The 1,153,433-nt window shown below is 45.7% G+C and overlaps 2 protein-coding genes across 8 annotated transcripts; both read left to right on the forward strand.

The window, feature by feature from the left end:
• Nucleotides 1-151,507: 151,507 nt before the first annotated feature.
• TTLL6 (tubulin tyrosine ligase like 6) lies at nucleotides 151,508-744,059 on the forward strand. 7 transcript variants are annotated; one of them, XM_069634591.1, is made up of 16 exons: nucleotides 151,508-151,705; nucleotides 234,239-234,436; nucleotides 255,037-255,077; nucleotides 260,467-260,585; nucleotides 260,674-260,804; nucleotides 303,079-303,235; nucleotides 390,126-390,269; nucleotides 393,341-393,426; nucleotides 426,312-426,537; nucleotides 469,487-469,668; nucleotides 470,782-470,970; nucleotides 490,405-490,630; nucleotides 491,513-491,830; nucleotides 534,051-534,453; nucleotides 535,357-535,555; nucleotides 743,720-744,059. In XM_069634591.1, the coding sequence occupies exons 1-16, from the start codon at nucleotides 151,560-151,562 to the stop codon at nucleotides 743,754-743,756; spliced, it is 2,802 nt and encodes a 933-aa protein (XP_069490692.1). In that variant the 5' UTR covers nucleotides 151,508-151,559; the 3' UTR covers nucleotides 743,757-744,059. The 7 variants fall into 7 exon arrangements, with proteins under 7 accessions (XP_069490692.1, XP_069490694.1, XP_069490695.1 ...); XM_069634593.1 differs by lacking the exon at nucleotides 743,720-744,059 and adding an exon at nucleotides 559,494-560,066; XM_069634594.1 differs by lacking the exon at nucleotides 743,720-744,059 and adding an exon at nucleotides 558,427-559,483.
• A 171,595-nt stretch (nucleotides 744,060-915,654) lies between these two features.
• HOXB13 (homeobox B13) lies at nucleotides 915,655-985,687 on the forward strand. Its single transcript, XM_069634598.1, has 2 exons — nucleotides 915,655-916,440; nucleotides 984,676-985,687. The coding sequence occupies exons 1-2, from the start codon at nucleotides 915,672-915,674 to the stop codon at nucleotides 984,927-984,929; spliced, it is 1,023 nt and encodes a 340-aa protein (XP_069490699.1). The 5' UTR covers nucleotides 915,655-915,671; the 3' UTR covers nucleotides 984,930-985,687.
• The last annotated feature ends 167,746 nt before the right edge of the window (nucleotides 985,688-1,153,433 follow it).

Here is a 1,153,433-nt window from a genome sequence, read left to right on the forward strand (position 1 = left end):
GTGCAGCATGTCAATCCTGGCCGCTCTTAGGTGCCCAGTCCTGAATGATTTTGGCTGGCTGATCATAAGTGCCAATGGCAGGGTGTTGCTCCTGGCTACTCGTAAGAGGCTCATGTCAGAGAGTCACTGCTGGCTGCTTATATGTGCTAGCTAGGGGCCTGAATAGGTGCAGACTGCTAAGAGGTGCCAACTATAAGGCATGCCAATGCTAGCTTATCATAGGTGCCCACTGTGGGTGAGCTGCTGCTGGCTGCTCAAAGATGCCCAGTGCAGCATGCCTCTGATGGATGCTCATGGGTGCCCTGTGCAGCGTGCCACTGCTGGCCACTTATAGATGCCCAGTGCAGCATGCCTCTGATGGATGCTCATGGGTGCCCTGTGCAGCGTGCCACTGCTGGCCACTCATAGATGCCCAGTGCAGGTGAGTGGCTGCTGGGTGCTAATAGGTGCACAGTGCAGCACATGCTGTTGATGACTGCTCATAGTTGCCCTGTTTAGCGTGTTACTGCTGGCTGCTCACATGTGCCTCGCGCCCCATGCCAGAGAGTCGGTGCTAGCTGCCCATAGGTGCTGGGGTGGTGAGAATGTGCTAGATGTCAATAGGTGCCATCTGTTAAGCCCGCTCCTGTTGGATAACCATAGCTGCCCATTGCAGGCGAGCTGCACCTGGCTGCTTCTAGGTATACTTCTCTCAGGTGACCTGTGCATCATGTGACTGATGGCAGCTTATAGGTGAGATGTATCATTGCTGGCTGCTCATAGGATGCCAGTGCAGCATGTGACTGATGGCTGCTCATAGGTGAGATGTATCATTGCTGGCTGCTCATAGGATGCCAGTGCAGCATGTGACTGATGGCAGCTTATAGGTGAGATGTATCATTGCTGGCTGCTCATAGGATGCCAGTGCAGCATGTGACTGATGGCAGCTTATAGGTGAGATGTATCATTGCTGGCTGCTCATAGGATACCAGTGCAGCATGTGACTGATGGCAGCTTATAGGTGAGATGTATCATTGCTGGCTGCTCATAGGAGCCCTGTGGATCGTGTCACTGCGGGTTGCTTATAGGTGACCGGCGAAGTGTGTCACTGCTGGCTTCTTATAGGTGCAATGTATCACTGATGGTTGTGGGTAGATGCCCAATGCATTGTTTCACTGCTGGCTGCTTATAGGTGCCCAATGCTGCGTGACATTGCTAGCTATCGGTGCAGTGCACCACTGCTGGCTGCTAATAGGTCCTCGGTGCAGGCGAGTGGCTGCTGACTGCTCGTAGGTGCTCAGTGCATCGCACCGTTAATTCTTGCTCATAGGTGTCCTGTGCAGTGTGTTGCTGTTCGTCGCTCATAGCTGGTCTGTGCCAGAGAGTCCTTGTTGGCTGCTCAGAGACTCAGCTGTGCATCATGTCACTGCTGGTTATCATAGGTGCTCAGGGCAGGCAAGTCGCTAGCCTGTGCATCAAATGCAATAAATAAATAAGTAAGTAAGCAAATAAATAAATAAATAAATAAATAAATAAATAAATAAATATAACCATTCTCCAAGTACATCTTCCATGCAACCTATAATCTTGTAAGTCTTTTGTATAACCATTAAGTTTGGAAGTAATCATGTAACCTACACTGTGATACTTCAGGGTCTAGGCGTATAATCACATGCAATACATAAATAAATAAATAATGTCGCTGCTGTCTGCTTACAGGTGCCCAGTAGAGCTTCTCCCTGCTGGCTGCTTATAGGCTCAGCCTGTCATTGCTGGCTGCTGATAGGTGCAGCGTGTCACTCCTTGCTGCTAATAGCCTATAGGTGCAGTGTGCCACTACCGACTCGCTCATAAATAAGCGGTTGCCAAAGCTTTGCAGTTGTAAATCTGTGCTGGTGTTGCATCCTTCTCATTTCCATCACAATATGACTGCTGAGACTCCAGGCCTGCAGAGTGCCCCAGGCAGATGAGGCCCGCATGGGGGGCAAAGAGACGAAGCAGAGCTGCTGGAGCTTTTGGTCCAGTAGCATCCATCTGCTGAGGAAGTCGCGTTCTACACGGACATCTGGTTCCTCCGGCCCAGGGACTGCGTGGAGAGGTGGAGGGGCGAAGGCAGGGGGCGGGGCGCGGTGATGTGTGGCCAGAGAAAATGATAAAAGAGTTTCCAACGCCGCACCGCCACCCTCTGATCCCCGCTCCATGTTGTAGCTGCATTCCTGTTCCAAACATTCGCAATATAAAAAGAGTGAATCGTAGCTTTGTGCAGAGGACAGTGTTAGTAAATAACACATTGATGCTTTTGACAAGGACGGCGCAGAAGAAGGGTAATGGGAGAATATGGGAAGGCCTTCCGGCGCGAGGGGATTATGCGTGGTTCTGTCATTTCAGTGGGGGCTGTTGATGTGTTGTTTTTTAAGGGTGGGCTGTTATTTCAAGTGGGCCCTGTGTTTTCAATGGAGCTGAATCATTTCAAGGGATGCTGTCATTTCAAGGCGTTGGTGTCGTTCCAAGGTGTGTGCGTGTGTGTTTCATGAAAGGCTTTGTTATTTCAAGGGGTGCTGTCATTTCAGGGGGGGTACTGCCATGTCAATGGGGTGCTGTCATTTCAATATGGTGATGCAGCCAGTGGTGGGAGTGGAAAAAAAGGAACTAGTAGTACATTATCTACATCCCAAAAGGAGAGAGTGGGATGTATGAGTAGTCAGTAATGCAAGGCGGACAACTGTTTGAAGATCTTTCAAAATGTGCCATTTTATTTTTAAAAGAAAATGTATCAAAATGCCTCACTTTCCCTGCTCTGTTGAGGAATTCCTTGCCTGCTCTAAAAGCTAAGTGAACACACTAATACTCTAACACAGGATAACTGGCCCTCACACTAAACAACAAACCCATCCATAAAAGGTATGGCAATTCAACAGAACATAAACAATAGGCACATTTCCTAAATGACCTTCTGAAGTCCTGCGTGATTTCCCTTCCGGAGGATTTTAAGTCACTTCATCACAATGCTCAACCGTGGAAAGGAAATGTCTTAATTATGTCCTTAAAGATGTAAAGTGAAAGCAAAAGTTCATCAACAAACAGTTCCAACTGTAACAATCTCCTGTTTTTACCAAAAATTCCAATAGAAAGAAAACCTCCCTTTTGATGAAGTTTTCCACTTTTCACTTCAAGAAAATAGCCCCAATGGTAATCCTGGCCATGATGCTTTGTCACTTCCACAAGGAGATGTGCCACGGTTCAAAAGAAAATGAAATATCCTTACTGGCAATGGTACACAGTTCTTGATTAACAGAATTCCTTGAAATATGGTTTCTACAGCCAAAATGGTATATTTGTCAGGATGACCTCTTAATTATTACCAACACACTGTGGGTAATAATAAGCAGCGCTCAGATACCTGAGGGTTCGTAGCGCTATATAAATGCCAAATTATTATCATTTATTATTATTAATAGTGCTACTTCTACTTCAACAACTACATTTCTTCTTATTTTACTGTGAGAACAGGCACTTTTGTCCCACAGTAGTTCACCTTGGTTTCAACGGCTGCAATATATAATCTACTGACAACCCCATGTGCATCGAGAGTTTCAATACTTTGAACTACTGCCACAACTTCAATGACTTTTAGACAGACTTTGAAAAGATAACTTTGACAATACTTCAACCGCTTCAGGTAGGCTAGGCACTCTTCTTTCAAACTGTTTTCTTCAAAGGGACAGCCTCTTAGCCTCTCTTGTCTTACTGACAATAATGGGAACCTGGGTTTGCCTTCAAGACCCCCTTCTCTCTGGCCCCCACATTCTTGGGGCATTACAGGGTAAGGCTACTTCAAAATTGTTCTTCACAAGCAGCCAATTCCCCTTTCCAAACTCTACCTGCGCCTTTCTGCCAGAATTCTGCCCAACAATTACCCAGAAGCCTTGGTGCCACTCTCTTAGCCTGAGATAACAGTTGTATACTTGTTGGTTTATGCCAATAAACTGTTAATAACTTCAAAGTACTGCTGGATTGTTTTAAACTCTGAGAAAGGTTCAGCTTCACAATTAATATGGGGCACCTCTTGGCTTTCAGCAATGCTTGTTCTCTTCTTCAGTCTTTTGTACTCTTGTGAATGAAAAGTTTGTCACTTCACTGGCTCCCAGTTGCTAACCGGATCATCTTTAAATCTATATGTATGGTGCACTGTGCCTTTTATGGCGTGGGAGCGGAGTACCTTCAGGACAAATTTATCCACTATGTTCCGACCGTCTGTTAAGATCCCATTCTGTGCTTCTTGTAGCAGTCCCTCGCTACCGTCTCTCAAGCCTTTTCTGTGGCTGGAATTACCTTCCTCTTGCCCTTCAGGGTACTGCGGATCATCTCACCTTCCGCAGACTACTGAAAACCACTCTGTTTTAGTATGGCTCTGACTCTGTAATGTTAAACTGTTATTTACTCACTCCACAGTGCCAAGATGCCCTTGAGCGTACGTGCGCTTTATCAAGTTTCTATAACATAACATAACATCCCTGACAGAAATATCACAAGACTGTAGTCATCGACATCTTTGATACAACTGTGCATGCAAATTAAGCAAGATACTATCTGACACACATCTCTTCAGAACATGTTTATTAGTGTTATCTAAAGCACATTTACAACACAATTAAAAGTATAGTTTAAACATATTTTGATTGGCAAAAACATTTGAACTGTGTAGGGTACTTTACATTGTCAATAGGTAAACATGCAATTTTGCTACATGAATGGTACAGAAAGTTAATCTATGACAGTCGACAGTTTAATATTAATTTTAAATGATTGTATCTTTTAATGAATACTTTTATTTGTAAATTACAGTAATTGAGCAAAACAGGGCGTAGGAAAGAATTTAGCTCATTCTCCTGCATGGCCCATGCAACGTCAGCGACCGCCAGACCGCCAGTAACAGGAAAGAAAACAAATGTTGTCTCAGAGTGTACCAATGATTCTAATGTAGCAGAGTGGCGGGCTGACTGGCTGCTGGCACTATATATTTGCCTGTCAAATCAAGTGATGTAGGACTAAGGGAGGGCCAGTGCATCAATAGTGACATTTTAGGTGACGGTTTTGTAGTCCACTAACAGATGATTACAAGTGTACACTATTTTCTTCCTACTCAAATCTGTCCCATTGCAAGGGTGCCACTTTTTCAAATAGTGTGATTAAGTACCCACTGAAATAAGAACTCCAGTTTTTGCAGTTAAATCATAGGGGGATTAAATAATTATCCAGATCACACACTTTGACTAACAGTGAAGTAGGGATGTTAACCCACTGTGCAAATTAGACCACATGCTTTCCAAGCTATAATTGGTACAAATATTTAGGTAACAGATTTCAAGGCCCACAATCATCCGGTCTTATAGAGTTTACTTACAAAATACACAAATTGCACAGTAAAGCCACATGACAACATGTAAATCCTTATAGCAACATGTTAAGCCAAAAGAATATCATTGTGACTTTAATTTTCACATGCTAAATGGTAAACTCTAAGTCCCGGAATGCAAGATAATGCAAAGCTGAATAATCTATTTAACCCGCTGTACTTTCATGGATTTAAGACATGCAATAAAAGAGGTTGTTTAATAAACTCTGATAGAAATGAAAATTATTTGTTACAAAGAACATTTGATTTGTGACTTAAAACAACTTTATTTTTCATGTCTTGCTAGTAGACATCATGGATATCAACAAATCTTTAAATTAGTGCTTTGCGTTGCTCACTTTAACTATCATAGTTAAAGGTAAATGGTGCTTTGCAAGGTCTTACAGTTGGAAATGTGCCCTCAGGCATATGAAAGGCTACACCACTGATAAAAGAAATGTCTTTGCAGGTCATTAAGATTCTCAGGCTGCAAAGCCATGGATGGGTGCTGTGTGTGTGTGTCTCTGCTAGGCCGTGACTTGGCAAACTGGCAGTTCTTGAATGTCTGATCCAGGCAGATTCTATATTTGGCTCTAGAGAAAGTAAAAGCATCCAGGACGCTTTTCTTGATCCTTTGAACTAAAGGTACTCTCTGTAAAAAAAAGTGAACAAACTGGTGGTAGGAGTGTGTTGTTGCCAAGGACCGGCTCATGGACTTACGGTCGGCAACGCCGTACATTAAATAACACATGACACGCAGATGTGGGACAGCAACCTCTCTCTTTATTTCTAATTAGCTAATGCCCTTCCTGCAGGAAACACCCCTGACGTATTTCCTGCCAGGCAACAATAAACATGAACAGGGGCTTCAGAGCCCATGAACACTAGAACGCTACATCTGCCCCCCACATAAACCACAACCTGTATTTATTCATTCTATTTCTTCAATCCACCTCGAGGGTCGACGCTTGGACGGGCTTCGACCAGGTGGCTGCTCTGTTACCTCATAATCGCTGTGTCAGAAATGTCCACATAAGCATTCTTGCAGTCGGAACAGCTGTCCGATGGATCACCCTTCGCTGAGGTCTTCTTCTGATGATATCTCTGCAGTATAAGGTTGACCAACCTTCTGAAAGAAAGACGAGTTCCGGGTGATAGAGGGAGCACCAGTCCCTGCTGAGAGCATTGGCTCTTTGATGTCCGTCACTTGCAGTCGCTTGGGATGGAACTCGGGCATGCCCTTCTAGGTCTGTTTCTGACATATCAGCACTGCACCACCTACGTGGATATCATGCTCTCTTGCTCTTCTCCTTGCATAGTTTTTCATTTTCTGTTTGCTGAGGCTTGTCTGATTCATGGGCATGTCTTGTCCTATCTTCCTCCGGAGCCATGCCTGGGACATGAGGCAAGCACGTGTGAATCGTGTGATTGAACATGAGCCCTGAGGGACATACCCCTGTGGTGCTGTGTGGGGTGTTCCTGTAATCCCTCAGTAGCACACAGGTAGCTTGCACGAAAGACCCTTTGGTGATGGTACATACCTGTAATGTGAGTTTGATGTTAGCCATGAAACGTTATACCATTCCATTGGCCTTGAGCCTTAGCAGTGTGATAATCCTATGCTGAAAACTCAAATGCTCAGCGAACATGTTAAATTCCTGTCTGCTGAAAGGGGGACCATTGTCTGTCTTTACCACCGAGGGGACACCATAATCCACGAAGGTCTTGTGGAGTGCGGGAATGATGGCATGTGCACTCGTGGAAGATACCAAATCAACTTCAGGGTATCGGACCGTCTCACCAATGGCCACCAGTACATATTTCCCATTTGCCAGGGGCCCAAACAGGTCAACTGCCACCTTGTCTTATACACCCAACAGCATGGGGGTAATCTGTAATGGTTGAGGTAACATGAAGGATGCCACATCCTTGCACACCATGCAGTCTTTCAGCGCTGCCTGAATGTTGGAGTCCATTTTGGCAAAACCACACCATGGTCCTTGTTTGCCGCTTCGTTGATACAATGCCACTGTGACCCCGTGTGCGAGGTCTATGATGCGGTCTTGCAAAGAGAGTGGAATGACAATCCTGTTTTCTTTTAGAATTAGCCCTTGCGCCGACGTGAACAGTACATCCTTCATGAGTGTGAACGTTTGCATCATCTTCTGCTGGTCGTCATTTATCACTTCCTCTTCGCTCACTATGGTGTGCCATCCTCCAGCGAGAATCTTCTCCTTTTAGCAGAGACAACAACTCATCTATCTCTGTTTCCTGAACAATTTCTTGAATTATCAAGGCTGTGGGAAGCACCTTGTTCACTAGGTAATTAACATACCGGTCTGCCTTGAGGGTCTGTGCCTCCACGTCAGCCGGACGTGGAAACCGGGAGTGGAACTCAGCAGGGTTGTTCTCTTTTCCAGGCTCGTGGAAAATGTCGAAAGAATATTTCTGGAGACGGAAGACCCACGAGCGATTCTGGGAGGCATCTTGGCGTTAGGTTTGCTGTAGATTGTGGTGAGGGCCTGATGGTCTGCTATGATGGTAAATCTCTTTCCATATAGGAACAGGTGATAATGCTCACAGGCCCACAACACAGCCAAGCTTTCTTTTTCTGGCTGTGAGTATACACGCTCGGCATTGGACAGGCTCCTGCTAAGTGTAGGAGACGATGCGCCTTGGCGAGTTGGATCCTTTCTTGTGCTGTGCCAATATGGCCTTGAGGCCCACAGGACTTGGTCCACCGTGACTTCTGTTTCTAGTTCTGGGTCATAGAATGACATGCAGGCCGCCAAAGAGATGCAAGCCTTAATTTCCTGGAATGCGGCCTCACACTCTCTGGACCACAAGAACCTCTGTCCCTTCGCTGTAAGGAGGCGCAAAGGTGTGGTGATGGAAGCTCAATCCTTGATGTACCCTTTACAATAGCTGGCCCTCCCTAAAAAGGACCGGACAGCTGAGATGGAGGATGGTGTGGGAGTGCCGACCAGCACCTGCACGTTTAGTGGATACGGTTGCAAACTGTTGCACGATAAAAGGTGGGCTTACTAAACTTGCACTTGTTGAGGTTGAAAGTCAAATACACTTGTTGCAGTGCCATGCAGACATTGCGTAGGGTGTCATCATGAGCTTCTTGCGTGGCCCCAATTATCAAAATGTCATAGCTGTAGTTTAAGCACTGGGGAATGGGCTTGATGACCTGGTGAATCTCCTTTTGAAACATTTTGGTGTCTGAGGACACACCGAGGCTTAGCCGATTGTACTTGAACAGTGCTACGTGTGCCATGAAGGTGGTTATGTATCTACTATCCGGGTGTAACTCCAGCTGATGATAGCCTTTGTTTAAGTCTAATTTGGAAAACACCCTGGTGTCATGCAGAAAGTGCATCATATCAGTCACGCGAGGTGAGAGGTGCCTTTCTCTTTCTATTGCTTGATTTGGCATTCTCATGTCCATGCATAAGAATATCTTGTCACTGTGTTATCTTTTAGGCACTGGTACGATGGGGGAAACCCACAGTGTCTGACCTTTTACGTGCTCTATAATGTCTTGGTCGAGTAGGGATTGTAGCTCCTGTTCAACTTGTACTTGAATGTCGAGGGGAATCCCTCTATAGTGTTGAGCTGTCAGCTTTATGTGTTTATCAATGTGCAATTTGATCTGCTTCCCTTTTAGTTTCCCCAGCCCTTGGAAGAGTGATGGGATGGGAATATATGCACTACCATGTCTTTTTTGCGCTGGAGGTATATGCCGACATGATCCGGTACTTGATGTGCACCAGAACCATCTTGACCGCCAACTTGAAGCTCAGTATGCTGCCTCCAGGCACGTTACCTTTTATTACATACATTTTTACTGTTTCAGCTTTGTCCTTGTAGCAACATGTGCACTCAAACATTCTTTTGCAGTATAGTGGCTTTTGTGAACCATATGCATAAATGCCAATGGCTGAGCATTACAAATTAACATGGCACTTCTATGAGGCCTGTGCTGTCTCACTCATGATATTCACGGTAGCGCCTGTGTCAATGAGAAACTCCTGGGTGCTGCCGTTTATCTGCCGGAGTTAACCTCAGGCTGAATTCTGCTGCTGTTCTGGTTCCGATGGCATGTACATATCCTCTCTTTCTGTAATCACTGGATGACGAATCGGACCCGGACTGATCTCTCAGTGACAACTCGATCTAATGCACGTTGTTTCTTGTAGGCTTTTATTTCGGTTCTTCAGGCGAACCAGATCTGTGCCATTCATAGCGTCGCCCAGTGGTGTACTTTGGACTTCGAGGCAATGCCTTTCCGGAGAGCTCCCCCTGCTGCAACGGGGCGAGAGCCTCCAGGGTGTGGATTTTTGCCCATCGAAAGCCCTTCCGGAGTATCTTCTCTCCGATTTGTGTGGTCCATATTTGGACACTTTGCACATGGACCTGAAATGACTTTTTCCCCACAGGCATCACATCGATTTCCCATGGCCAGGCATAGCCCTTCATGAGGGAAGTCGTAGCCACACATGTAGCATTTCAGTGCGTCTTTCGTGCGTGTTTTCTCTGACACCTGTATTTGACATAAGGGGGCAGAGGTCGCGTGAGAGATGCTGACCTTCCCCATGGAAGGTCCAAGCTTATAAATAGCCATGTCAGCTCTGGCCAACATGAGAATGTCTTCTAGGGATCGCCGCTTCTACAGTAACTTCTTGCAAAAATCAGGGGACTACTTGTAGCCAGCAATGACCTGGGACCGGAGGCCGGAGGGCCTCACCATTGGAATAATTATCGTTGTCGCAGTATTTTACTCTCCCTCTCAGTCTCCTGATGAATAGATCCAGAGTTTCGCCCTTGTCCTGCGTAGTAGTATGGAAAACATGTCTCTCATAGTCAATATGATATGGGGCGAAATAGGCATCAATGACATCTGTGTAGGAGACAGTGGTTTGGGGAGGCAGTTCATACACTGTGTGTCTCACCGTGGGCCCCAGCGAGTGCACCAGAAGTCCCCTCAAACTTCTTAGTTCTCGCACCCCCAGGGCATCTACGTAGAAATACAACAACCAACAAGCCCATCTGCTCATCAGACTACTCGTATCCCTGATATTGAAAAGGGGTACCCCTTGCAACTGAACACTCTCTTGCCTCGGTTCAGGTTGTATGGGAGTGACGGGCCCGAAAGGGGAGGGAGGGGCCGGCGTGGAAGCAGAGGGCTCTTCAGTCGACATCCTACAGGTGGCTCCTCACCTGGTTCCCTTTGTAGGTCCTCTCTTCAGTAGCCACCTTCACTGGTCCTTCACTTGAGAGTCTGAGCTGCATGGAAATATCCTGTGCTGTACACACTGTGGGGCAAGGCCTGGTCACCTCACCCTAGAAACTATGTACGGGCGGGAGTGACAGACTTTGAGATGTAAGCCACACTGTTGTGCAGGGCCTGCAGGGATAGCGGGCGTGCGTGCAGCAGATCACCTTGTTTTTATAGGTGGTGGGGCATGTGTTAGTGTAGCAGCCTTTCTGACATCCACTGCTACACGTGAGTACCAGGAGCACTGCATGTGCTGTCCCTGGTGTAGCCAGAGCATTCGGAGGGGTGCCGGAGAGATGCTCTTCTGGAGGGGATGCACTCGGCCGTAACCGGTGAAGCAAGGCGTGCCTGAGGGGGGTCTCCGTGTTGCAACACACAGCGGATGTGATTATCCAATACTGTGGGAGACGGAGTCACGATTAGGAGTGCTTTAACATGCACAGGGCCGTAATGCTCCTTGTTGCCAAGGTCCGGCTCACGGACTTACAGTCGGCAACAATGTGCATTAAATAAAACATGGCACGCAGATGTGGGACAGCAACCTCTCTCTTTATTTCTAATTCTATACTACCTTTCCTGGAGGAAACACCCCTGACGTGTTTCCTGCCAGTCAACAATAAACATGAAAAGGGGCGTCAGAGCCTGTTGCGTACTATTACGCTGTTGGCCACATGCATGAGCCAGAACGAGGCTCACGCATGCGCAGTGTTAATAAACACGGCCCGTGCGGCAGTTCGCGCCGGGGACCTAAACCATCCACACGTCTCCGGCGTAGCTCTCTGGATGTATGCGGAGCGAGTGTGTGTGTGATTGCGTGGGCCCCCCCAACAACCCACGATACTCAACACTGGCGACGGGGACGGCGCGGGAGCCATCCTCCGCTCCGGCAACTTTCCAGGAGAAGAACGTTGACTCGCGTTCACACAAGTCCACGCGTATGGCCGGCGGCCATCTTGGTCAACACATGAAAGGCAGTGGTAGCGGCCCGTGAGGGTGCTCGTGCGCCACTTGCACTTTTGCTTTGCCCAGCAACAATTTTTGGAAATCCCACAGCCCTTAAATTTACAGGGCTGTGGCACAAGTGATCAGGAGGAGAAAAGGGTGCAGGAGGAGCACCACATCACAAAGGGGACTCAGCACACCAGCCCAGCAGCCACAGAAGGTGTCCAGCAAGTACCGGTGAGTGCTATTCACCAAGATGGGGGAAGAGGATGACCAAGATGGTGCAACTGCCCCCATCCCACGCAGGATGAACAGCGCGCTAAGCCCCATGCCTGAATTTGATACCACAGGCCCTCCATCTAAGCTGTGTCCAAAATGGCTCCTGTGGGTGAAACAGCTAGAAATGTTTTTCACGGCCGCGGGGGTCACGGAAGATGCAGAGAAGATCGCCATTATGGTATACTCAGCAGGGGTGGAAGTACACAAGATTTATGACTCGCTGACCATCCCTGTGGCCACCTACGTTGCAGTGAAACAAGCACTCAGGGATTACTTCCTCCCCATGGCAAACGTAGACTTTGACAGGTTTGTCATGGGCGCGGAGAAGCAGCGAGATGATGAATCGTTGGACAAGTTCTGTGCGCGACTCCGACACCTAGCAAGCTCCTGTAGATGGAGTAACGAAGAAGAGATGGTTCGTAACCAGTTGCTGCAAGGGTGCAGCTCCGTAAAACTGCGGAGGCAGGTGTTGAGAGAACCTGGGCTAACCCTACAACAAATCCTAGACATGGGGAGAGCGTATGAACTGGCTGATGCCAGGGGGGCGAAGATGGATGCAGCTACTCATGCAAAGAAGGAGGAAGAAGCTTTTGCAGTCGGTCGCTATGCACCAGGGAAGGCAAGATGGGCGCCAAGAGGTGGAGACCCACCCACAGGTCACAGCAATGCTCCATCATGCCAATACTGCAGATATGACCTGCCATATGCAGGCGAGTGCCCCGCCAAATCAAGAACCTGCGGCAGGTGTGGCACTCTGGGACACTATGCGAGAGTGTGCAGGGCAACGACACCAGTCGCAGCGTCAAGAGGTCCGGAAAGAGTTGGCCGAGGCACCTCTAGGAGGATAAGGGGTGTGTCGTCCATTGAACAGGGCATCAAAGATTTGAACATCGCAGAAGAAGAGGAAGAAGAGGCCGAAATCTTCTTCACCTCCAGTATCGCGAAAGGCCCAGGGAAACGGCGTCAGCCCACGTGCACAGTGAACATTGGGGAAACACCCACGCCGGTCCTGATAGTTGGCAGAGTTCACGGCACTGGAGCGTCCGTCTGTGTGCTAGCGACCGAACATTACAACGCGTTGCCTGGCCCACCAGGGTTGGCAGAGTCCAGGGCACGCATATATGCTTTTGGTGGACACACTCCGCTCCCCATCCAGGGGGTGTTCGTAGCACCAGTGACTCATGGACAGACCAGAATCAAAGCAAGATTCTTCGTCACAAGTGTGAGCCCACACTCACTCCTAAGTTGCGCCGCTGCTGAAGCGCTAAACATTGTCCACTTCTCATTTGCGGTGTACTGTGCCGACCTGGAAAACCTACTGCAACGGTTCCAGACAATCTTCAATGGCATAGGAAAACTGAAAGCTGATCCAATACGCCTCCACATAGACGAGTCAGTGAGACCAACAGCTCTCAAACACCGCCGCATCCCGTTCCATCTGAGAGCACAGGTGGAGAAGGAGTTGCAGTCCCTCATTGACCGAGACATCATCGAAAGGGTGGAAGGCCCCACCCCTTGGGTCTCCCCAATCGTAGTAGCCCCGAAGCCTAAACAGCCAGGCGCGGTGTGCATCCGCGTGGACATGAGGCTACCCAACATAGCCATCAAGAGGGAACGCCACATCACGCCCACCTTAGATGATATCGTCGGGGAACTCCAGGGAGCAAAAATATTCTCAAAACTGGACCTACGATCTGGATATCACCAGCTAGAGTTACACCCCGAGTCCAGGTACATTACGACCTTCACGACTCATGAAGGGTTATGTCAATACAAGCGGCTGAGTTTTGGAGTCTCGTCCGCGGCGGAAGTCTTTCAAAATGCCATCAGGGGGGCTCTGTCAGGACTCAAGGGAGTGATCAACATGTCCGACGACATCCTGGTCTTTGCCTGGTCGGAGGCAGAACATCTGAAGAGCCTAGAGAACGTCCTGGAAAGGCTGCGCACTCTAGGTCTAACACTAGACATAGAAAAGTGCGAGTTTCTGAAAGACAGGTTGGAGTTCTTTGGTTTCGTTTTCCATGCTGGAGGGATTTCCCCTGATCCAGAGAAGGTGAAGGACATCCGTGAAGCCGCTCCACCAACATCTCCAGCGGAGATTAGAAGCTTCCTGGGGATGGTGAACTATTGCGGTCGCTTCATCCGTGACCTAGCCTCGCTATCGGAGCCCTTAAGAGCGCTCACCAGGAATGACGTTACATGGAACTGGAGTGGAAAAGAGCAGCGGGCGTTCGATGACATTAAGAGCGTCCTATCAGGGCAAGAGACTATGGCTTATTTCAACTCGGACCGGGAGTCTGAAATTGTGGTCGACCCCAGCCCCGTGGGCCTGGGAGCAGTTCGGAGCAGTTCTTATGCAGGCGGACAATCAAGGAACCATGAGGCCCATCGCTTATGCCAGCAAAGCCCTCACCGAGACAGAGAGGAGATACTCTCAGATCGAGCGGGAGGCCTTGGCCATACTGTGGGGGTGCAAACACTTCCGCATTTACATTCTGGGGAAACCGGTTGTCGTGGTGACGGATCAAAGGCCCCTAATCCCAATTCTATCAGGGACCTCGTCCAAACCACCACCTCGCATTGAACGATGATTGCTCTCGCTAATGGAGTACGGGGTCAAACTACTGTACCGCCCAGGAACACTCAACCCGGAAGACTATCTGTCCCGCCACCCAGGCTCGGGGAGGCTCAGAGACTCCATTGAAGTGGCCGATTGCGTAGAGGCCGTACACCTGGCGGTCGGATCTGCGCTGCCCATTGCCCTAGCCTGCCAGGTAATTGCAGAGGAATCCAACAAGGACGAAACGTTCACCAAAATCAGGCAGGCGATAGCGAGTGGGGAGTGGCGTGAGGTCCTGCAAGACAACTCCAGGAGGGTCATCGGGGCTCAAAAGGACCTACAAGCCCTCTGGAAGGCGCGGCACGAGTTGACGATGGCGGATGACGGCCTCCTGCTGAGGGGTCACCAGATTGTGATCCCGAGAACATTAGTTGACAAAGTCCTACATCTGGCCCATAATGGCCACCAGGGGATGGCCAAGATGAAAGCTCGCTTGAGATTAAAGGTCTGGTTCCCGGAGCTGGAAAGCAGAGTGGAGGAGTTTGTGAAGAACTGCATTCCCTGCCAAGCTGCGAGTCCGCTGGAAAGAGGGCCGCCGATCCAAGCCATGGTAAGGAGCGACCAGCCATGGGGGACGGTACATGCCGATTTTGGGTCCACAGGCCGGGAATGTACTTTCTGGTGGTGACCGATCAGTGGTCACGATACCCCGAAGTTGAGCTAGTCGAGTCCACTGCCAGCGAACACACCATCATGGGGTTGGAGAAAATGTTTGCCACGCATGGGTTTCCAAGGGAGTTGTGCTCGGACAACGGTGCCCCGTTCAAAGGGCAGCAGTTTGCAACCTACTGTGAAGAAAGAGGGATAAAACATCATAAGGTCACACCCCTCTGGCCAAGAGCAAATGGGGAGGTAGAGCGATTTATGCAAACGCTCAACAAGGTGTTCCGCATATCAATGAATGGAGGCGAAGATCTAAGACGTAACCTGTTCGAATTTCTCCGAGAGTACCGCTCGACCCCGCATCAGTCCACTGGGGTCACCCCGGCGGAGGCGCTCTTCAAACGGGTGCCAAGGGGATTGTTACCAGAAATCGAAGGTCGACATCCGGGAGAGATCAATAACGAGCAGGTGCAAGCGGAGAGAGCCACTCAGAATGAAAGAGAGACCACCAGGAGGAGGCTCCCAGAGAAAGACATTGCCGTGGGTGACACCGTGCTAGTGCGAAACAGAAGCCCGGAAGGAAAGTTGTCACTACCATATGAGACGCAGCCACTCGGGGTGACGCACATCAAAGGGTCTATGGTCACCGCCGCCAATGCACGAGGGACTGTCACCAGGAACGTGTCCTTCTTCAAGCGCATAGGAACTGCGAGTACGGATGAGACAGTCACACCCGACCCGGAGCAGAATGCCGAGCCAACACTGAGACACAATGAACCGCCCGAGACTCCAGGGATGCCCGATGTACCTCAGGATGAAGCACGCAGGTACCCGAGCCGGGCGGGGCGCAGGCCGCCGCAGAGGTTCCAAGACTTTCTTATGGACCCTGCTTCGTAATCAGTGGTACACTAACAGTTTAAGTTGTATTTGAGCACTGTTAATTCTATGTTTGTTCATGTTTTCTGTTTCGGGGGGAAAAGGAGGGATGTTGCGTACTAATACGCTGTTGGGCGCATCCGTGAGCCAGAACGAGGCTCATGCATGCGCAGTGTTAATAAACACGGCCCGTGCGGCAGTTCGCGCCGGGGACCTAAACCAGCCACACGTCTCTGGCGTAGCTCTCTGGATATATGCGGAGCGTGTGTGTGTGTGATTGCGTGGGCCCCCCAACGCCCCACGATACTCAACAGAGCCCATGAACACTAGAACACTAAACAGCGTACTAATGATTTATATTACACTTCCATCTCTGGGTGCAGCAGAGTTTGTGGCTTGGGTGAGGCCGTCATGAAATGGGACAGTGTGGATCAGTGAGAGTGCCAGGGAAGAGGAGGGGAGTAGCACGGGATGCCAATTAATACCCCCAGTGGCAGCAAAGTGTCTAGTCTGGGCCTGACTGTCATGGTGGGTTGGGAAGGGTAGATAGCATGGCTGTCCGGCTAGGCAGGTAGGTGGTGGAGGACTTTAGAGGACATATTATTACACTCACTGATAGCAGTGTCCCTGGGCTGGGTCTGCTTGTGGGAAGGGTGCAGTGGGTAGAGGATTTTTCAGGCAATTGCGATTGTAGTGGTGGAGTGAGGAAACAGAACAAATACTATACAGTGCAAAACAATAATGCTTCATGGGCATGACTAAGAATACAAATATTGCCAAAGCTGAAATTAATGGAGCTCGGTTGAACATTGGTTACACACCAAAGTATTTGATTTTGTTGTATTCCATCTACACTTTGAGTTCGGTCTCAGCCTGAGGTCCAGTTGTATGCTATGTTATTTAATGTTGCGTGGGATTTGTAAAGCTCACCTCTGCCATTTACACAACTTTGTGTCTTGCATGGCTCTAAGCGTTTGGGTCCCTTCAGAGGTTGATGTGTAAAAACAAGCTCGGGGTACTCTGGCCTTGGGAAAGGGTGAATATGTGTGTAGTGTAAGGTGGTGAGGCAGGATGTGGGCTTCATGGCCATTTTGTAGTTGTTTTATACAGTGTCCTCATGCGTAGACAAAGCCTTAACAATGAGATAGCTGCTAGTATGGGAGACATATATTTCTCAATGACAGTCAGCAATCACCTAGATGTTGACCTCTGATATAGGGGTGTCATAAGTACAATGCACAGCTATTTCCTTTCCCAATTCCTTATTCTAGTCTTTAAACCTGTCCATCGACTTACCCCCTCCCATAACCGGCTCCTCCTGCCCACTCACCCCAACTGAATGGATCCTTTGTTTCGCCTCCCCACCCACGCCTCTTGTCCCGTCCCCACTTAGCCTGAGGAATGCAAGACTAGGCTCTCGCCTTCCCCACAAGAAGACTCCACCTAAGCTTGTGATGCAACAGGACACTAACATGCCCATCAATGCACAGACCATTAGCCACCTCATTGGAGCCCCTAATTCCATCAAAAACACACCTTCACCTGCACCGTCCACCCCACCACCAGAAGTTCCAGTCCTAGCTACTCCAACCATCAAAGGTGCCCTTATCAATGCGCGCTCCCTATTAGCCCATGCTCTTGACATTACTGACATCATCTCCTCTAACCAACTAAACTTCCTTGCCGGTCTTGGGAGGATAGCTCATGGGCAACGTGCTCGCCTTGGAAACATGATGATACGGAGCAACACAGGTTTGAGCCCCAGGTCCGCACTTAGAAACCTCTGGGAATTAAGTGAGTTATAAATAACCTATCATATTATATCCTATCATAACAGAAACCTGGTTAGTCCCGGCTGCAGGACCCACCCTTTCTCTAGACCTCCCAGAGAACTACACGATTATCAGAGAAGACCAAGCTACAGGCAAAGGTGGCGGTGTGGCTTTCATAGCTAAATCTTATCTTGCCCTTAGAGAATTCGCTAGTGCATGCCTACCATCAGCTGAACTGCTGTCGGTTAAACTTCCTCTCTCAGCCACCCGTACCTTACTACTTCATCTTATCTACCAGCCCCCCCGGCCCTACCTCCACCTTTGAGGAAGACATCACCTTCCTCCTGACCCGAAATACCAAACCTGGCTCACAAATCATCTTCTTGGGAGACCTGAACCTAGGCCTTCACGACCCCAATGATGTGAATGCCACCATCCTAGAAAATACTATCACACAACTAGGCTTTCAACTCTGCATTAATGAACCCACCCACAATAAAAGCAGAATCTTGGATTGGCTGGCAGACCTCAAATGCACCACTACAATCCTCAACAATGAGCCTTGTGCTTGGTCTGACCACCACTGCATCACCTTCACCATTCAGGAAAGTGCCCTCCCCAAACACTGTCCAGGAACATGCGCAACATAACTCTAGACAACCTACTACCCTTAATTCAGCCCATTGCCAACTTGCCACACTGACAAGGACCCATCCCCGTTGGTTGAAATGTAAAACAATACCCTAGAACAAGCTCTGAATGAAATAGCACTGTTAAAATTAAGAAGAAAGGCTAAGCCCTCAGCCCACTTAAATAAATGGTTCACTGCTGATTTAAAATCACTCCTCAATGCCAAAAGATCCTCCAAAACCATCTAGAGAAAAACACCCTCAATCCCAATAAGGAAAAATTCACCACTGCCGCTTCTACCTACAAAGCAGCCATTATCAACACCAAAAGAGAGATCTACAATGTAAGAATTCAGAACGCTAAATCTGGCACAAAAGAACTTTTCACAATACTAAGGGAACTGGAGTCTCCCGTGCCACCTACAGAAACCTGCACTAAAGATGCAGCCTGGTGTGCTAACATCCAGAAGGCTCTCTCAGACAAAATAGCATTACTACAAGGCAAAATCGAGCCGAAAAAGAACAACCTAGCTTTGAGTGCTAACACACATAAACTACCTGACCTTCAATCCCCCACCTGCCACCCTTTCCACTTCTCACCAGTCACAGTCAAAGAGGTGGAAAACATCATCATGAGGCTAAAACCCTCAAAATGAAAATGCCAAGGAGACACCTGCCGCTATCATAAAGGGTGGAGCCAAAGAACTAGCCCCCTTCATCACTGCATTGATTAATTCCTCCTTCAAAAGCTGCTCAGTCCCAAACAATCTTAAAGAGGCTTGGGTTATGCCACTCCTCAAAAATCCCAACCTAGACCCAAATATACAAACCAATTATAGAGCCATAACAACAGTCCCCTTTCTCGTAAAAATATTAGATAGAGCAGCCTATCTCCAAATTCAGAAACACCTCGAGGACAATAACCTTCTTGGCCTATGACAGTCCGGTTTCAGACCAAGACACGGCACTGAAACCGCACTCTTGAATTTCAAAAGGATTCTTTGTAACATTGCCATCATCTCTTGTCATGCTGATTATTATTTAAGAAGTTCGGCCCAGTTAATTTTCAATTTTGCGAGCAAAATAACCATGAATATTTAGCTAAGCTCCACTTAAAAACCATGACAGGTCAACCTTAGGGCACTGTCACACACAAATCCAAATATCTAAATACTCAAATCCACTCATGTGGCAATTTGGTATTTCCCAATTTGGGATCCCATAGACAAAACACTATTGTCAGGCTAACACGATAACCAATCTAAGAAGGCCACCCTACGTGTGTCTATGATGTCATCACGTTTACGCACTAAGGCAATCTTCTTCAATGTAAATCAAGACTGCCACAATAGACAATTCTTCAAATGAAGCCAATGTATGCATTCAATACATGCTAAAGAACCAGAAACTGTATGAAACTAATACAGGTCTTTAGATAAGGTTCTCTTTCACCTGAAACAGCCTGGGCACATGCTACAAGACCTTTAACATTGATGGGAATATCATCAAAGTTGCCAGTGAGGTCAAAATGCTGGGTGTCTACCTAAACTCTACTCTCTCCCTCAAAAAACAAGTCAGCACCACAGCCTCAGCCACGGCATATACCAACAAACTGATAAATGCCTGCAAACACTACTTATTAACCAATAGTTGCCTCACGCTAGTGACGGCCCTGATTCTCTCGAAGTTGGACTACTGTAACACCCTATTGCAAGGCACTTCAGCACGGAACCTAAACAGATTACAAGTTCTGCAGAACAACACCCTTAGCTCGTCCCTGAATATCCCTCGCTCCAATCATATCTCAGCCATCAGACGGGACACACACTGGCTACCAGTGCGTGACAGAATCATACTACGTACGTTAGTCATCACACATAAATGCCTTGCATACACAGCCCTGAAATACTTGTCTGACAAATTCACTAGGTACCATTCCGACAGACCCACGAGATCCTACTACCTCAACCGCCTCAACATCCCGAAGTACAAAATGAAAACGGCACAAGGGTCCAGTTTCCCTGTGTTAGCTGCCAAGTTTTGGAAATCCCTCCCCCAGCCATCAGAGCCAAACCCTCCTTCTGGACGTTTAGATCCAAAGTGAAAGCCTGGCTCTTCTCACAGCTCTTGCAACACCGCCACTCCAGACTCCACAAACACTTTTCAGCCTCCCTAGTGATTTCTCGATCCCGCCACTATTACTTCTGGCCTAACCCAAGCAGGGCTCACCTTTCATCCTACTTGATAAAATACATTGACTGTTAGTTCCACGCCCTACAGATAATAGAGGACACTGTAACATTACTGTATCTTTATGTAACCTTTACTTGGGTCTCTTGATCAATCTGTAACCTGGTCAACAAGCCATGTCTCCTGTTTTTTTTATTGTATGTACCTGTAACAATTATGTAAGCTCAAGCACCCAGATACCTCTGGGTTTGGTGCGCTCTACAAATAATAAACAAAACTAAACTAAACTAAACTAATGATAACATTGGAATGGGCAAGGATTTCAAACATAGGATTTTTCTGAAGGGAGGTGCTAAGCCCATCGCACACAGAGTGAGAAGCATCCCACTGGGAACAGGAGATGCCCTACAAAAGGACTTGATGAAATTATGTGAACAAAAAATTATTGAGCCCGTCGAGTGTTCAGAGTAACTATCCCCAATAGTAATAGTATGCAAACCGGACAATTCCATAAGGATGTGTGTCGACATTAGATATCTTAATGACAATATTTGGATTGATAGACATCCACTACCAAAATATAGGAGAGATGCTGACAACCATGAAGCCTGCCAAATACTCTACTACACTCGTTCTGTCGTCGGCATACCATTGAGTGGTCCTGGATGATAACTCAAGACATTTAACATTGTTTGTTACTCCGTTGGTAGCTTTTAGGTATAGGGGCATGCCTTTCGGCCTGGCATCGGCTGCAGCAGTTTTTCAGAGACTGATGCAACAGCTATTCAGGGGCCTTGAGGGCTTATATTATTTCCAGGACGATATGCTGATTGCAACAATGACGGAAGAGGAACACAATTTCAAATTGTTAGGAGTTCTTCAAGTTATAAAGCCGAACAGTCTCACTCTTAAGATTGACAAGTGCAAGGTAATATTGAGAGAAGTAACATATTTGGGGCATATTATTAATTCTGAAGGGATCAGTCCAAAGAGATATCTGGTGGAAACGATATCGAACATGCCTGCTCCCTTAAATAAAGATCAATTACGTAGTTTTCCAGGACTAGCAGAGTACTATTCAAAATTGTACCACATTTCACAGACAAAACACAGCACATGAGAGAGCTCATGTAAAAGTCAACAAGGTTTGTGTGGTCGGAAGCATGCCAGGAAGAACTAGAAACTGTCAGGAAGAGCATAAACAGGGTACCAACACTAAGAATGTTTAACAGTACAGCCCGTAACATAATATCAGTTGATGCCAGCAATATTGGGTTGGGTGGTGTTTTGGAACAACTCCAAGAAAGCGGTACAGTACCAATTGCGTTTGCTTCATGTGTTCTGAAGGGAGCAGAACTAAACTACTCAACCATAGAAAAGGAAGCCTTTGGAGTGAGATGGATTCCCAAACACTTTAGAGGCATAATATGGTGTCTCCCATAATCCTCAAAACTGACCACAGGCCATTGATACATGTCTTGAATTCCAAGAATCCACACTTAGTGTCTCCTAGGATTCACAGATGGATTCTTGACGTGATGCAGTTGAATGTGAAGATCGTATACACGCCTGGTAAATCTAATATCGTGGCAGATTGTTTCTCTAGACTGCCTTGGCACAATGGGGAACAGAAAGAAAATTGTGTTGATGAGAAGATATGTGATGCATTATTGCACATATTGAACCTGATATAACGAAAGAAGAGTGGACCAAAGCGACTGCAGAGGATATGGACCAAGGGTTATTGCTCCAGGCAGTACAGGAAGGATGGAAAAAATGTTGACCATACTCTGAAATAATTTGCACAAATAAGAACGAGATTGCAGAGGATGCTATGTGTGTTCAGGGGCGATCACATAATTCCACCTATTGCATTAAGGGAAAGAATTATGGACCTGGCACATGAAGGTAATTTTGGAAGGAATCTTACGAAAAGGAGAGTGAGGGATTGTTATTGGTGGCCAGGGATGTGGAATGAAATTGAGGAGTTGGTAAAGAATTGCCGGGCATGTGCAGTGAGTGACAATAGCCAAAAAATGATTGTTACACCATTACAACCTGTTGATGTTCCACAGCCCCTTTTGAGATATTGGATGCCCAAAAGATATATATAGTGGTGTTGTTGGAATACACCTCAAAGTGGGTTGAATGGGGAATAATGGAGGGCACAAATATGACAGGAAAAATTGTGAGATTTCGGGAAGATGTATTTAGTAGGGAAGGAGATCCCCAAGAAATAATGTCTGACAATGGGGCTCAATTCATGTCAGAAGAGATGCAAGCATGTCTAAAAGATAGGAAGGTTTGGCTTTTTGTACAGCTGGACTCGTTAATCAACCAAAATATCCTGTTCCAATGTTCAAGTTGTAAAGAATGAAATTGACCAGGTTATGGTTATGGTAAGTCCATGTAGAAAAAAAATGTCACAGTTCTCTGGAGTGCAACGGTATAAAGCCTAACCCGTTAAATGGTAGCTCATCAAAAACGAAAGAACTCCAGGACTCTGCGCCAGTAAATCACACTTGATTGAACTTTTATTCCGTGCATGTGCCCTTTAATGATAACATGTGTTTCGGCTCAGCAGAGCCTTTTTCAAATCTGGGCTATTATTCACAAATGAAATAGCAACTTGTAATAAAGGTGTACTATTTACACAAAGTAAAAGACGAGTGTCACATTGTCCATGTCAACATCCCCAATATCCAAAGTTTTGAATCATTAAGAAATAATATTCATGACATTCGAAACCATATAGTATTATCAATCAACATGTCATGCATTTGCAAGTATATTGACAGAAAATAAGGGTTGGAATTGGGGAGGATTAAATGGGAATTGAAAAGATGCATTCATAGTCAATTCATCATATAGGGAGGGAGAAAGTTGGAGGGCAGGATAAAACAAAAGAAAAACAAGAAAAAAAGAGAGAAATATCCCGTTAGCAAGTATTGACACCATCTTGTCAGTGCATAGCATCATGTAAATTATTACTAATTCGGTACTGGGTGACTTACCCAATAAGAAATTGCGTCTTTTCACTCATTTGTGTTAGTTGTATTTAATTGTTTCCTGTGAACGACACATTGACATTTGCCCCTATTATTGCCTGTGCTGCCATTTAGTAATGAGTTTCCTTGCACTATCAGGTTAGTATGTTTCCCAATTACTTGTGCTTAATACCAACCTGTATTTTACATACACAAAAACCGGTTGATTCTATTACATTACAGTGTGAATACATATTACATATTATTGAGATCTATGGTTGTGTATTAATTAGAATAGGCATCAATCCGTAATTTCTAGGCTTCATTTGTGCCAAAAGTGTGGATTATTCATAAAGACATGTTTCAATTATATATTAACTCTCTGTTATTAGTACCTGCGCTTACCGTAATGGCAAAAAATCACTCGCGTCGGCTGGACTCCATTCCGAAATGTAACCGCAGCCATTTTGGAACTCTTTGTTTAAAAGGGTTTCCATGGCAAAGCGGCATCGTTGTAAGCTGACTGCACCCATTCCTTGCACATCAGATCAGCTTACTAGGTAACTTTAGAGTGTTCGTATTGGATGATCATACTTATTGTTGTGTAATAATCAGTAATTGAGAAACTCGCTCATAATTGCGTGTATGTAAAATAAAGATGAAATGGCTAGTTACACTTGCAGTCATGGTAACCGCCACCATTTTATGGCCCAATGTTGTACCGTTGCTATAGCAACGTAACGTGAAAATTACATTAGATAAAATGCAGTGTTTGTTAATTTTGCTGCATATTACATATAGGGTCGATCCTCATTCTTCATGTATTTTCAGCATTGTTCCAAACAAGCCCCCATTAATTGAAATGAGTAGTTTGGGTAAAAAGAATCAAGTGCAATATTATACCTATTAATGGTCTATTCTAATTAGACTGTTGAATCCAATCGATTCTTGTATCTACTTGAATGCTAGGCATCTCATATATGGATTGTAAAGTTACCTTCTGAAAACCCCCCTTATAAAGGGTAATAGTCAAATGGTGCAAGCAAGTGATTCAGAAACTAAAAAGCATGTGTAAATTATTAGTGCCTGGATTCCCCTATAGTAATCAGAGAAGTCTTTTTAAGGTGTATCATCCTACAGTTAAGAAATGAATGTTTGTTGCAGCAAATTAAATGTTGCTTAGAAGAAATATAGAAATATGTAAATAACTAAACAACACATTTTTACTAAATATCATTCTATCAAATATATTGTTGCATTTGAACGGTGCACCTACAGGAACAATGCCATCTCATTATCGGTATTAAGGCCTGTTACTGTTGAGTTTAGGTAACAGATGAGTCTTGCCTCCGCCTGGCGTAAGGCTTTGGTCCTGTCACTGTCCCTTTTGGACAAGGTCACCTGTTGGAGGCCAATAAATTTGATTTTTGATTTCTCATCCTTTTGATGGATATTCTGCCAATGAAGAGCCAATGGTAAAGTAGGGTCTTGGCTCCCTATCTTAGTCATGTGGTCAAAGATCCTTGTTCTGAGCTCGCTTTTTGTGCTACTGATGTAAACTTTCTGACATACACAGAGAATACCATAAACAACATACTTCGTCTTACAGTTAATTCCTTGTTTGATCTTGATAACTTTCCCACTAATATCCTTAAATTCTTTTGTTCCTTCAATTGCAAATTTACACATGGAACAAAATCCAAATTTTCTGAAACCAGTATCCTTTGTACTTAACCATGTGATTCGCTTGGTTTCCTTGATATCTGGAAGTAATGATGGGCTAATTAGTGTCCTTAGGGTATCTGCTCTTTTATAAATCATTGAAGGTTTTTCACCTATAAACTTCGTTACATGTTCATCTAATTTAAGTAGATGCCAATGCTTTTGTAATGCTTTTTTAATCCTGCTGTGATCCATATTGAATTAAGTTATGAACTTGACTTCCATTAATTTTTCATCTCATATGTTTTTTCCCTCTTCCTTCTTTTGTAGGGTGTCCATCTGTTTCAAATGCTTCGTTTTCTCGAATGAGGCATTGGATGCCCAAAAGATATATATAGTGGTGTTGTTGGAATACACCTCAAAGTGGGTTGAATGGGGAATAATGGAGGGCACAAATATGACAGGAAAAATTGTGAGATTTCTGGAAGAAGTATTTAGTAGCGAAGGAGATCCCCAAGAAATAATATCCGACAATGGGGCTCAATTCAGGTCAGAAGAGATGCAAGCATGTCTAAAAGATAATGCAATTCAACACAAAGTCACCTCACTTTACCATCCCATGGCCAATGGATTGATGGAGCATATGAATGGGTTTGTAAAGAGTATAATACAACTGGCCGTGGCCAACTTGTTACCATGGAGAGATACACTAAGGGAGGCATTAAATGCGTATAGAATGACTCCACATTCTACAACGGAGGTAGAACCATTCACTATGATGAGAGGGAGAGTAGCGTCTAACAGGCTGAGGCCACCATGGATGCCATCAAAGGGCAATAGGAGAATAGACATTGATGATATCGTAAGGAGGGTGAAGGAGAAACAAAGGAAGCACAAAGAGTACTATGATCTTAACAAACATGCGAAGAAAAGTGAATTTAAGGAAGGGGATTGGATATATGTAAGGGAACCTATGACGATTTTGAAAGGTCTATGTACATTCAGAGAACCACATAGGGTGATGAAAGCATTGGAGAAATCGGTGATTCTGGAGGATGGAAAAAGATGGTCATGCGATGATCTGGTGCTTGCTGGAAATTTTAAGGGGCAGAGTGAGTTGCCACATGTTGGTGAAGGGCAGGAGAGGAGTTGAGATCAAGGACTGTCCACATATACTGCAATGGAGAGGTGTAGTGATCGTATTCCTTTCAAAAACATGTTGTAAAGGAATAGAAGAATAATGGCAAATGTCAAGAGTGTCTATGTTTTTCATTAACCCCTCACCAATTTCTTAGCCAAATAGACTTCACCGAGAAACAAGGGATATGCTTGGGAACTGCACATCCTCCAGGCTTTGTTCAACCCCTGTGAAGGACTCTGGTTATCACAAACTGTATCCTTTTATGATACATTGCCATCCCGTTTTGGTTTGTGTATCCCCACCCTGGGTTGTTTTCCCTGTTTTTCCTTTTTCCCCTTTCCCTGTCCTACCATGGAGGGAAGATGTATGATGTATTCCTAACGCCGTTCTCGAACGATGCTGGTTCAAGAGCGACGTCAGGAGTTGAGAAGTTTTCATCACTGGGTGCACACCCACCTGGAGGCTCTCTTAATAAATAGTGTTTATACACCATTTCGGAAGCCTCTTTATTTGAGCACACACCACAACAATGTCACTGTTCGAGGCCCTTCCCAGTCCACCCACGGTTTAGTTTTTCATGCAGGTCACCTTGCTACCGCCTTTGTGAAGCGCCCAGTAATGCTTCTGTTTTCAGCACATTGCAAAGCGCATTCTATTTGTAGATTTGGGATGCGCTTTGAAATGTGCTGAAATGCATCATCTTTTCACAACTACACACAGCATGGGGACGCTCATCTGAATGTGTGCATCTGTTAGCGTATGCGCATTCAGCTGCTCTGTGTGAAGTCTCCACAACTTTTTGGGAGCAAGTGAAGGGGTGCGCTGGCACATTCCCATCACTTATGGCAAAACAGTTTGCAGAACGGGGCCTGCCAGCAAGTCTCTACTTCTTGAGATCAAATGGCTAAGTTGGTGACTGTGGTTTCAGGTGGCCTGGCATCTACCTCTGATCCTCATCTTGATCATCATCTTGTGTAAACGGAGGCAAATCACCTTATCACCAGAGGTCCCTTTACAGACACAATTGGGAGCACTTTATACATTCTTTAAATACCAAAATATGGATATAATAGACAAATACACTGCATCTAATAACATCGGAGATGTTGCATGTGCTCTCTGGTAGGCGTGCATGTGGCAGATGCTTAGTGCCAATATCCGCCACGATGCATTTATAGTAAACACCCTAGTTCTGCATACTTATCAAGTATAAAGGAAGCAGTGTTTCCATGAGAGTGCCGAGAGACAAATGCCTTTCTGGGGTACAGTATAGAAATGGCCATTGTTACAATTATTTATAGAGAAACACTTCAGGCGAATAAACAGTGAGTGCGGATTTATTTGAATAGCATACATTGCAAAATGAATCACTTCTACAAACTGGCAACTTTGCAAGGTTAGACGAGTTAGAAACTATCCGCCAGTTCGTTAAGTGGGAAACTGGGATTTGAGACCAGTTAGCACTTGACCAGATCTTCTCCCAGCTCTAGTTTCAGAGCAAGTTATCGTTATTTGTGAACATTTTGCTTTCAGTAACCAAACAAATACTTTACTTTATAGCGATGACTTGTCAAATACACAAATCACATGATAAACCAACATGGCTTTATAAATATATATCTTTGCTAAATGGATGTTATATGTAAGTTGCACTAATAAGCATTGGTGAAATTCAGTGAAAAAACGTTGTTAAATGTACATGATGATTGCAGCATAAAATCTAAAAGCCATAGAAATGTGCCAGTTATGGTGAGTGTTGCCATCATAACTCATGCCCACACTATGCACCGCTCATACACACACCAACATGCCATCACAAATGGCATCCTCAATGACATCACCAAGCTGTCAGAAAATGCTTACTAGAGTTTGTTTAGCATATTGCAGCCAACGCATTGAGGGTGACAATTAGGCCTTTTATGAACCAGGCCATTGTTGACAAACTACCTATAGTTAGACTGTCTACTGAATTTCTGTCGAGAAAATAGCAACCTTAAAGTACATGACCATAGACAATAGCTACACACAGAGCATAGAAGTAGAGCAGGCCTTTATATGATGCACTCAGTAGTAGAATTATACATCCATACATCAAGCACCAGGCTCATGTGGTGCATCGAAAAACCGATGCCCATACATGTAACATCTGCTAAGCGGTGAAATGAAATCAATAAAATGACCTGAGCAGAAGCCATTGTTTTGGCCAGATTTATTGTGTTCCCTATTTTCATAGTTTTCTTAGCGCCACCGTGTACATATAACCTCTCTGGTGATGTCATAAGAGATGTCATGAGTGATGTCATCAAAGAAGCCATTTGTGATGTCATCTGTGATTTCATGTGTGGGTATGAGCAGTGCATGGTGGGGCAGGAGCATTGGTTACATAGCTTGCTATAACTGGTGCATTTCTGTGGTTTTTAGATTTTGAGCTGCAACGATAACTTTTAAGAATGTTTTTTCATTGAATTTGCAGGGTTTTATAGGGGAAACTGAACCATAATGTCCCTTTAAAAGGCTTTTTAAAATTAATTTCCTGGCTTTTTATTTGAGCAGCTTAACCGTAACGTCCCCTTAACAAAGTCTTTTCACGGCTTTTATTACTGAAGTCATTTCATAATGTTCCATCACTGTATGTAAATGATTAAAAAGTCCTCTTTTAACCTACATCACATAACTCAATTGTACATTTAACAAAGATATGGTTTGCAGTGCACAGTTCTGTGGGTCATTCTGAGCAGTGCATGGTGGATTTGCATGTTATGGCTGAAATGCCTGGGGTATGGGATTCAGCCATGCCCCAAGTCCTGGCAAGCTGCCCACAATAGTCTGAAGGCCCGGCATGCACCAGGCCCGCTGGCTACAATATGCCGGCATAGTGTTACCTACTTCTTGGTCATTCTTAAACAAACCATTGTACAGGTAGACACCAAATTTGGGACCAGACTGCTGCTTCTTAAAAATATTTGGCATAAATCCGTCCAGTAGGTCACATATTCCGCAATAGAAGTAAATGAACTTTTTAAAATGTTGGGCCTTCCCCATATTTTTTATAAGTGGTGCAACATGGACAGTGGGCACCGGAGAAGATATAGCCAAACAAACCCTTTGCACTTCAGTGAAACAACATTAGTTAGGACAGAGCTAAGGTGATCTGATTCATCGCAACAAAACCCACGAAATTCAGTGGGTGCTGGAAGTGACAACACTATTGACTCTGAATCCCGCCCCTCCCTCCCTGTTGCTCACAGCAGGAATAACAATGAGATCAAATATTACATCATGGGAGACATTTTTTGGGGGAGGAGGGCAATCTCCCAAAGACCCTATTGCTTTCGAGGAGCCACTCATAATGCCTTGGCCAAGCCAGTCCTCGAGGTCTGAACCATCACCAACACATCAGTTCAAATGGGCAGTTTAATGCTGGAATCCTTATTCTTCCCAAAAATATAGAGAAACCCTCCAAGGTTATGATAAGGCACTCCCTTCCCAAATGAAAGAGCCTGCATCCCTTTCTAAGCGGATGGGTGTCTGTTGATCCCCAAATAAAGGTCGACAGTCCAACTAATTGACATAAACTGATCAACATAGTGAACTGGTCGACATTAACCAAAAACAAAAGAAACGTGGTTAATGCTCGCCACCTAGTGGTCGAATTCTAGAATAGGTGGACAAACAAGGAGGCCTTTAATCGTGGCTGCAGCAGGCAGCAAGTATAGGCGCAATACTGCAAACATGGTTAATGGAGTTACACATAGATTTCGGATAAACCCTGAACCCCTGTATTGAAAAAGAAACCCAAAATGGAGAACACGTTTTCAAATTACACACACTGCTTGTTTTATTTGAGTTCAAGGTGTATCTGTAAACGCACACAGGAGAGTAGGCGATATCAGCTTGTATTGTTAATAAGATACACAGTGAATGAACTGTAGTTTTAACAGTGTGAAAGGCCGGTCAGGGTGGAGGTGTCCACCATTTTACAATGTCTATCTGTTGCCAGAGCCCATGGGAAAATGACAATCAGTTGCATCTGTCTATAAGCTGGATTTCGATCTGTAGACCCAGTAACTTTCCAAACAGTCCCGCAGCTTCAGCGAAGGAAAAAGTGTCTATGCCCTTGAGGGAGAAACTTTCACTGAACTATACACTATGCAATGCTGCAGGCCAGCATCTTTCCAAACAGGCATCATATAAAAGTGAAACCGCATATACAGAAACTTCGTCTAGGCCGGAAATACAATGTATTAGGTTTCGCGTGTTCACAGACTATTAAGTAAACAGAAGAGTAGGAAAGGCGCGCCGAGTCTGCTTATAATGCCAAATTCACATGCTGGGAAAGCGGTAGCCCAAGATGGCGGCCAGGCAAGTTAAAGTCTTGGTCTGACCTCCTAAAACGAAAGCAGACACGGGTACACTCAGGGAAGCCAGCCAATCCCAGCCCTCACCTAAAAACCCTGCACAGTTGCAGACCTTCGATGAAAAGCAGGCTCGGGGGAACATAGAACTGGGTGCAGTTGCAAGCAACCCCAGTTACTGAGGATGGATGGCAGGAGCAGGCGATTGTGTTTGGAGAAGGCTGGAGTGTGCTGGGGAGGAGAGAAGATGGAGAGATGGTGAAGACTGGAGATTGGCGATCATCGGAAAGGGGAGGCAGCGAGATCTGGACAGTAGGCAACACGAGATAGGAGGATGCTGATCTACAGAGGAGAGTGAGAACGAGAAGGTGGTTTTAATGATAGAAGGGGTGGAGGCGAGGATGTAGTGGTTGAGGAGATGGTAGTAAAAAAGTTGGAGGAGAGCGCAAACAGAATGGGCCAATGTTGTAAAGCGAAGGTGGTAGTGACAAACCCAGCACAAAGTGGTAGAGAAAGGGTGGTGGCAAGCATGGCCTGAGGTTGTACAAGTGCGTTCAGAAGTGGTGGAAAGGAGGTGGTGGCATAACGATGGCCCCAGGTGGTAAAGACAGGGTGGTTACATTAAGAGGAGTCCAAGGTGGTAAAAGATAGGTGGTGGCCAGGAAAGCAACCCGAAGTGGTAGAAAGAGGTGATGGCCATAAAGGCGGGCCAGGCTCACAGTGAGGAGAGCCTGAGAGATAAGGGGGAAGTTGCAGAAACAAGGAAGGCAGTGACCGGGAAGACAAAGGAGGATATATAAGGAAATTATGTGGTGTCAGTCTAGAAAAATGGATACCTCTCATATGTGACCGCAAACGTATTCTGATGGCCGTGGGCCAACCGTCTCATGCACGATATGACAGAATATAGGTTTCCAAGTTTGCCCATGAACGGCCATTTTGATGTAACAAGAATCGCCATTTTGTTTTCTAACCATTGCTCATTGCTTTCTGTTCTTATTGCTTCGCAGTACATTTTCTGCTTACACTGCTCGACTGTAAAACATTGTTGTCTGCACGTGAAAGGACAAGGCCGCAGGGCCGCGAGGATAACAAGAGTTCATTGAAACACAACATAGGCAGCGCCAGGAAGAATGCCCGGCTCCCTCCCGAATGTAGCCTTTAAGCAGGGCTGCAGGGCATTTAATCATTTCGCAGCTGCCAGCCAGTCTCGTTATATGGTAGAATATGTTAGAATAAAGCAGCTAAAGGCTTGAATTATGCTCTTCTTATGGCCCCCCTTTGCTGAGCCCCGTTGGAGCATGTCGGCTCCCAGGACACGAATAGCACCTCATAGATAGCAAGGTCTGGAATGCAACTCTCCCCCCGTATGTTGCTCGCTTCCAAGAACAGAAGCGCTGTGTTCTGATCAACAACTGAAAGATGCCTACGCACTCACAAATTGCAAATTGTTACTAGAATAGATATTTGAAGGTGTCATAGCTGTCGAAAGTGTCCATCATCACACCAAGTTCAAAGAAACCCAATAAAGGGGGGTGTTAAACATGTCATAGCTGATTGTTTGATATGCATTTTGTATATATGTAACTGATGTACGTAATTCACTCTCTTGCGTCCCTCAAGGTCTAGAGATACACGTCGCGGGGCGTGAGACCGAGTTGGCCAACTGAGACTTTTGCTTTGCAATAAACCCTAGCTTTGGGAATACAACCTTGTGTCTGGCGTATCTATTGTGTGTGATGACTCGCCTTGTTTCCATAGACGTAAGGGACCCCTAGGGGCCCCTTTCAAGATGGCGCACGAATAGGGACCCTCCCCCACTTGTTCCATCGCATACGTTGTAATTGAGTAAGGCGGAGCACGGTGATGATGGGACGATCGAGCCGGGATCAAGAGGTGTTCGGGGCGCCCTGTAGAAGTGATGAGAGACTCCTTTGCAGATCTGCACACATCTGATCCCTGATCGACGTGCCTGGCTAGAGAACAAGGAGGCGAGGGTCCCGAAACGAGGCGGAAGCCAAGAAACGCAGACACAACGTCATTTGGTGCGTCAGTATACAGACGACTTGATTTATCAGGTGAGTCATTCCCCGATTCAAAGTAATCCTGATATTGGTTGAGAGTTGACTTTGCTAAATCAAATGCCCTAGGTAAGGTTGACTAACCAGGGGGGAAGGCTGAAACATGCCTGGGGTATTGTCCACCCTAGCAGGGTTTTTCCACTGTGGTAGACAATCTTTGGAAGATGGCCAAATTGTACCAGCTGGGGGAACGCCGGCGTATGAGATGTATGTGAAGTATGGAGTGGGTGCGATAATATTCTGCGAGACTTGGCATAGGCAAACCAGAAAGCAACAAGACCATCAGTGGCCGATTAATGGTAGTTTTGAGATAGCAAGAATAGATAACTTGCAAAGGGTGTTGATAAGAAAGAAAGCGTGTCCTGCAGCATTTAATATCGTTAAGGACTGGAGAAGGGAAGCAATGCTCCGATTTAGAAGTAGAGCGAAGCATGCGCGGAGGCATAAATCAAAAGGTGAAGTAGCGGAAGAGAAAGAAGAGGAGGAGTGGACTGAGAGTCTAAGAAGGGCAGGTAGGCGTGACAAGTTGAATATAGAAAAAATATACCCACAACGAGAATTACACATAGCAGATGAATTGATAGAAAACATATTGACCCATACAAAACAAGGCCCAAGATCAGAAGTGAGGCCAGACACGTCGGTAACTAGTGCCCAAACCCGACCCGTAGCCCAAGCTCTCCCTCCAGTAGCTCAAGCCCTCCCACAGACTGCGCACGTAACACTTTCTATTAGCCAACCAGGCCCACAACAGACACTCCCTGTTCCCATTGTCCCATCCGCACCTCCCGCCTCAGACACAGACTCGGTACTGTCTGTTCCTCCCGGGGTTGAAATTGAAACCACGGGGGTGAGAGGCGGGACTGAACAACGGGGATGCACGAGGGTAACTCGCAGTGCGATCAGCAAAGAAAGGAAGGTGGAATTGCAGCAACAGGCAGAGATGTATATAGACGGGAATGATGGGACGGCAGCATTGGCTTCGATGTATGACTTCGGAAGAAGCAACGAAAGACAGGTAGTGCTGGAATGCATGGGTGAATATTTGGTGGAGAAATGGAAACAGTTAATTTGGAAATTACCACCGCAGCATTTGTTAGATTTGAATGCATTAGCACGCTGTAGGGAGAGGGATGAAGAAGTGAGAGAACATGTACATGGACTTTTTGAACTTAAAGATGAATTAGATAATGATTATGCCGAAATGTTTACTACACCTGGGAACAGGAGTAGGGATATCGGGATACATCGGAAGGGAATGCAGGGGTCACATAATGAACGGCAGCAGTTATCATCACCGGGGCAGAAGGAAATGGTGGACGAATTATCATTGTTAAGACAGATGGGGGCAGACTTGAAAGCATACCTATTGAAAACGCGGGTACTACTGCAGCAAATAGTAGGACATAATAGAGGGAGAGGGAACGCACAAGGAAGGAGTAATTCAAATATGCATGGGGGAACGGTGGGACCAAATCAGTGTGCGTATTGTAAGGAGGAAGGACACTGGCGAGCGCAATGTCCGGATCTGCAGAACAGAAATGGGTCAGGTCAGAGGAGACAGCATAGAGGACACAAAGGAGCGAATGGACCAAATAGGAATAGTATGCAGCAGCACCACAATAATGGAGGTAATCAAAACCAAGCCCAAAACCGAAGTGCCCCTAACCAGAGTCAGGGACAGCAAAACCAACAGTGTGATATGGAAACCAGAGTGGGGGAAATAGAGGGAAGAGTGGGAACGTTTTCGATGCACAGCCAAACACGTATTACAGTAACAGCAATGATTACACATCGGACGATGTGTTTTTTCCCCAATAGGACAGCCCAGGACTGGGGTCAGAACCAGTGTCTATTCCCGTGAATCAGAGAGGACCCTACATAGAAATGAGAGTCAGAAATGAGGAGCACCGCTTTCTAGTAGATACAGGAGCGCAAAGGTGTTCGATAGACCACCACTTGGTTCTGGATATACCACTGTCAGGGCAAAAGAATGTTTCCGTAGGGTTCGTAGGTACACCAGTCATAAACCCAGTGTCCCAACCAGTCCCAGTTACTATAGGACCATTCACTGAACATTGTCCTTTCCTTTTAACAGAAAATTGTGGGGAGAACTTGTTGGGATTAAATTTGTTGAAAAAATTAGGTTCCGTTATACATTGCATGGCAGATGGGGTGTTCCTAACGATTTGGCCACAAGATGCCCCTGTGACAGAATTCATGTCTGAAACTTTACCAGGAGAACTAAGTAAAGTGCCAACCTGTATATGGGCAATGCATGACAACGATGTAGGATGCTTGAAAATAGAGCCAGTAAAGATAATTTTGAAAGAAGGTGTTACCCTACCGCGAATTCCCCAATACAAAATTTAGGCTGAAGGTGAGAATTGTTACAGATTTGGTGAAATTAGGGGTGATTGAAGAAATTACAGGCAGTACATGCAACAGCCCGATTCTTCCAGTATATAAAAAGGAGGCAATGAAGGACCATACCGTTTTATAATTGATTTGCGCGCATTAAACAAAGTAGTAGATCCACAATTTCCTTTAGTGCCAGATGTCACTACAATATTGACAACGATACCTGTTTCAGCAGAATATTTTAGTGTAGTTGATCTAAAAAATGCGTTCTTCAGCATTTCAGTGGACAAAGACAGCAGATATTTGTTTGCGTTCACATTAGGAGGACGATCATTTACATTCACGCGGATTCCGCAAGGTTACACGGAAAGTCTGAGTATTTACAGTAGAGCATTAAAAGAGCAGCTAGACATGCTAGACTTACCAGTGGGTTGCGTACTCTTGCAATACATAGACAATCTATTATTAGCTGCTGACACAGAGGAGATTTGTAAAGAAATCACTGTATTACTACTGTCACACCTAGCGGCACATGGCCATAAAGCTAGTTTGAAGAAATTTCAATATAATCGAAAGGAGGTGGCCTATTTCGGCTACCTACTTTCGAAAGAAGGGAGAAGGCTAGCGCCAGAACGCATAGAAAGTATTTCTTGTATGCCTATTCCAAAGACACAGAAAGGAGTCAGAGCCATAATAGGCATGGCTTCATATTGCCGACAATGGATTGGTAATTTTGTGTTAATTGTGAAACCAATGGTGAATTTGACTAGAAAGGATGTGGCTATGCCTTTACAGTGGGATGAGGAATGTCAGAAAGCATTTGATCAATCAAAAACTGCATTATGTTAGGCTCCAGTTTTGGGCACGCCGAATTATGAGAAGGTTTTTAGACTATTTGTGTGTGAAAGTGAAGGATGTGCATTGGCGGTTTTCACACAGGAACAAGGTGGAAGAAATAGGCCATGTGGCTATTTTTCTTCTGCGCTGGACCCTGTAGCGCGCGCACTACCACAATGTTTGCGATCTGTCGTGGCGGCTGCCGCATCAGTGAAACAAACGGAAGGGATGGTATTGGGGCATACTTTAATTCTGATGATGCCACATGCCATAGACGTTCTATTAAATAGGACACAGACGCAACACCTCACCTCTGCTAGATTGACAAGATATGAGATTATCTTGTTCGTGCCCCATATCCAAATTATGAGGTGTAGCGCTTTGAATCCTGCAGAATTAATGCCACTACCCATAAAAGAAATTGGGGAGAATGAATCACCCCCCCACGATTGTTTAATGGTCACTGAGGAAGAAACCAAGGGGAGAGTTGATTTAAGTGATACCCCACAGAGAGAGCCAGATGGAGAGTTATTTTGTGACGGCTCATGTTTTAAATTACCTGACGGCACGACAACTGCTGCGTACGCTATCACTACCCTAGAGAGCGTTGTAGAAAGCAAAAGAATCCCCTACAATTCGGCACAAGCCGCAAAGATAATAGGATTAACCAGAGCCTGCGAGATTTCTGAAAATTTGAATGTGAATATATATACTGATAGTATGCTTTTGGGGTGGTTCATAACTTTGGTCGACTCTGGGCTGAGAGAGGGTTTTTGACATCACATGGTGCCAGAATTCAACATGGCCCTTTGATTGTACGATTGCTGTTTGCACTCACGCTTTGAAAACGAATAGCAATAGTGAAATGCGAGGCACACAAAAAGGTAACATGCAAAGTAGGAGAGGGAAACGCGTTTGCAGACAGAAATGCGAAACAAACTGCCACTGATTTAAATACCAAAATGATGACGGTTCAGACTGAGGAAGTACCCTGTATGATAGAAAATGGAGTTGCCACTGTCAAAGAGATGCAGGCCGAAGCTATGGCCGATGAAATACAAGGGTGGGCAGAGGGCTCTGCTGAGTTAGATCTGGAAGGTTGTTGGGTGGACAAGGGAACAAGAAATTGGATGTTGCCAAATTCATATGTGACTGCAATGGTCACCATGGCCCACAGCCCTACCCACATCTGTGCGAAAAAGATAATACAGCACCTATCCACAGTATGGCAGAATGTAAACATAAAGAAGAATGCAGAGAGGTTGGTGCAGAACTGTATCACGTGTTTACAGCACAATGTAGGAAAGGGAACAGTGACTCCAATAGGCAGTTTTGGCCCGCCCTCTATGCCTTTTGAGGTGATCCATTTTGATTTCATAGAGATGGAGGGATGCCAAAATTTGAAATATGTCCTAATGGTGATTTGTGCATTCAGTAAGTGGGTGGAGGCATATCCCTTAAAGGACTGCATAGCAATGAGCACAGCAAAAGTAATGCTTAAAGAATATTTTTCCCGTTTTGGCTTGCCGCGTGTCTTATGGTCAGATAATGGCCCGCATTTTGTGGGTGCAGTGGTGTTACAGATATGTGCGGGTCTTCAGATCGATAAGAGATTCCATAGTTCAAGGCATCCGAGTTTGGCCGGTCTTGTGGAGAGGCACAACGGGATTCTCAAGTCAAAGATCAGTAAAATATGTGCGGGAAGCAAGTTGAGTTGGGTGGATGCATTACCAATAGCGCTATTATGCATGCATACGTCTGTACAGGCTAAAACCGGGCTCCCCCGTACGAAATCGTAATGGGGAGGCCGGCAAATGTTTGGTGCGCACCTCAGCCAAAACGACTTAGAGAGGTAGACCATCCTGTGCTTAGTACTTATTGTGGCCTTTTAATGCAGAAATTGTGTTTGATTCATCAGCAGGTGCCGGAGGCATTACCAGTGAGATACACCGGTCCGGGGCACGCGCTGGAGCCAGGAGACTGGGTGCTGCTTAAAATTTTTGAAAGAAAGTCATCGTTAGCACCCAGGTGGCGCGTCCCCTATCAAGTACTCTTGGCAACGCAGACGGCGATACGGGTGGATGGACGGAAGTCGTGGATCCATGCCACCCATGCCAAAAAGGTGCCAACTTCAATGAAAGACTTGCCTGACCCAGACGACCGGAAAGAGGCAGCGGTCCCAGAAACAGAAGAAACTGTTGCCAGTAAGCAGCCACCAAATCTGCCCAAACGAGAAGTGAAACTCGAAACAAAGCCTGAGATGACTGCCAAAAAAAATAAAAAAGGGGAAGGGCAAGGAGAGCCCCAACGTTGCCCAGCAGAATCGACATCACTTTTGGCCGACACGAAATCTGCCTTGCAAATACCAGCAGAAACGAAACGTGTACCCCTTTGGCGCCCACCAGCACTTGCCACCACGCCAAAGACCGAATCTGCATCACTGGCGCGGCGCACACCAGCACCTGCAGTAGCACCACATGCTGACTTTGAGCCTGAATCTGGAAGTACACCGGCACTGTTCACGGATCACACGATACCAGGAGTAAGGCGATACAATTTGCAGCCTCGAAAGACAAAGTGATCCACAGTTCTTTGGCGTTTATATCAACCTCTGGTTCTGCTCATGGACGGAGAAGGAACTAGAGGTGTAGAGGAGAGAAGCGTGAGAATTGTGCAAGTCGGACAATTCAAGACTCGCGGCTCCTCAGTGCGATCATAAAAGTACATGTGTCTGGAACCAGAGCGGACAAGCTGGGCGCACATGGTACTAAGGCAATAAGATAATTGATCAAAAGTCCTCTGAGCAGTATGAGAAAGGACAAGTGATCTTGCCAAAAAAATAAATAAGCAAATTCAGGCTATAAAGGACTGGCAGAACTGAACTGTGACAATTCTGTTGAACTTATTGACATCAGAGCAAGCGCAACGAAGAGAGATATCCACGACGAACTGTAATAAGAAAGAAGAAGGATGATGAGAAACCAGAAAATTGTAAAAAAAAGAATTGTATGCTGGCACTGACAATAATTATGTGCTTTATGAGCGTGGTAGCACCGATAGCGACAGCCCTAATATTATGGTATGTGGAATCGATACACCCATTAGAAATGTTTTTACCAATAGTTAATATATCCACTACTGAAAGCCCGGTTCAGGTGGTTACTTATACCCTGCCTCAATGGAAGAAAGACACAGGGAAGGTTTTGGGAATAACACCTTGTTATTAATTATGAATATGACACATGCAATTCTGAAGAAAACAAATTGCTGGGTATGTGCCCATTTACCACAGCATGCTGGGAAAGGAATAGGTTGGTATGTACAGCCATTACCATTAAGTTCTGCACGTAGTGCATCTTTAAGTGCAATGTTCTATGGGAAATGGAATCAGAGTAGTACGGGTCAATCAGACAGAACCAACATGAATGAGTTTGAGGAAATAATAGTGAAACCTGTGGGTTGTTCCATATTCCATAAAGCACAAGTAATGGCCCCAGAGCCCACGAGGAAAAGTACGCGAAAGATAACACGACAAAATAGACAAGATAGATTGTCCCCACCAGAAAAAACATCTGTAATGACCTTTCGTGTAAGAACAGATGGGGACAAAGATGCAATCCCCCCATCTTACACAGTGAATTATAGCCCAAGAACTGTCCCTTTTTGTCTAAAAAAGAAAGGCTCCTTTTCAGTCGGAACATATACTGTATGCATGAATACAGTGGTATTGAAATGGGAAATATAACCAGTATATGTGGGAGATCCAGTTTATTTTACATGTTGAGAGAAAGCATATCCTTGGTTGCCCAGAATCTGGGGAGGTACATGTTACCTAGTTCTACTGTTCCCATGAGTATTCCTCTTAGAAACAGCAGACATGGCCAGACTATCCAAAGCTAGAGTCAAAAGAACTAGCGAGGGTGTTTTGATAGCGACTGACGTAGCAAAATCATTCATTCCATTCTTAGGGCAGATAGTGAACTCCTATAATATAAGGCAGCTGTCCAGAATACTAAAAAATACCATAAACATAACGACAGATATACTATTTAACATGACGTTGGAAGAAAGAGGAATCAGGTTAATGACGCTGCAAAATAGAATGGCTCTCGGTGTGATCCTGGTTGATCGTGGGGGAATTTTCAAAATAGTGGGATCAGCGTGTTGTGTATAAGTAGATGACTATTCCCCTACGATCTTTGAAGCAATAAAGAAAATGCATGTCCTAAGTTCCGAACTCCCTACTGGAGAAGGAAGCTGGGGAATAGGGTCTTGGTTTTGGGGAATACTGCGTTCTTGGGGATAGAAGTTGATTTCAATGTTGGTAGTGGTGTTTGGAATATTCATAACGTGCTGTTGTTGCATACACTGCCTACCAATAGTTTGCGCTGAGGTAACTGAGGGATGTACGAAGGGATGTATGCATATGATGACAAGAAAAAAACAAACTCATGGTCGAGCTGAGCAAGACACAAATGAGATGAAAACAGTAAAAGAGTTGATGGCTATAGATATTGATGAAGATGATGTTGTTTACGATAGCATGCAAAATTCAGACATAAGTACTTCAGACTTATCATCATTAAAGGAGCTTACAATAAATAGATGAGACGTTTGGCATACGGCCAAAGGAGGGTTTGTCAGTCTAGAAAAATGGATACCTCTCATATGTGACCGCAAACGTATTATGATGGCTGTGGGCCAACCGTCTCATGCCCGATATGACAGAATATAGGTTTCCGAGTTTGCCCATGAACGGCCATTTTGATGTAACAAGAATTGCCATTTTGTTTTCTAACCATTGCTCATTGCTTTCTGTTCTTATTGCTTCGCAGTACATTTTCGGCTTACACTGCTCGACTGTAAAACATTGTTGTCTGCACGTGAAAGGACAAGGCCGCAGGGCCGCGAGGATAACAAGAGTTTGTTGAAACACAACGTAGGCAGCGCCAGGAAGAATGCCTGGCTCCCTCCCGAATGTAGCCTTGAAGCAGAGCTGCAGGGCATTTAATCATTTCCCAGCTGCCAGCCAGTCTCGTTATATGGTAGAATATGTTAGAATAAAGCAGCTAAAGGCTTGAATTATGCTCTTCTTACGGCCCCTCTTTGCTGAGCCCCGTTAGAGCGTGTCGGCTCCCAGGACACGAATAGCACCTCATAGATAGCAAGGTCTGGAATGCAACTCTCCCCCCCGTATGTTGCTCGCTTCCAAGAACAGAAGCGCTGTGTTCTGATCAACAACTGAAAGATGCCTCCGCACTCACAAATTGCAAATTGTTACTAGAATAGACATTTGAAGGTGTCATAGCTGTCGAAAGTGTCCATCACACCAAGTTCAAAGAAACCCAATAAAGGGGGGTGTTAAACATGTCGTAGCTGATTGTTTGATATGCATTTTGTATATATGTAACTGATGTACGTAATTCACTCTCTTGCGTCCCTCGAGGTCTAGAGATACACGTTGTGGGGCGTGAGACCGAGTTGGCCAACTGAGACTTTTGCTTTGCAATAAACCATAGCTTTGGGAATAAAACCTCGTGTCTGGCATATCTATCGTGTGTGGTGACTCGCCTTGTTTCCATAGACGTAAAGGACCCCTACGGGTCCCTTTCAGTGGGAGAAGTGACATGTCAGGATGAGGCGGCAGATAAGGAAACTGAGGCGGAAGTGCATTCTTATGCCAATGAGAAGGGGAAGAGGAGGCAGTGGGCCTTAAAGTTAAGAGGCCAGGCAGTAATTGCGGAGCTGCTCAGTGAAGCGAGGGTCAGTTACAGCGGAAAGCTTCTGGGGGCCAGGTGCAGCCCGGGGGAGTGGGTGAAGGTTCCATCTGAGGTCAGGGATCTTACAGGTATTTCAGAGAGGAGGTAGGAAGGACCTGGTCTCCCGGGTAAGAATATCAGAAATAGATCCTTTTTGCCTCTCCCCTGGAGACCTGAAGCATGGACAGGACCTCAGAGATTGGATTAGCGGGGGTGTATGATAGGCTGGACCTCAGAGATTGGATTAGCGGGGGTGTATGGTACTCTGCAAAGCACACACCTAGGCTGGACCTCAGAGGTTGGATTAGCGGGGGTGCATGCTACTCTGCAAAGCACACACCTAGGCTGGACCTCAGAGGTTGGATTAGCGGGGGTTCATGCTACTCTGCAAAGCACACACCTAGGCTGGACCTCAGAGGTTGGATTAGCGGGGTGTATGGTACTCTGCAAAGCACACCTAGGCTGGACCTCAGGGGTTGGATTAGCAGGGGTGTATGGTACTCTGCAAAGGACACACCTAGGCTGGACCTCATAGATTGGATTAGCAGGGTGTATGGTACTCTGCAAAGCACACACCTAGCTGGACCTCAGAGGTTGGATTAGCGGGGTGTATGGTACTCTGCAAAGCACACCTAGGCTGGACCTCAGGGGTTGGATTAGCGGGGGTGTATGGTACTCTGCAAAGGACACACCTAGGCTGGACCTCAGAGATTGGATTAGCAGGGTGTATGGTACTCTGCAAAGCACAAACCTAGCTGGACCTCAGAGATTGGATTAGCGGGGGTGCATGCTACTCTGCAAAGCACACATCCAGGCTGGACCTCAGAGGTTGGATTAACGGGGTGCATGGTACTTTGGAAAGCACAAACCTAGGCTGAACCTCAGAGATTGGATTGGCGGTGGTGTATGGTACTCTGCAAAGCACACACCTAGGCTGGACCTCAGAGATTGGATTACCAGGGTGTATGGTACTCTGCAAATCACACACCTAGCTGGACCTCAGAGATTGGATTAGCAGGGGTGCATGCTACTCTGCAAAGCACACACCTAGGCTGGACCTCAGAGGTTGGATTAGCGGGGTGCATGGTACTTTGCAAAGCACATATCTAGGCTGGACCTCAGAGGTTGAATTAGCGGGGGTGTATGGTACTCTGCAAAGCACACACCTAGGCTGGACCTCAGAGATTGGATTGGCGGTGGTGTATGGTACTCTGCAAAGCACACACCTAGGCTGGACATCAAAGATTGGATTGGCGGGGGTGTATGGTACTCTGCAAAGCACACACCTACGCTGGACCTCAGAGATTGGATTGGCGGTGGTGTATGGTACTCTGCAAAGCACACCTAGGCTGGACCTCAGAGGTTTGATTAGCGGGGTGCATGCTACTCTGCAAAGTACACACCTAGGCAGGACCTCAGAGATTGGATGGGCGGTGGTGTATGGTACTCTACAAAGCACACATCTAGGCTGGATCTCAGAGATTGGATTGGTGGTGGTGTATGGTACTCTGCAAAACACACACCTAGGCTGGGCCTCAGAGGTTGGATTAGCGGGGTGCATGCTACTCTGCAAAGCACACACCTACGCTGGACCTCAGAGATTGGATTGGCGGAGGTGTATGGTACTCTGCAAAGCACACCTAGGCTGGACCTCAGAGGTTTGATTAGCGGGGGTGCAGGCTACTCTGCAAAGTACACACCTAGGCTGGACCTCAGAGATTGGATTGGCGGTGGTGTATGGTACTCTGCAAAGCACACACCTAGGCTGGACCTCAGAGATTGGATTGGCGGTGGTGTATGCTACTCTGCAAAGCACACACCTAGGCTGGACCTCAGAGATTGGATTAGCGGGCTGCATGGTCCTCCTCAAAGCACACACCTATGTTGGACCTCAGAGATTGGATTAGTGGGGGTGCATGGTACTCTGGAAAGCACCCACCTAGGCTGGACCTCAGAGATTGGATTGGCGGTGGTGTATGGTACTCTGCAAAGCACACACCTAGGCTGGACCTCAGAGATTGGATTTGTGGTGGGTTATGGTACTCTGGAAAGCACACAACTAGCCTGAGCTGAGCAGGTGAAATTGTCTGGTCGCCTTTGAGCCTGCAACATCACAGAGGGGCGAGGTAACACCTCTCGAACCTTTGGAACCAAACCTATAGAGACTGGCACTGTTGAGGCAGAGGCACCAATGCCTAATTACTGATGCCGAGAGTGGCAAAGACTACAAGGGACATTGGGAGAAGACCACCCTATTTTTGTTATTTTGGTGGCGAAGAGACCCCTGGTTCCCCAGTTTGTACTTGCTTCCCTGATAAAGGATTACACTTGGTCTGTGTGCACATCTTGATCCCAGGTGCCCACTATGTGACAAAACAAATTAAGCAAAAGGAGGCAGATGATAACTTTAGGTTCTGTTGCTTTATGTTCCCTTTCTCGAATGGGAGAAGCATGCGCCACAATGCAGAATGATTTCAGCCTAAACAATCTTCTGTGCGTCGTACCACTGGGTTTTAAAAACAGCGCCACACAACACAAGGACCTGTTTGATAAGATTGTTGCTTAAACGCAAGTAGGCGATGGTTTTTAATGATGTGAAGAACACTTTAGTTTTCTAAATAAACAAATACGTTCGTTTAAAGAATGCGGTTACTTTGTGTTCAGGTCTACTGTTGATTTGAAAAAAAGGAACAGACCTGTGTGGGGGAGTTCAGATGCATCTTTAGCTGCTATAATCACTGAAACATTCGCTCTATTGGGAGAACTTGCCATGGACAATGTTCATATTTTGGGCCATTCTCTCTCTCTCTCTCTCTCTCTCTCTGTCTTTCTCTCTCTCTCTTTCTCTCTCTCTCTGATGCACACACACACTCTCCCCCCTCTCGCACACACTCTCCCCCTCTCTCACCCCCTCTCTCTCGCACATGCACACTCTCCCCCCTCTCGCACACACACTCTCTCTCTCTCTCTCCCTCTCTCTCTCTCCCTCTCTCGCACACACAAACTCTCCCTCTCTACCCTCTCTCTCGCACACACACACACTCTCTCCCCCTCTCTCTCACGCACACACACTCCCTCCTCTCTCTCGCACACACTCTCTCTCTCACACATGCACACTCTCTCTCTCACACACCCCTCTCCCCCTCTCTCCCTCTCTCGCACACACTCTCTCTCTCCCTCTCTCGCACACACTCTCTCTCTCCCTCTCGCACACACACACTCCCCCCTCTCTCTCTCCCTCTCTCTCTCTCTCCCTCTCTCGCACACACACACTCCCCCCCTCTCTCCCTCTCTCTCCCACACACACACTCTCTCCCCCTCTCTCTCACGCACACACCCCCCTCTCCCCCTCCATCTCTCCCTCTCCCTCTCTCGCACACACACACTCTCCCCCTCTCTCCGTCTCTCCCTCTCTCACACACTCTCTCTCTCCCTCTCGCACACACACACTCTCCCCCCTCTCTCTCTCCCTCTCTCTCTCTCTCCCTCTCTCGTACACACACTCTCTCCCCCTCTCTCACTCTCTCTCTCTCTCTCACACACACATGCTCTCCCCCTCTCTCCCTCTCTCTCACGCACACACACACACCCACACCCCTTCTTCTCTCTCTCTCTCTCTCTCTTTCTCCCTCTCCCTCTGAAGGAGCTGCTACATTGTCTGTTTCAGAGAGAAGAGTGTGAGATCTCGTCCCGTGCCAGTCTTTTTCTGTGGCAGTGCTGCTGAACGCAGAGTTTCAGAACTTGGCTCCCATCTCACACTGCCTGGGACGCATTCAGAGACCAGATCATTTTTGAAATCAGTAGAGTGCAAAAGGTAGTGAAACGGGCAGTCACATATGTGTTACACCTGTCTTAACACAACTTGTTTCCAATCTGAGGCATTTTCCAGTGTTATGGAGGCGAAGTGGGGGCACAGAATAGATATCCCATTTCCCTCTTTCATTCCGGTTCCACTTTCAAAAAGCACATGCTTTTACGCCAGCATGACTTCGTATGCTGGTATTAATACCAATGGCTTCCTAGGGAATCTGGCTGCGTTTAGCCCCTGCAGTAAAACCTCCGGGAGGCATGGGAGGCAGTCACACTTTTAAGACTCTTTTGTGCTTCATACTGTGAATGGCAAATTGCACAGAATACCAATGCATATGTTCATATAGGCCCATCTGTCACTCCGTGGCACACTGATTACTATCGCGCTGTAGCACGTTAGCAGCCCTCTTGAAATGGGCTTGTTTTCTCTCTCTGTTGCTCACGCCATCCTCGTCCGGTTGCTCTAACTCCCACACCACGCACCAACCGGAGCAGGTGGCAGTGGGCCAGACAACCACGGGCCCTTTATTCCATACACTGTACCCCAGTGTCCCAGTGTAGCAGTATGCACGGTTGAGAATTGGACACCTAGAAATCCCAATGCTCAGTCGATACCAGAGCGCAGTTGCATGACAGAACTTTTCAGACTTGGCCACAGATGGCTGCAGAGTGCTCATGTTGACCAAGTAAACAGAACAGCAGCAACAATCTGCCCACCTGCATTATTTTTAGTTTTGGTCATTAGGCCAAGCTTAAACGCCACCTATAATCTGAAACTAATCCGTTGGAGGACAGATAGGAGAGAGACGGGATGTGAGGAGGAACACACAGCTTGTGGTTGCTGTTTGGTTATCTACCATCCATTGGCTGCCGCTATCCATGCTAATCTTTATGACTATTCCCACCCACTACCTACATCTCTCTCCTCAAAGCACAGCTTGTGGGATGTCTCTGAGCTAGCTCTAGCATGCAGTAACATCAAACTGTGTGCTGCATATGGCCCATCAGAGTTATTTCAAAGGCGTCTTCTGAAAGTGGTCTTAATTGCAAATGTTTGTCTGGAGGATTATCAGGAATGTTACACAGTGCAGGATGCTTTGTGCCCAAAAGCATGGAGACTGCAAACCAATCTGAGAGAACCATCCCAGTTCAGGGAGACTAAGGGGGGGGTAATTCATGGAATAAATTTGGCCCAAAATGTGTGGCGCAAGCGTGAAAAAGCTAGCGCACTCGTGCGATTCATGGAAGGCCCTGCGTGTGTTTTTCCCGGGATGTGCGCCAAATATGTGCTTACCTTACATGTCACTGCGACTTTCCAAACGCGTGCGTGACAGGAACGGGGAAAGCGCACAACTTCTCGCACACACACCTAAAAAGGGGGCGGAACAGGGAATGGAGAACAACGTGTGAAAATGTAGGCGTTACGTGGGAAGTACCGCTGGGAAACACACGCAACGCCAACACGCTAGTGAACAACACGTATTCATGGAATCGAATAGGGAAAACCTGCACACGTCAAGACACACGCACACGCACAAATACGCCCGCCACACGAAAGCAGGCGGAAGCACCCCTGTGCAGCATAAAAGTGCGCGCAAACAAGCATATACAGCTACAATGAATGTCCCATTCCTCGCAGCAGTAATCGTGGGACACCGCAGGAGGAGGAGACTAGCCAGGCCCTGCATTTTTTTTGCCCAGGACCAGCCTTTTTGGTATGCCTGATGACCAGGTCTTTGGCAGGTATAGGTTTCTACCTCATATCCTAGAGCTGGTCACTGAGTGGGAGGATTAACTCACATCACCCACCCTGTGCTCCCAAGCATTGAGCCCCTTGGAGAAGGTGCTCAATGTACTGTATTTTTTTACCACTGGGTCATTTCAGCAGACAACTGCCATAGTGGGGGGCATCTCACAGCCCACGCAGTCACGTTGCCTACACCAGGTGTTGGCAATCATCACTGCGCGCCCCTCAGTCCGCAGGCGCATATACATGCCCAGAACATCTGCAGAAAGGCAGGCCATGGCCCAGGACTTCTACAGGGTGGCACACTTCCCCAAAGTGCTCGGTACCATAGATTGGACCCATGTGGCCCTATGTCCACCTAGGGCCACTGAGAACATCTACCGCAACTGCAAGCACTGGCATTCCATCAACGTGCAGGTTGTGTGCGATGCCAAGGGAATCATCACCTCTGTCTATGCAAACTATCCAGGGTCCACCCATGACAGTTTCATATACAGAATGTCCGCCCTGAGCCGGGCCCTGGAAGCTAGGAAGCATGGCGACACATGGCTCATAGGTGAGTACAAGTGCCTGTGCACATGCATGCATGTCACACACAGACAAATACACATGGTAACTAATGACAACCATTATCACCTTACTAGGGGACAGTGCCTACCCTCTGAGCACCTACATGATGACACCAATACGGAACCCCACCACACCACCCCAGGTAAGATACAACGCAGCCCATATTGCAACCAGGGCCATAGTGGAGAGCACATTCGGAGTGCTCAAGTCACGCTTCTGCTCCCTTGACCGCTCTGGCGGACAGCTACTATATGCACCCCCAATAGTGTGCAGGATCATTGTGGCAGCATGTGCCCTGCACAACGTTGCAACACGGTGGGACGTACCGGTGGACATGGTGGTGCCCCCACATCCCCAACCACACGCACGGCCGCTGTGCATGGGAGGGGAAAGGGCATGCGGCGAGGTAGCCCGTACCCAGCTTGTGGCCACATTTTTCACCTAAACTCCAACCCCTGCGGAGTGCACACAGGCCTGGCACATACCAGGTGACAATCGATGATGAGAAAGGGACAGTTAGCTGTCACAACCTTACCACCCTGAGAATGTGTCCACGGAAGTGCCACATTGTGTGCATCCCTAGCTACTTAAGCACAACCAATCCCATGTGACCAAAAGGAACACATGCAAGGTGCATATCCCCCCCTGTAAAACAGGGCATGAAAGTACTTGTATGCCACCCAAACCCGCCCAACCCCCATGACTCCCATCTGCCACACCATACCATGCTATGCAATGGCAAAACATCAAACCATATGCACAACACATGACACAATAGTCATGAAGTGCCACATGAGAAATGTAAATAGGCACCAGACAATTACACCTGACATGGAATCCGGAGAAATGACTGACCAAAACCTCACACCCTGAAAACGGTGGTACAAATGCATGCCACCGGTGGTGCAAGCAACAAAGGTCAGAATACCTGTTGCCATGCACATTGGACAATAGCAAGTTGGCATTACAAACACCATGTGCTACGTGTGTGTCCCCTGCAACACACCGCTCACCGGACAGCACAGTGAGTGTGCATTACATTGGGGAAACTCCTTGAGCATCATGAAAAATAAGTACAATCAACCAAATAGTACCTTGTCATGCATGTACACGATCAATGAATCGGAAGTGAACATGGATTGTAGGGACAAGGCATGCCTGAGAAGGCAATCTGCGGGCATGTGTGGGCATGGTTTCACCGTAGTTGGTGTGGGGGGGGGGGTGTTGCCTAAGTGTTTGTGTCAGTAGGGACATGCATCGAATACATCCATGTGAAATGAAGTGAGCCTCAGTGTCCTGTATACAGCACATGTGAACATTGTACTCAAGAATCCCCCTGTGTGTTAAACCACACCAATCCCCATGACACCTCAAAATAAAACCCAACATAGGATCAGCCATTGACCAGCAGACCATATCGTGTACAGAGTACCCTAGATCGATAATGGCAGACAGTGAGCAATCACTGATTAATTGAAAATCCTTATAGGGCCTACATACAAAGTGCATCAAAGCACCTCAAGGAGGGAGGGAACAAGGGAGAATAACAGTACATTCCTACAAGTCCTTCAAACAGTCCAGAATGTGAAAATGAACTATCAAATCAAAGTACATAGTGCAAGTGCTTGGAATAATAAGGGAGAGTCTAGGGAGGGAATGTGGGAAAACAAAACTAGCATCATCATTGCTATGCCTGACAGCAATAGTTGCAGTGTAGGAGTCACATAAGGAGGGGGGTGAGGGAAGAGGAGGGAAGAGGTGAGGAGAGTAACAAAACAAGTGACAAACTATGAAAGGTCGATGAAGAATAAAGATAGTGCTGGGGAGGGGGAGAAGAAACACAGAAGGGAAAGGGGGAACAGATGACCTGTAATCAGTGGTGGAGGGACTGATGATAAACGTAAGTGCCAAAATAAAACTCAAAAAGGTGAAGGTAGGGGTGGATGGACGGAGGCAGAGGGGGAAGTGTCTGCAAAGAACAAGCGGCTACATATCACCATGCCTGACGGAAATTGGGGTAGTGCCGGAAAAAGACAGACAGAGGACAAGGAGGAGGGGAAAGGGTAGTGGAGAGGGAGAGGGAGGAGAGAAGGGAGGAGGGGGCCAAGGTGTAAAGGCAGGAAGAGGGGGAAAGAAAGCACACACAGGGGGCAGAGGGAAAGAAGACAGTGCTTAAGGGGAGGGGGTGTGATGGTGAAGGTGCAGAGACAGATGGAGACTGGCAGGGGGCAGGTGGAGACTGGCGGGGGGCAAGGGAGACAGGGGAGACTGGCAGGGGGCAGGTGGAGACAGGCGGGGGCAGGGGAGACAGGGGGACAATCAAGGGACCCAGAAGGGTGGTGGACAGGGGTGGACAGGGGTAGACAGGGCCTCCATTATGGGCCTTTGGCAGTGGTGGCAGACTCCAGCCACCTGGTTGGCCGGATTGTCACAAGGGCCAAGTGCAACCAATGGGAGGGGGAGCAGGCCCAGGCCACAAACATGACAGTCAAGTCAAAAGCAATGCAGCTATATTTCCAATGGCACAACAAATCACCAGGCAGGGCTGCAAGATGGCCAAAGCAGGGGAAGCAAGGAAATGGGGGTAGTTGAAACGCATGGTGACAAGGATAACTCAGCATGCAGTGTTCATGTGGCATATCAAAATCACTGTAGGCCAAGTGTCCCAATGCAACATTGTCAGCACAAGGACTCCTCCCACCATCAGTGTGTGTTACACAGCCAAAGGGTGTATGGTACTGCCTACAGCAGGAAGTGCATGAACATAGACAGTCAATTCATAAAAAAATCATAAGCAACATGATGAAATGCACAGTCAACAGAATACTCACCAAAATGAAGTGCAGACATGCATTGGAGAAGCCATCCGGAATACCCTCTAGGGGTGTACACACAAGTAGGACTGCAGGCTGGCCACAGATATGATGGAAGCCCAATGCCCCTGTGTGAGATGCTGTCACACCGAGCCATCCTTGCGAGCCCATGGAAAGGGGAAGCAGGAGTAGCATATGTGTCAGGACCCCAAGCAAAACACATACACAAGACAAGCCTGAATGGGCCCTGCTAGAGCACACAGTGGATGCCTTCAAATGCCACAAAGCACCACACTGTCACATGAATGCACAATAGACAACATGTTTTTTAAAAAACATTACTTGCAGGAAAATAAATAAATAATAAAAAATGGCCACATATCACCCGGGGTTTGGGGGGCTCCCAGGAGGGGGGAGGTACAGGGTGCACCTCAACACCCACATGTGTAGATGTTGAGATTTAAAAGAAAATACCTCACTGGGCTCAGCGCCTGCATGGCCCGACCTATGTGGGAGATAGGTTGTTCGTCGTGACCCTCTGGATGGAAATCAGAAGGTGGACGCGGCACAGTTACCTCACCACGCCTATCCGCGGCTTGCCCCTCAGCGGCAGCAAGCATGCGGGTCTGGAAGACGGTCCTGCATGGCAATGACCTGTAGGTCTGCATGCATTACCTCACGTGTCACACGTGCTTCCTCCTGCAAGGACTCACGTGTAAGATGGAGTTCAGCCTCCATGGCCTCACATGACATACAGAGTACCTCCCGGCTTGCATGGAGTTCAGCTGAGATGGTTCTTTCAAGCCGCTCCATCCTGTCTTCTGGCCGCCTACTCTCGTCCATCATGAGAGCACCCAGAGTAGATCGGAGGGTTTGGTGTTCGACCCTAAGGGCCTCACAGTGTGCCTTTGCCTGAGCAGAAATAGCTTGATGCAGAGCCACCATTTCAGCCCGGGGCGCCCTGTCAGAGGCCGCCATGCCCAGCCTGAGTGAGCAGCACATGGACCACGTAGCCTGCTGCTGGAGCTGCACTTGCCTTTCAGGGGGGAGGATGGAACGGAGCCACACTTTCCATACCTTAAGCCATCATCTCAACTGCTGCCCCCTGTTGCTGTGCTATGGCAATAATTGACCCCGGTAGCGCACGGCCACCGCGTTGCCAGACACGACACATGCCGGGCCCAAGGGGCCGTGGTCCTTGCTGGGTTGGTGCCACCCGCGGCTGCAGGACTGCATCCCTCCATCGACCTGATGCCCCAGGAACCTGGCCAACTGGTTTTGAGTGTGACCGTGCACCCGTAACCACCACAGACGGACATTTTAACCCCGCCTGGCCCCCTACTGCAGGTGTCGCGGACAGAAGATCATCCAACACAGGATCACTTACCGGCGACAACATGTCATGATGCAGATCCAGCTCAACATAGTGATCAGAGGATACATCAAAGCCTGACTCAGAGTCCGCTCTGGACAAGATGGCCTGGAGCACCAGTGGGTTCTTGTGGGCTACCACCCCACGACCACCACTGGTGCCTGGATCGTCATGTGAACGGATCACTGTGTCTGGGATGACATCTTCATCCTCTGCCTCCAGTGCTTCATCACCTGCAACATAAACAAAAGAAACAAGAACACGCATGTCAGTAGCACATACCACACACATACAGATCACAACATTGACAGCCAACACATGAAGCAGACATGTCACACGCAACTCGAAGCCCAACATGCATCCAGTGGCATTGCAATGCAAGGGTATCCCGAATGCAGAAAAGGATGTGTGCAAAATTTGAAGCCAACACATGTTTTGCATGTTGCCCATCACCTGCATCACACACAACCTCTAGCAGGCACATATCCAAGGCAGAAATGAGAGATGGCAACAAAGAGATGGCACGTAGCATAAGCATGTGGGAACACACAAATAGCCACAGCTGGCAATCACACCAAACACACCATGACACATGTAACATGCATGTTCACGTGCAGCACTCAACAACCATTGACTATGCAGAGTACATGTGTCACAGGAGGCACCTACGCTACTGAGTTTCGATACAGTGAAAGGAGGGACATGGGTACATACATGGCAGGTCACTATCACACAGCAGCATTGTGTTGGCATGTTGAAGGGCTGAACTTGGCACAGGAGTGGGTGTGTGCGGTGCAGTGCATGTGTACCCCCTCAACTTCCAACATCAACACATATGTAGTGATGTCAATCTCCAAATGTGACGGCAGTGTAAGGGCAATTGCAGCTATCATGTGCAAATGGCATGCACCATGTAGCATGGCTACCGTGAAACACCCACCCTCTGGGCAATAGCAGGGAGGCACTGCATGGCAATGAAAGGTTCCCCACAGAACTGTGCATTGGCATACAGTGTTGGCATGTGTCTATTGCATGTCGTCAGTCAAATGTCACTACAGCCGATGAGAAGTGGACATGATGCAGGATAGATGAGGAACCATCAATAGTACACCCATGCATGCAGAAGACACAACACCAGTTGAAAAGAGGCAGTGGGCCTGTAACAGGGGGAGCCATGTGCATGACACAGATGTGGACACCCTAAAGTCGTGCGTGATGACACACAGACCCACAGTGAGCATGAAATGGCTGTCCAAATAACATGACACTTGGATCATCCTGGAGACATACTACAATGAGCAGGCGGTCAAGGACACCTAGGGGCATACATGGAATGCACATGGAACATGAATGTGCACACATGTGCACGGGGAGCCACTGCCATCAGCACAGTCAGAGTGAGACACACTGCACCAAGGACAAAGGATGTATATGACATGATATGCCATCTCATCAAGATTGCCCTCGTACACAAGTGGCTCAGAGTGCAACCAAGCAAAGGGAGGGGAACAAGGGAGAAAAGCAAATGAAAACAACGATCCTACTGGGCACAGTGACATTGTAAACACGCAAGTGCATGGAGAAGGGATAAAGGGTTGAAGACCCTGGAAGGGGGAGTAGTGGAACGTGCCAAACAGAGGAGACCAAAGAATGAAAATGAAGTCCATGATAGAATAGGCATTCAAAAGGGGGTAGTGCAGCCAGTAAGTGGCAAGTGCAAGATCATTTGGATAGGGCAAATCTGATGAGTGCAGAAGAAGAGTGGGGCACTGTTTGGGTACACGTACAGGACCCATTGCAATGGGAGGCCTGGAGGCAGTGCAGCAGGGGGGCAGGGTGAGCAGGTACCTGGGCCTGAAGGACAGAGGGTGTCCAGGTGCACAGTGCCAAGAGAGGAAACTGTTCAGCTGGGGAGAAGAGGGACTAATGCAGGAGCAAATAGGAAGGTCTTGAGGTGCTTCCGGAAGCAGAGATGTTTCTCCTCAAGTTTCAATGTGGCAGGTAGGCTGTTCCAAAGGGAGGTCCCAGCCGTAGACACAGATCTGCCCCCAGCTTTTTTCTTCAATAAACGACTGACCCGGAGGGAGTGTGAGGTAGAGGAGCAAAGGACTTGAGAGGGGAGGTATTGGCAGAGGGATAGTTGAAGGTATTTTGGACCCAGGCCCCAGAAATCCTTGTGCACAATGCAGAGGGTCTGACATTTTATCCTTGCATCCACTGGTAGCCAATGAAGGGATTTCAGAGCTGGAAAGATAGGATCCCATAGCTTGAGACCAAGGACAGGTCTTGCAGTCCTGTACTGGATTAGTGGTAGAGGGCGGAGTGTGGAGGCAGGTAGAATTTTGAAAGAGCCTGTCACAGTAGTCCAACCTTGAGACAACCAGAGCTTGAGAGACTGTGAGCTTGTAGGTGAATGAGAGGAAAGGCACAGTACCCCTGAGGAGGTTAAGCAAGAAGTTAATATATCTCAAGAAACGTCAGAAATGTGTGCGGAAAAGGAATGTGTGGAGTCAAAGGTGACCCCGAGGTTGTTGGCCTTGCAGGTGGGGGTAGGACGAGGGCCAAGGGGGGCTGGCCAGAGAGTGAGGGGAAAGGATGGTGAAGGTGTACCGATGAGGAGGATGTCAGTCTTGCTGGCATTTAGACAGAGAACATTGGCAGTACACCAATTTCAAATGTCAATGAGGCAATCAGAAATGAGGGAGGGAGAAGGGGTGGGCAAGGGCATCCTGGAAATGAGTTGAGTGACATCAGCATAGCACTGGAAGTTGTAGCAGAAAATTAAAATGCAGTAGAAGAGAGGTGCCAGATGCTGTTTGGAAATCCAGGCCGAGAGGTCAGACTCCTGGTGAACACCACAGGTAGAGAGGGAGATTGATGAAAGGAAGGACCCAAGTTGTAGCTGGGAGGGTCACACACGCCAAACTCACATGTCATTGAGTAACACGCATCAATGCTCTGCAGCAATCTCCTCATGCTGAGTGAGTTCATCCTCCTCTGGTGGTGGCCCACCACCAGTCACCAGAGACATGGAATAATTGGAGGCACGCTTTTGTTAGGCACTGCGTCAGAGGTCATTCTAACGCTTGGAGCAGTCCTGAGCCGTGAGCACCTGGAATCCCATGGATATCACACCATCTGCAACATGCTGCTAGTGGACCCAACGCTGGTGATACGTTGTATGGCACTGTGGGCCCACAAGCATATTGCGTTGGTGTGCTGACACGTAGTCCACAAGGAAGTCCAGTTCCTGCTTGCCGAAAGGCTTCTTCCTCGCCGTGTCTGGGGTCTCAGCGTCTTGCGCAGGAGTACGCTTCCTCCTTTTGGGCAGTGGTACTGACCCTGAGTGGGCAATGTGGTCCTGATCAGTGGGGCCAGTGGCACTGGTGGACTGGACCAAGGCAGTAGGTGTTGGAATGAGGACGGAAGGTCTGGCTTGGGTCTGACTCACTGCCGGAGTGTTGTTGGCTGCATCTACCCATGTAGTTACCACCAACCGGCTGCATGGGGCAGCAGATGTCATAACTGCTACACTGGACACACGTGACCCGCACCTTCGGACAAGATTGAAATCGTCCTGGGAGTTCTCGTTACGCAACGCAACATGCGCTGCCCAACCCAGAGCCCGGGTGGTGGTCCCCACAGCTGCACCTGCAGCTACCACCACCGGTGGGCCCGTGACAGCAGATGTAAGTTGCTGTTAGGTCATATGGGAACCAGGTTGTGATGCAACAGCTGCATCTGAAGGAGCCACAGGGGGTGGTAGCATGTGCACCAGCACATGGCCGGGCATCCTGCCCCAGTGGGACACCCCTGCCTCTTCCCCCTCTGTAGCCACCCTGGTCATCCTGGACTCCCTGTCCCACCTGGTCTCTACGCCCACGTGCCCGACCACGCCCAGCCCTGGGAGGACGCTCAACTTTGCCGCCCTTAGCCTTTGGTGGCCTCCAAACCATGGCACTGATGGTAAATAGCCGGTGGGAGGTGCACTCAACAATTGTCCTGGGCAATTGGGTTGAAGGGGGCAGGGTACTGGATGGAATAGGTACCCCTGTGCTCCTGCAAGGCTGTCTGTGACCCCTGGGGAAAAATGAGGGGTCACGCAATGCTCAGCCCCCCCCCCCCCCCCAAAAAAAGAAAATAGTACAATTTCAAAAGAAAAACGTGCACGCAACCCCGGTAGCCCACGTGCCAGCAGTACGGTGTGGCACCCAGGGACCCAAAAAACACGTACGCGTGGAACACACGGGCTACTATGACCTCAAAAACGGTACGCAATGCACAGGGGGAACCACAGTGGGAAAAATAGCGTGCGCGACTCACCGCCTGTCTTGCGTGGAAAAGAAGAAAAAAACACACGCGCTTGTGCGCATAGGCAACACCCCGCCAAAAGAAGAGGTACGAGCTTCAAACGCTGTGAAGTAATCACGTGTGAATCCAGAAGAGTAAACACACGCGTCGGTCTCGACGAAGAGCACGTACAGTGGACTGCTGGCCCGCGCTCACCTTTAACCCGTGCTGAAGGCAATGCCCGCGCATGTAATGTTACTGGCGCGCTTACACGCTAAGGCCCTTTCCTCGAATTACACGCATTCACATGCGGACGTGCTGTTTTTGCACGTGCGGATTCACTATGCACCCGCACGAGGGAAACGCATCACGTCACTTATGCGCTTATGCGCTAAGGCCCTTTCCTCGAATTACACATTGACGTGCTGTTTTTTCACGTGTCAATTCACTCTGCATCAAGCTGGCCACGCACCAACACATGGAAGACTATGCTCCTGCCCAGAAGGCCATTTTCCTGTCCCCCCCAGAGCCCCGGGGAGCCTGCTACAAGCCATCTGCTACTGCCTGCTTGCCTGCCTGCTGCCAACAGTGCCCTGCCATTTGGTGCCTGCACATCAGCCATCTGCTGGGGTCCAGTTGCTGTGACCACCCCTGCTGGAACAGAAGACTCCCAACTGGTGTTCCATCGCTCCACAGCCCAGCCCCAGGACCCAGTTGCCCACACCTGCCTCGGGGGTTGCCATGTCCGACGCAACACCATCCAGCACCAGTGGCAACCCCCCAGCAGAGAGGCAGAGGGCTGCCAGCTTTCGTGCAAATGAAGTTGCCATCCTGGTGGAGCAAGTCCTGGGGCATTATGATGCCCTCTTCACACCATCCCGCGCCGACAAGGAAGGACGGAAGAGGATCTGGACGGACATAGTGTGTGCCATCAACGCGGAGGGGATGGCAGCCCCCGACATCAAACACGTCCAGAAGCACTGGGAGGACTACACCCAGCAGATGAGGGTCCTGGAGCGCATTCGCCCACTGCTTCACCACCAGATCCTCAGGATGCAGCCCCGTCTGGAGTCGAGCGGTAAGTGCCCATGCATTCCCGTTTTAAAACAGTGCATGTTGCAGTGTGGTGGTAGTTAGCTACTTGGCTGTATGTGTGACATGGGTCATGTATGGATGTGTCTGTGCAGGGACATGATGGTGCTGCATGTGAGTCCAGTCAGGCGTGACCCACATGGATGGTGTATGTGTTACAATGCATCAAGCGGAGCAGCATGCAGAATGCACACATGTATGCATGCCTTTGTCTGTACTTGGACATGTTTGGGGTGTGAGAGATGGGTGCTGCTGTCAAGGACATGCATGGTGTACATGTCTGTGTTTCTGAGTAGTGTGTGAGTGACTGGTAAACGCCATGGATGCATGACACATGTCTGTGACGATGTGTTGATTCACTGATACAGCCTAGTCATCCGTGTATCCACTGTGTCTGGGGGTCTATGGGGCCAGATGCATGACCCTCTGGTGATGTGTGTGCATGTGTTCAGCATGTCCCATGATGCATGTGAGTTTCAACCCACCATTGGATGTTTCTACGGTGCCTTGGACATGGATGCAAATGTTTGTTGCATGTGCCATACCTGTTCCTGCATCTGTGTTGCCTGCACTGACCCATGTGTTGTGGAGGGACATGATGGAAGTTATGTTAGACACTGCCACTCATGTGCTATTGCTTTGTGTCTAGAGGACTTTTGAACAGTACCCTGATGCTTGTGTTCAATATCTCCCTTTACACAGCGGCGAGTGAAGAAAAGGGCAGAGACAGCGCTGTGGAGGAAAGCGGCAGGGATGCCTCCACCGGCCTGCGACGCAAGGCCCAGTTACCCTCCCAGGAAATTCTATCATCCGGGAGCAAGGAGACTGGTGCCGCGTCCACCACGACGGCTGCAGCGGAAAGGGTGGGTGAGCCCCCACAGGGGCTGGCGATGGCGAAAGAGGGTGCAGAGCCATCCAGGTTGGTGGTGTGAGGAGGAGGAGGCCGCTTCAGTGCTGCACATGGGGCCTAGTGGGGGTGGTACCACTGGTGCAAGTGGTGCAGTCCAGGGGCAGTGGCAGGAGGCAGCACAGGGTGCTGCGGAGGGGCCTGTGCATGTCACTGTCCCTGACACTGTGACTGCATCACCATGCACCAGCAGGGATGCCCCGTCCCAGGCCCGTCCGCAGGTAGGGGGGAGGTCCAATGCATCTGGCACTCCTCTACCTGCGGACGTGGGGACACGTGACAGGATTGAGCCCGTCCTGATTGTTGTCGCGTTGCGCACACGTGTGTGCCAGCGTGGCCCAGTTGGGAGGGCTCATGCTCGAGGGTTTCCTCCATGTGTCGCTCTGTCTTGCGGCCCTCTCCTCCTCTGTGCACACTGTACGCCAGTCGTTCTCCGTGCCGTCTTCCCGCCCAGATGCCACCAGGGCCCACTGTGGACCTGCCCCAACCAACGCAGCCAGGCTGATGGAGATCCCATCCCTGCCACAGTCGGGAGTCGGAGCTCCAGCACAGGTGGTCACCCCAGCAACTGGACCCCTGGCAACGGACGATGTGCAGGCACATACAAGCAGGGCACCTGCACGACGCCCCCGGGTGTTGCCATCTACCCGGAAGCAGTTGTGGTGGCAGTGACATGCAGCAGAAAGGCAGCGGCAGGCTCGGCATAGGAGGCATGTAGCCTCGGGGCCCTCTACATCATCGGGGCAGGCATCGGCCGGCGGGCAGCTGGATTGGGAGTGTCTTCCATGTGGCAGCGGTTGGGCCAGCGAATAGGTGCGGAGCGACAGCGGGTGGAGAGGGCATGGCTCACAATGGTCAGAGCGGAGAACTCCATGCACGGCTTTGAGGCGGGTTGAGTGCCTCGAGGCAACTCGCAGGGAGTTGGAGGAGGCCCTGGCTGCATCCCTGCGAGACCTCGAGGCCAGGGATCCGGCCCGCCACCGGAACATCGACATGGAGTTCAATGATGCCCTGGCCCGGGACATCAATAAGTGAGCCGTCGGACTAGCCCGCCGCCTTTGTATATAGTTATTTAGGTTTAGGTTTCTTTTGGTTTTTATTATTATTTGGAGTTCACAGACTTTGCTCCACTTTTTGTATATTGTTGTATTTTAGGCAGGGTTTTAGGTAGGTTTCCTTTTTTTTGGGATAATGGCCCTTCAGACTTTCGTTTTCAATATTTCGGACATGTACATACTTTATTTTTTTGATATTCACATGGGGCAATGTTTTTGTTATGCTTTTCATTTTAGGATTTATTTCTATGGACTTTGGGGATGGACCACTTTTATTTTTTCATGTTTTGGATTTTTATTTTCCTTGGATTTCACTTTCTTTTTCATATTGCAATCATTATTTCTTCATTTGCATGTGTGATTTTCATTTTGTCATTTGTTTTTATATTTAATACATTTCATTATTCTTCATTCTTGTTGTGGTCTACTATGATTTCTTTTGGGCATGTCTCCATGAGCATTGGCTCAGTCATGTGTTGCCACTGTGTGGCTCTGTAGGACATTTGTTGATGGGCAAGCTGGTTCTTTTCAGACTGTCATGGAATGGGTAATTTAGTAGGGAGTGGGTGCAGTGGATAGTTGTGTGTTTGTACTGGAGGGTGGGGGGGTGGGATTTGGGTTGGCATTAGGGCGTTGGGTCTGTATAGTTATGACGTGGTGGTTGGGGGAACATGAGTCGGGGCCTGCTGGCAGGTGCCCATCAATGGGGGGTGGGCGGGCATGAGTCGGGGCCTGCTGGCTGGTGTCTGTCAAAGGGGGGTGGGTGGGGGGGAAATGAGTCGGGGCCTGCTGGCAGGTGCCCGTCAATTGGGGGTGGGTGGGAGGACATGAGTCGGGGCCTGCTGGCAGGTGCCTGTCAATGGGGGGCTGGGGGGGGATGAGTCGGGGCCTGCTGGCAGGTGCCCGTCAATTGGGGGTGGGTGGGGGGTACATGAGTTGGGGCCTGCTGGCAGGTGCTCGTCAATGGGGGGTGGGTGGAGGGGTACATGATTCAGGGCCTGCTGGCAGGTGCCCATCAATGGGAGGGTAGGGGGACATGAGTCGGGGCTCCCAAGTGCATGGCGCCATGTGGCCTGCCTGCAGGGCATGGGGAGGGTGGATGGGCTGCCTACGGGGCATGGAGAGGGTGGATGGGCTGGCTGCGGGGCATGGGGAGGGTGGATGGGCTGCTTGCGGGACATGGGGAGGGTGGATGGGCTGCCCGCATGGCATGGGGAAGGGTGTAGGGTGGACCCCTGTGGCGTGGTCTGGCTGCAGGGGGTGCATGTGACTTCTCACCACACTGCTGTATGAATCTGGGGGTACAGGAGTGAGAATTACAGGCAATTGGGCTGGCGTGAGTGGGGTACGCATAATCCGAGGGGTGTGCAGGGAGTTTTACACGCAATTTTGCTGGCGCGAGCGGGGTACGCGTATTCCAGGGGTGCGCGGGGAGTTTTACACGCGATTTCGCTGGCGTGAGCGGGTACGCATAATCCGAGGGGTGTGTGGGGAGTTTTACATGTGATTTCGCTGGTGCGAGCTGGGTACGTGTATTCCAGGTGTGTGCGGGAGTTTTACACGCGATTTCGCTGGTGCGAGCAGGGTACACGTATTCCAGGGGCGCGCAGGGAGTTTGAGATGCGATTTCTCTGGCACGAGAGGGATCCGTGGGGAGTTTTAGACGCGATTTTGCTGGCGCGAGCGGGGTACGTATAATCCGAGCGGTGCGCTGGGAGTTTTACATGCGATTTCACTGGCACGAGCGGGGTACGCATATTCCAGTGGTGCACGGAGAGTTTTACATGCGATTTCGCTGGCGCGAGTGGGGTACGCATAATCTGAGGGATGCGCAGGGAGTTTTGAACGCGATTTCGCTGGCACGAGCGGGGTACGGGTAATCCGAGGTGTGCGTGGGGAGTTTTACACGATTTCGCTGGCGCGAGCAGGGTACACGTATTCCGACGGGTGCGCAGGGAGTTTTACATGTGATTTTGGTGGCGCGTGAGGGCTGAGTGGTGTTTTTAGCGTGTTTTCATGGTTGGGGCGCTGTATGCTGGTCCACTGGACTTTACGCCATGTAGGGATTTGTGCAATGTTTTTGGCACACGGGCGGGGTTGGGGGCGTAACTGGCGCTGCTGCAGGGTCGCAGTGCCACTCTGCGCCACGGCTGGTTATGGATGTAAGTATCCATGAATACGCTGTGTGTGAAAATGGGTTTTGGCGCACGCGGCTGGCACACATTGGCGCACACTCCCTTTCTGCGCTGCCTGCGTGCGCTGCTTCTGCGCTAAATTCTATGAATTACCCCCTTAAAGTTTGCAAGTGCATCTGGGTTCGAGAGAGGGATGCGACGAGGTTTGCTTAAAGTAAACAGATTTCTAATTTAAACGTGTTTAATGCGTTACTTGTGTAATAAAAATGTCTTAACCAATCGTACCTTCAGCCACTCGATTTGTAATTAATGCTCTCAGTTTTAAAGTATTCATTTTGTCAACATTTCCGTCTGTATTTATCCATTTTAATATTTCAGTTATTTTATCTGTATCCACATTTTTATTTGCTCTGTAAATAAATGATTTGCAACTAGTGCTTTTATTCATTTATTTAAATGAGAAAGGTAATGCTGTGATGCCTGTAATGCGAAGCTCGTGGAGGTGGGGGTCTTGCACATCAAGCCATTTTCACCTTCAAAACAAACAGCTGCTCATTATGGTTACTTAGTAAACAATTTTAAAAGCTATAAATCGCAGTTTTTTTTCGCCCCTCCATTTGTGATACTTGCAAAGCTTTTGGCCTCCAAGGCGTAGCTGAAAATCTGAAAAGCTAGTCAAGGAACATGAATGTCTGCCTGTTACATTTTTTACAAATAAATACTGACACGAATCAGAGGGATTTCTCTCTGTACTTAGGTGTCAAAATCAGTAAAAACGCAATCTAGGAGCCTTGTATATATAAATAGTAAGTGTATCCTCACATGTGTTCCTTATTCTAAATTCCTGTTACAAAACAGCATTGGCAAGGCTAATCATTTTGGCTTGTGTATATGGAAATGGAGCAGCATTTGCCAGCCACTGCTGTCATATGCCCAAATATTCACACCTTGTTCCATCAGTTGACATCTCATGCCTACAAAAAAGCCAACACTGTTGCATTTGCCAATGCTTGTATTTCGTTTCAGTTACCTCTTGAAGGGCATCATGTTTGCTTGAACCCCTTCCCTCCATGACAGAATGCACACCTGATGGAGTTAACCCTTTTCTCTTCATGGCAGAGCAGAGCTGGGGCAGGAGAAGGGAGCGCTGCCCCTGATGCCATTAGCTCATGGTCACTCTAGAGGGACGGTAACAGGAGAGGAGATCTCTCTGCAGATTAGACCATCGCCTGGAACACCATGGCTATATCCAGCACATCAGTCAGGTCGGGTGACCTCACCAAGAGTCACTTGAAACCAGGGTGCAGAGTGACAGCAAAGACCCAGGACGGAACACGACCTGTTGAATATTAAACACCTTCAAATTAGGAATCTGATTACTTTAAACAAACCTCATCGCATCACTCTCTCGAACCCAGAGGTGCACTTGGGAACTTTCAGTGTGTTGCGCCTTTTGCTGAGAGTTTTCGAATGTGTCATCAAAACACCCCCAGTATCCCCGAACTGGGAGGTTTCTCTCAGATTAGTTTGCAATCTTGCTGCTTTTGGCCACAAAACCTCCTGCACTTGGTAGCATTGCTGATAACCCTCCAAACAAACCCATCCAACGTGTTTCCATAAATAGCCTTACAGAGTCCATGTGATGCTAAAAACGTGACATTACATCTGGAAAAAGATAAACACTCCCCCTGTTTTTACCTAGCAACATTTTGTTTTCAATGTGTACTGTCACGTGACCAGGCCCTGCCACTCAGTTGCTCCGCCCACCACCAGTTCTCGCACCTTCCGAGCCTCTACTTAAGGACTCTAGGCCAGCTGTTGAGAGTGAAAAAGGACAGAGCCCCTTTAAGAGGGAAGTTCAAGACTATGGGAGGGAGTGGGAAGCCGGAGGAAAGGGAGGGGGCAAAGGAAGAGGGAATCAGTAATGATACGGAGGAATAAAGGGAAGGTTGGAGTGCACAATGGCTCCTGTGCAGTCATTTGGTGTTTGTGAAGCATCCCCCTGAAGGGGGTTAACAACTGGCGACGAGGCGAAACGAATGCCAGCAGTGCAACAAAGAAAACGCCCTGCAATAAGGAACACTGCAGCTGGAGCGCGGTGAGAGCGCAGCAGGGAACAGATGACTCCAGCCGGAGGAGGAGTGCTGCGCAAGTGGGCCAGAGCAGTAATGGAGGGATGTTATGGCCAGCAGTGAAGGACTCAGCAGCGTGGCACACTGAGGGTCACGCTGCAACTGACAGAGCGGAGCACGGAAGGAAGTGCCAGCAGTATGTGCCTCCCTGCAGAGGACCAAGGGCACCCAGTTAAATACTGCCAACAGCCCCAAAAGAGTAAAGCTGGGCCTGAGCCGCCGCTGTTCAACCCAAGGATATGAGTAACCATGCCACAGGCCAACCAACTGCCCATGACCTCCCAGAAAGCCAGGAGCAACAATCAAGGCCCAACTACCACGCAGAGCACCACAACACGCCCTGCACCATGATTGACCAAGCACAATCAGATGCCAAAGCAGGCGCGCAAGCCCTAGCAAACCTGGGCCCCACATCACATGCCGCCGCCATGAGAACGCCCGACCCATTCGCCTTGAACCCGCATCATGACCAAGGAACAAGATGGGAAGAATGGGTCGAAGAGTTTGAAGACTTTCTAGGTGCAATCGGGAAACAAGACCCGCCAAACAAACTCAGCATATTTAAGAACCTGGTAGGAAAAGAGGTAAAGGACATCATCAAGACAATTCCAGCAATAGACAAAACCATGCACCAACGCCTCCTCAATGCAGTTAACGACAAGCTGATAGTAGGCTCCAACAAAGACTACGAACGCCTTGCATTTAACCAACACAGGCAGCGTCCGCAGAAATCCATTGAAGAGTTGGTCTTACGTCTCCAGCAGAAGATAGAGGACTGCGACTTTGCCAACTTCAATGATGAAGAAGCTATAAGACTGAGGATCATAGAAGGGTGCACCTCGTCAATGCTCAGAAAACACCTTCTCAAAAAGCCCCTACCCCTAGCGAAAATACTCAGTCTGGCAAAAACATACGAGAGAGTTGACACACAGGCAGCCGCCATTGAAAGGAAAGTTGAACAGGACGCCATTGCGGCCCTCACGGAAGGGCAACCGCAATACTCTAAGACCACTCGACCCTGGATAAGGCGGAAACTTAGAAGACACCGGCAACAAAGCCCAAGCAAAGAGCAATACTACGGGCGAGGGTGGAAACACACACACAGACAATCATACCCAGCCTTTGGAAGAACATGCTGGCGCTGTGGCCCGGAAGGTCACCTTCAGGCAATGTGCAGAACAGGACCACCCACAAGCTCGGTATGCCAACCCACACCACCAGCCCAGGCAAGATACCTGAGTCGACCGAGGGCACGGTTAGACATCAGGAAAGACATCAAGGCCATGAACACCAGCCCACCCAGACGTCACAGGCATGCACACCCCCTCTACCCTGAGTTAAACCACCCAAAAAGGGACGGACTGGCACTTGGCACACAAACCTCACCCGTTCTGCGGCAGGACTATGAGCCTCGCAACCACCCTGTACCCTTTGAGACATCATACGGGGGCGGGGGGGAATGTGGAAGCCACAGGAAACATCGGTACAAAGCAACTGTACCAGACAAGGGCGGAAGACCACCTCCTAGACAAACCCCAAGACCATGCCGTCCAATGGAGGACAGCACAGACAGTGCAGCCAAAAGGACAGTCACAACGCGACCCAACCCAAGGAGACCGCAGAGTGCCGACACCATCCGCATGATACCGAGTCCCACCATAGGGCACAGCTGTCTCAGACGCCGGACAGCACTACAACACGCACTTGTCAGCATTCACTATAGGTCATTCGAAGCAACCCACAAGAAGGACCACGTGCCTGAGCAAGATGCCGGAGAGGCAAGCAAAGCCAAAGGACAGACGAACCGTGCAGATCCCATCCTAGCGACAAGGGACAAAGAACAAGTGACAACCACGACAAGGAACTACGGCAAAATGACACCAAAGGACTCCCTCCTCCACGAGTTATACTTTGAAGAGCATGAACCAACAAAAGGGGAAGCGATCAAGAGGGAGGAAAAAGAGAGAGCAGAGACTTATGAAACACTGCAACGAGAGAGCGCGGAGGAGACTCACGAGCAACCGAGCAGTCCCCATCGAGCCACAAAGAGACCCCAACGGCTCATCGAGAAAATGTAACCCAGGAAGTCTCATGTTAAGCAAGGGGGAGGTGTTGTGAGTGAAAAAGGACAGAGCCCCTTTAAGAGGAAAGTTCAAGACTATGGGAGGGAGCGGGAAGCGGGAGGAAAGGGAGGGGCAAAGGAAGAGGGAAGTCAGTAATGATACAGAGGATAAGGGGAAGGTTGGAGTGCACAATGGCTCCTCTGCAGTCCTTTGGTGTGCGTGAAGCAACCCCATGAAGGGGGGTAGCACCAGCTCCAAATAGACAGCTTTGAGTAGGCTGCTGGTCACGTGACCAAGACCTGCCACTCAGTGGCTCCACCCACCACCTATTTAATCAGTCCTCCTTAGGTGTCCTCATCGCAAGCATCGTCAGCAAAGGCTGGGCGAAGACAAGGACCTCACCTGTTTGTGCGTGTTCGGGCCTGATATGACCAAGGGCTGCCCCGCTAAAGTGAATTTGACCTACAAACTAATCGCTACTACTGCTACTCAACAAGACATCACAATGTGTCTCCTCCTTCCACAGCCAAATGCCACATTCACTAGGGTTCTAATGGCCAAGTGCCCTGGGCAGCCCCGGCAAGCTACCCTAACGAACCTCATCAATATTGACCTTGCCCCATCCAACACCCATGGACTATATGCAAACGCCCTCTCATGTTTATCAATGCTCACTCAGCAGTCACTCAAACTGCAGAGATTGCTGACCTCATCTCTTACAATAACCTTGATGCCATGTCCATCACTGAAACATGGGTTTTCCCCATCCTCCTCACATGCTTTTGATGTCCTCCTATCCCAAGTCTACTGCATCCAACATGCCGATTGGCCAGGAAGGGCAGACGGCGGAGTAGCAATCATCCACAGGAGCGATTGGCCATGCTCCATTATCCCCTCTCCCAGAAAAGGCTCATTAGAATCACTCACCTGCAGGTTCCCTCCATCGCACAAGGAATCCATCACTTTCTGCCTCGTCTACAGACCACTTCACAGGAGTGACTCTTTCATTGTAGACATCTCCAACTTACTCTCTTCTTCCAAATTAGCACATTCTAGTAATGTCTTTCTTGGTGATTTCAACGTCACTGAGTACCAGGCTGACAGGCAGACTGAAAGCACGCTTTTTGCACTGACCGATTCCATGGACCTTAAGGAAATTGTGCTCTCCCTCATGCACAACAAAGGCAACACCCTAGACTTAGTCTTTACATCATCCCATGCATCACCTGTGCAGACCCTGTCCCACTTGACTGGTCTGACCACGCCACCATTCCATTATCAGTCACCCAATCGACTACGGCTCACAAAGGTCAGGCTAAATGCCCCCTCACTCAACGCTGCTCATTCAAAACCTTCCCGGTCAATGAGCTTGGAAGCAAACTTTGCAGACTTCCCCACCACAGGGAATGCTTCACGTCTCTTGGAATAATTTAGCAACTCTGCTAAGTAACTGGTAGACACTCATGCCCTCATAAAATCCAGCCAGCCAAAGACCAAACCATCCACCACATGGTACTCCCCTGAGCTAGCCTCCAACAAATGCCAATCAGCGCGCTACAGAAATGGTGGCGCAAAAAATATAACTCGGGAGACCTCACCAACCTCAAATCTCTCTGCGCAAACAGTAGGATTCTGATTACTGAGGCTAAAGCTGCTTATCACTCCACCACCATTGCGGCAGCCTCCAACAAAAGCGAAGCCCTCTTTAAAGTAGTAAAGCATTGTACCAACCCCTCACTCGACTCCAATGTTCGAGCAACTCAGGAAAAATACAATGTAATCAGCCCATCAAACAAACCACACATCATGCACACTGACCCTCTGGATTGAATTATCTCCTCTGTTTCCCCCGGATCTCCTAAAAATGATTTCCTTCCTCAAACCTACTTCTTACTCTGACAATATAATTCTGGCCTCCATCATTGAAGAATTGATGGGCCGATCACTCAATGCTCTCCTCAGCATCATCAATGCCTCCCCCGCAGAAGGACCATTCCCGAACACCCTAAAAACTGGTCTCATGCAACCTCTTTTGAAAAAGCCAGCCCTATATCCAGACGACCTAGCCAACTACCGGCCAATTATGAACCTCCCGTTTATTGGCAAAAGCTTGGAAAAAATCGTTGCTAGACAGCTACTCGCCAGAATCGAACAACTCCACCTCCTAAATTAATCAGGGTTTTGCCCAAAGTGTAGCATCGAGACAGCCACCATGCAGGTGGTGGATGATGCCCTCCAAATCATAGATAAGGGTGACTCATGCCTCCTAGTCCTCCTTTACCCCATGGCTGCATTCGACACCGTCAACCACTGCATCCTTCTCTCCCTCCTTGCTGACAGGATGGGATTCTCTGGCACTGTCCTGAATTGGTTTATCTCCTACCTCCCTGGCAGATACCAGGCTATTCAAATGAACTTGCTGCATTCTGACCGACTCCAGGTCTCCTGCGGAGACCCCCAAGGTTCCATCTTCTCACCAAATTTTGCGGACGACACACAGTTGTACATGAGAGTAAATAGCATGTAAAAAGCATTTTATTATTATTATTATTATTATTATTATTATTATTATTATTATTATTATTATTATTCATGCAGCAATTCATTAGTCATCGCGATTACCTAGCCATCATCCAGACCTGGGTGTTGACTGCCTACCTCAAACTCAACTTATCCAAGACTGAATTTATCCTCATTGGTCCGTCTGCTACAAAACAATCTGTCCAACAATAGCTCAATGAAATGCGCCTAGAAGGATTTGATCCACAACTCTCAGTATCAGCAAAATACTTAGGCTTTACCATTGACAGAAGCCTGTCCTTCCAGAACCACATGGCCAAGAAGGCCCAAATAGCCTAGCTCAGAATCTCTACCCTTCAAAAAATAAAACCCTACATCCTACCGCAAGACTTCCGGACCGGGTTGCAGGTACTTATGATCTTGCACATCGATGGGGGAAATGCTCTCCTGACAGGGCTCCCAGCTGCTCACTTGGCTCTCGTAAAAGCAGTCCACCACGCTGCAGCACGTCTTATAACAGGAGCATGGAAATTTGTCTGAATTATCCCCTTCCTACGCAAACTACATTGGCTTCCACTCTAAGCCAGGATACTGTTCAACACTGCATGTATCACCTGCAAAGCAGTCATGAGTAGCACACCAGCTAACTGGCGGGTTGGCTCCACATATCTGGTGGGACATGCTCCTTGTGCAGCATATTGACCAACCGGCTTGAATCACAACTCATTTGCAAAGAAAGGACCCGAAAACAATCCTTCTCTTGTCTTGCATCCACCCTCTGTATTTTATTTATTTAATTTTTTTTATAACGCACCTAATACCGTACCTGAGTTCGGTTTCTAAGCATGGATCCGGGATTTGAACCTCTGTTGCTCTGCATGGTCTTGCTTCCAAGACCAGTACGTTGCCCCTGTGCTATCCTCCATTCTGGGACTCAAACCCAGTGTTGGCTCGGAAGGCTCCCACAATTCTACAATTTTTACAAATCTCTAAAAACATGGCTCTTTCACCAACAACTGACCAAGGACTAATTCCAATGGACGCACACACCAATGCACAGACCTCACAGTACTGTGCTACTGTTAAAAGATGGGTGCCCAAATGGGGGCTGCCTACACTCTGTACAGCGCTCTGCTGTTCTCGAGCTTTAAACAATACAAATTAAATAAAAATAATATACTTCTGCTAAAAGGTGTAATTTAGGAACAAAAAGCAAATAGGCTTTCTGTTGCTGAGCAACAATAGCAGGGCTGGGTTCCTACAGCAATTAGCGCTGGGATACCGCCCAACTTGGCATATAGCCCTATGTGTTTACAATAGGCAACCCCTGCAGGGAGGCCCCATTCAGAAGGTATGAGAATGTGTCCATCTGTGAAAGGTACAGTGAGCAGAAAGCGTGTGCTGCAAACTCTCATCTCAGAACAGGTTATCATGCCATGTTCTTTCTGGAGAGGAGTGCCTGCTACCTTTTTTGAGGTATGAGAATGTGGTTTGCAGGAGACAGAACATCTATTCTCGTCGCAGCTTCAAGGGAGACCTGCAGCTTTAATCAGGAACCACAGAGAGGTCCATTAACTAATGAGGCCCTTTGATCCACAACAGACAGGAAAAAGGTTGGCACTCAGTATTACATGTTTTCACCCCATTACCTTTTCTGTTGCATAGCACTCTAGTTATGACCTCATGCATACAGGAGATTGTTGGTGGGGACCCCAGGATTGGTTCATTATGGTAGGCTTAGCCTACACAAATCGCTGTGGCCCATTCGGCTTTGAAAGAGGGCTGAGCCCCTCTTTTGGGCAGATCTTCTGAAGACTTCATCAGAAGCAGAAGGAAGAGCACAGCATTGGCTGAAGGTACAGTCTGCCTTACATCTTCCGCCAGTGAAAGAAGGCCAGGATTTCCAAGAGGGAAGCAGATCCCTCCCATAAACATCTCCCAGGGAACAGAGGACCCTCCAAGCAGCTTCAGAACTGGTACTCCACAGGCGCACAGCGTGCCCTGCTAGGCTCTGCAGCAGGCTTCCTAGGTGGGAAGTTTCAGAGAGTATGTGAACCAAACTAAGGAAGTGCCAGAGAGTCTCAGAACCAAACAGCAGCTGCCTACAACAGTCTCCTCAGCTTTGGGCCGTCCGCCTTAAAGGATGACACAAGGCCAGTGAAGAAGCTAGGAGAAGTGCATTGACAAGCATCTTCCGACATCTGCCTTAAAGGACATTTTTGAGCCAGTCAAGCCCCTCGAGCTGCAACTGACTGCACCACTGACTGTTGTTACGCTGCCGTCGCTCATGCCGTTTGAGACGCCTCGACCAGTGCTTCAGACCCGCTGACCGAAACTGAGAAGATTCCTGACCCTGAGCCGCTGTGTAGGCCAGCCTGCAGCCATCTGTCCAGCCTTGCTCGCCGAAACTGCCTGCCACCTGATACCCGCAGCTGTCTCCCATCTTGAACTCTGTTACAGAAGCTGCAAAGCACCCTGAAACCGCCTATACACTGTCTAGCACCAATCACTTCTATAAGCACAAGGTACATTATGGTTTTGTCCCCCTGGTCCTTCTCTGAAGGCCCGTAATGACATTTTATGACCAATTCCTCCCTTTGTGTTGAAGGAAGTATCCTTGAACTATTGAGATGTATTACTTTACCAACTACCCTCTTGTCAGTATCCAGAGTGCATCTCTTTTCCTTCTTTGAAACTGTTTGTCCTCTGGATTCCATTACAGGGTGGGTTGTATTTTGTAGTGTGCTAGAACTGTCTGTTGTGATAATTATAAAGTAGATATTTGTATACAACCTTTACTGGCCAGTCTCTTTTATCGTTGGGTAATAATTGTATTTTTGCTGTGTTGCAACCAAACAACGATCCACAACCTTGTGGAGATAAGTCTGGCGTTCCGCCCACCCTACCAAAATTGGACAAGGAGATGTATAATTTGCTTGTTTTTCCAATATGTTTGTATCCTTTCTGGGAGGTGTGGGGCTGATTTATGGTTTAGAAACCTATCTTCATACCGGAAGTGTATTCGTCACAATAACTCCCGGTATTCTTACAGCTGGGGCATTAAGGATCTCATTTGTTCCCCATTATAACAGCACATTGCTTAAAGAAAAAATGTACTTCTTTAAATTGACAAGGAAGATGAAATTAAAAGTCTTTGATTCGATTGAATCTAGGGAGAACAGGCAATCTGCCTGAATTCCTAGAAATGAAACCTAAAAGTACTTTTATGACACCCACCCAGAATTCAGTGTTGGAGACATTTCAAAAAATCGTCTTAAACTAAAAAAACAGAAATTTCAAAAACTGACACAGTCAAACTTTACCCACAGGGAAAAACAGGCGCTGGACAGATTATGGAAAACCCCAGATTTTATTATCAAACCTGTCGACAAAGATGGTGCCCTAGTGATCTGGGATACCATCAAATACAAATCTTAAGTCGAGAAACAACTTGCCGACCAGGACACATATTTGGAAATATTCAATGATCCAACCGAGCAGGTACGCAACATCATCAAGAAGACACTTGATGAGGCTGAAACAGATGAACTAATAACTCACAAAACTAAGGCATTTCTAACCAATCTATATCCCTCAATGCCAGTAATCTACATTTTGCCTAAAATACACAAAAATGCGATTGAACCACCCAGGCGTCTTATTATAACTGCCAGAAACAGCCTACTGGAACCCCTGGCTCAATACATTTACAGAGTGATACAACCACTCACACAGACATCTACCTCCTACATCAAGGATACTAATTATTCCTTGCAGACATTAGATAAAGTGGATTTTCCGGAGAAAACAGACACAATCTTCACAATGGATGTAGTATCCATCGTATACACCAACATCACACACCATGCAGGTTTGGAGGCTATGGAGTGGCTGCTACTAAACACCAAGGAACGCATAAGAGGACATTGCAAATTGATATTGAAAATACTCACAATTGTGCTTATTAATAACTTCTTCATGTTCGAGGATCGATACTTCTTCCAGATATCTGCTACGTCAAGGGGGGTAGCAATGGCCCCCAACTATGCGAATACCTACATGTCTTACTTAGAAGAAACCCAGGTACTGCACAGTCAAAGATGGAAGAAACATGTGAAATGTTTTGTGAGATATATAGATGATCTATTTGGTTCATGGAGTGGCACCATTGATGAGCTATAGGAATTCTTTCAATTTATGGATACACTGGCCCCAAGGATCAGGACATCCATCACATTTTTTGATGTATTAGTCTATTTGAAAACAAACAAACTTGAAACAACAGTCTTCTTAAAACCAACTGATAGAAACAGCCTTTTACTGGCAACACGTTTCCACCTGAAAAGAACTATAGAGAGTATCCCCTTAAGTCAATTCCTCAGGTACAGACGTATTATATCAGAAGATCAAGAATACACAACCAAAGCTGCAGAACCTACTGAGAAATCTTTGGAACAGAGTTATAACAAGGAATCAGTACACGGACAAGCAACCAAAGTAATGAACATATATTGATCTGAAGCACGGAAACCACGAGTCAAAACCACAAAGAGTGACCTGGTGTACGTAACCACCCATTCGCAACAGAGCAATCAGATCAAAAAAATAATTAAAAATAATTGGAACATGCTCTGATTGGATCCCACACTAGCGAAACTATTTCCCAATCCACCACTATTTGCATATAGTAAAAGCAGGTCACTATGTGACCACCTCATTAAAGCAGACCTTGGACACAAAAGAACAAAGAAAATAAATTACAGTGGAAACGTGCCATGTAACAACTGCAATTGTTGGCATAATGTAATTAGAGGTAACACCATTAATCATCCATACAAAGGGCACAACATTCCATTACTACACACATCAACATGTGGCACGACAAACGTAATCTGTGGAATTAAATGCCCATGCAGATTGTATTACGTGGGACTCACAACAAGAAAAGCTAAATCACGGTGGTGTGAACACAAGTTTAATATCAGACTATCATCTGAGAAGTCGCATGTAGCACAACATTTCAACCAACAAAGACACACAGTCACACAGATTCAGGGAATAATTTTAGAACATTTCAATTTACCCAGGAGAGGGGGTATCCTCAATATACACATGCAACAAGGAGAAACCCACTGGATTGAACAATTAGACCCGATGCACCCACAAGGGATGAACTTAGACTTGGACCTGAATTGCTATCTATAACCCCCATCCCATACTGAACCTTAACCATGTGATCTCCATGAATCAATGCAATAATTGACATATGAGAGAATGAAAATCTACCACATCCCCCACTGGGTGCAACATCTCCCTGTCCAGCACATCATTCAATCAAGAAAAGCCTCCGAGATAGAGAGAGCAACAAATGTACATCATTTGGCCAGCCATTGCCCAAATAAATATGGACAAAAATGTGTATTGTATATGAACGAGAAGCGTTTCAGGCACAATGCACCAAAGGATTTTGCATACATTTGAAACACAGATAATATCGAGAATTGGATTTTAATAAGAGTTGATGCAGCCACACTCCACTAAATCATGAGAATAACCAATGTCTTAGATTCTCCTGAGTCTGCACAGAAAAGCACAGGCCAAGATGACACTCATTGTATTCACTCATTCTGCCAGATAGCCATAACTACAAGCATGCAGGCATGGTCACTGCCTAGCAGTGCACAGCCGCGATTGAACGCGAGGAAAGAGAGCATGCGAATGCCGGAGTAGCTCCAGACCCTAGGTAAGCCTCACACAATCCAATCTATGAACGAATGCAGTAACTGGAGAAATACTTTAACACACGCATAACGTGCTGCGATACCTGACAAATGCTTACATTGTAAAGCTTTTCCTAGGAAGAGTAGCGTCCGATCGGAATATCTCCTGCACGCCCAAGCCTCAAAACAAATCCTGCTCGTACTCTGTGGCATCCTTGACAACCACCAGTAGTTGGTGAGTACAACATCACCACTGGCTATCAGAATACCCTTAATGCGCACAGTAGGTGCAATACAGTGAACTCAGACCTAAAACAACTACCACACTGCGACTTGATTACCTCTAAGTGATGCTGCCCACGAACGAAACCCCCATCCTTGTCCACAGACACGATTTGCTGAATCACCTGAAACAAAAGCATTCAAACTGGAGATATTCTAACAGGAAGATGGCAAATCTAACACCCAACTATTGCACCAATGAAATTGGAAAATAGGTGAGTTCATGTCACCTACAGTAAGGTTAATGAGACATACTGTGAAGTTTTCATCTTCTCGTTCTCCATGTGGGACCCAGCGCTGATTCTAGCAACTGATCCCACAGGAGAACAACCTAGATGTCCTATTTCAAAACGTATCGTTTTTAAATTTCAACGACAGAAACAGTGATTGGACTGCTGAACGTGTATGAAGCACACCACAAGTTGTGGTAACACGCACCCCAAGGTCAGTGACAGAGAATGACTGATCCATTGATTTTAAACATTTAGCATCTTGAAAATGAAGTGTTCCACATAACACTGATACACTACTATCTTTACTTCTAGAACCCAACTACTTTGGCAGATATCCTTACCTGACGAAGGGCACATTGGCCCGAAACGCATAGTAAATGAATAGGAGACGACTGCCAGAGACATTACATCTCTTCAAGAACTTTAAGACTCGTTCCTATTGAGATATCTGATCTTTCCAAGAACCAATGAATCTAATAGTTTTGACTTCAGGAAATGTTGTTACTGAATGTTTACTTTATTTATAACTTGTGAAGCTTATTTATTTTTCACGCCAAGCAAATAACAAGCTTTTGATCTGTAATATTTGTTACTTAACTTCTATAATGTGAGATGTACGATATTCCTTGCCAATTTAATTTTCTTTCCGCACAAATCAGTAAAAAAGCCTTTTTCCGTTTTGGAACTTGACTAATTTATGTTTTGATGAGAACTGACAATTGTATTGTTGAATGTGTGCCCTGAGTCTTGCCCTCCGATGCTCACGGTGGACCATTTCCCTATACTGTTCTATGATCTTGCAGCCAAGATCTGACTGGGGGCACCAAAAATATCTTTTGAAAAAAACCTATATTATTCAAATTTAGCTATTGAATCATCAAGAACATTGAGTGCATCTCTACCCTCTATCCAATGCATTATCATTATTAACCTGCGGGGTTGGGTAAAAGCAGGTGAAATAGGAGAGCACAGATTCAAAATCATTGGAAAATGATCATCAGCAAAATCAGTCAGTGGTGCTGGGACACAAGTTCATCTTCTGATCCAGTATAAGAGCCTCAACCTGATGAGGCACAGTTGGCGGGGTCCTGGTGCTTAGAGGGAACATTGCAGGAAGAGTGACCAGACTTTCAAGACGCCAACAACATAAAATAGGACTACCCTTCACACCTCATAGAGCCGCCCTCTTCAACACACCGACTTAACCCCCTTCCTCTCCCCCATCTCCTCCAACCCACACTTTCCAGCACCGCTCCCTTAAATAAATAATACATAATGCAAATTGTGCAGTTTTAGCTTTTAAATAATAATTCTTTAATGTGATATAGGTTGAAAATAAATTCAAACTTTACACATATTACAAATTGCATATATAAAATCAAATCATGAAATCATGAGTAAAACAGTAAATCATCAACAGATATTTAAAAAAAACAACAATAAGAGGGAATTAAACATTTTCCCATTGCAATATATGTGGAATATTTCTTTTCACATGATTCTAAGCCATTTAGCAGCACAAATAATACATGGTCATTTTAACACGAAACCGCTTGAGTCATTGGACAAAATAAATGAGGGGAATGAGTAATTCAGGGCCTCTTCCTAAGCCAAATGATCTAATCGGTCTTGCCTTCCCCAATACTGAGGCAATTCAAATCAGAGTGCCAGGGCTGATTCAATTTGCTGCCAGACGTTAAACAAAGCAATGAATAAGTGCATGTTGCGAGTGTTAGTGCAATAAAGCCATAAAGTGGTTTCACAAATGCTTAGGGGATCATGCACAAATTCACCCAGATAGTACACAATTGTCTCCTTTAAAGTCTGGCATTCCATTAGAAGGTGTCTGGCTGTCTCTAGACATTCAGAAGATTTACATAGACGGCATACTCGTTCTTTAATTGGGATATTCTCCCTAGGACCCACATTATACAGGGTTGACAATTGTTCCAAACGAAACAGAATAATAAAACGCCTAAGTCTTCTAGTGGACAGAGGTAGAGATAGGGTTGAGGTTTCATGAAATCATATAATCTATATTTCACAAACTGGTAGCTCTTAAGGCTGCTCAGATGAGAAGGATTTTCCAACCAATCCCAGAGGTCCACTTTTTTTCCGAGTGCATTTAGTACTTCCTGGGTAATAGTTACCCCTCTGTGAGTCCAACCAATATCTAAAAAGAATTTTGTCATGGTTTTCTGTAAGGGTGAGGTGGTATGTTTTTTGATCACCTCCTGGTGGATCACAGTCAATAGGGGATTAGCAAAGCCACCAATCATCTTAAGGTAAAACCCTGCTCTCCTTTTTAATACCATTGCTTTCAGATATGGCAGGCCCAATTCGAGTCTAATCAGGGCCATCGGGACACCCGGGGATAACCCCAGTATTCGTCGCCAGAACTTGCCCTCCATCACTTGTAACCATGACAGATCAAATGAGAGCAAAGACTCAAGGCCATAGATGATCATGGGGGCAAGTACTTGAATGTATAAATGGCGGGTCCCCCAGAGGGTGAAACCCCCTGCTTATTAGTAAAGGAAGAGATTAATGCGGTGACTTGCATTGCCCTAGTAATGCGTCCCTGTCTACACAGCGGGTAATCGCCAAGGGGCTCTATTTCAATTCCTAAATAAGGATAAGATGGAGCATAAAGTATGTGGTTTTTATGTACCATCAATTTCACTCGGGATGCTCTTTTCCTAGTAAATCTAAGCACCTGTGTCTTCTCTAGATTAATTGTCAATCCATTTACCCTGGCATAGTCCCATAGAGTAGATGCAGAACGCCTAAGTCCCCCTATGGTATTATCAAAAACAACCAAATCGTCCGCATATGCGAGTACAGCACAGGGAGCTTCACCGATTTTTGGAGGGCAGTTGTCGGCCTCTGCTAACACTTCAGGGATATCGTACACGTACAGATTGTAAATAAGGGGTGCTGTGACACAGCCCTGCTTTACCCCCCTATTCTGGGTCACCTTTCTCGTCATGTTGCCTTCATGATTTAATCTGAGGCAAACAGAAGTGTTTTGGTGTAAAAGCTTCAGGTAATATAAGAGGCCTGACGGGCATCCCAATTTTTCAAGCTTATTCCATAGTCTGGCTCGAGGGATGGAATCAAAGGCAGCCTTAAAATCAATATAAAGGGCATAGAGCGGGGGCTGCCCCTTACTAAGTGCCCGTGTTCGCAGGATATCCAATAGGTTATGCGAGGTGGAAAAGTCCCGCCTGAAGCCACATTGGAATTTGCTGAGTATTTTATTATTTTCTGCCCATTTCTGCATCTCACTAAGAAGTAATGATGCAAAAAGTTTGCCTGTATTATCCAGCAAGGATAGAAGCTTATAGTTGTTGGGGTCAGTCCGGCTACCCTTTTTAAAGACTGGGATAAGAATGGCTGTTTGCCAGGTTCTGGGGATAATCCCCTGTGCTAAGATCTTATTAAAAAGTAGAGAAAACAAGTCTGCCCAGAATACTGGGTGATTCTTGATCACTACGTTAGCCAGCCCGTTAGGGCCGGGGGCTCTAGAAGACTTGAGGGCAATTATTTTATTCAAAATTGCCTCCACTGAAACGTCAAAAGGCAGATGTATAGGGGCCTTCTGTGCAAGACTGTTTACAGATTCCTCCTCCCCTGAGTTACGGCCCAATAGGAATTGTACCCAAGCCTCCTCACCGATGGGGTTGACTAAAGAGCATTTGACCTTGTCTCTGTTCTCATTCAGGAGTAACCAAATACTGCAAGAGTTTCTAGAGCAGATTGTCTGTATAAGCCTTTGGTGCCTGTTTTTCCTCTCGGCTGCCTTTATGCTCTTTATACTAGCTCTATATCTATTTTTGGCCTTTCTTACTTTCTCGCAGTAAAGGGCTCCAAGTGAGTACATAGACTTCAGGCCTCGAATCTCAGATCTTAACCCTCTCTTGGCATCCCTGATTTCTCTATTAAAGGGGAGTATAGTGCCCCCCGTTTTAACCATGTGTCCCTTTTTAACCGTAGCGTGATGGCCAGAGAATCTTAATATCCAATCTTCTATGTCATTCACCGACATATGATTGAAGTCACAGAAGTCAACAAAAGCATCAGGTTTAAGCGCTTCCGTGGCCGTTCTTATGTTCTTCTCGGACCACACAATTCTTGATCCTGTGGGATTGCTTTGGATGTTACCAATATTCAATATATGGGGGTGCGGGGAAGGGAAGCAAAGTGTGAAAAGCAGCAACGCATGGTTGCTCCACTTATTGGGTGTAACTCTCATATCGACCACTCTAGTCAACATCTCGGGGGACATGAATATATAGTCCAGGGTACTAAACGAGAATCCATTGGACCAAGTGTGTTTCCCAGGTCGATCTCCCAATGTGCGGCCATTTATCATCGTAAGATCCCAGGAATGAAACAATTGCAACCATCCTAACCCTTCGGTCTCTCTCTTTCCGTGTGTCATCAGGCATCTTGCATTTAGATCGGGATTGAAAGATATTGATACCTCATCAGTCATATGACAATTAAAGTCCCCCATAACTGCCACGGCTACATTGCCGTGTCTTGATGACCAAGATGACAGTAAATCCTGCATTGCCTCTTGTAGCTTGTCTCTTGCTACCGCTCCTGAGGGGTTATAAAGGTGAATAAGAAGAAACCTCCCTAGGCCACTTTCATCATGGTATTCCACCTCTACCGCTATAAGATTTACCTCAGCTTTACACTGGATCTTTCTAGACGTCACCGTGTTAACTAACCACGTGAGTAATTCTCCATATGGGCGGCCCTTATTACCCCGGTTAGCAAGTGATTGGTGTATGACAAAACCATCTAGCAGCAGAGGATCCAGTGACCACGTTTCTTGGAGACAAATGCAGCTGTGTTGTGACAATAAAGCTACCGAACCCTCCGACCTCAGGAGGTGTGCGAAACCTCGGCAGTTCCATCTGACTAGTGAAAAGCTTCAGTGGTTCTGTATCAGTTGTGGCAGAGATTTCAACAACGACTTAAGTACCTACTGTATTTCAACCAGGAGACGATTAGCCCTTCCCCCAGACTTAAGCTCATTTACCGCCGGGACTGATGTGTCCATGACCTCAGGTTCAGCACAAGGATCTTTCTCCTGCGGGTCCACGTCAATGTCAATATCTACTGCTCTCAGTTCTTCTTTATATTTTCTAATCAATTGGGTTGTAGATAAAAAAAGTACAGTGTACAGCAGAGACGTGGGAATTAGGGCCCTTCAGAGGTTCAATGAACAAGAAGTCCTCAGATTTTAAGATGCGAATAAGAGGTATATGGTAAAGTCTGGCTAATAATTCTGAACGCGCCAGCCAAGGGTTTTTTCCACTGGGATATAGATTCTTAATAAAACAGATGCGGTTCATGTTGTTATCCTTAGCAATGCTCTTCTGTTCAGGAGATGTATGCTCCTGTGGTTCTTCCGCCGCCAATATCCCGGGGGGATATACTGGATGTGTTGTCATACTGGATTCAAGATCTAGCTCAGAATCCATGAATGAGACTTCAATTGGAGCCTCACAAATAGACTTCTCTTCGAGCACCAGCCAGTCTGTAAGTGGTCCTTTTGTCGTTGCCGCCCGTGCAGCTGCTCTCGCCAGTCTTTTCCTGGCTTTTATAGGACATTTTGGAGGCACAGGCCTGGGTTCTGCTGTGGGCAATGGAACACTCATTGTGGGTGACCTATTTTTGAGTGCTTTCTTTGCCGCTCTACGTTGTTTCCGTGAATGGAAGGCCTTCGAGCTTAGATCTGGCTCTTGATCATCTGCCTCTAAGGATGCTTCTTCAGATTGAATAATCCCATTTGGCTCAGCACACTCCACAGCCACCTCTGCCCTAATTTCCAGCTCTTCGCCCTCCTCAACAATGAGAAGGGCGTCGGATAAATTTACTTCTGTTTCTTCCCAGAAGGGATTCTTCAGATCTAAAGCCATAGAGATGGAGTTGGTGTTTGCCAGGATACGTCCTGACATTTGCAAAAGTATCTTAAGCGCGAATTGAAGGGCGGCCACGGAAGATTGTAGCTCAGCTAGCTCAGTTGCACTTGCGTATGTGCCGATGTTAACCTCCCCCTCATTTTCTGGAACATACTCCATCGATGCCATTGCAAGATTCGGGGAAGCAGATAAACGACCACTGCTTCCTTCCACATTATATTCCCCCGAGGTGGTAACCCTGCTGTTTTCTTTCAGTGGCGTTATACTGTTGGATATCATCTGTGGTGGTTGTGTAGACATCCCTCTCTGTATAGTTAAGCAGAGATCCAAGAGGGAGTTGTTGTCTATGTCATTGAAATTAGTGGCGTTTAGAGAGATGTCCCCACTTTGCCCCGTAGCTGCAGTTTCTTCAATTATGGTGGAATTTGTTTCAGGGGGAGGGTTCACAGGAAAGAACTCTGTGATCGCCCCTTGTGCTACAGGTTTGGCATATTGATCTTTCTTCTTCAATTTCCCCCCCTTCTTGTTGGTCTCCTTATGCTCCTTAACAGGTTGAGACTTGGCTTTCCGGAGATTATAAATTGAATGGGGGCTCTTTTCCCCCGCTGCATATTTGCAATGTAACTCACTTTAGGAAAAGAGAATGTGTTTGTCCAGATAGTGTGAAGCTATCAGTGCAACTATAATAGAGGGTATTAATGTCAGTAGGGAGAGAATGTTATTTCCTTCTGCCACCTGGGGGATTTAAGATATTATCCCACAGTCTCCAGCACCCCCTAAGAGGCTCTTCTCACCAGACCGCCCCACTCCTGCACTCCAAGTGCCAAGGCTCTGTCAGCCGGGATCAAAGGCAGAGAGCCAACAGTCTCCGGGACGGGCTTTCTGGCTCCACTTCACCCCAAGCTCTATTCAGGAGCAATACTCGGGAGCTACGCAGTCTATAGTGCTGCAGGGACCACCTCCTGCTCAATAAACCAGGCCCAGGGGTGTTCCGCTCAACCACCCGACCCAACTTTGGGGCCCTTCAGCCAGGGCACTCACACCCCCTACTGCTCCCTGCTCGCCCCTTCCTCCTATAGGCAGATGGGGAAGCAGGCCGCCAAACACTATATCTGCGTTCCTAAATGTCAAGCCGCACCTCGCCTTCTGAGGCCGCTTGCGACCACAGTGATCCAGACACCCCGCCTTTATGACCGCCTAAATGGCCACTGCTGTGCACTGCCCACGCAGCTAGGTCAAGGGGGAATGGACCAACCACCCCCTCACCATGTAAGGTAAAGCTCCAACACTCCCCGAGCTGACCCAGAGCACGACCCAGAGCACTCCGAGCACACGAGCTCAAGCTCACCACAGCCGGCGACTCCTTTAGTAGCAGGCACAGCACACACAGTGGGAGCGCCCTCCGCTCTCGTGGGGGCAGGGCACAATCTTACCCTGATTATTGCTCCAATGGCCGTGGCCCGCTTCTGCGCCAGTCGTGCTCCCTCCCCTGTTGGCTTCGGGCTATGGGCTAAACTGGACTGGGCTGGGTTGGGCTGCGCCCGCGTCCAAGTAGCCAGCTGCAGCCAACGGGTCCGCTTCAGCCGCTAACGTCCCGGAACAGCCGCCGCCCGCAGCACACTCTCTCAGGGAGAGCGAGAAAACGTGGTTAGAGGAAAGAACCTCTGAACGTCGGATAGCGTAACTCAAGCCACACCTCTCACTCTCTCATCTCGGTTCTTGGTTCTCTGCAGAGGCCAGTTCCGAGTCACGTCAACGTCAATCAGTGCCTTTAGCTTTTAAATGGTGTTTATCTTTACTTATTTATTTATTGTGTTACGGTTTATATCAAACCTTTCACATGATTAATCTAAAAGAAAATGACAATTATTTTTTAAAAGCAAAGAAAAAGATATAAAATAGTTATTTGGTACAAAGCGAAGTAGAAAAACTCACCTTACATTAGACAATAAAAACACATCTGATTAATTAATGTACCATCTCAATTATCCTACATTTCATCAGAGACATATTGTATAAAAGAGAACCATACCATCCAAAGCACTGTAAATATTAAAAATAGTCTCATAATTGAATTTCGTAGAACTAGGAACACAGTCCATTTTGGCCAAAATAAGTGCCTAGAGTGCAAGGTCAGAATCTAAAGTGCATAGTGTAACAAATAGCAGCTATTTCCTTGGCACAGGACGAAGAGGACATAAAGTGCACTGCACATACAAAAGACAAACGATACCTAATCAATATACACATTTAAAACAACACTCTCATAATTGGATTTCTTAATACTAAAAACGCAGTCAGTTTTACCCAAGTGCTTAGTAAATACATCCAGTGCAACATCAGAATCAAATGTGCATAATATGTCTTATAGCAGCTAATTCTTCAACAGAATGGAAGCCTTACAATAGGGAGGCAGTAGTCAGACATAAGAATATAGAGATACCGAGTACTAGCTTTCAGTAAAAAATGAATTGAATGAACATATCTCATTGCAGCTATGGAGGGCGTATCCCCAGGGTTTGTTAACCAACAGCGTCACATTTGGTCCCACAAAGAGGTTCCTGTCTTTGGCATATACCTTTTTTGAATTGTCCACCCTTGAAGTGACAAAAATTGTCAATTAATATGACTTTTTGAAGGTCTCTAAAATTAGGACATTCTAATGATATTCTAGCAATACAGTGCTTGCCACTTACTAGAATTTGAACATGGTGCCTTAATATAATGTGCAATAAGTTCATTTGTGTTTATGTGTAGTCCATGTTTTTCACCATAGGTTTTGTGGTATGAATTGTAGATATGTATGAGTTTAGTACGAATGGAGTGATTGGTGAATTGTATGGGTCTGGTTGTGTTGCTTATTGTTTTGAGTAATTGTTTCGACAATCATGTATTAACCTTTTTCATGAATTGTATTTTATGACTTCAATGTTCTACTATACATTAGGAGTTTTTAGAATTCTTATGATACACTTTATTAAATGAAATAAATATTTTCTATCAAATTTAGGACGTGAATTGAATTTTTTCATCTCCTGTTTTATGATGTAGTTTGCACTTGCCCAGTGGTATTGTTTGGTTAGTGCTTCATTTAGGGTTTAGTTTTGTCCTGTTACCTAAACAAGATCTAATACCTTGGTCTCTTAGTTTCTCTCTATATATATATATATGTTCTTTTCAAGCACGACCGAATGTATATTTTGGCTTGGTGTCCCTCATTGTTTGTTGGCGTTTTTGGCATATACCTGAACATAATACAAACCAGGCCCTACATTCGATCATTAGATGTTTCAATGTCTCAACACCAGCCCCACAGAAGCAACATAATCTCTCCTAACTCAGAGTTTCTACACTTGCTCCAGCACATCATTGGTCGATACAAATTCAATGTCATTCTTAAGCGAGCACTTCTGCATCGCTTAGAAAAATGTTTCTGTAGGTATTGCTGTAAGGTGTTATATGATGTAACATCAAACTCAAAATGATGATACACCTTGTGACCAGTCGGCAGAGCTCTGTTAGCAATCCAACCTTGTTCTGAGATTTATTTCTTCACCATGTGAGGATGATGTACTAACTCAGTATCAGTAAACTCGACTTTAGTAAGTATTACTAGACAATCGCCAACCCATTCATTAAGTAACTTAAATGATCGACTGGTCCACAAGCAATTAAGCATGACAAAAATGTATGTTCTGGCGGCTCTTATATTGATCTTAATGATATGATATGTTATTTATAACACGCTTAATACCCAGAGGTTTCTAAGCGCGGACCCAGGGATCGAAGCTATGTTGCTCTGTGTCTTCCAAGGCGAGCACGTTGCCGCTGAGCTATCCTCTCGAGACAATAACTGTAGTCATCGGCATTCAATTCGTGCATGCAGGGAAATTAACCCAAATGCATGGTAAATTGCAGCCAGTTGAGTACCCAATGGAAGACCTAAGACCCTCTTCCAAATTCTTGATTCAAGCCTTACCCAATTTCAACCTTCAACAAGTGTCTCAGCGCCGTGGATAATTCCTAGCACTATTTTCTGATTATACATTGTTATTACCAGTCTCAGTGAGAATTGACCATATCTCTTGTCTATTAGTCGCAGCTGGGCTGCTGCACTTGCAGTGGTAGATTTTATCAGTGCATTGCAAGGGTCGGGACCCCGTCACAAAATCAGACGCATGTTTGGTTTTCAATTGACCAATTGAGGGGATTTCTTCTCATCTTTCTTTTCGAGGGATTCATTATCAAGTTTTTTGATTTAGGAATGTTAAGCTCTAAGTCTATGTGCCTCATTACGAGTCCGGCGGTAACCCTGCCGGTGCAACCGGCGGGTTGCTGCCGGACTCGTGATATTTTACTGGCACGTGACTTCCCGATGCCACCGGGAGATTACAACTCTGGCGGCCCGGGAAGTCAGTCGCCAGTAAAATGTAAGTCCACATTCCCATAGAGTCCCATAAGACTCTATGGGAGTGGGGACTCGGAAGCGCTGGCACCGTTGGTAACGGTGCTAGCGCTTTCGTGAGGAGTCTGCCTAGTGTGGCCGCTGCGCCTGGCAGGGTCAGACCTGTCGGGTACAGCGGCCACGGCAGGCAGACTCAGAGTTTGCCAATCTGGAAACAAGGGTGCCGTGAGCTTACCGATACCCTTGTTTCCGGACCGGCAAACTCATAATGAGGCCATACGTCTTCAAAGTATTTATTGACTGCCTCCATCGAACGCTGCAGCCCAATCGGCATGTAATCGATGAGTGCCAAATCATCAGCGTACAGCAGGTAATGTATCTTTTGAATTCCCAATCTTGGAGGGTTCACTCTCACACCCTTTAAGCTTTCACCGATATCAGATATATACATATTGAATAGAAACAGGGCTATTACTCATCCATGGTGCCGGCCCCACTTACTAATTACCCAATCTAATAAATCTCCACGCTGGTCCAACTTAATCTGCATCCTCGTGCCTGAGTGGAGTGCCCCAAAAATGGCAAGCAACCAGGAGGACAACCTTGTGAACTCATTTACACCCAGAGTGTAGTTCTATTAACACAGGCAAGAAGCATTACTTCTATCCCAAAAAGTGAATTAAAGCTGTCCCTTTGCCCAATGCCTGCCTAGCTAGAAGATGCAATTCAAGGCAGTTAAGTGAGATATTAGTTCCTCTTTTGAACCCCGACCGATTGGGATCTAGACACTGCCCTTTCTTTGCCCAGTTATTAAGGCTCCTCAGAACAAATGCTGAGAACATTTGATTGGATGCATTCAGGAGTGATATAGGCCGATAATTAGGTGTATTTGACCGATCCCCAGATTTAAAAATCACCACTACTGTAGCATCCATCCACGATGGCGGAAAAGCACAGTATCTCACAATGTTATTAAACAGGTCGACCAGGACCTTTGCCCAGAGTGACGGATCCAATTTTAGGGTCATATTTGAGAGGCCATCCGTGCATTCAATGTTTTTGCCTTTAAAATTGCACAATGGATATCAGGAAAATCAATGTCAAGGATGTTCCAAGGTGATACCTCCTTATATGATACAGCAGTTATTAATTGGTTATCAGAATTCTTAATACTCAAATAAAGGCTTTGAAAGTAGCACTCCCAAACAGACCCCACGATTGGTTGAGTTTGCATAGCGCACTGTTGATCAATGGACTTCAACTGCAGCATAAAGCGCGACCCATCATTGGATTGAAGGCAATTCAACATTGACTCTACATCATATAACGATGACCCTTAACCTAATTACTGTATGCTTGTTTCAGTTGTTTTACTATTCTAATACCTATCCGACCCTGCCTCATAAGCTAGTCGTATCTTACACCTAAGTTCTCTTTTTTGTTCTAAGATCATAACGTTAGATCTGTGAAGATGATTTGCCCATGCTATTGCCCTTATTGAGTTTCCTAGATGGGACTAGTCCTCTCAACAGATTGTGCCGCAAAGGTACGAAGTCAAAAGGCTGTGACTCAGTGAACATTCCCTCATCGTGCCATTCATTTATTTTAAAGGCACATCGACGGGTGCCAAATAATTACGTGATCTTTCCCCCTTGTTTCTAAGTATAGAATATTTGTATTTGTTTTATTTGTAGAGCGCACCTGGCCCCAAGGCATCTGGGAGCATATCTTTTGTTACATATGGGCAAAGGTACAAATTACAAGTATTTACATAATAGTATGCACAGGAAGTAAACAGTCTGAATAAATAGTAGGCAGGAAAGTAAACGGTAGTACATAACGGAAGCAACTGGACAAGGGGGTAAGAAAGCAAGATTTTAGAAAGAGCAGATAGAAGGACCAAAGGTAAGTGATCTGTAGTGTGGTACAGAGTAGATGTGGAGTGTACAGTTTAAACATCTTGGGTTGCCAGCCATATCTTGGCTTTGTGCTTAAAAGAGTGGAAGGATGGATCATTCCTGATAGGATTGGGCAGGACGTTCCAAAGTTTAGCGGCGAGGACAGGGAAGCTTACCCCGCCAGCTTTTGGAAGTTTGTATCTTGGTACGTTGAGGCTGTGAGATTGGGCAGATCTCAATGGGCGTGTGGAAGAGTGATGGACAAAGCGGTTTACCAGGTAAATGGGGGCCTGATTATTCACACATTTATGTGTGAGAGCGAGCGTTGTGAGTGATATTCTATGGCTGCCTGGTAACCAATGAAGGCTTTGCCTGGTGTCTGAGATGTGTGAAGATCTAGGGAAGTTGAGGGCAGCCCTAATAGCATTATTTTGAGTAACCTGGAGTTTGTTTAGGTTGCGTTGACTAGTCCCTTGGTACAGAGCATTTCAGTAATCTAATTCAGACATGACCAATGTACTGGCGAGGGTGATGCAGTTTATGTGGTAAGGAAAGGGCGACAGGCTGAAATCAGTTTGCAGGTGTATGCTGAGGCGGCAATGACAGCATTGGTTTGTCTATTGAGCGAGAGTGTAGAATCAAGATAGATTCCGAGGGTTTTGGTATTATTCGAGACCTGGATGGTGTTACCATCAAAGTTAAAGGTTTTGAAAGCCGGGTCCAGTCTGTTAAGACAGTTTTGTGAGCCAAAGATGAGGAGCTCCGTCTTGTCATCATTGAGACAAAGCTCATGTTGGGCCATCCAAGCCTGTATGACTTGATATACCTCATTCAAAGCCTTGGTGTCTCTAGTGTGGTCACCCGTAATGGGAATGAGTATCTGTGTGTCATCAGCATAGTTGGTGTATGTGACACCCAGATAGTCAAGTATGTCGAAAAGAGGTTTAGTGAACACATTATAGAGTGTGGGTGAAACACAAGATCCTTGGGGGACCCCACATAGGACTGGTGATGGTTCGGCCGAGGCGGATGGGGAGAAGACCCTTATGGACTTATTGTTCAGGAACGATCTGATCCAAGTTGTGGCTTTGTCTGAGAAATGAGCAGCAGTTGTGAGATGCTGGCAGAGAATGTGGTGGTTGACCAGGTCAAAAGCTGCTAATAAATCGAGAAGAGGTAGCAGGGCTAGTTTACCCTTATCTTTGAAGTCCTCAATTTGTGTCTTAAGGTCGATAGGTGCAGTCTCAGTTCCGTGCTTAGGGCGGAAACAAGATTGTCTAAGGCCAAAGAGATTATTAGACTCGAGGTAGTCCTGTATCTGCAGTTAAGCCGCACGATCTAGGATTTTGAGTAGGAAGGGGACGGTAGTGATGGGCCTATAGTTAGTGGGTACGCTTGCGTCCAAGGTAGGATTTTTTAAAAGGGGAATCATCCACGCGTCCTTAAGGTTGTCAGGGACAGTACCAATATTGAAAGAAGAATTAATAAAGGCTGTGATGAAGGGGGCAAGTTTGTGAGCAGCTTCCTTGATAATAGAAGTGGGGCATGTACCACCCTGACAATTAGAAGGTTTAAGCTTACTGATGATACTTTCAACTTCTGAGATGGTAATAGGTGAGCTGTTGAATGGTGCATGAGTGTGAACCAACGGGGAGGTTGTAGGATTCTGTAGTGTGTTGTTTTGAAGGCAATTTTTTTTGTTATTAATTTTTAACTGAAGCATGGCTATCTTATCAAAGAGTGCTTTTTGGATGTTGGTATACTAGGCGCTGTCTTTGCTGCAGGTGTCAGGAGGGGAGGAGGGTGATTCTAGCTTCTTCAAGATTTTGAATAGCTCCTTAGTGTTGGATTTAGCTTGTGTAATGCGTGTGTTGTAGATCTATTTTTTAGCTTGGAAGATAGCTTCCTTGTAGTTGAGAGTAGCCACAATGAGGATGTCTTTGTTGGATTGGCAAGGGAGACTTTTCCACCAGGTTTCAGCAGTTCATTTTTCTTTGCGTAACGCTCTCAGTTGTGGGGTGAACCATGAGTTGAGGTGCGCTCGCTGTTTAGGTTTCCTGAGTTTAGTGGTGGCTATAGTATTTATGGTTTCGAGCATGGTGCAGTTGTTGGTATCCACAAGGGTGGTAGGGTCGGTACATGAATGTGCGATTTTGTTAAGTGTGGGCAGAATGCTGGGGAGAAGTTTGTCGCGTGTGATGTCCTTTTTGTTTCTAGTAGATATGGCAGGTGCGATGTCTTGTTTAGTAAGCATGTCAGAGGCTGGCATGTTAAATGTGATAGTGTGGTGGTCAGACCACGCGCATGTTGTGTTCAGTTCTATATTGATGTTGCAGTTAAGGTCGGCTACCCAGTCGAGTGTTCGGCCTTTATTGTGGGTAGGCTCGCATACGCGGTGTGTGAAGCCTAGGTTAGAAAGAGTACTAGCAATTTCCAGTGCAGGATGGTTGTTAGGGTCGAGGAGTCCAAGGTTAAGGTCGCCAAGCAAAATGATTTGGGAGTTGGGCTTAGTCTTCTCTAGTAGGATGGTTGTAAGATCTTCAGAGAAGGTATTGAGGTGGCCTGGAGGTCTGTATACAAGGTGCAGAGTAGCAGACTTGTTAGGAGAGATAGCAAGTTTCACAGATAATAACTCAGCCGAAGGGACTTGTACAGTAGATGTGATTCTAATGTTGATGCTGTCTTTATGTATGAAGGCGACGCTGCCGCCTTTGGACTGGCCTTAATTGCGGTCGCATCTGATAATGGAATAACCATTAGGTATAGCGAGGGAAAGGAGCGGGCCGGATGCAGCATGAAGCCAAGTCTCAGTGATGGCGATGAAGTCTAGGTCGTGGGTGGTAATAAGATCAGCGATGTCGAGTGTGTGAGCTGGGAGGGACCTGGCATTAATGAGAGCACCCTTGTTCTATATTTCTTTAAGAGTATATTTTATGACTGGCGGTGGAGTGGGAGTAGATGGTAGAGGAGCTTTCGTTGTTTGGTGAGAATTGCACTTGTGGCGAGGTGTGTGTTGAAGTCTAGACCTAAGTCTAGAGTTTCTGATGAGAAGAGTGCAAGGTCGGTTGGGTGTGGGTTTGGAGGCAAATGCTGTAACCAGAGGGCAGGAGAGTTGAGGTACGGATTGGAAGCTAGGTCAGATGAGATGAGTGGAGTGTTGGGTGTGAGTTTGGGCGTGAGAGGTGAAGGTGGCCTGGGGATAGTAGTATATTAATTCCATTATTGTCGTTTTTAGTGTCCAGGGCCATTGTAGGTATTACTTGACAGTGGTCACTGCCGTCCTCAGATGCAACAACCAGATATTTGCCCTTGGAAACCAAGTCGTTAGAGACAAATATGTAATCTAAAGTTGACTCTGCAACCAAACTAAACCAAGTACATTTTGCAGGAATTTCACCGGTTTGCTTACCATTTAAAAGTTGTATGTCCCACTCATACAAAGTACTTCTAGCCTCCTTTATATCATAATAATCTTCGTCAAGGCACTCACTATTAAAATCCCCCAGCCGTATAACGCCCATGCCTGGTACAGATGGATATTTCTCGAGAATGTCTAAAATACAATCCAAAAAGTACACCAGGTTAGTAGTTAGAGGGTTAAAATAAATGTTCAAGACGATGCATGCTCTGTGCACATAGTAAATAGTATCGCACCAGTCTAATTTAACACCCAAAATATCACCTCTACCTGTGTCCAAATTTGTCATATTAATATCACTAGTCGACGGTAGTGCACATAACAGGCCCCGTAGGGGCGCCCTCTAATACTCCTACATGCTGATTAAAAACAGATCTCAACCCCATCCATAACTGTGATATCAATAAGCCATGTCTCTTGAAGGCATATTATATCAGCTATTGACCATAAATGATCATTTGAAGAAAGATGCTTGAAGCCATGCGTACTCCATGAAGCCACCGTTATTTGCTGATTTCACTTACTCCCTGGCATGATGTTCCCCTGTTCATGTAGTGCGTTCAAAATATGTGCCCAGTCATAATACACTGTTCCTTTTTCTGGTAGGTCTTTTACACAATTTTACCCTCCAAACATTCCTGGTTTTACCGTAACCGCTAAGGGCTCTCGTGGAATGGGCTGATTATTGCTGATTATTTTTGCTAGAAAGGGAAGCTATTATTGGTGTTGAGATCGTAGAAGCCACACAATCATTATTTGAATAGCCTAGTTGTTTCAAGCATGAGCATTCTTGTAGGACTGTATTCTTTACCAGCTCAGAGTAGAAACCAAGTGTCACTAGATCCACTCTGCTGTTATCAATACAATCTATCTGAGCTAAACCCTTAGATGTTTAACCGCGGCAATACCCCACACAAAGTGGGCACATATCGCCTATTCAGTGGAAGGGCACATCTTACTGCGGATACAAGTTTCAAAGTAACACAAGTCAGAACCACCCTCTGCATGTTCTGAGCCCAGACTCTGTACCCATACGGGCAGATGACCTAGCAATGGAAGTCTGCATTGATCCATCCTCTTAGTATCTTGTGGCACAAGTACCTTCACGGAGTCTTTTCATGGTCTGCTTAACTTACTGGTTCATTTCTTTCTTTTTTCTTCCAATGATAGGAAAAGCGGAAAGACGTTATCTGCTGCACAGATTTGGTGACTGGGCGGTATCAGTGATAAGGATGAAGGGCCCATAGACGAACCCCATGGCCCTTCTACTACCGGGGCTTTCTCAATCTCAAGTGCCTTACGATCTTCTTCTATGCGCTTTAAGAAAGAGTCCAGTTCCTCCTGTTTCCCATCAGAATGGCTAGAAATGAAGGTCGAATTCACAGAACTGTTAGGACTTGGCTCATGAGAGGTTTTAAAAAACTTAATGAATCCATTAACAACATTTGTTATTATCATTGATGCACTTGGATGTTGGGCACTTCCCTCTTGCTGGGACATGAGCCGGAGCTGTCTGAGCTGGGGGCAGGATTTTCCTTTACTATTTCCTGGTGTTATTTTTCCCATCTTTACCTTTGTCAATGACATTCCCGAGCTCTCCTGTGCATTGTTCTCCGCCGCAGAGTCTACTACATATTTATATGAGCAGAGGAATGTTCGTGAGCCCTTTTTCCCTTGTTGTGGAATGTGCTTAACACTCTTTGGTTGCCTTTCCCTTTTCTGACATTGAAAAATTATAGGCTCTGAGTCTTCTTCCTCTTGGAGAGGCTCCTCTTTAGAGCTACCTTTCTCGAGAGTAACCGAAGACGTAGAACCCTCATTACCCTGGTCGACCCCTGTATTTAAATGGTCGATGTAAGGGCTACATTATGTTTAAAACCTTCCAAAGTACTAGTTGTATAATCAGACATTAACATAGTCTTGCTTCCATTACCAGTTACCAGAAGTTTGGCTTTGGCTGCACTACTTTGACAGGGTCCTACAGGGCCAATTTGATCTTCACTGACCTCTTTAGCATGTAATCCTCCACTTGCCATGACAGAGCCCTCTAGGAAGTTCATTTGGGCACATAACCCCCGAAGTGCTGATCGAATTTCCCTTCATTCGTACCGGACACGGCCATGGCCTTTATCCATTGAGTTGAGGATCCTCGATAATACAGGGAATGAAAAAGCGTCTGTGATCTGCTCCACTTGTATCATTTCCGGTTGATTATGTACAGGATTCCCTGGTGATGCACCAACCTGCTCCCCCAGTGGATGCGTGGCGGGTGAAGACTCCTCTATAGGTATTGAGTTGGTAATTCGCTGTCACTTTGCAAAGAAAATGGGTATGATATGATATGATATTTATAACGCACTTAATACTCAGAGGTTTGTAAGTGCAACCAGGGGATCGAACCTGTGTTGCTCTGTCTCCTCTCGTTTCCAAGGCGAGCACGTTGCCGCTGAGCTATCCTCCCGAGACGATTGAGGATTCAACTGACGATTTAAGTGTAGTTCTGTACAGGGAAACTGCTCCTATCCCATGATGGATTGCAGGACACACAGGGCCCCAGGGATAAGCAACGACCGGCGCCAGCAGGGGAGTTGCTAGGTCTGGAAAAGACCCGGGGCTAAGCTGATGTCGGAACTGTTTGGACTGGGGGCTAGCTAGTCTTTTGGCTGTAGCTCCTGAGATTCTATCCGGGGCTACAACCAAAAGATCAGGGGCTATAGCCCCCTTAGCCCCCCCCCCTAGCAACGCCCCTGGGCGCCAGTATCGAAACATCTGAAATGAAGTCAATGTTCTGCCAGGACAATACGTGCTCTGCATCTATGTGCTCCATTGAGCATGATGGGCCTGAGACCTTACCATCCACTGCACAGTTGTAATTAGGAAAAGCACCCAATGAGGCTTCTATGTTAGGGGTGATGCCTGTCGCAGTTTTTAAGATTTGCTCTCAAGCCCTTGCACAGGCAGCGCGGGTGGAATCTGGTGATAATCATTACTTCCTCCAAACCCTACCACACCTGTGCCATAGTTATTTTTTCCAAAGAAGGTGTTTTTAAATGCCCAGATTCGGCCGACAAATTCTGTATTATGTGAGGTTTGTTTATAGCCATTTTCTTGTTAACGGGAATAGAGGACTCCATTCATTTTCTATTGCTCCTTAGGCCGCATACCATGTGAAAGCAGCAGTGGCAGAGTCAGCATTCAATGTTCAGGAAAAATAAGCCCCAGCTGTTAATCCTATTTGGTACGTACCCTTAGAATAGGTTTACCTCCTTAGAGTACCCTTTGCCGTCTGCCTTCGGCTGCCAGACTGCAGTGGCTCTCACTCTGCCTCACTCCGCTGAGTCACCGCACGTGAGCGCTGCGCGCTCCGTTCTCCCAATTAAAGGAGTTGCCGGCAGGCAGGGGAGATGATTGCAGCCCAAGCGAGAAGGCAGTAGCAATCCCCCCCAGAGTAGTAGATCAATGAATCAGGGTCCACAAGGCAACCTCCAATATCAGTAACAGTTTCTCTTTGTTTCACTTTGCTCTGTAGTCAATTAATAAAACCAATGTAGCCACATAAAGGTCACCTTCACTGCCAGGCTGCAATAGCTCTCACTCTGCTGAGTCACTGCTTGCAATGTTGGGCTATACCAGAAGATATTGCCCAGAATCCTCATATCATGATTGGCTGTGAGGATCCGAGCATTCCACTATGGGTGCTGACTCCAGCAGACCTCAGTGAATTCAGATCCGACGGAGTGCCTGGTGTTCTTGCAATTTGAAGGAGGTGCGAAGCAAAGGTCTGAACATGATAACATACATCTCTTGTTCCCATACCGATTTTGCCAGACGAGCGCCCATTTAGATGGATTTGCCCATGACAATCTCTCAAATCACCTTTCTGCACATGGAAACGGTCCACCCAAGACTCTTTCGCAAATGATCACTCTACTGGAGCCACTGCATAGTTGCTGTTCATTGTTGAGCTGCCATTGTGAGTTTCTGAACCCTAGTGTCCAGGTGTATTTTGTACACTGTAACGGTAAACCAGAGGACCGAGGTTCGTGCTACACAGTCACGTTCAGCAGAGTGTCCAGGCCCAACAAACCCTCCCTCGGTAATGACAGAGGACTCATCCAAGGGCAAATTAGAACTGTCCTTTATTTTCCATAACAGACTGGGGTCATACAGGAAAACATCCCCAGCAATCACAGCTCCTGGCCCGTGTCAGAGGATTTTGTTACCAATTTGCGTCATAACTTTTGACTTCTCCTCAAAAACCTAAGAGCCCACTCTATTGGGTGGCTGGCGTGGTAATACCTATAGAAGGCACCTATATCAGTCAGCTAAATGGCCCTTCCATGTCAGGTGGTCTTGCCTGAGACTTCCCCAAAAACAATCTATTACATTGTTGCAAGGTCGCAGGACTACCAGTGGCCCTTGCCAATTACCCTCCACCCTAGTATTTGTGCTCCCTGATTGGCTGGAGCGGGTCTCCTCGGGCCTGGGACCTCGCTCTGTTCTCAGTGCTCTGTGTACCTTCTCAAGGTGATGAGAAAGACTGTGCGTGTGACTGTGTATGTTGCCACTGTTATATCCACCTAGCCTGAGAGAGTGCCTGCGGATTGTAATGGTTGTTGGGCAAAACATGTATCACTTCTTGTCTGCTTCGCTGAGAAAAGCTCCTCTTCCCACCACAGGTAAATGGCTATTGTTCAGCTCAGGCCGCGTCACGTGTGTGAGGACTGCAAAACTGAGCTTTTGGTCTGCAATTAGTGAAGATTTATTTTGCTATTTTGCAAGTGGTTCTGTGCTCCTGGAGTCAGGAATGTTCCATCCACTTTTGTCCGTGGGTGCAAGCACTGGCCCTTCGCCTTGTGCTGCAGAGTCTGCATGTCTCCGTTCCTTATTCTGAGGCCTGTGGCTTTGTGCACATTTTGCTATAGTTATTCTATGGTTCCTGTATGTCTATATATGTATATTGTATTGTTTTCTCTCGAAGTTAGTAGTATTCGGCTCTTACAGGTTCATCATACGTACTGAAGCCCCCTATGGTTAGTTGCAATAAGCAGGTGCAAGCTTGTTTTGTGGGACTCTTGCTCTCTTGTGTTTCTGCGTTTGGCTAGTGAAAGAAAATAAGAAAGACTTCTGACAGTGTGCACCAGGGGCGCCGAGTACGCGGGGGCTCTGGGGCCCGGGCACCCCCTGGCAGAATGAAGTCGGGGCTGAGCCCCCCCCCCTCCGGGCCAGAGAGAAGAGACGCAGTATGGATGGCCCTTTGTTCCATCCATACCGTGTCTCTCTCTGGCGGCCCGGGTAAAAGCCGGGTAAAAAACGATGTTTAAAAATTGAGGGACGGATGCAAAGCAAGAGGCTCTTGTTTTGCATCTGTCCCTCCATTTCTAAAAATCGTTTTGGGTTGGGTGTATTTGTACATCTGTACACCCCTCTTTGCAAGAGGGGTGCACAGATATAGAGGTGCACCCAACTCAAAACGATTTTTAGAAATGGAGGCACAGATGCAAAGCAAGACTGTCTCTCAATTTCTAAACATCGTTTTGGGTTGGGTGTATTTGTACATCTGTGCAAGAGGGGTGCACAGATGTAGAGGTACACCCAACCCAAAACGATTTTTAGAAATGGAGACATAGATGCAAAGCAAGTCTGTCCCTCCATTTCTAAAAATCTTTTTGGGTTGGGTGTATTTGTACAAGATTTTTAGAAATGGAGGAACAGATGCAAAGTAAGTCTGTCCCACAATTTCTAAAATTCCCTTTGGGTTTGGTGTATTTGTACATCTATGCACCCCTCTTAACAAGAGGAGTGCCCAGATCTAGAGGTACACCCAACCCAAAACGATTTTTAGAAATGGAGGCACAGATGCAAAGCAAGTCTGTCCCTCAATTTCTAAAAAGCGTTTTGGGTTGGATGTATTTGTACATCTGTGCACCCCTATTGGCAACAGGGCTTCTATAATTGTAATACTATGCTTTTGTTGAGGCAGTGCTAGTTCATCTTACTGGGGCTGCTATACTTTTGATGGGACAACATCAGCACTTCTCAGTTGAGCTGCTACACTCTTATTGACAAGGCCCCAGCACTCCTCTATTTAAATTTGAATTGGTTATTTATTATGCACTTAATACCCAGAGGTTTCTAAGCGCAGACCGAGGGATTGAACCTGTGTTGCGCGCACCGAGGGATCAAACCTGTGTTGCTCCATGTCGTCTTGCTTCCAAGGTGAGCACGTTGCCCCGGAGCTATCCTCCCGAAACTCTGAAGATCTGAAGTACTTTTAATGATAGAGAACCAGAACTATTGAGCAAGTCTGAAATCATCTTCATCATCATCAGAATAACTCAACACTGTTGTGCTTATACAAGAGCTAATATATTTAAAGGGATGGAATTACTCAGAATGTAGCAGCACTATTCAATAACCCAAAGTGCTTAAGCATAGTTAACGTGAAAATACTACACTTCTCACCGTTGGGACAGTACTGCCACTTCTCACAGAGGCTTCTACACCTTTTATGGGGCAGCACTGACCCAGCCTACTGGACAGCTTCACTTTTAATGGCACTTCTCAATGGGGCTGCTATACTTCAATAGGAAATTACCAACACTACCCCGCATGGAATTGCATACTCTTGATGCCACCAAAGCAGCACTTGCACCCACCACAGCTGCTTTATTTTTAATGGCACAGTGCGGGTACTTCTCAGCCACTCTGTTTTACATTTAAACAGACCAAATTGTAATTTCTCAGCACGACTGCAACACTATACCATTGTGTTCTGTATGTTGAGTGCTTCTTCACCACCAATGTGGGTTAATGGCTCTCTCCCAGTGTCTAATAGTGGATCTTGGCAACAGGCATGTCTGGAGCTGCCTGCTGTGCATAAGCTGCCGCTCAGAATGTTGGAAGCCGTGATGGGGCAAGGGATAGAAGGCTCGAGCCTGTAGGATAGCAGAATCAGCAGGGTCTAAAAACCTGCTCACTCATTCTGGATTGAGGGGCCATGGGGCAAAATGAGCCTGATCCCACATACAGGGGGTCGTTACCCCTTTATCTCTCCTTAATGAAAGAATGAGCTCTCTCAGACACAAGTTATCACCCCTACACACACAATGAATTAATATGTTATGGATCTATAGATCGAGAAAACTGGAGTGAGAATTCAGAGTGTTTTAACAGAAATATAATTGTCTTCCGAGATGGTAGACTGACTCCATTAATATACATGGGGTCACTAAGATGACCAAGAGTGAAACTGAACGTTCAGTTGTGAGATTACCAGCAACGGGTATACTATGCTCCAAGGAGTGAGGTGCCCACTCAATATATCACACTGTTTAAAGGTGTGAGACCCATCCTGAATGCTTGCCCAAAGAGCCTTGGCCAGAATTTCACACTGAAGAAGTGAGCATGCAATCCGGGGTCTGCAGCCCACACAATGCATGGGATTCCCATGCACCCACTTGCGAGATTTGCACCAAATTAGTGAGATTGTGCTTCAAGGTAGGAGGCACACGCACAGTCTTTGCTCTGAGGTTTGACACTCACAGGATGGGATGGCATTTCGTTCTCCCATCCTAGTTGTGTTGCTCTGCCTTTTGAGGGCTACTACAACCTGGATTATTATAGAGGGGTGGAGTAGGGGCAGTGTTGGCCTACTGGAATGCAACTGGAAGGTTTAAACCTCCTTCTTACTTGACTTTAGTATATGCAGTAAATGCTAGCCAAGGTTTCCCCTGTTCAGCGCTCTCCCCCACCCCCCTTCAACAAGTTGGTGACAACGTGCAAATGCGGTCATATAACCGCTGGTGATGTCACTTCCTATATTTGGGCACCCCCCGGGAATTTCATAAGTCGGCTCCCCTGGTGTGTACATGTATCTGTACTCTATCTATAGGACTGTGTATGCATGTTCTTCATGTGTGCACGTGTGTGTCTGTGTAACTTTGTGCAGGGAGTGGAGTTTGCTTCATGGCTAACGTTGCTGTGTCGTGGTATCGCTAATGATGTCAGCACAGCTGGATATTTATAAGAGTGGTCTACCTGGTCCAGTGATGAGGCACCTGTGTCCGCGAAGATGTCAGCTGGATAAGGTTTGAACAGTTGTCTAAGAGAATATCTGCTCGCACATGTATGATGTACTGGCCCTCCTGGGGGCTGGCCAAACAGTGACTGGCATCTCTCGTTTCTCAGTCGTCGGGCTGTCGTGCATTTAGGGGTCACAGGGGCCATTCCAGGAACCCTCTCTTCAACACAAATGCCCCTCCATTCGCCGATGGACTGGAGGGCCAATATTAATAGCCTCTAACCTCCCCTTACTAACACTATCATCATAATCGCCCACCCCTGACACACCATATTGTCACAAACTATGCTGCAGACACCAATCTATACCCCCAACTGACTACAAACAGCAACACACTATATGTCAACATATATACCTTGGCCTCGTCCAATGCATCCTAGCAACAAGGACATGCAAGGTTTTCCTCTGGATACAATGGCCTCCATGCCCTCAATCCAGACCACCTAGAAGCAAACCAGTACACAGTACACAGTGCCCAGGTACGTCTGAACTGCACACATCAACACAAGCAAAGCTACCTTTCATTCTCCCTCTTCTCTCAATCTAATCCCATAACCACTCCCTCTTTCAGATTTGCCAGAGCACCTGGAGACCATGCAAATAGCAATGGTGTGTGGCATAAATCCCAGTAACATAACATAGCACAATATGACATATGATCTGACCTTCAAACTGCTGCATATGCAGTTCCCTGTCTCTGTGACAATCAGAACTACTCCGAAAAGCGTACAAGTAGCTCCACTAGAGATAAATGCCTGTGAGATGCTGTGGACAGACCCAATTTGTTGGACTAAAAGGTATAAATCCAGTTTCCTAGAACAGTTGGGAAAGAAATACAAAATATTTCAAACATCCGACACACAGATCTCAGAGAATCTGAGGAACTGGGTGCCACTGTCTCCAGAAAACAAAGTTGGTGAGTCCTCCAGAAGACTTCCATACAAAAGTACCAGCTGCTGTTATCGCTCATATCGAGGGAGGTATTCTATGCTAGCCATAATCCTCAAATCCACACCCACCCTATCACACTGCTGCTGCTCCTGGGCCTATCCTATGAGAAAGAACATGTGACATTGTTCCCTGCTCTCCCAACCCCTTCCATTGGCTCCAGCTGGACATACAAGTCATCTTCAAAGTCACACGCCTGCCTTACATGTCCTTAAATCTGCAGTAATTTCCCTCCCGCCACCTTCCCTTTCTCTATGGCAGGCTGTGGGACCAGGAGGTGGTCTATGAAGCCCTTCCCCTGACAGAGGGACAGTGCTAGAGGTGAGTGTCTGGATCTGCAGTGTCTGTCTCAGCCTTTGTCTGGTAGATGGACCTAGTTGGCACTTTGTGTCTGAAGGGTTGAGACCGGGAACTACTCTGGAAGCCCAAGGGAGATTTGAGGCAGTCCCCATGTGATGTTATGTGGGATTAATAAAGTACACTCCTGCCATATCGTGACCTTCTGGTGCTTGGGGTGGTCTTGAGGGATCACTGGCAAACTGGACTATGTCAAGGATGTCATGTTATGGGTCTGAAGGTTTGGTGAAGTGAGTGTGATATGTGCGTAATTATAAGCAGTTTTTATATAGGACATAATTTACCATTTACATGGCTGCTTGGTGCCATCAGTGGTCTATGTGGGCGAGACAGAGGTATTTCAATTTGGGCTGACCTCATGAAGGGTGCATGGGGAAGTAGTGCCACCTTGCACATAGCCTTTAAAGAGGATATCGAGTTTGGGTAATTGGCACAGGTTGGTCAGGCTTTGGGAATTCCCTTGACTCTTGCTGTCAGTGTTGGTGTGTGTTTGTTTGTTTGTGTTCTAAGCAGTGGGCTCAGTTATCTATAGGACCTCCCCATCTCTTACCTGCCTGGGGTGCTCCTTGACATGGTATGGGTGTCTGTGAGATCCCTGACCGATGCTGTCAGAAGTGATGGCTGGTGCCCAGGACTGTGGCAGGCAGGCATAGTCGACGTTGCTCTGGTAGGTGGGCTGTGTAGTTTCTCTTAAACTTTTTTTCAGCCCAGTGAGAGTACACGCTCTACAAGAGTGAGACGATCCTATCTGGCGACAATATTAGAAGCAGTGGATTGACATAAGATGAAAGGGTGAGTGGAACACATCCATACGACCTACCGGTTAGGGAGTGAAGTAATCAGATTAGGCCCCCGCCCTGATGACACACCTCTATAGCCTTGTAAAGGGGACAGACATTGTTTAAGCACTGTTAATCCCCGGCCTGTTCAAGATGTAGATAAGCGTTTTCCTGACTGTTAATGGTTGTTTTTTTAAGCTTTGAGTTATGACTGCTATTACTGAACAATAGTTGTCTTATGAGCCTAGTAGTAAAATAGGTTACTAATAAGCCTATTCCGTGTTCTTGCCCTTCGACAGATGGTGATTTCCTTCCAGATAGATGGACGACAAGGGTACCATAAATCCTTAAAGAGAAGATACAACTAGAACCTCAACGCGAACTGTTGATACAACATTGTTTTTAGTAATCTTTGTCTGTGCATAGGTTATTACGTTGACGGAGATGTTGTGCATGTCTCTTTAACCCTTGACTAAAGCCCCTGAAGAATTTCCGAGCATTAATTACATTTACATTCAAACGGAAAGAAACATGTCGGGCACTAGTTGTGTGTATGGAATGAGATGGTGACAGTGACTGAAGAAAAGAGTGAATGGAATGAGATTGAGTGAGGTGCTAAGTGAGGTATGGCCTGGTGTGATAAGTAACACAGCACAATACACTTGAACGGTTAAGAATTCCAATTAATTGATTTACCAATGGAAAGGGGTTAAGCTTGTGCATTTACTTTTGTTAATGTTTTGATCAGACTCTCAATACAGGAGACCAAATAAGCACTTTAATAATACACAGATGGTGTGTTTTAATATGTGTGTGTAAATGAACAATAACATATGTATATTGTTTTTACAAATCCGCGTTTAAACAGTGTTCTTTCTCATGCCCATGAATGTATGTGGTACGAGAATAGAGTCCACCCAGAGAAGGTAGCAATGATGAGCACCAGCTTTATTATTGCAAAGTGTTAGGGGTTAATCCCTTTATGTTGAGGGCATGCTGGTGTTACATACCCATCTATCTCTCCTCTTTGTTTAAATGGGCTGTGCAGTCATGGCAGGTGGATCGGGTAATAGAAGGCCCATACCATGTACCTGTCTGAGCCCCCAAACGCGATTCCTCGTAGGCTCCCGGATTCCCCAGGGTGTGCCACTATTAGGGGCTATGAGGAGCGAGGCAGTAATAGTAAAAACAGGAAGCATTTGTAAAACCTCCTGCTTTGATTGCCCATCCAATTACAAGGTGAGTTTCACAGGTAGTTGTTGATTTAAAAAAAAACAGCATTTCACGACACTGCATATGCAGGCAACAGTGCACACGGATTCTCATACAAACTAGCAGGCAGTGTTCACCTGTTAATTAAGAGGTTGAAGACATCCTGAAAATATGTCGACATGTTTAGTTTAGGTAAAGGGTTTTGGTAATTGCTTGCATGGGATGCAAAATTGTGCCAAGGCCAATGTGAGTGGACAGAAAGATGAGGTATACAAAAGCTTCTTGAAAAACAAGCAGCCATTAACATAGGACACTAATAGGCAGTCACATATTGGAGTCACACTGGTATTCCATAAACCATTCATAAAAAACAGTCTGGCATACAAGTAACAAAATCAGATCGATAAAGCAGCAACTAAAACTAATGTCTGGCGGGTGACACCCAACGAGGCCCAGGTGCACATAAGCACATGCAAAAGTGCGGGAAACGTGAGAGCCCAAGAAGCACTTGATGGAGGGAAATGTTTAGGGCTGGTCCTACCAAGAGGCAAATGCAGCAGCTGATGGTGGTCTTTCAGGGAGCCGTGGAATGCCGGAGGGAGGATGAGAGAGCTAGGTGGCCCAGAGAAGGAGGGCGAGGTGGTCTCCTGCCCCCAGGACAACACCATCTCTCTGGCAGATCAGCAACGAGCAAACACTGATTTCCTACAGGCTGGCCACAGAGACCATCTCCCCCATTCTCCGGTGCATTCCGGGTGACTTCCGTATTCCCTCTTCAAAAGCTGCTGTCAGTCCTGCACTCCTGTCCACCTGGGACATTTCAACACACCGCGGAGAGGATGAGCCAGCCAACATGTTCTGTGGTGCTCATCCAGGTGGGTGCGTTCACTCTGCCCCACGTCCTTCAACACATCTCCTTTATCACAAGACATCAGGACCTCAGTCACCCTCAGGCCATTTTCTCTGCTACTGCTGGCTTTCCTAGTGTGCAAGGGGCACTGGACTGCTTGCACAAATTCCTGGATCCCGATACAAGGGAGGATCTGTTCAGGAACTGGATACAACAAGATACCATGAATGTGCAGATGACATGTGATGCCTCCCCATGCAACCTGCACTGCTTTGTCAGCCTACCCGGAATGACACAATGACGTCCATCAGATCAACACACGACAATGACTTCAATCGATTGATTCAAGACTCACTCCTGAGGTACCCCACATTCATGGGCTCCCCCAGCCAGGCACCAACATGGCTGCTAGGTATGTAACAGGAGCAATTCCTTTTGAATAAGACTTCCCTCCCCACGTAAAGGAGCCTGGGCTGCCCTGTCACTTCATATGTAAGGTGTTCATTATATCGACACAGAGACATGCAGTAACCTGGTAACCGTAACCCTACACTCACCCTTTGCTTTGCTACACACTGTTCCATCTTCCTATATCTACACTGTGATAAATACAGGCGCCTGACCTAGTCCCAATGTATGGAGGAGGGTCTGTGGCCCAGAAAAGCTAACATACTAGGGAAGAGGGCACAAGTGCCAGAGCCGTGTGCTACCTGGAGGTTGCACAGGGTGGAAGTGACAAAGCCCTCACTTACAGTCCATGCCCCCTCTCCAGCTTGAGTGGCTCGGACTCTGAAGATCTAGATGATGGTGTGTCCTTCCCAAAGACTTATTGCCCATGTACATATGTGGGCAGTGACTAAATCCTAGTCAGATCTCTATAATGGCAGCTCATCTGAATGTATGGATGAAACAGGAAGACCCAGCCCGAGACATCCTCCCCGCAGGGTCCTATATGTCAGTGGGAATTCTTTTGGAGGTTCCATCTTAAAGACGAAAAGATACCCTGCTGAGATAGCACTAGCCCTGCAGGTTCTCATTTCGTGCAGAAGGAACCTCACAGAGAGATGGCCAACAGATACAAAGACAAACAGCAAGCATAAGAGACTTTCAATGTGCAATTTAGCCCCTCTGGATCTCATATGCTAGCAGGGATTGTCATTGACAATCACCAGGCTCACAGGAAAGTCCACAGCCCAAGCAAATCCAGAGTTTCTGAATACTGCACTGCAAAAGAGAAGGTTGCCAGAGCCTCCAACGCTGCTACGGTGCAGTGAGTCAACAAAACAGAGCTGAATGGTCAGGGTGGGACTTCTGCCTGGATCCAAGATGGCAACGTTAAGCTGTGGAACTGCGGCAGCTGGGGCAGATGATCAAGGTAGTATACCGAGACTATCCAAACGCAACACAGAGAAGAGTCAACTATTGGACCATTGAAATCAAATATACTCCAACATTTTAGAGCAATTGAAAATGCTGATGTGAGCTATCTCTTAACACTTCACTTTTCTGAAGAGCATAATAGGGGTACCAAGAGTATGATATGTTTGGGACTTGCTCACATCCCGAAAAATTCTAGAGGAGGTAATAGACAGTTGAGTTTGCATCAGCTGGAAGCCAAATTAATTATCAGATTTGAAACTTTAAGACCTAAGGGTCTGAATGGGGAGGAAGAACTGTTTATTTTCCTTCATTGATCTGTATTGACAATCTATAGTCGTTTTTTTACTGTTAGTTGCTGTTTATATTTGGCTTTGATAGAGAAGCCTATTTTATATCTTTATTTAATAATTGCCAGATCAATATGAGAATTTGATAGTTTCTGTGTCCAGAGAATCTGAAAATGTTGGTATTGTATTTGAATTCTCAATAGGAATGCATAAATTACTTCTGCTTCAGCCAATCCAGATCTGATTCTGCTCTTTCTATCACTTACTCTCACTCTCTCTCTTTCTCATTCTCTCTCTATATGTATATCTATCTGTATATATATATATATATATATATATATTGTCAATTCTACCTTCAGGTAGCCAAGTCGAGCTGCACTCTCCATAAAGCCATGCTTGCCCAATTTCCACCAAACAGCAAACGAAGGGGGGGGGGGGAAATAAAGCTCCACACCAACCGTTTTCCGTTTTGTTAATTTTCTTCTTTAATTGATCCACACGGGAAAGAAATATTTAAAAATCATGGAAATCCATTTTAGAAAATAGAGTGTATGACCCCAGTGTGGGTCCTCCCAAGTGCAACACTCGAGGCGTGACGCGTTTCGCGGCCAACTCGCCGCTTTTTCACAACAAAAAACCTCTCCACCATACACCACTTTAAAACATGAGACTGGGAGGAGGAGAGAGGGAAAGGAGGGGGTGGGCAGGCAGGCAACATAGAAATCAAAGAAGGCCCCATTTAGTGATCTGCATTACGTACCAAAACCATGGCAGACATCTTTGCCTAGTGAGTTTGCCTAACAGGCATACAATCATGCGAATGAGCATTTTGTTCCTAGAGGTAGATTTAAAGTGCATTGTGCGTTAGCAGCTAAGATGAAATGAAATATCTGTGTCCTGAATGACATTCATTCAATCCATTGACTCTGATTGCCTCTTTGTCTTTTACGTCAAACATATATTGATCATACTGGGCAAAAAGAGAGAAAGAAAAAAGGGTATGGAGTATTCACCGCCCAAGTTTTTTACTTTTTTTCTTTCCGATTTTAAAGTGACTAGTGCATAATTAAAAACATCTATAACTACCTTAGTGGGATATAAATGAATATCTAAAACCCCGAAACATGGATCTCTGTAGCTCACCCTTAATCTGTTAGGTCTTATAGTCACTATAATAGTAGTGTCCGAGATCTAATCATATTATAATATTAGATCTCTGCTAGGTCACTTGTTTATCTATTTATTTAATGAAGTACTTAGTGCAAGGGAAATCCCAATTCCAGCATAATAATTGAAATCGAGATAACATACTGGATATATCTAACCGTAAATGGAAGATTATCCCCAAATACACAACAACATTAGTAAATCGATATCCAGTTTGCAGACTATATTTTTCTAGTTAAATCTACTTCCCAATTAGCCTCTCCTTGCTCTTCTTCTCCCCTTCTCTACTCCCCCATTACCATATGTATAGAAAAAATAGTGCAGAGCAACAAATGTGCTCCAAAGCAAACACACCATTACCGACACCATAAGAAATTATTTAAAATACAGAAACTTTAAAACCAACTATTAGATCTCGTATATCGTTACGGAGCACTTATTCATTATTTGGGAATCATGAAGGGAATATAAATACTAATTTTGCATAGCATAAGGTAAGCAGAATGAACATATAGTTGCTTTCTCAATGTAGATGTGCAAAAAAAGGGGGGGGGACAGAAACATTCCTTTAGCTGCCCAGAAAGGTGTATAACTCTTCATCGATGTTATGCCCGTTGGGCTGTTTACTTTCAAAATCTAGTATACACCTTGTTTCTTTTTGTCTCAATTGCTTCTCCCTGTCACCTCCCCGGGGGCCCAATTCTATTTTATATACCCCAAAGAATTTGAAACTGTCTATTTCTTTGTTGTGACATTCATAGAAATGTTTAGCCATGGGATAGTTCACATCGTTGTGTGTGATGGCTCGCACATGTTGTTGTATTCGAATCTTTAACTTGCATTTTGTGCTGCCGATGTAGTATTTATGGCATGCACAGGTGAGGGCATAGACTACATAGTCTGTTTCACAGGTGATCCGTTGTTTGATCTCTGTTTTGTGTCCTGTCACTGGATGTTTAAAAGTGTCGCCATCAATTGCAAATTTGCATATATTACAGCGTGTGCATTTATGAAAGCCTTTCTTTTTCACTGTTAACCAGTTTCCTTCTGTCTTTTCTTCTTCCTTGGCCATAAAACTGGGGACCAGCATATCTTTAAAAGACCTATTTCTTCTGAAAGTGACTTCGGGATGGGGTTTGAGGCTTTTGGCCAGATCTGGGTCAGTTAGCAAAATGCTCCAATGTTTCTGCAAAATGTGTTTGATATTTTTTGACTGGTTGTCAAAAGTAAGAATGCATCGGGTGCTCTTTTCTCCTTCTAATCGATCTTTGTTCTTATTTCCAGCTAATAAGATGTGTCTCTCAATTATTCTGGCTTTCAGGAAGGCTCTCTCAATGACTTTTTTGGGGTACATCTGCCTTTTGAAACCTGCTGCCGTCAATTTACTTTCTCTATCGTAAGACTCCAAAGTGGTGTTATTTCTTCTGAGTCTCACAAATTCTCCATAGGGCACACTCCAGATCACATGTTTAGGATGTCCACTATGTGCGTGTAGAGGAGTATTTGAGCCAGTCTTCTTTCGATGCAGCTCACAAGTTATTTTCTCATTCACAATTCTGATATTAACGTCCAGAAAGGTGATTAGTGTCCGGCTGTGAGTTTCCGTAAATCTTAAGTTTTTTTTGTTTTGGTTCAATTCCTTTACGTACTCTAACCAGCCCTTTGCAGTGCCTCTCCAGATAACAAACAGGTCATCGATGTATCTTAACCATAAAACCACATTTTGCGTATGTACCTGATTCCCATCTGACCAAGCCTCAAGTTCTTCCCACGACCCCATCATAAGGTTTGCATATGAAGGCGCGAAAGTTGTTCCCATCGCCGTTCCTTGCATCTGCTTGAAATATTCATTGTTGAAGAGGAAGACGTTGTTTGTAAGGCATAGATTGATCATTTGCATCACCATCTCATTGTGTTTCAGGAAATTCAAAGATTTAGTGTTCAAATAGTGTAGGCATGCTGTTTTCCCATCCTCATGTCCTATCGACGTGTAGAGGGAAACGACGTCCATCGTGGCCATTAAATAATCTTTTTCCCAGGGAATATTTTCTATTTTGCACAGGAAATCAGTAGTGTCTTTTACGTATGAAGGGAGTGTGCACACAAAAGGGAACAATACCTCGTCAATGTATTTCGATATGTTTTCCAATGCTGAGCCTATTAGGCACACGATTGGTCTCCCTGGGGGTTGTTGCAGATTCTTATGAACTTTGGGTAAAAAATATATAGTTGGGGTTATAGCTTTACTGATGTAAAGAAATTTATATGTTTCTTCCGATATAATACCCATTTCTTCATATTTCTTTAGGAAGGATTTCACTGTTTGTTCTAATGCTGGCATAGGATTATCCTTTAGTTTCGTGTAGCACTTGGTGTCGTTGAGCTGTTTATACGCCTCTTTAATGTATTCTGTTTTTTTCTGCAAAACAATATTGTGTCCCTTATCTGAGGGTTTTATAATGCAGTTCTTCAACTCCTGCAGTTCTTTTAATGCTTTTCTTTCATTTCTTGTGAGGTTATCTTTGAATTTCACATTTTTAGTTTTTCGACGTAAACTTTTTAAGTCTTCTATAACTAGATTCTGAAATACACCAATAGTGCTAGCTACGTTTATCGTGGGATTAAATTTGGATTTCGATTTCAGATTACTTTTTGCCATCCAATCAGTTCTGATCCCTATCTCTGCAAGATCAGTCGATAAGTTTTCTTCTTCCATGTCCATTCCTTTCTCTAGTTCCATAAGATCGGTAAGTATGTCCATTTCCTTAATCGTAATCTCTGTTTTTCCTGTCTGTGCTTCCTTTTTCTTTTGTTGCCACATATTGTTGGCAAAGAATTTCCTGAGGCGGATCTTTCTTATGAAATGGTCCAGATCTATCCTAGTGTCCACATAATCATTATTAGCAGAAGGACAGTAGTTTAGTCCCAAACTCAGAACTTTTTGTTGAGTTGTTGTTAAGATGTGATCAGACAAATTTATTATTTTAAAACTACCATCCTCCTGCATATCAGCCTCGCTCAGTTGCCAGAGCGCAGCGATCTGCCCGAAGTATTGTTCTGGGAATTTCCTGCTCCGTTTTCCCCTCCTCGTTTTTTTCGGGCGCCTCTTCCTCTGCCACGATTCGCACTTCCACCTCTTTTTTGTTTGTTCTTTTTGCCATCTTGGCGTAGCAAACGCATTTCTTCTAAAAAATTTTTTTTTTTCTGCGCACTTGTGGTTCTTCTGTGTCGCTCCCTGTTATGTCAGACTCTGACATTGAAAGGGATTCGCTTGCACTTGTTGGTATAGTTTCGGTGGTTATCGGTGCTGCTCTGGAAGATGTTAATCTCATCTGATCAAACCTTCTTGCAAAGGTATATACTCTGCCCATTTCATAATCTTCCTTGTCTCTTAAAAACTTTCTTTGTTTTCTTTGTTTTATTTCTTCCTCATACTCAAGCAAGTTTCTTTCCATTGATTCTTTCAATTTCTTCCCATCACCGGTTTCTGTAATCAATTTTAATTTTTCTTCCACTTTTATTATTTTTTCCAGTAGCTTCTCACGATCACTGCCTGCATACTTTATAAGTAATAGAAGGAAGGTTTTTGAACATTGGTTGGTGGCCCCACTCCATTCTTCTAACATCAGTGGGTCCTGTTCTTCGAAGGATGGAATTGTTAAAATCCTCAGTCCTCTTGGTATTCGCCCAACTTCTACATAATTTTTTAGGGAGTGCTCCTCCCACCATTTGCTAACCTCCTTACGTTGTAATTTTTCAAGTTCTTTAAGCAGGCCTATCTCGCTGTCATTTTTAGGTATTGCTTCTGTGGGTATATCTTTTTTTCTGGTCGATTTTAAAGTTTCATTGAAAAGTGTAAGGGCCTGTGCCCGCCGTGTTGCTTCTCTCTGCTCTTGGGAGTTTGCCATGTTTTTCAGGTGTCCCTTTGAGAGTAGTCACGAGTTCAATACACTCCAAATACTTTGCCCGTGTGGAAATGTGTGGTTTTTCCCTTGTTTTTGCTGATTTAGAAGTGGAGGGCTTTTTAATTATGGAACTTGTGAGAAGAGTTTAAATCCACTTCTCAAGTCGTGTTCTTTTCCCGAATAGAAATATATATAGAGAGAGAGAGAGAGAGAGAGAGAGAGAGAGAGAGAGAGAGAGAGAGAGAGAGAGAGAGAGAGAGAGAGAGAGAGAGGAGTAAGAGACAGAAAGAGCAGAAGCAGACCTGGATTGGCAGAAGCAGAAGTAGGGAGTGGATTTAATTTCTAGGTTCTAGCTGATTGTCACTGGTGAGTTCCAGACAGAGGGAAACAGACTAACTGAGGGAGAACCACTATCTTGAAATGTGGTGCCCTGTCCGGTGCCTTTCAAAAGAAAGTCAAATTGACAAGTTCCTGTGACTTTACAAATGAACCTCCTTGTAGAATCTAAATAGATAGCCGGGAATATGTACCTGTGCTGATTAAAAATGAATCATAATATTTCTTGGTGATTGCAGCAGCAACAATCTGTCGGGATCCACAATCCTTCAAAGCTTTAAACATCATAGACTCACACTGGAATTACTAGATACTTATACCCTGCAAACAGGTTACTCTAAAATAAAAGTCTAAAATAAGATTATCTCTGCATAGTCCCTAAAGAAGTTGGGGTGGGACTTGTGGAGAACTGTAGGTTAAGCCAGGATCTTCTTTAATGTACCTCAGAGAAACTAGACATCATTTTAAACCTAACTGTTTCATTTGTTTTCCGGCTCAAAGTCTCATAGAACTAGAGATGATCAGACGCTTTATTGACTTATGCAGTGTCACAAATGGCTCAAGTAATGCCCTTACTCTCAAAGCTTGTTCAACGCTTTTTATTAAAAGATTACTCAGGGCCCTAGGGCCATCTCTCACTCTCTCATATAGGAAGCACTGATCCTACATAGCCCAGCATCCCTATGCTGCAGGCTAGTATATACAGAATATTGACCCTTACTGTCTAAGTTCTCACTTATGCTAAAGGTGAAAACCAAAATTCCAAATGCATTATCCGTCTAACCTTCCTTCCTAGAGTGACCCTAGACTATCCAGTGGACTGGTGACTAAAATGGTATAATGGGCTGTGCCTTTCTGACACTTTACCCAATTTGGTATTCTTCCTATCACACCTGCCTACTCTTCCTCGTCTCACTTTCTGATGTTTCCCTCATACTAATCCCCTCCTTCCAACTCCACCGTCTACTCTTCCTCCTCTGTCCCCTCAATGTCTCTCACTCCTTCTAAATCTTGCCCCCACTCTTTGATGTTACTACGCCCTCCACTACACTACTGCTTCCTCCTTCACAGTACTACTCTCTCCTTCCTGCTACTACTCCCTCCTCTATGCTACTTATCTTTCCTCTACACTAATACTCCCTCCATCACACTACTATTCCACCCCACCTTCTACTCAGACACAAATTCACTACCTATACTTCCTCTCCGGATAACATTCGCCAGTCTTACATGCACACTCTCAACAAAGTACCAGTTGCACTCACTAACCGCATTCTCACCTGCTCCACAAATCTCCTCCAAACTCCACTCAAACCTTCTTCCTCCAGCTCGTCACTTGGTCTGCCGCCTCCTCTTTTTCTGACCTCACTCGAACAACCCACAACTTCCTGCTTCTCAGGATTCTTTGAAATCCCCCGCATCCCCCAATTGGTCTGCTGTCCCAGGCCAATCTGGCCCTATTTTACCCGTTAGGGAGGTGTTATAAACAGTAAGGTTTTCATACAGAGCACTAAGCTTGCCCCCTTTCTCTGCACAGGGCCGCCTTGGAACAACAATTACAGTTCTGTTTGTACAGTGTCCAAGTCAGGTGTTTCTGGCCTAGCTGCCCCTAGGGGAAGTCCAGTCTCTGTTTGGGATGGTTTTGTTTTATGTCTCTGGTAGTTTAGGGGAGCCTCACAGTGCTCATTACAGGGTGGGCCGAGGCTGGTGTGTGGTGTCCAGCATTGGCAACAGCCATGTAGGAGCTCCAGCTCGTTTTTCTGTTGCTTCCTTTCCCACAGCGTTGTCTGTACACTGCTCATGAAGGATTTCGGATGTGTGATCAGGGCCTCTGACTCTCTTACTCTAGCTCTCTCGCCCTCCAGAGGAGCTTTCAGATGGGTTTGCTTGGGGCACTGATGATTCTCTGTTATGTGGGTCATCGTATCCTGCACCCCATGACAATGACAGCTTGAGAGCATTTCTAGGATTCGCTGAATTGTATTCAATGTTTGTAGAGAGGTTTGCCACTTTGAGTGCTCCGTTGAGGGATTTAATGAAGAAGAATGTGGCTTTCATATGGACTAAGTCTCAAGATGAAGCTTTTAAGAGAATAAAGGAGGGTGTTCTCCATGCTGCGACACTTCAGATTTTTGACCCATGTAAAAAAAAACTGTGTTGACCACTGATGCTAGTGAAGTAGGATTGGGTGCTATAAAAAAGAAAAATACTTAAAACAAAAAGGTATTAAGGGAGTGTCGGAAAAGCAGATGATCCTGAATCGAACAAAGTGATTCAAGAATAGAGTTCCAAAGAAAGGCTGCTGTGACAGAGAAAGCACGGCCCCCAGTATGGGAACGTCTGAAGCGAGGAGAATAAATGCGCATTGCAGCCACAGAGCGCAAAGGGAGAGAAGGCACATAAGGACCGAATTTGTTTCGGAAAAACTCTGGACCCATGCCATAAAACGCCTGATGGACACACATAAAGCCTTAAACTTCACCTGTTGTAATACGGGCAGACAATGAAGAGACACGAAAACCGGGGAAATAGACGTTTGAAGCGGGGTGCCAGTAGCAACCCTAGCTGCAGAATTCAGAAGGATCTGAAGCCTTTGAACTAGGCAGGCAGGCTGTCCCAGATACAGAGAGTTGCAGTAATCAAGGGAACTGGACACCATAGAGGAAAACACAAAAGGACACAGATGTGGCGGCAGGTACAGGAGTACTTTGCGAAGAATACGGAGCTTAAGGTGAACCATCTGGTGTACCAAGCTCACTTGAGCCTCAAGAGAATGTGAGTCAGAAAGCTTAACTCCCAGATTCCTGACAACTGAGGTGGGTTTAGGTAGTGGACCCAGAACTGCAGGCTAGTAAGCAGAGGACCAAGGATTGGCCGAGGCAACAGGGCCACCCACCAGAACGTCACTTTAATTGCCATTCAGGTGAAGACAGTTGTCCCTCGTCCACGTGTGCACAGAAAATAAACAAGACAGTGCTCAGCAGTGGCTTGAAGTGAAATATCAAGACGAACAAAAATGTGTGCATCATCCGCATAGGAATAGCACTGAAAACCAAAAGAGTGAATCAACTTAACAAGAGGTTGGATTTACACATTAAAAAGAAGAGGAGAGAGAGCCAAGCCTTGGGGAACACCACAGGTGATGGGAACCGAAGAAGTGTAGGGGGTAAGAAACAGAGACTGAGAGCAATCAGTTATGAAAGATTGAAACGAGTAAGCAACGGGGCGGAGATACCCGCCAAGGACAGCCGACCAAGAAGGATGGAATGATTGATGATGTCGAAAGCCAATGAAAGATCTAATAAAATCAGGGCCCCGTCACCACCCTGGTCAATGAGACAGGTCAGGTCGTCCAAGTCGGATACCAACACTGACTCGGTCCCCTGACCAGGCTGGAAGCCGGCCTGAAAGGCATCTAGAAAGCCAGAGTCCTTACGAAAAGAGCGGAACAGAGGGGTGACTAAAGATTCAAGCAGCTTCATGAGAAAAGGAGGAAGAGAAATAGGGCAATAGTTAAGAAGGAGAAGAGGGTCCAGAGAGGGTTTCTTAAGAAGGGGAATCTCCAGAGTGTGTTTGAGTGATGATGGGATGAAACTGCCTGAGAACAACACATTTATTGTAGAAGACACAAGAAGTCCTATAGAAGGAATAATGTCTTTAAGAATGGAGAGAGGAATAGAATCAGAGGGAGATGCAAATTTCAAAGCAGTAGTGGCGTGGATGATATCCTGCATGTTGAACGATGGAAAGGAGGACATGGAAGAGGAATGATGAGATGAACCAGGGATAACAACAGATGAAGAAGACTGAGAATCAGAGATCTTCCGTTGGACATAAACGATCTTCTTGTGAAAGAACGAAGACAAGGAATCACAGAAGGATTGAAAGGGAAGAACAGAACTATAGGAGAGGACAGAGAATGAAAAAGTTTAAACAATTCCTTCTTCCTGATAAAGAGAGGTCACCCTGAGAAGAGCCAGTCGTGTAGACGGGCAATAAGAGATGCCCCACTTTTGCTCAGCCTGCCTTCGAAGGAGACTGAGATTTGCAAGGTCAGAGGAAAACCAAGGCTCCGAGGGGCGTCTGCAGAGCCTAGATTTTTTGAGTGGGGTTAGGAGGTCCGCTGTGGATGTAAAAAAAGATGACAGCAGAGAAAGATCAACTAATTCAGTAGGAGCACAAGCTCTAACTATGTTGGTAGAAATATCAGTGTGATTAATAATGCGCCAGTTCCTATAGGAGGGGGGAGGAAGGGAGGAGGGCGTGAGGAGTGGAGGAATCCTAAAAGCAAATGGAACGACAAAATGATCTGTCCAAATGTACCAGGGGGGAGAGGCGAAAATAAGATCCAAGTGATTAGATCCAAAGTGTTAGAATGTAGTGTGTGCTTGTTATATATTCAAACAAATGGGAGACCCACACATTTGAGATTCAGGATAATTTTAGTTTAATTTCTGAATTTTGGTGATGATACATATAATATATCAATTGTTAGCATAATAACAGACAGACAGACAGTTGTACATTTGATATGTAGGTGTACCACTAGGTACCACCCTTAAGAGTGTGGAGCGTGCAAGCCTTCTGATGGTGCAAGATCTCTTGGATGCACAGTTAACAAGGGTTTACAACACAAGAGTGAATGCAGTCCAGGACCTCAGTTGGAGATCAAGTCTGCAAGGGGTGGAGTTGTGTCATTTGATCCATGACACAACTCCACCCCTTGCATACTTGTACACACCTGTTGTTGTGTTTATTTCCCTATGACAATACCCATGGACCAACTGAGGTCCTGGGATGCATTCCCATCCTGATTTTTTGTTTGAATATACGTTCACCCTCCTGGGCATATCAGGACCTAGTCAGGCGCCCTGTATTATTACCTGTGTGTGCTTGTTGTTCTGTGGAACCAATAAACTGGGGCTCTTCTTGGCTGCATGGGCCACCCAATTAAATATCTTTTAGAGGTGTGAAAAGATGACAGCAATCTGGATTCCATGCACAGGCATACGTAGGGAGAACTAGAAGGTATCCACTGAGACTGCTTTAGTCAAACCTCCACACTGCTGAACTTACTGATTGCTCTTGTTCTTCTATAGCCAGGAATTGGAAGCATTTTGAAGATATATCTATTGTAATTTGGTGAATGTGTGTCTGAGAGATGCTCCAGTAATCATTGTTTGATCTCCAGAAACACACACATTTATGGGAACCCTTGATCATTTCCTCGGGGGTCTGACCAAGCACAGATTCATTATTATTTGGGTAAGGGTGCTGCTGTTTCTAAACCTCCCCGGATCTCTAGTATTTCTTTGTTCTATCTACTTAGCCACTTCCCTTATTTCTTGTTATATTAATGCACTATTTTTGAGTGTGTGGCTCGGTACCTTTTGTGCATTTTAGCTCACTGCTTATCTTCTCCATGTCACTGCCGGTTCTTTTCCTTTTGTCTTCTCTTTCTGTGTGTCTTATTTATTTTTGTATTTATGTTGATAGAGTCATTTTAACACAGGATTATATATTTGTGTACATGGGGTATAGTTTAAGTACATCCCTTTTGAGTACAATTTTTTGGGGGGGTGTATTTAATATTTATGTATAGGCCTTCTTCTTCACGTTATTTATTGCTTTTGTTACTTTTCTCTTTTTGGAACTGGCTGCAATTTTTAGTTGCATATGTTTTCTTTGTATTATTGTATAACTATTGTGTCATTATGTGCTATTTTTTTATTTGCATCTATTAACATCTGTACTTATGTATTTTTTTACTTTTCACTTTGTCAATTTGATTGTGTAGTTTTTATCACAATAATACAAATATGTTTTGGTAAATAAATAAGACATTTACTGGGATCCCATATGCACAATTGCCATGCTTATGATACCATGTGTTTGTATTGTGTCGCCATGACCATATAGTATTGAATCCTGCAGGAGATATTGGAAAGCCACTCTTTCCATGGCTGCTTTCTCCTCTGCGAGTGCTCGGAACCCAACAAGACGAAAACTACAACCAGGCAGATATTCTGAGCCGTGCCTTGAGGGAGCCAGCATTTGGGAACCTGGATGCCTGGTTCGGGGGCCTCCATCATCTGGGCGGTGCGCCGCAGTACAGACCAGATAGGAAAGGCAGTGGAGCAGATGGAGTGTCCATGTAGAGAGAGGGAAAATAAGAAGCCTTTTCTAGTGAAGGTGTGTTCTGATGAGTACCAGAATTAGTGGAAACACGTTTCTACGTCGGCCTGCAGATGTGCTCTGGCAGTCTTTCAATTACCAGTCCAGAAATGGCAGGTAGCATTTTTTGAAGTGCCCATTACAAATCCCAGCAAAATCATTTGGAAATGTCAAGCCAGCTTTCAGAACTGACAAAGCCACGAATCAGCTGTGTAAAAGGGGGAATGTGTGGAACCACAACGAGAGTAAGAGAATCAGGAGTAAGGAAGTGGAAAACACCCTACGGGATCCATCCATGCATGGCCTCCCCATGAAGGAGCATTCACAGGTATAAGCTGTAGGAGATGCCGGTCTGGTGGACCAGCACGATGTCCCCACACTGCAGAGTCAACTCCACTTACATAGGCCGAATGCCGGAGGTGCGTGGGTATGATGTTACACCACAGGGCATCCAAGGGCATAGATGGGCAGTGGAACCCAGAGTACAAATAAGTCATGGAACACATGAAAAGTATAGATGAAAATATACAACATAAAGAAGACACACACAGCCTTTATGCAAACATAAGAGCTACTGTAATACTTGTAGACCTCCCAAAACTTGGCACATCTCAATTAAGTCAGCGGTCCTCCCATAAAATAATCGGCTTGTGGACCTGTAACACTGGGCAATAGTAAACACGAAAGGTCCACAGGAGAGGGTACATTTAAGAACTTGGTAAGTGATGAGTAAATCTAGATGATTTGATGCAGTGACATGTAATGGGAGTATGTTTTGCATTTCCCGACTCAGGATCGAATTCCCTATATAGTTTGACTGACCCCTTTAAAGGTCGTTTTTTAAATAACTCTGCCTCCTTGTTAGTTATGCACATTTCAGACTTCCCCAAATCACACCTTGAAGGTATACATCTCCATTGGTATACTCAGGGAATAGGGAGGGGTACCTTTGGCCCTTTAAAATGTCATTTTATAGTTATATGAGCTGTTTCTGTTATGTTGTGATACCTTACTTAGATTTGAATGTGCATTTTAAGCTTCACCAAGTCTCACTTTGACTGTGCGAAAGCAACAGAAAGTGATAGGTCGCCTACCCCTACCTATAGACCCTGAGTGACAACAAGGTTAAGTCCAAGGAAACCTCATGTAATTTTGAGGTTATAGAAAACACTGTTTTTCCTGTTATTTTTATCTTTTCACTATGGTTTATGACCTTCTTGTAAGGCCTGGTACACTCGCACTAGCAAGACTGTAAGTGATTAGCACAGTTTGTTTTTATATTGGCTTAGGTGTTGTTTTTTATACTAATGTTTTTTATAAATCTTGTGAATAATAAATTGAAAATTGTACAATAACTTAAATATGTGAATGAGGGTTGTGTGTTTTCTATAACCTCAAAATTACATGAGGTTTCCTTGGACTTAACCTTGTTGTCACTCAGGGTCTATAGGTAGGGGAAGGGCGACCTATCACTTTCTGTTGCTTTCGTATTAGTCTCCCTTAGATAGTGCCGCCCCCTCGATAACAAAAAATTTGGGAGTACCCATTCTTATAATACTGATTTTGGACAACCCTTTGGTTGTTGGGTTCAGTTATTTTATGCAAACCAACTGAGGTTGCTAATAACTATCGAGGTCTAGTAAAGTATAGACCTATATATAGATTCCATTTCTATTAATCAAAATGGACAATATGAATTTAGTGTCTTTTTCAGATGAGGTATACCTCAAATTAATGGGGATGCCCTCACTGTTGGGTAACAACATTTCAGCACCCAAAGAAATTATACAGTCTAATGAGGCAGAGATTCTGCTTCAGAAGAAGAAGAAATTAGTCAGGACGGAAAGTCATGGCCAATTGATGCTAGCCTATTTGAAAGCTGGAGTTATACCAGAGGGTTTGCAAATTAAGAATATTCCGAGAGTATTTACGTACAACAATAAGTTCAAAGGAAAATTTAGCGGGGTTAGTAACAAATGCTCCCGCGACCTTTTGATTCTCATCATCGAGACCTCTGCTGAGGAAGTTAAACTTCAACAAGATGAGATTGCGTCTTTGGAACAAAAAATTAAACAGGACAATATTTTGAAAAATCTAAAAGATGTGCTAGCCAAAATAGACGAAGAAATAGTTACCTTTAACAAAACTATCATCGAGAAAAAACTTTGGAAACTAAAGAAAGATGTAGAACAGTATAAAGAAACACGGACTTATCCCTACCTGGTAGAATCATACTATGATGACCTTAACAAACAAGCCCAGTATAGAAATGCCACTTTCAAGAAGAGATCGTATGTGAATTTTTCTAATTCATCAAACAGTTCAATCAGCAGTGACTCGTCAGCAGGTACTTCTACGGGGGGTAACACTTCAAATAGGCCCGCACAACAGCCCCAACAACAATTCTTTCAAGGACGGGGCAATCGAGGCCACAACAAACATCAGGGGCCCCCCAGAATGCAAACGAGGAACTGGCAAGGCCCTCCTCTCAATTGGTAGTCCCAATCTATAATCTAAGCAAACATCAACTATCCCTGGAAGAAGAGAGCTTGTTATTGAAAGGATTATCTTTTGTCCCCACTACGAGGGCACGCAGTTTTGAAACAGAAATTGAACTCCAGAAGTTCTTTCGATCTATTAGACTAAAGTATTTTTTCAGGAACTCGGTTGCAAAAGATAAAAACTTAAGCACTACAGGCCTCAAACCACCTTCAAAATTTGTACCACTGAATGCAATGGTCAGTCCATCTATTATAGCATTTGAGAATCGTATTATTGCAGAAACAAAAACTCTGCTGTCTACGAATAATAATGACAAAGATAACCTATCAAGGAAAGAAAGAGAAGCCCTCGCAAAACTTAAAGCAAACAGCTCCTTTATAATTAAACCTGCAGATAAGGGAGGGGGCATAGTGCTCTGGGATAAACAAGATTATGATACAGAAGTTGCTAGACATCTTAACGACCCCCTAGCATACCGACAACTACCCCTTGATCCAACGAATAGATTAAGAGATGAGATACAAAGTTTGATGAAATACGCCTTAGATGAGGGCTGGATTGACGAGGACGAACAGTCGTTCCTGATTAATCAAAATCCCACCATACCGGCTTTCTACATCTTGCCAAAAGTACACAAAAATTCACTCAAACCTCCAGGTCGTCCCATTGTAGCAGCAATTAATTCCATTCTTGAACCCCTCTCGATGTATGCAGATTGGTTTTTGCGACCTTTTGTGCACAAGATGCAATCATACATAAAAGACACTACAAGCATGATAAAAATCATTGCAGACATTCAAGTTACTCGAGATGACATACTGGTCACCCTAGATGTGGTGGCTCTTTACTCGAGCATACCCCAACAAGATTGTCTTATAGTAATGCAAAAATATCTGGATTTACGTACAACTACTTTGACAAAAGTTCCTACAGCTTTTATATTAGAATGCATACGCCTGGCACTTAGAGAAAACTATTTCCTGTATGAAACTACTTTCTATAATCAGCTACAAGGGACCAGTATGGGTGCTACTTTTGCGCCCGACCTTGCAAGTCTATACATGGATGATTTTGAAACCAAATTCATCTACAACTGTAGTAACCCGTTTAAATCCAACATCATTGCATGGTACAGATACATTGACGATGTGTTCATGCTATGGCGAGGCACTGTATCATCCCTGATAGAATTCCATGCCTGGCTCAACCTTCAAAATCAGTACATTCAGCTTACAGTCGAACACAACAACTTGAAAGTCTCCTTCTTAGATCTTGAGATTATTAAGACAGATGAAGGGCAACTAGAAACTGTCCTCTATAGAAAACCGACGGATAGAAACACACTTCTGAAATATTCTAGTTTCCACCCCAATAGTCTAAAAGAGGGCCTTCCGTTTGGGCAATTTCTGCGTATCCGCAGAAATTGCTCACAAATATCAGATTATAAAACGCATGGACAAGCTCTCAAAACTAGATTGAGAGAACGAGGCTATCCAAAACAAACTATTCAAAGAGCCTACAAGAGAGCTCAACACATGAATAGGGAAAATTGTCTTAACCCAGTGCAGAAAACCACACTAAACAAAATTACTTGTGTAAGCACTTACAGCCCCATAAGTGCACGTTTGAGAAAAACCATTCTGAAACACTGGGATATGTTAAAAACAGAAGATTTCAACCCAGTCAAACCTCGTTTTGCTTTTAAAAGACAAAAAAATCTGAAAGACAGCCTGGTACATACTCACCCAGGCGTAAAAATATCACAACCTACTCAGAACACATTATGGGGTCTCTCCCCAGTTACAGGACATTTTAAGTGTGGCAAATGCTCAGTTTGCCCACAAACAAAGAACATGAAGAATATCACCTTAGGCACTCGAGTCATTTCATTACGTGAATTTACTAATTGCGCCACTACTTGGGCAGTTTATGTCATTCTCTGCCCCTGCAATCTAGCATACATTGGAAAAACAAAAAGGCAAGTTAGACAGCGCATTTGCGAACATAAGTCATGTATAAAAAACCGAATAGATAATAAACCGTTGGTGGCACACTATGTGCAAAAACAGCATAAACCAACAGAGATGCTGTGGTGCGTCTTACAAACTGTGAAACAAGCAATAAGAGGTGGCGACCGCAATCTAACTCTGATCAAGTGCGAGCAACGCTGGATTTATGAAACCAACTCTGTAAAAAATGGCTTAAATATTGCTGTTGAATGGAACAAATTTCTGTAAATTTTGAAAATAACATACAACATACGGACGTTTAGGTCCTTGTTACAGTTTGCTTCATTTGCTCAGCATGCATTGAACATGAACATAATAAGTGGGTTGGTCTAATTGACAATCTTATTCTTGCCGTTGAGGTAAGGAATGCATTTGTTTGTCATGACGCTGTTTTGTTGCCATTAATACATAAACTAGCGGTGTGCACCACTTTCCCAGTACGCACCCAACAGGGGTACTTTTCTTGACCAACATTAAAGTCGGCTATAGGTGTTTTGACTGACGAAAATTGAAGAATGTTCACAAACTGTCACTGTTGTCCTTTTTTGTAACATTGCGTGATAATATACAATGTACGGCCTTTAAGGCTAGGTCTGTTTTCATTACTTGGCATCCATTATGTTATGAGTAATATAAGTGGATATGCCGATCCGGTGATTAGTTCTATGCCTTCATCTTGTATAAAATAATTGCTCGACATTATGTCGTTTCTACTACATTGCGTGATAATATACAATGTACGGCCTTTAAGGCCAGGTTTGTTTTTATTACTTGGCATCCATTATGTTATGAATAATATAAGTGGATCTGCCGATCCGGTGATTAGATCTATGCCTTCATTTTGTATAAAATAATTGCTTGATATTATGTCGTTTCTACTACATTTTGTTGTTTTTAACACATAGTTAAAACGTATGTACTATATTCCCCAACATGCACCATACAGGTGCACTTCGCCAGATCATCATTAAAAATCGACCGGGTGTGCGGCGACTCACTATATTTTGTGAAGGTTCGCAGATTGTCCGTGCTACCTTTGTCCTCTTTAATACAAAATATCAGATTTCTTGTAAAAACGTCGAATGCAACAGTTGAAATGCACACTACCGCGGTGCATATACTCACGTGATATTTCTCACGTGCCTCTGACGTTCCCTTTAAAGTACGGACTTAGCCGATACTTTGTGCTATGAGACGTATCAACAACATCTTAAACTAGAACTTACCGACTATGGCTCGTGTAAGAGGTGAGTTTAGATCTATTTAGTTTGAGGGCACTGTTAGCATTATGTCGCTGTATTCACTTGCCAAACGCGATCGGTGTAAACACGGACGTGAGAAGTCAAATGTTTCTGAGGTTTATAATTACACCGGTTTATTTAAATATACAAGACTGCGTTAGCACCTTTGGTGCATGATGCACAGATACACATGTGGCACATTTAGGTTTTCGATATGTCACACCCTAGCAAGCCCTAATTGCTCATGCTATATTTTTACAGCCAGAGTGTTATATCAACACACGGAGGAATACTGCTAATCGAGTGAAGTGAAGTCCTTCTAGCCTGTTAGCTTATCAAGATCACATCATGAAAGGTAACTTTTATAAATTACTGGCACCTTTTAATTAATATATAACAAACGATGAAGAGTCAATATAGGCATCTAATTGATTACTGTTCGTGTGTCTTACAGACTCCCTATTTGACGTGAAAGGGATGGTATTCCTGTAGGAACCCATTTGAATATATTTGAATCCACCGATATTTACCACCAGACCCCAAGAAATTGAGCCTCCTGCAGGTTAGTCCAAGGTATTGCAGCTTTTACATCGGCAATCCACACCCACTTGTAAGGAAATTTTTACAAACAACCCCTTATGTACTCCCTTTTTTTATATATCCCAATTTAGATGTCTAACTAATGGGAAAGTATTCAATACGAAAAAACCAATTTGTTCTTGTCCTGAAGACGGCCATTATCTACATCACGACCAACGGCACCAGAGAGAGTCCCGTATGAGTCACAAGGCCGAAACATATGTCGACGTGTTAAGAGGAACGTGTGTATTAGCCGATTCCTACCTCTCATATTAAATAATTTATAATAGGATAGCTGGTGCATATCATATACCCCTGTGCTACCCTATATCGATGCAAGTTATCTGAAACTGAGTGATCAATAAATTAAACACACAATATTAGATCATTCACTCAGTGCATAAACCTTTGAGGTATACATCAGTAGTTGGGAGACTACAATATATGTTGACTCTCCCCTGCAAGTACACATGTACACTTGAACAGTAAGATATACTGTTTTTCCTGTTATTTTTATCTTTTCACTATGGTTTATGACCTTCTTGTAAGGCCTGGTACACTCGCACTAGCAAGACTGTAAGTGATTAGCACAGTTTGTTTTTATATTGGCTTAGGTGTTGTTTTTTATACTAATGTTTTTTATAAATCTTGTGAATAATAAATTGAAAATTGTACAATAACTTAAATATGTGAATGAGGGTTGTGTGTTTTCTATAACCTCAAAATTACATGAGGTTTCCTTGGACTTAACCTTGTTGTCACTCAGGGTCTATAGGTAGGGGTAGGCGACCTATCACTTTCTGTTGCTTTCGTATTAGTCTCCCTTAGATAGTGCCGCCCCCTCGATAACAAAAAATTTGGGAGTACCCATTCTTATAATACTCACTTTGACTGTGGCCTTCCTCCTCAGAATACTTACTGATAATGTGGGGCTACCTTTGGGACCCTTACACATCATTGTGTAGAGCTGTAGGCACTACTTGCCCTGTTTCCTGTATTGTGTTATGTTGCTTAGTTTTTAATGTCACTTTTCCGGAGGCCTTCCTCCTGTACTGGGCTGAAAGTGAGAGATGACTTTCGGCCCTCTAATATGCCATTTTATAGAGTTGTATGCGCTGTTCATGATATGTTGCCCAACTTCCAATGACGTTTTTGAACTTAATAGAATCCCACTTGTAAGGTAGCCATCCTCATCTGAACACTGACATAGAGGGGTTCCTATTGGACCTCTAAAATGTCAGCTCACAGGATTTTATATGCTCATATTATTTTATGTTATGGTACCCAGCTTTTATATTGCGCCAATAAACCATTTATGAGACTCATAATAACCATGCTTCTCAGGCATACAAGGCACCCCTATTTCTGGCCTCAACAGACAGCTGCTACTTCACTTTCTCACTGTGCCACAGTCAGACCCCGCCTCTCTCTTTCTCTATCCATCAGCTAGTTAGCACACAGTGTGCAATAAGGATCTGGAAATCTGGGAATTAGCAAATGGGTGGAGTAGGAAGTCGGGAGACTTCCCTCATTACAATAAGAAAAGTGCTGAGGATAATGGAATGCATCAATGTTTATTTAGTAAATAGAAAGGGCTGCGGGCAACATGAACATGCTGGCTCTCCTCCCACTTTCCTTCACATGTTGGTTGGCTGCCTAAAACATCACTTTAACTTGCTCAGGTACTGTGCTAAATGAGCCAGCTTGACGTTTTGCCCACAAGGCGATCAGGGCAGAGGCGAGGGTCACTTGTCTTTCCTCCCCGAAGTGTACCCCAATGTCTCAAAAAATCCTCAAACCTCTCACATAGCCACGAGGCTCATAATTTAAATCCCCCGTCAACCTCGCCTGTGTTCAGAATGATGCTGAAGCCATGAAGGGAGGCTGATTTCACGAGGAGCAGGTCAGATAAAAGGTGGAGTGTGGATTCGTCGAAGTGCCCTACGTAGCTGGGTGCACCATTAGTTGGCCTAAAGAGGTTTGCACCGCTTTTTCCGTTAAGGGGTTTCCAGCTCAAGCCAGAGGTAGCTTCCAGACTTCTATTATTTGTTGGCAGGAGAGAGTAGAGAGAAGTTTAAACCAACCCCCCACCCCTTTCCTCCTCACAACACCAACCACATATACACCCATATCTCAATGCAACATTTGCCTTCAAGTCAAGCTGAAGAGTCAACCCTATTCATTTCCAGGTGGGTGTTATGTCCTGTGCTTAAGGAGAACAATTGGGAGGCCAACTTCACTGATAAGGTGAGTATGTCTAACTGTTGAATTATCTTGAGACCAGCCAATTACAGAGTGCACTGGGCTTGTCTGCAGGTTGGCCTATTGCACCCCTGCCTGTGGAATCCAGACCCTAGACTGCAGAGGAAAAAGGAGCCAGGGAATATTATAGGAAGCGGAATGAGGGTTCATTTGCACATATCAAGGGAAAAGAGGGCACAAATGTTGAAGTCATGTGTGGTTGCTTGGGAGCATGTGATGCAATGTTATAAGGTGTTTATGTTGCATCAATCACCACTGTAGTGGTCTTGCAGCACTGATAATTTGCCTGAGAAACTGGCATTTTGAGTCCCTACCTGGGGAAACCAGACCTTAATCTGGAAGAAGAAGAAAGACGTATTTGGATGGCAGATGTGCTTTCAGCATTCGCTTTATTGTAAATCTAGCAATCACGCCCCCACGAGGGGTTGTACATGGCCGTAACGGCCTGCCAGTCCGAGCCAATGCAGGGCCGAGTGAAGTGAGGGCCTTGGCAAGGGCTGCAAGCTCTTACCAGCCTGTATGCCCCCCCAGCGGGGGTGTCATTGCTATTCGAACCCCAGGGTTTGTGCGGACCCAATCTCCCAAGAGGAAAAAAGAAAGATGGTCCCCACCACAGGAAAGTCCCTTTTCCATTTCTATGACGGCGCCCGCGAGCGGGAGAAGTGCCGGGACCAGAGCACAAATCTCTGGTCCAGCAGGTAAATGGGGAGGAAAAGGGGTGGGGAAAGGGTATGTTTTGTTTTGAGAAATGAGGGGAGATGCGTAGGTGGGGAAAGCAACAGGGAGAGGCTCCTTGTTGCCTCCCCACATTCATAACATTAAAAACAATGTTTTAAAACAAAAAGAAGATGGCGCCACCCGGTGAAGGGTCTCGGTTGCTGTAAACAGTGGGTGGTACATTGTGTATTCTCGTCCGCTGTTCCAGCAACCTGATTGGCTGAGCCCCCCTTCCCCAGGTGCGAATGAAGGAAACCTTGTATATATGACATATGTTGAGATGCACACATTCAAATATTATGTGAATTAGTGTGAGTCAAGTATAGTGGAGTTTGAATTGGACATCTTGTAGCTTGGGTCAGACTGGGGCAAGAATAGTAAGCAAACTTTGGGGGACTTTTTTTGGACCTCACTCTTCAACCTCCGCGACTAATAATAAGATACCAGCTTTTCTGTGTCGCAATGATGCGTGCAGAAAACGAAGACACAGAGTTCCCCTACTTCGTTTGTCAAAGCTGAGAGAAAAGGGGATTCTGCACACATCTATTACTGCGCCACACATAGATTTTGCTTTTTTCCCATATTTTATTAGTGGCCCATAGTGATAACACGTGTTTCGGCACCCTTAACGTGCCTTTTTCAAATCTGGGCAATAGGTACAAGTTTCTGTATTCACGCAAAATTATACACAACATATTGTAAAAGTAAATATAATCATATTGGTCATCATATGTATTACATTTTGTTTCCCCATATAGAACATAAAATAAATCATTTTTCAACATTTGGGGCAATCAAAGACACACAATGAAAAGAAATAAACTATAAAGGAATTCACGTAATGTAAAATGTTATTACATACCATCATGGCGGCCAGTTGTGTTGTTGATATATGAGCAGAGGAAAGGTAGGGGTGAGAAGACATTGTGGTAAAAAGAAAAAGAAACAGAACAAAAAGCTTGTGAGGGTGAAGTTAGGACAACTATAAATAATTAACAATTTTATTTGTAAGATGTCTTCAAAAAAGCATACCTATCTTTTGCTATTCAAAATGTCTCTATTAACGTATCCGATTGAGTGAAAAGAGTCCCATCAGACTCGTAACATAGCCGGTGCTTGTAATGGTAAAGAATAGTTAAGGATGCGTTAGTTTCTCTGTATATACTCCCAGTCTAATTAGTGACATATCTGACAACTTAGATGCATTTGTTGTAAAGAAAAATCTGCTTATTTACTCTCTTTTTTCTCTTTCTTTTCTCTTTGAAATACAGATTTTTGTAATCACTGTGAAGTGGTAAGCTTTAACCCGCTCTCCTTTACATGGAGTTAAAGATTGCATTATTCTACTGCTGTTCTCGTTCATACTTAGTTTTCCGTATTACGTAAAACCATATGGGTTTTTGCAATCATTGCGTAGTGGTTAGCTTTAACACGTTTTCCTTTAAAAGGAGTTAAATTGCATTATCTTAATGTTCTTTTTATTTTAACTTAATTTTCCGTATTGCGAATAGCAACAGTGGGAGAAATGAAACCGCCCATTCTTCGTGCGGATCTAAACCTAATTGGAAGTGCAAATGGGTGGTCTTGCACTGTCTGCTAGGGCTTACCTACAAATTCATGTCTCCTGAATCACGCGTCGTGTCCCTTCTGAGAGGGTCAGACTGGGACAAGAATAGTCCCATGCAAATAAAAAAAAAGTGGGTCACATTATTCGTGATTTTTTACAAGAAACTTTTTGAGCAGTATCTGGGGTGGCAATTTGTGTGACTATTTGTGGGAACTTGTGCATTTTAAAATGCTTTGGCCAGTACCATTGTTTACAACTACCAGCTGCAAAATGTGCTAAGTAAAGAGGCCCACATTGCCCTGGAAAAGTGGCCCACTCTGACCTGTGAGGCCAGCCCTTCTTGTATTGCCCTATATACCAATCTGATTCTGAGCCCGATCGCTGGCTGCTGATGTTCCTGCTCTCACCTCTTGCGAAGCCAATGCCCACAATGCTGAGCATGTGTAGGACAAAGAGGGCCTTCTCTTCCTGAGGTCTCAGGACAAGAAGTGGGGCACTTCCGCTTCCTGTGGCTGCACTCTCCTTGTGGTGCTCAGCCACAAGAGAGCAGACATGGTGCTTGAGGTCGTATGATATCAGACACATCATTCTAAAAGCACGTATATTCTTTATGATATGATATGATTGGTTATTTATAACGCGCTTAAGGCCAAGTACAGGAAGGAAGCATTATACATCACCTTCATCGACTTCCGTATGGCTTTTGATGCAGTACCTCGCGAGTTGCTGTATATGAAACTGATGAGTAATGGTTGCCCATGGTCAATTCTAAAATGGGTGATTGAATTTCACACGAGCACCACTATTCGGATCAGATTGGATACCACCGGTCTCCTTTCTGATCCGATTAACACTGCTTGCGGGTTGAAGCAAGGATGCCTTTTAGCGTCCGCTTTTTTCAACTTTTTTAACGCAGACATCAAATCCCGATTTGCATTAACAGTGACGGACTCTCCAAAAATAGATGGCATCCCGATTCAACACCTGTTATATGCAGATTACATGGTTTTACTCTCCAAAACCCCCAATGGTCTTCGTGCCCTATTCAAATCCTTGGAAAACTATTGCTTAGAAAATTATATTTCAATAAATGTTGCGAAAACCAAGGTGATTCAACTTGGCACTCACAGGCAGAGATCTAAAACTCATCAATGGCCATTGCAATTAACAAACTTGGATTCAGTACCCTCATATGTCTACTTGGGAACCTTAATAACCCAGCAAGCGAGTTCAGCGGATATGACAATTATATAAAGCAAAAAGCGATCATGACACTGTCTCAGGCTCGATTGATCAAGGCCGAGTACTGCAAATTTTCATTAAAGCCCATTATAATTTATTATAAGCAAAAGTTTGTACCTGTGGTCACATATGGTAGTGAAGCTTTTAAAATAAAAACCTATGAATATTGGTCTGCTTTGGGAGGTCATTTTTGGAAACGTGTGTTAAATTTACCAATATCGATACCCATAGCCATTTTGAGGCACGAGTTAGGTTTATTGTCGCTATATGCAATCTACAAATGGAAACTTTGTTCCTTATATAGGAAATGTTTAATGGCAATCGACAGAAACTCTGAGGGGTTAATGTACATTGTGGCAAATTACTTGTTGAAATCAAAAGATAATTTCCCTACAATGTGGCGAATGAAGGCGCAGGGAATCCTCATACAATTGAATTTTTCTGATCTCTCTCTGATCAAAATTCCTAATGCGGCCAAAAAGCAATTATGGAAACTTGACTGGATTAAGACTAGGAATGCCTGCACCTCGTATCAGACATTCACGGACAAGCCATTCAACTTGAAGCGTTATTATATGGTGGAGCCTTATTTAATGTTGTTTCCAAATTCTCGTCAACGAGATGATTTCCTGTGCTTTCGTTTGAACATATGGCCTACCCACGAAGTATTATGCAGAAGAAAAATCTTACCACCAAAAGCATTGCCTTGTCGATACTGTCAATCCACTCCTGAAACGTTGAGACACTTATGTGCAGAATGTGTAATATTACTTCCATAGAGGATCTTGTTTTTTAAGCCTTTATTTGAGCGATCATACATTGAGTCTACTACAGAATTATGGAACTTGCTATTTCACACTGTAAGGAAAACTGTTAGATATGCTATTTTGAACTTCTTGTATGGTTTAAAAATGAAAAAGCTAGGGAAAAACTGAGCTAATCAATCTAACTTTCATGTTTTTATACATATCTCTTAAACATATCAATTTGTAACAAACAATTGTGTATGTATAAATGTTGTATTTTATCAGAATATTTTTGCTAATATTGTAATGTTGAAAAAATCAAGATTTTCTTTTATCTTGATTAAAACAACAATAAATAAATAATAATAACACACTTAATACCGAGAGGTTTCTAAGCACGGACCCAGGGATCGAACCCGTGTTGCTGCATGTCGTCTTGCTTTCAAGGTGAGCACGTTGCCCCTGAGCTACCCTCCCACGACTTCATGAGATGGCAGGTGACAAGTTATCCCCAGAAGTTAAGGTGTCCATTCGGTAAGAACCCATAGTGATGGGTCTTGGCAGTTGGCTAGTGTTGGGGAAAGAGTAGCTGCATTAATTCACACTGTCTTCGAAATTATAGGTTGTCATGGTTTCTTACAGCAGGAAACATTGTATGTCAATGTTTTCTTTAAAAGGTATTGCCTAGTTGTTGTGGTCGCTGTGACTAAAGATACGTGTACCATTCGAAGTCAATATAAAAATAACGTCGTTATTTTAGTCTCTGCTACCACTAACCCAATAAAACATCCCTCAAACCATATTCTCGGAGCTGCAGCTTCTATTATTAATGCTGCCAGGTCTAATACTGCCTACAAACAAAAATGTAGCAAAAACATTCAGAGTTACAGGACAAAAAGAAAATAGAAGGATACAGCCGAGTATAGTACCGTGACGAGGAAGAGTGGGACTAGGCGTAATGAAGATTACCGGTAAGTGATCATAACATTACCTCAGCGTCCCTCTTCCTCACCCCAGTATGTACCTATGAGGAGTACTGAACCAAAAGAAGTGTAAGGGTCCAAGGGAGCAAACGAAACAACACCCAAGAGACAGGCACAGGAGCACCACCAAGGCACCCCCAACCCAGGGAAAACCACCACCCGACCCCAACTAGGAGCTAGCAAACAGGGTTAAAGACAGGATTGTCGCCCAAGAAGCGGCCCAGCCAGGCAAGTGTGGAGGAAACTGAGAATGGCCGCCCAGAAGGCCACCACACACCCGGCCGACCGACCCCAGCACAGCTGAGGACCCGGCACCCCAGAGGCCAGGGAAGCTGCAGAGGGAACATCCCAAGCCAGAAGAGTCTGTACACTGAGCCAAGGAATGGGGAAAGGCACAGTAGGCAAAAATCGAGGACCATAAAGTAGGACCAACAAAAACGGGAGAGCCTGAGAACAGGGGAATGCAGAGCAGAGCCCCGACACCCCCCCAATGCACCCAAGAACCCCATAACAAAGTGCACTAAAACAACCGGACACGAATGGCTCAAGGAAGCGGAAGAAAGCCAGGGCCACCACGAGAAGGCCCGCCAACTCCAGCATCCACAGGAGAATGCTGACCCAAACAGGAGGAACAAAGAGCAGTCTAAAAGGCTGCCCATAGGCAACCCAGAAGCAGCCCCCAGTCGATAGACCTCATGTCAACAAATTACCCCACCAGGAGGCAGGCTGACCAACACAAAACACAGACTGCAGAAAGGCAAGCCAAAGCGCAGCCTGGCTGTGGCACACGGGCATGCCCCCACCGGTGCGGCGCAGAGGGTGCGAACCGTCAGAGCCCAAAGGGGAGGGTGAACCAACCCTGCAGCGCCAGAAGGGAACCACACCAAGCTGCGAACAAGGGAAAACGAGACCCAGGAGAGGAAGCCAGGAGGACCCACCAGAAGGCCGCACCTCTACAGACCCCCAAAGTCATCAGGTTGACAACACCAGCTTGCAGGGACCAGGGCAACTCTTGCCAGGCCAAAACAGCACCCCGGCCTGCACACCCCCAGAGGAACCAACCCCAGGAGCAACCATAGACAAGAGGCCCAGGGACCCTGAGCACCCTAACCAGGAAACCAGGACCCGTACCCACCCCTGAACGCAGACCACAGCCACGGTGGAGCAAAGGACCAAACCATCACGTCCCAACCCCAGAGGAGGGAAGAGAACCACAAGGTGTCCGGAAACTCAGCGAAGGATCCCTGATGAGGAGCAGCCAAGCCAAAACCTCCCGCCAGAGGAAGGAGCACCAGGCCATGCGCCCCTTCCAGCAGAAACACAAGTGCCCAAGAGTAGGGACGCCGGAAGACCTCAGAGAAGACCGCCAAGAGACAAGATGCCACAGCCAGGGGAGGACACCCGGCACCAGGCCAGAGCAACACCAAGCCCCAAGACCTGGGCAGGGCCAGAGAACAGGAAAGCAATTCCTAGAGGTCCCAAAGGACCAGACAAGAGGGAACAGGACGGCACCCCCAAAGAGCACCACAAACATCAGGGGCCAAGAAATGTTAACACCAGACCCCCAAAAAGGCAGAGGAGCCACCAATAGCCAAACCCTGAGGCACCCCCGGAGTCCATAGACCGCCATGGAGAACCAGGAACCAGACACCTCTAGCCCCAAAGGAAGGAGGAAGAGATACATGGGAACAACAAAAAGCCACCATACTGCCGGTCTCTGGGTCTAGACGCAGATGGCACAGGGCCAGCAGGGTGTCCAGTCAATTGGTCGAAAAAAAACTGGTTGACTGCAATTTGGTCGACGCAATTTGGTCGAAAACCAAATGGTCGAATTTTTTTTTTTATTTATATATTTATTTTTCGGGTTTTCGTTTAGTAAAAAAAGGGGTTTTTAGAGAAAAAAAGGGGGTTGGGGGGGGGACCCCCCCAAAAAAATAAAAAAAAGGGTTAAAATAATTTTTAAAAAAATTTCGACCATTTGGTTTTCGACCAAATTGGTTCGACCATTTGTCTGGTCGACCAATTTTTTTCGACCAAATGTCTGGCAACCGGCCAGCAGGGGAAGAAGCCAGTCCGTCCCCCGACAAGCATGCACGAGCACACAGAGTCCCTGGCAAACACAGCCCAGATGCAGGAGAAGAGACACCAGCAAAGCCGGAGGCACAGGAAACACTCTGAGGGCTGAACGCAACCCAAAGGGAGGACCCTGAACCGAAATATCCAATCCCCACAGCTAACCAGAGAAGCGGACCGGGGAGGGGGAACAGCGTCACATGGGGAAACAAACAACCCGGAGCACCAGAAACGCCAACCAAAACCCCCAACTGAACCAGAGGGAGAATACAACGTAGAGCCACAAACTGGCAAACCCAAGAGAAGGAAACACCAACTCTGCCTGCAGATGCAAACAGGGACCCGACCAAGGGCCAAGAAGAGATAGCCACAGCAGGGAGACCAGGGAATCAACAGTCACCACGCAAACCAAAGGTCCCTGCAGCGAGCACCATCCAGAAAAGCAAATACAGCTCTGAGTCACCAAAACAGGATAAGAAAGACAACAGACGAGCCAGAGGGCCAGGCAACGAAGCACAACCCAGTTACAGACCCCACCAAAGAGACCCCAGCAGGGAGGGCCAGGGGAACTGGACACCCCAAAGCAATCAACATCTAGTGCCAAGGTTTTAGGGGTGGACCTTTAGGGCTCAGCCCCAACCCCAAGACAGAGTCAGGCAACAAGAACATAGGAACAGGCAGACATCCGTAGCAACAAACAGAAGCCGGAATACACAAACAAATGCAGTGTGTACGAGCCAGGCGAGCCAGGAGAGCTGCAACTCTTGAACAGTAATAATACACTGCGTACATAGCGCCAGACACACACAGGACTCAGAGCACCGAAACAACAGAAGACACTAACAGCCCATAGTTTGGCACTCAATACATCGACCTCGGAAGGAAGAAAGGCCGAGGCGACCCCACTGTGATCTGAATCCGGCACAACAGGCTGTTCACAGGGGCGAGCATGCAGTCCCGGCCATCCAGAATGGTACATTGATACACACGAGCCTGGAGATCTCAGAAGCAGGGCAGGACATGCAGCCAAAGTCAGGAACCACAAGGAGGCAAAAGGCGGTAAGGCCAGGCACCAAGACTGTCAAACTTGCACAGACCTCCACACAGACCACACAAAAGGGGTATATGCAAAGCACCACCAAAACAACCAGCAGCAAAGAGACAGCAGAATGGGTTGCCAGAAGCAGGAGCGCACCAGCCATAAGCCCCAACACTGGGCAAGACTAGAGAAAAGACCAAGTCTAGAGGAACACCTGCCATTAAGCCCCACACAACCAACCAACAGCAGAACCGCAAAAGCACCACAGGAGGGAAGAGGTATGCTCTACGGACAGTGGAAAGACAGAAGAAAGTGTTTTAATCATATTCCTCCAAGTGCACTCAACACATTGGAGTATATCCAAGCCAATGAGTGAACACCTACCTGCCACCTCGCCACTGGTGAGCCCATGCTCTAACCATACAGGCAGAAGGTCTCTGTAAGGACCTAGGGGATTACAAGACAAACACGGGGCCGGCTACAAACGAACCCGCAGTGGCGGATGCAAACAACACTGGGGTTTGGTGGGGCAGCGATAAGCAATCAGGCTCATACACAGCATTAAAGGAATTGCTGGCTGCCAAGGACTGGACTTGCAGCAGCCTGCTGCAGGCGGGAGCAGCGACCGGCGGGAGTGGTGAGGTGCGGGCTGACAGCGGCTTCCTAATTGAAAACCGCCACGGGCCGAAAGCCACGCCAAGTTGTAGCAGGCTGGCTGAAATGCTGCATTCTGCCTGTGAACTAGGCACGGAAAAACAAATGGACAAAGGGCTCCCTACAAATAGTGGCAACAGATGGAACACAAGAATAAAAACAATTGGGACAAATACCACTTATTTAAGTTATGGGGTACCAAACAGTGGGACGCAGGTTGAAGGCATTGGGGAAAAAAGCAGGAGGCCATCTTCCCAGGCTTCCTCTCAGGAAAAAATTGGCGGGGCTTGGGAGGGGTTTTATAACCTGTATGATCAAAATAATGCTGATTGGCCCATTAACACTTGCCTATATAAACAAGTAGTGAAGAAAGGACTGACAGATCATTCTCGCTTCTGTTGCAGAGCCAGGCAGGCGTGGAGACAGGAGCTGCGGGAAGCCTGTGGGCTTACGAGGACTAGAAGGTGGAGAAACCAGCTCAGTCCTTACTACATCCCCAGGACCAACAACAGGAGAGAATCCAGAGAAAGCTAGAGGAAAAACGGAAGAAGAATTCTGTTAGACTCTCAACTTATAACTTGGACATTTATCCTTCTACTTTTAATTTTATTTAAGTCAATAAAGAATGAATTTCTTTTGAAAATCCAGCCTGCCTGCCTCTTTGTCACAGAGGTTTGGTGTCAGAAGTGGCATTCCAAACACGCAATCGAAGCAATAATTAAGGCATTAGCAGACGGACAGCAACAGCTGCAGTAACTCGTCCGGGTCCATAGTCACCAAGCACAAGCGGATCGGCAAACGTTACATCAAGCCTTACAGTTGCAAGCGGCAACACAAGATGCGCTAAAACAAGTTACTGAAGCGGTGGCTGCATCCAGAGGACCAACACTGGCTCCTACCAACGTGCTACAGAAGTTTCAACAGGGAGACGACCCAGGATACTTCTTCACAAACTTTGAACGGGTAGCCCAGAATTCACAGTGGCCGGTAGAGAAATGGGGTCACTTTATAGCTCCCTTGCTGACAGGCTCTATGCAAGGAGCCTACAAGGCAGCTAACCCAAATGGGGATACCACCTATGCAGACATTAAGAGAACCATTCTGGAAAGGATGGAGGTTGATGAAGAGGCGTATCACCAAAAACTCATAGAGACACGATTGCGCAATGGCGAGACCCCAAGGCAGCTATATTATAGAGTACATGATTTAACCGACAAGTGGATAAAACTCTCTTCCTGTACTGTTCAGGGGATACTGGAGAAGGTAAAACTGGAACAATTTGTGGAAGCCCTCCCTATAACGATGCAATAGTGGGTCAGGTAACCCCCAGGCCACCCCTAAATGAAACCATCGACATCGCTACCGCTTTCCAAAAGGCCGGAGGAGCACAAACAACTTTGTTGGAAGTGTCCAAGACCACACCCTCTCGAGCTACGGCCCCTATAGACTCCAAACCCCAGCGCACTGACAAAGGGGTTGCATGGCCCATCACCAACAGACAGCCCCAGTGCTTTGACTGCGGGGAATGGGGGCATATTGCCAGATTCTGCCCTAGAAAACAGAAATCGGAACCAATGGAAATCGGATATACGCAGAACCAGGAGTTCCGAAGAAGATGAGAGCCATACCTGGTGGATGTCCGTGTCAATGGAATTCCAAGGTAATGTCTTCTCAACAGTGGAAGCAAACAGACTGCCGTCAGACCAGAAGTAAGTGTATCGGGAACATAGGGGGCTAACATGATTCCAGTGAAATGTGTGCATGGGGACACTAAAGCGTACCCATCTAAGCAGGTCACCCTAGAAGCTAATGGGGTAGGCACACATATGGAGGTAGGCGTATGCCACAGATATTGATAGGAACAGATATACCCACCTTCCAAGAATGTGTTACGGACACAGACTGGCTAACAGCCCCTTATGCACATACTAAGATAGTAGGTGACAAAAACAGGGCACCAAGGAAGAGTTGGAGGGAAGTACGGAATGAAAAAAGAAATGGATGGAACGATTCAGTGGACTTGTGGACTGGATACCAGAGAACAAAAGGGTGTCATTTAGAAGCGAAAAACTAATAGACCCAACCTTGAGAAATCTAAGGGAACAAGCAGTAGATGGAACAAAAAGCGACAAGGAATACCCCAGGTTTATGTTCCTGAGAAGCCTTCTATATAGAATTAGCAAGGACCTGAATGATCAGGAGGTGGAACAACTGTCGGTGCCGGCCAGTTTCAGACCTGCCATAATCAAACTTGCGCATGACGACAGGACAGGGAGAGAAAACCCTAGATAAAATCCTGAAGAGATTTTACTGGCCAGGGGTCCATCGGGAAGTGGCTAAATGCTGCGAGGAATGCGCCACTTGCCAGAAGTCGAGCCCAATAAAACCACCTAGAGCACCACTAAACCCCATGCCTCTAATAAAAGAACCATTTTTCAGGATTGGAATGGATATAGTAGGGCCATTGGAACCCAGTAGCCACGGACACCAGTATCTACTGGTAGTGGTGGACTATGCAACAAGATATCCAGAGGCTTTTCCCATGAGAGGGATCAGTGCGGTACAAATATGCAATCAGTTGGTTCTCTTCTTTGCAAGAGTAGGAATTCCGTCAGAAATTGTGACAGATCAAAGCCGGGATTTTGTTTCAGGAGTAATGCGCAGGGTCTGCCAGCAGTTAAACATCAAACAGATATGCACTTCTATTTATCATCCCCAGACAGATGGATTAGTTGAGCACTACAACAAGACCATCAAACAGATGCTTAACAAAGTTCCGGCTCCTACAGGGAAGGACTGGGACAGGGTAGTACCATAGGTGCTCATAGTCCTAAGAGACACCCCGCAATCATCAACAGGCTTTTCACCTTTCGACCTATTGTTTGGCAACAGAGCTAGAACAGTCTTGGACATAGCCAAAGATGAATGGGAAGAACAAGAAGAGATAACAAACCTAACTGATTATATGATAGAGCTATGAACCAGTCTCTCTAAACTGTGAGAATTGGCTAGAGACAATCTAGGCAGATCACAAAGGGCGCAAGAAATGTTCTATAACAGGAAAACCAGAGTATGCACTTTCAAGGTTGGGAACAAAGTTTTGGTGTTGTTACCCCCAGTCAAAACAAGATGTTGGCCCAATGGAGAGGTCCATACAAGATAACGGAGGTTATAGGACTAGTAAATTACATGGTGGAACAACTAGACAGGAGAGAGAAAAACCAAAATGACCACATAAATCTACTTAAAGAGTGGAAAGACCCCAATGACCATCCCAAAACAATCACCATAGGCATGGTAGAAGAGCAGGAAACAGCATTCAGTACCATCCAGTGGGGCATTCAGCTCAAGCCGGAAGAAAAGAAGGAACTGGAAGATCATCTGCTTCCCCTGAGAAATGTGTTCTCTTTCTATCAGGGAAGGACTTCCTTGATAGAACAGAAAATAGAAACAGAACCAGGACAAATAGTAAGAATACGACCATACCGCCTTCCAGAGTCCAAACGGACAGCCGTGCAGGCAGAAGTAGAGGAAATGCTAAGGCTAGGAATAATAGAACCCTCGTGTAGCCACTGGTCCTCTCCTATCGTCCTTGTCCCAAAACCAGATGGTAGTACCAGGTTTTGTATGGACTATCGGAAGTTAAATTCAATCTGTGCATACCAAGCATACCCCATGCCACGCATAGATGAACTCCTCGAACAATTGAGCTCAGCTAGGTTTATCAGCACCATTGACCTGACAAAAGGATACTGGCAGATTCCCCTGAGACCAGAAGATAAAATAAAGACAGCTTTCTCTACTCCTTCTGGTTTATATAATTTTAAGGTATTACTGTTTGGATTGCATGGGGCCCCGGCTACCTTTCAATCATTGATGAATCAAATACTAACGCCACACCTTCATTATAGTTCAGCCTATCTAGATGATATAATAGTGTACAGCAACTCTTGGATGGAACACTTGGAACATCTAAAGAAAGTAATTTATTTATTTATTAGTATTTTTAAAGTGCACAACAGCCCGTGGGTATTGTGGCACTGTTACAGAGGTGAACAAGCTTGCTGGTTACATTGGAGAGGAGGATGGTTACATGGAAATGTACATTTATAGAGCAAATTAGAGAGACACAGTAATTGAGATAAGGAACATCTTGAGGTATGAGGTGAGGTGGAAGGGTGTATGTGGAAGAAAGGAGTTAGGTAAATAAGGTAGTTTTAAGTGATTTGCTAAAGGCAAGCAGGGTTGGTTCTGCTCTGAGAGTGTTAGGAAGGGTGTTCCAGAGCTTGGGTGCAATGTGGGGGAAGCCAATGCTGCCGGCTTTGGCTCTTCTGATGGCGGGTATGCAGAGTTGGTTCGTGTCATGGCTTCTTTTGGGGCGGTCTGAGGAGTTCTTGACTATGGTTTTGGATGAGTATGTAGGTGCGGCGAGGTTGATGCATTTATGAGTAATAGTGAGGATTTTGAAATTGATTCTTTCCCTAACTGGGAGCTAGTGTGCATTTCGTCTTGCTTGGGATACATGGTAATTTTGAGGAATGTGCAGGGCAGCTCGGAGTGCATTCTTTTTCACTATTTGGAGTTTGCTTAGGTTTTTGGTTGGGGTGCCTGCTAAGAGGGCGTTACAGTAGTCTAGCCTCACTCCTATGGTGGCCCTAGCGATGGAGAGGCTGTTTTGGGAGGTTAGGAATGGTTTTATGGCATAGATGAGTTTAGTGGTGAGCATGGAAGCGGAGGAGATGGCGCTGACCTGTTTCGTCATTGAGAGTGTGGAGTCTAAATAGACTCCTAGAGTCTTTACAGATGCGGAAACTGGTATGTTCGTGTTGTCAATGGGGAAGGTGGAGTATTCAGGCCGAGTTTAGCTAGAATTTCCTTGGGGGCTAGGATGATGATCTCGGTTTTGTCACCGTTTAGGCAGAGGCCATTGGTGGCCATCCATGATTGAATGGTAGCATACATTTGGAGGAGGGCTTCTGTGTCTTGGGAGTAGTCCCCGGTGAGAGAGAGGAGGACTTGGGTGTCGTCGGCATAGTTGGTGTATGCTATGCCGAGTGCATCCAACAAGTCAAAGAGCAGTTTGGTAAACAGATTATAAAGAGTGGGTGCAATGCAGGATCCCTGAGGGATTCTGCAGTTGATGGTCTCAGGGGCAGCGTTGGCCAGGTCTGAGTACACTTTCATGGCCCTTCCTTTTAGAAAGGAAGTAATCCAGGTGGAGGCCTTGTGCGAAAAGTGTGCTGCATTAGAAAGGTGGGAGGTGAGGATGTTGTGGTCAACCAGATCAAACGCGGCGGAGAGATAGAGGAGGAGCAGTATTGTGGGTTTGCCATTGTCCATTATTTTGGTGATTTGGTTCTTTAAGTCAAAAGGGCGGTTTCTGTGCCCTGACTCTTGTGGAAGCCTGATTGTCTTTTGCCAAGGATGGCATTAGTTTCCATAAATTGTTGGATCTGATTATGGGCGGCTTTGTCTAAGATTTTAAGGAGGAAAGGGACATTAGTGATAGGGCAGTAATTATTGGGTGATGAGGGGTCAAGGGAGGACTTTTTTAGTAGTGGACGAACCTAGGTCTCTTTTAGGCTTTGTGGTACGATGCCTGTTGAGAATGAGGAGTTAATGAATACAGTAATGATTGGAACCAGTGACTCTGCGCAGTCTTTGATGATGTTAGGAGGGCATATGTCCCCTTTGCATGTGGAGGGTTTGATTTTTTTTAGAAGGTCAGTGACTTCCATCTCCATGACATCTCTAAAAGTGAAGAGGGGTGTTTGAAGGAGAATATTGTGCGGGAGGAGTGTGGGGGGGTGTCTTTATTGGGGAGGGCCTTGCGCTGAGATGCTATTTTGTCTTGGAGTGTTTTAACTTTGGTGAGGAGGGCAGTCTGAATGCTGGAGCACCAGGCTTCGTCCTTAACGATTTCATCTGGGCTGGAAATAGGTGAGGTGAGCTCTTTGAGATGGAGAAGATTTTTCTGGATTTGGAGCTGGCGTTAGAGATTCTTTGATTATAAGATTCTGATTTGGCTTTAAAGATGGCTTTTTTATAGGTGGAAGAGATCTGTATGAATTCGCTGAGGGAGGATTGGTGAGGATTGGTTGGGCACAGATTGCCACTAGGTGAGGGCTTTACGTTTCTTAGTGCGGAGGGCCAATAGTTCTTCTGAGAACCAAGAGTTGGAGTGCATAGATTTCTTTTCTTATTTTTCTTCTAGAGGTGCTATGGCTTCAATGGCTTGGGTGAGGACATGGGCATAGGTGTTGGCAAGAGAGGTGGGGTCATTGCTGAATGCAGGTTTCAGTTCAGGGATATTGAGAAAAGGGGCAAGGTTGGTTTTGGTGAGTTTTTTAGAACTTCTAACTTTAGCTGTTGGGGCATGAGTGAGGGTCTTGTGGGTGGCAGAGGTGGGAATAGAGAATTGTATATAGTGGTGATCAGCAAAGGGAGGGCTAAGATGTCGGTGACGGAAGATGAGCAGTTATGGTTGGTGATCCAGTCAATGGTCCTGCCTTTACAGTGAGTGGAGAATGAGATTTTATGTTTGAACTCTAGGTGGGTGAGTTCTTTGGCCAGGGATGCGGCTGCTTTATCCTTAGGGTCGAGTAGACCTAAGTTTAGGTCACCGAGTAAGATGGATTTGGTTGGGCTCTTGAGGTTGTTGCCTATGATTTGCAGGAGTTGCTTTTGGTAGTCGTGGTGAGAACCTGGTGGCCTGTAAGTGATTATGAGGTTTATGGTACAATTGGGAGAGAGTGCGAGTTTGGCTGTGAGGAGGTCAGCATTGTTTTCCTATTGATGGTTGCCAGTTCTAATGGAGAGGGTGTTTTTGTGGATAATGGCTACGCCTCCGCCTTTAGCGGTTTTGCGGTCCTGCCTCAGGGTGATGTATCCTGGCGGGAGGGAGATGGCGGGGCTGGAGGCTTCATGGAGCCAGGTTTCGGTTATGGCTAGTAAGTCCAATTTGTTGGAGGTGATAAGGTTATTGATTTCAATGGCATGTGCGAGGGTGGAACGGGCGTTGATGAGAGCGCATTTGAGGTCATAGTGAGCGGGTGTCAGCGGAAGTTGTTTGTGGGTGCTGGAGGTGGCGGTGCAGGGGCTATTGAGAGTGTGTGGAGGTGAACGGTATGGGTTGGGAGTGGAGTGTTGGAGAGATGGGTGTGTGAGTTGTAGGGAGCGGTGTGTGTAAGTGCGTGGTGTGGTTGTGCGGGAGCTAAGTCTGTTGTTCCTGAAGTGTGTGGTAGGTGGGGTGCTGCAGTGGGTACTGTGAAGCTTGCTGCGAGTTCTGAGGTGCCAGAGCCTATGTTGGAGGTGTGCTTGACAGTCAGTTTGGTGTTGGGGAAATAGCTGTTGGATTGGTGTTTAGTGAGATAGGGGTCAAGTGGAGGGGAGTGGTTAGTTGGTGTGGGGGGCATGCTGCTGGTAGCCCAGAAGGTGAGTGTGATGATAAAGAGGGAGGAGCCGATGAGGTTGGGTGGGGTGCACTGGTGAGGTGGTGCTGTGGTGTGGGTTCTACTGAAATACATTTGTGCAAAAAACAATACAATACAGGTACAGTATAGTGTTTAAGGCAGGTAGTCTATCTAGACATATCAAATAACATTGCAGTTAATGGTTAGTGCTAGAGGGCTCAGATATTGTTAGCAATGGGATCTAAGTATTAAGGGTCAGATGTAGAATCCAGAATGCTTTAGCGCTAATAATGGAGAGGCTAAATAGGTTGACAGGGTTAGTGGCATAGTAAACAAACAGTGTGTGTACAAGAGTCTGTTACCAGTGCATAGTATTGTCAGATACATAAACATTAGGCATACAGCATTAATACAATGCGCAAGTTATAAACGTGTGCTCTTTTGCACGTTTTTGGGCACAGATAGGGCACTAACAAGAAGGTGTGTAGGCAGGTAGAAAGGAAGTGAGTCTCAATGGCGTGGGGGTGACCTTGCCGTACGTCTTCTAGTATGCTAATACATGTGACAGTTAGTGGTAGTGTTTCATAGGAACTTCCTCGAGGGGATGGCAGTCAGATGGTAGACTCACCTCAGTTATTCGGAGTGTTGCTGGTGATGTAGACAGCCTGCAGGCACCTAGCGCCTGTAGCGCTCTGTCAGCTCGGTCAGCATAGAGGCCTTCTTTCAGGCCTTACTTCATTGGCCGGCTGAATAGCATGCCCGCTATTGGAGGAATGCACTAGGCAAACGAGGTAGCCAATCCAGGCTGCTGGAGGACAGGCACATGGCACGGACTGGGTCAGGCGAGGGGTGAGCTCAGGGCAGCGGCCATCTTGGGACCGGTTTCCTTGTGTTATTTCCACTGATTTAGAGTAGGGAAATGCAGCAAAGCACGCAATCTTGTGCGCGGTGGTACCTAGTGATACACAGTTGGCACATGGATGCAGGACCACAGCAGATGCAGCGAGGATCGCATAATAACATCCTTAAAGATAGCCGAATTTAACATAAACCCCAAGAAGACCATACTGGCAGCTAAACAAACGAGATACCTTCGCTACTTAGTAGGGAATGGGGTTATTAAACCCCAAGTGGACAAAATAGAGGTAATTGTAAAGTTACCTATGCCAAGCAACAAGAAACAAATAAGAGCTTTTCTGGGATTCGTCGGATACTATTGTAAATTAATTCCGCTCTTTTCAACGATTGCAAGCCCTTTGACAAAAGCTCTCAAATCATCTTATACAGGAGATGTACTCCAGGACGAAAAAGCCTTGAACGCCTTTGTTGAATTGAAAAGAATTATATCGGCGCATCCAGTTCTACGATGTCCTGACTTTGGTGCACAGTTTTATTTACAAACCGATGCCTCAGGATCAGGTTTGGGGGCTGTAATCTCGCAAGGTAGTGAGACAGAATTACAACCCGTGCCTTTCATCAGTCGTAAGTTATTACCACACGAAGTTGGCTACTCTACCATCCAAAAAGAATGTTTAGCAATTAAATGGGTGATTGAAACACTCCGGTACTACTTGGCCGGACGTCAGTTCACTGTTTTCACAGATCATGCCCCACTTCAATGGCTGTCTACACATAAAGATTCTAATCAAAGGGTCCTGAGGTGGTTCCTCACCTTACAAGAGCTTTGTTTCCAAACCATCCATAAACCTGCGTCCTTTCAAGTTATTCCGACTATCTATCCAGAAGTGTTGATCGACCCGACCGGCTCGATGCTTTGGGGGGTATGTGTAAGGACCTAGGGGATTACAACCACAGGGCCGGCTACAAACGAACCTGCAGTGGCGGATGCAAACAACACTGGGGTCTGGTGGGGCCGCGATAAGCAATCAAGCTCATACACAGCATTAAAGGAATCGCTGGCCGCCAAGGACTGGACTTGTAGCAGTCTGCTGCAGATGGGAGCAGCAACCGGCGAGAGTCGCGAGGTGCAGGCTGACAGCGGCTTCCTAATTGAAAACCGCTGCAGGCCGAAAGCCACGCCAAGTTGTAGCGGGCTGGCCGAAATGCTGCATTTTGCCTGTGAACTAGGCACGGAAAAACAAATGGACAAAGGGCTCCCTACAAATAGTGCAACAGAGGGAACACAAGAATAAAAACAATTGGGACAAATACCACTTACTTAAGTTATGGGCTACCAAAAGGTGGGACGCATATTGAAGGCATTGGGGGAAAAAGAAGGAGGCCATCTTCCCAGGCTTTGTCTCAGGAAAAAATTGGCGGGGCTTGGGCGGGGTTTTATAACCTGTACGATCAAAAGAATGCTGATTGGCCCATTAACACTTGCCTATATAAAGAAGTAGTGAAGAAAGGACTGACAGATCATTCTCGCTTCTGTTGCAGAGCCAGGCAGATGTGGAGACAGGAGCTGCGGGAAGCCTGTGGGCTTACGAGGACTAGAAGGTGGAGAAACCAGATTAGTCCTTACTACATCCCCAGGACCAACAACACGAGAGAATCCAGAGAAAGCTAGAGGAAAAACGGAAGAAAATTTTGTTAGACTCTCAATTTATAATGTGGACATTTATCCTTCGACCTTTAATTTTATTTAAGTCAATAAAGACTGAATTTCTTTTGAAAATCCAGCCTGCCTGCCTCTTTGTCACAGTCTCCCTTATTTAGAAGAAATGGAAGAGAAACCATCAGTGCCACAGAACGTCCCCCTCCCCCTGAGGAAAAACGGGAAAGGCCAGCAGCCAAGTAGGCCCACCGACACCACGGCCTGCACCACCTGCCGACCACAAGAGATGCGGGCGTCACACCAACAGAGGCCCTGCCCCTAACCAGGCACGGCCAACACCGCAGGGACCTGCAGCCGGCAAATGAGATGAAGGGGAGGACCATTAAAATGTCAATGTGCCTCACACTGCCATTCTACTAGTACCTCTAACCACCATTGACCAATGCCTGAGAGGTGCCTCGAAGTCAAGACCTTACAGGTGGTAGATCCATGCTCTACCAGATGAGCTATTGGGATCCTTCAAGCATAGGCCAGAACTGCAAACAAACCAGCCTCACCAAGGACCAGCAAGCCCAGTAGGACCCACAAAGGTGGCGAGGGGCACACCAACCCCCATCCAGCCCCCCTCAAGAATCAGCACACGGCTGTACCACAGACTGCGGAGAAGCGATAGAGGTGAGAGGCACAACGAGGGCCCTGCCCCAACCAGGCAGAGCCGACAGTAGGAAAGCAGTGGAGAGGACATACCAACCCCCTGCTCTCGCTATCCGGAGCCATGGCTGTAGCAGCAGGCCGTGGGAAACGGTGAGGGCCGACCCCACCTCCTTGTACCCAAAAGCTGCAGGGATCAATGACCTGAGGAGCACAACCCGCCCGCCTTGCCGCAGGCACTGGAGGAGCAGCAGGGGCGAGAGGCCCAACGAGGGCAGGCCGACCACAGGAAATGGGGAACACCACCCTGCCGAAACCCAGCCATGAACATCCTGCCGCCCAAGAACCTACAAGCCGCGCAGCAGGACCACGGGCGTGGATCAAGGCTCAACCAGACCACATGGCCAACAGGGAGACCAGGAAGCACCACCTCACCAGGTGACCGCCACCGCCACACCGGAGACAACTCCCAGGAGGGCACTCCAAGATGCTGCCCCGAGCCCCACTCCAAGAAAAGTCAGTCCCCTGTCGGAGACAGAAGAAAAAGAACTGTGGATTGTGGATAAGTGGGAGGTTTATACCTCCAAAGAAGTAAAGAAAAAAAAAGTTCCTGTATGGGAGGCGGAGTCTCATAGGTGAGTACTGGGACGAGGAAGAGGGATATGGATGTAATCTGTTTTATGTGCAGATCTCTGATGTCCTTGTGGATGGGTCCACATTCTAAAAACATTGGCATACAAAATAATATGTTTCCTTAGATTCTTATACTTGTAGTTGTTTGTGTAGTGTCTGTGACGGCAGCCGACATGTGTCCTTTGACAAGCAGTCTTGTGTACGTGTATGCACATATGGTTTGTCAATATGAGACCAGCTCCTGTGCTAAAATGAGGAGTCCCGATTGATCGGCAACAGACATGTTGCATGTTTAATTACAACTCACCATTACTGCGTTCGGGTTTTACCACATTGGTAATGAACTGTTACTAATCGAGTGAGACCCGGGGCAACCAATTAATTGATCCTCTAGCATACATGCCAACCTTCCTGATTTAGGCGGGAGACTTCCGATTTTTTCATTAAAAACAGTGCTATTGTTTACTGTCTCCCACCTAAAATAACTATATCCACAATGTAAACCTATGTGAAAAATGCATTCTCCCGATTTCTCTGCTGAAATCTCCCTCTCAGGGGCTCCTGAATGTTGGCATGTCTGCTCTAGACATACATTGCAATTGGGCCCTAACTTCTGGTGACAAAGATCAATAGAGATGCCCTGGAAGAGTCTCCACAGACCACAACTTCCCTTCCTGGTGTAGCAGAGCATGACTTCTTTTGAGCCTGTTCAGGGATTCCAGGCACATGGGACCCATAGCGCTCAACTCACCCGCTTTTGGTGGATGTCACCCGCCTTGCAAGCAACTGAATCACCAGCCAAATACCTCATATGCCCATTCACTTCTATGGGCTTGCATCGCCAAAAAGAAAATCGGGTGTTTTTACCCACCTTGGTGACACAAAAAGTTGAGACATAGCTCTCAACCATCTCTGTCGCAAAGGTGGGTGAAATCACCCGATTTTGTTTTTGGCGGGTGAGACGCCCATTGGAATGAATGGGCGTCCATGAGGCTTGGCGGGTGAGTCAGACCTTTACAAGGCAGGTGACACTCGCCAAAAGCGTGTGAGTTGAGAGCTATGTGGAGAGCTATGGGGACCCCATTCAAATGTTATATCTTACTTTCAGAATGTGTGCTTAGCAAACACATACATACAAGTATTTGCATTTTTGTGGAACTTAAAATTGTCTCCACTTCATCTATAATATGCAGCATACCACCCTAATTTTCCACCTCTACAAAATGATCCCCAACACTGCATTATTAATAGTACCAGAATGCAAATAATAAATCCATGGATGTATAGCTCTCAACTCACACACTTTGGGCGGGTGTCACCCGCCTTGTAAACAGCTGACTCACCTGCCTGCCAAGCCGCCTGCAAGCCCATTCGTTTAAATGGGCCTCTCACCCACCAAAAATAAAATCGGGTGTGTTCACCCGCCTTTGTGACACAAATGGTTGAGAGCTATGTGGATGAGCCATGGGTAGGACAATTTGAAGGTCTGCAAGCGGCCTCTGTGGTTTCACGTGTCCCGGGAAGGTGGGTCACGTGATACACTACAGCCGGATGTAAAAATAAAGGTATCACCGGAACTGGCGTGGTAACGCCAGTCCGGGTTTATGCACCTACTAACGCGGTTGTGTGTTTGATTGCAGCGCCGCCCCCGCGCACCGCGACACCAGCTAAACCCCTGCGCGAGGGCCTCGCTCCACATCTGTCCCGCCTGCCGATGCCGGCAAGCCTACATCACACTGGCGACGAGGCGGTAAGTGGATTGCAAGCCCCCGACAACAACGGAGGTCTTCGCACCCACGGACCCGCGCTTACACAATCGCGGAGCCGGCAAGATAACGACGCTGGCCCCGCCCACCATCGGAGTTAACCTCCAGCAACGGCGAAGAGTGACCACGCAGGCCTACCCTGCCAAGACGCCGCACGTGGGACCACGCACTGCACACTCACCAGGCCCAACCACCACCACACGGTAAGCGGCAACTCAGCGCCGTAACGCCGCACAACACAACATGTCCGACCCGATGTCCAGCCCATCAGAGACCAGCGCCAGGTCCACGTCGAGGAGGAGCCTCACCGAGGAACGCCCGGACCCCTCGCTAACCACGTTCATGCCGCCGTTCGACCCGTTCACCAACGGAGCGGCCATCAGATGGGAATTATGGATACAACAGTTCGAGATGCACCTCGACGCGAGAGACATCACTACGCCCAAAAAAATGCGCACCTTCCTCCTCCTCAACATAGGATCTGCCGCCCTGCGCCTATTCAACGCCACGCCAAACAGAGGTAGTGATGCCAACTACGCTGCAGCAAAAGCTGCCCTTTCCAACATGTTCAAACCAGACCTCAACCCCGATTACGAGCGGTTCCACTTCTGCCTAGCAAGACAACGAGAGAAAGAGACAGTGGACAAGTTTCACGCTCGCCTTCGCGAAATGGCCGTGGGCTGCGAATTTCCAGACGAGGAATTCGCCATCCGCCTACAAATCATCAATGGTATCTCATCTGAGAAGCTGAGGAGGGCGATACTATCAGAGAAGAATGTACGGCTATCACGCATCCTTGAGATGGCAAGACTCCGCGAACAAACAGAGGACCAAGTAGCAGTAATGGAAGCAGCCATTCAGAGGCTTCCGCTAGACAACCCGGGACCAACAGAAGATGTAGCAGCCGTCTCCCGACGCCAGGACACCCGCCCGAAACAGAACCCGAGAATGCAACCACCACAAAAGCGTGACCAATCGTGCAAGTGGTGCGGAGGCCCATGGCATAAAGGGGATTCCTGCCCGGCGTGGGGGTCAACATGCAGAAAATGCAACCGCCTGAATCATTACGCCGCAGTCTGCCTTAATCCTCCAAACAAGAACGACCGTGACGCAGACCTGCGGCCATCACAAGAACCACGTAGGAGATTCGCGCCCAAGGAAACCCGCCAACCAACGCGGAGAGGGAAAGCGAGGGCAGTAGACGAATCACAAAGATCCCTAACCACGAGCGAAAGCGAAGAAAGTGACACCGACTCATCCCCCGAGAGGCAAAGCAAAGAAAGGAGAAAGAAAGGAAAAAGGCGAATACACCGAGTGCACCTAATATCAGCAGTGGACCCACGGAAATCACGACAGAAGAGGAGACCAACATGCACCATCCTCTCCAATGGAGACCCACTGAAAGTCATCATCGATACCGGTGCCACAGTAAATGTCATGCCTGTGACAGCATTCAACAGTCTCAACCCCAGACCAGAGCTCCTCAAGAGGAAAGTCAGGCTATACGCCTATGGATCAAAGAAACCCCTGCCGGTGCGAGGATCGTTCAAATCCAACTTCACTCACAGTAACGCCAGCTGCCGAGCCCGAATATACGTGGTAGACGCCGGGTGTGAAACCCTCCTAAGCTGCAAAACAGCAGAAAAGTTGGAACTGATACATTTCGCATTCAGCACGCAACACGATGAACTACACGACCTCTTGGGGCGACACAAAAAGCTGTTCCAAGGCATCGGGCGCCTAAAAGGGAGAACGGTCAAACTACACATAGACCCCACCATCGAACCCAAAGCAGTACGGCACAGGCGGATCCCATTCCACCTGAGAGAGGCCGTAGAAAAGGAGCTAATCAAACTTGAAAACGCAGGGATCATCGAGAAGACGCCTGGACCAACCCCGGGGGTTTCGCCGATGGTAGTAGCCCAGAAGCCAAAACAACCAGGCGCAGTAAGGATATGTATTATTATGCGGCTCCCCAACATAGCTATCGGCCGTGAGCGCCATGTCACTCCCACCATTGACGAGCTCATTGTAGATCTCACAGGAGCGACGATCTTCAGCAAGCTCGACCTCCGGTCAGGCTATCATCAGCTAAAATTATCGAAAGAATCCAGATACATCACATCATTTTCGTCCCATCTTGGCCTGATGCGATACAAGAGACTCAACTTCGGGATATCTTCGGCGGCGGAAGTATTCCAGCATGAGATCCGGAAAGTCATCACGGGTCTCGAGGGAACCACTAACATCAGTGACGACATCCTTGTATATGCATCGAACAAAGACGTCCACCACCAACGCTTAGCAGCAGTCCTAAAGAGACTCGAGGATGCCGGACTGACCCTCAATGCAGACAAATGCGAATTCAACAAAAAGGAACTCTGTTTCTTCGGATACATTTTCAGTGCAGCAGGAGTGTCCCCAGACCCATCGAAAGTACAAGACATAAAAGGATTTGAACCACCAAAATCAGCCTCAGAAGTGAGAAGTTTTATGGGAATGGCCACCTACTGTGCACGGTTCATCCCTGATCTTGCAAGCATCGCCAACCCACTCAGGGATCTAACCAAGAAAGATCGAAAGTGGGAGTGGACGGAGGTTCACCAACAGGCCTTTCAACAGATAAAAGACTCCCTGTCCGCATCCACCACTATGGCGTTTTTCAACGTAGACCGACAGACCGAACTTCTTGTCGACGCCAGCCCGGTTGGCCTAGGGGCCGTGCTGACCCAAACAGATAAAGATGGCACGATATTTCCAATCGCGTTTGCCAGCAGGGCCCTCACCAAACCGGAACTAAACTATGCACATATCGAAAAAGAAGCCCTGGCCACTTCTGTAAAGTCTACCTGTTAGGGAAACAGGCGAAAGTCTTCACCGACCACAAGCCCCTGGTCCCGATATTCCGAGGCTCCGCCCCACACCCACCCGCCCGCATTGAAAAGTGGATGTTGCAGCTGCAACCCTACAACATTGAAATAGAATACCGCCCAGGATCGAATAATCCGGCGGACTACCTGTCCCGCCATCCACGGCCAGCCACTGACAAAGAACAGCGCCACGCAACAGAAACGGACGAACATGTCTGCCACGTGATAGCATGCGCCCGACCACGAGCACTGACACTGCAGGAAGTGGTACAAGAAACAGCAGAAGACACAGTCCTGAAGCATACAGCCGCAGCCATTCAGTCAGGCAACTGGAAAACTTACCTCATGTCAATGTCTCACCGTACAACCACTGCCCAAGCCAAACTCAGGGCCCTGTTCTGCATCAGACACGAACTATCTGTAGCCCCTGAAGGGGTAATACTGAAAGGACACAGGATAATATTACCAGAATCCCTCGAAGCCAGAGCGCTCAAGCTGGCCCACAGTGGACACCAAGGGATTGTCAAGTCGACCGCCTACCTAAAGTCCCGAATGTGGATGCCAAATATGCACCAGAGGATTACGGAACTCGTAGAATCTTGCACTGCATGCCAAGCATCACGGAGACCAGCAAACCCCGAACCACTCAGCTGCGCCCCCCGAAGCACAAAACAATGGGAAGCCGTCAGTATGGACCACTGCACCATCGCTGGTGAAGGATACCTGCTAGTAGTTATAGATGAATTTAGCAGGTACCCGGAAGTGGAGCATGTGGCCTCGACAAACACAGAAACCACCATCCTCACATTGGAGAAAATATTCGCAATTCATGGCATTCCCAAGAAAATTAAAAGTGACAATGGCCCATCGTTTGCCAGTCAAGAACTAAGGGAATTTTTCAAAGAGGTCAACGTCAAACACCAACGCATCACCCCAAGATGGCCTCAGGTAAACGGTGACGCGGAGCGCTTCATGGGATCACTGAACAAGATCATCAGGATCGCCAAGGAACAAGGACACCCCTGGCTGAAGGCTGTGTATCAATTTCTGAGGACACATCGACAAACCCCACACTCTGCCACAGGGATCAGTCCGGCGGCCCTCATGTTTGGTGTTCCCATCCAGGCAGAGCTACCGACACACCCAGACTGGACAGCGCCAGACCCGGACATCATCGAGATGGAAGCAAGACGGGAAAGACACAACGAGCGAGAAAGCATTGCTCGACGAGCACACCACAGAGAAATAAACCCAGGGGACACGGTCCTCGTCAGGAACTGGGCAACACCGAAGAAAATGTCCCTCAATTTCGAAGCACGCCCGTGGACTGTCACGACCACCAACCACAGCATGATTACGGCAACCCGCGGTAAAGAGACGGTAACCAGAAACGTCTCCCACTTCAGGAAAGTGCCTCATGAAATGTGGGAAGAGCAACGGTCACCCCAGAGGGGTGAAGTATTACACTTGCCCCAAACACCCACGCCACCGCAGACCACAGAAATGCCGGAAGAGGCAAATGGTGAAGTGGAGGCCGCCACGGAAGACGCGCCACGAGAAAGAAGCACCCGATACAGTCTGAGAGAAAAACCCAGACCGTCTTCCCGCCTTCAAGGGTACGTGGTAGACGAAATATGCCAAGGAAGACGGCAGCAGAGACAGAGACAGTCACCTATTCGGAAGTAAGACTCATTGTAAAATGTCATGTTAATACGTGGGAATTTTGCCTCCAACTTGGGGAGGAATGTGGTGTCACGTGTCCCGGGAAGCTGGGTCACGTGACACACTACAGCCGGATGTAAAAATAAAGGTATCACCGGAACTGGCGTGGTAACGCCAGTCCGGGTTTACGCACCTACTAACGCGGTTGTGTGTTTGATTGCTGCGCCGCCCCCGCGCACCGCGACACCAGCTAAACCCCCGCGCGAGGGCCTCGCTCCACATCTGTCCCGCCTGCCGATGCCGGCAGGCCTACATCACAGCCTCTAGTGCTGTAATTCCACTAATTTTATTTCTTCACCAGGAACCTCTTAAAGATTCCTTCTTTTGTTAACAAAATAAATTTTAAAAAGTTACACAGACGGCTCAACCAGACATGTAATATGTAGTGGTATAAAGAGTTTGAAATATATAAATCGTGCGTTGATGTGGTTATATTCTAATCCTTTAAACAGACGAATGATTGGGGTATTGTTGGGCAGGTGCAGGAGGTAAATTAGTGATATTAAACAGACGATGTGAACCTGGTGGCTTTGGTGGAGCCCTGGGGGTATAATGATGAGGGGTAGTGGGTACATGACTTTCATTGTTGTTCAAGGCGCTCATAATAGTGTTTCTTTTATATCCATGCTGCAAGCTCAGTCCCTCTTTTGTTTTACATACTGCTGCCTCGCACTGCGTCCCTCCGTTGTTATAGCAGCTGCAATCCGAATCCCATCAATCTGATTACAGCAACCAGGTCCCAATGCACCCAATCAATGTACTCAAATTTAGGAGAAGGCGGTATCCAGTTATTTGTCACAGCCAATGGGAGGGGAAGCTCCCATTCCTGGACGGGACAAGCTTGTGTGAAAGTTCAGCGAGTTGTGCGTGGGCAGCTTGGCGAAGAAGGTGAGCGGAACCGGACAGGTGAGAGGGTAAAACCTGCGGCCGCGAGGGAAACCCCAGGGTAAGGAGACCTCCGAAGTGAGCACTATGGGTTCTAAAACCGAAAAAAACAAGATTGCGTGCTGTCGCTATAGCAACCAACCGTCACTTCCGGTCTCAAAAGCGTTTCCGCATTCTTGTAGTCGCCCCGCCTACTAGCCGTCACGCCCATTGAACGTCATTCATGCCACGCATACTATACCATTGTAAACCTCTGCAGCCACGGGAAATGCATATTTTATTTTTGAATTTTTAAAAAACTTTAGGCGTTTCCCACTGATTGTATGCATTACATACGCAAACGTCTATTTCTTCACACATATCAAGAAGCCCAAATCTCAGACTGGTCTCTCGCATGTTATTCGTTTAACTAAATCAACCTTCTACCACATTAGTTAGGAAGTGTGTAAATAAAGTACTCTTCAAATACAGGTTGTGAAGTGTGTAAATAAAGCAATAATAATCCACGGATGATGGAGTCTACAAAGTGCAGTACTCATGTGTAGCACACGCGATACAGTCTGTAGATGAAGTAATGCCTCAGAGTTCACTGAGTCGTCGCGTATGAGCTATTCATTTTATAATTAAACCAGTGATGTTGCGTAGATTGTACAGTAAATCACTGCACCCACTAAACATGCACACACGCACTGTGAATTCGGTTACTCGATACCCGCAAGCTGTTCGCTCGCTGTAAAAAAAAAAATAATAATATTTTTTTTAAAAAAGCACATATTGCCCTCAAATGAGACACTCTGTTAATCACAGGACTCCCCTACTATATATTCTGCCATCTATAAATAAAGGAATTGGCCACCCACTAGTTGCATAGAAGATTAATCATGCGTAATGGATGACCTTCAGCAAACCATTGTTTTAATTGCATGGGTCAAGGCCAGCTCTGTTGTGAGTTTTCACACACTCCTCCCTGAGGCTAGGAGATCCTCTCTGAGCCCAGGCCCTGAGGTGGAAGGGCCCTGATCTTTCCTGAGTTGATCGCTGCTTCCATCATTCCCACTCAGGCCTATTCCTCCTTTGAATGCCTGGTCTGCAGGCTCTCTATCCCAGCCTCTCTCTGACCTTGGCCACCATCTACAGTCCACCTGGTCCACCCTCTTCCTCCACCTCTCGCTTCTCCTTCTTGAGGATTTCAACATCCACCTGGACTCTCCAGACCTCTCCTCTGGGCTTTTCCGCAACCTATGCGACTCACTTTCCCTCTCCATTTTACCCTCTGGTCCGACACATTCAGCCAGACACACCTTGGATGTTCTCATCTCTTCAGGCATCCTCCTCTCTAATCTTCTTAATACTCCTCTCTCCTGGACTGACCACTTCCTTCTTTCTTCTCACTTGAAGCTTCCTGTCCCCTTGGCAAAGCCCCACCCAGCACTGCCATCTTACTTTGGGGTCATTCGACCTATGAAGCGAGTGTCAGAGTCTGTCTTTGCCTGAACTTTCTCTCCCCCATCTGCTCCTGCGGCTGACCCCCACTCTGACACAGCCCTTTCCAACCTTTGCCTTTCTATCTCTAACGCTGTGGATATCCTTCCCTGAAGCCTGCCACCAAGTGCAACTCTTGGTACGACTCTGAACTGGCCACTCTGAAACACAAGTGCAGAGTAGCTGAGCGGAAGTGGGCGGCATCAGTTACACCCTCTGACAAACTGGCCTCCGGCTTCTTTAAGAAGAGGGTCCATATTCAAGCCTGCATTTCTCTGGCCTCTAACAACACAGACCAACTTTTAAAAGTCTGCAAGGAGCTGGCCAATCCTACTTTAGTTTCTACCTCTTCTACACCCACCCAACCCCTCTGCACTGCACTGGCTTCTCATCTCACCACTAAAACCTAGGACATCCTGTCCGCACTTCCCTCTTCTTCTCATCTCTCTCCCTCTAGATCTCTCAGGCCCTCCTTGGCCACCATCTCCCTCTCCCCTGTAACACCTGATGATGTTTCTAGACAAGTCTGTTCTATGAAAGTGTCATCCAAACAGGTGACCCCCTGCTACTTCAGGACATTAAGGACAACATTGTTTCTCTCGCTCTAGCTTTGGCCGATTTCTGTAATCACTCCTTGGCCACAGGTTCTATGCCCTCTTTTCGCAAGCACTCACTTGTGCTCCCTGTACTAAACAAGCCTTCTGCTGACCCCTCCATTCCAGCAGATCTTCTGCCGGTCCCTCCATTCCAGCAGACTATCACCCGATCTCTATCACCTCTTTCATGGGCAAACTCCTGGAGAATTTGGCTATCTTCCAGTTAACCCTCCACACTGAATCTGTTGGTTGTCTCGATGACCATCAGTCTGACTTCAGAGCAGTCAGAGGCACAGAAACTGCTCTCCTGAACACCTGTGAAGATCTGCTCTCTAACCTTGGCTCCAGATCTCCCTCTGTCCTCATTCTCCTTGACCTTTCCACGCCATTCTGATTAGTCATCTCCGCAAGACCCTGGGCATCACCGATCAGGCCCTGACATGGCTGACCTACTTCCTCTTGGACCAACCCTCTGAGGTTCAGCTTGGTCCTTTCTCTCTACCATCTCTCTCTCCACATGTGGTGTTCCCTAGGGCTCTATCCTCTCACCCTGGCCCTTCAATATCTATCTGGCCCCTTTGGCCCTCCTGATGTCTACCTTTTCCTCTAGCTTTCAGTGTAATGTGGATGACACACATCTCTCTTTCAGGCTACCCTCGGCCTCCTCCTCCTCGCTCATCCCTGACTGTAAATCTGCTACTCAGGGAGGGGGCACCTCTAACGGTCTCTGCCTTAATGCCAGTAAGACTGAGATCCTTCTCCATTGGACCCCTACTCTTGCTTTTCCTCTTTCACTCTGGCCGCCTTCCTTGGGCCCTCTCCCCTCACCCTCTTGTGGGGCAAAAAAGCTTGGGGTCATCTACAACTCCACTCTCTCCTTCTCTCCCCACATCACAGACCATGCCAAGAAGGCCCGTTTCCAGCTGCACCTTCTCAGAGGTATTCTCCCTTTTCTCACCTTACCCCAGAAGCTCAATGTCTCCTGAGCTCTAGTTCTCTCTAGGCTGGACTACTGCAACAGCCTCTTTCTCAATCTGCCTAACTCTACTCTATGCCCTCTTCAACTAATCCAAAACAGAACCCCAAGACTTGTCCTTGCCCTCAAGCCCAGGGACCACATCTCTCCGGCCCTGAAATCCCTCCACTGGCTACCTGTGGCTGCAAGGATCAAGTTCAAGACCTTCTGCATGGTCCTCAAGGCTTTCTGGGGCTGTGGCCCTCACTATCGTCAACTCTGTCTTTGTAAATACCTTCCTTCTGGAGTAACTTTCTGCGGGTCCGTCGTTTCTCCAACAGAGTGTGGCCTCCTTGCCTCTCTCTGCCTGGAGCCGGATCTCCTTAAGTTTCAGAAGCTCCTCAACACCTTCCTTTTCTCCTCCTCTCTCTCCCTTTCCCCTGCTAACCTACCCTTGCTCCTTTCTCCATCTGCTGACTGGCTACTTGGTGTCCTCTTAGTCTTACAGGGCACCAGGCCCCTCCACCCCCGACCAGTCCCCCTGCACTTGCTGCTTAGCCCACATTTCACTGCCGCCTGGCTTACCTTGCACTACCTGGGTGGGTTGCTACCTGTAGTCCCAGCCTTCCTTGCACTTAACTCGGAGCCCTGCTGCTATGGTTACACTTCCCCCTGTACCCTCTCCCCTGTACTTCTTGCTCCGCACTTGCATGATCTAAATGACATTAGGCCTAGTAAGATTGTTAATCTTGTCTTCCCTTTGCTCCCCCTCCCTTGCTGGGTTGTGCCTTGAAACACTTGTGTATAGGCGCATAATAAATAACCAATCAATCCAGTATTACGTTGTATAATGTGACTCATCTAGGCCCATGTTTCAAATTGGAAAAGCGAAACACCAAGTACGCTCACAGCATAAGAAGGCTATTGAATAAAAGAACTGGATGGACCACTTAACGACATTGCACCCCTGGGAATTATATACTTTGATAAATACAGGAAAGATTGCTCACCGGCAGGGTCGGACTGGGCCATAAATGGTACCAACCAAAAAGTGGCCATCAGTTGCAAATGGCTATTCATTCCTTTCATGACATTGTTTGAATAGTATTCAATGGGGAGTTTTTTGATCAAATGTGATGCAAATTTAGCATTTTCTTTTTATTAAGAATATTTATTCAGCAACACTGGCCAAAACAACCAGCCGCATAGTGAAGTAACTCATCAAACGGACCCACATTGACCAAAAAAACTGGGCCACACCACCAGACCTGCATTTTCCGTTTCTTGTTCGGCCATGGGCCTATTGCCCTATTGGCCAGTCCGAGGCTGCCCACCGGTGGAATTTGTAATGCCTGCAACTCTGCACTGCACGGCGACCTACCTAAGTTTAAACCACCTAAATATATCTATCTATATTTCTGTCTTCCTATCGCGTCCTCCTTATTTCTATCTCTTCCTCGTTATATCTATCTTTCGATCTCTTCCTCTTTGTCTGTCTATTTGTTTCCCTCTCTCTTGCCCTCTGTATGTGTGAACAAATACACAGGACCTGATTCACAAAGTGTTTTCCAATGAGATTTTCCCCATTGAAAACACTTTGTAAATCAGAGTCTCTCTCTCTCCCCACCTCCCCCATCAGCCCCATACCTAGATGCACGACTTTAGAAAGCAACTGAGCTGAACATTTAGATCCCAAAAAAGCAGAGCTGATCATTTTATTCCAGATTGTAGATGGGCATCATGGGCTCTGACTTGAGGACCGTCGCGATGTTATACACATTCTGCAAATACCGACTCCTCTTCCATCCATTTGACTGAACGAGTGTATAAAAAAGACTAGGACGCATGATTACCACAGTTAGGCAACGGGCACGCATGTCAGTTACCGGGCTACGGAGCTAAGCGCACGCTCGGTGGCGATGGAAATTCGGGTCTCGGATGACGGCGGACTGTCCTGCTTATCTCTCCAGAGAACGGGGTTTTGGTTTCACGTCAGACCCATATATCGCTCATCGCCTGATCGGGTGTCCCCGCCGAGCTGCCCGCCCTCATCCTATTGCATTGCACCGCCTTCAAGAAGGCTCGTGTCCATGGATCGTTCTGCGACGTCAACTCGCTGTGAACAGCGCCTCCCTTACCCCCAATTAATAGTACAATGCGGACTGAGAGATAAAAGAGGCTGTGAGCTAGTCCTGGAATTCAGATCCCTGCAGCAGGCGTATTAAGCCGCCAAGCTATCTCAGTAGCCAGTGACTGAAGGCGGGACAGGGGCATCCACAGCGTCCCCCTCCCATTCCACAACAGGATGCCCCATCACCTCTCCAGGGACCCGAGTCCAGCATGGGCTCCCAAGACACAGCCAATTACCGCTGGCACCTGAGGCTGCTGGCGTTCTGGGGAGAGGGAACCCCCCGCAGAAGGATGGAACCCCCAGAAGCCAGGGGCTGGAGAACGAGGCGGCACTGCCGTCTTTTCCTCAGAGCCAGGTACTTTTCTGGGTACATAAATCAGCGGGCGCAGCAGTGTATCCTCCTCCCACGTGTCAATATGCCATTACGCGTAAAACATCGCTGCTGAGAAGTGCAGACCCTCTGCAAAGCGCGGATCCCTTGCACTGTAGTGCCCAGAGAAGTACTGGCACAGGTGCATTGACTGTGTAGCAGCGTCGGTGAGAAGTGCTGGTATAGGTGCAGTAAATGCTGGGAATGGCTGGTACTGGTCTATCCAAACAATAGCAGCCCAGCTGAGAAGGGCTCGTGTGGTATAGGTACATTACATGTATAGCTGCCCTTCTGAGGAGTGCTGATATAGGTGCAGTAAATGCATACCCCCTCTGAGAATGGCTGGTACTGTGTACCAAGCAATAGCAACCCAGCTGAGAAGGGCTCGTGTGGTATAGGTACATTACATGTATAGCTGCCCTTCCACGGAGTGCTGGCGCAGTAAATGCATGCCCCCTCTGAGAATGGCTGGTACTGTGTACCAAGCAATAGCAGCCCAGCTGAGAAGGGCTCGTGTGGTATAGATACATTACATGTATAGCTGCCTTCTGAGGAGTGCTGATATAGGCGCAGTAAATGCATGCCCCCTCTGAGAGTCGCTGGTACTGTGTACCAAGCAATAGCAGCCCCGCTGAGAAGGGCTCGTGTGGTATAGGTACATTACATGTATAGCTGCCCTTCTGAGGAGTGCTGATATAGGCGCAGTAAATGCATGCCCCCTCTGAGATGCCCCCTCTGAGAGTCGCTGGTACTGTGTACCAAGCAATAGCAGCCTCGCTGAGAAGGGCTCGTGTGGTATAGGTACATTACATGTATAGCTGCCTTCTGAGGAGTGCTGATATAGGTGCGGTAAATGCATGCCCCCTCCGAGAATGGCTGGTACTGTGTACCAAGCAATAGCAGCCTCGCTGAGAAGGGCTCGTGTGGTATAGGTACATTACATGTATAGCTGCCCTTCTGAGGAGTGCTGATATAGGTGCGGTAAATGCATGCCCCCTCTGAGAATGGCTGGTACTGTGTACCAAGCAATAGCAGCCTCGCTGAGAAGGGCTCGTGTGGTATAGGTACATTACATGTATAGCTGCCTTCTGAGGAGTGCTGATATAGGTGCAGTAAATGCATGCCCCCTCCGAGAATGGCTGGTACTGTGTACCAAGCAATAGCAGCCTCGCTGAGAAGGGCTCGTATGGTACAGGTACAGGTACATCACATGTATAGCTGCCCTTCTGAGCAGGGCTGGCACGAGTGCATTACATGCATAGAAGAAGCCTCTGCCAGCAGTGCTGTCACTGGTCTATTGAATGTATAGCATTCGCAGCCCCCAAGTGAAACGCTGCGGTTGCCTCATTAAAAGTGCACGCCCCCCAGAGAAGAGCTTGCATTGCCCAATGCAATAATAATATGTTTTTTTATGGTATGGTGTGATAATGGTAAAATATTTGCGTTTGTTCACCCCAAAGAGGCAATTTGGCACTAAAGCGACCTGCACCCCAAAAATAGGGTATTGTATTTGAAAAGATCATGGGGCAAACAAGCCTTTAGACAATGGGCCTCATTACACGTTGTGCGGTAAGGGAATACCGGTAATGAATTACCGGTACCGGTAATTTACCAAGCCAATCACGACCTGGACCCACCGCTATTAGCAGACCTGGTTAATAACGGTGCCACTAATAGCGGCAAGTCCGCGTGCGCGCGACCCCCATGCCGGAATTACCGCCATGGCGCTAATACCAGGGCATCACAAGCCATGCGGACATGGCATTAGCAGCATGGAAAACACCTAAAATCCCCTTACCGGCATAGCGCAAATAACGGCATCGAAAAGCACCCGTTAAGAGACCTGAGCAGTGTACCCATCTGCCACAGGTGGACACAATCAGCACAGGTGTATGCAATGGAGACAGGCAGCACAAAAGAGCACACCACACCCCTTCCCACACCAAGATGGTCCCAATAGCAGCAGCATGACATGATGGGCTGGAGTACATGATAGCAGTGCAGCACCAACAACAACAGCCAGCACCAGAGGTGAGCCGTAACAGGTACCCATTCCTCACACCAAACAGGCGATGGCCGCTATCCACTGAGGAGGTGGCTCCGAACCCCTGTACGGAAACCCACAGAACCATCACGAAGAGGACAACAATATTGCACATCCTTCCGATGACAGTGCTCCGCTGCCTAAGCGGCCTGGGTGTGGCACTCCTGTACGGCCGTGTCAAAGTGGCAAAGACAACCATGGCATGTGTAGAGCATCACAAAATGTGCATATGATGGAATGTGCCTATGCCACTTGAAATTGACATGCAACCACCATAAGAGTATGATGTGGCTGGGGATGAGTGCGGGTGGAATGCCCCGGCAGGACATGAAAGAGGCAGTGCCAAGGAGGCACACGATGTGCATCAGCATCTGATTCTGGAATCTCATCATGCACCAAGGTGAAATAGCATGGACGTAGATGGGAATTGTTGCCCTGGTGCATGTTTCGAGGCCCACAAAGGACCCTGTCCACAATGAATGACACATACCCAATAATGGAGACCACGCTTGGGTTTCAAACTCAGAACAGTGTATATTGAACATAATGTGATACAAAGTGCATTACCCCAACTCCACAAATACACCCTTACCCCCCCTCCCCCCTCAACACACCCAAATACACCCTTACCCCCCTCCCCCCTCAACACACCCAAATACACCCTTACATCCCTCCCCCCTCAACACTCCCGTGTGAGTCTCATGGCGTGAATGTGTCCATCGCCACATGTGGCACCCGAATCTTGTTGGCCCTATTTGCCAGTGCCTGCATCGTCATCTGGTGGTTGTGAAGCCGTGCGCCGCAGGTTCCGCATAGACAGGCGTAGGGGACTAGTATGACGTGAACTCCCAGACGAGGAGGGGCCTGGTTCTTCCTGGGCCGTGAGTGGGCACCGACGCTCAATAGCGTCTGCTATGCGGTTCATGGCGCAGTTGGGCCATTTCACTGCAGATTCGGTTGGTGCATGCCTCCATGCCCTCCCTTGTCTGCTGTGCAAGTGTAGCAATGTCCTCCCTCAGGCGGGCTATCTCTGCCGCCTCACCGATGATGCCCAACAAGGCTGAAACACGTGTATTGGGTTGCTGATGGTACTCTTGTTCAGAGAGGAATTGCCATAGCATTTCGGTGCTGGACTGCCCTTGTGGGTGGGACAAAGACTGATATGCAAATGGATATTTCCCATCTGTGAAGGTACAGTGAGCAAAAAGCAATGGCTGCGAACTCTCAATGTGGTTAATAACCACTGAACAGGTTATCATGCCTTGTTCTTTCGAGAGAGGGGCGCCTGCTACCTTTTTTGTATCTCTGCCACATGTTGCCCTACTAGGCCACTCATCTCAGTCTGCTTCTGAAAGATGGACGAGAGGCCATGTCGCATGGTGGGTGCTGGTGGGATGGCTGATGCACCTGGACCCATTGCACTTGCATCAGGAGAGGATATCTGGGGGCTCCATGGCCCTTCAGGGGTGGGTGATTCTCCATGACTACCCGGACCTGAAGAGTACCTCGGGCTTGTTGGTCTGGGGCTCTGGCTATCAGCATCAATGGCAGGTGTTTCCTCCTCATCTGAAGGTGGGGCAGTGGCTGCTGCCTCACCCATTGAGCTGGTGGCAGCAGAGTGCATTCCCTCGATGCTGCTCACCTGCTGGGAGACACACTTCCGTGGGTGCCACGACGGGAGCAGGCATGGCCTGTGGATGCATGCAACTGGTGTTCCGGCTGCCTTTGTCCCTGTGGTCATGGTCACTCGTCCTGGCTGCCCTTGCGGATGTGGCGGTGTCCCCTGTGGCATCCCTCCTGGCTTTTTTGCTGGATGTGGGAGCAGGTGTGGAAGTGCGGGCCTCCTCAGTGTCAGTGTGTGATCCTGTAAGGGTGAGAAATGTTGACAACCATCAGTCATGGGTCGACCTGCCTTGAGCTAAATGAATACGTCATGCCGTTCTATGCATTTAGGACTCTTTAGTGTGGATGCAGGTAATGGGGATGTTGGGTGGGTCATGCATGAATGGCTCTGTGATGTACGGGTATGTAGTGATGCATGCATGTCTGTTTGTGGCTGGATCCACGGCATTCTCATGGACACATGATTGGGGGGGAACATCACACTTCACTGTGCATTGTTTGATGCATACACTCACCTCCATCGGACGAAATGGCCACGCCATGCTCCATTTGTCCAACTCCCTCGATGGATTCCACCCCGATAGTTGATGCACACGTCTCCTCCCACTTAGTGAGCTTGATTGGCGATTCACTGCCTTCTCCTGTGCCCGTAGCCAGGTTGCGGTTAACAGATAGAATGTTCCGCACACGGAGCCGGAGGTCATCCCACCTCTTTCGGCAGTCTTTGACTGTGCGGGTTGTGGTGCCTACCGCGCTGACCTTGTGGGCTACCTCTTCCCAGATGGCCTTCTTCTTCACAATGGTCTCCCGAAGCATGTCGTTATTGAAGACCACCTGAGCATTGTCTGCTAGTGTCTGCGTGAGCATAAGGAGCTCCTCCTTGCTAAATTTCTCCTTGCGTTGCCGCTCAGACGATTTTTTAACGGCCTTGGGCAGCTTAACGGTGTCCTTGGTGTATTTTCCAACGTGGTTCCTGGTAAGGTGTCCTGGATAAGGAGGGTGGCAATGGATTGTGTTTTTAAAGATGGCTGCCGTGCTCTTTCCCGTTCCGGTGCGATGACGCTATTTCCGGTTCCGCAAAATTACGGTGACCGCTAATGGCGGTCACCGCTATTTGCGAAGACCGCTATTTGCATGTGGCGGCAGGTCGGAAGTGCTAACAGCGCTTTCGACGATGCCGTCAAGGGACTTTTTGGGGACTTTTGCGGCATGGCGTTAGGCTCGTGCCCGCGATCTTGTAATGGCACGCAATTTGCGGCCTCTTGCGAGGGCGGACACGCTAATTACGCCATGCCGGTAATTGGCGATTTTTACCGCCTACCGTGTAATGAGGCCCAATGACCCCCAAAGCTAGTGGAATGGGTAGGTTATCAGTTTATGTTGCATTGCTAGATAATGAATAGGAAGAGGCAACAGCACGCCACTCTGCGTCGCTCCTGACTCTAGGGATTTCAGTGATGGGTATTCCTATCCAATGGCATGTTATTCCATATATCCTCTCTGGAACTCGGCCCTGCGGGGATTCAAGCTTCCCAAGCTGCCAGCCCATGTTCTAGGCCACAGCTGGTTATCCACTGGGCTTGTGTGACAGACCTGATAACATGCGTAGCCTGCATTGAAGGGCTGGTATTGTCCCATTATAGTAGACCGGAAGATGTTGTGAATGCCGTGGGTCACTAATGTCAAGTATAGAAGGCCCGCCGGGGAGTGGAGTGCAAACAATGCCCATTAAAGTATAGGGCGATGCTCCAAGGTTCTTATACTGCCCTTCACAAGTATAGCAGTCCTGTCGAGGAGTGTTCTTACCATACCCTTAACACGATGGGAGCTCTGCTGTCCTGTACAAGCATAGAAGTCCTGCTGAGGGGTGTTTATACTTTTAATTAAAAGTATAACTGCACTACAGAGGAGTGATCGTACTGTGTTTATTAAAAGTATAGCAGTTGTGCAGAGGGGTGCTCATAGTGTTCAATAAACGTTTATCAGCCCTTGTTCATGCGATCTGGTTAAAGGTAGAGCAGTCATGCTCACTGCTGGCACAGCCTTATCAAAAGTATGACAGCCTCCTGGGAAGTTCTGGTTATTCCTACTAAAAGTATGGCAGCCCTGCTCGGGCGTTCTGGTGCATCCAATTAATGTATAGCATCCCCGCAGCGGAGGTTGGATGCTTCCAATTACATCCAAAGCAGCCCTACTGAGGAGGTCGGATACTTCTATCTAAAAGTATAGCAGCCCTGGTGAGGCGCTCTGGTACTTCCAATTACAAGTACTGCCGACGTACTGAAGAGGCCAGGAGCTTTCTATCTAAAAGTATAGCTGCCCCGGTAAGGCATTCTGGTACTTCCAATTACTAGTATGGCAGCCCTACTCCGGAGGCCGCATCCTTCCATTTAAAGGTGTAGCAGCCCTACTGAGGAGGCCTGCTACTGTCATTTAATGGTACAGGAGCCCTACTGAGGCGTTCTAGTACTTCCAATTAAAGTATAGTAGCTCCTCTGAGGAGTTTGGGTACTTCTATTTAACAGTATAGCCGCTCTGGCAAGGCGTTCTGGTACTTCAAAGTACAGCAGCCCTACTGATGAGGCCAGCTATTTCCATTGAAAGGTTTAGCAGCCTACCGAGGAGGCTGACTACTTCCATTTAAATGTGCAACAGCCCCGCTGAGGCGTTCTAGTACTTCCAATTAAAGTACAGAAGCCCTACTGAAGAGGTCTAGTACTTCTATCTAAAAGTATAGCGGCTTTGTCTAGGCGTTCTGGTACTTCCAACTACAAGTACAGCAGCATTGCTGAGGCATTCTGGAACATCAAATTACTATTACAGCAGCATTTCTGAGGAGTGCCAGCACTGTCTTACTGAATGAATAGAAGCCCATCTCATTACATGTATTGCAATGTTGTGGCAGTCATACATTTGATGAACTATAGAAGTGCAGGCCCTGAGAGCATGGCAGGTCCTGAGATTGCGTGTAGCATGTGAAGGACTTTATAATATTCAAAGGACGCTGGTTTGATTAAGTTACGTTTATTATATCATATCAGGGTGTGTTTTAAGCCGTTCCTCCATCAACAAATGCCCTAAAACTCTACCTTGCTGTTACACCTGCCTCTTCTAGTCTGCATAAGACTTCATGCACTCTTTCATCATGTTCCTCCTCCTTCTTTGCCCCCACAAGGATGTCATCTTGGAAACATTTTACACCGGGTACTCCTCTCACAAGTTCTCAATCACCCAATCGAAATGGCATAATTTAGTATTGATGCACGCCTATTGGAGTGATGAATGCTGTTAAAGCTTGTGATGCTGGGGGCAAATCTACCTGATGAAATCCAAAGTGCTATACCATCCTGCCACATTTACTTTAGGTAATGGATATCAATCCACCCATATATTCTTATTAAGGTCTCTCAAATATCCATACATAATCGTATACTTCCATCAGGATGCTGAGTAACAACAATTGGGTATTACCATTCACTGCTCTCAATCGACTCAATTATTCCATCCTGATATAGACCTTGCAGTTCCTCTCTCACTTTTTCCCTTACCCCCAAAGGCACCAGTCTGACTTTGTGTGCACACATAGTACTGCCCCTGACCTCAGCATTTTCTTTGAGCTTCCATTTCCCTTTCTCAATAAATCTCTAAATTTCAATCCTACTTCTTGAGCAAGCTTGTCAGATTTATTCTCCTTTAACACGCTCACCTGTTCCTTCTTCCCTGGGTGCAACTCCATTCCTAGTCTACCAAGGTGCTGCCAGGTAAGGAGACAATCCCCCTTCGTTGCTACATACATTTTCCCTTTTATGCTCTTTCTACCATATGTGATGGTACAAACCAAACCAAATCACTTCGATTCATCCCCAACTGTATGACTGTAACCGTATATCACTTTCATGTACTGCATGCATTTTCCCAGACCAAATCAATTGGTATTCCTTCTCTGGTATTATCGTGTATGGCGATCCCGAGCATGCCAACATTTTCACTGCCCCAGCTAGTTTGATTTCTACCCCTGGTGATACAAAATCCTCCACATTCCTACAATGTTCACCAATTTGTTACACCACCCATTTTTCTCCTCACCCACATATTTCACACTTTATGCATTTCCTCCTGGTTTATTTGTCCTGCATAGCATGGCAAAAGGCCTCGTTTTCCCACATTTCCTACATGTTACCCTCATGGCAGGGCATTCCTTTGCATTCATGACATGCTTTTCAAACCCACACCTAGTGCATTGTCCCTTCTTTGGCTCTTGTGGTGTCTGAACCCCCCCCCCCCTCCACTTTCCTTCTTTTTTTTTTTTTTTTTTTTTTTACAACATATACTTTCCCCTCCTCATTTTCCACTTCATGTTCGTTCTTTCCCTTACACACTATCTGTATATTTTCATTCCCAACTTTGGCATTCACTACCTTCAAACATTTACTGGTTAATTCCATTCCCTTTGCTATTGTCACTTGCAGCAAAAGATTGCTAGCCTGCCATAAGCGTTCTTGAATCTTTGGATTAGATGTGTGCATCATTAACTGGTCACGCATGTTTTCGCCCTCTCCTATTAAATTCACACAATGCCAACAACCCCCTTAAATCTGCTATAAACACATCCAACAGATTCGTGAACGATTTGCTTCCTCGTGAAAAATGTGTACCTTTCTAGTACCACATTTGTCTATTTGAAAAATTGTGCATACTTTTTTTCATAGCTTTATAATACAACCTCCCTCCTTCACCTCTTCTATCCTCCCCTCCTTCCATCCTCCTTTCCTTCAGCACCCTCATCTACATCGGGTAACTTCTCTATAATTCTCACTGCCTCAGCACCCCAACAACACATAAGAGTTGAACATTCCCACTCATCAGACAAACTTTCTCCCTCTGAGGCTGCAAAATAAAATTCTTACTAGATCCTTCCAATCCTCCCACGGTACTGGAGGTTCTCCTGCGGTTGCTAAAAATGTCGTCAAGGGTGTGTTTTTTAACAATACACGGCAATCTAGTCCTCAATTTCCTGCTCTGCTGTGATGTTCCATGTTGCATTACTGCTTCCAGTCACACAGTCCATTTTTGCTCAGTTGTCTTTTGTGGTTTGCTTCTTGTGCACAGTTTGTTCCTGCTTTGTAGATCTCCACCACCCGACCGTACACAATATTAGCCTCGTTCATTGATAGCCTCTGCACACTGTCTTAGTGCTGCTGTCTGATGTGTCTGCATGACTCCAATATGTTTGCTACAACACAGCTGTAATTTCCGTTGTGATTTCTGATTTACTCTCCAACAGTTGTATTGTATTGTTTTCATCATTTTTATATAGCGCCCTTTCCCCATTTTTATGGCCTCAATGCGCTTTGTCGTTGAAACACCCTCTGTGACCACAGTCCATGTGTAGTAGGCTCTAAGAATCTAAGTTAAAAGATGTATGTGTGCATTTTGCCATGTTAGGACTTAGGTGGGCTGTCTAGGCTTCAGTAAGCAGCCCAGAGGTCAGGAACGTGGATGGGTGCTGTTGGGGGTTTTCGGATAGAGAGCTAGTGCTGAAGATTCAATGTGTGCCCAGCTAGACCGACATTTTTTTCAGTAGCTTGTCGCTGTATACTAATGGCAGAGGTGTTGAGATACATCGGAGTTTTCAGTGCGGATGGCTATGTGAGCTGCTAGAATGGAATAGCATAGCCATAGCTGCATTCTAGGGTGCATGGATGGTTGGCCGTTCCTGGGCCCTGTTTCCACAGACGTGATGTAAGGTATATGTACCGTACACTTGGATGGAGTTCGACTACAATGCTTTTGCTATTTGTGGTCTCCCTTGAACGAGAGTCTGAGCAGTGGGGGAGGGCCCCGGAGGGACTGGGGCAGTAGGGAGAGGATGATCGTTTGTCACAGTGTGCCACTGTGAATGCTGCCAGCATCCATTTGGTATAGGTGGATAGGAGTGTTGTTGTGTTTGAGTCAGCATTTCTGTGTGCCTATCGACAGTTCAGAGTGAGAGAGGGTCTCAGGAGGAGGGAGGTAAAACCCAGGGTTTGAGGGCCTTTCTGAATGCCAGGTGATTGTCAATATTGCGAATGTGTAGGGGTAGAGAGTTCCAGATGATCAGCACTTGGACGAAGAAAGAGGATCCACCTGGTCTGGAGGAGTTATAATGTGGGAAAACTAGGCGAAATGCTCTGAGAGTTCTTGAGGGGTGGTAGCAAGTGACTTTTTCTTGAAGGAATTCCACGGCCGGTGTTGTGGATGGCCCGTGGGTGATGCACATGACTTTAAAAAGGTAGTGTGTCGGCCAATAGGGAGCCAATGGAGGACCCTTAGTGTGGGGAGATGTGTTTTCTGGGAGGTAGGTTAATGAGCAGGCGGCTGCAGCGTTTTTAATTATTTCCAGTGACTTTAGCTGAACCGCTGGTGCGCCTAGGTAAAGGAAGTTTGCGTAGTCTAAGCGGGAGATGATGATGATGGAGATGATGGCAGAGAAACAGTGAGGATAGGTGAGGTAAGGGAAGATACGCCTGAGGATGTGTAGATTGAAGAAACAGGTTCTGGATACAGAGTTGATGTGTTGGTAGAGGGATAAATCTGTGTTCAGTGTGCATCCAAGGTTTTTCACTGAGATGGAGATTGCCATTGGGGGGTCTAGGCATTGCAGCCAGGGATTAGGTTGGGGGAGGAGCGCAGTTTTCCTGCATATTAGGATTTCAGTTTTCCCTGGAATGTGGATGAGGCGGTTCGCCATTATCCAGTAGTCAATATCAGAGAGGCATGATGACAGATCTGGATGGTTGGAACTTGCCAATTTAGGGATTTTAAGGATGATCTGGATGTCGTCTGCATAGTTGTAGCAGGTAAAATTTTGGGAGAGGATGAGTGCGGGGAGGGAGTTTAGATAGATGTTGAAGAGCAGGGGAGATGGGGATGGTCCTTGTGTGACCCCTTTTGTTACTGGTCGTGAGGTGGAGGTGAACGGGTGGAGGAGCATGATTTGTGAGCGATTAGAGATGAAAGAGGAGATACAAAAGAGGGCAGTGTCTTTGATTCCTAATGAATGTAGCCTGTCTAGGAGGGTGGTGTGATCAATGGTATAGAAGGCAGCAGAAATGTCAAGTAGAATGAGTGCAGCGCAGCCTTCTGCATCCACTGTTGTTTTTAGGTCGTCCCAGACGGACACAAGGGAGGATTCTGTTCCTCCAGAGCGGTCTGAAGCCAGATTGCATAAGGTCCAGGAGGTTGTTGGCTTCAGTGAAAAGGCCAAGCTGCTTGTATGCTGTGCAGTCCATGTGTTTTGCTATGAAGCGGGTGTTGGAGATGGCCCGGGAGTTCTGGGGGAGGAGAGGGTTGAGTGTAGGTATTTTGAGGAGGGGTTTAATGTAGGAGGTTTTTGGGGCTTCCAGGAAGGTTTCCGATGTTAGGGAGTGGTTAAGGGTTGAGCACAAGTTGAGGCTAGGATATCTTTGAGGGTCGGCGTGCAGGGGTCCTCAGGGGAGCCTTATGGGCGGCTTTGTACTCAGAGTGAGAGGAATTCCTGGTGTGAGATTGGAGAGAAAGAGGTGAAGGCTTGTATCGAAGGGGGTTTCAACGAAGGTCAGGCTGTGGGTGGGTAGGGCTACAGGGGCATGTGTTCCAATTTAGAGATGATGGCAGAGTGTCTATCTATAGCGACATTGTGGAAGTGTTCTGATAAGGTGTCACATAGGGATTGGGAGTGATCGGTGGAGGGGGGTTAGAGCAGGCTTGGGGAGTTGAATTCAGAAATGATTCTATGCAGGTCTTTGCTCGGGTTACGAGAGTTTAAGATTCTGTTCCCATAGAATGCTTTCTTGGCTTTTCTGATTTCCAATCTATATGCTCTGATTAGTCTTGCAAGGGCAGTTTTGTTCTGGAACGTGGGGATGGTTCTCCAGGTCCGTTTCAGACAGTGCTTGAGGTTTTTTAATGATTTGAGGTTGGTGGTGTACCACCTGGTTGTGGGTCTTGATCTTTGCATGGTCTGTTTTGTTGGGGTGTGGGGTGTAAGGACGCTCAAGAGTCAGAGGTCGAAGAGTTTGATGAGGGGTGGCCCTTCCTGGAGGGAGAGAGTTGGGAGGCGAGGAGGGAGTTGGCTAGATCTGGGGTGAAAACAACTTTTTTCCATATTGGAGTGAGAGGTGTGGAGGTTGGTCGTGGCCTTGGGTGTGGGCCGCAGTGGTCAGTGGTACGTAGAAGATTGCTGAGTGATCTGTCCATGATAGGGGGTGTGGAGGCAATGTGGATATTTTTGTAGTGCTTAAGATTGCACCGAGAGTCTGACTTCCAGTGTCGGTGGGTGTGGAGATGCGTTGTCAGGTTAAAGGCATCTTGGTTGTCTGCAAGAGATCGATTCATAGGGTTTCAGGGTGAGTCAAACCAGATGTTGAAATCTCCTCGGATGGTAAGTGTTGGATGTAGGTTGAGGTTGGTGTTCAGAGCATCGCAGAGCGTGTCTACAAAGTTTTTGTTGTAGCCACGGGTCTGTAGATGAGTAGGAAGCTGTGTGAGACAGAGGGTGAGAATTGGAGTTTTACCAGAAGGGATTCATAGTCTGTGGTGTTGGCTGAGGTGTCCTTAATTATTAGAGGGGATTAATGTTTGTGTAGTATCACAAGCCCTCCATCCTTTCGCGATCTGTTCCGAACAGTAAGGTTGTAACCGGGTGGGAAGGCCTTGTGCGCAATGGGCTCGTTATCATCAGCAAACATAGAAACTAAGTCTCTGTGATGAAAAGGATGTCTGGATTTTCTTCTGGGATGAGGTTAAAGATTTTGAATTTTTTTTGGAGACTGACCTGGCATTGATGAGGGCACAAGAGAGTTGCTGGGGTATGCTTTCCAGTGCTGGATGGGTCAGGCTGTGAATGGTAGGAGGAGCGGGAGTGGAGGAGGGGTGCAGTGTTCAGGGGTTAGGGGAGGGTATTACCAGGGGAGGGCATTAGAGGAAAGGGGTAGGTCGGGGTGGGTAGGGGCAAAGGGGTGGACGGGGTGGGTGTTGGGAGGAGACGTGGGGGGTGGAGGTGGACCAGGGGGTATGGGCAAAGAGGGGAATTGGGCTAGTACCGGGTTTGGTGCCACCAGTGAGGTTTTGGCCTATAGTAAGGTGGCAGGGTTTGGGATCTGGGTTGGAGAATGTGTGATGCTAGGAGGGGCCTGAGGAGGCCTTGGTCTGGCCCTTTCCTTGACCTTCAGGTTGCCCATGGGGCGTGGGTGAGAGTAGGGGGGGCTGTGGAGGTTGGGGTTTTGGCCAGGGCTGCTCTTGCTGTGCTAAGAGAAGGGAAGTGCGAGTTGAGAACGGGGGTGCTATGTTGTGGTGGGGGAGATTCAAGCAGAGTGTGCAGGTGAGTAGCTAGCGTGCGGGTGGGTGGGAGGTGGTAAGGTTATTTTACCTGGGCTGTTCGGTATGTTCCTGTATTCAGCTCCCACTCACCATCGTGCCACTCTTGATTGAGTGGAGCAAGATCTACGTGGGGGGTGTAGCAGGTGGGGAATAGGGGGGTTGAACAGGCGATGAGTAGGCACGTATACCTTGGTGTTTTGGAGGGTGGGTGCGGGGCTGCAAGAAGAGGTGTGTGGGTGGGATGAAGGGTTGTGTGTTGGGAATGGCCGGGTTAGGATGTAGTGGGTCCTGTCAAGCTTACTGGTGAGCCAGCGTGCAGCTCTGATTTGCCCAGTGTGTGGCATGGTGTCTAACCTGTGGGAAGGATACATAAAATTATGTGGCTGAGTAGAGGGGGCACGTCCAACTGGGGTACAAAGTAGATGTGTACTCACCTGGCCATGGGGCACCTGGTCAGGGAGAGGAGCATTTAAGGTGGGGGCAGTAGGAGCTGATCTTGGGACATCTGTGTAGAGGAAAAGATAACTGTCTTCCCCCTAGTCCCCGTCCCCTTGCCACCATTATATTGGGATGACAGACGAAGGGTCATGATGTGGGACCCATGCCTGAATCCCTGCAATGATTCTGTACTCCGAGACCCCTGGCCGGCCCATAGAGCCGAAGTTTGCTCAGAAGTACTTTAAGACGAGATAGCTGCACCTTTGAGATGGATGGGGGTGCAGATTTATTACTCCAACACCAATCAATAAGGACAACTCAATGGTTTGGCAAAGGGAGTCCGTTTAATGACAAGTACAAAAAACGGGAAGCCATGGATATCAGCAGTGATGCGATCGTCCTTCTCGCTTCAACTCCAACAAACTTCATACAAGTTGTAACATTTATATTCAAAACCCGTCATAATTGATGTGTAACACTCAAAAGTTAACATGAAATTCTATTGGTTAGGAAAAGGTAACTTTACTATAGGTACTATATCTGTATATCGTAACGGAGTGAGGGGATTGGGTAAACACTGTCAGGTGGGCGTCTAAGCCCTTCCTTCAAAAATGACTACTGTAGACGTCACTAAAAGTACAAACGTCTCATTGGTTCTACTAACAATAGGATCCTAGATTATTTGGTCCATTGTGATTGGGTTGGCACCAACCCCATGCATACTTTTCCACTTCACTTAACAGCATGCAGAATGGTCAGCCATGTGCGGGGTGCCCCTTAGTTACCCGGCCTTCCTCCTATTTTGGTTATAATCAATCATCACTTTAGTAGCCATGTGCCAATTAGTTCACTGTGGCTGGCCTCGAAACTGCATCTTCTGTCTGGAAAAGGTCTGTTATCTCTGACTGGGCGGGTGCCAAGCATAGGTGTGAACCCTTGCTACTTCTTGCTCGGCTGGTCATGTGCTTCCAACACCGTGAATTTTGTCTCGTTTCTCTCAATTTGTGCATCTTGACCTTTCAGAGGCAGGATATTCTGTTCTTAGTTTCAATTAAATGTAGCTACTGTTCACCTCGTCTATTGGTATGACCTTGGCTTCCGTGGCACAAGTTGCTTCTGCCGAGTTTTGCTTCACCCGTCTCTTCTCGTTTTGCTAAATATGAATCTCTGCTCATTTGGCCTTCACTAACATGGGTTGATTCTGCTTCATTTGCAAAGTAGAAATATACTTATAATAAAGTACCTCGTTTGAGGTAGATTTTTGGATAATGGCGCTTGCAGCACTACTCTTCTACTTAGCATAGCAAGCCGCACTATTTCCTTAACTTTCTTGCAGTTCCAAGCATATTTACAGGTGTAAACTGGTCGACTGTCTTCGTATTTCTTACAGCTTAGTTTTCTTATATTTGGACATCATTCCTTTGTTTTAAGTTCACAATATTCTTACTCATGGCCTTTCGTCTCTTTGTGTCAATCTCGGGTCGTCATTTCTTCTATCTGTGAGTCTGTCCGGGTCCTCGCGACGCCACCATTCGTCTTCCATTAAGACCTTTTTGGTTTCTTCCGGGACAGTACTTAGGCAATCTTCATTTCGTTTAATTTGCTGGTAAGGTTTCCTTAATGGATACCTTACTGTCCATGGTTTTCTGGGTATCTGTACTTCAATAGGCGTTGCTCTTCTGATAGTCACTGGGCAGAGCCCCACTGCGGCTCTCTGCTGGTTTATTTGCTCATCATACGTCACATATTTTGGTGTGAACGTTCCTGGTACTCCAAAATGGGCGACTGGAGTGCAGGTTTTATTTGGGACCTCCTCTACACTCCCCCCTCTGGGCGATTCATCGACCACTTTCATCTCCGTCTTTGGAGTCATCTTACTTTGTTCTTCTGTATTCATCTTCACTCCATCATCTGGGTTCATTCCCTCTTCGTCCTCTGGATCTGTACATGATGGTTTGAAGAAGTGTCTCTTTGGAGTCCAGATTTTTACTACTCCTTTCAGGCTTCCTGCTGTCCTTGCATGCTCGTCTTTATTCCATGTCATCAATTGACATTGTCCATTTGGGCTGCAGTAAGCCCATCTTCCCACATAATTTCTGTGCTACCTGGGATAGAGAAACTTTGTTCCTTCTGGTGCGTGAATGCTGGTCTTCACAAAGTCTCTTATTTCTTCATCAGTTAGGTCTTTGGGCTTCCATCCTTGCTTGACATCAATCATGATCTTCATCCCTATGGCTTTTTTCGCAGTCTTCTGGCACTGAGAGATTATTATCTTGATAACACAAAATCCTAGTAATATCATCACTAGCAGGGCTCCCAAGAACTTGTATGTGTCTGCCATCCACTGTGGAACCCATAAAAACAGTGATCCAAACCAGCTATCATCATCAACTTCGTCAGTTTCATCGATCATCTGGTTCTGCAGATTTGTCAGCATACTTATGGCTTCTGTTAAAGTTCCATTTTCCTCATCGTGAGAAGGTATGAATGTGCAACATGATTCTCCTATTTTTGCACAAACTCCTCCATCCATAGCTGTGATCATGTCAAGGACATATCTGTTCTGGAGAGTCATCATACGGATGGCTCGTAGCTCTTCCTTGATTGCATTGAATCCTTTTATGGTCGTGTTGATGGTCTGCAGTAACTCCCATTGATTATCTGTAACCATTTAGTATTTTCTCCAACTTGGATTCTCGGCACGAAAATCGTTGTGAACACTGATGAGGTGAGGCGGAACAGCCTGTGTTCATATGGGATTGCATGAAAGGATTCTTCTGATTTAGCAGAGAAGTAATTCTCTCTCTTCATTTGAGTTAGTAGTTCCACAGATCTCTTCTTCCTCAGGTGAGCATCTGCTTTCGGGAAACTGTCAATATTCAGGTCACTTTTAGGGATCACTAATGCTGGAACGTGGACATTCACTATTGTGCATATACCTCCCCAGTCTCTTGGCAGTCTGATGTATGCTTTCGATCCACATGCCCAATAATGATTCGTAATATGGGCAGACCCATGAACCATTTCTGGAGTGTCAAAAACTCGTCCACAGTTTGATTCTCTCCCATTTTTCTTGTGCCATTATTCCTGAAGCAGAATTTTGGGCTTTCCAGTGGCACTATCTGCAAGGGTCCTCCTCTGTCTTCGACCCATGTCAAAAGTTTTGCAAGCTTTGGCCATAATGGCTTGCATCCATTCTGTACGATGTCGATGGTACCTTGGTAACAAGTGACTATCCAGGCTCTACAGATTACTACTCCTTTCGCCCATCTGTCTGGTGAAAGCACTGTTCCCCAAATCTGCATTTGGCCTCTGTTCTTCCAACTTCGAGCCTCGTCTGGAGTTTTTCCTTGGACATTTAGTTTTGGGTTCACTCCCATCTTATTTCTGCTCCCTTAACTCCAGGCTTCTTGTACCGGATGACATGGTTCCTAGTATGAGCTCTGTTTCTTGTCTTAATGTCTTCAACATAATCATCTTTGTCGGGATAAGCGGTTTCAGTTGCCCATATTAGGCAAGCATCACTTCCCATGAACTGGCCTCTAGTTTTGCACATGGCTACATGTGAAAGACAGTGGGCTGTCTGTACATCGATTTCCACAGCTACGAAGATCTTGGACTTCCCCATGCTGTATGGTAGGAGTGCACAAACAAAGCATTCCCCTTCTGAACTTCGTCTTCCAACTTCTTTCATGTGCTGGTACCAAATGTTGTTTCCCAGATGTGCTGTGCTATCCAGGTAGTCGTTTAGTTCGTTGTCATCTCCGTGTATGCTTCTCTTGATTCTTAGTGTTTTCCTGTAATTGGCTATAACTACATCCCTGAATGCATCTGTATGGCTCCTTCTTGCTGGAGGATTCTCAGGTATCCCGGTCCATGGTGCAGGCTTCCTCATCTGCGCCATTTGAGTAGAGCAAATTCTGGCAGTACTTTCCTGGTCCTCATACACCTCTTTCTTTCTGGCTATGCATTTTCGTATCCATACTGACATTGGTCCGGTGTATGGTCGTACTGTGGAACTTGTACTTGTCCCTTTCGTTGGGACATATGTTTGTTACTGCTGTCTCTGGTTGCTTATTCTTCAGCTCCTCTAGTCTTTTCCTTTCTCTGGCTAATGACGGCCATACTGTGTCTACTATTAGTTGTGCTTGTGAGATCGTCTTTGAGTTTGTCTTTGTCTCCACCAGCGTTGTCTCAGGGTATCATTATCATTTCTGTTGGTTTCTTCTCCGATTCCTCTTGTCTTTCCACAATGTCTGTTGTGGTGTTTCTTATAATATGCAGTCTTTTCTTCTCTAATGCTTTGGATTGTGGTTCTGCAGTCATAGACACTATGCCTGTTGCATGTGCATTCAGTGTTTGCATGCGTGTGGTTGTCAATAATCTTTCATCATTCATTCCTTGCCGACCCTGTCTCCGGCTTTTCTTTTTGTTTGTTACCACAAGTGTCTGTGTGTGTCATTGCTAATCACATCCATTTCAAGCTCATTCATTCCACCACTAGATCTTCTAGGGACCGGAATGACTATATAAGGTCTGGGTGCCTTTGTGGGTTTCATGCGTGCATCATTAGGTGGGTGCACTGGAATTGGAACGCTTTGTGCACCAATAAAAAATGCAGTTCTGATCGTTCATGACAGTAAAACAATGATGAATATGATACACAAATACATTATGCCCCTGTAGGTCAGGCGGCAGCATTTACTTCTAGAGAAACTTTGACTTCTTTCCTCCTGCGGGAGGACAAGAGTGCTACTCTGGATCCCCATCTCGATCATTCGCCAAATGTCTACCTTTTACTATACTTCTTCAAACAATATTGTCATTCGGATTCTGTGTTTAAGAAGTTCAGGTGTCCCACAAGTGTCCCCCCTCTTGCGAGCAGGGAATTGTCTCTTATCTCAGGATACAGTTCCTTTGCTAAACTATGGGAAAAATCAAATAAACTAACACTTCGGCAAGTCCTTTTACTGTGCATGTTCAAAGTAGGTCAGCTCCCAGTCCACGCCTCGGATTTGCTTCAGTCCCGAAGACATGTTGTATCCTGGTCAGTATGAAGAATAGAGACAAAATAAGAACAAATGGAATAATGTGAAACCCTTGACACTGCTTCCTCGATTTGTCCCTCGGCGGAAAGCTTTTAGAATCTCCTCAGATAGTTCTGTTGATGGTTAGAGAGTTCTACTTGCAGTACGATTCCATGCAAGAGCATGCCCATCTGTGCAACATTAGCTGGATCTCTGATGAATGTGAGGACGTCAACATCGATCGGTCTCCCCACTAGCTCTGGAAAGTCAGTGACTAGACAAAAGAGGACGTTGTGGGCCAACCTGCTGTCTTCTGGTGACGGGGACATCCGTCCTGTCTTGCTATGTTTCAGGATTGTATGCTTTCTCTTTAATGTAAACAATGTCTGCACTGTCCGTTCGCGTGGAGTGCAACTAAGATCACAATTTTATTTAGGAGTTGGCTTAGAAGTTTTGTATTTGCTGGATCGCGAAGGAACGTGAGTGTGTCTGTCGTTCTTCCGACAAGATTTGGACAGTCTTCGATTTACGAAAGAACAATGTATTGACAAGCTCATTTACTTCCTTCTCTGCTTGGGACATTTGGCTTCTCCTCGCTGTATTCAGGAAGTAGGAGGAATTGTTCGGCAATTACAGTAAGCAATCTTCTTATTGTCTTTTCGTTTTCAGGATCTTGAAGAAAGCCAGTGACACTGGTGAGCCCCCCCACCAATGACGGGTATGATCTTAGCACTAGATTAAAGTATGTCACCACATCTTTGGTGATGTCGCTAGTGCGAGACACCATAAATGATTCCGAATAGAGTCTCGGTGTGAAATGAGTCTGAATACTGTATTTTCTTCCAATGTATGTGTCCTCGATCAAAATTTGGCATATTCTTTTTTTTTTAAATTTTTTTTTAATCAAGGCTTTAAGTGTGCCTCAGTCCAAGGTTCAAAGTCAACAGACTATGTTGTGGCTTATACGTGCAATTTTCTTCTTCACCCTGCAACTAGACTAGGATGCACAGAGTGTCTGTTTTTATGTCCTTATCCCCTTTTTTGCTTAGAGGAAGTGTCCAATTTAAGCCACAATTTACAAAACATTCTTTATCTTTGTCTCGCTGGTCATGCGTCCTTCTTCCTCGTCATGGATCTCGTCTTCACGGGCTGTGCTTCTTCCCCGTTGCTCGTAGACTCCTCTCATTGGGGTGCAGGCAGGGGGCCTTCTCTGATGTAGGGTTTGATATCGCTCAGAAAAATCCAAGCTCTCCTGCCTTATAGTTTTACTGCGGACGGAGTGCAGTCCTCCACTGTGAAGGGACCGTTAAATTTTGGCTCATCCCACTTTTTCCTCGTATGGTTCCTTACAAGGAAGGTGTCTCCAGGGAAAACGGATGGTACACAAAGTCCTTCAGCTGTGTCGGTAGTAGTATCTCCTTCTGTGTTCCATGCTGCCCTGCACCCCTTTCGTCATCGCTGCGGCTGGTCTGAAATTACAGTAAGGCAAGATGTCATGTAATTCAGGTAATTTTGCATTTCAGACCCTAACATTTCTCCTGTTGACTGGGCATCACATCTAGCTCTATCCCGGGGTGTCAGGAGTATGCATTCTTCTTCCTGTGGCTAATGCACAAACATAGGAAAATGCTTATGTAATGTTTTTCTGGTTATGCCCCAGTGCTGTGTAATTTCTCTCCCACTTCTTTGTGGTTACGTACCTCATTATTAATGTTTCAAACATTAATTAAATACGATACTATGCAGCCAATATTTAGGCTCCTGGCTGTCTTTGGTTTGTCCTTGACTTTAGATACTTGGCAATGTTCGATTGTTATATCCGTCTCCAATCATGTCTGCATAGACTGCTTTTCTATCCTGTGTGATCTGTAATTTTGTGTATATTGTTTTTCGAAAAAAAATGTCAAATTATTTATTTTCTATTGATTTATTCTATTTATCTTGGCTCATCCCACTTTTTCCTCATATGGTTCTTTTTATAAGGATGGTGTCTCCAGGGAAAACCGGATGGTACACAAAGTCCTTCAGCTGTGTCGGTAGTAGTATCTCCTTCTGTGTTCTGTGCTGCCCTGCACCCCTTTCGTCGTCGCTGCAGCTGGTCTGAAATTACAGTAAGGCAAGATGTCATGCAATTCAGGTAATTTTGCATTCTTCTTCCTGTGGCTATCTCGTGTGGCGTAAGATGATGGTCGGAACCGGGTTGGTTCCTAAGTGCATACAGTGCCAAAGGAAGGCAGTGCAACCATCCCTTTCTTAGAGTAAGCTTCAACTTGGCTATCCTTTCCTTTAATAAGCCCTTGAGCTTCTCACAGCTTCTGTTACCTTGCGGATGATACGCCGACAAGAACTTGTGCTTTATACCAAGCAGCAAGCTAATCTGTTCGAATGTCTCGTTTACAAAGTGAGCTCTGTTATCTGATCTCATGACCTCGCACACCCCCACCTGGGGAACACTTCTCTCACAAAAAATGTGGCCGCACAGGTAGAGTCTGGGTGTGTACATGGACCTGCTTCTATCCATCTAGAGAATGGACACACTACAACAATTAAATACCTGTACCTGTTACATACTTGAATCATGTTGACGTAATCGACATGTAAGTGCTGAAAAGGCCCATTTGGCCTGGGGATGACTCCTCTCATTACTTTTAATGTGTGCCCAGCTGTGAATTGTTGGCAGATTATAGAGTTTACTATAAAAAAATGCAACGTGCTCGGTTAAATTCGGTATGAACCAGTCTTCTGCGAGTGTTGTTGCTAAATTCTCTTTTGTCATGTGTGCCGGATAATGTAACTGCTCCAGCGCTATTTTTAATAGGGCTACAGGCATCACTGGTTTACCAGTGCTGTCTTGTCGCCACAAGCTGTCAGAGGGGTTTAAAGAACACCCTTGTCGTTTCCACAGATTCTTCTCTTCCTGTGGTGCCTCCCCTTGGAGTTCCATCAACTGTGTTTGCCCAAGATTGTTATAGCCTTCAGGTGTCGTTCCTGCAACCCTCAATTTCTCATTGGTATGGATGACTTCCAATTCCATGACCGGCTCACTTTTGGATGCCATACACTTGGCTTCCGTGTCTGCTGCTTGATTTCTGCGTGAGATCAAATCTGTCCCTCTCGTGTGGGCGGCACATTTCACGACTGCTATGCCCACTGGGAGCTGTAGTGCCTTAATCAGCCTGTCCAATAAGGCTGCGTGCTGCAGTGGCGTGCCGTCTGCATGGAAGTAGCACCTCCTTTTCCAGCGCGCTAGGCCTGCTTGCACTGTCAACGTCACATAGGCGGAGTCACTGTTCATCGTTACTTCCTGATCTGCATGATTCTCAATAGCGAGTCTCAACGCCAATAATTCTGCAGCCTGTGCTGAATAATGAGATGGTATCCGCACACTAATAAGTACTCGGAATTCTCCATTTGCTGTGTGCTTCATCACAGCAACGCCTGTATATCTTTGCCCATCATTTTGATCGATTCTCGAAGAACCATCAATAAAGAGAATTTCTCCTTCTGCCCAGGCATTTTCTTTCACTCTGGGAATTTCATCATAGAATCTTCATAGTTTGCAAAGTCTTGTATTGGCTCTCCCTCAGTGACTGGCTCTGCTATAACCATAGCTGGGTTCACTATCTTACATCGGACTACCTTAATCGATGGATTTGATATGATCACTGCAGAAGCTCTCTGAGATGTCAATGTGCCCTTTGGTTTCTCTAGAATGGCAAAAATCAAGTGCTCGACGTACAACGTCATTGAGCAACCCATTACAATGGCTGTAGCCTTCTCTATGGCGAACGCTGCAGCAGCTAAACTTTGTTTGCACAGGAAATGACCTCTCATTACTGGGTCTAAATTTCCACTATAGTATGCCAGGGGCTTTAACCCCAATGTGGTTCTCTTTGTGAGCACTACCGTCATAACGCTGCCATTCGTGTGTGAAAACGGGTAAAATTCCTGTACATAATTGGGAATCCATAGAACTGGTGCTATGCAAATAGCTCTTTTGAGTTTAGCAAATCTTTCCTCCATGGCCTCAGACCATTCAATCTTTTCTTTCGTCACTTGGGCCTTCTTTAGGGCCTGAAGTAAAGGCTTAGTGTAAGAGCTATAGTCGAAGACCCATGCTCTGACATAGTTGCACATGCCTAAAAAGCTCTGCATCTGTTTTATCGTGTGTGGCTTAGCTGTGTTCAGTATGGTCACTTTGGCCACTTTGGGGTCACTCTCTTTCCCTCATGTGAGATCAACTGGCCTATGTACAGCACTTCTTGTTGACAATATTGTAGCTTTTCCTTGTCAACCTTATATCCCTTCTCAGCCAGTATAGTAAATAGCGGAACAGAATCGTGCCTGCATTGCTCTTTTGTCGTGCTGCAAATTAAGATGTCATCCACATATTTCAGGACAACACTTTTTTTAATGCAATATTGCTTAAGTCCATCTGCAGGACTCTATTAAAAATAGAGGGAGACTCACAGTAGCCCTGGGGTAGCCTTGTGCTTTTCAGACGCATCTGTCTGAACATGAATGACATCAGATCTTGTGAGTCCCGGTGCAAAGGGATTGAGAAAAATGCATTTTTCAAATCAATTACCGTGAAATATTTTGCCTCAACAAGTATATTACATAGGATTGTAGCTGAGTTAGGAACTAAAGGGAACTCGGCCTCAACAATATCATTTATTGGCCTCAGATCTTGAATTAGCCTCCAAGACCCTCCCTTTGATTTTTTTGATCAGATAAACCGCAGTATTGCATGACAACTCTGATGTCACTAACATGCTTTGCTCCATGATAGCCGAAATTGTCTTAAAAATCCCCTCATCGGCCTTTCTGGACATGGGATATTGTTGGGCTTTTGGTAGAATTGCTCCTGGTTTCAGTTTAATTTTCACTTCTCCAACCCCTTTCAAGAGGCCTACGTCATAGGGTCTTGTAGTCCATACTGAGACAGGCACATGGGCCATGTCGTCATCAATATATTCAGGACGGTTTTGTGCCAACATCATTCTTTGAGGCACTTCTCTTTTGATCATTTTCACCCAAAAGGTGAGACTCACATCCACCATTGACTCTCCCATATCTGCTTGTTCTTCAAACAGGTTGCCATCGGTGACGTTAGTCAATGGATATCCTTCTTCAATGGCGATTACTGCGCACCATAGTCGGCCTTCATCGTCATAACCACCAATCAAGGCCATTCTCCCTCGTACTGCAACTGTGTGTATCATCAAGGGAAATACTTGTCCCTCCTCCTCGTGCACTGGTATTCTTGGTCTAAATAGGAACTCATCTGGGGTTCTCATGATTCTGTTTGCAAGGCCTGGCAGCCCTGCTATTAGTATGCGCATACCATATGCAAATATTTCTGGCTCTAATGGTATAGCCCTCATAGCTGTCTGTCCTGCGTATGCTCTGATCATTTCGCATACATTTGAATAGTGCATTCCTGAGTTGAACATACTATGCCCTCATCCGTGAATGAGATTGTCATGTTTAACTTTGTCATTAAATCTTGACCCAAAATGTTTACTGGGGTCTGACTTGAATATAATAAAGGCACATTCATTTCACATTCTCCTATAGAGACTGGAAGTGCATTTGTGAAGGGAACACGACTTGTTGCTCCTGTGAAACTCTGACTATTTATGGCCTCGTCGGACAAGGAAAACTTGCCTTCACGTATGCACGAGCGTGTTGCACCCGTGTCAACTAAGAAGGAATATTCTTTATTCCCTATAACGACATCCACCCTAGGTTCCCGGTGAGGGTCTGGTGTCACTAATAGGATACAACACATCAGGGTTCCCAGTGAGCTGTCCTAGTCCATATACAATTTTGACCCACTGTGTGCTGGTGGATTTCCCCCATTCCTATTGTTATTTCCCATTCCAAGGTTCATGGTCTGTCCTGTGCTCACTGCCTGTGATAGTTGCATCTGTGCCTGTTGGGATTGCCCTTGTGGATAACTCCCCATATTCTGAGGTTGCCCGCCTTGTTGCACTCCTGGCGCTTGTTGTCGCATCGTGTGATTCTGTGCAACACCTTGTTGTATGAGTGCAGGTGGATTCACCTTACCTGCTCCTGTCCCTTGGCCATTCTGAACCATGCCTTGGTTTCTGCATGTGCGCGCTAAATGCCCCGTCATTTCACATAACCAACATACTGGTGGTGGTCGAACCATTTGCCCATTTGACATATCTTGATTACCATGTTGCATATTTTGAAAGCCTCCTTGATTATTTTGGAAACCTCCCTGATTGCTCTGCCATCCTCTTCCTCTAAATCCTCTTCCCGTGGCGAAAAACCCAGTATTGCTCTGATTATTCTGCTGTGGATTAGTCACCTGTTGCATGCTCGATTCATCTGTGCTAGTTATCATGGCTCTCTCGAGCATATTTTGTCTATTTTTTTCTGTACCAATTTCGCTTCCTCACCCTTTCATGCAGCTTCCTTTTTGCGATTATTTTCTTGCAGTAATCTGCAATGGTGTGCGATGGTAAACTGTATTTCTGACCAAGGTTTGGGTTCGATTCCTACCAATTTCTTGAGCTGTTTCTGTACCGGTTCTGGCAGCCCTTGGCACAATATATGGTAGAATACAGGTATAGATTTCCCCCAAGATTCATGAGTTTCGAGTAACCATGCGTCTTGGAAATGCTGAATATAAAGCAACAAATTCTTGGACTCCTTCATTTTTCGTGTAATTATAGCTCCCATATCGGAAGTTTCTGGGTAAAGCACTCGTAGTGCTTTTCATACTACGGTTCTGCAGTTGTTAAATGGAGCTCCGTCATGTGCAGTGTTGATTTTGGTCAAACCCGGGTAACCTGCCCGTGTGCACACATCATCTGCTCTCTCACCAAGTATGGCGATTAGGAGACCCTTGATATCCCCTATAGCTAACGTGTTCCCTCATGTCATTTTTTCTAACTCGTGTATCCACTTTCCGCCTCCTGATGTCAGCATTGGAAGCTTTTTAAAAAAAATGTTCTCGATCCATGTGTGGCCATGGAATATATTGTGGTCTTGTTCCCCCTTTTTCGAGTAACGGAAATTGGGATGTATAGCTCTCTCTTCCCTCGTGGTTCTTCTATCTATGGCAGTGGTAATGTTCCCGCATCGCCGCCTGCCTGGCAGTGTCATGGTTCGCCGGCCGTGCAAGCTATGGGGAAGGTGGAGGAAATGGAGAAAGGACTAATGCTCCCTTCCGTAACGCTATGCGCGTTCTAGTCTTCCCAGCCTTAAATACCCAGAAGTCGCTAACATGCTTGCGTTGCAACTTCCAGTGTTTCGGGAAGCGACTTTCAATGCTCCGGTTTGTTTGTTCCTGCACTCCGCTCTCAGGCGGATTATTCTCTTTGTTTTTTCCCGTTTTCTGCTTTGCCAACTCCCCAACTCCCCTCCTCCCATTTGCTTTTTGTCCCTCGAAGCGCTCCTTTGGCTGTGTGCTCTCTCCTTCCTGCTTGCTCCTTTCTCTGCTCTGTGCGTGGAGTTCTACAGCCGCAGTATTCTGCCCGTTCTCGGATGGGATATCCTTCTATGCTGCTTTGGCCTTACCTTCATACTCACCGGATTCCATCGCTGCTATTAAGATCAGTATCTGGACACCCTCATTGGAATTACAGCATCTCCAACCTCACAGCATTGCGTGCTGGGATTCGAAGCCCTCACCCGGATCATCTATTTGACAACCTGCCAGGGTTTTTCAGCAAGGCTTTTCCTTGGTTTGGGGTGGGCTCCCTGGGGTCCCCGCTGCCAGGCAAATAGCCTTATTGGCAAAGTGGCCTCCGCTGGAGCTCATCCTCAGCTCTCCAAACAGAAGGGAAAGATAGGCAGGAAGAAGCCCAGCGATTCCTGGAGACAGAGAAGAAAAGAGATTTCATCGGACGACTCCTCGGAATTCCATACAGACAATCCATCCGACTTCCATACAGACTCAGGTGAGGAGAGGGTTGGGGAACTAAACACTACTTTGCAAACAGAATCTGAGAGATTGCAACACCAAAAGGAAATGGCCACCTTGGAACAATACCAAGAAATGGTAAACACCATACAGGCTTTAACAGCTGAGGTTCAGTCACTAAGAGCTGATAATACTGCTCGAAGGCAACAGGTTGGACAACCTGCTCCGCAGCGGGATAACAACCGAGGGGAATTACCACCCATCTTGCTGTCATGTGGAAAATAAGATGGCAATCCGAAGAAGATGAAAGTATTCCTGGATTCCTGTACGGTACATTTTGCCTTTCGGCCCAAAACCTCTGACCTGGACAGAACTAAGGTGGGGTTCTTGATTTCCAACTTGATTGGAAACGCTCTGGCATGGGCCACCCCTCTGGTGACGAGTTCTGACCTAGTCCTCACCAATTGTTACTTTTGTTCAAAGATTCCAGGAAAGGTTTTAAAGACCAGAAGTTTTGTATTCCACCTTTGAGGATCTGTTAGACATCCGACAAGGTTCATCAGACGTCCAGACATACGTCACAGGGTTCCAAAGAATAGCCTCAGAAGCAGGATGGCCCGAGACTGCTCAACAGGCCATATTCCGAAGAGGGCTCCATGAAGATATTAAAGATGAGCTGGCGAGAGTAGCCAGACCAACTTCCTTCCAAGACTTGGTATCGTTGGTTCTACAAATTGAGTTCCGCATGGCTGAAAGGAAGGCAGAAAAGAAGAGGCCTAGCACCTACATACCAGTTCCAAACCCTCCTTCAGTACCTGAAAGAGAACAAGTGGAAGAACCAATGCAAATGGGAACAACCAGAAGTCCTCTCTGTCACGACCCTCGCCCAAAACCCCCTCTGGCAAACCCATTGGCCAGGTGGAGTCAGGACTCGGGCCTCTAGAGCCTGGCATCCTCTTCAAAAGCCCTCATGGGGCCAGTCCTGGTGCCTATGGCGCCAGGCTCATACACCATGAACAACAATGTGCTTGGGAACTACTTTATTGTATTGTCAGCCAACATGGAGGCATCCACATAGCTTGGTTCCCTAAGAGCCAAGCTATGCGGTCTAGTGTTTTGGGTGTGGCAGGCCTGGAACTACTTTCCCTGGTATTACTTTACCTGGGCTACATAAACCACACCCTGACTGCAGAACATGCTTCGTGTTACTTTGCACCTTGCAACGTGACGCTCACCGTGTCTAGCTATTCCCTCGAACCTCGGAGAAGCAGAACCTGCAAAGAGACAAAAGGAACATCATTAGCAGCAGCATCTTACCTGCAGTCTTCATCTTTAAACACTCGCAGCTACTGAGAACTCCTTCGAATCTGCACGCCTCCCGGACAGAACGACCTGAAAGAGGAAGATAGAGGCAACATTAAAGAAAGCTTTAGAGACATTTACAAATTACGAACTGCTCAAACGGCTTACCTGGCTGGTCGCCTCTCGGCTGGCACCACTCCGGACATTCCACTCGCTCTGAAGAACACTGCGACCTACAAGGAAGGAAAACACAGGTTAGCAAAGGCAAGACTTCGCAGTGCTGCGCATAGCGCTTACTTACCGCATCATAGCGCTCTTAATGCGCCATCATTTACCAGCAGGGCTCAACCAAGCCAGTCCACCGCACTGAAGCTCTGCATACCTAAGCGAGAAAAAACAGACATTTTAAACAAGAAAGGCATGCAGGATAGCAACAAAACTGAAGAACAGCAATAAGACCTACCTGAACAATATCAAACGGGCCGGCGTCAGTGAAGTAACTGGACCGCACTTGCCCATGAAAGACAACATGCCCCTGCAAAGAAGGCAGGACGGAGAGCACGCCTAATTCTACCACAAGGCAGAACCTTCCCCGCAGACCACATAAGGGCAAATCTGAGAAGCATACCAGCGAGTAACCCAGCTGGGTGGCGTCCCTGTGGATACCAGGTGAGCATAACACTCTCTCAACCAGCAAACGCAAGAGACGGAAGGACCTTGGTCTATGTCTGTATGGTGGTTTGAACATCCATCTGCTACGTGACTGTCCTGAAGTCCCTCCCAGAAGACAGGGAAACGAAAGACCCCAACCTTTAACAGGGTAAGGGAAGGGGTGAGCATCGTAAATCCCTGTTGCCTAGCACAGCCTTCAGTCCTAGACAATTGCAGTTTAATGGGTTTTCAAGATCCAGATAGAATGGAATTGTGGAAATTCAGTGGAGTGTCTAGCCATGTTGGATTGTGGAGCAGCTGGCAATTTTGTGGATGACAAGTGGGCCAGAGAACAACAAATTCCTAGACGCCCTAAGATACAATCTATACCGGTGGAAGGGGTAGATGGAACACTGCTGACTTCAGGTCTCATTAACCATGAAACACAGGAAGTAAGGATCAAGATGGCTAACCACCAGGAATACCTCACCTTTGATTTTATCAGGGCGGCGCATTTTCCAGTGATATTGGGAATACCCTGGCTAAGAAATCACAATCCCAACATTGATTGGAGTATGAACACAATAGACTTCAGATCTCAGTTTTGCAGTCAGCACGGTTTGGTCCCGGAGATTTCACCAGTTGTACAGGTAACACTGCATCCTTCACGCAGTGTCAACATGGTACCTGTTCCATATCAAGAGATCATGGATGTGTTCACGGACACCCAACCTCGTAATTTGCCACCCCATCGCAAAGAAGATTATAGGATAGACCTGATTCCTGATGCTGTTATCCCATTTGGAAGATTGTTTCCGTTGTCTCTACCCAAAAAGGAGGCCCTGAGGGAGTACCTCGCCATCAACCTAGAGAACGGTCTCATTAGGGAATCCTCTTCGTCAGCAGGGGCCCCGCTCTTTTTCATTTCCAAGAAAGGAACAACTGAACTACGACCCTGTATTGATTACAGAAGTCTAACTAGTCTAACAGTACGAGACAGATCTCCAATGCCATTGATCAAGGACATTATCGAAGCTGTCCAGGGGGCCTGAGTTTTCACTAAACTGGACCTGAGAGGGGCCTACCACCTCCTAAGGGGACGAGTGCAAAACAGCGTTCCGAACCCCTCCTGGGACATTACGAATACAGAGTTATGCCTTTTGGATTAGTCAATGCACCTGCACAGTTTCAGCGATTTATGGGCAATGTTTTTGCAGACATGCTTTCTCCTCAGTCGTTGTTTACTTGGACGACATCCTCATATATTTTACCACTTTAGCCGAACATCGCATTCAGGTCACGGAAGTCTTATATCGATTGAGAAGAAACAGTCTGTTATCCAAACCTGAAAAATGTGTCTTTGAAGCATCCACAGATTTTATTGTGGACTTGCCGGTTTCTTGTGAACACACCGCCATAATGGTCACAGTCGACTCTTTCAGTAAACTGGCTCATTTCTCTCCTCTAAAAGGACTCCCTAAGGCCAGTGTTACAGCAGAGGTCTTCTTGAGAGCCGTGGTTAAGCTTCATGGACTCGCCAACAACATAGTTTCTGACAGAGGCACACAATGTACGTCTAAGTTTTGGACTATTCTTTGTAAAACATTAGGAATCCGGAGATCCCTATCTTCTGGGTTCCACCTGGAGAGCAATGGGAAGACAGAGCGCTTAAACGCCACTCTGGAGCAGTATATCCGATGCTTTTGCAATCAGGTACAAAGCGACTGGGTCCATCTTCTACCCATGGCCAAATTCTCGTACAATAATACAAGACACACTTCCATAGGTATGAGTCCGTTCAAATGCACCTATGGTTACCACCCAAAGCATATTCCACTTTCCGGCTTATCTTCTACAAATATGCCTTTAGCGGATCATCTACTAGATGAATTACAAAGGCTTCACCGAGAATCGCACTCCAAACTCGAGAAGGCTCGACAGGACTGCAAAAGATGGCCAGACCAGAAACGGGGCCTTAGTCCTTAGTGGAAAGTAGGAACCAGGGTTTGGCTGTCTACTAAATTCCTACCAAGATGGGTTCATCCAGGGAAGTTTGCACCCGGTTTCTGGGACCCTTTCATATTTCAGCCAAGATCAATCCAGTGGCCTATAGATTGGAACTCCCTTTAAGCCTCAAGAGGATCCATCCAGTCTTTCATACCTCACTCCTAAAATCTTATATAAAAGCCTCTCATTCCCGAAAGACAAGAAAACCACCTTCAAAAACAACAGATACTCCTGAGGAATATTAATTATCCAATATTCTTGATTCCCGATACAAGAAAGGAGTGCTACAATACTTGGGGCCTCATTACGACCCAGGCGGAGGAACATGGTGCTATTAGCACCATGGTCCATGCCGGTGTCCGCCATGGCGGAATGGGGAATTACCACCCCATTCCGAGGTTGGCGGGGCGGTAATTCCCCATGCCGCCATGGCCCTTCCCCATTCCGATTTTGCCCCATAGGGCTCAATGGGAATGGGGAAGGCGCTAAGTACGGTGCCGCAAATTGCGGCACCGTACGTAGCACCAAGGTCCCTTTGCGGGTCCCTACTTTAACGGCTGGTAAAACCAGCCGTTAAGGTCGGGTCCCCGCAAAGGGACCTCGTAATTAGGCGCTAAAAGGTTAACGGCGCTGCAGCCTTTTACGGCGCCGTTAACACATTAGCGCCTGGGTCGTAATGAGGCCCTTGGTCTTTTGGAAAGGATATCCAGTGACAGAATGCACTTGGGAACCTGTTAAGAACATCATGGCTCCTCGTTTGCTGCAGAAGTTTCACCGCCTCTATCCAGGAAAGCCGGGGGGAAGACTCCTGAGAAGGGGTCATACTGTCGTGGTTCGCCAGCCGTGGAAGCTATGGGGAAGGTGGAGGAAATGGAGAAAGGACTAATGCTCCCTTCCTTAACGCTATGCGCGTACTAGTCTTCCCAGCCTTAAATACCCGGAAGTCGCTAAAGCGCTTGCGTTGCAACTTCCAGTGTTTCGGGAAGCGACTTCCAACGCTCCGGTTTGTTTGTTCCTGCACTCCGCTCTCAGGCGGATTATTCTCTTTGTTTTTTCCCGCTTTCTGCTTTGCCAACTCCACTCCTCCCGTTTGCTTTTTGTCCCTCGCAGCGCTCCTTCAGCTGTGTGCTCTCTGCTTCCTGCTTGCTCCTTTCTCTGCTCTGTGCACGGAGTTCTACAGCCTCAGTCTTCTGCCCGTTCTCAAATGGGATATCCTTCTTTGCTGCTTTGGCCTTACCTTCATACTCAACGGATTCCATCGCTGCTATTAAGATCAGTATCTGGACACCCTCATTGCAATTACCGCATCTCCAACCTCACAGCATTGCATGCTGGGTTTCGAAGTCCTCATCCGGATCATCTCTTTGACAACCTGCCAAGGTTTTTCGGCAAGGCTTTTCCCTGGTTTGGGGTGGGCTCCCTGGGGTGCCAGCTGCCAGGCAAATAGCCTTATTGGCAAAGTGGCCTCCGGTGGAGCTCATCCTCAGCTCTCCAAACAGAAGGGAAAGATAAGCAGCAAGAAGCCCAGTGATTCCTGGAGACAGAGAAGAAAAGAGATTTCATCGGACGACTCCTCGGAATTCCATACAGACGATCCATCCGACTTCCATACAGACTCAGGTGAGGAGTGGGTTGGGGAGCTAAACACTACAGTGCAAACAGAATCTGAGAGGCAGTGACCTAAGTCTGTCTACATAGGGGACCTACGTCTGTCTACATAGGGCGGTGGAGACACCCCCCCTCTGACCATGAGATACTTCTTCATGTCGCTCTGACTGCGTGGTTATTTCTGATTCTCTTGGTGCAGACTCGCTAGTGTCTGACCATCTTATTCCTTTCTCTCTTGGGAGTCGTCTTTCGCTCCGTCTCTCTTCTTCATTTTCCTCGCGTTCCTCCCTCTCTGTGTCGGACATTGTCTGTCCCCAATTCGTGCAACTTCTTGTGTCCTCTTGGTTCCTACTTATTTCAAATCTGTCCAGGGATAGTTCCCTATTCCCATTACTTCGGGAAACATCCTCAGTGTAGTAAAGTTGAGTGTTCATCAGGTGCTCGTCTTCCCCCTCCCCTTTGGGTGTTTGCTCTAGCCCCATTTCATCATATATTCTCTCGATCATTTCTCCAATGCTTCTGGTGTCGAAGTCATCTTCCATATTTGCCCTAGACGTGCCTGGTACTGAATCGTACGCAGGAAATAATTCTTCGATGTCTTCTCAATCTACTACTGAAGCAGGGTTTTTAACCTCTCTCCCCAGATATTCAAGATCGCGTACTCTGTCTTCGCTTACGTTCTACATTGTCATTGAATTTTTCGAGCTTCCCCGCCTCTTCTCTGGCCTCATCTTCTTCCCTTTTCTTTTCATTTCTACATTCATCTGCCCTTCGGATTTCCTCATCCCTTCGTCTCGTTATTCTCTTCTCTCGTATTCTTTGCTCTTCCTCTGACCTTTGCTGCTTCTGTCTGTCTTGATCGCTGGCTACTCTCTGTTTGCGATTGAGCTGTCTTTCTTGCTCTTTGCGATATAGCTGTTCTTGCCTTTTGTCTGTCTTTCTTTCTTATTCTTTCGTCTCTCAATTCCTTCTCTTTCGCCTTTCTCTGTACCTCGTCCAGCCTCTCTTTTTTTGTTTCGCATCATCAATGCCTTTGCCATCGAGTTTCAATAGAATTTGCCCTCCCCTCCATTCATTTTTTGCGAATGCTATCTCATCAATTCTATCTTTGTTTCCCTTCCATCTTTTTCCTTCTTTCTCCTTGTCGAGAGATGCACTTGTCTGTGCCTGATCCATTCTTTCATCATCACGTCTGTCATTATCCCTTGGGATCGTGGAGGTGATATCCTTATCTTTCCCTTGATTTTCGTCACTACTTTGCGTAGGTGACTCATATGCCGGGTTGCTATACCCTGTGGCTGCCTTTAGTTCTCTCAGCGGGTATAACCCCTCGTCTTTACTTTCTTCAACCTTTGTTTCGGATGGGGCGGATGATGCAGTAGGCGTCTCACCCCCCCTCTGAGCATATATTAAGTATCCAATCGATTGGCGTCTCCTCTCCCTTTTCTTGTTCATGCATCTTCCAAATCTCTAAAATTTGCCCATGTATGTGGCATGCAAATATGTCGTCATGTGTTGCAAAACAGCTTTAGATAAGAACCTGCCCTGTGGCCATGGCATAAACATTTTGTGGGTGGTTCCTTTAACCCACTCTGTACTATATTTCTTCAGTTTGGATGCATGTTTCGGCAACTGTTTGCATAGGTGTGTTAATGGAGTTGTCTTCCATGCTTAAATCTGTTCCCTTTCTCCTTATATAACACTTGTCAAAGCTTTACGTGACTTAAACAGTTCCAACAATATGAGCGATCACCAAACACTGCAAGCTCCAATCCCGATTTTTATCACAAAATTTTATATCTTCTATTTTACTCAAAAAAATCAATTCGCATGCGATATTATCTCGGCTATTCAATCGCGTAAAATTGAAATCAGTTTTCTCAAGGAAAATTGTTCGACTTGTGACGTCAGAACAAACAACATGTAAGACAGACTTTTAACAGACTAGACGAACACCAGCTGGTCACAGGTATCTCTGCCTCCAATCATTACCCCTTCATGGAGTTTAAATGTATCCCTTTCACGTCGTCTTTAATCGCCGTGGTAGTCTATTTGTTCCGCTTTAGTTGGGCCTATGGTTACATGTTTTTTCTAGCCGCTTGTATTAAAAGCGTAGGAATAAGGCGAATCCTCTCACTTCTCGGGTGTCTTCCCCGGTAACCTCTCTCTTCTCGGGTGTCCTCCCCGGTATCTTCTCTCTATTTGCTTAATTATTCTCGAGTCATTATTCCCTTCCCCTTGGATATATACATTCTTCTCTACTTCTAACTATTTTTTGTTTTCCCACCTCCCTCCATTACCTTTTCCCTTTACTTGTTCTAGAGCATCTACTTTTGCCAAAACACTCTATCTTTTTCACTCAACGTCTGCATGTTTCCTCTCTGGACCCTCGGGATCACCGCCTCCGTCACCGCCTTCTTCAGCTTTTCTCCCGCTCAGCTGCCCGTAGGAATGGGAAGGGTTTTACGTGGGGAAACACAGGCCACTTTAGACCTTTTCCTGCAGGGTTTGTTTTCTTACACTACCACTGTCTACGGGGAGCTTCACGGTCTACTCGGCCGAATGGCAAAGGGCTTGTGATATTGCCGAGGACCTAGAGTTACTTTATGTCGACGGTCAATGGGTGTCTTATTCTAATCAATAATCTATAATCGGTAACAATCAATCTCTGCTACCAAGTGTACTCCCAGACTCCTAGAGCCGAGGTTTGCTCAGAAGCACTTTAAGAAGAGATAGCTGCACCCTTGAGATGGATGGGGGTGCATATGTATTACTCAAACACCAATCAATAGGGACAACTCAATGGTTTGGCAAATGGAGTCCGTTTAATAACAAGTACAAAAAACGGGGAGCCATGGATATCAGCAGTGATGCAATCGTCCTTCTCGCTACAACTCCAACGAACTTCATACAAGTTGTAACATTTATACTCAAAACTCATCATAATTGACGTGTAACACTTAAAAGATAACATGCAATTGTATTGGTTAGGAAAAGGTAACTTTACTATAGGTGCTATATCTGTATATGGTAACGGAGTGAGGGGATTGGGTAAACCCTGTCAGGTAGGCGTCTTAGCCCTTCCTTCAAAAATGACTACTGTAGACGTCACTAAAAGTACGACGTCTCATTGGTTCTACTAACTATATGACCCTAGATTATTTGGTCCATTGTGATTGGGTTGGCACCAACCCCATGCATACCTTTCCACTTCGCTTAGCAGCACGCAGAATGGTCGGCCAGGTGCGGGGTGCCCCTTAGTTACTTGGCCTTTCTCCGATTATGGTTACAATCAATCATCACTTTAGTAGCCATGTGTCAATTAGTTCACTGTGGTTGGCCTCGAAACTGCATCTGGAAAGGTTCTGTCATCTCTGCCTGGGCAGGTGCCAAGCGTATGTGTGAACCCTTGCTCGGCTGGTCACGTGCTTCCCACACCGTGAATTTGTCTCGTTTCTCTCAATTTGTGTATTTGATTCTTATTTAGCCCGCCACCTGCCTACGTCTTCTTATCTCGACCTTTCAGAGGCAGGATATTCTGTTCTTAGTTTCAATTAAATGTAGCTACTGTTCGCCTCGTCTATTGGTATGACCTTGGCTTCCCTGGTACGAGTTGCTTCTGCTGAGTTTCGATTCAGCCGCCTCTTCTCGTTTTGCTAAATATGAATCTCTGCTCATTTGGCCTTTAGTAACCTGGGTTGATTCTGCTTCGTTTGCAAAGTGGAAATATACTTATAATAAAGTACTTCATTTGAGGTAGATTTATGTATAATGGCTGCACTACTCTTCTACTTAGCATAGCAAGCCGCATTGTTTCCTTAGCCCTCTTGTGATTCCAAGCATATTTACAGGTGTAAACTGGTCGACTGTCTTCATATTGCTTACAGCTTAATTTTCTTATATTTGGACACCATTCCTTTTTTTTAAGTTCAAGATATTCTTACTCATGGCGTTTCGTCTCTTTGTGTCATTCTCGGGTCGTCATTTCTTCTATCTGTGTGTCTGTCCGGGTCCTCGTGACGTCACCATTCATCTTCCATTAAGCCCTTTTTGGTTTCTTCCGAGACAGTACTTGGGCAATCTTCATTTCGTTTAATTTGCTTGTAGGGTTTCCTTAATGGATACCTTACTGTCCATGGTTTTCTGGGTATTGGTACTTCAATAGGCGTTGCTCTTCTGATAGGCACTGGGCAGAACCCCACTGCGGCTCTCTGCTTGTTTATTTGCTCATCATACATCACATATTTTGGTGTGAAAGTTCCTGGTACTCCAAAATGGACGACTGGAGTGCAGGTTTTATTTGGGACCTCCTCTACAATTCTATACCTCGTCGAGTATATGAGAGATGACATGCATTTAGACAACCCTTTTGAGTGCACGCTCAGGCTGACATAGTGGAGGAAAGTTATCAAGAATGATGCACTTTGCTGAGCTGTCCTAATGCAGCCATGAACAGAATGGATTTGCGTTAAAACAAAGTTCGACGACAGGAAAAGAATATCATAAAGAAGATATAAGAACCTACGCTGAAACAACGTGAAAATACTTAAGAATTATGATGTAACTGAGGCACTAAGGGAAATATACTCCATGATGCAGTACTCCTGAACACGAAGAAGAATGAAGTGACAGTGGCTCACTGGTCAATAACTGTAAATACGCCATAGCGAAAGGTAGAAAGAATACATAGAAGATTGCTTATAAGAGATATATTCAACTTTTAGGATGACCATTCGAACAAGATGGACGACAGCTCATGTCAATCTACCCAGCTACCTCAAAATACAAGCCCATGATCCTGTAGTAAAAAAACAATGAAGAAGCAGTTTTCATTGCAAAATAAAGTAGTACATTGGCTTGGAACCAACGATGATATTTTGAGGGATGGAGCAAAAGCATAAAGGGAGTCTATGAGCAGACCATGTGCAAGGATATATTTCCCAAAGATTAGGACGAGCAAGAACACTTACTGATGCCAAATATTGGACAATTTAAAGAGCATGAAGTTAATATGGGATAGAGTGAGCAAGTCTCTAAAGGCCAAGAGGAGCAACTGCACCCAGCATAATTAAATCAAATTGTATTAAATGCACCGTCGAGATGAACAATTTCATGGTCTTGTAACACGTGATGAAGAGCCTGCAAACCAGGCCTATTCATTAAGTCTGAAGCTAAGATAATGGTGTACCTACACTCCCTTGAATGTCGCGAGACAATGCAGCCTGGCAAGCTCTGTCTGCAAACAGAAGACACTTGCATGGGGTCTACCAATGAGAGAGGGTAGACTAATTGGGAAAACAAGGGAAAAGCTGACGTATCTTCAAGCATCTGGGTTTCGTTTCCATATACGTGCTGCTAGCAAGCCGAATGTCCAATGTTGGATTTGGGTTGCCAACAAATTAGAATAGCCTGCCATGCACTTTTACATACAATGTTGCAAAGTATTATTCTGTTGCCATATTCTCTTCTATGACGAGTGCCTTAACACCACGTGTATAGAAGTAGCTCAGGGTGTTCTAACTCGATGGGTCAGACTTGATGGTCGTGCAGTTATGTAATGCCTCTGTCCCCAAGTACCGCTCGAGCAGGAAAAAATAACTGCCCTAGCAATCCTTGAGGCCACAGGTGTGGAGTGTCGTCGTCAGCCTGGTACCGGGAACGCCGGAAGGACCCCTGAGTGCTGTAAGGCAAAGGGCTATAATCAAGGAAACACCCAAAAGGCAACTGGCAGAGGGAGCAAACAAGATACAGTGACACCAGCTTACCTAAAGGATGGTAGCATAGGTAGGAGACCTACACAAACAGCAGGGGAAACCAACAGCAGGCTGGGATGATGTAGTTGGCACTCCGGAAAAACCTGGGTGAAGCAAGAACTTGATTCTGTGGAAAAACTTGAAGCAATCCGAGGTTGCAGAAACAGAGGGGCAATCCAGAGCCAAGTCCAGTATTCAAACAGAGGTCAAGATGATCCGGGAGGTCAGAGAGCATGCCAAAGTCCAAGGGTAATCCAAAAGCAAGTCCAAGTAAAACGTTCCAAGGTCGAGGTAAGGATAGTAACAAGATGCAGTAAGTAACGCCTGGCAGTCCTCCAGAGAAGTAGCTGGGAAGCGACGTGTTGTGTTTGCCGGCTTCTTTTGAAGCGGCGAGCGGAGTCACGTGACACATTACGCGACCGCTCGCACGCGTTACACGGAGCACAACGCGGCCAGCGATTGGTGCTGCCGGCGCTTCCTGGTATGCTGGCGTCGCCGGGTGTGGAGGTGGCGCCATGGCAACCGCCACCGCGGAAAAGGGCGAAAAGAGGCGGGTCTGCCCACCATGGTATCCCGCCTGCCGTGCCTCCCCTGCTGATGTGGGTGGAAAACATGATGGCGAGAAGCGCCAGGTAGGGGAGACGAGTGTGAGGGAGAGAGTGGGAGCGGGGGTGAGTGCGAGGGTGTGACACGGTGTGTCTCGCAGACAAGAGACCGTCAATGAGGGACTAAGACGCGTATTTTCTATATGTAGACATGATGCCCTAATCCAATCCCACCCCTCAACTTGTTTTGCAGCTTGCAAAGTAGGATTACATCAAAGATGACGCATCTAGTATTATATAAATTAAGTATAATCAAAAAGACATTGTGATCCTGCATGAATCAACTTGATGAGTGTTTATTCACTCTGCTTTACTTCTTTGAGATTAAAGCAGTATTTTATCATCTCCTTTGAGTCTATCCGGTTATTTGGTCTGATGTATTTTATTGGTAATTCCATCTAGCAAACAGATGCTTCAAGGTGCTAGAGCACATTTGGTAGCAGTGCGGATGGTTCAGGTCTAATTGACCTAGAGCCCAGATCTAGAACCCAGACCTAGATTCCCGGACGCTCGATGACTCCCACCATAAGCCAGACGAGCGCAGAGTTTCTTGCAGTGAGCAGTGCGCAAAAGTATCACATAATCAACATCTGGTCGACATGCCCCACTTTGAAGAAATTCCTGTTTCGGTCTCCGGAGGTGCCCCACGGAGAACAGACAAACTGGTTGATTGTGGGAGAGTTGATGCCGGGGGACCCGAGTTGAGTACCAGACGTAAGTAGACCATCGCAGTTGGTAAAAACATATGGGCAGAGGGATTCTAATTGTTATGTTGTAAATAAAAGAGACATAAAGAGTAACTGGATTTTGGGGGATTATTAAAGGAAGAGATATAAGAATAACTTGAATTCACAGGCTCAAGAAAGACGGAAAGTCTACACACAATAGTTCCATACCAGAGCATTAAGGATTCCTAAGGGCAGAGCCTATTGGAAGAGCGTTTATCAAACTCCCAGAGGGGGTAATAAAAGGAGAGGAGAATACATCCACTAGGGCAGTAGGGAAGTACGTACATAAAGGGGAATATATATGTATACTTACGTGATCAAGCGGTTGGAATACCGCAAAACATGTCATTTTACCAGGTTTATTTTTCTCCAAGGCACATCTATTAATAAAGAAATGTTGTGTTGCCTGGACCTACAGTGATGACTTTTTATTGCTGAACGGACACTGGATCTCTCAGCTGCTGTGAGGATATATATAGGAAGTGCACATATGTAAAGGGTATAATATGATTGTATAAGAGATAAAATGTTTAAAATAAACAAATAAAGAATAGCGCAAATAAAGAAACAATTTTTTCCCTATCCTTTTTGACAAAGGATCAATGTCGATCAAAAAGCTAGAATTAGACGAAACCAAAATGAAAGTAAAAAAGACAGTTTGGAGATACTAAAAAACAAAGACTGACAAAAATAATTAACAGAAAGTGTGAACTAAGGAGCTGGAAAAATAGTGTCAAATAGATTTTGTTTTCAAAAAATCATAAGCAAAGGTAGGGAAAATATCCTGATCTGGAAGACGAGTGGCGATTGATGGTTCCTACTCAAATATATTGAAACAATATATTTAATTGATTTGGAAGTAAGAGAAAAATTAGAGTAAGTATGAGCGTGTGAACTGGCTTGTTGTAATGGAAGAAACGCCTCTAGCACACCTATGCAGGACATTGCCAAGATATACAGCCACGATTATGCAGTACCATTTCCGAATGGCTTAAGTGCACGACCAATAAGCCATTTATGCCCTGACCTCCAGGAGGCTCATTGTCAAATATGGTATTACGTAACCTGACAACACATTTACATGCTACCCATAAGGGAAAAAAGTCAAAGAAAAGATTACCAGTACTAGAACTTTGGAAAATGTACCAGAATGAGAAAGAAGCACCTAGTCTATAGGGAGTGGATGCTTAGTCAGCATAAAGGAGAAGACGTAACACAGGGCTTGCAAAATCTAGCCCACTCGCATTAGCAAGGAGCTTTTTTGAAGGTTGAGTTCCATTTGCATGTGGTGAGTATGGAGATGTTTGAAACTTCTTTTTGACATTTCCTGGAAACAAATGTTGTTTGCAGTAAATGGCAACTAAAGGTTTCACTATGCATGGCTAGCCTTTGGGAGGCAGCATTGCACTGTATATGAAGTATACCTTTGGTGACAAGCAACATTTTATAGAAACCAGAGGTAAATATTTTGTCACCTGTTACCATGGAGCAAGTGAATATCTCTTAGGTTGCATATGTAAATTAAGGAACTCACCTTGCAGGTCTACTGTGATTCTTAAGAATTTGCAAGGCCTGCGTAATGCCTTCAGCTCCTCTTTCCCCTACCGAGAAACAAGACTTGGAGGATGAAGAGAAGGGATTTTACCCTCTAAAGGAACTGAAAGCAGCAGCAGTGTATGTTAATCTACCATACAAACCTCCTTCCTATATTAGTGAAGAGACGGAGGGAGAGAGCAAAAGCAGAGGATGTAAATATATACAGACACCTGCTGAAAGTAAACAGTGTGAGAAGAAAAAGGATAGACAGAACAAACAAATAGAGGGAGAGGCAGAGAAACAAAGAAGAATAACAAATATAGCTAAGGGTATGACAATAATACAGAAAAAATGATGGTAGGACAAATATTGCTAAAACTAGATGACAAAGGTATTGGTGGAGTTCGAGAAAGAGAGGAAAGGGAAGAGCAAGAAAGGGAAAGAGAAGGAAGAAGAGAGGGTCTACAAACAAGAAAGAGACCAGGAATATAAGTGAAGGGAAGAACAAAGAAAATATTAGGCAAAAAGGTAGAAGGAGAGGCTCGAAGAAGAGAAATGAGAAGAAATAGAAGCTCAAAGATTGAAAGCACATAGGTTATAAAGAAGGCGAGAGGAAGAGGAATTACGGAGAAGGGAGGAAGAAATGAACAGAAGTCCTCCAGATAAGGTGCGTACAATGCCTTTTTATGCATGAAAATCTTGTAAATACGACAGCTTTATTACTTTCCTGTGTACATTTACACACATGTTTAGAGCAGAGGGCAGTGCAAAGGTCAGGTTACTTGATTAAAGGAATGGTTTATTTCCATTCAGGTTCTTCTGTGTTGATGCTCATGGAGCAAACAGAAGCACTGTGCATATTTATTTCCGTAGCATTTTAGGATTGTATAATCAATAAGATGGAAAACTAAGTTGCGATTGAGAATTAACATTTTGTAACAAATTATGCTTTTCTTTCCAGTGAAAGCAGACCAGTATTTTACAATTGTATTTTTCAGAGTTCCTGTGCTGTGTGCATAATCATGCTGAGGCAGATAATTTTTACACTTATAATTTAATTTACACTCTAATTATAAAAACAGTGTGTAAAATGATGACTATGCACTGTCTAGTTTAAATCCATTTAACATTGCAGTCAATGAGGTCCATTACTATAAATGGTCAGTGGCAGCAGAGTCTTTGCTCATGAATGAGCGATTGTTATTACACCAATCACAGGTGTTCTAGCCTCTCAAATCTTCAAGACTACAATTAAAACATCCAAAGCCTGACTCTCCAGGAAGTGAAAACGCTGTTCAAAAACAAACAAATACAAGTTACATTTGTAATTGAAAATAAAAAATAACACCTGTCCCTGTGATAATCCAGATAGGTATTTAACTTTATATAGCGCTTCATACATCATTCGTCCAACATCTAGGCACTGGGATTATTATACCTCCGTCGATACTCAGTTAACCGACCTCTGAAGGATGTTAGCCAATAAGATAGCTCAGCCGGTTGAGCACTCATTGCTGCAATCTGTGAGTGATCTGTAGGTTTCATGTTCGAAGCCTGGCAAGGCCAACTCAGCCTTTCATCCTTTCGAGTTCGATAAAGGAGTACCGACTTCGGTTTGGTGATAATTGGGATAAATATGTTCTATGTACAGCGCTTTGCCAAAAGCGCTATATAATGAACCGTTTGACCAGAATTTAGCATGGAGTCCTTGCCTCCCTGCACTTTTGTATCATAACATTGGCATACCATTAGGTAGTAATAGCTCCAGGAAATGAGGACTTTCGTTAAACATCAAAAGACAATTCAGGTATCGAACCTCAAAACACACAATACAATTCATGTTTGCTTTACCATGTAATTAGCTAAGTTTTTGTGTTTTCAACATTATACAGGAGAGAGCAAATGGCCAGATCGTAGAGAAATAATGTTAGGTGTATTGTGTCACAATGCAGAAAGCTGCCACATAATAATGATTTCTATACAGTTTTTGCACATGTCAGCTGGATGTCACATCCATTTTACTCTCTTGCAAAGGAGAAAAGTCCTATTTACTCTCTTAAAATCACATTTACTCTCAAAGTTTAAAAATAGGGAGTAAAGTACTCCCATCTCAAAATCTTATCTGGAGCATTGGAAGTAGGGGATTGAAAGATGATGAGATTGAATATTTATGCCGTAGAAGCATGATGCCCAAAGAAACGCAAGAGCGAACCGAAGAAGAGAGAGGGTCGCAACCTTTCAGTTGAGGGTGGCGAGGACCATTATATATGCCAACATGGAGAGAAGGAGATACAGAGGCCATAAGGAAACTATATCGACAAATGAGGGATAAGGAAGGGTATAGAACTGAGGACAAACAAGGAGCATCCTTTAGAGGAACAGGAGGAAGCTTTGATGACATCCGAGCAGACAATCATAGAACTATATCCTTCAGTGGGTTAGATCTTGAGGACGCGGAAGAGGACAATAGTCATACGATTTGGGGCATAATAATGTCAGATGAACAAAAGAAACAAAATAGGAAGACATGAGAAGAAGGTGCATATGGATTTTCGAGCGTAGATAAAGTGGTAAAATGGTTAGATCTAGGGGACCCTATAAGAAAAACACCAGAACTAATACCATATACTGAACAATCACAAGTATGACCACACAGTGCAGAGGATGCGTCCCCGCCTAATGTAAGCAGACTAAGGGCATTGCCAGGGAGAAAATAAGCAGGCAATGATAATGCTGCCTGGAAGTCAAGGAGTGTGGGTTGGGTATGACAAAGGATCAGGGTTTTACAGTTCCCACTATTAGGGAAAGGAGGGGGTCGAACACAATATATACCATGGCCTCAGATGGATAAGTATTATTTGAAATGCACACTGCTGAGTTTAACTTCTGTTGCAGGAAAATGGACTAAGGAATTGGAGAAAAGGATGTTGGGAACCACGGTAGCTATAGGTGATATAAAAGGCCTATTATCAGCTATCCTAAGTGAAAGATCTGATGACATTTGGAAAAGAGCAGGGTATCCAAAAGTAACTGCACAAAACACAGTGCACAATGGAGCGCTATTTAATAACTGTAGAGCAGACCTATGGCGAGTACTTGGAGAGTACAATATCCAGATACATCGGATATTGGGGCGATAATGACTAGGAAGATGAGGGAGGATGGAGATCCCATTGCTTTTATTCATGATATTCAGGATACATGGAGTCTGGAGACGTACGAACCATGGGATAACACTGTAGCGTTATTTTACCACATATTATGTCAGGGACTGCCAGTACAGAGGCAGTTAAAGAAACGGGTGGGAATGGAAGAAAAACCATGGCTGGAGATACAATTGGCAATCATGCATTATTGCAGAATGCTAAAAGAGAAAGACGAGAAGAAAGTTGAGGGTCGAAAGCAAGAAGAGGCGAAGTTGGTGCAGAAAAAATTATCAAAGTTCGCAATAGAGGGAGCAGTGTTGACAAGTAATGAGGGAAGCATGGCACAAATAGTACAGTTCCCACAGCAAAATAACATAGCCAATGTCCAAGATTACAATGGGTATAATTATATGTTAAGAGGCAGAGGGAATGGGCCTCGAGGAGGACGACGAGGAGGATTTCAAAACCCTCAATGAAGGGGAGGATTTAATGGCAGACAGCCCTTTACATGTTGGAATTATGGAAAAATAGGACATGTGGCTAGAGTATGCAGAAGTAGAGGAGGCATGCAACAACAGAATTGGCAATCCCCAAAAGGGTGAAAGGATATGCTCCACAATATAATACAGATTCACAAGGACATTACGCCCAAGATCACATGCAAAATCATGCATATGCGCCACAACCATAGCAGTTTCAGCAAGGGCCAATACAGACACAACTGCCACAACCGCAGCAATTCCAACAAGCACCAATGCATATTCATTCATTACACCGGCAGCAACAGCAAACACCTATGAAAATGCAACAGGCACCCACTCAACAAATACAATAATCCCAATGCAACAGACTTGCGCATCATAGTGGCAGATGGACACGGGAGCTACACAAATAGCAAAACCCAAATTAGGTAGTGTTACTGTAGTAGGAGGGAATCCTTTCACAGGCACGGGGACGAATTTATACCCACAATAGGATAGACCACAGGATGACCTGATGTGTTCAGTACTATCTGTAACACCAGACCCCCAAGAGGAACCACGGGTCAAGGTGATGAGAGGAGGCAAGACATTCTCATTTCTTGTAGACACTGGAGTGACTCGTCCATGTGTCCATGAGGGAAAACTTTCAATTTCAGGCATTGCCTTGAATGCTCAGGGATTTACTGGGGTGACGAGTTTGGTTCCATTTACAGATGAATTACCCATTTCTATAGGGGAACACAACATGGCCATGCCCATGCCCTTGCTATATTCTAAACAGACACTGGTGTACATACTAAGACTTGATTTAATGAAAAAACATAACATGATGATATCTTTTACTGACAAATGCATAGTGTGTTCAACCTTGGGGATTCATTATATAAATGTGAGGGAATGTATATATTATCCTTTGCAAGAAAGAAAGCCTTAAGGGGAGTCCCTGTAGATGTAGAGGTGTTCTTGTATGGAGTGAACTTTGTATTATCATGGTTACCTAAATTGGCAGGTAAAATAATGATGCCTGATACATTTTTGTTCAGGCCATAAATTCCCATAGATGATGAGGAAGGTCAGGTTATTCCTTTGAAATTAGAAGCATCAGTGGTAAGAGAAGAAAGGGTGATGCTTCATGGGACAGATGATGAGGGAAGAGGATGGAGAACAGTGATGGCCCTGAAAGAAGGATATAGACTGACAGATTTCACAGATGAGGAACTATTTAGGGATGACTATTCAGATGATGAATTAGTATTCTTTAAAATTCGTACTTATTGGATTAAAGTTGAGAGCATAGAGGTACCACAGAGAATGGCGTTGGTAAAAACAAAACCATAGGTTTTTCAGGAAGACATGGAAAAGGTGCCAACTATCTTATGGACCACACGTCCATATGACGTCGGCCGATTGAAAGGAGTAGGAGCAGTGAAAATTAAGCTTAAACCGGGAGCTATTTTGCCACATGCAATACAGTACCCAATGTCCAGTGAAGCGAATGAGGAGATATTCAAAACTATATCCGCCCTAATGAGACAAGGCATTATCAGATTCTCCCTGCAACACAGGCGTGTACCCTGTCAAAAAATCAAAGGGGGGGTCGTGGAGATTTATCCAGGACCTTTGCCCTCTAAACCTTATAGTCAAAGCAGAGTTTCCTTTAGTTCCAAACCCTGCAACAATATTGTGCAATATCCAATCAACAGCCAGGTATTACTGTTGTCGATTTTGAAAAATGCATTTTTCTCAATTCCCTTACACGAAAACTCACAGGATTTTACTTCCATTTCATATAGAATTATTCACCTGAAACATACTCGTTTGCCTCAGGGGTACTGTGAGTCCCCTTCTATTTTTAATAGAGCCCTTCAGATGGACTTACGAAATGTTAAGCTCAAGAGCACCGTGATTCAATACGTGGATGACATTGTAGTGTGTAGTGAGACAGAAGAAAAATATATCGAAGACTCTGCCAAACATATGACGATACTTGCAGAAAAAGGTTATAAAGTAGACAAAGAAAAATTACAGTATTGTCAAGAAGAAGTATTATTGATAGGACAGTTAATCTCACATAAAGGGAAAAGAGTGACGCCTGAAAGAGCATAAGCTGTTATGAGAACCATACAGTAAAACACGGTCGGACAAATGCAGCAATTTTTAGGTCTATGCAATTATTGCCGGGCCTGGGTTTTGACTACAGTACATATATTTGACCATTTTTAAAAGCACTTAAAGAGGCACAGGTGGGTAAAACTAAAATAGTGTGGACAGAAAACATGACTGAAGGATTAAATGAATTAAAAACGCGATTAGTACAGCTCCTGTATTAGGAATTCCAAATTATATTGAAGAATTTTCCTTATTTTGCCATTCAAATACAGAAGTCATGACAGCAGTCTTTACACAAAAGACGATCTTAGGACATATTCATAAACCATTAGCTTATTACAGTGTGATTCCAGACCCGGTTCTGAAAGGATACTATCCTTGTGAGCCATCTTTGGCGGCTGCTGCATTTGCCATAGAAAAGGCTTCAAGTATAACTATGGGATGTTCCATAACTATTTGTAGAGCATACATTATTTGCAATTCTATTGAAACCTAAAAGTACGTTGATCAGTCAAAGAGCATTTGGCATCGGGGTATGAAGTAGTTATCTCAAACCCTGCAAATTAAAATTGTAAGGTGTAGTATAGTGAATCCAGCAACATTCATAGATGAACCAGTGGGAGAAGATGATGATGTGCATGATTGTGTTACATATACCGAATGTTAAAATGATATTCCCCATGTTAGAGAGAATGCTCAAGGAAGAGGGGGAAGTGTTTTTCATTGATTGTTCATCTAAAATTTATCAACAAACTGGGTGAGTCATTCGGGATCAGCTGTAGTAAGGGTCACCGGAGAGGACACCTTCGAAGTATTAATGAACAGACAAATTACCATCAACCTATTCAGCACAGACTGTAGAATTAGCCATGCTTAATGATGCACTACAGAAATTTGAGGATGAGGAAGTGACGGTGTACTCCGACTCCGCCTATGTGATGTCAGCAGTACACACAGGCCTAGCACGTTGGAAGAGGTGGGGCTTCCTCCGCTCAGATGGCACTCCAGTGCAACATGCAGGGCTATTAGACAAACTCATTGAAGCCTTAAGCTTTCCAGCAACCATAGCCACAATATTTTGACATGCTCAGACTTGCGGGAAGGAAGCCGCAGACTTAGAGGCCAAACGTGCTGCATATTCTTGAACCATGTGGGGTGATAAGCTAAAAGATTTAACGACGATGCATGTTAGTTAACAAAGGATTTAATATGCCATCCATTGTACAGTTAATTGAGATACAAGGACAAGCATCTCAAGAAGAAAGGGAGCTATGGAAAAAGCAAGGGTGTTCTGTATCCCCCCACTGAGGCAATTTGGAGACAGGACAGTACAGGAAAGCCAATTATGCCTCTAGCATTATTGAGAGTAGCATTGGAGCAGCTCCAATATCCAGCGCATGTGACTCCAGAGAGTCTAGCTGTTACAACAGCAGAAGACTGGTTCATACTGAACATCAGTGAGCATGTGGCACAGTTCATTGTAAACTGTATTGCGTGCCAGAAATGTACGGCAGGGCACACCCTGCGAACGGTGAGAGGAGTAATCCCCAGACCTAATGGCTCATTCCAACATTTGCACATAGGATATGTGGCTATGTTGCAAAAATGTAATGGCTATCAATACTTGATAGTTCTAGTTTGTCCTTTTTCCAGATGGATTGAAGCAGGTACGTGAGGTATTTCCAATATGGGGGTGTGTGCGAAGTTTTGCGATCACAAAATGCTGTCCTTTCTCGGAATGAACTCTTTGAAAATATAGTCTCACTTTTAGGCATCAAGCATAAGTTTGCTTCAGCCTATAACGCCCAGGCCAAGGGGATATGTGAGAAATTAAATGGACTTCTGAAGGAAAGAATAGCTAAGCTTAAAATGACATTGAAGAGGGATGGCTGCACTGCCTACCCCTTGCATTATATGAACTACAAAATCAACCTGGTTCAAATCACCATTTAACGCCTCATGAGCTGGTGACTGGACGCCCAATGAGAACTCTTCTCACCCCCCCATCCCCCAACAAGGGCAAATAGAGGTGCCCACAGTGTAGTGAGGGCAGTAGGCGATGAGATGCATGATTATTTGAAAACGATGACTCAAAGTATTTATTTTATTTCTCAACAGATCAAGCATCAACAGGAGGGGTCAAATGTAAACAAAGGAGTCAATTTGCCTATCACTTTGGAAAACCCATTAAATGCATTACCAGTATATATACGGGACCAGGTGCTAGTAAGCAAGTTTGTGCGTACATCAAGTATCCCTCGATTTGAAGGCCCACATGAAGTGGAGGACATAAGCCTTACTGCTGTTAAACTGAAGGGAAGAAGGGCTTGGGTCCACCTGCACGACATCAAACCCATAAAAAACATAAAAGTGAAGCAACATTCACCTCTCCTGCACCCACCCACAGTGAAGCAATTATCCCCAGCAAAGCAAGTGCCCACAGTGAAGCAAGAAAAAAGCAGCAAAGAATGACCACGTGATTGATGGCCAAGAACCAGGATAAAGAAAGCAAAACATTTTTAGATTAGGATTGACTTATGGACTCATACATTTGCAGTAATCATGGAACATTTTCCCCAGAATAGGATTCCAAGAACAATGTGAAACGTTCAAGCTTGAGTATCTTCAAATTGTTATCTATGACACCTGTTACCACATTGGTATACGCATTCTTAGTTATCCTTGTATCTTACATTTCTGAAACATATCCATTATCGCATTTGTGAAAATCCCAAACCATAATTGGCTTGTTTGGAGAGCGATCATTGAAACAATACTCCAATTTGTCATATAGAACTGATTAAAAAGGAGGTGATACATTTGTAAATTCATACCATGGAGAAGCTTCAACAGATTAGAGATTTATTTCCTCATAATAAATTGATAGGCTTTCATGTAATGTTAGCAGTAATCTCCATCAGTATCATGATCTGTGTTTTCTTCCTTATTACAATTGCATGTAAAAGTGTTATAAAAGATGACTGAATAATGATACAGAAACACATACTATTGCCTTTGCCTGAAGATACAATGGCCAGATTTCATAATATAACAATGCACCTGTTTCAACATAAAAGAGAGAGTGCGGAGGATCATGTTACTATAAACTCTTACTTAGATAATGCAGTACTCTTAAAGAATAACCTATGGTACCAGCACATGAAAAAAGTGGAAGTTCCACCCAACAGCCAGTCAGGGGGAAGGGACAGAGTCAGGGCTTCCCGGGACTTCGGGAAAAGTAAAGTAACAGGCGATAGAAAGCAAGAGGCAACAGGGGCCATCTTGTTTCTTATCAGGAATCTACTGATTCCAATGACGGGGCCTGGGCATCCCAAAATGGAGGACACTCAGGGCACCTGTCACTTCAGCAGAGAGCTGCCACCAGCCCTTACCCTGCACTGTGGGCCACCCACAGGTTACCAAAAACATACACTAGGAGTACACGGTCGTACTCCCTCCCATGGGTGCCATAAAGGTATCCCAAGGATCTGTTCATCAAACCAAATACAGGAAGAGCCACACCGCCAGGAGTCCCACATGAACTCCTGCGTGGAAAACAAGTCAGAACACATGATAAAAAGCAATAAAGGACAAGGATTTAGAGGCCCTGTCCCTCTGATGCATTTCCAGCATGTGCCTAAAACGGGGTACCAGAGTAGAGAGTAAAAGCAGTAGCACCTAGATTTGGGACACATAAGAAAGCGGGAGAAACGCCTAAATGGGAGTGCAACAGTAGAAAGTAAAATGCCTTAGCACCTAGGTATGAGACACCCGGACAGCGGGAGAAACTCCCAAGTGGAGATACAACAGTAGACAGTAAAATGAAGTTGCACCTAGATTTGGGACACCTGGATAGAGGAAGGGACGCCTAAATGGGGATACAGCAGTAGACAATAAAATGCACTCTAGGTTCAGGAAAACTGGATGGTGGGATAAAAGCCCAAACTGGGATACAACAGTAGACCGTAAAATGCAGTAGCACCTAGGTTTGGGACACCTGGATAGCGGGAGAAACTCCCAAGTTGGTATACAACAGTAAACCATAAAAGCAGTAGCACCTAGGTTTGGGACACCTAGATAGCGGCAGTATGGGCCAAGTGGGGAAACAATAGTAAAATGGAGTGGCACTTAGATTTGGGACAGCTGGATTGAGGGAGAGATGCCCAAATGGGGATAGAACAATGTAGGCAGTAACTACAAGGTTTGGGATACCAGGACAGAGGGTTAAGTGCCTTTGCTGCGAGTTCATCAGTGGACGATTTGCCTAGATGTTTGATGTTGCTATCTGACCCAATCTGTCTGAATGCGAGATATAGCTGACTAACACAATCTGCCTAGACCCGAGATATGGCTGACTAACAATATCTACCAAGATGTGAGATATGATTGACTAACACAATCTAACAAGATGTGAGATATGTCTGACTAACACAATCTACCAAGATGCGAGATGTGGCTGACTAACACAATCTACCCAGGTACAAGATATGGCTGACTAACACAATCTAGCAAGACGTAAGATATGGTTGAACGCAATCTACCAAGATGTGAGATATGGCTGACTAGCACAAACTACCTAAATGCGCAATATGGCTGGCTAACACAATCTACCTAGATGTGCGATATGGCTGGCTAACACAATCTACCTAAATGCGCGATATGGCTGGCTAACACAATCTACCTAGATGTGCAATATGGCTGGCTAACACAATCTACCTAGTTGCACGATATGGCTGGCTAACACAATCTATCAAGATGTGAGCTATGGCTAAGCGACAAGGTTGGCATAGGTGTTGGATATGGCTAATATAAGAATATGCAATAAACTACAGGCTTTTAGATAATATGATAATTGGATAATAAGATGAGTCAGATAGTCTAATAGGGAGCAGTAACTGCTGGTCCCCCTGTCCAGACCTCGCCTACCTTGTCAGTCGCTGCTGGTTGATGACTGCAGGCCTCGCAGGCTAACACGGGCCAACACAGTCCGGAGCTGCTTCTTCAGGAGCTGTCCTTTGCCTCAGGTCCTTAGCTGCAGGGGGCTGCAACAGGCAGAAGCTGTCCTGGGAGGATGTGTGTAAAGGTCCTCTGTGTCCAGTCGGGTCTTGGGAGGGCAGGCCGGGGCAGACGGAGAGGTGAACACGGAAGTGGGCGCAGGTCAGGGGAATAATTCCTTTAAAATCTTGGCAGGGGCACACAGGGACTGTAGGCCCACATACAGCACTAACATCAAATCCAAAAAGGCCAAAAGACGGTGGTCGGCTGTAACGAGGGGCTATACCCCTTGCAACACAATGCTACAGAGTAGTAGCCAATCAGGTCTTGGGAGGGCGGGCTGGGGTCGGAGGGAGTGGTGAACACGGAAGTGGGAGCAGGTCAGGGGAATGAGCCACGCTGGAGCACAATAATTCTTTTAAAATCTTGATGGGGGCACACAGGGATGCAGGCTCACATACAGCACTCCCCTCGAATTCAAAAAGGCCAACACATTTGCAACCACTCAATAACACTTTTCCTCATGTGCTAGCAAGCATCCAGATGGTGTACATTTATTTCTAAGTGCTTTTATAGGACAGTTGCCTTGAATCAGTTTGGCCGCTGCTTCTGCCCACTTTGGTGCAATATGCTTTTCTGCCACCTGGCTCTAATATGGCCACTGGCCCCTGCACTTCATGACGTAACACCTAGGTGTAGCGATGCAATCAACAACACCTACGCTCTCACTCTGTACTATATACTGTCTTCGGCATGGTTCTTAGGGCTCCTTTGTTGCAGTCTCAGCTTCTCATGCTGCCATATGCCTGCTTTCAGGATGACCTACACTACTTGCCGTTTCAGCCTCTGCCATCTCCCCTTCTGTCGATTTACCACTGCAGGCTCACTGCTGATGCCTGCTGCCTGGCGTCACTTCTCTGCTATCTCCCCTTCTGTCGATTTTACCCACTGCGGGCTCACTGCTAATGTCTACCGCCTAGAGTCACTCCTCCATCGTTTCCTCCACCTTGTTGCCAATCTTGTAATAATTCAAAGACACTCCATTGATTAAGGTGTTTTTTTTATAATTATTGTTTATGGTTTACAAAGAAACCTTTACAACATAAAAGACCAATTTGGGCAAATTCATGGAATACAATGATCATACTAGAATTAAGACAACACATTTGAACACCAAGATTAAAATCACAATATCACACATTACATCAAATTATTAATCTTAACCAAAATGGTAAAACCTACCATTCTAAAAAGCCGATAGTCATACTAGGATCATAGCAGCAGAGTCCTACAGAACATCAAGTTAATACAGACACCTACCAACCGGTGTTCATTGTGTATATTAGATGTTCTCTTAGTGTAGTAACTTCCCCATAACTAAAAGTAGACTTGCTATCAACAATCCCTAAACGTTTTGGGAATACTACTCAACTACTGACAGACATTCCTATTCACAGTTTAAACAAATCCCTGTCCCAAAATAAATACATTACATCTAATAACGCTTCAGTGGTCGTTTACTATACCAATCCGAACATGATTTCTCTTTATATGATCTTATTGGATTCATTTAAGGCAACGAAGAAAGACCCATCTGTTACTACTGGTCCAGGGCCGAGTGAAGGTCTAGGGATTTAATAAAGGATGCTACCGGCAGACCTTCAGAAACATTCTGGATAGTAATACATCTGGACCAGATATAGTTAGCATCCCTTCTTGTCCTCCACTTTACAAAATTCTCCATATGTGTCAGTCTCCTTGTCTGGAGCGCTGGGCAATACAGTAACAAATGCTAGATTGTTTTGGTTTCTCTGATCTTCTCTCATTAACGGCACCAGGGGTTCACCACATCTACTACCTTCCGCCTAAAGAGAACCTCTCTCGTTGGCAAAATGTTCCAACGTAATTTAAGCAGTAAGCTACGGTAATATCTATTTGGAAACTGAGTCAATAAAAATTAGGCAGACCCACACTGTTTATGGTCCCACTTCAGGTGGTTAAGTGACGGATAACTATGAAGATTCTCTGTTGTTATAATCCAATCTCCTTCATAGAACAGAAGTTAACTTTGCCAGGGTTGGCAATCGGGGTGAGTCTATCCGTACCCAGGTCTGACAGCAACCTGTTGCAGATATCTCGAAATATAATCGGATATCTGCAAGGGGAATTCCCCACTGAACCAATGGGTATGAGCCCATCCCGATCTGCAAATAGTGTATTTTTTAAAGGTGTAAGCGTATTTCTAAATAATGTCATCATTCGCCATTCAACCCGAACGGGTAACGAGGATAGCCCAAACTCAAACCTAATTATTGCCATAGGAATATTATGAGGGACCCTAAGGGTCTTCCTCAACACCCTACCCTCCAAAGTTTCCCAAAAATGTAACAGTTCCTTATAATGAAGCTCCATTCCGTATATCATTTTGGATTCTATCTTTCCCTTATAGAATGTGTAGGCAGCTTTAATAGAGAAACAACCACATTTTTGATCAAGTATCATCAACTGATTAGTTAACAGAACAATTTCTATAGGGGCTCTACCCATACTCCATCCAAGTTTTTTCTTTCTCTTACCTCTTGAGAATACCAAAACACGTGTCTTTCTAGGATTTACAGTAAGTCCATTCATGGCAGCATATTCCGCAAATGTATCAATCTCTGCAGCCCCACCCTAGTACGATCTAGGAGCAAAAAATCATCAGCTCCCAACTGCGACATACAAGGCTGACCACCAATTTACAACTGTCATATATGCGTGTGATGACATTCCACAAGCAATAGACTGTCACCATGCTCAGGGTTAAGATACCACAGTCTTTTCACATGCAATAATTTACACTGACAGAGTTAGGGAGACAGTTCCCAGCATAAGCAAGTTAAAAAGAAGGAAAATGCGGGACTGCCTTGTAACTCCCCACTGGAGCGCATTGGGTAGAATTGGGTATCTTGCCCCCTTTGAGGAGGGCCGCTGTGGGAGTGGGTGATCTGGAGAGCGGTTGCTCTGGGCCTTACAGCGGAGTCTCCCTTTAGTCACCGTTTTCCCAGGGAGTGCTAGGTGTGAAACTCCATCAAAGCCAATGGCGCCATTAAGACTGGCCCACAATTAGACTGCAGCACGACTGTGTGAGACCTCCAGCCAGTGTGTGAGAATGGTGACGTCTACAGGATTCTGGGAAATACTAAGACATTCTACTACTCATGTTTAAACAAACAGCAAGACCCCTATGTACAGAGGCGGAATAGCTTATGGTAATCATTCTGAAATGCCGGTGGGGCTGTAGCAGATTAAGTAGCAATTATGGCTTTGCATCACGTGGCACATGACTGCCTCTCGTAGGCAAGGCATGGTATCACAATTATTGACCCTGCCACAATAGATACAATTTATAGAACCTTTATTGATAATGTTGGGGTTGGAGAAACTCCTATTCTGCCCTATAACTAAGATGGAAGTAGTCTTGACCATCAAACGATACACAAAACCATCCTAGTGTCCTATCGTCTGTCAAATCAAAATGGCCTATACTAACAAAAACCTAATCCCTGCCCTATCTCTTGTACAAAAAGTGTAAAAAAGGAGAACATTTATGCAAAAGGAAAAGCCAGTGTTCAAATGATGTGGCTGAACCAGTTCTCCTCCCCGTGTTAGGCCTCACGAGGTAACAGGATCCCTGTAGACAGGATGACACACTCTGGCTCAGTTTCCAACACAGTGCACAGTTCACAGCCATGGATCAAGGCCCGCCTGGCTGGCCTTCCACGTTTAAAGTTCCTTTCTTTAAGTTTCAAAATAATGTTTCAACCAAAACATTCACAAAGGTCCCAATCTGCCGGGCTCAGACCTCTCACGATATAGTTTACACAAAGTTGCAAGGGGGCTCCCTTCCCCAAGCGTAATACACTTTGGGTCTCCCTCAATTGGGCTCCAACCACTTTCGGATTTAGAAATCTTTCGAATGTGTGTGGCTTTTGGTTACAGACCGCTGCAGGACCACTTTGACTCAACGTTCTATTTACTTTCACTCTTGCTGTTTGTTCGCCTTTTTGCTTTAAACAATGCACCTTTCACAGAGACTTCTGAATGGGCTACTTCCTTTCACCGGACCACTCTGTTACTTAGTATCGCTTATCTTGCAGCTGTACTTCATTTTAAGGTTCATTCACTGGTCTGCCTTTCTTCATGTTTCATCCACATGCATGCAGCCTTCACTTGTGATATGATGTTGCTACATTCACGTTCACACACACCGGTCTCTCAGGTCGCTTGCCAACTCACCGGCTGTGTGCGCTTCTTTCTTGTTTGGCGCTTTCCAATTTTCGAGTCAAGGTTAGTACCACAGCTTGATCTCGCGGGAGGGTCTCTGGCGTCATTGAAACACAATGCAATCTTCACTTGTGGGATCTGGCCTTCTCCACATGTCTTTCGTGGCCTGTCGGAGGCAACAACCTCCAGTAGAGAAGCCTGGGGGTTTTTAGCCCCGCTGCTCTCATTCCTTAGTCGGTTGCTCTGCTCTAGTAGGCGTGCCTTCGTCCCAGAAGTTCTGCTCGTTCTCATGTTCCGCCTTGCTCAGAGTGTGTCTTTAGGTGTTGCCTTTTATTCATGTGGGAAGAGCTAATTGGTATTGGGTGTATGCATTTAGGATAAAGTACCTTTCATGAGCCTTGGAAAGTAAGAAGCCGAAGACCAGGAACGAAGGCTGATCAAACCTGCACAGTGTGTCAGAGGTACCCAGGGCTCTCCTGCATCGATAATCCAGGCGTGAAGGAGCGATTGCCGAAGTGCTACTGTCCTTGACTCCTACAACAAAGCAGCGTCAGAAAAGACAGCATATCCGGTGAGTCGGAGAGACTGATGCCAAACCAGCTTGTGTTTTGAACCAAGGTTATATGCAGCAACTTTGTATAAAGAGAACAGTGTGTAAGGTGTTGGCGAGAAGCAACGCAAATATAATTGAAATCAACAGGAGTAATTGAACTTTGGGACGCCAAGCAAAGATACCACACACAGAGTGGTCCAGCGCCATATGGGTGCTCATTCGAAAGTCTTTGTCAGTTTTCCAACTGATGGTGAGTGTGAGGAAAACGAATATTGAGATCGAAGTGGTCATGCAACGGGTCAAGCTAAACCCTGTGAAAATTCAAAAGTCTTCGATAGTTTAATGTACATCGCAATTGGTCCATGCCGGCTGAGGGAGACTAATTGAGCGGGATCTGAACCAGGCTGAGGGGATCCGGGGTGAACCATGGGTCACCCGAGAAAGAATTCTGTGACATTGGTGTGAAAGGGATCTGAGCCCAGAAGAGGGGGATCCAGTCTGGAACTTTTGAGTTAAAAAGGATCTGAGCCCGACTTGAACACAGGTGAAAGGAAAAGAACGTTTACTTATTGTTTTTGTACAGCAGGCCCTCTGAGTTAAGAGACTTGCAAGAAGTAAAGAGACTTGGACACAGAAGCACCTGAACTGTGGAAATTGAACTGTATCCTCGTGCCGCAGAAGCCAGAGTGTGTGCTTTGCTCAAGTGACCCGCCTTGCACCGTGCTGAAACGTGGGGAAGGGAGGCCAATGGTCCGAGCACCCTGACCTATCATTTTGCGAACACTTCTTTCTTTTTCATGGACATTACCCCCACATTATTTGTAAATTAGTGGTATGGTTTGACAATAGTTTTTTTCTTAGTATAGGCCCTTTTATTTTGACAAGACTCCACTAGGACTGCATTATTATTATTTGATGGCCGTAGCTTGCTCCCATCTGTAGATTTAGGTTTAGATAGGCGTTAATCATACCCTTGTAAAAGTTCAAAAACACCCTTGAACTGTGGTCACTTGTGTCTGTCTTACTATTTCCACCATGCGTTGCTTACAGTGTGTGCAGGTACAAAACCATGCATTTGAAGCAATTATTTGCTTTTACGATGAATACCTATTATAAGAAAAGATAGTGTGCCTAATCTGGCTCTGCATTTTGTTCTTGCCTAACTCCTGGTCCTGGATCTAGTCAATCTTTGCTGTGGTGTTTCTTCTTCTTCTGGTTCTTGTCCTTGCAGCAAATCGTCTTCGTGCTGGCAGGAAGAGGTTTCACCTCTGGAGGGTTTGACATCTCCCATGTGATTCTTTCCGACGTGTTTCACAGCTCTGTCTGTAGCCTGCTCTATAGAGAAAGGTCTCTCAAATCTAGGTTTGATCCAAGGCCTAACAAATGTTCGCAAATATACAGCATCTCCTGGATAAAGTAGTGGTTGCTTCAATAATTCAGAGTTGGTTTGTTGTCTTCCTCAACCTTCTTTGACCTCTCCTGCCATGAATGCAGCTGTCGAGAGATAAAAGGGGCAGTGGCCATCATCGAAGCAAGGCTTTCATGCATTTCATTTCCTGAAACAACAGCAGAACTATGGGCATCTGTCAGTGCTCCAGTTGGAGGAGCAAGTGAGAGTAGCATTGCAGCATCCTGTCCCATGGGGGTTAGATGGTGGTTGGACCAAGGTTGGTTGCGTAATGCGACAAGTGCGGGTAGGCAATGGATCCATCCCTTTTTTAATGTTGCTTTAATTTGAGCTATCTTTTCTTTAGCAGGCCATTGAGGCGCTCACATTTTCCATTCATATGCGGGTTATAAGTGCAGGAAAGCCTATGCTTGATCCCCAGTAGAGCTGTAATGTGCTCAAAAGTCTAATTTACAAAATGAGGTCCATTGTCGGACCGCAGGAGCTCGCACACCCCCCATCGTGGGAACACCTCTCTAACGAGGAATTTGGCTGCCCTGACAGCATCAGGGTATGAACATGGACCAGCTTTGATCCATCAGGAAAAAGGGCATACAACTACTATCATGTAGCGGTAACCTTGGCAGACCTGAATCACGTCCACATAATCGACGTGGAGGTGTTGGAAAGGCCCAATTGGGCGGGAAATTGCTCCTCGCACTACTTGCAACATATGACCTGCATTGCACTTTTTGCAAACAGTACAGTTTTCCATGAATGCGGATATATGCTCTGCCATATTTGGACATAAACACTCTTCCCCAATATGTGCAGCAAGTACGTCCCTACTTAAATGAGTGGGATGATGCAATTGCTTGAGTGTAACTTGCAACAATGCTACTGGAATCACTAGCTCGGCTTTGCTCTCCTGTCGCCATAATGCGTTTGTAGGGGATATGGAACAACCCCTCTTTACCCATATTTCCTTTTCTTCCAATGGTGCCTTCCCCTGAAATTCCATTATCTGTGTGGCTGGTAGTAAACTATACCCTTCTTTCAATATCATATTGTGCACACATATACGTGTGCTGGATGCAGTGTCAAAATCATTTATTTCTGTGAAATATGCTGGTTGCTTTGCTTCTGCAGTTTTGCTGCCATGAGAGAGTAAGTCTTTCCCCTTCATGTGTGCTTGGCACTTCACGACTGCTATGGCTGACGGGAGTTGTAGTGAGTCTGCCCAAAAGGGGCACATGCTACACTGGTGTGCCGTCAGCACGTTGGAAGCCCCTCCTCTGCCACTGTGACAGTCGAGTGTATACTGTAGATGTCTCATAAGGCTGAATCGGAATACACTGTAATCTCCCTGTCTTTACGTGCTTCTAATGCCATTATGAGAGCCACTAATTCTGCTGCCTGCGTCGGAAAATGTGATGGCAATCTCACGCTTGCCACTAGTTCAACAGTCCTGGCTGATTCCGTCTTTACTACTGCTGTCCCAGTGTGTCTCTCTCCCGTTGCCTGGTCTATTGTTGATGAGCCGTCAATGAAAAGTACTTCCCCCTCCGTCGAGGGCATTCTCCCCCACTTTAGGAATGTCGTCATAATGCTCCATGTATGTAGTACAATCGTGCACATAGTCTCCCTCCTCCACTGGTTTAGCTATGAATGTCGCTGAGTTCACAATTCTACATCTCACTAGTTTTATTGCCGGATTCGAAATGATTACTTTGTATCCGGATGCTCTTTGGGTAGTCAGTGTGTTTTTGGGCTTTTGGAGGATCGCAAAGAGGGCATGCTCCACGTAAAGCGTGATACTGCACCCCTTTGTGATACTGCAAATGCAGCAACAGCCAAGGCTTGTTCCCAAGGGTAGTGTCCTCTTATGACAGGGTCTAAACGTCCACTATAGTAAGCCATTGGTTTGTGCCCTAAGGTTGTCTTCTGTGTGAGTACCGTAGTCCTCACTACTCCTTTGGATTATGCGAACCAATAACATTTGTTATTGCAGTTGGGGATCCCTAGCACTGCAGCTTTGACTCCTCAAATGCCTCTTTAAGGCCCTACGGGCCCCTGTTCTAAATAATAGTGGGCTGACCTCTCTTTTGTGATACCATTTTGTGTGTCCATAACAGGTCTCTGTCCCCTTCTGTGCCGCACGAAGCCTGCTTAATAGGGCCTGGTGTATGTGCTGTAATCGAATACCCAGGTGGCGAGAAATGTGATCGCCTCTTTGCTCACTGACTGAAGGTTAAGGAAAACAAAAATCTATTTATGTAATTGAATGCCAGTCGGGGAAATAACTGTTGAGCCATCATGGATTAATAAAGAATTTAAAGAATACTACCAAAGGTTATACACATGTGAAAAGAAGAAGGGGAAAGAGCAATTGAAAGATGACATGAGCAGCTGCAACCTTAAAAAGATTGATGACGAGTCAAGATTGAACCTTACAAAGAATCTAGATATTGAAGAGCTTAAAAAAGCAACATGCCAACTAAATACAGGAAAATGTCCAGGGCCTGATGGATTGCCAGCTGAATTATACAAGGTTTTGCCAGATGAAGTGTTTGCTTTGCTGTTGTCGATGTATGAAGACTCTTTGAAGAGAAGCATGCTCACGCAATTGTCTCATTGTTTTAAAACCAGGAACATTGAATATTTGTATTTGTATTTATTGTGTTTATATAGCGCTTTAATCCAAAGCGCTTTACATTATAACAACAAAATACATAGAAATTTATAACAGTAGAAGCAATTTACAATCATGAATCAAACCAATAAAACAGTAAGTAGAGCAATTAATCGGTGAGGGAAGAGGGAAGGGGTGAGGAAGGGAAGGAGGAGGGAAACAGAAAGGGTATAAAGGTGTAGATGCAAGGAGGGGAAGGGGAAGGGGGCAGGTAGGGAGAGGTACATAGGGAAGATGTGAGGTAAGGAAAAAGAATGAGAGGTGGGAAAGGTATCAGGGCGGGGAAGGAGAGATTTCAGGGAAGCACGGAAGGAGGAAAAGGTAGGTATAGAGCAGATTGAGATAGGTAGGGCGTTCCAGTGCAAGGGGGCTAGGAGCTGAAAGGAGCGGAAACGGGAGGAGGCACATGGGGAAGGAGGGACAGTGAGAAGGAAGAGATCAGCAGACCAAAGGGAGCGGGAAGGAGTGTAGAAAGAGAGGAGAGAGGAGAGATCAGGGGGAGCAAGATCATGGAGGGATTTAAAGACTAGACAGGGAAATGAAATTTAAGTTGGGAGTGAAAGGGAGCATATGAGCGGATACAGGCCCATACGTCTTATCAACACAGACAATAAAATATTTGCCAAAGCCATCGCGATGATACTTGAAAAATTACTACCAGAAATAATCAGACAAGAACAGGCAGGTTTTGTAAAAGGACGACATGCTTCAGAAAACATGCGCAGATTGATTTTGACACCATTAGAAAGCAAGTGTTTGGATAGTGAAGTTGCAGTAATCTCATTGGATGCAGAAAAGGCGTTTGACTGCATTGACTGGGACTATTTGATGGCCACATTAGAAAACACAGGAGTAGGAGAATATCTACTAGAATGGATCAAGCTACTGTATTCCAAACCTACAGCGAGTAGATCAACTAATGGTTTTTGTGGGACCTTGACTTGCTATTGTGGCCACTGGTTGCTGAATGAGTGCTGGAGGGGTCTGCTTCCTACTAAGGGGTCCTGGTCACCAATGACATGCATGTCCTGCTCCTTGGATTGCATCCGAGCCCTGGGTGTCCCCATCGGTTCCAATGCTGAACGCTTCCCCAATTAGTTCCCCTTCAGCGGCTCTCACCTAAATCTGGTGTGGTGCCCCTCAAATTATGGTGTAAAACAATCACCACTTGACCGGGGTCCTCATTACCATGGGGATGGCCGTACCCAACTATGTTCAGCAAGTGATACTCCCTGACCCCAGGAATGTGCAATTAACAAATTAATGCATGACCCCTCAAGCTTGCGGTGGACCTCCAGGCCTGCTTCTAAGCCCCTCAAGTTTTACCCCCTTCCAGCGCTCGTTTGCTATTATGGGGTCCCTTTTAATATGTACAGTTAACCAGTCCATTGTTGCGACTTGGTGGATTGGGAGGCTGCTCCTTCCAATTGTGACGGAGCTGTTCCTGACCCATTACCGGGCGCTGTCCGGGACTGTCCCCCCCACCCCCTCATGCTCCTCTATCATCATAACATCCCTTCAATATGGGCTGTTCAATCCATACATCGTCCTGACCCAGTTGGTTGAGAAACTATTTATCCTGTTCTTGTATAAATTGTCTCATTATTATGTGACCGTGCCTTGCCCACCCCGGAGGGACTTTCTTTCCCCGGGTGGCCCCTGATATCATCACTGGGCACCAGGTTTATCCTAAAATTGCCTCCCAGTTCGGAGCATCGCCGCCAGGCTGTTTCACAGGCCCCCCAGGCGTTGATGCCATTGCTTTGGATTTGGTTGTTTGGTTATGGGGTTATCATTCCTCTGTTTGGGGGAGGGATATGGGAGGAGGATGGGGTTATTTGCTGAAAAAGGCTTGGTATTCGCAGAGAAGGCAGAGTACAGGGCACCATGGACCCGATGGAATTACAGATCGAACTACACTGTGCACCGACCATGGGGGGCACACTTGCACTCACCCGTAACCTCCTATGACTACCCCGGGTTCTTAAGTGAGGACACCTTGACATTCATGAGCTGGAATGTGTGGGGTCTGGGAAACTATGAGAAAATGAGGCTACTACAGCTCCAGGCCGAACGCCATGGGACTAAAGTCCTGTTCTTACAAGAGACACACGCATGCACTGAGTATTGTGAAAGGTTTACTAAAACATGGGGCCCTCAAAGGTATTATATTACCTACTCTAGCCAGAGCCGTGGGGTTATGACCCTAATTCACAGGAGCCTCAGGTTCAACCCCATAGCCACGCTGATCGACCTCCAGGGCAGATATGTTGTACTCCATGGTATCCTGCAAAATAAGGAGGTGGTTCTGTTAAATATTAACGGTCCCAACATCGACAATCCCGAGTTCTATTTACACCTCACGGCTCTCCTCGATAGTTTCCCGGTGTTACCAATTCTCTGGGGAGGTGATTTTAACACAATATTCGATGTAGACCTTGACAGATCCGGGTCCAGACCCCGTCAACTTTCCAAAGCTGCCTACACTACACTTTCCTCTCTCCCCGCCTGGCCCTGGTGGATGCATGGAAGCTCCTATACCCCAATTCCCGCTCCTACTCCTTTTACTCCTCGGTACACGACTCCTATTCCCGGATTGACAGATGGCTAGTGTCTGATATACTCATAAGGAATATATCTGGCTTAACGATCCTACCCAGAACCCTCTCTGACCACTCACCGGTGACTGTCACCCTGTGTTGGGGCCCAGACCGCGGCTGAACCAGACACTAGAGAATGAAACCACACTCCCTCCTTGACCCAGCCTTCAGCTCTGAGTTGGAGTCGGCAATCGAGGAGTTCCTCGAGATTAACACCAACACTGTGTCGTCGCAGGCTACCCTTTGGGAGTCCTTCAAAGCCTATATCAGAGGCATCGCCCTTTCCAAGGAAAACGGCATCCTCAAAACTATTCGAAGGGAAATTGCCGAAAGCGAGTCTACGCTGTCCACATTGGAAGCCCAATGCACGCTACACCAAACCCCTGAAATACTTGCGTTAATCGGTACGGAGCTGGATACCTTCAACTCGCTTGCGGACCGTGAATTGAGGTTCTTGGACAGCCCGGGACTCGCGAGGAAATACGGCGAGGGCGAGCGCCCAAGCCGTCTCCTGGCTAGACTTCTCCGCCGAGAGTTTGGCGCTCCACCCATCCCCGTAATTGAAAGGCCTCATGGAACCCTGGCCACCCCACCCCAAGATATCAATTCCGAATTTCTCTCCTTCTATGAAACCTATATGCCCAAGCGGACAGCGTCACGTTATCGAAAATTGACGCCTACCTGGATAAGCTCCCCCTCTCGATCCTTTCCCCCGAAACCATCGGATCCCTCGAGAATCCATTCACCCCTGAGGAGTTCTCGGAAGCTATAGATTCCCTCTCTTCAGGTAAATCCCCAGGATCAGACGGTATCTCCGTCGAGTTTTCCAAACACTTCAAATCGCTCCTGCTCCCTCGCTTAGTTGCTTTTGGGAGGAGTCGGTGGAAGTAGGTCAGTTCCCCCCCTCGCTCTGTGAAGCCATCATAACCGTCCTGCTAAAACCTGGTAAACCCCCCACTCAATGTGGCTCCTACCGTCCACTCTCACTTATCAACTGCGATGTCAAGATCTATGCCAAATTACTTGCCTTACAACTTGCACCTTACATGCCACACATCGTTCACCCTGACCAGGCGGGATTCATCCCGGGACGCTCCACCTCCTTGAACCTGAGGCGCCTCTTTAACATTATAAGCAGGGTGAGCCCAGATGTCCACGCAGTAGCTGCGACACTTGACATGCAAAAAGCCTTTGACTCGGTTTCGTGGAAGTATCTTTGGCGGGTGCTTGACAAATGTAAATTCGGCCCCACCTTTGTCTCCTGGGTCAGGTTGCTCTATTCCAACCCTGTAGCCAGAGTCCGCACTGAGGACCGTTGTTCCCCCCTTTTTTAAATAGCTAGAGGTATGAGGCAGGGCTGTCCCTTCTCTCCTTTAATCTTCGCGGTGGCAATGGAGCCATTTGCTGACATGCTTTGCCAATGTCATGCACATAGGGCCTGCGTACCACCGGTTCCTCGGATATAGTCTCCCTGTATGCGGATGACGCCCTCCTCTTTATCCACTCCCCTTAAGCTAATTTGGACCCAATTTTGGAAGATGTTGTCCTCTTTGGTCGAATCTCTGGTCTCAAAGTGAACTGTACTAAATCCACTCTGTTTCCGCTCACTGCCAGTACACTCCCCCCCCCCCCCCTCCTGATACCCTGGGATTCACATGGGCCCAATCTGTCTTCACTTATCTAGGCATAGTAGTGTCACGTCATCCGTAACGGGTCTTTGAAGAGAATTACCAAAAATACCTCACAAACCTTACGGTAAAGATACGGGGCTGGAACAAACTTCCGATCTCATTGGCAGGCAGGATAGGGATACTGAAGATGGTAGTACTGCCCCAACTCTTGTATAGATTTGCCAATGTTCCACAGTGGCCGGTTGGCGAGTTCTTCCAAGCGTTGACTTGTACCCTTAATACCCTACTCTGGCACCCGGGCGCGGTCTGCCTTAAGCTCAAGACCCTGGCTGCCCCGATGGAGATTGGCGGCTTCGGGGCGCCTGACTTCCTCAAGTACTAGTTGGCGACACAACTCTAATACACCACATATTGGTTTAACATATCGGACCCCCCACCTCATGTCAGGCTTGAAAGGTTAACAATCAGTGACCGGGACATCCGCTCTCTGGTGATCACACCCATGCCAAGGGTACCAGACTCACTTGACCCGGTGACATGCACATCATTGGCTTTTTCCAAAACGTGGCAACTATTGGGTATCACCCATCCTTTCCATGGTAATCTACTGCTGTGGAATTTTCTCCCAGAGGTCCCGCAAGTTCCTCCCTCTGTTGTCCGCCGGTGGGCTGGGGCAGGATATGAACTACTCTGTGACATATTTGAGCAGGGTAACTTCATAGAGTGGCCTGACCTTCCGCTATCCTTGAGGCAGAAACCTTCCGTTTGGCTGCAATACTCATCCCTCTGGAAACTCCTTAAACATAAATACCCGAGCTTTCCGGCACTGCCACCTGATGAGGCTGCAATCACTGAACTGTCCTCACCCTCCCCCTCCCCCATGAGGGGCAAAATCTCCAGGCCGTACACCTTGGTGCAGACCGGGTCGCCCCTCGCACTCTCCAAATGAAAACATACTTGGGAGGTCGACCTCGGTCTGGAAATGACAGATGAACGCTGGGCCCATATGTGCGCACGCATCCATGGAGTTTCCTTCAACTCTCGATTTAAATGGATCCAATTCAAGCTACTCCACAGGTACCATTACACCCCGACCAGGCTGCACCGTATCTCGAACGACTTCTCCCCGAGGTGCCCCAGATGTGGCTGCGACGACACTGGCTATATCCACATGATCTGGTCCTGACTCCGCCTCACTCAATTCTGGAGCGCAGTATGCTCTACCATGTCGGCTATCCTCGAACACCCTATCACCCCATCCCCAAAGAGGTCTCTTTTCCACGACTTTCCAGAGCTCCACCGGGATTCCAGGAAACTGACTGGCCTCTGCATGCTACTTGCAGTGCGTTCTATCCTACTTTGCTGGCTCTGGCCTACCACTCCTACTCACGCACAGTGGCTCAAGGTAGTTACATGGGCTTCTGACACCGAGGAATCCTGGGCGAAACAACACCCCACCCACTCCAGACCTAGAGATATTTGGTTAAAGTTTTGCTCATTTATGTCTCCCTCTGATGCCGCCTCGGACCCTGCATCCCCAGCCCTCTCCTCTCGCTCCTGCCCAGGTAGTTCCTGAATTGTCTTCCACTTAGCCCTGCACCCACCTTGTATGTATCCCCCATGTGTATAAATTGATTTTTGTGCCCGCTCTATACATCTGTAATGCCTGCTTTGCTTTGATTGTACATGCTCTGTATGTTACTCACCTATACCTGTGCTACCAAGCTGAATAAATAAAAGTAAAAAAAAACAATGGTTTTTGTTCAGAAAGATTAGGTAGAGGGACACGTCAAGGGTGTCCTTGGTCCCGTTGCTTTTTGCTCTCACTATGGAACCTCTGGCTGCAAAGATCAAGGGAGATGAGTTGGTTCGGGAAGTCCAATTTGGTGAAGCCTGTCAAAAATGATGGCTATACACGGATGACATGTTGCTGGTGATTCAAGAAATAAGAGAATCAGTTAAAGCACTGATGAACCGAATCAACGAATTTCATGAGTATTCTGGATATAAAATAAACTGGTCCAAATCAGAAGCAATGCCTGCATCAAAGACGTGTACTGCCCTTTTCTGCTAACACTGTCTTTTCGTCACTACTCTTCTGATTTGCTACAGATCAAAATGTTGTCTACGTACTGAATAATGGCACTATCCAAATGTATATTTCCCAGATCCATCTGAAGGACCCTATTTAAGATGGAGGGTGATTCACAGTGAACATATGGTAATCTTGTGTGTTTCCACTTTCGGTTTCTATACAGAAAGGAGGTTAAGTTCTGTGACTCTTCGTGGAGGGGTATAGAGAAGACAGCGTTATTCAAATCTATTACCGTGAAATGGGTAGCTTCCGGTGGAATGCTACATAGAATTGTTGCTGGATTTGGAACTAACACAAATTCTGCCTCAACAATTTGGTTCAAAGGATGTAAATCCTGAATAAAATGCCACAATTTCCCCTTCGCCTTCTTCACCCGGTACACAGCGGCATTACACTGTGACTCAGAAGGGACTAAAATGCCTTGCTTCACTAGCGGGCGGTCATCTCATGAATGCCTTTGTCTGCTTCCCTGGATAGAGGGTATTGTCTTGCCCTCAGTAAAATAGCCCGTGGAATGAGCTTTATTTTGACAGCTCACGCTCCCTTTAATAGGTCCACATCATACGGACTACTAGTCCATAGAACACTGGGTACTGTAAGGAAGGCATGGTATCAACAGTAAGACGGACACAAGTGACCACAGTTCAAGGGTGTTTATTGAACTTCAAAAAGGGGTTGAAAAACGCCTGTCTAATCCTAAATCTAAAAATGGGAGCAAGCTACGACCATCAAATGATAATAACGCAGTCCTAGTGGTGTCTTGTCAAAATAAAAGGGCCTATACTAATAAACCTATTGCCAATCATTATCTCTAAATACAAATAGTGTGGGAAACAATGGGGGTCATTACTAGTTTGGAGGTAGCCATGGTGCTATTAGCGCCATGGCTGCCTCCAAACTTGTGTCCGGGTTCTTTGAATGGGGACTTACCGGGTCATTCCAACCTTTGAGGACCGGGTAAATCCCCATTCAAAATACCCATCCCCATTCGAGCCCCCATAGTGCTCAATGGGAATGGGGAGGGAGCTAATAACGGGCCCGTTATTAGCTCCGTAGGGACCTCGTAATGCGGCGGTCATTAGGAGTGCGGCGTTAAGGGATTAACGGCACAGTCATCCTTACCGGCACTGTTAACCCCTTACCGCTGCACTCGTAATGACCCCCAATGTTATGTAAAAGAAAGAAGTGTTCAAGAAATGATATGTCAGGATGTTCAGGCCGTTGACCTCCCTTCCCCACGTTTTCAGAAAGGGTAAAGCGGCACACTCGAGCTTGGCACAGTCTCTGGCTTCTTCAGCATGGGGGTGCAGTTCAAACATTAGCATCAGGGCCTTCTGTGCCCAAGTCTCTTTGCCTATAAAAGTCTCTTCTTTCAAAGGACCTGATGCAACAAACAAACAATAAGTTCCTTTCCTCTTAGGATTTTACATGTATTAAAATCCTTAGGTGATTCCTTATTCACTTCGCCTTTTAACACAATGCTTGTAGGATTTCCATCCATCCAATTTCTCAGGTGATTCACGGTTCACCCCGGATCTCCCTCAGCCAGGCTCAGATTCATTACTCAACACAATGTTCAATCCGTCTCCCTCCACCGGGCTCGGACCAATTTTTATTCACTTTCACACAAACTTGTTTTAAACCCAAAGTTTTCATTTGATCTCCCTCTTTCGTGGCTCGGACCAACTTCATATACCTTGTCATCAACTTTCTTTACTGTATCAACATCAAAGACTTTCGATTGTGCACAGGATTTTGCTTGACCTGTTGCAGGACCACTTCGATTCACAATACTTTTGCTACTCTTTCGCTTTTGCCCCCTCTCAGCTGGATACCTTACAGAGACCTTCGGATGAGCATGCATGCTGTGCCGGACCACTCTGTCAAAGGTATTGTATCTTGGTTTCAAAGTTCAATCACTCATCTGTTGTTCCATTTTACTTGTGTTGGTTATCACATGTGTTTCATACACCGTTCGCTTCAGCGCTCACCATACAATGTTGCCGCTTGCAACCTTGGCTTCAATACAGACCTGTCTGGTATCAACCTCTCCAACTCACCGTTGTGCTAATTTCACTTGTGCTGCTTTGTTGTGGCAGCCAAGGACAGTACCACAGCAGCAGGTGATTCTCCCTGCCTTGATTATGGACGCAGGAGGGCCCCGAGTACCTCCGACACACAATGCAGGATTCTTCAGCTTGGTTTCCTGGTCTTACGCTTTCTATTCTCGGGTTTCATGAAAGTAATGGTTCCTTGTTGAAAAGGTCATGGGCACTTCCCTCTTCTTGATCCCCTTCTGTTTCTCCGTCTTTCTCCTCATGTTAAACTGCCATCTTGGAACTGCTGTTTCCTCACGTGCTTTTCCTTGCTCACAGTGTGCTCCCGTGCTCTGCCTTTTATCCATGTGGGGCAGTGTAATGGAAGTCAGGTGTGCATGATGATCAGTAATTTCCTGACCCTGCCTGACCGTTGTATTAGGACATGTTAGGTGTACGGCTGGGGTGATAGTCCGTTTTCTCTCATAGTGAGCTGTCCGTGAGAAAGTGTTTGTGCTGTGAAAGGTGGGTGGAGGTGTTGAGTTCCTAAGTATCCTACCTGGTAGGATGGGGTAAAGGTGTTACAGGAAGGGGATACCGCTTCTCACCATGCAGTGCCCCACTCCTCGAAGACCCCTCAACCAGGTGATCCTCCTGCACTGGTCCACCTCCTGCACTGGTCCACCCCCTGCACTGGTCCACCCCCAGGAACTGGATCCAAAAGCGATGGCTGTTTCCTGGCCGCCGGAATGACAGATCCCAGGGGACTAGTGTGTGAAACACCTTCAGGTTTCTCACAGTACACGCGCCAGGTGTTCCTCGAGAAATAACGGTGGTCCCTTTTTCAACAAAATCATTCTCTGTAGCACTTTCTGTAGTGTATTCTCACCCAATAGGTAATGCTCATGGAAAACACTGCCTTGTGATCTGAACGATAATTTTCAAACAATTCCTCATCCTTCAAATCAGTCGTTCTGTACCCCTCACCTACTGTGAATACTGGCCTCCATTCCCATTGTGTGTCGTCAGTCCAGTGTAATACAACTCTTTCGCCCCTTACTATGACTGCCTCCAATTCTATTGGTAACACCTGTCCTTCCTTTTCGTCTAAGGGAACCTCTGTTCTAAACAAAAACTCATTGGGTATACTTAGCAGCTTGCCTTGTATCCCTCGAAGCCATGCTATTAGCACTTCCACTCCATACTGAAATAGCTCGGAGTTTGCTGGTGCCCCCCTCTCTACGTTCTGCCCGCAATATGCTTGAATAAGTTTCCTCATGTTCATGTAGTGAATTCCTAGAGTCCAACACACTATACCCTGGTCCGTGAATGAGATGGTCATATTGAGTCAGCTCATCATGTCTCTACCCATTATGTTTACTGGTGTCTGTCAGGAATATTACAATGGCATCGTCAGGTCATGTTCTCCTATGGAAATCAGAGGTTCGTCCGCAAAAGGAACCAAATCTGAAGCCGCAGAGAATCCCTGCACATTCATGGCAATGCCTGACATTGGGTATCTCCCTTCCCTAATACAGGATTGAGTAACCCCCATATCTACAAGAAAAGAGAAAGTCTTGTTGCCTATTCTCACCCCTATATGTGGTTTTGCATTTGTGTCGGGTGTAATGGATAGGACTGAACACATCAGGTTCATCTGTGGGCTGTCCTATTGTGGATATAATGTCATCCCTTTCCCGGTGAAAAGGTTGCTCCCCACTACAGTCACTCCCTCCCCCAGCTTCCATACATGAGTTTTCATTGTGAAGTCTGTGTGTTGTGGCTACAGCGTTCTGCTGCACCAGTGCTTGTTGTGCTGGTTGGGGTTGCTGCACATGTCCCTGTTCTTGCGGTGCATTTGTCATGGGTTGGTATTGCTGCATTGGCATGCTCTATGCTTGCACTGATTCTGGTGTGTATGCCTTCTGCATGCGTGTGATCTTGGGCATAATAGTCAACTTGTTCTGTCTTGTCATTCCCCCATTCTGTTGCATTCTCTGGCTGCATATTTGTGATATGTAACCTATCCTTCCGCATAGCCAGCATTGTATTGGATCCCCCCTTGGTCTCAGCTGTCCCCCATTAAATCCGTCTCCACCCTGTTGCATCGAATGTCCAAACCCTCTTCCCTGGGGCACTCGTCCTTGTGCCCTTGGCCAGTGGTTTGCGTTGCCACTTCCTACAAAGCCTCCTCCTACTCACTGTGATTTTGCACATTCTGGGCAACTATTCCCTCTCCACTTGTCAACATCGCCCCTTCCATTGTGTACTTTGATAGCTTCTTCTGCATTAACTTCACCTCTTCCAGCTTTCTCTCCTCACACTTCTTTCTTGCATTCTACTGCATTAACCTACAATAGTGCACTATAGTTAGCTCTATCTCTGTCCATGGTTTAGCCTCCACGCTTACTAACTTCAGCTTCTTCTGTACCTGCTCTGGCAGCCCTTGACATAATATGTGATAAAATAATCCCACTGTTCTATCCTGTGATTCTCTGGGTTTGAGACGCCAACGCTCTTGTATCTCCTGATTGTATTGAAGTGGGTCCTCATCCTCACGCATTTTGCGTGCCTTAATCATGCTAGTGTCCAATGTGTCTGGACATTGTTCTCTTACAGCTTGCCATATGGCTGCTCAACATTTATTGCAAGGTGCGCCATCATGTGCCGTGTTCTCTGCTGTCACTCCAGAATATCCTGCCCTTTTGCAAACATCTGCTACCTCCCCAACCTGTCCTATTCCTCTTTCTCTTCTCTGTACTTCCTCCATTATCTCTGCCCACTCTTTACCTTCTTCCTCCTTGTTGTTACATTTCAGAGCTTCCTCTCCTGTGTGACCTTGGTTGCTTGAAGTTTTCTTGTCTAATTTGAGCAATAGCTGTCCACCTACCCATTCATTTGTCAGGACTATCGCCTCATGATCCCCACTATGTCTGTCCGTCCCTCATCGTCTCTTCTCAGTTTCGCTTGCAAGATTACACGCCCTATGTTTGCCACTGATAGCGTCTGCTTTTTTATTCACTGGCTTTGTGCCGCTAAGTGTGTCTTTGCTGCTATATGCGGGTGGTGCAAAAATGGGGTTGGTATATCCTGCCACAGCTTTCAATTCCCTTATGGGGTAAAATCCCTGACCTTCTACTGTTGGGTCTGTGTCTGCAGTGTGAGGAGTGGAGCCATCGGTGATACGCCTCCCCCATCGCGTTCGCTCAACATCCATTGCTTTTGGGACGGGTTCCCTTCCTCGTCCTGAAACATTTTCCATAGCTCTAATTTAGCCTAACAGTTACTTAATTTCTTTCCCTTATAGGCTGCATGTAAATACGTGGTCATGTGTTGCTGCACATATTTGGAAAAGCTACCATCCTTGGGCCATGGCTTTACCATTTTGCCATCGGTATCGCGAGTCCATTCCGCTCTATACTTGCTTATTTTGTCTTGATACCGCGGGAGGGACTTGCACAAATGATGAATGGGTGTATCTCTCATGGTGACACGTTACCTTTTAATCAACAATATTTACTTGACCTAAAATCTGGATTTCCCACACCTTTAAATACCTTTATTAATTCACAGTTCGCATAATCATCAACACTTTTCTATAACATTTTTAAAAACCATAACAATCCAAATAATCATTCCATCAGCCTCTCTGGCTCACCACCATCAACTAGAGCATGCTCCACCCTTAAGGCCAAATCGGAACGGCCCTCATGTGCTCTTTGAGCACAGTGCAAATGGCATAACACTTTTCACCAATTCAACAACAGTTCACCAAACCGAGAAGCACCTCAAGTCCTATTCAACAACCTCACATTTGTGTGTGACGCCACAAACCCTCAAAGAAACCCCTAATACTTCAAAATATGCTCCGACCTTTCACAATACAAACACAAGAACAAACATAACATAACGCACAGCCATCTTCCTGCCTCACCAAAACACAGGGTATGCCAAAGAATCTTGTGGTCCTTCTTCTATACCGCTGCATCTAGGAATACATCTCAATGAGATAAATTAAGAAACCACCTTCCGTGACCTAAGTTAGCGCCTCTTGCTAATACCTAGACAAAGGGAACCATACATAATATCTTCCATGAACTGAGCTGACCTGCCTAGAGCATAGGTATCCTTTTTATACGTGTTTTAATATTTTTCATCCATAAACCAAGCGAACGCCCACATCACAGGTAACCTTTTTATAGTATTTTTCTATTTTTCATCCATAGACTAAGCTGACCACCTGAACTGACTGCCTAAAAACACGTAACCATCACAAAAACACAAAACGACAGCACTAAACAAACTTTCCCCTCCCAATATTTGCGGTATAGTTGATTCTATACTGTGAGAAACCTGAAGGTACTCTCACATCCGCCCCCCAGGGATCTTCTGGTCTGGTGGCCAGTGAAGGGCCATCACTTTTGGATCCCAATCCAGGGGCAGACCAATGAGGGAGAATCACCTTGGCAGAGGTGTATAAAGGGAGAGAAACCAAGCAAGCAGGAGAAGGAGAACTGGCGTGGTGAAACGAGACCAGGAGGGCCGAACTCTGGCAACAATCCCAGAGGACCGGCAGGATCTGGAGCAAGCGAGTTGCGTGGTGGGTGCAGGACCAGGAGATTTCGAATTGGAAGGTGAGCAGCTGGAGCTGCCAAACAGTTGAGAAGCAGAGGGGATGCGGCCCGCATCCAATGCAAGATGCTATAAGGATGCTGGCGTGTGAAGATACTAGCCCGGCGAGTAAGTGGAGCACAGGTGTTCTACTTCCCTGCTACAGAAAAGGTGAGCAAGAGCAGCGGGAACCGCCATTGGGTAGACTCACAGAGCCGGTGAGTGCCAGAGGACAAGTGAAAACCGGAACGCTCCCAGGGGACCCCAGGCAAGTAACGGTCCATGAATGCAAGTGAATACGAACTGTATTGAATACTGAACTGAATGGAAAGTGCTTTTAGAATAAGATCACTTCATAATGGATACCGAATGAACATTTGAAGTCGAACCGACATACTGAATGTCAGACTGTACGAAAACAGCACTGTGAGCAGAACTCGAGTATATGGGAAATTGAACAGTCACTTGAGTATTCCAATAACCAATGTGAGAAAGAACCCCAAGTCTATGGCAAGGCAAAAGACTGATGCAGGAGAGTGCTACACTAACCAAACAGCATACAAGTGTGTGAAGTTGGAAGCCTGAAGCAGAAGAGCCTGTGAGGGGGCCGAACAAGGTTAAGTTGAACCTATGATTGCGCAACCTGTAATGGGTGGACCGTTGTTATGGACTTGATGGTCGTGCAGAGTATGAATACCTCCGTCCCCAAGTACCACACAGACAACACCAGAAACACTGCCTGTGCGGTCTTTGAGGCCACAGGTGTGGTAGTCCGTCGGGCCTGGATTCAGGAACAGCCAGAAGAACCCCTTGAACGCTGTAAGGCAATGGATTATGAGGTTATGCACAGAGCAGGAAGAATAAACACAAGAACACAGGTAACTTGACACTGCTTACCTATGTGTACTGAAAGGTTGCCCAGAGACGTGAGGAAGGACTGGACCCCAGGGCAGGAGATGTATGAGGTCAGGAGTATAGACAGGTAAACACCTAGCGTGGGGCCTGAGGCCAGGTTCCAAAATAATGAGACGTGATCCGTACAGTATCCAGGGACGATACCGTGGTCAGTCAACAAGAGGACCAAAGTTCGAACAGTAGAAGGGTGAGGCAGAGGAATCCGTGGAACAAAGCGTAGTCAGGCAACAGGAGGTCCAAAGTTTCGAACAGTAGAAGGTTGAGGCAAAGCAGTCCGTGGGGCAAAGCGTAGTCAGGCAACAGGAGGTCCAAAGTTCGAACAGTAGAAGGGTGAGGCAAAGCAATCCGTGGAACAAAGCGTGGTCGAGGAAACAATCCGTAAATCAAACCGAAGAACTAAGCGTCACGTGATCCAGGAGGAAAACAGCTGTGAAGCAACGCTCCTTGTTTCCGGAAGCCTTTAACCAATGTCAGAAGTCACGTGATACGTGACACGGAAGCGTTGCTGCGTGATGGAAAATCACGTGATCCGTGACGCGCGGGTCTCCGTGGGCAGCGCGAGGCGCTATGACGAGACGGAATCCTCCAGCTCAGCTGCCAAGAACGGGAGGGGCGATAGACGCCCGTTCTGCCATGCTGTAATCTACCATGATGGGCGAAGGGATGCAAGGGAGTACGTGAGCTAGGGTGCGTGTGTGGGGTAGTGGGAGGGACGGAGGCCGAGGGCGGGCAAAGAGCACCTGTAGGAGATGCACTCGGTGCGGGAGACGTGACAACCGTGTGGTCTGACAACTGTGCCTAGACCAAGGAGTTCCCTACTGAGAAAATCAGACATCACAAATCAAGCCAAGAAGAAGTATAGGGCACGTGGTTGCGCAACCTATGATGGGTGGACCGTGTGGTCTGACAACTGCACATTGACCAGGGAGCCCTAAATGAGGACATGCAAAAGACATTGGGCCTCATCACGACTTGGGCGTTACCGCCGACGGTATTACCGCCGGCGGTATTAGCCCTACCGCCGAACTCCCCGGCACTAATAGCGCCGGATCACGAGTTCGGCGGTAATGTTAATCCCCATTCCCCATTGAGCCCATTCGGGAATGCCCCAATCCCAATTGGGCTCAATGGGGAATTTTCGCGCTCTTACGGCCGGCGGATTTCCCGCTGGCGGTAATAGTGTGAATTTTCAGCAGATTTCCCCCCAGCTCAGAGCTGGGGCGAAATCTGCCGAAGCCCTGATTTGGCAGATCCTTAAATCCGGCAGTAATAGCGCAACCGCCTAATTCAAGGGTTAGCGCCAAAGTCGTGATGAGGCCCATTGTGAGCAAGCGACCGAGAACTGTAAAATGAATGGTAAAGCAATCTAGAAGGCGGGTCAAGTGGACCTATTGTTTTCTTAGGATGAACATTGAGCAAGTGAAAGCAGTATAAAGAGGTTGCTTAAGCAAAGGTAAAGCAATCATAGGGCAATGTTTACTGTCTTTATTATCAATCAAAATGACAGGGATTGCAATTGAATAGCATAACGATTGCAAAGCTCTCATCGTACAAACATGTCACACCGTTTTAACTTTAAATGACATCACAAACCAAGTTGCATCCCATAAAATCCACCGGGGAAGGGAATTAGTCAGTTCAGGAAAACCATATATGTAATTCATAGGGATTAGTATAACCATTGGATAGCCATATCTGGTGGCTTCTCCTAGGAGCACCTCTAAATGTTACAAATACAAAGTGGCAGGTCAGCAGGAAAGTAATTGGCCACCGCAACAGCGTGCCTTAACGTGAAAGGTGGCTAAGGATTGGACAGAACAGGTCTTCACAGCCTTGGCAGCCTAGACAGCTACCAGGCTGAGTGAAACTATTCAAGGCAATGGGAACGATCACAAAGGTGCTGTGTGTGCCCAATAAGTTGCCATCTCTGATCACCTAGGTCTTGAAAAAGAACTTTCAGCTTTGAACCTTTATAGTAATTGTATCTTCCCTCCTCTGGTTTGATGGGAACAGCTTTCCTCCATCTACCTCAAATTAATAGGCTTTGTCCTGTTCTTTCAGTTCACGTGTGTAGAGACCACAAAAATGGCTCTCTCCTGTCTGTAATTATGAGGATTTCAGCTTGTATTCTCGCAGGTGCTTTATTGCCTTGGTAAACTGGAAACTTTCCATCTTTGCTTGTCCTTGGTGAGGCTCTGCACAGTGGCTGCTCTGCACAGTGGCTGCACTGGAAGCTTTGTCTGTCTGACCCTCTCTGTATTCTAAGGTTTGCCTTGCATTCCCCATTCACTTCAATGCACCTATGGCTTCTATCTTTGTTCTTATGGCTGTCCATATTAGTCGCAAATTAAGTATGAGCAAGCTATGTATATGTAGTCTTAGGCATCTTGCTGTTTCTGCGCAGCTGAAGATTTACTGGTGTAAGTGTGTCGGTCCTCTAAATACTATGGGCCATAAGCATTTGTTCTGTGTCTATCAGCAATAAACTAAAGCGTTCGTGTAGCTTCCTGCATGGATGTCTATCTGCTTCATGTCTAACGCATCTATGTCGTGATGTCAGTGATGACATCGTCAACATCATCAGCTCCGTCGAGTCTATAGTCAGTCAACTTGCTCGATCAATGACAACTGCATCTCTTCCATGTAATCAATAGGGTATGGTTTGAATGGCTGCCTGAGCGAGTAATGTTTCTCGTATCTGCGATACATCAATGATAGTGATGAAGAGCCTAGGAGTGATGTGCATCTTTCATTTCCCTGTCTTCAGCCTGCGAGTTGGGTGTGGGTCACAAGGGCCAGACTTGGGTCCCCTCTTCGGGTACCTGGGCTTTGGGGCTCTTGGTTGAACGATATTGAGCCCATTTATCTGGAAAGGGAGAATAGCTGGGTGGCTGATGGTACGTTTTTTTAATTATTTTTTCAGGATGAAAGCCCCGGGCTTGCTGCTAGATCTACCAGGCAGCCTCGAGACCAAACACCTAACTCTATCAGAAGTACCGGAGCCCAGCGTTCCTCCAGAACCACCGCCTGAGACCCCTGGGCCCAGCGCAACGGAGTCTTGCGAAAGCCCCCGCACCCTGGATGCAAACATACCCCGGAGGAAGAAGAGAAGGAAGAGAAGGTTAGTTGTGCTACCGTCCCATCTCCCCAAAACCTGTCCTCTCTCCTGACCCCAGAGAGCAGGGTAGGGCATTGGTTGCTAAAATCGGGAAATACCAAATTAGTGCCATGCTGATGTTATGTTATTGAGATTTATATCATGCTCCGCTGCCATTTACATATTCTCCAAGCACTCTGGTGGTTCTGATAGAAAGTGGGGTGCGTGGGGTTAGTGGAGATAGATGGGAAAATGCAAGATGGCTTTGCTGCTGTGTGAATGCCTGCAGACTGGAAGCACCCTGAGGTCTGCATGGGGTCGGTGTCTAGGTGTTCTGTGTCAAGATCATAGAGTATGGAAAGCCAGCACGTATTAACCGATGGGAGAAGATACATGAGGCTCCCATTAAAGAGATTTCACTATTAACTCTACGTGGAGCACCATCATAGGATGAAAGGTCCTTGTTAGATATTTAATAATAGAATTCACCCGCAGTCCTTAACCAGCAGATTTAACCCATGGTAAGAAATATGTCACAGGATGGTCTCACCCTTCAGAGCCACCTCTCAGCCCAGATTGGGAAAATTCCCTAAATAGATACATTTCAGGGGATCGTGTAACCCACACAGGCAATGCTGTGATTGGGCACAGCCCTTCCAGGGCCAGCCGTTTGCCGCGGCGCCTTGGGCACAGGTCTCTTTTAGGTGCGCTCTGTTGCCTTTGGCCAGCTGGATGCAGGGACCTGCGCACCTCGATATACATGCGGGATACAGCAACCTATTTGGTCATGGAGCTTTCACTCACAGTACAACTCCATGTACTGAGCGTTTAGTGTTTGCTTACACATACTGCATTTTTCGGTGCTTTGGTTGACAATATATTTAAGCAAACATTGATATCACGGTACAGAAGTCCCTGCACCCCGTTGGCCGTGCCCATCAGGACGTTTTTAAAAGGGACCTGCTCCCAAGGTACTTTACCGAAACGTCCGGCACCGAAAGTGCTGTGTTGGAATGTCCGGTTTTGACCCTTACAGAGACCCTGTGGTCTGTACTAAGAGATTTCACCCCGACAAAACACTTTCCACAGCCACTCGCAACCTTTTATCTGAGTGCGTTACTCTCTGAAAAACTAGGACATGGGCACCACCCTTTTAAATGAATAATAAACTCGAGAATGTTTTTATAATATATGGTGTAATGGTCCTAACCACTATCCACACTACACTTATGTGGAACATAGAGTAAAACTAACAGAAAATCCATCAGTTTTGGTCGCACACATTCGCAAATCAATGCTGACATTTTCTGATGTTCATTCATTAAGATTCAAATTCAACATTGTGGTTCTGAGCTACTTCTTTCTTTGCTGCTCTCTTCTGCTCAGATTGCACCATCCAATCAACACAGAGGCAGATGAGCACCAATGCATTTCGGACCCTGTGTCCTTCGACAGGGATGGCTCTGTGTCAGTGGTTCGTGACTCATAGTATCTTTCTTAATCAGACCAAAAAGTCAGTTTACCAGTCTGTGCAACAGCAAATGTGCTACTCTGCTTCAGAGAAGAGCAGCACGTATTTTCAAACTGTTGCTGATACACCATGCGAACAGTACACTGTTGTTAATGTTTGCATGGTGTCTCCGCGACTGTTTCAAGACACATTAAAGGACAGAAGCAGGCAGATTCACGGTATATTCCAAAACCTGTAGCAAATGTTTGGTGCAATGTATGCATGGACTGGGTTCCTCCATCGAATATATTGAAGTTCTTCGGCTTGAAACAGCTTTAGCTAATGGAGTTCTATGCCATGGAAGATATGGAGGAGTGTATGTACCACTGAACCGTGTGAAAGGAAGATTTACGTATTGTGCTGCAGATAATCTGGACTTCCTTGAGAACACACATGATGGAAAGGGAACCCTTTATGCAACTTTGATGAATTATTATCAATAATGTAATGACAAGGATGAATCACAGACCATAGCATTGTACAATTCAAGCATGCTGAATTGTTCCCTTCAGAAACTACCCTGCTTCATGACCGACTATATCCTACAATGGCTCAAAACCCCTGAAGCCAAAGTGAACACTTTTTAAATAATTCTGATGTTAACAGAAGTGCTAAGGATTTCAAATCCTTAAGAGGAATAGGTTTGCTATGTTTTCTTTGCAAAACCTGAAGTATAGCCAGTGCCTTAAGTGGCAGGGGAAAATGAGCTGGGGCTCATCAGGGGGGCGTAGTATAATGGTGGGGTGTCACCTGCTGGCTCGTTAGGCCACACCCCCGTGACAAGCCCTGGCTTAATGGGCTACAGGCACCCCCGCCAGGCATCTTTTTGTAGAGATCAGCACCCTCTTCCCCCTGGGTGAGAGGGTGCTGATCTCTGCATCTATTAACTAAAGGGATGCCTCGTGGCGGACAGCGCCACATATTTTCAGACTTAATCTTGGCGCTGCCTGCCCCTCTCCAGGCATTCCTTTAGCTAAGAGATGCAGTGATCACCCTCAGATGATAGCTGCATCTCTTAGCTAAAAGGATGCCTGGCGAGGGGCAGCAGCACCATTAAGGCTAAAAAGGTGAGAACGTGGAAAGCTGAGGCATTTTTTCCTAACGCCTGAAGCTACTGTGAATGAGCGGGAGCTTCAGGCTTTAGAAAAAAAGGTCTTGGCTGCCTCCGGCCTCAACTTTTTTTTAATAATGGGGGCACCAGCCCACTGGCTTCTCTTGGTTAAAGGGATGCCTCGCAGGTGCCGGCGCCACCATTATGAAGAAAATTCCCTTTTTTCTAAAGCCTAAAGCTCTTGCACATGAGCGAAAGTGTCACTCCCTTCCTCCTCACCATGATCTTCTGTGGAGCTATCAGGGATGTCTGTCTTCTTCTTTCTAGGGGCCACCTTGTGTTCTCCTGTCTTCTTTCTTGTCTTCTTTTCGTGCAAATAAGGACGAGCTCCGTTGGAGGCCACATTGTCTCGGTGTCACAACACCAGATCACAGGGTATCCCGGGAGCCAGTCCTCAAACAGGGAAAAAGCCTCCGGCTGAAAAAACCCTGATAGATCTTGTCTAGTAGGAGGTGGCTGAATGTGAAGTCTTGGGAGTAATCCTTGTGGCAGAAGGTAGTTGTTGAAGGCGAAATCCCGAAAGATGGCGCACAGGATCCCCCACCCGAAAAAATGGAACCAAATGAGAAAGGTGAGGGGCTGAGAAGGTAGGTTTAAAGAGAGGATACTGAGGTGAAGAGTACTGAACAATCGATGCAAAGGACAGTGGAAAGCACAAGGATACAGGACGAAGAGGATGGGCATGACTACGTTGCAAAGAAAAACAACACTAAAAGGTAAGCGCAACCAAACAGGGAAGAGAGAGCGGGGGAGGCCCCGAAACGGAAAGTAGCAGGAGGTCGGGATGAGAACCGGTAACAGAGGAAAACGGGAGAGCGAGAGAACACGAGAGGACAGAGAACCAGGAGTTTGAGAGAGCGAGCGGAGGGAGGAGCAAGGACAAAGTGCGGGCAAAGAGATGTCTGCAAAGACAGAAGTCACGGAGTCATGACAAAAGAGAGAGGAGCGTAAGCTCAAAGAACGAAGCAGCTAGCATTGGGGAATCCGGGTAAGATCGTAGGTGCAACGCACCGAGCCGCAGCACGGAAGACAGTATAAGGATGCAGCGGCCATCTTTGATTCAACAACTAGACCGCTCAAGGAGAACGGTAAGAAATGTAGTGGAAAGTTCAATGGAGCTTCCACAAATGCCACAACTTCCATACGGGGCGCATGACAGTATGCCCCCTATTCTTGGGGGGCCCCAGGGTTTGCCTGGATGGGGTCTATGAAACTTCCTGACAAGCAATGGAGCATGGATATGGCATAGTGGTTCCCATGTACGTTCAGCCTTCGTGTAACCCTTCCAATTAACAAGATATTGGAGACTCCCGTGGTGGTAACGTGAATCTGCCAAATGTGAGACTTCATACTCCTCTGGTTCAGTAGGAATTGAGAACTTGGGGTTGGTATTCTTCCGGTGTTAGGAGTCTGGTCCGTAAGCATTGAGCAACAAGGAATGAAAAAAATGGGGTGAACCCTGCTTAAATGTGAAGGGAGCTTGAGTTAAAAAGCCACAGGGTTGATCTTCCGTACAATACGAAATGGTCCAATGAACCTCGGAGCAAATTTTCCAGTATGGATCCACCGGGGTAGATACTTCGTGGCCAACCAAACCTTAGAGCCTTCCTTCCATGGTGGGTTGGATTGTCTCTTCTTATCTGCCCAGACCTTATAGTTCTTACGGCTAGCCGTCAATGTATCGCAAGCCTGTTTATGGGTTTCCCTGAGGGACTGGGTAAATTGTTCGATTGAAGGTAACTTGGAAGTATCGGACATGTCTAAAGGTAGATGACTAGGATTATACCCATAGGTGCAGTAGAAAGGGCTCATCCGGATAGCTGAATGAGAGGTGTTATTATAGGCAAACTCAGCCATCGGGAGGAAAGTACTTCAGTCTTCCTGTCTTTGACTACAGAAACATTGTAGATATTGTTCAAGAGTGTAATTTACTCTCTCGGTCTGTCCATTGCTTTGTGGATGATTGCCTGAAGAGAGTGCGCGTTGAATACCCAGCTGCTTACAAAGAGATGACCAGAACATGGAGGTAAATTGCGATCCTCTGTCAGACACTATGGGTTCCGGGAGCCCATGTAACCGGATGATATCCCTAAGGAAAACTCTTGCAGTTTTTGGTGCAGAAGGTATCCCTTTCAAGGGGACAAAATGCGCCAGTTTGCTCCATGAGTCCACTGTGATCATTATGGCTGTCTTCCCTTGTGAGGGTGGAAGCTCTACAATATAGTCCATAGATATGTGGACCCAAGGTTGTCTTGGTACAGCCTCTTGTTAGAGAAGACTTATGGGCTTTGAGTTTTGGTATTTACTGGTGGCACAAGTGGGACATGTAGAACCAAAGGTCTTAACATTGCGGGCACAGTTCGGCCCCCAGAAATGATGAGATAAAAACTCCAGGGTTGCCTTTTGTCCCTTGTGTCCAGTCAGAGGACTGCTGTGACTCCATAATAGGGCTATGTCCTGATGATTCTTGTTGGGAAGATACAAGGCGTGTTGCTTGAAGAGAATTCCGTCTCTCTCCTCCAACTGAGTCCTAGGTACTTGAGAGGGAATACCTTGTGCAAGGCTACATTTCACTTCCTTGAGAAAGGTGTTGGCCACAGGCTGGAAGTCTTTGCCAGTCAACAACAATTCAGGTTCCAAGGGGACTCCGGATTCCATTCCTTGACTGTGGGACAAAGCATCGGCTAGAACGTTATCCTTCTCTGGTATATAGGTGACTACGAAGTCGAACTGCGAGGAAAAAATACCCTCATCGGGCATGTCTGGCGTTCCTGCACTCCATTTGCTGAAGGACCATTAAGTTACTATGGTCAGTACGCACTGTGAACCGATGCAAAGCTCCTTGCAAGATATTGCCGCCATTCCTCACATGCTTGCTTGATGGCAAGTAACTCTCTCGCAATCATGGAATAGTTCAGTTCGCTAGGTGAGAGGGTACGCGACAAATATGCCACTGGGTGTTCCCGACCATCAATGTCATTTTGTAATAGAGCCGCTCCAATCGCTCCTCCCGAAGCATCTGCCTCTACAATAAAGGGACAATTCTGGTTGGGTTGCATCAATATCGGAGCCGAAGTGAAGGCTTGTTTGAGTGCATGGAAGGCCTGGTCAGCTTCTTGAGACTAGACAAACGGCACCCCCTTCTTTAGTAAATCCGTTATGGGAAGAACAAGGTTAGAGAACCCGGAGATAAACTGTCTATAAAAATTAGCAAGGCCCAAAAAGCGTTGCTTGGGTGCGGGCCAATGAAGCATGGCCTTGATCTTACCAGAGTCCATACGGATACCATCTACTGAAAGAATAAAGCCCGGATAGGAAACTGAAGAAGAGTCGAATATGCACTTTTCGGGCTTGGCGTACAGCTGATTCTGTAAGAGTCTTTCAAGAACTTTATAAACGTGTTGACGGTGGTCAGAAGGTGACGAAGAGAAAACCAAGATATCGTCCAGGTAAACCACCACTGTAGAAAATAGCAAGTCAGCAAATGGCTTGTCGATGAAACGCTGGAACACAGCAGGCTCGTTCATCCGACCGAAGGGCATTACCCTGTACTCGAAGTGTCCTAGGGGTGTACGAAAAGCTGTCTTCCATTCATCACCGGACCTGATCCTGAGCAGATGGTATGCGCACCTCAGATCCAGCTTGGTGAACATAGTTGCCCCTTGAACAGCCTGAAGTACTTCCTTTATCAGGGGCATTGGGTACCGGTCTTTGATGGTCAGCCGGTTCAGCCCTTGATACAGGGTCTCAGCTCTGATGACCCCTTCTTTGGGATAAAAAACAGTGAGGCCGCTGCAGGGGATTTGGATTCTTGTATAAGACTATGTTGAAAATTGCTATCCAGGTACTTCTTGAGAGCATTGCGCTCAGGCAGTGAGAGAGGAAACATTCTGCCGAACGGAATGGAGGCGTCTGGTATCGTCTCCATAGCACAGTCTTCTTTCCTGAGGAGTGAGGAGGAAGGGTATGAGGTTGTCGGTCCAAAAATACTTCTAGGTAGTCCTGGTAGTGTGGAGGTATCAATTGCACTGTAGTGGCGGATAAAGGACTCCCTGGGTTAGACAATGGAAGAGTATCCGAATGGTGCAGGCATTTTTTCAAGCAGAAGGGGGATTGGAACCTTATAGTATTGGCTGGTCAGTCTATGGTGGGATTATGTCGGCGCAGCCAGGGTATCCCCAGAATGACGAGGAAGTGGGCTGCCCTGATGAGGTCAAATACTACTTCCTCCTGGTGTTGGAATAGATTGACCTGAAGGGGTTCTGTCTCATACTGTAAGGGACCAGAAGACAAGGGGGTCCCGTCCACCCCTTCTACTGGGACTGACTGGGTCTTTTTACAGATGGGTAAGCCGTTTTCTTCTGCCCATTGTATGTCAATGAAATTGCCGGCTGCACCGCAATCCAGCATGGCAATAGCGTTCCAAGTAACGGAAGAACCAGCCACCAGAAGCACTTGAAATACCACCAATCGTGTGTCTTCCTTTGACGTGACCGGCAGAGTATTGATGCAGGGATTCTGTGACTTTTCCCCGGACCTTTCCCTGTTCAGGATCATTAGCATTCGTCTTCCTCAGGACAGGACAAAATGGTTGTGGCTTCCAAACAATCGGGTTGCACGCGAGGGCCGTTGGAACAAACCACACGCAGACTCGTACATGGTCCTGTATTCCGGTGCTTGCGACTGAACGAGCGAGCGCCCCGCGGCATAGAGGCACTTTTCTACCGTGAACAAGTCGGCAGCTATCTAGCTGGTGGAAGCAAGATTGAATTATTCTCTTCTATGAAGTGAATTTCACTCCATCAAGACATCATAATACCCCATCACTTAGGGGTCCACTCTTTCCTGTGTTGGCACCCAGGAGGAATTGGGATTTTCTCAATTTCCAAAAGTGAAGAACTGGATAAAGAAGGAACGCAAGGACCATACATATACATATAAGAAGAATCTGGTCATGGAAGGACACAAGGACTAACTTTAAGACGCCTTTCCGTTGACCATATAAATCTATTGCTGTTCCTTTATTTCACAACCATTTTCATCCTGTCCTGAGGAAGACGACTGCTAAGCCATCCCTCTCTCTTTTTTCTGAAAGGAGACGGATGCCTTAGACAATTTCTGAGGTCGTCGAAACTACCCAATCGTGACACCAGTGTGACACATGAGAATGGTGGAAGTCGCACTAGGTGCCGGTGGTTGACTGTTTAGGTCGAAATGGTGACAAGCGTTGCAGGTGGCACCCCTTACATATCTTGCACTGCAAGCTTGTCCATCAAGTTATATAAATAAATGTTGGTCACTTTAGAATATGATACTGGAGAGGTGTCCTAATTTTGTAATTTTTTTTTTACCCAAATTTCTCTTATTTTCTATTCTTAATTGTTGGAATAGTTGCAGCTAGATTCAGAATTCATTTTTGGACTGTGCATGCATTTCGAGATTGGGGACAGTATTAGGACTGCCCCTTTTCAAATTGCTCTGATCCTCCCCGGTAGATTGGTCTTCCCTTTCCTTTCCCCCTGGGGGGCTATTGCACATTGCACTTTGTATTCATCCTGCATTGCAGGGAGCCTAAGTGGTTGTCATGCACTTTATCTGTATATATTCTATATTGATTGTCTGTTTTATGCTGTTTTATGATGGATTCAGTACCATATGTTATGTGATTTGATATGTAAACAATAAAGATGAATTGATTTTATTATCCTTGACCTGGCCTATCCCCTCATTTGGGCTCCCATACGATGGTTACTTATTTTGCTTGAGTGTCTTAGCAATTTGTCCCGCGTTACGCACATCTACTTGTCTATTTGCTCTAGTTACTCCCCAGGGTTTATCCTTGTTCAAATATCTGTACAGACACAGGGCATGGCAGTAAAACCAGAGCAAGCAGCATCACACACACATCATTACAATGCTAAAAAGCAGTAAACGAGGAGGATTTTGCAATTAACACATTTTAATTTGGACTTTAACAGATTGTAAACATAATAGATCTGAAATTGTCACCATTGCAACCAAGGGTGTATAGGGAGAGTGTTACAAAACAAGGCATAAAAAAGGCATAAAGCCATTTGCGCCTTGCTATACCGCTCTGTTAATGTGAGAATGGTTGTGCAGGTGGAGTGGAAGACAGAAGGGAAATCCTTTACTGCCTTGTACTTTTCACTCTGCCTAGAAAAGCTCTCCGTTTCATGCCAGCATAAGATTTTCATGCGGGCGTAAAACAATGGAATCCCACGAAATCCACCTGCAATTAGCACCTTCCGAAACAGTCAGAATCCATAGGCACCAATTGTAAATGCTGTCTGCAAAGCATAATTTGCTACGGCATTTAATTTGTTTTTTACAGAACCGATAGTAAAATGGATGATTAACGGCAATGTCACCTGTGTGTATTCTTTTCTTTGTTTTGTTATTTTTTTTATTTTATTCACACCTTCACTGTGGTGATGAGTTTCAAGGAGGGTTTGTAGACTTAAATTGTATCCTGCTCTGCTGGCACCAGTGTTCTCCAATGCTCTGTCCCGCAAGTGCTGTGTCACGTCTCAGTGGGTCTGCCCGTGTTGAAACAACATCTTCATGGAAGTTGTGACCCCCCTCCCCGGCCAAGTTGCCCGGTGAGCCTCTCATGCCATGCCATGGTCTCAATGGTAAACAAAGTTTCAGACATACTCGGAGGCTATACACACCATGGAATTCTCTGCTGATCGACAATCTTCCCTTGCTTCATAAAGCCTTGGCCTTGGGCATAGAGGGTCAAAGAATCTTTCCACTAATTGAGCCACCCAAACAGCCGGCCTGGAACCAGGTTTGCTGACATATTCCTTGAAGCAGAGGCACACTTGCATCAGCAAAGTAACAAATATTGTTTTCGAACACCGGAAATTCTATACAAGACTGCAAGCTTCTTCAGAATCCATTCATTATTTTGTTACTGCATTGAAAGAACTGGCAAGTACATGTGGGAATATGGCAGATCAGTTAATTCAGAGACCAATTCTTTGGGCATTTCTATGGAGGTGGTTCTGTGGTGAGCAAGGACCCCACCCTTGAGCAGGCAATGACCATTGCAAAGACCGTCACACTTTCCATTCACTTAATGAAGGAAATCAAACGCACACAAGTCAAGGAAGAAGTTTGCACGGTGCACCAGTGCTGAACCAACCATAACAAAGTTCATCCACTGATGAAAGTCAATGCAGACGTTTCACAAATACCAGCCGTGGGGCGACAGCAGATGAGAGTTTCTGATGTGGCACTCGAAGCCACTCAGCAAATGATTGAACATGCCCAGTCACAGACAATGAGTGCATGGAATACAAGAAAATGGGATGCTAAACGCATGTGTGCAACTCCTGACACCGCCTGACTATATCAGCTTTACCGGACGATTCAGACACGGAAGAGCCAGTTAAACAAATGGCTCAACAAGTATTCTGCTTTAATGATAGCTCAAACCCACGTTAAAAAACCCTCTCTACAAAGTCACCATCCATGGTGTTGCAACAAGAATTCTTGCGGATTCGTGATCCGACTACACCATTTTACTGCAAGACCAATACTTTTCATTGTTTCCCAGGCACAAAGAAAGCTACGTGTACCTGATCTATCACCAGGTGCCTAAGCTGGACACAAAATCAAACTCCTGGCTTACAGATGACACACTCTCCTATTCAAAGACAGGCCCTCGTAATGGGCTACATGTCAGTCAAGGGCACAGCAGTAGTAGATGGAGCCTTCTAGAAATCAAGCTACATCCATGCTCAGAGGAACAATTGTCCTCCATCCATCCATCCATCCAGGGTCAGTAAAGGACACCCTCACTCAGTACACCAATGTTATTTGAAAATCCACTGGAACTCTCAAACAGTATGCCTGCAAGGTAATTTTATGCAACAATGCTGTTCCAGTTAAACACAAGGTGTGTCCTGTACCACACATAGTGCATGCTGATAGCAAATTATTACTAAAAGACCTATAAAACAGCATGATTGAGCCGATTGAGATCACGGAATGGTTGACCCTATTCTCACAAGGAAGCAAGATGGCAACGGCTTCGCCTATACGTGGACCTAGGCAGCCTAACTAATAATATAGTTACTGACATGCATCCCTTTCCTAACATCACAGAACTGCTTTTGCAAGTACACAAGGCAAAGGTTTTCTCAAAGTTAGATCGCAAGTGTGTATATCACCAGGCCCACCTGTACCCAGAATCGAAAACATACACATTCATCACTCCTGAAGGCACATCCATTACATGAGGATGCCTTTCAGGTTTTTGTTGGCAGCAGTAGTCTTTCAAAGGTTCATTATTCATCCTCCCAACATACCGAACATCACATTCTGCCAGGATGACATTCTAGAGTACGGCCTGTCAAATGTTAGGCAAAGTGCGGTAGAAAATGGAAGTCAGTGGACATACTCTGCAGAAATAAAAGATACACATTTGAACAACTGGAGGTGGAATACCTTGCATGCACTTGGATACACCATTTCAGCATCAGGTATCCACCCAAAGATTTCACTTGTAGACCCCATTGCCAAAGTACCCTTTCTTTGTGAAGAAACGAGTGAAGGAACAACACTCGTTCATGGGCCTAATCAAGTATTGCGTGAAATTTGTTGAGGCATTCCCTTCCAAAATGGAAACCATTTGCGTTCTACTCAGAATAAAGTTCCGTACAAATGGTCTGACAAATGCCAGGTGAAGAAATCAAGAAGAACATCCTCAAAGCTTCGACCCTGGGTCCATACCAGCCAGAAAAAGCCACCATGATTATGGTTGACATTGTGGGGTGAATTTAAACTCCCCAAACAGAATCCTTTCTACATGATTAGCAAGATTTTAAACACTGAAACAAAAACGGCCTGGCCTTTGTTTTTGTTTTTCAAGCAACATTAAAGAGCCATGTAGAAAGGGGCCTATCTGTCATTACCAATGGATAAGCAGCATTTTAATTTACAAAGGAAGGAGGAATGAAAGATCCCTGTCACATGGAAAACAGTATTTTTAAACATTGACAAAAAAGGGTTGCACAGGTGTGTGCAAATAAAAGCAGTTGAAAAGTTTAAAAAAAATATCACTGCTCACAGAAAAATGTCAGGAAAACAAAACATGATGTGCGGGTTGACAAAAAGCAATGTATAGTATGTTTCACCTACAAAACTCCAGTGACATTTGGAAGAGCCACTTTGCCTTCATGGAAAATGTCAGCCCCAGGCAAACCCTTTTGCTGGCTGTGGGAAAAATTTCACAAGGACATTTCCCATTCCCAGCCTGGATGTCATATCTCCCATCTAATGACCATCTGCAGTAAAATGTCCTGGTAAAGGTGTCAAAATTCAGTGTTCTCCAGACCGGGTGGCTCTGAAAGCATTGACTTGAAGAAAAGTTACCCTTGGCTGGAGCATGACTAATATGTGTTAAAATGGGGGCACCCACTTAATCTTCCAACACAAAGGAGACAATAAAAAAAAAACTCTGGGTACAGGCTGACCCAGTGAAAACAAATGGCAAGAAGGAGGAGGAGGGCGATTTGTCCCACATGAACATTCCCCATTAATTTAAAAGGACTAAAAGGATCATTTAGGCCTTTTTCTCAGCCATCATAAGGTAGATGGATTTCATCTATGTATCATTTTTTAATGTAATTTCCAGGTGATTTTGGGGATATAAAATGTATCTACCTGTGACTCTGGAAACTGCAATGGCCAGTTAGACTAGGTTTCTGGCTGCTTTGAACCTGTTCCAAATGTGAGAGTTGGTGAGCGGGTGGAAAATTAAATTAGGGATATACTTAATAATTAACATATTCATAACTGTTGTGCTTTTTATGGAAACTGCAGAAATGCGCAACAATGCCGGGCTAAATGGTACAGATTTGGTGGTCGGTTTATCTCATTCTCCGTGATTAGTTGAATCAGAAAATATGTTTAGTATGGCAGTTGCTAGTAAAATTATGTAGTTGTGCTACATAACTAGGTTTTGCCAAAAAGGTGAAAGGAGAACAAGGGCGATTACAAATGGGAATTGCCATATGTTGCTCCAGACCCCTAAACCAATCCTGACTTGGAGGCTGGGTTTGGGAGGAGAGAGAAAGGTAACTGTCCAATCCTAGTGGCAGGAAATATTGTAGGGTACTTCCCCAAGATTGTAAAGTTGGTGGTGTCATTGCTGCTATATAAGGGGGACTGCAGTAAGACAGACAAAAAAAGACCAGACAGAGAAGAGACAGACGATCAGGAAGACTGCTGAAACTTACCATCTGACAGCTGTAAGGAGACACCAGAGGAGATTGCTGAGAGTGTATCTGGGTGGAGCTGTCTATCTCTAGGAAGGTCTGAAAGCTGACTGGGTCCTATGGTGGAGAGCGGGAGGCCATCTTTGAGAGCAGAGTGACCTGACCCCTGCCCTATCTTTCCAGAGTGTCCTGAGATGCAGCTGGCTTTACTGAACCTTAAACAGAGGCTTGCTATGTAAGTAGAATTGAGCCCTGAGAACCCAAAAGGTGGGGAGCCTGCTCGCCTTGAATCCTTTCCCTTTACAGTGTGGGGGTGGGGGCATAACTGTGTAGATCCTTAGCCTATTTAACCTAAAATATACATTTAATTATTTCCCCATTTGGCAGAACACTATGGGTTGAATTTGGTTAAAATTCAAAATTAACAAAGCTCACTTCCCAGTGTGTGCTGAAAACTATAGCCAATACATTAATTTGGTTATCCTTGTCATCCAGCTGACCCCTACTTCTTTAAGCAAGAGGGGTGTCTTTGTTCTTAAATCAGTCCAACCTTTTTATCCAGCTTCCCCAACACAGGCCTTTCAGTAAGGGGGGGTCTGAAATCCAAAATCCCCCAAAGCATTCCAATGTTTCCGTCTGACTTCCCAACATAGATCAAAGAAAGGGGGGAGGGGCTGAAAAACAAACAGATAAATTACCCTGCATTTATTGTAAACCAAAAGTGGGGGCGGAATCATCATCATTACCAATCTTGAAATCCTACTGCTAGCCTTTTGAGCCTGCAGGACAATCCGAATCTCACAACATTACATGATAAGTGCCTTTGTTATTGAGCAGTGTAATTATTTTGTGAAGTGACATTTCCAGAAAGTGAAGAATTGTGATTGTGTTCTTTTTAAATCACTTTTGTGATTTATTTATGCTGAGAAGGTGATTGTGTTGTGCCACGGATAAAGTGGTGTTTGCCATTTTCGTGCTAATTTCTATTACTTTTAATTTAAATAAATAGCAATATATTTCCCGTACAATGGCCTGGTTCTCGGCTCATTGTTAGCTCAGGGGAGAGGGATCCAAGGGGCATGATATGTGTCTGAGATAGGGCTAAAAAACTTTTAAACAGTTTGTTGTATAAATACTTGAGTGGGGAGGGAAGGAACTCCCCGTGTTGAGGGTGGCTTCTCAATAAGGTGTTAGAACATCATTATTGCCTTTGCATCCAGGGCATTGTCAGACTCTGAAAGTAATTACTCAGTGATACACTGAGAAATGGTGGCACGTGCATGGGCAACTGAACATTTCAGGAATTACATCCAGGGAAGGTAATTCACATTTCGTACTGATCACAAACTGCTACTCTATATCCTCGCCCCTGTATGTACCACAACGGTTCTATCATGCTTGGCACGATTAGTAACTAAATTACAGAAATTCATGTTCAACATAGAGTACGCCCCAAGTTAGCAAAACAAACCAGCAGACTGCCTATCGCGATTGCCCTTGCAGCCCACAAGTGGAAGATGCAGTTGACGCCATATTTGCCTGCGTGTCAGGACAGACGTGGAGAAGCACACAGGAAGACCACATGTTACAGCTCATCAAGTCGTACATCTGGCAATGGCCATCAGAAAATAACCTTTCTCAAGTCTTGCGACGGTTCAGCCAGTTTGTATCCAACATTACTGAAAAGATGATATCCTATGTCGGGATGACAAACTAATTCCCCAGCGGCACTATTCAACATGTTGCTCTTGTTAGCCCACAAGGTGCGCTTACACATCACATTATCCAAGTGCTTCATGCGTGAGCATTATTAGTGGTGGGGATGCAGACTTGTGACTGCCATATTACGGCTTGCGGAGATGAAGATTCAAGCATACTCCACCAATGACATCAGTGGATTGGTCTGGAATTTCATGGGAAAGGTGGGTATCAATATCATCAGTCCCCATGACTACATGCCTCCACACCAACAATATTAATTTTTCTCCATGGACTCCATGGACTACACCTCCAGATGGATGAAAGCAAATTTCCTGCACGTTGTAACCACTGCCACCACTATAGACATTATGACCACAGTGTTTCACTGGGAAGGATGTCCGAATGCTCTTGTCTCCAATAACGGAGTTCAGTTTACATCAAAAGACATGGCGGATTTACTAGAGAAGAATGGAATGAAACATCACAAAGCTGCTCTGTATCACCCTAGGGAAAACAAGCCAGAGCAGGAAATTCAAAGCTGCTCAAAGTGTGCTATCAGATCAGAGACTGAACACCAATTCCACCACATGCATCGCTCTATTTGAACTAATGAGAGGAAGTCAATCCTGCCTGGACGCAGACCACAGCCAACAGCATAGTACAAAACAGATCAGCTGATCAACGACACATTCTTAGCACTTAAGGGAAACAAAGAGAAATCTTTCACAAAGCAAACACAACAGTAAAAAGAAACATTAGTGTGGGAGACCAGGTGAAGATCTAATTCCCACCAAAAGAAAATTACAAATCTACGAAGAACAGTGCTCCTACCAAAGTCAATGATGCACTCAACGACCTAGTGACAGAAGGAAGGAAGGTGGGCAACATGTGCAGAGTTGCTCAATGCCAAAAGGCGGTCGCCATGAACAACCAGAACCGCACTGACGGGAAGCATGGGACAGCACCATAGCCCTCACAGGAAGATATTCCCAGCAAACCAAGTGACTAAAAGGAAGGCCAAGAACATCAAGCCAACAGAAAAGAGCAGACCTATGAGCGTATCACCTGCACACGATAGAATCAGGAGAAAGACCCCTAGCACAAGACATTCCTCTCATCCAAGAGAAAGAAGGTGAAGCCATCCAGTGAGGAGGAAGATCATATCAGTGAGGTTCGACCAATAGGAACTGTTGTAACCCAGCGAACCACCCACTAAAGGCCCAACACAAAAGGCTGGAGCCTGCCCGTGCCTGCCCAGGACTGTCCGGGCCTAGGGCCAGAAATGCTGCCCTCTTCATAACAGACCTCCTGCTACAGAATCGACGCATCCGGTCACACAGACTCCTTCACACGGTATGAGGCTCACGCTAGTCCAGCCTGCCCGCTACATCTACTGGCTTAATGGATATTTGCCCTATTGTCCATCGACATCCCAAAGCCACTGCTAATATAGCTGTACCCGTACATTCATGATATCCAAGATTACCTTATAGAAGCTCTCATTTTACCTGTTCTGTCATGCCCTCCATAGCACGCAGTGCGCCCTCACGCCCAGGCCGCTTCCCCAGCACGCACCTGCTACTCGGACTATTCTAGTGAGACTATCAAACCTCTATGAACTTACCGTGCCGCCGCTTAAACGATAATTGCAGCACCCACCTTCATGTACTATTGCTCACTTACTTGCGCCAGTAGCACTGTATCAGCTTTGTGTGCTCGCTAGCCCATGCAGACTGTTGGCACCTTTGATTTTGCCAGTTACTGCACCAGTCGCACTGTACCAGCTGTGTGTGCTCACTAGCCCATGCAGACTGTTAGTACCACCTGTTTATAACTCCACTCATTTGTACTCCTCAGCGGACTTACCTTAAACCTTCGACTATGCTAAGCCTCTTACTAGTTATCATGTTCCCATTTTGCATTATGCCAAACAACATTCCCTGCACCGGAGGTACCCTCCTCAAATTCCACAATGGCCTAGTTCGACCAGCCTGCCAATGCCACCACCCCATCTCTTGCCCTACCCCCTTTCTACCTTCCATACCCGCATTTCCCTACCCACCTCAACAAGTCCTCATGTCACCCAACATAGGCACTACCAACCGTGAGCTCACTCACACTCAGTTTACCTCCCCTCCACCCTCCCCCAAAGAGATCTCTTATAAATCCAAACCCATCTCAGGTCTCGCCAGAAGAAACAGACTTGGATCCCGGAGCTACACGCTAACACAACCCCTTCCCCACCCAGCCTCCCACCCACCACAACCAATAGCCACCAACACATATGTTCCACCAGAGCCCCCCTAAACAAACCCAGAACACCAAAACCTCTCTAACAATACCTAGCCCAGATATCTCCCCGCCCACCCCTCTGCCAAATCTGAACTGCGCACTCATCAATGCCCGTTCACTTGGCGCTCACGCCATTGAAATCCACGACCTCATCATTGACCAGCAACTTGACATTATAGTAGTCACAGAAACTTGGCTACACCCTGCTGCAGGCCCTCTGCTAGCACTCGCCATCCGCCCTGGCTTCAACATTCTCAGGGCCGACAGGACCCATACCCAAGGAGGCGGAGTCGCATTGATAGCCAAATCTACCCTTCAAATCAGAACATGCCCCATTGAAATTACGCAAGGATACAAACTCCTTCTAGCCAAATACACCTCCAACCCCACATCCAACTTTCCGGTTGTTTACAGAGCCCCAAACAATAACTCACACCGAGATGTAGACATCCCTCTACTTCTCGCCCCCCTCATCAAGCCTAACACCAAATGCATTATACTCTGTGACTTAAACATTGGTTTCAACAAGAGCTTTTCTCCCGCCACATTAGAGCTTTTCCCTGCGGGGAGGGACGGGGACCCCGCCGGGCGTGGGGACCTTTGTAGGACCCAAGGCCGGGTTGCAGCAGCCCCCCCCCATGTAAGACATGAGCTTTGTTCAACTAGTCAACACCCCCACCCATGATAAAGGTAGAATATTGGATTGGATCCTATCACTCAATTCACAAATATCTATCGTCTCGGTCCTACCCATAGACTGGTCTGACCACCACATTATTAGCTTCTCCCTAAATGTTAGTACCCAAGACCCCACAGGTATGAACAAACCCAAAACCAGAAATATAAAAAAATTCTCAGCTGAAAACCTATCCTCTGCCTTACAAGCATCGCTAGCGGCCACTAACCCCGACAGCAACGATCCTGCCGACCTGGCTGAGTGCTAAAGAAAATGCCTCGCAAACACCATTGACTCGCTAGCTCCCGTCATCACTAAATCCCGCAGAACAGACAAACGCACTAGCTTCTGGTTCAACGAGGAGCTAGTTTCCTTAAGACACACCAAAAGAGCGCTCAAATATGCCCACAAAAAAATCAACACCCCTGATTCAGCCAAGGCCATTAAAATCGCTACCAAAACCTACAAAACTGCCATAATAACCAACAAAGCAAATGCCTTCAACCAAAGAATCACCAATGCCTCCTCCAATTCGAAGGAATTATTCTCCATACTCGGAGAACTAGAGAACCCATGCCAAACCACACCCCCCGCCAATGCCCGCAAAACCTGGTGCCCCATAATCAAAGATGCACCAGCTTCCAACTACAAAACAAAATTGCGGCAAATAAACAATGTCTAGCAGGCAAAAAACCCGCCACCCTCGAGGACACTCCATCTACCAAGCCCATGAAACCCTTCTACTTCACCCCCATCACCCAAAAAGAGGTACTAGACACCATAACCAAATTAAAAGCGTCCAATTGCAAAGAAGATCACTTCCCGCCACAGTTGATTTAACTCTGCGCACTCACATTAACCTCTCTCATCACTAACTTTGTCAATGCCTCCTTTAAATCCAACACAGTCCCCATCAGCATCAAAAAGGCCTGGGTAACTCCTCTACTAAAAAAGCCAACACTTGACCAATCCACTCCCACTAACTACCGCCCCATAACAACGGTCCCCTTCCTTTTGAAAATAATAGACAAAATAGCATACACCCAAATCCAAAACCACCTTGAACATAACCAATTATTGGGCGACAGACAGTCAGGCTTTCGAGCCAATCACAGCACTGAAACAGCTCTCCTCGATTTGAAAATACAAATGGACGCTAACAGAGACGCAGGCAAACTCTGCCTCTTAATGCTCCTAGACCTCTCTGCCACGTTCGACCTCGTCTACCACGACAAACTCTGTGTCACCCTCTCGCCACTAGTTGGGTCAAATCCTTTCTAGCAGACAGGACCTCAAGAGTATCCATTGGCAAAGCTTCTGCTGACCCTATTCCAGTCCCTATAGGCGTCCCCCAAGGATCCTGCCTCTCCCCCACCCTCTATAATGCCTATACTAAGTTGCTATTCGCAGCCCTGGATGCCATGGGTGCCATTTACACCAACTTTGCTGATGGCACCCAGATCCTTATCCCCCTATCAGGCAACCATGAAAAAGACACCTCACTCATCAACCAAATATATGCTCTCATCCAAAACTGGATGGCCCACAATAGTCTGTCTAAACGACGAGAAAACTGAGCTGCTAATAATTGGATCTGCCCCCAGATTAAAATCCCTTCAGCCTATTTATGCCTCCTTCACCATTGATGGCACCACGATCCCAGTTCTCAAACAGGTAAAAATGCTAGGTGTGCACCTAGATGCCAGCTTATCCATGACCAAACAAGTTAACGCCCTCTCCTCAGCCACCTCATACACCACCGAGCTCATCTCATTAAGCCGTAAATTCCTCACACCTAAAAACTGCATCACACTTGCAAGAGCCCTTGTACTCTCGAAGTTGGACTATTGTAATGTACTCCTACTAGGTACTTCCAGTGCTAATCTGACCAAAATCCAACTCATGCAGAATAATGCTCTCCGAGCAGCAATGGGAATAAAAAAGAACAAGCACATCTCGACCATCAGGAAAAATAACCATTGGCTTCCAATCAAGGCAGGAATTATTTTCAAAACCTTATGTATCACACACAAATTCATTGCCAATAAATCTCCTAAATATCTCAACAATATTGTTACATACAAAGCACCCTCCAGACAGCTCAGATCCAGCAACAGCCTCCTCCTTGCCATCCCCAGATTCATAAGCTCAAGAGCATGGGGCAGCAGCTTCAAAGTTCTAGCCCCAAATAACTGGAATGCTCTCCCAACAAACATCAAACAAGAAGAGTCTCACCAACTATTCAAAAAATCATTGAAAACTTGGTTATTCAACCAATACTAACCACCCAAACCCCAGAGGACATTCCACATTCCAGACTTCATCTCATCTTCCTCTGGCTCTTACCTCCGGGCGCATCTGCCCACAATTGTCAAGTATGTAATTTTGAACTGCCTGTAACTAAGCATTGTCTCACAACTGTAAGAATATAAGCTTGTTCTGCCTGTAACTACACCGTGATACCTCAGGGTCTGGGTGTATAACAAATGTAATAAATAAATAAATAAACAAACGAAAAGGAGGTGATGTAGTAGTCTTTAAACTAGTGTGGTGATCTGCATGCTTTCGTCACTGTGACTTCCTGGCACAAACTCCGGGGCAGCAGGAGGATTCACAGGACAGGCAGAGATGAAGCACCGGAGGTGAACAGCGCTCTCAGCACCCCCTCCTCACTGGGTGTTGGTAATCTAAAGTCAATTCCACGACAGAAAGTTCTCCATGTGATCTTTTATTCACATCTCCACATCATGCTAATTACCGGGAGTAGTGTAGGACTTAGCATTTAACCATTAGCCCCTAAAGATCATTTTGGGAGAATGTACCACTCTGATAAAGTAAAACAGCCCCTGTCAGTTGCGAAATCTCCCAATTTCACAATAATGTCGTGTGTTGATCGAGCTGAAATTGTAGCTTTTTTGCAGGTGTTTTATAAAAGCAGGGAGCCCACCTCTCTTTCTCGAGATCTGGGATCCAAAACACCGCTGTGCAAAGAGTTCCTCCCTGTCTCTGATGACACCTCTGACCCAATACAATCCTGGAACTGGGCTGTGTCGGCTTCTAACGCTTTCTTTTCTTTTTCTTTTGCAGAAGATTAGTGATAAATCTCTCCGGCTGCAAGTACGAGAGCGGTAAGTAGAGCAGCCATCTTGGTTCATATTCTGAGAGTGACAAAGGTTCTTCACCCACCATATTCTGACAGTAGTTCTCTGACATGCTAAGAGCTTTCTTTCCTTTGGGGTTGCATGCGCCCCAAAACAGTGTCCGAGGCCTAAGCACTCCCTCACACTTACACATGCATGGGTGCGCTGGTGGTTGGCACTCCAGTGCAGTATTCTGGCCTAGTAGTCTCTTCTCTGTGCATTTCATTGTTTTCTACAAATGACAAAGGAGTCTCTTTTAGATCAGTTCTCAGCACTCAGGAAAATGTTTTCTGATTAAGTTCTCTGTAGATTCGTTCAGGGATAGCCTGATTACTACCCTGGCCCGTAGGGGGTGCTGTTGGGTTCGGAGAATGTATGGGTTCGGCCTAGTCCTTTTTATGCAAGGGGGTGCCTAGATTGAGTGAGAGGGGAAAGGCTCTTTGAAGAGGAGGTTTTCCAAGATTTTCTTGTAAACAGGTAACTCAAGACCATCTTGTGACGTTTCAAGGAGAGCCTTTTCACCCTGAACCCATTTCCCTTCAGCGTTTCTTCCACATGTATTTTACAAATTGTCCTGGAGTTACTGCACCAGAGGCTTCATTCTCGGGTGTAGCGAGGAGACCGTTCACGCAGATATTCAGGAACTTTGCCGTATAGGCTTTGTATATGGTGCACTGACTTGATGGTTCCCCATGGATGGTTATTTCTCCTGACAGTGCCCGAGCCATGGATAATATCCTGACTGTTGTCCAGGGCATAATTCCCACCTGATGGCTGTGTTCTTACGCTACACTGCCCCAGAGACTGGTCTTCTACTGGTAGCACCCTAGGACTGGGTGATCTCCCGTTACGAGCCCTAGGGCTACACATTCGCCTGATTTAAGCCCCTAGGGTAGACTTTCATGCCATTGTGCCCAGTGTGCAGGTCGTTCCTATAGTGCCCCAGGACTAGGTGTTTTTCAGCTGTGCCTCATGGTTGGGATTTCTTATTATTATGCCACAGGGCTAGGCGTTCTCCTGATTGTGACCCACGGCTGGGTGTTCTCATTGTGTCCCCATGGCTGGGCGTTCTACTGATTGTGCCTCATGGCTAAGTATTTTCCAGATTGTGGTTTATGGCTGCCTGTAGTGCCCCAGGGCTAACTGTTCTCTCCGTAGTGTCCCAGGACTGCGTTTTCTCCTGATTGGGACCCAGGACTCAGTGTGCTTCTCATGGTGCCCCATGGTTGGGTGTTCTCTTAACAGTGACCAAGGGTTACGTGCTTTCCTGATAGTATCACACAGCCAGGTGTTCTTCTAATTCCATGACCAGGTCTTCTCCCGATAGTGCCCTAGGACTGAGTGTACTACCACTGGGCTGGGTGTTCTTCTTGTAGTGCCCTAGGGCTGAGTCTACTACCACTGGCCTGGGTGTTTTTCTCTTAGTGCCCTATAGCTGTGTGTACTACCACTGGGCTGGGTGTTCTTCTCGTAGTGCCCTTGGGCTGGGTGTACTACCACTGGGCTGGGTGTTCTTCACGTAGTGCCCTAGGACTGAGTGTTCTACCACTGGGCTGGGTGTTCTTCTCGTAGTGCCCTGGGGCTGAGTGTACTACCACTGGTCTGGGTGTTCTTCTCCTAGTGCCCTTGGGCTGACTGTAGTACCATGGAGCTGGGTGTTCTTCTCGTAGTGCCCTTGGGCTGGGTGTACTACCACTGGGATGGGTGTTCTTCACGTAGTGCCCTAGGACTGAGTGTACTACCACTGGTCTGAGTGTTCTTCTCCTAGTGCCCTTGGGCTGACTGTAGTACCATGGAGCTGGGTGTTCTTCTCGTAGTGCCCTTGGGCTGAGTGTACTACCACTGGGCTCAGTGTTCTTCTCATAATGCCCTTGGGCTGAGTGTAGTACCATGGGGCTGGGTGTTCTTCTCGTAGTACCCTTGGGCTCAGTGTACTACCACTGCGCTGGGTGTTCGTTTCGTAATGCCCTAGGGCTGAGTGTACTACCACTGGGCTGGGTGTTCTTCTCGTAGTGCCCTAGGGCTGAGTGTACTACCGCTGGGCTCGATGTTCTTCTCATAGTGCCCTTGGGCTGAGTGTAGTACCATGGGGCTGGGTGTTCTTCTCGTAGTGCCCTTGGGCTGAGTGTACTACCACTGGGCTCAGTGTTCTTCTCCTAGTGCCCTTGGGCTGAGTGTAGTACCATGGGGCTGGGTGTTCTTCTCGTAGTGCCTTTGGGCTGGGTGTACTACCACTGGGCTGGGTGTTCTTCACGTAGTGCCCTAGGACTGAGTGTACTACCACTGGGCTGGGTGTTCTTCTCGTAGTGCCCTAGGGCTGAGTGTACTACCACTGGGCTCGATGTTCTTCTCATAGTGCCCTTGGGCTGAGTGTAGTACCATGGGGCTGGGTGTTCTTCTCGTAGTGCCCTAGGTCTGAGTGTACTACCACTGGGCTGGGTGTTCTTCTCGTAGTGCCCTGGGGCTGGGTGTACTACCACTGGGCTGGGTGTTCTTCTCGTAGTGCCCTGGGACTGAGTGTACTACCACTGGGCTGGGTGTTCTTCTCCTAGTGCCCTAGGACTGAGTGTACTACCACTGGGCTGGGTGTTCTTCTCCTAGTGCCCTGGGGCTGAGTATACTACCACTGGGCTGGGTGTTCTTCTTGTAGTGCCCTTGGGCTCAGTATACTACCACTGGGCTGGGTGTTCTTCTCCTAGTGCCCTTGGACTGAATATACTGCCACTGGGCTGGGCGTTCTTCTCGTAGTGCCTTTGGGCAGAGTGTACTGCCACTGGGCTGGTTTTTCTTCTGGTAGTGCCCCAGGGCTAACTGTTCTCTCCGTAGTGTCCCAGGACTGCGTTTTCTCCTGATTGGGACCCAGGACTCAGTGTGCTTCTCATGGTGCCCCATGGTTGGGTGTTCTCTTAACAGTGACCAAGGGTTATGTGCTTTCCTGATAGTATCACACAGCCAGGTGTTCTTCTAATTCCATGACCAGGTCTTCTCCCGATAGTGCCCTAGGACTGAGTGTACTACCACTGGGCTGGGTGTTCTTCTTGTAGTGCCCTAGGGCTGAGTCTACTACCACTGGCCTGGGTGTTTTTCTCTTAGTGCCCTATAGCTGTGTGTACTACCACTGGGCTGGGTGTTCTTCTCGTAGTGCCCTTGGGCTGGGTGTACTACCACTGGGCTGGGTGTTCTTCACGTAGTGCCCTAGGACTGAGTGTTCTACCACTGGGCTGGGTGTTCTTCTCGTAGTGCCCTGGGGCTGAGTGTACTACCACTGGTCTGGGTGTTCTTCTCCTAGTGCCCTTGGGCTGACTGTAGTACCATGGAGCTGGGTGTTCTTCTCGTAGTGCCCTTGGGCTGGGTGTACTACCACTGGGATGGGTGTTCTTCACGTAGTGCCCTAGGACTGAGTGTACGACCACTGGTCTGAGTGTTCTTCTCCTAGTGCCCTTGGGCTGACTGTAGTACCATGGAGCTGGGTGTTCTTCTCGTAGTGCCCTTGGGCTGAGTGTACTACCACTGGGCTCAGTGTTCTTCTCATAGTGCCCTTGGGCTGAGTGTAGTACCATGGGGCTGGGTGTTCTTCTCGTAGTACCCTTGGGCTCAGTGTACTACCACTGCGCTGGGTGTTCGTTTCGTAATGCCCTAGGGCTGAGTGTACTACCACTGGGCTGGGTGTTCTTCTCGTAGTGCCCTAGGGCTGAGTGTACTACCGCTGGGCTCGATGTTCTTCTCATAGTGCCCTTGGGCTGAGTGTAGTACCATGGGGCTGGGTGTTCTTCTCGTAGTGCCCTTGGGCTGAGTGTACTACCACTGGGCTCAGTGTTCTTCTCATAGTGCCCTTGGGCTGAGTGTAGTACCATGGGGCTGGGTGTTCTTCTCGTAGTGCCTTTGGGCTGGGTGTACTACCACTGGGCTGGGTGTTCTTCACGTAGTGCCCTAGGACTGAGTGTACTACCACTGGGCTGGGTGTTCTTCTCGTAGTGCCCTAGGGCTGAGTGTACTACCACTGGGCTCGATGTTCTTCTCATAGTGCCCTTGGGCTGAGTGTAGTACCATGGGGCTGGGTGTTCTTCTCGTAGTGCCCTAGGTCTGAGTGTACTACCACTGGGCTGGGTGTTCTTCTCGTAGTGCCCTGGGGCTGGGTGTACTACCACTGGGCTGGGTGTTCTTCTCGTAGTGCCCTGGGACTGAGTGTACTACCACTGGGCTGGGTGTTCTTCTCCTAGTGCCCTAGGACTGAGTGTACTACCACTGGGCTGGGTGTTCTTCTCCTAGTGCCCTGGGGCTGAGTATACTACCACTGGGCTGGGTGTTCTTCTTGTAGTGCCCTTGGGCTCAGTATACTACCACTGGGCTGGGTGTTCTTCTCCTAGTGCCCTTGGACTGAATATACTGCCACTGGGCTGGGCGTTCTTCTCGTAGTGCCTTTGGGCAGAGTGTACTGCCACTGGGCTGGTTTTTCTTCTGGTAGTGCCCTTGGGCTGAGTGTACTACCACTGGGCTGGGTGTTCTTCTCGTATTGCCCTTGGAGTCAATGTACTACCACTGGATTGGGTGTTCTTCTTGTAGTACCCTAGAGCTAGGTGTTCTCATGATAGTTCCATACATCTTTGCATTTTTTAAATAGTGAGTCTTTTCTAAATCCCCTAATTGTGTCCCAGTGCTGGTTGTTCTCGGTCCGATAGTGTCGCTTTGCCTAAGCTCCTGTTATGCAGTCTCCTGATGGAAACTCAGAGCTGGGTTGGTGTTCTCATTGTACCACTGGTGTTATCCTGACAGTGCCCACGGTTGGGTGGTACTCTGAGAGTGCCCCATGGCTGAGTCTTTTCAGTGATAAAGTCCAAGCTGTGCATGGTTTTGTAACCAAATGAACTCTATGCATATGTGGTAAATTAGTCACATAGGGATGCTGTGCGTGAAATATATACTGCCAAGTTATGCCTAGGAAGAGAGAGTCGGGGCGGCCATCTTGGGGACTGCCAGCCTCACAGTGAAGCAGTTGATAAAGACTGAAGATGCTTGTGCACTCTTGGCTCTGCTTACTTAGTCCAACCAGAGTATAGCATGTAAAGTCTGAGCTTTCTCATTTTGGTAAATCTATCTTAACTTTGGTGTTTACTTTCCAAAGTGGAAACACGTTTTTATCAAAATACAATTTTGGAAGCAGGAAGCATAGATACCCAAAACAAACATGAAAAGAATACAATTAATTTTCCCAAGAAATTGAGTATTTCATTTTTTGGGATTTTGTTTCTTTTCGGCCAAACAAGGGATAAATAGTGCCCCTGAAGATTTCAATTGAATATGTGGAAAATGTTAGTGGACGAGCGGCTAGAAGTCAAATCATTGAAAACGTATGATCTGCTCTGTTCCCATAATGCAGTGCGTCGTGCAGCTCGACGCTATGGCCTGCGGGAGTCATATGACCCCAGTGAGTGGACCCTGTTCTGGACAGACTGTTCGGTGTCCCTGGACCGTGCCCTGGAAATGAAAGGCTATCAGGTATGCCCCCTCTATGTGACATGTCTCTAAACATGGCCGTGTTTGTTTAATATGTTGCTCACTTGTCCCTGAACCATTTAATTTCCAGAAAATTAACCATTTCCCGGGGATGAGTGAGATTTGCCGGAAGGACACACTGGCCCGGAATATGAGCCGGATGCAGAAGCTCTACCCTAAGGAATTCCAGCTGCTGCCGAGGACCTGGTGTCTGCCAGCAGAGTGAGTATTCTCCCTTCCATCCTAAACACAAACACACAGGGCCCTGAACTTCACCTTCATTTTACCCACTTGATGAGTTACATTCCTTATCACCTCATGCCCTACCCAATTTTCATCACCTCCCATCTAGCCCGTCATGGCCTCCTGCCATGCCCATCTTCGTCACCTACTGCCTGCCTTATCACAATCATTTCGTTCTATATCCATTTTAGCCACTTTCTCTTCTTGTTGACTTCATACTCGCATGCCTGCCTCTTTTTATCCCCTTTTATCTTCTACATAGCTCCTGGTTTTCAGCCCCTGCTTGTCTAATGGCCACCAGCTCATACCTTGCCCATCTTCTCAAGGCCACCTTATCTTTATCGCCACATGTTTACCTCCTCTTTATTACCTCATACCTTCTTATCTTCTTCCACTACTGCATACCCAACCTTCATCACATCCTATGCACCTCACTGCCATCACCGAACACCCTACCCATCTTTATCACACCTGTATACCTTATCTTCATTAACTCCTGCCTACTTCACCTGATCCACCTCTTGCATACTTTTATCTTAAATGTGAAGTAAGTACCTTTTCATTATCATCCCATCTGCATCGGTGTATGCCCCCCCCACAACTGTGTCACTTCCTGTTTACTTCATCATGTCTTGTCCTACTTGATCCACATCATATCCTGCCTTCTTCTTCATTACTTCATCATTCCCCCATATGTTCTTTGCCCTTCATTGCCCACATTACCTTTACCTGTCATATCATATTGTCCACTGTTTCTCCTGCCACACCCTCATCACCTCCTCCCACTACCTTATCACATGTGGTGCCACGCCATGGTTTTGTATTGCCTTGTGTGGGAAAGTGCCTGGGGAGGGTAGGAGTAGGACATGGGTTAGATAGTTATCCTGCTCTTGATTTGTTCCCATAATGTCCTAGTCACAGGTTTCCAAACAGGAAAAACAGTAAGGCTCACTAAAGTACTCTTTCTGGTCACCTGTGGGACAAACTCAATAGTCCTCAACTCTGCCAGAATTTCAGTCAAGCAGTTCAAATTGCATTGAAGTAAATAGTTAAAAGCTGGATGATCAGTCAAAAAGTATTACAAATATAATATGCAATTCATTAACTACCACCAAAAATTACTAAAATCAAACGGAGAAAAATGAACATAAGTATACTAACAGCCATTCAATATCCATGTGGACAGAGAAGCACCAAAAAGCACTTTCTCTCGAAAACAATAAGAGATATTCATTTTTTAAAAAGTGTCTGGAGAGGTTTAAGTGCCGATTGGAGGGTCTCAGTTTGCATGACCTCCTGCCATACCTCCTGTTCATCACTACTAGCTACTAGTCTTTTGAAGGAGAACCCAGGCTGACTGAACCAGAGAGAACTCAGTACAGTTGAATTACGGTACGATGGGCCTCATTCCGAGTGTGCCGGTATCCTGGCAGTAGAGCCACCAGGATACCGGCTCCTGGTACTTACCTTTACTGGATTATGAGTGCTGGCGATCCGGTGTAAATCTACATTCATGGAGTCCTGAAGGACTCCATGAGTGGATTTTCTGTCATTCTGGTGGTGGTAACGAGGGCTTTTCTGGCCCGTATGTCAGAACCACTGAATACTTGAGATGGAGCGAGTTGCCTCGTAGTGTAGACGAAGAAGTCTTCCAAATAATGTACCTCTCTGATTGTTAGAATTCACAACCAGAATGGTCTATTAATGGAAAGACAGGAGACCGATGACATGGGCGTCGTGGAACTGGATACAAGGTAGGCAGGAGTACACACCACTGGCGTCGTGGAACTGGACACAAGGTAGGCTGAAGTACACACCCCCAGCTGAAGACAAGGCAATAGTCAATATCGTATAACCAGGAAACACAAAGTACCCAATAAAGTAATAAGCAGCCAAGTTAATTCACAGAGAGGGGAACCAGGAATTAGGAATTGGCTAAGGCAGAAACATGAAAGAGTCAAATTAGCAGAATAACAGTCTTACCGTATTGGACTCCTGTCCGACGGCCAAAACGAAGTTCAAGAGCAACTGACATGCGTGGCAAGTTCCTTGATGGCAAAACGTACACCCAGAAGTCTCTAGTCCGTGTACTTAGTCTCCAGGCATTGTGCAAAGTTCCGTGAAGCAAGGAGAGCAAGGTAAGGTAGACGAAATCAGAAGACAATCCTATGAGTTTTCCAGGTCAGGCAACGTGCAGGCGGTAAGGTACTTTTTTTTTTAAAACTCTTTTTTATTAATGGTCACGTATAGGCCGTCACATCACAGCACAATTGTTTAACAGTTACATCAGGGGTAGAATATCCATTACATTTCACATAGCAATATTATGAAGACAAGTCAGCATCGGCACTCATGTTACATAGATAGGATCTGAACGGGCCCCAAATGTCCTTGGGCCTGCATGCCGAGGGGCGGGTTAAAACAAACTGTTCCTCTGACTCGTTGACATGTGTCAGTTCTTGAAGGAACTGGTTTAGGGTGGGCGGGAGAGAACTTTTCCATTTCTGTAAAATACATTTTTTGGCAATAGCACATGCAATGTTAAATAATCTTCTAATTTTCTCTGGTTGCTTGCCAATGTCCCCAAACAAGTATTTCTGAGGAGTCAAATCGGGGGGAACCTCAATGAATTCTTCCAGGAGCTCAGCCACCTCCCTCCAGAATCCCCTCAGTACCGGGCAGTCCCAGTACATGTGAAAGGATCCAGCCTGGGGAGCATTACATTTGGGACAGGCGTCAGAGGCATCCGGTGCAAACCTTGCGATTCTGGCCGGCGTATAATGTAGCCTGTTCAGGATGTTAAATTGAATCACCCTTAGACCAGCATTAAGTGAAACCTTCTTGGATAACGCACAATAGTTGGTCCATTTCTTTTCTTCACTGGTCCCTTGCAAATCCGCTTCCCACTGCTCCTTTATCCGATTTAATGTGGGGGTATGAGCTTGCACGGCTGTGTACAACCTAGCAATCCCCAGGCCATTTTTAGATGTTACCAATTGCACACATGGATGGGGTGGGGGCTCATCCGGGAAGAGAGGCCACCTCTTTTGGAATGCAGACCTCATTCGGTAGTATTGCAATGTTTTCAGGGGCCCACCCCCCAGTGCCCTCAGCAAGAGACCCCGGTCCGCAAAAACACCATTCACAAACATGTCACCCAGTTTCATTTCCCTGTTAGGGTCCCAGGACTCCTGTATGTTAGTATCATGCGTGGGGGGTATGCCCGGGAAGTCCCAAAGCGGCACCTCTGGGTTGTAGGGGACCTCCACTCCCAGCCTCTCAAATATCGCCATCCATGCCCTGACTGTGCAGCTAACCGGATTATATGCACACGTGTCTTTATACTTTGGATCGAAAATAACTGACTGTATATTCGTGGGATGTGTGGTGTGTTCCTCTATCCATGCATGGGGTGTATTGTTCTCGTCATTATACCAATATTTTGCAAATTGGGCTTGGGAGACGTAATAATAAAGTTCGAAATCGGGGGCCGCCAACCCTCCAGAGGCATAGGGCTCCGCCATCCTCTCCCAGCTAATCCTAGCAGTCTTACAGTTCCAGAGAAATGTTACCACCATGGATCTAAGCCTGGAGAAGAAGGCCCTACCCGGCCATATAGGAATATTAACAAATAGGTATAAAAGTTTAGGGAGGACAACCATTTTAAGAATGGCAACACGGCTGGCTAATGAAGTTGGGAGCCGCCCCCCAGATCTGAAGCTTGGAGCCTATTGCCTGTAGGGATTCCTTGTGGTTATCTGCATAGAGTGTGAGCTTGTCCCTGGAGACCAGTATTCCCAGGTATCTAATGTGGTCTGCGGACCACTTGAGTCCCACTGTGTCTGTAGGGCATTGGGTGGCAGGTGTTAGGGGGAATATTTCTGATTTCGACATATTTATGGTGTACCCGGAATAGTCTGCAAACCCCTGGATCTCGGTCATGACGGGTGCTATATTAACCTCAGGTTCCCTGACATATAGTAGTGTGTCATCCGCGTAAAGCAAAATCAGCTGGGTGGAGCCCTTCATAGTGATCCCTTTGTCTGAGTGTCTAAGACAGACTGCGGCCGCCATAGGTTCAATGGTCAGTGCAAATAGTAGGGGCGAGAAAGGGCATGCTTGTCTGGTCCCCCTTTCTAGGAGGAACATCTCGGAGATGGTCTTATTGGTCAGGACCCGGGCTCCAGGTTCCGTATATAGGAGTTTTACGTATCGTATAAAGGTGGGACAAGCACCGAAAGGAGATAGACCCACGATACCGAGTCAAACGCTTTTTCAGCGTCAAGGGATATGGCCACCGCGCTCCTCGCGGGGTCTATCTGCGCCATGATACCAAAGAGTCGTCTGAGGTTTAGGGCTGTAGATCGAGTAGGGACAAACCCATTTTGATCGGGGTGGACTAGGGTCGGGACTGCCGGCAGAAGGCGATTCGCCAGGACCTTTGCAAAGATTTTAGCGTCTGTGTTTGAGTGATAAGGGCCTGTAGGACGAAACGTCCTGTGGTGGTCGCCTGGGCTTGTGGAGTACCACTATTATGGCCTCTCTCATAGTTGGGGGCAATCTGCCGGATTCGAGCGCTTCCTCCCACACCCGTAGTAGTATCGGCACAAGTTCCTCACGGAACTCCTTGTAAAATTCGGCGCCTAACCCATCTGACCCCGGTGCCCTGCCTGTTGATAGATCCTTGATTGCTTCCCCAATTTCTTCCATAGTTACCGGCTGGTCCATTGCCAGTCGCACCTCGTCCGGGAGCCTAGGGAGGGAGAGGGCCTCAAGATAGGTCCTGATTTCTGCGGATGTTTTCTTATCTTGGTTAGAGTATAACCTCTTGTAAAATTCCATAAATTCCCCATTAATGTCTTTATCCCCAAGGAGAACCCTCCCCTGTTGCGTGCGTATGCTTGTGATCTGTGTGGGTTGTTTATCGTGTTTGATTAGGTTGGAGAGCGCCCTGCCAGCCTTGTTGCCCTCCCCGTACCTGCGTGCCCTGATCGGGGCCGCAACATATCGGACCTCTCTCAAAGCAAGCTTGTTAAATTCCTGGAGATTTGTGTGTATATCGGCTAGTACTTTCTTGTCTTGCGTGTTTGAATATGTTTTCTCAAGTGCATCTAACTTCCCTTCAACTGACGATAGTTCGGTCCTAACAGCCCTTAACATACCCGTAGTTCTAGACATCAGCAGACCCCTCATCCAGACCTTGAATGACTCCCATACCATCGAGAGTCTGTCGACCGATCCGATGTTATTGGACAGAAACTCCGAAATTTCAACATGAAGTGACTCCACCACCCCGGGGTCACATAACATTCCACCAGACATTCTCCACCTCCTGAAGGGACTCGGGGTGTTCCGGAATAGTAGTTCCAACAATACTGGGGAGTGATCGGAGAGGGTGCGGGGTAGGATTTCACATCGCTCAACAGAGGGGATCATAGGCGTGGATACCAACCAGTAATCAATCCTGGACTCGGAATCATGTACCGAAGAATAAAACGTGTATCTTCTACTGCCCGGGTGAATCTCCCTCCACGCATCAACCAGTGAGAGCTGTGCAATGACATGTCTGAGGTTCGATGCTGTCCTGCTTGGGGGTCTCATCACCGTAGAGGATCTATCAAGAACCGGATCAATGGTCAGGTTGAAGTCCCCCCCCACAAGACACCCGAGACATCCAGTGCTATAACCATCTGATATATATCCAGGTAGAAGGCCGGGTCATCAATGTTGCGACCATATGTATTAACCAGGAGAAGCAGTTGGTTAGCCACCTCCCCCCCAGACCATGACAAATCTCCCCTGGGGATCGACCCTGTGCCCACCAACCCGGAACCCAAGGCTTGGGTGAATAAGGGTGAGAACCCCTCTGGACTGGGTAGAGTAGTCCGTGTGGTACCTCTGGGGACCCCACCCAGGCAGGATGTGAGAGTTACCTGTCCCCACTGCATGGGTTTCCTGCAGCATCAGTATTTGCGGATTATGCCTGGAGACGTAGTTGGATATCTTCCTAACCTTGACTGGATTGTTCAATCCCCTCACATTCCACGTCAGCAGCTTGACCTGCAGCCCGTCCCCGGGGACCCGAGATGCCACATTAGCCATTTCCAAATCTGACAGGTGCATAGTGTTCGTGCCATGTAGACAGTGCCAGCCCAGCCGCGACCAAAATTTTACTTTTCCACCAACAGGCCGTCCCCCTCCATCCTCCTTTCAGAGGTAGCTCCGGAAGGCAGCCAAAACTTTCAACAAAATGTCTCCTTGAGACCATCCAACAACTGAACATAACTTCCCCTCCACCCTGTCCCACCCGTCCCCCCTCATCATCACCCCCAACTTGACGATGTAGCCCATCCAACTTATGGAACATTCCACGGGTGGCCATGTTGCTTCACATGGCCGCCGATCAGGTCCAACAGCTCCACCAACCAAAGTGCCTGGTGTACCTTAATCAGTTATTCATATGGGCCCCGGGCCCACGCCGGGTCGACATGCAAGTGCTTCACATTCCACGGGTCTGGGCCTGTTATTTTGTGCTGGTCTGCCCCCTCTGGGAGGAAGGGGTATGGAAGTTTCAATATAATGCATGGCCTCCGCTGGGGACTCGAAGAAATGGGCCCTGCCCGCATGTTGAAGCCTCATTTTTGCCGGGAACATTAAAGCGTATGGGATCTGGCGCTCTCTTAGGAGCTTCTTGACTGGCTCATAGGACCTTCTGCTCGCTTGTACTCCAGAGGAGAAATCAGGATAGAAATGTATGCGACTTTCCTCATAGTAGAGGGTTCCCGCCTCTCTTGCTTTCCGTAGGATTGTGTCTCTGTCTCTATAGTTTAGAAGCCGAGCGATTATGGTGCATGGTGGCGCGCCTGGTTTAGGTGCAGGGGCCAGCGTACGATGTGCTCGTTCCACCAAAAATTGTTCAGAGAAGGCCTCTGGCCCAAACAGGGTTTTAAGCAGTGTCTCAAGGTGTGTCTCCATTTGGGCCTTTCCAAAAGATTCCGCTACGCCCACCACACAAATATTATTGCGCCTAGAGCGCGATTCTAGGTCCTCGCACTTGCTCTGTAGCTTTGTCATACATTCCTTAATTTGGGTGATATCGCGGCTATGGTGCGCGATAACGTCTTCATTAGTGCTGATACGGGTTTCAGTTTCCGTTATGCGTAGGCTTTCCTTCTCCACTCTAGCCTTTAAGGAGCCGATGGTGGAGACTGTCATCCAGCTTTGTGTTTATCGAGCAGAACCCGTTTTGAACTATAGCTGTTAGGTTGTCCAAATTCTCACTGGATTCAGCAGCGGGGATCTCGGTGTCGGCCGAGTGGGCGTCGGCCGATGCGGCCTGTCTCTGACCCCCCCGTGTAGGCATCCATGGGGCCCTTCCTTGGCTTCCCCGGAGTCTTGGTGCCCTTAGCCGGCCTCTGTGGTTCCCCCATGAGTAATGGCGTTCCAGGTGGCGCAGCACACCGTATTCCAGTTATCAGCAGGGGTTTGGTTTTCCGTCCGCTTGGAGACTTGAGCACGCCGCCTCAACAAGGGTGGCTGCGGGTCCGATTTAGTTGCTGCCCGGTCAACCCCGTGGCATCCCGTGGGGCCCCCTCTCCGCCCAGCCTCGCCTCCTTACCGGTCGTCCGTGTGGGTATTACTACTGCGATTCACTTTGGGTGCCTCGTCCTGCAGCGCCCTGTAGGATTTGTAAAGAGTTCTACGGGGGCTGAGCATCCGCGGAACCACCACCGGGGCCGGGTCGGGCTTTGAGCAGATACGGGCCAGAGAGTCTTCCACACCGCAGCAGCCCAGAAGCCGTATCGTGTCGCCAGAAGAGTGTCAGGGCAGAGCCGGGACAAAGCTCCTCCCCTCTTGGGCCCAGCCGTTCCGGCCGCGCCGCGGCTCTGTAGTAGACTGCTCTGGAGCTCGCCTCCGGATACCTGTCACTCCGTGCGCCGGTCAATCTGAATCGTGCCGTAACTTCGGCGACCCCGGGCCTCAGGATTTCGTCTGTTCAACCACGGGCGGCCGGGCAAGCACCCCAGCCCGTCCGAGCGAAACAGGCAACGCTGGATGGATAAACTAGCTCAGGATTTCTCGGTGGAGCGGGAGCTCTTAGATCAGGCGGCCATTTCCATCGTGCGCAACAGCGCCCCCCCCCCCCAGGCGGCAAGGTACTTAAACGTGTCCAAAGATAAACCCAAAATCGGTCCGTGATCAGGCAGGAGGCAGGCAACGAAGAGTTGAGTCGAAATCCAAAGGCAAAACAGCAGCGGTCCGTGGTCAGGCAGGGTGCAGGCGACAAAAGGCAGAATCAGAATCCAGATAAGCAAAACTATTAGTGGTCCGTGGTCCATTCGAGGAAGACAAGAAGAAAAGTTTACAAAAAACCAAACAGCAAGGTTCGTAACGCCACCGAAGGTTGTTCAGAAGCGCCGGCAACTTCAGGGGGAAGAGCTTAAGAAAGATGAATCATGTGACTGCATTGCGTGCTGCCGTCAGCGCAGGGCGGGCCAACCTGCGGTGTAGAGGACGCCAGCGTTGCCAAGCGACCTTCCAGGCGGCAGGCTGTGTTCCAGGTAAGCAGAAAGTTTTATGGATGCGGCCCGCATCCTTGTGCAAAAGCATGCGATTACGGGCGTGCCTACACTTGTATTTCGCTACTGCCCGCACCTTCCCTGCTACTTTACCAGGACGGCAGGGAAACCTGACAGTATCCTCCCTCAAAGAGGCCTTCACCCTGCGGGCAGACCAGAACCGGGACAGGAGATCAGGGGCATGTATGTTACTTGCAGGTTCCCAAGTACGATCTTCCGGACCATAACCCCTCCAGTCCACCAAATAAAACCGTCTGCCCTTACGTATCCGTGTCCCCAGAATAGCGCTCACTTCATATTCATCAGAACCGTGAACTCTAATCGGAGGCGGGCGAGATGGAAGTCTAGCAGAAGGATGGCAGGGTTTCACTAGCGAAACATGAAAGACTGGATGGATCCTCCAGGCTGACGGAAGTTCCAGTCGTACGGCCACTGGATTTATCACCTCTATAATTCGATATGGCCCCACAAATCGTGGCAGCAACGCTCTGCGACCTGGTATTCGCAGATTGCGTGTGGACAGTCAAACCTTCATTCCCTTCTCATATAGAGGTGCCGGAGATCTATGCACGTCCGCAGACTCCTTCACCTTCCATTGGACTTGAAGCAGGTGTTGCTTAACCATCCTGCGTGTTCCAAATAAGTCTCTCACACAAGCAAGCGCCGCAGGAGTATCCAGTGGTGGGTCGAAGTGAATTGGAAGGGAACGTGGATTCATGCCATACATGGCATAGAACGGGGAAACACCCGTTGCAGTATGCAACGAATCGTTGTACGCATACTTTGGGAAGGCCAAAAGAGAAACCCAAGTGTTCTGCCGCTGATTGATGAGACAACGTAGATATTGTTCCATAGTGGCGTTCAGACGTTCGGTCTGCCCATCCGTCTGTGGGTGATAGGCGCTGGAATATCTGGCGTCTATACCCAGGGCAGAAGTGAGTGCTTGCCAGAAAAGGGAGGTAAACTGCAAACTATGGTCCGTAATAATGATCTGAGGAAGACCAAAACATCTGAACACCTTTTCCAAAAACATGCCAGCCAAGTCAGGAGCAGTGGGAATACCCCGACAAGGAATGAACAATGCCATTTTCGTAAAATAATCTATGACAACCCAGATAGTGTCATATCCTTCCACCAGGGGTAATTCCACAACAAAGTCCATGGAAATCATTGTCCAGGGTAACTCGGGTACGGGCATGAGTCTTAGCAATCCCACGGGCTTGCCATGCGGATTCTTACACTGGGCGCAAACCACGCAGGTTGCCAAATGGTCTTTGACATCCTTCTCCATACAGGGCCACCAACACCAACGTTTCAAGAGATCCAGAGTCTTCCGGATTCCTGGGTGGGCGGCAACAGAAGAGTCGTGGCACCATTGCATTGCTTGAAGTCTCGTAGAATTATCGGTTAGGTAGATTTTCCCTTGTTTATAGGGTAGAGATTGCACTACCTCTAAACCAAGAGTGGTGATCTGAGTGGGAGACGTTCTGACCCAATCACGTATCGTCTCCTTGAAAGAAGGTTGGAGAGTACACCCACAAACCACTTGATTAGGCAAAAGCAGAACCCCATCCATGCTATTGGGTCCGGGATTTCCATGGTTACGAGAGAGTGCATCAGCTTTAGAATGGAGAGCCCCGGGGCGATAGGTGATCACAAAGTTGAACATAGAGAAGAACTCATGCCATCGGGCATGACGTGCTGTGGTACATTTGATGGATTGAAGTGCAAGCAGGTTCCTGTGGTCAGTGAATACTTGGACAGGCTCCGGGGTACCCAGCAGGTGATGTCTCCATACCATGAAGGCATCTCTCACTGCCAATAAGTCACGTTCTGTGATCGTATAATTTCTTTCGTATGATGTGAGCTTTCTGGAATGATAAGCAACAGGGTGGAGGTTGCTAGTCTCCAGGCATTGTTGGGATAATATAGCCCCAAGGGCCATATTAGATGCATCCGCCTCCACAATGTATGGCCGCGTCGGATCAGGGTGTCAGGGTGTTGGAGTATCGGGGCCGAAGTGAAAGCGATTTTAAGGGTCTCAAAAGCATTCTGAGCGTCCTCATTCCACCGAAATGCCCTCTTAGAACTGGTCAAAGCAGTAAGGGGGGAGTCGATGGCTGAGAAGTCCTTGATAAAACACTGGTAGAAATTAGAGAACCCTAAAAAGGATTGTAGTTCTTTCAAATTCAGATGGATCGGCCATTGCAATACTGCAGATACTTTGGAAGGACTCATTTGCACCCCACGATCGGTGATCCTGTAGCCCAGGAATGCAACCTCATAAACGTGAAACGTACATTTTTCCAACTTGGCAAACAAATGATTTTCCCTCAAGCGTTGTAATACACTCGTTGCATGGGTAACATGGGTTGCAAGATCAGGAGAGTAGATAATAATGTCATCTAGATAGACCACTAGGAACTGGTCCAACATGGCGTGGAACACCTCATTGATGAAATACTGGAAGGTTGCTGGTGCATTGCACAGCCCAAAAGGCATCACACAGTATTCGAAGAGACCATATTTCGTTTTAAATGCGGTCTTCCATTCGTCTCCCTTGCGTATTCTTACCAGATTGTACGCCCCCCGCAAATCTAATTTGGTGAATACGACAGAGGTGCCAAGTTGGTCCAACACGATTGAGATCAGAGGCAGTGGATATTGGTTCCTGATGGTAACAGCGTTCAATGCCCGATAGTCAATGCAAGGGCGTAGGTCCCCCTCTCTCTTGGGAACAAAGAACAATGGAGATGCTGCGGGGGATTTTGATGGGCGGATGAAGCCAGTTTTTAATGACTTATCAATGTACTCTTTTAGTATTAAATCTTCTTTAGGGGTTAAAGAGTAGATACGCCCTGATGGTATTTTTGCCCCAGGTACTAATTCTATAGGGCAATCGTAGCATCTATGAGGTGGCAGTATATCGGCTCCCCCTACATCAAACACATCCTTGTACCCTTGATATTCATGTGGCAAAACCACGTTGACAACCGCCCCCACAATGGGAGCTGAGTCAAGCAAGGCATAACTGGGATTCGATGAATCCAGGCTGGCCTCCAAGCAATTAATTTCACAATGATCAGAAAGGAACATAACCTCCCCTGTTTGCCAATCAACGACAGGATTGTGTAACTGCAACCAGGGTAGTCCCAGGATGCACCTGAACTGCGGAGCAGCAATGAGATCAAAGGTAATCTCCTCCTTATGTCCACAACCTGTGGTCATAACCAAAGTGGCAGTGCACTCTGTTACAGGACTTGAAACCAGCGAGGACCCATCAACCGCATTAACAGTTTCTGGACAAGACTTGGGTACAATAGGTAATCCTAACTCTCAAGCATAGGTTCCATCCACGTAGTTCCCAGTGGCTCCTGAGTCTAGGACGACCGACACTTCTCTTAAACCAATCTTTTCCGAGGCTAGGGTAACAGACAAACGATATGGAACGGACATCTTGGATCCCATAGTGGAAACGCCCGGCAGCTGGACCCCTTCTACTGCCGAGCTTTGGCGTTTCCCTGTTTCTTAGCCGGTTTCTTAGTACAAGTACGCAAAAGATGGTCTGAGGCCCCGCAATAGAAACACAACCCATTCTTTCTTCTGTGTTCTCTTGTCTCAGCGGACAGGGGACCTCGTACAACACCTATCTGCATAGGTTCAGAAGATCCTGAGGTTTGTATGGGAGAAGTGACGGCAGTAGGAGGGATTGTTCGTCTTTCCCCTTTCCTTTCCGCACGTCTGGAATCAATCTGTAAGACTATATCAAGGAGTTCAGGAAAGGTATTCGGAAGTATCGGAACAGTAGCCAAGGTGTCTTTCAAGGATTCAGATAGACCTTTGTAAAATAATGAAGCCTTTTTGTCCTCAGGCCATCCAGTCTCTGCCACAAGCTGGTTGAATTTGGCCAAGTATGCAAGAAGGGATAGGTCCCCTTGTTTGAGTCCGAGCAACTCCAAATCAGTTGCCTGGGTCGCATAACGTGTATCAAACACCCGGCTCATCGCCTCTATTAAGGCGTCGCAATTATAGAGCAAATGGCTGCCATCCTCTAACAAGGGGTTGGCCCAAGCGGCCGCAGTACCTCCTAAATGGGACAGTAAAAAGGCAGCCTTTGTTGTAGAGTCTGGGAAGGAAGCAGGCCTACAAAGAAAATGTAGCCTTCATTGATTCAAAAAGGTCTGATATGTCTTAGGATCCCCATTGAATCGTTCTGGGGGGGCCAAGGGAAACTGGGCAGTCATGTACACCGGTCCTGTACCGGATACTGCCGGTCCTAAGCCCGACCCAGATGCCATGTCAGGGGGTGGTACCTGTACGCCAGGAGGTTGAAGGCCCACTTGTAGCTCATCAATCCGTCGTTGTGTGGCGGAATGAGCAGCCGTCATGTCATTACGTAGATCGGCCACTAATTGAAATATAGCAGCTAAGGTCTCGTTCGCTTCCATAATGTATAAGGCTTCTGAATCTGTCAGAACCACTGAATACTTGAGATGGAGCGAGTTGCCTCGTAGTGTAGACGAAGAAGTCTTCCAAATAATGTACCTGTCTGATTGTTAGAATTCACAACCAGAATGGTCTATTAATGGAAAGACAGGAGACCGATGACACGGGCGTCGTGGAACTGAATACAAGGTAGGCAGGAGTACACAACACTGGCGTTGTGGAACTGGACACAAGGTAGGCTGAAGTACATACCCCCAGCTGAAGACAAGGCAATAGTCAATATCGTATAACCAGGAAACACAAAGTACCCAATAAAGTAAGAAGCAGCCAAGTGAATTCACAGAGAGGGGAACCAGGAATTAGGAATTGGCTAAGGCAGAAACATGAAAGAGTCAAATTAGCAGAATAACAGTCTTACCGTATGGGACTCCTGTCCGACGGCCCAAACGAAGTTCAAGAGCAACTGACATGCGTGGCAAGTTCCTTGATGGCAAAACGTACACCCAGAAGTCTCTAGTCCGTGTACTTAGTCTCCAGGCATTGTGCAAAGTTCCGTGAAGCAAGGAGAGCAAGGTAAGGTAGACAAAATCAGAAGACAATCCTATGAGTTTTCTAGGTCAGGCAACGTGCAGGCGGCAAGGTACTTAAACGTGTCCAAAGATAAACCCAAAATTGGTCTGTGATCAGGCAGGAGGCAGGCAACGAAGAGTTGAGTCGAAATCCAAAGGCAAAACGGCAGCGGTCCGTGGTCAGGCAGGGTGCAGGCGACAAAAGGCAGAATCAGAATCCAGATAAGCAAAACTATTAGCGGTCTGTGGTCAATTCGAGGAAGGCAAGAAGAAAAGTTTACAAAAAACCAAACAGCAAGGTTCGTAACGCCACCGAAGGTTGTTCAGAAGCGCCGGCAACTTCAGGGGGAAGAGCTTAAGAAAGATGAATCATGTGACTGCATTGCGTGCTGCCATCAGCGCAGGGCGGGCCAACCTGCGGTGTAGAGGACGCCAGCGTTGCCAAGCAACCTTCCAAGCCCCAGGCTGTGTTCCAGGTAAGCAGAAAGTTTTATGGATGCGGCCCGCATCCTTGTGCAAAAGCATGCGATTACGGGCGTGCCTACACTTGTATTTCGCTACTGCCCGCACCTTCCCTGCTACTTTACCAGGACGGCAGGGAAACCTGACACCGTAGGGTGCCTGGCTCAACTCCGGCATTTAGCTGGAGGTAACCCAGGTGCCCAACCAGCAATCCCGCAGTCGGGTGGTCCGGTAAAGTGGCGGTATCCACGGATACCAGCACTTCTTTTACCGCACCTTGTGGCTCTCCATTTGGCATGCAATGAAACTCTCTGGCAGTCTTTTATAGATGAATACAGAGGTACTTCCACTTCCAATGTACTTCCATGGCTAAGTGGTCCATAACTGAAAAGACAGTCAGACATTCCCAAAGATGGTTTACGGAAGAAATGAGTGAAGCCATGACATTATCTAGACTCCGAGGCTACGCACCAGCCACAGGGATGACTGTCTGCAACTTAGCACAGTAATATTGTGTGTACACACACAGTACTGAGTTACTGTCTGCGCCTCCACACTCTTGCCTGTTAATGTTACCCTAATCCTGCTCTACAGCACTCTACTGCTTCCGAACTAGGTTTGCGCTATATGAATATAATAAAAGCCAAACACAAAAGAAATGCTCCAATGGTGTTGTGCAAAGCAGAGGATAACATAGCACTAGTGAATTTTGATAAACAGTAGAAAGCCCTAATTCCGATTGGAAAAAGAGCATACTTTCAAAATTGCATAGTCAATGTTAGCCCCTCTCAAAAAGAAACCTTTGATATATTTTGATACAAGGGAACTGCGCAATCCAAATTCAATTAAGAATTTAGCTTCTCCCTCTCAAGGCCTTTGTGAGGACATTGACGCAGTTGCTACTCAAAATGTACCAAGAGATTGACTCAAAGCATTGGAAACGGGGACCAGCAGATGTTCAAGATTCTCTGGAGGGAAGAGGTCTATCTAATTTGCTAGATAAGTAATTGCCTATGCACAGTTTGTCTATGCTCTCTACTGAACAGTTTTCACAGAGTGTTAAATGTAGCAAATGTTCTGGATCTCCGACTGTCTGTCCACCTCATATCTTTAAAGACGTTGCTTCTGGCTATCAAGTAGTGGACATCTTTGTAAACCTCGCTTATGGGATTCTTCAAGAGACAAACTAATCGAGTTTTGAAATAATTCCCTCACAAGAAGGAGAGCCCCCGATGCCTTCAAGATGTCCTATGCCATTCCTCTTTTGGAGGAGCTTCAGACAGAACTGTAAAAACTTTATGCCTAGATCCAACCTATCCTTTCAGGCTAAATTGCTGAAAACCACTGTGATACAACAACTTAGGCACTTTGTTGATACAAACAATCTATTAGCTAATCAAGTGAGACAGCAGGCATAGCATGGAACATTGTTGTTAGTATCGGCCATTCTAGATTACCACAAACTTGAGTTTATAGTGTCAAATTTTCCACAAACATTTTCGAGCAAATGACCAGATGCTCCATTTGTGCCAAAAAAAAGATGCACAACATTCTCAAAGAGCATTTGAATGTGTGCATCAGAGAAGCACACATTCAAATGCCCTTTCTCAATGTGCACATTCAAATGCCCTCTCTCACCTTCTTTGAGCATTTGAGCAACTTGGGACATTTCTGCATATTCTAAAGTGCATTAAGCATTCAGAAATGGGATGCTCTTTAAAATGCAACATAACCCAGTGCCCGTTTGGAACACAGGGGGGTGTGCAGTGCATTACACAATCACGCCTGACCCGGTCATGCAACAGGGACCAAAAAGATTTTTCCTTTATTGACATTTCACAATGACCGGTGCTTCAAGGGTCTTTCACTGTGAAATCTGCTACTAGCACCCACATTGTGCCTACTGGGAGCCTGTAATCCATTAGTGTTGGGAGGACACTCCCGATACTAAGGTATGTAATGGAGTTGACCCGCACATCATTCATGCTGCATCACAGTCCCCTGGGAATGCACAGTTGACCTTTGAGAATAAGGAGAACAGTGTATTTTCAAAAATGGGGCATCCAAACACAGCGCATCCTGAACCCTATTTGTAGATGCCCTGTTTCTTTTTTTAATTGTGCCCATAGTTTCCAGGTTATTTCACTACCTCTTTTTTTATGCCAACCAACGTTTCTCTATGGCATGGTGTCCCGCAGAGATACTCGGTTGCCATCATTGTTACTGTGTCTATCTCTTTGTTACTCTCCCTAGGTCATTAGTTTGGTGTCACTGTGTATAATTATTATGCAGATGATACCCAACCACTGTTTACAATCTTGCCCAAACTGGTGAGCCGTATGCCTAATTTCATACAACTAGCTGTTCCCGGCGTACCATATGCCGTTCTAGCGAAATCTTAAAGGTCAATATCGGTCGGTAATTCATAGGGTCTCTTCTGTCCGCCTTCTTAAATATCAGAATTCCCAGAGATCCTTTCCAGGAAGGGGGCCTAGGTCCCTGTGACTTATTAATGGTCATTGAAAAGGCTAAAAGTATCAGATGGAATAAGAGGTATGCATGGTATAAGAACCTCTATATCATGCCTTTGTTTGATCTATTGGAGGACTTGAATATCCATTTTACTAATAACGCTGATGATACTCAGCTTCTGCTGAGTTTGGACGGAAACTATGAACAGGACTCTGTGAAATTAAATTATGTTTTTAAAACTGTAACACAGTGGATAATGGAGCACTGGATGTGTCTGCATGATGCTAAATCAGAGTTATTGCTATTCAGCTCATCCAAACTAGATCAAAGATACACCAAATGTATGCTTGATGGATTTGTGATCAAAACTGAGTCTAAAGTCAAAACTCTGGGCACAGTTCTGGATTGTAGTGTTAGCACAGATGCATAGGTGTATAACATCACCCATAGCACATAATATCACCTGAAACTCCTTAGAATAATGAGGCCACTGAACTCTGAGAAAAAGTATGAAACACTGGCTAGGGCTACCATTCTTTCAAGAATGGAATACTGTAATGCCCTATTGGGAGATGTGTCTAAAAAGAATCTGCACGCCCTTCAAGTGGTTCAAAAGAATGCAGTGTGCATTATTAAACAAGTACCTTGAGGTCAACATATTATTTCTCATCGAAGAAATCTTCACTGGCTTCCTGTTAAAGCCAGAATCCAATTTAAAATAGCGGTCCTTACTCATAAAGCCATATATGGCACTGCTCCAGAACATCTAAATAAAAGAATCACCATTTACCAACCAGTTAAGACATTGCGCTCAAGCAGCATTATGCTGGTAAACTGTCCATGATCCAAACGAATGAAAGCTAATGGGAAAGCATTCCCGCATATTGCACCCTCCCTTTGGAATACCCTTCCAATAAACCTACATTTGGACAACAACCTGCTTCATTTCGAAAGGGATTGAAAACAACACCTGTTTGATTAACTTTTTAACATACCCTTAAATTGACATACCACTTTAGGCTATGTGTAATGTAGGGGAGGCATGGTATCACAAGTATGACAGACACAAGGGCTGCAAGTTTTAAAAACCTTTATTTAAATATTTGGATGGGGTTGGAAAACTCTATCCAGCCCTATATCTAAGATGGGAGTAGTCTCGACCATCAAATCAATGAACACACAGGGAGTATAATAAATCATGCGCATAGTCAGTCTTTAGTCAAATTAAAGTGGCCGATCTAATGCCTGCCCTTCCTGTAAGATAATAAGTTGTGTGCAGAGTCTTTGTGAGTCTTGTGCTGCTGCTGAGTGCTAAGAAGCAGTCTTTTCAGTTGCAGTAGCTGTGAGCTTTGCAGAAGGAGGAGCCGAGTCACCAAAGTCTCTGCCAAGTGAAGAGCATATGCAGAGTCGTGCCCAGAGTCTTTGTGAATCTTTGGGAATCGACGGAAACATGGTGTCCTGGAGGCACTGCCACAAGAGCTCCTCAGATTGCATCGTTGACCGGAACAACAGAAAAAAAAGAACATTTGGATTGACTGAGACGGGCAGCAGTGCTGAGTAACTTTGAAATATACCAAAAGTATAGTTTATGACTCAGTGCCTTCTAACTCTGCGTAGGAGTGTAACCATGAGTGAGTTGTGACTGTCTCTACTGTGAAGTGTATACACAGTGCTGCTGTGGGTGATAAAAGGAAAACAAGTTTGGCCTGAGAAGTCTCTCCAAGCATAGTAAGCAATCACTTGACAAGCAGATGCTTGAGATGGATACAGGGACACTTCTCCCCAACGGCCAATGTTCAGGTTGCTGAAACAGAGTTCTCGTACTCCTCCCCCTTGGAGCTGGCAACTGGCTAATTACCGAATAACACAGGTAACAGTTACTCACCCGGGAGGAGGTCTCCCCCTGGAAATGGAGACGAGGACTCAGATTCTAGCTCTGAAAGCGAGCAAAGCACGACAGAACAGAGAAAACAAAGGGCGCATAAACAATGTGGACACTTCTCTCCCTCATTCTACTCAGAATCAGCGGAGGATGAGCAAGAGGGGGACTCAAGCACCTCTTATGCATCTACCTCATTTCCAGCTTCTAGACAAAGCTCTTACTGTCCATCTACGCACCAAACACCATTGAATGACGTGCAAGCACGTATTGCATTATTCTCAATTAGTCAGGTGATTTCTACACTGCTACGGCTTTATGATGAAATTAAAGCCGAAATATGTTCAAACTCAACTTCTTCAAGTCTGATTCTAACCAAATTGGATGGCATAATGGCAAAAGTTCGGCAGATATACAGCTGCCCCTACCATGTTTGAATACCCCATTGGTGGTCTCAGATCTATCTCAAGCAGTGGCCATTATAGAACAAGAAGCCAGTGCCCAAGCTAAAGCTTTAAACAAGTCAAATGAAGACCATATACACAGCTGTATCTCAGGAAACTGGGTAGATCAGAGCAACAAGGAGGGTGTCTCTGAGAACTTGGGGCAGGTCTGTATAAGACTACAAGAAGAACTGCCACCGGACTTGGGGGGAAAAAAACTTGTAATCGGAGGAAAAAGAAAATGAAACAGGGAAAGGGAAAGCAAGCTGTATGCTCAGGTGAAGCCGAGAATCCCTCCAGGAACCGCACTATACCTGCATTGCTTGCACTCCATAAGAACAGGAGTACCAGCAAGTGACCACCATCGAATCAGAAGAGGAAGCAACAGATCTAGACAACTTGGCTACTACTAGCAAATCAGACTTTAATTGATGCTCAACAGCAGAAAGACTGCCGCTTCCGGCTCACCCTTCACAACTTGTTCCCATTATGAAAACTATGTCTACTCAATTTAACGGTTTACAGAATACCGAAAGTCCATCTTCTAACAGTAAAAACTGGGAACATTTTCCAACGGGTCCACTGAGGCAAGTAAAGGTTACTCCTTCAACAGTAAAATCCACTCAGACGGACAAAGAACACAAACCTCAAGAGGTAGAATTAAACACCAATGGTATGGGCCAGCATCATGATGATCCTCTAAAGAGAGCCCACTACCTTCTAATAAGGATGAACTATTTGGGGCGAAATCCAGAGGCTTTGAGAGGACTGATACCTCTGACTTCTTGGGGTGAGAAGGAAAACAACACCATTCCAGGCAATGCCCATTGGTCTGCCTAGTCAGGCCATGAGTGAGCGCCCGGAAGAGAGGAGGGTGATTTTGAACCTTCCCTCGTCGGAGTGATTTCCGTAAGATGGTTTGAAAAATGCAGAAAAACCAATGGTAGGACCTCGGTGAGACTCGATTGCCATAAATGGGGCTCAGATCATTTATGACAAACTTTACAGGACGAGGACCGAGGACCGAGGAGATGAATCCCCCTGGTAATAAATGGTCTCGACATGCGCTCTGAGTATTGAAGGGTGCCAAAGGCAGTGACGGCATGGTGACCAAAAACGTGGAACCTTGAAGAACTCCCAACCACTCCACTAACAGGCTGCAATCAGAGTGGAAAATGGAACACAACCAATGCAAGATAAAAATGGAGCCTGTTACCATTTACATCTGGAAGGTAACCTGTTTAGAGAGAGAGGTCTGGTCCTAAATCGCTCTGCAGTACTGTCCTTGTTCTCGGAAAGCCTCCGTCTGAGTATGATCTCGACTAGAGATATTAACAGTGCAGAGTTCCAGGAAGGTGGTAGAACCGACAAAGTGGTGCTGGGATTGGACTCAAGAGTGGTGTACGATCTTATCCTGAGGGAGGCTCAAGTACTGCGCCAGATTGGCTTCAACATTACCACACCTGACACAGAGTATGACCACCAAAACTGGGAAGATAATAAGCAAAATAAAAAGCACATGCCCCGGGCCCAAAATTATTCATCACAAATTGCTTGCTCTTTTGCAACTGGTCAAGGAGGCAGCTCAACCTTTGTTTGTCGAGGAGCGGAGGCAAGAGGAAGAAATCGAGAAGATTGGTCATGGGTTGCTGCAGCTCTAAATCTTCTTTGAGATGTCGACCAGTTTGAGCCTCGGCTCTAGCTCCTCCCTCACTCAATTTAGCCTCATGGAATTCTAGAGGTCACTCTAATCTATTCACAAGCGTAGAAATAGGCCAAATGCTGCGAAGGTCGGAAATTATATGCCTGCAAGAGACTTGGCTGACAGAATTCCCTGCAACGGATGGGTATACCGTAGCCAACAATTGGCAATAAAGGCCCGAGGGGGAGACCAAAGGTGGGGCCTACTAACAAAGATTAAAAATGATTGTCATATAAAGCTTGTAAGGGGTTTAGAAACCATAACAGGAATACAGGCAACGGAGTGGGAAGGCACAAACAGGGGTGATGATTTGTCACTTTTTGTTTGAAACATCTATTGGCATGAGGGAGGGAGTTAAATAGACATGTTTCAGGCAACCCTCATTGATCTCATCATTAATTGGAGGGCAAACAACAGAGAAGGTCACGTAATTGTGCTTGGCGATTTTAATGCAGAATGTTGCTGAGGAAGAAAGAGATTCTTTAGTGTCCTTATCGTTGGGGGCACTGTCTGTATGTGCTGCTGTTGGTACACCAGAGAATGGCACTAAATGGAAAAACTGCCCCAATAATGTGGGTCTTTATTTTCAAAATGGCTCTAATGAATCTGAAGAAGGCCATTATATCACCTGGAACTGTGGTAGACGTCAATCAGCCTTGGACTCCATATATCTAGACCAGTATTTGTTGACTATAGCTAGTGATTGTGAAATAATTCACACACGCTGTAGTGACCACTGTTTGCTGTGAGTTGCATTTAAGGACCTGCACAAAATCGAAACATTCCACTATAGTGAAGATCTTGAGCTGAAATGGTGCAACAACAGAATAGTGTGGAATCAACATAGAATAGACGAGGGCAATAATGCTATCAGAGGGATTGTTCAAAAGTCAAGTTACAAATGGAAGTTACAAACCTTTACTTGTAATAACTTCCCCGACTTCGTGTGTGATACTATCAGTATTGTTGTGGGTAATGACAATTAGTAAAGGGAAAGGGAAAAATCACGCCTGTAACAAATCTCACACGTATGACGAGAAAGTTGGCACAAAAAAAAGTGAGATGAGACAAGCCATTTGGAAAATAAAGAGAGCAGGGGCCACGAACCTTGATCCAGTTATTAGTATTAGGAAGGGTAAACAAAAATACAGAAACTGGATAAGAAATCATCGTGCTCATCTGGTACAAGTTGCCTCAGAGGCAATGCTGAGGTACCTACAAAGGAAGGACTCCTGCTCATTCTGGGCAAGAATGAATGGCCAAAAACGGGGATTTGGGGAAAATTAAATTAATTCAGTATCTGAGGGAGACTGGGTAGCCCATGTTAGTCATCTGTGTGGTGCTTTGGAGTCTGAAACTAATCTACTAAGACCCAACATAGTGGAACAGAGTGATTTGGCGGGGGTCCATGGATTATTTTTAAATGGAAGATGTTTTAGAAGTCATCAATAAAGCCAGTAACTTGAGGGCACCAGGGCCTAATAAAACGTCAAATAAGCTATTTAAAGGCTCACCCCTGAAATGAGCTTGAATTCTGAAGATCTTGTTCGATGACATCATGAGGAGGGGTCTTTTTCCCCCAACCTGGAGTACTGCTTATAATTCCAATTTTCAAAAAGGGCAACAGAAGCATACCAACAAATTACCGCCCAATCTCAATTTTGGATTCGAACAGTAGCATTTTTGCAAACCTACTATTAAAACACCTAAAAATCCAGGAGAGCAATTGCTCTTTGATTCCACCTCCCCAAATGGGTTTTCATAAATCTCATAGCACCAATTTAATGGGTTTCTTTTAAGCAGACTACAGGATCTTGTGAACCGGGGAAAGTATCCCATCATTCATGTTGTGGTGCTAGACCTCTGAAACGCCTTTGACACGGTTGTAAGAACGAACCTTTGGGAGAAGCTATCAAATTGGGGTTTGCCAGTGGTGTTGTTAAACCTGATAAAAAAAGCTGCATGAGGGCTCGAATGTTACGAGTAAGTTTGAATCAGGAAGGTTCCCTAACAGAAAAGATTGATACTGTGAATGGCTTATGTCAGGAATGCATTTTGGCACCCTGGCTTTTCAACTTAATACAGCAGAAGTTGGAAAAAAGCTTGAAGCAGTTTCATTGGCACCACCGAAAATAGGGAACTTGGCAGTTTGCTGGATGGCATACGCCGATGATTTTATCTTAATAGATTGCCCCCAAATTGGCTTGCGGAGGCTCTTGCAGACATTAAAGGAATTCGTCAGAGACAACAATTTAATTGTTAATTTTAAAAAAACAGACATCATGTCTCTGGAATGTTCAATCAACGGTACAGCACTGAATCAAGTTTCCTCACTTGTACATCTTGGTTTTCCCGTCACGTGTTCTCCAGATAGATAACATCTTAAGAAGCATTTGAGAGCAAAAGTAGACTTTTATATTCCTAAGATGAGACGCATTAAGAGTAAATATTGCAGATTCTCATTAGTACCTGTCATCCATTTCTAGAAGGGTAAAATTAGTCCTAAATTACGTACTGGGTGAGGTGACAAGCCCTGTTGTTAGTTGGTGCTGGCAGTTCGTGGCTATCCACCTTCTGTACGGTTTGTCTTAGCATCAGTTATGCGTGAGTAAGTAGAGAATGTAGACACATCAGTCAATGGTTGTTTCTGTACATGTTTTTTAATGTACTCAAAAAGACATGACATGTAACGTCGACGGAGCTTCAGAGTTTCTTCTCTGTGATAGGCTATCCAGCTTGCAGTAGGCACCCTAACAGGGTGGCCCTTGGACCTCCATACCGTTCTTCTGGCATCCATGTCACCCTAATTGTGTCGGCCTTAATAAAGACTACGGTCGAAACGCACGTCGGCTCCCTGTTTCACCCACATGGCAATTTTTGCCAGAACTTGTCATGTGTTTTTGAGTACATTAAAAAACATGCACAGAAACAACCATTGACTGATGTGTCTACATTCTCTACTTACTCACGCATAATTGATGCTAACACAAACCGTACAGAAAGTGGATAGCCACAAACTGCCAGCGCCAACTAACAACAAGGCTTGTCACCTCACCCAGTACGTAAACTTCTGGGAACCCTGGAGTTTGGTTCTCTGACTAACCATGTGCCAGGCTGCAGGCAATAATTTAATTTGAAACCAACAACGGTGCGCAAGGGACCGGTTTTTCACAACCAAAAACTCCAACCCTCCTGAAAACGCATAGTCCTAAATTACTCTATGGGATCAAACTCCTGGACGATTGGGCACTTGAGTACCTTGCAACCTTAGAAGGTGTAATTTTGCAGAAGGCCATAGGTACTTACAATTCAGTCCCTGTAGCGGCCATCCGGCATGAATTTGGCCTCGCTTGTTAGGCAGAAACCTGTGCAGTTCCCTTTGGGAACACTGCAAAAGATTTAGGACTACAGGTATTGGCAGTAAACCCACTTGGTGGCAGTCTGCACCACACTGATTCACTGTTGGTAGCTGTGGCTGAGCAGTCAGACTTCCCTCAAGAAGAGTTAGGCAGTATGTAAAGTATACACAATAGGCACTCAGATCCAATAGCACAAGCAAACACGGACAAGAGCTTTGGTATATAATTATTTAAAAAGACACACTTATAGAAACACTCCAGCACTAATATTGTAAACCACTTCAAAAACACTATTACTATTACGATGTACTCCACAAATTCCCGATCAGACAAGTCTTAGTTAAAACCACTTATTTCCAGACAGAGGTGAGCGCTTAACTAAAGATGGCACTCTGATAAGTTAACGAATTGGGAGGGAAAAGGCAGAGATTTTGGAAAGCACACAACGCACAGACTTTAGAACGTTTAGAGCAGGGCAAGCAAGGCAGAGTCTATCGGTGGGCCAAAGTCCAAAGGCCGGGCCCGCTCTTAGAGAGAGTTGGCACAAATGTGTTCAGGATCACACGGTTTAGACAGAGTCGGAAAGTCTTGCAAATAGTGTTCGAAAGAAAGAAGTGAACTTTAGAAAAGATTAGTTAGGGTGTCCCAGGCTAACCAGGATCGAAAGCCGAGGACTAAAACTACCTCTTACAATCGGTTGCAAGGGAAGCCGGGCGGAACACAGTACCTTAAGTGGAAAGGATCCTCCAGCGGGGGCAGATGTTCCTGGCAGTGGGTGCAAGTCGCAGCGTCGTCTCGAGGAAGAGGAGGTCTCGACGAAGAGGAGAGATGAAGGTCGTTGCACTACCAGGGATGAGGCCAGCCGTGGAGTTACCCAGCCACAGGGTACAACCCTTTGTTCGCGGTTGCGGTAAAACCGTGGTATTCCGGCTACCAAAGTGCTTGCCACAGGTAGGGCGGCCACGAGAGGTTCCAGGAAGTGAAAAAGGAAGACAAACTGGTTATCCCCACCAGTCAAAGGAAGAAGACTCTCCGGATTGGAGATCTCCTCTGTCGTTGGGAGTGAAGAGTCGGTTCAGCAGGGCTCTACCGGTGGTGTCGTCGTTGCCGGTCGGCTCAGCAGCTCCCTCGTTGGATTCTTAGGTCCTGTGGCGACTTCTGAAGAACCAGTCCCAAAGACCCTGCTTTTATGCAGCAAACCCCCATTTATTCAGCCTAGCTGTCACTCAAACATGCTAAGTGGTGAGCGGGGCGGCTCACCACTTGGGCCAATCACACCAGAGTGCGACATGAGTTGGCAAGGCAACTCAGTCCAGGGTGCCTAAACCCCCTCCCACACCCCCTGTGGTACCCAGACAGAATGGCACCACTTTGGAGGGCTTCTGTGTAGAAGCCCGCCAAAAGTGGAACAAAGGGCTCAACTTTGGGTTGGAGTCACAGAAGCAAACACATACGCCATTTTAGAACCGAGTTTCGGCAAAAACTACCAACCGGAGAATTATTATTAAATAAATAAACCAGCGGTATGTTCGAGGCTATGGTAAAAAGTATTAGCCTCGAACAATGGGAAAATCCCATAGAGAAATATTCGCGGTCGAATATAACAAGTAGTTTCCACTGCCACCAGCCAAAACTCGATCAGGGGGGACGGAGACGTGCCCCCTCGAACAACAGACCCCGGGGCAATCAAATTGCCCCGACCAGTACGTCCACAATAAAATGGTTTGTACTGGTTCTGTTCAGAATTTAAGACTAGTAAAGTCAATGGTGACTTTACATGCCCTGGGAGACAGTAGTCAGTCCCAGGGTATGGAGTCTATGTTTGGGGGCCACGATGACACCCCTGTGTTACGGCACGGAGGGTGCTGTGTAACACATATCACAAAAACACATGAAGCCCTATGGAGTAAAAGACCCCATAGCCCATTAAACACATCTAGAGTCAAAGTAACACACTCAAATCATGTCCAAGAGTGAGGGTAAAAGAGTCTCACTCTTGGCAGGAGAAAAAAAAATAAACCCAAGAAATCCAGCACAGCTGCTGGGGGACTCACTAAGTTAGGAAATTCAGCCTAAACAGAGAATTCTCCCTAACATCGCTTCATTAAAAGCTTGTGGCCAATGGCGAATTCTGTCCCTTTACGGGAAGTTCCTTGAGCCCCTAGCCAACACTATGTATCATGCAATTACAGAAGACAGGAGCTGTGCCCACTCTTAACGATTTCACTAAACGTTTGTGAAACTATACTGAAACAAATAAATCTCACAGGGGAGGACTTGGTCAGGGACCCAGTCAGGACCAAAACAAACTGTTGAACTGTGATTGGTGCAACAACATGGAAAAAAATGCACGAGTATGTATCCCTAGGGCAGCTAAGGGAAGACCACAAAAGTAGAGGCATGCCGGCACTCTATGTATTGAAGTTCCCTAGTAATAAAATTAGCTATGACTTTATTAGATTTCGATGGAATCTACTATTGACTAAAGAGGTCATGGCCAGAAGGAACATTGTCAAACTAGAAAATGCTCAATGTAGAGTTTAGAAAGAACATTGTCAAACTAGAAAATGCTGAATGTAGAGTTTAGTGGAAACATTTGGAGCACTTGGTAGTTGAATGCCCGAATTTGAGATCTTTGAGGTATCTGCACTTCAAGAAGTTTTTTAATGCCCATAGGAATATAGAGTGTGACTATTTTTGGAGAAAATGTATTTCTGGTCAACAGTTGACCCTAGTAGTCACAATTGTGCACTTCTTGTACAGCCTGAATCTAAGTGAAGGATGAGAAACAATATAATGGGATTACATATTGAGTTAGTCCTTTACGGTGCCCACCCTCTCTCCACACATTCGTATTGATTTTATATGTATTATCCTTTTTTATTTTTCCTTTTTTTTCCAAAAGTATTAGCATTGATAAAATGTATGTTAGATTTTACTGTTCTTTTGTTTCAAGGGAAATAACATGTGATTGTGGTTTTATTAACTGTATGCTTTGATACTTTGAACAATTGATTTTTAATTACATTGTTCTCTTTTTTCATATTTTTAAGGTTGAATTCATTTTTAACCAATTAACAAATATAAAAACAATAAATGTGAAGAGGGAAATGTAAATGCACAAAAGGAAAAATCATTGTTCAAATTATATGTCAGTTTGGCTGAGCAATGTCTCTTCCCCACGTTTAACCTCACAGGGTAAGGTGGCCCACTTAGGCTGCGTGACACACTCTGGCTCTAGACACTCAAGATGCAGTTCAGATCGTAGATCAGGGCCCACCTTGCCTTCTATGATGAAGCTACTTGGTTTCAGTTCAATTCACTGTTCAACACAAGTGTCCCTCGGCCAGGCTCACACCTCTCAAATTACAGTTCAGGGGTTTCCCTTCCCTATTCCCCAAGTACAAATACAGTCTCAAATCAGCACAGGTCTCGCTTATTCGGGCTCAGACCTTTCAATCACAATGCTGGGGGTGTGGGGAGGTTCCCTTCCCCAAGCTTTATTCACATTCCAGGTCTCCCTCAGTTGGGCTTGAACCTTTCCCTAATGTCGTAGACTTCCGATTGTGTGAGGATTTTTCACAGACCTCCGCAGGACCACTTTGACTTTCAACTTGGTTACACTTTGCTCTTCTACCCCAATGACTCTTGGGTCTTGTAGTTTCACTCACAAAAGTTCAACAAAATCCTTTTTCATCTAGGTTTCCCTCTGCCGGGCTCGAACCTAGTAATCAAACGTATTTCAAAACGACAGTTTTAAAGTTCAGCATTACTTTGCTTTCTTAGCTGTTTTCTCCCACTGTAAGTCCCAGAATGCCATTGCTCTTGGGCACTTCTCTTTTCTGGCTTTTTAAATCTTGCTGTTTCCCCAAACTACAAGTCCCAGAATGCAGTCCCTCTTTCATTAAACGTAAGCCTCGTTCTCCCGTAACAGCCCCACCCTCGCTTACCGGGTTCCTCTCTTCCTCTGGTCATGAGACTCACCCGGATAGCGCAGCACTGGTGGGCAACTCCCTAGGATTTCTGGGTTCAGGTCAGGGTCTCACCACCTGCCCCTCAAGCACCTGGGCTTCCCTTCACATGCCTATGGGTGTTAGGGAGAATTCTCAAAAATGTGCTAATTCCTTCCACCTTAGAGACCCCCAGCAATTTTGCTGGATTTTGAGGACTTGATTTTTTTAACCTGGAGAGATTTTTTAACCCCTTTTGCCACTCTCTCATGTATTTTAATGTGGATTTTACTTCTGTGTTTCTTTTGGTTGTGGAGTCTGACAAACTCTATATGCATAATATTTTACATTGTGTCACACAGCACCTTCAGTGCAGTGACACAGGGAAGTCTTACAGATTTCCCAAAGGTTTAACTACCTTCTCTGGGATAAACTACTGTTTCCCAGAGCAGTAAAGTGAAATTGACTTTACTTACCATTGTAACTTGCTAGACCCAGCACACACTATTTTACAATAGAGTGATGGAGGGGTTACTTAGTATTCCCTTTGTCTAGCTTCTAATGTAACATTTTTTATGTTACCCTTTTCTCATTGAATGGCTGGTGGCAGTGGTTTCGTTTAAACTACTATGGCTTGCATTTACCGCGGGCTGTGTTCACAGCTGCTGTAAAGCAACCGCGGGAGCCATCTTTGTCACAATGGCGCCTGGTCTTCTTTTGTCACCATTTCTTTGTGGAAAGGAGCTTCTTGAGGTTTTCTCTGCGCGCCAAACCAGGTTTGGTCTCTTTGTACATTTCGCCTTTGGCAGGATTCAGGAATGAAGCCCGCCTCTGGCTCCAGAGTGTCTGGGGTAGGCAGGAAATGAGGGAGGTGCCCGAAACTCCATGTGCTTAGTCTCCTAGGAGACCCAAATGCACTCTGTGATGATTGGCCGGCTGACTGTCCGGCAAGGACAGCCAACCTTCTGGGTGATTGACAGCTAGGCTCGAATGAATAGGAGAGAACTGAATAAAAGGCAAGTTTTTTGGATTGGAAGGCAGAGTCGACCACTGGACAAAGGAACCAAAGAAGAACTTGAAGGGGACGCCAACTGCAAATCCTGGACTGTTGGTTTGCCTGGTGAAGTCCTGCTGTAGTGCCGAAACGCTGAGTTCGCATCGACAGAGAAGCCCCTGCAAGAACGACTTCTCCCTTTGGTTGGTGGGACCAATAAACTCCAAAGTAAGCCACCTGGACATCCATCTCATAACTGGTTGAATTTCCACAGAGTTGGTTCTGGAAACCGTATAGCCAGAGAGTGTAACACCAGATTGTCTGCGTTGCTTTTAAGCTGGCATGGATCTTTTGGAAGATCCTCCGGACTCCCAAGAAGCAAGACCGACGAAGCCTGAGCCCCCTCAACAGAATTCAGGACCCCAGAACCATCTCGACAGCCAGGAACTGCAGTGTTGCTATTTGCGGTAGACGTGAGGAGTTGAGACACTGAACAGCCACTGAAAGTGAAGTTTGCCGGTTGCACGTTTTGACCGTCCCAGTGCATTGCAGGAGTCCCCCCAAAGTCCTCCCTCTTGTCCCCACGAACAGTGAGATCTGCAGAGCTGCACAGGAACAGAAGTCATCAGATGCATCTTTTCTTCATTTCTAAGGTACTGTAAAACAAGTCTGAGAGAACTTACCTCTTACTGTAGAGTTGCTTGAAACTTCTACAACTCACAAGTCTTATCAGCTTGTGGCCCTTCATTTGATTCTTCTTTTCATCAAAGACTCCTAAGAACTTGAGCAAAGACTTTTACGTTTACTTACCAGAAGTGCTTCATCCTATACAAGACTTTTGCCTATTGACTTTGGCTTAGCCTATTGAATTGTATGACCCTTCTTGAAGGATCCAAAAGTACTTGCCTGCTTAAGAATATTTGTGGTCTCTTGTGTTCTAATAACCTTTTGCCTTTTACCAGTTCCTAAAAGTATTCTAAATGCTAGCAGTAAGATATTAATGTCCCCAGCACCCTTGTCATAGAAGTCACCTGTGGATGTAGGTTGTGTCTGTGGGCCATCCCAAAAGGGTCTTTACTGATTTAGAAACTAAGAGTGTACAGTATTGAAGTGTATTTGTGTGTTACTATTCTATTGCTCCCTTCTGAAGAAGGCTTTATAACTGACTGATAAATAATAATTTATGCAAGAAACCTTGAGTGTAAGAGTTTATTTGAATACCTGTAACTGTGAATCTTTGTGTACCTCCACTACAGCTCACATTTACCCCTCTTGAGATCAGCCTGGCTGCTCAAAATGCTACCAAAACTGTGTACTACAAGCTTATACCAAAGGTTGGGTTGCCTATACCTGTAGTCAGAGTTGTGTGTAGTGGTCCTAGACAAACAAAGGAAAACAAGTATTGCAGTGGACACAGTTAGGGACTTGTCCCTCTGTTCTCCTCTGGAGACTCTCCACAGCTTCCTCTGCTCCTTCCTGTTTCGCGGCTCTCCAGGTCCTCTCTGCAGTTCCAGCTCACTCAAAATGCTGTTTCTAACTGCTGCCTTTATACTCCAAGCCAGAGTTAAGTTAAGTCAGGCGTTTCTGCTTGTGCTTAATTGCCTGACTCTGCCTGAATTTATTAGTGGGACGAAATGGAGACTGCACATAGGAACTCATGGTACATTGGTTCCTCTGGGTAATCGTTCCTCCTCTATGTTGTTTCTTCCTCGTCTCAGTACTTAGACAAGCAAGTGAGAAATAGAGATTGTGGGAGTTGTGTCTTATAGGGATAATAGGGAAGTCTGGTATATTACTGTCAGGGAAAGTAGGACACTGTTCTGCAAAGGCTGTGGGAGAGCAGGGTGATGGATATTGGGAAAGAGGAAGAGAATACTGCATCTCACCCTTGGGCATCCTCTTTCGACTCCCCAAGGATCCCCTACTCAGGCGATCCTCCCGCACTTGTCCACTGCCGGGGTATGGATCCAAAGGTGATGGCCGTGCCCTGGCCACCTGAGCAGAGGATCCAATAGAAGAAAATGTGAGGATGTTGTCAGGTTTCTCACAGTAATCTGTATTGTTTTGTGTGATTTTGGTATTTTCATAGCCTGATGCCTGCCAGGCTTTCGGTGTTTAATAAAACCATATAAATGAATTAAAAAACAGTGTCTAAGTTCTATCGATCACACAGACCTCCATGATGTGTCTTTGTAGATCTGTAATTGTTAACCTTGTTCCATTGCAGTGTCCTTGTGATGGCATAAGATTGCGCAGTAGCATAATTACAGCACCTACTTCCGGTTTTAGCTCCCGAGGAGGCATTCGTCCTACAGCATTTCACTCTTTAGAGACTGAAATGCTGAGCTGGTAATTAACTGTTCATTAACACTAGAACTGCCTTGCCCTGTGTGAGGAGAAGTGGGGGTGGAAAGACGTAACTTCCATATGTTTGCGATAGTGGAAGGTGAAGGTGACTGCATAGAACCATGCTCATTCTGTTTGTTGAAATGGTAGCTGTTGTTGAAGTGGGTGCACTTTAACATTTGGACAGCAGAGGGCAACCTAACACTGATAAATTGCATCAGCTGATTACAGAACCATGCCTAAGCATTATATATATATAATAGTCCATAGGCGCCCCTCTTCGAGAACAAACCCAGCCCATTGACCTGTTCTTTGGGAAGGTACCCACTCGAGAGTCCGCAGCCACACTTAAGCTAACTGTACCTTTCACAGATGGTAAATGACCATTTGCATATCAATCTTTGTCCCACCCACATGGGTAGTCCAGCACCGAAATGCTATGGCAATTCCCTTCTGAGCAAGAGTACCAACAGCAACCCCATACACAGGTTTCAGCCTTGTTGGCCTCATCAGTGAGGTGGGGCTGTGCCTCTCTGAGCATAGTCAGCAAGGGGTCCACGTCTGGATGACCCTAAGAAACCTAGCGTGACTAAACCTAAGTCCCTTAAACAATGAAAAAAATGTGGCTACAGACTCTAGAGTCAGAACTCCAAGAGCAGCAGTGTAGCTAAGTACTCAACACTGCCAGACAAACAACCAAGGTGTCCACATCAGCACGGCTTGTTCACATTGTTCAAAATGTGTATATATATATATATATATATATATATATATACACATTTTGGCAATAGAGGCATGGATGAACCTCCACCTCTCCACCTTCTCAAAATCAACCCAGCAAATATGGTGATTGTCCCATACCAATTATAAAAGAACTGGGAGCTATTCTGGCTGCTCAACCTCTTCTGATTCTGCAAATTGATGCACTAGCGCATACGATGCACTGATTTTGACGGCTACAAAACTTGGTTGCCCATACTTTATTTCATATTAAACGATTTCCACATATCACCCTTCCCTTACATACATTACAATGGCTCCCAGTGGCAGACAGAGTGAAGTTTACAGCTTCCCTGATTGCACACACAGTTTTTTCTAGACCAGTCCATATTCCTGCAGAGAGAAATTACAACACTATTCTCTCGCCAGCTCAGGTCAATATCTACCCATTAAACTCCTAGATATGCTTGTGCAAGACAGGTAGTTGTGCCTTTTCCATTGTAATCATCAAAATGTGAAACAAGCCCCTTCTATGGTTATGGGCAACTGAAGACCACTACGGCTTCCGAAAGAAGCTAAACATTCATCACTCTACAATCTTCCCAAGACTAATCTCTGTTTTCCATGCTGCTCAGATATTAGCACTAGGAGGCCACCTAAATGGTGACAGCTTTGCTCAATAAAAACCATGTAAGGTTTCTCTTTTCGCTATACACCTCCCGCCTAGTCCCAATAATCTCTTCCTTTGGTGTCTCTAACCACTTCTATGCTGATGACACCCAACTCTTTCTCTCCTTCTCTTCCTTCACTCCTGACCTCCACCTTAAACTCTCTTCCTGTCTGACTGCTATCACATCCTGGATGTCCTCCCACTTTCTGACTCTATACACTGATAAAACCAAAGTTCTATTCCTTCCTGCCAACACTCTACCACTCTCCTCCCCCCTCTCCCCTCCTTTCATCCTTTTCCCCCCTCCCACCTCCCCATCACCACCTCTGCCCGCAACCTTGGCCTCCACTTTGACTCAAACCTCTCCTTCACTCACCATCTCTCTCTTACCTCCCGTGCTTGTCGCTTTTTTCTCAATAACATTCGTAAAATCTGATCTTTCCTTACCTTTTATGCCACCAAACTCTTAATATCTTCTCTAATTTTTTCACGACTCTTCTACTGCTCATCTCTCCTCTTTGGCCTCCCTGCTTCACATCTAGCCCCCCTCAAATCCATCTACCATTGTGCCATTTGTTCTCTCTATCTTCTCTCTCCTCACGATTCTATCTCTTCTTTGCGCTCCTCACTAGGATGGCTCTCATTCCACTCCCAACTCAAATTCAACTTCCTCTGTCTCGTCTTTAAATCTCTCCACGACCTTGCCCCTCCCTACCTTTCCTCCCTCCTCTCATTCTACTCAACCTCTCTCCCACTCCATTCTGCTGATCACTTCCTACTCACTGTTTCACCTGCTCCCTGCGCACCATCCCGCTTCCGCTCCTTCCAGCTCCTTGCCCCACTCCACTGAAATCCTCTCCCTCTCCCTATCCGCTCTATCACTTCATACTCATCCTTCCGCACCTCTTTAAAATCCCACCTACTCCAATCTCCTACCTGACAGTTCTCTACCATTTCCTTCACCCGTTCTATCCTACTTCTGTTTTATTCTAAAGACCATGGCAAATTGTTCTATATATTGTTCTCTGTTATTTGATTAATGACTTGTTTAACTTGCTACTTATGTATTACTTGCTCTCATGTAAAGCGTGTTGGCTTAAAGCGCTATATAAAATTCAATAAATACAAATAACATACTTTTTTTTTTTTTTTATTTATTGACACAGTTGAAAAAATCAACTTTTCAAAAAAAAGAAAAACGGAAAATAAGCAAAAAGTGTAAAACACAAGATTAACTACATATTCACATCTATAATAATATCACAATTTTGTTTTAACACATTTAAAATGACACTCTAAAAAGTATATATAGATACTCAAACATACTAAAACATACTATTATAATAAATAAAGATAAGAAGTATTGTATACTCAGTTCAGGTCAGAGTCACAGATATTTTCCTTCAGCTTTAAAGCCTTCATGTAATTTAAAATTGCTATTCTCACCGTAGTTAGCTGCGTGTTGTAAATTCTATCCCAAAACAGTTCAGTAGATAGATATGTATAAGTACAAAAGTGTTTTCTAAAGTGTTCAATTCTCATGTTCAGTAACACAGGACACTCCGCGACTAGATGATATATAGTTTCAGATACATTAGGAGTTTTGCAAAATCTACAAACGTCCTCTTCCTTAGATATAAGGTTCCACTTAGCCAAAATATTTCTTGTATGCCAGCAATTCATTCTGAATCTTAAGAAGGAAAGTCTAGCTTTAGAATTAGGGAACTTCAACAAGTAACTCTCAGTTGTTCTGATTTTTTTAACAATTATCCTATGGGTAAATGCATGTTTGGTCTTTTGGCACTGTTCATAAGTATTAATCCAATCCCATGTTATGATCTTCTGTTTCGCTCTGCATGGGTTAGATATCAGCATTTCCTTAGAGACCTCTGTTATTAATAAAAATTGCTCCACTTGCAAACGCCATTTGGCCATTACTTTGTGCTCGCTTTTTTCCATATAAATAGACAGAACATGCAAAAGAGAGTTGTCTTTCGGAGTCATTAGACATTTACGATATAGACTACATAGTTTCCACATATACATGCAGTAAAGAGAAGATAATCCTAGTTCATATCTCAGCAGGCATATCTGTAAAGATTTAGGAATATTCATGATCTTTTTCCAAAATTTGCCTTCCATTTTTGACCATGCCAGTTCATTTCTCCACGATCTAGTTTCGGCACCGTAAAGAATTGTCGGTACTACTTTCTGGCAATAGAACAAAATGATGGGTTTCATGGAGAAAGAACAGTATTTATATTTAATAATGGAAGCCTGGGAGATTGAAGTATTAACTTTGTTTTTCAGTTCCTCCCAGTAGGGGAAATCAGCCTTATGTGTGTTAACATTTAGCCCTAGATATTTATACTGCGTCACATTCTCTAATGGCGCCGCCATTAGTGACCACGAGAACCGCACTGCACTGGAGGTTCTATTGGGTACATTTTTCAAAGTTTTAGTTTTTGACACATTTATGACCAGATCATTTCGTTTAACATATTCTCCCAATTGTTCGAGTAGCTTCTGTAGTCCACAGGATGTTTTGGAGAGTAAGACCAGGTCATCTGCATAAAACATCCAAGGGACAGCACATTTCCCTAGCCGTGGAGCATCTGACAAAATCTTTCTAAAATCCTGCACCACATCTGCTATAAAGAAATTAAACAAGGTCGAAGCTAATAGACATCCCTGTTTTAATCCCTTGTGCGTACTGATTGCTTTCGACAGAGAGCCATCCATATTCAAACGGATTTGTACTGAGGTTTGTGAATGAAATTGGATTATCCAATGAATTAAGTATTCTGGGCATGCATTCTTAGCTAGCTTGTTAAATAATAATTTTCTTGAGACAGAGTCGAAAGCAGTTTCAAAGTCAATGAAAGCCATAAAGACCGCTTGGTTAAGCTGAAGTTCGTGCTGTTTAATTGCATCTAACACTTTTAGATTTACAGAAGTGCCAAGGCCAGCCACAAACCCCGTCTGGAACGGATCTCTTATTCTCTCCTGCTGTGACCATTTGTTAAAGTCCCTCAAAATCAAACGGGCAAAAATTTTTCCAGGTGCATCAAGGAGAGCAATTGGTCTGTAATTCTTGGGGTTGAGCCTGTCTCCTTTTTTATAGATGGGTACAATAATAGATTTTTGCCAGGAGGCAGGAATTCTTCTGCTGATAATTACCTGTTCAAAAATCGCACCCAAAATAACAGCCCACGCCTCTGGATTTCCCTTTAGCATAATATTGGAGAGACCATCAGGACCAGGGGCCCTAGATGTACTCAGTTTCTTAATAAACATTTCAATATCTATGGTGTCATATTCTAGGTCGTATTTCCCAGTATAATCCATCTGATACATCCGGGCAGGGATATGCGTTTCGGCATACAGAGAGGTGTAATATTGAGCCCAAACCTCTTCAGGGACTAGGTTGATTTGTCTTATGGATTGTGTGTCCCCATGGGAGGTTTTAATCAGTCCCCATATTAATGCAGAGTTCTTGGATGCTATGGAATGTAACATAGTATGAGCATCCTGCAAAATCATCTTTGCTTTCCGCTGTTTGATCCAGTTCCTATATCTGTTTTTGCATTTGGATATCATAAGAACCTTATTAGAGGCATTTTGCTGAGTAATATATCGTATCTCTCTTCTAAGGGCTGTTTTCCTGGACCTTATTTCCTCATCATATGCATGCGTATGGGATTTCTGAGCATTGACATTACAATGAGCAGATTTTTTAAAATTCTGGAGTATGCTCACATAGTCCCCTTGTATATACTGCAAGTCAGGGTTTGTAATATCTTTCGGATATGAAATCGCTTGCAGTAATTTGCTAAGATTCGATGCAGTCCACTTAAAGCGGTTGCCATTGGTAGAGACTCCTAAATTTGGCATATATTTCCTACCAGATTCCAGAATATTCTTGACTGGTAGGCACCAGGACAGATGGAGCAAGTTGTGATCACTTTTAGTTTGGTGCAGCACTTCAAAATATGTAACTGTGGAAAAGAGTTCACAGTTGGTATATATATAATCAATGGTTGATGTAGCATTACCTTGTTGCCATGTGGCTTTTGGTGGTACATCACCCTCGACTGAGCCATTTATCATATTAAGACCTCTTTCTGTCATCATTGAACTCCATTTTTCTTTAGTTTCTCGTAATTTTCCCCCTTTCAAGCACACACAGTCCATATTCAGGTCACCTGCAACAATTATGAATTTCACCAGAGGATCTCTGTCAATCATATTCAGGCAGTTATTTAAGTCCCTAAAAAAACGGTTGTCAGAGATCTCTAAATGGTTCCAATACAAGTTAATACAGGCAATAATATGGTCTTTGTTGGAGATTCGAACCATCTGGGTATAGCTATTTGGTGCGGCCCATGCTTCGATCTTCCACCCATGATCTAATCTTACGGCTGCGAGAAGGCCCGCCTTGGGACGACCTCTCGGAAGTTTAATTGCAGGTTCCAAAATCACCTGATGGTTCTCCCAAGCCGGGGAAGAAGTTAACCAAACCTCTTGAAGCATTACAATGTCATACATACCAAAGATAGATGTTGAAGATGAACTGAGATGTGCATGACCTCTTGTATTCCAAGAGGCCAATTGGACATTCATTCTAGCCCCATTACAAGGCAGCTAGCATTCATTCAGCCTTTCATTCAAAGCAGCAGTCATTACCATTCGTGATTGGTTTCCACCTGTTGTAAAACATTTTATCATTAAAGGGTCAGCTGATTTGCTACTACATCATATGGTTCCATTTATACCGTTAGTTGAACTTGAGGGGAATATATTAGCTACATTTACGGGAATAGTATTGGTCACTGCCAATGTAGCCGAAGGATTGTGCAATGCGAACCCTAGATGGAAGATATCATCCCTTGCCTGCCAGATCGTGTGTTTGACTATGTCTGAGGTCATCCATATTTTCACAATTGCACTATCTTGATCATCTATGAATTCTATCTGAGCCATATCCTCAGATTTAATTCCTTGTAAAATTGGGATAGTGCGCAAAATGTTGAGCACAGATGACCGATTTAAGTCATACATGCCATACTCCCCACCTCTACATTGTAAGATTAAGCTTACATGAGTTTGATTATTGCATTTATCATGTCTGGTCCTCGGCATCATTTTTGTGGTCTTTTGGTTCTGTGCCGGCATCACGTTCTCATGTGATGTTTTTTTGGACTGGAGAGAAGTTGATCCCTGCACTAACAGATTCTGCCTATCCGTCTGATTAAAACCAGTTTCAAAGGATTTATTCATTGTGGCCCTTGGAAGGTCAGAGGGGCGGGAGAAAAATACTCCCATCGACTTCATGATCTCCTCGCGTCTCTCATCTAAGGTTAGAAATGAGTATTTCGGTACCTGGTTGTCAGGAAAACTCATCTGTTCTTTCATCAAAGGTGGCTGCCCTATAGTGATAGGATTTGAAAAATCCTCTCTCAAATCCTGTTTAGTAATTTCGGACACTAGATTATCAAGAGGCTCATGTATTGGAACAGTATTATTAGAATTACAAAAGCTTGCCGCTGTTAGCTTAATGGGGTGTTGAGTAACTTTGTTCCTCTTAATGGCAGTATACTTCCGAACAATAGCTGCACTTTTCTCTTGACAACTTTTATCAGGTAAAGAGATATTCTTAATAAACTGTTGAGAGTTATTATTTTTTTGCGTCTTTGAAATCTGTTGATTCTTTGTTTTTTTTAGAACAGATTGGGGATTATTTATATGTTTTTTCCCTTTTTTAGTAACACTGAATATATTGTAGGTCTCTGTGCCTATAGCGGGACAGAAAGTAGGTTTATCAGTTTGAACACCTGACATCTTCCCTGATAATTTTATTTCCTCATCTTTCCCCACTCTGAGGTCAATTGTCTCAATTATACTCGTGTCCTGGCCCACACAGTTAGAGCTTGCTTTCTTAATTCTCTTTTCACTCAAGTTGCTCATACTATCTTCTTGGAGCAAAGGCACTGGTTCGGTCATTCTTAATACTTCTTCCGCTAGACTTACTGACGTGCTAACAGATCTAGAAATAATGTTTGCATTTTCATTAATAGGACAGGCAACAGGCAAGCTGACCGCATTTTTGCTTTCTAGCAGCTCTTTTAGTAGAAAGTTTTGATCTAACAGTCTCGCATCTAGGGTTTCATATAGCTTAGCCAAGGTGAACAGAGCTGTATTCATTGCTTGCAAAGCGATTTCGCTGGATGAGGAAAGAGGGGTTTTTTGTAAATTTGGAGATACTGCCTTAGAGGAGATGGCACGCCGAGGGGAGTGTTGCGTAAAGGAAATTGATAAAATAGAGGATTCTTGGGAACATTCTGGAAACATCACGGGGGATTGAGATAAATGATCAACATCATCTTCAACACATGGTTGAATTATGGCGTCAATAGTGGATGAATCAACTGTCGCTATAAGCGCATCATCAGACTCTACCATTACTTCTGGTGGATAACTATCCGGGGATTTGACATCCATAGGAAGGGTGTCGATAGGATGTACAAGAATGTCCGCTGAGGTCTTTTTGTTGGCTGACAACGCAAAAATCCCCAGCAGATTCTCTTCTGAAAAGGCAGCCAAAAGGGAGTCAGAGGGAGTACAAAGATCTATAGCTCCTGCATTTGCATTACTTTTTTCATCACTTGTGTGACCTTCAGGTACACTCTTGTTACTGATTTCACATTCGGATCCCTTTTCATTCATTCTTTCATCACTTGCTAAAGCTTCAGATATGCCCTTGTTGCTATTTTCACAATTAGATCCCTTTTCATTCATTCTTTCATTACTTGCTAAAGCTTCAGATACACCCTTGTTGCTATTTTCACAATCAGTACCCTCTATGTATGTGGCCGGGGAGGAGATAGGTGTACACAAATTTACCACAGCAACCTTTTCACTTAGCTTCTCGCTGCAGGCATGGACTTCAGAGCTATCCGCACAAAATTTTCTGATATCGCTAGTGTGGGATAAGGAGCGACCCCGCACCATTATGCGCGGATAGGAGCCATTCACAATACGTTTTGGGGTAGTTTGAAAATCATAAGGTTTATCCACAAGGGACACAATTTTAGGCATGTTAGATTTTAGCGTGTACACTTTAGCCATTGACTTAGTCTAGGGTCGATCAGTTAGTACTTCGAAACAAGCACCACAGTATGCGCCCCACACACACAGCTCTGTTCAAAGGGGCCAATTCCTGAAATACAAACAGGGCAGGCTACAATGCTCACCGCTCACCGCCCACAGACAACAGCCAACAGTACTTCCTCGTACTTCACGAGTGCGCGCGCGGGTGCGCAGGGCACTCGCTATTTGTAAGTACAAGGGGGTGGAGTTAAGGGAGGATCCTGAGATTTTAGGCAAATCCCACGGGAGCTGTAAGGGGAGAAAGGCACAAAAGGGGAGATGACACAGTCAGGATATAGCTAATCCAGCACCACCCCCCTGCCCTATGTTAATAAAGTTACTTTGAAGTCCAGGTCAGGCAACTTCCGTGTTGCAGCAAAAGACTTCCTCCTGCCGAAAATGGTTCGGATTTTCAAGTGTAGAAACTTGCCACGAAGCACACAGCAGATAGGGAATGGTGTGCAGACAGCCAACAGTACTTCCTCGTACGTAAATAACATACTGGAACTTAAGAGAGTCAGAGCATCGGGTACAAACTTCACTGAGAAAGGGACCCTTGTGGGAAACAATGCATGCTGGAACTTGGAGGAAGAATTCCAAGAGAACACTGAGAGAGTGAACCAAAAGAGAACAATTGACTGCAGGAACTTGAAGTTAAAAGTTTCTAAAATATCATGGGTAAGCGACTCCACATTGGAGCTGCCATACAAAAGTGATAATAGTATGGGCTACTTTGAGAAAATGCCTTTAGGTTGGAGCTGCCTGAAGAAAGGGACACTAGTGTGGGGCTGCTTTGATAAAGTGACTCTAGGTTGGAGCTGCCTTTGCGAAAGTGATTCTAGTTTGGAACTGCTTTAAGAAAGTGGTAGAACAAGTGTTTGGGCACTAGGTTTTTAGAATGCACTTGCGCTTCACTCGTTAGTTTGTTGATATTTTGTTAGGGTTTGCAAGCTGCGAGGTCACGGTTTGTGGAGGTGTTGCCCACACCTCTTGTCAGTATTGCGGTTTGTTTGTACCTGGATACCTTGCACTTTGTTAAATAATTTGTAGTCTTTATAACCTTGTTGATAGTGTCATAGGTATATTTGTTTGTGCTCAGTGGTGGTCAGACGACGCGTGTTTCGGCCTCTGCAGGTCTTTATCAAGGGTGAATTGGTTATATTTTGGAACAATTAGTGCAATATTGTGATACATTGTGAATGTGACAAGTGTACATATTGAGCAACATATTTGTAAATATACATTTGTACAGGTGAAAATTGCATTTAATTTACAATGTTGCCATGGTTTACATGTCACATACAGCCATGAGGGAGGCAGGAAAGGAGGGTTTACTGTTAGTATGAACTGCTTGTTCATTCTTAATTATTAATAGTAGAAAATATTAAGATTGGATGAGTTGTTTCACCTGACACGGTAGGCTTTACCTAGAGTGCAGATTCCATGGGTGCCGGTTGGCAGGTGTGTGGTTGATATTTGCAGTCCTGTTGGATTGATTTCAGCCTGGATGGGCTTAGGTCTGGGGAGAGAAGTGGGTTGGAATTAGCTGCTGAGTGGTGCCAGGCCCCGTGTTGGTGGGCTCAAGTAAGTTGATATTGATGTGCTGTGTGGCTGATTAGATCATAGGGAGCAGTGGAGTGAGGTCGCCTGGTGGTTGGTGCATGGGGTGACCATGGTGGTGGCCGCCTAGGTGTGTGGGTTGGTGGTGGTCAGGATTGCATAAAGTGCCTGTTTCTACTGGCTGTGTTTAAGAGATTGAGGTGGCTACTCCATTTGGGGTGTGAGCTTGGGTGTTTGAGCTAATGCCCTTTTTACTAAAGACTATATGCTTGTCATTAAAACACTTTTTTTTTTTATAGTTAAGGCATTTTTGGTTAAAGGATTTGGGTTTCCGTATATTTCTCTATAACCTGTGAAACGTTCTCGTAATCTGCAATGGAATTATTTATGTGGCTATGGAACCCGTGGAGAAGAGGTGAGGAGTTTTTGGTCAGCCTCCGTTTTTCCGTTTTAAGTTTTATCGGTCTGTTGAGCCTGGATTGTCCTCTGTGGTCATGTCCAGATGGAAAGTGTGGTGGGGTCTGGTTGCCCTGGTTTTAAGTCAATATGGGCCAAAGGGGCCCGTACTTAGGAGGCACTCAGTTATGTAATTAGTAGTAATTGTGAAAGATTTTGTTTTTAAACCGTAACACAATAAATAAATATAAATAATTAAAAGACTAATAGAATATTTAAAAGGATAATAGGGCCAGTAGCATCACGTTACCTTTCAACTTAAGGCGATTTGTTATATGATTTTTATACAACCACCTTTATTGAAAGTCAGGTTTAAGATGCCGGCCACTAAACAAAACACCCCAGGCATTTTTATTTTAAAGGGATAGTCAGATTGGCATTTCATGGGCGCTCTAAGCAACAATGTAAGAGTAACAATTTCTTGCTCTTTGCCAGTACTAGCCAACTTCAAATGCTCCTCTCAATATTGACCCCATACTGACCCCTTTCCCCCTTAGCTATGGTGACCTTCAGGCATACAGCAGGAGCCGGAAGCACAAAACCTACATCTGTAAGCCTGACACAGGGTGCCAGGGCCGGGGGATCTTCATCACGAGGTCGGTGAAGGACATCAGGCCTGAAGAGGACATGATCTGCCAGCTGTACATATCTAAGGTCAGTGCCTATGGCTACACGCACCCACTCTCCTAGGTGGTCCAGAGCCTAAGAATCGGCGTCAGTTGCTTAGCAATCCCTTCTCGTTTGGCAGAACTAAATATACCTACTTTAGGAGGTGCTTTTTCCATAATCCCTTATTCTGCTTTACTGTTGGTTTTTATGGTATGCTTGTCTATTGCCTTTACTGTTATGCCATGGTTAAAACGACCACAGTTTTAAAAAATGTGGTTGACTGTTTATGGCAAGGCAAATATATATATATATATATATATATATATATATATATATAGTTGAAGTGCAGTTAAGATTTTTTTGCAACAAAATGCTTGCAATTCAGCAAATGTGGTAAGTCATGACTGGCTTAACTCGGCACGTTCCTGTTGATGTCCCCCAAAATGCTATGTCCCCCATAATGCCATTTGGTATATCATTGTGAATCCATTCTCTTATAATATGTATGTGCTCGTGGTTTTTGCAACAGGAATGCGCAGAGTTCAGCCGGTCATGACTTCCCAGAACTGCTGAATTTCATGGGTTTTGTCGTCAATTTAATTAAAGTGTAACTAAAGTTTTTTCAGTGAATTTCAAGTGTTTTGTTATACCATATTTATTTTATGTACCACTAGCCATGGCCTTCGGCTGTATCTACTGTATATGTTCCCTCAATATGTTTCTTTTAAACCCTTCAGCCGTGCTCACTATATTTTAAAACACTACAGGGCAACTAGCCAAAGACTTGGTCCGTGTCACCTTTCCACACCCCACCTCACTGTAGCTGTCAAAAACCTTTTGTCTTAATGCTCTTCTTGAAAAAAACATTTTAAAAATGTTTTCCCCATAACCGCTGTTCTAATAACAATGTGCTATAAATAGCTGCGGTTACATGGAGGGGTCTGATATTGTGGTTATCCGGGGAAAACAATTACAAAATATTTTTCTGCCCTCCCAGTTACTCACCAGGAGTCCCTCTTCTCCTGGCATGCCCCCCCTCCCACTTCCCTAAACTCACGTTTCCCTCCCTAGCCTTCTCCCATGCCCCCCTGAAACCTTGTTGCTCTGTGTGATGCACTTTCATTCCCAATCTCCTTTTCTTTTGTGGCTGCGGTTATTCTGGGGAATAACCACGGCTACGAGAAAAAGTTCATACTCTTAACTTGTTCCCTAGCCCCCCTCCAACTCTCCAATTTCACATGATGTCCTCTCCCCCGTGACACCTCTAGCTTAATGACATTGCATAATTTTTCCTCCTCCAAAGGGCATTTTTTTGCCTTTTAGTTGTCAGCTGGCCGCGGGTATAAGCACGGTTATCTCTCATATCAAACAAAAAAATGGCAGCTGTTTAATTTCAGAAAAGCGTCTCTGTTGCAAAGCACCATGGGAAATATCACTATAATTTTGGGAGAAGGGGGCATCCCCTTCTCTGTAAAATATTTTCAAAACTACTAGATGCAATAACCCCAGATCCATCCTCACATCCCCCCCTGGAAATAGAGTCAACGCTTTATGCCCAAGTTGTTTCAGACCTGGTCCAATTCTGTTCAGGGGTCTTGGCTGTGCGCTGTGCGCTGTGCGCATCGGATCTTTCCCAAAATGTTCAGTCTGGGGGTGTGGAAATAAAATGTCTGCAACATTTCAGCAAAATTCATCATACGAGTCAAATATTATTAGCAATTCATTTTTCAGGTTTCCTATGGAACTTGATACTCAACTATAATATATATAGGCGAGTACTGAGTACCATAGGAAATCAAAAAATGAATTGCTAATAACTTTTGACTTGGATGATGGATTTGGCTGAAAATTTGCAGACAATTGTGTTTGTGCGGGCCATCCGAGACTGGAAATTGTGGTAAAGATCCGTTAAAATGTTTTAAATGTTATTAAGAAAAGAATAAAAGCCCTTTCGGCCTAGTGCCCATTCATTCCAACATAGACAAAAAGGTCCATTTTGGGAAGCCCCACAGCGAAAATAGCTGGACGGATTTGGACCAAGTTTGACACAACCTGGGCACAGAGTGTTGAATCGCAATCCTTTTGTTGTTTGGGGTTATTCTGCCCAGTTGTTTTTTTAATATTTGATGTAAAAGGGGGTGCACCCTTCTCCCAAAAATGTGAGCTATCTCCCATAGTGTATTGCAGCAGAGTAGTTTTTCAGGAATAAAAAAGGGGCCGTCTTTTTTCTTTCCAATGAGAGAGCTAGCCACGGCTATAACAGCGAATACTGGAAAACAAAAAGCAGAAAAATTGCGTTTGGAGGTGGAAAAACAGTGAAATAGATGTGGAGGGAGAGGGCACCATGTGAAATGTGTGAGTTGGAGGGCTGCCAGGGACCAAGTTAAGCGCACCAGCGATTTCCCATAGCCGCAATAACACAGAAAGATAACCGCGTGTACAGAAGGAAAGCGAGCAGGAATGAAAGTGCGTCACACAGAAACGAGTGCTGGGAGGGAATGGGAGAGAGCTGGGGAGATGAGGAGGCCTTGAGGGGAGTGGGGAGAGCAGACACAGTTGAGGGGGCACATTGTGAGTGCCTAGGATGGCAGAAAAGCATTTATTTTTCTTGTTGTTTTCCCAATTACTGCGAGGAATGTATTAACTACAAATAACCACGGCTATCTGCAGTACAAAGTTATCTTACCTGCGGTTGTGAGAAAAAAGTTGTAAAAACATATTTTTACAGCGAGGTAGGGGGTGACAAATCACTAGCCATGGCATGACCTGGTAGTGTTTTAAACAATAGAGTGGGCATGGGTGAAGGTCAACCGTGTTCACAGCCATGGCCACTAGCCATGGCCAAAGTCCATGGCTAGCGGCTTGCTAATGATGTAAAATATACAGTGGGCCGAAGGCTATGGCTAGTGGCCTGGTAATGTTGCCAAAAAGGACATGGCCTGGTAATTTTGTAAAATATACATTGGACACGGCCGAAGGCCAGGGCCAGTGGCACGGAAAACAACGATGGTATACAAAATCCTTGAAATTCAATGAAAAACTTTAGTTGAAGTTTAGTTAAGGTGCCCAATTTTATCCAATTTTATCACAACAAAATCCCTGAAATTCAGCACATTTGGGAAGTCATGACCAGCTAAACTCCTTGCGTTCCCATTGCAAAGCCCATGAGCGCGTACATATTATAAGAGAAGGGTGTCACAATGACATACAAAATGCCATTATGCGGGACATCAACTGGAGTGTGCTGAGTTAAGCTGGTCATGACTTCCCAAATGTGCTGAATATCAGGGGTTTTGGTCATTTGGGCACCTTAACTAAGTTTTTCAGTGAATATATAGGAAATCGAAAAAATTAATCACCAATAACTTTTGACTTGTGTGACGGATTTGGCAGAAAATTTGCAGATAATTGTGTATGTGTCAGGCACCCCAGACAGGAAGGTTTGGGGAAGATTCTTTATAATGCCACTTAGCACTTTTATAACCCTTTCCCTTTGTCTTTTCCCCTCCTTCCCTCCACCTTTTCTGGTAGCGTAATTATTGTAATTTACACATTGATAAGTATTTACTTTTATGCCTATTAACTGGCCGACGGAGATGTGTTGGAATGATGGATGGGATTTTTGAGTGGTCACAGGGACTCGACAGCTGACCATCACCTAGAATCCCTAGACCATGTTTTGTCAGTTGAAATGTGGGTCTGTTATAAGGCACTGGCTAAAACCATAAGTAGTCACATTGTTGAGAGTATTATCTCTATGCGTCAGACTAGCACTTTGCACCTTAATTTATATGCAGCCAGTGCCAACTTGGAGATACAGGCTGACAATGCACTATGTAGGACTAGGGTTGATTTTTGCTACAAGATAATATGAGGTGTAGACTCATATGTGGGTCTATTGCAGTTAATCATAATTAATTATGGTATGCCATGCGGCCGAGATTTTTCTCTGATGGTGAGTACTCTGGCAGTCCTTTGTTCTAATTTGGAATTTGCATTTTGTATTTTAAAACACATGCTGCTATTGGACTACCATTTAAGGCCGATGCTCGCCGCACTATGCACCTTGCACTTTTGATACTGCATGCTGTTAAACTGACGTCCGTCCGATTATGCACTGGAGTCATTGGGTCATAATTTTGCGATTGTGGTTTGCAGTTTGCAAGACATTAGTCTTGTAAGCAAGGCTTGGGATCTTGGACGTGGCCCGTTATACATTACATCTGAAATGTATCTTTGATGCTGTTACTATGCTTTGTATTTTTCTGACTGGACATTGCACCTTGTACTTTAGCTAACGTGACGTATATAGGAATTTGTTATTTGCACTTGCACATCACACTTTGGTATGAAGAATGTTGCAACTGCAATTTGATTTCCGATGCTGATATCATGCTTTTTATTTTGCTGGTTGCATATTGTACTTTGCACCTTAGCTAATGCGATGCATATAGGAATTTGCTATCTGCACTAGCACATTGCACTTTGGTATGACAAATGTTCAGGCAGTTTTGCCATTTGCACAAGCATAGGACCAGGCTTTGATTCTTAACATCTTCCAGTGCGATGAATATAGGATTTTGCTATTTGCCCTCGCACATTGCACTTTGGTATGATGAATGTTCAGGCGGTTTTGCTATTTGCACAAGCATAGGACCAGGCTTTGATTTTAAATATCTTCCATTTACATAGTCAACTTTGGAATTTACAGCTAGTAGCAGCATACTACATCTTACTGCTACTTGTATACCTCACCATGGACCCATGAACATATGCATAATTTTATACCATGTTTACGAATAATCTGTACTGTGAATAAATTAACTGTTACTGGATGTATTACAATGAGTATGGATTACAATTTTTCTATTTAGATGAAGGGACTGAAAAACGTTTTTATACCAGTTCAGAATAGCCAATTTAGGCCTGTGCTGTGTATGTAGCAAACGTTGCATCAATCCATGCAAGGACATACAGTCCAAAATGGCCGACGTAATTTCGAATTCAACACGAGAAGCAGAACACGATGCAATCTAAATCCACCACAAATGATGGACTAAGCATTACACATTTATATCTGTCTATGGTTGTTACTCTAGTTGTCGAGTCTCCTAGTCATGTGCATACATGCCAACATTCTGTGACCAAAAATCTGTAGGAATCTTAAAGTTTCAAAAATAGTCAGTCGAGGAGGTAATGATAGGAATAGGGCGCGTCAGCAGCCCATTGTCATTGAATGAGCCCGCCGCCGCGGGTGCATTCAATGACAATGAGGCGCCTGCCACGCCTTCTGCCATCACGCCAGCTCGGGGGAGCCCTTGAAAGACTCACCAGAGTTGACGTGGTGGGGGGGCTAATGACGCCTTTTGTGAAAGGCACTCGCGGCGGAGGGGCGCCTTTAGCCCACCGCAGTGGACGCCTTTTACATCAAAGGCCTGCATGCTGCGCCTTCTCCCGCTACGGCAGCTCGGGGAAGTCCTTGAAAGACTCCCCCGAGCTGGCGTGGTGGGGGGCTAATGGCGCCTTTGACCAAAAGGCACCCGCGGTGGAGGGGCGCTTTTAGCCCACCGCCGTGGGTGCCTTTGACATTAAAAGCCTGCATGCTGCGCCTTCTCCCGCTACGCCAGCTCGGGGGAAGTCCTTGAAAGACTCCCCGAGCTGGCGTGGTGGGGGGCTAATGGCGCCTTTTGCCAAAGGCACCCGCGGGGGAAGGGCGCTTTTAGCCCACCGCCGTGGGTGCCTTTGACATTAACAGCCTGCATGCCGCGCCTTCTCCCGCTACACCAGCTCGGGGAAGTCCTTGAAAGACTCCCCGAGTTGGCGTGGTGGGGGGCTAATGGCGCCTTTTGCCAAAGGCACCCGCGGCGGAAGGGCGCTTTTAGCCCACCGCCGTGGGTGCCTTTGACATTAAAAGCCTGCATGCTGCGCCTTCTCCCGCTACGGCAGCTCGGGGAAGTCCTTGAAAGACTCCCCCGAGCTGGCGTGGTGGGGGGCTAATGGCGCCTTTGACCAAAAGGCACCCGCGGTGGAGGGGCGCTTTTAGCCCACCGCCGTGGGTGCCTTTGACATTAAAAGCCTGCATGCTGCGCCTTCTCCCGCTACGCCAGCTCGGGGGAAGTCCTTGAAAGACTCCCCGAGCTGGCGTGGTGGGGGGCTAATGGCGCCTTTTGCCAAAGGCACCCGCGGGGGAAGGGCGCTTTTAGCCCACCGCCGTGGGTGCCTTTGACATTAACAGCCTGCATGCCGCGCCTTCTCCCGCTACACCAGCTCGGGGAAGTCCTTGAAAGACTCCCCGAGTTGGCGTGGTGGGGGGCTAATGGCGCCTTTTGCCAAAGGCACCCGCGGCGGAAGGGCGCTTTTAGCCCACCGCCGTGGGTGCCTTTGACATTAAAAGCCTGCATGCCGCGCCTTCTCCCGCTACGCCAGCTCGGGGAAGTCCTTGAAAGACTCCCCGAGTTGGCGTGGTGGGGGGCTAATGGCGCCTTTTGCCAAAGGCACCCGCGGCGGAAGGGCGCTTTTAGCCCACCGCCGTGGGTGCCTTTGACATTAAAAGCCTGCATGCCTGGCATTCTCCCGGTACGCCAGCTCGGGGGAGCCCTTGAAAGACTCCCCGAGCTGGTATGGGCAAAAAAAAAAAATGTAAAAAAAAAAAAAATTTTTTTTTTTTTTTTTTTTTTTTTACAAAAAAAAATCGGTATTTGATGTCAAAAAATCGGTAGGCGGTAGGACTGCTTAAAAAGCGGTATCCTACCGCCTAAATCGGTAGGGTTGGCAAGTATGCATGTGACACACAATACTTCCTTATTTGAATGTGTCTTCTCCAGGGATTGGGTAATATGAACAAGCAACAGGTACGTTGCGAAACACGTCATTGTAGTGATGCTGCCACTCCTTGGCTATACTTTGGGGTCCGAAGATTTTTAGAAATAAAGATAGGTTTACTTTGTGACCCGTACTCTGGCTGATCTATGTGCCTGCAAGACTTGCGGGAGTGCAACTCAATCGGCGGTGATGCTCACTGGTTTTATATATATATACATATATATATATTAACTGAAAAAACTTTGTTAAAGGGACGTTATGGTTAAGTTGCACTAATAAAAACCTATGACATTCAATGAAAAAAACATTGTTAAAGGGATGTTATGGTTACAAGTAAAAACGAAAAGCCTCAGAAATTCACCAGTTATGGTAAGCTAAGCAACCATAACTCGTGCCACCACCGTGCTCTAATACTAACACCCAGGACATCAAAGATGACATCACAAATGCCATTGATTACATCACTGATGACATCACATATCTGGGCCACTTGTTTTTGTTCACTGACATATCTAGGCCAGGTGGTTTTGTTCACTGACAGTCAGAATATAAAAATTCAAAAGGTGCTATATATCTAGACGTTAACCTTGTCGTACTTTCCTTAGGGTTTGGTCTCAGCTCATGGTGCACATATACATGGGGCAATAAGCAGGCCTCAAACACACAATTCATTTGTATGCATCAAGATGAACTTTAATGTTATTAACATTTTCTTGTGATGCTGTTTCTTTCTTCCTTACTTTAGTTTCCCTGTATGTGCCTGTGATTTGTATGCATTGTGGGTCTTCATATGTATTGTTTGTACTAGCACACGGGTGTAGTAAGTATTGAGTTGTTAGCTATTTATTACATGTTTTAACATTACTCAAAACTCTGATAAGGTAGCATTTATTATTTTAATATCCAAAAATTACAAGATTAAAACTATTGTACTTCTATTGTGCGTACTGCAGCCATTGCCTATGTTTATGTATCATTAGGTTCCTGTATTAACAACTACACTCCAATACAATGTTTTGTTTAGATTAGCAGCTCATGATAGGTCTCCCAGTCACCCCTGACATCTTGTTACCAACATTATAAACACAACCCCTGTAGGGACTTTTTATCAAAATTAATTTCACATGTGATGTCATCACTGACATTTGTGATGTCATCTTTGATGTCCTGGGTGTTAGTCTTAACAGTGCACTGTGTTGGCATGATTTATGGTTGCTTAGCTTACCATAACCAGTGAATTTCTGAGGTTTTTCGGTTTAACTTTTTCTTAACAGAACGTCCCCTGAGTGCAACGTTATACTCGGTCACGGACTACCTGGACAGTACTGCTACGGGACCAACTCCATGCGCCACCACACCAAATCCAACCACTGCAATGCTCTCAGAAAGTTTGTTCCTTACTTAGCAAGCAGTAGGCTGTCTTGCTCCACCTCATCTTCGTCAGCCAATACTGTAACCACACAGCCAACTATTGTGGGACACAAAATCCCACCAGCTACCTTGCAAGCAATAAAAGAGGCTTGCTTTTGAAGACAACGGTCCTCTGAATATACTGCAGCACACCACTCTGAAGGGGGGAGCAATTTCAAAGTGCTTTTGAAGCTGTAATCAAGGAGCATGTGAAACACTGCCCCCTATCTTAGATGTCCACCTGCCCCTCCATATTAGTGCTTGGTACCCTTTTCCCCCTCATTTCCCTCCCCACCTTACGATCTAACCTGTAATGCAAAAAGAATAAAAATAAAACAACAAAAAAAAGGTTTCTTTAGGAACCACCTTGCAAAGTTAAAAAATAGAACTAAAAAAAATGTTACACACTCCATCTACTTTACATTTCTCAGTAAAGTACACAGACTCAATATGATTTTCCAACATTTCGAGCAGCATTTTGTGTTATGCTAATGGGAATAATGTGGCGTTCACTAGTTCCAGGGACTGGAACGGGGGATAACGGCCCGGCAGCCCAAGTTATCAGCACCATCGAAGCGAGGGCGGATAATGAGGGCTCCGGAGCATTATCCCCCTGTTCCAGCCCCTGCAATGGGGGATGAAGGCCATTAGCACACGGGGTTGCCAATAAAAAAAAAAAAAATTTCTGCCTACACCGGTGCGCGCGTGGTGTCTCGCTCTAGGAAGGAAAATCCTTTCCCAAGATGGCCACCATGGAAAGGGAAGGCAGGGCTCCATACAGAGCTCCTCTTCCCTTTCCATGACGGTCTGCAGAAGGCGAAGAGAGAACCCCATCACCATATTACCACAAGCACATTTTCTTTTCCCTTCTAAACCTATCCCAATTTCGAAAAACTTGACCACATAGCCTGTCCCTGGTGGACATGTCCACTTGTACCCGATTGGTCGTCCCTCGTGGTCATGGCCAGTAGCCAAATTGTCCGTGTCATGACCTTATGCCATGACCCAGACAATCTGGCCACTGCCCATGGCCAGAGGCTATACCTCAGCCACCAAAGGTATATCACTATTTCTTGTACCTACATTATGACACTTGTCAAAAAATAAAGCATGGACACATTTGCATTACCATGCTTTCAGGTCCTTAATGATGCTCCTTACTCGAGTTTGTTGGAAATCCGCCCATGTTTTATTTTTTCAAAAGTGTCAAAATGTACATAGATACAATAGTCATATAACTTAGCCCCCACTTGACAAAATCCATTCAGACTTTGCACAAACATACAAAGTTGGGTCTATATTTTTTTAAACTTAGTTTTGGTTTAGTAAATCAAACCTTACACTATATGCACATTATTTACATTACATTTGAACCAACGCAATACATAAAAAGAAGTGCTTTACATTTCTTGTGAGGGAGATGGTTCCCCCCGTATCCAGTAGAGAAAAAGAATTACAGATACAGTAAGTAAACAATTAAAATTCTCAAAGTAAAATGTTTTACATATCAAATTGATCCTTCCTTTCCAACCGACTGTGGTGATGGGCATACCTCTACAGGGTACCACAGACATCAACATATATTTCTCCAGCATTGGATCTTTCATGGATTCACAAGCTTAGAATATTCCCCGTCGTCAGACTTGGAAACCTCGGTACACTTATAAAGCCGTTTCCCATAGGAAAAACATCCGACACTTCTGTGTCCTATCTACGTCGTTTTAGGGGCCGCTTACGCATGCCCCAATAGGACGTAGCGGTATAAATGCCCCGCCCCCGCGGCTCCCTTCAGATTTCAACTGTCGCCGAAGTAGTTGGATCACCTTGCGTAGTCTACTATTTTGTCAAGGTTGTGTCGTTGAGCTTCGTCCTGATGTCTGGAAAAGATCTGTTCCGCCCGTGCGCTGTGTGCGGGTTGAAGAAAGTGTATGAGGGGGACAGACATATGGATTGCATATATTGTCGACACCCTCACCATTCGGCAGACAAGTGCGACATTTGTAAAGGCTTTTCCCAAAAGACTATTAAAGACCAAAGTCGGCGGTTAGTGGCATGGTTAAGCGATAGAGTGGGGGCATACCTGCCTTCGGAGGTAGACTCCATGCGCAGCGTGGCCTCAGCATCAAAATCCTCAGGGGCCCCGCACAGCTCGACATCGGCGGAACCCCCGGTGAAGAAACCACGGCCGGCGGAGAAAGGGTCGTCGGGAAGCCATTCTGCAAAGGAGTCATTGTCGAAGAAAACCTTGTCATCATCATCTTCGTCGAAGAAGGAGAGAAAGGAAAGGTCGGAATCCTCCCCAGGCGATCACCATAGATCAGTCTCGAGTCGAGAATCGGAGAAACGCAGGTCAAGTTCAGAAAAGGCAGGAACGCCCCAGGGACCTACGCTACCGCTACCGTCGTCGACGGCAGGGCAGTCGTCGACCCCTTCTCTACCATTGACACAGTTGGTCTCATCTATTCTTGGGCCGCAGGTGGTGACGACGACGACAACGGGCCCGGCTTTAGCCTCGTCGACAGAGATTCCGCAGGAGGCCTGGTGACCAGAAGTGTTCGACCCGGTTTTACCGGAGTCCTTGCTGCAGCAAGAGGCGGCCTTGTCGGTGTCCTCGGGAGATGAGTGTGAGAGGGTAGCTAGCCCTGCAAAACTCGGGTTACGAGGAATTGGCAAGCCTCTCTCCGGGCTAACCAGCATTCCAGTGTCTACCCCTCTTCTTAATCCGCATTTGATCTTATCGCTGGAGGTTCTATCCACGTTACAGACCTTATTGAAAACATTGGACGAGAGACTACCTCAAGCAACTCCGGCCAAATCGACCATCGATGAACCGGGCCCATCCCGTCGGCCAACTCCGACAGTGCCTACGACGGTACCAGCAAGTGAGGACCTCGCAGGTGCATGCCAGGAGGAGGGAGAACTGCTAGATTCGGACTCGGACAGAAAGACCCTGTTGGATGTTTCATTATCCCCCTCCAGGGATCCAACCTGGGAGTCAGAGGCTGAATTAGAAGCCCCAAGGAGCCCAGCTCAGCTCTCTCCCCCGGACGACATTGGGTCATTTCACGCCATGATGAGCAAAGCGTGTACAGAATTCGGATTGGCCCAGGAGGAAGAGAAAAAAGGACTGTTTTCTTTTCGACCACATGGGAAAGAGGAGGAGGTCGGTGTTCTCAGTACCCATTCTGGATCATGTGTGGCAGGAGGGTTTACAGACAATGTGTCACCCTTTCTCGGAACCCGCAATAAAAGGTCGGCTGGAGAAGAAATTTAAGGCCCCAGAATCCACCCACAAGTGTCTGTCCTCCCAACCAACCCCTGACTCGGTGGTGCCAGCGGCGGCGGCGAGAAAAGCGAGGGCCCAGCACAAATGCATGACCCCCCCTGGAAAACGAGGCCAGAAGACAATATGCCTTTGGCAAGAAGGTGTTGTCGGTAGGAGCAACTACAGTGAAGGTGGCCAACTCTCTGGCTATAGTAGCCAGATATGACAGAGAAATGTGGCACCGGCTGGCACCTATGCTGGAGCATCTTCCGGAAGAGCATAGGAAGGCGGCAATGTTACTCGTCCGGGAAGGTGAGGAGGCCTCAAATCATGCTATAAACATCGCTGTAGACCTCGCGGAATCGGGGTTTAAACAAGTGAACAACGGGGTGGGTCTACGAAGGCAAGCGTGGCTTAAATGCACCAACTTTAGACCAGAGGTGCAATACAAGGTGCTGGATATGCCTTTTGAGGGAGACCTTCTGTTCGGCGAAAAGGTGGATGAGGCCCTGAAAGGCATGAAGGAGGACTCTGACACGGCGCGTTCCTTGGGTGCCCTCCAGAGTGGACGGAGTTTTCGGTTCTTTTCGTCCCTTTAGGTGAGCATCGGGGAACTCCTGATTCTCGGCGTCGAGAGACAGATCTTTCAATAGGCCGGCGTACTCCTCCCAGGGGTACAGACGGGCTTCTCAGGCGGCAAAACGACACCGGGACCACCAGACCTCCAGGAAGAGAACAGGTTACTCGTCGTCGACGAGAGATAAGCAGAGCAAAGACCAACAATGACAGGTGTTGGAACGTTCTGGGAGGCAGGGTATCGCACTGCGTCGACGAATGGGAGCAAATAACAACACAGTAAGGTATGGACATTCCCTGCAATTCAAAAGCAACCCTCTGCATGTTCCACCAGCGTTTTTAGCTCAACCCCATCTGAGCGTGTTGCAGCAGGAAGTAGCACTTATGCTACAAAAAGGAGCTATAGAATTGGTTCCGGCATCGCAGAGGAGTCAAGGGGTTTATTCACGATACTTGGCGGTAAAAAAGCCAAACGGAAAATGGCGTCCCATTCTAGACCTGCGCAATCTCAACAAGACGTTGAAAAGCCTAAAATTCAAGATGCTCACGCTCCAGGAAGTGATCCGGTCAGTTCAAGAAGGGGATTTTCTGGCGTCTCTGGACCTGCAGGACGCGTACTTCCACATACCAATGCGTCGACGACACAGAAAGTTCCTAAGGTTTGTGGTAGGACGGACTCACTAACAGTTCACAGTGCTTCCTTTTGGGCTAAAATCCTCTCCCAGAACGTTCACGAAATGTTTGGCTTCAGTGGCAGCCTGGATGAGAAGGCAAGGCCATCACGTGTACCCGTATCTCGACGACTGGTTGGTGAGGGGGTCCTTCCCTATGTCAACTCGCACAGGTTTGCAGGCCACCATGCAACTTTTACGGCAGCTGGGGTTTGCAGTAAACTTCGAGAAATCTTTGTTGACGCCGTCGAGAAGCTTAGTGTTCCTGGGCGCACAGTTCGAAACCCAGTCAGGGTTAGTGAAGCCATCCATCGACAGAATCACCAAACTCAATCGGTAAGCAAGTCGGTGGAGGATCAATACCACAGTATCAGTGAGAAGATATGCATCGATTCTGGGCGCTATGGCGTCTTGCATTCCTCTGGTGAGCAACTGCCGCCTGTTCATGAGGCCAGTTTAAGAGTTCCTGGTGGACCGGTGGACGCAGGCCCAAGGGCTCTGGTCAGACAAGCTGACCGTCGACGGCGACGAGCTCCTGCTGGCTTTTCAATGGTGGCAGTGCTTTCAGAACCTACCCAGAGGGGTACCCTTACAGGAGCCAGAGTTTCGGCTGACCATAGTGACGGACGCGTCCCTGACGGGTTGGGGAGCACACATGGGCACTCTCCAAACGCAAGGTCGATGGTCCCGGAGGGAGTCACTCCTGCACTTCAACGTTCTGGAGCTGAGGGCAGTGCGCTGGGCCTTGAAGTCTTTCCTACCACACATCAAAGGGTCAGAAGTGAGAATATTGACAGACAACACGACAGCAATGTTTTACTTAAGGAAGCTAAGGGGGCACGTGGTTCAGAACCCTTTCCATCGAGGCTCAGAAGGTGTGGCATTGGGCTCTGAAGCACGATATATCCATCGTAGCTCACCATCTCCCTGGGGTAAGGAACAAGCAAGCGGACTCCCTCAGCAGGAAAATTGACCAAATACATGAATGGGAGATAGACAGCGTTCAGTTATCGAAGGTCTTCGAGAAGTGGGGGCAACCTCCGCTGGATCTCTTCGCAACGGAGGTGTACAAGAAGTGCGAGCTGTACGCCAGCAGGTGGCCACAGGAAGGTTCTCTGGGGGAAGCGTTCTCCTTTCCGTGGACCGACAAGTTTCTCTACGCCTTCCCCCCGTTCCCTCTTATACGGAGAACCCTGCAGTGGATACGCAGGTACAGGTGTCGAGTCATCCTAGTGGCCCCGTATTGGCCAAGGCAGCCGTGGTTTTCTGACCTGCTTCAACTGTCAATAGTGCAACCGATAACATTTCCGAAGGTCCCGAACCTCCTGTCCCGGGACAAAGGGACAGTGTGTCATCACAATCCGGACAGTCTCAATCTCACGGCTTGGCTCCTGACTTTTTGGAAGTTGGTGCCCTGAGAATTTCGTCGGATTGTCGGAGAATCCTGCAGACAGCACGGGCCCCTTCCACCAACAAGTCGTATGCATGTAAGTGGCGAAGGTTCTGTGCATGGTGTCGAAGTCAGCCGGGAGTGCAACCTCTAAGGGTAACTCCGGAGCAACTTCTACCATATCTGCTACACTTGGCGAAGAGCGGATTGTCTTTTTCATCAATAAAGGTACTAGGTTCACGAGGAAGAGGCAGTCGTCTCCCTTGTTTAATGACAGGCTGGTTAAACACTTCATGAGGGATCTGTTCCGTACATTCCCGCCGATTAAACGCTTTCCACCAACGTGGAGTCTTAATGTGGTGCTAGCAGGGTTAATGAAAGCCCCCTTTGAACCGATGGCTACCTCGTCGATGAAGTTCTTATCGTGGAAGTTGGCTTTTCTAATAGCTATTACGTCAGCTAGGCGGCTCTCAGAATTACAAGCATTGGTCGTAGATCCGCCGTACCTAAGGTTCTTTAAGGACAAAGTGGTGCTGTCGACTAATCCTCGTTTCATCCCAAAGGTTCCTACTGCTTATCATAAACACTCAATTGTCCTGCCTACCTTTTTCGCGACCCCCTCATCGGCTGCGGAGAAAGCCCTCCATACCTTGGACGTGAAGAGAGCTCTAATTTTATCTTCATCAGACTCAGCAACTCAGATCTACGCACCAGCTCTTCATTCCATATGGTCCGTCGACGAGGGGAAAGGCAATTTCAAAACAAGGACTGGCTCGATGGGTCTCATCGACGATTGCCTTTTGTCATTCCAAGGCGGGAAAACCGCTACAAGGGCGTCTGAGAGCTCATTCCACAAGATCAACTTCGTCTTCGACGGCGTTGTGGGCAGGAATTCCGCTGACGAACATTTGCCCGGCGGCGGCATGGTCGGTGCCTCACACATTTACCCGCCATTACTGCCTCGAACGGCAGCATGCGGACGATGTACAGATGGGAAGGGCACTCTTGCGCCAACTGTTTCAATAAGGTAAGCCCTATTCGGGAAGGGTCTTTACTTATTTTATGCAGATATATTGATATATGTATGTACATTTATATATTTATATGTTTGCAGTTATATGTACTTGTATAGGCATGTATAGGTAGATATATACCTGGATGCATATGTTGGTTATATGTATATATATGTATGCTTAGGAAGGTGTTGGATTGCATTCACACTGCCTTTTTTCAGGATTACTGTTATACAATCTATTCTAAGCATGTGAATCCATGAAAGATCCAATGCTGGAGAAGGGAGTTTCTTACCTGTAACTCCATTTCTCCAGCATTGGTATCTTTCATGGATTCACATGCGCCCGCCGGCCTCCCCGGAATGCAATGTATGTACATAAATATGTTTTACCCCATTCTACTTTGGAGGGGTTAAAATCTGAAGGGAGCCGCGGGGGCGGGGCATTTATACCGCTACGTCCTATTGGGGCATGTGTAAGCGGCCCCTAAAACGACATAGATAGGACACAGAAGTGTCATAAGTTTTTCCTATGGGAAATGGCTTTATAAGTGTACCGAGGGTTCCCAGTCTGACGACGGGGAATATTCTAAGCATGTGAATCCATGAAAGATACCAATGCTGGAGAAATGGAGTTACAGGTAAGAAACTATTCCCATATGCTGTACCAAGTTGCCTATTGGCATATATATATATATATATATATATATATATATATATATATATATATATATATATATATATTGATATCTGTGGTACCCTGTAGAGGTATGCCCATCACCACAGTCCATTCATTCTCCACACCAAACTCAAAATCGCATCACAAAATGCAGAGAAAGAATGGATGTCATGTCATCGGTTATGTCATTTTTAATGTCCTCGGTGTTAATCTTAGTAGTGCACAGGGGTGGCACGAGTTATGGTTGCTTAGCATACCATAACTGGTGAATTTCAAAGGTTTTTCGATTTTACTTGTGAGCATAACGTGCCTTTTAACAAAGTTTTTTCAGTGAATTTCAAAGGTATTTACTAGTGTACCCTTAATCTGCGACAAGTTCCTTATATTATACTCCCGCCTGTGAGACACCAGACAGTGTTTCACCTACTAGTCCCCGGGGATCTGTAATCCAGATGACCAGGACACGGCCATCGCTTTTGGATCCAGTTCCTGGGGGTGGACCGGTGCTGGGGGGATCACCTGGGTGAGGGGTCTTCAGGGAGTGGGACACTGAATGGTGAGACGCAGTATCCTCTTCCGTGTAACACCTTTACCCCATCCTACCTGGTAGGATATTTTGGCACTTTACTCCCACCCCATTTTTACAGCACAAACACTTTCTCACTGGCAGGACCTGTAAGGGAAAACAGACTAACACCCGAGCCGTATACCTGACGTGTCCCAATACAATGGTCCGGCAAGGTCAGGCAATTACTGACCATCACTCACACCTGACTTCCATTACACTTCGCCACATGGATAAAAGGCGGAGCATTAGAAGATACTCTGACCGATGCAAAGCACATGAAGACGCAGCAGTTGCAAAATGGCAGTTTAACATGATGAGAGACGGCAAAACAGAAGGGGATTTCAAGGAGGGAAGTTCCCTTGACCTTTTTGACAAGAAACCATTGCTTTCATGGGTCCTTGAGATTGGAAAATATAAGACCAGGAAAACAGGCTGAAGAATCCTGCATTGTGTCTCAGAGATACCCGGGGCCTGCCCGCATCAAGAATCAAGGCAGGGTGAATTACCAACCACCATGGTTCTGTCCTTGGCTCCAACAACACAGCTGCTTCAGTGAAAACAACACAGCCAGTGAGTTGGGAGACTGATACAAGACCGGTCTGTGTTTAAGCCAAGGTTGCAAGCAGCAACATTGTATGGCGGGCACTGGAACAAACATTGTTAAAACACATATGATATGGTATTTATAACGCGCCTGTACACAAGTGTTTCTAGGAGCGACAAGACAAGGAGGGGGAAACGGATGAAGGACAAAACAACGATCTTACTAGGCCTTGTGTCATTCAGATCACGCAAGTGCAGGGAAGGAGAAGGGGAGAAGTGCAAAGGGGGTAAGGGGATGGAGAAGTGCAAGTAATCAAAAGTGCAGCCAACAGGTGGCTCATATGTGCATGGAGAGGGGGCTGTAGGGTTACAGATACAGAGCACAAGTGCTGGGGGAGCCAAGAGGCAGTACAAGGTGCAACTGGACCGGTAGGAACCTGGGCCCAGGGCCATAGGGTGGCAAGGTTACCAGTGAATGGAACAGACGGGTAATCAGCAGGGGAGAGGAAGAGAGAAAGCCGAAGCGAAGAGGAAGGTCTTGAGTTGCTTCCGGAACCATAGATGGTTCTGCTCAAGTTTGAGCAAGTTTGAGAGAGGCAGGGATGCTGTTCCAGAGGGAGGCCCCAGCCGAAGAAAGATATCTGCCCCCAACTCTCTGCGTGGAAAAGCGACTGACCCTCAGAGAGTCAGAGGTGGATGAGCGCAGAGCTCGAGAAGGGAGATACTTAGGAAGAGAGTTGGAGGTAGTGCGGTCCCAGGCCCCAGAAGCCTTGTGGACAATGCAGAGGGCCTTGAACTTGATCCTTGCCGCCACTGGGAGCCAATGAAGAAATGTAATTGCTGCAGAGATATGATCCCTGTATTTGAGGCCAAGGACAAGTCTCACAGTCCTGTTCTGGATAAGGTGTAGAGGGCGGTGAGTAGAGGCAGGAAGATTTAGAAAGGGGCTGTTGCAGTAGTCCAGGCTTGAGAGGACCAGAGCTCTGGAGACAGTGAGCTTCTGGGGGGAGGTGAGGAAAGGAAGAATACCTCCTAAGAGGTGCAACTGATAGTTTGACTTCTTAGAGACTTCACAGATGTCTTAGAGACTTCACAGATGTGCATTTTCTTCACTCGTACCCTCATGGAAGCTAAGGGAGACTCATTGTCGTGCCAGGAGAGGGAGGCCTGCTGAGATCACCAGCCAGCATCAGAGTAAAGGTAACCCCTTGGGGCTACACGCAGCACTCCCGCGCTCTTAAGGTCCTGTTTGCAGATTTTTTTATTGTGCCTGGAAGCTGCCTCAGCGCTCTACACATTTTGGCATCAAGTTGTGCCTTTCATTATGTCAGCAGAAAGTAACCAGTTCTCTACGTATTTGTGAACATTTTACATCTGCAGTATGCTTTTTGTGACACGTCGCCATTGCAAAATGGCTGCTTCATTTCTATGCACAGGAGTGCCCCCACCCTATTTCCTTGTTGTTGCAGCTCCAACTGCAATGATTGGCCACCTTTGACCTTAAATTCGGCCCAATAGGGAGCCGGCAGGCGGACGCCGGCCCCCCACCAAAGGCCCACACTCTGTCCCTGTAACGTCCTACAGACATTCTTCACTCGTACCCTCATGGAAGCTGAGGGAGACTCATTGTTGTGCCTGGAGAGGGAGGCCTGCAGAGATCACCTGGCAGCTTTGGAATAAAGGTAACCCCTTGGGGCTACATGCGGCACTCCCGCGCTCTGATAGTCCTATTTTTAGATTTTTCTGATTGTGCCTGGAAGCTGCCTGAGCGCTCTACACATTTTGGCATCAAGTTGTGCCTTTCATTATGTCAGCAGAATGTAAGCAGTTCTTTACGTATTTGTGAAAATGTACACCTGCAGTACGCTCTTTTTGTGACCTGTCGCCATTGCAAAATGGGCGCTTCATTTCTATGCACAGGAGTGTCCCATCCTACATCCTTGTTGTTGCAGCTCCAACTGCAGTGATTGGCCACCTTTGACCTTCAATTCGGCCCAATAAGGAGCCGGCAGGCCAACGCCGGCCCCCCACCAAAGGCCCACACTCAAGGCCCTGTTTGCACCTGTTCGCATTGGGACGTGGAGCCTTAGTACAAGGAGCTCCGTAGCCCAGGCAAGTGCCTCCGTAGGCACAGATCAAGCCTGCACACCTATACCGCGTGCGCATCATACTGTCCTCCAGGCCCAAAATCCATGACCTTCCTAGAGGCTTGCCAGTGATCTCAATGTTGCACGCAAACCACACAGCTACAACTAAGTCTGCAGCCTTGAACAACCAAAAATCGATTACGGTCAAAACCACTTCAATGCTGCCCGAACGTAAGCATATTACTGCCTTGCTAGTGAACACTTGTCACACGTGCTCAACTCTGGCGCAAGCCTTGTCCTCACATCTGACCACCTTGCAAAGCATCTAGCATCTAGTTTAACACAAGGGTTTCATATTTAGCTATCACTTATTAATCTCATCACGGGGCATCCAACCTATGGTGTTATATCCATCATCCTACTACTAATGCTATTGTGCTTCATGTTGCCTATTGTGCTGTATCCAGTACCTCACTGCAATTTGTAGTATCATATTTAGTCTACTGCCCTGCATCTAGCATCCTACTACAAATGTTATTTTGTTACATGCTGCAACCAGCACCCTATTGTAGCTGCTATTGTTTTACATGTTGCCTATTGTGCTGCATCCAGCATCCTATTGTAGCTGCTATTGTGCTGTATCCAGTACCTTACTGCAATTTTTACTGTGTCATATTTAGTCTATTGTACGCCATTCAGCATCCTACTGCAATTGCTACTGTGTTACATGCTGCCTATTGTGCTGTTTCTTGTACCTTACTGCAATTTACTAGTGTGTCACATTTAGCCCATTGCATTACATCTAACCTACTGTGTTACATCTAGCCTATGGTGTTGTATCCAACACTTGCGAGTTCCCACCTACTTCTGCACTGCAAGCTCCCAGACGACCCTAGAGCTCTTACTCGTGCCACCTGCTCACTTCTTACATGGCCACCCTACGGAGAGTAAAGCTTACTATGGCTACCCTCTTACCCCTGTTTCATACTATATCACCAACAAGGTTCCTACCACCCCTTCTGTCTGACTTCCCATGGCCTGGCTTGATCTCAGCACCAGCCAACAATGACCATTGTCCCATCACCCCCGCTGAATGGATCTTTATTTTTGCATCCCCTCCCATGCCACTGGTCCCGTGTCCACTGAGCCTGAGGAATGCTAAATTGGGCTCTTGTTTCCTCTGTAATAAGACCACAATTAGGCCTCATATTCCACCTGCCTCTATCAGTCCGATCAATATCCGGCCCACAATCCCTCTCACTTTGCCTACCAACTCTAACAAAAACCCCTGCTCACCAGTAACCATAACCCTGGTACTTGGAGCATCAGACCTAGACACACTAGCTATCAAAGGAGCTCTTATCAACGCACAATCCCTTTTAGCCCACACCCTCGACATTGCTGACTTCATCTCCACTAATCAATTAGACTTCCTTGACATAACAGAAACATGGTTACACCCCGCGGCAAGACCAACCATGTCCTTCGCCCTCCCAGATAACTATATGATCATCAGAACAGATAGAAGCACTGGCAAAGACGGGGGAGTGGCTTCCATAGCCAAATCGCACTTGGGCCTTAGAGAATTCTCCAAAGCTAGCTTCCCTTCAGCGGATCTTCTCTAGGTCAAACTCCGCTCTCAGCCACCCGCACCCTTTTACTTCATCTCATTTACTGGCCCCTTGGTTCGAATTCCTCCTTTGAGGAAGACATCACCTTCCTCCTGACCCAAAACACTAAACCTGGCTCTGAAATCATATTGCTGGGAGATCTCGACTTAGGCCTTCATGACCTAAATGATTCTAACGCCACAATCATAGAAAACTCAGTCACACAACTTTGCTTCAAACACTGCATTAATGAGCCTACACGCAACAAGGGCAGAACACTGGATTGGTTGGCAGACCTAAATTGTTCTACCACAATCTTTAGCAATGTGCCTTGTGCCTGGTCAGACCACCATTGCATCACTTTTATTAAACACGCGAGTGTCTGCCTCGAGACCAGCACAACCATCGCCAGCACAACCATCGCCCCACAAACCTTGTCCAGAAACAATCGCAACATAACATTAGACAATGCATTACCCCTACTACAGCCTATTATTGATCCATCAAACATTTCAGATCAGGATCCATCCTCACTGCTAGACCTATACAACTGCACCATAGAGCAAGCCTTAAATAAAATTGCCCCACTCAAATTAAGAAAGGCTAAACCTTCAGCCCATTTAAATAAATGGTTCACTGCTGACCTGAAAACCCTCTGTAACGATTAAAGATCCTCCGAAGCCACTTGGAGAAAAACACCTTCAACCCCCAATAAGGAAAAGTTCACTACTGCCACTACTACTTATAAAGCAGCTATTCTGAATACCAAAAGAGAGATCTACAACATCATAATTCAAAACGCAAAATCTGGCCCGAAAGAGCTCTTTATTATACTAAGGGAGCTAGAGTACTTATCTACAAATACAAAAACACTTGGAGGACAGTAACCTTTTGGGCCTGCGTCAATCCGGTTTCAGACCTAGGCACGGCACTGAAACTGCCCTCATGGATCTAAAAATCCAAATGGATGAAGCCAAAGACAAAGGCAATCTGGCCATCCTCCTACTGCTGGATCTCTCAGCAGCGTTTGATCTCGTTGACCATCAGATCCTTACCAAATATATGACCACAGCTGCTTCGTTCTTTCCGAACGCCGCTAGCTGGATCCAATCCTTTCTTTCTAACAGAACAACAAGGGTCTTTGCACCTACAGCGTCTGCTGATCCAGTACCTATCTATTGTGGCGTCCCACAAGGTTTTTGTGTTTCACCCATGCTTTACAACATTTTCACAAAGCTCCTCTTTGATAGTCTTGATAGCTTGGGTGTCACCTACACAAATTATGCAGATGACACCCAAGTCCTCATTACTCTCACTGGGTGCTATGACAAAGACTCCAAAATGCTAAATGAAATCTACCTAAATATTCAGGCATGGATGGCTGCCCACAGCATCTGTCTAAACGATGACCAGACAGAGCTTCTGATCATTGGATCTCAAGCTCGTCTAAGTAGACTTGACACACAATCCTAATCGTTTAACATCGATGGGAACATCATTAACGTTGCCAATGAAGTCAAAACTTTAGACATCTATTTAGACTCCACTCTTTCCCTCAAAAAACAGGTCAATACTACAGCGTCAACTACAGCATACACTAACAAATTGATAAATGCCTGCAAACCTTACCTGTCTACCAATAGCTGCCTTAGGCTTGCCAGGGCATTGATTTTCTCTAAGTTGGACTACTGTAATTCCTAGGCTCTACCCAACGTAACCTGAATAAATTACAAGTTCTTCAGAACAATGGTCTTAGATCAGCACTAAATATCCAACGTTCTAACCACATTTCTGCCATTTGACGGGATACACACTGGCTCCCAGCGGATGATCCTTCGGATTTAAAGGGTCTGTTCTCACCTGGCTATCCTCTTACCTCTCCTCCCGCTCTTTTAATGTTTCCTAGGAGGCCGCACCTCTTCTATCCAGCCTCTGGAATATGGAGTACCCCAAGGCTCGGTGCTTGGCCCTTTCCTATTCTCACTCTACACCTCCCTTATTGCCCCTGTTATCCTCATTTGGCATCTCTCACCATTTCTATGCTGACGACACGCAGCTCTTTCTTTCCTTCTCTTCCTTCTCTCCCGACCTCCACCTTAAACTCTCTTCCTTTCTTACTGCCATTAAAAACTGGATGTCTTCTCCCTTTCTTTCTCTTAACACTGATAAAACTGAAGTACTTTTTTTCCCCTCCAACTCCCTTCCCCCTCCCTTTCCTCCCCCCTTTCATTCATTTTCCTCCTTCCAAACTTCCTTTCTCCGCCCACGCTCGCAACTTAGGCATTCACTTTGACTCCTCTCTCATGTTTTCCCATCATATCTCTCACCTCTCGTGCCTGTCACTACCACCTCTTCAATATTCGCAAAGTCCGCCCCTCTCTTACTTTCCATGCTACTAAACTTTGAATCTCCTCCCTTATCTTCTCTCGCCTCTTTTACTGCTCCTCCTTACTCTTTGGTCTACATGCTTCTCATCTTGCCCCCCTCAAATCTATCTACCATTCTGCCATCCGCACCCTCTGTCTCCTCACCTCCCGTGACTCCATCTCTGCTTCCCTTTCCTCCCTTGGCTGGCTTCCCTTTCGCTCCCAACTTAAATTTCATTTTCTCTGCTTAGTCTTCCAATCTCTACATGGTCTAACTCCTCCTTATCTTGCTTCCCTTCTCTCTTTCTACACTCCCTCTCGCTCCCTTTGCTCAGCTGACCACTTCCTTCTCACTGTCCCTCCATCCTCTTGTGCCTCCTCCCGTTTCCGCTCCTTCCAACTCCTAGCCCCCCTGCACTGGAACTCCCTACCTCCCTCAATCCGTTCTATTCCTTCCTTTTCCTCATTCCGCACATCCCTTAAATCTCTCCTTCTCCATTCCCCTCCTTGAAACCCCTCCCCCCTTCTCTCTCCTCTCCCCCACGCTCCCCCTCCTTCCCCATGATCACCTCCCTCCACTTCCCCCTTCTCCCCATTCTCTCCCATTTATCCCTTCCATTTTCCTCCCCCTCCTCCCACCTTTCCCTCCCTCTTCCTCCCAGTCCTATTGCACTACTCTCCCTCTTCCCTTCTGTCTAATTGCTTTACATGCTGTTTTGTTGGTCTGATTCAAAATTGTAATTTGCTTCTACTGTTACTGTTAAATTGTTATTGTTATATGTATACTGTTGTTAAAATGTGTAGCGCTTTGGTGTAAAGCGCTATATAAACTTAATAAATACAAATACAAATGATAGAATTTCACTGCACACACAAGTCATCGCGCATAAATGCTTGTCAAACACAGTGCCTAAATAGTTGGCTGACAAATTCATCAGGAACCAACCTTCAGACCCAAAAGATCCTTCTACTCACACTATCTCAACATCCCGAAGTACAAACTGAAAACTGCAGGTGGTTCAAGTTTCCCTTTGCTAGCTGCAAAGTGATGGAATTCCACCCCTCAACCATCAGGGCGGAACCTTCTTTTTGGACCTTTAGATCCAAAGTGAAAACTTGGCTTCTCGCCCAGCGACATTAAACTTTATTCCTACAGCATCCACCACTTATACTCGACACCTACTGTTCCCCTGTTATGCTGATCTTATTACTTTTATTTATTTGGCCGGTGTTAGGTAGGGCTTGGGTACCTAACTCTGGTTCTGGCCCTAATACTGTGGTTTCACCCTCTATGTATGGCTGTTTATCTATTTTGTAATCATTGTTGTCTTTACGTATCTTCGGTCTAAGGCCAATTGTGATTTATCTCCTGAGCTGCTGCAGCCTCGCTGTATTTAATCCTGAAGTTGGCACATTGACCACTTGTCAACTGTCTGTATCTGTATGTACGTGTAACAATTACCTATGCTCAAGCACCTAAATACCTTAGGGTTAGGTGCGCTCTACAAATAATAAACTAAACTAAGGAGAATGGTTCTTAGCCTCACAGGTAGGAGGAGGAAGAGGACCCAGAGTGGGCAGCAAGAGAGAGATAGGAAAGGAGGGAGCTGGTGTTCCGATGAGGAGGATCTCCGTCTTAATGGCATTAAGGCAGAGATCATTGGCGGCACACCACTCTTGAATTGCTGACACAGTCTGGAATGAGAGAAGGAGTAGAGGCGGCCGAGGGTAGCCTGAAAGAGAGCTGGGTGTCATCTGTATAACACTGAAAGTTGGAGCAGAGAGCAGCGATGCGGTGGGTAAGACCGAAAAAACTCAGAAATTCACCAGTTATGGTAAACTAAGCAACCATAACTTGCGCCACCGCCGTGCACTGCTAAAACTTTCACCCAGGACATCAAAGATGACATCACAAATGTAGAGAACGTAAATATACGTCGATATGTGATTAAAGGAAACAGCGTGATGAGAGAAAGGATAGGCAAGATAGTAGACAGATGGAGATAGAGGAAGAGGCAAGGAAGCAAATAGAAATAAAAGATACTGTTAAGGGAATAACAATAGTACAGAATAACTGGATGGGAGGAAAAATATTACTTAAGCTGGATGATAAGGGCATTGATGGGGTTTGAGAAAGAGAAGAGTGGGAAAAGAAAGAAAAGGAAGAAGAGAGCATATTAAGAGAAAGAAAGAGAATGCAAGAGAAAGGAAGAACGTAGAAGGTACGAGGCAAGGAAAGAAAAAGAGAGACTAGAAGAGAAGAGACAAGAGGAGGCAGAAGAACAAAGAATGAAAGTACATAGTTTGCAAAAAAGAAGAGAGGAACATGAATTGAGGGAGATGAGGAGAAGGAAAGAAGAAATTAACAGAAGTAGGGAAATAAAAGATGATGAGATAGTGCCGATCGAAGCACAAGAGTAATTTTAGGAAGAGAGAGGGTCACAACAGCCCCATAGGGAGCAGAAGGGAATACCAAGAATACCAACATGGGCTGATGAGCGAGATACAGAAGACATGGGGCAAAGAATTGGGGATTTATATAGGCAAATGAGGGATAAAGAATGGTATAAAACCTAAGAGAACATAGAAGTATCTCTATCAAAGAAAACTGAAGGAAGGTCAGATAAAACGTCATAACAGATGAGCACAGAACACTGTCTTTAAGTAGACTAGATCTTGATGATGTGGAAAAGGATAACAGTCATTCCAGGTGGGGCCTAAGGGAGGGCGCATGCAGTTTTGCTTTGCAGATTCACTTCCCTATTCACTCCGCGAACAGGCCTCCGATTGGTCCAGAGGGTGGCATGATGTCCACGGACATCAGATGCGTCCGCTGATTGGGTGGTGAAAAGTGTGAGGTGGTGTTGGCGGTGTTGTTTGTTTCCTCATTACTGAAGTTTCCCTGTATGTGTCTCAAATTTGTATGCATTGTGGATCTTCATATGTATTGTTTATAGTAACACAAGTATGTAGTAAGTCTTGAATTATTAGCTGTTTAATCCATGTTCATCATTACTTAAAGCTCTCATAAGGTACCATTCATTAGTTTACTATCCAAAATTACCAGTTTAAAAATATTGTACTTCTATAGTGCTTGCTGCAGCCATTTCCTCTGTGCATCTATAATTAGGTTCCTGTATTAACAACAACACTCCAATACCATGTTTTGTTCAGCTGAGTAAATTGTTTAATATATTAAGTAGTTCATAACAGGTCTTCCGATCACCCCTGACATCTTGTTATAAACATTATAAAGTCTTAGCAATGTACAGTGGTGGGGTGAGTTATGGTTGCCTAGCTTGCCTGGGGGTTTTCGGTTTTACTTTTAACCATACCATCCCTCTAACAAAGTTTTTTCTTTGAATTTCATAGGTTTCTATTAGTGCAACTTAACCATAACATTCCTTTTACAAAGTTTTTTCAGTGAATATATATATATATTTATATATACATATATATATTTTAAAAGCCCCGTTATGAGTCAGCGGACACTACGACTGTCCAGGGTGTCCGCACTCAAAATGGAGGTGCCCCTGGACCGGCGAGATGTACGGACATGTCTGCTTTTGCATGATTCACTATTAATTAGTCTGCGGATACCACTCCTGTTCTATGGACACCCAGCACATGTGCCCTGCGATTCTCACCCGATGGGTGGCCGCGGACGGCCAGCCAGACCGTGGACGTCTGCAGACATAATCATGTATCACACCTATGCAGCGTGACGGGTGTGTCCACAAACGGTGTTCGTGACCGCAGACAGTTTAAAACTGCATTTTCCGACAATCTAGGGTGTTTCAAGCGGAAAGGTTACCCTTGTACAGCTCCCAGACCCATTCTTGAATGATCTGGCAACTTTTTACAACTTTTCAAGGTGTATTTGCGACTCGGTAGTCTGCAGACAGTGGCGCAGTCCGCGGACAGTTCCTCTAAAGGGACCCACCCATTACCTTTCTTCATTCTCAATCTGGCTATCTAGGAGAGAGCACCTGCTTTGCTGCATTGCTGCTTTGCAAATCTGTATAGACATCATGGCATCTGCTATGGCCACTTTTGCTCCCCAACCACCCCCATCACCACCATCACCACCTCAACAACCTGGAGGGCCTGGACAGACAGAGGAACAGGCGCAGAGATAGAGATGAGGATCAAGAGGAAGAAGAGGATAAGGGGGAGGAAGTCCCTATCACCAGTACTCAGAGTGAGTCCTACGTGTGTCAATTTTTTACTACCGTTGGAAATGTCCAAAAGGCTCATGCAAGCAAGGTTCGATGCACTGAGTGCAAAGTTGTACTCGGTCACAGGAAACTTGGCTTGTATTCCTATGGTTACAACTTCCATGAGGCACCACACCAAATCTAACCCTTTGACTGCTCTGAGAAAAGCGATACCTTTCTCAGGTAAGAGTAGGTTGGCATCCTCCACCCCATAATCTTCATCTGCTCCTGTTACCACCAATGATACTCCTTTGGAACAGAGGATCCCAGCAGCGGGTTCACAGGCCATACAGAATGCTGTTACCCCTTACCTTTCGAGGGTACAGTGCTATGTTTGTACTGTGAATCATCAATCTGTAGTGGGGGAGCAGTTTTGGAGTGCTTTCGAGGCTGCGGTCACGCAACACGAGAAACACTGCCCCCCCACCTTAAATGTAAGGCCCGGCCAACATCTTCCTCTGTCCACCTGCCCCTTTGTCCATGTGGTTGTTGCCCCTTGCCTCCCTTCCCCCCCTACCTGGCCTCTCCTGCAAAATGAAAGCCAAACAAATTACAAAACAAAAAAACACAAAAAAAAGGTTCCTTTAGGAGCCGCCTTTCACCGTAAAAAAATAGAAGTAAGAAAAAAAGTCACAGGCCCCTGTGCAGTCTGCATAGTCCGTGGACAGCACAGTAGTCCACGGATATCTAAATAATTCCAGGCTTTGGGTGGGAGAATTGAAATCATTTTAATTTGTTTTGTGTTTAAAAATGGTGCCTCTTAAAAGAACCTTTTTGTGTTTTTATTGGCTTTTTATTTTTTGTTTAATTTTTGATTTTACAAACTCTACTAAGAAACATTTTACTGAATTAAAATATTTCTTCTCAATTTCACAAAAACTGCTTCAAAGCATTTTGATATCACATTTTATGTTCTTATTATGAAACAATGTCATGCCAACATCTCGCAAAAAAGCGCACACAGCTTTATTAACATTGTTCCTCGCTTTTTCCATTTGCAGACCAAATAAACTCGAGTGCATCCACATCTGTCTCTGGGCAATGCATGAAAAAATAATATTTGAATTAGGGAACATTTCCTTCAACTTTCCCAATGTCTCCTTCATTGCAGACTGCAATGAAATTGCTGTCACGTACCCCACACTGTTCCCTCCACAATGAACAATAATAATGTCTGGTTGTTTCAATTCTCCAGCATGGAGTCTGGCATGGATTCACATGCTCATGAAAATTCCCCATCGTCAGGCTGGGAATCCTCGGTAAAGAAAAAATCAGTATCAGTTTCGTTTCTGATCTGTCTTTCTTAGTAGTAACCAATCACTGATCTCTGGGTCATACTGCCCCCAGCCAATGACTGCCCCCTCCCTAAACCCTGCCTCTGGCAGCCATCCTCAGATTTTTACCGCACGCTCAAGTGTTGGGAGTCCTCGTGTTTAGCTCTCGGTTTAATCGAGCTTCAAGCTCCACCGTTTCTACTTCCGATAACGGGGACCCGTTTCAGAATTCTTCTACGCCCCTCAAGGGTGAAGTTTTCATCGAGTTTACACTTCTTGGAGGGTTCCGGAAGATCTGCGGCCTACCTCAACGGACATGGCCCAGGGCAAAGGGAGCTCGACGCCCGGATCCAAGCTGTTCAGGAACTGCCCTGGATGCGGATTACATAACGTTTTCAAGGAGGACGAGCATTCGCAATGTCTCTACTGCCTCCATGGGGACAAGACGCACGTGGAGAAGGACTGTGCGTTCTGCAAGAACCTTTCGGAACGGACCAAACAAGATCGTCGTTCACTCCTCGCCACCTGGCTGGAGAAGGGCACAGCAAGTGAGAAGGTGAAGAAGAAGTCTGAGCGGGCTTCTAAGTCCTTTGAGGACGCCCCGGCGACGGGGGCCCAACAGAAGGCCAAGCACTGTGAGTCCGCGGGCTCTGGGAGCGCCGAAAGGTAGGGCTCTTCGGTTGCCAAGCAGGGCGACTTCCCCAGCACGTTCGACCACAAGCCAGCGCTCTGGTTCGGGGAAGAGGAAGTCCGAGAACCTGGGTAGGCCGCTGGAGCGGACCCGGTCGATCTCGAAGGGGGAGCGAGGCGTTGACCCTCCCCCAAGGCGAAGGCCCAGGACGCACCTAGGGTGGTGAGGGCCTTGATCCACCCGGCTAAGGCCTCTACCGAAGTGGTCTCTGCGACCCTGGTGGAGCCGGCTGAGACTACACCAATGGAAACGGCCTCTGGGCCCAGAGTATCTCTGCTGCCGCGGAGGGAATCCTCTTTCCAGCCCATCGCTAAGACCCCCGTGAAGCCCCCGGCTGAAAAAGAGGGGGGGGCGGTGGCCGTTACAGACTCGGAATCAGCCTCTGAGGAGGAACTGGTGGAGACCGAGAGGGGCCTCAACGAAAGGTCCATAGGCCTCAACGAGAGGTTCATAAACTTCAACGAGAGGTTCGAGAAGGTTCGATCCCAGGGGACAGTCCCTGCGAACGTGATCGAAGATAGCGACGAGGACGACGAACAGGACCCAGTGGAGTGGCCATCCCGTCTGTCGCAGCCATTGCCCGAGCCCCAGGATAGCTCGGCGGCCATTTTCTTGGCAATCCAATCCTTATGTACCGAGATAAGGACGAGATTACCACGCACCCAGACGGAGGAGCCAGAACCAGGCCCATCGGGAAGCCCTCCGAACAAGCGGAGGAGAGTCCACCCCGCTCTGCCCTTCGTGCCTGTGAGACCGGTGGACCCCTCATCCCCCTCGCCTGGAGAGGATACGGCGACGGATACGGCGACGGGGACGGACGATGACGGCGGCGATGACACAGCAGACATCCCGTCATCACCCCCCCCGCGGGCGTCCCCAGCCGACGAGGTTGGCTCTTTCCACGCCATGATAACCAGGGCATCCGAGCTCTTCCAGCTCTGCCCTGAAGAACAGAAAAAGGAGGGGTTTCTGTACCGAGAGGCTAAGAGGAAGACGGTCCTCGCGGTGCCTTTGCTCGACGACATCTGGGACGAGGGGCTTGCTGTCCTCAAGAACCCCGCCACGACACCCACCAAGAGGGACAGGTACGAGAAGAAGTACCAAGTCCCTGATGCCTCCCCCTTGTGCCTCAGGGCCCAGCCCGCGCCGGACTCGGTCATCTCGGCAGCGGCTAACAAGAAGGCAGCGGGCGCGGTGGCTTCAACTTCCACTTCGCCGCCGGACAGCGAGGGTAAGAAGTTGGACTCTATGGGACGATGAGTCATCTCGTCGGCGGCGACGACGATTAAGGCGGCCAATGCCTTAGCGATCGTGGCCCGCTACGACACTGAGCTCTGGTTCAAGATAGCTCCCCTGCTAGATTTCCTGCCTGATGACAAAAGGGCAGAGGCCCTAGAAATTCTGCAGGAGGGCGAGGTGGCGTCGGATCACACCATTACGGTGGCAACGGACATTGCCGATACTGGATTTCGCCAACTGGGCAACGGAGTTTGCCTCCGACGACGAGGATGGCTCAAGGCGACAGACTTTCGCCAGGACGTCCAGACCAGAGCGTTGGACATGCCGTTCGACGGCAACAACCTCTTTGGTAAGGCGGTGGATGAGTCTCTACAGGCCATCAAGACCGACTCGGAGACGGCCCGGGCCCTTGGGGTGCTTCAGCAGTGACGGCCCTTTCGGAGCACTGGAGGCAGACAGGGTGCCTCCAAAGGATCCAGCGGTGGTTCCTCCACCTACCGCCAGGCGGCCTGCTCCTCTTCCCAGGAGGCCTACAGAGGTCCCGGCAAGCAAGGGGGTTCCCGCCATCGTCGCCAAGGCGGCAAGGCCGCTTCCAAGCAAGACTGACCCGGCCGGGTGGTTGGGCCCCCACCGAAGCACCCCAATGGGAGGACGACTGACGAAGTTCATCAGGGTGTGGGAGTCCATCTCCTCCGATCGTTAGGTGTTGGACACCCTGGCCAACGGGCACTCGCTGGAATTCCTAAAGAAGTGCCCTTGCATTCCTCCCGTGGGCAGGAAGGAGAATCACGTCCCTCAACTGCTTTTGGAGGTAAAGGCGATGATCAAGAAAGGTGCCATCGAGCTCGTCCCCAGGAGGCTCCGGGGCTCCGGAGTATACTCGAGGTACTTCCTCGTCAGAAAGAAGACAGGTGGTTGGCGCCCCATCCTGGACCTGCGTCAGTTAAACAAATACATCAAGGCCCAGAAGTTTTGGATGGTCTCCCTCCAGCACGTGCTGGGACAGCTGGAGGAAGGCGACTTCCTATCGTCGCTGGACTTGGAGGATGCTTACTTCCACATCCCCATTCTAAAAGGACACCGAAGGTTTCTCAGATTCGTAGTCCAAGGGCGACACTACCAATTCAAGGCCCTGCCATTCGGATTGAAGTCGGCGCCCAGGGTATTTAGCAAGTGCCTAGCACCAGTGGCGGCGTGGCTGGGCTTGTGGGGGATCCATGTTTACCCCTACCTGGACGATTGGCTCATCCGTGCAAGGACCAGAGAACTCGCCGTCGAACACACAGCGAAGACCGTCCAACTGCTCACGGATCTGGGATTCTCCATCAACTACTCGAAATCCCACCTGGTTCCGTCGCAGGTCGCACCGTTTCTGGGAGCCAAGCTCGATACAGTGGTGCGATTGGCTTCTCCGTCGGAGGAGAGGACGAAGGCCATCTTGGGCAAGGTACAGCGCCTGCTGGCCACGGACGTGGCCAGGGTGAGATCCATCAAGTCCCTGCTCGGAATGATGTCCCCATGCATCTACCTGGTGCGCCTGTGCAGGCTACGGATGCATCCTCTACAAGAGTTCCTCGACGCCCGTTGGATACAAGCGACGGGCAGCTTCGAAGACAGGATCCCGCTCAACGAGGCTTTCCGCCAAGCGATTTGATGGTGGGGCACCCGCGCGCATCTCGCTGCGGGCAAGGACTTTCAGACCCTGGCACATCAGGAGACGGTGACGACGGACGCCTCCCTGGAGGGATGGGGAGCGCACACCGGAGATCTCCACGCAAGAAGCCTTTATCTCCCGGAGGAGAGGTCACTCCACATCAACATCCTGGAGCTCCGAGCCGTGTTGTGGGCCCTCAAGTCGTTCCTTCCGTCCCTCAAGGGCAAGGTGGTGAGGGTCTTCACCGACAACACCACCACGATGTTCTACATCCGGAAGCAGGGAAGCACCAGATCCCCAGCTCTATCCAAGGAGGCCCAGGGTCTGTGGCAATGGGCCGTCGCCCAGGGGATGTTTCTGGTGCCCTTCCATCTGGCAGGATTAAAGAACACCATCGCCGACTCACCCAGCAGGGAGCTGCGCTCGTGCCACGAGTGGGAGCTGCATCAGGATCAAGCGGATCGACTCTTCCAACGATGGGGCAAACCCCAGATTGACCTGTTCGCGACGGCGACGAACTCTAAGTGCCAGAGGTTCACCAGCAGGTTTCCCCAGCCGAGGAGCATGGGCGATGCTTTCTCGTTCCCCTGGGACGGCCTGTTCCTGTATGCGTTCCCTCTGTTGCCGTTGCTGCTGCGACTCATCAACCAACTCAAGAGGTCCCGGTGCAGGGTGATCCTAGTCGCACCGGCGTGGCCGAGGCAGATCTGGTTCCCGGACCTTCTGGACTTGTCAGCGTCCCCCCCAGTCAAACTATCGACGGACGCAGATCTTCTCTCCAGAGAAGGAGGCGCAATCCTCCATCACGACCCCGGGTCGCTGAACTTGCAGGCCTGGCTCCTGCGGCACTAGAGTTTGGAGAGTACGATATCCCAGCGGACGGCAAGGAGGTGCTTGCAAAGGCCAAGGCGTCCTCAACTCTCAAGTGCTATGGACACAAATGGAAGAGGTTCTCTGTCTGGTGCCGTGCACAGAAGATTAACCCTCTGCGAATTACGGCCCCTCAAGTGCTGCCGTACCTGCTGTCGCTGGCCAAGGCAGGGCTGTCCCATGCCTCCATCAAAATACATCTAGTGGCGATCTCCCGCTACACCAGAACTACGGGATGATCATCTCTGTGGTCTCATCGCCTGGAGAAGGAGTTTATGAAGGACTGTTCCGTTCATTCCCGCCAGTGAAGGCTCTGGCCCCGGTGTGGGAGCTCAACGTGGTGCTGACCAGGCTCATGGGGGTGCCTTTCGAGCCTCTGCATTCAGCACCGTTGAAGTTCCTGTTGTGGAAAACAGCATTTCTTGTGGCCATCACCTCCGCACGACGAGTGGGAGAGATCCAGGCCCTATCCTGCAAGCCTCCATACTTGACTTTTCACGAGACGAGGGTGGTGCTGAGGACGCACCGCCGGTTCATGCCCAAGGTGCCGTCGGACTTCCATCTCATTGAGCCCTTGGTGTTACCAGTTTTCTTCCCGTCGCCTTTGTCGCCTCCTGAGAGGACTTTGCACTCGCTGGATGTAGCTAGAGCGCTGAAGTTCTACGTGGACCACACAAAGAGTTTTCGGAAGACATCAGAACTGTTTGTCAACTTTGGACCTGTGAACCAAGGGAAGGCCCTCTTGAAGGCTTCCATTTCCAGATGGCTCTCCGGCTGCATCATGTACTGTCACCGGTTGGCAAACCGACCGTTGCCCGGCTGTCCGAGAGCCCATTCGACCAGAGCGATGGCTGGTACCACAGTGTTCTTGTCTGGTGTACCCCTGCTGGACATCTGCAGGGCTGCAACGTGGAGGTCGACGCACACCTTCACGAGATTCTACTGCGTCGACCGGGATTCCAGGGAGGAGTCCAGAGTCGGCCAAGCAGTGCTGCACAACCTGTTCGCCTTAAGGTGGGCCTGGTGAGGAGGTATGAGATGCTTAATGTTGAGTTGCTGTAATGCTTAATGTTGAGCCTTGCCACTTCCCGTGGTTGTGCATGTGTGTACTGCTATGTATTCTTATATTCATGAGCATGTGAATCCATGCCAGACCCCATGCTGGAGAAGGAACAAGTTACTTACCTGTAACTGTTGTTCTCCAGCATGGGTCTGGCATGGATTCACATGCGAACCCTCGCTCCTTCCCCTCTGCAGCTCTTCACTTGGTCCTACTGCCACTTTACGTGCTACCAAATCTGAGGATTGCTGCCAGGGGAGAGGCTTAGGGAGAGGGAAGTCATTGGCTGAGGGCATTATGACCCAGATACCAGTGATTGGTTACTGCTAAGAAAGACAGATCAGAAACGAAACTGATACTGTTTTTTTCTTTACTGAGGATTCCCAGCCTGACGGCGGGGAATATTCATGAGCATGTGAATCCATGCCAGACCCATGCTGGAGAACAACAGTTACAGGTAAGTAACTTGTTCCTTCCGAAATATATAGGCTACTTACCCTACAATAAGCTTCTCAATAAGCATATTCTCTTTTTTACCCACTCTAGCAAATGCCATGCATTGTAACATTCATTACCTGCTCACATGAAGCAGCAAACAAATAGAATGCTCTGGATTTCAAAATGTTTTTTTTTACAAGCATTTTGATGAAAGTAAAAAAAATGCATATATGCATTTAGAGCACCACTGTGTCACTTTTTCATAAAAGAAAGGAAAAGCAGACAAAATCGATTTGTAGACCATTTTTAAGTGGCACTAAGTGTGTGCCAGTTTAATATGTTGGAAATACATGCAAACATCCCAACATCACCCATTCCAATATATAGGTGCCTATTTTGACTTCATTTTTTTCTTTGCATTGTCTCACTTCCAATTCCAATTTTCCCATTGTAAAACTCAAACTACAGGTCCCAAAATGCAAATAAAAGAACAGGACTGAACTTGAAGATTCAAAACTGTCACATGTATATCAAATAAATGTATAAAATGCAGTGCTTTTCAAAATATTATTTTTAGAAGCATTTGGATGAAGGTTAAACAATGCATATCTGGATTTATAGCAGCACTGTGTCACTGTTTCATAAAAGAAATTAAAAGCAGATTAAATAGATTTGTACACCATTTTTAATTGGCACTCAGTGTGTGCCAGTTTAATATATTGACATTACATGTATACTTCCTCATATAACCCACTCCAATCTTTAGCTGATTATGCATTCTGAATTCTTTTTCAACATTCTGGGAATTGTACTCCAACTTTTATAATGCGAAAAGTCAAACTACAAGTCCCAGAATGCAAGCAAAAAAGTACGACTACATAAACACCTACAGATTATAATGCATCATGTTTGCAAGTATGCATATACTCCTAACATATTAAACGTCTGCACACAAACTGCCATTAAAAGTGTACTACAAACCTTTTCCATCAACTGTTCTTCTCTTTTACAAAACGTTACACACAGAGCTTCTATAAATACACAAATGCATTTTTCTACTTTTCTGAAAATGCTCCTAAAAATATACATTTTTAAACGTCCAGCAATTTCATTAACTATTTTTCCCAACATCTCCTCCTACCTTCATAATGAACAACCTTGCTTACTAAAACTACTTCACCATTACCACATATCCTCACTAACTTTCTTTTACAGTTACAGGAAAGCAGCACGTTCCCGAAGACCAGAACTGAAAGATGAATACCCTTCACATCCTACAAAGTAAGTACATTAAAGTACCAGGTATATGTATGTAATTACAACAGCACAGTTCCACTATATATTACCCCAGACTACTCTTTTTTCGAACCAACATTTCTTTCACTCTAACTCATTATACTACGCCATTCACACTCTTCCCATCTTAACACCACCATTGCAACACCACTGTTTTCCTGAAAACAGCACAATGTCCGTGCTGATTCAATCACACCACCACTCCCGTACTCACTAACTCAATGCCATCACACCTCTACAGACTCTTACGCGCACAAACTTACCAACCACAACTCATATGCCACCTCACAATCAAACAGTGCTGTATTAAACTCCCCAATCACACCCACAAAGCCCTTCACAATACATGCATATACATTGCACAACTTTCACACGCAAACATTCTCTTTTCACAACAGACACAACAAAATGCCTACAAAAAAGCAACTCCGTGGATAAGAAAGGAAACATTGAGCAGATAAGAATAAAACTAAACCATATAGTCATCCACCTCTAAAACAATTTATAGAAAACATTAAAACAAAAGTTAGTAATCTCAGTGAACAAAACTAAACCAGCCATGACTAAAAAAAGTTGAGGCCCCTCTCGCAAAAACTAGAAGTAAAAAAATATGTACAAATAAAAGCAGAACTACTAACGAACTTACCACTGCATCTACCAGTGTTAACATGATCACGGTAAAGCAATCCAAAAAATGTATGTTACAAAAAATGTTCCACCGTAGAGTTCTTCACAAACATATAAAAACAGCTGAAAAGTCACGATCTACCATTAAAAACGACCACATGAGACTAATCCTCAAAGCTCTAATTGACAGCGGTTTTCTACTAAAGAGAACATTGTTTATATTGATTTTAAAGAGAATGGAACCACTAACTAAATTAAGCAATACATTACAAAAATTACTTCTAAACATGCGCAGTGTCAATATAGAGACCTTTTCAAACTTCTGTGATGGTAAATTGATTCACACAAGCAGCACAGGACCAAATTTTAATGAAGAAGCTCATAAACAAGAACAACAAAAAACAATTGCCATGGACAATAATAGTTAAGGGTAGGAAATGGTAGAAGACACCATTATGGCAAAAGAAACCCTTATAGAAAAAACATCCCAAACAAACTTTCAACCAAATGCTCCTTTCACTCAAACAAACCATCCAGTGTTACAAATGGACATTCAGCTCAATGTGTAATGTATGCCAACAATCCTTTAAATTGTCACAACAATTCCTCAATCGCTATTTGAAACTAATAGACAAAAATAGAATGAAAACTTCACAAAGGATGGACTCCTGTTCAGTGCACAGCCACACTGGTCTGTGGGGACATTCATTAGCCTACATTGTGGGAACTGCTTGCAAAAGCACCTTCCACCACATGAAAATGTTAGCACCACACCATTCTTCTATACATAATCTTGTGCATAGACTATACTATGCAAAACGTCCTGCTCTAAAAATGCAATATTTAAATAACATTCTCCTACATGGAGCAGCCAAAGAACTGCTTCAAGAAATAGAGCACATCCAAAGTAAATACTTTGGAACTAAAGTTGACTTAGAAACTTCTGTAACTTCAGAAAACATTACCGAAAACCTCCTAAACACCAACGTCCTATCGGAGACATACAAAAAAGAAACAGCTAAGTTTCAAAACAAATCTGCTGAAATACCAGACCCAGTATGTGTCTGATGTTGCAGAACGTTTTATAAAAACAGCACAAAAATAGTAGATATAGCCTGCAAAATAGAGGACAATGAGGAATCCCAATGGTTCCAATTAGCTTTATATCTAACAGCCGAAACTAAATACAAAATAACTGACCCCTCAATAGTTTGCACGTACTGCAACACAAAGCTTGACAACAACTTGACAATGCCATCACTTGCTATCACTAATATTCCCACTTCCAAAAGCTCTCCCAACAACTTAACTTGTATGGGGGCGATATAATCCAAACAGCACATCCTTTTCAAGCTATAATATGCCTTCAACCGAAATCAGCCAAATTACCTCCATCCGAGTTACTAAAGGGCATCCGTGGCAAAGTAGTATGTTTGCCATTAGATTTCAAAGAAAACGTAGAACCTTTAGGCGTACAGAGACCAATAGATCAATGTATGTACCAACAAAAGACAAAAGAATTTGGCAACAACTAGTCGACTTAAACAAAGTTAGACAAGTCTTACAATATCTAAAAGAAAATAATGAATACTACAAAGATATAAACATAGAGGAAAACTTAAGAAGAACCATCCAAATAATTCAAGACTCACCAGCAACTGGCCAATTTGAACGTGTACATCCTGTATACAATTCACCCACTACATTCCAAAGACACCATTGATGATGCATTAGAAACATATGAAATGCATCAAGCCAAAAAATCCCCAATGAGCATACGGGAAAAAAGTGTTGAAGCACGTTCTTTTCCTCTACTCTTTCCTACCGGAAAAGGAGAAACATATGATGAAAGGTCCACGGAAATTAGTGCATCAGAATATCGCTCTTTAAGAATGTATTCTGAAGATCCCAGATTCAGACAAAATGTCAAAAACATTTTCCACCTCCTCTTCGAAAGTGAACTAGCAACTCTATGTTATGGAGATGCAGACACATTTAAAACAGGCTCTAACTTTTTAAACATATCTGCTACCCAACTACTTCAAAAAATAAAAGACAAAAATTACGTTTTGCAGTCAACTATCACAAATCTCTTGGAAAACATGCATGGTACAAAAGAATGCTGGTTCCGATGTCACGCTGATGTACGTTGTATGTTAAGGAACAGAGGCCCAACCACATGGTTTGTTACTTTAAGTTGTGCAGCGTACACATGGGATGACTTGCATAACTTGTTACGCACTGCAAACCAAAATAAAGACGGAATAGATACAAAAACACCAGAAGAACTCTGTTCTCTTGACCCTGTCAATGTATCAAGGCACTTTCAGCATTGCCATTCTGCACTTTATCTGCAATAAAACTACCCCTGCACTCAGAGAAGTGCAATACTTCTTTTGGAGACAGGAATATCAATCCAGAGGAGCACCAAACACCCACATTCTTTTGTGGATAAACAATGCTCCTAAATTTGCCCATTATAGTGACACCACTGTTTTACAGTTTATTGGAAAATACAGATAGTATCATCATCATCATCAGTGAGCAACATACACAAATCCTACGCTTCCAAAAACAGAAGTGTGGCAAATACTGCTGACGTAGATATAAAAACAAAGGCAAATACTATACCAAATGTCGCTTTGGCTGCCTTAGATCAGTTTGCACAAAAGGACAAGTAAATAGCGTGATGGCTTCTGTTAGACACAGCGTAAAAGGCGAATCCCCTAAAAATACATACAACATTAAGAGGGATGAAGCATCCAAGTACATCAATGATTACAATTCAATCATTGCCTCCTTGTGGGCATACAATACACTGCAGACAAGTCCACTGCAGTTGCAAGATATACCACAGCCTATCACCAAAGCTGTGCAAAACAGAGCTAAAAGACCTCTGGGATGACCGATCTGACAAAACACTATCACAAAAATTGTACGGCTTTGGTATAAACATGCTTTCTCATAGAGAATGCAGGTGCTACGAAGCTGCAGACCGTTTAACAGCTACAGCCTTATATGGCAAATTTGAACACATTGTCTGGCTGAACCTTGGACCAGCTTCATCCTGAAAAAAGAGTACTAAAATCCTACTAAGCAGTAGAAAACCTAGCCACAAATGATCCCAACAGCCTGGACATTTTAAAAAACAATTTAATTGAGACATACTACCCAAACAGAAGTACTGCTTTGGAAAACATGTGTCTGTACGACATTGCCCAAAACTACACCTACAAAAACAATGTAACACCAAATGAGACAACTGGCAAATATTCAGTCTCAACTTGTGAAGGAAGCTTAGTGAAAGTCACGAAACCCAGTCTAATCATATAAAGTTTTCATTTAAATCTCCACAACATAGAGAACTGTATTACATGGCCTTAATCTGACTTGTTAAACCTTGGAGAAAAGAAGAAGAATTATTAGGTGAATATAACTCATTTGAAGCTGCATTCAAAGCAAATGAAAGCAGTATAACAAATGACAATTTCAAACAATAGCCAACAAGAGGAAGAAATTGAAGCTCAACTAGACAAAGGCACTCCTGAGGGCAGTCACCCTTCCCTTACAGGAAGCCAAGAACCACTTGGACAACCACTCATTCTAAATGAAGCAGAATGGCCATGACTGAGGTAAAAAATACCATGTATCAATATAAACAATCTGAAGAAGACTTGTCCATGCTCGAATCACAGCTAAATGATGAACAACTCACCATTTATCTAGAAGTCACTCAAGAAATTGAACATGGTTTTAAACATGAAATGAACACTTGTAGCTGTAAACATTATAAACCTCTGCTCCTGTATATAAGTGGTGAAGCTGGTTCTGGTAAAACATTCTTAATTAAAATAATCAGCAACTTTCTACAAAACGTAACAAACACCTTTCAGCTGTAGTAACAGCCCCCATAGGTTTACCTGCCTACAACATAGAAGGTGTAACGTTACACTGACTACTGCCCCTACCCGTAGAATACTAATACAAATTAAAATACTACAAATTATCAGCAGAAGCTGCTACTTGTATGGGAGGCACAATATCACAAGTATGACACTGACACAAGAGGTACAATTTCAAAACCTTTATTCAATCTTCAGGGTTTGGAAAAACTCCTGCTTTGCCATATAGCTATGATGGGAGTAGTCTCTACAATCTAATAATAAAGAAAACATAGTCCTAGTCAGTCTCTGTCAAATCAAAATGGCTTATACTAACAAATGCCCCATCTCTTATACAAAAAGTGTGAAAAGGGAAATGTGTATGCAAAGGAAGATCAGTGTTATAATATAAAGGATCAAAATGGCTGAGTCAGCTCTCCTGTCCACGTTGGAGAGCACAGAGTAAGGAGGCCCCCATAGACAGGATAACACACTCTGGCTCAGGTTCTCAAAAAAAAGGCAGTTCAAATCTTGGATTGAGGCTTGCTTGGCCTGCCACATTAAAGCCTCTGATTTCAGCTTTCAAAAGTTCTTTCACAATCCAACAAAAGTTCACGTAGGTCTCCCTTGGACCATTCAAAGCAAAAAGTTCACATAGGTCTCCCTCGGTCGTGCTCTGACCTTTTTAACCAAAACACTTGCAGGAGTTCCCTTCCCCAAGCTTAATTCATATTCTTTAGGGGTTCCCTTCCCCCTAATCTATCACACTTCCAGTCTCCCTCCATCGGGCTCTGACCTTTTCCTGATGTCGAAGACTTTTGAATATGCTAGGTTTTTCCTATAGACCTCCGCAGGACCACTTCAACTTTCAATTATGTTCAGACTCTTGTGTTATTTGCCCCAATGTCTCTTGGTTTGGGTAGTTCAGTATCATAAGCACAAAAAGTTCAACATTCACCTTTTCACTTCCCCTTTTGCCTGGGTTAATCTCGACCATTACGCGTTTTAGAGTTCCTCCACTTTGTTGCTTTATAACAAAACCTTTCACCTTTCCCTGAGACTTTCGATTAGGCTGCTTCCTTTCGCTGGACCACTCAGTTACTCTGTATCACTGGCTTCACAGTTATCGGTAATTTAAAGTTCACACAGGTCTGCCTTCCTTCATGTCTCATCCACCTGCCTGCAGCCTTCAATTGTAAGATATACTGTTGAAACTTCAATCTTTCCTTAACACACACCAACCTTTCATGTCGCTCGCCAACTCACAAGCTGTGTGTATTGCTTTCTTGTCAGGGCGGTTTTAATTCGCGAGTTAAGGTTAAGACTACTGACTTGGCCTGGCCTCCCCAACTCTGTCGTTCACCCGGGAGGGTCGCTGGCGCCCTTGAAACACAATGCAGTCTTCTTGTCTGGCATTTGGCCTTCTCTGCGTATCTTTCATGGCTCTTCGGAGGCAACAACCTCCTGCAGGGATCTCCTGGGTTTCTCTATCCTTTGTCCTCCTCCCTCTGTCGGTCGCTCTGCTCAGGAGTTTCACCTTCGCCCAAAGGTTTTGCTCCTTCTCGTGTTCCACCTTGCTCAGAGAGTGTCTCAATGTTCCGTCTTTTATCCATGTGGGGAGAGCTAATCGGTATTGTAACGAAGGCATGGTTATCAGAATCACGACAGACACGAGGAGTATAATCCAAGCGTGTTTATTAAACAGTAAAAGGGTGAGAAAAGCCTAAATCTAAGATGGGCGCAAGCTACAACCATCAAAGTAAAGAAAAACGCGGTCCTTGTTGTCCAGGAGTTCCCCCCCCTTCCCACCGGAGTCTGATCTTTGCTGGATTTCTTGGTCGATGCCTTCTTGCGGACGGATCGGGTCTTGAATAAGGCTGCACAAGTCTCTTCCGACTCCAGCGTGCGTTCAAAGTTCCGGGATGCAATGATCCAGGAATCCAGGAATTTAAGAAAGTGCACTACACAGCACACGAGTCCAGGAAGTAAGAAAGAAAGGAGAGGGACTAGGAATGGAGTTAGTAGGGACAGAATCAGGGAAACAATACCACGAGCTGCGGAGCACATGTCTGGACGCTACTTCGCAATAGCAGTGAGACGCGCGGGCGTGGTCTATTAGTAGAACACGCTACGTCCAACGTGTAGAGTGAGGAAGGTGTTTCAGGCTGGACGGCCATGTTGGGAGTACCAGGGAGTGTAAGCCCCATTGAGACAAGGACCAGGAAGTCAAAAAGGGGCGCGTTCTGTAGGTCATGACAGCATGCCTCCTCCGAAGACCCGTTCCTCCAGGTTTGTCCGGGTGTATGAGGTGAAATTTTCTGAGCAGTCGAGGGGTCTTGAGATTAGAAAGTGGTTCCCAGGTTCTTTCACTAGGAGGATATCGCTTCCATTCAACCAGGTATTGAAGCTGACCCCGTTTATACCTGGATTCGCATATTCAGGACACTTCATATTCCAGTTGGTTGTCGACCAGCAGAGAAGGGATCTACATGATTTCCGGGAGGATTGGATGTAGGGTTTTAATAAGGATGTGTGAAAAACTGAGTGAATTTTCTTCCAGGAGTCTGGTAGTTTGATCCGGTATGAGACTGGATTTATAATTTCCTTGATGGGAAATGGACCATAGTACCGAGGGACCAATTTCTTTGGCCGTAGATGTCGGGGTAGTAATTTCGAGGACAACTAGACTTGATCACCAATTGCATAAGAAGGCCCTGGTCTTCTTTTGGAATCCGCATACCTCTTAGTCTGTGTTCTGGCCTTCTCTAAGTTTTCTTTGGCCTCCTGGTGTACGTTGATGAGGGATTCGATCCAGTAGTCGACAGTAGGTACCGGTGTGGGATGAGGGAGAACAGAGGGTAGAACCGATGGATGGAAACCTTGGCTACAATAAAAGGGACTGGTCTTAAGTGCTGAATGATCGGAATTGTTGTAGGCGAATTCAGCCACGGGTATCGGGAGCGACCAGTCATCCTGAACCTTGGTGGCGAAACATCAAAGATACTGTTCCAGGGTCTGATTAGCACGTTCTGTGGCCCCGTTGGTTTGGGGATGATAACCTGATGAGAGGGCGCGTTGGATTCCTAAAATGCGACAGAGATGTTTCCAGAATTGTGAGACGTATTGAGGTCCTCGATCAGATATGATCTTGGAAGGAAGTCCATGTAGACGGAATATGTGTTCCAGAAAGATTCCAGCAAGTTCGGACGAGGATGGTAGCTTACACAGGGGTGTAAAATGAGCCATATGAGTGAACAAATCAATGCTAACCATGATGGTCGTGTATCCTCGGGAAGCTGGTAATTCCACAATGAAGTCTGTAGCAATGAATTCCCATGGCCTTGTTGGCAGTGTAGGTTGCAGTAGAAGACCCGCCAGTCTCTTGTTATCATGTTTATTTTGACTACAGATAGCACAAGCTTGGATGTACTGCTGTACGTCGGTCTTCATTCCAGGCCACCAAAACTGTCTTTGTATGAGGCGGAGGGTGTTGGTTATGCCACGATGTCCGGAGTGAAGGGTATCATGACAGAGGTTTATTATTCTTTGTTATAATTTCTGTGTGGGAATGACCAGTGCCTTGTCCTTGAATAAATATCCTTCCTTGACTCTTAGATTCCATTGATTCTTCCTAGAAATATCCTTCCACAGATCAGAGGATTGGGTTTGCACTCGAATTACTTCCAGGAGATTGACTGCTTGAGCTACAAAGATCGTGTGGAGAAACATCTTAGGGTAGGCCCTATCTTCAGTAGTTACATAGTCAGGACGTCGAGATAAGGCGTCAGCAATCAGGTTTTGTGATCCGGGAACATGAGTGATGTGGAACTGGTACTGGGCAAAGAAGTAGGCCCAACGCGCCTGACGACTGTTCCTACACTCCAATGACTGTAGAATTTGAAGATTCTGATGGGTCGTGCGGACCTGAACTGGATGTCTAGCACCCAGAAGTAGATGTCGCCATTCAGTGAAGGCTTGGCGGATGGCTAACAGTTCCTTTTCCAGGACGGAGTAGTGTGTCTCACTGGGAGTCAGGGTTTGTGAAAGGTAAGCAATGGGGTGTTCCAATTTATCCTCAAATTCCTGCTTCAACACCGCTCCTATGGCGTAGTTAGAGGCATCCGTTTCCACTAGGAATGGTCGATTTGTGTCGGGTTGAGCTAAGATGGGGGCTTGTGTGAACTCTGCCGTTAAACGTTGGAATGCCTTATCTTGCGGTGTAGACCAGATAAATGGGGTGTCTTTCTTCAAGAGAGCAACGATCGGCTGAACGATCTCGGAAAAAGGTGGATATGAACTTCCGGTAGAAATTGGCAAGCCCCAGGAAGGATTGAACTTGTTTCACGGACGTGGGAGCGGGCCATGCCAGTATGGCCTTTACCTTTGAAGGGTCCATGCCAATTCCTTCTGAATGAATCCTAGGTAGTGAACAGAAGTAACGTGAAACAAGCATTTTTCGGGTTTGGCTAAAAGTTTGTGTTGACAGAGTCGTTGTAATACTGCCTTTACATGTTCTTCATGCTTTCGAAGGTCCTTGGAAAAGATCAATATGTCGTCCAGATAGACAATGACGAAGAGGAATAACATGTTAGAGAACACCCTATCCATGAAACGTTGAAAAACTGCGGGGGCATTAGCTAGTCCAAAGGGCATGACTAGATATTCATAGTGACCAAAGGGTGTTCTAAAGGCTGTTTTCCATTCGTCTCTTTCCTGGACACGGATCAAATGGTAGGCACCCCGGAGATCCAACTTCGTGAATATTACGGCGCCTCTCACAGCTTCCAGGATATCCGAGATCAAGGGCAATGGGTACCGGTCTTTGAGGGTGCATTGATTTAAGCCACGATAGTCGAGGCAAGGTCTGAGTTCCTTGGTGTCCTTCTTGGGAACAAAGAACAACGAAGCACCCGCTGGAGATTTAGAAGGTTTTATGGTGCCATTTTCAAGGTTGGTATCCAGGTATTCCCGGAGGGCCTTTTTCTCAGGTTCGGAAAGGATGAACATTCTGCCGAAGGGAATCACTGCTGAGGGATCTGTATCTATGGCGCAGTCTTCAGGTCTGTGAGGGGGTAAGGCCTGGACTAAGGCAGTTGAAAATACATCAGCATATCCCTGATAGGCCTCAGGGACATGTATGATATTGGAAACCATGAGTGGTGTTGGCTGGTCTCTTGGTGGTTCTTTAGGGGGTGTCAAGGAGGGATCCAGGAAGAGACAGTGAGACATACAAAACTCTGAGCCTAGGAATAGTGATCCTGCTGTCCACTTGATGTATAGATTGTGCTTCTGTAACCAGGGCATACCCAATACCATGGGGTAATGAGCTGACTTAATGATGTCGAATCTAATCCGCTCTTGGTGATGGTTTATAGAAAGCTGGATCTCTTTAGTCTGCAGGCTTATGGCCCTGAAGTGAGGGGTCTTCCGTCAATTGCTTCCACCGGCTGCATGGTGCTTCGTGTCTCGTATGGAATATGATGACTAACAACCCAATCTTGATCAATGAAAATTCCCATAGCTCCGCAGTCTACCAAGGCCAAAATGGAATAGGTCTTATTCTTGGAGGGCGATAGGCAGGCCTGCAGTATCACCAAATTGTTTTGTCCAGGAGAGTTCAAGGATGGAATTGATGTGGAGCAAACATCTCTCTCCCAAAGCTCTGCTCCATCTAGGATCGGGAGCTGGCATTTCCCGAACGCCGAGGAGGGGCTAGAGGACACTCCCTAACCAAGTGTTTATCTGAGGCACAATACATGCACAACCCCATATGAATCCTTCTCATCCTTTCTTGCGGGGATATAGGTCCACGGAAAGGCTCCTATCTGCATGGGTTCTGGTTCATTGACTGAGCCTGGGTTTGTGTCCGTCTTGGTGGTACTCTCAAAGGACACTTTCGGAGGATTTCCTCTGGATTTCTTCTTCTCTGCCTTTCTTTCCTGGATTCGAAAGTCTATTTGCATGGCAAGGTCCATTAGTGCCTGGAATGAGTTTGGGCGAGCCACTCTGGCCAACTCATCCTTAATCTCCTCATTCAGTCCTCTCCTGAAAAGGGTAAAACTCGCCCCAGGGGACCAATCAGCTTCCTTGGCTAATTGCTTGAATCGGGTTACAAAGGTGAGCATATCCTGGGATCCCTCCTGAAAGTCTAACAGGCGTTCCTGGGCACTATAGACCTGCTCTGGACGCTCAAACATGGTTTTAAGGGCCTGTATGAACCCATCATAGTCATCTAGGAGAGCATCGCCGGAATTAAGGAGGGGCGTAGCCCAAGTTAATGTATTTCCTGAAATGTGAGAAATTATGAAACCCACTTTAGCCCTGGGTGTCAAAGTAGTAGGGCTTAAAAGTAAAGTGGACCAAACAGTAATCCAGGAATCCACGAAGGGTTTTTGCCAACCCATTGTATTTGTCTACTATGCCGCCCAGCAACACACTTTTTGTGGCAGACTCACAGGATAGAACCAATTGTTTGAGAGCGGCGTTTTCCGCCTTCAGATTCTGTACCTCGGTTGATAGTTCTTGCATGCCGCGCATCAGGTCCTGAACGGCCGCTTCCATGTCCATATCGAGTTCGGTCGGGTGGCGTCTCAAACTGTCAAGGAGTTCCCCCCCTTCTCACCTGAGTCTGATCTTTGCTGGATTTTTTGGTCGATGCCTTCTTGCGGACGGATCGGGTCTTGAATAAGGCTGCACGAGTCTCTTCCGACTCCAGCGTGCATTCAAAGTTCCGGGATGCAATGATCCAGGAATCCGGGAATTTAAGAAAGTGCACTACACAGGACACGAGTCCAGGAAGTAAGAAAGAAAGGAGAGGGGCTAGGAATGGAGTTAGTAGGGACAGAATCAGGGAAACAATACCGCAAGCTATGCAGCACACGTCTGGTCGCTACTTCGCAATAGCATTGAGATGCGCGGAGCCGCGGGGGGGTGGTCTATTAGTAGAACACGCTACGTCCAACGTGTAGAGCGAGGAAGGTGTTTCAGGCTGGACGGCCATGTTGGGAGTACCAGGGAGTGTAAGCCCCGTTGAGAAAAGGACCAGGAAGTCCAAAATGGGCACGTTCTGTAGGTCATGACACTAGTGGTGTTGGGTCAAAACAAAATGGCCTATACTAATAAATCTATTGCCAAATCTTTACTCTATATAACAAGAGGGTGTGGGACAATGATATGTAAAACAAAAGAGTGTAGTGCAAACTGAAATGTCCAAAAGGGTTTCGATAGTTCAGGGCTGCTGAACTAGTGGACTCCCTTCCCCACCTTACATCACGGGACAAGGCAGAACAATGGCATGACTGTGAGCACCCCTTGAGTCTATAGGCATCAGGAAGCAGTTTCTTCAGAAAAGGCAGGATCGCTCGAATCAATGAATTTTGCTTGGCATCACAAGACCTTTCCCACACTTTCACCATGCGAGATTCCCCTCTTCCCCGGCTTCCTCGTGATACCCCTTTGTTGGGTTCACCTTCATCTTTACACCACTGTTCATTCACTTTAACAAAATACAGGATTCACTTTCCCTTGCTTTCACATGGTATCCCTCCCTCGGCTTCATTGTAGCCTTCAAATCACAGTTCAGTTAACTTATTAGTTCTACTAACTTGTAACACTCGAGAACTCTTAATGTCTTTTTAAACAAATATTTGGTGTGGCATCCCTCAGTCGGGTTCACATTTGCCTATCATCTTTATCACAATGCAGGATTCGCTCCCCTTTCTCTCTTGACATCCCTCCATCAGGTTCACACTTGCCTTTACAATATAGATCACTTAGCTTTACTTTACAACTGTTCACTTCGTTTCCCACTTGTCAAAGACTTTCGATTGTACGAGGACTTTGCTTGCACCTTTGTATGATCACTTTGACTTTCTGTTACTTTGGTTGGCCTCTTCTAAGGCCTTCTGATATTTGCAGTCTTTCCAATGATCTTACTTTTAATCCAACAATTTCACTCTGGGTCAGAGCCTTTCGAGAAGGTAATATTCTATTACTGGACAACTCTGTTATTCTTAACATATTTCAATCTTAAACATATTCTCAATGTTGCAGGCTTCCCTCACGGTTTTCTATGACTCGTGCAGCTTCTGCATTCATCACTCTGGTTACAATGTATTTTCGCTTACGGTTTCACGAAACCCTGCAAGCCTCATCAAACGCTTTGGCATCTTTCACTCGATAACTCCAGCTGGTCTCACAGTTCACTCACCAGTAGCGCTCGATACCATTCATCCAGTGTTTCATTGAAGCCAAGGCTATCGGCACAGCATGGCTCACCTCCTTCCTACTCCGTCGTTCACCTGAAGGAGGGCTCGCCTTCAGCAGGTGTATTAGCGGGGAGGTTTCCTTTGAAAAGTCTGCGTGACCTTCACTCTGAAGCTGGCTGGACCACGGCCCTTCTCTCGCCTCTTGGCTCCTTCTGCTCTGCCACCATGGACACTCCAATTTCATGGGATCTCTTCTCCTGCCGCTCTGCTGGTTCTGGTTGCCTTGTTTGCCTCTCTCACCTTGCTCGCCATCACTCACGGGTGCTCTCATGCTATGCCTTTTATCCCAGTATGGAAAGAGAACAGGATTCAGGTGCGAGTCATCAAGATTAAGTGCCTGACTCTGCCTGACCCTGATTTTGGGACACGTCAAGCGGACTGGTGGTGTGTGAGTCTGGCTTTCTCTGAAACGCTTTGTCGTTACAGCAGTGTGTGTGTGGGATGGGGGAGTAAGGTTCCTAGATAGTATATAGAAGGAGGGTGCTCTACAGGGAAATTGGTGTAGGAACACCGCATCTCTCCTCTGGCTGCCCCACTCCCGAGGGTCCCCCATCCAGGTGTTCCTGCCGCACCGGTCTACCCCCAGGGTCTAGATCCAATAGCGATGGCTATGCCCCGGCCACCTGGATGACAGATCCCAAGGGACTAGTCGGTGAGACACTCTTTGGTTTCTCACAGTATCAGATGTATGTGATTAAAGTCAAGTGCCTAGCTTTGCCTGACCCGATTAGCAGGATATGTCCACTGAGATATGTAAGGGATAGCCTCTTTACTCTGTCGCCCTCTTCCTCGGCCCAGTGTTTGTGCAAAAGGGGGGAGTTGGAACATTGGAGAATCCTATAAAATAGGATGGCCCATGGGTACAGAAAAGGGGGAATTCTGTGTCCCTCCATCGGTTGTCTCACCCCACTCCGTGAAGACCTCTCACCCAGGTGATCCTCCCGCACTGGTCCACCCCCAGGGTCTGGGGCCAAAGATGATGGCAGTACCCTGGCCACCTCAGAGAGAGATTCCAGGGACTAGTAGGTGAGACACCCTTTGGTTTCTCACATACTGAAGTACACATAATTCTGAAACAAATGAAAGTGCTCCTGATAAATGAAGTAAGCATGGTTTCCAACCTCATGTTGGCTTTAATTCATCTCAGAATGCAAGAAGTCCTAAAAACCAACTACGAAGAACTGTTTGGAGGAAAACATGTTATTGTTTTCGAAGACCTCCTACAGTTAACACCAGTAAAAGGTGAACCTATTTTCAAAACATTAGGACACAAACGATGCTGCAATACACTTGGCAGCATTGGAAATATAAATCTCTGGCAACATTTTCACCACAGAGAACTAACACAAAACATATGTCAGTCTGCAGATCCACCTATGCTAACATTTTAAAAATCATTAGAACTGGTCTCCTTACTAAAGATGCAAAATCCTTAATAGTAGACTAATCCATGAGTTATATAGACGAAACGCTTCTGCTCCTGATTTCATGGAACAATTAACTCAACAAAATCTATGCCAACCCTTGTAACCTGTAGTCAATTCAACGCGACAATGTTGAAAACATAAATGCAACCCATACTGCATATCAGCCCCACAGACAAACTAGAAGTGCACGGCATGACACTTCCTATGTGTCAACAAGCAACAGCACAACTAAATAGCTTAGAAAAATGTATCTCCAAAAACAGCTGGATTGGAGAAAATATTGACTTTGTGTCTAAACTGCAGAGTAATCCTAAAAAGTAACCTTGACGTAGAACAAAGTTTAGTCAATGGAGCAATTGGTTCAAAGCATATTCGCATGGCAACAACAACATTCAGTTTATCAACATCCACTTTGATAAACTTGAAGAAGTTAAAATACATTGGCCGGACAAAAGCACATTTCCTTCTTTTCAAAGACATGTACGTACGTAGAGAGCAATTTTCTCCATCTCTTGGATATGCTGTCACTATTCACAAATCACAAGGTCTATCCCTAGAGCAAGCATTGGTTGACATTGGCATCTCAGTCGTTAAAGAAGGTGTGCGTTACGTAGCACTTTTCACGTCTGCATACACTCAGTGCTCTATTCCTAGTTAACTTTGATGCAAACAAAGTCAACACAGACTTTCTTTGCATCCTGGAATACAACAGCCTACGGGCACTATACACCCCCCATTTAGATATGTACTGTGTTCCTCAAAAAAGAAACCTTTAAAAAGATAACTAATACAAACAGAATCTATAACAGTTCTCCCAACAATACCGCTAAAGAAACAACAACCAACTCATTCTGCATAAAAAATACAACCACAAAACTGTCTAGTACAAAGTCAACTGCACGTCCATCAGAAAACAGCCACAGATGTCTCTTCTCCATAAGAATCTGCAGGCCCATCACACGATCCACAAACAGAACTCTCGGGTCCATTTAAATTCAGCAACGCAACTGGAGTAAATTGTTATGCTAACGTAACAATGAATCTTCTCTTTCAATTGCCACCAATTGTTCACATTTACTTGAACAGCTCGGACCAGTTGTGTTTGCAAATGCTCGTCCTTCATAGAAGTGCCACAAATAATCCTTACAACACTTACAGGCAATAATTGCACTACTGTGCAGGAATTGTAACATTTACCATAAACACACATGAAGATCCACAATAATTCCTAATGTACTTACTACAAGTACTGGAAACCTTAAACATCCCTATAAATGAAATCTTCCAAATTTCATACACTTGGAAACATACATGCACTCTCTGCAACCATGTTTCAGAAGAGCTCATCCCTAATGAACGATTTGTATATGTATCCATACACAATTCCGAATCAATTGCATTTCACCAGTTTCTGCAGAATTCAAATCATGGCATATTATGCCCTTTTTACAATTCAGACAATCGTTCCACCATACAAAGGAACTCACATAGCCAATATGTCATACTAATGCTTCTAAGGTACAATGTAGATGGTACCAAAAATAACGGTAAGCTTACAGGCTTCACACACGGCCAAACATCTCTTCGAAAGAAAACCTTCACAACAATCGGTATAATATACCACACTGGTGCCCCAACCACTTCAAGGCACTACACTGCATATGTCAAAGAAATAAGTGGTTGGTTTGAATGTAACAATACCTCAGGTACCCCTAAACATAGGTAACCAGCAAATTTAACAAATGTCTACTTAATATTCCTTCAATCCAAATTTGGTTACTAAACTATAGCACAATTAGTTAGAATACACCACAACAGGTATCTAACTACTTAAAAAATACCCTCCATTGCAAAACACTTAAAATACACCATCACAATTCTTACACGACAAAACATCTTGTAAACTCTAATGCAGTTAAAATATGCTAACAGGTATCTAACTATTTCAAGTATTCCCTTGATCACAACATGCTTCAAAAAAACATACTATGACACTTACACTCACATAATTGTAATTCTTTTTAAAATCCAGCATGGATTTTTTTTTCCAATGACCCAATGATTATTTAATGTCAATACAACAGAAGTTTGTCAAAAAAGTAAATGTATATGTAAAATTGTATACAATTAAAGCTTTTAAACTATCCTGCTTAACAAACTATACTGTCCTTTTCCCCCCAGAAGCTGAACCAGAGATTCCAGCTTCATAACACTTTGGAACTAAGTAACCATACCAAGTATAATCAAATACATGTTCTATAAGCACTATCCTCAATTGTAGTACAATCCTAACTACCACATACAGTTCAATTATATCATTATACCATATTATAAACAATTTATACTCCCACTACATTACCTATAATTACTATATACATATTACTACTGCAGTGATTCTGCCCATACTCCTACTACATTACCTATAATTACTATACACATATTACTACTGTGGTGGTTCTGGCCAGTGGCCAGATTCTGGGGTGGGGGGCATGGTCGTACCAGAATCTGGCCACTACCACCAGAATACAGTTAACTATATCACAATTACGTACCATACACCATCAACTAGAACACTCACCCTGACCCCCCTGCAATCGAAATGATGTCCGTGGACACCGAAATCGACCACAGACTCAGAGGCATCTGCAGACTCTTTTTTCCACCTATAGAAACAGCTCCATGTCATCTTTATTCCACTCCCCTGCCCTTTCCAAACCCTCTTTCACCCACCAAATAACTCAAAATGTGTTTCACAAGCCATCCATTCACTGCGCTGTCCGCAAACTACTGCAGTGTCCACGGACTACAATGACACCTGCTCAACCCTTTTTCCACCTACAAAAATAACTCCCTATCATCTTTTTTACACTCCCCCACCCTTCACAGACCCTCTTTCCACCACCTAATAGCCCAATATGTGTTTTACAGATGCTTCCACACTGCAATGTGCGCGGTCAGTCACACTGTCCGTGAATACAACATGGCTGGCATTTCAGAAAATGACGCAACTCACATTTTTTATTGACCAATCTGTGGGCGCTTCCGATGCCTGTGGAAATTGCGCTGTCCTCTGGGCCAATCGGAGGCCCGTCCACGGACCGAACAGGGAAGTGAGTCAACGGACCAAACCCAAATGTCACTATTTTCTTTTTAGCTACTTTTTGGCTGTTTTTAAAAAAACGACTGGACGGATTTACACCACATTTATGGAAGCACACTTTTGGGACCAAGCCGCTGCTCCTGGCGCAAATTTGGTGAAAATCCATCCAGCGGTTTGGTCTGTCGGTGTGAGCATTTTTTTTCCTGCTTTTGTCTATGGGAAAAAACACATTTTGGGACCCAGGTTAGAACTTTGACCCCCTACACAAAACCTCACCAAACTTTACAGAATTAATCTGACGGGGCCATATACTTTTTTTGCAAGGTTTTGTGAGGATTCGTCCAGGGGGGCAAAGGTATAAGCTGCCCAACAGGTGCTCTCCGTATGGGTTGACCATAACTACACGCCGCTACCGCAGGCCATGTAATATATATATATATATATATATATAAATATATATATATATACGTGCCATTCACTGTACTGTCGCTACTGTGGGATGGTGCCACAGATTAGCGACAATGTGCCATGAGCTTTTTAAGTTTGGTGAATAGGGAACGGGCAATGCAAAGAAAGATTGCATAATGTACAGTACTCTGGACCCAGGCATGCCGGCTTATTAGGCACTATGTTGCACAAAACAGGTTCTTACCTCACAATTTACATGCAAAACACGTGCAATACCAAACATTTAACATTCAAATAAATTAGGCATCTTGGTTAAGCATATATATATATATATATATGTTGATATCTGTGGCACCACGTAGAGGTATCCCCATCACCACAGTTTATTCATTCTCCACACCAAACAAAGCAAATTACAAAATGCATAGAGTCCATGGAAATCTTACCATTTGACACAGAGGACTGCGGAAAATGCAGCCCAGGGTCAGGAAAGAGTATCTGGGTTGAGTTTTAGAAAGAGGCTCAAGGGGTGGGGGCAAAGGAGTGTAGGGAGTGGGGGGATGCTGGGAGCAGGGAAAGAATACAAGTAATATGAAAGAGAGATGGGTGCGCCTGATACACATTTTAAACACTAGCTTTGAAACTGTGGCTAAACAGGGCTTTTCTATTTGCCATAACAGATATATAGATATGCCATTCACAGCGCAGAAAGGAAACTGTGGGACAGAAAACGTGCAAAAACATATGAATACAAATGCATGCAGACTTTCAATACACTTGAAAATGGTTTAAGTAGACATTGTGGCTTCATGAGTCACTATCCCGAATAACAACTTCCCATTCTTTGCATCCATAGAGAAACAGAGTTCAAAACAGATAGACGTGTTTTTTCCTATACAATTTTCTATGGCTCTTTACTGACACTTGACTGATTAAACCCCATCTGCTTCTCTAGTGCAGTGTTATGTTGTTGGATCTATTCCTGCCCAAGCCCTACCAGCTCTTTAGAAACCCTGCCCCATAAGCTTCCTAGAGGCAGGTTAATGCTCCTGTTCCATGCCAAACATGTTTCTCCCCGTCCCCACCCAGATGTAGAGAAGCACACTCAATACGACAGTATCCTTTTCACACCAGCCTTCACACGCCAAAGGGCAAAATCATGACTAATGGTTCACCTTATTTATTGGCCTTCTGGGAGGACAATACTGGAAATGTGACCAACAGCCTGAATAATTTTCTAAGTAAAAGTGTCCAACAAATGACTTGCTGCATTTCCTGTCCCAATCTTAAAGGTAGGTGGACAACGGGGTTAGTGGAGATGGATACGCAAATGACTATGTCTAAAACCACACAGCTTCAGTAGGTTTGCACACTGCTATGACTGACACTACACCATTACCTCTTGCCTGCTTGCATGCCGTTTTTAGTGCCCGACTTAAATCTTTGGTACTGGAATACGTGGGAGGTGTAAGGGAGGCATGGTATCACAAGTAGACACTGACACAAGAGTTGCAAGTTTTAAAACCTTTATTGTTAAATTAAGGGGGTTGGTAAAACTCCTCTCTGGCACTATAATTAAGAAGGGAATTAATCTTGACCATCAAATAATAAAGAAACAGTCCTAGTCAGTCTTAGTTAAACAATAAAGGCCTATACAAACAAAAACCTAATGCATGCCCTCACTCTAATACAAACTAATGTGACATAGGGATATGTATCTAAAAAAGGAAAATCAGCAGTGAGATGAAATGTCAGAATGGTAATATAAATCAGTATTAATTATCGTCCCCGACATTATATAGCACAGGGGTAGATGGAACACTTGATGGATGAACACATTTTGGCTTGCGACCACAGTTAGGCAGTTTTCTCTGCCCCCAGAGCTTTCTTGGCCGTTCAAATCAGAGTCACAATTACACAGATTTAACCTCTCGGGTTCCCATTACCAAAGTCCAGGTCACCCTCCAAGCATCTACCCAGTTTCAACAAAAAGTTTCTAAGTATTGTATTTGGTCGCTGTTCACTATAGGTTCCCCTCAATCGGGCACAAATATTTTCACTTTGGTGGGGTTCCCTTCCCCAAGCTTTCTTCACATTCCACAAATGGGCTTCCCTCAATCAGGTTCGAGCCACCTTTCGTGTTGTGACTTCGCTGTCGAAGACTTTCGAAACTGGGAGGATTTTTGCTCTCACCTCCACATGACCACTTCGACCCTCCTTTCTTGCTTTACTTCCACTTTACACATTTTCCTTCAGTTCCAATGCCTCTTGGAAAATGTACTTGCTACGTATGACTTGCTTTCATATCAATTGCTCCTAGATCAAGACTTTCAAACCTTTCTTTCATGCTGTTTTGTAGTTACTTTCTTTCTCTCACTTCCCGCTGTTTCTGCAGCTTAAAAACATTTCACAGAGACTTTGGATAGGGCAATCTCACTTCGCCGGACCACTCTGCTATTATGTATTTCGTATTCACAGTTCTTAACAATGGATTCGCAACTTATCGTCGCTCGCGTAACCTTCATCCCTCGGATACTGTCGCAAGCATTTCAATTAAACACAGACCGGGCTTTCTCTGCTTCCTTCAACTCACCGGTCATGTTGAGATGCTTTCCGTCGTTCACACCTTTGATGTAGGAGTCAAGGTTGTCAACACGGCCGCTTCTGCACCTCCCCAATTCTGCCGATCATGCGGGAGGGTGGCTGGTAACCTTGTAGCACTCGGAAGGCTCTTTCTCCCTTCCAGCTGGGCTGTTGTGCACAATCCTCACTGACTTTCAGAAATAACGATCTCTCGCCAGGGGGATTAAGGGGGTCTCTCTGGCTTTCTACCACTTCGGTTCAACCCCTCGGTTTGTTGCTCTCCATCACCTGGTTCACCATCATCCTGGAGGAACCGCTCCTTCTCGTGCACCGACTTGCTCAAAGTGGGTCTCAGTGTTCCACCTTTTTAACCCTGTGGGGAGAGTTAATAGGTATTAGGTGTGTGTGATTAAAGTCATGTGTCTGACCTGCCTGATTTCGTTAGAGGGACATGTCCAGTGTATTGCATGGGTGGCAATAACTTCAACCTTAGACCTCCTCTTCCTCGGCTCAGTGTTTGTGTAGGAAAAGGGGGGGATTTGGGAAGTTCGAATAACCTAAAAAATAGGATTGGATAGAGGTATTGGGAAAGGGGGATACTGCTTCTCGCGCCATTGGTTGTATCTCTCCCCCACACCCTGAGGACCCCTCACCCAGGTGATCCTTGCACACTTGTCCACCCGCAGGGTCTGGATCCAAAGGTGATAGCTGTGCCCTGGCCACCTGTCTAAGGGATCCCTGGGGTCTGGGCAGTGATGCACCCTCTGGTTTTTAACATACCCTACCCCTATGCAATGTGGACAGATTTGTTTTGCAAGGGACCCAGGAGGAAGTCAACGTTCCCTTGGTATTTACCCTTTTGATGTTCCATCTCGAAACAGTATAGTTGCAAGTCCAAGAACCATTGCATGACTCGAAGGTTAGATTCTTTCCACCTACAGTTAGAAGTGCACCCAATCACATTTAGAAGTCACGCCCGAGAGCCTCTCTGTGAAAGTCGAACTTAGAATCGTCTCCCACCTGCATTTAGAAGTGAACCCAATTGCACACCAATCATGAGCGCACCAACTCCACCAATGCCCGTCAGAAACGACTCCCATGAACCTCCTCCACTCTCCGATCTGCCCTCCCTAGCCCCCCGCTCCCAAGACAACCCACCCTCCTCCACAATCCCTGCCAGCACCCTCTCCAAACACCAAGCCAGGGGGGCACGATGGCGTGCCACCCACCCCAAGACCACTCATCTCCTGAACCCCACCGCCGACCCGCCAGCACTGCCCAAGCCCGCTCTCCCCACTACCACACCCCACCCTGCAACCATCCACCCCCCGCCTCGCCATCATACACCTGCCACCTTCCCCATCCGACTGCACCCTTTCCCCTCCCTAAAAACTGCGCGCCTAGCCCTAGCGAGAACCGAAGCCGCCTCTCTCTCCCCCTCTGACCCACCTACCCTCTCTCTCACGCCAATCGCAGCAAAGAAACTAAAGAGGAAGCGTTCCTGGTCCCCCTCTACTTCTCTGCTCTCCTCGCCCCCCTTGTCTCGACCCACCACCTCTCTCCCACAATCCCCCCTCTCCCCCGTGGCCTCGCCCTTCCTGAAACCCCTCGCCCTCGATTTCACCACAACCGAAACTCCCAACCGTCCTCCCCCCATCCTCAAATCCCCCACCCCAATCCCGATCATCCCATCACACACATCCACCCAACCCCGCACGAAGCCTGCAAAGCTCTCGGCTCGCCCACTCTTCCCTAGCACCACCAACCCTACCCCTCTCCCGCTACTCTCTCCCCCTCCGCCCCATCCCGCTCCAGCACCAAAACCAACCTTCCCTGCCGATGTGAACTGTATCCTATTTAACGCCCGCTCTGTAGCAAAAAACAGACATTGCATCTTTGACCTCCTCACCTCTGTCAAACCTGACCTAGTTTTCATCACTGAAACCTGGTTCTCTGATGACTTCAGCCCAATCGCAAATGAAGCCCTTCCGCCCGACTACTGCCTCATCCCACTGAACCGTCCGTCCAGAGGAGGGGGGGTAGCATTTGTCTTTAAATCTCTCTTCCGCGCCTCAATCATGGACAACCAACCCTCCATTCCATCCTGCGAATCTCTCCTCGTTAAACTATCCCTCTCCCCGTCGCTCTCACTCACCTTCCTAATAATCTACAGGCCCCCTGGCTACGATAGACATTTCGCAAACAACCTTTGCGACTCTATTGCCACCCTCCAAATAAACCATCCCAACCTCATCCTTCTCGGAGACTTTAACATATGGCTCGACATCCCCACCAATCCTATGACACACGCCCTAATCGACGGTCTAGATGCAATTAATCTCCAACCCCACATAAATGGACCGACTCATTTTAAAGGACACACTCTCGATGCCATCTTTAGCTCCGACACCCAGATTCAGTTAAAGCCCCCAACTCCTATCATCTGGTCCGATCACTTCATTCTCTCGTTTGCCATCCCCGCACCTGGCCCCCTTCCCGTATCTGCATCTGAACCTCCGATCCTACGCAAATGCTGGAAAAAACTAATAATCACCCCTGACCTAGCCGAGGCACTCCTCCAGTCCCCACCACCCACCTGCCACCCTAAAAAACAACTAACACCTGAAGCCTTTGACTCATGGCTCAACGCATCTCTGATGCGACTCACCCCTACATGCAAACCATCAACCCGCCGTGGCCCGTTCCCCAGATGGTTCACTCCTGAGCTGAAGACCAGTAAACGACACTACAAATACCTAGAACGCAATTGGCAAAATGAGAAAACCCACGAAAGCAGGACCACCTTGGCCCGTCACTTGTACCGGTACAAGGCTGAAATCCGGAAAGCTAAAAAAGGCCACTACAACACCCGAATCCTAAACTGCAAAAACCCAAGCAAAGAACTCCACAAAATCATCTCCGAATTCACCAATCCAACTTGTAATACAACCGTCCCGACCCCGTCACAATCACTGTGTGACTCACTCTCCCTCCACTTTTACACCACAGCTATTGAAAGGACAAAAACTCTAAACACCAAACTGGCTCTCTTACATCCTATTGACAATCCTCCACCCGTACCGGCCAGCCCATCAACTACAACCTCAACTCAACCAACATTCGAATCCTTTAGTCCAATATCACCAGAACAATTTCTCAAACTTCTATCTGCCCGCAAACCAGCTGGATCCCCTCTGGACCCCTGCCCAGCCACAACCCTTAAAGAAATCTTTGCCTCCACCTGCGCAGGTGAACACGCAAGATCTATCATAAATGCCTCCCTTTTCTCCGGTATTTTTCCCGAAGCATTCAAAATGGTACACATCAAACCTCTAATTAAAAAACCCTCGCTCGACCCTCTCGAGCCCAAAAACTACCGCCCAGTCTCAAACACCAGATTCCTCGCCAAACTCATTGACCGAACTGCCTACTCCCAACTAAACGCCTTTGTTGAAGCCAACAATCTCCTTGACCCCGCCCAATCGGGTTTCAGAACACGTCACGGAACTGAAACCACCTTAACCACGATCTGGGACGACCTTAAAATGACAGCAGACTCCGCGGGATGTGCCGCTCTAATCCTTCTTGACCTATCCGCTGCCTTTGACACGATCAATCACTCGATACTCCTAGACCGCCTCCACTCGCTAGGAATTCGTGGAACCGCTCTTAAATGGATAGCCTCATTCCTCAAAGACAGGCACCAAATAACGACACTCTCCAGCTTTACCTCCCAAGCCCGACCAGTCAACACGGGAGTCCCTCAAGGAGCATGTCTATCCGCCCTCCTATTCAATCTCTACCTGATCACCCTCCCACCAATAATTCGTTCACACAACATCCTATGTTACAACTACGCCGACGACACTCAACTAATTCTAAAATTCCTGAACTCGAAACCCAACTCCCAACCCGACCTGGCATCCTGCCTCGTAAACATAGAGCGCTGGATGACCCAAAGCCACCTCTTGTTAAACCCCTCCAAAACAGAAATCATGGTTTGCGGCAACTCCGACCTTCTTCTGCACCCACTACCCTGGCCACCCGCCATGGGCAACTCACCTACACCCTCCAAAACAGTAAAAAATCTTGGATGCACCCTAGACTCCGACCTAACACTCTCGCGCCAAGTCAACAATGTCTCAAAGTCCTGCCACCATCACCTTAAAAACCTAAGGCGCGTCTTTCCATACCTCTCATTTCCCAACAGAGTCTCCGCTGTCCAATCAATCGTTATATCCAGACTGGACTACGGAAACCCCCTTTACCTCGGAATCCATACCTACCAACTGAATAAACTCCAAAGAGCACAAAACGCAGCGGCCAAATTACTACTTGCGCTCAGTCCAAGAGACCACATATCCCCAGCCCTTAAAACACTGCACTGGCTTCCTGTAGCCCGTAGGGTAGCTTTCAAAACCTTATGCCTCTCGCATCGAGCACTGCATAAAACTGGACCGCAATATCTTCAAGACAAACTAATACCTTATCATCCCACTCGCACCCTAAGATCAAGCTCAGCCGGCCTCCTAGTAATTCCCAAGACAAACTCAGTCAGGCTAGGCGGATCATCATTCTCTGCCCTGGCTCCAACCCTGTGGAACTCACTCCCACCCCACATCCGCTTAACTGAAGACTTAACGTCCTTCCGCAAACTACTGAAAACCTGGCTCTTCCCATAAAACCAATCCAGCATCATCACAATAATACCGACCCATCAAACTACCTGAAGCGAGAATGACAGCTAAATAAACTCGAATGTAAACTAGAAAGACAAGCAGGCTTAAACGAGTAAAGTAGATCAAAACAATGAAACAGAAAATACGAATAAATCATTGAGAAACTCAGGAAATCTGAACTGATCAAAACGACATAATGAATGAGAAGGGAATACAGTGAATGACATAAATGAAACAGTTAGAATGGATGAAGCGTACAGAACAGACAATTACACTAAACGGAAGCATGTGGATGTGACTGGAGAGCAGATGAGTTGTGGAAAGCGGTTGCGTGTGGAAAGCGGTTGAGTGTGGAAAGCGGTTGAGTGTGGAAAGCGGTTGAGTGGAAAGCGGTTGAGTGTGGAAAGCGGTTGAGTGTGGAGAGCGGGTGTGTGTGGAGAGCGGATGAGTGTGGAGAGTGGATGAGTGTGGAGAGCGGATGAGTGTGGAGAGCGGATGAGAGTGGAGAGCGGATGAGAGTGGAGAGCGGATGAGAGTGGAGAGCGGAGGAAAGTGGATGAGAGCGGATGAGAACGGATGAGAGCTGATGAGAGCGAGAGCGTAGTGCAGATAAGAGCAAGAGCGTAGTGCAGATGAGAGCAAGAGCGTAGTGCAGATGAGAGCGAGAGCGTAATACGGATGAGTGTGGAAAGCGGGTGAGTGTAGAGAGCGGGCGAGTGTGGTGAGTGTGGTTGAGCGGGTGAGTGCGGTTGAGCGGGTGAGTGTGAAGAGAGGATGAGCGTGGAGAGCGGATGAGCGTGGAGAGCGGATGAGTGTGGGGAGCGGATGAGTGTGGGGAGCGGATGAGTGTGGGGAGTGCGGAGAGTGCATGAGTGCGGAGAGTGCATGAGTGTGGAGAGCGCATGAGTGTGTGTGAGCGGATGAGTTGTGGGGAGCAGATGAGCGCGGTTGAGCGCGGAGTACGGTTGAGTGCAGAAAACGGTTGAGTGTATAGAGCGGCTTAGTATGAGGAACCGAAAAGAGCGGAGGACTGTGTAGAGCGGAGGACTGTGTAGAGCGGAGAACTCTAGAGAGCGTAGGACTGTGGAGAGCGGAGGACTATGGAGAGCGGATAAGTATGGAGATCGGGTGAGAGCGGAGATCGGGTGAGAGCGGAGATCGGGTGAGAGTGGAGATCGGGTGAGTGTGCGGAGAGCGGTTTGAGAGTGGAGAGCGGATGACTTTAATGTCAGGCTTTCTCAAATCTGATGTTGTCCCCGGAAGCTGCTGAACCCCCGCAGTCCCCTTTGGATGCTAACCTCTTAACTGGTATCAAACAGTTCAGTTGAGAGCACCCCCAAGGGAAAGGGGGAAAATGGGACAAAATAATAAACTTCAGGTTTTGCTCAGCTTCTTTTTCTGTCAACCTGTTGGTGAAAATAACAACAAATTCACTTTAGTCACTAACCTTTGAATTCCTTGGCTCTGATTTCTCTTTATAAATTTAAGTAAATAAACACGCCACCATACCTGATTATCCTCTGTGAATAACGTAGAGGACATGTGTGAATTCTACTGAAGAAAACATAAAAATAGAGTCTCAGATGCTCTTACTAATTTCTTCAATTCGGTTTTGAAAAACTGCTAATCCCTCTCAGTTTAAATGAGTTAATCTTCAAGCAGTTCAAATGTCTTTTACCCAAACAACCCGCTGGAAATATTATACATGTAGTTTGTATTGGTTTCTAGCTTCAACACAAATTCCAAGAATGACACTCTGGCTATTCAATTTAAAATGGTTTGTTTCCTGAATATATAAAAGTGTTCATTAATTGGATCTTTTGCTTGCAAAGAAGATCGCTCATAAAAGAAGCGTTCCTTTAACCAGAATATGCGCATGCGTGAAGATATTGTTTACTCCTTCTAAAATGGAAGCGCACATGAACAAGGAATTGAGTTCAAAAATGAAACTGGCATGGGCGCATGCGTAAAGGAATAGTATTCCACTCTTCTTAATATGAATTGTTCAAACATGAAAGAAGAAATTCCTCAGTTCCGGACACTAATCCTTGAAGAGGCAGCCCAGTGATGATCACGCGCCAGGTTAAAATGTTAGTAAATTAAACATAACGCCTCGGAGTCGCGTGGCTACCACACTGTCACTTGCGCAGACAGTGTAAGATTTCTAACGCTAGTCCGACGCTAAGAAAAGCACTGTTACCGTCAAATGGTACAATACTCAATAATCTTTTATACGGCCGAAAAAACACACGACGCTAAAATAATAAACAGACCTCCACACTCCAACTTGCCAGGTGCAAAAAATGTGACGCAGTTCAATAAATTTAAATACAGTTCTAAAAGTTCAAAAATAAATTCTTGAAAGAACGAAATGAACTACTATTTAAACAAAAACTAAGAAAAACAGGAACAAGTTAATTAATGGTATTAATATTTAACTCCTGCTTGAAAATCAAAAAATTCCATAAAAGATAATGAATTCACTTAGCTTGCTTCTTTCTTTCACCGGAACGTTTTCTAAGTTTCTTCTTAATTCTCCAACACTTTCCTGGTCCAAATAACTAATTTTAGGCACAAGGGCCTAACTAAAGTTTTCTAAATCTTAAGAGCTTCAAACATAAGACCTTCCAGCTGGGCTTCTGACAATGAAAGGCGGTTTAGAATGTTCCAACAATGCCTTTCTTTTACTTCTGACCAATCACTGATCCTTTTGGAATTCTCCATTTTGACTTGGGAAGCTTTCCACACTCTGCACAGAAAGTTAAGGCCCAAACCATACTTTATGTTAATCATATCCTCATTCCACCACATTCATCCAAATCCCACGAAACCTGACAGTACCCCCCCCTTAATGCCCTGTCCCAGGGCCAACTTTAGAAGGATACTTTCTATGAAATTTTGCGACTAATTGTGGTGCATGCACATTCACCTCATCCTCCCATGTACGTTCCTCAGGTCCGAAACCTTCCCAGTCTATTAAATATTGTAGTTTCCCTCTTAACCTCCTGGAATCTACAATTCTTTTCACCACAAACTCTTCAGATGAATTCTCTAACTGAACTGGTGAAGGTGGATGTACAACTCTAGTCCCCTGAATCACAGGTTTTAATAGACTAATGTGAAAGGTGGGGATGTATTTTCAAGGAAGTAGGTAGTTTTAACCGTACTGACACTGGATTGATCACCTTTTCTACTTTAAATGGACCTACAAAACGTGGAGTAAATTTGTTTTTGCCCTTAATTCTCAAATGTCTCGTCGAAAGCCAAACCAAGTCACCAACCTCATATTTAGGACCCAACCTCCTTTTTTGATCTGCAAATCTTTTGTACTTCTGTTTACTATCGAAAAGTACCCTTTTTGCTCTTTCCAAATTCTTTCTCATAGTTTTTAATCGAACCTCAACTCCAGGATTCTCTGACTCTTCAGTAATTTCAAAACTTAAAAACCGTGGGTGAAAACCTCTTCCAAGGTAAAACGGAGACATGTTAGTTGAATCTTTAGCACAATTATTATAAGCAAATTCGGCAAGCCAAATCAAATCCACCCATTCTTCCCCTGCCTGTAGATAACACCTCAAATACTTCTCCAGTTCTTGATTTACCCTTTCTACTTGTCCATTGGTCTCAGGATGATAACCTGATGATAAACTGACTTCCACACCCAAATCCTTACAAAAAACCCTCCAAAATCTAGAAATAAATTGAGGACCTCTATCTGAGATAATTTGATTAGGAAGACCATGCAGTCTAACTATTTCTCGCAAAAAGACTTTGGCCAAACTGTCTGCTGTAACCTCTCCCTCCATTGGAACAAAGTGAGCCTCTTTTGACAAGAGGTCCACCACAACTAGAATAGATGTACAACCCTTGTCACAAGGAAGATCTGTAATGAAGTCCAGGGAGATTGTAAGCCAAGGACGAGGCGGAATAGGCAACGGCTCCAACAACCCGACTGGTTTTCCGGTTTGATTCTTCATTTGAGCGCAAATAGCACAGGTTTGTACAAAATTTAAGATGTCCTGACGCATTTTTTCCCACCAGAAGCTCCTCCTGACCAATTCTAGCGTCTTTCTAAAACCTGGGTGTCCGGACAGCATAGATTCATGACAGTCTCTTATTACTCTCTCTCTCAATTCCAAAATAGGTAAGTAAAGTTTATTTTCAAAAAACAGCAATCCTTTCTCAATTTTTCGAACCGGATCCTTTCGCACCCATTCCTCCATTTGTGCAATTGACATGGACTTTCGAACTTCTTCCTCAACATCCTCAATTTTCTGTATTCCGGCAGAAATAAAACAGCATGGATCGATAATGGATATCATCTCCTTTTCTGATTCCATCTCACTTCCAGGAAATTGACGTGATAAAGCATCAGCCTTTCCATTAAGCCTACCTGGCTTAAATGTCACTACAAAATCGTAATCAGCAAAGAACAATGACCATCTTAACTGCCTTGGTGTGAGAGTCTTGGCTGATTTCAAAAAAAGCAGATTTCTATGGTCTGTTAACACAGTCACTGTATGTCTTGCTCCTTTTAAAAAATGCCTCCACTCTTCAAAAGCAAACTTGATTGCCAATAATTCTCGATCTGAGATCGTATAATTTTGTTCTGCCATAGAAAATTTTTTAGAATAGTAAGCCACTGGATGAAGTTGTACTGTCTCTCGATGTCTCTGAGAAAGAACAGCCCCCATGGCAAGATTCGATGCATCCGCTTCTACATAAAAAGGCTGAGATGGATCTGGATGAATTAAAATAGGAGCTGAACTGAACCTTTTCTTTAATTCTTGAAATGCCTCCTCTGCCTCTGTCGACCACACAAATTTGGCACCTTTCTTTAAGAGTTTTGTTATGGGAGTAATCAACCGAGAAAATCCTTCAATAAATCTTCTGTAAAAATTTGCAAAACCTAAAAAGCTTTGAATTTCTTTTACTTTCGTTGGTGTTGACCAATCCGTGATGGCTTGAACTTTGTTCGGATTCATCTCCAATCCCTTGGGAGAAACAATGTATCCTAAAAATTCCACAGAATTAGTATGAAACTGGGATTTTTCTAATTTAGCAAACAAATGATTCTCTCTGAGTCTTTGTAGAACCTTTCCCACATGAATTTTATGAGACTCTAAATCCTGAGAATAAATCAAAATATCATCAATATATACTACTACGAATATATCTAAAAAATCTCTTAAAATTTCATCCATAAAGAATTGAAAGGCAGCTGGTGCATTGCATAAACCGAAAGGCATCACCAAGTACTCATAAAGCCCAAATCGGGTTTTGAATGCCGTTTTCCACTCATCACCTTCCTGGACTCTCACCAGATGATAGGCACCACGTAAATCTAGTTTGGAAAAAATTGTGGCTCCCTGGACCTGATTCAAGATTTCCGAAATTAGAGGGAGAGGATACTTGTTTTTGATTGTAATCCTATTCACAGCTCTATAATCAATGCATGTTCTGAGAGACCCATCTGGCTTTGGTACAAAAAATAATGGAGATGCGGCTGGAGATTGAGAATGACGAATAAAACCCTTAGCCAAATTTTCTGCGAGGTACTCTTTAAGATAATCATTCTCCTTTTCAGTTAATGCATACACTCGACTACTTGGTAAAACCGCCCCGGGCTCCAAATCAATTTTACAGTCAAAACTCCTATGTGGAGGTAATTCTCCTGCCTCCTTTTCATCAAACACCTCCTTGTACCCTTGATAACACTCCGGAAGATGTCCTAACACCGCTCCTATATTGTGTCCTGTAATACCTGCATCAGTCAGAAAAAAGGAAACCAAACCTTGTGTTTCTTCCCTCCCAGGATTACCTTTCAAAAGGCAATTTTCTAAACAGAAACTAGACTGTAATTCTACCACTCGCTTACTCCAATCAATTTGAGGATTATGCAAGGTTAGCCATGGCATGCCTAAAATTATTTTCAAAATTGGTGTATCAATTAAATCAAATGAGATTTCTTCTCTATGACCTCCAAGTAATTCCATAACCAAGACACTAGTTTCATGAGTTATAGGACCTGATGAAAGAGAAGTTCCATCTACAGCCCGAACCTGTTCCACAACTTCCTTCCTCACAAGTGGTATTCCCAATGCCTTAGCTACTCCCCAATCCATAAAGTTCCCGGTGGCTCCTGAATCAATCACTACCGGTCCATACCCTTTCCTTTCCTCCTTCAAATACAAGGATACATTTACAGTTATGTGTGGAACCGCTGACTGAACTGTATTTGCAACCTGCTGTCCTTTTCCTCCGGCTGATGAAAATTTTTTGGGTGTAAAGGGACAATTTCCTAAAAAATGACCACCCCTACCACAATATAAACACAAATTATTCTCACGCCTCCTAGTCTTTTCCTCCTTTGATAAAGGACCTTTTATTCTAATTTGTTGATCATTTACCCTTGGTTTCACTTCTTTACTACCCACCTCAAGCCTTGAACGATCTCCTCTAATGACTGACCTCACCGCCCCCTGAGTACAGCGACGCCTTTCTGCTTTCCTTTCACTTATACGATAGTCCAACTGAACTACTAAATCAATCAATTCCTCACAAGAAGAAGGGTGTTGGACTACACTGGACAAGGCATCCTTCAACTCCTCCTTGAGGCCTCTATAAAAAAGAGAAAACCTCTTCTCTGCTGGCCACTGGGATTCTAAAACCAAAGACCTAAACTGTGTGATATATGTGACCAAGTCTCTGTTTCCTTGACGCAAATCTAATAATTCCCCATCAACTTCTAAGGACATTTGTCTTTTATCAAACATTTTCTTAAATTCTTCCATAAAAAGAGAAACATTTTTTAAAGATAAACTCTTCTGCCTGACCAATAAACCTGCCCAAGCAGAAGCCTCTCCAGATAAATAAGACATCATAAAAGTAACTCTGGAAGCATCAGAAGGAAATAGTTCGGCCTACTAAGAAAGTGCAACTCACATTGGGTTACAAATGTCTGAAATTTACTTGAATCTCCATAGTAACGCTCTGGAGCTGCCAAAGGTACTGGCATAACTAATGCCCTAAAACCTCCCTCTGCCCCATCACCTCTACCCACACCTCTCTCCTCACCAGCCCTTACCAACTCCGGGGGGAATTCTTCTCTCCCAATTCCCTGCGTCTGTGCCATCTTTTCACATAACTCATCTACTCGTTGTCCTAATTTTTTATTCTCTTGATATGCCACCTTTAATTCCTCCTGTAATTCCCTCACTAAAACACTTAACGCTTCCATTGAGAACTCGGGGTTCATGACAGCTTAGGAGGACTATTTTTTCGGGCCTTTCATACTGTCAGGCTTTCTCAAATCTGATGTTGTCCCCGGAAGCTGCTGAACCCCCACAGTCCCCTTTGGATGCTAACCTCTTAACTGGTATCAAACAGTTCAGTTGAGAGACCCCCAAGGGAAAGGGGGAAAATGGGACAAAATAATAAACTTCAGGTTTTGCTCAGCTTCTTTTTCTGTCAACCTGTTGGTGAAAATAACAACAAATTCACTTTAGTCACTAACCTTTGAATTCCTTGGCTCTGACTTCTCTTTATAAATTTAAGTAAATAAACACGCCACCATACCTGATTATCCTCTGTGAATAACGTAGAGGACGTGTGTGAATTCTACTGAAGAAAACATAAAAATAGAGTCTCAGATGCTCTTACTAATTTCTTCAATTCGGTTTTGAAAAACTGCTAATCCCTCTCAGTTTAAATGAGTTAATCTTCAAGCAGTTCAAATGTCTTTTACCCAAACAACCCGCTGGAAATATTATACATGTAGTTTGTATTGGTTTCTAGCTTCAACACAAATTCCAAGAATGACACTCTGGCTATTCAATTTAAAATTGTTTGTTTCCTGAATATATAAAAGTGTTCATTAATTGGATCTTTTGCTTGCAAAGAAGATCGCTCATAAAAGAAGCGTTCCTTTAACCAGAATATGCGCATGCGTGAAGATATTGTTTACTCCTTCTAAAATGGAAGCGCACATGAACAAGGAATTGAGTTCAAAAATGAAACTGGCATGGGCGCATGCGTAAAGGAATAGTATTCCACTCTTCTTAATATGAATTGTTCAAACATGAAAGAAGAAATTCCTCAGTTCCGGACACTAATCCTTGAAGAGGCAGCCCAGTGATGATCACGCGCCAGGTTAAAATGTTAGTAAATTAAACATAACGCCTCGGAGTCGCGTGGCTACCACACTGTCACTTGCGCAGACAGTGTAAGATTTCTAACGCTAGTCCGACGCTAAGAAAAGCACTGTTACCGTCAAATGGTACAATACTCAATAATCTTTTATACGGCCGAAAAAACACACAACGCTAAAATAATAAACAGACCTCCACACTCCAACTTGCCAGGTGCAAAAAATGTGACGCAGTTCAATAAATTTAAATACAGTTCTAGAAGTTCAAAAATAAATTCTTGAAAGAACGAAATGAACTACTATTTAAACAAAAACTAAGAAAAACAGGAACAAGTTAATTAATGGTATTAATATTTAACTCCTGCTTGAAAATCAAAAAATTCCATAAAAGATAATGAATTCACTTAGCTTGCTTCTTTCTTTCACCGGAACGTTTTCTAAGTTTCTTCTTAATTTTCCAACACTTTCCTGGTCCAAATAACTAATTTTAGGCACAAGGGCCTAACTAAAGTTTTCTAAATCTTAAGAGCTTCAAACATAAGACCTTCCAGCTAGGCTTCTGCCAATGAAAGGCGGTTTAGAATGATCCAACAATGCCTTTCTTTTACTTCTGACCAATCACTGATCCTTTTGGAATTCTCCATTTTGACTTGGGAAGCTTTCCACACTCTGCACAGAAAGTTAAGGCCCAAACCATACTTTATGTTAATCATATCCTCATTCCACCACATTCATCCAAATCCCACGAAACCTGACACTTTGAGAGCGGATGATTTTGAGAGCGGATGAGTGTGGGGAACGCATGAGTGTGGGGAGCGCATGAGTGTGGGGAGCGCACGACTGATTATGGACTGAACGAGTGTCCTACCTCGACCAGTATGTAGACTGGACGAGTGGATAAACTACACAAGCATATAGTCTCGACAAGTGTCTAGACCTGACGAAGTGTGCGGTCTGGACGAGGGTGCGGTCTGGACGAGGGTGCGAACCAAACGTAGGGTGCGGACTGGACGAATGTGTGGAGCGGTCGAGTATGAGGAACGGACGATTATGTGCAACGGACGATACTTAACATGCCTTGGAATGAAGGAAACTCTTGAAAACATACATCACGCCACACCCCACGCTTACTCTCTCCCTTACACCACCACTCATCTAGAACACAGAGATACTATGACACCATTCGGTATAACTGTTCTCATATCTACATCTCCCGCTTACTCCACATCACTCTAAGTAAACATTGCTGGTTTCTCACCACCCAGCCAGGCGTTCTTCTCAGGCCTAACGCAGCCACACTCGTTCCGGATAAAGCCGACCAGAGCGAACACATACTCCTGATCTCTCAACCACCACACCTACAGCTAAGAAGCAGCTACCACTTGTTTTCGCACCAGCTGCACACATACATGGTGCGCACACGCACTTTTTGACTCCCCCCTACTCTCTCTACTGACCTGAACTTCGGTTCCCAAGGGCGTTCAACCTACCAGCGCCTTCAGACCATACCAATGGTATATAAGGCGCTATATAAATGCAAAATAACATAACATATCCAAACTGTGAATGATCAGTAATAAGGGTAAATTCCCTTCCCAATAGGTAGTACCTGAGATGGAGGATCATCCATTTGATGGCAAGGGCTTCTAGTTCTAACATAGAGTAGTTGTTCTCTCTGGGAAATAGTTTGTGACTGGTAAATATAGGATGTTCTAAGCCATCATGTATTTGAGATAGTACGGCTCCTAACAGTCAAGGAGGCATCAGTCTGTAAAGCAAACTCTTTTGAGAAGTCTAGCACTTTCAATATGGGGTTCTAACATAATGTTTGTTTGAGGTTTTTATAACAAACATCATCCTCATCGGTCCAACACATTTTCTGGGGTTCTGCATTTCCTAATTTATCTTTCAACTGTTTTGTCTGAAAATGTTGGGATAAACCTGCGATAATACCCAATCAATCCCAAGAATGCTCTAAGATCTCTGTTGGTCTTGGGTTTGGGGCATCTAGGACGGCTTTCACTTTTTCTTGCTGAGGGTGTACACTATGATTCCCCAAGAAGAAGCCCAGATACCTTACGGCTGATTGAGACAATTTACACTTCCTGGGGATGGCAGTCAATCTGTTCTCTCGGAGAGCTCTCATAATAGTGTAAAGATGGGAAAGGTGGCCCCCCCACATTTTGTTATAGATAACTAGATGGTCAATGTAGGCCCCACAGAAATCGGAATAGGGTTGTAGTATTCTGTCCTTAAGTCATTGAAAAGTCATGGGGGCCTCATGCAGACCAAAAGGGAGAACTTTAAATTGGAGTAGCCCTATTGGTGTTGAGAAGGCTGTTTTTTCTTATCAGGTCCATGTACAGGGACCTGCAATACCCTTTAGTTAAATCTAGAATTGACAAGAACACTGCATTTCCTATTTTATCAGGTCATCGATGCATGGCATAGGATATGCTTGAAAGGCGGAGATGGCGTTGACTTGCCTAAAATCTATGCAAAATCTCCAAGATTGGTCTGGTTTGGTTACCAACATGATGGGGGAAGACCATGAGCTTGAAGAGGGTTTTATATTATTAGCCTTCAGCATATTCTCAGCCTCCTCAATTACTATTTTCTTTTGCGCCTCTGGGAGTCTGTATGGTTTTAGTTGAACCACTTTCACTTTTGGGGTTCGGATCTAATGATACGTTCTATGTATTGTTACGCTCACCTGGTATCCACAGGGACGCTACCCAGCCGGGTTAATCGCTGGTATGCTTCTCAGTTTTGCCCTGATGTGGTCTGCGGGGAAGGTTCTGCCTGAAAATACAGGAGGACTGTGTTCAAGACTGACCGACTGGGATAAGTATCCTCCCTCCACCCCCGTATGATTTCAGTCCCTCTGGCGCCCTCTTCTCACCTTGTGGTAGAATTAGGCGTGCTCTCCGTCCTGCCTTCTTTGCAGGGGCGCGTTGTCTTTCATGGGCGATTGTGGTCCAGTTACTTCACTGACGCCGGCCCGTTTGATATTGTTCAGGTAGGTCTTATTGCTGTTCTTTAGTTTTGTTGCTATCCTGCATGCCTTTCTTTGTTTAAAATGTCTCTTTTTTCTCCCTTAGGTATGCGGAGCTTCAGCGCGGTGAACTGGCTAAGTTGAGCCCCGCTGGTGAATGATGGCGCATTAAGAGCGCTATGATGCGGTGAGTAAGCGCTATGCGTAGCGCTGCAAAGTCTTGCCTTTGCTAACCTGTGTTTTCCTTACTTGTAGGTTGCGGTGTTCTTCAGCACGAGTGGAATGTCTGGAGTGGTGCCAGCCGAGAGGCGACCAGCCAGGTAAGCCTTTTGAGCAGTTTGTAATTTGTTAATGTCTCTACTGCTTTCTTTAATGTTGCCTCTATCTTCCTCTTTCAGGTCGTTCTGTCCGGGAGGCGTGCAGATTCGACAAAGCTGTTCTCAGTAGGTGCGAGTGTTTAAAGATGAAGACTGCAGGTAAGATGCTGCTACTAATGATGTTCCTTTGGTCTCCTTGCAGGTTCTGCTTCTCCGAGGTTCGAGGGAATAGCTGGACACGGTGAGCGTCACGTTGCAAGCTGCAAAGTAACGCGAATCGTGTTGTCTTGCTCGGGTGTGGTTTAAATAGCCCCAACAAAATAGTCCAGGTAAAGTAGTCCCTAGGCTACCACACCCAAAACACTAGACAGCATAGCTTGGTTCTTAGGAACCAAGCTATGTGGATGCCTCCATGTTGGCTGAGAATACAATAAAGTAGTTCCCAAGCACATTGTTTTTCATGGTGTATGAGCCTGGCGTAGGCGCCAGGACTGGCCCCATGAGGGCTTTTGAAGAGGATGCCAGGCTCTAGAGGCCCGAGTCCTGACTCCACCTGGCCAATGGGTTTGCCAGAGGGGGTTTTGGGCGAGGGTCGTGACATGTATTCTCCCTGGCGTTTCACTAAATACGTCGGGGAAAGCTGTAACAAGGTCATTTTAATTTTTTTTGTCTTTAGGTAGTTCTTAGGGAATGAGTTACCACTCTCCTGGGGTACCAAACAGGATAACATGGAAGAGTTACAGGCAGAAGGGTTCTCATTCTTTCAGGAGATTTACATGGTAGAGGTGGATCTTTTGTCTTCTATCAGGTTGGGCTACCCTGTAAGTAAATGTTCCAGTTTGCTCCAGTATTTCATAGGGCCCGTGTCATTTTGAAATCAGCTCCTTTTCAGAGGTAGGTAAAAGACCAGATCTTTCTGACCTACTGAAAACGATCTAAGAATTACCTTTTTATCATAGGCAAGCTTCTGTTGTTTTTGAGCTTTTTGCATATGAGTATGAACTAGAGTTCTGACTAGATTCATGTTTTCTTGTGACCGACCGGGTAGCTGTCTGTGAAAGAGGTGTGGGGCTTCTTCCCTTTCTTCCCCGCTTTCTCTTAGCATATCTAAGACATCGCTTGGTTCTCTACCATATGATAATTCAAAGGGGGAGAATCCAGAAGATGCTTGAGGGGTCTTTCTCACCGCAAAGAGGCCCCATGGGACCATGCAGTCCCGTCTTTTCCATCCTCATCTACTAATTTTCATAGAATCATCTTGAGGGTCTTATTTAATATTTCTACCAATCCGTCGGTTTGGGGATGGTAAACCAAGGTCCTTAAGGTTGTAATATGTAGCAATTCCTTTATTTCACCCGTAAACGTACTCATGAAATTTGTCCCCTGGTCAGTTGGAATTTCTTTGTGAAATCCAACCATAGAAAAAACGGTAGCAAATGCTTTAAGATTTGCTGGGTGGTGTTATTTCTCATGGGGAAAGGCTTCTGGTGGCATAATCAACTATCACAAGAAAATATATGTTGCCCAACTTAGAAGTCTCTAATGGTCCAATAATATCCATCCCTATTCAGGAGAAGGGAACTTCAATTATCGGTAGTGGATTTAAAGGGGCAGGTGGAAGAACATGCAAGCTGGTCCTTTGATATATTTCACATGTCTGAACAAAGGTTTTAAAATCAGCATGTATCCCTGGCCAATAGAATTTTTCACTAATGTGAGCTTGGATTTTAGATTGTCCTAAGTGTCCCCCTGTCAAGTGAGATTGTGCAATAGTGTGTTATGCAATTTCCAACACAATTTTCCCATGGGCTCTGGATATCACTAATTGGGTTTTACTTATGCCTTCCCTGAGGTTTCTGTTCAATATATAGTAGTCCCCATTTCAGGAGGAAAAGGGGATTCATTTTTTCTCAGCCTTCTCCTTCAGGCATTATTTACAAGAAAGCCTCTGCCAGCACTGGGTCGTTTTGTTGGGCGAAGGTTAAGTCTGGAAGGATGGTGGGTTCATCTTCCACTCTGGCTCCGATTTCAAGTTTTTCATCGGCCTTCCCAAAACCTAAGTTACCTCTTTGTGTCCTCAGGCTCTATCTCTTCCTCAAAATAGGGAAATAAAGGTTTCTCAAGAATTCCCTATGCAATCTTGTCCCCAGGACATATTTCGAAAGGAGTTCCTCTACGATTTTTCAAGAGTACTTTTATATCGCCCTGAAAGTCTGGGTCTATAACTCCTGCAAGTACATCCAGACCCAATTTCTAGGCTAAACCAGATTTTGCTGACAGCCTAATGTAACAACCAGGGGTGTGGGGGTATTAGAACTAAGTCAGTGGGAATCATTCCTCTTTTTCCTGGCGGGATGGTAGCATCTCTGCTGCTGCATATATCAAAGCTGATAGATTTTTTTGTGGCGGTAGTGGTGTCTGAGTCTTGGTTACTGAGTTTCTGAATTTGTAGGGTTCCTCAACTTGTTTCAATTGAGTCGTATCCCACCACTGACACCATATATAAGGGAGGTATTGTAGCACAAGTAGACACTAACACAAGAGTTGCAAGTTTCTCAAAACCTTTATTGTTAAATTTAATTCATAGGGGTTGGAAAAACTTCTGTCTGGCCCCATCACTAAGATGGGAATAATCTTGACTATCAAATAATAAAGAAACAGTCCTAGTCAGTCTTAGTCAAACAATAAAGGCCTATACTAACAAAAACCTAATGCTGCCCTCTCTCTAATACAAACTAATGTGACATAGGGATATTTATCTAAAAAAAGGAAAATCAGTGGTGAAATGAAACATCAGAATGGCAATATAAATTAGTATTAATTCTCTTCCCCGACATTATATAGCAGAGGGGTAGATGGAACACTTGATGGATGAACACAAATTGGCTTGCGAACACAGTTAGACGGCTTGCTCTGCCCTCCCCAGAGCCTTCTTGGCTGTTCAAGTCTGAGTCACAATTTCACGGGTTTAACCTCTCGGGTTCCCATCACCCAAGTCCAGGTCTCCCTTCAAGCTTCTACACAGTTTCAACAAAAGGTTTCTAAGAATTGCATTTGGTCGCAGTTCACTATAGGTTCCCCCTCAGTCAGGTTCAGACCTTTTCTCTTTGGTGGGGTTCCCTTCCCCAAGCTTTCTTCACATTCCACACATGGGCTTCCCTCCATCGGGTTTGAGCCACCTTTCGTGTTTTGACTTTGCTGTCGAAGATTTTTGAAACTGGGAGGATTTTTGCTCTCACCTCCACATGGCCACTTTGACCCTCCTTTCTTTCTTTACTTCCACTTTACATATTTTTCCTCAGTTCCAATGCATTGTTGTAAAATGTACTTGCTACGTATGGCTTGCTTTCATGTCAATTGCTCCTAGATCAAATCTTTCAAACCTTTCTTTCATGCGGTTTTGTAGTTACTTTCTTTCTCTCGCTTCCCGCTGCCTCTACAGTTTTAAAACATTTCAATGAGACTTTCAATTGGGCAATCTCACTTAGCCAGACCACTCTGCTACTTTGTATTTCGTATTTACAGTTCTTAACAATGAATTCACTTTCACATTTCATTGGTGTTTGTGTAACCTTCATTCCTCGGATACTGTCACAAGCATTTCAATTAAACACATTCTGGGATTTTTTGCTTCCTTCAACTGACCGGTCTTGTTAAGATGCTTTCCGTCTTTTGTGTCTTTGATGTAGGAGTTAAGGTTGTTACCACTGCCACTTCTGCACCTCCCCAACTCTGCCGTTCACCCAGGAGGGTGGCTGGTAATCTTGTAGCACTCGGAAGACTCTTTCTCCCTTCCAGCTGAGCTTTTGTGCGCAATCCTCGCAGTCTTTCAGAAAAAACGATTTTCGCTGGGGGTCTCTGGTTTCCTGCCACTTCGGTTCAATCACTCGATTAGTCGCTCTCCTTCACCTGGTTCGCCATCTCCGTGGAGGAACTGCTCCTTCTCGTGCACCACCTTGCTTAAAGTGTGTCTCAGTGTTCCACCTTTTAACCATGTGGGGAGAGTTAATAGGTATTAGGTGTGCGTGATTAAAGTCAAGTGCCAGACCCTGCCTGATCTCGTTAGAGGGACATGTCCAGTGTATTGCATGGGTGGTAATCCTTCCTTGGCTCAGTGTTTGTGTAGGAAGGGGGGGTCTGGGAAGTTGGAATATCCTAATAAATAGGGATATTGGGAAAGTGGGGATACTGCATCTTGCCATCATGTGTCTCTCCCCAAACCCTGAGGACCGCTCACCTAGGTGATCCTCCTGCACTTGTCCACCCCCAGGGTCTGGATTCAAAGGCGATGCCTGTGCCCTGGCCACCTGAGTAAGGGATCCCCGGGGTCCGGGCAGTGAAACACCCTCTGGTTTTTCACAGAGGGGACTTCTGAAGTGCAAAGCTCCTTGTGAAGGAAAACAGTCAGAAGGAGACGCGAACAATAAGAAATTCCAGAGGTGAATCGTGAATCCTTAGGCTGCCCTGCTATTCCAAAAGCCTCATTATCTTCCTATGCCTGATGAAGTAATTTGAACATTAGGAAATCTGGCAACTAAAAGACTTTGTTAGCCTAAGGTATCAGCTGTAGTCTTTTTTGGAGAAACACTTTTTATATTCCCATTGGTAACACGATACAAGAAAAGTGAACTTATTACACGGCCCGCGGTCGTTATGGTTAAGTTGCTAAACTCATAGGAAGAGCACTTTTTCTAAGACTCATATCTTCGCTCCCCCTGGAGGAATCCTCACCAAACTCTATATGGCCGGCTCTGAATTTTCTCGCCAAGTTGCGTGAGGTTTTGTGCAGGAGGGAAAAGTTATAGGGGATCCCAAAAAAAGTTTTTTTCCATAGACTGAATGGGCAAAAACTTTGCGCATGGCTACAGCCCAAACGACTGGACGGATTTGCACCAAATTTGCAGCAGGTGCGGGGGCTTGGATCAGAAAGCGTGCTTTCGTGTGTTTGCTGGGAATCGGACCAGTACTTTTTTTGCAAAGGACTGAAATGTACATCCCAAAATATTTGTGATATCTGGGTCCACTCCACAGACCCATTTCCCTGTTCGCTCCGCGGACTGAAGTCGCATTGGCCTGCGGTACGCCATGCTGTCGGCGAACATTGGACACGGCCGGTGGTTGGCTGGAGGGAAGCGTGCTATGCGTCAAAGGTTTTGGGACACGCCGCCATGGTGTATCGGAGGATAACCTTGTGGTGTGTGTGCCAAGCCCCTAATGCATTGTGTTCATGGCTGGGCCTCTTGTATGTTACTGTGTGGCCACTAAAAGTACTTATATTTGCCTCCCCTCCGGCGTCCCTTTTAGCTGTTCGCTGCGCGGTAAAAAATGTGAATGCACTGCAGTGCAGGGTGACGTGTTGTGCGTGCATAGTTTTCCATAATGCCGGCATGTTTCCGAGGGCAGTGCAGTGGCGAACAGTCCTGGAAAACGTAGTTTACGGCATCTGGTGGTGGGAAGAAGGGATGGAAAGGGTGGGGAGTGAGAAGTGCTACAAGTGATACATCTCATTAGAGGAGGACAGTGGTGTGCCAGCAGTATCCATGCATACTATGCCAATTTGCGGTTATCTCACCAGGGAACAATCTTGTGTGGTCATTGCAGGCAGCCTTGATTATGGCATGCCAGCTGCAGCGGCGATGTCTTCCTGTGATGAGTGGTGGCAGTTACATTTGCAGAAGGGGAGTGCATTCCACAAGACATGCACATTTACAGATAGGGTGTACTATGGTGTGCTGTGTGTGGTAAGTCTGTAGCCCCTTTAATGCATGGGTGCAGCTCTTGCACAGAAAAGTATGTCCAATGGTTGAAAATGTATGTCGACTGGTTGAAGGTCAGTTGCACATTGTTGCTTTGTGTGTGTGGTTTGGCTGCATTGCACACATTGTTGGTTGCGTGAGTGTGGTGATTGGTAGAACATCGTACAGTTGTCAGTGTATGGGTGGAGATGCTGCAGTGACCTATCGTGTACTGTGGCCACTGGGTGCACTAATGCAATAGTGTAAATATGGAAGAGGTTACGGTGCAAATGGTTTTTACATGTGCTTGTGTAGTGTGCATTGTGCGGATTAGTAAGTGTTGAAGTGAACTTTGCAGTACTGCTTGTATGCACGTAGTACAGTGTGGAGATCAGGACCAATGTTGCAACGATTGTACTGTTTGGTTGGCATTATTACAATGGTTTCTGATTGGAAGTGGGTAGTGGTGCCAAGTCCTGTGGTATGTTTGTGTATTTCGGTAAGTGGAGGAGATTGTATAGTTTGTAGAGCAGCAGAAGTGAGCTGCTATGTGTACAATACCATACGGTGCACATCATTGCCCCTGTTGCAAAATAGGGAGCCACATGTCACCATTTGCGTTTGCTATGGCTAGGCCCTTAGAAGAACCTTGCTTTAGGAAGTGCTGTAAGATATGGCAGCATGAAAGGATGTGTTCAGCGGCACACATGTATAACATGGCCAATGCACACAGCCTCCTGCATACCGTTCACCACACCTGCATCCAATAGCTTAGGCCTTCATCACAGCCACTACAACATAATGCAGCCATGCAGTTGTCACTCTGCATGCATTTGAAGTTGGTGACTTTTACATAATGGTTGTGGAGGACATTGTACACTTGGTAGACCCGCGGTAGAGAGCTGCTATGTCTAAATTAGCCAGTCGTGTACTGTGTCTGCTGGGTGCACTAATGGACTAGTGTAAATATAGAAGAGGTTAAAGGGCCTGGAAACCATAGTTTACAGCACCTGGTGGTGGGAAAAGGGATGGAAAGGGTGGGGGGAGTGAGAAGTGCTGCAAGTGATAGATCACATTAGAAGAAGACGGTGGTGTGCCAGCGGTATCCGTGCATAGTACGCCAATTTGCAATTATCTCAACAGGCAAAAATCTTGTGTGGTCATTGCAGGCAGCCTTCGTTAAGACATGCCAGCTGCAGCAGCAATGTCTTTCTGTGATGAATGGTGGCAGGCACATTTGCAGAAGGGGAGTGCATTCCACAAGACATGCACATTTACAGATAGGGTGTACTATGGTGTGCTGTGTGTGGTAAGTCTGTAGCCCCTTTATTGCATGGCTGCAGCCCTTGCACAGAAAAGTATGTCCACTGGTTGAAAAGATAAGTCCACTGGTTGAAAGTCGGTGCCTCATTGTCGCTTTTAGTGCGTGGTTTGGCTGCACTGCACACATTGTTGGTTGCATGGGTGTGGTGATTGGTAAAAGATTGTACAGTTGTCGGTGTATGGGTTGAGATGCTGCAGTGGCCAGTCATGTACTGTGTCCACTGGGTGCACTAATGGAATAATGTAAAAATGGAAGAGGTTACGGTGCAACTGGATCTTACATGTGCTTGCGTAGTGTACATTGTGCGAATTAGTAAATGTTGCAGTGCACTATGCAGTACTGCTTGTGTGCATGTAGTACAGTGTGGAGAGCAGGACCAATGTTGTGACGATTGTGTTGTTTGGTTGGCATTAATACAATGTTTTCTGAATGGAAGTGGGTAGCGGTTCGGAACCCTGTGGTGTGTTTGTGCATTACGGTAAGTGGAACATGTGTGCATGCATTCCTGCTTTAGGGTGCAGAGGTTGGATAGAAGTTCTGGTGCCTATGTTGCCTTTCTGATTGGTGGCACATGCCTACCTGTTCGCCTGCATGGCTTTGTTATGTTGTGGTGGGTGTGGGCAAGGCCTAAACTGTTGGGTGCTAGGCCTTCATGACAGCCACCACAATGTAATGCAGTCATGCACTTGTCAGTCTGCATGCAATGGTTGTGGAGGACATTATAGACTTGGTAGAGGAGCAGAAGTGAGCTGCTATGCGTACATTAGGATACAGTGCACATCATTGCCCCTGTTGCACATTGGGGAGCCACATGTCACCATTTGCATTTGCTATGGTTAGGCCCTTAGAAGGCCCTTGCTTTAGCAAGTGCTGTAAAATATGGCATCATGAAAGGACATGCTCAGCAGCACATATGTAAAACATGGCCAATGCACAAAGCCTCCTAAATACCGTTCACCACACCTGCACACAACAGCCTAGGCCTTTATAACAGCCACCACAACCTATTGCAGCCATGCAGTTGTCACTCTGCATGCATTTGAAGTTGGCGACATTTACACAATGGTTGTGGAGGACATTGTGCACTTGGTCGACGAGCGAAAGAGCTGCTTTGTGTAAATTAGCAGATGGTGTACATCATTGCCCCTGTTGCACAATAAGGCGCAACATGCCACCATGTGCATGTCATATGGTTTGCCCCTTATTAGCCCCTTGCTTTATGGAGTGCTTTAAGATATTGCAGCATGAAAGGAATTATTCAGCAGCACACATGTAACCTATGGCTGATATACAAGGCCTCCTACATACCGTTCAGCACATCCAACGGACCATAATGCAGCCATCGATGCAAATATGTGCACAGGGTGAAAGCTGGCAGGCTCAATTGAAGATGGGGAGTGCAGTGCACATGACATGAGCATTTAAACATAGCGTATAGGATGGTGTCTGCATGCATTTTAAGTTGGTGACTTTTACACAGTGGTTGTGGTGGACATTGTAGACTTGGTACAGCAGCAGAAGTGAGCTGGTATGCATACATTAGGATATGGTGTACATAACTGCCCCTGTTGAACAATAGGGAGCCTCATGCCACCATGTGCATTTCCTATGGTTTGGCTGTTATAATCCCCTTGTTTTTGGGAGTGATGTAAGATATTGCAGCATGAAAGGCCATGCTCAGCAGCACACATGTAAACTATGGCTAACGTACACAGGCTCCTACATTCCGTTCAACACACCCAACGCACCGTTATGCAGCCATGGCTGCAAATATGTGCCCAGGGTGAAAGCTTGCAGGCTCAATTGCAGATGGGGAGTGCAGTGCACATGACATGAGCATTTACCCATAGCCTGTACTATGGTGTGTTTTCTGTGGGGAGGGCCTAGTGCCTTGCATGCACGGCTGGAGTGGAAAGTGAAAATAGTCCTCCTCCTTTACTGTGCTGCGGCCCTCCTGGTACTTGGGGAAGCGTAAGTGCCACATTCTGTGTTTCTCAACATGCTGGCCAATGGAAATGGGAGTATGGCCTTTGTCCAATCAGGTGCTCAGGGTGTATGTCACAGGCAAGAGCACCAATAGGGAGAAGGACTCCGTCTGCTCCACTGCGGTGTGGCCCTCGCGGTACTTGGGGAAAGGCACATGCCACATTCTGCGCTTCTCATCATGGTGGCCAATGGAAATGGGACTGTGGCGAATGTCCAATCAGGTGCGCAGGGAGTGCGCCACAGGAAAGTGCGGCAATCATTTCTTCCATTAGTTCGTGTAGTGGGCTGGCAAACATGGCAAGACGCACAGTTTTCGTTGTGGGTGATGCCTTTGTGGAAGATCTGTTTGTGTATGCCCTGTAAGAAGGCTTTTGTGGCAATTTCGGTTTGGAGGGAGTGGACACTTTGTGGTGCAATGTCGAAGCGTGCTGTTTCGGCAGAGTGCTTGTAGAATGGCGACGCATGGCCTCTTCGGCAACTAGTCTTCTTTTTGGGTTCCATGCCTTGTTCCCGTGTGTACCGTCAACTGAAGAAGATGCAGCACATTTTTCCCACTGCCAAGGTTTTTTTCTCATGTATACCCCAGAGAATAGTGTGGAAGTATTCCAATGATTCCTGTTGCCAGCCAGAGGTCAGAAGGGGTCTCGTCAACAGAAGCATGTGTGACTTCTTGAGTGCTGCTGGGATGTTTTCCTGTTTGAATGAGAACATTGGTACTCGATATATAAACATTTTCAAAGTAAATGGCATGTCTTTGTCGAACAGTGGCAATGACATTTTGTTTCACAATCTACAGGCTGCACTGAAGACCCTATTGTAAGAATGTGAGCTGACGTTGACAACACAAAATTACTTATAAAAGACGCAAAAAAAGGTGTTTCTATGGAAGCACCTTTAAACAAAAAAAAAAGGCTCTTCTAAGAGCCGCCACTTCTAACGACATCCCCTGTCCTGGTTATTCCACCACTACCACGCGCGCATAGCATGAAAAGTCAGCGAATATCGTGATAGTTGCAGGGTGGCACGTGTTAGATACGCTCCTTTTGCAGATGACGGACATAGAAACTGGCCTGTAGAGGCTACGGGATTGGTCAATAAGGTGTGTACGCACAGACTGTGGTACACAGTGTATTTGTCGACAGAAATGCCGAGGGTGTGGTTATGGCTTTGTGTTTCATGAGCCATAGCGTGCAGGTTTTAGGGGAGTTCGAAATACATTGACTGAAAGTGAATGGAAAACACTGTGCAGTGGCGGCTCATTTTGGAATCTATGATGTGGATGTGTAGTGCTATGGAGTACCTACAATGAAGTGACTGATTTTGGTTTGTCTGTGTGACACTTTGGTGACACGCAATGAAGCCGATATTATTGTTGCTCATTGTGGAGGGAAAATTGCACAGCATATTACACGTGTTTCAGTGCCGTTTGCGATGAAGGAGGCACTTGCTCAGGTCATGCGTTTGTTTCCGATCGCTTGCATAACTTTCTATCGCGTTATGCAGACATTGATGTGATTGTGTCATTTTTTATTTGGTACGCAAATCGAGAAAGCGCGGTACAATGTGAAGAAGTGTATTTGTGCCTTTGTACGACATGTGCCAATGGTATACTTCGCACATGGGAATATGACGTTTCACAGCACAAACAGTTTTCCCCAGCTATAACGTTCATCTTACTATGCCTGCCATCCCAATTTCTGCACACCCCACCCAAATTGCCTTGGTGCTCTTCTTGAAAGTAGTGAAAATATTTTGTAGTAAGTGTTGCACACTGACACTCTTCAAAACGCTGTGCAACATGTAAAGAAACCTCATTCTACAGCGACCCCCTTTCCAACTGATTCAACTACAGTGTTTTGCACAGTGCCAAGCCTCCCACCCTGCATCCGTTCCTTGGCAATCCTATTGTTCATCTCTAAAAGGTGCTTTCTTTATTTCCCTTTTTTCCTTTCCCAGTTCATTTCCATTTATTATGGTCGTCTGACACACGCCACAGAAGGAACGGCAGGAAAGGCCCGGTACAGAAGGGGCAGCACCTGCATGGATACCATAGGGGACATGCCGAGAGACGGAATTATTGGGTGGCCCTCACCTACATAGGCACCAGTCATTGTCATGCTCCCGGAAGGACCCTTCCCACGCACTTCCAAGTACCTTCCCTCTGTAGAGTAGCGCGTTGCAGTACATGCACAATACAATGCTCTTTGCCGGGTAAGGGTATGTAGCACGGCATATGGTCTGCAAGGATGTTTTAGAGCTCTGCTGCCCTACAGGAGTGCCCCTCTTGTTGCCCGCAGCAGATGTGGCAAATGCTGTACATGAAATTACCCTACGTAATTGTTGGAAGGGCGGGAGACTGACTACTGGTCCCTTGTGCTTTCATTTCAGTTGTCGTTACATGCAGTACAAACACTTCATGCTACGCCACTAGTCTTAGGAGTAGCATTTACGGAGATGCATACATTCTGGAATACAGGAATGTTTACAACAACGCGAAACACAGCTTCATTACGTGGAGCAGGAAGCCATTTATTTTGTGCGACCCATGCAGCTACAGTACTTTTCTAACCACCACTAACATTGTTTGCCCTCTGCACATTCTGCTGTTTGCTTACTTGCCTTTACATGCACTAGTATGTGCGTGACCGAGCCGCACCAGCCATTTTGCAGACTCACTAAAAACTGTCCCACCTGCAGTTACATGTTTTCTTCAACTGTACGACCTGCAGGCGACCTCTTGACACTTTCTGTCACACTGCTCAGTGCACACACGATGTGTCTGTTTCACGGGTCATGGAAAGGCAAGCAGCACATCAATCAAATTAATGCGACATTTACCACGCCCACGTTACACAGCAGGTTGCTGCTCCTTGTTTACCAGTGGGTGTCATACAGTCAGGCGTGCTTTAGCCACACATTGGTAGGTTTGCAGAGCCACCCATGTAGTCGGCAGGAGCACTTGAAATTTGGTAACCTAACGTATGAATCCGTAGGGCTGCAACAGGGCCGGTGTTACCAGCACACAGTGGATGACCTATGCATGGGTATAGGTGTGGAACGGATACATGTGCACTTCCACAACTATTTAACAGTGCATTAGAAGATGCGGACATGCAGCCACTAATGGAGTCCTACGGATCCTTGCAGTGTGATTGCACATACGCCGACCAGGTGCAGTCTCCCTAGGAAACGTCTATATTGCTCATTTGTAGTCATCTCAGCCAGTACTGTGTGGCACAGATTCGCCATGCAATGTTAACACAAAAATAGAAACGACTCAAACACTCACCAACATTTTCCATGTACATCTGTAATTGCGAAGATACACCAACACTATTTGGAAAAGGAAGGGGTAGCGCAAATGGATACATACACCAGACAATTTGGCCTTTCCACACTTTATTATCAGGGCAGCCAAGGAATCTGTAATAAACTGTTGTCAACGGGGCATTATGCTTACATTGTAGTACCAAACAGCTATTATCTTTACAGAAAACACTATGCTAAAGCAACGTTATGGTTAAGGTGCAGCAACGTTATGGTTAAGGTGCCCTACTAAAAACCTATGAAACTCAATAACAAAAACATTGTTAAAGGAATGTTATGGTTAAGTTGCACTAGTAAAAGCCTATGCAATTCAATTGACAAACGTTGTTACAGGGACGTTATGGTTACAGGTAAAACCGGGGAAAAAACAAAATTCACCAGTTATGGTAAGCTAAGCAACCATAAGTCGTGCTACCAGTGTGCACTGCAAGGACTAACAACCATGTCATCAAAGATGCCATCACAAATCTCCTTGATGACATCACTGATGACATCACATGTGTGGCTGCCCCTTTTTTGTTTACTGACATGAGTAGGCCAGGTGCTTTTCTTCACTAACAGTCAGGAAGTAATAATTCAAAAGGTTCTATCTTTGTGTACGGCACCCTTCTCATATGTTCTTGCACTACTTTCCTCAGGGTTCACTCACATCATATGATACATATAGGGGAATAAGAAAGCGTAAAACACAGCAATCATTTCTGTGCATGAAGGTAATCAGTTATGTTATGAACACTTTCTGGTAATACTGCTCCTTGTTTGCTTACTGTAATTTCCCTGTATATGCTCATGTTTGTATGCATTGTGGTGTCTTTGTTTTCTGTGCAGTAGTGCAATTATGTAGTTATTAAGGCAATGGTAGCTACCTCTTACATGTTTCACAGTACCCGAAACTCTAAACTGAAAGTATTCATAATTTCACTATGTTACATGGGAAGATTTTCAAGATTACACTTCTATGGGGCATGGTGCAGATAATGGCTAAGTGTCCACATGAGTTGGTTCATGTACTGCAAGGAAGTCTGTAATACAATGCTGTGTATAGCAATGCATTGCACAATGAACTACTTATCTCATGATAGTTCTTCCAATGATCTTTGATAGTTTTCTGCCACCATTACAATAACAATCCCTTGTGGAGGCTTTCCATGAAAACTAAATGCACATGTGATGTCATCAATGATGTCATCAATGAGATTTGTGATGGCATCTTTGTCATGGGTGTTAGTCCTTGCAGTGCACACTGGTGGCGCAAGTCATGGTTGCTAAGCTTACCAAAACTGGCAAATTCTGGTTTTTTTTTCGGTTTTACCTATAACCACAATGTCCCTGTAACAACGTTTGTCATTTGAATTGCATAGGTTTTTACTAGTGCAACTTAACCATAAAATCCCTTTAACAATGTTTTTGTTCGTATATATATATATATATATATATATATATATATATATATACACGCACATATGTGTGTGTGTATGTTCTTTGTAGGGGTGGGGAGGGGTAGTGAGGTGGGAAGGAGAGCTATGGGTTGGGAAGTCCATAACAGAAAATCAAAAAGTGGGTCTACCATGTTGGCAACAAATTTAAAATGATCAAACTTCGATCATTTTAAACAAGTAGACATGCTTTTACCCTGTTTTTAGGGAGGTGTGAGCACTTTGATTTGTCTAGCTCCAGGGGGAATGGCAGACATTTTGCCACCAGGTGAGGTCCACAATGATCTTCTGATTGCCTAGGATCTTTCTAGTTTGATCCATCGATCCCAAGATTTAAAGAAAACATTCAGGAGCAATCTGAAACAAGATGGGTGACTCCACTATTTACATGATGCACCCCTTTACAAAAAATGGATTAAAAAAAGATTGATTAAAAAACACCATATCTGACTTGGAATATGTATAGGTAATGGCTGTCGTCCTTTTCATCAAATTTGATGTTATATGTGCCTAATTTCGGTAATTCTGAGGCCTGTGCCATGATCAGCGAGACTATTCTACTAGGACACTCCTTCTGGCTAGGAGAGTTGGGTGCCTTTGTTTTCACTGTGGATTTTTTATTACGAACCTTTTGGTCTTTCCTTTCTGGGTCTCTTCTGCTTTTTATATGAGCTAGGAAACATGGTGAAACCGATTGGGTCTTCAGCTAATCCAATCACCCCTTAAATCAACGTGGCCAGAAGTTTGATTTTACCACCATTTTGCTATTCGCTAACTAAAATTACTTTCCATCTGAGTTTTTGCTACTTAAGATGTTCTAGGAACAAGTTTCAAAAACCGGTGCCAATTTGGCCGTCCGAGCAGTGGGTGATGTGGGCATACCCTGTGAAATAGTAAGGAAGACTGAGCCTCAAAATAACAGCACATGTATGATGGTGATCTCCCCTTCCTTGCAGCCATTCATCATCGACGGGTTTAAGTTTGACCTGAGGGTATATGTTCTGGTGACATCGTGCGACCCGCTCCGGATCTTCGTGTACAATGAGGGCTTGGCCCGCTTCGCCACCACGTGCTACTCGGACCCCTCACAAAGCAACCTGGTGAGTGAAGGGCCTGCCTCAGTCAGGCCGACAGGAGAGCTGAATTCATTCTGCATGCTGGGTTTGGGGGTTTATGATTATATGTGTAGTTCTTAACTGGTTAAGTGCTAAGGGTGTGGCTATCCCCATTCTCTGCATTCACTATTGGTTGCTAAGGATGTGACAGACTGCATTGTGGCGTCACATGCTAATTAAGCGACCGACCACTACAGTAGGAACTCTGCCTGGTGACGTGAGATCACAGATTGCGTCCAAGTAACTGGACAAAACCCAGTGCGGGTGGTGAATCAAGGGTAGGCGATGCCGTCCTGGGCTGGGGGCTCATCGAGGGTAAAGCACCGGAGACAAATTAAACCCGAGTCAGGTGGGCGTGCGCATGCGCACAGTCAGCCCCGTGCGCACAAAGATCCTTACCATCAGTAGGCTAATAGCAGTCGGTGCCTGTCATGGATCTGTCCCCAAAACTGGCCCTCTTCTCAGTCTCGGCACTTCTCGCAGTTCCAACTCTGCTCCTCCAACCAGCACTCCCATCCCTCAGCAGAAATGGTCTGTATTGACAGAGAGAGAGGGGCGAGCTCAGGGACGGGGAATAGGAGGCGGGCTCGAGAGAGACCAGAGATGAAAAGAGGAGACAGAGTTAGGGAGAGGGCGATACGCTGTGAGAGTGCGAGAGATATAGAGAGGGAGGGAGTAACACAGAGAAAGAAAGGCGCAGAGAGGAGTAGATGGATACAGGGGGGGAGGGGGGTAGAGAGAGAGTGAGAGTATATGAGGAAGTCCCATTTTTAGTTTAGGCTATTAGGTGGCAAGCTCCACCTATAAGCCTAAACTATTGCACTAGGGCACAGGTAGGGGAGAGGTGACATGTGAGGACTTCCGGGAGAAGAACAAGGAAGAGGACAGGAATCAGAGTGAAAGGGTTCTTATGCCGGCAGGTTTTTCTTCGATTCGCTTTTTTTAACAAACATTTGTAATTGAAAAAACGAATTGGGAAAAATGTTTTTTATATTTGGGGTTACCTCAGTCCCTCTTTCCTATTATTTAACCCCTATTCCTAACCCACTACCACTTTAATGCCCTAAACAACCCCCCCCTGTATTTTTCTATGAGTTTTTTTATTAATATTTTTTTTTAAAACATCGCAAAAAAATCTGCCAGCTAAATGACTGTACACCAGTGAAAGTAGCGGAGGAGCTGGAGGAAACAATATCAGAGGAGATGAAGGAAAACAACTATTTGAGAAAGAGACAGGAGGCAGTTAGTCTGCGAGATGGAGGAGAAAACTAAGAGGACAGATGAAGAGGGCCTGAATGTTGCGGAATGCTGAGAAGACAGAAGGAGCAAGTAAGAGAGAGGGGAAAGAGACAGGGTGGTCAGGAGAAGGATGAGGTGCCTAAAACCTGAGGCAGACAGAGACTGAACATGTCAATTCCCAGGCCTGAGAAGGCTGGTCCCCAGCACCAAAACCTGGCGAGTTGGAGCACTATCCACGGGTCCCACAGACCCAAAGCGAAGAAACCCGCTACCCTGACATGTGCAACTGAGAACGCGCAACAGTAGAAGTCAAGCGAAAAGTGGCAGGGGCGCGTATAACCCCAGAAAATGGGAGTGTCAAAGGGGAGAGAGGGGTGGACTGACTGATCAGTGACTATGGTCCTTAACCAAGCTGGCATTGCACCCTACTATTTTCATTAAACTTTCAGGCAGTCTATCCTAAAGCCTCGGCCAGATTGTGTTTTAAAATAAACATTTTGGGCTTCATTATCAGTATGCCGGTCTGGAAAAAGGTGCGGGTAACAATGTGTACCGGCACCTTTTCCGGACCGGCGTACTCTGAGTCTGCCGGTAGTGGCAGTGAAGTCCGGCAGGCCTGACCTGCCGGTAGTTCAGGCGCCTACCAGGAGATAATTCACTGACGCACCAGAACTGTTAACAATGGTGCCGGTGCTTCAGTGGTTCCCATGGGAATGGGAATTTACCGTTCCTCAACTGCCTGTAATACCGCAGTGATACCAGGATATCAGGCGGTGGAAACGACAAGCCGAGGTTGCCGGTAAGCCGCTGGCAACCTCGTGATGACCCCCCCTTGTTCCATTTTGAGCTTTACGTTGTCTGTTGATCCCACGACCAGAAAGACACCTGCAGAGACACAGAAGGTGAGAGAGAGCGTGTGGGAAACGGGGACAGGGGAAAGAGAGAGAGAGAGAGAGAGAGAGAGAGATAGAAAGAGAGGCAGAGAAATAGTGACATGGATCCTGGAGTGGGGAGAGCAAATCGTGCCATTCCTTCCTTTGCAGGGATGGAGTGCCATGTCAGTGCTGGGCTGGCCACAGAGAGGCAGTGCCATACTTGTGCCCTGCAGGCAGCACATGCTGGTGTATAACCTTTCAAGGTCATGTGCTCTAACTGTATCAGTGGTCAAACTGTAACTGTAAGTAGTGGAACTATGTACCCCTTGCCCTGCACCCCTCCAACTCCCCCTGCACCCCCCTCCCCTCACGGGCTCCCCACAGACCCCGTTCTCAAACCCCCCACAATTCAAACAACATACCTTCCTTTCACAAAAACACAAGGAACGAAAATGCATTTACATGCCCACCATTAGTTGGTCATTGTGCCCCACAGCATGTAGCTTTAAGCAACCCCCCCCCTTCCAATCACCCACCATTCCCACCTCTTAAGGGACACTCCTAGGGTTATAGCCACACACTCCCGCCCATTACCTGTACAGACACTGTGTCTGCAGCAATCCATGATTAATTGCAGAAGGCACAGATCACTGCGAGCAGGGCTTTGTGACTGCTCGGCAATGAGCTCTATCTCCCAGGCAGGACTAAGAGTAAACCAGCACCTCACCTGCAAGATAGGGCAGCATGGCGTGACACTAGTGTGTTACCAGCACAGCCCAGGTTCAAATCCCCAGTAGGGGAAAAGTTAAATACATAAATAAATGTGTCCTGCACTGCCATCCTGGAGCGGTGCTCAGGGTCGAATGAAGTAAGGGAATGATGACTGATTTCCCCAAAATGTAAGGGAACGCCCACTTTGACCTTCGTATACTTCTCTCCTAGAATGACGTCTGCATGCATCTGACCAACTATTCCATCAACAAGCACAGCGAGAACTTCATCCGGGATGACGACTCAGGAAGTAAAAGGTATTATTGGCAGAGCGTCTCTCTTTGCAATGTGTAGTGTAAGTGCATGCCTTCGGTGGGCTGTACATGTGCTGAGGAAACCGTATGTACAGTTACGGCATAGACCCGTCCATGCTGTGTGGTGCTTGCTGAAGTTTGCATGGAAAGGTGTGTGCTAAGGTGTGTGTGCACACCAGCAGAGGTGCATGAGCTGTGTTTGTGTGTGCACTGGAAATGGGCAGGTGGATAGACTGTCATTTCTGTTGGTAAGGCATGAATGTGCTGGTAAATTGTGTGTATGGTAATGTGTACATGAAAGGGATAACGTGTGTGTGTTCTGGTTGAGATGCATGTCAGGTTTATGGTATTCCTGCTGGGTACTTTGGTGGATGTGTTGGTAATCCTGAATATAGGTGATAGAGAATACGGGTTCTAAAAGAGTTGAATGGTCTGGGTCACGTGGCTAGATGAGATATATTTGTTGCATATAGTTCACACACATTTAGAAAAATGGCGACCGTGGTCGTTTTATAGTTAAGGTGAACTCTACTATCTATTGATATTCCGAAAATAATTCTATTGCCAGTAACGTTTGCCTCGTTTTCCAAAGATGTGTGTTGGCTAGGTGTTCCAGTGACTGGAGAGTTTGGTCGACATTTATACAATAACTTAAAAGTTATGAAGCATAACAAAATGAGTGTTTTTTTACTTTCTGCATTGGTTTTCCCACAGCGAAAATGTGTATTAATTGAACAGGTGCACGCCCCGGCTCGCTGCACGGTTTTGATTCAAATTTGTGTCAGGAGTGGCACAAAGCAATGCAGCGTTGCCTTTTCTTAGTTTGGTGGAAATCCGCCCATGCCGTTTTGTTAGGTGAGGCTGCCCCAGTACCAAAATGTATAATATTTCTCCCATGGTGCGTTGCAGCAAGAGAGGCATTTCAGAAATGAAGAGCAGCCAGGCGAATGGGACATCACAACACACAGAAAAGGGCATTAGAAGGGGCTGAAGGGGATGTTTTCCTTCAGGGTGGATGTGGGCGGGTGAAGGAAGCATCAGCAATTTGGACATTTTAGACTTTTTGGCGTGCCAGTAAACACTATTTCTAACCATTGTTTTTTTGTTGTTGAGAAAAGAGACTTTTTCACGCGAATTTGATTTACTTTCTGAAGTGTCACAGAAGAAGATCCTGGTTAAAATGATGTCGGATGGGGGGCTTTGGGTAGTTTGCTTTCAGGGTGCACGTGCGAAGTGTAAATTCAAGTTTGAGTTTGTGGGGTGGTTGGGATAATATTTTTGAATGCAGTTTCGTCTTCTTGCAAGTAGGAATGACATACTCGCGAGAATCGCATGTGCAAGAATTGTGCTGTTTCCAATAGTGATGTCTCACGAGAGGTATCCTTGTGATAACCAGAAAAAGTATTATGTTCTCATGGGAAAAACTCACAGGAAAAATCTTGCAAGAACAGGGGGTGGGGCAGGGGCGACACAAAAACATCCTTGTCAAATGATCTGCTAAAACATACCCAATATCGTGCGCACGCTCATCTCGGCCTCTCATTATCGCAACGTGTGCAGTAGGCCAGGGACCCATAATTGGAAAATTCCATGGTGCGTAGCTTAGTAACATTCTGAGAATATTAAATATGAAATTTGTGCTAATTGGAAAAAAATATGTGAGCTCTGCAGGTGGTGTGAGATGTAGCATAACAAAACCATTTAAACCCAGTGACAAACTTTAATTAAGAGAGAGTTCATCTGAATCCATTCAATGCAACAAAATCCTTGCACATCAGTGAAAAAGTTGAAGTAATGTCACTGATGACATCACAAGTGACAGCACACATGCCATCTTCAATTACATCACTGGAAACTAGAGCACACTGTTTACAACACATATGACATCACGCATGATATCAGAGTAAAGCATTCTCTTGGTATTGTCACGTACCTGTATGTGCTCGGAACCTTGCTGGTGCAAGAAGTTCTGGATCAGTCTCCTGTGGTTCAAAAATGACCCGCCAGAGACCGGATAGGCTCCTCGGTTGCCACGCTGCTGCCAGAAAAGGGAATACCCAGAAGCGAAAAGCCCCTGTTGGAGTGTTGTCATCTGAGGTTTTACGAATCGCATCTAAGTAGTTGGAAGATAGGAGCTCAGGATCCAAGTAGTTGGAAATATAGGAAGATGGATCTTGAAGAAACTAAGACCAACAGAAGGACCTAGGGGAAAGAACATATTGATAGACAATTGGGGAGGAAAACAGGAAAGAAACATCTGCACAGGCACTAGGAACTGATAGTTTGTTGCAACTCAAGGACATTGGCAATTGCTCTCATGATGCTGTTAATTGGTTTAGAACCTTTCTTCAAAACAGAATGTCAAAAGTTGTCTGGGGAGAAGCTCGTTCCAAACCAGAGCGTTTGGGATATTGAGTGCCACATGGCGCATGCATATCACCGGCCCTTTTTAACATATATTGCCACCCATTATGCGACCTTCTGACTAAACTGGGAGTGCGTTTCTCTAACTATGCTGATGACACCCAGCTAGTCATTGAGTTAAGTGGCGATCATGATAGCGATGCCGAGAGACTCTCTGATCTACATATCCATTCAAAACTGGATGATAAGAAATGGCATGTGCTTGAATGCTGCAAAGACAGAGCTTTTGATTTTTGGATTGTCACAAGCGCATCTAAAACTAGACAGCAAATACTCTGCATTTCTTATTGATAACCATTGTATTGCTCCAGTTGCTAAAGTGAAAACCTTGGGGTAGTTATTGAGGCATCCTTGAGCTCAGATGCTCATGTGCAAAATGTCACCAGTAAAACCCAATACTACCTGAGACTACTCCGACTGAAAGCAACTGAGGACGGTTTTGTTTGTCGAAGTAAACTCATGCTAGGTTCCTACTTTGAGTACAAAAAGGGGGGGTGTACTGACTGTAGAAGTCTGAGCCGACTGCAACTTGTTAATTGCAGTATAAGTTTAAAGACCAATAACTATCTTTTGGTGTCTTAATTTGTATACTACCTAGGATAGCAGTACATGAAAAAAATCGTAATAATCCACATGTACTAGATCATTAGTTTATAGGGGAACAGCTTTTATTAAGTGGCTGTCCTCATTCCTTTAAACATTCTGTGAAGGAGTTGTAAGTACAATATACAGGGGTGTAAACATTTCACCCAAATCACACCATAATACAAACAAATATAAGTGGAAAACATGTAACAAAGAATCAAGCCAATTGGTACATGAACATACTGTGTGTGATTGCTGGTACAAAAAATGGACAGAAATATAAAGGCATCATGTTGCTACTTGTACATTCTGTTTTTTCTTATTGTTGACCAATTTTACCCAACAGGTTTAAAACAGGTTTACCCAATGAAACATAAAATTGGAGTAACCTAAATATTCCTCAAAAAATGAAGACCTTGGATGGGTCTAACATAGCCAGGCTAAAGGGTGACCAAAAAGTAGTTGATCGAAAGGTTCCTACTTTGACACTGTTCTGTCCTTTACTTTTCTTGCTCCCTGATATCTGCAGGCTCCGGCGCACTACAAATAAGTAAATAAATAAACGTGTCTGTTCTGCATGCTGGTATCCTTTTATTCGTCCTTCGGTTTGTCAGACGCCGGATGGTCATCGGCGTCTTGCTGATGACATCATCACACACGCTGTGTGGTACTGCGCCTGCGTCATCCATCTTGGGAAGGTCTTCTCCGTCATGTTGTGGCAGTCATCTTGGAGAATACAGCCCGAGTAAAATGATGCTGAGATTGGTAGATGGGATGTCGGCGGTGTGTGTGCCTTCGGGACTAGCCTGCAAACACTGGAGATGTGACACTTGGTGTATTTCAAGGCATATGACAAACATATTCTATAGGTGTATGTGCAGTGCATTCTAACGGAGATGTAATATACCTGCAGACACTCTAGGGGTACATTGCTCAGGCCCAGTGGCTATTTTGAGTGTCCTGGTGGGGCACGCAGAAAGGGGGCCACTGATGACATCGTAGATGGCATGACTGAGGACACTACATTGAAATTCATGGGAAACCACCTGCAAGAGTAAAGAAATCGATGTGTTCTAGTTTTCAGTGTTGTCATTGGTGATGCCATCTGTGATGTCATCAGTATGCTCTAGGGCTGTGCAAGAGAGGACCCTCTGAGTTAAAAAGGCATATGTTCCATCCCAGGCAGAATTTTAAGGATTTTCTTGTGTTATCCAAACCCCTTAAGATGACTTGAACTACATTTTGTTCACTGAATTTTTATTTTTTGGGGGAAAAGAGACTTTCACGAGAATTGGATTTACTTAAACAATGTAACTTAACTCTCTCTTAACTAAAGATTTGTCATATATATGTATGTTTATATTTACATAATTTATATTTCTTTGGATTTGTTTGTATCTCGCTCTCGCTCGCTCTACATACATATATATACATATATTCAGTGAACAAACTTTAGTTAAAGTGACGTTAAGGTGCCGATTTAATGCCAAAAAACCCCTGAAATTTGGCAGGTTCTGGAAGGTACGCCACTTTAACTATGAGGACCGCATTGCCCAGCCCGTAAGCACCCTCATGACGTCACAAATGACATCACTGATGATATCAAATATGACATCACTTATGGCGTCATGAACCCAACATAAACAGATTTTTCATGTCTGTTGCAAGATGAAGCGTCATCAGACCCAGCATGGTATCTCCAATGCTGCCTGACTAAAGGAGACGAAGAAACAATGTTGTGCTCCGGAGTGACCATGATGTTTTTAGTGATTGTAATTCTACCTCCAGTCATGTTGCTATGACTGGGACAACCTGTGGAACTTCTAAAATGGAGCGGAGCAATTTGCCCTCCACACTTTCCAACCAGATTGAGTGGGTGGTTGACATTGCCTCCGAACCATACAACAAACCAGGGATGATATTCGTACAGTAGATTGTAATTAGGCCTTCAACATTATACCTGCCCTTACTGGCAATACATTTCTTAATTATGTTCCACTTCTTCATGACCCGTGGAATAATGTGTTCTCCATAAAAGTTATGGCCCGGTCGGGAAGTAATGGGATAGTCCAAATAGATGTATACCCAGTGTTGCTTCAGCCAGCCTCCAAGAAAAGGCAGGCGGTTTGCTCCTTGACCTCACTCCCATTATCAGAATCTTAGACTTTGCTGCATTTAGTTTCATGTTATTAGCGATTGTAATGTAATTTAAGGCATTCATTGAATCTGAAGCCCAGTGGGAGTGAGGTCAAGGAGTACCATGTCATTGCGTAGCCAAGCCATATTCAAGTTCCCTGCCCAGCTTGGGTGGATTATTCGGACAGCAAACAAGCGCCTTGTCCATGCCTGAGACATATATGTTAAAAAGCAGGGGTGCCAAAACGCACCCCTGCTTTAGGCCCTGGTTAGTTGCAATGGGGCGAGTAATATCGCCAGCCTGGCTCATCCTGACAGTGACTGTCGTTTCAGAGTGAAGTAACCCGATAAAATAGAGCAATCGATGGTCCAGGCCCCAACCCTCCAGCTTACTCCACCAGATTTTTCTAGAAACACAATCGAAAGCTTTAGAGTAGTCAATAAAGCACAGGTATAGTTTACAGTCTGACCTTCTATATACTTCCTCTGCCACACAATGCAAGGCACACACATTGTGTGTCATGCTATGGCCACTCCTGAATCCTGTCTGATATTTTGCAAGGTACATTTTCTCCTCAGCACAATATTTTAATTTCGTTAGCAAGAGAGACGAGAAGATCTTTGCACTCGAGTCCAACCTTGCCAGTAAGCGATAGTTAGACAGGTCGTTCCTGTCCCCTTGTCCGGTCCTGCATCTTGGTCCGCAGAAGCTGTTGAGTCCCACAGTCCCCCAAAGCTGTGCAGTCAACTACTGAATGGAACAGCAGATGTCTTAACAACTCCATTTCTTGTTCACTACCCGGAAATTGTCTTGACAAGGCATCTGCCTTTTCATTCAACTTCCCTGGTCTGAATGTCACAATAAAATCAAAATCCGCAAAAAACAAGGACCAGCGCAACTGTCTGGGAGTCAAAGTTTTTGCTGATTCCAAGAACAGAAGGTTCCGATAATCTGTAAGAACAGTGACTGTATGTCTGGCACCCATTAAATAGTGTCTCCACTCTACAAATGCTGCCTTTATAGCCAATAACTCCTGACCCATTATGGTATAATTACCTTCAGCCTCAGAAAATGTCTTTGAAAAATAAGCCACCGGATGTAATTGCCCAGTAATCTCATGTCGCTGAGATAGAATTGCTCCCATGGCCAGATTAGAGGCGCCAGCTTCCACAAAAAATGCCTTGGACGGATCCGGATGCATCAAAATAGGACCTCAGATAAACTTTTTCTTCAATTCCTGAAAAGCCTTCTCCGCTTCTTCGCTCCAACTACATTTCACCCCTTTCTTTAGCAGCTTGGTGATTGGCGGGATTATCTGAGAGAAACCCTAGATAAATCTCCTATAAAAGTAGGCAAAACCCAGGAAACTTTGAACCTTCTTCACTCGAGTTGGTGTTGGCCAATCCTTAACTGTCTGCACTTTCTTGTCGTCCATCTCCAGACCTGAAGGAGAGATTACAAACCCGAGAAATTCTATTTTAGTATGAAACTGGCTTTTCTCAAGCTTAGCAAAAAGATGGTTCTCCCTCAACTTGTCCAAAACCAATCTCGCATGCCTCTGGTATTGTTTCTCGTCAGGGGAAAATATCAAAATATCATCAATATAAACAATTACAAAGATATCAAGAAATTCCCTGAGAATATCGTTAATAAAGAATTGAAAAGCTGCCGGAGCGTTACACAACCCAAAAGGCATAACTTGATACTCATACAACCCAAATCGTGTCTTGAAAGCTGTCTACCATTCATCTCCTTGTCTCACCCTGACGAGATGGTGAGCTCCCCATAGGTCTAATTTAGAAAATATTTCGGCCCCTTGAATATGATCTAACATTTCGGAAATTAGAGGCAGGGGGTATCTATACTTAACAGTAACCTCAACTTTCCATCTTTCTTGGGAACAAAAAATAATGGAGATGCAGCAGGAGATTGGGAATGCCTGATGAAACCCTTCGCTAGATTTTCCTCTAGATACTATGTCAAATACTCATTCTCCTTCTCAGAGCATATACTCTGCTGCTAGGTAACAACGCTCCATCCTCCAAATCAATCTTGCAGTCATAGGACCTGTGTTGTGGTAACTCTCCAGCTTCCTTCTCATCAAATACATCTTCAAAATCTGAATAACACTCAGGCAGAATTCCCATAACGGCTCCAATAGAATGACTCACTCCACCACCACTAGCTAAGGACAACGTTCTTAACCTGTCTTCACTTTCCACAATATCAGCACCTACAAAATTTAGACGATGCTCCTTACACAATTCTGAACTAAACTCCTCAACCCTTCTTCCCCAACTATTACTGGGTTGTGTGAAGTCAACCAGGACATTCCCAAGGTAATCTTTAACTGAGGGGCATCAATAAGTTGAAAAGCAATTTCCTCCCCATGATCCTCTTTAATGACCAAATGTAAAGGAACAGTATCGTGTAATTGGACCTGACGTCAAATAGGACCAATGAACTGCCCTAACCTGTTCCAAAATCTCTTCCTTCACCAAAGGAATCTTTAATGACTTAGCCAACCCCTTATCCATGAGATTACCTGTTGCCCCAGAATCAATCATGGCTGGACCAGAACCCTTCAAAATCCACTCATAAAACAAGGATACATTGATGGTAATGTGCGGCATGGCAGCTTGAAGAGTGTTTGCGGCTACTTGTGGACTGGTACCAAATGGACGAGGTCTCTCGGGGGTATAAGAACAATTACTCAAAAAATGCCCACTCCTTCCGCAATATAAACATATGTTATTTTGCCTTCTCCTCACCTTCTCTTCCTTTGTCAACGGACTCCTCTTACTAACTCCTGAAACAACTGACTTGCTTCTTTCCTCCATACTAGTCAATTCCTTAACCTTTTCCACATGCTGACCCAACCTTACGTCACCTAAACCCCTCCATCTCTCACTCCTTCTCTCACTTAATCTAAAATCCACCTGCATGACCAAATCAATAAGAGCATCACAGGAGATAGGTCTATCAACTATAGTGGCCAGAGCATCCTTTAGACCATCCCTAAAACCTCTATAGAAAAGTGTAGCTCTTTTATCCTCTGGCCATCTACTCTCCAACACCAAAGATTTGAACTGGGTGATATAACTAGTCAAGTCTCTATTCCCTTGTCTAAACTCCAACAGCTCTCCCTCCACCACAATCGAGAGTTGCCTTTTTCCAAACATCTTTTTGAACTCTTCGTGAAACTGAGCAAAGCTCTTCAAAACTGGATCCCTTTGAGTGACTGACAAAACTGACCATGCTGCCGGCTCCCCAGTAAGATAAGACAACAAAAAAGCTACGCTTGCCTCATCTGTAGTCACATTGCGTCAAAAAGGTTTGACATTTTTTAGGGTCCCCTCCAAAACGCTCAGGTGGGGCCAAAGGTACTGGAACCCCCAAGATCTCCATACCACCAGTTACATTTTGACTACTCTCTGAATCTTCTCTAATCAAACTCGGAGGCTGACCCCTAAGGTCCTCTGTCTCCCCTCTCTGCTGTCTGAGAGACCCTTGCATCTGAGACACAGCCCACCACAACTCCTCAACTCTTTTACTAATTTTGGCATTCTCCTGATGAGATATGTGAAGCTCATCCCTCAACTCCCTAATCAAATCCCCTATCTCTTCCATGATCCCCAACGGCTCAGGTGGACTCAATTTTGGCCTTTCATTCTGTCTGGTCCTGCATCTTGGTCCGCAGAAGCTCCTGAGCCCCAAAGTCCCCCAACGCTGTGCAGTCAACTGCTGAATGGAACAGCAGATGTCTTAACAACTCCAAGGGAAAGTGGAGAAAACAAAAAACGACACAGATCACACTTCTTAAATTACTGAGCACCTGCAGAGAATTGAAACCAATTATGTTATTTCCTTTCTAACTGAATACTTTTTTCCCACTATTCCCCTAGAAAATCTGAATACCTGTTTAGCCTCCCTGATGAGCTGGAAGGCCAGTATTGAAATTTCTTCTGCATTGGTTACAAATAACTCAAAGAAATCTTCTGGATTCAAACATACTTGAGTAACTTTGTTCCATGACTCTTACGTAAATTAGTTCATGAAAAGATCTTGAGCTGATCTCTAATTGCCAATCCCATGACTGGTAAGTATTCACATTTATTTCCACCAAAAGAAAGGTTTTCTCTACCCAGGAAATCAAGAAGTTAAATTAGTTCAATTACTTCAAAATGTTCACTTTCCTAGAATATTGAGTTCTCAATTTGAATTGGAAGCAGTACTAGTTTGTTCAGGGAAAAATGTTACAAGTACACGTTGACCAGTTGCAGATGAAAATAACCACTGAAGAGGATTCTTCCTTTCCAATTGTATTAGAGTTCACTAATCCCTTTCGTGGTTGCGTAAATGTCAAGGCAGTCTTCCTTTAATAAACACTGATCAGTTTCTTTCAATGCTTCTGTGCAAGTGTTAAATAAACACTACTCACTCGCTCATGCGTACGGGGAATACAAAGAGTTCACTTATTGCCACCATGCATGTAGCCCATTGTGAGCTCAGACAGACATTTACTCTCTTACTCTGTGCGAATATGGAAATGTGGATCCTCTAAATAACTTTAAACACCATAGCGGTGAGCAAAACCGTTCACTACTGTGGCGCGCATTCACAGATGAAAAGCTCTAAACTGAGCATGCGCTGACGAGCAGCGCATTACTAACTTTACTCTGCTTGCCGCCGTCGCGCGTATCTAATTATATTTACACTGGCTTTTCACCTCTTGGACAGTTTATGAGGTAAGAACCTCTCGGAGCACTATGCAATAGAAAAATAAACGGTTTTAAATAGACCGTTTTTTTTCAGAAATAAGATTTTGCTTTTCTTGAAGTAACACCTGGATGAAATCAAAATGTGCCTTTATCAAAACTCCTTTTTACCTAACTAAATACCTAAACTACAGAGACAAACTGTAAGCGTGCCTAGTGAAATTGTTACTTGACTTGACTGGGAATCAACTGATTTACTGATAGTCTCTCTTTTCAAGTTAATCTAGAGCGCTGTGCTCCCACCAAGCATCCGCATGACTTGTCCCACGAAGATCTGTCACCAGTCCTGTTCCTTCAACTGCTCTTGATCATTTTACAAAAGAAACATAGGCCTTACCTGAGAACTGTTTAATACAGGACCTTCCTGTTGATGGTTGGACAATGAAAGGCAGTTTAGAATCCTGCAACTGCTCCCATGTCACCTTGTCTTCCAATCACCTTGCAGCACTTTGATAGCCAATCAGTTCCCTGCTTCATTCCCTCCTTCATTCCCTCCATGCTGAATTGGGACAATCACCCTCTGGTATAAAGATAGTTAAGGATTAAACATAACATAATATAATAAACATAGAGCAGAATTATATAAATTGAACTAAAAGGAAAAGGAAACCTGACACCGCTCTTTTAAAGACGGGGACCAGGATGGATTCCCTCCAACTATTTGGGATAGTTTTCAAGAGAGAAACCCTATCGAATAACACCTTCAGGAGGGATGCCCAATACTGCAGATTGGCCTTGATGACAACGTTTGATATTGTGTCCAGGCCAGGGGCACGTGAGGTTTTTAGCTTTGAGATGACTTCCAAAATATCCTCTAGGTCAAAGCCATCCATTTTTATACCTGTTACGTGGGACTTTATGAGGAGGAGTGAGGTGAAGTTAGTGGGGGACTGTGACGAAGAAGAATGAGGTGGAATTAGTGGGGGTCTGTGACAAAGAAAAGTGATTTGGAGTTAGTGGGGGACTGTGATGAGGAAGAGTGAAGTTTAGGTAATGGAGGACTGTGACGAGGAAGAGTGAGGTGGAGTAGTGGGGGACTGACGAGGAAGAGTGAGATGAGTTAGTGGGGGACTGTGACAAAGAAGGGGGAGTTAGTGGGGAACTGTTATGAAGAAGATTGAGGTGATGTTATTGGGGTACTGTGACAAAGGTGAGTGAGATGGAGTTAGTGGGGGACTCTGACAAGGAATAGTGAGGTTGAGGTAGTATGGGACTGTGACAAAGAAGAGTGAGGTGGAATTAGTTGGGACTGTGACAAAGAAGAGTGAGTTGAAGTTAGTGTGGGACTGTGATGAGGAAGAGTGAGCTGGAGTAGTGGGGGACTGCCGAGGAAGAGCCAGTTGAGTTAATGGGGGACTGTGATGAAGAGGATTGAGGTGGAGTTAATGGGGACTGTGATGAAGAAGAGTGAGGCAGAGTTGTGGGGTCTGACGAAGAGTGAGATAAATTAGTGGGGGACTGTGATGAAGAAGAGTGAGGTGGAGTTAGTGGGGGACTGTTATGAAGAAGAGTGAGGGGGAATTAGTGGGGGTCTGTGACAAGTGAGGTGGAGTTAATGGAGGCTTGTGATAAGGAAGAGGGAGGTGGAGGTAGTGGGCAACTGTGACAAGGAAGAGTGAGGTGAAGTTATTGGGGAACTGTGCTGACAAAGAGAGGTGAAGTTAGTGGGGGACTGTGCAGAAGGGCTGGACTATTACGAAGAAGAGTGAGTTGGAGTTAGTGGGGGACTGTAGCAAGGAAGAATGAGGTGGAAATAGGGGACTGCGACGCATATGAGTGAGGTGGAGTAGGGGGACTGTGATGAGGAAGTGTGAGGTGGAGTTATTGGAGGACTGTGACGAGGAAGAGTGGGGTGGAGTTAGTGGGGGACGATGACAAAGAAGAGTGAGGTGAAATTAGTGGGGCACTGTGATGAAGAAGAGTGAGGTGAGGTAGTGGGGGACTGATGAAGAAGAGTGAAGTGGGGTAGTTGGGTAATGCTCCAAAGAAGAGTGAGGTGGAGTTAGCAGGGTACTGTGACAAGGATGAATGAGGTGGGGTAGTGGGGTTCTACGACTAGGAAGAGTTAGGTGGAGTTAGGGGGGACTGCGTCAAGGAAGAATGAGGTGGAGTTAGTGGGGCACTGCCACGAGGAAGAGTGAGGTGGGCTAGTTGGGGGCTGTGACAAGTAAGAGTGAGGTGGCGTTAGTGGGGCACTGCGACAAGGAAGAGTGGAATGGGGTAGTGGAGGCCTGTGGCGAGGAAGAATGATGTGGGGTACTGCAACAAGGAAGAGGGAGGTGAAGTTAGTGGGGTACTGGGAGGAGGAAGAGTGAGGTGGGGTTGTGGGGTACTGTAATGAGGTGGGATTAGTGGGGGACTGTGACAAAGAAGAGTGAGTTGGAGTTAGTGGGGGACTGTGACGAGGAAGAATTAGTAGGGGACTGTGCAAGGAAGAGTGAGGTGGAGTTAGTGGGGGCCATGACAAGGAAGAGTGAGGTGAAGTTAGTGGGGGACTGTAACAAAGAAGAGTGAGTTGGAGTTAGTGGGGGACTGTGACAAAGAAGAGTGAGGTGGCATTAGTGGGGCACTGTGACAAGGAAGAATGAGATGGGGTAGTGGAGGACTGTGACGAAGAATGAGGTGGAGTTAGTGGGGTACTGCAACAAGGAAGAGTGAGGTGGAGTTAGTGGGGTACTGTGACAGGGAAGAGTGAGGTGAAATTAATGGGGTACTGGTATGTGGAAGAGTGAGGTGGAGTTAGTGGGGTACTGCGTCGAGGAAGAGTGAGGTGGAGTTAGTGGGATTCTGCGATGAGGAGGAGGGAGGTATGATCATATACATCTCTTCTTGCCTGATGTCAGGCATGAATCGCGATCGTCACATTTAAGTCATGTGAAAAGCTTTTCCAGTCACAACAAAGGATATAGTAAACACGCATTGGCTTCCTCCGTTGTTTCATTGCATACTTTGTATTCCACTAATTAAGCAAATAAAAGCTTAAGTAGCACAGTTAACACTCCTAAACACTCTTAGCTCTCTAACAACCCCCCCCACATAATTTAAGTTAATTTAGGAAGCAACGTACTTTTATATCAGAAAAATGGCTTCCTAAATTTACTTAAAATACCCCCGACCCCTAACTAGCAAGCATAGTGATTGCCAAATCTCAATATATTATAGTTTTGCAGTAATTACACTTTTTTTATGCTGTTCCTGCCGATTCTCGTTTCTCAGAAAAAGAACTGAAAAAAATAAACAAAACTACAGCCTCCCCAAGCCTCAGACATTCACAAAATATACTTTCCTAACCTGCCCACATGCTCCCTGGCCTAAAAACTGCTCTGCTCCATATCATTTTGTGGCAATTTCCAAAAACGATTTGAGTTCTTGATTCTCAAATCGTGTAATGCCGGATTTCCACAATGAAAAAGCTTGCCACTGGCAATGCATCACAGGAGAAATAACTATCTTTTTGGGTACATGGGCACCTTGCTCTGCGCCAAAACAAAAACAAAAAACTACTGAACAGATTTTCTCTGAGCGCCTTATGCCCAAAGCACTTCTTATTTGGCACAAATCAGTCCAGCGGTTTGGGCTTTGCACCTGAGCAAAAATGTGACATTTTCACAACGGGAAAATTATTGGAAAAGTGAAAAACACACCCTTTTTTTGCACCCTTTATATTTATTTAACCGTAACACAGATTTGCACAAAGTTTTCCTGTTCTGGCGGGCCCTACCCCAGAATAGGGAAGTCAAATGTCGTGCTGATCCGTCTATGGATTAATAGTTATTAACCATAGAATGTTTGCATTTCCTATAGATGATATGTTTCACCTTCACTGTAGGGTGGCTATTACCACCCTATAGTGTATATATATAAAAAACTACTGGACAGAATATCCCCAAACCACAAAAGGATCATGAGTCAACGCTTCGTGCCCAAGTTGTTTTGGACCTGGTCCAAATCTATCTGGCGGGTTCCACTGTGCGGGCTTCCCAAAATTGACCTTTTTTGTCTATGTGAAAATGAATAGCGACTAGGCTGAAAGGGCTTTTCTTCTTTTCTTAATAACTTTTTTATTTTTTAATGGCTTTTTCCCAAAATGTTCAGTCTGGGGAGTCCCACACCTACAAAAATTGCCTGTGTAATTTCAGCTAAGTCGTCTCTGTCAAATATTTTCAGAAATAAAATTTCTTTTAATTTCCTATGGTACTCCATATTCACGTAACCATATATAAGTTGATTTTGTGGAGACCACGCGGCACTTTGCGCTCGGCCAATATAATTATACAACGTCCTTAAATACAATGTCCATAGAATTAGTATCCTAAAGTCTTGGAAAGATGTTTATGGTGCTTAATTTCTGGTAGTCTTATTGTGCAAAAACAGCCAACACGTGTTTCGACAAAGTGTATTTCTCAAGGCTGTGCATACATATTTTACAAGCAAATTGTACAATGGTGGATACAGTGATAATGTTTGGTTCACAACAGATAAGTCGTTCAGTTGATTGTAACATGAAAGTAAAGATAAAAAGAATGCATAATAAAGTACATAACCTAAAGTAAAGTGCAAATTATTGGTGCGTACCCAAATTCCAGGAGAAACGGAAGGAATATATGGATTGAGAAAGATTGTTATTCATTCAGTTTCATATGATTAGAGCAGCTATTGTGGTTAATTGCAGCATGGTAGGTATGGTCTACATGGCTTTAAGTGAAATTGAACTGGATCTAAACATTTAAGTCCCATTCACAGTAGATTGCCGTTGGCAGTGCTCCTTCAAGAGTGCTCATAATTGTAGTACATGTGTAAGTAGTGTGAGTAGTATGCACAAGGAGAGTTGTGCTTCCACCAACCATATTAATTCTTTTGCATAATAGCAGGGGGTGCTGTCCGATTCTAGATCCCATTCACTACGGGGGTGCAACTGAGGCGGTAGTTCGACGAGTTGGGCATCAAAAAATAAGGTGCTTAAGGACTCACCAAATAAGTTCTTTAAGTTGTCCTGCAAACCAAATAGACAGGAATAAATGTGTAAATGAGCATATAGCATTATAGCATAGCATCCTGATTGTATATGCCCAGATTCCTTGTACTCAACAATATTTGCCACAAGAATGTTAATATATTAAGAACATAAAAGAGCCTCTTCTACTTATGTAGGTTGTCTTGATTCACTTGTTAGAGTTACAATTGCTTATCAAGTTCTTGTTAGTCAAGTCATCTCCTTCGTTGGAATCTGATGTAAAAAAAGCATTTGGTTAGAGATTGCCCGGGGTTTAGGATATGCCTTTGCCCTTCTAATAATATGAGGCTAGACCTCTCTCTGTACTTACTGGTCAGTGATTGAGGTGTCCTATAAGGATTCAATTCACAATGCGTCCCACATGCTAGTAATGCGCTGCAGCCATCTGCAATGTTGTTGTTAAAGTGTCGGATGCCACGCGTGGGCGTGATGATGTCCTCATGTTATGGAAACGCGGTTTCTTTGGAAATGTAGTCCCACATAAAACAACGCTTATTCCATCTTATTCCATTGTGCTTGTACTGTCAGTGATTAAGGTTTCTCCTCAGATGGTGTTAGCCAAGTAAATATTGCGAATATTCGGGTTAATTTTTGGTGTTATCTGAAAATGAAAAGTTGAAAAAATGCCTTTTAGAGGAGGAAAAGGATGAAATGTCATCAGCTATAGGTCGGCTGGGGGAAAGAGGACACCATGTGAAATTGGGTTGTTGGGGGGGGCAAGTTCAGAGCTCAAACGTTTTTGCATATTTGGGGTTATTTTTGCCTCATCTTTCTCCTCTACCAACCCTTGGGCCCCTCTACCACCTCCGCAGGTTGTACCTCAAGCCTATACCCGTCCACGGAAGTCTTTCAAATATGGCAACCTGCTCCACGTTGCTACCCTGAACTCTTGTTCTGCTGTCAAACACTCCTCTGACATCTGTCACCTCCTCAAAGAACTCGACCTAGATGTCCTTGCTCTCACCGAGACATGGGTTACGGCTAGTTCTGTTGCAAGTTTTGACACTCTCCTCCCTGTGGGCTACAAGATCCTCTCCGAACCCACGACCAACCAACTTGGAGGTGGAGTAGCCCTGATCTTTCCGGAGTGGGTCCCGGCCTCTGTCATCCCTACGCAGGCCTACTCCTCCTCTGAATGCCTGGTCTGCAGGCTCTATATCTCTCCTGACCTCTCTCTAAGTGTGACTATCATCTACAGGCCCCCTGTCTAGGTGACCCTCTTCTTTTATGAATGGGCCGACCTCTCCTCTTCGCTCCTTTCCTGTACTTCTCAACTTCTCAGAGATCTCAACATCCACCTGGATGCTTCTAATTCCTCCTCTGGGCTTTCCCGCAACCTCTGCAACACACTGTCTCTTTCCATTCTGCCCTCTGGCCAAACACACTTGGCTGGACATACTTTGGATGTTCTCATCACCTCAGACATCCCCCTCTCTAACCCTCTTACCACTCCTCTCTTGGACTGACCACTTTCTACTCTGCTCTCATCTGAAACTCTCTATCTCCCAGGCAAAGCCTCCTCCCCCCCAGCACTGCCAACTACCTTCACGGTCATTCAGCCCATGAAGTGTGTGCCAGTGGATGCTTTTGCCTCTACTTTCTCTGCTCCTCCTACTCCTGCAGCTGACTCGCAGCATGACACAGCCCTTTCTAATCTGCATCTTTCTATTTCCAACACCCTGGACATCCTTGCCCCTGTCGTGAGAATCCAGCTGAAGCCTACCTCCAAGTGCAACTCTTGGTATTATTCCGACCTCGCTGTCCTGAAACACTAGTGCAGGGTGACTGAGAGGAAGTGGAGGGCTTTGGGCGCATCATCTGACAAACTGGCCTGCCACCTGCTCCGAAGGCAATACAGACTCTCTGTCCTGTCCAAGAAGAGAGCACACATTCAAGCCCGCATCTCTGCAGCCTCTAACAACATGGCTGAACTCTTTAAAATCTGCAAGGAACTGGTCAATCCTATTGCAGTCTCTACCTCTACTGTTCCCTCCCAGGCCCTCTGTATGGCTCTGGCGTCTCACTTCTCCGCTAAAACTCAGGATATCCTGTCCTCTATCTCCTCTTTCTCTCTCTGCCCCCCCTTTAGCCACCTCTCCCTCTCATTCTCCTTTCTCCTCTTTCTCTCTGACAATCAGGAGTGGACTGGGAAGCAAAAAGGGCCAGGAAATAATGTTCAAAGTGTTCGCATTTTACACATTTTACACAAGCCCAACCCTTTTCCTATTGGAACATTTGGAAATGCCACACAGAAGAGGCCCAGGGGGCAGAGGCCTACCGGGTAATCTCCAGAGTTCCCTATGGGCCAGTCCACCCCTGCTGACAACACCTGATGAGGTTTCTAGACAAGTCCGATCTATAAAAATGTCATCCAAACAGGTGCTCCCCTGCTCCTCCAGAACCATCAAGGACCATATTGACACCCTCGCTCCAGCCTTGGCCTATTTCTGTAATCACTCTTTTGCCACTAGAACGTTCCCCTCTTCACTTAAGCACACCCTTGTGCAACCCCTCCTCAGGAAGCAGTCTGCCGATCCTACCTACCTGGCAGACTATCACCCAATCTCCATCACCCCTTCCCTGGGCAAACTCTTGGAAAATCTGGCCATCTCCCAGCTTACTCTCCACACTGAATCTGTTGGTTGTCTCCAGGACCATAGGCTGGCTTCAGAGCTGCCAGAGGCACGGAAACTGCTCTCCTGAACACCTGTGAATATCTGCTCTCTTACCTTGATTCCAGCATTCCTTCTGTCCTAATCCTCCTTGATCTTTCCTCTGCTTTTGACATGGTCAACCACGCCATCCTGATCAATCGGCTCTGTGAGAACCTGGGCATCATAGATCTGGCCCTGGAGTGGCTGACCCCGTTCCTCTCGGACCGCCCCTCACGGGTCCAACTTGGTCCCTTTCTCTCTGCCACCTCTCTCTCTCTACCTGTGGTGTTCGCCAGGGCTCTATCCTCTCACCCTGGTTTTTTAACCTCTACTTTGCCCCTTTGGCCCACCTGATCTCTACCTCTCCTCTAACTTTCAGTGTTATGCAGAGGACACTCAGCTTTCCTTCAGGCTCCCCTCAGCCTCCTCTCCTCTCTCGCTCATTCCTGACTGTCTATCCACAATTCAGGATCGGCGCGCCTCCAATGATCTCTGCCTTAATCGAAGTAAGACAGCGATCCTTCTCAATGGGACCCTTTACCCTGCTTTCCCTCTCTCATTCTGGCCGCCCATCTTGGGCAATCTTCCTTCGCCTTTCTTTGAGGCAAAAAACCTTGGTGTCATCTTCGACGCCGCCCTCTCTTTCTCTCCTCACATCTCGATGTGGCCAAGACGTCCCACTACCAGTTCCACCTCCTCAAAGGGACTCTTCCCTTTCTCACTTTCCCCCAGAAGTTCACTATCTCCAGAGCCCTGGTTCTCTCTAGGCTGGACTACTGCAACAACCTCTTTCTCAATCTGCCTTCCTCTACTCTCCGCCCTCTGCAACTAATCCAGAACAGGACTGCGAGACTTATCCTTGGCCTCAAGCCCACGGACCGTATCTCTCCATCCCTGAAATCTCACTACTCCCGGTGACTGCAAGGATCAAATTCAATACCCTTTGACTTGTCCACAAGGCTTTCTAGGGCCGGGGCCCGCACTACATCCAACGCTCTTTTGCAATATACCTTCCTTTTCAAACCCTTCGCTCAGCTACCTCCAACTCTCTAAGGGGTAGACACTTCTACAGGCAGAGAGTGGGGGGTATATCTCTCTCCCCTGCAGGTGCCTCCCTCTGAAATGTCCTCCCTGCCCCTCTCAAACTTCAGCCGGATGACCTGAAGTTCCAGAAGCAGCTCAAAACATTAGTCTTCTCCTCGGCTTGTTGTCTCTCTCTCCCTTCCCTGCGGACCGACCTGACCTACCTGTCTGCTGTACCGACTGGTTGCTTGGCTACCCCCAGAGTCTCACCGGGTACCAGGCTCTTTCTTGATTAGTCAAACTTGCACTGTCTCCGGGCCTACCACGCACTTAGGGGCTGTAACTGGAACCTTACAGTCCCTTGTTCTCCTTGCACTACCCAGAGCCGCGCTGCCCTGGCCGCACTTACTCAGAGCATTGCTGCTCTGTTTTCCCCTACTCTCTCCCTTGCACTTCCCCCTCCCTTTCCCCTTTCACAATGACATACAGATAGGCACTATGGGGGACATAGCATTATGGGGGGCATAAACAGGAACGCGCCAAGTTAAGCAGGTCATGACTTCTGACATCCGCTGAATTTCAAGGATTTTGTTGCGTTAAATCTGCGCAACTTAACTGCACCTTAACTAAGGTTTTAAAGTTAATAGATATATGTCCCAATACTTCAATCACCATGCGGTCAAGACTATACTGCGCTGATGATCCCTAATAAGGGTGAAATCAGGAATACAGTTGTCTGCAGCCTTGAGAAATGCCTGTCTTGGGTTGATAAAGCTATGTATAACGTAGCACTGTCCTATAAGACAATGTGGTGACTGTGTACGCCCAGTGATGGAGCGCATAGAGGAAAGACAAGCAAAAGGATCCTGCAAAGATAATCTGGCCAGTGTAGTGCCTAGTAATGAAGTATGCAGAGGGGGAGTCAAACAGTGGGATTGATGAGAGCAAGTGGCTAGTGCCGAAGTAAGAAGAGGAAGGTTCAGCTGTGAAAGTGTGAGGGCAAGAACTAATTTATTTCCATCCTAATAACTATACACCCCAGTCTATGAAAGACTGTATTCTGGGGCTACTGGTGGTTTTGTGGTGATTGGATGTCTGGCCAGCAGTGTACATGGTGCAGGTGTGGGGCATTTTAATTACTTGCACCAAAACCCATACTGCCTTGCTTCACCTCTGCTACTAATATGGAATGTGACCTGATCAGAGTGTTGAAGCTGGATACCATATCTGTGCGAGGGAAGATTAATGTGTTATGGTAAATTCAAGGTAATCCCAGTGGGTCTGCTGTTCAGCCCTACATTTGGAGTCATTTATATGTGCTTGGAAAGCTCATTTGGCCAGTATTTTGCAAGTGCGAAGTAAGGTGAATGTTTCGACTGTTCTGCACTTCTGCAGGCCATGCAGTGCTCAATTGTCACTATGATGGAGGGTTGTCTTTGCAATACAAGGAAACTCAGTAGAGGGGGACAGGCATCGGCAAACTCATCCTTCCAGGGAACCTCTGTTGAAGAACCTTTGCAAGATGCCAATAAAAAAAACAATCAGGGGTTCTGTAAACCTAGACTCTGTGTTTGCAACCCACAATAATAAAACAGCATGGAGTAATAGGAGTGCTATATTGGCGACGAGGATTGGGCCAAGGAGAAAAGGCCCCCAGCAGCAGCAATATTGATTATAGTTTGGATGCACCCGGACGGAGCAGTACACTACATGTGTAATAGCAGGCGAGAAACACGGCCATTCTCCTGGAGCGGAGTAAACCAGTAAGGTGTATCCTGGAGCGGAGCACGAATTCTGAGGAAGAAGTCAGTGCCTGGGAGTGAGGTAAACCACGAAGGAATCCTGGAGCAGAGCACGAATACTGAGGAGGTTGATTTGTGGTTTGTGATTTGCAATTACGAGAGACTGCGCTGACAACATCAGCAGAGGTCCCACCTGAGGTCACTCACTATTTGGATTGCCATTGCCTTGACTACTCACTGTCATGCAGTTACACACACGGCTGCGGCTTGCAGTTGTTTATCTTTGAATAGAACCCGGCTGTCAGGTGAACGAATAGTCGACCAAGCGAGCGAGGAATTCTTGGAATGTTACAGCCTGGGGTCACGTCAGCACGCAAGTAGACTAAGGGACGTGGAAACGTGGCGGCCATTTTTACGTCGTGTCAATAAAACGTTTCGAACTAACGAGATGGTCGAGTACTTTGACACACAGCAACTGGTTGTGCAGTTGGACGCCGGACCTGGAACGGTGGATCACACAGAAATCTACCTGGTGGGTGCACACCTTGTAAAATTAAGTACAGTTGAGTGACATTGTGGCTGTGCAGAGTTTGTTGTCTGGGGGTGACATTCTTTAATTCACAGCATGGCAAACGTCCCAGCCCCAGTTTTCTTCCTTCCTACACCAGGTGAGCCTAGAGTGCGTTGGATAGACTGGAAGGAGGGATTTCAAAAATATGCACTGGCAGCATTTGGACCCAACTTCTCCAATGAGCGCAAAGAGGCGCTCCTATTTCACTGTTTAGGCGCCGCAGGGCAGGAAGTGGTCAAAAAACTACCAGAACCTCCAGACATTCCTGATAGGGGGGCCATATGAGAAAACATTAGCAAAATTAGACAAACACTACTGTGTTGAAGAGAATATAATTCTTGAAAGGTACAAATTTGCTACAAGAGCTCAGAAAACTGGAGAGAGTATTGAGGAATTTGTAACTGCTCTCAGAGGTTTAGCCATCAAATGTAGATTTGACCATTGTCGAGATGAGCATGTCAGGGATCAACTCATGATTAAGTGTTCTAACGATAACATCAGGAAGGAGTTATGGAAGGAAAGAAATCCTTCTCTTGATAGAGCAATTGAGATAGCGAAAATGATAGAACACACAGACAAATGTATACAAATGCTTCAAGTGGATAATACATCTCAAGATAAGCCCAAAACAGATGACAATGAAGCTGCCATACACAAGGTTTCGAGAGTGATGCAGAGAGGTGCGGCAACTTCGCGTCGCCCTTGGCAAATGGGTAGGAGACCTGAGGGTCGCCAAGGTCCCTCTACCAGAGCATGGGGACAAGGATCATCTACCAGAGGGTCGCCCAGTGAGAATGTTACATTCAGGGGTAGCAGGGACTCTGGTTATCCTAGAGGTGCATCAACTAGGAGGTGTTTCAGATGTGGGAGTCTATCTCACAAAGCATCTGACAAAGAATGTTATGCAACACACATTGTATGTAATGAATGTGGGGTCAGGGGACACATGGCTAGATGCTGTAGGAATTTTTATACTGCCTCAGGTCAAATACATGAAGTCAATGCAGATCAAGAATTTATATCAATTGATGATGCTGGTAGGGAAGTTATTTTTTCTGTCAATGCCATCGATGGGAAGGTCAGGAAAAAGAAACCATATGCAACTGTGTTAGTTGGAGGGGTGCCAGTATCAATGCTCATGGACAGTGGAGCAGATTATACTTTGATAAGTGTGCAAGTGTGGAAGGAGAAATTTGGATGTTGTACATTGTGGGAGAATGTAGTCAGAGCAAATGCTTATGGAGATGTGCCCATAGAAATTTTAGGGTGCTTTAAAGCCGAGCTCCAATTCAAAGACAGGAAGGCGATAGGGACTGTCCATGTGGCCAACAGAGGTGGAGAGCTTTTGTCCTGGAGTGATCAGGCAGAGCTCAAGATAAGACTTGCATATTTAAAACTGACAAGGTTGAATATCTAGGTCATGAAATTACAGGTGAAGGGATCAAACCCAAAGAAAAGGCCATAGAAGCCATTCGCAAGATGGAAGCACCAAAATCCAAAGCAGACATACTGTCTTTTCTAGGTTTGGTTGAATTTTATGGCAACCCTCGTTAGAGGGTTGTCAAATTTGTCAAGGAATATGAGGATGTTGACTCGTAAAGGTGTTACGTTCAAGTGGAATGAATCATGTGAGGAAGAGTTTGGTAAGATTAAAGATGCCATAGTTAATGCACCCATTTTGAAAACGTTTGAAGAAAGTAGACATTCATTACTATTTGTGGATGCTAGTGACTATGGTATTGGGGCAGTCCTAATTCAGGAAGATCAGGAGGGATTACACACCATAGCATTTGCATCTAGATCTCTCAAAGGACCTGAGAACAGATACTCAGTGGTAGAAAAGGAAGCATTGGCTTGTGTCTGGGGAGTGAAAAAATTCAAAAGATATCTGTGGGGCAGAGAATTCACAGTATGTACTGACCATAAACCCCTAATAGGAATATTTACCAAAGGTGGTCTGGAGGGAGTCTCCAGACGCATCATGAAGTGGGTGACGTCTCTACAAGGCCTGCAATATGACATGCTTCACGTTAGTGGTGAAACCAACGTAGATGCTGCTGCCCTATCCAGATCAGTAGTGAGAGAAATTGTGTCTGAAGAGTCTCCTCTGACTCGTGAGAAAGGTGTTGAAATATTTCAAGTTCATGAGTCAGTAAAGAAAGAAGAGTGGGACAATGCATGTTCTGAGGATGAATTGTACCAGAGAGTTTTAACATTGGTGACGCAGAACAGAATAAGAAATTATCTTGGTGATTTAGGTGGGTTTGCCAAAGTTAAGGAAGAACTCTGGATTGATAAAGGATATTTACATAGGGGACATCAGATGGTTGTACCTATCAAAATGAGAAAATTAATAATTGAGCTAGCTCATGTTGGGCATTTGGGACTGCCTAGAACCAAAGGCTTAGTTAGAGCAGAATTTTGGTGGCCCAATCTTGACAAAGACACTGAAGAAGTGGTCAACAATTGCTGCGATTGCATTGAAGGTAATAAGGGTCTCAGAATTCAGAAAGTACCCATGACTGTTAGGAAGCCATCCACGGTTCCCTGGGATGAGGTTGCTTTAGACTTACTAGGTCCTTTCAATATCAGTGGTGGGAGAGACACCTATGTATTGGTTGTCATAGATTTATTATCCAAGTGGCCTGAAATATTTACACTAAGAGATATATTCAGCAGTAGCATCATTAAATGTTTGGAGCAATTATTTTGGAGAGAGGGATTCCCCAGGAAGTGTTTATCAGATAATGGCACCCAATTGGTTTCCAAGGAATTTAGAGAGTTTTTGAGTAACCATGGCATAGAACAAGTAACTACCTCATTATATCATCCCCAGACCAATGGGTGCGTAGAACGCTTCAACCGCACTCTCATGGATGCCATTAGAATTGCGGTAGCCACAGGAGGTGACTGGGTCAGGACCATAATGGAGAGAACATTCCAATATAGACTAGCACCGCACAGTGTTACGGGTGTATCTCCATTTGAATTATTAAGAGGGAGGAAACCTAACTCACACATGTGTCCAGGCTGGATGGGAAGGTCAAAATTTGTAGGAATAGATCTGGAGGGAGTGAGAGAGAAGATATTTGAATCAGGGGTAAGATCCAAGGAGCAATATGACAGGAAAAATGCTTGTAGAGAATTCAGTCTTGAGGAAGGTGATTGGATCAAGATCAAACTTCCCACCAAGGTGCGCAAAGGCGCATCCATATTTTCCCAGCCCAAACAAGTTGTTAAAGATTTGGGATCTTCGGTTCTTGTTAAAGGAGGTGGAGTCTGGAACAAGGAGAGGATAGCTATTTGCAAAAAGGTAAACAACACCTTGTAACTGCACTGCACGGTAGTTACTGCATTTTACTTTCCTCCACATAGCGGTGCATCAGATATTATGTAAATAAGGAACCATTTGATTTTCAATGAAATTGTTTATCTACTTTAGGCAAACATTTATATTTTGGTAAAAGGAAGGGAGGTGTTAGGAGGTGTTTAGATTTACATCATTGTGTTTATAATTACATCATTTCAGCTGCTGCCATGTAATCTAGTTACCAAAGAACCTTTGTTGTTATGATTAAGCAAGGGTTCCAGATTCGAGCAGAGAGAGGATTGAGAGCAGGAGGACAGCCCACAGCTGGGGGCCTTTCTCTTGGATGAACTAACTAAATAAATCCTCACTAAAGACAAGGATTGCAGTGAAGTGTGGTCATTTACTTATTAACAATCATCCACCCCCGGGGTCTCCCTCAGCCAGGCTTGGACTCCCTTCGCTTTCAAAGACAATGTAGGCCCCCCTCGTTTGGGCTCAGACCTTCCTTTCACTTATCGTAATGTCCTTTAAATTGAGTAACTTCAATACTATACGTTTGTCACTGTTGCAGGCTCCCCTCGACTGGGCACAAGCCTATTTTTTATTCTCTTGGGATCGAAGATTTTCGATTGTGCTATGGATTTTTCTTAGACCCTCGCAGGGCCATTTCGATCTTTCTATCCAATCTCAAAAGTTCTTTTTGCAGTATACCTTCCTGGCAGAGATCTTTCGACTGCGCACCCACGCGGTGCCAGCCCGCTCTGCTGTCATGTAGAAAAGGGTGTCTTTCTTCCTGTCTTCCCCAATGTTGCACTTTTATCTGGATCACATCACTAGGGATTTCACCAATCTTTCATCAGTGACACTCTCGCCGCTGGTAACCTTTGTTCAACACAGCTCGGCCTTGCACAGGTTCTCTCAACTCACTGGCTGGCTGGAGTTACGTCTCCTTTGCCATGCCATAGCCTCTCTCTCACTCTGAATCAGCTTCTTGGCTTCACGTTCTTCTCCAGTCTCTCAGGGCTTCCTTTTTTGCACTCTGGCTTTCCGGGTCCTCTCTGTGTTCCCAACTTTTCCCCAAAAGTTCTTAGGGTTCTCCCTCTGTCGGGTTCGGACCCATCTCAGTTTTCACAAAGAACCAGTTTTGGACTTCCAGTCCCAGATTGCACTGTGGTGTATTTTTCTCCCACTTCGCTAGCTCCAGATATTGGCATTCTTGTGGTTTAGGAGCAGCAAGAGCAAAAAGGGGATGTATGTCGGGGTCCTACCACCTGCCCCTCAAAGGCCTGGGTTCTCCTTTGTGGCCCAGGGGAGGAGCTCTGATGTGGGTGCCACCAGGCAACCCCAGCTGCCCCTGGTTTGACTTCCTGGAGGCACAGCTTCCACTTCACTCGGCAGCCTCCCTGTGCTCACAGGTCCAGTGTCTGGCCAGCTCTTCCTCCTCCAGGCCTTCAGGTTCTATCCAGCACAAATGGTCTCCCTCTGACTTCTCTGCACCCTTCAGCATTCCCAGCTCACTCAAAATGCTGTTTCTGGCTGCTGCTTTTATACTCTCAGCTAGAGTTGATTGGAGTCACGTGTGAGTAGTTGTCCCTCCCTGCCTAACTTTACCTGACCTCATTATCGGGACAACATGGAGACTGTTCATAGGAATCCATTGTCCATTAATTCCTATGGGTAATCCTCATGACTCGCATCTGCCTCTTCTTCGTTCCAGTCCTTGGGTATTTCTATAGGGGAATGGGATTATGGGAATTGTGGTGTTCTACAAAAAAGGGCTAAAGATATTGTAGATTTGTGTCAGGAAAAGGGTTTGAATGTAGGGTTGTTGAAAAGTGGGTTTTCTAGGAAAGAGTGGTAAAGATCATGTTGGAATTTAGTGATGGTCTTTGTTTCCCCTATGGTTTCGCCTTTTCCTTACAGAAAGGTACTGGGGTATGATGGGACTCTGTTGACAATATCCCATGACAAGTGAGGGGATTTCGGATAGGGGTGTATCGGAATGGGAGGAATACCATGTCTCGCCCAAGGGCATGTCTCCCATAGTCCCCAAGGACCCCCTGCCCAGGTGATCCTCCCTCGCTTGTCCGCCCCCCAGGGTTGGGATCCAAGAGCGATGGCTCTCCCCTGGACACCTGAACATAGCATCTGCAAGAATAGCATGGGATAAATGCCTCAGATTTCTCACACCCACCACCAACAGAGACTAAAGGATGGGCTGTCCTTCCAAGATACTGAGCTGGACAGAAAGACTTGGTTCAGTATTTTGTGTCCTGGACTACACTTAGTAACTTGAGGGGGATACACTGACAGGGAGATGGTGGCCATCGCAGAGACAGAGGCATGGATATGAATGTCCCAGATTGGGCAGATTTAGCTGTGTAGAAAGATGCTTTCTGGACGAACACACAGTAAAAGCAGTTGCATAAATGAAGGACACAGTCCCAGTGCAACACCACTGGGACATATAAATACAGCAGTGCGGAGGTAAGCGGAAGAATGCTTTCCTGAATTTCTGTGATTGTTTAAACCAGGGTTCAAGCAACTGTTAGCAAGTGGAGAGCTGATGAGTGAAATTGTGGGTCCTAAATTGTCCATGGTCTGTTTTACCTTCATTTGAGCCCACTTTCAATATACACCAACCTCCACAGTCATGCTGTGAGTCAATCACGCCCTGTCGGGATCAATTGCATGGTTCCTCAGCCCCACTTCACTAAGTACATTAAGTGGTCTTGCACAGCACCCGCCTGGCATTTTTGGGGGCCTTGCTGTGTGTCGCCATGTTCCAAATGTGGGACTGGGGATCACACACACATACACACCCCCCCCAGACACGCTTATGCCTGTGTGCCGGTCTGATTCTACGTGTTTGGCCGTTTCACTTGGGAGTATGTTTATCTGCATGGGAAATCTGAAGATCTAATAAGGTTACAGTGCATTTGATCCGGGTTAGCCACTGATGCGTGGCTGTGGTACAGTTAAAGTGGTGAGCTTTGTGATGGCTCAATTAACGTTGGTGTGGAAATTATAGGCCTGTAGTGGCCATGTGGGGGATTTGTGTGCATTGTAATGTGGAATTAGATTTTAGCTGTGAGTCGATCAGTAAAGGAAAAGAGGGGATAGGCAAAGATACATGAGGAGGGCGAGAAACATAGGGTGCCTTCAGCAGAGTGATAATAGTGACCATCTGGGGTTTGTTTAAGGCGGCCTGTGGTCTGTGGGATGTCCTGATGCAAAGTAAAGTGGCACAGCAATTAATCTAGGGCAAACATTTAATACAGCTGGATAACAAAATTATCTGGGGAAACAATCAGCCTAAGGCGCCAAGAAGAAAAATAACACTGTGACAACTAAGGTGCCAAGGAGCAAAACATAGTGGGGCAAAAATTATTCTAGGGCATCAATTAGTACAGTGGAGTAGCAATTATTAGGGTAAACAGTTCATTCAGTGAGGCAACAATTAATGTAGGATGGCAACAAGCAAAATCTAGTGGGGCAACAACTAATGTAAGAGGTAAACAGGTGGCATCTACAAGGGGTCTGGTGCTTTGGGCTGTGCATTGTAGCAGAAGTATGGCTTGGGTCCCACGTCAATGCATAAATTAGTTTTCAAAAATTGATTAGCAGAGTTTGCTAATTAAAATATGTTTGATTAGCAAACAAACCTATTTGATTAGAAATGCTGTACTGTAAGACAATACTGAGACGAGTCTGTAAAATGTAAAGGTTTGCTCTATGAATGGACAATGTTTTGCAATTATTTGAAAAAGAAAGAACTTTTCTTGCACAGCACTCCCACGCAGGTCTTTGGCACTTTTAAGAGTAGAGGAGATGGTTACTGCTGAGCTCTCTCTCCATTAGCCCAATTGAACTTGCAGTGAACTGACACAAGAGGGTGGAGAGAGCCCTGCGGGCAAGAGAGGCATGCACGGTGAGCTGTGATTTCATTGAACAGGGTAATTTAAATAGCCAGCGATCTGGAGGATGCACTAGAACAGCGAGCGGTCTGGTAAATGGAAGTCGGAGGTGTGGGGGAGAGACAAAACCAGGAGCACATACAGGGTTTCCGGTCACGTGAAACAGATAGAACTACCTATTGGGCCACAAGGGTGGGAAGTGGACAGAAAACAAACGCAGAGGCAAAAGGAAGAAAATGGAGGACTAACTGAGGGCCCTACAGATGGCAGTACTTTGATTATTAGCTGAGGGGACACTCACCAGCACTGTGGGGGTGTTCTAGAGTGGGCCAAACAATCCTTGGAAAAGCTCACCTAGGATGAGCAACTCGCGGATCTGTCTAATTCTGTTCCACAACTCTAGTCTGACATTTAATCCCTTAAAGGACAGTCATTGCTCTCCAGATTCCAAGATCTGGAGAACGCCACAGAGAGGTAAGCTGGTGTTTCCGAAGGAAAAGAGCAAAGGTACAGGTCTGTGTCACAGATGGCCCCAAAATTACTCATACCCCAAGGATGAGTTCAAGGGTGTTTATTTTCAATTTCGGTCAATAATACAAGGATCTGGTCGAACTGTGCCACACTATGGCCATCCTTCTGTCGTCTCATGTGGGCATCCCACTTCCCTAACTCCTGCATCCCTCAACCCCAGGTTGTATGCTAATGATGGGTAACCTCTATTGGCTATGGTTCTAGCTATAGTGAGGGCCTAAGGCAAAAGCCTTATCTGTCAGACTTCCTCAAGAGCTTTTATAAGGGATCCCTGACATACCGCTACCCCAGGATTCTTAAAGTAAGAAATAATGGTTTAGGTGCCAAATATCAAAAACCCTTGTTCAGTATCTTCCCTCAATCCCTCCCTTTCTCTCTCTCCTTTCCCTGATCTTACTGTCTCCTCCATTCTACTCTTGCTCTCCTTTCATCTCACTCCCTCTGATCCTCTTCCTTTTCTCTCTTCTGTCCCTCCAATGCCCACTTTCTCCACGCTCTTCCTTCACCACTCTACTCTATTCCCTTCGACTCTGTTCTACTCTTCCTTCTCCCCTCGACTTGCCTCTACTGTACTCTCCTCCACCCAGTCCACCCCCCTCTTTTCACTCTACTCCCCACGCTCCGCTCCCCTCTCCCTTCTACTCTTTCATACACTTCTTTGACTCCCTCAACCACTCTTCTTTCTCACAATCACTTATTCTACTACACTATCCTACTAACCTTCACACATTCACACAACCATACACTCATACACAGTCAGTCTTTCAATAATGTCTCACTCTCTCTCACAACCAACACTGTACCTGAAACATGCTCCACAATATTCTCCAATTTACTCTGCTCCACCGTCTTTCCACTGTCTGGTCTCTCGCTCTGCCTCGGCTTCACCTGACCTCACCTGAACTCTTCTCACCATGTTTCATTCTTGGCGTGGTTGTACACCACCCCCATGCTCTTGTCTTCTTTGTCTCCTCCTCCCCATGGGTTGCCTTGATCACATGTTTCACGGGTCTAATCTATCTCTCTGGTTTCCCTGGGGTTTGGGCCACAGCAATGGGAAGGTTTTAAAACTCTCCATCGCCCTGCCCTCTTTTCACATGCAGCGCAATATACAGTCTCTTTTGATGCAGGCTTCTGGATGTCTGCTGCTGACACAGAGGTGCAGCAAGTCTGTTATGATCAGTAAACTACTTCACCAGGCTGGCATGCAAGACCACCTTTCTTCATTAGAGTCAGTGTTTTTTCCATAGTGTGCGTGTGACGAGACACCCCCAATGCATGGCCTTCTGGGTCAGGTAGTTATGTATAGATAGAAACAGAACTCTGGCCAGCATGGAGTAAATCACTCATTGAGTGACAGAAAATAGTACCTGGTGCATAAAATATGGCACACACGGGTGGGGGTAGATCTGCGCCCCTTCCAGCTACCACACCTCACCTCTGGGGCAGGTCTGGCTACGGTAAAGAGCATGGTAGGTCTCCTGCCTCAGGATGAGAGCGGTCACTATAGCCCCCTTAATAGCATCATGCCCCTCGTGGTGTCACATCTGCAGGGACAAGTCTTTCTAAATCGAACTGTCACACCCTGGCACACACGAGTGCACACAGGGGCTGACAGGCCCAGCGGCACCAGGAAGCGCAGGATGAGGAGAACGGGTAAGTGGGTTGGTGCGTGTGTTGTGTGTATGTAGGTGTTTTGGATAAGAAGAGTCATGGGTGGGGAGGGGTGGCACGGGGGCGAGGTAATAACGTGGGAAAGCAGGAGGTTGAGGGGGGTGGAGGAGCAACAGGGCTGCGCGCGTGAAAAAATACGTAAACGCGATAAAAAATAACACGCGCTGGTTAAAATGGACTCGCTCTCTATCGCTACCGAACTCACGCGGAGAAACGAAACGTATTTCACGTAAAACAGTTCACGCGTTTAAAACAACTCGCGCTTCATCAAAATGGACTCGCGCTCTATCGCAAACCAACACGCGCTTTCTCATGAGACGTCATTCACGTAAAAAATGTACACGTGCTAAAATTCACTCGCGCAGTTCTTTTGGGCACGCGCTCTATCGCAAAACAACACGCGCTTTCTCATGAAACGTCTTTCACGTTAAAAATGTACACGTGCTAAAATTCGCTCGCTCAATTCATTTGGGCACGCACTCTATCGCTCTGAATACCCGCGCGCTTTCAAAAACACGTAAACAACGACTTGCGAGCTCGCGCACACATTAAACAGTCTTTAAGAACATTACACGCAGTTAATTAACTTTAAACTCCTACACATTATCTTCAAGCTTGTCTTCCTTATAATAACTTTAACTGTAAATGTCTCTTTTCTCAAATGACTTTGAAATTTGTTAACTCTTTAAGTTTTCTTCTAAAGAAAATGAAAGTTCACTGTGACAATCTTAAAATCTTTAAAGGAACGATCCCACCTGATGTCTTCTTGTTCAAACTGGATCAGCAAACGATATTCTTACTTCTTTGGTAGATCTTCTGAGCTCTGAAAAGGCCTTACTTAAGGAGCTTAACTAATGTACAACCAGCCACTGAATTTCTCTGGATGAAAGGCGGTTTAGAATCTTGCTCACCTCCCAAGAATCAAACCCATTGTCCTCTCCACCAATCAGGCAAACCAAACATATCATTGTTCCTTTAACCAATCAAATTAAGTTTCTTTCTCTCCATCTTAACTTGGGCAAGCACAATGTTAATTCTATGTACAAACTCTTCCTGTTACTAACCCAGCCAGTCCTGACAGCACAACCAACCCAGCCAGCTCTGAAGGCACAATGTTAATCTTGTTACTCTTCCTGTTACTAACCCAGCCAGTCCTGACAGTGGGATCAGGAGGTGAAACCCCTTAACTTAAAAAAGGGTGTTTTGTGTGAAAATACCTCATTATTAAGGTCTCGGTATATATGATCAAAAGAAAAACGGGCAATAAAAATCAGTCTTTTTCTCATGAGACCTTAAAAATGAGGTCTTTTCACATAGACTGACTGAGGATGCTGGGACAGAGAGATTCCCGGGACAGCATCCACAGAAGAGGCCTCTTTGGGAAGGGTAGTTTCATAAAAGAGGAGACAAAGTGGCCGACCCATGGAAAAGAGGCGAACCAACTGAAATCCCAATGAGTGAATGGGTTGCTCTCTTCTAGGACTCACTACAAAATGGGCTAGTATGAGGGAGGTTGGGGAGGGAGGGTTGACTCAGCTTGGTCTGGCCTATTTGTCAATGGTCACTATGCATTTCTCTAGAGGTTCCTCTTCCAAAAGAGAAAACCAGACAGTAGACTGTAGTCCTACAGAGGTGACCTGGCGATCCCCTCAGGGGCTGTCTTACTTAAGGTTCTGGAGAATGCCCTTTGATTACCTGGGGTTTGGAGCTCCCTTATCCTGAGGAATTCCGCAGGCATTCGAAGATCACATTCACAAATTGGGCTGCATAGAAAGACTGCAATAGAAGGGAACGGATGGTGTATACAAATTTATCAAGGGTCCCTCAAGCTATAACAGTAGCTTCCCATTTAGTTTGGTGGCACCAGTGTATTTTATGTAAGAGTGAAGAGACATTGCACATGGTGTGTGCTCCCTTGGCAGCTTTTGGTATTGTTGTTATTGTGGATATTGTGAATAATGATTACCACCAATAATGAGATAAAATAGCAACATGAATTATGCAAATACATATATCTGATCATAGTAATATCGCTGTTGATAGAAAATAATGACTGTAATAAATCCAATTAATTAAATAATAGTAATACGAATACCAGTACAGATCTATGTGCTAGTGCTGATTTTTGTATACCTGTGGCAAAAACTCAGGCCCTTGCATTCTGATTATCTTTGTTTTACAGGGTGCACCCCCATATGCTTTCACCCCTTGCAGCTGCCACAGTCCATATCCCATTTGTCTTAATAATGTATGGGGGGGGTGGATATACTGGTATGCTGCTGCTGATGGTGGTTTGTTTTACGACTGGCATTAATCAAAATAAAAAGCTGGCATAGAGATCCGAAATGAATACTACACGTAATAATATTAATAGTAATAATATGCATAATAAAATGTTAAGACATTATTATAATAATACTCATAAATAGAAGCATATTGATGCTGGGGGGCGGGGTTCTACTGATGATAAGCTAGTGCCCCCAGAACTGCTCTACCTCTAATCTTTGATTTGCTTCTATCTTGCCTAGGAAGCTCTCTACCCTCAAAAAGTACCTGGAGGACCGTGGCTATGACACAATGAAGATCTGGGCGGATATAGAAGACGTCATCATAAAGACCCTGATCTCCGCTCACCCGATCATCAGACACAACTACAGCTCCTGCTTCCCCACCCACAGCATGGGCAGCGCTTGCTTCGAGCTCCTGGGCTTCGACATCCTCCTGGACCGCAGGCTCAGGCCCTGGCTGCTGGAGGTGAGGCTCTGGGCGGGATGGGTTTGAGAGTAAGCAGGCTTGGCTGGAAACCTCAAAGTGAGAACAGTTCTCCATTTTAATATCACAACAGAAACCACATTTTGGAAAACCTTAGAGATGCATCACAAGCCCTCAGATTTGGATTGATCCACCTTAGAACGTAAAGCTTTCACTAGGATGTGGCCTGCCCTTCATGAGAACACCTTGGATGACAGAGCTTTTCCTTAGATCTAGACAGCTTCACAATAGTAGCACCTTGGAGAGCTCTGATTTGGACAATCTATCCCCTACCTGTTAACACTTAAGACAGCAGAGCTATTTCTCAGATTTGGCCAGCGTCTACATGTCAATACCTTAGACAGCAGAGCTATCACTCAGACTTGCACAGCCCCTACTTGCTATCACTGTAGAATCAAAGCTAACCTTCACATTAAGGTGATAACGCCTTAGACAGCAGAACAGTCTTTCAGTTTTGGACAGGTCCTACATGGTAAGAATTATGGCAGCAGAGCTGTACTTCAGATTCTGAGAGATGCCTATATACCACATTAGGATGCACCTTAGATAGTAGAGCTGTCTCTCAGACTCTGACGCTCTCTCCTGGCCAATATTTATCTCCCATTCTGGACTTCCAAACTCATGCCTTTCTGATATTCCCCTCACTCCAGGCTTACATTCCTTCCTTAATCACTACTACTCCAGGTGCAATTGCAATCAACTAAACCTGGACCTATGATCTATGACAACAAAAGAACCCACCGGCTAACATTCCTTGGCCAGAATAAATGGGAATTTACAACCGGCGACAGACAAAAACCTCAGATACCCGAGGTTACATCTAGAGTGGGACAAAAGCAAAACAAAAGAGGTGATGCTGGAAGGTTTAGAATAAATCTTAACCTCTGGAATTGCTCTGGGCAACCCTCCAGACCATTGTAATACGCTTACCAACCCATTACAGAAAGGGAAAGACCATATACAAATCAAGCTTGGTCCCACCCCCAAAGGGGAAGTCCAGCCCGAACTGCTAGGTCACATCAGTTCTGGCCTAGCAGTTCGGGCAGGTCTGCTCCCATTGGTGTCAGTACCGGACTGATTTGCATATGGCTGGACCCCTTTTGCAATGGCGCAGACTAGCTAAAAAACACCCATCACTTTTTTGTTTTTAGTATGTCTCCCTTGTGAGAGAGGGTATGCCCAGACGTGGGTCCCTTACTCGCTGCGCCATAAGGAACCAAGTTGCACCTCCCAGAGGAGGCCCAACAAAGCCGAAACATGTCTGGGGTTGCTTTTGTTTCCCTGCAGAGGGGACCTGGCCTAGCAGTTCGGGCAGGACTGCTCCCATTGGTGGCAGTACTGACTGATTTGCATTTGGCTGGACCCCTTTTGCAATGGCGTACAGTGGCTAAAATAAAGTGGTGTGGAAGGTTGCCCAGAGCAATGGCAGTGGTTCAGATTAATTTCGAAACCTTCCACCCATCACTTTTTTGTTTTTACATCTAGAGTGGTAACCAAGATCGATCTGTTGCATCATGGCATACTCGACCCTCCCACACAGAACCATGCCACCAGTCGTCACCCTGGTACTCTCAAGACTGGCTTCTGCCAACACAGTTTACCTTTGCCTCCGAAGCTCAGCAGCAACAATCCTCCTAAGACTGCAAAGATGGGAACACATCACCCTGGCCTGAAGACAGTACAGTGGCTCCGTGTTAAGCTTCGAATACATATCAAAACCATGGTCCTCATTGCAAGTTTGTTGGTATCTCTGTGGTAAATCCGCCAAGATAACACCAAATGGTATTACCGTTAACACAACTTGGTTCGGCGGAATTACTGCTGGATTACAAGTGGCAGTAGGCAATGCTAGTCCCCATAAATTAGAGTCCAAAGGACTAAATGGTGGATTCTGGTGGTATTACTGCCAGCAGTAATTCTGCCGGTGGTAATATGGCTGATTTGGGCAGTTTTGGGCAGTAAGGCAGAGGAATTACCTCCAGGTTCTTGCTGGAGGTTTTTCCTCCACCTTACCACCTAACTTGTAGTTGAGCAGTGCAGTAATATGGCGGTAATGATATTACCACCAATCTTTACCACACCGTCCAACTCGTAATGAGTATCATCTCGCACCCTGCCTTCCATGGGCCTACATTTTACCAAACAGTTGTTAATCCAATATGCAATGCTGTTGTATTAACAGTCCACTGAAAATGGCAAGGAGGGTCTTTTTTGTTCCTGGCAACTAAACTATGAAGCAACATGCCTGCACGACACTGCACAGTAGAAGACCACCTTCAACCTTAAAGTGTCTGAAAACCTGTCCTACTTAAAATGATATACTAACACAGACACATATGCTGCACGCCTGGCCGTAATTGGGCTGGTACTACACCCATTACCCATTATGGACTCAGGGCTCCGAGTCCCCCCCACCTCCCTTCACCCCCACAACCTCTGATCAAACAATGTGCTCCAGAAGCCTGACTTGCACATGTGATATCCATAACAGGCATGAGATGTCAACCCCACCCCTCATGGGCTGCACAATGCCAAATTTAGGATAACCATATTACAGAGACCCTCACAATCTGCTCTGTTTCACAATAGACATGGGAGTGGAAGTCCAATCTTCGTTTGCAATACTGCTGTTATGCTTGTCAGTTGGTCTAACCATACCATGTAACAGTTTATTGAGAGGCCACCCTCAAAACAGGGAGTTCTTTCACTCCCCACTCAAAGTGTCATACAACAAACTGTTTAATGGAATTTTTATTTTAGCCCTATCTCCAATTAGTCTAGTACCCCTTGGATCCCTCCCCCTGAGGTACCAATGAGCCAAGAACCAGGCATCTATACATGAAATATATTTACGTTTATTTGAATTAGATGTTAAGAAAGATCGCACAAACTACACCCGCCACCTTCCTTGTGGCTCACAATGAACTTCTTGTTACACAAATAAATCACACAAATTAATTGGGTAAACACACAAATCACAGTACTTTATCTCAATTTTAATTCAAGAAATAATTGGCACTGGTCAGTGAACACAAACAATTACAAATGTATTGCTGTGCAATTTTGATTTTCCTGTATGCTTAAAAGGCTAGCAGGTTAGTTTTACAAATTTGGGCAAATGCATATGGCAATTGTTATTTCACCCACACTTTCGCTTTAAAATAAACAGACAGTTTGTTGTACAGGACCCCCCACCGCCCTGGTCCTGGTCTGGGATGGTCTGACAGCAAAATTAGGATGATTGAAGAATTTTGGATTTCAGACCCCCTTCCACTGAAAGGCCTGTGTTGGGGTAATTAGGACAAAATGATTGAACTGATTTAAGAACAAAGACATCCCTCTTCCTTAAAGAAGTCGGGGTCAACAAAACAAAAAGGATTACCCAATTAAATTATAGGCTATAGTTTTTCAGCGCACACCGGGAAGTGAGCTTTGTTAATTTTGAATGTTAACAAAAATCGCCCCGCAGTGTTCTCCCAAAGGGAAATATTTAAATTAATATTAATATGTTTAGTTAAATAGGCTAAGGATCTACACAGTTTTTCTCAGTCCCCCGCCCGCTATGAAGGGAAAGGATTTAAGGCCGGGAGATTCCCCCACCTTTTGGTTGCAAAGGGTTCACTCCTTCTTACATAGAAAACCTCTGTTTAAAAATCAGGAAAGTCAGCTGCATTTCAGGACCCTCTGATAAGATAGGGAAGGGGTCTGGTCACTCCACTCTCAAGGATGGCCCCAGCACACCACCATAAAACCCAGTCAGCTTTTATATCTTGCCAGAAATAGTCAGCTCCACCCAGATGCATTCTTAGCAATCTCCTCTGGTGTTTCCTTCCAGCTGTCAGATAGTAAGTTTCTGCAGCTCTCCCTGGTGGTACATTTCAGCATCTCTGTGTCTTCCTCATAGTGCATCCCCTTAATATAGCAGCAATGACACCACCAAGTTTACAATCCTGGGAAATACCCAGTAAGAGTTCTTGCAAATAGGATTGATCAGTAACCCTTCTTTCTCTACCCAACTCCTGCCTCTCTCTAAGGATTGGTTTAAGAGTCTGGAACACACATATGGCAACTTCCATTTGCAATCCCCCTTGTTTTCATGTCAGATTCTGGCAAAAATTGAGTTGTGTCTAAACTTTGTGATTTACTACTAACTGCCATAATATTTAGATTTTCTGATTCAGCAAACGATGGAAAATTAAATAACTCGACAGCCAAGTCTGCAGCATTTTGCACGACCATTTGGCAATTTTCTGCAATTTTCACAGAAAGCATAACAGTTATGAACATGCAATTTATTATCCGTATTCCAAATTTCACCCTCCACCATTCACCAACTCTTAAATTCAGGACATTTTCAGATCAGTTACAAAACTAGTTTAACTGGCCATTACAGTTCCTTAAGTCACATGTGGATGAATTTTATTTCATCATAATCGCCTGGAAATTATCTGAAAAATGACACATAAAGAAAATCCAACTTATGGTTGCTGGGGAAATGCCTGCATGATAATAGTCCTTTTAAACAAAGGGAATCTTCATATGTGCAAATATGAGCTTCCCTTCCCCCACGCCCTTTGTCTCTCTGGGCCAGTGATTTTATTAGTCTCTTTGGAGTTGGTTGCTTGTTTGCAGTTGTAGTTTCAGCCGCCCTTAATTATAGTCTTGTTTTCACACCCCCTTCTTACATTCTGGTCATGCATTAGCCAAAATAGTTGGCCTGCATATAGCTGGCTTTAGAGACAGCAAGTCTCAAGGACACTTGGTTTCCACACGTTTCAGGCAAGCCACATTTTATTGTCCTCGTAAATCACTGGGATGCAAGCCAGGCTTTCCGTGGGGGGAGTCATTTGTAACATCTGTCCCACAACAAGCAAAGGGTTGGCCTCGGGCCTACAGAAACCTTTTCCTGGAAACACAGTGGGTTTTTCTTTTCCAATGTTTGCTGGTATTTTGTATGCAAAACATAATATACATTACTTTTTTTTCAACACGCACCATCTATTTTCCCTGACATTGTTATGTTCGCAGGGGTACATTTTCCACATTTAAACTGCAAACACACATGTAAAGCCATTTTGGTGTCAGTGTTTCATGTGAAAGGGACCTTTGAATTTCTTCTGTCTTTGTAAATTAAAATGCTCCTTTTCCTTTGGTAATGAGAGGTAGGCCCTTTTCACATGGCCCTTCAGTTCCATTGGTTTGGGGGCCTTTGACTACACCTCACATGCTCACCTCCCCGTTCTTCTAAGATTCGTTCATGGGGAAGAGCAAGGCAGAGTAGGGTTTTCACCTGACCCCTTTTCTTTTTCTTTCATAATTTTCTTTTGAAATCAGGGAGTGGGCACTCCAGTCCCCCCTTTCTTCTTTTATTAGCGAGTGGAGACTTCAGCCTCCCCTTCAATCTTTGGGTTGGAGGGTGTTGCACATCACCCCCTTTCTTTTCTTCTTCCCATGATCCCTGCGGTTCTCACCAGACTCCCCTGCTGCCCCCAGGCTGGAAATTAAGCAAGCTATTTATCTAACAAAGAGAGGTTCAGTACTTTTTACACACCATATTTCCCCATAAGATGTACGTTGCATTCGAGACAAAAATATTACATAGAAAGAGACATTTCAAAACATTACATAAAACTAGACACAGTGGGCCTCATTACAAATCAGGCAGTCCGGAAATAACGGTGGCGGTAAACCCGCCGCCGCCGTTGTTTCCGGACCGCCTGATCCCGACTCCTGCAGGCGGGAGGTGATGTTCCCGCCAGGTTTGACCTGGCGGGTTTAACACCGCCTGCCTGCAGGCGGACGAGGAAACAACGGCAGCATTACAAGATGCTGCCGGTGTTTCCATGATCCCCATTCCCATCGAGTCCCATAGGACTCAATGGGAATGGGGATTAACACCATTCCGCCTCCGTGATTCCCAGAAAAAACGGGGTTGTAATGCCCCGGTAATTCCAGGAATCACGGAGGAGGAATAGTAAAACGAGTCCGGCGGTAACCAGGCGGTTTTACCGCCGCGGTTACCGCCGGACTCGTAATGAGGCCCAGTATTTCAGAACATCCATTTTGCAAATGGTTTCGCCCAAAGAATACTAGTTAAAATAATCACCTGTTATAATTCTCCATCCAGGGTTTTCACTCCTTGGATGGTTCCTCTGCTCGACTTTCATTTGGCTCCTTAATCAGTCGTAAGGCTTGTCTGGAATGGCAGCTTTTCAACTGATTGATGTGTACCCATCTTTTTTCTGTCTGTTCTCCTATTGGGATGTAGATCTTGTAGGCAACAGGCAATATTTTATCTACAATTTCAAAGACACCATACCAAGACGGAAGACATTTCTGCTCCTTGGTCTGATTCCTTTGTAGATTGTACAGGTAAACCTTGTCCCCTACTTCATATTCTTTCTTGGTGGTCTTAGGTTCTAATAGGTATTCATTCCTTCATCCGACTTTTTTTTTCAACCTTGTCCCCTACTTCATATTCTTTCTTGGTGGTCTTAGGTTCTAATAGGTATTCATTCCTTCCGCCGACTTTTTTTTTTCAATTGTGCTGAGCATTTACAAAATCATGCTGGAGGTGCTTCCTTACATTTTCAATGTATTCATGACTAGTGGATGCATTTATCAGTGTCTGCTCCTGAGGTCTGTAGAGCAGATTCTGCACCATTTTTCATCTGTTCATGAGCTTAAATGGAGATATCTTTGTTGCAGAAGATGGTGTAGACCTAATAGCCATCAGTACAAGTGGTAATCGGAAGTCCCAACTGGGCCCAGAGTCTGTCACAAACTTCTTTAAGACACTCATAATTGTTTTGTTGTATCTCTCTACCCTCCTCCCCACTTGAGGCCAGGAGGTAGGCAATGTGGAGTTTTCTTTTTACCCCTAAAATCTCCCACATCTTCGTCATCACCTCACTAGTAAAATTACTTCCTCTGTCCGACTCGATGCTTTGCGGGAGGCCGAAACAAGAGAAGATGTGATTGATCATTAGTGCAGCAGCTGTCCCCACCTTACAATTCAGGGCTGGAAGACATTCTACTCACGTTGTGAACAAGAATGTCATAGTCAACATGTACATGTTTCCTCTAGAGGAGCGAAGCACTCAAAAATCAGACCAAGGCAGTGTCATTCCCCTTTTTTGTATGGGAGCTCTGTGTGTAAGTGAACTGGGTTGAAATTGAGCACACACAAGACATCCCTTTAGGTAAGTGCCAAGGTCCTAGCCCATGTGTGGCCAGTAAGCAACCTCACCCAAGTTTTCTAATGTCATGTGAAACCCTCTTATGATCGGCCGTGGCCGTGTCATGGGTGTGATTCAGCATCAGGCTTGGGAATGTGGTAGGTAACACCCACTGGTCACAGCCAGACAGGGCTCTCCTAATCAATAAACTCTCTTGGGTCCGGAACATCTTGGAAAACTTCATCATCACTGGGAGATCCTCTTTACCGGTACAAGAAGAAAGCTCACAGGGTCTTCAATGTGTTCATAACATTTCCCACTGATCTGTTCCTCCTTCTGAGCAGTGATAAAATCTGCATATGGGGTATCTTTACTTCACTGGGCATTTGAGAGTTGACTATTCGCATGAGTTGGTGACCTGGTGACAGCAGCAACTTGGATTTTTGGCACAAAGCATGCTTCGATTTTTCCTGTTAATCAGGTACTCCACAAACCCATTCCTGGCATAATCAGAGTTAGTGATTATGACCAGTTCATTGAGTTGGTGGTGCACTGCAGTGAGGATAGCTTGATGAAAGGCCATCAACTCTGCAACCTCACTATTTCGGAGTCTTATTTAGTTACCACCAGAGTGTTCTGGGATATCTTTCACTAAGACATTCCCAAATCCACCCACTAGTTCATTTTCCCCATTGTTATCAACATGGTAGGATCACCCATCTACATAAACTGTGGGTATCCCCTGACACGTGTCTTCTTAATAGAAATTGTGTGGAGATGTTAAGTACGCCTCCATGTTGTTATTGGTCATTAAACTTTCGTCCTCGAGACAGTTTTCTTGAACGCAATCATGCAGGTCCTCCAACCGTTGCGCTAGCGGACTCGTCTTATTTTGGCCATATCTGACCTCTACAGGAAAGCCTTGCATGGATAGAATTCAGGAAGTAATTCTGGAATTATGAATGTTCCCCGCCCGGATTGTGTCACATTTAGATATTGCAATGGTTGGTGAGGAGTCTCGACAATGTTGTGCTCCCTCTGGATGAATGGGCAGTAATTTTCCAACACCCACACCTTTGCCAGGAGTGGCTTATTGCAGTCATCGAATGTTTCCTCCACAGACGACAAAGTCTTGCTCTTGTACAAGATTACTTTGTTGACCGTGTCATGCTTTTGATACAACACCGTTGTTAGGCAACTATCTGAGAACCCTGTCTCCAAGAAGAACTCCTTGTTCTTTATTGGGTATGCCAAACAAGGAGCGGGGGAAAGGCTTCCTTTCAGTTGTTTAACTGCCTCGTCTTGTTCCGGACCCCACTCCCACTTGACTCTGGCCTTTAATAAATGGACCAAGGGTCGAGTGACCTGCGTAGTCTTGAATTAACTTTCGACTATAATTAGTGAGTCCAAGAAGGCTTCTTAATTCTCTCAGAGTAGTCAGGTTCTTTAATTTCAATACGTCTTCCACCTTGTTTGCTTGGGGATTAAGACCTTCAAGGGTGATCTTGTGCCCTAAGAAGTTCACACGGGTCTTACACCACTGTGCCTTCTGAAAGGACAGTTTTGCTCCGTGTGACAAAGCAGGAGGAGAAGAGCCAGATCAGAGCAGTAATCAGAGCCAGTTAGTCAATTGTTCAACAAGCCACGAAGGCTGAAGTGATTATGTCAGCATGGGTCATGAGAAAGGATCTCTTATCTCTGTATGATAGGCATGTCTCTGACCCAATGATGAGTGAAGGAATGGGTTAAGGTGCTTTGCTTTAATACTTTTTCTCTGTTATGATTTCATTTTTTTGGAAATAACAGCTGTTAGGAGAAGATGAGGAGACCGTTGCGCCGGAGGAAGAAGCCGGTTTTTAATGGGCCTATTGATGCCAGAGCAGAGCGGCCTGTTGATCTCTGAGCAGAGAAAAGTTAAGGAATGAGGCTCCCGTTGAGCCGAGTTTGAAGAGTTATAGAAAAAAGCAGTTAAGTGATTTCTAAGGACTCAGAGACTTTCGTGAGCGAGTCGCAACAAAAGAAGTTTGTGGACACGACGTGTAAGTAACCAGATTGAAGGTGAAGCTGCAGCTGTGGGAAACAGCGCTGACATCCTCACTCCGGGCCCGCACCGTTGTAAGGGAGGAGCCAGCATCGTGGGCCGGGCCGAGACGGGCCTCCCAGGTGATCTGTAGTGCCACAGCTCCTGGAGGCTCAGCAGGCCGCGGCTCAGCAGGCATCAGCTGTTCCGGGCCCAAACGAAAGAGGAGGGGCCGGGAGTCTCCGGAGGCCGCCACGCCTCCTTCAAGCCAGCTGATTGGGGCCGCGGCATCAGAGGGTTGCTGCCACAAGAGAGGCCAGCAGATCGAGGTGAGCGGGAAAAGGAAATTACACACCAGGCCATGAATGAGATAGTAGCATGTGAACAATGAGGGTTGAAACGAACTGGAACTTTGAAAAGTGATAAAAGCGAAAGACTGAGAGACTATTATACATAACAAGTGAACAGATATAACGCTAGGTGAAAGGAAGGACGATCTCGGCTCCATTTCCTCATGCATAACACCTAACGATCTGTTGTTGGAACGCATGAATAAGAACTGACAAACAAAGCAATAAAGGAGAGAACCCCGTAAACGAAAGGCCACCTACCAAGAGGGTCTGTTAAGCCAAAGACTGATATCTGAAGTAAAGTCCAGCTGCTGTCCCAGATATAGCAACTCAGTCTGCTTTGTTTTTATCTCAAAGTTAATAAAAATTAATTTCAGTTCACCTCAGACTGTGTCCAGAGTGGTCTTTCCCATCCACTTTATCACAATTTGGTGGCAGCGGTGGGATTGACTGGAACACGATGGAGGAGTTGATAAAGACCTTAAGTGAGGGACAGCAATTGCTACAACAGGCCCTAACTCTTCAAAGCCAGCAGGCGCAGGCCGATAGACAAGCCTTCCAACAGGCTTTACAGGTTATGACCGGGGAAATGCAAAGCGCCTACCAGGCCGCAAACCCAGCAGCGGACACCACTTACACAGACATGAAACGGGTGGTGCTTGAGCGGCTGGGTCATGACGACGAAGCCTACCGGATCAAGTTTAGGGACACAAGGCTCATGTTGGAGGAAACACCCCGGCAGCTATTTTAACCGAATAAAAGAACTAGGGGGAAAAATGGATGCAGATACAAACCTCAACCACACAGGAGGTGGCCGAGAAAGTCATTCTGGAACAGTTTATTGAAGCTTTGCCTTTGCCAATGCAGAGGTGGGTTAGACAACACCATAGAAGCAGTCAACATTGCCTCGGTGTACCAGTAGGCTGGACAAGCAAAGCTGATGGTCTATCCCTCCACACCTTGGCCAAATTCAATGATCAGGAAGCCAGAGTGTGAAGGAGGAAGACTCCGACCTATCCCTGAAGCCACTGGAACATCACAGCTGTCCAGGCCACCCAGTCTCAGTGTGAGAGGGCCCCAGTGCTTTGAGTGTGGCGAATGGGGCCACCTAGCTCGCTTGTGCCTGAGAAAAATCAAGGCGGAACCGATGGACGTGGGAGGGATGGCGTCGACCAAAGATGTCAACCTCACTGAACCTGTTACAAATCGGAAGAACACGTATCCATATGTCTGTGAAGCCGAAGTAGAGGGACGACCTACCAGAGCAATGCTGGATTTGGGGAGTTTGCAAACAGCGGTGAATCCGGAGCTGGTAGGTGGTATGGAAAATTTGGAAGAGAGAATTCCCATCAGATGTGTGCTTGGTGATGTAAAGGTGTATCCAGCTAAGGAGATCCGGGTAAAGCTAGCGGGGGAACGAATGACTGTGAAAGCCGTAATAATGCCTGCGCTGCCGGAACCATTGTTAATTGGCTCTGATGTGCCTGATCTTCCGCGCCTTATCCTAAAATTAGAGAAACAATGGTTAAAGGAGGCTCCTTTCTATAATCAAGAAATTCCGTCACCTTCGCATAAGGCAAGGAAGAGTAAATGTCGAAAGAAAAGTGAAAAATAGGTCTGGATCAAACAAAATATGTACCCCATAGCTGTGGACTGGAAAATAGATGAGCAAGGGGATAGTTTTCGCATAGCCCAAGAACTCGATCCTCTCCTGAAAAATGCAAGAGATTCGACAGGAATCGAGCCAAACGGAAAAACTCCCCATTTTGTTAAAGAGAATGGTTTGTATTATCGAGTGACTAATGCTTCTAACAAAGAATCCATCCGGCAGTTGTTAGTTCCTAGCAAGTATTACCGGCCAGTCCTGGAAGTTGGCCATCTTCAAATTGGGGAGGGCCATCTGGGAGTTGAAAAAACTATGCAGAAGATTCTAGCTAGATTTTACTGGCCGGGAGTATATGGTCAAGTGGCGTGCTTTTGCCAACAGTGTCCTGAGTGTCAAAAAAAGAACCAACCAAATATAAGCAAGGCTCTGCTCCAATCAATGCCTCCGATTTTAGAACCATTCCATGTGATTTCTAAGGACACAGAGACTTTCGATGAGCGAGTCACAACAAAAGAAGTTTGAGGACACGACGTGTAAGTCGCCAGATTGAAGGTGAAGCTGCAGCTGTGGGAAACAGCACTGAAGCGCTGACATCCTCACTCCGGGCCCCCACTGTTGTGAGGGAGGAGCCAGCGTTGCGGGCCGGGCCAAGACGGGCCTCCCAGCTGATCTGCAGTGCCGCGGCTCCTGGAGGCTCTAAGGCGGCGGCTCAGCAGGCATCAGCTGTTCTGGGCCCAAACGAAAGAGGAGGGGCCGGGAGTCTCCGGAGGCCACCGCGCCTCCTTCAAGCCAGCTGATCGGGGCCGCGGCATCAGAGCGGTGCTGCCACAAGAGAGGCCAGCAGATCGAGGTGAGCGGGTGTCAGGGTCCGGCTTGACTGAATTCCACAGGAGCTGATGCTGGCCCCACAGACCCTCACCAGGAGTTCACCTCTCAACCCTTAAGTATAAGCTGAGCTGAGAACCCCAAGAAAGAGAAAGGGGAATTTGGAGAAAAGAACAACTGAGACACTGCAGCCCTGCAACCGTCTGGTAGGCTCTGGTATCTGTAGTAAACAAATACACTTGGTTACTTATATATTAATATAAACTTCTTTTCTAAAATTATTTTAAAATAAACTCTTAACTTCATTACCTCTTAAACTTCTGTATAAGACTGAGAGGTTAATTATCTGTATGGAATATCTTGTAAACAATTATAATGCTTAGTGCATATGGTCTCAAGCCATTCAAGTCTCTTTAGAATCCTAAAGTAATGACCCTTGCAAGCACCTTACAGATTTAGATATTCTTCTTTGCTTTTTTAGTTCTTTTAACTCTATAAAGTTCGAGTTTTAAATGCTTTTGTGAAATGCAGTCTTTCTTTGAAGAATTGAATTCCTTTTGCATAAAATTACATAAATAGAAACTCATAAACTTTCTTGAATGCTGCTCTCCTTCTGCGTGTGAACCTTTTCTTTTTACACATACGAACGCATAGTTTCTTTCTCGACACGCGTTTGTGATAAACACGCGAAATCACAAGATGTGAAAAATTGTCCTCGCATATAAAATTCACATGCGCATATTAACAAATACACGCGCGCTAAAAAACAACTGGCGCTAAGTAAATGGACTCGCGCGCTATGGCTACCGAACACACGCGGTTATACGCAACATCACTCACTTAAAAATTGTACACGCGTTCAAAACAACTCGCGCTTAGTTAAAAATGGACTCGCGCTCTATCGCAACCCAACATGCGCTTTTTTACGCAAAGTCTCCCACGTTAAAAATGTGCACGTGCTCAAAAAACACTTGCGCTATTCATTTGGACATGCGCTCTATCCTTCAGAATACCCGCGCGCTCCCATAACAACGTTACTGACATCACGCGGACTCGCGCACGCATTTAAACAGTCTTGAAACACTTTTCATGCAGTAAACAACTTTAAAACTTGATGAGCGCACAGTCTTTACTCGTGTTTTCTTATAGTAATAGAACTGTAAAACGTCTTTTCACTCAAACTTTAAAACTCGTAAACTCTAGGTTTTTCTTATGAAAGATGAAAGTTCACTGTGAAAGTCTTTTAGCTTTTAAAAAGAACGATCCCACCTGATGTCTTCTAGTTCACTCTGGCTCAGCAAACGATTTTCTTACTTCTTTGGTAAATCTTCTGAACTCTGAAAGGCCTTACTTAAGGAGCTTAACTAATACACAACCAGCCACTGAATTACTATGGATGAAAGGCAGTTTAGAATCTTTCTCACCTCCCAAGAAACCAACCCATTATCCTATCCACCAATCAGACAAACCAAACATACTATTGTTCCTTAACCCAATCAGATTAAGTTTCTTTCTCTCCATCTTGACTTGGGCAACCACAATCTTAATTCTATGTACAAACTCTTCCTGAATACTACTCCAGCCAAACTCTTCCTGATTCCTACAACAGCCACCCCTGACAGTACCCCTTCTTCAAAGCCCTGTCCCAGGGCCTGGCTTAGCAGGGAGCTTTCTATGAAACTGTCTTATTCATTGAGGGGCATGTACATCAATCTGATCCTCCCAAGATCTTTCTTCAGGCCCAAAACCCCTCCAATCAATAAGATACTGTAAAGTACCTCTAACAAACCTGGAATCTAAAATGTTCTTCACTTCAAACTCTTCTTCATTCTCCTCTGTAAAAACTGTTAGTGGTGGTTTTCCCAATCTAGTCCCTAACACACAAGGTTTAACTAAACTGACATCAAATGTAGGATGACTTTTGATACTGGGGGGTAACTTCAGCCTGATTGCCACTGGATTTATTATCTTTTCAATTTCAAATGGACCAATACATTTCGGGCTAAATTTAGTTCTTCCCTTTAAGCATAGATTTCCTGTGGACAACCAAACGTTTTGACCCACATGATAATGTGGTGCATTTTGACGTTTTCTATCAGCAAAAGCCTTAAACCTTAATTTACTTTTCACCAAAGTTTTCTTTACTTTTTCTAAACCATCCCTAATACTAGTCAAACGATGCTCAACCTCTGGATTGGAATACTCAGATGGTAACACTTCTTTCAAACATCGTGGATGAAAACCGTAATTACTGAAAAAAGGAGAATGATTAGTAGAGTCTTTGACAGAATTATTATAGCTAAACTCTGCCAACCAAAGAAGATCCACCCAGCTCCCTTTCTCCTGCCAATAAGTTCTGATATATTTTTCTAACTCCTGATTTACTCGTTCTGTTTGGCCATTGGTTTGTGGATGATAACCTGAAGAAAGCTTTATCTCAATCCCCAACTCCTTACAGAAAGCTTGCCAAAACTTAGAAATGAATTGAGACCCTCGATCTGATATAATTTGTGTTGGTAATCCATGGAGTCGCACCACTTCTTGCAAAAAACTCTTTGCCAGATTCCTTGCAGAGGCCTCTCCTTTCATGGTAATGAAATGCCCAGCTTTGGTCAGTAAATCCACAACTACTAATACTGTAGTGTAACCTTGATCTTTAGGTAGATCTACAATATAATCCATAGAGATTGTAAACCATGGACTAGGGGGTACTGGTAACGGATTAAGTAATCCAGATGGTTTTCCTCCTCCTGATTTCACTCAAGCACAGACTTCGCAGGTTTTCACATAGTCTTCAATATCTTTTTTCATCTCTTTCCACCAGAACTTTCTTTCCACCAATTCAATTGTCTTACGAATACCAGGATGACCCACCAACTCTGATTCATGACATTCTTGCAGAATTTCCTTTTGCAGTTCTTTACTTGGAAGGTAAATTTTATAATGGACACATGGAAATCCATCAATTAAATGTCTTCCAGAATCTTCCGCAAGCCAAGATTGAATCGCCTTTTCCGGTAATTCCCTTCGAATCTTTTCAAGAAGCATATTCTCTTCTTTCGTAGTACTTATAATAAATCTATCTTCTGCAATCACTGGCTCAGGTAATAACTGATTTTCTACCTCATCTGAAGAACTTTGTCGAGATAAAGCGTCCGCTTTACCGTTTAGCCGCCCTGGTTTGAATGTTATCACAAAATCATATTCTGAAAAGAAAAGTGATCATCTAAGTTGTCTTGGTGATAATGTTCGAGCAGATTTCAAAAACAGAAGATTCCTGTGATCAGTTAATACTGTTATTGTGAATCTTGCTCCTAACAGATAATCTCTCCATTCTTGAAATCCTTCTTGATTGCAAGGAGTTCTCTATCAGTAATCGTGTAGTTTATCTCGGCAGGAAGCAACTTCTTGGATAGATAGGCCACAGGATGCAGTTGCCCAGTTTCAGGATGCCTTTGAGAAAGTACTGCTCCAATTGCAGTATTTGAAGCATCTGCTTCAACAAAAAATGGTTGGGAAGGATCGGGATGTAATAAAATTGGTCCAGATGTAAAACAGTTCTTCAATTCTTTAAAGGCCTGATCCGCTTCATCTTTCCACTCAAATTTCATTCCTTTCTTCAATAATTTGGTGATGGGAGAAACAGTTTGAGAGAAATCTTTTATGAATCTCCTGTAAAAATTTGCGAAACCCAGAAAGCTTTGAATATCTTTTACACAAGTTGGAATGGGCCACTGTTCTACTGCTTTAATTTTCTTCATGTCCATTTCCAAACCTTTGGGTGAAATAATGAAACCCAAAAATTCCACTTCTTGGGTATGGAATTGGCTCTTTTCTAACTTAGCAAATAATTTATTTTCCCTTAGTCGCTGTAGAACTTTCTTAACATGTTCTTCATGTTGCAGTAGATCCTTAGAAAAAATGAGAATGTCATCAATGTATACTACTACAAAAATGTCAATAAAATCTCTCAACACTTCATTTATAAAGAATTGAAAAGCCGCTGGGGCGTTGCACAGTCCGAATGGCATTACTTGGTATTCAAAAAGACCAAATTTTGTTCTAAATGCTGTTTTCCATTCATCACCTTGACGTACCCGCACCAAATGGTATGCACCACGAAGATCTAATTTGGTAAACACTGAAGCTCCTTGAATCTGGTCCAACATCACAGAGATTAAGGGCAGAGGATATCTATTTTTAACTGTAATTTTATTCAATGCCCTATAATCTATACATATCCGTAAAGTACCTTCCTTCTTTGGAACAAAAAATAGTGGAGAAGCTGCTGGCGACTGAGAGTGCCTGATGAACCTCTTAGCCAGATTTTCTTGAATGTAATCTTTTAAATGTTGATTCTCTTTCTCAGTCAGGGCATAGATGTGACTGCAAGGAATGTGGGCTCCTGGTTCTAAATCAATTTTACAATCGTATTCTCGATGAGGAGGTAATTCGTTAGCTTCCTTTTCACTAAACACATCATTAAAATCTTGATAACACTTTGGTAATTCTCCAATTACTGCTTCAATAGAATGTACTATGGTTCCCAATTCCACCAAACCTTCCACTACTTCTGAACAACTACCGGAAACATCTTCCTGAACTTTTTCCTTACAACAATTTGTAACACAAAACGAAGAATCCAATTTCAACACTCTTCTTCCCCAATCAATCTGAGGGTCATAATAAGTCAACCAGGGCATTCCCAAAATTATTTTCAACTGTGGAGTATCTATTAACTCAAACACAATTTCCTCCCAGTGTCCTCCAATTTCCATCCCCAATGGAATTGTTTCATGTGTAATTAGTTGAGACCCATCTACCGCTCTCACATTCTCTGGTATATTTTTTACAATGTAAGGCACATTCATATCTTTAACCACATTCCAATCCATAAAGTTACCAGTGGCTCCAGAATCAATTACTACTGGACCACTTCCCTTTAATTCCTCTTTTATATACAAGGATACATTCAATGTAATATGTGGTACCGCAGCTTGGATTGTATTTGCCACTTGTTGATTTCTGGAACTGTTTGTAGACGAAGAGGTTTTTGGACACCAAGGGCAATTTCCAACAAAATGTCCTGATCTACCACAATATAAACATAAATTATTCTGCCTTTGCCTATCCTTCTCATCCTTAGTTAATGGACCTCTCACTTTATTTACTCTCTCAGCATTCCCAGTTCTCAATTCTTTATTTACAAATTCTAATCTTCCCTTATCAACTCTAGGGAAAACTCTGGGTTGCTCAACTCCTCCTCTTCTGCGCTCAGCCTTGCGCTTCCCTAATCTATAATCAATTTGTATGACTAGATTAAATTAATCTTCACAAGAAGTGGGTCTATTAACAATTGTAGATAAAGCATCTTTTAACTCCTCTCTCAAGCCTCTATAAAACAAAGATGATTGTTTCTCTTCTGGCCAATTGCTCTCTAATACTAAAGATCTAAACTGTGTGATGTAAGACACTAAATCTTTGGTTCCCTGTTTTAACTCTAATAATTCTCCATTAACTTCTTGAGATAATTGTCGTCTGTCAAACATTTTTTTAAATTCTAACTTGAAGGCTAACAAGTTCTTTAGTATAGGATTTTCTTGACCAACTAATAACACTGCCCAAGTTGCCGCCTCGCCAGTCAAGTAAGACAGCATAAAAGCTATTTTAGTAGCATCTGTATTAAAAGCTTCAGGTCTACAAAGGAAATGAAGTTCACACTGAGTAAGAAAAATTTGGCATTTCTTGGCATCTCCCCCAAAACGTTCTGGAGGTGCTAAAGGGACTGGACCTATAGGTATATTTAAACTTCCCCTACTTATCCCCTGAGAACTCGTTCCTTCACCCAAATCCTCTCTAATTAACACTGGTAATTCTCTACTAGGATTCTCTGAAACTCTTGACTCCAAAGAAATGTCCTCATCCCTCCGGGTAACCTTAGAGTTTAATTCTTCAAACTTAACTTGTAATTCTTGGTTCTCTTTTCGCACAGCCCTCATCTCCTCCCTTAACTCTGAAAACATGTCCCTAGTGGAACTTGCTAATGCTTCTGTGGGATCCATATCGGCTCAGGTGGAAAAATTATCGTGGGCCTTTCATCCTGTCAGGGTCTGGCTTGACTGAATTCCACAGGAGCTGATGCTGGCCCCACAGACCCTCACCAGGAGTTCACCTCTCAACCCTTAAGTATAAGCTGAGCTGAGAACCCCAAGAAAGGGAAAGGGGAATTTGGAGAAAATAACAACTGAGACACTACAGCCCTGCAACCGTCTGGTAGGCTCTGGTATCTGTAGTAAACAAATACACTTGGTTACTTATATATTAATATAAACTTCTTTTCTAAAATTATTTTAAAATAAACTCTAACTTCATTAACTCTTAAACCTCTGTATAAGACTGAGAGGTTAATTATCTGTATGGAATATCATGTAAACAATTATAATGCTTAGTGCATATAGTCTCAAGCCATTCAAGTCTCTTTAGAATCCTAAAGTAATGACCCTTGCAAGCACCTTACAGATTTAGATATTCTTCTTTGCCTTTTTAGTTCTTTTAACTCTATAAAGTTCGAGTTTTAAATGCTTTTGTGAAATGCAGTCTTTCTTTGAAGAATTGAATTCCTTTTGCATAAAATTACATTAAATAGAAACTCATAAACTTTCTTGAATGCTGCTCTCCTTCTGCATGTGAACCTTTTCTTTTTACACATACGAACGCATAGTTTCTTTCTCGACACGCGTTTGCGATAAACACGCGAAATCACAAGACGTGAAAAATTGTCCTCGCGTATAAAATTCACACGCGCATATTAACAAATACACGCACGCGTGAAAACAAGTGTACGCGCGCTAAAAAACAACTTGCGCTAAGTAAATGGACTTGCGATCTATCGCTACCGAACACACGCGGTTATACGCAACGTCACTCACTTAAAAATTGTACACATGTTCAAAACAACTCGCGCTTAGTTAAAAATGGACTTGCGCTCTATCGCAACCCAAAACGCGCTTTCTTACGCAAAGTCTCTCACGTTAAAAATGTGCACGCGCTCAAAAAACACTTGCGCTATTCATTTGGACATGCACTCTATCGCTCAGAATACCCGTGCGCTCCCATAACAACGTTATGACGTCACACAGACTTGCGCACGTGTTTAAACAGTCTTGAAACACTTTTCATGCAGTAAACAACTTTAAAACTTGAGCGCACAGCCTTTACACGTGTTTTCCTATAGTAATAGAACTGTAAAACGTCTTTTCACTCAATAAACTTTAAAACTCGTAAACTCTTTAAGTTTTTCTTATGAAAGATGAAAGTTCACTGTGAAAGTCTTTTAGCTTTTAAAAAGAACAATCCCACCTGATGTCTTCCAGTTCACTCTGGCTCAGCAAACGATTTTCTTACTTCTTTGGTAAATCTTCTGAACTCTGAAAGGCCTTACTTAAGGAGCTTAACTAATACACAACCAGCCACTGAATTACTATGGATGAAAGGCAGTTTAGAATCTTGCTCACCTCCCAAGAATCCAACCCATTATCCTATCCACCAATCAGACAAACCAAACATACTATTGTTCCTTAACCCAATCAGATTAAGTTTCTTTCTCTCCATCTTGACTTGGGCAACCGCAATGTTAATTCTATGTACAAACTCTTCCTGATTCCTACTCCAGCCAGCCCTGACAGCGGGGAAAAGGAAATTACACGCCAGGCCACAAATGGGATAGTAGCATGTGAACAATGAGGGTTGAAACGAACTGGAACTTTGAAAAGTGATAAAAGAGAAAGACTGAGAGACTATTATACATAACAAGTGAACAGATATAACGCTAGGCGAAAGTAAGGACTATCTGGGCTCCATTTCCTCATGCATAACACCTGACGATCTGTTGTTGGAAAGTATAAATAAGAACTGACAAACAAAGCAATAAAGGAGAGAAACCCGTAAACGAAAGGCCACCTACCAAGAGGGTGTCATGATGCCTACCCCCGGGCATCCAGATCAAGCCCATCAGCCCCAGGAGCAGGCATCCAGACATTTACAAAAAACCCAGCAGCCCCAGCTAGGGGCTGTCTGGGTCGGTCCTGGCGCCGTAGGCACCAGGCTCATAATAAAAATCAGTCCTGGCGCCATAGGCGCCAGGCTCATAGACATTACTTACCTCATGCAGACCATGCTGCAAATAAATCCAAGCCAACGTGAGGCCTGGATGGGACTATTTTACTACAGGGACTATTTTTTACTCGGGTGTGGTCCTGGGGAACTTCTTTCCTGGGACTACTTTGGAGGCTATTTAAACCACGCCTGAACAGCAGCACATGCTTCGTGTTATTCTGCATCCAGCAGCGTGACTCTCACCGTGCCTGCAGCCAGCATCCAGTCTTCTGCCACGCCCACGTGCCTACAGCCAGCATCCAGTCTTCTGCCACGCCCGCGTGCCTACAGCCAGCATCCAGTCTTCTGCCATGCCCGCCTCGAATCCGGAGCTCCTAGAATAAAGAGGAAGAAAAGGACAAGGTTAGAAAACAAACTTATTTCAAATTCCTCACCTGATTCCGGATCCATTTCATCTCCCGACCTGGAAAGTACATCAGACCTGCACGCGTCGCTTCGCCAGCTCCAGCACGGCGCCATACTCACCAGTTCTCACAGCATCTTTCGATCCGGCACTGTCTCCATCATTTCTTCGCCGTACTCCTGCACCTAGGGGCACAAGAATAACAAGGTGAGCCAAGGGAATCAACAAATACCTCTTACCACCATAGACTTACCTGATTTACCACCGGCGGTATTATTCTCCATATCTTTATATGCTGCATCTGTAAAGAGGGAGAAAAACAACACGTTCACGCATGGAATAGTTACCTGACAGCGTTGGGTAACACAGACTCTTACCTGAACGCCAGCAGCAGCTACGAGACCTTCTTCTCACAAACTCAGTTGCAACTTAAGGAAGGAAGGGGACAAGAGTGAACATTGGGCACATTGAACTCTTTGAACTTGATACTTACCAATCCTGCCTGGGACTTCACAGTCAATGATTACCGAACTCTCCCAACGCCTTCAAACCAGTGAAGTAACTGGTATCTACGCGCCCCTGCAAGACACACAGGATGGAGAGCTCATCTTTTACAAACATAAGGAAAATACTTCTTCGGGTCCAGCAGACAAGACTAGGCGGGCCAGTCCAGACAGTCATCTCTGCACTACGCATCACGTTGACTGAGACCGCAGCTCTCCGAGTCCGATCGACACCCCTGTGGGGTCCAGGTGAGCGTAACAGAGGGTCTGTTAAGCCAAAGACTGATATCTGAAGTAAAGTCCAGGTGCTGTCCCAGATATAGCAACTCAGTCTGCTTTGTTTTTATCTCAAAGTTAATAAAAGTGAATTTCAGTTCACCTCAGACTGTGTCCAGAGTGGTCTTTCCCATCCACTTTATCACACTCCGGCTTTGTGCAACTGGATTAGAACATTGCATATTTCTGCTATATGTTCCTTTACAGTTGAGCTCTTTATCAAAACATCATCCACCTAGGCCAGGTTTCCACTTTTGCCCCAGATCGGGCATGGCCTTATCTATGAAGATGTTGAACTCATTGTGGGAGTTTATGTATCTAAAGGGGGTTCGGATCCACATGTACTGCTGACCCCCAAAGGTAAAGGCAAGCTTGTGCTGGTCTTCCCTACTCATGGGGACTGTCCAGTAACCGTTGGCCATGTCAATAACGGTGTACACCTTTGACCCATGGATCTGGGCCAGCCCCCGATTGATGTAGAGAAGGGGCCATCTTGACATGTGCACCCGTTTTTTCAACTCCCTCAGGTCTGCTCATAATCTCCATTGGCCATTTGGTTTGAATATTCCCAGTAACGGGTTATTGAAGGTGCTGTGGATAGGAAAAATTATACCACAGTATTCTAAATTCTTAATAATCTCTGTGAGTAACGCCATGGATGCAACAGATAACCACTATTGTTTCACAAATACTGGAGCCATCTCATGGTCCTTGGGTATGGTGTGTGAGAAACCCAAAGGTGTCTCACCCGCTGATCCCCGGAGATCTGTTGTCCAGGACACAGCCATCGCTATTGGATCCAGTTCCTGCCGTTGGACCAGTCGGGGAGGATCACTCGAGCGAGGGGTCTCCGGGGAGTGGAAGTGGGACACTGAGGATTGGGATGTGGTATCCCCTTCCCTGTAACACCTTTTCCCCATCCTACCCTGTAGGATATTTAGAAGCTCTATCCCCTCCACCCCCTTTTCCTACACAAAAGCATTCTTACATGTTAACAGACAACAGACTAACATCAGAGCCATCTACCTGACATGTCCCAACACTCGGGTCACACAGAGTCAGGCAATTGACATTAACCATGCACACGTGACAGACCTTTACATGCCCCACAGGGATGGTATGGTATGGTATTGTTTATTTATATAGCACCTATAGACAGGCATGTGTTTCAAAGCCCTCAAGGAGGGTGGGAACAGGGGGGAAAACAACAGTCACTTAGAGCCCTTGAAATTCTGAGCAATAATTGTCTGCCCAGGCAGAGTAAGTGCGTAAAATAAATGTAACAGTTTGGGGGAAGCAAATAGGCCTGACAGCAATTCTGCAGTTTTACCAGTGCAATTAAGGGGTGAAGACCAGGGAGAACAGACAGACGATCTTCAGGCATGGTGCGTAAGGATCGTTCATGTGCACATGGTCCCGGGGGAGTGGGGTCCAAGTGCACCCGGTCGGTGGAGACTGGGTTAAGTGCAGAGAGAGCCACTCTCTAGGGTTAATTCTTGTGTGGGTGGGGTGTAGGGCCCTGAGGCAAGTGCGAAAGGGGACTGATAGAGTATAAAAGGCAGAGCACAAAAGCACACTTCGAGCACGGCTGAATGCACGAGAAGACAGCAAAACCAAACCAGCAGTACAAAAGGAGAAGAAAAGCAGTGAGACCTGGAAGGATGACGAAGGGGGTATTTCCCTTGCCCTTTTCAACTCAGACCCGCAAAGCCTCCTAAAGGGAAATCGTAAGACCAGGAATTACAGCTGGCATCCAGAGCAACAGATGTCAATGATACACGGGGGCCTCCCGCATTGATAACACAGGCGGAGAGGCAATATGGCTACTGTGGTACTATCCTTGACTCCAGAGAGCAGAGAAGCCAATGGGTTCAGCACAGCCGGTGAATCGGAGGAAGCTGATGTCAAACCGAACTGTGTTAAACCCAAGGTTGCGAGTAGCAACATTTTGAATGCAAGAAGAAAGAACTTATGTGCATGTTTGAACTTTAAAGAAAGCCCAGTTGAAGTCCAGGTGCAGAGGGGTCCGGTGCAATGTGGGCGCTCATTGGAAAGGCTATGACGAGGACCTGTTTTTGAAACTACAAGACCTAGAAGGCCCTAGGAAAGGGTGGCGTGAGGTGTCAGAGTGGTCCTACAAAGATCACGTCAAATCCCTTGTACAATTGAAAGACTCTGACCCATTGCCAGAGGAAAGCTAGGGGAAGGGAACCCTGCTTTCCATTATGATTGTGAACTGTGATAATTGGCAAATGTGAACCCGACGGAGGGATGCCCAAAGAAAGCTAAGAGAAAGAAACCCTGCTTTCTGATGAAACTGAGCAGTACATGAACTGTATTAGGAATACATGATCTGTGTTGAAGAAAGGCCGTAGTGAACCCGACAGAGGGAGGCCCAAGATCCGAGCCTGGCATAGGGAGATCCCAGGGAATACATGAATTGTGTTGAAGAAAGGCCGTAGTGAACTCGAAGGAGGGAGGCCCATTTTGGAAGAAGGATTCGAGACCGGCAGAGGGAAATCCCATGGCCGAAGAACAATAGCCCAAAGAACTTTTGTTTATTTGTTTTCCATTTGACGAAAAGGGGTGAAGAATAATACACCAGAGAACAGTGTATCAACGAGAGTGTCAGCTTCTTGTATGTCTAAACGGACATTAAAGCTCCTTCCTAAAGATCACAAGTGATATCTTAGAGGCCGTAGTGAACCCAACAGAGGGAGGTTTGGTTTTTGAAAGGAGGATCCAAGCCCGAGAGAGGGTGATCCTAGGGGCGAAGAGCAATCACCCAAGGTGCAAGACCACTGAGAGAACTTGTGTTTGTTTGAATCAGCAAATCTTCTAAGGCAAGAGACTTTTGAAAGAAAGAGACTTAGCCTCTGAAGGGGGTTTTGATATCACTGAATTGAACTGTGAACCTCATGCTGTCGAGGCCCAGGAGTGTGCTGTGCTCGAGAGTCCCGTCTTGTCCCATGCCTCAAACGTGGGGAAGGGAGACCCAGCCAAACCATTCTGACTTATCATTTTGTGAACACTTCTTTATTTTCTGGTGAACATTATCGCACACTCTTTTTGTAACTAGTAGTAAGGATTGGCAATATATATTTTTTTAGTATATGCCCTTTATTATTTTATTCTTGTATTTTTTGATTGTGCATAGTTTGTTGGAATAAACCTTAAACGCATGTATTAATGACGTTTAAGAAAGATCTAAAAGGCATATGTTAAAATACAATTAAAAAAATACAATAACATTACAAGAAATAACCTCTGGTTAAAATTAATTGCTAGATACTTGCCAACATTCATAATAAAATCTTAAAAACTTTCATTTGTTACAAATACCAAGATTTTATAAGAACACAGATTTCAGGAAAGGTCAGTGATATGATTATTAATACATTTTCAAATATAAAACACAGCAGCCATAATGACAACAGATTCAGCGCCCATAATATTACTCCAAAAATCATCTCCCTCTCTCTGTTGCTCGTTTGCAAGAAACTGAGCATAGCCCCTATCATAAAAATTAGACATCTTTGCACACTGAGTTAATTCATGACAGGCCGTCTCAATTTCACTTCCACACATACGACACAATATTTTTTCATGAGGGATTTTTATCCACCTTCCTGTATGCTCCAGCATGGGTAATATATTAAATCGAAGGTAAGTAATACATTCACGGATCAGAATTGGGCAATACTTTACCAAATAGCTGTTGACATGGAGCCCCCTGAATGCTTGCTTACTGTATTCCACATACATTGATTTAGCTGCCAAAGAATCCAAATTGATGGAGACGGCTCAGCGTTTGGTTCTCTTTTTCAATAATGTTAACCAATTAGGGTGGTCTCTCACTTCATACGGGGATAGGTTTATCATTGTCATATGCCAAGTTGCAGTTTGCCTCACCCATTGTAGGAATGTGTTATTACAGTTGAGCCAGGTAGTAATAAAGGGATTCCGAGTATTCAGCTGCTAGGCAGATAGTGATGTAGAGTTTGCACCGTCGAGTTATCCAATACGTTTTCAACGATTGTACACCCAACCCGCATCTGAGAGCTTGCACCGGAACTGATTGGGGGACTTCTAAAATTGATCTGAGTATTTTACCCTCGAGTCTGTGAAGCTATGCATTCATATTTTCCATGAGAATGGCCAGACCATAAAGTATAGCTGGAATGATAATTTTGCTATATAAGGCGACTTGGCCCTCCAGGTTGTTTCCAAGCTTGTGCGCAAGATCTTTTTATAGAAAAGCCATTTTTTAATCACCTTAGCGGTCACAATGTTGCAATAATAATCGCTGGAGGGTGATTTACATAAGTGGAAACCCAAATAAATATATTTAGCCACCACTTCCAGGAGAGTTGTTCCATTCAGGCACCATTTGTAATTAACTAATTTATATTGGTAACCCAATATTATTTTAGTTTTTCCTATATTTATCTTTAAGTTGTTTGTCTGTGAATACTTTTCAATGGAAGAAATTGAGCGTTGGAGGCCAATGGCCGTTTTGTCCAAAAGAAATTGTATCATCAGCTTAGCTGCTAATGTTATACAAAGTATTAAAGCCTCTTCTAAATCCGGGTTGCCAGGGAGAAAAGCGCCCTGCTTCAATGGACCATTTGGGTGCCTTCTTTAATAAAATACTGGCAAAAATCTTCTGACTTGCATCAAGCATAGCCAGGAGACGATAATTATAAAGGTCGGCTCCAGTGCCCCTTTTAAAAACTGGTATTAAAATGGCCCTTTTCCATAACTGGGGGACTTTGCTCTCATCTAATATTTTAGACCAGAATCGCAGATTTGACTTATATACAATGTTTGCCTGTGAATCAGGACCAGGCACACGTGAGTTTTTAAAATATTTGATAATTAATAAGATATTTTAAATCCTCATTGCATTTAGGACAGGGTACATACTGAAAATGGGTCTTATCCTGGTCTGATACATCATAGAACATGTTCCTAATGGTCGCTTGCCATACTGACGAGCCAATCGGGCATAGTTCAATTATAGAGGAGTTGTTTAAAAATTTTCGAGCCATTCCCCAAAACTTTTGTCATCCCCCGTTCTAATGAGTTTGTAGAGGGAAAGCCAGTTTGCCGATTTGAGTGATGCTTTGTGATTTTTTTACCCAATTTTTATACTTCGTTTTCATCCCAGTCTTAAGCTGCTTTATATCCAAACCAGAGATTCTATTATTCTTATCGACAGCTCTTTGGAGCTTACGCAGTTTATTTTTTTCTGCTTGGATCTCAGGATCGAAGTCATTTTCGTGTTGTTTCAAAGACTTACATTTTGGAAATATCTGAAATATTTTATTTGACAAGATGCCACTCGGACTGCCTTATTGTTATTATTATTTGATGGTCGTAGCTTGCTCCCATCTCATATTAGGTTCAGATTAGGCATTTATCTCACCGTTATTAAGTTCAATAAACACCTTTGAACTGTGATCACTTGTATCTGTCTTTACTGTTTCCACCATGAGTTCCTTACAGGTGGTTGAATGAACGGATGTGCATGCACAGTCGGATGAGTCCACTGAAAAGATATCTTGGAATTCCAGGAAGACCTGTTTTTGCTATTGTCTTTGCTCCTCAGTCTCACAGCCATCAGCAAGATTGATTATTTCCTCGACCATCTGCTTGAAACCTGGGAAGACCTTCGGCATGGCAATTTCAGAGGTGTCCTCCATTTGGGTGGAGAGATCTCTTTTGATGGTGTTGACCTGGACAGCAGGTTCCAGGTATTCAAGGAAGTGGTCCTTGACTCGGCACACTACCTCTTCCCTTCTGATGCCACAGGTCACCTCTTCCACACCGTAGGGGCAGGAAGCGTACACCATGAAATTCCCCCCATGCCTATTAAAAATCTTTTCTGGAGGAATACCTTTACTGATGTCGAAACAGTCGTTTGGGATTGGTCCCATGATTTCATTACCTAAATCAATAGAGTAATCTTGGGCATCAACCGCCATTCCAATAACGGTGCCTGCACCCAAAGTGATACTTCGAGGGTCTCTGTTATCCACCAATATTCAAATTGTGTCGTGTTCAAGGTCTACTAGCAGTGTCGGATTTAAATACAAACCTTTTTGTTGGAGATGGGAATTTATATTTGTATAGGTGTCCTGATGTTTGAGGTTCTGTCTTCAGTTTATTTTGAGGGGAGAGTACATTGTCGCACCTGCTCTGGGATGGTAACCTCTTCTCGCACTTGAACTTCAATGGCATAAGGCAGCAACTGAGCTGATCAGAATGCGTTTTCTGCATTGCCAAAGCCCATGTGGTAACCCCCCAGTCGGGTCCAGGCTTTGTTATTAATTAGGTCCAAATTGATTGCGAATTGGTTGAGAATGTCGCTTTCCAGATCAAAGGCGGAATGGACATCTCTCACAACCCAACAATTGTGTTCTAATCTTTTGTCACCAATGTACATTTTGAGCATGCACCTGCTAGGCAGGAGGTGTTTGGTATTTCGGGGGTTCCAGACCTACTTAACTACTTCCCATTTGTCAATCAATTTAAATGTGGGAATGGTCTGATCTCTTGGGAGTTTCCAGAATACTCCTTTGCTGATGAAGCTGCTTCCGTTGGGCATACTCTGGTGAGCACCAGCTCCTCCCCCTCATTTACCTGAATTGGGGAAAACCCACTGTTTGCCCTTTTTCTGAACGTCTGTCAGACTTTGAGCGGGTTCCTCCTTGTCTGGTTTCACGGGATTCAAGGTTTCTTTTGATTTCGGACTGGTGTAACATTTTAGGGTGTTCCCTTCCCGTGTGGATTGCCACTTACATCTGGGAGGAAGGTTGATTTTCAAGGATGAAGAAGGGTTCCCATCACCAGTTTGTTCTCCTACAGAGATGCCAGTGATGTCTGGTACTTGCTTATTCTGGAAATGGAACTCTACATTCTCAGAATGTTGATCTATTAAGTGACGGGTACCATTCAGGCTTACATAATTGCTACTCATTTTTTATTTTATAGGGTGGTTAGTCTGTGTCCAGAGGACCTTGTTTATACAGTTGGTCAGAGGTGATAACCTCCTCAGGAGATCGTTGCCCAGTAAACAAAGTGTGCCCTCTGGAGTCACAAATATCCCTGATGTTTCAGCTGATGCTGTCACATTTATATTTCTAGATCTGCGGTCACTTCGATGGAAATATCATTCCCCTTAAAATTATGGAGTTGTCTGGGAAGTGGTCTGAGAGGAATTTGGTGGCCCTCCCCCCGTGCTGAGTTTAGTTGGTCAAAGGCCTTTTTCGACAGGGGGGTGGCTTGGAATCCAGTATCCACCAGAGCTGGTAATTTGCACTGACCCTGCCCCTTGACCAGTGCATAAAATCGGCCTTCTTTCTCCTCCAAGGTGCAAAGAAAGTGTGAGTTATTTGACAGCCCAGTGGTCATTTTCTTAATATTTGTGATCTTGGGCAATTTTATGTGTCGCAATTCGGGAATCTGTAAAGAAAACTTTGCAACTCCCAATTGGATTGGTTGTTGAATCCTCCTTTCCCCCTGCTCCTTGGCTGTCCACCTTTACCTCGCGACAGTTCTCAGAACCTGTCGGGAGAAATGACGCCCCCTCTGTTTCAATCCTGTCTGGCTCGCCCTTTCGGGGTTGAAGTGTTTCTTGTTCTGGGTAGGTCTCCATACTTACCCGGTGCCACTTAGGGTCTTTTGGGACCCATACTTCTTCGGGAAGGATCCCCCCATTTTTTAAAGAGAAGGTCTGCTTACCAGAATCTTCCAGGGATTCTTCTCTTTCAAGGGGGATGATCCCGAGTTCCTCCACAAAGTGGGTTGTTCTTTGACCTCTCCTCCTTACTGTTTGCTCTTTGGGTTCTAACATTTTGGGGATAGAAGAGACACTTTCAGGCTGAGAGGTTTTTAGGGATTATTTTGTCTAGGTGAGAAAGGAAGCTTCATCTGGGGGTTGGCATCTCCCCTCCACCAGGGCCCCCTCCTCAGAAACATGTGGTTTGTCGGAGGTTTCCTCCTGTCATTTCACCCTGGGGCATCAGACCTGGGTCTTGGGGAATTCTGAGAAGCACGGTTAGGTTGAGAGTTGGACTGAGCCCTCAGCATGCCCCTTGGTCATCGGTCAGTTGCTGGACCTGTCGTTCCAGTTGCAAGAAATTTTCTTGGTGGTAGGGAGGTCTCAAGTCATACATCGGCTGCTCCCGTAAGGGGTACTGTCCTTTCTTCCACAGTAGCTCGGGGCCTGAAATTTCCCCCATAATTTTCCATCCTGAATCTCCCTTTTCCCGTATTCAGGAATCTGTTGTCCTGGAACTGGGGAGAGAGAAGAGGATTGTTTTAGAAGTTCTGGTTCCTGGGAAATCTGGGGAAAAAGTTCAGATTGGGAAGTGGAGTGATGCTTCTCTCCTGAGGGAAGTTTGGAGGGAGGTTTCCCGGGGCAGTAATTACCTAATTGGTTCCCCCCGGTGGAGTGTATACATACCCCAGGATTGGTTTGGTACCCTTGTACGTAGCATTTATATAGGTGGCAAGGTCAGAGGGATCAATGTTCTATGCCCCTGCCTGACTACCATTTGATTGGGCTGGGTTGGGAGGGGTCCCTTCTGCCTTCCATTTTGCTTGTTGGCAGAAGGGTTACTTTCAGGCCCCCCTGTCTCCAGATCAAATGGAGGGGTAGTTTTTACCTCCATCACCTTTGCAGCAGCAGGGTTGTTGGATGGTTTGGGAGTTTTGGCAGTATTTTTACTCTAAGCAGGCTTTTGGACCTCATAGATCCTGTTGGCCTGTTCAGTCATCCAGTCCAGGGTCCTGAGCTCATGAAATTCACGCACCAACTGAGTCATGATATATTTGGGGAGCGCATCGAAATATGTAGTTATGAACTCCATTCTATTTGTGTTCACCCGCCAGGAAGTCTGAGAAAATGCCCGCTTCAACTCCTGCACAAACTCCCTAGGCACTTGATCCTCCCCCCATTGTAAATTATAGGCAGACTTACAGGCCTCCTGTGGGTTTCTGTTTGAGGAGAAATGTTTTAAAATGGCTGCCTTATAGGTGAACCATTTATGATTATCCTGGTCCTCCAGTCCTGCAAATAAACTGGGGTACTCAGGTGAAGTCCATTTCGCAAATGCTATACAGTTCACATCATTCCTGATCTGGAATGATGCCATCATCTCCTCATAAAGTTCCAGTTGCTCCCATACATTATTACGGTATGGAGCCAGGAAGCTCTTTATGGCATTGATTTGACTTTTTGGGTCTTTCACAAAACCCTTGCTCTGTTCCTCTGTCTTTTTCTTCTTGTGCACTGCAGTACATTCACCTTCTGACTCAGAACTGCTACTTGTACTCCCTTCCCTGTCTTCTAGGCGCTCCCTATCTATATGAAACTGGGCATATCTCCCAGAACCACAGGGTTGGACTCCTCTCACCTGGGCAAAAGTGAACTCCCAGGGGCATTCTCCCTGTAGTTACCTTTAGACCCAGGATAGAAACCAGTTTCCTTATCCCTCCTTCCAGAGAGTCTGGTGAATTCCCCTCTACCCCCCAATGTACAGAGGTTTTTAGAATGCCCCTCTTGGGCTGAAGCTTTAAAGGTGGTTCTCCAGCGAAGCGAAGCGAAGCGAAGCGAGCAAGGGGGTCTCTCTGTAGTCTCATATTCAGCCAATCTAACTCCCTGACTTTCTCATCATAAGAGTTTTCATGGTCAGTATTAGTCCTTACTTCCCAGGACACACTTGTCCGGCCACTTTCCCTTCTGTCTGGTAGAGATGAATACTCATCAATAACAGACAGGGACTGGCCTTCTGGGTCGGTTGTGCTAGGCCTGGATAAGCCTAACTGCCTGATGTCACCCAGTTCTGGATAGGTGGCATACATGAGGTTGGTTCCCATTTGTACATGAGAGGTTGTAAATGACGGGCAGGAGGCCCCTGCTTGGAGGTGAACCTCACCTTGATCAGTGGGCCTTGTCCTATGTCCTGATTGGTCAGGGTGCCTCAGGGCCTGTTTATAATTTTCAATTTTCTTGGTGAGACTCTCACCCTTGTGTCTCTCTTTTCCTATTTCCTGTTTGTAGAGAGCTGGCTTTTTAATTCTGACATTAAGGCCTGATTAGCGTCAAGCACACTGCTCTGAGCTACCAACCGATCTTTTGTTTGCTGCACCTAATGCTGAAGTGGTTCATTTTCCCTCTGTGAGCCTTATATGCTGCATGCAGCTTCAAGGCGCTTTTCCTTCAGGAGAGTAATCTCTTTCTCCTTCTCCTCCCTACAATTAGCTGCCTCTAATAGTTCAACTTCTATTTGTCTCACTTGCCCTATTAGCCCATTCCTTTTTTCTCTATTTCTGGTCAGTTCCTGAGAACCTAACTGTCTCTTTTCTACATTCATTTTCAACAGATGCACCTCCTGTGCAAGGACACTATTATCCTGGTTCAAGAGTTAGTTTTCCTTCACCAGTTGAATTTTCTGTTGTTTTAAAGTATGCACCTGCTGGTACATCTGATCAAAGTCATTTTGGAAATCAACCCCTTTTATAATTAACTGACAGTTTTAATTTTTCACCTACTTTATTTGTAATTGAAAGGCCATAAGGTCATCTAACAGCCCTGTACTATAAATAGTCTGATCATTAACATTCTGTTACAGTGTGCTCGCATATTCCAAACACTCTTTATGTGTATTTTGCAGTGCAGAAAACTGTTTTTCAAGCTCTGCACTCTTTTGCTGCTGGGTTTATAACTCAGTTTTTCCATGAGGCTTTCTTGTTTTAGCTCGAGAATATGGTTCTGCTTTACTTGATCTTCTAACTGTTTATGTTCTTTCTGCTCCTTATTTAGATTCTCAGTCTGACTCTGCACACAGGTCTCACTCTTCTGCACTCGCTCTTCCACTAACTGCAAGTGGAAGTATAGATAAGCTGTGGGCTGAGCCATTTGACTCAATTCTTCATGAGCATTTTAGATCACATACAATGCTGCTAATACTTTGTGCCAAATCCCACCTTCACACCAAATATCAATTCCTTCTGATGTGACATTTTGCTTTATTTTAGCTTGCCAGCTCCCTTCATCCGCCTCTGTCCACTCACAACGAATGAACAGCTTTGTAAGAAATGTCTCCTGGCATCATCTAATTCAATTGTATTCATTTTTTTATTGATTTTTTCAAATTTGTATAGAACTTTCTCTGCGCAGGGTCAAACATCACCCTGTTCCGGAGTGCTTTCCTCTCACTATGCCAAATCCAAATATCTTTTTTTTTTTTACTCAATCTACATTTTTCACCTATACAAGTCTTCACAGCACTTTAACAAAACAAATATGACTTTACCTCCACCTTAATGCAAATGCATCAAAATGAATAGTCTGTCACAATGCACTTGTCATGAGTCAGAAATAGCCAGCTACATCCTGGCCATGACCCCCCAATTTATAACGGTTTATTGAGAGGTCACCCTCAACAAAGGGAGTTTCTTCCCTCCCCAGGCTAAGTGTCACACAATAAACGGTTTAATGTTAGTTCTTTTATTCAGCCCTATCGCCAATTCATCTAATACGCCTACGATCCCTCCCCCTGAGCTACCAATGAGTCAAGAACCAGGCCGCTGTACAGGAAATATATTTATGTTTATTTGAATTAGATGTTTAGAAAATATCGCACAAACTACACCTGCCTCCTTCTTTGTGGCTTCTTTGTCTCTCACAATCAACTTCTTGTTACACAAATAAATCACACAAATTAATTGGGTAAACACACAAATCACAGTACTTTATCTAAATTTCAATTTCAATTCAAGAAATAATTAGCGCTGGTCAGTGAACACAAACAATTACAAATGTAGTGCAGTGCAATTTTGATTTTCCTGAACGCTTAAAAGGTTTCGTTTTACAAATTTGGGCAAATGCAAATGGCAATTATTATTTCACCCACACTTTCGCTTTAAAATAAAGACAGGGTGATTTAGCGGTTTGTTTTTCAGACTTACCCCTACTTTGACCTCTGTTGCGGAAGTCTGGCTAAAAATTAGGATTGAAGAATTTGGGATTTCAGACCCCCCTCCACTGAAAGGCCTGTGTTGGGGAAAGTTGGACAAAAATATTGGACTGATTTAAGAACAAAAATACCCCTCTTCCTTAAAGAAGTCAGGGTCAACAAAACAAAAAGGATTACACAATTAAATTATTGCCAAAGGGAATTAAATTAATATTTTTAGTTAAATAGGCTAAGGATCTACACGGTTTTGTCCCCCCCACCCAACACCCATAAAGAGTAAGGATTTAAGGTCTGCAGATTCCCCCACCTTTTGGTTGCAAAGGGTTCACTTCTACTTACATAGAAACCTCTGTTTAAAATTCAGGAAGGCTAGCTGCATTTCAGGACCCTCTGTAAAGATAGGGAAGGGGTCTGGTCACTCCACTCTCAAGGATGGCCCCCAGCACTCTACCATAAGACCCAGTCAGCTTTTATGCCTTCCCAGAAATAGACAGCTCCACCTAGATGCGCTCTCAGAAATCTCCTCTGGCGTTTCCTTGCAGCTGTCAGATGGTAAGTTTCAGCAGCTCTCCCCGATGGTAAATTTCAGCAGCTCTTTGTCTTCCTCATAGTGCATCCCCTTAATATAACAGCAATGACACCACCAAGTTTACAATCCTGGGAAGTACCTTGTAAAAGTTCTCGCAAATAGGATTGGACAGTCACCCTTCTTTCTCTTTCCAACTCCTGCCTCTATAGATTGGTTTAAGAGTCCGGAACAGATATATGGCAACTTCCATTTGCAATCCCCTTTGTTTTCATGTCAAATTTTGGCAGAAATCTAGTTATGTGTCTAAACTTTGTGATTTGCTACTAACTGCCATAATATATATATATTTTCCGATTCAGCTAATCACAGGGACTTAAATAAAACAGCCAGGTCTGTACCACTTTACACTGCTGTTTGGCAATTTTCTGCCATTTTCAAAGAAAGCATAACAGTTATTTATTTATTTATTTGACATTCGTTGAGCGCGCCAAACCCTTAGGTATCTGAACATGCAATTTATTATCCATATTCCTAATTTCACCCTCCACCAGTTCATCAACTCTATTAATTAAGGGACATTTTCAGATCAGCCAGGAACCTAGTTTAACTGGCCATTGCAATTCCCTAAATCACAGGTGGATGTATTTTATATCACCAAAATCAACTGGAAGTTATGTTAAAAATGACACCTAAATAAAGAAAATCTGACTAATGGATGCTGGAAAAATGCCTAAATGATAATAGCCCTTTTAAACAAAGGGAATCTTCACATGTGCAAATATGAGCTTCCCTTCCTCCACGCCATGTGTCTCTCTGGGCCAGTGTTTTGATTAGTCTCTTTGAAGTTGGTTGCCTGTTTGCAGTTGGAGTTTCAGCCTCCCTTAATTTTAGCCCCTGTTTCCACACCTCCTTCTTACGTTCTGGTCATGCATCCACCAAAACAGTTGGCCTGCATATAGCTGCCTTTAGACAGCAAGTCTAAAGGACACATGGTTTCCACACCTTACAGGCATGTCACATTTTGTTGCCGTAAACCACTGGGATGCAAGCCAGGCTTTCCGTGAGGGGAGTCCTTTGTCCCACAGCAATCAAAGGGTTTGCCTTGGGCCTACAGAAACCTTTTTCCTGGAAACAAAGTGGGCTTTTCTTTTCAAATGTTTGCTGGTATTTTGCGTGCAAAACATAATATACATTACTTTTTGTCAGCACGCACCCTGTATTTTCCCTGACATTTCTATGTTAGCCGGGGTACAGTTTGGGGGCCTTTGATTACACTCCACAACTGGGTTGGCTTCGCCCATCTGTTACAGATGTAGGACTTTCAAGACCTATCCACAAGAACAAGCACTCACCAGATGGGACAATAAAACTGGAACACTTCTGAGCTACCACCAACGCTCAGCAAGCATAGCACAAATACAAAGGCCATCAATGACACGCACACACACTCTTGCAGACAGGCTGCCCTCCAGGTATAGAAGCACTGGTGTCCAACCGATCTTGAGTTCTCCCCTCTGAATAGACAAATACCTTAGTGCCACCATCTAGACACCTACAGGCACACAGGAATCAGTTCTTCCTGCTTCACCCATCAACACCTCATGGTTTGCATATGCCTCTCCCCCTCCCACTAACCCTTCCTACCCACCCCATTCTCTACAAGAACTATGTGCCAAGAGCCCAACAAAAAGGCAGAGATATACTATGTAATACCAATTGTTCAGCAATTGCCTTTTCCATCCATTAACACCAGGGGGCAGCTGTGTTCCATAAATCATAATAAACGGGTCACCAAGACCGGTGCAGAAAACCTAATTTGACTCGTCAGGAATGTGGTATTTTTAGCATCTGTCTCATTCGCCCAGTTCTCTCTCAGGCTCATCAGGCCTTCTTCTGCACAGACTGCCGCATGTACCTAGAATCAACATATTCAGGTTAGCTGCACCAAAGAAGGCAGGGAGGGATAGGCAAGTAGCGATGGCCGCTAAAAAGGGCACCGGCTGCCTTCTTGTTACCATGCACGCAAGCCTTCTTCGGAATAACACATGCAACGTTTAGCTTATATCTCAAAATGCTCCACTTAATGTCTCAGGTATAAACGTTACTTCCTTTGAGGTCATCCATGCACCATTCAGGATCCCAAAGCCTCTTTTCGGGTGCTTTCACCCCCACATCGGTCTTCTTGGCACTGTACCTGATGCAGCAATGGGTTAGAACTAATTTCCATAAGCGCGCCAGGTCCATGCTCAGAGTTCTTTCAGATAATTCATGCTTGTGAACTCACACTTGCACAATCACCATCGATCACTCTCCCTCACAGTCTCTCTCGTGCTCTCTCATACACTCTGGGTGTTGGCTGCAAGCATTTGCCCCTCGCTTTCATACATTATTCATTTAGCAGTTCCTGCACCTTTATGCTTACCTTGAAGATTTTTTTCAAGTTTGCGATAGATACCCCTATGTAACACCTCCTTCCATTACTCCAGCCCCCATTCTCCTGATGCTTAGAAGCCGCTCTAAAGTCGCATCAAGAAATAAATAAATGGCGGAATGGCACCCGCTCGCAGACCTCGACTGATGCACCGGCACCATTCATGTATGGTGCCGGTGCATCCGTCCTCCCCATTCCCATTGAGTTCAATGGTACTCAAATGGGAATGGGGAGAAATATTTTCCGGCACCCGGAAATGGGGAATTACCGGGACCGCCAGTGCTGTAATGCCCCGGTAAGTCCCCATTGCTGGGTGCCGGAAAAAAATGACTCTGACGGCAGCCGTGACGGTAATACCGGCACAGCTACCGCCAGAGTCATAATGAGGCCCAATGTATTCTACAGTGGTTCCTGCTTTTATAATGTATCCTACAGTACAGAAATACTGGTTGTATGTTTTAATGGGTTGATGGTAGCGTAGACTGAATGAATTACATAAAAGAAAGTAAGTATCACGGCATTGCCTGTTATTTCACATTTATTTCACTAACTAGGGAATCCAATTTAAACAAAGCATTAAAGTCAATTGTTTGCTGCTTTAAGAAATCCTGTGCTTTTGAAGTGAGCGTGAATGTATGCACTTGTACTCCTACACTAGCCATGACAATGCTTACAGCAGGACCTTGATGAATAGAAAGGCCTAGCTGCTATTCATACACGTTCACACCTCTTGACCTCCTGGTGAATCTCACTAAAATGAATACAATAAGTGCAGAGGGAAAGGGGTTCAATGCTAGCAATTCACCCATGTTTGTCAGCTTCTTCTATTGTTTCTGATGTCAGAGTAAAGTACACTTGCAAAGGCATTAGTTTGACATTGATCATCATCATTGTTTGCATTTTCAAACCTAAAAAAACCCTTAGTATGATGTAGCATTTCCTGTTGAAAGGAGTTTGATTTGCTGATCTCCAAACTTGAACTAAGAGTATATTGAATCTGCTCTGCCCCTTGTGGTATGCCAGAAATAGGAGTCAGGCCACCGGACATGGTTTAACAGAGGTTTTCATTCACTTAAAAGAAAATTGCCTCACCGGGTCCTACTGCTGAGATGAGGTTCCATATATTCAACTGAAACTGAAGGTGCTGGTCAGGATGTTTAGTCAGTATAAAAGTCTGTCCTCGATCCAGAACGTGATCACTGTAACTGGCCCTACCAATAAACACACATTATAACACCTAAAGTAAATGCCTGTTAGGCTTGAGTTTTTGGGATCTCGTAGCTGACCCCCCTTCTCTGATAATAGATCTTGAAAATAAATGCTCCTCGCAGTTCTCTGTATTTGGCAGTTGCCAACAGTTCCTTGTACAAAAGTCACTCAAATTTGCTGTAATTCATGAAAACACAATCTGCTTCTCAAGGATTCTCATATCAACTAGGTTCACTTTCAGTCCTCCACAAACTTAGAAGTTTCGCTGAAGCAGAAAAAAAGTAATTTTTCTCATCTCCTTACAAATACTCTGGATATATCTCGACAGCCCCCTTTCCAGAGCAATTACTCCTCTTTTCAGAGCCGTAGTCACTGTTACCTTTACTGGGCCTTCTAGCCCCTTGATTTACACCCTGCTCAGATATTTCCTCATACTTAATATCTGTCTCATCTTTATGAGTGGTATCTTTATCCCCTTGGGTTGATATGTCTTCTTTAAGCTGGACTTGCGTCCTATTTTCTTGTGGGTTATTGATGTAGTTCGCCTCCCTTGGAAATCATCGGGTTTTGCACTTCCCCCATACATTTTTCAGCACTTGACCGCCTGCCCCCCTTCTCATGCCCAAACCTACGTACCTGATGCTCCATGGTACTCTCTTCTGCTTTTTGCTTGCCTAACACGTATACTATGTGGTCCCGCCTCCAGACAGCGCTGGTTCCGTGCGATGGTGACAGCATCCGTTCTGCATGTGTCTACCCCAGCTGATTGACTTTATGGCAACTGGCCTCGCTCTCCAGGTGAGGATTTGAAAGGTCTTTATATTTGGTCTCTGTACTAAGAGACAAAGTTCAGCTTACTGCAGAATTTCAGAGTTGAGTTGGGGGCCAGTATTGATTTTAGACGAAGAAAAAGGCTTTATCACTTGAACATCCTCTTTGGCGCCCATATAGGGAGAGAGCACAGGATTTGGGAGAGATCTTGATAAAGACTGGGAGTCCTAGTCCCCTAAGGGGATGTCACTCCCTTTGAGATCCTGCTTGCCCAAACCCCTAGGGATAGTCTTGCATAGCAGGCTCACCTCCCTAGTCTCAATGGGGCTGGCTCCCTCTTGGGGAGAAGGGACACATTATCTAGATTCATCACACCCTTGTCTGGAAAGACCCGTGACGGCCCATTTGTTTCAGTGCTGCAATGCCACCATACTAAAGTTGAGGCAATGCCATTCCTCTACACTTTATTTGAAGAGGCAATGCTGACTGAATATTTGCTGAGAATCCAGATCTAGTGCCCTTACTGACCGCAGCCATCTTGCCATTGAGACCCGCCCTAATCCAAGGAGATCAGACAGGCACTTTGGGAAAGAAGTATTGTCTCATGGCACTAGCCACCCTCCCTTGAAGTGCCCTCCCTTTAAAATGGGTGAGCTTGTAAAGTGTTCTTTGTGCAAAAGCCAACCCTGCAGACCACCCCTTTGCACATTGTTTGGGATCTTGGATGGGACAAAGACTGATATGCATATGGAAATGTCTCCTCTGTGAAAAGCACAGTGAGTTAAAGCGTGGCTGAGACCCTCCCTCAGGCCATCCACCCAAGAATAGGTGAATGGGCTGTGTTTGTGCCGGTAGAGGGACTCCCCGACCTTCTTTTGCATGCTTTTGAATTTAGCCACACTAGAATTGTACTGAGTTAGCAAACCCTGCTTTTGGATTTAGCCCCACTAGAATTGTACCGATTTAGTTGTTTAGATGTAGTTTAGACGTGCGCCTCTACAAACCATACATCTGGACAAAGCAAACACGGAACAATACAGAATGAAGAACTGACAGTAAAACTACTCAACACCCACAGATCACCCAAAACCAACTAACCACCCAGGCTTCTCTTTTCCACACCCTCACACCTCTCACATACAACATACGCCCAGTGGGCTAGTGAAACAACCCACGAAAAACACACAAACTGCAGACCCTTCTCTAATCATACTACAAACTCAATACCTGCAGACAACAAACAACTCTGACACTGGACTCCACCCCTACCGACAAAACACGCTGCAGTACACATAACAACTCACACCTAGAAAGCTCACAAGTACAGACAGCAGTTTCTCCTGGTTCTGCATGCTTCACCAGATGAGCACAAACCCTATCCTATCCCTCTCTCCCTCACTAACCAACCCTACTCACTTTTCTTATAGAGCCACGTGAGTGCCTGTAGACCGTGCAAATGACAGCAGTATGCGGTACAAATCACATAACATAACACTCACCATCTCTCAACCTGTGCTGTCATGCTGTACAGGTCTTCACCAGACCACCTGGCGTCTGCTTCTAGGAGTACGGACATATTTCCCAAGGGATTTTCTCACGGATTGTACGGCTTGTAATCAGCCCCCCTGCCACACCTCCAAGAACTGTCAAGAATCGGTCTGACATCAGATCTACTAGCTACTACTGGATAGCAAGTCACCTGAGGCTCCCAGAGCAGTGGCAGTACAGATAACTTCAAAGGACAGCATGCATTTTCCATGCATTCTGTAAACCATTGCATTGACGTGACTGTTTGCCAGATGGTCCCACCTATTTATGGGTATTGGTCTGTGCCCTGGCAGATTCCCTGTCTTTACACACTTTGCCCAGAAGACGGTGCACATGTGCTCACCAACCCTGTAGACCACCCCTTTGCACATTGTTTGGGATCTTGGATGGGACAAAGACTGATATGCATATGGAAATGTCTCCTCTGTGAAAAGCACAGTGAGTTAAAGCGTGGCTGAGACCCTCCCTCAGGCCATCCACCCAAGAATAGGTGAATGGGCTGTGTTTGTGCCGGTAGAGGGACTCCCCGACCTTCTTTTGCATGCTCTTGAATTTAGCCACACTAGAATTGTACCGATTTAGTTGTTTAGATGTAGTTTAGACGTGCGCCTCTACAAACCATACATCTGGACAAAGCAAACACGGGACAATACAGAATGGAGAACTGACAGTAAAACTACTCAACACCCACAGATCACCCAAAACCAACTAACCACCCAGGCTTCTCTTTTCCACACCCTCACACCTCTCACATACAACATACGCCCAGTGGGCTAGTGAAACAACCCACGAAAAACACACAAACTGCAGACCCTTCTCTAATCATACTACAAACTCAATACCTGCAGACAACAAACAACTCTGACACTGGACTCCACCCCTACTGACAAAACACGCTGCAGTACACATAACAACTCACACCTAGAAAGCTCACAAGTACAGACAGCAGTTTCTCCTGGTTCTGCATGCTTCACCAGATGAGCACAAACCCTATCCTATCCCTCTCTCCCTCACTAACCAACCCTACTCACTTTTCTTATAGAGCCACGTGAGTGCCTGGAGACCGTGCAAATGACAGCAGTATGCGGTACAAATCACATAACATAACACTCACCATCTCTCAACCTGTGCTGTCATGCTGTACAGGTCTTCACCAGACCACCTGGCGTCCGCTTCTAGGAGTACGGACATATTTCCCAAGGGATTTTCTCATGGATTGTACGGCTTGTAATCAGCCCCCCTGCCACACCTCCAAGAACTGTCAAGACTCGGTCTGACATCAGATCTACTAGCTACTACTGGATAGCAAGTCACCTGTGGCTCCCAGAGCAGTGGCAGTACAGATAACTTCAAAGGACAGCATGCATTTTCCATGCATTCTGTAAACCATTGCATTGACGTGACTGCTTGCCAGATGGTCCCACCTATTTATGGGTATTGGTCTGTGCCCTGGCAGATTTCCTGTCTTTACACACTTTGCCCAGAAGACGGTGCACATGTGCTCACCAACCCTGCAGACCACCCCTTTGAACATTGTTTGGGATCTTGGATGGGACAAAGACTGATATGCATATGGAAATGTCTCCTCTGTGAAAAGCACAGTGAGTTAAAGCGTGGCTGAGACCCTCCCTCAGGCCATCCACCCAAGAATAGGTGAATGGGCTGTGTTTGTGCCGGTAGAGGGACTCCCTGACCTTCTTTTGCATGCTTTTGAATTTAGCCACACTAGAATTGTACTGAGTTAGCAAACCCTGCTTTTGGATTTAGCCACACTAGAATTGTACCGATTTAGTTGTTTAGATGTAGTTTAGACGTGCGCCTCTACAAACCATACATCTGGACAAAGCAAACACGGGACAATACAGAATGAAGAACTGACAGTAAAACTACTCAACACCCACAGATCACCCAAAACCAACTAACCACCCAGGCTTCTCTTTTCCACACACTCACACCTCTCACATACAACATACGCCCAGTGGGCTAGTGAAACAACCCACGAAAAACACACAAACGGCAGACCCTTCTCTAATCATACTACAAACTCAATACCTGCAGACAACAAACAACTCTGACACTGGACTCCACCCCTACCGACAAAACACGCTGCAGTACACAAAACAACTCACACCTAGAAAGCTCACAAGTACAGACAGCAGTTTCTCCTGGTTCTGCATGCTTCACCAGATGAGCACAAACCCTACCCTATCCCTCTCTCCCTCACTAACCAACCCTACTCACTTTTCTTATAGAGCCACGTGAGTGCCTGGAGACCGTGCAAATGACAGCAGTATGCGGTACAAATCACATAACATAACACTCACCATCTCTCAACCTGTGCTGTCATGCTGTACAGGTCTTCACCAGACCACCTGGCGTCCGCTTCTAGGAGTACGGACATATTTCCCAAGGGATTTTCTCATGGATTGTACAGCTTGTAATCAGCCCCCCTGCCACACCTCCAAGAACTGTCAAGAATCGGTCTGACATCAGATCTACTAGCTACTACTGGATAGCAAGTCACCTGAGGCTCCCAGAGCAGTGGCAGTACAGATAACTTCAAAGGACAGCATGCATTTTCCATGCATTCTGTAAACCATTGCATTGACGTGAATGCTTGCCAGATGGTCCCACCTATTTATGGGTATTGGTCTGTGCCCTGGCAGATTTCCTGTCTTTACACACTTTGCCCAGAAGACGGTGCACATGTGCTCACCAAAAAGAACTGGGCAGACCAACCACAATCCCAAATTCTGTCCAACTTCATACCTACTTATTGTGAATAGCTGCACATGCTCACATAAGACCACAAACGTGGGGGCCCAACGCTAGATTCATTGATTCCAAGTAAAAACGTGGACACACTTTAAATGTAATTTCATCAACCAAATATGGGCCTCTCTCAAAGTTGGTCCACAACCAAAGGGACAACACTGTGATGTGCCTTGAATCAGGCGTGAAATCGCCTGAGGAACGGACGAGATTTGATATGTGGTGTGCAGTTGAACCAGCAACAAAAGTACCCTTTCTGGGGTGAAATGCCACAATAAAGTGCGAATGGTGGGTGGGTGGCACGTGCTGAGTGCTGCGTATCCAACCCTGATATGCTTCTTTTCTATTGTATTTGCACATCATAGATGATATGTTCTGTCATACTGTTACAATTGGTTGGTATTTCAGGTGAATCACTCGCCCAGCTTCTCGACTGACTCTCTGCTGGACAGGGAGGTGAAGGACAGTCTTCTGTATGACACGCTCGTCCTGATCAACCTGGGAGCCTGTAACAAGAGGAAAGTTCTAGAAGACAAGAGGCAAAGAGTGAGGGAGCGGCTAAACTCACAAGGACAGTCCCAAGATGCCAGGTACAGTCTCTGTCCAAGTGAACAAAGCCCATTGCTGGGCTTAGTTCACCTAATATTCCATTCACCACAGGGCTCCACATCATTCCAGGGCTTAGCCCACTGCAGAAATGAAATGACCCCATCCCATATAACCCGAGGGCTCCATTTCATAACAGGGCTCCATTTTATGAGAGGGCTCCACTTCATTCCAGGACTCCACATCATTGCAGCGCTCCACCTCAGGGCTCCACATCATTCCACAGCTCCACATCATTCCAGGGCTCCACTTCATCCTAGAATCCACTTCATTCCAGGGCTCCACATCATTCCAGGGCTCCACATCATTCCGGGGCTCCACTTCATCCTAGAATTCACTTCATTCCAGGACTCCACATCATTCCAGCGCTCCACCTCAGGGCTCCACATCATTCCACAGCTCCACATCATTCCAGGGCTCCACTTCATCCTAGAATCCACTTCATTCCAGGGCTCCACATCATTCCAGGGCTCCACATCATTCCAGGGCTCCACATCATTCCGGGGCTCTGCTTCATTCCAGGGTTCCACTTCATTCCGGGGCTCCACTTCATTCCAGGGCTCCACTTCAGGGCCCCACATCATTCCAGCGCTCCACATCATTCCGGGGCTCCACTTCATCCTAGAATCCACTTCATTCCAGGGCTCCACATCATTCCGGGGCTTCACATCATTCCGGGTCTCCACATCAGGGCTCCACATCATTCCAGGGCGTCACATCATTCCAAGGCCCAGTTTCATTCCAGGGCGCCATTCCATTACACGGCTCTATCTTACCTCAGGGCACCACCTCACCTGGGGCTTCAGCTCACCTGAGACTCCATCTCTACCCTGCGCTTCATCTCACCCAAGGGCTACAGCTCACCCGAGGGCTCCCACTAAGATATTGAGTTGAGTAATTTTTATACACAGTTAAACATTGTGAGTATACCTGACCTTTCAACACAGGGATCAGTTTACCCCAGTTTCTCTGGACTCCAGGCTAAAAAATGAGTGCCTCTTCCCCGCTGGCCGGCTCCCCTCAAAACCTCTGAGTCACAGGGACCCCTACTTTCCTGTAGAGACCCGTCCCGCTCGCTTACCAACTTCTCCTTTCAGAGCTGAAAAGCAGAGGATTCTCCAGGTTGCCTGGCAGGAGCAGGCGGGCGCTTATGAGGAGAGGAATCTGGGCGGCTTCCGTCGGATTTACCCCACTGCTGATGCAGCGAAGTACGAGAAGTTCTTCCAGCAAAGTAGTTCCATCTTCCAGGACACCGCGGCATCGAGGGCCAGGGGGCAGTGTGCCAGGTAAGCCAGGCAGGATGGCACCTCTTTCCTAAATGACGTGCATTGGACATGGTTTAAAGCATAGAATAAAAAAACCTGTTGAAAGCTTCCAGTTTGTCATGTTCTGCATATCTTAAATTAGCACAGATGACTGGCATAGGGCATGCATAAGTTCCACAGGTGGACGTGCCTATAAGGTGATTTAATTATACTACAAAGAGTCAAAAAGGTTAATAGATTTGGGGCCGGGACCTCTGAGATATAGTGACAGAATTCTACCCATTTTTCTTTAAGCCAGTTCACCACGTTGGCTTTTTGGAGTATTGGCAAACATTTTCCCTCCTCCCACCACCATTTCCTGAGTTTTCTGTAATTACCATATTCTGCATTCATCAATTAAAATGGGAAGCATAATTGCACTCAGTAAATCAATTCACATGTTTGGGGGAACGTGCACTGATGCTCACTGGGTCAAGATTTGAAATCGGCTACAATTGTGACATAGCCCTTAGCACTAGAAGGTTCACAGAAACATACCAGCTTAGACTTGATCCCGAAGCCTGGCAGAGTGTGTTCAGATTGTGATAACTAGAGACAGATTGCATACACAATGTAGATGTAAAACATATTTTCACAGGCTGGTTTTATATAAGGAGACAATAACATGTTCTAAAGTCAGGTTGTAGTATGAGGAAGTTGGTCTTAGTGGTTCTGTCCGACAGCATTGAGTAGGCTGCCGGTCACGTGACGAGGCCCACCACCAGCTTTTGTGCCCTTCCAGCCTCTACTTTAAGGGCTTCAGGCCAGCTCCAGGCAGACCGCATTTAGTAGGTTTCTAGTCACGTGACCAGGCCCTGCCACTCAGTTGCTCCGCCCACCACCAGTTTTCATGCCCTTCCAGCCTCTACTTATAAGGACTCCAGGCCAGCTCCAGGCAGATGGCATTGAGTAGGCTGCTGGTCACATGACCAGGCCCTGCCACTCAGTAGCTCCACTCACTACCTATTTAACCACACCCACTACCTATTTAACCAGTCCTGCTTGTGGGACCCCACCTGCTTGTGCCTGTTCGAGTCTGATAGGGCCAAGGGCCAGACCCGCTACTCTGCATTTCACCTATAAACTAATCACTGCTACTGCTTCTCACCCAAAGAAATCACCATGCGTCTCCTGCCTCTGTAGCTCATCCCCGCCCTGGGCAGCTCCGGCAAGCTACCCTAGCCAACCTCATCACTATTGCCCTGGCGGCATCCAACACCAGCGGACCACATACACATACACACACCCTCTCATGTTGATCAATGCACCATGCACTGACTTGTGCATGATCCTTAAGGCACCATCATGGCCATATGAATCCGCTACTCCTACACGCCTCCGATCAAGCTTCTGAAAAGGTGGGACCTGTGGTCTAAAATTCAAAGGAACACCGCTCCCTGCTAGCCTGTCCACTGGGTTCATGCTATTTTAACTGTAGTGTTTTACAAAGTGACAGACTGCAGAACAGGATCTTCAAATGGAAGACATTTTGTATATGGGGAATTCTAGACACACATTTTCCTTTGTCAGCTAGTAAGGTTAGTTTCTTGTCTAAAGGTTTGTGACCAGAACCAGCTGGCGCAAGTTGCACCAACCACCATTTACTGATGGGAAGGTGTTCCAAAGCACTGTCTTGGTTTCAGTCAAAGCACAGCCCATTCCCAGTTACTTCCCTTTGATCTAAGTGGCACCTTTACATTCTCAGTGCCTTCTAATGAGAAAAGTCATTACCTCAGGCTCTTTGGCTCCTCTGACCCCTTTATGAGCCATTAGAGTTTATTAATGTGATAAACATTACAAAATGGCAACACCTGTCTCCAAACTGCTTCATCTCTGTCCTTTCTCCCTTCTTTTGCCGCAAGTAATATCTGTGAATTAGACATTACTACCAATGACCTCTTATTATCCGTGTACTGGTTGTTTAAAGGTTTTCTAGAAGTTTCCCAAAGACCCTGGAAAAAGAACATCCAGTATTAATTTCCCACACCTCACTTGACCCCTTCAGCCTCAAGAACCGCAATCCACAAAACACCCTCACTGAGATATTGCCAACACCCTCAACGGGCTTGCTACCCACACCCACAGGAGAGATAAATCATACAGAAAGGATATGTATTAAATGGCTGATATAAAACCTGCCTAATTATACAGGGAAGACAACATAGACTGGTATGGCAGAGAACCCACTCAGCGGCAGATTAAGTAGCCTGTAAGGTGCGTTCAAGGTCATACTACAAGATCATCTACCAGTGAAGGAAGGAAATCAACCATTTAAGAATCCAAAACAAATCAAATAAGTCAACAGACCTTTTTACAATATATTATGAGAATTAAACTGCTCCCTTGAGCCAACATACAAGCTTGCTTATATTAACCCTGTGTGATCCTAACACTTAACTGAACCAAAGAAGATACACTAAATGCTTGGAAGTAACTGCTATGTGACTGTAATTGTCTAGAATATTTTCTCTCTAGCACTTTTCTACCCACTCTGCTGTTGGTGCTTTTACTACTATAACTTAAATTAGCCCTTGCTTCTGCCCACCTTTACTGCTCCTTCCTTCCTTCCTTCCTTCCTTCCTTCCTTCCTTCCTTCCTTCCTTCCTTCCTTCCTTCCTTCCTTCCTTCCTTCCTTCCTTCCTTCCTTCCTTCCTTCCTTCCTTCCTTCCTTCCTTCCTTCCTTCCTTCCTTCCTTCCTTCCTTCCTTCCTTCCTCCTTTCCTTCCTTCCTTCCTTCCTTCCTTCCTTCCGATACTTGTCATTGTGACACTATTTCCTTGCATGTAGCACACTACACCCCCATATAATTAAAACAACTGGGAGAATAACTCGGGGCAAAGCACTCATCTTGGTAACAAGTCAATGCCGAGCAATATGGGTGTAATTCTTGGTCTGCACTTAGAGGCTGGAGTCTGGCATGAAGTGTGATATAAATAATGAATTTAATTTAATTAGATAAAAACGGAATACCTGCTTGGCAATTGATGATTCATTTGAGGACTGGGACACCCTAGGCTGCGGGACGGGGCAACCTGACTTTTGGAACATTTTAAAGACCACCCTGCCATAGCATGAGCAATCCGAGACTAGATGTGGGCAGCCTTCGCATTTTTTGCCTCTGGGATAACAAATCCTGCTCTTGTTTGCTATGGAACCATAACCGTGGCGCCTTTTGCCCGTGTCTGTTCTTTAGCTCCTGTGCAGAGTTTTCCCAATGACATATACCACATAGCCACTGTGATTCTGGCCATGGGATTTACTCCTGTCTGTTGCACAGTAATTTTACTCATGTTTGACCCACTATTTTTGTGCCCCTCTGAAGTTATGCTCACTGGTGTACCACTGTTTTGCTCTTCAATACCCAACGTAAGTCATGTGGCTGGCGCTTAGATAATGCACCTTGAACTCGTAGCATGCTGAGTTGTTCTAAGGGATGGGGTGAATCCAATGGAGTCACCACAGATTCCCCAGCAGGGACTTCCTCCCATGTGGCCAGGGGACAGAAGCTGCTACCTGATCCTGACCCGGTTATATGAGGGAGGATCACATGGGAGGAGATAACTACCAGGGAGATGTTTTGACTTCATTGGACATGACACAGTATTCCCCCCTTTCCCATGAGGAAGACCATCTAATACCCGAGTTCGTAATGGCCTATTGCCATTCTGGTCAGGCCCCCACCTTTGACCCAAGCACCCACAACTCACACATAACACCTTTTGTTTCTGATGTACCTTTATGTGAAATCTCTGAGAAAAACCATGTAAGAGTTTAAAGTCCAATGACATCCATGGACTCCAACTCCCATAATCACCCAGGTACAGAGACGAGGAGGACGATGAGGGAGTTTGTGCAAAGTGTCCAGAGCTCGAAGTACAACATACAGGCTGGTTGTTTTTACAAGTCTTCAGTGTGCAGGCCATTTAAAGATGGCAACAGCACTAAAGAATCGAGCAGTGCAGGAGAAGACGTTGAACCCCATGCTGAGGCTAACGAACGCGATGCACACGGACAGGTGTGTTGGAACGGAGAAGGCTGCCGGGACAGGAGGAAAAACACAACATGCGAGCGAGAAGGGCCATGGAGAAGCTGGGGGCCACACAGAAGCTCCTGGATGTTTGGCTGGTCAAAGAGACGGTGTTCTCCAGTCCAGACCGAAAAGGAAAGCTGGCGTGTAGCCGCTGAGCAGCACAGAACACTGGAAAATATCGGCACACTCCAAACTGGAAACCTAACTCTGCTTCTCTCCTTCTTACCCCCTCTCTCTTTTTCACTTTCTTCATCTCTTCTCTCTTTTCCTCCTTCAATGCCAGTCTCACCTTCACACGCCTTCCTTCTTTCTCCTTCCGTTGCTGCAGGTCTGCAAGGCATGTATGCACTCCAGCATCTCCTCACCTAGGTTGAGGAAGCAGAGCCTCTTTTACACTTCTTGGGCCACGGATCTGACCCTGGATTGGTTAGAGTGGCCAGATGTTTTCCTGCAGTGCTTTAATTGGGAGTGAGGCTACGTAATGTGGAACATTGGATAGGAGGATTTAAAAAGGCTGGTAGCCATTTTGAATCCATACCATGCTACCAGAGTTTTTTGCTGAGAATGGGGTCTACATATCCTGATTTGCTGCTTTTCTGATGAGAAAATGGGTTTAAGCATAGGAAATGTTGCAGCCTGGGGGTCTTTTTGTTTCCCCTTTGCTGTGGAGTTTCCATTTTTTGCTTCGAGAAGCAACAGAGCGCTTTACAGAGGTATACAATTTGGTGTGTCCAGTGAGGTTCTAAGGGAAAATAAATGTTTTGTTTGTGCAAACCTTGCTGCTGAATAGGTTGGCAAAGCATCTTGATGTTGGGTGTGTCCTGTGACCCTTCCAGCGGAGACTGGTTTCTACATGCTGTAATTTCTAAAATATATAGGCCCTCATTACGACCCAGGCGGTAAGCGGAAAACGATGCCGGTAAATGAATACCGGCATCGTTTTCCGCTAGGTCCGATTATGACCCGCGAAAGTGCAATTAGCGACATCGTAGTTTACAGTGCCGCTAACAGCACCAAGGTCGCGCGCGCGACCCACCATTTCGTAAATACCGGCATGGCGCAAAGCTACGCAGATCACAAACCAAGCGGACATGCCCCTAACGCCATCGCCAAGGCCGTAAAGTACCTTACCGCCATGGCGCTAATTCCGCCATCGCGAACCAACCGTAAATGGCCATGTGCAGTGTTCCCAGCTGCCACAGGTGCACAGAATCAGCACAGGTGGAGGCAATACAGACTCTCCCAGTGCAAAAAGAGCACACCCTACCCCTACCAGCCCCAGTCACACTCCACAATGATACCAATAGGACTAGCAATGTTGGGGCTGGAGGACCTGATAGCAATGCGAGTGCTACAACTGCAACAACAACAACAACAACAACAAGCTGCACAGAGGAGACGCAGGAGGAGAAGGAGGGCAAGGCATGGCCAGCAAGCCCCACCAGCACGCCCCACCAGCACAGCCAGTGGCACCACGCAGGCAGCCCCCAATCCCACGCATCAGAGCCAGTTCATTCAACCTCACCGCAGAGCAGATCCACACCCTGTACCGACTGGACCGGGACACCATCACCAACATTGTGCACATGATACACAACGACATCGTCAGCATGATAGAAACACCCACCGCCATCCCGCCCCTACTGAAGGTCGTGTCCGTGCTCCACTTCCTGGCCACAGGCACCTACCAGTACACAGTGGGCCACTTGCATGGCATATCCCAACCATTATTCTCACGTACACTGATACAAGTGCTCGATGCCCTCCTCAAGCACACAGACAACCACATCTCATTGCCACGGTCTGCCCAGGAGATTGCCAACACCAAAGTGGGTTTCCATGCACTAGCTGGCATACCTGGTTGCATTGGCGCCATCGACTGCACCCATGTTGAATTGGTGGTCCCACATGCCATGGAGGTACCATACCGCAACCGTAAACTATTTCACTCAATCAACGTGCAAATGGTCTGCGACTCCAACAGGATCTTCACACATTGTTGTGCCCGATTCCCCGGATCAACCCATGATTCAATGGTCCTTCGGAACTCCACAATACCACGCTACATGGAGCGACATGCAGGCCCAAGATCCTGCCTACTCGGTGAGTCTAATGTCATGAGCATGGAAATGCGAAGTGTGTAGGTGATCGACGTACCAATGCATATTTCACCTGGCAGAAAGGGGGGGGGGAATGATGCATACGTCACATGGCTGCGACTAGCAGTAGCCAGATCATACCCTGAGGCAGCACTCACGTCATCTAGCAGTAGCCAGATCATACCCTGAGGCAGCACTCACGTCATCTGACAACTGTATACATGATGCCTGATCTAATCAGCCCTAACATGTGAATGAAAGTGTACCCCAACCATGACACAACCATCTGCAAGTGCATTGTACGAAATGTGACCACATTGACTCCAAAGGAACGCACCTACATGCACGTCACCAAACACCATCAACTGAAAGGCCTGTCCCCCATAACTGCGCACAAAGGAGGCACATGTCGGACAGGAACATCAATGCACCACTACACAGACAGCAAGACCCACAAACTCCCCCCATTGACACCAGTATTGTTCCCTGGGATCATAATGAGCCAGACAGCAATGTTGCAATCATGTGAGCTTTGACATCACAGGACACGTGCCAGGTCACATAAAGTAACGGCCTGAACGGACACAGTGGATGGGCACTCACAAGGCAATTGTCCCCCCTGCATTGTGTCTTGGCATGCAAAACAGTACATGAGAGCCATGAACATATACCGGTTGCATAGTGTGAATCCATTAGCACAACTAAATTTGGTGCAAAGTAACAGTTGAATGCAAGGCATGGTGGCGCGTCATGTTCAGAAAGCGATCTCATTCCTGACACATACATTGTTGCCCATTTACAGGTGATGCAGGCTATCCCCTGAAGAGGTGGCTCCTTACACCAGTCCGGAACCCACAGAACCAGCATGAGGAGGACTTCAACCGTGCCCATGCACGTACCCGTGTGGTAATAGAGCAGGCCTTTGGCCTACTGAAGGCACGTTTCCGCTGCCTCAGCAGGTCTGGCGGGGCACTCCTGTACCGCCATGAGAAGGTTGCGAAGATCGTCATGGCATGTGTCATGCTACACAATATGTGCGTCAGACGAAACGTGCCTATGCCCCCTGACGCAGAACTGCAACCACCTGATGATGAGGATGATGAGGGTGGGGATGGGGCAGCACCTCAAGGAGGCAGCGATGCACAGGAGGGGCGTGAAATGCGTTAGAATCTCATTGACCAATACTTCTAGCACACACAGCGTGTGCGTGTAACATGTGGACGGCACTTGGGGCACTGTGTGTGTCTGGTATATGCACACTGTAGACTGTACAACAATAAAGCACACATACACAATGAGCAATGTCCACACATTTGGTTTGTGATAAACGAAAAAGTGTATTGTGCTTCTGAAAAGTTATGACACACCCAATCCCCCCTCCCCCTGAACACCCCAACACACCCAATCCCCCCTCCCCCCTGAACACCCCAACACACCCAATCCCCCCTCCCCCCTGAACACCCCAACACACCCAATCCCCCCTCCCCCCTGAACACCCCAACACACCCAATCCCCCCTCCCCCCTGAACACCCCAACACACCCAATACCCTCTCCCGCTCCCCCCAGAAATCCCTGCAAAGGAGTGCCAGTACCTGTGGTGAAGTGGGTAATGTTTTAGTGGTCCACTGGGTGGGCACTATTGGCAGCCCCCTGTCCCAGAACCTGGGACCCCCCTGCCTGTACTCCTCCGGGTCCTGGATGACCTGCGGACGGGGCTGGATGGGGCCGAACTTGCAGCTGAGGAGGTACCGGCCTGCTCGGTACGCCTTGTGTCCATGATTGTCCGTATCAGTTCACCAATCATATTCCGCACTGCGGCTAGTTCTGTGCATATGTTCGTGCTTGCTGATTGGATGGCTGCCTTGATGCTGTCAGCACACCGCTCCATGCCTGAACTGGCACCTCCACAATCAGCAACATGCTGCGTTAGGATTGACGCCAGTTGTTCTTGCCCCGCTGATATTTGGTCCAGCACCTGGCTGAAATCAGGCACAATGGAGGTTGCAATTGCAGGCCCAATAGGACTACTCCCCTCTTCCCCTACTCCGACTGGGCTTGGAGTGGCTGGCCAGGAACCTCCAGGGGATTGCCCCTGTGTGTCCTGTCCATGCAGGCTACATGGGGACAGGTGTGGGGAGGTAAGTTGGGTGTTGGGGGGACCTTCCATGTCATCATCCCCATTCGCCACATCGCTGTCAGAACAGGCTGTGATGGCTGCAGTCTCCCCGACTGTACTGCTCCCCGCAGACACGATCCCCTCAGTGGGCGGCAGTGGTTGTGGGTCTGCTGTGGGGGCCATCATGTCCCTTTCCTCAGGGGGAATTGCTGCCCTGGGCTGTTTGGCAACAGGAATTTTGGCCTGCTGTGGGTTGGCCATAGGTCCAGCAGAGGTGGATGGTTGGTGGCCTCTTCCCTCTGTCCTGGTCTTCTTGGCTGGGGTGGTGCCACTCTCGTCCCTGCCGGTGTCCGAGTGTGAGCCTGTGGTGGAGCAGAGGAGGGAAAGTGTTATTGATGGTTCAGCGGACATTGAGCAGGCATTGTGATGAGTGCCATGGTTTAGATGGATAGATGGTAGGCCATGACATACAGGTTGTCTCACTTTTGGGTGGGTTGAGCATGCAGGAATGTGTGTGCCTGCTGTAGGGTGTACATGCTGCATGTGTGCAGGGTGTGGGTCTTCTGCTGATGTGTTGCGTTTGCCATATGGGGCGACATTGTGATTCCCATGTAAGTGTGATTCAGGGTGTTTTGCAAGGCTGCATTGGAGGCACATACCTGTGTCTCCTGATGTCGGGGCTCCTCTCTCCATTCCGCCGACGCCCTCAATGCACTCTATGCCGATCAATGAGGCACATGTCTCCTCCCATGGCTGCATCTTCAGTGGGGAGTCTGCTCCACCGCCAGTTGCCAGTCCCAGGTTGCGGTTTGCTGACAGTATGCCCCTTACTCGGAGCCGGAGGTCATCCCACCTTTTGCGGCACTGTCTGGCGGTGCGTGGGGTGGTACCTACGGCACTGACGCGTTGTGCCACGAGTTCCCATGCTGCTTTTTTCCGGGCTATGGCTGGTCTCGTCATCTCTGATGAGAAGACGACGTCTGCCTTCTCCTGCAGCGTTTCTGCAAGCATGGTTAACTCTTCGCGACTGAAGTGGTCCTGCCGCTGCCTGTCGCAGGCTTTTTTGACAACTTTTGGCATGGTTGGGTGAGGAAATGGGTGGGTAATGGGATTCACAGGGTTTCAGAGTCGAATGTAGTGTGGTTGGGTAGGATGGCAATGGATTGTGTTTTTAAAGATGGCCGCTGTGCTCTTTCCCGTTCCGCCGCGATGACGCTACTTCCGGTTCCGCTTATTTGCGGTGCCCGCTAATTACGGTGCCCGCTGATTACGGGGCCCGCTGATTACGGTCGGCGCAATGATGGGTGGCGGTAGGTCACCCAGCGCGGCATTCGATGCCGGTAAGGGCTGTTTACGCCATGGCGTAGTTTACATTACCGCCATGGCGTAATGCTCGTGCGCGATGGGTCGGAATATGGCGCTCTTTATGCCATCGGTCCATGGCGTAAACGATGATTACGCCATGGCGGTAATGTAGATTACTTACTGCCAGGGTCGTAATGAGGGCCATACTGTGGAAAAAAATTGTATTTTATAAATATTACTTTACTTGGAGTATTTCACGCTCTTTCTTTTCTTTTCAGGAACAAGGAGGTTTTCCCGTTTGCTTTTCTGGCTTAAGTCCCTATGGCTGGTGGTTATATGGTCTGAGTTAAGAGACTGGGGATGGGGAGAGGCCTGCTGGATCCTTAATATACTGCTTCTGGGGTTGGTGTTGCTAGCAGGCAGCTTACCTGACATAAAGGGTTACTCTCAACCCCATTCCCTGAGCCTCCTGTGTGACCTGGTTATAGCACCTGCTACATAGAACATTGTGTAGCCTGCAGCTCATGGGTGATAACCTGTCTGGTCTCAAATTTAATCTTTCTGTGTTTGGTCAACTGTGTGCTACGACTTGAGTAGTAATAGCTGTTTTTCAAGTGCCACAAAACAATCAAACTTAGGGTGTATGCTATCAAATTGCGCAATTATATTATCATCCATTATATTCTGGATGTGAGGTATTATGTAGCTTGAGACATTAACAAATATGTTCATTAACAGTTGTACCCAGTGGATCATATCTCTCTGCTAAATCTCTCTGTCAGTGTAGTCTTTGCCAGTGGTTGTGAGCCCCCTTGCTCCGCTGTCTCCCTGCCAGTGGGCAACAGCTGCGTTGTTTGTCCAAGGTGCATGGTCTCTCTGTCTCTAACCCTGACTCTCTTTGACTGTGCCTCTTTCCGTGTCGCTCTCTGAAACTTTCTATGGCATGCACTCTCTCCCTCCCTTTCCCTCTCCCCCTCTATACCTCCTCCCTTTATTTCTCTCTCTCACACCTCGAGCTGAATTGTCAAACATGTGGCTGGGATTCTCTCTCTCTTGCACATAAAGAAGGGGGGCTCTCACTTTCACTTCCTCGCCCCAACTCTTTCTCTTTCTTCTTCTCTCCCTCCTGTTGTGTGTTTTGTGCTGTACTTTTGGTAGTGTCCAAGGTAGTCCCTCTCTCTCTCTCTGTCTCCTTACACCTCACTCCCTCTTAACCCAAGGATTCATAAGGACCTTGGACATCAGTCTTGCTAATGTATGATTAGCATGGAAGAGAGGAGGAGGAGAAAGAGGTAAAGAGAAAGGTCTTGAGGCATTTTCGGAACTTGAGGAGAACCTGCTCAAGACGCAGAGGGAGAGGGAGGCTATTCTGCAGAAGGGAGCCCGCCGAGGAAAGTGATCGACCACCAGCTCTTTGTTTAGCAAACCACTTCACACGCAGGGAGTTAGTGCCAGAGGAATGCAGGAGTCGAGAAGGCGAGTATTTGGTCAGGAGGCGTTGAAGATAGAGTGGTCCCTGGCCCCACATGGCCTTGTGGATAATACAGAGGGATTTGAATTTAATCCGTCCTGAGCCGGAGGGCCAGTGAAGGCCTTGTAACGGCAGGAGAGATGCGGTCCCTGGGTTTGAGGCCAAGGATAAGTCTCGCTGCCCTATTCTGGGTTAGCTGGAGGGGTCGCAGGGTGGACGAAGGAAGATGAAGGAGGAGGCTGTTGCAATAGTCATGCTTGGAGAGAACCACAGCACGGGTAACATTGAGTCACTGGAGGAAGGTGAGGAAGAATAGAGTTCCTTTGAAAAGGAAGAGCTGAAAGTGGGACTTCTTGACAATGTTCTGAATATGAGGGATGAAGGAAAGGGAGGAGTCGGAGATGACTGCGAGATTCCTGGCTCCAGAGGAGGGGGCAGGGGGACAGCCCATGGAGGAAGGCCAGAGTGAAGGGAAGTGCGTTCGGAAGTGTGTGTACCGTTTGCTGGAGACGCTGCTCCTCGCCATTTCATCCTGCCCTGCTGTGCGTTCGAAAACGCTGTGTGGAGGAGAGGAAGATCAGCGACTGTTATTGAGGCGAAACGCCTGTGGACTTGTTGACTCTATTATCCAAGATCCTGTGCGAGCATAAGGCCTGCCCATTTTTCACTCCCATCAACCCTACTTAGTGTAGGGGTTATGCGCATTGTGCGTGCGCATTGAAGTGAGTTAGGAAGCGTGTTTACTGTTTGGCTGTTCGGGTGCGAGGGGTGAGCCGAGCCCAGTCTGCTTGGTGCTGGTATGTGGTATTGATATTTATTTTAAATGATACCATCACCCATTGTACGCTGCTTTTTGTTAGCTACACAGTCTGTGTGTAATACGTTTATGCGCTGGGTTTACCCACGGTATTGCACTAATTAGACATTTGGTGTTGTGTACGTCAAATCACTTCTAATTGGTATTGCATTTCTCTTTTTTGATAGCGGGATACGAAAGAAAGACTTTGCATTGTGTGTATTACAGGGATTACCTTGTTAGCTACCCACGATGTCCTCAAGGTTGCGTAGTGGGCGCATTGTTAAAACTTCTACCCAGAAACAATTACGTTTACCGTCCTCAATTAAGATCAACAAGGAGGACTCAATAGAGGAAAACACCTTGTGTATCACGGGGGCTTCCTTAGATAATAGAGAAGCTGCTGGATCATTAAACTTACCTTTCTCTAGTCAAAATACAGATACCATATGTCATGACGTTTCCTTCGCATATGCGTGGGCAAACAGTGAACAATATGTGAAAGCAAGCTTTGACCCTCATTCTTGTATTATGCTAGTACAGAATAACTCATCTCATGTTTCTAGAAAAAGTTTTTTAAGCATACGAGAGGATGTGGTTTCTGCTGCCTTGAATGACATTGGGGAGGAACAGAGACCATCTCCCTCCGACACTTCAATCCTTGCTCCCGCAGAGATGGCTGGATTGGAAAAACTGATACGTTTATCCATTGGACCCTCTACTCCTGTCACTGCGGCAATAGGGAATGTGGCAAATGTACATCTGCATTATAGAGAGGCAGTCTCCCCTATCGAAATGAATAATCTACAGGACATTCTGCCTCCAGAAGCATGCCTAGCTAATGTGCCACTGAGTGGCTTACCCATAAGCAACACGCCGAATAGTGCAAAAAATTCCACAGCACCAAATGAGCAAAATCCCACTGCTCCCCCCACAACAGAGGCTATGCCCCCATTGGGGTTTGATCTGCTAGATCCTTCTGAGGACATGCAGTCCTTAGAAGCCTCATATCCAGTGCTATCAAGAGTGCTTAATCTACTCGACAGGCGATATGATTACGCTCATTACGAATTACGTGATTTAAAAACTTCCCTTTCTGAGATATTATCTAAACTAAACAAATTAGAAGGTTACATCTTTGCTGAATCATACAAACGTGAAGGAGGGTGTTCGGATCCTCCTAAAATGGCTCCTTGTTCTACAACTACTGCTGCAAGACCAACTTCACCCACAGAAAGGAATGATGACCAGACACAACATCAGGAGGCTGCGATTCCTGTTTTTAGTTTTCTTCACACATTTGCACAGACACGATCATTGTCGCATGATCCATCAACTGTCCAGATTCTAACACACACTCAACTGTGTCATAAGGTTATACAAAACAGTGAAAAAATAGACCAAATACACTCCTTTCTTCAGGTTGAGAGTGCTGCCCAGCCTGAGGGGCTGGAAATAGGACATCCTAGTTCGTCATCAGGAGACTTGTACCATCCTGATGGTCCATCTGCCCTTACCACCTTGATTAAGGCTGAAGCACAAAGTGAACAAATACAAGCAGTGAGTGGTATTGACCAGGACAAGCCCAGTTATGCTGGCTCTCGGCTTCATTTTGCATCGCAGGATGAAAAACAACTGTATTTCTGTGCACTAAAAAGAAAAGCCGACCGGCAAGCTGCCCAGTCTGTAACAGGCAAAAAAAAGAAAAGAAAATAGAAAACAACAAATTGCTTCAAAGCCCCAACAAAATGAAGTGGGAAGGTGTGAACCCGTAAAAACCACTTCTCCTAATAGAGAAAATGGAATTAATTTAGACGAACTTTCTGAAGAAAGTAAAAGAGCCTTCAAACTAGGTAGTGAGGCTGCTAACGATGTTGATTGCAAAAATATAGTGCAAAAGAATCGAAATAGTGTCTTGAATTCTCAATCTCCACCTTCTCTGAAAATTGTGGGGGATGACCAAGCTGCTAAAGCAATTTCCGCAAAGGGAATTTACTTCTAGTTTATCTGTGTCCCAACAAATGCAATTATCAATGTTTTATAAACCTATTGCAAATAAAAAAACAACTATTGGCAATCCTCCATTTGAAGCTCAGGGGCAATTGCAAAGGACAGCTTGTCGCACACTTCAAAACTTGCCCCACATTGAGAGGGTTGACACCTCGGGTGGGATTGGTTCAAATGTACCAAGGAATATTAGAAACCCTAACAAGCTTATGGGAATGGATAAAGATTCTGTTATGCCCGAAAAGGAATCTTTGGATAAGGTTCCTCAACTGGATAAAAATTTGGGGCATTGTGCTACCGTGAATGAGACCTTGCCGCCTACCTCTTCTACCATTATGGGGTGGCTGAGCAACGTTGAAATTAATGGTGACAACCGCCTCAATCGCTCTTTTTTATTACAGGCTTTTCATAAAATACCAGCCTTGTGAACCTTAAACTCCCAGGATATTGACTGGATTACTCCTCCGGTTGTCAATAATCATTGGATGGTGTGTAAATTACAATTAACAATCCTCAATCATTGCAGACTTGGTCTGGCAGCATTGGAAAGAACTTAAGTTAATTGGTTTAACCGCCTATCTTTTTGAGTCAATTGAGGAAGCTATTTCTTTCATTGAGACACCTGAACAAATTGAAAAGTAATCAATCATAACTGATACTAGGTCTTTGACGCATGGGGCACCCGAAGCAGTAGTGATCGCACAACTTGTTGCTCTGTCTAACATTAGTAAAGATTGGTCTCCGCTGACCTCATTGGCAAGCACTCTAAACCCAGCTGTGAAAAACATTGCCATACAAGTAATAAACCAGTTTTAAAGATTGTTTCGTGGAACTCATGTGGGTTTACTAATTTGCTCACATGGGCCAAAACTATCCTTCCCCAAAATACAATTGACATCATTTTAGGCCGAGAAGCCATGTGTGATCACAGGTTTCAGCTTCAGGGGTATGCCGTATTCCATGCGGAGGCCCAGCGTAGTGCCAGTGGGAGGCCATTTGGCGGCTTAGCAATATTCCTAAACATAAAATTAAGGATCACAGGTGGTTCATAAATCCTCAGATTTATTAGCAATATTGGTTTCCTTCAGTGATACATCGCATGATACCTACTTAGTAATTTCCATATATCATAATCCATTACAGATGAAATTGGAAACTATATTTCAAAATATTTCAATGATTCTGGAAGATGTGACAAAACAGAAGCCTGAATGTAAAATGCTTGTAGGGGGCGACTTTAATGCAGATTGTTCTAGTCAGGATGACTGTTGGTTTAGCCCAGATGGCATTGATATGCTAACTCATGCTAAAAGGAGAGGGGCAAAATGTATAGACTTTTTCGCAAATTGGGAGATTTCATTTGTCACCTTTGCTGCACAGTCACCAGTAATAACTTGGAGGAGAGGTACCCAATGCTCATGTATAGATTTCTATGCAACCTCTGCCAACATGCAGGAGGAACGCTGTGAGATCTCTATAACTGAGCCAGGTTTGGGCGACCATCTCATGATCGGGTGACGATCCAAGTGGCTGTGGTAGGACTAACGACTGATCTGAATCATATGTTACTGGAAGGCGATCGCCCGGGCATTTCACTACGTTGGAGCTCATATCTTTGTGACAAATTAAATATCATAACTGACAATCATCTGTTTTTCCGTGCAAATTCTGGTGTCACTACAACAACAATCCAACAAAGAGCAAGGAGTTATACAGATGCAATTCGCATGGCAATATTGAATTTAGCACACAAACAGAATGTATCAAAGACTAAACACCCCCACCATTAGAGCAGGGAGATGGAATTGGCCAAACGTGCAAGAATTTCTGCCCTAATAAAATTAAAAGTAACATCTCTATCAGATATTGAATACTTCAAAAAGAAAAAATCTTTATGTAATGTTTATCGTAACAAATGTCTTAATTATAGACGGCACATGCACATTGTGACGAACCAAAAGATGATTGTGAACCTTTGCCGCAATGATAGGCGTTTGACGTGGGCTATGCTAGGCTCAGATGGGCACTACATTAAATGCGACAATTATAGCTCACCTGCTTTCCAAATCTGAAGTGGCTAATACTGGCTACCTATACATGGCCTCGATAGATCTCACTGCAGGCTTCGACTGTGTTGTTCGCAGTCTACTATGGGAAAAAATAGCTTGGCTGGGCATTCCAGCGCATCTCATAGTACTCATAGCAAAACTACAACAAAATACTGCTTACCTGGTAAGGGGGAACAACTCGGGAGCAACCACAGATCCAATATCTACAGAGGTGGGGGTTAAGCAGGGATGCAACCTAGCAGCAACCCTGTTTAACCTGTTCTTCTGTGATATAGATGAGATCTGGGAAGAAGAAATCAGCTATCCTGCAAGGCTGGGTCACTTAAAGATGAATTGGCTCGCCTTTGCAGATGATATTTTAATCTTTGACCAGACGCCCTTTGGGCTACAAACAAAGCTGAGTTTGTTTGCTACTTATTCCCAAGCTCACAATCTGCAGTTTAATGCTAACAAATCGAGTATCATTATTTTTCAAAATCTTAAAAGGAAAAAGCCAACATGGAGATGGACGATTGATACCATTCTTATACCAGGTGCCACCTCGACCAAATAAGGAAGGAAGGGTTTAACAAAAAGGTTGCATCCCTACCCACACACACACGTGCATTGTATATACTAAATATTGCACATTTTCATTAGTCCCTCTGATTGAGTTTTATATGTTAAACGTCGAGGCAATACTCCTTTACGGACTTGATATGTGTCTATTAAATATAGATAATATCCTTGACCAACTGCAGGGTGGGCTTTGGAAAAGTTCGCTGAGACTGGCTAAGTCTCTTCCAAATGCAATCATAAGGTAGAAGTTAGGTCTTACCTCCTTATCAGCAAGATACAACTGGCGTTTACCAACCTAGCAAAAATGTTGTTTCCACCGGCCAATTCGTTGTATGAAAATCTTGGACGAATGATCATGGAGCGGAATCCGCCATCAGTGGCCAAATGCTATGATAATATGGTAATACTATTAGCTGAAATTGGGCTATTACCAGAGGACCTGGAATTTCGATTACTTTATGTCAAAAAACGATTATTTGACCATGACTGGTGTAACACAGCAGATAGTATTCTGTCCCTGAAATCTTATAAGTAAGCTAGGAAATGTATGGCAAAAAGTCTGGCTCGTAGGTTATGTATAGTGCAGTTCCCTTGTAGTAATGTGCGAGATATATACTTATGTTTTAAATCAAACCAGACTCCAACATATGAAAGGATCAAAATCTGGTACCCCACAATTAGTCCACAACCTACCAATAATTGTAGATTTTGTAAAATACGAGAACAGAAAGAGACTATTAAACATTTAGTAATATACTGCTTGTATTTTGAAAAGGTGTACATCCAAATGATAGGAATCGATCGCTTGGGTATGACTGTGTCTGCTAGGGAATGGCTTTGGATGTCATGCATGTGGGGCAATTGCATAAAGACGATTCTTGTTTTGTCAATATTTCTTGTGATTATTAATGAAGAACTGGAAGAAAAACGTATTACTATGGTTGGTGGATTTGTCCAGTTAACGCAAACACTGGGATAACGAATATTGCGAAATAATGATTTCAATGCATTTTGATGTAGAATATCCCCTTAAAAATGAATTAAGGAATTATTTTTTAATTGTAATAGCGACGTTTATATGCTGGTGATATAACCTCGCTGCTGTTGAGAGACATGAAAAAGGTGAATGGCATATCTTATCTTGTTATATGTAATTTAACACTGTGGGCCTCATCTTGAGTCTGGTGGTAACCCTTAAATGTGGCGGTAACGCTAATAGCATTGCGTGGTATTCCGGCGCATTTACTGGAGGGATACCGCCCAACCCGTGATGAGGCCCCTAACTGCTTGCCCTTTTTTCCACTGCTCCCCTGTCTTTCTATCCTCCTCACTTCCCCAGTCTTATTCTCTACATCCCTCCCTCACCCTTCTTTCTTCAACACTGATGCTGAACAAAATATTTCTGAACATGAGCCCCACAGATACAAAGTTGTGCATGAACAATCTAAAACGTACTCACGTTGTAGGTTTGAGTAACACTATTCTCCTGGTTTTGCTAGCATTGCTGGACTTACAAAGTTGCAAATCACTTGTGACAAAGGGGTTACAATTACACTGAATACCTTTGCAGGCTTACCAGAGGGTTTTCTGACTTTAGACCTGCACATTGGAAAAAGAGAGGGCCCCAGGTGGAAGCAGGCTATGGCAGCATAGGCTCAGAGGGGAGGGAAGGTGACCTCAAACATTTCCACAGCAGTTCTGGAATCCAAGATGGTGGCAGGTCTTAAAGTTTAGGCCACCCCCCTTGCATCTCACTTGACGCCTAGCACATGGCCCAATCACAGAACAATGTAGCCCACACTACACAGGTGCAATATGTGTTCCTAAGCACCACCCAAGGGGAAGATGGCTCACTATAAAAAAGCTGCCAGTTCAGTCTGGCAGTATGGGTTGTTTGGGGAGGGGCTGGAGGAAGGTGTTTGATGGATGTTGGTGAGTGAGCTTTCTATTGAAGAGAGCTGGGAGGAAACTTCTGGAGGTTGAAAGGAGAGAATAATATGGTGGACGAGGTTGGTACAAGGCAATATTTAGAGGTGGGGTGATATGATATGATACGATACGATAGTTTATTTATATAGCGCCTATACACAAGGTGTTTCAAAGCACTTCAAGAAAAGCGAGGGAACAAGGGAAATATCCAATGACATTCTTACAGGCCATCAACAACAAGAATGTGAAATTAACTATCGTATTCGGCCTGGCAACATTTCAGATAGAGCAAGTGCAAAGACACAGATAGGAAGGAATGGGAAACAGACCGGCGATAATCGTACTAGGCCTGCTGACATTTCAGGTAGTGCTGGAAGGGGCGGGAGGAGAACAAGTATGGGGGGGGAGACAAACGTTGTTGCTATCATACTAGGTCAAGGGACAATTCTGATAGAATAAGTGTATAGAAAAGAAAGTGCAGGAGAAGGGGGAGGAGAGAGCAGAGAATAAACAGTGAAAAAGAGAAGAGAAGCAGAGGGAAGAGTGAATACAGTTGCAGAGGTCAGTAAAACATATAATGTTGCTGGGAACAGAGAATGTAGGCAAGGAATCAAGAAGGGCACAGCATGAATCAGGGCCACCCTGAGTGTGAGATCCCGGGGAGGTCCAGCATGAGAGTTTAGAAGATGTAACACCAAGTCAATGTGTCCAGAAAGTCAAATCCACGTGTTGGCAACAGGTTGGTGATGGCGAGACAATAGTGAATCAAGACAACTCCTGTAGTGAAAGAGGTACAGGGGTGCATAAAGGATAAGGGAGAAGGATGAAGAACAAGTCAGTGAAAGCTCACCAAGGGCCAGGGGTATGGCTTTGGTAGTTAGGAGGGAACACCCCAGGAACTAGGACCCTAGAACATGTAAGTGTATGATCATAGCTGGAGGCAGATTTCACGCTCTATGTACTATTGTACTGTATAACACTAAAGGCATACCACTCTCTGCATACCTGTAGCTAATACAAAATTATGTGCCAACAGGCAGCAGCTGCAGGAGCTGCGAATGAAGCAGCAATTGAAAGTCGCCCAGCCCAAAGCAAGGAACACCGAGCAGCTGGGAGAGTCTGCAGGCGGGAAGACCAGGAGTCGTCAGGACATCGGCCCCCACAGGACAGTCATGGCACAGGGTACTCACCAGGAAAGAACAGCAGGCACGAACAGAGAGATTGATCTGCACAGGGTAGCAATGTCACAGGATACTGGCCAGGTAAGAGCCACAAGGTCTGGCGGAGCTCCCTGCCTGCACAGGGACTATATGGCACTGACTAATTACCAGACACAATCATCAGGGACCGATGACCACAACTGCTGAGCTACCTATGGAAACATTGGGATGCACGAGGCCGCTATGGCACAAGGCCTCCAGCATAAAAGTCAGGGAAGGTAGCAGGCGGAGCTAGAAGCAGCTGTAGATTGGGCCTCGTGCACAGGGCAGCTATTTAGATGGGTCACTGTCAGGTAAAGGCAGCCCTGTAGTGCATGAGTGTGAATATTGAAATATGTATATATCGCTAGATCAGCAGTGTAGGCTTGGCCTGAAGTCTGAGTCGGGTAATAGCCCATGATAGTCAACATGTGAGAAGACAATGAGCTGCATCTCACTCCACAGGGTAGTTATGGCGCAAGGTGACAGTCATGTAGGAATCTTCTGGTGAGTCACTAGGTGGGAATATAAGAAGGTGCGGATTACTGCTACTAAAGTGAGCAACTGCACAGGAAAGAAACGACTCAGTCAACAAGTGAAATGGTAGCTGTAGGAACATCTTGGTGCACACAACTTGTATGGCCCAAGATCCTATTAAGTAAGGGCAGCGAGAAGGGGCGAAAATATGGTGGCACAGGGTGCAGCTACATAAAAAGGTAATTATGAAACTGTGTTCCTCTCCAGAAAACACAACCCAAAGAGGCGACACCTAAGATGCAATCATTTGAACATTCCCACTAGGCAGGGCCCCATAAAGACCAGGTGTCACCTGGTGGGAGGAGGCTTTGGTGCATTTGGGAAATCACCTAGTAGGAATATGTGCTCCAGAGCCCATTCTATGACCATAACCATAACAGACTGATTATTCATCTCTTGCCTTTTCAGCTCCCCTGTAATATGAATTCCCAGGCAAACCGTCTCCCACCACACGTTTCGAATGAAGAAAAAAGTTCTGAAAGAGAAAATGTTTGCACAGACGCCAGCCCGCTTTGGCAGGTCAGCCCCCCATACGAGGAGCACCTCACCCGAGCAGAGTCTCAAACATCACTGGAGATTCCCAGTGCAAGGCACTCCAGCTCAGCCCCCGATCTCAGGAACCAGAACTCAAGCTGCACTGAGCACCAGCTCAGCCCAAACTGTGATCTGCAGCACCACGGGACACACCCTCGCCACTCAGCGCTGGATGTGGACATCGGATCTACGGTGAGAGTGTGAACTGCAGTGGGGCCCCTGCCATTTTCCTCCAATTCAAGATGGCGGACCTCAGGGTTCTAATAGGGACTGCGGCATTAATGAGAAAGGACTCGGGAATGAGGGGGGAAGAGAGAGAGCGAAGACTGAGAAAGATTGAAGGAGAAAGGGGCGATGTGGACAGAAATGTTGTAAGAAAGTGAGGAGCTTGAGTGGAAGAGAGAGAAACGAAGAAAACAGAGGCGAGTGAGAGCAGCACGAAATAGAGGGAAAAGTCCCATTTCATTCAGAGAGGTTTCTTTGAGTAGGCATCTCCCTCATATGCAGACACGCACACAAGCACGCCACACATTCGCGCACGCACGCACGCACGCGCACACACACACTATAAGTAAGCACAAAAGGTTATGCTCCTATGATACACTCTGTGATGTAGGATCAATAGCATACACGTGAGTAATGTGAGGTTTAAACAAAGTTATTAACATGCTCAGGGAATGGTTGTCGTGAGAAGGATGTGGTTGCTGTGACAGCTTGCAAGAAAATGTGCCTTTTTACAACAAAACAAGATATTCTTCAAGAAAACTCTAAGCAAAACAGTGTTTTAATGGATTATTCGTGACTCATGGGCCTAATCTGGGGAATACTAATATTTTGAAAATGCCCTCACCTAATAAAGAGTCTAAGGTTTATGGCGCTCAGTATGCTTTTTGCTTCCTAATTCAGAGCCGGGCCACACCGAAACACAGTTGCCCACCTTCTTGGCCCCTATCCTCTCCACCCAATATGAGGCCTTCGGGCTGGGTTGGAAAAGCACCTACAGGTTCCTAGGTATTCTTTCTAAAACATATTAGGGAAAACCCTGCGGCAAACAAGGAGTTACCCAAAGTCAGTGAAAAATAGATTCCTAAACCGAGGAGCGTAGGCTTCAATGACCTTTCCTTAATCTAATCAACAGTGTTGGGGTGTACAGACACGGAAAAATGTCCATAGAGTTGCTAACACTCACAGGGGGGTTTTAAGTGCCCCAGCACACTTGTTCATTGGATCTTCGGCTGAAAGTTCCATGGATGCACAATCCTCTGGGTCTCCACGGACTTGTGATGCAACCCTACTGCAGACAGCCCTCGTAGCATCTCACCTTTTGCCCAAGTGACGTTTGTATAGTCTTTACTGAGGCAAGACCTGTAATGATTTCCTCTTGCCAAGTTCTCTTGGGTAGAATTGTATTCATGGCGTCTAGGTTTTTTGTCACCCTGTAGTAGTTATTGGTACCCAGTCAGCCAAGGTCAACCCTCCTGGGATTCGGCCTACTACAGACTCTGGTCAGGATTTCTGAGATGGCGGCCCAAAAGGCATGCCTTTCACGCTTTGTCTCTAGGATTTCCTGGCTCCTGCTAGTTTATGGGGCAAGGTCCCTAGCAGACCCTTTTCTCTCTTCTCTCCAGCCAACATTAGCTTCCTTATAGTGTGGCCTACGTGTCTTTAACCACCTCCTGTTTCTTGGTTGTTCTAAAATATGGCCCTGTTGGCTTGGCCAACTTTGGCTCTTCTCTTTTCCTGATCTTGGTTGTGCTCCTCTCACTGAATTCACCACAACCCTTTGGAATGCTGTCCTAACTCCGCCAATTTGGAATTAGCTATGGTCCCATGATGGCTACTCAGACTAGATTGTGTACTGGAAATACAGAGTGTATGTTTCTTCGTGGCCTGGTTTAATATGTTCACAGAGTGCATATGCTTGCCCAAGGTGTCCCTCCCTGCTGCCGAGTGTTCTGTGTTGATCTGTGCACCCTGGTCCATGTTATGCCTCGTAGGCCTGAAGAGCCCTTGATACAGTATCCTGGTCCACTAACGCGTCTGCGGTCAGGAGCCAGTGTTTCTTGTTTGCCGCTTGTATCTGATGTTCTGGAAAGTCCTTACTAGCACTGATTGTTTAGGGTGTCTTCCCTGAAATCTTGTGTCCATTACAGACGGACAGTATTGAGCACCGTCCTTCACTTTTGGGTTACAGTAGTGGTTTTCCTACGCACGGGGGACTGCAGGGCCTCAGTTGAGGATCCAGAGTGAGGACTAGGGGAGTTCTTGGGAATCTTCCATTTAATTCCTCAAGTGGTTGCATCGTTTAACTGGTGGCTTCCCTTTGCTCCAAGAGGTCCCCAGTCCCCTTCCATGGCCCCTCCATAAGTGACTGTATCACAATGTGCACAAACAATAAATAATACACACATACAATGCACTTGAAATGTAAGGGTAAGCACCTGCAGTATGCTCAAAATGTACGCACACGTGGACAGTACGCTCCGAATATGCATAAGCACAAGGAATACATTCTAAGTGAATATGCATATACCTTACACATACACACACACACAGGCACTGAACGCACTAGCGTTAAACATTGAAAAACACACACAAATAGTGAAACATTTTTCTAAAAGAGTTCAGATTTCATCTAAAACAAGAATTACTGTCTAATTCAAAGTTTGGCGCTAATTAGGTAGTAAATCTGTGAATTACCACAAAATCATTTACTGTTACCACCACTCGGTTCCCTGGACTGACCATGGGATTCCGAGTGGTGGTGTGGCGGTGTTAGTCATAGGACTCCATCAGGATTTTGGCAGATTTACTGCAAGCAGTAATTGCATCGCAGTAAATCCACTGATTTTTGGCTTTGAGTGGAGGATTTATTTCCAACAAAATGCTGGAGGTAAAGACACCACTTCAGGCCAAACATGTAGTTTGACGGTGTGATGAATGCAGGACTAATTCTGTTACCTCCCCAAAAAGGGGCAGTGGTAACAATTTATTGAGAGGTCACCCTCAACACGGGGAGTTCCTTCCCTCCCCAATCAAGGTGTCACACAACAAACTGTTTAATGGATTTTTTGTTCAACCCTATTCCAGATTCGTATCACACCCCTCTTGGATCCTTTCCTCTGTGCCACCAATGAGCCAAGAACCAGGCCGGTGTACAGAAAATATATTTATTTGAATCACAGGCAATTGAGATCGCACTAAAACTACACATTCCAGCTTCTCTGTGGCTCACAATTAAAATTCTTTTTACATAAATAAATCGCACAAGTTGGTTGGGAAACGTCAAATCGCAGTACTTTACTTTATGCAGATTTCAATTCAAGGAATAATCACCAATGGTCAATGAACAAAATCAATGAATATATGCATTGCTGTGCAATTTCGATTTTCCTGCATGCTTAAAATGGCTAGCAGTTTGGTTTACAATGTTGGATACATGAGGTCTCACTTTTGCAAGCGCTTCTCCCCTAGCCCCCAAAACCCAAGCATCAGTTACACGCAGCACCCTTCTATTCAAAGGCCAGGTCCAGGGACAGTTTTAGACGTTTGTCTTTCAGACGCCCCTCACTTAAAGGCCAGTGTTGGGTAAATTGGACAGAAAAAAATGAGACGATGTAGGAATTTTGGATTTTCAGACCCCCCTCCACTTAAAGGCCTGTGTTGGGGAAATTTGCAGATTAGGGATTTTCCAGTTTAGGTACAAGGACCCCGCTATTCCTAAAAGAAGTTGGGCCAACAGGACAAATAGGATTACCCAATTATATTACAGGCTATAGTTTTCAGCGTACACTGGGAATGAGCTTTGTTAATTTTGAATGTTAACAAAAATCTCTCCAGGGTGTTTTGCTAAATGAGAATTAATTACATTTACATTCAGCCAATAGGCTAAGGATTTATACAGTTTCCCCCCCACTCCCTGACCCACGAATGGAAAAGAAGCCACCAATGAAAGGGAATCGGTAAATTAAATAGATCCCCCACTGACCTTTTGTTGGAAAATCTACTTACTTTTGGAAATCTCTGGGCTTGGCACGCAGGGAATGAGCAGCTTTGCTTGTAGAAGAAAACAGGATTCTAGCCAGCACTTCAGTCAATTGCATCCCACAACGCTTCCCTCTCTCTGGCTCCAGTGAAGAATCATAGCCTCTGCTTTTCTAGTCTCCCCAGCAATATTTCCACCCAGATGAAATTTCAGCAAATCTCCTTTGGTAAGTTTGGGCAGCTGTCTCTTGGTACTCAGTATAGCAGCTCCTTCTTTTGGTAATTTTTGTCAGCTCTCTCTTCTCTAATAGTGCATCCACTTTATATAACAGTGATGACACCATCAGGATTTCAATATGGGCAGTGCCCTGCGAAAATTCTCGGCTCTTTGATTGGTCCTTCCTGTTTCTTTCCAACCCCCAAGCCCATCCCCTGTCTAAGGATTGGTTCAGGAGTCTAGACCAGAAATATTGCAACTTCCATTTGAAATTCCCCTTTTTTAATGTCTACGTTAGCCAAAAAGTAGCTATATGGAAAAAATGTGTAATTTACCAGTAACTGCCATTATATTTATATATATATATATATTCTGCTTCAGCTGATCATGGGGGATTTAATAAAACGACTGCTGGGTCCACACCTTGTTGCACGGGTGTATGGCAATTTTTAACCGTTTATACAAAAAGCATAATAGTTATGAACATACAATTTACTCTCCAAATACCTAATGTTGCCCTCCACCTGCTTGCCAATTCTCAAATTCGTGACATTTTCAGAGTAGCCAAAAACACATGTTAGCTTGTGTTTGTGCCCTCCTCGACTTATACGTGCAAAAGAATAAAACAGACACACCCCAGACGGGGAATAAGGCACAGAGAGCAAGCTGCGAGAGTTCAAGGCAAGGTTTATCTAATGAATGGCATTCATAAGATCTCTGAGAGCGCTCTGACAGAAGTTATCATCACATCACATTTTATAGAGTAAATGACGCAACTAACATAGGATACTTCATTGGTCCCGGATTGGTTAGTCCACACGAGGTCTCAGGTGTGGGTGGCATCTCTTCCTCTGAGTTGGTTGCTTGGTTGACGGAAGGATTGACGTCATTCCTCTGTGCTCCGAATGGGTGAAGGTCAAGTCACTGGGAGGCAGGGTGGTCACTATCTAAGCTAACATAATATATTCTCAAATATGCATGCACTAAATAACAATTGTTCAAATTCTTTCAGTAGTTCATCATGTCTTAAAAAAGTCACACATATATCTATACTATCAATAACATTGGATTATACAGGTCTTAGGTTAAGGGTCTTGACCACTATAATACACTGGTTGAAGTTAAGGTCTGCACTAATACGAATCTCTGGTATGTGGCATTTGATAGTGGTAGACAACGATATACTGCAGCAGGGGTCTAATGTTAGTTGGGGATCTGCTTGGTGGGCATCATGGCATGGTCAGTGGTCTGGCACATGAAAGGAATATCTTGCAGGACACAGGGTCACGCTAGCAGTAAGTTTCCACTGGCGAGGGTGTGGGGGTGTGGGGGCAAGGACACGTTTGTATGTGTATCATACGTGTTGATGGACGAGCTATGTGCTTAGCTCATGCTGGTTCACATGCAGGACAGTGATCTCAGAGGAAGAGTGATGTGTTACATTTATTATGTGTTGCAAGCACCTCTGGCTTCAGCGTGAGAATGGAACCACACAGTTTTCCAGTCAGAGTGAGAACGAGGGTGGGGGCCCTGTGCCCTGTGCACCTGGCCGTGCTGCTGCGAGAAAAGGGAAGAGAAGCGTTTTTGTACTATCGCAGTGAGGCCTAGTCACCAAGATGGAGATGAAAGGGGGTACAAAAATGGATGCCCCGTGTCCTGCTCAGTGGTCCCATCTACGCGAAAGTCAACCAAAGTTAACATCGGATAAGGGCAAGGGGCAAACCCACTACTGGAGGCACTTGGTCCGAGTTTTGTACTGAGAAGTACAGGACACGAGGGGCCTGATGGCCCCTCGCTCCCACACATTCCCCCTTTCGTTACATCTAAAGTAACAAATTATGACACTTTATTCTTTTCATTCTCCCTTCGGTAGTACTCAGCTTCAGCGATTGCTTCTTCCCAGGTTGGGGTACCCTTTATTGGCATCCATGCTCTGCATGCACTTCTCAAGCTATTCCCTCTTCTTGCATATTCATCTGGGGTGAATTTTAAGTATATCCCACCATCCCCGTCTAAATCTACCCATACCTCGTTATACCATTACAATTCTGTTGGTTCCTTGATTGTGGTGTGGTATAAATTATCGACCCTGTCCCCATATTGCCTGTATTTGGCAGTCATCCTGTACTTTGGAGGGTTATGTTCTCCTGTTTGTATTTGTGCATCTATCATAGTTGCTATCTTTGTCGGTCGGCCCATTGTTACCATCATCATAGTCGAGGTAGGCATACTTTTTGCACAACACCGGAGTCCCAGTTGGCACACGCAGAAGAATAGCAACACAAAGACGATGATGGGGACGAGTATTTTCATCATCACATTTACCCATGATGGTATCCAGCTGAACAAGTTGTCAAACCATGTACTTTCTTCTGCTCCGCCCTATGTTCTCATCTTTTCTCCTAGATTGTGGACTTCTGTTATCACATGTGAGAGTGTCCCGTTATCTGCATCTTCGGATGGCACGAATGTGTAACAGGCCCCCCGATTCTTCGGAAAACACCACCGTCCATCGCTGTGAGGAGATCTAGAACATATCTGTTTTGCATTGTCATTAGGCGCAGGGCGCAGAGCTCTATATTTATAACGTTGAATCCTTCTTCTCTGTCGTTGGCCAGTTGGATGAGCTCCCAGTGCACTATTTGTAACCATTTGGCGTTTGCTTGTGTTTGGAGCCCTGGTGCTAGGAGCGATGCAAAAAATGTCTCTGCAGATGAGAACAGTTTGTATTTTTGCGGGATCTCAGCAAGGAGTTTTGACGATTCAGGCGAAATATAGTTGGATGATCTTTTGCTTCGTGACAACTTTGTTTTCAACTTGTATTCTGACAACAGTTCATAAGCTGGAAGTTCTGTGTTTTCTTGTTGTGGCGCTGCCGATGGACCAGCCGAGTCTCCTGCTGCTCCTTGGATATGGCTTTCTGGTATTACCATCAGGGCTTTATGGAGAGTGGCTAAGGCGCAAGTACCTTTCCAGGATGCGGGTAGATGCAGGTAGGCTTGTTTGCCACAAACCCAGTACATGTCCATGAGGGCTGCAGTGCCTTTTTTCATGTCTGGTATTATTACTGTCTTGTTGCATTTTCTTGCTTCCCCCATGTTCACTTTTCCTTCTCCACGGAAGCACAGTTCGTGCGGTATTTCTTTTTGTGTTTTTATGGGCTTTTCCAGCACTGTAATCCATGTTAGCTTAGCAACATGCTGTGACCAGTTAGGGGTGCACACTCCTTTTATCCATTGGAACGCGTCCTCAGCCAGCCCCGGAGTGCTTCTGCTCTGCACTCAATAGTTTCATCATGCCATTTGTTCTCTGCATACCTCATCCCTTTTATGACAAGAAATGGCTCTCTGAGGCAAATTACTCCTTGACGTCGGCTCGTGCAGGTTCTCTCACTCTCCAGTCTTTCTAGGCTGACGGTGTGTGCCTGGAAGGTGCTTTTTATCCTACACAGAACTAAGTGAATTAATCATTGAGCCTCCGACAAGGGCACTTCCTGGGGTATCAACATTTTGGGCATCCCTGATGCATGAGGTATGAGTGAACAGACATAGCAGCTTTCATTTGTTGCTTGCTTTGCCGTAGCACTCATGTCCGAGTACCATTTGTTAGATTGATCAGGGTGGCAGGGGTCTTCTATTTCATCTAACCCTAGGTTATGATAAATGTCATATCTTTTCCCTCTCGCCCCCCTTTTCCTTCTCCTTCCCCCTCCCTCCTTGGAGCTTCCCACTTTTTGGTAATGTATTGGGAACATTCCAGTCCAGGCAGTGTCATTGCTGTTGAATATGGCATGTGTGTACTCATTAGTAGCAGCATAATATGAGGTAGGTTCTATGGCTATCTGTGCATGTGTGCTTGTGTTTGCTAGGTTTCTCGGCCAATAATAGTCGCCATCATACTCATTCAATTCATAATCATTACTCATATTTATGCCTGGATGTGACAAAGAGACAATTGTTGGGCCTGCAGCGGCATGTTCTGTAGGTTGCGTTACATTTGTATCGTTAACACCAATATTATAAGTTTCTCCCCACATTGTCTTTACTCCAGTCCATATTAAGTTGGAACCCTCTCGTATCACATTAGCCCCGCTCCCCCTTTGTGCAAATCATTAACCAGAGATAAGAGAGTATAGTACCAGGCCATGAAAAACAACATCACTGAAAACAAAACTGCAGCACATTTCAAAACATATTCAACGTTGCTAAACCTTTTTGCCCTGATGGCGTCCCTATCGCTATCTAACATTATTGCATTCTCTGTGATTGTACTTCGTTCAGCCATTTGTCACCTGGAGGGGCGATATAAAATTGTTAAGTCACCAGAATATGTACATTTATTTGTATATTTACATTTCATATTTACTCATTAATTCCATTTACGATTGCTTTTTAATATACATTTCTCAGGCCTTTGTTTCAGTTACGTCCTCTGTTTTAGGCATTTTTATAGTAAGAGAGAGAGAGAGAGACAGTGATGAAAAGAGAGTGAAAGGAAAAGGGATACGAACATAGGGCAGAGCAAACCAGAGGGCATACCATCCTTTCATGTTCCTTTTTCATTAAATCACATTGTCATTGTTTCTCAACATCGTTTGTAGTACCAGTTGCACATTCCTGTTCGATCTGAGGGAGTGTATTATCGCGTGCCCTCCTCACATCTGAGAGGTGTACCCAATATTTCAGTCCCTTAACCTTAACTGCAGTGGCTGTAGTATATATGACCTCGTAGGGGCCATGAAACCCAGGTGAATTCCATTTTCTCACAAAGCTTCAGACGTACACCTGTGCCCCTGGCATCAGTGGCCAACTTGGGCTGTCTTCGGCTGGTGTTGTGGTGTCAGTTGCCACAGTCTCAGTAAAGGATGGTGCTATTTGTCGCGCTCTGCTTCGCACTGCGCGGGTCAGCCGGGTCAAATATTCCTTAAATTCTTCCCCCAGCACTGTGGCAGCCCTGTGTGCATCTGATGCTCTCCTAATCGGGGAGAGTGGTGTGTGTATTCGCCGCCCAGTCACAATTTCATGGGGGCTCAGATGGTGGTACTTGCATGGTTACGTTCTGAGTTGGAACAGTGCTAGGGGCAGGCAATATACCCAGTTTTTCTTTAGTGTGCTACACAACTTTGATAATTTACTCTTGAGCAGGCCATTGATCTTTTCTACCATCCCATTGGCCATTGGATGATCAATGGAACACAGTTTGTGCTTTACCCCCAAGAGTGTCGTCACTTCCTTGAAGAGGTCATTCACAAAGTGTGTGCCGTTGTCTGACCGTATCACATCACATATCCCCCACCGGGAAAACACTTCTCGTACTAGAAATTTCGCTGCACACTTCGCATCTGGGTGGGGACATGGACCTGCCTCCACCCACCTTGAAAAGGGACATATCACCACAATTAGATATCTTGCTCCGTTACTACATCTCTCTCCCATGTCGGCGTATTCTATGTGGAGTTCTCTGAATGGCCCTACTGGCCGTGGCAAAGTGCCTCGCAATGTCCTCGCAATGTCCTCAATGTCATCCCTGAATTGTATGTTTGACATGTTGTACATTCTATGATAAATTTTGACAAATGTTCCTGTAGGTTAGGGACAAACCAATATTCCTGGATGTCTGCGGCGATGTGTTGTTTCGCTGCACGGGCTGGGAAGTGCAACTGTTGGAATTCTACTTCTAGTAATTCTACTGGCATCACTACCTTTCCTGTTGTCTCCCGTCTCCAAATGAGATCTGTAGCTGACTGTTTACACCCTTGCTTGCCCCACAACTCTTGCTCTTCCGGTGGTGCTCTGCTCTGTAGCTCTATTAGCTGTGCTATGGGTGTGTTGCTATAAGCTTCTTCTAGTGGCTCTACAGTGGTTACCTTTACAATGCATTCCGTTACTGGTGTTATATTGAAATACGAGGCTTCCTTCGCCGCTGCGTCGGCTGCCGCGTTTCCCAATGAGATTGCATCTGTACTGTTGGTATGGGCTTGGCATTTCACCACCGCCACTACCGATGGTTCCGATAATGCATCTATCAATTCATTCAGTAGTGCAGCGTGCTGTACTGGTGAGCCATCAGCTCGTCTGAACCCCCTCCTATGCCAGCGCGATAGTCCTGAATGAACAGTGGTAGTTGCATATGCTGAATCTGAATATATCGTCACTGTGCATCCTTTGGCTGTGCGTAATGCTTCAATTAATGCAGTTATTTCCGCTGCTTGTTGTCAGGCTGAGATCCTGGTCTTGCGTCTGCGGAAGCTGCTGAACCCCCGACAACCTGTAACTCTTTGCGCATTTCCCTAACCAGTACTCCCAACGCCTCCATGGTTGTCTCGTCGGGGTTCATAACAGCTCGGGCAGACAACTTTTATTGGCCTTTCAATCTGTCAGGCTGAGATCCTGGTCTTGCGTCTGCGGAAGCTGCTGAACCCCCGACAATCCACCCAAAATGTAGCACTCAGAGCTCTGCATAGTTTTACTGCTCAGTTTACCACACTTCTAGGGAAAAGGGGGAAATGGATAAATTAACAAACACCAGGCTGGACTAGCTGGTTCATCACCTGTAGTTGAAACATAAGCATATATAACACCTCAATTACTTACTGAGTCACTGACCTTAAAAAACTATATCCTTTACTAAATAGTTGTAAAGACCATACCTGGTACTTCTCTTGAAAATGCCCAGAGAAGTGATTTAGTAAATTAGACTTCCTTACTAGTTGCCAAGAAACTTAATGATCATTCTGCCTTCTTAGTTAGGTCCTTGAATGCATTAGCAGTCTTCTCCTGTAACTTCTATATCTTCAATTAACTTGAACAAAGTCTTAAAGTCAATTATGAAGTAAGGAAAGTTCCAATGAAAACCAATTTGGTAGTTTCTCTTTTTTAATGTTAAGATAGTCTCTTAAAATGAAGAGCTTGAAACTTGCGATGAAAATTAACGTAGCAAAATTCACGCACACGCGCTATAAATCCAAGTAGCGAAAAGTCTCACGTAGCAAAAACTTGCACACACGCTTTAGTTTCACTTAGCAAAAATGCGCACTCGTGCTATAGATCCACGTAGGAAAAACCCGCACACGCGCGGATGGTTACTGTAGCAAAACACGCGCACAAGCGCTTTGATCCTCGCAGCAATGTTCTCGCACACGCGCGGTAGATTCCACGTAGCAATATTCACACGCACGTGCGGTTGATTCGCGTAGCAATGTTCTCGCACACGCGCGGTAGAATCCATGTAGCTATATTTTCGCACACGCACGGTTTAATTCGCGTAGCAATTATTTGCGCAATGTGCAGTTTTTTTGACGTAGCTCAAAGTTCACGCTTGCGCTAACAAACACACGCGCTGAAGCTATTAATGGCTCAAACACGCGCTAGCTCTGAAGAGTCACGTAGCTTATGAAAACATGCGCTCGCACTTCAGTTTATGAGTTTCTAAGATGAACCTGCTCGCGCTCTTGAACCTTTTAAATCAATATAACCTTTTTACAGAAAATTTAGAAGAAAGAAAGTTCGGAACTGAAGTAATCTTTCACTTTGAAATAACTTAAAGGCACTTATCTCTTGAAAGAGTCTTGGAAAAGTTCTCTTCTCAGATAAATGGAATTTTCTCACTCCTGTCCTGTGTCCCAATATTCTCCAAACTCTATTCCTGTTAAATTCTCAAAGAAGCCGCTCGACCGCTTGAAACTTGAAACCCCTGATCAAGTTAAGCAGGAGCAGCTTAGCACACGTCCTCTCAGCTGGGCTTCGACGATGAAAGGCAGTTTAGAATGTTCACTGTCCTCCCTATAAATAATCACCAGCCAATCAGAACTTAGACTGAGCACTTCCATCTTGTCTTGGGGCATTTTCCATAGTCTGTAATTAAGGTTAAGGCCAAATTGTCTGTATCAAAATAAAAACCCATCATAACTCACCCAAACCCTTCCATACTATATATGTGCCACACCTGACCCAATGTATGTAAGAATATGTCAATGTATGTAACTCCTGACCAATGTATGTAAGAATATGTCAATGTATGTAACACCTGACACCTGGCCCAATGTATGTGAGAATATGTCAACCTGACACTTGTGCAGAGTAATTGGACGGGAGGCACTTTTGGACGATTGTTTCATAGCTATCTTCTTCCATTCGTACTACTGCCATCCCTACATGTTTTTCCCCTGTTTCCGTTTTATTGATGCTGACCCATCGATGAAATATGTTTCTCCTTCCTTCAGGGCATTTTCACTGGCTTTGGGAATATCGTCAACCTCCCCCTCATACGTTGCACAGTCATGTTCCTGCATGTCCTCCATTGTGCATGGCTCTGTTATGAATGTTGCTGGGTTTACCGTTTTACACCTTACTACATGTACATTTGGGCTTTAAATTATTATTTCATATGCGGTCGCTCTTTGTGTTGTCAGTGTTGATTTTGACTGCTTGAGAATCGCAAATAATGAATGCTCGGCATATATTGTTACTGAACATCCCATCACAATTGTGGCACTCTTTTCAATGGCGAAGGCCGCAACTGCGAGGGCCTGTTTGCACGCGAAGTGACCTTGCATCACCACGTCTAGTGTTCCACTGTAATAGGCCAATGGCTTGTGGCCTAATGATGTTTTTTGTGTCAGCACTGCTGTAATCAGTGTTCCATTGCAGTGTGAGAACAGGAAAAATTCCCTCTCATAATCTGGGTTCGCGAGGACTGGGGCATCTGCAATAAGGTCTTTTAGTCGGAAGTACTGAGTCATCATGTCATGTGTCCATTTTATTGGGGCTCTATTCTTCTGTGCTTCTTTTAATGCTTACAGTAATGGACGTGTGTATGCTGCGTAATCAAGGATCCATGCTCGGCAGTAGTTACATATGCCGAGACATTTTTGCATGTCCTTCACTGTTTTTGGTATGATTATGTTACATATTGCAGCTGCCCTGTCTGGGAGTATTCGTTTCCCATCTTTCGATATCAACTTCGGCAAGGCAGTATTGTAATTTCCCTTTATCCACCTTGTACCCCTTGGTAGCTAACACGTTTAGTAGTGTAATGGAGTCTTCCCTGCACTTTTCCTCTGTTTTGCTGCAGACGAGTAAGTCGTCTACGTATTGTATAATGGTGCTCTCTACATCTATGTTTCCAATATCTTCACGTAGTACTCTGTTAAAAATGCTGGGGCTTTTCGCAATATCCCTGTGGGAGTCTGCGATGCTCATATCTGTTTTTTCCCAGTGTGAATGCTGTGGTACAGAGAAGAAAGCATTCTTCAAGTCAACCACAGTAAAACATGTAGATTCTTTGGGTATACTGCACAGTATTGATGCCGGGTTAGGCACTAACGGGAATTCCTCTTGGATGACGTAATTGAGTGGGCAGAGATCTTGGATCATCCACCATGCCCCTCCTTTTTCTTTTCTGATCCGGAGGATAGCCGTATTACACGGGGAGATTGATGGCACTATGATACCTTGGTTCAGGAGTGCATTTATTGTTTCCCTAATTCCTTCCTCTGCTTCTCTGGATATTGGGTATTGTTTCACTCTTGGCGGTATGGCACCTGGTTTGAGTTTTATCTTCATGGGTGTCACTTCATGTAGTAACCCTACATCATGGGGGCCTGTAGTCCAAATTTCTGGTGCCACCTTTGCCATGTCTTCCTCAAATATTGTCGGCGGGCCACTTAACACTAGACATAAGTGGTTTGTGTACCTCTCTGTACTGGATCATAATGTCACACGGTATGCTTATTTCCATTATTATTTCTCCATCATCTTCGTTATCAGTGAATAATTCTTCATCAGTTATGTGTCTTAGCATTATGTTGGGATCTATGCATAACACAGTTCTCCGAGCACCCATGCGTGTCCAAGCCTATGACCACAATACGTTTACTCGATACCTGAACTGCCTCAATGTCTATGGACATTATCGTGCCTGGCACGACATCTACACTTGCGATTGGGCGGAATATAAAGTCTGATGGTGTTCTCCATTCTTTTCTCGTTATTTCAGGTACTACTCGGGCTAACACCTTGATACCATAGATGAACATGTCTATGTCAATGGGTATCCCTCGCACTACAACTTCATTCATCATTGTGCTGATCATCAACATCGCTCGTACTGGGCACACTCCTGGGGTGGAACACACTATTCCCCGCTCTGTAAATGAAATGGTCATGTTCAGTTTACTTAGCAAATCTCTTCCCAGCAAGTTGATTGGCGCATCTTCGTGGTACAGTAAGGGTGCGCGCACTCTTTTTCCCCCCACCGTTATATCAAGATCTTTGGTGTAAGGAGCTTTTAAAATAGCCCCAGAGAACCCCTGCGTTTCCAAATTCCTGCCTGAGAGCGGAAACCGCCCTTCCATAAGACATGATCTTTCCGCTCCTGTGTCTACCTTAAAGATAAACTGTTTATTTCCTATCTCTGCCCCCACTAGTGCTTCCTCTTCTACACGTAGGGTGGTGGATAGGACTGGACATGCAAGTGCTCTCTGTGGGCTGTCCTAATCTGCAACCCTTTCTTGTCCTGGCACTGAAAAGACATTGGGCCTTATTACACGGATGGCGGTGAACCATGGCGCTATTAGCGTCATGGTTCATGCCGGTAAAATACTGGCACCGCCTTGGTGCAAAGGGGAACTACCGCCCTATTCCAAGGTTGGCAGGTGGTAATTCCCCCTTCCACCATTGCCCTTCCCCATTCCCATTTTTGCCCCATAGGGCTCTATGGGAATGGGGAAGGCGCTAATTACGGTACCGCAAATTGCGAAAAAAGCAGGCGTTAAATTCCCAAACCCGCAAAGGTACCTCGTAGTAAGGCGGTAAGGATTTACTGGTACTGGTAAACCCTTACCGCCATCCGTGTAATGAAGCCCATTATCTCCAACTACTGTAACGCCACGTAATGGTGCAGGTGCACCGTTTGCAGCTGTTGCAAAACTGTTATTGCTGGCGTTCCCTACACTGTTTTGTCTTGCCATGGGCTGTGATGCACTGTGATGTGGTTGTGGGGGTGGCTGTCTTTGTTGTACTTGCGGTTCATTATAACACTGGTCCTGTGGTCTCCCGCCCCCCATTGGTAATCCATAGGGGCTACCTGGGTGTGGGCAACCCCATACCTGTTCATTGTCCATGGGTGGTTGCCCCTGAAAGTACCATGAAGGCCGCATTCTGCAATCTCTTGAATCGTGTCCCCATCTTCCACAATTCCAACATGACCCTTGATGTACCCCTTTCATCCCTTGCCCACCAAATCCTCTATTTCCCATACCCCCGAACCCTCCTCTCTGGCCACGGTACCCACCTCTTCCTCTTGCCGGTCTTTCTTGCCACTGCGGTCCTCTCTGTGGCTCCTCTCCGTTCCACGGTCCTTGCTCTCCTGCGGCCGACAGCGCTGCTATTCCAACTGGTCTATTTCCTGCACTTTCATCCCCTCGTTCTCTCTATCAGCAGTTACGCTGGCGTTTATGGCGGCAACCTTCACCAATTTGTTCTGCACCAGTTTCGCTTTGTCTGCCAACCTTCCTTTTTTGTGCTATCTCCTTTTCTCTCTCTTTGATCCTCGTACAGTGGTGTACAATTATACTCTGAATTTCAGGCCATTCATTGGCTTCCATCCCAGCTATTTTATCCAAGGCCTTCTGTTCCTCCTTCGGGAGCCCTTTTTTGATAATAAAGTAGAACAGGGCAGTGGATTGATTCCACGCCGTGCCAGTTTCGCTTCTCCACAAATCTTGCACTCGCAGTATGAATTGCGTAGGATCCTCGTTCTCCTCCGTTGTACATTGCATCACTAAATGTAAATCTGGAATATCTGGAAATGTGCATTGCAATGCGTCTTATACTTGTGCTCGAACATTGTTGAAGGGCGATCCATTGTGGCGGTCACAACTCATTGTCACTCCTGGGAACCCTGCCTTTTCCCATACAGCGTCTGCTTGATCACAGACGGCGGACACTAGCAAACTCTTTACATCACCTATCGCTAATGGTACTCCTGCCGTGTTTTTCTCGAACGCATGTATCCATTTCCCTGCCCCTCCTGCAAGTGGGGGGGAGGAGCTTCAACAGGTTGTTTTTGTCCATTTGGGCCCACGGAATATAATGTGGCCTACCTGCTCCTTTATGTATCAGCGGCATCTGCAACTTGTGCTTCTTTCCTGACTTACTTACCGTCCCTTTCTTTACCTTACTCACCAACATGTTCCCTACCCGCTGCCTTAATCTCCCTTGCCATTGTGGGGGTGATCGTGGATCCATGTCATCAAAATGATGTGGCAGTGGGAATCCTACAACTGCCACTCCTTCCTCGTATTCGTCTAGATCGCTCCACACCTCCTCTGCTTCCTCTTCTTGCTCGCCATCATCCTCTTGTCCTTCTCCGCACTGGCTTTCTGGGGTGGCTGGCCGTATAATTCTCACTGGTTTTTCATTCAGATGGAACAGGAACTCTCCTGATCGCCATTCTTTTTCCCGCCCTTGTGATGTGGGTGTTCCTTGGGAGAATACCGACTGCGCTGGCTCTGGCGTAGTTGGGGCGAACTCCCCTGTTGCACTTAGCGGGGGTCTGAGATCTGCCATAGTCAAGGGTGGTACTTCCCCTCCTCCCGGTAGCATTTGGCCCCTGTCGCATAGTGCTCGTAATCGGGTTATTTCTATTTGTGCATGCGCTAATTGTCGGTCTAACTCTCCGGTTAGCCGCGCTAAATGCACGGGGGGTACACTCGTTGGGCCATAAAGGCCTCCCTTATCGTATGGTGGTGGCGCAGTGGCTACTGCTCCATTTGAGGGGGTGGGGGCAGTGCATGCTGGTATGTACAGAGGCTCACTGTATCCTACTGCTGGTCTTGTCATTAAGGGGTATATTTTGGTTGTGTCATTCTCAGCTGTGGTCGTTGTGCACTCACCCTTCGGCGTTCCGCTTACCTCTTCCTGCAATTTCTGTTTTTCAATTGTTTTTTCTGTACTTACCTCTGCTGTGGGGGCAATTTCCTCAAACATTCGCCACAGGTCCAATACTTCCCTTCTGTTCTGAAATTGTTTCCCCTTATACATCGCCAATAAGTGCGTGGACACTAAATCTAACACCCATTTGTTGAACGACCCTCCCTCTGGCCAAATTGATGTCACGCTGTCCTCTTTTATCTCTGTCACCCACTGATCATGGTATTTTTGTATTCTATCACTATATAGTGGGAGGTGCTGGCAAATATGAGCTAACGGTGTTACTCCCCCATGACGTTATTCCTCCCTTTGCTTGTATGTGTGCTTGCACCTGAGCCTCCCTTCTAATCACACCCTCCTACCACCTGTCCTCTTGTATAGATCAACAATATGTCATGTGTTTCTCAATTATTGGCAATTATTGTGTATCAATATTCAATGTTACCTTTGTACCTATTGCATTTCTAGCTTCGATAGTTCACTTTTAGCATGTATGACCTCCTTCCAACAAATCACTTGAAATATTTCGACATATGCAACACAAAATGGACAAAAAGCAAAAACATATAACACATAACATGCACATGCACTACCTGCGCGCTTTTACTTCTCCTTTGTTCCCGTTACTGAACACTTTTTCCCTTTCCCCATTTTACCTGCTCTTCTCATTCACTCCCCACCTCTTACACCCTCTTACTCATTCCCAAGAATTCTTGCTTGCACGGAAAAAGAATATTCTAAATAACTACTCTGAGTCTACTCAATATACGAGACCCCTACTTTTTTCTCTTATCTTCACTTATTTATCTGCACTGGACGAGACTGCTACGCTGCACCGCCTTCTCCTTCGTTTGGGCTAGGATACCTCTTCTCTTCTTCTTCTGACTTTTTCACAAAACCTAATGGCCATATAAAGGACAGATCAGAAAAGCATCAGCATCACTCACACAGTCCCTACTCTCAGCTTTAACCCACTTTCACCTGTTCCCTTGTTCCCTTACTTTCCCCCTTACCTTTCCTTGGAAACCTTTGCAACCAGCACTCACGTGTTCGGTCAGGTAATCCGAGGGTCACCGTTCTCGGTCTGACCCCACTCAGGACCACACCCCAACCAAGCCGTGGCCTGCCTCGGCAAGCAGCTTTTCAGTCGAGTATTCGTCAACCGGGAACCCTTGACCCTTTCTTGTAGTGCGCACAGGCTGGTCGGCCGTGGAAACAATGGTTTTGTTGGGGGGCGTCCCGGATCTCGCCGCACGGTGTGGGCCTCGAGGCACCTCTCTAAATCACATCACAGGGGGTCACCAAATGTTTGTGCCCTCCCCGACTTATACGTGCAGAAGAATAAAACAGACACACCCCAGATGGGGAATAGGGCACAGAGAGCAAGCTGCGAGAGTTCAAGGCAAGGTTTATCTAATGAATGGCATTCATAAGCTCTCTGAGAGCGCTCTGACACAAGTTATCATTACATCACATTTTATAGGGTAGATGACGCAACTAACATAGGATACTACATTGGTCCCAGATTGGTTAGTCCACACGAGGTCTCAGGTGTGGGTGGCATCTCTTCCTCTGGGTTGGTTGCTTGGTTGGCGGGAGGATTGACGTCATTCCTCTGTGCTCCGAATGGGTGAAGGTCAGGTCACTGGGAGGCAGGGTGGTCACTATCTAAGCTAACATAATATATTCTCAAAAATGCATGCACTAAATAACAATTGATCAAATTCTTTCAGTAGTTCATCATGTCTTAGAAAAGTCACACATATATCTATACTATCAATAACATTGGATTATACAGGTCTTAGGTTAAGGGTCTTGACCACTATAATACACTGGTTGAAGTTAAGGTCTGCACTCATAAGAATCTCTGGTATGTGGCATTTGTTAGTGGTAGTCAACGATATAATGCAGCAGGGGTCTAATGTTAGTTGGGGATCTGCTTGGTGGGCATCATGGCATGGTCAGTGGTCTGGCACATGAAAGGAATATCTTGCAGGGACACAGGGTCACGCTAGCAGTAAGTTTCCACTGGCGAGGGTGTGGGGGCACGGACACGTTTGTGGAGATGGACGAGCTATGTGCTTAGCTCATGCTAGTTCACATGCAGGACAGTGATCTCAGAGGAAGAGTGATGTGTTATATTTATTATGTGTTGCAAGCACCTCCGGCTTCAGCGTGAGAATGGAACCGCAGAGTTTTCCAGTCAGAGTGAGAACGATGGTGGGGGCCCTGTGCCCTGCGCGCCTGGCCGTGCTGCTGCGAGAAAAGAGAAGAGAAGCGTTTTTGTACTATCGCAGTGAGGCCTAGTCACCAAGATGGAGTCGAAAGGGGGTACAAAAATGGATGCCCCGTGTCCTGCTCAGTGGACCCATCTACGCGAAAGTCAACCAAAGTTAACATTGAATAAGGGCAAGGGGCTAACCCACTACTGGAGGCACTTGGTCTGAGTTTTGTACTGAGAAGTATAGGACGCGAGGGGCCTGATGGCCCCTCGCTCCCACACCCTTGCCATTACAATTCCCTAAGTTGCATGTGGACTAATTTGTTATTTCACCAAAATTGCCTTGACATTATCTTAAAAGTGACACATAAATGGTTGCAGTGCGACTTGTGGTTGCTGAGAAAATGCATCCGTTATGATGGTCCATTTAAACTAATGGGAAATCTTCACATGTATGCACATTTTAGCTCTCCTTTCTTCAGGACATTTCCCATTCTTGACCAACATGTGATCAGAGCCTCCTAGACGGTGTTCTTTTAAGGCCTGGGTAAAAGCCGTTAGCCTCTTTGTTGTTTGAAGTTGGTGGACTGCAGGTTGTAAATATTTGGGCTACATCGGCTACACAGGGATCTCCCACTGCAGATAATGAGCCAGGCTGCCTTGTGATGTCATGAGGCCCTGTTGACATCTGGCATCATGTCCTGGTATCTGAATTTGACCACCATTTTGGTCTGGAATGCTTCTATTGTCTTGTATTTATTTTCAGAGTTCAGCTTCCCTTGATTGCAGCCCCTGTTTACACAGCTCCTCCCTAAATTCCAGTCATGCACTGGCTAGGCCATTTGCCCTGCAAAGAAATTATCTTTCAGAAACAACAGCTCTGGCCATGGGAGAAGTTTGTTTTCAACACCCTCAGGAACATGCCCCACTTTATTGCAGTTGTAAATAGCTCGGACACAAAGGCTTCAAAGGAATTCTCTCCTCAGATCCAGAGGCCAACAGATTTTCAGTGGGGAAGCCATTTGCAAATTCCGCTCAGAGACCCACAGATTGTCCTTGGCTGAATGAAGTCGGTGTCCAGTTAAAGTACCGAATACAAAAGGATCGAATGCCAAAGGGTCGACTCAATTTGACCTAAAACAAAAGGGTTGAATTTTTTTTAAAAATATATTCTTTTTTGGGTTTCCATTTTGGAAAAAAAAGTGTTTTTTACCACAAAATAGGGGATTTGGTGGGGGACCCCCCCTAAAAAAAAAATATTAAAAACAAATAAAATTCGACCCTTTGGTTTTCGGTCCTTTTGATTCGACCCTTTGGTCATTCGATCCTATGCATTCGAAACTTTGACCTAGAACCAATGAAGTCACATACTGCATTTTCTAACATCAACTTTCATTCTTTGAAATACTGTGTACTTTACTGATCATGGTTCACTTTGCTTTTCATCAGTGGATTTCTTCTTTCTTTTCACACAGCATTGGTTTGTAAATATGACAGCTGAAAGTACAGGGCTGTTTATTTCAGTCATTAATAAAATATATTTTGGGTTGTCATAATGCACTACCTTTTGATGGATGGCAGTTCCAGTGAAAATGCTGCATGTATCTCTCAGCCAGCAATGTGATGTGCCTTTCCAATCTGCACTCTGATTACATTTCTTTCAGCTTTCTCTGGATTCCAACTGCAGCTAGACACCCACATAGGCTGCCTAAATATGCCCATTTTCAGTGTGAAGGTTTTTTGCAGTCTGGCAGGTCATTCTTCCCCTGGGCCCTTCAGTTATGTTGGTTTGGGGCATTTGATTACACCCCACACAGTAATAGAATTGCCACCACTTTTCTACTGCACTGACAAACGTGGAATGGGGCCCATAGTGCCTATAAATGATAGGGATGCCAACAATAAAAAGGTAAACGGTAATGTCTAGAAACACTGAGACTGCCATTGTTAAGGTGTAAGCACTCAATTCAAATTAAGTATTTCTTTATAATTAAAGTGTGTACTGTGAAGTACAATAGTGGTGTAGTGTGAGTGATATACACTTTCATATGTACTGTATCCACTGGGGATGGCATGCAGCACAACACTGGCTTTAAATATCAAGTAGCTTCCATCTATTCTATTGTTAAAGTGAGTGTTGTTAAGTAGTGGTGTAGTGTGAGTTAAGATGTCATTTGTAGTGTGATGGGCTTCAATTGTATTAGGGAAATACTTCATTTGGACTGGGTTTGTGTATCTTATTTTTGGCACTCCCGTTTGTAAACTTTTTTAGGTTACTGTATTTTATGTATCACACTGCTGCCGTTTTCATGGTCTCTTGTCACTTTGAAATCTGCAGGACATTGAGTTGTGCTTGGCTACTAGGAGCAGAGGGAGCAATGCTAGATTGGGTGCACGCTGGAAGGAACCTAGCTGTTTATACTGATATGTTTCAAAGTGACTTTTGGTCACGGCATCAGGGATATGTGTATCGATAAGGAAGCCCCATGTTTAGGTATCTTGCTTAGTTTATTACTAATGAAGTCATCCCTTAGGTTGTGGATGGGCCAAGGTTTACTGGCGTGGCATGTGTGCCATGCTGGTTCAATAGGTGTAGAATGTGTATGGTGTTAATGTGTTCAGAGTACTAGGAGGTTTTTATCCACAGTGTGTGAGTGGCTATTTGGTGTTTGTAATATAAGGCTGAAAGTGGAAGTGTGAGCAGGTCCGCGAGTGGCTGAAAGAAAATCAAGAAGTCACAAATAGCAAGCCATAGCATGTTATGGTAAGGCATAACAAAGCATTAGAAGACATAACAAAGCATTAGAAGGCATAGTAACACATGAAAGATCCTAACATGACTCCTTACGCTCCTATCACTGGTCTCTGCAGAGAGTACAATTTTCATGTTCTCGCCTTACCACAGTCAAACTTTCTGTCTGTCCATTTGTGTCTCTCTCTCTCTCTCTCTCTCTCTCCCTCTCTCTCTCTCTGTCTCTGTCTCTCTGTCTTTCTCTCTCACTCTCTCACTCTCTCCCTCCAATAGATTAATTGTACACCATGTAAGAACTTCCTGAGATATGTAAAGCTCATTTCCCCTTTCGGAGTATGTTGTGTGGCAGGCTGGGAGCCACCTCAAGCCTCTCTCCAACTAGCTCAGGTGCTGTGCCCAGTGAGGACTGCTGGGGCGTTGCTTCGTTTTTTACTTGTGGACTTAGTGCTTGCACCTTAGCATTAGCAATCCCCGCTGTTATAGAGTTCACCGTTTTTTAGTAGTAACTTTAACTCTTTCTAAAACATTGTTTTTCCACTGTATGTAGGTGTGTATATATTAAGTTACGCGAATTGTGTTACTCTGTTCGCCTAGTAACAGTGTGCATGCACCGGAAGTGGCACCCATACCCGCTTCCCAAAGCACGTGCACCCCCGGAAGCACCGCTAAAAGCATGGACGTCCCACAAAACACTCTTCGGATGCACTCGGACCCTCACCACTCCTTCTAAAGGGGACTAAAAGAAGCATTCTGCAAACCACTGGCCCCTGAAGTATAAGTTTCCAGCAGAGGCACTCTCAACCCAAGTATCCAGCAGAGGCACTCTCAACCCACTCACACTCTACACCCAGAAAGAAGCATCCTGCAAACCACTGCCCCCTGAAGTATAAGTATCCAGCAGAGGCACTCTCAACCCACTCACACTCTACACCCAGAAAGACGCATGCTGCAAACCACTGCCCCCTGAAGTATAAGTATCCAGCAGAGGCACTCTCAACCCACTCACACTCTACACCCAGAAAGAAGCATCCTGCAAACCACTGCCCCCTGAAGTATAAGTATCCAGCAGAGGCACTCTCAACCCACTCACACTCTACACCCATAAAGACGCATCCTGCAAACCACTGCACCCTGAAGCATAAGTATCCAGCAGAAGCCCTCTCAACCCACTCACACTCTACACCCAGAAAGAAGCATCCTGCAAACCACGCCCCCCTGAAGTATAAGTATCCAGCAGAGGCACTCTCAACCCACTCACACTACACCCAGAAAGAAGCATCCTGCAAACCACTGCACCCTGAAGTATAAGTATCCAGCAGAGGCCCTCTCAACCCACTCACACTCTACACCCAGAAAGAAGCATCCTGCAAACCACGCCCCCCTGAAGTATAAGTATCCAGCAGAGGCACTCTCAACCCACTCACACTACACCCAGAAAGAAGCATCCTGCAAACCACTGCCCCCTGAAGTATAAGTATCCAGCAGAGGCCCTCTCAACCCACTCACACTCTACACCCAGCCCTCAAAACAGGCTCCTGCTCTCCCCCCCCCACAGCTCCAGGCACTGTCCATATGTACCCGCAACCCCACACTGAACAGAGGCTCTAGGAGAGGCATCTACACACCTTGCTACCTGAAAGTCCATGGCAGACATGCCATCAAGCCCCAGTGCATATGGGATGAGGAAAATCCAGTCTACTTTAATACTTTGCATTCTGAAACATGTAATTCTGATGTTCTCATTATATAGTAGGGACATACAAATCTGAAATGCATTTGCTGGGCATTAAACAATATATTATAAGTGTTGAATTGGCACACCTTTATGATTTGTGGGCTGCAAAGCCAATGACAAGGCGTCAACTTGAGGTGCAGAGAAAATGGTGGGGGTGGGGAGTTTGAAGGCAAATCATACAGAATATTTAATTGTCACTATAGTTGCAAAAAAGCAAAGGAAGCTCGTTCTGTGTTTTTATATGGCACTCCAATTCCCCGAGTGCAAGGAAGAGCCTGGTGGGACAGTTGTCTTCTGAATGGAATGAGGCATGTTGCTTCTTATGCAGGGGTCCCACTGCTACTCTCGCACCCAGACTGAGGCCCTGTATCGCCCTCCCTCTGAATCACCTGGCAGGGGCAAGCCCTTGCTCACCCCCCTACTGCACCTAGCGGATGCACCAGCTCTACTCACCCAAAGCAACCGCCAGAGGCACCTGTTCTCTCCACCACAGGTGAGGAAGTAGGGGCACCTGAGCCTGCCCCAATGCACCAGCAGACGGACCAGCTCCACTCACCCAAAGCAACCGCCAGAGGCACCCGTGCTCTCCACCACAGGTGAGGAAGTAGGGGCACCTGAGCCTGCCCCAATGCACCAGCAGACGGACCAGCTCCACTCGCCCAAAGCAACCGCCAGAGGCACCCGTGATCTCCACCACAGGTGAGGAAGTAGGGGCACCTGAGCCTGCCCCAATGCACCAGCAGACGGACCAGCTCCACTCACCCAAAGCAACCGCCAGAGGCACCCGTTCTCTCCACCACAGGTGAGGAAGTAGGGGCACCTGAGCCTGCCCCAATGCACCAGCAGACGGACCAGCTCCACTCACCCAAAGCAACCGCCAGAGGCACCCGTGCTCTCCACCACAGGTGAGGAAGTAGGGGCACCTGAGCCTGCCCCAATGCACCAGCAGACGGACCAGCTCCACTCACCCAAAGCAACCGCCAGAGGCACCCGTGCTCTCCACCACACGTGAGGAAGTAGGGGCACCTGAGCCTGCCCCAATGCACCAGCAGAGACACCAGCTTTCGAGAGGCGCGAAAGGTGCCAGTCTGAAGATCATTCCGCTTTTGCAGCAGCCTGGCAGGCTGCCACTCCATCTCTTTGCAGGCAGGCGGTGGGCCACATTCAGAGGCATGAGGATCACCATGGGCTTGATGAGGTAAGGAGACGTGGCAGCAATTTCCATTTTTCGCTTGCATTTAAAATCCTGCCCCATGAGGAGCATGGGCTAACGTAGCCAGACCACAACTCTAGTCCGTAAACTTGGCAGAGTTGTGCCCGCTCGCAGTAAGGCCAGGCTAACAGAACATTGCCCCATCCACCATTTTTCGAGTTGGATCCGGAGGGCTTTGCAGACATGTGTGGCTGGGTCCAATAGGTGTTCTATGGGGACATGGCCAGAGTGCTACTAGTTTGGTATACTGTTTTCGGTAATCTGATGGCGATTAACCCTTATTTGGCGGCATACGCTTTGTGCTTAAAGGTTTTTGGACTTCTTGCTATGAGATTTTGTGTCTGTATCTTGGTTCCTAGGACACTTGTACTTGGGGATGGCTGTAACGTGACTTAATGGAGACTGGTTTTAAAGAGATGGAGAGGGGGCAACGCTTTCTGCTGCAAGGGTTGAAGGCTGGTTTACCTCATTTCGCTCCTATACATTACCATTGTTCTTAAATTGAAATGAGTGCCATTCATTGCTACTCACTGCCCTTGTCCCAAGGAAATGGGAACTCACTGCCTAGGAGTGGCTTCTGAGGAGCTGGTGGTGGCACTGCTGATGCCGCCCTACTGGCAGAACTCGGAAATCATGATGCCCATAATTGGTGCTTTGCTGGACCTCTTGGACTGACAATGGTGGAACCTGCTACTCAACTCATGGTTGGAGACCGTTGGAGCCACCCTATATTGACCCTTTACGACATCTGCTCATTACACATTGAATGTTTGCTAACACGGCCAAAAGTGGTGCTTGAGGACTGGTGGTGACCAATGTATCTAAGTCCCAAGGATAAATCGGTGTGACCGTGAATTCTTCTTCTAAGCAAATGCAGATCATCCAATGGCGATCTAAATGTTTGCAAGTCGCATCTACCCTCCTAACCGGTCTCCCACTCCTGCCATGGCACTGTGCAACCGCCCCCTTAGTTCCTCCTCTCCTGCTGCGCGCATTACATATGTCTGATTTTAATCGTTGGCTGTTCAATTTACTTTTAAGACAAGACAACATGCAGTGGTTTCACCCTTAGAATAAGTGGGAAGTTTGGCTGGTTGTTGCAGTTCGACAGGTATGTATTACAGTGGGGTGGACGGGGCTAACCCACCATTTTTATATTATAATGGTGAAACCACATACATTAAATTCTCCAAATCGAGTCTGATTCTATCCCTTCCCACCAGCTCGAGACCCTGGGCTTCTCAGTGATGAATGTGGTCCAAATACATGTTCTTTAGTGATGTGATGTCTGCTTATGGAAATTCACACCCTCTACCAAGGCTAGGTATACAAGAGGTCTCCAGGGTCCGGGTCAACTGGGACTCCCACATTAGACACCTCGACCAGACCCCGAAGGACCCCTACACCAGACATCTCAGGAAAGCCGCACACCTCTTTCTTTAGTCCTCACAGCCCTTCCTTAGTCCTCAGCCAATAGAAAGGAGACACCATGCCATTGGTTTCATGGACTGGACTCTACATCGGAAACCTCCTGCACATTTACCTCAAGCCAATACACACACCTCCCCAGAAACGCAGAAGCTTAACACCTGTTTGGCAATCACACTTGTGGTGGACATTGCAGACACTTAACACCTGCGACCTGGATGCACTCCTCCTCCATGAAACCTGACTCTCCTGCCCCTGCACACCCCCCTCTTCTCGACCTGAACCCTAGAGGTTCACGTTGTGATGCTACAGCACTCGATTCAGGGACCCCTGAAACATCTGGAAGATGCTCAGAGCTTGATAAAAAAAAGACAACTTGAACAAAGTAGCTAAACACGTGATCCACTCATGATGCGTCCTCTGGTCTGAACTATATACTATCATCGTCTTTGACTACACCCCTGCTTATCTTATTAACCCATGTAACTCTTCCATTCGTGCGCCTAAAGTTTCTGGACTGTTTCCATCTGATCGAACTCCTCATACCTCCCCGCTTTAGTAACTATGTATATCATCCATCGCCCTCCCCTCACTCGTCCACTGAGCACCCATCAGTGAGTCAACTTACTTGTTGGCACTTTAGAAAAGACCAATACTAAAACAGTCCATTGTCTTGACGTTAACTGTCAAAAGCAGCATAGTGGGTTCCAGGATCAGCATGACCCAGTTTGCTAGTAGTGGTCATAGGTTCAACATTACCTTTTCCACTGAAAGGTTTATTAATGTGAACATAGTCTTGTCCATATACCAAAAGGGCTGTCGTCCATTCCCTAGCAGGGGTTTTATTTAAAGTAATTCTAAGACAGTAAATGGTCACCGGCCTATGGTCGTTGGTGATTGGTTTCTCGAACATACCCATTGGGGACAATGTCTATCACAAGGGGGTGGAGCGTAATCTCCATTGAGTATGGGGTTATCGGTCTAGAGACTATCCAGAAAGGAGGCCAGCAGCAAAAAAGTCATTTGGTAGGCACTGATATAATGGTAGTACTTGGCCATAAGACGGCAACAGCTGGAACATTGAGTGATTACCTGAACATATGATGTCAGTTCCTGGCAAATGCGTATGTAATACCTAGAGCCAAAACTATTGACTTTGTCAGTGCCTGCTTTTTAAAAAGGATTTCAGTGCTGCAAGGAAGAGAGCAAACAAGTGGTTAAGACATTTTCATTACACCATTAGCCATTTATAGCTGCAATGAAGTCATTACCCTGCAGCAGACTACTTAGAAAAAACACTGTCAGACTACAGTTTGATGCTACTGCTTGATGTAGGGAGCTCTGAGATCCCAAAGGAGGTGTTTAGAGTAGCGAGTCGCAGGTACTTTGTGGGAATGGCCATTGTCATGGGTAGCCAATGGGTGTGTTCAATAAGCAAGCACCCACAAGCTGTGTCCCTCCTCACATGTCATTTCCCTCCTACCTGTTCTTCAATGCAATAGTTTAGGCTTATTTGTGGTGCATAAGTGCCACCTAATAGACAAACTAAAAAGGGGCCACTGGATTGAGTGCATCCAGCTTTGTGGAGATCTTCTGAGGAATCCACACTCTACCTTTTATCTTGCCAGTATCACCTCACCCATTGTAAAGAAACATGCACCCTGCTGGAGTTCTGGAGCCACCTAAACACGAGGGATGGGGGCCAGCAGTTTCGTGGATGGAGTTCATTTTGAGCCTGTGGCAGTGCGTGGTATGGGAGAGAGAGTTTGAAGTCTCATGAGAATGCCGGTGTCCTGCTGTGACATTGTCCCGCAAGAGATTAATGCAATGGGTGTTCAACGTGTTTGCTCTCCCACGCCCAATGTAATTAAGATGACTAGCTCCTAGATCTATCCAGGTGTCCCAAATCTAGGTATTTCTGCATTTACTGTTGTGCCCCCATTTTGGCCGCTTCTCCCTCTATCAAGGTGTCCCAAATGTAGGTGTTCTGCATTTACTGTGTGCCCCATTTTAGAGGTTTCTCCCCCCTATTCAGGTATCCCAAATTTAGGTGTTTTTACATTTACTGCCCAGACCCACCCCCTACTCCCACACAACCCCAGCTGCACCGTCCATATGTGCATGATCTCCCAATTAAAGATGCATCCTACCCACAAGATAGACACCATGCCATAGACTCACCAATTCATAGTCGCATGCTGGAAAGTCAGTAGGCCACCACACCCTACCCTAACCCTCTCCAGTGCACAGCCCAACCCTCCACCTCATCTCACAGCCCCTCCCACGCCCTCCAAATCTCCAAAGTATATTCTCCAACCTTGCCCAATACCCCCAGACGATCGTATATATCACTACCCCACCCTTCCGGGTCCCCTCCCACTGCTCATGCTCTCAATCTAGGGAGACCACAGCTGGTGAGACCAGCCAATCGCATTGGACCTAAGAAAACGACATTGAAGGTTAACTCCATCCGAGTTTAAGGTATGTAGAACTTGCACCATATCTGTGGACACAGGCCGCAGGCAAAGCCACCCATCCATGCACTATAGAATGCAGCCATGGCTATGCAAATCCGGTCTAGCAGCTTGCATAGCCATCCACACTGACATGCCTCAACACCTCTGCCGTTAGCGTGCAGCGACAACCTATGAAAAATGTAGGACTAGCTGGGCACACATCAGGCCTCATCACGAGTTGGGCAGTAGCCCTTAAATGCAGCGGTAATGGTATTACCATCGCATTTAAGGGCTGGCCCTATCACGAGTTGGGTGCTAAATGAGCTGTTTCACCTCCAGCTTTTTGCTGGAGGTGAAAACCCCATTTAGCACCCTGTTTTCAGCGCTGTTACCGCTGGCTGTATTAGCGCGCAGTATTAGCACTGAAAATTCCCTGACCCTATGGGGATTTACCGTTAACACTATTACAGTTGGGCGGTATTACAGCTGGGATAACGCCCAACTCGTGATGAGGCCCGATTCGAGTCTCCAGCACTAGCGCTCTATCCTAAACCATCAACAGCACCCACCCACGTGACTGACCTCTGGGCTGCTTACTGGAGCCTAGCCATCCTACCTAAGCCATAACCTGGTAAAATGCACATACGCATCTTAAAGTTAACACTTAGAATCTCCCACACATGGACTTCAGTCCCTGAGGGTGTTCCAACCACAAAGCTCAAAGAGGCCATACAAATGGGGAAAGGACGCTATATAAATGACGAATACAATACAATACACCCACCCAAGAAACACCCATCAGAGGCAAGAGTTGTACTCACCTGAAGCACCCGGCAGAGGTACCTGTGCTCCCCACCACAAGAGAAGAAACATGGGCACCTAAGCCCACCCCAATGCACCAGCAGATGCACCAGCTCTCCCCCACCCAAGAAACACCCATCGGAAGCAAGGATTCTACTCACCTGAGGCACCCAGCAGAGACACCTGTGCTCCCCACTACAGGGGAAGAAGCAGGGGCACCTGACCCCACCCCAATGCACCAGCAGACGCACGAGCTCTCCCCCCACCCAAGAAACACCCATCAGAGGCAAGGGCTCTACTCACCTGAGGCACCCAGCAGAGACACCTGTGCTCCCCACCACAGGGGAAGAAGCAGGGGCCGCTGAGCTCACTCCAATGCACCAGTAGATGCACCATCTCTCCCCCACCCAAGAAACGCCCATCAGAGGCAAGATTTCTACTCACCTGAGGCACCCGGCAGAGGCACCTGTGCTCCCACCACAAGGGAAGAAGCAGGGGTACCTGAGCCCACCCCAATGCACCAGCAGATGCACCAGCCCTCCCCCCAACCAAGAAACACCCATCGGAGGCAAGGGTTCTACTCACCTGAGGCACCCAGCAGAGACACCTGTGCTCCCCACCACAGGGGAAGAAGCAGGGGCACCTGACCCCACCCCAATTCACCAGAAGAGGCACCTGTGACCCCACCGGCAGAGGTCTGGTGGGGGAGGGATGTAGGGAGTGTGCCAGTGCCAGGAGGGAGTGGCTGCCAGTGCCAGGTGCATGCGGGTGAGAAGTTGCTCAGGTGTCTCTGCCTGATGCTTCGGCAGAGAAGATGGACACAGATGTCGCTGCAGGAACTATACATGGTAAGCCTCTTTTACAGCATGTTCCACCGAAATGCCATGTTCTCTTTAGAGAACTCTTAACCATGCATCCCACTTAATCGCGTTTGTGACTGAATGTCAATGATTTTGCTTACTGATGTGCACTATCACACCTACATTATCCACTGGCATGGCCTGCAGTGCAACGTTTCTTTAAATATAAGGGAACTCGCATCCAAAGCAAGTGTGGTGAAATAGTGTTGTACTGGGAGTTAAGATTACATGTGTCGTGTGATTGATTGTGTTTGTGTTAGGGAATTGGTTCATTTGGATTCCGGGTTTGTACCTTAACATTGGCATTTCTTATGTTTGGAGACGTCACGTGTTCCAGGTTGTAACCGAAGCCACGTTTTGAAAACTTGTTTTTTTCACTGATAATGTGCTCATGAACACGCAGCCGCTTCTTTCTTTTATTCATCGATTCATGCTTTGGACGAGTAAGGAGCAGCCCAGTGTAAGTGTTGGAGAGCTGTGCTGTACATACATTTAACTGAAACAAGTTGCATACACAGAATACAGACCTGCACATGTAATTATATGGACACAGGTGGTGTTTAAAAATATCATTGATTAGGACGTATTACCTCTGGCTGAAACCATCCCAGTGGGGTTGGAAGTGTTCTGAAACCAGTAACGACTGTGCCATAGGCAGGAGTGTTGCTAGGTCTGCAAAAGACCCGGGGCTAAGCTGATGTCGGCACTGTTGGGACTGGGGGCTAGCTAGTCTTTTGGCTGTAGCTCCTGGGATTCTATCCGGGGCTACAACCAAAAGACCAGGGGCTACAGCCCCCTTAGCCCCCCCCTAGCAACGCCTCTGGCCATAGGTAGTAATGTCGAGTTGCAAGCTACTAGCCAGGCCTAAAAAGTCACTTGCCACCTCCATTCTCCACTGTGACAACCTTGTCGCTGAGTAATGTGAAAATATCTGTAGTTCTTTGGTTTTTAATATAAAATAACATACCAAAAGAGGTAATTGCAGCTCAAAGTCTAGGGGTGATCCCTCTGCGATTGCCCTCTTCCTTGAAGGGGGCTCCCACCTCCCTAACCAAGCCTCCTTACCCCCAGAATCCTGGATACACAATGTGCTCAACATAGCCAGAGTACCCCTACTGTCTAGACTGACCCTAATCTTGGGAGGCCTAAAGGTAGCGTGCCTTATCTCTGTATCACCCCCAGGGACTTCCTAGGAGACCTAAACTGGGGGAGTCTGATTGTCTTGTCGTACCCTTACTCCTTTGACACTTTTTTTCAGTTCTGATCCTCACTCTCTCATGAAACGCCTCTATTCTCCAATTCTGCCTCTCACTCCACCTCTTTAAACCCCCTTTCCCCTCCTGGTCTTATATCTTCTCTCACTTCTTCTGGCTCCACTTTCCACCTTGCTCTTGATCTTACGGCTCCTTCCACTCCACCTCTCTACAAAGCACCCCCCCCCCCCCCGGACTTAACGCCTGTCTCCAATATCCTCCCCCATCCTAGTCTAGCAGAGCTTCTCACCCCTCTTGTCTGCACACCCTCCTAGCTCTCCCGATCTTACTCCTTTCTCTCATTCTTTCTCACACACACACACTCACATCCACCCATACAACAAATTGGCAGTACTCTCTCAATCCCAACACCTTGCCTTCACTCTCTCCAGACATGCCAATACTCTCCTCCAAGTCATCCTCTACCTACACGCTTCTCTCTGGTCTCTTGGTCCTCCTTCACCTCCTCCGACCTCACACGAACACCTTTCACTGAAGACTGACTCTCCTGGGTTTATATATCCCTCCCCTTCCTGTGTGGAAAGTCCTTTAATCTCTCATTAGGCACTCGGCTCAGGGGTCTCTCTGGGCCAATCTCTGCCTTGTCTACCCCAAACCCCTCTTCTCTGGGAGTCTTCATAAGGGCCTTTAGCACCTGCCTCTTTTCAGCCTCCATATTCTTCCAGCCATGATGTCGCCATTCAGGTTGTTTGTTGCTCTGCTAACCCCCTATAGCAAGTAAGTCCCTGTTCAAAGGGACCGCGGGGCATGTTCCCTGGTCTCCCATACTGCTGTGCAGCTCCCTGCTGGCGCCATCTCTGCTGCTCCACTGTTCGCTGGTAGCCAGTCCAGGGAGCCTGTGGCATGTGTTGGGGCTTCCATTGATTCCTGGGGAGGGGAGGAAAATGTGTTTCCCACAAGGCACCCATTTCTTTCCTTCTAGGCCTGGCCGGGCTTTGGCCGTTGGACCCAGATGCCTTGTGGTACTTGCAGCCCTTGTGTTGATCTCTGGGAGGTGTTGCTCCTTGGGGTCTACTAGCCATTCCAGCGTTATGAGGAGGGTGGTGCATGCTGGTAGCTGTAGTCTTGGGGGAACAACACGAAAGGTTAAAGAAAGAGACCTGGTCAGGACAGAGACTGAAATGCACCGGAACAGAGAAAGAGGTACCTACATGATTCCATGCATACCTGCGAACCAGGGATAGGAATCCCTTTCAGCTTCCTCGCACCACCTCTGGGGTAGGTCTATCCCTGCCTCGCCCTCTTAAGATGCCTACCCCAGCTTGAGAGGGGTGCTTGGACCCCCTGACAGGGTCATATCCCTGTCACACAACATGCATGTACTATTATCCTGAATGCATCTATATACACAAACATTGCGCATATTGTTGACTGTGTCAATCACTCAGATATGGTATGCAGTAATAAAATTGCGGGAAAAATGTCGCCTGTGCAAAAAATCACAGCAAAATTGCTGTGGTTTGACCTGGTAAAGGTGTACCCCGTTATACCATTTAAGGGGAGCAGGGGTTGCAGGGGTGTCACCCTCTCCCCTTAAATGATATAATGGGTCTGAGGGTTGCAGGGGAGTCCCCCGCATCCTTCACATGGATTGCGGCGGCAAAATCACAGCCTTTTTGCCGCAATTTTTTGTGTAAACGGCCATTTTTGCCGCGATTTTAACACATGGAACCTCACATATTATGTAAAACCCAATGATGGGTCTGGTTCTCTAGTCTTAGTCCTACTACATGCATAGAAATCACAATGGCTGATTGGGTTAAACATCGATTCCCAGGTTATTCTCATGGGTTATGCAGCTTAATTGCAACGTGCTCCACTTAAGGGATTCTATTAAGTAGAACACATTTCATGTACTAATATAATAAACTCGTGTGAAAGCCTGGGTACACGGGCCAAAGTGCGTGAGGAGAGAACTTGCATCGGAAAAACATACATCTGGCCTATTTTCTAAGGCAACAGCTTATTTCCTATGGCAACAGCTCCCTCTAGCGGTGATAACAGGCAAAGGTGGCAGTCTCTACTGCGCATGACTTCCTCAGACAAACCTACACCTGGCCTTTTATTATATTGTTTGATGGATGCCAGCAATATCTATATGATATCCTGAACATAAATAACTGATAATAGTCTTGGTATGACATCATTACTTTCTTGAACTAATAAAATAACATCTCTATTCAACTTTAGTAGGTTACTACAGTTTAGTGGTGATGTTTCAATGTCTGCTGCATCGGCCAACCGCAGCGCAGAATTCCCGCTGCCACTAATGCATTTTATTTAAAGGCATGCACAGCTTTTCAAATTCCTTTCTCCTGAATTATCTGCGACAATTCAAACTGACAAGTTGAAAAGGAGACCATTTTTAGTATGTGTATTTAGTGGACTGCATGTTTTTAAAACAAGAGTTTTCAACTTTCTGGTATACTACTTACCTTAAACCACAAAACGTGACATTTAAAGGCCTTTTTCATGAGCTTACAATGTCTGTTTGCAGCATATTGCAAACTGTGTTTTGTTGTTTTATGACAACCTTAACAGACTACATATGAACAATTGGAAGCTAGCTTGTATCAAGTATTGAAAGGGAGGATGATGTGAGAATGCATTATAAGGCATACAATACTATCCACTATATGAAAAAAAAGTATATTAAAACATGTGGGAGTTCCTTTATTTGGTTATGGAATTCCTTAGTGACTTGCAATACCCTTAAAGTGTATCATAGGAGACACTTTATTATGCTAGCGCGTGGCATAGTTAAGAAAATGTTGAATTGTCGATGGAGTTTTCTTAATAACCTTTAAACCATCCCAGGAACAATTCAGAAAAATTCACTCAGTAAAGCTTGGAGGCATCCACCCCTGCATTGAAATTTCACAATTTTTCATGGCATCAGATTTTTTTAAATAGTTATTTTTATTGGGTTTTGAACAGCTTTTAACATGGGGTTTTCTCCCAGGGAAACGAAAAAACATTTTCAGCCCAAAAAACTCAAAATTGGCTGCTGCGATTTTCAAAATTCTTAGTAGGCACCTACATCCTATCAGGATTTGGTGCACTGAAATAAAGTCTTGAACATTGAGCTGGCTAATTCAGAGATATTAAGGTTTTAAGATTTGTCTGTATATCCTGCATCTGCTGAATGAATGTGCATCTTTTAGCCATAATGTACACGTATGTGTAAAAGGTGTACATTGCGTACCTTTATACTACTATATGTATGAAAGCTCCCATCAAAGTCAGGACTGACTTTGATATGAGTTTTCATATGCATATGAGATATATAGGAGATGTAAATTGAGTACATGTATGAAATGTAAAACCTCTGTACACCCCCTCCTACACATACAAAAACTAAACTCAAAGTAAAATCTCATTTTAATGAGAGCTTTCATAAGTACAGGAGGTATATAACACATGCGCAGAATAAATGTACATCTTTTATACAAACGGTTCACGTATGCGTAGGAGATGTACCTTTTGTACATTACAAGATTGTACATGTGAAAACTAACATCAAAGTCAGGACTGACTGTTATGTGAATTTTCATACGTATTAGACACATATAGGAGATGTACATTACTTGATTATGTGTCCTTTCAACGAAAGAAAATATTTTTTTGTAATTTGCTTTGCATACATTACCTCGTATTTTACCCCCCTACCTCCCCTTGCCTACACTACCACCCACGCCCTAAACCCCTCCCACCCACCTTTTACCCCTTAACCCACAAATACCTACAAAAATTCCAAGTAATTCGAAGTAATATACACAGGGTACATTACGACAAAGAAATTTACTTCATGAAAACAGGAGACCAATTACTTACCTGTACAAAATGTAAAGCTCCTTTCCATATGTCTACTACACATATAAAAGCTATTCTCAAAGTTATACCTCACTTTATCGCAAGCTTTCATACATATAGGCAGTGTATAAGATATGCGCAGAATGAATGTACATCGTCCATATAAAATGTGCAAACATGTGTAGGATAGGTATTTTGTGTACATTTCACAAATATATTTATAAAAACTCATATTAAAGTCAGGACTGAGTTTGAAGCCATTTTTGACAGTATATGAGATGTATAGGCGGTGTAAATTGCATACAAATATGAAATGTAAAAGATGTATGCCATACATATAAGAACTCAAGCTGAGTTGTCATAGATATAGGAGGTGTACAAGACGTGAATTTTATATACCTTTACACCAAGCACTCATATGCTACTTAAACGCCGTAGACTAACACCACACACTCATAAGCCATACACTCACTGTGAGGAATCTGAGGGCATCCTCCATCTACTCCCATTGTATCTTCCTTGTAGGTGGCCAGGGAAAGGCCATTGCTTTTGGATCCTGACTTTGGGGATGGATATGCGAGGGAGTTCACCTGGGTTGAGGGACCTCTGTGAGTGGGAAGAGGATAGCTGCAGGTGAGACATGGTATGCCCTTTGCCGGATGATAATGAGTCTTACCCACGCCCTGCCGTCACAGGATATTGTAAGTCTTTTTCCCTTACACACACACATACTGTCCCACAATCATATGCCTTTAAGACTGGGATGAGGAAGAGGCAACTAAGAGTAATGCACACTGCTAGTCAATTTCACCACTGTGGTACTGAGAGAAGGAGATGCCTATGGAGGGTCAGGCATGTCCAGTTAATTGGTGCAAGTGGAATCGGGCAAAGTACTCACACCCGCAGCCCATTGACAGGCCACAGGTCCTTGAAAGGAGGGCCCCGCAACATGGAGGGGAGAAACTTCTTGGAGAGAAGGCAACAGCAGTGAGGCGAGGAGCAGGCTGGACCGGGACCAGTAGAGAGGACGCCATGCATTGCCATGGAGAAGGGAAGATGCCGTGACCCGAGCAGGATGTGAGAGAACCAGTGCCCCAGCAATTCCCAGAGCTACGTGTCCCAGCTGGAGCTGGGGACCATGGAAACTTCCCAACTGATGCATACCCAGGAGGAAAGAGGAAGATGGCCGGAGGAGCAGACAAGCCCCGGTGAGTGCGAGAAAGGGAACACTCGTACTGGGGCCCTACAGGGGCAGGAATTGGACATTTAAAGTTAACGAGCAAACAAAAACCTATGAGAATGGGGTTTGGAACCCGAATGATTGATTGGTACCAGGTCTATCCTGGTTTACGAACACTGCTTCCATTAAAAGGATTGAGTAATGAACAAGTTGCCAAGTATTTTGGGAAATACAATGGTGCATATTGAATACCGAACTAAAGAGAAGATATGGAAATATTGTGAGATTACCTCACAAGTGGAAAGCGAATGATGTGCTATGGTGAAAGTAATTAAACCTGCTAAAAACGCATTGATGAACCAGTGAAACCTGAAAGGAATGCTTATGAACTAAATGAAAAGCAAGTGTGAATTGAACCTGAACGGACAAGGTGAAAGCAAGGTGGTGAAAGAGGATATACACCGCTGAACAAAGTGAATACAAGTTGTGAAACAACCTCAATATTGCCCATATATACAGTTGTGGCAAAACCCAAGAGACTACCAAAGAGAATAATACCACTAACATTTATAACTGGCGCAGGTTCAAAGAGAGGGGACTGTGCTTTAGTTGTGCGGGCAAGTATAGGTTTTGGACACAGACAGACTTTTAAGGTGACCTTACTGACACAGACTGTCCTTAGTTTCTTTAGGTAGGAAAATCCAACCTTAGTATAGGGTGAGTTAGGCCTTACTACATCCTGACATATAAAATAAAGTCCTTTTGTTAAGAAAAGTGAATCTGTGTCATGATTCACAGACAAACGCACCACCTGCTACGCAAACTGCGTATGCCTTTGCTGTCCTATCGGTGCCCCTTGCGGTTTCCATGGCACTTCCAAAAACACTGTGAGTCTACGCATCATACGCTGATCACAGCACATTCACGCCGGAGACTACCCCATGTTGTCACAGCAATCGGACGTGCGGCGGGATGTCAACACGTACTACCAACACAGTGGAAGCATAAAGTACCAAAACTCCATGGCGCCAATGCTTCTAATTAAAGTAAGTTTCCTCGTGTTCTGACCTTGAATTATTGCCGTTCTGATCTCCGTTCTTGATCCTTGGCTCTGCTTCCTGACTATTCTGTGGATTATGCATTGATTGGTACCAGGTCTATCCTGGTTTACGAACACTGCTTCCATTTAAAAGGATTGTATTTCGGATCTCCTCAAAATTTGTGCTTGCGTTTGTTTGACTTTCATCAACTGGTGTTTCTCATGTGGAAGTGTGGAACAGTGGAATTGCCTTATCATTTGGAACCAGTATTGTGCACACAACTTTGGACGCTACATTGCTTATGCAATTTTGCACTCGGGTTGTCGTTAGTGTGTCCTAGGGGCGGGTCCCTATTAACATTACTAACCTTCCTTCCCTTCCGCATCTAATCATCTCTCAAGTTGTGTGTTGAACTTCTCACGATTCCTTTGTTTACCACTTTTGAATCAAACCTGAGATTTTTGCCACCAGACTTCACCTACTATTCTTTAGGCTGACGTCCAGTGCTATACAGTTTAGTGTTTTCCCCAAAATGTGTACATTTACTTCTTTCAAGCAGATCCATACTAAAACCTGTATTATTTCTTTGCAGCCTGGCGTATACCTGGTGGTATTATTTGCTCTTTCGCCTGAATCGCAGCTCTGTCTGTATTATTCAAAGGGCAGGGCAGTGCTTCATAAGAAAGGTGGCCCTCCTTGAGGCCTTGAGGAGGCCCTACGATAGGGCTTATCAAGGAAGAATCAGTTGAGAATCTCCTAGTGGTCATTTACTGATACTCTGACACCCTACAGCTCTCCTCATGAGTATTGAAAATCTGTTGTCTGTGTCTTGGTTCATGACGCCTTCACATCACTCATACACCATATGCCCATACGTTGTAAAGTGGACACTTGTATGCCACACAATATACCAGATGCTCACATACCAAACACTCATGTGGCACTCATATAATATAACTGATATGCTATGCACCATAAAGTTATATGCGATGCTCTGATATACCATACAGTGATACGCCATACACATACATCACAAAAACACAGACTATGTAAACATATACTCCATACACACATAAGCCATACATTTATTTGCACTATTCAATTCTGTCATATACCATGAACTTGTTAAGGAGGGACCGGCGGGGTCCTCCTCCACTCTGCTGGGCTCTGCTGGGCTCTGCTGGGCTCTAACATCTCGGCACACAGAATAAATACTCAGGAAAAATCAGGAGACCAGGCACAGGCTTTTCAAAGACATCATGGCTTATTCTCCAGCAGGTGCCACACAGGTTACACCATCAGACACATCTCTGGAACTCTGACCCCGTACTGAAGTCAGAGCTGCTTTTATACAATTTCTGGGAGTGAAAACCAGCCCCCACCTTTTTTAAATACACTTTAAAGCAAAGCTTTCCATTGACATTATTCTCACACCTCGCAATTGGTCATTTTGTGCTTAACCTCAATTTGAGATACATTTTGGCACAAGCTACTGGATTTCCTGTTCACCCGACCCTTATTTGGGGAGTAGCTGCGTTCTTTTGCTAACAAAACTAGACAACCGCGTCCTTGGCCGTCTGCTCCCGGACCTTACCTGATTACACCGGGTACACCGTCAAAGATTAGGGATTTGTGGCCTTGAGAACTTCCTGTGCTAGTGGCTGACACATTTCGACACCGTCTACAAAAATTAATTTTATTAAATACACATATTGTTTGTTAAAGGCAATGTTGACTTAAAGGGAAGGACCCGTCACTAAAATGGTGGATTCCCTTATTTCTTAGTCATATCTTAACACCTGGTTAATTTCTACCCTATTTTTTATAGCAGTTATACTTTATCGTGCACTACTCACTACATTATTCATGATTTAAAGCAAGCATACTGATCAGATAAACACAACTAAATTAAAGTGCTCACATGTTTAAACACTAGGATTTCAGTTTTCTGCCTATTTGAAGGCATAGATCACCATATTACGTATTTCTATGCTTAGTTTATGTTGGGGGAGGCTTTCCCCCACTGCATTCAGTTGACGGGGCCTCCTATTCACACTCATAGGTGATACGCCCATATCCAAGACATTCCTAAAGCTCTTTCCACTCAATGCGGCTCCTAGCCGCATAGCACTTACTATACCTTGCACTTGATCTGTGGCTCACCCTTGAGCACGGACACCACGGCACCTACCCCACTGCCCTCTGCCTTGCTGCACTTGCATGTTCTGAATACTCACAGGGCATAATAGGTTTGGCCGTTCCTTCCCCCCACTGTATTTTACATTTTTTGGTATTTAATTGTACTGCTATCCCATGTTTCCTCCTTATTGCCCTGTGGGCGCTTTGAAACTGAATTTATTTCCTGTGTATACGCCTAACAAGCAAAGAATAAATAAAATAAATAAATACATGTGGGGCATATGCTTATACACCGTACTTTCATGTGCTAATACAGTTATACACCATACACTCATTTAATAATACACTCATACTCTCATACAACATATACTTACGCAGCATAAACTCATTCGCTATATTTCATACTCTCTACAAAAGGAGCCTGAAATTAAATTGAAACAAAACATTCTTGAAAAATAGTTAAGGTTACTGTTACAAAAAGTAAAGTATACAAACAGTAAAGATAACCAAGTTAAGGAATAAAAGCTCACTCTATTCCACTACAAATTCAACCATGGAACTCGAAGTTGCAATTCTCATTCCATACCACTACAAATCTAACCTTAACCCTCACCTCTTCTATTAGGCAGGCTACATCAATACTGTAGTTTGAATTAAGGACTAAGATTGGATTTGTTGTGGTATAAATTGAGTATTATGATTGAATTTGTATTGGTATAGTGTAAGTGTTTATATTTAAACTTTATTATATCTACTCTTTGTACACTTTTTACTTTTTGTTCGAGTAACCTTATCTTTTTCAAAAAATGTTTGCCTATTTTATTCATATCTATTTTAGCTCCAACCACCAAAATAGGTTGACCAAAATGACCACTATGGGCCTCATTACACGTTAGGCGGTAAGGGTTTACCGGTACCGGTAAGGGCACCGGTACCGGTAAACCCTTACCTCCTTACTACGAGTTCCCTTTGCGGGACCCGACCTTAACAGCTGGTTTTACCAGCCGTTAAAGTAGGGTGCCGCAAAGGGACCTTGGTGCTAATTACGGTACCGCAATTTGCGGTACCGTAATTAGCTCCTTCCCCATTCCCACTATGCCCTATGGGGGCAAAAATGGGAATGGGGAAGTGCCTTGGTGAATGGGGAATTACCGCCCCGCTCACCTTGGAGTAGGGCGGTAATTACGCCATCCACCAAGGCGGACACGGTAAAATACCGGCGGCAACCATGGGGCTAATAGCGTGTACCGTGTAATGAGGCCCTTAAGTATTTTGCAGTTTCCTGTACATTCTAGTCACATCGTGTTAGTGTGGTCCCCTCTCACTGTCCCATGGTCTCCATCACCAGGTTAATGTTTCTGCCACTGCTACTTTGCACTCATGTAGGGCACTCTGCATTGGAATTGCCCAGCCAGCCATTCTTGTTTATGTTAAAAACTTCTCGGCAAGGCTCTCCCTGTGGTCAAAAATCTATACAAAAAATACAAAAGTACAGGTTATAAATACACCGTGGTGACTCTTGTGCTGTTAATCCATGTTTTTCTCCCTCCAGAAGACCCACTCATGACCCCCTATTCTCTCGTTTTTTTGTGTGGCTTTCACAGGTGATATTTGTCCATGTTGCTGTTGTTTTTTACCACAAACATCGGGGAAGACCCCCACATCATCCTTCCACCCCCGCTATATACCTTACCCCAACTTACCATCTACCTGCTTGTTGTAGAAAAAAGTGTCAAAACGAATTCAGCAAAGTTGCCATTAAGCAAAAGTGATGTATACCTCACACAAAGAGTGGCTCTGAGGTATGGATGACAGTGCATGCGTGCTTAAGGTAGAATAGCAATAAAGTATTTCTTGCAGAATAACAGAAAAAATGGCCGCCCAACACCTACGCCCTCGGACACACATTGCTTCTTTTCATTTTCTTTTTTTTCTTTCTTTTTCCCTTTTCCTTTTCTTTTTATTTTTTTTCCTCCCTCTTTTTATTTTAGAAACTGTTTTATAAATTGTATTATAAATATATTACAAAATGTATTAATATTATGTTATTTATACGTTGAAAGGTTGATTTTTTATTTTCAGCCATAACAACGTTAATAAAAAAAAAATTAAAAAAAAGACGAAGTGTGTGTCCGAGGGCATAGGTGTTGGGCGGCCATTTTTTCTGTCATTCTGCAAGAAATACTTTATTGCTATTCTATTTGGGTACAGGTAGCCTAAGAATCTTTGGGAACGTGGGCATAGACTAGTAGTACAAGAATCAGTGTTGTGAGTAATGTGTACATAATTATGCATTGGAACATAGACGTTATTAACATAACATAAGGGATCGCCCAGAATAACATGTTTTCTATTACGTCTCCGCAGCTCAGGATAAGGACCGATCCCTCTAAGACCCCGGGAGACTTGAACCTCTTTTTGGCGGCATCTGTTCTTGCACAGCGGAATCCAAAGCGGGGCCCAGTCCCGCGCGGCTTCTCCAGAGGACACGCTTTGGTACCTCAGACCTCCCCACCCGCCGGCCGGTGGCAGCAGGAGCCAGCGCTCCACCTCTGTGAAGGAGAGGCAGCAACATCGCTGTTGGTAGCCCAGGGGACCTCCCCACTGGAAAAGGGCCCGCAGCAGGTCTGGAGACCACCGGAGCCAGATAGAGAGCAAAGGTCATTTGGGGACTGTGAACTGCTTAGGAAACGGAGGCTCGGTCCCACCGAGGAGACTGCCTCGCTCCCCGAAGAGCGGAACCGGTCAATGAATCCCCGACATCGAACACGTAAGGATGTAGCGATTATCCTAACGATTTGAGTTTCACAGAGCAACCGCACTGTCATTTTAAAGGTCCCCTCTCCTACTCACTGTATACAAGGCGATTGCACATTTGCTTTGGTGTTCCCTGTGGCGCTAACTTGCTGCCTTGTCGCTGATTCTGAGCGCTTTTGAGAAATGTACACCCTTAACATGATATTGGTGAGATTTGAGAAACAGCACACAGAACAAATCACATATTTGATATGATCCAATTTTTCACATTTATATACCTTCCTTTAATTTCCCCAAAAATGTATCTCAAAGGACAGTGGCACAGGGATTCAGTGCAGTGTGGCCGTGAACGCCAGGCCCCCTGACTTTGCATGAGCGGCTGTTGCTTAGTTGACCTGTGTCTATTTGTAGAGCTGTTGCAAAGGTTTTCCAGAGCCTTCCTATTCACTGCGCCTCATGCCCTCGGGTACTTCGCTCCACAAACTCAGTGGGACATAAAAAAGCATTCCCCCACTGCGTTGAGCTTACATCTTAAATCAGTAGAGTGTTCGAATTGCCCCTTATCTGAAAAGCGAGAAACTAGGGGCAACATCTTAAATGTCATGTTTTAGAATGAATGCCTGTGATATGTACGAAGGTATTAATCACTTTGTCTAGTTAAAAGCCTCCTTAAGCAGCCTGCAAGCTCAAGTCATCCTTAACTTGGCACTATACTGGCTATCTACATTCAGGACAACAGATTCACTCTTCAGCCCTCCTTGTTCCCCCCTCCACCTCCCCAGGCCTCTATCCTGCCTGGCAGTGCTCACTATCCCATTATTAATTGCCCCCTTACTTTCTGAGCGCAAAATGCCAAATTGGTGTTTTTAAAATTGCAGTCAGGCAAATGATTGACATGTTTTACTTTTATTTGCAGAGAGCGCTCTGCACCCCAGGACCTATGGGCAGGGCAATCTACAGAAGATGGAACTTTCCGAGCCACATCTGGTTCTGCCAAACCCATTGAGCCTGCTTACCCTGCTGGTGGTGTCCAAACCTGCACCGCTGGTTCAGCGACCGGGGCTCGCCATGCCCCCAAGAAAGGCTCCACATACCAGTGGCACAATGATGGGCAGGTATGGATCTGGGTTTCTTGTATAGTGCTTAATGCTAGCTGTAAAGTGCTGTATGGCACGTGGCGTAGGTGGACGGGAACCTGAGAGTGGAAATGTGAGAGATGAAAGGAAAAGGGAAGTGGAGGAGCTGAGGTTCTAAAAGAAACAAGGGGATGTCCGTGAAAAGAGCCTGACAGTGAGCTTGAGTCTAGTTAGGGAGGTTTAGCCTATTCAGCCGACACGTGTTTTGCACCTTCCATGGTGTTTTCACAAAGCTAGACTATTATTTAGCCTGATATATATAGCAATTTACCAGCCTGATATCTGGGGTGTTTCTGTGTAGAGCTTCTTGCCCACGCTAGCGAGTAGTATGATAACTGCCCCAGTCATCCTGGTGGTAAATTGCTCTATAGGCCATGCTACCTAAAAGTCTAGCCTTAAGAAAGCTCCATTGGAGGCGTGAAACATGTGTCCACTAAATAGGCTAAAATTGAGCGCTGAGTCCCATCAAGTGTGGGACCATTTCTTTTCCTTAGTTAAGGAGAACATTGTGTCGAGGACTAGGGCAGAGTAGTCCCACTTAATCTCCAAGTGCAGCAATTGTTGGCTTTCCCCTTCCCAACCACTAAAATTATTTACAAATCAATGTAAAAGATGCATTTTAGTGCATTTTTTCCGAAGGTATAGGCTAGAGAAACAAATATTTTATCTGTGATTATACAGAGAGTCCATGAACCAGCCCAATTCAGAAAATCTATAGAGCCCAATCAGACAGACCCCTTAGAGTGGCATACACCAACATGCTTGTATAACCAAACTTCAGACCGACAAAAGCGGGTGGTGCAAGTTTTCCCACCTTTGCAGCTAAACAATGGAACTTACTGCCACCTGCCCTGAGAGCTGAACAATCCTACTGGGCATTCAGGAGATCACTGAAAACCTGTCTATTTGCACAACTGCGCCTTACCTGACGTTTACCCACTGCTATGACCTCTAACACTGCCTATTCATAACTAATACTGTAGTTCTACTGTCCTAACTATGAACCTTACATATGTGGAACTGGAACAGCACCTTGATGCCTTTGGGTTTAGTGCGCTTTATAAATGAAAAAATTGATAAAATAAGATCTGCCACAGTACCTGGCAAAAGTACTCCTCTACAGATACAAATATGCGTGTGCACAAAAAAAGCATTGCATGTATAAATAATTGATTTAGTTGTGGCTATTCATTTATTGACACTCACTAAAGTGTATTACAGAAAAGAAAGATTGCTTATCATAACTGATGTGGCTGGCAAGGAATTCAGACAGGATACATCCCAATAGGAGTTAATGTGCCACTTAAAAGAAGTAATTCGAGGACCATGAGAACATGCCTATTGCAGTTTGTACAAGGATAATAATTACATCAGAATACCTGCACCACAGTATATGATGATCAGAATGCTGCTTGTTATCCACGGTACATTGGCCCGTGAATAGATCTGTGACAACACTATCTCAAAACCAGTTCCACAGCTAAGAGGCATACACACCACCCATTTGTACTCCCATAATATGGGAGAATGTGCCCAACATATACGGGAAACAAAAATGGGAAACTATGAACCCCTTACTTCTACTCATAAAGTTCAAACTGATCTTTTTGAATAGGTGGCCAGCAGAGCAGTGGCATAGATAGGAACTCTAATAATATTACAGCCTGATCTCAAGATAAATTCTAAGGGAAAATAACATCTTTTAATAAGCATAAAGTATCCCTATTGGCAAAGCTAAGTATATTCATACTCCCTGAAAAATCATTTGATTCCAAGTAGTGTGAGGAACTTGTGGTGGCAACAAGTAAGACAGGCACAAGTGATCACAGTTCAAGGGTGTTACTGAACAATGAATGCTGAATGAAGGTTGGAAAAATGCCTAATCTAAACCTAAATCTAAGATGGGAGCAAGCGCCCACCATCAAATGAAAATAACGCAGTCCTAGTGGCGTTGTTTCAAAATAAAAGGGCCTATACTAAGAAACATATTGCCAAACCTCACAGCTAATACAAAAAAGAGTGTGGGATAGTTCTCAAGAAAAGAAAGAAGTGTTCTAAAATAATATGTCAGGATGCAGCAAACTGGGTCTCCCTTCCCCACATTTTGAGCACAGGGTAAGGGGGGATCTTGGAGCACAGTACAATCTCAGGCCTCTCCAGCACAAGATGACAGTTCTAATGGCATTTCTCAGGACCGTCGATGGCCAAGTCTCGGTTCCTTGAAAATCTCTTGCCTTCGAGGATCTGACATATTCAAATAACAAAACAAATACACAGTCTATTTTCCATGGGCTTACAGTCTATTTCCCATGGGCTTTGGGTGATGATTTTCACCCTCGATTTCCCCTCTTCTGGGCACAAATCCCTGGAATGTTCCTTAATTATCTTAAGACCCCAGATAGCTATATTTTCTCGCTTTCGAGAGCCTCTCTGGTTCCAAAATAAAGTTCCTTTAACAAATGAAGTTTGTTTCCAATGTCCGTTGGGTGTTGGATTCACCCCTGGGTCCACCTCTTCTAGTCGCTGACCAATCTCAATTGTTTACTACAGTTTCACGTAGGGTGCTGGCTTCACAGCTGGGCCCCCTCTTCTGGCCACTGACCCTTCTCAATCTCAGCCAGATCTCCCACAGTTGGACTCGGACCCTTTTCTTCTCTTTAGGAGGCTTCACTTCCCTTGGTTTCTCAATGTCTTTTTCAAACAGTTCATAGTGGACATCCCTCAGCCGGGTTCACCTCTGTCAACACACTTTTTCTCTTGCCCTCTCATCAGCATCCTTCGGTCAAGCTCACTCTTGCCAACTGCACATTTAATTGAGTCACAGGGTTTCACTTCCCTTGTTTTCACACAATTTGTAGATCAAAGTCTTTCGATTGTACTGGTATTTTACTAGACCTCCTGTAGGACCACTTTGACCTCTTTCAGTGACTCTCCTATGGCCTTCTGGTACCTGTAGTTTCACTCTGATGGGGATCGACCAGAGTCTCTTGAGTTAGCACTATGGTAGTGCCAGTTTCCCTCTGCAGCTGGTCTCCCCTTAACACTTTTTTCAGTTCTTTACACAGTTAATTAAACTTGGTTCAAACTTGCCCCTTTGCACTTCTCTTTCAACACAGCCTGGTTCTTATCGGTTCTCCTCTCGACTCATCGGCTGTGTTGAACCGCTTGGCTTTCCTCTTCATTGGAGTCAAGGCCGGTACCACGGTTGTGGGAGCTTCCCTCGCTCCTGCTTATCGGCATAGGCTTGCCCCATGCACCATTGACATCTGCTGCAAGTCACTTATGCTATTATTCGCAGTCTTAGGCTCTCTTCCTCTAAGGTTCCACGGGTCTGGGATGAAAAGGACAAGGTCACTTCTCTCATCGCCACCCTCTTGATTCCTGCCGCCTTTCTTTTTCACTTGAACTGCTGCACCTGCTTAGCCATCTCGTCGTGCTGTGCGTTCTCGCCTTGCTTGTAATGCGCCCTCTTGCTCCACCTTTTATCCCATTGGGGAAAAGGAAGGGGCGTCAGGTGTGAGTGATTTAGGTTAATTGCCTGACTTTGCCTGACCTTTGTGTCGGTACATGTCAGGTGAACAGTCTGATTACAAGTCTGTTGTTTTCTACATCGGGGAAAAATGTTGGCGTCGGAAAAGGGGAGTGGTAGAGATTCTACATGTTCTGTGTGGTAGGATGGGGATAAGGTGTTATCGGGAATTATGGCCTTCGTATTGGAAAGGGTAGGGTTTGGAGTGTCAGAGTATCCTAGGGACAGTAAAGGGAAGGATTGTGAAATGGACGAGAATGACCGGGATGGAGAACAGAACATAGGGATTGTGGAAAAAGTAGTGCTCTGTCCTAGTAGATTGGGTTTTCGGGACAGAATAACTAGTGGAATGTGGAAAGAAATGTCCGGGGTTATTTGGATGAGATGCAAGCGGGTTAGAGATCTTAGAGGATGGGTTTTGTACGAAGGGTTTATTGGATCCAGCTAGGAGAGATAAATTGGGGGGAGGCAGATGTATTGTAACCTATGAAGGCTTCAGGGATCTCGTCCTCTTCTTCCTCCTCAGTACAGTACAGCGCCTCACCTTGGACATCCTCCCAAGCATCACCCCGGTCTCCCCTACCCAGGAGATCCTCCCCCACTGTTCCACCCGCAGGAACTGTATCCAACAGCGATGGCCGTGTCCTGGCCACCTGGATAAGGGATTCCTGGGCTCTACCTGGGAGAATCAGGTTTCTCACAGTAGGAAGTAAAATCTTATCAGAGCACTTCTTTTAATCCCATATAATAAACACAAAAATCAGGATGACGAGATCCAGACCAAGTTCTGTGTGTGTGTGTTTATTCGCATCAACACAGAAAGTTTTTCAAGTAATCAAAACAATTTATTTTACAGATCTTTCGATAAGCACGAAAGGTACAATGTGAACGGACAAGGTTTAGTGATGAGAAGTGATAACACGTATGTGTGTAGACCTCGCAACTGCAGAGGCCAAAACTACACTCAAAAACAGATTTCCCACAGTTGGACAGGGTAACAACCCTAGTAGGCAGGGAAAGGTGTGCTCTTAGACTTGCGTCAGTCCAAGGCATGATTAACACATGGTGCACACAACACAATTTACATGAAACGTACACAAGGGGGGTGGAGTTGTGACACAGGGATCGATACAGGGTGTGTTTCGGCCAAAAAAGAGGCTAGAATTGCGCCTGTCTTTGCGCTGGCCTTCGTCAGGAGATGCACCTATGGCGGTGCTGTCCGTTGTGTCTGCTGTTGTGGTAGCCGGAGGCTGTTATGAGGGTCATCCATGAAAAATGCAGGATTGACGGTGCACGAATGGCATTTGTTCTGTCGGCTGTCTCGGTGGACGGGCCGATTCGTCTCAGGGTCCCATCGCAGTGAGCTCGCAGGTGCTGCGCTACGTAGTACCAGGACCTCTGAACGCCGTCACAACAACTACGGAGACGAATCGGCCCGTCCACCGAGACAGCCGACAGAACAAATGCCATTCGTGCACCGTCAATCCTGCATTTTTCATGGATGACCCTCATAACAGCCTCCGGCTACCACAACAGCAGACACAACGGACAGCACCGCCATAGGTGCATCTCCTGACGAAGGCCAGCGCAAAGACAGGCGCAATTCTAGCCTCTTTTTTGGCCGAAACACACCCTGTATCGATCCCTGTGTCACAACTCCACCCCCCTTGTGTACGTTTCATGTAAATTGTGTTGTGTGCACCATGTGTTAATCATGCCTTGGACTGACGCAAGTCTAAGAGCACACCTTTCCCTGCCTACTAGGGTTGTTACCCTGTCCAACTGTGGGAAATCTGTTTTTGAGTGTAGTTTTGGCCTCTGCAGTTGCGAGGTCTACACACATACGTGTTATCACTTCTCATCACTAAACCTTGTCCGTTCACATTGTACCTTTCGTGCTTATCGAAAGATCTGTAAAATAAATTGTTTTGATTACTTGAAAAACTTTCTGTGTTGATGCGAATAAACACACACACACAGAACTTGGTCTGGATCTCGTCATCCTGATTTTTTTGTTTATTATATGTTTACCTACCTGGGTAAATCAGGACCCCGCCAGGTGCCCTACCATTTATATTCTTCTTTTAATCTCGACATAAGAGGTGCCAAATAACAGTGCACATAATGCAGCCTATAGTTTTGCTCATCCATCCTCACCACAGCTTAGACCACATTTATCAAGAGCTTTATTGAGGTTTCTTATGGAGCTTTCTTTACGAAAATCATATATATTTGTTACTCTTACATCCCTTTCCTCCATACTGCATGGGCATCCATTCCAAGGGACAGGAGACGGAATCTTTTTCATCAGAAAAAACCTTCTTCCCCTTTAAATTTAGAGGCGCCACACCTCAGTTCCCTTTTCCGCGTCGACGTGAATGGGCCGAATTCACCAGCGCTCCTGGGTTTGGCTTCGGCCAGGTAATCCAACGCGCGGATACTTCTTCTTCTTCTGTCTTTTTGTCTTTTTTCATTCAGGTACTCGGTCATTAGGCGTCACGTTCCTCCCCGACACGTGTCGACTTCAATAGGGTTCAGCAGGTGTGCATCCTGCGAGTGACTCTTTCCAACTTCAGACCCTCCTGCCTTCTGTCTACATTGCCTTGGCCCAGACCACGGCTGGCAAGCTTATACCGCGTGCAATGCGCATTCTTCGAGGTCTTTGAAGAACAGTCTAGCCAGGTGGAGGGAGCTCTTCCAGAGATCGCCTCCAGAGGACCTGAAGGACTTCGTCAAGCATCGATCCAGGCCCAAGGTAGGGCCACTCTTTTCCAGTGCTAGGGAGACGCCGTTCCAAGGACTCGCCCCGGTGGGAGGAACCTCTCAGGGTCTCATACCAGCACGAGTACCAAGACTAATTCAGCTAACAGCCGGCTGGCTGAGGGGGTCAGTGGATCCTCCCGGTGACAGTGCTGAGGGACCGTAAGGTTCTTTTACCAGGTCTTCACCCGAGGGCCCACGCCCTAGTACCGGCAACATGTCCGAGCGGCCGCCTATACGCAATCTTATGGGCAGATCCGCTGAGGGCGAAACGCCTACCAGGCCCAGGCCTAAAGAACAGGGTATGATTCACACTCCAGAGTCCTGGACGAGGCAGGACACAGTGAGCCAAGCAACACGATGCAGGCACGTCGAAAGCAGCTCGACAAGATGGCCACCGTGCCAGACATTAGGGACACCTGCCGATACTGCACCACAGAAGGGAGCAGGTGGAGGAACGAGTGTCAAGGTGGGACTGGTGTTAACCAGGTACATGGCCTACAGCCTATCCTTCATTTGCGCAGGGCAGGTTATGGCTGCGTCCGTATGGGCAGGGCATGCAACGGCTCCAGCAGCCACCCGCTACCCCGTCAATATCGCCTACCACCCCTCTGGCCTTCAAGGACAGGTTTTTGAAAGGTTCCTCAGGCTCATGAAAGTCCAAAATGTGGCGAAAAAAACACAATTTCCGCACATTTCACTCTGGTCACCCACCGAAACACGCCGCCAACAACACATGGCCTATCGTTCCGCATTCCCACAGGTGTCCCGATGAAAACGGTACCTCACATGTGTGGGTGCACCTACCTTGGCGCAAAGGGAAAAGACGGAAACACAGGTAACCTCAAGTCTTTTCGCACATCAGAGTTTCAGGAATTTTGCTCAAGCGCACACAATACAGATTTGGGCCTAGGGTGTCCAAGCCACCAAGGAAAGCTGGGAACTCCATGCATTTCTGAAAAGAGGACACCCGTGGGAATCCACAGAGGTCTGGCTTGCGCAAATCGGGCCAGAATTTATTACCCAGAACCTCTGGCAAATTCCAAAATGTGGCAAAAAAAACCACAATTTCCGCACATTTCACTCTGGCCACCAACAACACATGGCCTACCGTCCCGTATTCCCACAGGTGACCTGACAAAAATGGTACCCCACCTACCTGGGCGCAAATGGGGGGCAATCTCATGCAGCCCTCCCTGGGGCTCCTAGGAAGGGCTGCATGAGGTGCCTCCCCTACATTCGGGGTGGGGGGGAGCAGGCCACCACAAAACATCGGACAGGCCCCTCAATGGATGTGCCCATCTGCGCCAAGGGAAGTTGGGTAAACAAAAAAAACAATGAAAATGTTGGGATGCATTTTAGGGGGGGCCGAGGGGCATCCTAAACCACTGGGGACTTATGTAAGGTAAAGGGGGGGTGGCCCTCTCCCCCACACACCAAATGGATGGGGGCATCTCATCCAGCCCTCCCTGGGGGCGGATAAGGGGGAAGGCATCTCATGCAGCCCTCCCTGGGGTCAGATGCCCCTTCCATGGCCCCCAGTCCATTTTGGGTGGGGGGGGAACATATTATTGTTTTGTTTTCTTCTTTGGGCCCATCCCTAGAGGCAGATGGGTCCCGGGGGCCCTATCCTGCAGGCCCCATCCTTTGGGGGGGCCTGCTCACACTTTCCTGGTGGCCCTCTCCCCCCACCCCAAATGTATGGAGGCCACCTCATGAACTCCTGTCTGGGGGCAGAAATCTGCCCCCAGGGAGGGCTATAAGGTGTGTCCCCCCTTTCCACTTGGGGTGGGGGGGTGGGGAGAGGGCCAGCTCCTTTCATGTAAAAAGAAATACCTGGTGGCTAGTGGCCCCCCACCTGCACCCATATCTCCTTTTGTTTTTTTTAGGTGTTTTGTTTTTTGTGCCCCCTTCCCTGGGGGCAGATGATCACCCAGGGTCCTCCTACATGTGCCCCCATGCTTTGGGGGCCAGGGGAGGGCTGCTTTCCCACGTCACAAACAGATCCTTGGTGGTCCAGTGGCATTGCTGGTTGCAGATCGAGCAAATCTCCCCTTTACAACAACACCTCCCTCGATCTCCGGCTTGAAATACAGCGGGAGATCGAGGGAGAGGGAGAAGGGCGCTTACCTTCTCTCTTCACCACGGCAGCTGAAAAAATGGCTGCCGCAGTGAAAATACTTTACGCACACCAACATAAAACTGAAGGTAATCCAACCCCAGGGCCATGAGGGGGGACCTCCCCCTCACATAGCCCACTGGTTGGATTACAGTTTTGTGTGATCCCTGCTTTGCAGGGATCACACAAAACACAGTGCCTAAAAGGACAAGCTATCTCGTCCTTGGCAACCTGGAGAGAATGCCAACGATGATTTACCTCGCCCTTGGCACTTGAGAGGTTAAAGTGTACTCATTCCAATTACATGACCTCGAAAGAATCCTGTATTGTTTTTTTCCATCACTACCTCCCCGAGTCGGGAGTGGGTGATTTCCGCCCCTGCTGCCATTTTCTTTACCCACTTCCAACTCAGGGAGGTTGTTATTTCTCCAATAGACAGGGATCAAACAGGAAAACAAAATTCTCCAGCAATCCCAGCCCCCGAATCTGTGTCACACGTTTTTATTCACAAGTGACGTCACAAAAAACAGGTCCACCCCAAAAACCTAAGAGGCATCCCCATTGGCTAGTTTGCACTAATTACCTATAGAGATCCTATATATTAATCTATCCCATTGGGTCACCATGTCAGGTGGCTCCACCTGAGACTTCCCCCAAAAGGTGACCACTACATTGTTGCAGGGACGAGGGAAGACCACTGGCCCATGCAACATTTTATATCACCTTACAAATGGAGCTTCTGGATTGGCTAGAGCGGGTCCTCCCAGGCCTAGGACTCTTTTCTGGTCATGGTAATGGCTATGGAGTGCTGCGTGTTCCAGATTCTTGCTACTGGTCTGATCACCTAGCCTGAGAGAGTGCCCACAGGTTGCATTTTTGGTGTGCAACACATGTATAATTTCAGTCTGCTTCGTTGGGAACAGCTTCTCTTCTCACCACGAGTAAACAGGCGTTGTCTTGCTCTGCTGGGCCAAGTGTGGCCAGACCACAAAAGCAAGCTCTTCTATCTGTAATTATAAGGATTTTATTCTGAATTCTTGCTGGTGGCTTGCTGCCTCGGGAACCAGGAACTTTCCACCCGCCCTTGTCCTTGGCTGTGAATACCAGCTTTGCGTCTTGTGTCTCCCCTTCCATAGATCAGAGGCCTGTGTTTCCAACCTTATTCACCTTTGTCACCCTACAGGTTCCCTATATATTTCTATAACTTCCTCAGGTTAGTTGCAATAAAGCATATGAAAGCTTGGTCCACGTATACTTTCCTGTCTTGCGTTTCTGCTTTGGTGAAAGAAAGAATAAGTTCTTGGCATGGCATTATGTAAGGGTATCCGTCCTCTACAGGAGTCATAAGCATGTTTTTGTTTTTCATGTCTACAAGTAACAGAAACAAGTGCATGTATGCGTTACTTCATGCATGAGTGCAGATTTGCTTCATTGCTAACGCTGCTATGTCATGGTGTCTCTAGAGACGTCATCACTTGCTTGGTTTTGCTGTCAGTTGACCTGGTTCATTTATGAGATCCCTGTCTCCTCAAACCCATCAACTGTATACTGTTTCAACAGTTGTCTGAGAGAATATCTCTTGTCATATTGTTGATATATTGGTGCATTTGATGACTGGCCAAACAACGAGTTACACCTTTCATTCTTTATTCTGCAGGTTGACATTCGTATAGGGGCATGAGAGCCATTCCAGGGACGCTCTCTTCGATCCCCCCTCTTGTTGACCTATCGACCACTCCTCCAACCTTATTCAGCTTCAACTTCAGGAGCCATACCTTTGTCACTCCCCTTCCCCTAGGTCTCCATAGAATCTTGCATGATCATCCAGACTCCATGTCACATAACTACAGTCTTCTCCATTGTTGCACCAACCCCATTTTCCACAATAATCTTTGGTGTCATAGGGATTCTCGAACAACACTCCAGACGGGAACAGAGGACAATCTGTTAACTGTGCTCTCAATGTATCTCCAGCTTGTATTATCTTGTCGTCTTCGGAGTCTGTCTACCAGTATTTTCATCCCTAGAGTTTTTTCATTTCTCTTTTGGCATTGTGTGATGCATATTGTAAGGAACTCGTTCAGTAAATCAGTAAAGACAGACACAAGTGATCACAGTTCAAGGGTGCTTATTAAACTGTATGCATGGGTGAGAAAAATGCCTAATCTAAACCTAAAGCTAAGATGGGAGCAAGCTACAACCATCAAATAATAAGGCACTCCTAGTAGTGTTTTGTCAAATAAAAAGGGCCTATACTAAAAAACCTATTGCCAATCCTTACCACTAAGTTACAAAGGAGTGAGGGATAATGTTCACCAGAAAAGAAAGAAGTGTTCACAAAATGAAAAATCACGATGGTATGGCTGGGTCTCCCTTCCCCACGTTTTAACCACGGGACAAGGCACAACTCATGAGCACAGCACACTCGTGGGCCTCTCCAGCACGAGGCTCCCGATCCATTCAACGATATCAGAACCTTCAGGACCCAAGTCTCTGTCCACAAAGTCTCTTCCCTTAGAAGACCTGCTGGTTCAAAACAACAAACAAACACAAGTTCCTTTGGTGATCTTGCACATTGGGTGATTGCTTTTCACCCCTTGGATCACCCTCTGCCGGGCTCATATCCTTCTTACACCGTGGGCTTCCCTCTGCTGGGTATACTACGGCCTTTCACTCTGAATAGCAATACTATCACAATGCAGGATTTATTTCTCTTAACTTTTCCTTTTGCATCCCTCCGTCAGGTTCACATAGCCATCTTTAACACAGTTCATGAATTTCTAACACAGTTCATGATTTGCTTCATTTCATCAGAAAGCGTGGTTCCCCTTTTCCTAGCTTTCTCTTGGCAATGGGTCAGAGACACTCGATTGTACAAGGGATTTGATGTGACCCTTGTAGGACCACACTGACACCTCATGCTGCCCTTTCCTAGGGCCTTCTGGTATTTGCAGTTTCAATACAAAACAAAAGGGGCCAGCGAGAGTCCTTCGAAGAAGCACTCCTGCTGCGCCTGACCACTCTGCAGCTGGCCCTTGTCTGGGCTTTTCCAAAAGTTCAAACACACACAAGTTCTTCGTTCCCAAGTTCCTTGCGTTCATATAATGTTGCCACTTGCAACCTTGTGCTCAAACACAGTTCAGTTTGCTATCAGTCCGACCCACCAGCTGTGCTGAACCCGTTGGCTTGTCTTGCTTCTGGAGTTAAGGACGGTAGCACGGTAGCCAGCATGCCTCCCTGCCTGTGCTATCAATGCAGGAGGCCCCCGTGCACCGTTGACATTGATTACTCCACACAGCAGCTGTGAATCCCCCCGGTTTTATGATTTCCCTTTTCGAGGCTTTGCAGGTCTGAGTTGAAAAGGGCAAGGGCAGTTCCCCCTTCGTCGTCCCTCCAGGTTTTGCCACCTTTCTCCTCAGTTTGAACTACCGGTCCTGTGTAGCTGTTTTCTCCTGCGTTCGGCCTTGCTCGTAGTGTGCTCTTGTGCTCCGCCTTTTATCCTTGTGGGGAAGGTCAAGAGACGTCAGGAAATTTCCTGACTCTGCCTGACCCGTGTGTTGGGACTTGTCGGGTAAACGGCTCTGGTGTTAGTCCGTTGTCTGTCACAGTGTAAAAGTGTTCGTGTCAGACAAGGGGGTGGGTAGAGCTTCTAAATATCCTTCAGGGTAGGATGGGGAAAAGGTGTTACAAGGGAGGGGGGTCCCACGTCTCAACCTTCGGTGTCTCACTTCTACTCCCTGAAGACCCCTCATCCAGGTGATCCTCCCTCACTGGTTCATCCCCAGGAACTGGATCCAATAGTGATAGCCGTGTCCTGGCCACCTGGATGACAGATCTCCGGGGGACTAGCGGGTGAGACACCTTCAGGTTTCTCACAATAACCTTACAACATAAAAAGTCAGCAATACTAACACTAGTGCTGCAGCTAACACCTTGAGTCCATTGGCTATCCAAGTTGGTATCCATGAAAAGATGCACGACAGCCAACCTTCATCATTCCCTGCAGCATTTGTCTCAGCTTCCATTTTGGCATGCATCTCTGATAATCTGGTAACCACCTCAGTGAGGGTCCAATTGTCTTCGTCATTTGCTGGAATGAATGTACAGCAAGAGGACCTGATTTTGACACAAATTTCTCCCTCCATTGCTGTCAGCAAGTCTAACACATACCTATTCTGTAGCTCCATTAACCTCACTACTTGGAGCTCTTCTTTGATTGCATTGAACCCCTTGACGATCGAATTTATCGTCTGCATGAACTCCCACCTCGTGATCTGAAGCCATTTTGCTTTTGTGCTGGCTGGAATGATGGATGCATCTGCTAAAAAGTCTATGCTCTGGAGGTATTGCATCCAGGGAGTCCTCCATTGTTGATGACACATAGTTTCCCCTCTTTACTCTTGTCAGCTTGACAGATCTCTTCTGTCTGTTGTGCTTTGAAACACATTGTGTACAGGCACTATATAAATAAACTATCATATCATATCTTGTTAGTCATTTTGGGGCATCCATCTACTTTGATTTCCTTCTGGGGTACTACCAGTGCTGGTGTGTTCAGATGCACCAGTGAGTCCCCAACTAGGTGGTAGCTTCATGTATGGCTTAGATCTGCAGACCCAATAGTGATCCATCACCACTGTTGTTCCAACCTTCATACCTGGAACTTTTACTTTCTGCTTGCATTCTGTGTTTTCTTTGCCCTTTACTGGCCCATCATTTTGGAAACATAATGCTGCTGCTTTTATTGGTATTATGGGCATTGGTCCAGCTTCATTCTCCACCCATGTCAGTAACTTCGCACTTGCTTTCCATTCGTTTAGACATTGGTCGTTTTAGTTTTGTACTATTCAAACTGGAACTGTTAGGAGCGCATGTGCCTTGCTCCCCACCACCCCTTCTTTCCAGCTGTCAACTGTGCCGACTTGATCATACACCAGCATTTGTGGTCTTTCCCAGCATCCTGGTTCTCCTCCTATCTCTGCTGGCCCCCTTTTGGGACAGGGCAATTCCTTTAATGTCACTGCTCTCGTTTCTCCCTTTTGTGTACCTTCGGTTATGTGTTCAATGGCCTGATCTTTTTTCCAGTAATCATCCATCATGTCTAGGGTTTTTATATAACTGTCTTCATATGGAAAAGTCTTTTTGGACAACCATTTTAAGGTAGCTCTCTTCCCTTGAAATCTTCCTGTTGTGATGCACAACAATAGGTTCATGAGGCAGTATGCTCTTGTTGCAGGGATAACAGTTGTCACAAACGTTCTGGAGGAACTCATGTCATAGAGGATGAGAGAGCAGACATAACAGCTCTCTCCAGTGGTTTGCATACCTACTTTGGTGATGTGTTTATACCACATGTTATTAGACACCCAGGCTGAATCAGTTGGGTATGAATCTACCCCACCTAAATCTAGATCAACACTGCACCTACTTCTTTTACTGGTTTGGCAGTGCTTATCGCCCGACCTGACATGGTGGACATTCCTGCCTGCACTGGGGTTACGTTAGTAGGGGTCACAGCTTGTGCATCTTCAAAAGGTAGTCTCTAAAAAACAATGAGGGTACAGAAGTAGAGACAACAGAAGACACAAAATGCCACAATTAAACTTTTATTAATGATACCCATCACTTACTCCACTTCGAACTCTTGTGTAGCTCCAAAGATGATGTAGAACGTACCTGCAATTCATCACAAATGTGTGGTTATTTTGTTAATATATATTAGCTTAAGGTCTGCAGGTGTAGTATTGTGCGAGTGCGATGAAGAATAGTCTTCCTACACAACACCGATTATGGGATCACAGAGAAGTTCTATTCCCAGGCGAAGTCGTGGATTCATTTGGGCCAAGTGAATCAGAAAAGCACAAAATAATAAACTAGGAGGTGGTCTTCTCTCTTGTTCAGACCATCTGACAAATCGGACAAATTGCCCCTGAAAGGTGGGAGGTCTAGGGCCCTGGGAAATTATAGGATATGGGGAAATCATGGGACACAGAAATAACAGTCACCACTTTCACAATGAATAACTATGTGTGAGAAAATACAGTGTGCCTTAATCTGGATGTGTAAGAAGTCCGTTCCCTATCTCTCTTGCTATAGCTCGGGTAATCCTTGGCTGCAACTCTTCTGCCTTGTTTTGTTTTATTTGGATGTTTTTTCCTTCCTCTCGTCTTAAGTCACCCCCCTCCTCTTTGGGGCTGGGAGAGGTCTCTGCCAGACAGGGTTTCACATCACTGAGGTAGTTCCTCCTCAGCTTCTGCCCTTTATTCTCACTGCTCGATCGGTTACTTCATCTCCGGTATAGGGGCCAAGGAACCTGGGTTTGTATGAGGCTTGCGCGAAGTTGCGCAGGAGAACTGAGTCTCTCGGTTAAAACTGTGGTGTTTCAAGCATTCTTTGTTGGCTTCTGGCATGTTGTTCACTACATTCATTTTGGACCTCTCCCACTGTGCCTGCAGTTAGCGAGAAATAAAGACACACTAGCCATCAGCCATGTAATTATACATTTCATCACCAAGTATTTCAGATACAGAATAGGTGTCTGTTAATGCTGTGGTGGGGGGAGGCAGGGGTAGTTGTTACATGCGCCGTCCGGTTACCATCTTGTGTGGCGTTAAATGGTGGTCGGAACCAGGCTGGATGCGCAATGCGAATAATGCTAAGGGCAGGCAATGTAGCCAGCTTTTATTCAGGGTCTCCTTAATCTTTGCTATCCACTCTTTGAGCAGGCCGTTGAGGCGCTCTTACAGTCTGTTCTCCTGTGGTGGTAAGCACAGGAAACCTTGTGCTGGCTCCCCATTAAAGCCATGATATGTTGGAACATTTGGTTACCAAAGTGAGGTCCATTTTCAGACCGCAGGACCTCACACATGCCCGAGCGTGGGAAAACCTCCCTAACCAGGAATTTTTGCTGCTCTAAAGGCATCAGGGTGTGAACAGGGGCCTGCCTCGATCCATCAGGAAAATGGGCATACAACCACTATCATATAGCAGTAGCCTTAACATACCTGAAGCATATCTACAAAGTTAACATGAAGATGTTGAAATAGACTCAGTGGGCAAGGTATGGCTCTTCCCTCTACCCTTAATGTATGCCCCGCAGTGAAGCATTTACATGTCACACAATTTTCTGTAAACACAGTCACATCTTCCATCAAATTGGGACAGAACCAGTCTTCTCCAATTTGAGCAGCAAGTACATCCTTCCCCATGTGGCTAGGATGGTGTAGTTGTCTAAGTGCAGTCTGTAATATTGACAGTGGCATCACCAGTGTGCCTGTGCTCTCCTGCTTCCATAGTGCATCTGATCGAGATATAGAGCATCCCCTTTTCACCCATAGTTATTTTTCTTCCCTTGGTGCGCTCCCCTCTAATTCCATAATTTGTGTCAATGGTAATGCGCTGTACCGTTCTTGTAACACCATTGTGCGCACAAGAATACGTGTGTGAGATGGAATATTGAAATCTAAAATGTCAACAAAATATGCTGGGCGCTTCACTTCTGCGTCTGCTGCCTCTTTGCCCCCGTAGAAGGGGTCCTCTACTCTCGTGTAGGCTTGGCATTTCACGACCGCTATACCTATTGGGAATTGAAGCGTCCCTGAGTCTTCCCAATAGGTGCTGCACCATCAGCATGTCCGAAGCCCCTCCTTAGCCAACGTGACAATCCAGAGTAGACTGTAGACGTTGTGTAGGCTTAGTGCCGAATACACTGTCACTTCTTGGTTCTTGCTCTGCTCTAATGGCAATAAAAGGACTACTAGTTCTGCTGCCTGTGCCCAAAAATGTGAGGGTAATCGCGCACTCTCTACCATTTCAGCTGTCCCATCTGCCTTTATCTTCACTACCCCTGTCCTTGTATGTCTCTCCCCCATGGTCTAGTCTATCGTTGAAGATCTGTCAATGTAAAGCACCTCTCCCCCCCCTAAGTCACTTTTCCCTTACTCTTGGAATATCATCATATTGCTCCATGTTTGTGGTGCAATCATGTACATGATCTCCCTCCTCTACTGGTTTGGCGACGAATGTCGCCGGGTTCACAGTCCTGCATCTCACTACCTTTGTGGCTGGATTCGATAATGTCACTTCATACCCTGAAGCCCTCTGTGTAGTCAGTGTACTCTTGGGCCATTCTAGTATTGCAAAGAGAGCACTCTCCACGAAAAGAGTGGTGCTGCTTCCCATTGTGATACTCGCTGATTTCTCCACTGTGAAAGCAGCAGCAGCCAGTGCTGCTCGCAAGGGTAATGCCCCTCATTACTGGATCAAATTTTGCACTATAGTATGCCAATGGTTTATGTCCTAGTGTTGTCTTCTGTGTGAGCACTGCAGTCATCACTACTCCATTGGAGTGTTGGGAATAAATAAAATGTGTCTTGATAATCTGGGATCCCTAACACAGGAGCTGTGCATATTGCTTTATTCAGCTCCTCAAATGCAACTATAATTTTTTCTCTCCATTGGCGTGTGCCCCCTCCTTTTTGTGCCTCTTTAAGTGTGCTTAACAGAGGCCTTGTGTATATGCAGTAGTCAAATACCCATGTTCTGCAATAATTACAGAAACCTAGAAATTGCTGCATCTGTCTCACTGTCATAGGTTTGGACGTTCACCGAATTGCTTCCGCCCTTTCTGGTGTTACCCTCCTCCACTCCTGTGATATTAGCTGTCCAATGTACAGCACCACTTTCTCACAATATTGTAATTTTGCCTTATCTGCCTTGTATCCTTTCTCTGCTAATGCTGTCAACGTATGCACTGAGTAATTTCTGCACTGTATCTCTGACTTGCTACAGATCAAAATGTCATCAACGTACTGTATGACGGTACTTTCCAATTGTATGTTTCCTAAATCCATCTGAAAGAACTGATTAAATATGGAAGGGGACTCACAGTACCCTTGTGGGAGCCTAGTATGTTTTTACTTTTTATTTCTATATAGAACGATGTTAAGTCCTGTGACTCTGGGTGAAGTGGTATAGAGAAAAAGGCATTCTTCGAATCTATTACTGTGAAGTGGGTAGCTTATGTGGGAATGCTAATAGAATTTTCTGTGGATTAGGAACTAAAGGAAATTCTGTCTCTATAATCTGGTTCAAATGGCGCAAATCCTATATAAAACACCACAACCCCCTGTTGCTTTTTTCACAGTTTACACTGCGGTATTACACTGCGATTCTGATGATACTAGAATGCCTTGCTTCACTAGTGCTGAAAGTGTCTCATAAATGCCCTCATCTGCTTCTCTTGACAAGGGATATTGTTTTGCCCTTGGTAACATCGCTCCTGGTTTTATCTTCACTGCCCCTATCCCTCTCTGTAGCCCCACATCATAGGTCCATAAGACACTGGGTAATTTTGCCAACACTTCCTCGAGAAATGGTGGTGGTGCTTTGTGCAACATCACCATTCTCTGTGGTACTTCCCTGTAGTGTATTCTCACCCAATACGTGATGCTGATGTCAAACACCACCCCATGATCCGATTGCTTGTCCTGAAACCGTTCTTCGTCAGTCAACCTATACCCCTCTTCTACTACAATCACTGTCCTCCAGGATCGTCCTGTGTCGTCTGTCCCATGTAGTGTTATGCTGTCGTCCCTCACGATCACTGCCTCGAGTTCTATTAGGACCCCTTTTCCCTCAGGTTCATCTAATGGAATTTCTGGCCTAAATATGTACTCGTTAGGTTATCACCATAGCTTTGCCTCAATTCCTGGGAGCCATCCTATCAATACTTCTAGTCCATATTGGAATAGTTAAATGTCTGCTGGCACCCTCCTCTGTATTGTGCGCTCACACTATGTCTGAATAATCTCTCTCAAGTTCATGTATTGAATTCCTGGTGTTGGACACACTATCGCTTGGTCTGTAAATGAGATGGTCATGTTGAGCTTACTCATGATATCAATTCCCATTATGTTCACTGGTGTCTGTCAAGAACACAATAGCAGCAAAGCTAAGTCATCCTTCCCTATAGAAAGTGAGAGTTCATCTGTAAAAGGAACCAAATCCGTTGCCCCAGAGAATCCCTGTGCATTCATGGCATTGCCTGACATTGGGTATCTTTCCTCTCTACAGGATCTAGTTGCCCTTGTGTCCACAAGTAAGGAAAAGGTATTGTCACCTATCGTCACCCCTATATGTGGTTCCTCTAAGGGGTTGGGTGTAATCAATAGGATTGAAAACATCAGGACCATCTGTGGGCTGTCCTATTGTGGGTACATTGACATCCCATTTCCTGTGAACGGGTTGCCCCCCATGACAGTCACCCTCCCCAGATTTTGAATGGGAGTCGATCCTATGAAGACTGCAGTTGTCACTGTCCCAGCATCCTGCTGTGTGGTTTGTGGTGTCTGCATGGGCCTTTGTATCTACTGTGCGGATGGTGCCTGCGGGTATGGCTGTACGGGTCCTGCATGTGTGGTGCCTGCATCATAGGTTGATATGTGTCTGTGCTGTGAATCCACTCCTCGCTATACTGACAGATTCTGTCCTTATACCATGGCAGGGACTTACACATGTGCTGTAGCAGTGTGTCGCATGATTTTACCTGAGTACATTATATATCAATACTTATTTGACCCTAAATCGGGATGTCAACGCATCTACAGTTCAAATATGCAGTTAACAAATATTTCTTAGTGACCATACAATCACCACATTAATCTCAGCCTCTCCGGCTCTCAACCAATACCAGGGGTGTGCTCCGTGCACCGCCCTTCTGAAGCTCTCTACCCCAAAGGCTCAACTGACAACTCTGCTTATGCGCTGTCCACGCTCCACCCCAAAGGCGCAACCACTGTTTCAAAGCTCCATTATTATTCACAGACCACCGAAAAATGCTCTGCACCTCTCGAGCACCTTAAGTCCTATACAGCAACCTGACTGGTGACGTCACCTCGACAGTAAGAAAGTAAAAGAAATCACTGATATCTGCCCCTCCAATAGATTCACATACCCAGTTCCCGACCACAATGACAAACTTGGCAGGACAAAAACATATACACGGCCATCGTCCTGCTCTCCTAACAGGGAATACCAATAATTCACTTGATCTGCCTGTACCTACAGCGTCACCTTGTAGATAAAACACCTCTGCAAGACTTAACCAGGAGAACACCTTTCGCAATCCAAGCTGGATTCCTGCTAAGCTTAACTACACAGTAATACCTTCATCCATGACCTGAGCTACAACACCAAACCCACAGGAAATCCGATATTTACATAACTTCTGTCATCCTTACCCTTAAGTCAATTATCTAAGCTGAATGCCAAAACTGATCCCCCCCCAAGATCGAATATTTCCTAACCACGAACAAAGGCAACAAACAAAACTCCTTGTCTCCCCCTAATACTCCACCACTGACACCAATGAACACCGGTCCACCCTTTCCCGGTTTGCCGTATAGCTGAGTCTATACTTAAATTCTGTGATCCACTGACGTTGTTCGGATACCGACTCTTCCCCCAACCTGCCGCACTACCTTTCCAGTCTGCTGGGCGTCCCACGGAAAGCGGGCAGGAATTTCTCCAAGGTGGTTCTTGAGGACCTCTTCACAGTGTGCACTTTCTGTGTACTCTTGACTTCCGTGGGTCACCTCACAGCCCTCCAGGCATGCTGCGGGACGAGTAGGCCTTCTTCCGAGCGATCGTAGCAAGCCTTCCTCTGCTACCAATTGAAGTATGCCAGAGGAATCGTGGGGTTAGCAATGACAATGTCCGATCAGCAGAGTAACTTAGGCCCATCAAAACTCCCCAATGCAAAAGCGGAAGACTCAGCCATGGGGCAAAGGTTACTGTCTTTATTTCTCCATTAGACAGGGATCATACAGGAAAACAAAATTCTTCAACAATCTCAGCTCCCGAACCAGTGGCACACGTTTTTATTCACGAGTGACATCACAAAAAACAGGTCCACCCCAAAAATCTACAAGGTTTCCCCATTGGTTAGTTTGTACTAATTATTTATAGAGATCCCATGTATGAATCTATCCCATGTTAGGTGGCTCCATCTGAGACTCCCCCCCCCCCCAAAAGGCCCTCACTACATTGTTGCAGGGTGGCAGGAAGACAATTGGCCCATGCAAAATGTTATATCATCTTACAAATGGAGCTTCTGGATTGCCTAGAGCGGGTCCTGCCAGGCATAGGACCCTTTTCTGTTCACAGATCTTAGTGTACCTTTTCAAGGTAATGGGAATGGCTATGGAGTGCTGTGTGTTCCAGATTGTTCCTACTGATCTGATCACCTAGCCTGAGAGAGAGCCCGCAGGTTGCAGTTTTGGTGGACAACACATGTATCATTTCAGTCTGCTTTGCTAGGAACAGCTTCTCTTCTCACCACGAGTTAACAGGCGTTGCCTGTGGCTTGCTGCCTCGGGAACCAGGAACTTTCCACCCGCCCTTGTCCTTGGCTGTGAATAACCAGATTTGCGCCTTGTCTCCCCTTCCATGGATCTGAGACCTGTTTCCAGCCTCATTCACCTTAGTCACCCTACAGGTTCCCTATATGTTTCTATAACTTCCTAAGGTTAGTTGCAATAAAGCATATGAAAGCTTGGTCCATGTATACTTTGCTGTCTTGCGTTTCTGCTTTGGTGAAAGAAAGAATAGGTTCTTGGCATGGCATTATGCAAGTTTATCCGTCGTTTACCTACGGGAGTCATAAGCCTGTTTTCATGTCTACAAGTAATTGAAACAAGTGCATGTCTGCGTTACTTCATGCATGAGTGCAGATTTGCTTCATGACTAACGCTGCTATGTCATGGTGTCTCTAGTGATGTCATCACTTTCTTGGTTCTGCTGTCAGTTGACCTGGTCCATTGATGCCACCCCTGTCTCTTTGAACCCATCAACTGGATATGGTTTAAACGGTTGTCTGAGAGAATATCTCTTGTCGTATTGTTGATATATTGATGCATTTGGTGACTGTCCAAACAACGAGTTACACCTTTCATTCTTCATTCTGCAGGTTGATATTCGCATAGGGGACATGAAGGCCATTCCGGCCACTCTCTGCAATGTTTTTACGGTGATGGTTTCATAGAAGCATGATATAAATGGGCTAGACTAGAATATCAAGATTAGGTAGTATAATGTAACTTTGTGCCTCATTAGTTCCTGAGAAGGTGGGATTTGTCTGTGTGTGCTGCTAAAACTCTTTTGAGCGGAATTCAGAAGGAAGCTGGGCAAGCACACATGCCCACAGCCCAGAGGGAACATTGGCCCCAGGTGTGCATTTATCTCCTTTTTCACCAACATGAATGAGCATGACATATTGCATACATTTACATGTATATAGGCCCAGGATGTCGGTGCAGTGGGTACTGCACATGCGCAGGCCAACCCCATCACACAGCTCTGAAGCCCATGATAAACATGGCTCCCTGTGGTTCTAATCAGCCAAATGTGTGTGACAAAATGGTGTGCCACACAAGTTGGTAGGGGAAACACCCTTGCCCCCCTCCTGTAAAATTACACCCATGTGTACAAATTGGCATGTAATACTATAAATGTATTGTATGGTTTAATATTTCACCTTTTAACAAGAACACAAATAATAAATACATTATCAATATTTCATTATCAATCTATTATACAATTCAATATCACGATTAGAAAAAGAAAAACACAACAAATGACCAATGGTATAAAAACAGATTCATTTAGATGTCATACCCCGCCCCACCCCCAACATTGTCGGCAAGGTTACCTCCCGCCCCCCTTTCTGGACTATATTTAACAGAGCCATGCTATTCTTTGAATTGGTATGTGTTGAACAATAGGTTTGCCATTTAGAACGGAATATGACATGTTTAATGCAATGATTGAGAATGGTAGGCTTAGAGTACACCAGGTCAGAGGGCAATGGAGATGGTACATAGAGGACAGCCAAATCACATTGAGATAGAGACCAGCTGTTAACAGTTCAAAATACTCATGGAGCTGTTACTGATCCATCAGTTTACATAAAATGAATGTATTCTTTATCACAAAAAATTATAATTATTTGTGATAAAGAATACATTCATTTCATGTAAACTGGTGGATCAGTAACAACTCGTGAGTATTTTGAACTGTTAACGGTTAGTCTCTATTTCAGTGTGATTTTGTTGATCTTACTCCCTGGGGCTAGATAGCACACCGGGATTCCCTTCATATTGATAGCACATAGCGGACAGCAACAGGGGAACTCTTGTAAAAAGGGGATCACTTTCACATGGCCCACGGCACTTTGTATTCTGGGACATGTAGTTTTGATTAACGCATGTAAGTCCCAGAATGCAAAGAGGTCAGGGCTGTCTGAAGGTGTCATACATGTCAAGGAAGCGCTTGGCTGCTACCCGTCAGCGGGCCCAAGGTGTCAGGTGCTGCGCTGGTCATGAGTGGGACATCGCGGGCCATTGTCATGTTCCCAAAGAGAATAGCCTTGTTCCTCTCTTGCAGGCTCTGACGCAGTATTCTGCCTTTTCCTGGTGGGCCTCGGGAGCTCATCAACGCTTCTGAAGTGGCAGCTGCTCCCCAGACCCCGCCCACGGATGTGCTTCTGTTTTCCTGTTTTGCATCTTTCAACACACAGCACAGAACCACATTCACCCCCATGTCAAATGGAACATTTGTACTTATTTTTTTTACTAGGACTTTACAGTGCCTTGAAGTTGCCTGACAGCAGCGGTACACGCACTATAAACAGTATACGGGCACACTTGCCACACGAGGGCAGGACATGTACATAAATAAATAGGATGACAAGGGAGCCCGCACTTTTTGTTTTCTTTTGGAGTTGGCTGGTGAGGTAACTCAGCGGGTTATGCAAATATCACTGCAACTTGTAGCTCACACGTTACAATACTCCAACTTTCCTAAAATGGTGCCATTCTAGAGGGCAGTAAAAACACTGATTGCCTTAGTGATGGTTCGTTTTTTGGTGTAAATGGTCAATATATTAGTAACAATGTCTTTTCGTGTAGCCATTTTCACCCCATTTTATAGCCTCTCTCTCTCTCTCTCTCTCTCTCTCTCTCTCCCTCTCCCTCTCCCTCTCCCTCTCTCTCTCTCCCTCCCTCTCTCTCTCTCTCTCTCCCCCCCCTCCCTCCCCCCAGTGGTACCTGGTAAATATTTTATTGAACTTCAACAGTTCCGCAAATATAAGATGGCCCAACCAAGTGAGAGGGATTTGGTGGTTCTTTAAATTACTTGATTACAATGGTTTTGCAGATTTACATGAAGCGCCCTATAGTGGCGATGTTACCAAAGGTACACAGGAGTCGTGTTTAATGTATTTTCATGATGCCTTTATCCTCAATGTATGCCAGCATTCATGCTGGCTGTGTCCAGTAATGGCAGTATTTCCTAGTCTGCAATTCCCACATAAGAACACACTCAGGTTGGCTTTGTCCTTAATGGCAGTAATGCCACTGTCAGAAGACGTGCCCATGCTGGCTGTGCCAACATATGCCACTGTTCCTGTCTAAGAACAGACTTATGTTGACTACTATGTCCCCATTTCCTAGGAAGGATGAATGCTGTTCTCCACAGAGATAATCCTACACAAGACTCCATGGCATCTCTATGCTGCCTGTTACGTCACGAGCCTAGGGAAGCTCAGCTGTCAGCTCACCAATCACGCTCCTTCAAAAGGACAATTTGCCAACAATACCGTATGACCTACGATGGGCCGGCCATTTTTCTTGGTAGAAACTTCACAAGGCAAGCAAGAGCCAGATTTTCACTGCAGTGACAATGACACTACACCTCAGTGTGGGGCAGAGCTCTATACTTTTCACTCTGTTTTTTTGCTTTACATTTTATTGTTAACAATATTAGGCTCGTCTCTGATGCATTGAACTTTGCCTTGTCTTGTGCTGATGCTTGCTCTGTTAACGATTTATGCAAGTATACGTTCCCCTCTTTTAAGCGCATGGCAAGGACATGTTCCGTTTATATTCGTCTTCTTTTTAACAAGTCTCTCCCTCAATAACTGCACTGTATATTTTAATCATTACTGTTTTAATAATGCATTTTGTACTATTTTATCTCGTTTGTAAATTGTGAGAACTGAAATAAAGTATGTATCCTATCCTGTACATTTCACTCTGTTTTTTTGCTTGACACAAACAGATGCTCTGAACACATTAAATAAACGAATGCAACGATACAGATTTGAATGTCTAAAACACAAACTCAGCTGTTAGCGAGTTGTATATTTTGGGCGTGGCCCAAGGAAATTGATGTGTACTTCGGCAATGCCTAATGAGTTTTTAGTTTTGGCCACTAGGTGGCACTGCAAGAGCTGCATTTAAGATGAAGCTATTGGCATGGAAGGTTAAGATAAGAGGGAAATGGGATGCAAGGAGAGACACAAAGCATGCAGTTGTTTTGCTTTTTGTTTTTCCATGGACCCCCCATGCCCATGCAAGTCTCTATGACCATTTCCTCCCAAATCCTGCCCCTCACTGCCCAATATGCACACCCCTGGAATTTCCTTCAGCTAGCTCTTTTTTAAGGGGATGACAATGATATTTTAATCAATCTTCTAAAAGGCCATGGGTTAATTGCAGCTGTAAACCAACTCTTAGCCTAATGAAATGTCTTAACCAAGTGTGCCACCAACCATTTTATTTATAAGCAATATGTGTGCCCTTGCATCAGTTCCTTGAAATGAATTCTTGTTAAAAGCAAGCATTGGCACAGCCAACTGTTTTGGCCCTTATATAGGTATCACATGCGCATTTTACAAACACTGACATAATATGTTCCGATACTAGCACCATTTGCCAGCTGTTGCAATTTTGTGGCCAGGTAGTAGAATTATAGCAGTGCCTGCAATAGACCAGAGTTATCAATGACCAAGACTATGCCTGCTTCTATATCCTGTGCTCACTGCATCCCACCTGTCTGCGTCTTTCCACATGTCCTGTTTTGTTCTCCTACTTGCCCCTCCTCCCTTCTACTACCTGCCTACAGTATCTCTTCCACGCCGCTGACAACTGCAAGTGAGTGCACAAGTCAACAGTCACTTGCAACTGGTAACTACACTGCACCCAGAACAGGCTAAGGAGACAACTGTAACAGTTACGCGGCTGACTTCTGATCGCCAGTCCTTGTGCGCCTGGCCTGACATCTGTGTGAAGAACACAATGGGACAGATTCTCGAAGCTTTTTGGGGCTTAAGTGAGGACATGCGCCAGCAGGCACCTCCTCACTTGCGCCAAAAGAAGTATCAGCCCAATTCTTATAGGGCATCTGAATGAGATGCCCTATTCGCCCCTTTTATGCATTTCTGCAAATAAGGGGGCCTTGCTGGGCATTTAAAAGCAAATCCCGAATTCACAAACAGTCTGCACTTTCAAACGCCCTGAAATGACGGCCATTTTCTGGCTTCTCTTGCACACATCAGGGCAGGGTACATTTCTGGCCATGTCGTGATCTTTGTTTTTTAAAGCCGCGGCTGTCACACTAGCATTCCCATCCCTGATCATTTTACAGAAACGGCCCCTTTATGGAAAATGCGCTCCCAGCGCCACGCGCACCTGACACTAATGTGCGCAAGGGGGCTGCACAGCGCATCTTTGCGCTGTTGTCCAGCCACTCCACAAACGCTCAGGTCACCGTTGTGAAAAAGTTGACCTGAACATTTCTCTTAATAGCGCCAATGAAATGGGAGCCTTCTCTGCGCTCCTTTCATTTGCGCCATTATTTGAGAATCTGGCCGAATGAATCCGTGGCTTGTTTTACAATTTCTAATAAAGAAAAATATTGTCTAAATGACGATGTTCATTGCACGCCTCTTAATGCGGTGGGGGAAATCTGTTTAAGACCCTTTCCCGCATACATTTTTTGTAGGTTTGTCCGCAATTCAAACAGTGGACATTTCTTATCTTTATAAGAATTCAAAATGTAGATCCCATCAAGCCGGGGATCCGCAACACATGTTACATTCTTGGGACGGAAAGCAGCAAAGGTAGCTCAGAAGGTTGAGTGTTGTAGAGATCTGTGTGTCAGACATCCAGACTGTTAATTAAAAGTTGAGTGATGAGGCGTGAGGTACAAAGCTGTAAAGGAAGCCCAGGTGTTTGTGTGGCTGTTGCAGGGATCACCCCATGTTTTCCCACTATTTAAATCTAGAATTTGCACCGCAAGAGAATGGCATAGCGCTGCCAACAATCCTGGTAGAGCAGATTGGCACACACAGTCGCTGCACTCATGTGGGGTGTCCTCCTTTAGGCTTCCACATCATGCGGTGGGAGAGCCCTCGCACTTCATAAAGAAATTGAATTTTTTTTTTAGTCACTCTGACTTCATAAAAAAATTATTTCAGTAAAAAAAAAAATATGAAGGCAGAGTGACTTCAAAAAGAAACTTTATTTTGTTCTATTCTTTTTATTTTTTTGTTAAAAAAAGATTGTTTTTTAGTCTGAGGGGCCCCTCCCAGGACATGGATGGGGCCCCCCACACCGGAGGAGGTGCGGGGGCCCCAGTTATGCCAGTGTGGGGTGATATTTACACAAGTTGTGTCACACCCGGAAACACTTTGCCAAAACTACGGGCAGCAGGGATGTGCACATTTAGTACATTGAAGATATATACTTTTTAGGAGACAGGGACATGAGGGAGGCGGCTGGAAGACTGCCGGGGATGGGAAGTGGGCGATGGTGCCATGTTGTAGGAGGCTGGACAGGCGTTTGGAGAAAGTGCCAGAGATGGCCGTTCCCTTGGAAGGGACAGCAATCTTTTTAGAGAAAGGTTACATGGGAGTTAGAAGTTTTATTTATTTTCTTTTCTTTTATTGTTCGCTTGTTAGGCACGTACACAATGAGAATATACTGTTTCAAAGCGCCCACAGGACAGGGATAGAGGGAGGGTGGTAAATACATTACAACACAATATCGAGAGAAGAAGAGGGAGTGGGACGTAGGTACCTACACTGCCTTGTGAGTATTCAGAACGTGCAAGTGCAGAAAGGAAGAGGCAAAGAGGTAAGTGCTGGGGAGTCTAAGCTTGTGGGTGAGTCCTGGACAAAGTGCTAGGAATGGTGAGTGCTACACGGCCTGTGCCACGGGAAGTGTCAGTGCGAGTCTCCAAATCAGGGGGTGTGCAGATGAAAGTGCGGTGGAGGACAGGAGCTGGGAAGAATTGGTGTGGGAGGTCAAGGACATTGAATCAGCAACTGTGGGATTAGCAGAGCAGAGAAGGAGGGAAGGAGGCAGAAAAGGGAAAGTCTTAAGGAGCTTCTGGAATTTGAGGAGATCCTGCTCAAGGCGCTGGAGGGGCGGGAGGCTGTTCCAAAGGAGGGAGCCCGCAGAGGAAAGTGAGCACCCCCCTGACCTCTGTTGCTTTACACACAAAGAGTTGGTGCCAGATGAGCAAAGTGGTCTAGAGGGAGAGTGTTTGGTGAGATAAAGTTGAAGATAGTGTGGTCCCCAGGCCCAGATGAGATTTGAAAGGAAGGCCTTTATGGCACACTGAAAAACAAGCTGCTTCCGTATAAGCCGCAACTAACGCGGGAGTGAGTTACAAAGTTTGGCGGCCGCAACAGAGAACTTGCGGCCTCCTAGACGAGAGAGACGGATTCTAGCGATAGCTATAACAGGATTATCATGACAACGAAGGGTTCGACTAGGAACATAGGGGCAGATTTTATGTTGCAGATATTCAGGTCCTGCTCCATAAAAAGCCTTGTGAACCGGGCAGAGGGATTTAAACTGCACTCTTTTTTCAATGGAAAGCCCGTGAAGCTGGGTCAGATTAGGGGAGATATGAGAGGAGAATGGGACCCATGAGACCACACAAGCTGCAGAATTCTGAAGTTACTGAAGGCGTTGCATGAGATAAGACGGTTGAGCTAGCTAGAGTGAATTACAGTAGTCGGCTCCATTCTGAACGAGGGAAGTGACAACTGGGGCATGTAACGACAGAGGAACAAAGGGGAGACATTTCCAAAGTATTTTTTCATTTAAAATGCCCAGCTTGACACATAGCAGAGACCTCTGCTTCTCGAGAGAGTGAGGCAGAACGTGTCACCCCAATATCTTTCACCACTGGAACAGGAGAGGGAAGAGAACCAAAGGAAGCAGGACAGAAATCCACAGTCCAAAGAGAAAAAGCCAAAGGTGGACCCACCACCATGACCTCCGTCTTGTCCCTGTTCAGCCCAAGCCAGTTTTCACCCATCCATCCGCCCACTGCCCCCGGGCACTACTGCAGCTGAGACGCAGCCGCCATATGCTGGAGATCAATGTGCACAATTATCTGCGTATCATCAGCATATGACTAGCACCTAAGGCCGTGGGAATGCATGAGTCTGACCGAAGGCCAAAAATACACATTAATAAGTGTAGGGGACAATGTGGGGCCCTGCGGAACACCGCATGAAAGAGAGAGAAGAGCAAACCGAACAGTAGAAAGAGGCAGTGATTGAGTGCGCCCAGTAAGAAAAGATTTCAGCCAGGCCAACACCTGACCAGACACCCCGGCCTTAATTAACCAGTCAACCAGGATGGCCTGGTCGACAGTATCGAATGAAGCTGAAAGATCTAAAAGAATCAGTGCCCCCACCCCACCCTGGCCAGAGAGTCGGGAGGGATCATACACAACGGAGCCTAACACACCATCCGTGCCCCGGCCAGGATGAAAGCCTGAATGGAATGGATCAAAGAAGGCAGTTCTTTCAAGAAAGGAACTGAGTAAAGGTGATATAAGTGACTCAAGCAGTTTCATAGAAAAAGGAAGAAGAGATATAGGGCGAAAATTGGAGAGGACAGAAGGATCCAAGGAAGGTTTTTTTAAGAAGGGGAATCACCAAAGCGTGTTTTAGATGATCAGGAATGAGTCTATAATTGCACGAATGGTTTACTGCCTGAGTGACCCATAAAGCAGTCTGCGAGATCGTATTCTTCAGAAGTTTCAGAGGGACAGGGTCAAGAGGAGAAGCAGACCTCGTTTTCCTGCGTGGCCTCCACTATTTCGTTAGGGCTTTAGGTGGGAAAGGTGGACCATAACTGCAAGGGACTTATCAAACACTACAAAAGTGGACCCTTGGATAGAGGATGACAACATATTCAATTGTCTTTTTTACAAATATCGACAAATGATTCTTTTCATATCGTTTCAATCTTTTTTAATAAATCTCATATATCACCACTTTGGTGTAAAATATATTAAACAATTAAAAACATTATATTCTCACTTCAGATCCATAAACATTCATCCCTACATTTCTTTATTTTTTAATTAACATTTTTGTTTCAAAAAATCACAACATACAGCTAACATAAATGAGAGAAACAACGGCGCATATAAAAACCAATTCTGCAAATGAAAGAAATAGAGAAGAAAGGAAACAAAAGAGTAAAGGAAAGAAAGGCAGAAACCAAGAAAGGACAGAGAACCAGTGAGCAAATGGTTGGCTAAAGGAACCATCGGTGCAAAGTCAATGAAAATTAAACACAAAGCACATTTCTTAGCTACAGAGACATCACATCATGTACAAAAAATGTAATTTAACCATAGACCTCCAGGAACCTGTTCCAAATGTTACAGAATTTCTCAATATCATCTGCATTCTTGTAAATTGCCTTCTCATAAGTTGAAAAAGTCAAAGGTTCACCCACCCATTCATCAATGTTAAAGGAGCAGTTCGGCTTCCATGATCTTAATATCATCCTCATGGCTATCATACTGGCGCGGAGTATCCAAGTCATCTGCCCGAAAGAAATATCATCAATCATTGACACGTCCCCTAGAATCAGCAAGGTGGCAGAGAGGGGGACCGTACAACTCAAAACCAGACCCAACCTCTCACAGATGCACTCCAAAAAGTTCTTCGTTTTAGGGCAAAACCATATCAGATGACTGAGGGAGCCTCTTGCACCCTTGCACTTCCAACAGAGTTCATTGTCCATGAGACCTCTCTTAAACAACCTGATTGGTGTCCAAAAGGATCCAAAGAGCAATTTAGTTTGTGACGCTATAAGAGCCCAATCCAGACTTACCAATCGGGTATTCTCACAGAAGTGCTGCCAACAGACATCATCAATTTCCTCTCCTAACTCCTCTGCCCAGACCACTGGCAGCCTCGAATCCTCCTTCCTGTACGATTTCAGAAAATCGTACATCGTAGCAGCAGGGTGAGCATCACTTCCACACAACTGCAACATAGACCAGGCAACATTCGGTTCCAACAAATCAGAACCACCAAGGCAAGCATTGACAATGCCTATCAATTTTCTGTACTCCGAAAATGGATAACCAGCCATATGGTGTGATTGACACAGCTGTGCGTACGGGATCCAATTCTCTCCATCAATTAGATCACAGATGTACTTTACATCCACCAGGAACCACTCTGGCCAGAAAAGAACCTTCCCTTGACATTTCAGGGCCAGGTTCAGCCAAAGGAATGCGTCCAAATACAGCTAGGGGTCTGCCCTCATGTGCCTGGACATGCTACACCAGCAGTCTTGTAGAAAACCGGTCAAAGAATTCGCTTTGATATTTTTCTTTAAAGTCAGCAGAGCTCTTGGTTCTAACTGGGATACAGCGCCACTTTCCCACATTACATCAGGGACGTCATTTAGGGTTCGCCAGAGGTCACAACTGCGACCTCTTAGGTCTCCCTTGTGACCTCTGTGGTCTCCCTTGCAACCTCTAAAATAAAAATAAACAAAAAAAAAGAAACGTTTCTTTTTTTTAAATGTTTTTTTAAATTGCAAGCTCATGTGCTGTTGCAAGCACCATGTGGCTTTTTAGTTCTGGAGTGGCTGACTTTCTTGTTCAGGCCCCTTAAAAAAAAAAAGAAGAAAAATAAGAACCTGAGTGCCACAAGTCTAACACTTTCACCACTAACACTAAATCAGAAAGAATAGGAATACCAAATAATGTGTCTTTCTGGAATTCTATACAATAATTGCTAGACTCATTTCAGGCACACTTCAGGGGGTGAGTCACTGATTTAGTCTGTTCTTAAACGCCTCAACTCATCCTTTCATCCTTCTGAGGTCGATAAATGAGTACCAACACAGGAATTTTTTCTATATGAAGCGCTTAAGCGCAAGTGCTATATAATAACACATCATTATCATTTGGTCATGGACGTCTGCTTGCATTCACAGTAATCTGGTAATATGGGACTATACACACTGATCTTAACGATACATATGGCGATTCATTCTTGTATGAAATGTACATCACATTATAGTGATATCGTAACCATATTTTTCACAGTGTACAATGCTAGGTGATGCCATTTCCTGTTTTCTCAATGGTTGAAAGGTTGTGTTCCATCGCTTCCCGCGATATCACTTTGGGGTGGGGTCAAATGACATCACTTCCTGTGATGTCATCAGGGGGGTCAAGGGTCATGTGATGTCACTTCCGCTACCCCTGGCATTTTGGTGAAATGACGTCCCTGCATTACATACTGTGAACTTTCTTCATTCGAAACAAGCAATTTACAGAGATGTCGGGCCGAAAATGAAAGATGGTATTCACTGAAGTTGGGTAAATTCATCCCACCTTTTTTCAATGGCAGCTGCAATTTCCATATTGCTAATCTTGGTGGCTTTCCATTCCAAATAAACTTCTGCATAAGTTTGTCTAGTGTTCTGAAAATATGACCAGGAACCTTAATAGGCATCATAGAAAGAAGATAGTTCACGCGAGGAGCCAGGTTCATTTTTGTGCAATTAATTTTTTCCCACATGGACAGTTGCAAGAGCTGCCATCTGCCTATGTCAGACTGTAATTTTTGGATGAGCAGTCCAAAATTCAACGCCGGCAATTTCACCACATCAGCGCCAATCCAGATGCCTAAATACTTGATTCGATCACTACACCATTTTAATTGGAAATGTGTACAAGCACCACGCAGACACACATCATTGAGAGGTCAAATTTCAGACTTGCCCCAATTGACTTTATAGCCAGATACAACTGAGAATTCCTGAATGTCATGCATCAAATGGGGTATGTCAGCAACTGCACCCCTACATTTCATTCATTCAGACTCTTCTTTCTCATACAAGCAATAGCATCAATACAAAATAACCCGATACTTTAGGTCACAGTCTACAATTTTAAACATGAACAAAACTAGATTCCCACAGTTCAGTCTTAGATTAAATTAAATGCTTGTCATTAATTACGTAGTAGGTCGACACGTGTTTTGGTTGTATCTTTGGACTCACATCTGTCCACTATGTACGTCAACCATCTTCAGGACATAAATGGGAGAACAGATTGTGTCCTGTTGCATATTGTAGGATGGACCACACCTCCTAAAAAACAAGGATAAAAACTCATTGTAAAATCTACCCAAATGTCATCCTCAGTTATTTATCAAACACTATTATTGTGGTATAAAGTGTCTCTAAAAAATAGACACAAATCGTACCCACTTCTGTCTTGCATTTGCGGTATAGGAAACAAAAGTAGTGGATTAATCCTGTCTGCAGTTGTGATTGTATCCCCACTCGATGAGAACAAACCGACAAGGATGCAGTACATAGAGCTAATTGAGATAATTTTTTCAACACTTATTCGTTTTAACTTACTTAGGAAACAACAGATACAGCATCCATTGGAGTCTTCTGAGTTGCCCCCAACTTATGGAATGGATTCCCAATCGAGCCTCCTTTTATTCAGCCTCGGTCTGTTTCAATAGCCCTGTATATGGTACACTGTTTCTTTTACGGCAGTTGGTGTCTTTCAGCTTCCTTCTATTGAAACTTTAGATCCATTCCTATAGAATAACAGAAGTATATAATTGCCTAAAGGATAATCCTGACGCCTCCTGTAACTGCCACTATTAGCTGTTGCCCCTCTTCACTTACTTCTCTGTTCATCCTGTGTCACTCCACTAGTAAAGACACAATGATATTTCTTCCGTGATATTTATATACAGTCTCCAATTGGCTAAGTATAGTCCTATTGGTCTCGCAGAATTACTATGAAATACAAGAACGAGAAGAAAAATCGCATCAGTATTTTTTGGCAGAGCTTAATACAGGTTGACTCGCTCTTTCTCGTGCCCAATCTTAAATTCTTATTTGGTTCTTTCTTCGTTCTACACATATCGAATTTCAATACCAACATTCTGTTTTTTGTGTAGTGCCAGTGCCACTTATAAAAAATATATAAAGTCGGCACTGTTTCCAAATGTGTTGAGTGCTCAAGCTGCATTGATATGCGCCATTCATGATTTTATTCCCTTCCTGCTCATCTGCTTTCGGCCGAGGCCGTTGCACAGCAAGTACGTGAGTGCTTCACCTTGCGTATTGTGTACATAACACTACGGCTATCTCTTGCCTCGGAGGTTCCATCTGCAGCAGAGCAAACCCACCTATGGCACACGGTTTCCATGGCGCATATCTATAAGTGCTGACATTTTCATAACGCTTACCTCTCCATCTGCTGTTTCCATCAGCTACTGATTCCTGTAACGCGGCGACTGAACACCCGATTATCACGTGGCCGGAACTAAAAAATGATGGAATTCAAAAGAGGACTATCAGTAGACGTGCCTCACAGATCATAATGTTTCTCAAAAGTGGTTCCTCACCTCTAATCGGGAAATATTTCTATGTATTTCTTATTTCCATTGACTTTCAATTACAAAATTATCACAATGTTTTCCATCCACACTGATCTTTCTTATTTTGTCAAAAGGAAAACGTGTTGCTACCCTATTTTTAAGACGCTCAATTATTTTAATTTAGTGTCATTGCTGGGTCATTCTATGTTATTCTTCCAAATATGTGCAACATATTGCACCTATATACCCTGTTCCACATGCATCGAGATCGTAGTATACATCCCCCGAGCCTTTATTAAAAAAATTGGGGCAGGATCTTGAAGCCCCCAAACAGTACTATTATTAAAGGAGGAATTACTACTACTTCTCTGTTCTTCATAAAACGTCATTTCGCCATCACAAACCAATGGTATTTTGGGAATAAATGTTCTCCAATTAAACAGCAACCTACACAGTGTCGCAGTAAATATAGCCTATGCCAGATAGGGGGAGGAACATTTCTTACACTGACGTCAATGGAAAAAAATTGACTTAATGGGTAATCAAAGCATTCCATTCCACCGATACATTTAGCCCCCGTCTTACACTGTCCAGTGTATAGATCCACCGTTGCTCCATCCTATGCAGCACATTCACCATATCACCTCCTGTACTTAAGGGATTTATACTTTGAAGGACGAACCACTTAAGATCTGTATCCTTATGATTAAGGAGGACAAAGTGTTCTACTAGTGGTTTATCCGCCACTTTATTACGAATGCAGTTTCTATACTCTCTGATGCGCTGCCTTGCCTCTCGTGTCATCTTTCCTATGTATAGGAGATTACAGCGACAGACAATGACCTATATTGCATTTTTAGTTCTGCAATTTGTGTGTGTCTTGACTTGCAATTTTGTTTTTCCATAATTAAATTCTGTTCTGGTCTCAGTCAAAGGACAGGCCACACAGCTGCCACATTTGTGATCGCCCGTGGGGGCAAACCCCACTGGTTCAAAACTGTTTGGTCTCTCTTCTTTTCTTGGTAGGTATGTACTAACCGCTGTTTCACATTTTTGCTTTTTTTAAAAGCAAACATTGTTTTTTTGTTCAGTCTCCCAGGTCGTTTAATTAGATCCCAGTTACGATTGATGATTCTTTTTATATCATTACTGGCCGTATTATAGGTAGTAACACACACTAACCTGTCTTGTTTTTGTTTGTTACGAGGAGCCAAACATATCTCACGGTCCGTATTAGAGGCCCTCTTTAGATTGTCTCTAACGAGTTTCTTGGGATATCCCCTCTCCGTGAGTCTGTCTTTTAAGAGAGTGGCATGTTTGTCAAACTCTCTTTTTTCGGAACAATTCCTGCGAATCCACAGAAATTGGCCATATGGAAGATTTTGCCGTAGCCCTACCGCATAAAACATGAATAATGTAGTAAAGTATTTCTATCGGTGGGCTTCTGGTATAGAGTAGTGATCAAAGTATTTTCTGATTTCCTAATCATTAGATCCAAGAAGCTGACTTCTGTCTTACTCCATTCCATCGTGAAGTTGATTTCACAGTTACAGGTATTTAGCCAATTTCGAAACGCTACAAGAGAATCACTGGTCCCTCTACATATGATGAATACATCATCAATATATCTATACCAGGCCACAAGGCTCTGGCACAGATCCATTTGTTGTTTAAGAAGATTATTTGGTCCTGATACAAAATTCTCTTCATAGTCTGCCATAAAAAGATTGGCGACAACCAGGGCGAAGGTTGCCCCTATGCTCACCCCGCTTCTCTGTTTAAACAAATTTTGTTTATATAGGAAATAGTTTTCGGTCATGGCAAGCTGTGCGCACTCTAGGATGAACCCAGTAGGAGGTGAAATGGGCTCAGAGCGTCTATCAAGATATTTCCCCAATACCGCCAGACTGTGCATTTGAGGGATTGAAGTGTATAGGGACTCGACATCCATTGTTGCCCAGATATCACTGGGTCTTTTTTCAATTTGTTGAGTAATCTGTATCATGTCACCTGAATCTTTCACATATGATGGCATTTGTTCCACGTATGGTTTTAAGAAAAATTCTGCATACATGGAAAGGGGCTCTAGCAGGGAGTCAATGGCAGCGACTATGGGTCGGCCGGGTGAATGTTCTTTATTTTTGTGAATCTTGGGTAAGATGTAGAATGCCGCCCTTTTAGATTTTAATTTTCTAAAGAACCGGTCTTCTTCCCCACTAATCCACTCATGATCTTCTGCGTGTGCTGTGAGGCTTTGAATCTCCTCTTCCAACCTATTGGTGGGGTCGGCATCTAGTTTGATGTATGATTTTTCATCAGTCAAAAGTCGTAGACACTCTTTATCATAGTCCGTTGTTTGCCAAATGATGATCCCCCGTCCCTTATCTGCAGGCTTTTTAGTGATACCTTCTAGGTCACACAATTTTTAAAGATTTTCTCTCTCTGCCTTTGTCAAGTTATCCAGAGCAAAATTTCTCTTATCAATTGCTTTCAGAACTTCTTGTGTTACCCTATTCTCAAAGGTTTCAATTTCAGCTGGACATGAATGAGGCGGAGGACAAAATAGGGATTTCAGTTTTAAACCAGTGATATTAGGCAACATACCTGCTGGTTCTCTCTCATTGTCAATATTCCCTTTCTGGTTAGGTAAAAAGACTTCAAAGTAGTGTTTTAAACGTATGTTGTGGAAAAATTTATGTAGCTATAATTCCGTAGTGAACCGATCAGCTCTCACCACCGGTACAAAGCAAAGCCCCTTGGAAAGTAAACTCAGTTGTTCTTTAGTGAATACCACAGAGGGTAAGTTAATAATAGGTATCTGGTCACTTACTACTGGTTCTGGTACACATACCGGGTCCCTGGCCTTGTCGTGGGCGTCCTCTCTGGTTCCCACGGTAAAAACCATGTTGTTGCATTTGCCCACCTCTACCTCCTATGCTAGGTCCTGCCTGTGTATTCAGAGATAGGTCAGACCCGCTTGAGGAACCTGAAGTATTCGAAAAAGACACATGTCTGTTGTTTCTTCGGTACTTTTGTGCATTTGCTTTATCAACGAAAAAGCCCTCTCTTAAATAAGGATAAGTTCTTTCCTCCTTATAATTTGAATCTAACACTGAACTGAGGGAATCTAGTTTTGTTCATGTTTAAAATTGTAGACTGTGACCTAAAGTATTGGGTTATTTTGTATTGATGCTATTGATTGTATGAGAAAGAAGAGTGGGAATGAATGGAATGCAGGGATGAATGTTTATGTATCTGAAGTGAGAATATAATGTTTTTTATTGTTTAAAATATTTTACACCAAAGTGGTGATATATGAGATTTATTTAAAAAGATTGAAAAGATACGAAAAGAATCATTTGTCGATATTTGTAAAAAAAAGACAATTGAATATGTTGTCATCCTCTATCCAAGGGTCCACTTTTGTAGTGTTTGATAAGTATTTAGCCTGAAGGACCCTGGATTTCATCAGGCAATGCCCTTTTTTTGTGAAATACATAACTGCAAAGGGCCAGTGGAGACAGTAGGGGGAAGCCTAATCCCAGATCTGAGGCTCGAGGTGGCAATTTTCCCTCTTATATCCACGATCTTCTGAACGAAGGATTGAGACAAGCAGAAGAAGTTGTGAAGGGGCAACATCAGACTGGGTATTGGAAGGAGATGAAAGTCTACGCCTCAAACTGAAAAGTTCTCTCGGTTGATTAATAGCCGTCTGGATCTTCAAAGTATAAAAGTGACGTTTAGCCTCACAGATGACTTTATGATAGCTGTTTGTTTCTTGTCACAAAAAAGTCATCTGTCAACCTCCTAATAGGATTTCCTCTGCTTATGCTCAGCCTGCCTACAGAGACGGTGCAGCCTAAGCTCACCAGTGAACCAAGGCTCAGAGGAGGAAGAGCGGGTAGTAGAAAGTCTAAGCGGAGCCAAATTATCAGCAACAGCAGTCAATGTCTGTGTTAAAAAACAAAAATCAACACAATGGATCTTTAAACACCCAGATTTAATTTGGCACTAATAGCAGAATCAGAAACAGAGCCCCACCAGCGTCTGAGGGTTTTAACACCAGGCATCAAGCCACATTGCATCTTATTATTGATGTAAAAAGGTACAACAAAATGATCGGACCAATAAACCGGTAAAAACGAAGCCAGCAGAAGCGAAAATTAAATCAAGTATATTATATGACACATGAATTGGGTTCTCTCAATCAAGGTAGGAAATGGGCCAGAATGGAGCTCTAGAAAAATGTGTTTTATCGGAGCTCTGCTCCGTCTCGAGGCCTAGGGGCTATCAGAGGAAACTCACAGATCGGTTCCAAAGCTGAGCTCTCACCCACAAGCAGCCCGTGCTTCCAAAGACTCGGCACTCATGACTGAATGCAGAAACAACCAAAGCCTCACATGCTGTCCAAACGGTTATATTTGTCTTGCAATTTCCAGAATTGTTTTGTTAGTGTGAGTGTTGTGACCAATGAAAAGAGCAAAGTCCAACTTCCCTTGCTTGCTCAAAAAAGTTTCTTGATGAATCCCTATTGGACATGGTTGAAAATTGTCGACATTATGTTCCCAAAATGCTCTTTGCTTTTATGCAAATCACAAGCATTGGGTTCCATGAAGAGGTGCTGTGTTGCGTGACCTGGCCTGTGCCATGCCCCTCTGCCCTGCCCCCTCTCTCGTCCACAACCCCAAGGATGAGAGATATTCCTAGAGTAATTTGTTTCCATTTTCAGCACTGCTCACAATATAGGGACACTCTCACCACTCTTCTTCCCGGGTCTAAGGCAGTCCCAGGGCTGGTCCTCTAGCGGTGGCATGCCGTCTTCCTCCTGGGTCCTCCTGCACGTGCCAAATTGACACGTTCCGAGAGAGACAAACAATGTTAAGGTCTGCAAACAGAGCCGGCCTTAGAGGAGGGCGGGCCGGCGACCGCCCGAGGCGCCATGCCCCCCAGGGCACCATTAGCCCCTGCCACGCCAGCTCGAGGGAGTCTTTCAAGGGCTCCCCCGACCTGGCATAGTGGGAGAAGACGCAGCAGCCGCCCCTTTGTTATTAAATACGCGCGCAGCGGCGGGCGCATTAAAGAACAATAGGGTGCTGGTGCTTTGCATCAGCACCCTATTCACATACTTTCCTCCTCGCTCCGATACGGGAGCCAGGCGTTTGCATTGGAATAGGGTGCTCATACGCCCTATGCCAGTGATTAACCCCCTGCGAGGCGCCGGAGCGAGGAGGTAAACAAAAAAAGTGGCGCATCCTGCCCCCCGCCCCCTGTTGACCAGGGGCGTGCGGGGAGGGCGCCAATTCACCCAGGGCGCTGCTGCCCCTAAGGCCGGCCCTGTCTGTGAGCCCCACACTCATGCAGGACACATTGAATTTCTATTGGCTCCTATAACAGCCAATGACAACAGTCCCTGGCTGGAGGCTGGCCTAAGTCTGCTAAAGTTCTGGCTTTATGGATCCACCTGACATTAAAAACAGAAAAAGTTCCCAATTAGGGAACTCGCGTCCACTGCACGCTATCTGTGGTTGGATAAGCCCAATAGGTTATGAGTCCTAATGGTATTTCAATGAAAATATAGTGTACATATCACATTATATATAGGTAAATATATTTTTAGAAAACAGGACATTTAGAACAAATGATATTAGTTAAACTTCACAAGAGGTTTTCAATTTTTCTTAAAGGTGATTTATTTTTCATACAAATATACCCAACACGTTTCGAGAAAGATTCTATTCATCAGGGGCTGTTAATTCATTCAATGTTCAAAATTCTATTAATACAAAAGAAAATAAGACATGTGTGTCAGGATAGAATATATCAATAAATTCATAGTGCAAAAAACAAACATTTGCATTTGTAAATACAATGGGGAATTTCGTTTATCCATGAAATTCCTAAATTGCAATCAATGCTTCAGATCCATTCTCTGGTATTCAATTTATCCTGAACAAATAGTAAATTTGATAATATTTATCTAAGCACTCTAATGTAACTATGATTGACATTAAGAAAAAAGAGGGGGTGATGGAAGACTCTTTAAGTTGATTTTGAAGTTTGAAACTAAGTCACAAATACACAAATAAAATGAGCATTAAGAAAGGTGTAACATAAAAAGTCATAAGGAGATCACATACCATATTCTCCTCATTTTGAAGGTATACAAGTCAAGACTAGAAAGTGCAGCTCCATATGTCCCAGTGTCAAGGAATATTCTGAGCTACCTATAGAAGATATTCAATGTGTGTATTAGGGGAGAATTCCCTGCTAGTTGAATAAAAGTGCAAAAAATTAAAGCACTTACTCCTAAGTAATAGGGTTTGCAGTGTGTATGTAGAACTTCCACTGGAAGAAGAGCTCTGAAAAGCATCTGGCATCTCTTGATAACAATGAGCGATCAGTGGCGACCTAAAAAACATGACGCCACCTTTTAATGGTTGAAACATAATAAAATGGAGGTAAGGGATGGCAATCATGAAGACCTGTCGCCACATAGCTTTAGCACCTCTACAGAATGAGGTTGAAGTAAGTACTAAGGGTAAGGATACTTACTTGATTCAAAAGAAATATTGATGCATAAGGAGCCGAATGAGCCTGAAGGAGCCAATCCAGCCGCGCTGTGATCAAGGCTCCCAAAATGGCTGATTTAATATGCGTCATGATCATGACATCATCACGTTACCAACGTGAATGATGTCATGAAAGTCACCAATGAAGAAAAACAGGTCAGATTAAGAGTCAAAGTATGATAATCATACGATTTTGAGAAGGTGGATTAATTATGTATAGAGGCCATGGCGTCATCACGTAGCAGACGTGAGTATTGTCATGGATGCTAAAGTTCTGGCTTTATGGATCCACCTGACATTAAAAACAGAAAAAGTTCCCAATTTGGGAACTGGCGTCCCCTGCACGCTATCTGTGGTTGGATAAGCCCAATAGGTTATGAGTCCTAATGGTATTTCAATGAAAATATAGTGTACATATCACATTATATATAGGTAAATATATTTTTAGAAAACAGGACATTTAGAACAAATGATATTAGTTAAACTTCACAAGAGGTTTTCAATTTTTCTTAAAGGTGATTTATTTTTCATACAATTTAGACATTTAGACAAAATCACGTAGTAAGGAAGAGGAATGAATAGGCAAGAAGGATATAAAGGACAGCTTGACACGTCACAGCTGTGATGTTATAAAAAGAGGTCAATAATCAATTTGTAAGGTCAAAAACGTCATTGATCAGTCAGATGCTGGCTAATATATAATCAAAAAGTGATGTCTAATAAGTAATGTATTCACGATACATATCAAAAAATTGGAAATTGTAATGATGTATCCAAAAAGGCGGGATATTAGATGGTTAATTTCCAAGAGTTTGGTGTGAGGAATTCATAGGATTCACTAAGTAGACGGATAACCCAGATGTATGTTATACAAGATCTATTGTTATTAGGTGGATATAACCCCTTATCTGCATGCGTGGTGGCATACATTGATCATGGTTGATGTATCTCTACGTTTGCATTAGTCTACAGCAAACTATGTTCGAAATGTGTCTGTCTCCAAAAAGCGAGTTCCCAATCTATTAATTCAACAGTGGTAATATTAGAAACCACAATAAACACCTACTGGCCATTTTGACTATGTGTACACATTTGTCAAGAAGGTTTTGGTTGCATACATATTTGTCAGTATTTCTGTCTCCTTGACATTAAGACAGATGTCCCAAACATTTTATCCTCGCATGCAAACTTTGAGGCTGTCCCAATGAGTATATATGGTTAATGGCTACAAGAACTTTAATGTTAGGGGGGTTGTGAAAAATTAAATGAGCACCAAGCTGAGTGAGCATTCTGACAAGCAAACGGCCCTTTTAACGCAGGCATGTTTGTCAAATGTAAAGCCTGGAGGTCATTTAAATGCTCCCAGAATGCTCTTTGTTTGTATGGAACTCAGTCAGAATCTCTCATGTGTGCTATTTGTCACTTTCCCTTTTCTCATAAGAGTATTTTTAAAAAGTGTGATAGGCGTGCAGCAGACTGCCCATTTTGGAATGATGTCCATCTAAAAGAAAATAATTAAAATGGTTATTGTAGGTTTTGATAATGTGGTTTGCTCATCAAGACAAGTGTAATATTCTTTTTGTGACTTCAATATGTACTGGAAATGATCATTAGAAATGGGTATCGAAAACTTTTTAAAGGGTGAAAACAAATATTTATTTGCCTTTTTGTAATAGTTAATATTTCACTGACAATACGCATGATTGTATCTCTCAATATGCCATTCCTCCTTGGAGAAGGTCACACTTAGATTAAAGGCAATGGTCTGTTTCTTCTGTGAGCACTAAGGCAATGTTTAATTGTGTGTGCTGCACACTGCATAGGGCTGTTGAGGCCGTGCATTGATTAGAGATTGCATAAACACTAATCAGTTTATTAAAAAAAGAACAGCAGTGGAAGCGCCTGCAGCCTTGTGCACTGCTCACTTAACATGTCTCTAGGAACTCCAGCATCTCCACAGTGTATCCATGTACCCCTCCCAACTCTCCCCCTTATGGAGCATGCTCATTCAGATTCCTGCAGGGAACATGCGATGACAATGTACAGCGAATACCCGGCCAGTCCCCACCTCAGAGGAGGCATATGCTGCTCTCATTCTATTTGCAGCCATAAAAAAGAGCACCCCCTGCCCTCCCTCCTCCCCATATTGAAGATATCTGTGTTTTTCTCTGTTGTCAGGCGCAGTTGGGATTGCTCCAGTAAACGCGCACCTGGCAATCCGACTCTCGCATGCAGACAGATAGACAGAGTGGACAGAGCCAGGGTGCTAGATCAGTGTATGATATGCTGGGCACACCTACAGAAAGAGAGACAGAGAGTGGACAGAGCGAGGGTGCTAGAATAGTGTATGATATGCTGGACAGAGCCAAGGTGCTAGATCAGTGTATGATATGCTAGACCACACCTACGGAAAGAGAGACAGAAAGTGGACAGAGAGAGGGTGCTAGATCAGTGTATGATATGCTAGGCCACACCTACGGAAAGAGAGACAGAAAGTGGACAGAGAGAGGGTGCTAGATCAGTGTATGATATACTGGGCACACCTACGGAAAGAGAGACAGAGTGGACAGAGTGAGGGTGCTAGATCAGAGTATGATATGCTGGACAGAGCGAGGGTGCTAGGTCAGTGTATAATATGCTGGGCACACCTATGGAAAGCGAGACAGACAGTGATCAGACCGAGGGCGCTAGATCAGTGTATGATATGCTAGGCCACACCTACGGAAAGAGAGACAGAGAGTGGACAGAGTGAGGGTGCTAGATCAGTGTATGATATGGTGGGCACACCTACAGAAAGAGATACAGAGAGTGGACAGAGCCAAGGTGCTAGATCAGTGTATGATATGCTTGGCACACCTTCAGAAAGAGAGACAGAGAGTGGACAGAGAGAGGGTGCTAGATCAGTGTATGATATGCTGGGCACACCTACGGAAAGAGTGACAGACAGTGGAAAGAGCGAGGGTGCTAGATCAGTGTATGATATGCTAGGCCACACCTACAGAAAGAGAGACAGAAAGTGGACAGAGAGAGGGTGCTAGATCAGTGTATGATATACTGGGCACACCTACGGAAAGAGAGACAGAGAGAGGACAGAGTGAGGATGCTAGATCAGTGTATGATATGCTGGACAGAGCGAGGGTGCTAGGTCAGTGTATGATATGCTAGGCCACACCTATGGAAAGAGAGACAGAGAGTGGACAGAGTGAGGGTGCTAGATCAGTGTATGATATGCTGGACAGAACGAGGGTGCTAGGTCAGTGTATGATATGCTGGGCACACCTATGGAAAACGAGACAGAGAGTGGACAGAGCGAGGGTGCTAGATCAGTGTATGATATGCTGGACAGAGCAAGGGTGCTAGATCAGTGTATGATATGCTAGGCCACACCTACGGAAAGAGAGACAGAGAGTGGACAGAGTGAGGGTGCTAGATCAGTGTATGATATGCTGGACAGAACGAGGGTGCTAGGTCAGTGTATGATATGCTGGGCACACCTATGGAAAACGAGACAGAGAGTGGACAGAGCGAGGGTGCTAGATCAGTGTATGATATGCTGGACAGAGCGAGGGTGCTAGATCAGTGTATGATATGGTGGGCACACCTACGGAAAGAGATACAGAGAGTGGACAGAGCGAGGGTGCTAGATCAGTGTATGATATGCTGGACAGAGCAAGGGTGCTAGATCAGTGTATGATATGCAGGGCACACCTACGGAAAGAGAGACAGACAGTGGACAGACAGAGTGTGCTAGATCAGTGTATGATATGCTAGGCCACACCTACAGAAAGAGAGACAGAATGTGGACAGAGAGAGGGTGCTAGATCAGTGTATGATATGCTTGGCACACCTACGGAAAGAAAGAAAGAGTGGACAGAGCGAGGGTGCTAGATCAGTGTATGATGTGCTGGACACAGCAAGGGTGCTAGATCAGTGTATGATATGCTGGGCACACCCACGGAAAGAGATACACAGAGTGGACAGAGCGAGGGTGCTAGATCAGTGTATGATGTGCTGGACAGAGCGAGGGTGCTAGGTCAGTGTATAATATGCTGGGCACACCTATGGAAAGTGAGACAGAGAGTGGACAGAGAGAGGGTACTAGATCAGTATATGATATGCTGGGCACACCTATGGAAAGGGAGACAGAGAGTTGACAGACCAAGGGTGCTAGATCATTGTACGATAGGCTAGACAGAGCGAGGGTGCTAGATCAGTGTATGATATGCTGGGCACACTTACGGAAAGAGAGATAGAGAGTGGACAGAGCCAGGGTGCTAGATCAGTCTATGATATGCTGGGCACACCTACAGAAAGAGAGACAGAGAGTGGACAGAGCGAGGGTGCTAGATCAGTGTATGATATGATGGGCACACCTACGGAAAGGGAGACAGAGAGTGGACAGAGAGAGGGTGCTAGATCAGTGTATGATATGCTGGATAGAGCGAGGATGCTAGAGCAGTGTATGATATGCTGGGCACACTTACAGAAAGAGAGATAGAGAGTGGACAGAGGAAGGGTGCTAGATCGGTGTATGATATGCTGGGCACACCTACGGAACGAGAGACAGAGAGTGGACAGACCGAGGGTGCTAGATCATTGTACGATAGGCTAGACATAGTGAGGGTGCTGGATCAGTGTATGATATGCTGGGCACACCGAAAGAGAGACAGAGAGTGGACAGAGTGAGGGTGCTAGATCAGTGTATGATATGCTGGGCACAACTACGGAAAGAGACACAGAGAGTGGACAGAGGGAGGGTGCTAGATCAGTGTATGATATGCTGAGCACACTTACGGAACGAGAGATAGAGAGTGGACAGAGGAAGGGTGCTAGATCAGTGTATGATATGCTGGGCACACCTATGGAAAGAGAGACAGAGATTGGACAGAGCAAGGGTACTAGATCAGTATATGATATGCTGGGCACACCTACGGAAAGAGAGACAGAGAGTGGACAGAGAGAGGGTGCTAGATCAGTGTATGATATTCTGGATAGAGCAAGGATACTAGAGCAGTGTATGATATGCTGGGCACACTTACAGAAAGAGAGACAGAGAGTGGACAAAGTGAGGGTGCTAAGTCAGTGTATGATATGCTGGGCACACGTACGGAAATAGAGACAGAGAGTGGACAGAGAGAGGGTGCTAGATCAGTGTATGATATGCTGGATAGAGCAAGGATGCTAGAGCAGTGTAAGATATGCTGGGCACACTTACAGAAAGAGAGATAGAGAGTGGACAGAGTGAGGGTGCTAGATCAGTGTATGATATGCTGGGCACACCTACGGAAAGAGAGACTGAGAGTGGACAGAGTGAGGGTGCTAGATCAGTGTATGATATGTTGGGCACATCTACGGAAATAGAGACAGATAGTGGACAGAGAGAGGGTGCTAGATCAGTGTATGATATGCTGGGCACAGCGAAAGAGAGACAGAGAGTGGACAGAGTGAGGGTGCTAGGTCAGTGTATGATATGCTGGGCACACCTACTGAAAGAGAGGCAGAGTGGACAGAGCAAGGGTACTAGATCAGTATATGATATGCTGGGCACAGCGAAAGAGAGACAGAGAGTGGACAGAGTGAAGGTGCTAGACAGTGTATGATATGCTGGGCACACCTACGGAAAGAGAGACAGAGAGTGGACAGAGTGAGGGTGCTAGATCAGTGTATGATATGCTGGGCACAACTAACTTTACTTAAGGATTTGGTTGAAGGGATTCAGCAGAAGATTTGGTTAACTTAATAGAGGGATTTCCCAGTAATTAATTAGAAAAGCCATTTTGAAGACTCTGTGTGGATGCTGGACGTGGTCACGCCAACATTAAGTGAAAGCACGCTGTCCAAATAAGAGATGGCCACACTGACAGCATGCTGTTGAGTCTGTGACCCTTTGCATATACTACTCTCGTCCCTTAGACGTAAGAAACGTGGTACTTTCTAAAGCCTAGAAAACCAATGTGATGCCATTTGTGAGCATTAGGGGCTTTGGGTCAGTCCCGAGTTCGGTGGTTGTCATGGCTGCGTTGTGTAAGTAGTGGCAGTACGATGGAACCCTTGCTCTGTGTTGCTTATGTACTGGAAAGGGCAGGATGCCTGGGACAGTAGCTAAATCCAGGTAACACAAGTGGTCCAGTGCTGAGGGTCAACACAGCGGAAAGTGTGCCTTAATAGCGACAAAGCTCCACTAGATTTGGCTCAAGGCGTGGCTGTTGGTGAACAAAGTAACACAGGATTCTAAGGTAACTGAAAGCGTGAGGGTGCGTGAGAAAAGCATGTTGGCCCAGGACTTAGTCAATTGGCCTAGAGTTTATGTGTCTGCCTTGTAACACACATGGAGCGCCTGAAGGGAAAAGAATCACCTTTGTATCCTGAATTGGTTCACCGTGACCCATGCCTTGAGCCAATTCCAGTGTAGAGCTGGGTGAGCCCGGTGGTGCTCGGTCTTGCCCGGGTCAGAAATGGGGGTCTCAAATCGCGGGCCAGTCACAAGCTCCTGCTGCTGCCCTTGGTACCTGTGAAGAATACAAAAAGATGAAAAAAACATGCTCCTGTGACGGAGGGCATGTGCAGGAGCACTGTTACCTTACTTCCTGTCCTGCCTGCCCCCTCCTCCACTCATTGGTTGGCTGGGGCCGGGCAGAGGTTGGAAGCATTTTCTGATTTCCTGTTGTGGCACTGGCGGAACAGAGCAGAGGCTGGCGTCAACTTTGTATCATGTTGCTTCATAAGATAAGTGGTTCCCCTCCCCCACCGCGGCCCCACTAGCGCTGCCACCCCTTTTTCTCTCCTCCCTTCACCGCGCCACCATTCACAATTCCCCCCTATCTCGCCCTGAGTGCTGCCAGCTCCCTTTCTCTCCCCCTTCCCTACGGCACTATCCACAAAATACTGGCACAAATAATCTCCAGTACCCCCAGCCACCTTTCTTGCCCCAGCCCCTTTTTTTACTACCCCCGACCTTTGACACAGACCTCCATCTCCTGTTTTGCACAGCCATTTCCCAGGCTCAGCTCACATTTGGCCCTAAGAGCAGGGCTCAAGTCGAAGGTATACACGGCTGAACGTGTCCCCCCACATTTTTCAGAGGGCACCTTGATATGCTAATTTCTGGTGACGCCACATTCAATTGGTATGTTAATGAGTTGCCCCACATTTCGTTTTAAGTCTTGACCCCTGCCTAAGAGCCAGGTGTGAGAAACCTAGGGGTATTCTCCCATATTGATCCCCAGAATCCTCTATTCAGGTGGCCAGGGGAGGCCCATCGCTTCTGGATCCCAACCCTGAGGGCGGACGAGCGAGGGAATATTACCTGGGTAGGGGAGTCCGGGGTCATGCTCATGGGAATATCACTGGTGAGACGCAGCATTATAACAGGACAGAAGGTAAGGAGGAAGAAGTCCCGGAAGCCTTTATGGCATATGCAGGTCCCATTGTCCCTGATCCAAGAAGGAGCCGAAAATATCATGTCAGAAAAAAATCAGGCAAGGAGGAGGGCCAGATGAGACAAGAACCTTGCTCTAACCTCAACCTACTTTTGTCTTTCCCTGGTTCAGACCATAGGGAGTATTATCAAGACCAGTACTTTCATGTTAGAATGTCTGGGGTATGGAATAACCTAACAAAAGGTGAATCAACCATTTACACCTGACTCCACTTGACCCTCAGTTAGGGTATGAAAGGTGTGGTTCTGCCAGAAAAGATGAGCGAGCTGGGGTTACTGGATGGAACGGGGAGGCTGCAGCATGAGATGCCTGGAAAGCCAGAAGGAGAGCAGGATGCCAGGACGCTGACCCTGTGAGGCTGGAGGGTTGCAGCGTGGCGAGGGAGCTGTGTCTCCATGGAGCTGGAGTGAGGCGATCTGCTGATTACTGGTCATGTCCATGCCAGTGCTCGTTCCCCTGGGACATGCGCCGGTCCCAGGGCTATCTGAGCGGCAGGTGGTGAGACCCTGACCTCGGCAAACAGAACCCAAAGAAGCTGCTTGCCAACGCTGCACTATCTGGGTGAGGTTCGGAGAAGGAGAGAGAACCCCAGTGGCGTGTGTGTGGCTGGAGTGGGAGCAGAGATTTGAAAGTGGAAAGCGGCACTGCAAAAGGAAAACAATTAAAACAAGGTCCACGAACAGTGTAAAGATAGGAAAAGGCAGAAGAGAGGGTGCGAGTGGCCCAAAAGCAGAAGAGAGAGTGCACGGCAAAATGAAAAGAATGTGTCACGATAAAGCAAAAGGCATGTGCAAGAGGCACATCAAAGAGAAAGAAGGTGCAGGAGTACATTGCAAAGTGGAAAGAAGGGAGAAAGTGAAACAAAACAGAAGAAAAGATACAAAGCGCAAGGAGAGGGATCAGAAGTCAGAGCGGTCGCGCAGGGTTGCAGCAAAATCCCAGCGTTTTTGAAAGTCTCTGACACTGCCCCATGGAAGGAACTGTGTGAACTTTTGTTTGAGACCAGAGGGGCCTAAGCTTGGGAAGGAAACCCTGAGAGGCCTGCAGAGACATTTTGAACATTTGATGAGAGGCCTAGACTGAGGAAGGGAACCCTGAGAGGCCTGACCAGAATTGTGTTTTTTTTGTCTGCAACTGCATTTTGAACCTTTGCATTAAAGGCGTAGACTTGGGAAGGGAACCCTGAGAGGCCTGGCCAGAACTGTGTTTGTTTTGTTTGGAACTCTGGAAGGAGTAAAGCTTGGGGAAGGGACCCCCGGGTGACCCAAAGTCATTGTGAACTTTATTTGCTGCAAGAGCCCTACGTGGAAGTTACCAAGGGCAACCCTTTTTGTGTTGAACTATCTTCTTTCGGAAACTGGCAGAATTACACCTGATGGTAAGGCCACCTGAAACCAGTTGTGGTTTACATTTCTTTTTGAGCCACACTTTTTTCCTTAAGAAGATCCCAGAACACATGTTGTCTAAGAGTGAGGGCAAGCATAGATTTTGAGACAAACGGACTTTGGTTTTGGACTTACAGACACTGACAGTCCTTAGAAACATCAGTTGAGGGAACAACCCCTTTAGAGTTAGGGCCAGTTAGGCATTACACCAACCCAACAAAGTTTTCAATAAAGGTTTTCAAACTGTTGCTTTTGAGTCTGTGGCCCTCATTCCAAGACCAGCGGTAACCCACCGGGTTACCGCCAGACTGAAACACTGTTTCTGCCATCTGATATCCTGATGCCATTGTGACATTACAAGTCTGGGTGCCCTGGGATATCAGGCGGTGGAAAAGGTTAAACCACATTCCTGTGGAGTCCCATAGGAGCTTTGTTTCCCGCTTTTGGAGCGAACCTTTCGTTCTTTGAGCATTGCACCTTCTTTGGACAGAGAACTCGTCTTCACTTCAAAAAAGCTGTAACAGCTTATTTAGGTACATGGTGTCAGAAATCTACCAGAAACATTGATTTCCAAGCAGCGACGTAAGCATCAATTAGGAGGGTGGGGGGATGCCAGTCCTGCTTCAGCAAATACGCTCCGAGGGAGCTGGCCACTGCAGCATCAGCACAGGGGTGTGCAAAAGCATCTCCTGCCTTTCTATTGGCTTCATCAGCAGCCAATGTGCAGCATTTTAACTAATTTAGCACTCACAGGTTTTTGGTGGATTTGCACTAAATTATTCTGCAAAGGAGTGCTCTGGTTGCGGAACATGCCTTCCATTCTATTAGAGTGGCTAAGAGAGAAACTTTTTTGATGTTGTAATTCTTTTTTTGTTCTAGGACTGGAAAACCTCGTCAAATGTGCATTTTTTCGAGAACTGAATTCTGTTTTTGAATTTCTTGTAGGGTTTTCCCCTCAATCGTTTTCCTCTTCCTACCTCACCCCATTGAGTTTGACACTTGTTTCCACTTTCACGGGTACATGATTTCTAGCACTAAAATCCTTTTATTTCAGTGTATCTCATCAGTGCATACTCTATTTCCAATGTGGGCCACTTATGCCATTGGTATTTCACTCTCACTTAGTTAAGCCTCGTGCTCAACCCCCGCTACCAGATTCAAGCGTCACGTAGTAAAAGAAAAGTGGGTGGACTCATTAAAATACGCAATGGGATGTGACGCCACCCGAAAATGGCATATCAATGTGGAATATGCAAATGTCAAAATGGCTTTGCATAACCATAAAAAATTCACAGGACTAACGACATTTGCCTTTCATAAAATCAAAACACACAAAATAAAAATAGAGGGTATTTAGTTCTAATAGTGTTTTCAAACCGTTTAAACACGTGCGTGTTTTAAACGGCAAGAAACAATAACCATTTTTCCCTGGAACATGCAGTCCCGTAATGTGACATTTCACTTTTAGTTTTTTACTATTTGTCGTCAGCTTTTCTGGTGCAGTGGTGAAGTGCCTAGCCTCTCGGTTCCAGTTTGGAGGATGGCATACATTCATGAATTTCAAAGACAATCAATGGGCTTCATTGCAAGTTTACCGGTCCGGAAATAAGGGTCCCGGTAAGCTCACTGACACCCTCGTTTCCAGGCCAGCAAACTACGTTTGCCTGCCGGAGCAGCTGTGCCCAACAGATATGACCCTGCAGGGCACCTCGGTCAGGCCAGGCAAAGCCATCACAGAAGCACTGGCACCGTTAACAACAGTGCTGGTGCTTCCGTTTCGCCATTCCTATAGAGTTCTATGGGACTCTATGGGGTTGGGGATTAACGAAATTACTGGTGCCTGACTTCCTGGTAGCTAGACTTGGAATAGCCTGGTGGCACCGGGAAGTCAGGCAGCAATCATTTTTTACAGTTCTGGTGGCAACCAGCCGGTAGCACTGGCAGGGTTACTGCGGGATCCATAATGAGCCCCAATGTTTCTTATTTTACAGAAATACCCAAGGTGACGGCGTTCGACCTCTAAAAAAAGTGGGTGGACTACCCCACTTTATGAAAAAAGTGACTGGACACCTTAGCGATTGGGGAACACACTGACATGCCAGCGTGTAGGCCACTAACTTCTCATGACAGAGGGCTCATGTGACCTGGGCAAGTCATGTGATCCACAAATCAGGAAACTGCCTGCATTTAAACCCTGTCTGCACACACAGCAGTTGTTCTCAACGTCTCTGCTGCTGCGTTTCGTTCCGGTGCCTGCTTTGTTTTTCTGGACTGCGCGGTTTCCTGGAATTTGACCTCTCTGCTTTTGCCTATGGATTGCTGCTGGATTTCCCTAAGGATTACTTGTGCTGTGTTGCTGACCTTGCTTCCCTTTTTGGATTGCCTACTGGAAATCCCTTGGATTTGGTGAACTGGAACTTTTGTTTTTTCTTCTTGGATTTTGGGTTTATTTTGAATTGCACCTGGATTATTGAACTGGAACTTTGCTTTTTCTTGGATCTGCCGATGTGGGACTTTCCTGGTATACGATTCCTCATCTGTTCAGCGTCCTACTGGATGTGATCCCGTCTGAGTTTGGTTTTCACTGGTCTCATTGGTGTTTCATCGTGGTGCGATTGTCCTCTGCAAAATAGGTAGGATAAAGACTCTTCTCTACACTGTTTTTAAGGATTACAAAGTGATATTGTTCTAACACTATACTGTCTTTTCACAGCCGCCGGGGACTAACACTGCTGCCTACTAGCCCACCTTTGGTCCCAATGAGTGGCGAGGGAGTACTTCGCTATTCACCCTAGCTGGTACTTGGGAACACAGGTATAAATTAATCTGGGATTACGAATTACGACACATGCACAGCACGACTTGGCCTCAGGCGACGAAGTGCTAACAATGAAAAGGACTCTGTAAAGTAATTGGCGGTCCTTTCAAAGGCCCCCAAAACCTCTTTCAGTCCTGCTTGGGAACCAGGCAAGAGAGTAGGGCGTGGCCATTTTACAGCATTTGCAGGTTCCTTGACGGCAAGAGGAGGCAGGCCACTGATGAACAAAGGACGCCCCTTATGGGTTCTTTCTGTCAGCCTCCCTCATCCACAAATGAATTCAAGACTAATTGACATGCGCATCCTGGTCCACAAATCTCCCGTATGGGTGTGGGTGACAGAATTCCTAACATCCTCAGCATCCATGGCTTCTGATCCGTGGCTCCTTTCAGTTGTCTGTAGGTGGTAGCGTCTTTCCCTTCTTCCTATTTCTTCCCCCTCCTTCTGGTGACTTCACCTCGTCGGTTCAAGGGGGTTTATAATCTGTTGCAGACGAAAGCATTGGAGGAAGTGCACCCTCTTGAGTGTTGTGGGATTTTACTCAAGACTCTCTACCATCCTAAATTTAAACCACGATAGTCTGTGGATGATTCTGGACCTCTCTTTCCCTCCAAGTTTTACATCCCTCAGACAAATTGAAGTTGTGCACACCAGGCCGGATTTGATCAGCATGTGTCAAGGGGATTGGTTTTGTTCAGGGGACACGAAAAATGCTTACATACATATACCCATCTGGCTGTACTTTGTTATGCGAGTTCCCCTTTGAAAGTAGGGTGCCCAGGAGAACTCCTGGTTGATGCTCCTATGCCTGTGGGGAGGCATTATCATTCGCCCAGTGGATCAAAGGAAGGCAGCATCCTGACCATTGTCTCACTGGGGAGCAGTGGAAACAACCAGCCTGCCCTGAATACACATTGCCATCACATAGCTAGGCTGGCCTCACAGAGCTGAGACCGGCATGATATCAAATTGGTGTGGCTCTAGAAATTCTGGGCCCTTTTCAGTCACTATACCATAACCATGTATAGCGTATTCTTAGCGTTTATACAACCTTCTGACAGATAAGGTAACAATTATTAATTTTGGATTAGAGGTGCAGGAGTTAAATTGCACCCTCTGTCTGCAGTGGCCTTGGATCACAGCATCTGCCTTCAAAGCACATGTGACCTTTGAACCTGCCCACTGCCAAAGAAGAGCAGCTGCTGCAGCTGCCAGGTGACCGGTGCAGCAAGGGCACATGTATGCACTATGTGTTTGACTTGGAGCTTTATGAAAGGAGGATCTGACTAGCAGACTCTGATTTCAGAAACAGAATTACCCACATCATTTTTGTTATTTGATAAAAGCCAAAAAAGCCAGTGCTCCCACACCCTTGCCAGATGGCAATCCCCTACATGGGCCCTTTTTTAGTTAATTCAAAATTCCTTCTTCAGATAAGAAGACTACAATCCTCATGCCTTCGATTCTAAAACAAGTTTTCTGTGTGCATTAGATCTCCATGTTGCACACCTGCACGTGCGTATACACACGTAACACAGGCAGTTCCTGGGATTTGTTTTCATGGAGGAATGCTAGAAATTCATGGTATTACCTTTTGACCCAACAGCTCGAAATGGGTTTACAAAGTGCCGAGTTCCAGCTGCAACAACAAACAATCCAGATCTACCCATACCATGGACAATTGGCTGTAGGTGCGAATTAGTGAGAAAAGGCTGCACAAGAACTACATATTGGTCTGCAGTTATTTGAATAGTTGGGCATCGAGTGTGAAAAACCTGAGGGCATCCTCACATCTACTCCCCTTGGATCCTCTTGTCAGGTATCCAGGGAAAGGCCATCACTTATGGATCCTAACCCTGTGGGTGGAGCAGTGAGGGAAGATCACCTAAGTGGAGGGTCCTTGGGGCCGGGATGATCTCAGGTGAGACACAGTATTCCACCTTCCCATTTCAGGAAGAATCCTCTATTACAGAGGAGGTTTTGGGATATTGCTATCCCTGTCCCACTGACCAAGAAAAACCAGGGGCTATTACCAATCTGGAAACACCAGGAAGATGGTGAAGAAGAGAGGGGTTAAGGGTGAGGTAGGTGAGACATGGTATTCACCTTTTCCCTATTGAAGACCAACTAACCCTACCCTGGCCTTAATAGGCTATTGTAAATCCTCTCTCCTCGGTTCCTCAAGTATTGCCTCTGACAGTACTGAGACGAGGAAGAGGCGACTAAGAGTAATGAACACTTACACCTACTTTCACCACTCTGGTACTGAGACGAGGAAGATGCCTGCAGAAGTGCTTTAAAAGTCAGGCATGTCCCTTTAACTATGGTCAGGCAAGGCCAATTGAAAATCCACACCTGTAACCTGTCAAGTGGTTGCAGGTGTATAAAGGGAGACCAGTGGAGCAGCAAAGGGGGCAGCATGGAGGCCTGTGTGGCAGAGACCAACAGGTGACCTGTTTCGTGAGGAGGCAGCCATGGTGGGACCTGAGAGGAAGCCAGGATGCGGGCCGATGTCCCAGAAGAGCTGTGGAGCCCAGGGCGAGTGAGGCGGCTAGACTGCCACAGGTGAAGTATGCCAGCTCCTGAGCCTGTGTCACCTGGTTTTGTACCAAGGTGATGTAACAAACATCAACCCCATCCCCAAAAACCTACAGGATAACCCACGTGATTAGCTTGGGTCTACCACCTATGGAACCCATATACATCTGGATTCCCATTGGCCTAGCTTGTCCACTGGCTTCGCCTGAGACTTGCCCAAAAAACGATCTATTACTTGGTTCCAGGGTCGTATGAAGACCATTGGCCCATGCAACATTCTACACCACTACATGATCAGAGCATCTGGATTGTCTAAAGCGGGTCTCCCCTGGCCTGGAACCATGGACTGTTCACAGCCCTGGGTGTACCTTTTCAAGGTAATGAGGCTGTGTGTTCCCATTGTTGCCTCTGGTCTGATCACGTAGCCTGAGAGAGTGCCTGCAGGCAGAAGTTTTGGTGGACAACACATGCATCAGTCTTGTCTGCTTTGCTGGGAACAGCTTCTCTTCCCACCATTGTTCAGCTCCGCTAGGTCACGTGTTTGGAGACCGCAAAATGAAGCCTTCCTGTCTCCAATTATGAGGATTTTAGTCTGAATTCTTGCAGGTGACTCACTGCCTCTGGGATCAGGAATTTTCCACCCGCCCTTGTCCTTGGCCATGAACACCATCTCTGTGCTTCGTGCTGCAGAGACTGTATCTCTCCCTCCATGTATTTGAGGCCTTTGGTCTCATGTTATGCAATACAGTCATTCTATGGTTTCCCTATATGGCCTAATATCTTCTTAGAGGTTAGTCGTGATAGAGCCCAATAGGTTTCTTATATACTCACATAGCTCCTTATGATTAGTCGCAGCGGTAAAGCGGTTGCAAGCGTGGTCGACGTATGTTTGGCTTTCTTGCGTTTCTGCATTTGGCTAAAGAAAAGGAAAAGCTTTTGACAGTATGTACATTTATCTGTCCTCTATCTACAGGAGGTACCAGCACGTTCTTCATGTATGCATGTGTGTCTGTGTATCTTCAGGCAGGAGTGCACATTTGCTTCATGACTAAGATGGCTATGTTGTGTTGTCACTAGTGATGTCATCACGTCTGGATTTGGTCATCAGTCGATTTGATCCATCAATGAGGCACCTGTCTTCTCGAAGCTGCCAATTGGATACAGTTTGAAGGGTTGTCTAAGAGAATACCTCTTGTCATTTCTCTGATATACTGGAGCACCTGGCAGTTGACCGAACAATGAGTTACACCTTTCATTCTTCATTCTGCGTCTTGACATTCGCATAGTGGACATAAGGGCCTTTCCAGGGACCCTCTCTTCAGTCCCCCCTCTAGTCAAAATGTCGACCACTCCAACAAAATTATTCACTTTAAATTTCGGGAACCAAATCTTTGTCACTCCTCTTACGTGTCCATAGAATCTTGCATGGTCTTCTAAACTCCACGTTACCTAACAGCAATCTCCTCCAGGGCTCGGGGCTCGAATCTACCAATACTTTAATCTCTACAGTCTTTTCGGTTGTTTTTTGACAATGTGTGATGCATACTCTGATGACACAGGAAGACAGTAACACTAGTAGCAATGCTGCCAGTAACAGTCCATTGGCCATCCATGTCGGTATCCATGAGAAGAGGTATGATAGCCAATCTTCACCTTTTCCTGCAGCATCTGTCTCTGCTTCCATTTTGGCATGCATCTGTGATAATCTGGTGACTTCTTCAATGAGTGACCCATTTTCTTCATTATTTGCTGGAACAAATGTACAGCATGAAGATCCAATTTTGGCGCAAACTCCTCCTTCCATGGCTGTCAGGAGGCCCAGAACATATCTATTCTGGAGTGCCATCAACCTCACTGCTCTGAGTTCTTCTTTTAGGGCATTGAAACCCTTGATGGTGGAGTTTATTATCTGCTTTAGCTTTCACCTCATGATCTGGAGCCATTTTGCATTTGTGTTGGTCTGCACTGCAGGAAAAATAGAGGCAAAAAATAGAGGAAAAATCCAGAGAGTCTTCCATTTTCAATGATATTTAGTTTCCTCTCTTTACTCTTGTTAGTTCTGCAGACGTCGTCTTCCTTCTTTCTTCTGTTAGAGTCTATGGCAGGAAACCCGTCCACCTTGATGTTGTTCTGTGGCACTACCAGTGCTGGTGTGTTGATGTGCACCAGTGAGCACTCTCCTCCCCAGTTGAGTGGTAACTTCTCATATGCCTTGGATCTGCAGGCCCAATAGTGGCCCATCAGTATTGCTGTTCCAACTTTCATGCCTGGAACCTTCATTGTCTGCTTGCATTCTTTGTTTTCTCCAACCTTCACTGGATCATCGTTCTGGTAACATAATGCTGCTCCCTTGATTGGTACTATGGGCATGGGCCCAACTTCATTGTTTACCCATGTTAGTAACTTTGCACTTGCTTCCCATTTTTTTAAGCATTTGTCATTTTCTTCCTGTACTATAGGAACTGGAACTGTTAGGAGTGTATGGGACTTTCTCCCCACCATACCTTCTTTCTATCCATCAGCTGTGTATGCTTGACCATATGCTAGCATCTGTGGTCTTTCCCAGCATCCTGGTCCTTCACTATTTTAGCTGATCCTCTCTTAGTGTTATTGTTCTTGTTTATCCCTTTTTTGGAGAGTCAGTTATGTATTCTATGGCTTGATCCCTTTTCCAAAAATCATCTATCATGTCTAAGGTTTTTATATAGCTGTCCTCATATGGAAATGTTGTTTTAGACATGCATCTCCAGGTAGCTGTTTTCCCTTAGAATCTTCCTCTTGTGGTACACATCGATAGGTACATGAGGCACTGTGCTCTTGCTGCTGGGTATTCAGTTGCCAAAGGTGTTCTGGTGGCACTCATGACATAGGGGATGAGGGAGCAGACGTAGCAGGTCTCTCCAGTGGTTTGTTTGCCTACTTTGGTCATGTGTTTGTACCACATGTTATTGGATACTGAGGCTGTATTAGTTAGATAAGAATGTACCCATCCTATAACTACATCAGCACTGTGCCTACCTCTCCTTACTGTTTTGGCAGTGCTTTTCGCCTGACCTGACATTGTAGCCATACCTGCCAGAATTGGGGTTACGTTAGTATGGGTCACTGCTTGTGCTTCTACAAAAATACATTTCCTACACAAAAGGAGGGTAAATATGTAGAGAGAAAAGAAAACACAAATCATTATTATCACACTTTGAATAATGGTACCCATAACCTACTCCACTTCGGACCCTTGTATAGTTCCAAATGTGATGATGTGCCTGCCTGAAATTTGCCAGAAATGCATGATTATGTTGTTAGTGTGTATTAGCTCAAGCTCCTCAGGTATAATATTGTGCTAGTGCGATAAAAAATAATTGTTCCCGCACAATACAGACTCTAGGATCACACAGTATTTCCAGTACTGGGGGACTTCCTCGGCAAGGTCGTGGATAGGTTTGAGCCAAATGGATCAGGAAGGCAAGAAAGTATACACTGGGAGATGGCCTTCTTTGTCGTTCGGACCTTCTAACGAAATTGACAAATTGACCCGGATAGGTCATGGGATGAGGGTCCTGGGGAATCATGGGACACAAAAGAAATCACAGTTGCAATTTTCACGATAAATAACTATGTGTAAAGAAAAAACAGTGTGCCTTTACTCTGGATGTGTAGAAAGTCCTTTCCCTATCTCTCGTGTTCTAGAGGGTGTGACCGTTGGCTGACCCTTGTCGGGTCGTGGCTGTGTTAGCTGCAGGTTTTGGTTCTCCTTCTCACGCAACGTTGGCCCCTTCTTTGTTGCTGCTAGGAGAGGGCCCTGCATGACAGGGCTTTACATCCCCCAGGAAATTCCAGGATTTCGTTCCACGGATTTTGACCACTCTATCAGTCACATCCTCTACTGTGTCAGGACCCAAGAACCTAGGTTTATAGCAGGTCCTGATAGAATTTTGAAGTAAAACAGAATCTCCTGGGTAGAGCTGTGGTCGCTTAAGATGATTTTCATTGGTGTCTTTATAGTTATCTTCCTCGCTCTTCTTGGACCTCTCCCATCGTGCCTGTAGTTGGCAAGAAATAAAAGACGCACTACCCATCAAGGTATAAGTAAAATCATACATTTCCTTCCCCAATACATTAGACACAGACTCTGCATCAGTTAATGCCCTGGTGGGTGGAGCCAGGGGAAGTTTCATGCACCGTCTGGTTACCACCTCATTTGGGGTCAAGTGGTGGTGGGACCCTGGTTTACTGCACAATATGAACAGAGCAAAAGGCAGGCAATGAAGCCAACTTTTATTCAGGGTTGCTTTTATTTTTGCTATTGTCTCCTTAAGCAGCCCGTTGAGGTGCTCGCGCAGTCTGTTTGCTTTCGGGTGATACGCACAAGAGAACTTGTCTTGAATCCCTAATAGGGTTGCGATATGTTGGAACATTTTGTTTATCTAAGTGAGGGCCAGGACCTCACATGCACCCCATCTTGAGAATATTTTCCTAACCAGGAATTTTGCTGCTCTAAAGGTGTCAGGATGGGAACAAGGACCAGCCTCGATCCAATGGTCCACAACCGTTATCATGTAGCTGTAGCCCTGACATACTTGGAACATGTCAACATAATCAACATGAAGGGGTTGGAATGGAGCCAGTGGGTGAGGTATGGCTCCTCTCACTACCTTTAATCTATGGCCAGCTATGAAACTCTTACATACTGTGCAATTGGGCATAGATTCTGCTACAGGTTTGGCCAAATTGGGACAAAACCAGTCTTCTCCAATGTGAGCAGCAAGTACATCCTTCCCCATGTGGGTAGAATAGTTTAGTTGTGTCATTGCTGTGTATAGCAATGACAATGGCATGAGTACTTTGCCCGTGCTTTCTTGTCGCCATGGGGCCTCTGAGGGGGATATAGAACACCCTTTCTTTACCCACAACTCCTCTTCCTCCTTTGGCACATTCCCTTGCAACTCCATTATTTGTTTTACTGGTAACGCATTTTACCCTTCCTTTAATACAATAGTTCATGCATAATTGCGTGCTTGGGATGGGTCATCCATGTCTAGGATATCCTGGAAATAGGCTGCACGCTTCGCTTCCTCATCTGCTGCTTTGTTGCCCCTGCAGATGGGACACTCCCCACTCGTGAGGGCCTGGAACTTCGCGGCCCCTAAGCCTATTGGGAGTCAGAGCGCCTCTATTAGTCTACCGAATAAGAGCGTGTGCTGCACCAGCGTGGCGTTAGCACGACAGAAGCCCTTTCAGTCAGTGTGCCAGTCCAGAGTGAACAGGAGATGTCACGTAGGCTGAATCTGAATACACTGTCACTTCCTGTTTTTTGCTCCAATCTAATGTCATTATAAGAGCTACTATTACTGCAGCTTGTGCTGAGAAATATGACAGTAACTGTGCGCTTACTACCACTTCACTCATCACATATGTTTTTAGCTTTCCTACTGCTGTCCCAGTATGCCTTTCTCCCATAGTCTGGCCTATTGTTGATGAACCGTCAATATAAAGCACTTCTACCCCCTCACGTGGCTTCTCTCCCACTCCCGGAATGTCATTAAAATAAAAAATGTCTATATGTGTGGTGCAATCATGTACATAGTCTCCCTCTTCTATGGGCTCGGTGACGTATGCCGCTAGTTTCACAGTCCTGCATCTCCATACTTTAACAGCTGGATTAGACAATATTACCTCATACCTTAAAGCCCTTTGTGTAGTTAGTGTGCTCTTGAGTCATTCTAGTATTGGGAAGAGAGTATGCTCCACAAAGAGAGTGGTGCTGCATCCCATGGTAATACTTGCTGACTTCTCCACTGCAAATGCAGCAGGTGCCAGTGCCTGTTCGCAAGAATAATGCCCTCTCATTACTGGGTCCAGTTTCGCACTGTAATCAGCTAGTGCTTTGTGACCCAACATTGTTTTCTGTGTGAGTACTGCAGTCATTACTACTCCATTAGAGTGTGAGAACAAAGGAAATTTGTCTTGATAGTCCGGGATCCCTAACACTGGAGCTGTGCATATTGCTGTCTTCAGCTCCTCAAATGCACCGGCCATTTCTTCTGTCCATTGTAATGTGTCCTCCCCTCTTTGTGCTTCTTTTAGTGCACCTAGTAAAGGCCTTGTGTATGTGCTGTAATCAAATACCCGTGCTCTGTAATAATTACAGAGACCTAAGAACTGCTGCATTTATCTCACTGTCATGCGTTTTGGTGTCTTGCGGATTGTCTCTGCCCTTTCTGGTGTCCCTTTTTGTCCTTCTTGTGAGATCAGCTGTCCAATAAATAGCACCTCTTTCTGGCAATAATGTGATTTGGCTTTGCTATTTTGTACCCTTTCTCTGCTAGTATGGTCAAAATGTGCACTGAGTCACTTCTACACTGCATTTTCGGATTTGCTGCAGATCAAAATGTCATCCACATTCTGTTTGACAGTGCTTTCCAATTATACATTTCCTATGTCCATTTGGAGGACCCTATTGAATATGGAAGGGGACTCACAGTACCCTTGTGGGAGCCTACTATGTTTCCAATTTTATTTCTATATAAGAATGAAGTGAAATCTTGTGAGTCTGGGTGCAGTGGTATAGAGGAGAAGGCGTTCTTTAAACCTATAACCGTGAAGTGGGTAGTTTCCATAGAAATGCTACACAAAATTGTCACAGGATTTGGAACTAAAGGAAATTCTGCCTCTACAATCTGGTTCAAAGGGCGCAAATCCTGTAGAAAACATCACAATCCACCTGTTGCCTTTTTCACAAGGGACACTGTGGCATTGCACTGCAACTCTGATATTACCAGGATGCCCTGTTTAACTAATGCCGAAATCGTCTCGTAAATGCCCTCATCTGCCTCTCTCGACAGGGGATACTGCCTTGCCCTCTGTAAAATGGCTCCTGGTTTGAGCTTTATCTTCATTGCCCCTATCCCTTTCAAGAGCCCCATGTCATAGGGACTCGTGGTCCATAAAACACTGGGTACCTTTGCCAAATCTTCCTTGAGAAATGATGGCAGTGCTTTCAGCATCATCGCCATTATTTGTGATAACTCCCTGTAGTGTATTTTCACCCAATACATGGTGCTAATCAAGAACACCTCGTCAGTCACATCAGTCAACCTGTAACCCTCCCCAACTGCGATCACTGTCCTCCAAGCTCGTTATGTGTAATTTGTCCCTTGTAATGTTATTCTGTCGTCTCCCACTATAACTGCGTTAATTTCTAGTGAAATCACTTTCCCTTCTGGCTCACCTACTGGTTGTTCTGGTCTGAATATGTGTTTGTTAGGAAGACGCCATCATTTTCCCTGAATCCCTGGGAGCAAGGCTATCATCACTTCCACCCATATTGGAATAGCTCTAAATCTGCAGACACCCCTCTCTGTACCATGTGCCTGCAGTAGGTCCGTATAATTTCCCTTATGTTCAGAAAGTGAATACCAGGTGTGGAACATACTATCCCTTGTTCTGTAAAGGAAACGGTCATGTTAGGTTTACTCATGATGTCTCTTCAAATTATGTTCACTGGTGTCTGTCGGGAATACAATAGTGGTAGAGCTAAGTCATGCTCACCTATAGAAAGTGTACATTTGTCTGTAAAAGGAACCAAATCTGTTGCCCCAGAGAATCACTGTACATTCATGACATTGCCTGACATTGGATACCTTCCCTCCCTGATACAGAATCTAGTCACCCCTGTGTCTATGACAAAGGAAAAAGTCTTTCCACCTATCGTCACCCCTAAATGTGGCTTGTCTACCGGGTTGGGTGTAATCGATAGGATTGAACACAGCCGGTCTGTCTGTGGGCTGTCCTATTGTGGGTATAATGACATTCCATTCCATGTGAATGTATTGTTCCCCGCTACAGTCACCACTCCCAACTTCTGCATGGGAGCTACTGCCATTGAATCTGTGTGTGGCAGTGTCCTGTCATTCTGCTGTGCCACTTGCGGCTACTTGCGGCGACTGCATGTGACCCTCATCTGCAGTGCAGGTGGTGCCAGTGAATATGGTTGTGCGGACCCTTGGCCCTGGGGGTGTCTGCATCATAGGTTGGTATGCTTGCGTGTGCCCATCCTAAATCTGTGCCTGTCACTGTGTTTGGTCTTGGGCATAATAGTCAGTCTGCTCTCCCTGATATGTAGGTTGATATTTCATTCCCCAAATCTGTGGCATCCCCCCTGCTTCTATACACTCAAGAAATATGCCCTATCTGTCCACACACCCAGCACTGATATGGTCCTCACATTGACCTGTGAAACACCCCTGAAAACCACTCTTGGCCCTTCTGCATCTGGTGTCTTTACCCTCTTCAACTGGGTGCTCTTACTCTCCCTCTGACCCCCACCCCATGAAAACTCCCCCCACGGGCCGCGGTCTACACTGCGCCTATGATGCACCTGTTCCTTCTGGACTTGTTAACATCGCTCCTTCCATTGTGTATTTTGATCATTTCTTCTGCACTAACATAGCCTCTTCCTGCTTTCTTTCCTCACGCTTCTTTCTTGCGTTCTCTTCCATTAATCTACGATAGTGATTTGAATTTTGGACCACGGTTTGGCCTCCATGCCCATTAACTTCTTGAGCTGTCTTTGCACTTGCTCAGGTAACCCTTGACATCATATATGCTGAACTAATCCCACTGTTCCTGCGTCTCAAGTCTCCATTTCTCTTGAATAGCCTGAATATATTGAAGGGGGTCTTTGCCTTCCCCATTTTGCATTCCACAACCGTGCTAATGTCCAATGTGTCTGGATACTGTAGCCTCAGAGCGTGCCACACGGCCGCTCATAATTGTTGATTGGCAAACCATTGTGCCATGTAGTTTGCACTCCTGTGTAGCCAGCCCTTTTCCACACATCGTCTGCAACCTCCCCGAGAATGGCTGAAAGTGAGCTCTTCATGTCTTCTACTGCTAATTTCGAGCATGCTGTCAATCTTTCTATCTTATATATCCACTTGGCAGCTCCTGCGGTTAACGACGGATGCTTACTCCTTAAATGATCCTTGTCGATCTGTTGCTAAGGTATATATTGAGGTCGCCCCCTCCCTTTTATAATGGTGGGCACTGTGTCATGTCTCCCTTCCTCCGTCCAGGAAGGTCTCTAAGCCTTTGCTTATATGGGGTAATGCTCTCTGTGCTGCGTGATATATCCTTAGAGCGCTGCAATCTTTCCTCTCTGTCTTCCCTTAGTCTACCTTGGCTTTTGTTGTCTCCCCACATCGGTCTGGGCTCTTCCCTCGAGAATGATGTAAGGACTGCCCTACCCCCTGGTCCTGACTCCCCACTAAGTCATCATCGAACCCTGTGCCCCCATCAGCGCTGTCAAAGTTCTCTTGAAAGCTAAGCTTTCTCAACACTGCTCCTTCCTGCTGCCTTTCTTCTAAGTGTGCTGTAGTGGAGGAAGCAATCTCGTCTCTATCCATCCATAGGGTAGCCCTGCTACATTTCCCGCCTCAGTCTTGCTCCCCCCTCTCCTGTCTCTCTCTCTCTCTTTCTCTCTCTCTCTCTTCGTCATCACTAAGATGTGCTAAACCCATCTTTACTTGTACTTCCCTCATGGCATGCCTGTCCTCTTCCCTGCGCCGTCGCTCTCTAAGGAGCCGCGCAACTTCCAACATTCTCTTGTCCTTCTTTATTTGCACTTGCCTCTCCCTCTCGTCCTGTGCCATCCTCCTTGCCATGTCCCAAAGCTCTCTCTGCCTCTGTGCTTCCCACTCCTCTCGCAGCTCTGCTTTCTGTTTCTACCTACATACCTTTTCATTCTTGTCCTTTTCCTCTCTCTCCATTCTCTCTACTTATTCCTTTACCGCTGCCCATTCTCTCACTTCATCTGCATCCTTACCACTCACAGCTTCTTTGCTGGTGCCTCCTTTGTCTCCTGCTACCTTCCCGTCTAGTTTAAGCAATATCTGTCCACCTACCCACTCGTTCAGAACTATAGGTTTTTGTCCCTCAGCGCTTCCCCCCTTCTCTATGTCGCTTTCCTACAAGCGTGCCTGAATTTACCTGCACTGCTTGCCTTTGCCGCCTGTGTCTTGCGCTCCCCTAGTCGCTTGCTTGGTCCCATCCTGCCCCTCCCTTTTGCTATAAACTGGGGGTGCAAATATGGGGTTGGTATAACCTGCCGCTGCTCTTCATTCCCTCGCTGGGTATAATCCCTGGGGCCCTGCTGCTGTGCCTTCGCTTTCATGTTCAGGAGAAGGAGGGGGAGGAGGGGCACAGGGCTTATTGCATGCGGCCTCTTGCTGGCTTAGCATCCAGTATTGCCATGCCAAGTTACACTCATTGTCCTGATTTTTTTTTCATTTTTCATAACTCAAGTATAGCCATTTGTTTGCTCAGCTTCTTTCCATTGTAAGCATTGCGTATATACACATGTAATGGTTGCTGCACAAATTTGGAGAAACTCCCCTCTTTTGGTCATGGCTTTGGCAATTTACCTTTGGTACATCGTGTTCATTCTGCGCTATATTTACAAATCTTGTCCTTATAGCGTGGAAGGGCCTTACACATGTGTTTTAGGGGTGTGCCCCTCATACCCTTACTTGAATACATTGGGCCTCATTACAACTCTGGCGGTAGCTGTGCCGTTAAAAACGGCACGGCTGCTGCCAGAGTTGCATTTTTTCTGGCACCCGCGAATGGGCAAGAACTGGGTCATGCCGAGCTCGGCGGACCCGGTAATTGCCCATTTGCGGGTGCCGGAATCAAGGGCACCCCGATCCCCATTCTGCCCCATAGGGCTGAATGGGTATGTGGACATCGGATGCACTGGCACATTCAGAGTTGTGCCGGTGCATCCAACGTGCTCTGCTCGTGGGTGCCGTTACATCCACCAGGACAAACCTGGCAGGTGAAACGGCCCTTGCGAGCAGAGCACGTAGTATGGCGGTCTGGGAACTACGGTACCGGCATGCTTACTGGTACCGTAGTTCCCGGACCGCATGGTTGTAATGAGGCCCATTGTCTCAATAGTTACTTGACCCCAATTGGGGTTTTTTGACACTTCTACCTTTATCAAATGTACTTGTTTTACTTTACTTTAAGACCAAATGTCAAGATAGCTTTTCAAAGTCCCAAAAAATCACCAGCCTCTCCAGCTCTCAAACAATATCCTGGGAATACTCTGCACACCGTCCCTCTGCCACTTTCCACCTGAAAGGCTCACCCAACAGTTCTGCGCATTGCGCCTTCTGCACATTGCTCCCACAACACTACAACTTTTTTCAAACCTCGGTCTTTGCTCACATCCTCCTGAAAAGTTATGAACCTCTTGTGCACTCCAAGTCCTATGAAACAACCTGATTAGTGACGTCACCTCTACAATACAGGAGAAAAAGAGAAATTGATGATACCTGCCCCTCCAATGCAATCACAAAAATATTTCCCACTTGCGCTAACACCCCAACAAAGACAGACAATGTATATGCACGGCTGTCTTCCTGCCTCCTAAAAGGGAAAACCAATATTCCATGTGTTCAATCTGTACCTACAGCATCGCCTTGTAGATAAAACACCTCTGCAAGACTTAACCAGAACAACACCGTCTGTGATACACGCTAGCTTCACCTGCTAAGCCCTATACACATGGATACCGTCATGCATGACCCGAACTATAATGCCTAACCCACAGGAAATCCAATATTTACATAACCTCTGTTATCCGTACCCTTAAGCCAATCATCTAGGCCAGCTGCCAAAGCAGATCACATCAAGACTGAATGTTACATAACCACAAACAAATAACATCCGTCTCCACCTTTTATCACTCCCAAACCACCCAACACCACCCATCAACCCTTGTCAGCCCTTCCTCTGTTTGCCATATGGCTGAGTCTTTACTTACACTCTGTGATCAGCTGGTGTTGTTTGGTCACCGGCTCTCCCCCAAACCTGCCACTCCACCCTTCCATTCTGCTGGGCGTCCCACGGAAAGCAGGTAGAAATTTCTCCAAGGCGATACCTGAGGACCTCTTCACAGGGTGCACCTTCCATTTTTCTCTCGGTATCCGTGGGTCACCTCACAGCCCTCTAGGCATTGCGACAGAGTGAGATGGCTTTGTGCCAATCGATTGTAGCCAACCATCGTCTGCTACCACTTGAAGTATGCTAGAGGACTGGGGGGCTCCCATAAACAATATCACAAGCCAGCAGAGTATCTAGGGCCCATCAGGTCCTCCCCTGGTAATAATGGACAACTCAAGCATGGGGCAAAGTTTTCTGTCTTTTATTTTCCAGCAGAGAGGGATCCTACAGGAAATCACAAATCTCTGGCAATCACAGCTCCTGAGCTTGTGCCATCCGGTTTTGTACCTAGGTGATGTTATAAACATCAACACCATCCCCAAAAACCTACGGGATAACCCAATTAGTTAGCATGTCAGGTGGCTTCGCCTGAGACTTCCCCAAAAGACAATCTATTACTTTGTTGCAGGGTCGCACAAAAACCATTGGCCTGTGCAACATTCTACACCACCCCATGATCAGAGTGTCTGGATTGGCTAAAGCGGGTCCCATCAGACCTGGGACCCTGTTCTGTCCAGAGCGCTCAGTGTACCTTTTCAAGGTAATGAGAAAGCCACGTTCCCATTGTTGCCACTGGTCTGATCACCTAGCCTGAGATAGTGCCTGCAGGTTGCAGTTATGGTGGACTATGCATGTATCAATCTTGTCTGCTTTGCTGGGAACAGCTTCTCTTCTTACCATGAGTAAATAGCCATTGTTCGGCTCCTCTGGGTCACGTGTGTGAAGACCGCAAAATGAAGCATTCCTGTCAGCAATTATGAGGATTTTAGGCTAAATTCTCGCAGGTGGTTCATTGCCTCGGGATCAGGAACTTTCCACTTGCCCTTGTCCTTGGCCGCGAACACTGTATCTGTGCTTTGTGCTGCAGAGCCTGCATTTCTCCCTCCATGCATTTGAGGCCTGTGGTCTCATGTTATTCACTACAGTCATTCTATGGTTTCCCTATATGCCCCAATATCTTCTTAGAGGTTAGTTGCTTTAGAGGCCCATAAGGTCCTTTTATATTCTCGTAGCTCCTTATGATTACTTGCGGTAAAGCAGTTGCAAGCGTGGTCCACGTATGTTTGGCTTTCTTGCATTTCTTGCATTTCTGCATTTGGCTAAAGAAAAGGAAAAGCTTTTGACAGTATGTATATGTATCTAATCTCTATCTACCGGAGGTATAGGCATGTTCTTGATGTATGCGTGTGTGTCTGCGTATCTTCATGCAGGAGTGCAAATTTGCTTCATGACTAACGTGGATATGTCGGGTTGTCATTAGTGACGTCATCACGTCTGGATTTGGTCATCAGTCTGTAGGTTGATATTCACATGGGGGACATTCAGGCCATTCCAGGGACCATCTCTTCACAGGTGTGAGAGCCTCCATTGGCCAGAGAAAGCAGCTGGTTCTGTGAGCAAGGCAGAAGAAAGAGAGGAATCCGAACCCCGAGGATTGTGTGGAACTGTATTGCCTTGAACTTTGAGAAAGGTAATCTTAAGACTTTTGTGTAACCATCTTGAACTTGGGGAAGGGGAGCTGAACAGGAAGCTAAGAGCTGAACGAAGCACAGAACATTGTGTTGATCACCATTTCTTTTACTATTGACATCCCTACACATAGTTTAGCTTTAGTTGTGAGGGTAAGGGTAGGTTTTGGACACAGACAGACTTTTAAGTTCTACTCTTTGACTCAGACTTTCCTTAGTTCCGTTCAGGTAGGGAAATACCACCGTAGCATAGGGCAAGTTTGACCTTCAACGATCCTGACATTTGATTGAATAAATAATTTTATTTTGAACTTTGCATCTGTTGTCTGTGTCTTACTGCATGATGCCTTCACATGAGATAAACAAAGAAAAGTCTTAGCTATCACTTTAAGCTTCCGTCCAATTACTATGAAGTCTACTCAATACAGAATCTCAATTCTATGACAAGACCGGAGGCGAGCATTATGCTTATTCCTCTTTATTCACTGCTCAACAGCAATTCAAACCTTTACTTTCAAAACCTTTTTTTGCCAAAGTATGCCCAACTGGCTTATAAAATAAAAATAAACAAAACATGATGAACTCTGAAGGTGAGTCTGAACTGCATATTCCAAGAGTCTCAGCGGCTCTGTAGTCCCTAGCCTCAGTTCAGTCCTCCAATGAGGGCTCTTTGGTAAGTATAAGTCTCAGTGTCTCTAGGTACTTTCCTCTTCTTTTTTCACTGGCTTGACAGCCAAGTACCCTTTCTTTCTCATTATAGCAATATACATAATTTATCTTGTAATAAGGCCTTAATATTTAATGGGTGCACATAGTGATTGCAAGCGTATTAAATAAGAATGTGGAAAGCGCAGCGTGATTAGTTAAGGTGCGTTATAATATATTTTTGGTAAGAGCGTTTGTTTCGGAAAACGATTAGAGGAGCACATGTTGTTTATCACTCTGTCAGTGTAATGTTGCCTGAGGGAATGGGAGTCCCGCGAGTGACTCCGCTCGCTTCACAAGAGCCATTATCCATTTCAGGAAATTGGTGCGAAGTACCGCGCAACGCTCCGGCACCTCGAGCGGAGTGACAGCTCATTAAGAGCATTCCGCGCATGCGTGGTTGGTCTTTTCCTTACGTAATGTTCTTTACTCGAACGTAATGGTCTGCACACAGCTCCGGAGCGCAAAGAGACCCGTTCCACATTAAAAGAGCGGTCTGGTTAATTCTAAGAGGCAAACAAAATATATATATATATATATATTTCAATAAGAAGTGGATGTCATTGAGAAGCGCTCTGCCGTAGATATCGGAGCAGACAGTTTAACTACAGGACCTACAGAGCGCCAGATCACAGCCCTTACTGTCAGTCAAGGATGTCCTGTGACAGAGGGGATGAGTACTGGGAAGAGTACAGTGATCATGAACAGGAGCTTCAGGTGGAGGACATAGATCTCTCTCAACGCTTTAAAAGAGTTTTGGGAGACTCCCTAATCAGAGCTGTAGCTCAGGGGGTTCAGCCTATACAGGACAGGCTTCAAGTCCTTGAGAATATGTTGGGCACTAGAGCTGACAGGGATGAAGATTCAGGAGAGGGGACCTCCACCATCAAGCCTCTACAAGAACAACATAGGGGGTGTAAAGCGGCCCGGAAGAGGAAGCACTCTTCTACCCCCACCGGGCTCATATATGGGGAAGAGAGAGAAGCCCCAGGAGGCAGCTGATGCCTTTAACAGGCTAAGGGACACTTTCCTTGCTAGATCAGCAGTGCACTGCCTCATACCCCCTACCCGAGGGGTGAAAAACATAGGGGAAGTGCCTTCATCCTCAGATGAGCAAGAAGTGGAGGAGAGAAGTCTGTTAGGCGGTAGTACGGGGAAGAAAAAGAGAGACAGACCGATAGAAAAGAAAGCCAGCTTGGTGGAGAGTACCGCCGAAGAGGACATGTCAGACATGTTTGAGCCAGAGGCCATTAGGCACCCCAGATCCACGGACTGGACCCCATACCCTAAGGTAGCACTATACATGGCTCAGAAAATCAGGAAACCTTTGGAGAAGGAAACCAGGTTCCGACTTCGGTCAGAATGTCCCAGACCAGAGCTTATGGGGAAGGTGGCGGAGACCCTGGAGCTCGACCCCAAGATGTTGACTTTTGTCACTAAAGCCGGGAAGGACGCTAGAAGAGGGATGGACCACGCTTGGCGGTCCTGCCAAGATAAAATACTGGACTTAACATAGCTAAAAATTATGGACCTCGCCGAGAGGGCGAAGGACACCGGAGAGCCGGTGGACCGTACATCCTAGCAGGGTGGGCTCAGTGAGCCGTGTGTTTTCTTGGTAATGCAAATACAGCAATTTCAGCTGAGAGACGTAGGTCTATGCTTTTGAAAATAGACAACAAGCTAGAGGACCTAGGAGAAGGGGCGCAAGGCCTGCTCTTCGGCGACACATTCGTCAAAGAGATGAATAAGTTCGTAGGGATTTATACAGCGCTCGAGAAGGCGCAGGCATCGATTAGGAAGGTGTTCCTTACTCGAGTTTTTGCAGGGGCCGGCCGTTACAGGGGCTGCTTGTCCGGCCAACTCAATTCCAACAGGAGACCCCAAGGGCCTAGGGCCCAATACTGGAAATTGCGCCAGCAAGACGCGTTCTTCCCGAGCAGAGGCAGAGGTTTCAGAGGACGCTGAGGAAAAGGATACTTCAGGCAGCAGAATAATTCCACAGGTGAGAGAGCGCACAGCGAGTTATCCCCCAGTGGGAGGGAGGACGTTGCTTTTTATAAACAACTGGTGGGAATTATCAGCAGATGCTTGGGTACTTCAAACTGCTCAGGGATTTCACCTAGATTTCATAGAGGAGCCAATTCAGTCTAAACCCCCTCAGTGCATGCGTTCCTCAGAGGAAGAGGTAGCCCTATTAGATACAGAATTACAAGCACTGGTGCGAAAACAGGCAATAGAGAGAGCACAGTCCCACTCGGAAGGATTCTTGAGCAACATGTTTTTGGTCCATCGCAAAGGCAAAGTGAGACCCGTCATCAACTTAAAGGGACTGAACAGTTGGTTAGTTTACAGAAACTTCAAGATGGAGGGAATCCACTTGTTGGCGGACCTCCTGAGGAGGAAAGATTGGCTAGCGCAGCTAGACCTGAAGGATGCATACCTCATGATACCCATAGCCCCTTTATTCCGTTGTTTCCTCCGATTCGAGTGGAAAGGGGAAGTATGGCAGTTCAAGACACTGCCTTTCGGGTTAGCATCGGCACCGTGGGCCTTCACTAAGCTATTAAGGCCCCTAGCCACCACGATGAGAGAACAAGGAATCAGGATGATCATATATTTGGACGACATCCTTCTCATGGCAGAGAAAGGAGAAGAGACTGCCGAGGCATGTTCAGTGGGCGACTGCCTTCATCTCCAGTCTATGCTTCTTGATCAGCGAGGGGAAGCCAGAACTCATGCCATGCAAGAAGCTGGAGTTCCTAGGTTTCACCATAGATATGTGGAAAGCCACTCTAGCCCTCCCGCCCTCCAAAATAAGATCCATCAAGAAGGACCTGAAGGCAGCCCTGGGGAGACAGTTTATTTTCCTTTGGAATCTAGCCAGGATAGTGGGCCTTCTTGCGGTCTCGATTCAGGCTATCTTTCCCGGGCCTTTACACTATCGAGCCCGTCAGAGGCTCAAGATCAGGTACCTGCAAAAGGGATGGAGATACCATCACCAGGTCCCGTTGGACGAGGACAGCAAAGCAGAGCTCAGATGGTGGCTTCACAATATGGAAGCATGAAACGACAGGGCCATCTTCAGAGACCTGCCAGAGCTCATAGTGGAATCAGACGCCAGCAGGTCAGGCTGGGGAGCCAGGGGCAGGCACGCAGAGACAGGAGGAAAATGGTCCCCAAAAGAGCTAGAGTTGCACATCAACTGTTTGGCGCTCCTAGCGGGATCATTTGCAGTCGAGGCCTTCTCCAAGGACAGTGCGCGGTGCTGCATCCTGCTACGCATGGACAATGTATCCGCAGTGAGATATATCAACAAAGTGAGAGGAACAAAGTCCAAGATGCTCGCAGAGATTGCCAAAGACTTCTGGCACTTCTGCCTGAGCAGGAGCATATCAGTCAAAGCAGAATATCTTCCGGGAGCGAAGAATACTGTGGCCGACTGGAACTCCCGATATCTGATAGACTCCAGCAACTGGAGACTACACAAATTAGTCTTCATCAAATTACAGCGCAGGTGGGGGCCGTTTCATACAGATCTGTTTGCTTCCAGACTAAATACACCCCTGCCCAACTACTTGTTGGAAGCTAGATCTGGGAGCGATAGGGACGGATGCGTTCCTACAAGATTGGGGACTCCACATCCATTATGCTTTTCCCCCTTTCACGATGTTAGCCAGAGCGCTAGCGAAGGACGCAGGGACAAGGCCAGTTTAGTGATAGTAACTCCGGAGTGGAAGTCTCAAGCCTGATTTCTGGTTCTGATGGAACTTTCCACGGATTTCCCTCAGAGGATCTCACACCAAGAGGATCTCCTCGTAGATCCAGCAGTGGCACCACACCCTTTGATTCTGAATCAGACTTTAACCCTCCTGGCCTGCAGAATTTCAGGTGAAGGTGGTGCTTGCCGGGACTTTCAGAGGAGGCTACGGAGTTCATCAAAGTATCATGGGCTCCCTCGACAATCAGGAGCTATAATTCCGATTGGCAGGCCTGGGAATTATGGTGCAGGGGGAGGAGTATTTCTCCCATTTCAGTTCCTATAACTCAAGTCATAAATTCCCTAGCGTCCCTGAGTGCAAGAGGGAAAGCATTCAGAACAATAGGAGTGTATAGGTCAGCCATTTCAGCAGGGCATGAGCTGGTGGACGGGGTACCAGCAGGAGAACACCCAGCTGTGGTGAGACTTCTCAAGGGTATTAAAGTGAGCAAGCCTCCACTAGCTAAGTACTCAGTTCTGTGGGGCGTTACTAAAGTATTGCACTTGTTTGAGTAGTGGCCTAGAAACAATCTCTTGTCAGGGAAGCAACTGTCCGGGAAGTCAGCCACTTTGCTGTGTCTTGTATCTTGTAGACATATTTCAGATGTGAAAGCTCTGGAGATAGACCAAACGATTTTCTATCCGGAGAGAGTGGCATTCAACATAGCGCATAGTACCAAGACCAACTCCAGAATAATTACATACCCATACTTTCCAGATGACAGCAGCCTTTGCGTAGCACAATGCATAAAGTAATATGAAGCAGTTACAGCCGCGACAAGACCACTAGGAGTGACTCAACTACTTAATGCGCGTAGGAAACCTCATAAGGCAGTAGCTCCGGCTACTATAGCGAGATGGGTGAAGGAGATTATGGAATTTGCAGGAATAGACATATCTGTTTTTGGGGCTCATTCGGCCAGAGGAGCTATGGCTTCTGCAGCGTTTGCAGCTGGAGTTCCGCTGCAGGAGATCATGAAAGCTGCAGATTGGTCCAGTGACTCAGTATTCAGGACTTTCTACTTTAAGCCAGTAACGAATATCGCAGCAGCAGTGATGCAAAGCTTTGAACAAGCATAATGCTCGCCTCCGGTCTTGTCATAGAATGAAGATTGCCCATGCGCTAAGGGCAGGAAGTCTTGATTCTATTAAAGACACGGAGTCAAGCATTATCCCTCCCTACAGAATTCAATGGTGTAAATAATGTTGTACTGCATTATTATGATTCAAATTTAGAGAGAAATTCCCAGCCCTAACGATTCTGATTTCTCTTTGACCATAGGAGAGGAGCAGAAGAATAATTGAGACTGATGGAAAGACAAGGGGGCTATGCCATGCAGAGTAGCAGAGAGAATACAAGTTGTTAAAAGTTGGATCTGTTACAGGACTTAAGCAGCAAGAGAAGAAAAAAGAAGAGGGAAGTACCTAGAGACACTGGGACTTATACTTACCAAAGAGCCCTCATTGGAGGGCTGAACTGAGGCTAGGGACTACAGAGCCTCTGAGACTCTTGGGATATGCAGTTCAGACTCACCTTCAGAGCTCATCATGTTTTGTTTATTTTAATTTTATAAGCCAGTTGGGCATACCTTGGCAAACAAAAAAAAAAACAGGTTTTGAAAGTAAAGTTTTGAATTGCTGTTGAGCAGTGAATAAAGAGGAATAAGCATAATGCTCGCCTCCGTGTCTTTAATAGAATCAAGACTTCCTGCGCTTAGCGCATGGGCAATCTTCTTTGGTCACTCTGACCGGTCAAAGTGTCCAGACTCTCACTCAACTGTGCTGCAGTGTTAGTCAATAGGAGCACATCTCACCAAGGAGAAGTTATTTGCAGACCCAGAACCTCAAGTGTAATTCATTACGGATAATTCTCTGACCTGGTGAGTGCATAATGCGAAGATTTAAGAGCGAAGGGACAGTGGTCAACAATAAAAAAAGTCTGTCTACAGTAACATTCTGGAACTAAGGTTGGTACACCTTCCATTACGAGCCTTTCTACCTGTCTTTCCAGGTAAAAAAACAGTTCAAATCATATCCAAAAGCTCTATAACAGTGTTTTATATTTGCAAGCATGGAGGACCCACCCAGAGATCTATTGTGTGCGACGCAAGAGCTCTGGAGATGGGTGCCAGAATCTCATCATTTACCTGTCGTCAGAACCCCCTCACCCATTATATTTAACAAATGCTGGGCAGATGCTTAGACCAGAGATCTGACCGGTCAGCATGAATGGGAATTGGACCAGAATACCCTGGATTACATCTTCAGTCTTTGAGGTTTGCTGGAAATCGAATGTTTTGCTTCATTGGAGAACCACAAAGGCCAGTCTTATGCAGCAAGATATCCAGACCCCAATGTCCGAAAAGAGGCTTTTTTGATCAGTTGGTTGAAAGGGTTTGTATACTCCTTTCCTTCCATTCCCTCAATCCAGAGGCTATTGTGGAAGCTGAATCACACACAACCAGAATAATCTGTAAAGCCTCCGCATGCCCCTGAAATCAGCAGTTCTCAGAATTGCTTCACTTGTTAGTTGAGCCACACATTATCCTTAGTCTTCATCCCAAGTTGCTGACCACGGACCAGTGTCGCATTCTCCACCATGACCCAGCATCGTTGTAACTCACAGTATGTTTCCTCAACAGCAAGGGTCACCTTGGGTAGCAAGAGGAATGTATGAGTTTCTTACTACTGCACAAGCCCTGTCCACTCTTTTGACATACATGAGTAAATGAAACAGACATTTAATTTGGGGGAGGTGTTAAAAGATAGTCCCCAACATTTGCAGTGACAATAAGTACTCCCTTACCTGTTGCTGTTAGCAAAATCTGCCATTCAAATGTCTCTATTGAGAGCTCATATTGCAGCCAATTAAGATACTCTCTTAGATCATGCCAGAAATTCCCATCCTCTGTCAAAATGGCAGAAGATTTTGCCTTCGTTTTTCAAGCTGAATATGACTTTATTGACGCTCTTTATGGAAGTGGTCAGAAATGTAAGGCAGACAACTTTGTAAAGGTTTTTCATAAAATGCCATTTGATTAATTTAATAATGTTTCCTTCCCCAGAATCAAAGCAGGAATTTGTATCAACATTTCAAAATTAGGAAAATTCCATTCTATTTATTTATTTATGTATTTAATAGTTTTTTATAATGCACTTAATACCACACCTGAGTTTGGTTTATAAGCGCGGATCCGGGTTTTAAACCTCTGTTGCTTTGCGTAGTCTTGCTTTCAAGACCGGCGCGTTGCCGTGCTATCCTCCGTTCTACAACAAAATTCTGGTGATAAGGTTTTCCTTGCTCCAACAGTCTCTCACTTGGACTTTCCAACAGTTCAAAAGAAGTGATAACTCTTTGTTTCTCCACTTGTACCAAATAGTTCAACATAACTTCTTCTTAGGACAAAAAAACACTTCCACGGTATGGGCCTCATTATAAGTTTGCCGGTCCGGGAACTACGGTACTGGTAAGCTTGCCGGTACCATAGTTCCCAGACCGGCAAACTACGAGTTGTGCTCGTGGGTGCCTTTCTGCCCGCCAGGTCTGACCTGGCGGGCAGAGCGACAACCGCGAGCACAGCATGTCGGATGCACCGGCATCGTTCATAATGGGTAAGGCCGTAATGACCCGGTAATTGCCCATTTCTGGGGACCAGAAAAAAGAATACCGGTGGCAGCCATGCCCGTATTACAGGCACGGCTACCGCCAGCCTCGTAATGAGGCCGTATGTCTTTAGCAACACCAATGTTTTGTCAGGATGATTTCAAAAGATAATGCAGTGGTTTTTGCCACTTTTTCTTCTTCCCAGTCTTTAACCATAACATAGTACTTCAACAACGTCTACCTGGTCCATTCACCTGCCAGGTCCACTACCATGTCCCTTGCCCTGGTATACTCGCCTGCCAAGACTAAAAGCTTTTAACACTACTACAAGTTCTTCTGTGGTAACGTTCACTTCAAACAACTCAACAAAGTTCTTTGACTTTCATCAACATCAGCAATGAAAACTTCTTCCGAAAAGACATGAGACACATTGGTGCTGTTCATGCCACAAACAATGCAGGTCAAGATCCTCTCCTCCTGAATGCTTTCTGTCAGGAGGGCTGCTCTCCTACCAAAACAAAGTATTTTCACTTTTATCAATATCAGTATCAACAACTTCAGGATGGGCTACTTCTTCTGGGAAAACATGTACGACATTGCTACTGTTTGTTCCACCCTTGTGATTACCACATGCAATGCAGATGATGCTCCCCTCCTCAATGAACACTTTCTGTCAGAAGGGCAGCTCTTCTGCTACTCTTGTTTTCCCAGTCTTACATCGACCTACTGCTGATAATGGCTTTTTAATCACACTTGCTCTTCTTTGGCTTAGACAGTGCTTGTTTGGGTCTTTATCAACTATTGCCTCTTCCTCTCTTCGTTAATATGGGTTACGATTGGCTTGCTTCTTAATTGTGCTCTTTTGGCCTTGGCAATATTGATTCTTAATAATTTGCTTTAGCTTTGCCCGCTCTTGGTTTTGGCAATGTTGATTGTTCATTTCTCTTAATATTGCCATCTCTTGGGTTTGGCAAGGGTCGTTTTTGTTACCTTCTTTTAATATTGCCCTCTTTTGGTTTTGGTAATTACTTGACCTTTGTAATTACAATTATAATCTGCTTTTTATGTTGCCAAGGTTCTTATTCTGCCACTTTAGATGCTTTGTATCAGATTGGTATGTTTTAGTCTGCCACCTTAGTCTCTTTACAATAGTTTGGTATTCACTATTCCCAATAGTGGCCAGCGGGCGATTGCGGAGCGTTTCGGGGTCACACAATACTAGCTAACTCACTGGGCGTTGCATACGCATCTGTTCGCTCTGCTTCCACTGCCACGTCTGCTTCCTCCGCTTCTCGCTGCACAGTAAGCGGCTTCTTTCTGGTTCCCACGGCCCGCACAGGTCCAGAGAGGAGTGTTCCTTGCTCCACAGGCACTCTGATGCTCGCCTGCCACCAGAGTACAAGTTACTTTGGGGAAATCTTCTTAGATTGTTGCCCACTGTGCAACCTCTGCATCCAAGGCAACCAGGGGGAAGGCGTTCTGGAACAACGCTTTCCACTGCGTAACCTCTGCATACAGGGTCATTTATGATAGACCCTCACGAAATAGGCATCCGCTTCACAAATAACAGTGGCTTCAGCGTCTCTGCTTCCCTCCAACTTCTGATGCCACTGCAACGTGGAGTCTCAACAATTACTCCACCTTCTGCATCTCCTAATGACTTGTACCTGAGGGGGCCTTTTATACTCACTAGACTCTTGCAATTCTGGGTCATTAGAATCACTAGACTGCACCTTGCAGTCTATTGCATCCAAATCCCTCTTCCTCGTCCCAGTACTATGGGCATTGTGGTACTGGAAGTCCCCAATGTTCAAATGACCTTTTTGTTGCTGGACATTGTTTTTACATGTTTTTACTTCTCTTCCATTATTGACTACATTTTCAGGAGGAAATTTAAAAGGAGTCAATGATTGTTTTGGAATCAAAGGATAGTTAGCTTTATCAGAATTTAAGATTGTAATGTTCCAATGTCCACATTTAACGTTCTCTTGTTTGCTACAATAGTTCTTTGCATGTATACATGTGGGCAATTTTATGAGGGGGAGCTTTATGCCTAATAAATGATTGATTAGGACAGTTTTCACAACCCCCAGGATGAATAGCTTTGGAACAAGGAATCTCACTCTGACAACAAGCCATTACATATTCTGGCATCACTGACATCCCTTCCTCTGAGGAAGACAAATACTGCATTCCACGCAACAGAGTCCTCCTATTCCGCTGGGTCGCTTCTCCTCCTAGGTGATCCAATACCATCCCTAGTGTTAGGATCAGTAGGCGACTGCCTTCTCCTGGCCACCTGGGAGGAGACTTTAGGTAGGGTCTTTGTGAGGTCTCTGCAGGATTAATCACAATGGTCTTTTGCCTTCTGTAATGGCCTGGCAGGCTGAAAAACAATGGTGTGGAGGATTGCCCAGAGCTGTACCCGTTGTTATGATGAATTCAAAACCTTCACGACATCACCTTTTGGTTTTTCTCCAGTTACCCCAGTGGGTCATGTATGCCCTGGCGCAGGTCCTGAGCCTATTGGACCTTAAGACCTATGCTACTCCTCACTGATGATGCCCAATGATGCCAAAACATGTCAGGGAATGCTCCTGTTCCCGTACAGAAGGAATGAGAACTAGCAGTTTGGGCTGCGCTGTCCCTTTTGGGGTCAGACCAAGCCTGATTTGCATATGGTCTTTCCCCTTTCTGTAATGGCTTGGCAGGCTGAAAAACGATGGACTGGAGGGTTGCCCAGAGATGTACCCATGGTTATGTTTAATTCAAAACCTTCCAGCAATCATCTATTACCTGATCCTGAAAGGGATAGCAGGCATATTAGGATATTGGGAATGTAACGCACTAAATTAAGCAATAGTCATGCCTTCTTGCAGCATGTTCCAAAGACTGAACATCTGGGCCATAACCCTTTGAGACTATAACATAGAACGGTTCCACTATTGCTGGTTGGGTGCCTAAAGTTTCCTGCATCTACTTGTGTGCCCATTTTGTATTGAGCCTTGCAATAATCATCTGATTCCGGGAGGTGTGCATGCCACCTCAGCATGTGTATTACATGGTGAGATTGGTGGGTGTCTGAGCAGTGGTTGCCATTGTATATGACATATACTGTCTCAATGCGTATCCGGGCTGGTATAAGAAACCAATGCAGTTCTCTTTGGAGGGGCGGGTGTGGTCCAATTTTTTGGATCCTGTGGTCTGATGCGCAGTGTCATGATGAAAGGGCCTTATGGCAGCTATGTGTGTGGTTGAGATATCGGCGAGGAGGATATTCCCTCTGTTAAAGCATGAGATTAGTAAGGGTATGAAGTCCTCTGGTGGAAGGAAGGGTTTTACCTTCCGGGGGAGCACTCAGTGATACGAGTCATTCTGTTTTTTTTGTTGGCAAAGTGTTTCCAGGTAGGGGATTCACGGTCGATAGTGAACCCAAGTGGTTTGCCAGTTGTGGCCAGCTGAGGAGTCAACCCCTGCGAGGTGAATGCCATTTAGCCATGCTTGAATGGTCCGCTGTTTAGCTGGATAGCCTATGACAAATTCTCTTTCCACAGGATTGAGCTCCAGGTAGGTGCTTGTCACCCATCCTTAGATGGAAGCAAGGCACTCTCTATGGGGTGAGAGGTCTTGAGCACAGCTGACTTTGAGGCATAACTTTTATTTTCATTTCATATAATTTTATTGTGATCCAGAAGATCATAAAAGTCACATAAAACAGCCAACAGTAATTGAAATAAGTAGTAATAAGGTAAACCCAAAAGAGGAAAAAAACTCTGATACAAACTTAAAAAGTTTAAGGTTTAAAATGTAAGCAATTCATTATCCAGGACTAAAACATAATTCCCCAAACAACTGATTTGCTTTGTTCTCTTCCTCCATGCCTGGTATACATAATTCCCCATAAAATGGGTCACTAATTCACTGCCCCACCCCCCAAACCCTCCCCCCGCTCCTCCAGGGACAAATGGAAGGCCTCACTTAGTCTTCTTGTGCGAAATTGTCTGAAAAGAGGAATCAGTTATTTATTTCTAATATAAAAATATTCCAGGCAAAAGAAGATAAAGCGCACTGTGCTTTCAGCAACAGTTGGGCAAAATGGGCAGGTTGCTGAGTTGCTCGGGCTCCATTCTTGCTTCAGACTGGCTAAAGGGAGAATGCCAAAACGCAGCTTTGTATATAAAATTCTCATAGATTTTGGCCGCATTCTACCTAAATAGCATTCAAGACCAGGCTCTAACTTCCATGATCTATATAAAGTTAAGCTAGTTGAGTTTGCTGATTTTGCGCAAATTTCACTCACCCATCTTCTCTCATATGCCTTTTTCAGTTGCGTCTTAAAATCTTTTAGGATTGAATTAGGGTAGAGCCAGTAACCTCCCCACCCCATGGAAAAGATCGAATTTCTTATGGCCACCAACCACAGTAGGTTTGAGCTTTCAGGCTGGGATAAAACAACTTTTACTGCTTTCCTATAGTTGGCCAAATTGTTGGTCCATAAACGAACCCATTAGAACACAGGCTGCACTCCACAGATAAAACCAATGCGCTGCAAATACATTTCCTAATAAAACAGTCCATTAGGGGAATTTACATGCAGGGCTAGAATAGTTTTAAAAAATGTGTGCTCCAAAACCTGCAACATGCTGATATTACACATATCCCAGAGCTCGGCCCCATATCAGGCCACCTGTCTAGTTTGGCTCTTGTAAATCTGTAGGGTTGCGCTAATAGATCCTGCCCCATGGTCCTGAATAAATCTCGAACCAGCCCCACAGTGCCTATTCAACCTAAGTGCCGCCCTGTTTGCCTGGTCACTCCACACGCAATTGGCCATAATTCTAACAGCTAAATAATCGTACTGAGTGACCTGCTCAATTGGACCATCTCTAAGTCTTGTTATTATCCTCCTCCTCCTCTCCTTAAGAAAAATAATCTTGATCCTAATAATGCTAAACATTTTTGACCCATTACGAACGTAGTGATCCTGCTAAAAATCTTGGACTATGTCGCCTATGTCCAACTAAGGGACTTCACAGAGAATAATAGCCTCCTCAATCCCAGACAATCAGGTTTCAGAGTTTCAGAGCAGGATACATGACGGAGAAGGCACTGCTGGATCTTAAGTCTATCATTGCGGGTATTGTAGATCAAGGCAAGCCCACTAATACAAAAGAGAGACCAGAGGGAAAATGACAACCTACAGAAATAATTCCCCTATTTAGTATACAAAAAAAGACACAAATATTCCTTAGGTTACGTATTGTAGACCTTCAAGTAGTAAGGTAAATACCAGAAGTCAGACTCTTGCTATCTCCAATATTGTGTACCTGTTTATCATTAAACCTGCATACACCAGAATGTAACTCATTTAGATATCAAATGTTTGCCACAGCTCATCTTTTAGTCATAACAAGCTTTAATTCATCATTTCTTTTTGAAAAGTCACAATTTAACACATTCACATTATTACATATATTGTGGAAATAACAATAGCGTTAAACAAATGATAGCTACAATTTCGGCCACCACTTCTTCTTCTTATTAAAACTATTTTTTCAAATACCACTTCAAATGCCGTCATTCACTCAATCTCTACAATCACAACCCAACATGTTCACTCCTTATCACTCACAATTAAGAACCATTAAACTGGAATTTCATCAGGGGAACACTAATTTTCATTTCCACATTCATTGAACAGGTTTTAGTCACATATATTGATAGCACTTCAATGTTCTGCCTTTTTTTGTATCCTGTCCTGTACATTAATACTTCGTATTCCACGTCACTCTTCCATGGTCTTTCATGTATAACTTCATCTTCTCCCTTTGGGTCTACAATACATAAAAAAAGGGACTTTGATTCCCCATTTTTTATTTAGCCTTATTTATCTAGCCTGTTACTTGCAATTCATTTTGCATACAAGAGTACAAATCTCTTAGTTTAGACGACACTATTATTCTCTGCAACAATACTCACTTTCCAATTGACAATCTTTCATGTGTGTAGCTCAGTTCAATTAGCTTTCTTCACATGGCTGCATTCCGTCAAACGGGTTTACTCCGACGCTATTTACAAAAACAAAAATGAAAAAACGTTTTAGTTTTTAACAATAGAGACCAGGCCCATTATTATTAGGCAAACACGATTTTTTCAGACAGTTGCCTAAAATTTCCCATTTAAGAACTTCTACATCTAGGCTTTTACAGGTCTCCGCTCTCAATTTAGAGGAGTGTTAGTTATATGATGTATTAGATGCTACCTTAGTTTCCACAGTGTGTCACACTGGTTACGCTTTCAGAGGCTAACCAAGGCTAATTCCTTATTTGAAAATATGTAAGCACTAGCTTATCTATGGTCTTAGCCGCGATCTGTGCTCTCTGTGTGTTGTTTCCGTCTCCACGTTCGTTTTTCTGTCTTTCTCCTTCTCCAATTGCGGGGATAACAGATGATTCAAACATCAGTTTACGGAGTAAAAGGGGAGGCATATGCCGTCACTATCCACTCGTTCATTTGAAAGAAGGACTGATATAGCATTCTAACCCTGAGTTTCTATAACAGTTCTCCTTACCTACCAGTAATAGTGCTCTCGTTCTTCTCACGAGTTTCCGAGTCCAAAGATATTCATCACGTTCAACTAGTTTCCAAGGTGACCGGTTTTTAACACATGCCTTTTTTGAGGTCCGTTCCTCTAAGTACTAGAGCTATTCTTTTCTCATCAAATCGATGATGCTTATTTAAATAGTTCAGACAAACATACAATGAAATGTTTTATTTTTTTTTAAAACACTGTGGTATATCCATACCCTCATTATTCTAGGGTGAGTTGGAAAGAAAACCGACTCGAAAAGAAACCCCCGCCTATGATGGAGTTAGAGTGACAGTTTGATCGTATTTACATGTTAAACAGTAACACGTACTTCCTTAAATGACCCCTATTGATTTAGAGTCCACCAGTGTTAAAGTTACTGCAAATCTCTAATTAAAGGTTTTACTCGAACATTGCCTGGGCGAGGCTAAGTCTTAGAAGAACTCTCGCGTGCATGCGTTGTTTACCGTGAATTTGTTTCGCCTATTTTCTCAGTGTATGAATGTAATAGGCAGCAAATATTTCTTGTAACGCTACTGATTTTCCTTTGCCGCATTTTCTACCTACATACTTATCTCACTCAATCCATTAGGGGTTATTCACTTTGTGGACCACCGCATCATTAATCTGTTTGGGGTTGTTCATGTGCCATAGTCTGGTGCTTATACAGAGAGGTGCATCACTTGTGTTGCTACCTCTTGCTAAGCGCCTCTATATATTTCAACACACATGATTACTCAATTGTGTTGCTGTATCTTATTCGTATCTGTTCCTCAGTGCGCTCATTGAAGCCACTGATCGTGCTCTTTGTCAGGAAAATCATCTCACTTTATTTTAACATAAGTTGCCTTTTATTGAGATTAGGTTCTCCTCCAGGTTACACTTGATATAACCCTGTCCATCAAAGGTCTTCAGCTTTATGGATTAGCTCAATGAAATGGCCTACTAAAGGTGCTCCTTGTACCCGGTTTTTGATGCAACATTTGTGTTCCATTATTCTCGTTTTCATTTTTCTCTCTGTCTTCCCCACACGGGCACCAAATAGCATAAACTTCCATTGTAGAATTGCAATTTGTCAACGCTCGTTGGGACCATGGCCTATGCAATCCTAGATCTACCTCAGTACTCCTTTTAGTTTGTGCACAAGTAGAGCTATGTCCACATGGAACATGCCATGTTACTCATAGCATCCCCCAGCTCTCTATAAGGGTTTGTTGTATTACTGGTCTCAGTACGATTGAAAGACCAAAGAAATATCGAGGCTTAGTACCACAAATGAAATACACCAATCACGGGTTGAAAAGATACAAGTATCTTTTATTACTGTACAGTTTACAAAGCAAAACAGATAGATATCTGGCACCCAACACCTCGCAGTGTGTACCAGCCGACACACTGAGGGGTGAGAGAGCTGGACATCTAAACACAGACATATTTATACTATTTTAGCAATATTGTCAAGCCTCTCTCAGAGTTAAAAATTCGGGGGCTAGTGTTTGTGCCTAGTTCACATGACAGATGTTACAATATTATACAAAGGATTAAACAAGTTTACATGTCCATGAACATTCAATGGTACTGTTGGTTCTCAAATTCATGGTAAGCCTTATTCCAAGAGTCACTACAATGCAGTTCAGCTAAAGCATATGATCGAAGTTTACTCTTCATTGTTTCAGTGTTTACACGAGGATGAGGCTTGTGAGCGCAGACAACACTTGAATGGCAGTTCGTATGAAGTGCAAGGTTTCTTTAGGTTAAACAGTCGGCTCTCGGTCAACCTAAACATTAACAAAACTCAAAGGTAGTTTAGCTCGACTGCACAGTCCACCATTTTAGAACATGGAACATGAGTTGAAATCAAAATGGCAGATGATTCTTAAAATGGCGGCGAAGTTAACCCAAAATCGGAACATTACAGATGCGGTTTTCTGCATAACGCGAATGGGCTTAGGCCAATATTCATAATAAAGAGGCACTATATCATTACAGTTTAACAAACCCTCCTTTTGGCCCAAGCCAAGAGCTTTACGCAACCATTCGCTTTACTCAAAACCCCATGTCTCAATGTCCGTACATCCTGAATCACATTCTTCAGATATATCAATCACCAGTAGATCCTTGACAGTAATGTCCTTCATTACAAAAACATTAGTCATTTTCTCAGGTGCATGTATTTTTGGTCCCAATGTACCTACAGCTTGTGCACAACATCCCCCTAATAGCGAACATATGGCAGGAAGACATTGTATCCAACAACAACAGAACAATTGAATACCAAGGATTACCACTAAGACTGAAAAGAGCTTCCATCCCCAAGACCTTAAAAAGTCCCAGAACCAAGCACTAAGATCCCAATTTCCCTTGGGAACATGTACTTCTGTACTTAGGACATGCAGATTTTGTATTGCCTTGAATATGGTAGGGGTGGAGTCAGGCACAAAAACACAACAAGCAGATCCCACCAATTTACATACTCCACCACTCTCAGCTGGGATGACGTCTAACACCATCCTGTTCTGTAGAGCCACTAATCTAATTGCTCTCTGTTCCAACGTCATATTGTATAGTATATCAGTGTTTCTGTTGATGGTTCTCTCCAATACTCTTGCCAGTCTCCTAATATCCTCAGAGTTCATGATCTGTCCCCAAAATGGCACAAAGGATTTCGCTACATCACCCATGACCTGCGAAGGAGTATCACTGTTCTCGTCCCGCCTTGGACGAGCTCTGGAGACCTCAGAGGTGCTGGCTACAAATACCCCTGGTAGCAAGATACCCAAATAACAAGTACCATGCCAATCTCTAGGTAGCCAAGAGTAAGCTTAATCACCACAAACAAAATAAATGGGATCACCTACATACAAAGGTCTGTCCTCACTAGTCAGATTCGCAATGTTGGTACAACCCTCAAAAGTACCCATTGACTGAGACCCATCCCTCTGTATGCAGAAGGAAACAGAGCTGGGGCTATGATTGATAGTGTAAGAAGGAGGCATGGCATCCCGGTTGCCTACGGGAGACATCTTGAAAAAAATCAACGATTGGATAGGTCTAGAAAGTCTATCGGAAGGCCTAATAGAAGCAACATTGAGTTTGCTCCTATTTACAAACAGGGAACATCCCAGAGGTGTCAGGACTAGTCTTTCAAATTCATTCAAATTAGGCCCATCGAAGTTCCCAGAGATGCTATCATTCCAACGACCAAAGAATAGTGCCCTTAAAGAGGCGAAGCATGCAGTAGTTAAAGGAGGAGGATGAATATACCAGCCCAACCCTTTTTCCCTGTGCTGTGGCAAATGCGAACATATCGAGCACTTCGTTCTGTTTAGAATTGCATGGGTCGTATTCATAATTAATAGAAGAGTATTATTGTGGTAACTTTGTCTGTGTTGGGAATCCCTAGAAGGTAGAGTGTGCAGATGCACGAAAGGTGAAGACATAGTGGGAACACTTTCGGTAGGTAACAAAGTCTCAAGTGGACACACCCCCTCAACCTACCAAAACCCAAGCGTACGTACAACTGTTAGACCAGTTAACATTATCACAAGAAAGCAATAAGTCCTCAAGGGCCATGATTTTTGATGCTCAATGTCTTTGTTAGCCAGAAGACTGATCGGCTGCTTCGTGCGAGTAGAGTTAGCCATGGGCATTGTTCCTCAAAGTTCGTTTCAAAAAGTTTCTGTGGTAGACTCCTTAAATTCGTTCGTTGGTGATCTCCTGACCATGTGGTTTATCTTGTTCGAAGGTAACTTTGCCGGTCCCAGCCACTTACTTATGTTTTAGTGAGAGAGTGGCAATGGACTAGCTCAATAGTGATTCCTTGTGGGCACAGCCATGCTGTGCTTTTAAGTCTAGTGCCGTGGACGCAGATCGTACCTCAAGACTCCAGGTACGGCGTGATCTGTGAACAGAGTGTTGCTTCCTGATGGAAGTGGTGAAACAGAAGCAGGATTGTTCAAGGGTGCAGAAAGATCCAAAGAAGGATTCAAAGATAAAGCAGCAGTCTCCCCAGGCCCCACGGGCTCAGGAAGAATCTCCGAAACACCCTTGGTGTTGTTCAAGACAGGCTTATCATGCAAGGCTGAACAAACAGTTTCCTCTTTGTCTTCTTCGTCGAGTGGCAAATGAAAAGGTATTTTCTTGACGTGCGTTGCGTGTATCCAATGTCGCTTTCCCACTACTTGTACAGTGGTCTGTGTGGCCAACAGGACCTGGAACGGTCCTCTCTAATGTGATGTGAGACAGGATGCTCTTTCGAAAGCTTTCGTTAGCACCCAGTCCCCAGGTCGAAGTCGATGACCTGGCCCCTCATATTTAACTGGGAGGGCTTCTCGCACCTGTTGATAAATCAAATACAAGTTTTGAGTTAACTGGTCACAGTATTCAGCAAGAAGCAAATGCTCCATGTCTTTCAGTATTTTGGGTTTAGGTAGGTTCCAAATATTAGCTGGTCTCCCCATCACAATCTCATAGGGGGAGAGCCCAGTTCTAGTCTGTGGGGTCATCCGCATGGACAGTAAAACTACCAGTAAGACATCTGGCCATTTCAAGGTACTGCTAGCACAGACTTTAGCTAGCTTGTTCTTTAGGACACCATTATGGCGTTCTATAGGTCCGGCACTCTGAGCGTGTCTGGCCGAATGGAACCATTTATCAATCTGCAATCCCGCGCATACTTGCAGGATAACAGCAGCAATAAAATGTGGACCATTATCCGACCAGATGACTCTCGGCAAACCAAATCTAGGAAAATATTCCTTAATCATGGTTTTCGTTGTTGTCATTGCTGTGGCATCTTTCACAGGGAAGGCTTCAACCAACTTGCTAAAAGCACAAATGACTACCAGAACATACTTGTAGTTGTAGCAGCATTCCATTTTGATGAAGTCGAAATGTATTGCCTCAAAAGGCACATAGGGGGACCAAAACTACTTATCTGTGTTGTTGTACCCTTCCCCACATTATGATGTAAGCATACCATACAGTTTTGGACGAAACGCTCAGCAGTCTTTAAAATATTTACATTTACCCAAACAGGTTCTACCAATTTACAAATGTTCCTAGCACATATATGAGTAGGACCATGAGCCATTGTAACCATAGCAGTGACATAAGCATCGGGTAGCATCCATCTTTTTCTTTCATTATCCACACAACAACCTTCCCCCATCCAAACTTGCTAAACCCTCAGCCCAGTGCTTAAGTTCTTCTGGAGTGGCATCAGCTTGAATATTTTTTATCAAATCAATTCCTTCATCTATTGTACAGGTGTTCATAGCTTCTTTTGTTATATACATTTCTGAACATAAATCAGTGGCAGTCTGCTTAGCTATCTTGTTAGCAAAAGCGTTTCCTCTCCTTACATAGTCTGTTACTTTCTGATGTTGCGGCGCACTTCATGATTGCTAGTTGATTAGGAAGTGCAACTGCTGAGAGTAGCTAAACTATCAAGGTACCGTGTGAGGTCAAGAAACCTCCTTCTGCCCATAGTCTACCGAAGTCGTGAACCACCCCAAAGGCATACTGGCTATCTGTAAATATATTTACTCTAAGCCCTTCAGAAAGTTCACAAGCTCGAGTCAGTGCGATAAGCTCTGTGGCCCGCGCTGAGTTATGCGAGATTCTCTTGGTTTCCACAATCGTGCTTAATGTAGTGATGGCATAAACAGCAGTGGATGTACCATTCGGAGGTTTGAAGCAGGAGCCATCGCAAAACAGCTCTCCTTGTGGATCTTTCAGTAGTGTGTCATTTAAGTCAATTCTGCCTTTGGTTTCTTGCTCTGCAGTATAGAGGCAGTCATGTAACATTTCGTCACTGCAAGCAATGTCTTGCGGAAGAGGCAATAGTTCAGCCGGATTTAATATGCAACACCTCTTAATTTGGAAATGCGGTGCAAATAGGATCAGTTTGTATCTTGTTAATCGTGCGGATGTAAGGTGTTGCGTTGGCGTTCTGTTTAATAGAATGTCTACGGAGTGGGGTACCATCACGGTTAAAGAGTGACCTAAAACCATACCCTTACATTAGTCTTACGGATGCAGCAGTAGCAGCGACAGCTCTCAAACATCTCGGCAAAGCGCATGCAACAGGATCAAGTGTGGAGGAAAAATAACCGCACGGTCTATTCTTACCCCCATGTTCCTGCGTTAACACAGCCAAAGCACATCCATCACATTCATGCACATACAACACACAGGCCTTGTCATCATTTGGTGTGCCCAAAACTGGTGCTGATCAAAAGCTTTATGGTGTTCCAAGTTCCACTGTAATGGCAAAGAAATGCCCTTCTTTGTCAATGCCAACATTGGTTTTATCACTAGTGAAAAATTAGGGATCCACTGTCTACAGTAAGAAGCTATTCCTATCAAGGCTCTAACCTCTTTCTGTGTATTTGGGACTGACATGCCAGAGATGCTTTTTGTCCGTTCATGTGTCAGTCTTCTCCCCTCCTCTGACAGGAGATAGCCTAGATAGGCGACCTCCTGTCAACAATACTGAAACTTTTTCAATGAAGCCTTATGCCCATGCTCTGCTAGATAAATAAGCAGTGACACGGTGCCCTCTTTGCAAACAACTTCTGAGTCTGCAGCTAAAAGAAGATCGTCAAATTACTGCAACAATGTACAAGTGGGAGGCAACTCAAGTGTATCGAGCTGCTCTTTCAAAGCTCTACTGTAAATGTTCTGACTCTCCGTGTACCACTGTGGCTCACAAGTGAATGTAAACGAGCGTCCCCCTAAGGTGAACGCGAACAAATATCTACTATCCACGTGTACAGGAATACTAAAGAAGGCATTCTTAAGATCCACCACACTGAAATGAGCAGCAGAAGCTGGAATCATTGTTAATATCGTGGTCACATCAGGTACAATTGGGAATTGTGAAGCAACAATCTTATTGATAGCACGCACAACAATAATAAAACGGAAAGGAATCGCATTATCCGCTTTCTTATACACCAGTAAAATCGGGCTATTGCACAAACTTCCTGCAATTTCCTCGATCACTCCACGATGGACAAAATCAGAAACTATGCTCTTCAGAGCTTGCTCACCATCAACTGAAATCTTATATTGTGGAATACGTGGCAACTTGGCTACTGGCTTCAAAATAATTTTAACAGGTTTGCAAAATGCCGACATTATTGTCATCAACCGCCCATAAACATGCCAGACCTTTACTAAATTCAGGCGGTAAAGGTCTAGTCAAAAACTGTAAGGCAGAAGATTGCTGGGGTGATATCGTCAAACGTACTCCATCCGAAGAACAATGAATTACTGCATGTAATTCCTTCAACAGATTCAACCCCAACAAATTCTCTCCACAATTCATTGTTAGAAGAAATGGACAGTGATCCGTGAACGGCCCCAGTGAAATCGGTACGGGCTGAGAAAGCGGACTAACCACTGGCGTGCCAGAAAACCCTACAGAAATGTTATCCTGCCCTGACAGTGGAATATCTGGAACCTGTGAATGATCAATGGAACACTTTTGTGCTTCTGTATCTATCAAAAATAGATGCTTCCTATGCCCCACCTTCATCTCAACGTAGGGCCCTTTTTGATTGATGGGAATAGGCACTAGTTCCAGACCCTGCTTCGGGCTGTCCTAACGAAACAATATATCATCAAAGACAAGATCCTCAGAAAGATAGGCAGTTGAAGGATTATCAAAAATATTTCTACTATCTATGCTAGGTTGCTGATCATCTTGCAAGAATGACTGTGGATTTTGAGCGAACTGGCTTCTACCAGGACCCCCTACCCCAGGGCGGCCTCTGGATCGTCTACCCATGATACCATATGGGTTATTCGATCTCTGCTGAAGAATCGGGCATTGGGCTCGCCAATGACTCTCTTGTCTGCAATAAGCACATTGGTTCATGTGTACAGGACCCAACTGTGTATTACCTTGTGGAACAAATTGGCCTCTAAACTGTGTACTCCCACCTGTGGCTCCTCTAACTATCTGTTGCAACAATACTTTGGTTTCCAGGTTTCCCTTCTTCTTTTCAATCCTCTCTTTTTCATTATTGACTCTATTTTCATAATACTGAGCCATATGCAATACTTCGAACTGCGATTTAGCTTGCCAAGCATTTTCGGAAATCATGATTTGTGATTGGATATCAGGCAACAATCCATGCACACATTTATCCACAAACAACCTTTTCCCTGACTCTGTGCTTAAATCCTGTCTGCTAAAATCTGAAAATACTTGTTCGAACCGATTAAAGAATTCAGTAGAACCTTCAGATTTCCCTTGGGTACAAGGAGTAAGTTTGCCCAAACAATCCTTTTCTCAGGAACCAGAGTTTTTAATTTTGTTACTATTCTGTCTGGCAAAGTCAGTATCATCTGCGGTAGTCTCTCACCAGCTTTCCTTTCTCCGTATAACCGCACCAAGTTAACCCATGTGTCACCCAGTCCTGCTTGATTGTCTACAGTCCTAATCTGTTTCCATAAATCAGCAGGTAGGAACACAGGGAACAACAAGTCTATATCACCCAGGGTGAAAGCTGACAAATGCAAAACAGATTCTATTTCTTAATTAAACCCTGTTGGATTTTTCCTAATATCTAGAATCGAGTGCCTAATAGTGTTCTCTTCGTGTCTGGAGAACGGGACATGAATAAACTGTGATACATAGTGAGCTTCAATAGTAGCGCCTGTCGCAACATTAGCTGGAATCTCAACTTTAGGAACAAATGTCGGAGGAACCTCTCTCATAGGCAACTGAGAAGTAGGCAACTCCGAACGTTTGTTAAGCAATAAGGCTAGATCGAGCGTTAAAGTGGTCAAAGCAGTATCGGGTGCAAATGCTCTATATAATCATCAATTCTATGGGGCAACAAATCTTTTTCTTCATACATTCATCCTGCAGGTATTCTATCATTACCTGTAACACTTTCTTCTGCATTTCTGGAGTATACTGACTAAACGTATGAAATACTTTTATGGGAGATAGCGACACATTCGAGATCCATCTAAGCGCATCCCTCGTGCAAATTCGCGTCTCTTCGCTAGTCGATTTACAAGGAGGAAGGAACCATTTCCGTCATTAACGGGCTAGTTGTTAGCATGCTCCCCATTCACATTGAGCCTTATGGGGGCTCAAATGGGAATGGGATGGGTCCCTGGAATGTGGAAATACTAGGCCCTCCAAGGTCAGAATGGCCCGCTATGTTCCCATTCCAGGAACCCGGACCCGGTATGGGGTAGCCATGCCGCAAATAGCAGCATGGCTACCTCCAGGGCTGCAATGACCCCCAATGACTTGCCAATCCCAAGACAGTAAATAAAATGCAAAGCCGAATACATGAACCAGTTACTATGGACAGGTGATGGGACCGCAAGAGTGGGCGTGCCAGGGCAGGAAACAAGCAGGATGAGTGGTGCAGCCACTCCACTTATTCCTCCACTCCATGCCTCTATGCATGCCCGCTATCCCCGCTTGCCTCCCGCTTGGTGCTATTGATTTTAATTTAAAAATAGGTGAGAGTATTTGTTAAAAGAAATACAGAGCGGGGTGAGCTAGAGGTTGTACGTCGACAACCGCGTGGCAATCTCTGCACATGCCTCATTCGTTCCCTCCACGGTCTATGCACCCAGAAAGGAGTAAAGGGTCAATCAGCACCACATGTAAAGGTGGGGAAAGGATTTGTATGCATGGGGGCATGTTTTGAGTGTTATGGAAAGCTTGTGTTTGTGTGTGCAAAAGACTTTGAATGAGGGTGTGCACGTATATATGTGTGTGTATTGTCACAGATGGCCTCAAAAATACACCAACTCTAGAAGACAATTTGTAGATTTGTATTAAGTATTTCAATAGGGTCCATCTTCGGCCCATCTCTCTCTCTCTCTCTCTCGTCTTCCCCAGATCCCCTTCTACCCTAGCCCAGACTTGCCTAAATCCCAAGGTTGCCACTCAAGATCAGTAACCCCTGCTGTCCAAACTCTGGCCAGCTAATGGTGTGGGCCTATGGGCAACTGCCTTAAGTTTCTCTTTCCCTTATGGGGTTTTCAAGGAGGGTCTGAACCTGGGGTCCCACAAGAAGAATGATATCGGGAAGTGCTGCCTTCCAACTTCTAAGGCATCATGCAATCCTTGCCTCTCACGCTCTTGTACTCCTCACCCTGATGTTCTTTCCTTCTTTTCCCTTCCTTCTACTCTTCCCACTACTCTTTCTTCCACTCTTCTTCTATCCCTCTCTTTCTGTCCCTATGATGTTATTCCATCTGATATTCTATTGCTACTAACCATCTCTCTCTACTATTCTCTACTCCTCTACACGATGTTCGCCCCCTACTCTTGCACTAAACCCCTCTCACTCTCTTCATTCACAATGCACGCACTCTCACACCCAAATACCACTTTATCGCACCAAACCTCACCTTGCACACACTCTCTGTAATTCTTCTCCACTCTCCGCCGAAAGCCTCTGCCTGGTCTCTCGGTCCACTTTTTCCTCCCTTGATCTCACCTGAACAACCCACACTTCCCTGGCCTCTCTTTCGACTTTTATCCTCCTCCACTCCTGTCCATTGGCTCTCAGCCTCAGCTTGTTCGCCCGGGCTAATCCTTGTCTTACTCTACTCTAGGGGCTAGTTTACAGTGATGGGAAACAATAAAGCGCTCATTAACCTCTTTCCAACCTGGGTCAGCAGGTGAGCAGGTGTACCACAGTAGTGGCCCAATACAGTCAAAGCCCCCTTTTAAAGTTTGTATTCTGTTTTGCATGAGCATCTGTATTGCCAGCCTGCTGTGAGCGACTTTCACCAGATTGCTGTTTGCTGCGCCTCTCTCGCTGGTGGACTGTATGCATCGTTCTCCACCACGAGGGATTCTGATTTCGGTGGTCCTGAAAGGCAAGAAAGAAAACACTGGCCAGCAAGTTATATGGCAGGTATGGGATGATCAAAAGTGGTACTCTGCAATTGTAGCTGGGCAAATGGAAAGGGGCAGATACTGGGCTCTCCCACCTCCCTTGCCCTGCCTCTGGGGCAGGACTGGCTCTGGGGAAAATCTTGGCAGGCCTCCCGCCCTAGGTTGAGAGGGGTGCCAATCTCCGCTTGACACAGTACATATGTATATATTTTTGTGAGTTGACTGACAGTGTGTGACAGTCAAATGCATGCATGTGTTTGTTTGGAGGGGGTGCAGAAGCCAGGGGAGCAGGGTGCCAAGCCACATGAAAGTGATATACAGTTTCAATGCTAACTTTTTGTGGTGGCTTGAAAGTGATATACAGTGGTGATGCTGGCATACAGTGGGAATTATAGCATTTATTGTTGCCACTGATTCATTAAAGAGATTTACAGTGGCAATGCCAGCTGTGACGAATCCTGAGGTATCGTCACTGATTCAGATAGGGGAGCCCCTTTCCATGAGGCCAGGGAGGTGAGGCTGCTACCCAAAAATCCCCCTGGGGTGGATCTCATGAGGAGGGAGCACCCCATTGAGAGTAGTGACTATTTCTGGAGAACACAATATCCCTTTGACCCTCCCACCTTCCCTCAAAGCCACTCTAATTCCACATTACCCAATGTCCTTATGTGTTTTTGCAATATATCTCAGACAAGAACTACTTGGACGAGGAAGAGGCCACAAGTAATGGAGATCACTGACTGAACAAATGCATGCATTCTAGCCTTTGGAACAATCCTATTGGTCAGCTGCCATTCAAAGGCAGAGATGGAAGAGAAGGGTGACGTCTTTATTGTCAGCTCGGCATGAGCCGGGTAAGTGCCCAGGTATGCGCAGGACAGCAAAGCAGATAGGCAGATGGTGTCCGAGGGAGAGACGCACTCGCAGAATGCCAGAAAAGCTGAAGGCAGACCAGAGAAGAGGGAACATACCCACCAGTGACTGAGGCCACTGGAGTGCAAGGAAATCACTGCAGAAATGCAGAGGAGACATGCAGAAAATCGGCAAATCTCTCGGTGAGCCAGAGAAGCAACTGAAGCTCCTGGCAGAACCGCGAACAACCAGATGGGGACAGCCAAGGACCTACAGATACAAGGGTGGCTAGTCCCAGGCTTGAGGATATCCAGTGAATACTGAATGCCCGAAGCAGAGAACAGAATGAAAACACACCGGGGCAGTGTGACCTAGTGCATCAGGTCTGAAACCCTTATCAGGAAGGCATACCCTGACCAGTCATGAACTGGAATACACACTTTGCAGATAGAAGCAGTACTCACAGTCCTTGGCAGGAGAGTAAACCAAGGCTGTAGGGTGAAGGGAGAACTGAGAGAGAGAACTATGAGAGCAACCAAGGGAAGGGGGTCTGGGACACATGGTGGGATCATACACCCCAACCAGTGATTGAGAAGAATACGAAGCTTACATGTACAAGTCATACTCTGAGACCTTGGGAGGATAGTAAACCAAGGCTGTGGGTGGAAGTGAAGACAGGGATAAAGAACTGTGATTACAAGAATGTTGAGTACCCTACTTGGCAGGAGAGTGGGCCAGGAGGAGGGGTAGTGAGAAAGGGTTGGAGACCCTCAGCACAGCTTGGGAGAGAGAACCAGGCCATTATTCATTGTTGCAGTGCTTGGGAGCCGGGCCTGCTCAGAAAGGGTCAGGGACGCTCCGCACAGCCTGGGAGAGAGAACCAGGCTATTCTTCCTCGTCTCAGTATCTGAGAGGGGTACTGAGAGTAGGGCCTGTGACCTGTAGCAATTGAGAGGAAAATCAGAGCACAGCTTGGCGAGAGAGAACAAGGCTATTCTTTATCATTGCAATATGTGAGAGTCGAGTCTGCCCAACAAGGGCCTGGGACCCTGAAGTCAGCTTGGAAAAGGTGTCCATGCCATTCTTTCTTTTTGCAGGGCCTAGGAGCCAGGCCTGCTAAGAAAAGATAAAGATTTATCCTGACCGTTAAAGATACAGAGATAAACGTGGATAAAGTGGAAAGACTCGGGAGGGGGGGGGCAACCCCTTGAGAACTTTTGCTTTTTTTATACTTCCTTTTTGGAACTTTTGTTGTGAACCACATGGCTGGCTACATTTCCCTTTTTCACCTTTTGTTGAGTTTAGCCTGTGAGGGATAGGATAGGATTTGAACACAGGACGGTGAACTTTACTTTGAGCATTCTGACACCGACCATTTCATTAGCTAGTTTTGCTGAGGCAGGGTTAGTGGTAGGGTTAGTTAGAATTTCCTCCAACCCCTCCGAACCCCCTGCTTTATTTATTAGTAAAAGTCATTGACAATCAACATGCTAACCTTGCACCCTCACATACAATATGTTGTGGGTGCAGCATCATGAAAGCATTTAAAAGTGGGACAACTGGCATTTATTGTGGGCACAACATCCTGAAAGAACTATACATTTTCCATGCTGGCATATATTGTGGGTGTGACTTCCTAAAGGGATTTACAGTGCCAATGCCTGCATGTATTCTGGCTGCAGAATTCTGAAAGTGTTTTGCAGTGGAAATGCTGACATATATTGTGGGTGTAGCTTCATTATAATTATTTACAGTGGTAATGCCATCCTATATTGTGGGCTCAGTTTCATTAAAGTGATTTACAGTGGCAAATACGGAATATATTTTGGCTGCCATTACCATGAAAGTGATTTAAAGTGGTACTTGTAGCATATACTCTAACAGCATTGTCCTGTAACTTTTACAGTGGTAATGCTGACATATACTCTGGGCATTAGAATCATGAAAGTGTTTTACAGTGCCAATGCTGACATATCTTGTACACACAGTCATCATGAACATATTGTAAAATGCCCCTATGTATTATAGGTGACCAGGTACCTATTGGATAATTTCGTGTTACCTGTGAGAACCAATTATACATTGTATGCCTTCAGCCCAATTCATAGTTACAAAATGTGCTGTAAAATGCACCATTTAATCAATTAGTTAAAAGATGTTCCTATGGAGGGAACACCCTTGCACCCCTTAACATTACGTTGGGCTCTCTTTCTATTCTCAGTCGCTCTCACTAATTTGGGGGGAGATACTTATGTCACTCCACTGAAAATATTCACCAGCCACCATTGACCTTGAATCATTTAGAATGCCAGATGCCCCTGAGGAACCATCCACTCCCCTGGCACCAAAAGCTGCCTCCTCCACTGATGGGGCAGGGTGATGATGCCAGACAGCTGTGACGCTTCTTTGTTGGAAAGAAGGCACTTCTTAAGGGCGGTCTTAAAGCCTAATACAGTGGGAATAGACTAAATAACCAGGGGTACGGTGATCCAGTGGTGGGGAGTGAGTAGAGTGAAGGAATGAAAGTAAGAGGAGGCACAATGAGAGCAGTGAACAGAGAGGTTAAGCAGAGCTTGAGATCGCAGGTTGTGAGGAGGTCACAGCAACAGATTTAGCTTGTCTGTTATGAGGAGCTTGCCCATGGAAGTATTTGAGGAGAAGCAGAAGGAATTGCTCTTTGACAGCACCCCACATAGAGGCATTGGGCAGAAGTGGTGAGGATTAGGTGAGGATATTGGTAACCAATTTCAGTACCTTATCAAGTGGGTTGGAGTTGAGAGGGGGTCTCATGAGGAAGCTGGTAAACTAATCTAAAGTATTGAGGACAAGGGTGGGCATGAGAGTTTTATCGGAGTGAAAGGTGAGATGGGGCAGACTTTTAGGGACATTCAGGAGCAGACACGTTTCCTGGGGCGGGTGAAGCAGGCAACTGCCTAAGGCAGCGGCGGAGGAAGGGGCCCACCCAGATAGCTGACACTGAGCTCGCTGCCAGAGAAAAAGTTAAGCATTCCTTTGTTAAAAAGGAAGGCATATTTTGTACTGCTCTCGAGACACACACCCTGCGCCCCTCGCTCTTTTTGTTGACAGCGTTTAACGTGGGGGAAATGTATAAGTGATGGCTCATTTAACAAGCCATTGTTTTTACACAGTATGTGCTTAACATTTCAGTATTAAGAATTGAATATGGGTCATTTTTATTCTGAGGCCAGCACAAAGCATTAGTTGGTTGACCAAATCTACGCATTCGTCCAAGAGAATTAACGTGCCACACAGAAAACGTTTTAAAAAATGTTCTTTATTTTCATGTATTTGACACACTAAAATGTTTTTTTGTGTATTATTTTTTAGTTGCATACGGTACATAACTGGGAAGGTTAACTGTCATTTTCTTGCTTAAGTAGTTTAGTGGCTGCTTTGGGAGATGGACTAAATGCATCCGCTCAGCATCAAAGGTCTATCCATAAAAAAACTTTAACAAGCCCCCAACTGCCTAACACACACACTAGATGGCTCCTCAATGTGACTTGGCACCTTGATTAGGGAAGCAGGGATTTTGTATCACCGTGCAGACAGCAGTCCATGGCAAATCAATGCAGTGATGTGTTTGCAGCAATGATTGGTGCTCGGCCCAAGTCAATACCCTGTTGGTTAATAGCGTCTATGTGGTGCTCCTCTGTGTAAAAGCACACATGCTGTTTTTGTCTGATGTGTCCCACGCCCATACAGTAGCACATTGGAACGTTTTGTGTATGGGGCTCTGACGAGTATGCCATACTGTGCCCACGCTTTAACACATAAAGCAATCAAAGAAGTTGCCTCAAATTGTACATCCACTAGACCAAACGCCCTTTCTTCACTGCCACATCATGATTTTCACTAGCTGCATGCCAGCACTAATAAGAGATGCTAATGCCAGCAGTTAGATAAAGCATGGGCCTGCTCTTTTTTGCAGAAATAACCCCTGAGGCCTGCATAATGGTGAGGAGTTAGTGGCTGAGGAACTGCGGGCCTTTTATCACGCATTAGAAGCCGGTTTTGTTTAAAATGCTTCATCAGCCGATTACTGGTCAGGCTTAAGTTTGTAAGAGGTACTATCCTTTCTGTGTACCCTTTCTGTGCATTGTTTATTGAGTGTCTCTTGTAAAGTATCCTTTCCTGTATATAGATATAATTGCCTAAAGATGTTTCTGTGTTGGGGGTTGGTCATGCTCACACTGAGACCCAGCCCCTGCTCATCTAGAATTCTCCAGAAACAGTAAGCAAAAGATCCCTTTTTCCTCCACTTGAGTGGCTGATGTTGCAGCCATTTAATACTCACATCCAAAAACTAAAGATGTCCGAATGAGTATGTATCGGTCATGGTTACAAACATTGTAATGTTAGGGTGAGCGCTGTGAACATTGAAGTGAGCACGAAGCCATGAGTCTGTTATTTATTTAGAGATTCACACATACAACCCTTTTATGACAGTATAGAGATCTCTGATTACTATTATATTCGTGAAATGCTCTGTGATTTAATGCAGACAGTAGCACTCATTAATGTTATTTGTCCCCTTTCCTGCTCTCATAGACGTATTTTGAAAGAGTACAATCAGAGTGTAACATACTGTCCATCTTGGAATGATAACTTTCTATCAGAAAATCATTCATATGGTTAGTCTAGCATTGCCCATTGCGAAATACAAGTGAGGTGGTACGAACAGAACGCCTGCAACACAGGGCCAGTGGTCAGTGGGCCCTCAGACCGCAGTGTGCCAGTACAGACAATTAGAAATTGCATTCAGGCAAGTGAGTCAGTGCAAAGAAGAAGAGACGCCAGGGCCGCGGACCCTCCTAACACTCAGAACTGGGTGTTGTAGGGGTGAAGCCTAATGAGAAGAAGACCAGGGGAAGGGAGTCATTCTCCTGCGGCCAGAACAGTACTGCCTTCTTCTTTAGTTTCTAGTGTAAGGGACGGAAGTAAGGTTTTCTTGACAGAGGACGGTGGACACTTTTGAGTTGACGGACACCTTATCTTTAGTTGAGGCATGGAATAGGGATAGGTAAGCGTTCTTGTTTAATAAAAGCCTCTAGCCCCAAACATGCCACCTTTGAGCCAGCCGCCTTCTTCTGCACCCTTACAGGAGGGATATCAATACAGAACCAAACATAAGGAAGGACGGGCAATGTGCAAGAGACATAGCACGGCCGTCTCAGATGCAAAGAGATGCTGAAGAGTATATTGGAGGCATAGCCCTGCTGTATCAGACTCAAAGTCACTACTGGGCAATGTTCAGCTATGGTAAGACGAGCCAGAAAAGCAAACGCAAGGTTCTACCAAACACTAGGGAGGAATAGCCCCGCTGCAACAAGCAGAGGAGCAGAAGCACTGTGGCACCAGACACGGGAGCGCTAGCACCACGGCATCAAGCACAGGACAGACAACAATGCAGTCCCAAAGGCAAAAAGGCATTGCGCACTGTGGAGGTAACTCTACTGTGCGAATTGCAGAGACATTGGGCAATGGTCAGGGGAAATAACAGTGACGCACCAATTTGCAGAGCGACTAAGCAACGTGCAGGAGGCGCAGCGCAGCTTTAACAACGAGGAGCAATCGCAATACTGTAACAAGCACAGGGAGCAAAAAACACGACCGACGACCGGGGCGACACAAACATATATGGAGACCCATAACAAACCACCAATACAGAAACAACCATTTTACGCACAATTCACATTAAGAACACAACACTAGCTAGACAAATGGAAAGGAAACCTAGACATTGATGGAAAGAAGCTGTAAAAAAAAAACAAGTTGTAACAGGGAGTTGTGGTTAATACGATTAAAAAAATTCTGTCGATAAACATTGAAAATGACAAACTTAATGGTACTAAAGACATTCTGTCTACATAAAGTATTTCCCCAACATAAACAAAGTGAATGACACTACAGACCTAATGTTAACTCACACTTCTAAGTCCCACTTCTTTCATTTGTTCCATTACACCGGTGCTATCAATGAAATAATTCTTGGGAAGCCACAGTGTAATGTGAGTTAAGGTTTGATTTGTAGATTGGTGGAAATGTGTTTATATTCGTGAAATCTGCCATGTAGATGGAGTGTTTGCACTTTAAGGTTGGCCTTTCTAATGTTTATAGTCCCTTTATATGTAGGACCCATACCTCCCTTTTAGAAAGTATGTGTTGAATGATTATAGAAAGCACACGCAGCTCGCTAAAATGCAGCCGAACACTGCATAATATCAAGAAATGTTTCAAAGGCAACGTGTGCATAAAGGAAAATATTAAATATCCAACCGAGAGGGAAAAATAAAAAACAATGCTACTCACGTGCACGCCAAAGGCCAATTACTGCGCAATCATTGGGAAGATATGGGGTTCCGAGGGATATAAGCAATGCTTATGGGGAGAGACTTGCAAAAGTGGATCGCCATTTCGAAGTCCACATGAACTCCTGGAAATGCAAACTTGCTTTACAAGCCAACCCCGCAGGAGTGTGTGACGTGCACTGCGCGACCGCTGGAAAGTGAAAGGAAGCCATTATAATTCTTTGGCGATAAAGTTGTATGTTCGAACTTCCTTCTTCTTTCTACTAACTATAGGGGATGCATCTTAGTGACCAATGGCTTTTTATGAGTTTGTTAATGTTAATGGGTCTTGTATCGCACGCTGTCGCCACTTGCGTGGTCTCCTGGTGCTCTGGCAGATGTGCACTGGGTGGAGAATTACGTGCTTTGTTAGTGGGGTTGAGATGGAGAAGAGCAAGAGAGCTTTGATGCGCTGTTGGCAGCTTCAGTTCGGAGAAACCAAAATTATGGACAAACCGGTTCAGTTACTGCCACTCGGTGTGGGCGATCAGCAGGGTTAGTTCCCATTTTTTGGTCCATAGAATTCCATGAGGATTCTGTCAGATTTACCATGAGCCGTAATTCCACTGCTGTAATTCCTTCATTTTTTTATGGTAGTGTGGAGATAGGCCAGAGATAAAGTTTACACTTTACTGCCAAAGTTGGAATGCAGTGGAGTGGTAAACTGGCAGTAAAGAGGTGGCCAATGCGTTACTGTCATTTTAACACAATGTTTTCCGCATGGCCAAACTTGTTACGAGGTGCTAAATGCTGACGTCGGAGTCTTTAGACTAGGATTGAAATTCCGGCATCGGCGCTTGGACCAAAACATCCTGTGAGTCTGATCATTTATCTCAATGTGCCACAAACTGTAAATATGTTAAGCAAAACAACTCTGCTGTGTGTTGAAATAGTGGGCCAAAAATATGCCCTGTCCCCGCTTCACAATCATATTCTGGTTTCTGCACTCTGGTCCCAAATTAGAAAGCTGACTAGTTGTCAAAATGTAGTCGTACTATTAGTCTGTCATTTATATAACACCTTTACCCCATTAGTATGGCCTCAACGTGCCTGTAGGGGGAACGCCCTTGGGGGACCGAAGCGCAAGGTATGGGAAAATTGTCCGAAGGATTAGAATGCGTGCGTGGTACTGGCCAAAATCGGGCGTTGGGTGGGTTGGTTGCGCCGCAGTATGCTACCCATGATGGTCAGGCATGTGGATGGTGGTCAGGAGAGTGCGCGAGTGGGAGAGACTCGTTATGTGTCCAGCTAGACCACATCTTTTGTCGTCGGACGTGGCTGTACAGAAAGCGCGTGAACTTCCCTTTCCCATTGTGACCAAGGTATACACAGTGGGCACTTGTAGAGAACGCAAGCAGAAATATTATGGTTCAGAATTATCAAAAGGTTAGCTACGGTTCCAGTGTACATACATCTTCACATTAAACCGACTACGCCATTTCACTGTGGAACACCCGTCGACTAGAAACCCCCATTTAAACACGTGAAGTTTGCTGAAATGTGTTGCAGGATATTGCAGAGTAAAATGGGGCGCTTTCAGACATGATTTTTGTGATTGCAGTTTTCCTTTGAAACATGTTCCTTGACATGTTCTGCATCAGCTTTCTCCCATGTTAGCTGTGCGCGCAGATCTCACTACAAACCAAGGGCCGGATTCGTGGAATTTTATGCACGGTTCAAAGTGACATTGCACTGCTGAAAAGTGACTTTGCACTGCCGACACAAAGCCTGATTTATGGAACTGCGCAAAGTGTATTTTTGCAGTGCAACGTCCGTGCGAATTCATTTTGTTCTGCAAAAATGTCTACGTGCTGACTTTGCATGGCTTTGCACTGCAAAAATACACTGTGCACAGTTCCCTGAATCGGGGTTTGTGTCGGCAGTGCAAAGTCACACTGAACCGTGCATAAAATGTCATGAATCAGGCCCCAAGAGTGCATGCCAACGGTTCGCGTGGCGTGCAGCAGAAACTTTCAAAAATGGTGCCGCTTTTTCTAGGAAATGCATATCGAAATGCACACACTTTTTGAATAATGTTGTTCTATGGCCTAGTACAGAGGCCACTTTGAGACGTAGGGCCTGATTCACAGAAGCGTTTTATAATGGCGCATCCCATTGGAAAACGCTCTGTGACTCAGGCCCTCGATCCTCTACATTGTGCAGCTCACTTTTAGCCATTTTGACATATTAAAACCTACAGGGGGGTCATAACGATATTGGCAGTTGCAACATTTGACTGCGGTTAAAAAAAACGAAAAGTTTAAATCGGCTTTAAAAAATCGCCTTAACACCCCTTGTGGGTATTTCCTGCTATTTGATAAGGTGTGTGAGTATAAGTGATGCCTTTTTGTCGTGATTATAGTGACGTCGGCACTTTCACTTTATCATTTTGGAGTGAATCTCCCCACTGTATCCTTAAACACTGGAACTTTTTTCTTCTTCACTTAGACTGACACATCCTATCTATTCATCTTGTAACTGTAATTAGTTATTTGCAACACAGTTACCAAGAGGTTTATCAGCGCGGACCCGGGAATCGAACCTGCGTTGCTCTGTGTTTTCTTGCTGCAGGGCGAGCGCGTTGCCCCTGAGCTATCCTCCGGAGGCATACTGCAGAGTCTTTAATAGCTAGGTACTCTGGAGTTATGATGCTGTTGGTTTGGACTAAATCAAGATGATTTTGAGGCACGTGTAACTGTGGCCTCTTTGACGAAACTGCACAAAGGTTTCCTGGCAAATGTAGACGTATGTAGGCACCGTGGTTACAGGGCACGTTGAACTAAAAAACGTGAACCCCACGGGACGTTTTGCTTTCAAGCAGCACTCGTCCTCTTGAAACCTTCCCGCTCCCAGCTGTAATGAATTCACCAGAAAGGCGTCCGTGGGGGTGGACATTGGGCTGGAGGGGACTGTGAACGTCTGCACCTAAGTACAAAAAAAGAACCCTTCTGTGCAGTTCTCCACATTTCCTACACGGAGTGCAAATGTAGAGAAAGCCACATGTAGCTTTTCGTCTCCTTTTTGTAAATACTACCGTAATTGATGATTCAGGGAGGCTAAGAACCTGCCTGCTTTTACCAGGCCAATTCAGGCGCATGCCACACTATTCGGTTACATTACTGCCAGCAAGAAAATCATATGACAGCGGAAGTACAGCTAGATTTGCAAAGCAGATCAGTAAAGCTAGCAGATTTGCTAGGCAGTGGTCGAAGTGAGAGGGAACGGTCCGGATCGGTGTTCCACTTCTTTTTGCTGACTCTTTTATTGCCATTTACCACCGAGGGACTGGAAAGCCAGTAGGCCTGGACTGCATGCAGGAGTCTTTTTTTGAAATCCATGTCCCACGCTGATTCTTTCTACATTCCTTTTCTCTGTAACCCATCAGAAATGAAAATGTTGGGTCCATGATTAACTGATATCTGGGGTCTAACTTTGATAGGTGTTGACACTTGCGCGCGCTTTAATGGGGAGTTAAGATATCTTCGCTCCCCCCCTGCGCCCCATTGATGGAACCCTGAAACGATGAGCAATGTCTGGTTTAGGGCGGTGCCCAATCACTGTCATGGGGTCATCATTGCTTGCGCTTACATTTAAAATTGCACTATTGTCACACATTTTTACCGTACTAATACTAAAGAAACTGGAAGAGGATTAGGCATAAGACTACACCTGCTGCATGGCTTTTCCTAAGTTAGTTGGCCTGCTTATGATTGGCCCCACCTCACTGCAATGTGTTAATTAATATGTAGAAAAAATATGTATTTAAAAATGTGTAGCAGAATACTATTTGGAGTACTTACACATTTATCTTTAGAAACATGTTTTAAAACTTTAAAAAAGAGAAAATTCACCCAAAAACGTAAACAATGAAGGCGTACATGTCAGTTATTGGCAAAGCTTCAGAGACCACCCTGGCGATCGGGCTTCCAGCCGTGAGCTACCGCTCCGCACCTAATGCAGGACTGTTGCCTTGTCCTTGGGCAGCCAATATATATAGTCCCGGTGCATATCCCGAGCCTCGCACGCACCCAGACTTTTTATATACATTTATACTGATGCAATCTCCATCTCCCTAGCAACCATTTACACACTTTCTCATGCTCTACGCCAGGGGAGTTGCTAGGTCTGGAAAAGACCCGGGGCTAAGCTGATGTCGGGACTGTTGGGACTGGGGGCTAGCTAGTCTTTTGGCTGTAGCTCCTGAGATTCTATCCGGGGCTACAACCAAAAGATCAGGGGCTATAGCCCCCTTAGCCCCCCCCTAGCAACGCCCCTGCTCTACGCCATTTTACTTCAACACCCCTCTCTCTTCTTCTATCATCCCAATGCATCCTAAGCAGACGAAGGCCTCGCTGTTCGTGGGCAGGATTGAATGCCTCTTATCTCGGGCAAGGTTTATGCACTTTGAGACTACTACGGTGGTGAGACGCGGCAGTATAAAAAAACTAATAATAATAATGAGAATAATATTACCTGAATCACGATTCATCGGCTACATACGACACATAATTCTTGTGATTGCACTGAAATTGATAGAAAAATGTCAATATCGAGTCAATAACAATAGCTAGAGTCCCTTATTCCTAGAGCTCGTACCTCAATGCAGACCCACTCAACAATGGTATAATCAGCACTTGTGATATCACAATGGAACCAGTTGTGTGTGATTTCAAAAATTGTCTTCCCGAGTTCCCAAATGACTCCTTCCATTAACTGTGTACATTGAGGATATTAAAAGTCTGAAAGGCGTTAGGAGCCATCAAGCTAAAGACCACGGGCTTTGAACATTCACAGGATTGCAAAGCTTTTAACTAAGTGATGGGGGCACCTTATTCTATATAATGCCAAAATAATAAGGGCCAATCTCATTTTCAAGCAGTTGTTCGAGTTCCGAAAATCTTGTATTGTTGGCAGGGCTATCTTTCATGCTCTGGAATCAATGGCCACAGGCTCTGTCTCTTCAAGCGGAGCGTCCCGTAAGCCTTCACAGACATCACAACTAGAGGATTATAAAATAATCTGCCGAGCATTTTAATTTGGTAGCTAAATTGCACGCAAGGGACCACTTCCTTTGCACCACACTTCTGTGCAAAAGGTGCCGTCTGAGCAATCGCCACATGTTCACCAGGTTTTGGCAAAGTAGAGTTCAACAAGGGTGACATGGCCTTTCCACTTTACTTTTCCATTACGCGACTGGGAAAGTATAAATGCCTCCCGATTAACGATTCGGGGAAGCATTTACAATGGAATTCTATGATATCTGCCTGCTTTTACCAAGCGGTAAATTCAGGTGGATCCCATTGGAATCCTTCGCATCACCACCTGCACGAAAATCAAATGTTGGTGGGAATGCAGCCGCATTTGTCAGTTCGAGAGGGAAAAGCAAGCGGACATGCGAAGTCCATCCTGCTCCCTAATTCCACCCTGACAAATTGAAGATCATTCTACCACCACGTTTACAGCAATTTGTACTAATCAGAGCCTATAACATTGCCCCACCCTGTCTGGCTTGACATCCCACATTGAGGATTATAGGATAGTTGGACAGCTGCTATCATATGACAGGACAGTTGTGATCATAGATGGGATGAAATAGCCCCTATCGTACTTTGTAAATACAGAAGGGGTCTGTGATTGAATGTGATGCAGTGGGGGTATTTTATTCCTTATAATACATGGCCACACTCTGTCATCTCCTTTATCAACGGTTCTCTTGCTTAATCTAGCGTAAGAGATCTTCCATTTGCATTCCCGTATAATTCATGTGGAATGTGTTTGAATTTAAAACAGCTAACAATCAGCTTGTAATGTGTTGCAGAAAATCAGTTGGAGAAGTCTAATAAAAATGAATTGAAAAAAGTTTTCATTTTGTGATTTAAAATAAGTAAAAACTTGCTGATTCTTGCTCACGTGTGTTAAACTCCAGAAGTGCACAAATTAAACCATCTAGCATCAACACTCCTTTGTTAATTACTGTTTGTAAAGGGTCACAGAAAACTATTTTACAAGCACATAATTTGAAAGGCGTGTCAGGGCATTAGGTGCAGCAGTGACATGCTGGCTCAAGCAGCAGGCATTGTGACATCACAACCGAAGCGTCATCATTGATTACAGAGTGCTTGTGATCTTCTTACTAGTAGCCTGTAATACGTGCATTATTTCCAGGCCTTTATACAGATATTGCAGGCTGCCATGTATTATAAAGAAATTAGCTCGAGGAAATGATAACAGCATGTATAAATGGCATAGCACGCTTTCGCTGCTGCGCATACTCTCTGTTTGCGGTTTAAATAATATTGCATTTTATATAGCATTTTATTCTGAATTCCTCCCGTTTCCAAGCACTATATTCCTACCCAACTTAGTAGTTCTCAATTTACACCCCCATGAGCCTGTCTAAGTGTTCAAGGACATTACAGCTGGACGATGTTTCTACAGTTGGGCAAGGGCTGTATTATGATAGCAGAGATGTGGTGTCGCAACAGCATTATTCAAATAAATGAATTCCAAACATGATATGTACAAATTGTTTGCAATGTTTTAGCTGCGGTGAAGACAGTCGGTTTGTGTTTTGAATAATACCACATTGTTATATAGCACTTTATGCCAGAGTCCTCCCGCTTTGCTTCTAAGCACTGTAGTTACTACCCAGTTTAATATTCCCCACTTTATCGTCATTGGTAGGCCGAAGCCAGTGGATTAGAGCTTGTAGAATCTCAGAGGCGCGCGCTTAACCCCAGGGCTACCCACCCACGCCAAATGGCCAACCTTTGGAACAGACTCCGCCCCGCGCTGCCACCCAACCCACCTTTGACTGCTTACCACAGTCCCTCCTCCAGAAGTCTCTCATAAACCTGTTTCTCAAGAAGACAGAATTTTATGGAAAGCCTCCAGGAGCCCTCTCTCCCAGCGTCGAAGCTGCTGTCGTCACCGTCAAGTACACTTCCTGGTCTGGAAGGGAGGGTTTCCGATAAGCGTGCAGGAGGTACCGGGAACTTCCGGAGAAATGTTCGGAAATGTAGGAAGGCTACTTGCCTGACCACACGCTCTCTCCCGGGGAAGGGTGCAGTAAATCACATGCGTTATGTTTTTGGACGGCGTGGTATGGCGGATTAATAAGAATTATAGCTGCCGTGGCCATGTGCAGCCTGAAAGGGTCGGAAAGGACCTGCAAGAAAGATGACCTTTCGTATAGCGCATTCTGTGCGTTGAAGAGCCTCTTGGCAAATCTTAGTGTCAGTAAAGGTGCAGCTTTGCAAGTGGTTTCTCACTGCCTGGCCGCATACCTCAAGCTTCTCACACCATCGGTTCAAGTGCGCCAAGCTCCTCACACTATGGACCCGATCCATGAAAATATGCGCAGAAATCCTGAAAAGGCAGCGTGCCGAGCAGGACACTGCACGAGTCTGCGCGAAGAAGAAAAATGCGCACCTCACGTGTTCATGGAATTGTTTGCGCAAAGTAACCGTATTAGCAAATCGCAGCTGGAACGCCCCGACAAGCCCACACGCAAAGCAAAAATTGCCAGATCAGCTACCTTTGTGCGCTCACCTGGGCGCCAATACATGCACCCTTCAAACAGTTTGTGGGGTCCCCCGCAAGTAGACTTGCATCTCGGAGACCCTGGGCAGGGTCTCCCATTACTGTTCCTGGCACCCTGACACACTGCGTATGGAAAATTGTAACTCGGATAATCTGCGTGCAAACCCCTGTAAACCATTTCTGCACCCCGCTACACTGCTTATGCGCACCCCTAAGCTACATCCGAACCCCGGTTGAGTACACACACCCCAAAATCTAAGATGCAACCCCACCTCTGCATTGCATATCCTACGTGCAAGTGTGCTTACACCTGCCTTCGGGTGGCGGACCGTCTGGAGGACGTGCGTGGCCACGTTCCGGTCGAGAGGTTGCGCGATCCAATCCATGAATACATCTTGTGCCGCGCAATGGTGGGCATGCAAAGGACTGCCTGCAATCCGCCCCTCAGGTGTTCCCCGCCATTTTTGGTGTTCTGCCCCCTTTCCAGGCCTCTGCGCAAGCCATGCCCACTCTCCATGCAGTCTCGCGCAATGCCTTCGACAGGTCGCATAGACATGCTGAGCCAGAGCAAACTCAACGCAAGTGCAGGAAAAGTACAGCGCATTCGATTCTATGAATCGACAAAGACAGATTTGCGCGCAGTTGCATGGGCAAGTACCCTATTTTCCACACAGATAATTCCATGAATCAGGCCCTGTCTATCCACGTGGACCATGTTCCTCACACTGTCTATCCACATGCTCCAAGTTGCCCACACTGTCTGTCCACATGCCTGAAGCTCCTCACGCCATTGGTTCATGTGCATGAAGCTCCTTGCACTGTCTATCCTCGTGCCAGAAGCTGTTAATTAAGTTTTCTGAGTAATATTTTTATTTTCATAATTTTCATTTCATTGGGTTACGTTGACTGAGGGTGGTGTGTTGAGTGGAGCTCACTTAGCGGGCACCTCTCACCTGCACTGACAAATCTTATTGGACTTTCGTACCTTTAGCGTGCATACAGCGACAGCGTTACCTGTTGGCAACAACGGGGCGTGGTATGAATGTATGTCTGTTATTTAGTCTCTGGAGGCCTTGAGACTACACCCTGTTGCACCAGAAGTTATGTTTACGTAGCCAAGTGTATGACATGGATCACCATTAGGTAATTCTATAACTTAGGTGAATCTCTCAGAACACGTGTAGTGCCCCTCTCCCCCTCACTTTTTTACTGTGTATCCTTGTGACTGAAGCTCCTCACGCCATTGGTCCATGTGCACCAAGCGCCTCACACTTTATTCACATGCCTGAAACTCCTCACGCCATCGGTTCACGTGTACCAAGGTGCGCACACTGCCTATCAAAGCTGGCCTTAGGGCAGGGCGGGCTGGGTCGCCGTCCAGGTCGCCCTGCCATTAGCCCCCCGCCACGCCAGCTCGAGGGTGTCTTTCAAGATCTCCTGCGAGCTGGCATGGTGGGAGAAGGCTCAGCAGACACCCTATTGTCATTAAAAGCGCTCCGTGGAGCACATTTAATAACAATAGGGCACCTGCTGTGCCTATTGAAAAATATGGAGCTTACCCCACCCACTTCCGCATTACTAGGGGTGTGTGGTGGGAGGGGTGCCACATTTTCGATTTGCTGCCCGGTGCGCTACGGCTTCTAAGGCCGGCCCTGCTTCCTATACACGTGCACCAAGCTCCTCACACTGTCTGCTCATGGGTTCCTCCTACTGTCAATGTGACCCAAATTCCTCACACTGTGAACATGTCCTTAGCCCCTCTTCTTACGCTCTGCTCATGTGACTCAAGCACCTCAAAGTCTCCGGTAATGTAAAGTGGTCTTGTGTAGTACACCTCTGCCATTTTGGCGGCCTCGCTGAGTGTTGCACAGCAAAGAAAGGTGAGAGGAGTTGTTAGTGGCATAGACGGAGAAGCCGATTAGAATACTTTAGGCTTGATGTTTGCAGGCCGGAAGTCCCCAAGTGCTGAGTGTCTTATGAGTCTTGGCGGGCAGTGGCCGAGAAACCCTGGGCATGTGTTTGATCTAGAATGGATTTGAAGGCAGCTTAGTAAGGACCTAGTTAACCGCTGGTATGGGAGAGGGGCTAGAGAAGTGACTGGTGGTATGTGTCCACTTTTGCAGTGTTTCTAGGCAGCTTGCGTCGTGTGTGATTGCTGATTGTATAAGCACTGTAGGGTTGAGAGATATGTGAGTGGGTTAGAGCTAAAGGGGCAATATATATATATATATATATATATATATATATATATATATGTATATATGGCAAAAGGAAGCCTTTCCTGAGAAAGGCAGCTGGTGGAGTGCACTCCCAAGAGCAGATGCAGAGGAAAAAATATCCCTGCAACAAATAAGAGGAATCTAGACACCTCAAAGATTCCTGGCAACAAAAATGTCTTCTTTATTAGTGTTTATGCGTCAGGAAAGGGAAACATCCTGGTAGAAAAGAACAACACATTTCGCGGTATGCAAACCGCTTGATCACGTAGGTTACAAACAACACAGATGATGGACTACAGTTTTAAAGCCTTGACAACTCTCTGATTGTGTGTAGAGAGTGTCTGTCTGCTATTTGCCACTTTTTTTCTCGTATTACCAAGCGGACATCTTTAAACATTCAAAAAAATTATACATGATCATCCTGGGTAGTTACACATAGATTGCATTTTCACATAAACCACAAGCCTAAAAGGTATTAAGATGCAGATGCTGTTTTTTAAACTAACATAATGAAAGTAATGTAAAAGCCGTGTATAAATAAAACGACTTTTGTTGAAAACATTTATTTTTTCATTCTATATAGTTTGGTGTCTGATATTTAGCAGCGTTACTGTCAGGTGCATGAGATGGTATGATATAATGCTAAGCGGTGCTTTATGGAAATAAAACAAAGCAGCCTTAGCATGATGTTAATAAACAATAATGTTAACCACCCGCTCAAGCAGCATGTTGCTGTGCTCTATGTGTGGTCATTGGAAGTGTGATGCTAGAGTAATATATGTTATCCAACAAGAATGGGCAATGCTAAAAAAAAGACATGATAATAATATTGCCTGTTTAATTAGGCTGTGCAAATACGCAAAAGAAAGAAAATACAGAAATTGGTGCAAGATGCATTTTAACACCAAAAGGATTTGTATTTGTAAAGCAGCAAGAAATGAAGTGCATAGTGCTCTCCGTCCATGCATGTAATCCATAAGTATGGTGCTCAATAGACAAATGTTTGTGTATAGATATAAATATTCTAATTATATGAAATCAGAGACTCTCTGCTTATTTATTTATCTATGGGAGCTATCAGTACATGCATGGACTGCTTGCTTTTATTTATTTTTTTTAAAAGGGGGAAGAGGACAAATATTCCCTCTTTTGATAAAGTGGTAAGTGCGTGCAAATGTTGCACTGATCTAAAGTGCAAAGTGCATTACGTATCAATTTTTTTAAGTCATATTGAATAAATATTTGCCCATATTCATGCATCAAATTGTAAGTTAAAAATACAATACATTTCTAATGTATTTAAAAATTACTATGTGTTACACCCATTTAAAATGATCTCGAATTTTAGCAGACAGATAAAAACAAGTCCAGAAATCTCTGAGTTGAAAGGGCGCTTAAAATAAGTACCTAAACCTATACAGCTACCCATTTTTAAACAGTATTTAAAAAAGTGAAAGACACCACTCTTTCTACAGAGAAAGCAATCCAAACCAAAAATATATATAAATCACACAAAATAACTCAAAAATCATGGAATAAAATATTCATACATAAAATACTCCAATATAGTTAAAAAATTCATTTAATGTTTCAAGGAACAGCAAAGACTACATTTAACCCAATCTATACCTAGAAAGGAATAAATGATTAGTAGACCACAGTAAGATGCATATGAGTTCATTACAAATAGTTCTAGGAAAGAGTCTGAAAAAGGCCTCACGTACCCAGGAAGGTATATAACTCCTCATCGAGGTTGTAACCCCTGGGTTTTTTTGATTCGAGGTCTAAAATACATTTGGTTTCCAATTGTCTTAGTGTAAGTTCATGGTTACCACCTCTTAATGGTTTATTGACTGCATGAATAGCAAAAAAGGTGAAACCCTCTAATTTACCGCCATGTTTGTTCTTAAAATGAAGGGCCATAGGTAGGTCGGATCGGCATTCTTAATAGCCCTAATGTGCTGTAGCACCCTCAGTTTCAGTTTGCCTTTGGTGCTTCCGACATACCACTTATTACATGGGCAGTTTAAAACGTATACCACAAATTCAGTTTCACAAGTGATCCTAGATAAGATCTTAATGTTCTTTCCTACAATAGGATGTAGGTAGCAATTGGTATTAACAGCGTAAGTACATGCTTTACATTTAGAACATTTTTGGAAGCATGTCCTTTTGATATTCATCCAACTGGCTCCGAATTGATCGTGAAGAGGACTCATGAAACTTAGACGATCTACGGAAGGTGATGTTTGCTTTGGATGCCAGTAGTTCATCAAGATGTTCATCTAACTGGAGAACATGCCAATGTTTCTTTATCACCTGGCGAATGTTCTGTGCACCACTGCCGTAGGTCAAAAGTAGACGTGTGTCCGTATTCTCCGTGGTCTTAGCTTGGACAGAATTGGAAACCAAATGTAGGGAGCGGTTCATGTCCCTTGCTTTTATATATATATAAACGAGATGGAACCTTTCTCTTCAAGATTGTTGTTCCAGTGTGGTTGGAGTATTTGGTTATCTACTCTCTTGACAAGTGTTCTTGCTGTTTCCTGTTTATTTTAAAGGGCGTGGGGAGACAGACCTGAGTGGTTCCGATCTCCCAAGTCCTTGGGTGACAAGTTGGCTGATCCATTGCAGATTTGCAAGAGTATCGGCCCAATCCATTGAAAGGTGGAAGGGAGAGCAGCCCGAATGAGTCCAGTCTACTGTAGTCCTTGGAAGACAAGTTGTGTGTAGGTTTTTGGCATGTTTGTGTATTTAGGCAGAGGAGGTTCCAGCTGGTGGATGTTCCCGAGCGTGGGCATCGTTGGTTGTGTTTTTTTTTCTGCTGCCCTGGTGCTGAGTTCACTTGCATTTGCGAGTGGCTAATAGCACAAGGTGGAAAGTAGAAAACACTTAGATGCATCTTGTGCCAACATTCTGCTCCTCCCTTGTCTTGCTTCCCATAGAAATGGAAGAGGGACTCCATCTAGGGACCTGGATACCATTTCCACGGCGACCATCTTATTTTATTGTTATAAAAGAGCTGCCAGCACCCTACGCCCCGTTTATTACCCTCACTTTCCTTTGCCTCTTGCACCACGGACGTTAGACCTGATGTTAACATGGCTGTGATGTGCGTTCAGCTGCCCTTCTGGGCGCAGTGACTAAAGAAAGGATGAACACACGCAGTTGGTTCGCTGGAAGTCACTCTCTGAGTTTACCAGGCTTTTCTATTTTTTATTCCCTTTCTCGTGTACACTGCGTCATGAAGCTTCCTGTCATGACACTCCCATGTGGTCACTTGACAACACCTCATCCCTCCACAAATTGGACGAAAAAGCCCATTCTTCCAGACTTTAATAGTCACTCACTGTTCCCAGAGCCTTGATAGATTGCCGAACAAACCCTTGGAGGGTGGTGGAAGGGTGCCGCTTACTTAAGAGTGTACCCAGGATGACCATCTCAGCATGGAGTCGTTGTCTAATCGCTGTCCGGGTGTTTCCGTGGACATGTATGTGTTAGTTTCCCCAGAGGGTGTTGTCTCACTCGCATACAGTGGCTCGGTGCCTGCCGAGGCGCCGTCACTGGTATTTCGTAGCACTTCCTGGGTCTCTTCCCACATTAGAGGCAGCACTTTCATAAAGTGAGAGGAATTCCGGCTCACTGTCTCGGTCCCCCGAGACGCAGTCACCATGCCATGTACTCTAATCACAATTGTGCAGGGCTGAGACTCATAGATGTGAGAGGGCCAGCTCCGTGGGCTGTCAGAAAGGTAGGGGTAAGGGAGGAGGAAGGGACCCCACTCAACCCCACAGTGGTGCCCTAACCCCACAGGTGCATTAATTTGGGCAGGCCGCCTGCCACCCATCCTTACCCGCAGCAAAGGCGGCCTCCAGGCTGGGACAGAGGCCATGGCGGGGACCGCGCTGCTCCCTTTCACTGGATGCTGCCAAGCTGCACAACACCGGTCGGGAATGGGACACGGCTCCAGCAGACAACTATCAGCTGGAGCCTGCGTGGAGAAACACTGCCACTAACCCACCAAATGAAATGAAGGCCCAGGGAGGTCTATGCCACTAACCCACCAGGGATTACATTTGTTTAATGAAATGGCCCCATGAGACCTCAACCCACTACACCACCAGGGATTTGGGCAATTATTATTTTTAAAAAGCCTATAGGCTTAAGCAGCAGTCCAGCTTCCTGGGACCCAGGGTCCATGTTGGAAAAGGGGCGGGGCTTACTAACCCTTTTAAGCCCTCCCCTGTCGCACCTCCTGGAGCCAGGTAAAGCTATTGGTTAAGGTAAGTGGACAATCCTGGGAGGGGGTGGGGTATTTAAGGAAGTGTCTGTCAGTATGTAAGTGTGGTTTCGTTGGGTGAGGACAGGAGGAGGTGGAGGACGTCCGAGAGACCAGTGAAGGCGATAGCGTTTTAGAGTGCGGAGGATATTTCTGAGGAGGGGGTCTGTTGAGTATTCGTGTGAGGAGTGTGAATAGTAGGAGTAGTAGAGTGGGGTAGTAGTGGCAAAGGTAGTAGTGGTTGGGAGTGGAGGTAGCAGGTGGTGGGAGAAGCAAGCAAAGGATATTGGTGTTAGAGTGGGAGTTAGTAAGTGATGGGTGGGTTTATAGTGATTGCATCGAATGCCACAGCATCGAATGCCTTAGCATCTAAAAAAAAGCAACGAAAAAAAGCATTGAATGCATTTTTTTTCCCATTTTTTTATGGGGGTCCAACGCCCAACCCTTGTTTTTTTACCCCTTAAAAAACCTTTATAATTAAAATAAAACCTTTATCTTTGAAAGAAATGCATTCAATGCTTTTTTCAATGCATTTCTTTCGATGCTTTGTCATTCAATGCTTTATATTCGATGCATCACTGGATACCGATGGGTGAGCAGGGCATCATATCCTTGAGTGACCTGGAAGGTAGTTGAGAGAGGTAGTAGCAGATTGGGGACAGTATTCGAGGTAGTAGCGGGAAGAGTGATAGTGAGTGGGAGAATAGGAGAAGCTGTTGGTATAGAGACTAATGAGAGTTAGGATTAGAGGAATAGTAGGAGGCAGAGAAGTAGAATAAGAGGAAGGAGGCAGAAGAGGGAACAGAGGTAGAAGAGTAGTGGGAGATATCAGTCGTAAGAAGAACAGGAGTAGGAAAAGGGAGTAAAATCGAGAGGTGGATGTAGGAAGGCGGAGTGAGGGATTGGAAGAGACAGTGACGTGGTGGGAGGAGAACAGTTGGAAGGGATTTGTACAGTGAAGGGTCAGGAGTGAGAGGTTGTGAAAGCAGTGTAAGTGACGCTGGGTGAAAGAAGGGACCATGACCTATTTCCCAGCAACTAACCGTTGATAGGAGAGGGAGACTGAGAAGTTCCTTAGGGAGTCAAATAGCCAATGACATAGGGAGAACACCTTTAGTCGTAGTGAGAAGAGACAGTTAGGGGTTACCAATCGGTACACTACTAACAACCCGGTAGGGACGCCTGTGGTGGGGTCCCAAGCCTGAGGAAGTCGAGAGAGGAAAGGCACATACTAGCGCCAATATTGCCCGGTCCCTTAAAACCCCCAAAAGATTGAAAAGAAGAATTAGCCATTCTGACAACTGAGATTTAAAAAAAACACCCCTGAACTGATGTTCAAGACTCAGCAGGGTTCTTTGTGGTGGGCTGCCCCATTCACATAGGACAGAGCTATTTTCTTCGGGGGGGAATCTATTCTTGACCAAGGTAGTGTTGCCAACTTGGAGTCCATTGGGGGTGGCATGCTGTGTCCGATTTTCCTGTTCATTGTGGGCATGTTGTGCTTGTTCTACCCACTCATTGTTCACTGTTGGGGGCATCCAGGTTTGATGAAGGGGGAGTCCAACTTGTATGGGGATCCCAAACATCAGGGCGGCAAGGGCTTACTTGTGCGGACGAGTGGGTGGTCTGCCGGTACGAACGGAGGAACTGGTACACTTCGGGTAACCATTGTTTTGTTGATACTTGACTATCCTGACACCTTTATTGATTGATGCCATAAATCTCTCGGCGTCCCCATTAGTCTGCAGCCCGTATGGGGTTATTCGATGATGACTTATGTTCAAGTTGTCGAGGAACCCCTGCTCCTCTTGTCCTTTGAACTCTTGATCTTGCTCAGTATCCCATGCACTGCAACATTTTTTTCTAGTGCTGTAATTACCAAGATGGCATCCATAGATCGCACTGGTTCTACCTCCAGGTAACGGGTGAACTCATCCACAGCCGCCAGCAGATATGCCTCATTGGCTATTGTACAAATGTCAATGCTAATTGCGTCTCACCATTGCTGCCTGCGGGGTGGGCTCGGAATGGGTTTGGGCGGACCCAGGCATTGGGACGATTGGCATGCAATGCATGCCTCCACTAGGGCTAGCCCTTTCCTTTGGATGTGGGGCATCCAGACACAGGACTTTAGGAATGCCTGTGTTTTGACAACCCTTTGATATCCTAAATGCACTAGTTGTAGTGCTCTTTCCTCTAGGTTTATGGACATTACCACTCTGTGTCCTTTCAGCACTAAGCATTCTGGGGATAGGGACAACACGTGGCGGATGCCGAACAAGCTCTATAGCATTTCTTGCAGCGGCATCGTGTGATGCGGTAGCAATGTCAGAAAAGTTATTCATTCACCAGTTAGGATGGCTTCTTTGGCAATCTGCAGACAGAGCCTTCTCTATCTGTTCTATGATGTCTTGCAGTTTCATTGTTTTCAGCCGGGCACATGCACTGATGTGGCAGGCGTGTTTGTTAGCTTCCTGCGCTGCTTTGCACTCCCCTGGTATTGTCGGTCTGGGGTGCCGGGACAGGAAGTCAGCCGGGCTGTCGGCCCCAGCTCTGAAGGTAACTTCTACATTGAACGGTTGCAATTGCAGCATCCACCGTTCAATCTGCGCCGGGGGATGTGGTACTGACCATTTAAAAATCGGTATGAGTGGCTTGTGGTCAGTGAATGTTTTGATGGGGTGTCCTATGATATAAACATGGAAGTGTCAACACCCCCACGGGATTGCTAGTGCCTCTTTCTCAATGTGGGCGTAGTTCTGTTCTATTGGCGTTAGCGCCCTGCTGACAAAGGCAATTGGATAAACTGTTCCATTAGGATCTGTCTGGGTTAGGACTGCACCTAGTCCCACCAGACTGGCGTCTATGAGTAGTTCTTTGTTCCTGGTGGTGTCACAAAACACCATAATAGCGCTCCTTAGCAGGGAGTCCTTTATTTGCTGGAAAGCTGCTTCTTGTTGAGCTCCCCATGCCCAGGTGGCATTTTTCTTTGTTAGCTGTCTTAGCGGGCTGCTACCATCGCCGGGTTGGGAATTAACTTTCTGCAATACATGGCGAACCCTAGAAAGCTTCGTACTTCTGTCGCAGGCGTGGTTTATTTAGCATTGTTGTCATCAGCAACTTTTGTGGGGTCTGGGGACTCCCCTTTCTTGTTAAACATGCACCCAAAATAAGCGATTTCCTTTTTGCCGAACTCACACTTCTCAGTGTGGAGCGTGAGCCCTGAATCTTCTAGGCGCTGCAATGTTGTTGCTAACGGGGTATTGTGTTCTACTTCGGTTCTCCCATAGACAAGGATGTCATTGTTGACATTAGGTACGCCAGGTAGATCCTGGAGCACCTTCCGGATTTCATTTTGGAACACTTCAGTGGCAGATGATATTCCGAAGTTGAGCCGTCGATACCTCCGCAGGCCTAAGTGCGATAAAACATTGTGATGTATCTTGTATCTTTTGCAAGCTTGATCTGGTGGTAACCAGGTCACTGGTCCAGTTGCTAAAGATCTGGCCCCCGTTAGGTCGACAATGAGTTCATCAATTGTGGGGGTGATGTGTAATTCCCAACCGATTGCCACATTAGGCAGGTACATGTCCATAGATATGTAAACTGTGTGTGGTTGCTTGGGTTTGGCTGTGACCACCATAGGCGATACCTATGGGGTGGCGCCAGTTGTTTTTTCGATAACTTTCTTCAGTTCTGCCTCTACCTCTGCTCTCATGAGGAACAGGACCTTCCTGCAGCTCACTGCTCTGGGCTCCACTGTATGGTCAAGGTGTAATTGGACGGTGCAATTCTTTAGACATCCATTGCCTTGGGATAGTGTTTCTCCATCAGACGTTCTATTTCGTGGGTGTATATGCTGAATGCAAAATGGATCCGCTCTAGACGCTTAGGAGCGTTTCAATGCCTGCATCTACTACGTAGAGTCGGGTGTTGCACTTCTCCCCATTGTACGGCTGCTCTGATTTAAATTAGCCTTTCACAGGCAATGGCTTCTTGCATCCATGTGCATACAGCTGCACTGCCTTCTGCTGCAGCTGTGGGCAAGGGGACAGTCTCTCGAAGCGAGTTACCAGCTGCACATTCAGAGTGGCACCGGTATCAATCATCACTTTCGTTGGGGTGCAATCTGCCAGAATCATGGCATTTGTTCCCAGACTTTCTCTTGCCGTGTCGGGGCTTGATGGCTGGGATGAGGTGGACTCCTTTGCTTCTTGTGTTCAGACGACCTGGCGACTGTTCTGAGGAGTCGTCGTCTTCTGACCGCTCGTCATCACAACTGTCAGGTTACTGTCCTGTCGCTACCGCTTGTGCTCCCCCTCTGCCCCGCTTTTGGTATGATTTCATGGGGTTCTTGTCAGGGTCAGTGCTATTATCTTTCTTGTCTCGGTGGTTGTTGGAGTTTCTGCCTTCTTGATGTTCCAGATATCTGTTCTCCGGGTACCTTCATGGTGCCGAGCTGAGGCAGACCGATGCATAGTGGTTCAGTTTGCCACACCTCTGGCAGACGACTCCTAATGCTGGGCATGGCTTGTCTTTGTACCAGTCGCCTCTGCACCACTTACAGGACTCCTGCCGTTTAGGTGTAGGAAATACCTGTTCACGACCTTTGTTCCAGGTGCTCACTGCGGCAATGGAACGATAGTTTGCTCATGACCGTCTCCATAGCCGCACACTGGGCATCCGTCCCTTCCCTTTGGCTCCCCATGGTCAATATGCGCCCTAGCGCCAGATTTCTCTCACATAATATAGCCCTGCGTAAGTTCTCCGATGAGAGTCCATGGATTGCTCGCATCCTATTGTCATCTCTCTAAGGTGTGAAAATCATCGATTTTCTCGTTGGGCCACTGACGTGCATTTGGAAACGTTCAAAATCAGGGTTTAGTTGTGGTTTGAACTTGTTGGTCAGGACGGCTTTGTCTGTCTCATAGTCACCTTCCGTCCTTCTGTTGGGTAATGCATTGAATAATGTGAGTGCTAGTGTCCCCAAGTTCATTTTATTTATTTATGTCACGCACTAAACCCGTGGACATCAAGGCGCTCGTTACAGGTTGACCAAGCAAAGTCAGGTACATAGAGTCAGAAACAGCTAGGGGTTGCTGTTCAGTCTAGCGACGGGCCCTGGAAGAATAGCAGTGTCACGGTTTTCAAGGTAAAAGGTTTGATATATGGGCATTCATTATACATGACCTCGATATAAAGACATGTAACATCTTAGTAGGTGGGTAGCAGGCTGATAAATGCCTCAAGCCTTATTCTAACATGCTCTGGTGCTATGCTCAGTGACCTGCTGGGACTTTTGCCCATCGTGGCGAGGGCAAGGTGCTTGTCACGTGTTCATCAGGGGATTTGTCGGGGTTGGTCGGGCACAGACCAGTATTCCTGCTCATTTCGCCAAGAAGTCTACCCTGCTGTCTCCAACAAGCCCCAAACGCTTCTCACACAGTCCCAAATGAAAACCCTTCCAAGGGTAGTTAGGGGTTGCCATGGATTAGCATGTGCCCAAGAAGTGATCGGCTCCCCACAAGGGGTCTCCTGGAGCAAGGTACTGCCTCGCCCATTAACAGCTATTTACACTACCAAGGAAAGGAGGAGAGACACAGGGTGGGCTGTCTTTTTGAAGTATGTGGGTTATTGACTGAAACTGTGCTCTTACATTTACACAGGTTGGTAGGATGCCTTAGGGAAATGTTAGAGAAGGCAGCTGAAACACCTCACATTCACTCCTGAACTGGGCAGCTGCTCTGTGTGCCTTTTGTAACTAGAAAAGCAATGTTACATTGCGCCACCCCCCCCCACACACACACCTTCTGTCTCCTGCTAAACCAGCTGAGAAATGTAAACAGGTGATGCGCAATGCACAGAAGATTGTAGCTCCCTGAACAGCGAGCAAAGGGACATTTTGTGGATAGGATTAATTTGTAAATGCTTGGGCTACTCTCTAAACTGATTTTGTGGTTCTAGATTCTGCTTGTAAGAGCTCCTTTGTCTTCCATGACCTGTGTATACACACACACCGACACACGTGTCATTGTAACCACATGGAACCCCAAATCACACACAAAATAAAGTAAACAATTGTGCCAATTGAGAGGCATGTTGACAGTGTCATCTGAAAGCCTAAGGACAACACGGACATGGAGTCTGCACTTACATGTATGAATGGATGATTTTGAATAGCGCTTAATGCCACCTTCAGGCTGCTTTAAAGTGCTGTAGGGAAGAGGTGAATGTGAAATGGGTGATTAGTAAACCGGGAAACAGATGGGGAGAGGGAATGAGAAACTCTCTGTCCTGGTTCACTTCTTGCTGTGCTCTTCATCTATTCTCTAACTCAATGTCAGATCTTGTTTGTTGTGGGAAACACTCATCTGTGTCAGCACTACAACTCCCAGAATGCAAATTGAAATCAGCCCTGGATGAGCACCTCCCGAACTACATAGGGCACGTTGGCATGGTAGTGGTTAGTGCACATCTTGGACACATCATCTCATTAAGAACTCAGCCTGCTTCTGTAGTTGAAATCGTGCATTCTCCCTTCGCGTCATTGGTGAAGGGGGGTCGCTCACCATTGGTACAAGGGGAAAAACAAACAGAAAAACAATCATTTCGAAAGTCTAGGTTAATTGCATAAAAATAGGGTGTAACCACTCGCCTTTACGTAATTTTTATTTAATTAGTTTTTTATTTTTTTTATTTTTTTATAACGTGCTTTTGCAAAATATTTAGAAAAAATGTAGGTCTTCAAAAGCACATCATTTCACCAAAATACCAGGGGTACTCGAAGTCATAATGAAGTGATATCACATTCTGTTGGCATCACAGGAAGTGGCATCAGATGGCATCACAGGAAGTGAAGTCATATACTCTTTGGCCATGGTGACCACACAGGAAGCCAGATCACAAAAGTTTTTAAAAAAAGATAAATCTATGATGTATAAAATGCATTATTCTGAAGTAGACAAAAAGATATTTTAGTTTTCAGCCGCTTAGCTTCACCTGGGCTGCTACGCTGGTTAGCCCGGGGCGTTCTTCACCCGGGCCACTGAATGGTGCAGCCCAGGACTTCCATCACCTCCTCCCACTTCACCGGGTTGGCCTCTGAGGCCAACGCCGGACTTTTGTTCACCACTCCACCCTCCTGGCTGGAGCAGGCTTTACCGCTCCCTCTCTTCACCTCTGTGCTGCGCCTGGGGTATGCAGCTTTGCTGGCCATGAAGGCTGGGCAGCCTGGTCTGAGCCCCCCCAGATGCGCCCCGTACTGTTCTTAGTTGGCCCAGGCAGCACCTGCCATGCTGCCTGAGCCATGGCCAGCCCGGTGTGGCCCCTGGGCGGGCCGAAAGGCACCACGGCCCTGGGGTGTCCTAGCTGCACCTGACATAATCAGCTCGGTCCCCCTTGGATTAGTCTGGAGGGCCTGCCCATGCGCCGCCCGGTTCCCAATGCTGGATTAAGGCCCTGGGGGGATGGAGGGGTGTGGGTACTTGAGGCAGCCCCCTCCAGCCCATTTTTGGGCAGGGGAGTTCTGTCCTATTGTTCTTTTCTTTGCTTTTAACATTCCATCCAGCTCCATTGTGGGCTAAATGTTTTAGTCCAACGTACAAATAGACACAAGACACAAACATAAAACACTCACTACACTTTTAATAAAACATGTATTACCCAGGCGTCTGAGTCTTTATTTCTAAGTCCATCATATAGCGGCACTTCGCAGGCCCCGTGGGGCCTCGGTCTCCACTTGCATGCTCCCTAATTCAAACTCCCACAGGGGTCCTGTGTGGGATGGGTAGACCACAAAGGAGTCAAGCTCACTTGGACATTGAAGGCCAGAGTTAACTTGATCCCCTCCAGGCGCTGAAGCTGGAATATTTGCTGGAGCTGTGCTGGTACCTGGATGAGGCAGTCTGTGAGGACATGGAATGGCTAGTGCTGTAGGTCTGAGAATGTGAAGACCCAAATCTGGTGTTGCCTCCACTGAAGGAGCAAAAGGGCAGTCTGTCCCAGTCTCACAAGAAGCCTATGGCCCAAGCTGGGTCAGATTGTATGCCTTTCAAGTGACAATCAGTCTTTTTGCCAAATAGATCATGTTCAATCGAAGTGCATGTCAAGAGTCTAAGCTTGCATTTCTGGTCATAAGTTGGTAGTTTTCATCCAAACCTGTCTTTGTTAGATTTCTCCGTAGGCAAGCTGGCAAAAACCATCCACTGTGGCCTACATGCTTGGATGCTGCCCTTTCCTTATTACATTTGCACCCTGCAGTGCAAATGACAAAAGGTGGCAGCCATGACCCACTTACGTTAAGCTTGCGTTAAAGTGTAAACGGAGCGGCTCGCCACCGCTAAATTACTCATTTTGTCATGAGCTATCCGCCCGAGACTCATGCATTGCTTGCTCTTTGCTGGCCAACAGCCGGCCTAGCTTCCATCGTCCTTCCAATAGAAGCCAATGTGATATGGGGAGGGAGTAACATTGTCTTTATGGGGCACAGCGATCACTTTTCCGTACTCCCCTTATTACTTGGGCTGCGCTATGAAATTCTGGATTCAAGGGTCTTCGAACATACTTAGGGACACCCATTAGGATGGCATTTCTGCCAGTGGCCGCACTCCGAACAGAAAGAGTTCACATGATACATATGGTGATACCCGTCCGAGTTAGACTGTTGGGTAGTGCCTGGCTTCTGCCGGTTCTCCCTTTGGCCCTAGATACTGCCGCTAAATGTTGCCAATAGGGAGAGGGAGGGACCCGGAGCCGTTCCATGCAGTCAGAGTGGGGCGGTGAGAGCACCAGTGGAGGGCAGGCGCCACCCCTTCAATGTTTTTGAGGCATACGCCTTTCAGTGTGGGTGCTGCCTCAACAACCAGTGCACAGTCACAATCGCAACACAGGTCAAGGTCATAGATCGGAAACTTACCCACTAGACCACCTGAAAGTATGATCAAAACACATGTGAAATATCTCATATTGAGATTTGCCTCTTCAGGGAAAGGTCTCAATACATAGTGCAGAGTCTGAAAGATGCGGCACTTGTACATGCTGAAGGTTATCTTACCTCCCAGATGATGTCGTTGGTGTTAATGATTACATGCCTGAAAGGCACATGCGCATCTTCTCCGATTGCTGGAGGCCAATTGAATGAACTTTGCCTACTTCACTTTGCTGTGTCTTCTTCCTGTGATGTCACTTCCCATTGCGTATGTTAATCAGTCCCACCACTTTTCCTATAGGCCTTCTGCCCAGGGGGCAGTGAAGTGTGTGGCGCCATGTGTTTCCCTTGGATCTCTCCTAGACCTCAGCACCTCTTTCTCTATCCCCATGATTTCTAACTCAAGGCCAGGTCCCGATTCCTCTCACTGTGACCCCTTGAATTCTGACTCACAGTTTGACCTATGGTCCGCTTGCTGTATTCAACAACTTCTAACTCATGGTCAGAGTCTGATTCTGACTGCCACCCCACAACTTTGCTTCCCCACTTCATCGTCTGCACCTAGGGTATTCGAAAGGATCCGCAATTGGAGGCAGTTCAGTTTGCGGTGTGCACAGTACAAGCAACGTTACATCAGCCAATATTTGTGTGTTCGATTATCATGTTTTGGGGATCATTGTACATGTGCTGCAAATGCCTGTTTTCCAGGAATGAGCTTTGTCTTCTGTGTCCTGGGACTTCCCTACCCTTGAATCATCCTCTGCCCAGTGGAACGGTTCCCAGCACTGCAGCCCTTGTGGCTTAGGGTCCTGACTGCTGTTCCGGAACCGTCAGTGGGGTTCACGATAACCCTATAAGAGTAGGAATATCAATTTCATAGACCTGTGTATTTTTCCAAAAGCTACATACGAACCTCTGTGCCCGAATTCTTTGTGGGCCCTTTCCTAGCTTTCTTGTTGATATTAATAAGGGTCTTGCGATGAGTCCCATTGTGTGAAGGTACTCAGTTCAGACTTGAGAGGGGCAGCATTAGTCATCTCCTCTCTCCATTGACTGCCGCGTCCACCTGGAATGTCTGTCATTGGCCCAGGAATTTGGGGCAGTTTTAATACGTGCAGCACGACCAAACGTAAGGAGATGGGCACGGTGGTCGGGGGAGGAATGTGCGTGCCGACGCGCTCTTCAATAAAAATGTGGTGCACTTCCTGTTTCTTTGGCGCTTTACAAGCCGCCCCAGACAAAGGCTGTGAAACCGCAGGCGAAGGATGTTTCCACAGGGCTGCCTGGGCCCAAACCATAGTAGAAGACCTCTGTACACACAACATATGCCCTTTACGATTGTGGAGAAGGTTGAAAACATGTCTGAAAACACGTTTATTGTTACACCTGCCTAGAAACTTAGACAACCACTTTCTTTTACAAGAAATCCGTTACAATCAGGGGTGGCCCCATAGTACATATTTTCAGCAAGCCCAACCCTTTTCATATGACAAAATTTGGAAATACCACACAAAAGGGGCCCATGGTGCAGAGGCCTTTTGGGAAATCTCCTGAGTACCCTATAGGACAGTTCACCCCTGGGTACAATATTGAAGGAAATTGACATGTGAAGTGTCTAAAAGTATCTAGCATGCATTCTCTTCAAGTACTACAGATCTGGTAATCACCGGGAGTTGGTACCGCGCACTTAATTTTTTGTCTTTTTTTTCTGAGTCACAATCATACAAAACTACGAAAAGTCACAAAAACCAGGGTTAGAAAAACAGAAACCCCCAAATGGCCACTTTCAGGGCAAGTTGAGCCAGCATCAGACTCACTGAGAAATCATCTGCATAATGTCTGTGGGGGCGAATAGTCACGCAGAAGTACTCTCTGCACCATGCAGCGTAGGTTCAAGTCACAGGTTTCCATTCCAGCCCCAAATACCTTTTTCCACACACCCGTGGCAATTTCCATGGATACCTCTCTTCCCCACTCTCCCATCCGTTACAGGTTGCATTAAACTGGAGCTATATGAGCTCCCTACTGGGAACATTTGGGCTGACTTTTCATCCTAAGGATCAGGGCAAGCTGTTTCTTGATGATCTGTTCTGCTTATTGTATAATTCGCAATAAAAATAAAACATGTAAAAATAGGCAATAGAAAATGTAAACAAATGCCAATTGCAGCTCCACACAACAAACAAGCTCCCAACGCGCATGCAATCAAAGCAATAACACTGATATTCCCAGAAGGCAGAGCGTGCGAGGGCCGCCAGCTGCTCTGCGGCACGAGCCGCTTCCGCACTCAACATCGCCACTCAAGCACCGACCCGTGCAATACTTAATTCCGGCTCCGCACACGCAAGCGCGCGCGCACACACGCACGCGCGCACGCACGCACACACACAAAAGCCAAACTGCTCAAATAGGCATCCTAGCCCACTCTTTGCAACTTATTATATTTAGCAACGTTGGCATTACCGTTGTTGTCCTTTCTGAATATGAGACTGTTCATTTGCACAATCTGGTGCTCAGTGATGCGTGGGGAATTTTTAATTGAAGGGGTGTAAATGTGTCCCAGAAATATACTGGAACGCCCAAGAATGGTTCCGGGGTGTTCTCTCTTGAAAATATTTAGAACAAGGAGTTAAAATGGTGCATTTTACAAGGCACTTTAAGTGAAAAATGAACGATGAGCACTGATTGTGCACATACATGTCCATGCTGGCTGCACCAATATGTGTCACTATTCCAATCTAAGAACACTCATAATGCCAGTAATGATACCGTCGGTCAGTCGAAAAACCTTATTGCGGATAACACTATCCATAAAGGCACATACTCAAATTACAATAACAGGTTCCACTATAACAACAATCACAAGTTCCAATGAAATAACATATTAGACACAATTATACAAACAAGTATTCAAGCCTTCAATTATTTAAAATGAATTCCATACGATAATAGGAATAACCATAGAAGCCACTCGCCAAAGACAATAGAGATGTCATTCTAGCAGCTCTGAAGAAATTGACTAAACATAAAAAATAACATTATCTGCACGTGAGCGGGCAATCCGTGTTTCCAGCTTCAGCTGCCTGCAATGGAATTCATTAGCTGTTCTCTACGTTTCAATGAGCGCCCCAGAAAAGAGAGCGACGCCCAGGCCACAACAAGCCGCGTTCCAGCCGGAAGTAACAAATATGACGCCGGGCGGCAGTTTCCATGGAAATGCAAAGCATGCAACAACGTTTCAAAGAGTGGAAGCCCTGATATGGTTATAAGCGGGACAACGAAAGAAAAGGCTTGCTATCTTCTAAAGGAGGGTTGCAGAGACCGGAAGTGTCCCGTATACCGTCCTGGGCGGGAGGATTCCATTCGACCTCCTCCTGCTCTTAGAGGTAAAAGGATGAATCTGACCTTGTCATTAATATTCGGTCAGCTTTAGAATTCAACCAGAGCACCACTGAACAGTTAGCCTCGCAGGAAACAAGATAAGACAAAAGTGACCGGGAAAGAGCTGCCTTCTCATTGGACCAGACCTTAAATCAGATCTTCACAGATTCTGAGCTTCAGTCCAGGCTCATGGTGAATGGCGAAGGTTGGCGCAGAGCTGGGAAGCCCAAGCATTGATTTAATAAAGCGAGTTTCTTCTACTTCATGAAAAGCTTTCTCTGCCATGGCTCACACAAGTAATCCAGACATGGCAATCGCTTTAACCATTGGCCTGTAGATTCTCAGCATCATGCCTACAAGTTGAGATGTAAAGGCCTTGGCAAAACGTTGGATGCCCCCCAAAGCCTGAAGCATTTTAGTTCTCCTATGCTCAATATGTTTCCTTCCGCACAGTTGTGATGTGAATGTGAGCAGGGCCGGCCTTAGGGCAGGGCGTGCCGGGTGACTGCCCGGGGCGCCATGCCCCTCAGCGCACCATTAGCCCCCTGCCACGCCAACTTGGGGGAGTCTTTCAAGGGCTCCCCGAGCTGGCGTAGTGGGAGAAGGCTGGGCAGGCGCCCTTTGTTATTAAATGCACCAGCTGCAGCGGGGTGCATTTAATAACAATAGGGTGCTGATGCATTGCGTCAGCACCCTATTCACATGATTACCTCCGTGCTACAACGCGAGGCGGTTTTCATTGGAATAGGGCGCTCATGCATTAGCTTGACCTTCCTATTCCAGTGATTAACTCCCAACCAGGCGCCAGAGCGGGGAGTTAGAAAAATAAATTGCCGCTCCACCTCCCGTCATTGACCAGGGGTGCACAGTGAGGGGGGTACCACGTTTATTTTAAACAGCCCAAATAATCGTAAGAATCACGTACTTGCACTGCCTTAAATGTGGGAAGCCTGGGCCGCTTGCGGCCTGACTGACACACCATGATTGCTGGTTTAGAGACATTGATGGATAGGTCCCGGCAGCCCTTGAACTCCACGTAGACCTATATTAGATTCTGGAAAGAACTTGGGGTCTGGCAATAAGAAAAAGAAAGACGGGTTGGATGTTGTTCTCACTGCGTCTGACTGTTGGAATTTAAAGATGGGGGGCTGCTCACAAAGAAGATTATGACCCCCAACACTGTGTCATATCATATTGAAATTTAAAAAAAAATACCTAAAGCTAATTCTACATCCTGCCTTCGCCACGTGGGACACCACAAGAAGCCGAACACGGCAGGATGTAATTACATCCAACTAATGGATTTACGCTTTGAAAGAGCACAGACAACAGACACGCAGAACATACAAGCTGACTCAACAATACTTACCTCAAGATATAGTATGAGCAGCAGATCTTGCAGATATCAATCTATACTCAGATGGGGAGAAAACATATCAAGTTTACATGAGCAAATCACAACAATCGAATAACATTGGAAATCACTTTTTAAGGGAATTGCGGATACTGAATTAGGAGACTGTTTGTCCCAGCCTTGAAAAAGGAAAATTGGCAAAACACATGGCCATGATGTCTAGCTTTTGTACACTGTGAAACATCCATAAAGCAAACAAATCTATGATTCTGTGTTTAATTAAAATGTACAATTGTATAATGTATATATTTGAAAATAACCTGTCTCCACGGTCAGGGGTAGACCTATCTATGTAAGTACAACAAGGAGATAGATAAATATAATTCAACACACTCATTCCCTCAGCAAAAGAAAAGGGCGATTGATTGTCCTGGCACTGATTGTCCTGGAAAATGGACTCAGTACTCATTTGATACACATTATTCAAATTGATTCCATTTATCAACATCACTAAAGTTCATGAAACCAGCCCCCTGCAATACACACGGTGGGTATGTACTATATACTATACAACAGAAACATGTTGGGAAATATGTTTTAGAGACACTTTTAGAGTGCTTAGAGTTGAATTTTTATGTCCTCTGTGTCGGAAATGTGTTAGATGCTGTTTTTGTAATTTGTAAGTGACTAATATGTATAGTACATACCCACCGTGTGTATTATAGGGGTTGTGGTCACTTTCTGGTGTTTTTATGATATTTACTGTTTTGAAGCCTAGAATTAGTGACTGTGAGACAAAGATGTAATCAATTGAGTCGAATGAAGTTCCTCTCTCCCACGTGGGTATGTCCTTGGATTCCTTCAGTATAGTTTCTGTATCCAGAAGGTTTCTTGATGTCATCAATTCAAGCCAGGCTTTTCCTCGTTTCACTGCAATGTTAACGTTTGATTATGCTTTGTTTCGTTGGCCTGTAGGTCTGTAGATAGCATTTAAATCGCCACAAATAATGTGGGCTTCTTGAGGATCCATATAGATTTTGTCGATTTGGTGAGTGACCTTTTCTAATAAGACTTCCGGTTGTATGTCACACGGATTCCAGTAGATGTTAATGATCACGATTGATGTAGAGTGGAGTTTACCAGTCGTGCTTTCAACATGTGACCAAGAGAGAAGGACAGTCAAACGGGAAAAGTCAGCCAACAGTACTCCTTCTATCTGTAGGCCGCTGCCTGAACGTATAGCCGTCAGTAGACCTGAGGAAGGATGGCCTTTCGTTCCTTTTCTCGCTGGAGAAAAAGCCAAAGAGAAACCATCCAGACTTGGTTTGTTGGTCAGCCATAGCTCCTGTAGACATAAAATGTCGGAAGACCCGAGGTCAATCGTTCCTAGCGCTGTTAAATGCAGAAAGCCTCGGGTGTTCCAGGAGCCCAAGGACAGAGTCGTCGATGGTGAGCTTAGATTTTGAGTCATTGAGGTAAGGCAATATAATATTCCTGGTATCCTAGTATTTGGTAGAAGAATTTATGATACAAACATTCTTGGTTTTGAAGGTAATATTGTTATTATAATCTACATCAAACAAAGAAGACACCACGGAAGTGTTTCTCCACATGATGGAAAGCACATCGGGCCAACCGCAACAGAGGAACGCGTGCAAAAACAATAGCTTGACATGTGATGGAGCTGGCCACACTGGCATTTCAGTGGCATTGACCTGTTAGGAAAGCCTCCCTTCTCTCAATAGCTACCTCCATTATATATCGGTTGACCAACTCTACATGATTTTTACTGGAACTATTGCATCCATTTTCATTGGCATATGGGTTTTTGAATATCTATTGAAGTGCCATGGAGAACACATCAGTGTATTCACTTTTGTATTGATCCCACTCTAATGGTGTATCATTATTTCTTTGGTTATGTTGTGGTTTGCTTTGTAGACTGTCCAATTCTTTCCTCCTGAGCACATGGTTCAGTGTTCAACAACTCACATTCCACCTCTCTATCCAATAGAAGCTATTTGAAACAAATCAACTTGAACGCACACTGCAGTAGTCCACTTCTGGGATTCAAAATTATTAACTCCTTACTGACTTCTAGAAGTTAAACCATATCACTAAATTGTACCGCAACTTAAGATGATCTACCAAATTTGGGGAGGAGAGTGGGGACAGAGGCGTAGGCAGGGTAGGGTGTGAGCGGGCAAGGCCCACTCAACATTTGTAAATGCCCACTCAGCAGCGTTTTTTGGCCTTTTACAGATGTTAATGCCACTGTGGTGGGCCCAACTACATTAGCTTCAGGCCCTACTTGTTAGACAACCCTGGCTACGCCTCTGAGTGGGGACAGGATGTCCTGAATTTTGAATGTGAAGTAGCAGGCCAAGGCAGTGCAGAGGGCCTGAAAAGGAGGGAGAGAGGTGGAGACTGCAAGTGAATTGGCAAGTTCCTTGCAGATTTTGAAAAGTGTGGCCGTGTTGTTAGATGCTTCAGTGATGCGGGGTTGGATGTGGGCCCGCTTTTTGGAGCGGATAGAGAAGGATATTGCCTTAGGAGCAGGTGGCAGGCCAGTTTGTCAGAGGATGAGCCCAAGGTCTGCCACTTCAGTTCAGCCACTCTGCAATTGCCTTTCAGAGATGCTAGACCGAGTCGTACCAGCTGTTGTCCTTGGTGGCAGGTTTTAGATGGATCCTCATGGCAGGGGCAAGGATGTCGAGAGTGTTGGAGATGGCAAGATGCAGGTTAGCAAGGACAGAGTCAGTTTATTTTTAAATGTTTTTATTGGCATTTATATTGACAAAGAACAGTTAAACATGGATGCATAACAACATCCGGCTTGTCACGAGTTCGCCCGATAAACATTACAGAACAGCAACAAAAGAAAGGAAAAGAGAAAAAAAAAAGGAAAAGGGAAAAAAGGGAGGAAAGAAAGAGAAGAAACCAGAAACAAACAACAAACCATAACTTTGACCGTCCCGCCTCCCCCCACTGCGTGGGTACCTGCCGGCCCCGCTTCGGGCCTCGCTCCAGGCACCATCCGGTTGTCTCTTAAAGTCCCAGGGTTAGGGTTGTTGCGGATGTGACTGTTAAGTTTGCATCAGGGCGACAGTTCGTGGCTGAGGGTACACTCAAGGGGGCTTAAAGTCCGTCAGGTAGATCATGTCCTTCAGGAGGGTCTTCCAGGGCTCCAGTGTTGCGCTCACGTCTTCGCCTCCCCGGTTGTTCCCCTCCTCCCAGGCTTTGGTCTCAGCACTGGTCCATCTCTCCATTTCCCTGCTCCATGGTTCGTATCTGGGGCCTCCTGGGGATTTCCAGGCCATTGCTATCGTTCTTTTTGTTAGAATGCACGCCATGTCCATTAGTTTCACCATATGCTTGATTTTGCTCAGTCTGGGGTATGTGCCCAGGAGGCACTCCTTGGGCGTCCACTCGTACCCTTCCAATCCGGCTCCCCTGCAAGTCCTCGACAGCGGACCAGAGTTTCTTGGTTTTGGGGCAGGTCCAGAACATGTGGATTAGGTCTGCGTGCTCGCTGGTGCACCATGGGCACACTGGTGGGGTTTTCCTACTGAATGTGGATACCCTCTGTGGGGTCATGTAGGTCCTATATAGGACATTCAGCTGGATGAGCCTGAACCTGGCGTTGCGGGACACTTCCTTCGGGTGTATCAGGGCCCTGTCCCACTCACTCTCCGTGATGTCTGTCCCCAGGTCCGCCTCCCACCTTTCCTTCAGGATTGCACTCCTCGGGTTGCGCCTGTCATTCAGTTGGGCATACAGCCTCGCCGTGGGTTTCCAGCCGTCGCTTAAGTTGTGCATCTCTTGCACGAGGGGGTGGGTTTCCGGTTCCTCTGGCCATGTGCTCCATGTCTCCCTAGCGACCTGTTTCACCCTTTGGTACCATAGAAATTGTCCAGCAGCAAGCCCTTCTTTCATCTGTAGTGAGTCAAATTCTCTGAAGCTTCCATCCTCATACATGTCCCCCCAGGTGTATAAGCCAGAGTTCTCCCATTTCCTCATTGCTGGTAAATCAGTAGGTGTCTTACAGACGTTAGCGAGCATGGGGATTTCAGGCATGTATGGTTGGCCCAGGTCGAGCGACGTGCGTGCCTTGTTCCAGACTTGTCTCCCCAGCCTCACCAGCATGGGCGGGTCGGGAGGCCCAACCTTTGAGTTCCATACTACTTCTTTGGGGTGCATTGGGGCTATCAGCTGGCGAAGGAGGCCTATCTCAGCTGTTGGTTCGTCGGACAACCACTTAACAACGTGTGTCAGTTGCGCTGCGAGGTAGTATTTTTGGAATTCAGGCAACTGGATTCCGCCCTCTTTGTGCGGGAGAGTGAGGGTGTGCAGCGAAAGCCTGTGTCTGGCCGGGCCCCACAGGAAGTCCCTGATGAGAGATTCCAATTTTCTGAAGAAGGGGGGGGGGTATATAGTGCGTTATGTTGGTGAAGTAGTACAGGAATCTCGGTAATATTATCATCTTCACGATGGCCGCTCTGCCCATCACGGAGAGTGGGAGTCGGGACCAGAATTTGGTGGATTTGCGTACCCCTCGCATTGCTGCTTCCGTGTTGCTTTCGTGTGTGGAGGCAGGCGTGTGCATGATGGTGAGTCCGAGATAGCGGAACGCTGCCGTCTGCCATTGGATCCCAATGTCCGGTAGCTCTTCTGTTTCCTTCCCCTGAAGCCCGGCCAGGGGGAAGGAGCATGATTTCCGCCTGCTGAACCTTATCCCGGAGTATGTTGCGAAGTTGTCGAGGATGTCCAGCGCTGTGGGTGCATTCATTCGGGGGTTGCGCAGATAGAGGAGGACATCGTCTGCATACAGCGAGATGATGTTATCAGTCTCACCCGTTCTGATCCCTGCGTCGAAGAGCTGCTTCCTGAAATAGATCGCTACCGGTTCCAGGCCAAGGACGTACAGCATTGGTGACAGTGGGCATCCTTGCCTTGTTCCCCTTTGGATGTCCCAGGATCCAGACACCACGCCCCCTGTCTTCACCCTCGCCACTGGGGTGTTGTAGAGCACCTTGATCCATCGTATAAAGCGCTCGCCTAGTCCGAACTCCCTCAGGGTCTCGATCAACCATTCCCAGAATATTGAGTCGAACGCCTTTATGGCGTCCAGTGAGAGCACAGCCAGGTCTTCGTTGCTCCCTGCGGATTGTGCTATGACATGCTGGAGCCTCCTCAGATTGGCTGTGGTGTTGCGCCCCGGGACAAAGCCATTTTGGTCCTCGTGTATTATAGACCCGATCACCCTGGACAGCCTCTTAGCCAGTATGGTTGTAAGGATTTTGCTGTCGTAATTCAGCATTGCCAGGGGACGGTACGAGTCGCACTCATCAATGGGCTTGCCAGGTTTAAGCATAGGTATTATGAGTGTCTCTCTCATGCTGCCAGGTAGTATGCCGGTCTCATATGCCTCTACATATACTCCATGTAGAACCGGGGCTAAGATCTTCTCGTAGGCTTTATAGAATTCTGGTGTGAGGCCGTCGGTTCCGGGAGTCTTGCATGTAGAGAGGGACCTGATTGCTTCCGAGATGTCCTCCTTCGTGATGGCTTCTCCCAGCATCTCTCGCTGCTCCGAGCTCAGTTTGGGGAGACCCACTTCGTCCAGGGTGTCTCGAATGTCTTCTATTGGAACCAGTTCGTCGTGGGCATAGAGCTTAGCATAGAAGTTTGAGAAGACATTGTTAATTGCCTGCTGTGTCCTCTGGGTTACTCCGTGTTCGTCTTTGATTTCCTTGAGGGCATGTCTTGGTTGCTCTTTCCTACACAGCCAGGCCAGTATCCTGCCCGGTTTGTCCGCCTCCTTGTGTGCCTTAGCTGTGCGTGTGGAGAAGTGGAATTTGGACAGCCTGTCCCAGGCGAGTCGGCATTCGTTCCTGATTTCTGCCAGCTTGGGTTCCCTCTCGCTGGGTGGGGTCGGGCTGTTTTCCAGTCGCCTGATCTCCTCTTCCTTGGCCTCAAGTTCCCTCTTCAGTTGCTTCCTGATTCCACCTGCCTCTGCTATCACCTCGCCTCTGGTTACTACCTTCATTGCCTCCCAGAGCGTGCTCCATTTCTCAACTGACCCAGTGTTGATTCTTACGTATTCTTCCAGTTTTTCTCCTAGGGTGTCCTTGAAGGAAGGATCCGTCAGGGTCTCCGTGGGCATGCGCCACATCGGGATGGGGGGCCTGGGGCCCTGCAAGCGTAGTTGCATGAGCAGGGGAGAGTGGTCCGAGATCGACCTGCCCAGGTAGTCCACAGAGTGCACCTGTGGGATAAGTTCACCGTTGATGAAGAAGTAATCTATCCTGGTGTGGAGGCCATGCAGGGATGAGAAGAATGAGTAGGACCTATCGGCTGGATGAAGGTCTCTCCAGATGTCGACCAGGTCCAGGTTTTCCACTGCGTTGCGAAGTGCCCTTGAGACAGAGTTGTTGGTGGTTTGTGGCGTCTTGGACCTGTCCATCTCTTCATTCATGACACAGTTGAAGTCGCCTCCCCACAGGAAGGGGTCTTCTCTGTGGTGCACTATCCTGGTGCATAGTTGTTTCAGGTGGGAAGGGACCCCGTGCTGGGGGAAGTATGAGTTTACTATACATATCCGTGTGTTCTCCAACATGCCCCACACCACTACATATCTTCCGTCCTTATCTGCTTCTGTTCCCAATTGGTGGAATGGTGTGTGTGGGCTTATCCATGTGTATACCCCCCGTGCATATTTGGAGTAAAATGCGCCGCTGCCCTGCCCTCCCCAGTAGTCTGCTAGTTTGTGTGTGGCTTCCGCCAGGAGGTGTGTCTCCTGGAGCAACGCAATCGATACCTTCTTGCGCCTCAGGTAAGAGTGGACGCGGTTTCTCCTTACATAGGATCCCATCCCCCTGACGTTCCATGTGATTATGTTAAGTTGTGATGCCATTGCTGGAATACAGTTTCTGTCCTGGGCGGTCCCTTGCCTCTCCTGCGCTCGATCTCGTGTTGTTGGGTGCCGTTACTTGCTCTAGTTCTGCGGGTCGGCCGAGTGCTTCTCTCGGTGTCAGGTACTCATTCGTTACTTGGGTTGTTTCGGGTAGCGGGGCGGTCTCAACAGTAACACATACAAAATAACTATAACTGGTGCACCCAGCTCCTGCCGGTGAAGAGCAGTGCTCAGGTGCTGTCGCGCAATCTGGCCCCATCTGGGTTTCCGGCGCGAGCAGGGTTGTGCTGGCAACGGGCCAGCACTGATCTTTCGGGGGTTGTCGTTGCGTGTCCATGTGTGGGAGGCCCGGCCGGCCCCGTAATCATATTGCACTCTCATGTCATGCTGAGGTCCAGCATGCTCGTTGTATTGTGCTAGGTTGAAGTTCTGTGTGCGGATCAGGAGAAAAGGCGCTGGCTCCAGGTTATCGTGCTTTGCGGGCTGCGACGCTGTTGTCAGGGATAGATTCTTCAGGGGCCGCAGCCAGATTGTTATGTTCCATCCACATGGTGGCCGCGTCCGGGGTTTCAAGAAAAATCGCTCTCCCTTTGTAGATAACCTTTAGTCTGGATGGGTACAGCAGCATGTATTTCAGGTTTAGTTGCCTCAGTCTGGCCTTGATTGGGACAAAAGAGTTCCTTGCCCTCTGCACCGATTGTGTATAGTCCGGGTAGATGGTGATTTTGGAGTTGTTTCTGTTGATCGCTCCGCCCTCCCTGGAGAACCTCAGGATCACTTCCCTCTCTCGGAAGTTGAGAACCTTCGCTATGATGGGTCGGGGATACGAGCCTGGGGGAGGCTTCTTCTGGAGTGATCTATGGGCTCTCTCTATAGCGAAACCCTGTGACAACTTCTCGGCCCCAATCTCCTGCTGAATTAGGGATTCTACATATGTGGTTGGGTCGGGAGTCTCTGTTCCCTCAGGGACGCCAAGGATCCTGATGTTATTTTGCCTGGCTCGTCCCTCCGCCTCCTCCGACCTTGCCTCTAGGATGCCCACCTTCCTCCTGAGATCTGCCACCTCGGCTTTAAGATCTTTCGTGTCCTCCATGGTGTCTTTCTGGGCGGATTCGATGTTAGTGACACGTTCTGTCAGGTTGCGAGCATCTTGACGGATGAGCTGAATATCGGCCTTTACCTCCCCTATCTTGGTGTCTATGAATTCCTTTAGGGCCGCTATTGCCTCAAGTACTTGGCTGTTTGCGAGGCTCTCCCCCTGAGTGTCCTGCGGCGCCGCCCCCTTTGGGGTGGATTGGGCGGATGGGTGGACCTTGGTTGTGAGGAAGGGGTCCATTGTGGCCGCTTTGGGCTTGCTCCTCAGGGTGGACATTGTGGCGTTGTTCGATCGGCCGTTACGCCTCTTCGGGCTGGGTTGCTGCGTGGGCCCCGCCAGTCCGTTTCGCCGGTGGCCCCACCTGCGGTGTTCCGAGTTGTCGTGGTAAGGAGTGTCTGCGGTATGCTCCTCTAGGTCTGGGGGGTTCGTACTGCCCCAGGGTCCCTGATGTTTTGGGGTCAGTGGCGCCGGGTGCAGGGCCGTGCCCTGCCTGGGTGTGTTGGGCGTGATGTTGACCCCGGGGGCCTGTTCTCCGCAAGGATGGCGGGCTGGGGGCGGCGTCGCAGTGTGTCCGGGTAGACAGGACTCTCGGGGTCGCCCCCGTTAGTTGTGGAGGCTAGTGGTGGAGGGCGTCATCTGCGGCCCCAGTGTGCTAGCCCCAGGGCGGGGGAGGCAGCAACCCAGGTAGGCCCAGGGATGCGACTCACCGCCTACGGGAACCAGCGTGTGGCGCTGGCCCCAGGTCTTGGCCGCCTCTTCGTTTGTCCTCCGCTGGAGGCTCCACGGGGGGAATCCCGCCCGTTGTTGCGCGGCCCGGATGGGCCGGGTTGCAGGGTGCTGGCGGCGCTGGGGGCCCCTCTGCCGAGGCCACCCGGGTGTGGGCCGCTGGTTCGCACGGTCCGCAGCGCCGTGGTCCTCGGTCGGCGCCGGGAGCTCCAGAGGTTCCGCGCCGGGTCTCGCCGGATCTCGCCTTCTCCGGTCCGCCGAACTCCTCCAGGCGACAGGAGAGGCAGCGGCCGCTGATGGCGCTCCGCCTTCGCCGCTCAGGTTCGCAGCGTCAGTGCGCCGCGGCCGCCATCTTGCGCGTCGCACTCAGGGACGGGGGGGATGCCGGGCCAGAGCTCCCGCTTTGTCCCCGCCGTCCGATTTTCGTCGGGCTTAGCTGGGAAAGAAGGGGGATCGTCCCAGCTTCAAGTGGGTCCGCTTGTATTCGGTGTTGCTAGTGGATGGACTCGCTAGTCAGGATCGGATTACGGGCTCGGCCGGAGCTCGGGATTCCAGCCTCCTCACTCCATGAGCACCAGGCCACGCCCCCAGCAAGGACAGAGTCAGAGGGAGAGTCAGGGGCGGGGGTCGGATGAAAGTGGAGACAAAAGCAGCAACTGACACTCGTTTCATTGGTTGAATGACGGTGAAGGAGGCTGGCAGTGCAGGGGTGGATTGGATAGGGGGTCAGACCAGGAGAGGGGGGTGGTGACCGGGTTAGAGATAGAGATCTCACCAGAGATGAGGGCATCTAGCATGTGACCAGCAGAGTGAGTCGGGCCATAAGGAAGAATAGGGCGAGAGAGGGTGAGAGAGGGAGTCACAGAGGAACCGGAACTGAGAGGTGGAGGATTCAAGCGAGTCGAGGTGGATGTTGAAGTCACCAAGGAGGAGTTTGGAGGGATAGGTTAAAAGAGATGAGGAGAGGTTGGCCCATTCAGAGAGGAAGAGGGGGATAGGGCCAGGGGGTCTGTAGATAGTGGTGAGGGTGTGAAGAAAGTGGAGAAGACCCCCAGCCTACAGGCGAGGCATTTAAAAGAGTAGGACTGAGTAGGAATGATGGAAGCAGGGACCCATTCAGGGAAGATCAGGGCCACTCCACCTCCAGCCCTGTTGGGTCTGTGTTTGGAGAGGATACTGAGCCCTCAGGGAGGAGAGTGTGAAGAGCAGTGATGGAGCAGGGAGGGAGATCACAACGGGGCAAGACAGGCATAGGGGTGTACGTAGGTTAGAATTATCCACTGTAACACTTCATGCACTTGCACTGGGAGAATTGCCGTAAGGCCTAACATGCTAGTTTTTCTGTTAGATCATTCGGAAACTTCAAGGCCTAAGAATGATTACTGTATTGCCTTGTTCCCTTCCAGCCTTGAAGCGCTTTGAAGCACTCCATCTGTTTAGAAGCACTATAACAATAAACAATTACAATTTACAATTAATGGTTATGCATTTAATGTGTTTTGTTTAAAATAAAAAGTGGGACCATTGGCATCCCTTAATAATCCACCTTGGTGTCTATGTTGAGTAAGGTGATAACTCAGGGCGTAGTCTATCTCCTGTAAGACCAACATCTTATATTGCAGGTTGCTTAGCGCCCCTTACTTTCCAGCAGGTCTGGTTATGGTGATGGCTCCAGTGAGGTCCCACCTGGCTTGGGGAAAAGGAGTTCCCTTGCTACGACCAGAAAAGGGCTCCATCGGCATAAGTCTACAACCTCTGGAATTGCCCGCGGCACAAAGCCTTCTGGGCTGTTGGCCATTCGGGGGACCTTTACACTCTTTTATTACTTGCATGCACTATTGATGCCCAGAAGAGAAATAATTAAGATTAAAAAACAGAACCCATTTCAAGACTGCCACCAGGCAGAGCAAGCTTGGCTGCCGTGAGTGTCCGCGGTCCACTTATTCCAGCCAGCTGGCTGCAGGCGGCCGAGGATTGCACAGCAGGGAGATGGCTGTGCATGGCTGTGGGCGGCAGAGGATTGCACAGCAGGGAGATGGCTGCGGGTGGCCGAGGATTGCACAGCATGGAGATGGCTGTGCATGGCTGTGGGCGGCAGAGGATTGCACAGCAGGGAGATGGCTGCGGGCGGCCGAGGATTGCACAGCATGGAGATGGCTGTGCATGGCTGTGGGCGGCAGAGGATTGCTCAGGGGCGTGTCTGGGGGGGGGGCTAAGGGGGCTATAGCCCCTGATCGTTTGGTTGTAGCCCCGGATAGAATCTCAGGAGCTACAGCCAAAAGACTAGCTAGCCCCCAGTCCCAACAGTTCTGACATCAGCTTAGCCCCGGGTCTTTTCCAGACCTAGCAACTCCCCTGGATTGCACAGCAGGGAGATGGCTGTGGGCGGCAGAGGATTGCACAGCAGGGAGATGGCTGTGGGCGGCAGAGGATTGCACAGCAGGGAGACGCTGCGGGCGGGAGAGGATTGGACAGTAGGGAGAATTCTGTGGTCGGCAGAGGATTGCACAGCTGGGAGATGGCTGTGGGCGGCAGAGCATTGCACAGCAGGGAGATGGATGTGGGCGGCAGAGGATTGAACAGCAGGGAGATGGCTGTGGGCGGCAGAGGATTGCATAGCAGGGAGATGGCTGTGGGCGGCAGAGGATTGCACAGCAGGGAGATGCTGCAGGCGGCAGAGGATTGCACAGCAGGGCGATGGCTGTGGGCAGCAGAGGATTGCACAGCAGGGAGATGGCTGTGGGCGGCAGAGGATTGCACAGCAGGGAGATGGCTGTGGGTGGCAGAGGATTGCACAGCAGGGAGATGCTGCGGGCGGCAGAGGATTGCAATGCAGGGAGATGGCTGTGGGCGGCAGAGGATTGCACAGCAGGGAGATGGCTGTGGGCGGCAGAGGATTGCACAGCAGGGAGATGCTGCGGGCGGCAGAGGATTGCACAGCAGGGAGATGGCTGTGGGCGGCAGAGGATTGCACAGCAGGGAGATGGCTGTGGGCGGCAGAGGATTGCACAGCAGGAAGATGCTGTGGGCGACAGAGAATTGGACAGCAGGGAGATGGCTGTGGGCGACAGAGGATTGCACAGCAGGGAGATGGCTGTGGGCGGCAGAGCATTGCACAGCAGGGAGATGGATGTGGGCGGCAGAGGATTGCACAGCAGGGAGATGGATGTGGGCGGCAGAGGATTGCACAGCAGGGACATGGCTGTGGGTGGCAGAGGATTGCACAGCAGGGAGATGGATGTGGGCGGCAGAGGATTGCACAGCAGGGAGATGGATATGGGCGGCAGAGGATTGCACAGCAGGGACATGGCTGTGAGTGGCAGAGGAATGCACAGCAGGGAGATGGCTGTGGGCGGCAGAGGATTGCACAGCAGGGAGATGGCTGTGGGCGACAGAGGATTGCACAGCAGGGAGATGGCTGCGGGCGGCAGAGCATTGCACAGCAGGGAGATGGATGTGGGCGGCAGAGGATTGCACAGCAGGGAGATGGCTGCGGGCGGCAGAGGATTGCACAGCAGGGAGGTGGCTGTGGGTGGCAGAGGATTGCACAGCAGGGAGATGGCTGTGGGCGGCAGAGGATTGCACAGCAGGGAGATGCTGTGGGCGGCAGAGGATTGGACAGCAGGGAGCTGGCAAAGCAGGTAATTGATGGGTCAGGGAAACGATTAGTTACTGGGCGGGCAGCCAGAGATCCTGGCAGACATGTGGTCACTACTTGGATTATTGCCCAAAACCCCATTGGGTGGGAGGATTCCATGGATCCTTTTCGGGTGTGACAGCTGTTATCACTCCCCAGTCATGTTCACTTTATCGACTTCTGAAGATGGAAGCGCTGAGTTGGTCTGGTTTAAGTTCAAACTTGTGAAATGCAAGCTGGCCCCCATGTATTTTCTTCAGTCTGCAAACTTTGGCTCTCCAGATGTTTTTTACTATGTCTCACACGATCCCTTGCCATTGACTATAGTGGTTTGTGATGACGAAGTTGTAGTCTAAAACATCTGGAAAGTCAAAGGCTGCAGATCCTTGTCTTGGTTGACTGGTCATCTTGCTAATCCATCTTCCGGGCTATGTAACAATTGCAATCTTGCACTGGTGGAGCAAGCTCAGCTTCCGAACTGTGGGCCAGGCGCTAGCTTTGTTAGGATTGGCTGGTGGAGATGCAGGTCCTCACTGCGCCGCTGGTGGCTGTGGTTGATGCTACATCTCCTTTAACATCATGAGCAAGAAGCTTGGATATATCACTCTATCTTCAAAGAGTCACTTAACCCACCTCTGGGAAGGAGCCTTCACTTCAGCCTGTCTAGTAGGCAGCGATGGTCCATTTGGCTCTCTGCCCTCTCTCAGAGGGATGCGAGCATCATCGCTGTCCCGGCTGCCGAGGGTGTATATTTTGTACCCCTTTGTTTCTTGAGCTGGCATGAGGATCACGCCTATGCATGAGGATCACAAGGAGATGCCCCACCTACCTCTCTGGTTGGACTGGCAACAGCCTATGTCTGGGTCCTCATTTTGTGTGTAAATGGGGGGGCTATAAGCATAGGTTTCAACCCCACCCCAGGCTGGACCAGGTGTGCCCTATCCTCAACTGAGGGAGCGGGACATGCCCATGGGAGAAAACTCTGCTGATCATTGTCCTGGTAGAATATCCCAAGGGCAGAACTTCTCTCTTCTTCTTCATAAGACGAACTAGTGCTATGAAGTGGTTGCAAGCTGGCATGTAGCGCTTTGCGAACAGCTTAGTATATAAATAAGTGTTTGAAACCAACTTCCTATGCCCTTGCAGACTTGCTCTTTATAAAAGGAATTCAGGTTACAATCTAAAACTGTTCCCTTATTATTATTGTTCTAAATAGTTTAACTATGTTTTAATCTGCTTACAGTAATGACATGTACGCTTTGGGCATGTTGTATTGCGCTCTAATAATGGTATTGTTTTACTAATAGTTCTATCTGGGACCTCTCATTCAAAAAGAACATTGCCAGGAAGACCTAAACAGCCTGGTACCAGCTTGTGCTACTCCGAGAAGTTGAGCATTTCCTCTGCGCCTCAGAGCAGTCTCCTCCCACCTGGGCGATGGCAACTCCCTACTCACAGGAGTCCCAGATGCCAGCTTTGCCATTGTGAAACCCGTCCAGCATGCTGCAGCGTGTTCCTTCACAGCACCAACCAAATTCAGCCACATCACCCCTTGCATAAGGAGCTGCAATGGCTACAGCTTTAAGCCTGCATCATGTTCAAGACAGCATGCATCACCTGCAAAGTACTCCCAACCAAAGCCTCCCTCTGCCGGGCCAAGAAGCTCGCCGTCGCCAGAGGCCGGCACTGCACCAGAAGCGACAACACCGCCAGGCTGTAAATAAGGAGCTGCAAGAGGGGAAAACACGAGGAATCTGGCTTTTTTTCTTCAGCCCAACTCGTCCCCAGATTCATTCACCGTCTTGGGAGGATAGCTCAGGGTCAAGGTGCTTGCCTTGGAAGCAAGACGACACTGAGCAACACAGGTTCGATCCCCGGGTCTGCGCCTAGAAACCTCTGGGCATTAAGTGCGTTATAAATATCATATATCATACCAACGCAGATTAGACAGGCACCCTCCAACCTATACTTCAAGAATGACCTGAAGACCCTACTTTTGAAAGAACACCTCCCAATCTCTACTCCAGCCTTTTCTCGTCTGTTGTCGGCCCCTCCCCTGCTCTCTCTACCCTGTCCAGCCCCTCTGCACCGCACCTGTAAGGCCCGTGGGGCATCCCCGTGTACAGCAAGCCCTTGCTCTCTAGATAGATATGTGCTTTATAAATCCCATACATACATCCCTTAGATACATCCAATACATACATCCAATACATACCTCCCATAGATACCTCCCATACATACCTCCCATACATACATCCCATAGATACATTCCATAGATACATCCCATACATACCTCCCATTCATACATCCCATAGATACATCCCATACATACCTCCCATACATACATTCCATAGATACATTCCATAGATACATACCTCCCATACATACATCCGATAGATATATCCAATACATACCTCCCATACATACTTCCCATACATAGATCCCATACATACCACCTATACATACCCCCCAGACATACCTCCCATACATACATCCCATACATACATCCCATACATACCTCCCATACATACCTCCCATACAAACTTCCATACATACATCCCATACATACTACCTATACATACCCCCATACATACATCCAATACATACCTCCCATACATACCTCCCATACATACATCCCATACACACATCCCATACATAGTCCTCTACATACCTCCCATACATACCTCCCATACATACCTCCCATACATACATCGCATACATACCTCCCATACATACATCCCATACACACATCCCATACATAGTCCTCTACATACCTCCCATACATACTTCCCATACATACCTCCCATACATACCTCCCATACATCTTTGGCAATGATGTAGTGGAGCCTCAAGTTGTGTCAGGTCACGGATCTGGTCTATATTAATTAATTAATTCAACAGGTAATACTCTGCTCACATCTGGGGCTATTTCCTTGCATCGCATAGATTCAAAATGATTAAACAAAACTGGTCTTAGACAGAACTGTGCAGACAACACAGGCTTTCCATTGAAAGAAACAATCTGCTTCATAAAAAGCCAATAAAGAGTAAAGAGAACATCCCACACAAAAAGTATATTAATCAGCAAAACGCCTTCCTGGTTCCTGATCAATCCGATTGAGAGGCTCCAGGAAGTCGACATAAAATAAATGGACAAAGGTCACAGGAAATGATTATGTTCCATAAGTGGTTGCATTTAATAGACAGTTAAAGAGAAAAACATATTCAGAATGATTGAGCTATAGCAGGGGTCTGCAAACTTTGGCTCTCTAGATGTTTTGGACTACAGCTCCCAGCAATCCCTGGCAGCTCAGTCAATGGTGAGGGATCATAGGACTAGTAGTCCAATACATCTGCGGAGCCACAGGTTGCAATCCTCTGATCTACAGCCTTCAGCCCCAGCTGTTGCATTTTGTTTAGGAGATGGAATGGTGAGCATGTTACCTGGCCGTATGCATTAGATGCAGAGCTGTGGCTGACAGCTGGAAACCCTCTGGCCTGGGCGGTCTGTGGAGGTTTTGTGAATACCTGCCATTTGTGCCTTAGTAGTGTTGAGTTGTTTGGTGCATTTTGTTTTATATACTTATTTTTTCAAAAGAAATATTTAAGTCCTCCAACTAGTACGTCGCTACACATGTTAAAGTAAAGATTTGTATCAACATATGTGCTATCACATGCCTGTGAGGTGGGGGCAATCATGTATGGTCCGCTTAATGAAGGCCATGCAGCATTTGCAGTCTTGTGCTTATTAATCCTCTTGTGGTTTCTTCAGTATCAGTCTAGTATAAAAGTGTGACAATAGTGCAATTTCAAATGTGAACAGAAACAATGCTGTCCAAGTGAGAGGGACTAGACCCCGGCGAACATTTCAACGGTCCATCAACGGACACAGGTGGGGTTGAAGACATCTTAACTTCCCATTCAGGAAGTGGGAACAACTATTAAATATAGAGACAATAAAAATGAAAACATGAAGAGGAGCTCCAACAACCTGGAGAAAGTTCAAAGACAGGGCATACAGAATGTTCCCACAGTTTCTCTGGGAGAATTGGTCGGGCGAGGAAAGCGAATCAGCCAGTCCAGTCAGCTGGTGGATGGCAGTAGGCGCGCAGGCCTACACGCAGAAACAAGGCTGCTTGGAAGTAAAAGGAGGCTGGTTCCTCCTCATGCAATAATGTTCCTCCATCAGAGGCACTAAGGGATCCAAATCTTGCTCCAAGTGTTCCCAAACACCACTCAGGGAATTGTCCTCTTTCCCGATAATCCTCGCGATCGTAGAAGTGGTTGCTCCCAATAAGGGGGATTCAGCAGGTTCCATGGGGGGCTGCGGGCAGATCTTGGGTTGGGGGCTTCCATGCTACCAGTCCTTATAGTGTGCCCCACATAGCTGAAGAATGAACGCCAATTGTACTCGCTTATCGACTTACCGGTTCCAGATCTTTAGACATTACATCGGTAGAGTTTAATCTTTGGATCACCGGAGTCCTTCCATGGGAGAATGTACTGTCATGGCTGCCGCCCGCTGCCAGGGGTAGGTGCCATTGCTGCTCACGGGCAAGTGCTGCGTGAGGTGCCGGGTACTGGAAGGCCAATGGGCCCGGGAAGAACGGCATTCGATCAGGATAAGGAAGGGGGTCCAGCCACTGGGAATCCAGCGGTGCCAGGGTTGGAAAGGGAGCTAGGGCCTGGTGGCCCAATGGGGTGAGCTGCTGATAGGGGAAGGGTCTCCAGGCAGAGGGTGCAAAGCTTCTCATGTATGAGTACAGGACGGGATCCAAAGCGGGCGGCCACGGGAGGGGATACCTCTTTCGTTTATCCTTCATCCTTCGGTTCTGGAACCAGACCTGTGGAGAAATGGGAGAGCTTTAGAGTGCTTGTGAGAGGAGAGATTCTGCTTTGAACCAGTTATTAGCAAAACAGAAAATGCATAGCTAGACATTACAGAATTGGTTAAAGAAAATTGGAAAAGGCCCTTGGCGGGTTTCACAATCATCAATAGGGCCAGCTAGGGGTAAGCAGGGGGCAAGATAATTTTACATTTGGATTTTCAAGGCTGATTGGTTCTTGGCATTTAACTGACTCTGTCCATGCCCTACAGGCCTGCTCCAGGCAGCCGACCCTATGTCAGCCTCAGGAAGGATAAGTACGGGAGCAGGACATTCGCTCTCTTTCGACTGACCATTTGTTTGGCATTCCTGCCAGAGCGGCCAAGCACTGAATCACCATGGGGACTGAACTCTTCTCTCACTCCCCTGAATATGTTTGAGGCCCACATGCGGCAGGTTGTCATGTCCAGCCTTACCGAAGGGGGCTTCAAGCTCTGGATCTCTCGATGAAACACTATGTACTAGCATCAAATTCACATTTCATTTTAAAATCAGCCAAAGTGCCTACAGGCAATACCGGGCCCGATTCCGAGCTCTGGAATGCCGCCATTCTCCCCTCCAGTTTTCAGTGCCACTATTTTGAGGTGGGTGGAGGGAAAAGCTGCTCATATCTGTCATTGTGGGGGCAACATGTGCACCCGTGTCACTGCCAGGATTTCTAAAAAAGTCCTCCACTTTCCTGATCTACGATAGAGTCCTTCAGCAAATCAGGGAAGCGGCACTTCTGTTAGTGAAATGCTTTGGTTCTAAGAGAAAAACGTGCGCAGTAGATGTTAAGGCCACCTCACAGGTGCCATCAAGTGGTGCGGCCACACAGGGGCGCCGCAAATAAAGGGCACCGCCAGCTCCTGACTCTTTACATTGTGTGAGCTGGCGGTGCCCTTTACATGGCATTGTCATGTAAAGTGTCAGTCAATGACTTTCTATGAGTGAGTGACAGAGGCGCGGCATAATTCTCGAAATGGCACTGGCACCGCGCCTCACTAATCATTGACTGACACCTTACATGACAGTGTCACGTAAAGGGAGACACTAGTCCCAGAATGGATAACCCCACGATGATGGAATCACTACCTCCCTACCTTGTGGGTGTCCACATTGATTATACAAAAGGAAGGTAAACAATAAGTGTCATCACTCTCAAAGACAGGGAGACCTGCACATCATTAGGCTGATATACACAATTTCATTTTTTTTAAAACAATTTTATTATTCAAAAACACAATCAACAATATTGTTTTAAAACATTAACATTATTGTAAAAAAACCACAAGTATCTACAAACATGTAAACACTTGATCTAATGTACAGCAAACACACTGTGTATACTCTTTACACTGGGTTGTTTTCACTAAATTGTGGTGTTTGTGCTATTGTTCTTTTACATAGCAAGCCCAGTTTTTACAGGTTTCTGTCCTAACCAAGCACTTTAATGGTGGACATTCATCAAGGGCAATTTGTTCACTTCTGTGTGCTGTATGTTGGACCTTTTTCGTATTAACAACTTCTGTACTCCCCCAAATCTCGTATGTTAAGGCATCCACAAGTCCAGACACGCCAAATCTTCTTAACGTGGGTAAAGGGAGACGCCAGCTTACACAATGTAAAGTGTCATTTTACATTGTGCGAGCTTGCGATGCGCGAACAAGACCTGGGGCCGGCACTGGGTGCCGTATTTTTCTTTACATGTAAAACCAGAGCTTTACAAGGAAAATCCCCTTCCAGTGCATTCCTGGTGGGTGACGGGGCTGTTGTGCCAGGCCACCACATTCTCGTGTTAACAGAATTTGGCGCTTTCAAGAAAAGAATTATTCCTACCTCTAGCAAAACTTTATTTTTGCAGGCACCTCGGAATTGGGCCATGAGATGCCAGACCCCCACATTTTCACTTTATCAGAATATGGTGCTTCTACTTTTCAGACTACAAGTCCTAGCGTCCTAGAATGCCACACACAATTAGGACTGGATAAGTACCTACAGAATGGAATGGATCATGTCAGTAACTATGTATTTTACGAATTACAACTGCCTTAATACCTAGACTTTCACAGAATCACAATCCTAGCCCATCATCATAGGGACTGTTTATCCATCTATCTACCCAGCATTTGTATAGTGCAAAAAAGGCATCAAGGCACTAAAAATAGATATCAGCAGAGACGACAGAGGAACTAATTGAACAAATACGTTTTCAAGCAAGCCTTTGAGAGATTAAAATCTGAAAGTGCACGAAGGCAGGGTGGAAGCAAATTCCACAATTTGGGACCAACTACTGAAAAGGCACTGCCGCCACAGCATTCTAGCCATTATCGAGGTACCACAAGAGAAATAGAGGAGACAGAATGAAGCGGGCGTCCCGGGCATCAAGGTATGATTTTATTTTACAAAGCTAGACAGCGTTTCCTTTGATAGGCATGATGAATAATGCTGAGGTCTTTAAACTGTATACGGGCTCTGGCAGGGCGCCAGTGAAGCCTACGACGTTCCGGTGGGATAGATTGGAATATAAGGCATGCCCATGGCCAGACGAACAGCCCATTTTACAACACTTGTAGCTGGTTAAGCAATGTGGGGTGCATTCAAAGGCCCCAAACTGAATGCTCCTTTCACCTGAGAAACATGATTTTCTGAACTTAACACCAAATACGGCTTTGCATTTGTGGCTGCAAATGAAAACTGAAGGGCCATGTGAAAAAGGCCTACCTGTCACTACCCAATACCCAAGGAAAAACAGCATTTTAATTCACAAAGCAATAAGAAAAATCAAAGGTCCCTTTCACATGCAGGATTTTTAAACAATGACAAAAAAATCGGCCTTGCATGTGTGTTTGCAGCTTAAATGTGAAAAATGTACCCCCCCCCCCCCGCTAACATTTGGAAAAAAAAACCTTTTTTGTTTTCCATGCAAAAGCTTCTGTAGGCTAGAGGCAAACCATTTTGCTTGCTGTTGCACACTTGACAAGGAAGTCCTCAACTGCAGGTCTGGATTTTACATCCCCCAGCTAATTTTAAAAGCAATAAAGCATCCTGCTAAAGGTGTGGAAAATGCAGGCTTGCTGTTTCTGAAGGCAGTGACTGCAGGGCAAGTTCCCCTTGGCTGGAGCAACACCAAAAGGTGTGAAAATGGAGGCAACCAACTTCAAAGAGCAAGCTGCAAACACAAAGAGAATGATAAAAACTCTAGTTACAGGCTGGCCCTGTGAGACCATATGGTGTGAAGGCAGGAGAATGGCCATTTGTCCCACATGAAGAGTGACAATTATTTTAAAAGGACTATTATCAATTAGGCCTTTTTCTCAGCAACCGTAATTTGTACTGATTGCATGTATGCGTTATTTTTTATGTAATTTCCAGGCTATTGTGGAGATATAAAATTCATCCACCTGCGAAGCCATATAAGCATATAAGATGGATTTCTGGCTGATCTGAAAAGGTTCCAAATATGAGAGTTGTTGAACAGGCGGAGGGGAAAAATGTGGAATATGGGTAATAACTTACATATTCATAACTGTTATGCTTATTGTGAAAACAGCAGAAAATGGCCAAACAGTGGTACAACATGGTGCGGACCACGCTGTTTGATTAAATGTCCCTCGGTTAGCTTAAAAGAAAAATATAAATATTATGGCAGTTACTAGTATATCAAAGTTTTGATACATAACTCGGGAAAATGGGAATTGCCATATGTTGTACCAGACCCCTAAACCAATCCATAGAGAGGGCCTGGAGTGGGCAGGAGAGAGAAGGGTAACTCCAACCCTATTTTCGTGACCTCTTGCAGGGCACTCCCCCAAGATTGTAAAATTGGTGGTGTCACTGCTGCTATATAAGGGGGACTGCACTAGGAGGAAGGGACAAAGCTGGTGAAATTTACCACCAGGAGGGCTGCTGAAATGTACTATCTGACAGCTGTAAGGAAAAACCAGAGGAGATTGCTGAGAGTGTATCTGGGTGGAGCTTTCTCTTTCTAGGAAGGCTGCTGACTGGGTCCAATGGTGGAGGACGGGAGGCCATTTTTGATAGTGGAGTGACCAGACTCATGCCCCATCTTTTCAGAGGGTTCTGAGATGCAGCTGGCTTTCCTGAACTTTAAACAGAGGCTTTCTATGTAAGTAGAACTGAGCCCTTTATAGTGGGTGGGCAAACTGTGTAGATCCTTATGCTATTTAACTAATAATATTAATTTAATTAATTCCCCATTGGCAGAACAATATGGGGGTAATTTTGTTAAAATTTGAAATTATCAAAGCTCACTTCCCTTTGTGAGCTGAAAACTATAGCCTTTAATTTAATTGGGTGATCCTTTTTGTCCTGCTGACCCCTACTTCTTTAAGGAAGAGGGGTGTCTTTGTTCTTAAATCAACCCAACCTTTTTATCCAGCTTCCCAAACACATGCCTTTCAGTGGAGGGGGGTGAAATCCAAAATTCCCCAAACCATTCAAATGTTTCTCTCTGACTTCCCCAACACAGACTAAAGTGGGGGAGGAGGGGTCTGAAAGACAAACTGCTAAATCACCCTGTGTTTATTTTAAACCAAAAGTGTGGGCGAAATCATAATTGCCATATGTATTTGTACCAATCTTGAAATCTTACTGCTAGCCTTTTAAGCATGCAGGAAAATCAAAATTGCACAGCACCACATTTATAATTGTTTTTGTTATTGATCAGTTTAATTATTTCTTGAAGGGATATTTATGTTGAGAGAAGTTGATTGGTTTGTGCCATGGATAAAGTGGTGTTTGACATTCCACTCTCTATTCCTAGTCGGTGATCCATTAATGCCTGTGTTTACTTTGCGGACCACAATATTATTGGTTTAACAAAAGCTGTGGTCACCAACTTTAGCAGGAACAGGTAACTGGACCATAGCGGACGGCCAAAAATCAGACGTCCACAGGGACGCAGAAGATGGAGGACCAACCACAAGAGTTTCTGTTTTGTCCCCTTTTAACTTCAGCCAATTTCGGCACATCCAATTGCTAAGAGACAGGACCTTAGGCCCTCCAGTTCAAGGTCCAGCCTAATAACTAACTGGGTATCGTCAGCATAAGAAAAGAACCGAAAATCATGGCCATTAAAAAGTAATGGGGACTGGGCAGAGCCCTGGGGGACCCAGCTTTAAATGGAAACAAAGAGACCGAATGAAAGCAGGATGACAAAAGTGACTGAAACAAGTCCAAAACAGGGCCAGAATGCCAACATCTTGAAGCCTAGCCAAGAGGGTAGCATGGTCGATGGTATAAAAAGAGGTTAACGGGTTTAGCGGGATACTACCTACTAAACCACCCTGATCACCGATAAGTGTGAGATCGTCAAACACTGAAACCAGGACTGATTCAGTACCCATGAGAGGACGGAAACTAGAGGTTTCAAGGAAATGCCTTAATTGTGGTGTGACCACAGCCTCTCGAAGCTTCATGAAGAAGGGAAGTGAGGTGATGAATGTATAGCCTCAGCCAAGATCTCATCACTAAAATTGACAATAGATTTAAAGAGGTGAAGAGGAATAGCATCTGAAGGAGGGGGGCAGATTTCATACAAAGAGTAGCCTGTACCACTTCAACGCAGTCAGCGGGCTTAAATGAATTAACAGGATGTACCGGAACCTTCCGGTAAGGATAAAGAGAAATGAGATGTCTCTCTGTCAGCAGGAGCAGAGCCACCAATATTAGATCTAATAGCTTTGATTTTATGTACATAGAAATTAGACAGGTTGTCACAAAAGACCCGAGAGGCTGGAACCATGGGAGTCAATCTAGGTAAATGTAGATCTTGCAATGCCTAAAACAATTTCTTAGGGGGATTAACCGCAGACTGAATAGCTGCTGCGTTTAGCCGCCTTTAAAGCAGTGTGATACAGGGGTACCAAGTACATCGGTGGTCTGGGGCTCGAGCACCCCCCACCACCTGGGAAAAGCCAGCTGCACTAATTATCAATAGACTGTGAATGGCACTTCACTCAAATGTAGCTACTGGCACCCCCGGGGAATTCATAAGGTGTCTCCCCTGGTGTGATAGGTGGATTGCTGCTCTTTGAAACAGAAACAAACTTTAGCCCAAGGACCATAATTGGAGCACCACTGGGGTTCAGCCTGGCATCATTTCAGATTTAAATTATGGAGATCAGATGTACACCAGGGAGCTGAGGGACGAGAAGGTCTATGTACCAACTTCAAAGGTACATGGCTCTCAGCTGCTTCAAGCCACGGTGAGGATAAGTAGAGTGAGAGACAAAGGTAGAGGGCCTACAACCGGTCGGTAACAGATCAATAAAGTGGCAAAAAAACTCCTTCGACCCCCCCTATTACAATGCTAGAGAGTGGGAGCCTGTTAGGGTTCCTGAACCTTCCAGTGTCTCTGTACAAACCCTTAATCTCAGCCAATCCACTGTCGCTTCGCTCAGGCTGAACAACTCGCCTATATGACCCCAGGAGGAGAAATATTTGGCTCCCCTGTCCCTGAGATCCTCTTTCTGGGAAATGGTACAGAAAACAACATGCTTCAAATTAAGTGGAAAGGGGCTTTTTAAGGTGACAGGCCTGAGGGCATTGCTAATTGCTAACCTCATTCAGTTAAGCATTTAACAGGAATCAGTAACTTTGACTCCTACCCCTCCCCATTTTCTCCCAATTGCAACTCTTCCCATTCACTGACCAACTTGGATTAATGAACAATTCAAAGAAATTCCTTCCGGGATCCTGCTCCCGCTCTTTACTCATGGGTGTAATTTTAGGGGGGGGACAGGGGTGTTTGTCCCCCCCAACTTTCATGGCACACCATTTTGTCCCCATTCATTTGGCTTGGGCACCTTTTCTTCAGATGTCATGTCCCCCCCAACATTTTCAGCAAAGTTACTCCACTACACTGTTGAATAAGAGCTACTCAAAACCATCCCACCGTCATTACCCACTATTCCTAGACTAGTCTTTCTATCCAAACAGAACTAACAAATCCCTCGCCCTGTTATTATAATCCCCCACTTCTCTGCCCTATCACCAGTTGCTGCGTCCAGGCTACACCACTTCCCAAATAAGCATGGGGAGAGGCTCATCCTACACACCTGGGGGACACCCACTTGCTCATCTTAAGTGGATCTCTAGGTTATTCCCACTTGCTCATCTTAAGTGGATCTCTAGGTTATTGCTGTGAAAACATTTGGTGCTATTTGCACTGATTATATTTTTAGGGGCAGGAGTATGAATGAATACCCTTAAAGGCCTCTTTCTCTGAGATCTTCACAATCTCAGGTCAAGACTGTTGGCACTATGCCCCCAACCCAAGATGGCTTCTGCTCACACTTCTGGTAATTTTATATTTATTGAAGCATCTGTAGGACATGGAATACACCCCAAAAGGGCCTTGTGTCCCTTAGTTTCCTTACAATGGAGCACAGGGCTCAGACTGCACAGAACCAAGCCCCACACTACAGCTGAAGTGAGCACTAGTTGTGTTTGTAGCTCACGGCACCTAGAAGAGCCAACCACCCATGACTGGATTTGTGATGTCCACACCTCATGCTAGCCTTTTGTCGATAAAATGGTGGGCTTACCTTGACTGTGGTCTCAGACAGACTCAGAGATGCGGCCAATTGGAACCGTGCTGCCCGGGACAGGTAGCGCTGCTCGCAGTACTCCTGCTCAAGTCTGGCCAACTGCTCTGCGCTGAAGATAGTCCTGTAACATCTGGTCTTGCAAGGGTTGGTCGGCAGGCTTTGTGGTTGCACAGTGACCTTCTCCATTCTTGCCATTGCCTGGCTCGATACACGACCGTCCGAAGTCACTAATAATAATAATATTTATTGTGTTATAGTTTAAATTATAAACTTTACACAAATTTCACGTTACATACCATATAGTATTAAAACATGATCCAAATACAATTTTAGATACAAATGATTCAGAATCCAAATACAATTTTAAATACAAATAATTCATATCTTTTACAGAAAAAGTTAAGATAGAAGAATATATAATCTATATGCATATGTTTCATACAATCTATTTGGTATTTACCCGCATATAATGAATATAGTCATCTAAAGAGTTATACCCAACCTAACTTCAATTTGCAGCCAGATAGTGTACAGGACTGTCAGCAAACGTATGCTGTTAGAGTTGAGACAATGATGCCAAAATAAAGCTTCCCCAATATGCGTGATTTCATGGACATAGCTGGCAAAAAGAGGGGAAAATATGCTGGCCATCTCTGGACATTCAGTCAATAGATGCTTTGCCGTCTCCAGCTGCTCTTGAATTTTACATAGTCGGCATATGCGCTTCTCAACAGCAATCATATCTTTTCTCCCTGTGGTCATAAGCGTAGGTAGTTGTTCCAGTCTGAGCAACAATATGAACCGTCTAAGTCTGACAGATGGACAGATATTCAGATATTTCTGGGCTTTCCTAAAGTCAAACAATCTATATTGCACAAAATGGTAACTGCTCAGACTCTTAAGATGTTCAAAATTCTCCAGCCAATCCCAGAGATCTACACGTTTGCTTAGTGCTCTGTTTACTTCCTCTGAGTATTTACCATCTCTGTGTTGCCAGCCTATTTCGCGGAACAGATTATTCATCTGGTCGACAGTTGTAGAGATCAAACTTTCCTTTTCTAATTCCTGATGGACCGCTGTTAGTAGGCCATTACTTACATCTCGGGTCATTCTAAGATAAAGCGAGGCCCTCTTTTTCAGTACCAAAGCCTTTAAGGAGGTCAGACCCAATTCTAATCTGATAATGGCCACAGGGACGGAGGGAGATGGGCCCAGAACATGTCGCCAAAATTTACCCTCTAGCACCTGTAGCCATTTCAGATCAGACTCCAGGAGGCCTTCCAAGCCATATATTACCGCTGGAGCAAAAACCTGGATATAGAGTTGACGAGTCCTCCACAGGGTAAAACCGCCTTGCCCAACAGTAAATCTATGGAACAAGGCAGTCAATTGTGATGCTTTAATACGGCGTGTTTGTTTACAGGCGACATAATCTCCACGATCTTCAAAATCTATGCCTAAATAGCAGTACCGAGGGACATAGGAAATGTTCGCTAGCCCTACTGTAAGTTGCACACGTGAGGCCTTCTTTTTTGTATACCTCATAATCTTTGTTTTTCCTAGGTTAATATTCAGCCCATTCTTTTCTGCGTACTCCCAGAGTGCAACCGCCGATCTACGCATCCCACTGATGGTATGGTCAAATACCACCAAGTCATCTGCATAAGCTAATACTGGGCAACTTGTTTTTCCAATTCTCGGCGGACAATTGCTAACATCATTTATAGCATCTGGGATATCATAAACATATAGGTTATAGATTAGGGGTGCTGTTACACAGCCTTGTTTGACTCCCCTGTTTTGCACAATGTTTTCAGTTGTGTGGCCTTCTTGGTCCAGCTTCAATTTAACTGAGTTGTACGAATGCAAAAGTCTAAGATAATATATTAAGCCTTCCGGACAGCCCATCGATTGTAGTTTTTTCCACAGACGGCTACGAGGTATAGAATCAAATGCCGCAGAGAAATCTATGTAAAGTGCGTAGAGAGGGGCAGATCAACTTCTCAATGCTCTAGATCGCAAGATATCCATTACCATGATGTTATGGGCAGTAGAGTAACCTTGTCTAAACCCACTTTGGAATCTAGACAGTACTCCTTTACCCTCGGCCCAAGATTGTAATTCATTGAGCAGAAGTGAGGCAAATATCTTTCCCGTAACATCTAACATTGAGAGCAACCTATAGTTGCTTGGATCAAGTCTATTACCCTTTTTAAAAACGGGAATTAAGATTGCCGTCTGCCAGGAGCAGGGTATTTTACCTGTTATTACGACTTTCTCAAACAGGATATTTAGGAGACTCGCCCAAAACTCAGGGTACGCTTTCATAACAATGTTGGCCAGACCATTGGGTCCCGGTGCTCTTGACGATTTTATCTCTTTAATTTTATTCAGGATGAGCTCGTAAGATATAGGAAATGGGACCTCACAAGGCGGGCTGCCCAACATTGTTACTTCCTCGCCCTCTATATTTCTGTTTTCCAGAAATTTTACCCACATTCTCGCTTCAATAGGGTTAACTAGAGCCCTCCTCTGTGGGCCTTGTGCCTCGCTCAGAAGGGACCAGATGTTACGGGTCTTTCCTTCACATATGGTTCTCACCAGTTTTTGCCATGAGAGTAGCTTATCCGCCCTTTTTTTGCCTTAATGGCTGACCTGAATCTATTTTTGATCTCTCTAACTGTTCGATAATATACTTCTCCAAGGGCCATTATTTTCTTGGCCCTTCGCAGTTCAGCTCTACAGTTGCGTTTCATATCTCGGATTATTTTATCAAATGGCAGTTTATTTCCCCCACTACCCATCATTTGCCCCATAGGAGCAACCGCATGTTTACCTGCAAAAACACGAATCCAATTCTCTATGGAGTTAATGGTCATTGCCTTAAGTTTGGACAGCTCATTGGGCTCTACTGTTCCCAAAGTTTCGACTGCACGTACTATATTTTTATCAGACCAGGAGATCCTAGTACCTGTATTGTTGACTTTTACCATACCCACATTACTAGATGGGGACTGTTTTCTGGGGATACTCATCACACATTTTAAAGCCGCATGATCACTCCACTCATTAGGCATAACTATCAGATCTTCAATCTGCTCTTGAAGCCTGGGGCACATAAATACATAGTCCAGCGTGCTATGAGAAACACCATTGGACCATGTATATTGCCCAGGATAGTCACTGACAGTTCTACCATTGAGCATTATCATTTCCCAGGATTCGAACAGGTATTCCCATACATTGCCCTTCTCATCTTTTCTATTATGAGCCATAGCTCCCTTTTCTCTCAATTTCGGATTCTGCGTTTTGCACTCCCATCCTCTCATGTGGCAATTGAAATCTCCCACAACCATTACCCCCGCATCAGTATTTGTGTGTAGCCAATTCGCCAACAAGTCCTGTAAAGAGTCTTGCAATTGTTCATTCAATGTTGACCCAGGAGGATTATACAGGCTCACCAACAAAAATGAGCCCATGGAGTCATCACCATCAAGTATCACTTCGACTGCAAGTAGATTGCTTTCACAATTACATTCAATCTGCCTTGACCCCAAAGTGTTAACCACTCCTATAGCAAGTCCGCCAAAAGGCCTGCCCTTCTCGCCTCTTGAAGCGGCTGAGTGGAAAAGCGTATAACCATCTAATAACAAAGGGTCTATGGCCCATGTCTCTTGTAGACAGAAACAGCTGTATTTATCGAACATTTTCGTGGAGCCCTCTAATGAGAGCAAATGTGAGAAGCCCCGGCAGTTCCATGATACAATAGATAGATTTCATTGTTTCCTTAAAATCTCGGGAAGAGCATTAGTCAACCATTTCAGTACTTGTTGGACATCAGCTACTTCTATCTTCTTGTCTATAGGTTTGTTTAGGCAGATTGCTGTTTCCACACAGATGGCAACTTCTTCCTCCGGGCAGCATGGATCTATTTCATTTAGGTCAGCATCCACTTCCACATCTGCCGTTTTTAATTCTTCTTTGTACTTTCTTAATAAATCCGCCGTAGCCAAAAACTTACAATGAAGCGCAGAGACATTTGGATTGGGGCCTTTCAAAGGTTCCACAAATTGGAAGTCATCTGAGGTTAATACCCGGAGTTGTGGAACAGAATATAGTCTTATCAGCAATTCCGATCGTGATAACCATTTGTTGACCTTGCTCTGGTAGAGGTTCTTAATCAGGCATATACGACTACCTTTCTTCTCATTCTTAGCTAGCATAGTGGCCGCTTCTTCAGCTAGTGGGTCTTCCAGCACTATCAGTTGACATGCTGGTTTAGCCGTGTCTGCTGCGGTGCTATCGCTCTCCTCCACCTCTTCCACCGTCTCTTCCATTTCTTCCCGGTCCAATTTGGGCTCTTGTTCAGGGAGTAGCCAACTGGTCAAATATCCATCACGGGCTGCCTTCCTTTTCTTGGCTCTTGCTACTCTTTTCCTGATTTTCTTAGTTAGTATTCCCATCGCGCTCTTCTCTAGCGTTGTTGATTGTGTTGCACTATCTTTTTTATCCTTATTTGCTTTTCTTGCTAGCCTCTTCTGTTTTTTTGAGAAGAATGGGTCAGAACTACTCATCTCCTCCTCGATTTCCAAGTTTTGTTGCTCATCAGTCTCACTTGCCATATGGATAGCTTCAGATAGGTTTGCTTCTGCATCTTCGACAGAGATCGATCTCCCCTTATTTTCCCTGACTAGAATATCCATATTGGCCAAAATCCGCCCCGACATTTTCAACAAGATCTTGAGCGCAAATTGTAATGATGCTACCGATGCCTGGATCTCAGCAATTTCGGCTGCCCCTGAGTATAGTTTATCTGAGCATTCAATTTCTTCGTCGGGGTCGTCCTCTGTGAACAGGAACTACTTTCTTACCTGGGTGGGGCAAGCTCCACTCCCTGGATACAACACGGGAACTCTTCTGGAACTGGAACTCTTTTCTTACCTAGGCGGGGCCGTGCAGGAAGACGCCTCATCACTCCAAGGCTATTTAAACCACACCCGATTGAACAAACGTGCTTCGCGTTATTCTGCATCTGCAGCAGAACGCTCACCGAGTCTGTTCCAGCCTTTCTTCCTTCCGATCCTGAACCTGCAAGAACATCTGGTCTTGCAAGGGTTGGTCGGCAGGCTTTGTGGTTGCACAGTGACCTTCTCCATTCTTGCCGTTGCCTGGCTCGATACACGACCGTCCGAAGTCACTAAAGGGGTATAAGGCAAGGGGAGAAGAACATGAGTCCATTGTGCATTTCATAGAATGATATTAGGAGATCGTGGATTTGCAGAATTTGGGATTAGGATTCCCAAAGTCTATCCTTGTTGGATTTAAATTTCAAACCAATACTCAAATCGCATCTCCTGTCCTAAAAATAGATTTTTATCAGTAGCCAAGTGTGTTGATGGCCCTTGATATTGCTGTGGTTAAAAGGGTTGCGAGACATCAAAATGGTGGGCATCTGTCTGAATTCCATACAGGATTCCATATAGGAAGGGACAGCCAGCAGCCCCCCATGTCTGGGTGACATACCAAAAGTGGTCCTTCAAATTACTCAGGAGCCAAGCTGTGTCCAATTCCTTTTTAACTGCGTGCCCACTCAATCCTTTCCCAATGCCCTTTAAGTTGATATGTTATGTACTGTGCACTGCAGCTGTGCACTGCAGCCATTTGCATGGTCTCCAGGCGCTCACGTGGCTCTGTAATAAAGTGGGTCGGGGTAGGTTAGTGAGGGAAGAGGGATAGGATAGAGGTCGTGCTCTTCTGCTGATGCTTTCAGAACCAGGAGAAACTGGCGTCTGTGCGTGTCAGCTTTCTGAGTGTGCTTTGTTGTGTGCACTAGGCTTGTTGTGTCCAGAGGGGTGACACCCAGTGTCTGGGTGGTTGTTTTTTGTTTGCAGATGTTTGTTCCTGTGTCAGATGTGTTGATTGTGTGTTTTTTACTATAGTATGGCTGGCTCTTTGGGCGTGTGTGGTGCGTAGGAGGTATGCGGGAGAAGAGCAAGGAGCAGGGTTATAGGCGTTAAGCAGGTTTTGCTTAGGATTTGTGGTTGTTTTATTGTTGGTACCATGATCCGCACTGTTCCATGATTTCCTTGGGTCCGGAATATGAGTTGCGGTGGTGCTCCTTTTTATGCTTGTCTCAGGGAATTTGATAACCGAATTCAATAGCCAGTTTTTCAGTCATTTTCTAAGGATTAGGTTACCCTTTGTCGTTCTTATTTCCTTCCGTATCAAGTTCCATAGTTTGTCTATCAATCGGGAGAATGCAGTTCCTATGAATTTCCTTTCTCATAGAATTTAATTTTGATTTGGACATCATTGTTCAATCTTAGGTTTCTTCCTGGCTGGTAGAGGTTGATTTTGGCTTGGAGAAATTCGGCTCCTTGTCCGTGTAGTGATTTGTGAGCAATGCAGAGGGCTTTAAATTTAATGCGTTTTTTTTACCAGAAGCTATTGCAGGCTTCTCAGGGCTGGTGTGATGTGGTCTCTTCTGTTTATTCTCAGGTGTAGTCTTGTTGCAGTAGTTTGGATGCGGTGGGGTTTTTTTGTGAGGCATTCTGGGATTCCAAGGTAGAGGCTGTTTGCGTAATTTAGTCTTACTAGTACCAAGGAGATGATTGCGAGAGTTCTGTGTGGGAAGGTGAGTAAGGAAGTATTCCTCTAATTAGTCGCAGGAGGTAGAAGTATTTATTTGCGATTGCGTTGACTTGTTGTTCTAGTTAGAGTCCGTTGTTCATGAGTATTCACACATTTTTTATCACAGAAGATGTCTCTGTTTGGTTTCCCATGCCAACACAGGTGTGTGTGTGTTGCATTGTCTTCTGGGGGTTAGATCATTATTTCTGTTTTGGTTGGGTTTAGTTTGAGATTGTTGTTTGTCATCCAGGTGTATATGTACTAGAGGCATTTGCTGAGGGTGTTGTTGTGGTCTTGGGTCGAGGTTATCTTGAAGATGAGTTGGGTATCATCTGCGTAGTTGTAGGCGGCCAGTCCATTGGTTTGAATGAGTTACATTATGGGGGGCATATAGATGTTGAAGAGGAGTGTTGAGAGGCTTGATCCTTGTGGTATACCGCAGATGATGTTCTTGGTGTTAGATGTCAAAGGCGGTAAGTATGCTCTCTCAGTTCAGTTGGTGAGGAAAGATTGCAGCCATTGTAGTGCAGAGTCTTTTATGCTGCATTCCTCCAGACTAGTGGTGTGTCTGTGTCAAAGGCGGCTGATATGTCTAGTACTATGAGGGATGATCGGGTGCTGTTGTCTGCGTTTATTTTTAGGTCGTCCTATATGGATAGAAGTGCTGTTTCCATTTCTCTCATGGGTCAGAAGCTGACTTGGGTGTGGGTGAGTGTTCTGTTGCTTTCTAAAAGGTTGAGTAGTATTTTGTAGATGTGGTTCTCATTTTCGGTGGATAGGGTAAGTTCAACAGGTCTGTAGTTGGTGGGGTCTTCCTGTTTTCTTTTTTAGAATGAGCTTGATGTATACTGAATTGAATGTTTTAAGTACGAAGTACAATTCTCGTTAGGGATAGGTTCATTAGTAGCCGGGAGCATGGCATGATGCTGATGTCCTGTGGTTGAGGATTTTTTTGAAGATGCCCGTCAGCATGGGTCACTTGGGGATCCGGCAAGGTCAGTGTCTTTTATTAATTTGTTAAAGGTTTATTCATTCATAGGTTCAAATCAGTTGAGCATTGTGGTGGTTGGCGGTGCGCTAGTTTCTGGTGGTTCCGGATTTGTGTTTCTCTAGGGCAGCTTGCGTCGATGGTCTGTTGAATTGCTTCTATTTTTGTTCTCAGGTGGTTTGTGATGTTGTCACATAGGGATTGTGATGGTACGATGCATTTGTTGCACGATGTTGGGTTTTTGATTTCCTTGATGATTTTGAATAGTTCTTTTGTGGGTTTATTGCCGATTGTATTCTTGTGGTGTAGTAGGCTTTTTTGTCTTTAGGACTGCCGATTTGTAAATTCAGAGCTGTCTCAGTATTTGTTTTTGTCTGAGTGGTTGTAGTGATTTCTCCATTGTTTTTTCAGTTTGTAGCTTGTTTTTTTGAGTTCCATTAGTTCTTCTGTGAACCATCTTGCTGCCATTTTTTGCTGTGGCTTTGAAGAGTTTTGTAGTTGCTAATTGGTTTTCTGTGATCCAGTTGCCAAGTTTTTCTTCCACTGAGTCTGGAGTCATTCTGTTTAGCTGGAAGATGTTTAGTTTGGTTGATTCTGTTAGCTCTGTTAGGGTGTTCAGGTCATGGCTTTTCCAGTTTCTTTTGTTAGTAGCATGGAGTTTGCATGCATCATGCGGTTTGGGATTTTTATGGTGAATGGGATCATGTGTTGATCGCTCCATATGATTGGTACCGGTGGGGCAGTGGTCGAGAGTCCATTGCAGCAGAAAATTGCGTCTAGGGTGTGTCCCACACAGTGAGTGGGTCTGTTTACTATTTGTTTGAAGTGGAGTGTTTCCAGTAGGGTGCTGAGGGTGTTTGCTGTGGTTTTGTTTTTTCTTTTGAACCAGATGTTGAAATCCCCCAGAACAATTATGTTATCATGATAAGGGGAGAGGTTGGCTATGGCGTCAGTGAGCTTTGTTGCAAAGTAGGGGTTGTAGGTTTTTCTGTGAAGAAGAGTGCTTTGGTGCCACCCTCACTTCATACATTTCTGTTTTATGCTTGGCCATGGATCTTACGTTGAGTAGGCTGCAGTGAAGGGTCTGTGTTTTTCTTTGTTTATTATTGCAAATACTTTCCTGTGTCTCGGCCAGGGTGGAATTTGTTGGGTTTTTGGTTTTCTCTTGGATGAGGCTGTTATTTGCTAGTTGTGTAGTTGGGGATTCTAGCTTTGCTCTGATTCTTGTTGGGGTCTTTTTGAAAATGTCTTTAGAGTTGCTGGGTTCTGTGCATTGTGGTTTGGCGGTCTGTTGGGGACCACTATAGGATTGTATGGGTCCTTGCTTGTGGGTTGTTCTTCTGTTAAGGTAGGGTCGTGGAGAGTTAGCAGGAGATATATTCTGGGTTTGTTCTTTCCTTGGTCTGCATTCTTAGTCTGTTTGGTGGTAGCTGGTGGGGATTTTGAGGTGTTGCAAATTCTGGTAGGTGGTTCCCGTTCCACAGGAGTGTGATTTATTTCCTATTTCTGTTTTACATTTTTGTTTCTTTGTCCTTCTTGTATTGTGTCATGTTTGAGGTCTAAATGTCTAGGTCTTGGATTCGGTTTTGTGGTATATTCTGAGGGTGGGTGCCCTTCTGGGTGGCTTTCTTTCCTGTGGTCAGTGGTGTACTACAATATGTGGCGGTGTCTGCCTTGCTGTGGTTGTAGGTTGTAGCCTCTATTTTGGACTTGGATTCTGATTGCAATATATTCCAGGGGTGAGTGCCCTGCTGGGTTGGTAACTTTCCTGTTCTCTGGTTAAATCGGTGTGTTCGACAAACAGTGGGATCTGCCTCACTGTGGTTGCTGTGTTGTGCCTCCATTTTGGATTCGTAGTTTGCGATATATTGATAGGGTGGGTGTCCTCAGGGGTTGGCTACTTTCCTGGTCTTGTGTTAAAATTGGTGTGCTCTGACACACATTGGCATCTCCTTTGATGTGGCTGTTGTACCGTGCCTCTGTTTTGGATTCGGGTTTGTGGTATATTTCAGGGGCGGGTGCCATCCTGGGTTGGTTACTTTCCTGGTCTTGGGTTAAATTGGTGTGCTCTAACACACTGTGGCGTCTGCCTCACTGTGGTTGTTGTAATTGTGCCTCAGTTTTGGATTTGGGTTTGTAATATATTTCAGGGGCAGGTGCCCTCCTGGGTATGTTACTTTCCTGGTACGTACTAAGTTGATGTGTTGCAGTACAGTGATGTCTGTCTCTCTGTGGGTCTTGGGTTTGTGATGTGTTCTGGGGCGGGTGCCCTGTTGGGTTGCTTACTTTCTTGAGATCGGTGGTAGATCAGCGTGCTGCAACACATGGTGACCTCTGCCTCTCTGTGGTTGTAGGGTTGTGATGGCTTGCTTTTCCACTTTGGTTTTAGGATTAGGCTTCAGGTATGTATTCCGTGGACTGGGGCCCTCCTGGGTTGATTGCTTCTATGGTGTCGGGTTACAATTGTTGCTGTGTTACGGCATGCAGTGGCGCCTACCTCGCTGATTCAGTCCAATTCTAGTCTGGCTGAATTCAAGGCAGTGTTATCTTAACCAGTACAGTTATAGTCTGGCTGAATTATGTGCGATTCTAGTGTGACTAAATTTAACAGCTGGCGTTACCCGATTCTGATTAAAGGTGGCTAACTTCAGTAGTAGTGTTATCTAGACCAAAACAGTTCTAGAATGGCTACATTTAACAGCAGCATTGCCTAATTCAGTGCAATTGGAGTCTAACTAAATTCAACGGGCAGCCGGATTCAAACAGTGGCAAACTTTGGAGCGCAGCTTGATTCAACACAGGGGCAAAGTTCAAGGGGGGCTACATTTGACACATTGGCCAAATTCAAAGGGCAGAAGGATTTTAAAAAGTGACAAACTATAGAGGCAGGTAGATTCTATGTAGAGGCTACTCTCCTAATGCAGCTAGATTCAGCACAGTGGCACAGTTCTAAGGATGTCAGGATTTAAAGCAGTGGCAGGCTTCACAGGGCAGCAGGATTTAAAACAGTGTCAACTTCAGAGCGCAGCCAAATTCAACACCGTGGCAAAGCTCAAAGGGCATCAGGATTTTAAACAGCGGCAAACTTCACAGGGCATCAGGAATTAAAATGGTGGCAAACTACAGGGTGCAGCTAATTTCAACACAGTTGCAAGACTCAGTGGGCAGCATGATTTAAAACAGTGGCAAACTTCACAGGGCAGCAGGATTTGATACAGTGGCAACCTTCAGAGTACAGCTAAATTCAACACAGTGGCAAGACTCAAAGGGCAGCAGGATTTAAAACAGGATGGATGCTTGAATGCCCTCTTAATGAAGCAGGTGATTTGGGATTACGTGTACAGTGGCCGACAGCCAACAGGAGAGAGATTGTGGCATGTCCAGGCCTGGATCATGGCCACTCATGGCCTCTGCCTAAATGCAACAACAGCCGAGATTCTACTTGTGGGAGCACACTAAGAGTGCTATGGCTTAGCCGAGATTCTACTTGTGGGAGCACACTAAGAGTGCTATGGCTTGACTGACCACCTCCACTGGGACCAAGTCCGCGTCTAAACATCAAAACCAGGTGTTATGTTTGACCATAACCCCTCATTCACTCAACAGATTATAGAGGTTATCAAATTAGATTTCTATCATCCAGACCCCAGAAGTCCCCCGTTGTCCTGTTTGATGCTATCACTTGGAGAAGACACAAGCCTGAGTTTCAGCACCAAGGAGTGTTGGGGAAAGGTCAAAACCTCTCTTTCGCTCAAATCTTTCACAAGAGTCGAAAAGCCCTAAAGTCGATCTGTGAAGACGTTCAATTAGTTGATTCGGGACTCGGAAGCTCTGGCCTTTCAGGCGCCTTGAAACCACACTGAGAATACTGCAGCTAGACTAGGGTCTGCCCACAGGGGCTGGAAAAACGCAACACTGATGCTTCGCATCCCCCCACCACTAGCACCCCTTCTGATGGGCCTTCACACTCCGCTGGAAACCACACTGAGAACACTGCAGCTAGACTAGGGGTGGCCACAGGGGCTGGAACAACACCACACTGATGCTTTGCATCCCCCCACCACTAGCCCCCCTTCTGATGGGCCTTCACACTCCGCTGGAAACCACACTGAGAACACTGTGGCTAGACTAGGGGCTGGCCGCAGGGGATGGAGCAACAGCACCAAGCTTTGCTAACCCCTCCCATAGCACCCCTCTTATGGGCCTTCATGTCACTCTGAGCCACCCCCAGAACACTGCGTCTAAACTAAGAGCTAGCCGTAGGTGACGGACCATAACTGAACGCAATCCTCACCACTGGAACCCCTTATTATGGGACTTCAAGCAAACCCTAGAAGCCACCAGCTAGCCTAGCGTCTGACTGGAGGTGACGAAACAACACGGCTGATACTTCACCACCCCCACCACAGCGGCCCCTTCCCATGGGACTTCACGCCCCTACAAACCATCCCCAGAACACTGCAGCTAGATTAGGGGCTGGCCACCATTGGCACCCCTTCTGATGGCCTTCACACCATTGGGAACCGACCCCAGAGCACAGCAGCTAGACTAGGGGCTGGCCACCAGACCCACCACTAGCAGCCCTTCTGATGGACTTCACACCCATGGGAACTGACCCCAGAGCACAGCAGCTAGACTAGGGGCTGGCCACCATACCCACCACTAGCAGCCCTTCTGATGGCCTTCACACCCTTGGGAACCGACCCCATCAATACTACACACCCCCTTCTGATGGGCCTTCACTCCCCTGTGAGCCATCCCCAGAAACCTCCAGCTAGACTAGGATCTGTCTCAGGTGACAGAACAATACCACCAATGCTTCGCCATCCCCACCACTACCACCCCTGGCCTCCAGCCAGACTAGGTGCTACCTCAGGTGACAGAACAATACCACCAATGCTTCGCCATCCCCACCACTACCACCCCTGGCCTCCAGCCAGACTAGGAGCTACCTCAGGTGACAGAACAATACCACCAATGCTTCGCCATGCCCACCTCTACCACCCCTGGCCTCCGGCCAGACTAGGAGCTCCCTCAGGTGACAGAATACCACCAATGCTTCGCCATCCCCACCACTACCACCCCTGGCTTCCAGCTAGACTAGGAGCTACCTCAGGTGACAAAACAATACCACCAACACTTCGCCATGCCTACCACTACCACCCCTGGCCTCCGGCCAGACTAGGAGCTACCTCAGGTGACACAACAATACCACCAATGCTTCGCCATGCCCACCACTACCACCCCTGGCCTCAGGCCAGACTAGGATCTGTCTCAGGTGACAGAACAATACCACCAATGCTTCGCCATGCCCACCACTACCATCCCTGGCCTCCGGCCAGACTAGGATCTGTCTCAGGTGACAGAACAATACCACCAATGCTTCGCCATGCCCACCACTACCACCACTGGCCTCCGGCCAGACTAGGAGCTACCTCGGGTGACAAAACAACACCACCAATGCTTCGCCATGCCCACCACTACCACCCCTGGCCTCCGGCAAGACTAGGATCTGTCTCAGGTGACAGAACAATACCACCAATACTTCGCCATGCCCGCCCACCACTACCACCCCTGGCCTCCAGCCAGACTAGGAGCTGTCTCAGGTGACAGAACAATACCACCAATGCTTCGCCATGCCCGCCACCACTAAGACCCCTGGCCTCCATCCAGACTAGGAGCTGCCTCCTGTGACAGAACAATACCACCAATGCTTCGCCATCCCCACCACTACCTCCCCTGGCCTCCAGCCAGACTAGGATCTGTCTCAGGTGACAGAACAATACCACCAATGCTTCGCCATCCCCACCACTACCACCCCTGGCCTCCGGCCAGACTAGGAGCTACCTCAGGTGACAGAACAATACCACCAATGCTTCGCCATGCCCACCGATACCACCCCTGGCCTCCAGCCAGACTAGGATCTGTCTCAGGTGACAGAACAATACCACCAATGCTTCGCCATCCCCACCACTATCACCCCTGGCCTCCGGCCAGACTAGGAGCTACCTCAGGTGACAGAACAATACCACCAATGCTTAGCCATCCCCACCACTACCACCCCTGGCCTCCGGCCAGACTAGGAGCTACCTCAGGTGACAGAACAATACCACCAATGCTTCGCCATCCCCACCACTACCACCCCTGGCCTCCGGCCAGACTAGGAGCTACCTCAGGTGACAGAACAATACCACCAATGCTTCGCCATCCCCACCACTACCACCCCTGGCCTCCGGCCAGACTAGGAGCTACCTCAGGTGACAGAACAATACCACCAATGCTTCGCCATCCCCACCACTACCACCCCTGGCCTCCGGCCAGACTAGGAGCTACCTCAGGTGACAGAACAATACCACCAATGCTTCGCCATGCCCACCGATACCACCCCTGGCCTCCAGCCAGACTAGGATCTGTCTCAGGTGACAGAACAATACCACCAATGCTTCGCCATCCCCACCACTACCACCCCTGGCCTCCGGCCAGACTAGGAGCTACCTCAGGTGACAGAACAATACCACCAATGCTTCGCCATCCCCACCACTACCACCCCTGGCCTCCGGCCAGACTAGGAGCTACCTCAGGTGACAGAACAATACCACCGATGCTTCGCCATCCCCACCATTACCACCCCTGGCCTCCAGCCAGACTAGGAGCTACCTCAAGTGACAGAACAATACCACCATCGCCATCCCCACCACTACCACCCCTTCTGATGGGTCTTCACGCCCCGGGGGAGCACCCACAGAAAACAGCAGCTGAACATCAGGCTGGCCGCAGGCCATTCCCTCCCTTAACTTGGAACTCCTTCTTACAGGGCTGCATGCGCCTGGGGAACCTCGACAGAACACTGCAGCTAGAATAGGAAGCCATTGTCTCCACTAGAACCCGCTTCTGATGGGCCCATTGAAAAGATTCTTTCTCGTGACATGTTTTACGCAAATATTCGGGATCCCTGCAAAAAGTCACCCCTCTCCACCCTCCCCCACAATTGCTTGGACTGATGCATTTTACCCTTGCTCCGGCCCTTTCCTATTTGCTGGCTACTACCTGGCGGCGAGTCTTGGCAATTCTTTTCATGCAGCGCTCTCGTATAGAGAAATGGCATGCCTGGCGGTATATTGCAGGGGATATTTTTGGTGTCGAGATTTGTGTTTGACCCACTCTGGGGTTGAAACTGTGACTGGGTATGGAGTGAGTAGTATTTAAGTGCACAGCTCTCGAGGTTATCATACATGGCTGAAACGTCCAGTTCTGTTTTTTTTCTTTGCAGTCTCGAGTTTCCAGACCAGGATTTGAAATGAGAGCAACACTGTCTATCCTGCAATGTAAAAGATACAAGCAGGACTGCAGGACACATTGCTTGCTTGCCTGCTGGGACCCAGAACCCTGCAAGCGCAGGCGCTGTGCCACTGTGGCCCTTGGTGATGTATACCGTGCAGCCAAGCACATCTGGGTTTAGCTTTTTCCTATCTAGTCTCCAGCGCTGTCCAATATCTCCCAAACCATACTAATCGTCCACGTGTGTAACAAAGCCTTAATAAGGTAAGCTGATAACACAGCTTAGTGGGTTAAATACCGTGCATGTTGCAGCCTCAGGCTGAATATAACTGGGCTGACTCAGCCTTTCATCTTTTTGAGGTTGATATCGAATTTCATCACCCAAAGGAATGCAGTCAATGGTGTGTGCTATGCAAATTGACAATGATCAAGGTCAAAGCCGGGCACCATGAAGAAGTGTAAATTGCAGAGTCAAGAATAGCTAGAAAATAAGTCATATTGCAAGTTGATGGGGGAGGTGGCAGTGGAAGAGGGCGCTGCCTTTATCCTTCCGAGGTCGCACCCTCCAGTTGGGCTACATAGCGGCGCGTTACCATAATTTGAACCGGGAAACCCATCGTTATGCGGTGCGTGCGTCTATAGCGCTTAGCCACCACCGAGAACGCTTCAACGCGCAGAGAAAGAAGAGGAGGCTAGGGATCAGAAAAAGATCCCGTTTGTTTATGCCAACTCTTTCAACGAGCCCTTGAACGCGACCATAATGCTCGCGTGTGTTGTAGACATTGCCGGGCGCGCTTCTGGCAGGGGGAAGGGGGTGGCGGCTGTTAGGCGCTATCGTACGGCAGACCCCGCTGTGCCACGAGCTACCATGAAAGAGCTGCCATTATACTTCGCCGTGTTTCTGGGAACCTTTAAATGCTCGAAGGCGCCTCGGGGACCAATCGCGTGTCGTGGATGAAACATCGCAGCCCATCTTTAATATTCTGTACTTCAATATAAACCACGTCAGGCTATACCGCGAACATCTGCAGAACTGTTCATTTGATTAATAAGTGGAACGATTCTAACAATCTTAAAAAGTACCAAAAACCTTATAGTGGATGGGGACAGAAATGTGTTCTGAGAGTTTTAAGACAATGGGATCAGAAAGTACTTGTGCAAACATACATAAATACACGGTTCGAAGACTCCCGCTGTTCGCTGCCTCTACCAAAGGGCAAGGCAGGCGGGGTGCCTCGGATGCTAAGACTCCGCCAGTCCATAATCTTCAGAAGGAGGCATTAATCAAGCAGAATGGCCGGATGACAGAGATTTTCAATTTCACGCACGGGAAGAAGTTTGAATGTTGGCCAAAGGACTTGGAGAGGAGGGACATTTCATGGATATAATCCCACTAATTTAACATAAAGGCAACCCAATGCCTGGGAAAGCAAGCCCTGTTCTCCAAATGGGCTATGTTCCTTTTAAATCGTGTTGTTCTGCGTTGTAGATGAGACAAATGTACAGAGAGACAGGTCAGGCAGAAAGATGGGCAGGAAGATATAGTTCGGAAGCGATACATTAACAGAAATATACAGAAGTCCTACCAATAATAATGTGTTTTCTTATACAGCGCTTCACGCCGAATTCCTCCCACTTCTAGGCGAAATAAATATTTCGATGACAGACAGGTTGAAAGGTGCATAGGAAAGGAAACATAGACAGATAGATAAACAGACAGTGCAATCTGGAGGTACATCGTAAACAGACCCCATACACTGGGCCCGATTCGTGGAATATTTGCCTGGTTCAAAGTGAATTTGCTGTTCTGAAAATTGACTTTGCAGTCCGGACAAAGTCATTTTGTACTGCAAAAACGACTACGCGCCGACTTTTCCCTGCAAAGTACACTTTGCACGGTTCCGTGAATCGGGGTTTGTGTTGGCAGTGTAAAGTCACTTTCAACCGGGCCAATATTCCGTGAATCGGGCCCAGTGTGTTCATGCTTTGGAGTCTACGGTTGCCTCTGGACAGCACTGTACACAACCGGTGCCGGTAAATGCTCGCCGACGGCACTGGAGCGTCAATGCTCACTTCCTGCGTGACGTGCACACATGTGGTGGGAAACGCTGGCGCCTCTGGTGGGTGCACGGCCAGAGCTGGGCGACCCCCCGCCACGGTGCTGCTTCCCTGCTCATCACAAGGCGCGGCAGGCCAGTCCCGTGCACCGTGGGATCGGCTCAACGCGCCTGATGCCAATGGCGCAATCCCATTGGGCGATGCTTCGTAAATCAGGCCCAGCATCTCACGAAGATGACTGGGGAAGCTTTGCATAATGCAGGTAGCTCAGTCGGCTAAGTGCTTACCGTGGAAGCCGGTTTCACCCTCTAATTCAAGTTAGAATTCCGGTCATTGCCACCCGGGCAGCCCTTCTTTCGGGTGTCAATAGGTTGAGTGGCAAGATAGCCAAAACCGGCTATTATTTACAGCGCTGCGAAGAGAACGGGACTCTGGTACTGGGCGCCCTAGGAATAGAAGAAACAGTCCGGGTTGCTTGGAGTTACCAATCGAGAATGGCACACTATCGGGGCATAATACCTGTCAGGCAGGCACCGCATTGCAAGCGAGAGGAGGATATGACTCGAGTGTGCCCACGATCACACAAGTAGCCGTCATTCAGCGAAGCCGGGACTAGGCCCCATGGGACTTTGGTACCCAGCGCTTCAATTTGGCCAGCAGTTCACAGCAAAGGCAACTTCTATCTGCTAGTGAGCGCACCCCCTCCCCTTCAAGACGAGACAGGTTGCTGTACTCACGCGCGGGTCCCGGCATGCTGGCCTCGGCGCTGCTTCTGGGTGGATGGCCCGCCAGGTTCGTGCTCACTGGGACAGTAGATGAGGAGGTGCGGCGTCAGCGAGTCCCGGCTCTGCAAGAAACATGCGATCTCGGACTGGCCTTGTTAGCAAAAGACGGCCATCTCCAAACTGGCAACTTGACAAGGACTGGGCGCTCCAGACTGGCAGAATCTAGCAGACAAGAACCCTTGAGACTGTGGGCAGCAGATGCAGCTTGGGCTCTCCAGGGCAGTGGACGTCACCTGCCAGGCGCCTGTAGACTGGGCAGGGCCCGGATCCCGGTGGACTGGATGCCAGGCCCCCCGCAGGGCAGCGGAACTCAGTGGCGTGGGCAAAGTGTGCAATCTCCAGACTGGCAGCGTAACAGGTGTACTCCAGCAGGGCAGCCTCGGTGCAGGACAGGCACGCTTCTCTCAGACTCATAAACTGGCAACACAGGTGCCAGGTGCCGAGATGCAAGTGCGCGCCTCCCCCCTTTATATCAACTGACCCGAGAACGAAACAAAACAAAACACGCGCTCTCCGGAGACGCCAGAGAGTCTGTGGAGGGCTAGCGAGGTGCAAACTGGGGGCTGATCGGCGACCTTTGTACCTTATTGGAGCCAGCCCCCTCCCGCTGCACACGGCGCTCTCTATCCTTTTGTATAAAGCACCCCCCACCCCCAAGACACACGCCTACCTGCGCAGGCCTTTGATGTTGCTTATCTGGCGGGGGGGGGGGGGGGGGAGGGTATTCGCACGCAGACCCCAAGTGTCCTTTGACGGTAGTGTCAGAAAGTTGGTTTGATTCAGGAAGTGGGAGGGGAGGGGGGGTGGCGGGTCTAAGGGCGCTCGGGTGACTTTCATTATAGGAATGTCTGCGATGAAGAGGCCGAGACAGTAAAGCGCCGAACCCTCATAGAAACGACAGGTGCCGTCAGCGCCTAACCCGGGTTTAGTCCGGGCCAAATTCGTCTACTGAGATATATACATACATAGGCATATATATGTTCTTATTCCAAAAGCCGAATTCTTCCTACGCCTGATGAAGTGATATGAAGATTACGAAAGCGTGTAAATAAATTATTATTTATTCTAACTAAGGTATAATTTCTATGTGCAGCAAAAGTATATATTCATGTATATATATATCACAAAGACTCGCTTCTATCACCAGCGCGCAGCCTCTTCGCCCATCATAGTGCACAACATAGCGTCACGAACAGACGGTCATGTGACCGTTCTGCGATGTAGAGAGGAGGCCAGTCCAGTCCAGACAACCCCTGTTTCTTTTATAAGCACGTGCTTGAATCCAAGGGAATGAATGCACGTGACGAAGTCCCGGCTTTGGGGACGGAACGCGTGGTGAGCACGGAGTGTACACTCCAGGACTTATAGTATCCTCTGTAAGTCCATGCAGGGGTGTTGCTAGGTCTGGAAAAGATCTGGGGCTACACTCATGTTGGGACTGTTGGACCCAGGGATAGCAGGCCTTCTGGTTGTACCCCCTGAGCTTTTACCCGTGGCTACAACCAAGAGACCAGGGGCTATTGCCCCAGTAGCCCCCCCCTCCCCCCCAGCAACGCCTCTGAGCCCACGTCTTATTCTATCATTGTATCTTGACATTGACACGCTGGTGTTCTAATAAACGTGACATGTGTTTTTTTTAAAGCTCAGACCGAGCGCCCAGGTATTTTGATACTTGCCGCCGAATTACTGAAGTGCTATTTACATCTCATTGACAATTTCAGTTTCAGCAACTACGTCCTTTTTGTTTATATATATATATTTACATATATATACATATATACACTGGTCATTTAGTGTCGGGAGGATAGCTCAGAGGATGCTGAGTAACACAGGTTCGATGCCCGGGTCCGCACTTAGAAACCTCTGGGTTATAAATAACCCATTACATTTACCCGAACGTCCTCCACCCCTCCCGAGTCAAACGAACTTTCCGACACCAACTTTTTTAACGCCACGCAGTGCCCCCATGCAAATGCCGCCCTCACCCTCTCACGGCAAGGAATATAAACATGTGCACATGCTTTGTGTGCGTGCTTGGGTGTGTGCCGGTGCCCATGGCGTCCATGGTAGACTGGTTCTGTCCTTATTCTGGGGTCTGGTTTACAGGTGCCTTTTCTGGGACACCCGTAGCTTCCTGTCAGTTAATGCCCTGCCATAGGAGTCTAGCCGCCCCGGGCCTCTAACACACCAGGGGATTTCAGGAGCAGGATGTCACTGACCCCCGAGGCCGTTCCCCATGTAAATATTGCCAAAGACCCCCATTTGAAGCTTTCCCAAAGCCCAGTTGCCCCAGGCAACTGTGCGCTCCCTCTATTCTGGACCGTCCCAGTGTGACAGCCTCAGAATTCCCCCGGCTGGCGCCTCGGCCGTGTTTATCATCGGGTAAGGCCGCGCTCGTGGCGTATGGCCCGTGTTTGCTTAATTTATGAGAGTCATGCTCCAGCTGCCCCCTACACAATTGATGTGGGCATCTGAGGAAGAGGCCTGCTGCCCCCAAAGGCCGACAGGGCTGGGACGGAGTCAGACACACGCCAGCCCCTAAACCATTGCTAGTCCGAGCATCCACGTTTCAGCAGGATTGCCAGCGAGCTCTATATACACGTCATCACTATTATTGTCATTGCTACTATGAGAATTATCAGACCCTGATCAACAGGCTATTGTGGAAATGATTGCATGTTGATAATTATAGGACAACACGTACACGAGAATGTTACATGTATGATCACATACATGACGGTGCATTTAGCACGGGGTTCCTAAGTAGCTAATGCGGGATTTGGCGAATCCCAAGTGGTCCGGTTGGGGATGCCTCTGTCCCAGCCCTATCTACCACACAGTCTCCGCTTGACAGAGAAACGTGTGATCCTCGGCACGCTATGTTATTCCCTTGTGCCAGTTCTGCTAACGTCCGGGCGCAGGTTCAATGAAATATATACAGCGTTATACAACTGCAGTGTCTTCCCTTCTCACAGGAGGTGCCTTTCCAAGTGTTTTTTTTTAAAAAAAAATATGGAATGGGCATTAATTAAGGTGCCATGTTGTTATTGAGTTTAAACGAAATTATACCCTTTTCAATGGAACTCGGTCGATATGAATGAATAATGAACAGCTGTAAAATGTAACGTGCAGACATGTGCACATTTCGCGCCAGAGAGATTTGTTTTTGGAGGGTTGGGGGAGGGGAGGGGGTCGGGGCGGGGAGTGGAAGCCGGTTGCAGTGGCGGGATCCCGACGCTGTAGAGGGCGTTGCCCGCCACGCGTGTGTATTGGGCGCACGTCACGTGCATATGGTCACTGCCCCGTCTGGAGCCGGGAGCGCCAGCCACGCGGGCCAGGACAGGAATGCACTGGCCTCGGGCACCCTCGAAACCAGGGCCATTTCCGATTTACGAGCAGCCGTTTCCTCCCATTGACTATCAAAAGCGCCCAAGGCGGGGGGGAACCAGCCGCTCGTTCCCATCAGCCCCGCCCCGCTGCCCTATGCTCACGCACCCCACCTACACGGTCTCCAGCTTTACCCCGTCCCCGTCTCACTCGGAACTGTCTGCTACGCCTTGAGGGTGTCCCAGGCAGCAGGGTGCTGCTGTGTGCGCCACCCTCGCTTCTGCTGCGGACGGTGCAACGTACCACTTCCGTCCCAGGGTTAAAGGGGCGCCCCCTTGTTCTAGTCCAGCTTCAGATGTCCCAGGACGCTAGTGTCTTTTGCGCAGAGGGGCCGCACGGTCCAGTATGTTACCGCTGCGCTTTTTAGGTGCAGCTGTGAGCGCTACAAATAAGAACTGAACCTGTTTTATCACACGAACGCCATTTTTATGAGAGTAATCCCATAAGAATTGACTTCAATCCCCTTAACGAGTTACCCCTTACAGTAATGTATATCCGGTATTAACCCCGCCCACATACCTCCACCTGACCCCTGCCCCCACCTTCGCGTGCTTCCCGAAATGTTACTATGACTTGCGCTTTTGCTCCAGTCATCTGTTACCCCCTCCCACTCCTAAGCACAGAAGACAATACTACAGAACAAAGCCCAGCAATTCACTAGAGAGCCCCAAATCTAGACACAATACTCCATAAGTGACCCCCAGAACTGGGCAGCATGATAAATGTGAGCCCCCCAAAGTAAGGCTCAGTTCTTCAGATTGGACCCACAGACCTGGACCGAGTAATTCATAAGAGACCCTCAAAACTGCACACAAAAGTCCAGATTGGACCCACCGAACTTGTCCCAACACTTCATAAGTGACCTCCAGAACTGGACACCCTACTTCAGATTGGCCCCAACGAATTGGAACCAATACTGCATAAATGACCTCCAGAACTGGACAACATACTCCAGTTTAGAGCCCCAGAAATCGACCCACTGATTAACAAAAGTGACCCTTAGAGTTGGAGACAATTCTCTATGTTTGACCAACAGAAGTGGGCCCAGTAATCCATAATTAACCCCCAGAACTGGACTCAATATTACAGATTGGACAAACAGAAATGGGCCCAATACTGCATGAGTGACCACCAGAACTGGACACAATTCTGCAGGCATGAGCCTCCCACCCCCACTGCAGCTCCCCCAGAACAAGGCTCAATACTCCAGATTGGACCCACAAAAGTGGACCCAGTAATTCATAAGTGACCCCAGAACTGGACTCAATATTCCAGATTGGACATAAAGACACGGACACAGTAATTCATAAATGACATCCAAAACCTGACACGCTGTTGCGTAAGTGACCCCCAGAACTGGACACAGTACTCCAGAATAGACCCACAGAAGTGGACCCAGTACTTCATAAATGACCCCAGAACTTGACACAATACTCCAGATGGGACCCACAGAAATGGACCCAATGCTTTATAAGTGACCACCAGAACTTCATGCAATACTCCAGATTGGACCCACTGAACTGCACCCAGTAACGTTACCACAGAACTGGACACAATATTGCATAGGCAACCCCCAGAACATGCCTCAGTACTCCAGACTGGACCCACAAAACTGGACCCAATACTCTATAAGTGACCACCAGAACTGGACACAATATTCTGGACTGGACCCATAGAACGGAACCAGTAACCATAAGGGACCCCCAGAACTGTACCCAGCAATTCAATAGTGACCTCTAGAGCTGCACACAATACTCCATGTTTGAATCACATAAATTGACCCTTTTATTCATAAGTGACCACAAGAACTGGACACCAAACTTTAGAATGGACTAACAGAACAGAGACCAATAATTATTTTTATTTTTTCTATTTTAAGCGCACTACAGCCAACAAGCATAATTCATAAGTAACCCGCAGAACTGGATACAATACTCAATTTTGAACCCACTGACATGGACGGAATACTCCATAAATGAGACCCAGAATGGATCTAGTCATTCATGAGTGACCCACCGAAATGGCCCCAATACTCCATAAGTGACTGCCAAAACTGGACATAATGCTGCAGGCAAGCCCCCCCTCCCACACCTCCCAAAGAACAAGGCTCAATACTCTAAATTGGACCCACAAAAGTGGACCCAATAGTCAAAAATGTACCCCCAGAACTGGACACATTATTCCAGAATAGACTCACAGAAGTCGACCCAGTAATTCATGAGTGACACCCATGGCTGGACACAATATTCCAGATTAGACCCACAAAAATAGACCCAGTAATTAATTTACATAACCATTAAAACTGGACACATTAATGGGGTGTAAATCCACCAAATGTAAAAACATATATGCACACTAATATAAATACATGGGGAATTAATTAATCTCAATAAAGTGGCCCTTTCACAGTGAATCAAAACACAGTAGTTGGGTCTTTCTTCCAAAATGCACTTTTCACTATTTAAACTGAGTTTGTCAGGTTTTCAGATGGCAGAGGAGAGGTGAATGAGTAACTTCACAAATACGCGGTCAGCAGCTGCAGAAATAGCCCTGAGATTTTATGGTTTGATAAGTCTCCTAGATGGTAGATGTAATCTCATGCTGCCTGATAGTGTGACAGAAGGAGTTTTGTTATCTATTTTGGCCAGTGGTAAAACGCGGGGTAAGCTAGTGCCTAAAGCAATTTAGGCATTTCAATTGTGCAAGGAAATGGGAGTTTTTGTAAACTGGAAATTTTCAATGGAACGGTTACATGGGAAATGAGATAGCATCACAATCAAAGAGAAATAAATCACCCAGCCTCCACATATCGGGGACAATGTCCACGTGAGCCATGTGCAAATCAAGAGATAGGGCTTAAACGGCCTTGACCAGTTATTGCCAGTAACAAATTATGTTTTGGATACCAATGTTTAACCATGTGTTGCTGTCATGACCTACTACGGACAAATCATAAGAAGAGGTGTGTTATGAATATAATCTTAAAATAATTATTTAGATAAAGCTGGGCAATGAAAACGTACAAATTGGAAAAAGATGGGATTTCTTTGAAGAGGGTTTTGTCCAATCATGTTCTGGTAGTGGACTGCAATAATGTATTTTGGAGTGCTTTAACTGTTGCAAAACTGTATAAAAGATGTGAACTGATGTGGTTTGTTGACACTTGGGTTAGTTTAGTCCTGCAACACCATCTAACTGCTCCCCAGAACGTTGTACAATAAACTTGCTTTATGTACAAACGTGTACTCACTTCTTAAGTGGTGGGCCTATTTGGGTTAATGTGATTAATGGCCCATCCGCACATTTAGTGAGCCAGGGTAGGAGCCCAGGCATTCTGAGGCATTGGGGATCTTCTGTTCACCCCTCTTAGGTGCAGCACCTCACGACAGGTGGGCCAAATCAACTTTCGGGGCACCAGTGGTCCAGGGTTGAATATCGGTTTCTAAACCATCAATTTTTTATTTCTTTTTATTTATTTTTTATTTATTTGCATTTGTAAAGCGCGCAGTGGCCCTGGGGCATCGTGGCGCTGTTACAGAATACTTAATTTAGGTACATTTTCGAGAAATAAGGTGAACAGCATGTGGACAGGTGCAGTAGAATAGAACAATGGTATCATACCTGCATTGGGCTGTTGCATAGGTTACATTTGAACAGCGTAAATTCTGCAGGATGGTAGGATCTAACAGAACAGTCTAGTTTTCAACAATTTACGGAAGGTAGTGTAGGATTTTTCATTCCTAAGTGGGCAGAGCATTCCAGTTTTTTGGAGCCAGGTGTTGAAAGCTGGACTCTCCTGCTTTTGTTCTTTTGAAGGTGGGTACTAGGATCAGGTTGGACAGGTGTGATCTGGTGGGTCTGTTTGAAAGTTGAGGGTGATTCTCTCTGCTAGGTAGGGAGGGGCGTCGGACGAGAGGCACCTGTCTGTGATGGCCAGTGATTTGAAGAGTATGCACTCTTTTACCGGCAGCCAATGGGCATCTTTTCTGGCTTGAGTGATGTGTTCCCTTTTGAGAATGCTCAGAGCTGCCTTGAGAGCATTATTTTGTGTGACCTGGAGTTTTTTTGATGTTTTTGGCAGAGGTTCCCAGGAATAGTGCATTGCAGTAGTCAAGTTTGGTGCCTACTGTTGCTCTGGCAATGGATAGGCAGTTTTTTCAGAGAGGAAAGGCTTGACCGCATTGATCATCTTGGTGGTGAGTGCAGCAGATGAGGTTATCGCATTGACCTGCCGGGACATGGATAGTGAGGAGTCCAGGTATACTCCTAGAGTTTTTACGGCTGTTGAGACTGTGATGGTAGAGTTGTCAATAATGAAAGTTTTGTATTGAGGTGGAAGCTTATTCATGGTTTCCTTGGTACCTACTAGGAGGATCTCCTTTTTTCCCCCTGTTTAAGCAGAGGCCATTGGTTGGCAGCCATCCAGGTCTGGATAGCTGTGTAGATTTTAGAGAGGGCTGCAGCGTCCTGTTTGTACGTACCAGATAAGGGGAGTAGTATTTGCGTGTCGTCCACGTAATTGGTATACGCTATGTTGCGACAGTCCAGATCGTTGAAGAGCGGGAGGTTAAAAATATTGTAGAGCCTGGGGGCCGTGCAGGAGCCCTGCGGCACACCGCAATGGATGGTGGTTGAGGAGGCACAGACGGAGTCTGCAAAGTCTTTCATGAGACTTCCATTTAGGAATGAGGCAACCCAGGCAATAGCTTCGGGTGAAAAGTGTGCCTCATTTTTTAGATGCATTCCTAGCATATCATGGTTGGCAAGATCAAAGGCGGCGGATAGATCCAGGAGGAGGAGGAGTGGCGGTTTACCTTTGTCCATGATATCCCCTAGTTGTATTTTAAGGTCAAGTAGGGCAGACACAATCCGTGTCCTGGTCGGAATCCTGACTGTCTTTTGCCTAGAATGTGGTTTGCTTCTAGGTATTGCTGGATTTGCATTTAGGCGACTTTGTCCAATATCTTCAGCAGGAAGGGGACAGTGGTGATAGGCCTATAATTATTTGCAATTTCAGGGTCCAAGGTTGTTTTTTTTAAAAGTGGGCGCACCCATGTTTCTAAGCTGTCAGGAACAGTGTTGGAGTTGAAGGAGGCATTGATGAATGACTTGAGAAAGGGGGCAAGTGTTTCTGCACAGTCTTTGATTAGTTTAGCTGGGCAGACGTCTCCTTTGCAGTTGGAAGGCCTGATTTTGTTCATTAGCTCAATTACTTCTTGTTCTGTAACTTCCCTGAATTTGAAGGGTGTTATTGGGTCTTTGGTGACCACTGGCACTGGTTTTGAGGAGTTCGCTTGGCCTCAGCTGGCGGTGCATTTAATAAGCTGCTTCAGATTCTTATGGTGCTCCTGAACTTTCTTTTGTAGGAGATCAATTTTGTTTAGTAGGGCAGCTTGTATTGTGTTGCACCATTTTTGATCTTTGACTATGTCTAGAGATTTAGTGGCTGGGGTGGACAGTTCTTCATAGATTGCGAAGAGCTCTTTGGATTCCGAACTGGCGTTTGAGATCCTGTTGTTATAGGGTGCTGATTTGGCTGTGACTATAGTTTTTTTTATATTGTGAGGTGAGTTTTTTGTATACGGATAGTGAGGCAGAGGTAGGTGTGTTCTGCCAGTTATTCATCGCTTTACGTTTTTGGGCGAATCAGCCCCACACCTCTAGTACACCAGAAGGGATCCAAACAGATTGGAAACACAAGCAAATTATAAACCTACTTGGCCAATTTTGGTAATGTGAATGGAACAGCAGGTTTTTCTCCGGAAGGTAGCAGATTGTTGGTTATTTGCAAGACAGCGAAAATACAGTTTTTACCGAGTGATAAAAGGGACTGTCCAGTCAAGGTTGTATAAAAATGTCTACTTTATTATTATCACAACAGACAGTTCCAGCACAATATGAAATACAACCCACCCTGTAAAGGAATGCAGAGGGCAGACAATTTCAAAGAAGGAAAATGGATGCACTCTGGATATTGACAAGAGGGTAGTTGGTATAGTCATTAATTGCAATACTTGAAGGATACTTGGTTTCAACACAAAGGGAGCAATATGTTGTAAAATGTCACCAGTGGCCTTCGGAGAAGGACCACAGAGACAGAACCGAACCACAATGTACCTTGTGCTGTAGGAGTTCTTGGTGCTCAACAGGGTCGAATCGGTTTCAGGGCGCTTTGCAGCTTCTGCAACAGAGTTCAAGATGGGAGACAGCTGCGGGTATCAAGCTGGATGGACGGCTGCAGGCTGGCCTACATGGCGGCTCGTGGTCAGGAATCATTGTCTAAGGGTTGGTGGCATTTCTGAAGCACTCAACGAGGCGTAACAACAGTCAACGGTGTAGTCAGTTGCAGCTCGAGGGGCTTGACTGGCTTGAAAATGTCCTTGAAGGCAGACATAGTAGATGCTTGTCGATGCACTCCTTCTAGCTTCTTCACTGGACTAGTTCCGGCCTTTAAGGCGGATGGCCAAAGCTGAAGAGAGTGTTGCAGGCAGCTGCCTTGTCCTTGGTTTGGTTCAGAGACTCTCTGGCACTTCCCACCTAGGAAGCTTGTTGCAGAGCCTAGCAGGGCACACTGTGTGCTGGCTGGGTACCAGTTCTGGAGCTGCGAATGAGGGTCCTCAGAATTCGGTATCTCCCCCTGTTCTCTGTGAGATGTTTAGGGGTGGGATCTTGCTTCCCTCTTTGGAGGTCCTTGCCTTCCTTCACTGGCAGAAGATGTAGGGTAGACTGTACCGTCAGTCAGGGTTCAATCAATGATGAGTTCTTCTTGCTATCCCTTGCAAAGTCTTCAGATGATCTGCCAAAAGAGGGGCTCCACCCTCCTTTAAAGTGAAATGGGCCACAGCGTTTGGTGTAGGCTAAACCTACCTCAATGAACCAAAAATTTCCTGTATTTGGGAGGTCATGACCAGAGTGCTTTGCAACAGAAAAGGTAAAGGGTTGAAAATAATACTAAGTTCAACCCGTCTTCTTGTTTGTTGTGGATCAATGGGTCTCTCTGGTTAATGGAGCTCTCAGGGTTCCTGATTAAAGCAGTGGGTCTCCCTTGAAGCTGCAGCTAGACCAGACTTTCTGTCTCCGTCAAAATACAGAGTATAGCTGTATGAGCTACAGAAGACCACTTTTTTGTTAGGGGCTTGTGGGATGTGGTCAGTACCGTATAGACTAGAGAAGAGTTCCCAAAAGAAGCTACCTAATGGTGTCACACTTCTAGGCTGGTTGTTTAGGCTGGAATGAGGCAGTCATAAATCATAAATCGCAATCTTGTGTCAAAGCAAATATCACAAGATGTACATACAAGCTAGTATTCCAAAAGGAAAGTATTCAATTTTATTTTTCTAATACATGTTAAAAAATGGACAGTAGTGAGTCCGATTCTTAAACGCACAAGACAAACACAGAAAAATCACAGTCCTGTTAGAGACAAAACTATTATGTAATAGTCAAGTATGTCTATTTCCTTTGATCAAATTTTACATCAGACCCATTGTACCTTTGAGGTGATGTTAGTAAGGACAAAGCGACTTAATACCATAGACATTATTTTGTGATACTTTTTCAAAAACCCCAGTTGGAAATATGTGCTAGCATAAGCCCATATGGGGGACGTGTCGACAGGAGTAGCTCTGTTTCCAGCCTTAAGGGGGTACAATCTCCACGTGTTCAAAGATGACTGTAGTCCACTGGATAAAAATTGGACCAAATAAGACTTTCATCAGGACACATGAACGACAGCTTTGACCCAGGTGTCGTATTCTTCACAATAGATGTTTGATGTCTAACAATATATCTATATGGACAAACAAAAATGTGTGTTAAAAACTAGCTATATAACAGATGACAATAGTGATAATGCGGCATAAATCCTAATACACCCAGCCCTTTCATACAGTATTGGGTGTGCAACCTAGATATATTAGTAATTAATACTATATATATCACTTACAATTATTTGGGTATAGCATGTTTCTCATTGGCTATTTTGTGTATTTAATTTAACATTTAGGTGTGCCTCCGCACCTTATTTAGCTCCAACAACATCAGAGTGTTGTGGGGACAAAGCAATTGGTATCATTTGTGCAGGTGAGTATTAGTTAGTACTCTATGACTATAGCAGTACCTTTCGGATTTCTTTAGAAGAGTGCTCTGCACAGTTCAGACGATGTCTGTTGGGGCTTCACATATGCCTGGGAGGGCAGCTATGCTGATGGTGGCCATAGCAGGCTGTGCGGAAAACAAGAAAAAAGGGAGGTGTGCGGGAGCACAGGTCATAATGTGCCCAAATGGTGCCCTGTTTGATATTTAAAGCTACACCATATGTGTAAATTCCTACCTTCAGTGAATAATTTCGTATGTGGGCCAGTGGTTTCTTATTCCGGATCTGTATCCGACTGGTGCTGGTTTTGTTCCGGCACGGGTATGACGTGTGGAGTTACGGCATTCTGAAAAAGGAAAGTGAACTGCTCTCTCATCCCCATGCCTCTGGCGTTCCTAGGGTATTTATCCCAAATGGGGTAGAGGTAACAGATGCACTATTCCTAGTGCACCTACCCCTGCCCAGGGTTTGAGGGCAGTTTATAGAGCAGTTAATTACAGCATAAATCATACCAAGGGATGATGAGTGTTCAATTGCTGAGCATACAGAACACAAAACTATTAGTTGTGTTCAAAGATTTCAATTGACCTTGGAAGGAGCTATTTTTTTCTAAAAATGGATGGGAGCTAGGGGCGAAGAGTTGCAGAGCTGGAGGAAAGAGGGTATTCTCAGGAGAAGGGGTGGCACGAATAAATAAAGAGTTTGGGACAGTATGGGGAAATCATTTGCAGTATCTGACATGGCTCAAGAAGCTAGATACAGACATTTACCCATTGCTCCTTGTGTTTTCAGGACGATGGCATAGTGCCCATTGGCACAAATAGGAACTGCAGTCGCACTCTTCACATCACAAATCTGGCTGGAGGTATAGCTGATCTCAATTTTTGGGCCTGTGGACAGAATGCATACAGGCAGGTCCCCCCCCGCCCCCGGCGAGGTGTGTGCCGTTTCTCTACCCTTCGTGTGCCCATCCTCATGATCCCCCAAAAGAGAACATTTAATTTTGGCCCATCCAATGCCCAAGGTTACCCTAGTGCCCCCTTTGTCCCCTGTGCCCCTTGCGTCCTTTTCATCACCTTATATGGACAAATGAAAGACTATGTTTGATGGTGAGAAACAGGAACAATTGCAACATAAGAGCAGATCAAACTACCTTTCAGCAGCATCATCAAAGGCTATTATGGACATTGCCGATCAATACTGGCTGTTTAGTCACACTGAGAACTTCTTTGCCTCCCTCCTGACACCTGGCGCCCAAGAAGTGGCAAATGCCAAATGGCTCTAGGTGATCAGGTATGCACTGTTACTCTTTATGAACACTTCTGAGTTAGTGTTTAGTGCCATTTAGGAAGAGTTGCGGGCACTAAGGCTCATGACTTTGCAAAACTGGTACAGACTCGACCGCCTGACAGCAATGGAGGGCAGAGGAGGCCTGAAATTGGGAGTGCCTTTTGCACATTTGTGCCTCTCAATGATAAAGAAAATGGTAACGTTACTCTCCCCAGAACTATTGCTGCCTTGCATAAACTGAAAGTGTTCACTGAGACTGAGGCTGGGATCACCAACGAGTCATGGGTCAACTCCTTGTTCTCTTGGGTACCTTCTTGGTTGAACCTTGCTGTGAAGATGTGTTTGCCTATTTTTTCTTTTTTCTCATTCTTTCTGTTCTTGCAAAATACTTTCACGATGTTGCTCTGTCCAGGAACCGAAAGGTGCAGCCATCCTGACTGTAACCCTGTCTAACACTGCGGTCACCACCACTTCATCCCATATGGGTACTCAAACTGAAGGTGTCTTGTGTCCTCCACGAAATTGGCATGCTTGTGTGGAGCAGTGGGTAGATTGCGGGAACGGTGGGGGGATGAGTTGGGTTTGTTCAGCGTAGGAGTATGCTCATATTGAGACCAGTGTGAGAGTTGGTTGTAGGTATGTTCCCCAAGAAGATGGTTATGATTAGTTAAAGTATTAACCAAAGGGAGGAATGTTGGAGTGGTCAGGAAGGGTCCCCATGATTACGAGGAGTTCCTGTTGTACGCACTATATTGATCACTGGGAGGTGGCGGCGAGCTTGGCACCATGTTGCAATTTCATAGGCATCAAAGTGTAGTTAATTATGGATGGGTTATGTTACTTTAGTGTTCCTGTTGGCCAAGAAATTGATACATATTAGCTTTCACATGCATAGAAAGATAAAGTATTAAATCCACCAAATGTAAACCATACATGCACACTAACATAAATACATGGGAAATTCATGAATCTCAATATAGGGCCTTTTACCAATGAATCAAAGCACAGTAGTTGGGGCTTTCTTGCCAAATGCACATTTAACTTTTTTAACTGACTCTGTCAGTGAACAGGTGAATGAGTAACTTCACAACCTTTGCAGTCAGCAGCTGCAGAAATAGCCCTGAGTGTTCATGGTCTGATATGTCTCGTAGATAGTAGATGTAATCTCCTGCTGTCCGAGCGTGGCAGAAGGAGCTTTGTTATTTATTTTGGTTAGTGATGTAGTTAGGGGCCCACCAATTAGAGAATACTAAAAACCATATACTCAAAATGTGAAGCAAACACTGTGCAAGAACGCTGTTTATTACAGCTGGGTGAGCACAAATCAAACAGAACAGTGGATAGGCTCTGATCAAAAGGCTGACATCTGAATGGAATGTGAACAGTAGTTTTATACCATGAAATACAATGGTCAGCAATCCATCAAAACACTTGCAAGTTAGAGAGTTTTGTTTTTCTATGTTTACAAGGAATTCGATTGGTTCATAGACCTCACCTCCTCAAAACGTACGTTGACTAGAGCACGTAATTGAAGCAAACAGTTTAACAGTTTCCCATTACAATGTCACCCCATGTGGTACCACATTTATTCACAGCCCACCCCGGAACAACTTGTTATTCCTGAAGTAACGTTTGTGCTGACCACCGGAACTTTAATACACTGCCATTGGTCAGCACCATTGAGAATGGAACACGAGACACCCTGAAGCTGGCGGGAAAGGGGACATTCACACGATACCTGTTGGATAATGACCTTTGCAAACTCTGTAGTAGACACTTTTTGGGGGCTGACCACCTGCCCAGAGTTCAAGAACTTACCGTTAGATTGGTCCTCCCAGGGGTGCCACTCCGTCCAGTGTTTCCTTCCCACAGCTGCATGCCGAATACCCATGGCACCTGATAGCTGCGGAGAATTAAAGTGAAGAAAAATTGTAACTGACTTAAACGCACGGCCCCTCGCCCCTGGATAAGCAGGGTGGCACCTTATTACTGTGGAGAATTCAATTCAAGTCAAGAAACAGTAACTGACTTAAAGGGACTCGAGCACTCATCGCCTCCTCCTTCCCAAATAAAGTCAGAGTTATGTGAAGGCCAGGTCTCCAGGAAGTCGCCCAGTCTGTGCAGAGTAAGTATGGCGGCACTCCACCCCCACCCCCCTCCTACCCCGCCCGTACCACCAACTCACCTCCAGGACCATTAGAAGCTTCGGGAAGTTTCTTCAGTGTGTTACCTGCGTGGTGCGTGAGCGCAGACTCCCCGACCTGTCACCCAGTTTGTCTCTGTGAGTTCTCTGGGTTTACATGTTACTCCGGAGCCCGAAGAGTGCACAGTAAACACACCGACTTTCAAATCTCAGGGGTACCCGAGGGCAAAGGCGCAATGGAAGACATTTAAAGCAAATCCGCAAACTTCCCAAATTCGTCCTCCTTTATTCTAACAGTATTGCACGAAAGAGTGGCGATGTTATCTTCATTTTTAAATTATATATTGTTTAAGAAAACCATAATCGTGCATGTGTACATATAAACATTTGAATACGAACACAAATATGCAGAGGTGTGGCGTATGTTTCCATATTGTATATATATATATATATAGTTTTGACGGCGCATAACATATATGTAACATGTATATACATCGACGAGGGAAAGATTCATACAGGTTCGTCGAACCAGAAACATGCGTGTGCAATTGTGTGTGCGTGTATGCGCATGTGTGTGTAGTCAATAAATATGGTGTGCATTCTTGTATATAAATGCCGCCTAGAAACCATGTACGGTGTCTGACATATGCATCTTACGTGGGTGTGCTTTTAGATGCGCGTTTGTACGCACACGCCTGCATCTAGCAAAATGCGCGCGTAATACAAATATTTGGGGGAGCCGACATTACATCTAGACGGAATTTATTTATGATAATGCAGCAGAGTTTCAAGCATGGAAATGCTTGCGACGGGAGGCTTGAATGCGTGCGCGCGGGGGGTGGGGGGAGCCCGTGCGCAGCGTCACATGCGGGTATTACGCTACGTCTCTCCCTTTCGCCTTCTGGCATTTTCGAACCGGCTTTTCCAGGCCCGTTCATTTTCCATCCCACGCTCAGAGACACCTGCGAACTTAATTCGGGAGCAAAAGGTCGGTTTCTGGGAAATGGATGAAACCGAGTTCGGATAAATAAAAAAAAACACAGCGAGCTGCCTAGATGCGCACTTGCATAAATGGAAATAGTCGCAAATACAGGCAACTAATTACATGCGTAGAATCCCACATTCCCCACCGAGGACAGATATGCCGAAAAAAAGACGTGATGCCAAGGCCGTCATCCGTAGGCCCAATAGCGTGGTGCACGGTGGTGTTGCATCCGGCCGCAGGTTGCCGCGGCGTGCAGCACCGTTCGCTCCGGCTGCCGAAGTGTGAAAGTGCCTCCATCACAAGAGATGTGCACTAGTGCCTCTGACAGATGAACAGAACCCGGGGTGCAGATTCGCGCCAGAGCGCGCCTGCGAAATAATTCACGCAACAGCTGAACCCAGGGGCTGGGCAGCAGTTGCGCACTAATGTTAAATGTTAAATGATGTGTCATTAACGAAGAATGACGACAACGCGTGTTATATTTATTTTCAGGAACATTTGCAAACGTGATTTTGCGTCCGTTTGTGGCTCATATTTTCTGCGAAGTTTGCGTGTCATGTGCTTAAACCACACTAGCTTCAAACACTAAAAGACACGCAAAAAAACACTGAAAATATAAACTATTTGTTGCTGAATACACACCCATAAACGGCTCAAAAGCAAAACACAAACGGGGTGCATAGATTGCAAGAGTTTTCACGCGAAACATAACTTTTTAAAACAGTTGAATTAAGTGGATTCGACAATTAGTAAATGTACTGCAAAACCCCTGGAGGCGTTGCCCAAATACAGGAAAGGTCGTACGGGACGCGTTTTATATTTGGTATTTACTGTTACAAGTTCTTTTTAAGACGAGTAATATACATTAGGAGATGTTTTTTAAATATTCCAGATTGGAAATAAAAGAAAGAAGGAAAGAACGGAAAGAACAAACGAAAGAACGAAAAGAAAGAAAGAAAGTAAGGGAGGGGAATAAAAGCAGCAATGTATTTTGGTTCATTTTCTAATATTCGTTTTTCAGGCTTGCCTCGTGCCCCCCTGGTCCCCCGCAGAGCTGTTTTTGTTGCGTTTTGTCCGCGAGGTCTCTCCATTTCTCTATTTTTGAAGTGCGCAATGGGGTGACCTTGAAGCGAAAGCCGAATAACAGATGCAAATGTTATTGCGCAGCAGTGCAGCTTTGGCATTTTTAATGCGTATTAATTTCGGAATGACGCCACTCGTTTCCTTTCTAATACTGTATTATTCCCTGCGATGCTTGTTCTGTTTTCTAGGTATAGAATAATGAACTATTTGTAATCCCAAAGCATCAGTTTGAGGGAGTTCCCGTTTTCATGCTCGCTGCACGCCTCTGCGCTTGGTAGCCGGCGTTTCTAATGGCACGAGGCGGGAAACAGGGCGATACGCGCGCGGTGGATACGCGGCGCATTAACGCGTGATCAGTAATGTGCCTGAATGAGACATTGGGCTGCGCCACGGCTGGCTGCACACTGAAAAGGGAAATAAAAAAAATACCCGGGCATATTGTTGAAAAGTCCGCGACTTTCTGAATTTCGGGCGGTGCACTGGGTTGTTTCTGGCCCTCGACAGGAGTGGGTGCGGCGGGAGGGAGTAGGGAGGCGGTTGTTAAGGAGCTCCCGTTAAGTTCTCGGAAATGTACACAGGAAGTGCACACTGGACAGATACTGCACGCACGTGGGGCGGGGGAGGGCTAGAGCGGGGATGGCTGGGGGTGGAGGGGGTGGGGTTGCGGTCAGGTTCAAGCTGGCTGCAAAACGCTTGGCATCTATTTTTTCCATTGGTCGCCTCCTCTGGTTTCCATTTACGGAATAACCGGGCACCTCTAAAGACCCTCTTCAACTGAGTAAGGGGGACTCCGATATAACGGCTTACATTTACTATATATCGATTGAAATCCTATCGTTTGATAGGCAGGCAAGGGCAGGGATCAAGTCCTAAAAGAAAGTTGAGGGACTTATTAACATACCAATTGAATGTGGTATCACCAGAAACTAGTATATCACGGTGCCCTCTGAAAGAAGTGGTGGGACGCCTGAAAAAAGTGGAGAGACTCCGTCCACCCGTGTGCACCCTCGACTTGAGTCCCGGGCAAGGGTATATATATTTCTCAATGAAAAAAATATCATTTAAAGAGTTGAGGTTACTACTATTAAAAGGTGCAGTCTATAGGGGTCGGAAATGCAAGGTGCAAACACAGCACTTATCCAGGGTTGAACTTCTCTCAAGAACTGCCCCTCCCACTTTCTGATCTCAATTGTTCAAAGACCCGTGGACCCGTGAAAGATGAAGGCCGGCTCCCTCTGCCTTTTCATTAGAAGCCCAAAAACGCAGCTGTGCTCGTAGTTGGCGCTAGACCAGACATCAAGAAATACACGCATAGGTACTTTCCTAATACAAACCAAGTCCTTCATCCCGGGGCCTAGGCTGGCCTGTGGGCTCTTCTCTGGCGTCTGGTCTGGGGTCGGACTCTGGCTTATGGTCTGGTCTCTTGACTAGTCTTGGATTTGGTGTCGCGGCATGGTCACTTTTATGGAGTACGTGTCTGAGGCCGAGTTCTGTTATCTGGAGTCTGGCATATCGTCCCTGGTTTGGGGTCCGGTCTGGGTCTGGTCTCTGGGACTGAATTTTGGGGTTTGTCTAGTTTTTTGGATCTGGACTCTGTGGCTGGTGTCATCTCTGGTATGGTCTTGTCTTCAGTCTGGTCTCTGGGATCTGGTCCTTTCACCTCCCTAGCCTCGAAGGGGGTGCTCCCGGCCCCCCAGGAAGAAGGGGCGAAATGTCCAGATTCATCACTATATATATATATATATATATATATATATATATATATATATATATATATATATATATATATATATATTCAGTTAAAAAACTGTTAACGGGGCATTATGGTTAAGTTGCGCTAATAAAAACCTATGAAATTCAGTCAAAAAACTTTGTTAAAGGGACGTTATGGTTAAGTTGCGCTAATAAAAACCCATGAAATTCAATGAAAAAACTTTGTTAAAGGGGACGTTATGGTTAGGTTGCGCTACTAAAAACCTATCAAATTCAGTAAAAAAACTTTGTTAAAGGGACGTTATGGTTCAAAGTAAAACCGAAAAACCCCTGAAATTCGGCAGTTATGGTAAGATAAGCAACCATAACTCGCGCCACCGTGCACTGCTAACACTAACACCCAGGACATCAAAGATGACATCACAAATGTCATTGATGACATCACTGATAGACGCTTTATATATATATATGTCGAACACTCTGAGGAAACCCGAAGGGGTGAAACGCGTCATTGATGCCATGACGAATAAAATATGAGATTCATTGAACCAAGATGATGCTGTGTCCAGGGTGATTTATTAAAGGCTAGATTCCATGTGTCTCACTGAGGGTGGCCCCGCCTTGGAAGTGTCTACTCTCAGAGCCTGCAGCAGCGGCTCTGTAGTTATGGTTAACTTGCTCAACTCATAGGAAGAGCACTGTTTGGGTGGCTTATAACTTTGGCCCCCTTGGACGAATCCTCACCAAACTTTGCAAAAAGAAGTATATGGTGCCCTCGGATTGATTTTGTGAAACTCGGTGAGGTTTCGTCCAGTGGGGGTACCGCTATTGGGGGTTCCAAAGGTTGTGGTTTTCCTCATGAACGTAATGGAAAAATGTTTTATGGCTCACGCCTACAGCCCAAACCGCTGGACGGATTTTCACCAAATTTGTGGTAGGAGCAGCGGCTTGACCCGAAAGCGTGCTTTTGTAAAATTAGTGTAAATCGTCCAGTAGTTCTTTTAAAACGCCAAAAAGTAGGTAAACAAAAATGAGTTATATCTCGTCCAGTCTCTGGACTCACTTCCCTATTCGGTCCGCGGAGACCCCCCTGGACCACAGGGCAGCGTGATGTCCGCGGACATTGGACGCGCCCACGGATTGCATGGTAGAAAACGTAAACTGCGTCAGATAGCAGAAAGTGGCTGTTGTCCACGGAAATCGCAGTAAAATATATAAAAAAACACATTGTACTTGTGAAACTAATGAAACAATCTCTGGGGACGTGAGGGGTGATGAGGATGGGGTGGGATAGTGCCATAAAAAGCAAAAAACAGGTGTTTTTCACCTCTGAAGTTCACAAACATCTCAGATGTTCGGTGACATCCATACATATTTCTACACTATAGAGTTGGTGAAAAGCAGTTTCTGGATGGCTTATAACTTTGGCGCCACTCACTGAACTGCATGACATTTTGCAATATCACGTTGGACCTGTCCCTGAATGGTTCTGCAAAGTTTGGTGCTGTTTTGCAAAGAGGAAGTAAAATTAGAGGGGGTCCCCAAAATATTTGAAAGGCTTATAAATTCAGTACCGTTTGATGAATCTGAACACACGTTTGCAAATAGACTTTAGGTTCAGATTTGAAAGTTTTTGCAAAGATTGGTGGGATTTTGTCAAGAGGGGCAAAATTAGAGGGGGGTCTCCACATTTTAACATGGTTTATAATTTTGTTGCCATTTGATAAATGTGCACAAAAGATTTCAGAAAGATTATAGACCCAACCTTGAATGTTTGTGCAAAGTCTGAATTGATTTTGTCAAGTGGAGGCTAAGTTATATGATTATTTTATGTATGTACATTTTGACACTTTTCAAAAAATAAAACATGGACAGATTTGCAGCAAACTCATCCAAAGAGCATTGAAAAGGACCTGAAAGCAAAGTTTTGCAAATGGGTCAGTGGTTTATTTTTTGAATAGTGTTATGATGTAGGTACAAAAAATAGTGATGTACTTTTGGTGACTGAGGTTTAGCCTGTGGCCATGGGCAGTGGCCAGGCCATGACTCTGACAATCTTGCTACTGGCCATGACCATGAGGGACCGCTATGGGGTTAAAGTGGGCATGGCCATCAGGGACCAGCTTTGTGGTAAAGTATTTCAAAATCGGGTTAGGTTTGAATGGTATCAGGTAATAATGCCTAAGGGCTGTTTGTGCGCTATACAAATGTAAAAATAAATAAATAATAAATAAATAAATAAATAATGTCCCCATACATAATGTCCTCATACATAATGTCACTGGGAAAAGCCATTGGCGACATTATATACAGTGACATTATGTATGGGAACAGGTTGCAGGGGATGTCCCATGCTCCCATTTAAAAAAAAAACAAAAAAACCAAGGGTTGCGTGGGTGTCCCCCGCATGTTCAATGTAATAATGTCTCCATAAATAACAACTTTTTTTGTCAGGGGACATTTTTGCGGGGACATTATTACATGGAACCGTTTGAATGGGAAAATAAATTCTGCCCATGGCTACAGCCTGAAGTGCTGGATAGGATTGCATCAACGTATCGCTGTGACTACACCTGCATACACTGCAAGCCCCAATGAGCTCAGAGGCAATGCTTATCAGCAGATAATTACTGAGCATTCCGAACAAGGCGCACAGGTGGTCACTGGGCCACCCCTCCAAATCATCACCCACCCTGTTTTGCGGCCATACTGGGACAGGATATTGGGATTGCATCCCGGATTCATTTGCACAACCTCGCAGCAACGACCTGCCCACAATCCACATGCCTTGAGAAAGACCCTAGATGGTTGAGCCACGTGTCAGCTACTTCTAACAATAAATATAGCACCAAAAATGGTTCTCAAGACTGCTTTACTATGACAATGGTCACTTATTGAATAACCCAGCGCTCAGGTGAACAGGGCTCACTTTCCTATTCGGGACCTTACACTCGAAGAAGGAAGGGCACCTTCACAAAAGAAGCCCATCACCAGCAGCAGGTTGATCCGATTAAAGTACTAGATCAAGTGCAGTGATCTACCCATTCTTTCGCCCTGCAATTACTTCATAACCGTGCACCCTGATGAGCTTATTGGGGTATGCGTCATGGCCGAAGCACTAGGTTTAAATGGAAAAAATATTCTGCTTGCGGCTGCAGCCTGAAGTGCTGGACTGGATTACAACAAACCTGCGCGAGGAGCATAAGCAAGGACCTGAAAGCGTGCTTTTTCAAATCTGTCCTGTGTTTTACTTTTTTGAAAGTCTCAAAAAGTTAGTACTAAAAATAGTGATATAACTTTGATACCTGGGCAGTAGGCCTGTCCCTCGGCAAGGACAAATGTCTACTCTGATTTGCCTATTGGGGAAGGTGGCATGGCCGAACCCCATGCCCCATGGAATGTGGAGACTGGCCATGTAAGCCATGAGCACTGGCTATTGGTCACATTATGAGGGTATAGTGGACACTGAACTAGGATGCAGGGTAGGTGCAGTGGATAACATGGGTGGTTTGGTGGGGCTGCGGTCATGGTCAAGCCTCATGCCCCATGCAATTCAACCATGACTTGCATCCCCAGCATGCGCTGCTGATAACAACACACATCAGTATGCGGTGCAAACAATATGTTTGTTAAAGGAGGTTTACAGTACGTTGATATATGTTAAAAGAGGAATTATTAATAACTTATATACAGTGAAGTAAAATCATGAAACATTTTCACTCATAAAAACCTAGGAAATGAACAGAAAAAACGTTGTTATAGGGACCTTATGGTTAAGTTGCACTAATAAAAACCTATGAAATTCAGTGAAAAAATGTTGTTAAAGTGACGGTATGGTTACAAGTAAAACCGAAAAACCTCCAAAATTTGCCAGTTATGGTAAGCTAAGCAACCATAACTCGTGCCACCACCATGCACTGCTAAGAATAACACCCACAAATGTCATTGATGACATCACTGTTGACATCACATATGAAATTAATTTGGATGAAAATTCCCTTCAAGGGGTTGTGTTTATTATGTTGGTAAGAAGATGTCAGGGATGATCGGGAGACCTATCATGAACTACTTAATGTAGTAATCTAAACAAAACACTGTATTGGAGTGTTGTTGTTAATACAGGATCCTAACCATACATTCACACAGGCAATGGCTGCAGCATGTGCCATAAAAGTACAATGTTGTTAATCTGGTAATTTCGGATAGTAAAATAATGTATGCCGCCTTATCAGAGTTTTGAATAATGTTAAACATGAAATAAAAAGCTAATAATTCAAGACTTACTACATACGTGTATTAGTACAAACAATACATATGAAGACCCACAATCATACATATTAGAGGCATTTACAGGGAAACTAATGTAAGGAAGAAAGAAACAACAGCACCAGAAAATGTCAATAACATTAAAATGCATTATCATGCATACAAATGAATTGTGTGTTTGAGGCCTGCTATTGACCCATATATGTGCACCATGAGCTGAGACGAAACCCTAAGGAAAGTACTTTAAGAACATACAAGATGGTTAAGCTCTAGATATATAACACATTTTCAATTTTCATAATCTGATTGTCTGTCTTCAAAAAACTGCCTGGCCTAGATATACCAGTGAACAAAAACATGTGGCCCAAATAAGTGATGTCATCAATGACATTTGTGATGTTATCTTTGATGTCCTGGGTGTTAGAATTAGCAGTGCACAGTGGTAGCGCAAGCTTGGGTTGCTTAGCTTACCGTAACTGGTGAATCTCTGGGGTTTTTCGGGTTACTTGAAACCCTAACGTCCCTTAAACAAATTTTTTTTACTGAATTTCATAGGTTTATATTCTTGCAACTTAACCATAATGTCCGTTTAACAACGTTTTTTCACTGAATATATATATATATATATATATATATAACAGCCAAAAAAACAGTGCAGCAGGACCACACAAAAACACTCCCCCGCCACATCCGTATTGCAGGGAGCAAAACCGCAACCACTTGAAGGTGGTGCAAAAAAGTACTTAATTGAATCCCCAAGCTCAAGGTTTACAAATAAAAACAAACGTATCACGCGTTTCTCTACTAACACGTAGCTTGTTCACATACAGAGTACATACAGTTTGTCTATAGCTTTATAAAATCTCTATCGTTGCTTCCTCTCTCACCATAGTCCTTTGTTTGTGTTTGTACTGGTGCTACCTTCCCTTGAAAAAAGATGGAAAAATGTCAGCATCTTAGCCCATGTTTCGTTCACCCATTTAATTCACCTTGAACATATGAGCACTGTCGTACAGAACCATTAGGATACATCCTGTTAAATACACCACCAAAACATGTTGCGCTCTTTTCTGTGGCTGCCTAGATGTACGGCATAATAATATAAGCAATTATAACAACTATTGCACATCAACAAATACCAATCAACAATGAAAAGTACTTGATACATATTCAAGATGAAATATCCTAGGACCTTTAGCAGTAAAGTGTGGGGTGCTGTAAACAAAAGATAAATATGAGTCTGTTCTTTCCTGCAAACACTTGCACACGCTGTCACATTATGACGTTGCACGTTACATGTTTGATCAACGCTAATGCAGAAAAGTGATCATGCCTAAAAAACATTTCAATAAAGGTCAAAGTTCGTACACAAGGCTTCGATTGATACTATTATGCATATACACAATTACAATGATTATCCACAATTCAGACTCCTACAATAATAAAATATCAAGTGCAGGGCAACTTGACATCTCAGCAGCCAAACGTGCATACAGCTTAAAGTGCATCATGCTAATCATGAGGTAGATGTTAGTAAACAATGTATTATGCTATTCAAAGTGCCTAGTGCTATTCACAGTTTAGCAACAGCCCATGCATGTCCGCTAAGGCTCTGACCATATAATACTTAAAAGACAAACCTCACTCATATACATCAATACATATACCATACATTTCTTTCAAACACCTAACCCAATACAACTCCATTCAAAATACATATCACCAATCAATTAGTGTGGCGTGCCTACATAAAACATGAAACAAATCCACCAATAGGAAAAGAAAACCAAGAAAAACATTATCAAAGAATAGGTCAGAAGAAGATAACAGAATCACAATGTACATATCTCATGTCTATGCTACACATTAAATGTTGTTTCACAGAGCACTGAAAAATATAGGATGTCACTAAGGAGATGCAAATGGATCACATGATGGCATACAAACTCTGTGTGTCGCCCACAATAGCCTATACAAAAGTATGCAGTTCTTCATCTATATTGTGTCCATGGGGAAACTGGGTTTCAAAATGTAGTATAGTTCTGGTCTCCTGCTGGCGCAGGAGCAGTTCTCGATTTCCACTCCTGGAGACCGTGGTATGCTGAGTAATCCACAGAACTTGATATATGACAGGTCACTCCCATGTGCTTCTCTGAAATGTTTGGCCATGGGATAAAACTGGTCATTATTCCTAATGGGATGGATGTGCTGCAATATACGTAGTTTGAGTTTGCACACTGTGCTGCCCACATACAACTTGTTACAAACACATCTGAACATACACTACAAACTCGGTGTTGCGAGAAATATTATCCTTGATCTTCGCTGTGTGCTTCAACACAGAATGCTCATATGTAGTGCAATTGAGTGCGAAATTGACATGCTTTACATTTAGCACATTCGTGAAAGCCTAGACGAGAAACCTGCATCCATTGTGCCTCCGGAAGTGTGGGTTCTTTTTGCAAAAAACTGGACACAAGCAAATCTTTAAAGGAGGTCGATTGTCTGTAAATAATACTGTGGTTGTTTGCCAAAGCCATCACCACATTTCTATCCAGCAGATGTCAATGTCCATTCATGATGGTTCTGACATTTTTGGAATATCCATCAATGGTAATAATGAACCTGGACTCATCAACCCCCTTTTCCTTGAATTCTTTCCCATTTCTGGTAACAAGAAGTCCCTCCCTTTGCATCTTCCATACTTTTAAAAAGGCCCACCCAATTACGCTTTTCAGGGATGCCTGGTCTCTAAATCCCTTGGCAGTGATTTTACTTTGTCTTTCCAAAAATATGCAGCAAAATATATATATATATATATATATATATATATATATATATTTTTTTTTTAAAATATAAAATTGTCTCTTCAGTTACACTGACTCGTCCCGCCCTACTTCACACAGTACTGTTTAGACCTTGAAGACTGCTGCACTGTGTGGGGGAGTTCAACATCTAATGCATGCCTCTCTGAGTAAAACTACAAATCAGGTACACAGACAGGTACACAAAACATGGTCTTTCCAAGCGGGGCTCTTTAAGTTGTATGCTTTTTAAAGCCTTAATTCGATCCTTGCCTGAGGAAGTGGTGAAACACCATACAAATGTACACATGAGCAAAATACAAAAAGGGCCTCATCACGACTTCGGCGGTAATCCTTAAATCCGGCGGTAGGGCTATTACCGCCGGATTTAAGGGTCTGCCGAATCAGGGCTTCGGTGGATTTCGCCCCAGCTCTGAGCTGGGGGGAAATCCGCCGAAAATTTGCGCTATTACCGCCGGCGGGAAATCCGCTGGCGGTATTAGCACGAAGATTCCCCATTGAGCCCAATGGGGAATGGGGCATTCCCGAATGGGCTCAGTGGGGAATGGGGACTTACATTACCGCCGAACTCGTGATCCGGCGCTATTAGCACCGGGGAGTTCGGCAATAGGGCTAATACCGCCCGCGCTAATAGCGTTACCGTTACCGCCCAAGTCGTGATGAGGCCCTTTGTTAGCCTAATTAAGATATTGACTTGTTGTTTTCTTTGAAGTCATTTATTTTCCTTATTTGTGAGCTCTTGGTGGAATGTCTCCACCTCATCAGGCAGAGATTGAATGAATCCTTTGAAAAAGATCAGAACATTACAGCTTACGCGGCCCCTCCTGTAAATACCTTGTTGTCTGTACCTGTCTGTACCCGGTTTGTAGTTTTGCTGAGGGAGGTTTATATTGGATGCTCAACTCCCCCACACATTGCGATGTTTAAGGTCCAAATGGTACACTGTGTTAAGCATGGCACAGGTCAGTGGAACTAAAGAGCAGAGAAATAACAAACAGCACACTCTGTTAGAGGACGCTCAGGAAGACATGAGAGGATGGTTAAGTGTCAGTCATTGTATGTGCAGTCCAGTTGCAATGTCAGGCCAGTCCCTTGACACGATCAATGGTAGCACAATCATCAACATATGCGTGACTGCTGCACATATTGCACCAATGCCCTTAGGCCGCGGCCACTTTATATGTTGCAGCAATAGGTTTCTTTGGGCCCACTAGCCATGGCCAGTGTACATGTTGCAGCAATAGCTTTCTTTGGGGCTCACTAGCCATGGCTATGGCCACTGCACATGTTACACCAATAGGTTACTTTGGGACCACTAGGTATACAATGGGCCTCATCACGAGACTGACGGTAGCCGTGCCTGTAATTCAGGCACGGCTACTGCTGGTGTTTTTTTTTTCCGGTGCCCAGAAATGGGCAATTACCGGGTCATTACAGCCTTGCTGGACTCGGTATATTTGCCCATTCCTGGGCGACGGAAAACATTCTTCCCCATTCCCATTGAGCCCATGGGAAGCTGGATGCACCGGCACCATTATCAATGGTGCTGGTGCATCCGACATGCTCTGCTCGCGGGTGCCTGTATGGCTGCCTGGGCAGACCTGGCAGCCAACATGGCACCTGCGAGCAGAACTCGTAGTTTGCCGGTCCGGGAACTACAGTACCAGCATGCTTACCGGTACCATAGTTCCCGGACCGGCAAACTTATAATGAGGCCCAATGTCTTTATTTTTTTACTCTCTTCGGATTCCCACGGGAATCCCGAATATTCCCCCCAATAGTCCCCTGACAATGAATTAAAGATACAGCAGCAATGAACGACTCATGCCCACAGTAATCCCCTGGTATTCCTGCAATAATGCAAAAAAACTTGAAAATAAAAAAAAAATCTTCCCTGCCCCCAACACAATCACTAAGTGTCTCCGCCTCTTTCTATGTTCGTCCCAATCCCCTTAGATATTTTTCCCTCTTTGCCCCGCTCCCATTACCCACTTTTACCCTTTTGCTGGTGTGATGCATTTCTTTTCTGAACGTGTCTTGCGTTATTATGCCAGTATTACCTGATAATCCAAAAACACTCAAAATGTAAATGGCTCCCCGGACCTATAGCCTGATGCAATTTCATACCTTTTCCTCCTCCAGGTAGCTTTTTGTGCACTTTCCATTTTCACTTTCCTCTGCTATTACTGCAATAATCACTTGTATTGAGCAATAAAAAGGCAGATTTAATTTCTGAAAAGCCTCACTGCTGCAAAGCACATGGGGGATATAGTTATATTTTAAGTCAACGCTTTGTGCCCAAGTTGTTTCTGATTTGGTCCAAATCGCACCAGCGGTTTTTGAGCTTCTGCTTGAGAAAATGTGGACCTTTTCTCTATGGGAAAATGAATGGGAGTAGACCAAAAACAGCGATTTTTTTGCTTTCTTAATCACGTTTTCATTTTTCAATGAATCTTTTCCATAATTTCAATCGGGGGTGGGCATGACGAACTTGAAAATATTGGAAAATATCAGCCAAATCCGCCATGCAAGTCAAACGTTATTAGCAATAGAATTTTGAGCTTTCCTATGGCTCGAGTTACACACCTTAACTATAGTGTGGCTATGTGTATATACATATATCACAAAAGCTGCTCAGCCTGCTTTAGCAATGGGTACCAGCCACAAGTAGCAGGAGGAGCCTCTCCTGCCTCTACAAACGCAAACCAGTCCACCAGCACGAGGTACTTATACAAACGTAGAAAGAAACGCAGGCACTCAAACTTTTAAGGCGCTGATTCAGTGCAAGTTCTTTATTCAATTCATATAAAACATGGCAAAGGACACTGCAAACAATTGCCAGATATACTACACGTTCTGCCCCTTACGGGGCTTCATCAGGCACGATATATAAGAGAAGGTTCCACATGTGTCCATTTAAAAGCAATAGTGAATATAAGTGCACAACATAATCATGACCAGTACATTCAAACAACACTAAAAAAAAGACTACTACTGAAGCCCATTAGTGGATCCCTAAACAGGGAAAACAAATGATGCTAAATATTAAGTGCCCGATTCACAGAGCATTTTCCTATGGGATTGTGCCATTATAAAACGCTTCTGTGAATTAGGCCCTAAGTGTTTTGCAAAAATCCTGTTGCTTGTTCACATTAAATAAAAAACAAAGTTGATTACAGTCTGTATACACACATACATTCTCTATGGTTATCCTGTGGTACACATGGAGTCCCTCATTAATGTTGACACCTCATGCATCGTTAATGCAACAAGAATACCACAAAAACAGCTACCCGCTGTTTTTGTGTATTTCTCTATGTTTTCTGTCGCAAATAATTGACCGACATGAAAGGTAGCACGTTGTGCAACTAGACACACCTGGCACGTGTGTAGGCGGGTAGCTGTTTTTGTGGTATTCTTGTTGCATTATAGATTCATAGTAGTCCTTTGCCACACAGCCCCCTAAAAAAGAGGACTCCGCAGCTCTAACTGCTCTATTTCACTATATTGGACAACCCCTTTGGTTGGTTGAGCTTAAAATAATTAACAATGGAGAATGTAAATATCCTATCATTTTCTGATGATGAATATAAAAAATTCTTTGACCTTCCGTCAATGCTAGATACACCCACCCCGAATGCAGCTGCTGCTCCACCCCCAACCACCAATGACTTAGACCTGTTGACACAAAAGAAAAAGAAACTCATTAGAACTGAGTCCCATGGCCAACTTATGGTCGAGTACCTGAAAGCGGGAGTCATCCCAGAGGGGCTCCAGGTAAAAAAACATCCCCGGGTCTTTTTAGATAACCCGAAGTTTATGGTTGGGTTTAGTGGGGTGGTCAACAAATGCTCAAGGGACTGGGTCATTCTAGTTATTTCGACGGCAGAAGAGGAGGCAAAACAACAGAAAAAAGATCTAGCCATCCTAGAAAAAAAGATCCTAGATGAATCTGTGATCCCAGAAACTAAAACACTGCTTGACAAATTACAAGATGAAATGGTGAAATTTAAAACATTCACCCTAGACAAAAAAATTTGGAAATTGAAAAAAGATATACAATATTATAGGGAAGAGATTACTTACCCATATTTGGTTCCAGGTTTTTACCAATCAATGAACGCGAATCAAGGCCTCCCAAGGGGCCCGATTTGGCCTCGACAACACAAAAAATGTGTTTCCTTCTCAAATTCTAGCAATAGTAGTGGTTCAGATTCTGGGAATAATGCTCCCAACAGGGGAGGCGGCCCTCCACGAGGCCAGTTTTTTCAAGGACGGGGCAGACGAGGGAGAATGCGCCAGCCACGCAATCATGGAATGCGTACTCGCCAATGGCAACCGCCACCTCAAACTTCAAACAATTCCAAAATTGGGAATTCCAATTTTCAATTTGAGTAAACACACGCTCACACCGATTGAAACCAGCCTTCTTAGTAAAGGCTTATCATTTGTGCCTACTAATAATGCTGATCTGTTTAAAACAGAAACGGAGATGCGCAACTTCTTTCGCATTGTAAGACTGAAATACTTTTTCCGTGACAAAGAATCTACATCGGACAAGAGATCGAGTGCCACTGGCCTCAAGCCTCCGTCCTCCTTTATCCCACCAATCTCAATGATTTCGCCTGAAATCATCAGTTTCGAGAACAAAGTCCTTCGAGAAATGAGAACTCTAGTTAAAACTAAAAACAGATGCACCAACAATTTATCAAAAGAAGAAAAGCTAGCCCTTGCTAATTTAGAAAATAATGACCTATTCGTCATTAAGCCAGCGGATAAAGGAGGATGTGTGGTACTGTGGGACACTCAACAATATAATAATGAAGTTCATAAACAATTGACAAACAAAAAATTCTATAAACAGCTGCCAGGCAACCCCACTAACATCATACGGGATGAAATCAGCAGCCTGCTGTCTCATGCACTACACGAGGGATGGATAGATGAGGAAGAAAAAGCTTTTCTCACTAGAAGTCAACCCACCACCCCAGCTCTATATTGTTTGCCTAAAATTCATAAAGATGCCAGTCAACCACCGGGGCGCCCCATAGTAGCCGCCATTGGTTCATTACTTGAACCATTATCAATTTACACAGACTCATTTCTTAGACCCTTTGTACTAAAAATGAAGTTGTATGTTCAGGACACCACGAACATGATTAAGATCGTTGATGAACTTGCCACGGACACTAACGATATTCTGGTCACACTAGATGTAGAGTCTCTCTACACCAGTATTCCACAATTACAATGCATTCAAGTCATTTTTTTTATCTCGAAACCAGAGAAGACCTTTCAGTCCCGTCTGAGTTCATTTGCGAATGCATTCGAATAGCGTTGATCAATAACTTCTTTATGGTGGAAGATAAATTTTACCAACAACTACACGGAACAAGCATGGGTGCTACCTTTGCTCCTGATTTAGCGAACTTATTCATGGACAACTTAGAATTAAATTCCGTTTATCATGAAAACAACCCTTTCAAGTTAAACATCAAAGCTTGGCATCGGTATATAGATGATGTGTTCCTTTTATGGCATGGAAGTGAAACAACTTTGACAGAATTTCTTGAGTGGATAAACGCACAAAGCCCATGCATAAATTTCACTATGAGTTTCAATCATCAGAAAATAGCCTTTCTAGATTTAGAAATTTATAAAACATCTCAAGGCTTATTAAAAACCACTCTATACAAAAAGCCAACAGATAAAAACACATTGTTGTCATACAAAAGTTTTCATCCGCAATCACTGCGGGAAAATCTTCCCTTTGGCCAATTCTTACGCATCAGGCGTAATTGCTCCACTAAGGAAGACTTTGACCTGCATAGTAGTCACCTGTCGCAAAAACTAAAAGAACGAGGATATCCATCTTACGTGATCCGCCGATCACTTAAAAGAGCAAGGAACACAAACAGAGACCAATGTCTGGAGAAACGCCATAGGGTACAAGAAGACAAAATAACATGTGTCTCCACGTTTTCCCCAATTAGCAATGACCTTCGTCGCTGCATCTTAAAAAACTGGTCTTTAATTCAAACTGAAGACTTCTCTATAAACAAACCCCGATTTGCGTTCAAGCGTATGCCCAATTTACGAGACAAATTGGTACATACATATCAAGTGCCAAAAACTACGTCAGTACAACAACAAGCTACACTGTGGCATCTGCCAACAGTGAGCGGTCACTTTAAATGTGGTAACTGTTCGGTGTGTCGTTTGACAAAAAACGTGAAAACTGTCAACTTAAAGGGTCTAACATGGCACTTAAAAGCCTTCACCAATTGCAACACAGCATGGGCAATCTATGCTATCATCTGCCCGTGCAAATTAATTTACATCGGGAAGACAAAAAGACCTGTAAAACAGAGAATCTGCGAGCACAGGTCATGTGTTAAAAATTCAGTTCCGGAGAAACCTTTAGTTGCCCATTTTGTAAAAGCAAAACACACCTGTGAGGATATTGAGTGGTATATTATTCAAACAGTTCCATCACACCCCCGTGGGGGAGACCGCGACCGAAAGCTGAGGCAGCTTGAACAGAAGTGGATTTACAATCTAAACACTGTTCAGGTTGGCCTTAACATCGGAATTGAATGGAGTTTGTTTTTACATAAGTAACTCCTTTGCACAAGTGACATTCATGAAGCACACGCAAAACATTCATTAGTGCATGCTGAGCCATCACATATGCATGCTTACAACACAGTTTTTAATGCCCTCAGTGCACATTATTGGGTGGAAATGTCACAATATGTATTGACCTTTTTTCCACATTTCCTTTGAAATATCAAATAGAATATTACCAAAGTACAATTTCATTTAATGTTTGCAATTAGGATGCCCTATTCCTGTGTCCGCCATTGTTCCTTCCAAGATGGCGGTCGCGATTAGATGAATTTATAAATACAGTAAGTCTAGCCTTTTCCTAACGTAAGTGAAAGCGAACCCGGCAGTAATTACCCGCGTTCGTTTCGAGTGGAAGCAACAATGCTTGTGATCAACCAAGTTCCTTGAAAAGCAGCAATTGTAAGCACTCATATCGCGCTTTTGTGATATGCAAACAGCACTATTCTGTTAGCTATATACGGACTGTTACATCTCCGTATTTCCTTTAACAAATTAGGTAAACTTCAATTTACAATACGAAAAACATCACATACGGGACATGTGTGTCCGCAAATGAAGCTATATTGTAGAATATCTTCGCTTGGATCAAGAGGTATGTTCCTCCCTTTTCAAAAAACATGTAGTATTTTATTAGAAAATTCTCAAAACAATAGTGCAACATAATAAACCATGAAAAGGTTAGTTGAATTAGTTGCATGTGCACACACATAGAGACACTACACTTTGTTTTTATCTTGTTACCAATACGGTTTTTTCGTTTGGTTTTTAGGAAATTTACCAATGAACTATTTCTGAAATTTGGGAGATCTATATAAATCAAGTCCTGAAGACGGGTCCGACGCATGCCTGATAGCATTAAATAACTAGCTACTGAGCCTGTTTAACCATCTTTTGCTAGGACCCAGAAACACACTCTTTGGTGTCGACAAAGTCAAGGACAGAAAAATTAACAAAGTCAAGGATAGTGAATTGCATCTAGGTTTCATTTAATAATAGGATGTCACCTTATTTGTTTACTAACCTCACTACATCACCAGCATCTGACGAATGTGTTCAGTTAAAACCAACTGGTCAAGACAATTGTTTTTCAGTATAGGTTCTCTTATGGAATGTTATGTGCATTTTTGTCTCTCCTGTTTTTAATTTTTCTAAGTGTTTTGTATCCATGAATTAAAATATGTATTTCTCTATGTTTTCTGTCGCAAATAATTGACCGACTTGAAAGGTAGCACGTTGTGCAACTAGACACACCTGGCACGTGTGTAGGCGGGTAGCTGTTTTTGTGGTATTCTTGTTGCATTATAGATTCATAGTAGTCCTTTGCCACACAGCCCCCTAAAAAAGAGGACTCCGCAGCTGTAACTGCTTTATTTCACCTCATGCAACGTTGCCTTATATGATGTTTTGAAACTTTATAACAGCAACGATCAAATGACCATGCTGCTAACAACAAATGTAGCACAGAACACATTACACAGAAAAAAATGTACTGGGCACATACAGTGCTAAATGCCTGTAATGTTAAGTAGGTCATAATCGTGTACACACTACACTGATGATGATCCTGCAAATAAAGTACTATATGCAACCCTACATAAACAGCAGAACAAGGTCAATGTAAAATGGCTAGAATAAAATAAATGTACTGCCAATTTACCATCATTCTGCATGAAAGTGCAACAAAGCTCTTCAGAAAATACAATATGTACATGTATGCACTTTAAATCCCCCCCAATCCGATGTCTTTCTGGTCCTACATAGAACACAGCATAGCAGCATAATCTTGCTAACGTTAAGACACAAATGAAATCTCTGCTAGGGTCCATATATTACAAACAATCCAAAAACATTCGACTTTGTGAATAACCAAGTAACAAACAAAAAACTGAAAGTGACGGACCAAAAGAAAACACGAAAAAGGTTAAACATGAACCGGGAAAAACAAATGCCCACATCAAACTGCGCCTTATGACCTAGGAGCAATTGGTTACATCAAATTTATAGCAGATGGTACATTTAATCTCTCAATAAAATCAAAGCACACAGTTATCAACAAATTAAAGAAAGGTGTGCAATTCTTCGTCACACAATACTCCTGTGCAAACATGCTCAAATATAAGGCAAAAAGCTATTGATAAGGCTAATTATTCTCTGGCATCTTACCTCAAATTCAAGAAAGAAAGATCTAGGGTTGTTGTCCTTAAGGACCATCTAGGTAATAGAAAATGCTCAGACAAAGACATCATTCAAATGTCCTCAAAATTCTACTCTAAACTGTATACCTCTGAATCCCCTCCTAATAATGCCTTTGTTGATGACTTTCTACATAATATATCCGGGAACTCCTATCCCTCGATAGATTTTCAATCACTTAATGGTCCAATTATCCCTTCCGAAATACTTCTAGCTATTAAACATCTTAAAAAAGGTAAAGCCCCAGGTTCAGATGGCTTTCCCACTGACTTTTTTTACCAATTTCTCCAACCTATTAGTCACTAAATTCAGTGAACTCTACTCTCATTTCATATCAGAAGAAAAAGCTCCAGGTTCATTTCTCGAGGCTATGCATATTGCTTTCCCTAAACCTAATAAAGACCCTGAACTCCCTCAAAATTATCGTTCCATTTCCCTTAATAATACTGACTGTAAGAATTATGCAAAGATCCTGGCCAATAGACTCCTTCCTTTTTTGCCCAATCTCCTTAAACAAGATCAAGCTGGATATATCAACGGTAGAGTGTCCTCCTCCAATATTACGCTCTTGTTAGACATCATCGACCTAATACACAACTCTAAAAGACCCCCATGCTGCGATATATCTTGATGCGGAAAAAGCTTTCGATAGAGTTGAATGGGATTTTGTATTTAAAACTCTTAAATGGCATGGTTTTGGTCCCTCCTTTTTATCCATGATTAATGTCCTCTACTCTATGCCTTAAACTGCAATATTTGCAAATGCACAGCAATCCTCCTTTTTACCTCTATCAAGAGGGACACGCCAAGGCTGCCCCCTTTCTCCAATCTTTTTTATTTCAGTGCTTGAGCCCTTTCTAGAAGCCATTAGGCAAAATGAAAATATTTTAGGAATTCAATATAAACATCTTCATATCAAAACATCGCTTTATTCAGATGATGTTCTTCTCTTCCTAAAGAATCCAGAACAAAGTGCCCAACATTTACTGATCATGTTTTTATCATGCAAAAGAACGGAAAACTTATCAGGAATATGTATTGTACTATAGTAACATTATTGATATGTTTTTTTGACTGAATTCTATGTACTCTTTCGTTTGTTCATGAATCTTAAATTTTTCTTTTTCTTGTTCACTTTGTGTTATATATTTGTGACAACCCACCGGTACAGATTTCTTACTTGTGACTTTTTCCTTGAGCACAGAATATTTCTTGATAAGTCACAACGAATACGGACAGTAAATTATACTGATTATAGTGTGGATTCCCTTTTTCTTTCGTGTTCAACATTATGTACTGCCCCAAATCCACACTGACACCAAGGGGCTACCCTAAGTTTTGTGTAGTAACATTTACTTGATATCATCTCAACATTTTCTAAAGCATCTGGCTATAAACTTAATAATGATAAGTCAGACATTCTTCTCCTTAACATATACTGTACAGCACATCATACTCTTTCCCTAGGAATGAAATGGTACCCCAAAGGTTTCAAATATGTTGGTGTTCATATCTCAGCTTCCATTAATAACATTTGTAAACTCGGAAATTATACTGGCCAGAATCAAAGAACTAATAACTTCATGGTCACCCCTCTTTCTCTCCTAGTGGGGCCACCTAGAATCTATTAAGATGATGATGTCCCCCATTATCCTGTATCTCCTATACATGCTTGCTATTTCCCTTCCCCTTTCCTTTTTCAAATCCATAGATTCTTGCTTAATTAGATTTTTATGGGGAAAGAAGAAGCATAGAATTTCGCTGAGTAAATTAAAAATATCCCTCCCATTAAGTGAAGTCAACTTCCCTGATTTTAGGAAATATCACATGGCCTTCGTCATTAAACAAGCACAGATGTAGTTTACTCAAGAGGAATCAATGTGTATACCTATTTGGGTACGTCTAGAGAGAGCCATGGTTTACCCAATTTCCCTGGCAGATATTTACCTTAGTGAAGGTAAATATAAATGTACAAAATATTCCTGTATTCACCAATCTGTACTCTATCTCAAAATGTATATGTTCTCATCCTTAACTAAATTGTCCTTGTTCACCTGTCTGTTTATCTGGTTTAATCCCCTAATAAAATCAAAGGTAAATCTATTTTTTGGAATCCATGGCTCTCTAGAGATACTACATTTTGTAATCAATTCTTTTTGCAAAATGTTCCCATTGCCTTCATTGACTTTGCTACCAAGTACCATATGGCCGCCTCTTTCCTGAAACAATATTTGGACATTATTGCTGTTTTTTTTGAAAATTATGAACCACTTATACAGAAGTCCAATATTCCTGATGTGCAAAGGTTATTATATGTGCTGAGCTCTAATATTACGTCCTCTGCTTGTTATAGAAATACTGATGCCAACATCACCCACTCCAATGGTTGACCTCCTTCACAACGACTGGAAGAATGATTGCATATTACCAGATCTTCTACTATGCTGGGCGCCACAGGGGAAACACATTTCTAAGATTACTGCTTCAGCCAGTCTAATCCAAACCCTTTCTTCTTCCATCATAGAGCCTTCATCACCCCGTTTCGCTCTTCAAATATGGACTATTACCTAACGACTTCTGTTGGAGCTGTTTACATGTCCATGGTTCTTTTAAGCATATGTTTGTGGAGTGTCAATATGTTAAACCTTCCTGGGACTCTGTATGGCATAATATTAAATATATTTTTAAATTTTGTCAAGACTTTTGCTTTGACTTCCTATTTTTGGATGTTCCCTTTTACAAGTTACTCCAGCTAACAAATATGCAAACTTTGTTTTTAATTTATGTTTAATGGTTGCAAACCAAACTATTACCATTAATTGGGAAAACCTAAATCATATTCATTACAATTTCTGGTGGAATAATATCTGTAATATTCATAGATTAGAAAACTGTATAGCTTCCTCTCCTGATCTACTATGTAAACATCAATTGAAATGGCAACCCTTTCTTGACTTCCTATCCAAAACTGATTCTCATTAATGTTAAATGAGCATCATTTGTCATGATTACCATGTACCCCCTCATCCCCTTCCCACCACCCCCCTGTAGCTGTTATGCCCAGTTTTGTCATGTCCGTTATTTGTTTGTCTGTCATTGTATTGTCACCCGCCCTTCATATTTAAAATCTTTCAAGCTAACCATACCCAGTTATTTATATATACATGGCTTCAACATATGCCAAATATCTGTTTACAAATTGCTCTGTTTTATGCTTCTATTATGCATTTGTCATGTATTTCACATATCCTTAATGATTATTAATTGCCATTTATGGTTATTTGCTATAATATAAATGTTTAAACACAAAAAAGAGCAACTGTGGGCATATAGACACACCGTGCACTTGGTGCATTTCTGAAAACCTTCACTTCATACTTCTAACCACTGTCCCATAGATGGTTTAAGATCTTTGTGCATAACACTAGAAACCAATAAATCTTTGACAGAGATAGACAGTCTAAAGGAAATGTTATGCTTTTTTGCCAGGACTTCACCCAGATTATTATCCAACTTTAACACATGCCAATGATGATTTAAAAAACTCCTGGTTTTTTAGAATGCAAGGTTGAATGTAATTATATAACTTGCCTCATCCGTCTCCTTCTCAATAGTTATCATACAATTCGTGTTCTCCAACAAGCTCTCTCTTTGCAATTTACTTACTTTTAAGAAAGCATGTCCAATCACTCTTTTAGGGTAACCCTGATCTTTGAAACCTTTAGCAGTTAATCTACTCTGCTCCTCAAAATACAACATGATAACAGTTTCTTCGAAGTCTTTAAAGTTCCCCATAAGGTATACTCCATATTAGGCTCTTGGGGTGGTTACTAGCTGCATGTAGGGGAGTATTTGACCTTGTGGGTTTCCTATGTAGATTGATTTCTATTTTACCCAGTTGTTGTACCACTTGCATGTCCAAGAATGTAATCTTATTCTCGCTATGAGACTCAGTGAATTTGAGGTTCAGTGTATTTTCATTAAGATCTTTTATAAAATTCAGCCACTCTCTTTCGGTTCCACACCAGATGACAAATAAGTCATCTATAAAACGTAGCCATAATACGATGTTGTCCATGTATTGCACATTCCTGTCAGATCACACAATGAATTTCTCAAACCATCCCATTGTAAGGTTTGCGTAAATTGGTGCAAATGTGGAGCCCATAGCAGTTCCCTGTAGCTGTCTATAGTATTTCTCATAAAACAGGAAAACATTGTTTGTCAGACACAGTTCAATCATCCTTAAAATAATTTTGGTATGTTTTAAACAGTTTAGCGATCTAGTGTTCAAATAATACTGACAAGCTTTCAAACCTGTGCCATGCTGTATTGAGGAATAGAGAGATACTACATACTACATGCAGGGTGGCAAAGAAATATTCATCCTCCCATGGAATGTCATTGATCTTCCCCAAACAGGCCTTGGTGTCTCTTAGAAATGAAGGTAATGTGGACACAAATGGTAAAAGTACCTCATCAATCAGTTTTGACATATCCTCGTACAATGAACTCACTAAAGTGACCATGGGTCTACCTGGTTGTCTTTTTGAGGGTGTAACAGAGTTTTTTGTAAACAATCTTTGCATATATTGAGCTATTGAGATGATTTAAACTACACACTATCAATTTGAATACTTGCAAATGGGAAAAACAATACAATCTTAACATACAGAAGCACAAACCATCACTTGTCACCCTGAAAGGTAACACCTAACTATCAATGACAATTGCAAAATACACATTATGGAAAACAGATTCCTGTAAAGTGCCACAAATGAAACAAGTGCACAGGATGTTCATCTTTCATAAATGCACAGCTCATCTTATTCACATTTATTGAAGACTACGTTAGCATACTTCTAATAAACAAGAATCTCTGCTTTTCACACTAAGTAAGTAAATCACTTTAATTGTTTGAGCCAATAGAACCTGCATTGCTATAAAACTATCACCCAAATGAAAACTACTCTGCATTAAGGCAAAGGCAATTTGAAGGCCCATTATAGCGTGCAGTATTTATCAAATAAATATTGCAAAGCTTGTTCACCCTTTTTACCACTCATACCCCCAATGTATTCATCCAATTTCAAGTGGCAAAATGACAGCGCTATTTCATTTATATATTTGTTAAAACCCTCGGGTATCACAGCATTGTTACAGACATCTTATGATAAATTCACAGTATTCCAGTTACATTCACTAATGCATTAATACAGTAAATTGCATAGGTTAATACATTTCATGGTCCCTTACATTATTTACAGATTCTGATAACAGTCAATCCTGGGGAAGCATGTAATTAAGCCTCCGGGTAGGTATTTTAGATTATGTGTAATTTAGTTAGTATTGATTGAAAAGCCAGGGTTTTAACCCCATTCCTGCAGTCCCAGTCATTCATTGCCCATGTAACACATATCCTCATCCAAGCTACTCATTAGCCATGTAACTCCACTCCCGATCACTGTTTTTAACTACCCATGCACATCCTTTCTTGTTACAGTTTCTCATTGCTGTGTAACACCCCTCTTCATCCTGCCCCTTAATTACCCTCTCGAACCCCCTTCTTATGCCATGTTCTCCCTACCCAAGGAACTCTTTTCCTCATCCCAGCACCTCATTATTCACATACTTAGAAACAAGATTCACGGCAGAGTCACAATGTCATTTTTTGGACATCCCCCTGTGCCCATTCCCAACAGGATCTGGGAATGTGGAATTCCTGCACATTCAAAGTGCATCACATTTATAAGTTAAAGAAATAAATTTCAATGTGCAGACATGACATATTAAATAAACAAATATACAAAGGGGAAAGGGCTAAAAAAGCATACAAATGTATTCATTTGTTATGCATTGTTATACATTTAACAAAAAAATTATATATCTTCTTTCTAATTTCCAAAGAAACCTGAATCGTGTACAGACACGTCTACAAAACAAGAATCTCTGCTTTTCACAGAAAGTAAGTATATCACTTTAACAAGCGGGCCAATAAAACCTGAATTGGAGATCTCCAATTTGAGCTATAAAGCTATCACCCAACTGAAAACAACTCTACAAAGGGGAAAGGAAGTCTGAAGGCCCATTATGACTTTGAAAGTATTTCCCTAAAAACAATTACAATGCTTGTTTTTCCTTTTCTACCACTCACAACCACAGTAAATCCACGTGAATATAAGAGTCAAAATGTCATTGTTGAACACTATTTATGCACCGCCACTGTGAAGATTAATGGAACCCAAAACTGTTTCCCTAAAGCAAACTAATGCCGAAAGCCTGTGCTGCTTCTATCACGTGTGAAGAGATGGTTTACTGTGGGAATAATCAAATGCAAACAGAGACTGCTTTAATTCATAGTGAGAAGTGCTGGGATCGTGCCTGTTCCTGCTTCACTTATGTCATATCTATTCCATTGTAAAAATAGGATGCACCTGCGGGATACACCTGTGCACCTGAAAGACAGAACTCAACATGTGATACAGATAGAGCCACAAGCTAAACCATCTCCATAACAATATTGGGTATTGAGTACATTTCACCCCAAAGACCGAGTGTGAATAATTTTACATTTATAGCAGGACATGCTGAACAGCTCCAAGGTAAAAACACTCTTAGCCTCATTCATGGAATTATTTGCGTGAAAAACGCAGATTTGCGCGCCTTTCCTCCTGAAAATCCCTATACTTCAAACAGGGATTTTCGGGCAGAAAGGCGCACAAATCTGCGTTTTTCACGCAAGTAATTCCATGAATCAGGCTGCCTCTGTTTTCATGTAGAATTGTGCCTGCCGCACTGGAACGTTATATCTGAAAATACCAAGGTCTCAAACGTGTAGAGAATATCATTCTGCTAACCCGAGAACATGGCCTGTGTTACCGAAATCTTCATTTTGTAGTGAAGCTTACCTTCTATACGTGGATAATGAAGTTAAAATGAAACATCAACGCCTTCATGTTCTCTAATGTAACAGTGTATTCATTTCTCCAACAACTCCCGCATAATCATACACATTTTTTTAAAACATGGTATATATTACATAATACATAATAATGTAAATATGTTGAAAAGCAGTGGTTCTTTTGTATTGCTCTGAATAACACTTGTGTTCAATTCAGCCCGATATTGTACTGACTTCAAGTGGACCTGAGGCTCAGCTCAGAGGAGCCCCACCTTTGGGTGAGGAAAATGTTAGAAAAATACTCTAAGGAGCTAATTTTAAATAAGCCCAAATGAAAAAAGGCATAAGAGCCTTGTGTAAAGCTTTTTTACGCATTTCATTTCAGTCACTGTTCATTTTCATTGATTTGTATGATGGAGAGGAGGGGTGGAACGTAATGTACGTTTCCACTGCTCCCTTCCTCTCAGCAAATGTGCTGGCAATTTCTATGGAATTTGAAAGCTTTTTGACCCAGCAAAAAGGCAGAATCCATAGGAACCCATTGTAAACACAGCCTGTATACACGGCAGGCAGTGTTTACTCAATTTGCATGGCAGCGTGCAAAAGGGTGGCATACAAGTGTGTACTCTGCCTTTTTCCACTCCCCTGTTTCACTCTGCTGGGCAAATAAGGACAATTTGGTGGTGGCGACCTATGTACGTGAAAGTGTACATGTAACGGGTCCCTGCGGTCAAAATACAGTGAACTTGAAAATTAGTCCCTACACGTTTTTAAACTAAAATCAAATCTATGATCCTCCAGGAGATTAACATCTTTTGGTCTCAACCTTTTTGATTTATTATTGAGCCTCAAAGAGAAATTCTTCCAGTTAATGTGGGACCTTTGAATCTGCGTTGTAATAAAGCCAGCCAACTGTTAAACTAATACAAGAGAACAAAGCAAGCCTGTCATCTCATTTTGAATCAATCATTCACTGAAACTATTATATAAGCTTGTTTTTATGACTCATGTGCTGAAGCAGGTGATATTGTCCATAGGGAAAATGCAGGGCATTGTTCAAATTTTACATTATACATATAAACAAACTTGACTCATAACTTTGAAAACATATCAGTTCCAAACATGGAACTGGGTATTTTTCGAAGCTGAGAGCCACTGCTTTAACAAAACACCATATTTGCATTCCCAACAATTAGTAAACATTAATACAAGTATTTGTAGTAATACAATTATGAAGGAAGAAGCTATACATTGTGTCGCATACCCAGACTCGCGTCTCCGAGGACTGTTTTCAGAAATCTTTATTTCATTGAGGTGGCAGGTTGCTACATTGAATTATTAAATGAAACACATTTGTAGTCAGAGGTACTAGGGGTTGATTGGCCCCACCTTTTTCTGGTTACCAATATAGAAATTATAATCCATTAATGGAGATTGTGTGTGAGTACTCTATAGGAGTGACTGACTATGAAACACGCCAGTGGAAATATTGGGCTAATCAAATAGTGTGACATAATCATGACATAGAATATGATTATTTCACACTTTAAAAAAGGGGAGTACACAGGGGGTAGGATTCTGACTCAGGAAAAAGCTACAGGAAGGAACACCACCTGCTCCTATAGGATGAATAGATTAAAGAGGGAGACTAACTTAAGGGCAGGAGAATGCAGGATTTCTGTTCCAAGAAGGTGAGTCCTATTCACAAGAGAGGCTGAAGAGACAGCAACCTTTGGCAGTTCTAACTTCATGGAAGCAGATAAAAGGTGGCTTGCTGACTGGGATATTTCGAATCTGAGAGGGCCTCATTACGAGTGTTCCAGTCCGGTAACAACGGTGCCGTTAAGCCTACCAGCACTGTTGTTACCAGACCGGCACACTCTGAGTTCTGTGAGCGGCTGCCGTCTCGCCCGCCGTGTCAGTCTTGGCAGGTGGGGCGGCAGCCAATCACAGACTTTGGCGGAAGCACCAGCACCATTACATACTGTGCCGGTGTTCCGTCCTCCCCATGGGAATGGGGAGTAACATATTCCGGCGCCTGACTTCACAGACCGGCAGGCTGTAATGCCCCAGTGATTCCGTGAAGTCAGGCACCAGAAAAATTACAACTCCGGCGGCAGTCTGCCGGTTTTACTGGCATAGCTACCACCGGAGTTGTAATGAGGCCCAGAGGCTCTCTGCTGACTCCTTGCCATTAAAAATCAATTCAAAGTGAGTAAGTGAATTCCCAAATAGAAATGGGAGATGCTCTCTAAACTTCTTCTCCTGATAAGACCTTGGAAGTGGGTGGTCTGGAAACGGGGGTGTTTATTTTAAATCGGAAATGAACAGTGTAATCTTGCTCCATGTCAAATCAATTGAGATGTCTGTTCGGTCAACAGAACTGTGTGTGCAGTGATACAGATACCATTGTATGCAGTCTCTGCACAGTTCTTTGTAAATTATATTCTCATTAAATTGTACTCAAAGTATTTTCACAGAAATAGTTAACATTAAGCTGAGATATGTGGATGTCCGTAGCATAGCTTAATCAAGATTTGCTTGATAAGTGTGGGCTGTGAAGGCCATAGATATTTAATAAGGAACGGGAAATGGGAGCAAGTTTAATTGTGTAATTTCTACTCTCATAAAAAAATGATGCAAAGGGAAATCACATATACCCCTCATTCTTGAAATTTCATAGTGGCACTCTGTTAGAGAGATAAAAGAGGAGCACACTGTCATGCCCTTAGGAAAGTGGCAAGTTTGGAATAGGTGAAGACAGGTCCTCCATTGAATTCCCCCCAATGCACTGTCATGCTTTTCTGTCTACGGTCTAGTTGTTTATGCTACACGGCCGCCGGCGGAAGTATTTCTTCCAGCTCCTTTCCGGCAGTGGACGCGTTGCAATGTACCTGGATTTCTCCTTTCTTGTTACGCTCTCATGCATTTTCCCTTAGCAGTGCGCCGCTTCTTTCCTTCTTCCTCCTGCTTTCCTTTCTCCTTCCCAGGCTTACCCTTTCCGCTCTCTGCTGTCCTGATCACTGTCCCTGTCGCAGCCATTCATACTTCCGCTCTTCCATGCTGCTGCTTTTTGCCCGGTTTTCGCTACTCTCGATCTTACCTGTTTATTCCACTTACCTGTTCTCCTCGTGGTCCTTGGGCTCGCCTTCTTCTTTGTCTCGCACCTTCTTACCTTCATCAATTATTTCCGCCTGGTGTCAGCCCGTGCACTAAACTTCCTTACCAGCGTTCTCTCCTCCTTCATTGGACATCCCGATCAAGCACTCACCTCCTCGAGGGGGGTTAGATACCCTGAATATCCATTTCTGCTAGGGCAGTCTGTCCACCTTTGGGGTTTTTTATGCCAAGAGGCTTTTTCCCCATTCCCAGGCAGTTACGGGAGAGGAGTCACCGATCCACTTATTCTTTGTGGGCACGGTGGCTTCCTTCCGTGGCAGGCCACATCTTCACAAAAAAAGGAGTTACCAGTCCGGAGAAGAAAAAGAAGTCGGACCCTAAGTTGTTATCTTCAGATGAGGAGGAAGGGGTGGAAGGGGAGACGGTATCTTCGGAGTTAGAGGAGGATATTTCTGAACCTAGTGACAGTTTGTAATGCCCTGAAGATAGGATGGCTACCCCTCAACAAACACAATAATTGGTAGCAGCGGTTGAAAGCTTCAAACTAGAAGTACAAAATCTAAAGAATGAAAATGCCGCTCTTCATCAAAGAATGGCAGCAAGAGAGCAAAAATCTACAGATCTCCCTCCCATGGCCTTAGTATCCAGGAAATTTGATGGCTCGCCCAAAAAGGTCAAGGAATTTCTTGATGCTTGCAACATCCACTTTACATTTTGAGCTGGTTCCTTTGCCTCTGATCACGCTAAGGTGGGGTTCATGATTACTCACATGACTGGCAATGCCGAGGCATGAGCCACACCTTTGGTTACACAGTCAAACCCAGTCCTACAAGACTACAGTGCCTTTAAAACTCTCCTGCAGCAGACCTTTCAGAGAACAGAGGGTACCTTTATAGCATCAGAAGACCTTTTGGATGTACGCCAAGGGAACTCAGATTTGTTGTCCTACAGCACGTCATTTAAACAAGTGGCTGCAGAAGCAGGTTGGCCTGAGCAGGCCCAATGCACCATATTCTGCAGAGGCTTAAGAGAGAATTTGAAAGACGAACTTGCTCGCATCGCCCGACCTCTGACGTTTGCTGATCTCTTGACTGTGGTGCTCCTCATAGATTTTCAGATGGGGGAACGACGGATGGAAAAGAAGAAAGTACGAGGATTTCTAGCCTCATCCGATTCTAATCCCCTACCCTCCTCACCTTCTACAAGACAGAGCAAAGAGGAACCAATGCAAATTGGAACCACCAGAGCTCTGCTTACTCCAGAAGAAAGAAAGAGGCAAAGGGATAGAAGTCTCTGTATGTACTGCGGGGCGGCCACACATTTACTGAGAGACTGTCCGGATGTTCCACCAAGAAGATTGGGAAACGAGTGCCCTCTGTAGGTAGTAGGACAGACTACCGAGGGGCTTCTGTAAGTCCTTATACCACTTTTTCAGTAACATCATCGATGACGGCAGACAACTCCCGGCTCATGGTTTTGGCAGTGAAGCTAAGGGTGGGCGATAAAGAAGTTGACTCCCAAGCCTTGTTGGATTGTGGGGCAGAAGGGAACTTTATTGATACTCTGTGGGCAGACAAGATAGGGCTATCAAGAGTGGCCAGGAAGGAAGATCAGAAGGTGGAAGGTGTGGACGGTGAACCTTTGAGTTCAGGCCTCATTACACATACCACCGACGAATTGACGGTTATTATCCAGCTACACACAGAGAGACTGTCTTTTGACATAATACGTGCGGCTCACTTTCCCATAATATTCGGCTTTGGCTGGCTCCAGAAGCACAATCCCACAATCAACTGGACTAAAAATCTATTAAGTTTTCACTCTACCTATTGCAAATCTAGCAGTCTCCCGGAACCCAAATATGAAACTATCAAGACTGTGTGTAGTGCTGAAACCTGTGCGATACATTGTTTACCAAGTTACCTGGTTGAGTTCTCTGGGGTGGTTGAAGAAAATAACCCATTGGAACTTCCCCCTCATCGGGCAGAAGATTGTAGCATTGATCTCACACCAGGGGCCTTGGTTCCCTTTGGCAGAATGTTTTCCCTGTCTTTGGGAGAAAAGAAGGTCCTCAGAGACTACTTGGATGACAACCTTACCAACGGATTAATAAAACCTTCCAAATCCCCTGCAGGAGCATCCCTGTTCTTCATTCCCAAAAGAAACTCCAAGGACTTGAGGCTGTGCGTAGATTACTGAGGCCTAAACAAGGTAACCATATGAGACCGTTAACCCATGTACCCCATGCCACTCATTGCTAAGATTATGCAGGCAGTCCAGGGATCTACTATATTCACCAAATTAGACCTACGGAATGGGTACCATCTGCTCCGAGTCAAAGCTGGGGACGAGTGGAAGATGGCATTCCGCACCCCTTTTGGACTCTATGAATATCAGGTAACGCCTTTTGAACTCATCAATGCCTCATCCATTTTTCAGAGATTCATGCACCGTCTATTCTCTGATCTACTCTGTCAAACCACCATCATATATCTTGATGATATATTAATCTTTTCACGCAATCCTGTAGAGCATGAGGAACACGTCAAAGAAGTCTTTCACAGGCTGCAAGAAAATCGTTTATTGGTTAAACTTGAAAAATGTGTCTTCTCAGTGTCTTCCATCTCCTACCTGGGCTTTATCCTTTCGGATCAAGGCCTCACTATGGATCATCAGAAGGTAGCTGCCATTCTTGAATGTCCTTCCCCCCTCCTCCGTAAAGGAAGTCCAAATGTTCCTTGCTCTAGCTAATTTTTACCAGAAGTTCATACCCGGATTCTCCCAGATGGTATTACCCATCACCTCCTTATTCAAGAAGTCTTCCACTCCGTTTCTATGGTCTCAAGCAGCAGAAGACAGTTTCATACATCTCAAACATTCCTTTTGTTCTGCGCCCGTTTTGCGCCAACCGGACCGATCCCAACCTTTCATTTTAGAAACTGATGCATCCTCAGCGGCTGTGGGGGCTGCTCTTCTGCAACTGTATGAAGGCAAAGAACATCCAATAGCATACTACTCCAAGACTCTCAATTCAAGTCAGAAGAATTACTCCGTAATAGAAAGAGAATTGCTGGCTATAAAATTGGCTTGCTTAGAATGGAGGCATTTACTTCAAGGAGGAGAACACCCATTCACTATTCAAACCGACCACAAGAATTTGCAGGTGCTGAGACAATTTGAGTGTTATAACACCCGGCAGGCTAGGTGGGCTCATTTCTTTGCTCAATTTGACTTCAACATCACCCATATACCTGGATCTCAAAATCAGTTGGCTGATGCTTTATCTCGTCGCAGTGACTACTGTTCTAACAAAGATTATGCTAAGGAACTCATGTTTCCCCATACTAAGAACATCTCTTTACTCTCTTCTTTTTTGCAGCAAGTTAGAGAAGCCTCTATTGAACCCTTAGGGATTAAAGACCTGCCCAGTAATGACTATTATGAGAAGAAAGAAGGACTCTACTTCATCCAAGTGAAATTGTTCTTATCCACTCAGAAATTGAGAAAATCTGCTCTCTCTTGGTGTCACGACTCCAAGACGGCCGGACATCGTGGTCTAAAGGGAACTATGGATCTCCTTAAAAGATCCTTCTATTGGCCAGGCATGAAGGAAGATACTGCTCAATATCTCCAATCCTGTACGACGTTCCTCCGGAGCAAGTATCAGACACAGAAACCATTGGGTCTGCTGGAACCTAGTCCAGTACCACCAGGCCCATGGAGTCACATTTCTACGGACTTTATCGTGGACTTGCCTGTTTCATAGGGATGCCCCTGTATAATGGTTACAGTAGACACATTCTCCAAGTTAGCTCACTTTTCTCCCTTACCCGGTATTCCCACAGCCACTGAAATGGCAGAGATTTTTCTTAAGGATGTTTTGAAAGCGAAGGATCGCTTTATTGTGCTGTGTGGAACCCTTCTGCCTGCCTTAATCGGCACTGCGAGCCGTTGCTCTTGCCGAGATTCTCCCATCATCACCGCTTCCTGGAGGAGGCGGATCGGCGTGGGTCACGTGACGGCACACGTGACTGCATTCTGCTATTTAAGCAGCTGCGAGCCGCCCGAGCGGCGCATTGTGTTTGAAAGCGAAGGATCGCTTTATTGTGCTGTGTGGAACCCTTCTGCCTGCCCCAATCGGCACTGCGAGCCGTTGCTCTTGCCGAGATTCTCCCATCATCACCGCTTCCTGGAGGAGGCGGATCGGCGTGGGTCACGTGACGGCACACGTGACTGCATTCTGCTATTTAAGCAGCTGCGAGCCGCCCGAGCGGCGCATTGTGTTTGAAAGCGAAGGATCGCTTTATTGTGCTGTGTGGAACCCTTCTGCCTGCCCCAATCGGCACTGCGAGCCGTTGCTCTTGCCGAGATTCTCCCATCATCACCGCTTCCTGGAGGAGGCGGATCGGCGTGGGTCACGTGACGGCACACGTGACTGCATTCTGCTATTTAAGCAGCTGCGAGCCGCCCGAGCGGCGCATTGTGTTTGAAAGCGAAGGATCGCTTTATTGTGCTGTGTGGAACCCTTCTGCCTGCCCCAATCGGCACTGCGAGCCGTTGCTCTTGCCGAGATTCTCCCATCATCACCGCTTCCTGGAGGAGGCGGATCGGCGTGGGTCACGTGACGGCACACGTGACTGCATTCTGCTATTTAAGCAGCTGCGAGCCGCCCGAGCGGCGCATTGTGTTTGAAAGCGAAGGATCGCTTTATTGTGCTGTGTGGAACCCTTCTGCCTGCCCCAATCGGCACTGCGAGCCGTTGCTCTTGCCGAGATTCTCCCATCATCACCGCTTCCTGGAGGAGGCGGATCGGCGTGGGTCACGTGACGGCACACGTGACTGCATTCTGCTATTTAAGCAGCTGCGAGCCACCCTTGCGGCGATAAGCCCTGTGGCGTCAAGTCCATCGGCTGTTGTGCGGCTGTTTGGCGGATGGTTATAAAAGTACATTGCCCACCTAAGGTACTGTACGCAACCAGTGTTACCATCTAAATCATATTCCTGAACCAAAAACTGTGATGAACTCAGGATTTTATTAGATATCAAAGCTATTAACAGCTAAGGTTGCCATTTTATAATCCTAAAGTTTACATAGTGTTTTTCTCAAGAAAGAAAGTGTATTTTACTTTATGTTCACCTTAAGAACAGGCATGCCATCAGAGATAACCAGAGACTCAATGACTACTACATTACCTATGATGCCTAATACACGCGATTTAGCATTGCTCCCTCAAACCCCCATTAATCAAAACCTCTCCACTTTACAGGAAAAAAGCAAAAGTCGAACTCGTACATAAAAAAAAACATCATTTTAACCCCAATTAACAAAAACCCAAATGACATACGCAATTTTTATGTAACAAAACCACAGGTTTTAATGATTCCTAATTTAACTGAGCCTTTTTCCTCAGTATCGATTAATGCAGATCTTGTACTATCTAATGGCGATGTGAATGATCTGATTCCTATATCAATTCCCAACCCAAATAATGAGGCTTCTGTTCCTACTTTGAGCTCTTCTGTATCAGATCAAACTCTACTAACTGTACCCCATTCACCGATTAGAATTATTAAACCTATGCGAATTTTCACTACTGTCTTAGAAGAGTCATTCTTAGACTCTAATGTGATGACAAATGAATGTCAAATTTCACTATTGGAGAATGTTACATTAGCATCAGCAATTATTGAAGACGTGGGACATGCCTCAAATAATAAGTCTCTTTCTGTTTCCTCACAAAATTTTCCCAAATGTAGTGACCTTGAAAGTTCAAGGGTTTCGATCACGACTAATTATGCACAGGCTTGTTCCACTGATTCAACAAGACAAGATGAGGAGATCTCCTTTTTGCAACCTACCCCTCGTCGTTGCCAAACCTCTAATAAGAAACAACAACTAATTGAATCTTTACCGAACCCTGTCCTATTAGAAGTTACTTTGGGGGCTATTAATACTACTATGGCTACTCTATTTAAGCTTTTTAATTCTTTGGATCAGAAGCTAACTATCCAAACTGACAAATTAAATTATATAAGTGATTGGATGAAAGAGACCTCACTTAAAAGTTCCAAAGAGTTGTCTTTAGTAAAATTGGAACAAAGGATTCTACAGCTCGAATCCAACTGGTCATTTTATCAAGGCTTAAATGTACACTCAGGGCCATCTATTTGTCAGCGTATATCACACTTAGAGAGTATGATGCAAGACCCGCTAATAATTACGCCGGCTTTACCAATGTTTAATAAAATAATTCGGCCTATTGAATGTGTTGATGAAAAAGACACAGCAAATCCTAATGAATCTTGGATTAGTATTGATTCCCCTGCGAGAACTGCGGATCAACCTATACCAAGTCAATCATGTGGAGACACCACCCAAAATGCACAAAAGGTGGGAGGTTCTTTGTTAAACAAGAGAAAAATTAAATTGTTATCATCTAAACTTATACAAAGAAATGAAAAAGCTCTTTCAGAGTTAAAAAAAATACCGCAGATATCTCTTTCGTCAGATGTTACCACATCTCTTCCTCATAGATCTGCTGCTGTGCCAGCTTTAAGCAATGAGATACCTAATAATGATTTTGTCGATATAACCGGCAATATGCGTGTTGATGGAGCTTTACAAGACACACCACCTTCCTCTCATGTTGCTCCCTTTCATAGGATCCTATCAGAAGTTCCCAAGTCAGCCCCCAATTATGATCCTTTGAATGAGCTGGTCTTTCTTTTAACATCTAAACCTGATAACATATCGACCACACAATCTTGCTCGAATACACATACGAATCTAGTGGTCCAAAATGAGGTCGTTTCGACAGGTGCGCCTAAGATATCCACTCCTATCGCTCCGATAGCGAAAGCAGAAGATCGTTTAACTGCTTTGAGAAATGCAGTTGATTCCTATCTACTTAATAGAAGATCTGAAGTGCTACCTGAAGCTCCACATACTTTTGAACAGACCCCTCAAACACATAATGTTAATAAAAACCCACAAAATGAGGTTCGAGTTTTTAAAAACAGATCTGATAATTGTATGAAAAACATCCCTCTTTCTTCTAATATGCAGCACCATCGAGATTATTCTAAAGATAGAAATAGGTGTAACATGAATATACATAACGGCAGTAATAAACGCTATATAAACGACGATAGTGCTGCATTTTTAAAGAAGCTTAACCAGTATCATTCTCTGATCCTGAAATGTCGTGATGGGTCCTTCCCAAAATATGATTTATGTCGTGCTAGTGTCTTCAACATATTTGGAGACATAGAGGAACTAGAAGCCATTTCCTCATCAGATGTGGACCAAGTTGAGTTTCTTTGTGATAAGAACCTTTCCATCGTTAGGCTTTGGATAAAATCTGGTATTGTTCGTAATACACTATGGAATGCTAGAATGGAATTGTTTAATTTGGGTTTCTTGTTAGCCCAAGACCCAGCACGCCAGCAATTTAAGGAGATCGATGGAAATAAGTCTATTGGTGATATAAATTCCGAACCCTCATGTGTCTGCAATTATTGCATCAATCACTCATCATCAGACCCCAATGCAGGACCCAATATCTGTTCGTAACCACGAGTAACCATTTCCACCAATACTTTTTCTCTTGCTAGTTGGAATACTAGAGGTTACTCTCATTTGCAGTGGAATTTAGATAATGGTTTGAATAGTTATGATATTGTGGCCCTACAAGAAACATGGTTACTAAATCTTCCCACATGGGACGATCATGAGATTAGTTTACTGCCAGCAGCACATGGTGGTAAAGGTAGACCCACAGCTGGGTTGTTAGTAGCAGTGAAAGTTAGCAGGGGATTGAAAATCTTCCCCTGGCAAACACCAAATAAATTCATCCAATTGGTTAAGATTCTTTTTAATTCACAGACATATGCACTAATTAACCTGTATAGAAATCCGGTAGGCATCACTGATGATAGTTTTTATGATGCCCTTTCCTGTATTTTTGAGCTTATCTCAAATCAAATTAATATTGCTGGAATACTGTTAATGGGTGATTTGAACTTTTCTTGTTTCGATTCTAATAAGAAGAATTGGATTCGCGAAGGTGCAAAATGGAATTCCTTTATGGAAGATCATGGTTTAAGGTTGATAAATGGTGCAATCACAGGTGATATTCCACCTATGAATACCTGGGAAAAAGGCTCCTATAAATCTACCATTGATTACATCTTTGTATCTAATTCCATATTTACGAACACTAGCAAATTTGAGATAATTAAACAAACATCTACTGACCATCATCTCTTATCTTTACATTGGGTGGTAGAAAGTGGTGACCATACGAAAATTGCAGTGTATTATAAACATACTCTATCTGTTAATAATGGCAGAATTCGATTTAAATGGTCTACTAACAAACTACTAGCCTTGAACGATGCAATTTTAAAAAATCAAAGCTCACCCAAGCCCATTTCGTATATAGAAATTTTAAGCACCTTCGCGAATCTTTTTCCTGCTCATAGTAAACCAGTTAAAAAACATGCTCATGGCTTTGATCTAGCTCTGTGTGAACGAAAGAAAGCCTACAGAAGAGAGATCAGAATTTCTCAGAAATTACCATTAATTGATCGAAATAAGGCAGTCAAAACTGCTTCTTCGAGATATCGAAACTGGGTCCGAGCAAGGAGAGCTACTTTGTATCAAATAGATAGTGAATGTTTTTTAACAGCTTGCCGTGGTAAAAATTCTGCCCTAATATGGGAACTTCTGAATAAATGTAACACCTCACTCCAACCCCATGTGCTGCTTAACGGCGTATCTGAATCGATGTGGGTTACACATTTTTCATCCTTGTATTATGATCCCATGATGAACCATTATATCCACGATAGTAATGTTGTAAACAGTTGGTCTTTACACTATACAAAAATGACTATTCAAGCCTTCATCAAAGCCTCTTCATCATCTAGAGCGGCAGGCTTAGATGGGCTGACTAATGTAATGCTCAAACAAAATATAACAGAGTGGTCATTAATCTTGAATAATATGTTCCAGCAGATACTATAAACTAAAAATATTCCGCAATCTTGGCGTTCTTCTGTAATTATTCCAGTCTATAAAAAAGGTGATCGAACAAACCCGAAAAATTATCGTCCAATAACGTTACTAGACGTACCGGGAAAACTTTTTTGCGGATTGGTGCTAAGAGATTTTAATGCTTGGACAAATAAAGTAAATCAACGTGACCCAGCACAGACTGGATTTGTGGCAGGGCTGGGCACGGGCATTAATTTAATTACTTTAAATGCTATAAAACAACAAGCAATATATAAGAAGCAAGCCAGATATTTCGCGTTTGTAGATCTTCATTCCGCATTTGATTCGGTCTCAAGACCAAAACTTATAGATAAGTTAGTCAAAGCGGATTGCCCATCTACTCTGATTGACATTATTTTTGCCCTCCACTCACAAACCAAGGTTTATGTAAGGCTAAACTCTGAGGGGCTTCTATCAACCCCTATCCTAACGTTTAGAGGGCTGAAACAAGGGTGCATCTTGGCAGCTGCCTTATTTAATTTTTTTATTAACGATGTACAGGAAATTTTTCACAGAGTAATCGCTGATGCTCCTAAATTGAACAACGTAAAAATCAGTGCATTGTGGTATGCAGACGATCTTGTGCTGGTATCAAAAACCCCAAGTGGTTTAAACAATCTTTTGCTAGCTTTATGCTCTTATTTCAAAGAAAATGAACTTGTAGTAAACACGAGTAAAACACAAGTAGTTGCATATGTTCCTAAAGGCTCACGCAAACACTTAATGAACTGGCAGATTGAGGGGATTCCCTTAAAGAAGGTACCAAATTATGTTTATTTGGGCCTGATCTTTGAGGGCACCCCAACGATAGACTCGCAACTAAATAAAATTAACCAGAAGCTAACTACAGCAATTTGTCAGACACGAGTAATCATTTCTAAATATGGTAAATTTTCTATCAAAGCAGCCATTATTTATTGGGTCCAGAATGTTGTAGCAACCGTCCTTTATGGTCTGGAAACGCTGATCGTCCCCTTAGCGTTTCTGAATCTATTAGAAGCCAAGTTCTGGCGTGCAATCTTAAATCTACCTCAATGTATTCCAGGAGTGTTAATAAGATACGAATTGGGGTTAATTTCTCTAAGTGCACTATATAACTGGCGTTTATGTGCCCTCTTTCGCAAATGTTTACTATCAACATATGGTAACTCTACATTATTCACCATTTCAAGTTACCTGATCAATTCTACAGAAATGTTTCCGAAAAATTGGACTACGAAAATTCTAACAATCATGGCACATGCCGACATTTCACTTAATCTTCTTATTGCTCACCCAGAGCTTGCGAAGAAGAAGGTGTACATGATGGACTGGATTGACACCAGAACATTGTGTCTAACTTATAAAGACTTTGACCCTATAATCTTTGGTCCAAAACGCTATAAAAACATTGCGTCCTATTTATGTTTAGCACCATCTGCTGCTTTAAGATCTGCTATTCTTCGGTTAAGGTTTAACATCTGGCCCACCCGCAAGGTCAAATCAAGAAGGAAACAAATTGCCTCTGACCTTAACTGGTGTCGGTTCTGTAAAAATGTTATGATTGTGGAATCTCTTCAACATTTAATATTGGAATGTCCTGCACTTAGTACCCTAAGAAAATTGCACTTTGTTAACCATTTTGCATATTTTGCACAACTCGATCCAAAAAATAGATGGGTCGCCTTGGCTGCTACCGAATGTATGAGTATAAGAATTGCATCGATTAATTTTTTACAGGCCTTGAACCTAGAATGATGATGATTGTATAATATGAATTTATATAGTTGTTTTATCTAGATTTTATGCTTATGAATTTTCTGAACTGTATTAATTGAAAAAGTTGATGTAATTTCAACTATATTCAATAAATAAATAAAAAAAATAAATAGGATGTTTTTCGTCTCCACAGTCTACCAAAAATGATAACCTCTGATCGAGGAAGTCAGTACACTTCTCGGTTCTGGAGGGCGTTGTGTGAAGGTCTGGGCATTGAAAGGGCACTATCATCAGGTTTTCATCCCCAGACAAATGGGCAAACTGAGCAGCTTTACGGCACACTGGAGCAATACCTCCGTTATTATATCAATCAGCAACAAGACAACTTGGTGGCATTGTTGCCTACTGCTGAGTTTGCCTACAATAATTCCATTCACTCAGCCCTGGGGAGGAGTCCATTTTCTGTACCTATGGCTTTCACCCTCATTCCATCTTACCTTCTTCCGGGTTCAGTTTCAATGTACCATCCGGAGAAGCCTCTCTCACTCAGATCCAGGAAGCCCATGGTCTAGCTAAGACAAGCCTTCAGGAGGCATGTGACCGGCATAAGACCCAGGCCGACAAACATCGCAGACCAGTGCCAGAATGGAGGGTACGGTCCAAGGTGATGCTCTCCATGAAATATCTGCCTCGTTGGGTACATCCTTCCAAGTTGTCTCCCTGATATATAGGACCCTAGGAGATCACATTTATGGTGAATCCTGTGACCTTTCATCTCAAACTTCCCAACAGTCTACGACGTATACATCCGGTATTCCACTCCTCTCAGTTACGCACATTCCAACCGGGCTTGTGGGGCCGCACCACTCACAAATTACGGATACCTCCAAACCCTTCAAGTGACGAATATGAAGTTGCCCAGATCTGTGATTCCAGATATCATCGGGGAAGACTAGAATACTTGGTTCATTGGAAGGGATACCCCTGGTCTGAGAACTCTTGGGAGCCTAAGTCTAATATTCATGCCCCTCTCTTGGTAAGAAGATTTCACCAAAGTCACCCAGGCAAGCTAGGGGGAGTAGGTCTCCGGCGGGGCATACTGTCATGCCCTTAGGAAAGTGGTGAATTTGGAATAGGTGGAGACGGGTCCTCCATTGAATTCCCCCCTACGCTCTCTCACGCTTTTCTGTCTACGGTCTAGTTGTTTTTGCTACACGGCCGCCGCCGGATGTATTTCTTCCAGCTCCTTCCCGGCGGCGGACGCGTTGCAACGTACCTGGATTTCTCCTTTGTTGTTACTCTCTCATGTGTTTTCCTTTAGTGGTGCTCCGCTTCTTTCCTTATTCCTCCTGCTTTCCTTTCTCCTTCCCAGGCTTACCCTTTCCGCTCTCTGCTGTCCTGCTCACTGTCCCTGTCACAGCCTTTCATACTTCCGCTCTTCCCTGCTGCTGCTTCGGCTTTGCCTGGTTTTCGCTACTCTCGATCTTACCTGTTTACTCCACTTACCTGTTCTCCTCGCGGTCCTTGGGCTCACCTTCTTCTTTGTCTTGCGCCTTCTTACCTTCATCGATTATTTCTGCCTTGTGCCAGCCCGTGCACTAAACTTCCTTACCAGCGTTCTCTCCTCCTTCATTGGACATCCTGATCAAGCACTTGCCTCCTCGAGGGTTAGATACCCTGAATATCCATTTCTGCTAGGACAGTCCATCCACCTTTGGGTTTTTTTATGCCAAGAGGCTTTTTCTCCATTCCCAGGCGGTTACGGGAGAGGAGTCACCGATCCACTTATTCTTTGTGGGCACGGTGGCTTCCTTCCGTGGCAGGCTATATCTTCACAAAAAAAAGGAGTTACAAGTCTGGAGAAGGAAAAAGAAGTCGGACCCTAAGTTGTTATCTTCAGGTGAGGAGGAAGGGGTTGAAGGGGAGACGGTATCTTCGGAGTTAGAGGAGGATATTTCCAAACTTAGTGACACACACTTATATTTTTTTGAATAAACTCTCAAACCCTTCTTCTATGTTGACTGTGAGTCAAAAAAGTCTATGCATTCTAAATTGATAACACTGCTTCCCTAACACAAACCTGCAAAACTTACATGCGATGCATGAGAGCTCACATTCAATTACATCCATAAGCTAGAAACCCACAACCCCACACCTACACTAGAGAGAACTAATTGACATCATTTGATTTAAATATATGTATATAAATGTCATCTTCTATGCAACAGTTCTCTAATTCTATAAATTGCTGCTGTTAATGGGAGGAGGAGAAATACTGGGTGCGTCCCAAGTTTTTTGTTGTAGGGGATTGAGCAATGTAGGGACTATTTATATAGTGTAAGAAACAGAACAGAATGCTCAATTACCCCTCTATTAGTCCACTTCAGAGACTGGTCAAGGGAAAGGAAATTAGGATAGATTATCTATTTCCTCTATCCAAATTACATATGAACTAAATAATTTTGTCCATAGAATAAACAAAAGTAAAAACACATTTTAATCAAATTTTTCACAACACAAACATGTAGTTGGCGCTTTCCGCAACTCACTTCACACATTAAAATTAGTTTCACAATTCGAGAAAAGTAAAAAGTCCATAGATATCACGGTTTCTACCAGTAGTGACTGTGGTTAGTAGGTGACAGTTATAATTTATGACATTGACATACTGTTTTCAAGATAATTATCGTATTGCATTTTGGGGGAACACACTGTGAATGTACAGCATAAGGAGAATACTTATGCTACAAAAAGACACAGTTTTTCAGATGTCTGCGGGATGTCTACATATGTTTCGGCTAACAGATTTCATCAACACCGTCCCTGGTGTCCTGCTGTTTTTGTTGTAGCCCTCTTCAGGACAGTACATTGCTTTAACAGGTTGACAAAGAGTTCAACAAATCCCCAAATTTTCACAATTTTTGTCAGATACTGCAAAAGAATGGAAATGCAAAATATATATTAGTGGCTGGTCTGGAAAGGGTCAAATTTATATACCCAACTTAAAAAAATTGCAGTGTTAAAACCTCTTTTGGCAAGGTTCATGTGTAATGGGGCTGTTTTATTTCCCCTCTACAAACATTCCACTGACCTTTATATTCTGTTGTGGTTGGACTAGAGCTTAGTTGTTTAGAGAGAAATAGTAGGTTTCTTCCTTTTCAAGAGTTGCGCTGTGCAATAGTCTTTTCTAATTTTGCTTTTCACTTAGCTTGAATTTAATCGGTTTGCAGACTGAATACATTTTTTTGTTCAAATGCCGTGATTCAGATGTTGTTATTTTCTGATATCTATGTTCTAGATTTTTTGGTTGTCTGTTGAGAGGGACCTGTTTTTAGAGAAAACCCTGTGTTAGTAATTTAAAGGCTTGTCCTTTCCTGACTATGACATTACAAGGGTCAGGTGGTTGTTAATGGGGAAAGCAAAGTTGTTTGACTCATTCATAAATGTAACTGTATGTGTAATTTGGAGACAGCTGACAAGTGGCAGAATAAAGTCTAGAATGACTATTCTATTCAGAATGTAACAACCCAGTTGCCTCCAGGTTAGGTGCGCTCTTTAAATGTCACAATAAATAAATAAATAAACATATAGGGTCAGATTCTCAAAAATGAGTGCAAATAAAAGGAGCTCAGGGGATGTACATTTTTTATTTGCACTCATTGCTGAAATGCTCAGGTCACCCCATACTCAAAGGTGACCTGAACATTTCAGGATGTGCTGGACAATTGTGAAAAGATGCTATGTCCAGCCCCCTTCCATACATTAATGCCAGGGGCATGCTCCCAACATTAACTCATTGCAGGCTCCGAGCAACCACATGTTTCCTTGATACATATTTCACAGAGACGGGCCCAAAAGGTGGGGGGTGGAAATGCTAGAATGACAGCCACAGTTTAAATCGCAGAAATGACCCTGACATGATTTGCTGCTCGACCTGCACCTGTTCCCCAATAGACACAGGGGAATACCCATGTTGCTCCGTATTTAAAAGCACATCCCATGTGTGAATCCAGGATTCACTTTTTAATGCGAAGAAACACCCCCTTATTTGCGCAAAAGTGGAAAAAGGGCATCTGCATGAGCGCATCGAAGATGCACTCATTCAGATTCCCCTTTGTGAAATGAGAAGCTCCTTTTCTGGTGCAAGTGAGGATAGCGCATCAGCTCACTTGCACAAAAAAGGTTTGAGAATCCGGCCCATAGAGATTTCATTATGTCAACGTCAATGTGTTTATAGTTTACATAAAACTTTAACACAATACAACAAACGCAATAGTCATTAACACATTATAACCACAAATGTTTATGACAAACTAATATCACACAATCAAAAGTCTTCATATACTGAAATCAATGATCAACAATGACATCTCATCAATATATAATCTCCCCACAATCCAGAATAATTAAAGAATTTGCCAGCTTTTAACACTTACAAACTGACTCCTTTAACAGACCATGTTTGGCAATCTAACAATGAATTAATACAATTACTACTTCTTAAACCATTAATTAATCTGAACCAGAAAGATGCTCTTTCTAGATCCGCAGTATCATTCACAAATTTCTTTAAAAATCTGAAATGAAGATTATAAGTAACCGGACAAAAAAACAATACAAATTTCAAAGTTTCTAAAGATTCAGGATTAGCACAAAGTTGAAAACAACTCTTTTCCAAAGGAAAACCTGTGATTGGACCCCATCTTTTTAGAGTCCCTAAGTGATTACAATTAAACCTCATATAAATTTGGTGAAATATCTGGAAATTTGACCAACTATTTGACAATATGTTATAATGTCTATGTAGCTTGCCATACTCGGAATATAATGTATATTAACATATTAAATCCTGATCCATGCCCATTCAGTCATTTTCATTTAAAAAAAAAAAAATACTATCATGATTGTCCAGTGGGATCCAGTAGTATCTTTCTGTCTGAAATTATGCCTGCTAATATTTTCTCGCACTCTAAGACAAAAACATTTAATGGTGTTATTTGATTTCGTGGAAACACTTAGATCAATGATGCAATTTAATCAGGCAGCTTATTTTTGCTTTTGTTGACAAGCTGCCTGTGATTGTGTGACATTGTGGTACTTTCCCTACATAAAGCTTGGGAACCACCTTTAATTAATGTATTTAAATTCATTTGAGTTTTGAACAAACTGCCTGTTTCTTGTCCAAAATTGTGGGGTGTCACTGTATATTAGGGGGCATTAGATGAGGGTTGCCAGCTCAATGAATAAGTCATTAATTAACCAAAATATATTTTACAGCGCTCCCTCGCAACCCATGCAACACCACTCCTCTGCTTGGTCCTCACGATGCTCGTAACTCTACTCTGCATCCCTATCCCTCAATACTCAAGCACATCACCTCTTACCCAGCTGCTGATTATCAAAGCAAATTCCTTCATTTCACACTCTCACAAGACAAACAATTCCCTTCCTTATCCAGTGCCCCATCACTTACTCAACTCCCTTCCTTCTACCATGTTCTCCACATTTTTGCAACTACAATTCTTGTCCCAACTCCTCATTACCCACTCCATTCACTTCATTATTCCATGGCCTCATTACCCACACAGCTCAATTCCTCATCCCTGAAACTCTCATACAACTTCCCTCCTCAACCTAGTCCTTGATTATCCACACAGATATTCTTTGTATCCCACTTCCTCAATAACCACACAAATCCCCTCCTAAACTCAGTCATTCATGGCTCACAAAATACCAATGCTCATTTCAATCCCTCATCGCCCACACAATTTCCATTCTTGCCCTGATCCTTCATTTAAACATAGAGTACATTTCACTTGTAATTTCTGACTGATGCCGTACACAACTGAACATTTGTCCTTGTTATCTTTCAGACATTTCAATATCCTCTCAGTGGAATAGATCACTGTAGATAATATCTACCTATCTATATGTAACATCCTTGCAAAGATCAAAAGAAAAGGATCCCAGCGCAAGAAGCTGTGTTGGAGATCCAGAAAAGAAAAAGACAAAAGTTAGAGTAAAGGAACCTCACGTGTGTTCATGCAAGGTTTCCTTACTCTAAAAGTCACCGACATTGCCTGGGCATTCATGCTGTCATGTCCCTGATAAGTAGGGGTGTGCCTGTGAGCACCGCCACTCCAGTGTCTCCAGTACATCCATAACTACTGGCACTGCCCGCAGCGGGGAGTGCCCAATACTTTCAGACCTCCTAGGCTGTATACAAATGGAGGGGTCATTCTCTTGTGAGGTGGCCCACCAGGAGTACCTGACAGATGTGGCCCAGGTGTAGGAGAGTTGTGGGGCTATCCACGCTGCAAATAATTGCTGGGCTGCACCTTGTATATGCAGCCCAGGTGGCCCGCTGCTGTCTATCTGCCACAAGAAGAGAACCATCACAAGAGAGCTCAAAACAGAAGAACATCAAGAGAAAGCAGCAGCAAGGATGTTGAGATGCCGTGGTCAGGCTGTCTCCAAAGTATGGCGTTTATATATGGGTTTTTTGTACAGTCAACTGAATGGACTTTATATATTTGTTTTAATACTTTTTTACATTTTTAATATTTTGAATGGCTATGTTTATATTGGTGAAGGTTTGTTTTAGATACACAGCTGCTTAGGGTTAAGTTAATTGTATATAGTGTCTTGTGATTTTGTGGACTTTGGAGCTAGGCCAAAATGGGACAAGCCATATCAGAGATCCCAGCAGAGCCATAGTTTTGGGCCAGGGAATTCAAAAGGTGCGTTGTGTAAGCAGACACACTGCCCCCCCCCCCTCTTTGGCAATAACAGGCAGGCTACACTGAATAGTGGGAACACCAATGAATGCAAGAAAGTCTTTGCAGAACAGATTTATTAACGGCAGAGATGTATACATATTGCCATCATAGTGTGTTAGGAACACTGGACATGAATGATTGTCTACACTGGGCTGTGGGCACAAGGTGGGCATTGATGGCAGACATACTAGCTAGGCATACCCACTTGCATGGGACCAGGAGGCCTTGGAGTACCTTTGGATGCAGGTTTGGGGTATGGACCTCAAGGGAGGAAAGGGAGGGTTGGAGAGGGAACATTTCAAGTGGGGAGGCTGCTGGGAAAGAGGAGTGAGGGTGGGAGAGACTGGGGAGGGGAGGGAGAAGAACTAATGGACAGCTGAGCAGCAGTGGCAGAGAGAGTGTGGGAAGAGAGGAGGCAGGGAGGAAGCAGGGGCAGAGAGTTTGGGAGGCTTACTGGAAGAAAAACAGAGCAGGTTGGAGGAGAGGGAGGAGAACAATGAGAATAATGGAGAAGGGAAGACAGGGACAGGGCACATGCTGGAAGGGCCTCCTCAGCTTCTCTGCCCTCATTTGTCCACACACCACCACCACCAGCCAAAAACAGAGCAAGCCAGGTCATCCTCCCACATGCTTATTAGGCTGTTGCTCCCCTATTCCAGAGCCGGGCCCACGCCCACCCCTATGATGGGCACAACAGGTAGAACTCATCTCTGGCTGTTTGCAAGGGACAAAGGAGAGGGAAATTACAGGTTGTAGGACAAGTGCCCCTCCAGAGTCCACCCATCTCCACCCCCATGAACACGGGGAACAGGTTTCTGTGCTGTTCACAGGGCTTGGTGACAGGAAGGGGGTGGCAATTATATGGTGTAGGGCAAGTGGGAAAAGGGCAGGCCAGATTGTTAGATTGTTGTTACTGGGGAGGGGAGGTGGTTTTCAGGAAGAGATGTAAACAGCGAGCGCTAGGCTGTAGATTACTCTGCTTGTAAATGCTGGTAGCTGTTGACTGGGAACTGGTTTAACAAAAGGGCGAACAGGCATCTGGAGGGAATAGAGTCCTGGGGCAGGAGAATGGCCGGAGTTGCACAACCCACCCACAGAGACCAAACAGTGCAAGGGACACAGAGTGAACTAAACACAATAACACAAACTCAACACAGGTCCACATAGCAAGGCAGGGTCTCTCACACACACACGCACACACTAAAGACACAATGGGCCTCATTACAACTATTGCGGAATGGGTTTAACGACGCCGCTAATGGTGCCGGCACCGTTAAACCCATTCCGCAATATTACGAGGTTCCCTTGCGGGACCCGCTCTGGACGTCTGGTTTTACCAGAAGGAGGAAATACCGGGCCCTCCATACTCGGAATGGCCCGGTATTTCCCCATTCAGGGAACCCAGACACGGTTTTGGAGGCAGCCATGCCCTTATTAAGGGCATGGCTACCTCCAAAGTCGTAATGAGGCCCCATGTCTGCTATTGATGCAATGCAGGAACACAGGGTAAAGGATGGGCAATGTCCAGTGTGCCAGAAAACAGGCAATTATAGAGATCATAATCTAAAGTACAAAATGCTGTGAGCAGGCAATGACGGAACTAAGTGCAGTGAAGCCTCAATGCAATAACCAAATACAGGATGAAATACAAACACAGGAGAACATGCAACACTTAGCAGAAATAAACCACAAGCATAAACATCACAGAAACTGTGGTCAGGGGTGAGTGAGTAGATTTATAGAGAGGGAACATTAATATACAGTCACATACAGCTCAAGATGGAAAATACATTTGGGAAAAATAAAGGTCATGCAATACATTGTTAAAATGGAAAATACAGAAAGCCTACAGTAAACAACAAGTGACATATATGTGAAACACAGGCAAAGGCTATCCGGGGTCAACACAGGGAGACTGCCATTTCCAAAGCCCCCCTTGGGTCCCAAAAGGGGTCACATAAACTGAGGACCAGCGTCACACCTCAATCCGGGCCAGTTTGTAAAGTTCTTAGTTCAAGGAGTCTGGATTCCAGAATGTGAGGGGGATATGGGCCATGGTTAAGTAGGGTTTAGGGGTTTGGCAACATTTTGACATGTGGCACTAGAGTAGTTTGCGGATGACAGTGCAAGTAACCCCCCCCCACCCCCCCCCGACAGCATACAGGACATAGGAAAGCAGTTCTCCCCAGTCTTTTATTCCATCCAGAAAGTCCTTAGATGTATCACTGGAGGTGGCCACCAAGGGTGGTGTTGTGCGTGGCATAGTCAAAGATTTCAGCAGAGGAGTCTGGAACAAACACACCCTGATCTGATCCAATAAATGCACACACTCCACCATGGGAAGCCAATATCATATTATGGTTTTTGAGAGCCATTTTTCTCAACTTCCTCTGCTCGGCAGACACTGTTTCCAGAGAGACAGCAGCATCATTCACCACCACTTCTAGATTTGCCTGCAACCGATATATAGCCCAACCTACTCTCATGACACCCATCTGGGGTATTAATGTTGTGTTGTACAGCTGTGAGTCCATCAGAGGAGTGAAAGTATTCACTATGTCATGGTCTTGTTGTAGGTCACAGGCATGACAGATCTTGTGGAGAGGTCTTTCTTTGGTGACCCTGATGACGGGCACCATGTGGTCCAGGGAGCAGCTGCATCTGCACAGTTTAGGCAGCTGCTGGTAGGCTTTTCTTCAGATGCCAACCATGTGTCTGTTGGCTGGCACTCAGGCCAGGGTAGCTTCCATATCCGGCAGGCAAAGTAAGGTAGGAGACAGGGCTGTATTGTAACCACAGGGCGCTTGCGTGACTGGAGCACCGTGGACTGGCATCTGGTGGTGGTGGTGCCCACATCTACTGGCTCTTCTTGACCTTCCCACCTGAAGCATACAGGGAAGATGGCCTTGTACCACACAATTAGAGCTGCTTTTTCCAGGTGTGCATTGGGCTTTCCGAGATGGTGGAGGAATAGATTGGAGACAATGGCAGGTACAACCTGGAGCTGGAATTATACACCCTGATCGGGAGGTATATGGGCACAGACCCAGCAGTTGGTCTGATTGAGTTTACAGGCCGCCAAATGGCAGATCTGGAGGAAAGAGTGCTCTTGGTAGTCTGTTAACGCAGGAGGGAGGAGCAGAGGAAGCAGAGCAAGTGTGATTAACTGACTGATGGCAGACATTACAGATTGGCTTGGGGGACCCACTGGGAGCAAGAACACCCAGTTGGAGCAGAGTGTGTGCAGATGAGTCAGAGTCTCTCTGTCCTCCAAGTAAGGGAGGCAATTTCACCAAAATGCCAGAGGTAGTGGAAGTGATATCACACACCTGATGACATCATAGGTAGTGATGTCATACGACATATGATCCGGGTGGCATCTGTTCCTCTGTAACCATGGTGATGTCATTGGAAGTGGCTTGCAGGCATAACAAAAAAATACTAAATGTATCATTTTTAAAATACCAAAATACCAATACAATAAATAAATACAATACGATAAAATACCAACACAGTATCCAAAAATCCAATGGCTGCAAGTCACCAACAGTGCACAGGAACATTAATGCTTTAAGGAATGATACTGATTTGTTATTTATATAGCGCTATACAAAGCACATATTTACCTGCAATTAAAATCTCGACTGAAGTTGGTACTAATTTATCAACCGCGGAAGAATGAAAGGCTGAGGTAGCCTTGCCAGGATTCAAACCTGTGACATGTAGATCATACAAACCGCAGCAGCGGGTGCTCATCTCGCTAAGCTATCTTACGGCTTTGCTATTAAAAAGGCAATGCCACTATAAGAAGACAGGTCAAAACTGGCTGCACAAGGTAGGTCAGACATGTAATACACATACGGTTGCTGCAGCCTTTATGGTGCGCAATAGAAAATGCTATGCCAAAATAAAACATACCTAGGCTGGCTGCACTAAAATGCCAATCTAACCAAGTAATAACATTTACCATGCTTACTTTATCATACAGGCCCAGAAAAATATACAGAGCCACAGCAAGGAAAGGCTAGACTGGCTGTACCGAAATGCCAGTATAACCAGGCAATTGCATGTATCACGATTGCTATATCAGAGATGCTCAGTACAAAATGTCAAGCCGCAGTAACAAATGGCTAGACTAGCTGCATCAAAATGTGAGTCTGGCCATGCAATAACACCTGTGAGGCTTACTTCATTATTATTTTTTATTAGTGTATCTGGTTTACATATGAACCTTTTACACCGTAAATGACATGCAATTAGAAAGAATGTTACATTCATATTAATTAGAACATTGTAGAATGATGTAATGTGATTATTACAGTATAGAAAACTCCATGAGAATAAATGTTAAACACATTTCATAATAAGAGAATAAAAGAAGAAAGACCTTATTATTAATATTACAATACACCATATATCTAGAGTTACGCCTTTAAATGTTAATACAAAGGTTACGGTATCATTCCCGATAGATCTAGGGATAGCAGAATAGTTCTTCTATGTTATGTTATACATTTCTATAAAGCATGCAGTCGTCAGGGGCATCACTGTGCTGAGGAATGACCAGATTAGGGGCTACCTACAATAGATGGGTTTTCAGCAGGTGACGACATGTGAAGTGGTCTTCCATAGCTCGAAGAGTAAAGGGTGAGAGTTCCATAATTTGGTGGTTACAATAGGTAATGAGTGACCACCTAACCGGTAAGACTGCAACGGGGAACCATAAGAAGGAAGGCATCAGACGAGTGGAGGCAACGGCTACGTACGTACGACAGAAACGTCTCCTGTAAGTACTCTGCTCCTAGCCCATAGTATGCCCAGTGAATTATACATAGAGATTTGAAAGTGGTCCACTTTTGTACCGGCAACCAGTGAAGAGGCCGGAGGACCAGGAAAATTTGTGAGCCATGAGGAGTTTCAGTAGTAACTCAGGCTGCAAGATTTTGCAATAGCTATAGGCAGTGCAAAATGTAGAGTGGTTGAGCCAAAAATAGGGAATTACAGTAGTCTAAGCAGCTCAACATAAGGGAGGAGACTACTAGGTCATGAAGATGAGCCGGAAGGAAAGGGAGGACCTTTCGTTAGTTGATAGAAGCCCACTTTGCAGATAGATCTAACCCGGGCTGAGGCAGGCAGAATACTGGCAAATATGAATCCAAGATTCTTCACCTGAATAACAAGTGAGGAGCAGGGGGCCCGTTCCGCAGGCCATCAAGCAGATTACCCGAAAGAAGAAGGGCAAGGAGGGCCAGACCATGGTCCAGAAGGGGGACCCACCACCAACACATTGGTCTTTTCTCCATTTAACTTAAGCCTATTGCTACCCATCCAGCTACCCACTGCCGCCAAGCAACCCCTGAGCTGAGACGCTGTGTCTGGCTGCACCAAGTTAAGCTAGACAATGATTTTGGTGTCATCAGCATAGGAGTAGCGACAGAAACCACAGGAACAAATGAGCAGCAAAGGGGGCTGGATGTAAATGTTGAATAGATCAGGAGACAAGACGGAGGTATAAAGTGCCATTGGGACTGAGCAAAGACCCAAAGCATTGCCATTTATGATATGATGCGTTAGACAGAATCAAAGATTTGCAGGAGTGAAAATAAGACCAATCTTGGTCAGTTTGTATACTTCTTGCGTCGCACACAAATTTCACAAAGCCAGCCTCATATGTAATAATTAAGTGATTACATTGAGATACAAGGCGGGCAGTTTCTAAATCAAGGTTACACATTTGACAAGTTCTAGACTCTAAGGGTATTTTCTTCCAGACTCCTGTAATCATGAAGGACCGGAATGAGTTAAGCTTTAATCGCATAATAAATCTATGTACTGTGGGATCACTGTAATTTTTTATATATTCAGAAGTTGGATTATGGCCAAAACCTTGCCTAAAATATTCTTGATGTGTTTTTGCATGGTCATTTGTTCTAAATTAACAATACGATCCCAAATAATTGCTTTTCTTCTAACTTCCCTTCTAAGAGTTGCATAGTTCATTTCTTCGTCTACTGTCATTTCACTTCCTTCGAGGAAGACCTTGCACAAATGATAAAATCCCTTTATTGTGTGGTTAGTTTCTTTACCTTTACAGTGCAAATTGGCAACTAAATCTACTAATGAATGAGGATTGTTATGTTCTGCTGAAGGCATTATGTTTCGTTTTACAATGCGTGAGCAATGACGTAAGGCACAATTCACTTCTGAGGTACTTGTGTACCTAGTTGAAATCATTGTGTTCAGGTGAACCCTTGAAGAGCACAACAGGAGGCTCACAAAGGTGCTGGATCACCTGCAGGAATTTGCCAGAAGAGTGACAAGTACATCAGGCACATCATCTCTGCGGACAGCATCACCATGGATCCAGCAAAGATGGATGCCCTCCTCACCTGGCCAAGACCTCAGACCCTCAAGGAGTTAGAGAGTTTTCTGGGATTCTGTAACTACTCCAAGAGGTTCATCGTAGGATATGCCAACATGGACCGACCACTGGTGGACCTCACCAAAGGATACACACTTACCCAGAGGAGCCAGGGAAATACTGCCAACTCTGCAGACCATTGATTCCATCCATGGGTGCCCTTTGGTGAACGGTGGACTGACCGATGCCAGTAGTCATTTGAGGAGTGGACCCTCATGCAACACCAGTCCTTGCCTATGTGGATCATCAGTTGCCTTACAACTTGCACATGGGCGCGAGTCTGGAGGGATTGGGAGCTGTTCTCTACCAGGCAACCAATGGTGAAATAAGATTAGTAGATTTCACCAGCCACGGCCTGCATGCAGTGGAGAAGAATAACCCAGTCCACAAGATGACATTTTTGGCATTGAAGTGGGCCGTTACAGAGAAGTTCCACGATTACCTCTACAACGCCACCTTCATGATGAGGAAGGACAACAACCCCCTTACGAATGTTTGAAGTTGGTGAAACTGGGTGCTACCGGACTTTGGTGACTCACCGCACTGGCCACATAAAGTTTCAGTTTAAAATACATACCTGGGCGCACTAACAGGTATGCCAATGGCTTCTTTTGGAGGCCTTAAGCTCAGCGGGATGATACAGCTAGATTCACCTCATGGAAGAAGTTGTCTTAAACAGGCGTCAGAGCTATCTGCCAGGCTGCAAGTGAGAAGGAGCTATACAGCGCAAGGTGCCTAGATTGCTTGGGATCCTCAGCTGAGGTGCTAACCACTGTCTTCTGCAACATCACCAGTCTGGAGGTATCTGAGCTACCACGTCTGACCCCAGATGAAATCTGCATGTCCCATTTAGTGGATACTGCCATTGCTCCATACCTGAAATGCAAGACCATGGCAGCAGATCCTGGCATCGCTCCGTTCCTGAAAGCCAAGACCACAGGAGCAGATGTGTCCAGAGACTTCTCTTATGACCCTGACGAAGCTGCAATGCTGAAAGAGTGGAAGATGCTCATGTGGAAGGGTGGAATCCTGTACAAGAAAAGCAAGGTTTGAGACCGGCTTCTACATCACCTGGTGTTTTCACAGAGATTCACCTGAGCAGTACTGTTTACACTCCATGACCAGCATGGACATATTGGCAGTGACAGAACCTTCAAATTGGTCCACTCAAGGTTTTTCTGGCCAAGACTAGCAGCAAATTTTGAACATTATTGACACCACTGCACGGGGTGTGTCACCAGGAAGGCTGCGGCTCGTCCTTAAGCCTATATTCACCATCTGCAGAGTTCTGGGCCACTGGTCCTCCTCTGTATCAACTTCCTCAAGATGGAGATGGATAGGTAAGTTGTACAGAATATCCTGGTGGTGACAGACCACTTCACTTGGTACGAGCAAGCGTTTCCCACCAAAGATTAATGTGCTACCACCATTACCTGTGTGCTGTGGGAAAAATACTTTGTGCTCTACGGTTGGCCAGTCAGTATTCATTCCGATCAGGGGCCAGATTTTGAATTGATACTCATCAAGCAGATGTTGGAGCTGGTTGCCATTAAGAAGACCTGTACAACTCCATACCACCCTCAGGGGGGTGCCCAAGTGAAGAGGTTTTAGCAAACCCTCTTGGCAATGCTGGGTGCCCTAAGGCCAAGGATATGATATGGCATTTATAACATGCCTATACACAAGTGTTTCAAGGCGCAACGAGGCATGGGAAGGGAAACAGAGGGAAGACAGAGACAATGATTCTACTAGGCCAGGTGGCATTGAGCTCGCGCATGTGCAGGAGGAACAACAGATGGAGCCAGCATGTGGCCACCCTCACCAGTGCTTACAACTGTCCAAAGAATGATGCCACCGGGTTCACACCGTACTTCCTGATGTTTGGAAGGGAAGTCCGGCTGCCTGTAGACCTGTGTTTTGGATTGTCTGCCGATGGTACAGGCATTGAGTACTACGCTATCTAAGTAAAACCGCTCAAGGGTCAATTGGAGCAATCACATCAGCTCGCCCAGGCTGCTGCAGAGAAGACAGTGGTAGGAAGCAAATGCTGCCATGATGCCAAGGTCCTGTTTCATGCACTTCAACCTGGTGATTGTGTGCTGATCTGCAGCCTGGGGAAGAGAAAATGCAACAAGTTGGCAACAAGCGGGAGTCCCAGCCTTTCATCATGGAGCATCAGTTAGGAGTGTTCCCTGTCTACCGAATGGTAGAGGAGGGACAGGCAAGGAACATCAAGACCGTGCAGCAGAACCAACTTCTCCCAGTCAGGGATGAGCAGGGAGCGGACACCGAAGGTGACCAAAGAAACCCCACCAAGGAGCCAGCAACTAGACAGCCGCGCCTCTGCGCTGAAAGGCCCAAAGAAGATCCTTTGAAGGTTCAATCCCCAGAAGTTTCTCCAGCTGCCGAGACTGTGAGTCCATCAGAAGGCGATCCGGAAGCCAGTGAAGACGCCAAAGCTGAGGGCAACAGAAAAGTGAAAACTACAGCGCCAGTCTGCAAAGCAGAAGTGAAGCACTGGAAGAAATACTGGCTCCTGACATGGGTTGACTTGATCTGTGCTTGAGAAGCTCGAGCGTTGGCGTGTACGAGAAGGAATGGCCATTTCTTTAGCTTTAAGGATGAAAGGATGTAGATCAGGACGAGTTCCCTAATCTAGGAGTCAGTCTATGACTTAAAGCGTGACTTCTTCAGCCAGCTCTCTATGATACATAGGTCAGGAGATCAGATGCGTGCACCAAGGACACACAACTGCACCAATTAAAACTGCTTGTACCCTCAAAACGTGTTTGCTGTTTTTCCACTGCCCTGTTGAACGATATAACCTTACTCTACACTGTATCAATGCAGTTTTGAGGTTGGCATATGCGAGCGTTTTCCCAATTCTAGAGGTGGGGAGGGGGGCACAAATATCGTTTTGAATCCCCAAAGCATCCGCCTTCAGTCGGCTCTGCCAATCAGAGAACTGCCCCAGGGAGTCGTCATTCCGCACGAGCAACGCTCACTCACCTTCAGACTGCCCATCTGGCGAACACGTGCCTCCCAGTCCGTGGTCTTCAAACTTTTTTATACTTGGCCCCCGTTGGGTAAAAATATAAATTTGCCCCCCTCCCAAGTTAAATATGCTTATACTTTCTATTAAAAATAGTCACGATAGTCCCTTTTGGTCACAATTGTGCCTTTTTTAAAGAGCATAGCGCCCCTATACTCCTGCGGCGCCTCTAGGCGACAGGAGTCACTGTACTCCTAAATGACAGAGTGGGGCGTACGCCAGGCACGGACTGGCCTATGGGGCAATAGGGCAATGCCCGAACCAAAAACGCAAAATGCTGGCGTGGGACAGATTGTTTGGTCAAAATGGGCCACATTTTTTGCACATGTGGGCCAGTTTGATAAGTTACTTCATCTTACAGCGTTAGTTTAGACCAGTGACTGAATGAATATTCTTTAAAATGCACAATTTGCATCACATTTTATCAACTCCCCCAGCCCCCCCCTCCTCCCCCTCCCCTCCCTTAGGTACTTTTCCGACAGTCTGTCACATTCACAAAAGGAATGCACTCCGATTTGGAGCTGTGGGCCACACTATTTCATTGGGGCCCGAAACAATGCTAGGCCCCAGTCCGACCCTGGCCTGGCGTCCAGGCACTTGCAGGGCGCGAGCTTCGGGGCTGGGCAACAGTGAAGGCCCTTTGGGAGGAAACGTGCCCCTCCCACCCAGACACCTTGAACTTTGCCATGGTCTCTGTTTGCCGAGTTCGTGCGAGGCCCCCATCTGGCTTGTAAAAGGGAGCATTCGCACACAGGGCTGGGGGGAGAGTCCGAGGAAAGACCGCCAACTTTCCTCGCATTCCTGCCTCTGGGGGGGGGGGGGGCTACGGCTGCAGCTAGAAACCTATGCCAGGAGCACATTTCTTTCCTGCATATTGCCTAAGCCCTCCCCTCCAGAACGCGTGTGGGGGGTTCAAGGAGCCCTTTATGAGAAAATAATGCCCCACCCTCATTTTCACAATTATGGCATCACCCGTTTTCAGGACTTGTTAGACAGCTTGCTTTGATAATATTGTCAAGTTGTACACTTTTCTCCAGAAACTGTTTACACGTGTGCAGTGTGCACGTGTGTACTATTTATATGACTGTGCCTACAAGCGAGCAGGCATTAATAAGCGCATCCATACGTGAAGTGTCTGATCGCTTTGTTCACCCCCAAAACTTGCGTCGTACAGCGCATAGCGATATCGACTTCTGGAACAGCTTCAAAGCACTAAGCGCAAACATAAGGGAGGCATGAGATATGGCAGCTGGTAGCGGGATATTTAAAGGCAGCACGGGCCATGGGACAAACCACCCAACCCGACCCCTCTCTGCGCCCCACCTTACTCCCCGAAATGAGCTGAAAATACGTATTTTCCTTGATGGGCACTTAGCGGGCATCTTGACAGACCCCGAGCCCCATGGTAGCTTCGTGATATAAATCATTGATGTGGGTGGCATAGCGCCTGCACCACCCGCCCCAAATCCAGCACTATGCGGAATGAGACATAGAACATGTTAAGACTGGAGGGACACAAAAACGAAACCTTGTCCATTACAATTGCCAGTTAAACACACACATTGTGCCATACACAGAGATGGCACGTAGAGGCACGGAAGCATACAGGCTCTTCTAGTGACCTGGCCACCCTCGCCCCACCCGCACACACACACGTCGATTGCAGTCCCTGGCTGATTGCAGTACCAGGCTGATTGCAGTACCTGGCTGTTTGCAGTACCCCGCTGATTGCAGTACCTGGCTGATTGCAGTACCTGGCTGTTTGCAGTACCTGGCTGATTGCTGGCTTTTTGCAGTACCTGGCTGATTGCAGTACCTGGCTGTTTGCAGTACCCGGCTGATTGCAGTACCTGGCTGTTTGCAGAACCCCACTGATTGCAGTACCTGGCTGATTGCAGTACCTGGCTGTTTGCAGTACCTGGCTGATTGCAGTACCCGGCTGTTTGCAGTACCCCGCTGTTTGCAGTACCTGGCTGATTGCTGGCTTTTTGCAGTACCTGGCTGATTGCAGTACCTGGCTGTTTGCAGTACCTGGCTGTTTGCAGTACCCCGCTGATTGCAGTACCCGGCTGTTTGCAGTACCCAGCTGTTTGCAGTACCTGGCTGATTGCTGGCTTTTTGCAGTACCTGGCTGGTTGCAGTACCTGGCTGTTTGCAGTAGCTGGCTGTTTGCAGTACCCCGCTGATTGCAGTACCCGGCTGTTTGCAGTACCCAGCTGTTTGCAGTACCTGGCTGATTGCTGGCTTTTTGCAGTACATGGCTGGTTGCAGTGCCTGGCTGTTTGCAGTACCCCGCTGATTGCAGTACCTGGCTGCTGCAACCCCGCGGTGCTCCACAGGTGCTGCGTTGTGTCAGACCGGTGTGCCTTGCGTGTGTGCTGCCAGCCTCCGCCTGTTACCTTTGAACCCTGGGTCTGGCCCAGAACGGCTCCCGGTGTGTTTGCACATACCAGGGCCCGTTTCATGACATCTTTTAATGCGCCAGGTGAACCCTTTCAGCGCCAAGGTTTGCTTTTCCTTCCCATCCTTGTAAAACCCCGGCTCTGGGTGGGTTGCTCTCAGGAAATGGAGGCGGGGAAAGGGCTGTGAAGGTGGCGGGCGAGTTCCAGCACGCTCCACGTTTAGCCGCACGCACGCACACACACCCGCACACACAGTGCCCCAAACTGAGATCGACAAACCGCTCTGGCAGTGCACCCCAATCCAGACCTGCTCCGCCAGTGCACCCCAATCCAGTCCCTATAGCGCCAACAGCCACATTGGCATAGATATGTGTGCGCTGTCATGAAGGTGGAGGACGCGTCCTCAGCACTAGCGCAGCGCTGCCAATGTTCTTCGGGCCTTTAACAATTCACACACGGGAGACCCCCCCTCCGCCAATGTACATCAGTCCGGGGGCTCGGTCCTAGAACTCTGACAGTGTACCTCAATCTCTCTACCTCATTCTTTAACCCGTGATTGACTAATAACGGAAGCACCAACCCCACGGCTCTGCCAACTCCTCTGTGCTAGCATGCAGAGCCACCCACTACTGCAGGGCACGCACAAGCTCCACACACAATGCAGCGAATGAACCTCAAACTGGAGGTGGGGGAGCCAGGCGGGCTCGGCTCGGCTCGGGCCAAGTGGCTGGACCGGACCTCGAGTCGAGTTCCAAGCAACGGGTAAAGCCTCATCACATCCCGCCAGAACAGACACATATCAAAACATATCTTGCATGGCAAGGGGCTTTCCCTAGGAATGGGCGGTGGCACGGTTCTATGTTCTTTCAACCCCAGTTTTTTTTCAATTAGTTTTTTCCCGAAACTTTTTTTACTGAAAAAACGAATCGATTCATGTTTTTTATAATTGGGTGGTCCCCCTCCATCCCCCCACAAGCTTCCGCTCCTCTATTATATACTCCCGATTCCCCAACCCCTGCCCCTTATAACCTCTTACCTACCGATCCCTATATTTTATTCGATGAGTTTTTAGTCGAAAAATCGTTGTCAAAAAAATATTGAAAATATACTGGCAAGAAGTGTATCCCCGTGGCGCAGGGTTTTGAGATCCTCGGATTCCTTTCACTTTGTCCCTTTGTTACCAGCAGCACATTTAAAAGGGAGGTGCTTTAGTGAGGAGTGGATCACTGTCTGTGACAAGTCACTGTAATACGTGTGAACGTTGGATGACAACTGGATGAGCACAATTTTACCTGAAAGCCCCACTAACCCAGAACTCCATTTAACTACCCATCTATGCCTTCTTTCAGGAACCGAGTCACAAAATACTCCCCAGACCTTTTTTGCTCCATATACTTTTCTGTGCTTGGGTTTTCTTTTTTGTTTAGTTTAGTTTATTTATTTATATAGCGCACCAAACCCTCAGGTATCTGGGCACATTACAACGTTGCATATACAATTACAGGAGCAGAGATAAACATATATAGGAAGTTATTACAAGGGCATTACAGATATGTAGAAATTAACAGGTTAACACATTTATTATGTCTCATGCGAAAAGAGCCACGTTTTTGCATTTTTCCTAAAGCTGAAGAAGGAGAGTTCAGTTCTTAGGTTGTGTGCAACTTCCCATTTTCAAAATAACAAGCTGCATGTCTGTGTCAAACAATGACTGCAAGCTGGAGTCCTTATCACAAGGTTTATAATTTTTGTTATTGGCTGTCTTTAAGTCTTGAAAGTACAGTAGCAACACCCAGAGGAGACTTTTTAGGCTAATACTAGTTTGCATTCTGGTACTTTTAGGCTGCCTCTTAGATGTGAAAACAATACACTTTTTACTTAACTTGTTCCTTTAAGGATGTATATATTTGTCAGGTTGCTCGGTAATGTGATTTGCATCATTTTCAAATTAACTCTACAAAAAAGATTGCTAATTTAGCTCTTTTAAAACCAAGCATTAACACATATCTGTACCAAACAGAACTTAGAAGGGACGCAGTCAAGTGCTTAATGGGATACTGGACTCATATCCTAACTTCACCTCTTAAATGAAGTGTGTGATCCTGGGCATATCATTTTAACTCACTTTGCCCTATTTCTCCCAAAATTGGGACACATGGTATGGGCTTTGTGTTGTTGGGGTTTATAAGCCAGATGCCAGGTATGGCTTTGTGATAAGGTGGGTGGAATGGCAGCACACCGAGTATGTGTATTTTACTGACTTCCAACATGTTTGGGTCTTGGCAAAACAGGCATACTGACACTATTCCGTCTCATCTCTACCCATGAGTTCTCTCCCTCGGGCATTTCGACCTCAGCCCATTTTTCAGCACACACTAATGGTCGAAATGGAAATTGCACGTGTAGCAGTCAATGCTGCTGTGTCCTGGTATGAGGTGCCTTCTGTTAGTCAAGTACTGTGGAAAGTACACAGAATTCTGGCATTGCAAGCCATGTCTCACATGCAATGCAGGCCACAGTCAAAATAACTCTGATAAACGCCCCAAATAAAACAAATCTTTATAAATGTATTTGTATTGGTTCATTTAAAAACCTTTAAACATTTTTTTTTTACAAAAGTGCTTGAAGTTACAGCTACAAAAGTGCTGAAGTACAAAAATGCAGCCAAAACAAGTTACAAAGTAAAAACTTCTCACACTGTGTCATTCTTAGTTAAAAACGTATGTAGTCACTAAATTCATTAATATAAGATTACATACATGTTTTTAGGAAACTCAATGAAGCTAAAATCGGGGCCACCGATTTACAGGAGGTCCGTGGGGACCCAGTTTACATCGGTCACAAATGTGCTAAATGTTTCTCTCCTGTATGTTTCTAATGTCTCGCAGTACAGCATCAAACAGGGAAGGGTTTCTTGGTCTTTCTCCCAAGATCGGCATTTTGACGAGGTTTTCCTGGATCTATCTCGTATGCTTAAGATCTCGTTAGTGCGGACCACTTAAATCCGAACCGCGTGACGCTAGTTCTCATTTTGCAGGTTGGGAAGCGCATGAGGTAGAATTCCATCGCTCCCAGTGGTTTTGGAGAGACAATTTGAGCAGAGAGTTGAGAGTTCAGAATTATATCTGTGATACGTATCCAGTCGCCGCTCAAGAGTGTCTTTTTTTTACTTTTAAATGATTGCTCAACAATGAGTGGTTCCCAAATGATCTTGTAAGTCTAGGCATTCAATTTGCAAGTCGAATATAATTCCATCTCAAATTGCGCCTTTTCTCACCCCTTTTCTTAATAAATAATATAAACTTGATTCGTGGGAGATATCGAGTTTTCTGAAGAGCGCCAGTCTTTTCCATTCAAAGACACTTTGGGCCTCATTACAAGGTAGGCGGTAAGGGTTTACCGGTACCGGTACTTTATCGGTACCGGTAAATCCTTACCGCCTTACTACGAGGTCCCTTTGCGGTTTGGGGATTTTAACGCCTGCTTTTTGCAGGCGTTAAAAACCAACCCGCAAAGGGACCCAGGGAGCTAATTACGGTACCGCAATTTGCGGTGCCGTAATTAGCGCCTTCCCCATTCCCATTATGCCCTATGGAGCAAAAATGGGAATGGGGAAGGGCAATGGTGGAAGGGGGAATTACCGCCCCTCTAACCTTGGAATGGGACAGTAATTCCCCTTTCCACCAAGGCGGTGCCGGTATTTTACCGGCATGAACCATGGCGCTAATTGCGCCGTGGTTCACCGCCTACCGTGTAATGAGGCCCTTTGTCTAGACTGCAATCCCAATTCACATCTTACAGCAGGTAACATGACACAGTTTGGAATGAAGCATAAAATTGATCGGCAAATGAATGCTTCAGTTTTTACCGCTTCTTTAACCATCCAATATGGGAATAGTTCAACCCCATAAGTTAGGCGAGGAATCGCTTTAGCCGTGTAGAATTTTACCGTTGGTACTAAGGAACATTTCCTGTATTTACTATCAACCTTTTTCATTTGGCCGATCAGTTTAAATGCTTGTTCCTTGAAGTAAATACAATAAAAACTTTTCTTTGGAGAAGACATTTTGGGAAAGCCGAGGGAGATCATTGTCATTCTAAATTAAGGTTTGGAGTGTTCTAAGAACCATATGGATCTGCCCTGTTTTATTTTCCTACTCAGCCTAAGTCCTAGGGATTTTGCTGGATTGAAATGTAAGTAATTCGTTGGTGTTTATTGGCCAAACGCTGTAATAAGCCTTTGCAGTCCTATTGGTGTATGGTCAAAGAGAATTAAATCATCTGCGTAGGCGGCCCAAATAATTTTCATTTCTCCTATCCTAGCTGGCACAAAAGAGGCTCCAGTGAGACACTCCTACATCTGATGCATACAAATTGAATAAGAATGGGGCCACTATGCATCCCTGTCTCATTCCATTTGCGATGGCGACAGCTTTACTTAGCTGCCCATCACTGTGCGGGGTGAAATATAGCCCCTGAATGCTAGAAATCAAGAGGCCAGAGTCATTTGTAAATTCCCACTGAAGCATAAGATCAGCACAGAAATGGTGATGTCAGACATGAGGCCTAAAATCTAAAGGAACGGAAGTGGGACTGAATTAAAAGTGCAACAAAGATATGCGTAATGCATTTCAGCAAGGACAAGAAAGACATGTGACTAAGAATGCCATTTCACTCAATTCATGAAGAGCTGCACTGTTACTTAAAGAGACAGCCATGCATACCTTATTTTCAATGTAATATCAGATTGTGCTCCAGCAAGCTAAAGAGAAACCAAGCTCCTTGCATTTTCAAGAAATAAAAGAATTTCCTTTTGTTTTTCCCTCATCCAAATGACAGTATACAGAGAAAGATGCTAGACTTTCAAAGTTTGAGCATGGTTTTCTCATATAACTGCCCTATACATATGGACAATCCAGAAGTGCTACTCATGTATTTTGAAACTGAGAAAGCCTTATAAGATGTCATGGAAAATGCATTATGTGTGAGTTTAGAGGGCCATAGCTTGCAGGGTACATGAGCCGGTCATTTCTCCAAACATGAAACTAACCTACAAGACCTTACCTCCGCTGCCCTGAAGACAGGGGTCTGGTGTTATCATCATTCAGGGCCAATACTTAAAAATATAGAAAGAAATGCACTGCTTAGATGTAAACCACGGTAAAGACAGATAAGGCAGTGTCTGTTCTTTCAGCAGAAGTGACCTTGAGGTCACAATTCCCATAGAAGTGTTCATTAAGAGTTGCTATCAGGGCCTCAGCGGCGGGGGAAGCGAACATAAACATGAGTCATGCTCTGGCTAATCGCATGCTTAAGGGAAAATGGAACGGAAAGCTAATAAAGCAAAAAAACTGCAGATTAAGTGAATGGAAAAACACATTTTATTGCATAAAAAGGGCAGCGTATGTGCCACAATGGTCATTCCAGATAGATTTATATTAAAGCTGACCGTAACTGCCTTGTAACCATACTAAAATGATTTTTGTGTGACAAACATAACTAAAGTTATTAATGAAAATTTGATTTGGGCCTTCCCTTTTTTTTTAAACTCTTTTTTATTCGTGGTCACAGAGAGAACTGCATTGCCATTACAACTCGCAAATCAATAATTCAACAATATACATATGTGTTTCATACAGAAAATCAATATTACTATGATTCTTCGTCATCCGAAATCATGTTGCACAAATATACCCTGAACGGGCCCCATATGTCTTTTGGTCTACATGCGGTTGGTCGTGTCAGTACATATTGTTATTCTGTTTCATTGATATATGTTAATTCACGAAGAAATTGTTCCTTGCTGGGTTGCCCCTTGTCTTTCCATTTCAGTAATATGCATTTTCTGGCCACCGCACATGAAATGTTAAACAGTCTTCTAACCTTCTCTGAGCACTTGCCAATATCACCAAACAAGTATTTCTGCGGAGTCAACACAGGGGGGACCTGCGCTATCTCTTCCAGCATTTCGGCCATCTCACACCAAAAAGTGGCCACCACCGGGCATTCCCAATACATATGGAGGGCTCCGGCACGGGGCGCATTACACTTGGGGCATGCATCAGAGCTTTCAGCTGCAAATTTTGCAATTTTTGCCGGCGTGTAGTGTAGCCTAGTTAGGATTTTAAATTGAATTAGCCAGAGCCCAGCGTTGAGCGAAACGTTCTTAGTGAGGGAGCAGTACTTGGCCCATTTCTCATCTTCTATGGATATCTGTAGGTCCCTCTCCCATTCTTCTTTAATACGATTTACCGTAGGGGTGATAGCCTGTACTGTCTCATACAGCCTGGAGATTCCCAGGCCCCTTTTGGCAGTTATTAACTGTGTGCATGGGTGTGGGGGGGGGTCATCTGGGAAGAGCAGCCATCTCTTTTGAAACACAGCTCTCATGCGATAATATTGCAGTGTTTTTAGCGGCCCACCTCCCAGTGCTCGCACCAGCTCCTCCAAGGTTGCAAACCTCCCATCAATGAACATAACGCCCAATTTCATCTCGTGATGTGGATCCCAGGATTCCTGTATGCTGCTGTCATGAGTGGATGTGATGTCTGGGAAATTCCAGAGGGGGATATCTGGGTTATAGGGTGTCTCTAGTTTAAGTTTCCTGTATATGGCCTCCCAAGCCCTGACAGTGCAACTCACCGGGTTATAGTCATAGGTATCCCTGTATTGTGAATCGAAGATAACTGATTGTATGTTTGTGGGATGTGTGCTGTACTCCTCTATCGATGTATGGGGTGTTCTGGATGTGACATTGTACCCATACTTTGCAAAGTGAGCCTGGGAGACGTAGTAGTAAAGCTCAAAGTCGGAGGCAGCCAATCCACCTGAAGATTATGGCTCCGTCATTTTCTCCCACCCTATCCTTGCTGTTTTTCCATTCCATAGGAATGTCATCACCATGGAACGGAGCCTGGCGAAGAAGGACATACCCGGACATATAGGGATGTTGCCAAAAAGGTAAAGTAACTTGGGCAAGACGACCATTTTAAGGACGGCAACTCTGCCATAGAGTCAGATAGGGAGGTGCCCCCACATCTGTAATTTCGTATGTATCGTTTGCAATGCGTTTTCATGATTGTCTGCATATAGTGTGTTCTTTTCTCTGGATACAAGGACTCCTAAGTATCTGATGTGCTGTTCCGACCACAGAAGACCTCGTGTAGCATCGGGGCATTTGGTAGTGGGTGTAAGTGGGAATATTTCTGATTTAGCCATGTTAACAGTGTACCCAGAAGATTCCGCAAATTCCTGTATTTCGGTCATGATGGGTGCCAGGTTTACTTCCGGTTGCCGGACATATAATAACGTGTCATCAGCGTATAATGATATTATCTGAGTAAACCCTTTCATGCTAATCCCTCTGTCTGAGTGTCGCAGCCATACCACAGCCACCATAGGTTCTATTGTTAACGCGAATAATTGGGGGGAAAAAGGGCAGCCCTACCTAGTGCCCCTACCTAGCAGGAAGAATTCAGAAATGGATCTGTTGGTCAACACCCGTGCCCCTGGGTCCATATACAATAGTTTAACATATCCAATAAAATTGGGGCCCATCCCAAATGCCTTCAGTACGGGAAGGAGATATATCCATGACACCGAGTCGAAGGCCTTTTCGGCATCTAGGGATATGGCCACCGCACTCCTGCCTGGGTCTATTTGCGCCATTATGCCGAAGAGCCTGCAGAGATTTAGGGATGTGGATCTTGTGGGAATAAACCCATTCTGATCGGGGTGTACTATTGTGGGGACTACAGGTAAGAGACGATTAGCCAGCACCTTCGCGAAAATCTTGGCGTCAGTATTTATGAGGGAGAGGGGCCTATAGGAGGAGACGTTCTGTGGTGGTCGACGCGGCTTGGGAAGTACTGTAATTACAGCGTCTCTCAGAGTGGGGGGTAATATGCCGCTTCCTAGGGATTCTTCCCACACTTGTATTAGTACCGGGACCAGTTCCGTGTGGAACTCCTTATAAAATTTGGCCCCCAGCCCATCTGACCCTGGTGCCTTGCCTGATGACAGAGCTTTGATTGCTTCCGTTATTTCTTCCGTCGTTACTGGCTGATCCATTGCCGATCGGCTTTCTTCGGGGAGTTTTGGGAGGGCGAGAGCCTCAAGATATGATTCAATTTCTATTTGTGACTTCTTGTCCTTATTTGTATATAGGTTTTTATAAAAGTCAGTGAATTCCCCATTAATATCTTCGTCTTTCAAGAGTACTTCCCCTTGTGCAGTTTGTATACTGGTAATATGGTGGGGCTGTTTGTCGTGTTTAAGTAAATTAGACAACGTTCTGCCCGCCTTGTTACCCTCCCCATATCTGCGCGCCCGCATGGGGGTGGCCATACAGCGTACTTCTCTGAGGGCCAGCTTATCAAACTCCTGAAGATTAGTGTGTATGTCAGCCAGTATTTCATTATTCTGCATACGGGTGTATTCTTTTTCCAATGCATCCAGTTTGCTTTCCATGGTCACTAGTTCAGCCCGGATCCCTTTCAACATACCAACTGATTTGGACATCAGAACCCCTGTGACCCACACTTTGAAGGATTCCCATACTGTGGAGCACCTTTCTACAGATCCCATATTATTGGTAAAAAATTCTGCTATTTCAACATGAAGAGGTTCTGCCAACCCTCGGTCAGCAAGGATCTCACCTGGCATCCTCCACCTTTTGAAAGGGCTGGGACTGTCCTGGAGCTCCAGTGTCACTGGGGAATGGTCAGAGAGTGTGCGGGGAAGAATTTTGCATGACTTCATCGGTGTGGACATGGCTGTGGATACTGGCCAATAATCAATTCTAGACTGGGAATCATGCACTGACAAGTAATATGTGTATTTTCTGTTGCCCGGGTGTGTTTCCCGCCAGGCATCTACCAATAACAGTTGCGAGAGAATGTGATTTAACGCTAGGGCTGTCTTGCTCGGGGTTCTGATGATTTTCGAGGACCTATCAAGCACCGAATCTAGAGCAACATTGAAATCCCACCCCCCAGATTACATTGGGAATATCGAGTGAGGTGATTACCTGATAAACATCCATGTAGAAAGTAGGGTCATCCATGTTGGGACCGTATGTGTTAACCAAGAGCAATTGCTGGCCCGACACCTTCCCCCAAACCAAAACATATCTACCAGGTTGGTCAACCCTATGGCCCTCCACTCCGAATCCCAAACTTGGATGTATGATAGTGATAACCCCCCTGGATTGTGAGGATTATTCAGTATGGAACCTTAAATACCCCCATTTGGGAAGAATATGGAGGTTGCTTGTTCCCGTTGCATGGGTTTCTTGTAGCATCAGTATGTTAGGGCCATGCATAGTGACATAGTTACCAATTTTTCTGACCTTCATTTGGTTATTAACACCTTGTACGTTCCACGTTAACAATTTTATCTTTAGCCCATCACCCCTGAGTCGGACAAGGAAATTATGACTCTGTTCCGTCCATCGGAACCACAACATCTATGCGATTCGGTCAGCATCAATCTCCAAGTGACCACATTTTTAACATAAGCCCAACAATCAACCTTCATAAACCGTCCAACAAAACTCAACACTCTGTGGTGGAAGCAATCCGTTCCGTTGTCTCGCAAGTGGCCAACACCACTGCAAGGCCACCAACCCCCGTCCCCTTTCCCCGCCCTCCCTCCCACATCATCACCCCCAACTTGATGATATATCCCATTAACTAATGGAGCATTCCAGGGGTGGACATGTTGCTCCACATGACCGCCAATTTGGCCCCAACACTTCAGTAATAATCTTAGATGGAGCCGCCCAGACCATTATTTCTGAAGTCTGAATTCCAGGTGGCACAGCGGCCTTATAAGTATGCGAACCTCGAGTGTGTCCTAATCCTCCGGCCTAGGCCTGTTATTTTGTGCCGGTCTGCCCCCTCTCGGAGGAAGAGGTATAGAAGCCTCAATGTACTGTGTGGCCTCGACCGTGGACTCAAAAAAGTGCGCCCTTCCTGCGTGCTGGAGTCTCATCTTGGCCGGAAACATCAAGGCGTATGAGATTTGGCGTTCTCTAAGGAGTCTTTTAACCTGTTCATAGGATCTTCCACTAGCTTGAACCCTGGCAGAAAAATCTGGGTATATATGTATACGGTTCCCTTCGTATTGAAGTGTTCCAGCCTCACTCGCCATTCGTAGGATTGTGTCTCTGTCCCTATAATTGAGGAGTCTTGCAATTATCGTGCGCAGCGGCGCACCTGGTTTAGGGGCTGGGGCCAAGGTGCGATGCGCTCTCTCAACTACGGATTTAAGTAGTGCTTCAAGCTGCTTCTCCATTTGCCCCTTACCGAATGATTCTGCCACTCCCACCAACCAGATGTTGTTTCGCCTTGATCGCGATTCCAGGTCCTCGCACTTATTTTGCATTTTTGACATGGCCTCCTTGAGCTGGGTGATGTCTCGGCTGTGGTGTGCTATGACATCTTTGTTAGTGCTTATTCTGCTCTCTGTTTCCGTGACACGTGCGCTCTCTTTCTCAATCCTTGCCTTGAGAGAGCCTATAGTGGAAACTATGTCTTCTAGCTTAATGTTCACTGCACGGAAGCCGTTTGCACTATTGTTGTTAGCCTGTTCTCCTGTTCCTCGCCCTCCGTGCCCAGGGCCTCTTTAGCATTGGCGTGCACATCTACAGCGGTAGTCTGCATTTGGCCGCCCGTGTAAGCATCCATTGGGCCTTTTTTCTTGTTGCTGGGAGTCTTGCCTCCCTTCCCAGACTTCTGTGGTTCGCTCATGATGTTGTCGGATAATGTGCTGCTCTCTGGTCTTATTCTTCCCCCCTACCTTCCCCTTTAATACAAGTTTTGGGGTGCTCCGCAATCTCGTGGAGGGAGCTGGAACAAGGTTCCAGGGGATCATGGGGTGTCCACCGTCAGTGTGAAAGGATGCGAATATAGAGTAGCTTAATAGCGTTTTCCAACCAGAAGTTTCCGGGGAGCTTCCCATGCACTAATTACATTGGACGGACAATATGGGCTCTTTACAGGGTGGAGTCCAGGGCCCGCCCGCGATCAGCCGCACATCAGGGAACTTGAGGTATGAAGGCCGTGTATGCATAGCAGGGTAAGCAGGCCCGGAGCCCCACACAGCAGCCGTCATAGTGGCAAGGGGGAGGAGGCCATGCCAGCCGTAGTAAATAAATGGTTCCCTGATGGGCTCTCACCCCTCCCTGGCCCACTCATTCAGCTATAGGCGGGTATCGCCACTGCACGTAGCACTGTAATGTGGCGCTGCCGAACCCTCTATGGGGGGAAATCCAGGACCTGGTATGAAAGGACTTCCAGGCTGGGTGCCTCAGGCAGAGCCCAACACAGCCTGTCCCCAATGAACTCAAGCTTGATGCCTGCTGGGATCAGGATGTGAACTTCTGATCTGCACTTCTGATTATTCCATGGCCTGCTGGAGTGCTGGACCGGACTGGTTAGCCGTTAGACAGTGGGGGGCGGCCAGGTAAGCTACGAGAATAAGTGTCCGGGTAGATGGGCTCCCTCTCCCCCACCTCTGCTCTCCCGACCTCCTTACTTGTGTCGGAGTGCGCTGTGTTCTGGCCGGGTTCACGATCCTCGCGCCGGGATTTCAAAAAGACACAGGGTGGACCCAGCCCAGCCGCAGGTAGGCGCCCTGCCCGCCGATGCTCCTCTGCCTCAACGGTCCGTCAAGGACTCAGCGCGTAGCCCGCGGGCCCAGGCTCCACCCCCCTGCAGCCTCACGCTTCCTCGAATCTGCGGCCGCTGGTGGTTTCCCCACGGAGCCCTCAAGCGGATCGCGCCAGCAGCATGGGCCGGCCCAAATTCAGATGGGCCGAACTTCGGTTCACACAAGTGCCGCAATCCAGGATTTTAGGGAGTTGCGGTCGGGTGCTCAGGCCATCGGTGCCTTAATTTATAGCACTTCGGGCGGCTCCTAACAGGATGTCTGGTCTCAGGATTTCAGGCTGGAGTGGGAGCTAACAAATCAGCCGGTCATCTTCGTTGTGCGCAACAGCACCCCCCTTCCCTTGATTCTGAGGGATTTGAAAGTTGGTATGAGCGTGATGGAAATAAGTAATAGAAGGACTATAAAGTGGCATATTTTTCACTGATATGGCTCCTGAGTAAATGAAGAAAAAACGTATTTCTGCATAGGAAGGGCATGCCGACTTCAGACTAGCATCAACTGACTCACCTTAAAATGTAGTTCCTAAAAATATATTCATACATGTAAAGATTTGAAAAATTAGGGTACTTGCCATGTTGAGAGTATTTTGAGTTTTCAAACATGCCGAACCCACCTGCCAAAGCGGGATGATGAAGCTTTCTCCTCCCACAGTTGTCCTGACTCACTCCCCCCATTTCCTTGTCCTATTAACACACAGGTGGGAGGTGGGTAGAGAAAACCAGCCAATCCCTATCGCGAGAATCATGACAAGTTGGTGATGTCATTTGCCATATACGTAAACCAGTTTGCATTAGAACTGGACTTTTCCACTTATTCCGGGAGGTATCCTGCTGCTGAAATCTGGCAAGAAACATCCCAGCAGAGAGGCCCAAATCTTGCATTGGAGACAGGAAGCAGGAGACATAGACGCTGACTGGGACCCCCTTGGAAGATTCAGACGAGAACCTTGACTGACCCCCTTGCTGCCCCAGAGGTGCCCTGTTGTTCCCTGATGCCCATTTCAAGGCCTCGCCTGTAAGTAAATCTACCCAAAGCCATAGATTGGGTAGGCCCTGCATTATTTTTCAAGCATTGTTTTAGTTATTTACCCATAACAAAATATCCTGTTTGTTTGTGTAGATCCTTAGCATATTTAATTAAATCAGTTAATTTCCCTATAGAAATCACAGGGTGGATCCTGTTGGCATTCAAAACCAACAAACTCTTCCCAGTGTGTTTTGAGCCAGTATAGACATAAAGATTTGCTAAAGGAATTAATCCCAAAACTCTGTTTCCATGTGAGTGCGCAGGGTATAAAAACGAAATTCCCCCTTGATCCCCTTCATTTAAAATCAGAAGTGTGAAGCCTGGTAGTGCCATTGCATGTGCAGGGTGCAAAACCGAAATTGCCCCCTTGTTCCCATTGTGCTTGAACCAAAACCACAAAGCCCTGGCTGTTCATTTTAGATGTGGTCAAACACATTTCCCATTGCTTTTCTTTCCCTCCTACAGAATCTGTGATTAGAATCCCAAAACCGATTTTCCCATTGGGTTCCCACTCTCTGCCGCTGGACTTCCATTCAGAGGGGTCAAGCCTAATTGATGTTTGGATGGTGGGGTTTCTGGGAGAAAGACTGATATGCAAATGGATATTTCCCATCTGTGAAAAGTACAGTGAGCAAAAAGCGATGGCTGCGGACTCTCAAAGTGGGAAAGAACCACAGAACAGGTTATCATACCATGTTCTTTCTGGAGAGGGGCACCAGCTACCTTTTTTGAAAAATCCTTGCAAGGAACTTGGGGTCGGTCACCCTGAGTTACCTGGGAGAATCCAGATGTGGACCAAATGCTCACTGTGCTCAGAGAGGCACAGCTCCACCTCACTGATTATGCCCAACAAGGCTAAAACACGTATATGGGGTTGCTGTTGGTACTCTTGTTGAGAAGGGAATTGCCACAGCATTTCGGTGCTGGACTGTCCATGTGGAGAAGGCAAAGACTGATATGCAAATGGATATTTCCCATCTGTGAAAGGTATAGTGAGCAAAAAGCCATGGCATGTTCTTTCTGGAGAGGGGTGCCAGCTACATTTTGTGAATTATTGTTTATGGGAGAAAAGTATCATAACCAAATCAGCAATCACTGTGTGTCTTGAATTGTTCTTTTTCTGTATTAGTGGGTGATTTAAAAAGAAATAATTGTGACTGCATATCTCAGTGTTATCTCTGTGTTGGTGCCATCACGGAAGTCATTTTTGTTCTTGTGTTTCCACAGCATTCGTGGCTGATGTTAGTCTGTTGTCAAATTTGGTTTGAATAAATTAATTAATAAATATATATATTCTGACAACACACCGGCCTGGTTCTTAGTCTATCGTGGCACCGGGAACTTGTTGGGGCTGGGTGCGAGATGAGTTGGAGGCATTGCCAAATTGAACTTTAAAAAACAAATAGTGCTTTATTGTGCGCCACATTCATTGGGAGTAAAGGGGCTCTCTGAGTTGAGTGTTACCGCGTAATAAACCGCAACAGCTGTTTAGCCTCACTCGCAATTTAGACCCATTATGTAGATGTATTAAGATTGATAATAGGTTGGGTGGTATTCCCAAGTAATCAAATGTATTCCACAATCTGTTTCTGCCCACTAAGTCAAATGCTAGGGATAGGTCCCTTGAGGCAACGCATATTGGGGCCGCATTTGCCTTCCAGGCTAGATTCTGCAACAAATGTAGCAAAAGGCCAACCCTGTTGGTTCCTATTTTTTTCCTAAAGCCTAACTGGAAGGGACTCAGGATTTCATTAGACACACCATTCTTCAATTCTCTCTAGAACGAGGGAAGCAAATAGTTTTGAGTCTACGTCTAGTAACGCTATTGGGAGATAGTTCAAAAGTCTTGATCTATTACCCTTATCGGAAATAGGGATTATTATTGAGCTGTTCCATGGCTGCAATGTTGTTTTTTATATGACCACCTCTGTGAACATCGCCCACAAAATACCAGACCACAGTTCCACATTTTCTTTTAAAGTCATATTGGTCAATTGGTTTGGCCCACCTGCTTTAGACCTACTGACTTTCCTTATCTTTCTGCCAATATCTTCAATTAATATTTCCAAGGACAGACCAAGGGGACCTCTCCCTGAGATATTCTCTAGCAGCAGCTCTTCCCGGGCCATGCAATTGTTTAAAATGCTGGCTTCAGGATTCTTCAGAGATTGGATTTGTTTGAGTCCCTATTTGGTTAATTTCCAGACCGTTTATTTGCGTCCAGAAGCTTCTTGGGTTGCGATCTTCAGAAGAATCCAGCATGGCCTCCCCATCTATTTGATATAAGATATATTTATGGCATTTTAACCAGTTCTTTTTATTTTACCTTCTGTATCAGTCTCAGCTTCAAAGGGCTATCGATGGGGATTTAAAAAAAATACTGTATCCACTTGCACATCTTCTTTTTCATTTCTTGAATTTGTGCATCATACATACGTCTATAGATTCTTTTCTCCCTCTTTTAGCTGTATTTGGATTGTCCATGGCTATTTTTTAAGTATTGTTCAAGCCTAGTTCTGCTATAGGTAATAAATTTTTCCTCAATTGGGAGGCTTTCAAAGTCTCATAACAGAACCCTATTACATTTGTGTATGCTGCCCTCATGCCATACAATGCGATTACCTTTTATATTTGGCGTTAATGATGTGCAGTAGAAAGAGTTCTTTTGTGTGTATTTCTGCCCACGTAAACTCATACATAACATTTTATGATCACTGAATTCATTCTGTGCAACTTTGAAATCCCTTACCAGGGCAACGCATACATTCTGTTACAAAAATATAGTCAATGCAGGAAGATGAGTATCTATTTGACCAAGTTATTAGATTTCTCTTACCTCTGTAATATAAATCATTTACCAAACATAATTCCCAATTTCCTAGGTTCTGTCTCCAAATTTGTCTTTGGATCTCTTTCCTCCTTGAGGCGTACATTCTACTATTTGAAGCAGACCCATTTTCAGTATCATTTTGAATAAAATGTGGGTCTTCAAGGCATAGAGGGTCGAGGTCAGTAGGTGCTGATGTGTTACATTCAGAGGTAAAGTCTCCCGCAATGATTACCTGGCCCCCGGCCTTATTTATAAACCAGTCCTCCAATAAAGCATTCAGTTTATCCCTTGTGTCAGACAGATTTCCCATGGGATTCCATTGTACATCAACTATTAAAATGCGCTTAAATCTATTGCCTCCTCTGCCGCGACTACCACCGATGAGATGCCCTTTGCTACAATGCAGTGGCTTATAATTTTAAGTCCATGCCCCAGGCTAACCGTGATGAGCAGCCCACCAGAAGGACGCCCTACTTTCCACTTTGTAGCTAATTCGACCCTAGTTTTGTAACCATCTAGAAACGGTGGTGTCAATAACCAGGTTACCGGTAAGATCACAATGACAACGGATCTTAAGTAATTGCATAATTCAATATTCGAAAACAGAGATGGGAAGAACCATGATATTACTGAGAGGTTGCTAGGATTAGTGGAGGTGTCCTTTTAAATTCTTTTGTTGTAGGATTGACTCCCACAGGGACAAGGCGAGTCACCACCAATTGACATCGTCCTCCTTTCCATTCTTGATCTCATCATCTATTTCCTCTACGTTGTTTTCCTCTGTGCTGATTTTGATTATCTGCTTCCATGTTCAATCTTGGTGATTAGATTTATCATTCCATTTTTGACCGTTCTCAAAGGGGAAGAGGTCATAACCTAGTTTATGGTAATTCTCTGTCTCCTTTAAGAGTGTTTCCTAAACCATTCTGGATGGAACCATTAACCTCACATAGTCGTATCTCAATGATCAGTCTTAGGTTAGGAATTTCCTTGCGGAGGGCCAGAACCTGTGTTCGATTTAATGATTCTGGACCCCCTTAATCGAAAATGTACTGAAGCATAAGACTGGGCTCTTACGGGAATACAGGCTCCCTCCAACATGATTTTTGGGCTCTCTCATTACAACCATCTTCTAGGATGTTGACTCTTGTGTGTTTATGCAGCTCCTGCAGATAGTTATTCAGAAGAGCCGACAACAGTTTTCTCTCTTCTAAGGGGTGTAATCTCGGAGACATATTGCTAAATCCTGTCAGGTCTTTAAATTTGTCCAGCAGAAATGTGCATACTTCATTAACAACCTCTTGTTTTGATGCATCCACAACTCCTATTAGACCTGTTTTTTTAAAAGGCATATGGGAGCCCATCTCCTGCTGTTTTACATGGCTTTGACTTCTAGGCTGACCACGGAGTTCAATTGCAGACTCTCTGTGCTTTAGCGTCAGGGCATGTTCCTGTATTTCCCCGAAGGACCTCATTCTTACCTTACTTGCTGTGTTATCTGGTGGTACTAAGGTGGTCTCAGCCCTGCTATCGGTATACTCTCCTGCAGCCAGGTCTTTATTTATCTCTTTGATTCCTTCTTCAGTGAGCAGAGATGTTTTCGATCTTTCTACTACTGCTTTCTCAGGTATTGTTGAAGTGACCATATTATTTTGATATCTCGTTTTCATCTACCCGAACCATTTCTTGCTTCATTTGAAGATCTGGCAGTTTAAAAATGTCATAGAAAGGGCCTCCTCCCTTTTGGTTTTCTTTTTTCCTCATCTCTCTCTCTTGTTTAATCCGTTCTGTTTCATTGAGTCTATTAATCTTTCCTCTGGTTGTCCCTGGAATGCTACCTTATCAAATCTAAGCTTTCGATTTCACCCCGCTTTTCATTTACTTTGTCAATCCCACGTTTAGCCACTAGATTTCCTTTTGAACTCTTGGTCTCGATTTACCTAATCTCAAAATCTTCTGTTCCGCGGTCAACATTGTACTCATGCTCAATCTTATTTAGATCTTCCCTTGTGAAAGAGCAGAGATATTTGTGAGCATTTTTGTTTGAAATCCTTAAAGGATTTGACAATTTATCTTAATTATTATTCTTTTTCTTAGATTGTTTACCTCTCTTTAATTTATTCTGAACATTCTCCTCATTAATATTTATTATGTTGTTTTTTTCTCCCACTAGGGGCTCAGGCTCACCTACGGTCCCTGTGTTTGAGTTGGTCGATTTCATAACCTCTAGTGGAAGAAATTGCTTGTATGATCCCCTTTTGTTCGTCGGCTGCCCCAAAAACCCAAAATCTACATTCTTTGTTCCCCACCCCAATAAGCTGCACTAGTCAGGCCATATTCAAGGAGACTTCCTTTAGATACTTAGTGTGCTCTTGCAGTCCTCTGTATATTTTACCATGTCTGGTTTGGGGCACCCTCGATAGAATCATACTTTCCTTTTCCGCTTCTCGTTTCAAACAGGGATGTTTTTGAGCTGAATCAAAGCTAATCTCTTCGCAATCTTTTTGTGACTCCAAGTTTTCTGATAACATTAGAAGAGAGACTTCTCCCGTTACTAAAACGGGGCGGAGGGTGTCTAGAAAGGAGTTGTTTTCTAGGGGATTCAGTTTAATTACCTGCATCATCTTCTGTTTACCCGGACTCTGGTTGAAGAGTTGAAAAGTTCTTGGGATAATAAATCAAGCTCTTCAGTGTTCAGTGATAGGGGAGAGCTCATTATAGCTTAGACCACTATAACGTCCTTGTCCCTCTCCGTGGTGTTTAGCCATTCCGTGGCCTTGATTTTGACGCCACTCTACCATCTCCCATAGAGGGGGTTAGTGGGAGCGCGAGAGCTCCAGGCATGCGATCCCTCATGTTTAAGAAAACCAGGGCACCATTTAGAATCGTTTTTTTCACAAGAGCGGTGGGATCTTTTTTCCACATGGCGCTAGTGTTCTTTTCTATAATAGATAAACAGTAGTAGGGGGCCAAAGCGGTACAAGATTCGTTTTCAGGACCCGGCACAGTTACATATCAATCAAAGGGATTCGAAAGTAATCTTGATTGCCGGCTACTGACTGTAGCTGCTTAAGGTTGATCTTGAAAAATTGTCATTCTGCCCACCATCTCCAACAGCACTCACAGGAGCAGCCACAAGGATGCGCATGCCCCTAGTCTTTAAAAGCAAGGTTCCAGGTAGAGTGGTGCAGTGCAGGGCAGGGCAGCCAACAGCACTTGCAGGAGCACTCACGAGGATGCGCGCACATGGATGCAAGCATGCGGCTACGTGCGCTCCTGATCTTTAATAGCGACTTCCGGCTCAGGTGGGCAGGGCCAAGGATAATGCAAAGAAAAGTCTGTGATCTAAGAGAAAATTAAAACTTCCATCAGCGATTTGACATGTAGTCGATGTTTAAAGTTCACCTCACCTTGTCTCAGGTATATTAGTCACTGTAGTACCTCCACAGCTGTAGGCAAGGTTCCAGGCAAAGCAGCGCAGGGCAACTAACAGCACTTGCAGGAGTACTCACCATGCGCGGATTCATGTGCCCCTGGTCTTTAATAGTGGCTTCCAGCTCGGGTGGGCGGGGCCAAGAATAATGCAAGAAAAAGTATGTGATCTCCACAGCTGTAGGCAAGGTTCCAGGCAGAGCAGTGCAGCGCAGGTCAGGGCAGCTAACAGCACTCGCAGGGGCGCAAGGAATCTAATTTTCAAAAAATTCTAAATATTTTAGATGGCTTTACACATCTTTTTTATGTCATTTTTAATGATGGTCATTTACTAAAAATAATTAGAATTAAACATTAAGGACTGTACGTTTCTTAAAATTGAATAAGCAAAATAATTGTTTAAAATGCTGCATTGTTTTCCGGATGGAATTGAGATGGGGGAAATGGGTGTTGGTGGTTTCTCCCTATTGGGTTACTAAATAATGAAAGCATGTGTGTCGGAGATTGAGGGGTGGGGTCTGGCGAATGGGAGATCTATAATATGGGGTGGGTCCCTTCATAAAAAACAAAAGTAACAGGCGATACCAGCTTTATCTCAGCGCTACAATCTGACCTGCAATGTACCGATATGTCTACTTAAACAAAAAAGATCACAGCACCTGTGTTTCAGTCAGTGAGCTCTGAACAGGGACACACGTCTATACAACCAATGTCTCCAAGAAACATAACGTGAGGCATCCTTGATCAAAATATAAAAGCATGTGATGCGAAACAATTCAATTCACTTCACTACAACTTCAAATACATGGAATTTGTATTAATTCCTACAAAAGTACACAAGATTTCTATAACAATTTAATTCTAAAAATCATCAAAGTGCTACAAAGTGCTACAAAAATTGCACCTATAAAAAGCTGAGACAGATAGGGTGTTGGTGGTTTCTCCCTATAGGGTTGCTAAATAATAAAAGCATGTGTGTCGGGGATTGAGGGGAGGGGTCTGGCGAATGGGAGATCTATAATATGGAGTGGGTTCCTCCATCACATTATGGCGATCGCTTTTTAATCACATTTCGTTTTTTCAAATAAGCCTTACTTTATATTGCCATTTAAAATTGTGCGGCCAGTTTACTTATTGAAAATGTCTTCATAGTTACTTTATTTATTTCAACCATTTACATGAATTTTAATTGCACATTCTTTTCTCTTCATTGTTACCTTGGGTTAGGATTGCATAGCACAGTGTTGTGCCAGTCCCATCACTGCCTAGTACATTGGAGGCAGCATCTTCTGCTGCTGATAGTAAATAGCATGGCGCACTCCGCCAATGCACCCCAATACTGCACCATGTCAGCTCCAGGGAAGGAAGTGGACCAATGTGACCCACGCGCTTCCAGCTCTGTGTCCCAAAGGGCTCTGCTTGTGAACCCCTAATGTGCTCTACGGCACTATCTCCTGTGCCGGTGATTGCATCACACTAGGGGGATCAGATGTTCAAAACCAAAATCCGTGACTGTTTTCTACAGTGACCTGAAGTATTCATCTTTTATAACACGCTTAATACCGGAGACCAGTCTCTAAGTGCCGGAGACCAGTCTCTAAGTGCCGAACCGGGATTCAAACATGTTTTGCTCTGCTTCCAAGGGTTGCCCCTGAGCTATCCATCAATAAGGACAATGGGCCTCATTACGACCTCGGCGGTAGCCATGCCGCTATTGGCGGCATGGCTGCCGCCGAAATCGCGCCCGGGTCCGGGACCACAGAATGAGGAATTACCGGGCCATTCCGAGTTCGGAAGGCCCGGTAATTCCTCCCTCCAAGGACCCGGGCCCGGTCCTTCCCCATTCCCATTTCAGCCCCCATAGGGCAGAATGGGAATGGGAGAGGGAGCAAACAACGGGCCATTACGAGTTGGCCCGTTGTTTGCTCCCTCGCGGGACTCGGTAAGCACGCCTGGTTTGACCAGGCATTACTTCCTGGGTCCCGCGAGGGGACCTCGTAATGAGGCGGTACGGGGTAAACGGCGCCGGCACCTTTTACGGCGCCGTTAACCCCGTACCGCCAGGGTCGTGTCTGCTAGGAACGTGATAGAGGCAGTGGGCGAGCATCTATTATGTATACCTGAACTACAAGCATCAGCACAGAAGCAGAGCTATCTGCATTTTCTTTCTCCCTGCTCCCCCCTCATTTCAGATCCCCCCAGTGCACCTTGGCAGTGATGAGCGGCATAAATCCCAGTAGCAGAACACCACATCTGCCTTCCTCTCCTTGAAGCCGTCTTTCATTAAGTTCCCTTTTATGTAGTGCTTTCCCCGTCACACTGTTTCCTCCATTCTCTTCCATCCCAACACTTCATCACTTTTTCACCACACTTTCCTTGCACTCACCCTTGTTCAAAGAAGCGCTCTGAAAAGGGTATAGCTTCAAACCTTTTCCTACAGAAATCTAGGACAAAATTGGTATTTTATCTGGATATAAATCTCTGTGGGCCAATGTAGAGGCTCCGCCCATCTCCACAGTGCAGCCATCCTCATATAGTCACGCAGTGCATACACCCATTACAAATAAAGAGAGATATTATGATGGCCAGTAAACAGGAAATGCCTTACCTCAGTATTTAGTTGCAGTGAAACAGAAAGGGCAAAATCTAAACCACAAGTGGAATGGTCCAGAAGTCTCCTGCCATGAGTGTGGTGGTGGGGCTGGTGATCCGAAAATAACCTATCCCCCACGCCCCATTTGCTGGCGTTAGCACTAAGTTCCCAGGAATGCAGCTCTCATAAAACATGGCGGGAGAGATAGCAGAACGCGGAAGGAGGTTTTCTGCAAAAATGCAGCCAGTTTCACTTCATGGAAAGAGACAGAGAAAATGCTAAGCCACGTGTTGAAATGGGGAGAGTCACCTAAGGTTGTGAGTAGAAAAGGGGTGTGCATTGAGCAGTGGAAAGGAATACCGTGGGGAAGTTTCCATTTCAGTGTAAACAGTGCGTGAATATATGCAGATGGCTGGACTCTGGGGATGGGTGGAGCCTCTACATTGGCCCACAGAGATCTTTATCTGGAGAAAGTACCAATTTTGGGTTCCAAGATGGCGGCGGGTAAGAGATAGACGTACCTGCTGTGTGCTCCTGAACAACGGGCCTAAGTACTGCGGTCCACCACCCGCTGCATTTCGGCGACCCGTGAAGAAGTGTGGCAGGACTTCGAGCACCCAGCGGGGGAACATTAAGGTGCGGGTGAGAAGAGGAACGGTATCCAGCGGAGTCTTTTCCCCGGCCGGAGTAGCCCGGAAAGGAAGCAGCGCTGCAGGCATTCTGGGGCGAGGCCCGGACAGAGGAGGAGGGGCTGGGCGACTCTGCTCCGACGAGCGCCGGGCTGAGGGAGTCTCCGGGTGGAGAGTGTCGCACCCCCGGGGGCCCGGCTACAGCACCCACGGGACCACCAGAGGGGCTCGCTGCCGAGCGAAGTGAACTCCCTGTCCTGGGGAGACAGTGGGGAGGCGGTCCCTCCCAGTTTGTGAGTGGAGCGGGGAAGGAGGAGCCCCGACGGACGCCCGCTGGGAGCCTCGCAGGTCCGCGGGCTCCGAAACTTGGCACCCGTGCGGCAGCGGGACCCTGTGAGAAGGAGGCCTCTGTGGAGGGAGAGCTCCGCGGGAGCCGAACAGCTGCCTGCACGTAAGCGGGCAATGGAGAGAAGAGGTGGAGCAGCCCTTGCTGCTTACAGAGGGAGCACCCCTGCGCTGGACAGCACAGTAAGTGGAGAACGGGCGGAGAGAGTGAGCCCTGCCACCTCTGTAGCCTTAGGGCCCGGGTAGAGGGGGTCACTTGGTCACTGAGTCCCAAAAGGAGGCCACAAGGCGAATAGTGACTGTCGCACCCCCCTTTTTTTTTTGTAAGTTTTTTTTTTAGGGTGGCTCTGAGAAGGACACCTGTGGAGCTGCCCTATTAAATGAATGTAGCCCTAACTGTGGGGCAATAAGAGAGACAGAGTGTCAAGGCGCTCCCATGTTACTGCGCAAGCCAGTAGGCGGCACTAAGTGAGCAGTTTGACCCTCGTGGAGGACACGTGTGGGTGTTCATCCTTAGTTGGGAGGGAAGGAGCGCTGACGGGAGGAGTCCAGCGTCACGCAATCGTAATTACTCTGCGCTGATGGCCACGCGCCACAAAGGGAGAAGTGGGAAGACTGCGCAGTGTCCTCAGGACTCTCAAAACACCCTTCACGCTATGTGGCCGAGGCAGACCTTGGGTGAGGACCCGGCGAGAGGTAACGAGGGGATGGATGAGAGAGCCACAGCAGAGGGAGCACAGGAGCTGACCCAGGTTAATGGACAAGAGTTTTTGGGGGAAATCCAGGTGCTCCATGCAAGTCTGGCCAAGACATTTCAGGAACTATTTCAGCTCATGCGGAAAGACTTAAATGAGGCCATGGGGGAGATTAAACATGATATGAGACAACTTGGTGAAAGGACGGATCTTCTAGAAATGGGGCTCCAAGAAGTTGAAAAAGAATCAATGGCAAATAGTGAGGCTATAGAGCACCTGGACGCGGTGACCCAGAACCTGGAGATTCAGATGGAGGACATCGAGAACAGGTCCCGAGGATCAATATAAGAGTGAAGCAGCTACCGGAATCGGTCTCGGACAGGAACTTGAAGCAGGAAATTGAGGGTATCTTTGCGGATATCCTGGGGGAGGGCAGCCCGGGCTGCATTGAGTTGGACCGAGTTCACAGGGTTGGAAGGCTTTCTAGGGGCACGGGCTCGAGGCCGAGGGATGTGCTGGCCACCTTCTCTAGATACACGCAGAAAGAGGCGGTGCTCCAAGCTGCAAGGAAAAAAGAGCCAATAGTGTTCCAAGGCCAGCAGATAGCTCTATACCAGGACTTGGCCAATGTTACCTTGATAGAGAGAAGGAAGATGGCGCCAGTGCTGAAAGTTTTAAATGAACGCGGAATACGGTACAGGTGGACATTTCCTTTCGGGCTTGTATTTGAGTGGGAAGGTTCTCAAAAAAGGATAACCTCCGCCCAGAAGGGAGCTAGTATGTTGGGGATCGATTTGGAGGAGGGTCCCTTGGGTGGAGGGGGGGGACTTACTGGTAATCGGCCAAGGGAGAGGCCATGGGAGTGGTCTACAGTGGCGGAAAGGAGATGGAGGGGCCGAAGGGTCAAAGGGGGATCACTGAGGGAGGGCGATGAGGCCGGTGCAGAGGGTGGAACAGATGGCAAAAGCAGTAAATGAGTAGGAGTACGACACGCAAGGGGTGGTGGACCCTAAAGGGTGGAAGAAGAGCTCAGTGTGAAGGAGTGTGACGTACTGGGATCAGAAAGGGCGATGAGGCCCGGTGGGGGGGAGGGATGGAGCGTGGGTGCAGCGGGGTGGGTGGGTTGAGGGGGCGGGGGTGGGGAAAGGGGAGATCTCACCCTAAGTTGGGGATGTAGAGTGGGAGAGGGAGGTAGGGAAGGTTGCCTGGGGTAGGGATTGTAGCATCCAATGGGAAATCTTTGCTCTCACGGTTCGCGGGTAGGGTGGTGGTCAGTGAAGGGGAAGCAATGGCTCAGAGTATCCTCTACGCGGGGAAGTTGGAAATAATCAAGGTGAGGCCGGGGAGGGAAGGTGGGGCCAACACAGAGGAGCGTACTACTTACCGGTTTGACTTCCAAGTGGCTAACACATAATGTTAGGGGATTGAATTCCCCTCTCAAGCGGTCTAAATTGGAGCAATTTACTAGATCCCACAGGCCGGATGTGTTGGCGCTTCAGGAAACCCACCTACTGCAGAAGGACCAGGGGCGGTTGAGGTTGAAGGGTTTCTCGCAGATTTTATTCGCCTCTGGCCCTACAAAAAAGGGGGAGTGGCATTGGCATTCGGGAGGGGGATGGATTTCCGTATCGCCGACACCCTTCGGGACAAGAATGGGAGATATATCGTGGTGGGGGGAGCACACGGGGTCACCCTATACAGTAGCCTCGGTGTACAGACCGAATGTGGGCCAGGACCAGTTCCTGCGGGAGGTGCTGGGAACCATACAGGATTTCGCAAGAGGGCAGGTGATTTGGATGGGAGACTTGAACCTGGCATGGGACAGACGTAGGGACGGCACGCAGCAGTAGGGAGGTAGTGGGGGGGCAGTAGCCTCGTATGGGTTGAAGGAGAAATGGGAGGAAGCAGGTCTGCCAGATGTATGGAGAGCACTAAGTGGAGGGGAGGAGGGGGTTCACATTCATCTCCGATGTTCATAGAACTCAATCTAGAATTGATTATATCTGGGTGTCTGCTAGTCTGGTTAGGGGGGTGGATTCAATAGACGTCGGCCCTATGGTGATAGCGGACCATAAGGTGGTCCAGATGCAGCTTTGGTTGGGAGGACGAAGAGCCGGGGAATGGAACTGGAAATTTCCGGAGGCTCTTCTGAGGGACCGGGCGATGCGCGAGGAGATAGAAAGTAAGATTCGGGGCTACTTCGAGCAGAACAATTGCATAGACACCAGTCTCGAGACCAGATGGGACGCTTTTAAAGCCACTCTAAGGGGCGAGCTAATCGCCTTGCAGGCGGAAAGAAATAGGCAGCTAAGGGGACTTGAAGCGCAGTTGGAAAGAGAAGTAGAGGCCGCCAGGGTACGGTTGGGTAATAACCCCTCTAGAAAAATATACAAGGAATACAGGATAGCCGAGGGCCAATTGAGGGTCTTAAGAACTAAAAAGGCAGCGGCCGCTATGCTTAGGGTTAGACAAAAGTTTTACGCAAAAGCAAATAAGGCAGACTCGCTCCTGGCGCGTCTCTTGAGAGGAGATCGGGAACGCAAGGTTATAGTAGCCATGAGGAGTAAAGAATGGGTCAGACTCACTAGGACAGAAGAGATAAAGGGGAGACTAGCAGAGTTCTATGAAGAATTATACTCCATACAACGCCCCTTGCCTGGCCCTCAAGGGAAGTTTCTGGGAGCCCTTTCCCTCCCACGACTGCCCAGAGACGAGGAGTTAGAACTAGGGCAAGCAATCTCGGAAGATGAAGTGAGGGCGACCATAGTGGCTCTCCCCCGTGGCAAAGCCCCGGGCCCGGGCAGCTACCCAGCATCGTTCTATAAACTCTTCTCTCATCTATTGGTTCCTCACCTAGCACAATTATTTAACTCCTTCAGGATTCGAGGCAGTATCATCCCCTCAATGGAGGAGGCTAAGATAACACTTATACATTAGGCAGGCAAAGACCCCGAGGAGTGTATATCTTATCGTCCCATTGCACTTATAAACACGGAAGCAAAAATCTACACTAAAATATTGGTAAAGAGGCTAGAGAAGTATTTACCCGCATTGATCCATCAGGATCAGTCTGGATTTGTGGCAGGGAGACAGAAGGCCGACAACATCAGGGGGGTGGCCCATATAGTTGAGAAGGCACGGAAAACGACCACTCCTGCGATACTTTTAGCGCTTGACGCTGAAAAAGCGTTTGATCGGGTGGAGTGGTCGTTTCTATTTCAGGTTATGGAGAGGATGGGTATGGGGTCAGAATTTATCAGCATGGTCGAGGCAAATTATAAGAACCCCTGGTTGAGAATTTTGGTTAATGGGGAAACTTCGAATCCAATTAGACTGCGGCGAGGTACGAAACAGGGTTGTCCCCTGTCTCCCCTGCTCTATGCCATATATTGTGAGCCTCTCCTAGTGGCCATAAGGGAGTCGGATGGGGTCAGGGGCATACCATTTGGGGGGGACCAATATAAAGTGGCAGCATTCACAGATGATATGCTGCTCATGTTGACGCAGCCGAAGGAATCCATTAAGGCGTGCATAGCGGTGCTGACCAAATTCGGGGAAGTATCGGGTTTGAGGATTAACTGGCAAAAATCGTAATTGATGAATCTATCCATCTGGGAGAGGGGGGCTAGGGAGCTAAAGGTGCTCTCCCCCTTTAAATGGAGTCCGGGCGGGATACGATATCTGGGGATTCGGATAACCCCCTCCCTGAATGGGTGGATTGGGGCGAACTACTCCCCTCTGCTAAAGGAGGTTAAGAGGGATCTGAGACGGTGGAGGGCCCTCGGGATTTCCTGGTTAGGAAGGAAAGAGGCGATCAAAAGGCAATCCCGCTGTCTGTCCCGGCAAGCTTCTTTAGAGAACTTGACCTGGTGGTTAAAGGATTTATTTGGGATTTCAAATTAGGCACTGGGTGCTGTTGGTAGAGGTGAGGAGGGCTGCCACACAGGACCTGACACAATTCGAATGATTCCTCCTGTCCCACGATGGCTCTAAGGGTCTGATCTCGGACCTATATAAACTCCTTGAAAGAGCGAGCTTGGTAATTGTGTGGCCATATATGAGAACGTGGGAACAGAGGATGGGGGCGGAAAGGGAAAGGGAGGTCTGGGAAAGATTGTGGAAGGCAATCCCCAAAGTGGCCAAGGCAACCCAGTTACAGGAAGCTTGGTATAAGTACATCTTCGGCTGGCATTATACCCCGGCCAGGCTGCATGCAATGTACCCAGCTATCTCAGGGGACTGTTGGAGGGGTTGTGGGGAGCGGGGCGCGGCTGCTCATATATGGTGGGATTGCCCGCATATCAGACTCTTCTGGCGTGAGGTCGCTGGGGCTCTCTCCCAGGTCAAAGCTTATTGGGACAGAAGGACCTGCTGTGAAATCCAGGACTGTCCCTGCAAAAACAGGCCATCTGCTCACCATAACAAATGCATGTCAACCCATTGCTTATCCCTGTTACCCCGGTAAATAAATGTCACATATACATATTAGACAATTCAGCATCTTAAGCAGTTCTTTTGAAATGTTTTTAAGGGCAACTGTGTCAATGAGCTTTGACCCTGACCTAAAGCAACAATGTGTCTATGATTGGGTTTCTGCATACGCATCTGTCACAATGTAAGCAAAACGACACTGAGTTTGTCTTCAGAAAGTCGAATGTTGATAAGGTTTAAGTTACTTACCTGTAGCTGTTGTTCTCCAGCATGGGTCTGGCATGGATACACATGCTCACGAATTTTCCACCGTAATCAGGCTGCAAATCCTCTGTAAAAGAAAAAACAGTTTCACTTTCACTTTAAAACTGTATTTCTCCTTTAAACCAATCACTTGTCCTCTGGGTCATACTGCCCCCATCCAATGACAGTCCTCTCCCTAAGCTCCGCCTCTGGCGGCCATCATCAGATTTGGTAAGCACGTAAAGTGGCAGTACGACCAAGAAGAGCCGCAGAGCGCCTGGAGGGAGGGTTTGCATATGAATTCATGCCAGACCCATGCTGGAGAACGATAGGGGCTACCTTCGCACCAGATCTGGCCAATTTGTATATGGACCATTATGAGACCAACTTCATCTATGCAATGACCAATCCGTTTTGCGAACACATTAGTTCATGGCATCGCTATATTGATGATGTCTTTATGTTATGGCATGGCAATCAGGAACAGTTGGAACATTTCCTTCTGTGGCTCAATGAACAAACTCCAACCATTAAATTTACTATGTCGTATAGTAAGGATAGTATAGCCTTCCTTGACCTAAAAATCTTCAAAAAGGCAGACCATCTGGGCACCACTCAATTTAAAAAGCCCACGGACAAAAACACCCTACTACATTTTAGTAGTTTCCATCAGTTTAGTTTACGGGAAAATTTGCCTTACGGACAATTCCTGAGAATTCGACGCAATTGTAACGAAATTGCTGATTTTAAAACAAATAGCCAGGAACTCAGTGAGAAATTAAAATACAGACAATGGGCCTCATTACGACCCCGGCGCTAAACCATGGTGCTATTAGCACCATGGTCCATGCCGGGGTCCGCCATGGTGAATGGCGGAATTACCGCCCCATTTCAAGGTTGGCGGGGCGGTAATTCCCCATTCACCATGGGCCCTTCCCCATTCCCATTTTTGCCCCATAGGGCTCAATGGGAATGGGGAAGGCGCTAAGTACGGTGCCGCAAATTGCGGCGCCGTACTTAGCACCAAGGTCCGTTTGCGGGTTGGATTTTAACGCCTGCAAAAAGCAGGCGTTAAAATCGCCAACCCGCAAAGGGACCTCGTAATCAGACGTTAAGGGGTTAACGGCGCCGCCACCTTTGGCAGCGCCATTAACCCCTTATCGCCAGGGTCGTAATGAGTCCCAATATCCCCGTAAAATCATTAAAAGATCTATGAAAAGAGCACGCAATGCTAACCGTGAGGTCATTCTACAAAAACACAAGAAACCTCAGGATGAGAGAATTACATGTGTTTCATCTTTCTCACACCTGAGTAATGACCTAAGGAGGGTCATCTTAAAGAACTGGAAAATCATTCACACTGAAGATTTTAGACCTAATTGCCCGAGATTCGCTTTCAAACGGATGCCAAATCTCCGAGACAAACTAGTACACACCTACCCAATAATGAATAATGAGATACCAACACAATCTACACTGTGGGGTTTACCGCCAGTGAATGGTCATTACGCATGTGGACAATGCGCAGTCTGCCATCTGACAAAAAATCTGAAACAAATTGACCTTAATGGCCGGATTTGGAAACATAGATCCTTTTCAAATTGTTTAACCAAATGGGTGATTTACAGAATAAAATGCCCGTGCGGCCTAATATATGTAGGTAAAACTATCAGGTCCGTAAAAGTGCGAATTGGCGAACATTGTTCAGCCATTCGTAATGGCACTCCGGACAAACCACTTGTAGCCCACTATACAAAGGCCAAACATACATGTGAGGATATGTTTTGGTTTGTCATTCAAACAACTAAAGCTCACCCACGTGGTGGTAATAGGGATATGTTCCTTAAAAAACTGGAACGGAAATGGATCTATACTCTAGAAACAGCACAATCTGAACTAAATATTTCTGTGGAATGGAATCTTTGTATCCACTAACTATATAAACATTCTATTGGGTGTGAAGCATTGGTGTACAAAACTATTGCTTACCATAATGGTGGGTCCTATATGATGGTATGCTAATGACCACCTGTATAATTTATCTAGCGTTGCGTGAGCACCTAAAGTGGCTATTTTCTCAATGTCGAGTACAAGGAATGAGCCTGTAGCACATTTAAATCATTTACAAAGTTAGTGGCTGACGTTAAATAACTTGCCACAGAATAATCATCTTTATAGATTAGCATATACAAACAACATAGCGCAATGTTCATGGATGCAGTCATGTAAGGACACAAGCTCCATGCCATCCCAGCGTCTTCCAACAGCAGGCCAGTGCTTGCAATCATTCACCCATTCCAAAATGGCGGCCCCCGTGATAACACTGTGGGAGTCCTTAGTCCTTCCCCCTTTTTGATTTCTAAACAGGAAGACGCTGTTATAAGATCGTAGAGAGTCCTTCCTCGATGTTTACATGTGCTTTTTCCATCTATGAACACGGCGTGAATGCAGCCGTGTCTTACACAGGCACCCCGTGATTGTTGGGAGCGACGTGAGAGGTAAGCCTGCTATGATCCCTCCATTAAAAACCTGGAGGGCACATATGGTCATTTCACCAATGAACAAGAGTATGACTTGTCCTTTCCTGTCCTTACATAGAATAATCCTCTGGAGCAAGCATTCTGCGAGTCAATATCTCGCAGTGAAATAGGAGACACTTGTTAACTAAGGCATCCCTGTGGACCACCACTGTATAAGTAAGTGATGCAGACTTGAATTTAACTTACTAACAACTAAGTACAATCAGCGGGAAATTGATATATATTCTCACCCACTATAGATTCTATGATGCCGTGTAGGAAATGTAGTGCCCTATCATGGACATGACCGACGTCTGCGACTAAGACGTAACGTGGGATCTGTCAACCACACTGAGGTTTATACGGAATGGTAAATACTGATTACCCATCACTATGATAATAACCGCTTCTAAGCCATACATCTATTAATTAAAAATATGTATTGATCTGCAGCTTGAACCATTGAGACGGACTTGTCTGCCGCCAAAATTAGATTGACTTTTGCAATCGCCTCACCCATCACATCATAAGAAATAACCATAAGGTCAGCAATTTGGCTACTTTTTTGCTTTTTAATCATTACAACATTGATACAAGGTTTGTAGACACATTGAGCAACTTTTACATTTATTTTATTTTTACTTAACCTTTAGGTTACCACACCGACATATCGGCGCCATGTTGATAGTGTAACCTGGTTCCCAACCAACTGCGTCCTGAAGACGGGTCCAATGACACCATTGATAAGCTTTAGATTGCAACGGTGCTGTCTTTGGCCTCAGAAACACACTTAGATTGTAGACGCTACTAAACTAATTTATGTATAATTGTAATGTGATTAAGTCACGCTATTACTAACATCACATTTGCCAATGAATGCTTACCCACTGTAAAATACATTGGTTTGAATAACAGCCATACATGCAAAGTGGTATTGTCTCTCTCTCTACTGTGGTTTGAGAAAAATGATGAACGCTGGAAATGTTTTTTATGCCTTTTTATTGTTATGTTTTTGAGTAATTAACTATTAAAATATGTCAAATATATCACCTTGATCTTGATGAAATTCCTAGTATGAGGACAATTGCTGATGAGTAGCCCCTTTGGTGTGTTAGAGGTGGGTAGCTATTGGTCAGTGTACCTTGTTTTTGTTGTATCCCTCCTCAAAGACCACAGCCCCCTTATAAAAAATTGAGGAAAACCTTTTTGCTCACAACACTTTTTTACCTGGAGAACGATAGTTACAGGTAAGTAACTTAAACCTTCTCCATCATGGGGTCTGGCATGGAGTCACATGTTCATGAATAAGGAATACACAGCAGTACATCATAATACAACCATGGTAGGTGGCAAGGCTCAACAGAAGCAATTAACTCTTACCTCAGGAACAGACCTCAAGCAAACAGGTTGCGTAGCACTGTTTCTCCGACTCTGGACTCCTCCCTGGAATCCCTGTCCATGCGGAAGAACTTTGTGAAGGTGTGCGTAGACCTCCATGTAGCGGCCCTTCAGATGTCAAGCAGGGGCACACCAGAAAGGAAAGCCGTAATTGCAGCGATAGCTCTGGCGGAGTGGGCTTTTGGACGGCCCGGCAGCAGTCGGTTGGCCAACCGAAGAAAGTGTACAATGCAGCTGGAGAGCCACCTTGAAATAGAAGCCTTGGACAAGGGCTTACAATGGTTGTAAGGAAGGCATAGCATCAAAGTAAGACAGACACAAGTGATCCCAGTTCAAAGGTGTTTATTAAACTGTAAAATGGGTGAGATAAATGCCTACTCTAAACCTAAATCTCAGATGGGAGCAAGCTACGACCATCAAATAATAATAATATACTCCTAGCGGAGTTTAGTCAAATAAAAAGGGCCTATACTAAAACAACGATTGCCAATCCTTACCGCTATTCTACAAAAGAGTTTGGGATAATGTACACAAGAAAAGAAAGAAGTGTTCACAAAATGATAAGTCAGATGTTATAGCCGGGGACTTCCTTCCCCACGTTTTTAACATGGGACAAGGCAGGACTCTCGAGCACAGCACACTCCTGGGCTTCTCCGGCACAAGATAACAGTTCCTTTTCCTCAATATCAGGGTCTTCTGTGCCCAAATCTCTTCTCATGCAAAGTCTCTTGCTTCAGAGGGCCTGGATAAATGACATCTTGAGCACCTGAGAATAAGGTGAAGAAATTGATGTCAAGATGCAGAAACGTATGCAATATGTACGATAAAGATATTAAGTTAGTTTAAATGTGTACAGATGCAAGAAACTGCAAGAAGCTTGCTTATGCTTAGTAGTAAAAGAGATTGTGGCGAGCGCCAACTATACATATATACCACAAAAGCACTTTATAGATGAGTGTAAATCCACTACGCACATGAGCAAAATTGAACAAAAGTTACTAAAGGTCTCAAGAGAAGAGTGCTGCAGCAAACAAATTGAGAATTAAGATGGAGAGAAACCCAGCTGAAGGTAACCATGCCAAGAAGCCAAGGTCGTATCGGGCTGGAATAGGCCAACAGTGGATACAATTAAAGAGAAAAAGAACAGGGTATCCTGTTCAGAATGGTCAAGATAAGCCACAGGTGGTAGAAGACTGGCGGAATTAAATCAAATACACGAAAATGCATGAAGAAGAGGCCGATTTCACGGTGTGTGCATCATGTGAAAAGGCAGGCAGGAAGGGATGAGCCATTCACTCCTACGCATGGACCGCTGCCATACCCATACTCCTTAACTTTCTCAGACCAAGAGCAGATTCGAGGCCAAACTACAAAGAAATAATTGACACATGACCACTGAGGTGATGAATGATTGTAACAGAATTGGAGGGAAGCTGGGGTGCAGACTAACTCCCTGCACCTGGCTAGCTATTCTGCATGCTGCTAAGTGCAAGTGGAAAAGTATGAGTGGGGTTGATGCCAACCCAATCATAGCAGACCATGTAATCTAGGGTCCTATAGTTAGTAGAACCAATGAGAAGTCGTACTTCTAGTGACGATTACAGTGGTCATTTTGAAGGAAGGTCTTAGTTGCCCCACCTGACATTGATTATCCAATCCCCTCTCCCCGTTACCATGTACAGATCTATGTATCTATGTTAAAGTTACCTTCCTATAACCAATCACGTTGTATGTTAGGTTTTTAAGATTACGCGTCAATGATGACAAGTTTTTGGTATAAAAATTGTGTTTTTTTCTGAAATTAATTGGAGTTTAAGTGAGAAGGAAGATCGAGCGGTTGCTGATGTTCATTGAACTCCCTGTTCTTTGTACTTGTCATTAAACGGACTCTGTTTGCCAAACTATTGAGTTGTCATTATTATTTGGTGCAAGGGAATGCATCTGCATCCCCATCTATCTCGAGGGTGCTGCTGCTCATCTTAAAGGGCTGTTTGGAGACCCCCAGTCTTATGGGCCGGCTGGCGTCCATCCATTTCAAGGCGCTGGAAAGTGACTGGTGCGCCTACTAAGCCAAAAGGGAGGACTTTGAATTGAAACATTCCTAAGGTCAATGAAAAAGCTGTTTTCTCTTTATTCGGCCCATATACTGGGACTTGCCAGTACCCTTTTGTCAAGTCTAAGGTGGATAGAAAGGTGGCTGCTCTGAGTTTATCAATTAGGTCATCGATGCACGGCATGGGGTAGACATCGAATGTCAGAAATCGCGTTAACTTGACGGAAGTCTATACAAAATCTCCAGGAATGGACAGGTTTAGTGACCAACACAATAGGGGAGGACCATGGGCTCGAAGAAGGCTCGATAATAATAATGGCTTTCAACATTTTATTTATCTCCTCAATCACTATCTGCTTGCAGGCTGCCGGGAGTCAATTGGGTTTTAAATGAATCACCTTTCCCTTAGATGTTCTAATATTGTGGTAGGTGCCTTTCACCCTTCCTGGTTTCTCTGAAAATAAATCAGGACATTATGTAATTACATCTTTTAGTTCTTCTTGCATTTGAATAGATAGCTCTAGAGGAATCAATTCAAAGCTGTCTATTTCTCCAGGAACCAAACCGGGTAATACTTTGGCATGGGTGGCTGATGTGTTTACTTCCAATCTTTTAAGAGATTTACGTGATACAAATGGACCTTCTATTTCCTGTCTGGTTAGGTTACTTTATAAGGAAAGGCTCCCGTTTGTTCTACTATTTCGTAGGGCCCATGCCACTTAGAGACAAAATTGTTTTCTGAGGTGGGTAAGAGAACCAGTACTTTCTGTCCTATAGAAAAAGATCTTAAGTTCACCTTCCTGTCAGAAGTGGAGTTTTGACTGGGCTTTTTCCATATGAGTACGGACTAGATCGCGAACAAGTCTCATATGTTCTCTCATTGTAGTAGCGGTTTGCGAGATGGGAATGGGTGCCTCTTCTCACTCTTCCCAGGTTTCCCAGAGCATTTCCAGGACATCTCTAGCTTCTCTACCATAAAGTAGTTAGAAAAGAGCCATGAGCTGGTTCATAAAATTTGATCAGTTAGTACTTCTTTAGGAAAGCCGACCCTGGAAAAATATGGTAAGAGGTGTTTAAGGATATGTTGTGTGGTATTGTTCGCATCGGGAAGGCTTTGGGGTATCTGGTGGCGTAGTCAACAATCACAAGGACATATTTGTTGCCTAATCAGGATGTTTCTAAAGGCCCAACGATGTTCATCGCGATTCTCGATAAAAAGGGACTTCAATAATTGGTAAGGGACTCAGAGGGGCAGGTATTGGGATGCGCGTGCTGGTTTTTTGACAAATGTCACATGTCTGAACAAAGGTTTTGATGTCAGCATGGATACCTGTCCAGTAAAGCTTCCCACTAATATGTGCTTGAGTTTTGGAGCGTCCTAAGGGCCCTCGGTAAGAGGGGAGTGTGCAATCTCCAGTACAACCTTGCGGTGGGCCTTGGGGATTACTAGCTGTGTCTTCACTAAGCCCTCTCTAGATGTTTATCTTCTACTTCTACATAACAATCCCTGCTTTAAGAAGAAAAAGGGGCTTCCTTTTGCTATACCTTCTCCTTCCGGATTGGCCTGTAAAAAAGCTTCAGCAAGAGCTGGATCATTTTGCTGGGCGAAGGCTAGGTCGGGATAGATAGTGGGCTCTTCTGGTTTCCTTTCTTTGATATTAACTAGTTTATCAGCTCCCCCAACGCCTAATGTACCTCTTTCTGTTTTGTCTGGTTCACTTTCTTTAAACTGAGGAAATAGAGCCCTTTACAAAATTCCTTGAGCAATTTGATCCCCATGATGTACTTCAAATGGGATTTCGCCATGATTCTGTAAGAGAACCTTTACGTCTCTCCGGAAGTCGTGATCAATGACGCCTGCTAAAACATCTACACCGAACGTCCACACTAGGCCAGATTTTGGAGCCAACCTTATGTAACACCCCAGTGGGGGTATCAAAACCAAATCGGTAGGAATCATTCCTCTTTTTCCAGGGGGATAACAGTTTTCCTACTGCTACAGATATAGAAACCTATCGATTCTTTCATGACAACAGCGGGGCTAGAAGCTCTGTGACTGAGAGTTTGAAATTGTAGGGTACCCCGAATAAGTTTCAATTGAGTCATATCCCATCCCTGACATCACATGTAAGGAGGCATGGCATCAAAGTAAGACAGACATAAGTGATCACAGTTCAAGGGTGTTTATTAAACTGTGAAATGGGTCAGATAAACGCCTACTCTAAACCTAAATCTAAGATGGGAGCAAACTACGACCATAACGAAAATATAATAATACAGTCCTAGTGGAGTCTAGTGAAATAAAAAAAGCCTACACTGAAAAAAAAACAATTGCCAATCCTTGCCGCTATGCTACAAAAGAGTGTAGGATAATGTTCACAAGAAAATAAAGAAGTGTTCACAAAATAATAAGTCAGGATGTTATGGCTGGGGTCTCCCTTCCCCAAGATTTAGCACAGGACAAGGCAGGACTCTCGAGCACAGCACACTCCTGGGCTTCTCTGGCACACGCTTAGAGTTCCTTTTCCTCAATATCAGAGTCTTCTGTGCCCACGTCTCTTCTCATGCTAAGTCTCTTGCTTTAGAGGGCCTGATATTTCAAAACAACAAAACAAAACTTCCATCTGGTAAGCTTTACATCAGCTGATTACCCTTCAACCTTGGATTCCCCTTAGTCGGCCTCTGATCCTTCTCTCTGTAGTCAGCCTCCCTCAGTTGGGCTCAGGGCAACCACTCACTGTGGACCACCCTCAGTCGGGTTCATACTTTACTCTTGACATCCCTCTGTCTTTTTAATCAACCCCCTCGGTTTAATGAGGTCTCTCTCATTCAGGCTCAGTCCTTCCAAAGCACTTACCAATCTGTAGACAGAGTCTACCAAAGGGCGATCTCGTCTCGCTGGGTCACTCTGTTTGGCTACAGCGAGTGCAGATTTCACACATTCAGAGCCGTAACCCTCAAAGGGGCAATCTTCTGCAACCAGCACCATGTTGCAAAATGCTTCCACTTATGGCGGTAGCACTGAAAAGTCCACAATGCCCTGGCCTAGGCGAGGACGTCCCTACAGTCTGCTGGCAACTCATAAACCCCAAACTGTAAGGCTGCAGGAGCCAAGCCTTCAGGTTCTGCAATCCTGGGTTGTGATGAACGATTGTGCCTCTCTCTCTGGTGAGCAGATCCAGAACCACAGGCAACTTGACTTGGGGTGACGCTGATAGACTGAGAAGATCCGGATACCAAATCTGCCTCAGCCACACCAGGGCAATGAATATCATCCTGCATCAACACTGTCTGAATGTTTTCATGATATGTAGCAGGAGAGGGAACGGGGGAAATATGTACAGAGACAGCCTTTCGCAAGCGAAGGAGAATGTGTCCCCCAGGCTCCTCGGCTAATGGAATCTGCTGGCAAACATCTGGAATTTGGAGTTTGCTGCCGTGGCAAACAGATCGATCTGGGGTATGCTTCATTTGACGAACAGGAGGCCCACCTGATCCTGATGAAGTTCCCACTCATGGCAGGAGCGCAGTTCCCTGCTGAGGGAGTATGCAATGGTGTTCTTGACTCCTGCCAGGTGGAGAGGGACTGGGAACATCCCTTATCCAACAGGCCAGTGCCACAAGTCCTGTGCTTTCTTGGAGAGCACTGGGATCCAGTGCCCCCTTGCTTCCTGTTGTAGAACATAGTGGTGGTGTTGTCCGTGAAGATCCTCACCACCTTGCCTTTCAGAGACGGTAAAAAGGACTTGTCGGCCCAGAATACTGCCCGTAGCTCCAGGATGTTGATGTGCCGATCCTTCTCCTCTGGCAGCCACATGCCACTAGCGTGAAGATGTCTGGTGTGCGCCCCCAACCTTCCAGGGAGGCAGCCGTGGCGACGGTCTCATGGTATTAGGGTGGTGAAATCCCATGCCTTGGGCAATGTGGGTGTGGACACCCCACTACTCTATCGCCTGCTGGAACTTCTCATAGAGAGGGATCTTGTCCGTGAAACTTCCAGACACCTGTATCCAATGGGCATCCAAGTATTCCTGTAGGGGTCACATCTGCAACCTGCAGAGACAGACGAGGTAGATGCAGGATGACATCATGCCCAGTAATGACTTGATGGCTCATACTATAGCTGTCTTTGCTGACGACAGGCACTGCACCTTTGCTTGAATGGCTGCTATCCTCTCCTCTGAGGGCAATGCCAGGCAAGCTACCATATTGAGTCTGGTGCCAACGAACAGCGCGTTCTATGATGGCACTAAGCAGGACTTTGTATAGTTGACAGTGAATCCCAGATCCGTCAGCAGTCGGACAGTCGCTGTCATGTGTTTGTCGGCCAGCTCCCGTGAGCGGTCACGTATCAGCCAATCGTCCAGGTACGGCGCTGGTCCCTGGTATACATGTATGCCCTAGAGATGAAGATGGGCCGCCATCGGCACCAGGCATTTTGTGAACACTCTTGGGGCGGACTTCAAGCCGAATGGTAGGACCTTGAACTGGTAGTGCTGTCCCTGCAACACGAAACGTAGACATTTTCAATATTTCTTGTGAATTGGGACATGGAAATATGCGTCCTCCAGGTCCAATAACGTAAAGAAATCCCCTTTTTCCAGCTGGCTGAGCACGTGTTGCAACATGACCATCCTGAATTTTTGGGATTTTAGGTATTTGTTCAGATGTCGCAAGTCCAGGATGGGTCTCCAACCCCCTGTCTTCTTTCTGACTACAAAGTACCTGGAATAGAATCCGGTGCGCTGGAGCCACTGGGGAACTAGCTCTATCACCCCTTTCCATAGCATGGCTCATACCTCTTTCAGGAGCTGAGTGGTGTGTTGCTCCTGACAGGGAACCGGTGGAATACGAGGACACCTGCGTTGCAATTCCAAGGTGTGCCCCTGGGTGACAACATGAGTGGGGGCCCAACATCCTGGCCAGTTCAGGCTTGCTTGGGCGCCGGCGTCTTGCCCTGGGGTGATGGCAATGCTGATCTCTGCTGCCATAGGTCTGAGAGCAGCTCTGTAGACCTCTTGTGTTGAGGACCGGGAAGCTTGTCTGTAGGATGTGGAGAAACCCTTTGATGACATGCTCGATTTTCTCCTGGAGGAGCAAAAAGAAGACGAGCAGAGTTGCTGAAGCTTGCCAAGGGAACGCGCCATCTCTGTATCTGTTTTGATGGCCTGGAGTGACTTGTCGACAGCCTTCCCAAACAGATTCTTGCTGTCAAAGGGCATGTCCAGCACTTTCGCTTGGACCTCCTGACGGAAGTTAATGGCCTTCATCCATCCCTGCTGGCGAAGACATACACTGTTCCCCATTTTCCGGAAACCCGTGTCGGCAACATCCACTGCCACTGTGATGGTCCGATGCCACTTTCCCTTCCTGAAAGAGGGTGACGGCTTCCATCTTCTTAACATCTGGGAGAAATTCCAGGATCGGTCCTAGCTTGTACCACGATTCCCTGTCATACCTTGCTAGGATCGCCAAGGCATTGTCCACCTTGAATGTGAACGCTGCCATGTAAATCACTTTCTTTCCCATGGCGTCCATCCATTTTATCCCTCACTGTCCGGAGGGATCTAGGAGGAATTCCAGGATCGGTCCTAGCTTGTACCACGATTCCCTGTCATACCTGGCTAGGATCGCCAAGGCATTGTCCACATTGATTGTGAACGCTGCCATGTAAATCTCTTTCTTTTTCCTTCACTGTCTGGAGGGACCGACAACGATGAGGCCGGGCTAGCCGAAGGTTTCCTCACAGCTGCAGACACCACTGAGTCCGGTGATGATTGAGACCTCAGGCACTTGTGTGCAGAGTCCGGCACCCTATACTTCTTCTCCAGCCTATCCTGCTTGGTTGGAGCTGGGCAAGGGTTCTTCATGAGGGCCGAGCCCTTTTCCCCTCTTCCCAAATATCGTCCAGAAAAGGCACCACAATGATTGTCTTCCTGTTGTACTCTCGCCTTTGATACAAGAAGCCCTCCTTCTTGGTTTCCTCGGGCACCAGCTGGAATAGCTTGGAGGACCTTGCAATCATGGAGTGTAATGATCCCACCTCGACTGGTGGGGAAACTGTATGAGGAGCATCCAGATGTGGCGATTCATTGACCACTGGGACAAAGTCTTTGTCCTCATCGTACTCATAGCTGTATCCGTCCCATCGGGCCCTACGTGGTGGAGGAGGTTGATAAGGGGGTGTCAGATGATGCTTCCTCTTTTTAGGTAGAGGCTGATCAGGAGCCTGGGGTACTCCAGTGATCGCGCCAGGGGCATCCTCAACTGGATTGCTGACACCAAGGTGTGGCGAGTCGATAGAATGTCCAAGGAAATGTCCCTCAACTGAGAAGGCAAGGAGGGAAAACTAGGCCCTGTGCCTCTGTCGTCATCATCGTCATCATCCTCGTGGACCGTATGCACTGACTCTTGCTCGTCGTCATCCATGGACGAGACATCCATAGGTTGAACGGTGACCTGGGGGGTCTTTTTCGGGCCCCCTTCTTTTTTTTCCTCCCTGAGGTGTCTGAACCGGAACCTGGGCCGGTACTTTACCCCTTCTGAAGTGACTGCAGCCTTTGTCAAAGCCCCTGCAGTGGTGTCGCGACATGGGGGTAGGGACACCTTTTACGCTACGGGAGCTACCCTTGTAGGATCAGCACCCTTAGCTGCATAGTAGTAGTAGATGTGAGCAAAGTTGCCGATGAGAACTTTGTCTGGGCTGGTTGAGCCTGCTTGGGCTGCGCAGCCTTCTTCTCTTCTGTCCTTGGCTTATCTGATTCCTCCCGTAGCTTAGCTAAGGTGGATGACTTCCTCTTTGAAGAGGAGCTCGATGGTAGGCTGACTATGGAGGCCGGAAGGTGAAGCTGATCTTGCCCTATCCAACTTGGGACCTGCAGCAGCGGCGAACCTGTTGGACTCGGACTTGCGGATCTTGTCCTTATCTTGCACCCCCACAGATGGGGTGACCTCAAAGGACTTAGAAGACCGCTCCTCGGACTGGCCGGTTCTGCACGAGGCATGACCCTACTTGGAGCCCGAGGCAGAGGCCTTGTTCCATTTACGCCAATGCCGTCAGCCTACTATGCCTGTGTTTCGTTATCTTCTTGGAGAAACATAGGCATATTTTGCATTGCTAATGGTCCGGGTTTAGGCAGCAGAGGCATTGTAGGTACTTGTCCTCGACAAACACACTCCGTAGCCCGCATTTGGTGCAGGGTCTGAAGAGAGACCTTCCCTCCTTCATCTCCTCCGTCATGGACAGATGACGCGAAGTAGGCCAAAGATGGCCTTCTAGAAGCTTCGATGAATCTTTGCCCTTCAGGGGCACCGAGCTTCACTGACAACGGATTCCCTCTTTGGAACAAAAATTGAACTTTTCTCATTGAAAAACTCGAAAAAACATACAAATAGCTCAGAGAGCAAATTCGTGGACACCCAATGCTGAAGCATGCGGTAAAAATCAGAAGATAGCCACCGGCGACTGGGCTTAGGAAGAGGACTGTCATTGGATGGGGCAGTATGACCTAGAGAACAGTGATTGGTATAGAGGAGAATTTTTTTTTAAAGTAAAAGTGAAACTGTTTTTTCTTTTACCGAGGATTCCCAGCCTGACGGCAGGGAATATTTATGAGCATGTGAATCCATGCCAGACCCCATGCTGGAGAAAACCTGCAAAAATTAAGCAAAACCCTCTGGGGAATAAAAACCTTATAAACGTTGGTATCCTTTGTAGATGATGCAGTAGTGTAAATAGCAGCAGGACCACTTTGCAGCAACGTAGAGGATACAAGAATCACTTTGTAGAACGAAGTGTAGCTGCAGGGATGGTATGAAGCGAGTGCAGCTCCGTCCGGGACGGAGTCTAGTATAGACTGTATTCTGCAATGGCAGACAGCAACAGAGTGAAGCTGTATCACCGGGAAATGGGAGCAACACAGAGTACAGCAGGAGCGGAGATTACCAGAGGCACAGGTGCAGAAGAACAAGAGAGCCAAAGCTGCAGGGGCCGCGTCTTCAGTGCTAGGAAGGCATGACAAAAAGGCAGGAGAACAACAGGGGAGTAGAACGGGAGAGAGCGGACAGAACCAGGAGGCTAATAGGCAAGGGGAGATAGACGTGGGAGGAGAGGCATGGTAAGGATGGATAATAGGCAGTAAAGCGCAAGGAATAAGTAAATACCTCAAACAGCGTCAGTGCTACAAGAGAAGTGACATGAGTTGCTTACCGTACCGGCTGTGTTTATTTCCTCAGCAACTCTGCAGCGATTGCATTCTCAGAAGTGCCATCTCGGGGACAAAGACTAGTGTGAACAGTTTGCTGTAACATGAGAGGAACAGATGGCTGCCATCTTGGGTAGGACAATTTGCTGATGGTTTTCCTATTTCGCCAGCGGTGTCAGAGGGACCAATAATTTGGCGGTTCCTAACAGTATGCCCCCGCATAGGGTAAAGGGGCCTGGTTCCCTTGGGTGTGGTTTGTGAAACTGGTGGATCAATCAATTGTGGGGCATGTAGGTTAGAAACAGTCTCCCAGGTTTGATCAGCTGGAACTCAACCTTTTCATATTACAAGATATTGTAACCTGCCTCTACAATATTGTGAGTCGCATATGGCTGACACTTCAAATTCAGGTCCTGTTGCAGTCCCTATCGATGGTGGATTGTGTCTCTTGGTTCTATGAAAACGATCCGAAACATGAGGTTTGATCTGGGAGACATGAAATACTGGATGAATTCTGGACCAGGAAGATGGTGGTTGTAACCGATATGCCACTATCACTATAGGTTCTTTGACTTTAAAGTGGCCAAACTAATGGGGTAGGAATTTGGAAGGGGCCAGACGCTTTGGTAAAAATCGAGCAGATAACCACAACAAATGATCAAAGCATTTATCTTTGTTCTTTGACGAGTTTCCTGGAGGGAGGATAGGGCCAGTTCTTGTGTCTTGTGAATTTCTGAAACAAGAGTGTCTACTGATGGAATTCTAGTGCTCTGAGGTGTGACTGCAGGGAGAATCATGGGATGAAAGCCATAGGTACAGTAAAAAGGTGTTACATTGATGGCTGTATGTAGGGAATTGTTGTACGTATACTCTGCGAAAGGTAGTAGTTTTGACCAATTGTCTTGCAAATCTGACACAAAACAACAGAGGTATTGTTCCAATGATTGATTTAATCATTCCGTCTGACCATTAGCTTGGGGATGAAAACCGGATGTTAATGCTCTAATATTCCCAGTGTTTTGCAGATCTTTTTCCAGAATGACAAGGTGTACTCAGGACCACAATCAGATGTAATAGTGGTGGTTAAACCGTGCAAATGGAAGATGTCTTGTGGGAAACAGGAAGCCATTTGTGTAGCAGACGTAACTTGAGACATAGCTGAAAAATGTGCCATCTTTGTCATAGAATCCATTGTTACCATGATGGTATTCTTCCCTGAAGAGAGTGGTAGTTCGATGATGAAATCTGTAGAGATTTGCTGCCAGTGTTGCAAAGGCGCTTTTGCTGCTCAATTTTCCCATATGTATGTCTGAGAGGTGTTTTTGTTTGCAAACAAATGCTACAGGCTGTCACGTAATCTTGGACATCCTTGTTTACTGAAGGCCACCAAAAGTGACAAGTCAAAATTCCAGAGTGGCACAGATGCCACGGTGTCCAGCAATTTTAGTATCATGACACATTCGAAACGGTGTGCGGAATGCCTTCTTCCATTCGTCACAACTACAAACCTGGACCAAATGGTAGGCAAACTCAATTTTGTGAAGATGGTAGCTCCTCTCACTGCCTCCAATATGTCGGGTATTAAGGGTAGTGGATATTTATCCTTAAGAGTAATTTTGCTTAGACCCCTGTAATTTATACAGGGTCTGAGTTCTTGGGTGTCTTTTTGGGCAATAAAATAAGAGAGGCTCCCGCTGATGATTTGGATTCTTTTCTCAAAGCTTCTTTTTCTGGTTCAGATAAAGTGTACATTCTACAAAATGGAACCTGAGTGTAGGCAATAACTCAATAGTGCAATCACCCCCCCATCCCCTATGAAGGGGTAGCTCTTTGTATTTTTCATTTGAAAAGACTTCAGCCAGTTCATGATAGCATTTGGGTAACAGAGGGAGCGATTTGACATTTGGGTGACCTTGTTCTTGTTTTTGGTTTTGGACAGGTGAACGTACACCTATGGCTCCATGACTAAAACAATGAGAAAATGCTCCAAACCTAAAAAGAATGTGCCGGCTGGCCAGTTAATGAAAGGATTGTGCAACCACAATCAGGGTAATCCCAGTATTACGGGTTAATGTGCTGTTTTTATAAAGTGAAATGTGATGTATTCGGTGTGAGAGGTGATGGTCATAATTATCTCCCTGGGCTGTTCCTTTATGGGCCCAGAGAACAATGGTTCGCTGTCTATCTCTTCAACTCGTACCAGCACAGTCGTCTGACAAAAAGGAATGTTATGTACTGTGGCCCAACTGTTGGCCATGAAATTTCCAGCTGCACCACAGACCACCAAAGCAGAAATTTCCATTATCTTGCCTGTTTCGAGACAGATGAGCACATTGAGGACAACCATGTGGCTATCTGGAGTTTTAGCAAGAGGGGAACGGAGTTTCTCCACCCTAATTGTTGTTCCTTTTACGACTGGGTTTGATCATTTCCCAAATGCCTAGTAGGGGCTACTGGGCAATCTCTGACCAGGTGTGAGTTGGAAGCATAGTACACGAAGGCCAGGAGAAAAGGCCAAGCTGCTCGCTCTCTGTAGCTCTGCTGCAAGTGGACCAGCCTCAGTTCACCTCAGCAGCTGATCCGGCCCCCGGAATGAAACAGGAGTGCACCATCAAGAAGGCAGCCCTAGCAACACAACTGATGTCCTCCATGAGTGCCCCCACAGTCTCTGATGCACAGGAGTGCTGGAGAAATGAGCCAGCAGTCCCTACAACCAGCGTTTGCCACGAGAAATCGCCGAATCGTAAGATGGGCGCTGCCATGGTTCCCATGGTGACAACATACAAACAAGCCCTCATGGTCTACAGCCATTCGCTCACTCGCCTGCTCTGCCTCTCCCCTCCTCCCTTTTATGGAGGGAAGGCAAGCCGACAGGTGAAGCCGCAGAGGAGCGAAGGCCAGGAGAAAAGGCCAAGCTGCTCGCTCTCTGCAGCTCTCCGCTGCTCGACGGCGCGGACCACGAGCGCTGCATCCAATCGTTCTAAACAAGGTAAGGGTCATACCCATATCTACGACAATATACCTTTGCCCAATAGCGCTCCCCTAACTGCACTATGCCCTTCCACATGCTATACCGCCCTCCCAGCCCCACCACTGACTTTCAAGAAGCACTGACTCACTCACTCTCGAACAACCTAAAATAAATCTTCCAAAGTCCTGAGGTGATCACAACTTGGGGCTCTGTGACCCTAATGACTCCCACCCACTGCCCTCATGAAAGCAATTGCCACCCTAGGGTTCTCGCAAGCCAACTGGGGGGCCACCCACTCAAAAGGCCTTATGCTAGATTGGGTTTCCCACCATAACTGCACCGTCATTGTCAGAGAGATCACGCCTGTTCCATGGTCCGACCACCTATGCATATGATTTGACATCACCACCTCTGATGGGCCCCCCAAACTGACTGCCCCTCTCTCTGCTGCATTAACCAGAAGCTCACACCAGCTCACGAAGGAGAACCTCACTCAACACTTCCAGGTTCCCGCATTACTGCCCCCCTGCTCCAATGACCGAGAGGTACTTGCCAACGCCTTTAAAGCAACCATCACCGTGGCTATTTACGCTGTAGCTCCCCTCACCCTTAGAAAAGCCAAAAAAGTGAAACACGCGAACGCCTGGTATACCCAAGAGCTATCTCAGTTAAGATCCACAGAAAAGGGTGGCATTAACTACCTGGAAAATCAATCCCAATGACACCACCAAAGCTGCCTTCAAGGCCATGTCCTTTGAATATAAAACCACCATCATCAAGGCCAAAGCCTTTTCATTTAACACCAGAATAACTAATGCCAAATCTGGCACGAATTTTCTCTATTTTCAGAGAGCTTGAGGCCCCTGCCTCACCTCCCCCACCCTCTTAAAAGACGCGGCCTGGTGCAACTCAATTCAATCTGCTATGCTGGCGAAGCTAGACACCTTACATGGGAAGATCCTTGCTCACCAACAGGCACTATCCAACCTGATAGCCAAGAGCCATTGCTGCCCTTCTCCTGCCACTGACACCACACCCTCCCCCATCCTTGAATTCAAGGACATGACTATAACAGAAGTCATCGCCCCCCTTGGTTCCATTAAACCCTCCAATTGCAAAGGGAATACCTGCCCAGCTCAGGTCATCAAGGACTATGCCTCCTCCCTTGCCCCTCTTATCACTGCCTTCATTGACGCCTCTTTCCAATCCGACCATGTCCCAACCGGTCTCAAGGAAGCCTGGGTTCACCCGGGACTTACAGGCGAATTACCACTGTCCCCTTTCTACTAAAAATACTGGACAAGGCAGCCTACGTGCAAGTACAAAAATTCCCGGAGGACAACCACCTTCTTGGTCTCCGGCAATCAGGCTTCTGGCCGCGGCATGGTATCGAAACGGCCCTCATTGATCTTAAAAACCAGCTGGATGACATAAGAGATGCAGGCAAACCTGCGCTACTTTTCCTGCTGGACCTATCCTCTGCCTTTGATTTGATGGACCATAAGACTCTCTGCCACCATCTCTCCACCGCAGTGAATTTCTCCCCTAGTGCATGTAAATGGATCACCTCCTTCCTGCAAGGAAGAGCAATGAAGGTTTTTTCCGACCTTGCATCCGCTGACCCAAGCATCATCCAATGTGGGGTCCCAAAAGGGTCGTGCATTGCTCCTACCCTCTACAATCTCTTCATGAGGCAATTGTTCAAAATACTGGACGCACTGGGAATCTCATACACAAACTATGCTGATGATACCCAGGTGCTCATCCCCCTCTCGGTCGATTACCTGTCTGACCTGAACACCCTGGACACCATCTACTCGACGATCCAATCCTGGATGGTGGAAAACTGGCTATGTCTCAAAACTGAGAAAACCAAACGTCTGCTGATCGGATCCCCCTCCACCCTGGGCAAGCTGGATAAGCAATACAGCTCTTTCATCGTTGACAACATCCCCATCATGTCTCTCCAGCAGTTAAGACCCTTGGGGTCTACCTTAATCCCAACGTTACCATGACTAGGCAGGTTAATGCCATCGCATCAGCCTCAGTCTATCACTCCAAACTTCTCAATGCAGTGAGACGATTCTTGTACCAACAAAATTGCCTCACCATCACCAGAGCAATAATTGGATCAAGATTGGACAATTGCAATGCCCTTCTAATAGGGGCCACCAGCAAAAATCTTGCTAAACTACAGTTTGTCCAAAACAACGCCCTCAGGGCAGCCACGGGTGTATCTCACAGGGACCACATCTCAGGGCACAGCAGACACGTCCACTGGCTCCCCGTTAAAGAAAGAATCATCTTCAAAACCCTTGCTCTGACTCACAAGTGCTTCCACAACCTAGCCCCCCTTAGCTTGCCCAAAGGTTCTCCAAACCCCCTGCTTCCAGGCCTTCTAAATCTGCATATTCCAACACGTTAATCATACCCAGAAAACGCAGAGCGTGTGCTGGTGGTTCTAGCTTCCCTACCTTGGCTACCACCACCTGGAACGCCCTTCCACCCTACATCAGGCAAATTGACTCTCATGCTGTCTTTCACAAGGCCATTAAAACCAGCCTGTTTGTGTAACTTGCCTGTTCCTGCAGTCATGCTCTGTGTGACTAACTATCTATATATTCAGTAAAAAAACGTTGTTAAAGGGACGTTATGGTTAAGTTGCGCTACTGAAAACCTATGAAATTCAGTGAAAAAACTTTGTTAAAGGGACATTATGGTTCAAAGTAAAACCGAAAAACCCCTGAAATTCGGCAGTTACGGTAACATAAGCAACCATAACTCGCGCCACAGTGCACTGCTAACACTAACACCCAGGACATCAAAGATGACATCACAAATGTCATTGATGACATCACTGATGACATCACATGTGCATTTACTTTTCATAAAAACTCTGTACAAGGGATTCTTATAATGCTGACCAAAAACTGTCAAGGATCATTGGGATAAATATCATGAGCTAATTAGTGCATTAAGCAATGCATTGATATAAATAGCATTCTATTATGAAGTTCTATCCAGTATACTAAGCTACTCATGCAGAAACATAGGCAGTGTGTGCAGCATACATGATGAAGGTGCCATATTCATAATCTTGCCATTTTGAATACTGAAATGATAACTGCTTTCTTATTAGAGTTTTGCGTACTGTGAGACATGTAATAAGTAGATAATAAAACCCACTTAATACATAATTATTACAGACAAAACACAGAGACAACAACACATACACAGATGAGTATATACAGGGACAGTGAAGTAAACAAAAAAGCAGAAGTAGTAGCAGAAAGAGTTCATAACCTAACTGATTGTCTTTATGCAGAGAAACTATTGCTCTGTTTCAAAGCTACTACTTACCATATGTATGTGTATCACATGATGTGACTGAACCCAAAGGAAAGGAGAGTGAGTATAATGTATACAAATATGAGCATATACAGGGAAGGTAGAGTGATACAAATAAAACTATGAGAAAGTGCTGATAACCCTAATGATTATCTTCATGCACAGAAAGGATTGCTCTCTTTCAAGCCTGTGTCTTCCGCTATGTATATGTTTCATGTGATGTGACTTGACCTTAAGTCTACAAATATAGTACCTTTTCAATTTTTACTTCCTGACTGTTACTGAAGAAAACTATGTGGCTTTGATATGTCAGTAAAGGATAAAAAGGGAGACCCAGCCATGTGATGTCATCAGTGATGTCATCAATGACATTTGTGATCTCATCTTTGATGTCCTGGGTGTTAGTGTTAGCAGTGCACGGTGGCGCGAGTTATGGTTGCTTATGTTACCGTAACTGCCGAATTTCAGGGGTTTTTCGGTTTTACTTTGAACCATAATGTCCCTTTAACAAAGTTTTTTCACTGAATTTCATAGGTTTTCAGTAGCGCAACTTAACCATAACGTCCCTTTAACAACGTTTTTTACTGAATATATAGATAGTTAGTCACACAGAGCGTGACTGCAGGAACAGGCAAGTTACACAAACAGGCTGGTTTTAATGGCCTTGTGAAAGACAGCATGAGAGTCAATTTGCCTGATGTAGGGTGGAAGGGCGTTCCAGGTGGTGGCAGCCAAGGTAGGGAAGCTAGAACCACCAGCGCACGCTCTGCGTTTTCTGGGTATGATTAACGTGTTGGAATATGCAGATTTAGAAGGCCTGGAAGCAGGGGGTTTGGAGAACCTTTGGGCAAGCTAAGGGGGGCTAGGTTGTGGAAGCACTTGTGAGTCAGAGCAAGGGTTTTGAAGATTATTCTTTCTTTAACGGGGAGCCAGTGGACGTGTCTGCTATGCCCTGAGATGTGGTCCCTGTGAGATACACCCGTGGCTGCCCTGAGGGCGTTGTTTTGGACAAACTGTAGTTTAGCAAGATTTTTGCTGGTGGCCCCTATTAGAAGGTCATTGCAATTGTCCAATCTTGATCCAATTATTGCTCTGGTGATGGTGAGGCAATTTTGTTGGTACAAGAATCGTCTCACTGCATTGAGAAGTTTGGAGTGATAGACTGAGGCTGATGAGATGGCATTAACCTGCCTAGTCATGGTAAGGTTGGGATTAAGGTAGACCCCAAGGGTCTTAACTGCTGTAGAGACATGATGGGGATGTTGTCAACGATGAAAGAGCTGTATTGCTTATCCAGCTTGCCCAGGGTGGAGGGGGATCCGATCAGCAGAAGTTTGGTTTTCTCAGTTTTGAGACATAGCCAGTTTTCCACCATCCAGGATTGGATCGTCGAGTAGATGGTGTCCAGGGTGTTCAGGTCAGACAGGTAATCGACCGAGAGGGGGATGAGCACCTGGGTATCATCAGCATAGTTTGTGTATGAGATTCCCAGTGTGTCCAGTATTTTGAACAATGGCCTCATGAAGAGATTGTAGAGGGTAGGAGCAATGCACGACCCTTTTGGACGGTGGCGCGAGTTATGGTTGCTTATGTTACCATAACTGCCGAATTTCAGGGGTTTTTCGGTTTTACTTTGAACCATAACATCCCTTTAACAAAGTTTTTTCACTGAATTTCATAGGTTTTTAGTAGCGCAACTTAACCATAACATCCCTTTAACAACATTTTTTTACTGAATTTCATAGGTTTTTAGTAGCGCAACTTAACCATAACGTTCCTTTAACAAAGTTTTTTCACTGAATTTCATAGGTTTTTAGTAGCACAACTTAACCATAATAGCCCTGACTTCATATACATGTAACATAGAACATACTAACCCCCTCGTAGTGATTTTCATGTCCGCGGACTACCGCTATGTCCGCGGACATATCGAAAATCTGAGCGTGGTGAATGTAAATTTAAATAGTGTGCCCCATTTCCCCTTTGAAGTTGGCTCTGAAAAGAGCCATTTTTTTTGTTTTTTTTACAGATGCTTGACAGACACCTGTTATTTTGTATTTTATTTCTTGTTTTTTTTTCTTACTTTACTCCTAAAATCTTCACATAACCTTCTCCAAAGCAACCCTTACATTCCAAAATAGAAAGGCATTTCCCGTAAAAGATAAAGAAATGCCATCTTCTTTAAAATTAACAGCATTACTGGCATCAATATTCTCATTATTACAGAAGAACATACCAGCTCTAAGCATGAAGGCACACATGCCTCGGTTGATGACACACCTAGCAATGTTTTGCTGAGGACAAAAAACGGAACTATTGTCCCATATTGCCCTAGGTAGTAATCCAGAAAAAATTACTTTTGCATTTGGAAGGATCTTCATTACGGCTTGAACCAAGCATTCCAAATCAGCCAACAAAGTAGGGGCACTGACGTTGCCCAAATGGAAAGCACCATAGTGCAAAACTACCACATGCGGACTGTTCATCGTGGCCATATCCTCACAAACTTGTACAATTCCCTGTACATTGCAATCAGGCACAGTGCTCCACACCACCTCCACTCCTTTCACATCAAAGTTCTTTGCAACATGCCTGCATTGAGCGTACTGTTGTAAACCATACACAAACATATCTCCAAGCACCAACACCCTGACTTTCTCTACTTCTCCACATCTTCCCCACACACAGTCTCTTTCAACACAAATCCACAACCTCGACATCTGATTGGCTAATCCGTACAGTCTTCTTTCCATGTTGGATTTACTGGAAAAACCCGGATGTAGCACGCCCTGTCCACGAACAGCTGCGGTGTCCACGGACGGCGTCCACTTTACTCTCTGTGCCATTCCCTCATTGCATACAGCTAAGCAATCACACAATACGAATTACGTCCTCAGAACACCCCCATTTTGTGAATTTTCGAACATTTCAGGACAATTATCAATTCATTATTCAACATATTAACATTACAAATATTATACTTTCATCTTGTACTCTGCACACAATGCTATGTTTCTCCATTAGTAGCTCAGTATACTAGATAGAATCCCATAATACAATGCTATTTATATCAATGCATCATTCAAAGCACTAATAACGGTATGATATTTATTGCAATATCCTTGACACTTTTTTCGCAACATTATAATAAAAATCCCTAGTACACAAATTCCATGAAAAGTACATACACATGTGATGTCATCAGTGATTTCATCAATGACATTTGCGATGTCATCTTTGATGTCCTGGGTGTTAGTCTTAGCAGTGCACGGTGGTGGCGCGTGTTATTTTTCATAGCTTACCATAACTTGCGATTTTCAGGGGTCTTTCGGCTGTACTTAGAACCATAACCTCCCTTAAACAAACTTTTTTTAATATCACGCAAACAATATACAAACATGGCGTGCAAAAACCAACTTCTCACAGATGGCTTTACACAGAATGTTGCAAAGTAAGAATTTATGCTCGTTCACAGTGAAGGTCAGCTGCTTCCATTTTTTTCTCGGGCCCCGGAGAGGCTCACGAAGCGGACTATAAGGTGTTTTGACCTTGACAGACAGAGATTGTGATGAAAGCCTTCTCTTGAAGGAGTGTTGCTAAAACGTGAGAGAAGATAAGGATCAAATTTCTGAAACGAAACCACTTTTATATATTATATCACTATGCGAAAGATCGTTCGCACACGCAGAGTCGTATTTTGGGACAGCACTACTCGTAGACAATGGAAATTGCAATTGTACTGTAAGCAATCTTTTAGATTATTATTTACCAAATATAATTACAATAGCGTAGCATTAAAGACCGCTCAAGTTGAACTTGTTCGTTGAAAGTGGCATAATGTTTTCTACCGCGCACTATCACTGCCGAATTGATCCCCTGTCGTTTAGAGGGCTCTGAAAAAGGCAGACGACATAGGGTGGGTTAATAGAAATAATGTAACCGGTCTATAGGCGGTCAAGTGCTCTACTCGCTGTGCCACTTCACTGTAGCCTGTCAAGTGGCACAGCGAGTACAACGCTCGCTTTGACATCCATGCACAGCTTGCTAACGCAAGTTCGAATCCTGGCAAGGCCAAACTCATCCTTTCATCCTTCCGTGGTCGATAAATGAGCACCACACACCGTGGTCAATAATAAGCACTGCTAAGATACGTCACGGTTCTTAGCGCTATATGAATGGGAAAATATTATTATTTTATTATTAACATACTCCGTTGCACTATCTTCGATAGCAAATAGTTTCACGCCCTAATAAATAAAATGATGATTTTTAATGAAGATCGGCTGGTGAGACTAATTTATGTTTTTTAAAACAGGTATGTGGCCCCATTTTACCTATGTCACGATTTACAGACTCCAGCGGATGGGGTCTTCAACTGCCAGGTGCAAATATGCAACTTCATGACCCTCACCATTTTATGGGACAATCGCCAAAGACCAATATCCCTTACGCAGTACTAGCGTTTACAAACAACATACCAACCAATAGGGTGGTCTAATGGCTCGTTGTTGGAGCAACCTTCCGATTATCAGAGCGACCATTTACTGCTTTTATCATAAACCAACAGCCTATCTACCGCAAAGAGACAACGCGTGGCTCAAAATAAACATTTGCTGATCGACAGCAGAGACAATAGCAAATTGCTGAACATTCACTAAACATTTAATGTGAAATAAATGTACTTTACCAAATGTACAATCCTGCTGTTTACTTTTAAACCACAGTTTCATATTCTGAATTGTGGCGCACTGAGTTGTAAGCTGATCTAACACCCTCTGTACCGCAAAGGAACATCGCGTGCCTCAACATGAACTTTTGCGGATCGACAACAAAGACAAATGCAAACTGCTGAATATTCTCTAAACATTTGATGTCAAATAAATGTACGTTACAAAATTTACAATCTTGCTGTTTGCTTTTAAATCACTGTTTCATATTCCGAATTGTGGTGCGCTGTGTTGTGACATAATATGTGTTGTCTTCCGGGTTCTGTGTAAAGTCACTTAGGACTGCAGAGGACTGGGCGCGTTTGATGACGCACCCTGTAACGTCACGGAGAGAGGCAGGGAATATGAATGCTTTGATAATATCAGGCTTAGGGGCGGGAGATATGATTTAGTGTCGCAAAAGCAAGTCAGCCAGGTCAATAGCGCCAGTCACAGGATTATCACATAATGTCGGCGCACACCAGCCGGATTTATCGTTTCTTTAGTGGACAAAAAGTCAGTTGACGCCCATAGGAAATTGTACTATTAGCGGACAAAATGAGTGGTCTTAAAACACTTTCACCCTGACAACGAACAATACAAACAACGTTCTCAGAACCCCCCCATTTTGTGTAATTGCAACCATTTCGGGACACCGCGAGTGTTCTTAGAACACATTCAACTAGACAGATTACAATACGGACAGCATCCTGAGGACACCCCCAGTTTGTGTATTTACAAACAATTAAGTACACCGCGAGTGTTCATAGCTCATTTTTACCTTCCTTGCGAACAAAAATGACACATACTCCGTCCTCTAAACACCCCACCATTTAGTTTATTTACAAAATGTCAGAACAGCCGTGTTCTCCGCGGACAAATCGAACGCAACAAAAACGTCTAGCACATAAAAAAACAAAACATCGAACCTATCTAATACTCCCCCACCCTCCCCAAACACTCTTACACACCAACACACGGCACTAAATACAATTTTTATCCACGTTTCACCGCGCTGTACGCGGTCGACGGCGAATACAAGATGGTGGGCGCCACAGAAAATCTGACGCGCTCCACGCCCCCCGCCGTCCAATCAGCGAACACGTTGCATGTCCGCGGACATGACGCAAGGCCATGGGCCAATCGGGGTGCTGTCCGCGGAGCGAACAAGGAAGCCTGTCCGCGAAGCGAACACAGATATCACTAATTATTTTTCCTTACGTTTTGGTCATTTTATAAAAAACTACTTGACGGATTTACACCAAATTTGCAAAAGCACGCTTTCGGGACCAAGCCCCCGTTCCTGCCGCAAATTTGGTGTAAATTCGTCCAGCGGTTTGGCCTGTGGCCGTGCGCAAAGTTTTTTCCCATTATGTCTATGGGAAAAAAAAAAAGTTTTGGGACCCCCCCTATAACTTTGCCCTCCCTGGACGAATCCTCAAATTGGGGGACTGCAGTACTCTGGCGACCTTATCTTTTAACTTTTCCGTAAGGTCTCTTCAAAAGAGTGTTACCAGGGCATCGTCTGGCCAGGCAGTGTCAGTTGCCATCTGTTTAAACAATGCTGATTAAGAAACGGCATCCATGGAACCTTGTTATAGATCCAAATGTTTTTCTTGGGCTGTAATAGTCAATTCAGTGCGACCAAACTTAGAGCGAAGACTATTCACAAAGAATTGATGTGCACCCAGAATAAGGCTATTGGTGGTTACCAATGGCGTTGCCCAAGCGAGGGCACCCCAAGATATGTTTGAGAGCATGTAACCCACTCTAGACTGATCAGTGGGAAAGAACGTAGGTTTCAAAGTGAATTGAATGGTACAGGACTCTATGGACTGCGTAGGTGGCAGGTCAGCATGATGTGGTACTGCGGTTATCATTTGTCTCAAAGTAGTGTTCTTGTTTTGTAAGGTCTGGCCCTCTGTGGTAAGGGCTTGCACAAGTTGTTGGATTTGCATATCCATTTAAACTGTAGGTGTCACTTACTGTCGCAATGGAAGCAAAATGACACTGACCGTGTCTTCAGAAAGTCAAATGTTGGTAAAGCCTGCAACTCAAAAAACATCTAACTACCTAATTGTAAACAGGTATGTGTGTTATCAACGGGTTTCTGCAAAAATTAAGGGAAACTCTAGGGGAGGCATGGTATCACAAGCATGACACTGACACAATGGGTACAATTTGTAAAACCTTTATTAATGACTCTGGGGTTGGAAGAACTCCTACCTTGCCCTATAACTAAAATGGGAGTTGTCTTGACCATCAAATTATAAAGAAAACAGTCCTAGTGGAGTCTGTCAAATCAAAATGGCCTATGCTAACAAAACCTGCCCTATCTCTTGTACAAAACGTGTATAAAGGAGAAATGTATGAAAAGGAAAAATCAGTGTTCACAAGAATAGATGTAGCTGAATCCGCTCTCCTCCCCCACGTTAGACCACACAGAGTAAGGCGGTCCTTGTAGGCAGGATGACACACTCTGGCTTGGGTTTTCAACACAATGAACAGTTCCAAAACATGGATCGAGGCATGCCTGTCCTTCCAGGTTAAAGTCTCTCTTTCCACATTTCCAAATAATGTTTCAACAAGAAGTTCACATAGGTCCCAATCTGACATGCTCAGACCTCTTTAAAACAAAGTTCAACAAGAGGTGCAAGGAGGCTCCCTTCCCCAAGCTTATTACACTTCGGGTCTCCCTCAGTCGGGCTCAGACCACTTTCGGATGTCGAAGTATTTCGAACATGCGTGGCTTTCCTTACAGACCTCCACAGCACCACTTCGACTAAAAGTTCAAGGTTCAACTTTCTCTCTCCACTTCTCTAGGAGTTAATTTTGCTTAGTTCACATTGACAGTTCGTTCGCTTTGTCGTTACAAACAATGCACCTTTCTCTGAGACTTTTGAGTGGGCTACTTCCTTTCGCCAGACCACTCTGTTACTCAGTATCGCTGATTTCACAGCTGTCTTTACTTCAAAGTTCATTCACGGGTCTGCTTTTCTCCAAGTCTCATCCACACACATGCAGCCTTCACTTGTAATATAATGTTGCCACTTCAAACTTCCTTTAAAACACACCGGTCTCTCAGGTTGCTTGCCAACTCACCGGCCCTGTGCGTTTCTTTCTTGGTTTTCTGATTTCTAATTCACGAGTTAAGTCTAGTACCACAGGCTGGCCCTACCCATCCATGCCGTTCACCAGGGAGGGTCGCTGGTGTCCTTGAAACACAATACCTCCTTCTGATGTGGCTTCTGGCCTTCTCCACATGTCTTTCGCATGCCTGTTGGAGGCACTTCTTGGGGTTTTCGACCCATTGCTCTCGTCCCTCGGTCCGTCGCTCTGCTCCAGTAGGTTTGCCTTTTTCCCAGAGGTTCTGCTCGTACTCGTGTTCCGCCTTGCTCTGAGTGTGTCTCTAGGTTCTGCCTTTTATTTGTGTGAGGAGAGCTAATTGGTATCAGGCGTATGCACTTCCAGTAAAGTGCCTGACTTTGCCTGATCCGATTAACGGGACATGTCCAGTACGATGTATGAGTGTTAGCCTTGTTACTCTCAGTCACCCTCTTCCTCAGCCCAGTGTTTGTGTTAAAAGGGGGGAGGGGGTTGGGACACCTCGGAGAATCCTAAATAATAGGATAGGTTTGATGAACAAAAAACGGGGGAATACTGCGTCCCACCATCGGCTGTCTCACCCTCACTCCCTGAAGACCTCTCGCCCGGGTGATCCTCCGGCACTGGTCCACCCCCAGGGTCTGGATCCAAAGGTTTTGGCTGTGGCCTGGCCACCTGAGAGAGGAATCCCCAGGGACTAGCGGGTGAGACACCCTCTAGTTTCTCACATACGCTTCCCCTATGCAATGTAGCCGTGTCTGTTTCACAGGGAAACCAAGAAAGTAAATCTACATTCCCCTGTTCTTTACCTTTTGGTGTTCCACAGTGAAAACAGTAGGGTTGCAGGTCTAAGAACCACTGCATTACTCGAGGGTCAGAGTCCTTTTGTTGACTTCTCCATACTAAAGGTGAGTGATTGGTGACAAGCGTGAACTTTCTCCCTAGAAGGTAGTACCATAGATGGACAGTTGCCCATTTGATGACAAACAGAACGGAAACTGTATGGATGAAACCTTTCAAATCCAACATAAGAGAATCCACATGCGTTGTACCACAAGGATCATCCTTCTCCCTGTTATTATTCAACAGTGGTCGTGTAAAAGTAAATTATTTCTCTGTGAGAAAGTGAAAGCATTTTTCCACGCTTTAGCTTTCTTGTTGGTGTGCTAAATAGGATATTGTAGTTATATAAACAGTTCTCTTGATGAGGAAGTGTCTCGTCGAAAAACATCTTCCCTGGAAATTAGACTATTGTTTCCATGTCTGCTTTTGAAAGCACAATGTTCAGAATCCTGTCAATACCAGTAGTTATTGACTGCTATCTGAACATTCTAATTGGCTGAGAGGAGGTCAATAACAGTTTCCATGTGCTAACAGGAAATGCAGGTCAGGTTAACAGTCTCCCCAAGCAGCAATAGGTTATTTTCCCAATTGTTGACATCAGTGACCCTACTACTAAGAAGGCGGAGCCATTGGGTATGGTGTGGGCTTCTGCCATGGTTATGGGTGCACATGCTAGCCCCTTTATCAGCTTCACTAGTTACTATCTAATTTACTCTGTCAACTTGGCCGCTTCCTTTCTGGATCCAACTGTGGTGTCATTGCTTGTGCTGTTATAGGAGTGCAGTTGTACTACCGCAGTGCAGTCTTTCTACTGGGTGCAGCATAACAGATCCTTAATCGCAAGCAAGTCTAGCTGAACTCGGGCATGAACACCCTTCCCTGGTTCTTCACAGTCAGCACTGGCTGCCTTTATGGACAAGATACAGGCTTAAGTCACTCTCCTTTGTTTATGGAGCACTCCATGCATCCGTTTCCAGCCACCTCTGAAAAAGGCTAAATGCTGCACTCCCCCATGCACCGTGCACTCAGGGGATAAAGCAGTTCCGGTTGCACGGTATTAACATGCAGTAGACCCCTGGGCTGTGCGTTCCCGGTTCAGATGAGAGGGCTTCAGAAACTGCTGCCTGAAAAGATCAAACTCACTAGTGATTGATGCCATTTAGATATTATGTTAATACACTTGTGCACCAGATTGTTAGACCCAGTTAGCAGCAAAAGACTTGATTCCATTATTTCTATTAATTTATTTGTATTTTTTACATTTATAAAGCACGCAAAGCAGCCCTCAGGCATCATGGCGCTGTTACAAGCAAGGCTTACTTAGTTACAGGAAACAGAAGGAAAGACAGCCTGGCAAGACAGCCTGTCTGTGGTTCGTGGTTACAATGAACCTAATGCCAGACAGGTGGCAGTCCTGACATTGGTACACAGTGGTGGGGGGCTCTACGGTTCAATGATTACAGGGGAACCGGAGACAACTCATATCTTCCAGGAACAGATGTCTGGGTGAACCTAGGGGTGTAGTGTGGACTAGTTAAACAGTCTTGTATTGAGTGCCTTGCGGAAGGACAAGTGGGAGGTCTCATTCCTTCAGGGTCGGATTGGCCCCTCGGCCTCTCAGCCTGTGGCCAGGCCGAAATCGCCCTGGGCAGTGGGGGCCGGTTTCTGGCCGCGTCTGGGCCAGTTAAAAAAAAAATTACATTTTTGAAAGAAAAAAAAATGTAGAGTGACATTCTGGCCAGGTTGTGGGGGAGTAAATGGAACAGTCACTGTCGACAATTAATGGGTGTAAATGCAAGAATGTGTCTCTTCTTTTTTTTCTTCTTACTTTCTATTTTTTTAATTCGAGCAGAAACAGATGCTTTATACTAAAGCAAAGTGGCAATGCCACTAGTAGCCACCAAATAATTCCATTCATAAGTATATATCTTTTAATTGCTGCTGTGATAGGGCACGATGACTTCCATCGGAGGCTATGTAACTGCGCTGAGGAATAAACATGCAGTGCACGTGATGAGAAACCGATGCCCTGGCTGTTAGTTGGAGCGTTTTGTAGATATATAGCGCCTCATTACGATACTGGCGTTCGCCGTGCTGGTAAAACTGTCAAGGCTGCCGCCGGTATAAGTTTTTTTCCGGCGCCCGCAAATGGGCAATTACCGGGTCATTACGGCCTTGCTGGAACCAGTAATTGCTCATTTGCGGGCGCCAGAAAATATTCTTCCCCATTCCCATTTGAGCCCCATAGGGCTTGATGGGAATGGGGAAGTCGGATGCACCGGCACCATTCGTGAATGGTGTCGGTGCATCTGACATGCTCTGCTCGCGGGTGCCGGTACGCCTGCCAGGTCAGACCTGGTGGGCTAAAAGACACCCGCGAGCAGAACTCGTACTTTGCCGGTCCAGTAGTAACGGCGCCGGTAGCTTACCGGCGCCGTTACTACCGGACCGGCAAACTTATAATGAGGCCCATGGTATAGACAGGGAAAAAATCCCCGTACTGCCACTGAAAGAACACTCATGATGGCTTTGCCCAAATGTTCCAGTATTTGCCCCTGCAAGAGCACACCAACAATGTCTTTGTCCAATTATTACCAGCACTTGCCCCTGTAATGGCACACTTTCATAGCTATGCCCTAAAATGTCAGCATTTGCCCATGTACAAAAATGCTATTTATTTCCCCAAGCAGAGATATGGTAGAAAGACATCCATTCATCGCTGTAAAACATGTTGTTGGGTTTTTCTTTACTACTTATGTATTCAGTGTGCGGGCATCCTCTCAGTGCTCTGTCACTTGTAGTATTCTCAGAGATGCTTAGAGAGCGTTAAATCCTTGCGTGCATCCTTTGGTAGGACATTTGCTCTTCATACCGGTTTGGCTCTATTTATGTACAGTCTATGGCCCTCATTACGATACTGGCGCTAAACCAATGGCGCTATTAGCACCATGGTTGGTGCCGGTATCGTAACGAGTCCGCCAATGTTCAATGGGGAATTACCACCCCATTCCAAGATTGGCGGGGCGGTAATTCCCCATTGAACATTGGCCCTTCCCCATTCCCATTTTTGCCCCATAGGGCTCAATGGGACTAGGGAAGGCACTAAGTACGGTACCGCAAATTGCGGTACCGTACTTAGCACCAAGGTCCCTTTGCGGGTCCCTACTTTAACGGCTGGTCTAGACCAGCCATTCAGGTCGGGTCCCGCAAAGGGACCTCGTAGTAAGGCGCTAATGGGTTAACGGCGCTGCAGCCTTTTACGGCGCCGTTAACCCATTAGCGTCAGGGTCGTAATGAGGCCCATCTATTTTTATAGCTTGAAAGAATTGTCGACAGAATTCTTAACTACATGCAACATTCGAAGTGCACTCCATTTCCATGACCTTTTATAGTTCTACGTGTTGTCTTCACATCATGGTCCTTTGTGAAATTTTTATTTTAAGTTTTTCTAGGCTAACACGCATATCCCTAGACAATAAACATTGGTAATTACATTTTGAAAGGAAAACATTTAAAAAAAAAAAAACACCCTCAACAGCATCATTCATCAAAGCAAGGTAACACATGTTACCTTGCTTTGATGATTGATTTGCATGCACGATGTGTGCATCATAAATTATGATGCATGCATCATTCACATGCTGCTGCATGCAAAGTTGAGGGGCCGGGGTCGTCGTCGGGCCGGCGGCTGTCACTGTGCCGCCACTCCAGGGGGAACAGTGCCCCCTGTAGTGGCTGTTCTGTTGTATTAGTGATAAATATGTTTTAATGATATTAGTGATAAACGACCAATTTTAGAGTAGAATAAGCATCCATTTCGGACTATGTATTTTGCCTTTTCGCAAGTTGCAGTAATTGTATGTTTTTTTTTCTGCCGTTGTCTCTGTTACGATCATCACAAGACATTCCGTCTCGGGGTCCTCGGTCACTTGACAAAATCCTTGTGCTTTAAAGCTTCTGCTCAGTGTAGAAATATTTGACGATAGCACATCAAGTGCCATTGACTTCATTGTGCCACAATGAATGTTTTGTTGTAATGTGTCTATCTTTCCCATCTCCCTGGCATGCTGTTCAGGATGTTTGTTTGCATGTATGAGGTAACGAGTGCTCAGAGTATGGGATGTCCTGTGAGTGCACTGCTTTTCTTATTTTGCCAACCTCTGAAGCCTGAAAGTAGATGCATGCAGGCTTAACATGCAGCCAACTTTGCACCAGACCTGCAGATGAACTTAACGGGTCAGCTGTTAAATCTGTTACCAGTTTAATGGTATCGCTACAGAATAATTTCTCATTTTACTATAGCCGATATGATAGCTCATTGGGTTGACGCTCGCTGCTGCGATGTGTGTGTGTGATCTGCAGGTTCGAATCCCAGCAAGGCCATCTCAGCCTTTCATCCTTCTTAGGTCGATAAATGAGTACCAACACAGGTTGGGTGATATTGTATGCATATTTGTTCTATAAAAATGTGCTTAAGCATAAGGGCTATACAATAACATATTATCATTTGTCCTTGGACGTCTTCTTGCATTTACAGTAATTTGACAATATGGACCTATACACACAGTTATTAATGATACATATGGTGATCCATTCTTGTGTAAAATGTATATCACATTAGTGAAATCATAACCATATATTTTGTAGTGTACTTAGGAACAATGATATTTGATGCCACATCCTGTTTTGTCAAGGGGTGAAAGGTCATGTTTCATCGCTTCCCAGGATATCGCTTTGGGGTGGGGTCAAATGGCATCACTTCTGGTGTTGTCATCAGAGGTCAAGGGTCGTGAGGCGTGGGGTGGGCCACTTTTTTTTGGGTGTCTGGCCTATTTCTTGTCCCAGTCCGAACCTGCATTCCTTAGGGTAATAGGGAGGGCATTCCATTGTTTTGGAGCTATGAATGGGAAGCTGGAGCCTCCAGCTTTGGCCCCTTCAAAAGTGGGGATGTGTAGTTGATTGGAGTAGTGTGATCGTTTGGGTCTGGAGGAGCTGGCTTGGACTACTTTTTCTGAGAGATAGGAAGGGGTTGTGAGTGAGAGGCATTTGTGGCTTATGGCTAGGGTCTGGAATATGATGCCAGCAAGCATCGCGCGTAGCATGGGAGATATGCTCCCTCTTGGGAATCTTCAGTGCATTTCTAGACAACCCAACATGGGCAGATTCCTTTGTGTCCAGCTGCACTGCTAGCACAGCAGTTGCCTGGTTTGTTTGCACCGCACCCAGGCTCCCACCTCCGGCAGCGACTTTTCTGATGCTGCTACTTCCACTAAAGAAGAGCCCTTATGTGGCTCCAATAGCCGGGACCCTTGACGGGAAACTGAGCAACAGCTGTCATGGCCATTACCATTATTAAGGAGAGGATCATTCACGTTTCTAGTTCCAGTTGCAGAAATGTAGTGAAAGTGTGTTTTGTTTTTGCAAATATGGTGTGCAACTTTGTGTAGTCCCCCAGGGAGGGAGCGCAGGACAAAGCCTCAGCCGCAGGCCTCCAAAACATGGATACAGCCTGTGACCCTTGGAGCAGTGGCATTTAATTTGTGCTGCTTGCATGCCCATTCCTAGCCCCTCCCCTCGAGCATCCTGGGCTAAGAAAACGAGTGTGCAGCAACTAAATACAGCATTAAAAAAACACGAGGTGTTTGCCATTCCAAGCCGCATTTCTGGCCAAATCTAACTCCCTCTGAGCCCAGCTGGCTCCTGATTGGCCTCCCCTGGCCTGATAGCCTATCGTGGGGCACCGGCAGGAGTAAGCCGGCCCCGACAAAGGCAACTGAAAAAGGCTCCACCTGACTGAGCCTGACCGAGCTTTGCCGAGCTCAGGCGATCCAACTTGGCTCGTGTTCTGCCAACTTGCATCATCAAGGTGAGCCCCTCACTAACTTTCCACTGCCTAACCTCCCTTCCTTAAGTTACCTGCACTATGACTAGCCTGAAGCCATAAGATGTGCCCAACTCTTACATGCGTCCTACCACCTACCCTCATCATAGCGCCATCGTAGCCCGAGGGCAGCCCTCTCCGACCTGATTGCATCCTTACCTACCGGCATCTGCAGACGCACAACAGGCTCCCAGCCCCTGTTAGATGCCCGGCCGGTCGCTGCACAATACCGAGGGTACGTTCATCGGACAAAGACTTTACCATCACACAAGCCTCAGCCCGTCAGTCACCCGCCTTAAACATTATTGCTGCCCGTCATTTATGTTCTCAGCAGTGCTGTGGCCATTACATTGCTAGTGTCCCTCCGACTGCTTCACTATCCTAACCTGAACTGTTGCGCTGTAACTTCATCCGGAATGCCGCAGCTCACTGTTGCCCTACTCTGATTTGCTGATGTACTGTGTTGCTGCCCTAATCTGCAATGCTATACTATGCTAGTGCCCTATATTGAATGGTGCATTATACTATGGTCCTACTCTGATTTGCTGATGTACTGTGTTGCTTCCCTAATCTGCACTGCTGAACTATGCTAGTGCCCTATATGGAATGGTGCATTATACTATGGCCTACTCTGATTTGCTGATGTATTGTGCTGCTGCCCTAATCTGCATTGCTATACCATGCTAGCGCCCTGTATGGAATGGTGCATTATACTATGACCTACTCTGATTTGCTGATGTATTGTGCTGCTGCGCTAATCTGCATTGCTGAATTTTGCTAGTGTCCCTATTGAACCCTGCCCCATGACCCTACCTGAATGCTGCATGCGTTAGATGCCATACTATGTTGGTGCCCCTACTCAAGATGGTGCTTCCTGCTGATGCCATTATCTTAAATATTGCATGAGGCTCAAGTGCTGCTGCTAGTACGTAAGAGTTGCTCTATGTTGCTAATAATAATACCTATATTAGCTCTCCTTTAGCCCTTAGGCTCCAGCTCCCTAGAACGTTACACCCCCACCAAATACTGGTATGCTCCTTACAGCCACTAGCCAGAGTGTCTACATCGCATTTCTTATACAGAGTCTTATGCTCTACCACATGAAATTCCATATACCAACCTTTGGGAATCTATCCACCATGGCGCCCTCCTATTTGGCCAATAATACTACTACCAAACAATTCTTGGATATGAATGATTCTAAACCCCTAATACCAAGTAATCCCTGCACTACCAAGGCTAGGAGCACTCGCCTTAGAGCTAGGCTAGCCAAAATATTTGAGCCTCCTCTTAGCTCACTTCCTACCACTATAGGAAAAAGGACTCCCAAAATCCTGCCTAGCCCAAAGCCTGCAAGCACGAACTTAACGCACAACTGTCTCCCTAGGACAAAAACTGCATAGCCCAGAACTGCAAACCTAAAACCCTCCCAGCTCCCCAACTGACAACCATAACTGCTACGAGCGTTCCTATTAAAGGAGCTCTAATAAACTCCAGATCCTTAGTAGAACACGCCACGGAAATTGCCAACCTGATCCAGAGTGATAACCTAGACTTCCTTGCCATCACAGAGACACGGTTACACACTGCAGCAGGGCCTATGCTTATGCTAGCAGTCCCTGACGGCTACACTATCCTGAGACAAGACAGACAAGGATCCAGAGGTGGAGGCATCGCCATTATCTGAGAATGCAGCCTCTCCATGAGATTAGCCACCCCGATCGACATCCAATCATGTGAATTATTATCAGTTAAAGTACCACTGACTAATGCCCAAACCCTTAATATCCATCTGATATATCGCCCCCCGGACCCATCTGGGACATTTCAGGAGAATATCAACACCATTCTATCCAGTAATCTTAAAGGTTCAACGCAAGTACTTCTACTTGGAGACGTTAATCTGGGCTTTAATGACCCTTCAGACTAGCCTGCCTTAGCAACAGCAAATATTCTTTCAGAACTTGGATTCACCCAAAGAAGTAAAACATCTACCCATAACAAAGGAAGATACTTCACTGGGTGGCAGATTACAACTGCAATGCCAACATCCTCTCCATCTCACCGCTAGCCTGGACTGACCACTACTTAATCTCATTCATGCTCTCTACCAATAGAGCCCCACCTCCACCCAACCCCAGGGCTCCACCCACACTAACTAGAAACAAAAGGAGTATCACAGTGGATAGGCTTGTCCCTGCCGTACTCCCCACCCTTAACTTGCTGCCCGACAGTACTGACCCTGAGAGCCTGGTCGAGGAGTATAACAAAATTATGGCCTCCTCCCTGGACCAGATCGCCCCCCTCAAACTTAGACCAAGCAAGCCGAAAACCCATTTGAATAAATGGTTTACACCTTTCCTAAAAAACCTAAGGCAACAAAAAAGAAACTGCGAGGCTGCTTGGAAACTACTACCGTCAGAAGCGAACAAACTCAAGTTTACCAAACTGTCATCCCTCTACAAAAAAGAAATATGTTTAGCTAAATGAATATCCTACGACACTCGCATATCCCAAGCCAAGTCCAATATGAAGGAATTATTCACCATTCGTAAAGAAATAGAGACACCCATATCAATACCAGACACATGTACCAAAGATAACAAATGGTGCTCAGACATCCAACATGCTCTAGCCAATAAAATATCCACCTTACAAAATAAAATATCCAATAAAAAAGCTTCTTTAAACGACCTACCTCCACCTAAAATAATTGGGAATACCAATGAAGTCCAACCTACCCGATTCAACTTCTCCAAAGTATCTATTCTTGAGGTGGAAAGAATCATTCTGTCCCTCAAACCCTCCAACTGTCAGGGTGATCTCTGCCCTGTGCAGCTCATCAAGGACGCAGCCCGAGAACTATCACCTTTCATAACTAAGCTTATCAATACGTCCTTCTCCACTGGTATCATCCCTACCAACCTTAAACAATCCTGGGTACTCCCACTCCTAAAAAAAACAACCCTAGATCCATCTACACCTACTAACTATAGACCAATTACTATAGTGCCCTTTCTCCTAATAATTTTGGAGAAGGTGGCCTATATGCAAATACAAAAATATCTGGAACTACACCATTTATTAGGAGCCAGACAATCAGGCTTCCGTCCTCAACATGGAACCTACACCAACTATGCAGATGATACCCAGATCCTCCTTCCACTTTCTGGGGATTATGACAAGGATTTGGCCTTGGTGAACAGAGTGTACATCATCATCCAGGCATGGATGGCCACGCATGCTCTATGCCTGAATGATGATAAAACAGATCTCATCATCCTGGGCACCCCCTCTAACCTAAAAAAGCTAGGACCTGACTATTCCTCATTCATAATTGACGGCAATAGCATTAAGGTAGAACACGAGGTAAAAACACTAGGTTTTTATCTCAATTCAACACTCTCCTTTGCCAAACAGGTTAATTCACTAGCGTCCTCTATGGCTTATACGTGTAAACTTATCCGAACCGGTAAGCCATTTCATTCTAACAGCAGCTGCACCATCCTGGCCAGAGCCCTCATCCTGTCCCACCTGTACTACTGTAACGCCCTCTACCTAGGTTCGACTAAATACACCATCAGAAGAATCCAAACCTTACAAATTAATGCCCTCAGAGTGGCATTAGGCATCTCCAGAAGAGATCACATCTCCGAGAGCAGTCATCAGAATAACTGGCTCCAGACTAACGACAAAATCCTTCTAAAAACCCTGTCGCTCACCCACAAATCTCTTAACAAAGCTGCCTCCATATACCTTTCTGAGAGATTCCACAAACAGACCTCCCTGAGACCATCCAGATGAGTAAACAGATCACCTGTCCATCCCCAGATTCAAACTTTCCACAATTGAAGGCAACAGCTTCCCCGTGAAAGCGGCCAAATTATGGAACTCCCTGCCTCCTACACTGAGAATAGGCCTATCTTACCAACATTTTAGAACTAACATCATCCTGTGGCTGAAATCCAATAACCACTAAATGCACAATTTTGAATCCGGTACAGCATTTAGCAACGACTTTCTGCTAACGGCAAACAATCAACATTTTATGCCTTGTATGTAATGCATCCCTCTTTGCGTCTCACGACTGGCTACCCCCACGGTGGCAACCACAACTCTTTTACACATTGCCTGCAACATTTGTAAATATCTATGCGTATCCTGTATTATCTGTAAACATTTGTATATACCTTTTCTGTAAGTTGTCTGCAACACTTGTATATACCTTTCCTGTAATTAATGCTTTGTAAGTAAGGTATTTTATACCATAATCCTGTAACTAAGCTTTGCATGTCCTTGTAACTGCTGCACCCTGATACCCCCGGGTCTGATGCGCATTATAAATAATAAAACAAACAAACAAACAGTGGCACCCACGCAACCTCCACATGACTCCATGCCCCAGAGGAAAGACATGCATAAACAAGGCAGGCCTGATGTGCAGACATGTGAGGACTCAGTTGTCCCGGGCCAGCCAGCCCACCCTGCATGCGGTCCACTGATGCTCAATACAGCAGGCATCTATGAGCTAGGAGCGCTAACCTCTGTCTTATGCGTCATCATCAGCAGCATCGGCAGCTATAGGGACAAGGGTCCATGTCTGCAGCCCAAGCACAGTGATGCAGAAAGGAAAGCATCAACAGGATGCACGCTGACCCAGTGCCTTAAATGGTATAAGACATTGAAGGGGGCTTTAAAGGTGATTTCTAAGAAGCTGATCAGACAAAAAGAGATGGAGGGATATAAATCACAAGCATTCCCTCGAACTAAAGGGATCAACCCTTAACACTTTGAAACACAAAGCTTGTGATTTATAATTGCTGCCTTATCTAGGTGAGTTCGATTCCAGTCCCATATTCACTTATGGTAATGGAAAAAACATTGCATGGAAGCAAGTTTATAAAAAAATACACATATTTTATTTCTCAAATACATACAAATGTTAAGAACACCATTAGGTGTAGTATTAAAGCGTCTATTCAGTCTTCTACATTAAGGATGAGGAAGACACGTTCACTACAGTATATGCATGAGCTTTCCCCCTTCAACAGGTAAGTATGTTAGTTCGAATACTTGTCTGTTAAAGTGTCTTGTGCTGTGCTGATATTCACACTGGGCCATACCTCATTAAACACATCTCACTCAGTCTCATTCCATTCACTCATTCTTCATTCACTTTCATGATCTCATTCCACAACCACAAAATGTGCCCGACATGTTTCTTTCCACTCTTGGTGTCTCGTATCAAATACTCGGAAATTCTTCAGGGGCTTGTGTAAGGGGTTAGTAAGACATGCATCACATATCAGTAAACATCAATATCTAAAACCAGAGGTTTTCTAATAAAAAGCATTTCCTTTACAAGATTCATGTGGGAGTTGCAGATTTCTAAGAAGCCTCAGACTTGCAAGTAGCTATGCATGATAACTGTGGCCTATCACACGAAAGAAAGGGACCAGCAGGCAAGGCCTAGGTTTCATACAGCGCATCAAAAGTAGTTACATCTATTTTAAAAGGTGTGTTAAATCTAATATAATTAAATACAGCAGTCAATAAATGACTGTAAAATACAATATTCATAGGGAAAAACGAATGAAAATCAAAGTAGGCTAACACAGGTCCCAATCGCTCTGTTCGTTTGAAGGAAATCCATGATTAAGATGTATTAATAAATGTTATTGACTAATTTGGATGATAACACAATCTTCTATGTTGTATGACCTGTAGGCGATGAAAATCTGATAGGGGCACGCCTACTAGGAGGCTAAATCAATAATCTATATTGGAGCCTATAATGGCCCTTGCCAGAGTTTCCACATTTTTTTCCGGATACAAAAGGTCTAAGACAGCAGAACAATTTGAAAAAATAAGATGCTGAAGAGATTAGGCTATTGACCTGGGCCTTCATATTTAGGTTTTTGTCTAAATAGATGCCTAAAGTTTTTACTTTGCTCCTAACGTCAATTTTACAATTATCAATAGTAAAATTCTTATAGCTAGGACCCAGCTTCTCAGGTTTGGTCTCTGACCCAACTAATAAGAGCTCGGTTTTGGAGGTGTTGATGGCTAAACCATAAGCCACCACCCAATGCTGAATTTTTTGATAGATATTGTTGATGAAAATGTCATCCTCCATATAGGAACCCGAAATAGGGATAACACAATGAGGGCCTCATTACACGGTAGGCGGTAAGGGTTTACCGGTACCGGTATTTTACCGGTACCGGTAAATCCTTACCGCCTTACTACGAGGTCCCTTTGCGGGTTGGGGAATTTAACGCCTGCTTTTTGCAGGCGTTAAAAACCAACCCGCAAAGGGACCCAGGGAGCTAATTACGGTACTGCAATTTGCGGTGCCGTAATTAGCGCCTTCCCCATTCCCATTATGCCCTATGGGGCAAAAATGGGAATGGGGAAGGGCAATGGTGGGAGGGGGAATTACCGCCCCGCCAACCTTGGAATGGGGCGGTAATTCCCCTTTCCACCAAGGCGGTGCCGGTATTTTACCGGCATGAACCATGGCGCTAATAGCGCCATGGTTCTCCGCCTACCGCGTAATGAGGCCCTGAGTGTCGTCTGCATAGTTTGCAAATATGATCCCTTCCTTTTCCAGCATCTGGAAGAAAGGGATCATAAAGATGTTATAAAAGCAAGGCGACGCGCGGGCCCTCTGCGGAACACCATTCATAAGTGTGAAAGGTTTTGTTTCAGCACTATCGCTGGCCACTCTGACTTGCGTCCCCTCCAGGAAGGAAGTAATCCAATCTACTGCTGCTTGGGGGAATTTAGCATTGTTCTTTAACCTGGTGGGTACTAAAAAAAGTATTTCCATTCATAGAATGGAAATACTTTGGCAAGATGGCCACCATGGTTGTGGAAGGCAGGGATCCAATACGGAGCCCCTCTGGAAAACAAAGATCCAGGGAAGCTGCTGTGGCGGGTTGCGCTGCCGTCGCAATCCGTAAGGGGGTTGGGGAGACGGGTTGGGATTAAAAGAAAAAAGTGAAATGGTGGTTGTTTAGAAGATGCCAGAGAAGGGCGATGGAGGCAGCCAACAGGTTCCATGGAATGCGGGCTGAACTCGGGAGTTTCAGCACGTGAACCAAGCAAGCTGATTGGCTGCGACTCCCCACCCCCTCCGCGGGTTTTAATATAGCTTCAAATCATTTTTGGGTGAAGTATAATTGCAGTACATTGTTTTCTTTTAAGCCTTATGTTGAGAACCTTTGAATTCAGCGTGCATTTGGGTTTCAAGTAAAGATTATTCTGTGGTGTAGATTGTTTGATTTAACTTTTGTGAAACCATCTATGTCAAATTGTTTGTCTACATGTAGAGAAACACAAATACAAGATTTGGTTTGGATTGGTGTGTAGGTCCAGTCCCATTGCAATTTGTGTGAGCTATCACCTTTCATATTATTTGATGCCATTTTATTTAATAAAATACATTTTATTGCAAATCAGATTGTTTCTTGGCTGAGGTTTGAAGGCGGGATTGCTCCATGTTGAATTATTAAACTGAGGGTTGTCGAGACCTGAAATATAAAAACTCAAACTATATACATATATATTGACTGTGCTTATCTTATTCTGGGTGAGTTTATAAGCTTCCTTGAGTGTGATGTCACCCAAATGTATACATACAAATAATCTGACATTGACATAGCTGAGCTCTCTCTGAAGATGAAAGTAGCAGTAGAGAGAGAGAGAGGAAACAATAGATAACAAGGGAGTGAGACAGAATGAGAGATAATGGTTAGAGTGAAAGTGAGGGATGAGAGAAAAAATGAGAGAGAGAGAGAGAGAGAGAGAGAGAGGAAGAGAGCAGAGAGAGAGAGATGGGGCAGATGGGTGGAGTCATAGAGGGAGAGTGAAAAAGATAACAAGGGTGAGAAAGTGTGGAGAGACAGAGAAGGAGAGAAATTGTGAGAGTGATGGAGATGGATGAGAGCAAAAACAAATATGAACTTTGGAACTGAGTACATGTGTGATATTATAGCAATAATACCTGATCTGGGCAAGTAACGGCCCTAGGCCAAAGTCGCGAGGTCCTTAACGATAGGCCCAGCACGGTTACCACCCGATCCGGCCTGCCAGATTGGTATTATTGCTAGTAGCACCCCAGATTTTGAATCCGGAAACCCAGATTTCTGGCAGCAATGTATTTTATTTCAATGTACGAGATGTCTCGTGGCGTCCCGTTTATTTAAACAAAATACATACCTAAAATGGCCACCATGGATCTAGAAGGCGGGACTCCATATAGAGTCCCTCTTCCATTTCCATGTGGCCAGCAGGGACACAGAGCGGCGACGGTGGCACTGCCGCTGAACGAATCAGGTACGTGGAGCTGGGGGGTGGGAAGTGACCGGAGACACAAGGGGAAATGGAGGGAGATGGTGGGGTGGGGAAGTAGCCATTAGGCTGCTCGGAACATGGGATGAGATCATGGGATTCAGCAAGGGATCCAAGCTACCTGATTGGTCCCCGCCCTGGGTGCTAATTTTGAGCCTAAGGAAATTCCACCAGGCATAACAAAGAAAGTGGCAACAGTTCAAGGGCTACCATGTTCCTGGAAGGCCAAATGGTCTTCCTAAAGGGCAATAATATCCAAAAGTCTTGAAATTTATGGTGCATACTCGGGGAGCCATACACCAATGATTATTGCTTGGGAGTGATGTGTTATCTGTTATCTAATGTTGTAACTTTGAAACCAGTGTCCTTGGTTGTAATTCCGGATAATGCCAATACTTGACCACAAAGCGTGTGATTCTCAGTAAATCCTTCATGTATCCGCCTCTCTCCTCTCCTATCGCCCTCTTTCGCTCTCTCTCTCTCGCTCGCTCTCTCTCTCACAGTGCTGCACATTTTTATTATATAACCTGTATATATCCCGCCCTAATGTTCTATTTTACCAACATTTTTTATGTAACCCCCGTACCATGGGGCGTCCCTCTGCCAAAGCATGCTTCCTTAACTTGACAATTTGCACTTACTGTAACTAGCACCGCGATTCCTCAGGGTCATGGGCGCTGCTATAAATGCTACAATAAATAAAGAATTAGCATTAGTGCACTTCGTTCTGACCGGCACTCCCCCCCACCTCCCCCACTCCCTGGTATTGCTTGTTACTCCACTTGCACAATCCGAATGTCTCATGGACTAGTAGGGCCGTTTTTTGTATTCTTCATCCCTGTCCCCCTCCCCGCCCCCCCACTCTCCTTTGTCTTGTTGTGCCTTGAAACACCAGTTGCTTTATACTCACATTATAAATACCCAATAAATAAATAAATAAGCGCAATGTCCCAGGGTGTTGCCTCGTAATAAAAAAAAAAGGCATGTTCCCACAAATCCCATGCTGGTTGCTGCTGTCGAACAGCAACTGTCCCCTACGCCTCACACTGTTTTATGCTCAGCGCCTCCTGTTCGAGATGCCCCTGTTACAATACAATCTTCCCTGTAAAGCGCTCTCCTGCTTCTTGGATCTATGTCAAGAACCTGCACAAAGTATTTAAAGTTTTTTTTTCACAAAGCATCCCACATGCAACCTTATTCTCCAGCCTTTTTTTATTGGAAAAACAGTGCATGGCTGCTTATAGAGAAGTCTTCTTTGATAGGAAGGCGCCATCTTTGAAAGGTAAACAACAGCTTATGCAGTGAACAATGCTTGAGACCCATCCTTTTGGAAATGTAATCGTACATTTTATATTGAATGCCTACACCATTTCCCCAATGTAAACATCCCGATCTAACACAGCGCAGTGACAGCACAACACTGACTGTTCATAAGCGCGCTTTCACGGCTGAATCTGCAACACGCAGTTGTGAGTAAAAGCTGCCGGCATGGAGCCGATTGAACAAGGAGAGGGTGGGTTTAAACAGATTTTAGGCTGCCAATCCTGCTCTGCTTTAGATATTTCTTTTCATTGGGAGATATTTTTTTTTAAATGCAAGGTTGTTTTCTGAACGCATTTTCTCACATGAAGGAGAAGATACTCTACAAAAACAAAATCATGGTCGCTTCCTTTCTTCAGAAATATAAATGAGTCAATAACATGCAAGAAAAATGGTTTGCAAATAGTATATATTATACTGTCTCAGAAGCGGCTGTATTTTCAAGCTGACAAGACACGTAACATTGAAAAATGAAAAATAAAAACATTTTCCTCTGCTACATTTGGCTTCATCAATTAAAGCTCTCAGAGCAACTAATGTGGAAACATTCCCAAAAAATCATGCTAAATTTGGTGTGGTATCAATAATGTTTTCACCTAGGAAAAAGAAGGTTGAAAAAGGTGTTTCTTGCATTTGGTTCTCCATAGACTATAAAAAACATGCAGAAGAACGCAGATCTTGAACCGGTGTGAGCTGTAAGTATTATTATGATCTCCTCGCTCCTAAATTGGAGACACATGAAGCACCATTATTATACGCATTAAGGTACTCCAGTCAAATTAGTACCCGGGACGCGCGGCTGAACAGGAATACTGTGTGGTGATTGGCTCATTTGCGAGCCATACCACATGGTATTCCCGGCCACGCCGTGCGTGCCGGCTACTCTGTTCCCGGCGAGGGGCGTGGCAGCCCCTCAGCCAATGAGGAGGCTCGAAACGAGGCAATTCCCGCTCCGAGCCTCCCCATGGCTGGAGGCTTCCGTCCCCTGCCGGGGACTCAGGCAAGACATTTTTTCCCCTTTCCTCCTCCCTCCTCCCACCCCACCCCACTTACCTTCTATCTCGCAGTCTCCGGCGGGGAACGATGGAAACCTCCAGCCGTGTGGAGACTCAGAGCGGGGCCATCCCCGCTCCAAGCCTCCACACGACTGGAGGCTTCCATCGTCCCCCGGCAGAGACCGCAGTACGTTTTTTTTTTCTCTTCCCCTCCCCACTTACCTTCTTTTTTCTTCTTATCTCGGGAGCAGACGCGCTGGGAAGAGAGTGTTCCCAGCACGCCCGCTCCCGATGGCTGCCATGGAAAGGGAAAACAGACTACGTTTTCCCTTTCCCAGCGCCCATTTTTTTGGGCTTTTTTTTTCAGTTCCGAAACGTGTTTCACGACAGAAAAAAAAGCAATTAGTACCCCGGTCTAATGGGCCAGGGTACTAATGGCAATAAGCCCCTCGACTGCGGGCCATTACCGCCCCAGGTAATGCCCCGGGCTTTGTTAAGGCCCTCACTACGCTCGGCCCAGTAACTACGGCCCCGGGGGCATTACCTGGGGCGGTATTGGCCCACAGTCTTGTGGCTTATTGCCACAGTAATCACATAACAATATTGATTAAAAGGAATTAGATATTGATACAACTAGAGCATTAGCTACAAACGCTATTATCGAAACCTCCCATAATTGCAAATAACACAGGTGTAATTTCAGAGATCAAATAGTGAAGGAAGAAACACCCAGAGATAATGAACAACTGACAGTACACAAGAAAATAACTGGCACATTCTCTTTTCTCAATTGTAATAATTGTAACAACATTATGAGGGGTAGTCATGTTAGACACCCGTGCACAGGCACTAAAATTAAACTTATGGACTTTGCAACTTGTGTTTCCCATTCAGTCATTTATGGACTCACTTGTCCTTGTGGGATCTTCTATGTAGGACAAACAACTCGAAAAGCAAAAGAGCGCTGGAACAAGCACAAGAGTAATATTAGAATAAAAAATGTGCGTTTTCCTGTAGCAAGACACTTCACAGAGAAAAGACATACAGCAGCACAACTTAAAGTTATCATACTAGAGGTAGTGCACACATCTCAGAGAGGAGGAAACCTGAACAGAAAACTAGACCAAAGGGAACTAGATTGGATCGAAACACTAGGTAGCATGACGCCCGATGGAATGAATGAGGACATCTGGGATCCTTTCTGTGAAATATACATTAAGGCCAACATGTTTTGAAATGTACATTAATGTTGTCATTGGTTATAATTAAGAACCCCTTTTGGAAGTGAGAAACCCTGCAAATGACGAACTGATAGTCTATATAATTTTTTTTTAAAACAATTTTTATTATTTTTATTAACAACACTCCAAACATTACAAACATTGAGGACATTCGCATTTGAGCTTAACATCATTATATTCACATGTTGTACGTCACAGTCCACCCCCCTCCCGCCCCCTTAACTCGATCCCCTGCTTCAATGCCACCTGCTTGCGTGTCTCCAGGCTTGTTTTCCACATTAATCTCACTCATAACGTCTTCACTAAGTTCGGCCTGGGAGGGTCCCACCATCGTGGCCACCAGTTGTCTCCATGCTATCAGGGGTCCCACTTCCTCCTCCCCTCCCCTACTGATTGCTTCATACCAAGCTGCCGTTTTTGCATCTGCCCACTTCAGGAGGTCAGCCCACCACGTCTCTATTCTGGGTCGTTGGGCTTCCTTCCAGCCCATTGCGATTCTCCGTTTGGCCAGGATGTAGGCCAGGTCTTTCATCTTACTAATGTGCTTCAGGTTGCGTGGTCTGGAAAAACCCCTCCAGCATGCATGCCCAAACTGACTCCACCTCCAGTGTGATCCCTTTTTCGGCTAGGCGTAGCTTAACCGCTGTCCAGAATCTACCCACCCAAAACATGTGTATCATCCCAGCTTCCACCTCCCCGCACCTTGGGCATTTCTGTGTCACTGAACTTCCAAACCTGGCGATTTTGATAGGGGTCATATTTGCCCTATGAGTAACATATAACTGGATTTGCTGTAGCCTCGCGTTTCGGGACAGCTACTTGTGGTACCTTTGAGCCCTATACCATTGTCCATCCAGCATGGGTTCTCCCACCTCCTCCTCCCAGTCCCGCCTCAGTTGGAGCAACTCCTTGCCCACCCTAGTCATCAATAGTTCATATATGCGGGATATTTCGTGCCCACCCACCGAGATATCGTACATCGCCTCAATGGCCACATCGGGTTTCTCCGCTAGCACTGCCTCAGGCCACCTTTCTCGCACCTGTCTGATAATTCTTGTATAAGTAATATATTGGCCTTTGTGCACCCTGGTGTCCTCCATTAATCTCTCGAAGTCTAGTGCCTCCCCCTCCTGCCATACATCTCCGAGGGTCGCAAGGCCCATCGGTTCCCAGTATCTGCGGATCCCTTTTATCATTTTCAAGTCCTCCCCACATAGCGCCACTAGCGGCACCTGCAGGGAGCATGGGGTCGGATTTCCCACCATTTGCCATGCTTTGCTCCATATTTCCCAGCCCAGTACCAACAGTCTCGCCCATCCTTGCAGCTTTGATTTAGGCAACCGCACCACCTCTCTTAGAAAAAAGGGGGCGGTGTCCTTGTACAATAGCCTGGCTTCAGCCGTCTCTTCTTCGGACAACCACCTGGCCACATACTGGAGCGGTGCCGCCAGGTAGTATAGCTCGAAGTTCGGTAGGTTTATACCCCCCCCCTGTCACACAAGTTTTGCAACTTCCAAAGGGCCACCCTATTCCTGGCGTTATGCCATATAAAGCCCCTGCATAAGCTGTGGAGATTCGCAAAAAAACGTTTGGGGAGCATATACGGGATGTTCGTAAAAAAATGTAGCAATCTCGCCAGGACCACCATCTTGATCAAAGCCGCCCTACCCACCATGGCAAGGGGTAACCTGGACCAAAACCCCATGCTATTCTTAATGTCCTCCACTGCCCTTTCCGTGTTGTATTTGTGTTCCTCCTCGGCCGTGTGATATATGTCGATTCCCAAGTATCGGAATGTCCTGGTCTGCCAGGGTATCGGCAAGACCGGTAGGTTCCTATGCGGGGCCCACCTGTATCTCCCCAAAGGGAACATGCTTGATTTCTTGGGGTTTACCGCTATGCTCGAGAGGGTGGTATAACGTTCCATCACCTCCAGGACATATTGTAAGTTTTCTTCTGGGAAGCGCAAGTATAGCAGTATGTCATTGGCGTTCAATGATATGAGATGCGATCCTCCCTTCGTGAGGATCCCTATCTCCCCATACTGTTGTCTGAGGTAAATTGCCAGTGGTTCCAGGGCAAGAATATACAGTATGGGCGACCAGGGGCAGCCCTGTCTAGTGCCCCTACTAAGTTGCCATTTGTCTGAGATTATTGTGCCAGTTTTAACCCTGGTGATTGGGGAGCTATATACCATTTTGACCCACCTCAGGTACCCCGGCCCCATCCCATATTCTTTCAGAGCTGCTAGCAACCACGGCCACCTCAAAGATTCGAAGGCCTTATTGGCATCCAACGAGACTATTACGATGTCGCCGGGGTCCTTCTCTGTCTGTTCAATAATGTGGTGGAGTCCCCTATGATTGTCGGTTATATTCCTGCCTGGAACATAGCTGTTTGATCGGGGTGTATCAGTTTGCCAATAACTCGTTTGAGCCTGTTTGCCAGTGTAGCTGTGAGGATTTTGCTGTCTTGGATGAGCATCGATAGGGGTCTATATGAACCACAATCCGTGCTTGGCTTGCCTGGTTTTAGGAGCAGAATGACCACCGCCTCCCTCAGGGAATCTGGCAGCTTCCCTCGTTCAAACGTCTCATTCAGCATGGCAAGCAGCAGGGGGAGTACCTCCTGCATGTATGTCTTATAGAATTCACTTGGGAGCCTGTCTGACCCCGGGGCCTTACACGTGGGTAGGTGCTGAATCACTGTCTCTAATTCTTCGAATGTGATTGGGACATCCAGGTCCTCCCTTTCCTGATCGTTTAATTTGGGCTTCCAATGTTTCCTGAATCTCTCGACCCATCTCTTCCCCCATGTCCTCATAAAGGCGTTTATAGAATCTCAGGAACCCCTCATTGACTCCCTCCTGGGTATTCCAGGTCTGGCCTTCTTCCCACTTTATCTCCCTGACCACTGATCGTGGTGTTTCATTTTTGTATAACCATGCCAGCAGCCTGCCTGGTTTGTCTTCCCCCGCATGTTGCCTTTCGATATATTTTTTATAGTTCAGTTTACATAATCTGTCCCAGTGCTCCCTGCTAGTTTGTTGTAACAGCTTCGCCCGTTCGGCATCCTCCTGTGAGGTGCTCCCCCTCTGCATTATTTCTTCCAGCTCCTTCTCTGTCTCCTGTAGCTCCCGCTGTATGCCCCCTTGGAGCCCTCTGGATTTGGATATGGCTGCGCCCCGTGCTACCACTTTGAACGCCTCCCATAAGGTTCCTTCTGACTGCACACTCCCTGTATTAATAACAAAGTATTCAATAATCGCCTCCCTTAAGTCCTCACGGAATCCCGAGTCCTGCTGTCATGATCACTGCTTCCAAGGAGTCAGGAACAGCCCAACATCCTTGGAAGCAGGCCCCTAACCGTTATCTTAGGCACCAGCCGGTCCCCACTGGGACCTTTTGGACCTTGTCCTGGCGCCGGTGGCACCAGGCTCATCAAAGTCATCGGTCCCGGCACTGGAAGCGCCGGGCTCATATTATGTATGAAGATGCTTGGGTGGACTTACCTGCAGCAGACCATGCTGCTTACTTACCAGCCACTTAGAAGTCCTCTGTGAACAGGAACTACTTTCTTACCTGGGTGGGGCAAGCTCCACTCCCTGGATACAGCACTGGAACTCTTCTGGAACTGGAACTCTTTTCTTACCTAGGCGGGGCCGTGGAGGAAGACGCCTCATCACTCCAAGGCTATTTAAACCACACCCGATAGATGAAACGTGCTTCGCGTTATTCTGCATCTGCAGCAGAACGCTCACTGAGTCTGTTCCAGCCTTTCTTCTTTCGATCCTGAACCTGCAAGAATTATACTTACCATTCCTGTATCCAGTCAACAACAGCACCTGCAAAGACAAGAGACAACAGGTTAGCAAGGCAACCTTTACTCGCAGTGCTTACTCACCTGATCCATCGGCTGCGGCCATTTCCTCACGCTGCACCTCCGCCTGTGAAGACAAAAGCATTGTTATTACTTACCGGCACTCCGCGAATTCCGGATTTCTTCACGCTGCATCGCCGCCTGTGAAGACAAAAGAAGAGACATTAGACAGGTATTTACTTACGCCCATCGCGCTCGTCACAATAGAACGCCTGCAAATACTCCGGCGTCTCTTCAGCACGAACTAAGCAGCAAGGGAAAAAGACAGTTTGAGCGCTTGCATTTACTTACTCATTTCCAGGCGCTTCATTCCATCTTCCATCTCCAGAGTCCTGCAAGACAACAAGGGAAAAGCATTATACAGAGTCCTGTTCAATATTAACGTGCCACGCACCTAAAGACTATAAAGACTAAAAAGGTGTCCGGAAACTCACCGCTCGTGCAGTTAACGACGGTAACGATCCTCTGAGTTCAAGAGGCCTATGTTTCACCAGTGAAGGAACTGGCAACGGCACCCTGCACCAGACGCAGATGGAGAGTCCAGCATTCACCTATCTAAGGTGAGCACATTGACCTGGGGGCTCTACGGAGAAGCTAGGAAGAGAGGGAGAGAGAGAGGGACATTCAACAACCAGACCCTTAACCCCCATATTCTTTCACCTGCAGAAACCTCACCCTTCGAGTTCGACACACAGTGAGAAGAGGTTCGACCCCAGAAGCCAATCGAGTCCTGCACATCACTTTTCGAGTCGTAGACACCTTCCTGCCAAGACCAGCGCCTCTATGGGAATCAGGTGAGCGTTACAGAACGCGAAGCCCACCGCAAAACTCCTACCCAGGCGCAATGGAAACCTCAGACACTGATCAATTAGCCCAGTTGCTCGGGGAATTAAGAGCAGAAGTACATGCAGCTCGTCAGGAAACAAACTCTCTAAGAAGAGAGCTGATAATTTCCAAGGAGCGAACAGAGGACCTTGCTAGGCAATTGCTACAAACGCAGGCAGGACAGACACCTTTGCCCGCTCCAGGAGGAAGTTATCCTTCTGCATCATCTTTAAATCCAGTGCAAATCAATCTACCCGGTAATCTGCCATTGGCTCCGCCCGAACGCTTTTCTGGTGACCCAAAGAAATTTGCAGTGTTCATCAACCAGTGCCGCTTACACTTCTTATGTCGAACAGCTGCATTCCCAACAGATCAGACCAAGGTGGCTTTCGTGCTTTCTTATCTCAGTGGCAGCGCAGCAGATTGGTCGATCCCTTTGGTCACCCAGGATGATCCGGTTTTACATGATTTCCAGGCCTTCCAGTCCAGCATGGAGAAACTGTTCGCAAGACATGCACAAGGGCAGGCCTTGGACAATGAACTTCTTTCATTACGACAGGGTAATCAAGACCTCTTGACTTATATAGCCTCATTCAACAGACTTATAGTGGAAACTCAATGGCCCGAGGATAAGAGAATAACGCTTTTCTACCGAGGCTTGCGTGGAGAGCTCAAGGATGTGTTAGCTCAAGTTGTGAATCCTCCACAAGAATGCTCAGACTATATTGACTTAGTTGTCCAATTGGACCACAGATTACAGAACAGGAAGGCTGATTGTTCCAAATTTGATACCCGAGTGTTTTCTAAACCACAGACCTCTACTAGGGGAGCTGACACTGTGGAACCCATGCAAATAGGGGGCATGAAAGGACCTTTAACCCAAAAGGAGCGGGAAAGAAGAAGACAGCTGCAATTATGCCTCTATTGCGGAAACTCAGGGCACTTTCTTCGAGACTGTCCAGTGAAACCAGCTAAGAAGGCTGTAGGAGCCGCAGATACCTGTACCACAAATTCTGAGCAGGGAAACGACCTAGCCCGACAAGTGTAGAGGTCCTCTTGCCGAGCGTTAAGATCTGTCCCGTGACCTCGCATTTCGTGGTGCCCATGGTCCTCATTAGTCCTGATCGTCCGGATCGTTTGCATGCAATTGAAGCTTACATCGACAGCGGAGCAATCGGTAATTATGTGGACCGTGAAATGGTATCAAGGATGAACCTACCCCTTGTCCCTAAGGCAGTAAAAGACGTCATTACTACAGTGGATGGCACGGAGATAGCCTCCGGACCAGTAACGCACGCCACCCAAGAAGTGACGCTAGTGAGCCAAGATGGACACCGGGAGAAAATTGTGTTCGATGTGATCAAGGCCCCTTAGTTCCAGATCATTCTGGGAATCCCTTGGTTAGAGAAGCACAATCCTCAGATCGATTGGCGAGCAAAGACGGTTCAGTTTCCAGAATGTTTTACCACTTGTTATCCTCTGCCTGATGTTTCACTGGCGGCAATCTCTTCTGAGGTTCCCAAATTACCTCTCGAATACCAGGAATTCCAAGACGTCTTTCGGAAGGATCAAGCTAACACCCTGCCTCCTAATAGGTCTTACGACTGTCAAATAGATCTGATACCCGGAACAACTCCTCCTTGCAGTAGGATTTATGCCCTCACCGAGCCAGAGAATCTTCACCTCAGACAATATCTGGACCAATACCTAGCCAACGGGTTTATCCGTCCTTCAAAATCTCCAGCTTCCTCGGCTTTGTTCTTCGTTCCGAAAAAGGAAGGAGACCTTAGGACTTGTATAGATTACCGCGCCCTGAATCAAATCACCGTTAAAAACAGATACCCGTTACCTTTTATCCCTGAACTCCTGGACCAAGTCAAAGACGCATGTATATATACAAAGTTGGATCTCAGAGGAGCCTACCACTTGGTACGAATAAAAGAGGGCGATGAATGGAAGACGGCCTTCCGCACCAAGTATGGGCTGTTTGAATATCAAGTTATGCCCTTTGGACTTTGCAACGCTCCTGCCGCCTTCCAGTATTTTATGAATGATGTCCTTAGAGAACTCATAGATGTGTGTGTTGTTGTCTACATTGATGACATCCTCGTCTATTCATCATCTAAAGAAGAACATCGGAAACATGTTAGAGAGGTCCTCAAGAGACTACGTCAACATAACCTTTTTGCTTAACTCGGAAAATGCGTTTTTAACGTAACTGAAGTTGAGTTCCTGGGATTCATATTGTCACCCAACGGAGTCCATATGGATTCAAAGAAAGTCGATGCAATTATCAAGTGGCTTTCACCAACCTCTATAAAGGGAGTCCAAAGCATGTTAGGCTTCGCTAATTTTTACCGCAGATTCATTCCTGAATTCTCTCGAATAGTCCAGCCCATCACTGCTCTGTTAAAGAAAAACAAACGTTTTGAGTGGTCTACTGAGGCGGAACAAGCTTTTCAGGACTTAAAAACTAAATTCATTTCTGCACCTGTTCTAAAACATCCTCGTCCAGAACTCCCCTACATCGTAGAAACAGATGCTTCAAGTCTTGCTATGGGGCAGTTTTATCACAAAGAGATCCGGTCACACATCAATTACATCCTGTAGCCTTTTGGTCCCGCAAATTCTCGGCTCCCGAGATCAACTATTCAATTACAGACAAGGAAGTTTTAGCTATCAGATCGGCCTTTAAAGCCTGGCGGCATTATCTTTTGGGAGCCAGACACACAGTCACCGTAATGACTGATCACCGCAACTTACAGTATCTGAAGACGGCCAAAGCTCAGTCTTCCAGGCAGCTTCGCTGGGCTCTGTTTTTGGCTGAATTTGATTTTATAATTACTTATCGACCTGGCAGTAAAAATGGAAAAGCAGATGCCCTCTGCTTTTCCAGAGGGCATCTGGGAATAGATGAACATTTGACCAATCCAGAACCAATACCCATAATCCCTGAACAAAGGATTTTGGGTTTGGTCAGCGCTCAATCCTTTGAAGACATCAAGACCACAGTCAAATCACTTCTAACTCCGGCCGACTTACAGGACTGGCAATTAAGGGGAAAAGAATTTTCAGTGGATCAAGACCTACCTTTTTACCGAGGACGATAGAACTTGCCCAGTGAGAAGATACAAAGACAGGTAATCTCCTGTTATCACGATTCACTAATGGAGGGTCACCCTGGCATAACCAAAACCATGGAAAAGGTCAAAAGACATTTCTGGTGGCCCTCATGGAAAAAGGATATTAGAGACTTTGTAATCTCTTGCGGTGTATGCGCCCAAAATAAAAGTCTGAAGGAGAAACCAGCCAGCCTCTTACACCCACTAGACATCCCTCCCTGTCCATGGCATACCCTGTCCATGGATTTCATCACGGACTTACCTCCATGCTCAGGGTATAATACCATTTTAGTAGTCGTGGATCTATTCTCCAAGATGGCTCACTTCATTCCCCTGAAGGGCCTACCTTCAGCTTCAGTATTGGCCCGAGAATTCTTAGAAAACATTGTTCGGTTACACGGTTTTCCCTCGGTTTTGGTTTCCGATAGGGAAAGTCAATTCATCTCCCACTTTTGGCGAAGTTGCTGTCGTTTAGCCCAAATAGATGTGAGACTTTCTACCAGTCACCATCCCCAAACTGACGGACAAACCGAGAGGACAAATCAAACTCTAGAGCAATATCTACGTTGCATGCTCCAACAAACTGAAAACCCTTGGAAGGACATTCTTTGGATTGCTGAATACGCTTATAACAATTCGACTCATTCTGGAACCGGAAAGACTCCCTTCTTCTTATTATATGGACACCATCCTAGAACCTCTAACCTGGATCCTCCCCAAGAATTCGAGGCACCTGCTGTGGATCACTTGCACTCGGAGATCACTCGTGCTTTTAAGGAAGAAACTGACCATCTGCAAAGAGCTAAAGCTCAATTCAAGAAAGGAGCAGATCAGCACCGTAAAGAGGCCCCTCACTACGCAGTGGGAGATCAGGTCTGGTTATCCACTAAGCACCTACCTCTAAAAGGACCCCGCACTTTTATCCCGAGATACCTTGGACCCTATCTTATCTCTGCCATAATTAATCCAGAAGCTGTTAAATTGGAATTGCCTTCGCATATGAAAATACATCCAGTATTCCATGTCTCCTTACTAAAACCAGTACAACCAGGAACCCGATTGACCGAACTCCCAGAACCTGTTTTAGTAGATGGAGAAATTGAGTTCGAAGTAAAGAACATCCTAGACTCCAAAATCTCCAAATCTAAATTATATTACCTGGTTGATTGGAAAGGATACGGCCCCCTGGAAAGGTCTTGGGAACCCTCAGAACATGTCCACGCACCTCGTCTGGTCAAGAAATTCCATTTGAGTCACCCGGAAAAGCCAAAACCCCCGGAGAAGACACGCTTGGGAGGGGCCTTGAGGGGGGGTGCTGTCATGATCACTGCTTCCAAGGAGTCAGGAACAGCCCAACATCCTTGGAAGCAGGCCCCTAACCGTTATCTTAGGCACCAGCCGGTCCCCACTGGGACCTTTTGGACCTTGTCCTGGCGCCGGTGGCACCAGGCTCATCAAAGTCATCGGTCCCGGCACTGGAAGCGCCGGGCTCATATTATGTATGAAGATGCTTGGGTGGACTTACCTGCAGCAGACCATGCTGCTTACTTACCAGCCACTTCGAAGTCCTCTGTGAACAGGAACTACTTTCTTACCTGGGTGGGGCAAGCTCCACTCCCTGGATACAGCACTGGAACTCTTCTGGAACTGGAACTCTTTTCTTACCTAGGCGGGGCCGTGGAGGAAGACGCCTCATCTCTCCAAGGCTATTTAAACCACACCCGATAGATGAAACGTGCTTCGCGTTATTCTGCATCTGCAGCAGAACGCTCACCGAGTCTCTGTTCCAGCCTTTCTTCTTTCGATCCTGAACCTGCAAGAATTATACTTACCATTCCTGTATCCAGTCAACAACAGCACCTGCAAAGACAAGAAACAACAGGTTAGCAAGGCAACCTTTACTCGCAGTGCTTACTCACCTGATCCATCGGCTGCGGCCATTTCCTCACGCTGCACCTCCGCCTGTGAAGACAAAAGCATTGTTATTACTTACCGGCACTCCGCGAATTCCGGATTTCTTCACGCTGCATCGCCGCCTGTGAAGACAAAAGAAGAGACATTAGACAGGTATTTACTTACGCCCATCGCGCTCGTCACAATAGAACGCCTGCAAATACTCCAGCGTCTCTTCAGCACGAACTAAGCAGCAAGGGAAAAAGACAGTTTGAGCGCTTGCATTTACTTACTCATTTCTAGGTGCTTCATTCCATCTTCCATCTCCAGAGTCCTGCAAGACAACAAGGGAAAAGCATTATACAGAGTCCTGTTCAATATTAACGTGCCACGCACCTAAAGACTATAAAGACTAAAAAGGTGTCCGGAAACTCACCGCTCGTGCAGTTAACGACGGTAACGATCCTCTGAGTTCAAGAGGCCTATGTTTCACCAGTGAAGGAACTGGCAACGGCACCCTGCACCAGATGCAGATGGAGAGTCCAGCATTCACCTATCTAAGGTGAGCACGTTGACCTGGGGGCTCTACGGAGAAGCTAGGAAGAGAGGGAGAGAGAGAGGGACATTCAACAACCAGACCCTTAACCCCCATATTCTTTCACCTGCAGAAACCTCACCCTTCGAGTTCGACACACAGTGAGAAGAGGTTCGACCCCAGAAGCCAATTGAGTCCTGCACATCACTTTTCGAGTCGTAGACACCTTCCTGCCAAGACCAGCGCCTCTGTGGGAATTAGGTGAGCGTTACACTGCAGGGCCTCGGCTCTGAGCTTCCATGTCGGGATTCTCGCTCTAGGGGGCTGGTGCCTCCACTCCAAGACCAAGGGGGAGTAGTCCGAAAGTACTCTGGCCTTATATTCCGAGCCTATCATTTCTCCTACCAACTCCGAGGCAACAAACATATAATCCAGTCTCGTGTGCAGGTTGTGTGGGGCCGCGTAATGTGAGTACTGCCTGTCCTCCGGGTGTAGCTGTCTCCAGATATCTTCTAATCCAAATTCTCTCAGCAGGGCCTGTAATGCTCTTGCAGCCGGGATGGGTCTATCTAGTTTACTGTCTGACCTATCCATTTTGGGGTGTAATGTATAGTTAAAATCCCCTCCCCATATAATCACGCCGCCCAGTGGGGGGCTAATTTTACCATATAGGGCCCTAAAATAGGCCGCTGTGTCTTGGTTAGGGGCGTATGAGTTTATAATGCTCACTTCTCTGTTTTCCAGCATCCCCCGCACCACTATCATTCTACCATCTGGGTCTACTGTGGACTGAATCAACTGAAATGGTACATTAGGTGCCACCCACGTGACCACCCCCCTTGCATAAGCAGAGTATGTGGCTCCTGTGGTGGTCCCTCTCCACTTTCTCTTGACCACCTCCAGTTTCTACTTAGTAAGGTGGGTTTCCTGTTACATCATTACTTTATTCCTCTTCAGATAACTGTTGAGGCCTCTCACGTTCCAGGTTACAATTCTAAGGCTACCCATTGCCATGCGTGGTTTGTCCCTCCTCCTCCCCTCCCGGGTTTCCTCTCCAGTCTAGTTTGACATGAAATTGGGCTTGTACCCCTCCCTCTTCCAACATAAACTCTCCAACTAACCCCCCTCCCCTCCTTCCTCAACTATAATACACTGCACACAAGCTCTTCCCTCCCCCCTCCCTACCCGTCCCCAACTGGTGCCCAGCTCCATCCCTGGATCTCAGGCTCCCCCACGTTTGGTCCTGCCTCGGGATGCCGAGATCAGGAACCCAGCAGGGTGTCACCGATCTAACGGTAACCTAACTGGTCTGTTCGTGGGGGTGTGAGCGCTGGTTCCGTTAGACTCCTACTCCTTTCACTAAGTTCCCGTGCTCAAGGATCATATGTATACAGCCCTGGCCACTCTATTCCGACAGACTGTATCCTGTCCTATATTTTAGTCCCAGTGTCTGAGACTGCAACACCCTAGGTACCACAGTGTCCATGCTACTTATCTGCGCCATCTTCCTTCTGGATACCCGATTCCTGGGGACAGCTCTGCATATCCAGCCATTCTGTCGCATCCACCGGGGTATCGAAAAACAGTGTTCTGTTTTTGTGGAACACTTTCAGTTTTGCAGGGTAGATCAGCATGTACTTGTAGCCTGCTTCTCTCAATCTTCTCTTCACTGCACCAAAGTTCATGCGTCGGGGTTGCACCAGCAGGGTGTAATCTGGGTGTGCCGTTATGTTTGCCGACGCCCTTTGTATCGTTCCACCTTTCCGGAAATGCTCTAGGAATTTTTCCTGGTCTCGATAGTTCAGGATCTTGGCAATTACCTAAGGGGGGTTCCCGGCGGTGGCTTCCTCGTCAGGGCTCTGTGCGCTTGTTCCACCGCGAACCTCCGGGTCAGCACTCCTCCAGTTATCTCATCTGTGCCCACTGTGGGGGTTCTCTCCTTGCTCCTGGCTCCCTCTGCCACCGGCGGTGTTCTGGCATATTCATCAAGCATGGGTTGTTTGCCCTTTGTTTTAGGCAGTTTATTGGCCATCTTAATGTTTCTGTGCTTGTGTGTACGAGCCCCACAGTGTTTAGTCTTTGGCTTCTGTCGAGTTGGTCCCCGGTTGGCAACGGGCCCCGGGTGGGCTAAATTGTGGGTTTCCTTATGCTGCTGAGTCTGTGCCTGGAGTGGATTGTATCCTCCCACGTAATTGTGCACTGGCAATTCTGATTTCCCTCTGTGTGTGTGTGCAGCTGTTTTGATTATTGTTGTTACATTGGGCACTTCAGCAGGCTATTATCTCCACCTGACAGTGTAATTTATTCAATAAGTGTGTTCCAAGCGATCCGCTTCAGTAATGTGCAACCTCCGCTACTTAAGGTCCCCAATGTACAGTGCGGTCACCCTACACAACCTGCTGCAGAGCACCTCTCTGCGCCATGCCTGTGTGCTCCTCTTTACCGTGGCGTGATTACCAGCCCCCTCTGCTGATCGCCGCGCCCTGCACAGCGCTGTAGCCCTGCTCAGGTTAGGTGTTCCTGGATACTAATGTATCCCCGATGTTGCACTCTCTTCGTATGTCTCTCAAGGTCCGGGGCGTCGTACGTTAAGTCCGCCAGCCTCGACTCGCTGTGCTATTGCTACAATGTTCCCTCGGCCAGGCCCGGCTTCGTCAGTGCATCAGCGGTGTCTCCATCTCAATCTGCCCCCAGGCCTCCGCAAGTGCGTATTCCGCAGTGTTGACAGACAAACATTTCTACAGACCGTATATGGTCCATCCTCCGCATCAGGTGGTGGACTTCATTTACTTCTCGCTGCACGCTCGGGGGGTGCCTCGCTCCCTTCCTGACAAAGTTTCTGTTAAGGGCACCCCCGCCGTGGCTTATTTCGGTCTCTTTGCAATCGGGCACGCGATCCGCCCGAGTCAGCTGTTTTCCTCTTCTCAGGCGGCCGCCATTTTCTCCACTGCAGCATTTGATTCTCTGCAGTTTCCTTTGGTTTTATCCATGTCAGCCGCTCCGTTCCTCGATGTAACAATATAACTTCCTGTGCCCCGGAGCATCACACACACGTTCCTTCAATGGTAATAACTTCCGTATTCATATTCATGCGGGTTTATGTCAAATAATGTTCGGATCTGCAGGAGCTTCAAAGAATGCGCGTCCTCCTACACGGCTCCTAGCCATGATAGTCTATATAATTAGTATGATTGCGTTGGACATGCATTGCTAAATTTAAAAAACGCTTATGGGAATGAGAAACCCAGACGGAAAGTCTGGATAAGTATTCAAATCATGTTTACCATGAACTATAATTATGAGACATCTGAGGCTAAAAGTTAACCAAGAGAGTATTGGAACGTATTAAAGAGCTGTCTTATGTAAAAGTTGGCATAGGTGTGTGTCCAGCATCTAGATGTATTGTATGAAACAATAGAGACTGGAATGTATGTAATCACAAAAGAATGCCACATCATGTTTACATTAACAACACTTGACACCAAGGATACTTGCAAGGGAAGAAAACTAAAAGTGTATAAGAAATGGGTTTAGAAGGAGTGGATTTAAAATACTTTGAATATAAGTAAGAGAATGTATAAGCAATACACTGTGGGGACAGTGAGCAAAATATAGAATGCATTAGATTGGAAGCATGGATTGTCTACCTCAGTATTACACTTGGAGAAGTCTTTTATATTGTACATATCCTTCCTTGCCCACAGGGTTTAGTCACACACTCGGCATCCCGATTTGCGAACCATAAAGTTGGGATGAGAACTATGTGGACCTTTAACCAGGACAATAGTGAGTTGTGGAGCCTAGCTAGGTTAACTTGCTATACAGGGACAGTGGACACACTATCCTATCTATTCTTCAGAAGAGGAGAACTGTTGATAATCCGTGTTAGACGGGTAGTGGTTGTTACCTTATTATCACATATTTTTCATGTCTATCCTAAAACCTCTTGGAATGTTGGAACAAACAATACATTAATTTAGAATAATCTACAATGGAAGAGAATACCCCGTGTTTAATATCAATACATAAGGAGGCTTAACAATAATACTCTGATGTTTTCCGAGAGAGGCGCAGAGAAACAAACATGACATCATCATGTTACAACGACCCATGTAAGTATCATCAAACGGTGCCAAATCGTCTGCATAAGAAAAGCATACTGTATGATCTTGTCCGAATCTAGGAGGGCAGTTGGCCACTGCATGTAGTCTAGCCGGGAGATCAGCAAGATATATATTAAAGTGAAGAATTTTGGTTAAATCACTTAAATTAATGTTTAACTGAGCTGCACTTTGTAATTTACCGTGTTTGGATGTATGTTTTAGATTGTTGAATTGAATATGGTGCCAAGGTTTTAGATGACGAATGTTAAATATCACTGAGCGTTTGAAAAACATTTTATTCATTTTAGTTATTTAAAAAAATGCAAAATGTGGTTTTATGAAATGAAATTGATGTTAATGTATTTGAAATATTATTTAGTGTTTGGATCTGTGAAACGTTCTATTGAACTAGACACAGTAAGAAATAAATAACATACATGAATATATATTTATGTCAACAAACATATGCTTCTGTTGATAGAGACAAAAAAATCATTTGATGAACTACTAAAAGAATTGAACTATTTGAATATCATAAACTGGGAAGAAATTATATTTCTTAAGAACAACCATCCAACGACTCCAATTCTCCATTGTGTTCCTTGAGATTCACAACGATAGCAGTGCTCCACAGGGGAGACCAATAGTATCTTCTAAGGGGTCCCTGTTGGAGAATACCTCGAAATAGATTGACTTATTCCTGCAACCTTTTCTCAGACATTTGAGTTCTTATATTAGGGGCAGAGGAGATTTGCTGGATACAATCAAAGGCTTTGTCTGGGAGAAAGACTGCATCTTGGTGTCTCTTGATGGTACCTCCCTATACACTAGTATTAAGCAGGGACTTACAACGTTTAAATAGTTTCTGGACATGAAATCTATCAGTTACAAGCAACATAATGAAATGATCCTCAGTTTACTTTGCTTCTGCCTGGAACACAACATTTTTTTATTTGAATATAACATCTACAGGCACAAATGTGGCACTGCAATGGGCTCATGCATAGCCCCAACTTATGCTAACCTATACATGGCATGGTGGGTGCTAACTGAAGCAGGGGATTAATGCTAGATCGAACATATAGTGTGCTGTTATTGGTTTATTAATGACCTTTTCATAGTCTGGAAAGGCTTTGCGCTATCATTAGATTCATATTTACAGAAACTCAACATCAGATCTTTGAATCTTCATCTAACCATGACCAGCAGTGAAGAGGAACTAGTATTCCTCAATCTAATGCTATTCCCAGACAAATGCCAATTACAAAGCAAACTTTATAGGAAGCCCACTGCCTCTAACTCCATATTGCATGCCAGGAACTGCCATCCTATGGTATTGATCAAGAGCGTACCCTATGGTGAACTTCTCAAATCAAAGAGGAATTGTTCTAAAGAAGAGGAGTTCCATAAATAATCAACAGATGTCAATGCCAGATTCAAAGCCCGAGGGTATACTTCACAAGATATAGGACTGGCTTTACAAAAATTTTAAAAAATGGAGAGAGGACAGTTGCTGAAAAACACAAAGAAAAATTGACAGAATGCAGCGGACCTAGTGAGATTCATTGCACCACTTTCAGAAGAATTGAGATTTATCCTAAAAAAAACATTGGCCTATACTCCAATCGGATAAAGATTTGTAAGCCTATATTTGTCACAAATCTCTGGTCTGTCCGTAATGTCTAAGTCACTTTCCAATTCGGTCTCCTCCCCCTCCTCCTCACCTGATGAAATTACCTTCTTAACCTTCTTCTTTCTTTCTATACAGTAGGATTTCTTTTTTAGTAGATATGGTCTACCGCGAAACGACGCCACAATGGTTGTCGGAAATTCCCAGAAACCAGTGGCCCCGGATCCACGATAGCCAGAGGGGAAAAAGCCAGGTAGGCAAAAAACCCTGAACTTCCTCGATACCGAAGAAAGGAGCCCTGATGACTTTCAGAGGAGGAGATTGGTCCTCAAGGTTCCACGAGAGCCAGGTAGTTGTCAGTGCGGATGTCCTCCGCCATGGAAAGGAAGACTTCCTGCGTATGAGGCAGACCAGGAAAAGAGAGGATGAGGGACCCGGAAACCCAGAGACGAGCAAAAGGTAAGTACCGAGGAAGAAAGAGGCAAAGCGCCAGGATCCGTGAAAACTGCACGGACCCAGAGGAGCAAGAGAGAACTGGAGACAAGAGCCAGGCAAGAGTGGGCCGTCCGAAGGGCGAAACAGGACAGAAGAAACAGAAGGGACAAGAGGGACGGGCAGAAGCCCAAGGAAGGACAGGGGGGCTCAGCAGAGCCAAGAGAGAAAACATAGCGTATTAACCAGCAGAGTAGAGCAAAGTTGCAACGAGAGTTGCCCGCAGAGCCGGAGCCCAGATAACCTGGCGGTGGCCATCTTGGGAAAGACTAGCGCGCAGCCTAGCGTTGCGGCTCAAACATGGCCGAACCACTCAATGGCTGTCGAGCCTCCATCGATACCAATGCTTCGTGAAAAAGGGGTGCATGACAGTATGCCCCCCCCCAATGCGGGCAAAACCTGGCTTGCCGGGGTGAGTCCAAAAAAACATCTTAACCAGGTGTGGAGCGTGTACATCATAGCTGGCCTCCCAAGAATCTTCCGAGGAAGGATACCCCTTCCAGGACAGTAAGAATTCCAATCTCCCTCTACGATATCGAGTTTCCTTGATCTCCACAACCTCATAAATGTCCTCCTCCGAACCCCTTACCCCCAGGGGGTGAACCAGAGAGAAGGTGGGGACCTTTTCCTGAGCTAGATGCAGCAAAGAAGAGTGGAACACAGGGTGAACCCTCCTCAAACATTTGGGTAACTTGAGGCGAAATGCCACTGGATTGATCCTGGAGATCACAGTATAAGGACCCACAAACCTGGGAGGCAATTTGGTCGGGTGGACCCATCTGGGTAAGTACTTAGTAGACAACTAAACTTGTGAACCCACCTCGATCAAGGGCACATAGTGACTGCGAGCTTGAGTCAAAGCTTCTTTGGCTGTTCGATGTGCTGCCACAATTTGTTGCAATTGATCATTAATGGTAGGGCAGGCGGTATCTGATTCCGAGACAGGCAAAATGGTCCTTGGGTGTAGCCCAAATGTGCAATAGAAAGGACTCAGACCTGTGGCTGAATGAATAGCATTATTATAAGCAAACTAAGCCGTGGGCAACAAATCGTATCAGTTGTCTTGGGTATAGTTGATGTACAACGAAGATATTGCTTAAGAGTCCCATTCAATCTCTCTGTTTGTCTATTAGTTTGTGGGTGGAATCCCGAGGACAATGCCCTTTCTATACCCAGTTTCTGACACAAGGTGGTCCAGAATTTGGAGGTAAATTGGCTTCCCCGATCAGAGATTATTTTCAAGGGTAATCCGTGCAAACGGAAGATCTCACGCACAAACACTTCGGCCATCTGAGAGGCAGATGGTAATCCTGGAAATGGGGAAAAATGTGCCAATTTAGTAAAGGAGTCCACTGTAACCATGATACACGTGTGCCCTCGAGAAGCGGGAAGGTCTACAATGAAATCAGTGGAGATCTGTTCCCATGGGGTCTTGGGCAAAGGAATCTGTTCCAAGAGGCCAATGGGCTTTTGATATTGATTCTTACTTCGGGCATACTGGATACATTCTTGAATGTATTTCTTAATGTCAGAGGCCAAAAGAACGATCTCCGAACCAGCTCTTCCGTGTTCTTTCTCCCCCTGTGACCCGCGGTAAAGTGATTGTGACACCAAGACATGACCTTGTGCTGTAGATCGAGTTGAGGCACAAACAGTCTTTTGTTTACAAAACATAGCCCTTCTTTCCTTTCCATCTGATTGCGGGGTGAAGTAAGGACAGGTAGAGAAACTCTGGCTGTAGCTGACTTGACTTGCGAGAGGAGTGATGCAGCTGAGGCGATGAACACCCGTTCAGGGAACAGTCTTTCCTTGTTGAAAAGGGAAGAAACTGCAGCAGTATAACGACGGGACAGAGCATCAGCGATAATATTCTGACTGCCTGGAATGTACGTAATCTCAAAATCATATTGGGCAAAGAAGTATGCCCACTTTGCCTGACGGGAATTGGCGCATTTCATATTCTGTAAAGCTTTGAGATTTTTATGATCTGTCCTGATGAGAAATGGACTACCTTCTCCCTGCAGCAGATGTCTCCACTCTTCACATGCAAGCTTGATCGCCAACAACTCTTGCTCAATCACCGAGTAATTCTTTTGGCTGACGGTGAGAGTCTTGGAGAGATATTCAATGGGGTGTTCTTCTCCTTCGCCTTCTTGCAGGAGCACTGCTCCTACTGCGTTGGCAGAGGCGTCCGCTTCCAAAATAAATCTTTTGGTTTGGTCGGGTTGGACAAGAACAGGAGCTGAATAAAAACTTTCCTACAAGCTTTGGAATGCTTTTTCCGCCTTCGAAGACCAGGAGAAGGGTTGCTTCTCCTTCTTTAAGAGAGAGGTCAGAGGAACCACCATAGAGGATAAGTTTTGAATGAATTCTTTGTAGAAATTGGTAAATCCTAAAAATCTCTGAACCTCCTTTATGTTAGCGGGAGATGGCCAATCCATAATGGCAGAGACTTTCTTTGGATCCATTCTGATACCATCTTGGGATAGAATAAACCCCTAATAAGGAATTGAAGAAACCTGAAACACGCACTTACTGGGTTTCACAAGTAGATGGTTTTCTTGAAATCGGTCCAGCACCTCGTGAAGATGAACTATGTGTTCTTGTTGCAATTTTGAGAGGACTAGGATGTCATCTAAATAGATGATCACTGAATGAAACAGCAAATCAGAGAAAGTACGGTCCATAAATCTCTGGAATACTGCGGGGGCATTTACCAATCCGAAAGGCATTACTCTGTACTCGTATAGACCGTAGGGTGTCCTGAACGCTGTTTTCCACTCATCTCCTGTCTTGATGCACAAGAGATGGTATGCATTTCTCAGATCTAGCTTTGAAAATATTGTTGCACCTCTTACAGCCTCAAGGATGTCAGCTATAAGCGTCATCGGATAACGGTCCAGAATAGTCACTTTGTTGAGTCCCCGATAATCTATGCAGGGCCAAAGCTCTGTGGAATCCCCTTTGGCTATGAAAAACAGAGAGGCCCCTGCAGGAGATTTCGATGGTTAAATCAGGCCGTTTTTGAGATTGGCGTCCAAATATTCCCTAAGAACTACCTTCTCTCTGGAAGAAAGGGAAAACATCCTGCCAAAGGGTACTAATGCTTCTGGGATCAGGTCTATGGCGCAGTCCTCAGGGCGGTGGGGAGGCAGATCGTGTTCAGTCTTTTCCAAGAAGACTCAGTGATAACTTTGAAATTGTGGTGGAATCAAGTGGATTGTCCGAGAGTGCAAGTCAGCCGACTGTAAAACTGCTGTTCGGTAATGGGAGGATTCCAAACAGAATTGATGGCAATGTGTAGAAAGGAAGCTGAGAGAGTTCTTGGTCCAGTCAAGTGTAGGGTTGTGTTGACGCAACCAAGGTATCCCCAAAATAATGGGAAAGTGTGCAGCTCGGATAATCTTAAAGGAGATATTCTCTTTATGATGTTGAATGGTAACTTGAATGAGTTCTGTGGAATGAGTAATGGGACCGGAGCATAACGGGGTACCATCAACCCCTTCAACCGTCATGTTTTCTTTGTTGGGTAGACGACTGATGCCCATTCTTTCAGCCCACATAGTGTCCACAAAATTTCCCGCAGCCCCACAATCAATAAGGGCCATGGTTTCCACAGATCGCTCTCTCCGGGATAAATGTAGGGTAAGTACCATCAGGCGTGTGTCTTCTGTCTGACTTGAGGGTGTTCTCGAGAGAGATACGTAGGGACTTTCTGATACTCCTCAAACCGTGGTCCCCCCTAGGTTCGAGGCGATCCGTTTCCCGAACGCCTTGGTGGGACATCTGGACAGTTCTGCAGTGGATGTATTGATGATCCGCAGTACATGCAGAGACCCGCTTCTCTGCGTCTCTTCCGTTCCTCTGGAGTTAACGGGGACCTCATGGATCCAATCTACATAGGTACTTCCTTTATGCAGGTTCCGGAAGAAGGTGCAGGAGTCTGTGAGGGGGCTGGGAAACCAAATGTTCCTCTTCCCTTTTTCTTTGCTTGTCTGCGTTCATTAATACGATGTTCCATCTGCAGCGTGGCCGATACAAGTTCTGAGGAAGAGACTGGGCGGGGAACCCGGGCCAATTCATTCTTCAGTTCCTCTTCAAGCCCCCTACAGAAAAGAGTGAATTTGGCTTGTTCGGACCAGGTAGATTCTATGTCTAATCGTTTGAACCTTGTAATGTAGGTCAAGAGATCCATCTGTCCTTGGTGTACCTCCAACATTTCTTCACACGCCATGTATTTTATTTCTGGCCTATCAAAAGTTTGCTTAAGCTGAGCAAGGAAGGCATCCCAATCTCGTAAGACTGGATCATCGGTGGTAACCAGGGGGTTGGCCCACGCAAGTGCGTTACCGGTGAGGTTGTAGATGACAAAACCCACCTTACTAAGGCCGCTAGCGAAAGTGATGGGGCGGAAGGCAAAGTGCGTGCAAGCTTTGATGAATTTTTTGAGAGCCTTTGGCGTACCGTCAAATTTACCTGAAGCCAGTGGCAGGGATGGTAGGTCGGAGTTGCGTGGCTCCCTATTAGCCAACAATTGACGGAGTACATTGTTCTCTATTTTTAAATTCTGCACTTCCTGGTTCAGGTTCCGAAATTCTACATTAAGAGACTGGACTGCTGCAACCAGTTCCTGGATCTGTTCGGGGGTCGCCATACTGGAGTGTGTTGGGCGCTGCAAACTGTCACAAATCTCTGGTCTGTCCGTAATGTCTAAGTCACTTTCCAATTCGGACTCCTCCCCCTCCTCCTCACCTGATGAAATTACATTCTTAAACTTCTTCTTTAGTTTCTTTACCGTAGGATTTCTTTTTTAGTAGATGTGGTCTACCGTGAAACGACGCCACAATGGTTGTCGGAAATTCCCGGAAACCAGTGGCCCCGGATCCGCGATAGCCGGAGGGGAAAAAGCCAGGTAGGCAAAAAAAAAACGAACTTCCTCGATACCGAAGAAAGGAGCCCTGATGACTTTCAAAGGAGGAGATTGGTCCTCAAGCATCCACAAGAGCCAAGTAGTTGTCAGTGCGGACGTCCTCCGCCGTGGAAAGGAAGACTTCCTGCGTATGAGGCAGACCGGGAAAAGAGAGGATGAGGGGTCCAGAAACCCAGAGAGGAGCAAAAGGTAAGTGCCGAGGGAGAGAGAGGCAAAGCGCCGGGATCCGTGAAAACTGCACAGACCCAGAGGAGCAAGAGAGAACTGGAGACAAGAGCCAGGCAAGGGGGGACCGTCCAAAGGGCGAAACAGGACAGAAGAAACAGAAGGGACGAGAGGGACGGGCAGAAGCCCAAGGAAGGACAGGGGGGCTCAGCAGAGCAAAGAGAGAAAACACTGCGTATTAACCAGCAGAGTAGAGCAAAGTTGCAACGCAAGTTGCCCTCAGAGCCGGAGCCCTGATAAACCTGGTGGCGGCCATCTTGGGAAAGACTAGCGCGCAGCCTAGCGTTGCGGCTCGAACGTGGCGGAACCACTCAATGGCGGCCGAGCCTCCATCGATACCAATGCTTCGTGAAAAAGGGGCGCATGACAATATTCGAACACATCCGAAGATTACCTTTTCCAAGGTCAAGTCGATAAAGGAATACATAGCGCCTAGTGACTCATATAAGACCAAACTGGGAAACTGGCTGAGTAACAAAAATGGATACTTCAAGTGCCGTAAATGCAAGATATCTGAATTGGCAGAAACAGGAGAGATAATCCAATATGGAAAAGAAAACCAATACAGATGGATGACTCAATCAGCATATCACCTGTATTACTAGGTTTGTAGTCTACGTGATAACTTGTCCATGTAAAATCATGTATATTGGCTCGATGATATGTAACCTCAAAATAAGAATATTGCAACAATATAGAGCCATAAAAAAAGGACACTGGTCATCCCTTGGCAGTGAACTTTGAAGACAAACATTCCAGCAACCCTCCACTACTTAGATATATGGATTTGGGTTGTTTGACTGTGGTAGAATTGTTGGCGGAGGAATTGGCCGTAGTCAATTTTGCTGCAAATATGATTTTACAGTGGCCAAACACACCAAATCCATGTCCCCCCAAATCCCCAGTACATCCCCCCAACACCACTACTTACCTTTTCTCTGTCCGCTGCCTCTTCTGACCCTGCGGTGTGAGTTCCATCCCTCTAACGCGGGTCAAATCTGAGGCCGCATATTCTCCTTTTCTTTTTTTTTCGGCCCTCGCCTCCAATGTTCAGGAAGTGGGGGACACCCCTGCAACCCCTCAAGGCCAAAAATAACAAACAAGGGGAGTGGGGGACAGCACTGCAACCCCTGCTTCACATGTTCGGTATTTTTTATAATCGATTGAATGGTATTGGTGGAATTCAGTCAAATGTACATTTTGATCAATTATATTCGATCAAATTGGGTAATACAAATATACAGCCCTAGCACACGGTATCCAGTTAAATTGTCCAATGCACATTTTTGAATGCCTTTTTGTCAAAAACAAATTTGCCGAAAAAGAAATTCTGAATGTGTTTTTTTTATTTTATATGTTTTTTTCGGTTTAGTTAGTAAAAAAAGTGTAAATAAAAAAAACAGGACGTTGGGGGAGAAACCCCCAAATAAAAAAATAAAATAAAAAAACATTCGAAACATTTTTTTGCTGCTATTTGTGTCGAGAAAAAGGCATTCGAAAATTTGACATTTGAAAAAGTCACTATAAACCCTAGCACATATCCCTGAACACAAAATAAAGGGCAACAGAGAAAGACGGCTAAGACAATTGGAATCTAAACTTATTGTAAAATGTACCACCCTTAAGCCACCAGGACACAATACAGACGAAGAACTAGCCGTACATCTGTTAAACCCTAGCCCATGACCTGAGAGGGGCTGTGTGCTTTGAGTGCTGTAAATATGACTGATATCTGGTTGAATTGATCCAGAAATGTGAAATATGGCCATTCAGATCTAGAACTACTCCCTTGAGCAGCTTTATGGCCCACTGGGGCTAAAGCAGAGTACCAAACTCAGCTGGATATGCCAGTATTTGGCCTACTATAACAGTTCTGCTTTTTGAAACTCTGAAGAGCAGCAGCCTTGTGCAGATTTTTCGCCTCCGATAAGTCCTGGATTTTGATGACCTACATCCTATGTGCGGTGACACCTTATATGATGATAAAATAGACAGGTTGATTACGCAACTTGTCAGGCAGTTTTTATGTACTAATTTTGATGGAGTGTACTACCCAGCCTCGAATTGCATGTATGCTAATACAACGTAGTTTGCAATTTGTCTCTAACCACTATTGGTATTGATAACATTAGGAACATTATGTTCTAAAATGGCGCTGTGGTTTACACAGCACACAGCACTAGTAGCAGCCAGTCACGTGCTTGTTCTGCAGCATTGGAGTGTGGCTGCCTAAACGCACAGATATTGTTGTTAAATATGGTGCCTGAACTCTGGGAAATGCATAGCACCCAAGGAAGTCCCAGTCTAGGGGCCCAAGCGCGCGGTGAGCACGGAGTCAGAACTCCAGGACGGAATTAGCCTCAGCAAGTCCATGCCTTTTCAAATGGACTTTTTTGACACACTGGTGCTTTAGTAAAATCACAAGTACTTTGCAGCGCAGATCGAGTGCCCTGGTCTTTTGTGTGTGTTGCATATACTGTATTGCCTTTACTACAACATGGGCTTGAACAGGTTTAGCAACAACGTTATATATATATATATATATGAAAAAACAGGAAACCATTGATGGGTTCCTCAAGAGGTTTGCACACCAACCGGATAAACGCCAGCACGTAACTCCTCAAAATATAGAAGACCAACCAGACAACTAGCAAGGCCTCATAGTATCCAGTTTATTTTATGACCAAAAATAGTAAAAAAGAGAAAAACACGGTATTTACACGGTATATATATATATATATATATATATATATATATATATATATATATATATAGAGCCATCTTACTTTTTACCATGCTATGCAATGCCGGTCTTATCTTATTGTATTTTTACTGATACATTAAAACCTACTTTAATTGTGATATGTAATTTGAGCATTGTGTTTTTATCAAACTGCTTTGACATTTATGCTGTGCCTGACTCTCGCCTAAACTGAGTATCTTGGCTGTCTGTATATGTGTATATATATATATATTTTCCATGGTATTTCTCTGGGTGACTTGAGGACTCCAGCAATGATGGTCGTATCTTATTTCATGCCTACTGTTGCCATGCCCAACATGTACAGAGGAGAACTTTTCAGAGGTAATGATCTCGACTATTTTTTAACGAAATATTCCCACTTCTTTCTTTGATTTTTAATCACTACTATTGTGATGCGTATGGGAGACATATGGACACGTTTGTTTGGAGTGCGAAGGCTTTGTATGTACATTTTTTAAATGATTTCCGTCAAGGTGTTTTGTTGGTGTGTGTAGAATATTTTGGGAACGATCTGCTTATGTGTACGGTGAAGAGCATAGCGTGGAAGGTGCTTTATTTAGTGTTGTATTGTTGTGTGTGTGCGTGCGTGCGTGCGTGCGTGCGCGCGCATGTATGAATATGAGTTGGGCGGTGGATTATTTTGTGCGTTCTGTGTCTGTGCGTGTTTGTGTGCTGGCACAGCATATTTAGTTGTGTCTCTAGGGCCCAAAAGCGCACCAATGAGTGGGGGTGTCTGCGCGTGTGCCTGTGGGCAGGTGGGCTGAAGATGGAAGATGTGCTTCGCTGAATATCTGTTATTTCGTGCTTTCCCTAGAACCCTACTGCATGCGTCCAGCAGCCCCACTCGAGTTGGGGTGCATTTCACGGGATGCTTTTCATTTTGTGATATGTTTTTCATATTGTGTTGTCCTTCTGGCCCTCCTGGGCATGTATGAAAGCCCTTCTTCGTGTTGGGTGTGGCAGATCGTCTTGTGTGTTTCCCAAAATATTTTATGTTTTGCTTTATTGCGTTGTGCCCCCGCCCCCCCCACCCCCACCCCCACACACAACTAGTGCACGTGTCAGGTAGCCCTACTTATGCGCGATGTGCGGCGGATCTTCTTGTGCCTTTCACTCTGTGGTCCTGATTCAAGGAATTTTTTGCACTATGCAAAGTGTATTTTCACTAGTGGAAATTGACTTTGCACTGGCAACAAAAAACACCCTGATTCATGGAACCGTGCAAAGTGTATTTTTGCCGTGCAATGTCACTTTGCCCTGCACAAATACAATTTGAACGGTTCATGAATCAGGGTGTTAGTGCAAAGTCAATTTGCACCAGTGAAAAGACGAAAAGACACTTTGCACAGTGCAAAGCAATTCCATGAATCAGGCCCTTGGTTTTTATTTACGTTGTCTCTCACACGCACGGAAATAGAAGCGAATACCTCTAATTTGCAGAAGTAAATGTTTGAAAGAGAGAGTGTGTGTGTGTGTATATATATATATATATATATATATATATATATATAATGTCAGTATAGGACCCAGATGTGAAGCGGTTCATTTCATGGTCTGGGAGAAGGGGGGGGGGGGTGGATTTATAAGCCTCCACTGAATTTGCAATAGCAAAAAACACGTTTTTTTTCCAGCTGTGATTTTGCGCTTGAAATCACTGAGGAAGCTTTATTAAACTTTGCCTTGACTGTTCCGATACGGCTGGATTTGGTGAACTTTCACAGACGAGCATCAACGGTACAGAGGGAAACACACCTCCTTCTAGCCCAGGCACATATATTTTATAGATTGTCCTTAACTTATAAGGATAACGATGCTGTCACCCGTCAAGCATTCCCTATAGAGCCCGCCTACCACAGTCCTCTTCTCGCAGTGGCGTGATTCCCTCTCTACATGTGTCAGGAGGTGGGCTCATCTAAGGTAATGGTTCTACATTAAAAAAAAAGATACTGGAATGCGCGCTTTGCTTGAGATACTGTAGCCTTGTCCACACATTAGAATATCTGCTCTACGTTGCCCAAGTCCAGAACGTGCTAAGCGATGGCGGATGAAATTCATGTGCAATATCCAGCCACACAATCAAATCCCTGGGATCCAATCTGCCTACAGGACAATAAAATTTGAACTCTGGAGTTTGGAAACAGAACACCTTGAACTTGCGCAAAGTGCTGTTATGCCACCACTGTGGAGATAAGCGCTACAGAGAAAGAACGTGATATTATTTTTTTCAAGATTTTTACAATAGTTCTTATTTTGTATCGTCATCATAAGTATCTATTATTGTTCAACGTTGGGGCAGGGAAGACCCCCGTTACAGATCTCTGGTACTGTGCCACTCCTATGCTTTAAGGGCCGGGCATTCTGAGACTTGGACTTCCTGATAGGCTGGCTGTTTGCCCTCGGCCCTGCAGGTGTGCACAGCATCCATGTCACGCCGCCTTGCTCTTGTTCCCTTTTATGACAGTGCCACTAGGATGCGAAGGCCTGTATAACTCAGGCGTCCTGTAGTAAGGCGTTGGCATGTCTGCCCCCGTAAAAGGCATCTGAATAGACTGACCAGAGTCCCAATGGAGCCCTGAAGAAAAGAGAGCCCCTCGCCCACACCAGACGGCCATCAAACCTGACTTTCAACTCGGCCTTGAACTTGAGGCGCTGTCTGCCCCGGATGCAAAGCGCCGCCATTTCCAGGTCCCGGCTGCGTTTGAATAGAGGACCTGCCTGAAAGGGGCCGTGACTTTGGAGGAGTGTTACTTCCTGTCACCTTACAATACAGGGCGCTTGCACTAAAGGCAGTAGGTTTTTTAGTGGCGAAGACCCCTGGTCCCCTTGTAAAGTCTGCCCTTCCTGTTTGTCTGCTCTGCCAATGATCTTTGTAGTTTGGGAAACTGTTAAAGAGAGAGGACTGATTGCAGGATCCTCCGAGGCTCTGCAGAGAGAAGCCCGCCCAGTCCTTGCATCTCTGGCTGCACAGGCCGGGAGTCCAGCCACGACCAGACTCGTGCTATGTGTAAATAAAGGCGCGGTGGTCTACGCCTGGCCCACCGGAGGCCTAGAGTTTTCAATCTACCAAAAAGTCCTACATAACACAACCTGGCTTTCAGGATATCTGCAACGCATATCCACGTAAAGCAATATAAAAGGTTATCGCCCACTCCATGGCAGCCATTTTAGAGCGGGACGTTTCACCACATTTCACTGCAGCAGACCTGGGTGAGATAGAGGGACAGGGATGGAAAAACGGGGGTGATAAAGGGTAGGGCTCTAAGGGGTGGATAAAGTAGTTGGTGGAATGGGGTTATGGAGGCTGGCCCCATTGGAAAGGCTGCAGTAAAAAGTGGTGCGATGCCCTGAGCGGTGAAATTGGGTAGATCCGGTAAAATGGTCTTATAGTTGTATTTGTATTTTTTATTTTAATTTTATTGTACTTTACATAGCACCTTTTTCTAAAGCGATTTACATAGAATGGAACCGCGGTACATAATAGAAATCAGTAGTGCATGTCAGCATTCAGACACTTCCGGTAACAGGCAATCAAGGAAAATGAAGCAGGTGAGTTTTCAGGGAACAACGGAACAGAGAGTAAGTAGTAGTGGAGCAGAGAGACAGGGGAAGCATGTTCCAATGAAGAGGAACAAGGCGCTGAAAAGAACAAAAGTGGGATTGAACACAGCGGGGGGGGGGGACATTCAACCTGAAAAGACAGGAAGAGCCGAGAGTGCGAGAAGGAGCATAGAAAGAAAGAAGAGGAGAAGATAGTCAGGGGCGAGCCGTAGAGAGATTTAAAAACTAAGCAAAGAAAGGGAAATTTAAGTTGGGAATGGAAAGGTAGCCAACCAAGAGAAGCAAGAGAAGGAGAGATCGAGTCCCGATAGGAAAGAAGACAAAGTAAACGAATAGAGGAGTGATGGATAGATTTGAGAAGAGCGAGACATGAACAATTGTGCAACTTCTGCCATTTTGATGACGACCACTTGGTGCATGCTTCTGGTAGATAAAGGGAAGTGAAGAGAAAGGTCAGTGGGAGGAGAGAGAGAGGCCTGGGGGAATCTCTTGACTGTTAAGGGGAGCCGGCCGGTATGTTTCTAGATGGTGCTGGTGTGGACCTCTGGGGTAGCTGTATATCCTGAAGGGAGAGTCCAGTTGTTGGTAAACTTCTTAACAGGAAACCAGTGCAGGTGTCCCGGGAGGCCCTACGGTCTGGAGCGTGCAGTGTCTATGTGTGGAAGGTGGTTGACGTGCTGAGGAATCGGGCCGCAAGAGCTTGCAACAGCTCTGCCGGGTTTAGTGAGGAGGTGAAGGCTGCTAGCAGGCATTAGGCAATGGACTACCTAGGGACTACCGAGGTGTGCCGGGAGACCCTGCGTTCTGGAGTGTGTGGTGTCTATGTGTGGTAGGTGGTGGCATGCTGAGGAATCGGGCCGCAAGAGCTTGCAACAGCTCTGCCGGGTTTAGTGAGGAGGTGAAGGCTGCTAGCAGGCATTAGGCATTGGACTTCCTAGGGACTACCGAGGTGTGCCGGGAGACCCTGCGTTCTGGAGTGTGAGGTGTCTATGTGTGGTAGGTGGTTGGCATGCTGAGGAATCAGGCCACAAGAGCTTGCAACAACTCTGCCGGGTTTAGTGAGGAGCTGAAGGCTGCTAGCAGGCATTAGGCAATGGACTACCTAGGGACTACCGAGGTGTGCCGGGAGACCCTGCGTTCTGGAGCGTGAGGTGGCTATGTGTGGTAGGTGGTTGGCGTGCTGAGGAATCGGGCCGCAAGAGCTTGCAACAGCTCTGCTGGGTTTAGTGAGGAGCTGAAGGCTGCTAGCAGGCATTAGGCTATGGGCTGCCTAGGGACTACCGAGGTGTGCCGGGAGACCCTGCGTTCTGGAGCGTGAGGTAGCTATGTGTGGTAGGTGGTTGGCGTGCTGAGGAATCGGGCCGCAAGAGCTTGCAACAGCTCTGCCGGGTTTAGTGAGGAGCTGAAGGCTGCTAGCAGGCATTAGGCTATGGACTACCTAGGGACTACCGAGGTGTGCCGGGAGACCCTGCGTTCTGGAGCGTGAGGTGGCTAGGTGTGGTAGGTGGTTGGCGTGCTGAGGAATCGGGCCGCAAGAGCTTGCAACAGCTCTGCCGGGTTTAGTGAGGAGCTGAAGGCTGCTAGCAGGCATTAGGCTATGGACTACCTAGGGACCCGTGTATGTAGAGGAGGATTGGAAAAGGAAACAGTGAGTAGGTTACTGGGCGTGCGGATATCCTGGACTAGCAGTACTCCCAGGAGTCCTGGCTGCCCTTGGTTTTGTTCTTATGATGATAGTGAGAAAGAGTGATACTACAACCTGTTTCTGTTTACTTTCATCCTACTTAAGTGGGTCCTCGAGGAGAGGTCTTGATATCCTATGACCTTTCTGGAGGGCGAGTGCAACCCAATAGAACCTTTAAGAAGAATTGACGTGCAATGAATTCCAATGGAGATCAATTGGGTTTCAAAGCGCCACACGTCAAAATGGGAAGGGAACATGGGAGATAATAACATTGGTAAGGAACAAAAGCAACAGTAATATACATACAGTCATGGTCCTACTAGGCCTTGTGGCATTCCGCTGTGCAAGTGCATTGATGAGAAGTGCGGGGGAGGGGAATGGAGAGGGGATCAGAGGAGTGTACAAGTGCTGGAAGAGGGCCCAAAGGGAAGTGCTAAGGGGAGTCAGGAGGCTCACCTCAGGCTAAGTGCTAGCAAAAACAGCTCTCAAGGGTGGCAGGTGGAGCCACTGGGCCGGGGCCCAAGGGTATTACTTGGGGGGTGGGGGAGGGGTGGTAGTGACAGGGAGGAAGGATCTGAGAGCCTGTGAGGTTCATGAGGATCAGGCCTTGGGTCACAGTGGTAGTGGGGTGATTAGCACAGAAGGGAAAGAGGAAAAGAGGTGCTATCCAGAAGTTGTGTGCCACCAATGATCTCTGCCTTACTGCCAGTAAGACAGAGATTCTCCTCATTGGCACACCTGCACCCTCCTTTTCTGTCACTCTCTGTCTGGCCTCCCTTGGCCCTCTTTCTGCTCCCACCTGTGAGGCTAAGAACCTCTGGGTCATCTTCGACTCCTGACGTCTCTAAGAAGTCAAACTATCAACTGCACCTCCTCAGAGGTATTCTACCTTTCCTCTCCTTCGCCCAGAAGCTCATTGTCTCCAGAACTCTGGTTCTCTCTAGGCTGGACTACTGCAACAGCCTTTTTCTAAATCTGCCTGCTTCTACTCTCCGTCCTCTGCAACTCATCCAGTACAGGACTGCAAGACTTCTCCTTGGTCTCAAGCCATGGGATTGTATCTCTCCAGCACTAAAATCTCTGCACTGGCTCCCAGTGGTGGTGAGGATTAAGTTGAAGACCCTCTGCATTATCCACAAGGCCTTCTGGGGTCTGGGGCCTCAATACCTCCAACTCTCTCTTCGTAAATACCTTCCTACTCGAGCTCTTCACTCCTCCACCTCCAACTCCCTCAGGATCAGTCGCTTCTCCAAGCAACAAGTTGGCGGTAGATCTCTTTCTTCTGCTGGGGCCTCCCTCTGGAACAGCCTCCCTGCCTCTCTGGAACTTGAAGAGAACCATCTCCGGTTCCGCGAGCACCTCAAGACGTTCCTCTTTGCTTCTGTCTTCTCTCTTCTCTAACCTGCTGATCTCTCTGTTCCTGCATTGGGCATCTGGCTACCCTCTGATTTTGGGCCCAGATCCCTTGCCCATCCTGCAACTTACCGGCACTGCATCTGGCAATCCTTGCACTTGGGTCTGTATCTGCAACCCTACAGGCCCCTCACCTGCACTTATTTGACACCCTTTGTCTGCGCTTAAGTCATGCACTTGCCACCCGATGGATGCACTACCTTTTGTTGTTTTGATCCTGTGTTGTGCACTTTCCATTCCTCCCCTGCCCCTTGCACTTTCCCCTTCCCTCTCCCCTGCACTTGCGCGTTCTCAATGTCACTGGGCCTAGTAAGATCGTTGTTTTCTCCTCTCTTGTACCCCCTCCCTTGCCTCATCGCGCCTTCAAACACTTGTCTATGAGCGCGATATAAATAAAATATCATATCATATCATACTGGCATTGAGACAGAGATCGTTTGCTGAACACCAGCCCTGAATGGCGGACAGACAGTTGGGGATGAGAGAGGGGGGGGAGGTGGAAGTAGAGGGAAGTTTGAAGGAAAGTTATGTGTCATCGACATAACACTGGAAATGAGGGTAGAAGGAGGAGATCAGAGGAGCCAGAGAGGAGAGATAGATACTAAAGAGCCAAGGCGAAAGGATAGAGCCCTGGGGACACCACAGGTAGCAAGGGTGCTGGTGGAGGAGGAGAAAGGGCCCAATTCCAGCTGGGAAGGGCGGTTAGTGAGGAAAGAGGTTAGCCAGTCCAGTGCCCGGTCAGTTATGACAAGGTTGTCATAGAGTATTTTATGAGGATGAAATGATTGACCGTGTCAAAGGCAGAGTAGAGATCGAGCACATTGAGAAAGCAACGTGCCTCGTTAGAGAATTTAAGGGGCCCCCGGGGATGGTAAAGCTAATTAACGCCCCTCTCTTTCTTGTATTGGAATTCCTCTAGGCCAGGGGTCTGTTATGCTTGTTGGTCGAGTTGCACTCCCTCCAATGCTTGGACTAATAATATGTTAAACTGAAAGCAGCCCAAGTTCTCATCATTCAAAAAGCCCGGTGTAACCCCCCAAACCCCTTGAAGACCATCTCTGCCTCCCTGTGGGCTGCAACTCAACAGTTTGAAGTCCACCACCTCTGTGCAGAATCTATGGTGCAGAAGAAGGCAATAAGTGTGAGTGCTCAGGCCCCCTGACATGTCGAACGATGTGCACTGTGTGGCATTGACAAGTGCAGTGATTGGAGGGCTCAAGTTGAAGGTACACCAGGGGGGACGGAGTCCCCTACTTTTTTCAGAAGTCCTCCAATTTTTTTCAGAGGACACCTTGATATGCTAATTTCTGGTGACACCACATTCAATTGGTATGTTAATGAGTCCCAAGAAAAAGTAAGGTAAAAATACCGTACTTAAGACTGGTGCTCTCAGTTGACCTTAAATAAGGTTGCTCAATCATATATAGCTCTTGCGTAAAATAATTCAAATGTCAGACAAAATATATTTCCAAATGGTACAAAGTTTTTCCAAGAGAAATGTTTAATTCACATTTCCTGGTTTTATATCTTTCTTGATTAGTTCAGATATTGCGAGGCAACTCAAAATCGATAGGTCAATTATTAACAATAGTACATATGCCAATGCATTTCGGTCTGAGACCATCTTCAGGGCTGTACTGAAGTGAGTGTAGAATCTGCACCGTGTTAACATCAATTATTCATCAGAATACACATAAATATAATAGATAATTCAAAATAAAGCAAGGCACATACCCCAAATAGATCCAAATGGATGTTGTACATGTAAGAGAAAAATAAATATGAAAAATATGTCAACATACATTATATCGCTAACCATTCATAGTTGTTTTTCCTCTTTGTATTTTGTGTCCTGTACCTGCTAATTGTGAGTTGTCCTCTCCTGTGAATGCGTTCGTAGAACGTCTCCAGTGTTCCTGTTAATTGCCAGAGGGGAATATATATTACTATTATTCTAGCTATATCCAATTGAGAAGCTATTTCAACCTGAAAAGTTAAATGGGCTCTTACCTGCACTCGTATGATTCGCGCGCGGGACCGATCGCGCTCCCTGTGAGAGCGAAAGTGAACTGCGCGCGGCCAAAAAATGCTTTTAAGGGTAGTCATGGGAACCTAGGCGGGGCGTCGAGCAGCAGCAAAGTTGCTGTCGCACGTACGCCTCGGGACCCACCGCCCTACGGGAGCGCAGGGGGGCGGGACTGTTGCCATGACCCCAAGGTGTGTGTATGCTCTGTGTTACTGATGATGGAATTAACTCGAGTGAAAGAGAGGTGTGGATAAAGCCTAGGCAATTAGTGGAAACTATACACGTGACTTCGTTCTATATCTGTGTATATGTTCTATGAATGTCAACCAATGTAGGTGTCAAAATAAGGATAGATACTGGTTGTGTGGAGTGGATCATGCGATCCATACCCATTCATACACTCCTAAATATTTTAAACTGTTGCATGATGTGCAATTAATACATGTAAGTGCAAAAACACCAGAAAACAACACCAAGTTCAATCACACGTTTTCAATGTGTCCCCAGTTGTATCTGGATCTAAGTCCATTGCGCTTCTTCATCCACGAAGAATTCAAAGACTTATTCTTGAACCAACCGTGAATCTGGCTTTTTTAGAGAAAACACATATAATTGATCTCTTCATTGATTCCCTTCGGTGTAAGGGAACTTAGTCTGTCTATCCAAAACGTTTCTCGTTGATCAATTCTTTTTTGTAGATCCTCGTATCTTTCTCTTCTTTGGACTCTTTCCAGGACTACAAATTTAATCTGTGCCAGATTGTGTTGTTTACTCTGCCAGTGTCTTGCTACTGCAGAGCTTGCAGTCTTGTTCCTGATACAAGATCTGTGTTCGTTCCACCTGATCTTTGCTGTGCGCTGTGTTTGTCCGACGTAGTATAAACCACAAGGGCATTTAATTCCATATATGATTCCTGCCGTGTCACATGTGGCATAGCATTTCAATTTGATTTTTTCTCCAGTATATGGATGATTTATGGTTTGTCCTTTCATGATATATCCACAGTTGCTGCAGTTGAGGCATGGAAATGTACCTATGCGGTCCGTGCTTCTCTTCTTTTGTGGGGGTCTCGTGTGGACTAATCTGTCTTTCAAATTAGAACTTCTCTGGTAGGCAAATGTGGGGGTTTCTTTAAATAGGTGTTCTACCCTTTTATCACATGTAACAGTGTTCCAATTTTTCTTTATGATTGACTTAATCCGATTGCTTTGGCGTGAATATTTCGATACAAACACCAGTGGGGGAGAGATATCCTGTTTGTTGATTTTGGGTTTGAGTAATTCTTCTCTATCTTGTGTAGCCGTGCGTATTTCTGCTGATGTAACTTCCTCTGTTGAATAACCGCGGGCTAGAAATTTCTTGCCCATTTCTCTCACAGCTCTTTCGTATTCACTTTGGTTACTCACAATCCTTTTCACTCGAAGCAACTGACTGTAAGGTAAATTCTTGATCAGACTGGGTTGATGAAAACTGAGTCTATGTAGCAGATTGTTCCTATCTGTGCTTTTCCGATAGATAGTGGTTTGATATCCAGTTTCTGTGACGTTAATCTCAACGTCCAGAAAATGAATAGATTTACGTGAATATTCGTATGTGAACTGTATACGTGGGTCTATGTTGTTGATGTATCCAAAAAATTCTAGTAGGTGTGATTCTGTGCTCTTCCAGATGCCGAAAATATCATCTATGTACCGGATCCAGGTGATAAGTTCTTGATTCCATACGTTGTTTGTCAGAACATGTTCTGTTTCGAATTTGTGCATGAAGGAGTTTGCATATGAAGGGGCCATGGTTGCCCCCATGGCCGTGCCTGCAACCTGTAAGTAAAATTTATCTTTAAATTGGAAGTATGAATTGTTACTAATGAATTCCAACAATCCCATAATGAACTCTTTTTGTGCAGGTATTTCTCCTTCCCTCAGGAGCATCCACTCCACCGCTTCTCTGCCCAAGTCATGGGGAATCGATGTATATAAGCTTTTTACGTCTACTGTGAAGCAAATGTTGTCGTTGTTGAATGGAACACTTCTTAGGTGTTGTAGGAAATGAGTAGAATCTTTGATATAGGTACTTGTCTTTTGAATCAAAGGTTGCAAGAAATAGTCAATGTATTTTCCGAGTGGTTCGAGGATGCTGTTGATTCCGGCTACTATAGGTCTTCCCGGAGGTTTCTGTGTATCTTTATGTATCTTCGGAAGAGTATAGAAATGAGGAACTTTTGGATATGTATTCGTCAGAAATTTCTTTGTATTATGATTTATCCATTCTAATTCTTCTGCTCTTTCCAAAAGTTTGTCCAGGTTACCCCGAATCTCCTCTGTAGGATCTGCGTCTAGTGATGCATAGGTGTTGATGTCCCCAAGCTGTCTAAAGCATTCTTCTTCATAATCGCTTGTATTGAGTAGAACTAAGCCTCCTCCTTTATCTGCAGATCGTATTGTTATCCTGTCATCTCCATACAAGTTCTTAATGAGTTCCAACTCATGAGGTTTCATGTTCTGATTTCTCGGATGCCTGAATTTGATCTTTTCAAGGTCTCTTGTGACCTGTTTCTGGAAGATATCCACCGAGGGGACTGTTATTGGTGGGATGAAATTGCTCTTTCCTCTGAATTCTTTGAAGTCTGAATCTTCTGTATTTCTAGGATTCTCTTCCTCTAGTTCACTGAAAAAAACTTTCAATTTCATTTTACGAACCAGTTTGTATAGTTCAATCTTAGAATCAAATAGGGTGCTGTCGTATGTAGGAACAAAACTGAGTCCCTTTTGTAATGTTTTAATTTCAGACAGGGTTAGATTTCTAGAGGACAAATTAATCACTATGTTCTCTTCTGTTGTTGTCTCGTATTCGGTTTTGTCTTTTGCCTTCCTTTTCCCCCTTCTTGTTCTCTTCTTCCTAATCCTAAAAAAGGCTCTCTTTCTCTGTTCGGTGTTTCAGTTGGGTCTGCTGTACTTGATGCTCCTGGTGTAGCTTCTTCTTCTTGATTCTGTATTTCTCTCTCAGTGTCCGTTCCAGAACTAGAAGTCTCGCTTGTGAAGTTTTGTTTTGGTTTCCTTATTGGAGGGCCATATTTTTCCATCCATGTATAAACTTCATCTTTGAGATAATCGTAAGTATCCCGTTTGAATTTTCGGATTTTTTTGGTTTCTAATTCCGTCTTGTACCCAGATAATTTCTTGTTGATGTCTTCCAAGATGGAATCTACTTCTTCTCTATTTAATGTTGCCACTAAAGACTTCTCAATTTCTAAGATCTCCTCTCCCAGATCTTTAAGGTCTTTGGCCAGTTCTTGTATGGTTAATAAAATCAAATCCAACGAACATTTATTCAGTATAGCCTCCCACTTCTTTACGAAAGCTTTACTTTCTTTGCATAAGGTGGGCCTCAATTGTAGACGTAGACCTCTTGGTATTCTTTGACTTTTATGGTATCTCCCCAGTGTTATCGCATGTAGTTTACGATTGATCTCTTTTCTTATTAGATATTCTAGCTGTTTAATTTGACTGGTTGGATCCTGTTTCTTATTGCTTGTGCCACTAAATCCACTGTCGGTGATGAGACCTAAGATTTCGTTCGCCTCTTCGGCTGTGAAGCCTAGCGTGTCCGCTCTATTTGTCGTTAAGCCTTCAATGTCCGCAAATGACATTATTCTTGATGATTATGGTACTGTAGAGGATTTCTAAAATAAATTCTTTAAAGAGATGTGTGCCTCCACCTTGGATATGCCTAGGCCAAGTTACAGAAATACAATGTGAAGGTGGGCACCACAGAAGTTAGGTCCTTTAATATAGATAAAGTTCATTTAGGAAAATTGTGTAATATTTTAACCTGGAGCTGCCAGTCTATGATTGATCCTGTGGCATCCGGATCACACTAAACGAATTCCAAGAAAAAGTAAGGTAAAAATACCGTACTTAAGACTGGTGCTCTCAGTTGACCTTAAATAAGGTTGCTCAATCATATATAGCTCTTGCGTAAAATAATTCAAATGTCAGACAAAATATATTTCCAAATGGTACAAAGTTTTTCCAAGAGAAATGTTTAATTCACATTTCCTGGTTTTATATCTTTCTTGATTAGTTCAGATATTGCGAGGCAACTCAAAATCGATAGGTCAATTATTAACAATAGTACATATGCCAATGCATTTCGGTCTGAGACCATCTTCAGGGCTGTACTGAAGTGAGTGTAGAATCTGCACCGTGTTAACATCAATTATTCATCAGAATACACATAAATATAATAGATAATTCAAAATAAAGCAAGGCACATACCCCAAATAGATCCAAATGGATGTTGTACATGTAAGAGAAAAATAAATATGAAAAATATGTCAACATACATTATATCGCTAACCATTCATAGTTGTTTTTCCTCTTTGTATTTTGTGTCCTGTACCTGCTAATTGTGAGTTGTCCTCTCCTGTGAATGCGTTCGTAGAACGTCTCCAGTGTTCCTGTTAATTGCCAGAGGGGAATATATATTACTATTATTCTAGCTATATCCAATTGAGAAGCTATTTCAACCTGAAAAGTTAAATGGGCTCTTACCTGCACTCGTATGATTCGCGCGCGGGACCGATCGCGCTCCCTGTGAGAGCGAAAGTGAACTGCGCGCGGCCAAAAAATGCTTTTAAGGGTAGTCATGGGAACCTAGGCGGGGCGTCGAGCAGCAGCAAAGTTGCTGTCGCACGTACGCCTCGGGACCCACCGCCCTACGGGAGCGCAGGGGGGCGGGACTGTTGCCATGACCCCAAGGTGTGTGTATGCTCTGTGTTACTGATGATGGAATTAACTCGAGTGAAAGAGAGGTGTGGATAAAGCCTAGGCAATTAGTGGAAACTATACACGTGACTTCGTTCTATATCTGTGTATATGTTCTATGAATGTCAACCAATGTAGGTGTCAAAATAAGGATAGATACTGGTTGTGTGGAGTGGATCATGCGATCCATACCCATTCATACACTCCTAAATATTTTAAACTGTTGCATGATGTGCAATTAATACATGTAAGTGCAAAAACACCAGAAAACAACACCAAGTTCAATCACACGTTTTCAATGTGTCCCCAGTTGTATCTGGATCTAAGTCCATTGCGCTTCTTCATCCACGAAGAATTCAAAGACTTATTCTTGAACCAACCGTGAATCTGGCTTTTTTAGAGAAAACACATATAATTGATCTCTTCATTGATTCCCTTCGGTGTAAGGGAACTTAGTCTGTCTATCCAAAACGTTTCTCGTTGATCAATTCTTTTTTGTAGATCCTCGTATCTTTCTCTTCTTTGGACTCTTTCCAGGACTACAAATTTAATCTGTGCCAGATTGTGTTGTTTACTCTGCCAGTGTCTTGCTACTGCAGAGCTTGCAGTCTTGTTCCTGATACAAGATCTGTGTTCGTTCCACCTGATCTTTGCTGTGCGCTGTGTTTGTCCGACGTAGTATAAACCACAAGGGCATTTAATTCCATATATGATTCCTGCCGTGTCACATGTGGCATAGCATTTCAATTTGATTTTTTCTCCAGTATATGGATGATTTATGGTTTGTCCTTTCATGATATATCCACAGTTGCTGCAGTTGAGGCATGGAAATGTACCTATGCGGTCCGTGCTTCTCTTCTTTTGTGGGGGTCTCGTGTGGACTAATCTGTCTTTCAAATTAGAACTTCTCTGGTAGGCAAATGTGGGGGTTTCTTTAAATAGGTGTTCTACCCTTTTATCACATGTAACAGTGTTCCAATTTTTCTTTATGATTGACTTAATCCGATTGCTTTGGCGTGAATATTTCGATACAAACACCAGTGGGGGAGAGATATCCTGTTTGTTGATTTTGGGTTTGAGTAATTCTTCTCTATCTTGTGTAGCCGTGCGTATTTCTGCTGATGTAACTTCCTCTGTTGAATAACCGCGGTGTTGAATAATCGTTTAGTGTGATCCGGATGCCACAGGATCAATCATAGACTGGCAGCTCCAGGTTAAAATATTACACAATTTTCCTAAATGAACTTTATCTATATTAAAGGACCTAACTTCTGTGGTGCCCACCTTCACATTGTATTTCTGTAACTTGGCCTAGGCATATCCAAGGTGGAGGCACACATCTCTTTAAAGAATTTATTTTAGAAATCCTCTACAGTACCATAATCATCAAGAATAATGTCATTTGCGGACATTGAAGGCTTAACGACAAATAGAGCGGACACGCTAGGCTTCACAGCCGAAGAGGCGAACGAAATCTTAGGTCTCATCACCGACAGTGGATTTAGTGGCACAAGCAATAAGAAACAGGATCCAACCAGTCAAATTAAACAGCTAGAATATCTAATAAGAAAAGAGATCAATCGTAAACTACATGCGATAACACTGGGGAGATACCATAAAAGTCAAAGAATACCAAGAGGTCTACGTCTACAATTGAGGCCCACCTTATGCAAAGAAAGTAAAGCTTTCGTAAAGAAGTGGGAGGCTATACTGAATAAATGTTCGTTGGATTTGATTTTATTAACCATACAAGAACTGGCCAAAGACCTTAAAGATCTGGGAGAGGAGATCTTAGAAATTGAGAAGTCTTTAGTGGCAACATTAAATAGAGAAGAAGTAGATTCCATCTTGGAAGACATCAACAAGAAATTATCTGGGTACAAGACGGAATTAGAAACCAAAAAAATCCGAAAATTCAAACGGGATACTTACGATTATCTCAAAGATGAAGTTTATACATGGATGGAAAAATATGGCCCTCCAATAAGGAAACCAAAACAAAACTTCACAAGCGAGACTTCTAGTTCTGGAACGGACACTGAGAGAGAAATACAGAATCAAGAAGAAGAAGCTACACCAGGAGCATCAAGTACAGCAGACCCAACTGAAACACCGAACAGAGAAAGAGAGCCTTTTTTAGGATTAGGAAGAAGAGAACAAGAAGGGGGAAAAGGAAGGCAAAAGACAAAACCGAATACGAGACAACAACAGAAGAGAACATAGTGATTAATTTGTCCTCTAGAAATCTAACCCTGTCTGAAATTAAAACATTACAAAAGGGACTCAGTTTTGTTCCTACATACGACAGCACCCTATTTGATTCTAAGATTGAACTATACAAACTGGTTCGTAAAATGAAATTGAAAGTTTTTTTCAGTGAACTAGAGGAAGAGAATCCTAGAAATACAGAAGATTCAGACTTCAAAGAATTCAGAGGAAAGAGCAATTTCATCCCACCAATAACAGTCCCCTCGGTGGATATCTTCCAGAAACAGGTCACAAGAGACCTTGAAAAGATCAAATTCAGGCATCCGAGAAATCAGAACATGAAACCTCATGAGTTGGAACTCATTAAGAACTTGTATGGAGATGACAGGATAACAATACGATCTGCAGATAAAGGAGGAGGCTTAGTTCTACTCAATACAAGCGATTATGAAGAAGAATGCTTTAGACAGCTTGGGGACATCAACACCTATGCATCACTAGACGCAGATCCTACAGAGGAGATTCGGGGTAACCTGGACAAACTTTTGGAAAGAGCAGAAGAATTAGAATGGATAAATCATAATACAAAGAAATTTCTGACGAATACATATCCAAAAGTTCCTCATTTCTATACTCTTCCGAAGATACATAAAGATACACAGAAACCTCCGGGAAGACCTATAGTAGCCGGAATCAACAGCATCCTCGAACCACTCGGAAAATACATTGACTATTTCTTGCAACCTTTGATTCAAAAGACAAGTACCTATATCAAAGATTCTACTCATTTCCTACAACACCTAAGAAGTGTTCCATTCAACAACGACAACATTTGCTTCACAGTAGACGTAAAAAGCTTATATACATCGATTCCCCATGACTTGGGCAGAGAAGCGGTGGAGTGGATGCTCCTGAGGGAAGGAGAAATACCTGCACAAAAAGAGTTCATTATGGGATTGTTGGAATTCATTAGTAACAATTCATACTTCCAATTTAAAGATAAATTTTACTTACAGGTTGCAGGCACGGCCATGGGGGCAACCATGGCCCCTTCATATGCAAACTCCTTCATGCACAAATTCGAAACAGAACATGTTCTGACAAACAACGTATGGAATCAAGAACTTATCACCTGGATCCGGTACATAGATGATATTTTCGGCATCTGGAAGAGCACAGAATCACACCTACTAGAATTTTTTGGATACATCAACAACATAGACCCACGTATACAGTTCACATACGAATATTCACGTAAATCTATTCATTTTCTGGACGTTGAGATTAACGTCACAGAAACTGGATATCAAACCACTATCTATCGGAAAAGCACAGATAGGAACAATCTGCTACATAGACTCAGTTTTCATCAACCCAGTCTGATCAAGAATTTACCTTACAGTCAGTTGCTTCGAGTGAAAAGGATTGTGAGTAACCAAAGTGAATACGAAAGAGCTGTGAGAGAAATGGGCAAGAAATTTCTAGCCCGCGGTTATTCAACAGAGGAAGTTACATCAGCAGAAATACGCACGGCTACACAAGATAGAGAAGAATTACTCAAACCCAAAATCAACAAACAGGATATCTCTCCCCCACTGGTGTTTGTATCGAAATATTCACGCCAAAGCAATCGGATTAAGTCAATCATAAAGAAAAATTGGAACACTGTTACATGTGATAAAAGGGTAGAACACCTATTTAAAGAAACCCCCACATTTGCCTACCAGAGAAGTTCTAATTTGAAAGACAGATTAGTCCACACGAGACCCCCACAAAAGAAGAGAAGCACGGACCGCATAGGTACATTTCCATGCCTCAACTGCAGCAACTGTGGATATATCATGAAAGGACAAACCATAAATCATCCATATACTGGAGAAAAAATCAAATTGAAATGCTATGCCACATGTGACACGGCAGGAATCATATATGGAATTAAATGCCCTTGTGGTTTATACTACGTCGGACAAACACAGCGCACAGCAAAGATCAGGTGGAACGAACACAGATCTTGTATCAGGAACAAGACTGCAAGCTCTGCAGTAGCAAGACACTGGCAGAGTAAACAACACAATCTGGCACAGATTAAATTTGTAGTCCTGGAAAGAGTCCAAAGAAGAGAAAGATACGAGGATCTACAAAAAAGAATTGATCAACGAGAAACGTTTTGGATAGACAGACTAAGTTCCCTTACACCGAAGGGAATCAATGAAGAGATCAATTATATGTGTTTTCTCTAAAAAAGCCAGATTCACGGTTGGTTCAAGAATAAGTCTTTGAATTCTTCGTGGATGAAGAAGCGCAATGGACTTAGATCCAGATACAACTGGGGACACATTGAAAACGTGTGATTGAACTTGGTGTTGTTTTCTGGTGTTTTTGCACTTACATGTATTAATTGCACATCATGCAACAGTTTAAAATATTTAGGAGTGTATGAATGGGTATGGATCGCATGATCCACTCCACACAACCAGTATCTATCCTTATTTTGACACCTACATTGGTTGACATTCATAGAACATATACACAGATATAGAACGAAGTCACGTGTATAGTTTCCACTAATTGCCTAGGCTTTATCCACACCTCTCTTTCACTCGAGTTAATTCCATCATCAGTAACACAGAGCATACACACACCTTGGGGTCATGGCAACAGTCCCGCCCCCCTGCGCTCCCGTAGGGCGGTGGGTCCCGAGGCGTACGTGCGACAGCAACTTTGCTGCTGCTCGACGCCCCGCCTAGGTTCCCATGACTACCCTTAAAAGCATTTTTTGGCCGCGCGCAGTTCACTTTCGCTCTCACAGGGAGCGCGATCGGTCCCGCGCGCGAATCATACGAGTGCAGGTAAGAGCCCATTTAACTTTTCAGGTTGAAATAGCTTCTCAATTGGATATAGCTAGAATAATAGTAATATATATTCCCCTCTGGCAATTAACAGGAACACTGGAGACGTTCTACGAACGCATTCACAGGAGAGGACAACTCACAATAAGCAGGTACAGGACACAAAATACAAAGAGGAAAAACAACTATGAATGGTTAGCGATATAATGTATGTTGACATATTTTTCATATTTATTTTTCTCTTACATGTACAACATCCATTTGGATCTATTTGGGGTATGTGCCTTGCTTTATTTTGAATTATCTATTATATTTATGTGTATTCTGATGAATAATTGATGTTAACACGGTGCAGATTCTACACTCACTTCAGTACAGCCCTGAAGATGGTCTCAGACCGAAATGCATTGGCATATGTACTATTGTTAATAATTGACCTATCGATTTTGAGTTGCCTCGCAATATCTGAACTAATCAAGAAAGATATAAAACCAGGAAATGTGAATTAAACATTTCTCTTGGAAAAACTTTGTACCATTTGGAAATATATTTTGTCTGACATTTGAATTATTTTACGCAAGAGCTATATATGATTGAGCAACCTTATTTAAGGTCAACTGAGAGCACCAGTCTTAAGTACGGTATTTTTACCTTACTTTTTCTTGGAATTCGTTTAGTGTGATCCGGATGCCACAGGATCAATCATAGACTGGCAGCTCCAGGTTAAAATATTACACAATTTTCCTAAATGAACTTTATCTATATTAAAGGACCTAACTTCTGTGGTGCCCACCTTCACATTGTATTTATGTTAATGAGTCCCCCCACTTTTTTTTTTAGGACTTCAACCCCAGATTTGAGGGACACGGGAGGGGGGCAATGAATCCCAGCCATCAATAGAGACCCCTTCTCTAGGGCACCTAAACAATGTCTAACACATTTTTTAAAAACTTGGTCTGCTTCCCTACCAATACTAACTTGTTTTTATATAGCGCCTATTACCACCGTTTTGTAGCACTATCAGTAACAGATACGTGCATTACTAAAATCAATGAAACAGTAGCAAAGTGAAAATGGAGCCCTGCTCTGAGGAGGAAAAGTCTGACGGGCGTTAGTCAGGGTTTCTGGGTGCTATACAAACGCTTCCTTCTATAGCAGAGGAGAAATGCCAGTCTGAATATCGCCTAGTTATTTATTTATTTAAATCCTGAAGCAAAAACAAAACATCAGGTAATCCGCCTGAGCCCTGTACGAAATCCGTAATGCAAAGATAATAAAACATGTAAATACATTAATTCTAAAACCAGTCCCACAGATGCCAGAACACTATGCAGGCCTTGCAAGCAGTTTTCGGAATAAAAAGAGTGTATGCGCTCTTTATTCAGTGCAGATGGTGCAGCTACGGTCGGGATTGCAAGACCTATCCCTGCCTTGCTTGGAAGAGTAGCTGCTTGGGTGAATGAATGAATTGTAGATGGGCGGACAAACACATTAATGAATGATTTAATGAACGAAGAAACTTGAACAGTGTGGCTCTGCCGACTAGCGTGCTTCAAGGCTCGTCTTCAGGACTGACCGTTTGGGCACCAATGAGATCAGACTAGCTGCATGCGCAGTGAGTACGCCTAAATCCTTGTGTTGCCCGTTTGTGAGCGCCAGACCCCTGGGAGCATGCGCACCTCCAAGACCCTCACACTGACTTGTTTTACTCCCTAGGCAGGCTAGGATTATAAAGCTGCATTAAGCCTCATCCAAGGCCGGGTGGATAGCTCAGGGGCAATGCGTTTGTCTTGTAAGCAACAAGGTTCGAATCCTTGCCCCGCGCTCCGGTAATTAGCGTGCTACAAAAGATTAATAACAATAACAATTAATCTATGCCCCCTAGAATTGTACATTTTTAAAAACTGTGGTTTTCACATGATGCACCTTTGTTGTTGTTCTGACTTAGCTTGTTCTGAGAGTTACTTGTACCTTTTTATGCTGTGGTTTAAAGATGTGCAGATATCTCGAGTTCCTGAGAGTATCCTTAAAAGTTGGCATCCTACCTGACCTGCCCCCCAGTGCTGAATATGTATCTCCCTTGTCTGCAACCTAACTGATTTTGTCCTCTGTGTATCTGTATACCTGATGTAGCCCCCGCACCATGAGACGTGGGTTCACCAGCCTGTGCACCTACCTGATTTTGTCTCTGTATACCTGATGTAGCCCCCATACCATGAGGCATGACTTCGCCAGACTGTATTTTTTTTTCTCACCTACCTGATTTTATCTCTGTATTCCTGATGTAGCCCCCGTACCATGAGACATGACTACGCCAGACTGTGCACCTACCTGATTTTGTCTCTGTATACCTGATGTAGCCCCCGTACCATGAGACATGACTACGCCAGACTGTTCACCTACCTGATTTTGTCTCTCTATACCTGATGTAGCCCCCGTACCATGAGGCATGGCTTCACCAGACTGCTCACCTACCTGATTTTGTCTTTTGCATATCTGTATGCCTGATGTAGCCCCCCGCACCATGAGGCGTGGCTTTGCCAGACTGTTCACCTACCCGATTTTTTGTCTCTGTATACCTGATGTAGCCCCCCACACCATGAGGTGTGGCTTTGCCAGACTGTTCACCTACCCAATTTTGTCTCTGTATACCTGATGTAGCCCCCCCCCGCACCATGAGGCGTGGCTTTGCCAGACTGTTCACCTACCCGATTTTGTCTCTGTATACCTGATGTAGCCTCTCCATACCATAAGGCGTGGCTTTGCCAGACTGTTCACCTACCTGATTTTGTTTCTGTTTACCTGATGTAGCTCCCCGTACCATGAAGCGTGGCTTTATCAGACTGTTCAACTACCTGATTTGTCTTTTGCGTATCTGTATACCGGATGTAGCCCACATACCATGAGGCATGGCTTCGCCACACTGTGCACCTACCTGATTTTGTCTCTGCATACCTGATGTAGCCCCCGTACCATGAGGCGTGGCCTCATCAGACTGATCAGACTGTTCCCCTACCTGATTTTGTCTCTGCATACCTGATGTAGCCCCCGTAACATGAGGCGTGGCCTCATCAGACTGATCAGACTGTTCACCTACCTGGCTTTGTCTCTGTAACCCTAATGTAGCCCCCCGTACCTTAAGGCGTGGTTTGCCATGCTGTGCACCTACCTGACTTTGTCCTCTGCGTAACTGTATACCTGATGTAACCCCCCGCACCATGAGGCGTGGCATTGCCACACTGTGCACCTACCTGATTTTGCCTCTGTATACTGTATGTAGCCCCCGTACCATGAGGTGTGGCTCTTGTGCAGAAGCATCAAATGTGCTTGGTTAGGTTGCAGAGAACTCATTTGCATTCCCAGGTAAGAATATTGATGGACTATTTCTAGATTAGCCCCTTGCAATGACCATTTATATTTATTTGAGAACCTTGGCTGGCCATTATAAATCATTATTTTAGTTTTGTTAATGTTTATCGTAAAATGATTCTGCGATATATCGCCTTCCAGGGCACTTAATGCTTCTTGTAAGCCGCTTGGGGTTTTTGATATTAAAATCAAGTCATCAGCATATATTAAAGCGGGAATCTTTACTAAACCCAAAGAAGGAGGATCGCATTTCAGATTTTTGAATATATCAGGCATGTCATAAATGTAGAAATTAAACAAAGCAGATGCAAGAATACAACCCTGCCGCAGCCCCTTTTTGGTAGGTACAGAATCTGAAAGTAGACCCTCCATATTCAGTCTCACTTGGATCGATGTGTCAGAATGTAATTTGTTGACTATGTCTATAATTGTAACAGGGCACTTGGCTCGCTGCAATTTCTGTATCAAGATCTCTCGGGAGACTGAATCGAAGGCCGCATGAAAATCTATATAGGCAAGGTACAAGGGTTGCTTAGTGATTTCGGCCTGATGCTGAATTGCATATAATGATGATAAATTGACACTAGTTCCCAACCCTCGAACCAGGGGCGTTGTTAGGGGGGGGGCTAAGGGGGCTATAGCCCCTGATCTTTTGGTTGTAGCCCCGGATAGAATCTCAGGAGCTACAGCCAAAAGACTAGCTAGCCCCCAGTCCCAACAGTTCCGACATCAGCGTAGCCCCGGGTCTCTTCCAGACCTAGCAACTCCCCTGCCTCGAACAAAGCCTGTCGTCTTTCGTGTGTTGTTCATGCCTTCTGAACAGGAGCTGTTCTTTCACACGATGTTGTATCCACTGCTAGTTAACTTCATCCTGATAAGACCTTGGCTTCTTGGCTTGGCTTCATGGTTCATTCAGCCTCGTCTTTCCGAGATTCACTTTTGATTCATGTGTTTTCTTACTGTGCCACACTGAAGATGAGGCCTTCCATTTTTACTCTAACTCTGCTATAACACGTAGTGGAAACATCCATAATTTATCCTTAATGCATATATGTATATAATGGTGCATGCCGCAATCTATTCACTATAAAACCAGCCTTAAGAATATTTTGTCTGCTTGCATTTCTTTTACATCTGTACATGTGTAAACTAACTGGATTTCTTCATCCGTTTTATGGCATAAGCTTCTTCACCTTGATCCCAAGATGTCACTTATTCTTGATACTTTCTTGATGCCTTATAGAATATCTGCATTCTCTAGTCTCTGCATCTGTTCGAAATACGTCAACACTGCTCTATGTGACGTTACCATTTGCCTTGTCCATTCATTTGCTCTGCTTCTTCCGGGATTTCATTCAAACGGCCATCATATTATCTTGTATGCAGGTATGGTTTTCTTGATGGGAGCCTTGCCTCCAGGATTCTCTTAGGTATTAGTATTTTCACTGGTACCGCACGTGTCTCACATCCTGGCTCCCAAAATATAGGCAATACAGGTGAGGTGGTTGAGGTGAGGTTACTTGCCTCCTCCTCTACAGGTCACTCTTAGTTCTTCTCCATTACCATCTCTCAGGCGGACTCCCCTCAGTTCCCTCTGCTTCCATGAACTGAAAAATGCACCAACTCTCCAAAGAAAGTGCCTCTTAGGAGCACAATGAAAGCCGAAAGCCCCCTCTGCGTCTTTTGCTCTGCATTGCCTAAGTGCAGACCCCATAGCCATGTTTATCAACAGGACACCTGACCACAATTTCTTGTCATATCTGGCAGAGGCTGACTGGCAAATCAAGGTGGTCTACCGTCAACATGTGAACCAGGGCAATTAAAGGGGGTGCGTGACAAGGAATTGGTGACTGAGCAATGCAGGTTAGCAAAGCTGGTGCGAGCAAGGAAAGGGGGGAATTGAGTTAAGGGATGGCACAAAAGGGCAACGGACTTCTGAAAGTAAATTGTACGGAAGTGGAAGAAGGGGCATCAGGGATGTGGAGCAAGGGAAGGACACCAGAGTGTGTTGTGTAAGGAAACATTGGCTAAAAGAGACAGAGGTACAAATCGGGAAAGGTAGGTCAGTAGATTCAGTGCCTAATTTGCAGGCCACTGACTAGATTGTGGGAATGGCTTAACCCTTTCTTTTCTTTGACCAAGTGATGCATACTTCATTCATGGTCCATTGTCAATTAAGACTTGTGTCATATTTTGTCAGGTTGCTTTCTCATGTGAACTGGTGCTTTGAAAGCCAGATTTATTTAACATTGTACTAGTTTAGCCCTTGAATAACAGCTCTACTGAAAGTGTTATGTTGGCTCTAATATTGAAGCTGGACTAGGAGAAGATAAAGGGTCTCATTACAAGTCTGGCTGTAGCCGTGCCGGTAAAACCGGCAGGCTGCCGCCAGACTCGTGCATTTTTCCGGCACCTGGCTTCACGGAAACAGCGGGGCGTTACAGCCCCGGTGGTCCGTGAAGTCAGGCGCCGAAAAAATGTAAATCCCCATTCCCATTTTGAGTCCTGTAGGACTCAATGGGGATGATGGAAGCACCGGCACCTGTCCTTTCGCAGAGGAAAAAGCTGTAACACAGGCCAGACAGAGCTCCAGGATGCTTGGAGGTGATGCCTCTGGACTTGGGCGCCTTGCCTTCCATGTGGGTCGATGGTTCCCAACTCCAGCGGCAGTTCTGGGGTGCCAGGGCAGGATCTCCATTCATCCGCAGAGGTGAAATCTGTAACGCAGCACAGCCAGAGGTGCAGCCTGGGTTTGCGGACGGTCAACCCACATGGGAGACAGGCGCTCCCAGGGAAACACAAATGTTCTGCTGGCATGGGGGCAATTTGTGGCCTGACCCTGCAATTGTGTCCCAGCCCACCCGAATACCTCCCCAGACTGCCCACTCCCACCCACACCACCAACAATCCAGCCTCAGTCCCACCCACCCCACTGACAATGGGCCCTAACCATAGAATAATAAAAACAAGTACTCACATAACGTTGCAGCTGCTCGCGTAGAAGAAGCTGTAAACGAAACTAAAAACATTTGTTGCCTATGATCAGCCCAGCAAAAACAAATAATAACTACTACTCTCCGATCATGGACCCCCTCTCAAGCCATCCCTGATGGTCTACTGACCCTCACCCCCCCCCCCCAATAAAAACACATGTACCCTTTCCTAAGGGCATATTTCCAGATTGTACTAGTAATCTGCCCCACGTTGGGCAAAACGTACTGCCCCATGCATTGGGTGGCCTTTGCCAACTTTTCTGGTGGCCCTCTCCCCCCACCCCAAATGGATGGGGGGACATCTCATGTACCACTTCCTAGGGGCAGAAATCTGCCCCCAGGGAGGGCTATATGAGATGCCCCCCATCCATTTGGGGTGGGGGGAGAGGGCCACCCTCCTTTCCATTTGAAACATCACTAGTGGTTTAGGGTGCCCCCACCTCACCAAACACACATTTATTTGTATTTTTTATTTTGTGCACCTTCCCTGGGGGCAGATGGGCACATTAGTGTGCCCATCTTCCCCCATGGTGGGCAAAACACACTGCCTCATGCTTTGGAGACCCATTTTTATTTTTTCTGGTGGCCCCCCACCCCAAATGGATGGGGGGGCATCTCATGTACACCTTCCTAGGGGAAGATTGCACTAGCAAACTGCTCCCAGAGAGGGCTATGAAATGTCCCCTATCCATTTGAGGTGGGGGGAGGACCACCCCCCTTTCCACTAAAAACATCTGTGTTAGTTTAGTGGCCCACCCCACCCCCCACCAAATACATGTTTATTTATTTATTTATTTATGTTTTTCCTTTTGCCCCTTCCCTAGGGACAGATGGGCACATTAGTGTGCCCATCTGCCCCCAGAGTGGGCAAAAAGTGCTGCCCCATGCTTCGGGGGATGGGGGGGCGAGGGCTGCTGACATAGTAAGTGGCCCCCTCAGCCCCCCACTTCAAAACAGATCCCTGGTTGTCTAGTGGAATTGCTAGACGCGGATAGAGTGATCCGCACCCAGCAATGCTTCAAGGAAGGTGTGTGTTGTTGGAAAGGGGAGAGTCTCCTCTTTCCAACGACACCTCCCTCAATCTCAACAGCACAATAATGCCAGATCTTGAGGAAGAGGAAGGTGGACACTCACCTTCTCATTCACCGCGGCAGCCGAAAATGGCTGCCGCAGTGAAATTTACTTTCAGTTTCACGTCAGCGTGCAGTACGCACGCTGACGTGAGACTGAAGGAAAATACAACTCCTGGGCCGTGAGAAGGAACCGCCTCCTCACATAGCCCGGGGGTTGGAGTTTAGTTTTGTGCCAAAAAGGGCAAGGTATCTCGTCCTTGGCACTGCAAACGTAGCGCTAAGGACGAGATAGCTCGTCCTTGGCACTTAAGGGGTTAATATGAATAAATTGAGGGCTGTGCCAATACCTTTAGTAAATCCTGTTTGTCGAGTATCTAGCCAATTGCTGTTCTGTGCCCAAATGGTCAGTTCTTGCAAAAGAATTGAGCAAAACAGTTTGTTCAACACATCAGACAATGGTATCGGCCTGTAATGTTTAGGATTTTCACGTTCCCCTTTCTTAAATATGGGTACTAATATTGCGTGCGTCCATGAGGGTCCATGAGGAAGGGATCTGTCTCGGTTGCATAATTCTTTGGAATAGAAACGTTATGAAGATGGCCCAGAGGTTTGAATTTAATTTCAACACACATTTGGTTAAACCATCCGGGCCTGCTGCATTTGATGTATTCCGTTTGCCAATCATTCTCACGATGTCCTCAGTGTTCCAGTTAACGCCCCTTTGGCCCCTTAGCCATGTGTTGTGCCTGAGGATGGTACCAGGAGTACGAAAGACCATTGATTACAAGGACCCCTTTCGCACAAACCTGCCCAACAAGAGACCAGCCACTATCAACTTTGCCCAGGGCCCGCATTTCCCCGGACATAGGTTCAAATCCCGAATGGGCCGACTCGGCTCTTCATTCTTCCAGGGCGGCGACGTTGGTGATCAGTTAAAAGGAGACCCTTTCCGCACAAAAGAAGTGGTCCTATTGTACGCGTTCACAAACCCAAAGGCCGCCCATTCCAGGCTAAATCCTGACCCGCCGGCCCAGCGCTGCCCAAGGGGCGCGACGTCACAACGGCGCCGTGCTATATGTTTCAGATAATGACCATTCCGGCCTTTGGGTACGGGAATCTAATCCCGTTTCCAAAGTACCTAGCGCTGCTTGCGTTCTGCGGGAGGGTCAGTGCGCTTTAAATCTCACTAACCCTCCAGGAAAGTGGCATCGCTTTCGGCCCTGACTTACGAAGCATTTTTCCGTAGGGCCTTCTCGTTGTAGAAAGCGTTTGTAAATCAGCACCGCTCGGGTTTTAGGGGCGCGTTTGAAATGGCCTGCACTGGAGGTGCACGTTGGAGAGCTAAAAGGCGCCCAGTGTGTTTTTGTAGCGGTGGCGCTGAACTGCTCCGGTCACTCGCACTGTACGTGGCGGTCATACATCGCACATGCGCTCTGTTATTTATTTATTTATTTAAGTGCACCTAGTTTGTGCCAGGGTGATAAACACTCCCTTCATAAGGGGGTGCCGCGAGGCGCTCTCGTTTGTGGCACCCCGTGCAGTGTGTCTGTGGGGTCGGCGGGGCTCTTGCGCACCTGCCACGGGGCACGGGGGACAGCTGTGGACCCCCAGAGCTTGATAGCATTGGGGAGACCCGTGGGAGCTCAGGAATATTCCTGTGGTTGCCGAGGCTAAGCAGTCTTTGAGGTGTGGGGTGAGGTACTGCGTGTTCAGAAGCGCACCTGGGCGCCTGCGGATTCGCCCCGCTCTGGGAGTGCCAAGGACCCGGCGGGTTCAGCGCTGCCCCTGGAAGGGGCACCTACCAGGCCTTCAGGTGGCGGCAGCTCCCATCGCTCTGTGTGTGCCCTCCGCGGACGGGGGGCTCTCCCTGGCAGCCTCGCAACGCTGCACAGGGCAGGGAGCCCAGCATTATGGAGGGTCGTCGCTCCGCTGTGTAAATCCCCGGAGATTAACCCCACGCCCCTGAAGGTTTGCAGGGCCCTCGGGCAGGTGCCCAGTCCGATGGGTGCCCCTCAGGGCACCCGCCTTGTTGGCCGGGCAGTAGGAGCCGCTCTTAGGTAAGATTTGTTGCGAAATGAAGGCCCGTTTCCTTCTCTCCCTGCTCCCGGCCCCTGATTTTGAACCCGTGTAGCCCCCCACCAACCGCTCCCCCCCCCCGCCTTTGCACCCCCAGTATGAGGCGTATAAACGGACTAAATGCCATTCTGGGCGTGTGTCTACAAATAGCACACACCCTTTAAAGTGCTTAAAAAACTTAAAAAAGCAAATATCATTTAATGTTAAATACTACGTTTTGGCAACAGGCTTTTTGATTAAATGTGGACTCTATTAAAGGGGTTGTTTTCTTTTTTCTGCGCCATGGCTGTATGACGTCATAATGTGTGTATATGCTCCAGTGCGCCTAGAAGAGGCATGGCGCTTTTTCCCAGTAAACACGCGCGCGCATAAAGCTGTCGCTTTTGTGTCTTCGCAATAATACATGTCGGTGTTTTGTAAGAATGTGCAGATTTGGGACCCTTTTTCCGCCGAATGGTGGGGGTGCGCGTGGCATTGCTCCCCCCCCCCCCCATTTCCCAGACAGGACATACATTGGCACATATAGAGAAGCGCGTCTAATTCCATAGCACCCCGCCCTCGGGCACAGGGCACAATCCAGGTGTCCCCATGTGCCTGGGGCTGTGACCTGCACCCCTGGGGTGGGGGGGTCACGCGGGGCTGCGAATGCCTGTGTTAGGAAGAGTTTCAGAGGCGGTGCCGCGGACATGGCACCCCATGCGCGCCTCCTCTCCTCCTCAGCCTCCTCGCGGGGGCGGCGGGAGTCACCGGAGCAGCTTTCACTGGAGTTGTGTTTCATTCTTTCTTTTTCTCGGTGTGAGTCCAGTTTTGGACGACGAGGGTGCGATACAAAACTAAATGTACACTTGTGTCCCTGGGGGCGCGACATGTCCAGACTCATGCGGCCTGATTAACAAAGTGCTTCTGTAAATCAGGCCCACGTGACGTGAAGGCAAACGAGTCTGTGGCTCGTTATTTTTCAGGTTGTATGAACTTGAAACGCCAAAGCCTTCCGGATTCGAATATATGTATAGAACTTTAATGAAAAACTCAGGACAAACTGGCCATTTTGTAAAAATCTTTTTTTGGATTAAGTACAAATAAAAATAAAATAAAAATATATATAGTATACAGTATACAGGGGTCGAAGTGTAGCAAAAGAAGTAGCGACGCTATGTTCCCTGCTGGCCTGTTCCCGCACCCATAATAAACCCCATTACACGCAATCCAAACCCCCAAACAGACACGCCAGCTCTTTGAGGCAACGTTCAGTGCAGGGCACTGAAGTCCAAGCTTCAACTTCTTCCTACACTTTTATTTTAAAACTAAACCATTCCGGAACGGTTTCGTTTTAAAATACAAAGTCTAGGAACACCGCTCCCGGCCGCTCCTGCCCACTTCGACTAGAGAGAGAGAGAAAGATGTAAGATTTGCATATAGAAATGTAACGAGCTATGAATTCATCACATTTTGTTCGTTCATAGTTTGATGCTTACTTGTTTAGTTATAGCTGTTTGTTGTATAGTATGTTTACTTTGTTTTTTGGTTCTGATTGTTTTGTTTGTTTTGTTAGAAATCATATTTTGTACAGTTCACAATTGGATTTTATGTAAATATGTGTAAAGTTTATTGTTTAAAATAAACTATACTAATACAAACACACACACACACATATATATATATATATATATATATATATCGATAAAAAAACACAAACACGGATTTTCGTTTGTGATGACACAATCCATCAGTACACAAATGCATTATTTGATGTGTGAAAATAGTGCACAGAAATATGACATTGTGCTCTTGATTGCAGATAGGATTAGTTCCAGCTAAAATGTCGCAAGATTCTCAACTATACCAAGTTCCGAAGTCCGGGCATGTTCCTGGCCACTGCCGACTCCAGCCCCGGGGACACGGCGCAGACTGGCAGGGCTCAGCCCGAAGGCGCATGCGCTGCGGATTACGGACTGCAAATGAATGCATTAATACTGAGCACTACTGCCCTGCACACGCGCTCTTTGGACGGGTCGGGGACTTGGCTGTGGGGCACCAGTGGATTTTAAGCCGTAAACATAGAGCGACATACGTCCTGTATTAATGCCACGCGTGCGAGTTAAAGCTGCAGGTGTGAGGGCGGGAAGAGGGCGCAATCCCTGGCTTTAAGGTCATTACGTAGAATGGGTGGGTGGGTGTGTGTAAAATATGTACAATTTCGACATTTCTCTTGAAAGGGCTTTTTCAAGCAATTTAAACCCAGGACACTTGCACATCTCTTTCTTTCATGTATGTTTATCTGGAAAGGGACCAGGGGCGTGACATACATGATGTCCGGCGGGCCTCTCTACTAGGTGTGTGGACGGGCATGTACTTGGCGACAGTACAGCATCTAGCCTCATTAACTTGGTACTGTTTGGCAGGCTTTGCCCCTCGGCGGTGCCGCGCTTTTCGGGCCCATAAGTCCACACCAGGGAAAGCCCTTGACACGGGGGGGGGGGGGGGGGATCGCCCCTCCCACCCCTGCCCCATCGCTTCGTGCACCTTTCCCACCTCCCTCCTTGCCCCGTGCACACTTCCGGTTTCCGCCGGCCTGAGCCGCTCACTCCCGTATGCTTGAAGGAACCAGGCCGCTTTCCCGCCCTGCCACAGCCCCCCTGGGCAAGTGTTCAGCTGAAGGTCACCCCATGGGCAAGTTTTGGCCACGCACACGGGGCACTTTGGTTATATAATACGTTAACAAATAAAAACGAGGGCTTAAATCTCCGCTGGAACGAAAAGGTGCAAAATGCCGGCCTCTAGGCGCTTTCCGCTGCACTCCCGGGAGCAGAGCAGCCTGGGAGGCTGGACGCTTCATGGCGGGCGGGGGGTGCCCCCTCTCTCCCCCCCGTGATCACAGAGCCCACTCACTGGGACTGTTCAGTGGACGGGCTTCTGATACAGGCGCTCACTTCGCCCCCGGGCCATTACCAGGGTCACTCTTGCGTGACATCATGGGCCATGTTGCAAAAGCTTTGCACCCGCGCCATTAGCAAGCGAGCCAACGATTCTTTAGCGCAAGAACAAAAATAAACCTTCTTGCCACTCATTTCTGCACCGGGACAAGGTTTGGCCTGGTCCTGGCAATAGTGCGGAATGTTGCCTGGTATCTCCTGGCAATAGTGCGAAATGTTGCCTTGTACCTCCTGGAAAATAGTGCGAAATGTTGCCTTGTACCTCCTGGCAATAGTGTGAAATGTTGTCTGGTGCATCCTGGCAATAGTGCGAACTGTTGCCTTGTACCTCCTGGCAATAGTGCGAAATGTTGATTGGTACTCCTGGCAATAGTGCAAAATGTTGCCTTGTACCTCCTGGCAATAGTGTGAAATGTTGCCTGGTGCATCCTGGCAATAGTGCGAAATGTTGCCTTGTACCTCCTGGCAATAGTGTGAAATGTTACCTGGTGCATCCTGGCAATAATGCGAAATGTTGCCTGGTACAAAAATGCATTGGACAAATATGGGTCTGACTTACAAAGGCGTTCTACCCTGGCGCCATCCCATTGCAAAACCAGTGATAGAAGTGAACCAAAAAAAATCGTGAAACTGACAGAGTAGGAAGGAAAGGAAAAAGCAGACAACGCATTTTCAAGGGTTGCAGTGATGCTTTGACAGCCAATTGAGTAGAAACATATTTCAGTTTAGCTGTAACTTATACCTGATGGTAAAATTGAGAAGTGTGCTTTAGCTTCACAACGAAAAGTTCCGGATTGGTGACAATGGCTGCAAAAAAGTAGAGCAGCTGTTAACAGTAAAAAAAATAACAGCAGTGGAACGTCGTTCCTGACCGTTCCCTCTCACCGCAACCGCTGTGAAAAACGCTTTGTAAATTTGGACCCATGTATTTCTCTTACGGCCATGTTTATCTTGGTGCTACCTGCACGCGCACCAATGCCCTGGACACTAAGCAACTATTGCAAGTGTGATAGGCACTAGGGCAGACACTCTGCTAGTGCAACGATATATTGGTGCTAAAGCGCTAGGTCCACATTTCCTCGGGTGCAAACATGCATTACAAGTGTGCATTGCACTGGTGCAAGGTTTCTGTTACATGGCCTCCTGTTCCCTCCTCAACTTCACCTTCCCACCCCACGCCCCTGCCCTCCTTTTCCCTCATGCCCACTTTCTCTTTACTTCGCCCTCCGCTGCTACCTCTCTCCCAGGCCGCTCATTTCCCTCGCCGTCTCTCGCCAGCGCTATAAAGCGCCTCGCGGCCCTTGTGTGCCAGACACACAGAACCGATGCTATGGGCCACCCAGGTGCACGCGCAGCCCCGCCCTCCAGCAGGGCCCTGTTTCCCGGCCCCTGCCGCGCTGCTTCCCCTGGTAGCAGGGCGAGCACCTTGGGAGCTCGCAGGTATTTGCGAAGGAAGCTAAGTGGGGCCAGGGGCTGTAAAAGGGCTTCCAGAAACTGTGTTTGTTAAACAAAACCCGCCCAGGAACTGCCCCGGCACGTCTGGCAGCCAGGAACAGAGCGGGACAGCCTTGTTTGTGTGGGAACAGTTATTACTCGGGCACTGGGTCGGGCTGGGACTAGAGCTAGGCCCGGCCAACAAAACAGAAGTGGCGCGCGATTCCCACATGCCATTTCTTATTTTTCCCCTTAACACTGAGTGGCACCAGGGGTGGCATTGCTCCGAACGTTGAGGGTTATGGAGTGCGCTGGCCCAGTAACATTGGCCAGAAGGACCCCCTGCCGAGAGCACGAGACCCTCGAGGGCCACTATGGCAGGACAGACTTGGAACATTGCCCTATGGGTAAGCCCAGGCCTGCTGGAGTGTGGGGGGGGGGGGGTAATAACAGCAGCTCCAGGGGGCCCGGGCTCCCCCTAGGCTCTCCAGAGGATGTCGCCTGCCGTGGATGGGCCTGGCCTGGTGCGCTCGGCCAGCTCTCAATGCCACAGTAAATGAGAGGGCGAGGGGCGGGATGCCCGGGCGTCCACAGGTGCGGTCGGCGTTCAGTCCCCCTCAGGCCCAGGGGAGGAACAGCCAGACCCGCCAGGGTCCCTCACTGTGCGGCTCCCCTCATAAGTATGACCCCCGCAATCCTCGCACCCATGCCAGGCTTCGGTCCCACAGTAGATGAGAGGGCGAGGGGCGGGATGCCCAGGCGTCCACAGGCGCGGGCTGGAACAGCCAGACAGACTCACCTGGGCCCCTCACTGTGCGGCTCCTCGCAATCCTCGCACCCATGCCAGGCTTCGGTCCCACAGTAGATGAGAGGGTGACTGAGGGGCGGGATTCTTCAGCACCCACCGGTGCAGACTCTCCCCCGCCCCTCAGATTCTCTCACAGTGCGGCCTACAGACAGGGAGTGTCGCACTGCCACCATCGCACCTCAAGGGAATTCACCCCAAATAAAGCGACTCACGCACCTGGTTCATTAATTCAATTTTCGTTTTGTTTGGTATGCAGAGACATATAGAAGCATCGACCATACCGCGTACGTCAGTATACTGTCCACACATATACCTTATAAAACACACACGACGGTAGGGAGGTAAAGCTCCGATTTCTGAGACTAGGCCGGGACCCACGATGAGGAGGGCGGGCGGCACTCTGAGGGGAGCGGGCGGCAGGCGAAAGGGACCACTCTGAGGGGAGCGGGCGGCAGGCGAAAGGGACCGAGGGGAGCGGGCGGCAGGCGAAAGGGACCACTCTGAGGTGAGCGGGCGGCAGGCGAAAGGGACCCCTCTGAGGGGAGCGGGTGGCAGGCGAAAGGGACCACTCTGAGGGGAGCGGTTGGTAGGCGAAAGGGACCACTCTGAGGGGAGCGGGCGGCAGGCGAAAGGGACCACTCTGAGGGGAGCGGGCGGCACTCTGAGGGGAGTGGGCGGCACTCTGAGGAGAGCGGGCGGCAGGCGAAAGGGACCACTCTGAGGGGAGCAGGCGGCAGGCGAAAGGGACTACTCTGAGGGGAGCGGGCGGCAGGCGAAAGGGACCACTCTGAGGGGAGCGGGCGGCACTCTGAGGGGAGTGGGCGGCACTCTGAGGAGAGCGGGCGGCAGGCGAAAGGGACCACTCTGAGGGGAGCAGGCGGCAGGCGAAAGGGACTACTCTGAGGGGAGCGGGCGGCAGGCGAAAGGGACCACTCTGAGGGGAGCGGGCGGCACTCTGAGGGGAGCGGGCGGCACTCTGAGGAGAGCGGGCGGCAGGCGAAAGGGACCACTCTGAGGGGAGCGGGCGGCAGGCGAAAGGGACCACTCTGAGGGGAGCGGGCGGCACTCTGAGGGGAGCGGGCGGCACTCTGAGGGGAGCGGGCGGGCGGCACTCTGAGGGGAGCGGGCGGCACTCTGAGGGGAGCGGGCGGCGAGCGGGGCGGTGCGCTCCGGGGGCCATCGGTCCACACATACCACAGGGCGCTCTCCATGGCGATGGGCTGCGCCGCAAGACCACCTCTCCGCCTCATCCCTCCATATACAGCGCCAGCATTATAGGGAGGGGGCAAAGCGGGCTGTGGCTCCAAGCTTAACATCAGCCAATTACACGACACAACCCCCGCACACGAGCCACATATATGCGGAAATACCGAGCATGCTCAAACATGGGTCTACATGTGTGTCTGAGAACAAGGCCCTGGTTTACAGAAGCGTTTAGCAATGGCGCAATCCATTGAAAACTCGTGTAGTAATGGCGCAATCCCACTGAGAACTCGTTTAGCAATAGCACAATTCCATTGAAAACTCGTTTAGCAATGGCGCAATCCCATTGAAAACTCATTTAGCAATGGGGCAATCCCATTGAAAACTCGTTTAGCAATAGCGCAATCCCATTGAAAACTCGTTTATCAATGGCGCGATCCCATTGAAAACTTTGTAAATGAGGCCCACGTTAGTTTGTCCTTTCTCTGGCAAAGCTGTCTCTCTTCCTCCCCCCGCCCCCTCTCTCGCCCTCTCTCTCTCTCTTCATCTCTATACATAAACAGTCTCAGGCAATGTGCATCTATGTGTGTGTGGGTGCGTGGGTGGGGGTGTGTGTGTGGGTGTGTGTGTTTGTGTGTGTGTGGGTGTGTGTGTGTGTGCCTGGGTGTGTGTGGGTGTGTGTATGGGTGTGTGTGTGTGGGTGTTGGGTGTGGGTGTGTGTGTGTGTGTGTGCGCGCGCTGACACAGCACTCCCACACACACATACTAAGCACACTAATAATACACTCGTAGCTAATCTGCGCCTGCACTTGATTTGATCATTCTAGACACTATTTTCCTCGCCCATCAATGCGTGTGCACACACACACACACATTACCACAGCCGCCCCCCGCCCCCCTGCCACCCCGCGCGCCACTCTGAGGGCCTCACTATCCCACAGACTGCAATGAGGTGACTCCCTGCTGTCTGTCACACGTGTGCCACTCTGATACACCGTCATGTTGCCCCCCGGCCGTGTGCTGTGCCACTCTGACGCCCTCGCCATCTTGCCCCCATGCCGCGTGCTGTGCCACTCTGGCGCCCTGGCCCCCACCAGCGCGCTGCGTTGTCTCCCGGTTAGCACACGTGTGCCTCCCGGAGACCCTCCCCCTCCCTGCGTGCTCGCTCCTGGCCCTTCCTGTCACAGGAGGCGCTCCTTCTGCCCTGAGAGTTTATTACCCCAGCCCTCCCCGGTGGGCGGCGGCAGCCAATGGGCGAGGCGCTGCGGCCTCACGTTCAGTGCGTCGACAGAGGGCAAGATGAAGGCATGCAGCCGTGCCAGGCTCCCCCGGGCAGCTGCCGCAGCTCCCCGGCCTGTGCCCTGAGCGGACCCGCAGCCGGGACCATGGAGGGCTTCCTGCCCAACGGCCCCTTCCAGAGCCGGGGCTCCCTGGGGCCCTCGGGGGGCCACCCGTCCGAAATGGGGGGGCACTCGCCCACCGCGCTGGGTAGCCACTCTTCAGCCTTGATGGGCCCCCTCTCATCTTTGGGGTCGCACCTCTCCGGCGTCGAGGGGCACTCCCCCACAGCGCTGGTTCCAGCGTACACCATGATGGAGCTCCCCGTCAGCTCTGGGGAACCCGGGAAGCCCTGCGCGCCCCCGTGCCACGGCTCCTCGGCGCCCCCTCTGCCCTGCGGATACTTTGGAGGGGGGTACTATTCCTGCCGCGTGGCCCGGACACCCCTGAAAGCCTGCTCCCTCTCGGGGTACCCTGCCGAGAAGTACACGGACACGGCCGTGGCCGTGGAGGAGGCCCGGCCCAAGGAGCTCGCCTTCTACCCCGGCTATGCAGGACCTTACCAGCCGGTGGCCAGCTATCTGGACCTGTCCGTGGTGCAGAGCCTCGGCGGGGGGCCCGGGGAGCCCCTGCCCGCGGAGCCCTACCAGCCCTGGGCCCTGGGCGGAGGCTGGAATAACCAGGTGTGCTGCTCCAAGGACCCGAGCCCGGCCGGGGCCCCGTGGAAGACCCAACTCCCAGGTATGGGGCCAGCGGAGGATGCACCCCGAATGGGGGAGGGAAGGGGGCTCAGGCCCTGGCGGAGAGAGTCAATATTCCATAACTAGGGGGTTACATCGTGCACACCCGTAAAATAGAGATTTATGTAAACGTGCTGCACACACGGTGCCCAATTCGCAGAACATTTAGCGCAGTGCACTGCAAAAATACACTTTTCACCGAGCCTAATTCATAGAGTGGAGCAAAGTGGCATTGCACCGCGCTTAATGGGCCCAATTCACAAAAAAAGCACTACGTCTTGTGCTTCTTTGTGTGAATTTGGCCCATTTTGCACCGCGCATGCAGTGCAAAGTCACTTTGCTCTGTGAATTAGGCCTGGTGCAAAGTGTATTTTTGCAACACCAAGTCACTTTGCTTCGCACTGTGAATTAGGCCCGGTGCAAAGTATATTTTTGCAGTACAGAGTCACTTTGCTACGCTCTGTATTTTAGTTTTTAGTTTTTATTTATTTATTTGCATTTTTAAAGCGCTCACCCAGCCTGGGGGCATTGAGCTGCTGCTACAGGGATATGTCTTAGTTGCGTATTTATAACGCGCTTCATACCCAGAGGTTTCTAAGTGCGGACCCGGAGATCGAACCTGTGTTGCTTCGTGTCGTCTTGTTTCCAAGGCGAGCACATTGCCGCTGAGCTATCCTCCCGGGGCTCTGTGAATTAGAACTGGTGCAAACTGTATTTTTGCAATGCAAAGTCACTTTGCTCCGCTCTGTGAATTAGGCCCAGTGCTAAGTGTATTTTTGCGGTGCAAAGTCACTTTGCTCTGCTCTGCGAATCAGGCCTTGTGTAAAGTGTATTGCAGTGACTTTCCTCCACTCTGTGAATCAGGCCCGGTGCAAAGTGTATTTTTGCAGTACAGCATCACTTTGCTCCACTCTGTGAATTAGGCCCAGTGCTAAGTGTATTTTTGCAACACCGAGTCACTTTGCTTCGCACTGTGAATTAGGCCTGGTGCAAAGTCTATTTTTGCAGTGCAGTCACGTTCCTCTGCTCTGTGAATCAGGCCCGGTGCAAAGTGTATTTTTGCAGTGCAGTCACTTTGCTCCGCTATTTTTGCAGTGCAGTCACTTTGCTCCGCTCTGTGAATTAGGCCTGGTGCAAAGTGTATTTTTGCAGTGCAGTCACGTTCCTCTGCTCTGTGAATCAGGCCCAGTGCAAAGTGTATTTTTGCAGTGCAGAGTCACTTTGCTCCGCTCTGTGAATTAGGCCTGGTGCAAAGTGTATTTTTGCAGTGCAGTCACTTTCCTCTGCGCTCTGAATCAGGCCCGGTGCAAAGTGCATTTTTGCAGTACAGAGTCACTTTTCTCCGCTCTGGGAATTAGACCCAGTGCATAGTGTATTTTTGCAGTACAGAGTCACCTTTCTCCGCTCTGGGAATTAGGCCCGGTGCAAAGTGTATTTTTGCAGTAGTCACTTTTCTCCGCTCTGGGAATTAGGCCCGGTGCAAAGTGCATTTTTGCAGTACAGAGTCACTTTTCTCCGCTCTGGGAATTAGGCCCGGTGCAAAGTGTATTTTTGCAGTACAGAGTCACTTTTCTCCGCTCTGGGAATTAGGTCCGGTGCAAAGTGTATTTTTGCAGTACAGAGTCACTTTTCTCCGCTCTGGGAATTAGGCCCGGTGCAAAGTGTATTTTTGCAGTACAGAGTCACTTTTCTCCGCTCTGGGAATTAGGCCCGGTGCAAAGTGTATTTTTGCAGTACAGAGTCACTTTTCTCCGCTGTGGGAATTAGGCCCGATGAAAAGTGTATTTTTGCAGTGCAGAGTCACTTTTCTCCGCTCTGGGAATTAGGCCCGGTGCAAAGTGTATTTTTGCAGTACAGAGTCACTTTTCTCCGCTCTGGGAATTAGGCCCGGTGCAAAGTGTATTTTTGCAGTACAGAGTCACTTTTCTCCGCTCTGGGAATTAGGCCCGGTGCAAAGTGTATTTTTGCAGTGCAGAGTCACTTTGCACTGCGCTAAATGTTCGGTGATTTAGGCCCACAGTTGCGCATCATATGTGCATGAGTGTAAAGGTGTATCTGTGAATTGATGGACCGTCACACTCACACTCTCTCTCTTACAGGTAGAATCTACACGGAATAAGGCTCCCATACCAACATATCCATACACACACATGCGGAACATATCGCAAATATACACACATATACCAAGATAGCATATACATGCCAGAGCCTAGAGGTGTATTTACTCACATACAGATGCATTGAGGCATATACTAAAGATACGTTCATGCCACCATATGTGTATCATTCTAAAAAGGCCCATATAAACACATACACATCTGGTGTGTGTGTGTGCGTGTGTGTGTGTGTGTGTGTGTGTGTGTGTGTAAAACGCCCTACATTGCAAACTGCCCCAAGCACTTATTTGGAAACTCGCTTAAGTGACAGGGATGCGTACTGCATGCATGCATTGCTCTATAGACAAACACACACAGACTGTGCGCATCTCAGCAAACACGCATGCATGGAAATGCAAGTATGCACACATACTGCAAAGCAGGCACAGAATGGATAGGTCCATATGTAGGAGCCCATATCCAAAGAGGGATGCAAATATTCCTGTGTAACTAGGAAGATACACAAGGACATACAGAACACACACATTGATAAACAGACATCCCGGAGACAGGTATATATGTACATACATGGCTAGAGAGGCAGAAACATCCACAAATGCCTGCATACAGAAGGCTACAGGCACGTGTACAATCCCACATGCATGCATACATAGATACATTGATAAACAGACATATGGCCGCTTCTATGAGAATCATCAGACATGCATGCATTGGTGTCTAGGTGCAGACACACACACACATACATCAACTAATAAAGCCATGCACACACTGATAGCTACACGCACCCCAGGATACATAGAGATGCAATGGAAAGATACGCAGTGAAAACACACACACATGCATCAGTAACACGTGTATAGGTCACTGATATGCAGGAGTACTGCGATACATGTATACATGCAGTAAAAGAAAGAAAACGTGCAAAGCCATACATTTGCACATACATATGTATATCTGAACATATGGCCGGGTGGAGCGTTACATACACTGATACGCAGAGATGTCATGCCTACATGCATTTGCTGTAACCTGCAGCTACTGATTCAGTGATGCCAGTAAATAAACACACATAGAACACCTACCACGCGTGCGCTGACACATGCAGAGACATATACAATATATACCCAAACACGCCGTCTTCGGGCTGTGTCCTCTGTTTCCTGTTTTAGAGCCTGATTTGCAAAACGTTTTGCAACGGGACTGTGTCTACCTTTATAGATAGTGCTAATTAGGGCCTAATTCACAGAACGTTTAGTGTGGTGCAGTGACTGCACCACAAAAATACACTTTGCACCAGGCCTAATTCACAGAGTGGAGCAAAGTGACTTTGCACTGCAAAAGTACTCCTTGCAGCATGCTAAATGGGTTTAATTAAAAAAAAGGGGCCTAGTTCAGGGAACGTTTAGTGAGGAGCAAAGTGACTTTGCACTGCCAACAAACCCGCTCCACAGGACCTTATTCACAGAGCGGTGCAAAGTGCATTTTTGCAGAGCAAAGTCACTTTGCACTGCAAAAGTTCTATTTGCACCTCGCTAAATGGGCTTAATTCATTTTGCACCGCTCTGCGAATTAGGCCCCGTGAAAGTGAATGAGGCACCGTGGAACATGCTTGTTGGTAGTGCAAAGTCGTGGAACATGCTTGTTGGTAGTGCAAAGTCGCTTTGCTACGTGAAAAAAAGTTCCATGAATTAGGCCCTAAATCCGGGCCACTTCATGCTTCCTTTGTGAATTAGGCCCATTTAGCGCGGTGCAAAGTGCATTTTTGCAGAGCAAAGTCACTTTGCGCTGCAAAAGTTCTATTTGCACCTCGCTAAATGGGCTTAATTCATTTTGCACCGCTCTGCGAATTAGGCCCCGTGAAAGTGAATGAGGCACCGTGGAACATGCTTGTTGGTAGTGCAAAGTCGTGGAACATGCTTGTTGGTAGTGCAAAGTCGTGGAACATGCTTGTTGGTAGTGCAAAGTCGCTTTGCTACGTGAAAAAAAGTTCCATGGATTAGGCCCTAAATCCGGGCCACTTCATGCTTCCTTTGTGAATTAGGCCCATTTAGCGCGGTGCAAAGAGTTCTTTTGCAGAGCAAAGTCACTTTGCTCCGCTCTGTGAATTAGGTCTGGTGCAAAGTGTATTTTTGCGGTGTAGAGTCACTTTGCACCGCGCTAGACGTTCTGTGAATTAGGCCCTAAATTACATACATAAGTCTATTATTAGCAAGTACTGACTCCAGTTCAGGTGCAAAGTCTACATGTTTGTAGCTCAGAGGGGCAGTCAGTGTTTCATTTGTTTACACCTTTAGTTGTTCACCGAGAGAAAGGAGCACGCTTATGCTTGAGAGCTGCTTTTACGTGAAAGCTATATATAAGCAGCCCAGCGCACATAGATGTAGTTGTTCCCTTTGTTATTAGCCCCATTCTAAATGCACGAGAACCATCCCTGGATCCGGCCTTTCCTTCAGACCCACCCATGGGCTGAGTTCCATCCCATGTCCAAATGTCCACCTCTGCTTCCAGGCCCACCTCAGCCCTCTGGCCCATCGCTTACTCAATACCATCCCCTCCATCCCACTACTTCTCACCTACATTCTGTGGGAGGCGAGCGAGTGTAACACTGGAGCATAGAAGGAACCGATATCAGGGCATATGACTATGAATGGACAAATCACAGACAGAGAAAAAGGTACACGCCCACCTCGTCGCTGCCGTTTCACCGCATTTGGTCAAACTGCCATTTTGCTGCATTTCTCGCGGATCCCGGGTTAGGGAACATTTAAAAAGATTTTTAGGTGAAAGGAAGAGTGGGGGAGGGGCGAGGTGTGCGGTAGGAGGGTAATTGGCATCAAAGTGATTTTCAGCAGCAAATTGTTCTGGAAAAATAACACTGGGGTGAAAGAAGGGGGCAGAAAAGAGGACAATTGGCCAAGTTGAGTGGCAAAAATGGGCATGGGAAGAGGCGGGCTAGATCCAGAGAAAAAATGCAGGAATGCATTTATACACACACAGGTGCATATGTATAAAGCTGCGTTTCAGCAGGGGCGTTGCTAGCGGGGGGTTAGGGGGCTATAGCCCCTGATCTTTTGGTTGTAGCCCCGGATAGAATCTCAGGAGCTACAGCCAAAAGACTAGCTAGCCCCCAATCCCAACAGTTCTGACATCAGCTTAGCCCCGGGTCTTTTCCAGACCTAGCAACTCTCCTGCGTTTCAGTGTGTTCTGAAATTCGGCATCGATGGCAATTATGCAATTCCTGTGGAATCTAGGAGATCAGACAGGGGGTTGAGATCACTCCTGTGAATTACAGCTGCTGCTTGTGAAATCAAAATAGCCAAACGTTCTTAATCAAAGTTAAGGTTCTTTTCTCTAAAAAATATAGTCTACAAAAGTTGGGAATGCAACCTTTAGGGTTTAACCTATCATTAAACACTAAGAGCCCGATTCATGGAATTTTTTGCATGGTTTATGTGACTTTGCACTGCCGACACAAACCCTGATTCGTGGAACTGCGCAAAGTGTATTTTTGCAGTGCAAAGTCCGTGCAAAGTCAGTGCATAGTCATTTTTGCAGTACAAAATGATTTTGCACTGCAAAATATACACTTTGCTCAGTTCCATGAATCAGGGTTTGTGTCGGCAGTGCAAAGTCATGTTGAACCGCACAAAAAATTCCATGAATCGGGCCCTAAGCATAAAATAAAGCCAGCCTTGTTGGAAACTTAAAGATTGCTTTAAATGTCTGAGGCCCTGATTGAAGAACGGTTTGTAAATCAGGCCCTTAATGCGTTAAGAGTAAATGGTGGTAATACCGTTTTCTGGTTTGCTTGTGTCTTGCTGTGTTTGGTGCGTCATGTAGTATGCAAGCAGTAATAAGGGTACCTGCTTTTGGGAGATAGTTCTTTGTGTACGCGTGGGTGTATGTTTTTATGACATTGTATTTAATGTGTACATTCAGAATATTGTCTGAATTGTAATGTGAGTTTTTTGCATATACCCTCTGTCATGAATCTTTGTATATTGTTGATGTTTGCTGTAAAGATACATTGATGTGCTGATCTTCCCTTTTGACTTATTTGTGAGGGTGAATTAAGGTTCCAATAATGTGGGCTTTATTTTATATTTAGTGGCTAACACGCGATTACACCTTAATGTGGCCTTTCCACTGATTGTTGACTTAAACTCTCTATAGGTAGTAACCTCAGCATTGTTTTATATTTCGTCCACCAATGTCTTTGTTTTTCGGGAGAGTAGTGTATGATTTGTATGGGAGGTATGTTGACAGATCTGTGTAGGGTGCGGCAGATCCTCTTGGGGTGTCCAGTCATTCATTCGAAAACAAAAGGACCGAAAAAAAAGACCAAATGCCTTTTTTGTAATGTATTTTTTTGTGGCTTTGGTATAGGTAAAAATAATGGGGTTTGGCCAAAAAACAGGGGTTTGGGGGAACCCCCACCCAAAAAAATAAAAGTGCATTAGATTTTTTTTTCTCCGGTCCTTTTGTTTCGAGAGTATTGTTATTCGAACCTTTGTATTCAAATCTTTGACCCTAAACCTATCTTGGCCTGTTTACGGTGTATAGACTTCTCTTTGCAGTACATTCTGCTTCCCGGGCCCTGCTGTGCGTCCCTACAGCAGCCCTGCTGCATTCTGGGTATTGTGGATCACTTTCTGTGTTCCCCTGACTATGGGCCTGAATTACAATGGCGCAATCCCATTGAAAATCTCTTTGCAAATCTGGCACAATGTCTTATTTCTCAGAATATTCTTCATTGTGTGGTATTTTTTCCAACCTATTTCACATGTACGGCGGCCCTACTGCATGTTGGTTAAGAACAATGAACTCAAGCATTTTGAGGATTTTTTTCCATTTCCCTTTATATGTATATTTCTGACTTTATTTTGTCCGCCAGACGCTACTGTGCACGCCTGAGTAGCATTGTGTGTTTGTGTGTGTGTGTGTGTTGGGGGCAGCTTATGTTTTTGTACATTTTGCAGTATATTTTTAATTCCGTTTTGTCCCTGTGCGCCTTTCATTCAGTTTTGTCCTTGCGGTAATACTGCGCTAAGTGGCAGCCCTACTGCACGCTGGGTGCAGCTGCTCATCTTGTGTGTTTTCACAGAATATTTTTCATTTCGCAGAATGTTTCCATTTCATTTAGTTCCTCCGACCCTACTGCGCATCTACAGCAGCCCGACGGCAGGTTGGGTGAGGACGATCATCTTGTACGCCTCACAGAATGTTTTTCATTTCATTTTGTTCCTCTGACCCTCCTACACATGTACGGCAGCCCGACGGCAGGTTGGGCGAGGACAATCATCTTGTAGGTCACACATAATGTTTTTCATTTCATTTTGTTCCTCTGACCCTACTGCGCATGTACAGTAGCCCGACTGCAGGTTGGGCGAGGACGATCATCTTGTACGTATCACATAATGTTTTTCATTTCATTTTGTTCCTCTGACCCTACTGCGCATGTACAGTAGCCCGACTGCAGGTTGGGCGAGGACGATCATCTTGTACGTATCACATAATGTTTTTCAATTCATTTTCTCCTGCTTATCCTAAAGCACATGTACAGTAGCCCGATGGCAGGTTGGGTGAGGACGATCATCTTGTACGCCTCACAGAATGTTTTTCATTTCATTTTGTTCCTCTGACCCTAAAGCGCATGTACAGTAGCCCGACGGCAGGTTGGGCGAGGACAATCATCTTGTAGGTCTCACATAATGTTTTTCATTTCATTTTGTTCCTCTGACCCTCCTACACATGTACGGCAGCCCGATGGCAGGTTGGGGGAGGACGATCATCTTGTACGTCTCACAGAATGTTTTTCATTTTGTTCCTCTGACCCTCCTGCGCATGTACGGCAGCCCGACGGCAGGTTGGGTGAGGACGATCATCTTGTGCGTCTCACATAATGTTTTTCATTTAATTTTGTTCCTCTGACCCTCCTGCGCATGTACGGCAGCCCGATGGCAGGTTGGGCGAGGACGATCATCTTGTACGTCTCACAGAATGTTTTTCATTTCATTTTGTTCCTCTGACCCTCCTGCGCATGTACGGCAGCCCGACGGCAGGTTGGGCGAGGACAATCATCTTGTACGTCTCACAGAATATTTTTCATTTTGTTCCTCTGACCCTACTGCACATGTACGGCAGCCCAACGGCAGGTTGGGTGAGGACGATCATCTTGTACGCCTCACAGAATATTGTTCAATTTATTTTCTCCCGCTGACCCTAAAGCGCATGTACAGTAGCCCGACTGCAGGTTGGGTAAGGACGATCATCTTGTATGTCTCACATAATGTTTTTCATTTCATTTTGTTCCTCTACCTCTCCTGTGCATGTACGGCAGCCCGACGGCAGGTTCGGCGTGGACGATCATCTTGTATGTCTCACATAATGTGTTTAATTTCATTTTGTTCCTCTGACCCTCCTGCGCATGTACGGCAGCCCGACGGCAGGTTGGGCGAGGACGATCATCTTGTACGTCTCACATAATGTTTTTCATTTCATTTTGTTCCTCTGACCCTCCTGTGCATGTACGGCAGCCCGACGGCAGGTTGGGCGTGGACGATCATCTTGTACGTGTCACAGAATGTTTTTCATTTCATTTTGTTCCTCTGACCCTACTGCGCATTTACAGCAGCCCGACTGCAGGTTGTGTGAGGACGATCATCTTGTATGTGTCACAGAATGTTTTTCATTGCAAATTCTGCCTGTGCCCCTGCTGCGCATGTGTATTGGCCATATGGCGTGTTCGGTGCGGCTGATAACTCAATAGGGGTGTTTGTGTGTTTTTGTTGGGGACTGGTGTTTTTGGGTATTTTGTGGTACACTTTTCGTTCTGTTTTGGCCACTACATCTACAGCACATATAAATAAACAACAATGCTTTTTTAATTTGCTTAGAAAGTGAATATCTTGAGTTTGGTTCCGTGTGAGGTGTGCTCAACCTCAGGTGGAAATCTCATTGAAAAAACATGTTTTTTTCAGCAATCATTTTGGTGTGACCTATGATCTTGTTTGTTTCACAAAACATTTTTAATTTCGTGGAATGTTTTTCATTTTGTTATTCTCCCTATTCGTAAGCCCTGATGCATGCCGCGTGAGGCTGGTCATCTTGTGCCATGTTTGTCATTTCATTTTGTCTCACTGATGCGATTGCGCATGCAGAGAGGTTCTGTGGCATGCTAAGGGCAGGCAATTATCATGCATGCTTTGCAGAATATTTTTCATTTTGCAGAATGTTTTTCACTTCATTTTGTCCCTCTGACCTGATTGAGCTTGGACAGCAGCACTGCTACTTGTTGAGCGTGGCCGGTCAACATGTGATTTGAGCAGAATGTTTTTTATTTCGTGGTATGTTTTTAAGTCATATAATCCCCCCGGCCATGCTGCACACAGTTCTGTGTTGGGTTTTGCATTTTATCTTGTGAATAAATCAGATTTGTTTTTTCAATCCTTGGGCTAATGGGTGATTTCTAAGCCTATGTGGACTTCTCAGTAAAAAAAAACACGTTTTTTAAGCAAACTCTTTGAGCATGAAAATGCTGCAGAAAATTCTCCAACTTCAGCACGAGTGTTCAGATTTTGCCAAATCAGTGGCATGCCAAATTTGGCAAACTTTCTGAGAACAAATTTTCATTTTGTAAAGTGGAAAGTGCAATTTAACCTTAACTCTACCGTTTCAACCGTAACACTGTAATAGTCAAGTTAGTTAAGTGATCACTAAGATCAACCATTTTATTATAACAAACACCATGAAATTTGGTCGGAAGTCACAACAATATTAACGCAAGGACCCCACACCCCCACGCGTAGATGTCATCCTAGATGTAATGTTTGAACTTATTGTTCACCCCTGCTGTGATCTCATGTATGTTCTCATGGGCTGAGAATGGGGCGGCTTTGAGTTAAGATTGTTGCCACTTTGCGCACCCACCAAATTTCATGTGTTTTGTTGCAATAAACTGGTTTCTCTTAACTGTGTTTTAAAGAAAAGAACGTGGCCCAGTGGTCATGGCCTTAACCTGTGGCCTATATCCCCCTCACTAGTAAATAATCCTGTGCCACCGGCCATGGCCTTCGGCATGTCCCATCCTCTCCTCACTAGTAAATAATCCTGTGCCACCGCTCATGGCCTACGGCATGTCCCATATCCCCCTCACTAGCAAATAATCCTGTGCCACCGGCCATGGCCTTCGGCATGTCCCATCCTCTCCTCACTAGTAAATAATCCTGTGCCACCGGTCATGGCCTTCGGCATGTCCCATATCCCCCTCACTAGCAAATAATCCTGTGCCACCGGCCATGGCCTTCGGCATGTCCCATCCTCTCCTCACTAGTAAATAATCCTGTGCCACTGGTCATGGCCTTCGGCATGTCCCATATCCCCCTCACTAGTAAATAATCCTGTGCCACTGGTCATGGCCTTCGGCATGTCCCATATCCCTCTCACTAGTAAATAATCCTGTGCCACCGCTCATGGCCTTCGGCATGTCCCATATCCCCCTCACTAGCAAATAATCCTGTGCCACCGGCCATGGCCTTCGGCATGTCCCATCCTCTCCTCACTAGTAAATAATCCTGTGCCACTGGTCATGGCCTTCGGCATGTCCCATATCCCTCTCACTAGTAAATAATCCTGTGCCACCGGCCATGGCCTTCGACATGTCCCATATCCCCCTCACTAGTAAATAATCCTGTGCCACCGGCCATGGCCTTCGGCATGTCCCATCCTCTCCTCACTAGTAAATAATCCTGTGCCACTGGTCATGGCCTTCGGCATGTCCCATCCTCTCCTCACTAGTAAATAATCCTGTGCCACTGGTCATGGCCTTCGGCATGTCCCATATCCCTCTCACTAGTAAATAATCCTGTGCCACCGGCCATGGCCTTCGACATGTCCCATATCCCCCTCACTAGTAAATAATCCTGTGCCACCGGCCATGGCCTTCGGCATGTCCCATATGCCCCTCACTAGTAAATAATCCTGTGCCACCGGCCATGGCCTTCGGCATGTCCCATATCCCCTCACTAGTAAATAATCCTGTGCCACCGGCCATGGCCTTCGGCATGTCCCATATCCCACTCACTAGTAAATAATCCGGTGCCACCGGCCATGGCCTTCAGCACCGGCCTCTTTTAACGTTGCACCAGTTGGGATACAAGACCATCGCCCACTGTGGGGCCCGTATCTCACCATGTCCAACCGCTGGAAAACCAAAACAATCTGACTTAAAATGGGGGTCTCTAGCTATCCCCAAAGTGCTCACATAACCATTTGGTTCTCTTTCTCCCTTCCCACCCCTACTCTGAAGACAAACCACCCCTTTCCCTCCCCCAAAGATAACTTTCCTTTTTAACATGCTTGCAGGAATCACTCACATCGGGAAAACATAAATGGCAGATTTTCATCTCTGAAAATCTTCAGTGCTGCAATGTACCATGGGGGCAGCCCCTTCTCACGCAAATGTTTTAATAACTACTGGACAAATTTACATCTAACCAAAAAAGAAATATCTGAAACACTTGCGAATAGGCGCGATATAAATGCCATATCATATCATATCAATGCTTTGTGCCTAACCTTTTTCCTATTTGGCTCAAATCCATCCAGCAGTTTTCGCAATGCTCGTGTTCAATGGAAGCACCCTTTTCATTATGGCAAAAGGAATGGAAGTAGGTGAAAAACTTTTTTTCTTGGCTTAATAATTTATGGATCGTTTGCCAATTATTGCCCCAAATTTCCAGTTTGGCGGTGGCCTTTGCCAGACGTTTATTTGGAAAACAAATGTCAGCCAGATCTGTCGAGCGAGTCAAAAGTGATTAGCAATAAAAAAAAAAGAAAAGTCAATGCAAATTGGTTTATTTTAACTATAGGGCTGAGGACTGGACAATTTGGGAAAATTAGTTACCAAATGAAAACATCATTAAGAAAACAAAAAAACACAGTTTTCGGCCTACTCCCATTATTTTTCCGTAGAGAAAAAGTGTGATTTTTGGACAGATGTAGGATGAAAACCATTGGGAAGATTTGGACAAGACAAAAAGCAACTTGGGCAAAATGCCCTGACTTAATTTCCTTGATTGGTTTGGGGTAAATGTGTCCAGTAGTTTTTAAAATAGTTGACAGAGAAAGGGGTGCTTGCTGCACCAAAAAATGTACCTATCTTGCATGGTGCTTTGCAGCAGAGAGACTATTCAGAATAGTTTTTGCTTGATGGGAACCATTTCCGCAATAATACCTGGGGAAGCTGTAAATGAAAAGGGTTCAAAATGCTGTTTTCAGGAGGAAAAGGGGTGCAATCACATCAGGCTAGAGGTGCGCAGGGAGAAAGAGGACGCCATGTAAATTTGTGTAGTTGGGGGTGGCTGTGCAGCCAGCTATGGGTAGAACATTTTCGTCTTATCGGGGGAATTGCGCGAGATTGCAGCAATGACCCAAGATGCGATCGGAAAACAGACTGTGTCACATGAACTAAAGAGTGAAAGGTGATAATGTGAGAGGTTCAGGGAGTGAAAAGGCAATGGAGGTGGGTTTGGGTCCAAGAAAAGATGAGGGGGACACACGGTGAGTGCCTGTAAGGATCGGGACGATTTTTTAATTTTCAAAGTTTTTTGGCCTATGGGGGGGATATCACGGAATCGCATGAGATTACTGAAACAACTACAAAAGATGCAATTGGAAAAGAAACTGCATCACACGAACAGATGAGTCATAGGGGTAATGGGAGAGGGCCAGGGAGAGGGAAACGCATTGCAGGGGACCATGAAAACTGGAGGGGGACACATGGTGAGCAGTGGTGTAACTTTGTTGAAAATGTTGTGGGGGACATGACATCTAAAGGAAAGGGGCCTGTCAAATAAGGGGGACAACATGGCATGCCACCAAAGGTGGGGGGGGGCAAACACCCTTGCCCCCCCAAAAGGATGGCCATGATGGTGAGTACCTGTGATGATGGGAAATACTTTTTATTTTTCAACCGTTTTTCCATCATCGCGAGGATCAGCACACCGCTATGCTACCGCGGGAAATGGAAATGATTCCATTGAATCATCACGGGACTAGGGAGTGGAAAACATATTTGGCACCTGCAGAGATCACATCTACTAGGCAGCGGGCAATGAGTCTTTAGGAAAAAATCATCAGTCTGTGGGCACTGGCCATGGCCAAAAGCCATGGCTAGTGGGCTTGGAAGAAACATATTGGTGCAACAGGAACAGTGGCCACAGAAAAGGACCATGGCAAATGGGCCCTGAAGAAACGATACTATAACAAAACCCTTGAAATTCTGTGAAAAAACATTTGTTAACAGAGAGTTATGGTGATCCAATTTAACGCCGCAAAACCCCTGAAATTCAGCGGATGTGGAAAGTGATGACCATCTTAACTCAGCGTCCCCCCAATGCAAAGGCCACGATCACATACCTATTGTAACAGAAGGGATACACAATGACCTACAAAGTAGCATCATGGGGGATAGCCATAGGGGGACGCTGAGTTAAGATGGTCATCACTTCCCACATCGCTGAATTTCAAGGTTTTTTTTGTGTTAAAACTGATCACGTTAACAAAACTGATATATCATGTTCCAACTTGGCTTTCAATTGCTGACTGCTTTGCTTCCATATAACGTAGTGGGTGTCTCTCGGTTGGAGTGAATGCAGCTCCTGTAAGTTTCCACATGAAATTAGTCCATAAACGGATATCGAAAGTCTCAGACACCGTCACTGACTCGAAAGTAAAACCTGGGCACTTGTTCCGTAAGGTGCTTCAATGCTGTGGACATTTATCGAAGACAATACCAGAAATGATTGAGCTGGACACAAATAAATACATGGACCAAATAAGAAAGCTAGCGAAACAGATTTCAAAAGCCACACTTTCCGTCTTCACCGGCACTTACCAGGCAATTTCAGATACTCAGTTACAAAGCTCAAAATTTAAAAAAGAAGGCAGAAGCCTCATCTCCAGTCACGCAAATTACAAGTCAGATGACAAACAAGTGAAACACAGCATTTCCACATCAAATGAAAACGCCATCTTAGAATGGAGTCCTAAAACGGCATCCATAATGGAATCAAATTCATTAACAATTTATGCACATGGAGAATAACTGTAAATTCATTCTTGTTGTTGGAAGGAGAGAACTGACAACAAAAATATAACAAAAAACAATATCGAGCTCAAGTGCATGTACAAACAATTAGCAATTGATCACAAATTACATTGTGTGCACATTCGAGAAAAGTTCATGAGGAAAAAAGTGCTGGAATGAAAGCAGCAATGGTAGTTTAAAAGGGAGCAAATCCTGCCCTACTGGGCTAACAGACATAACACAGCATTCACCTAATTAATGGTGTACAAGACAAATCTCAACATTAATTGTCTTCAAGAACTCAAATTCTATCCTAGTGGGTTAAAAGACATAAGAGAGCATGTCCGCTGATCAAGAAGAAAAATTCAACATTCGAATACATACATTTACATGACCCAAAACGACTCCAACAAGACATAAAGCTCTTCATCACTGTTATGGCCATTGGGTTCCATTGTACCCAACTGAAGTATTAACCTCGACTCTCGTTAGCACAGTTTCCATTCTCTATTTCCTTTGTGTTTATGTTCTTTACCATGTGCTAGAGCTCCAAATAATATCAAGGAAAGATCACTATTATGTGTTTCTTTAAAATGTAAAGCAATGGGGTAATTTAAATCAACATTTATAATGGCTGTATACTGCTGTATAATCCTCAATTTAAGCGGTCCTATAGGCGAACGGATGTACCTCAAGCCACAAGGGCATTAAATAAAATATACTACAAACTTAGTGCTACAAGTGACCTGCCCAACCTTCCAGGATCTGAGCCGCTTATATTGCACTTTGTCACCAACCTTGGCCAAACTGCACATTTTACATTTATTGAATGCATTGGGCTTTTTCATATTGCACAACCAATTCCCTTGGTCCCGAGTCGATTCCCTAAACAAGCCTGGGGCTAATTTGTCTTTCAAAGGCAGTGTTTTGCAGAATGTTATTTTAGGAGCATTAGTTAATACCTGATTCAAATCTCTATCACTTAATAAAATAGGCCAATGTTTGGTTAACATTTTTCTCAAACCTCCAGACTGTGCATTAAACTGACTGATAAATGTAGTGGGCGTTGCTTCCTCATTTGTAGAATGTATTCTTAGCAAGTTCGGGCTATTTCTCATTTTGGCTTTCTGATAAGCTTTCTCAAGCATATTGTGTGAATAACCTCTTGTCAAGAAGTGGTCTCCAATGGAGAGGTCCATGTATTTATTTGTTCCCAGTTAATTCATTGGTGGTATTCTCTTCAATACATTTGCACAGCATTGTTGCACCTTATGGAATGAGTGCCTAGGTTTTTTATTTTGAGTCAGTGACACTTTCATGTGGATTTATATATATACATTATAGTGCGGCGGTCGCGGCACTATCATTAAGTTGAGTATCGAGATACATAGGAAATCAATCAAATGAATTGCTAATAACTTTTGACTCGCATGCCGAATTTAGCTGACATTGTGCAGGCAAAATTGTACTGATCCCCCAAACCCCTAAATGGACATTTTGGGAATGACCCATTAAAATAAAAAAGTTATTAAGAAAACAAAAACGCGGTTTCGGCCTAGTCCCCATTAATTTCCCACAGATGAAAAACCCCAATTTTTGCTCGAGTGCAAAGCTGGGGTGCTGTGTCCCGTAGTTTATTCGAATATTTGACGGTGAAGGGGGTGCCCCCTTCTCCCAAAATTATAGCTATAGCTCCCCTGCTGCATTGCAGCACACAAGCTTTTCAGGACTGAAAAGCCACCATTTTTTTGTTTGATGCAAGAGATCAACGCGGGTATACCCGCAGCTAACTGAAAATGAAAAGGCAGAAAAAAAGCAATTTCAGGGTTAATAAACTAAGAAATACCATGATGCCAGTGTTGTGGGGGGTGGGATGAGGGAGGGAGAGGGTACCATGTGAAATTCGAGGGTTGGAGGGGGCTTAGGGACCAAGTTAAGAGCAGGTTTTCTCGTAGCCACGGTTATTCGGCAGGATAACTACAGATATCAAAGAAAACGAGATCGGGAATGAAAGTGCGTCACGGCAAACCACGAGTGTTGTGGGAGAATGGGAGAGCACTGAGGAGGTAAGGAGGACTTGAGGGGGGTGGAGGGAGCATGCTAAGAGGAGGGGAGCAGTTGGTGAGTGCCTTGGTGGGCAGCGGAACATTTATTTTTGTTGTTTTCCCCGATACCTGCGGTTATCAGGATACTACAAATAACCATGTCTATCTGTAGTACATTGCAATTATAACTGCAGAAAAACTTTTTTTAATAACAGAGTTGCACTTTTTTTACAGATACAGTGAGGCTGGGTGGAAAGTGGCCACAGACTGCTTTAAAACATAGAGTGGCTACCGGGCCTGAAATATTGGGTGAACATATACAGTGGTCACGGTCGAAGCCCATGGCTAGCGAGCGGCCTGGTACTGCTTTACAATATAGAGTGGGCACAGCCGAGGGCCCTGGCCCTAGCTAGTGGGCCCGAGATATTGGGGGAACATATACAGTTGGACACTGCTGAAGGCTGTGGCCGTAGCTAGTGGGCCCGAGATATTGGGGGAACATATACAGTGGACACTGCTGAAGGCTGTGGCCATTGACCACAGCCAAAGGCCAGGGCTTGTGTCTGGTATAGCTTTAAAATATAGAGTGGGCACAGCCTTTGGCCATGCTCACGAGCCCGAAATAATGGCGGAACATATGCAGTGGACACGGCTGAAGGTTGTGGCCACTGGCCATGGTCAAACGTCATGGCTAGTCGTCCAGTACTGCTTTGAAATTCTGAATGCAAAAATAAAGGGAAGGCCTGACATACATCGGCATTTAATTAATACAAAAACATACTAAAACCAACCCAATGTACAACATTGCACCCAATTAGTAAACTCAGTCGCCATGCAACAATATATATGTATGTATATGCCGAAGGGCTACTATAGTTAAGGTTACGTTGACATCACACTTTACAGAGGAAAATGTGAAACCATTTTCCTTGTAACCTTTGACCTTGTACATGAAAGTTCACCAAATCCGACAAGCAACTGATCTGGCCACATCTGAACATTCACACCCAGGTTGATCAAGTTTCATGGACTTATTTATGTTAAAAAAAAAAGTATGTGAAATGTTTGACACAATAACTGCATGGATCTTTGAGATGTTCACCTTATACCCAGCCCTTACCTGGAGTTCTGACATTCCAAAGACATTCAAAACAATCCTTTTAGCCAAATTCTAGATATTCACTTTTTAAAATCCCTAAGATATATGTATATTTAGGACCTGCATAGTAGGTCCTCAGTGGAATGAAATACGCGTGCACCCCAACTGCGGTTGTGTTCTGAGATCTACATCGCGGTCACTAACAATGCACCCCGATTAGATGGACAATACGCTCAAAGTACAAGTTAGCACAATACACAGGTATAATAGAGAATGCGCACACAGGATACATCCACAAGACAAAGAAGAAAATACACACTATGCACTCAGAATATGCATTGGCCGACGGAAGGTGCAAGATACACAGAGAAACCACTCAGAATGCGCGTAAGCACAGAGGTGCCGGGAAAGGTATGCAACCACATACACACATCCAACCCGTTGTGAACTCGCATAAGCACAGGGGTGCCGGGAAAGGTATGCAACCACATACACACATCCAACCCGTTGTGAACTCGCATAAGCACAGAGGTGCCGGGAAAGGTATGCAACCACATACACACATCCAACCCGTTGTGAACTCACATAAGCACAGGGGTGCCGGGAAAGGTATGCAACCACATACACACATCCAACCCGTTGTGAACTCACATAAGCACAGATGTGCCGGGAAAGGTATGCAACCACATACACACATCCAACCCGTTGTGAACTCACATAAGCACAGGGGTGCCGGGAAAGGTATGCAACCACATACACACATCCAACCCGTTGTGAACTCACATAAGCACAGGGGTGCCGGGAAAGGTATGCAACCACATACACACATCCAACCCGTTGTGAACTCACATAAGCACAGGGGTGCCACAGAGTATACACAAGACCCTGTAGCTACCTGACCAAGATCTGCTCCATTGAACTTAAACGATTCATGTTGTATTTAAAACTGAACCTCCTTCCCACTAACGACTATGTTGGAATGTGACAGGCAAAAACATCCTCCACTGATCATGACAACCGTTGTAGACGGTGGCATCGAGAAATTGAAACATCTCGCCATATTTTAACTGCCTGCCCTAATTTGGCTGAATGCTATATTAAAGGCTACTCAAATTATGTAAATAAGATGGATAGTATCCTTTATGACCAGTTTTGTTCAATGCTACGTGGAGCCCAATCAATAGTTATGACTGCAGCTGCTTCTGGAATAGGGAAAGAAATGGAAAAAATGGAGATGAGGCAAACATGATTGTAGTAATAGGAAAATCCTTTAATTAAATTGAAGATCATTGATGGAATTCTTATATACAATGTTTTAGGAAAAGTTTTATATATGTAAGTTTTATGTATGTGAGTTCATATATATATATATGAATTATTGTTCTTTTGTACATTTTCTGTATGTGCTTAAAGTTTTGTAAATTAAATTACTGTACGCATATAAAATAAGCTTAGAGTATGCACTCTCAGAAGGCACACCAGTACAGAGGTGCCATGGAATGTATTGCAGCACACTACCCGTGGATCTTAAGAGACCACAAACAATGTGCTCTGAATGTACCTACGCACAATCTGCAACATGCACGTACACAATGCTCGTGGTATACATAAGCATAGACAATATGCTCAGAAAATGAAAGCACAGACACACACACACACACACACACACATAAAAAGATGGAACAACGGGAACGAATATCTTTTAAAAGGAGTTATAGTTCCTACCCATTAAAAGGTGAACTTGATAAACGTTGGGAGTGGTAACGTTAAGCTACACACACTGAGCCCAAAGGAAAGAAATGCAAAGTCTACACATGAAACTGGAGCCACGTCCATCTCACTATCCATCAATTTGAACTCACATTACACCATCAAATCACAACACTCACTTGAAATGGTATCTATGTTACCTCAATGCTACAGGAGTCTTGTGAAGTAAGCGACGTGGTGTGTGTTAAAGTTGAAAGAAAACCGGTAATAGTAAAGTAGAATTGGCATTCCCAAGACATTTGCGCCTGGCACTGGTCAGCTATACAATTGGGAACCAGGCCAGTCAACGACATCGATGAAGTAATTTTTTCGAGAACTCATGTTGCTGCTAAGCATTCTTTCCGCTTTAAGTTGATGTACAAATGATAGTGTATTGCACATAGCACTTTATGGATGAATAACATCGACAATACAATTGCTGCTAGGCACCATGCACTTGAAGTGAATATATATGGATCATGCCCAAATGCACATAGCACTTTATTTGAGAAATATTGTTCCAGTGAGGTAAAATGCGCCTCATATTGGTTAGCCATATATGTGGACATTTGCAAAGGAGCATTAAGAAAACGGCAGTTCATACTACGAGATACCATAGGCACTTGCTGGTTCAATGTCTAAGGGTTCTGTAAATAACAGTCAAATGATTTCAGCATTTTGGGCAATTCATGTGCTGTAAACTATGGGGAAATGCACTGCGCATTGAATAGTTGTCCCGAGTTAAACAGCACATGAAAGTGAGCAACCACTATAAGATGGCTGACGAATATAACTGAAGGAGTTAGTCCTCTTTTTGTTTTTCATTTCGTCCAACACCTGTTATTTTAATGTGCAAGTGTATATGGGCTAAGTGTCCTGAACAAGCAGCGAGGCAGTCGCGAAAACGCGCAACGCTGCCGAATTTTCGGGTGAAAACACAATGGGAATGCCATACTCTAATGGCGTTTTAACTAGATTGCTGTGATGTGGATTTGAAGAACAAATAAAGAAAGTTAGTCGGAGAGTACAACTTATCAGGTTGGAAACCAGAAGAAGGAATACATATATATATATATATCACCAAGAAAGTTATGGTGGGTTGAAAAAGGTTTGAAAAAAAAACCTTTCACCTGAACAGTGAAAGTAGGAAAGCCCATTTGTGCCAAGTCACACATTCCACAACGCCACCTGGAGAAAAATGTTTGCATTTGAGCTAATTTGCATACCCACAATGCCTTGCTCTTGTGGCTCAGAACTGGAGGTGAACTTCCAGCGATGGCTACTAGGTGGCATTGTGGAATGTGTGACTTGGCTCAAATGAACTTTCCTATATATATATTATAGGGTGGCGTTCACTGCACTATACTTCACATACAGGCTGTTCACATTGATTTTTCCCAAAATTCTATTGCTAATAATGTGTGACTTGCTGGATGTATTTGTTTGAAATGTTCAAGTAAGGTCTGTGGCCGGTGCCCCTCCAAACTGGTGATTTGTGGGAAAATCCGTTAAACGGTTAAAAAAAACTAAGAAAACAAAAAATTGCTGTTTTGGGCCTAAGCCCATTCATTTTTCCATAGAGAAAAGTGTATTTCCATTGAACACCCATAGCACGAAAACAGCGGGGTGGATTTGCACCAAACAGGTTGGGCACACAGTATTGTATAGGTGCCTTTTGTTGGTCTGGTATAAATTGGTTCCATAGGTTTTAAAAATTTGAATGGATAATGGGTGCGCCGGTCCCAAATTTGTTTTAAAATATTTCCCATGGTGGATTGCAGCAACAGATCCTTTTCAGAAATGAAGAACCACCATCTTGTTTTTTCATTGTTGGGAGCCATTTTCGCTGTTATAACGCTGTAAAAACCAGACTCACTACTGAAGGTATCATCACTGCTTTAGATGGGGAGCCCTTTTCTATGATACCAGTGTGGTGAGGCCGCTTCCCGATAGCCCCCCTGGGGGTGGTGCTGAGCGGGAGGATCTCATGGGGAGGGAGGACCCAATTGAGAGTAGTGACTAGGCAGTATCCCCTTCACCCTCCCACCTTCCCTCAAGATCCCTCCAATTCACCACTACCTATTACTTCCATGTGCTGTAGTAACATATCCCAAGTGAGAACAACTGGGATGAGGAAGAGGCCACAAGGAATGTTGATCACTTGCCAGAACCAACGCACACGTTCTAGTCTGCTGGATGGTCCTATTGGCCAGCTGTCATTTAAAGCAAGAGAGGGAAGAGAAGGATGGCGTCCTCAACTTAGGTAAAGCACAGACCGAGAACACAGCATGGCCCGCACAAATCCAGAGTGCAGAGTGGCACACAGTGTCCTGGAGTGAAGCACGTTTGCAGGAGGCTCATGACGCAGAAGGGAGATTACAGGCAAGGCAGGCCGCCCGCTGGTAACCGAAGCTGCTGGCGTGCACCAAACCCACCGGAAAGCTCAGTGAAGGCACGTGGATGACCGGAGAATGTTCCGATAAGCCAGGAGAGCCGCCAAAGCTCTTCGGAGACACGCAAACAGCCAGAACGTAATGGCTAAGACCCTACAGGTACAAGGGTGGCTAACCCCAGGGCTGGGGAGACCTAGAGATTTCAAAGGGCTAGAACGAAGCAGAAAGGCAATATTCACCGGCACAGAGCAACCAAGTGAAGTGGGTCTGGGGCCCATATAAGGAAGGCAAAACCCTGCCAGTAACGAAGTGGCATGCGAACTGTGCATATAAAAGTGACATTCACAGACCATGACAGGAGAGTGAACCAAGGCTGTGGATCGAAGGAAAAACAGGTCAAGAGAATGTTGTACATAATCAAGAGAAGGGGGTCTGGGACCCACATAAGAAAAACATACCCCGGCCAGGAAGAAAAGGGAATACAAACTTTGAATACAGAAGTAATAGTCACAGACCTCCGCAGGAGAGTAAACGAAGCTGTGGAACAAAAAGAGAATAGGAAAAAAAGAACATTGTGAACAGTCACGTGAAGGGGGTTTGGAACCCAACTTGGGGAAGTATATCTCAAATTGTAAGCAAGAGGAATACAGAGCTTGTGTGTACAAGGGACGCTCAGAGACCTTGGCAGGAGAGTAATCCAAGGCCCTGGTTGGAAGTAAATCCATAGAAAGAGAGTTGTGAATACAAGTGCCCGCCCTGGCAGGAGAGCACGGCAAGAGCAGGGGTACTGAGGATAGAGTTTGGAACCCTCAACCAAACCAGGCTTGGCAAAGGTGTCCACGCCATTCTTCATTGGCGCAGGACCTGGGAGTCAGGTTTATGCAGTAAAGCTTTATTTATTTAATTGTTTTCTTCTAACACACTTAATACCTGAGTGGTTTCTAAGCGCGACTCTGGGATTCAAACCTCTGTTGCTCTGCGTAGTCTTGCTTCCAAGACCAGCAAGTTGCCCCTGTGCTAGCCTCCAAAGACTTGTCTAAACTGTTAAAGACACAGATACGAAGTTGGATAAAGCTGGAAAGACTTTGGGGAAAGGGAAACAACCCGTTGAGTCTTGTGGAACTGTGTTTGTTTTGCTACACCCTTTTGGAACTTTTGTTTTGAACTGCAATACTGGGCTGCATGTCGACAGCCAAAAGACACGTCCCCTTTTCATCTTATGTTTAGTTTAGCTTGTGAGGTACATGTTATGGTTTGAACACAGGACGGCAAACTTTACTTTAGGCCAGTGGTCTTCAAACTTTTTTGGCCAGGGCCCCCCTGAGCAAAATTTGGACAGGTCGGGACCCCCCAGAAATGCCAAATGGACAGTATATATTGCGCGCCGTCACCTGCTCCCATCAAAGTCGCTGGGCTCCCTCATCCCACTCCTACCCAGTCGCTGGTCTCTCCCCACCCCATCACACACCCAGGGCTCTCCCCACTCTGCTCCCATCACTATCCCATGGTTCCCGCCCATTGTGCTCCCACCATAGTCCCTCGGTTCCCCCATCCCGTTCCCAACACAGTCTGAGGGCCAGTGGCGGCTGGTGAATCTTTTTTAAGTGGAGGGGCATTAAGGGGAGGTTCGGGGGGGTTTCCCCCTGTGAATTTTTTTTTAAATAATAGGTTAAAATGTTGCATTGTAGAGCATACTTTTAACAAAAAATGGGTAAATAGCCAAACAGTTTGCAATTGTTGCTGGGAGTCCAGGGGGCAGGCATTGATATTTTATTTCTATCGCGCTCGTACACAAGTGTTTCAGAGCGTGACAAGGCAAGGGAGGGGAACAGAGGAGAATAAAACAGCGATCTTACTAGGCCCAGTGACATTGAGAACGTGCAAGTGTGAGGGGAAAAGTGCATGGAAGGGGGGAGAAGTGGAAAGTGCGAAGCAGAGGAGAAACAGATAAATAACAATAAATAAATAATAAAGGCAACAAACAGTGGTAGTGCAGCCAGCAATTTGCAAGTGCTACGTTTAAGGCAGCAGACAGGGTAGGTCTGATAAGTGCAGGAAGAAAGATGGTTCTCCTCAAGTTTTAGAGTGGCAGGGCGCTGTTCCAGAGGGAGGCCCCAGCCGAAGACGGAGATCTACCCCCAGCTCGTTTCTTTGATAAACGACTGACCCTGAGGGAGTTGGAGGTAGAGGAGTGAAGAGCTCGAGAGGGGAGGTATTTGCGGAGGAATAGCTGAAGGTATTTTGGACCCAGGCCCCAGAAAGCCTTGTGGACAAGGCAGAGGGTTTTGAATGACAGATGTCCGGTAAAAAGATACCATCCCTGTCCCCTGGGCCCCACTGGTCCTAACACAATGAACATGATTATGTGTATATGCAAGGCGCTGCACATTCATACAGCAATCACTCTATCATTCACATGAGCATCCATCACCATACACTCACTCATAACGCATCCATACACATGTTTAAATAAAAACAATGAACATAAACGTACCTTCTGCATTGGCCTGTGTGTGGGTGCTGCTCCAGCTGCTCTGTCCGTATGTGCGAGGAGGCGCAGGAGCTCCCCCTCGGACATACAGACATGCAGTGCCCCAGCCAGCATTTCCAATGAGAGATGCAATGCTGGCGAAGCAAAACGCCCCAGCACTTGCATGGCTCAGTGAGCATGTGTGGCTGGGGAACTAAACTGAACTGTCAAAGGGAAACAGTGTTTCCCTTTGACAGTTCAGCCAGCCCAGGAGCACTCCATTAGCTGGATAAAGCAGCTGAGGGAGTGCTCACTGTTTCACTGGGCTGGCTCCTTAGCTCCTCCATAATGGGTGAGGGGCCACTATGCAGTTAGTAATGTTGACCATTGTTGCTGAATATATCACAATTTACTTACATTTTAACACAAAGCACCCCTTTGGGTACTATTGAAACAGTGGGCTTCATAACTACTCTGGCGGTAGCTGTGCCGGTAAAACCGGCACGGCTGCCACTGGAGTTGCATCCGGGTCTGGCACCCGCGAATGGGCAATTACTAGGTCATGCCGAGTTAGGCGGACATGATAATTGCCCTTTCGAAGGTGCCGGTAGATCCCCATTCCCATTTGAGCCCCATATGGCTCAAATGGGAAGGGGGAGCTCGGATGCACCGGCACCGTTAATAACGGTGCTGGTGCATCCGACGAGCTGAGGTCAGACCTGGCGGGGGCTGTCAAGCACCCACGAGCACAACTCTTACTATGGCGGAACGGTAGCAACGGTGCCGGTAGCTTACCAGCACCGTTGTTACTGGTCCGCCATAGTAGTAATGAGGCCCAGTCTGTGACTAAAGGAATGAATATCCATTTACAACTGTGGGCCACTTTTTCATTGTTGCCTGAGACAGTTTCATGCTTCAGCCCGCCCATGTGGGCCACCCCTGCCCATTTCTTCCAATCTAAAAAAAAAAAAAAAAAAAAATCTTTTTTCATGCTGAGCTCTCAGGGCCCCCCTGGGATGCACCCGCGGACCCCTAGGGGGTCGCGACCCACAGTTTGAATACCACTGCTTTAGGCATTCTGGCACAGTCATTTTCATTAGCTAGTTTTGCTGAGTCAGGGAACCCCTCTTAGCAGAGAGCCTAGTTAGGATTTCCTGCAACCCCACCATTTTGTTGTTAAAAAAGTCTTTGCCAATCAAGTGCCATCTTTGTGTCCATCTCTTACACCTAGACCCTCATACTACGTAGTACATTTAATCTGTAAACACCGTTTGATAATGTATGCTAAAAGACCAAGTGGGTCAGTTTTGCAAACAATTTAAATTGCATGCAGGGGTCCACCAACATGCTGTTGCATGCTGTTGCATCCCCTGCATGCAATTGTCAACATTTACAAAAAGAGGAGTTGAAATGTCACACGTAAAACCAAGTAAAATTGACTTTACTCATCATTTTTACTCTCCATTTAAAAAAAATGAAAATGCTGCCTGCAACATATGCTTTTTATATATTAAATTGTACATATATACAAAACACCAAGAAGGTTATGGTTATGGTGGGTTTAATATGCCTTGAAAAAAATATATATACTTCACAACATGTGGCATGAACAGTACAATGCGCTATACTATAAGGTTGGCCGTATTTGGTGAAGGTTGAATATTACGGTGTTCCATGTCAAGTGTTCTGTAACCGTAATTCTGAATCCCCACATTTTAATCAGGTCTGGTAATGGTCTGCTGATGTTTGGCATGCATTGAGACCTTGGGTAGAATTGGTGCACACCACAAAAGTGGCGAAAAATAAGATCAGACAATCTCGAGACATTTACTTTTCTGAATTAAAACATAGATTTACACATTTTGGGCGTGCACACTACAGCCGAAAAAAACACATATGGATTACAATATTGTATGGACAAATGCATGCACACATATGACCAACTATCAGGTTTCTTCATGCATGCTCACAAAAAACTAAAACACACATGTAAGTCCACCAGCTGGTTTTCAGCCTAACGCGCAGTCAGTGCTCCCTGAGATCCTTCTCCCTTTCCTGGTTACCCCACAGAAAGGTACACGGGCAACACACAGGTAAGGTGCGGATGGAGCACCTGTAATAGCCACAAAACCTTGGGCTTGGGGGCTAATGTGATATACAGTTTATGTGACCTAGCCCTGCCCAGACACAAACACCATTCGATGTAGAGTCTCCACATACAGCAGAGCAAAGCAGTTTGATATGTCTGCACCCTGAATAAAAAGAGAGATACACATATGTAAACCCACAGACACACACACAGGCACAAACCTGCGTATCACAATTGCATGATTGTATAGGTACATCTATGCACTGATGGTGAGATACATACATACATGCACACAAAAGCACACTTATAGAGAGATACTATTGTCGCGATTTATTAAATACCCTTTGTACCACCAATGAGCTAGGAACCAGGCCAGTGGGTAGTGAGAATATGTATTTATTTAAGGTTTAGCAAAGAAGAATAGCAACCACAACATCATCCACTAACGCCGTGGCACTACACAATGTCACAATTTCAAATTACTTGCACCAATTGTCTGACTTGTATTTCTAATGAACTTACAGATATTACTACACACGGGTACAATTTAGAGACTGCACATCAAACACACACAGAGGATTTCTTGAACATTAACAATTATGAACTTTGAACAAAGCTTTGAACAACCTCCAATTGATTGCTTCGGTTATCAAAATGCTCCTCTCTCGCAGCAACCCCTACCCCCAGGCATCAGTTATATATGACCCCTCAATTTGAAGGCATAGTAGAGGGAGTGGCAAGACAGTAGCAAAATCGTTTTGGCTTTTTCTTAAATAGACGCAATGAAAAAAAACATTTTGAGGTTTTTATTTGAAAGGCAAAGTCAAGAATGGCACTAAATGGGAACATTGTTTGGGACTTTTTATTTGCATGAAATGCAGGGCTTTAAGAAAATCATTTTGAGATGCAAGTAAATAAATGGGAAATTTCGTTTTGCACACTCTACATTCACTGAATGGCAGTGTTTTACAGTTACTCATTTTGGGATTATGGGCACCCCCCTTCTGTACAGACGGTAGGGGTTTCGGAAAGGTAGAGTCACCCACGCACTTTGTCTATTCCGGCCCTAATACACTGGGCATGAACTTTGTTAATTTCGAACTCTAACAACACTCATCCTGTGATTTTCTATATGGAAATTAATTGATTTAACTTCAATTCAATGCGCTAAGGATCTACACAGCTTCCCCCTCCCCACAATTTAATGGAAAGGATTAAGGCAGGCTGTTCCCAAAACAATTCAATTTAAATGGATAGGGTGATTTTCTATAGTGGAATTAATTTGAGTTGGGTTTAATAAAATGTGCCACGGGTCCCCCCAGTTCCACACCCCTACCCGCTGTGCAAGATAGAGAATAAGGTTGGCAGATTCCCCCGCACACTTTTGTTGGCATTTGGATTAATCTACTTACATGGGAGGCCTTGATTATGGGGCATCCAGGGAAACGACAGGGCTGCTCTGAGGACAGCACAGATCTTGTCAAAGGCTCCAGTGAAGGGTAGTCCCCAGACCCAAACTTCCTCTGGCCTCTCAAATGATAGGCCCAGCAAGCTTCTAAATTTCCCAGTCTCTGCCTCCCACACAATGTTTAAGGAGTTGGTAGCCCGTCCTGTCCCTCTGCTAGTTCCTTGCAAGCGTCCAGAAGCATACTACCTCCAGCAATAGAGTGGGAAAGTCAAGGGAAAAATCAAAAGTCCAAAGAAAGATCCCAAGAGTCGAAAAGCCAAAGAAAGAAAGATCCCTCTCAGATATAAAACTGATCGCTTATAGGGATCGTGACACTCCATTATTATCATAATTCCCATGATACGGATTGGCCAGCTCTCTCCTTCTCCCTCCCCCAATACACCCACTGCCTGCTAATAGGACAAGGAGTTGAGGGGTGTGAATGATGGAGACAGAGGGAAGAGAAAGATTCATCATCCCAAAATCATAACCCATCATCGCATCAACTTTGTATTCCCTCAGAATTATGGGAAGCCCGGAATCATAATTGTCTTCATAACTTAAATTGTATGCATCACACAGGATTCATATTTACATGGTACCACCAGCATTGTATCCCCTTTAATATGAGTCTGGAATGGGCTCACTGGGACATACGATTCTCTTTTCATTAAAGAAAAGGTGCCCCAATGTTATTCATATGGCAAGGTATCACATGGGTCCCTCAGTTTCACATAGCCCCCAGCTGTTCCTAAATTGCATTTCTCCATCATCAACTGACCCAAACACCTGCTTATCAGCAATCCGTTTCATACACAATGTTTGCTCAGTTAGTCCTGAAAAGGTTGTGTTTTTAATTGTTTTATTATTCGGCATACAGTTAATTACAAACCTTTTGCCAGTCACGTCACAATCATCTTCCATCCACCATATCCTATATTTCTGACAATTTCTTTTGGGCCCCTAATGCACAGTTAATGGAGAGTCCTGGCCTGACAGGTCATTTCTGCTGGCTGTGTTATCTGCAAATCCACAATTCTGATCTACTCCTCTGTATTATTTTAGCATTTAAAGAAAAACCAGACCTTCTACTCCTAGAGGTCCTCAGCTAAAGATCTTGAGGTCGAAGTTTCAGAGGCCCAGACCTTTCAGCTCAAATTGGGAAAAACAAGCTACATACATAATTCTAAAAGAATAGCATTTTACATTGACACAATGTGTTTAACATGTAACATTTTGTGTTCTCCCTAGGCCTGCTGTTCCACGGGCACTACCGCAGTGTTAAATCTGTCAAAGGCGCCTTTTCCCAGTTTACACAAAGTCAGCATCTGCAGCACCAGATGTTATTTCTTATTCATTGGGCATATCCATCAGTTTTAAGCTCTCAGGCAGATTACCCTTCACTTGCGCCCCTGTCCGTTTCAGTGGAGTTGACTGGGCCCATTTCTTTCCATTTCACTGGGCCTTATGTCAGAAATCACTGTTGTGTACTGGCTTTTATATTTCAATGAAACTCCACATTAGCCAGCTTCACTCTCACAATAGGGGCCTAGCATGGTCTCTCCATCTCTGTCACTCTGGTGCTGTCTTTTCACACCACAATGTACATGCATCTAGTCTCGCATAGAGACGTTATCATGCAGATTTAAGAACAAAAACACACATACACAAAAACCTCACAGGTAGTCATGTATAACTGGTAATGAGGAACACATAGTGTATTACATAGCATGTTACCTGTATTGCAGGATTGTATCTTAAGTTTCTTTTGGGGCCACAGGTCGACTTCAATATTGTTCTTGAGTTGGGCCTGCTTGCTCTCACGTCCACCTGTTGCCGGCAGTTTGGGCGCCTGTTTTGCACCACGCCATCCACCCGTCACAGTTCGTGCCACCTGCACTGTCTGAATCACCTTTTGCTCATTTGCCTCTGCGGCTCTGCAGCTGGCTCTGCTAAGCGGTCACTTCATAGTTGTCGAACTGCACGGTCCACCCAATACAGGGCACGCAACCACCACACCTTTTCCACTCTTACTCTGTGTCGGCCTCCGGCCGATTTTTACAATGCTTTCCTCACACCTCCCTGTTTCTTTTTCTCCTTCTCTCAAACTGCCTTGTTGCGCTCTCACACTGTCTGATTTTGGATTTCCGGACTGGTCTGGCGTTTGACCGATTGTTCTTTCTCTCAATCGGTCCACTGACCTCCATTTTACCATTTTGTCTTCTGTAACTAGTTTGGTTCTCTTCTCCTGATTTCTCTCTGCTACTACTCCAACTCTCTGAGCCGACACCCTACTACAATCATCTTTGCAACACCTTCCTCTGGTTTCGCATATAGAGATTGAGATCTTTCTCCCTTCTTTGGATATCAAGCTCTCTGTCATTCCTTGCTGTTTAGTTTAAAAAGCTGTGCCTGCCCCAGCACAATGTCAGTTTGATTTACTACAGCTGATCGGACGTTCCTCGTGCTTGACCGTAGCATTCTTGGATTCTTCTTCATCCCAGTACTTGTTAAAGAGAGACTGTCTGACACACTACAGTAACACATAGGGGCTCATTCAGAGCCTGCCGTTCTGGACCAACGGTGCCAGTAAGCTAACCGGCTCTGTTATTTCTGGATCGGCACACAACAACTCTGTGGGCAGGTGCTGTCCCGCCCGGCAGGTCAGACCTGCTAGGCAGGATGGCACAAGCCCGCAGAGCTTTCACTGAAGCACCGGTACCATTATTAACGGTGCCGGTGCTTCCATGTTCCCCATTCCCATAGAGTCCTATAGGACTCCTATAGGACTCTATGCGAATGGGGAATTACAAATTACCCTCACCTGACTTTCTGGACCGCCGGGGTTGTAATCTCCTGGGGTTACTGGCATGTCAGGAACCAGTAAATATTTACAGGTCCGGCAGCAACCCGCCGGTAGTACCTGCACGGTTACCGCCAGACCCGTAATGAGGCCCATAGGCTCCGACATTATCATCGACAAGGATGGGTTGGCTGGTGTTATTACCATGTGGGGTTGGAATTTAAAGGGGCCATGTCTCAGACTCACGTGCTTGTCCCCAAGAGGGTGATTCCTCTACATGAGATCCTCCTGCATGTGACCACCCCCAGGGGAACTATCTGTTAGTGCCTCCCTTCCATAGCCTCATAGAAAGGGGCCCACATCTGGGGAGAAGTGACGGCATCTGGGGGATCGTCACATATCCTCCCACCTGACTTCGATCTATGCCACTTCACCTTCTCTGCATTCCAGAAACTTGCTGTGCTTCTTAGCGTTTCCACTCCTTTTCTCTCCTTGCCTCCAAGCATTGGAATGCATTAGCTTTCCTATTCGTTCTGTTCTCCCCTTTCTCGTTTGCCAGACTCGTCTTAAAAGTCACTCTCTCTTTTTCTGATACCTAACTTTAGCACTCTGGTTCGTCAACCACTGTACTGCCATTTTTCTGTACCGCTGTAATCACCTTGTGCCGCATTTTAGCGAAAGCGCTACATACATGTCAATAAAATACAAATAGGGAAATCACCAGTTATGGCTTCTTAAGAAACGATAACTTAGCCACTGCACGGCAGGGTTCCTCGTGGCGCCCATGAACTCATGGATGACATCACAAATGATGTCCTCACAGGAGCTGCACCTATAACGGACCGTTTTCACAAGTTTAAAAACGTTAAAAAGTTAAAACCTTCAAACATTGTGAATGCCGACATTAAGGTTTATCCTTTTATGAAACACTAATCATCAAATAAAACCTACATTGTTGGGAGCGTTAATCACCCCTTTGTCCTGGATTGTTGTTACTGTGTTAATAACCTTCATAGTTTTAGTCGTATTTTGTGTTTTTTTGTATACTGCTGCTGCACGTGTGCTTGGTATGAAATGTGTAAAGAAGGTTGTAAGAGTGTATGTTTTTGTGTGTTCGTTCTTTCAGCAAACATGGCTATATGTTTTTATGCTATGCAATTTAATGTGTGTATTATGAGCATTGTCTAAATTGCATTGTGTGTTTTAGAATGTACTGCATGCGTGCGTGTTGTTGATGTTTGTTTAAAGATACCCATTCTTTGTGGGTTATTTGTGGGACTGTTTTTAGGTTTCCGACAGCAGGATTCCAATGTTAGGTTTAGTGTTTATTAATAAATGAAAGCTTAACTTTGACCTCCACACCATTTGTAGCCTTGACTTTGTTTTCCCGCTGATAGTTTTTATGGAGAGTCTTCTGCTTTGTATGTGAGGTGACAGATTTAAAGACTTGGGTCTGGTATGGGATCACCTTGTGCATTTCGCTGAGTGCTTCAGTTTGCTTCATATTTTTCATTTCATTTGCCCCTTTGCCCAACTGCGCTATTGGGTCATCTTGTGTGTTTCACAGTCTAGTTCCTATTTTGCAAATTTGTTTTCACTTTGCATGTGTTTTTTATTTTTGCGTGTGGGGCGCAGCAGGTCTCTCCTTGTGCATTTTGTGTGAATGTTTTTCATTTCGCTTTATATATGTCATTTCGTGTTGTCCCTCTGACCCTGCCAGCATGAATGAATAAGGCATTGTGTGTTGGGGGCTGCGGATGGTTTAGAAAGTTGTGCAGGTATGGCGCTCCTAATGCGTGTTGGGTGATCTGATCAGCTTGTGTGTTTTGCTGAGCCCTATTGCAGGTTGCAGGCAGGTCGAGCGAGGCTCCATTTTTCAGAATGTCTTTATTTTGCTTCTCCCTCTTACCCATCTACGAGTGCCCTCCTGCTTTCTAGGGCGCAGCCAATCATCTCGTGTCTTTTGCGGAATATGTTTTGCCAGCTGTCCCAAGCGTATCACATCATTTGCCGATCCGGCACTTTCCGTCTCTCTTTCTCTCACTCTCTATCCCACATAGTTTCTTTCTATCACTGTCTACCTGTCTCTATGTGTGTAATAGTCATAGTGTCAGGTGTGTGTTTGAAGAGCCACCACAACCAGTGCGGAAAGCAGCATGACCACCGAGATGTTGTGAAGTGGGGGTTGTGAAGGGGGGCGGGGGGTTGTTACTTTTTTAATGGCTCAAAGTCTATTGAGATCGGCGGCAACTGAGGGGTCTCCTGAGGTGTGTGCCAGCCTGGTTTTTAGAGGCATACATTGGCATTGCATCTGTCTTGCAGGAATGCCACAGTCACACTGAGGGCACTTTTTCCATGCAGGACCAGTGAGGGGGATGCGAGTAGGCTCTGTGTGATGGGGTTCGGACAGACCTTGTAAGGGGCCAGAGGGCTTGCATGTGTCATTTTCTAATTATTATTAGTGTTTGTTTACACTCAACATAATTGTTTTTTTTATAATGTGCTTCATACCCAAAGGTTTTTAAGCGCGGACCGGGGATTGAGCTCTGCGTTGTCGTGCTTCCAAGGTGAGCGCGTTGCCCCTGAGCTATCATCCCTCTAACAACTATGTTTGTTCAGCGACCAGCATGCACAATTAAACGTTGCCTCATAAACAAAAGAGAACATTGGTTTTAATCTGATGTCAACATTGCCAAGAAGGAAGGCCATTTTCAGAGATGCATTTGTGTGGATTTCCAGCATCAAAAGCTATTAAAAAGCAACCCTTGTAATTATGCCAACATTGTAAAAGGCCTCTTTACATTTTACAATATTCATTTCTAATGATCACTTCATTATATATTGTAGTAATAGTAAGGAAGTGACATGTGTCTTACTAACCCAGCATATTATTAAAACCGAGAACAACCGCACAAATGAGTCTCAATGCTTTGGAAAATTGTATAGACTTGAAGGACCTTGTAAGGTTAGGATCTGAGGTGGTGCACGGAGGAAACCCCCCTTGTAGTTGGCATTTCGAAGGTGTTAAACTGGATGTGGTAGACAGTTACGTCTAATTGGGTTTTTCTTTTTATAATGACCCTAAGAAAATGCAACACAAACTAAAGGATAGCTCAGGGGCAAGGTGCTCGCCTTGGAAGCAAGACGACACAGAGCAACACAGGTTCGATCCCTGTGTCCGCTCTGAGAAACCTCTGGGTATTAAGCGCATTATAAATAACCTATCATATATCATATCGAGGTCCAAGATGAGGAGATTGGATTGCAAGCTGGGGATGTTTTCAGTCTCCCAGTGATGAACTAGTCTAGAGCCACGGGGCTGCCGGCGTTACTCTCTGGAGGATAGCTCAGCGGCAACATGCTCGCCTTGGAAGCAAGACGACACAGAGCAACACAGGTTCGATCCCTGGGTCTGCACTTAGAAACCTCTGGGTATTAAGCGTGTTATAAATAACCTATCATATCATATATCTTATCGAGGTCCAAGATGCGGAGATTGGATTGCAAGCTGGGGATATTTTCAGTCTCCCAGAGATGTACTAGTCTAGAGCCACGGGGCTGCCGGCGTTACTCTCTGGAGGATAGCTCAGCGGCAACATGCTCGCCTTGGAAGCAAGACGACACAGAGCAACACAGGTTCGATCCCTGGGTCTGCACTTAGAAACCTCTGGGTATTAAGCGTGTTATAAATAACCTATCATATCATATATCTTATCGAGGTCCAAGATGCGGAGATTGGATTGCAAGCTGGGGATATTTTCAGTCTCCCAGAGATGAACTAGTTTAGAGCCACGGGGCTGCCGGCGTTCCTCTATGATTCCCACATTCTAGTTAGCTATGTTGGCAAAGACTGGCAAATGTTGGAAGGATGTATCTGGCGAAGAGTGCTGGGATTGCCTAAGTGTGTCCCCATGCCAAGCATCAGATTCGAACAGTGGGTTTGCTTTCCATGTCGGTTGGTATGAGGTGGAGATCGTTGGCATTTCTTGGCGCGTCCTACTAGCTCTATGTTCTATAGTCTGAATGCTTTACCAAGCAAAGGCAGCTGGCATCACGTAGAATGGTTGGCCAGGTGTACATCGACCCTCCCTCAGGTTAACCGGTTATCAACATTCATGGAAGACCCTCCCAGAAGGCAAAGAGGGCCTTATGGGAGCGTGTCTCATGTCATGCTCGCGCGACTGCTAGGCACTATTCACTTTTTATCATACTTATGTCATGCGAAAGCCATTGTATGGCCCTGAAAAGTATTTTAAAAGGTTCCCTTGCCCGATGACATATTCTACAAGGAGAACACATTTGTATGCTTTTTTTAAGAGAACGAAGGTTATACGAGCACTTAACTTTTTGGATAGAGATTTTAAACAGTTCTGAAACTTCTTTATCATTAGCTGTCTTAAGATGTATAGGGGAATTATTTCTACACCATTTTAATATCAATATTTGTGAGGTCTTTTTTCATTACACTACATGTTTTGAAGTACTTTTTATATTTTATGTTTTTTGCATGCGTTATAATTATGTTTAAAGTTACTTGTCAACCAGAACGCAATATAAAAAAAAAATATTAGTCTATGGTTGGTTTTATTGTAAGAAAGACAGTCTGGCACACTCCTGCTGGACTGTTTCAAAGTATCCCAATGAGAATGAGGAGTGGGCCAAATAGCACAAATGAGGGTGCCTGGCTGCTTTGCACAAAAACAAAGCGGATTACGGGAATATAAGAATCAACGCCTTTTTTTATATTTTTACAACTATATTTGTGATAAAAGTGTGGCGTGCTTCAATCAGTCGGTGCATAATGTACCCTGGACTTAGCGCTCACTTCTGTTTTCACAACTTTCACTTTAGCATTTAAGTATTTGTAACCCAATATACTGATTCGGACAGGCTCTGGATTTGGATGTGAGGATAAAATGGACATCTGTCACTCCAGAGTCACCCTGCTCCTGTTTGATGAGGTAATGTTTCCTCTAACATATGCCGAGCTTGGGAGGTTCACAACATTTTAGTGCATTTCTCATGCCTAGCCTCCAATACACAGATGTCCTCAGATGAAGATGTATGTAGGACTTTGTTTTCCTTTCCGTTGTATCCCTCTGACCCTACTGCGCATGTGCGACAGGCTTGCTCCCTGTTCGGTGGGGCCGATCCTGTGTATTTAAATTCCACTGTATACGTTTTCATTCAGTGTTCACTCTCCGAGCCTGCGGCTGATGTGTGATGGGCCTAGTGCGTGCTGGGTGCTGCGGAAGATCTTGTGTGCTTTCCTGAACAGTTTTCTTTCACAGTATAATTTGATTTTCATTGTGCTCCTCTGACGCTAGTTTTGAGTGAGTAGTGGTATGCTTGTGTGCTGAAGGCTGTGATGTTTTTGTGTATTCTGTCGTACATTGTTCAATAGTTTTGGCGTCCGCGCCCATTACACACGTACATTAATGTAGATACTTTTTCTTTTTTATAAAAAGTGAACAGGTCAAGTTTGGCTCAACTGACTTTCATATTTTCAGCGTTCACAGCATTCGGATAAGGGCTACTGTGTTCCAAAAATCTCAAAAGTCCAAATGATCAGACATTTTAAAATAAGGAGTGATTTCATGACCTCTAGGGAAATCTCAGTGCAAACAAGATGTTTTTTTAGCAATCATTTTGGGCACGAAACGTTGAGGAAACTTCCCCAGCGTTCAGCTTTTGGCAGAACCGCTGCACGCCAAATGTAGTTAACAAAAGTTACAGAGGAAAGTATTTTTCACTTTCCTGTGTAAAATCCAGTGTACCATTCACTGGTCTTGCTTGCCACATCCACATAAGGTGATGTTTCAGCAGCATTTTAATGTCAAAAACTAAATTCGAGATATCCACTTTAAAACAAATCCAAATAATGTGTCTATTATTCTGTCCTGCATAGTAGATGAGGATTGCAAGGAAATCCGCTCTTTACCAGATTACAGATGTGCGTTGAGTCCCGCACCACGAACACCGATAACAGGGTCTGATTAAATGGAAGCAGATACGAAATGCTCAGATTACAAGTAAGCACAATAGAAGGGATAATACCGCTGGAACATAAGCATATGGAATATCTTCGGAAGACAGGCACGATACAAATGCAATACACCCAGGATATGCCTAGGCAGATACAACATGCAATATGCACATACAAACCCGCTTGGAATGCACATTAGCACAGAGGCACCACAGACTGTGCGTGAGCATTATACACACGCACAACATTCTGGGAGCCCATGTGAGCCCAGAGGCATCACACATGAGCATTATGCACACATACAACATTCTGGGAGCCCATGTGAGCCCAGAGGCATCACACATGAGCATTATGCACACATACAACATTCTGGGAGCCCATGTGAGCCCAGAGGCATCACAGACTGTGCGTGAGCATTATACACACGCACAACATTCTGGGAACCCACGTGAGTCTAGAGGCATCACAGACTGTGCGTGAGCATTATACACACGCACAACATTCTGGGAGCCCATGTGAGCCCAGAGGCATCACAGACTGTGCGTGAGCATTATACACACGCACAACATTCTGGGAACCCACGTGAGTCTAGAGGCATCACAGACTGCGTGAGCATTATACACACGCACAACATTCTGGGAGCCCATGTGAACCCAGAGGCACCACAGACTGTGCGTGAGCATTATACACACGCACAACATTCTGGGAGCCCATGTGAACCCAGAGGCATCACAGACTGTGCGTGAGCATTATACACACGCACAACATTCTGGGAGCCCATGTGAACCCAGAGGCATCACAGACTGTGCGTGAGCATTATACACACGCACAACATTCTGGGAGCCCATGTGAACCCAGAGGCATCACAGACTGTGCGTGAGCATTATACACACGCACAACATTCTGGGAGCCCATGTGAGCCCAGGGGCATCACAGACTGTACATGAGCATTATACACACGCACAACATTCTGGGAGCCCATGTGAGCCCAGAGGCATCACAGACTGTGCGTGAGCATTACACACATACAACATTCTGGGAGCCCATGTGAGCCCAGAGGCATCACACATGAGCATTATGCACACATACAACATTCTGGGAGCCCATGTGAGCCCAGAGGCATCACAGACTCCGTGAGCATTATACACACATACAACATTCTGGGAACCCACGTGAGTCCAGAGGCATCACAGACTGCGTGAGCATTATACACACGCACAACATTCTGGGAGCCCATGTGAGCCCAGAGGCACCACAGACCGTACGTGAGCATTATACACACGCACAACATTCTGGGAGCCCATGTGAGCCCAGAGGCACCACAGACCGTACGTGAGCATTATACACACGCACAACATTCTGGGAGCCCATGTGAGCCCAGGGGCATCACAGACCGTACGTGAGGATTATACACACGCACAACATTCTGGGAGCCCATGTGAGCCCAGAGGCATCACAGACCGTGCGTGAGCATTATACACACGCACAACATTCTGGGAGCCCATGTGAGCCCAGGGGCATCACAGACCGTACGTGAGCATTATACACACGCACGGGAACCCACGTGAGCCCAGAGGCACCACAGACTGTGAGTGAGCATTATACACACGCACAACATGCTGGGAGCCCACGTGAGCCCAGAGGCACCACAGACTGTGCGTGAGCATTATACACACGCACAACATTCTTGGAGCCCACGTGAGCCCAGAGGCACCACAGACTGTGCGTGAGCATTATACACACGCACAACATTCTGGGAGCCCACGTGAGCCCAGAGGCACCACAGACTGTGCGTGAGCATTATACACACGCACAACATTCTGGGAGCCCACGTGAGCCCAGAGGCACCACAGACTGTGCGTGAGCATTATACACACGCACAACATTCTTGGAGCCCACGTGAGCCCAGAGGCACCACAGACTGTACGTGAGCATTATACACACATACAACATTCTGGGAACCCACGTGAGCCCAGAGGCATCACAGACTGTGCGTGAGCATTATGCACACGCACAACATTCTGGGAACCCACGTGAGCCCAGAGGCACCACAGACTGTGCGTGAGCATTATACACACGCACAACATTCTGGGAGCCCACGTGAGCCCAGAGGCACCACAGACTGTGCGTGAGCATTATACACACGCACAACATTCTTGGAGCCCACGTGAGCCCAGAGGCACCACAGACTGTGCGTGAGCATTATACACACATACAACATTCTGGGAACCCACGTGAGCCCAGAGGCATCACAGACTGTGCGTGAGCATTATGCACACGCACAACATTCTGGGAACCCACGTGAGCCCAGAGGCACCACTGACTGTGCGTGAGCATTATACACACGCACAACATTCTTGGAGCCCACGTGAGCCCAGAGGCACCACAGACTGTGCGTGAGCATTATACACACGCACAACATTCTTGGAGCCCACGTGAGCCCAGAGGCACCACAGACTGTGCGTGAGCATTATACACACGCACAACATTCTTGGAGCCCACGTGAGCCCAGAGGCACCACTGACTGTGCGTGAGCATTATACACACGCACTACATTCTTGGAGCCCACGTGAGCCCAGAGGCACCACAGACTGTGCGTGAGCATTATACACACGCACAACATTCTTGGAGCCCACGTGAGCCCAGAGGCACCACAGACTGTGCGTGAGCATTATACACACGCACAACATTCTTGGAGCCCACGTGAGCCCAGAGGCACCACAGACTGTGCGTGAGCATTATACACACGCACAACATTCTTGGAGCCCACGTGAGCCCAGAGGCACCACAGACTGTGCGTGAGCATTATACACACGCACAACATTCTTGGAGCCCACGTGAGCCCAGAGTCACCACAGACTGTGCGTGAGCATTACACACATACAACATTCTGGGAGCCCACGAGAGCCCAGAGGCACCACAGACTGTGCGTGAGCATTATACACACGCACAACATTCTGGGAACCCACGTGAGCCCAGAGGCATCACAGACTGTGCGTGAGTATTATGCACACGCACAACATTCTGGGAACCCACGTGAGCCCAGAGGCACCACTGACTGTGCGTGAGCATTATACACACGCACAACATTCTTGGAGCCCACGTGAGCCCAGAGGCACCACAGACTGTGCGTGAGCATTATACACACGCACAACATTCTTGGAGCCCACGTGAGCCCAGAGGCACCACTGACTGTGCGTGAGCATTATACACACGCACTACATTCTTGGAGCCCACGTGAGCCCAGAGGCACCACAGACTGTGCGTGAGCATTATACACACGCACAACATTCTTGGAGCCCACGTGAGCCCAGAGGCACCACAGACTGTGCGTGAGCATTATACACACGCACAACATTCTTGGAGCCCACGTGAGCCCAGAGGCACCACAGACTGTGCGTGAGCATTATACACACGCACAACATTCTTGGAGCCCACGTGAGCCCAGAGGCACCACAGACTGTGCGTGAGCATTATACACACGCACAACATTCTTGGAGCCCACGTGAGCCCAGAGGCACCACTGACTGTGCGTGAGCATTATACACACGCACTACATTCTTGGAGCCCACGTGAGCCCAGAGGCACCACAGACTGTGCGTGAGCATTATACACACGCACAACATTCTTGGAGCCCACGTGAGCCCAGAGGCACCACAGACTGTGCGTGAGCATTATACACACGCACAACATTCTTGGAGCCCACGTGAGCCCAGAGGCACCACAGACTGTGCGTGAGCATTATACACACGCACAACATTCTTGGAGCCCACGTGAGCCCAGAGGCACCACAGACTGTGCGTGAGCATTATACACACGCACAACATTCTTGGAGCCCACGTGAGCCCAGAGTCACCACAGACTGTGCGTGAGCATTACACACATACAACATTCTGGGAGCCCACGAGAGCCCAGAGGCACCACAGACTGTGCGTGAGCATTATACACACGCACAACATTCTGGGAACCCACGTGAGCCCAGAGGCATCACAGACTGTGCGTGAGTATTATGCACACGCACAACATTCTGGGAACCCACGTGAGCCCAGAGGCACCACTGACTGTGCGTGAGCATTATACACACGCACAACATTCTTGGAGCCCACGTGAGCCCAGAGGCACCACAGACTGTGCGTGAGCATTATACACACGCACAACATTCTTGGAGCCCACGTGAGCCCAGAAGCACCACTGACTGTGCGTGAGCATTATACACACGCACTACATTCTTGGAGCCCACGTGAGCCCAGAGGCACCACAGACTGTGCGTGAGCATTATACACACGCACAACATTCTTGGAGCCCACGTGAGCCCAGAGGCACCACAGACTGTGCGTGAGCATTATACACACGCACAACATTCTTGGAGCCCACGTGAGCCCAGAGGCACCACAGACTGTGCGTGAGCATTATACACACGCACAACATTCTTGGAGCCCACGTGAGCCCAGAGGCACCACAGACTGTGCGTGAGCATTACACACATACAACATTCTGGGAGCCCACGAGAGCCCAGAGGCACCACAGACTGTGCGTGAGCATTACACACGCACAACATTCTGGGAGCCCACGAGAGCCCAGAGGCACCACAGACTGTGCGTGAGCATTATACACACGCACAACATTCTTGGAGCCCACGAGAGCCCAGAGGCACCACAGACTGTGCGTGAGCATTATACACACGCACAACATTCTTGGAGCCCACGAGAGCCCAGAGGCACCACTGACCGTGCGTGAGCATTATACACACGCACAACATTCTTGGAGCCCACGTGAGCCCAGAGGCACCACTAACCGTGCGTGAGCATTATACACACGCACAACATTCTTGGAGCCCACGTGAGCCCAGAGGCACCACTGACCGTGCGTGAGCATTATACACACGCACAACATTCTTGGAGCCCACGTGAGCCCAGAGGCACCACAGACTGTGCGTGTGCATTATACACACGCACAACATTCTGGGAGCCCACGTGAGCCCAGAGGCACCACAAACTGTGCGTGAGCATTATACACACGCACAACATTCTGGGAACCCACGTGAGCCCAGATATGCCTATGAATAGACAAAGACAATATGCAATACACACTTGCAACACTCAGAATCCACATAAGCCGGAAGATACCATGGAATATATGTCAGTGTACTATGCAGGGATTTTAAGTGACCGCAAACAATATGCTTCGAATTTGCATACACACCAACAATCTGCAACACAAACACACACAACACTCGGCATGTACGAAAGCGCAGATGATATGCTTGGAATATGCAAACACAATGATGGGCATGCAACTATGCTTCCACTCACTCAGGAACACACGTGCACACACAAATACAAACACACACAGTCAAACACAATTACAAAGAGGAAACCAGTGTTGAAAAAATACCTTTTAAAAAGATTTCTAGTTATGACCTAGTCTGTAAATGTTGGAAATGTCAGTGTTAAATTACAGACATCCAGTTAAAAAGGTAACAAAAATATAAAACAGCAATATGACAAAGTCCATCACACTACACAATAACCTTAAGTCCCACTGCACTGACGCATTACAATACTGGCTTTAAATATAAGGTTTGGTACATCAATACAATAGCTAGGAGTAGTCGTGTGTGTGAAGTTGTGGTGTAGAGTGTGTTAAAGAACATTTGTAGTATGATGGCTTTCTTTGTATCATGTATTTCGACTTTACTTTTGTTACATTAGGTATACAAATGTGTACTTTAATGTTCGAAGCGTAAACCTTTTCATGGGGAGTAAACGTAACTCTTTTTAAATGGGAAACTGAAAACCTGTAACCAACGTTCAGTTATGGCATATTAGATTATGCATGCCAAACCTGGCGAAGCTTAGTAATGACACAAATGGCCAGAATGAAGGTATGATATGATAGGTTATTTATAACGCGCTTAATACCCAGAGGTTTCTAAGCACATACCTGGGGATCGAACCTGTGGTGATCTGCGTCGTCTTGCTTCCAAGGCGAGCACGTTGCCCCTGAGCTATCCTCCTGAGAGATTCCAATAGACAGAAACTCACTTTTGGGACAAATATCTCTTAATGGTCTGCTTTGAGATTGTTGGCGTCCATCAAGCCCTTGGGTGGAACTGATACAAATCAGAAACATTTTGAAATGAGATAATTACTTTAAAAAATGTCAAAATATACCTACATATTTCGGGAGTGTGCAGATCAGCCAGAATACAGAAATGCATGTGGATACCAATAATATATGCACAAATCAAGTACGACCACCTATGTGATTCCTTTAGGCATGTTCACATAAAATGAGGAGACATGCGCAAATAAACACATTTACGACCAGCAAGCAGATTTCCTCGGCCAGCCCCATGTATTAGGAATCCACAATCAGAAACACGTGTGGCCAGCAATGTGTACTATTTGGGCATTCACACAATAGACAGATAACATAAAAAAGTACCTAAGCAGAAAGGATGCATGCCATGGCACACATAGGTGCTTCCACCAACGGAATTTCTTCAGCCATGCATGCCCGTGCACATAGAATACACATGTGAAAACACACAAACACATAGAGCCAGAAGAAAGGTTTATTTGGGCACGCACAGAGCACATGGAGAGCACACAAGACCTTACAGAAGCGAAAAAAACACACAGGCCATGCTTTGGCACAAAACACAAACACACACAAGACCACTAACTAGATATCTTCATATATGCCAGCATATAGGGAACATGGATGTGCAAAAATCCAAACAAATAAGGCCAGCAACAGGAACTACCCACAACACACACACAGCACACAAAATTATACAGACATGGAAGCGGAAAACACATGCCATGCCTTGGTGCACACACACACACACACACACACACACACTGTTTTATAACTTGTAACGGTTTATCGAGAAGCCAGCCTCAACACAGGGAGTTCCTTCCCTCCCCACTCAAGTGGTTATGCAACAAACTGTTTAACAGATTCCTTTTTTAGCCCGATCTCAGACACATACATGCCCCTTGGATCCCTCTCTCCTGAGCCAACAATGAGCCAAGAACCATGCGGTGTATGGGAAATATATTGGTATTGATACAAATAAAAGTAATAGAAATTAGCACGACAATGTCAAACACATCTTTATTCGTGGCACAACAGAATCAATATCACACACAGTAGCTCTCAGCATAAATAAATCACAAAGTGAGTTGAAAAGAACACAATCGCAATTCTTCACTTTGTGCAAATTTCACTTCACAAAATAATTACACTGATCAACAACAAAGGCACTTAACATGTAATGTGTGATTGTGATTTTCCTGCAGGCTTAAAAGGCTAGCAGTAGGATTTTAAGATTGGCAATTATGATTTCGCCCACACGTTTGGTTTAAAATAAACACAGGGTGATTTATTGGTTTGTTTTTCAGACCCCCCCTTGCTTTGGTCTATGTTGGGAAATAAGACAGAAAAATTGGAATGCTTTGGGGAATTTAGGATTTCAGACCCCCCCCCACCGCCCCTTACTGAAAGGCCTGTGTTGGGTAAGCTGGATAAAAAGGTTGGACTGATAAAAGAACAAAGACACCCCCCTTCCTTAAAGAAGTCGGTGTCAGCAGGACAACAGGATTACCCAATTAATGTATAGGCTATATTTTTCAGCACACACCGGGAAGTGAGCTTTGTCAATTTAAAAATGTAACAAAATTCAGCACGTAGTATTAGGCCAAATGGGGAATTCATATTTTTGGTTAAATAGGCTAAGGTTCTACACAGTTTCCCCCTCCCCCCACTCCCATACACTATAAAGGGAAAGGATTCAAGGCAAGCAGACTGCCTCACCTTTTGGTTCCCCAGGTCTCAGTTCTACTTACATAGCAAGCCTCTGTTTAAGGTTCAGGGAAGCCAGCTGCATCCCAGGACACTCTGGAAAGATAGGAAAGGGGTCTGGTCACTCAACTCTCAAAGATGGCCTCCCGCTCTCCATCATAGGACCCAGTCAACTTTGAGGCCTTCCTAGAAATAGACAGCTCCACCCAGATGCACTCTCAGCAATCTCTTCTGGTGTCTCCTTACAGCTGTCAGATGGTAAGTTTCAGCAGCCTTCCTGATGGTCTGTCTCTTATCTGTCTGTTCCTGTCTTTCTATTTTTCTGTGTGTGCCCTGTCCTGGTGCAGTCCCCCTTATATAGCAGCGATGACTCCACCAATTCTACAACCTTGGGGAAGTACCCTGCAATAATCCCTGTCACTAGGATTGGACAGTTACCCTTCTCTCTCCTCCCAAGCCCAGCCTCCAAGTCACGATTGGTTTAGGGGTTTGGCGCAACATATGGCAATTCCCATTACTAATCGCCCTTTGTTCTCCTTTCAAACTTTTGGCAAAAACTAGTTATGTATCACAGATTGATAATTCTACTAGCAACTGCCATACTAAACATATTTTCTGAATCAGCTAATCATGGAGAATTAGATAAGCCGATCACGAAATCCGTACCATGTAGCATGGCCATGTGGCACATTTCTGCCGTTTCCATAAAAAGCACAACAGTTATGAATATGTACATTATTAAGCATATCTCTAATTTCATTTTCCACCCGTTCACCAACTCTCACATTTAGAACATGTTCAGATCAGCCAGAAACCTAGTCTAACTGGCCATTACAGTTCCCAGAGTCACAGGTAGATAAATCTTATATCCCCAAAATCACCTGGAAATTACATACAAATGGTACAAAAATTAAATCAATCCACCTTATGGTTGCTGAGAAAAAGGCCTAAATGATAATAGTCCCTTTCAATTAATTGTGAATCTTCATATGAGACAAATAGCACTGCTTCTGCCTTCCAGTCATTTGTTTTCACTGGGTCAGCCTGTACCTAGAGTTTTTTTTAGCAGCCTCCTTTGTGTTGGAAGCTTGCTCTTTGAAGTCGGTGCCCCCATGTTCACGCATATTAATCATGCTCCAGCCAAGGGTAACTTTTCTTGAAGCCAATGCTTTCAGAGCCATCAGATCTGTACAAAACACTGAATTTTGACACCTTTAGCAGGACATTTGATTGTGGTTGGTCATTAGATGGGAGATGTGACATCTAGGCTGGTAGTGGGACATGTTCTTGTAAAGTTTTGCCCACAGCCAGCAAAAGGGTCTGCCTGGGACTGACATTTTCCATGAAGACAAAGTGGCTACTCCAAATGTCACTGGAGTTTTGTAGGTGAAACATAACATACATTGCTTCTTGTCAACAAGCACATTTTGTTTTCCTGACATTTTTCTGTGAGCAGTGATATTTTTTTTCACTTTTAAAATACTTTTATTTTCACACATGTGCAATTCGTTTGTGTTTTCAATTTTTAAAAATTCTGTTTTCTATGTGACAGGGAGCGTTGATTCCTCCTTCCTTTGTAAATTAAAATGCTGCTTAACCATTGGCAATGACAGGTAGGCCCCTTTCCACATGGCTCTTTAATTTTAATTGAAAAACAAAAACAAAGGCTAGGCCGTTTTTGTTTCAGTGTTTAAAATCTTGCTATTTCTGGGAAAGGGACTTCTGTTTGGGGCCTTGAAATGCATCACACATGCCCCCGTTCTTCCATGACTCTTTGTTGAGAACGAGCAGGGTAGAGTGGGGTTTCATTAGATGGAATTGCCTTCATCAGGGAGTGGGCACTCCTGTCTCCCTTTCCATCTCTGGGTTGGGGTATGGCATGGCACCCCCTTTTCTTCCTTCTTTTGGGAGTGGGAACTCCTGCCTCCTCTTCCGTCTTTGGGTCAGAGGGCGTGGCACGGCACCCCCTTTCTTCCTTCCTTTCCAGGTCCCTGTGGTTCTCACCGGACTGCAGTCTCACCTCCAGGCTGGAAGTTAAGGAGGTTAAAAAAAGATAGAAAAAGAGTTTCAGTACTTTTACACACCTATTTCCCTGTAAGGTATACATAGATGGTACAACAACAACAACCTACAATTACAATCTGCCATTTTCACCATCTCACAAGACACATTTAATTTATTTTCTTCATTGGTACATACTCTCTGATATATATATATATATATATATATATATATATATATATATATATATTTCTATCCGATTTTTCATCCTTCCTTTTCATTCTTCAGATGATTCCTCTGCTCGACTTTCATTTGGCTCATCAATCAGTCGTAAAGCATGTCTGGGGTGACAACTGATTGATGTGGACCCATTTTTCTTCTGTCTGTTTGCCTTTAGGGATGCAGATCTTGTAAGGAATAGGTGATATTTTATCCACAATTTCAAATGCAGCAGGGCAAGATGGAAGGCTGATTCCTTTGAAAATTGTACAGGTAAACCTTGTCACTTATTTCATATTAGGTCTTCATTCTTTCAGCCAACTTTTCTAAATTGCGCTGAGCCTAAGCAAAAGCATGCTGGAGGTGCTTCCTTAAATGTTTAATGTACTCATGAGTAGTGGAAGCATTGATCAGTGTCTGCTCCTGAGTCCTATAGAGCAGATGCTGTGGTAACACCATTTTTCATCTGGTCATGAGCTCAAATGGAGACATGTTTGTTGCAGAAGATGTTGTAGACCTAATAGCAAGTGGCAATCAGATGTCCCAACTGGGTCCAGAGCCAGCCACACACTTCTTTAAGATACCCACAGTTGTTTCACTGTATCTCTGCCTGGTGGCGGTCACCAGATTGTCGATTGACTGGATCAGTTTGACATGCTTTAAGGTTTTCTTGTTGGCACAATGCATGCCTCGATTCTTCCAGTTAATCAGCTGCTCCACAAACCTATTTCTGACATAATTAGAGTCAGTGATTACGACAAGTGCATTGAGATGGTGGTGCACTGCAGTGAGGATGGCCCAATAAACGGCCATGAACTCTGCAACCTGACTACTTCGGGGTCCTATTTTATAACCAGCACAGGGTTCTGGGGTATCATTTGCCCAGGCATTCCCAATGCCAGCCACCAGTTCTTTTTCCCCGTTGTTATCAACATGGTAGGCGCACCCATCCACATAAACTGTGGGTATCCCCTGACATGTGTCTTCTTCATTAGCCTTGTATGGGGAAGTTAAGTATGCCTCTATGCTGTTTTTGGTCATTAAACCTTCGTCCTCGAGACAGTTTTCTTGAGCACAATCATGCAAGTCTGCCAAACCTAGTGCCAGGGGTCTCTTCTTGTTTTGGCCATATGTGACCTCAACAGGAAAGCCTTGCATGGACAGAATCCAGGAAGTAATTCTGGAATTACTAACCTTCCCACCTGGATTCTGTCACTTTATAGATATTGCAATGGTTGATGAGGAGTTTCGACAATGATGTGCTCCCCCTGCACGATTGTGCAGTAATTCTTCAGTGCCCACACCATTGCCAGGAGTTCCTTCTCGCAGTCATTGAATTCTTTCTCCATAGAGGACAAAGTCTTACTGGCGGATGAGATGACTTTGTTGTCCTTGTCAAGTTTTTGGTACAATACGGCTGTTGGGCAAGTATCTGACAACTCTTTGTTCTTTATGGGGTAAGCAAAACAAGGAGCCCGGGAAAGGCTTCTTTTCAGTTATTTAAAAGCCTCAGATTGTTCTGGTTCCCACTCCCACTTGACTCCAGCCTTTAATAAATGGACCAACAGTCGAGTGACCTCTGCGTAGTCTTCAATTAACTTTTGTCTATAATTAGTAAGTCCAAGAACGCTTCTTACGTCCTGGAGAGTGGTAGAGTCTTTTCATTTCAACACAGCTTCCACCTACTTTGTGAGGGGCTTAAGACCCTCCGGTGTGATCTCCTGCCCTAAGAAGTTCACTCAGGTCTTACACCACAGTGCTTTGTGAAAGGACAGTTTTGCTCCGGCCTTCTGCAACTGGGTTAGAACATAGCAGATTTTTTCTATATGTTCCTCCACAATTAAGCTCTTGATAAAAATATCATCCACATAGGCCAGGTTTCGCCTTTCTCCCAAATTGGGCATGGCCTTATGTAGGAAGATGTTGAACTCATTGCCGGAGTTTATGTATGCAAAGGGGGTTCGGGTCCACGGATACTGCTGTCCCCAAAGGTAAAGGCAAGCTTGTACTGGTCTTCCCTACTCATGGGTATTGTCCAGTAACCGTTGGTCAGGTCAATGTTGATTACACCTTTGACCCTTGGATCTCCCTGATTGATGTAGGGAAGAGGTCATCTTGGTATGTGGGCACGTTTGTTGAAATGCCTCAGGTCTGCACATAGTCTCCATTGGCCGTTTGGTTTGAGGATCCCCAGTAATGGGTTGTTGAAGGTACTGTTGATCGTACGAATTATCCCACAGGATTCTAAATTCTTAATAATCTCTGTGAGTGACTCCATGGAAGCGAGAGGTAACCGGTATTATTTCACAAATACTGGAGTCATCTTGAGGTCCATGGGAATGGTGGTTGAATGAATGGATGTGCGTATGTAGTCAAATGAGTCCACTGAAAAGATATCTTGAATTCCAGGAAGACCTGTTTTAGCTTTTGTCTTTGCTGATCAGTTTCACAGGCATCAGCAAGTTTGATCCTTTCTGCGACCATGTGCTTGAAACCTGGAAAGACCTCAGGCTTGGCAATTTCAGCAGTATCCTCCAGCTGGGTGGAGAGGTCTCTTTTGGTGGTGTTAACCATGACAGGGGATTCGAGGTAGTGGTCCTTGACTTTGAACACTACCTCCTCCCTCCTAATGTCAAATGTCACCTCTTCCACACTGTAGGGGCAGGAAGAGTATGCCAGGAAATTCCCCCCATCCCTAGTAAAAATCTTTTCTGGAGGAATACCATCACTGATGTTGAAACAATCGTTTGGGCTTGGTCCTATGATTTAATTACCTAAATCAACAGAATAATGTTGGGCATCAACCGTCATTACAATGAAGGTGTCTGCGCCCAAAGTGATACTTCGAGGGTCATTGTTATCCACCAATTTTCAAATGATGTGTTGTTCTAGGTCTACTAGAGGTGTCACATTTAATTTAAATCTTGTTGGAGATGGGAATTTAGATTTATATATGCGTTCTGATGTTAGAGGTTCTGTCCTTGCTTAATTTTGATGAGGAAGAGTAAATTGTTGCACCTGTCCTGGGATGGTAACCTCTTCCCGTACTTGAACTTCAACTGCATAAGCCAGCAATTGAGCTGACCAGAATGCTTTTTCAATGTTGTCAAAGACCATGTGGTTACTCCCCAGTCGGGGCCAGGCTTTATTATTAAAAAAGGTCCAAATTGATTGCGAATCGGTTGAGAATGTCACTTCCAAGATAAAAGGCGGAAGGGACATCTCTCGCAAACCCAACAATTATGGTCTATGCTTTTGTTGCCATGCTAGGCAGGAGATGTTTGGAATTTGGGGTTTACAGATCTACTTCCCATTTGTGAATCAAATTAAGTGTCAGAATGGTCTGGTCTTTTGGGAGTTTCCTGAATAATTGTTCGCTGATGAAGCTCCTTACATTATTCAGACATACTCTGGCAAGAACTGGTTCCTTCCCCTCATTTACTTGAATGGGGAAAGACAACTGCTCACCCTTTTTCTGAAAGTCTGTCAGACTTTGAGCTGACTCTTCCTTGTCTGATTTAACAGAACTCAAGGTTTCTTCTGATTTTGGACTTGTGTAAAATTTTAGAGTGTTCCCTTCCAGTGTGGATTGCTACTTAAAGATGGGAGGAAGGTTGATTTTCAAGAATGGAGAAGGGTTCTCATCACCAGTTTGTTCTCCTACAGAGATGATAGTGATGTCTGGGACTTGGTTATATTTAAAATGGAACTCTGCATTCTCAGAGCGTTGATCAATTACGTGACTGGTACCATTAAGGCTTACATAATTGGTACTCATTTTTAATTTGATAGGTCGGTTAGTCTGAGTCCAGAGGACCTTGTTTACACAGTCGATCAGAGATGATAACCTCTTCAGTAAATCGTTCCCTAGTAAACAAGGTGTGCCCTCTGGAGTCATCACTGGATATTTCAGCCGGTGCCGTCCAATTTTTATGTCCCGATCTACAGTCCCTTCGATGGAAATATCATTCCTGTCAAAATTTTGGAATTGACTGCAAAGTGGCGTGATTGAAATTCGGTGGACCTTCCCCCGTCATGAGTTTTGTTGGTCAAAGGCATTTTTTGACAGGAGGGTGGCTTGGGATCGAGTATGCACCAGAGCTGATAATTCACACTGGCCCTGCAGCTTAACCGGTGCATAAAATTTCCTTCTTTCTCCTCCAAGGTGCAAAGAAAGTGTGAGTTATTTCAAAGCCAGGTGGCCATTTTCTTAATATTGAACTCCGACATTGTTTGATCTTGGGCAGTTTTCTGTGTCGGAGTTTGGGAATCTGTAAAAAAAACTTTGCAACTTGCAATGGGAGTTGTTTGGGAATCCTCCTTTCCCCGGCTCCTTGGCTGTCCCCCATTACCTGGCAACAGTTCTCAGAACCTGTTTGGAGAAAGGACAACTCCTCCGTTTCACTTTTGTGTGGTTCACATGTTTGGGTTGAATAGTTTCTGGTTCTGGGTCGGTTTCCATACTTACCCTGTCCCACTTAGGGTCTGTTGGAACCCATTTTTCTTTTGGAGTGATCCCCCCATTTTGAAAGTGAAAGTCTGCTTACCGGAATCCTCCAGGGATTCTTTTCTTTCAAAGGGGATTATCCGGAGTTCCTCCACAAAGTGGGTTCTTCTTTGGCCTCTCCTACTTGCCCTTTGCTCTTTGTTTTCTAACATTTCGGAGGTAGAAGAGACTCTTTCAGGCTGAGAGGTTGTTATGGTTTCTGTTTGGGTGAGAAAGGAAGCTTCTTCAAGGGCTTGGCATCTCACCTCCACCCGGGGCCCCCTGCTCTGGAACCTGTGGTTTGTGGGAGGTTTCCTTCCGTCATTTCCCCCCTGGGGCATCAGACCTGGGCGTTGGAGAATTCTGGGAAGCAAGGTTAGTTTGAGAGTTGGACCGAGCCTCAGCATGTGCCCGAGATCATTGGTCAGTTGCTGGACCTGTCGCTCCAGTTGTGAGACCTTGTCAGGGTGGTAGGGAGGTCTCAGTTCATACCTCTGCTGCTCCTGACAAAGGTAATTGGCTCTGCTCCTGGAGTAGCTTCAGTACTGGAAATTGCCCCCATAATTTTCCATCCTGAATCTCCCTTCTTCCAGGTTCAGGGATCTATTGTCCTGGAACCGGGGAGAGAGAGAAGGATTGTTTTGGAAGTTCTGGTTTGGGGATATCTGGAGAAAAAGTTCAGATGGGGAGGTGGAGTGATACTTCTGTCCTGAGGGAAGTTTGGAGGGAAGTTTCCGGGGGCAGTACTTACCTGATTAGTCTCTCCCCTTGGGCCGGGAGAGTGTATACATACCCCAGGATTGATATTGTAACCTTGTATCTAGGATTTATATAGGTGGCCGGGTCAGAGGGATCATTGTTCTGGGCCCCCACCTGACTACCATCCGATTGGGCCCGGTTGGGAGGTCTCTTCTGCTTTCCATTTTGCTTGTTGACAGAAGGGTTACTTTTAGGCACCCCCTATCTCCAGATCCAATGCAGGTGTAGTTTTTACCTCTGCCACCTTTTCACCAGCAGGGGTGTTAGATGGTTTGAGGGTTTTGACAATATCTTTACTCTCAGCAGGCTTTTGGACCTCATAAATCCTGGTGGCCTGTCAATCACCCAATCCAGGGACTTGTGCATGTGAAAAGCAAGTACCAACTGAGTCATTATGTATTTGGGGAGAGCATGGAAATATGTAGTTATGAACTCCCTACTATTGGTGTTCAACCACTGGGAAGCCTGAGCAAATGCCCGCTTTAACTCCTGCACAAACTCCCTATGCGCCTGATCTTCCCCACACTGCAAGTTATGTGCAGCCTTACAGGCCTCTTGCGGGTTTCTATTCGTGGAAAATGTTTTCAGTATGGCTGCCGTATAAGTGGACCATTTATGATGGTCCTGGTCCTCCAGTCCTGCAAAGAAACTGGAGAACACAGGTGAGAATGTCTATTTAGCAAATGCTATACAATTCACATCATTCCTCATCATTCCTCTTATGGAATGATGCCATCACCTGCTCATAAATTTCCGGGTGCTCCCATACTGAATACTTGCCATTCTTGTGGAATGGGTCAGGAAGCTCTTTATGGTCTTGATTTGCCTTATTGGGTCTTTGACAAAACCCTTTCATTGTTCCCTGTATTTTTCTTCTTCTGCACCTGAGTCCATTCACCTTCTGACTCAGAGCTGCTACTGGTACACCCTTCCCTGTTTTTTAGGCACTCCCTATCTCCATGAGGCTGGGAATATCTCCCTGAACCATGGAGTCTGGACGCCTCTCGCTTCAAACAAAGTGAGACAGGTTTTGCACTGAGCAAAGGAGTACTCTCATAGACAAAGATAGTGCACAAAAGTTACAATGCAGACATGTAGTAATTCTTATTACTGCGAAAAGGTGCAGCAACAGCTGAGAACCTTTGCAGATCCCAGGCCTTGGGACGTCAGCTCTAGCCAACCACAGTTCAGTATCCTAGGGGTGAGTAGCGACGGGTCAGAACCAATGGTAAGGCCACCACACTGCAACATTGTTATAGTGACTTGGGTATGGACCAGGCTCGCCACCTGATATGCGAGCGCCAGTAGAAGGCCAATATCCTCCCTTTGTCTCAGGAGGATAGCTCAGGGGCAACGCGCTTGCCTTGGAAGCAAGACGACGCAGAGCAACACAGATTCAATCCACAGATCCGCACTTAGAAACCTCTGGGTATTAAGCGTGTTATAAATAAGCCATTACATTACAATATCATGTATAGTGTCCACTATAGGTGGTAAGAGGCTCAGTACCAATTAGGAGGGCTGATAGGTTTTTGGAGAAAGGCCCAAGTAATGACAGAGCAGTGATGTCATTTTGCATCAAAACTGGCTTGCAAGCCAGGAGAAGTTGAGACGTGCATGATTTCTCGTGTTCCGGTGTTGATCCCTCCTGGTTTTGTCAGTAATAAACCGCAGTTTGAACTTGCCATTGACTGAGTCCTCCGTTTGTCCTGAGGAAGGTGTTGGGACTTCTGAGAGTCCACAAACTCCTAGTGGCTCTCTGACATACCTGGGAGTTTGTCCCAACAGGTCAGTTCCTGAGAACCTGACTGACTCTTTTCTACCTCCATTTCCAACTGATTTATCCTCTGTGATAGGACGCTTTAATCCTGATTCAAGAGGTCTTTTTCCTGAGCCAGCTGCGTTCTCTGTTGTTTCAGAGTACTTACCTGCTGATGTATCTGATCAAAGTCATTTTGGGAATCAATCCCTTTGGTAATTAATTGACTATTTTCAGTTTTCAATTGTTTTTTTTCTGATTGGAATGCAATAATGTCCTCCAAAAAGACTGGTCATTTAGCGTGTGTTGCAGCGCGCTCAGATTTTCTACACACTCTTTATGTGCATTTTCCAGTGCAGAAAACTGTGTTTCATGCTCTGCACTCTCTTGCTGCAGTGTTTTTAACTCAGCTCTGAGTTGATGAACACGATCCTGGGCCTGTAACGGGTCTCCAGCCGGATTCATCCTACTAGCCTCACTTTTCTGCCAACGTTCTTCCACTGACAGCAAATGAAAATATAACTGAGCAGTTAGCAGAGCCATTTGTACCTATTTATCACAAGCAGTTGTGGTCATATTAAATGCCTCAAGTGCTTTGTGCAATATCCCACCTTCAAACCAAATATCATTGTTTACTGAGGTAACCTCCCACACAATTCTGGTTTGCCAGCTTCCAACATTGTACTCAACCCATTCTCCTTTAAGAAATATTTTAGCTAGGAGATGCTCTCTGGCTTAGCCAATTTGTACAGTAGTCATTTTCACAATTGGCTTTTTGCACTTTAATAAAACTTTCTTTATTCCTGCTTGATTTCCTCACTCAAATAAATGCTTTGTATGTACATATGTGCTCTGTAAAGTGCTTTGGATAAAGGTGCTATATACATAACACATCATTATCATTATCATTAATTTGTGTACCTATACACCTCCCTGGAATTCAGGGGTCAAGTCCTAGCATCACTTTAACAAATCAAAGATGACTTTCCCTCCAACTTAATTCAATTGCATCAAAATGAATAGGCTGTCACAATGTACTTGTAATGAGTCAGGAATACGAAGCTATTTCCCGGCCTAAGCCCCCAATTTGTAATGATTTATTGAGAAGCCACCCTCAACACAGGGAGTTCCTTCCCTCCCCACTCAAGTGGTTATGCAACAAACTGTTTAACAAATTCTTTTTTTGGCCTTATCTCAGACACATTTCATGCCCCTTGAATCCCTCTCCCCTGAGCTAACAATGAGCCAAGAACCAGGTCATTGTACGGGACATATATTGGTATTTATTTAATTTAAAGTAAAAGAAATTAGCATTAAAATGTCAAACACCACTTTATCTGTGGCACAGCGCAATCAACTTCTCTCAGCATAAATAAATCACAAAAGGGAGTTAAACAAAACACAATCATAATTCTTCACTTTCTGCAAATTTCACTTGACTGAATAATTACACCAATCGGCAGGACAGCTCAGGGGCAACACGCTTGTCTTGGAAGCGAGTAGACGCGGAGCAACAGGTCAATCCCCGGGTCCGCGCTTAGAAACCTCTGGGTATTAAGCACATTATAAATAACCTATTACAATTACAATGTACTTGTCATGGGTCAGGAATAGGCAGCTAAATCCTGGACGAGCCCCCAATTTGTAACTGTTTATGGAGAAGCCACCGTCAACACAGGGAGTTCCTTCATTCCCTGATAAAGTAGTTATGCAACAAACTGTTTAACAGATTCTTTTTTAGCCCTATCTCAGACACATATAATCCCCCTTGAATCCCTCTCTCCTGAGCTAACAATGAGCCAAGAACCAGGCTGGTGTATGGGGAATATATTGGTATTTATTTAAATTAAAAGTAATAGAAATTAGCACAAAAATGTCACACACCATTTTATCAGTGGCACAATACAATCAATATCTCTCAGCATAAATAAATCACAAAAGTGAGTTGAAAAGAACACAATCACAATTCTTCACTTTCTGAAAATGTCACTTCATGATATAATTACACTAATCAATAACAAAGACACTTATCATGTAATGTTGTGCGATTTTGATTTTCCTGCATGCTTAAAAGGCTAGCAGTAGCATTTCAAGATTGGTAATTATTATTTCTCCCCACACTTGTGGTTTAAAATAAACACAGGGTGCTTTATCGTTTTTTTCTTTTTTCAGAACCTCCACTTGCTTTGGTCTATGTTGGGAAGTCAAACAGAAAAATTGCAATGCTTTGGGGAATTTTGGATTTCAGACCCCCCCTTACTGAAAGGCCTATGTTGGGGAAGCTGGATAAAAAGCTTGGACTGATTTAAGAACAAAGATACCCCCCTTCCTTAAAGAAGTTGGGGTCAGCAGGACAACAAGGATTACCCAATTAATGTATAGGCTATATTATTCAGCGCACACTGGGAAGTGAGCTTTGTCAATTTAAAAATTTAACAAAATTCATTAAATTAATATTTTTGCTTAAATAGGTTAAGGATCTACACAGTTTTGCCCCCACCCCTAAAATTGTACCCCGTAGTGTTCTGCCAAGTGGGGAATTAATACAATTAATATTTCTTGTTAAATAGGCTAAGGATCGACACAGTTTTCCCACCCACTCCCATCCCACCCAATATAAAGGGAAAGGATTCATGGCAAGCAGACTCCTCCACCTTTTGGTTTCCTATGGATCAGTTCTACTTACATAGCAAGCCTCTGTTTAAGGTTCAGGAAAGCCAGCTGCATCTCAGGACACTCTGGAAAGAGAGGGCAGGGATCTGGTCATTCCACTCTCAAAGATGGCCTCCTGCTCTCCTCCATAGGACCCAATCAGCTTTGAGGCCTTCCTAGAAAGACACCGCCACCCAGATGCACTCTCAGCAATCTCCTCTGGTGTCTCCTTACAGCTGTCAGATGGTAAGTTTCAGCAGCCTTCCTGATGGTATGTCTCTTATGTGTCTGTTCCTGTCTTTGTCTTTTTCTGTGTGTCCCCTGTCCTAGTGCAGTCCCCCCTATATAGCAGTGATGACACCACACATTTTACAATCTTAGGGTACCCTGCAATAATCCCTGCCACTAGGATTGGACAGTTAACTTTCTCTCTCCTCCCAAACCCAGCCTCCAAATCAGGATTGGTTTAGGGGTCTGGAGCAACATATGGCAATTCTCATTTGTAATCGCCCTTTGTTATCCTTTCAACTTTTTGGCAAAAACTAAAACTAGTTATGTATCACAACTTGATAATTCTACTAGCAACTGCCATACTAAGCATATTTTCTAATTCAGTTAATCATGGAGAATTAGATAAGCCGATCATCAAATCCGTACCATGCAGCCCGGCCATGTGGCATATTTCTGCCATTTTCATAAAAAGCACAACACTTATGAATATGTAAGTTATTAAGCATATCTCTAATTTCATTTGCCACCGCTCAGAAACTTGGTCTAACTGGCAAATGTACAGTTCCCAGAGTCACAGCGAGATGAGTTTTATATCCCCAAATCACCCTGAAATTCCATTCAAAATGAAATGGTACAAAAATGAAATCAATCCGCCTTATGATGCTGAGAAAAAGGCCTAAATGATAATAGCTCTTTCAAATTAATTATGAATCATCATGTGAAACAAATGGCACGACTCCTGCTTTCCGGCCATTTGTTTTCACTGGGTCAGCCTGTACTCAGAGTTTTTTTTATCAATCTCCTTTGTGTTGGAAGTTTGCTCTTTGAAGTGGGTGCTCCCATTTTTACACATATTAGTCATGCTCCAGCCAAGGGTAACTTTTCTTGAAGTCAATGCTTTTAGAGCCATCAGATCTGGACAACACTGAATTTTGACAGCTTTAGCAGGACATTTTATTGTGGTTGATCATTAGATGGGAGATGTGAAATCCAGGCTGGGAGTGGGAAATTTCCTGGAGAAGTTTTGCCGACAGCCAGCAAAAGGGTCTGCCTGGGGCTGATATTCTCAATGAAGACAAAGTGGCTTTTCTAATGGTCATTGGAGTTTTGTAGGTGAAACATAATACACATTGCTGCTTGTCAACCGGCACATCATCATCATGTTTTGTTTTCCTGACATTTTTCTGTGAGCAGTGATTTTTTTTCACTTTTAAACTGCTTTTATTTGCACACCTGTGCAAGCCATTTTTGTTTTCAATATTTAAAACTCCTGTCTTCCATGTGACAGGGATCTTTGTTTCCCCCTTCCCTTGTAAATTAAAATGTTGCTTTCCACGAGGCGCTTTAATTTTACTTGAAAAATAAAAACAAAGGCCAGGCCATTTTTGTTTCACTGTTTCTGTTCCTGGGAAAAGGACTTCTGTTTGGGGCCTTTAAATGCACCCCACAAACATACCCATACACACACTGAGACTACCAACTAGATTTGTAGATATTTCCATGGACGTGGATAACACATTCACACATACATACATGTATGAACACCACAAACTGGATTTCTTTGGACATTCCCACAGAGACAGAACAGGCACTTGATCATCCATTTCTAATATAACCAATTTGAAAGTGTCCATGTCTTAATATATATCTAAGGTATGTCAAGGAACGCATGTTTTGAAATGGTAAAGCTTTAATTTTTCATGAAAGAATTTAATTTTTCCTTTTCTTTTCATAGCAGATGTTTTGCTTTCCATTTGTGTTTGATATTTATATTATTCAGTGAAGCAATTTTACAAAACAAGAACATCTGCCAGTTGAAAAGGAAAGGTGCTTCACGTTTGTCACCATTACACCCTTAAAAAAGTGAGTTGGGTCACTGCATACCAACATTAATGGCCTTGACAACACTAATACACAACACTCACTTTAAATGCTAAGGGCCTGATTTACAAAGTGTGTTCTAATGAGATTGCACCATTATAAAACGCTTTTGTAAATCAGGCCCTACGTGTCACAAATGTATACTATAGTAGTAAGTGTTGTCAAGAAGTGATGAAGTGTGAGTTAATGATTGATTTGTAGTTAGATGGACTTTGTTTATATTTGGGATATAGTTCATTTAGACTGAGTCCTTGTAGTTATTTTGATGTTGACATTTCCAATGTGTGCAGACTTTACTGTTTGTAGGTAGTAACTTTTTTATCAATTAAATATATAAACATGTGAGTGAGCGTGTGTGCTTTATTATGCCTCAAATGCTTTCAAATCCCCATAATCAAGTGAAGTGGCATCATATCTTTAAATTATACAAAATCACTTCACATTTTATAAAAACATAAAAAGTGCATAATTCTGAACCACGATTAATATCATACAATGACATTAAATGCCTATGGTTACACATACAAACTGCAATACCATATAGCCGTTGGTGTTTGAATTTAGCATGTAACTAGAAGCAATTGATATGTATATATATATATATATATATATATATATATATATATATATATATATATATATATATATATATATATATATATTCACTGAAAAAACTTTGTTAAAGGGACGTTATGGTTAAGTTGCACTAATTAAAACCTATGAAATTGAATGAAAAAACTTTGTTAAAGGGACGTTAGGGTTACAAGTAAAACCCCCAGAAATTTGCCAGTTATGGTAAACTAAGCAATAACAACTCGACATTATAAATGTTATTGATGACAACACTGTCATCGTTCACGTTCTGGGTGTTAGTCTTGTGCACGGTGGTGGCGTGAGTTATGGTTGCTTAGCTTACCATAATTGGCGAGCTTCTGAGGTTTTTCTGTTTGACTTGTATGCATAACGTCCCTTTAACAATGTTTTTTCATTGAATTTCATAGGTTTTCATTAGTGCAACTAAACCATAACGTTTCTTTAACAACGTTTTTACCATGAATTTCATAGGTATTCATTAGTGCAACTTAACCATAACGTCCCTTTAACAACGTTTTTTCAGTGAATTTCATGTTTTTTTTACCAGTGCACGCAAATTTCCTACAACTTTCTAATATCATGCTTACCCCAATATAGCAATATTTCTGTCCAATTTACAAAGTTTCAATTTAAAACTCTGCCATTTCCCACCTTCTAGCATCCTTTTTAACACCTCTACACACTTTGTGCAACTTTGTCACTGTTTTTGTGTTTGTCGATGTTCACGAACATCTGACGTCATTGCAGACTTTTCAGACAGTGTCACGTGAACACGCATGCGTGCACGACATGATGATGTGTCCGTGGACACATCTGCACTACGGGAACAGGTCTGTGCTTCACGAACAGTTCAGAACTGCATTTTCAGCAGATCTAGGAACTTTGAAGCTCAAAATGTACCCTTGCACAGCTCCTACACCTAGTCTTAATCATTAGCCATCAACAATTTAGCACACAGCACATACTTGGAGCAATATTAGCAAAACTGCTATTTATCTTACAAATGGCATCATCTATTGCCATCCCTCCTCTCCAAGAGCCACCACCATCACCACCACCAGCTAGAGGACCTATACAACAAAAAAGCGCTGTGCTTCAAAAGACAATGAAGAGGGCCATGAACATGAGGTAGAGGAAGGGCCTACCTTTAGCACCCAGAGAGAATCACGCATGTGGCAGTTCTTTACCACTGTTGGGAATGTATCAAAGGCTAAAGCTACCAAAGTGAAATGCAATGAGTGCAACGTTATACTCAGTCACAGACTACCTGGGCAGTACTCCTACGGTACACCTCCATGCGCTGCCACAGCAAACCCAACCACTGCAATGCTCTCAGAAAGGTTGTTCCTTTCTTAACAAGTAGTAGGCTGTAATCATCGTTCAATTGCCTACAGCATAAGGCTCAACCATGACCCAGCCAACCAAACCACTCCTATCGTTCACTGCACCTACCCTGCATCCTAGCTCAGTGTCCACTATACCCTAATAATGTAACCAATGGCCAGTGGTCATGGCATGTAGTCATGGCCAGTCTCCAAATCCATGGTGCATGGGCTTCAGCCATGCCACATTCCCCAATGAGCAAAACAGAGTACACATTTGTGTTTGCCGAGGGCCAGACCCACTACCCAGACACCAAATTTATATCACTAGTATTTCGACTTACATTCTTACACTTTGGAAAAATAAACACAAGACATATTCCAAAAACATGCTTTCAGGTCCTTGCTAATGCTCGTCGTGCAAGTGTGTTGTAATCTAGTCCACCACTTCGGGCTGTGACCGCAAGCACAATATTTGTTCCGATTCAAACCTACCGCTTTGGCCATGCCGCATACCCCAATAATCAAATTATAGTACACATTTCTCCTTGCTGACAGTCAGGCCCATTGACAATATCAATTTAAATAGCTATTCTGTATCAAATAGTGGTAGATTTGTGGAAGACAATATATACCCCGTAAATCAGGCGGACCAGTATATAAGAGGGACAAATCCCAACTTGCAGTGAAGCTACTACAATTTGATACAGAATAGCTATTTAAAGTGATGTCATTGCTATGCTGTGACTTCTACCGACTTCCATTGAGTCTCAGGGCATTTGGCGAGCCGTACAATTGGTTTACTTGGATTTTGCCAATATACAACTCATGGACATTTAATCAGTGAGAGATAATCTTGCTCATTCAGGCCCTCATGTTTACTTTTGCTGGAATCAATAATATTTTGGCCTTGAAGACGACCAGTGTGTCGAAACACGTGTCGGCTGTTCGCAACCTTAATTAAATTAAACTTGTTTCTCACAATCCATTGATTGACATTGATTCATTATTATTACTGGTGTTGACGCGTATCACCATCCCATACCATAAATCCTTATACTTCTACATTCCAAACTGGGTGGATGGGTTGGTGGGAATAGGTGATCGTTGCCAGCACGCATTCTGCAATTTGTCAACTTTGAGTATAATTTTTGTGGGATCAAGAGCGCACAGACATCCAGTTTCAAATCCACCACTTATCCTAATTCACATTTATAAGCCTTTACACTATTTTGAGACCCCCCTCTAATTCTACCCCCTCTTGACAAACCCCCACCAAGCTTTGCAAAAACATTTATATCTAGATCTAAAATCTGTTTGCAAACATTTGTGCAGATTCTTCAAATGGCGCCACATTTGGAAGCCTTTACTATATTTTGGGACCCCCCTCATTTTGTTCCCTACTGACAGAACAGCACCACACTTTCCACAACCATTCAGAATCAGGTCTAGAATGAAATTCCAAAGTATCATGTATTTGCATTGAGTGGCGCCAAAGTTATAAACCATCCACAAACTAATTTTCACCAACCCTGTTGTGCACAAATAAGCACAGATGTCCCTGAGCTGTTTGCGAACATCGGAGAAGAAAAACGCCTGTTTTTGCTATTTATGGCCATATCCCATTCCATACTCATCACCCATCACCTCCCCAAAGATTGTTTAATAAGTTTGACAAGTGCAATGTTGTGTTTTTCAATATGCTGCAAATTGTTTGCGGACAACAGTGGCTGTCTGCGAATCCAAGATGGCAGGCATTTCCAAAGGTCTGACGTACATCACACTTTTCACCATCCAATCATCAGGCGTGTACGATGTCTGCAGACATCACAATGCCCTATGGACCAATCGGAGGCCCGGCCACGGACCAAACAGGGAAGTGAGTCCGCGGACTGAACCCAGATATCACTCATTATTTTGTACCTACTTTTTGGTCATGCTATAAAAAACTACAGGACGGTTTTACACCAAATTCACAAAAGTACACTTTTGGGACCAATCCACACTACTGCCGAAGGTTTGATGAAAATCCTTCCAGCGGTTTGGGCTGTAGGTGTGAACAAATTCTTTATTGGAAATGTTGAAAAATCTTATTGAGTTATGTACTTTACTGAGAAATGTAAAGTAGATGGAGTCTATGATTTTTTGTTCTATTTTTTAACTGTCAAAGGTGGTCCCAAAAGGAACCTTTTTTTGTTGTATTTTGATTATTCTTTTTGGCAGAAGAGGTTAGAACCTAAGGTGGGGAGGGAAATTAGGGAAGAGGCACCACGCACTAATATGGAGGGGCAGGTGGACAGGGGAAGATGTTGCGTGTGTGTTACATCAAAGGTAGGGGCAATGTTTCTCATGCTCTTTGATTACAACTTCAAAAGCACTTTGAAATTGCTCCCCCCTGCAGAGTGGTGTGTTTCAGTATATATTTATTTATTTGCATTTTTAAAGTGCTCACACAGCCCGGGGGCATCGAGGCGCTGTCACAGGAATATGTCACTTAGTTGCATATTTATAACGCGCTTAATACCCAGAGTTTTCTAAGTGGAGACCTGAGTATCGAACCTGTGTTGCTTTGTGTCGTCTTGTTTCCAAGGCGAGCACGTTGCCGCTGAGCTATCCTCCCGGGACTATATACAGAGGACTGTTATCTTCGAAAGATATGAATCAACAGCCTCTTTTATTGCTTGCAAGGTAGCTGGTGGGATTTTGTGTCCCACAGAAGTAGGCTGTGTGGTTACAGTATTGGTTGAGGAAGGTGAGGTGGAAGAAGACAGCCTACTACTTGCCAAGAAAGGAACAGCCTTTCTGAGAGCATTGAGGTGGTTGGATTGGGTGTGGTGGCGCATGGAGTGGTCCCGTAGGAGTACTGGCCAGGTAGTCTGCGACTGAGTACAACGTTGCACTCAGTGCATTTTGCTTTGTTAGCTATACCCTTTGGTATATTCCCAACAGTGGTAAAGAACTTCCATGCCCATGTTTCTCTCTTGGTGCTAGAGGTAGACACTTCCTCTACTTCATCTTCTTGGTCCTCTTCATTGTCGTTGGAAGTACTGCACTTTTTCTGTAGTGTAGGTCCTCCAGCTGGTGGTGGTGGCTCTTGCGGAGGAGGGATGGCAATAGCTGATGTCATTTTTTAAGATAAATAGCAGTTTTGCTAATATGTGCTCTGTGCTAGATTGTTAATGGTTAATGAGAAAGAATAGGTGTAGGAGCTGTGCAGGGGTACATTTTGAGCTTGAAAGTTGCTAGATTAGCAGAAAATGCAGTTCCGAACCGTCCGCGAAGCACAGACCTGATCGCAAAGTGCAGACGCATTCGCATGCACGTTATCATCAGAGTTTTGAAAAAAAGGTGAAACTTTGTACATTGGACAACAATCTTGCTATATTGGGGTATGTATGTTATTAGTAAGTTGTAGGAAACTAGTGTGCTCTGGTAAAAACCCATGAAATTCACTGAAAAAAATGTGTTGAAGGGACGTTATGGTTAAGTTGCACTAATTAAAACCTATGAACTTCAATGAAAAAACTTTGTTAACGGGACGTTATAGTTACAAGTAAAATCGAAAACCCCCAGAAATTCACCAGTTATGTAAAGCTAAGCAACCATAGCTCATGCCACCCCTGTGCACTGCTAAGACTAACACCCAGGACAACAAAGATGACATCACAAATGTCATTGATGACATCATGACATCACATATGAAATTAATGTTGATGAAAGGTCCCTACAAGGGGTTGTGTTTATAATGTTGGTAGCAAGATGTCAGGGTGATCAGGAGACCGATCATGAACTACTTAATCTATTAAATCATGTACTCATCTAAACAAAACAATGGGCCTCATTACGAGTCCGGCGGTAACCGAGGCGGTAAAACCGCCTGGTTACTGCCGGACTCATATTACCATTCCGCCTCCGTGATTCCCGGAATTACCGGGCCATTACAACCCCGGTTTTCTGGGAATCACGGAGGCGGAATGGTGTTAATCCCCATTCCCATTGAGTCCTATCGGACTCAATGGGAATGGGGATCATGGAAACACCGGCAGCATCTCGTAATGCTGCCGGTGTTTCCTCGTCCGCCTGCAGGCGGGCGGTGTTAAACCTGCCAGGTCAAACCTGGCAGGAACATCACCTCCCGCCTGCAGGAGTCGGGATCAGGCGGTCCGGAAACAACGGTGGTGGCGGGTTTACTGCCACCGTTATTTCCGGACCGCCTGATTTGTAATGAGGCCCATTAGTAGTGCTACCGGCGCCGTTGTTACCTTGCCGCCACATTACGAGTTCTGCACGTGGGTGCCACTCTGCACGCCTGGTCAGACCAGTTATTAACGGTACCGCTGCTACCGTCCTCCCCATTCCCATTTGAGCCCTATGGGGGCTCAAATGAGAATAAGGACGTACCAGCACCTGGTCCCGCGCAAGGGAAATTACCGGGCCCGCAAAGGTCGGAATGGCCTGGTCATTCCCCATTCGCGGGACCTGGTGCCGGACCTGAGTTTGGGGGTAGCCATGCCATTATTAATGGCATGGCTACCTCCAAACTCGTAATGAGGCCCATTATATCGGAGCGTTGTTAATACAGGAACCTAATCATACATAAACATAGGCAATGGCTGCAGCATGCACCATAGAAGTACAATATTTATAATCGTGTCATTTCAGATAATAAAATAACAAATGCTACCTTATCAGAGTTTTGAGTAATGTTAAACATGTAATAACTAGCTAACAATTCAAGACTTACTACACACTTGTGCTAGTACAAACAATACATATGAAGACCCACAATGCATAGAAATCAGAGGCACCTGCAGGGAAACTAAAGTAATGAAGAAAGGAACAGCATCACCAGAAAATGTTAATAACATTCAATTTATCTTCATGATACAAATAGATTGTGTGTATGAGATCTGCCTATTGCCCCATGTATGTGCGCCATGAGCTGAGACCAAACCCTAATGAAAGTACTTTAAGAACATACGGCAAGGTTAACCTCTAGATATATAGCACCTTTTGAATTTTAATATTCGTATTGTCAGTGAATAAAACCACCTGGCCTAGATATGTCAGTGAACAAAAACAAGTGGCTCAGTTATGTGAGGTCATCAGTGATGTCCTGGCTGTTAGTCTTGGCAGTGCGCGGTGGTGGTGAGAGTTATGATTGCTTAGCTTACCATAACTGGCAGATTTCTGGGGGGTTTTGGTTTAACTTGCAACCATAACGTCCCTTTAAAAAAGTTTTTTCATTGAATTTCATAGTGCAACGTAACCATAATGTCGCTTTAATTACGTTTTTTCAGGGAATATATATACCACAGAGATTGATCACTGTCTTGTACAGAGTTGGATAGTCCCCATACTGTCAAAAATGTTTATTATCAGGAAAGAGATGCCAAAGACATATTTGGCTATTGGTATTTCATAAATAGCAGTTGTTTAAACCCTTGCATGTCATACAAGTGAATTATGGGCTGTAATTCCCTAAATTACAGCCCTTAATTCACTTGTGAATTATAGATTTATAATCAGTGGGAGGAGCTTATTTTGTGCATATAATATACTAAAGTGCGTACACAAAAATCTCTTAGTGTATCGTTTGCCATCTCAGGGCTATGGTGACAAACCACTCAACCTTGTCCTTTATCGGGCATACAAATATACATATATAGTTTGAGTTCAGTAATGAGTAAACACAAAAACAAAATATTACACATTGGCAAAATGCTTATATATCAAGGGTGATAATATATATATATATATATGAAACAAACAAACTGCAAAATAGAAGTTCACAACAGCACTCCAAAAAGTACGCCACAGCTCTGTGCTTTCTCCATTATAAAACGTTCTTTATTTTTTAGATGTGTGGACAGCCGAGAGTACACCTGTGTAACAACTCACAATAACACGTTTCACCCCAAACTGGGCTTCGTCAGATTGCTATTGACACCCTGTTTGCAATTCATTATATCTCATTTCCTGTCTCTTTCCCACGTTACAACAACCAGACCAACACTTCCTTCTTTATTGTTCGCCTCTTAGTGGCGGCCATATTGAATTACTTATTGCACCATATGCTCATGTGTGCAATTCATTTTGTAATAAAGTGTCTAGTGTTGAAGGGAAAAAGGGGGAAGAGGAGAGGTTTGGGGAGAAAGGGTTTGTGCAAAACTTGCTTTTGGATAAAGTGCTAGATATTTCTAATATCCGGTGCAGATTTTTTGCATTATACCTGAAGTTCAGATTTTCTGCATTACATAGTAAAGTGCCTAGTGCTTGGAAATGCAACATTACATGGCCTGATACATTCATAAAAATCAAGTGATCCTGTATCTTAAAACCTGTGTTGACATCTATATTTACAATGTGCTAGGTTGTCTTTCAATAAGAGGTATTGATATTTCTTATGCCATGCACTAAAGCATTATGTTTGCCTGAAACCTGAGTTTCATGCTTAGTGCATTGAAATTCATCATTGGATAACCTCATTCCTGATATTTCAAAGTGCCAAGTGCATTAAAATACAACATTATCTTATGCCTTGCAATTTACCAGTAGGATGACCTAATGCTTGATATTTCTAGTACCATGTGCAAATACACTATGTTTACCTGAGATTTGGATTCAGTGCATCGCATAATAAAGTGTCTAGTGCATTAAAATGCAACATTAACTTATGCCTTGCAGTTTACCAGTTGGATGTGTCAACACTGATGTATTCGATGTCATCAGGCATAATGGACTTTCCTATTGCATATGATTGCTGTTTATCAACCGGACATGTATACCAACATACTTGAATATATCCTATTATCCTGATCAACATGATTTCATTTTGCTTCCCCTCTACCCTAGCACTGATCTTTTGTGCTGTAATGATTTGCAGGGTATCAATAAAAACATATTAAACAAATGTGCTAAAACCTAGATATCTAAATGTGCAAATGCGAGCTAGTATATATATATACACACACACACACAAATCGTTCACCTGAAATGTGAAAGTGCAATGATCCATGCATACCACAGCACCACCACATAGTAATGATTGGTGGAAGTTCACCTCCAGTTCAGAGCCACATCGGCAAGGAATTGTGGGTATGCAAATTAGCCAAACTCCAAGCTTTTTCCTCCAGAAAATTGTCTTTGCGTTTGGGCTAATTTGCATACCCACAATGCCTTGCCGATGTGGCTCGGAACTGGAGGTGAACTTCCAGCGATGGTTACTAGGTGGTGTCGTTGTACTATGCGTGACTTGGCTCTAATGGAAAATTCTACATAATGCATAAAGATATCATCTCTATTGCAATGAGGATCAAATGCCATCAAAATCAGGTGTTTTTTCAGGATTAGCAATGGTATTACTTCCCTCTTCAAGGGCAAAACAATACCTGTAATGGCAACCAAGTTCTTATGGGCAGCACCAGTTAATGCCCCGAGACATGTGTTGGTAAGAAGGAGTTGGCAGGGCAGAAAAAACATTGGGCCACTGCGGAAGGTTGTTAGACACTAGTGTACACAGTCAATATGCTTTGCTCCACCAATGTATGAAACCCAGAGTTTCCCTGCCCGCCACAGCTGCCTCAAAACCCACCCACCTGGGCCTTTTCCTAGTGTAGCTTCTCTACCTGAGCATATGTGAATATTATGAAAAGAAGCAAAATAGCCTTTAAATAGCAATCTGCATGTCTTTGTCCAATACACAATTTCCAAACAACAGAGTGCCGGGATAAGAGTGCATATTGGGCTGTTGTAGGGCACAGTCAAATATAGGTATGAGGAGAAACCCACCCATACATTCAAGTATTGGTTAGAAATAAAAGACAATTATGGAATTTTACAGTTTCAAATTTCTTGATTCCTGCAAATCACACAGATCCCTATAACTCACAAATGTCTTGAAAGTCCTAATCAGTCGAAACAATATAGAGGCAATTGAGAAATGTTGGCATGATGCACAATAGCATAGGTGTATTTCATCTATGCTGCTATCGTCTACATCTGTTGCGACTCGCACTGTGGCCTACTGGCTATTCATCCTTTGAGGAAATACCTCTGCCAATCTGTTCTTCTCCTGTGCACATTTTCTCAAAGAAAGAGCATACAACTTCATACAAACCACTCTGGGTTCTGGGATGTCCCCACATAGGTCTAACTTGCATGATCAAGCTGTCTCCTTAATGATTGTCAGACATTCACCAGCTATTGTCCTGCTTTTTTCCCTTGCCTGTTCCAGATCATGGTGGCCATCCGCAGGAAGGTGCCCCCTTCCGCCGGGACAGGAAGAAGAGGGTCCCTTACAGCAAGGGCCAGCTGCGGGAACTTGAGAAGGAATACGCCAGCAGCAAGTTCATCACCAAGGACAGGCGGAGGCAGATCGCCACCGCCACCAATCTCTCGGAAAGACAGATCACCATTTGGTTTCAGAACAGGAGAGTCAAGGAGAAAAAAGTGTTCTCCAAAATGAAGCCCAGCTCCACCACCACATAGACTCGTCCAACTCTCAGGCCCAGAACTTAACGCTCAGTGGTGATTAACAACAAACCAGGCTTATTGTGGTTCAAAAAGGAAAAAGTGGAATGGTTTTTGAAGTACAAAGAAAGTTTTAGTATGTCTTAATCAAGTCTATTGGCTATATTTCTGACCTTGGAGTGAGAAAAGATTCAAACTCTAGCCCCGAGATCAAGCACGTAGCCAGATTTTGAGATCCTGAGTAAGTCTCCTTTTGCTTGATTTCCGTTATTTGTCGAAAGAATTTGGAACAGTTAGGAAGAGTCTTTCCACATTATTAAGCCCGGTATTAAAAAGCTGGCCATGAACATTTGAAATACATGCTGATATTTAGCTGCTGGAGGATTAAAATGAAGCGTGACTCAAGCTGTGCTTTGGAACTATTTCAAGAGTGTCTACAGTAACATGTATGTATACCAAAAGATGGAACTTATTAGCGGCATGAACTCTCTGGGAATGACTAAGGTCTTGCTATGTATGAGCTGTGTTGTGAAGGTTATGTGATTTCAACCCTGCCACTACCAATGCATCAGATTCAAAACATCACAGGAAAACAATGCAGGTGTTCTGTGATTTTGGTGAAAAACAGAATTTATTTCTAAATGAAGGGGACGACTCCGTCTGCATTATAGACATATTTCAGCCTTCTGGGGGATCTATACCCTGGGAGACAGTAATAATTTCCTGTAGACTCACCCATGTGTCCTTGTTTACAATAAATATTCAGTGCAAACCAACATTTCATAAACACATGTTTTCATTAGAGGTAGTTTGAGACCAATGTTTTAAAATGTAGTATATGATTAACTTGAGTTGTGTATTTCCATTGTGGTCTTCATTTGGGTAAATGATGCTTTAGATTGAAGGATGTGAGAGATGAAGCCTGTACTTTTTAATGTAGTCTCAATTTCGGAACAACCTTGATTTGCAGACCCTGTGCATTTGATTTAACTCTCTGTCCCTACACTATTGCATTGCTTCCCTATCAATGTGTCTAACCCGCAAACTGTAGTCAAGTCACAAAGAAATCAGTGTGCGCATGCCAAGTGTGACAGGCACATTTTGCAATTATGACCACATGCCGATTGCGTAAACATGGTGATTCACAAAGCATCTCATGCAAATGCGCAATTTGCACCTCCTGCACTTTGCTTATGCGAATGCTGTTGAGTCGCAAAAAAAGAGCAAATCAACAGCCACAAGCCCATGCAAGCAAACTTTAATATTAGAGGGAGGATAGTTACAAACAGGTGTCAAAACGCAGAGGTAGGGAATCTGTTCCTTCAAATTTCCCTGGTTAAGACATATCTAACAAATGCCAATTTGGAATGTCTGCAAATGTCTGCATATCTTCTGTGAATCTCTTGTATGCGTAAACCTCATGCGTACTGCCGGGCCATTCAGCCTGTGCAAAGTGGGCACTACAGCAGATACACCTTTTCCTACCAATAACGTTGCGGATATACGTAAGTGAACATGGTGTAATTATGGTCCAATTTACATCCAAGCAAAATGACTGCGACCAGTCATAAATGGCCTGTTATATTGCTCTCTGAATCATGCTCAATTGGCACTGGTGCATTTTGCGGCCACAAATCCACTTGCGGCTGGAAAATGTTTTGTGAATTAGGTCCCCTAAGTAAGGTTGTACTCCATGTACCTTCTAAACTTTATCCTTATATGCACTGCATGCTGAAGAAAATATTGTTTGTCTGTGACCGATGTGCTCACATTTTCACTGTCTGTGTGTGCAGCACTTGCAAACATTCCTTGCACTGAGCGGAGGGCAAAATTAAAGTGTAAAAAGCAAGGAGTATTGCTTTTACTTTTTCTAGCTCCTTTTAGTGCCCGTCCAAGGCGGGGGTTGGGGGCACAGCAGAGTGTGCATCTCCGCAGGGCTTTGCTCCGCCATCTGCAAAGAGCACCAGGATGTATGCCTGCATGAGACTTTCAGGCAGGGGTAAAACCAATGGATTCCTATGGAATCCACTTTGCATTTGCACCTGGTATGGAGCAGACGCACGGCATAGGAATCCATTGACAAAGACTGCCTGCAAAGAGTAATTTGCAGGTAGATTTTTTTTTATTGCAAAATCGGGCATGGAAGGGAAGAGAAAGGGGGATTTTGGCCCTCATTATAAAGTTTGCCAGTACCAGCGAGATACCGGCAAACTGTAATACCGTTTCCGCCACTTGGTCTGCCGGAACTACCGGCAGATTCCAAGTGGTGGAAATGCCAGTAACTCCCCATTCCATGGGGACCCATAGAGTGGTAACATTGGCAGTTTTTTGCCGGTAGGGTGGCGGTTATACCTGCAGCTCAGAGCTGGAGGTAAGTACTCCACCCTACCGGCTAACGTATAGTTGGCCGATCCAGAAAAGTGCTGGTAGACGTTATTACCAGCTCTTTATTTCCACACCGGCCAACTTATAATGAGACCCTTTACTCTTCACAATGACACTCTGCATGCAGGCGGCTCAACGCCGCATAACTGCTAATGTTGGCGGCCCACTGCATGCAATGGCCCCATTGCCTCTCGTTACACACTGTATTTGTGCTTTCTTTGTCTGGGAGTATACACTGAGTTTATGGTTTCACTATTTAAGTATGCACCATGAGTTCAAGCCTTTACTGTCCCTCTGTATTGAGTTCATCATTTTGTCATCTATGAACCCCTTTCAGGCTCATTTTACAAGGCTTTGAGCATAAATAAATAAGACACCTGTCTTAACACCTTTATTTACGCTTAAGCATTTTTCTGGGTTTTTGAGGGAAGGAGAGTGGGGGGGGGGGGGGGGTTGGGCTCAGAACCAGCATTACGTTTCCACCTCCCTTTTCAATCTGCATCCAAAAGCCACTTTATGCAAGAATGATGTTTTCATGCTGGTGTAAAACCAATGGATTTCTATGGAATCTGCCTGCTTTTTACACCTTCAAAAAGCAGGTGGATTCTATAGGATTTATGACTCCATTGTAAATGCTGGGTGCCATGCATAAATGGAAGGCTGTGTTTACTCAATTTGCACTGCATAGTGGAAAAGGGAGACCTCCACTTTCTAGAGCAAATAACAGAAATTGCACTCAGGGGATCTGTGTGCACATAAGTGCAAACCTACGCGGTCCAGTTCCCTACATACAATTTACTCATGTATGTAAAATGTGTGTCCTTGTGTTCAGGCTATATCTCGGTATACACTGTGACTTCATGTGTTGATCTGCTTTGTATAAAGTCTACATCTCATTTTACCCCACGTACACACACGGATTCCCTGCTTTTCTTATTTCTGTGTGCATCATAGCCTGCCTGGGTGTCGTACACAAATTATGCTACAAAAATGCCGAACACAAAAATACAGAACTATACAAGCTGAGCTCATGCAGTCATGAGCACTTTGTAATCATGTTCATGTTACGCTATCTGTGTAATGGCCTCAAAGGGCAAAGCAAACATATGCCCAGAACTTGCTATTACTCCCCAGAATGTATGTATTCATGCATGCAGTGCAGAATTCAAAACGCTGTGTGGTGAGTGTAAACTAAATGCAGAACTTGCCTGAGGCGTGCAGCAAAAGCTTGCTGTGTGCCCAGCCTGTAATGTGCAGCAAGGTGAGTGGTAGGAAACAGGTGGCAGAGAGTGTGGAGAAAGTCCACTAACAGGTTATTTGCATATCCCGCAGAGCAGTGCTCAAGGAAGTGCTCATGCACAGGTACATGCACAGTCGATGCATGTGACGTTTGATTTGATTTGAGCATTTACATGGTGCATACCCCGAGGGGACCAGCCATTGGCTGCATCTAGGCCCTGATGTAAATAACTGGTTCAGTGGATGCTGCGCCGCACTACTTTGTAGGTCTGCTGGGTCATTTACGACAATTTAGAGGAAAAGATGTGTTTTTAACTGTTTCCTGAAAACGGTCAGTGAGTTGATCCTTCGGAGTTCCAATGGGAGAGAATTCCAGGACCGGGGGCCAAATGAGGAAAACCACCTGTCACCCCAAGTGGTTGCTCTTGTCAATGGGGCTTGCAGAAGGTACTGATCCTTAGAGTGAAGGTGTAGTTGAGGACCGTACACCTGGATTTCTGCAGTCAAGTAGGCTGGTGCCAGTCCATGGATGCATCTGAAGAACAAACCAGTACTTTAAACAGAATTCTCTGCTGAACTAGCAGCCAATAGAGATTCCTCCGATATTGTGAAATATCTGCCTTTCTGCGTAAGGAAAAAATCAAACTGACAGCATCATTTTGGGCAACCTGTAGTCTTTTAATTTGAAATGTTTGAGCCCCCAGAAGAAAGTGTTACAATAATCTAACCTGGCATTGGTGAGTATGCCTATTACCATTGGACGGTCCTTCTCAGCAATGAGTGGAACGACAGGTTTTATAAGTCTCAATTGATAATATATAGATTTTTTTTAAATGTTATTTATTTGACGGTACAGCCATGGAACACTATTCATTACAGTTATATTTTAGGATAATATATAGATTTGACTGTCTGGCTAATCTGGGAGTTACAATCCATATTCGACTGCAAGATACAGCCCAAGTTCCTCACTGTGTCCGAAAATGTACTTGGGTCACCAAACAGTGAGGGGCAGGGTGTGCACTAGACAGTATTTTTTAATCGTCTCTTAGGACCAAGTACAATGACCTCTGTCTTTGAGGGATGTAACTGGAGTTTATTTTCCAGCATACAATATTTTATTTTATTGGCACATGCCAACTTAATCTATTGCTTCCCAAGGTTGCTTGAGTCTTACGTAGATCTGTGTGTCGTCAGCAGATGAATGATACGACAGACCAAACTCAGAGAAGATGTTCAACAAAGTGCTGATGTAGATATTGAACAACAGCGGTGAAAGCGAGGACCCCTGAGGCACCCCACATTCCACGTGGATGGTGTTGGATAAATAGGCCCCCATTTTCACCTGCTAGGTGCGGGTGGTCAGGAAAGACACAAACTATCTCAGAGTTTCATCCGAGACCTGTGCCACCGAAGACAGTCTGGCCAGGAGTGTCTCAAAATTGTGTCAAATGCGGCCAACAGGCCCTGCATGACAATCATGCTGCCATCCCCTTCGTCAGCACCCCCCAGAAAGTCGTCCTAAACTGTCACCAAGGCTGTTTTGGTGCCATGGCCCAGTCTAAAACCCGACTGAAAGGAGTCGAGAATGTTATGTTCGTCCACGTAACTCTGCAGTTGAATTGCCACAACTTTTTCCAAAATGTTGGTGGGCCATAGCAGGCCGGGTATTGGGCAGTAATTAGATAAAACGTTATGATCCAACGTCGACTTTTTTAAAAGGGGTGTAAGGTAGGATTTCTTCCGGTCTTGGGGAACACAACACTGAGATAATGTGGCATTAACCATTGTTTGTATAGCCGTGCCGATGGAAGAGGCATGCTGCTTTGTCAAATAGGTGGAATTGGGTCATAATCCAAATTGTCTCGGGAAGATAGCTCAGTGGCAACATGCTCGCCTTGGAAGCAAGACGACATGGAGCAACACAGGTTCGATCCCCGGGTCCGTATTTAGAAACCTCTGGGTATTAAGCGTGTTATAAATAACCTATCATATCATACCTATCATAAGTTAGTGGATTTCAATTTTTCCAGAAGTGCCAACAATTTCATTGGTTCCTACAGGGGAAAAAGTGAATTTAGGGCATGACACTGCCAAGTTCCGGGGGCTTGTTTTGTTCTGGCACACTATCGATGTCGATGGGGCAGATATTCATGCTATTTCTAACGATGTTGATCTTTTCCTCGAAGAAGCAATGAAACTCATTGGCCATTGCAAATGACGCTGGCAAACTTGAATTGATGCAGTCAGGAATAGTGAAATGCTTCATGGTAAGAAACAGAGCCTTAGGTCTGTTTGCAGCCAACTCAGTTTGCTTTTGCAGCGATGCAGATTTAGTGAGCATGATCTCTCGTTTATAGAACTCCAAGACTAATTTCCCTGCCTGGTGATTGGTTGTGTTTCTGGATTTAAGCCATATTTTTTCTTTCTTCCTTTATTGTTGTTTTAGACTTTTCAGCTTTGCATTGTACCACTGATTATTTTTCTTACGAATGTTTAGCAGTACGAGTGCAATTAGTTTGCAAACACAGCATAACTTTGGGATGATATTCAGTGCAGTCAGTACTAGTTTGCATAGAGGGTAAGTCATGCAGTAAATCAGTACTGGAAATGCGATCATGGTCCTTTTTGTGACGACGCAGTTTGAAGAGTCACCAGACAGCAACATGTGAGTTGCCCTTGATTTCCCCCGGATGGAACCTGTCCTTACAGCCTAGAGAAAGTCACAATATAAAAAGTGGCATTTAGGAGATTTATTTTCATTTTTGTATTTGTTTTCCCGAACATATGAACTAATTCCGACTTGAATTGTATTCCTTCCATTGGGAAGCCAAGAATGCACGTTTTTTGTTTTTGTTTCGACTATTCCATGGCGCTAGCGCCACCTATAAGCCGAAACGATTGCATTTTAGTACAGGTAGGGAGAAATGGCATATGAGGAGGGGTACAAAGCTTGCAGGTCTTGTTTCGTTATTTACACCCTCATTGACTGCCCATGGCTATGTTAATCCCTATGGCCATTCCCACCATCTTCTGGCCCCTCCCCGCCCAAAACACATCCTCCTAGGATCTCTTTGAGCTAGGTCTATCAAGACTTGCGATCAAACTTTTAGCTCCAAGTGACTGCAAGTAGTGTTGGGAAAGTTAATGACTTAATCGGACCTGTAAAGGTGCTACTGATGCAATCAAAAATGTCTTCACCAAGTCTGCCTTCAGCCACTCCATTTATAAGAACTATGCGCCTCCTTCACTGAAGTCCTGTTACAAACAAGCATTGACAAAGCCAACCGTTTTGACATGTGTATAAGTATTTGGCATTTCCCAGGCACTGATATTATATGCCGAGGCTCTGGCACCATTTTGCAGCTGCTACCATCAAGGGTCAGTTACTACCTCCATGCCTACACACAAGCCACAACTGTTGGAAATGCCAATGCTTGTTTCACATGGCACTTGATCCTGTGCAGCTTTCCCATGTTGTACTTGCCCCGGTACTAAGTGCTGACATGTCCCTTTTCTGCTTTCGTTTGGAGGATACGATCTTTCATTCTTTCTTTGACTGTGTATTCAGATTCTTTGCATGCTTTTTTGTGTGTACACCTTAATGCTGCAATTGGATTGGGGCGTAGCGTTAAAGCCTGAGAGGACAGCGGAACGCAACTTGCCTCTCCGCCACTTCCTTCTCAGCGGATACACAATGAACACATTTCAATGTGGCACTGGGACCTCATAAACCGCATGCAAATGTTTCCTGAAAAAGCACGTCAGAACTTTAGTCTAGAAACTAAGTACCTCTGACATTAAACGTGCATTCTATAACTTACCACACATGCAGCCCCGATGAATGTCATTTTAGTTTCTACGCCTATAGTTGACCCATTTGCACATCTTGTGCGGGCATTGAGGTCTTGATAATGCCTGTGCAATAGTACGCCTTGCCAAACCTGCATTTCAAAATGCTTTCATGACCCAGTTTCATCTGTCACTGCTGCGGTTTTTCTTTGACAAGCTTTACATGTTTTAAACTTGAACTAAGTGTTGTTCGTAGCATTGGAATAGTTTACTTTTATTGTGAAGAGTTTGCGAGGCACGCCCGTCCCCGAGGGAACCTGGAGAATGCTCACAACAGATAGTCCAGATGGAGGGAGACCGTTGAGGACATGCTGTTTCTATTTCAAAGCGCCTAGTATACGGGCTAGCGCTGAATGCCGTTCAGGTGGGAATGCTTCTACTTTTTAGGGTCTTAGGTTTAAGCCACGTTAGGCTGGGCACCAAACAGAAACATCCTGTTGCCTTGCAATGACCTGCAAATATGCAAATCCGCTCCGCTGAAGGGCACTGTGTGTTGTGTACTCTCCCACTTAATCACACTGGATAGATACCGTCTTCATCACACTGGATAGATACCCTGACAACCTATCTAGATGTTACCACTACACCGTGAGTCAACAAGCCCAGCCCGCTGGAAAACAGATGCAACGACCCACACAAAGCCAGAAAGGCTGCCACACAAACCCGGTCACGTTTATTTTCTTGCTTTTTAAATTTAGTGTTTCTCATTCTTATTAATTATCATTTGCAATAACAGCTGAAGTGGGTGCCCCAAGTGGAAAATGGCAAACTCCAAACAGTCTGCTCATCCATACTTACAATATTAAATTTGAAGATCTCGGACTATGTGAAGCTGAAACGGGCGATTGGGGTTGTGGACTTTGACAGGAGAATGGATTTGTGTTTGTTTACTAGGAGGCCAATTGGGAGCGAGGGTGGCCTGGCTAGCCGAGTGTATAAGGAGATTGTGTCGCATTGCAATGGTAATGACAAGCTGAGAGAAGAGTGGGGTAGAAGAATGGTTTGGATATATATGAGGACTTGTGGCGCCGCATGTGTGGGAATGTTAAGTTATGTTCTTTGGGGCTCACGGAGAGGTCGAGACAGATAAAGATTCTTAATCGGGTTTTTTGGACTCCGGAGAGAATGGTGAGTAGAGGGATGTCGGGGAGCCTGGATTGCTGGAGGTTTATTCACGTGGAAGGTACGCTGGAGCACATGATGTGGGACTGCAGGTTGGTGAGGTTGTTCTGGGGTGAGGTTGGTCATGTGTGTGATGAGGTGATTGAGGATTTGCCGGCCTTGGACTTCAAAATGGTGATACTGGGGGATGATGAGTCATTGGAAGATCTGACTCTGAGTCAGAAGAAGTGGTTGTTCCGAGGGACGATGATTGGTAAAACAATTGTTTTGCGAAATTGGAAGTCTGTTTTGAATCTGAATATTGAGACGTGGTTGACTGAAATGCAAGACTTGGCGGCTATGGAGAAGACACTTTACAGTAGAGATGGGAAGTTGGGTTTATTCGAGAAAATTTGGGGTAAATTTCTTCAGCTATACTAGACTTGGTATTGTACTTGTGTATATAGGGGTTGTGGGGTGGTAACGGGGAGTTGTGATTCTGGGTGGGATTATATCTTGTATTGTATTTAGTTGCTATGTAAAATGTTTCAATAATTTTGAAATTTTAACTTCTTGTGGAATGTGTTCAGATGTATGTAATTTTAAGGTTTTGTAAATAAAGTTATAAAAAAAACAATATTAAGGGCCTAATTCATGGAACATTTAGACCAGTGCAAAGTGGCTTTGCACTGCCAACAAACCCCCTGATTCACAGAGTGGTGCAAAGTGTATTTTTGCAGTGCAAAGTGACTTTGCACCCCGCTAAAAGTTCCATGAATTAGGCCCTTTGTCTTATTCTTCTACAAGAATGTTATCAAGTGAAACTTTTGAAATGAAGGCGCCATTGCAAGGTTCGATGATAGCACGACCTTCTGTAAAATCTGTGTCCATGTGGAAGTGATAATTTTCTTTTCAATGCAGGTGTGCAATCTTTTCAATCCTCATTAAACCTTTAATTCGAGCCAGAGTTTTAGATGTTGATTAAGGGCCTCCGGTTTGGAGATGTTTTACGAATGATCATTTCCTCCATCAGAAGTATTTCGTTGTTTGTACTTGTAGAGATTTTTTGTGCGTTTCTATCTGCCACCTTTTCTTCTTTCACCGTCATTTAGCAAGTGGCTAGCCCTGCTTCTGATTGGGCGCTTCTCCATGAATTCCTGCATCAGTCGGCATCCTTGACTAATCTTTACCTGTAATTGGCAAACCCAGCTCATTGTCGTGGTCTCTTTGTTTTGATTTTGTCAAGCATTCAATATTTAAGCAATAAGCCCCGAACCGCGGGGGCATTACTGAGTCAGGTAATGCCCCGGAGCCGGGGCATTACCTGACTCAGTAATGCCGCCTCGGCGAGGTGCTTATTGCTATTAGTACCCCAGCCTGCAAGACTGGGGTACGAATAGTATTTTGTTTGTGTTCCGAAACGCTGCAGCGTTACGGAACAGAAAAAAAAGTTTAAAAAATGGTCGCCGGAAAGGGAAAACAGAGTCAGTTTTCCCTTTCCATGGCAGCCATCGGGAACGGACACGCTGGGGACAAAAGTGTTCCCAGCGCGTTCACTCTTGAAAAAGGACCAAAAAGAAGGTAAGTGGGGTTGGGAGGGCAGGGAGGGGATTGTTTGGAGGGTGGTGTGTGGGTGAGGGACAAAACACTTACCTGAATCCCTGGTGAGGGGGGATGGCAGCCTCCAGCCGTGTGGAGGCTCGGAGCAGGGATTACCCTGTTTTGAGCCGCCTCATTAGCTGAGGGGCTGCCACGCCCCCGCTGGGAACAAAGGAAAGGAATCCCTGGCGAGGGGTTCCCGATTGGGTAAAGCTCCGGCGAGGGCCAATCAGATTATTTGTTAAATTCTGATTGACCCTCGCCGGGTACTAACAGCCAATAGAAGGTTATTACAAATTGATTTATTTTCAGTGTTACTGTCTGAGATATTGGGTCTACACATGGGTTCAGAAGGAAGACGTTACACAGGTTGGATTGAGGAAGACCCAACTGCCTTGAGATATTTGTGAAGTGCTCCAGACGGTTGGGGTTGACTCTTCGGCGGTTGTCGTTGACTCTCCGGCGGTTGTCGTTGACTCTTCGGCTTAGCGCGATCGTACCTTCGGAGACCCAGGAGTCCCATACCATGGAGCCGGATTGATGGGCTGCTCCAGATCAAGGAGATGTGCAGAATATTGCTTTGTATTTTCATTTGGCCTTACGACATCTTGATATGTTTTATTGGTGTCGCTTGTGGGTTCCAGGATTGCATTGGGTGTATTTCAAATGAGCTTTTCCGAAGTCAGCCATTACAGAGTTCCTGAGGAGGAGACTGCTTGCAATCTGCTCGTTTGGTCACATTTGAAACATAACATTTACAAAAATGTATATATTAGGGAATAAGATTTCTGTTGCCTTAGAACTCCTGTACCCCCACTTATTCGGTTGAAATGTCCATAGAAAAGAAATTGTGTGGGAATGTAACATGTTCCCTCCCTCACACATTGGGGTATTAAGGGGCAAAGATATTGGTATAAACCCTGAATCATTTGAATTGTGAGTGATATGGACTTCTGGCCGTGACATGGGCCAACATGTTTGCCCGGGCAGGCTCTGGGAGTGAGGGCAGCCTGCCACCTGAACTCCCCCTCACCCCGCATTGGGCTCTAACCTGGCGAACTGTTCTCAGGATAGCTAGCTAGGCCCCCACAGAGCAGTGAGGCACGCTCTGCATCCACTCTAGAAATGTATGTTCTTCTTTTCTGCTTCTAGAGCATGTAGGTATGGAATTAGAAATAGCACCCTAATATTTCTTGCACATCACCCACCCACACTATAGAGAAAAAAAGACACATTTAGACTGCAGGAGAGCCTCGCGTTGGACATTTCATGTGAGAAAAATAATTGCATTTCTGGTGCTAGTGTGTGCCTGTACTAGAGATAGATTTCTTCTGAGATTTGCACGGGCTTGCATTTCTGGTGCTAGTGAGTGCCTGTACTAGAGATAGATTTTTTTCTGAGATTTGCGCGGGCTGGCATTTCTGGTGCTAGTGTGTGCCTGTACTAGAGATAGATTTTTTTCTGAGATTTGCGCGGGCTTGCATTTCTGGTGCTAGTGAGTGCCTGTACTAGAGATAGATTTTTTTCTGAGATTTGCGCGGGCTTGCATTTCTGGTGCTAGTGTGTGCCTGTGCTAGACATAGATTTTTTCTGAAATTTGCGTGGGCTTGCATTTCTGGTGCTAGTGTGTGCCCGTACTAGAGATAGATTTCTTCGGAGATTTACGCAGGCTTGCATATCTGGCACTAGTGTGTGCCTGTACTAGAGATAGATTTCTTCGGAGATTTACGCGGGCTTACATTTCTGGTACTGTGTGTGCCTGTACTAGAGATAGATCCTTTTCTGAGATTTGCCCGGGCTTGCATTTGTGGTACTGTGTGTGCCTGTACTAGAGATAGATTTCTTCTGAGATTTGCACGGGCTTGCATTTCTGGTGCTAGTGTGTGCTGTACTAGAGATAGATTTCTTCTGAGATTTGCACGGGCTTGCATTTCTGGTGCTAGTGTGTGCTGTACTAGAGATAGATTTCTTCTGAGATTTGCACAGGCTTGCCTTTCTGGTGCTAGTGTGTGCCTGTGCTAGAGATAGATTTTTTCTGAAATTTGCGCGGGCTTGCATTTCTGGTGCTAGTGTGTGCTGTACTAGAGATAGATTTCTTCGGAGATTTATGCGGGCTTGCATTTCTGGTGCTAGTGTGTGCCTGTACTAGAGATAGATCTTTTCTGAGATTTACGCAGGCTTGCATTTCTGGTGCTAGTGTGTGCCTGTACTAGAGATAGATTTCTTCTGAGATTTGCACGGGCTTGCATTTCTGGTGCTAGTGGGTGCTGTACTAGAGATAGATATTTTCTGAGATTTGCACAGGCTTGCATTTCTGGTGCTAGTGTGTGCTGTACTAGAGATCGATATTTTCTGAGATTTGCACGGGCTTGCATTTCTGGTGCTAGTGTGTGCTGTACTAGAGATAGATTTCTTCTGAGATTTGCACGGGCTTGCATTTCTGGTGCTAGTGTGTTCCTGTACTAGAGATAGATTTCTTCTGAGATTTGCACGGGCTTGCATTTCTGGTGCTAGTGTGTGCTGTACTAGAGATAGATTTCTTCTGAGATTTGCACGGGCTTGCATTTCTGGTGCTAGTGTGTGCTGTACTAGAGATAGATTTCTTCTGAGATTTGCACGGGCTTGCATTTCTGGTGCTAGTGTGTGCTGTACTAGAGATAGATATTTTCTGAGATTTGCACGGGCTTGCATTTCTGGTGCTAGCGTGTGCTGTACTAGAGATAGATATTTTCTGAGATTTGCACGGGCTTGCATTTCTGGTGCTAGCGTGTGCTGTACTAGAGATAGATATTGTCTGAGATTTGCACGGGCTTGCATTTCTGGTGCTAGTGTGTGCTGTACTAGAGATAGATTTCTTCTGAGATTTGCACGGGCTTGCATTTCTGGTGCTAGTGTGTTCCTGTACTAGAGATAGATTTCTTCTGAGATTTGCACGGGCTTGCATTTCTGGTGCTAGTGTGTGCTGTACTAGAGATAGATTTCTTCTGAGATTTGCACGGGCTTGCATTTCTGGTGCTAGTGTGTGCTGTACTAGAGATAGATTTCTTCTGAGATTTGCACGGGCTTGCATTTCTGGTGCTAGTGTGTGCTGTACTAGAGATAGATATTTTCTGAGATTTGCACGGGCGAGATAGATATTTTCTGAGATTTGCACGGGCTTGCATTTCTGGTGCTAGAGTGTGCTGTACTGGAGATAGATTTCTTCTGAGATTTGCACGGGCTTGCATTTCTGGTGCTAGTGTGTGCCTGTACTAGAGACAGGTTTTCGATAAACAGCCATGCTCATCTAATTGCAAAGCCTTTTCTGGGGGGGCGGAGGTGTTCTATTATTGTTTCATTTTCAGCTCCTTGGATTTTCTCCATTTCTAGTCCTTTCATCAATTGTCGTTGCAGAATACAGAGGTTGCCTGTGAACCAGCCCCAACTGTTGTATTTTTTAATTACATTTTCATTTAAGGGGTCGAAATGGATCCGCTGAATGATTAGGAGAATGTTGGGCCGTGTATTTGACTGATTGGATGCCTTCAGGCCTTGATTTAAAAACAGCTTTGAAATTCTGAGGGTTTATGTTTACTTTGGGGCCAAAGAGTTAGACATTTTTTGGAATGGTTAAGATCTTTTTTTAATGAGTCTAGAGCTAGACCAGTGCTACCATCAAGTAGTTGGATGAAATCACGGGAATTGTAGACAGTTTCTGGAAGAGCATCTTGTAGCCTAGAAAGGAATGAAGATGATGGGCCGCTCTTGTGGGAAACTCTGGACCAGATGAGTGGATTCAGCCGTCGTGATGTTGCCATCGAAGGTGGACGACATTGGATCTTCTGGGAGGTCAATCCAAATCTTGAAGTTTCCTGAAATTAACATTTTCTCAGATTCCAAAGCCTGAAGCCAATGAAGACCCGAAGATGTGTGGGGAAGGTCTAATCGTTACCTGGCGGGCATTATGCGATAAGTAGGAGAAAAGGAGACTGTGTTGGAAAGGGGAGTGTATGTAGTAAATGGTCGCTAAATCTCTGGAGGGAGCAGGACTCATGTATCTGCAGTCACAAGCAGTGCACCAGAGAGCGTCTGTGCATAACCGTCAGTCCTCATGCAGGGGTCTTCAACCTGTGGCTCTCCAGATGGTTTGGACTCTGGCTCCCATGATCCCCTCACAAATTACTATGCTTGCTAGGGCTGATGGGAGTTGCAGTCCAAAATATCTGGACAGCAAATGGTTGATGATCCCTATGGCGTCTCAGGAATCAACTTTTTAAAAGGCTATTTGTAGGCTTTCCCAAACTGACACTTGCCCCACACCTGGCCTTCTTCCCCCCACCAACCAAAACCCAGGCCATATACCTGGCATCCTGCCTCCCCTGCACCAGAGCACAGGCCCGACCTGGCATCCTGCCTCACTACTGCCAGAACCCAGATCCCACACCATGCATCCTGCCTCCACACCACCAGAACCCAAGCACCCAACCTAGCATCCTGCCTCCCGACCACCAGAGCCCAGACCCCTTACCTGGCATCCTTCTACCCCCACCATGCAGAGCCCAGGCCCCATACCTGGCATCGAGCCTCCACATCACCATCAGCCCAAGTCCCACACCTGGCATCCTTCCGCCCAACACCTAGAACCCACACAGCCCGAGGCCAGAACGCACGCTGCATACCTGGCATCCTGCTTCCCCACCACCATAGTCCAGTCCCGTACATGGCATCCTGCCTCCCTACCAACAAAGCCCAGGCACCATATCTGCCATTTTGCTACCCCACCACCAGAACTCAAGACCCATACCCGAAATACTGCCTCGTCAACAGACAGAGGCCAGAACACAAGCCCCATAACAGGCATCCTTTGACCCACAACACCAGAGCGTGAGTCCCATGATTAAGTTTTCCATTGAGAGAAGCAAATACATGGCTAACTGGCATTTTTCCAAAGTGGAAAAGGCTGCTCCCAGGTCTTATCAGGTGGTCCTTTGAGTAATATATGGTAACAGTAAATACCTAAAAATCATTCTACACCCCCCTGACAAACAACACATCTTCGCATAGAACTCACCACAAATCAATACGGATTACACAATGGAATGCATGCCACCCAACGGGATTCCCTAAATAGCACACAAACCTACCACAGATACACCAATACAGCTCCCCACACTCCTTCAACACCACATCGACAGGCACCATCAGGACATAAAGAATTTACTTTACCAACCTGGAGCGCTCATTAACTCACAAAACATATTTAAAACGTGCACACCACAGAGAACGCTACCTTTTCATCATCACAAACTTTATTTCGGTTAATCAACCATAAAAGTACATGTAAATAGTTTGAACAATAGGACAAGGCAATAATTTCATTTAAAAAAACAATTGACTTCAATGCAACCATCCTGTCACGATTAATACACCCGTTAAATACATTACAATAGCTCAAAAATCCAAGATACTCTTTTTTACAACGAAATACATGTACTTAATATGATTGAAACAATAGTCAAAACAGTTAATAAAACGACTGGAGGAGAGTCAACAGCTCGCAACATCACTTTTCATAACCAAACTTATCTCAGATTGTACCTGACTGGTGGGCTAAGCACTTGGCTCCGAACATCCATGTTCTGTGAATATAATGTGCAGTTGCTCTAACAACATGGATGTCCAGACAGTGGGCCAAAAATCTCACAGCATGGACTGCTTGCCGAATTTTAGCAGTTTTCCATAGTGGGATCAGGTACATTTTTCTCAGAGCAGCAGACCCACTAGCAGAATAATAAAAAAATGAATTATTGTCTCATTGTCATCTTTGCAAAGTGGGCAAACACTTGTCTTACAAGGTGACCAATTTTGCGTAACTGATGCCACCGGGAGACTTCCCAATCGAAAACGTAGATACAGAGCCCTTTCGTAGGCAGCAAAAATCAAATCCAAATATACTTTATAACCCGCTGTGTGCCTCGATTCTAGGTAACCAGGGCCCAGGTTTAAGAATGCAGCGTCCACCAACAGGGTTTCTTTACCGCTCTGTTTTGTCCTGGTTTTTTTGAAACAATCGTAGAGGGCCTTATATCTGTGAGGTTCAACCATACCTCCGGGAGACCCATGTCCTGAAGAGTCAGTTTGACATGAGAGGCCCATTGTAAATGTTTGCCACCCATCATAGCTAGGAGATGGAGTGCTGCCTTCAGGTATCTCTCGAGACCACGCTGCCTCCATCAACTGGCCCAAAAAAGGGATGGTCTCGCACAGATCAAGGAAGCGACCGGAATGCATCCCAACTCTAAAAAACCAAAGCTGATGACGCGTTGACAGGAAGCAAAAGTAATTTCTTCAGAAATGTTTGTTCGTTGATGCATAACTTTGAGAGGTTACAATACCCCCAAGGTTCTGAACCATACAGAGCGGCAGGGATGGCTTGTTTGTCTCAGGAAGACAGCTTAGGGGCAACGTGCTCACCTTGGAAGCAAGACGACACGGAGTACCACAGGTTCTATCCCAGAGCCTGCGCTTAGAACCTCCTTATGAAAGAAGGGAGCAAGCTGAACACACATGGGTTTATTTTTAAGGACATGGAAAATCAAGCAAAGAGCATGGGTGAAACCCCACATTGGGGACAGGGGAATAGTGAAAGGGGGTTCTCCCAAGACAGGCCTGGTGACCTCATTACCCATGGTAGGAGTTACAAAGAGGGCATAGAAGACTTCAAAATTGGCATCCATAAGGGCAGAAGACTGGTTGTCCTGAAGAAAATCGAAGAACAGGGGGTCTGCCACTGTGAAGACTGGAGTTGGCTAGCGGGAACGCTGGCAGGTAGATCATAACGTGAGCAAAAGAGTCAATTAGACTCTTCCAGGGGCAGGTCTATTGCAAGTTGGAACACAAGGGGAATTTTGCACTTATTTGGTAAAAGTATGGTACATCTGACAAAATACAACCTTATTTGCCTCCAGGAGACTTGGCTGAGGAAAACACCGGTCCTGGATGGATTTGAAGTCTATATAAACCCCGCAATAAAGGGGGTCAAAGGCCGACCAATGGTAGGTCTTCTAATGGCCATTAAACGTTTGAGTGGTCTAAGAGACAAGAGAAGGTAGAAGTGCAAAGAATGCAAGAACGAAGGTTGCAAAGAAGGTGAGAGGAAGATAATTTAAGGGAGATGAGAAGGGAAGAAGAAATTAACAGAAGTGGGGGACTAAATAACAATGTGATAGATTATCTATGTCATAGAAGCATAGTGCCAATCGAAGCACAAGTACGACTTGAGGAAGAGAGAGGGTCAGAACAGCCCTGCAGGGAGCTGAAAGGGATACCAAGAATACCATCATGGGCTGATGTGCGAGACACAGAAGGCGTAGAGAAATGATTTGGAGAATGTGTAGGGGAGGACTGGTCCAGGAGACCCCTCTCGCCTGCGTTTCTTCCCCAGGTGAGGGCTATGGCCCATTGGGCGTTCCCTCATGCCACCCGGGCCCAGGTGGTGGAGGGCTCACCCACTGGAGACATTGCCCGCATGTATCGAATGCCCACATGTATTGATTACAACGCAAATTTAGTTAGGCCCAAAAACCATTCTCTGCCCGGTAAAGATGGTGTGAGCTCAGCGCACTGTAGCGCGGCCCCCACCCTTGGAGAACATCCCTGTTGCCGCAGCACCCTGGCAGATCCGCTGCGAGCACGTTCCCACGAACAAGACGGACATGAGCTAGCGAAATACGCTAACATTGTAACAATTCACTTCCCACAGTGTACCATCACTATCAGCATGACCCAGCCAGCAGGCCTGAACAGTGAAATGAACAGCAAAATGGTCCTCTGATGGCAGACAGTCTTTACATATATATATGTATATATGAATGTCAAATCCTCTTGCATTATTTCTTTCTTCCACAAAATATACACGCCTGTAGAATGTATTAAAATGAGAGAGTATGCTCCCATGATATAAGCTATAGCGAGCCCGCACCATTACAGGTGGATGCTAATGATAAAGGGACGCTCCAGGGATCTGTTCGTTGCGTGTATCACTGGGCAGCCTACCTCACATGGTTTCGCGCCATAACTAAAACTAATGCTGCTAGAGTACGCGAGAAAGCGGATGCAAATATACTATGAACTCATGTCAAGAATGCGCAAGACGTGCACTTATCATGTGTGAATGTCTGAGCCCCTCATATGCTACCATCGTCACGTACAGGGGCGGATCGTTTTCTATGTACTCCACTGATCTAACCACTACCTCATTTACTGCAAATGTATATGCATGTAACTAAAACACTGTAGCTGCTAGAGTATAATGTACAACAATGGTGCTCGGACTGGGTATAGTAGAAACGCACCCAGCCAAGGTTAAATGCATGTTTTGAAGTGATTTTAAATAAGTATTATAGAAAGTATTCAAATGTTTGCGATGTCTTTACCTATATTTGGCAACGCACGAGGGAGATACCTTTGTGAAAGCGTACAAGGTCTCGATGTATCCCCCTCCCTCCCTCAGAAGACTGCCAAGACATGAGAACAGAGCCCCGCTCTGCGCTATCACACCTCCCCCGACCTGACTGGAGCCGCTTCAAAGACTTGTAACCCCACTGCAGCACCCAAGGCCGCGGCCAGCCACCTGCATTATTTACAGCATAGCAATAAACCTTAGTTTAAACTCAAGCGTCCCCCTGTAAACCCCTCAACCCACCGGACTGTCTCAGACTTATAGCCCTGTGCAACCAGGACACCCAACACTTTGACGACACACAGCGAAACATCTATAACCACTTCTAACAAGACAGAAAGACCTGTACCACCCGCCCCAGTCCCCGAAGCTTAGTCCCTCGACCTACGGTCCCGGTCAACAGATCACAAGTAACCAGGCCTCGATATATTATCTCCAGACCCCTCACAAGGTGCATTCCTCCTGTGTTGCCTTAACCTATTGAAAGATTTACTAAAAGAGAATAGAACTGTAAATGACTGAATGACTGCGGGGTGCATGGCAGAGGGCAAGTAAGTCAGGAAAGGCATTCATCTCTGCCACAGGTCGCCTCAGCACACCAACACCGCCCGGATGAACTCAAGCCGACCTGCCAGGCCCAGCCCAACCCACGAGGGTGACCAGTGACGTCCTCCAGCCAAGACCAACCACACCGCAGCAGCACCTATAGTTAGTCGTTGCCACCCAATCCCAACGAACTTGTGCCCCCTATAGTATGTAGGTTTTGATGACGTTTTTTGTAAATATATACGCCTGTCTTTGCTATTGTCAGACAGAGCGCTCTCGGAGTTTGCAGAGTTCTTTGCATGCCCAATTCTGATTGATAAACTCCCATTTACGCTCACCCGCACTCTGTCCTGGTCTTATTCCCATTTTGGGAGAGTCCTTCATTGTCTCTCATTGCGGGGAGGATCGTGCTGTTTGGGGACGCTTGCTTTCAGTGGTGACCCCGATAGCGTGATTTTTATTTCTTCCTAAACTCCTTATAACCGTCCCCGTTTGGCACGAGAATCTCCGGTCGAAAAGGGATACGCACGGTGAGCCGGCTCCGGGAAGCGGCCCGCCAACGGCGACCGGTACACTAAGAAGTGCGCACTCAATAGAGAGGGGGTACGGGATCCTGGTTGAAAAATCCCCTTTGAGTACCGCTCGCCGGAGCCGGGGCTGACTGTTGAGCTGACGGCGACACTGCCTGGACGGACCCAGTTTCGGAGAGTATCGGTTCAAGACGGGCACGTGAGTACTGAGTGCGAGCGATCTTAAGGGGAGTGGGGAATGAAGTGTAGGACAGGAAACGAAGAGGGGGTACGCAGATCTACTAAAGATCATCTTAAAATTTCCTTGCTTTTTCTTTGCATATGGCCATTAGGATTAAGAGATGAATAAGAGATAAACGTGACGGGAACCTAGCTCCGAAAGGGGGTGGAAGGCGGCGCCGCATAGTGCTATCTTGACTAGTACTGGGAATATATGAAGAAGTGGAGTATAAAATAAAAGTGTTCAGCAAAAGGGGACACTGAGAGTACATTAGTGACCGCTATTACTTTTTTCCTTTTCTTAAGGGTAGGGGGGAGAATAAAAAACTGTGATTAGCACAGACTTGGGGAGACAGTAAGAGAAACAAAGTCCTATTAGAAGGAGGGGAAAACAGGTTAATATCTATATATATATATATATGCGCATCTAGATACTAAATAAGGCGATTAGGGACAGCCGGCTAGGGAGGAAAGGGAGGGCAGCTTGAATGGTGAATGGTGCCAAGAGGTGTGTGCACCTCGTATGTGCTAGAGGAGATTTTGGCGTTGTGAATGCGTGAACGATTGGAAGTGCACAACAGTTAAATGGTCATAATAAGTGTGGTCGGATAAAAGTTTTCTCTCTCTCTTCAGAAAACGCCAATATAGTGGAGTGAGTGAGTACCTTCTTGATTTCCAGTCTGACAGTGTCAAACCAAAGGATGGGTTGCTCTTGTATGTGCCCCTCGAAAAGAACATAATAGACATTGTGCACGGCCAGTTTTGTATTGTGCAGTCAGGGAGGGGGAGAGCCCAAAGGGACCCAGCATTGAATGTGAGGTAATATATAAAGAATAATATTGATACGACAGTTACATTGTAGTTGCAAACACACGAGGCACATCAGCACTAGGAGGGCACAGAGATGGGGGCTGAAACACCCTTATCACATATTTGTAAGAATCTCCCGGGATACGTGGAGCGGATTAAAAAATATCATGACCAATGGGTGACCGAACTAAAGGGGGAGGGGTTACCTCAGATTTGGCCCGAGGGAGGGTCGTTTGATAAAAGTGTCCTGGATACAGTGGCCACATGCATTTATATAAAATACAAAGGAAAGCAGCTGCAAAATAGGAGGGAAATATTAGATCTTTGGAGGTTATTTGAAGAGATACCACCGCCTAAGACACCAGTACTAAATACTGATCTCCCATCCACCACAGACAATCCACTGCTAATACAAAGAGATGTCAAAGAAGGCTCAAGTGTAGCGCCACCAGTAGAGGTAATAAGCTTGTACCCGATAATAAAGAAGCCTGTGCCCGCAGAGGGGTACAGTGATCCCACTTACATACCTCCCCCGAGAGATACTACACCCCTCCGGCCCACGGCACCTCCGCCATACGAAAGCACGAGGGAGCGAGCCCAGGCAGGCGCACAAAGGGTGGATATAGAGAAGCTCACAGATGATTTAGAATCAAGACTGACGATAGCAAAGGATGAGCTCTCGAGGATAAAAGACATATGCGAACGGACAGCACTAGATGCAACTAGATCAGGGCGCACGTCCAGAGCGCTAGGTGAAAATAGAAAGCCTGAAGAGGGGTGGAAAAAGGGCGAGATTTTGTTCAGAATTGAGGAAGAACCAACGCGAATAATAGAAGTAGGGCCCGGAGAGGGAGATGGTGCAAGCGAGGAAAGGCGGGGGGGACTTAGAGAGGAGTTGCTGTGTGATATAAGGGACGAGGTAGAAGAAAGCGACAGGTTGAGTATGGCAATAGGAGGGGGAAGCGAGGGGGAGGAAGGTACGTGTTCGCTGAGAACCCTGGATGATGAGTGGACGGGCCGACTAAGGAAAAGAGTGGGAAAAATGGCATCACTGGGGACATCGACAGCTCAAACGGGTCCGGACGGAACGACAAAAGGAAGGCTACAGCTCCCGTTGATACACAGGGGAGGAGGGAGGCCTAACTATATCCCATGGGCACAGATGGATAAAGCCAATTTATTAAAGCTATTGCCCCCGTTGTCAGGAGGGGCAAGTAAGTGGATATATGCCTTTGAGAAACATACTGCAGGGGTACCCCTAGTCATAGGAGATGTGAAAAGTCTACTGGTATCAGCGGTAGGTGACCAGGCTGAAAGGGTATGGGTTAAGGCCGGTTTCCCGGGAGTAACGTTAGACTGTGACCGCCATGATGGGGCATCATTTAACACGGTGCGTGCCAGGGTGTGGGATGCCTTACGCGAAACATTCCCAGACACACCGGACCTGCAGTCAGTGATGCAGTGTACAATGAATGACGGGGAAGAGGCTATGGATTATATTTTCCGGGTCCAAGAGATGTGGAGAGCAGAAACGGGCACGCCCTGGTATCAATCGACATCTTTATTTTATTTTATTATAAAGAGTGGGCTCCCAAAGGAAGTGCAGAAGGCGCTTGACAAGATAGCAGGTATTGAAGCAAAAGGATGGCCAGAAATTCAAAGCATAATAGTACACCACTGTAAAAGAATAAAGGAGAGGGAGAAGGAGGTGGCGCAGAAAAGATTGGCAGACGAGGCGAAGTTAGTACAGTCAAAGTTAGTGAAGGTTGCAGCAGCAGTAGCCGCGCTCCCACACAGTAGGGAGGGAGATGAGGAGGAGGAGGGGCTGATAGCACTCCAAGGGAGGGTAGCAACTAATTGGGCAGGACCAGCACAGCGGCAGTGGACTGAGCAAGAGCAAGGTGGAAGCCCGCAGTGGCAAGAGTGGACCCCTCGAGGGGGACGAGGTGGGTACAGGGGCCGGAGAGGAGGCGGACAGGGGTATGGAGGAATGGGAGGAAATGGATGGCAGGGTCCCAGGGGCCCCCAAGGGAGTTGCTGGAACTGTGGAAGATGGGGACATTACTCCAGGGAATGCAGAAGTAGACAAAACAATGGGTTCCAGGAGGGGGAGGCTTATGGTCATCCACACCCGGGAAGCCCATACGGTCTCCCAATAGGACAACAGCAGCTAAGGAACCCTGGCCAGGGTACCACGGGCCAGCAACAAGGACACCAGTATAGGACACAGAACCACCCCCAAAACAATGACAGCATGCAATACACGCCAGGTAACCCTTTCGCGACAACAGCAAACGGGGCCCCCGCGCCAGCGCCTTACAGCGGCATGTCGGTAGTTTCCGGAAATGTCTTTAATGAGGGAGGGGCGACGAGATACCCCGCATAGGACAGCCCACAGAGAACACTTGCGTGTCCAGTTCTATCCACCACCTACAATGCAGCAGAGGAACCATTGGTAGGGGCGCAGATAGGAGACAAGCAATTTATATTCATGGTTGATTCGGGAGCGGAGAAATCATGTATCAGAGAGGGCCGATTCCCGTTATCTAACAGGAAGTTAGAGACGCAGGGGTTCTCTGGGGCTGTAGTTGAAGTTCCTTATACAGAAGCTTTGGATGTAACAGTGGGGGGTAAGACTGTGAAGGCACCCTTATTGTATTACGAACATTCCCCAATTAACTTGCTAGGGAGGGATCTCCTGAGTAAACTCAACATGACCATATCATTTACCGAGAGAGGGATAGTGTGTTCCACACCCGGGATATGCCCCTTGCGCGCAATGTTGGTAGTGCAAGCCTACACAACCACGCAGGAAATACGAGGACTGCCACAAAATGAGGAAATGTTTATCAAAGGGCTGAAGACTCTGGCCCTCATAATTCCCGAGCTGAGAAGCATGGACTGGAGGATCCCGGCGGAGTTCCTCTACCGCCCCATAGTATGCCCCAACGCAGCACCAGGATCAGTGGTATCGTTAGATTTGCACGCTGTGCAAGTGTCAGCAAAAAGAATAGCTGTGATCGGGGTGGACGAGGAAGGGTGTGAGTGGCGCACAGTGCTATGCACAAACGCCGACATCGACCTGCGAGAGGTAACAGATGAGGATCTCTTCTCAGACTCAGAAGGGGATGGTGAAATAGTGATGGAAATAGCGATGCCCTGTGATATTTTAATACAAGCAAGGGAGACTCCCGTCCAATTGATGACGGTGGTAGGAGCACCACCGTCGTTTTTTGATGACGACATGAGGCTCGTACCAAACAGCTTATGGACGACAGGCCCCCATGATGTGGGACTGTTGCATGGGGTACAGCCTGTGGTAATAAAGCTAAAGAAAGGAGCAATTTTACCGCGAGTTAAACAGTATCCTCTGTCTCATGAAGCTGAAGAAGGGATAGAAGAGACAATAAATGCCCTACTAGCACAAGGAATAATAGTGCCTTCAAACTCCCCATGTAATACTTGCATTTATCCGATCAAAAAAGCAAAAGGGGGGTCGTGGAGGATGATACAAGACCTACGCCCCCTCAATGATGTAATTCAGAAGGAGTTCCCTCTAGTCCCGAACCCCGCATCAATACTATGCAGCATCCCTAAAGAGGCATCACATTTCACAGTAGTGGATTTGAAAAACGCATTTTTCTCTATACCCCTGGCTGAAGAGAGTAGATACCTCACCGCCTTCACACTGGGGGGTAAAAGGTATGAGCATTGCAGATTACCACAGGGTTACTGCGAGAGCCCGAGCATCTTCAATCGTGTATTACATGAAGACCTAGGAAACCTATCAGTTGAGAGCACCATTATTCAGTACGTAGACGATTTGCTAGTTTGCGCACGAAACGAAAAGACATGCAGAGCAGATTCCGTAACATTGTTGACCTTGCTGGCCAACAAGGGGTACAAAGTGGACAAGGGAAAGCTACAGTACTGTCTGACAGAGGTCCTGTACCTAGGGCAGCTGATTTCAAGAGATGGGAAAAGAATAATACCAGACAGGGTAGAAGCCATAAGATCAGTACAAGAACCCACAACAGTAAAAGACATGCAGAAATGTTTGGGAATGTGCAATTATTGCCGAGCATGGATATTAGATTATGCGGCATACACCAGGCCCTTATTACAAGCATTAAAGGTGGCCCAACAGGAGAACAGGAAGATGGAATGGACAGAAGAGATGAGTTCCTCCTTCCAAACACTAAAAGAGTTGATTTCAAGCGCCCCAGTACTCGCAAACCCTGATTATGGACGCGAGTTTTACCTATTCTCACACTGCAAGGAAACACTGATGACAGCAGTCCTGACACAAAAAACATCTTTGGGACACAAGCCATTGGCTTACTATAGTGGCACTTTAGATGCTGTGATGCAGGGCCATTTCGCGTGCGAGCAATCACTCGCTGCAGCCGCATTCGCGATTGAGAAAAGTGCCACAATAGTAATGGGTTGCCTTGTGACATTGTTTGTGGAACATTCATTATTTGCAATACTAGAGAGATCAAAAAGCACACTGACCACACAGCGGGCGACCGCCTACGAGGTTATACTGTCCAGTGCCAACATCCATATAGTGAGATGCAAGACAGTGAACCCCGCCACATTCATTACAGAAGCGTGCACGCTCGAAGACATGCAGAACCACGATTGCGCAACCTACACAGGAGGAAGCGGGGAGGAGACAGTGGTGTGTGAGAACGCCCTAAGCGAAGGGGAAGTGTACTTTGTGGATGGGTCCGCATCAATTGACGCGGACACGGGAGAAAAACACGTTGGCATGGCAGTGGTGAGGTTAGAAGATGGTGAGTATGAAACACTGGTACAATATCGTCTCCCATCACATTACTCCGCGCAGGCAGCAGAACTGATTGCACTCATAGAAGCACTACATGCAGCAAAGGGTTGTGCAGTGACGATATACACAGACTCAGCTTACATGACAACGACAGTACATGGAGGCCTAGCAAGATGGGGGCGGAGGGGCTTTAGGAGGGCAGATGGTACACCTGTCCAGCATGCAGAATTGTTAAAAGAGTTAATTGAGGCCCTGCAAAACCCCACTGCAGTAGCAATAGTAAAGTGCCAAGCACATACATCTAACACAGATGTTGTGTCTTTAGGGAACACGGCAGCGGACGCGGCCGCCAAGGAGGCTTCCTATTTTCAGAAAAATGACACAGGTGAGTACATGCTTAAGGACAAAACAAACGAAGAGCCCCCAGAGGGATATAATATCATGCCCATACCACAAATAATAGAATTACAGGAAGGAGCCAGTGCAGAGGAAAAACTATTGTGGACAAAGCGAGGGTGCAGCAAGTCAGGAACAGACCTGCTGTGGAGGCAAAATAACTCGGGGAAGGTGGTAATGCCAATTCAGCTACTAGAGATTGCATTTCAACAGCTACACTTCCCTGCGCATAACACCAAACAACACATCGCAGCAGAAATACAGGAAGAATGGTTCGTGCCCTGTCTTCAGGAGCATGTGTCTCGATTGGCAATGGAATGTACAACATGCCAAATATACAACTCAGGGATGACATTACGCACTCTCCGGGGAACAATCCCTAAACCCATTGGCCCATTCAAGGAACTACACATCGATTACGCAGACATGGGGGAAAGGTGTCATGGTGCACGGTACATGATTGTGGTCGTGTGCCCATTTTCAAGGTGGGTGGAAGCAGGACCCTGCGCGCGACCCGATGCCAAGAGCGCCGCCAAGTTCCTAGTAAGGGAAGTATTCCCGCGCTGGGGAATTTGTGACGTAATTCGCTCAGACAATGGCACTCATTTTGTGAATGAGCTTTTTAAGGAAGTGACTACATTGCTAGGAATAAAACATAAATTATGCTCAATTTATCATCCTCAAAGTAATGGCGTAGTGGAAAAGATGAACGGACTGTTGAAGGGCAGGTTATCAAAACTATGCTTCTCATTAAAAAAGAATTGGATTTACTGCCTACCGCTTGCGCTATTTGAGTTGCGAAACCAGCCAAGCAAAGACCACCATTTGTCCCCGCACGAGATCGTGACTGGGAGACGGATGAACACAGCACACTCACCACTGCGCGAACACTCAGACGCTCACAGAAGCGCCGCGATATTGGGAGAGGAGTTCACAGACTATTTAAAGAAACTGACAAGGGCAGCGCGCGTGATAGCAAAGCAATTGTCCCCACCCTTCACTAGAGAAGAGGGAAATGTAACAGGCGCTGTCACGGAGCCAGAGCAACAACTACAGCTAACGCCAGGCGACTGGATATATGTCAGAAGTTTTGTGCGTCGGTGGAATGCACCACGATTCCATGGCCCATATGAAGTAATATTTTGCACGCCTACGGCGGTAAAGGTCAAAGGGTTGAGGTACTGGGTGCACTTGACCGATATACGGAAGGCATATAGCAACGTACAAGAGGAGGTAGATGGGGAGGCACAGACAACAGCAAACGCTGCAACTGAGCAGAATGACTGAATATGAACTTGCGTGTATGTGCTGGTACTGAATTTGAAGAAATGCACAACTTATAAAGATGAAAAAAAAAAAAAAAAAAAAAAAAAGGGGGGAAATTTTGTTTTAACTTTGATCTTGTTGAGTATGAATATATCATATACATATATTAAATGGAATGCCAAACTATGAGCGTGTATACACCCTTGTCTGTGAATACCCCTCCCCGCATCCCCACCCGCTTCCATTCCCCGTCACATGTATATTGGCACTGATGGTGCCAACAAAAATGTTTACATGTATGCACTCAATGCACTTTTATATCTTAAAATAGGAGCTTCCATGGCATCGAACGGGCGGCCTGCAACGGATAAACTTACTAGAATTAGAGAATGGTTAACTGTGAAATGTATATATTCGTATGAATGTGGACTATCTGCGTGCATTATATTGTTTTTTACATTATTATTTGGACTGGTTACATACTGGTTCATAGCGTTCATCTCTATCGAGATGAACGAGGGGGGAGGGAGCAACACCACTATTGGGACCAATACAACTGCAAGTGTCAACGCAACTACAAGGGAAGGTGATTTTTTGATATGGGATGGAACTAAACTTGTGTGGGGCTACTATACTACGTCACCCAATGTTGTCATCTCACACGATGGAGGGCCAAAAAGTGGAAGACAAAACAACACACTGTCCCCACCTGAGATGTCTAATTACAATGCTCACAGTTTAAACGACCGAAATCCCTCTGCCATATCATGGTTGTATAATACCCCCACCAGCCAACCTGCCCCCACGACCATAGAGAATCAAAGAATGAGAGAGACACATGAAATATTATATGATGACTGGGTGAAGGGGGGCGGGAATGAGAAAGGGGGGTCTAGTTTGTCTCGTGCCCAGGGAATAGGGAAGAATATGAGGAATAAGAACAATAGACGGAAGAGGGAAGCAGGGAGGAGGAAGTATGATGAGTACTATGGGCTAGGCCTAGATAAGATGGAAGACCCACGACACCCCCACCAAACAAATAAGTGGTATGCAGATATGAGTGCCACAGCTAAACAAACAACAAACGAGAGCTGTTATGTTTGCTCCCTCATCCCTCACGCATCAGGTACACCCAAAGTACTGTTACCCAAAGAGTTGCCGATTATAGATGCCCAATGTCTCCTTCATCTCACGTTGTGCAGAATTAAGAACACTTTCCAGGCACATGAAGTGACTTTTCAAATGCTGCAGAACGAGAAAACGTGCTACCCAAAACCGACAGAGGTTGTATGTCTGAAAGAACCATTTTTTGCAATCGAAGGGACACTTTTTTCCGATAACAAGTGGAAGAATGAAGAAGTAATGTGTAAAGCTGAAGCACTGAGGGGTGTGGCGCCGGAGAAATTGCAATGGATAAAAGAAACATGCACACCCGTATGGAGAGAACACATTTCAAAACTAACCTGGGTCACGCCAATTGAAAAGCCTTTCAAGTTGAAGAATGAAATAGACTATGAACTATGTTTCAAAGGAGAGGGGAGAACGTCCATGGGGACGAACAAGAAGTGCAACAAAACCCTCACTATCCCAGACCTAAGAAAAGGGACTGCGGCCCTTATGGACACGTATTGGCTATGTGGAAACCAGGCATACCTACACCTCCCCCCGTCGTGGAGTGGCAGCTGCTCAATGGCCACTCTGCACTCAGCTCTAATGGTGATACCAGAAAGCCACATCGATGGAAGCAAAAGGACACAGGAACGCACACAACAGAGTGTGGGCCAACCAACTGCAGAACCACGAATGTATGTCCTGTCTTCTGGAAGCAAGGAAGAGGTGCTGACCCGCAACAGACGAGCATCAAACTATATATCGAAGGCATCATCAGAACTATTGGCCCAGATCCCAGACAAATATCGATTATTCAGCTCAGCAGAAACATTCTTTGCCTCGCTCGTATCAAGTGTCCAAGCAAGGGCTAACGCAAAATGGCTCCAGATAACACGCTGGGAATTAATTCAGCTGGCGAACGACACTGAAGAAGGTTTTAACATAATAAAGGTCGAACTAAGAGCCTTGCGACTGATGACCATGCAAAACAGGTATGTCCTGGACCTGTTGACGGCGATGGACGGCGGTGTTTGCCGAAAAATAGGAAGTGCCTGCTGCACTTTCGTACCTTCTGAAGACGCAGAAAACGGCTCCCTGTCCCATGTGATCGAAGCAGTCCACAACCTAGGAGAAAAAATGAAGATGGAAGGCGGAGCAGAAGATAGTACATGGTTCGATAACCTCTTCTCCTGGGTCCCCTCATGGCTTGGAACAACGATGAAATTTTTGATGCCAGCTGTGGTGTTCCTCTTATTGATTTTCTGCCTATGCCAGGTGGGTCTTCGAGTCTGTGCTAACGCAGTACCAAATGGTGCAATGATGATGGTGACAATGGGCAACTCACACGGTACAATAAAAACGGTGCAAGAAGCACAAGTACAAACAGGGGTAGACAACACACCAAGGTACCAACTGGTGCCCATGTACCATGACAAGGATATTGTAGATAAGCTTTGGCACACCACCATCAAAGAGCCCCGCATACTAGAATGGTACGAGGAAGTGTGGGTAGATTTGGAAGGAGATGGTGGGTGCATATATCTTACGTGTACTCCAGATGAATACGCCAGGAGAGGTGAGAGTTTAAGGGGGGTGTGCAGAGCATGGATGCCTATCAAAGGAACTCCTGCATGGGATGAGGCGGTGATGAACGAAGTAGAGTGTAGGAGGATATAGGAGTTAAAGAATTCGTTACTTTAGTAACGAAAGGGGGGAAATGTAGGGGAGGACTGGTCCAGGAGACCCCTCTCGCCTGCGTTTCTTCCCCAGGTGAGGGCTATGGCCCATTGGGCGTTCCCTCATGCCACCCGGGCCCAGGTGGTGGAGGGCTCACCCACTGGAGACATTGCCCGCATGTATCGAATGCCCACATGTATTGATTACAACGCAAATTTAGTTAGGCCCAAAAACCATTCTCTGCCCGGTAAAGATGGTGTGAGCTCAGCGCACTGTAGCGCGGCCCCCACCCTTGGAGAACATCCCTGTTGCCGCAGCACCCTGGCAGATCCGCTGCGAGCACGTTCCCACGAACAAGACGGACATGAGCTAGCGAAATACGCTAACATTGTAACAATTCACTTCCCACAGTGTACCATCACTATCAGCATGACCCAGCCAGCAGGCCTGAACAGTGAAATGAACAGCAAAATGGTCCTCTGATGGCAGACAGTCTTTACATATATATATGTATATATGAATGTCAAGTCCTCTTGCATTATTTCTTTCTTCCACAAAATATACACGCCTGTAGAATGTATTAAAATGAGAGAGTATGCTCCCATGATATAAGCTATAGCGAGCCCGCACCATTACAGGTGGATGCTAATGATAAAGGGACGCTCCAGGGATCTGTTCGTTGCGTGTATCACTGGGCAGCCTACCTCACATGGTTTCGCGCCATAACTAAAACTAATGCTGCTAGAGTACGCGAGAAAGCGGATGCAAATATACTATGAACTCATGTCAAGAATGCGCAAGACGTGCACTTATCATGTGTGAATGTCTGAGCCCCTCATATGCTACCATCGTCACGTACAGGGGCGGATCGTTTTCTATGTACTCCACTGATCTAACCACTACCTCATTTACTGCAAATGTATATGCATGTAACTAAAACACTGTAGCTGCTAGAGTATAATGTACAACAATGGTGCTCGGACTGGGTATAGTAGAAACGCACCCAGCCAAGGTTAAATGCATGTTTTGAAGTGATTTTAATAAGTATTATAGAAAGTATTCAAATGTTTGCGATGTCTTTACCTATATTTGGCAACGCACGAGGGAGATACCTTTGTGAAAGCGTACAAGGTCTCGATGTATCCCCCTCCCTCCCTCAGAAGACTGCCAAGACATGAGAACAGAGCCCCGCTCTGCGCTATCACACCTCCCCCGACCTGACTGGAGCCGCTTCAAAGACTTGTAACCCCACTGCAGCACCCAAGGCCGCGGCCAGCCACCTGCATTATTTACAGCATAGCAATAAACCTTAGTTTAAACTCAAGCGTCCCCCTGTAAACCCCTCAACCCACCGGAATGTCTCAGACTTATAGCCCTGTGCAACCAGGACACCCAACACTTTGACGACACACAGCGAAACATCTATAACCACTTCTAACAAGACAGAAAGACCTGTACCACCCGCCCCAGTCCCCGAAGCTTAGTCCCTCGACCTACGGTCCCGGTCAACAGATCACAAGTAACCAGGCCTCGATATATTATCTCCAGACCCCTCACAAGGTGCATTCCTCCTGTGTTGCCTTAACCTATTGAAAGATTTACTAAAAGAGAATAGAACTGTAAATGACTGAATGACTGCGGGGTGCATGGCAGAGGGCAAGTAAGTCAGGAAAGGCATTCATCTCTGCCACAGGTCGCCTCAGCACACCAACACCGCCCGGATGAACTCAAGCCGACCTGCCAGGCCCAGCCCAACCCACGAGGGTGACCAGTGACGTCCTCCAGCCAAGACCAACCACACCGCAGCAGCACCTATAGTTAGTCGTCGCCACCCAATCCCAACGAACTTGTGCCCCCTATAGTATGTAGGTTTTGATGACGTTTTTTGTAAATATATACGCCTGTCTTTGCTATTGTCAGACAGAGCGCTCTCGGAGTTTGCAGAGTTCTTTGCATGCCCAATTCTGATTGATAAACTCCCATTTACGCTCACCCGCACTCTGTCCTGGTCTTATTCCCATTTTGGGAGAGTCCTTCATTGTCTCTCATTGCGGGGAGGATCGTGCTGTTTGGGGACGCTTGCTTTCAAATGATATAGGCAAATGAGGGATAAAGAAGGGTATAAAACCCGAGAGAACATAGAAGGATCTCTATCAAGGGGAACTGGAGGTAGGTCAGATGAAGTCATAACAATCGAGCACAGAACGCTGTCCCTACAATTTTTGGCCAAGAGGAAGAGTAAATGGGCAGAGAACAAGGTGGAATTTAAAGCCCTCAAGGAAGAGGAGGATTTAATGGTGGGCAACCACAACAATGCTGGAATCGCGGAACAGTAGGACACATAGCTAGAACATGTAGAAGCAGAGGAGGCATTTAGAAAATCTGGCAAGCTTCAAGGGGGAGTGGGCTATGCTCCACAATATAATACAGATCCACAAGAATAACATGCCTCCTCTTATTACTAAGGGGCCAGTCACTGTAAAATGCGACACAAAAATGCATTTCTATCCCATTTGTGGAACAGAAATGCAAGTGAGACAACAGCGGTTCATAACTCTGCTGTCATACTTTGAAGAAAAAAAAAGAATTGCATGACCGGGTGAGGAAAGACCCTATCATGCAATGGGTTGCCTACAATTTATGCACATTTAAAAGAACATCTTGTTTTTAAATTTGGGATGCACTTTTAAATGTGCTGAAACACCCCATGATATGCAGAAAGGGGTGAAAAAGATCATCTGAATGGGTGCATATAAAATGAGCCCATTCAGATGCCATGGTGGATTGGGCTGCTCTTTTTGTTGGCGCAAGTGATGAGATGTGCTTGCGCATTAAATTTCTTGCGTCTAAAAAAAGGTTTTGAGAACCTTGCCCCTTGTGTCTTATTTATTTTAACATTTGTTTTTGCAAAAACTGCCATTTTCGCAGGTGTTTTTGCAAAAACTGCTGTTTTTGTTCTTTTACAAAATGCGGTCATTTTCACTGCATTTTGCGGGATCACAAAAACGCTATAAGGTGGAGGGTCTGCCCATTGACTCTAGCAGTCATCAAATGCGCAGCGTATTCTAAAAGGACAGATTTTATTTCTCGCGGAAACGAAGCCGCAGACATAGAAGTAAAAAGGGCAGCCTATTTTCCAACCATTTCTAATTTTGAAAAAGAAAGTGTTAAACAAATGACAGGACGATGCATGTGGGTAAAGGAGGGCTTTAACATGCTGTCTATTGTACAGTTAATTAAGATACAAGGGAGAACATCCCAAGAAGAGAAGGAATTATGGAAGAAGCGGGGTGTTCTTTATCCCCCACTGAGGCAATTTGGAGACAGGATAGTACTGGAAAGGCAGTTATGCCTCTAGCATTATTGAGGGTAGTGCTGGAGCAGCTTCACTAACCCCCACATGTGACTCGAGAGAGTCTAGTTGCTATAATAGCACAAGAGTGGTTTTCACCACACATGTTAGAGCATGTGGCACGGTTTATTGTAAATTGCATCATGTGCCAGAAATGTACTACAGGGCACACTTTGCGAATAGTGAGAGGAGAAATTCCTAGACCCAATGTCCCATTTCACCATCTACATATAGATTATGTAGATATGCTGCAGACATGCAACGGTTACAGATATATGCTGGTTGTGGTATGTCCTTTTTCTAGATAGATCGAGGCAGGTCCGTGCACACACCCTGATGCCACATGCGCTGCCAAGTCCCTTGTGTGTGAAGTGTTCCCAAGATGGGGCGGGAGTGAGGTTTTGCGGTCTGACAATGGACCGCACTTTGTAAATGAGTTGTTCAAGCAAATAGTTCTTCTATTAAGCATTACGCATACATTATCTTCTGCTTATCACTCACAACTGAACAGTGGTTATGAACAATTAAATGGATTATTGAAGGAAAGAATTGCAAAGATCAAAATGACCCTAAAGAAGGGATGGATACATTGGCTACCCTTGCCCTATATGCTCTAAGGAACCAGCCTGGCTGAGATCACCATCTAACTCCTCATGAGTTGGTGACTGGAGGCTGCATGAGAACCCCCTATTGCTCCTCCAACTAGGTTAAAACTGATGCCCACAGTGTAGCGAAGACATTAGGTGACAAGATGAATGATTACCCAACAACAATGACTGCAAGTGTTTCTTTCATGTCTTAACAGGTCAGGAATCGAAGGGAGGGGTCAAAGAGAAGAGACAAAGACAATCAACCCATTGAAGCTGAATATTTGTTAAAATAACCCAGTCTATACCCAGGAGACCAGGTGCTGGTACCGACGTTTGTACGCACTTGGAGCACTCCCTGCTTTGAAGGTCCATATGAGGTGGAAGAAGACACACCCAACGCAGCCAAGGTAAAAGTACAAAGAGCCTAGCTTCATTTGCATGCCATCAAGCCATATAAAGGAGAAACACTGACCCCGTCCTGCAACTACCCAAATTGAAGAAAGAGAAGAAGTATCACATGTGCCGACTCATTCTATGACCAAGAGTAAAGATAAGGAAATTAAAGTACACCGTATCACCCTAGACTACGGGCAAATATCGTTTAACATTTGACAAGGAGTAAACAGACTTGCAGTTATCCTGGAACTTTTTGTATAGGCTCAAGAGACGATGCATTGAAGTACCAGAGCTGAAACAAGAAAGGCACACTTAACCTTTATGTAAGACTCTGTAAGTCTCTATGAATCTCACCTTTATATCAAGAACTGCAAGATAATTGCAACAATGATTCTAAAAATAATATGTTTGTTCTTAGGATTTTCAATAACATTACACACATTTTTGTATGCTGTGTTTACCTACATATTACATCTTATCCAGCTCTAATAAGAAGATGCGTCAATGGCATAATGTTTTTTGAAAATCCTAAGAAGAAACATATTATTTTTAGAATCATTGTTGCAATTATCTTGCAGTTCTTGATATAAAGGTGAGATTCATAGAGACTTACAAAGTTACATATTAAAAGTCTGAGCAAAACTTAGGAGGTTTCAGGGTATAAGAGGCTCATTGCCATCAAGAAAATCGATGGAATAATAATTGTGGTGTCATTCTGCATTATGATTTATTTTTTCCTCCTGATTATTATGGCAAGTAGACAAGTTATAAGAACCAATAGAGATATGGTGGATGACAATGAAACATCTACTGTTGCCCCTGATGAAATCACAAAGAGCATTTTTTATAATCTTACTAGGCATTTATTTCGATTTAAAGCGGATGTTGCATAAAATCAAGAAGATATAAGTACGTATCTTGACAATTCGGCTCATTTAAAGAATAACCTATGGTATCAGCACATGAAAAAGGTGGCAAGGAGACGTCAGATGAAAGATGCTATGTGTGTTCCATTATACCTTATGCTTTGGGAACCTCTAAAATATTCAAAGCAACAGAAGTATTAGTGAAGAAAGCACACTGCCTGACACATCTTGCACATTGCCTAACCAGAGTACAGTTCCACGGCAGAACAACATCCATAGTGTGGGTGAATAAAGCGACATCCCAGAGAGAAGACAACTATGTACAAGATTTAAAGTCAAGAGAGAAGCCAGAAACAATGCATCAAATAATAAAATATGAATAGCCTGGAATATATGGAGCAGGAATCAAGATTGAAGAAAACAAGATGTTACAATGCAAGGTTAAGAATGAAAAGGAAATACGAGAATGCTGGGAAAGCGGTCAACTAAAAATTAAAGGAACAGTGCTTACTCCTGATGGATGGGCTGAAGGATTGGTTGTGTGCAAAGCATTGGCATTAACTGGACAATGGGAAGTAGTTGTAGAAATTCAAAAAAGGAATGCAAAAACCAGTGTCCTAAGATTGAAAGATTGTTAACGAGGAGCGAGGACCATTGCAGATACTACCCCTGAAGAATGCGTCTTTATGTTTCAGAAATGATGGCACAGTGAAAGTTGGAGAGACCTTCAAGTGTGGCCAAGATTTTCATTGTACCAGGCATGAAGGAAAGAACAGCAGGTCTGATGGACCATTATTGAGCCTGTGGATCAAGAGCATATATAAAATTGACACCAAAATGGGGAGGGTTTTTTTCATCAGTGCTGATACGCATACCAGCCTTAGTGGTACCGCAAAGTGACCTGCAGATTACAGACTTCCCAAAAATTGACACATACCTGAGGAAGAAATTATCGTTTTATCAAAGCAGACAGAGGGGAGATAGTTACTTCTCAGCAAAATCAATAAAGGCCTATTATGAAATTACAGATGAGCATATGTTTTTCGGCAGAACAGCAGTGATATTCACTGCGATATTCCTGCCAGGAATTCACAGTGCAGTAGATGCTAAGTGGATACAAATCACCAGATGGGAGCTGCTGCAAACGATAAACATGACAATAAAAGGATTTAATCCGATTAAAGAAGAGTTCAGGGCAATCAGGCTTGTCCCCCTCCAGAACATGTATGTTTTGGACTTAATTACAGAAATAGAAGGAGGTGTGTTCCTTCTTGCTGTACATTTATACCTGCTCATGATGAAGGTAAGGGGACTTTGACAGAAGCAATAACGATGTTGTCAACCCTGCATACAAATTTGGAGGATGAAGTTAACAAGACCGAAGAGGACGGCTGGTTTTCGTCTGTTTTCATGGATTCCAACTTGGTTGGAAAATGCCTTCAAATTACATGGAGCAGTACTAGTGTTGGTATTGCTGGGATTTTGTTTTATAAGGATCATCTTGGAACAATACCAGAAGGCAGCCAAGTAAGCAATTGGGGTGAAGATCATGATTGATATAGAAGCTGTAACTGGTGAGCAGATACAAAATGAAGAAAGTGCCCATGAGAATATAAAGAAAAGTACACTTGCACCTTCAGGAACAAAGGTCTGCTATCCCAAGGAGGATAAAAAATATGCAGTACGGTGGCTATTTTGTCCACCGTCATGAGATTGCTGCCACATGACCTGGAGTGTGGATGAACATATAAAGAATGCAGCTCACATGAGGGGGGTGACAAAGATATAGGTCCCAAAGAAACAAATGTATGAAGAGATGATAAAGGAGAATGAAGAAAGGAATGTGGTTGAGGACTCAACCAGAGGGGGGAATGTAGAGGAGCAGGTGGACGCATTTTCCCTAACTCGTGCCCCCTCACCGCCATCATAATGGAACAACAGGAGAAGTGCCCTGTGCGAGACTCCATGTGTTAAGCCTATACCGTATCGAGGTGTATGAGAAACGATATGCACAAAGCAACCGTATCGAATGTACCCTTGCACTGAAAGTGTGGAAGGATGCCATATGGAAGGAAGTCAGCATGAACCATTGGACATCATGGAGCGCTGAGCGAACTCTGACGAGGGCAGAGTGATGTCATAGAGACGATATACAAAGCCAAGCTGAAACGATATGGAAATACTTAAGCGTGATAATGTAACTAAAGTGATAAGAGAAACATGTACAAAATGATGAAGTAGTCATGAATGCAAAAGAAGACAAAGGGCCTCATGACCAGTTGGACGGTACCCCGGCTGTAATATCACCCAACTGTAATTGCATTAGTGCCAACCGGTCCGGCGCTATTAGCGCCGGATCACGGGTTGGGCGTTAACGGTAAATCCCCATTCCCCATTGGGTCCATTGATATGCCTTCACTCCCTTGAATATCCTAGAACAGAGAACAGGCTACAAGGTCATTTATAGACAGGAAACTTTGGCTCATGGATGGACTGATAAGAGATGATGGGCTAATTGGGAAAGTAGGGAGTAATCTGATGTGATCCAAGCACCTGGGTTTCTGTTTCCTTACGTGCTGCTAGCCGAGCCGAAAGTCCAAGGCTGAGTGAGAATGCCAAACAATCAGTGGGTCTATGGGGAATCTTGCTATACAATGTTGTATAGACCAATCTGCTGCCATTTTGTTGGCTATAATCAGTATTATATGTATTTAGAGTTCGTTTGAGGGTTGTCTTACAGATAAGAGAAAGCCAATGAAGTACTAAACCATATATTCTTCAAGTAGATATGTTTCCCTAACCAATCCCTCCCGCTAATATGTTTTATGGTTTGCCATGTAGTATGACTTCATAGATGACGCATGTTGGGGTATAAGACCCATGTGTAATCAAGTTTGTGTGTGACTGTGCATGCATCCGTCTGATGTTTGTCAGTGGACCCTGCTTTATTAAATTGAGAATAAAGTAGTACTTTGGCATATTCCTTGAGTCTGTCTGGTTATTTGGTCTGAGATGTTTGTTGGTAATTCCATCTAGCACAAGAGATGCTTCAAGGTGCTACAGCACACTGATACACTAGAGAGATGCCATATGTTACACCTGAGTGGTTACATCTTTGGGTGATGTCATGGTGTCGCATCTAGTTTATAGAGCATAACATATGCCCACTTTAATAAATCTTTGTGTATGTCACAGTGTTGCATCTAGCTGCTAGAGAGATGCCGCAGACTATCCCCAAGTTCTTAGATCTTTTAGGTGATGTCACTGTGCCATGCACTTCATTAGTGTACTATGCACTTTCTTTAACTAGCACCTAGATGCATCTGGGTTTTTTGCGCTGAAATAAATGCAAAAATAAATACATGTCTAGCTCCTAGAGGGACACCAAAGCCGATCCCAGAGTTCTTAGATCTTTGGGCGAGGTCACAGTGTCATGCTTAACTCCTAGGTGGATGACACAGCTTGTCCCCAAGTTCTTAGTCCTTTGGGTGATGTCACTGTATCAGGTCTTACTCCTGGAGTGACAGTGCAGACTATCCCCAAGTTGTTAGCTCTGTGGGTGATGTCACATTGTTATATCTAGATCCTAGAGAGATGCCTCAGCCTTTCCCCAAATTCTTAGATCTTTGGGTGATGTCACTGTGCCACATCTAGCTCCTTGGTCAGTGGCCCTCAAACTATGTGGCTGGCCCCCTTAGAGGGGCCTGAAGGATGTCTGAGATGGGGAAGGCTCTTTAAAAAGGTAAAACAGGGACTGTCTTTAATTAGGGGTAGCCTGGAAACAATATTTTTACTCAAGGGGGGCTCAGTACAAAAAGGTTGGAATACCACTTTCCTGCGAGTATACCACATCCTATGACGCATTGCTTAGTTATTTGGGTGATGGCATGGTGTTACATTGGTTCCATGTGATTAAGTCGCCATAATAAATCCTGCAGTAAAAAATACCAAATTGTAGCGAGGTGTAGGTGTGCGCACACATGCTTACGCCTGAATCCCTCTAGGAACTAGACGTGACAAGGTGAAAGAATCTAAATAGCTAAAATCTTGGGAATAGGCTGTGCCGTCCCGTCCCTCTAGTTGCTAGACGTGACACTGTGACATGCCCCAAAGAACTAAGAACTTGGGGATAGGCTCTGTTCTAGTAACGAGCGGTGACACTGTGACATTCCCCAAAGAACTAAGAACTTGGGAATAGGATGTCTTCTAGTAGCGAGCGGTGACACTGTGACATGCCCTCAGAACTAAGAACTTGGGGATAGGCTGTGTTCTAGTAGCGAGTGGTGACACCGTGACATGCCCCAAAGAACTATGGACTTGGGGATAGGCTGTGTTCTAGTAGTGAGTGGTGACACCGTGACATGCTCCAAAGATCTAAGAACTTGGGGATAGACTGCGTTCTAGTAGCAAGTTGTGACACTGTGACATGCCCCAAAGAACTAAGAACTTGTGGGATAGGCTGGAACTTGGGGATAGGCTGTGTTCTAGTAGCGAGCAGTGACACTGTGACATGACCCAAAGATCTAAGAACTTGGGGAAAGGCTGTGTTCTAGTAGCGAGCAGTGACACCGTGACATGCCCCAAAGAACTAAGAACTTGGGGATAGGCTGTGTTCTAGTAGCGAGCGGTGACACTGTGACATGCCCCAAAGAACTAAGAACTTGGGGATAGGCTCTGTTCTAGTAACAAGCGGTGACACTGTGACATTCCCCAAAGAACTAAGAACTTGGGGATAGGCTGCCTTCTAGTAGCGAGCGGTGACACTGTGACATGCCCTCAGAACTAAGAACTTGGGGATAGGCTGTGTTCTAGTAGCGAGTGGTGACACTGTGACATGCCCTCAGAACTAAGAACTTGGGGATAGGCTGTGTTCTAGTAGCGAGTGGTGACACTGTGACATTCCCCAAAGAACTAAGAACTTGGGGGTAGGCTGTTTTCTAGTAGCGAGCGGTGACACTGTGACATGCCCTCAGAACTAAGAACTTGGGGATAGGCTGTGTTCTAGTAGCGAGTGGTGACACCGTGACATGCCCCAAAGAACTATGGACTTGGGGATAGGCTGTGTTCTAGTAGTGAGTGGTGACACCGTGACATGCTCCAAAGATCTAAGAACTTGGGGATAGACTGCGTTCTAGTAGCAAGTTGTGACACTGTGACATGCCCCAAAGAACTAAGAACTTGTGGGATAGGCTGGAACTTGGGGATAGGCTGTGTTCTAGTAGCGAGCAGTGACACTGTGACATGACCCAAAGATCTAAGAACTTGGGGAAAGGCTGTGTTCTAGTAGCGAGCGTTGACACCATGACATGCCCCAAAGAACTAAGAACTTGGGGATAGGCGGTGTTCTAGTAGCGAGCAGTGACACAGTAACATGCCCCAAAGAACTAAGAACTTGGGGTTAGGCTGTGTTCTAATAACGAGCAGTGACACTGTGACATGCCCCAAAGATCTAAGAACTTGGGGCTAGGCTGTGTTCTAGTAGCTAGCGGTGACACTGTGACATGCCCCCAAGAACTTAGAACTTGGGTGTAGGCTGTGTACTAGGAGCTAGCGGTGACACAGTGACATGCCCCAAAGAACTTGGGGATAGGCTGTGTTCTAGTAGCTAGCGGTGACACCGTGACATGCTCCAAACATCTAAGAACTTGGGGGTAGGCTGTATTCTAGTAGCGAGCGGTGATACCGTGACATGCCCCAAAGAACTAAGAATTTGGGGGTAGGCTGTGTTCTAGTAGCGAGCAGTGACACCGTGACATGCCCCAAAGATCTAAGAACTTGGTGATAGTTTGTGTTCTAGTAGCGAGCGGTGACACCGTGGCATGCTCCACAGAACTAAGAACTTGGGGATAGCCTGTGTTCTAGTAGCGAGCGGTGACACCGTGACATGCCCCAAAGAACTAAGAACTTGGGGGTAGGCTGTGTTCTAGTAGCGAGCTGTGACACTGTGACATGCCCCAAAGAACTAAGAACTTGGGGGTAGGCTGTGTTCTAGTAGCGAGCGGTGACACCATGACATGCCCCAAAGAACTAAGAACTTGGGGATAGGCTGTGTTCTAGTAGCGAGCAGTGACACCGTGACATGCCCCAAAGAACTATGGACTTGGGGGTAGGCTGTGTTCTAGTAGTGAGCGGTGAAACGTGACATGCCCCAAAGAACTTAGAACTTGGGGATAGGCTGTGTTCTAGTAGCGAGCGGTGACACTGTGACATGCCCCCAGAACTAAGAACTTGGGGATAGGCTGTGTTCTAGTAGCGAGCGGTGACACTGTGAAATTCCCCAAAGAACTATGGACTTGGGGGTAGGCTGTGTTCTAGTAGCGAGCTGTGACACCGTGACATGCCCCAAAGAACTAAGAACTTGGCGATAGTTTGTGTTCTAGTAGCAAGTGGTGACACCGTGACATGCCCCACAAAACTAAGAACTTGGGGATAGGCTGTGTTCTAGTAGCGAGCGGTGACATCGTGACATGCCGCAAAGAACTAAGAACTTGGGGGTAGGCTGTGTTCTACTAGCGAGCGGTGACACCGTGACATGCCCCAAAGAACTAAGAACTTGGGGGTAGGCTGTGTTCTAGTAGCAAGCAGTGACACTGTGACATGCCCCAAAGAACAAAGAACTTGGGGGTAGGCTGTGTTCTAGTAGCGATCTGTGACACCTTGACATGCCCCAAAGATCTAAGAACTTGGGGATAGGCTGTGTTCTAGTAGCGAGCGGTGACACCGTGACATGCCCCAAAGAACTAAGAATTTGGGGGTAGGCTGTGTTCTAGTAGCGAGCAGTGACACCGTGACATGCCCCAAAGAACTAAGAACTTGGAGATAGGCTGTGTTCTAGTAGCGAGCGGTGACACCGTGACATGCCCCAAAGATCTAAGAACTTGGGGGTAGGCTGTGTTCTAGTAGCGAGCGGTGACACCGTGACATGCCCCAAAGAACTAAGAACTTGGGGGTAGGCTGTGTTCTAGTAGCGAGCGGTGGCACCGTGACATGCCCCAAAGAACTAAGAACTTGGGGGTAGGCTGTTTTCTAGTAGCAAGCAGTGACACTGTGACATGCCCCAAAGAACTAAGAACTTGGGGGTAGGCTGTGTTCTAGTAGCGAGCGGTGACACCGTGACATGCCCCAAAGAACTAAGAACTTGAGGATAGGCTGTGTTCTACTAGCGAGCAGTGACACCGTGACATGCCCCAAAGATCTAAGAACTTGGGCGTAGGCTGTGTTCTAGTAGCGAGCGGTGACACCGTGACATGCCCCAAAGATCTAAGAACTTGGGCGTAGGCTGTGCTCTAGTAGCGAGCGGTGACACCATGACATGCCCCAAAGAACTAAGAACTTGGGGATAGGCTGTGTTCTAGTAGCGATCTGTGACACCGTGACATGCCCCAAAGAACTAAGAACTTGGGGCTAGGATGTGCACTGGGCACTAGACGTCACCATGGCATCGCCCAAATAGCTAAGAACTTGGGGACAGGTAGGCTGTGCTCTAGGAGCTAGAAAATGACACTGTGACATCACCCAAAGATCTGAGACCTTGGGCTTAGGTATCTCTCAAGGAGCTAAACCTAAAGGTATCCAGCAATAAAGGCGCGGGGATTATGCTGCGTTAAAAAAATGCCGATTTTATTTTAATGCACTTTTTTCAAACATATGTGGGTAATGGTAAGTATTTATGTCATGGGCAGTGTTTGGTGGGTCTGCGGGGCTCTCCTCACGCATATATATGTAAAAAAAAAAGTGTTTACAAAAATGTGCCCTTTTTTACCGCGGGATTTATCTGTTTGGCCAGAATGTTAAGTCTCTCCAGGAAAACAGACATGTAAAAAGGAAAGCGTCTGTCGGATGGCTAGCTCAAGGGATGCCATTCAAATGAGCAATAATAACAGCTTGTGTAACTGCGACTAGAAGGGAGGGATCTGTATAAAGCGCTATAGAAAATAAATCCAGTCTGAAGCAGTCGAATTGCCTACTGTTTAGTTGTGCTACCGTAAAACTCCAAAGAAACACAACACGCGCACGCACTTCTTCTTTTGTAATGCCACAAAACGTTCGCGATTGAACATTTGTATTCATTGTATTTACTCGCGGTCCCTGTGCCAACAGCCTCGACCCTTCTGGAGGTTACTGGTAAGGGCCTGTGCTTCTATCGTGCCCTGGGTGCAGCGGCTGGTTGCAGGCGCTATTTTTTGATGGCAAACCGTGTGGGAGCACCCACTTGAGAATCCGGGCCTGGTTTACAGTGCTTTTTACCCAGTGGTCGAAGTGAAGAAAAGAAGTAGTGGAACTATGTTCCCTGCTACCTGCTCCCCAGAAACCCCAGTGCCATACCCCTTCCCACGTGCAATCAAACCCCCCAAACACACCTGCTGTTTAAGGGCATGTTCAGTGCAGGGCACTGAAGTGCAAGTTTCAACTTCTTCCTACATTTTGCTTAAAACGAAACCATTCCGGAACGGTTTCTTTTCAAAATAAAAGTATAGGAGCAGTAAAACTGTTTGTTTTTTTTAAGTAGAGGAGCACCGCTCCCGCCCATCACTGGCTTTATCAGTGTATCTGTGTGTCAGGGCCTTCCAGCCACGAAGGCCTAAACGTCGCATGCCCCGGAGGCCGAAATGTTGCGACCGCGCGTTTCATGTGTGGAATCCGCAACGAGGGGCGCGAATCATTGCCGAGTGTTAGGGGGCGGCCAGGTAGGGGGCAAAGGTACTGAGGGGTCTTACACCGTGCCTATGCGACTTTAAAAGATGTCCTCCATTCACACACATTCCAAACCGCGTCACGGTTGCGCCAGTCCCGTGGGTTCCCGAGATATGCTCACCAGTGGGTAGCATTCATCGAGTTTTAGTAGCTCTGAGCTTTTCGAGGAAGAGACATAAACAAATAGGTCTGGTCCGGATAAATTCTCAGTCACATTCTGGCAAGTGTGTCATTTTCCATTGCAAAATCTGTGCCAAAACGGATATTTCGGAGAGTCACCGAGAAGGCGTTGTACATATTTGAATAGAAACCTGTGAGTGTGATGTGGGAGGGCCCCTCAAGTCGAGGGTCCGCTGGCATCACCCCCAAACACTGATGTTGCCTCTTTTGTTGGGGGGGGAGTGGAGGGGGGTCTGGTCATTTAAAAAAAATGGAGCCGAGTTTATAAAATATTTTATTAATTCGTACATTCTGGATTAAATGGTCACACTGCGTTTGGGAATTTGGCGTATTTCCGCCACATGTGAAGGTTGTCCGGGTAGTATTTAGAAAAATCAGTGGGGTCCTATCGGGCGTGGGGGTCTGGGGGCGGGCATTCTAAGCAGAACTAGGCGAATACCAGGACCCGAGGGGCCAAGCAAGTGGAATGTGTGTGGGGGGGGGGGGGCTGTTCGTCTTCAGGCACACGCGCTGCATCTTGTTATTCAACCCCCTCTGTGGGGGGGGGCTGGGCGTCGGTGAGCTGGAGCAAGGAGGGTTCTAAAAGGAGCTGGAAGTCACGTGTCAGGAAGCGAGGTTGCACATCCCGTGTGGGGGGGGGGGGGTTGGGGGGGCTGTGCCAGCACAGCTTGCCCGGGGATCCGAAGGGGGAAGGGCAGAGGGCTGAGCTGGCACTCAGGCTCCGGCCATAAATCAGCCTGCTGCCCAGCCCTGCCCAGCACGGCGCCGCTGACCTTGACTCCCAGCCCGGTGTGTGCGCATAATGAGGGGCCGGGCCGCCCTGCGCCTGCACGGGGGTCCCTGCCCCGGGAAGCCTGGGATCCTGTCGGCTGACTCATGGGCCCTGTGCCCGAGTCGGATATCCACCGCTGAGCCCGGCCCCTGCCCCTTTCTGGGAAGGAACGCGCCTTTTCGGGACTCGAGTTTGTTATTTCTGGAGCGTTGTTGGGTGCGTGTTTTTCCTGGAGGCGCGTAAGGAGATTTCATTGTTTCTTGCGCGGGCGCTCAAGGCCTGCGGACTCTTTTCTCTGGCGTAATAATATTGCTTTCTCCGTCCAGCAGCCATCAGACCTTCCAGGCGTATGTCCGTCCATGCATCCATCTGCCCCAGTCCTTCTATCACTCTCTCTTCCTACGTATCGGCCTAATGCACGTTCCTATGCTTATGTTTCCGTCGCAAAAATGCATGTGCGCAGAGCCCTAGCTGATTATAAATACATACCTATATATTATTAATAACTTGAGGCAATGACTGGCACGCTGTGTTTGTCTTTGTATACTGGGATTTCAGTGTGGGGTACAGGCGGCCTTTTGTGGACTTCGCTGTCATTTGGGAGCCAGGTCTCTGGGGTGGCGTCATGTGGCGCCCGCGGGGACGTGGAAGCCCGCTCCCGCGTAACGCCCGCGTCTGCGGCTCGGAAACAGAAGGTAAGGATTCACTTGGCTGCGCCTGGTCACACCTGCATCCGGCAAGGTAAGGGGTTGCGCTGGGACGTCAGAAACGCTGATTCATGGATTATTTGCGCCGAAAAAACGGGATTTGTGCGCTATTCTGCCCGCAGATCCCTGTTTAACAAATGGGGATTTGCGGGCAGAATGGCGCACCAATGCCGTTTTTTCGGCGCCTAAATAATCCATGAATCAGAAGGGTGCCAGCCTTGTATTAATTCTACTGTAACTGCTAACCCAGCTCAATGAGTTCAGGTGCGCGCTGCAGAGATAGCAAGACACGCTGAAGTCATTCCAATCAAAATGCGAACTGTTGCTTCATTTCGTGTAGTTTCTTGGGTTGCACCCGCACCATACCCATACACTTTTGGTCTCATCGTTAATATTATGTTGTGTTTAAAAGGTATATATATATATATATATATATATATATATATATATATATATATATATATATATAGAATTGGAGAAAAAAAACTTTCACCTGAAATGTGTGACTTGGCTCAAAAATGGACTTTCCTGTTTATATATATATATACATGTTTTTGTAATTCTTTTTAAACCCACCATAACTTTCTTTGTGATATATATATATATATACGATTAAAAAAAGCTTTTGCACAATGGCCGAATCCCATTGAAAAACGGTTTATAAATCGGTCTCTATATATATATATATATATATACACACACACACACACACACACACAGGGCATGTTACCTGCCTTTGTGCCGTGGGAATTTGTGAAAACTGCAAATAACCGTTAAGTTCTCTGCGGGAATTTAATAGCGCACCTCTGCAGCGCACACGATTTTATTTGGCGCAAATTCCCTTTTCAATAAAAACGGGGAAAAGCGTCAGAATCATGTCAATACCTGAAGGCAGAAGCGGGTGCCCGTGTGTGAGAGAAAAAGCAGTGCACGAGGCGCACCCGAATACCGGCGGCGCTACCCGGGGTGCAGGGGGGAACCTCTTCCCAAGCGTAGAACCAACCGAATACGCGTGAGAGACTTGCACCAAATACTGACGTGAAATATGAAAGAATACTTTTCTCACGGTCTAAAAATGTCTCGCGTGTCGTAAAAGTGACGCTGGGGCCGTAAGTCGGTCTCAGTAATGAAGGGTGTCTAACTTCATCACAGCACAGTCTCTAGAGAAACGAGGGTCCAATGCAAACCCCTGAAGCCGCGTCCCCTCCCGCCCTCCCCCGGCATGGCTGTTGGCCTTCTGTACAAGAAAGAGCCGCCCGAGCAGAACACCCCTGTATTTCTTTTTTCTGTAGAAGCGCAAATGAACAGAGCAACTGCAGAACCCCGTGCTGCGCAAACGTGCCCGGTGCACGCAGTGTTTATGAAAGGGTCCATCCCATCGAAAAATGCTGTGTGTGTGAGGGGGTGCGAGCAATCCGCCCTTCTCTAGCGGGCGACCATGTGGCGCTTTCCCTGTGGACTATTCCAGCTGCCAAGCAGCGCTCACCTGCCCCTCCTCTTCGCGTTAGTAGCTGCACACGAGTGATGGGGAGTATAGCACGAATGTCATCGTCAGGCTGTACTACTAACAGGCCACGACTCAGGGTGAGTATAGCTAGAATGTCATCGTCAGGCTGTACTACTAACAGGCCACGACTGAGGGTGAGTATAGCAAGAATGTCAACATCAGGCTGTACTACTAACAGGCCGCGACTGAGGGTGAGTATAGCTAGAATGTCAACATCAGGCTGTACTACTAACAGGCCGCGACTGAGGGTGAGTATAGCACGAATGTCATCTTCAGGCTGTACTACTAACAGGCCAAGACTGAGGGTGAGTATAGCACGAATGTCATCGTCAGGCTGTACTACTAACAGGCCAAGACTCAGGGTGAGTATAGCACGAATGTCATCGTCAGGCTGTACTACTAACAGGCCACGACTCAGGGTGAGTATAGCTAGAATGTCATCGTCAGGCTGTACTACTAACAGGCCACGACTGAGGGTGAGTATAGCAAGAATGTCAACATCAGGCTGTACTACTAACAGGCCACGACTGAGGGTGAGTATAGCTAGAATGTCAACATCAGGCTGTACTACTAACAGGCCGCGACTGAGGGTGAGTATAGCTAGAATGTCATTGTCAGGCGTTACTACTAACAGACAACAAAAACCCCGAAGGGGGAAGTTCACATGGAGGAGTACTATATTAATTTAAGTACCCAATTTATAGGAATAGAGGTGGAAAGGAATAGTGGCCCAATCATAACAGATTCATATTTTCATATTTTAATAATCATCAAAAAACATTATAAAATTACATAATACATAAACAGTATAACAACAATAAAATAGATGAATTAATGTTAGTATAAAATACTTGTCAAGTCTAATACATTAAACCATTCAATCGCAATTTAATTACCACAATTCATGACCCAGTATTAATCAGGGTAAAGCATCACTATCTTCATATTTTTGAATTTCATTCGAATGATAAGGATGCTATAAAACAGGAAATTACTGCCAATGGAATAAAGTGCTAGGTGCAAAAGGGTAATGAGTGCCTAATCCAGAATAAAGTGGATAAATGTCATCGTCAGGCTGTACTACTAACAGGCCACGACTGAGGGTGAGTATAGCTAGAATGTAATCGTCAGGCTGTACTACTAACAGGCCACGACTGAGGGTGAGTATAGCAAGAATGTTAACATCAGTCTGTATTAGTAAGAGGTCATGACTGAGGGTGAGTATAGTAATAATTTCACCAGAAGACTGTAGTAGTCAGATCATGACTGAGCGTGAGTATTGCCAAAATGTCAACACCAGGATGTACTAGTAACATGTCATGACTGAGGGTGAGTATAGCAAGATTTTCACCATCAGGATGTACTCGTAACATGTCATGACTGAGGGTGAGTATAGGAAGCATGTCACCATCAGGCGTAACAGGTCATGACTAAGGGTGAGTATAGCAAGAATGTCACCATCAGGCTGTACTAGTGACAGGTAATGACTAAGGGTGAGTATAGCAAGACTTTAACCATCAGGCTGTCCTAGAAACAGGTCAAGACTGGGGGTGAGTATAGCTAGAATTTCAATATCAGCCCGTAGTAGTAACAGGGCATGACTGAGGCTGAGTATTGCCAGAATGTCACCACCACTACTTATTTTTCCCAGTCAGGCAGGATGAGCCATCAGAAATCCATGGCGGGCGCTTCATCCCGTGTGGCTGGCGCAGGCTGTGCAGCGGCGATTGTTCCCCGGTAAGTCGCCGACACCCTGCGCCAGGGGTTCCTACACCGCACGATGCAGGCGACATTGCCATGTCTTGCAGGTGTCCAGCCCATGGCGGTGCCCCAGTGAGAGCCGCCTGTGCCAGTCTCCACCTCTGGCCGTGAACGGGTGCCGGGGAGAGGGGGGTAGGGAACTTTTCGTTTAACTGAAAATGCCCCTTTCACCGTTAAACATGCAATGCCCTTTTATTGACTGCTTGATTGTTTATTCATTTATCAAGCGCTTATACACACGGGGTTGGTCTAGCCGTGAGAATAGCCGTTACCCCGTACACAAACGCGCCTTCGGGAAATGTAAAAAATGAATGCATTAAACACGGGGTTATTTACACGTTGTAGGGGTTGACTACACCACCAAGACGAAAAATGTAGCTTTCAAAAATATGCGATATACATATAAATACATTATGTGTGTGTTTTGTGTAGGCCGTGATTTTCAAAACGTTTTTCAAAGGGACTGCGCCGTTGTAAAAAGGCTTTTTGTATAGAAAATCCCGAACACGGGGTGTGACTTTGGGAAAGTTACAGCACCGAGGGAACCGCGAGGGTGAAACGCGGCAGTGTTTGTTGCGCGCTATTTTTCGGGTGACAGTTGCATGTGAGCGGAGTGGGGGCTGAAACACGGACGGACGGACGGGGGGGGGGGGGCTGCGTTCTCATTTCGCGTGAAGAAAGTGCGCTCGGTGGAGTGCGAAGCCACCTGGAAGGGGTTTCCCTTTATTGTTTGATAAATATATATCTCTCGTGAGCGCTGCTTTATTTAAAGCCCAACGTTTCGTCCTGCTGGTGTCGCACACACACATGCACACACACTCACGCTCAGGCCCTTTGCGTGCGCTCCGGGCGTACACGAACCCGAAGAGCGCGGCGCCCCCGCAGTGGAAACATTCGCATACACGCGAATCACTTTTGTGCATTTCTGGCTGTACCCCCGTCCTGTTAAAACACATTGAATGTTGCCTCCAGTACACACGTTCTGCGATTTCGTTTTTACTCTTTCAGAAACAGGTAAAGAGAGGGAAGCGCGGCGTGTTGTTCTCATGCTGTTTTGTAATTCTTTGCCGGTCTGTAATCCGTGTTCTCGCTGCCCCCTTTCCTCAATTGACGGGGATTCCGCCCCATTACATCGCGCGGTAGTGTGTGATTTCGCCGGGGAGAGTGGCGGGGATGCCGGGGTTATTTGCCGGGGACGCGCGGGACCCTCGCCGTCTCGGCTCTGCTGTCATAGCCCCGAGGCGGGGGTCTGCGGACCTTTGCCTGCAAAGCTCTCTCTAAGCGCGGGCCAGGACCGCGGGGCGCTCCCGGCTGGGGTTCCACTTCCCCGGGTCCCTTCGAATGGAGTATTATTGTCATGTTCAGAATCCGCCTCCTGCCGCCTACAGCCGTGGGTTGCTTTCTCCCCGGAAATAAACATACACACATTTTTTTATTCGCATATGGTTAGAAAAAAAATCTTACAATTAATTTTTTTTAACATTGGGCCAATCCCCTTAAAAAAGGCGATTAAACGTTACATAAAATTTAAATTTGCTTCACTTCTTAGGGGGCGGAGGGTCTAAACCCCCTCCACTCCGTCGAATAATTGACAATGTAAACCATTACTCCAACAATTTTATCTTATCCAATATTGTTGCTTAATTGAAAATTTATTGTAAATATTACACTCGATTATGCAGTGAAGTTTTAAATGAGTTTAATTTTTTTTTTTTGATTTTTAATTATTCTTGAGTTAAACGGCAGCGAATACTCTGTCATCTTTTATTACTACTTATTGTGAATGGTTTCTGCGTAGAGCTCAATGTGATTTTACTATGACAGATCTCTTCATGAAATGCAATGTTTTATTGTTGTGAAAGGTTTGAAATAAACCAAATACACTTAAATAAAAAAAAGTAAACAATGCTTTCATAGAAGGTCTTTTTTTGCACAATCACAGCTCCTTTTTGTTGTTCTTGTTTTGGTCCCGTAATTGAAATACTTGTTTTAGATAAGATATTTACTCCAGAGGTGAGGTGACCCGATCGCCTTTGCGCAAAATGCTCCACCGATCGGCCGCTGATAGCGTCAAAGGTTGTGTCAAGAACCTTCCCAGTCACCTGGTTCTTAAGATGCAGAGTGTTGGTCCAATCAGAGAGAGTTTCACTAGTAGCTTTACATAATCGGCATTAGTAGATTCTCAATTTCTTTTCTGACTTCCAAGATTTCTCTTGTTGGCTTCAAATTCATGCGAAAATGCATACATTCACCTCTATAGTGACTACTGGGGACATTTTTCAAATAGGTACTTCTCGCGATCGATGCTCCATATCAGGATGGCCATATAGGGACCTTTCTCCTCCTTTCCCCTGTGTTTTGATCCAATCCTGATCAAAAAGTTTCGTTTAGCCTTGCTAGGATTAATTGTTAGAAGATCTTCCCAAGTATTCAGATCTTTCAGGATCGCAGTGCAAATGGTTTCCCGTGCCATTAATGGCCCTCTGAGGATAGTTGTGAGGCCTTATTCAGGACTTTAAAGCCTCCGTCTGATGAGCCCAACAGACATTTGCGATAAAATGATAAGGTTTTCCATAGAGTAACCGCATATGGTGAGCCCCAACTCTGCTCGAATGATCCGAACTGGCAACCCAGCTGGCAGAGATAAGACCCTCCTCCCAAATATACCCTCCAGTATTCACCATAACAGGGCGGAGAGAGCAAATGATGTCTCTGCTCCGTATCTAAATATCGGGGCAAGTTTTAGTGTATACAAGTCAATTACCGGTGTCAATGAAAACTTAAAATATTTTGAGATAATGAGGCATGCTTGCGATGCCAAGTTTCTGTCTTGTTTCTTAGGATAAGTTCCCTCTGGACATCCACTCCGCTGTTCTTAATGCATATTCCCAAATGGGTAATAGATAAAACTTCACTTATTTTTTCCCCCTTCAGATACATTGATTTTTTTGGGGTGGATTTTTGACTTGATGTTCCCCTGAGGTTCAGAATTCTAGATTTAGATACGTTGATCGTAAGACCGTTGGCTTCTACCTAATCCTCTTGTGCTTTCAGCTGTCTCTGCAGACCCACCTGGATTTGATCCAGGAGGATCAAGTCATCCGCATATAGCAGACGGCTCACAGGTTCCCCTGCTATCCGAGGTGGAAAACACTGTACGTTCCTGAAAGCAGATTCTATGTCAGATATGAATAGGTTGAACATGGCCGGCGCCAGGGTATAGCCCTGTTTAAATCCTTTAGATGTCTTTATGGGTGCATACATGTTACCTTTTTTATCCAGTCTGACCTGAAGGACGGTGTTAGTGTGGAGGGAACTCAGGGCTTCTCTTATATCCTCCGGACAATCCCAGTCTCTCAATTTGACCCAAAGTTTAGGCCTCTCAATTGTGTCAAATGCTTCGGCAAGATCTATTGCAGCAAGATAGATCCTACCACTCGCTTTTTGTAAAGCCCTCAAATTGATCAAATTATTTAGAAAAAGATTAAGTGAGGTCCCTATCATTTTAACAAAACCGGCTTGCCACTTATCTTGATGGCCTATTTCGTTAGTCCAGGTTGTTAATGCCTTCAGAATGAGTGCTCCAAATAACTTGCCCATGACGTCCACGAGGGCGATACGCCTATAATTTCCCAGATCTGACTTATCGCCCTTCTTAAATATTGGTACAATTATAGAAGAGCACCACAAGTCTGGGATCCGCCCCGTTCTTTTGATCATGTACATGATTATTGTCAATTTTCTGGTATCTTCCTTTAAAATGCAGATTGTAATGCCATTGGGGGCGGCCACCCTTGATTAACTTGCTATTTTGGCTTACTGCACAAAAACCCGGACTCGATTATAGAGGAAAAGGTTGCTTTAATGTGACAGGCCAAAGCTTACAAATAACCGCTTACCTGGCTCCATGGCCTTACAGACTAACAAAATATTTTAAACAATCAATTAATAATTCAACACTTTCATTTTCCCCAACAATTAAATAGTTCCACTTCCTCCCTAACTATCCCTTTGTCCTTACCGTCTCCTTACCCCTTCTCAAGGCGTCCCGCTTTGTCCCTGAGGCCATGCCCCTCCAGGTTCAATACCTATTCCCCTGGGGTAGCCCGTTTGTGCAAGCATCACCACCCCCATCCTTTCCCTCGCCATTCCCTCATTGTGTTTCCCTCCCCCCACATCTGAAGGGCCATGCCCCCGCCACCAGAAAAACCCTCCCCAGAGGTGTTCTTTCTGCCCCACTCCCCCAATCCTTTCTACTTCCAACTCTTTACCATGTCTCTCACCAACCAGATCAACTCTGACAAATAATAAGTATTTCCAAAAACTGACAAATGGACCCCATCCTCTCTAAATATCATGAAGCCTTCATAAACTATTTCTTTGTGGTGTAAAAACTGAGCTGCCGCCGAGGCACAAAATTGACCATCTCTCTGTTTATCCCCTTCCTTGCCCGCTCTATCGCTCCCTCACTTCTCGCCCCCCTCCAAAATCTCTGCGGCAACAACTTAGTCCAACCTACACATGCTTGAGGCCACATTTCTCAGACCCATATCAAATCCCTTTTCATCTTTCTAAGAAGAGCCACACCAATATCTCTTACCAGGTCATTTTCCCCGGCATGAATAATCACCCCACCTGGAGACCCGTAGCGTTCCCTCAACCCAGCCAACATAGGCAGTAACTGATCCCAGCGAGGCCCCCCAAACCCGGACCATCTTACCAATAACTCTTTATAGCTGCAACCCAATTGCCTGCCAAAAACCCCTTTCTCTGCTTCCTTCCCCGCCCACTTAACAACTGAATGGCCTACAATCCAGATGTGCGCCATTTCCCCTGACCTCTGAGCAGCAGCTGAAAAAGAAATTACAAAATCACTTACAAATCAAACCAACCAACCACATACCACTCTCCTTAGGTCCTCTGAAAGCTTCTTTCAAACATCCCCTTTACCCAAATCCCTGACATACCCTTTGTATCTCCCGGACCTCCAACGCCCCAAGCCTTTTACTTTATCCTCCGAAAAGCCCAGCCTATTACCTTCAGATGCTGCACCCATCCTAAAGGAATGTGTTCCAAAATCCTCAGCCTTTTACCCTACTGTTACCAGAACCTTTCGTAGTACCCCCAAAACATGTGCCGCTGATACCGGCACCCCATCCTCATGCTGAAAAACCAAACCTGTCCTCCCCAGACAACGCTCCTTCCACACCAAACTTGTCTGAACCGGGCACAAATCCTTGCTCTCCCGCCCCAGCAAAACCCATGAGCCCTTTCCTTTTTGATCTGTCTTAGATCTCTTGATCTTGATGTCCAAACCTAACTAGGTAAATTGAACATCTTCCCATCGCAGTCCCCCTACTCCACTTTTTCCCCCCACCAGCTCAGAAACCCTCAAGGCCCCAAGGAATAGCCAAGTAAAACAAGTCGCAAACAACTCTCCTTCCCAGGCTGACCAGCAAACCCCCCCCACAGCCTGACGCACCCTTGTTAGCAATTCCGCCGATACCGGTCTCCTCTTATCCTTTTCCCTCTTACTTTCCCTTGCCCATCCTTCCAACATCCTGTTTGCCATTTCCCCACCGCTCAGCTGAAAACCCCAAAACCACTTCCCGTGGAAAGCAATCCCTGCCAATCTCCCTGTTATAGTTGCCATAGACCAGCCCCTATCTATGCACCTCAAGAGGAAGTTAGTAACATCATCCCTTCTCCTTTCTTCCGCATCCCCCCTACCCTTTCAACTGCAAGCTCCCCCTCCTATAAAATCCTCCCAAACTCTCCTGTACACCTTTCTAGATGCCGGGGCAAGCGAACCCTCCACCAATGCAAGTGCTCTCAGCTTCCTATTTTCCACAGCTCCTCCGGAATCCGCTGCCCCTCCTGATCCGCATCTGGAGCCAATCCACGGAATCTCTGCCATTGAAAACGAGATAATGCATCAGCGATGCCATTATCCTTCCCTGGCACACGTGTTGCCTTAAACACCACATTCCATTCCATGCAACGTAGTACGAACTCTCTCATCAGTCTCGCTACCCTGTGATCCCTTGCTGACTGCCTGTTCACTACATGAACCACGCATTCGTTGTCAATGTTGAAATTCACTTTCTTGTTTTGCAACTCCTTCCCCCACAACTCCAATGCAACCAGCAAAGGGAAAAATTCAAGAAATGCTATACTCCTTCCTTCTTTCAACCAACTCAATGGCCACTTCTCTGCACACCACTTTCCTCCCCAGAGCACTCCAAAACCTCCCGCCCCTGCTGCATCCGAGAATATCTGTACCTCCCATGACACTGGATCTCCCTGCAACCACATGGACACTCCGTTAAAGCTCCCCAAAAAGCGCAGCCAACTTCTACAATCTTCCCGCACTGCACCTGATACTCTTATCCGATGATGTGGGCACTTAGCTCCCGCCATAGACCGTGCCATGTTTCTACAAAAAGTCCGCCCTGGGGCCACCACCTTGCATGCAAAATTCAAATGCCCCACCAATCTCTGCATTTCCACTAGCATCATTTTCTTGGCCCCCACCGCTTTCTCCAGCAATCCTACCAGTTTGCTCACCTTGTCGTGTGGCAAGCGTGAGGTCATGGCCACCGAATCCAGTTCTATCCCTAGAAATGTCAACACCACTGCCGGCCCTTCCGTTTTGTCTTCCGCTAGCGTCACCCCCAACTCCCCCCTCTAAACCTGAAACAACTTTAGCATCTCCTCGCACTCTCTCCCTCTTTCTGCCCCGCTAATGAACAGAAAATCATCTAGTTAATGCAGAACACTTTCCCAACTGGAACTGTATGAAGAAACCCACTGTAAGAAGGAACTGAAACGCTCAAACAAGGCGCAGGAAATTGTGCACCCCATTGGCAAAGCTTTGTCGATGTATATGCGGTCCTCAAATTGCAAACCCAACAGCCAAAAATCCTCTGGGTGCACCGGCAACAACCTGAAAGCCGCCTTAATGTCACACTTGGCCATGAAGGCCCCGCATCCCTCTTTCCTCACCAAATCCACCGCCTGGTCCACACTTGTATATACAACCCCACATTCTTCAGGGGCAATGAAATCATTGACGGACATGTCCTCTCGCCATGACAAATGGTGTATCAATCTGAACTCCCCCGGGGCTTTCTTAGGCACAACACCCAGCGGGGATACAACTAAATCACCCGGCAGATCATCAAATGGCCCCACTATCCTCCCTGCCGCTATTTCCTTGCCCAATTTTTGTCATACCACCTCAACATTTTCTTTGGCTGACTTGAAATTTTCCGCCCACTGACGCACCCTTGGTCCCTGATAACCTAGCCTGAAACCATGACAAAAACCCTCACTCAAAATCTTAGCTCCTTCCCTGTCCGGATAAAATTCCAACCACTTCTCCAGCACATCCAACTTAATTGGAGTAAAAGCCTTTCCCCACAACCCCTCTGCTGAATCCTCTCCCCCTCCCCCTTTCTCCCTGTTGGAAACACTGAGTGAGAGGGTGTTTCCCTGCACAGTTGCTACATTCATGTTTGAACCTACAAAAATGTCTTGTGCAACCGGCCTTATTAAATGCCCAACACGCTGCTGAGGACTGCCCTCTGCCTCCTACCCCTGCCCCCTCCTGGGCGGGGCGACCAAGAAAGGACCGGAAAGGCACAGGCAGACCACTTGCTGTGTGCAATGTCGGAGCAGGCCTCGTTGGTACCATCCATTGCAGCCATAGATCCATGTCTATTTCCCCCCCAAACAGCCTGACTGTCATCAGCCATTCTTGCTCTGAATTCCTCATCGTAATGCACCCACGCAAAGCCCCCAAAACTTGTAAAAGCCTTACTGATCACATACATATATTTTAGCAGAGCCACACATCGCTTTGGAAATTTCTCACAATAGACACTGACGTAAATAATAAATGCCGACGTCCAGTTTTCAATTGTCACTGGGACTCTTGGGCGCGAGGCCAGCTCCCTCTCCTCTTCCTTAGAACCCTCCTTTGCTCTCACTTCCCTATGAAGCAGCTTAAACACATCCACAAATTCCCTTGCCTGAATCTTATCCTTAGTTACTGCCATCAAGTGAGCCCCCAAAGGTTTCGTGATGCCCATATGAGGTAGCTTTTTCTCTTTGCCCTTCACTTCAGCTTTTTCTTTTGAAACCTGTACCTCGAGCGACAATGGCTCAACCACCTTGTCCGTTTGTACCTCCACCGAGCTATTTCCCTTTTCACCCCCCAAGGCTCCAATAGCCTGTACACCAATCTCTCTCCTGGCCCCTTGCAGACCAGACCCTTCATTTCCTGCCCCCGTTTTCATACCCCCCTCTGCCATGCAGTTGACCAGTCCCTTTCCCGCGCACCTCTTTCCGACCTGCCATCGCCTGTCTGCGGTCTGACCTCCACTCCGATGCTCCTCATCTCTTTTCTTACTGGGCTCCTACTACAGGGACAAAACATGTCAGCAGTCTCACCCAGCCAATTGTTCCCCGACCTCTTGCCCCCCAACGCCCCTGCTCCCGTCTTTCACAATCCCACCTAAAACCCCTTTTCTTATTCCCCGCCTCCTTACCGCCCTATAACCTTCATCCTCCCACTGCCCCACATATTGCTCAATCCCAACTTCATCACCCCTGAAATACCATTGCTGATGCAAGCTCATGCTCGGGTTGTGTAGATCCTATTCTTGTGAGCCCGGGTGCGTCCGCCCCGCCACTCCTTTGGCGTCTTCTCGATGGGGTCGCAGAAACCCCTTCCTGGTCCTCTTCTCTCGGGCGAAGTGTGCTCTCCTCCACCCTGTGGTCCTCATCGCTAAGGGACGTGCTGCGCCCTCTAGACTGTCCCCGTGCCGACCGAGGAGTGTCCGTTACTAAACCCTCTCCATATTCATCCTCTCGAACAGCGTGGGCTGTGCAGCGCCCTCCGCCAACAGTCTTCCAATTCGGGGGGGCCGTTCCGCGCCCCTCCCTAACCTCACTTATTGATGGGAACCTCTCTCTCCTTCTCCCACCTGCACTCTTACGCAGGTATTTGCCCCCTTTGCCTCTCTGTCCTGATGCCCCACTCTGCGCCCCATTACCCCCACTGATGTGGCTCTCTTGACCTGCCCCTTTTTGGACACTCCTCATGTCCCCTTCCTCCTCCTGGTCATTAATAGCCCCAACCCTAACTGGTTCCCCACCCAAATGCATTTCTCCCCTGGATGCTCTCCTATCAATCTCCCTCCTCAACTTTCTGCCCCTGGATTCCCATGCCTCCCGTCTACCAGCCGCAGGGGTACAAGCGACCACTGCGGCGAGAGCCCCATCCGCCACTGCTCTATGCTGCGGAATGCCCCCACCTTCCTCCCCTTCTCCCGTATCCTCCACCACCGCCCCTTCCAGCTGGGCCTTAGATGCCATGCTAATAATCTCTAGGGCATCCCTCAGCGCCCTGGCATCCACCAAGCCCTTCTTACCAGCTCCCTGGCCCACCATAGTGCCCAGATAATATGACTGTGCACTCAATATGCCCTTTAATCTTTCACCTGGCGACACTACAACTCCCAAGCCAGCACCTACCCGTGGACAGCTACCCAGTACAAATGAAAGCCCGGAAAGGGGAACTGAGCGAAGAAAATAAAGATATCCTTGAAAATTTTAATTAAAATCCTAATTTCACTGAACAATAATACCCCAAAGTTACAATTGTATGTTTAATTTTGATATTATTATATATATTTTTTTTTTTTTAAAACCCTGTAAAATACCCTTGCCATAGCAAAAACTTCTCCCCATGTCCTTAAATGCCCCCAAAAGAAAACAACCCCAAAACCAGAAGCCAAAGTACAAATTGGTGCCGAGAAAAACAGCCGCGCACACTGCCCCCTTGGTGGCGCACCAGTAGTACCTCCCAGAGACACAGAAAAAACAAAGCAGTCCCTTTAAGGGAGCCGCACTGCCACCTGCGACGCGGTGCTGCTACCGCGCACAGAATGCACACGCAGAAGCAGGGAAAACAACACAGGTCAACAGTGGCACACGGAGCGGGACCCCCAAGGCATGCAGCCCCAACAAACCACCCGCGAAAACCCTCAGTGACCCCCAACACCGGCAACGCACCTGGCCCGAAACCAAATGCCTCCCTCCGTGAACGGAAGGAACCGCTCTGCCCCCACAGAGAAACTGCAGAAACCGGCCCACGCAAAGCCCCCGGGCCAAGCAGAGGCCCCAGAAAGCGGACAGCCAACGGCGCCCGGACCAAGGTAAAATGGAGGTACCTTATTTACGCTACCTCTGCTAAATCTTCACAAACTTAATTTAACATTTTTTTTTATATATATGCTAAACTGCCTGCCCAAATACACTAATGCTACTCTACCCAGCTCTGCACCTCCACTCAAAAAAACCCCTCACAAAACCCCTCACAGGCCCAAATCAGGGAAGGCTCGGGAGCAGGCGACCAGGACTGATGAATCTTATGTCCCAACCGTCGCCTACTTCCCGAACCTTCCCTGCCCCTTAAATACCCCCCGGTGGGCGCTCTGCACGCAGGCCATCTCGCTGGCCTGTGCAGCGCCAAAAATCACCCCAGGAGGAAACGCTTTGCGTTCTCCCCGGGCCCCCCTTTTAATCAGGGATTCTATGTCTATTTTCTCCGTAGAGAATGTCCAATGGCCCTTCATCTTTCGTTGCGCTAAATTTCCCCCGACATCTGAAGACAACAGTTCTGTGAAGTGCTTTATTCAAATGTCTTCAGGGACCGCGTTGGTAATAAGGGATGCTTTTGGGGGCGCCTAAGTTATTAAACACCCTCCACATTTCCAATGTGTTTTTTGTAGCCACTATTTTCATCATTAATTCTGCATCTCGTTGTATCATCAGCCACTTGTGACTTTTGAGCCCATTTTTATGGCACTGTTTTAAACATTTTATACTGCATGTGTCTATAGGTTCTTTGTTTAGACACGCCCTCATTTTCCCCTTCAGATCTTTCTTCCTGGCTACAACTGCTGGATCATAGACGTGATGCTTAAGAAAACAGGGGTGGGTGCTCTCTTTCCCCTTTTATTTGAATGCCAGCAATTCTTTCTGTTCACACAAGGGATTGTCTATTCGGCCCACATCTTGGTTATCTTTACACAAACTTAGATTGACTTTAAGTCTATTTCTTCCTGAAGAAACCTCCAGGTCAGCTGTTATCCGTGTGGTATGTCGCTTCGACCACCCCTTAATACGTACATTTCTTAATTCGTACATTTAGTATACCATGGTCGCTAAGCGTAGTCATCCACACATGCATGCTACACACGTTAGGCTTCAGGGTTTCTGAAACGAATATATAGTCCAAGGTCTTTTTGTCTCTCCCCCTCATCCAAGTAAAAGAAGCAGGAGTGTCTCCTTTTATGTGACCGTTAATAATGGGAATGTTTCGTTCTTTTAGGTCCAGACTCCAGGCCAAACTCCTTATTTCTTGTTTCGATAATGAGCCAAGTGATTCCGTTATCAACTCAGCTTGCTCGTTGAAACAATGAAGGTTTAAATTGCCACATATTAACATTTGAAGACTAGGCCACCTTCCCATTACCTCCTCTATCAGCTTAGAGACCATTCTAACAAAGCCCTCCGCAGCTGGTGATGCGATGTTCCAATATAGATTCAATATTAGGAGCAGCTTCGTGTGGATTACTCCCTTGGTCCCTCCTAGGCTCAACCAAGGGAGGAGCGCTCCCTTGGTTGAGCCTATGGAGGTTAACAGGGCTTGAATCAAAGGCGAAGGGCATTGTTCCTAGATAACTTTTGATTTTAAGTTGTTTTTCAGGGCCAGTAGGAGACCCGCTGTCGGACGGCCCGTAGAGCCCTCTAGAGCCAGATTAATAAAAATTGAAGCCCTCTAACAGTGGTTTATCACACATGCAGGGCTCCTTCAAACACACAATGTCATGATCGTCGAAAGCAAACTCACCTCTAATAAAGAGGCGAGTGAAGCCTCTCGTATTCTACGATATCAACGAGATATTTTCAGAAATGGCATTGACTTGTATGTCTGCTGTGGCACGAAAAGTCTATGAGGAGGAGTCTTCCGTGGCCAATGCCCCTGCAAGCCAATCCCAAGAGTCCTCACTGATTCTCCGCCTGTCATTGTCTGTACCATTTGTTCTAGTTTTTGAGGACCTCTTGTTGTCGACAGTGATGCAATAGTTAACATTGCTTTGTTTGTATTTAGAAAGGTTTTGTTTGTGGGTTCTCTCATCCCGAGACCAACCATTTTTCAGCTGTTGTACCGCTCTACTCGTCATCTTACTTTGATTTGTATTGGCCCACCGGGATCCATTTTGAGTATCTCTGTAGGTTTTGGGGCTATTAGACCTGTCATCATAGTTAGACAGGGAAAAACCCAGGGGCAAGAGTCTTTTTCCCGCTTGACTTAATGTTTTTTTCTCCAGTGTTGAAACATACAGCACGACTTTATCCATTCAAGCCTCTTCTGGGAATTCGATCAAATGAAAATCCTGTATGTGCAGTCCTTTGAAGGTTTGTATAGAATGCAATAAATGCAGTGTATTCGCCCTGTTAAGTATAAGATCATCGTCTATTAACAACATTCTTTGGAGTAATAGACGATAGGCTGTAGTGTCTTTTTCCCGTCTCTTCTCTTCCCCTTAATGGGGGACTTTAAGCCTCTATTACCAGCGGACGGCACAGCAGCTTTGTGATCTATTTCTATTCTTTTCTGTATCAAAGTTCGGAAGGAAGATTTTTTTGATGTTCCATTTTCTCCCCATTTTAACAGGCGGAAATTTATTTGGAATTTCCTCCTCCTCTTCCTCCGTCGCAGGTGTCATCAATCGCCTTTTTTTATTTCTGGCTTTTCATGAAGGCGCTTAGTTTGAGTAACTTTCCTTTTTACTTCCCTCACTTCCCTACTCAGAACCCGAACTTGTGTGCGAGCGCCCTCTTCTTCAGAACTATCCGCCCCCCTGACTAGAGTCTGTCTGGGCAGCGATTTGATTCACAAATTCCTGTTGCAGCGTTAGTTCTTCCCATCCTATTTTTCATCTCTGTGACGGTGTAAGTAGAGATATTCATAAGGTTGTCCATCTCTTCCTCATCATCTGAGGCCTCTTTCAAAGGATTGAAAGTGAAACGAAGGGTTTCCTGGTCACTGGCCAGGGTTCCAGCCTCTTGTTCTACTGGGGTGCTCAGATCTGCTGACTAATCCAGCAGCTGTAATACTCCGGTATTTGGAGGAATTATCTTTCTTATAGTGGCTTTTTTAAGAATTTTCAAAGCAGGCCTAATTTTAGGTGTACCTTTGCTCTTTTTCTGTTGTTTTTTCAGTTTGTCGAGGTTTTCCTTTATAAGGACTCTTTTCGCTTGAGGAGATAAACCCTTACTTACCCCTTTTCCCTGTTTGATGAAAATATCATATTTCATCTTTTGGGCTCTTGAACTACCCACTTTGTCATTATCCAAGTGGGGTGCATTTTTAGTTTTCTCCGTGACGTGGCATTGAAGATTTTTCAATTGCCAGAATTTCCATTACGTCCCCTCCAGAGATTCTGCTGTTGTTACGCACAGAGCATGGGGCCTTTTCAACTTCAACCACATCTTTTACTCGGGAGGTCTTCTCCCTGGGTTACGTTAGGCTCCTTTCACCAGCCTTATCAGGGTGCTCAGTTGTCAGAACAGGAGGGCACAGACTTAATCCTGAAATGTCCCCCTTTCCTGTGGCTACAATTTTCTGTTTATCCAGATCAGCACGCCTCTTGATTTTCTCCTGTATTATGGGATCAATTATATTAGAGGATTCCTGTAATCTTTTCAGTGTTTTTATCGAGGTTAGTCTGGATCGCCATAATGAAGCCTTCTAAGAAGACCATCTTTGAATTTATCAGAGACAATAAAGTAGATTGATCTCTAATTTGGTCATTTAAAGACTTGTGTAATTTCATGTACGGTGCCAGAGGCTACTTAAGAGTCACAATCATGTCAGTGTCAATTGATGAGTGTTTGAGTTTTGTTTGTTCCTCGATATGGGCCGCAGCCATATCCATAAGAAGATCTTCATCAGAAAGGGATATCTCCAAATGCTGTTTATTTTTTTATTTTTTAAACAGTTTTTGTTATTTAACAAACAACACACCAAACATTACAACCATATAGGACGTTCATAGTCAGTATGAAGGCATCACATTATACAGTGTCATCCTTCGTCCACCCCCTCCCTCCCCGCAAACTTAAGTCGTTACATTCGTGCCATCTACATGAGCATTCTCAGGTATCTCAGTACATGTCAATTTGTCTGAGTCTTCCGTTACATGAGTGACCTGGTGAGGATTTGCCATCGAGGTCACCAATTGCCTCCAAGCTATCAAGGGGCCCACTTCTTCTTCGCCCCCTCTAGTGACCGCCTCGTACCATACCGCAGTTTCTGCCTCCGGCCATTTCAAGAGGTCTGCCCACCATGTCTCCACCTTGGGCCTATGGGCCGCTTTCCAGCACATCGCTATTCTGCACTTGGCCAAGATGTAGGCCAAGTCCTTCATCTTGCTGATGTGCTTTGAGTACGTGGCCTGGGAAAACTCCCCAACATGCAGGCCCAAGCAGACCTCAGGTCAAGTACCACTCCTCCACTAGCCAATCTCAACTTAATTTCTTCCCAGAATCTCTGCGCCTCGGGGCAAGCCCAGAACATGTGCAGCAGCCCTGCCTCCTCCTCCCCGCACCTGGGGCATTTCTGTATGGCTGAGCCTCCAAACCTGGCTATTCTTCCGGGGGGTCAGATAAGCTCTATGGATGACGTACAACTGGATCTGCTGGAGTCTCGCATTCCGGGACACCTTTTTATGATACCTCAGAGCTCTATCCCACTGTCCCTCGGGCATGGGTTCTCCTACCTCCTCCTCCCAATCATGCCTCAGTTGGAGCAGCTCCTTTCCTGCCTTCACACTCAAGAGCTCGTATATCATAGATATTTCATGCCCACCCTCCGAGACGTCATACATCATTTCCAGGGTGGCATCAGGTTCCTCTGCTAGCACCGTCTCAGGCCACCTCTCCCTCACCTGTCTCATAAGCCTGTTATAAGTAATGTACTGGCCTCCATGTACCCCCGTCTCCTCCTGTAACCTCTGAAATTCCAGTGCCTCCCCCTCCTGCCATATATCTCCGTGGGTAGCTAGGCCCACCGGTTCCCAGTATCTGCGGACCCCTTTGAACAGCTGGGAGTCTTCCTCGCATAGCACTACCAGCGGGACCTGCTGAGAAAGTGGATCTGGGTCTCCCAGTTCGCCATGCTCTGCGCCAAACATCTCAGCCCAGCTCTAATAATCTCCCCATCCCAGTTATTTTAGTTTTATGTAACCACACTGTCTCTCTTAGGAAGTATGGAGCTGCATCACCTTGCAAATGCCTGGCTTCTGCTGAGTCTTCTGCAGACAACCACCTTGCCACATACAACAGCTGTCCTGACAGGTAATATAATTCAAAATTCGGCAGGTTTATGTCCCCCTTATCACATGTATTCTGTAATTTCCACAGGGCAACCCGATTCCTAGAGTTGCCCCATATGAAGCCCCTGCACATGCCATGGAGTCTCACAAAAAAGCATCTGGGGATCAGGTACGGGACATTCACGAAAAAGTGCAAGAGTCTAGACAAAACCTCCATTTTGAGCAGCGCTGCTCTTCCCATCATCGCCAAGGGTAATCTGGACCAGAACGCCATGCTATTTTTAATTCCCACAATTGCCTTCTCTGTGTTATGTTTGTGTTCTAGCTCTATGTTATGGTAAATGTTTACGGCCAGATAGCTGAACGTATTGGTCTGCCAGGGTATCTGCAGGACAGGTAGCCCATCCAGCGGGGTATTCCTATACCTTCCCAAGGGGAACAGACTAGACTTCCCGGGGTTCACCGATATGCCCGAGAGGGTGGCATAACTATCCATCACCTCCAGCACATATTGCAGGTTCTCCTCCGGGTAGCGCAAGTAGAGGAGCATATCATCTGCATACAATGATATCAGGTGTGTGCCTCCTGTCGTGCAAATCTCTACCTCCACGTATTGTTGCCTCAAGCAAATTGCCAGCGGCTCCAATGCTAGAATATACAGCATGGGCGACCAGGGACATCCCTTTCTGGTCCATTTGTCTGAAATTATGGACCCTGTTTTGACTCTCGCAATCGGGGAGCTGTATAACATCTGGACCCACCAGATGTATCCTGGTCCCATCCTGTAACCTTTCAGGGACGCCATCAACCATGGCCTCCGCACTGAATCATATTCCTTAACCGCGACCAGTGACACGATAGCCAACTCGCCCAGGTCCTCCTCGGCATGATCAATGATATGATGCAGTCTCCTGTGATTGTTTGTGATATTTCTACCGGGGACATAGCCCGTTTGGTCTGGGTGTATCAACTTGCCAATCACCCTCTTAAGTCTATTGGCAAGCACTACCGTGAGTATTTTACTATCCTGATTAAGCATAGACAAAGGCCTATAAGACCCGCACTCCTCGTCCGGCTTGCCCGGTTTCAGGAGCGGGATGATCACTGCCTCACGGACGCCGGCAGTTCCCCCTGTTCGTAAGCTTCATTAAACATGGCCAGCAGTGGCTGGAGTAGCTCTTGCTTTATGCTTTATAAAACTCGCTAGGCAGCCCATCCGACCCAGGCGCTTTACTTGTGGGCAGGTGTTGGATCACCGCCTCAAGTTCCTCTAAGGTGATGGGGGCCTCTAAATCTGCGCGTTCCAAGTCATCCAGGGTGGGCAGCCCTATGTCATCTATTGTTTCCAATATTTCTTGACTCATATCTTCCCCTGCGTCCTCGTATAATTGTTTGTAATACTTGAGGAACTCCTTGTTTACCCCTTCCTGGGTGTTACAGATATGGCCTTCAGCGTCCCTGACCTCTCTGATCACCTGGTGGGGTCTCTCAATTTTTTATAGCCAGGCCAGTAATCTGCCTGGTTTATCCCCTCCCGCATGCTGCCTCTCTGTATATTTCTTATAATTGAGCAAGCATAATCTGTCCCAGAGTTCACTGCAGGCCATCTGCAAGTCTCTTATCTTAGCGCTGTCCTCCCGGGTAGTCCCCCCATTTTGTATCAGGTCCTCTAACTCCCTTTCCGTTTCCTGCAGTTCCTGTTCAATACCTCCTAGGAGCCCCTTAGATTTAGATATAGCCACCCCGCGCACCACCACCTTAAATGCATCCCATACCATTCCCACAGAGTGTACATTACCCGTGTTGAGTTCAAAATATTCCTCAATGGCCTCCCTCAAGTCCTCTCGGAATCCCGCATCCTGTAGAGCCTCAGCTCTGAGTCTCCACGTCGGGATGCGCGCTCTGGGGGGTTGATGTCGCCACTCTATGACCAAAGGCGAATGATCAGAAAGTACCTGTGCTGTGTACTGCGCGCCCACCATTTCTCCCACTATCTCAGTGGCGGCAAACACATAGTCCAGCCTCGTGTGCAGGTCATGTGGCGCCCCGTAGTGCGAATATCGCCTTTCCGTTGGATGCAGCCGCCTCCACACATCCTCTAGGCCAAGGTCTATCAACAACGTTCACAGTGTCCTAGCTGCTGGCGCAGGCTTTTCTAACTTGTCATCTGACCTGTCTATGCTGGGGTTCAGGGTGCAATTGAAGTCCCCTCCCCACACCATTGTGCCACCCACCAGGGGGCTAATTTTACTATACAATGATCTAAAGTATGCCACTGTATCATGGTTGGGGGCATACAAATTTATAATATTCACTTCTCTGTTCTCCAGGAGCCCCACCACCACTACCATTCTACCTTCGGGATCTATCGTTGACCTGAGCAATTGGAATGGCACATGCGGCGCCACCCATGTAATCACCCCTCTTGCATATGCCGAGTATGTGGCCCCTATGACGTTGCCCTTCCATTTCCTCCTGATTACCTCCAACTTCTCCTTGGTGAGGTGTGTCTCCTGTAGCAGAGCTATGTCAATCCGCATCCTCTTTAGATACATCATCACCTTATTACGCTTTAGGTAACTATTGAGGCCCCGCGCATTCCAGGTCACGACTCTGAGATTACCCGATGCCATTGACTTGGTATCCTTCCCTTCCCCATTCCTTCTGATGTCTTCTTAGATGGCCTGTTTTCCGACTTCTACCCCTCCCAACCTCAACAACTCCCCCACCCCCTTTTCCCAACCCTGCTCCACTGCACACAACCCCCCCTTGCCCCCTCCCGACCCAACCCCAACAAGTGCCCAGCTCCAGCCCTGGATCTCAGGCCCACCCGCGTCTGGTCCTGTCTCGCGAGCCGAGGACTAGGACCCCGTGGGGTGTCACCGAACTAACAGTGACCTAACTAAGTGCAATGCTGTGGGGTTCAAGGGATGTCTCCCAGGAGCTCCTACTTGTTTTGCTTTTAGTGGTTCCTGTAAGCATGTATATTCTGGCACACATCCCCCACAGGCTTTATTCAGTACTATACTCTAGTCCCAATGTCTTGCACTGTGTCACCCAAGATGACCCAGCTGCGCGTTACTTATCTGCTGCAGCATCTGTCTGGATCCCCGGTTCCTGGGGGCGACCCTGCATATCCGGCCAGTCCATAGCATCCTCAGGCATCTCGAAAAACAGGGTTTTGTTTTTGTGGAACACTTTCAGTTTGGCCGGGTAAAATAACATGTATCTGTGGCCAGCCTCTCTCAACCTCCTTTTCACCGACCCGAAGTTCATCCTGCTGCGTTGTACATGCAGAGTGTAGTCTGGGTACGCTGTGATTTTCGCCGGCCCCTTTTCGATCGTGCCTCCCTTATGGAAGAATTCCAGTATCTTCTCCTGATCCCGGTAGTTTAAGATCTTTGCAATCAGTGGCCGCGGGGGGCTCCCCGGGGGCGGTCTCCTTGTCAAAGCCCTGCGCGCCCTTTCGACCACGAACCCCTGGGTCAGTGCCCCGCCAGTTATTTCCTGCAGGAGCATGGATTCCACATATTCCGTCGGGTTAGGCCCTTCCATTCCTTCTGGAAATCCTACAATATGAATGTTATTGCGTCTGGCGCGCCCTTCTGCCTCCTCTGCCCTGTTCTCCAGGTTGCCCACACGCTGCACCAGGGCATGAAGTTCCGATACGTGGGCGGCACATGCTGCCGTGTTTGTGGCAATCTCCTTCTCCAGGTTTCCGGTGCGCTCCTCGAGTGTCCTCACGTCCTGTCTCAGCAGGTTAACCTCTTCCTGGACCGCTCCGATTTTGAGGTCCAGTCCTACTTTTAGGTCATTCATTGTCAGGCCTAGTTTGGTCTCCCAGGCAACCTTCAGGTCCGCAATCGCTGCCAGCACCTCCTGGATTGTTCCTGGTGTCTCCGCTGCCACTGTGATGGTATTATCTTTGCTTTTGTCCCCCTCTGCTCCTGGGGGTGTCTTGGCGTAGGTCTCTATCGTGGGCTGCTTGGTCCTGGGTCTGCCAATTTTGTTAGACATTGTGCCGTGCCGTAAGGACATGAGCTAGCGGCGCCACCCCAATCGCGAACTCCAGCGTGGTGTCAGACCACTTTCTGTATTCAGGGGCCGCTCTTGCCGTATTCGGGTGTATTCTTGTTGCTCGCCACCCTACTGGAATGGGCTGTGTCCTCCCACGTGCCTGCACCACCACAGTGTTGCTCAGCCGGCCCCTGCTGTATCTTCTTCAGTGGCTTGTGGTTAGGTGCACACCCTAACCCTGCGCTCCTCCACACCGGCTCTCTGCTGCTCACCGGGCACACCAGCTCGCAGTTTTGTCTCAGGTGCCTTTTCTTGGTTCTTTGGCATTTATGAATGGGTCCAGCAGCAGGTCAGCCTCCTTGTGTCTCCGGGCCGTCCCACTCGGGTCTCCCCCCACCAGCCTGTGCTGTGTCTGCTGCCTCCGCCTCGTATTTGCAGCTGTTATTATGCTATGCTGGGGCTTGTGCCCTCCGGCCCCTTCCTGGGCCACGTTCTGTGTGTCCACCAGTTGCTAGTGTCAGGCGTCTTTACTGGCGTCCATGTGGCTGCCCTGCTGCCGAGAATGCCTCTGTTTGTTGCCACAACTGCCCGGGGCCCATTCGTGGTGATCTTTTAGTCTGCCGCTGCGTCCTATTACTTCTCCTTTCGGGCGAGCACTTACCCGCCTACTCTCTGTGCTGCTGTTTCAGGAATCGTGTCCAAGTGGGGTCTTCGCCCACAATCCTGACCCAGGCTGGGTGCGCGTGCCTGCACGCTTTCCGGGCTCTTACTTGTAGGCTAGCCGGGCATCTTCCCCATAGTGCCCCCGAAGTTCATGAGGTCCAGGGAAGTTCACCCCACCAGGCCCCCTCTTGCCCACGCTAACCAGTTTCCAGGGGCTCTGCAGCCACTGCCGAGAGCTCGCTACGTGAATATGCTGAAAATAAACCAGGATGTTAATGGCAGTCAGCCCTCCCCTGTTGTTTCCTCGTCTGCCAGTTCACTTTGCATGCAGCGGGTGGCTCGATGCACTGTTGCAGAGCCCGCCATGCAGGGATACTCGTGTGGTGCTCTCCCTCATACACCGTCTGCCCTTTCCTTTTTAAGTTTTGTTTCTGTCCGTTTAACAAAAAAAAATCCCCCCCTTCCTTTTTTTCCCTTCCTCGTTTTTCACCCCCACCGGCTTTAGTTTATCCCGGTCATGAGCCCTCCGCGGCCACCAGGGAGGGTGCCGGCTCTGTCTCAGTGCTGCTCCAGGTCCGCCGAGCACACAGAACTCTCGGGAGTCTCCTCTCTAACCGGAGCTGCCGGGGCCAACCACCGGTCACTGGGCACACAGTCTCGCTGCACTGGTTCCCGCACTCGATGGCCACAGCGCGACCAGGGGACTTCGCCCGAGTCCCGCTCCGCGGCCTGCGGTCCAGGACACCGAAGATCTCCCTTCTTCTCTGCGCACTCTGCGGGATCCGACGCCCGCCTCCGGGTGTCTCCGGGCCCCGCTCCAGTCAGGCACGGCAATCCACTTCTTGGCTGGCCACCCGCAGCCCACACTGCCGCAGCAAGGCCAGCCACAGCCGCGGCGACTGACGTCCCAGCGACACACAGTCAGCTGCCGGCCCTTTGTTCCTTGGCTGCCATCTTGTCCGTCACTCGGACACCCGTCTTTTTGTTTTTTGGCCACAGCATCTAGTCCCAGCCACCGCTCGGGTCTTCAGGGCACACAAGTCATGCCCACAGCATTCATGCACCCATGGGAGTGCTTTCCGCCCGCAACAGTTACCAGAATCCGCTCGTTGTCACGGATCACTGTCGGATCTCCAGGAGCTCCCCAAAAGAGCGTCCTCTTACGCGGCCATTAGCCACGCCCCCCCTCTCCAAATGCTGTTGTGAGGATTAATTCAAGTTTTTTTATTCCATCAGGCGAATATCTTGATGTGTATTAACATCAATTTTTGAACAAGTAGAATCTTTTAACGAGACATTATCACTTTGGCTAGTGGAGAATAATCCACCCTTGTGTTGAGTAGTGTCGCCAGGATTCAAACCACCCCATTGGGCATAGTTGATTCTTTCTGACCTTTCTGCCCTTTCTTCCGGTGCTTTCTACAGAGTTGTATGATCGATCCTCTGATAGAACAATCACTCTTTAGAAAGTAAAGCAGCAGAGGTTAGTGTAGGAGGTTTCCAGATTGATTTTGGCGCTTATTGATTTGGTTTTTTTGGCTGCTAGGCCAAGGAGTGACTTGCCAAATCTGAAGACCCCCACTTGAGGCCTCATTTTAATTGCTGTGGCTTTTGAGAGTCCGGAAGGCGGGGAGGAATACTGTTCTCCTGAGCTGTTAACAACTCCTGTCTCACTCAACACAGTCCCACCATTAGGTGGTTCATTAATTTCACGGTCACTACCCCCCTGCATGCTGATCACTGTACCATGATCGCGCCTAGGAAGGTGAGAGTTAGGGATGGGGAAGTCTGATGCAATTTGCATAATGTTAACCGGAGACTCAGTCATACGGCCAATCTCCACTCGGATATCCAGAGGAGAAGGCCCCTTCACTAGTACGTCGGTATGCAGTTCCAAAAGTGGGTCCTGTTTTTGAACTTCGTTTGAGCCTTTATCTTAGTTTATTCCAAGTTCCTGTAGAAAAGTTGGTGGTTTTATTGACATTTTATTTATATTGCGCTCGTACACAAGTGTTTCAGAGCGCGACAAGGCAAGGGAACAGGGGAGAACAAAACAACGATCTTATTAAAACCAGTGACATTGAGAACTCCCAAGTGCATGAGAGAGGGGGAGGGGAAAAGTGCATGAAAGGGGGGAGAAGTGGAAAGTCCAGAGAAAAGGAGAAACAGATAAATAATAGTAAATAAATAATAAAGGCAACAAACAGTAGTAGTGCAGCCAGCAAGTGGAAAGTTCTGGGTTTAAGGCAGCAGACAGGGTAGGTCTGGTAAGTGCAGGAAGAAAAGGGGGCAGACTGTATAGATACAGATACAGACCCCAGTGCAAGGGGTGGCCTGGAGGCAGTGCGGGTGAGTGGCAGGGTGAACAGTACCTGGGCCCAGAGGACAGAAGGTGGCCAGGTACACAGTGCCAAGAGAGAACATATCAGCAAGTTAGAGGGGGGAGCGAAGGCAGAAGCACAGAGGAATTTTTAGATTGGCAGGGAGGCTGTTCCAGAGAGAGGCCCCAGACGAAGACAGAGATCTACCCCCAGCTCGTTACTTTGAAAAACGACTGACCCAAAGGGAGTTAGGAGGGATAGCTGAAGGTATTTTGGACCCAGGCCCCAGAAAGCCTTGTGGACAATGCAGAGGGTTTTGAATTTAATCCTTGCATCCACTGGGAGACAATGGAGAGATTTCAGAGCTGGAGAGATACGACCCCCCTGGGTTTGAGGCCAAGGACAAGTCTTGCAGTCCTGTTCTGGATTAGTTGCTGAGGGCAGAGAGTAGAGGCAGGTAGATTTAGAAAGAGGCTGTTACAATAGACCAATCTAGAGAGAACCAGAGCTTGGGAGACAGTGAGCGTCTGGGGGAAGGAGAGGAAAGCCAGAGTACCTCTGAGGAGGTGCAGTAGGAAGTTTGACTTTTTTTGAGACATCAGAGATGTGGGTGGAGAAGGAAAGTGTGGAGTCCAAGATGACCCAGAGGTTCTTAACTTCGCAGGTGGGAGTATGAGGAGGGCCAAGGGAGGCCAGCCAGAGAGTGAGGGGAAAGGATGGTGAAGGTGTGCCGATGAGGAGATCTCCGTCTTGCTGGCATTCCGACAAAGATCATTGGCAGAACACCAATCTTGAATGGCAGTTAGGCAATCAGAGATGAGAGAGGGAGAGGAGGTGGCCGAGGGCAGCCTGAAAATGAGTTGAGTGTCTTCAGCACCCCCACGGCTGTGTCTACTTCCCCGGTTTCTATGGCATTTGCCGTCATGCTGTACGAAAGTCTGAAGCGAGGCCGAGCAGGGAAGGCTACCCGTTAATGTCGGCATCAAAGGAACATGGGTAACAAATGTATGTTTTGGTGGTTCGGAGTCACAGAAACTGCTGCTCGGATCAAAGGGAGAAACCCTGCAGTCTCCGAGCAGTGTTCCGCCAACCAAGATATAGTTCATGCTACCTCTCTGAACGCAAAAGAGAGCACACTTGTTAATCAAGCACACCGATCAATCTCAATGCAGCCCAATCACAAATCAGCCCCTCTTAAACACAGTCTAATACACGCCAGCAGATAAAACTTACACAAGCAGGATTCTTTGATGTAGGTTATCATTTTTCTACAAGCAGATTTATTCACAGAAGAGGCAATTTCACATGGCATTCATTCCAATACCAACTGCTGAACTGAGTAACTGAGACCACTTTGCAAGCCACTTTGCGGCTGCTTCGTGGTGCGAATGTGGTTATGTAGGAGCAATGGGGGTGGAGCACGTCTGCTCTACACAGTGTCCCCTTGCTCTTTTCAAGTGGTATAGACCTTTTTTTTCCGCAGTCCTCGCCGTGAAATATGACGGCTGAACTAACAGTCTCGTTGTCAATTTCACAGAAGGAAACAAAACTGGATTCAAACAGGATGCAAGCAGTCGGCTGAGTAACTGAGACCACTTTGCAAGCCACTTCGTGGCCATTTCACGGTGCGAACGTGGTTATGTAGGAGCAATGGGTGTGGAGCACATCCACTCTACACAGCGTCCCCTTGCTCTTTTAAAGTGGTATTGTCCTTTTTTTTCAGCGGTCCTTGCCGTGAAATGTTCCGGCTGAACTAACAGTCTCATTGTCAATTTCACAGAAGGAAACAAAACATGATGCAAATAGGATACAAGCAGTCGGCTGGGTAACTGAGACCACTTTACAAGCCACATTTAATCCCACACACAGGAGAAGGCTGGAAACCTACGTTATTGTGATGTTGCAGTATTTCTTAATGCATCTCGATGACACATGACCACCTAACTACATTGTGAGATCACACAAGCCCTTAGGACATCATAGTCCTATGTGTAGAATGACGTCATACAGATCCTCTCAATATTCTGATGCACAGGACCTTTCTGATTACTCTGATTATAACAAGACCCTTCTGAAATGAGGAGATAGCAGAATTCCAGTCCTAAGTGGAACATTTGAGACACCCATCAGCATCACCTTTGCTACCAGCCATCAGGATTATCTGTGCTACAACGCATCTGAACCATCCGTGCTGCCATCCTTCAGCACTATCCGTGCGGCCACCCATCAGCATCAACCTTGCTGCCACCCATCAGCACCACCCACGCTGCCGCCCATCAGCACCATCTGTGCTGCCACCAATCAGCACCAATGTAATGGTTTATTGAGAAGCCACCCTCAACACAGGGAGTTTTTTCCCTCTCCATTCAAGGTGTGATGCAACAAATGTTTTAACTGATTCTTTTATTCAGCCCTACTTCAGACACATATCATGCCCCTTGGATTCCCCCCTCGACTCCCCCTGAGCTACCAATGAGCCAAGAACCAGGCCAGTGTGCAGGAAATATATTTGTATTTATTTAAATTAAAAGTAATAGAAATCACACTGAACTACACGCGCCACCTTCTTTGTTGTTCACCATTAACTTTTTGTTACTCAAATAAATTACACACATTACTTAAAAAAATACAAATCACAATTCTTTACTTTCTACAAATTTCACTTGAAGAAATAATTATGCTGATCCATACTGAATACACGTATAAATGTAGTGCTGTGCAATTTTGATTTTCCTGCGGGCTTAAAAGGCAAGCAGTAGGAGTTCAAGATTGGTACAAATACATATGACAATTATGATTCCACCCACACTTTTGGTTTAAAATAAACACAGGGTGATTTAGCGGTTTGTTTTTCAGAGCCCCTGTACTTTGGTCTGTGTTGGGGAAGTCGGAATCATTTGGGGAATTTTGAATTTCGGACCCACTCCACGGAAAGGCCCATGTTAGGGGAAAGTTGGACAAAAAGATTGGACTTATTTAAGAACAAAGACACCCTCTTCCAGAAGACAGGGTCAATGGGACAAAACAGGTTTACCCAATGAAATTATAGGCTATCGTTTTCAGCCCACACTGGCAAGTGAGATTTGTTCATTTTGATTTTTAACAAAAATCACCCGTAGTGCTCCACCAAATGGGGAATTAATTAAATTAATCTTTTTAGTTAAGTGGGCTAAGGATCTACAGTTCTGCCCCCCATACACTGTAAAGGGAAAAGGACTGAAGGCAAGCAGACTCACCACCTTTTGGTTTCCCAGAGCTCAGGTCTACTTACATAGAAATCCTGTTTAAAGTTCAGGACAGCCAGCTGCATGTCAGGACCCTCTGCAAAGATAGGGCAAGTGTCTGGTCACTCCACTCTCAAGGATGACCTCCTACTCTCCACCATAGGACCCAGGCAGCTCTTAGACATGCCTAGAAATAGACAGTTCCTCCCAAATGCACTCTCGGCAATCTCCTCTGGTGTTTCCTTGCAGCTGTCAGATGTTAAGTTTCATCAGCACTCTTCGATGGTACATTTCAGCAGCCTTGTCCACTTCACCTTGTGCAGTCCCCCTTATATAGCAGCGATGACACCACACATTTTACAATCTTGAGGGAGTACCCTGCAAGTGGTCACACAATAGAATTGATTGGACAGTTACTCTTCTCTCTCCTCCCCATTCCAGCACCTCTCTACGGTTTGGTTTAAGGGTCTGGAGTAGACATATGGCAGCTTAATTTACAAGCCCCATTAGTTCCCATGTCAAATTTTTGGCAAACATTAGTTATGTGACTAAACTTCATAATTTTACTAATAACTGCCACAATATACATATTTTCTGATTGAGCTAATCATGGGGAATTAAATAAGATGACAGCCAGGTCTGCAACATGTTGCACGGCGATGTGGTCATTTTCTGCCGTTTCCATAAAAAGCATAACAATTATGAATCTGTAATTTGTTACCCATATTCAAAATTTTATCCTCCACCCATTCACCAACTCTCACATTTGGAACAATTTCAGATCGGATAGAAACACATCTTAGATATCCAGCATGAATTTTATATCGGCAAAATCACCCAAAATTACCAAACAATGGTACATACATGAAGAGAATCTGCCTTATGGTTGCTAGGAAAAAGGCCTACATGATAATAGTCCTTTTAAATTATTAGTGAATCTTCATGTGGGACAAATGGCAATTCTCCTGCCTTCAGGCCATATGGTCTTACTCGGTTTACCTGTAACCAGCGTTTTGTTCTTTATCAGTCTCTTTGTGTTTGCAGCTTGCTCTTTGAAGTTGGTTGCCTGTTTGAAGTTGTAGCCCCCAGTCTCCACACATGTTAGTCATGCTCCAGCCAACGAGAACCGTCCTGCTATCACTGCCTTCAGAGACAGCATGTCTGGGGAACACTAGGGTTTCCACACCTTTAGCAGAACACACTTTATTACAGTTGTAATTAGATGGGGATGTCAGCCTTCCAGTGGGGAAGTTTGTGGTGACATGTATCCAACAGCCAGCAAAAGGGTTTGCCTTGAGCGGACATTTTTCCATCGAAGGCAAAGTGGCTCTTGAAATGTCACTGGTATTTTGTATGCAAAACAAAATATACATTACATTTTGTTAACACACACCATGGACCTCATTACGAGAATGGAGGTAGCCATGGAGCTATTAGCTCCATGGCTGCCTCCGTTCCGGGCTCCATTACCGGGTTCCTGCAATGGGAACTTACCGGGTTACTCCGACATAGGAGGACCCGGTAATTCCTACTTGCAGGAACTCATCCCCATTCCCATTTGAGTCCCCAAAGGGCTCAATGGGAATGGGGAGGGAGGTAATAATGGGCAGATTACATCTGGCCCGTTATTGCCTCCCTCTTCCCCTCGCAGGACCCAGAAAGCACACCTGGTTTTACCAGGCGATCCGGGTCCCGTGATGGGAAGCTCGTAATCAGTGATCCCGGAATGAAGGGAGCCGGTCCCGTACCGACCTCCTTCATTACGGGAGTGCCAGCCTTATAATGAGGCTAAATCTCAAAGATCTATATGCTTTAAAAAAAGAAAAATCTAATTATCATCACAATCTATCTAAAGAGGAAAACAGAGCAATCATTGAACTATCCAAAAATCGCTCACTGATTATTAAACCAGCAGATAAAGGTGGAGGCATTGTCCTGGTGACACCTACTCAATATCTACGCATGGTGAATGACCTTTTAGCTGACGAAACTAGCTACACGAAAATAAGACAAGATCCATCCAAAAACATCTCTGATGAAATTATTGAGACTGCCAGCTATGCCAGAGATAGAGACTGGATTACTAAGAAAGAATGTGAATTTCTGACCAGTAATCAAGGGAGGATACCAACCATCTACGCCCTCCCCAAGATCCACAAAAGTAGCGAAAATCCACCTGGTCGGCCCATTGTATCTGGATGTGGTTCCACCCTTGAACCAGTCTGAAAGTTTATAGATTTTTTCTAAAACCCATGAGGGTCCTGACCCCCACATATTTACGTGACACTACACATACCATTCAAACTTTTGAAGGCTTCCCCTTTCATCCGGCATTACATCTGCTAGTAACCATGGATATCAAATCCCTGTATACTAGCATAACACAGGGTGAGGCTATTGAGTGTATGAGGAGACAACTGATTAAATATGACCTTCAGAACAGAGTTCCCATACCATTTATTATTGAATTACTATTGTTGGCCCTTGTAAAAATTACTTTGATTTTGATGGCCAGTTCTATCTCCAGACGAAATGGACGGCAATGGGTGCAACTTTTGCGCCCAGTTTAGCTGTTCTCTTTATGGCAGAATTTGAGGAGATCAACATTCTTGCTGACATCAACCCATTCAAAAATCAGATACGACAGTGGAAGAGGTATATCGACGACATTCTCTTCATCTGGGAGGGCACGAAGGACACTCTTACCAACTTTCTAACTTGGCTCAATAATGTGAACAAGAATATTCAGTTCACAACGGAATCAAGTGAGACCATGGTCAGCTTCCTGGATTTGGAAATAAAGCACAATGAGGGGAGGATAAAATGCAACCTTTTTCGCAAACCGAGCGACAGAAACACTCTCCTCCACTTCTCAAGCGACCACCTGAAACATTTTAGAGAAAACCTTCAGTATGGGCATTTTTAAGAATTAGACAGAAATGTACCGACATTGAAGACTTCTATGAGCATGCACAGGACCTAGACTATAGAATGACTTCGAGAGGATATCATCATCACATAATTTCCAAATCTAAAAAACGCGCTAGATTCTACAACAGGAAGGCTTTACTATCACCTGTGCCAAATAGCGGTAAGAAGGTTTCTAGTCCTATTCAGTCCCCCGCACCGAATGACCCCATTTTATCTATTATATTTTTTCCATTTTTTACCACTTATTCACGTCTTTTTTTGCGCCTTTCTTTTTTCTTTTTCTGTACTGCAGAGACAGCCTTCATCGCGCCCTCCCCCCCTTTTTTGAAGGCATGAGGCTTCTTGCCCTCCATTTCAAGCACCACTTCAAGCCTCCAGCTGTTTCCAAAATCACTTTGCTCTTAAGGTAGGCGCCTGCTATTCTCACTGGTTCTTAAGTGACTTCTAAACATTTAGTCATGAAGTATATTTACACTCATTCAATTGTCCACAGGTTTACCCTTTGATGTTAACCCTTGACCTCAGGATCCATTTCTAGGCACGCTGAGAAATGCTACACCAGCACAAAACCCTTCCAGTGTTATGCAAAGCAACATTGACTGACAGGTAGTTTTGCAACCCTTCATTACCCCTCTTTTGGAACACCTGTTCTAGCATTATTCTCAAACCCTTGTGTTTGCAATTCAATTTCTTAGAGAGTGTTTTTTCCAACGCAATCCCCTCTTTGATGATGTAGCGCTGCTGTGGGTCACCCAGGGCCCATTTATCCAGACGCCCAGCACCGGTTCCCGGCTCGCACCGCGCCTCGTTACTTCTACTTATCCACAGCCCTTCTCATTGGTAATTTTTGTGCCTTGTGGCTTTTAACTCTCTCTCTAAGCAATCTCGGTAGAATCTCATAAAGAGATTATCTCTTTCACATAATGTATCTTGTCTATGTCTGCTTCCCCACAGGGTCCAGTTGTTGTGTGTTATCTCGCCCTAAGGAAGGCAACTCTAATCATGTCCTGGAATTATTTGCCAGACAGGTGGCTCTTTTGCCGAAACGTGTTTAAGATGTCTACTTAATCTGCTGTTTTTGTTAGCTTTTTGACACGTACACATAGGCAGACCTGTTAATAAAATGAAGAACATAGAATAATCCAACCTTGCCAATCCTGAAAAAAACAGTGTATTGGCTGAATACAAGCCACATCTAAGAGTGTTGGCTCAGTTTTAGGTCATCACTCAGAATTGGCAGTTTTTGTTTTTGTTTGTTTTGTCTTAATCTTTGAAGTAAGACCGCTATTTCTGTTTGTGTGTTCTCAATCTTCAACTTTTTAACCAATAGATAAGTGTACCCATTTGTTCACCACACTATTTTTCTTTAAAGCTACTCATGCATTTCTTGTCTATGATGTCTTTTTGTAAAATACATATGTTTACTGTTTTCAACATGAGACTACCCTGATTGCTTTCTGAGTCTGTAGTAGCCTAAATCTATTGGTCCAGTGATGCCTTCTTGGTACACTCAATAGTTTATCATTCAAGCAATTCTCTAATTGAATTCATAGCAGCATGGACCCTATTGGTTTAGCTTAGTTCACAGTCCGCCTCCATCACTGCTTTTGGGACACTTCCCCCTCCCTTTGTGTTGATTACTATCACCTGTGATCAGAGCACTTAGGTCTAGGGGTAGGACTACCTGTGTTATCACACACGGCACCCATTCTCAAAAAATACGCAAACTCATCTCTAAATACTTGCCCCTGACCTAATTATGTCTTCAGGATGAGCCAGTGCCCAGATTTGCTTACAAACGTGGCATGAATTTAAGGGATTACCTTGTCCACTCCAAATTCGTTAAGCCAGCCCCCAGACTTGGGCCTTGGAACCTGAGTAGCACAGTGGGCCACTTTGCATGTGGGAACTGCACGGCCTGCAAATTCACGAGAAAAACTAAAGACTTTGTGGTAAATTGAAGGCCATGGACTATTCGCAACCTAACCAACTGCAAGAATAAGCAAGTGGTGTATGTCATAGAGTGCCCTTGTGGCCTCAGATATGTGGGTCAGACAATGCGTGCCGCTCATATCAGAATCTGTGAACACCATTCCAGAATTCGGTGCAAAATCTTGACCGCACCTCTGGTAAGTCACTATGTCGAATTCCACCATTCAGCTGATGATATCACTTGGTAGATTGTGGACATATTGGGTAATTCCTCAAATGTTTTCATGAGCCTGCTATCCAAAGAAGCCCGCTGGATCCACCGCCTTGACTCTTTCCGCAATGGCTTGAATGAGGAATTTGTACCTCCGATATGATCCCTCCCTTTACGTACCGTGCACATGGGGATACCACCAAGCCATGCCCTCAGCCCCAAGTGTGCTCCCAGGTACCATTTCCTGGCCCCACTTGGCTTGCATACATTGACAATGACAACGGGCTTCACCATGTCCGGTATGTACATGGGCTTTACTTTATTTTTACACTACTCACTGTGCACCTTTGCATACTTTGCTGTAACCTGCCTCCTCTGGCAGTTGCCAGTGCCAGCCATTGTCCCTTTCTCCCCTTCTGCAGCCCCGACTGGCATCGCCTCTTTGTTTGGATTTATTTATCTCTGCAGCTGCTGGGCGTGCACGTCGCTTTTTGTAGCTCGGGCACCTTGACTCATATTAACATTGTGGGGTTCACCCTTGCCGTTGCTATGCGGATATGTTGCCTTACGCTGCTCCAGCTGCCTCCTTTATTCATTCCTACGACTCTTTTTCACTTGTACTATCAGCCATTCACACTTCACAAACTTTTCTACTATGGCCTCATTGTGCCAACATGTGGCTCCCTAACAGCTTCCACACGCTGCTCCCCTTATGAGCATTTTGTTACAAGCATTTCGTTGTAACTTCCATTAGTCTGGTTCCTTTCCATGGAAGGTGACCTACCTTCTTTTTCATTGGTCACCAGCCCCGGTAGCTGCTCGAATGAGAGCTTTGTGTCTCATTGCGACTCCAGACACACCCCCGATCCCTCTTCGCCTGGAGCAAGGTTGCACGGCAACCCTCCCGTGATTCAACAGCTAGCATAATCACATGCAGCTGCACGCTCCGCGCATCCTTTCCTGGAACGTCTTTTCCAGTATGACACAGCAGCTTCTCTCCCGCTGACCACTCACTTCTTCCAGGTTTTACCTAAGAGGAGCAGCCGCTGTCTTGAGCTTCCGTAGGTAAGCTCTTTTCTACACGCGCTCATCCTCCCCTCTCACGATTTAGAGTCCCTGCACTCTATGTGCGGCCAGCCATCGTGCATTAACATCTTTCTTTTTTACAAAACCACATGGCAAATTTCCCTACAATTTTTTGCGTTTTTGCTATGTATTCCCCACAGGACAAAGTATGCTGTTGTTTTTTGGCTCAAGTTATCTAGATCCATCCCAGACTGCTCCACATCCAGTGAAGCTGCATTTTCAAAAACTGCATCCAGGTATGATGTTCCATTTTTTCACTACTTTTTTCACTACTGTTTCTGCAGGAGTATGCACCCTGGTCCAATTTCACTGACATTCAAAACCCTTTGCCTCCACTTTTGGGTTTTGGGGTGAAGACCTCTTTAGGCCTGTTTAACGTCTGTAATTATGTGCGACGTTTCCTCGCTCTAATATGATTCATTCATTTTGAAATGGGCCACTTTCTTTTGTGTCCTCCCTTTAATCCGGCACGCCCACTCTTGGCCTGCACTCATCAGCATACTCTCACTTAATATGTTGATGTCACTATGCAGCAATTTCCTTGCCGACCCTCCTTTTTTGACTCATTACCTGCTCCTCTTTCCTTGTTTTCTCAGTTGCTGCATTCTCTCAACAGCAAGGTAGAGCACCGCACTGGTCATTTGTTTGGCCACAGTATTGCTCTTGAGACCATCGCTAGCCACTGCTAGAACCCTAATATTTCGGGAAGACAGCACCACGGATCCCCCCTGTCCCCAATGTATATACAGGGTGAGTGATCTGTACTCTTTGTGACTTAGACCAGCATCTCTTTTACTAAGCTATACCTTAGAACCTGTCCAATAGAGTATTTTTTGCACAAACTATGTTTCACTCTTCTCTGCCCTCTTTAGGGAGAAACTAACCCTACTACACCACTCCTGCCCTGAGGAAGGCTTCAACTACTGATGCCCATTTGGCACGCCAAAACGTGTTATTCATGTGTGTTGTTCCCCACCTGTCTTGGAACCTTTTTGGGAACGTATCTACGATCTCCCCCTACACATTGCAGATAATTACAACAATTATTTGATTGACGAACATTTTTCTGTACTTATCAGGGTCATTTTTCATACACCCTGGTATTCTTGACTCTGTAGGAACAATTTGCTTCCTACTGGGATCTTTTCTCAATTAAGTTGTTGAAATCTACCCTAACTGATTTGAATGAATGCACTCCGTTTTGTGAATTTATGTATATATTGTGAATGCTTTGTTGAATGTTGTTCTCTCCTTTTTCTTTTTTCAAATTTTTTTTTCAATATTTTTATGTAACTTTTGTTAAAAGTGATTTGATTCTAAAATGCGTTTAGTTTATTAAATTTTTGTACTCTATGACTTCTTCTTTGGTTTTTTTCATGTGATTTTCTTAAGCACATTCCTTTTGCATTACTCTGGAGATATAATTGAAATAATTAACAGAAATAAGGACTGTCTTTAGAGTGGGTACCTTGTTTGGTTCTGCTTTATAAATATATTTTGCCCTCTCTCACGCTTGCACAAAGGGGCACCCCTATTGTTCGTATAAATATATCGTAGCAACCGTGGTTGCTTAGGTTGTGCTTTAATCTTAGCCTGAAGTTTTAGGCATTAGTTCTGTTAACCAACTATTGGACTAATATATCATCTTTACTCCAACCCCTTTGCTGCTGGTACTTTGCTTTCTTACCTGTATATTATTATTCTCTTTTCACCAAACTTGTTTGATACATCTTCACTGTGCAGTACATTCATCCTTGCATTTCGGATAATGGCTGAAGTTCAAACCTTCAGCTACAATCTTGAGGAAACGGCTGACATAATTCAGGGCGCATCCATTTTTGATCCTGCAGGATCCAATCCAAGTCCCACTGTAATTTCTGGAATTGAAGATTTGTTAAAACTAAAAAAGAAACAGTTCCGTACAGAGTTGCATGGACATTTCCTTTGGGAATACTTAAGATCCAACATTATTCCCACTGGCCTAATTGTACGCAACAAGCCTTACCTCTTTCTTAGTGACAAAGAGTACACATCCACATTCAGCCACATTGCAATAAAATGTAGCCGCAACCTTATGGTCCTGACCATTTCTACGGCACAACGTATTAGCAAAGAAATTCAAAACAAATTGGATAAGAAAGAACAGAGTTTTCTCGACAATTCGGCTCTTACTGATGCTCGCGGGCAACTTTTAGCAACGAACAAGCTTTTTACAGACTTTAAGATTGCAACTATTTAAAAAAAAAACAAGAAATTGAGTAAAGATATCAGGGAATTTAATTTAGATCTCATTTTCCCTTATACCACTGACCAAGCTAGAGAAATAGCAAAAACTCAACGACCCTCACAAAATCAAGGCAGATATAGGAAGAAAAGGGTTACTTTTTCAAACTCCAACAGCAGTGGGTCAGACGACCAGAGCCGACAAAATCAACCACGTCCCTTTGGCAATTACCAACAACAAACCACCACCCCCTCCTTTTTTAGGAGGAGGAGGGATGATGGGGCCACCCGGTTGGGGACCCCCGTGGTTCAACCAATATCCACCAATGATGCGCAACCCTCGAAGCCGCAGGTGAAGAACCAGGTAAAAGAACCCCCTATACCGATTTTTAACCTGGCCAAGTTTCCCCTCTCCAAAGTACAAATATCAGCCATCTCCAAAGGACTTTCATACGTTCCAACACATCAAACCGATTGGTTTAATACAGAGATGGAGGTGTGTACATTTTTCCGCACTTTACGCCTTAAGGTTTTTTTTGAAGATCAAGAACATGAGGATAACGACTCTGATTCAGGGCTACATGTGCCCTCTACTTTCTGTCCCTAGGATCATCAGGTACCCCCTGAAATTATCACATTTGAGAAGTGTGTCCTCAAAGATCTATATGCTTTAAAAAAAGAAAAATCTAATTATCATCACAATCTATCTAAAGAGGAAAACAGAGCAATCATTGAACTATCCAAAAATCGCTCACTGGTTATTAAACCGGCAGATAAAGGAGGAGGCATTGTCCTGATGACACCTACTCAATATCTACGCATGGTGAATGACCTTTTAGCTGACGGAACTAGCTACACAAAAATAAGACAAGATCCATCCAAAAACATCTATGATGAAATTATTGAGACTGCCAGCTATGCCAGAGATAGAGACTGGATTACTAAGAAAGAATTTGAATTGCTGACCAGTAATCAAGGGAGGATACCAACCATCTGCGCCCTCCCCAAGATCCACAAGAGTAGCGAAAATCCACCTGGTCGGCCCATTGTATCTGGATGTGGTTCCACCCTTGAACCAGTCTGCAAGTTTATAGATTTTTTCGAAAACCTATGAGTGTCCTGACCCCCACATATTTACGTGACACTACACATACCATTCAAACTTTTGAAGGCTTCCCCTTTCATCCGGCATTACATCTGCTAGTAACCATGGATATCAAATCCCTGTATACTAGCATACCACAGGGTGAGGCTGTTGAGTTTATGAGGAGACAACTGATTAAATATGACCTTCAGAACAGAGTTCCCATACCATTTATTATTGAATTACTATTGTTGGCCCTTAGTAAAAATTACTTTGATTTTGATGGCCAGTTCTATCTCCAGACGAAAGGGACGGCAATGGGCGCAACTTTTGCGCCCAGTTTAGCCGTTCTCTCTATGGCAGAATTTGAGAAGATCAACATTCTTGCTGACATCCACCCATTCAAAAATCAGATACGACAGTGGAAGAGGTATATCAACGACATTCTCTTCATTTGGAAGGGTACCAAGGACACTCTTACCAACTTTCTAACTTGGCTCAATAATGTGAACAAGAATATTCAGTTCACAATGGAATCAAGTAAGACCATGGTCAGATTCCTGGATTTGGAAATAAAGCACAACGAGGGGAGGATAAAATGCAACCTTTTTCACAAACCGAGCGACAGAAACACTCTCCTCCACTTCTCAAGCGACCACCCAAAACACCTTAGAGAAAACCTTCCGTATGGCCAGTTTTTAATAATTAGACGGAACTGTACAGCCATTGAAGACATCTATGAGCATGCACAGCACCTAGGCTATAGACTGACTTCGAGAGGATATCCTCATCATATAATTTCCAAATCTAAAAAACGTGCTAGATTCTACAACAGGGAGGCTTTACTATCACCTATGATCAGAACAGAACACCTAGCTCTAGGGCTAGGACTACCTGTGTTGTCACACACGGCACCCATTCTCAAAAAATATGCAAACTCATCTCTAAATACTGGCCCCTGACCCAATTATGACTTTAGGATGAGCCATTCCCCGATTTGCTTACAAACGTGGCAAGAATTTAAGGGATTACCTTGTCCACTCCAGATTCGTTAAGCCCGCCCCCAGACTTGGGCTTTGGAACCTGAGGAGCACAGTGGGCCACTTTGCATGTGGGAACTGCACGGCCTGCAAATTCACGAGAAAAACGAAAGACTTTGTGGTAAATGGAAGGCCATGGACTCTTCGCAACCTAACCAACTGCAAGAGTAAGCAAGTGGTGTATGTCATAGAGTGCCCTTGTGGCCTCAGATATGTGGGTCAGACAATGCGTGCCGCTCATATCAGAATCCGTGAACACCGTTCCAGAATTCGGTGCAAAATATTGACCGCTCCCCTGGTAAGTAACTATGTCGAATTCCACCATTCAGCTGATGATATCACTTGGTGGATTGTGGACATAGTGGGTAATTCCTCAAATGCTCTCATGAGCCTGCCATCGAAAGAAGCCCGCTGGATCCACCGTCTTGACTCTTTCTGCAATGTCTTGAATGAGGAATTTGTACCTCGGATATGATCCCACCCTTTACGTACCGTGCACATGGGGATACCACCAAATCATGCCCTCAGCCCCAAGTGTGTTCCCAGGTACCATTTCTTGGCCCCACTTGGCTTGCATACATTGACGATGACAACGGGCTTCACCATGTCCGGTATGTACATGGGCTTTACTTTATTTTTACACTACTCGCTGTGCACCTTCGCATACTTTGCTGTGACCTGCCTCCTCTGGCATTTGCCAGTGCCAGCCATTGTCCCTTTCTCCCCTTCTGCAGCCCCGACTGGCATCCCCTCTTTGTTTGGATTTATTTATCTCTGCCGCTGCTGGGCGTGCACGTCGCTTTTTGTAGCTCGGGCACCTTGACTCATATTTACATTGTGGAGTTCACCATTGGCGTTGCTATGCGGATATGTTGCCTTCCGCTGCTCAGGCTGCCTCCTTTATTCATTCTTACGACTCTTTTTCACTTGTACTATCAGCCATTCATACCTCACAAACTTTTCTACTCTGGCCTCATTGTGCCAAAATGTGGCTCCCGAACAGCTACCACACGCTGCTCCCTTTATGGGCATTTTGTTACGAGCATTTCGTTGTAACTTCCATTAGTCTGGTTCCTTTCCATGGAAGGTGACCTACCTTGTTTTTCATTGGTCATCAGCCCCGGTAGCTGCTCGAATGAGAGCTTTGTGTCTGATCGCGACTCCAGTCACACCCCCGCTCCCTCTTCACCTGGAGCCAGGTTGCCACGGCAACCCTCACGTGACTCAACAGCTAGCATAATCACTTGCAGCTGCATGCTCTGCGTATCCTTTCCTGGAATGTCTTTTCCAGCATGACGCAGCAGCTTCTCTCCCGCTGACCGCTCACTTCTTCCAGGTTTTACCTAAGACGAGCAGCCGCCGTCTTGAGCTTCCATAGGTAAGCTCTTTTCTACACGCCGTTATCCTCCCCTCTCACGATTTAGAGTCCCTGCACTCTAGGTGCAGCCATCCATCATGCATTAACATCTTTCTTTTTTACAAAACCACATGGCGAATTTCCCTACATTTTTTTTGCATTTTCGCTATGTATTCCCCACAGGACAATGTATGCTGTTGTTTTTTGGCTCAAGTAATCTAGATCCATCCCAGACTGCTCCACATCCAGTGAAGCTGCATTTTCAAAAACTGCATCCAGGTATGATGTTCTGTTTTTTCACTACTTTTTTTCACTACTGTTTCTGCAGGAGTATGCACCCTGGTCCAATTTCACTGCCATTCATAACCCTTCGCCTCCACTTTTGGGTTTTGGTGTGATGGCCTCCCTAGGCCTCTTTAACGTCTATAATTATGTCGGCCGTTTCCTCGCTCTAATATGATTCATTCATTTTGAAATGGGCCACTTTCTTTTGTGTCCTCCCTTTAATCCGCACACCCGCTCTTGGCCTGCACTCATCAGCATACTCTCACTTAATATGTTGATGTCACTATGCAGCAATTTCCTTGCCGACCCTCCTTTTTTGACTCATCACCTGCTCCTCTTTCCTTGCTTTCTCAGTTGCTGCATTCTCTCAACAGCAAGGTAGAGCACCACACTGGTCATTTGTTTGGCCACAGTATTGCTCTTGAGACCATCGCTAGCCACCGCTAGAACCCTAATATTTCAGGAAGACAGCACCACCGATCCCCCCTGTCCCCAATGTATATACAGGGTGAGTGATCTGTGCTCTTTTTGACTTAGACCAGCAGCTCTTTTACTAAGCTATACCTTAGAACCTGTCCAATAGAGTATTTTATGCACAAACTATGTTTCACTCTTCTCTGCCCTCTTTAGGGAGAAACTAACCCTACTACACCACTCCTGCCCTGAGGAAGGCTTCAACTACCAATGCCCATTTGGCATGCCAAAACGTGTTATCCACGTGTGTTGTTCCCCACCTGTCTTGGAACCTTTTTAGGAACGTATCTATGATCTCCCCCTACATGTTGGCAGATAATTACAACAATTATTTGAATGACTAATATCTTTCTGTACTTATCAGGGTAATTTTTCATACATCCTGGTATTCTTGATTCTGTAGGAACAATTTGCTTCCTACTGGGATCTTTTCTCAATTAAGTTGTTGAAATCTACCATAACTGCTTTTAATGAATACACTCCGTTTTGTGAATTTATGTACATATTGTGAATGCTTTGTTGAATGTTGTTCTCTCCTTTTTCTTTTTTCCAAATTTTATTTCAATATTTTTATGTAACTTTTGTTAAAAGTGATTTGATTCTAAAATGTGTTTAGTTTATTACATTTTTGTACTCTATGACTTCTTCTTTGGTTTTTTTCATGTGACTTTCTTAAGCACATTCCTTTTGCATCACTCTGGAGATATAATTGAAATAATTAACAGAAATAAGGACTGTCTTTAGCGTGGGTACCTTGTTTGGTTCTGCTTTATAAATATATTTTGCCCTCTCTCACGCTTGCACAAAGGGGCACCCCTATTGTTCGTATAAAAAAAACCTTATAATGAGGCCCCATGTCTTTTTCCGTGACATTTTTCCTGTTAGCAGTGGTACAATTTTCACATTTAAACTGTAAATACACAAGCTGTTTTTGTGACAGTGTTTAAAAATCCTATTTTTCATGTGAAAGGGACCTTTGATTTTTCTTATTGCTCTGTGAATTAAAATGATGCTTTTCCTTGGGTAATTACATGCAGACCTTTTTCACAGGGCCCTTCAGTTTACATTTGCAATCACACATACAATGTTGTTTTTGTGTCAGTATTGAAATGTCTTGCTTTTCATGTGAAAGGGACTTCAGTTTGGGGCATTAGAATGCACCGCACATCATCCGTGCTGCGACCCATCAGCACCATCCGTGCTACCACCTGTCGGCATCATCCTTGCTGCGACCCATCAGCACCATCCGTGCTACCACCCATCAGCATCATCTGTGCTATCACCCATCAGTGCAATCCGTGTTAGCACCCACCAGAATCATCCATGCTACCACCCATCAGCATCAACTCTGCCAGCACCCATCAGTACAAATATGTGCTACCACCCATCAGTACCAATCCGTGCTACCACCCATCAGCATCATCCATGCTACCACTCATCAGCATCACCTGTGCTACCACCCATCAGTATAATTCATTAATTCATTTATTTATTCCTTTTGTCATTTGTTATAGCGCCTTTTACCATAATTAAGGTACTAACAAACTTTTGGTTGAACACCCTCGGAGAGACCGGAGTCCAAAAATGTGGAAGAATTAGGGAGGTGCTATTATGTATGTGTGCATTTCAGCTATTAAAGATATGCAAGGGTGGCCAAGTCCCTGCTAGTCACCCATGTCTAAATGCAGTGTGCATGCACACAGCAGAGGTATATCGGGTGATCTCAGAAAGGTGCGTGCCTGCGCCATCTATGGTGTGTTGGACGTTGTGATTATGTAGAGTTATTTTGAGAAACCACCCTTAACCTGGGGAGTTCCTATACTAATCACATGTGTTTATTTTTTTTAGCACTGGCCTTATTAAAGTCTCATATAGAGCCGCCTAAATCCCCCCCCCCTGTGCCCACAGTGAGCCAAGAACCAGACTGAGTATAGAAAGAATATATATTTAGTTCAATTATAAGCTCAATGAATAATATGTTGGTTAAATTATAGCCACCACCTGCTTTGCAGCAGAAAACACGGCTTCAATTACAAAACACACATTTTCTACTGAGAGACGCCTGAGGGTATTCTCAACTCCCCTTGGATCCTCTATGCAGGTGTCCAGGGCAAGGCCATCGCTTTTGGATCCTGACCCTAGGGGTGGTAAGGCAAGGGAGGATCACCTCGGTGGAGGGTCCTCGAGGTTTGGGAGTGGGATGCCCCTAGGTGATTCAGATGATCTTGTTTTTGAATCATTTTTCAGAGAGACCATTATTTGGTTGTGTTTTGTTGCCTTTGTATCATATAAAGACTGTCTTCCAAATGAAAAAATGTTTATACTTTATTCAGTTTCTATGGAGGGCAGATATTCTTTAAAATCCCACAGCTCCCTGGTTAGTACAATAACATTCATACCATGAGACCATGGTGTGTGTAAGTGGGTGTAGTTAAAATAATAGATGGACCGGAGTTCTAACATGAATTCTTGTCTATCCTCATGCGTGAAGTATCCTTCACTTCTCCCAAACTTCAAACGCAGAGTGTTCAAGAATCTTGGTATTTCCTTTTGTTCTATGGAGAGATCAAATTGTAGTCTGGCACAGCGTTTTCAATTCTAGTCCATTTTCTGCACAGACACAGTATAAAGATGAGCCGACCGGTTTCAGTGGTATTCAGTGCATGTCAACCATGCCCCTAGGTGAGGCATGCTATCCCCCTTTTCCTAGTAATAGTCAACCTAACCCCCACTACCTTTTTAGGCTCTAACAAGCATATTCCCCTTATGATTCTACAAATAACACCTGACAGTACTGAGATGAAGAAGAGGCACTGAGAGCAATGAAGATTACTCCTCTTCACCACTTAGGTACTCAGACAAGGAAACTGTATCCCGAACACTCGGAAGGTCGGGCATGTCTGCCTAACTATGGTCAGGCAGGTTCAATTATCCTGAGCCACCTGCAGCCTGTTAGAGGGCTGCAGGTGTATAAGAAAAGAGAGCCCACATGGAGAATGAGATCAGAGAGCCATGAAGGAGAAGCAGAGAGACCAGCAAGGGATCTGCTCTTCAAGTGACCCACCATGGAGGGACTGAATGCCCAGACTAGGACGCCAGCAAACCCAGGTCTCACAGAATTCTGTCCACGTTCATTACTAGTGGCAAGGCGAGCAGGGCTTGCGTCAACAGAGTTCCCCCATCCAGAAGCGGAGCAGGAACCACCACAGAAGCCACCGTGAAGAGGAAAAAATTGCTGGGACTGTCAATAGTACACACAAACACGAGTGAGCTCCAGAACAACCCACAAGCACCAGGAGCAAACCACTGGTGAGTACACATGCAAGCACTGGGCACTCCGAACAGAACCACAGGCAAGCGCCTGTTCACATATTAAATGTTGAACTTTTTGAATAGCTAATATTACAAGAAACCAAGGTATACTGAATACCGAACTACATGAAACTCTAACATTGCAAGAAACCAAAGTAAACAGCATACCAAACTACACAAAACATTAACATTGCAAGAAACCAAGGTATACTGAATAAAGAACTACATGAAACTTTAACATTGCAAGTGAATACCAAACTATATGAGCCTTTAATGTTGTTTGAAACCAAGGTATGCTGAATACCAAACTACATGAAACCTTAACATTTCAAGAAACCAATGCATGCTGAAAACCAAACTATATGAAAACTTAACATTATAAGGAAATACAAATATACTGAATACCGACCTATAAGAGACTTCATTGAGGTAAACAAATATAGCAAACTATGAACTTTAAAACACCTTTACCTTGAAGCAATACAGGTGTGCTTTCCAACTTGAATTTGATTAAGAAACATGAGAATACGTTTTTTAAAACTTTGGATTGAAACGCTAATCAGAGTAAAGCAGTCTTGCACAGTGAATTACATCTAACCTTACAATTGAGCACAATAAAGACTACAGAAAGCATGAACAATGAACTTTAATGAATGAATGCAGTCTGGCAAGATGGCTACTTGGTGAAGAGTGTGTGATACCTTGTGGCAGGGCCACAAGGCAATCCAGGAGAAGCCAAAAGATGTAAAATTTCACCCTGCATACCGGGAGACCAGCACAAGAGTAAAGTAAGGGTGACTTGGTGCATAGGAGCAAGAGCCAAGGAACTTATATGTTGGTCTGAGAAGTCCAGGGACCCTGGTTGCGTCACCTGTGATGGGTGAACCATGTGGCCTGACAACTGAGCCTAGATCAGAGGACCCTGAATGGTGAAAGTGAAGGACACCCCAAAACCAGCCCAATAAGAGTTCAGAAATCCTGATTGCCTTACCTGTGACGGTGGACCGTATGGTCTAACAATTGCACCTGGACTAGATAATCCGGATTGGTGAGGGCTAACAACATTACTACACCAGCTCAACAAAACCACTGCAACACTTTTGAACTACATTTGTCTTGGAAACAGAATCCTGAGACCCCTTTTTGTTCTGGGGATGGGAACCCCAGGCCTTGTTCTGGAACTATATTGCCTTAAACTGAAGAAGGTTAACTTTGAGATTTTTCTTTCATGGAAAAGTCCTATGCTTGTGGAAGGGTAGCTGAGAGAAAGCTATGAGCTGGAAGAAGCTTATAACCCTGAGTTGAACACTGTTTCTTTTGAGTTTGACATCCTTACAAAATGGTTTAATATAATTGTGAGGGCAAGGATAGGTTTTGGACACACACAGACTTTTAAGTTGAACTCTTTGAAACAGAACTTCCTTAGGTATATTCCCACATTAGTATAGGGCAAGTTAGGCCTTCAGCCATCCTGATATTTCAGTTAAATAAACTTCTTTTATTTAAACTTGAAGTCTGTTGTCTGTGTCTTACTTCATGATGCCTTCACACTACCTTAAACTTTGTCTCACAAACATGGAACAGAGGCTAAATAAACTGGTCAAATCCCTCTTCCTATGAACCCATTTGAATTTCAATAATATTAATATGGCACAATGCTAGAACATAATCTTCACATTTCTGTTAATGTCAAACAGAGACAATTTTGTTTTATACAAGCTAGTTCTCCTTCATGGCAATGAGATATGGAGTTCCCTGCGCACTCACAATGCTAGAAATTTAAATCACAGATTTGTAAAATGCATATGGCAAATAAGACCTTCGATTTGTCACTACTAAACCTGACCTTGAATTGGTCACTATTAAACCTGCAGCATGACCCTATGCTGGTCACTCTTGAGACTGCATCATGACCGTAGTCAGGTCATATTTACAATGCATACACAAATTCAGTTCCAACTATGCATGTACTATATATATACTTTAACACATGATTGATTTGTAGCCAGGTCTAGGGGGGACAGTTTAGAAGTTAGTATTTTAAGCCCCTCACTTAAAGGCCGGTGTTGGGGAAGTTGGGCAATACAATGGGGATGTGCTAGAATTTTTGGTTTTTAGAACCCCCTTCTGTTAAAGGCCTGTGCTGGGGAAGTTGGGCAGTTGAGAATTTTCTTTTGTTGGGCCAACGGTACCCCTTCGACAGTTGAGAATTTTTTGGTTAAATGCAATGTTGAAAGAGTGGTGACAATTGTGAATTTCATTTTAAAATAAGAATAACTTTTTATCTCAAAGCAAGTTTTGGGAATGGGTTTCAGTTGAGAATTTTCATTTTAGGAAGGAACACCCCTTCTCATTAGAAAAGTCAGGGGTGAACAAGAAAATCAAGACACCCAAATTACTTTAAATGACTATTTTGTAGTTTCCCGCTAGAAGAGATGTTGAAAGTTTTGAATTCTTCCAAGCTCCCCCCTGCGTCAATCTATTTGGGAGTTAATTAAATTAATATGCAGTCAAATATGCTAAGGGTCTATGCAATTTTAGCCCCCAGCTACTAGTGGAAGAGAACCCACTATGAAAACAAATGGGTGAATTAAAAAGATCCCCACAATGTCATTTGGTTGGACAATTTACTTATGCAAATCTATGGGCTGGCACTCATGGTCTGAGCAGGGCTTTGCTCGTAGGGAAAAACAGGTTTCTGGCCAGCCCTTCAGTCAATAGACCACAGCCAGCCATCCTCCCTCTATGGTTCCAGGGAAGTCTCACAACCTCTGTTTTCTAGTGTCCTCAGCAATATTTCCACCCAGATGAAATTTCAGCAGATATCCTTTGGTAATTTTGGCAGCGGTCTGTTGGACATTTTTTAGCAGCTATCCCTTGGTATTTTTTTGCAGCTCCCCCTTCTCTCATACTGCATCCACTTTATATACCAGTGATGACACAGTCATGATTTTAATATTGGGCAGTGCCCTGCATGAATTTCCGCACATTTGATAGGTCCTTTACTTATCTCCCCACCCTAGAAGACCGGCCTCTATCTAAGGCAGTGGTATTCAAACTGTGGGTCGCGACCCCCTAGGGGTCCGCGGGTGCATCCCAGCGGGGCCCTGAGAGCTCAGCATGAAAAAAGATTTTTTTTTTTTTTTTTTTTTATTTTTTAGATTGGAAGAAATGGGCAGGGGTGGCCCACATGGGCGGGCTGAAGCATGAAACTGTCTCAGGCAACAATGAAAAAGTGGCCCACAGTTGTAAATGGATATTCATTCCTTTAGTCACAGACTGGGCCTCATTACTACTATGGCGGACCAGTAACAACGGTGCTGGTAAGCTACCGGCACCGTTGCTACCGTTCCGCCATAGTAAGAGTTGTGCTCGTGGGTGCTTGACAGCCCCCGCCAGGTCTGACCTCAGCTCGTCGGATGCACCGGCACCGTTATTAACGGTGCCGGTGCATCCGAGCTCCCCCTTCCCATTTGAGCCATATGGGGCTCAAATGGGAATGGGGATCTACCGGCACCTTCGAAAGGGCAATTATCATGTCCGCCTAACTCGGCATGACCTAGTAATTGCCCATTCGCGGGTGCCGGACCCGGATGCAACTCCATTGGCAGCCGTGCCGGTTTTACCGGCACAGCTACCGCCAGAGTAGTTATGAAGCCCACTGTTTCAATAGTACCCAAAGGGGTGCTTTGTGTTAAAATGTAAGTAAATTGTGATATATTCAGCAACAATGGTCAACATTACTAACTGCATAGTGGCCCCTCACCCATTATGGAGGAGCTAAGGAGCCAGCCCAGTGAAACAGTGAGCACTCCCTCAGCTGCTTTATCCAGCTAATGGAGTGCTCCTGGGCTGGCTGAACTGTCAAAGGGAAACACTGTTTCCCTTTGACAGTTCAGTTTAGTTCCCCAGCCGCACATGCTCACTGAGCCATGCAAGTGCTGGGGCGTTTTGCTTCGCCAGCATTGCATAGCTCATTGGAAATGCTGGCTGGGGCACTGCATGTCTGTATGTCCGAGGGGGAGCTCCTGCGCCTCCTCGCACATACGGACAGAGCAGCTGGAGCAGCACCCACACACAGGCCAATGCAGAAGGTACGTTTATGTTCATTGTTTTTATTTAAACATGTGTATGGATGCGTTATGAGTGAGTGTATGGTGATGGATGCTCATGTGAATGATAGAGTGATTGCTGTATGAATGTGCAGCGCCTTGCATATACACATAATCATGTTCATTGTGTTAGGACCAGTGGGGCCCAGGGGACAGGGATGGTATCTTTTTACCGGACATCTATCATTCAAAACCCTCTGCCTTGTCCACAAGGCTTTCTGGGGCCTCGGTCCAAAATACCTTCAGCTATTCCTCCGCAAATACCTCCCCTCTCGAGCTCTTCACTCCTCTACCTCCAACTCCCTCAGGGTCAGTCGTTTATCAAAGAAACGAGCTGGGGGTAGATCTCCGTCTTCGGCTGGGGCCTCCCTCTGGAACAGCGCCCTGCCACTCTAAAACTTGAGAAGAACCATCTTTCTTCCTGCACTTATCAGACCTACCCTGTCTGCTGCCTTAAACGTAGCACTTGCAAATTGCTGGCTGCGCTACCACTGTTTGTTGCCTTTATTATTTATTTATTGTTATTTATCTGTTTCTCCTCTGCTTCGCACTTTCCACTTCTCCCCCCTTCCATGCACTTTTCCCCTCACACTTGCGCGTTCTCAATGTCACTGGGCCTAGTAAGATCGCTGTTTTATTCTCCTCTGTTCCCCTCCCTTGCCTTGTCACGCTCTGAAACACTTGTGTACGAGCGCGATAGAAATAAAATATCAATGCCTGCCCCCTGGACTCCCAGCAACAATTGCAAACTGTTTGGCTATTTACCCATTTTTTGTTAAAAGTATGCTCTACAATGCAACATTTTAACCTATTATTTAAAAAAAAATTCACAGGGGGAAACCCCCCCGAACCTCCCCTTAATGCCCCTCCACTTAAAAAAGATTCACCAGCCACCACTGGCCCTCAGACTGTGTTGGGAACGGGATGGGGGAACCGAGGGACTATGGTGGGAGCACAATGGGCGGGAACCATGGGATAGTGATGGGAGCAGAGTGGGGAGAGCCCTGGGTGTGTGATGGGGTGGGGAGAGACCAGCGACTGGGTAGGAGTGGGATGAGGGAGCCCAGCGACTTTGATGGGAGCAGGTGACGGCGCGCAATATATACTGTCCATTTGGCATTTCTGGGGGGTCCCGACCTGCCCAAATTTTGCTCAGGGGGGCCCTGGCCAAAAAAGTTTGAAGACCACTGATCTAAGGATTGGTTTAGGAGTCTAGAACAGAAATATTGCAACTCCCATTTGAAATCCACATTTTGTTCCTTATGCCCATTTAAGCGAGAGAGTAGCAACATGGCAAAGGTTTGTAATTTACTAATAAATGTCATGATATATACATTCCACTTCAGCTAATCATGGGGGATATAATAAAACAGCAGCTGTGTTCGCACCATGTTGCACCGGTGTGTGGCAATTCTTACGCTGTTTATACAAAAAGTATAATAGTTATGAACATGCAATTTCTTTCCAGATACCTAATTTTACACTCCTTCAGGTCGCTAATTCTTAAATTCGGGACATTTTCAGGGCATCCCGAAACACATTTTAGCTTGTAATTGCAATTACATTAGTCGCATGTGGATGACCTTTATTTCAACATCGCTTTGAAATTATCTTTCAAATGTCATCTTCCACAAGTCTGTCAGTATAGCCATTCATCAATAAAATCACATATCTAATGTAAGTCTATGACCACATCATTAACATACATAATAGTTAGTTTCACATCACAGCTCTCATGTCTCTGCAAGTATCTAACCAGAGCCTCCTGGGCTAAATGTTTTTCTAAAGCCAGAGTAAAAACCATTAGTCTCTTTGTTCGTAAATGTTGATGGGTTGAGGAGAAACTTATCAGGCAGCAGCCTGTACACCTCTGCCCTGTAATGGCATTAGGCCATACTGACATCTGGCACTTGGTCCTGTTATCTGAAATTTACCACAATTTCAATCTAAAAACCTTCTATATTCTTGTATTTCTCCCCACCCAGGGCTGCTAGTCACTTTATTACAGTTGTGCATAACTGGGATGCAGGAGCTTCAAAAGAATTCCCTTTCTAGATCCAGAGGCCAACAGGCTTGCAGTGGGGGAAGCCATTTGTGAATTCTGCCCAGAGACCCGCAGATTGTGCTTGGCTGAAATGAACGTACATGCTGCATTTTCAACATCAGTCTTTATTCTCTGAAATACTGTGTATTTTACTGATCATGGTTCACTTTGTTTTTGCATCAGTGGATTTCTTATTTCTTTGCACCCAACATTGTTTTTTAAATATGACAGCTGAAAGTACAGTGCTGTTTATTTCAGTCCTTCATAACATATATTTTTAATTATCTGTTGTTTGTTTTTGTGCTGAAAATTGGGACTGAGTTGGCATAGTGCACCGCCTTTTGATGGGTGGCAGTTTCACTGAAAAATGCTGATTTTGTAATGAAAGATAGGCCTTTCGATCTCCAATGCTTGGCCATTCATATAGCTCTTTCCTGTGTTACTTGCAGAAATCCACAGTTTGCATTAATAGGCCCATTTTCAGCGTTAAGGTTATTTTGAAGGCTGGCAGGTCATTTGTTCAGTGGGCCTTTCAATTATATTTGCTTGGGCATTTGATTAAGCCCCACATGTCCCCTCTGCTCTGGTTCTTCCGTGGTCCTTTCGTGGGGAAGAGCAGGGGTGAGTGGGGTTTCTTCTGATATCCTTTATTTTTCTGTCATTTTGATATATTTTTCCTTCTGTTGGAGCCCTTCTGGCTCAATTGTTTTACTTAGGAAGTGGGCACTCCGGCCTCCAGCTCTGTCTTTGGGTTGGGGATGTGGCACAGTACCTTTTCCTTCCTTCTTCCCAGGATCCCTGGGGACTTCCCCAGACTTCCCTCTTGCCCCCTGCTGGAATTAAAGGAAGCTTATTATCTAGCACTAGAAAGAAAAGAAAGGTTCAGTACATTTTACATAACATTTCCCCAGAAGATGGACATTGCATTTGAGAGAATTAACAACATTTCAGAACCTCAATTCGAGAGAAAAAAACCTTACATCAAAATTAAAATAACATTTCAAAACATCAACATAACATATTTTTTTCCTTAACATTTCCAAACAATATTTGATTAAACTACTCACTTGTCATAAGTCTCCATCCAAGGTCTTACAGTTTCCTTGCACTCCTCAGATGGCTCCACAGCTCGACTTTCATTTGGATCCTCAATCAGTCGTAAAGCTTGACGGTGATGACAGCTTTTCAGCTGATTGATGTGGACCCATTTTTCTTCTGTCTGTTCTCCTTTTGGAATGCAGATCTTGTAGGCAACAGGTGATATTTTATCTACAATTTCAAAGGCAACATGCCAAAACACAAGACATTTCTGAGCCTTTGGTATGATATGATATGATATGATAAGGCATTTATAACACGCCTATACACAAGTGTTTCAAGGTACGACGAGGTAAGGGAGGGTAAACAGAGGGAAGACAGACAGTGATCCTACAAGGCCAGGTGACATTGAGATTGTGCAATCTAGGATTCCTTTGAAAATCGTACAGGTAAAGCTCATCCCCTACCGCATACTCCTTCAGCTGACCTTTCTAAATTGTACTGAGAATAAGCAAAAGCATGCTGAAGGTGCTCCCTTAAGTTTTCATTGTACTCATGAGTGGTGAACAGATTTATCAGTGTCTGCTACTTGGTTCTGTACAGCAAATGCTTAGGTAACACCGTTCTCTGTCCGGTCATAAGCTCAAATGGAGACATTTTAGTTGCAGAAGATGGTGCAGACCTAATGGCCATCAGGACAAGCAGTAATCGGATGTCCCAACTAGGTCCAGAGTCTGCCACAAACCTCTTTAAGATGCTCAAAATTGTCTTGCTGCATCTCTCTAACCCCTGCTTGATGCTGGGTGGTAGGCAATGTGGAGTTTTCTTTTTACCCCTAGAATCTCCCACATCTTCGCCATCACCTCACTGGTAAAATGACTTCCTCGATCGGACTCAATCCTTTGTGGGAGGCCGAAACTGGAGATGATGGGGTTGATCATTAATGCGACAGCTGTCTCCACCTTACAATTCAGTGCTGGAAGACATCTACCCATTTTTGGAACAAGCATGTTACAGTCAACATGTACTTGCTTCCTCTAGAGGAGCGAATCATTGGCCCAATGAAATTGACTTGCAGATCTGACCAAGGCAGTGTCATTCCCCTTTTTTGTAGGGGTGCTCCGTGTGTGAGTGAACTAGGTTAGAATTGAGCATACACAAGACAACCCTTTAGGTAAATTTCAAGGTCACGTCCCATGTGTGGCCAGTAGGCAACCTTGTGCAAGATTTCTAATGTCATGTGAAACCCCCTAGGACCAACAGTGGAAGCGTCATGGGTGTGGTTCAACATTGGACTGAGGTAGGTACCACCCACGGGTCACAGCCAGATAGGGCTTACCTTTCCAACAAACCATCTTGGATCTGGAACATCCTGGGGAACTTCTTCAACACTCAGAGATCCTCTTTACCGGCATGATGCAACTCTGTTAAAGTGAAACTCACGGGGGACTTCAATATGTCGATAACATTTCCCAATGATCGGGTCTTCTTTCTGTGCAGTGATCATCTGGGGTATCTTTACTCCATTGGACAGTTAAAACATCACTGTTAGCACAAGTATGTGACCTGGGGACAGCGCCAACCTGGATTTCACCCAGCAGGGATTCCATTTCTATGAAACCCCCCTGCAGAGCTCTGGTTTTAGCCAATTGGTCAGCCAGGTCATTGCTAGGCTTATCTGACCCCTCTAATTTGGAATTACCTTTTATTTTCTTCCAATAGATGTCATCTCATTGGAGGTCATCAGATTATCAATTGACTGGATCAGTTTGGCATGCTTTAATGGTTTATTGTTGGCACAAAGAATGCCTCAATTCGTCCAGTTAATCAGGTGCTCCACAAACCTTTTCCTGACATAATCAGAGCCAGTGATTATGACCAGTTCTTTGAGTTGGTGGTGCACTGCAGTGACAATGGCTTGATGAACGGCCATCAACTCTGCAACCTGACTACTGCAGGGTCCTATTTTGTAACGAGCAGATAGTTCTGAAGTATTGTTCACTCAGGCATTTCCAATGCCAGCCACTAGTTATTTTCCCCCATTGGTATCAACATGGTAGGAGCACCCATTCACATAGACTGTGGGTATCTCCTGACACGTGTCTTCTTCATAGACCTTGTGTGGCTCCATGTTGTTGTTGGTCATTAGAATTTCATCCTCGAGACAGTTTTCTTGAGCACATTCATGCAAGTCTGCCAACCCTTGTGCTAGGGGACTCATCTTGTTTTGGCCGGATCTGACCTCCACAGGAAACCCTTGCATAGACAGAATCCAGGAAGTAATTCTGGATTTACTAATGTTCCCCGGCTGTATTCTGTCACTTTGTAAATTATGCAAGGGTTGGTGAGGAGTCTCACAATGATGTGCTCCCCCTGGATGAATGGGTGGTTATTTTTCAATGCCTACACCATTGCCAGGAGTGCCTTCTCACAGTCATTTCATTTTTCCTACACAGAGGACAACGTTTTGTTGGCATACGAGATGACTTTGTTGACCTTGTACTTTTTGTACAACACCGCTGTTAGGCAAGTATCTGAGAATCCTGTCTCCAAGAAGAACTCCTTGTTCTTTATGGGGTAACCCAAACAAGGAACCTGGGAAAGGCTTCTTCTCAGTTGTTTCACTGCCTCGGATTGTTCCAGACCCGGAGTAGCTTGGCTATTGGAAATTTGCCCCATAATTTTCCATCCTGAATATCCCTTCTCCTGGGTTCATGGATCTATTGTCCTGCAATGGGGGAGAGAGGAGGATTATTTTGGAAGTTCTGGTTTGGAGGTATCTAGGGAAAAAGTTCAGATTGGGAGGTGTAGTGATACTACTTCCTGAGGGAAGTTTGGAGAGAAGTTGCTGGGGCAGTACTTACCAAATTCCACCCCCCCATGGCCCGGGGAGTATATACATATCCCAGGATTGGCGTGGTACCCTTGTATCTAGGGCTTACATAGGTTGCAGGGTCAAAGGGATAATTGTTCTGGGACCCTGCCTGACTACCATTCATTTGTGCCAGCGTGGGGGATCCCTTCTGACTTCCATTGTGCTTGTTGGTAGGAGGATTACTTTTAGGCCCCCCCCATCTACAGGTGCAAGGGAGGGGTAGTTCTTACCTGTGCCACCTTTTGCAGCACAGGTGAGAAAATCGTAGATGTCCCTAGGGAGTTTGTGGGTGTTATTATTCTCAGCGGACCTCTGGACCTCATAGATCCTGGTGGCTTGTTCAATTACCCAATCCAGGGTCCTATATTCATGGAAATCGTGTACCGCTAAGTTGTTATGTATTTGGGGAGCATATGACATAAGTGGGCACAAACTCCCTACTATGGGTATTCACTCACCAGGAAGTCTGAGCAAATGTGTGCTTTAGCTCCTGCACGAAACCCCTAGGTGACTGAACCTTCGCACGCTGCAAAGTATATGCAGCCTTACCGCCTCCTGTGAGTTTCTGTGTGAGGAGAAATGTTTTAAAATGGCTGCCTTATAGGTGGACCATTTATAATGATCCTTGTCCTCCAGTCCTGCAAAGAAACTGGAGTACTTAGGTGAGAAAGTCATTTAGCAAATGCTATGAAATTCACATCATTTCTGATCTGGAAGGATGCCATCATCTGCTCATAAAGTTCCAGTTGCTCCCATACCAAATACTTGGCATTCTTGTGGTATGTAGTTAGGAAGACCTTTGTGGTCTTAATTTGTCTTATTGGGTCTTTCACAAAACCCTTGCTCTGTTTCCCTGTCTTTTTCTTCCTCTGCATCCAAGTTCATTCATTTTCAGCCTCAGAACTATTATTTGTACTCCATTCAAAGTCCTCTAGTAGCTCCATATCTCTATGGGACTGGGAATACCTCCCATAACTAGAGAGTCTGGACTCCTGTTGCCCGTGCCGGTGTGAATTTGCAGGGCCAGTTTCCCCTGTAGTCACCTTTTGGCACAGCATAATACTCAGTCTCTTCATCGCTCCTTGCAGGGAGTCTGGGGAATTCCCCCCTTCCGCTGAATGTACAGAGGGTTTTAGAATGCCCTTCCTAGGTTGAATGTCTGGCTTTCATCCTTCAGCAAGCAGGCAACGTGGTGTGTTTGTACTCTCATCTTCACTCAATCTAACTCCCTGACTTTCTCATCTGAGCTTTCATGGTCTGAAGTACTTACAGTATTGGTTTTAGTCCCCCAGGGCATGCTGGTCCGGCCCACATCCCTTCTGTATGGTAGAGGTGAATATTCATCAGGATCAGACAAGGACTTGCCTTCTGAATCAGATTGGCCAAATCTGGGCAAGTCCAACTGCCTCATGTTCCCCTGTTCTTTATCAGTGGCATGTATGAGGTCAGTTCCCATTTGTACCTGGGAGGATGTTAATGACTGGCCTGAGGCCACTTATGGGAGGGGTGCCTCACTCTGATCAGTGGGCCTTGTCGCATATCTTGATTGGTCAGGGTGCCTCAGAGCCTGTTTGTAATTCTTAATTTCCTTTGTGAGACTCTCACACCTGCTTCTCTCTGTCCTTATTTCCTGTTGGTATTCAGAGAGCTAGCTTTTTAATTCTGACACTAAGGCCTGATTTATCTCATGCACCCTGCTCTCAGCAACCAACCGATCTTTTGTTTGCTGCACCTCATGGCAAAGTGATTCATTCTTCCTCTGTGAGCTGTGTGTGCTGCGTGCATATTCAAGGCGATTGTCCTTCTGGAGACTAATCTCCTTCTCTTGCACATCCATGAAATGCACTGCCTCTGATAGTTCAGCTTCTATTTCTCTCACTTCTCTACTAACTCATTCCTTTCTTCTCTCACTTTGGTGAGTTCCTGGAACGCAAGCTCACCCTTTTCTGTATCTATGTTTAATTGGTTTACTTTTTGTAGCAGGGCATTATTGCCCTGCTGTAAGCTTTCTTTTTCTTTCACCAGTTGCATTTTATGTTGTTATAAAACCTTTAAATCTTGGTGCAACTGGTCAGATTTATTCTGGGAGTGAACCTCTTTAACTGGTTATTTTCATATGTCAGTTCCTTGATGGCTTGTTTGGAAGCCACTAGTTCATCCAGCAGTACACTACTACGATCATTCAGTTTACCTTGAATGTAGTATACAGTTTCAGCATACTCCTTATAGGTGTCTAGGAGTGCATCAAACTCAGTTTCTCGCTCTGCACTGGCGTGCAAATGGGTTTTTAACTTGTTTTGTAATTGGCCGCCAATGAGCCTTTCCTGTTGTAACTCAACATTTTAGGCCTGCTGCACTTTATCTCCAAGCTGTGTGAGTTCTTTATGAGCCTGTTCCTAGGCCCCAGTCTGCTTCATCACAGCAGCCTCTTTATTCTGCAATCTTTCCTCAAGTAACTGCACATGAAAATATAAGTGATCTGTTAGTTCAGTTATTTGGATCAGTTCTTCACAAGCATTTTGGGTCATATAAAATGTGTCTAATGCTTTGTGCAATATCCCACTTTCAAGCCAAATATCGATTCCTTATGATGTAATCTCTTGCATCATTTTAGCTTTCCAGCTCTACTCATCTGCCTCTGTCCACGGTCCACCAATGAACAGATTGATGAGGAGATGTTTACTGGTGTCACCCACCTATATGGAAGTGATTTTAAATGGGTTTTTACAATGTACGTAGAACTTCATTTGCACAGGGGCAAAAATCACTCTGCTTCCGCTTAATTTCCACTCACAATGCCAAATCAAAAATCAATTCTTACTCAATCTCCTTTTTGCCTTAGCACTCTACACAGTCTTATTTTACATCATTTATACACCTCCCTGGAACTCAGGGGTCAAGCGTTACAGTGGCCTTTTAACAATGCACAGCAACCTTATTGCTACCTCAATGCAGTTACACCAAAACTTATATCCTGTCACCAATGTACTTGGCAGGAGTCAAAAATAATGAACCAGATACCAGGGCAAGAGCCCCCAATTTGTAGCATTATATTGAGTGGCCAGGCTTAACCTGAGGAGTTGCTTTAATACTCGCTTAAGTTTATTTCTTTGGAGCCGGCCTTATTAATGACTCATATAGAGCTGCCTAAATCTTGCCCCTGCATGCCCACAATGAGCCAAGAACCAGGCCAGTGTATAGAATTAAAATATATTTATTTCAATTATAAGGTCAATGTATAATAAGTTGGTCAAATACCAGCCGCCACCTTGTTTGTGGCAGAAAACACGTCTTCAATTACAAAACACACTGTTTTTACCTTTAATTTTGTCTCACAAACATGGAACACAGGCTAAATAAACTGTCCAAATCTCTCTTTCTGTGAACCCAGTTGAATGTTGAATATCAATAATAATATGGCACAATGCTAGAACATAATCTTCACATTTCTGTTAATGTCAAACATAGGCACACTTTTGTTTTATACAAGCTAGTTCTCCTTCATGGCTTGAGATATGGAGTTCCCTGCGCACTCACAATCCGAGCAGTTTAAATCACAGATTTGTAAAATGCATATGGCAAATAGGACCTCACCAAAATTTAGCTTAGGAACAGACACAGGGTTAATTTAAAAACAAGAAACACATCACACGTTCAGTGTTAGATACATGAGGTCTCACTTTAGCAAAGCACTTCTCCCGCAGCCCCAAAAACCCAAGCATCAAAGGATATGCAGCACCGCTCTGTTCATAGGCCAGGTCTATGGGTTGGGGACAGTTTAGAAGTTAGTATTTCAGTATTTGCATGTATTTTTCATTAATTACATTGAAGATCACCAGCATTCCAATAATAGTGCTCAAGACCACAAAGTGGCACCGTGAATATATCTCATCCACAAGCTTTTGCCCACATAACACTTTAAAATGTCTTGTTCAATATTAATCCCGTTTTAAATCCCTGACCGGCACAAGGCCAGACATGGGGATGGTGTCAAAGGGTGAACACTACGCCAAGGACTGCAAATTGGCCTATTCTAGCCACAAGTATGGAAAGAAACAGAAGCAACAACCTCGCATGGCAAAGGTGGCTGCTGTGAACCCTGTTGGGTATGACAAAATCTGAACAACCCAGCAATGATGAGAATGTTGAATGGGTGCTGTTTATAATCAAGATCCGGTCAGTTGATGGGCTGTAGTCCTTGGCGAATCATATTGCTTGTTTAATTTAAATTGTCGCCTACAACAGATATCTATATTGTGAACGTAACAATTTTCAAATAGACTATACATCGCATTGTCCAAGCAGTGGTTGTATGTTTCAATAGTATTTTTTTTATTTCTTATTCTGGTTGAGCACAAAATATTATTGTCAGTTACATTTTTCAGTTTTTTTGTGATTTATATTAACAACAAGGGAGTACAATTGGCGCACACCAACCGATATCACTTGAGAAAAAATAGTCTAGTTGAATAGGTGCTCATTATATGTAGCTTTTTGGGCCTTAAATCAGGGAACAAGAGACAAACTAGCCACAAAAAGAGAAGACAATTTGTGGAGGATCCAGTGCTGATTGTCACTGGCTCTCAGTGAATGCGATGGCCTGGGACAAATTTGCCATTATTTTCCCATGCCCACCATTGGTAAAAAATGGGGTTTAAATCTTTCCTGATGGATGGTTTGCGCCTTTGCCTTTTGACACAGTGTGCAGGCAAAGATCTATGCCATTTTGGATGGCAGAGACATTCTGTTCAGCTGCGATATAACTAAGGTCTCAAGCAAGTGAAATTTGCTTATGGAGTTTATGAAGTGTATGTTGTATATTCTGACGACATGCCAATAGAGTATGGGACGTTTCCTGGCATAGGGCACCTGAAGGGGCAACAGGTGCAGGGGCAGTCTAACCCATTGCATTGAGACACAGGTAAGAGTCATTTCTGAGCGGACAGAAAGTGGAAACTGAGATAGAAAAACTGGAGACTGAGAGCATCATTGAGAGGGTGGCAGGGCCAACTCCATGGGTTTTTCCAATCAAAGTGGCTGCCAAACTGAAGCAACCTAAGTTCGTACTCATCTGTGTAGATAAGCAGTTGGCCAATCAAGCCATAAAGCGGGACCGTTTCCCACAAGTGATGACATTATAGTAATTTATAGGAAGTGAACATATTTTCCAAAGTGGTTGTCTGTTGGTTGTCTCCATGACCATCAGCCATCAGTCTGGCTTCAAAGCTGCCAGAAGCATGGAAACTGCTCTCCTGAACATCCGTGAAGACCTGCTCTCCAACCTTGATTCCAACACCCCTGGGTCCTCATCTTACTTGATATCTCTTCTGCCTTTGACACAGTCAACCATGCCAACCTGCTCAACTGTCTCCATGATAACCTGGGCATCATCAGTCAGGCCCTGGCTTGGATGACTTCTTTCCTCTCTGATCGACCCTCGCAGGTCCAATTTGGGTCCTTCCTCTTCTCTATCTCTACGTCTGGTGTTCCGCAGGGGTCTAACATCTCTCCCTGGCTGTTTAACCACTATCTGGCACTTCTTGCCCACCGCATTGCCGCTCTCTACCCCAACTTTCAGTGCTATGTGGATGACACCCAGCTCATTTTCGGGATTCCTTCAGCCACCTCTTCTCCTTCTCCGAATGTCTGTCTGCTATCAAGGAGTGTTGTGCCGCCAATGATCTCTGCCTTAATACCAGTAAGACTGAGATTCTCCTCATCAGCACACCTGCCCCCTCTTTTCCTTTCTCTCTCTGGTTGGTCTCTCTTGGCCCTCTTCCTGCTCCCACCTGTGAGGCTAAAACCCTCAGGGTCATCTTTGACTCCACACTCTTCTTCTCTCCTCACATCTCTGACGTCTCTAAGAAGTCACACTACCAGCTGCACCTCCTCAGAGGTATTCTTCCTTTCCTCTCCTTCCCTCAGAAGTAAACTGTCTCCAGAGATCTGGTTCTCTCTAGGCTACTGCAACAGCCTCTTTTTAAATCTGCCTGCCTCTACCCTCCACCCTCTGCAACTCATCCAGAACAGGACTGCGAGACCTGTCCTTAGCCTCAAGCCAAGGGATCGTATCTCTCGAGGACTGAAATCTCTGCACTGGCTCCCAGTGGCTGCAAGGATTAATTTAAAAAAACCTCTGCATCTTCCACAAGGCCTTCTGGGGCCTACTAAATATCTTCCTTCTCGAGCTCTTCGATCGTCCGCCTCCAACACCCTCAGGGTCAGTCACTTCTCCAAGCAACGAGTTGGTGGTAGATCTCTTTCTTGGGCTGGGGCCTCCCTCTGGACCAGCCTCCCTGCCTCTCTGTAAATTGAGGAGAACCATCTCCAGTTCCAGAAGCACCTCAAGGCCTTCCTCTTTGCCTCTGCTTTCTCTCCTCCTCTCCCCTCCTGAACTGCTGGCTGAAACTGAAACTGCACTGGTCACCTGGCTACCCTCTGTCCTCGGGCCCAGGTCTCCTCCCTGCTAGTTGCACACCTGCACTGCCGCCCTGGCAACCCTTGCACTCTGGGGCTGGTTCTGTATCCCTACAGCCCCCTACCAGCCCTTGACACCTGATGCCTGCACTTACCCTTGCACCTGCCACCAGCTGGCTGCCCTTCTTATTTATTATTCCTATTTATTGTTTCTATGTATTTACTGTTTAGCCTATTTACTGCACTTCCACTTCCCCTTCCCCTCCGCCCTCACACTTTTCCCGTCCCCACCTGCCCTGCACTTGCGCGATCTCAATGTCACCTGGCCTAGTAAGATCGTTGTCTCTGTCTTCCCTCTGTTCTCCTCCCTTGCCTCATCGCACCTTGAAACACTTGTGTATAGGCGTGTTATAAATGCCATATCATATCATAAAGTGGGCATATCAGTGGGATATGTAAGGAAGGTATATTATCAACAGTAAGACAAACACAAGTGACCACATTTCAAGGGTGTTTATTGAACTTCAACTGGGTTTGACAAAATGCCTATCTAATCCTAAATCTAAATTGGGAGCAAGCTATGACCATCAAATAATAATAACGCAGTCCTAGTGGTGTTTTGTGAAAATAAAAGGGCTTATACTAATAAACCTATTTCCAATCCTTACCTCTAAATACAAATAGCGTGGGAAACAATGTTATGCAAAATAAGTGTTCAAGAAATTATGTCAGGATACTCAGGTCATTGGCCTCCCTTCCCCACGTTTTCTGCACGAGACAAGGCGGCACACTCAAGCTTACCACAGTCTCTGGCTTGTCTAGCACGAGAGTGCAGTTCAAACATTTTCATCAGGGCCTTCTGTGCCCAAGTCTCTTTGCCTTTAAACATATTTTCTTTCAGAGGGCCTGATGCAACAAACAACCAATACGTTTCTTTCCTCTTAGGATTTCACACATACTCAATTTCTCAGGTGATTCACTATTCATCTCAGATCTCCCTCAGCTGGGCTCAGATCCGTTTCAACACAAACTCTTCAATCAGTCCCCCTCTGCCTGGCTCGGACCAATTTAATTCACTGTAACACAAACTTGCTGTAACCCAAAGTTTTCAATTGATCGCCCGCGTTCAGGCTTTGACCAACTTTATCTACTTTACCATCAACTTTCTTGGCAGTATGTTACGCTCACCTGGTCTCTGTGGGGGTGCCTGATGCTGTTGGTCCTCTTTGAGGTGGTGGACTATCTTTCCCTGGTCCACTGGTCAGGGTAGCTCAGGACAGGCTCCCAGGGGACTGCTCCTATGTAAACAGGGAGATGGTGATGAGTTGAGGGTGGCCCTGGGGTGGTGTCACACCCTCCTCCCGTTCCCTTCCAATTTGAACCCCTCGTGAGTGGCTATGCCGGGCAGCTCACCTGGTATTGAGAGATGATGAGCTCTCTGTCCTGCTGTTCCTGCAGGGGTGCAGTTCTTCTTTGGGCCAGTTACTTCACTGATCCCTGGTGAGGACTAACCCAGGCCTGCTGTGGTATCGTGCTGTCAGTTGCTGCTCTTTCCCCTTTCCTCAGTTTGTTAAACTGTCTCTGTCCTTTCAATGCTCTTCTCTTTCTCCTTGTTGTTTGTTCTGTATGTGATCCATATTGTTTGTCTTATTCCGTGTTGTTCGTTCCAATATTTACTGTCCGTGTATAACGTTGTTCCTTGATCCGTATTGTTTGTCTTATTCCGTGTTGTTCCTTCGATGATTATTGTCCGTGTATAACATTGTTCCTTTCTTTCCCCAGGTGCTGATGCAACTCTGAATTCGCAGTAGGGATGCAGGAGTGGGTCACGGTAAGCAGAGGCGGATCCGGATATACAGAAGAGAAGCCCGGTATGCAGGATGGAGCCGCGGTATGCAGAATGAAGCGAGAAGCATGTATGTAAAGTTATAGGCACTCACGCGAGTGACTGGGCGGCAGCGCGTGCCTTCAAAATACTAACCTTTCTCCTTTCTTCTCTTTACAGTGGTCGCAACGAGGTGTTCGATTGAAGGGGTAAGTGTCTGCGAGGTCTCCGCTGCTGCAGGTGAAGTCGGCTGCGAGTCCGTGGAGTGAGTGTTGCTGTAGACTGGTTCGCGGTGAGTGTTATGTTGCTGCAGCAAAGTAACGCGAAGCACGGTTAAGTGTGAGGGTGGGGCTTATATAGCCCTGGGCTGTTTAGCTATGCCCTCAAGCAGTCTGGCTGGGCACGCCCTGCCACACCTAATGCCAGATGCATGTGCAGAATGGGCTGCATGTGCAGAATGGGCCTGGGAGTCAGATTGGCTCAATGTTCCCCATGGTTTAGTCTTTCTCATGAGCCTGGCGCCCCAGAGGCGCCAGGACAAAACCCACCTGGCTCCATGGTGCATCCCATGAGGAATTCGGGTGTGCCCCAAGGAGCTCCTCACATGGGAACGGATGGGCAACTGTGCCCCTGACTCGATGGCCATGACAAAGTATCAACATCGAAGACACAGTTCTTTGCCACTCTATCACCTAAGTGAACGCTCAGTTGGATACCTTACAGATACCTTTGAATGAGCACACAGGCAGTGCCGGACCACTCTGTAAAAGGTAACGTAGATACGTTTCAAGTTCAATCACTCATCTGTTGTTCAATTTTACTTGTGTTGGTTATCATATGCGTTTCATGCACTGTTCACTTCAGCACTCATCATACAATGCTTGCAACATTGGCTTCAACAGAGACACGTCTGGTATCGGTCTCCCCAACTCACCGGCTGTGTTGATTTCACTAGGTCTGCTTTGTTGTTGGAGCCATGGACAGTACCACGGCAGCTGCCGATTCTCCACGCCTTCATTCTCGATGCAGGAGGGCTCTAGGTACCTCCGGCACACAATGCAGGATTTCTCAGCCTGGTTTCCTGGTCTTATGCTTTGTATTTTCAAGGCTTCATGAAAGTAACAGTTCCTTATCGAAAAAGTCAAGGGAGTTTCCCTCCTTGTGATCCCCTTCGGTTTCGCTGTCTTTCTCCTCGTGTTAAACTGCCATCTTGGAACTGCTGTTTCCTCGTGTGCTTTGCCTCGCTCAGAGTGCACTCTCATGCTCCATCTTTTATCCATGTTGGGAAGTGTAATGGAAGTCAGGTGTGCGTGGTGGTCAGTAATTGCCTGACCCTGCCTGACCATTGTATTGGGACACATGATGTATACGGCTTGGGTGTTAGTCCATTTTCTCTCATATCGTGCTATCCATGAGAAAATGCTTATGTTATGAAAGGGGGGGTTCAGTTCCTAAATATCCTACCTGGTAGGATGTGGTAAAGGAGTAACAGGGAAGGGGATAGTGCATCTCACCATCCAGTGAGGGTCCCACTCCAACTCCCCGCAGACCTCTCTCCCAGGTGATCCTCCTGCACTGGTCCACCCCCAGGAAGTGGATTCAAAAGTGATGGCCATGTCCTGGTTGCCTGGATGACATATCCCCAGGGACTAGTGGGTGAGACACCTTCTGGTTTCTCACCGACACCACCGGGATCCATAGCATCAGAAGTCAGCATGCATTAGTACTTTCTCCTCACATGTGGATCTTTTCAGAAATAAAAGATTTAACGTTGATGTGTACTCCTCAGCTGATGTTTTTCATCACACCATCAGAGACATGTTGCCTGACAACCAGGAATTGCACAGCGTGAGCAATAATGTGATCATACATGCACCATATGTACAAGGACATGTTCCAAAATTGTCACAAATGTTTCACCAGCAGAAAGAACATTTTTTGAAAGTAAGCAAGGAAAATAAGGTTCTTCTCCAATACAGTTTTTTGTCTACATTTTCCAGTGTTCTGGTTCATCTGTGCATCCCGAGAAAGTCGCCACCATTCAAAATACCTCTGCACCCTTCAATCCATTTGACGTTTGAAGCCTTGTAGGAAGGGTGAATTTTTTAAGCCAATTCATCCTAGACCTAGCCAATCTCACGGAAACCCTACAGTGACTCATAAATAAAGACTGCTCATGGAAGGTGGGTGTGAAGGAAATGAAAGCTCTATTGGTTACGAAATAGGCTCTGGCTTGGAGGCAACAATGGGATTCTTGGACTTTGCTATGGATAGAAAAATAGTCCTAGATGCAAGTCCAGTAAGTTTGGGGACAGTGCTCATCCAGGTGGCAATCATGGCAAGAGGTTGCCCATTGCATGTGCCAGCAGGGCCCTTCACGGCAATTAACAACACTATTCTCATATTGAGTGAGAAGCACTAGTGGGTCCCTGGAGCTGTAAACATTGCCACGTTTATTTGCACGGCCAACCAGTTCATGTTATCCCTAACCACAACACTTTCCTTCTCATTATGAATGGCAAAACACTGTAGACCCCGGCCAGAGTGGAACAGTGGCTGCTGCAACTCCTGGAATATGGTGTGATTTTATAATTTCACCCAGGTTTGGACAACCCTGCAGACTACCTGCATTGCCACCCAGTGGGGATCCAAGATCAGAAAGCTGTTGATGAAACATTGGCGGAAGAACATGTTGAATTTGTCACATTAACTTTCCTCCAATCTCTATGCCTCTAGACAAACCCCAAGCGGGCCAAAGAGGAGGATGATAACCTCTGATTGATCAGAGATCATCTACATTCATGCAAAATGAAGGACAAAGTAAGATAAACTCTTCAAGGCCTGTGGAGAGTACATGTAGAATTGTCGATGTTTAGTGAAGGCTTCGTACTATGAAGTTTCAGGTTAGTGATATCTTCCATTGTCATCAACCGGGTAACTGTCATGGCCCATGCTGGACATCAAGACTAAGATGTCCAAAGCCTGTCTGTAAGAAAAGGTGTGGTTTCCGAGCCTGGAAATGGGAGTCAAAGCTATGATAAAGGGATGCCCATGTGCAAAGCCATAGCCATTCAAGGCAGACAACCAATGATTAAATCCCTGCACAAAGTTGATGCCCAAGGCAGCCACACAGCCTCATTTTAGGTGTGGTGTTGGTACACTAGCACTGGTAGCCCCTGGCACATTTTCCAAGAATCTGGAAGTGGAATTTCAACACATGGAATTCTGGAGTCCCTGCAATCGGACAATGAGCTGCCCTTTTACTGATTTCTTGCATGACTGGACATCAGTCATTAATGCATTATGCCCTGTTGGCCTAGGGTCAATGGTGATGCAGAAAGCAAGTAAAAGGTAACAATAAGACAAGAGGATGAAAGCCACTAGATCAGATCATTATCACAAGCTGAGCTTACCTTTTGAACAGAACCCATAGATAGTGGTAGCTGTGACAAAGTCCCCTGCCTGGCTCTACGGGTATCAATTGGGGTGTCAATGGGGGTAGAGGGCCTCCATAAGCTAGCAGATGATGGACCTAAGGAGGTATGGGGAGGGCACTATGGTCACCCTGACTTAACCCCAGTCAGTGGCAGGAGAGCATCACATGAGGCATGGAAACAGCGTTGTATCGTTAAGCACAATCGTCCCTGTTATGCAGTGCCCAAGGTCTTGCACTGTGGGTAGAACCAATACTGGCCCTTTAAAGACAATACTTCATGTTATAAAATGCCCAAGATCCTGCACCATGAGTAGCATCTTTCCGCCATTTGACCAAGCATGTAAAGAGAATCATCACACACAGGTTCACATTTACTAACTGTAGCACTACAGGGCCACGCTCCAAGCTCTCCTCTGCACTCACTCTGCTGAATCCCGGCAGCTGCCTCACCTATGTGTGATCAGATACACAGCCAAAAGCAAAGGAATGGTGGACTGTCTTTTTGAAGCTGTGTTCTGCCTGTATTCAGGGCTCCCTAAACCAGGCAATGTAACACGTGAAGAGAGGGGAACATTTAGAGGAGACCAATCACTGCTCAAAGGTATTCAAAGGCTCCAGATTGAAACAATTTCCCAAGAATGGGGTCAGGGAGGGATGGAGGCAGGGGGGCTGAGTCACTATATAAAGCCTGGTCCCAATCAGAAAGGTGTGGGTGTTTGAAGTAGGAGCTGGCTGTGAGATATTGTAGTGAGATGGAGAGGTAGGAAGGCATTTAGAGGGAGAGTGGAGAGAGGAGGTTGGAGACAAGAAGGGGAGATAAATCTTCAGGAGGAGGTTAATTTGAGAAATCAGGAGGGGAGTTGGTGAGAGACATCAGAGGAGGTTGGTTGGAGGCATCAAGAGGCGGTTGGTGGGAGATATATGGATGATGTTCAGGTGAGACATCAAGAGGAGGTTGGTTTGAGACATCAGGCAGAGGTTGGGATGATACATCAGGTGGAGAGTAGTTTGAGAGATCATGAGGATGTTGGGTTCAACCATGTGTTGTTGTTGGCCACCATGTATATTCCCAGAATGCAAGAAACCATTTTCAATGCTATTCCTATATTGGCCAGACCATTGATCTTTTTTTTACATTTGGAACATAGCAAAGAAGGTACTGAGGGTACATCAAGTAACAGAAACAATCATGTTACTAGAAACATAAGTTGGGCCATAAGGCTGGCAGCAGAAACATGGACAGAGACATTTATTTTGCTCATGACAATAAAGACAATGACAATGATAAAGAGTCCCGATCATAAGAAATACAAGGCCAGAATACAGATTACAATAGCACAGAAGGTACATTCCAACCTGATAGATGAGCCAAATAACACATCAACACATCCCCAGGACAGAGAGTAGCAGAAGAGAAGAATCACAGGACACCCAAAAAGAATGCCAATAGAATAAAACAAGAATGGTCTCTCAATTACTTTATGACACCTACTATATGTTTAAGAACAAGGAGGCCTGTCCACAGGGGAAAAGCTATGATCAACGGTTTAGGACCTAAACTTTAGGTAAAAACAATATTTTTGTGAGGGATGTAATGAGGTACACACATTGCGTACATTTTAATTTTGTCTTTTCTGACAGGATATATTAAGCATCACCAGGGGGCTGTTTTTAATAAAAATGACCCTGGCGTAATGCAGGGCCCCGAGTACCACTGTACCTCTGCTGTCAAAGTCATCTGCACACCTCAGACACAATAAGGCTTCAAAAATAGTATTCTCCTATCTCATCATTGCCCAATAATCTCCCATGGCGGAAGCATACATGCCTACCCTCCACGCCCAGGTTACTATACACTGCTTATGGCCTAAATGTCAGGTGGATTAAGAAAGACAAATCTAATGTTTTTTCTACAGCCTCTCTTTAAATGTTGATGTCCCTGCCCCCATTGTATGACCTCTCTTATTTAAAATGTCAAAGGGCACCCTGTTAAATACAATATCACACTGCTTCTGTAAACAATGTTGTCTCAGGTAAAGTTATGATACCGCTTGATTGCTTTTTAAATTATGATGTCATACCATCGCTGTGTCAGAACCCACTGCAAGTAATCCACTAAAGCACCTGCCGCGCACTGATTTTTAAAATGTTCTTTGACTGAAGAACATTTTCTGATCTTTTGGACCCATTCATTCTGTTGGCGCACCCATATATGGCCTCTAAAGACCATTGTTCCTGGGAGCTGTGAAGAATCCCTCACTGCAGCCCTCCCTAAAGTCTCCTCCCATGTGGCCAGGGGAGGGCAGCCGCTTCCTGATCCCAACTCTGGGGGTGTTGTATTATGGGAGGATCACCTTGGTGGAGTCAGGGCCCAGGGAAGTGAAGAGAGTCTGTAGGATGAGACAAAGTATTATTCCTCTGACCGGGAGATTCTTGCCACTATGCCAGAAGAGATTTTGACTTATTGTCATTTTAATATCTCTCAACCTCCTGTTAAATCTAAGGTGGTAACCCCTGATGTTACAACAGCTAAACCTACTATACTAATAGAAAAAACCTGTGGTGCCTAAAAGCAAATGTCTTCCTCAATATCACGGGTACAATACAAGGAATAGCTAAAGAGTTGCCTTCCCTGCATCATCTTCCTCTAATAAAGTTAAAACCTACAGCCCCTCTGTTAAAATTACTAAGGGAATTAAATCTATGCTTTAAAATACTCAAGAAGTAGAAAATCCTGACTTTGAGAAAGTAAACTAAACATCCCAGAATCCCTTAGGGGCTGAGACAAAGAAGAGGACTGAAGAGGCATGTAGATATAGAAGACAGGCTATTAGGCCTAACAGCCATTGAAAGGGTCAGGCAATTGACATTAATGGCTTGCACTGGAAACCAATGGCCCCACCTAACAGGCATAAAAGGCTGCAGCAGGCGATGGAAGAAGGAGGCAGCTGGAGAAGGAGCAGGAGCTGGAAGTAGTAGCAGAAGTAAAAAAGTACAAGGTTTGCAGTTCATGAGGAAATATGATCACCTAAACGAGACATCAGATTTCACCTGCAAGTTCTGAGAGGGCCTGTGATCACAAACCATGCCTTGCTGCACTGAGAAAGACATGTTGAGAGTGAATGTTTTCCTAGGTGCGCCTAGTGGCTGTAATTGCAGAGCCGTGACCATGCTGAAGTCCGAGGCCCGTAGCAGAAAGCAAGCCGAAAGACAGAGGAGTGAAGGAGACTCCCAGTTGGCCTGGCTCGACCTGAGACACCCGTGCTGCAGAGGAGTGTGGGTCCCAAGTGTGCCCAAAGCCGTAGTAGAAGTGGAAGAAGTCGGGAAGTTGAAGAAGCCCAAAACTGCAATGTTCCTGGAGCCGGTGAGTGGAGCTTGGAGGTCAGGTTCACTCCAAAAACCTTGCTGGTAACTGTTACTAGCTCTAAAGTGGCTCACATAAGAGGAGAAGCAATTATACCAAATACACTGCAGAGGTCATAACCACTTGTGAAGTTGTAGAAGGATAAGTTGTTGATCTATTCTTTGAACTGTGGCAAAACAATTTTCGAAAGAGGATATCCAGGATTACTATTGGTGCTATTTTCTTGGGTGAAATTGGAAGGGGATCTTTTCAACTTAAAGCTGAAGAACTATTACCAGTGGATTTGTGTGGGGGTGTACATTTGTAATATTTGGAACTTTAAAGAACTGGTTCAAGACTACTTATTCTTTTGAACATTTGGGGAGGTTGACTGTAGACAATCCTGGGGAATGGATCTACCCCGGAGAGTTGAAGGTCATCCAAATACTGGTTAATTGTTGAATCTTTTATATTATTATTGAATTACAATGTTTTGTTGTTTAGATTGAGGGCCAGTTTGTATATGCTAGGAGTTATTACTGTAGCCTTCAGAATTGGTAGGGAATTCCCTGATAGAGTAGAACTAGCAAGGAATTGTTTGAACCCTTTTTTCTTTAATAAAATGTTTAATTGTGAAAAGACCACACACAGTTGTCTGCCTCACATTACTGACCCCTCATAGAGCCTTGATAGAACAAGGGGGTGGTGGCAATAGAAGTGTGTGGTCCTCTTTGTGCTTCAGGTTAAGACGTAGGACTTTCCCACTCTATGCATTAAACTTGTGTCTTTATGATTGTGTATGTGCTTAGAAGTTTACAGAGAGATAACATGTGCTGCTGGCCGTCTGCAGGTGCCTTATGTCAAACTTTCTTGTCTGGGTCAGCAGTGAAGACCAGTGGCTAGAAAAAGTATGGAGATTGGGAACCTTAGGACCAGCATGGTGCTCAAGGGTGCCAGCCTATCTCTCTGGGTCATCAGCTCCAGCAGAACCCCTGGAAGCATCCAGACCAGAACCGCAGAGTGTATTTTTTGCATGATATTGTCAAAGGTAGATGTGGATGCCAGTTGTGGACTCTGCCAGAAAATCTCCCTTAGGGCCATGCTTTAAGCAAGAAGGTCTTTTATACGAAAGTTGTGAGGGCTGGGTTCCTGGTATGAGGACAAGTAGGTTTCACTGGTTACCATTGTATGGGCGATAACAACGCAACACCTAAAGCAGGAAGAGGACCACTCACTGACTATTAGAATTGAACAGATTCCTCAAGACCGCTTGTGTGAAGGCAGCATCAGCTCGGCAACTGACATCAAGACACAAATGTTTGCAAAACACTGAGGGCGAAGCCCACATAATCACTTTACTCATTGTATACCAGGAGATATCTCTGAAAAGCCACAGTGGTCACCTTTGCTCTTACAACGTGCAGAGGGATTCCTATAGGTGAATATTTTTTACGAGCTTTGTATGCTTACACAATTCTAGCTACCATCCACCTGGCGATGGATGCTTTAGATGCTTGATTACCTGGGGAGGATCCCCAAACATGACAAACAGTGCATCAGATTTTTTGAAGTTTGTAGTGCTGCTGAGACAGAATTTCTGCATCCTCCTAACTTTAAGTCAAGGTAGAGTTTGCCTACATCAGATTGTGGGTTTAGAAAAAAGTTGGCAGCCCAATTTCCTGATTGATATGGAATGCAGAATTTTGGATGGGTGTGAAGTAAGACCTTAGTCTTGCGGCAGACCGTGCAGGATTCTGAAGTAGTCATGACCTTGATCTTACAAAATGTTGCTTTCTGAGATCAGTGCCACCAAGAGCCTGGTTTTCCACATAACTAATTGGATGTCTACCAGGGCCATCAGTTCAAATGGTTTATGTGCTAATGCCGCCGGCATAATATTAAGTTCCCACACAGGATAAGGACGTCTGATCTGAAGGTAAATCCTAATTGAAACCTTGATATGCCTTCTTACCACTGGAGTAGAGGAAGTTTAGAGGAGGTCCCAAATGCAGCCCGCACTCCAACCATCCATTTTGAAGTACCAGGAACGTTCACACCGAGATATGTGACATATGATCAGCAAATAAACCGGCAGAGAGCCGCGGTGGGGCTCTGTCCAGTACCTATCAGAAGAACGATGCCTATTGAAGTACCCGTACCGAGGAAACCATGGACAGGAAGGTACCCTTTGAGAAAGCCGTATCAACAAATGAGACGAACCGAAGATCACCTGAGTACAGTCCCTGAAGAAACCAAAAAGGTTCTAATGGATGATGAATGTTGACATCACGACAACCCGGACTGACTCACCTATAGAAGAAATGACGACCAGAGAATGACATAAAGAGACGAAATGCCATGAAAAAGATATTGCAAATTTAGAGTGTGAAGGCAATGTTAAATGAAAGAAGCTTCAGCTGGAAGCATGGCAAGGCTATTTGACCAGTTTACACGTTTACATATGCTTGGAACCGCAAGAAAGCTAAGAGAATCGTGTGGCTTGCTATGCTTAGTAGAGGGATAGTGCGGCAGGCGCCATATACATATCTACCTCAAATAAAGCACTTTATATGAAGTATACTTCCACTTTGCACAAAAAGCAAAATCAACAAAAATTACTAAGGCCATTCGAGAAAGGTTTCACATTCAACGACATCAGGAGCTGAGCGGCAGAAACGAAACTCAGCAGAGGCAACTCGTGCCTAGGGAACCAAGGTCGTATCCATCAAAATGAACGAACAGTAGCTACAATTAACTGAAGCAAGGACCAGAATATACTGCTTTGAAGGGGCAGATAAGAAGGCGAAGGCAGGTGGTGGGTGAACATGAAATCAAATACACAGATTGTTGAGGAAAAGGCAAATCCACAGTGTCTGTATCATGTGACCAGCCGAACGAACAGAGCAAAACCCCCACACCTATGCATGGCTGTAAGCCAGGAGAAGATATCTAGGCAAAAGATGCAGTCTTGAGGTGAACCACAGCGAAATAATTGACACATAGCCACTAAAGTGATGATTGATTGGAGGAAGGCCGGGTGAGTTGAGGGGCACCCTGCACCTGGCCGACCATTCTGCGTGCTGCTAAGCAAAGTGAAAAAGTATGCTTGGGGTTGGTGTCAACCCAATCACAGTGGACCAAGTAATCTAGGGTCCTATAATTAGTAGAACCAATGGGACGTCGTACTTTTAGTGACGTCTGCAGTAGTAATTTTTGAAGGAAGGGCTTAGATGCCCGCATGACAGTGTTTTCCCAATCGCCTCACTCAGTTACCATATACAGATATAGTACCTATAGTAAAGTTACCTTTTCCGGATCAATATAATTGCATGTCAACTTTTGAGTGTTACATGTCAAGGATGATGAGTTTTTAGTATAAATGTTAGGATTTTTATTAAGTTCATTGGAGTTGAAGCAAGAAGGAAGATCGCACCATTGCTGATGTTCATGACTCCCCGTTATTTGTACTTGTCATTAAACAGACTTCCTTTGCCAAACCGTTGAGTACTTATTGATTGGTGTTGAAGTATAAATCTGCAGCCCCATCCATCTCACGGGTGCTGCTATCTTGTCTTAAAGTGCTTCTGGGCAATCCCCGACTCTATGGGCCGGTTGGGGGACCCGGAGCACACTTGGTAGCAGAGATTGATGGTTATCAATTATCGATTAGAATAAGACACCCATTGACCATCGACATAAAGTAAGTAAATCTAGGTCCTTGGTAATATCACAAGTCCTTTGCCATTCGGCTGAGTAGACCGTGAAGCTCCCCGTAGACAGTGGTAGAGTAAAAATATAGCAGAACGAGGTCTGAAGGGACCCGTGTTCCCCACATAACCCCTTTCCACTCCTATGGGCAACTGAGCAGGAAAACGGCTAGGGAAGGCGGTGACGAAGGCGGTGATCGCGAGGATCCAGAGAGGTGAGTGAAAAAGACTAATGCTTTGGCAAAAGTGCATGCCTTAGAACAAGTGAGGTAAAAGGTAACCGAGGGAGGCGGGAAAAACAAAATATAGTCAGAAGTAGAGAAGAATGTATATATATATATATATATATATATATATATATATATATATATATATAGGGAAGGGGAATAATGACTTGAGAATAATTAAGTAAACAAAGGGAAGATACCGGGGAGGACACCCGAGAAGAGAGAGAGGATCTGCCTTATTGCTACGCTTTTATATAAACGGCTAGAAGAAACTTGTATCCAGAGTCCCAAATAAAGGGGAACGAATAGGCCACCACAGCGATTAAAGAAACCGTGAAAGGGATACGTTTAAACTCCATGTAGGGGTAATTTTAGAGGCAGAGATACATGTGACCAGCTGGAGTTTGTCTAGTCTGTTAACGTCTGTCTTATGTGTTGATTGTTGTGACATCATAGGACGGAAAGTTTTCCTTTGAGGAACTAGCATAAAAACTGTGCGATTGGATATTTGGCATGTTGTAGAAGGTAACCTGATGTTTATTGAGTAAAGTAGAAGATATACAATTTTGTTGAAAAATCGGGATTGGAGCTTGCAGTGGTTAGTGCTCGTTCATATTGTTGGAATTGTTTAAGTCACGTAAAGCATTCACCAGTCTATATATAAAGGAAAGGGAACAGATTTAGGCATGGAAGACATAACTCCATTAGCACACATGTGCAAACAGCTGCCGAAACATGCACCTAAGCTGAAAAAATACAGTGCAGAATGGGTTAAAGGAACCGCCCACAAAATGTTTATGCCATGGCCACAGGGTGGGTCCTTATCTAAAGCAGTTTTGCAACATATGACGACATACTTGCATGCCACATACACGGGCATTAAGTTCGACAAACACCTAGCTAGTCTAGAATTGTGGAAAATGTATCAACAAGACAAGGAAGAGGAACCGCCATCAGACTGGATACTTAATGTATGTACAGAGGGGGCAGAGACGCCCACGGCGCCACCTGCCCCTGCTCAAACAAAGATTGAGAACAGTAAGGATGAAGGGTTTTACCCGCTGAGAGAATTGAAAGCAGCCACAGGTTATAGCAACCCAGCATATGAGTCATCTACGCAAAGTAGTGACAAAAATCCGGATTGAAATAGAGATATCACCTCCAAAGTCCCGAGGGACAAGGAGAGACACGATGACGAGAGAAGAGACCAGACACAGGCAAGTACATCTCTCGACAAGGAGAGAGAAGGAAAAAGATGGAAAGGAAGCAAGGATAGAACTGATGATATAGCACTCGCACACACGAATGGATAGGATTCAGATTTTATTGAAACTTGATGGCAAGGGCATTGATGGCGCAAAACAAAAGGAGAAGTTGGCCAATGTACAGAGGAAAGAGAGGGAAAAAGAAAAAGGATTGAGAGACGAAAGAATAAAGAAAAGAGATAGACAGAGATGAGAACAGTTATATCACGAAGAGCAAGAAAGGCAACGCGATCACAAACAGAAAGCAGCCACTGAAAATGACAGACAGGAGCAGCGAAGGTTAAAGGAAGAACAAAGGATTCGAGAGAATAGAATAAAGAGAAGAAGGGCTAAAGAGATCTGAAGGGCAACCAAACGTAGGGAAAAAGGGAGAAGATAGGGTCAGAGAGGAAGTGAGGAAGTGCAGAGAGTTTGATGACGATATAGAACATAGGCGAAGACAGAGAGCACGCAAACTTGAATATCTGGAAAGGGGGGTCAAAAAACCTGAGCCAGTAGTAGACTGGGAAGACATAGAAGAATTCATTCCTGAGTACGATTCAGTACCAGGCACATCTAGAACAATATTGAGGATTACTTCGACACCAGAAGCATCAGAGAAACGATCAATAGGATATATAATGAAATGGGGCTAGAACAAGTACCCCAAGGGGAGGGGGAAAATGAATGCCTGGAGAGAATTCAGCTTTATGACACTGGGGATGTCTCCTGAAGCAGTGGGAATAGCGAACTGTCCCTAGATAGATTAGAAATAAGTAGGAGCAAAGAGCTTGCAAGAAGTTGCACAAGTTGGGGGCAGACAATGTCTGACACCGAAAGAGAGGAGCGTGAAGAAACAGAGAAGGAGAGAAGATGCGAAAAGAGAGTCTCAGGAGGGAAAGGGATAAGATGGTCAGACTCTAGGGGATCTACACCTAGGGCATCAGAATTGGCCACAAAGTCAGATCGGCACGAAGAAGTATCTCAAAGTCAGAGGGGGGTGTCGCCACCACCCTACATGAGCCGACTGAGGTCATTGCCTAGTAGACGGTGATGCAGGAATATTATACCTGCAATAGACAGAAGATCAATGAGAGAGGAGGGAGAGGACCGCACGTCCCAATTTCCATTGCTTGAGGAAGGTGGATCAAGACCACTATATATTCCATGGCCACACATGGATCGAGAAAACCTGAAAAACAAGCTTCCAATGTTAACATCCGGAGTCGGGAAATGGAAATACGAGCTTGAATAAATGGCGTGAGGGAACACGTTAGCTATCGGGGATATCAAAGGTCTCTTAATCGCCATAATTGGTGACAGAGCAGACGATGTGTAGACACGGGCGGGTTACCCTGGTGTGACCACAGTTAACACCGCTCATGAAAGAGCTCAATTTAACAATTGCATGGTAAGCACTACGGGTACTAAACCTAGATACTTCAGACATGGAAGCTATCATGACATGTAAAATGAAGGAGTCGAACGACCCATTGATCTACATACAAAATTTTCAAGACGCCTGGGTACTCGAGACTCAGGAATCTTGGGGGAAATCTATACCCGTTTTCTACCATACATTGTGTCAAGGGCTGCCAGAACCAGTGCAGAAACAGCTTAAGAAATTGGTGCGAATCGAGGCCAAGCCATGGCCAGAAATACAGTTGACCATCGCACACTATTGCAGACTGCTGCAAGAAAAGAATCTCAAAAAGGAAGCTGCATGAAAGGGTGAAGAGGCAAAATGAGCGCAGAAGAAATTGTCAAAATATGCCCCAGAAGAAGCCATGATAACTAACACAGCTTGAGCATGCCACAAGTTAATAATCCACAGCAGAATATTCAGGTCAATACTGGGTTTTACCCAAGGGGAAGAGGATTTCGAGGGAGAGGATGGCAGAGCAATCAGGAAGGTTTCCAGAATAATCAAGGGGGTTTTCAAAATATGCAAAATGGCAATCAAGATATGTCTAATGGGCAAGTGATCAGACCACCGCCAGTATGTTGGTTGTGTGGGATGACAGGGCATTTAGCGCTCACATGCAGGAACCAAGGCATGATGCAGAACGGCCAAGGGATAGGAGCAGGTCTGGCGAATCCACCTGCATTCTTACAGCAGGGAGTTGCACAAAAGCACACAGTGCAACAACAGGCACTAGGAGCACAACAAGGCTTACAGCCTCAGACTTCGGTGAGTTTTCCACAAGGACAGTCCCAACAGGCACCTATGCAACTGTCACAGACAGTGAGCACAGGGCAGACTGTGAACCCTGGTATGAGGAGTAACACCGGTGATGGGGGAAGTCCATTCGCCCAAGGTGGGAAAAAATTATATATGGACTAGGACAGCTCACTGGGAACCCTGATGTGTTCTATCCTATCAGTGACACCAGACCCTCACCGGGAACCAAGGGTGGATGTCATTATAGGGGATAAAGAATATTCCTTCTTAGTTGACATGGGTGCAACAAGTTTGTGTATATGTGAAGGCAAGTTTTCCTTGTCCGGCGATGCTATAAATACTCAGAGTGTCACAGGAGCTACAAGTCGTGTTTTCATTACAAATGCACTTCCAGTCTCTATAGGAGAATGTGAGATGAATGTGCCTCTATTATATTCACAACAAACCTTAGTAAACATTTTGGGTAGAGATCTAATGGCAAAACTAAATATGACAATCTCGTTCACGGAGGTGGGCATAGTATGCTCAACTCCAGGAATGCACTATTCAAACGTATGCAAAATGATTAGGGCATACACAGGAGACACAGCCATGAGAACCGTTCCATTAGAGCCAGAGATATATTCACGTATGGAATGCGCGTGCTAACGGCAGGGCTGCCAGGCCCTGCTGAGAAAACTATGAGGTCCCCAGATTAATTTTTGTTCAGGCAGAGAATACCTATGAACGAGGAGAGGGGTCAAGTATTTCCCTTGGCGATACACACAGCTGCAATACGAGGGAAAGTGTTTTTGATCGATGGTCATGATGATGAAGACCGACAATTGTGCACAGTAATCGCCATTGAAGAGGGGTATAGATTGACTGACGTCACTGATGACGATCTGTTTGATGAACAAGCAAATGAAGGAGAAACAACAGTGGAGGTGAGCCTCACCTTTTGGGTGAAAATGATCAAAAGAGAAGTGCTTCAGAGAATGATGTTTGCACAGAACTGCCCGAATATTTCGAGAATGACATGGCCCAGGTGCCTGTTTCAGTGTGGACCACAGGACCCTACGAAGTATGCCTATTGAAAGGAGTCGGAGAAGTAAAGATTAAACTGAAGCCAGGAGCAATTCTACTGAAAGCACAACAATATCCCATGTCCAGAGAGGAAGATGAAAGGATTTTTAAGACAATTTCCGCTATGATGGAGCAAGGCATTTTAGTGACGCCAGAGTCGTCATGCAATACCGCGGTTTACCCTATCAAAAAATCAAAAGGGGGGTCATGGAGGCTAATTCAAGATCTAAAACCGATAAATTATATTGTTGAGGCTGAGTTCCCTTTAATCCTGAACCCGACTACAATCCTATGTAATATACCTGTTGAGGCAAAATATTTCACGGTGATTGACTTGAAAAATGCATTTTTCTCAATCCAATTGCACCGTGACTCACAAGATCTAACGTCATTCACGTTCAGACAGATACGTCTGAAAAGCACGAGGCTAGCCCAGGGGTACTGTGAGTCTCCTATTTTTAACAGAGTTCTGCAGATGGACCTAAGCAATATTACATTAGAGAGTGTTGTCTTGCAATATGTGGACGACATATTAATTTGTAGCACAACAGAGGAGCAATGCAGACACAATTCTGTCCAGCTATTGAATACATTGGCTGAGAAAGGATACAAGGTTGACAAAGAGAAGTTACAGTATTGTCAACGAGAAGTACTCTACATAGGTCAGCTGATTTCTCATGAAGGGAAAAGAATTACCCCAGAAAGAGCTGAAGCCATACTAAACACAGCCAAGTCACACATGGTAAAGCAGATGCAGAGCTTTTTAGGCCTTTGCAATTATGTCAGGGCATGGGTCTTCGACTACAATTCCTACACCAAGCCATTGCTTCAGGCCCTAAAGAAGGCACAAGTGACAAAAGAAAAGATTGAATGGTCTGAGACCATGGAGGAAGGATTTACTGTGCTCAAAAGAGCCATTTGCACGGCACCGGTTTTAGGAATCCCTAATTATGCAGAGGAATTTTACCTGTTCTCACACACGAATGGCAGTGTTATGACAGCAGTACTCACACAGAGAACCACACTGGGGTACATGCCCCTAGCATAATATACTGGAAATTTGGACCCAGTGATGAAAGGCCATTTCCTGTGTGAACAAAGTTTAGCTGCCACAGGGTTCGCCATCGAGAAGGCTACTACCATTGTAATGGAATGCTCAATGACATTATATGTCGAGCAGTAACTATTTGCTATCCTAGAGAAGCCTAAAGGCACCTTGACATCTCAGAGAGCTTCTGCTTATGAAGTGATCATATCGAATCCCTCAATCAAGATAGTTCAATGCAAAATAGTGAACCCAGCTATGTTCATAGCAGTGCCAGTCACTTAAGGAGAGCCAATACATGACTGTGTGAATTATGAAGAATTCTATGATGAAATTCCCAGGGTGAAAGAGAATGCACTGGCAGGAGGAGAAATTATTTTCGTTGACGGTTCTTCAAGAATCGATCAAAACGATGGACAAAGATATACAGGTGTTGCTATAATGAAGCACACAGCAAACGTAGAGTTTTGAGTGCTTCTCAGTGCACGAATACCGTCTCATTATTCAGCACAAGCTGCAGAATTATTGGCGTTGATGCTCGCGATTGAGAATCACACGGACCTATGTTATGTCAACCGTGCATGAAGGCTTAGCGCGCTGGAAAAGGAGGGGCTACCTCCAAGTGGACGGCATGCCAGTACAGCATGCAACCTTGTTAGACAGACTGATTAAGGCACTACAGCTCCCAGTGAGCATAGTGGTCGTGAAATGTGCCGCCCACACGAAGGGGACAGATTTTATCTCACGAGGAAATCAAGCAGCAGACAAGGAAGCCAAGCGTATGACATCCAAGAATGAGATGATCATGGATATGGAAGTTATTAACACTAATGAGAGAATGAGTGTTGCAGGAAGTACACCTGAAAGTTACAACAATATGGGGCAAGGACAGTTAATGGAAATCCAAGGGGAGGAACCACAGGAGGAAAAGCAATTATGGAAGCGGCGAGGGTGTTCTTTAAACCCCTCTGACAGCTTGTGGCGACAAGACAGCACTGGTAAACCAGTAATGCCTATAGCCCTGTTGAAATGAGTGCTGGAACAGTTACACTACCCAGCACAAATGACAAAAGAGAATTTAGCAGCAAAGCTCACGGAAGACTGGTTCATACCAAACTTAGCGGAGCATGTTGCACTTTTTCTGGTGAACTGTAGAATTTGCCAACAGTTCACAGCTGAGCACACATTGAAGGATATTAGAGGAGTCATCCCAAGGCCTAACAGACCTTTTCAACACTTGCATGTCGATTATGTCGATATGATTCAAGTATGTAACGGGTACAGGTATTTAATTGTTGTCGTGTGTCTATTCTCTAGATGGATAGAAGCAGGTCCCTGTAAACACCCAGACTCTACCTGTGCGGCCAAATTTCTAGTGAGGGAGGTATTCCCCAGGTGGGGGGTATGCGAAGTCATGAGATCAGATAATGAGACCCACTTTGTAAACAAAGTTTTCGAGCAGATCAGCTTGTAGCTTGGTATAAAGCACAAGTTCTCATTGGCGTATCATCCGCAAGGTAACACAATATGTGAGAAGCTCAATGGCTTATTAAAGGAAAAGATAGCCAGGTTGAAGCTTACTCTATGAAAAGGATGGTTGCATTGCCTTCCTTTGGCATTGTATGCACTCCGGAATCAACCCGGTTCCGACCATCATCGTACGCCACACAAAATAGCCACAGGAAGAAGAATGCGCACTCCACTGACACCCAGAGACGGAGCTAGATGTGATTACTAGGCAACAGGAGAAATCTTAGGGTCTGAAATGCAAAATTACTTGTCAGCTGCAGCGACGACGAAAAGGGTGCAGGGCAGCACGGAGCACAGAAAGAGATATTACTGAAGGCACAGCTCAAGGATTTTGTGTTCCATCCGTTTTCCCTGGAGACACTGTGTTGGTAAAAGACCATACATGGAAAAGGTGGGACGATCCAAGGTTTAACGGTCCCTTTACAGTGGAAGACTGCACTCCTTCTGCAGTAAAACTACAAGGAAGAAGAGCTTGTATCTTTTTGGGCAACATCAAGCCATACATTGGAGAAGGCCCCCAGCCTGCACCCCAGCACGAAGAGAAGACAGACGACGGGGAAGAACCACAGCACGTGCAGACGAGATCCATGACAAGGAAGAAGGACGCATGAGCAGCCGCAAAGCAGAGACAAAGAGCTTTTGTACAAAAGTTGTGGTTTTACTTTGGACATTCCTCTGAGCAGAAAAGAGGATAGGGACATAAAAACAGACACTCTGTGCATCCTAGTTGCAGAGTGAAGAAGAAAATTGCATTAATAAACCTCAACATAGCCTGCCGACTTTGAACTTTGGACTGAGGCACACTGAAGCCTTAATAAGGAAAATGGAACATGCAGAATTTTTATCGAGGACACATAAACTGGAAGAAAAACCAGTATCCTGACTCTTTCCGCACGATAACCTTGTTCGGAATCACTTATGGTGTCTCACAGTAGCGACATCACCAAAGATGTGGTGACATACTTTGATCTAGTGCTAAGATCGTAACTGTCAGTGGTGGGGAGGCTCACCAGTGTTACTGACTTTCTTCAAGATCCTGAAAACAAAAATAATATAAGGAGATTGCTCGCTGTGATTGCCGAGCAGTTCCTCCTACTTCCTGAGTATAGAGAGGAAAAACCAAATGTCCCATGTGGAGAAGGAAGCGAATGAGCTTATCAACGTATTGTTCTTTCGCCTAATCGAAGAGTGTCCAGAACGTGTACACAGAACAACAGATGTACTAACTTTTCTTTGAGATACAGCAAATACAGAACGTCTGAGCATCATCCTAAATAGCATTGTTATACAAGTGGCTCTCCACGCAAACAGAAATTGTAGACACTGTTCACAGTGAAGTGAAAAGCAAACAGTCCCAAATTCCAGCAAAGACAGGGCAAATGTCCCTGTCACCAGAAGACAGCAGGTTGGCAAGCAACGTGTTCTTCCACTTAATCGAGGATTTTCCAGAGCTTGTAGGGAGACAAGGTCAGCATAGTGTGAATAGAAAAAGGTTATTGACAACCACACGCATGTAAACATTGAATGCACATACACCAGGCCTAGTGTCAATGACTGCAGAACCGCAATCCCAAGCATGGGAGAAGAAAAGACTGCCTACCATGGGAAATCTCACTGCAAGTAAAGTAAAGAGCCAAATGAAGGAAGCAGACGTCGTGGAAAGACAAGAAGAGTTGGAAAGAAAGCCAACAGTAACAGCTGTATCAGAAACTCTTGAGCCAACACCAAGAAAGACGAGAGTCAACTCAGAGAAAATCTCTGCACGAGCACAACTGATAGCAGACACAGTATGGCCATTCATAGCCAGCGAAAGGAAAAACTAGAGGAGCTGAAGAATAAACCCACAGAGACAACATCGTCGAGTATAAATGTTCCAATAACAGGGACAAGTACAAGTTCTACAGTACAACCATATACTGAACCCAAGCCAGAGTGGATGCAGACATTTCTAACCAGAAAGAAAAACATATATGAGGACAAAGAAATGGCACAGATGAGGAGGCCTGCACCATGGACCAGGATACCTGAGAATCGACCTGTAAGAAATAGCCACATAAATGCATTCAGGGATGTAGTTATAGCAAACTACATGAAAACTTTAAGAATCAAGAGAAGCATGCACTGAGACAACAACAAACTAAACGATTACTTGGACAGCACAGCACATTTGGGAAACAACATTTGGTACCAGCACATGAAAGAAGTTCGAAGACGAAGTTGAGAAGGGGAGTGCTTTGTTTGTGCACTCCTACCACACAGCATGGGGAAGTCCAAGATTTTCGTAGCTGTAGGTATTGATGTCCAGACAGCACACTGTCTTTCGCACGTAGCAATGTGCAAGACCAGAGGCCAGTTCATGGGTAATGATGCCTCACTGAAATGGGCAACCGAAAAAAACGATCCTGATGAAGATAATTATGTTCAAGACATAAAGACAAGAAACAGATCTCATACTAGGAATCATGTGATCAGGTACGAGAAACCTGGAGTAAAAGGAGCTGAAATCAGATGGGAAGCGAATCAGAAGCTAAATGTTCAAGGAAAAACTCCAGAAGAGGCTCAAAGTTGGGAGAACAGAGGCCAAATGCAGATTTGGGGAACAATGCTTTCACCAGATGGATGGGAGAAATTAGTAGTAATTTGCAGGGCATGGATGGTCCTTTGAGCCTACAAGGAAGCAATTGAAAATTCACAAAGAATATGCAAGCCATAATGGCCAAGGCTTGCAAAACTGCTGACATGGGTCGAAGACAGAGGAGTACCCTTGCAAATAGTACCACTGGAGAGCTCCAAGTTGTGTTTCAGGAATAATGGCACAAGGAAGATGGGAGAGAATCAGAACTGTGGACGAATCTTTGATGCTCCAGGAATGATGCATGGAACTGAAGTGATTATGGATCATTATTGGGCATGTAGATCCAAAGCATACATCAGACTGCCGAGAAACTGGGGAGGCATATGCACAATAGTGAATGTCCACGTTCCAGCATTGGTGATCCCGAAAAGTGACCTGAATATTGACAGTTTCCCAAAAGCAGATGCACACCTGAAGAAAAGGAGATTTGTGGAACTGTTGACCCGAATGAAAAGGGAGAATTACTTCTCTGCCAAATCAGAAGAAGCCTTTCATGCAATCCCATATGAACACAGGCTGTTTAGCCTCACCTCATTAGTATTCACAACAATTTTCATGCCAAGATTTCAAGTTGGAGCAAATACTAAATGGTTGCAGATAACCAGATGGAAGTACTGCAGACCATCAACACAACCATAAAAGGATTCAACACGATCAAGGAAGAGTTAAGAGCAGTCTGACTGATGACTCTCCAAAGTAGATATGTGCTTGGCATGATCACAACCACGGATGGAGGAGTTTGTGCTAAAATCAGAGAATCATGTTGCACATTTATACCTTCTCACAATGAGGAAAATGCATCTCTAACAGAAGCCATAGGTATTCTGACAAAACTGCAGAACCAGATGATTGATGAGACGGATGAATTTGATGATTACAGTTGGTTTGCATCACTATTCCCCAATGGATGGCAGATGCATTCAAGTTTCTAGGAGCCCTGTTAGTGATGATACTGCTAGGATTCTGTGTTATCAAGATAATAATCTCCCAGTGGCAGAAAACTGAGAAAAAAGCCATAGGGATGAAGATCATGATTGATGTCGAGCCAGGATGGAAGCCCAAATACTTGATTGACGAAGAAATAAGACATTTTGTGAAAGCCAGAATTCATGCACCAGAAGGAACAAGGTTTCTATATCACAAGAAGCATATACATTATGTGGGAAGATGGGTTTACTGCAGCCCAAATGGACAGTGTCAACTGATGACATGGAATAAAGACGAACACGTGAGAACAGCAATAAGTTTAAAAGGAGACATAAAAATATGGACTCCAAAGAGACAGTTCTTCAGGCCATCATGTTTAGACCCAGAAGATGAAGAAGGAATGGGCCCAGGTGATGAAGTGAAGGTGAATACAGAGGAGCCAAAGAAGATGGATCCAAAGAAGGAGGTAAAAGTGGTTGATGAATTGCCCAGAAGGGGGAGTGTAGAGGAGGTCCCAAATGCAGCCCGCACTCCAACCGTTCATTTTGAAGTACCAGGAATGTTCACACCGAGATATGTGAGGTATGATTAGCAAATAAGCCAGCAGAGAGCCGTGGTGGGGCTCTGTCCAGTACCTATCAGAAGAACAATGCCTATTGAAGTACCAGTACCGAGGAAACCATGGACAGTAAGGTACCCATTGAGAAAGCCATATCAACAAATGAGACGAACCGAAGATCACCTGAGTACAGTCCCTGAAGAAACCAAAAAGGTTCTAATGGATGATGAATGGTGACGTCACAAGAACCCGGACTGACTCACCTATAGAAGAAATGACGATCAGAGAATGACATAAAGAGACGAAACGCAATGAAAAAGGATATCGCAAACTTAGAGCGTGAAGGCAATGTCAAATGAAGGAAGCTTCAGCTGTAAGCATGGCAAGGATATTTGACGAATTTACATGTGTACATATGCTTGGAAACGCAAGAATGCTAAGATAATCGTGCGGCTTGCTATGCTTAGTAGAGGGATAGTGCGGCAGGCGCCATATACATATCCACCTCAAATAAAGCATTTTATATGAAATATGCTTCAACTTTGCACAAAAAGCAGAATCAACAAAAATTACTAAGGCCATTCGAGAAAGGTTTCACATTCAATGACATCAGGAGCTGAGCGGCAGAAACGAAACTCAGCAGAGACAATTCATGCCTAGGGAACGAAGGTCATATCCATCAAAATGAACGAACAGTAGCTACAATTAACTGAAGCAAGGACCAGAATATACTGCTTTGAAGGGGAGAGATAAGAAGACAAAGGCAGGTGGTGGGTGAAAATGAAATCAAATATACAAATTGTTGAGGAAAAGGCAAATCCACGGTGCCTGTATCACGTGACCAGCCGAACGAACACAGCAAAACCCTTACACCTACGCATGGCTGTAAGCCAGGAGAAGATATCTAGGCAAAAGATGCAGTCTCGAGGCCAACCACAGCGAAATAATTGACACATAGCCACTAAAGTGATGATTGATTGGAGGCAGGCCGGGTGAGTTGAGGGGCACCCTGCACCTGGCCGACCATTCTGCGTGCTGCTAAGCAAAGTGAAAAAGTATGCATGAGGTTGGTGCCAACCCAATCACAGTGGATCAAGTAATCTAGGGTCCTATAGTTAGTAGAACCAATGGGACGTCGTACTTTTAGTGATGTCTGCAGTAGTCATTTTTGAAGGAAGGGCTTAGATGCCCACCTGACAGTGTTTTCCCAATCCCCTCACTCCGTTACCATATACAGATATAGTACCAATAGTAAAGTTACCTTTTCCGAACCAATAGAATTGCATGTCAACTTTTGAGTGTTACACGTCAAGGATGATGAGTTTTTAGTATAAATGTTAGGATTTTTATGAAGTTCATTGGAGTTGAAGCAAAAAGGAAGATCGCACCATTGCTGATGTTCATGACTCCCTGTTTTTTGTACTTGTCATTAAATGGACTCCCTTTGCCAAACCGTTTAGTTGTCCTTATTGATTGGTGTTGAAGTATAAATCTGCACCCCATCCATCTCACGGGTGCTGCTATCTTGTCTTAAAGTGCTTCTGGGCAAACCCTGACTCTATGGGCCGGTTGGGGGTCCCGGAGCACAGAGGAAAAAATAATTTCTTCCAAATTTCTTTATCGCCTTTAGCAGCCAGATATGTACAACACGTGTCCACTTGAGCCCCTGGCTGAGTCAAGGGTCCATGTTTCTTTCCGCTGCCCAGAAACAGAATAGCATCCATTTGCACTTATTATGAGCACCAATAGGCTTTATTCTGGCATGCTGAATTATTTCACGGTTTTTCTCTGACAACCTAGATGACCCAGTGGCACATGTTCAAGAACCAGGCCACTGGGGCTAGGGAGCGGGGAGACAGGTGAATGTCACGTCCCTGCTATTTCAGTATAGATTACGGTAACTCCAGTCTCAACAGACCCTGAGTCACCAGGCGGACGGGCCCTAACAACCATACCCTGGAGGGCCATTGGCACATCCCCTATGAATCCAATTAACGTTAATGTCTAGTTGGGTGTTAGGTCTTACCTCTTGTCAACCACAGATCAAAGAGCACATCCATCGGTATCTGAAATGTACTCGGTATCTCAAAGCCTCCCCTGACGAACTGGCCCTGATTAGCCAGTCATCCAGATAAGGATAAAGTGTCTGCCATTGCTCCTCAAAAGGGACTCAATCAAGAAAATGATCTTCGTAAACACACAAGGGACCGAATTGAGGCTGAAAAGACAGGACACTTAAATGAAAGCGTCTCATAACATAGAAGCAGAGAAACTTCTGATGAGGTTACCAAATAGGAATATGCAAATAAGCGTCCTTCAGATCTTGGGGGCACAGCCTATCCCTAGCACAGAGGTACTCTGCAGTTTGAGCTAGCGTCACAAGCTTGAGGTTTTCTAGGGGGAGTTATAGTTTTTGGAAAGAAAGGTCCAGCATCACTCGTAAATCCACCTAATTCTTTGTCAGAACTGCAAAGATTCCTGAGTAGAATCTGTTGCCCTGCCTGTTAGAGAAACAAATTTGACAGTTTCAGCTTGTAGAAGCTGTGCAACTTCCCTTAGTGCTGGAGAACCGATCTGCAGAAGTTAAGGATATGCAGGAGTCTGGTGGAAAAGGGAAGCTTGTGCCCCGCAGAAACCATGGAAAGGATCCAAGATCGAGAAACAGATGATGCCAATGCACTGAATGCAAAGCCAGGTGGCCTCATACTGGGGAGCCATTGACCTGGTCACCATCCTCATTGTTTTTTAGGTTCAGAAGATGACACTGAGAAGGCGGGGTGAGTAAAACCCTTTGGGAGTTGTATGCTGCTTTGTATGCCTATGCGTACGAGGCAACCTCTCTGGTTGTCTTGACCTTCTTTCATGAAATCCCTGAAAACCTCTTATGAACCTGGACCGCCTCTCAACCCTAGATTGATACTGTTCAAAAGAGTCTGTAACAGACTTGGATAGAATAGTTAGCTAGTAGTTTTGCAGTTTGGGGACTGGCCTTCTTTTTGGTAAGCTCATCGTCAGTGGATGAAAGGAAGAGATCAACCCCCTCCAAGGATAAATCTAAAATATGTTCTTCAACATTGAATGTGAACTTCCATTGGGATCCCCTGCCCTACCTATGTCCAAGGACCTTGCAAACTCTGACACTGAAGGGGAGTAGCTGCATTTCTACCATGGTGCATCTGCTGAAACAGATGGAGAGAGTGGGAGAGGCATGCTATGGGGTTGGGAAGGGAGAGACTGTGAGAGGAAAGGGGGATCGCATTTCCTTTCCTCATTCTTTGTTTGAGCTTTGGATATGATTCACGCATGTCTGTGGTTCTGAGGTTTCTGGGGGGATTAGTTTGTCATATAATGGACATTAAAAGCGAGGTTTCCATGTGCTCTACTTATGGACGTACCGTGCTCTTCTCCGAGGGGTGGAGTAGGGGTGGAGGGTGCTGGAATGTGGTTGGTTTGGTTGTGTTGTATGTGTTTATGGACTTAAAACGTGATAAAGAAAGTTACACAAAAAAAAAACTCATGTTGGTGGCAATGCATATTCCACAGCTTACAGCGGAACCTGGGCCCCTATTATTGCCTCCATGAGGCCTGCCTTGAATGCAGCCTGGCAAATCCAGCGTTAGATCCAGTAAGAACTCTGCAATCTCACCACCAAAGCCTCTGGTTTGCTGCACAGAGGAGAGCAGATACATTAGCCTCTCTACATTCCAATCCCAAATGTGTATAGACCATATTGACATACGGCCATTGTGAGAAACCTCCCGGACTAGTCCCTGAGGGTCTGTCATCCAGGTGGCCAGGACACAGCCATCACTATTGGATCCATTTCCTGGGGGTGGACTAGTGAGGGAGGATCCCTCGATGGGGGGTCATCAGGGAGTGGAAGTGGACACTGACAGGTGAGAAGCGGTAACCCCCTTCTTATGAGACCTTTTCCCCAAACTACCACGTTGGATGCTCAAACACTCTAACCCCCCCCCGACGACAGACGAGCACTCGAGCCATTTACCTGACATGTCCCAACACCAGGGTCAGTCAAAGTCAGACAATTGACCAGACACAGCTGACGGCCCTTTAATTTCCCCACATACATAAAGGTGGAGCACAAGAGCACAATACGAGCAAGGCAGACTGCGCGATGAGAGAACTAACTCACAACAGCAGTTAAAGAGGACGAGAAAGATGGCGCAAACTGAGAGGGTGACAAGAAGAGAAGCGACCTTGGCCATTCTGACCAAGGCCCGTGAAACCTCTGCAGAAGGAATCGTAAGACTGCGAACAATAGCTGGCGTGTGTTGCAGCAGATGTCAATGTTACACAGGGCCCTCCTCCACTGATACCCAAGACAGGAAGAGACGATTGTCTCCGTAGTACCAACCTTGACTCTAGAGAGAAGAAAAGCCAACCGGTTCATCACAGCTGTGAGTCGAGGGGAGAGCCGATAAGAAACCAAACTGTGTTGAACAAAAGTAGAAAATGACTAATTGAGCTGTGAAAGAATACAAAGAACTGTTGATACCAAAAGGGGGGAAAACCAGCAACAGAGGTGTCAGGCACCATGTGGATGCTCACTCAGGAAACGCTGGGCGATCACCCAATCCTATGGGACTCAATGGGAATGGGGATTAACACCATTCCGCCTCCGGAATTCCCGGGACACCAGGGTTGTAATGCCCTGGTATTTCCGGGAGTCACGGAGGCGGAATGGTAATACGCTTTTACCGCCTCGGTTACCTCCGGACTCGTAATGAGGCCCAATGCCATGAGTCATGTCATGAATGACATTTGTGATGTCATATTTAATGTCATGGGTGTTAGTCCTTGCAGTGCACAGGGGTAGCGCGAGTTATGGTTGCTTAGCTTACCATAACGGGCACATTTCTGAGATTTTTCGGTTTTACCTGTGACCATAACGTCCCTGTAACAACGTTTGTCCATTGAATTTCATATGTTTTATTAGTGCAACAGGCCACAGGTAAGCGTTTACTCCGGTGCCCACTAGGCTTGGAATCCACCTGCCAGGCCGTCCCTCGCGGCTTCCCCGCTCCCCCACCACTCCTTTCCTCATCCCCAGGCCCGCCTCCCCAGCCCTCCCCCAGGCTCTGATTGGCTCCCCAGCCCCGGTGTGTTTCTGAGGCCTAAACCTCTGCACCAACGCTCCCTGCGCCATTTACCTACCAGGCCACAGGTAAGCGTTTGCTCCGGTGCCCCCTAGGCTTGGAATCCACCTGCCAGGCCGTCCCTCGCAGTCTCCCCGCTCCCCCACTGCTCCTTTCCTTATCTCCAGGCCCACCTCCCCAGCCCTCCCCCAGGCTCTGATTCGCTCTCCAGCCCCGGTGTGTTTCTGAGGCCTAAACCTCTGCACCAACGCTCCCTGCGCCATTTACCAGCCAGGCCACAGGTAAGCGTTTGCTCCGGTGCCCCCTAGGCTTGGAATCCACCTGCCAGGCCGTCCCTCGCGGCCTCCCCGTTCCTCCACCGCTCCTTTCCTCATCCCCAGGCCCGCCTCCCCAGCCCTTCCCCAGGCTCTGATTGGCTCCCCAGCCCCGGTGTGTTTCTGAGGCCTAAACCTCTGCACCAACGCGCCCTGTGCCATTTACCAGCCAGGCCACAGCTAAGCGTTTGCTCCGGTGCCCCCTAGGCTTGGAATCCACCTGCCAGGCTGTCCCTCGCAGCCTCCCCGCTCCTCCACCGCTCCTTTCCTCATCCCCAGGCCCGCCTCCCTAGCCCTCCCCCAGGCTCTGATTGGCTCCCCAGCCCCGGTGTGTTTCTGAGGCCTAAACCTCTGCACCAACGCTCCCTGCGCCATTTACCAGCCAGGCCACAGGTAAGCGTTTGCTACGGTGCCCCCTAGGCTTGGAATCCACCTGCCAGGCCGTCCCTCGCGGTCACCCTGCTCCTCCACTGCTCCTTTCCTTATCCCCAGGCCCGCCTCCCCTTCCCTTCCCCAGGCTCTGATTGGCTCCCCAGCCCCGGTGTGTTTCTGAGGCCTAAACCTCTGCACCAACGCTCCCTGCGCGATTTACCAGCCAGGCCACAGGTAAGCGTTTGCTCCGGTGCCCCCTAGGCTTGGAATCCACCTGCCAGGCCGTCCCTCGTGGCCTCCCCGCTCCTCCACCACTCCTTTCCTCATCCCCAGGCCCGCCTCCCCAGCCCTCCCCCAGGCTCTGATTGGCTCCCCAGCCCGGGTGTGTTTCTGAGGCCTAAACCTCTGCACCAATGCTCCCTGCGCCATTTACCAGCCAGGCCACAGCTAAGCATTTGCTCCGGTGCCCCCTAGGCTTGGAATCCACCTGCCAGGCCGTCCCTCGCGGCATCCCTGCTCCTCCACCGCTCCTTTCCTCATCCCCAGGCCCGCCTCCCCAGCCCTCCCCAGGCTCTGATTGGCTCCCCACCCCCAGTGTATTTCTGAGGCCTAAACCTCTGCACCAATGCTCCCTGCGCCATTTACCAGCCAGGCCACAGGTAAGCGTTTGCTCCGGTGCCCCCTAGGCTTGGAATCCACCTGCCAGGCCGTCCCTCGCGTCCTCCCCGCTCTTCCATCGCTCCTTTCCTCATCCCCAGGCCCGTCTCCCAGCCCTCCCCCAGGCTCTGATTGGCTCCCCAGCCCCAGTGTTTTTCTGAGGCCTAAATCTCTGCACAAACGCTCCCTACGCCATTTACCAGCCAGGCCACAGCTAAGCGTTTGCTCCGGTGCCCACTAGGCTTGGAATCCACCTGCCAGGCTGTCCCTCGCAGCATCCCCCCTCCTCCACTGCTCCTTTCCTCATCCCCAGGCCCGCCTCCCCAGCCCTCCCCCAGGCTCTGATTGGCTCCCTAGCCCCGGTGTGTTTCTGAGGCCTAAACCTCTGCACCAACGCTCCCTGCGCCATTTACCAGCCAGGCCACAGGTAAGCGTTTGCTCCGGTGCCCCCTAGGCTTGGAATCCACCTGCCAGGCCGTCCCTCGCGGCCACCCCGCTCCTCCACTGCTCCTTTCCTTATCCCCAGGCCCGCCTCCTCAGCCCTCCCCCAGGCTCTGATTGGCTCCCCAGCCCCGGTGTGTTTCTGAGGCCTAAACCTCTGCACCAACGCTCCCTGCGCGATTTACCAGCCAGGCCACAGGTAAGCGTTTGCTCCGGTGCCCCCTAGGCTTGGAATCCACCTGCCAGGCCGTCCCTCGCGGCCTCCCCGCTCCTCCACCGCTCCTTTCCTCATCCCCAGGCCCGCCTCCCCACCCCTCCCCCAGGCTCTGATTGGCTCCCCAGCCCCAGTGTGTTTCTGAGGCCTAAACCTCTGCACCAATGCTCCCTGCGCCATTTACCAGCCAGGCCACAGGTAAGCGTTTGCTCCGGTGCCCCCTAAGCTTGGAATCCACCTGCCAGGCCGTCCCTCGCGGCCTCCCCGCTCCTCCATCGCTCCTTTCCTCATCCCCAGGCCCACCTCCCAGCCCTCCCCCAGGCTCTGATTGGCTCCCCAGCCCCAGTGTGTGTGTTTCTGAGGCCTAAACCTCTGCACCAACGCTCCCTACACCATTTACCAGCCAGGCCACAGCTAAGCATTTGCTCTGGTGCCCCTTAGGCTTGGAATCCACCTGCCAGGCCGTCCCTCACGGCATCCCTGCTCCTCCACCGCTCCTTTCCTCATCCCCAGGCCCGCCTCCCCAGCCCTCCCCAGGCTCTGATTGGCTCCCCAGCCCCGGTGTGTTTCTGAGGCCTAAACCTCTGCACCAACGCTCCCTGCGACATTTACCAGCCAGGCCACAGGTAAGCGTTTGCTCCGGTGCCCCCTAGGCTTGGAATCCACCTGCCAGGCCATCCCTCGCATCCTCCTCGCTACCCCACCACTCCTTTCCTCATCCCCAGGCCCGCCTTCCCAGCCCTCCCCCATGCTCTGATTGGCTCCCCAGCCCCGGTGTGTTTCTGAGGCCTAAACCTGGGCACCAACGCTCCCTGTGCCATTTACCAGCCAGGCCACAGGTAAGCGTTTGCTCCGGTGCCCCCTAGGCTTGGAATCCACCTGCCAGGCCGTCCCTCGCGGCCTCCCCGCTCCTCCACCGCTCCTTTCCTCATCCCCAGGCCCGCCTCCCCAGCCCTCCTCCAGTCTCTGATTGGCTCCCGAGCCCCGGTGTGTTTCTGAGGCCTAAACCTCTGCACCAATGCTCCCTGCTTCTGGGCAGTGCAGGTGAGTGAACAAGTGCCTGGATCCCCCCCTGCCTTCTTTCTAAAATTTGCCTAGTGTATTGTGTGAGCCCCCAGCCCCGGTCTCCTCCACGTTGCTGCTGTGTCCTTTGCTCTCCTCCTCCTTCCTCCCCATCCCACCCACCACCCCGATTGGACGCTTCGTGCCTTCACCCACCCGCACTGCTGCCATCCAGGTAAGGCTGCCCACAGCTCCCAGGCCCTGGCACCCCAATAACCAAAAATAAAAATAAAAAAAAATTAAAAAACCACCCTCGGCCAGGTCTGCTTCCCTCCCCAGCTCGCCACAACCCTCCCAGCTCCCCTTCCTGGACTCCAGCCCTCCCACCTCCCATCCCGCCCCGAGCCCTGATTGGAGCCTTGCTCCGTGTGACATCTTTATTTGGTGCAGAAGCACGGTGAGAGTCGTGCCCTCATTCAACAGTCTCACCCCAGCCCAGAGGCAGGTAACTGCGGCCACTTCCAGAGAGACCCTGGGCCCATAGCTTTTAATTCCTCTGCCCATTCCAGCGCCGTTGCTGACCACTGCCCCTCTCCCCTGCCCCCGGCTTCCTTCACTGGGAAGCCTTCTTCACTGGTCTTCCAGTGCAGCCCTCTGCCCGGTAGCCCCAAGGCCAAGGGCAGCCTCAACATAGGCGGCTCCAGGAAGTGCTGGAAGGAGTCCACAGGGGAAGCCAGGTCCCAGCCGTCAACCATCAACTACAAGGACCAGTAAGGTAGGAGTGGCCTGGGTTAGGAGTAAATCAACCACTCTACCCTATCATCCTAGCCACTTAACAAACCGATATAAAACAATTCCAAAATGTATCAGAGATTCTGTTCCAAATTTGTACTGTAAGATATTCACATTGCATTGATAGGCCTCTCTCCCACTATACGGGTCTCCAAAAGTTATCAGGGATTCTGTTCCCTAGTTGTATTGTGTGATATTCAGATCGCATAGATAGGCCTCTCCCCCAATAAACAGGTCTCCCAAATTTAGGAGCGTTTCCGTTCCGAAATCGAATTGTATGAAACTCCGATTGTATTTATAAGCCTCTCTCCCACTATACAGGTCTCCCAAATCTATCAGAGGTACTGTCCACATACTATATTGTGTGATATTCAGACTGCATTGATAGGCCTCTCTCCCAATACACAGGTCTCCCAAATTCAGCAGGGTCTCTGTTCCAAAATTGTATGGTATAATATTCAGACTGCATTGATAGGTCTCTCCCCCACTATACAGGTCCCCCAAATTGATCAGGGGTTCTGTCCCCAAACTGCATAGTATGATATTGTGTTTGCATTGATAGGCCTCTCTCCCACTGTACAGGTCTGCCAAATTTACCAAGGGCTCCTTTTCCCAAACTGTATCGTATGACACTCAGATTGCATTGATAGGCCTCTCTCCCATACCTATGAGGGGTTCTGTCCCCAAGTTGCATTGTATGATATTCTGATTGCTTTAATAGGCCTCCCTATGCAGACCCCCCAAATTGATCAGGGGTTCTGCCCCCAAAATGCATAGTGTGATGTTCTATTTGCATTGATAGGCCTCTCTCCCACTATACAGGTCTCCCAAACTTACCAGGGGCTCCATTCCCAAACTGTATCGTGTGACACTCAGACTGCATTGATAGGCCTCTCTCCCACTATACAGGCCCCCCAAATTGATCAGGGGTTCTGTCCCCAAGTTGTATTGTATGATGTTCTGATTGCATTGATAGGTCTCTCTCCCACTATACAAGTCTCCAAAATGTATCAGGGGTTCTACACCAAATTGTATTGTGTGATATTCAGATTGCATTGGTGGGCCTCCCACCCACTATACAGGCCTGCTCCCAAACTGGATTGCATCATATTCAAATTGCACTGATAGGCCTCTCTCCCACTATACAGGTCTCCAAAATGTATCAGGGGTTCTACCCCAAATTGTATTGTATGATATTCAGGTTGCATTGGTGGGCCGCCCACCCACTATACAGGCCTGCTCCCAAACTGTATTGTATCATATTCAGATTGCACTGATAGGTCTCTCTCCCACTACACAGGTCTCCCAAACTTGGCGGGGGTTCTGTCCCCAAAATTGCATTGTGTGACATTCGGATTGCATACGTAGGACTCTCTCCCAGTATACAGGTCCCCCAAGTCCCTCAGGGATTCTGTCCCCAAGTTGTATTACATGACGTTCGGTTTCCATTGAGGGACCTATCTCCCACTGTACAGGTCTCCGAAAACTATTAGGGGTTCTATTCCAAAATTGCATTGTATGACAGTCAGATCGCTTTGATAAGTTGTATTGTATGATATTCCGATTGCATTGATAGGCTTTTCTCCCACTATACAGGTCTCCCAAAACTATCAGGGGTTGTATTCCAAAATTTTATTGTATGACATTCAGATTGCATTGATAGGCCTCTCTCCCAATACACAGGTCTCCCAGGTTTGGCAGGGGTTCTGTTCCCAGACTGTATTGTGATATTCGGATTGCATTGAGGGGCATCTCTCCCACCGTGCAGGTCTCCCAATTTTAGCAGGGGCTCTGGTCCCAAACCACATTTCATGATGTTCAGTTTACATTGATAGGCCTCTCTCCCACTATACGGGTCTCCCAAATTTAGCAGGGACTCCGCTCTGAATGTTTTTATTTGTATTATTCTTTTTTTTAATCATAAGGATTACAATACTCCTTAGGGTCCCTCCTACTACACGAGACTCTAGAACTTAATCAGAACTAGCACTAAGCACAAACTTAGCTTACCCACCATAACATACTCCCAGAGAGTAGCCGCCCTTATCCTTTCAGAGTGACCTACACAGACAGCACTGAACTTTGACCTACACCCCTGACAACAGTACGCCCATCACCAAAACCCCACCAGACAGCGCTCGGAGGACACACAAACCGACCCACCGGAAGAACAGACGGCACAAAATCTCCCAAGCCTACCAATACAAGAAGAAATACCAGCACTCCCGTTACAAGACACAGCAGCCAACCACTCAACCGGCACCTCTGCACTGAGCACCAAAATGCCCCGGACCAGAAAGGGATGCCGAGAAAGGGCAGAAGACAAGGCCGCACTGGAAACAGGCACACAAATCCAACCTACCGCTGAAGCAACAACCTCAAATAGAATATACACAACACCAAAAACCAAAACGACCAGAACAAAACTCCAAAGGGAAAACTCCCTATATCTCACACCATACCTCGCAACAACCCCAGAACCAGGATACCCCAACGACACAGTGACATCAAGACAGACAAAGAAAATCCTTAGACAACCAGAAAAAAGACAGGAACACCCAAGAAGAAGGTGGCCAGAGTCCGACCCCATCACTCCATACATCACAAGAACAGAAGGACACCCCCAACAACCGCACCATACCGGACATAACGACGATGAAGATCTTATAACCAACAACCCAAACATGAACCTAACTGACCAATTCAACGAAAAAGAAGCCTTCACAGACCTTCACCAAACCAGCACAAACGTAGAAGCAACACAGCCAAGCTTTCTATCTAGCAGACCGCCCCAATGAATATGCAGCCTCCTCTCATCCTCATACGCCCTTCTACAATGAAGATACAACCTTCGCTGATCCTCATCCACCCCCAATCAATGCCAACAATGATGCACCACAACCAAACAACCACAAACCAAAACAAGCTACAACCAACAAGCAAAACCACACCAATAAGATCCACTGCAACCTCATCAATGCAAGATAAATGTCGAAACATGCCACCAAGATATACGATCTGCGCTGCGACGGAGGGATTGACCTCCTATTTGTAATAGAAACCTGGCTAGACGACAATTACAAGATCACCCTCAACAACTGCTTACCTGAATACTTCAAATGCGTCCAATCAAACAGAAAAACCAAAAGAGGGGGAGGGCTGGCAATCATTCACAAAGAACACCTGGATATCAAACTGGAACACCCACTAATCATCGATAAATGCGAATCCCTAATCATACGTCTAGCAGTAACATCCAAAACAAACTTAAAATTCGTACTAATATATAGACCACCAACCTACGATGCAACCTTCGTAGACTCCTTCACAGAAGCAATCACCGTCCTAGCCATCAAACACAATCACCTGATAGTCCTAGGCGATTTCAACATCTGGTTTGAAGGAGAAAGCACAACCATACAGAAATCGCTAACCAGCCAACTAGCAGCAATGAACCTACAACAACTAGTCAAAGGAGCAACCCACTCGGCAGGGCATACACTTGACGCAATCTTAGCTAACAAACTACTCCTCACCACGGCACCCCCAATTCAAATACCCTGGAGCGACCACCTCATCATCCCATTTGTATCAAAATGATCAGGCCAACAAACAATCAACCGGACAAAACAACGAAAACCATGAGAAGAAATTGGAGAACCATCAAAAACTCCAACCTGCATGAACTCCTGGAGCTAAACAAACCACACCCAACATTCATCGAAGAAGATGACCTGGATAAAAAGGTAACCCTGCTGCATTCCTGGATTATAACTACTATAGACAACATCGCCAAAGAAAAACCCTTCGCTTCTTCTAATAAATAGTCTATTGCAAAATGGTTCACCCCACTACTGTGCACCATAAAAAGAAAAAAACGAAGACTAGAACTTGATTGGAGAAAACAAAATGAAGCGGCGAACAAACTAAAATTTCTACAACACAATTGGGCTTACAAAAAGCAAAGAGGAAACACTACGACAACCGAATCTTCGAAGCACCAAACACCCAAAAAGAGCTCTTTAAAATCATAAACGAAATCAAAAACCCTCCTGGATGTAACAACACACCAACTCTGTCCGCGAAACTCTGCAACGACCTTGCAGACCACTTCAAAAACAAAATCACCAACATCCAACAAACCATTCAAAGCAGACCATCTGATCTGACCACAACCCCAACCTACACCTGGGAGGAACACCCAAACAAACTACGAAGCTTTCCAGAAATATCAGTGGAGACATTTGTCAAACTGGTGAATGAAAGCAACAACTCAGGGTCCCCCGAAGACCCATGCCCACCAGACATATACAAATCAATTCTTAAACAAGGAACGCCCATGGAATATCATAGGAACGTCCTCAACCATTCCATCGCAACTGGGAAAGTGCCACAAGCCTTCAAAACTGCATGCATCAGACCACTACTCAAAGATACAGCGGGAAACGTAGAGGACCTCTCCAACTACAGACCCATCTCCAACATCCTGTATACAGCCAAGCTGCTCGAAACGTACATATACAAAACGACCCAAGAGTTTATAGAAGAGCACGGCCTACTAGACCAGGCACAAGTTGGCTTCAGACTAATGAGAGGAACGGAATCAGCTGTACTCTCAATATGGGACGATCTAAAAATCAACGCAGACTCGGACAACAGCACTGCCTTGATACTCCTAGACCTATCGGCAGCATTTGACACAGTCGCCCACTACACCCTCATAACGAGATTAGAAGCACTTAGAATAACTGACACCGCCCTACTATGGATCAAATCTTTCCTAACAAACAGAACAGAAACTGTATGGATGAAACCCTTCAAATCCAGCCTGAGAGATTCCACCTGTGGAGTACCACAAGGATCATCATTCTCCCCGCTCAACATCTACCTGTATCTACTTATCAGAATCATCAAAAGCCACGGCCTCACCTGCTACAACTACGCTGACGATACACAAATAATCTTCAAAATACAAGACAACCCAGAAAGAAACTCAACGTTAGAAAACTGCCTCGGTGATGTATTCTTCTGGATGAACTCCAATTCCCTCAAAATCAACCCAGGCAAAACAGAAATAATGATTGTTACAAAAAATGGAGGAGAAAACCAATTCATCCCTTGGCCAAGGGAACTCGGAACTACCCCAGCACCCTCGGTGATTGTAAAAAACCTGGGGGTTCTGATGGACAATAATCTCACGCTAGAGCCACAAGTAAACGCTCTCCTCAAGAAATGCTTCTTCCTCCTGCGAGCGGCAAAGAGAATCGTACCATTCTTATCGCTCACCAACAAAACAACCACCATCATCGCCCTCGTGATGTCCAAAGTAGACTACGCCAATAGCCTATACCTAGGCATGCCTGAACGACTCCTAAAAAAACTGCAATGCATTCAAAACGCAGCAGCCAGACTACTTCTGAAACTACCCCGAAGAGAACACACCGCACCAACTCAGAAAACACTACATTGGCTCTCAATTAAACCACGAATAAAATTCAAAAATGTGCATTGAGCGCAGAGCAGTACACAACGAAGGTGCTGAGTTCCTAAGAGACAAACTGCGCCTACATCAACCAACAAAAATGCTCAGATCAAGCATGGACATCCGCCTGGAACCAAAGCCCTACAACAAAAGAAAACTTGGAGGATCCTCCTTCTCTCACCAAGCCCCGAAAACCTGGAACGACCTACCAAAGTACATACGTAACACAAGAAACCACCTATTATTCAGGAAATTACTCAAAACCTGGCTCTTCACGTCATAACTAGAAAGACTGGCCAGAGGGGCACCGACATAACTAAAAACATCAATGAACGTAGAGCGACCGCGATACGCACCGATCAATCAATGGGAAAAGCTGAGGTAAATATCCCATGGCATACTAAAGGACCAAATGGGAGACAGTCGCAATACGATCAAAGACAGTAAACATAGCAAACTAAGACAGAAAGACTAGAACGAATCATCAAGAGGACCAGGACCTAACTATGACCTTCCCCTACAGCCCTTACAACAAAACATAGAGAGGGAAAGAAAGCACTGCACCACGGGCCAATGCAATGGGTGAGAAACAGAATGTTTCATCACTACACACGGTCCACCAATACAAAGCAGGAAGCACAATGCCCCACCACACACAAAACTACAACTAAACAATAGTCCCAAGGATGTTCATCCCACGGAAATCAAAGAACCATTCGGGACAGAAGGATACGAACATCTGAATATACACGCTCACCAAGACGGATCCACTAGGACAACACTTCAACACGACCCCGACCGTGAACCACGCAAAGCATTAACCGACCAGGGTCACACTAGATCACCTGAGAATAGATATCACCCACCCAGTCCCACACCTGAAGATTAGGTTCAGACGCACCCACCAATCCAAACTATACTCAATAGAATACAGTTGGATCAGCGCAACATCACCAAACCGAGTCGGCCCATGAGGAACCAGCAACATCCGAATCCACAGGTATACAACTCTAACGGAATCATAAGTACCTAAACCAGGATACAGACCCCACTAACCCAACCTTCAATCTTCTGCATACTTAAACCCACGCGAAACCACACAACCACCTCTCTCCCAGCAACCCACACGCACTTTACCACACCGCACCAACAACACATAAAACTTCACCCACAGCACTCGAGGCCTTCATCCGATCCGATACTAGCACCAAAGCCCAGCACTCGGTGTATACCGAGCTGAAGTTGCCAACAGCACACCACTTCTCCCACCCTCCTTCTCCCCTCCTCCCGACTAACCCTACCCACCCTTCCTGTTTACAGATCCGCCAGAGCGCCTGGGGACCAATTCCATTGGTGATGGTGCGCTATACAAGTACCGCTAACATAACATAACATAACGTCCCTTTAACAATGTTTTTTGTCAGTGAATTTCATTGGTTTTTAGCAGGATACCCTTAGTTTGTAAAGAAGAACTGTGCAACATAGTGCAACTGCTGGCACCATGATAATGCGGACAGCAGTCGCGGACTATGTGTCTCTTTGCAGAAATCGTGTGGCATCCAACCTGCTGAGGAAGGCAGGTGCTCTCTTACATAGTAGTACCAATCACCAAACGCAAAGGACATAGACAAACAGCACCATGTGCAAGAATTGCCAGGGAAAATAGAGTAGGTTTGCAAATTGTGTACTTATGAAGCAAACCGGACAAAGGCATAGGGAGTGCGCCATAACAGAATGCACCAGCAACAGAAGTGATGTCTGCCTTCACCAATCTTACAGCACTGCTACTGTAAAGGTGAACAAAGAGCGAACGGCCAGAGTAACAACTGGAAATTGCTAAGACCTAAACGTCACTACAATATAGTAAGGACCCCAAAGTTTGTCTAATAATTGTACCGGTGCTGCAGAGTACAGAAACATAACGTGTCTTTTTGTAATGCAGCAATGGCAAGCACCTTAGAGTGGCATGATGAAAATGTCCCTCATGATGCAATGACTTTCTATAGTAACCCCATTAGTACGCACAGTGCTGTGAACCATAAATTATGTAATATATATTGCTGCATGTATACCAAACACATTTTCTTTTCGGTAAGAGAACATATTGGAAATGAAAGCAAGGCAGTACAAGCGGCAACCCTTCCACAGCAGCATACGGGCATAGAAAAGGAAAGAAACTCTGTGCATAGGGAAATGGACTGCGTGGAAGCCAAAGTGGAAAAATTGGTGAACAATTGTGCCGCTTTAAAGGTTGCATACAAGGATATATTTTGGACAAAATGAAACAGCACTGGCACACCTGCACATGTACTCCTTCCCCATGTGGGGGCCCGCCATTCCCTCAAAAACCGTTTCATGGAAGACGTTACGGTAATACATCAATCTCTTCCTCCCCTCACAACCAAGTTGTGCAAATCCCCATTTCCCCACAATAAGCATCCACTTCTGCTACCCCTTCCTTTTCCAAATGGGGTGTATGCATGTGTACAAGTAAACGGTAATAATGAGAATGTTTCTGAGTGTTTGTGCAGCATTATTATTTACCTGAAATGGGGTTCTGACTCAGCGGCATACAGTCCTCGTTGCAATGAACGCAAGTGTCTGGCCTATCCACAATGACAATGGAGGCATCCGTATGCCGCCAGCAGGCTCTGCATGTCTGCATGTTGTTCACCACCTGTCAATGCTTGTGGGAGTGGACATTTGTGCATAGTGCAAGTACATGCATGTGTATCTGTTCCTCTGTGTCCTGGTAATATCGCCACTGTGCAGCATATGCAAAGGAACGTTAATTAGGTCAGGGCGTCCACCCACGTCCTACAGGTAGCTATACACATTAACATCCTACCTGCTGTGCTCTATAAATAGGCAGCATCTTCCAAAATGGTTTGCGCATGTGTGGCGCACTTTTAGTCAGTAGAGAAGAGGCAAAGGTGTGCATAGGGCACCCATGCACATGCGCACAATGCATTCCACCCAAAACGTGTCCAGGGGACAGCCGTCCCAAAGGAGAACAGTGGCAACATCACCATGCGACCGCACCCACGCTCCGCGTGGGCCCTTATTTCGGGGACAGGAGCCTGACCCTCGAACACTGGCAAAATTCAGGGTTGAGCAATGTACTGAGTGTTTTTCGGAAAGTACACGCTTACAAACACACCACAATGTGCCGTTGCACATGTATGTATGTTTTGGAATGTATGCCTGCTTTCCGGGTGAAAGTTGTCCACAGCAACACTACAAAAGGGCACACCCCAGAGGTGCTGTGCAATCTGTTTGCAGATTTTCAGCAGGCCACATAGGTTTGCCCTGTATGTAATGGTGCATCAAATCTGCTGTGCTACAGTGCATCTGCAACTAATAGCAACCATGTCAGTCTGGCTGATTACGCACAGTAATGGAGAAAATTATGAACGGGCCTTGTTGTGACCCACACCCGCAGCTGCGATAGTCCCCATTGTCCCAATCTCATGGGTAGCTAGTACAAAGGGGAGTATGCGCACGTGCGTTTCCCCAAGGACGGTGAGGGCTGTGTCCCAATGAAGCAGAAACATTCCTTCTTCCCTTTCCAGTTTACGTACTTTGCAACATGCTGTCATTGCGTATTGTTAAAAGGTTGCACATGCTTCCACCAATGACATTGAAGAGCTCTCCATGTAACAGTATCAGTTCTGTACAACAGTCCTCTGCATACACACCACGCCCAGAAACGTTGTTGCGCAATCCCTGTGGCTCCACAGTTCCACTTCCATGGCCGCCATCCTGAAAATCCCCAGATGTGGCTTTCGTGCTGTGTGCGAGCATGGGGGGAATAACTTGCAACCAGGGTAGGGGGAGTTCATTGTAGTTTTCTTGTGCAGACATTGTTACAGTAAAATATTCACCACATCTTGTAGACAGGCAAACAAAACAGCATTACCAATGGGCGACAAAGAAATGCCATTTGCTTGGAAAAATTCTGTATTTCCACAACTAATGAGGTCATTGTTTCAGAAGAACATCCCAGCAGTGGACTATAAAGTATACATGCTTCTGCTGATGAGACACCTTCCTGCATCTGGCCCAGAACAACTTCCAGGACCAAAGTCACATACTCTTTGTGGTGTTATGGATGAGAAAAAGCTCCTTGGCAGTGGGAAAAAGCCTCTTCACTAGATTTAGCAACCTCTTCAATCGATGGAACAAGCCGAAACAAGACACGTAATCCATATGCATGCCGTCGTAGTAGATGAGGATAACATTGGCTCTAGCAAAAGTAGCCAGGTTTTCGCAAAGGGCATGCATGTCGGCAAAACTGCGCTCGTAGACACAGTTCCACAATGTGACCACTCCTTCCAACCCGAAATTGTCATCAAAGTTTCTTTCCAGGGCATACTTGTGCAGATCTAGTAGAAAGGCATCACCTATAGGCAACACAATGCGTTTCGCCATGTCAGCCAGCCTCACTACACAGAGTGTAATGTACAGCAGTTTGACCGCCCCTTCCTGTGAACCACACCCACAGTACCTGATTGGATAACCTCGAAAGTCCCATGTCCATTGGCCAGCAAGGTAAGAAGTGCAGATCGTGGCACGTGCGGTGCCCAAAGTACCGCGAGAGCCACACCCAGTAAAGCAGGAGCAGTCCTTCTTCTCTTTCCACTACCTTTAGTCCAGCACGACCTCATTGGGTACGGGTAAATGAGCACACACGATTCCACCAATGCCATCCAAGACGTTACCATCTAACACTGTCAGTTCTGCACAACACTTCATAGGTACCGTTACAAATTCAGCTTGCTAGTGTGCTGTCACTGGACAGCACGTCCAGTAGAAAGTTCAGTGAAAGATTTCAAGATTTGTGCATCTGCATTCATCCACTTGCGCACCCATCACCACAAAATGGAGGTACGGAAACTATGTGTATGACTGTGTTATAAGTGCCTCTGCGCAGAGGTACGGAAACTATGTGTATGACTGTGTTATAAGTGCCTCTGTGCACGGTATCTGCCACTGAGCAGCCATTACGTTCTTTAAAAGCATACTGTTCTTTTTGCACCCCTTACCATGAAGTGGCTCTTCAGTGATGTGTGCTTGCAACATTCTCATTTAGCCATATCATACAATGTAATATCGAAACAGGAACTCTCTCCTTTTCTTCCGATAATTTTACGAAATGTTTGCCCACTAACCCACCTACTACATAAATCATGAACAAATGCCACCAATAGCAGCATTGAATGTATGGTACCAAGCAAAAGCAACTTTCCAAAAGATCACTGTCTGCACAGCTGTACTTCTGTCTACGCTTCACTATTGCAACAGGCTCTTTTAAAATCTGCCCCCTTCTACTCTCCGCCCTTTGGAACGCATCCAGAAGAGGAGTGCGCGACTTGGGATGGTATCTCTCCTGCACTGAAACATCGCCAATACCTCCCAGTGGCTGTGAGGAATGAAGTGAGAAGACTCTGCATTATGCAGAAGGCCTTCTGGTCCCTGGGACCTCAATACCTTCAACTCTAACTCCCTATATATTTGCGTGCGCAAGCTCTTCGCTCATCCGCCTCCAACTCCCTCAGGGTCAGACTTTTCTGCAAAAAACCAGTCGGTGGTAGTTGTGCTTTTTCACCTGCAGCCTCCCTCTGCAACAGCCTCCCTGGCTCCCTGACACTTGAAGGGAACCATCGCCGGTTCCTCTAAGCCTTTCTCTTAGCGTCTGCTGTTTCCGCTCCTCTCCCCGGCTAACTGCCTGACATAAACTGATTCTGCACTACTTACCTGGTGACTCTGTGATGTCGAGTGTCACCTCCCCCCACAGGCGAACCCCTGCACTGGCTTTCTAGCAAACCCTGCACTTGAGGACTGTTTTCTGTATGCCTAACAGTGCATCCACCACCTGTTGTGTGCACTTATCTGTGCACTTGGCACAATTAGCCCTTATTTTTTACTTATCGTCATTTGTTTTTCTTCCCATGTACTGTACCTTCCCCTCCCTCCACCCATGCATTTGGGCGATCTAAGTCACACCTGGTCTAGTAGGGTTGTTGTCTCTATCTCCCCTCTGTTTCCCCTCCCTTGCCTCGTTGCACTTTGCTAGACGTGTGTGTAGGTGCATTACGAATGCCATAACATACAATTGCACGTCATATGAGATTAAACACACAATGCATGCACAACAGTAGGATGCATCCCACTTACCGTGTACACTGCAACGTTCTTTTTTAGTTTTCCGCAGTACCCCACTTACTTCACAATTTAAAAAAAAATATCGCGCACACACAGCACAGCTTGCATGTTACTAACTGCAAATAAATACATACAGTTCATGCATACACCCACGATGCCTGCACCTTACCTTGCACACTTCCACCATAGCCTTCTGCACTTCTTTGTGCAAAGAGACCTTCTGGCACAGTGTTTGCGTAAACACCAGACCCACCAACCTTATAGAGCGGTGTCTTTTGCTCCACAATTTCCTTTCCATGGCTCCCAACTAGAAAATGGCTGGATGTGGCATGTGGAAGCGTGAAAGTACAGTGTAATCCGCTGAGTTTTCATACTAGGGAGGGAGGGGGTTGGCAAGGCTCGGGGAGGGGGAAGTAAATGTAAAACAGGGTAGAGGTTTGGGTCTGTAGTACTGTCTCAGAAAATAAAAGGTTTTTTTTAATTTATTTTTTTTTCCTGTTTTTGTTATGTATGTGCTTGCATACAATTGTTTTTTTTTAAATCTCTTTCGATGAGTTTCTGTTTGCTTTTCCTCCTCACGTTTGTACAGACTGAACGTCAACGCTTCTCTTACAGTTCTACAGGATGGTCTGCAACGCTACGTGCAGAGTGGCAAACAAAACAGCATTCCCAATGGAGGTAAAAAAAAATGCCATTTCCTTGGAACCACTGCAAATCTTGCTCATTAATGCTGTCATAGTCGTTGCAGAACATCCCAGCACTGCACATAAAGTCACACATGCTTCTGTTTATGAAACACCTCCCGACCTCTGGCTCTGGGCAAATTACACCGACATGGTGCGATGCACCTTTTGGTGGTATGGAGGAGAAAATCACCTTGGCTGTGGGAAAAATCTGCATCACTGCTGTCATCAACTTCTTGAGGTGACAGAGCAAACGGGAGCACATGTACCCCCAAATGTAGTGCTCCATAATGCACGACCACAACATCCACACTGCCGACAGAGGCCACACATGTACAAAGGAGAACCATGGCACCCAAACCCCACTCATACACTGTGCCCCAAAAAGCCTCCACTCCTTCCAACTGAAAGTTAGTATCAAAGCCTCTTTCCATGGCATACCTGTGCAGATCTTGCACAAAGGTATCACCCACGATGAGCACTCTGCGTCTGTCCATCTCTGTCAACCTCACTGCATCGAGGTTTGGGGAAATATATCACTGCCCCTTCCTGTGAACCAGACCCTTGACAACTGATTGGATAATCCCCACTGTTCCATTTGCAAAGGCACAATGCTCAGAAGGGCAGATTGTAGCATGTGCTCCTTCCCAGCTACAGTGAGGGCCACATCCCAGTAGAGCACAGGCACTCCTTATTCCGTTTCGACTATTGTATATGCAACACTCCCGCATTAGGTAGTATTCAATAATCACACACGCATGTAGCATTCACATCCAAGACCTTCGCATCGAGCACTATCATTTCTGCACTGCACTGCAGACATACCTTTACACACTCACAGTACACGTCTTGTGTCATGTGAAAGCACCTCCAGGTAACAGCTCTCCAAACCAATGCACGCTTTTAGCGTCCACATTCACCCAGAGCGGCACCCAGCACCACTAACTGCAGTTAGCCATCGGTTTTTTCCTCCCAGCACTCCACCAACTCCAATCATAAAATACTTCAAAGTGCAGGACAGTAGTTAGCAATCTGTGCAATGCACACTACTCAAGCACATACACTATGCAGTTGAACCCTATGCACTGGTACACACACCCTTTCTGATCACAGCACTCAGTGGACACACTGCAGAACTGTTCACTCCATAAACTCCTGCCATGCACTGGAAAATGTACCATGTGCGAACAATGAGCACAACCATACAATCAACAATGCATGCACAACTCACAAATCACACACGAAACGCAACAATCTGAGGAGTCATTGCAAGCAGCCCACATAGCCTTTCTTGTAAGGCTTCCAGCCATGCATCCAAGACGCTAGGCCTTCACCACACACAGCACACCCTAGTGCACCCCACGTTGTACTCCTCATGTCATGTGTAATGCATTCCCCATCTGCAATTGCGCCTGCCACCTTTCACCCTGGCCACATCTTTGCATGCATGCCTCCATGACGTTGGGTTGGCTGTGCTAAACGGTATGTGCGTGGCTCTGTACATTGTCCATATTGCAACTTTCTGATGCTGATGACTTTCTTTCATGGCGCAATATGTTAAAACACTTCCTCACGCAAGGGTCTTGTAACAGCAATCCCACAGCAAACGAAAATGCTAACATATGGCTCCCTAATGTGCAACACGTGCAATGACTTGTCAACGCATAGCACCTCACTTTGGTTGTTCCACCAAGTGTAAAATGCTCTCCGCACCCATTATTCAAAGGTCACCATCCTCAGAAAGATGCAGAGCCAACTCTGCATGGCTGCAGTATGGTGTGCTGGCTGTCGTCAAGGGATAGGCTCTTGGGTGCATGGCCAATGGCCTACGGCCATGTACCCAATAATCTGGGCTTTACCCACACCCAGCACAACATTATGGCCTCATGAAGGGGAACATTTGCCAAATGCCACAATCCACAAATGTACCATAGGATGGGTGGTGCAAAGTGCAACTCATGCCAAACGCAAACAGCGCCATGTGCCTCCCTAATGTCCAAGGTGGTGGCATAATGTAGACCACATGATACTGGACGCATATCAGGTCACTTGTGCTGTTCTACCATGTCTAAAAGGTCATGCAGAACCATTTTTTTAACATCACCACCATCGTAGACATGCATACTTAAAACTGCATGTCTGCGTTATGGTGGCGTGCTATGGTGCAGGCCTAGGCTCTTCTGTGCCTGGCCTACGGCCTACAGCCTTTTGCCATACACCCAACAGTGTAGGCCTTGGCCATACACAGCACAACATAACAGAGTCATGCAGGTGAACAAGTGTCCAGGTACATGCAGGACACCCATAGCCACTTCTAAGCATCCAATACTTCACCACTGCACCCACAGGACACACTAGAGGAGTCATCACTCCATCAGGTCCATGGTTGTACTACACAGTGTAAGAATTGCAACCAATCCCAACAACCATGAAAGCAACATTTTATGCAATGATCACAAACCGCACACCGAAGACAACAATGTGAAATCTACTTCACCCTAGGGCACATATTTGGTGGTGCAAGGTGGCCACCCATTCATCGAAGGGGCTACGGGCTTAGCACACGCAACACACCGTACTGCAGTGTACGTTTCAAGTTTCATGTGGTCGCCATTGTTCTCTCTTTCTGCCATTACTCTACAATCACTGACCGCTAGGGCCTTACCACACATAGCACACCCAACAGTCTGGGCCTTGGCCACACTCACCACAACATAACAGAGCCGTGCAGGCGACCATGTAGGTATGTGCCAGAAATCACAAAGACAACATATGCACCAGCACTGCCACCCAACCGCCGCACCATAAAGCAGGGAGACAAGGACACGTGTTCCACTTACCGTAATGCAGAAACAAATCGCTGTGTTTGGCACTGCTACCCACTTCCAATCACAAACCATTATACGCATGCCAACCAAACAAGACAATCTTCACAACATTGGGCCTGCTCCCAACACTCTAGTATGTGCATAGAAGCAATGGTGCGTAGTGCACTGCAACACTTACTAATCTGCACAATGCACACCATGCAAGCACATATAAGAACCAGTTGCACCGTGACCTCTTCCATATGTACACTATTCCGTTAGTGCACCCAGTGGACACACTGCACAACTGGTCACTGCAGCATATCCACCCATACACCGGCAACTGTAGGTTGTTCTACCAATCACCACACCCATCCAACCAACATTGTGTGCACTGCAGCCAAACCACACACAAAAAGCAACAATGTGGCACCTACTTTCACCCAGTGCACATACCTTTTCAACCAGTGGACATACTTTTCTGTGCTTGGGCTGCAGCCATGCATCGATGGGGCTATAGACTTACCTCAAACAGCACACCATAGTACATGCTATGTTTAAATCCTCATATCTTGTGGAATGCACTCACCTTCTGCAAATGTGCCTGCCACCACTCATCACAGAAACACATGCTACAAGGAAGTCTGCCTGCAATGACCACACAAGAATGTTGCCTGTTGAGATATTCGCACATTGGTGGAGCATGCAGGGATAGTGCTGGCACACCACTGTCTTCTTCTAATGAGATATATTACATGAAGCACTTCTCACTCCTGCACCCTTTCCATCCCTTCTTCCCACCACCAGATGCTGTACACTATGTTTTTCAGACCCTTTCACGCTGCATTGTCCTCCGATCCAACATGCCGCCCTAATGAAACATTTTTGACACACATCCCGTCACCGCACACTGGGTTGCAATCAATATTTTGACCATGCAGCGAACAGGGAAATGGGACGCCAGAGCAGAGTCTGATATGACTACTTTTAGTGCATACACTGCTACGTGCAAGAGGCCCAGCCATGCACACAATGCCACACACACCACAACACTATCCTCCGATACACCATGGCAGTGTTTCCCAAAACCTTTGACGCACAGCACGCTTCCCTCCAGCCAACCACCGGCCACGTCCAATGTTCGCCGATATCACGGTGTACCGCAGGCCAGTGAGATTTTGGTCCGCGGAACGAACAGGGAAATGGGTCCGCAGAGCGAACCCAGATATCAATCATTTTTTGGGACGTACATTTCAGTTCTTTGCAACAAAAGTACTGGTCTGATTTCCACCAAACACACAAACGCACGCTTTCTGACCCAAGCCCTTGCTCCTTCCGCAAATTTGATGAAAATCAGTCCAGCTGTTCGGCCTGTAGTCGTGCGCAAAGGTTTTCCCCATTCAGTCTATGGGTAAAAAAAAATGTGGGACCCCCCTATAACTTTGCCCCCCCTGCACGAAACCTCACCCAACTTGGCAAAACAATTATGTGCTGGCCATATACTTGTTTAGCAAAGTTTAGTGATGATTCCTCCAGGGGGAGTGAAGTTATAAGCCGCTGAAAAAGTGGCCTTCCTATGGGTTTAGCAACTTAACCATAACTACACAGCTGCTACCGCGGCCTGTGTGAGATATATATATATTCAGTAAAAAAACGTTGTTAAAGGGATGTTATGGTTAAGTTGCGCTACTAAAAACCTATGAAATGCACACAAAAAACCGGGACGTTATCATTCGAAGTAAAACCGAAAAACCCTTGAAACTCGCCAGTTATGGTAAGCTTAGCAACCATAACTCGCGCCACCACTGTGCACTGTTAAGACTAACACCCAGGACATCAAAGATGACATCACAATGTCATTGATGATATCACTGATGACATCACATGTCTGGCTCCCCTTTTTTCCTTTACTGACATATCTAGGCTACATGATTTTCTTCAGTAACAGTCAGGAAAAATTTAAAAGGTACTATATTTGTACACTATCCTTCAAGTATGTTCTTACAGGAGTAGGAAGGGAGGACAGGTGGGGTTGAGAGGGAGGCAGCTGGAGATGGCCAAGTTATCAGGCCAATCGAAGCGAGAGTGCATAACGCGATCTCTGGATTATTACCCCCCCCTTCCACCCCAAAAATGGGGGATGAATGCCATTAACAATCTAGATTTGCAAAGCAGTAACGTGTGCTACTAAAAAAGAGGATTTTTCGTTCGAATCCGGGACGCCTGTGGCGTCCTGGATTAGAAAACAAAATCCTTTTCCAAGATGGGCACCATACAAAGGGAAGGTGGTTGTTCCATACAGGGCCCCTCTTCACTTTGCATGGCAGCCTGCAAAAAAGAAACGCTGTTAACAAGCACTTTTTTCTTCCCTTTCAAATGTATCCTAATGTCGAACAACTTTACCACAAAGCCAGTCCCAGGTGGACATGACCACTGTAATCCTATCTTTTCTCCCTTCTGGTCATGGCCAGTAGCCACATTGTGCGGAGCATGACCTTATACCATGACCCCGACATTCTGCCCACTCCCCATGGCTGCAGCCTACCCCTCAGTCAATAAACGTATACCACTATGTTTTTTATCTACATTACGACACTTGTGGAATATGAAAACACTCCCACATCTCGTCACATAACCAACCCTAATGATATTGCACACCTTTTTTGGATGACGTTCCTCTCCAGCGTAGCCAAATGCGGCCATAAGCACCTACGTGCCGTGACGCAGACCCTGAGAATGAACACACGGCGACGTACATTTTACATTTTGAAATAATAAACTGGTTTTTAAAAGAAAACATTAACATTTTAGAATTTGTAAAGTACTTTTATTTCACAATATCGGGCTATTCCCATTTTCAATCAAATAGTAACTTTGTTTCTTCGGTCGTCATCAAAAATGTTAATCGTGAGGCACATATTGTTCTTTTCGCATACACAAAGTATTTGTTTTCAATAAAGTAACCGCTTCGGTCGCACAGTGATTTCCAAGACGTCGGCATGAACTTCGGCCTACACCACCATAAAAGATGTTAGGTTACTCCTAATGGCCACTGCAGCGTATGGACAAATGGGTCCTGGCTGATCGTCCCACAAAACAGTGACGGTTAGGCAGCCGGTCACGAGTATGTGCATCTGGCGTGCAAAAAAACCATCACTTGGCATCTGGAATCCATGGCAATCACAGTAAGACAGGATGTAGCTGTTCGGAAAACGTAACGGAAAATACGTATCAATACCCAACCTTTAGCAAACAATTTCAAAAAAGACAAAAAGAACGTGGAAACTGATACACAAATCTATGTGGACATACATGACATTTCAAAGAAATATTAGCATGAACATGGTTGAATCTAGTGATAGCCTACAAACGCTGAGAATCTACACTCTCCATAACCAAAAAAAAGGACAACTACACAGAAAGATACTACTTCAATTACATTGCCAAAATTAATGTTCACGTAATAAAAAAAGAAATCTTGTGATTTCAAAAAAGACAAAAAGAACGAGGAAACAGATATACAAATCGATGTGGTCATACATGACATTTTAAAGAAATATTAGCGTTGACCAAGGGTAAATCTAGTGAGAATCTGCACTCTCCATAAGTAAAGAAAAATGACAACTACACAGAAAGATAGTACTTCAGTTACATTGCCAAAATTATTGTTGTGGTAATAAAAAATTAAAACCCGTTCCGGTGTAGAGTCGTCAAAAGTAAACATACACGATATTTACCGTCTCCATTGTCTTCGTTAAACTCAGATAGCAATGTACTTGCACCAAAGAATCTTCTTGAACTGATATTACAAACGTGTGTCTTACAAACGTTTTGAATACATAACCTTATCAAATGGTATTTTTTGCAAACTTTCACTCCCTGCATTCTTACTGAATTTTCCCTTTCGCTCAAGGTCAAAAAACAATTGACCCTTATGGGTTCAGTCGGATGCGTGGGCCTACTGAGCTCGCAACCAAAAAAGCAAAGCAACTGACCTTCACTCAGAATGCAAATACATTCTGACTTTGCAACAACATATCTGAATGCATTCATGAGAACTGCTACTCCCATACACTTGCAGATCCGCTGTTTCCATCAAACAGTGCAGGTGGCTGCCTCAGATTTCAAACTCTAGGACGCCAGTCTGATTGCAATATTATTTTAAATACATTCTAACACAGACGCAGTAAATCTTCGCCTGTACTTAATGGACACTATATTGAGCAGCAACTTCCAATTTACCGTATGACTTTGGTGACAAGAAAACACCACTATTTGACTTCCTGCTGCCACATCCCATCTCAGCCTCATTAACTCTCACCTTCCGAAACAGTATTTCATAAGTTTAACAAGTGCAATGGAGTGTTGTTTTATATGTGTTAGCAGCGAGGTGCGCGTACACCAAAACACGAATGAAAGATGGCGGGCGCAGCGAAATAATCTGACGCACTTCACGCTGTTCAACTTTCAATCAGTGAATGCATCACATGTCCGCGGACATGACGCTACGGATAAGCCAATCGGTATCTTGTCCGTGGAGCGAACAGGGAAGTGTGACCGCGGAGCGGACATAGATATCACAAATTGTTTGAGACATACTTTTTGGTCATTTTAAAGAAAACTACAGGACCGATTGGCACCAAATTTACAAAAGCACGCTTTTGGGACCAAACTCCTGTCGCAAATTTGGTGAAAATCCGTCCAGCGGTTTGGGCTGTAGGCGTGCGCAAAGTTTTTCCCCCATTCAGTCGATGGGAAAAAAGACATTTTGTGACCCCCCTATATCTTTTCCCCCCCTGCACCAAACATCACCAAACTTTGCAAAAAAATGCACAGTGGCCTGTATACATTTTTTGTAATGTTTGGTGTGGGGGGAGCGGAGTTATAAGCTGCCCAAAAAGTGCTCTTCCAATGGAAACAGCAACTTAACCATATCATGCAATAAATATATATATATATATACATCTCACAAGTGAACATATATAAAGGGTATAATATGATTGTATAAAGGATAATGGGCCTCATTCGAGGTCAGCGATAAACCGTTGGTGACAGCGGCGGGTTGCAGCCAACCCAGAAACACTGAATCCGGTGCCCGACTCCCCAGTGCCAGTGGGACATTACAAGTCCCATAGGCGCAGGAAGTTAGGCGGCAGATTTCGTAACTCCCCATTCACATGGAGTCCCATAGGACTCCAAGGGAGTGGGGAGAGGGAAGCACCGGCACTGTTGCTAATGGTGCCAGTGCTTCCGTGAAAAGTCTGCCTGCAGGGGTCATTACGCCCGACAGGTCTGAACCTGCTGGGCGTAACTGCCCCTGCAGCCAGACTCATAGTGTGGCTGTCCGGAAACAAGGGTGCCGGTGCACTTACCGGCACCCTTGTTTCTGGACAGCCGCACTCGGAATGGGGCCCAATGTGTTTAAAATAAACAGTAAAAACAAAGAAAGAAGAGAGCAAGATAAATAAATAAATAAACCACCATTTTTTTCCATACCACTTTTTTGACAAAGGATCGACGTCGCTTGAAAAGCTACAATAGATAAAACTAAAATAGTAGACTAAAAAACCAAGATCGATATAAAAATCATTAACGGAAAGTACAAACGAAGGAGTTAGAAAAATAGCATTGAATACATTTTGTTTTTAAAAAATATAAAAACAAAGATAAGGGAAACATCCTGATCTTCTGGAATACGAGTGGCGATTGATGGTGCCTTCTCAAAAATATTGAAACAATGGGCCTCATTACGACCCTGGCGGAGTGGGTTTACGCCAGCGGTATTCGCGGCGGACCCGTCCGCCCTACTACGAGTTCCCGTAGCGCCATGGAGCGTTTTCCGCCTGGTTTTTCCAGGCGGAGAAATCCATGGCGCTACGGGACCTTGTTGTTAATTACGCCACCGTATTTTACGGTGGCGTAATTAACGCCTTCCCCACTCCCATTATACCCTATGGGGCAAAAATGGGAATGGGGAAGGGTAAAATGGGGGATGGGGATTTACCGCCCCGCCAAGGTCGGAATGGGGCGGAAAATCCGCCAACCCCCATGGCGCTATCGGCAGCTTTCCGCCGTGCTCCATGGTGCATTTTGCACCACGATTTCCGCCAGGGTCGTAATGAGGGCCAATGTATTTAATTCATTTAGAAGAGGAAGATTTGAGTAAGTATTGACAACATGAATCGGCTTGTCGTAATGGAGGAGACACCTCTAACACACCTATGCAGGATTTTGCCAAGATATACAGCCAAGATTATGCAGCACCATTCTGAATGGATTAAGGGCACAGTCAATAGAACATGTATGTCCTGGCCTCCAGGAGGCTCATTATCAAACATGGTATTATGAAATTTGATGGCATATGTTCATGCCATGTATAAGGGAAAGAAGCAAGAGAAGAGATTGGGCTGTATTGGAGCTCTTGATCAGAATGAGAAGGAAAATCAAGTCTATGAGGCATGAATGCTTAGACAATATAAAGGGGAAGATGTAACACCTTCAGCTCCTCTTTCCCCTTCTGAGAAACAAGAAATCGAGAATAAAGATGAGGGGTTTTTACCCTTTAAAGGAATTGAAAGCAGCAGCAGGATATGTTAATCCACCATATGAACCCTCTGCCTATAATAGTGAAGAGACAGAAGAAGAGAGCAAAAGTAGAGAACATAAATATATACAGCCACGCAATGAAAGCAAGCAGAGTGATGTGAAGGATAGACAGAATAAACAGAAAGAGATAGAAGAGGCAGAGAAACAAAGGAGAAGAACAGATATGGCTAGGGGTACAACAATAGTACAGAAGGAATGGATGGGAGGACAAATATTACACAAGTTAGATGACAAAGGTATTGGTGAAGTTCGAGAAAGAGAGGAAAGGTAAGAACAAGGTAAAAAAGTGAAAGAGAAGGGAGAAGAGAGGTTATATAAACAGGTGAGAGACAAGGAATGTAAACAAAGGGATGAGTGAAGGAAGCATGGGGTGAAAAGGGAGAAAGCAAGGTTAGAAGAGGAGAACCAAGAAGAAGTAGAAACCCAATGATTTAAAGCACATAGGTTACAAAGAAGGCGAGAGGAAGAGGTATCAAGGGAAATTAGGAGAAGGGAGGAAAAAATGAATAAAAGCAGGGGATTTAAAGAGGATGAGATTGAATATTTATGTCATAGACGGATGAAACCCATATAAACGCAAGAGCGAAAACAAAGAAGAGAGTGGATCGCAACCATCCCGTGGGGGTAGCGAGGACCATTAGATATGCCAACATGGAGAGAAGAAGATACAGAGAGCATAAGAACAAGAATGGGGAAACTATATAGACAAATGAGGGATAAGGAAGGGTACCGAACTCAATAGGGCGAACAAGGGGCATCTTTTAGGGGAACAGTTCGAACTTTAGATGATGTCAGGATAAACGATCATAGGACTGTATCCTTAAGTGGGTTAGATCTTGAGGATGGCGGGAGAGAACAATAGTCACATGAGTTGTGGTATAATGATGTCAGGTGAGGAAAGGAAACAAAATAAGGAGACGCGTGAAGAAAGCACATATGGATTTTCAAGAGAATCAAGCATAGATAAAGGAGTAAAATGGCTACATCTAGAGAACCCTATAAGAAAAACACCAGAAAAAGTATCATATACTGAAAAACCACAAGTACGATCATACAGTACAGGGGATGCGTCCCCACCCTATGTGAGCAGACTAAGGACATTGCCAGGGAGAAAACAAGCAGGAGGTGATAATGCTGCCTGAAAGACAAGGACCGTGGGTAGGTATGACAAAGGATCAGGGTTTTCACAGTTCCCACTATTAAAGAAAGGAGGGCGTCGACCACAATATATACCATGGCCCCAGGTGGATAAGGATAATTAAAAATGCACTCTTCTGAGTTTAGCTTCCGGTGCAGGAAAATGGATTAAGGAATTCAAGAAAAGGATGTCAGGAATGACATTAGCTATACGCGATATAAAAGGCCTATTCTGGAGAAAGATCTGATGACGTGAAAATGAGCAGGGTATCCAAAGGTAAACTGCACAAAATACAGTGCATGATGGAGCGCCATTCAATAATTGTAGAGCAGACCTATGGTGAGCGCTTAGAGTACAATATCCAGATACATCAGATATTGGGGCGATATTGACTAGGAACATGAGGGAATATGAAGACTCCATTGCTTTTATTCAGGACATTCAAGATAAATGGAGTGCAGGGACGCATGACTCGTGAGATGAAACTGTAGCATTATTTTACCATATATTATGTCAGGCACTGCCAGCACCACCAGTAGAGGGGCAGTTAATGAAACAGTTGGGAATGAAAGCAAAACCATGGTCAGACAAACAATTGGCAATCGTGCATTATTGCAGAATATCAAAAGAAAAGATACAAAAAAGCTGAGGGAAGAAAGCAAGAAGAGGCGAAGTTGGTGCAGAAATGATTATCAAACTATGCCATAGAGGGAGCAGTGTTAAGAAGCAATTAAGTAACCACGGTGCAAATAGTACAATTCCCGCAGCAAAATAATATAGCCAATTCCTAAGATCAGAATGGGAATAATGATGTGCCGAGAGGCAGAGGGAATGGACCTCAAGGAGGACGACAATGAGGATTTCAAAACCCTCTAGGAAGTGGAGCATTTAATGGTGGACAGTCATTAATATGTTGGAATTGTGGGAAGTTAGGGCACATGGCTAGAGTATGTAGACGTAGCACAGCCATGCCAAAACGGAATTGGCAATCTTCAAGAGGGAGGATGAGATATGCTCCACAATATAACACAAATACACAAGGATAGTATGCCCAAGATCACACGCAGAATCAGACATATGCGCCGCAATCACAGCGGTTTCAGCAAGCGCTAACGCAGACACAAGTGTCACAACCACAGCAATTCCAACAAGTATGAATGCAAGCGCAATCATTACAGGTGCAGCAACAGCAAGCACCTATACAAATGCAACAGGCACCCACTCAACAAATACAATATATCCCAATGCAACAGACAGGTGCGTCAAAATGGCAGATAACTCAAACTAGGGAGTGTGACTGTGGTTGGAGGAAATCCTTTCACAGACACAGGGATGAATGTATACCCACAATAGGACAGCCCACAGGATGACCTGATCTGTTCTGCACTATCTCTAACACCAGATCCCCAAGAGGAACCCAGTGTTAAGGTGACGATAGGAAACAAGACATACTCATTTCTTGTAGACACAGGAGCGACTCGTTCATGTGTCCATGAGGGAAAATGTTCAATGTCAGGCCTTGCCATGAATTCTCAAGGATTTACTGGGGTGACGACTTTAGTTCCTTAACTGAGGAATTACCCATTTCTGTAGGGGAACACAACATGTATATGCCATTACTATATTCTAAGCAGACCCCAGTGAATACATTAAGACGTGATCTAATGAAAATAACTTAACATGACGATATCTTTTACTGATGAAGATATAGTGTATTCAACCCCGGGAAAACATTATATAAATGTGAGGGAATTTATACTAGCTTTTGCAGAAAGGAAATCTTTATGGGGAGTACCTCTATAGGAGGAAGTATTCTTATATTGAGTACATGTTTTATCATCATGATTACCTAAATTAACAGGTAAAATAATAAGGCTGCCAGATACATTTTTGTTCAGGACAGAAATTCCCATGGATGATGAGGAAGAGCAAGTTATTCCTTTGGAATTAGAAGCATCAGTGGTAAGAGAAGAAAGGCTGATGCTTCATGGGACAGACGAGGAGGGAAGAGGATAGAGAACAGGGATAGCCTTCATTGAATGATATAGACTGACCGACCTGACAGATGAGGAACTGTTTAGGGATGACTATTCAGATGACGAATTAGTGTTCTTTATAAATCTCACTTATTGGATTAACGTTGAGAGCAAAGAGGTACCACAGAGAATGGCATTGGTAAAAATGAAGCCGCCATTTTTTCAGGAAGACATGGAAAACGTGCCAAGTATTTTATGGATTACAAGTCCATATGGCATGGGCCTATTGAAAAGAGTAGGAGCAGTGAAAATGAAGCTTAAACCAGGAGCTATTTTGTCAAGTGCAAAACAGTATCCAATGTCCAGAGAAGCGGATGAGTGGATATTTGTAACCATATCCGCACTAATGAAATAAGGCATTCTGGTACCATCAAATTTGCCATGCAACACGGCCGTGTACCCTATTAAGTAATCAATGGGGGGGTTGTGGAAATGTATTCAGGACCTTTGCCCTTTAAACCATATAGTCGAAGCAGAGTTTCCTTTAGTTCCAAACCCTGCGTCAATATTATGCAATATCCCGTCAACAGCCAGGTATTTTACTGTTGTCGATTTGAAATATGCATTTTTCTCAATACCCTTACCTGAAGACTCACAGGATTTGACTTCCTTTTCATAAAGAACAATTCACCAGAAACATAATAGATTACCTCATGGGTACTGTGAGTGCCCTTGCATCTTTAACAGATTCCTTAAGATGGATTTAGGAAATGTTGAGCTCAAAAGTGCCCTTATTCAATACATAGATGACATTTTAGAGTGCAGGGAGACAAAAGAGAGATGCAGAGAAGACTCTGTTAAACCTATGACAATACTTGCAGAGAAAGGGTACAAAGTAGACAAAGAAAAATTACAGTATTGATAAGAAGTATTATACATAGGACAGTTAATATCGCATGAAGGGAAAATAGTGATACCTGAAAGAGCAGAAGCTATCATGAGAACCGTGCAGCCAAATACGGTGAGACAAATGGAGCAATTTTTAGGTCTATGCAATTACTGCAGGGCTTGGGTCTTTGACTACAGTACATATATTCGACCACCCAAAGAATCACAGGTGGCTAAGACTAAATTGGTGTGGACGGATGACATGACTGAAGGATTTAATTAATAAAAAAATTGTATCAGCACAGCTCCTGTATTAGGGATTCCAAATTATAGTGAAGAATTTCACTTATTTTCTCATTCAAATGGAGAGGTCATGAAAGCAGTCCGTACACAAAAGAGGACAATATGACATGGCCACAAACCGTTAGCTTATTGCAGTGGGAACTTAGATCCAGTTATGAAAGGACACTATCCTTGTGAGCAATATTTGGCAACTGCTGCTGCATTTGCCATAGAAAAGGCTTCAAGTTTAACGATTTGATGTTCTCTAACTCTGTTTGCAGAGCATGCATTATTTGCAATTTTAGAGACACCCAAGAGCATGTTGACCACCCAAAGTGAATCGGGGTATGAAGTAATTATCTCATTATCTACTAAAGGACCAAGCAAGGACATGAAAAAATGGAGGGCACAGCAAGAGCCATTTTGGATCGACAAATTGATCTCATTAGCTCCAAGTGGAATTAATGAGGAGCTTGATTTGAGTTGTTTCCTGTAAGACTTTGACTCGCTTTGAAAGTAGTGATTGAATTTTGTTGCAAAAACTGTTGTGAAATGTGATCATCCTGATAGATACATGCATACAAAATATATACGTTTTTGAAAACAGTAATTGAACAGTGTGGTTAAATTGTAGTTACATATGATTATCCTGATTTATACAGGACATGATTGATATTGTTGAGATTTAATGTTATGTGATATAGCAGATGGCTGATGACAAACATACATTCTGATTTACATACATAATTACTTAACCTCAATCAGAGGTAGAATCCTACCAGAACACAATGTAGGAAGTATTGGATATTATCACCAATTTTTTTGACATATGTAACTCTTGATACATGGAAATGTGCAGAATAATATCGGAATGATTTAGGTTATAAGCTATGGGTTTTGAAAAATACAGAACGGTAAGTATAATTAACATATCGAATTTCGCAACCCTGATTGGAGATAGAATCCGGCAAGTATGTGATACACATTTAACTGACACCTTCTACAACATCAGATTCTGGACTAATGATACTCTCTAGTAAGAGAGATATATCTTACAACAGCGAGTACATTCAGTTAACAGGGTAGTTAGCGAGTACCTTATTATGAGATAGGTGTAACACGGTATCCAACATACGTTTACTCGTGATTTATTAAGAAACTTATCAGTAGTTCCCTGTACTATTTATGAACTAACTTATCAACATTGAAGGTATAGACCGAGTCCATTTGTCTCTAAGTGCACAACATCAGGGCACTAAGAATAGAGAAACCCACCATGACAAGATGGCCGCCGTGGAAACTAGCGTTTCCAGTTACCACAGCAACAGTATCTACAACATAATCTCTTAGAACTTGAACGCGCGTTCACGCAGCATCTCGACACTAGGCTGTATCATAACCAAGAGGTAAGGCATAGATTCCCTAGGGATCGGGTTTACAGCCACACGTATTCTGTTTACTGATAGAATGATTTTGGATCTTAACAGAGCGTTGAAAAGATCGCTCTCATGTGTCCATCGACACTGAGAGCAACATAAGAATCACACGTACAACTGTACGATCATTACAGTTAACTTACAACTTCAGGTTAGTTTGGTTCAGAACAAACACCACTCTTTTATTTTGAATACTTTCACATTTATGAGGTGTTCACTTTACTTTCACTATCTTTTCTTCTCTATTCTTCACCGTGACATTGACCGCCCGCCCGATAACACTTGAATACATATGTATTTTTAATTTAATACACTGTTGAATGTGATTCACATATAATGGTTTTGCACATGAAATTCTCTTGCTTTTTGTAAATCATTCAATAACATCTTGATTCTGGATTTCTAATTGCTGTATTGAATACCACATGTGGACAATTAATCAAACATTGGCAAATGATTGTTATGAAATATGAATGGCAATGTTTTGTTATACGCATTACTTGAATATTGAGTGATGATAACGTAACTTTGTGACCTTAACTGTAGCCAGACCTAACAGGCCCTAACGAAGGATAAATATATCCGAAATGCATTGGTCATTGATACTCAGTTAGAGGCATCTGCATAAGCAGTGATTCATAACTGTAATAAATTAACTTAAAGAATAAACCTCGAATGGAATTGAAATCTACATGGTGTTAAGAAATGATTAAGCTTAGACAGAAAGTATACAAACAGACATATACCACACATCAGTGGTCCCGGGAGTGCAGCCCACACTGCAGGCTTCACAGCCAAGGTCTTTGTACTAGTAATTATCTCAAACCCTGCTATTAAAATTGTAAGGTATAGCGTAGTGAACCCAGCAACGTTCATAGCTAAACCAGTAAGAGAAGATGGTGATGTGCATGACTGTCACTTACACTGAATGTTACAATGATATTCCCCATGTTAGACAAAATGCTCTCGGAAGAGGGGCAGTGGTTTTCATTGATGGTTCATCCAAGATTGACCAACAAACTGAGGTGAGACATTCAGGATCAGCAGTAGTAAGGGTGACCCAAGAGGGTACCTATGAAGTTCTAATGAGCAGACGATTACCACCAACCTATTCAGTGCAGGCTGCAGAATTAGCCATGCTTATTGATGGACTGTGAAGCTTTGAGGAAGTGACGTTGTACTCTGACTCCGCCTATGTGACGTCAACAGTACATGCATGCCAAGCACGCTGGAAGAGGAGGGGCCATCTCTGTGCAGACGGCACTCCAGTGCATCATGCAGGGCTATTAGATAAACTCATTGAAGCATCAAGCTTCCCAGCAATCATAGCCATCATAAAATGCGGAGCGCATTCAAAAAGAACAGAATTAATCTTAACTAAACCGCAAACATAGAGGCCAAATGTGCTGCATATTACTCAACTATGTGTGAAAGTGAGTTAAAAGAGTTGAAGAAAGCGAAAGGGCGATGCATGTTGGTTTAAAGAAGGATTTAATATCATGTCCATTCTACAGTTAATTGAGAGACAAAGATGAGCATCACAGGATCGACCCTGTGGTGCTCTGTGTCGTCTTGCTTC

Source organism: Ambystoma mexicanum, chromosome 13 (assembly GCF_040938575.1).
Source record: "Ambystoma mexicanum isolate Mex_15411 chromosome 13, UKY_AmexF1_1, whole genome shotgun sequence".
NCBI classification, from domain to species: domain Eukaryota; kingdom Metazoa; phylum Chordata; class Amphibia; order Caudata; family Ambystomatidae; genus Ambystoma; species Ambystoma mexicanum.

What these genes read in the sequence shown, in the direction of transcription:
- TTLL6 (XM_069634591.1), top strand. Translation starts at nt 151,560, where the DNA reads ATGCACCCAATCAATGTACTCAAATTTAGGAGAAGGCGGTATCCAGTT. An exon ending in AAGAAGAGAAGGAAGAGAAG is followed by an intron (nt 234,437 to 255,036) that starts GTTAGTTGTGCT and finishes TTTCTTTTGCAG; the next exon opens with AAGATTAGTGATAAATCTCT. An exon ending in TGGAAATGAAAGGCTATCAG is followed by an intron (nt 260,586 to 260,673) that starts GTATGCCCCCTC and finishes TTTAATTTCCAG; the next exon opens with AAAATTAACCATTTCCCGGG.
- HOXB13 (XM_069634598.1), top strand. Translation starts at nt 915,672, where the DNA reads ATGGGCGAGGCGCTGCGGCCTCACGTTCAGTGCGTCGACAGAGGGCAA. An exon ending in GTGGAAGACCCAACTCCCAG is followed by an intron (nt 916,441 to 984,675) that starts GTATGGGGCCAG and finishes TGCCTGTTCCAG; the next exon opens with ATCATGGTGGCCATCCGCAG.